General features: G+C 39.4%; 3 protein-coding genes and 1 long non-coding RNA gene across 11 annotated transcripts; 2 read left to right on the top strand and 2 right to left on the bottom strand.

The window, feature by feature from the left end:
- Nucleotides 1-161,254: 161,254 nt before the first annotated feature.
- Nucleotides 161,255-394,127, bottom strand: NALCN (sodium leak channel, non-selective). The gene is made up of 44 exons (XM_057402107.1): nt 393,949-394,127; nt 384,797-384,943; nt 382,347-382,529; nt 364,470-364,553; nt 362,751-362,890; nt 361,796-361,924; nt 341,308-341,462; nt 315,929-316,071; nt 315,705-315,809; nt 311,452-311,538; nt 279,803-279,934; nt 273,508-273,675; nt 268,824-269,015; nt 262,215-262,352; nt 258,403-258,477; nt 222,905-223,041; nt 221,058-221,199; nt 206,387-206,460; nt 196,146-196,247; nt 195,638-195,707; nt 194,273-194,364; nt 193,988-194,110; nt 191,419-191,475; nt 190,926-191,046; nt 190,703-190,834; nt 188,810-188,977; nt 187,545-187,649; nt 186,806-186,912; nt 184,855-184,975; nt 184,672-184,770; nt 180,015-180,108; nt 179,376-179,482; nt 178,891-178,965; nt 176,145-176,264; nt 175,108-175,176; nt 173,172-173,320; nt 172,385-172,478; nt 171,796-171,928; nt 171,113-171,228; nt 168,860-169,017; nt 168,077-168,227; nt 165,803-165,952; nt 165,001-165,118; nt 161,255-163,274 (listed from the first exon to the last, which is right to left on the bottom strand). The coding sequence occupies exons 2-44, from the start codon at nt 384,902-384,904 to the stop codon at nt 163,081-163,083; spliced, it is 5,217 nt and encodes a 1,738-aa protein (XP_057258090.1). The 5' UTR covers nt 384,905-384,943; nt 393,949-394,127; the 3' UTR covers nt 161,255-163,080.
- Nucleotides 394,128-411,023: 16,896 nt separating this feature from the next.
- ITGBL1 (integrin subunit beta like 1) lies at nt 411,024-545,996 on the top strand. The gene is made up of 11 exons (XM_057402106.1): nt 411,024-411,121; nt 412,373-412,581; nt 472,926-473,072; nt 474,359-474,481; nt 479,392-479,532; nt 482,263-482,403; nt 485,782-485,928; nt 526,044-526,160; nt 537,675-537,821; nt 543,026-543,139; nt 544,619-545,996. The coding sequence occupies exons 1-11, from the start codon at nt 411,024-411,026 to the stop codon at nt 544,708-544,710; spliced, it is 1,476 nt and encodes a 491-aa protein (XP_057258089.1). The 3' UTR covers nt 544,711-545,996.
- Nucleotides 545,997-550,631: 4,635 nt separating this feature from the next.
- On the bottom strand, nt 550,632-948,675 carry FGF14 (fibroblast growth factor 14). 8 transcript variants are annotated; one of them, XM_057402115.1, is made up of 6 exons: nt 947,972-948,167; nt 727,483-727,522; nt 651,953-652,063; nt 643,216-643,319; nt 555,059-555,257; nt 550,632-552,499 (listed from the first exon to the last, which is right to left on the bottom strand). In XM_057402115.1, the coding sequence occupies exons 3-6, from the start codon at nt 652,002-652,004 to the stop codon at nt 552,363-552,365; spliced, it is 492 nt and encodes a 163-aa protein (XP_057258098.1). In that variant the 5' UTR covers nt 652,005-652,063; nt 727,483-727,522; nt 947,972-948,167; the 3' UTR covers nt 550,632-552,362. The 8 variants fall into 8 exon arrangements, with proteins under 8 accessions (XP_057258098.1, XP_057258096.1, XP_057258091.1 ...); XM_057402113.1 differs by lacking the exon at nt 947,972-948,167 and adding an exon at nt 785,413-785,656; XM_057402108.1 differs by lacking the exon at nt 727,483-727,522 and having other exon boundaries at nt 947,972-948,675.
- LOC130595425 (uncharacterized) lies at nt 700,368-704,418 on the top strand. The gene is made up of 3 exons (XR_008971319.1): nt 700,368-700,482; nt 703,733-703,866; nt 704,270-704,418. It is a non-coding gene; the product is annotated as an uncharacterized LOC130595425 (long non-coding RNA).
- Nucleotides 948,676-1,028,615: the final 79,940 nt, after the last annotated feature.

Consider the following 1,028,615-nt stretch of genomic DNA (forward strand, 5'->3'; position numbering starts at 1 on the left):
TCTCCCAAAAGAGAAGCCAGTAATTTATAGGGATAAACAAATGTCCAGCCCCCCACTAGATGGTGGCAAGGAGCATAGTTAGGTAAAATTTTACTTACAGCAATGTATGTATTATCAGTTTAGCTGCAGAATCAGATTAATCTGCCACCAGATTCTCCCCCATTGGTAGACATTAGAGCTAATCCTGCTGAATAACAGGAAAGTCTTTGTAGCAGTGGTCTAGCATAATAGAGTTGTCCAGTTAGCCATGCCATAGAGAAGCAAGAAAGCGGAATAGTTGGTGTGTGTGTGGATGCTAAACAGTACAAACAGTGCTACAGTTGAGATACCCCAGCAACAAAAATATTTCCCAGTGGTAGCTGTGTTATAGAGCTCCAAAAGTGCACTGATACCTTCAGAAAAACAGAACACACATGACAGCAAATATATCTTGTTCTTAAGACAGAAGAGTGATAGCAGTTAGTTAGTACACCAAAAGAAAAGCTGTGACAGCTGGAGTGCCTACCTCTGTCTTCCCTCTCACTGACCTGTGCTGCATTTCATTAGTTTGCTTTAGTAGTGGCAGGTGAGGCCCTCACAGATACACAGTGACAGCTGTCAGCAGTGAATCTGAGCTAACTCTTTGCTAGAAGGCATTATGAATAGCATATCCGGAGCACCAGGTTCCTCATTTGTTTCTTGCCATAGGGTTAGTATTATTAAGGGAAGCAGTAAGTAGGAAACAGTCTGTAGCTGACTTCTGAAAAGGTGATGCTAAACACAGAAGGCACTTTTACCTTCTGCATGCCCTGTTATAAAAAGAAAACAGCTACCACAAAAGATTTCTGGTTTTACATATGTGTTATACAACGTATCTGTTGCAAAGGGCTAGTTCGCATTCATCGCTGATGGATTTGATTGCCTTTTGGAGAACACAGCTACAGAAGTGCTGAGGGATCAGCAGAATTTAACAGCAGAATTTTGCTTGCACTTGCAAATAGAACAGGCTCCCCTTCATCAATATGGTATGTGGATCATAAACAACACAACAACATACAAAAGCTACCCAAGAGGCAAGGTATCGGCTACTGCATTTGGTGAGGGGTGGCAGCTACAGCCACTGAGAGAAGCTCATATAAGCAAAATCAGTGTCGCATTGTTTAAGGGAAAGGATGTGCATTGGTGAAGGTTTTTTTCCTGTAGTCTACAGGAAATACAAGGAAATATATTGTACATTTACAAAAAGTACTTTGTCTTAACCCTAAACTCGATTTTTCTAAGGGTTCCCAGATTTTGATTCAATAGAAATAACCACAGTAAACTTTTAGATTTCTCTATAGACATCAGTCTAAGAAATGTGAAAAGTAAGCTGTCTGAGAGTGACACTTTCTCACTATCAAATGATTGACAAAGTAAATGAGTTTAATCATGAAAGAAAGGGGAGCAAATAGAAGAGAGGAAGAACGGTGAGAGAACATGTAACAAGGAGGATAGGAGTCATCTGATTCCACTTTAGATATCTACAATGCAGTCTGAGTCCTCATCTCTTCAGTGACTGACTAATAGAAAAGCTGGATACTACCCTCCTACCATCCACACAACATATTTTGACACAAATGGAGGTGTGATTTCACCACTCAGCTCATTATAGGATGCTGTGTAGAGCACTGTCTTCTTCAATCCCATGTTGCAAACCACATCTTTAATCTGTATAATAGCTCGTTCCCCTTATCATTGTGCATCCTGACCCTTTCACTAGTGTAGAAACTCTGTATTTACCCTAGCATTACAGTATGTGTCTTTTTACTAGAAAACCGTTCCAACTTTACACAATAACTGCCATGTAAACCTTGCTACACATAAGATGCTAAGTTCCCCTATCTTCTGTTTCAGGCCTTACAGCAACGTGCTTATATAGAAACAACCAAACCTGATTTGTAAAAAAAACCTTATTTTTCTTCGTAGAGTTTTTAAACCACCAGTAATACACAGAGCAAGCAAATAAAAGGCTTTATAGATTGTCTGTCTGGAACATGTTGTGTTCAAAGCTCTTGTAATGTTTTCCCTAGCACATAATTCATATTAGTAAAGACTGACATCTGCAGTCACCCATAATTAGGTCAAATAAAAACATCTATGGGATGATGAAGATTGAATTAGGAAAGTCTCTGCTTCAATCACAATGGCTGGTTAAAGTCACAAGGGCTATAACTAGCTCTCAGTTTCACTCTGCATTAACAGCAATCCAGAAAATGTTGTCCAGGCCCTTTATCATACTGTAAATTAAAGAGAATGCTCCCCCCACCTCCAAAAAAACAAAACAACCCCAAAACCAGCAAAAAAACCGAAACAAACTGAAAAAGAACAGAAGAGAAAAGGACAAGTGTTTGCTTGCTCTTACAGAAGAGAAAAGGACAAGTGTTTGCTTTCTCTTACCAGCAATTGAAATGCTATTTTGACAGTGTTGCCCACTGGGGTGAGGGAATAAGGGCCATGTTGGACTTTCAACCAGGCTGTGTCATCTGTATGAGCCCTCAAATACATTTCTGTTGCTGATTCTCAAGTATATCGTGTGGTGCTAAGCAAATCACACTACTAAATATTCTTAAAGTTACAGAAGAGACTAAGCTGTAAGTTTGCTATTGCCCTCCTTTAAGTTTAGGTCTGATTTAGATCTAAATCACTGGGTCACAATCATTTATTTCTACACAACTCCTAAAAAGGCAAGGAATTTTCTCTCTGCAGTGGGAACGCTGCCAAGGAGTAGCATTTCCAACAGCCATTCATTTCCAGACCGCAACCAGGTATGTCTACATGATGTGTTGAGGGCAAACTGTCAAAACTAAATCTGAGAGTCATTCAGATCAGTCTGTCAGTGTAAACTCAGTGGAAGATACCCTGCAGATCATGCAGAAGCCTACATTTGCTCTCATATTTGCTTGATCAGCATACCTGGGGACACATGGACAAAGGCACCAGGAAGCTATTGTGTATACAGTAAATGAGTGGGAGGCAGAATATACTATGCTCTCCAGTATTGATCGTACACAGCATATAGACAAAACTGTCTTGTTTAAGCACCACAAAAACTCTTTGTTTGACAGGTAGTTGCCTGATATTCCTTTCATACCTGTTCTCAAGCTTCAGAGAGTTTTCTGGTTACTGACAGGCTATGTAGAGTGAGTACCTCTTTTCATGTGCCTTACCTTTGGCAAAGAGTGCACCCCTTTAGGAAGTTCCTGCATAAAAATGTTATCCCGATTGTCTCAGAACTTACAACTTCTCAAGACAAGCAATGTCACTCTGGAAATGATGGTACCTTTCAAGAACTGCAAAATCTTGCAGTGCACGAAGTATCCTCTTCATTCCTTTTCCTCTCTGCTGGAACCGCTCCTGAAGATGTGGAGTAGAGTTTTGAATGGGATTTACATCACTCCTTCTGAGATGATCATCAGACAATAGAGTGTGTTAAATTTACATCATCTGAAGTAGTGTTCATGTAACTGAACACACAAACTCTTTATCTACATCTGAGCTACTCTTTCTGGGCTCCTTTATAGTCAACAGGAAGTAGAATAGCCATGCCTAGATCCCAAGACATTTCAGAGATTTGCATTAATAGAAGCTGAATCCTAATATAATAAAGTCTGTCTCCTTTGATACTAGAAAGTATGTGTCAGTTCTAAAGCATGAGATCCTCCCAAAGAGAGTTGCAGGAGCCAGCCCCTGACAAAAGCTTCTCAGTATAAAAAATATTTATTTTTTTTACTTAAAATATTAAATACATGATACAATGAGCATATAAAGAATGATGCAATATGGTAGTACATTAAAAATTCATATTTTCAGTAATATGTAACTCATTAGCAATAATTATGACCATAGTAACTAACGGAGGAAAAACAAATTAAAAGGAGAGAATAAAAGTCTGAATTAAAAATGTACATTTACCCAACGTATCATTATTAGGTAGTTAACATATTGTGGATGAATCTTACCTAATTTGCCTAAGTTTTGCTGTGTATTAACTCCAGCCAGCAACTAAACCCCACACAGCTGCTTGCTCACTGCTCCCCTGATGGGATGTGAGTGAGAATAAGGAAAGTGTGAAAACTTGTAGGTTGAGATAAAGACAGTTTAATAGAGAAAGCAAAAGCCATGTGCCCAAGCAAAGCAAAACTAGGAATTCATTCACCACTTCTCATGGTCAGGCAGGTGTTCAGCCATCTCCAGGACAGCAGGGCTACGTCACTGATAAGTGGTTACTAGGGAAGACAAATATCACGCCACTTTTTGATTCCCCCAGGTCTATATGCTGACCACGACACCATATGGTATGGAATATCCCTTTGGTCAGTTGATGTCAGCTGTCCTGGCTGTGTCCCCCTCCCAGCCTCTTGTGCACCCCCAGTCTGCTCGCTGGTGGGGTGGGGTGAAAGGCAGAAAAGGCCTCGACTCTGTGCAAGCACTGCTCAGCAACAGCTAAACATCCCTGTGCTTGCAACACCATTTCCAGCACAAATCCAAAACACAGCCCCATGCCAGCTACTGTGAAGAAAATCAACTCTATACAAGCCAAAACCATCATGGTTTAAAGATAAAAACTTCAAAGATGATGTTGGGAGAGTCTGCAGATGGAAATGGTGTCATGAGCACTGATTCAGTAGTGAAGAAGTACTGCTGCAAAGCATAATTCTTCTTTTATTAATTAAACTCTCATATAAAATCAGCTCTCTATATATTTATATAGTAAGATATTATTAATACTAAATTATATTAGTCTATGTGAGGTAGATGAGTGAATCCACTGGTAATACAAAACTGTCTCACTCACATGAGCTAAATGTTAAAAAGTCCATTTGTGAATGAGCTGGTTTCTGTTTTTGCCCATAGGAAGCTCTGACACATTTCTGGAGTGTGAATGTTCTCACCCATGTTTTCTGGTCATCCAATTTCCTGTATAAAAATTTTATCCCTGTAGTATAAAAGAGCTACTTATATTATTAACTTAGAGTATTTAATAAACCAAGGTCCAACTTATCAATTAATATTTATTGGTGGATCTACAGAAGTCTCCAGATGCCATACCTCATATCCGCTCTCCCTTTCTGTAATGCTTCTGAATCCAACCACAGAGGAAAAGCCTTGAGGGCTGTTGAGGTGTTTGAATGGGGAAAGAAATACAAAAGAATGCCATACATATCAAAATCTGCGGCTCAGTCTCTGATTTTAACATCAGTTATATACATGATCTTGAACATTATTTATTTTTCATCTCAGGTCTGAACCCCTGTGGATAATTTCTACCTTATAATAACTACCTTATTCTTGTACTCCAGCACTGGCCCAAAATACATTTGCTTCAGCAGGGGCTTTTCAGCTGACTTTCAAACAAGCTTCAGATCAGGTCCTTAGTAAATATGGGTCAAATACAGGGGAAAACATTTTTCTAGGACATTCTCTGTCTGTATTCTCCATTTACCATTACATTTTGTAATGATAGCCTTTTCAGCTTTTCTCTCAGAAATTGCTTCAGATCAGCTGAAAGACCTTTTTCTCTCGTTAATAAGAACACATTTAAAATATCTCTTACAGTCTGGCCTGCTGTTACCAGCTGCAAAATATGCTATTACATTATGCATGATTCTTGACTGTTCAGAGTATGAAAAAAACCCACCCTACTAGAGTCTATCAATGATTTTAATGTTATGCTAAATGTTTGCATTTTATCATTTCTGATAAATATGGCAATTGAGTGATATTTACACATTCATAATACATGTTGTTAATAAGGATACCTATTTGGTATTAATAAAGTCAAACAGAAATTAATTTACTAAGCATCAGGGAGATAATTTTCTAGTACATCTGTTTGCAAAGAGGCTTGACATTAAAGAGGAGTCAGGTAGTGGAGATTGCTTATGGCTTTGGGGTCGTGTGTTACTGGGTAATTTTACATTCTCTCCCTTTCATGTTTACAGATTTTGATAACTGTTGTGATTCATTGAACATAAAACGTATACTTAACTGCATTTATTACCATTACTAGTTATTTGAATTTTGATTCTAAAGACACACAGCTGAGGAGTTATATATGAACAGCATATCCTTTTGAAACACATTTAGTAATGAATCTCTTGTGGCCTTGGTATGGCTTAACTTTTAGAATATCCAGCACTTTACTGGAAAATGTATAATAGAAGTGTAAAGACAAGAAGATCAGTATTATATAGTATATAATTATGTATAAACAGATAATAATAAATGAAAATTAATAAAACACAGATCAGAATGAATACACAGAAAATGGAAATAACTGGTTTGCAGATGGAAGCAAAACACACAAGGTTAATTTACTTAGGGTGAAAGTACTGAGTAACAACAGACTTACAAGTGTAACATAACAGTATGCAAGATAAAATTCTGATGTAAAGAATAATTTATGACATGAAGGTAAACAAAAATGGTATAAAATGCAATAAGTTTTGGCAAAGAAACTTTATGCTGGAATAACTGAATTAATGTTTTGGATAACGGATTTTGTAAAGCAGAGATATATGAAAGATCTGATTCTTTTAGTAACAACAGGATCATCTGACTAAATGCACTTGTCTGCTCTGGAGACATCAATTTCTAAACCAGTCACTCCCTACTACTTTTCTGCCAATACTAAAAAAATTGTTCCTTTAGGGTATGATTCATCTCATCCTAAAGTAAATGCCTAAAATAAGCCAGATGAATCATACCTACAAGTTCTTATTTCTTTCCATTGATTAGACAGGGGTGACTAGCTCACCTGTAGATGACCACCCTAAAAACACCTGAAGTTACATGGGAGTAATCCCATTGAGACAGACTAATTTATGAGTAAAGTATCTGAAATGATGCCTGTAGGAAAGTGAGAGGTTAAGAACTTTAAGATAGTTAAGGAGCTGTTTAAAGTGAAGACAAAAACGGGCAGCATTGAAAAAAAGGACGTAATGGGTTGAAACAAACTACCAGAAGCATTTTTCATGAATCAGCCTTGGAGTAGATCTTAGTTTTTCTTTAATGATTTTGGCATGAAAAATAGGATTGAACTAATGATATCTGATATGGTAGTGGGTCACACTGCTGGTACAGAATACAGCTAGGATGTCATGCAGGAAAAATAGAACAGTGGGAATTAGATGAAATTTAATACAGAAACATACAAATATTGCAGTAAAGGAAAAATCTGAAAATATTGTGTATGTGCCTAAAGTGTATTTTGAAAGAACAAAGTGTCTAATTTTAATAGAAAATTGAGAAAGAAATCTGCTCAATCATCTGTGTGCCTAAAAAGCAATAGATCCTCCAGTTTGCTACTGAAAATGAATTATGTGCCTAAACTTCTGCATAGTTAAGAGTACTGCTACTGTGGCTGAACTGAACATTTTGGAACTTAGTTCCTGCTTGTGCTTCTTTGGTAGTTATAGGTCCCAGAAGACTCCAGTCTTTCTAACCATTTTGTAGTTATATGTAACAAATTAACAGTCAGTATTGCCATATTTCAAAATCATCAGACAGAATAGACAGCAGAATAGACATCCTCTTTTCTGGTCAATGACATAGTTGCTTGCGTGCCTGAGAGGCATGCAGCCCAGCCAATGCGGAACTTAACCATCCGGTTATGAGAGAGGCACTCTTCATTCTTCAGGGTCAACAAAAAATGTAGGAGTCAGTGAGGCCAAAAGAGTGTGCTAGGAGTCTCTTGCATGCCAGCACTGTTGTTTTTGGACCTAGGAAACAGAGGACCTAGATACGGCGTTAGGTTTTCTTGCCCTTTTTTAACGATGATTGCTTCACTAATGGAAGTGCTGACAGGAGCCCAGATGACTGTGATTCCACTTCAGTGGTGTTGCTGCTTGGTTACTCCCTGTTACATGCTTCACCAGTGGCCCACCCGTACTAAGAGATGAAGGGTGAAAGTTCCCTTCTGCCAATAGGCAATTACAAACCTGAACCCTGTCTGACCTGGCAAAAATGAGACTCAAGGTCCTATTGATCTGGTAAATGTTCTAACAATTAATCTGTTCCCGAAGTCAGACAAATTGTTTCATGGCCATCTTTTCAACCTGAAAAGCCGATGGCAATGAGAGTCATCTGTTGAAATATTGCCCAGAGAGGATGTAGATGCCCTATCCCTGGAAACATTCAAGGTCAGGTTGGATGGAACTTTGAGCAACCTCATCTAGTTGAAGATGTCCCTGCTTATTGGAGGGGGGTTAGACTAGACAAACTTTAAAGGTCCCTTCCAACACAAACTGTTCTATGATTCTATGAAAACAAAAGTCTATTTCTGAATAGTTGTCTAGAAACTGTCTATAGGAATGCCTAGAATGTGATTTGTGAGTTGTTTCATAGAATCATAGAATATTTAGAGTTGGAAAGGACCTTAAGATCATCTAGTTTCAACCCCCCTGCCATGGGCAGGGGCACCTCACACTAAACCATGCCACCCAAGGCTCTGTCCAACCTGGGCTTGAGCACCACCAGGGATGGAGCATTCACAGCTTCCCTGGGCAACCCATTCCAATGCCTCACCACCCTAACAGGAAAGAATTTCCTCCTTATATCCAATCTAAACTTCCCCTGTTTAAGTTTTGACCCGTTACCCCTTGTCCTATCACTACAGTCCCTAATGAAGAGTCCCTCCCCAGCATCTTTATAGGCCCACTTCAGATACTGGAAGGCTGCTATGAGGTCTCCACGCAGCCTTCTCTTCTCCAGCCTGAACAGCCCCAACTTCCTCAGCCTGTCTTCATACGGGAGGTGCCCCAGTCCCCTGATCATCTTTGTGGCCCTTCTCTGGACTTGTTCCAACAGTTCCATGTCCTTTTTATGTTGAGGACACCAGAACTGTAGCTGTGCCTGGGATTGCTCTGACCCAGGTGCAGGACCTTGCACTTGTCATGGTTAAACTTCATGAGGTTGGCATCAGCCCCCCTCACAAGCGTTTCAAGGTCCCTCTGGATGGCATTCCTTCCCTGCAGCGTATCAACCGAACCACACAGCTTGGTGTCATCGGCAAACTTGCTGAGGGCGCACTCAATCCCACTGTCCCTGTCAGAGACAAAGATGTTAAACAAAACCGGTCCCAACACCGATCCCTGAGGGACACCACTCGTTACTGGTCTTCAGCTGGACATTGAGCCATTGACCACAACTCTTTGTGTGTGGCCATGCAGCCAGTTCTTTATCCACTTAGTGGTCCACCTATCAAATTGATGTCTCTCCAATTTAGAGACAAGGATGTTGTGTGGGACAGTGTCGAACGCTTTGCACAAGTCCAGGTAGATGACATCAACTGCTCTACCCCTGTCCATCAGTTCTGCAGCCCGATCATAGAAGGCCACCAAATTGGTCAGGCAGGATTTCCCCTTAGTGAAGCCATCCTGGCTGTCACCAAGCACCTTGTTGTTTTTCATATGCTTTAGCATGCCTTCCAGGAGAATCTGCTCCAAGATTTTGCTAGGCGCAGAGGTGAGACTGACTGGTCTGTAATTCCGTGGGTCATCCATTTTCCCCTTCTTGTAAATGGGGGTTATATTTCCCTTTTTCCAGTCGTCGGGAACTTCACCTGACTGCCATGATTTCTCAAATATGATGGCCAGTGGCTTCGCAACTTCATTCACCAGCTCCTTCAGGACCTGCGGATGGATCACATCAGGATCCATGGGCTTGTGCAGGTTCAGGTTCTTAAGATGGTCTCAAACCAGATCCTCTCCTACCATGGGCCTAAGATCTTCATTTTCACAGTCCCTGCATCTGCCCTCCAAGACTTGGGTGGTGTGATCAGAGCATTTTCCAGTGAAGATCAAGGCAAATAAGTCATTCAGAACCTCAGCCTTCTCCAAATCCTGTGTTGCCAGTTCTCCCGATAGCTTCCAGAGAGGGCCCACGTTGTCCCTAGTCTGTCTTTTATTTGCAATGTACCTATAGAATCCCTTCCTGTTATCCTTCACATCCCTAGCCAAGTATTCTATCATTCATCTCAATGCCTACATAGTTTAGATACCTAAAAGAGACAAATTAATCCTTCTGGTAGTGTTTATTTCTCTCAGTAAAAATAGAATCTAGCTTTCTTGTCAAGGGGCAGATTTTATATGTAAGACACCACGGGGCTTCATGTGTGTAATTTAGGTACTTCAATGCAAAAGATGTTTTTCATCTCTGAATCCGTATCGTATCTAATCATATGCCTGCATTCAAAACCTAAGTTCTGCAAAATTCTCCATTCTTCTCAGTTGGTACTGCTCATGGTACAGTTTAGGTATTACTCCACTCCGTGGACTGGCTGTTGCAAAGCTCATATAACCCGTATGCTTTTTCTATAGACTGCAGACACCTGACTCATCATATAGGAGCTCATTCTTAAATTTTATGGATAATTTCTACATGATAGAGTGTTGACTATCACTCTGCTTAAGACAAATGTGCTATCAGGATGTTCCAGCACTTTTGAAATGCAGGGATCTAGTGACTAGAAATTCAGTCCTGGTGAGAGTTCAGCCAACAACAAATGGGTGAATGCTCTGTACTACTCCAGCTTGGCATCCTACTCTGTGCATGGCATAGAGGAAAAATTGCAGACATCTGAATCTCATTTCTTTTGTAGAACTCTCATTCCTGCTTCTTCTGAAGAGATGAATCCTACTTTAGTTTGCAAATTGTTAACATAAAGTGTCAGCTTCAAACTGATGAACTAGAGTTCTGTGCCCTAAAAGTTAATTGGGAGGAAGCTAACCTCTTCTTTTTCCACATCAGGGTCTGTTTTCTTAAGCAGAACATTTTAGTGCCCTATTCTTTGTCATAATCTTTTCAGCATCAGAACTCATTTTTTCAGTCACCTGCAGGCGGTAGAGGCAATGATTTGGTTGTATAATGATTTATGAGGGTGAACAAAGAATGACTTGTTTTGTATGGCTTGTATTTCAGTAAATTCTGTAGACTGAATGTAACCCAAGAAGTGAACATACAAAAAATGATTGCTCTGGTGTTTAAAACAAAACAAAACAAAATAATCCTTCAGCAAATATAAAAGCTAGTGGAACAAAACCAGCACAGGGAGGATGATAATTTATGTGCCTGTCTGACTGATGATTCATACTCATCCCTGCTGGGTATGTATTTTGGAGAAGAATTTAGAATACCTCAAGCTATTTTCCTTCTTTTGCTCACTTCTCATTTGTATCACCAGACGTCCCTACTGTGTGTTTTCATTCTGAGGAGTAGAGGATTCTTTAGCTCTGTGTGAAAGCCTTGGATGGGGGCCAGCTATCACTGCAAGGATGGGAATAGATTATACTTAATGCCATTTTCTTGTTCGTTTTAACTCTACATCTCTCCTGACATTGTTACACCAGAGTTCAGAGAAGCTAGCTGCCTTTTGTGGTATGTTACAATAGAAGTCCAGTTAAATTTCGCCTTTTTCTCCACTGTCATTTGCCATTTTCTTTCCTTCTCACAACTCATCAGTTTTTCATCAAGGCTTAGGTATAAATTTTAATGTACTTAGTTACACCTATCAGGCCTGTTCCAATGCCAGCTATGCTCATGAATTCTGAAAATTTGGACTTTCTCCAGGATAATGGACTGAAGCATCGAAGAAGGTCAGTGAAACATCATTTTTCTTTTTACACCAGCACACCGACCAAAACTGCTCTGCTCTCACCTTTTCTGTGGTAGCTGCTCTTTACTGCCCTAAGGTGTAGACCTCAAGCTGATAGAGGGAGCTGAACTTTCGGAAGAAGGTGAAGACACAAGCTGCCTGCTGTGATCATCAGTTGCAGGGAGGCTATGTTGTTCCTGGCTGTGGGCAGCAGATGTTAATGAAGTATCTGCCAAAACAGTGTTTGGGGAAATAATACATGTGTTACTTGGCACCAGAGTATTAGGGAAGCTGATAGGTTGCCCACTTCTTTACTCAACACAGTGGCATACAACGAGGTGGAAGATGATACTCTGCAGTCCCAAAGTCCAGCAGAGAATAAAGACCTAGGACTGATTTCCCAGACTTGTCAATTGTGCATCCTATGCAAAAGCTGAATGAAAATTACTACAAGCTAGTGCAGTGCATGTATAATGCACTGAAAAAAACCTAAAGTGATAGAGTATATATAAGAATTACCAGCTGTCCTCCGGTAGAGTGCCCTTTTTCCCCTCCCTAGGTTGACTGAATAGCTTTGTACTCTCAAGAACACTTGACAATCACAACTGTGTTTTATCCAGGTATCTAGGAAATTGCTCTGCCTTTGTTCTTTTATTCACAGATGGCATATCAGAATAGAAAGTTGTAACTTGTTTAATATCTTCTTCTATCAAAATGCTTTTAAAGTGTGCTTGGAACTGAAAGGTTCCATTTAACTTCACCTTTTTAACACAACTATTAAACCTAAAACCATAATAAAAACAAATTGGTTGGGTTGTAATATTTGAAGTGCTAATAAAAGCTAGAAAATTCGGAACTAGGATTTAATGCCCAGGGTGAATACCACAGATGTTTCCGAGCTGCAGCTAACTTTATGTAACAACTGTGGGGATTTACATTGTATCCTAAAGGAAAAGAACCTTTTCAGTAAAAGTTGAATAAATAAAATTATATAAGATTTGAGATCTCCAGTATACTTTTATACCAGAGAAGGTCTTCTGGCTTCAGAGTGACACCAAAGAAAATTCACCATCCGTGTTCTTTCTTCTGTCTCAGTACCTTAAACGACTTCATATCCCTCCTTTTAATACAGCCTTGTGAGGGCATTGGACACACTTTTTCACTCAGCAGTCAATTTGGGCTTCAGTCAAAGGATTTTTGTAGCCTTGCCTTTGTAGCATTTGGCCAGTGGTAGTCATTATCGGGTAATGGCATCAAAATACATGTCATCCTAGGGAAGGCCACATGCTTGCTTGAGAAACCACAGCCTTTCTGAAGCTGCAATAAGAGGTTGCTTCTAACATATACGTAATTTTTCTTTCAGCTGTGATCACTTCAACCTCTATCAGTGCCCCAGCAGTCTCTCAGTAGTGTAAAAATGTCTGAATGCTCTTTTAGTAAGTGTTTTGTTTCATGCATGGTGGAATGAGAAAAATATGTTAAAAGCAAAGAAACATGCTTTGTTTTCATTTTGAGATGTTGCATCTAAGTAGAGAGAGAGTGGGTGCCTGCATCAATTCAGAAGAAAGGTGTAATTTATTTTGCCCAACATAAGCTATGTAAGCTTGTCAGGATGTCTTGTGGACTGGTGGCTCTATGGATGCTGATGACTTGGAACCTGAGAGGGGCTCCCCATAGGGTTGGCAGGTCAGGGTCTCCCCAGTGGGCACTGTCCCACCACCACAGGCAGGGAGTGGAGCAGGCAGGGCAAGATGTGGCAGAAAGGTTGAGCTGAGAAATCAATCCACAGCTCAGGGTCCAGGTCTGGACTGGTGTGGCCTGGGGCCAGGCAGGGACACGGCTGTGATACAGCAGGGGCTGCAGCTCAGGCAGGCCTTAGTCTCTACTTAAAAGTAGCTGCCATGGAGAGGGGGTCAGGACTGGATGATACCTTCCTGCAGGAATATCTGACAGCCTCTCCCACATGTCAACAGAGGCAAGGGATGCTTTTCCTGGGGAAATCAGCATGACCAAGTGCCCGTACTACAATGCAAGTGACGTGGAAAACAAGCAGGAGGAATCAGAGGACTGTGTGCAGTTGCAGGGCTATGACCTCATTTGGATCGTGCAGATATAGTAGGATAGCTCACATGACTGGATGCAATGAATGCAACGGATGGGTGGATGGAAGCTCTTTAGAAAAGAAAGTCCAGGATGGCAAAGAAAGGGAGATACCCTTTGAAAGGTGAAAGAGCAGCAGGAGCGCATGGAGCTCTGCCTTGGAATGAATGCTGAGCCAGATGGGAGGTTATGGTTCAGGACAAGTAAGCAGAGCAACACAGCTGATGTTGTGGTGGGTGTCTGTTACAGATCAGGAAGAATAAGTAGATGAGGCTTTCTTGAGACAACTAGAATAAGCCTCACATTCACAAGCCTGCATTCTCACTGGGAACATTAAACACCCTGATAGTGGAAGAAAGCAAATGTCACTCCTGTGTTCAGGAAAGGCAAGGAAGAAAATCTGTGGATCTGCAGGATGGTTAGCCTCACCTTAATCCCTGGGAAAGTGTTGGAGCAACTGATCCTGGAAAATGTTTCCTAACATATTCAGGACAAGAAGGTGATTTGGAGTAGATGGCATGGATTTATGAAGGGGAAATCATACATCATAAACCTGATAGCCCTCTATGATGAGTTGACTGGTTCAGTGGATATGGGGAATGTAGTAGATGTTGTTTATCTTGACTTTAGCAAGGCTTTCAAACCTGCTTTCTGTAACACCCTCATAGACAAAATGATGAAATACAGACTAAATAAGTGAACAATAGGATGGCCTGAAACCTGGCTTAAATACCAATCTCCCAGGGCTGTGATCAGCAGCACAGTGTCTGCCTTGAGGCCAGCAGTGATACTGGGGACAATACTGTTTAAAATCTTCATTAACAGCCTGAATGGTGCAGCCTATCATCTACGGATTTGCAGATGATAAAAAACTTGGAGGACTGGTTATTAAATGTGATGGTTGCACTACTATTCAGAGAGACCTCAACAGGGGGGAGAAATGGGCAAACAGGAACCTCATGAAGTTCAACAAAGGCAAATGCAAAGTTCTTTGCAGGAAAGAACCTCGGATCCTGACAGACAATATACTCTTGCAGCAATGAAAGCCAAACACCCATGGAGTACATTAGGAAAAACATTGCCAGCATATCAAAAAAGGTAATCATTCTCCTCCAGTGAGCTTCTGGAGTGCTGGGTCCAGTTCTGGGCTGTGCAGTACAAGAGACATGGACATACTGAAGTTATTCCAGCAAAAGACCTCAAGGATGATTATGGGGTTGGAGCATCTGACACCTAAGAAGAAGCTAAGACAACTGGGATGGTTCAGGTTGGAGAAGAGAAGGTTCAAGGGGGGAATCTTATCAACAGGTATAAATACGTGAAGAGAGGGTGCAAAGAAGAGGGACCCAGGATCTATTCTGTGGTGTTCAGTGGCAAGACAAGAGACAATGGACACAAACAGAAATAGAGAAAATTCTATATAAACGTAAGAAAACACTAGTTTCCTGTAAAGCTGGTTAGATACTGGGACAGGTTGTCCAGGTGGTTTGTGGGGGTCTCCATCCTTGCAGACATTCAAAACCTGACTGAACATATGGGAGGCTGTAGAACTTCTACCAGTTGCCATGTATCATAACTTCTTATTCCACCAGTGCCATCTACTGTATACGAATTAGAAACAAACACCTCAGGAAAAATGATAATTTGCAGAAGTACGGCATTTTGTGTAGTTACTAAATCATCACATTCTGACTGGAGGAATTACAAAGAACAGATGCTAACTGATACAGTAGCTCACACCCTACCGAGAGAATAATGTGGCAGTCCTTGCTCTACTTGCTAAAATATATTTAAATTTAAAATGGCCTTGCATTGTTTCATTTCTCTGTTATAATGAACATTCATTTCCCTGAATGATCCAATAGAAAAACTGGCTTTAGTTTTTACCCAAATTTCCTGAGGGCTTTAGAACAATAAACGCTTTGGCAACACCTATTGGCATTTACTGCACAACAGGGATATGCTCCTCCCATTCTGCTACATTGAGGAGGAAGAATATTATCACCTACATATCTCATTGTTACTTCCATTACAATTGCTCTCTTGTGGTGCAATTCAGAAATGAGGCATTTTTCATTAATGTAGTTTACCATGGAAACTTAAGCAAGATAATCTACTTCTGCTGCGTCTATTGGTAGTAGGACTTTATTCTCAGATAACACTATGTTTCCTGGCACTATATTCTTGTGTCATGGTCCTGGTTGCAAATAAGGCTAAAGAAATAGCACTCATGTATGTGCAAGTACATGTGTGTGCTTACAGATTATATATATGTGAGGATGTATGTGCAAGCATGCACATGTACGTATACACAAACGCACGTGTATGTAGAACTATGTGGTCAGGGGCAGGTTATGCTCACTTGATCCTCCAGCACAATCTTGGTCTAGAACTAAATCACTTCACTGCCCCCTCTTTATGGTGGGAAGAGCTCACACAGACCCTGATGTCACCCGCTTCCCCGTGAAGGCTCAGCAGATCTCCTTGTCTCCAGCCCAGCTAAGAGTGCTGAAGAGTGCAGGTAGGGGCCATTTCTCAGAGGGACAATTCTTTTGCAGGAAGATCACAGATTTGGCTTGATTGAAAGTGATTGTGAAAGGGAGATTTCTTTCGGAAAAAAAATGCTTTGTTCTGGTGTTTTCAAAGTGTTGTTTCAATTACGTATTCTAAAACCGTGTTTCACTACTGCATTTAACAAAATTTATTTTCATTAATACTAGTAATAACCTTAAAAAAGATGGTAAAGAATAAATGGAAAGAAAACACTTTGGTTGGGTTTGATGAAAACTTTTTTGTTACCTTAGGTGCTTTTTTCGCTTCGGACTTCATTGAGGGAAATGAGAACATAATGCTTAAAATTTACTTGAAATGCTTTTCTTTTCTTTTTCAGAACACACACTGATTTGCCAAGCATTATCATTGGGCTTTTAAAATGTCTACATAAGGTTTAATTCTGAGTGAGGTTGACCTGTATCAGGCTTGGCTAATATGGGCCTAATGCAATGTTATGTCACCTCAAACTTAACTATGCTGTGGTTTACATGCGGGATAAGTTATATGTTTTAATCCAATGGGATCTCTTTGATTATATTTTATTTTATACAAGAGCTTATGCTAACATATTTTTCTCCATCTACATGGGGAAAAAGGCGCAATTTAAACCAATTCCTTCACTGGTAGACCAGTGAAGCTTGGTCTACCTACTCACAGGATACTTAAAATCAGTGGTGCAGCTGGGAACTTAGACATGGAGTTAGCTTAGTTCTTCAATGGAAATTCCACCCATCCTATTTAACAATTGATATCAGAAAAGAGCTCAATTTAAAGAAAAATCGATTTAAAAGAGTACCAATATTACATTTCAACAGCTAATGGATACCAGACAACCTCTGAGTGAACTTTTGGATCTGTCTTTGCTGGTTACAGAAAAGTTGTCCAATAAGTAGCTGGACAACAGAAAAATTAAGTCGTTGGTAGAGATCTGCACCCTACATCCCTTCCACAGAAGCATACACATCTCTGCAAGTTCCTGTGCCTACCTCTGTAGGGTACCCCTTATCTCCTTTCCAGTTCCCACATTCACAGTGCTTTAAGTTTCCTTGACATCTCCTTTAATGTTCCCTACAGTATTTTACTATCACTAATAAAGACGTATTAATGGGAATTATGACAAAATGACAATTTGTGATAATAAAAAAGTTGAGCCATCTGTAATATGAGGCAGGGAAAGATTTGAAATGGTAGCTCAGAAAGGTGAATGCTGCTTGTATCTCTGTGGCTGGCTGAGGGTGAAACCTGAAAGTGACACCTTCAAATGTAAATCTACTTAAATATAGAATAACTGACTCTTTATATTGCATTAATCAGGAAACATACTTCTTCTGTAACTCATGAAATAAGAAAGCTTAGGGACAATTGAAAATAATAGTATTTACTTCAATGTTTTATTCAATAAAATTGCAATTGCCAGGACTTAGAGCATTCCCTCTCTTGACTTTTCACATAGAAATTACGATCCTTGCTGTGGATCAGAGATTCAGGCTTCCACACAATACAGACCCCTTTTCAACACAAGCTTGCCCAACTCATTTGAAATATACTTGTTTACTTGTCTCTCCACTTCTTAATTTTGAAGAAAAACTTTTAGTTTTAGTTGGTGGAATGGTCCCTCAAAAATATTTTCTCTTATTTCTTTGATTCTTGTTTCCTTAAGGAACCTGTAGCTTGCTGTGCTTCAGTTTTTGGTATATTTTAGGTTTCCTGTGACCTTAAAATGGCCCCCATGGTGCTTATTACAAATCTCGTGGGTGAGAACTCTTACTGTACAACTTGGAACAGAGGAGTCAGCAGTGGCTGAAGCCTATTCACAACACATGTAAGTAAAGTATTTCCTTCATAGCTGTTCTGGTACCCTGCCATCTTTGGCCTCATGTAAGAGTGATGACACTGCAATTAAAAGGAGAGGAGAAGAGGAGAAATCTAAGTAAGTTCTCAGATCCAGTCAATTAAAATATATTGTTTCATGTAGCTGCAGGATAATGAAAAGAATTAATTTTTCACAAATCACTTTTTCCTAATCTCCTTTTGTGGCCTATATCTTATGCACCCTTGTGATTCCTTTTAATGAAATTACAGTTTAAATGTATGGCTTTGCACTGTTTCACGTTTTCCCCCTTTTTGACACACAACACGGGGACATTCTATAGAAACAGAAGAAAATGGTTTCCTAATGCTGTTTCCAAGATTACTCCCGTTTGCAAGGCAATTTATTAGAGGCATTTATATTCTCTATTCTAATGTATCCTATCTCTGGCTGGCAATGAATACCCACATCAACTATACTTATTGATCAGAAAGGTTGTAAACAGATGTAAGCAATGAGTTTATCAATGCATCTACTCAGAATGGCAATAATGAAATACATTTGACAAAATAAATGGTGGTGGAGAGCCACTGAAGTGAAGAAAATGAAGTAAAGATGTGAAGGTGATGAAGAGTCTGTGTGTCCTCTCTTCTACATAGGAACCTTGACAGAGATTTATGGGTCAAAACTAAGGCTGTAACATGGATCTAGCTGTTGTGCTTTTTACAAGATAGGCAGGGTCTTTGTTAATGCATACATTTTTTCACAGCTAGAAAGGCTGTAATTATTTCTGGCAGCAAAGGGTAAGAAAGACTTCAGGGTATGAGATATGTAGAGGGTGGAAGGGCAATCCACTGCCTCTTTTCAGACCAGTAGACAAGTCTAAACAAAGACACTATGCATACCAATTTTTTCAGAAAGCCAATAAATATGACATGTTGAAGTATCATTCCACCCTCTTACAGATAAAAATGATCATAGGAGATACATAAAATAAAAAATCAAACAGGTCATCTTGTCTTTCTCTACTAAAACCAAATGCTTCCTTCTAGGATCCGTGCTCTGCCTTGGGCCAACCAGTTTTTGTTAGGTCCTGGTTCCTTCTAAAACCTTGATCACCTTTCAAACTAGCTATAGCAAGGGTACTTTCAACTATAAAAAATATAAGCATATATAAACTTGCTGTTGAAAATTAGCGGTAGGATTTCCCAAGTTTTCTGTATGTAGATTTTCATTATAGATATAGAATTAAAGGAGGTAAAAAAAGCAAAGCAGCAACTTACACTAGCCACTTGTCTCTTACTTATCAGATTTTGCAAGAGCATATGAGCTGTAGTCTGTTTTTAATTTTCATGCCTTGCATACATTTCCTGTAACTCCGTTAGCCTTTTAGCAAGAAACAGCAGAAAGCTGGAAGCTACCAAGGAAATTTAATTTTCAAAGCCACAACCTCTATGTAACATCAAACATAGTTCTGGTCAGGTGCGTGAGTGTACCCATAGGTCCAAATTGCCCTGCATCCTGGGTTCAGCAGTAGAAGTCATTTCTCTCCTTTTTAGTAGCTGGTGCAGTGCTGTGTTTTTGACTCTCAGCCTGAGAACAGCACTGATAACACCGATGTTTTTAGTTGCTGCTCAGTAATGTTTACTCTGACCAAGGACTTTCTGAGTCTCATGCTCTGCCAGGGAGGAGGGGAAGCCGGCAGGAAGCAGAGACAGGACACCTGACCCAAACTAGCCAAAGAGGTATTCCATAGCACAGCACGTCATGCCCAGTATATAAACTGGGGGCAGTTACCCGGAAGGGCGAGATCCCTGCTCGGTTGGGCTGGGTATCAGTGGTGGGTGGTGAGTGCTTGCATTCTCTTCCCTTGTTATTTCCCTTATCATTATTATCATTGGTGGCAGCAGAAGTGATTTGTGTTATACCTTAGTTACTGGGCTGTCCTTATCTCAACCCGTGGGAGTTACATTCTTTTGATTTTCCTTCCCATCCCTCTGTGAGCAGGGTGAGGAAGGGGGCGCTGTGAGAGAGCAGCTGTGTGATTCTGGGTTGCCGGCTGGGCTTAAACCAAGACACCCTGAACAGCCTCTCCTTATATGCCTGCCTATGCATTCCCCTTCCCACTGTTTAGGAGCCCAGTTTTGACTCAGCCCTGGGCATCCAGCCCTGCCCTGAGCTGTGCTGCAAATGTGCCTTTGCCCAGCCTTGTCTTCTGCCACTCCTGATGTGATATCCCAACTGGATCCCAGTACTGTCTAATCACTTGCCCTGTCTGTCAATGGACCCTGTTACTGTCCCCTGGTTCTGCCCTCTGTCTGAGACCCTGTGGCATGGTGCCCACTGGGGAGGGCATGGCAATCAGTGAGGTCTGCTTGGTTGCTGGCTTAGTCCCCACCTATACTGCCCTTCTCAGAAGAGTGGCTTTTGGATTAATCTCCTCATACTTATTTGTCTGTTTTCCACCAGTGATGCTGCCTTTAGGAACAAAGACTGTTATCTCGGTGAGCGCTACTGGGAGTACAGCATACTGCTGGCCAATATATAACAGCTTGTGAATATGTTCAGGGAATTATGAGCAACCAAGTGAGATGCTTGCCATGCATTTCCTAAATTTCTGGTAGCTGTTATTGATCTTTGTAAGTTTTTGCCTGCTTCATCGACTGAACATGTAACATCTAGACTGGTTACAGAGATTTCTTCAAATCAGTGCCTTGATTTTCACGGGAATATCTTTTCATCTCTCTAGAGAAAGGGGCTCATGATCTTCTCCATTTGAAGTCAGACTATCAGGGTGTTTCTGTGAAGGTGACTGTATTAACTCCATGATAGTATTCCTTTGATGTAACTGAAGCACAACATGAAAGAGTTTGCCAGACTGAGTTGATTTCTTAGGAACTGTTTATACTGAGCATTACCTTGTTTGTATAATTTTCAAGAAAGCATCGAACAGGAGACAAGCAGCTCAGGGACTAATCGCTCTTAGTGCACCACTTCATACACTTGGCTAAATCTAGCTCAGCTCTCACTGAACCCAGGGGCTCTGTACAGACCAGCACAGCAGAACACATGGGTTGAATGATGGTTCAGATTTTTGAGTGTCAGCATGACAGCAGTGGAGGAAGCAATGAATGCCATTCTCCAAGAGTCATTTCCCTGACTGAAACCAGACTTTTACTTGAACTACCAAATTACATTTTATGTTGCTTTGTATGTATGGGAGGCATTGCCTTCCAGACAAATAGTGTTTTGTGGGTTTTTGTCACTTCAACCCTGCAAGGAGGTAGACTGATTTTAAGAAAACAGCTACTGCTTATAAAGTTTTACTTTCTTTTCTTGGATTTTCAATATTTTTTGTTTCATCACCTGTAGTGCAAGAAAGTGGCTTTTTTGCATTTTAACCAATTTGAGTTTTTTTTCTTGTGTGCCAAGACTGTATCAAATATAAGAATGATAGCATCGCATAAGCAATAAACATGCCTCTTAAGTTCCCCAGTTATAAAATCAGATCAGCTTATTTCAAAGGGAAAGAAGGAAGAGAGAGAAGAAGGGAGAGTGGGAGAGAGGAAGGAAGAGAAGGAAAGAGAAGCTGTGATGTGTCCTCTTCTTCCTGCTGCCTGGTGTCCCCATTTTCCACATAAGTAGTCTGGACTCAAGGGTGTAATGTTGGGGCACTTGTAGGAAGAGTACTAGCTATCTTGTCTGCCTAATATGATCAAGTACTGTTTTCACAAGGGGAGGTGGAGTGGGTAGAGGTTAGCGCTAAGTAAATATGAACAGACTGAATTTTTCCTGAACGTCACAACTTGTTTGGCAGTGTAGAGACAGGAACTGGTTTCTTCTGTTGTAGCTGCTCCAGTCTATAAAATGCTCTCGGACCTGAATTCAAGCACTTGCTCCTATTTATATTTAGAGTATTGCTGAGGATGCTTAGATCCATTATCCTCTTCATCACCTCTTGTAACTAACTTGAATTGCTACGTCTAATCCTGTTTGTTTCTTGTTTTCAGGCAGCTTGCTCTTCTATTATTTCTCCTCTGAAAAGCACCTGGGCATAGGCAGACTACTGCATTACTGTCCTGGGCTTGTGAGATGTGGGTGTTACAGCATTTCATATTTCAATGTTCCAGTCCCTCTGTAGATTTATTTCCTAAGCCTCTAGTCCTTAGTGCATACATTTTTAATATAATAGGTGCTGCTTTATGACAAGCCTGGATAATGACATATCTTGGAAAAGTGAGTATTACCTGTAATGAATCTTCTCATTTTTCATGATCATTAATTACTTGCTAAATTCTCAAGGGTCTAACTAAGAAAATACTTAACTGACTGGTACTGCAGTGGCCAGCGTAAAATTCATTACTGCTTAAGCATAACACATTGATCTCCAGGGTATTCTGTGAATAGTGTATGTCTTCAACATGTTTTTCAAAGAGGATACATAATAGCTTGGTGAGACAATTAATCTAACATTTATGTTTCATTCCACAACAGAATGTTTTCATATAATATTTTTGTTAAATGAGAATGAATTTAATCTTGGATCTACTGTTAGAACTTAATGGTCAAAACAAAACAAAAGCTCTACAGCCCCAAACACCTGTCTGTTTCTTTTTATCTTTTATATGCTTTAACATCAATGCATCTCTATATATTATGCATAGATGAATGAATGAATAAATTAGGAAAAAATATTGTCTGTTTTTCTGTAGCTCATATTTATTGCAATGATTTATCTGATCTCCATAAAGTGCTGCTTACTGCTGCTGAAAATATTAATTCTTCACAGAATGAAGCATTCAGCTGCTATCATAGCTCTGGGCATTTTTTTCCTCATCCGAATGCTAGGAAGATGCACATGATTTATCTTCTGTGTGGGAACACATACTGGAGTCTAGTTTTAAGGATGCTGTTTACACCGTTATTTTAGCACACATTATATGTCACATTTGCTGTTGCGATTCTGGCTTCTGCACCAAAGCTCTCTTTCTGTAATTTGTTACTTATCTAATACACCATTGATTAATTCATGATTTTTCTATTCACATTACAGATTTTAATTGACAGTAGTTAGCTGGTAAGGTATCTCAGCATGCTAAAGAAGTCCTAGGAGTGTAGTTCAATTACTAGGGCTATTGAGCATGTCAGAAATTACAGGGGGAGATGAGAGTTTTATGGTTCTGGATATCAATGTGACAGGTAATAAGGCTGTTTCTGGGACAGTATCACCTCACACAACAAGTCATGTGTACTTGTATTGTCTAATCACTGTAATGGAGAAAGTTTTATTGTCCTTTTCTTTTGCACTGCTCTGAATGTGTAAGCTATTAATTTGCTGATGAATATTCACATACCCTCCAGTGTTTGACCTTCTAAAATATACAGTGCACAGCTGCACAGGGGAATGGAATAACACCCTTTTTTTTACATTGTACGATGAAAGTGAAAATGCATATATTAATGTACAGAAGCATTACTTCAATTGTCGTGAATACACCTGAAAATGAGGAAAACCTAAGAGAGACCTTATTCAGGATAATGTTGGAACCAAAGTGATATTTCATTAGGGAATTGCTTAGAAGTTCTTCTTATCCATTAGGGAGACTTAAATTACATGGCATGAGCTACTACCAGCTGCACTATAATGTTATGCAAGGTTTTTGATTGCTTGGAGAAGCAACACTCTACACCATATTTAGTTATTTGTGATTTTATGCTAAGCTTTGCAATCTGGTACTGTCTCTTGTGTTAATGCAATAACAGTTTGAATATTTATATTGACTCATGCAGCTGCAATTTTTGTATTTTCAGATATGACAAATAAAGCATACTGGTATAAAACTGCATTAACTGTAAGGTAATGATACTGGTCCACTGCTGAAAATCTACCTTGTACACTGACATTTGCTAGGTAACTTAAGAAGTGTCTTTCTACTATATGTAATTTAATACTTGGCATCAGGTGACTTTCTCTAAGGGGAGCAGAGGAACAGAATTAGTGCCTCTTCTAATGAATATGTGAAATAAGCTTTACATATTTAAGGCTTTTTAAACACTGCAGTATCAAGCCAGGGCCAGTCATCACCTGGGAATTGTACATAAATAACAGGTCTCTCTCTTCCCTGTTTTAGTTTGGATTCCAAGTTTTGCCAAAATAAGTTGAGGATGACCTTGGACTATTTTTGCACTTACTAGACTTTGGTGCTGTTAGGAGGAAGTGCAGCATTAACACAATGGAACTTTGTTAGATATTACAAGTGATCACCAGGTCATTTTTTCAGCCAAGGCTATAGCATATTGCTTTGGCCATAATGGTTTCTGTACTGCTGTATACCTCACCGCCAGACCACCCTTCTCCAGAGTGCATGAGTGAGATCTGGACAGAAGTGGTGGACAAAAGGTGCATCACCAATAATAATATAATAATTTCCACTTGCAAAAATAGAGACAGATGTTTTATAGCCCTCTTCTACAACCGCATCATGGGAGCCAGAACATACACAGTGATTAAGACCATGAGTCTCTGTGTATAATTATCTTTCATCCCTTTGTTTTTCTCTCTGAACTGTGAGCTTTTGTTTGCCTTTCTTTTTATACTGTTTAGTGCCTAACCCATTTGTGTCACCATAAGTATCTTGCTGCAAACAGAAGACACTTCAGACAAAAAGAAATCTGCTCCCTGTACTTACAACAGCAGTTCCTCTGAAACTGAAGGGTTTCTCTTTGTTTTGGTCTTAATGCGTAGCCTGAAGCTAGCTTGTATGAACATGCTCAAGTGCATACAAATATTTGGGTGTGAGCCTGACCCTTTGGAGGTAATGCTTTTCCCGCCCAGGATGCTGTGAAAGTGAATACTGTGTTTCTGTGAATCACTGCCATCTGGCAGCATAGCCAATGATATTTGGGATTGCTTGCAGGAGTTAAGAGAGTAGTTTTTGGGATGGCATAAGACATAGGCCAAGTATCTGCCATTAACTATCTTACCTTCCTTTCCTTCCATGGATTCTCCTGGAGACAACTGTTCAGAGTTTAGCTATTTGAAATCTGGGTCATTAGTTCACAATGTGCCAGTATTTTCTGTGCCTGCAGTTGTTCATTTTTCATGTTATTTAATTTCATATTGTGATGAACAAAGCAGTTTCAAACAGAACATGAGACTGAAAATCAAATTGCTGGCATTCGTAGCTCTGAGCTGGATTGTTTTTTATATGAAGAAAAAGCTTTTCAAAGATGAGAACCAGGATGAGTTTTCACACACGGAGCTTCTGCTGCTTCTGATTTTAGAGAATTAACTCGTTTTCTTTTAGTCTTATGCAGCCTCTCCTTCCCCTATAAATTATTGATTTTGTAGACAAATAACTGCTCCACTGCCAGAAGTTAAATGTCTTTGTCTGCCAGGCATGTGAGCTGGCCCTCAGCTTGAGCTCTGAGAATCACTCAAGTAGAATTTATACACAATAGAACTGGTAGTCTCTTTTTTGCATGAATACTTGCCTGTGTGGGTGAAATACCCAGAGAGTGAACTTTGAAATACATGTGCATGTTGAAACTTAAAATATAAATCATCCCAGTGCCTTGGCAACTGCCTTTTACTTTACAAGCCCTGCTCCCTGATGGAGGTTTGACTGCCTCACTTCAGGTTTCCTGGGGAGCGTGCAGACCTCCGAGGAGAGCCTGCTCTTCACTATTAGCATCACAGGTCGAGTAGCAGCACTTGGAGAAGTGGAAAACCCAGAGGGAAAATGAGAAACAGGAAACTAGCAGGGTTAGAGTGACGGGTGGACAAAACTGCAGTGACTCCACTCATATTGCCCCTGTATTTTGGTAGGATAGTGTGCACACTGCAGCTCTAGGTGTGGGTGGATCTGGGTCAGGCAGAAAGTGCTCATTTCAGGATAAGGCTCCTCACTCAAACAGAAGGGAAACAGGATAAAAGCACAGGCTTACTCACACGTGGGACAGCTGTGGGTAACAGAAGTTTTCTGACAAGAGAGTCTTACTTTATAGCTCACCTGTCAAGGTGTATGTGTAGAATGAGTAATGTTAGTTGCAGAGAGCTTTTCAGTCCCCTGGAAGTGGAGAAAGAGATGTAGAATAAATCTGGATACAGATGTACTGCAAGTGAAACAGGGAAAGAGAAGAGACAAGGAAAATCTTTCCTACCTGCAGACTGGGCTGGCTAGCGGCCAAATTTTCAGTAGAATTATAATAATGTTGAGGAGTAGAGCATGTCATTAAAGTCTGCCTCCAACTTAGGTAAATCATCATAGAATCATAGAATAGTTAGTGTTGGAAAGGACCTTAAGATCATCTAATTCCAATCCCCCTGCCATGGGCAGGGAAACCTCACACTAAACCATATGACCCAAGGCTCTGTCCAACCTGGTCTTGAGCACCACGAGGGATGGAGCATTCACAACTTCCTTGGGCAACCCGTTCCAGTGCCTCAGCACCCTCACAGGAAAGAATTTCCTCCTTACATCCAATCTAAACTTCCCCTGTTTAAGTTTTAACCCGTTACCCCTTGTCCTATCACTACATCCCTAATGAAGAGTCCCTCCCCAGCATCCTTGTAGGCCATCTTCAGATACTGGAAGGCTACTATGAGGTCTCCACGCAGCCTTCTCTTCTCCAGGCTGAACAGCCCCAACTTCCTCAGCCTGTCTTCATTACAGGAAGTGCTCCAGTCCCCTGATCATCCTCGTGGCCCTTCTCTGGACTTGTTCCAACAGTTCCATATCCTTCTTAAGTTGGGGAAACCAAAACTGCATACAGTCCTCCAAGTGAGGTCTCACAAGTGCAGAGTAGAGGGGCAGGATCACCTCCTTCAACCTGCTGGTCACGCTCCTTTTGATGCAGCCCAGGATACAGTTGGCTTTCTGGGCTGCGAGCACACACTGGAGCCGGCTCATGTTCATTTTCTCATGGACCGACACCCCCAAGTCCTTCTCCGCAGGGCTGCTCTGAATCTCTTCTCTTCCCAACCTGTAGCTGCGCCTGGGATTGCTTCGAGCCAGGTGTAGGACCTTGCACTTGGCATGGTTAAACCTCATGAGGTTGGCATCAGCCCACCTCACAAGCATGTCAAGGTCCCTCTGGATGGCATTCCTTCCCTCCAGCCTGTCAACCGAACCACACAGCTTGGTGTCATCGGCAAACTTGGTGAGGGCGCACTCAATCCCACTGTCCATGTCAGTGACAAAGATGTTGAACAAGACCGGTCCCAACACCGATCCCTGAGGGACACCACTCGTTGCTGATCTTCAGCCAGACATTGAGACATTGACCACAACTCTTTGTGTGCAGCCATGCAGCCAGTTCTTTATCCACTGAGTGGTCCATCTATCAAATTGATGTCTCTCCAATTTAGAGACAAGGATGTTGTGTGGGACAGTGTCAAATGCTTTGCACAAGTCCAGGTAGATGACGTCAACTGCTCTACCCCTGTCCATCAGTTCTGTAGCCCCATCATAGAAGGCCACCAAATTGGTCACGCAGGACTTCCCCTTAGTGAAGCCATGCTGGCTGTCACCAAGCACCTTGTTGTTTTTCATGTGCCTTAGCATGCCTTCCAGGAGAATCTGCTCCAAGATTTTGCCAGGCACAGAGGTGAGACTGACAGGTCTGTAATTCCCCGGGTCATCCATTTTCCCCTTCTTGTAAATGGGGGTTATATTTCCCTTTTTCCAGTCATTGGGAACTTCACCTGACTTAATGATTTAATTAGAGAAGTTTCTAGCTGGTAAAAGTTTTCCTTTTAATGTGCAGTTTGCATGTGAGAATTTTCTTCAGCTCATGATCACTTTCAAACTTAGTTTCATTTGCCCTGCAGCTGCCAGAGATTTGAGCTGGGTATCACCACATGCTCCAAGGGTCACAAGGATCCAAAACCACTCTTCAGCTTGGAAAGCCTACTGAATCACTGGCTGGGAAGGACAGGAACCCACTTTCTGATTCCACTGGAAATACTGTCACCCCAACCTTTGGAGAAAGAACAGGGACTACAGATCTGAATGGGTTTTGGTGCCAGATTTTTGTCATATGATGATAAAATGAGCATAATGGTGACAGAATCATCTGTGATTTTCATCTTGGTGCCATGGGTTAACATTTCTTCCCACTGTGTTACCAGACCCTTTGTCTTCATCCTTGCGGTGCTGCTTGTGACCTTATAGCAGAGAACACTTCTGCTAACATCATCATCAGGAGGACAATTGCCAGCTGAGTTTCAGCTCCTTCATCAGCTGTCATAATCCACATTCATTCAAAGTTGTTTCATATTATACCCACCTGAAAGTGCCCATTGCTGTCTCATGCTTGATAGCGCTTCTCTAGGCAGCTTCCAACTTATCCACCCCCTTGACAGTTCTGCTAAACATACTCAGCTGAGTCACCTGCTTTTCATTTACTGTGTACTGTGGGAGAATTTGAGACTGTGTTTGTTACAGCTCAAGAAAATGGAGGCCAGGAATGAACTCTTAGCAGAGATGAGATTCACCTCATCTAGTGATGACCTCCTAAAATCAGGCATGCAGTCAGACCTAGTTATATGTTGTGTCTTGTATCTGGCAAGGACTGGCACTAGGTGATTTATGTTATCTACCTTCAGTGACAAACCCATCTCTCTCCATGCTCAAGTTCTTCTAATCACATAATAATTTTTCTACAGTAGTTTTACTGTGAATATGCAAGTACCTCAACTGTCAATTAGTATCTACGTGTTCTAGTAAAAAACTAAAGTGCTCTGGGTTTTCAAAGTGTTTTTCACTTTGAAAGACACCATCTAAACTCCTTATTCAGTGGTTGCCAAAGTCCATGAAAATAAAAGGAAATGGCACACAAAAGAGCAGAATGTATTGTAAAATGGACATGGTATAAAAAGAAAAAGTACATGAGGAGACTAAAGGGCATGGCTGAAGGAAGGTAAAGGAAGAAAGCAATTTTCCTTCCACTTCTGTCTTTTCATATTTCAATATTTATTTGAATATTGAGTATAATAACCTGTAAGAACCATATCCAGGGCTGGTAAAGTCCTTGGCCTTCAGCCATGGAATCTATTAGTCCAGATTATGCATATTACCGTATAAACAAAAGGTGGCCTCAAGTTATTATTATGATGAGGTTTTTGAGTTTTTAATTTCCACTATGGAAAAACTAACAGGAATGTGTTCAGCTAAAACCAAAAGCAGTAAAGTATATCAGAATGACTAATACGATTAGGTCTTTTCAATGTGAAAATGTCCAGGTGGATGTTGAGTTTGTGTACATTGCTTTCAGCAGTTCAAACAAGAGAGTCAACTAACTGGTTTCAGAAATACCAAAGAATTTTTATCCCAGTCAAAATGTTGAACGAAGAAGTTATGGTTTGTACTGGCCCTATTTCTCTGAAAAGTGTTGAGGTACATTTCTGTGTTTGCACTGGCATAGTCTTAGGGGTTTGGGCTTAGTATACTGTTTGAACGAAACAGAATGCACACTTATATATGCTTTTCTAGTTCCTTTGATTAGTTTGCCTCTCTCATTACTCAATGTGGGCATGAAAGCATGATAAAATCCCTTGTCTTAAAGCAATGCATTTCTTATACATTTCTATGTGCTGTGTTCATATATTAACTACAGTAATGAGCCCTCCTCAATGACTTGATGCAGGCTGGCATTTTTCCAGTCATATCTTCTGTAGAACAGATGAATTTTGCCCATCCTTTTTTCAAGTGTATTAGGTTTGTGTGGCAAGCTTTTGGTAGCGGGGCTGCTACAGGGGTGGCTTCTGTGAAAAGCTGATAGAAGCATAGCTTCCCCTATGTCTGACAGCCAATGCCAGCCAGGTCCAAAACCAAGCCCATCAATGATGGTGGTAGCGCCTCTGGGATAAAGTATTTAAGAACAACTCTGCAGACACCAAAGTCAGTGCAGAAGGAAGGGAGAAGGTGCTCCAGATACCGGAGCAGAGGTTTCCCTGCAGCCTGCGGTGCAGACCATGGTGGGGCAGGCTGTTCCCCTGCAGCCCATGGAGGTCCACAGTGGAGCAGATACCTGCCTGTAGTCCAGGGAGGACCCCACACCAAAGCAGGGGGAAGCCTGAAGGAGGCTGTAACCCCACAGGAAGACTGCACTGGATGGGAGGAGGTAGAGGAAATTGGGAGTGAAGTTAAGCCTGGGAAGAAAGGAGGGGTGGGGAAAGGTGTTTTAATATTTAGTTTTATTTCTCATTACCCTGCTCTTATTTGGTTGGTAAAAAATTAAACTAATTTCCCCAAGTTGAAACTGTGTTGCCCATGATGGTAATTGGCAAGTGACTTCTCCCATGAGCCTTTTGTTATATTTTCTTTTCTCTGTCTAGCTTGGGAGGAGAGAGATAGAGTGGCTTTGGTGGGCTCCTGGCATCCACACAGGGTCAATGCACCACATTAAGTAGTTTGCAATATGTTTTCAACTAATAAATCAACATTTAAAGTCCATTACCTACAAAGAATATTGACTTACAACAATTCAGTGCAAACTACTTAATGTGGTGGGTTTAAATTGCTTCTCCTGTGCAGTACTATTTGTTTCTAGGCTTAAAAATGAATAGAAGACAACTAAAAGAGGAATTATCTAAAAATTCAAACATAAACCACATTAGAAAGCAATTTCTTCTTTGACCGCACAACTGGATATGATCTCAGTTCTTTTTGACCCAAGGTTACTACTGTTAAGCAGTAGTCCTAGCACTTCAAGGTGTACATTGATTCCTTTCCAAAAGCCAGTGTGAGAATTGGGCACCTACACCCATCATTTACTCAAATATCATTTATACAGTTTGCGTCTTGACTTCTAAGGGCAGGATGATAGTGGGGCTGCGTGATTTTAAATTTCTTTTAAATGTTCCAATGTTTGAGATTGACACTGTACAGATTATTCCTTTACTTCACACAAGATACAACACAGTATAGCTGGGGAAAAGCAAATTCTTAAAGGCACCAAACCTCCAATAAACTCCGTAAATAGTGCTTTGGCTGAACAAACAATGAATATTTAAGAAAGATCCCTTAGCTACAATATTTAGATACAGTTCCACTGGGGCAAAGTTTTTGCCAACATTAAAGTGACTTTCCAGGCATATGAAAGAGGAATATCCCTCAGCCCAGACTTACCTGAATGCGAACACTTACACATGATATCCTCTGTTTTAGTCTTCAAAACTTTTTCATGCTCACTTATGATGTGCATTATCCGTAATTCTTTCCAGGACTGGTATCTGCCTCCTGAGGCTGTAGGAACACTCCTGAGGCTGTAGGAACTCTCCTGAATTTTTCACTCTGTTGTGTCAATATCACCAGCTACTCTCAGGGTTATTAAATATTGCTTGCTAAATATTGAATATAAAAAGTAAATGTAGCATGAGTAATTTAAATCACTTCTTGCAGTCAAAGGCAGCAAGCTCTACAGATCATTTTTAACTATTTTCAATAGTAGAAAGAAATCCAGAAAAATATCCTCTTATTTCTCAGGTCTGGGAGCTCACTTTATGTCAGGTATTGAACTAAATATCTCCCTTGCCTATAATTTTTAATCAAATAAAACATATTTTGTTCCTAAAAGATTCCCATCTTACTTCATTCTTGCATACAGCATGTTGGTGTATCTCTTCTACCATATACTCTTTTGTTATTTCTATCTTCCTTTTCTTGCCAGACTGATAGAGGACCAAAATCTTTTTATACTGACAATTCGGACTACATTTTTTTTTTTTCCCCAATGGTAATTTTATAGTTCATACAAATCATAGAATCATAGAATTGTTAGGGTTGGAAAGGACCTTAAGATCACCTAGTTCCAGCCCTCCTGCCATGGGCAGGGACACCTCCCACTAAACCATCTCACCCAGGGCTCTGTCCAACCTGGCCTTGAACACCGCTAGGGATGGAGCATTCACATCTTCTCTGGGCAACCTGCATCAGTGCCTCACCACCCTTACAGTAAAGGATTTCTTCCTTATAGCCAATCTAGACTTCCTCTGTTATATTTCCCTTTTTCCAGTCGTTGGGAACTTCACCTGACTGCCATGTTTTTTCAAATATGATGGACAGTGGCTTCGCAACTTCATTTGCCAGCTCCTTCAGGACCCACAGATGGGTTTCACCAGGTCCCATGGACTTGTGTACATTCAGGTTCTTAAGATGGTCTCGAACCAGAACTTCTCCTACAGTGGGCCTAAGGTCTTCATTCTCACAGTCCCTGTGTCTGCCTCCCAAGACTTGGGTGCTGTGGTCAGAGCATTTGCCAGTGAAGATCGAGGCAAAGAAGTCATTCAGAACCTCAGCCTTCTCCACATCCAGGATAGCCAGGTCTTCTGATATAGTTTCCAGAGGGGGCCTACATTGTCCCTAGTCTGTCTTTTATTCGCTACGTGCCTATAGAATCCCTTCCTGTTACCTTAACATCTCTAGCCAACTTTAATTCCAACTGGGCCTTAGCTTTCCTAACCTGGTCCCTAGCTTCCTGGACAACATCCCTGTACTCTTCCCAGGCCACCTGGCCTTGCTTCCACCTCTTACAAGCCTCTTTTTTTCATTTGAATTTTCCTCAGGAGCTCCTTATCCGTCCAAGGAGGTCTCCTGGCCCTCCTGCTGCACTTCCTTCTAGTTGGGATGCAACACTCCTGAGCACAGCAGGTGATCCTTGAATATCAACCAACAGTCTTGGACCCCCTTGCCCTCTAAGGCTGTATCCCATGGAACCTTCTGAAGCAGGTTCCTGAAGAGGCCAAAGTCTGCTCTTTTGAAGTCCAGGGCAGCGAGCTTGCTGCACGCTCTTCTCACTGCCCTGAGGATCTCAAATTCGACCATCTCATGATCGCTGCATCCAAGGCTGCCCTGGAGCGTCACATTTCCAACCAGCCCTTCCCTGTTGGTGAGCACGAGGTCAAGCATGGCACCTCTCCTTGTCGGCTCCTCTATTACTTGCACAAGGAAGTTGTCTTCTACACAATCGAGGAACCTCCTGGATTGCTTGTGCCGGGCTGTATCGTCACCTGTCCAACAGAGATATACCAGTAGGTACAGAGCCAATCACTGTATATAAGCCCATCAATGGTCCCTGCAGCATTCTGTTATATCCCTGACTTTTGGGTTTGTGAACCAAATACATCTGTCACTAGACGTTAAGTTTACACTTGAAGTATCTAACAGGCAGCTCATAAATCACTGATTGTTAGAAACCAAGTATAATATAAAAAGGGAATGTTCCTTCTGACATGCTGTCTTAAATATGTTCCTAAGAATTTTCTGCTGGCTGGTTGCTGTTGGCCAAATCTGTATGTCAGGTGTTAACTTCCTTGCAAGCTTTTTTACCTTTTCTATTACAGAATGTGATAAACTGTGGGTTAGTTCCATGTACAAAATCAGCCTACAGGCAAAGGCTAAACTACAAAATATATCTTCTGCCATCACATAACATAATTGTATATTCTTACTTCCATCAGTTTGCAGTGTTATTTACAGAGTGAAATTATTGGTGCTTACAGCACAAGCATTCATTCTGGAGAGGTGTTTGCTTGTGTTTGCCTATGCAAGAATAATTTAGCAATTGTAGAATCCCTGAAGAAGACACAGCTTTGGTCAGATTCAGAAAGGGCTGTAGGCAGTGCAAATTCCACTCCCAGCACCAAGTTGCTTAGTTGAAGGTACTGTGGAGCTCACCTTGGCCAAGCTTATTGTCCCTTTGTGTGCATTCAGCACCAGCACATTTTGTACTGTCACAATTCTCTTAAAAGTGTGGGAACTTTGCAGGAAAGACTTGTGCACTGGGTCACAGCCTGAATAGATTCTTTGGTGCACACCTGTGTAGGAAGTGACATGGTGGATGCACCTCTCCTTGTGTGGTAACGGAGAGCTGAGCTGTAGCATCAAGCTACCACACTTCTTAGCTCAAGTATCCTAAATATTTGGTGCAGTTAATTAGTGGGTCCCAGGTCTAGAAGCAACCTTACATGAGCATCTGCTTGGTGGTAATCCACCTGGTGTGATCTGCTGATCCCCTGGTATGTGATGGTGGTCTCTGCCATGCACAGTGTGCCTGTGTGCTGCAGCAGCAGAATATCATCCAAGGAGTGGCATCTCTGCTGCTGTGCCAATCACTTTTCACAAGCAGATTTTTCCAGGGCAAGGCTGAAAGTGTATCTTGTGGTACACCCAATTTCTTAATTTCATTTTGCTTCTGATTGTGAGATATTTCCAAGTAAAAACTAGATTGAAATAAAACATAGAAGAACTTCAAGCAGCAGAATTTTGCTATGAATAATGGAAAGTGCAATTCCAACACCCATTTGAAATTAGCTTTTTGAGAAAGCAGTGGTTATAAAAACTTATTTTTATGTGGTCACATCGGTGATTATTATTCTGTTGCCTTCCAAAAGTGGGTTATGTTTAGTCTAAGTTTAGAAATAATAGGTGTAGTATGTCATAAGTATCACTGAGCTTAAGTGAATAAAACTGATTGTTGTATTTACTACAGAACATCAGGGATGTCTCCAGAATATATGAAAAAGTATTTATGAAAGCTGAGGTTATGCACTCTTAAAGAATTTTTGGTCATCTGTTGACTAGAAGATCCTGCAAAATATTACTTTAGCAGGCTGACCCTTCATGGGGTGGTTGGAGTTCCCTGGAGATATAATGGCTACAACTAATCTGTAAGATGACTGAGAAAATTAAGTATTGATTTAAGGATAGGTCTGATGTCACAGTGTGTTACTAAATTCAATTCGGTGGTGTTAATTCTATGTTTCACACTTTCTTGGAAGATTACACCATTATTTTAGTTTCCCCAGCAACATGAACCTTGGATTCTTTTTACTCAGAAAATCTTGTGAAAAATAAGAGTAAATAGAACATACGCATGTGTGTTTCAAAAATGTTTTTCTTTAAAACTGGTTATGTTAGGGCTCGTCTTTGCTTTGATTTTCTTATGTCAGATTCACGCTGTAATTCTTGACTTATGTCAGGAAAATCAAAGGTTACATTCAGTCTTCCTTTACAGTCTTACACTGTTCACAGACTATGGTGGAGTTATGTTAAAAAGGAATTATGCTTCAAAACTCATCAAGTAGTTTAGTTTTAAACATAGAATTTATGTTTAAAAGCTACGCTTAGGTGTGGTTCGTGGCCTGAAACTTCTGACAGCTATTACATGCTATCACACAGTAATGGTGAATCACAGTCTGATTTTGCATCTGCTTGGGCTGCAAGCCCTGAATGCCGCTCCAGTTCTGTTTTACAGTTATCCAGGTGTACATCAGACTAGTTAAATCATAAATAATATTTTAGCTGACTGCCTTTACTATGTGCCAGGGAGACCGAGTGATCAGTAGCCCACTGAACACTCGTTTATGCAGTTGCTGGTGGCTTCAGCAACCACCTCTCCAGAAGGGGGCAAGATGAGAGTCCTGAGGCAGACTCTGTCTTGCCTTGGTTGTGCCCATGCTGCTGAAGGTGACAGGGCGAAGATCATTCCCATGCCATGCTGCACTGCCAGCTTTCTATGCCACTGCCAGCCCGTAGCACAGGCATCTGCTTTCTTCCTGTGTTGCACTTGGAGTACTTTTCAGGAGTACTTTGGATTTATTATGACTCTCCTGTGACCCTCAAACACAGTAATTAGTTGGTCTGCTTTTTCCAGTTCAAAGCAGCTGAAGTAACATGAGGGCTGAACTGCAGCTCTTCAGTGTGATATTTCGACATCATGAAGCTAAGGGTATATTTTGTCTGCCCTGGGATGTGGCATAAAAATCCTAAGGGTGCAAAACCCTCTGGGGTACTGATGGAAGGCAGCATTGAATAATGGAAGGTGCCAAAACCAGTGTATGTCATCTTTGTATCTATGTTGTATGGTTCTTGGAGAAAATTATCCCTTGAAATGTGCCTAGGCATTGTCTTGAAGGTAGTGATTGCCCAGTGTCCCAAAGCAAATTCAGGGAGTGAGGGAGCAACCAACTGCGCCAATTCTCAGTGCTTGAATTCATTCTCAGTGCTTGAATTCATTCCCTGGAAGAACAGATGTGCTCTCTTTCCTAATAGCAGGCCAAGCAGTAAATTTACACTCTCCCACAGGCATTTTTTTTTTTCTTCTCATATAGAAACAGAAAAGAATCATCTTTATTGTGAGGAAGACCCTGAAATTATCTCAGGTTTCCAATACTATGTCTATATTGCTTTGAAGTTTTTGCTTCCACCACTGTGGCAAGATTTATGTGCTTCTGTAATTCCAAAAGGCAATATAAATTCTGAAAATAGATTTCCCAGTCTCTGAAAGCAATTGTTATCTTGGAAGTAGAGACAATCTTGAATGAAATATAAGTGAGGGACAGAGGGAGGCAGAGAGGGTGAACTTCATCTTGCAATTCTGCCTTCTGCTGCTGTGTGACCTACAGAGATAAGAGTAGGGTGAAAGAAAAAATTGCATTGTTCATGCTAAATTAGTCCCAGGATGTTTCTGAGCAAAGATTACTGACTGAACCACATGTTTTGGTAGTGATTATGTAGTGTTTTGTTTGACTAATTTTATGTATACTGGGAGCTGAAGTGAGACCATCTGTTTTATGTGTCGTAATAACCTCTTAAAATCTAAAGAGTTGGTGTTGGATTAAAACGCTCTGCTTAAAGAGAGAGATAAATATTTGAGAGGGATATTTTAAAAGAGACAGACAAATTAAACTAGCAACCATTAGGAAAACTGTTAGAATGTTAAAAGAACCAATTGTACATCAACTGATCTCTTAAATATGGAATGTTAATAAGTCCATGCTATTGTAAGAGTACATGTTATTACGAGGGTATCTTGGTATAAAATTCAGTCATATAAGCAAATATATTCTTAAAAACTACCAGAAACTGCTAGAAAAAAAAGATGCTCTATAATAAATCTTTAACACAGTATTCAGGCATTTGCCACTGTTTTTAAAACACTGCTCTCCCTTCACAGCTCTCTGGATTCATGATTATTAATATTTGGCATTTTCACAGGGATCCTTCGGAGAATATGAGAAACATATCTTCTCTTAAAGGTTTTGTTTTCTACCATGAATTTCCTTTCACTTGATGCAACTAAATTTGTATATTTTTAACCTGACCTTATCTGTGTCTATTGTTCACGTGACAAAGCAGTGGGTTTAACATCCTAGCTCAAGCTGTATTATGCTGTAGTTCATGTACCAGAGAGCTGTCAGCATGTCCAGCCACACAGAGCTGTTGTAAACCTTACACATAGCCTGACTTCTCTTTCTACGACAGCTTCTCAGCTCAGCTTCTTCAGTTTATTTCTATGCTATTGATATTTTAGATATTACGTTTCTATAGAAAAATAAAACCCACCCTAAATGTAGGTAAAATGCTGGTGACAAACAGTCTGGCAGCATTCAGGTTATAACTAATCTCCAGGTGGGTGTCTGCTGGGTATCTAGTTTTCATTATTTCTCCACACAAATTTTCTTACAATATTTCCCAATGTCTGTGTGGGATGAAGACAAAAATGGGGAAAATACAAGAGTTTAATAGTAAGTTTCCTATTAACTCAATAGTTTTTGAGGCTGGAGTATCTACTTGGAAGTATTGGAGAGAGACTGGACTTGGCTGTCCCCAGATGGGCATCTAGTGCTAGATCCAAAATGGTATAGGTTAGTCATCATATCTACATAGCACTGCTAGATGTGACAGGTAAGACCAAGGGAGACCTGTGTCCTTTTGGAGATGCAGGTGCAGACCAGTTAGCATATCTGGGAGTATTTCAAAGAGCACTTTGTTTGGGCAGCTAAATCAGGCCTCAACAGTATTTTCTCCACTCATCCTTGACTGGGAAGCAGCACTGATGAGACAGAGGCTGCTACTTCTTTTTTCTCTCTGTTTCTTTCTCTCCTTGCTAATGGAGACACTAATGGCAGTTTTAGTCCTGCAGTAATTATTACTCTGACCTGAAGCACAAGCTCATTGAGTGGAGTCAACTAGTAATGACTTTCAGTCACAAGCGATTTGAATGATTCTGAACCAGTGACCTAGCTGTTGAGGTGAAAGTTGCTATAATTATTCCTCTGAGTGATTTTCTGTCCCCTGAATTTGCTTTACTATTCCCACAGTTTCATAAAAGAAACAAGAGTTGTATGTCTGAAGGCAAGACTAAATTGATGTTTAATCTCTCCACCTGTGTCTACACAGGGAGATGCTTGAGCTAATGGAGATCTGAGGTAATGAATCCATCAGCACTACATATAGTTGAATGTATCCCAATACTGACATGCTAGTGAATGTGTGTCCAGATCTACATTGTTAAAGTCTGCAAGGAGTTCAGTTGCAATGCTGTCATTTGCTGTTGCAGGTCTTTTCTGGTTCAGGTATTTCTTCACTATGCTCTATTTCACTTTGTCGATTCATTGCCTGTAGTTTGTCCTGTGCGATCCTATGTCATGAGTCCTACCCTACTTTTGAGCCCATTTATGGTTTTAATGTATCAGGTCCTGCTGCACAAGATGCAGACTTCTCATGTTGCCTGAAACCAGCTCTGATAGCCTGGTGTTACCTCACATTCGGCCAGTTTGAACTGACAAGTTGATATGTCAGCCTGACAGTGGCCATGGTGGGTATGTTTGTGGATTTCTGCAGTGCTAGCATTCAAACACGGAGAACTGCAAATGCGAACTTCCCCTAAGCTACCTATTTTCCAAAGATGGGAAAGACTAGAATTCTGAAGCAGCAGGATTTTCTTCTGGAAAGGTTTAGGCAAAAGATATTAACCTCCACAAGGTTTTTGTTTTGTTTTATTTTGTTTTGTTTGGTTTTTCTCTTGCCCTTCAACACCTTATAAACCAGAGGATACCATGCATGAACACTGCTGCAGAAAGTACTAGCAAAGGGGTACAGGTTGAAAATTTTGTAGACATTAGGAATTTACATGCACAGACATTGTTCTTTCCCAGCGATAAACCATCAGCTTCCATCAACATTACCTTCCATTTGGAAGGTATAGCTTCTTTCTGGCTTATGAAATTCTTTTTGGCTTTTTCTTTCTGGTTTGTGAAGCTGTACAAGCATTTGAAATTCACTGTACTGGCTTCCAGAGGAGTTTTTCATTGTTTGTTTCCATTAGATTTTAAACCATTATGGTTAGGAGCTTTCAGAGTTTTTAACTTTTTGGTAAGTCTCTCAGGTTTTGCAGGTAAAGCACTGACATCTCAAATGTAGATTTAAATGCAATTTCCTTTCTGGATAGTTGGAGATGGGCTGAAATGATAGTCATTGTATTGCTTTGCTTTTTATTAATTTCCATAATATCTTTTGGTATAGCCTTTGCTCTTCAGTTTTTTACAGTTGGTTGAGCAGACTAATAAATTTAACAAAAAGTGAACTTTAACCACTTGCCAACATGAACAATGAGGGTGTTAATGAGGCCAGATCTGCCTACAGTAAAGCAATGGAAGCCTAACAATGCTGTGTAAACAAAGCCAAGGCAGTGAACTAGTTTTGTAATTGACACGAAGAAACATTGAATCACGCAAATAAACCAGTCTGTGAAAGAAACTGGAGACCAGGATTCTTCCAGTTGGACTGAGAATCATGCTCACTCTCCTTTTCCTGCTTAAGTTGAGTTTTTTTCTACCACTGTAACACTTCCAGTGGTAGAAATGAGGAACTTTTACTACCTATTTCATCAACTCAAAACAATCTGTAGTACTTTGGATGGAGCCAGAGGGACAAGACATATGGAGTTCCTCTAGTCAAGACATATGGAGTTCCTCTAGTCAAGACATATGGAGTTCTTCCAGTCAAGATATACGAAGTTCCTCTATTCAAGAGGAGGATGGATGTGAGCCTATGTGTTTCATATGCTAAATGAGTGCCCAGAAAAGACAGTTTGAAAATCAATGCCATAGACCAACTTTGAAGTACTTTTTATCTTGCTTTTTTTTTCTTAATTGTTGTATGGGACTAAGAAGATGCTCTTCATTCAATCTGCTGCCTCTTGGTACTGCCCTTAGTATCTTTTCAAATAGAATAACTTTAAACATGTGCCTACCTGTTTATGTATAGCACTCTAAGAATGGCTTTCCTAGGTATCAGATATGCACAGAATACTGTTGTCTTCTGCATTACCCCAACTCTTAAAGATGTGGTGTCTTAAATAATTCAACAAACATGAGCAGATTTCTTATGCAAGTGAGCACCATGCACTTGTGTTGGGCAACTGAAAGAGGTAACTTGCTGAAATATTATGTATGAAAATTGCTGCGTACAGAGGATTCAATCAAAATGTGTAAGGTTTTAGGATTCTGTTTGAATACTATGTTGTGAAGGACTCCTGACATCTATTCACATTCATTTCCAGGATGAAGGATGGTTTGAAGTGAAAAACATCAAATGCCATAGATTTTGCAAAGCTTGTTCCTATTGCATGTCATGCCATGTAGTTTGGGATAATCTTAGAGTCTATGAAGTCTGCAAATGTAGTCTATGAAATCTATTACAGCCCAGAAGTCTCTGATAAATGAGCCACGTATAAATAAATAAATAAATAAATAAATAAATGGCAGTTTGAGATTACTGAATCTTTATTTATACAATAAATTGCTCATGTTTTTACACACAGAAAATCCATTTGAGCAACATGGACTGTGCTAATTTTTCAGGTAAATGATGTGGTCCAAAGAACTTTCTTTGTGTATCAACAAAAGCAGATGTTGACTTCTGTAAATAGTCATTAACATGAGGAACATTTTAGGTTTTTATTTCTTTCTTTCCAGTAGAGGTATTTGAAACACTCTGTGCCAAAGCAACATAACTGACATTTCAGGTCCTGCAAAGTTTTTGAATCAGTTTCCTGGCTTTGAAATTCTCAGTTCATATACAAATATTTGTGCCTGTGTACATATGTGTGCCAGTTCATGCAGACTAGAGTTAGTACATTTCATGAATTTAGATTATTTTTCCTCATGTCATCAATAGCTGGGAAAAAATCATATTTACTTCGTCATTTTAGCAAAGATGTGGAAGTTATAGGGAAGCATGCAGGTCATCCCTGGAAGGATGGAAGAGAGGAGAACAGAAGTGGTAGCAGAATTGGACCAAGGAAATTTGAAAGGCAAGGAAGGGGTTGGAGGTAGAGAAGGCAGTAGCAGTGATGCTCACAGTAACTTTGCATACTTTCATTTATTTTATAAAGCAATGTATTGATTTCTGAAGCTGTTTTTAATTTATACTACAATCATACTTCGGGACTTTTTCAGGTCTTATAATCATCTAGGTTTAAAAAAAATCCCAACTTTTACTATTTTGAAGAAAATATGTCAGAAATAATTTATCCAATGAATTCCGTGTGTAAAGTTATTTTACAATTAAATTGTTTCCATGCCTCTGAATTAAATAGGCCAAGGTTCTTCCCAGAGGGAATTTTTATTGTGAATCTGACCATCTAATCCATTTAAAATTGTCAGTTTATAACTGATACTTCATTAAATTGCAACTTCTGTATACTGCTAGACTTGGTGCTTCAAGTTGGTTAATCAGGACCTGATCCTGTAACCTTACGTATGCAAGCAGTATTATAAATGTTCACTGCATATATGAGGTCTCCAGCTATACAGAACAGTGTATTTCGGTTAGTTCAATTATTATCTGTAAATGTTTCTGCTCTTTAATTGCATGTGGTTCTGCTTCTGGATTTAACTGTAATTCTGCATATGTATTAGTCCTTCATTAACAGGCACAATAAATTGTGCAGCTGGAGTGAGATAATTGCATATGTGGTGCATATCAAAATGCAAGATAGATATGCCAATTCCCTGAGGTTATGATTAGCCTATAGGAACCATTCTCCCTTGAGTCTTCTTTTGTTATTAGCGTAAGTCTTTATTGTAGGAAAGACTCAGCATAATGGAAAAATTGTACTTGCCGTTCAAAAACTTTCTTAAAGTTAGGTGAGAAGTGTGTGGGACAAAATAATTTAACGCCTTACATGCCACACTTCCGTGTAATGGAAAATACTACAAAGGGGTAATTGTTCTAATAAAACATCTACTGACTTCTGCTAAGGATGCTATGTGACTCTGAATGCGCCTATCCAGCTTTGAGAGTCTTGCTACTCAAGTTCCTCCATCTGCAAATGGGACATTCTCACAGGCAATTATAGACGAAGGATACTAACTAACATTTAGTGTTAGTGGAAATGCACAGAGGGAAGTCAGATCTCTTCAGAGTAGTTTCTGAGTTTAGACGTCTTTCTTACTACAATGGCATAGACTGTGACCCTCATGGATACGGTTTTTATGCAAAATCTATGCCACTGATCCTGGTAGGTTTCCAAATGATTTACACCAATGTGTCTGCCAGTGATGATTTACAACGGTACACAAGTTCAACCTGATCTACCAGATTGCATAGAAAGATAATATGAAGATACTTTCATCAATTCACTTGTTGTTCTTGGTTTTGCAGCTGAAATGGAGATAAACTTGCAATTAGTTCAGGAGGACAAAAAACTGGCTGAGATCTTGCCATCACTACACAATCAAAACAGAGGGTTTTGCTGGAATAAAGTTAGAATATCACAGAATACCCTGAGTAAGAACGGACCCATGAGGATCATCGAGTTCAACTCCGACTCCAGACAGGACAACCTGGAAGTGAAACCATGCATCTAAGAGTGTTGTTCAAACACTTCTTGAACACTGATAGGTAGGGGCCATGACCACTTCCCTGTAGACCTTATTTTAGTGCTTGACTACCCTCTCAGTGAAGAACTTTTAGCCAGTATTCAATCTGAGCTTTCCCAATGCGGTTTGAAGTCATTCGCTCACATCCTATCACTGGACACAAGAGAGAAGAGCCCAAAACTGCACACAGTACTCAAGCTAAGACCACACCAGTGCTGAGTGTAGTGGAACAATTACTTCTTTCAACTGTCTAGCTTCATGGCTAACACTGTGCTTAATGGATATGGTTGGTCCTTTTGGCCAACCAGGGCAAACTGTTGACTCATATAGGGCTTACCATCAAACAAAACTATAACCACAAGAGTAGTAAACTGTCCATAGTCTTTTATGGTAATTGGCACCCATCCTTAAACAGCATGAAGCAAGATTAAGCATGAATTTAAAACTGACAGCAGAGATCATTCAGCAATGCATCAACAGTCACAGAAGTTAATAATCACTCAGACTCCAGGGCTTTATTCAGGGTCATTGATGATATTGATGACAGGGGACTAAAGCAGAGGATGATTCCATTTCCATCAAATTATCAACTATGCGTGCTCTGTTTATGGCAGCTGGGGAAATGTATAACCTAATCAGATACAACAGCTCAGATAGATAGAGACTTTTTGCAGCTGTGTAAAGAGTAAAAAATCACTGAAACCCAAGAATAATCTAGGCTGTGAGGTTTGCCCTTGTAGTTTAAGTAAACAGAGGTCTGCAGTAGGATATTTTCTTTATGATTTGCTGACTATGCTGGGGTATTTGCCAAAGCTAATGTTTTGTTGAGAGATAGGGAAGACTTTTAATTAAACGTTCAGGTGCCAAAAGGTTAGGGTAGCATTGCTCTTTCCAGTTTTTTTCAAAGAAAACTCAGAAGGTTCCTATTAAAATTACAGAAGAAGTGAACACTTCATGAAACATCACCCAGCAAATATAATTCCTGAGAGGACAAAAGGTATGTGAATCTTTGGAAAAGTTCTTCATTAATGGGTGAATTTTTATTGGCAGAATACTTGGAACCATGTACGTAGCAGCACTATACTTTAGGAATCATGGAAGTCATGAATAAGTCAATAATAATTTTAGTTTATTTAATTCTTTTAAAGCTCCATGAGTGTCAGATTTGTGAGAATTACTGATTTTTTTACAGTCTGTTGAAGGACTGATTTCGCTTTTCCCTGCCTTAGGAAAAATGTCTCACAAAAGTCATATTTGTCCATATCCAGGGGATGAAATATCTGGTAACAAGCAGAAGCACTGTTTATACTTGACAGTGTATGCAGGGGAACTGAATTTGATACGTCTTCACTTGTATCAATTCTTTATAATCTTCATGACAATATTAAACTGTGGTTTTTTTGTTTCCTTGGAACATACGTAAAAAAAAACCTGCTCTAAAAAGTATGGTTTCAAACATGAAGTTTCCTTCTTGGCTTCCATGCTGACTTGTATGAAAGCTAACCTTTTGAGCTCATGCTTCATTACCTCAGATGTGCATGAAGGTAGATCTCTGGAAGTTAAGGCAGGCACTAGATGATTATTCCAGTATTTCTCTTTTTCTCGTAAACTTATCACACAATGTACAAATACTTCCAGAGCTGCACAAAAGGTTCAAGTCAGCTGGACCAGTTCGTCTCACATTCAGGGGTGTGAGGTGTCAACATGATATTTGATGATGTTTCTTTGCCTGTGGATGGCTTCAGTCTCAACATTTTTCACTGGAATCTCAAAAGCATACTGTATTCTTTTCTTCCAAAACATCTACTGCTTCACTGTTCCTGAGGAAATTTGTTATAGTGTGTCTGGGCTTTTTTTTTTATGCCTGTCTTTCTGATGACATTACGTACCAATCTCACTTATGCTTCATATGAAACTACAAACTTGGTCTTTTGATTTTTCACACATCATTTCACAAAAGCACAGCATAGATTTTTACTTATCTCAGCATAAATGTTAGTGCTTCATGTTTATCTTACTAAAACAAGCAGTTGCAGCTGAGGAAACAGGGAATCAGAGGGACACTATAATAACATCTTCACAAACGGCTCGATATTGCATGGTACTCACCACTGCACTTTTAAAACAGAGCTTTCTTCTCTACTGATGGCTTGCCCTGGAATCAGACTGGTGATTTAGCTTTGGCTAAAAGTTCTCACTTCCCAGTGGAAAAAAAAAAAACAAAATCAGTTTTGCACTTTGCCTGCACCTGCACAGGCCTGTACAGTATTTATTTGCCAGCCTCATCAGGTGAAGTTCCTGACAAATGGAAAAAGGGAAATATAACCCCATTTTCAAGAAGGGGAAAATGGATGACCCGGGGAACTACAGACCAGTCTGTTTCACCTCTGCCTGGCAAAATCTTGGAGCAGATTCTCCTGGAAGGCATGCTAAAGCACATGAAAGACAACAAGGTGCTTGTTGACAGCCAGGATGGCTTCACTAAGGGGAAATCCTGCGTGACCAATTTGGTGGCCTTCTATGATGGGGCTACAGAACTGATGGACAGGGGTAGAGCAGTTGATGTCATCTACCTGGACTTGTGCAAAGCGTTCGACACTGTCCCACATGACATCCTTGTCTCTAAATTGGGGAGACATCAATTTGATAGATGGACCACTCAGTGGATAAAGAACTGGCTGCATGGCCACACGCAAAGAGTTGTGGTCAATGGCTCAATGTCCGGCTGGAGACCAGTAATGAGTGGCGTCCCTCAGGGATCGGTGTTGGGACCGGTCTTGTTCAACATCTTTGTCACTGACATGGACAGTGGGATTGAGTGCGCCCTCAGCAAGTTTGCCGATGACACCAAGCTGTGTGGTTCGGTTGACAGGCTGGAGGGAAGGAATGCCATCCAGAGGGACCTCGACATGCTTGTGAGGTGGGCTGATGCCAACCTCATGAGGTTTAACCATGCCAAGTGCAAGGTCCTACACCTGGGTCGGAGCAATCCCAGGCACAGCTACAGGTTGGGAAGAGAAGAGATTCAGAGCAGCCCTGCGGAGAAGGACTTGGGGGTGCTGGTCAATGAGAAAGTGAACATGGGCTGGCTTCAGTGTGTGCTCACAGCCCAGAAAGCCAACTGTATCCTGGGCTGCATCAAAAGGAGCGTGACCAGCAGGTCGAAGGAGGTGATCCTGCCCCTCTACTCTCCTCTCGTGAGACCTCACCTGGAGTATTGTGTGCAGTTCTGGTGTCCTCAACATAAAAAGGATATGGAACTGTTGGAACAAGTCCAGAGGAGGCCAGGAGAATATTAAGAGGGCTGGAGCACCTCCCGTATGAAGACAGGCTGAGAAAGTTGGGGCTGTTCAGCCTGGAGAAGAGAAGGCTGCGTGGAGACCTCATAGCAGCCTTCCAGTATCTGAAGGGGGGCTATAGGGATGCTGGAGAGGGACTCTTCATTAGGGATGTAGTGATAGGACAAGGGGTAATGGGTTAAAACTTAAACAGGGGAAGCTTAGACTGGATATAAGGAAGAAATTCTTTACTGTAAGGGTGGTGAGGCACTGAATGGGTTGCCCAGAGAAGTTGTGAATGCTCCATCCCTGGCAGTGTTCAAGGCCAGGTTGTACAGAGCCTTGGGTGGCATGGCTTAGTGTGAGGTGTCCCTGACCATGGCAGGAGGGTTGAAACTAGATGATCTTAAGGTCTTTTCCAACCTTAACTATTCTGTAATTCTATGATTCTATTTTTCTTTCTATTGATAAAATGTGCTCTCTTTGAAACAGCTCTAGAGACAAGACTCTCTACTATACCTTTTGAAAGTAGGCTCCTAAGTCTGTAAATGTTTTTTTTTTCCAGATTCTAAGATAGTTTGGTTTCAGAGTTTGATATGATGTTTCTGACAATATTTATTCCTCTTGAGGCTGTCTCTTCTTTTTCTTGTCTTCTGCTGAATTTTCCTTGTTTACCACTGATACTGACTAGCCTTATCTGTGTAGAAAACTCTACCAGTATCGGCAAGAGAGATAGAATTTGCCCTGCAATAAAGAACAGATTATCCGGAAGAAAAAAAAAGGTGGTCAAACTATCCAGGCACTAATGACTGGGTGCCACAAGTACTGACAATTGAGCATTCAGGAATGAATTATTTATCTCAGCTTCATGCACAATACTCCGGTACATGTTGTATAAATATAGAAATTGTATTATCAGTCCAAATTTTAAGCACTGTATATAATGCCCAAGAGAGATGAACAATCTCTTGGCAATTCGTAGAACAATTGAGAATTTGTTTGGAAAATGCGAAGCTTGTTGAAAACCTAAGAGAAAATAATGCAGACTTTTTGTTATGCACTTTATAGTCATGATGGTTAACAAATTAGTTAACATGTTAATATGTTCATAATTCCTATCTGAATAGATCTGGCTCAATAACTATTGCAAGACAACATTCATTTGTATTGCTTCAGAGAGCATACACTGTCTGAATTCTACTTGTGTTCATTAATTCCTTTCCACTTCACACATAAATATAGTACTTGACATGCTGTCCTTGGTGATGTATAATAGCAATTTGCTTCTGACCTCAAGGTCACTTTCTTTTTTGTGTGGGCTTACAAGCTGAGATTTCAGGAAGCCTGTATGAATGCTTATGGTGGAACTGGTGCTCTATAATAACCTCTGTTGCTATGTGATAAACAGTTAATTACTTCTAAGGCTATCTTGTATTCTAATGATACAGACCTTTAGAAGTATATTTGCTGTGCTACATGTATGCCAACCTTGATTTCACGGCCTGGAAGGAGATACCTGTCTACTTCCTTATATACAAAAGCACTTCATACCACAGTTCAGGCTACTGTTTGCAGATGTAAAAATTTGTAATACTGGTTGCAGCTTAATTCCAAGGCCTGAGTTTCACAAGTGAGTAGGCACAGATCATGGACCTGTCCAAGAGAGACTGGCTGGAAGGTAACTGAAAAACCTCCATTGGAAGACATCAGTGTTTATCTTTAAAAGGGGTTTATTGTTACCACTGTCATTAAAAAAAAAGACTAAAATCACATTCAGTAAATGCTGCAAAACCCCTGCATGGGTTTTTAAGCTAGAGAGTTGTGAGTGCAATAGAGATGAGAAACAAACTGTTATATGGCCTGGAGTGATGGCTGGCAGCCCCATCACAAAGGATTCTCTAGATACAATGAAGGAGGAGGTTAAAGGCACTTTTTCCCTTCTCAAAGGCTGGTCAGTACATGTACTGGTTTCAATTTCTATCTATGCAGAAGAAAACAGGAGTGAGCAACACAACTGGTCGGAGCAATCCCAGGCACAGCTACAGGTTGGGCAGAGAAAAGATTCAGAGCAGCCCTGCGGAGAAGGACTTGGGGGTGTTGGTCCATGAGAAAATGAACATGAGCCGGCTTCAGTGTGTGCTTGCAGCCCAGAAAGCCAACCGTATCCTGGGCTGCATCAAAAGGAGTGTGACCAGCAGGTCGAAGGAGGTGATTCTGCCCCTCTACTCTGCTCTTGTGAGACCTCACCTTGAGTATTGTGTGCAGTTCTGGTGTCCTCAACATAAAAAGGACATGGAACTGTTGGAACAAGTCCAGAGGAGGGCCATGAGGATGATCAGGGGACTGGAGCACCTCCCGTATGAAGACAGGCTGAGAAAGTTGGGGCTGTTCAGCCTGGAGAAGAGAAGGCTGCATGGAGACCTCATAGCAGCCTTCCAGTATCTGAAGGGGGCCTACAAGGATGCTGGGGAGGGACTCTTCATTAGGGACTGTAGTGATAGGACAAGGGGTAATGGGCTAAGACTTAAACAGGGGAAGTTTAGATTGGATATAAGGAAGAGGTTCTTTACTGTAGTAGTTCTTTACTATAAGGGTGGCGAGGCACTGGAATGGGTGCCCAAGGAAGTTGTGAATGCTCCACCCCGGCGATGTTCAAGGCCAGGTTGTACAGAGCCTTGGGTGGCATGGCTTAGTGTGATGTGTCCCTGCCCATGGCAGGAGGGTTGGAACTAGATGATCTTAAGGTCCCTTCCAACCCTAACTGTTCTAAGATTGTATGATTCTAACTGTCTGGTAGGAAACTTGAAGAGGGTTCTGCTATTAATTATTTGATCTTATTAACATAAAAAACGCTAAGAAGCAAGAGCAGATTTTTTTTTTTCTGAGAATTATGCTCATTGGTGTCTGTCAACTTCATAAATGACAGAGATGAAATTATAGACATTATTTCCCAGGGCTGTCAAAGGAAAAAATATTAACTGGGAAGTCCATAACAACCACCTTCAAATATCTTCTGCAAAGTAAGTTAAGTTTTTTGATTTAGGTCACTGTGCCCTGTAAATTAACTCTGTACTTGCCTTCAGTTTTACAGCTACTCTCTGGCCTCCACACCGATTATGTGCAAATGGCCCCTACTTAGCCCTTCCGGGGGGAGGGGGTGGGGGGAAGCGTTCCAGAGGGATTTTCAATTAGGGTACAGGATTTGGAGCAATGAGCTGATGGTTTTATCTAGATTTCAGAAGAGACGTGATTGAACTCTTCTGTCATCTGAAAAGGGCTTCCTAAGGATCATCCTCAAAATGCATTGCTCAGGACTCAGGGAAATAGTGTCACAAACTATTAAGATGAGTGAGTTCAACAGGCATGCATCCAAGGTCTAGCTCTGAAGACCTTGCAATTTTCATTACAGTTGTATTGACTAATTCAAATTTATGTGATTTTAAAGGTTTTAAATTATGAAACTCCCTTTGTCATATGCATTTCAAACTTTTTGTGTTTTCAGGTATTTTCTAAACTATCTGACCATCTCAAGTTTTTGCAATGAGACTGCAAGCCCACCTGAGTGGGATTGGGATGGAAACATTTTGCCCCTGATTTTTCTAGATATATTTTTAAAAATTATGATTCTCATAATTCCAGTGTATTGATAGTCCAGCAGCATGCAATTTGGATTATAATGCCAGACTTGGATATGCTTCAGTCTGTGAACATTAAGTCTTTTGTGATTGTGGAATCTAAAAGACACTGTTTGGTGATATTGTTAATTTGCCTGTATTTCCCCAAAATGAGATAAAACTGAGCATGCTGCTGCTTTCCCCTCAGTGGTTGCACTAGGAATGGTATAGGTGGAGAATTCTAAGGGTGAAGAGATGAAAACTGACCCAAAGAAGATGTCAAAATCACTCCTTGAAGACCAGACCTCTGTTACTCCACACTTCTTGCTGTTGCCAGATTTGTTTGCATTATTATGGGTATAGCCCAGCACCTTTTCTGTGTGTCCTATAACTTCTTCTCTACTGAGCTCTAGGCTTTCCCGTTCTTGGAGGGTTTTATTCTCAGTCTTTGCATGTTTCATAGACTCTTTATGATTGAGCTATTCTTTGACTTTGTGCAATTAATGTATGGCAGAGGAAAGAGGTTACACACCTGCCTGAAATTAAGTTTAAACACCTGAAACAGAAAATCATGACTGTTAGACTCCAAGAATGGAAAGACTTCATTCAAGACATTTAATTTCAACTTTTATAAAATGAGAGTCAAGATGCAATCTGTAGAATGGATGATGCATATAGCCTGTAGCGTTTTTCTAAGGATGGACATCAGAAGAAAAAAAATGTCTTCAGGAATTTAAAAGAATGGTAGAAAAAAAACAAGAAAAGAAGAATTAGGGGCAAAGGTTCATGCCTGCCTTCTGCTTTCATTTTCCTGATTTACCTGCTCAACAGATTTATATTTTGTGCTTATTTTAGGAATCTCTAAAATAAGAAGATAATAGACATTAAGACTTAAGTAAAGGTGTGGAACACAAGAGAGCAGGGCAGAAACAGGATGGTGGTAAGAAAGACAGTGATAGGGCTTTATCAAACTACTTGCTCACTAGCCAAGAGTGAAGATAAAGAAGCTGGAGAAGGGTATTGTATTCTGCCTTTTTGTTCTTTTTCTTTTGCTCCTGATTTGTATCTCTCTTGACACTTAAAATCAAAACTGTCCAGCAAATTCAATCAAAATTCAATGAAGAATTTCTCTACCTCCCAAAGAAAATATTCTTTTTTGTCTTTTTTTTAGCAAAATTGATTGACGAGAGATATAAAAATTCCCATGCTGCAGCTCTTAACTGTGCTGCAACAGAGGAACAGGAGAGTATATGTAATTGGTTGTGCATTATTTGTAGAATCATAGAATCATAGAATAGTTAGGGTTGGAAAGGACCTTAAGATCATCTAGTTCCAACCTCCTGCCATGGGCAGGTACACCTTACACTTATCCATGTCACCCAAGGCTCTGTCCAACCTGGCCTTGAACACTGCCAGGGATGGAGCATTCACAACTTCCTTGGGCAACCCATTCCAGTGCCTCACCACCCTTACAGTAAAGAACTTCTTCCTTACAGCCAATCTAAACTCCTCCTGTTTAAGTTTTAACCCATTACCCCCTGTCCTATCACTACAGTCCCTGATGAAGAGTCCCTCCCCAGCATCCCTATAGGCCCCCTTCAGATACTGGAAGGCTGCTATGAGGTCTCCACGCAGCCTTCTCTTCTCCAGGCTGAACAGCTCCAACTTTCTCAGCCTCTCTTCATATGGGAGGTGTATGATGTGATATGTATGATTTATGTATGATGTGAATCTATATTACATGCAACCACAGGATCAGACACCATAATTGAAATAAATATGTTTTTGCTCATTTTATCTACTCTTAGGCAAGTATAGATGATATTTAGATGTGGAAAAGATTAGGCAGGTATAGATGATATTTAGATGTGAAAGAGAAAGAACTATGTTTGTTTTCAATCATTTCCTACCATGCTGAGAAAAATCCACTTCTCTCTTTTGTCCCAAGTTGGTTTTCATAAACTAGAATGTGCAGTGTAAATCTGCAATAAGAACAATTATAATTTCATGTTGCTTTTTATGTTCTCAAGTGATATGGTCTAATATTTCATCCTGCCATCAGTTTTCAGATTAAGGAAGGTGTTGAGAAGAGAGATTTCTCCAGTAGTAATATTCAAGATGTCTTTACAGGGAACATGAGGATTATTTAGAAGGACTGTTATGGTAGAAAAGGGGAGGTAGCATAACAATTTTGTTTCCCTTGTTCTTGTTTACATTCTTGGTGTTCAGCCCCTGAGACAAAGGAAATCAAAGCAATTCTTTCTGAATTAATCATTAGTATTTCTGCAGACAGTGGGAATGGTTTTTCCATAAAGGATTTGCTGGTATCTCTTGAGAGACAATTATTTTTTGGTTGCCCATAGATTTCCTGGCAACTTTCCTTAAGGAAGATAGTGGACTTCTGAGATATCCCTTGACCGGGTCTAAAAAGTCAGATAATATTTCCAGGTGTTGCTCAACATGGAAAAATAGAGAATTATCAGACTGGTGAGGAGCAAAATTCCTAGGATTGTATATGTGCTATAAATTTTGGGCTACAGGTTATTGTAGGAACAAAACCAAAACAAGCAAAAAAACCCCAAACCCTTCAAATATTGTAAGGTACTAGTACTTTCCCTGGGGCTGGAAATTATGGTCATGCAGAAGACTGGAAATCACTCAAGTCCTTCACAGTTTTTAAATGAAGGTTGTTTGCTGTGTTTTCTCCCTTCTAGTTTTGAAAGAACCCTCCATTTGGGCATACTTCCAAGATGTGGTGCGGTAGGGCACTTTGGGAAATTTCACAGCACTTTGTGGAGAAATGAAGCCTCTTTTATCCCTCTGAGCATGGTACTGGTGCTGTGGAGTCCCAAAATCATACTCCTGAGGTGATCATGGTGAAAGATTTTATCCTTACTTACAGACAGTTAAAACCAAGGTGCTTGCACAGGTTTTCCTTGCAAGTTGCTTATAGCTGTTTTTCCTGCATTCCTGGCTGTCATTTGAAGTCCACCCCAAAAAGTCTTTACAGTCTTTGTGCAGGTCTGTGAAACAAAAGGACTCAAGCAAGTATTCCAGGATGAGTCTCAATGTACAATTACAATACAGTTTACTGCCAGTTGAGAATTGAAACCTAGGAGAATGAATAATAAAGGACCACAATGGGCCTTGTGTTCCTCTTTATCATTCCTCTTCTGCACCAGTTTCAGAGAAGCAGCCTGCTGGCCCCATGAAGTCTGCTTAGCCATTCTGTCTTTTCTTAAGGGAGTTACTCTTAATGACCTGAGCACCTGGAAGTCAGAAATGAGCACCTGGAATGATTTCTTCATTCCTTCATCCATTGATATGGGAAATACAACGGCCTGAAAGTGTGAGACTCCGCAGTCTTGGGAGACTTGAGGAGCTAGCAAATATTTGTGTTCTTCAGAATCATGGCATGAATGGCCAAGTCAACTTACTTTGATCACGCCAGGACTCTGCTCCTGCACATTCAGCAGCAGTGAGACCATGCTAGTGAGGCATTAGCCTTCTATTAGGAATTTATCTTTCACATTCACAGCTCTGAGCAAATATAGAAATATTTTAAGTGCAGCGCATCATTTTTTGTGCCACTCCTGTGAAATACACCATAGGGAAGGGCTTCATCAATTTTACAGAGTGGTCACAGCACTGGCAAATCACTGACAGAAGGAGAACAGTTTTTAATTTGGCAAAATGTAGATTTTAGTAAGTGTTTCTACTGATGAAGAGGCTTTGAAAAGTCATGGTCTTGTGAGCACTGCAGCCAGAGTAAGTCTATTTCAGTCGTATAGAATTAAAACAACTTCAAATTCACCTACAATCAAATAAAGTAATATTAACCTCTTATCTAAACAGTTCTTCGCTTTCATTCTCCTGAGTTTTATCTGCTTATACTATGGGGTATCTGGAGCTCCCAAGGTGACCTCGTTTGGGCAACTCATTAAACATGTGTGTCTCAGTTTTCCCATCACTACAAGTCCTGATGATCACATTTACCTACTGCACTGCAAGGCTTTAATTAGATAAAATTTCCAAAACATTTTGAAAATGCTGGCATGAGCAGTGTGATGACAGAAAACGTTTGACTTTTGAGTTGGATATCAATATGTCATGTTGCACCAGGCGCATCTGTGAATGGTACCAGGTTTGCATATGATGCCATATAGTTATGTAGCTTGTGATTCTAAATAGAAATGCCATCCTTAGTGTATTATGGATTACACGCTTAAGGCTTGATATTACTTTTGTGCTGATTTCATGCTACTGTAATTCCATCAATTTCAGCAACACCTCATTTATAGCAAAAAGAGTAGAGGCTGCACAAACTCCATATGTGGTTTGCATTCAACCTTATAGGATCAATTTTTGTTTTTATGGAACAAGTCTTTCTGTATTTATTTATTCTGTTCAGGGTCAGCATGCATAGGAGTGTTTGGTTGTTACTATGGCAGAAGGCAATTGTTATTGTTGGTGTTTGTTGCTGGGGTATCTGTCAGAAAGGTAAATGGAAAAGCCATGCTCTGGAAAGATGAAATGACTGAATTGCTCTTCTAAAGTATGCTTTCAGTACTCCACAGAATCAGATATTGCTTCTGTTTTTATTCTGCTTGCACAGACATACACACACTTAGACTAGTCCCTTAAAGCTTTAACAATACCTACTAAAACCATCACTCTGTGCTGTGCTTTCCATCAGCAGAGAAGGGCTGAAACCCTGGCAATCTTCACAAATTCCACACCATCTTTGTCCTTGCTCTTGCAGTTTGTGAGGATTCTGGCAATGGCCCCAAAAGCCATTGAAAACACTTTTTCACTTGGATTATTAGAAATATAAAGGATCTCTGTAAAGATACCTTGGAGCTCTTTCTTCTGCAAAACCATACATGTTAAAAGGGCTGAAATAACTATTATTTGCTATAACCTGGATGGAGAGAAAAATTATTAGAAAGTGCCAGTCCAATGGTGCATGCGCTCAGCCATCTGCTACAGGGACAGCAAGCTTTGGAGGCAGGAAACGATGGTTATTTTCCTATTCACGTTTGTGGCTTGCCGTAGTGTCAGTGCACAATGTTCTGATCCTGCTGTAGCTTTCCTTAATGTGCTTTTTCTGAGAGAAATGTGGGGGTTTTCTGGTTCTGGTATATTTCCTGAATTCATTTATGATCTTCAAGGATCCAAAGCCATGAATGAAGAATGTAGATGCAGAGCAGCATTTCCAACTCTGAGAAGACCAGCTTAGTTAATAGCAGGATTTAGGTCAAGTATCCATTTCTTCAAGTGGCCCAGGATGTACTCATCTTTTAATACTTTCTAAGTGCATTCAGTGCAGAACAGCTAAAAGAAAATGAAGGGTTTGGCAAACAGGTGGGAGAAGTTTCTTGACATTTGCCATTGAAATTCTCAGTTGTCTTGCAACTAAGATAATCAGCACATGTGAAACCTACTTTCCTCTGGGCATGAACATCATTCTTGCTCAGTGTCTTAACCTTTTAAATGCTAAGGGTCTTCTGTTTGCAGCACTGTAGTCTGACTTTTTTCATTATAGTTCTCATGCTGTTGCTGTGCTCTTATTTTCACCACCTTACACCTGCAAACCCCAGTATTATCATTATGTCAGGCTTCTAATGAGAAGCAATTGCCATCTGCATGGAACTGCCTCTTTTACCCACTTTTTCCTAGTCCTTGTTTTGAAGCTTTTAGTTTACAAGATAAACAAGATAAACAAAGACTCGGTGAATAACAATGTGGATAACAGTAATTTAAATACCCAGAAGGTATTACTTAATAATGTGTATGCAGGAAGATTGACAACAGATGATTGGGCAGCACCTGCAGCTTGTCAAAACATTCTCCAGTCAGTGCTAATAGTGGGAACAGTCATGAGAGGTCCTGAGGAAAAGCATCCAGGCTTATGGGAAAAGCATGGTGAAAAATCATTATCAGCATTTTTTTTCTTTATGGCAGCCCTGAAGTCAATGTATGCGACTAGCCAAAGAACCCACAAATAAAACAGTGCATGTAAGTCTATCTCAACATCGTTTTGTGACACCATGCCAATGTGCTAAGGCGGGATTCAAGCGGAGGATGATTTAGCTGTTGATGTAAGTCATTCTTTTGTTGAGAAAGACCAACAGCATTAAGCTTCAGATATCTCTAATTCTTCAAAACAAGAAGGATGCTCATCCCAGCTGTGAAGGTCATCACAGTCAGCTTCAGCTCCCACTGGGGCAGGAGGGGACCTGCTTTGGTAAAAATGGAAAAACTGAGTCTGTGCTAGTGCTTGACAGTGATCTGTAGGATAAATATGATTGCTCTTACTGTTAGAGAAGGAGTAATCCAAGGGAGGATGCATTACAGAGCTAGTAAATTGTGTAGTCAAACCAGATGAATTCAGAAAGTTTTTCCCTTACCCAGCTAGAGGAAGAACACCTTCCAAGTAATTCTCTGTCACTGACAAACATTTCAACATGGCTGATAGATTTAATCAAAGAGGACTTATCCTTCTTGATGTCAGGTACACAGCTGGATTCAGGACAAAAGGTGGACTAACAGGTAGTCAGCTGGCAGGCCCTCACAGGTAGCCCAAGGCACACAGCAAAATAATTAAGGTTCCACTGCAATTTCAAACCTATGTTCCACTCTGCCCTTGCAAATTTAATGAGGATTGAATTCTACTTTTTCTGTCAATGTTTGGTAGCGTACTAGGCAGAATGGAATTGTGGGGTTTCTGTTGATTACATCTATACAAAAGCTTACCAAATTACTTCATGATAAAGGGCTGGCTGTCTTGGAAACAGAAAAGTGTATACACTTAAATGTCCACAGCTACTGAGACAAGAGGGGTAGGTGATTTTGGCACTATGCATTCTGGTACTGTACACTGCTTACATGTGACCAATAGAATCAGCATAGCTGCTGTTTCTATTTCCATGTTGGCACATTCATTATTTTTCTGCTTATACCCAACATGTACAGTTGGTTTATCAGTCCTATTTATCTAATGGTATTAGAAGATGTGCCTTGCAATACCCCAGTATAGAATACAACTGGAGTTCCTCACTGAAATTTCAGTTTACTTCAGATCTGACCCCACCTGGTACCACCATCCTATGGCTAAGAAAGCCATTAATTTCTCCTATTTCTTTTCTGCTTCAGAGCAGACATGTCAGTGATGAGCTGCCCCTTATTTAAGTCAAGAAAAAGGATCAGTGTCACTTTTAGAGTAATTTGTGTTTAATTCAATTTAAACGTCTCTCCTTCCCCCAGAATAAAAAGCAAGTAAACAAACAAGCCAGCAGGCAAGACACTGATTCACCAGCTGAGGATCTCTGGGGGTTTTGCTCTTCTCATCTTCTGGGAAGCACAATTGAAAATAACATTTGCTACAAGTCTCAGGAAAGTAGGCCTATCTGCTTGGATTAGCCCAAGCCTGATTTACCATAATAATAACATGCCACTATTGCAACACCTCATGCCTTTTACATTTTTTTTTCATATCATATTGAATTTTATTACACAGATTCTTCTACAAGAAAAATAGGCAGATAAGACAGCAAAATATAGAATTTGAAAGTAGGATAAGTGGGAGACGGGCAATAGGAGAGATGCTTCCAGTATGCAGGTATGTTGGGCTTTCATTTGCATTTGTAGAAGAAATAGGAAACTAGACATTTCTCATCTTATTTGTCAAGGAACTTTCTGCTAATAGGTTTTCTATTGCATTCATCAGTGTTATTTAATGCCACTCATCTTCATGAAAATACTTCCAGAGGATTCTCCTGTCTGAAAATTTTGTAAAACAGCTGTCCTAAAAGCCTCCCTTAGAACTTTCTCACTCAATTTATTTTTAAAGTCTATCTCAAACTATCATATCTATGAACAGTCTTCTTTTTTAGCTTGTAAAAATAGGATTGTTCAGCTTGGACAAGAGAAGGCTGCTTGGAGACCTCATAGCAGCCTTCCAGTATCTGAAGGGGGCTTACAAGGATGCTGGAGAGAAACTCTTCATCAGGTATTGTAGCGACAGGATGAGGGGTAATGGGTTGAAACTTAGGCAGGGGAAGTTCAGGTTAGATATAAGGAAGAAGTTCTTTACTGTAAGGTTGGTGAGGCACTTGAACAGGTTGCCCAGGGAAGTGGTAAATGCTCCATCCCTGGCAGTTTTCAAGGCCAGGTTGGACAGAGCCTTGGGCAACGTGGTCTAGTGTGAGGCATCCCTGCTCATGGCAGAGGTTTGGAACTGGATGATCTTAAGGTCCTTTCTAATCAAAAACATTGTATGACTCTATGAATATCCATTACTTTAACATTTAATTACCTCACAAAACTGGGTGCTTTGAATCTGTCCTCTGAGCCATACACAACATCTGGGAGACTCAGTAATTAATGTGTCTGAATGGCCAGGAAGATTAAAACAGGAACATAAAAGCACCCATAGGCACTCTACTTTCCCTATTATGGATTATGATAAACAGGACCTTTAGTGCCTGGGGAAAAAAAAAAACAAACAAAACCATGAAATAATCTGTCCTCTTTCTGTTTTTTTGCAATAAATACACTTTGCTCTTCTACCAAGATACAGCAAATGATACATTATTGTCATTCAAGCTGACAGCAAAGGGATGCTGTCACCAGTAATCTTGATTGCCACTGGCCAGGTAGCAATGATACAGACATTACCCTCCACTGCTATAACTATATGAGGATAGATGGCTTGAGATTTCTTGATTAAATTTCAGGCTTTAAGATAACTATGATGATGATTGATTTTTATTTTTTTTTTTCCATAGGATCAAGAAATAATACACCCATTAGAAAGTTTTTGTTTCTTTTTCCCCTGAGGAAAACAATGCCAAGAGGAAAAAAGGAAATTATTTTTTGCCAACCTGTAAAATTAGTAGCCTAAGCAAAGACTGAGGCCAAGCAGCAACAGATGAAGGAGCTGTGATAGGACTGGCAAGGAAATAAAGAACTTCCCTGAACCATAAATCTCTACAAGCTCAGGCACACAGAGCTGTGTTTGTCATAGCAGCATGATCCATTCCTCAGTTTTCTGAGCACATTGATTTTTTTCAGCTAAAGGTCTTAAATGACCCTATCTTTTAAGGTGAATAGAAGCTTGAAACACAAAAATTATCAGATAATGAAAGAAAAGGTCAAACTGATTGTTCCTGTTTGACTTTTTTTCCCTTTAAAATCATGTCTAAATTCAGTAATATCGAAAAAAAAAAAAATATCTGTCTGCACACAGTCTGCAGCCACTCTAGATTCAGGTCTTCTCCTTGTGTCTCTAATGAATTCCTGCTTTTCATCTGCCAGGAAACAGGATGCAAAGATTTTACCCAACCTCTGTTACTTGGGTGCATAAATGCAAGCAGCTATTCTTTCAGAGTTTATCTATTTAAGGGTCACTTTGCCTTAAATATCTTCTGTTACTAGAAGCCAACATCAAAAACCCAACAAAAGCTTTCTTGCAGAGATTTCACATTGCCAGCTTACTGTGGCAATGGTGGAACTCCCCATCCCTTTTGAGAGACCCTCATGAGCTTCTTCATGCTTTCCCACTTTCCTCATACCTCTGAAGTGATTCCCACCTAGTTTGATTTACAGTGGTCACATGTAATCCACAGATAACCTCTCAGGCATGTATCGAAAGTCTTTGATTATGAAATGAGGCAGCACTGTGTTATAAGCCTGCCTGCATATTCTTACCACAACAGGTAGCAGAGAGGCAGGATCCTCAAAGCTCTGGCTTAATTCACAGCTTTTAAACTTGTTGAAGTAAGGTCTTTTTTTTTTGTTTTCTTTTTATCACTTCAAGGAGCTCTGCAAGAAATTGGAGCCTGGCATTGTTTTTGGCTCTGCCAGTTAAATTGAATGGCTGTAATCTGAAGAAAACATACTGATTGTATTAGGTGTTACCAAACCTCTTGCCTGTGAAAGCAAGGCCAAGAACAGTTATGTGCAAGTGTGGAGGGGCTGGACTTTCAGCTATCTACTTCCATCCTTTGCCCCACAGAACAAGCCTTGAGCTAGAATCACTGCAAAGTTAGCAGGACTACCTCGACCTCCTGCACACATTTGCTCTTTTTTAGACTGTTTAGTTAGCACACTGTCTTGCACATAAACTGGTCTTTGGCATACTCTACATTGCATGACAAACCACAGTTCTCCTATCTGGTCAGCCTGGATTTGTAGAATCTGGCTTAAGACCAGCAAATTCAAGTATACTTTTATTTTGGAAATACATCTTCTTACTTATCACAGGGGAGAGAATGTCTCAAGAGCTAGTAAGCACGCAGCTTCTGTGGCTGCCTGCCTGGCAATGACTTTCTGTGCATAATGAAGGTGGAAATAAATGATATCTGTGAACTATGTCATCCAGAATAAAATAAAACTAATTTAATTTATGTTTCTCCTGTAGAGTAATTCCTCTTCCTGGTTTATGTCTTTAAAAAGGTGAAGGTCAGCTTCTGATTGGGATTGATTCACAGCTCTGCAAAAGATTTCTTTGCCAAATAACAAACAACACAGCTTCAGAAGTGAGAAAAGCTGAAGGCTTTGCTTTTCAAGGTGATGGTGCCTCTGCTGCATTGCAACAGAAGCTGAGAGAGATGAGGATTTTGCAAAATGAGATCATGACCCAAACACAAATGGGTGGACATGAGTTGGTTTAGTAATCTTGGTATGTTCCTGCTGTAAACACTGGGCTTCTGATTATTCCTGACCTCTTCTGACAGGACACACAATGAGAGGTGTTTAATTCAGATTATGGTCTAACAGGGGCACTAATTTATATCCAAAATGTCTGTATGTGAAAACCTGAAATGAGGCATTTTCAGAGGCACCTCCTCTCTGTTTTCTGCTACTTTCTAAGACTGAAAATGTGAAAATATTATGAATATGTGTTTATTATTTTTTGTGTACCTCTGCCTGCGTCCATCAGCATCTGAACAGTGCAAAGCTGTGGGAAATACATGAAAACCAACAAAAGATAAATAAAATTTAATTAGTTCCTAAAAGGGCTTTGTTTACACGTGGGCAACCAGTTTGTTGATGCCAGCTTTTGAACCGACACGACAATGTTGCTTTCTGGTTCTTCAGACTGTTTGCTCTTATACAAACAAATCATAAATTCTCCTAGCTGCCCTGGGGAGGAGCTGCTAATTGACTCCGTGTCTTGGAATGCGGGAGGATTGCAGCTCCTTGCAATTGGGTGCCACTGCCCTGCTCTCTTTAGCAGGGTGCAGCTTTTTTAAGAAGTCTGAGGATGAGGAGAAGCAGTGGGTTTGCTCCAAAGCTTTGCCTCTGCCTGATGTGGCACTCCTGAGGCTGTGGACACACACCTTGTTTCACCAATGTTACTTGAGAGATAGATTGTCATTCCCGGAAGGGGGAGAGCTCCTGGTCAACACCCTCCAGCCAGGTGGAGGATCTCTGGATCCTCTTTGGATCTGCCCACTGTACTCCTCATGTAGTCAGTTCCTGATTCATCCTAGGTGCTATAAGGCTTAAGGAAATTAACTGCTATGTGTTTGCTAGCCGGTCTCATTTTCTCACAGAAGCAGACTGGCTCAGCTGGTTGCCTGATCAGCACATTGTCCTCTGTCGAGGAGTGGTGATGAATAGCTGAGTGTGAGCAAGAGAGGGTGAGCTCTTCACTCAGCAAAGCTGGGACCTGCTAAGGATGCGTCCACAGGAAAATGCAGGCTCCTCTAGTGGCACAGGAAAATATTTCCAGTGCTCCAGAATGAAGATTTCTATCCCTGGGGGTAAAAAAAACCCAAACAAACAAAACAACACGAGAATTATTTAGGAATAATAGAGAAGGAAGTCCCAGAATTAGAGAAGTCTGTCTGCTCCAAAATTCACCATATAATTTGTATTGTTCCTCAGCTCCTTCAGGATCAAAGTTGGCATTTCTGAAGCTGCTTGGGCATGAGCTCTGGCCATCTCTCAGGATAGCCACAGCTACAGGGATCCAGCTTGTAACTGTGGGCAGTACGATGCCTTTTTCAGGGCTCTGAAACAAATCAGAAAACAACTGTTTATGACATTAATGCACTGAAAAGATAAGGAAGGTAACACAGCAGCATAGCCAAAGTTTCAGTTTGGAAGCTCTGGGGCTGGATTAATAACTTTTCACAGCAGGTTTCCAAATCTTTCTTATCACAGTTTATAAAGTAAGTGGAACCATATGACGTGAAAAAGGAATACAAGGAACATGTAGGATGAGTTTGAGTGGGAGAATAAACTCACAAGACCTGGCAAAAGCCAACAAATATCTGCAAGAATAGCTATAAGGAGGCAAAGCCAGACAAGGAAAGAAAGTATGTATATTAAGAGGCAGAGAGAGATTTAAGCCTTTATTAAGAAACAAGTTTCACGTACACTGGGAATAAATCTACGCATACAGAGAAAAGGGCAAGAGCATAAACATGCCAAGGAAAGCCAGTATCCAACAGAGAATTAGAATGAGAAAAGCAGAAGGCTGTGATTTGCACAGTGTGGTTTGCACAGTCAGGAGAAGGTCCATTGTGCAAGTGTGACATAAGCTGCTAGCTTATTCTGAAAATAGAGGCAACATCGCCTAGCTTTGGGCAGCGGTTTGCTGGGTTTTGGGATCTCATTCGTGATGCTTCTAGATGAAGTTCTTCCCTTGCTTAATTGTGTTGCCTTGTGTGTGTCCCCATGGCCAACATGAGAAAATTCCAGATACCTGCATGGATGCTGTGGGTACTCAGCATCTCTGGAAAAGCAGAACAGGAAACACCAAGCAAGGTCAGACTTGCAATCCACCTAACTCACTGCCGTACCTTTACCTATTGTCAGCACTGGATGCTTCGCAAGGGGACTTGAGATGTGGGAAGCTGACAGAGAGCAGGTAATCTCTCCTTCACAATATCTCTGTGAAGGATGACATTTTTGTTCTTCCCTTACCAGCAGTAGGAGATTCTAAAACACCATTTCATTGAAATATGGCGTGACTTGTGACGTCCAAATTTTAGATGCAGGAATGAATCTCTTCGTATTTCCCCAAAGGGATAATAATCCCCAGTGACCTTTCAGGTGAATGGCAATACTGACTAAGCAATGTAGATAAGCAGTACACCAAAAGTTTGCTATTTATTGATTAACATCTACATTTAGGACAGCAATCACCAGCATGGGGCTGAGGACAGACATCACTGGTGGTTGATGAAAAGAGGATAAGGGACATGAATACGTCAGAGGTACCATTCTTACCTGGGTAACTGCAGGACTGTAAGGTGCTGTCTCTGGCCCTGGATCTTCAGACATCAAGCTCAGCATGGTGAAAGGATCCCAGCATGGGACCGAGTCCAAGATGAAAGTAAAATTTCATTTTTTTTGTTTGCACTGGAAATACTGAAAACATTGTTATTTAGCAGTAGAGAATTAAGCAGGCTCTTGGGATGAGTGGAGGAATCTGAGTGGTCTCAGGCATGGTTAAATATTTGTGTAAGTATTTTGCCCTCCTTTCCCTTGCCTGTCTTTGGTAGATGTCCTTCTGAAGAGCAGAGAAGCCAGAAGAAAATTATAACAAGAAAACAAAACTAGGATGTTTAACTCTGAAAGGCTGTGTTGTTATCCTCTGAGATGAACCGCAGCCAGCTGCAGATGTGAGCATCTCAAAACGCATCCTGTAAACTCAAAGAACTAAATCTAAGAACTGGGAACTTAATAATTTACAAAGAGAGCTCATGAATAACTGAAAGGTTGCAAGAGAGCCATTCCCTGGCCTGAAATTAGTTAGCTTGGTTGCCACCTTGTACTTCTCAGGCTGGCAGCTCTTCCAGGGAGGGGGGTTGGCTGTTTTCTGTGCTTGTTCAGCACCCAGTGGAACATAAATGTTGGGAGGAAATAATAATAGTAATACTAAATCAGTGGGACCAACAACTAGCAAATAGCAACCCTGAGATAGAAAGGGGACCACTTCTCGCTGATTCAGGAGAGTGTAAGCCTGCCTGAACAATCAAGGCAAGACAAGTTTTCTCCACTCATTACATGGCCAGATATGGGGCAGTTTTCAGAAAGCATGAATGTCACATTCCCAAAGAGATGATTTCTCTGATCATACCAAACTCACTTGCAAGGTATGGAGCACTAAACACCCTCAGTGCCACAGTCACATGTATTTACTAAAATAAGAAGTTGGACGTGGTGTCACCCTTTCTGTCTGCCTGGGTTTTGAGACAGATGGGTGTGATAGGTACTGTGTGTGGCATAATGGTATGTCAACAGGGGTAGTACCAGAGAGCAAAAAACCCAGCCCCAAAAGTTTGACACTGGCAAAGTTTTAAGCAACCAAATAGTGTGTGTGTGTGTGAGGAATATCAGGAAGTCTTAACTTCACTACCAGTATTGTCTGTAGCCCCATTTCTCTTTCCTCAGAACATCAGAGGTTATTTTTCTCATAAATAAGCATGTTTTTTGTTTTTTCTTTTTTCTCACAGTTACAGGAGCACTGTAACTCCTCAGTTACTCATCAGACCCAGCCCTCTTTCCTCCTTTCCCCCAGTCCCAGCCATTAGAGAATCATGAAACACAAGTTTTTGCCTTTCTCAAGAGGCATATCTACTTCTAAGTCAGGAGTGAAAAGGTATCCCAGCATGAGAAGAGCAAGTGTTCTTTTGTATAAAATGTCATCTTTTGAATCAAAAATAAAACCAAAGTGTAAACAGGTGTGCTTGGTACAGAAGCACAAGTACACTGTTAGGAATGCTTGGTTTTGCCTGACTTCAGTAGTTACACTTTGCCTCGGTTCCACAGTTTTGCACAAGGCGGACAAATCTTTGTGTGTGAATCCATCTGGGTTGCCTGTTTTCCCTATTAATTATTTCTGGAAACCTTTGACAATGTCACTCACTTTGCAAAGGGATACACATCCCAAAGGTTATTACATTTCTTTGAACTTTGTGAGGGTGGTGGGAGAAGTCCTGTTGAGGCCTTGACAGTGTGACATTGTCCTTTACTGGCACCATAAAAAGGTAACAGGAGAGCTGAACTATAAATGTCCAAGTTCTGACAACAGTTTCAGTGGTGCTTGTAGCTTCTCAGGGACCAAAGTCATCCAGCTACAATATTCAAGTCTGACAGTAATCAGACTTTATTAGCATCTTGCAGAACCACTTGCTCCTTCTCAACGTCTCCTGAAATTGGAACCTGAAATATTTGCCAGTCGCTGCCCTGAATATTTATGTGCTGCTGCCCGTGTGTGTGTTCAAATAATCTCTGTAAAAAAATGGCTGCTCTAGTATGTAGATAAAAAAGACATCTTTATCACATATCTAAAAACATAATGTGGTTTTGGTGTTGTTTTTTTTTTTATAAATGTCACACAAGGTCAATATTATTATGGCAAAGATGAATAATACATGTAGAACTTGTTCGTCAGCTATTGGCAGATAAAAATTAGAGTGGGTAGACATGAAATAGTACATTCAGATGCTGCCTTCTTGATAAATATAGGGACTGTAATTTCACCTCCAGAAATCAGCTCTAAAAATAGAATGAGACAAAAGAAAATGAGATGTGAATAAGAATTTATAATAGTGTTTTGTGTAATGTCTCCTTCATTAACATCCATCTGGACAGAAGTGATTAAGTCTCTCAGCACACGTCACTAGGCAGGAGAGGCAAAGATAAAAGGATATTCAACAGCAGACAACCAAGAAGTTGTTCCATCAGTAGAATGAACACATAAACACTGACAACCTGCAGTCTGCACCATATTTCCCCTACTTCTAACTCGTGCTGTGACACATGTGATTCAAAAATATGCTGTTTTCAATCCAGACTTATCTTGCCTGCAATTCCCCTTGTTGTGTAATGAACACACTCAGAGGGCAATGCACAACCTCATCAAAGACTCCATCCAGACAGAAGGGCCAAAGTTGACAGAGGCACTTCTAAAGTCCAGGGGGAAATGCATTCTGTGCAGACAATTAATTAGAAAAAGTGGATGTGGGATTCAGGCTGCTGAAAAACAAAACAGCACAGGATGGATTTTTCAGCTAACAGGCAATTCATTATCAAACCAACATATTTCTATAGAAAAGATTTACTATCCATAATAATCTTTCAGGATTAATGGTTTTAATTAGCAGAGAAATAGCAGATTCAAATTTGAATTACCCTACAAAGATATCCCATGCTCTTTGTTAATGCTGGTGTTCATAACTTTGAAAAAAGTCAGGAAATATTATTTTCTTCGACTTGCAAAATCTTTCTCTAAAATGTTGAATTAAAAATCAAGCCAAAAACTTGGGCAGATCATGCACTATGAGTTATACAGACTTAGTGTGAAACCAGATAGATAATTTGTCAGGCTTTTAGTAGGAAGCACCAGGAGAGTCACTATAGAATTATCTAAATCAGAGGAGGTTTCTACATTTTGAGCTTTACTTTCTAAAAAAACAGGGTCTCTGTAAACTGTCTGTGGCTAAACCCAACCCAGTATGAAGTGTGGAAGATTTAAAGAGTAAAGCTCCTGACTCTTCTTTAAAAGAAAGATTTAGCATAATTTCTTACTGGGTACCTGAGGCACCACCTGGGAGAGATGTCTGTTAAGACCCCTAAGAGAGGGAAAAGCTTTGCTTAGAGCTTATACTTTCTCAGAGTGCACACAAAAGAGAAATCCTACCTATGAAGAGGCATCCATCTGTGCCCTGTGAAGAGTATCTGCAAAGCTATACAGGGAAAAGTGGGAAAAGTCATTTTGAAGATCAATGGTAAGTCTACCAAGTGCTTGGGAATTGCTGACCAAGAGGGGGATGGCACAGAAGCCCTTTCCCATTTCCTTTTGGGATGGAGAGCATGTTACTAAGCATGGCTGATTTCCAGGGCTTTTGCTGCTGGTGGCTGAGCTGAGCCAGAAGGTTTTGAAGCCTCTCTCTGCCTCACCAGCAACTGCTGTGAAGGGTTTTATTACTTGGGGCTGGGTAGCAGAGTTCAGCTGCAAATAGCTGATCCTGTTTTGGGATCTTCTCCTGGCTGACCCTAGCCATTTCCCCTACGCCTTCCCTTCCTTCACCTTGACAGCATTCCCTGTTGGAGTGAAGCTGGCTTGCTCCCAGCTCTTCTCACACAGGCTGTGGACTATGCTAAACCCCGCTTTTTTCCTGAAGATTTGTGTCTTGATTTCCCATGGAAACAAGCCTGGGATGATCCCTTCTTTGGCCTGTGGGTCTCTCTCCTCACTCTTAATAACTCTTGAACTCAGTAGCTGTTTCCAGCCAGTTTTGACAGAGGCAGAGGTCTCAAAAGTAATTATGTTTTTACCAGTTTTATAAGAACAGGCAGTTGGGTAGATGAGAAATGGGAGTATTAACACTTGCAAATTCACCCCTGGCTTATGTCTGATCCCTCTGGCTTATTGGCATCACTGGATGTGCCAGCCCAAGGATCACTGCCAATATATTCTGTGGGAAGACATTTTATGTATTTGTGGTGTTAATGGAAAGTTGTGTAATTTGGCCAACAAAAATAATATCAGAGAACACAAACGGCTAGAAATGGAGGCTTTGTCACATCTGATACTCGTGGAATTACTTATTCTGCATGATTGAAAGACCACTTTGCAGCCAACGTTAGAAAATGTGTATGTATTCATCAGTTAATTTCTTGTCCATGAAGCTGTTAATCAAATTGTAGGCTAAGGGAGAGGTTTCTTAGCAGAAGTGTTGTACCAGTAACATGATCTGATCAGTGCTAAAACGCTAGGCAGGCCAAAATTGAAGTGAAGTGTAAAATAAAGGGCCTCTGCATTGCTAGTGAGAGATTTAAAAACAAGGGAGAACAACTGGTATGTCCTGAACTGGGAAGAGTCGCTATTCCATTGCTCATACAGCTGCTGTATCTAATTATAAGGATTGATACTCTAATGATGTATTTTACAGATGGGTTCTTTATGACACCATACATCAGGGGAATGAAACCCTTCAGACGAACTCCCTGTAAATATCTCCCAAGCAGCAGCATTCTGCTGATACTTATTATGAGTTTTCATTGTGCTTAGGATGGGGACCAGACATTTCTGTGAGCAATGAGTACTCTGAAGCTATCTTTTTTTTTTACAGAGACTCAAAATTGCTTAGAGAACGTTCCATAAGAAGCAGCCCTTCTGTTATCCCCACAGTGAGGCATGTAGGCAAAATCACGTTACTCTATAGTGAGTTATCTATGACTACAATTCAAAAGCAAGGTCCCTTAGCTTCCCTAAATGAGACCCAAACCTGTTTAAACGGTGGCCACTAGCTTGAAAGTTGTTTTTTTTTTTTCCTACAGTTCTTATCAAAAATTATGTCTGCTCTGAAATACAGGTCTCCTGGCTTTCCCTTGTTTCCCTACAAATATCCAAAGCTGGAAAGCTGGAAGAGGAATGCTTTATACCATCTTGAATTTGCTGACATAAATACTTACTAATCAGAGTGATAAATTTCTTTCTGATCCAAGTAGCAAAATAAAATAAAAAGGACATATTTGTGCCAGCATATATAAAACCCCCGTGAGCTGTGCTCCTCTGTCAGACTTCATAAATACTGGATCTGTCACCCCAATTCAGCTGCAGCACTACAGACAAGACAGTAGAAAAGTATTTATTTGATATGATTATGATATAAGCTTCATGTTTGATTCTTCTCTCCCTCATAAAGTGGAATATTAAATTAGATGTTGTCACATTCACGTTGTAATCTGCCTTCTTTTTACTGACTTCTTTTTGATCGATGGGAGAACAATTTTACTTATTTTACTTGAGCCAAGGAAAACCTAATTACATTAGTTTCTGAAAATGTGGTGTTATTAAAATTGAGAGCAATAGCTCCAAATAAAATATAGAATTTGGAAAAACGATAATTTCTGTCATTAGCAACAAGGCACATTCTCTCTGTTATAATTGTGGGGATACTTGAAATAATCTGTCTCCTTGTCACCATTGTGGAAGGCAAATAGAAAGTGAAAAGTACCAGATAACTGCACTTGAGAGAGATGAGAGGTTGAGCACTACAACCTGTGTGTCAGCTACTCCACTGTAGGTAGTTTGGGAGGGAGATACTCAGAAAGAAGAGACAGGCAGTTAAAAGGCCTTTCCCCACGTGCACCTCCTTTTATCTCTTCTCTTGTGTCTGTTTTTATCTCACCCATCCTTTGCCAGTAGGGTGGCATGCTAATGAGCAAATACCTGCTGCGGCAGGGACCATCCCTGGGGAATAATTAATGCTGGTGCCAAATGCCTGTTCTGCGGTTTATCTGACAGTGTGTGGTTGAGTGTGAGTACATACGAACTCACATATACCTGAGGATCAAGAAAAGTAACCAAAGATACTTCTATGCCCCATGCTCTGTAATGAGACAGTAAACATCTGACATACTCATGTTGCTCCAGATCAGCCCTTTATCCCTTCCAAAGAGTTGTTATTATGCTATGGTTCTTATCAGTACTTCTTTACATGTGTTTCTACTGAATATAATTTCATATTTGCAATGGGTCTGCATGTTAGTCAAGCATTTTTGTTCTGCTCTCTTTCTAGAAGTTCTTTTGAATGTGTCCTTCTGGAGAAAGCAGTGGCATTATACTGAAGCAAATGCTCAAAGATATTTTAATCGGCTTCTAGATGAATGCAAGCAAATGTCAAAGTGACAGCTTGCTGGTGTTTACAGTTTCATCTTCAGATATTGAACTGTGCATTTAATGTATTTATTATGTGCTCCTGTGACAGTTTTTAATTTACTACTAGAAGGCAAATGGTGCTTTCTGAAATATGTCGGCAATATGTGTTCTCTGGAACAGCAAACTGAAGTTAGAGCAACAATAAGAAAATAGTTGTATCTGTGTAAGAAGTAGTGCTAGAGACCAAAAGACAAGGCCAGTGTTTATTCAGGGAAAAAACAGCAACATTATATTGAATGTGAAAACTGTAGAGAGCAAATGCGATTTACACCACAGTTTTTCTGTAAGTAGGAAAGTCCCCTCTAAAACTACTCTGTATTCTACACCTTCAACTTACTTTACAAGGTTGCTCTGCTGACACCAAAAATTTTTCTTAAGAAAAATCTCAGAAAATAAAAATCTGAATAATATAAATCCCTGTTTGTGAAAATGAGTATTTGGCTTTACGTATTTTAAATCTGATTTGTTTAATAAATTGCCCTGATTTCATTTTCTAGAAGTGGCGTAAGACCTCCAAGCAGAAAGAGTATTTTTCATTTCAGTCAACTGAACTTTTAAAATTACTTTTTTTTCTAGCAAAATTTATTTTTATTTGCTAAAAAATATTTTGAAAATTGTTACTTGAAAATATGTACTTGCAAGCTCCTTTATACCATTTTGTATAATGGCATTTCTGATCATGTTTTCTACAAAAATATCGGTAGTGGAAATGAGGTCCATGTACTATGATGCCTTTGTACCATGAGGAGTATCCAGTGGCAATATGTGCAATCTGGACAATGTCACAGCTAGAACAACACATTTTTCTTATAAAGATCCCGTTTACATAAATGAAAATTACATGTGTCCTAGTACAGTATAATTATTGTATATTATATAAATAAAACTTTATTCAAATAGGTTTAAGGACAAATACACATGACAGACTCCCACAGCTGAATACCTAAAAATGACTAAGTACTGAATTGCCGTACTTTTACTGGCTATAATCTAAAGCTCATTAAAGACATTTTAAAAAGGGAAGAAACAATAAAAAGATTCTGTTTTTTGCTGAAGGATGATTAACATACACATCACACAGGGCACAATATATTCCCTACAATAAGTGCAAGATTTCAATTAGTGAGTCGATGTCAGTGGCCACAGCCACAGTGTGCCCTGATTTGGTAAGTGAAATATTTCTTGGGTGTTAGGAGTTCGTCAGAGTAGTCGAGTCAACCATTGGCACAGGTTTGGATGTATTTCAAAGTGACCTTGCTGACTGGGTGTAGAAAAGGGGAAAGACAAACTGAAGAGTGTGGCAATAGTCAGAAATGCAGATGCCCAGGCAAGGGGGTGGGAAAAGAAGGACCTATGGGATTTTGAACACATAGGATACACAGGAGAGCAGGGGCTATGCTGTTTAGCACTTTGTCTTTAGCACTCTTGTCTTCCTACCAGGGTTCAAATGGAGGAAGAGTCTTTACAAGGATAAAAGAAAATCAACACGTGAGGGTTAAACTGAAATGATTGTGTTTTCTTTTCTGTGTAAAATGGGCAACATCATGTCTTACAGTCAAAGCACAGTTTAAATGAATGCGTTAAGAAGAAATATTTGAAGCAGATTACAAGAGGGTCAGAAGCACCTCCCTTTTCCACTTTTGGATGAAAGCTGTATGGAGGCAGAGCACAGGTGCAAGCCTATGCATCAGGAAGGGAGAGCTAGTGAGTGATGCCGATTCAGTGCTTTAGAGGAATTAATTATGAACAGAAGTAGATGGGCATCTGTAGCTGTGGCAGGGTTTGCTGGCATGTCCAGCGGTTCTGATGCTGCAGTGATGCTTCCCAGACCATGGCCAGCAGATGCCTGAAGCCGCCTGCCCTGCACTCTGCCCACTGGCTGCTGAGCAAGCCTGCTGGTGCTACCTTCTGCCTCTATCCCAGCTCCAACTGCTCTGCTGCAGGGCAATGTGGCTTATCCTGGAGTGCTGGCACCCAGATGTCTCACTTTTTAAATCTGTCTGCCTCTGTTGGCATCACAACATCTGTGCAAAGGGCCACTGGTGGAGAAACTGGAAATGCAACATGGGATAGACAGATGGACGTAGCTGACCCAGTGGACAAGGTGATCCTCAGGAGAGGGCTCATAGCTGACACTCACAAACAACCAATCTGGCACCCCAGCTCTTGGGCTTCCTGGGCTGTTTTCTCTCACTGCCTCACAAGGGTCCTGACGACAACACACCTGTGAATTTTCAGGAGCCATGTTTTGTCTGACCTGATCTTGGTCTGAACTCCTGGCTCAGCCAGTGACCATTGCCTGGGACCTCCCACCATTTTGGTGTATCAGAGGTGCTCTCTTGGGCTCTATTCTACTTCCCAGATGGTTTAGCTGCCTCCCTGCCCAGATGACAGACCTGTAAAAACCCTTTGTTTAGGCGCTCCACTCCCCCAGATGCTTTTGGAGAGAGATAAGGCAGAATGGTGCATCCCACACCAAGGCAAGGAATTGCAGAAGGGCTGGTGCAGATTTGAGAGCTGCTTTCACCCACCCAAAACCCCATGCTTCAGCCCATTGTGAAAACCCAGCCACAGCAGGTCTTTCAGGTGAAACATCTTTTGTTTCCTTATGTGATGCTCTAATCCCTTGCCAGAAAGGCAGAAACTTCTGAGTTTAGGACAGCTAATTCTGCTAATAACAGATTTCTGACCCCTGAAGCACCATGTTGGCAGCCAAATCAGGAATGCTGCAGGACTCTTTAACTCAGGAAAGAGCGAGCTAGCTCTCCCTCACTTTGTTGTATTTCAACCCCTGCTGGGTGGAAGGAGATAAAGAAGACAAAAATTCAAATATTTCCTTCTTCCCTGTCTTTAGTGGTAAAATAAATAGAATAATAAATTCTTGATAACTAAGCAGAGCTCCAAATGGCTCTAGCAAGTCATTATAGTATGTAGATTTGTTTTCTTTATAAGCAAAACCAGAATCGAAATCCTATATAAGTTTCTTTTGGCAGTACCTGAAATTGCATGCATGATCTTTTTATGCAGCAGTCCCTCACTGAAAATGCTCCTGCAATTTGAATGCTATGTGAAGCATTTACTGTTCATACCCTATGTAAAGGTCTAAGGGAGGAAACAGGAATTTATCTTATTGCAGTCATTAATATGACTGTCTTCAGCTAAGCATAATAGTACAGTGCTCCTGGTTATACAGGGGCCTCAAACTGTATTTTTTTATGGTCACATATAAAGCAGCCCATAATTGTGTATCAATAAACCTCAATTACACTCAGGAAAATACTAAAAGCAAAGCTCAAGTGAAGCTCAATAAAGTCTACAGGCATATTAGAGCTATGTGGAATAGTGACATCCATCTGGTATTTTTCAGTGACTTCTAGTCAATTATTACATTTCATCGCATGTAATCCTCTTTTATCTTGTGTTCCTGCTGCTACAGTAATTCTCGGTTTGCTACATCTGTGGCTTTACTATGCATTTTTATCACCTAAGAGTAATGAGTGAGTGGATCCTCTTTTATTTTTTCCTTTTGTTTTTATTTTTTCACTCGCAGTTGTGCTGTACCTTCTGGGGAAAGAAAAAACAAAACCCCTCAAAACAACCCCCAAAAAAGAAGGATTTAATTGCAAGAGAAGTGAAACAGAAAACTAAAGACTGCAAGGTAAGGATGCAAATTAAACCTGCTCAGATTTTGGCAGACAATAACAAGTCTGGCAAAGGTAACTTTCCTATCAGAACGTGAACTGTTAAAAACATGGTGTAGGTTGAAGTGTCTGGAGTGACATGTATTTTTAACAGCCTCCTAAAGGTTTGATCATATCCGTGACAACCCATTAAAAAGAGCATTCTAAAATAAGTCATAATTGTATTTTTCTTGGAGAAGGAAGCTTTGGCTGTCATGTCCTTATAATGAACATTAAATCCAGGGATATGTTCTCTCTGTATGCTGAAAAGTAAAGGTTAAAACCTGCAGCAGAAGAGTTGTTTTTACAGTGCTAGTTCTCCAGGCTAGTCTAATCACATGCTAAAGAGTACAAAGGCTCCCACTGATTAGTGTGCAGATGGAGAGGGTGCATGGAAAAACCTGCTCATTTCTCAGTCTTGTGCAAATTACAGGCATCACGTAATCCTTTATACTGGGAGAAGTGAGGGACTGCTCTCCTGAGGCTTCAGACAGAGAAGTCTGGCTTGGTGTAAAGGATGAGATTCTCTGTGGCAATATTGCCTGATGCCTGGAGCCATCTTCAGTTACCCCAAATTCAGGGGAGGCCTCTAGATAGGTAATGTGCTGAAAGAGTGAAAATGAGAATAGCCAGAGAGGAAAAGGTTAGAAGGAGTAGTGAGAAATGCATGGTATTGGCCTGCATCCTAGCTCTCCTGCACTCTTGCAAGCACCCAATTTCGTGATGTTTTCAGGTGAATTTCCACCCCTCCCACAGAGACGCATCTGGAAATGTCACCCTTGTGGCATGGTCTCGTTCTAGAAAGATGTCTTTCCTTCCCAAGTACAAATTCCCAAGGAACAGGAGAGCTGCTTGGCTTTTTTTTGTTTGAAAGTGATTCTGCTAAAGAAAACAGGGCTCAGCCTGTTTAGCCAAGTGAAACAAAGACTGATTGCTCCCTCAAAGTTCCTCAGGGAAACAGGACTCTAAAGCAGAAGACAAGGCAGAGAGCACAACCAAGTCATATAAACAGGCTAGCACTATACATCATCTGCAAATTAATAAGTTTCTAAGCAGAGGAAGACTGAGGCTCTGGAGCTGCTTCCCAGTAGGAATGGTGGTTGCAAGAGGCCCGAGTAGATTCAAGGTAGAGCGTGATCAGGTGAAGAAAGAGATTAAGTGACATGATTGAAAGAGGCAGCAGGAAACAGGATTTGATAGTGTAGGACTGTATTTCTATCAAAAATGTGCTTTAAAAACAAGCAAAACCAGGTGAACTATTTGACCTTGTCTACTTTCTCCAGTTTGAATGAAAATATCTAGATAATATCTGTGAAAACTGTGAAGGAGAAACGGTTCAAAATGCACATATACTTGAAGACATTAATTTATTTTATAACTCTTTCCAATTCCAGAGAGGTGCATTCAAGCCTCCTCTCCCCATACCAGACAACAGTGGTAACGGGATGCTGCAGCCCCAAAGACAATGGTACAACAGTACTTTTGGCATCTTCATGGCTGCTAAAGCTCTAGAAAAAGAACTCCTGCACACCTAGGAATCTCTCTGAAGAGGCAAATCTATGCCTCTGATGCAATTTGCTTGGGGCTGGAACCAGACATCACCTCTGTGTTGTGGATCAGATGCTAGAACCAGGAGCTGGCAGGAAGGATGGCGTAGCTCCCCAGACCGGCTAGGTGCCTGCATGCAGGCATGTGTTCAGATGTCACTCAGTTCCCACAGTAAGAGAACTGTTAGATTCTTTAAGTCCTGGTTATAAAACTTGTTATGTATTATTTACTCAACACTGACAGCTTGCTCTGTGCTGCACACACAAAGCAGTGTGCCCTCTGCCTGTGGGAGTTTTTGATCTTGCGGATTAAAAATCAGACACAATCTGAAGGTTTAGGAGGCTCAGTCTGAATCTGGATTAATGGCTAGGTGCACCCAACATCCCAGCCTGCTGCTGTTTGGACTGTGTATTTCCTTTCCAGTTGCATAGCTGCTGATTTCCTTTCTGTGGAAACCAAGATACATCAAGGGCTCTTCACCTTTCTGGAGTTGAGATACTGCTGTGACATGTACCTAAGGACTGGGAAATGCTCCAGTGCCTTAATCTACATAGTCTTAAACAGCTTTATGTCCAGCGAAAGAAGAAATTACTGGAACAACCGAATTGGTCATTCAGCACTTGCATGTAACATTTAAACAGAGTGTTCCTGTGTATTTTTTTTCTCAGCAGGTCTAGTTACCCAAGAAGAGAATTACAGTGATGCTCACTTAAAATAACTGACTCAAAGATTGCTCAGGTGCCTTCTCGACATGGCATCATGCCAATTGAACACATCCAAGTTCAGCGTCTCCAAACGGTATCAAAACTGGTACAGAGAGAAGGGAGTGCCTAGAGTTAACTTACAGTAAATGCTAAGAGCAGGGATATCTAAATCCCATCATTCTTCAAAATCTTGGCTACTACTTTTTTTCTTGTATGGCACTTCTTTTTAGTACAGGAGCACTTGGTCAGTGCTTAACCTGGCCTAAAGGTGTTCCTCAATCAGGGGAATGCCAGACTTACACCACTCTGCTGGCAAAACAAAGACTTCATCACTGTGGTAATGTTCTCAGCACTGTGGTAATGTATCAGTGGTCCCTGATGCGGTACATTGTTATGTTGCAGAGACCAGGCAGTCCTGATAATTTCTAAAGACTGTGACAGGATTCAGGATGCAGGGACTGAAGGAGGATGGCCATTTTTACAGAGATCAGTGGATACAAGATGTGGAAAAGGAAGATGGATACAGGTTGAAACAGCTGAGGGAGCATGGGGACCAGAGGACAGAGTGTGAAAAAGAAAGTGAAAGGAGATACAAGCAGTTTCATGAGCATGCTGAACCTGAAGAGCCCTAGCAAAAGTGAGTAAAAGCCAGTGAGCACTGATCTTTTATTCAGTGTGTGTTTTGAGCATGATAGATGAAAGTTATTGTGTCAGAATGGGATTAATCTCAATGATAAACCCAAATTCATGTGTCTGTGTGTCAGTCTCTACATGTGAGCAGTGAGTGGAAGCTCCTGCTGTGGTCAGTGGAGGTCTAGGAAGAGGTTAGTTGCCTATCTGTAGGTGATTAGTGCTTTCTGGGATGCCATATAGCATCCAATACTCTGATGCTACCAGGTGTGTTATATAACTCACTGCATCTTGTGAGTCTATTCAGTAACAAACAGAAAATGCCACAGTACCTCAAAATGATACCAGATGCCTAAGTGTAAGCAAATAAATCATGCACCTGGCTGATAGAGTCTCAGAGATCCAAAGGTCCATTTGCCAAACCCTTGCAAGTGATGCTGTGAATGGTCGTCTGGACATTGCTGCCTCAGTTGAAGATGATCTCAATCCACTGCATGAACATAAACATCCCCATTACTTTGGGGGACCTCTCCTGAGAACCCTGGTGATAACTCAAGCAGGCTGTCTCATGCCCCTCACTGTGCTGGTTACTCTTCAAGTTCTGGCTACAGAACAATCTCCAGGTCTGGCTGCTTTCACCAACGTCAGGTGATATTCCCAATAATTAATCAGTTGTAACCCTCTGCCATAAAATGCAATTAATCTTTATGAAGTTGTAGTTTCACTGAAATGGAAGGCTCACTCGTATCCATTAGCAGCTGCTGATTGATGTAATTCTCTTTATTTTGGCTATCCTTGAGCTTTAATTATGAAATTAGAGGTTGTTCAAAATGCCACAGTCAATCAGCCCACTGTTCCAGGTTTAAGTGACGAAATGCTCCCTGGCCTTCACTTTCTAAGCTGGCTTCCCAACCAGTGTCAGGGCAGGTGAGATGAACAGGGGTATAAAGCAGTACAACTCTGTGCTCTGATTTCACAGTTCTTGCTTTATTATTTTGGGCCCTCATTCTTCCTTGTAGCGGATTAGGGACCAGAGCCGCAAAACAAGGAAATTCAGCTACCTTTTTAAAGTTAACTCATCCTCATTGAAGACCCCCTTTCTCCTGTCCTTTTCCACACTTGACGTCCATACATTGTATTTTGCTTTTCTTCTAGGAAGCAGAGCTTGATGTGGTTCTAGCTGAAGAGGAAACTTCCCATTTTATCAAAGGGTTGAATAAGGAGGAATGACAAGCAAATGTCTTGAGTTCTCTACTGAAATCAAACCTTTGGAGACATTATTGTGAGAAGTGTGGGGTAACCTGAGGCTATGAGTGAAAGCTAACGGCAGGGGATGCAAATCAAAGGCATCTAAGTTGCAGAGTCCAAGCTTACTTCTAGCACCCTTTTTCTGTCCCTTAGACACACTGCAGCAGCAACTCTGCTGACGAGTTTTGATTTTGCAAAACCTTTTGACACAGCTTTCGCAAAGCCAAGCCAGAATAGTATGAACTTGTCTTTGCATTTGCCGAGACAGCAATGTCTTGGTCAGAAAGGAAGAGGAGTGTTTGGAAAGAAAAAATTAATGTTTGTTTTTTTTTTTGTTGATCTCCACACAAAATCTCACAAACATGAATGAACTTTCTAATGCACCTGATTTTCAGACTGTTCACAAGTGCACCTTGTTTTGCCCAGTTTTGCGTTTAATAAAACTTGTGTACATCTGTTAGAATCCTTTAGTCAGTCAAACTTGAACATATGGCTAAGCAAAGTCAATGAGACTATTTGCAGGTTTACAGTTAACCATGTGTTTGGGAACTTTGCTGAGTCAGTGCTGTATTGACTCACAAGACAAGGTGGCACATAGACTGATATTTAGTTGTCAGAAGCAGAAATAATTGCCTGGTTCTTTCTGATTTTTTTTTCTTTTAATACATCTCTTTTATTGGCAATATGCAAAATTATGCTATAAACATAAATAAAAAAGAAGAGAGAGATAAATCCTGACAAGTTACACTAAAAGATGAATAAAAACCAGGCAAATTTTATCTGCAACTTTACTGAGCTGTATTTGTTCTCAGTTTCCTCTGAAAGTTAACTTTCCACATCAAACCTTCCAGAGTGTGGCAATCAAAAGGGTGATGACTTACAATACATGTAATAAGAGATGTTTTTTTAGGTTACACAATGTGTGCATACTGAATGAGTGCAGTGTGGCTGACTCAGCACAAATCAACAGCCATTTGGTTGTGGTTTTCATAACTCATAGTGGACATGAAAAACACAAATATTTACTCTCAAAGACATAAGGAGCTGTGAAGAAAGCATATAAAAAAAAAAGGCTAGAGAAGCAAAGATTTAACAACTGGTCAATATTGAAGTGAGCATATTGGGATAAAAATGTTAGGGGGAGAAAGTGATAGCAGAGGGTTGAGGCTGGGAGCTTCAGATGTCCCTGCGGCATCATTTTGGTCAGAGCAGGAACTGCTGCAGGAGTGTGAAGTGGAGAGTCTTTGAAGTACAGATACGAAGCCATGACAAGAGAGTACTGATTGTCTGTATAGCTCCTAAGGCTGTTCAAGGTGCAATAATCCTCCCTCAAATACTTCAGCTGCTAACCCAATCACATCAGCCATCTCAGGGGAATTATTCATAGTTATGGAGCAGAGTGTCACCGTGCTGTGCCACTGCTATTCCTCTTGGCATCAAGACACGTGCACGACAGGAGAAGCACAGCATTGGCACCTTGCTGGGGAGAAGACTGTTCCTCCCTGTTATGGTTCCTGTCCAGCTTTTGTCTCCTCTCCTCAACTCTTAGCCTGACCAGGAAGCCTCACCCACTGAGGAAACAAGGGAGAAAGCAAGCTGTTATACCCAAGGGGTATTACAGCAGCAAGTCCTGACTGAAGCATTTTGTTTGCTGGGTCCTTTATGTATTTGTGTGTGTGCTGAAGCATGACAGAAAGCAGGAAAAGTAGTAAAATTTTCTATTGAAAAGCATTTTAAGGGTTTTTTTTTGGCCGGTCTCATTGGTTATCAAACTGAACATAAGCTCCCACTGAGATGTGCTGGCTGAGAGCCAAGGAGGTGTAAACAGTGGGTTGCCAGGCAGGAGTGGGATGTCGGATTGCCCCCCCTCTCCACAGCACCAGCAGGATCGTTAGCAGAATGCTGTGCCCCATGTTAGTGCCAGGATTAAAAGGAGGGAAAAAAAGCCAACAGAGATGATGAAAACTGGAGAGATTTTAGAAAGGGTGATTTAAGAAATCTAAAGAGATTTTAGAAGGGAAAAACAATGACTACGAGTATAGAAAATATACTGTGCCATAAAGGTCTCATGGAAGCACCCCCTTCAGCCTGTCAGAAAAAACAAAGGAGAAGATCCTGAGCTGAGCTGAGAGCAGCCTTTGAACACCCCCAGAGAGGGCGGGAGTATCTGACACTACAGAAGTCGTTAACCCTGTGGAAGAAGCAAGAACTCATGTATGTGTTTGGACTACCAACTGAAGCTTGACATTTCAAGGGGGGGTTGTGGTTTTAAATAAGAAAGGTAATTAATCATTGCAGCCATTTGTCAAGGGATGTATCTTTAATTCAAAACTGAATTGGCTCAAAAATGTATTATTTCATTCAGTCAGGAATTAACCTATTCTTTTGCAGGAATTTAACCCATATAATCACAGCAGCCCCTATGGTCTTAAAATCTATTAAACTTTTCATTTTTAAATCAATCCAGGTTACCTTGCCTCAAATATTTTAGCTGCTAGCCCAATCACATCAGCCATCTTAGGGGGATTATTCATAATTATGGAGCAGTGTCATCTCAAGGGAAGAAAAACAGAGGCAGTGCTTTCTTTCCATTGTTTAAATAAGTCTGAGCTCTAGTAGAGTTTAATGTATAATAAATGGCAGCAGTGTTCAGTGAGGTCAGTCTAAAAAGAGGCATGGTGTACCAGCAGCTTTAGGGAAACTAAAATTCAGAGGAGACTCTAGGTTAATAAAGCTTGTTTTAGAGGAAGTGCAGCAAGAGCACTTATCGCCCTGGCCAAAATGCACATTGCATTTTCTGACTTAAAAAACTGAAAGCAACAAAACAAAACACATAAATTCTAAATAAAACAAAACCAAACTGTTTCTTCATGCTATATGGATAACAGATGCTATGGAAAAATATGAAAAAGATGTGATAGTCATGGCAAAAATGACACACTTTATAGATACGAATTCACAAAGTCATTTAGGTCATAGAACTTCTAGCTCAAAATAATTTGAGCTATTTCTGAAGTGTATATAAGTAATGAAAAAATGCCAGCCTGTGAACCCTGCATTTGTATTTACAGAGTAGGGAATAGTGTGATGTGAATATCTGAATAGTGAAGATACTACAGACACTTGTGGAAGCAGGGGGAAAGATGGTAGGTTTCTTTAGATGAGAGTCTGATTTTGACTGACCTTTTAACAACACTCACAAAACCTACCATTTTCATGGCATGCTTAACATTCCGTGTCTGAAGTTTTCTCCAGATATTTGAGATTAATATTAATGATAATATGCATATGAACTGGAGAAATGAGACAAGCTATCTGAAGATCACATCTACTTGGCATTTACTTGTCTTATGTTCACTCGAGTCCAGCTTCCTGCACTTAGACCCTTGTTTACCAGTCCCATCAAGTTCATATTTTCTGTTTGAATCATACAAATCTCTTAGGAAAAACCAAACCAAAAGAAGCCCTTCTCCCCAACCTCAGCCAGCTCTAAGGCAAAAGTCTCAGGTGATTCAACCCATTCCTTCTGCAAAGTAATACAAAGCCTCTCCATTACTTTGCAAAGCATTTGCAAAGCAATACTAATTTATCTAGGAAGTCACGTAGCTTATTGATGCTGTGAGTTGCACTCACACAGTTAGTCATTTTGGTATCAGTGAGATTCCTCGAATGGATAATATCTACTCAGTGGGACTGAGGCTTCCAAAACGGGACTTGGAGAATATAAATGGATTGTGCCCTAAAGCAATAGCTGCAATGCCCTGGTGTGGATTTGCAAAGTGTGACAGAGACTCCAAATGAGGGACATGAAAAAATTAATTATGCAGACGACTGAAATTGCTGAGAATTCCTTCCTTTAAGGCACATCATTCTTTCTGCTATCACCAGCTCATGATATTTGTTTTGGCTCGTAATTTTCCATCACAAAAGTGTGGAGACACAAATCTGTGCCAAAGGGAAATGGCATTTGATTTAGAATTGGAAGCATCCTCAAAACGTGGAGGGACTTGTGCTTAAAATGTGACTTGAGGGACAAAGATAGAGGAGAGTGCTTGGGGAATCAAGTCTAGTTCCTCTGGGTGGGGGGGGAATGCTGAACAAACTCTGGATATGTTTAAGCAGTAGTGCAAGGGACGCGATGCAGCATGTCCTGTTTCCCCAGTCACTCACACTGGGAAAGCTGCATATGACCCTTTCTATTTTCAGGGGGCCAGCTTTCCTTCCTGTAGAAACCAAGCACAGGGGTAGGAGAGATGGTGTCTACTCAGGTTGAGATTGCAACCTGCAGTATGGCGCACACCTTCAACAGGGCATTGAAATGTGTTTCCCCATCCCAAGAGGAAGATGGAGCCGTCAGCTCTTTGCCATAGGTGCAGGGTCTGGAATGGTCTGCAGAATGCTACATGCCCAAAGCATTCAAATTTCTGTATCAAGGATATACACACACAAAATGAAGAGGCGCCTTACACAAACATTACATTATACATATGCACAAACTTAATTTGTTCGTGCAGTATTCAAACTGAGAATCCAAAGGATGCTATCAGAAAGGGTGTAATATTTTGAGAACTAGGGAGAAAAGAGCACACAGGAGGAGTAAGGCTAAATATGGATTCAGTGGTAGTGTGAACATTATGTAGTTCTCTAAATTGGAACATAAATTGCACTAATTGTTTGATTTTGAGTCTACTTTGAAACAGAAAAGGCTTTCTTGCAGTTCATTCATGCTGTGAATGGATGTGGAAGCTTTTTGCAGATAGTTTTGGCCTGCCTGAATATATTATCAGTTTTATTCATATAACTGAGACCATTTTGACAGAACTGGTAATACTCTGTCTTCTCTGTTCAGAAAGATCAGTCTGGCTTAGCAAGAGTTGCTTTCCCTACCTCCCATGAAAGGGGTGAAGCCCTTCTGCCTCATTCATAGAAGTGGAAAACCAAAATTATTCTTGTCCTGGGATTCACCCCTCTTCACCCTTTGCTGGGTGAATTTGTGCAAAACCAGAAGAAAACTAGATGACAGCTTTTCATGGGTGCTTTTAAGCCTGAAGCAGGAGCTGAAAGGGAAGTGCTGGAGAGCAGGTACATATGAATCAGCTCTCATCTTTGTGCTTGACATCCAGGTAGCAGGATCAGCTTTAGATACTTATTCTTACAGATCATGATTTGGCTATAAATATTCCTGTGAGAAACAGAGATAGGGCTGATGTGTCACAGCTTTGATCTTCTCTGGGTGAGCTAAAGAAGGCAGCCTGATCTTGCACCTGGGCACTTATCTGCTGGAGACACGCTTTGCTGGTGTGTGTGCTCGGTAGGAACACACGTACACAGCCCCAGGCCTGCATGAGCAAAACCCACATAGTCAGACTGCCAAGATTCCCCCAAACAGCCAATATATAAATCATTTTCTGAATACAAATTGAAGAAATATTGATCTTTACAAAGAATTGTCCCAGGCTTGACGAGTCTCTGTTGGATTCTCTTGCTATAGATTTGAAGAGCTGGGTTGAAAAGAAGCAAGACCTTCCATAGTCAATATACTGCTGAAAACTATTATTTCTTCTCATTCACAGTGTTATTGCACTGGTATTTAAGGATGCATTACAAAAGATTTTCCCTTTCCCCAGTGAAATGGTGACGTCAAGAGACAGAATATCCACAGAGCTTGAGAGGAGGCAGAAGCAGGGAGGATGACGTGAGTGGCACATGGCTACATAGCAGGTCAGCGACGAGAGGGGCACAGATCTCCAGTGTCTGACCTGGATTGTGCTTCTTCCCTGACTCTCATCCTCACACCACCAAGAGACTTTCTACCCTCAGTGTTAGGTCTTAAAATAAGCAACATGATAGCATCCCATATGTGGTCCCTAAATTAGTGCAGAATGCAAACCAGTTTTACAATCTCTTACATTGTTTCCCTGCTGCTGCTGTCACTTTTCAGCAAGATACCCCAGACAGCAGTCTGGCTCAGCAATGACAATTTCAATTAAAACCGTTTGTTTTCACATTCTCTTAACAGTTTCCACATGGTGAGAAGTGCCTCCTCTCCCTGTGTGAATTTTGGGCGTAGGATAGTGAACAAAGTATGTATGCTTCTCTCTATACAGAAAAACTTAATTCCATCATGGCTTCATTTGGAGTCGTGCTGTAGCAGAGCCAGGGTGCTGCACTGTTGTGTATCTCACAGTGTTAATGGGGTTTTGTTAGAGAAGATTAGCCTTTTTCCAACTTGGAAACAAAAGCAACTAACATACAAACAAAAAAGGAACTTGTGTGGAAAGGAAGAAGTCTGCTTGCTATGATATCCAGCCTCTAAATATGCTGTTATTAGCTTGCAGATCATATTTCTACAACATCTGGGGTTAAGTACACTTTATGTTGGTGTACACAGATTCAAATAAGCTGAAGCACTCCATAGTTTAATGTCCTGATATTGCAAAGTAAACACGTTTTTCCAGCTATTCAAAAGAGTGTTTTCACCTCAGTATGCTGGGGTTAAGGAAACATTTGTGATGTGCTGCAAAGTGGCCATTGACCAGCCTTGGGGCTGGGGCAGAGTATTTAGGAAAATTATGTTTTCTGTCTACAGGCAACATAATCCTTCATTATTCCAAAACGCCTATTTCCTCCTCAGTACCTGGTTTTCACCATGTTTCACAAAAGTCACAGCAATCAGCAAGTAGTCAAGGGGTTGGGACCTGCCCTGTGTTTGAAAGTGATACGCAGATATGTTCATGTTGGATGTGAGAGGCAAGCACGAATAAAGCTCTGTCCTTTGACCTTGGAGAAAACAATACTCACCAGCAGTGATTAAAACCTATCCTAGGGTGAGACAGAAACTTGCTTCCCTCACTTTGCAGGACTGGTTGGCACTTTCTTTTGTATCTCAACTCTCTAGATACCTCCTTACTTAATTTGAAATCCCCTCTGGTGCTTATTATTGATTGCCTGTGAACAGTCACTGTGAAATTATTAGTTTCTGGGATATGGGTGCCTACTTTTCCCCTAAAGCTACATAGCTTCTAGTTTGGGGGCAGGTTCTTGCTTAAATTCCTGGAGAATGACAAAAAGCTGGATGCATTCAGGTCTAGCTTCATCTGTGTCAGAATATCTCTCACCTTGTGCAGAGGACTCTAGCAGTGGAGTGCTCATCCAGAGTGGAAAAAACTCTGAAAGAATGATCAGAAGGCCCAAGGCAAGCTCAGCTGGAGGCATGACCTTTTCCAGGCATCACCGGGGCAGACGGAGAAGACTGGTGAGGAGGCATCTTGCTGCTGACATCGTCCTGGTTCCCTGTCTAGCTCTGTGTCCCCAGCATCCCTGGCTGTAAAATGGCCAACCACTGCTCAGAGCATTCCAGGGCAGTACTGGTAGGTGCTCTTTCTCAGGAGGGGGACAGGTAAACACAGTTGTGACCTGATAGAGAAGCCCAATATTCTTGTTGTTTTCCTGAACTCTCAATGGAAGCATTAAATATTGACCAGAAATGGATTTAAAGTGCTTTATTTCCTTACATGAGAAATGCAAGCGAGGTGCTTTTCAAGTGTTTTGTCAGCTATGTTTGGGTAGAAAGAGCATCCCCTCTCACTGAACACAAGGAGCCTCAGCTACCCTTGGATGTACTTATAGTCAGGCACCAAAACCAAGCAGACTGTGGAAAATCATGATGTTTCTCTCTATGCACCAACAAGGATCACAGACATCATGTTGCCTGTCTGAGTGTGGCAACCATTGTGGGACTGAAGCCATAAAATAAGATAGTCTAATCTTTTATGAGGATTGCCTCCTTACCACTCTCTGGTACATAATGGTATTTTCTGTTGGTTTTCCCTTTATGGTTTGATTTGTGGGGTTTTTAAAATGTCAAAACACAGTTTACCCACTTCTTATATACTCATAAATCCAAATAAATAATAAAAATTTGTGCCATTTATTCAGTCAGGTTTTGGTGTATAGCGTCCTTTTAAAAATACAGGTTTAGCTGCAGGGTAAGCAATCTTTCAGCGTTATGTCTCCAATCTGTCAATCTGATCTGAGCTTAAAGGACTCATATTCTGTTTTTTCCATAGAAACACAACACTTATTCGAAAGTAAGTATAGCTTAAGCTGCCTTATAGAAAATACGCAACTCTACTTCTCCATTCTCATTACCTTTGAAAATTGGCCAGCTGTTAGCTGAATGAATCTTATACCAGGCACTTTGAAGGTCATTGAGTAGCTCCATACAGAGACTCTGCCAAAACAAACATTGACTGACTGGAGAAAATATGTGTCAGGGATGAATCTCATTCTACCTTTGTGATCATGAAAATCACAAATTTTGTTCATGTGTAAATCAAAGATTATATACTCTGAATTAAGACTTATGCCTTGCTTCTTCTTTACACGGTCCCTTTTCAATGCTAAAACAAATCAATAAATTTAAATTTCCTCACTTTATATTTGAGGTTGAGACAGCTTTGCCCTGTTCTACTTTTTGGATTTCATCACAGTATTCTCAAAACCAGCTGTGCTGATGCTCTCTTCATGCTCCTTTTACTATCACAGTTTTTATAACAAACCTTTAAGAGGAAAAACTTGCTGGCTTCAATTCCTTGAGGACTGTGGAAGCAAAATTAATGACAATGATACAGATTGCAAGGTTTTAAGTTGACAATATTAGAAATGCAATATAGACAATCTCTAGTACATAGAGCTCTATAAGGTAGCAGGACTCTACTGAGTTGCTTACTGACCACCAAACCGAAGTCTCACCTTTAAAATCATGCCAGGTGAACGAAACCTAAAAACCCTGCAAATATTCAAGCTGCCTATTTAATTTTTCACTCTTTTAGTATTTTTTTTTTTTAGTTTCTTTCCCTCTTTTTTTTTTTTTAGGAAACAGAAAAAAATAATTAATCTTTTGAAGGTTAAAACTGCATGCAGAAATCTCAGAAGAAAGTCCCAGAGCAAGTATTTGCCCTGTTAGATCTATGTCAGATGCCTGGAGACTGGAGAAATAAATATCCAAGAGTAAAGAAATGTTAGAATTTGTTTATTTTCTGAGTTTGGTTTAAGCGATCCATCTGTTATTTCTGGGTGGTCAAGAAGTTTATACTGGAAAGATTATATTATAACCCAAAACAAAGCCAAACCACAAATATTTAAACAGTTATGAAGATTTTATTGTAAGAGCTACTGGAAAAACTCTTCCTGGAAAAGTCTCCCAATGAAGGAGACAGATTAAAAAGTTTTGAAGATTCCTTCAGAAAGAGTTTAAACAAAGACAATGGGAAGTTGTCTACTCAAGGTAACTGTAAATGCCGAGTTCAAAATGTTGATTGTAGTTTTATGAGTTTACAATTTTATCTTAAACATATTCTTCCTAAAATAGTAACAAGTTCTGGACATGTACATATTGCTTTTTCCACCAAAGAGACCCTTTCTAATGACTGAGATTTCCCCTTGCATACTTGTTAGGGAAGCCTACCAGGAAACATAATCCTGCTGTTCTTATGCTGAGTAATACCTAGTAGCACCCAGTACATCTAAACTGGAAATAGCAGAAATTGGCTTAAAACCAAGAATGCATTTGAACATCTAACAGCATATTTGCACAGCTGGCTGTGGTGTGGTGAATAAATCCTGCAGCTGAGCTAGCTCCATATCCCAGCACTGCGATGGCCAAGAGGCACAGTGCTAGCTGGGCTTGCTGTGCATCCTCCTCAGGACCTAAGTTATATTGGTGCTGTAATGTCATGCAGATATAATAGTCTGCCCAGAGCTTGCCTGAAGATCTCTGTATTCCATCCCAGAGTAGACATACCCTTGCCCTCCACAGTAGGACAGCATCTGTGGTGACCACAGCCATCCTACAAAATTTCTGCTATGTCCTCAGCAGCCTCCAGAAGCAGGACCAGCTTTATTCAGAACAAGACATCTACAAGTGAATATGAAAGTCCAAAACAATGTAGATAGAAGTCTCTAGACGTATGTGCTGGCTTGATTTTCAGGAAACTAGAATAAATTCAAACTTTGCTGATTTCAGGGGAAGCAACACTCTCATACATTTCAGTTGAGAACATACTCTGGAAACAGGGCTTCACATAGCTGTGATTAAGTGTGACCTCGATATAGTTTTATGTATAGCATTTTTTTCAAGAAAACTACAAAAAAGACAAAAAGAAATAACTTAGGATCTGCTGGATCTGTAAATAGGAAAGCTAACACATAAGAAACTAACAGGAACTTGAATAAATACGAATCCATGACACACGTTTACATTTGATCAACTAAGCTTAAAGGATATCACTTTAAATATCACTAGGACTGTTGATAAAAAACATTTTTAAATTTTCTATTAAAATATTTCTATTTTCTGAAAAAAAAAAAAGGAAGTCAGATGTCTTCTAGGAGCTAACCATTTAGACTCATGCTGTAGCCAGCACAGACCTACCTTCTAGAGGACTCCGTATTCCCCGTGTCTTAGGTACCTACCTTTACACAGGATAAACTTCTGTCTGAAAGTTTTTATTTCTTTGGCTAGAAAAAAGACTTAAATAATTTGGTTGCATTTGAAGCCTCCTTTTTACCAGTTATAGATAGACAAAACCGGAAAAAAAAACCTCAAAAATTCAACAACAAAAAAAACCCTTGGAAAATATAGAAAAAAGTACAGAAACACAAGACAGACTAAACGAACCCTATGTAAAGGTCTTTGTAGAAATGCAGCTCTTAACTATACTTAAATTTAAGAATGAAACAGTGATGAAACTACTAAAAAAGAACTGCTGTTAGAGTACCCATTCAGCAAACAAGAACCTTATGTTTAAGCATTCCCCTGATTTCTCCTTTAACGATTTATATTTGTATAAAGAAAGAGATAGCCAACAAATGTTAACTATGACTTTGGATTATGGCTTTGTGATGGGCTTTTCTTTGTTTGCTTGTTTTTGTAGACCCTGAATCAGTAATTACACAGCACAGACAAACTTAAAGTAATCTGCAGCTGGATCTAAGCAGCATTGTTTCACAGTGGTATTTTCACAATGATCAAAAAGCCTCCCTATGCTTTGGAAGAAAGGATCTGGAACTATCCAACACCACCAAAGCATTCAAACCACCCACTAAGATACCCTCTTTTGCTAATCAGTTGAAATGGTCTAACATAATCTCTGTGACTTGCCCTTCCACACATAACATACACAATCATTCACTTAGGGATGCAGTGACATTAAATATTCGCATGGCATCTTGGTCTTCTCTTGATAAAAAAGTGCTCTGGTTCCTCATGTGCAATATGGTTTGACATAGATAGCAAGAAAAAAATAATTTCTCCATAGCCTGGCTACCTCTGCCTTCTGTGGATCTAAAGAGCAACCCTTTTAGCAAATCCTGTAGAAATAAGATAAAATCAAACTAGGTGGCAGTCAAGCTCTTATAGCCCTTGCACAAGAAATAGTGGCTTTTGTTTTTGCAATGAATCAAAGACATGGAAGCCATATTGACTAAAAAAGAAGAATTTCATATAAATATATGAATGCTAGCTCATCATACACTGAAAAGCTTGCGTTTAAGAATGTGCTGCAAAGAAAACCATCTGAAGACTTCTGAACGGTACATGGATTCTAGCTAACAGTAAATAACCATGAAGAAAGAATATCTCAGTAGCCAATATTTTTCTCTGCTGGTATCAAATGAAATTCATTTGTTATCAGCTGGAGTTTTTATAGTGCTAATGGAAGTTATTTTCAGTTATCACGTCAGCCCGTAAGTACATAAAGGCAGCAATTTTGCTAGTAATCTGGAGATCAGTTTGTATGTAGGGGGTATACTTTAGACTGTTTCTGCAGTGCAAGCTTTTACCTTAATAAATGTGGTGAATCATAAATAAAAAGGAGATGATAAAAAAAGAACATTCAGTCAAGGCTATAAGGTTGGGTTTGGAAACATTTCATACTGTGAAAGTCTGAATTCTAAAACACGATGTCCAGTGAGCCCTGTGCTCAATGGGGAACCAGTGTATCTGAGAATTAAATATGACTGATATTGTCACTCACAATAATTCCTCTGATATTCCTTTAACATATGACATGAGATATAAACTAGTCACATTCTGCTGGGCTGCACAGCATACATAATTGCATAATTGCAGTCCTTTTTAATAAACTCACGCATTTGAGCACATATCGGACTGCCAAATGATTAAGTAGCCCAATAAATAAGGAAGAGTTTAACTCTGCTCTTTATAGGTCTCCAAATCCTGTTAGCAATGCCAGTCTCTAATTTTGACAAGTTGATTAGTATTTCAACACAATTCGGTAAGAGGCAAAATCACTCTCCAAAATTGCTCTCTTAGAAGAATTTTCATATCTCAAAACTGTTACTCATTTTCTCTAATGACAAATTTAACATTAGCTAGTTAAAATTTATCTAGCATAATGCATGCATAGTGCTTACGAGTTATACAACATGGTGTGTTACAGCACACATAGGCTAGGCAATTTGGCTGTGCAAGAGAGTGGGGCCTGGCTCTCAAAAGGCAATGCAGCTGAGTTTTCTCATAGTGCTTAAAAAGGTCAGTGTCTGTTAGTGATAATAGCCCTTAGAGATGAACTGAGCTTTTAATCATTCTCATCAGTCATTAGAGCTATGTGAGATGCAGATTGCTGTACTGCAGTCTTCCCTGGCATCCTGGTACCCCAGTTGTCACATTGGGAGGTCTATCAGGGTACACAGCAGTTTCATCGCTGCTTGACCACTAAAATGCCTTTCCACTGAAAACAGAGTGAAGTGTGGAGGTACATGATACGGACCCAAGTTTAATCTTGTTGCATAGTAGGGACCCAATTAGACTTTCATCGGACTTGGAAGTGGTCCCATATCCCACCCTCTGGCTGGACTCCTGTGATGCTTACTGCATCAGCTACATGCTTGTTTCTTATACTTCTATACAGGAGCTGTATTTTAACTTACTATACAATTGGGTGCAATATTTCTACATTAGGATTCCTCCTATTAATGCTGATAATGTAACACAGCCTGTCAAACTGTGCATTGACCTTCCGTATTTCAGGGCAGTCATGATTAGCTACCGAGATAAACAAAAGCAACTGGCTGAATTTAGAAGATACTGTTACATTTTTTAACAATGTTTAACTTCAACAATTACCACTTCCGGAAAAATGTGAGTTAGATCAAAGGCACACCCTCTAATTTTGTAAAGAATTAAAAGGCCAAAGTAATACAATGGTTTAAACATTTTCTTTATTCAGTTAATAAAACTCACTATAGTTTTAAGCTGAAATGCAGCTAAAGAAATATTGGAGAATCCTGAACTGTCACAGATTTTCAGGCCTTTAGGATCTGAACTCGCAGTAATGAATCTGCTTCTAAGCAGTCTTCACAAGAGTTACAGGGACATAGACTGAAAACAGCACTAGATACATAATTTTCCATTTAGGTAACAAAGCATTGTGATTCAGCTGTTTGGTTATACTTTCTTAATGGGAATTTTCTTTGCCTGTGTAAATAGTTAAGCATCAGCATACATTTTCCTATTCTAGTAAAACAATTGAGTCATGAAACCTACCTGAAGTGACATGCAAAGGCAAACTTACGACTGCTTTGCCAAGAGGTAAAAACTATTTTTTCCAGCACTACTGAGATCTGGATCTTCATCGCCTTTCCCTTTGTGCAGCCAGATCCACTTTAGCAAAGATTGTTCCAAGGCTTTTTAAAAACCAGTGTCATCATGACATCCATGCTCACTTTGCATTCATGACTGTAAGGCAGTACGGAATTAGGATTTTTCTGCTGAGTATAGATGCTCTCATTTTCACACTAAAGATCAAGGTGGTAAAGATCAATGTCTGCATTGATATTAAAGAAAAGCCATTCAAGTGACATTCTGTGCTACCATAGCTACCAAGTTCCTTGGCTAGAGGATGGTAATTTTTTTTTCCCTTCCCTTCCCTTTCCTTCCCTGCCCTGCCCTGCCCTTCCCCTCTGTTCCAGTTGTTCTATTCTTTATAGGTATTCTTCACTACCAAAAAGGTCCAGCAGTTTTTCAGGACCATATTAAGCAGCATACTTAACATCTATCATACTGAGATAATTTTTTTCTTGCGTTTTCTCTCTGGGAAAATAATAACATGCAGTGGTATGTTCATGTTGGATTGGACACTTCTAAAGACTTCCTTCTGTTGTGCAAGTCAACCTCTACTTGCATTAAAGAAAGAGACATCCAAGCAGCAGAAGGTGCTGAGTTTTGTGACAGTCCTTGGTTTCCATGTGAGTTCAGTTCGTAGTCCTGCATCATACAGTCCTTTGAAAGAGCTGCTTGTCTGAAACAGGAAAGCTATGCACTTACAGTAGAAAAGCACATCCTCTGTAGATGTGAATCTCTCCCTGCAGACTCTTCAGAATGTTCTCCTGTGCTTTGCTATCAACTTGATTGTTTAGTTAGTAGTTGTAAGAAAATGTTGAACATGAAAAGAGTAAAAGTAAACATTGGGAGACATCAAAAAGAGAGGTGGAATCTCCTTTTTCTATTCTGCAAGGCAGATGTAAACTGTTCTAGCAAACTTCTTGAGCCCTACTTTCAGCTGGCACCACTACAGCTCATACTTGAGACTGCCAAATACTGCAGAGAGATCCCAGCAGATGGGAACAGTATTGACAGCAATCTATCAATCATAGGCAGTGCTGTAGCTGTTCCCATTATACCTTGTTGCCTACATCCACAACTTACTGTTTTCAGGTTGCAACTCACACTGAGTATGTAGTTAGCCTTTGCCTCATTTCTGTTTCTGCTTGCTTAGGACTGAAAAGCTGAATGTTGGGCTGACAGCAGGTTGAATCAATACCAACTTCTTCAAGGATCAGCAGACAATTGAATGCGTCAAACAAAAAGACAAGGTTCCTCTCCAGAATGAGCGTTTTGGTCTGAGACAGCACAGGCTGATTGTGGCTCTCTTCCTGCAGCCAAGAGACAGCTCAGGGATGCTCAGTGAAACTTCTGTTTCAGCCTGGAGCTGTTTTGTGAGTGAACATGCTGAGCATTGGCAATGCAAGCAGGCTGGTAGCTGTGGTGCTGCATGTGCTGGATCCTTAGTAAGTGAAAGTATTGTGAGGAAAAGAAGGCAGCTACATGATGCTCACTAACCTTTCTCGTCTATAAAACTACAAAAATCCATTAAATTGTTTCTATATAGGAATTTACTGCAGTTGAATCAGGGCTGTTACGTGATCATCACTGAGTAAAAAAGGCAGGCAGCGCACAAAAATAATATTGGACAGTCATAGAATCATAGAATAGTTAGGGTTGGAAAGGACCTTAAGATCATCTAGATCCAAACCCCCTGCCGTGGGCAGGGATGCCTCACACCAGACCATGTCATCCAAGGCTCTGTCCAACCTGGCCTTGAACACTGCCAGGGATGGAGCATTCACCACTTCTTTGAGGCACTGTGCCAGTGCCTCACCACCCTCACAGTAAAGACCTTCTTCCTTATATCTAACTTAAACTTCCCCTGTTTTAGTTTGAACCCATTACTCCTTGTCCTATCGCTACAGCACCTGATGAAGAGTCCATCTCCATCATGCAAAACCCATCATTTTATCTAATGTTTGCATTTTCCTGTTATCAGTTGGCAATGGGTCAAGTTTCACTGATATATCAGAGTTGGCTTCTTTTCCTTTCCTTTCCGTAATAAAGGGAACATTGTGTTCATAGTGTTGGGAAAATTACCTTTTGTTAAAACATAATTCATGCCCTTCTCCATTCTACAAGTTGCTACTTAAAAACAAACAAACAAACAGATCAAAATACACCATGATAAAATAATGATATTCAGTGTCATTATACCATGAAGAAGGAAAGATTTTCCGTATTAGGCTGAACTAAAGGTGCCCCTCCAATGGAAGCCTACAGACATATACCAGGGTCCTGCATTGTAATTTTTAAAAAGTGACTCAGTGCTGCCTATCCTGTCATGAAAATGTAGAGAATATTTGAAATTTATCTCTTTTTTTTTTTTTTTTTTAACATTCCTTCCTTTTAAAAAAGAAGAAAGAAGTAACTGACACATGAAAAGAATTGAATGTTTGGTATACAGAAAACAAACTCCATGATCTTTTCTTTGAAGTTAATTTCTGGGGATTTTGGAGCAAGTGACTGTTTCATTCTGCATTCCAGAAGGAATGTTTACAATGGCATACTCTGAAAAGCTTTTTACAGGCTATTTCAGAAGGAAACTCACTATAGCTCAGTTTAAAGCACAGTAGATCAATATACTGCCAATGGTGTTTTTTCTATTGGTTGTCAGTGTTTCTTGATTGAATTAATGTAACCAACCAACTCTCTATAATTGATCTCCTAAACTTCTTAGTAATGTTTGAAGCAGTGAGGATACAGGTTTCTAACACATAGACACAAAATCTAAAGACTGGAGTTTTTATGCACCTCTTCATGTAAGAAGCTGGACTGAAGGAGTCTAAAAGGGATTCTTGCTGCCTGTCTTTAGCTCCCTACCAAAAATGAGACATCCTATTAAAATTAGTTCTAAGAGACTTTACCAAGGCTGTAAAGGGAAAGAGAGAGCTCCAGCAGGTGATTTTTCTTGTTCTCGGGTAAGTATCAGATAGGTAGGACATGGTGCCCTGGAAAGGAACTTCTTTCTGTCCATTGCCCAATGGGTTTGTGAGGAAGCACTTGTACCATCTTAGTGGAACCTTTCCAGAAAAAAAAAAACGCCAGATGCAGATTTCAGCATAGGATATTTCCCTGAAAAACGTTTTTGTTGCTTTCAGATTAGCTCAACAATGGCAAAAGTACCAGCTTAAAGAAACTTCTTAAAATGCTTCTGTAGATCTGCTGTGCTAATTGCCAGTTACAAAGCAAGTAAAAGAAAAATAAAAAGGAAAGGTTGACATAAACACTGCACATATTTTTATATTTTTATTAGAGTCATTCTGATGTTTTTTCCAAGTGAGAGATCCAGAAGTCAAGGAAAGTATAAGTGTCATAAAGCTACTTTTCAGCAACAAAAAGGAGATTATCTTGCCTTTCTTTTGGGAGACACAGAATAAAATAGTCAGTAATGCTTTGATGTATGCCTGTAATTTTTCTTGAAACCAGAAAAGCTCTATGACTACCCTTCAGACTGTTATTCAAACCAATGCCACTAACTCCAGACCTTTCTGACCACTGCAAACACAGTGTATTCCCAGGTGGTTATTCTGTACTCTCAGGTGCCATGAGGACATGTGGTTATCTCACTGAAATCAAGGCAGTCTTCAAGATTATATTTTGTAATAGACACTAGCTTATTGATCATGACATCAGTTTTAATCAATTTTTATAAAGTTTTTAGTTCATGTTTAAGGCACTGCATAGAGGCAGAAAACTTCCTGCAGATTTAGAGTTTGTCACTTGATCATGCAGTAAAAATGTCAAACTATTAATAATAAAAAAACCCTATGTCTCCTGCTGTTAATATTGGTTGTGTTTTACAGAGCATAACTGGTTTCAAAGGAACTCAGGGCTCAGGCTTCACTACAGTCCTCCGAGACAGGATGGACATGAAATAGTCACTTCCTGCATTTGATAGTTACTACAGATGCCTCATGGGTCTTTAAATTCATTAACCATGCCTTCACTGAAATCTCTTCTGAAATGCAGACAGCAAAGTCCTGATTATTTATTTTTGTATATGGAGGCAGAACACATTCTGTGATTTATTCATTGAATGCTTTATAAACGTAATTGCAGAAAAGTACAGGTAGGCTGTCTTCAAGCAATGGTCACAGCCATGAGCAACCATATTGTTTACTACACTATTATAAACAGTCAGCTTGAGATGAAAATTCAGAACATCAGGCCATTTCTAATATATACATCCTCTGCACAGAGAAGAACTGATATTTAAGGAAATGTCAGCAGAAAAGGTGAAGATATGTTTTAAAAGGAGATTTAAAAGTCTACATATATGTTTTTGCATCACAGAGAGACAGTGAACTCTTTCTACCTGCTTGAGTTAAGAGAGATGAGTCAACAATATTTTTAGGTCTTGATCTTGCACACTAAAGATAAATGCATGTAACTTTCTGCAGGCATAGAATTGCCATGTTTTCTCCTGGGAACCATTCACAAGTAGGTGTGTTAACGTTGCATATAACACATCCACCTTTCTGTTATACTTTTCATAAATTAACAGCGTTTCATCTTGAAATGTAAGTTAGCCTTTTGAACGTGAATCCTCCCTTATGGAGAGAAAGAACAGATTTTCGCAGTGAGTTCAAAATATTATTCCTTCTTCAGACTGCAGGAGATTAGAGAGATTTTGTTGTCATTACAGATCTGTGAAGTGCAAACCTTTAATTGTCCAAATGGTTACACAAGAGAGGAAATAATGTGTTTAATTTTAAGTATGGCTTTTGTTTTATTACGAGGTATTTTATTGGAGGAGAAAAATCACAGTAAAGATTTTTCCTCTAAAATAATGTCTTAGATGATTAGGCCCCCTAATGTCAACTGATGATTCACAGCGATAGCTCTCATTTATGGCCAATTGACACCAAATGGCAAGAACAGACCTGAGGGCAGACTAAGCAGATTATTTTTTTATAGCTGAACTCAGCCAGCACACCATCTGTGTAATTCCACCATCCGTTATTACTTTCAAGGCAAATGTGAACATTATTTCTCTCAAGGAACATAATGCAGCACTATCAAGATTTTGCACCTTAGCCTCTGAACCAAGCTTTTATGGAGCTTTTAATAAATAGGGTATCTATAAACAGGAGAACCCTCCATACCAGCCTTTGTACTATAGAAGCGACTGATCTCACAGCTTTCTTCAGCTTTCTGTGATTGAATCCTAAAGAAAATGTGACTAAAATGGAAATTTTCAGGCCAAAGCATTAAAAAAAATAAATCTGTTCATGAAGAAAATTGTCTTCAATTAAGAGTTTGTGCTTTCTGTTTGATCAGTTATGCCAGTAACAGTAAGTCTTATCACCTTTAAAAGATTATCTTCAGTATAATTTGGAGTGCTACATCCTTAGTGTTAGATTTCACTCCAGCCATGCATGCATGAAGATAATCATAGTGCATTTGCAGAGGTGGCCATCCACCCGTCCACCTTTCTCTTCATAGGCCACAGATGCTTCATCAGCCACTTTTTAATAACTTCTTATTCAGAGTGGTGACCATGAATCCCCAGTCATCTGGCACTTCGCTCACACTTACTCCCTAGACAAAACTCACTAATGCCTCCTTCCCCAACCCCTGGCAGACTGTCAGTGCAGTCGTTCAATAGCGTTTGTTTTCAGCTCAGGGATTGTTACTCCTTTCCAGGCTTATTCTCAGAGCTTCAGAGCTTCCTGCAGTGTAGCAAATATGTTATTGATTTAGGACCTAATTTTAGACAGATCATTCACAGGATTAAAATGACCGTGTGCTAAAGTGTCTACATCATCAACACCCTCCTCCCCCTCTCCAAGTAATTTTCCATGGCAATCTGGAGTTACAGACTCCCTCTGTAAGAATACAGCCACCACACTGGTATGTTCACTACTACTTACACACAGTTCTGTGCAGCTATCTATCCTATCTCTGGCTGTCTAAAGCTGTATTTCCAGGCAGAGTATAGGAACACGACGGTACTCTCCTAAATGCTCTACCATTCTCTGACTTTTAGCAACTCAGTGAAGAATTTGAGTGTGTTATGGTCACTCTGAATTTAGTAACTGTAAGTGGATTTCCCTTCCATGAGCTTAAGGAGTGTCCTCCTGAACTTTTAGTAAGTGCACCATCCTGGGGCAGTGAGTCCAATAGCTCAGTAAGGACTTCTCTTTTGTATCTGCTCTACATTACTGCTGCTCATCACATTTTCTGTAATATAAAAGTATTCAAAATTTTTTCGAACTTGTAGAAGTTATGTAAAGATGATATATATATATAACATCATAATTATGCTATAAGTACATTGTATTGCATTATTATACTTTTGCAGTTGTTGATATCATATAATATCATATTACAATAGAATCATAGAATGGTTTGGGTTGAAAGGGACCTTAAAGATCATCTAATTCCACCCCCATGTCATGGGCAGGGACACCTTCCACTAGACCAGGTTACTCAAAGCCACATCTAATCTGGCCTTCCAGACTTCCAGGGATGAGGCAGCCACAGCTTCTCTGGGCAACCTGTTCAAGTGTCTCACCATCCTCACAGTAAAGAACTTAATATCTACTCGTAATCTACCCTCCTTCACTTTAAAGCCACTCTCCCTTGTCCTATCACCACTTGCTCTTCTACTACATTGCATTGCTTTGCATTGCATTGCATTGCATTGCATTGCATTGCATTGCATATCTGGGGGGTTTATAACCTAAACAGCTGTGTGAAGATGAGTAAAGCCAATTAATTCCCAGATAGACAGTGTGCAGTTTGGCCCAAGATGGAATCAAGGACCACAGCTGGCTTTCTGAGGTCCCTCACGCACATCTGCATCAAATTAACAACTTACAGTGCTTCAGGGCTTCACATTTTACTGCATAAGCTATTTTACCACTGAAAGTTATGAGAGATTTGTCACAGGCTTCTGTAAGAGCAGTACTGAGCCATATATGAACTACTCAAGGTCACACACAGCTATAAAGTATCAGGTCCAGGAAATGAACCTTTATCTCCTGACTCCTTATGTGTTGCTTTAACCTCAAGGTGAACCTTTGTTCCTTCGTTTTCCTTTAAAAAATATTTTGACCAAAACATTGTTTTCTCCATGATGTTACATGAATAATTCCTCTTATATTATGCCTTGGTTACATTTCTCTTTCATTTTTGACCTGGGAAGAAAGATGACATGCCGTATCTTCCAGATAAGGAAGTTCTCTGTTGAAAAATTAATGGAACAGTTTTATGCTTTCTATTGATCAGATCTTCCAAATAGGCTTGTATACCAAAATCTAGCCTTCCTCAGAGGAATCAAAACTTAAAAGTCTCATTACATGCTTGCCCTCCTTTTTGGACACCTTTGAATAAGATAACAGTAAAGTGAAGACTTCTCCAGGGCCCAGAGGTGTTGAACACAAGCAGAAAACCCACCAGATAGATAGTTTCTCAGGGCCCAAGGCTTCTGAATCATTTATATACCCTAGGAGATGTGGAAAGACATGTGACTGTATCAATGAACTGCTGTTCATTTTATGTTAAAGATGTTGATGTAGCATAAGCAAAGGAGTTGTGAAAAGTGTGCTGCAGTACTTAAATACTTCAAAAACCCATCCTCCACCAACAATTCCCAAAAAACTCTCAGCCTTTTAGAAAGCTTTTGCCCATACATTTTTATATTGAGGACCATAAGGGACAGCCGTCCAGAAATGTGGAAGTCTTATAAGGGCAGTAATATTACTTACTAATGGAATGTTCCTATGCTGCTGTCCTGGGTTCAGCAGTAGCAGTCATTTTTCTCCTTCTTAGTAGCTGGTGCAGCACTGTGTTTTTGACTTTTGGCCTGGGAACAGCACTGATAACACCAATGCTTTTAGTTGTTGCTCAGTAATGTTTACTCTGACCAAGGACTTTGTGAGTCTCATGCTCTGCCAGGGAGGAGGGGAAGCTGTGAGGAAGCAGAGACAGGACACCTGACCCAAACTAGCCAAAGAGGTATTCCATACCACAGCACGTCATGCCCAGTATACAAACTGGGGGGAGTTACCTGGAAGGGCGAGATCCCTGCTTGGTTGGGCTGGGTATCGGTTGGTAGGTGGTGAGTGGTTGTATTCTCTTCCCTTGTTATTTCCCTTATCATTATTATTGGTGGTAGCAGTAGTGGTTTGTATTATACCTTAGTTACTGGGCTGTCCTTATCTCAACCTGTGGGAGTTACATTCTTTCGATTCTACTCCCCATCCCTCCAGGAAAGGGGGCAGAAAGGAGGGAAAGGGGGAGGAGTGAGTGAGCGGCTGCTTGTTTCTGGGTTGCCGGCTGGGCTTAAACCACGACAGCTGCCAAAGAGACTTGATGCTATAGCAAAAGAAAAACAACTTGAAAACAGAAAAGCACTAATCCCCGTCATGATGTTTGCCTCTAAACATTCTCTGAAGGCATTTTATGAATCCATTTGCAAGAAATAAATTTATAACAGATACAGTCTTATGAGGGAAAAAACAGCATAAGCTGCTATTTATGTACTCTGACCTCAGAATTGATATCAGATTGACTGTCAGTCTCTGTACAATGAATGAACAACAGCCCTTGACATCAGGGAATTATTTCTTTATTTGTGTCGTTTGGTTCCCAGAGATAGCTGTGGAATTACTGCTGTTTGCTGACAGGCAGAACTGTGGTTATCACCTCAGAAAAAGCAAGAAAATATGACAGGGAGTTGTTTCAATTAAAAGAGAAAAGCAAAGGGGAATTACGAGTTCCATTGAAGAGGGCTGCATGCTAATTATCTGACACGTGGGAGATGTAAGCTACTACAATCAGCACTTGGGAGAGATGGGATGTAGCACAGGGTTTCTCACTAGCCAAGGCAGTTCCCAAGGCTGTCCCATGACTGACGGCACAGGTCTGGCACTTCTCTTTGTTGCTGCCTTTGCTCTTTGCTGTGGTACAGGTAGAAAGGAAAGAGCAGGGAAAGGAAGTGTATTTGTCCTGCTGTATCTGGTACAGGGTAAAGCATGTGTTTTGTAGGCGGCTTCTTTGTAGTCTTGCATGAAACAAACCTTTTTATGCTCCATCATTTGCTCAGAATGCACTAAGGTAACATGGAATGTTAAAATGTTATGGGTTTGCATTTTGGTAGTGTTTCAATTAGACTGATTACTCTCTGTATAGCTAAAATTATGATAACAGTCTTGATTACTACTAGAAATCAGCAAAATGCATGTGCAATGTTAAAAAGGTCTCAGAAAACTAAACAGGGTAGTAAAAAATATTAGTAAATCAGCTGCAGTCTTCCAGCACATACGGTTTATCTCTTTTTGATCCGTTTGATGTTACCTGGTCTAAGAACCATATATCTCTGTTTCTAGAATTTCAAAGACCTTATGCATGAAAGGCTTATCGAATGTACAGCTTGCAACAGTAAATAAAGGCACTTGGCATCTCAGAAGTGGCTTGGCTATAAGATTTTCCAAATTCTTTATCTGTACAAAACCTCCTTAACCTGAGGGAAATTACTCATACATTACAGATTTCATTTTATACCTCTGCAGGAATAATTTATAGGATCTACATACCAAATCTGGAAATGGAGAAGAGCTCCAAGAAAGGAGCCAGTGTTTCAGGCACCAAATTTCTTTGCAGAAATGGGATAATGTTACTAAAAAATGAAAAAAGTTTTATTTGTTGTTGGGTTTGGTTCCCTCCCCCCTCCCCCCCAAGAATTAATCTTGTGAATAATCTGCTCTGTATTTTCAGAAGTGACTTTCACAAAAAAGGTTAGCATTTCACAGATGATTTTTTTAGTGCTGATGCCACAAGGCTGGTTGGCACTCTTAGTATCAAAGAGAATATGAGTATTTTGTACAAAGTAGATGACCCTGAAGGTTAGGGGGTTAGAGCTGTGATGAAATTTAATAGCACAAAGTGAAATTTCAGGAATTTAAGGATGAATAACAAGTATTGCTGTAGCAGTTATTGCTGTGGGTTCAGAAACTGAGCAGAAAGAGGAGAAAGAGCTGGGTGTGCAGACAGATTATGGGTTGGTCTTGTAAAATCTGTACGGGTCAAGACTGTATGACCAAGGCTGTGGTCAGAATGCAGCTGGGGGACTGGACAGTGTCGCAGTCACTCACGGTGAGTTGTCACTGTCTAATATTGGTTTAGCCATGTGCTGTGAACAGCCAGGTGTCTGCCAGCTGACCTGTACATGGAAAGATTAATGTGAGAGATCTTCTCCCTGTTGGCCTCAGAGTGGTGACTCAGTTTAACATACTACTGTTTCAGTCTGAAATGAGCCCTGTCGAAGGGCCACATGGACTCCAGGTTCCATTGCCACTTGCAGAAGTGCTGAAGTGCCAAAGCTCTTTCTGCATCAGCTCCTGGTCTCCACTCCTTCCTGATTGCCTCACAGGACCTTCCATGGAGACAAGTGATGTGATTCTGGATCATAATCCATCCTGCATTTACATGGTGGTTATAGGAATTCACTTTTTCTCTGCTTTTAACTTCAGCTGCTAGTGGCCAGATGAAACTCCAAACTTTATGTTAAACAAGTCCCCTGGAATCAGGGACTGCCCTATAACTGATTGCTGCCAAATTCAAAGCAGTTTGAATTTGATTTCTTTGATTCTTAAAATAACTTTGAACCAGTTTTCACATCACTTCCATAGGCAGGCAAGATTACTGCTGTATAGAACGTAAAAAAAATGTGCTTGAAATCAGTTTTTCAGAGCATTCAACCTAGAACAGAAAGACTGTAGTCTGTTATCTAGTACATCAAATTTAATGAACAACATTAAAACACTGATTATGACTGTTAATTTTCAACAGAAAAAAACATTGAATCCTACCAAAACTTTATCACTAAGAACTATATTTTGGTAATATGTTAATAATGTTAATAATTGCAAGTTAATATGCTAATAATTAGATGTTATTGTCCTCCCTGGATGTAGTTGTACCTAAAACAGTTGGCAGAATAAATCTTCTTGATTCCCTGTTTGCAAAAGTCTTGACTATTGGTGAAGCTTTGCTAACGATGCTATAGATTATTATAGTACTTTCACTTTGTTTCGTTTTTTGTACTGTCAGTCCATGTCTCCAGACTTTCATAAAATGATTTTTCTTCTTAAAAACACAAAAGATGTCTGAAAACTGAACATTCCTAATGTCTATGCTTCTACCCTTTGAACAATTTTCATGCTGTTTTTTAACAAACTCACTCTGACTGCATTTTCTAGGCTTTTGACTAGAAGTTTTGTCCTAGCTCTATATCATCTTAATGGTTTATGATCTCATAGTTCAGTGAACTTCTGTATTATCTTGATTTTACTTCCAAGCCTTGAATCCTGATCTGAGGCTGTCTCCTCTGCTCTGGCTTTCTAATTGCCTTTTTCTTTAATCCCCATTATGCTCTATCTGGGAACTCCACAAGCCTATCAAGACGGTATCTCTAACACTTAGAGACTTAGCTTTGTTATTGCTTCACAAAGGATGCTGAGCCAGGTTCACATGCTCAAAGACTTCTTAGCAGGGTCTATAGCTGCTAACATACATTGACTGCAATTGTGAAAGTTACACTGGGGGAAAAATAGAAACAGAAGAGAGAGCAAGCGAAATAAAAAGCTGAAAGGCTTTTTTCCAGGGCCAGCCATGAGAAGTGACAGTGGCCCTCAGTCAAACATCCTCACCAGGTGTCTTCTCCAGTGCAGCAGGGTCCTGTCCTCCACCCAACTTTTTCCTGTGGTAGTTACATACTCTGTCAGGACCTGCTCAAACCTTGTTTTGCTGTTCATGCTTATGGTACTATTAGCATTGACAGGAGCATGCTTTGATGAGGGGAAGGTGCTGCTCTTGGTTGTCAGGCTCAGTGCACACATATTACTAGCTCCCATAATGTAAATCAAAAGCTGTAACCAAGGACAGGAAAAAGCGGGGAAGGAAAGTGGGATTCTCATGTCAAGGGCAAAAAGGAAAATATGCTACACTAGCAGGGTTTGTAGGTGCAAGGCCATGAGAATAACATCATGAGAGCAATAGCATGAGAACAACAAAGTTAAAATTAACAGCCCTGAAAGCTCTGGAAAACGCTGCCTTGGGCAGCCTGAGTGAGAGGGTGCAGAGCTGGCAGTCAGAGGCACGCTGTGGAGTTGTGGTTGCAGGCCCCCAAGCAATGCAAAAGGTATATCAGACACTGAGCAACACTACGAAACCCCAGAATTTCCCTCACTTTTTCACCTCTTACATGAAAATACCTTTAAAGTTGCATTATTTACAGGATTACGATATAGTTCAAATTGCCTTAATACACTCTTATAACTGCCTTGTACTTCCTCACTTAACTGCAAAGTGCTAAACAAAACTTGAATCTCTGCCAGGCAACATTAAATAGTTTCTGAAGCAGGAAGTAAAGATGGATTGCTTTCTGTTCTTATGTGCTCTGAAAAGTTAATTAAGAGATAAATGAAGGAAATGGTTCTGAAGGCAGGAGGAGAGCTTGTATTCTCTTCTAGTAGCATCAACTAAGTCTAACAGATCCCATTCACAACAGAATGACTGATTTTCTAATAAGCCAAGACAGGAGGTAGCCTGGTTTTATGTTTCCCATCTTTCTTCGAATATTCTGCCTGGAGCCTCAGAAAAGAACTGGCTTTTATATACATGAAGTCTAAGTAATCTTCAACATCTCAAAACCGACAAGCCTATGTGTGTGCTCTGCGTGGCTTCTTGCGGTCCAAGGAGGAAAAGAAAAAACTGTGTCATTTCTAGTTTGACTGCTATGGCTCACTTCATGCAAAAAAACACATTCTTTTTGTAAGGAAGGGTCTTTCCTTGTCAAACCCTGCCAGTCTTGATTCCACAGCTTTGAAAAGGCCCTCAGGTCTATCTCCTCCATTACCTCTGCCTTCTTGGTACATAGGGCAGAAATTCCCTTCTGTGGGTTCTGTGCCCAGCCATTATGAACTCTGGCCACTTGTAGATTAGGCTGTTGCCTCCCTCAGGGAAGAGGACATTTGACAGACTTTTGTTGACATCTCAGAGATATAACAGAAATAAACCATTGGGTGTGACATATGTCGTGGGGTCTAAGAATCTCCAAACAAGTGTCAAGGACTACTGTAACACCAAGGCATCATCTTGCTTGCTTATAGTGGCCATATGGAACAGGCCTCAAAAGAGCCTGAGCTTCTTTCCCCACTGGGATGAGGACAGAGAGCACTCTAAGCAGAGGAAGCTGTTCTACCACCTGGTTGTGCAGGGTGAATATATGAATATATAGAGAAGGCAATTTAAAAGGAAATAGTAGAGAAGTCAACTTAAAAGGAAAGGTATCCAGGAATGAGAAGTTCAGTCCCTAGTTTGAGTCCAAGTGGAGACACATATGCTGGTCATGATTGTCCCTTGAGGGTGGTGGGTCTCACAATACCAGTGGGTCCTGTGTCACACACAACCACTTCTTCCACCTAATCATTGCCACCAAGACTGTGAAATGTTAGGGTTAGAACAGATGATGAGCTGCAAAAGTACCCAGTTCTCCTCAAACCACATGGATAAAGTTGTCTCCATTCTTGTCAGTGGGTTTGAACATCATTAAAATTCATCAGGAAGGAAGGACTATTTAGACGTCAGAGGTGAACTATTTACTTGTGCTTTGCTGCTTAGTATAGCTGCAACACACAGGGGTAACAAGACGGTGTTGCTAATAAAGCAGAGATGTGCTTCCACAATACTTCATATAACTGGGCAGACAGAAAGCTGGCCTGCCCCAGGAGGCTGAGGATGACATTCCAAAACAGAGGAAGATTATGTACACCTCTTCTGTGTCAAACGTGCAATAAACTCACATGATGCTGCGCACTCTTGAGGATGTTTAAATTAGATCACTTTGTTTATATAATCCAAAAATTGTCCTAGAGAAGCCTTGGTCAGGACATCCATTTTGTTGATGAGCCCAGTGCAGTGTCTCTCTTCCTAAATAACACAATGATGTACATGTAACCAGTAGCCTAAATGATGGATGGCCTTCACAACAGCAAAGACTGGCACGGATTTACTCATGCCACAGCAATACATGTGACTGATGCATGTGTGGCCTGATGAGCACCCAAGGGTCATTGCTCTTTCTCTTGGGGGCCCAAACCACATTTTGTTCAGGCCAGGGTGGTGGACATTGCTGTCATTGAAGGGAGCAAGGAATATAGCCTTGATCAGTTTAAGAATATTGGCTGGGCTGAATGCAAAGGCAACATTGTGAAATTCAACAGCCAATGATACATATGTAGCTTGGGAGGACATGATCTAGCAGTTCCTGTGGCCCTGCTATGCACGAAAATGATGAGCGGCTCGGTTAGTCTTACCAGTTGTCAAAGCAAGCGCACCTAACAGTCACCTAAGAGCAGACAATCTGTGGTCTCTTTGGGTGCAGCTTGGAGATTATTTGAAAATTCTACCTGGGAGAGAAAAAAAATACAGAAACCACCTGACAGTGGTCAAGTTTTCTGCTGATACAACCTACATAGTAAGGATTGATGTCAGAGGACCCATCTTAGTACCTGAGCTTATTAGGCAAGTGTTGTAGCAGGTTTCAGTTGAGGTAAGCTTATGGGGCACAAAGCTATTATGCACCTTTACATTAAGAGGAAAACTGAAGAGCTGAAAAAGGAGTGCGATAGCGATGAACACAACCATAACTTTTTGGAAAAGTTGAGTCATTGCCAGTATCTTCTATTTTTTTCATTAGCTTCATGGATGGTGTCCTGGGTTCAGCAGTAGCAGTCATTTTTCTCCTTCTTGGTAGCTGGTGTAGTGCAGTGTTTTGACTTTCAGCTCGGGAACAGAGCTGATAACAATGATGTTTTGGTTTGGCCAAGGACTTTGTGAGCCTCATGCTCTGCCAGGGAGGAGGGGAAGCCAGGAGGAAGCAGAGACAGGACACCTGACCCAAACTGACCAAAGAGGTATTCCATACCACAGCACGTCATGCCCAGGATGTAACTGGGAGTGAGCCGGAAGGGCTGGGAGACTGCAGGGTTGGAGGAGGTATCGGTCGGAGCTTGGTCGGGCTTGGGGGGCGAGTTATCGGTCGGCTGGTGGTGAGGTGTTGTATCCTCTTCCCTTGTTATTTCCTTTATCATTATTATCACTGGTGGTAGCAGTAGTGATTTGTGTTATACCTTAGTTACTAAACTGTTCTTATCTCAACCCGTGGGAGTTGCATTCTTTTCAATTCTCCTCTCCGTCCCTCCGGGAGCAGGGGGAGGGCAAGAAAGGGGGGGAAGTGAGCGAACAAATTACCTGACTGGGTTTAAACCACGACAGATGGATTGAAAATTCACAAAAGTGAGGGAATAGTAGCAGTGTCTCCTGCTGCAAAATATTGAGGTCAACGTAGTACAGTCTAGCCATAGCAATGCACCTGAAGGAAAGCAAACAACACTCTCATCTGTAGTTCTGGCTTGCACTCTGAGCAGTGTCTGTCAGTGAGCAGAATATGCTTTTCACCTAAAATCGAACATCTATGAACGGGTTCATATTCATCAAAAGTAGAGTTGCAAAAGGTTACAAGAAGAAAATGAAGAGATAGTGAGATCCCTTCTGTGAAGAGGTTTTGGTCTATGGTAATAACTGTCTTTTCTGCAGAATGCAGAACACTGCAGACGACTCCTATAAGCCCTCTCCTTTACCACTCTATACAAATCACACTGCTGAGACTGGTGAATAAAAACTATTATTATTATAGCGTGGACCATTTATTTTGGCAGAGGTGGTTTGTTGTTTTCTTTTTTTGGCTGAACTTGGTACGTAAGTAAATGTCAGTTTCCAGATATAGCTTAGCCAATGTAAGAAGATACAACCCTTGGATGTATTTTCTTTCATTCTGCTGGAGGCTACTGACTTGCTAGAGCTGTTATACCTAATTACAAGTTCAGATTTACCACTTTAGCTTCAGCAGAGCCCAAACTGCATATCTGTCAAAGCTGAGATTCATTTGATGGAAACAGACAATATCTGAGCAATCAATATAAAAAATGCATAAATATTGACCTTAAGATTTTAGCTTATACTTCATCAGTTATGGGCCCTTGTTGCACAGCTGGATGAATGCACAAGTGCTCTCTAGCTATGGACCTGATGATCCCTGCACCTGATTTTGGAGGCTGTTAAACATATGTGCAGAAAGCTGAATGAGCTTCAGCTTTCCAAGTCTTCTTTCCCTCTTAAGCCTGGCCACTAACTTTCTGTGCCTCACCAGGTCCCTCAGTATTTCTGGGGAGGCAAGGGCTTCTAGCTCGCTGCTGTCCGTGTCCCTCTGCCATCCCTGCAGCCTCACGAACATTCTTCCCATTTAATTTGCTTCATTCATCAAAGAGCATAGCAAATAACTGAGAATACAAAAATAAATACCATATGTTAATTAAAAATTCGCATAAACAGTGGCAATCTAAATATGCAACTGAAATAATAGGAACATCCACTTATTATTCAATGCTTTATTTAGCATTCTAACAGCCAAAAGCAGACACTTCCATTGTGTATATATATGTGTGTGTGTCTATACATAAGAACTATCTGGCAGGCTTTTTCAACCTCAGATATTAAACAGCTAAGGCAGGCATTTTTGTTAGTAACAGCAAGGTCTGGGCCTATATACCTGCAAAGTGGCACACGCATGTGCTTCCTAATTTGCTATAGGCAAAATCAGTCAGGTAATCTTTGACCAAACATTTAAACTGTCTAAGAAAATCAGTCTGAGTTTGCCTGAGAAGAATTAAGTCTTTGTTCTACTGTCAGAGTGGGCAACGGGCAGCCAACGGACAAGGGGCAGCCAACATCTCTAGATCTGGATGGGGAGAAGTAAAACATCTCTCTGGTCTGAAAATGATTCATGATTCAGCTTTTAGGAGGTAGTGTCACTTTCAGGTATACGATCTGAACTTCATTTGTAGCTGATGACTGAAAAAAGGGAAATAAAACACCCATTTTCAAGAAGGGGAAAATGGAAGATTCAGGGAACTACAGACCAGTCAGTCTCACCTCTGTGCTTGGCAAAATCTTGGAGCAGATTCTCCTGGAAGGCATGCTAAGGCACATGAAAATCAACAAGGTGCTTGGTGACAGCCAGCATGGCTTCACTAAGGGGAAATCCTGCCTGACCAGTTTTTTGGCCTTCTATGATGGGCCTATGGAACTGATGGAAAGGGGTAGAGCAGATGACATCATCTACCTGGACTTGTGCAAAGTGTTTGACACTGTCCCGCATGACATCCTTGCTTCTAAATTGGAGAGACATCAATTTGATGGATGGACCACTCGGTGAATAAAGAACTGGCTGGATGTCTGCATGCAGAGAGTTGTGGTCAATGGCTCAATGTCCGCCTGGAGACCAGTAATGAGTGGTGTCCCTCAGGGATCAGTGTTGCGACCGGTCTTGTTCAACATCTTTGTCGCTGACATGGACAGTGGGATTGAGTGCGCCCTCAGCAAGTCTGCCAATGACACCAAGCTGTGTGGTTCGGTTGTTACGCTGGAGGGAAGGAATGCCATCCAGAGGGACCTTGACACGCTTGTGAGGTGGGCTGATGCCAACCTCATGAAGTTTAACCATGACAAGTGGGCACACGGTTTGGATCTAGATGGCTTTAAGGCTCTTTCCAACTCAAACCATTCTAATATTGTTCTGTAATTCTTCCGAGACTGGCTGTTGCAAAAGAGGCAAATGCTGGTAGGAAAATGTACAGATTTTATGGGGTTATATTTAGTGTGTGTCTTTGCTTGTTTGCACTCAGCTCACCAGTAGATATAGGACACTAAAGGGATTCTGTAAGAAAGCTTTTAGCATTATTGAAGATTTCTCCTGAAACTTAGTGCATGAGGCCTTATTGTTCCCAATGGGCCTCACCTGGAATGACCCATCCAGGACTCTGGGCCCCATTTTGGCTCAGTCATATCCCATCTCAGCTCTGGCAATGCCATGGGATTGCCTATGCTCAGTCCTGTCTGTGTGCTGCCTCTGGCTGGGTTGAGGCCCCAGCTTGTTGCTTCCTAAAAGAGCAAGAGTCAAGGCCCCCCAGTTATTGGCCCCAGCTCTGCCCATAACACTTGTGCCTGAGGTCCCTGATGTCCCTGAGGTCCCCACAGCACCCCACAGCTCCCCAACCTCAAAGAGGCAGATGGTCAGTGCTGATTTTCGAATTTATAATGGTTCTTATATAAAATAACCGTATCTGCCTACACTAGCTAGTAGGTCTGAAGCACTTTTTGCAAACCAACAGTGTGTGCTGAGCACTGCCTGTGCTGACTCTTTGACATCTTACCTGCTCTGCCATCCTTGGTATGAGTCTCACATTTTCTCCTTTATAAGTAGGAGGGCACTTTCCTTCAGCAACTGCCTCTTATCTCTGTCCTGACACTGTCTTCCTCCTACAGCTGCAGTCTTGATCTCTTTAGCAGTATAACAGTGACAGACTATTTGTAAATCCTTAGTCTAGCTGGAGAGTTGAAAGCAAAGGAGCAAGCAAGCTACTATTCTAGCCTCAAACCAGCAAACCTTGCCCTGTGAAAAGTTAAAATATCTCATGGTTTTTACATGAAATGTGTTCTTCTCATTGACTTTTGATTACTTTATACATATGTGACTCTGAACACCTCAGAAAAATACCAAATAAATTCCAATTTTCAATGACTTTGTGGGAGCTGGCACTATAATTACATATGAATGTCCTGTGCTATTTGTAAAATAAAGTTCTCATCCAGCTGCCAATTACAATGCACGCATCCCTTAGACCATTAGTGCTAGTAAGGAATGCAGTCTTTCTTTCAAAGTCCTGGCAACACTGATTGTCCATCAAGGTAATACAAGACAACTGTCATAAGAACAAGTTTAGGAATGTCATTCCTGCACTTTGTCTGCACAAGCTCTCTTTCTGTAATAAACACACTTTTTATGTCCTTGTTTAGACATCAGCATAAAGATGTGCTTTTGCATTTCAGTAAGTGTATGCAATTCCATTAACAGTAAGATAGATTGGAATGTGCAGAGAAACTATATCCTAAGGCATTAATCTCTCATCTCTGCTGGAGAATTGCACTATGTTTATCTAAGAGTGCAGAAATTTCACCCTGGTTTCTTTCTGTAAATTATGTATAAACCAGTAACTATCATGTACCTTTTTTTCTCAGAGATATTTTTATGATAATTTTCTCTGTTTTTCAGCTGTGGGATACCAACAGGTTATAGATTAACAAATGTCTCTCTGTAATCCCTAAAGCATTTATTACATATGAAATAAAGAGAAGAAAAACACATGATTATGACAGAAAGGATATTTTGTCTCCTTGATAGACGCAAAATTTGATGGGAAATCACCTAGATTCCACTCCACCTGAGTATGCTTAAAGTATTTTATTCTGCAGTGTAAAAACTTACAAAACTATGAAGAGAAAACACTGTATCTGTGCATTTCCACCAAAGTTTTTGAAACTTGAAAGCCAGCCTAAAGCCTGGCCTGTAACCAGATGAAGGCTTCAATACTTGGATCTGCTTTTCAAAAGCAATTTCTACATAGGCAGGTTCAAAGTCTGTGGATTTTAAGCAAACGTATCATCTCCTCTTACGAAGAAAGAGTTACAGAAAGTACAAATTTAAAAAATTGACCACGACCTCTCTTTTCATGTTCATAATCTATAAATGAAATTTCTCAGGAAGTATTGTTGGTCAACTCCCTATTCCATTGGGAGACATTAGAGAAAATGAGAAACTGAAATGGGGCTGCAGTTAAGCAGGACTGAGAATTTGTCACTGCTGTGGAACTGGAAGAAGAGGGAGAACGATTCTGAGGCTGAAACGCTGAAGAATGTCTTCAGAGTAAAATTAGCAGCAGCGTATTTGATGGAAATGAATTTTCTTCCTTTATTCAATGTTTTTGTGTCAGAAATTGGAAAGTGCAATGACCTAATTACTTCTTTATTGTAGTGGCATGGCTTCAAATGACTGCTATTTCATACTGATTTTGATTGAGAATTATATTTGCTAACTACATTGCTGTAGAAATTGCACATGCTCCTTCCCTTTGATTTGGAAGTGTCAAATTCATAGTCACTCTCTGCTAAGAGTTGCAGCTCAGAAGTTTGTCCCCCACGTTTTCCTTTATACTAAAGCAGCAAGATCCAGGGAAAAAAGAAAGAATGAAGATTTAGAAAAAAAATATCTTCTGGCCCTATCTTTGCGACTCGAACACTGGAAGACCTTGTTCAAGTCACCTGTGCTCTTTATGCATCCTCAAAAGGAAGTAACTCTCCCTTCATTTCTCAGTGAAGCCACGTAGGGTTCAGAATGTTTCAATTGGCAAGAATGACCTTGATGCTGTCCAGAGAATCAGGGATGGTGAATATGAGCAACAAAAGTGCTTGTCCTTAAAAGTCTTAAATGAAGTACAACTTGTATCATCACCTCACTGACTTTTTTTATTATGTGCTAGGAACATTGCAGTCTATGAGACTTCCTAAAGCACCGATTCATCTGTGAAGTAAAATGTAATAGTTTATCAACCTGTCACTTTATCACACCACCCATGCATCATTAAAAGACTGCTGGGGATAGAGGAACTTGCATTAACTTCTACATTCATTTGCTACACAGATCTAAACCCCTCTGTATTTCTGGTATAAGAGAATTCACATATGTGTTTAATTAATGCAAGGGTTTAGTGATACTCATAATTTACTGTGTCATTATGGCTTATTGTAGACACTCAATTGGAAAGGAGATGACAAATTTATGCCTGGAAGAGATGGCTTTTTTTAATTTTGCAAGTGATTAGAAGTATAGGCCAAATTCTGTCCCTAGATTTCACTGAATTCCTCTGAGACAGAATCTGCCCTTAGTTTACAATAGACTTGTGCAAGGCTGCAAAGAAAGCTCATTTGCACAGTGTTGATAGGACAATATTCTACAGGGTATATAAAACAGCTCAGCTTGTCTTTAACTGCTAGAGAACTCATGTAGGTTCAAGCTAATTACTTTCTGGCGCAGAGAGACCTGAAGTCTTAGTTGCTTGCTCTGAGCTGTCACTTATAAATTGTCAAAATCCTCCAAACTTATGTGAGATCAGTGGCTTATTACTTCAGCTGAAGGTAGCATATAAGCTTTATATATCAATTGATAAAATACATTGGGTTAGCCACTTGAACTCTTAGTAACACCATTACTTAAGTTCATTTTATCGACTTACATATTTTAAAGATTAGGTACATAGCTGTCAAAGCCTGGGCAACTGGCAAAAAGAACTCTGTAGGTATACATCTCACATGAGTTAGAAATAGCTTAACTGAGACAATATAACAACTTCCGTTTAGAGAAGCATGTCTCCCATTGAAATAAGAAAGTTTAAGATTAAATCTTCTGTGAATATTATTTGAGCTCTTAGCGACCATTTTCTCCACATTTCTGAACTGTGTTTTCTATGTTAAGAAAGGCTTGACTGTAAAAATAATGTAGACCAAGATCATATTTTACTTTAATCTTCATATGAAATGGTTTATGTTACATCCTAGTTTGCTGTAAATTAAAAATATTTAATTTTGTAGTCTGTTTTTCATTTCCCTTGTTGATTTCAGTCCAAATGTTAATCTCTGAATCTATATGTAGACTAAAAGAGAGGGAAAGTCTCAGAACTTAGTGGCTGGCACTGGTTTCAGAAGCTTGATCATAGTCAAATTTGAACATATTGTCCTGAAATACCATGTATTTTGGAAGATTTCTCATCTGATATCTCTTTGAAACTTGTTCATGCTTTATAACAAACAGTGATATTGACCTGTGTATGGAATTCTTTAAATTTTATTTTGTGCATGTGTGTCTTTGGGGATTTTCTGAACTGGTCAGTAACTATGAAAATATTCCTGTGTCATCTCATATATAAAGCACCATAACTGTCCCACGACTCAGTATGATTTGAATGCTACCAAATGAATTATTAGTGGCAATTGTTCATTTGATGACTAACGTCTCAACCTCCAGAAATGGTGGGAGAGAGCCAGTAATCATTAAAGTTGTAACAGGTATTTCACAGGGCTATATATGCAGCTTTACAGGAAAATGTTTACTCTTTTTCTTTTCTGCTTTAGATCCATGTCTGCTTTTCTTTTATCTGCAAGGAGAAAATTGAAAGCAGCTTCTTTATTTTATTCTCTATTATTCCAGGGCTTTACTACTTGATCTGGGGCCAGCAGCTATGCAACTACTAACCAAACTTGTCTGTAAAGATAAACATCTTTTGCAGAAAACTCAAACCAAGCATGAATAAGGCTTTCCCCCCTTACTTTCCTTTCTTCCCCACCCAGGTTCTGAGCGTGACTGGCAGCAGATACTGCAAAACTCTGATTTGGCAAAATTTCAGCAGCTTTGTGTGCACACATACAAGGCTTTATCCCCATATCCACCATGTAAGATCATGTGGGACAGGGTATAGCTAAGAGATTTAGATGTTTTAGCTAAAGCTTATATGCTTGTCTCAACGTTTGTGCTTCTAACCTAATCAAACTGCTTTGTGTACTAATTTTGTTTGTTCATTTCCTTGGTTTCCTTTTTCTCAGTATAAGATGATCATATTTAACAGTCAATAAATGTTATTGGTGACATTGTAATTGAATGATTGAGATGAGAAGGATCCCCACAAGAATTCCCCTTCCTTCCCCCACCCCCAAATAAATTAATGTTTCATGTTTTCCCTTTAGATTTCACTTACCCTGCTGTGATTAAGAAATTAAAAATTCAAGTGTTGGAGTTGAGAAAGGAGTGTAAGTGAGGTGAGAATCCATCTGAAAGACTTGAGCAAGGCACTTCAGAAATTTTCCATGTGCATATATTATTATTTCATTGTTTCCAGATTGCTTATGAAGGACCTAGATATAGATCTGATTTGTTTCCATGACAGAATGCTAGCTAAAGCTTATGGAAATGCAATACATTATTTCTGCAGTCTGCATGCACAAGTCAAATGCTACAAAATGCCTTATGCAGTTGTAACTAATGGTGGCTGAAGGAAATTCTGGATATAATCAGAGTATAGCCTGGAAAAAACATTTGTAGTTAGTGGGCAGATTTTACTGGCAAGATTTTAGTGTGTGTGCAGTCCAGGAGCATAAGGTTAGACAGTTGACTGGGAATTCCCATTTGACCTGAAGAGCTGAATATCACTGGATACCCTCTCCGAATGCTGTTGCTGAGTAAACCACTGCAAAATCCCATCATAAAAAAAACAAACAAACAACAACAACAAAACAACCAAAAAACCCCAAAAAGCTAAATCTGTACAGCAGGTAAACGGATGCTCACTCGGTCCATCCCCGTAGGAAAGCAGAACTTCCCTGGTAAAACATGCTGAGAACACTGGTGGTTTCTCTCATGGTATCTGCATTCTGATTAAGTCTGGATGCAATTTCTTCAACTAATCTCTGCCATTTATGGATTAAATGCATAAATCTAAACTCCCTTTGCAGTCAGTAGAGGAAAAGAGGCTATAACTCATCCCCTCTTTGGAGTGTGGTTTGAAAGTGCAATGTTATGATCAGCCTTAGTCTGTGTGAGATATGATGCTGTTGAAATAACTGGCCCCACGCTCCTTCCCGTTCTCAGTTGAGGATCTGTGCCGCCCTTCCTGTGATGGGTCTAGCAATCTGACAATTCACTGAGGTGCACCTCTGTTCTTTTCTTTTGCTCTTACAATTAAATAAAATTAAAAAAATAAAAACAAAACAAAATAAAATAAAATCTAGTGTTCACCAAGCTGATTTGATTCCATTTTTTGATCAGCACTACCAACACTAGAGAACTAGCTGGGGCTGAGTGTGGCAACAGCACAACAGCTCTAGACTGGTAAAAGGCAATTATGAAACTTCAACCTCCCATAGCAAGGATAAACATCAGTTTGAGTTTACCCACTTCTTTCCTGCAAGGAAAAACAGACAGCTAATGCTTAGAGGGTTGAAGCTGGGTGAGATGACTAAGAAAGTAACTTACTATGGAAGTACTGCAACATTTGGCTTAGTTTTTGGACAGAAAAGCATGCAAACTGCAGTCATTTGCTGCCAGAAATAGCTAATAGTCATAGAGGATTCTGGGGAAGCTATGGCTGGCTGCTATGCATTTGCTGGGAATTTATCCAATATTTATTTCCAAATATAAATAGTTTTTTCTATAAGTAAATATTCTTTTACATTAGTTTTGTCTCTGTCTTTTAGTCTTCACTTTTTCATTCACTTCTCATTCTTTGCTTTCATTCTCTAGCAAATACTACTTTGTGAGATTTTGAATAACAGTGTTGTCTTCAGGTAAGCAAATCCAGGTAACCTGAGATCCCAGCAGCTGAACCATCCTTTGCTGATATTTTTCCTGAGGGAGAGAAAAACTAGAACTTCTTTTCTAATGAGAATTGATGCAACTAGTGATAAAATCTAGTCTGCTTATGTTAGAGATCAAGCTGGTTCTTAAAATTTAGTCAAGTAATGGGACAGTACATCTGAGGTATGCATCAGGTTGCCAAATAATCAACAAAAACTTATTTAGGTGCATGGTATCCTGCTCTCTAATCACTTGAAAGCATCTTCCACTCTCCACTACTTGTACAGGGAAGGTAGATATTAGTTTTAAGAGACAAGGAAAGAATTCATCATGCCCAATGAATATCTAAATTAGTGATCCTAAAATCCTTTATTATCCATTGATAGGGATACATTGAGGTTGCAATTCTCAGCCTTCTTTAGGCATCTAAAATGGGCTAGATGAGCAGCACCCTGAATGTCTTTATTTTTCTCCATGTTGGACAGAGCCTTGGGTGACATGGTTTAGTGTGTGGTGCCCCTGCCCATGGCAGGGGGGTTGGAATTAGATAATCTTAAGGTCCTTTCGAACCCTAACTATTCTATGATTCTATGAAAAAGGGAGCCTCAGGTGATTAGTTCAAGTGCAGACACCTATATTGTAAAGCTACGGCTTCCACAGCTAAACTGACTCTCACCTTAGTTATTGAAAATTTATATCCAAACAGATGCCTAGTTTAGAAGACTCACTGCCCTTCCCCACCTAGGACTTTTGCCAGATCACGTCTGTGTGCTTCTTTGAGGTCTCCAAATAGAGGAACTTTAGAGGTAGCCTTTTGTTGGTTTATGTACTTGCAGTATCTGTCTTCTTTTCTAAGCTGGCTGATTTCACAGAAATTATAAGCAATTATAAGTCAGATATGTATCTAAGGATACCTAGAGATAAACATCTGCATTGTAGATGTCTGAAGTTAGGTAGGTTAAATCTCATCCAAACTGGTCATGCAAGACTGCTTCCATAGAAAAACAGGATGAAATGGGTCAGGAATTGAAAATAATTGCTTCTCCCTACATTAGTCTAAATGAACACTTACAACAATGTTGGATTTAACTCTACAGTGACACAAATTACATTTGCTGTGTGAGGGGAATACACATTTAAAAATTTCAATTAGACTTCATTGAGGGGTACCAAGGGTGCAGTATGAGCTGAAGCCCTAATATTGCAACTGGGCCTTCCGCTGAAATTCAGAGCACAGGATTAAGTCAGTAGTGAAGAGACAGTTATCAATTAGCATGTACAATAAGTGAATCTTCCACTTAATTAGCTACAGCATTATCCTAGTTATAAGATATTAGCAGTACATTTACAGTACACCCTCGTCTCCAAAACAGAATATTCATTTGCTCCAAAATACCATTGAAACTGAGGTTAAAATACCTTTGTGACACTTTTTCATGGCTCAGCAAACTCGGTAGGAAAAATAAACTTAGCTCCCATTTCACCAGTCTGAGTGATGCTGAATGATCGAGAACGTCAAGTCACCTCTTCAAACAGAAACAGAACAGGCTGTATTTGTCTGCTCCTGATGAGACACGACCAATTTATCTGTGACTAACAAAAACCCATGGCTGGTAAAAACACTTTGTAATTAAAAAGGCATGTTCCCTTTTGTTCAGTTCTTCCAGCATAGTTATTAATACACATCCATTTCTCAATTCCTTTCTGAGAATAGACCAGCAGTTTAAACAAAAGTAGCTTCATTGTATTTCTACATTGCTTTGCTTTGCCTTTATTCTGTGCTTGTGATGTAAAGAATACGAGAATGATTCGTGTCAAGAACTTAGGAATCATTGTTACCAATGCACCTGTGACCAGTGTACCATGTGTGGAATGTATAAAAACGACCTTAATTATAATAAATGTTGCTGTCAATGTAATGATGGGAAAGAAGAAGAAACAAGGGAATAAGCTAGTCCCCTCTTTAATCATTTAGACTGTTAAAACAATAAGGGACGCTTTTAGCTTTGTTTAGCTGCTTGAATTCTTTAAGGGGGTTAGGTAACCAAGGAGACACATCCGGTTAAATATATGGGTCTAAGATTGTGGTTAAGCTTGTGATAGACATCTTTCTGTTAATGTATTACAGAGAAGTTTCAGTATGTTTCTTTACCTGGAGAGAAGACCCCAGCAAAGGGACAGAAACAAATGAAAAGGAGCCACATCGAGTTTCGGGCAAAGAAGACAACAGGATTGGCTGAAACTCAAAACCAGGAACTGAAACCCTGGATCAAGACGTATAAGAGACTATACCCCAAAAACCCCAGTGTGCGTTGTTGGTGGAGCGGGGACTCCCCGCGCACCCAGCGCTGCTTGCTTATTGCCTCTTGATATTAAAAAGTGATCCAGATGCTGACAAATTGTTAAAAAATATGGGGTATTTTTAACCTTCAATAATCCTATGTTTAAAGTCAAATAAGGAATGTGCATGTTCAGATCAACACCAACGAACTAAAGACCACATACATTCAATTAAATAAAAAACAAGATAAAAGTCTATAGAAGCTATAAAAAACCAAGATCAAGCTTGATCTACTTTTGCTTTTTATTAGCTAGGCTAATTCCACTTTTAAAGAAAGCATTAATGGTATCTCCCAACATAAAAAGCTATCATTTTTCCCATTTACTCATTATAGGTATGGAAGATGTCGTGAGTTACATCTCTTTAATACCTCTGTATCTTCCTGTTTGATGCTGAGAATCAATCTTTTGACAGCTGCTTGCAGAGAATCTGCTGGGATTAGCAACCCAGTAGAGATGAGGTACCTCTATCAGTTAATAAAAAAAAAAACAAAATTGTGTGGTCTTTTCAGAACAGTTAGTTTCATTTGTGTTGTTGGATATGCAACACAGTGGTGAGGGTATGCTTTGTTTTAACTCCAGCCAGCGACTAAGCAACACACAACCCCTTGCTCACTCCTCCACCGTGGGATGGGGGAGAGAATCAGAAGAGTAAAAGTGAGAAAACTCGTGGGTTGGGATAAAGACAATTTAATAAGTAAAGCAAAAGCTACATGCACAGGAAAAGCAAAGAGCTTCAAAATTCCTCAGCACCCTCCAAGTAACTTCAGGAGCAGTGAAGTTCTGCTTGCTTTTCATCCAGGTTCTATCTAAGTAAGGATGCTGTGATGGTTGCAGCAGTACCTTGGACTGAGACTGGAAAGCAGGACACATACAATAGCATTCTTGCACATAGGCATTTGCTTTACCTAACAGTTGAACGGTTGCTGTTTTTTTCGTTCTTCAGACACATTTTCAGGCACCTGCAGCTATGAACAAAATTCAGCACATATTTCTTGTAGATGAGGTGTTTGATTAGAAAAATCTTGTGTAAGGAGAAGAAGCATTTTCTGTAGGACAATGGGGTCCTGTTTGTTGTTTTTTTTTTTTTTTTGTTTGGTTCCTGCCCCCCCAGGGTGAATACAAATTACAATGCTCAATATTTCAAAACAGAGATATTTTTATTCCATCTATGTACCTGGCCATCCAAGTTAATTTAATTTGAATTATGTAGCAGGAAAGATATAGAAACAATGGTTCAGATCTGCAGCCGATGTAAACCACGATGGCCCAGAGGCTTCATGGACACAAGACCACAAGACTTGGTCCAACCAGAATCTTCTCCCTTTGGAAGAGCTTCACTTAGTTTTATCTTCCACCTGTAGTACAGTGCTACACAAGATTCCCAAACTCATATAGACCTTCAGGAGAAAGATGGAACTTATCAGTTCACCTGTGTTTATAATGAAGCAAATTTATGTTTCTTGCCTTCTTTTAATAACATTTAAAATGGAATCTTTGTCAAAGATCATTAGAAAATGCTATACATAACCTCCTTCAGTGCCTGCCACTGTTCAGCTCCCAGTCAAACTGGGAATATTAACTTGCATTTCAATTTAGCTTTAAATCGAAAGTGAAATTTTAACCTGCTTTTGTTAACAAGTTAATTAGGTAACTGGGTCCACAGTCACAGGAATGTGAAGCAAGACATGATTCCACAAGTTTCCTTTCCCTGTTATGCTGATCAACCTTAATCATAACCCAAAAGGCCTGTGTCCAGTAATGAAAAGAGACTCCAACCTCAGTGCTATTCAGTTTCTGGAATGTCTGTTAGTCTAACAAGAGGGAGGCCACACAGGTAGCTGTAAGTCTTAATTTCTTGCCATTAGAGAGGAATATTTTTCAGTAGAAATTAGCCTTAATACAAGTATTTTGCATTATAATCACCATGATCAGAGTGTTCCTCCCCACCAGGCTGCAGAGCAAAATATCTGCTTGGAGGTAAAAAGCTATTAAGAAATTAAGAACAGTAGTTCTTACAGTGTATGACTCACACTTTTCACATACTCCCTAACTAACTCTCTTCCTACAGTTGGTACATTGATTTGCTCAAGCACTACATTTGGCAAACTCCATTTAAACAATCCCTGGTTGAAGGGACTTAAGTTTTTCTCAAATAAAGACTGCATTCCCTGACTTACTGTTCTGACTGAAAAATAATGAATAACTAATTATGCTTAATTATGGCCTAGATAAGGTCTAGAAGGTTATGGCACAGACAGCACAGCCTTGATCTATCTATAGTATAACTCTTTGACAAAGAATTAGACAAAATCAGTGTGATGTGTGATGGGGCATGGATCATTTATTTTTTCTGACCTTCAAAAACAGTCTAACGCAATGAAGGTTTACAATAGGATTTGCGCACATCAGGATGATACTTTCCTGCAGTCTTCATTTCAAACCTTTCATAGTTTTGTCATTCATTTTAATTCAGCATCGTAACAAAAGTCGAGTTTTTCTGGCTTTCAACACACCTTTATTTTGAAGAAGTCAAGCTTGTAATAATAATTATAGTCATAGACTAGCAGCGCACAATAACATCTGAATCTCCCAGGGTAAGTAATTGTCTTTTACAAAAGATGTATTGATTTATCTTCATTAAGGGATAGAAACCAATCACTACAGATCACACTGAAGAATTTATTTCTCTATCATCTCCCAATTTACAGCTCTAGGTCCTTTCAACAGTTAAAAGAGAGGTGTTGATGATCCCTTTTGTTAAAGTTGCTGAAGACTTTTTGTTACTGAAAATTTTTAAATACTTCTATTTCTATAAATGTGCATTGATGACTCGGAGCATTGCTATAGACTTATGCGTGTGTTGTTCTACAGAAGCACATAAGTAAAAAGTTAAGAGGAGTCAAATATTTCTTTTCTGCCTTAAGAGGGTGGAAAGACAGGAAAAATTGATGAGGCATTTTTGAGTTTGAGGAGATTTAAAAAGGGCCCATGTTTTAAGCAGATGTATATGGAATTATATGAGATGAGTGAAAAGCCTTGGGGCTGTAAGTGGAATTTGGCAGGGAAACAGCATTTGCTGAAAAGAAGCACCTATGCTTGTTGCGCAGGGAATTGGTTTTATTTGACTAAGCTATAAGCCTTGTCAAATTATGAGCTGTAGCTGTAAAATATGCAGCTTTCAAAAATGTATACTGTGCACATATGCATGGCAAAGTTAGATACATAATGAAAAATCTAGGCAGGTAAATTGCTGCAATTCAGAAAAGGCTTCTTGAAAAAGGTATCTAGCAAGCCTCGTCAGGTGCTAAATGACTGCTTGTGCAAAAGAGGGCTCCTGCTGACTGGGTAAGGCACATTATGCTGCACTTAAACCTCTGAGGGCTGCCTTGCTTGCTGGCCATTATCAGGGACAAGACAATGGATGAAACATCATTTTGGTTGTTCTCTGTGGCAATTCCTATATTTCTAAGAACGTAAATTTTCTAAAATTGTGAAGCCAGTATCCAAAACTGGGATCCTCTAGGCAAAGCTCATTGCATTACAAAATGCAAATCACACTTGGTGTGTCTGGTTTCATGAGATTACGCTCTGAGCATTGTGCCATGCCACAAGGAAGTCAGTGAGCCAAGATCACTGTTAATTTTCCTATCAGTCAGCACAAAGGGACATTTTCCTTTGCAGGCCACATTCCCAGATGAAGGTTCAAGGACGCCCTTTTGTGTCTCTGTATTCCGAGTCTATGGAAGAAGTTGCCCGTACAGCTACTCTGTATTGCTGCTACCATTGTGCATCAGTTTCCACATCAATTTTGTAGTGATTTTGACATCATTCTGCAAATCTCATCAGAAACAACAGACTAGGCTATATTCATATGACACAAACAACTTGTGTTTAAAAAGGTTTGAAGGTAAAGGGGCCCAAGATAGTTGGTTGACATTCAAGGATTGCTTTTTCCAAGATCAAGATCGGAGCATCCCGACACGTAGGAAGTCAAGGAAGAGGGCCAGGAGACCTGCGTGGCTAAATAGGGAATTGCTGGGTATGCTCAAGTGGAAGAGGAGAGTTTACAGGTCATGGAAGGAGGGGCTGGCCACTTGGGAGGAATATAAGGCTGCTGCTAGAGGATGTAGGAAGGCAGCTGGGATGACTAAGGCCTCCTTAGAATTAAACCTGGAGAGAAGGGTCAAGGACAGCAAAAAGAGCTTTTTCAAATACATGGCAGATAAAACTAACACCAGAGGCAAAGTAGGCCCACTGATGAACGGGATGGGTGCCCTGGTGACAGAAGATACAGAGATGGCAGAGTTACTGAATGCCTTCTTTGTCTCTGTCTACTCTGCTGCAGGCAGTCCTGAAGAGCCCTGTACCCCTGAGACCTTAGATGAAGTCAGGTCAACGGAGCGGTCTGCCTTAGTCGATGAAGAATGGGTTAGAGACCAGTTGAGCAATCTGGACATCCATAAATCCATGGGTCCAGATGGGATGCACCCGCGGGTGCTGAGGGAACTGGCGGAAGTCATTGCTAGACCACTCTCCATCATCTTTACCAAGTCTTGGGAAATGGGAGAGGTGCCTGAGGACTGGAGGAAAGCAAATGTCACTCCAGTCTTCAAAAAGGGCAAGAAGGAGGACCCGGGTAACTATAGACCGGTCAGCCTCACCTCCATCCCTGGGAAAGTGATGGAACACCTTATCCTTGGTGCCATCTTAAGGCATATCAAGGATAAGAGGGTTATGAGGGGCAGTCAACATGGCTTCACCAAGGGGAAATCATGTTTGACCAATCTCTTAGCCTTTTATGAGGAAATAACACGGTGGATGGATGATGGCAGAGCGGTGGATGTGGTCTACCTTGACTTCAGCAAAGCATTTGACACAGTCTCCCACAGCATCCTCACAGCTAAATTGAGGAAGTGTGGACTGGATGATCAGGTAGTGAGGTGGACTGCGAACTGGCTGAAGGAGAGAAGAGGAGACTGAGGGGTGACCTTATTAGTGTATATAAATATATAAAGGGGGAGTGTCACAAGGATGGAGCCAGGCTCTACTCAGTGGCAAACAATGATAGGACAAGGGGTAATGGGTACAAACTGGAACACAAGAGGTTCTACTTAAACTTGAGAAGAAACTTCTTCTCAGTGAGGGTGACGGAACACTGGAACAGGCTGCCCAGGGAGGCTGTGGAGTCTCCTTCCCTGGAGACATTCAAAACCCGCCTGGACACATTCCTGTGTAACATTATCTAGGTGTTCCTGCTCCGGCAGGGGGATTGGACTAGATGATCTTTCGAGGTCCCTTCCAATCTCTAGCATACTGTGATACTGTGATACTGCGAAAAAGAATGACAGCCTACATCAGGTGAAAGAAACAAAGCTCTGTAGGAGCTGTCTGTGGGAACAGGGGGCTTGTTATCAAAGGTATTTGAGAGGTTGGTTAAAATTTAGATGATATCTTAGTATCACAAAATCCTATAAATATTATCTGGGGAAAAAAAGAATAAGCTTTGTATTAATTACTTTTGTGACCACTCAGCTACTTTTGCTTTTCTTTCTTATTTAAAATAATTAAGTGCAGACTACTTCCTACTACATATGCTCTCTTCAATATCCTTTGCTTGCCATCAGATCATGTTCAAATTCTAGCCAAAACACCTGCAGAAAGTTCATATTCCTGAGAGCACTAATCTAAATATTTACTCAGTTATGTGCTCATACTAGGTCTGCCCATCTAATGCAAAACACAACGCTTGCTGATTCATGACTCTTTTTTCTTACATTTCAGCTAGGACCAATAAAAAAATAAAGTTAAATGTGCCCTTGAAAAAGCATTCTGGTTTACAAGAAAGCTTTGACCTGAATTATAGGTGGCTATTGAAAACTAGCTGCTTGGTTCAGTACTGGTGCAAGCTTCTCCTCTGGGGAGCTGCTGAGTTTCTTGCAGAAAATTCTTCAAGCCCATTCAGGAAAGGGCTGCCCCAGGGATCCCCCTGCATCCACACCATTATGCAGGGAGTTTGGTTAAGCTTTTCCTGAACCCAAACGTCTAACCCCTCCCTCCAAAAAAGAAAAACCCAACCAAAACCAAGAGTAGCATAGGAGAGCTGGTCCTGCATGGAAGGTACCTGTTCAGGTAAGAATCAGCACCAAAGGCTCCTATTGTATTTATGAAGCTGCTCATTTAAAAAAGAATGAAGAATTAGTCCTTTGAGCCCTTGTGTATTTCAGAACTGCAAAGCAAGCAGGGCACCATGCCATATTGCCCTCTCCCTGGGACTTGTTTCAGGCGGCTGATTCCCGAAAAGCTGTCAGCCAGCTGTGCTTCTTAGCAGTGGTGCTGAAGTGTTCACTCGGGAAAGAAGGTAGGAGGCATTTAAATCACTGTCTTGGGCTGCCAAGATCAGAGCAGAAGTTGCACTTTAAAACTGTAGCATGGTACAACATCTAATAGCTGTAGCGCAGCAGCACAGACAGTATTAGGAGTGCAACACAACTAGCCTTTCCCTAGGACATGGGTGGCGGCACCAGCTGGAGCTGCCTTACCCCAGTGGGAGAGAAAGTGGAGAGAGCCCCAGTCTGCTTTCAGGGCTGGAGCAGGAAAGTGAGACTGGCACTGAGCTGGGGAAAAATAAGTCAAAGAAGGGGAAGTGAAACATCCCTAAGTCACTCTAATGATCTGGAGAAGGAGGCCAGGCTTGATGTGGTTCTGGGCAACCCAATCTTAGTTGAAGATGTGTCCCTGCTCATTGCAGGGGGTTGGACTAGATGACATTCAGAGGTCCCTTCCAACCCAAACTATTCTATAATTCAATGATTCCATGATCCTAAGGAGCAGGTGACTCTGGCTTTTGACTTTTTACAGTGCCATTAGCTCTTTAAGGACCCATGTCTGAAAACTCAGTAATCAGAGGGCAAAAGAAGAGACTTGGTATGGTGCCCACTCTTAACTCTGTCATTACAAAATTCAACTGATTGAAATTGCTTCTGACACAGAGAAGAAAACAGGGTAATTAGGCAGCCATGTCACTACTCTTGTTTAATTTGCATTACCAAAGCAGCTAGAAACAGGAGGCACTTATGTGTCACTGTGTGTTACACAAATAAAGCACACAAAGTGGTCCCTCTCCTCACAACCTGCAATTTTAATATCCACAGACAAGACACCTTAAAGAAACAAATGTTGAGATGTGTGAGAGGTAGCAGGCCATGCATGTTCCCAGTGCTGAGGGAGGGAGGAAAAAGAGGAGACTGCCAAGGAGGAAGGCACACATGGCCTTTGACTGACACAGCAAACCCACTGAAAGAATATGCAGATAGGGGGAGAGGGTAAAGTCACTGGTTTAGGGAGAAAACCCTTGCAGTGATGTTCTGGCTGCATGTCAACAGCACAAGGTGACATTTGTCATTGCTACACCAAAGGCTACTGCATTGGCTGAGATGTGGCTTTGTAATTCTGGGAGGAATTCGGCAAAACATCCAGGACATGTACAAGTGCATCCCAGGCAGTCCGCGTCAACTCCAAGGAGCAGAAACCCTAGTTATAAGTAATGACAACTTACTGTCACTGGGGCTAGGCAGTCAAATGTTGCCATCAGTGTTTGCTTAAAAAAAAAAAAGACAATTTCCTGCCCCAGGATTTAGAGCTTGTCAGAGGTGTCAATCTGACAGTCCTGGAGCTTGATGTCCTCTCATTATCCACAGAAGAGGTGCAGCATGGGAGGCAGCAGGACAGGATTTTCAGCGCTGATCTGACAAGCCAGTTTTCTGTGACAGATAAATTGTTGATTTCCTGATGGAGGCTGCAATTTGTGGTGGTAGGAGCAGTGGGTTTCAGAGAGTGATTGCATTCTCATTGCGAGCTGAGTCGAGGCAACCACCTGCTTTGGGTAACTTGAGTGAGAAGTCAGTCACTAGTAGTGCATTACTGTCCAGACCTATCAGTGCAATTTAAACCAGGACTTCACAGACAAAAAATTAGGCCCCCACTTCAGCATCCTCTCACCAAAGTTCTGTTTGTCAGCTTTCAGACCTTTGAATCATTCAATACCTTAGAAATTCTTCTCTTGGATCTTGCTCCCCCTTCTTGACCTGGCCCAATAGCCAGAGGTGTGAAGTTTTGGGGAAAACCTGGTGAGAGAAGCATGAGTCAGGTCTGACGCAGAAATGGCAGAACCATCTCACACAGGTGCTGCATCCAACTGTATGTACTTCTGATTGGAAGCTGGTTTTCATTTGCTGTCATATAGTAAAATACACAAGCAGCTCAGCCTCTCAGGACCTGCTGTTCCTGACAGCCTGGAAGCCAAGCATGTGGCCTGGATGAACAACCTTGCGAACTCAGGAGGAACCAGATCTCCCATTTCCTGGTTCCTGCAGAAGTGTCTTAACCACTTGGCTTTATTCTAAACTATGGATTAGTTTAACCAAAACTGCAGCACATCTGGGCAACTTGGAAAACTGGTCAAGCAAAAAACACTCATGCGTTTGGTATCTGTGATAGGTAGGTACCTAAGGTTTTTCTCATTTTTTATTTATGTCGTGAATAATTTTTGCATCTCCCCCTCAGTCTTTAATTTCTTATTAGCAGACTCCATGGTTAGCCATAGTTTAACTTGAGGCTTTTGTTTATTTTCTTTGTTATTTGTGTGAAGCAATTTGGTTTATAAACCTCTTGTGCTCATTTAATACTTGGAATTACACCGGTTGTGATCAGGAGTTTCACTAGCTTGTATGAGGCCTTTGAAGTAAATCAGTATTTTTCAGGATGGCAGCATGCCTTTTTGACCTGCATTTGGATACCCTGTCACTGCAAGATGTCACTATTTTTCTGTATCTCTTCAAAATTAAGCAGGTGGTTTCAGAAAGTTCCTCCCTTCCATCCTTTTCAGATAAAGACTATCACCTACCTCTCCACTGCTCTTTTTGATGTTAGTAGCAACTTTCTCCATCAGCACAAAATAGGGTGGACACATTTTCTTGTCTGATTTAAAATACAGGATAGGTATACATACTGAACAATTTTATACCATTACTTCTCATTCTGCCATCTGCACTTTATTTAAAGGGAGGCTCATTTTCTTATGAATCTGTTTTCAGTGGCTTTTAGCATCTTTATGGATATAGATTGTCTGGTTTTGTTATCCATATTTTTCAGCATTCCCTTTCATCCACTCTTCTTGCATCCAATCTTTATGCATTGATGTGTTTCAAATTTTCGTTAAAAAGTCATGCTTAATACTTTATTTAGAGCAATGCACTTTTTGCCAGTAAGATTCATGCAAACTTTGATTTTACAGTGTTTTTGAATCACATTTAAGACTATTCAGCTATACTAACAGTTGTTTTAATTTTTAGAAAACTGGTGGTTTTAAATTCATGAGTTTATAGATCATGTGTAAGTACCATCTATGTTTGTACAACACAAATATGACCAGATCATGACCATTGCTACCTAGGCAACAGTCACCTTTTAGGCACTCTTGCACTGGTGATTGACCTGTAGGATACTGCATCCTCTGAAAGCAGGTATTTATTGTTTTCTAGGGGAAAAAATCTCTCTGCTCTAAACAGCAGCTATTTACTGTCAAACACGTAGATGTCTTTTTTCAGCAGTTGCTGTAATGTCAGTTAAAAATGTGGAATGCCTTTAAGTGATGGTGTTTAAAATTTGATGACATGATGACATGGACTATTACCTGAACTCATCCAAGAAGGGCTTACAACTTCAGAAGCAGATGATCAGCCCTCCACAGTGAGAAGATGGGTAATATGCATCAGTTCAGAATTGCTTATTTTGTGAGGGAATCAGCCCATTTGGTCTCTATACACCCTAGGGGAGACCCACAGTTTTCGTACCAGATGTCATGCCTATACTTCAAGACACGCACTTCTCCCTCTTTTGTGAAAGTGCAGCATTGCCAGATGTGACTAGAAAATAAGCTTGAGACTCTGGAATGAGCTGGTTGGAACCAGCATCGCTTGGACTTCATGGACAATCACTCTGGTCCTGCCTGACAATTCTTCTGTTGCTTAAGGTGGGAAGAAATGAGTGAGCATGATAGCTTCATCTTCTGTGAGCCTCTGTCATTACAGCTTGGAGGCTCAGCCCAGCTGCTAAGTCCTCTCTTGCACTCTGCTGGCTGAGCTGATGCCCACCCAACTGCTTGTACAGTCACAAAGGCTGTGTCAAGCCCTTGCACGAACATTAATGTTATTCAAAGTGGCAGAGTCCCCTTCTGATGTTCTGCACTCAGCTACTGGAACATCTCCCTCCACCTCCCTTCCCAGAAGGGAAGCATTAGTTCAGATTATACTGCCTTTTATTCATCTTTAAGAGAGAAAAGTGCCACTTTGCATATTAATGGATTGAAATTTTACATCAATTTTCAGCAATAAAATAGGGGGAAACCTGCCCAGAGAAGCTGTGGATGCCCCATCCCTGCAAGTGTTCAAGGCCAGGCAGGATGGGCTTTGAGCAACCTCATCTAGTGAAAAGTGCCCCTGCCCATGGCAGTCAGCAGGAACTAGGTGATCTTTAAGGTCCCTTCCAACTCAAACCATTCTGTGATTCTATGATTCTATGAAACTGTCAGGAGATATTTATAGTAAGTTCCCAACCTTGCAGTAAATTTTTATATTTGAAACATAACCACTCAGATTTTTAAGTCATTCCCATAGGAGGAAACAGAAACTTTTACATGCAGTGAAGAAGAACTAAAACAAATCTTACAAGGTACTGTTCTGCATTAACTCAGGCACTTCAGTGTCAGTGGGGAATTGGGCATGGCAGGTATTCAAGTGCTCAGCTTTTTACTACCAGAAATGTTGCCTCTAATGTTTTTCTCTTTGAGGGAAATTCACAGAATCATAGAATAGTTAGGGTTGGAAAGGACCTTAAGATCACCTAGTTACAACCCTTCTGCCATGGGCAGGGACACCTCACACTAAACCATGTCACCCAAAGACTCCATCCAATCTGGACCTGAACACTGCCAGGGATGGTGCATCCACAACTTCCTTGGGCAACCTATTCCAGTGCTTGACCACCCTCACAGTAAAGAACTTCTTCCTTATATCTAACCTGAACTTCTCCTGTTTAAACCCATTTCCCCTTCTCCTGTCACTACAGTCCCTGATGAAGAGTCCGTCTTCAGCATCCTTGTAGGCCCCTTCAAATGCTGGAAGGCTGCTATGAGGTCTCCACGCAGCCTTCTCTTCTCCAGGCTCAACGGCCCCAACTTTCTCAGCCTCTCTTCATACAGGAGGTGCTCCAACCCCCTGATCATCCTCATGGCCCTTCTCTGGACTTGCTCCAACAGCTCCATGTCCTTCTTAAGTTGGGGACACCAGAACTGTACACAATACTCCAAGTGAAGTCTCACAAGAGCAGAGTAGAGGGGCAGGGGATCACCTCCTTCGACCTGTGGTCATGCTCCTTTTGATGCAGCCCAGAATGCAGTTGGCTTTCTGGGCTGCGAGTGCACTCTTCTGGCTCATGTTCAGCTTCTCATCAACCAACACCCCCAAGTCCTTCTCCGCAGGGCTGCTCTGAATCTCTTTCTCTGCCCAGCCTGTAGCTGTGCCTGGGACTGCCCCAACCAAGGTGTAGGACCTTGCACTTGGCTTGGTTGAACTTGGTTAACACTGTCCACCTCACAAGCATGTCGAGGTCCCTCTGGATGGCATTCCTTCTCTGCAGTGTGTCAACTGAACCACACAGCTTGGTGTCATCAGCAAACTTGCTGAGGGCGCACTCAATCCCACTTTGCTGACAAAAATGTTGAACAGGATTGGTCCCAACAACCCCTGAGGGACACCACTTGTTATTGGTCTCCAATTGGACATTGAGCCATTGACCACAACTCTCTGCATGCAGACATCCAGCCAATTTGTTATCCACAGGGTGGTCCATCCATCACACTGATGTCTCTCCAGTATGGAAACAAGGATTTCGTGTGGGACAATGTCAAACACTTTCCACGAGTGTTGTGGTTTAAGCCCAGCCGGCAACCCAGAACCACGCAGCTGCTTGTTCACTCCCCTCTTTCTTCCCCTACCCTGCTCCTAGGGGGATGGGAAGATGTGTTGAAAGAATGTAAATCCCACAAATTGAGATAAGAACAGCCCAGTAACTAAGGTGTAACACAAACCACTACTGCTACTACTAATAATAATAATGATACGGAAATAACAAGGAGAATACAATTGTTCACCACCCGCCGACCAATACCCAGCCCAATCCAAGGAGCGATCTGGGCTTTCTGGGTAACTGCCCCCAGTTTATATACTGCGCATGACATGCTGTGGTATGGAATACCTCTTTGGCTAGTTTGGGTCAGGTGTCCTGTCCCTGCTTCCTCCTGGCTTCCTGTACTCCTCCTCACTGGCAAAGTCCTTGATCAGAGTAAACATTCCTTAGCAACAACTGAAAAAAAAAGGTGTGCTATCAGCGTTGTTCCCAGGCTAAAGTCAAAAACACAGCACTGCACCAGCTAGCTACTAAGACGAAGAAAAATGACTGCTACTGCTGAACCCAGGACAACAAGTGCAGTAGATGACGTCAACTGCTTTTTCCTATCCATCAGTTCTGTAGCCCCATCACAGAAGGCCACCAAATTGGTCAGCCAGAATTTCCCCTTAGTGAAGCCATGCTGGCTCACACCAACCACCTCATTGTTTTTCATGTGCCTTAGCATGCTGTCCAGGAGAAAATGCTCCAAGACTTTGCCAGGCACAGAGATGAGACTGACTAGTCTGTAGTACCCTCAGTTTTCTATATTCTCCTTATTAGGAATATGGAATTAGGCTGCAGTCAGTGAAGTCTTGCATTCAAGTAGTAATACAAGAGTTAAATCCCCAAAGTAGACACATGAATGTTAATAAACACAAGCAAATATCTAAACACCCTGTGTAACAAACACAGAAGAGATTTGTTAAATTCTTCTTCTTTCCAAGAAGATGACCTCACCATACGCAGTGTAGGAGCAAATACCTCTTGGTGCATTGATAAGGAATGGTGAGGAAATCCTGTATGCTCTCTATGTTTCTGCAAAGTTTATGCAGAGGGAACCAAAACCCCTTTCCTTCACCTCTGGGATCATAACAGTCAAATGCCCATACGTGGTATAAACGCCTTTACTGATACAGTCTGAACACACAAATTAATTTACAGGGACACCCAGCAGTGGTGCCTAGTGCGTGGCTGCCATGGGCAGGGACATCCCCCTGGGCCTCCTGGGCACAGGCACTGCCTCAGGACCAGCACCCCAAAGGCCTTTCTCCAAGGGATGCTGGGCAAAGGGGCAGCAGCAGCAGGGCTGCAGTGGGCAGGGCTGTGGAGGCCCCGTCACCCCTGTGTCACAGTGCCACCACCCACCAACGCAGCATCACAATGCTCTGGGGCAGTATAAGGCAGCATCCTCCCGGGTCCCACTGCCAGAGTGGCCAGCGTTGCCACCAGGACAGAGCTGGAAGCCTGAAGGCACCCACGGAATTCCTTGAGGCACCCATGGAATTACTTGGAGGGGCAGAGGGTGGAAGACTGCCCAAAGCTGTGGGAGGTTCTCTGCTGCAATTCCAGCTCCTGGAGGAGCCACATTCGCAGCTCATCGGATGGATGAAAATCCTGCTTCAGTCTGTGGGAGGATCGCCATCCTCATCTTCTAGGGAAATAGTGGCAGCAGTCATAAGGAATAGGGTCCAGAGATGGCCCAGTGCCCTCCTGCAGTGCTTTATAGCTCCCACTGCCAGGCACAGGAAGGGTTCTTGCCCCCAGGGTTGATCAGGCCAGGGTCAATTTGCTGTTTCTGGAAGCCCCTGAGATGGCTCCAGGTGGAGGCAGAAAAGGCAGGGCCAGTGCTCCCCAAGAGCCATAACCAGCCTGGACCAGGAGCAGGTCTTGCTCAGGTGCTCAGGGAATAGCCGATCGCCAGCACTGGGGTCAGGAAGGAATTTTCCCCTGGGGCAGATTGGCACTGGTCCCCGGGGGTTTTTTGCCTTCCTCTGAGCACTGAGCGTGACCACTTGCAGGGCTCCTTGGTGCATTCCGGCTTGGTTATCGCCCGGTGCTCATGCTCCACGAAGGTGGCTCTCGTGTCCTGCAGCTGGGGGGGGAAGAGCTTTTTTGCCCGCAGGTGGACTAGCAAGTGTCCCCGGGGTTTTTTGCCTTCCCCCGCAGCCGAGCACAGCCCCTTCACGGGGCTCCTTTGGGTTATTGTGGCCCAAAGGCAGTGGCTCGTGCTCCACGCAGCTGGCCCTCGTGCCCCGCATCCGGGGGGAGGCAGAGTTCTGGACTCCCAGGGTGGTCCCAGCGTGGCCCCAGGATTGTTGCCTGTTCTCTGTGGCATTGAGCACCACCCCTTGTCAGGTCTTCCCCGGCCCATTCTGGCTGGGTTCTTGCACTGCTCTCGCACCACCACAGCACCACCATGAAAGATTTAGGAAATGAAAACAACCTAAACCAAACTAAACTAGACTAAAATTAACTATACTAAACTAAGCTAAAGCTAACTACTTATAAATAAATAAAAATACGCTCTCCACCTTTCTGATTTGTAGCGTTTCTGATTTGTGTCTTTGAAAGTGTTCTTGTTGCTGAGAACTCCTTGGCATGTCAGGTAAATAATGGTCTCCCCCAGTGCACCACGTATCTGGGAGCTGGTCCTTCCTCTTCTTTTTTTTTTTTTTTTGGTTTGTTTCTAGCTCCCAGTTGCCTGTATGTGCTATGGTGTCCCCTGCACAGTGGGCCTGGAGCAAGCAGTTCAGCTCCCTCTCAGTTCCCCTGACACCTTTCAGCTACTGACAGTGCCCGCAGCTCAGCCCCCGCTGCAGGAGGGCCTCCACCAGGGCCCACCGAGTGCAGCCCGGCCCATGGTGCACCCTCGCCCCACGAGACCGGTGCAGGCACTCCCTGCATCCCGAGCTCTCCGCTGCAGCCTCCCCTCTCACCGGCTCTGCCCGGTGCCGACGCTGCCACCGCCGGGGCAGCCAGAGCAGAGCTCCGGAACCGGACCCCGGCCCTGAGGCGAGCGCTCCCACTCCCGCCCACTGCCCGCTCGCGCTGCCGGCACCAACCGCCGCGCCACGCCCACGCGCTGCTCCCGCCCTCCCCGCTCGGGGCGGGGCCGTCCCTCCTGGCTCCGCCCCCTGTGGGTCCTTGCTCGCCTCAGCGGAGCTGCGGCTCCTGGGCGAGGCCTGGCGTCGGCTGGAGGCCCCCTGGGTGACTCTGTCCGCTCAGAACTGAGGCTCCTGCACGCGGGGTTTCCCCTTCCTCCGCGGCTGGAGGCTTCTCTGTGGGGCGGCTCCCCCCTTAAGTGACCCAGTTCATCAGGTGTAAACCTGAAGACACGTGATACAGTTCTGATCATATTCCATTATTGTTGATGCATACGTGTTTTAAATACAGCTGACTCCAGATGTTCAAAATTCATAAATCATGCTCTCATAAGTAATACTGAACCATAAGTCACAACTTTTTAAGGAAAAAAAAGCTTTTTTATTTCCTTAAATTTTATGATCTGTTAGTCTGCATAAGTCATCATAAGGATTCCTTTTTGAAAGGTCTAGATACTTCTTCTTGCCTTTCACCTTCCCTTCCCTTTATCTTCCCCTCTTCCCCATCTCGCTTTTTCTTTACCTTTTGTCCTCTCCTTTTTTTTTTTTTTTTTATTTTAAGCATGCTGAGATTCTCATAATCCTGGACTCTTAAGAAAAAACTGTATCACAAGCCTGCTGAGAAAAGCCAAAGCATTAACACTACTGGAACTTGCTCTTGTGGAGGGGATTCCTAGGCTGCTCTTCAGCTGTCTTTTTCAACATGTTTTTGGAGGAATGATGCTTGTTTTCTCTCTTTCAGGTTAAGAGAAGCTGTGAGTAAAAAGGTGTCCTGCTCCATGTTATCTGTCTTGGCTTTTTTTACAGTGAAGGGAAAGATTATCTCGTTTCTCTTCAACTTTTTAAAGGAGAGAGTATAATTTTGTGTGTAAGGCATAGCAAGTCTGTGGGATAATTTTCTGTCTCTCTGTGCACCATGGCTTGAAAATATACTTAAATCTGGTATATATATACCTTTTTTTTTTAAATTATATATAAAAAAAATCCTTTACTATTTAACATGACCTGTAAGAACATTATTTTACCTTTTTTAGAGGGCTGACCATGGAGGTGGGAAGTGACTGCACTTATATGTCTACTTATGAACTGGGTGTCAAGCATCTGCTACAAGCAGATTTTTGGAGGAACTGACTCAGCTAACATAGGGTACAGAGTCATTTTACGCCAGTCAGTCTCCAGAGTCTGTTTCAGAAAGATGTCTCCCATAAGCTTGTGCTGTGCCTGTTTACCCTGTGTAGGCATCTAGGATGCTTCTGGGCATCTCTACTAGTACCAGACCCCTGTGGAAGCCCACCACCTGGTCATCTGAAATTGCTCAGCTGAGCTGATGTGTGGGTGTCTGCTCTGGAGGGATTTGAATCCCTGTCCACACATGGCATAAATAACGGTCTATTAAGTTATTCTAAATGCAAGCATCTCATGTATCTCTGATGCCCTAAAGTATCTGAGACTGAGATCTGCGCTGACAGAGCTGATATGATGCTTGTGCCTTGAGAGCATGCTGTGGAGTGGCAGCTGGAGGTAGGGTGAGGTTACCCAGGACATCTCATGGGGGACTACAGACCAGAGCATGAACAGATGAACTGATTTCTGATTTACTGCCTAGATATCCGTGGAGTATATTGGGAGGTAAGCCACCCAGCTCACACAACACCTTGAACTGAAGAGAATATTCCTTTTGTTATTATAAGGTGCAAACATGTACAATTTTAAACTCATATAGATATTTCATCCAGTGGTATTTGTACTACCAGTTTTTCCCCATCTGCAAAAACAAGGTGAGATATTCTCCTTTGAATAAATAAAAATCGAAGACAGTGATTGCAGATATGATGTTTTGTTTTTTTTTAAAATCGGTTTCCAAATTATTACTTTTTGTCTTTTTATGTCTGTTTTTCTTTTTAATTCAGTGATGTATTTTGAAATTTGTATTGCACGCTTTCTAAATTCCCAAATGAATTATTAGAAAAGCACAACAAATTATGGATTTTCAATGGCAAGATGCATATCTGCCTCTTCGCATATGCATTTTATGTAAAAAGATGAGTATGCTTCTAATTTGCTCACTATTCTGTGACCTTTGTATTATGGTTTTGCTATGAGAGTTTCAAAAATTGTTTCAGACCAGTGGATCATGTCTGAAGGAACAAAACAGTAAATATATTGTTGCTTTTTATTAAGGCTAATACATGCTAATACCATTTTTGAAAGTACCAACTAGAGATATCAGACTCCAGTATAAGAATCAGTAGATTAGTCTCAGGTAGGCGAGAGATGGATAAACTACCAAGCTCAAAGACCACACATTAAAAGGAAAAAAATAGAAAATTCAGGAGAGAAAGGGTGTATTTTAAAACACTTCAGTCAGATTGCTTGTTGTCACTCTGTGTTCCTGTCCAGATCTTCCCTGATCTTCCCAAGGGGTCACATTTCTATAGGTCTTGTACTTCTGACAGCCCCATGGGGCTGCCTCTGGTACCCAGTGGCATCTGAAATAGTGATAGATGCTTGTGTGTAGGCAACTGAACCAAGCAGGCGAAGGCTTGAGATTTTGCTGTTTGCTGAGATCATTAGGACACATTTGGCCTGTCTGTGCTGCTTTTCCTCAGCAGACAGGTATCTGGTGTCTTCCCTGTGCTGTCTGAACACCCCCTTCTGCTACAGAAGGATTTCTCTCCTCTGGGGAGTCCTGGGGTACTGCATTAAGGCTAGTTCAAATCTTTCTAGTACCACTGAAAGCAGAGAGGCGTTATGTGATCCCAGGTGAGGCTCTGAAGGTTACTATATCTCATATAAGGAACGTTCTCATCTAGTTTTCCCAGAATACATACAGAGAGGGTTTTCTCTGCCTTGTAAGGATAAAACAGAGATCTTGTCTGACTAAACTGGAATCCCAGAAGTTAGGTATACCTGTGAAAAAAGCAAAAGACTGGAGGGATACTCCTAGTGTGAAGTCAGCCATGAAAAAATATTGCAAAGGAAAGGGAAAAATTAATGCCAAGGACTGAGTTGTTATAGATTTTTTTTAACTAAAAAAAAGAACAGAATGCCAGATATTTCTCTAGAGGCTAGCAGCAATTTCTACCATATTTTAGGTGAAAAACAGATTTGTGTCATTTTCACATGGTGTTTTCTTCTGTTCAAGACAGACAGCCAGTTATCGCAAGACCTCCTATTTATTATGCCCCAGGTGAGAAGTGAATGATGCATAAATGTAATTCTTTTTTTCTGCTGTAATTCTGAGACCTGCCCCAGCAAGCTGTGGTAACAGCTGCCCACCCACAATCACAGAGCTGCACAATAAGGTTGTTATGGAAAAAGATTGTTTAATTGGATTAATTGTACAATCACAGAGACTGTCAGGAATAGTCCCAGGGAAACAGAAATCTTGTAACAGGCAAGAATTATTTTCTTATCTGTCACTTCAACAGAGAATAGATTTCCACTGCAGGTTTTTTGCGGTTTGGTGGTTGTTTTTTTTCCCACTCAGAAATCAGCTTGTCTAGAGAGCTGGTGTCTTGGATGAACCTGGTGAGTCTGAGCCCTGCCCAGGCTTTCAAAAGCAAGCCTTTTGGTGTCTGAGGCTGGTACCATGGCTGCAGAAAACACTTGTGGTGCAGCTCACAGAAACACTGCAAAAGCTAGATCGTTAAACCATAAACAATGGAGCCATCACTTTATTTCTCCTTTTATCCTTTGTAAGGTATTTGGAAGATGACAGTCGCTGTAAGCATTTTTCAGGCCCTTCTCAGCCTTGTTACTATTTTTCTGTTCACTTTTAACCAGACTACCATAACAGCAAAATTGACAAGAGATGGGATATTTTCTGTTTCTTGAAATCAGAGGCTTGCTGTGCCCTGCTAGATTTGCTACCCATTAGCCAGAAGGAAAGCTGATGTTTTTGCTTGTCTGGTATATTGAAAAACGCCCATCCAAGGAATTAAAGAAAGAAAATAGTGAGTGAACATACAAAATAGACAGTGAAATGACATCTGGATGATGGCAATAATATGTAATCTTGAGAATGAATTTTGTTCATTAAGCCTGCAGGGATCCCACACTCGGCTTCTGTAAAACAAGCTCTTTAAAAATTGCACATAAAAACTAAAATGGCCATAATATTTCCTTTTGCAAGTGATGAAGTAATCACTTAAAACCATGAACTACAGCTTTGCAACATGACTTGTGTCTGTGTGTGACAAGGACTTAAAGACAGGGTCTTTCAAACATGGTTGTCATTGAGAAGCTCTGGAGTAAAGCTATGAGAATAAGAGGTGGTATTTTTTTTAAATAATACAGATAAGCAGTTGCAGTTTGGTATATGCTGTTATTAGCTGCATTCTGTATGCCATCCACATTTTAAAATCCTCTCATGAACTGCTCTTCTTCCCTTTTACTGTGTTTCCATTTCTGAAGCGATACTCTGGACCCACTGAAATCTGCAGAAGTCTTTACTTGTCTGTTGGCAAATAGTCATATCTGGTTCACCTCAGCAGCCCAAAGAAAAAGCTGTGTTATATAAAAAAGCTTTTTTATCTATCCAAGCTGATTTCTTGTCGCATAACCCTTCCTCCTTCCTCGCTGTCTTGCTGAAAAAGTACCCTCTCATTCTTTCATCTTTACCAGCGGCACTGGCAGAAGGTGCAAGCAGATGCTCAAGAGCACAATCAATACAGATATTATTAGCTCTATTATTTGCACTATTAGCAGTTTTGCACTTAGGGTTTATGTATATTTTGGATTATGATAGACCTGTTTGTAAGCTGTGTTTGTAAGCAGAAAGAAATTACTTGATCAGTCTATACATTCACTTCCTTTTTTATATTAAAATGACTTTTGTCAATAAACCATATGAACACATTGAGTGAATCAGTTGTTCATTAAGTTTCTGGAGCATCATTTTATTCATATAAGGTATCTCTTCACAAATCCACAAAAGCTAGTCACAAAAATAGCTATTTTTAATCCACACCTGCACTATTTAGAGGCTGGTTTGTAAATGTGTGTAGTAAGGAAAGCCAAGCTTCAAAGAAAATGGGTAACTATTTTCACAACAGCTGTTAATAAATAGAAGGGAGAAAGTAAGGCAAGTTAAATGGTATGGACAAAATAATCTGAGCCTGTGTAAATTCATCAGTTAAACACTGGAGAGTCTGGTGGGGCAGTCTGCATGGGAGCTGTGACCTCTGCTGTCACTGACTGAGACCAGGCTTTTGTGATTAATGTGACTCTCCAGGGACCACTGAATTGGTGATGAGTTTTGTGCAGGTACCTGATCACCATTGTAAATAGAAGCCTAGAAGTTCAGATTGCAGGTGCTTCACTATGTGCTGCTGAGATGTATTTTATCTCTGTGTGCAAAGCTGGAGTCCTACAGAAGAGTTGCTGAGGCACTGCTCTGAAAATTCAGTCCACGTAAGTCAGCTTCTTCTTTGTTCTTGTCATTCCGCCTTACTGACACTGAGTGTGACCTTCCATATATATGATTTTATTTAAGCAATAAATTGCATACTCCATAAAAGTATATTTTCTCCTAATTTCCAGTAGTATTTAAATACACCAGAGGTTTGTGCTTCATGCACCTTTGTTAGGAGGTTGTTCCATATTGACACTGTGCCTCAACAGCAGAGAGGAATGTCTTACTAAAATTTATGGTTTTTTCTACATGGCCTTTTCAAAAAGCATTTTACATATTTCTTAAGATTCCCAAGTAGTTGAAAGCCTGCTATTCAGATTATATTTCTATCCCATTTAATTTCCTCACTTCTCTTCTGTCTTGAAACAATTAGAAAAGAGACAGGCTATACTGTAGCTTTGAAGGACAGACTACTTCTTAACAGAATGCAAACAGGACCTGCTCAGAAACATCATATCCTAACACAGAAGGAGATACCAGAGATCAGTGACTAAATAATTAGCCTGGGCTGCCTCTCCACTGGGAAAATTCAGGCTCATGTCAGAGCCTAGGCACTGAGATGTGCATGTGATTCTAGGGAGCTGTTACAACAGTGCCTGGCATGTCTTTGGACTATGCCAGACCACTGCCAGACCATGCCAGATGGTACCAGTTTCAACTACACAGGCTGGCTCCAGGCTTCACATGGAATCATAGCATGGTTGGCTGATGACCTTAAAGATCATCTAGTTCCAACTAGATGCCATGGGGGTGGATGAGACTTGCCTGTGGTCCCTCAGTTCTTCCTTTTTCCCTTTTCAAAAATGGGGATTATGTTTCCCATTTTTTCAGTCAGCAGGAACTTCAGTGGACTGACATGACTTCCCAAATGTGATGGATAATGGCTTGACGACTTCATCACCCAATTCCCTCAGGACCTGCGTGAACATGTGAACATGTGCACCTTCAGGTTCCTTAGATGGTCTTAAACCTGATCTTCTCCTACAGTGGGTGGTTCTTCATTCGTCTAGTCAATGCCTTTGCCTTTTGTGACTTTGGCATTTCTGTATCTAGAGCACTTTCCAGTGCAGACTGAGGCAAGAATGTCATTGAGAACCTCCGCCTTCTCCATATTCTGGGTAGCCAGTTCTCCTTTTTCCTGCTGGAGAAGGCCCACATTTTCCCTAGTCTTCCTTCTATCACCAGTATACCTATAGAAGCTTTTCTTGTTGCTCCTAGATATCCGTAGCCAAATTTAATTCTATCAGGGCTTTAGGTTTCCTAACCTGATCCCTGGATGCCCAGACAGTATCTCTGTATTCCTCCCAGGTTACCTGTTCTTGTTTCCACCCTCTGTGGGCTTTCTTTTTTGCGTTTGAGTTTGTCCAGGAGCTCCTTGTTCATCAGCGCAGGTCTTTCTCTTTGTCAGGGTGCATTGCTTCTGAGTTTGCATGAGGTGATCCTTAAATATTAACCAGTTCTCTTGGGTCACTCTTTCCCCTGGCACTTTATCCCATGGTACTCTACCAACCAGATCCCTGAAGAGGCTAAAGGAACAAGGAGGAAGTTCTTGACTGTGGAAATTGTGAATGCTCCATCCCTGGCAGTGTTCAAGGCCAGGCTGGACAGAGCCTTGGGTGACCTGATTTATTGTGAGGTGTCCCTGCCCATGGCAGGAGGGTTGGAACTTGATCTTAAGGTCCTTTCCAACCCTAACTATTCCATGATTCTATGGTTCTATGAAGTCTCTTCTCCTGAAGTCCTGAGCTCCTTCCCTTGAGCTTCACATTCCCCACCAGCCCTTCCTTGTTGGTGAGAACAAGGTTCAGCATATCATCTCTCCTTGTTGGCTCCTCTATCAGTTGGAGAAGGCAGTTATCATCAACACATTCCAGGAAGCTCTTGGATTACTTACACCCTGCTCTGTTGTCCTTCCAGCAGATACTGGAGGGGTTAAGTTCCCCATGACAACCAGGGCTTGTGAACATAAGGATACACAGGGCCTTACCTGCTCTGTCTTTCTGGCCAGGTAGACTACAGCAGACCTGCACTATAATGTCACCTGTCCCTGCCCTCCCTTTAATCCTGACCCATAAGTTTACCGTTGGCTCCTCATCCATCCCCATGCAGAGGTCCATGCACTCCACCTGGTCACTGACATAGAGGGTGACACTCCTTTGCATCTCCCCAGACCGTCCTTCCTAAAGAGCCTGTATTTTTCCATTCCAACACACCAGTCATAGAAGCCATACCACGTCTCTCTGATGAAAATAATATTATAACACTGCATATCTCGAACTCTTAACATTCTCCTAAGCAAACTGGCAAATACATTCATCACAATTATGTGTCTTAAGCAAGTTTCAGATACCTGTTGGATAAAGTCACAGTTCAGGAACCTCTAGTCTAAGAAAGCTATGCAGAAGAGAAAAAAAAGGCATGGGAAGAAACAGATGTAAAGCTGGAAATAGTTTTGGCTTTGCTATGGTAAGATGAGTCAGAGATGTGAGGGATGCCCTACAACAGCTAGATGAAAGGCCACAGGGAGAGAGCTAGAGAAGGGCTGCAGAGATGACCCAGAATTTCAGTGGCTGAAGAAGCCAAAGGGAAGGAAATTTAAAAAAAAAAAAAAAAAAGAAAAAAAAGATGAAGTCCCAAAGCTCTGGTGGTGCGAGGAGTCAGTTGCAATGTTGAGTCTCCAGGAGTGTCACTGAATTAGTCCTTGATGAGTGGTGGAGGTCCTCAGCAGCCAGGTCACGCTTTTCTATGCAATAATTTAAAACACACCCTGGTGTTTGCCTCCACAGTGGCATTACCCCCATTTTCTGAGGAGAGGAATGTGGGCTAAAGGTAAAGAACAGTGACACAAGGGTTAACATCCCTGGGGACTTCATTTTAATGTTTCTTTCTCAGAAGCGCATTTGTGGTGCCATGCTGGGTTGCTAACAGATGAAGCATGTCTAGCTCCATGTCCCTTAATATTTCAACCTTTTATCTTTTGGTCCAGTGACAGAGCAGTGCAGAACTGAAATGCCACCCATACTGTGACAATTCAATTGTTGGTTTGTATTTTAAAAATATCCTGTTGTTCATGGAAATATGACACCACCAGAAACTCAATAGGAACCTGTTGTTCATGGAAATATGACACCACCAGAAACTCAATAGGAACTAGCTGGAATTATTTACTTGCCTTAAACACCAGCTTTTCATCTGCAAACAAATCCATGTTTCCTTTGTAACTATCTGCTAGTAATGGGGACAGTTGGATTAAAATAACTGGGGAGTTGAAGTATCAACCCAGAGAAAAAAGTTATTTATAAGTGGTGCAAGGACAAATGGAAGCCATCCAAATATGTTATCGTTCCTTAACTTCTTGTTCTATCTTAGAACAAAATTGTTCTAATGTCAAACTGACATATACTAATCCAAACAGCTTGTGTCCTTACATTTTTAAAAGATATCAGTGACATATTTTGCTCTTTTGTCACAATTTAGGACTTTTGCATTTCCATCTCAGTGTTTAAAATATGTTTGCTGAAAGTAGAAATGATGATGGCAAAATATATTGAACTTGAACTAGATTATCTCTTGTTGGCAGCATAAAGCTGGGTAGTGCTGCACTTCAGCCAGAGTTGGTTGACCAAGAGCTTCTGAACATGAGGGTAAGCAATAGCAGGTGACAAAATAGGTGCGTGCGTGTGCACATACAAGGCTAAACGCTTGTGTATAATTCAAGAAATATGTAGTTTTATGTTTTGCATATTTGTGTAAGCCACTTGTGTCCATTTGATACAGACAACAACTAATAATAGGACTCTACAATCCACCCCCCCAAAAAAATAATCAGGAAGAGGTATTTCAAACAAACTGCTGTTACAAGAATAATTCTGTATCCTCTTCCACACAATACACTACATATAGTTGTGTAGCACCTATGCAAACAAGGAAAAATGCTTTTTTTACAAAATTACTGATTTTGAAATTGCAGAGAAGGTAAGTACACTGCCTGTTTTAAAAGAAATTTGTAACTTAAGTGTTCTTCTCAATAAACAGGGCTGATACTTATTTAAATAGGCTTTTAGTTCCAGAGTTGCTAAATCCTTTACTGCTTCATTGCAGTAACAGAAAGCCAAGTTATTACTGAAGTATGATCTAATTAATAATTTTCCTCTTTTTCCAGATCTGTGTTATCCCAGTCATTGCTCCTATTATAATAACAGAAGATAGAAAAATAGGTATGATTTAAAAACTGTTGCTTACTATAACACAGGTGGAGGTGCAGACAAAATCAAGCAGATAAGTAGAGATAAAATTATTAATGATTTGTTCAAAACCCACCATTGATTTAATAATTTAGGGCTGGATGAGGTGTATTTTGGAAAGACCAATTAGCTGATGGCTAGGAGGAGATAACTGTGTGTGGAGTGTCCTTGCTGAGTGTGTAAAGACAGCAGTATCCAAAGGTTAAAAACTGATGCATGAGAACCTGCTAGGTAACAATTCAGTGCTGAACATGCATGAGGTCAGGTATGAAAAACATTTCCCGCTTATTCTGTTTTTTATCTCCAAGCAGAGAAGAAATCAATAATCCCATATAGTGCACGCTTCTGAATAAGAACCAACCACCCCATTCTGAGTAGCCCATTCACATGAGCTCCATGCTTTGCTAATAAAAAGAAGAAATAAAGGATCTTTTATTCTGCATTGCCCCAAGTTAGAAACAGTATTTTACTCCTTCCCCTTGGTGTTGCTTTAAATACAGGTTAGCTCATGGTCACTGCAGACCTGAGAGGGACACAGAAGGCAATGTACAGCTATTTGCCTAGAAAATGAAAACATCCTATGAACTGCTTTGACTTCAGAAGACTCTGCAGGGAAAGCTGAAACATCCCAGAATGGGAGGAGAGTCTGCCCTAATTCACGGAACAGAATTGTACCATTCTCCTCTCTCTTTCCTTCTACCTTTAAACAGAGGCAATTGCCTACAGGAGCTGAGGCAGGGACTCACAAACCCCATTCCATCAGTCCCTTTCAGTGCAGATGATTTTCTTTTCTCCATTAGCAAACATTGATTTTCTTAGTTTTGTTTCTTTGGAGCTTTACTCTCTAAGGCACTGCTTGCTCTCATTGTGCTACTGCAGATCATCAATAACAGCAAGAAAAACTCTGACAATAATGTGGGTTACTTACCTGCTGCTTTTGAGCCAACAGAAAAACACAAAAGCACAAAAGGAAGCAGAAGGAAAGTGCTCTGGTGGTTAATCCCTTCTTAAAACCCTTCTCTATTGTGGTGCCAGCAGCAAAACTTGACAGTGGCCACACTGCAGCTGAGCAGAGAGAGAGAGACCTCTGCCTAACGCTGCAGCTGGCAGCATTGCTTCAGTTTGCTGGTCTCTTGTGTATCTCCATCCCATTTACCCATCTCTTGTAAACTCATTTAGGTAGTGAGCACCTTTTTAACTACTGTGTCACAGGGAAGTACCCCACTGGTCATGCTGTTTGAACACAGTCTAGATCAAATGATTACTTATTATTGACATGTAAGTAACGAACGACCACCGCAGCATACAATCGAGACGAATGCAACGGGTAAACCACGGTGTTACATATTGAAAAAACCTTCATGAACACCTACATATTTCTGAAGACCCTTCTATACTGAAACCCAGGATGTTTTAATCATGTGCCATCACATGCTCCCCTTGGCAGTGGGGGTGCCCCAGGTGCACACCTCTGATGTGATGCCCCATGGGTACCATTGCTGATTCTCCCAGCCTGCTGAACCGAAAAAGAAGCCCCTGGGGGTCCTGGCATTTACAGAGAGCCATCTTCACTGCCTCCTGTTTGAAGGGTTTAGCCTAACTTAACCCCTGCCTCTTAGAACATCAGGTTGTGCTTGTTATGCTTGTGTCCCATGCCCCACAGCAGTGAGGCGCAAAATGTTTGTTATTTTCAGTGTACCAGTAGTCACTGCTGAGCAGTGAGGAGAGGCTGATGTGCCTGTGTTAATGCTTGAGCTTGCCAACACAGGAATTGAAAAAGCTGGTTTGGTCTCTCGTTTTCCATGCAGAACATAACTGCTTGAACTTATGTTTAATTGAAGCATCTCAGGATTTAGCTACCACTGCTACAACAAAAGGCTTTTCCAGAACCATCCTCTTCCAAGGCTTAGAAATATTTGTCTAATTTCCATTGTAAATGTATTCATGGACACTTCGTATCCACCAGTGCTTGCACTAGCAATGTTCATTAGTTTGAATAACAGCTATTTCACAGGCTGCAGCACTGGAAGCCTGGTAGGAAGCCCCAACAACCAGACAGACTTGTAGGCATCCTAAATCCATTTTTCAAGGAATTCTTCAAGGCTGGGGGAACAGCTTGGTGAGAGAGCTGTGTGGAAGACAGAGTCTCAGCTGGGGGGGAATGCTAGCAATAGCAGGAAAGATTTCTGGGTGAAAACTAATAAATGCATTATTATACAGGATTTTACATGCAGTGGGACACAGTCAGCTTTGCTTGAGAGTGGAAGCCAAATTTTCCTTGGACATTATCCTATCTCCCACAGTTGATGCAAGAAAGAAACTCTCCAGAAGAAAGTTGACTGTTCAAATGGAGATTAGGTGACACTAACTTTGATGTTATTAAACAAAAGGAGATTATTGTTTTAGCTTGCATGAAAGAGTGCTTAAATCAGCATGTAACACACTGTCAGCATCAATGTATTGTCCCAGGACAGCCTCTATGACAGTTCCTGGAACTTCAAGAAGTGAGGAGGTGATTTGTGGCTTTGTATCTGTGAACTGGTCAATTGGTCGATGAGAAAATGAACATGAGCCAGTGGTGTGCGCTTGCAGCCCAGAAAGCCAACCTTATCCTGAGCTGCATCAAAAGGAGCATGACCAGCAGGTCGAAGGAGGTGATCCCACCCCCCTACTCTGCTCTTGTGAGACCTCACTTGGAGTATTGTGTGCAGTTCTGGTGTCCTCAACATAAAAAGGACATGGAACTGTTGGAACAAGTCCAGAGAAGGGCCACGAGGATGATCAGGGGACTGCAGCACCTCCCGTATGAAGATAGGCTGAGAAAGTTGGGGCTTTTGAGCCTGGAGAAGAGAAGGCTGCGTGGAGACCTCATAGCAGCCTTCCAGTATCTGAAGGGGGCCTATAGGGATGCTGGGGAGGGACTCTTCATTAGGGACTGTAGTGACAGGGCAAGGGGTAACGGGTTAAAACTTAAACAGGGGAAATTTAGATTGGATATAAGGAAGAAATTCTTTCCTGTTAGGGTGGTGAGGCACTGGAATGGGTTCCCCAGGGAAGTTGTGAATGCTCCATCCCTGGCAGTGTTCAAGTCCAGGTTGGATGAAGCCTTGGGTGATATGGTTTAGTGTGAGGTGTCCCTGCCCATGGCAGGGGGGTTGGAACTAAGTGATCTTAAGGTCCTTTCCAACCCTAACTGTTCTATGATTCTGTGATTCTAACTGGTTGTGCTCATTTACAGCGTGCACGGGATGCAGTATGAGTTGGCAGTGGCCTGTATATCAGAACACAGCTTGCATCCTATTGTGTCCCCTTCTGACCAGTGGGTCCTGAGAAACTTTCAGCTTCCAGAATCTCAAGATGGGCAACAAAACTCCCATGCAGGTAGGTTACCAGCTCTCTTTAATTCATATGCTCATTGGTTATCAGAAGATGAAAATATACCTTTTCCACGCATGGCCAGAATACAGTTTTCAACTTCTGTTTGGCTATTTTCTTCCATTTCATGATGTGTAACTAAAACAAATCATAAAAGGCTTCCCTGGCATAAACTGTTGAAACTAGCAGCAGCATAAGCTCTGATTTGAGTGGCCCGGACTAGGGATGCTACCTTGCCCAGGTATCTCAAAGATGTAGTGTAAGATGACAAAATTAAATCACAATTTCTTATTGCCACTTCTAGAGAAGCTCTGGAGCTGCTGCTGCCTCTTCCACACCGACATAAGCCTGGAGGTGCCTCCACAGAGACACCCTTCCCCATATTGGATTCACTTTGAGTTTTTAAATGTCTTGGATTTCTGCTTATAGCACCCAGTGTTCTCTGTGTTTGCCTAACAAGCAGGCACTCTTCAACAGCTTTCCTACCTAAGGCTAGTGAGTCACCTTGCTCTCTCTAAGGAGGAGAAAATTGTTTCCTTAGTTTTGATATCATCAGCTTTCCAAATCACATCAAGAAACTATTTTGAAGATTTTTTTTTACTATATTTGTATAAAAGTGCAAACATTTGCTGTTAACTTTGGTTTTAAATATTGCCTTCTCAGAGTTCACTAATGACTTTCAGATAGTTGGGAACATATTATGCTTCTGGCAGGCATCCTGGGAAATTTATGAGTACAACAAGCCTCCAGTTCTTCAGCGGTCTTTGAATAAACTTACATACCGGCATAATGAGAAGGAAAAGCAAGCTGCTGTTGGTAGTCAGTGACCTTATAAGACTGCCCAGGGACAGGAGGTTCTGGAAACTAATAACCTTTATACTTTAAGTTCTGCTTTTAAAATGCAGATGAAAGCAGTTGTCTGTGGACATAAAACCAGATCAGAAAGAATGAGCTGAATTGTGGAAATAGATTTACATGTGTGGGTCATTTATCAGCTTGGGCCATGTAAGTGAACTGGCTGATGGATAGTTTTACTTAAGTGCATACAGCAAAATTAGGAGGTGTTTCTGCTGAAGGCTGACTTCTACCATTTCAGATTCAGATGGCAGGACATGTAGTGCCAGGGCTTTGTCTTTGAGTAATGGACCACTTCAGCAGGAAGTATGGTTTTAAGTTCAGGAAGATTTCGTGCATAGATGCAGAGCAGTTTTCTTCCTAGAGTTCATGAGCTAATTAAGCTGTTGTGTTTCAGGACGCTGATGGACACGTCACAGAACAACTTATGTGGTTTATGCACATTTTGCATGTCCTATGGAGCATATGGCTGGACTTGCACAGAGGACTCATACTTCCATATGTGATCCTATAATGAAGCTCTACCCTTGGGCTGTTAATTCATGGGGAAGGCTACTGTTGAGAGAGTCTGGGTCCAAGCTAAGATTCTTTCGAGTATGGGATTTTGCCAAAGACCCCAGTAATTTCTGTGTGTGGGACTACATATAAGGATAGGGCTAAAATACTCAGTTTGAGTATTGAGGCTCTCGACATCACAAAGTGCGGCCCCAGGCTTTTCTCCACAGGACCTTAAAGGTTCTGGACCTTAAAGTCCTTTGGGAAAAGACTGCTTCTTTATTCACATTTTTAGAGCATCAATGAGACCTGAGATTAGCAGGAGCTGTCAAACAGAAAGGATTGTTCTTGTGTGGCTCCTAGGTAAATATCGGAAAAAGAACCATTCTTGGCAAGGAGGGCTTTCTCTGAAAACAAGGAGATGCTAAAATAATGATTATTTGGAACCTGAAAGGCTTGACTTTGCAAAGTCAGAGTAATTTTAAAGTAAACCTACTTTAAAGTTTGTTATAACAGGATTTTTTCAACATTTATTTCAGGAAAAGAACAGGTGGTCAGGGCTTTCATGCTTGGCAGCTCATATTGCATCTATGCTTACATGTCCTGCAGTGCCCCACATCAGTAGGAAAAAGTACTGTAAAATAATAAAGAAGAAATTAAAATCTGCTTTTATGCTGTATTGTAGTTTTGTCTGTGACTACTAACAGAGATTCACAGAAGAGTAGCAATTAAAAAGCTGCTGGAGTAACTTCAGGTCATTTTTAAGTATTTGTGACACTAGGAATGGAATGCTAATTGCAAATCAATTCAGCAAAAGCTTACCACAACTGCAGGAACTCCTGCCAGAGAAGCTCCAGCCATGTTATCACTGAGATCACATACTTTGCTGCTTCTGGGAAACATCACACCAAGGGGACATAATCAATGAATGAGTGCTTCAAGATGAGTGCATGCGTCAAAGGAGAGGAGGATTGGGATACTAAAGCTAGTGGAAGAATTCAGTCCAGAGGGACCCAACCGCATGTGCTTGGATAAGCCCTGGGACACACCAGGCATGAAGATGATTGGGAAAGATGGATGAGGGTCCATTTGTATTGGTGGTTGCCTAGAGGGACCTGCTGTATCTAATGGACAGGAAGCATGTGAGACCTCCATAGCCCAACCAAATGCAAGGAGAAACTTCTTACTGCTCCTCTGTTTGCCCAACAATGGGACACTGGCACCCCAAATCACCAAACGGGCTTCATGGCAGCTGGCTTCTAAAACTTGCAAAGTCAGGTGAAGAAAGGGATGGAAAATCATGTTTCTGAACTCAGGAGACACATTCAGTCCCTGAACAGACCTTGTCAAAGTTCCCTGGGCACAGTGGAGGTTTTTTAGGCCTTCTGTTTTATTTTTCAGATCAGACAGATTTCTATGGACTCAGCCTGTTCTTTATTCCATCTCATCAAAGGGCAAAAGCTTTCCCAGTATGTGCCACACAATGTAAGAGCCATTGTTCACCATACTACAACTAACTGTATCAGAAAAAGCTTGTCTTATACTTTAGTAATATCTCAATATGCATAAATGTTACTTATATGTAACATTATTATAATATAATGGAAATACAAAGCAAACACTGCTAATGGAACCGTGCAGATCAATACTGAATCAGTATTCAACAATACCCGTCTCCTTTAAATTACTTAATACTCCAGGAGCCAAGAAAAAAGGGCATGAATGCTATTAAAGGATCTTTTCTATTCAAGTATTTTAAAGTTTTTCTTGAAGCTGCAGTTGCAGACCTAACCATAAAACCAGAAGATTGGCTGCACTGAGCCAAGCTAAGGATCCAATATCCTGTCTTTGGCAGAGAGTAATAACAGATGCTCAGAGAAAGAATGTAAGAAATAGCACATTTATAGAGTGATCTTTCCCCTGGTATGCACTCACCATTTCCAGCAATAACCATTTTAAGAGCTCCCCGTGCCAGCCGCAGCATCCAGACCATCACGCTTAATGAGGGACTTCTCTCACTGCGCTGTCACCAGGTTGTTGTAATTAGGTCCCGAGTAATTCTGCGCCAGCTGGAGCTGGGCAGAGTCCAGACAGCTCCCGAAAAAGGGCACTGAGGTGCAGACCTCCCTCCTGGCACCCTCCTGTGGCAGGCAGAGCTGTCACTCATCCGTGCCCTGGGCTGAGGTGGCTGTGTGCGCTGAGTCCCTGGCCACCAGCACAGCCGCCCTCAAAGCCACACCAGCACAGGTGCTCTGGTCTGCAATGCTGTTCCTTGGGGAGAAGTGGCAATTCAAGACAAAAAGAAAACCCAAGAAAAAAAGGAATATGAAACGCAAGCCTTTCCAGGAGCCTTCCTGGAGACTTTCATTGCTGGAAATCTGTAATTTTCCATGTTTCAGGATAGGGAGGTAAAGCCTATACACTCTTCCTTATGGTTTATGGATATAGTTTTACAGAATCTAATCATCCTTCATTATGAATGTGTTAAGTGACTGAATGACTGCTTCTTCCCTTGAGCCTAGGACATTACTTTCTGGAACACATTAGATAAATACAATTTTGGTAACCCTGTGGTTTTTTCCCCTCCCATTATTCTTCCCTTTGTGCTCAGACCTTCTAACACCTTCCCTGTACCCCCATATGAGAGGCCTCGCTATGCATTTGGGGTGTTACAGGTCCACGTAACCACTCAAGCACCAAGTACCTGCATGTGGTACGGGGCACCTCTGGTCTGAATGGGGTCAGGCTTCCGAATGAGTGTGCTTGGACTATGCATTTGCCCAGGTCCCCAGGAGGCAAAAGAACCCCAGAAAGGAGAGAAAAAAACAACCAACCAAACAAAAAAAAAACAACCACCCCAAACCTCAAACAATTTACAGATGTTTTCATTCTGGAGGCATGGACAAGCTGTACTTCACCTAAATGGCCCATGGTCAAAACCTGAGAAAGCACAGCTGGGCTCAGCCTCCTCCCAGGTCCTGCCTTAGGGGTCCCTCAAGGCTGCCTATTATAAATGTGTTTCTTTTTTTTTGTTGACTCCTTCATTTGGACAATGCCGCAATGTAATTCTGCCTGTGTGGTGCAGGATTTGTGAACTTGACCATATGAGGATTGATTTGGCATACAACTGAAACAACGGACAGCACTGCAGTCAATTAGCAAACCGAAGCTTAGCTATTAGAGTTAGAGGCCTTAGGGTGCTGCATTGCAGTGAAAAACACATCCCTATACCCACTGATGGGCCCAGTCCTTACAAATTGAATTTCGGGGAATGTCTAATTGATTCCAATTCAAGAACTAAATGACCTGTTTGCTTCAAGGCAGACAAAGCACTTGAAACCCTACCAGTTCCTCACATCCCAGGTACTGGACATCCTGCTGGGTCAGCCTAAAGCAGAAGCCCGTAGCTTTCAAAGTGCAACGAGGATCATTTTGATGAAGGGTTGGGTGATGTAAGACATGTCTCAGCGACCCCAGGTGAGTTACTTCAGCTGGATGCCGAGGGGAGCAGCCCCACAGAGGAGCCTCGAGCCCCGGAGGAAGGGGAAACCCCGCGTGCAGGAGCCTCAGTTCTGAGCGGACAGAGTCACCCAGGGAGCCCCGAGCCCCCGCCAGGCCTCGCCCAGGAGCCGCAGCTCCGCTGAGGCGAGCAGGGACCCACAGAGGGCGGAGCCAGGAGGGACGGCCCCGCCCCGAGCGGGGAGGGCGGGAGCAGCGCGTGGGCGTGGCGTGGCGGTTGGTGCCGGCAGCGCGAGCGGGCAGTGGGCGGGAGTGGGAGAGCTCGCCTCAGGGCCAGGGATGACGAGAGGACTGGAGCACCTCCCGTATGAAGACAGGCTGAGGAAGTTGGGGCTGTTCAGCCTGGAGAAGAGAAGGCTGAGTGGAGACCTCATAGCAGCCTTCCAGTATCTGAAGGGGGCCTATAGGGATGCTGGGGAGTGACTCTTCATTAGGGACTATAGTGATAGGACAAGGGGTAACGGGTTAAAACTTAAACGGGAAGTTTAGGTTAAATATAAGGCTCTAGATTATCTGCTGCTGGTAAGTATCCCACTGCACAGAGGAAAAAAAACCTCTGTCTTAGCACACAGAAGCTGAGCAATACAGGTAGTGTTTAACCCTAATGCTAAACACAACAGGCCATCACAACAGCAAACATGCCCTCCTTGCAAGGCAGCAGTACCTGGGTGTCTGCAGGTTGTGTGCCAGTTCCTGCACACCACTGAGCAGTGTGTTGCAGCAAATTTCAGATTTGCTGAAATTTTCAAATTTTCAGATTTGCTGAATTTTCAAATTTCAAAAAGTGCAGATGTGCACTGAAGTTTTTAAATGAAATTTATCTGCAGTTCAAGTTGACAAACCCCTCAGTGAGACAGTTTACCCAGTAAATATTTTGATATGGCACAAAATCTTGTGGTTCATGTTAGATGAACGCTTGAAGGGGAAAGCCCAAACTACCTAGCTTAATGAGGAATGTTAAGCAACGATGTGGGTGTGTAACTGAACGTGGGTGAAATACAACTGGACAAGTCACTGGACACAGCTGGGTATGGCACATGTGGACATATGAAATGGAAATTAACCACATTAGCTTAAAGTGCCCATTAAGGAAGGACACCCGGACTCGCTGCAGCCAAAGGGAAACTTCATGCTGCTGTCAATGAACACTGTGCACCATCCTGTGCTTTTTTTCTACTTCTTACTGTAAAAATTGCTCTGAAAAAAATAACCCCAAGCACTCTCTGCTAAGGCACAGAAAGCAAGATGCACTTTCAAATATTTCTTGAAATGATTAACTATCATCAACAAATATCATCTTTAACAGTATTTCTTATCTAACTAAAGCTTGTAAGTGAACATATGGAGATGCTTATAGTCAGGCAAAAAAAAAAAATCCAGGAAAGAAAAACAAAGGCATCATAAAAAGCAGGTGTCACAGTTAAAATTACTGAGTATAATTTATGTTTCCAAGAAATGAAATATGCTTTTATTTTTTTGGCATAAGATTTCTGACATCTGTAGCTGTTTTTTTCATTCAGTTTTAGGAGCAAGATTCTGAAAGTGTTGTCACTCCTGAATTTTCCTGGGAATTGAAATGCAAATACAAGCTGACATGTAAATATCACAATCACTGGAGACAGAGAAAATGAAATGTTGTTGCTAACTCAATCTTCTACTATAACTTCTGTGCACATCATATGCAAGTGGGTATGCAAATGTCATTAGTTTCCTCAAAAGTCATGCTTCCACAAAACAAATAAAGCAGCTTTTTCCCATAAGTATGACAAGGTTAATGAAAGGTACCTTATAATGTAACACTAGAAATTTCTTGACACTGTGGTATCTAAATACAAAGTGAAAAGACCCCCCCCCCCCCCCCCCCCAGCTTCTACCACAAAGATGATCCACTTACTAATCTTGTGTGTGTGTATACAGAGAGCCAATGTAAAGCAACACTAGCCTTCTAGTGCTGAAAGAGTTTAAATTTGTCATAGTTCTGCGATACCCTGGTAGAAGCTGAGCTATGGAAAATTGTTGAAATGACCTGTCTTTGACATTTCTGACTGTCTGGCTCAGGGGAGATAAAATCTTTGATTACAACTATGGATGTCTGAATATATATCAAAATAAATCTCTGTAGTTAGACTGGGTCAGGAAAACAGTTTTACAGATCGTATCAAGGCCTTTTCCTCTTGAAAAGCACTGATGTACTTGAAAGGTTTCTTGAAAGCAATCCAAGCCTAAGATGACTATTTGTGTCTGTAAGAAAAGGAAGATAGAACTCAGCGTCTTTGGCTGTTAGGGCACATGGCAGGAGCTGTATGGGCACACTGCACAGGGTAAGACCCTCTGCAGAAGCCCCATAATGCCCACAGCACATACCTTGGGCCCCATCTGATGTTTACGTGGGCCTAGTAAATAAGTGTCATAGTCTTTTGCGTGTTGTTCAGCTCAGTCTTCTGGAATAAAGCAAGGAATGTATCTCACCAGCCGTAGTGTGAAATTGAGAGGATGCCCTGATGCGCTGGGGCATAACAGGGGGCTTGTAGGAATACTTGCGGCTACAAAGCTGCTCACACCCTAGCTGAGGACTGCACAAGGTAGAGAGAGCCATACCCAGCACAGTCTCATCCACAGTCTTTCTTGGTATAAATTACCCCAAACTGCCCAAAAGTGTCTTGGGACAAAGTGGGTGGAGTTGCACCTGGCAGAGCTGGGGCTGTGCTGACACTGGGTGGTGTGGTTGCTTGGGGAACAGGGTGCAAGCTGCTCCTGAGACAGCTTTTATTCAGCACCTCAGCTGCTTGCAGAAATCAGAAGGTCTCCTCCATGCAAAGGACTTACAACGACATAATTAAAGGTGCGGTTTTAAAACCAATTAAGAGGGTTGATGTGCAGACCTATGGGAGCACTCTTGCCATTAGAATAAAAGCAAGGTTATTTGGGTTTTAACACAGATCAATAGAAGAAAAAAATCTTTAAACTGAAATAAGCATTTCCACAGGTATTCAAACTGATTTAAAGAAATCAATTTGCAACAACAGATTAAACTTAAGCTGGTGCAACTTCCTCAGGTAGATAAGCCTTTACAGATACATGCTGAATTGATGAATGCACATAGAGTTGAAAAACATCTATAGGTGAAGGTCAGAAAAATAGTCTTGCTGTTGCTGATCTAATTAATATGAAGGTTTTAATACCCAGATTTTAAAATCTGGAGTATTTTACAGAGCTCAGACAAAGAAGCAACTGGTTGCTTACACCAGCCAAGTTCAGGGCATTGTACTTACTCATGGAAGAGCTGGAGCTGGCTATGAGCAAATGCATTTGAGACCTTCTTACCCACACCAGCTAAACCATATCCTCAGGAGTTTTTGCAGCGCAGAAGTGGAGAAATTGCACACCTTATGTCATTGATCTGACAGTTTTGGCAGAAAAGCACAGGCAACCCTTGCTGAGCCCATCAGCTGCTCTCAGCTGCCCAAGCACTGCAGTGCTAGAGGTGTCCCTTTCCCGGGGGGGAGCAGCCTGAAGAGGTCCTTCATCTGCTCAGCCTCTGCTGTCCTTGGTAGAGCTTCAAGTCCCCTCCACAGTGCGTGAGGGGGAAAAGCCAGGTTTTGTCATGGAGGACAGAGGCACAGGCACCTATTTCCGTCTGCCAGGTTTGATGAGGAAGCAGTTGTCTCCAGCAGCAGGTTAGCCAGCAAGTGCCTACAGAGGCACTGCAAAACTCACCACCTTGTTCGTCACACTGGAGAAATTGACAGCAGCTGAGGAGGAACTGGGGAAAGTTACTTTTTCCCTTGGTGATGTTTAGTTTTTGAAATATGTGATGTGCTTCAGGAGAAGACACACAGCAATGTCAGCAAACCAATGTTTTGGCTGAGTCAGTTTCAGCAAATAGAGTAAAATATTCACTCTTGCGCAGCTTTAGTCACACCGATAACAAAAGCAGTGTCCATTTTTTTCTGCATACCATTTTGCTGTATGACATTCGTTTGCCAGATACAAAAATCTATAGAAGTCACAGAATGGTTTGGGTTGGAAGGGACCGTAGAGATGATCCAGTTCCAACCCCCTGTCATGGGCAGGGACACCTTCCACTAGACCAGGTTGCTCAAAGCCCCGTCCAACCTGGCCTTGAACACTGCCAGGGATGGGGCAGCCACAGCTTCTTGGCCGAGCTGTCTCCACAGAGGAGCCTCCAGCCCCGAGCGAGGCCAAACCCCGCGTGCAGGAGCCCTAGCTGTAAACGGCGAGAGCCCCCCCCCGAGCCCCGAGCCCCCGCCAGGCCTCGCCCAGGAGCCGCAGCTCCGCTGAGGCGAGCAGGGACCCACAGGGCTGAGCGGGGAGGGCGGGAGCAGCGCGTGGGCGTGGCGCGGCGGTTGGTGCCGGCAGCGCGAGCGGGCAGGGGGCGGGAGTGGGAGCGCTCGCCTCAGGGCCAGGGTCCGGTTCCGGAGCTCTGCTCTGGCTGCCCCGGCGGTGGCAGCGTCGGCACCGGGCAGAGCCGGTGAGAGGGGAGGCTGCAGCGGAGAGCTCGGGATGCATGGAGTGCCTGCACCGGTCTCGTGGGGCGAGGGTGCACCATGGGCAGGGCTGCACTCGGTGGGCCCTGGTGGAGGCCCTCCTGCAGCAGGAACTGAGCTGCGGGCACTGTCAGTAGCTGAAAGGTGTCAGGGGAACTGAGAGGGAGCTGAACTGCTTACTCCAGGCCCAGACTGTGCAGGGGCCTCAAGCGTCCACCGTAGCGCATACACAAGAGGAGGAGGGCATTAATACAGGAAGCTGGGAGCTAGTAACCAAGAAAAAACAACAACAAAAAAAAAAAAAAGGAGGAAGAGGAGAAGAGGACAATTAAAGCAAGGGGCTTCCTCTAAAATCTGAGATCCCATCCAGGTCTGCAAGGGGCTAGCAAGGACATGCTTGCTGCACTGAGTGGACAACCAGCTGATGCATCACTAAAGAGGATCACTGCTGGTGTTTCCAGGAAAAAGCAGCAGGTCGTAGTAGTAGGTGACTCTGCTTTGAAGGTCGCAGAGGCACCCATCTGTCAACCTGATGCCATCTCAAGGGAGGTGTGTTGACTGCCAGGGTCTTGGATCAGGGATGTTGCTGAGAGTCTGCCTGGTGTAGTACGTCTTGCTGACTATTACCCACTGTGATCCATGTGGGTGCTAGTGATATTGACAGCAGGAGCCTGGAGAACTTAAAGAGGACTACAGAGCCCTGGGGGAGGTGGTTATGGGCTCTGGGCCTCAGTTTTTTCATTGATCCTCTGGGTCAAAGGGGAGGACCTTAAAAAGGCCAGTTGGATTTGGCAGGTTAATAAATGGTTAGAACAGTGGTGCCACAAGAGGAATTAGAGATGTGTGCACGGCTACAGGAATATGATGTCATTGGCATCACAGAAACATGGTGGGATGGCTCCCATGGCTGCAGTGTTGGAATGGAAGGTTATGGGCTCTTTAGGAAAGACAGGCCCAGCAGATGGGGAAGGGGAGTTGCTATTTATGTAAGGGGTAGGCTGGAGAGTATGGAACTCTGTATGGGGACAGGTGAGCAGTCAATGAGAGTTTGTGGGTTGGGATCAGAGGGAGAACAGCAATGGCGGACATTACTGTGGGGATCTGCTACAGGCCTCCAGATCAGGAGGACTCTGTGGACAAAATGGTCTGTGCACAGATAGGAACAGCCTCATGCTTGCAGGCCCTTGTCCTCTTGGGGGACTTCAACCACCCTGATACCTATTGGAGGGATGGTACAGCCCAGCACAAGCAATCCAGGACATTCCTCAATTGTGTGGAAGACAACTCCCTCCTGTGAGTAGTAGAGGAGCCGACAAGGAGAGGTGCCATGCTTGACCTTGCGCTCACCAAGAGGGAGGGCCTATTTGGGAACGTGACGCTCCAGGGCAGCCTTGGTTGCAGCGCCCTGGACTTCAAGAGAGCAGACTTTGGCCTCTTCAGGAGCCTGCTTAGTAAGGTTCCATGGGATAAAGCCCTGGAAGGCAGGGAGGCTCAAGACTGTTGGTTGATATTCAAGGATCACCTGCTCCAGGCTCAGAAGTGTTGCATCCTGACTAGAAGGAAGTGCAGCAGGAGGGCCAGGAGACCTCTCTGGATGGATAAGTTGCTGCTGAGGAAACTTAGAGTGGAAAAAAAAGCCTATAGTAGGTGGAAGTGAGGGCAGGCAGCCTGGGAGGAATACAGGGATGGACGATGTCCCGGAAGCTAGGGACCAGGTTAGGAAAGCTAAGGCCCAGTTAGAATTAAATCAGGCAAGGGATGTGAAAGATAATAGGAAGGGCTTCTATAAAAAATATGTAGGAAACAAAAGACGGATTAGGGGTAATGTGGGCCATCTCTGGAAGCTATCATGAGAACTGGGTACTGTGGATTTGGAGAAGGCTGAGCTTCTCAAAGACTTCTTTGTCTCAGTCTTCACTGGCAAATGCTCTGACCACACTGCCCAAGTGCAGTGTGTTTCCAGGAAAAAGCAGCAGGGCAGATGCAGGGACTGTGAGAATTAAGACCTTAGGCCCACTGTAGGAGAGGGTCATGTTTGAAATCAGCTTAAGAACCTGAATGTGCACAAGTCCATGGGACCTGATGAAGTCCATCCATGGGTCCTGAAGGAGCTGGCAAATGAAATTGGTAAGCCGCTGTCCATCATATTTGAAAAATCATGGCAGTCAGGTGAAGTTCCCGACAAGTGGAAAAAGGGAAATATAACCCCCATTTTCAGAAAGGGGAAAATGAAAGACCCAGGGAACTACAGACATGTCAGTCTCAACTCTGTGCCTGGCAAAATCTTGGAGCAGACTCTCCTGGAAGGCATGCTAAGGCACATGAAAATCAACAAGGTGCTTGGTGACAGCCAGCATGGCTTCACTAAGGGGAAATCCTGCCTGACCAATTTGGTGGCCTTCTGTGATGCTGCTACATAACTGATGGATAGGAGCAAAGCAGTTGACATCTTGTACCTGAACTTGTGCAAAGCGTTCGACACTGTCCTGCATGACGTCCTTGTCTCTAAATGGGAGAGACATCAATTTGACAGATGGACCAGTCGGTGGATAAAGAACTGGCTGGATGTCTGCATGCAGAGAGTTGTGGTCAATGGCTCAGTGTCCAATTGGAGACCGCTAACAAGTGGTGTCCCTCAGGGGTTGTTGTTGGGACCGGTCCTGTTCAACATCTTTGTTGGCAACGTGGGCAGTGGGATTGAGTGCACCCGCAGCAAGTTTGCCGATGACACCAAGCTGTGTGTTTAGGTTGATACGCTACAGGGAAGGAATGCCATCCAGAGGGTCCTGGTAAGGCGGGCTGATGCCAACCTTACGAAGTTTAAGCATGCCAAGTGCAAGGTCCTGCACTTTGGTCGGAGCAATCCCAGGCACAGCTACAGGTTGGGCAGAGAAGAGATTCAGAGCAGCCCTGCGGAGAAGGACTTGGGGGTTGGTTGATGCGAAACTGAAAATGAGCCGGATTCAGTGTGCACTTGCAGCCCAGAAAGCCAACCGTATCCTGGGCTGCATCAAAAGGAGCGTGACCAGCAGGTCGAAGGAGGTGATCCTGCCCCTCTGCTCTCATGAGACCTCATTTGGAGTATTGTGTACAGTTCTGGTGTCCTCAACATAAGGACATGGAACTGTTGGAACAAGTCCAGAGAAGGGCCATGAGGATGATCAGGGGGTTGGAGCACCTCCCATATGATGAGAGGCTGAGAAAATTGGGGCTTTTGAGCCTGGAGAAGAGAAGGCTGAGTGGAGACCTCATAGCAGCCTTCCAGTAGCTGAAGGGGATGTACAAGCATGCTAGGACTCACATCAGGGACTGTAGTGGTAAGACAAGGGGTAACAGGTTTGAATTTAAACAGGGGAAGTTTAGGTTAGATAAAAGGAATCTTTACTCTGAGGGTGGAACAGGTTGCCCAAGGAAGTTTTGAATTCTCCATCTCTGGCGGTGTTCAAGGCCAGGTTGGATGGAGTCTTGGGTGACATGGTTTAGTGTGTGGTGTCCCTACTCATGGCAGGGGGGTTGGAACTAGATGATCTTAAGGTCCTTTCCAACCCTAACTATTCTATGTTTCTCTTGCCTTCCGAGATAAATGTATTCAGAAACAGTAATCCCCGTGCAGTGGCTTCTGTCACTGGATGATCTAATTAAAACTTGTCTGTCCAAGTCTCTAGGAGTCACTGATGTCTATGTGGCATAAACCAGTTTCTTTCCAACCTCAGCAAAAGTTTTCCTGAAACAAGCAATATCCACTAATACACTCAAGGCTTGTACTGCTGGTGGCTGCTGCTTGAATTCAGGAGGAAGAAAGGGATAAAGTCAGCAGCTCTTCAGGCTGATGGAGTGGGGTTCTATTTCATCCTTTTCTACCTGTACTTAAGACATTCTTGCATTTCCAGTAAGCTGCCATTTTACAAAACATGCTTTTGTATATGCCCAAGTAATTCACCTAAATCCCACAGTGCAGATATGCAAGTCAGGTAAAAATATGAAACCACAAAGGGTACTAGAATAAGTATCTGAAACAGGAACCTGTGGAAGGGGGACAAAATGCCACTGCCTTAGCTCACTGATGGGTCAGTAATTTGGTGCTTAGAGGTTCTTCATTAAGAACAATGGACAACAGCTGTTACTGTGGTCGGACACTAGTGCCCTTGGGATGAAGAGGAAGGCTAATTGAATTCTAGAGAGGCTCCCTTGTGTTTCAGAGCAAGGGAACAAACCAGGGCAGCCAACTTCCCAGTACCAGACTATGCATTGTGGCAAGTTTATCTGTGGTGTGACTAAACTGCTTTCATTAGAAGGAGTGAATTTAGCCTCCTAAAGCTAAATTCAGGGAAACTGAGATAATCCTATTGGTAATTTTGACTGACAGCCCAGGGCAGTGTTTGCTTTTACTTTGTGTAAATGTTGCAGGAGAAGGAGTGTGTATTCTTGTAGACATCTTGCTTGCTTTGGCTCCAAATGTACTGTTACAACAGTGTGAACTCTTCTGTGTCAGTTATTCATGGACATCCGTATCTTCACAGTAACAGATGTGGGCATGTCGTGAATAAAAGAACAAAAACGAGTGTTCTCACAAAGTCAATCATTTGTTTCTGGCATCTGAATCTTCTTTGGCTTCTTTGAAGCTGTGATACTTGTCTTTGGATGCAGCCAATACTGAATGTAATGTTATTTTGAAGATCTTCAAGCCTGATCAGCCCTCATTAGTTAAAACAATGATGGTATTTTCAGCTTGCCAGATGAAAGTGTACTTTATGTTTTTAGCTCTTAATTCAATTGGATATCTTCCAGTAGCAAATGGTTTCAGGTTATAAATTTCTTCATTTCAAAAGTGATTGTCTGAAATCTGACCTTGCTTTGGAATGATATTGAGATGCATCTTTGCTGCATGTTCTCAGACTTCCCATCAGTTGTTTTTTATTCGAGCAGTGACAACATGCACTACACTTTTTGCCCACCCAAGCCAAGAAGACTTTTACAACTTGCTTCCTATGGAACAGAGGGAGCCTAAACATCCCTAGAAGTGTTCAAGGCCAGGCTGGATGGGGCTTTGAGCAACCTGGTCTGGTGGAAGGTGTCCCTGCCCGTGGCAGCGGGGTTGGAACCAAATGGTCTTAAGGTCCTTTCCAACTCAAACCATGCTATGATTCTGTGATTCTATGATTTGTGTAGAATAACTCTGGATTTAATTCTAGAAGCCAAGACCACTGTAGGTAGTAATATACCCCTGGCAGTTTTTTTGTTTACCTTTGTCTAGGGCCTATTCTTGTTTGAACTTTTCTCTCAGGCTGTCTAGACTGAATGATTTCCTGATGCATTGTTTCCTCTTTGTGTCTCTCCATTGTTTGCAGAGGCTGTTTGAACTTCAGTCATTCTTAACTCTCCTCTCTGCTTCACCTTCATATGCAAGTGTTCACTGGTTGCTCTGCTGCAGAGTAGGAGGTTATCACCTTCTTTAGTTATGTTGGGGTGCCATACTAAGAACATTTTTACCTTTACCTAGTCATCTCTAGTATACATTATTTTCATATTTTTGTAACTGCACTGCACTTTCTACATCTGCCAAAGTAAAATGGGGAAATAAACACGTGAGTATTGCTTTCTCAGAGCTAGTGGGCTAATTAAATTAGATGCTCCGGGGATATCCAGAGTTTTAGAACATACTGGAACCCAGCTTATGATCCAGAGTTTTGGAAGATACTGGAACCCATCACAGTATTTCCACCACAGATTTTCCCTTCACACATGCACACATATTCACATCCAGGCTTTAAAGCAAACAAAGTGGGTTAAAGAAAACCAGATACTGAACAGTCCTATTTAGTCCCATTTTTTGACTGAGACCCCTTGTGGAAGGTACTGATGAGGGTGGTTGCTGGACTTCTCACCAAAAAACCAAAGGCCCCCAATTAGAAGAGTTTGAAAAGCATCTCTTTAAATAATCCTGTACAAAGGAGACACCCAGCCACTATGCAGCATAATCCCAGATGATAACAATGAATGCAGTTAGAATGAAAACCAGAGGGAGGAATATTGCTTAAAGCAACTCACTTTTATTGACAGAGTACTGTAAGGCAAGGAAAAAATGTTTGCCAGATTTTTTAAAAAGAAGATTTGCAGCAAGAATGATTCAGAAAGATCTGCAGTTCAATATATTATTGAACTTTCAAAGATACTTTATTTTATAAATCCAGTATTTATCTTTTTGTCATATATACAAAAGCTCATCTTACGCACAAAACAGAACACAAAGGAATGTATTTGCATATGAGGTTTTGTTGATGGCTGTTAATTTAGTAAACAAGAGAATGCACACATTTATTACTATAGAGTTACAATTGACTAGATTTCAACTTAAATATATCCCAAAACACATAAAGAAACCACAAAATACAGATGTGTTCAATATGACTATTTAAAAAACCAAAAAAATCTAAACCATGTTCAACTATACACAGGGAACAAAACACTGATAGATGCCAAGAAAACTATTTTATGGCCAGAACTGATTTTGCATTTATGGTGAAGGCATCTATGAAAACAGTGCTGTATTCTGACCACTCTACGTTAATATTTTGGCCAGAAAACATCACAGAGCACTGGCTTTTGTCTGCTTTTTAAAGGACATATATTTTAAATGGTGATGTACATTAGCTGTGAGCCTCTTACAAGATCTCACATCAGGCCATATTAGAGCAACCTATCATTTCCATAGGAAACAATGGTAACAGAAAGGTCCTCGCTATGCTGAAATACCCAGATGGGGGCTGAGCTACCAAATCTGCAACCTCTTAGTTCTTCCCTGATGGAAGGGCACATTTTTATCCTACATTTTTAGAGGGCCTTAAATTCTGAAACTAAAGAACTCTTCTGTGTTTTGTGGCTTTTCTTCTCCACCTCCATATCTGTATAGCCTTGGCCTTTCACTGGAAAAACTGATATGAAAGGATAGCTGCTTTTTTCACCAGTGATAATGTAGCACTATTGATGCTTCATAACATAAAAGAAGGCTAACATGTCAAAATGTGATGCACCAGGATAAAAGAGACAAAGGTATTTAACCACAGTACAGTGTCATGCCTTAGCTTTGCAGGGCTGTAGCATGAGTAGTAACATGGGTAAGTAAAATTCACTTCTGCAGCATAACTGGACTGTATTTTAAAAGCCATACAATACTGTTCTGTAATTAGAACCCCCGACATGCTAATTTTTATCACACAGACATGAAGAAAGTTATGACTACACAAAGAAACGGGACCCAATTAACAGGAGAATGACACCATACATATGAATAACCAGTATATTCGGAAAATGAAGCATAAACCGTATTTTTCACATGGAGGTCTTTTGCTGGATGCTTAGAGACACAGTTTTCATGTCTTTTTTTTCTTGATTTTTTTCCCCTGTTTTCTCTATGAAAATCAAGCTCTTTGCATAATTAACCAAACGTCAAAGATATTTACATTTTAAAAGCCAATCCTTCACCTTCTGTTTTTAAAATTGGTTTTCCTGTATTTTGCATATTTTTTAAAAAGGTCCAGAAAAATCTTAGAATTGTAATTCAGAATCTGCACTTTGTAAAAACACTTTCCTTGAACATGAAGTCAGTGCTGACCTCTTCAGGTGATTTGTGAATAATAAAATCTGTCTAAAGAAACATTACTAAATAAGAACTGAGGGAAAACACAAAAAGAAGAAGTACATTACCCCTGTATTGTAAAGTGTTTCCACATTGAAGTATGGTATAGGTTGAAGAAAAACACAAAGGTGTGTATATCAAAATACGTTTTCATTATGTAGCTACAGAACATAGGAAATATTTCAACGCCCTGCCTGCTAAAGGCAGTATAGTCTCTCTGGCTTTGTTAATACTGCTCTTGTATACAGGTTTCTTAAAGTACAGTTAGTGCCTATAGAGGTGAGTTCTAACACGTGTGTGCTATGCTTCATATGGCAGAAGGATGAGCATTTGATTATGACACTGATGTTAAAGAAATTGTACATCACACACATCTTCAGTTCTAACCATAGAAAAAGATTGTACTTGAAGTGGTTGTTGTTGCAGTATGACTTAATTTTTTCTCAGATATCAAGAAGGTCCTCTCCGCTTTCATCACTTTCCACAGTTAATTGTCTTGTCCACCATTTCTTGACTTCCGATCCACAGGAAGCAGCATCAGACATGGGATTCATTTTGCATGCAACAGATTTCATAGTTGAACGTCCACCAAAGCGGAGGTTGACTGAAGACACTGAATGGCTTATTGGTTTGGGGGCTATAAATGAAACAGAAAGTTGTATTAGAGAAGATCTGCTTCTTGAACAGTTTTGCGCAGAATTCAGGCATATAGGACTAGCTTAACTGGGGCACTTTTAAACTGATTTAGTGCAGAAAGAGTAAGGCTCTATTCTAATGTAGGGTGGTTGTTGTTTTTTTTTTCCCAGCTCCAGCTGTTCACACTGCTCCCACTAATTTGCTGGTAGAGCAGTTTAACTGAGCAGTGCTTAATTTCCTTCTGCTGGGATAGCTGATGGAGTTGATCTCTTCTTACCTGGCCAATTGCAGCCTGAATGGTTTAGGCAGTACTTACTTGACCTGACCTGCTGGCAAAATGATAAAGTGGTAAGTGGCAAAAAAAAGGATAAAAAAAGTGCATTTAAGGGCAGCAGCTACACCTAGGAAGTGATTTTATTGTGGCCTAAGGGTGGAAGCCAGTATGGCTTTAGGAAAGCACTAAACCCCATGTGTAAGTATATAAAACCCACAGGTGATCTTAACGATGCTATTCATGATCTTAAATATATGCCTTTGTTGGACTGAAGGCAGAGTATTTACCATCTGCTGGGCTGTCCCATGCATGGAGGTGACCCTCCTTTTCTGAGACTGTCCACTAAGGCACATTTAGGATTGACATGTCCAAGATCAGCACTAAGAAAGGAAATCCTGAACTCTTCATTCTCACTTGAAAAACCTATCCAGTTGGCTACAATAGTATGATTCCTCCTTTGCATGCTCCCTCTCTTTCTCTCTGTTCCAAAAAAAAGCAATCTTTGCTGCTCAGTGATGTTTAAGTAGAAAACATGGATTGCAAGTTCTCTATTAAGCTGTCCTGTTTCTTGGACAAGTACTCTGGTCACAGGTTTGATGGTATTCACAGCATGATCATCTTTTCTACTTCCACTTAGATGTGATTAGGGTCTGAACAGTGGCAGCCTTTGAAGGCAGTGCTCTGACTTGGAATAGGACTAACTGATGACAGCTGAAAGCAGGTTGATGTGCACACACCTAACCTACTGGTCATGAGTATGCAGTCAGCAGAAGTCATTATGCACTTTAAAAGAGACTATTTCAGGTGGCAGAGGGTGATGGGGAGTGCTCTTGAGATAAAGATTTCATAAGGTGTCAGGCTATACCCTCCCACCCTCCTATAAGGCATAGTCTAGCCTTTATTTTATACCAGACTACAGTTACTAGAATAACTTGAGTATGAGAAAATAAATTGGAAACTGATTGTACACCTGGCCAATTCCTGGCTGAAGTGAAGATATAATAACATATTATTATCGTGTAAGGTATAAACCATGTGCCTGGTATGCTTAGACAAGACAAGGCACTCAGAAGTACTGGTGTTAGGAAAAACTTCATTTGCACTGTGCTTTATATGATAAAAGAAAACTCTAAATGCACAAGATTCTATTCCAAACAGATGTGACAGTACAGCCCCAATCCAAAGATCCTGAGTAAATATCTGAAAAAGTAAAAAAATCCAACCATCTGCATATGGTAATGCTTGAGCCAATCTTCCAAACTTTCAGAATTTGAAGGAAGAGGAAAGACTGCTGTATTTTATCATGCATGAGTGTAGAAAAACCCTGATGTGGGTCCAAGCAGCAAGCTTGCTGCTTGGATAGAACTCTGAATCATGAAGCCTCTCATGGTTTGTTATTGTACAGCAGTGATTTGGCATGTGGAGACTATACTAATAAACATTCTTCACTTACCTGATGGCAAACGCCATTGTCCAAATTTCCGCTGAGGTTTTCCAGCATCTCCAGAGTCTTGTCGATAGCCACCTCTGTCAGAAAGTGTTGGGCTTAGAAGCTGCTGCTGGCTACTTGTCTGAACAGAGGAAGAATCTTAGTCATAGTTCCTTACTGCATGGGGATGATCTTAGAAAGTGTTGTCTTTCTACTCTATTTCCAAGCTTTGCACATGAATACAAACAAAATATACTGCCATTTGTTAAGGCAGTATGGCTTCCGTTTACTGCCCCAGACAACTACGGGTAATAGGAACAAAATAATCACCCCCTACACCCTCCCCATACCCCATTTGGTCTCAATCCATCAGACAGTCCCACTGAAGGGTACACACTTGTTCTCGGCCTTCTACAGTGGAGTCCTTATGTTGTACCTACTTCATTCCCTACCCTGGAAAATTCCAGGACTCCTGCTCAAAGACCCAGCATGCCCAATGTTATCACTCTGTAAATATTCAGAATGCTTGGACAGGAAAGCTTCATAACCCTGAGCCTGTAAACAACTCATGCTAGAGCTGAAAGTTGGTGCTGCCAGAATTGTACAGTTGAGTTTGCCCTTTATGGTGCTAGCAAAACAGCTAACTATTCTGGGGAGTTATTGCCTTAGACCATCTTGCCTCTGCATCTGATGGCAAAGACCTAAACAAAACAAGATAATGCTTTCAACTTTTCCAGTTAAAATGATGTTTAAAAATGAACAAATAAGAAATATGGAAGCTTTCTAAATTTGTTCCAAGTAGATGATAGTCTTACGGTGAACATACCTCTGGTTGTGTGCCGTTATCCTGATTAATAGCATTCATATCTTCACTTGGCTGTGTTGTCTCAATGCTGGGAGGATTCAGAAATCGGCTCAGCTCCTGCTGTTGACTCTCTCTTAGACTATGGATAATGCTGCATGACTGCTGTTGTTTCTGTTAAGGTACAATATGTGACAACAAAAATGTTCTCATTGGTGTACCACAGTGTTTTATTCTTTTTAAAACCTTCTAAATATTTAACCAAACATTACGCACCAGATACGCATACCAGATGCATCGATAAAACTACATATATCAGATGGTCACTATTTAAATACAGTGACTTCCAGCATATGTCTAACCTGTATGTAGGGAATAGAGGATAAAACTTATAAACTATATTAAGTGGAAGGCAAGCTGCTCAATTATTGGTATAAACCTGGAGTTTAAAAACACGTAAAGTTTTCAATTTATGAGTAAAAAAATCTTGCAAAGAAAAGGAAAAATGAATTGGTAGAGATTCACTACAAATTAGATGAAGGCAATGAAAAACATCCTGATTTCTTTCATGAACTTTGGAACAGGCTGTCAGTAATACTGAATAAAACAGCAGTGGAAACCTTGGGACTGAATATAGATTTACAATACAAATAGAAAAACAAATCTACTACCATTATGATCTTACAATCTAATTTGCTTTTAAATTAAAATAAACAGCCCTTAGGAAGGGTTTCACTTTCCTGGGTAGTTTTCACATGCTCCCTCTAGAGAGACTTAGAGACTAACATCAGAATTTGAAAATATATATTAACTTCCATAATTACATTCAGTTTATAAAAGGTTCATATAATGTGAAATGATCTGAACCATATTATTAGAGTGAAATGAATAGCATATTTACTTTAACATAGTGTAATTCAATATCATAATGAAATGAACAACAGAGTTGAATAAACCTGGAATTGAGAGCTGAGATTAAATTTACTGCCGTTATTATAACAGAGATCAGATCAAAATGAAACTATCTGAATATGCCTTGAAAATTGACATTTCATCTGGAATGTACATTACATTCAAATTGTCCAGTTACGGTTTTTTTATAAATTTACAAACACAAAAAAATCCCATGATCACAGATCTCTGTGGAAAACCTCCATTCACAAGAAGTAAGCTTTTATAAAAATGGAAAATATATGGACCAAACCCTGGACTCAGCCTTACAGTAACTGAAAAATCAGTCATCAGTGCAACCAGATTGTGACATGTTATATAAAGGAAGAGTTATTTGTTGAACAAAAGAGAAGAATAACTTCAAAACCTAATCCAAATTTCCTGTTTTTTTTTGTTTTTTTTTTAATATAGATTTTGTCCAAGGAAAAATGGTGACCAGCATATATTGTAGCTACCCCAAGAAAAGGCAAAAAAGTTTCTGACAACCAGAAGCACTGCATAAACAGAAGTACTGGCTAGGTCTGTAACAGTAAATTAAACAGACTGGGATTTCCTGCAGGCCTGAAGCTAAATGCCAGGCCAGGACTTGCTTATCTTCCATCTACCACACAGGACAGTTTCAGGCTTCAACCACTGCATACTGGGAGCAGTCTCTACTCTGATCCATGCCTGGAGGGCAGTGATGCGCTCCTATGGCAGTGGTCCGGGAGAGTATGAGTACACATGGGCCGAAACTGTGCTGAGGAACATGCTAACAAGTATGGGTGACCCCATTCCAATCATAAGCCAGTGCTTTGGCCATGTCTGGTTTGCTGCCATAGACACAGCTACTGTGCGTCTTGGTTCATATACCTGATGTGCATGTACACACTGCTCATTTGCAAACACAGTTACTGTAATGGCTCACTCCAATGATGTGTCTAGATACAGGTTCCATTTGAAGACTCATTTGCTGGTGACTGATCATGGTATCTTCTGCCAGCAAAGACAAGAAATTTATACAATTACATTCTGTGAGGAAGGATTCGGCCTGTGAGGTTTCATCAAATTACACTGTTTTTAATGTATTTCTTTGACTTCGGTTTCCTCACATATATCTTCCTGCTGTATTGAAAAGACAGATACATTTTTGGCAGGAAGACAGTTTTTGCCTTCAAGGTGCCTATTTTTATAGCACTTTCAGTTGAGCTGTAACATTTTTTTTCTTTTGCTGAGTTAGCAACTGCTACATACTTCTTCAATATTATTGTGACTCCAGAGTAAATGAAGCATAGCGACAGCAAATTCCAGCATTGTTGAGCAGTACAATGTCTGCAACCATTTAGAGACTAGTTTAGCTTGACTTACTGCTCTGATTCGCTTCAAACACTTCTTCAGCCACATGCGTATGGTCTGTTTGGCCACCTCCTCTTCTATGGTATATTCCAGTTGTTCCCTAGCAAGCAGCTCTTCCAGTTGCAGACTCTTCCTGATATCAACAGACCTATACGAAAGCATGCTGGAAGAAACACGGCTTTTTAATTTTTATTTTAAATGCTGGTGACCTTACATTTTAATTTCGAAAATCAAATCTCATACTTAACACCTCAGTGCAAAAATACGTAATTGAGGTGTACGCAATAAATTCACATTTGAGGCTTCCAGATTGCAGAAAAGACTTGTGGTGCTCAAAACAAATGAAAACCTTATCACTAGAGCTAGTTATCCAATACAGGTGAGGTACTGAACTGTAAGTAACTAGGGCATCTGTGGTGGTTTCATTCCCCCCCTTTTTCCCCAAAGTGTTTATGCTTGGATAATGTTCCCGTTTCTGTTTATTTCTAGTCAGATTCATTGTCATGTTGCTACACATGCGAGAACAATATTTCATTACTTGAGATACAAGAACAACACGTGAGTGCTGCTGTTTATGACAAACTGTCTCCAATGAAAATGTTAAAATTACTTAGAGCTAATTCCCCAGCACTTGCGTTTTCCAGCAGTAATATTTTGCAGGAAAATGAGGGAAATACAATTTTTGTATTACACTTAAAATGGCACTGCCTCCCAAGCCTAATGAATGCTGGCTGGCCTGGAGAGAAACAGGCCATCATACCTGTTCTACAGATTTAGAGAAAAATCTCAGCATACCTGAGCACATCATGGAAAGTGACATCACCACCATTATGGAGCCGCTCCATTTCGTAGCACATGTGCTTGAACAGGAGCTTGTCCTTGTCGAGATCAACCTCCAGCCTGCCTCGCAGAAGCCTCAGAAGAAATTTCACTCGGAAGGTAGGGATTACTCCCTGGGTAAAATTGTGTAATAGATGGTAAATTATTCCTGTGACCTAACAACCAGCTCAGACATTCAACTTGATCAGTGAGAGAAACACTGTTTCTGCACAGACTCTGCATCAAATCCTGGCATATTTAAGACACTGTGAATACATTACTGAAAAATACACACATGCAGCCAGCTCTTCAGCGCATTCACAGAAGTCTTTGCTGTTATTTGACTGATATATGATGAGAATCTGTGCTGTTAATTTTGCCAGAAATTTTCAAAATTGCTCAGGGATTTAGTTTCCCCATTTGCACTAATCTGTAATGAGGATCATATGCCCAAAGAGCTGCCTTTGAAAACCTGAAATTAAACTACAATTTAAACATTCAGGGCCAGGCCTATACCTGGTTGTAAACCTGTCCCCTTCTCTGTGCAGCTTTTCAGAGGAGAATGTTGGGAGTTTACTAGTTTTTCAAAGGTTTTCTGCACTAAGAGTCAACCCAGCATGTGTTGCTCTTCTTGTGACAATTTTGATCTGCTGTTAAAAAATTAGGACTTACAGTGTTTCCCTCTGAAACTGTGGTATCCATACTTTTAAAATATTTTGTTCTGTTAAATGAGCCTGACTGGAACTATTTCTTGCTGTAATGTGGTGTTCTACCTCAGAGAGAGATACCGTCAATGCTGGGCATGATGGATGTAGAACTCTCAGTACAGACTCAGCTTCCACCTCCAGCACAGCCATGTGCCAGCTACAAACAACCAACTTCCTTCATGTTGTTATATTAAAATCTTAGTGATGTCATGAATTATTCAGATGGTGATTTAACTTGTGTGGGCATCTGAACAGCTCAGTTTCCCAGATGTTCTTCTCCTCCTAGAATGACAGAATGGTTGAAGTTGGAAGGGCCCTCTGGAGGTCACCTGGGCTGACCCCCTCTGCTTAAGCAGGGCCTCCTAAAGTCAGTTTTTCAGGACCATGTCCTGATGGCTTTTGAGTATCTCCAAGGATGAAGACTCCACAATCTCTCTGGGCAACCTGTGCCAGTGCTTGGTAACACTCATGGTGAAAAAAATCTTTCCTGATGTTCAGAGGAAGCCTCCTGTGTTTCAGCTTGTACCCATTTGCCTCTGGTCCTGTTGCTGGGCACCACTGAGCAGAACCTGGCTGTGTCATCTTTGCACTCTCCCTTTGGGCATTTATATACATTGGTAAATTCCCCCCTTAGCCTTCTCCAGGCTGAACAGCCCCAGATCTCTCAGACTTTCTTCATAGGAAACATGCTCCAGTCCCTTCATCATCTTTGTGTCCCTTTGCTGCCAAGCTGTTTCCAGCTGGTAAGCCCCCAGCATGTACTGGTACCCAAGGCTGCTCTTCCCTAAATGCAGGACTTCGCAGTTCCCCTTATTGAACTGCATGAGGTTTCTGTCATCCCATTTCTCCAGCCTGTTGAGGTCCCTCTGGATGGTAGCACGACCCTCTGCTATATCAGCCATTCCTCCCAGTTTGGTGTCATCTGCAAACTTGCTGAGGATGCAGTCTGCCTCATCATCCAGATTATTAATGAGGATGTTGAACATGACTGGACCCAGTATTGACTCCTGAGGTATATGACTAGTTACTGGTGTCCAGCTAGAATCTGTGTTGCTGATCATCACACCCTGGGCCTGGACATTCAGCCAGTTATTAATTCACTTCATCGTCTTCTCATCCGGCCCATACTTCATCAGCTTCTCTAGGAAGTTATTATGGGACACAATGCCAAGATCTCAGCAAAGCCCTTTTGAAGATCAGACACATAAATAGACGTGAGTCTACAGACCTCTTGGGGAACAACTCTCAGGGAGCTGGGAGGAAAGATGATATTGTATTGATTCTATGAATAGCTAGCTACATTTGATTTTAAATCTACTATTGTAACTACTTCACAGTAGTAAAGAATAGAGGTCAGTATTTGAAGGGCCATGAAAGATGTTAGGTCATGCTCACTGAACTTTTAGAACTTGAACAGTAACTGCTCATTGAGTTCTGTCAACACACATTGGTTTCCCCATATACTTTTTCAAGGAAAAATGAAAATTTACTGGATTTCTGTGCACATTGTTAAGTTTCTTACCTCTCTTTTGTCATCAACCATGTTCCATATAATTTGAAAATGCCTAAGATCATTATAACTTAAAAGTTGGTCTTCTTCAGTTGAGTAAAACAAGGAGAAATTCTCCACAATGATAGCTGCAAACCACAAAAACAAAATAAAGAAAGCCTGTAATTAATTTCTGACAGGATAACTTCTATAAGCAACAATGGATTTCAGCACAATATTAATTCTGTTGCACAAACTTCACATTAATAAATGCCTTCAGCTGTATGTTCAGATGAGAATTCTGAATGGGTAATATACTGTTGTGCTACATTAGTATTCACTGTGCTCACTTTTTAAAAGGTATGTCTTAAATGCTGGTGAGATGCCTAATCTAACATCTTCACCTACTTGATACTGGAAGATGTTAGATTATCAACTAGATGAATTCCAGTGTTGTTGGAAAAATGTTAACTGGACAAAGGAAAAGCTGAGAAAATAGTACTTCTTAGGGTAACTATGCAAATACAACATTCTCTTTGTTTAAAAACTTTCATCCCCAAACATCCTGAGTTTTAGCATACACCAGAGAAGTATCAAAACCAACATATACATATAAGGTAACAGTGAATTCATAACTGAATAGCACAACAGACTTGCATCTAACACACTACGTGCCAAGATGGACCTTTTTGTTATTAATGTGTATTTTCACTTACCAACAAGCAAATTGAGCATGATGTATGCAATGATGACATAAAATGAACAGAAATACATAAGAGCACCAGCATAATTTCCACAGTCTGTTTTCCAGTAGGTGCTGTTATCTGGCGTACAAAATGGAGGCTGGACCTTCAAAACAAAAGAAAACAAAGTCAAGCAATCATAAAAAGAGATTTTTAGTTTCTCTGCAATAAATATAATACTTATGACTATTTCTCTAAAGCATCCCAATTAGTGAATAAGCCAAAGTGTAGGCATTAAAGTTAATCTGAAAAGTCACTGTGCCCCAGTCAAAGCAAAGAGCGGAAAAAATGAGTTACTGCACATCTGATTTTTAAAACATCTTTTTATTTTTGTTTTTAAATCATGTAATAGTCCAGCCCCATGAAATATTACACTGTGAGTGTGTGATTGGAACTGCAATTTGTGTGTCATGTTCTGAGGTTTAGTGAACATTATTCTTTCTTGAAGAGATAAAGGCAATCACAACATTCCGTGTACAAAGCTAAAATACTGGAAATACTTTGAGATGCAAGGCTGTCTCCTGTTTCTTGTCTACTTTATTTCTGGCAGTATTGTATTTACCATGCAGTCATGCATAATTTTGTTCCAGTCTTCTCCAGTAACTATTCTGAAGAGTACAGTAATAGCCTTGCCAGCTGATGAAAAATTTGCATGTCTGTTTTAAAGAATAAGAGAGAGAGAGATCATTTCACATCCCAGAACTAAAACGTTGGCAAGAATAAATGCAAATAATTTCCATTTTCTATTGCTCAACTATTTTAGTCTGAAAAATAGTTACAGAATTATTTGAATGAGCTCATTGAATTATTTATTCCATGACTCAAGATATAATAGCTGAACTCTAGCTCAGACGCAGGTCTCAGCATTTTGTCTCATTTTATCAAAGATCTAACACAGGCTTAAGGCCAGATCCTATCTCCTGTCTCCATTCTCTTCCTGAAGCCTGGTGATGCTATTGATTGGGAAATCTTCAGTTAACATCCAGTTCACAGAATTGTCACCTGTCTGTATCAGGCTGATATATAGATTGGGTGTTGGTGATAAGGTGTAGTAGGTACAGTGTGTTTCAGCAGCTTGTGGCTAGTGCAGTGCTGCTTTGAAGCATATTCCACTTGGCGTAATGAAGAATAGCTCTAGGTCTGCTCTGGGCTGGATTGGGTGTCATTTGGTCTGAGGCACAAGAACTGGAAAAATGATTCCATGTCTCCTAACTGAAATTCTGTTTAGAGCTCTTCAGCTAGACCTGGGGACTTGCCTGTTTTTTACCACAGATAAACTCTCTAGTAGAATGTAATTTTTTCAGGCTGTTTAAAGAACATCCCCACGAGGTAGTAAGTATGTACTGTACCTGTTAATGTTCTCTCCATATTTCACTGTACCAAATAAAACTACTCCAGCAAAAGCATAACAAAGAAGCAGTAAGAACATTCCCACTATGATGAAGAAACTCTTGTACATGCTGACAACCACAGTCAGGAGTAGCATTTTTAGTGTCACCTGGAAGGACAGAGAAGAAGCAGTCCATGATGCCATTAAGGAAAGCAGAGATAAAAGGGGAGAGCGTTGCTGCAGCTGCCATTTTGAAAATGAATTCTTTACACATATATACTGAGGGATGAACCCAGTGAAAGGAGACATTACGAATCTTATTGGAATTGAACATTTTGTGTCCTCCTCTGAAATGTAGTGGGCTTTTTACTTGTTAAAGAGATCTGCATATCTGCCTAATTTGCAAGGTCCAGATGTTGCTCCTCAAAGAATATATAGGATAATAGTGTAGGATAACACAGCAATAATACAGCATAAGCTTAACTATAATATTCTAGGATCAGTATACTCCAGAAGTATCAAAATTAGCATTGCATGAACACAGCAGTATACTACTTTGGGCTTATCTGAAAGTGATGCTGTTACGTGGAAACCACAGATATTGCAGCCTACCTAAAAGAATGGATTGATGTATAGGGAAAGGGGTATTCTTAAGATCAGCACAGCTTGATTAAACTAGTAATTTCTCACACAAGTTGGCCAAAAGAGCTTAAGAAGAGAGCATTTTTTTGGAAATTCCATAGGCTGTAGGCCTAGATAATAGATATTACTTTCCCATACATACATATTGTACATTTTATTCTTATTATTGTCTTAATCACTTAGCCATTTGGATGCTATGGAAAATTCTTTTAAATGGGACTGAGGGTAGCGGTTTTCTTTAGAGATACACCAAACTGATAACTCATGCTGACTTTCAGTCATCAAATTACATCACAACAGATAAATTAGTGAAACTGATACAGCTCCTAACATGAAAGCACAAGTGCCTAGGTTAAAACCTTGAAAAAACTTCAGAATCAATCAGGAGGCTTTGAAGGCAATCACTTGGTCTGACTGCATAGAAGAAGCAAGGATTTTTCATTTGAGTTCCAAGGCTCTACAGGCTCTGTGTAGTTTGATTGAAAGAAAACTTTTTATCTTTACTGAACAAACCCTCTGACTTACTGTTCTTAACCCCGGCAACCTAGTACAGCAGGCTTTTCATCACATTTACTTTAATATGTCAGACTTCACAGAAAATGTTTGGATAGTCTAAGAAGTTCTACAGCAAGAGCATGCAGAGTGTCACCACTTGTTAAACAAATGTGTTTGTTCTCTGCCTATGCTTATTCTGCCAACCTCCTCTCAATTACACCAGAGCAAATCCAAACACAAAAGAAATACAAACTTCAGAAGTGACTTGCTTTGTAGCCATGGCAGTGTTTCCAGAGGAGTATCTTGGCCCACTTTTTTTTCTAATTGAATGTAAGTCCTTTACTGTGATAAGACGTACATTGTAGAGACACAAGACATAAACCTGCACTCTGGAGGAAGAAACTTCTAAAAGAGAGCACTACCATAATGAGAGCATTAACCACCACTCAACTAGTCTGCCAGAGAAAATAAGCAAATAGCATGCACATCACACCAGCAGCAGGGACTGAAAGTCGCACAATATTTGTTCAGAGTTTTAGAGAGTGTTTTTAAAATCTGCATGGCATTGCAGTTGCACTTTTTCTATTTTTGCAAAAAATGAAGCTTTTCCAATAACTGTAACATAGTGCTATTGTAAAATATACCTAAAATCCTGACATTTTAAAGACAGCACATAAAATTGGAAGCTGCTGCTTGAAGTCTCATTTTTTTTTGGCATATAAAATGGAGCCTTACAGAATGTGCACTAGAGACACAGCATCTAGCCTTTAATATGTACATGAGCACTACAATGGCTGTAGTTCCTAATTTATACTTACATGCTTCCCACAAATCGAGAAGAATCTGAAGACAATTACGCATGCCCCCATCATGTATGTGTACGCATTCTGGAACAGAAACACAGAAGACTTAATAGATGTACCCCAGGGATCTCATGAAAAGATCATGATATCTGGTCTTCTAATAATGTAGGGCAGTTGCCATATGAAACAAGAGAAATCACTAACCACCAGCACTAATATTTCAGTAAAGTGGAGCAGTAAGAAACTAGCAGAAGAAGCTCTACCACTTCAAAACCACTAACCCAACTTCCCCATACATCAAACCCCAAAACTTACAATCTTCTATTAGCTGGGCTGTAATTATGTCCAACAGCCCCAGTATACTTGTCTAGGCAGCTGCTGGCTTACAGAAATTTACAGGCCTTCCAAGCCACTCAGTAGCAGGGAGCAAACTGTGAATGTCAGGGCAAGATGACTTTGACAACTTGCAATTGATGACAAGTATCAGCTACCCCTTCTCCTTCCCTTGTTAAATAAGGGAAACAGGCTGTAGCCAAATTTTAAAAACCAGGGTGGGACAGAGGGAGAGCTGACTTCCTTCCCTTTCCTCCACGCCTTCCTGGATTAAACATTGACCCTTAGCTAAAAACAGTGGTCCAGAGTCACTGCTGGGTTTGAGACAGATTGTATTGTTCAGCAATTTTGAACCTATGCCTTCCTCCAGTCCTTTGTTGCTGTGTGGATTCTGTACACTGCTTCTTTCTTCCTTGATGCTCCCAAGGCTGCTGTTGGCAGGGCCTCTCAGTCTCTTCATATTCTTTCCTCACTCACATCCCTCCTAAAGACTTCAGTTTTCTACCATATTTGCAGACTTTACCTCATATCAGTAAGACAACTTTTGTACATTATCATTGCCAAAGACAGTGATTCCTTCTTCTTAGCATAAAGCTTAATTTGTCTCAGCCTTATAAACCTCCCAAGCATTTATCTGGGTGAACAGCAGTGATCCTACTGCTGCTGCTTAACAAATAAAATCAAGCTTAATCGTGGGAACTCTGTTTTGTAGATCTTACCAGTAAGGCAAAGTGAAGTATCACCCATATAACTCCAAGAGATGTCACCAAGAGATCATACCGATTTCTTCTGCTTTGCCAGAAGCCAGCAGGTGACATGGCAATAATCTTCATTGTGACCTATGAATACAAACAATTTCTCAGTTGTACTAAAAAAATTATTTCTTGCTTTAAGAACCTTTTCCATTCTCTAAAATGTTTGATTGAGCTTGTCTTATGAAATAGTTTCAAACAGCCAAGGACAGGTTTCATGTCAGCTGGCTGTTCCCATGTGGACAAGTTAGGCTGCTAGATGGAGAAAAACTGGTACTTGTGGAAGATTACAGATGACCAAAAGCAGGAGATGCACAGGATTCTGGAAGTCTCTCTCTCTCTCTCTCTCTCTCCATCAAGTATCGAAGGAAGGAGTGCAGCTGACCACCTTAGACTGAATGCTTAATGTATAGATTGCTGAGGTGAATCTGTGTTTAAGTTTTCTTATAGATAAGCAAGTAATGAAGTTGGAAAATTATTCTGTCAATAATACGTAGCTAAAAGGGGTATAGTATAGTATCCTATCTAGCTAGCTGTCCGTAAGCAGGCTAAAATCACATAAGCACATTGTGTTTTGTAGCACCTGTAGTTCAAATTATTTAAAAAGCTTTCCCATATCGCAGATATTTCTTGCCATAAAGAATACTCTGTACTTGGCACCATCTGTATTCAGCAGATGTAAGAGAAGAAAGCTAAGAACTGTAAAGACAGTACATTTTACAATGTACCTGGTAAAAGCAGCCAAAGTGCTTGACATTTCCAATATAGGTAACAGGAGCATAGAGAGGAAGATTAAGAATAGATACTGATAGGAAACAGTTACAACAGCTAAAAGATACTGAGGTAGGATAATGGAAGGAACACTTTAGAATTTCTCATACACAGTTTGTATTAAACTTCAAAGCAAATCAAGTGTTACCATATAAAGGCTGTAAATGTCAGACATTCATTACATGATTTTTTCCATCCCACCTTGCAGCATTGCCATTTAGCAGTATTCTTTACATTCCTGAAACCAAAACCGCATATAAAAGGACACTAGTTTGACATAAAAGGTTGATTTTCCAGTTATTTTTTTGCCATGCTAATGTTTTCTGAAGCCTGACTGCGAGATGAAGAATATGGTCTCTGAATGTCTTATTTTCACTTGAGGTACCTGAAGGTATCTTGCCTCCTTCTACCAAGTCAGCGGAGATGCCCTAGAATACTGGATAGATGTGTGGGGCTGACAGGGCTGACAGAAGACCTGCAAACACCCTTGCCCTTTTGTAGCAGCTAGTGCAGGCAAGGGGAGATCAGCTAGGGTATCCCAAAACGCTTTTGATGCCTTTAGTTATTTAGGTAACTGAATCCCACCCCACAACTCCCTTGTTCACAGTGACAGCTTAAATATCTAGCTCGCATGTAGAATTAAACCACTGAAGTTCAGATGTTTATAATCTCAAACTGAGTACCACACTGTGCAAACAAAAAAATTATATCTCATTTTATTCTGTGATCATCAGTGTGGTAACAGAAGTGAGGCCTCCGAATTCTTCCTGTTCTTCTTTACCACATATACTGTTGTGAGCAGTAAGCATTTAAGACTGAATCAGGAGTCCTTAGACTGGACACAGAGCCATTAGCTATGCAGAAGTCTTTGGCCTTCCTCATGGACCATGGCTGCTAGTGCTAGCAGAACATATATATATATATATATATATATATGTATAACAGACTGTAACCAGACTGCTGCATCAGGAAAGATCCTGGGCAGGAAGCTGCTTTCTCTCTCCGTGAACTGTGTGCACTCAGTGTGATAGCTTGCCTGTTGAGGCAGTCAACAATTTTTTCTTGGCTCTGGCAAAGTTCCTTTAAAATTCTAGAAGAGCATTTGTTTCCCCTGGCAGTATAAAATAAAAAAGTATTTCTAAAGAATAGTTACTAGGTAAATTAAAACCTGTCTGTGTATGATACAAATCAAATTTTTCTGTGTTTACTCAGTCTCTCAGGAGATACTGTTTTCTCCTGGGTAGGCGAAAGAGAAGCAACAACATGGACATACTCTAGCTACAAGGTATTCACATCATTGTTTATTCATCACTGCTGGCAAAATGTATCACTGGAACACAGGAACTGTCATACTGGATTAGAGCAGTGGGAAACGTAGTCTACTATCCTGTTTCTGACAGTGGTATCAGCTATTCAGAGGGAACTGAAAAGAAAAATAACCACAAACTTACAGAAGAACTGTGTACTAACCTAACAGAGGAAGGCTCTTCTTTAACCTCATAAATGTGTGCTTTTTACACTACAGATAGCCTTATACATAAAAGTGCTTTTTAAAACGTGTTTGAGTCCTTAGATTCCAGTCCTGTGAAAATAGGCTAAGTACACCTTGCACAGTTGGTTGTAGTTACAGTTTTCTCACAGATAGAGAATCGTTACCACACAGGATCCAGATACATGCAACAACAAAGACACAATATTGGAATTTGGCATAGCTTATTAAAAGGACTTAAATGGAGATATGATACTAAAAAAAAACCCAACCAACAAACTGAAAAGTTTATTCCTGCAGTACATGTTTAAAGACAAGTGACATGAAAAGTCCCAAATATACATGTTCAGAAATAAAAACCGTAGCAAAGAATTAGAGACCATCCCTAAAGACAAAATAAAATATATACATACCAGTCTTAATCTCAAGAAGTCATGAAATATATTACTTTACCTCAAGGACAAAAATGAAGGTGAAAACAACAGACATTGTTGCTAAAGGCACAGTCACTGGATCTGCAGCATCCCACTGAAATGCAAACAAAATGTGTTCACAGAAGAGTAGCTGTTAATTGCCTTAAACTTAATTGCCTTAAACTTAATTGACTTAACTTTTCTTGCAGGTTTTGTTAATGAATAGATTTCACTTTAAGATACACTCAGACAGGAATGGCATCTTGGTATATTCTTCTCTCACAGATTTACAACTTAACTGGAAATTAAAATTGGGGACCAGACTACAAAAAGGCAGAAATTGACTCAGCTCCACAAGTTATAATTAATCTACAGTGATCTGTGCCAACTGAGATTGCTGTATCTAAAAATCATATTTCTGTACATTCATCACATTAAGGGCTCAACTGATCGTTAATTGGTGTTAGGAAATGCACAACACATACTATCCTACTATAATGAAGTGCTTAAAAGAAACACAATTACCTTAACTGATAACAACACAGACTGGGCCAGAACAAGTACAGCAATAGTTCTCTTAAAAAATGGATGCTGAGTTATATCATACATCTTAGCTCTAAAGCCATCATTATCTGAAAAAGAAAGTTTGAGGAGGAAAGTTAAAATACATACTGGTGTTTTTCTCCTATTTCTCGACATCTTTTCCATGTTCACTAGTGGCAAAATAATCCTTTGCTAGTTTCAAAATACATTTCTAATTTTCTGCTACAATTTTCCATATCAAATAGGGTGTCTAAACATATAATTTCAAATACTGAACACAGTGTTGCATGAAGGCTTTGGTACTTGTGGGGCAAGTGCATCATTCAACTGCTGTCAGGTTAATACATTCCCTTCATATCATCAACAGCCAACTGCAAATATTTTTCATCTAGAAAATAATTTTTTCATTAAGGCTTATCCTAAAACCATCGAAGCACAACCTTTTTTGGGGTAGATTTTAATAGCCTTATTCAGAGATCTGTAGTTGGAGCCTGTTTCCACATTAACTTATGCACAACCTCCTAGTGGCCTCACGATTACAATTTTAATTTGAATCGCAGACTCCTGGGGAATTACGAACACTAGGGCACAACATGAATAAAACCAAAATATCTTTGATACCCGGACGAGGTGGGAGATGAAGAGGTTGTGCTATCTTCAGTCTGCTTTTCAGATCTTCCCATCGTCTCTGATCTACAGTCAGTAAAGCTGTCCCCTTAATAAATAAAGAGAAGCGTATAAAGCTTTTATCATATAAAAGCTAGAATACTGAATGCTGTAAACATGAAAACAACATTCACTTTGGTGACTGGCAAAAAGTTACATATGTAGCTGTCCTTAAATAATACACCGTTTGGGTAAAGGGGTCGAAAGTATCTGCTGTTACTCAAGAGGATTTCTGGATGCATTAGCTGTGAGTTTCCGGGACTCAACTCAGCAGGCTGAGTTGTGTCTCTTTGTAGCAGCAGCCCAGTGTGGGCAGGGAAACACCGCAGGACATCTTCCATTTGACTGAACATCGTTTGCCAAGAAGCACTGTTTTAAAGAGTGGCCAATTTTGTCTGGACTTTGCTACAGAAAATCCTGTGGCTCATCAGTACCACTACAGTTTCTGAGGGAATGAGCCCTCCAGGAGACTGCTGAGTCTCTCCCCAGCTCTTCTGCTTGGGGTGTAATTGAAATAAAATAGTAGTATGCTATGAATCTACAAATGCCCTCCATAAAGGAATCATTAGGGAGAGGTGGAAAATAAACCTTTTATTTAGGTGGGAGGTGGTAGATGGTAATGTGTGTGTTTTCAGAACATAGGAATAAACAAGCAAAGCCCAAACAGAATTCAATGTTATTTAAAATGACCTTGAAAACAAAATGAGGTCCTCATGACTTCAGAGAACTGTAAAATCTCATTGATTTTTTTTTCAGTCAGCACAAAGCCTCACTGAGGGCTGGTCTGATCTCTGGGACTCGCCTGGGCATTGGCTTGTGTAGATACTGGAACTGCAGCTGGCTGTGCAGCTGATAAGGTAAGAATTACTCCTTCTCAGTGGACATAATTTCTTTACAGAACTGTGTCCCCACACCACACACTGGGAGTAGGTGCTTTCTAACACGATGTGGACCAAGCGACAGACACGAGGATGCCTATTGCTTGTGTCAGGCCCAAACCATGCCATTTAGAAACACCTAAATTAAAAGGCAACTGATTCGCCCCAGTGAGACTGTCTGGTTTATAATCTTGGAGAGCTTTCACTGCAAACAAGACAAAAGGTGGCAAAAAAAAGTGGACCTTTGTAAAATTCAGGAATGGTGGTGCCTAGTTGCTCTTTTGCTCAGAAACTACCACTTCCACCAGGGGGTGATTATAAGGGGACCAGAGAACACAGCCCCATGAGTGGGACTGCTGCTGGAGGAGCTGCATTTGCATTTGGACTTCAACTCAAAACCGACATAATATTTGAGCCGATCGCATCTTCAGTTCTGACTGAACATGTGGCACTTGGGAGCTGTGACAAATGATGGGCAAGGGTTGTGAAATGGGTGGTGATGGAACACTTTCGGCTTGTGCTCTGTTGCTGGGACAGTTGAGGACCTAGACCAGACCCCCCATGTATCAGCCACTAAAGCTGAAGTCTACTTAAATCACCTACTGCTTGTCCAAGTAACTAGTTTTAAGAAGAGGCAACTTAATGTCATACAGTGGAATGCTTGGCTCTCTTCTTTTTGGACTCGATGTCAGTCATCTCTCTATCTTATTTCACATTTCTTTCAGTTCCTAGAAATTTCTTCATTCTACTTGAATATTGATTGGCTGAGATTTCCCTCATTGCATAATTAACTAATATATTAATCTTTTCAATTCAAATCAGAAGTTTTCCCTATAATAAATGCAGAAAAAGTAACAAGTATTCAAGAAAAAGAAAACCAAACATTACATGCCACAGCAGTTACCTGAGGTTACTAAGAAACAACTGAAGAAGCTGAACCACATGACAAACAATTTATACCGACTGTATTTTTATTATCACGCAAACTCTACAGAAATACCGCATGACATGGCTGTTGAATGTAATTTATAGGGAACTGTTATTAGTGAGTAGCTTTTCTGATGTTCAGACGAATGCATTCCCTGTATTCAGATGCAGAATTAAGGGAGGAGCACATTCATAACTAAAATGGCAGCCATAGTTTGAGGAAAACTTACAAGCAGAGAAATCCACCCCAGAAGGATAAATGTAAAAATTTGACAACTGTCTGAAACTAATGGGAACCCTAATTCAGGCCCTACAACTCAGACTTCCACATTTACACTGGCTGCTCATGCAGCAGTTGTCTGGGCTAGGATGACTTGTTTAGTTATCCCCTGTGCTCACAATCCTTATAAGTCTCATGTTTACACCTTCCTGTTCCTTCTCACTTTGAATCACAGTGCACATAAGCAAACTTTTACTTTTCACATTAATTTGAGCTTTCCTGTGTCTTTAAAGCTGCATACCTAGGAGGAGAGAATGAAATAAGTCACATATAATTAGGAGTGCTTTTCCCCTGTCCATGTTTCAAACTTTAAAAAACTGGTGAAAGATTTACACTGATATTGTGGGTAAGTCACTTCAAAAGTAACCTGTGTTCTGATCACCTTATTCCATAGTCAAGAGCTGACTATGCAGATGAATAGCGAGTTTTGACTTAATGATATCTCACTAATTTGTGAATGAGATCTCACAGGCTGCTTTTGCAGGAGCCAGGTTGACAAAGTAAATTTAATCTTGCGAGTGACTTCTATGGAAAGAGTGGGAACTAAGAGCAAAAACAGTGTCTAGAAGATTGACAGCATGTATTAAGATTTGGCTTACTGTCACAAAAGCGTAATAGAAGTCATGCTAGTAAGGGCAAAGATCCAGCTCCTCCAGTACCTTTTTTCTATGACAGTGGAAAAAAAGTACATGCCCGTAGGTGTAGCAAAGCAATCCAGAGCAGCAAGTGGCTCCTGATGATTCTCAACTGCTTGCAGATCTGGCTGAGAGTTCATGACAGACACACTCAAGACCACATTCAAGACTAAAGAGGAAATGCCCACTTCTTGACACTGTAGGCACCACACCTCAAATAGGGTTTGAACAGCCATGATCAAAAGCAGATTCTGTAATGTGATATTTCTTCTTCTCTCCTACGCTCATGCCTATGAACAGGTTTTTGAGGAAAGTGGCCTGTGTAGAAAGTGTAGAGGCAAATGAAAAACAGTTTATAGAAGTGCTCAGCTCACATCTCAGTAAAGCTTCAAGAACTATGATGTACATGACAGAAACATAGCCGAATACATCATAGCTCTAGAAGAACAACATTATAATAATTTAATAATTTCAAATAATACTTTAGCTTACCTGTAATTTAAATTAAATTACTTTTTTTTTTTCCCCCAAGACTTGCTGAAAGATACTTTTTATTCATCAGTGTAAGGCTGACACATTTGAAGAAGTAATATTACACAGCTGAACAGGAAGGGGCAAAAGCATCTATAAAAATCCAGGGCAATTCTCATACTGGTAAAAGTTCTTATTTTTTAATTCACTAGTCAAAATTTAGTGAATAAAAAAGAAAATGAATAGCGCATTGTTCTTTGTTCTGTAGAACAGATGTATGTAACAAGAATGACTGTACTTCATCCCACCAAAACTACACTGGAGTCATGCAAACATAAAAATACCTTCTGAACAGCAGAGGTTTTAGGCTATTTATTTGACTTGCAATCTGCTTGACTTCATTTCATGATGCCTTGCTTGCCCACACTGGATGCAGAGTAATGTGCTGCTCGGCCCCTTTCCAGAAGGAGCCACGTAGTTTCCTTGGTGGGCAAACTCAACAGCTGTGTTTGCCACAAAGTTCAGGTCAGGGCCACAGTAGCGCCATGGCCAGCACCCAGTCTCTAGCACTATCAGGCTCGGTTATCTTGCATCTCCAAGCCCCAGAGCACACAATCATCCTTTTCCTCCAATGCCAAAGTGATAAAAATATCACTGTAGATAACTGCAAACATCTAATTATTTTTCAAATTTCGAACTGAAAGATGAAAAAAAGAATAATTATATGTTAGTGCCACAGGGCCACCAGAAGTGGGTCTTAAAAAGTGCCAGATTAAGGCATGTGCAGTGTGTATGCAGCACTCCCAGCCAGAGAATGCCATCTTGTTAAAGTATGTAGACATGAGCTGCTCTTCAACAATTCACCTGGGGACAGGTTTTTCTACTTTCCAGGGTAACCCGCAAAGCCCACGTGAGCTGCAGTTCCTAGAACACTAGACACATTTTTGCTTGAGTGATGGACAACTAATTTTACAATTATTCTGCTGTTTGCCAGACAAAAGCCATACAGCTTTGCTTTGGATCTGAAATACTCCAATCTCTATTGAGACCCCTTTAGTTGTAACACATACAAGCATAAGATGTCTTTTTACCTGACACCTACCTCAAACTAAAACAGCAGAATGTGGAGCGTCTGTAAATACATGGTGCTTTAGGTTCAGCTTCCATCTGGTAACATGGCTGCATTGTAAATATACTCAGACAGCTTTGAAAAAGTGTGGGATGGACTGCTATCACCCCAAGCTTGAGTATTGTGGTAAATACAGATCAGGTCTGTCTGAAACTATACTTCCAGTCTTACATTCTGTAAGACTGTAAGTCAATCTTAAAGGCAGTCTTACCAGACAACATAACAGTATAATATCAGTTTCAGGTTTCTTACAGAGCCAGTTCAACACACAATAAACCGCCCTACTCAGTACCTTATTTTCATTGAAATTAGCAATGACAACTCCAACGAAAAGAGTCAGTCCAATCATGCAGCCAAGGAATACAAAAACATGAATGTAGATTCCATGGATCTGAATAGATAAAAATAAGATGAATAGTTAAAACAAATCGAAGTATGTGTTGCAGAATTCAAAAACACTGATGTATTTTCTTACCGGCCCAACACGATGAATAATAACATCTCTGACTTCCACCCAGCCTTTTAGGGAAAGAACTTCAAATAGTGCCAGCATTGCATTCCCCACATTGTCAAAGTTAAAATTCCGAGGATTTGCCCTAAAATACATAACACAAATAGCATAAATTCAGCAATAAAGTTGTTCTACTGCTTACTGATTCTTCATAGTCTAACATTTAAATACCTTGCAAAGTTGGTGTGAAAGCCTCTGAAATATATCATTCAAAGTTCTGTCTCAAGAACAAAAGAACAATAGCAACAACAATAAACGTGTACAGCATCATTTCTTTGATAGCTATGTATGTTTTATTTTCTTACTCAGAATCCGATTCACAGCAATAAAGCTTGTAACAAGTTGCTGCATTTTAGTGTTTTTGTCAATGATATTAGAAAAAATATAATATTTGTGAAAAACTGGATCCAGTGGCACTGACCAGATTCTGAAATAAACTTACCTGAAGAAGACCAATCTCAAACCCTCACAAATGATTCAGACTCCAAAGTCAGTGAGATCATTGAGAAAATGCTGTTCCTTATTCATTATCATTGGGAACTGGTGGTCTAAAGCAAAAACTACTGACAGGGCATCACATCTTCTTGCCTTTCCTATACCATATGCTCTGACTTTTTGTGTCAGCTGAGATTCAAGAGGATGTTTCCAGCTGAAAATTAAAAGCATCTTCTTTGGGCTACGTTAGCACATTGCTCTGTCTCTATAATCGAAGACAGATAAGCCAATAATAAGTCCCATTAATTTTCAACAGTTTATAAGGTAAATAGTTGTATTTGAGAAGAATTACTATCTTGTGCTTGTGAAAATTCAACCATTCAATGAAAAGAGCTCTCAGATGTAGATATTTTTTTTTAAATGTGGTCCTTATACTGACATCTGGCTCTTGAAAACCTGGCCTGACACAGCCAACAGGTGGTATAAATGCATTTGCAGTAGAACATTTTTCTGCAGTAACAAAACATTCCCCAAAGTTTAGAGTTATGCTGATTAAGACAGTTTTTGCTTACTTCTGGATCAATCTGAAGAGGATTGAATTTGCTTACTTGAGGAAGAATTTGTGTGAAGCATCCAGAAATAAAGACTTCTGCAGATGTCAGAGTTTCTCTGCCTATTCAAATCACAGCATATTATTTCATTAGTGTAGGATGGCTCTGAATCTACCACCGCTGGTACATTCTTTATCCACACACATAGTCAATTAAAATAATTGTGGCTGTTAAGCTGATTTTGCAAAATATCAACCGACTTAAAAATGTAAACAATTAAAAAGAGGGTTTTTTTGCTTGTTCAGGTGTTGGGAAATACTAAATGGACTTTATCAGAATACAAATCATAAACATAATGTTAGCACTTAAATAGTTTTTACCACACTTCTGCACCAGATAGACCACAAAGACTCCCTGCATCGGAAACTGCTAGAAAGAAGCTGCTAGCTGGCATGGTTGATGGCCACAGAAGAGAAAGGCTGGTTTAAGGCATGACTTGCTCATTGGTTTTATGGGTAGCTGTAGGCAGGTTGATTTTAATTTCTTCTTTCTTTTAATATTTATTATTGGGTCTTGTTGATGATGTATAGATCTCAGGATGTCTTCATGATAGTACTAAAGAACAATTAAGCAATAATCTTGGTTTAAGACAATAACTCCCACTGTAATAATAATCACATCTAATTCCTATTTAGGTCCAGTACCTAAGGGTGTTTTCTTCCTTTCTGCTTTGTAAATAGAAGAGCAGCTTAAATCTGGAAAAGTTTTGTATATCTGCCTTTTTACTAAATGTACCAGAATTTTTACCTATAATGTTTGGCTTACAATAAAACCCCTTCATCAGTAATTTAATGCTATGAGACTTGAGCCATTTTCTACATCATCAGCTTCCTTTTTGAAGAAAAATAGGCCAATCTGTAGCAACTCACCAGACTCGTGGCACCCAAAATCCAGGCTTTTTCTCTCCAGGTCTTAATTTTAAATTGAGATTTTTGGAAACACTTACATTTATTCTGAAGATGCCATGACAATCTTCCTATAGTGAAATAAAACACAGACTGAGATTAAATAATGGCCTGTAAGATCTGCCAGAATGACAGTATAGACAGCACACTTGCCATGAAGCAAAAGCAATGTAAACAGAAATGAAGGGTTATTTACAGGTCTGGGGTTAATAGTCATGGACCTTTACCCAAATGAAAAATGCATCTTAGGAAGGCTTCAAAAACCCTTTCTCCTTCCAGGGCAGAGAGTGCCTTTCATTTTGCAAGACTACCTAGCCTTTCACCTCTTTCCTAAAGACAATGCTCCTTTAGGTGATGATGATATTTCTTCAAATCGAGTAAGAAGCACAGCTAATGTTCTCCTTGTAGCTTACATAGCATTTTCAGTGATTTTGACCTCTAGAAGCCTAATCTGCTTTTTAGCTGCTGACTTAGGAATACAAAGTGTCATTTTCCACGGATAATTCCATGTGACATTGAGTCCTTTGCATATACCATGGCATGAATTTGATATTTTTTTCAGACAGTCCCAAATATTTGGATTTTACTTTTTCCTCCTTTAACACCTTTCCCTTCATCATCCTGCTTTGAGCAAGAAAGTGCCCAAGATTTCCATCTCTCATGATAGCATACTATTATTTTGAAGCAGAAAAGCAGTTCTTACCCTAGAGATGATGTGTGGATCATTGCATTTAGCCAGTTTTCCAGCAAACAGCTGCACTCCAAAGCTTGCGAAAACAAGCATTAATGTCAGCAGAAGAATAGAAACCTGTAAACATGAAGTTAGACTTGTCAAGCTCTCCTCCTAAAGACCTGGAAAAGGGGGTCAGCTCCTTCAGTGAACTGTAGGGAGGATCTATTTGTTGGATAAACCTGGAGATATGGATTTTGTGACAGACATGTTACTTTAGGTTCTGATCCAGTATCCAGGTGCTGTGTTATAATTAGTATTAACATAACATCTAAGAATTGCAGATGAGGATCAAAGCCTTCTTGTATTCAGTGTACCACCTCGCTAAATTCTTTAAGCATAAGAATTGCCATTCACTTTAAAGAGAACTCTTCAAGTACTTGAATACATGCTGCTTCTGTTTTGCAGAATCAGGCTTTACTAATTAATCTGAGTAAGCCATTGTTAGATATTTATCTTCCATAATAGCTACAGTAAAGATACGCATGAGCAATTATAAATATCTTCAATAGAATACAGAATCTATGAAGTGCTAACTAGCTATATACTTTTTGTCCTTGCTTTATTACTGTCTGCAAATATTTTGTAGCTTAGTTTTTTGTAACAACCTGACGCAATACAGCATTCTGTTAAGGAACAAAATGTTTGTTGTTTAGGCTGACAAATATCACTTATGTTCCCCAGGCAATAGATGACATTCTGATCAAGTAATCAAAGACTCCATTATTGTTAATATTACTATAAGTGCATAATCATGATCATAATAATAATCACAATGAAATAACAATGGTATCCAGATCTGTGATGAACAACTATATTTTCTCTGGTTGCCTCTCAAAACACTTGGAAGTAGACCTTCAACGCAGAAACCAGGTTTACTTTTGCTCTTGTAGAGCTGCCATACCCTATGTCTCATCTTCTTTCCCCAGTTAGAACTGTGAATAAGGGATAGATTTTATTTCATAATCCTCATCCTATGTAATTATGGAAAAAGACACTCTGAATGGATAATATGATTTGTACAAGAATTGTTGTAGCAGCTTTATTCAGTATAAATGTGAGTTACTTATATTCCTAATCTCTAATCTGTTCTGTGGTCATCGCCAGTGGTAGCTACAATGAAAAATCAACAAGCAACAATGGAGAAAAGATTAGAAAACATAAACATTATAGGAAAATGGCATCATACTACTCCTCAGTATCTTCTTTTTAACAACAAAAAAATAATGGGCACATACCAAAAAGATTTCCTTAAAGCCGCTAAACAGCTCTCGCACCACCTTCCGCATCTGAGGAACCAGTTTGAATATTCTAAGAGGTCGAAGGCAGCGAAGTACCATTAAGAGCTGAGCTCCAGATTTGGCAGGGACGTTCTGGGGCATCCAGCACAGGAATATCAAACTCACCTTGAGGAGACGGGGCAGGAGAAGACAAAGATTGGGCTACAATGTCTTACCTGACACAGACACAGCATAGATCAATGAACGCTTCCTTAAAATTAAAGGGATGACTACAGCAAAATAAGCGCCTAATTTAGAAAAAGGACTGTATCTCCTGTGCCCTGGCTGACTGTCCTAACTGAGGGGCATCAGCTTCATCCTCTGTCTTCTCCTTTGACTCAAAATCTATTTTATACTTAGCAGATTGAAAAGATCCAAAAGAAGAAATTAAATTGGCTGGTTCAGCAAAGTGACAAAACTATATTCTTGGAGCAGGAAGCATCATCTCTTTCCCCCCTTTCTCATTTCAAACAGAGCTTTTAGCCTGAAACTGAGATATCTTCACCTGGAAAGTCTGTTAACAGTTTCCTCGCCAGTTTTTCCTCCTGCTTTGTTACAGGGATTAGTTTTGTGACTGTGTGGTTTTATTAAACAAATATTATGCATTCAAAAGTGTTTTCAAACAGCATAGCTGTGTCCTGCAGTCTGAACAATCTCTAACAGATGGTTACTGATTCTAAAGTCTGTTAATTAGTTCTTAGTTTTTTAAAAGTATTTATAAAGCCAAAAAAATGGAGGATGAAGCTGATATCACCAATATGATTTAAACATAGTGCAATTTGTTAGAAACAACAGTGGTAAAAGACAGCCACCCTATCAAAACAAAAAGATTTGCCGGGGCTTCTGACTTTCTTTCATACTCTTTTAAGACCACCACAGGCACATTTGGAGTATCCAAGGTACAGCATCTAAATCTTCCCTCACACAAGCAGAGGGCTTCAGAGAGATTTTAAGAAACTAATGCACATACTGATTATGCATACTACAGTAGGAGTTTTGCACAAGCATGCATATTTTTATTTATGCTAACAATGGAATCTGTGATACAAATTGATCATGACAAATTTTATACAGCCTGTCTGTCTGGAGGATTAATCTCTTAAAGATTTAATCTAAATCCATCACAGACTGTTTGCTTAGTAATTTCTTCAGTTAGAAAATATTCTGTATCATACTGAGCACTGGTTTTGACATATCCTGTGGTGTTTATTGTCATATGTGAAGAGCAAACAGATCCCCTTCTCTTGTATTTGAATAGAATGCAAGAAATTTCTGGGGGACAAAGACAACAATATTTTTTCCTAAGAACTGCTATTGAAAGGTATGCAATATAGAAAGATGCTGCTTTACTTTCTTCCTGCTACAGCAATGTCAGCAACAAGGACGTGCCTTTCCGTCAAACACTAAAGGCTTTTGAAATACCTTCTATAAAGCAGGAGAACTATCAAGAAAGGAGGAAGCAATGAATGGCTAAGAAATAGATAAAATAAAGATTGTCCTGCATAAAAATACTGAAGCAAGGTCATGGATCCTGAGCTTACTTGGAATGAAATCGGGTCTGATACTTAAAACATACGAACAAATAAACAATGAAAAGGGGCCATACAATGGCTTTCAGTAAACTGTCAGGTACTTATTACATGTCAGCGTCTTTTTTGATGTCTAAATATGTATTTGTACAGATAACTGACAGGAATGCACATGAAAACAGTGGTGTTTGTACACAAATTACACTTCTGCATTAGCACCAGGGCACAGAGCCAGATTTTTTAATGTTACCAAACATTTGTATCTCCAAAGATATCAAAATTAAGAACACTACAGAAACCCCCCATGAATATAAAAACTTACAAGATATATAAATATGTCCATAACTCCTCCAAAGTCCCTAATGACAGCTGTTGGTGTAAAAAACAATCCATCTGCCATAATCTTCAGATTAAGCTCAATGCTCATAAATATTACAAAAACATATTCAGCAATCTGAAAATCAAAGCAGAGAAGAGTTTTAATTTAAGAACAGGGTGGAGAAAACCAGTGCTTCATTACATGTAAAATGATTCAGCAACAGTACCTGGAGTGTTGGAGCATGCATAACTCTTCTAAAGGGGGATTCAAACATCATGGAAATGCAGGAGCATATTGTAACAATGATCATGACCCAGTCCAGGTAAGTAACCAAACCCAGCAAATCACTGTGAACAATACATAAGGATAACATTACAGAAATGCCAAAAGTTCTGTGTCCCTTGTATTGTGTCTATACCACATTTAAGTGCTTTCCTATGAAAAATAAATTAAACTGAGGAGTGTCAAAGATTTCAGTATTTCAGAAATGCATTGGAAAACTAGGCAAGTTACATGCAAGTGATGAAGAAAAGTCTGATAAAATATCCTCTTCCTATTTATCTTCCTCCCCATATAGCTCCATTGAAAGAAAAGCCTTTTTGGGAAAAAAAGAAGAAATACACATGTGCATACACAGACACACATACATGCATGTGTGTGCTCACACACATATACTGCAGGCTTATGTGACCAAGCAAAGTTACTTTTGCAGTGCTTACTAAAGCTGATGGTACTTGGTATTTTTCACAGCTCCAGTAACAGGATCTGTTTTAGAACTATAAAAAGAAGAAAAGATACAGTCATTTACATTTTATTTCAGTCAGTGTTATAATTATATCATGTATCCATCCCTCAAAGTAATTTATAACCAAAATCAAGGCTACATTTTATTTTGGCTTAATTTTAAATGTCTGTATAAGTTTCATTTAATTCCCTGCGATTTCAACCATATTATCAGCAGAGCTACTATCACTTTAACTCATGGCCTACCTGCAATTCCTCTAATGATTCTTTGAACTGATAGTTTTTTTGATCTTGCTTTTGTAAGCAAGGATTTCCTTTTGTATTTTGCTTGGGCATGGCGGGGATAACCTGCTACTGAATTTCACATCCCAAAGTGCTATCCCAAGGAGTTCTTTCCTTTTACTTCGAAACCTCTTGGACCATACCCTCTGTAGACTCAAAAAATCCTTCTACAAACCCTATTTCTGTTATCATTTCTTCCATTATTTTATGATTAATATTACTAGCGTCTCCATATCTGAATTGCCTTATGAAATTGCAGCACTTCACCTACCATATCCAGACACCCATTAGGCAACCAGAGAGAATGAGAACTACTCTATAACTGGTGAGCACATATCTAGGTAACACAAGCTGAGTTCTTGCTCCAGCAGCTGTTTAGACCTTTTATACAAAGCCAAATGGCTTCAGCAGAAGCTACAAGAAGTCTCCCCTGTCCCAGTGTTTAGGGCGGCTTTTTACTTGTATTTCAAATCCTTGTAGCATATCATGCCAAGACAAGATCTGCACTGAGGTATCCTATATTCCATTTGAGGGCTCTAGCTACTGGGATGGGAATTTGCCGTCACTTCTTCATTGATATTAAAGTGAAAAACGGACTGACCTGAACTGAGGCATTACCACCAGAAGAGATTTCACGGTTATAAATTACAGGAACACACAATGCACACAAGGAGAACAAGAGGCATTTTCCATGTGCTAGGTTCACTCATTTACACCAGTCCATAAACAGAAAATACTGGTTTCGGTGCCTTCCCACTGAACCCACTGACTTTTGTGTCTTCTTAAGCTTACGTCTCTTCCCCACATTGTATACAGTGGCATTCCTCAGCCTTTTTTTACAAGAAGAAAATATGATTCATACCAGTTTGGAAAAGATATACAGAATATGTTTAGGTTGGATATAAGGAGGAAATTCTTTCCTGTGAGGGTGGTGAGGCACTGGAATCGGTTGCCCAGGGAGGTTGTGAATGCTCCATCCCTGGCAGTGTTCAAGACCAGGTTGGACGAGGCCTTGGGTGATATGATTTAGCGTAAGGTGTCCCTGCCCACAGCAGGGGGGTTGGAACTAGATGATCTTAAGGTCCTTTCCAACCCCAACGATTCTATGATTCTATGAATATCTTACTTGGCAAGCTGGGTGGGACAATGAATAAAGTAAGCAGCATTGAAATAAATTAAAAAAAAGACTCTTTACCAAAATCAGTGCACTCTTGTAAACGCACACATTTTAATTAAACTGTTGATAATATAAATATCCTGTTGCCCTTGGGCACTCCACAATGCTGAGGCACTGACATGTATCTGACAAGTGGATTGGAATGTATGTTTGTGTGTTTTGTTTTGCTGTTTCAATTTGCAACTGCTTCATGGGCCAGCAAATCACAATCAAGTTAGCAGTTGCTTAGGAAAGTAGGCATCTAACTCAAGGACATGTTTCTACGTGGAACACTTGCATATGGTCATTCTAAATCTGAGTATCTAACCTTCCTCTTGTTCTACCTAGAAGAACTTTGTTGAAGGACACACAGAAAATCAATAATAAAGCAGGTGCTGAAACAAGGTCTGCCAAGTACCAAGCTCATAGCCTTGAGCTATCTTTTTTCTTACATTGTCTGTTTGCAAAGTAACACGCATTACCCTCCAAAATTAGGGTGTCAGTCATAGAGGTTTAAAAGAAAAGTTATGATTTTATATCAAGCTTCTTGTACATAGACCTCTATCTGCCACACTTGCACACACCTATAGTTTATTTATTGAGTCTTCTCACCGTTCATCTGGCCTCAGCTTTTCTCCTTTTATCTCCCACACTTCTGGGACCTACCTGTCCCATTCCGGGTCTCTAATTATGGGCTAAGGAGCCTTCAGGTGAGCAAAGCTGGGATTCATTTCACCTTTATTCTTTGAGTAACTGTTGGTGTATAAAGACTTTCTGCCTTACGACGTGGAATAGGAATGGAACAGCAAGCTGATTCCCCAAGATCTAAAAATGGGGGTATAAAACATGAGCTTCTCCTCTCCTCTGGTTTCCCCAAGGCCTTGCTCCATCTCAGTATCACAGATTGCTCAAACATCTCTGCCCTTACACAGGAGTTCATTGCTTCCGTTCTTCCAAGAGCAAGACTATAACTTAGCAGCTGACTGCCAGCTTGTGTAGTGACCACAATATACACAGTTTTCCTTCCAAAGTACAAGTTAGACCTAAATCCCTACAATAAAATGAAACACTTGATGGAACCGATTGTTGATGTGGAATAAACTTACGCATTAAAGCGAGCTCGTACCACCACTCGGCAGAAATTCCTGAATCTGTGCTCACGACCAACTATGAAAAGTGGTTTATCAAAATAAGGATGATTCTCTCGCAGCTCCTCTTCCTGGACTTTCCTTTTGAAAGACAATGTAAATTATTAAGTGATATGCATTATAGCCAGCAAAAATACCCCTTACACTTAGTTCTTTTTTCATCGTAACTCTCAATAATTTTACTTCACACAGAGAATACTTCATATGGAAAAGTGTGCACTCAGACTTTAGATTTTTAAATACCTTTTCATTTCAGCTTGCTCTTTTTTTTCTTGGATCATCTTTATCTCACTGTCTTCTCTCTGTGCATTTCTGTATCTCACTGTATTGGAGTGCTAGAATCAAAAAAAATCCTTTCAAATGAGGTCTGTGGGTTGTTTTTTAATGTTTTAGATAAAAGCAAGATACGGTATTTTACATAGAAAGAATCAAATGAAAAAATCTTTATTTCCAAATGCACGCACACCAATTCAGTCAAGCATATTGTACAGTATTTTCTATCTACAGCACAAGACTGCTTATTTTCATCAAGGTTAATTTCAGTTTTAATTTCATGCTTGAAGCCCCATCCAATGCAACTTTTAACTTTAAAAGCAAAGGTCCTGTAGGCTCAGCCAACCTCTCTGAACTGGAATGAATACCATCAAAGTTACTAAGCACAAATACTGGAAAAGAAAAAGCTTTAGACACCATATCGGCTTCTCAAGCCTGCTGCATGTGCTGCCAGGCAGCAAGCTGTGCAGAACATACAGGTGGTGACTGTGAGTTCAGGGAGAGGGGAGAGGCAGAGAGGACATCATCTGAGCTAATTCTGTGGAGGATATGGACACTACTGCTATTCAAAGTGAGTCTTTGGAGCATTCCTGGAGCAGCAGTTCTGGGTTTTGCCCTTATTATTGCACACAAGCAAAGCCACATCTGCTTTAAAAAATTAGTTACCTATGGTTTCTTTTTACTGCCATGCAGGGTAATTAATTAGTTACTTCTTACGCAGTTGTTTTTAGGTATGAAGCACATCTAGAAAATGACTGTCATTATTTGGAAATGGAAGGACTAATATCGCCCCTTCAATTATGACAGTCACAGAGATCCACAAAATATCATTATGAATTAGCAGAAGTGAAAATGCACTTAACTGCATGAAGCTATACCACAGTGGAATCCATGATTACTATTCTCCCTTTTAGTCTTTGCTCGTTTGTCTGACAGTCCTGGTGTTTGAAAAATATTGCTAAACTTCCATTAAAAATTTTGAAGTGCCGCTCTGCCAGTCTGAGTGATTTGTGTAATTCAAGAGTAAGGCTTTTTAAGGTGTCCTGGGTAGCAATTGTTGTGTTCCTAATGTAGTACCTACAGCTTCAGTGAATCTGTCTCAGCAAGTGTTTCAAAATCAGTAAGTCTATCAGTGAAATAACCATGTCAATTATTTTGAGGATAATTCTAATGCAGTTATGGTATTTATATTATGATTTCCTGTCAAGATTTCAAAAGACAAACTGTAAACAAGATCATAAATAGACATTAGCCTTACGCAAGCATTTATTATATAGTACATGTTCTTATTTCTTATATTCTCAGATTCAAATTATCATTTCTATGGGGACTTACATCTTGAGTCAACGTTTCAAGAGATTTTCCTCTGCTGATTCGCTGGCTGTTGGAACCATGTCTCAGCGACCTGAAACAATCATAATCAATTTAATGATACATCTCAAGATGAAACTTTGACCTTTATAAGATGGCCATTATAAAGCACTGCTCTCCAGCCACACAATATCTCAAATTCTTATCATTTTTTTCTTGCTAACATCAGAAGCTTATATGTTCTTCAACTGTTTTCAATCCGGTCTAACATAAGCCAATTTCTTTCTTTCTGATCTTTAAATTGATAGCTTTGTAGTTGGCAAAGGAAATGACATTTGAAATAAAAAGGCACTTTTTTCATTTATGTAGGACAATGAATTTCATTATGGTTACAATGAAGAATGTAGAATTCACTTCTTTGTACAAGTAAGTAATTGCAGTTTTTCACACGTTAGGTATTGCTCAATGATAACTCTTTTTGTTGCCTTTATTTTAACAGAATTTTAAAAACATCCTTTCTGTCCACGTTTACCTGCGTTCTTGTCGTATATGATGCTGGACACTAAGGATTGACCTTTCTTTTGCAGGCTGCCCCTCGAAGGATCCACTCAGCATGCGCTGTCTAGTGCAGGCCCTAGGAATAAATATAATGATGATGACATAGAGTTCTCAGTATAAATGGTAATTTCTGAGGTAGTGTGTTCAGACAAGTCAGCTTGGCTTTCTGGGAAGCAAGTGCACAGCTTAAAAGACAATAACAATAAACAGCAATGTACTTACCATGAAAACATATTTCCAAGGCAATGGGCCCCACTCTGCAACATAAGCAGTCATCTGATTAATCTTCTCCATGACTTAGCAAGGGCCATCTATGAGGTTTTTTTCAGTCTGTGGTAGAATTCATGGTTCCTCAAGACTTCACAAAGTGTGAAAAGGGTCAAGCAATGCACCAACTATCAGGAAAACCAGCTTCTTGGCAATAAAGAAGGGAATACTACAAGTGCAGATGTCATTTAGGACAGCTCCCTTTCACAGCTGTATTTAGCAAAATGTTTACGTATATGCTCAAGGCTTACAGCATATCTTTGGGTGTTCTTCTACATGACTGAGACCATACGTGGTTTGAAATGAAAAGCCGCACATTGCTGATATCCTGTAATATGAAATGTCTGCTCTCTGGGAATGCACTGAACTTACAACATTTTGTTGTGTGTTTTTTTTTTTCACTTGTTTGCTCATTTGTTTAATTTTGCTGTTGCTGAATTTTGGCAAACACTTTTTTTTGGCAGAAGTGAGTATTTGTTGGTTAGCAAGCGTGCTACAGCTAAACAGAGCATGCACATCTCTATTTTGATGGCTACAATGAAATGGATTTGCTCAAGAACAAGAGAGGTCTCCCCTAAAAGAGCTCATGCAAACTCTCTGATGGCTGAAAAATAAAATTTCACCATTAGAAATATATTGTAACTTTCCAGGAATGTTGAATATTTTAAATTTAAACAGTGCACATCTTATTGCTCTTTTTGTGTAATGCAATCATTCAGAGAAACACAAGACCCACTGGTAATATTTCACACTTTTTAATGAACTTAATATCCTTATTTAAAAAAAAAACAACACAAAAAACCCTCCGTGCTACTGGAGTAACCACTCTATTCACCAGTCTGCTGTCTTAAATGCTATCCTTGACAGCATGAGATGACCATGCTTGATGGCAAAAGGTGTTCCAGGCACATTCTGTCACCACTGTGATTTTGTTTTTCACTCTTCTCCACTATTTCTCATTCTTTTGCATTGAAACATGTAAATGATGTGAGTGAGGATCTAAAGTGAGATCTGGAACAAAAATGAGAAGTTTGTCAGTGTCATCACTGCCAATCATACTAACATTCTAGAAAATCACATTGTGCTTCATTTGTTATAGAAGGCATTAGGTTACGCTACACTGAACTGAAGCATCATGCCATTTAAGTAAATCACTGTATGTCCTATAAAACACAGCTCATCTTAGCTAAATCGTGTACATTTTAATACTAATAGATTTTAAGCATTATATTATGGAGGATGATACTACATGACACTGCCAGAACACCAGCAATATCATTTGAGTACCTGTGTAATTTTCTTAAAAGAAAAAAAAGAAACCCACAACATCGAAAACCAAACAGATGAAAATTACTTCCTATCTGACTCCATTAAAATGACAATCAAGCTTTTCCTAGCAGAGACAATTGCCTTTTTTTCCCTATAAATATAAATTATTGTGCTCTGCTTTTAACAACTTGAAATTATTTTCTTGACATCAAAAAGTGACTTTGTCATAAACTTTTCATGTGCATGTACAGGTTACTTGAATACCAAGTTACATGAACTCTTAGTATCCATAATAAAGGAGAACATTAAACGCTCAAACAATAAATTCTTGACCTGACTAATGCACAAGATGGCTTATTTGATTATTATTGGTATCATAAAATACACTTAGCAGTATCCTATATAGAATAGTTATGCATAAAGGATAACACTAGTAGAAAGAATTGTCTATGATCTCTGCCCACTAAATCTATATTTAGCATTTATATCCATTGCCTCATTTAATTTCTGGAAGCCCTGCAACTCCTACTGAAGTCAACAGAGAAATAATGAAACACCAGGGGATTAGCATGAAGATTGGAAATTTTTATTAAGCAACTGCAAATAAACTTACTGTGTTTTCAGAAAAAAAGACAAAAAGATTCTGTGCTGAAAAGGAGGTGGCTCCCAGCATTCTCCACTTCATGGGAGCTAGTGCCTTGATCTTCCTTGTATTCATTCTTAGCAAAAGCCATGCTTTGTTATCCTTTTGACTTAGGATTTGTTTCAGCTATTTAGACACCTAGTGTCACAGATCTTTGAGGACTTTTGAAAAAGAAGGCAGGTGCCATGAAGATTTCATAATTGCATAGTTATCAATTTCAAAGTCTACAACAGGATTTGTTTTCTTACTGTAGACACCGACACTTGCATGCTAATCCTCAGTGCCTATATGCGATCCATGTGTCCAGGCTTCCCTAACAATCAGTGGAGAATTACAATGGTTGCACAGAAAGGGCCAGTGCCACGTGCCATGCCTTGCAGTATATTTTGCTTTGCTTCCAGCTGCTGCTCCAGCAGGGTACAAGTGCTCTACAAATTTCTGTATTACCTGCCATCCTCAAGAGGATGTTTTGGACATCTTCTACCACCTCATACATTACTAGATGCCCATATGTGGACAACTGCATTGAATGCCTGTTCAGTTAATTTAATTGATGCTGTTTGGAAGGTATTCAAGTAACCATAAAGTGGGCATCTAAAGACAAAGCAGTCAGCTAAAGATCTCACTGGGCTCAACTGCCTGTACCATCTAGATCTCTGTCAGCTAGAAGACAGAAGTCATTACTTAGCTTATAGACAGACCTGGTAGTCTGGAAATGAATGTCACACCTGGGATAATCACTGTGCCACAGCATTAAAATTTAACTCTATGTGGCTTGCAAATTGGAGTTAAGAAAAAATGTTTTCTTGACTTGATACATGTTCAGGTAACTGCAGCTGGTCAGAATCTTTTGACTTTTCTTCGAACAATGCATGCAAAACTACCTGTTCTAAGCTAAAACTGTCCTTTCCATCTCCGTATATAATCTCTGTAAATATATGTTCACTTGTGGAGGAATGTGATGAAATAAGGGAGAAGAGACAGGAAATATGTCAAGCTTCTGGACTTTGTACTCACCTTGCAGAACCCTGAACGCAGTCCAGCACATGATCCAAATTTGCCTTGAAAAGCACAAATACAGTAAAATACCCTAAAAAAGAAAATCCAATCTGGTAGGTCATCAGAAAGCCAGGCTACAGGTAAAGGCCATGCAGAACAGTATGATACTGGGATACCACACTGTACTACCTGTGAGCAATTACGATGTCTGAACTTTCGAAGTCCTTCAGACTAGTTCATGCTTTGAAACCCCTGCAAATAAGGAGTGAACAGTGTTCAAGTAACATTCTTTGAGCTAATGTAAAATGTTAAGTGCTTTGATCAATACTTCAAAATACTATACCTTTAATGAATATTCGGAAGACTCTCCTTCATTCTGAGGTATGCATATGGCTCACTTTTTAGGGAGGCATCCGTTCTGCAACAAGCGTTTACTCATCTTCTTACATTCCAGTAGAACACCAATTTGCTGTTTTTCTGTATTATCTTAATGAGCGAATGCTTCTGCAGTAACTACACAGCTGCATATATTATGAGGTACTTTTGTCCTTGCTCTCCCTGAAATGTGCTCACACTGAAGTCTCAGCTGTCTGGGACACCTCAGTAAAACACTCAATTATCAGCCTCTTTCAGTGTTGTTTTCACTATTACTCTATCTTTACTAAATTTTTCTGTTCTCATTTTACTTCCATCTAACTTGGAACATATAGTTAAATGTGACAACCTAAGATTCACAGTGAATCCACCTGATAGGCATTCTGGTGTTTCCTTCTTTCATTTTATGAATTTAATTCAGTAAAGTACTGTCTGAATAGCAAGCAAAATGCATCCTCTTCATCCAGATCATTGACAAAGATTGTCCTTAGCCATGCTTTTGTTGCAATTGTATTTACAGAAACATTTTTTAGTCTTTTATGGCAGGCAGATTAGGTTCTAGTTGGGCTTTGGCCCCCCTAATTTTCTCCCTGCATAACCTCTCTTTTTTTCTATGACTTCGAGACAAGCTGGTCTTCTCCACTTCTATCCTTGAAGAATATCCAGCTTTTCTGTAGTCCTTTGCCCTTCAGGACTGCCTTCCAAGGGACTCTGTCAACCAGGATCCTAAATAAGACAATGTCTGCCCTCTGGAAGTCCAACGTGGCAGTTCTGATGACTGCCCTCCTTACTTCTCTGAGAACTGAGAGCTATCATTTCATGATTGCTTTGTCCAAGGCAGCCTCCAGCTGCCACATCACCCACAAGTCCTTCTCTGTTCACAATCAACAGGTTGAGGGGACGCCCTCCCTAGTTGGCTCCCTCACCAGCTGCGTCAGGAAGTCATCTTCCACATGTTCCTTGAACCTCCTAGACTATTTCCTCTCGGCTGTATTGTATTTCAAGTGGACATCTGCAAAGTCCTCCCGCGAGAACAAGGGTTAGCAATTGTGAAACTTCTCCCAGCTACTTACAGAATATTTCATCTGCCTCTTCATCCTGGTTGGGTGGTCTATAAAACAGGCTGCCACTGTAGTATCTTCCATGATGGCCTTCCCCTTGATTCTTATACATAAACACTCAACCCTATCATCATCAAGATGAAGGGACTGGCTATGTGGACAAGCTAAAAGCAGTGCTTGACACACTGAATGGTAGAGCATTAAACCAGAAGGACCCTGATAAACTTGAGGACTGAGTCAGCAAAAGCTTTAGGAAGCTGGACAAGGAAATGTGCAAAGTTTCACATCTGGTGAAAAATAGTTCCATGTTTCCATGCAGGCTGTGGAATGGCTGGCTGAGGAAAAGAAGTCACATTGTGCACTATGTCTGGATCTGGATGATAACTGGATAAATGTGTCCCTGCCATCAATGAGGCAAACTGATTATTACTGTATTAAGGAGGTGTGTAGCCAGCATATCAAGGGAAGTTGTTCTCATGAGCTGGAGAGGCTACACCTGAAACACACTTTTGGGTACTTCAGAAGGGATGTTAAAACACAGGAGCAGGTACAGTCAGTGGCCAGTAACACATGACCTCCAGCGAGACTTGGGAGAGGTGGGCTTGTTTACTTTGGTGAAGAGAAGGTTAAAGCATGGAGCTAAACTCTTGTTACTGTGACACCACCAGAGCAGTGACCAATGGCCAGAAACAGTGGGTGCAAAGGTTCAGACTGGGCATCAGGAAAATGCTCTCCCAAGGGTAGGGTAATGTGGTGCTTGAACCAGAGCAGTAGAAGATGAAAAGCTGGTCTGATCTAGGGTTAGCAATAGTCCTACTTGAAGTGGGCAGTTGGACAACACGGGCTCCAAAGTTCCCTTCTGACTGCCTATGGTCCTGTAATAAACAAACTAATGAGAAGGTTTGCTCATTCTTTTATGACAGGTGGTGTATTATACTACCATATTAGTGTCCAAAGGAAATTTATTCAGAGATTAATTTTATAACTTTCCTAGAAGCCCAGAGAATTTTGTTTCTTGCTCATTCTAATATTCAGAGAAGAATCACTGTATTTTGCAGAAACACTTGTATGAACACAGCCTGAATTATCTTCTAGCATATTAGTAAATTAGCACTTTCAAAAGACTTGCAAAATACTTTTTTGTGTGTTTTTTTTTTCCCCCTCCTTTTTTTTTTGGTGTTTTTTGTTGTTTTTTTTTTTTTGCCTCCAAGATGCGCTTATGGCAGTTCAGTTTCAAACATAAGATAAATGCACTTCACTAGATTCGCTATTTATGAAACTGAAAGTTCCTTTTAAGCATGAGTTATGGTATTCCCTTAGGCCCAGTACATGCACCAGACAAATCTTGACTAGAACAGTGAAAATTCTGTTCCATGCCCCTAGCATTAGTTTGCATTTTGACTACAGCATCAGCTGTAATGAAAAGCACATAAAAAGATGACCATTTTAAAAGTGTTAGTTTAAAAAACTGTCATATTTTATCATAAAATTAATTTCTGTGATTTTGGCGAGTTTGATTTTCTTATCAACACATCAGAGAACTTAAGTTATTCGTTGTATTTTATAAAATAAGGGCATAAACCCTTACGTGAGGGTGACTGAACACTGGTGCAGGTTGCCCAGAAACGCTGTGGAGTCTCCATTCTTGGAAACATTGAAAAGCTGTCTGGACATGGTTCTGAGCAACTGGCTCTGGGTGGCCCTGCTGGAGCAAAGAGGTCGGAATAGATGACCTCCAGAGGTTCCATTCAACCTCAACCATTCTGTGATTCTATGAATCATGCTTTAATAGACACCAGAATCAGGTTCTGCACTACTGATACTTTGATTACAATTTGGACTATGTAAGACTACTTTTAATTTGCTCAGTTTCTTCACCATCTTCTGCTGTTTACAACTTATCCTCAGCTCTGGAGAGAATGGACTGCTTTATCCACAACATTTTGACTAGACCTTCTTCACCCTTGCTACTTCAGAAAGCCAACGGGACTTACAAAGGTCTAGAAACCCATTCTTAGATACTGACCCCACAAGAAACGAGGGTCAGAAGAACTACAGGCACAAAACTTGCTTTTGAGATTAAAAGCAGTGCTCACAGCAAGATTGAGACAGAAGTGGGAAACGCTGATGACAGATATGCAGGAGGAATTATATTTGCTAAAAGCAGTTATTGCTGCTGAGGGAAATTCATCATAATTTTCAGAAAGAAACTGAACTCTTTGTAACTCAGAGGCACCACTAAATGTGACTGTGTTTTGAAATAGTTGTTCTGTCTGTAATACACTGTTATCTTGCTTTATTTCCCTCAGAAGGGTCAATTCCCCACCTCAGAATGAACTTACGTGGAGAGTTAAGTCTCTCTGTGCTCACACTGGCAGGGGTCATGCAAATCACCGGTTTGAGTCAAAGTACCCAGGACAGTAGTTGTTACATCCTTGATTTTGTTCCTAGGACTAACTGCACTGAGACCTTAAGGGGCAAGATGAAGGATGGTTTCCAAGCAAGGACTTTCAGAAAATAGATAGTTCTCCTGAAGTGCAGTAAGAAAGGTGCAGGAAAATGAAGAGACCTGAGACCTACATATTGATGCATAATGTAACATGAGACAAGTAGGGAAGACAACTAGGACTGAATGTATCACCCATCTCTCTGAGTGGTTGAGGGCTTCTTATGCCCTCCTTTCACCTCTTGGGGAAGAAGATGTCAACCTGCAGTTCTGTATATAAAGGGAAAAACAAGGTTTAGATAGAGGAAGATGCACGAAAGAGACACAAAGGTACCTGTGTGTAATGTAGAACTAGATGATCTCCAGAGGTCCCTTCCAACCCTAACGATTCTGTGATTCTCTGATGCTGATTCTGTTGAAACATTTAGAATTTGGCTGAAATATGATTTTTTTGAGATTTAAAAAGTGTTTGTGTGTGGAAGGTGAGAGGTGGACTTCAGCCAGAACAGACTTAAAACTCTTTTTTCAGTATGGCAATTTGATCAAGTTGTAGTTGCCTATAGACAGCTTTACTGTGTAGAGGAAATGATTTAGATAAGTGCTCTTTAATTCAGGTAGACAAAATTTAAAAAGATTCTAGAAGGAATCTTTTCAGAAGAGACATATGGAGTTCTCTCTTATTGTTCTTGGCATAAATGCCATTTTTTCTTTTGTCACATACTCTGAATAGCTGAGATTCAGCTACTTAAGGAATATACAGCATTTACAATTAAAGTAAAAATAAGAAAAAGAATATCGTATGTCTTGTGAGTTTGAGTTTTCCTGTGTTCCCTGAGCTGATTCTGAAGTTTCAGCTGTAAATTTTATCCTTTCTCCCATTTCTCTCTTTGTAAAATTCCCCTGCATCGATGCTGGCAACAGCATGGAAACACTGGCTCAGGACCATCAGGCCCATCCCTAGCAATGCTCTCTAGCAGCATGCCCACCATGGCACAATACCATGAACACGATTTTCTTATGCTGGAACAGATGTATTGGAGATGTCACAGTTCAGCACTTGTTTAACAACTTTGAGTCAACAACAAGAAAGAATAAACAGTATTTGTTCCTTTTGTTTCAGGAGGAGCATAAGACTGCCTTTTGCAAATGACTTAAAAGCATCCTCAGAAAGCATCAGAACACATATGATTCCATATTTTTCTTACTTCACAGAGGTTCCCTCCTTTTCTCTGTCTTCCTCAAAAGTTCATTGCTGATGACCCAGGAAGTACACAGAAAAGCACAGTAAATGCAGATAAAATGATCAGAAAACTTTCTTCTCCCTCTGTATTTTTTCTTCAGAGGAACTCAGGTGAATTGATGAGAGGTCTCCCTATATACAAAACTTTGGCAGAAGTCATGCTCTGAAGGACCAAGTGGAAGTCAGAGGATTGAAACTGGAATGACTGATTTCTGATTCTGTCCTGGTACCTCTGAGAACCCAGTGAAGTCCAAGCAACCGTTTGCTTGGATTCTTGTCCCACTCTGCTTCAGAATTCTCCTGAAAGAGGAAAGTGCTGTGCTGATGGAAGAATTCATTAGAATTTTGATCTTCAATTTGCAGGACTTGATTTTTTCTTCTATGCAAGAAAGAATGGAACCCCTACAGATGTCACAGGTCTTATTTATTTATTTTTTTAAATATAAAAATAGGGTATTCTCTTTGTCTGCGTGTTTTCTCTGTGGTGTAGTATAAGAAAACATGCCAACAAATTGACATTTATGTAACCCTAGAGGTGTCAACGTCGTTTCACAGTTGCAATATAACATAGAGTTTCATTACAAATGTTTTACTGAAACATTGCCACGAAGCCTGTATCTAAAAACGTATTTTTAGAAGTGTTTTTTTTTTCAGGACAAAGCGACCTGTATTTACCTATCTGTAACCGTAATGCCTGTAAAATCAAGGTACTTTCATGTAATTGAAAGAAATGCTTAAAACAGAACCCTAAGGTTTTTGGGTTTGTTTTGTGTTTTTTTTTGGTTTGTTTTTGTTTTTGTTTTTTTTTCTTTTTCTTTTAAATAGAGTACTTATGTAATGACATGATTATATATATTGTATTTATAATTGTAATTGCATTTCTCAATAACATTTTGCCATTAGAAATTGTTCACGTTTTCGTTACCATGGTTTTAAAGACAGATAAAATTTCACATTAATTTCTACAGTTTTCCTTGCACTGTATTCTCATAAGAGTATTAAGAAGTAGAGCTGTAATATTTCTCAGATAGCATGTAATCACTAGGCATTTTTCAAGAAATTTCATAATTCAGGAATCACTCTGAATTCCTAATGCACTGCTCTCCACAAAACACTGCCATACTTAATCTAATCCCACAGTTGTACTGCTCAAATCAGTTATTCCTGTTTATACTGTGTATATACCTGGGACCACTCACACATAATATTCTGGAGACACATCTGCTGTTGTGAGAGTGTAAATACAAAAGAAAGAATGATCTATAAATCGCTGGGATTGCTAATGCCAATTGTAGTCATTCTAAGGTAAAACCAATAGTGGCGTGAAAAACTGCAACTGTTACCCATATGATAACTTTAGATATGCATCTTGGAGACTTAGGCTTGCATTATTTACTTACAGTGCTGTGTACTTACTTGATATGGAATACCAGAATGAGTGATCATTATTAAAACATTCAGGAAATCCTTCTAAAGAAATCACAGTTCTCAAATCTTCATTGTACATTTCCTACTTGAAATACGATCACGTGTAGCCTCTGCTTTCCGGTGTACAACTTCTATTATGTTCATATTTATGCAAGAACTAGGCTAGAATTCTTTAGAGAACATACAAAGAGACTTTTCTTCTTTGTTAATTTGGAAGGAATAAGTGAAAAGTGCTGAAACATGATCTTTCCATGTGACACAGAACTGAAATACATACTGAAGATCAGTCTTTCCCTTGTTGCTGTTTATGCATACGATACAACCAGATTTCTCTTTGAGAAATTTATCTTTGATAATGAAGGCAATAGATGTACTACAAAGGGGTATACTATAATAAATATTATACATACAGTAACATACATGAAAAACACGGTTATGAGAAATCAGATGACAGTTAAACCAGTATGAAACCACTGCTGATTCTTACCTTAGAATTTTATTGATTGCTGTCTCTTTTTCCAGAAGGTTTCTTGCTCTGATGCTGAAAACAGATTTACGGAGCTATAAAATTAAGAAAAAGACAGTGTACTTTCAAACTGACATAAAATACAGCATGTGTATGTGACAGACCATTGAAACATTACAATGCTGAGTGTATATAAAGTTAAACACATAGTGTTCTCTATCATAAAGATATTTTTCACAGTCTGTAGCATGGGTGTCTTTTTCCCGGAAAAGGATGGTGGAAAAGATCAAAATGGTCACTTTTGAGAGCAAATTCCTTGAGGAATGTATCAGAACCTAGCCTTATTCTTGCAGGTTTTGGTCTTCGAAACCCAGACCCTTGCTAGTTCATTGCAGAAAGAAGCAGATAGTTTTGTTGACTAGAACAAGTACTATTCCTTTTATCAGAGATTTCCGTTTTTCTCTCGTTAGCCAAGTCACACTTTGTCTTAATCTTTGCTACCCCTCCTTCACTCTGGATTTTGAGTAGGCTGGATCATACCCTAGAGATGCCTTAACTATATAGCAGAGCCAGCTAACGAAGCTTAGATGTATCATTTCAGTGCCTAGAGGAGGTGAGATGAAAGTAGGTCCCTTTCCTCCCCACAATGTAGAACAAAAAATGTGGTGAGCAAAATGTGCATGTGTTTGCCTCTGGTTATGAACAGTGTTTTAGACATATTCTTGTGAACAAGACTTCCTGAATATTAAATGAAAGGACTAATACATAAAACCCAAGCACTTAATACCTAAGCAAGTGGTCAGCAAACATGGCAAATCAAAGAACAAATAACAGATGAAGAATTTAGCTGAGGAACTGCACCTGCGATGAACAGAAAGCCTCTTGCACCTTGAAAGACTGTGGACTGTTTGGAGATGGTTGTCTTGAAGCAAATGGTTGGGAAAGATTTGAGAGCTCCTAGCAATGTGTGCCCTGTTTCTGATCAATCTGAAACGGAATCTTTAAGCATGTTTCTTTAAAACTATTTCTTAGAAGTATCAGATTGGTTTAACTGATCTGTGTCTGATGTAAGGATGTAAGTCACTGCCTCAAATCCAGAGTAATTTGACAAATAATTTTGCTAGAACTCTTAAAACAGATTGATTCACAGTAAGAAGTCTTACTTGGAGAAAAACAGAAGCCTAGAAAATACCTTACAACTTGTTTATTATACTGGTTGCCCTTAACAAAATGATTACTACTTTTTAAGCCACACCTGTAGTAGCAAGCTACAATCACTTTCCTAACCCTTGCCTTTTCAAACGTGGCCTCTTTAACCTTTCTCAGGTCCTAACCTATCTCTGTACTGCCTGTGGAAGTAAGAACATAGATGATTTGAAAACATTACTATTTTAAGATTCGGTTGGGTCCTTAAAAAACCAGCAACTTGGAAACTGAAATAAAGTATGCAACACTTCAGTCTGGAAAATAAGGTACTGGAATTTCAGTTAAGATTTAAATAAATAGTAACAGAATTGTTGAATTCTGAACAGAAAAAAACAAAAAAATGGTTCCATTGCCTTGATATGGCCAACATCAAAATAAACTGGAAATCACAGTATGAGATATACCATTATATTAAATATCATGTAGGGGTAAATAATTCATATAAACATACTTATGTAGGTTTTAAGTCATTTGCAGTATCTCAGGACAGGCTTAGTGGATTTATCAGCATGGTACCTTACCATGGATTTAGATATAACTGACGATGAAAACAACGACAACTCTTTCACATCTTTTGTCTTCTGGTGTCAGTGAAATTAACGTTAGTGGATTCCCCGATAACTATTTCTCCCCTTATCAGAAAAAAAAAATCCAACCTCCAAACCAAAATATCCATCCTCTTGTAAAGCGTTAGCTAATATGTTTTTTTAGGTCTCAACTATGAACATCAAACTTATGGGAATAATGAAGGTAGAAAAACAACTGGTTTGAGGTTTTTATCCCTGTTTTAAATAATTGCTTTAGAATAACTGCAATTACATCAAACATCAGGAGAAAAAAAGAGTGCTGCCTGCTAATGTGTTATGTCAATTTATTTCTAGTAACAATTCTTTGCTTGTTAACATCTTAGAAATTGGAAAGATTTCAAACACAGGAAGCATTAATTTCCTTTCAAATTTCCAGTTATTGCTTATCTGACTTGAGAAAAAATCAAAGGCAAATAAATTTTCCAGCAATTGTCTACAGCTCCGTATCTGGCGTAGACCACTTTTGGTGTTTATAACAGGTGTCAAAACACTTTGGCATCAATTGTGTGGTCCAAGCAGGAAAATTCACCATGTCTTCAACAAGGGAACATGCCCTGGCAAAGCAGGAACAAGGAGTCTACTTCTTTTCAAAGACTTCACAGGGAGACTGGATCTTGTAATGACACATTTAGTCCTTCTTCAGGCCAAGGGTTAAAACCATCCTATTGGCAGCAAGGAAGAACATCTCGAGAAAATCTGCCAAGAGGTCTAGGCCAATGGCTAGTTGTATCTGGTACATGTGTCTATCAGGGACTGCTGAGTCCTCCCTCGAGGTAGCAAGACTAACAAAGAAGGCGGCAATGTATGTTTTGAATAAAAGCATACTGCTAAATCCCTTGCATGCCTCAGCTGGAAAAGGTTTGTTCCCCTGGTTTTGATGCCTCCAGTGAACACTCCAGTTGTCTGCTGTAAGTTTGCAAGGACAGCGCTGCATGCTGTTATTTGGCACTGCACAGCCAGAAGGGAAACACCCATGGAGCCAGAGAGAAATAGCAGGAAGGAGCCCATGCCTGGACCCACTGAGATGGTGGAGAAAAGACTGGGTTCTAGTTCCTACTCCTAAAGCTGCTCATGAATTTTACTGTTATTCCTAAACATGCCTAAATATGCTTAAGAAGTGGTGGGAATGGGAAAGGGCCTAGAACTATGGGTGTTGCACGAGGCTACTTTTGCAGAGTGCATTTATTTTTCCTGCACTTTTTTTCAGGACTAGCTGTAAAACTTGCACCTGAAACAGTACATCCTTGGGCACTGACTGGGGTCTAAACATACCCAATGGACTGAGGCTTAGGTAAAGTCTTGAAGGTTTGTTACCACCCTGTCTGCCTCTGCACTGTGACAGAATTTAGATTGGAGCCAGGTATCCAGTTCTTTAACCCAGGAGCACATGAGTATGCACAAAACCCCATACTTCGGTGCCTAGTGATCTCAGTGGTTCAAAATGGAACTGATAATACAAACCAAGCACTTCCAAGGATTACAGCTTTTCAAGATTAAGAGTGTGTCCTTCAGCAGAACCCTAGTGAGAGTATCTCAAGTTTAAAATATCCAGAAAAAGCAATACAAAATAATATTTTTAGATATGCTCAAGTGATCCATTTCTCATATTTAAAGGAGTCAGTCAAATAGCAACATGCATATGCCAATATGGATGCTGAAGAAAATCAAACATTACTGTAGATTTTAAATATATATATCCTTATTTCTATATTAGATAAATAAACCAAACTGCTTCCCATTTAATTTTCCAAATTTGCATAGCACACCAGGCAAATGCAATGGAACTGTGCAAACAGAAAATGGGGGAGATGATCAGTATTTTGTTTAATAATGTCTAGATGCCACATGCTGGCATAAAATGAGTCTGGCAATTAAAACTTGTGATACCTGCCGAGTTCTTGAATGTTGCAGAGGAAATTATTAGCAGTGTTAATGTACAAAAGACATTACTTGATCAGATGATGTGGAATTAAATAAGTACAGTATACTCTACTGAGGTTATGTTAGGGTATATCTGCTTAGCCTGCTGGGTTTTTTTATTACAGATTATAATGTAGTGTGAGGACACCCTCAGTGTATCTTTATTACCCGTTATTTATTTACTTCTTTATGCTACCTATAAGTACACTTGGTGCTGAAGTAACAGTGCCATATAGCTTTCTGCTGTAGCACGTTATTTTTTTGGCATAAGACACTGTCCTGAAATCACCTACTAGCATCCGATTACTGTTAAGTATGTTTTCAACAACACATCCTAAAGAACTCCTACAGGTTACTTTAATCTGCAAGGAACAGCTGTGACAGGTCAGCAAATTACCAATAGTATTTCCTTGATAAAAAGGATTTAGATGGAAGGCATGTGCTCCTACGAAACCATGATTAAAGCTCATGCCTTGCTTTCCACATTCGTTTGAGGTTATTTACAGAGATGTGACTGTAAACACAGAATTAGGAAATCTGCAGGTACTGCTTCTCCAACAAGTGCTGGCACCCTTCAGGGCTGCTGTTGGCAGGACAGACTTTAGGCAGACCAAATGACCCAGTTAGTGTGAACTCGACCTGAATGCTGCATCCTATGAGATCCCATTTGTCCAAAACGACAAGGATAAAGCAATAAACTACTGTAACTGCTGTAAAAGAAGCTAAATCACAGCGCATTGTTGCTCCGCAAGTGCCACCCGCTGCTTTAAAAAGGTACTGCAAACATTTTAAGTGAGTATTTATTTAGTAATATATTTCAAAAATCAGGCTTTCTACCCTGGAAAAACAAAAGCCTTGGCATAAGATTAAAAGCAAGGCAACACAGGATGATACCTTTGCTAGGTGACAGCTAATGAGTGTGGACCAATCTGACAGCCTAGGTGTACTGGCTCAGCACTGCTGACTTCATGGGAATCTGTGGCAGTTTATAACAGCTAAGATATGGCTCAGTGGCTTTACATTTCAAGAAATGCTGTTCATTGTCAAGATTTTGATAGATATGGCTAGTGACATGTGTGCAGTGCACAAACCCCAGCAAGGACTTCATAAAGTAACTGTTTTCAACTTGAGTTTGACAGAGAAGTGTATGCTATTAACAGGTAAAAACTGTGGTGACGTAGTGTATTGCTCTTGTATCAGACCACTGCAGAGTTGGCAGAAGAGACAAGTGCTGGTGGGTGTTCCGCAACTTGAGGTGAGACAAGGGGGGAAAATGGGGGGGGAAAAGTGCATGCGATATATTTTTCTGATTTTTTTTCTTTTTTAGTGTTATCTGAAAATAAGGAATTTTAGCTTAGTGTTGTTTTTTTAATGGGCAACTGCAGGACCATATGGGAATAGTCTTCTGTAGCAAGCCAGAAATTACAAGAAAAAAAAATCACCCAAAGCTTCTGTTTCAGTTCAGTATTTGTTGGATGACGATGATTTATACAGACTTGCAGACTGAACAGATTGTGAGGTATTGTACTGTTATTTAACAAGCTTCTTGGGGAAATATGAAGAGTCAACACAATAAGCAATATATAAGAGTGATTCTTTAAGAAACAGTGAAAGAGTGATTCTTTAAGAAACAGTGAGGAAATATTTGGGCAGAATCTGCTTGATCATTCTATTAAATATAGGATATTTTTGGCCCAGAAGAGTTTGCTATGTAGCCTCTCAAATGCAAATATTATTTGTTCAACAACATTCTGCCTATGTATCTTTGGCTTGAAGAGATCAGACAGTATCAAAATGAATGTGACACAAAAATGAAGAGTGATATAAGGGAAATTATCGGTAGGTACTCAACAAAATGTTCAAAAGAATTTAAGAAGGTTAAGTGACTAAAGCCTGTAGAAATCAGTGGGGAAGTTCTTAAGCCCTTTTGAAAACTTTGCTTAATGCCTACAGAATCATAAAGGGTGCAATTACAAGGTACCTCTAGAGATCACCTAATCCATTTCTCTCCCTCCAAGTAGAACTAACTATTTTAATTTGGACTTTAAAAATCTAGCCCTTGGCGAGGTTGTCCTATATAAGAAACAGGCTCACTGAACAGTGAAGAAAGTGGTCTAGCATTAGATGAGTGCCACAAGGAGTCAAAGGCTGTCCCTTCTGATCAGATGTCTAGAATGAGAAGTAGGCATAATCTCCTTAACTCTTGGGAGTCATTCACCTGAAATAGCCTTAATTCATTTTGTAGCCCTTGATTGCTGCCTCTCTCTTAAGGAAAGCCATGTTCTTCTAATTAGATGACTAGTGGTTTGGAAAATCTACGTGTCCTTTCATAACCAAAGACCTTTTTCGATTAAGTCTGAGAATGTGGACAAGGTTAATATGAGTATACTCACAAACCCCTCGAAGACTTAAAGGGGATGATAGTAGTCCATCTCAGACACGTGGGGGAACAACTCCAGGGAGGGAGAATCCCTCTCTTTTATGTCTTGTCATGCTATAGCTGGGTTTTTCCCTTTGACATATCTGAGTTTTTCACTTTCAGTGTTTTAATGGGTAGGTTTGCCATAGAATCACAGAATAGTTTGGGTTGGTAGGGACCTTTAAAGGTCATTTAGTTCCAAGTGCCCTGCAATGAGCAGGGCCATCTTCAACTAGATCAGGTCGCACAGAGTCCCATACAGGCTGACCCTGAATGTTTCCAGGGATGTCACATCTCATAGACAACTTGTTTCAGTGTTTCACCACCTTGTAGTAAAAAACGTCTTCCTTACATCCAGTCTGAATCTCCCCTCCCTTAGTTTAAAAGCACCACCCCTTGTCCTATTGCTACAGAACCTACTAAAGAGTCTGTCCCCATCTTTCTTGTAAGCTCCATTAAAGTACTGAAAGGCCACAATAAGGTCTCCTTGGAACCCTCTCTTCTTCACGCTGAACAAGCCCAACTCTCTCAGCCTGTCTTCATATGACAGGTGCTCCAGCCCTCTGATCATTTGGGCAAACTTGGATAAGTTTGTTTTCTTTTGTTTTCCATCTTTACTCAAGGCAGGAGCCAGGGAGACCTTGGGAAAAGGTAGTAAAGAGGGCTGGGTAGATTACTCATGACAGCCAACAACAGGGTGGAAGTAAGGACTCGTGGCCAAGATGATATGGGGCTGTAATACATTCTGCTGGGTGCACAGTGATGGAGGAGAAGGCTCCACTCCACACCTTGAGATGGGGATCGTGAGGCTGTAGAGAAGGGACTGCCATGGTGGGCTAGATGGAAGAGGACTGATATCAACTGAGAGTTTCAAGGTGGAAGTAACTTGGGTTGGAGGAACATGAAATAACATTATTCCTGGTTCTATAAGCATATGCATATAAATGCCTTCACTAGAACAAGGCGATCATGACTATATTCCACCAGTTCTTGTGAATGAGTCCTGTGAGTGGCTGAGGGAGACCTAAGGGCTTGGAGAAAGAGATCTGGATTCCTCAGTAGGAGCAGGAAAGGGAGAGTACAAGGCTCAAATAGAAGGACTTTCCTGTAACCCAGCCCCTCACTGTCTCTCCCCTCACCCCAAACTAATGCATGCTCTTTTCTGTTAGACTACAACATCCCTAAAAACTTTGGCATGACTGTATTTTATTTGCTTGAAGAAATAGGAGGAGTATGATCAGCCCTTTGTGTTTTAATGCATACTCACAGCCTTTGTATCAAACCCTTGAAATCTTTTAGTGCAAAACTGATGAAATAGAAAGCTAATGCCAGAAAGAAGAGTAAAACTATGGTAGTTTTTGGAAATGACGAAGTATCCAGTTACCAGCCTACTTTCTGTCAGAAATTAATTGAAGATTGGTCTTTTTCAGGCAGAATTTTGATCGTACTATGTGAAAGCATAAGTGACAAAGCGAGTTAAAATCATCAGAAGCCAGGGACAAACCATAACAAGAACAGAATCTTGTTCTATTGCAGCTCTGTCTTCTCTGCTCTGAAAGCAAACATGGCCAGAAAAGTTAAACATTATCAGCTGAAATATGTATGTGGTAAATACTTAATGAGAAAGTGTCTTTTTCTATAAATTGATTATTTAGACACAGAGGCAGGGACATTGTTACATATGTATTTTATCTGAAAATAAACAAGACCTTTAAAGAATGCAGAAAAGAGGTCTCCTGCTTAATTTTCAGAAAACCAGAAATACCTCACTGCATTTACATATATTAATTAGAAAGGTATGATGAGAACAGACATGGGGCAAAAATAATCTTTGAGAATCAAGACTGTAATGAGCAGTAAAATGCTGCATCCACAGTCATTCTCATTCCAGCAGATAGATTGTTTTAATGACTTCCCTGAATGTTATAGCTAGATAGAGTCTGTAAACACCTGTGAATGACATAAATAGGTAAGACTGATGCACTTGGCTGTGTTTAATTAACAAGCGGTATGTGGAATCTGAATTTGTATGACAGAGTTCTACTCAGATACTCAGTAAAGGGAGATTAAGATAAAAAACCAAATTATTTTTGTTTATACTTAAACACAAAGTTCCTCAAGAATTATTTCAGAAAAAAATGCAGTATTTAGTATTGTTTAAAAATAAATAATCTTTTCTACTTGGAATTCATGTGCAATTACACTTTATTAGTTTCTGCTATAGTCAAAATTAATGTAATAAAATTACTTTTTCAAATTACTTGGAGAAAAGGATATAATCAGGAACACAACAGAATGATATTGTGCTTTTTATGACAAAATTTTGCTTTGCATATTAGAATGCCCAAAACAAAGTTTAGAAAAGGCTGATTAGAATCACAGAATCATAGAACAGTTAGGGTTGGAAAGGACTTTAAGATCATCTAGTTCCAACCCCCCTGCCATGGGCAGGGACACCTCACACTAAACCATGTCACCCAAGGCTTCGTCCAGCCTGGCCTTGAACACTGCCAGGGATGGAGCATTCACAGCCTCCCTGGGCAACCCATTCCAGTGCCTCACCACCCTCACAGTAAAGAACTTCTTCCTTATACCCAATCTAAACTTCACCTGTTTAAGTTTTAACATATTACCCCTTGTCCTATCATTACAGTCCCTAATGAAGATTAATTTGGGATATAAGTTTATTACAACAAAAAGCAGAAATTCTGCAAGTCATAATTTATGAATAAATATTTTACCCTTGGTTCTTTTTAAAGAAGGAAAAAAATACAAATAAAGTTTATGAGTATGTCTTCATCTGAAAGATATCTTAGGACACCCTGTCTTCTGTTACTGAAAGCTATGCCTGGATTTGTGTAAAGTGTTTGACACTGTCCCACACAACATCCTTGTCTCTAAATTGGAGAGACATCGATTTGATGGATGGACCACTCAGTGGATAAAGACCTGGCTGGATGGCCGCACACAAAGAGTTGTGGTCAATGGCTCAATGTCCGGCTGGAGACCATAACGAGTGGTGTCCCTCAGGGATCGGTGTTGGGACCGGTCTTGTTCAACATCTTTGTCGCTGACATGGACAGTGGGATTGAGTGCGCCCTCAGCAAGTTTGCTGATGACACCAAGCTGTGTGGTTTGGTTGATACCCTGGAGGGAAGGAATGCCATCCAGAGGGACCTTGACACGCTTGTGAGGTGGGCTGATGCCAACCTCATGAAGTTTAACCATGCCAAGTGCAAGGTCCTACACCTGGGTCAGAGCAATCCCAGGCACAGCTACACGTTGGGCAGAGAAGAGATTCAGAGCAGCCCTGCGGAGAAGGACTTGAGGGTGTTGGTCGATGAGAAACTGAACATGAGCCGGCTTCAGTGTGTGCTCGCAGCCGAGAAAGCCAACCGTATCCTGGGCTGCATCAAAAGGACCGTGACCAGCAGGTCAAAGGAGGTGATCCTGCCCCTCTACTCTGTTCTTGTGAGACCTCACCTGGAGTATTGTGTGCAGTTCTGGTGTCCTCAACATAAAAAGGACATGGAACTGTTGGAACAAGTCCAGAGAAGGGCCACGAGGATGATCAGGGGACTGGAGCACCTCCCGTATGAAGACAGGCTGAGAAAGTTGGGGCTGTTCAGGCTGGAGAAGAGAAGGCTGCGTGGAGACCTCATAGCAGCCTTCCAGTATCTGAAGGGGGCCTATAGGGATCCTGGAGAGGGACTCTTCATTAGAGACTGTAGTGACAGGACAAGGGGTAACGGGTTAAAACTTAAAACAGGGGAAGTTTAGGTTGGATATAAGAAGGAAGTTCTTTCCTGTTAGGGTGGTGAGGCACTGAAATGGGTTGCCCAGGGAGGTTGTGAATGCTCCATCCCTGGCAGTGTTCAAGGCCAGGTTGGACGAGGCCTTGGGTGATATGATTCCAACCCCACGGCAGGGGGGGTTGGAACTAGATGATCTTAAGGTCCTTTCCAACTCTAACTATTCTATGATTCTATGATTCTATGCCTTATAAATCAGCTATTTCAGCTTTTAAAATTACAAATACTTTCTGCAAGGAAAAGTAATTTCAGAATATATGTGGCTCTTTTTGCTAGAAACTATGGAATGAATGGAAGAAGCTGAGCACAGATCAGAAGAAGACATGCCAGAGGAAGAACGTAGAATCCAGCGCGAGGTCTGCTGCTTAATATTCATAGTCCTCCAAAGTAATGGCTCTGGCTACCTCTGAGATCAGCTCTTACTTTCTGACCATCACCTCCAATCATACAGGTACATTCTACTGCAAGCAGGAAGTCAGTGGGGGAGGCATATGGCATGGGAGGTCAAAGTTTTACAGGATCTAGACCTTAATGATGGATCTTGCTTGCACAGGAAAATGGAATGGCTACTAGTTTCACTGCTTGAAGAGCTAAAACCAATACTCATACATGTGAAAAGAAACAGATAGGAAACAGGATTATAAGACAGAAAAGAAACAAAGTATGTTTGTTACTATCCAGTTAATCTTACAAATAAAAAAAAATAAAAGAACTGGTTTGCTTATATTCCTTCAATTAAAAGAGAGAGTCTCAATAAAATACATGGACACATTAAATGCTCTTTTCCTTTGTTTTGTAATACACTCCTGCTGTGCCAGTGCTGTAAACATGCACATTGTTTTCTGTATGTATTGAGCCACAGGCTTTTTCAAAGTTTGTCTTATAAGCCTGCCAGTTCTGAACTCTAACAGCATTGTGCGGTTGTATGGCCAAAGTAACCAGTTCAAGAGTGTCCTCACAACAATCTTCCACAGGGCTGTTAAAGGTTGAATACCTCTTAGAAAGCACTCTGAGGCGTTCCTGTGCTCCTCTGATTCCAGCCCTGAAGTTAAGAAGCCAAAGCCAATGCTCTGCAGGCATCTCAGCTGTATTTTACTGGGTACCTGATTTATTGTAAATCTTAAAGCTCATTTAGATCTTTGTCCCCCAGAACTTGCTGAGACTCCCTCACACTTTCGTGAGAGCACCACTGTGAGATGTCCTCATTTTTGTGCCAATTTTCTTTGTTCTCATCAACCCACTCACACAAAAATTATGTTTCCTTATTTTATCCTCTTCTCCTGTCCAAGAATTTACTAAATATTGGTTAGCAAAGGAAATTCCCAGCATACTGTGAATAATTTTCATATAAATGTGGAAGTATAAAAGAACACTTTCCTCTCTGTCTCTAAAAATCCAATTCTCCCACATCTACAATGTTAATTTAACATTGTAACTCCCTCTTTTAATTTTTAAACCCTTTTCTTAGACATTTTTTCCTTAACATTGATTTTATAATGGCACTGCCTCATTATACTTGCACTTCTTTTTTTTCACCAGAAAGTATCTTTGTGGTACTTTGTACTACAACAGGGGTACCCTCACCAACTTGGACAGTCCTGGCTTCTCTAATTAGACCCAGAGCTCTTCAACTCATGGCCTGCAGACCACATCAGGATAGACTAACTCAGCACACAATGGAGCAAGTCTATGGCAAGATCAATGGGTTTAAGAAAATTTGCTCTGCAGGACCTCAAGCAGAGAGTGCAACCCAAATATCCTGCACTTCCAGCAGTGTTAAGTTCAGAGAACCTGAGAGAATTCCATTTTTGCACACAAAGTTACAGATAATCATAAAGAGCTCAATTAAAGAATCATGTTAAGCTGCCTATCAAGCATCCATGACTGAGATAGTTAAGGTGTTTCTGGCATCGGATGTAGAATGAGCATGGCAGTCTGTCTCCACACACCCCCTCAGACCCCACACATTGAGAGGGAACTCTTAGGGGACATAAAAAAGGTAAAGGTATCTAAAAGCAATTTTTTATATTAGCGTTTGGTCAGTTCATTACTTTGATAATAATTTTGAAATTTGGAAGAGCTCAAAAACTTCTGTAACTCACAGACTGTTTTCCAAAACCTGTTATGTTCATTTGGCACAGATGAAAATAATTTCAAACCAGTTGCTGTCACGATTATGAGTAGATATACAAATAATATTTTCAATTCTTTTAAGAAGGCAAAATACCTTAAAAAAAGAAATAATGCAATGAAAATCTACTCCTTTCTTACAACTTAGAACATCTTTTCAAGGAAGTAATTGTAATAATGAAAAGACTTACAAAACCAATCATATGAGAGAACAAAACCTGATTTGCTTTACCGATCATCATAAGTTATGGGTCAGATTGATTTTGAAGGCAAAACCAACAACATATATATATAGTGGTACAGTTTTAGAGAAAGAAAAAAATTGTGGCTAAAGTGGAAATAAAGGAATGTATGTATTAAGTACTTCCTATCACTTCAAGAGGTGTGGAATGCAGAAGTAATGATATAAGCCCAGAAGAAACTGGAAGAACTATCCACAGCTAAGGCACTGCAAAGAAAAGACAGAGTCAAATCTGCCAGCAAAATCTCACCTTTTGATTCCACCCTGGTATTTTTCATCGAGTACAATGCAAAAAAGATGTGAAAAGTTTCTGAAGCAGTGGCACTGCTATCAGGAGCAGTGGGAATGCATCCTGCTAGGTACTCGGGATTAGTAGTTTGGTCAGGTTTCTTTTTTACAAAGAAAGTAAAGTATGCATGTAAGGTTTATATTTAAGTGCAACCAGTCATTCCAAGCTTGTTTTAAGAATATTTTTATGAAGATTTTTTTATACAAAAGTGAGGTTGCCTTGGCAACTGTAACTATAGAAAGCCAGAGTAATTACTTCCACAAAATGCTTCCTAGTGCTTTCTCCCTCTTAACAGGAATGTGTAACTGCTTTGTTTTAAGCTGCATTTATCAGAATGTTACTCATCATTGGTTCTACCCTTGAGGCATGGGAATCCAAAAGTATGTGCTTAAAGCAGGTTGAATAGTGCAAAAGCAATTTGCAAACACTTATTTCAATTAAAAAATGAAAGTCGGATCATATGTAGTTGCTCTTGGAGGGAAGTGAAAATTTGAAAAGACTGCAGCAGTCTGTGTTCATATTGCAAGATCTCAGTGAATAAACTGTGCCAGGTATTCATCTATCTTCAAACATAATAACTTTCGTGAACAGTGGGCAGAAGGAATTAAGATATTGCAATTTAATATTCTAACTATATTCATGTAGACAGATCTACTGAATCATTGCACAGCTCTGCAATGCATACTGTGGACTTTTCTGTGTCGCTGGTACAAGTTTAAGGTCTCTGTTCATCTCTTCATACACGGTAGAAATGCCCTTCGATTTCTCCTGCACAGCATTTGACATTCATTATTAGTGATACTTGGCATAGGTTTGCTGACCCCTAGGCTTGTCATTTAATACCAAATTTTTCTGCTTTGCTTGTTAGAGTAGATGATGTCCATTTAGGCTTGATTCCTTCCTATGTCCTTCCTTCTCTGATAAATGTTATTTTCCACACACCTCCCTCTAAGGCCATGCTGTTCAGCTTTGGCTTATTAATGTCTCAGAAGACATCGGCCACAGAAATGGGTTCTTGCACTGAAACAGGGATGGAAATTGACAGCAGTTTGCAAATTGTCTCTTTTGCAAATTTGCAAATTTATTCATTATCAGAAGAGTATTGTTTTCCCCAACTCTGCTTCCTGCCTGTACAAATTCTGTCTGCGTTACAGATGCAAACCACACACTAGGAAAGACAAGAGTTATACTGTGTAACTACAGTGCATACCCTCTTTCTAACTTAAAAAGTATTTACAGCCCCCTGATGTTAATATTCAAAGGGCATTTGAGCACCCTGATATGAATACTGAAAGGGCTTTTCTTTTGTCTGCTGAAATGTCACTAATAAGTTACATGATATTAAAAATGATTAAGAAGTGGTATCAACGTAGATGCCACTAGAAATCTGGGAAGCCAGTATCCTCCATGATGCACATGAAGACTCTTTCTGCTCCTGCAGTTTTGCAAGGTGCCAGAAGTCACACGTTCACTTATGCTGCTGCATCATCATTGTCATCATTTCAAGCAGTCCTGATGTTTTTCAATTCCAACCATCCACGCCAGTCTGGCTGGGAAACTAGCAACATTTAACACAATGGGTATTAAATATATGTGTTCAGCATCTGTTTTCTAATGATTCCCAGGCTCACGGAGAGGTTAATGTCCTTTAAATAACTAGAATACTTCTTACATTTTTACTCATCTGCAATGATTACACAGAGACCTTGCTTCAGTGAAGTGTTTTCAACAGTGTAACAGTATCAAGGCATTCAAGAATTCCATGTGATATTCACAAACTTCAATTTTCCATGAGCTTCTCAGTGAGTAACAGCAAGACTACTTAAAAAAATAGCTTCATAAGATGGATGCACTGAACAAAATTATGTATCAAATCCTGAATTTTGAAGTCAAGAGACATGAAGATTTAAATAAAATGAGGATCTGCTGTCCTGTCTGTTTTAGGCAAAATTAAATGCAGCCTTTGAGCCTGGGTTTAGCCATCCTAGCTTGTGTTCATTTTTATACAGTTTGTCAGCCTGAAAAATCTCCCGTCTTTTCTCACAATATGCAAGGGAAGACATATACTGCCCTATACTCTTGATTTACCTTTTGATCAATATATTTGTTTTCTTCAATTGCTGATCTTTTAGAGTGGTCACATGAGGAAGAAGATGCTGAAGGAAGTCTTCGCAGCAAACAGCTGGTATCTTGTTGCTGGCGATCAATAAACTGCTTCATGAAACTTTCCCTTGTGAACAAATAGAAGATATTGATGGATTAGAACCAGGAAGAGTTAATATTTGGCTTTCTTTAGGACATGTCACAGCCCACTAGTGCTAAAATGAATAAACTCCAAGTTCTACTGAGCTATAGATGTCTAAATGGATGGAATGCCAAAACAACTGATAAAACTTAAATTCATTTATTAAAGAAATCCATACCTGAATTCAGAGCTGGGCAGCTTGCATGCAGTTTCTATGAAAATAACTTTATTCCTTTCAATAATTATTTATTTATTCATTTACCAGTTAAAGTGCTAAAAATTTGAAGAGCCTTTTGCAGTTTTCAGTTCTTCTGAGCTCATCAAACAGCAAGCTGTTACTTCAATGTACATCAAATGCTGATATAATCCAAAGGAAACATACTCTCTGCAAGAAATTTGTTCTTGAAGATTTCAAACATCTGTTCAGATAACTGCTTTGAATGCCATTATTAAGGCACTTCAGCAATTCTGTCCCTCACATATACCATGTCTAAAATTTAGAAGCATTTCTGTTTACAACAAATGTACATTCATCTTGCTGTATTTTAAGTTCAGTAGAGTTGCCCTAATTTCAGTGTAAACTGACTATGTCAAAACTAATACTTATTTGAGAGTTCTACAGAGTACAGTAGCTTCAGATTTAAAGATAGGATTCACTAGTGATAGTTTGAAGTCTCTTTCAGTAGTTAGCAGGTCATGTATTAGTCTACATGTTCTCCCTGCTGGGAAAAAAACAGCTAGAAGGAAATACCAAAGAAGACTAAGACTAGGAATAGAATGCCCTCAATGTATAACAAAACAGTATTTTGATACTAAAAGCAAAACATCTATGACTGCTTCCCTGAGGTTTAGAAAGTTGTTTTTCTTGACCAGCATTATGCCTTTCATTCAGCTAAGATGATGCAAATAGGTCAAAACAGCTGCCTTAGCTTCCTTGTGAGTTTAATAAAAAAAGAAAACAAACTTCAGGAGACCCAGAACAATGACACCCATCTTTCACACCATCCTCTCTCCTAGTATGTGCTTGGTAGAGATACTGGAATGGGCACAGCCAGAAGACCTGTTTGGCCAGCTGCAGAGCAGCCCCTGGATTTCTGTAAGCTTTTTCTGGGATGACAGAAGAGTAACTGAACTGTAACTGATGATCAAGTAGGCAACAGAGGGTTGGATCCTTTATTAAGGTGAATTTTACAGGAAAATGGTAACTATGCAAATACAGAGAGTGGACAAGGTGATCAGAGAGTGGACAAGGTCATTAGAGAGTAACTGGTATTGGATGGCCTGTGCCACCCCTCTAATGATTTGCTGCCAGTTGACCTTATCTTTAAAAAGCTACATGAGAATCAATTAGATTGGTAGTTGTCTATGTCAGCCAAGAATCTAAAATCCAAATGTGAGTGGAGTAACAACAACACACTTTTCAATCATACTGTACTTGTGGTGGTTATGGTCAATCCAGTTGCTTCCATGAATATGTTATAAGAAATTTTAGGATTTTTTTTTTTTTCCTCCCAAGTAAGAATGAGGTAAATCCAAAATGTTGCATCCTTCTGATGCCAACATTAATTCTGTTTCATTTCTGTTTTTCTGAATGATCTGCTGAGCCCACAAGCAAACCAGTTAAATATCTTGGATGCTACATGGCACCAGACAAGTTTATGACATACTAGCAAAGGAAATATTTCAATACCTTATTTTTGGAACTGTGAAATCTGAAGGAAGCTTGGAGATTTTTACCATTTGTGGCCTGTTAGGAAATTTTTCAAAGATGCGTAGACGTAATGGAAGCTTCTCCTTTGTATCTGCATTTGCTTCACTTTGCTTTAGCTGAAAACAAGGAAAAGAAACAAAATGACAGAAAGGGAAATTTTGCTCTGTAATATCACAGCCTTGCTCTCCGGAATCCAAATAATAATGGCAATCATTGAAAGAAACAGAAGATGGCAGCAAAGAACTACAGAGGGTAAACTTGATATGAGTTATTGGTGTGCTTCTACTAGAAGCTGACAAATACCTAACAGTACCATGCCTTTAATTGAAAGTCATAAAATGGAAGGATTGCTAATAATTTTAATTTTAAAATATGAAGCGTATGAGTGTCCCATTCAATATGCTTATTTCTATGTTTTCTTCACAGCTCCCTTACACTTTATCAAGCAAATAAACACCCATGATCTTTTCTTATTAGGCACATCTTCTTGTATATGCTGACAGCTCCTCAATATTCAAATAGAACATGGCATTTTAAAAGGGAGCAATTCTAAAGGAATCTAGCTCTCAGAACATGAAAATAACTGGAAAATTACATTTAGATGAGTATTACAAGTAATAACAAAGGACTTAAAAGAATCCATCGACATCAGCAGTTCTGATACTGAGCTTCAGCAAATCACATAATGCATGTTGTATTTATAAATATGCACAAACAGTTATTCCACAGAATGTCACATATTTAAGTAAAGAAAAGGCAGATACATCTATCTATGTGGACAAATGATGGCTAAATCTAATGATATATGATAAAAAAATATGATATGGAGATAGGATTCTTAAATTCTTACTACCTGATGTAGCAATTCATTTGTGTCATCGCTACAAAATACCAAGTCAAAAGAATCAGTGAAATTAATTTTTACATTTATTTTAAATGCTATGTGTATTGCATGCTATTTCAATCAGCATACATCTCTCTGAGATTATTGCAGCTCTTCTTCTCCCACCTGCTTGTGAACACAGGCTTAGAAGCTTACATTTTCAAACAGATTTTCACCATCAGCACCTGCAGGGAATACTGCTGACAGACATCAGCTATAGATTCTTACAAGGCTAGGAAGTCAGAGTTTTAACTTTCATTTGCACTGCCTAGTGAAATACTTGTTCCTGCAGCATGCTATAGAAGAACAACTGCTCAGCTTCACTATCAGCAACATCACCACTTCCAACCACAGGATAGCTTAAACAGAAAATCAGTTCTTACTTGGCTGGATAGAAGTTGTCATATACACTAAAAACTGCCTGAAGAGCTACAAAGACTAATGATTAATGGTAAAGCAGTGAGTCAGAATAGAAGGGGGACTATTGCATAAATCTGTATTATGTCCTGTCCTATTTGCTTTATTAATGATCCTTAAAAGGAAGAAATGATGACATTAATGAAACCCTCAATATTAAAATATGAAGAGTTGCAAAAACTACATTGGAAGAGGAAAAGGACAGATTTAGAAAAAAGGGCAGGAAATAACAGACTGAAAAAAAATCTATAGCAAGAATTAAGAGCAGAAACTAATCAAGAACTTGTACTTCAACATTGCATCAGAAGACCAATTTGGGCATCAATTACGCTACTTTCTAAAGGCTATGCTCACAAGCAATCTCTGCTGGCTAGATGTTATATAGGTTTAGAAAATGGTACAGAAGTCCACAGCTCCAGTATGTGGTGCTTTGAAGAGACTACAGCTCAGTATGCATTCATTTCTAAATACCTTTCACCAGTCTTATACTGTCAAGCCAAAACAGTGCAGAAGGCAATACCAGTGGAGGGCTACATAAACCAACTGGAGAAAGGGGATAAAATGGAGAGAAAGGCTAAAAGGGACCAATATTTATACTACATCTACCATAAATAATAATAAAGTAAGGTGAAGGGTGATGATGTAGATTTGTGTAAGAAATATTTGAAAATGAATTATTTTAAGAATATAATTCCAAATATAGGAATGAGAGGATGAAATTAAGAGAAGGAATGTCTAGAATGAGAATAAAGATTACTATCATTACAGGGAAGTCTCCGAGTGTTCAGAGAGGTCTCTGGAGGGAAGTGCCTCATCATTTCGAATTCAGGCTAGACAGAATCCTTGAAACACCAGAGTGCTGCAGAAAGAAATCACGCACTGACAAGGTAATGATTTGGGTAATCTAACAGGGCTTTTCTGCATATTGTACTGTGGAAAAGCTTTGGGAAAGGGATGTTTTTTAGAGGAAAAAAAGTCTGCAAGTTTCTGCCATTTGCTTTTTAACAAAAAATAATTGCATATATATGCAGATTTTGGCATGGAGAATGTCTCTATGCTATGAACTCCTGTTCACAGACATCAGTTTATACAGATTAGAGCATATGATAAACTGCAGACCAGATTGGAGAGAGCTTGGAAGTAGGAAAATGTATAGATCAACAGGTAAGCAAGGAGACAACAATATCCCCAGTTTAAGCCAGGGGACAGCAATATCCCCAGTCTAAACAGGAGAATGATTCAAGATAGGCTTCAAAATAACCTGAAGTCTAAGCAGCCAAAGCAGTTCCAAAGAATATCTCCAATTATTCATGCTGTGATGCTATTACATATTGGGAAGTGTGAGGCATTTAGCTTCACCGCATTCTTCTCTATGCACTTAAGGTGTAATTGTTGCTCTCCATGCCATACATCCTACTTTGCGTTGCTGCTTAAAACCTTTACAACTTCAACTTTCTTTAACCCATATTAAACACACATTTTTCGAGGTACAGGGTTAAGTTGGAATGTGGCAACGATGGTGCAGCCTGGAATGTGGAAGTGCTCTAGGGTCTGGTAACGTGATTACCTAAACAGCTCAAAAGGCTAACGAGAGTGAGCACCCATTTTCATTTAGAGACAGGAAGATTTTTGAATGTAAAGTTCTTTGCAAAGCAAACTGAAAGCTCAAATTTAACACAGTCATTGAGTTTCTAAGACATTGACACTTTGGTGAGAACATGCCAAACAAGAAACAGAGTTAACCATAGACAAGACCTACTTTTCCTAACTTTTTGTTTTGTTCCCTATTTGTTTAATTCTGATCATGGAAGAAGATCCGGTAATGTGCAAAACACAGAGTGAAAAATGCGATTTTCATAAGGTCTGTGAGGCAAGTGTATGCGAAAATCACTTAAACACTCTGTAAATACTTCAATGAAATTAAATGATCATGAAAAATGTACTGTAATGCTCTAACTCTTTCATTTTAGTTGACAGTTTTCATAACAGACTGAGATCAATCATGTACAAAACTAACAGCTTTGCTACTGATGTACACACAGTTATTTAGGAACTGGCCAGCTGCCCAGAATAATTTCACGGTGACTGAAAAGTTCAAACCTCTTGAGAAAGTCCAGAAGTCTCACTATAGGATAGTTTTAAATTAATATAGTTTGGTACATTATAGTACACTGCTAAATATCAACATTTTTCACTGCAAATCTCCTTTAGGGGCTGTATTTGAAGAATAAAATCACTATACAATATCTGTGTCACAGTCTTAGCAGGAAATGCTGTGTATTCCAACACCAAACACTTTGAGCATGGAAGTGTGTGGGGATGAAAGACATGACAAACTGATAGCAGCACCCAGCCAAGAGTTTTCCAGAATTTTTTACTTATTCAACTTCTCAGGTTTACCATCACCTTTGGCTTGTCAAAAAGGGCTTTGAAAGAAATCCAAATAATTAGAACTAAATCAGGTGTAAACTAAGCAACAAAAAAGGCAGATTAAATGACCTATTTTTTTCCCTTTCTGCTATTAGCCGGTAATTGTATAGATCTGGTGAATTTTTTGGACATGAATGAGCTGTACTAAAAGAAGATACATATACGGGTAAGCTTACACAGTACACACTCAGCTTGGGCATCAAATTGTATCAACATTTTTGTACCTGCATTTGATTTAGAGTTCAACACATAATCACTGGCGCAAACTGTACCGTGAAGAAGGAAGGCAAAAAATAATCTGGAAATTAAGATTTAAAAAAAACCCCAAACAAAACCCTAATTGAACTTCAGAAAAGTAACACCTGCAATTTTCAGAAGCAGTATTTGTGATGCGTAGATCTTATTAATACGTCTATAGAGCTATAAATGTGCTTTCCAGAGAGGACTACTTCAACCCCGGAGAGAGAGGAAACCTTCGGGTTTCCTTAGGCCTCAGCACCTGGGACCAGCCCCTATTAGGGCCCGCACTGCAGACAGCCCCTCAGACCTATGTCAGAACTTGTCATGCAGAACTATATGCACGAGATATCATAGCTGTTCTATTCCATTCCATTCCTCCCCATTCCATTCCATTCCATTCCATTCCATTCCATTCCATTCCATTCCCTGCACTCACAATGGGTTGTATAATGATGAGACCATTATTTATCAGAAATGCCAAGGAGTTTTCAGCAACAAAAACACTTTCAAAGAAACAAATCAGAAAGCTTACAGGTGGAAAGAGTGTTTTATTTATTTATAAGTAAAGTTAGGTTTAGCTTGGTTTAGTATAGTTAATTTTTGTCTAGTTTAGGTTATATTTTCTTTTCCTAATTCTTTCATAGTGGTGCTATGCGGGAAGACCTGACAAGGGGTGGTGCTCAATGCCACAGAGAACAGGCACCAATCCCGGGGCCACGCTGGGGCCACCCTGGGAGTCCAGAACTCTGCCTCCCCCCGGATGCGGGGCATGAGGGCCAGCTGCGTGGAGCACGAGCCGCTGCCTTTGGGCCACAATAACCCAAAGGAGCCCCGTGAAGGGGCTGTGCTCGGCTGCGGGGGAAGGCAAAAAACCCCGGGAACGCTTGCTAGTCCACCTGGGGGCAAAAAAGCTCTTCCCCCCCAGCTGCAGGACGCGAGGGCCACCTTCATGGAGCATGAGCACCGGGAGATAACCAAGCCTGAATGCACCGAGGAGCCCTGCAAGTGGTCACGCTCAGTGCTCAGAGGAAGGCAAAAAACCCCCGGGGACCAGTGCCAATCTGCCCCAGGGGAAAATTCCTTCCTGACCCCAGTGCTGGCGATCGGCTATTCCCTGAGCACCTGAGCAAGACCTGCTCCTGGTCCATGGGCTGGTTATGGCTCTTAGGGGACACTGGCCCTGCCTTTTCTGCCTCCATCTGGAGCCATCTCAGGGGCTTCCAGAAACAGCAAAGTGACCCTGGCCTGATCAACCCTGGGGGAAGAACCCTTCCTGTGCCTGGCAGTGGGAGCTATAAAGCACTGCAGGAGGGCACTGGGCCATCTCTGGACCCTATTCCTTATGGCTGCTGCCACTATTTCCCTAGAAGATGAGGATGGCGATCCTCCCACAGACTGAAGCAGGATTTTCATCCATCCGATGAGCTGCGAATGTGGCCCCTCCAGGAGCTGGAATTGCAGCAGAGAACCTCCCGCACCTTCGGGCAGTCTTCCCCCCTCTGCCCCTCCAAGTAATTCCACGGGTGTCTCAAGGAATTCCATGGGTGCCTTCAGGCTTCCAGCTCTGTCCTGGTGGCAGCGCTGGCCACTCTGGCAGTGGGACCCGGGAGGATGCTGCCTTATACTGCCCCAGAGCATTGTGATGCTGCGTTGGTGGGTGGTGGCACTGTGACACAGGGGTGACAGGGCTTCCACAGCCCTGCCCACCGCAGCCCTGCTGCTGCTGCCCCTTTGCCCAGCATCCCTTGGAGAAAGGCCTTTGGGGTGCTGGTCCTGAGGCAGTGCCTGTGCCCAGGAGGCCCAGGGGGATGTTCCTGTCCATGGCAGCCACACACTGGGCACCGCTGCTGGGTGTCCCTGTAAATTAATCTGTGTGTTCAGACTGTATCAATAAAGGCGTTTATACCACGTACGGTCATTTGACTGTTATGATCCCAGAGGTGAAGGAAAGGGGTTTTGGTTCCCTCTGCATAAACTTTGCAGAAACATAGAGAGCATACAGGATTTCCTCACCATTCCTTATCAATGCACCAAGGGGCATTTGCTGCTACACTGCGTATGGTGAGGTCATCTTCTTGGAAAGAAGAAGAACTGAAGAAATCTCTCCTGCATTTGTTACACAGAGTGTTTAGCTATTTGCTTGTTTATTAACATTCATGTGTCTAGTTTGGGGGTTTACGTCTTGCATTACTACTTGAATGCAACACTTCACTGACTGCTGCCTAATTCCATGTTCTTGACAGCTCAGTAAGGTGTTTGATCCAATTCAGTTTAAACTGCGTGGACTGCACAGCTTTTCCCTGCAACACTGACTCAAGTTGTGTAGAACAGTTTTAAAACTTTCAGCTAAGTTTTAAATAAGGGTATGTATAGAGTGCAGAGATATAGAGATAGGCACCAAATCCCCCCAGCGCATTTGTTCAAATCCTTGAAATGCAGAATGACCGCTGGTCTCTCTCCCATAGGCTTATTTCTTGTGTGGTCTATCGGGGGGAAGGGGAAAGTCACCGCATTTGTTATTGGGGATGCTGGTATAGGCTGCAGAAGACAGCCCCAGCTGGGTTCCTATCTGAAATGAGGACATTTTTGTGCCTGTCTAAACAAGCTGTACTTTTAGGCAAAACACCTATGTTTTTCACATACAATAGCAGAAAATGCTACAGCCTTTGCCCAGTTCCGGTAGAAAGTGAGCATAATCACCTCTTGGAAACAACAAGAAAAAAACAATTAGAAGCAACGTTCTTCCTCCTAAATCTGACATCCCCACCCAGGACCGCTTTGCAGTTCTGCAAGGGGCTAACGAGGACACATTCACTGATCATTACTGATGCTTCCAGGGAAAAGAGGTGGGTCATAGTAGTAGGTGACTCTGCTTTGAAGGGCACAGAGGCACCCATCTGTTGGCCTGACCCAGTCTCAAGGGAGGTGTGTTGACTACCACGAGCATGGATCAGGGATGTTGCTGAGGAGCTGACTGGTCTAGTAAATTCTGCTATTACCCACTTCTAGTTGGCCCTGATACTGACAGCAGTGGCCTGGAGAACATTAAGAAGGACTACAGAGCCCTGGGAAAGGTGGTTAGGGCTCTGGGGCTCAGACAGCTTTTTCCTTGATCCTCTGGGTCAAAGGGGAGGACCTTGAAAAGGCCAGTTGGATTTGGCAGGTTAATAAATGGTTAGAACAGTGGTGCCATAGTCAGGGGTTTGGGTATTTAGAACATGGGACTCGATTTGGGAGGCCAGGTCTCCTGGAGGCTGGTGGAGCTGGTCTAAAGGGAAGAGCACTTTTGGTAGGAGGCTTGCCAGACTGGTGCTTTAAACTAGATGTGTTGGGGGAAGGGGGCATCATTCCATCCCAACACACCCAGTCAGTTGCCAGAACCTGTAATAAATGCTTGGAACTACTCAGAGCTGTTTCAGCCACTCCAGCCAATGAGCCGGCTTCATTTGGAGCTCGGCTCAGATGCCTCTATACAAACACCTGTAATATCGGGAATAAACAAGAGGAATTAAGAGATGTGTGCACAGCTACTAGGATATGATATCACTGGCATCACAGAAACATGGTGGGATGGAGTGACTTTATGACAGGAGTGTTGGAATGGAAGGTTAGAGGCACTTTAGAAAAGACAGGCCAGGCAGATGGGGAGAGGGAGTAGCTATTTATGTCAGTGATAGGCTGGAGAGTATGGAACTCTGCCTGGGGACAGGTAATCAGTCTACAGAGAACTTGTGGGTCATGGTCAAAGGGAGAACAGCTCTGGGGGACATTACTGTGGGGATCTGTTATAGACCGCCCGATCAGGAGGACTCTGTGGACAAAGTGCTCTATGGACAGATAGAAGCAGCCTCATGCTTGGAGGCCCTTGTCCTCATGGGGGACTTCAACAATCCTGTTATCTGTTGGAGGGACGGTACAGCCCAGCACAAGCAATCCAAGAGGTTCCTCAATTGTGTGGAAGACAACTTCCTTTCTGCAAGTAATAAAGAAGCCAACAAGGAGAGGTGCCATGCTTGACCTCCTGCTCACAAACAGGGAAGGGCTGGTTGGGGATGTGACGCTCCAGGGCAGCCTTGGCTGTAGAGATCATGAGATGGTTGAGTTCGAGATCCTCAGGATAATGAGGAGACTAGAAGAAAATGTGTCAGGAGGGCCAGGAGGCCTCCATGGGTGGATAAGGAGCTGCTGAGGAAACTTAGAAGGGAAAAAAGAATCTTATAGAAGGTGGAAGCAAGGACAGGCAGCCTGGGAAGAATACAGGGACGGACGATGTCCAGGAAGCTAGGGACCAGGGTTAGGAAAGCTAAGGCCCAGTTAGAATTAAATCTGGCAAGGGATGTGAAAGATAACAGGAAGGGCTTCTGTAAGTATGTAGCAAACAAGACAGACGAGGGACAACGTGGGCCATCTCCAGAAGCTATCAGGAGAACTGGCTACCCTGGATTTGGAGGAAGCTGAGGTTCTCAATGACTTCTTTGTCTCAATTTTCACTGGCAAATGCTCTGACCACACTGCCTAAGTCTTGGAGGGCAGAAGCAGGGACTGTGAGAATTAAGACCTTAGGCCCACTGTAGGAGAGGATCACGTCTGAGATCATTTTAAGAACCTGAACACGCACAAGTCTGTGGGACCTGATGAAGTCCATCCATGGGTCCTGAAGGAGCTGGCAAATGAAGTTGCTAAGCCACCATGTGTCATATCTGAAAAATCATGGCAGTCAGGTGAAGTTCCCGACGACTGGAAAAAGGGAAATATAACCCCCATTTTCAAGAAGGGGAAAATGGATGACCCGGGGAATTACAGACCAGTCTGTTTCATCTCTGTGCCTGGCAAAATCTGGGAGCAGATTCTCCTGGAAGGCATGCTAAGGCACATGAAAATCAACAAGGTGCTTGGTGACAGCCAGCATGGCTTCACTAAGGGGAAATCCTGCCTGACCAATTTGGTGGCCTTCTATGATGGGGCTACAGAACTGATGGACAGGTTGAAAAAGCAGCTGATGTCATCTACCTGGACTTGTGCAAAGTTCGACCCTGTCCCATACAACATCCTTGTCTCTAAACCAGAGAGACATCAATTTGACAGATGGACCACTCAGTGTGTAAAGAACTGTCTGCATGGCTGCACGCAAAGAGCTGTGGACAATAGCTCAATGTCCAGCTGGAGAACAGTAACGAGTGGTTCATAGAATGAACCACTATGAACACACCACCTCAGGGATTGGTTTTGGGACCGGTCTTGCTCAACATTTTTGTCACTGACATGGACAGTGGGATTGAGTGTGCCCTCAGCAAGTTTGCTGATGACACCAAGCTGTGTGGTTCGGTTGATAGGCTGGAGGGAAGGAATGCCATCCAGAGGGACCTTGACACACTTGTGAGGTGGGCTGATGCCAACCTCATGAGGTTTAACCATGCCAAGTGCAAGGTCCTACACCTGGATCGGAGCAATCCCAGGCACAGCTACAGGTTGGGCAGAGAAGAGATTCAGAGCAGCCCTGCGGAGAAGGACTTGGGGGTGTTGGTCGGTGAGAAACTGAACATGAGCCGGCTTCAGTGTGTGCTCACAGCCCAGAAAGCCAACCGTATCCTGGGCTGCATCAAAAGGAGCGTGACCAGCAGGTCGAAGGAGGTGATCCTGCCCCTCTACTCTGCTCTTGTGAGACCTCACCTGGAGTATTGTGTGCAGTTCTGGTGTCCTCAGCACAAGAACATGGAGCTGTTGGAGCATGTCCAGAGAAGGGCCACGAGGATGATCAGGGGGCTGGAGCACCTCCTGTATGAAGACAGGCTGAGAAAGTTGGGTCTGTTCAGGCTGGAGAAGAGAAGGCTGAGTGGAGACCTCATAGCAGCCTTCCAGTCTCTGAAGGGGTGCTATAGGGATGCCTGGGAGGGACTCTTCATTGTGAACTGTAGTGACAGGGCAAGGGGGAATGGGTTTAAACTTAAACAGGGAAAGTTTAGGTTAGATACAAGGAGGAAATTCTTTACTATGAGGGTGGTGAGGCACTGGAATGGGTTCCCCAGAGAAGTTATGGCTGCCTCACCCACGGCAGTGTTTAAGGCCAAGCTGGATGGGGCTTTGAGCAACGTGGTCTAGTGTGAGGTGTCCCTGCCCCTGGCATGGGATTGGAACTGGGTGAGCTTTAATGTCCCTTCCAACCCAAACCCTTCTGTGATTCTATGATTCTATATTAAGGACTTCCAAGGGCCTAACCCATTTTCTAAGGTCAGACATTACTCTCTGACTTCAAGACATAATGGTTAGCTCTTGGTTCTTCTAGGCCCTATGTGGTGGCCCTGAGACATAATTACCACAGTTATTTTTCTACTCATTTTCCAGTGCTTCAAGGCATCTCTAACAGCATGAAAGCTTTTACGTCCAATTCCCCTGAGCAGCACTTCTGTAGGATGACATTTGGGTTGTATATTGCCTGCTTTGAGAGAGAGAAGAGCTTGTATGTGTGGCTGAAGGTGGGACAGCATTACAGGACTGTGTGGCTTAGAGTCCCACCTGGTGAAGTCTTGCCTGTGCTTTTTTTGAAAGAGGTCCCTAACTAAAATACTCCTTGAAGTACATCAAAGTATTTTCTGGGAGAAAGTAGCTGGAGCTCCAGGACACAGTCAGCAGTGAGTGAAGAGTTAAGTGGTGTGATCAGACAAGGAGTTAATGCTTGATCTTGCTCTCTCATCCTCTTTTAGCTAACTGCCTAGATATACCAGTTGTGAATTTTGCCCTTTAGGCTCACTTAAACAAATGGGGACACTGAAAGCAATAAAAAAATCCTCCCATGTAGGGACTGTAAAACAGAACCTAAATTGATTTTAACCACATTCTGTGCTGCCTTGGGGACTTTTCAGTGAAATGTACAAAAAAACATGATTACAGTGGTGATGGCACTCACAGTAGCGACTGCACTGTTGACAACTTCAGGGTAAAATAAACTGAAAAACTGCCTGGCAGATGGGAGGGACATAATTACACATATGTTTCTCATATGCACAAGATATTTTTTTTTATAAACAATATTTCTGTGTTACAGGGTTTATATGCTGTGTGTAGTACAACTTGGTGCTGCGACTGCTGTTCTTCTATTATTCACTTAAATAACTTTTTCTTCAATTTTGCATGAAGTCTTCTAAATTAATACAGTAGTGTAAGGTTTCACAAATGTATTTTAATAACTTCCTTCCAGTATTTGCAGCTCCTATCAGTACTTAAGGAGCAAATGCTGCTGACAAGATATGACTGCAATTCAAATGGTATAAAATTTCCCTAGGAAAATTTGGCTAAAATTTAGTCCATCTGTCTAATAGAGGTCAGGAACCTAGTGTGTCAGAGTTTCCCTTTGATCAACTGAGATAAATAAGATGAATTTTTCAGAGCTATTACTTCATACTGCCTACAGACTCAGGCAAACACTGCTACATTGATTACACTTCAGCCATATTTCCAAATCTTTTTTCCCCTCTGCAGTGGCCAGAATTATACTATTTTAAGAAACAGAAGATCTGAGATTCTGTGCAGTGTCTTTAATCAGGGCAGCAGGAATGTGCTTTCCAGACCAGATTCAACCTTCTTGCCATTATACTGAGGTACTTACCTAACTAAGTTATGGTTTAGTCTCTCTTTACAGCCAAAAGTGACAGAGGCACTTGAGGAGGAAGTCAGTTCAGATCTTGGGCTGGCTATACCTTTCAGACATGATTATCTTCCATTGACTAAGGAGGGGACTTGATTCCAGTATGTTGTTTAAATCACAGGTGTGATTCCCAATGTTAGGCAGGATTAATCTAGGCCATAGCATCTATGATGCTATTCATCTCAGTTAATTATAGTTGCCCAAATGTGATGTGTATCATATAATCATCTAAGTACTTCTTGTATTTAACTGGAAAAGGTATCTCCAGATATTGACTCATCCCATACTAATGCATAAGTAAGACAAGCAAGATGGAACATCACGTCACAGTAACTTCTTCACTGAATGCAGGGACAGTATAAGACTACATTCTACATTAGTAATGTACTGGGGTGTGGGCCTAAGAACTGGATTAAGATCGTCCATTGGGTTACAATGTTAGCAAGGCCACCTGCACAGTTTTGGTCTTGGCAAGCTAATGCTCTCCTTGATAGTGCCTGAGCACAGTTTGGGGCTTATCCCATCCTCAGTAGGCAGTATGCACATGTCCTGTTTTAGTGGTAGGTTGTTTTGGAAAGGAAAAATAACTCAGGTGTGTATACAAGCCAGTCATCTTACAGAAGATGCTCTAGTTTAGACAAGATAAAATGGTTTATCTTGGATAAACCCCACCCTTATTTTAAAATAGTTCAGTACACTTGAACCCACCTGGGCTGCTGCACTGTGGCAAGATATTGCTGCCCAGGTGAAGCAATACATTTTCAGATGGATAGTTTAAAACAGATAATGTAAATGAAACATAAATCTAATGCTAGCATGAATAGCTATTCTTGTAATAGCTTTTTCACATATGAATGCAGCTTTACCATTTTCATATTAATGATTTTTCTTTTGGGATAAGTAACGGAAACATTTTTGTTTTCATATAAAGGGTAGTGAGTCACAAAAGAATATCCATTATAATAAATAATGCATTACATGCTGTATTTCATCGGAGGAAACTCCTTGAGACTTCACTTAAACTAGGCATCATTATTTTGATATGAATTGCATATTTGATGAGCAATAAGCAACTAAAATATTTTCAGGTGAACAAAAGCACAGGATGTATGAGTTCTGCTCTTGTACAAACATAATCATTCAATATTGACTAGTTACAGTGTGCTCACCTTCAGGACTCAGATTAAAATCCATTACAATCTGAAAGTGTGCTCCTGTGCAGGAAGCAAAGGAAGTGCCAGTGCAGGATAGTTCAGAATCTTAATGTTTGCTTATCTATTCCAGACCCTGCACAAAGGAAGACTCCTGGAGGTAGCTTTGTAAATGATGCTTACCTACACATAGCCAAGACACACAACTACATCTGCCCTGCTGGGTTTGCAGAAAAATAGAGCCAATATGGGAAATGATAATTGCGCCCAGACTTTCAAAGGTTCTCACCACAGGCAGCTCCCATTCACTTAAAAAAGAAAGAGCTAAAGACACTCAACCAGGCTGTGATTGATCGAGGTAGTCATCATCTTGACTTCCAATCAGGCAACAGACAGTGAGAGGTATACAAAATGCGGAAGAGCAGTGAGGTCACAGGGATAAAAGACTCAATCTGCAGAGAATCCATGTGTCCCTGATCATAGTTGAACGAAGCAATATAACTTTGACATAGGCCCTCTTAATACCAAAGTACAGGAAGATTGCAATTTGATCCATACATGCAAAACCTTTTTCATATGATTCATATAGGCTGCTCTATGTATCGTCTGGGGTATTAATGGGAGATATTACAACTCAAGTGGTGTAGACATAAAGCGTATCCAACTTGACTTACTACTTAGTTTCATCTGCAAGGGAGGAAACATGTCTATGCTACTTGAACCTCATTTCATGTTTCAAAGCCAACATATGTGTTCTCTATGAATTTGTGAGTGCTGCCTGGGGTGTGTCCTGGGTTCAGCTGTACAACAGTTATTTTTCTCCTTCTTAGTAGCTGGTGCAGTGCTGTGTTTTGGCTTTAGTTTGGAAACTAGGACCGGCTAAGCAAACCTCAACCACAGTGCATAGTACCTTTTTGTTTTGTTTCCCATGTTTTTATTATAGACATCATTGTCATGTGGGTTTGCTTTGTTAAATGTATTCTGCTAAATATGTATGAGGCTGTACATTTGATCTGATCTCCATGTAACCGATTTGTCTGGGACTGGAAAATTGGAGAGGATCTGCGGAGGGGCCACGCGGATCTTCTCGACAATGTAATTCCAGAGAATATAAAGGCAAACTTCACAATGAGACTTGTTCACAGGGCAGAAGGCAAACAGCACCATTATTTTCATTAAAAAAAAATAAAAATCTGTCTAGATAGAACAAAGCAGAACTTCACTATGAAGACAGTCATTTGAATAAGCTTCCCAGAGAAGCCGTGGAATTTCACTGGTGTATCACTGGAGATATAAAAGACTTGGCCTCATAGGGCTCTGGGTAACATCATGTAGTGGCCTGCTTTCAATATCAGTTTGGACCAGATGGTCTCTAGAAGTCCCTTCCAACCTAGACTTTTTTATGATTTGGTGATACCTATGAACTGCAAGAGAACAGATGATTATGCTCTTCAGTTTCACTGTTGTGCATATGCATTTGCCACCTCTTGATGAATTCAAACCATTACTGGACTCTGGTAGATGGTAGAATATACTTAACACTGAGAAAATGCAACTGAAGTTGAGAAAAAAATTCACAGCTGTAGCAGAAGGCAGAATCCAGTATAACTCTTTTAACAGGAGAGACTTTGTCTTGCACAATTTAGCTGCCCCTTGCCTTTTCGTGGTTTGTTTAATTTGCTTTGAACCAGAGGCAGAACATCTAATTTGACACTGGGGGCCTGAGTTGTAGATGCATTGCAGTTTTACAGTATTTCTCCAGTACAAAAATTCATGCAAAAGTTGATTTAACAAAAGGACATGCTGGTAGCTGGGAAGACACAGAGGCTGATCCAAATTACTTCAGAAACCTCCTTGGGTTAGATGAAAACAGGAATAGTTTGGTATTACTGGTGCCCTTTTCTCCCACCCAAGTTTTAGCCAGGGCTTGATTCCTGTATTCTTTTATTGACTTTTGTAAGAGATGGGGACGGTTCTGTTTGTGTTCTTATGGTGATGAACTTCTTCTTTTGAGGAGATATGTGTAAGAACTCTCTCTTAACTGTGAAATAGTGTTTCCACTCATTGGATATAACACAGGAAAACTGTGCAGGCTTCCTCATCTTCTGTCATGTTTTAAAAAGTGCCTAATCCATTCTTGGGGAACTATAAAGAGAAGTCCTCTGAATTCTATGTGGAAAATAAGTGACTTACACTCGGGTACTTAAAATCTCAGTGACAATATAATATATTCATCTTTCTAAGCAGCTAGCTTTTTTTAATGACTGCAAAAGGAATTAAATCTCATGCAAAGGTCAGGACTCTACTTTTTCTAGGTATCCAAAGGTACAATATATTCACAAGCTCATAGATCCACAAACTCCTATAGGCCTAAAACATAGTTCAGAAAAGCAACACAGACCTGTGTGACACAGAAGGACCCAAAGACAAACACAGCATGGATTTTCAAGGATCCAGTTGCCGTCAACATAATAAGTAATGCTACACAACCCCTCTCCTTCTTTCCAAAGAGCTACAGTGCTGTCCCTTAATCCAGAAGGCTGAGCACCTAGAATGACCAATGTGCCCTGAGAAGCACTTGCATTTTTCTTAGGTTTCAACCAAGCAAAACAAAAAATAAAGATTAGATGAGCTCCTGGTGATATAAAAGCTAGGTAAGCATTTTCTTCCCTGGTAATATAAATGAAGCAGCAGCAGCTTACATTTATATTTTTGCTACTGCTATTCACACATGCATAGCAAATCTGACTACAATCTCTCCTCCTTGAAAAGGTGTGCTTTGAATATGATCTTTGACTAGAATTTTTAAAGGTCCCTATTTTACACAATAAAACGTTGCTCCAAGAGAACCCCTCTTGAATTTAATGTGTTTTCTTGATAAATAACATTGTATTTCATATACTAGGGGTTGACAACTTCTGAATTAATATTTAAGTGTTTATTTCACCACTGGGCATCAAATGAATAAGCCAGAATTTGTGATCCATTGATACTGCTTTTGAAAAGGGTGACAAATGACATAAAGAGGTAGAAAAAACCTCAAAGATGGAAGCTACAGCCTTCAGGAGGCTTTCAAAAGGTCCTTAAGTTAGTAAAAAAGGAGAGCCTGGCATAAGCAATTTTCCAGATGACCATGTTTTCCAGTCCTGAAAGGACAGATTGTCTTCTAGAAATGGACATAGTCTCTGTAAAGTTTACTACTTTTGAAATAGAGCTATTTTAAATGCTCTTCATATGTCCCGGTAATGGAGAAACAACTTGAATTTTGTGAACTTTCCACTATATTCCCTCTATGATGAAGGATTTCATGCATTTTAGTTGTATTTGAAATTCACTTTGGAATTACTGTACTTTTCATTTGTTAATAGAATGTGTTCAATGCTTATCTTTCCTGCCACTAGTTTAAAATCTGTTTACATGGGATCAAATATAATGAAAAGGTAATTTTTCATTTTTATTCTATTCTGCAGCTATTTTCCATTTGGAATCACCTCAAGAACTGTCCTCAGAATAAAAATACTCTGGAGGCAAGTAAATCTAACTAGGCTTTAAAAAACTCCTTGATTTTCACACACACATTCACATATATAAATTTTATGCCGAGTGTGTTTAAATTAGAAATGCCAATTATAACACCTTGTTTGCACAATATGTTCATGAAAAATCCCCATGCTGAAACTCCCACTTTAATGCTGAAACCTCAGCACACAAAATTTGGAAGTGATGTTACTGCTGAAATTGTCATTGGCATCTTACTAGATCTGATGAATGCCTGGAGGTGCTGAGTGAAAGGCACAGGGCTTCAACAGTATATTCTGACCAAATGTGTTCAGAATCCCAGAACAGGGTGCATCAAGACAGTGAGGACTAGATAAGGTTTTGGCTTTTGTAGCTCTTCACTATCATCTTAATGGGTACCATAGAGATAAAAAAAAAAAAAAAGCAAAAAAAAAAACCAACCAAAAAAAAACCCCAAACCGCGAAACATTTAAAAAGGAAAGAAATACCTACACGGTTCTTAATGCTTAATGCCTGTATCAAAGGCTTTGATTTTTCACTGCTCTGTTCCTAGTTTATAAGCTGTTTCTATGAAACTCCTTAGGTCTGACAGGTAGAAAGCCTCAAAATCCTATCTTTTTCATCTCCTTCTCTACTTGTAGACAAAATGTCTCTTCTGAGATATCACTCAAAATAGCTGTTGGAGCCAGGTGCCCAAAAAATCAATTACCAGTGTTTGACCCATCACTGTCCTGGTCTCTATTAAATGCAGCAGTGAGCGATGTGCTTTAGTTCTACTTATGGAGAATTGGGGCTGGGGGAGAGAAAAACTCCATACTAAAAAGTACAACTAGGTCATAAAGTGTGAGTATAGTTTTGCTCCTCACTGAATAAAAGAGTTGTTAATAGATCTGCCAAAATGATGCATGCTTTGCCAGGACAGTGAGACTCCTTAGTATTACAGGAATAAGGTCAAAACTATGTTCTGAGTGAATAATGACTGTATCTGAATGGCCTGGAACTTCCCCTAGAGACAGCTTGCTTTTAAATACTAAACTGATTCACCAGGAAAGAGATCTGAGGAAAGCAAATTCAGACAAAGGGAAAGCAAAAAGATGAAATCCCTAAAAAACAGTACCAGTAAAGCATCAGTAAGCTAGCTGCATGCAGGCAGACAGGACTTCTGATTATTTCAGACTGCTTTCCTCATGTTTATTCTATTATGGACTACATATTTTGAATTCTTGTTAAAAAAAGAAAGGAAGTTCCAGGAAATAATGTCAGAGAAATTCTATCCTAGCATGCTGATTTGTTTACTTAGAAAAAGATTGAGAGGGTTTGTAAAGGGTATTAAACATGACTTTTTCCAAGATGCATTAGTTAAACTGCCAAATTTGCTTGCAAATGGGGGACACTTCAAATAGACTTACCCAGTGAAGAGAAACTTTGGCCACATTCTAAAGCTGCATGTACAGGTGCACAAAGACAGTATACAATGGAAGTAGTAACAGGCACGGTAGGAAGGACAGAGCACTGAGGAAGCATTTAACTGGAATGACTGTACATCATGAGCTAAAGGGCATCAAATGAAATAATCAAGTGGCAGATTCATAAACGGACAAAGAAATAATTTTTCACATAGTGCATCGTTAAATTTATCTTTGCTACCACCAGCAATAAATGCTAAATATACACTGATTTGAAAATAGATTTAACAAACGCATGCAAAATATAAATCCATTGAGAACTACTAGACAAAGTTACATCACTGGAACTTCCCAAATACCTGGAGAGTGACTATCATTCAAGTATGAAATATCACTGGTTACAAGAAACTGCCAAGTGACTGTCAGTGCTTTGGTTCTTCTTTCAGATGACTGAAAGGTGATACTGATAGAATTAGAATTAGAGCTAGAAGAAAATCATGGGTCACCAGAAGCTATCTGGGGTTTCTGCAGTTAAAGGCTGCAGAAGGCTTTCCTCTGATGTCAGGGCAGGGATCACCACAGAATCATAGAATCATAGAACAGTTAGGGTTGGAAAGGACCTTAAGATCATCTAGTTCCAACCCCCCTGCCATGGGCAGGGACACCTCACACTAAACCATATCACCCAAGGCTCTGTCCAATCTCACCTTGAACACCGCCAGGGACAGAGCATTCACAGCTTCCCTGGGCAACCCATTCCAGTTCCTCACCACCCTTACAGTAATGAATTTCCTCCTTATAACCAATCTAAACTTCCCCTGTTTAAATTTAAACCCATTCCCCTTTGCCCTGTCACTACAGTTCACAATGAAGAGTCCATCCCCGGCATCCCTATAGGCCCCCTTCAGATACTAGAAGGCTGCTATGAGGTCTCCACTCAGCCTTCTCTTCTCCAGCCTGAACAGACCCAACTTCCTCAGCCTGTCTTCATACAGGAGGTGCTCCAGCCCCCTGATCATCCTCGTGGCCCTTCTCTGGACATGCTCCAACAGCTCCATGTTCTTGTGCTGAGGACACCAGAACTGCACACAATACTCCAGGTGAGGTCTCACAAGAGCAGAGTAGAGGGGCAGGATCACCTCCTTTGACCTGCTGGTCACACTCCTTTTGATGCAGCCCAGGATACGGTTGGCTTTCTGGGCTGTGAGCACACACTGAAGCCAGCTCATGTTCAGTTTCTCACCGACCAACACCCCCAAGTCCTTCTCCGCAGGGCTGCTCTGAATCTCTTCGCTGCCCAACCTGTAGCTGTGCCTGGGATTGCTCCGACCCAGGTGTAGGACCCTACACTTGGCATGGTTAAACCTCATGAGGTTGGCATCAGCCCACCTCACAAGCGTGTCAAGGTCCCTCTGGATGGCATTCCTTCCCTCCAGCCTATCAACCGAACCACACAGCTTGGTGTCATCGGCAAACTTGCTGAGGGCACACTCAATCCCACTGTCCATGTCAGTGACAAAAATGTTGAACAAGACCGGTCCCAAAACCAGTCCCTGAGGTAGTGTGTTCATAGTGGTTTATTCTATGAACCACTCATTATTGGTCTCCAGCTGGACATTGAGCTATTGTTCACAGCTCTTTGCGTGCAGCCATGCAGCCAGTTCTTTACACACTGAGTGGTCCATCCATCAAATCGATGTCTCTCCGGTTTAGAGACAAGGATGTTGTATGGGACAGGGTCGAACTTTGCACAAGTCCAGGTAGATGACATCAGCTGCTTTTTCAACCTGTTCATCAGTTCTGTAGCCCCACCATAGAAGGCCATCAAATTGGTCAGGCAGGATTTCCCCTTAGTGAAGCCATGCTGGCTGTCACCAAGCACCTTGTTGTTTTTCATATGCCTTAGCATGCCATCCAGGAGAATCTGCTCCAAGATTTTGCCAGGCACAGAGGTGAGACTGACTGGTCTGTAATTCCCTGGGTCATCCATTTTCCCCTTCTTGAAAACGGGGGTTATATTTCTTTTTTTCCACTTGTCGGGAACTTCACCTGACTGCCATGATTTTTCAAATATGATGGACAGTGGCTTAGCAACTTCATTAGCCAGCTCCTTCAGGACCTGTGGATGGACTTCATCAGGTCCCACAGACTTGTGCATGCTCAGGTTCTTAAGATGGTCTCAAACCCGATCCTCTCCTACAGTGGAACCAAGATCTTCATTCTCACAGTCCCTGCGTCTGTCTTCCAACACTTGGGTGATGTGGTCAGAGCATGTCACCCAAGACTCCATCCAACGTGGCCTTGAACACTGGACAAGGGGTAACGGGTTAAAACTTAAATAGGGGAAGTTTATATTAGATATAAGGAGCAAGTTCTTTCCTGTTAGGGTGGTGAGGCACTGGAATGGGTTGCCCAGGGAGATTGTGAATGCTCCATCCCTGGCGGTTTTCAAGGCCAGGTTGGACAGAGCCTTGGGTGACATGGTTTAGTGTGAGGTGTCCCTGCCCATGGCAGGGGGGTTGGAACTGAATGATCTTAAGGTCCTTTCCAACCCTAACTATTCTGTGATTCTATAGTTCTATGAACACAGCGCACTAGGGCCACCAAAGTAAAAGTCTCTGGTAGTACCTGCTGTCCTAGGACAGTCCACTCCTGTTACAAACAAGATATGCAAGCACTCCACTGACAATGGATGAAACACTTGTGGAACTAAGACATTCCTAATAGAAAAAAAAGAACACCAAGAAGAACTAAACACAAGAAAACTCATTGTAGGCATTGTTGAGGCATTGGTGGACCTGTCAAGGACTTTTTAAAAAGAACAATATTCTTCTAAGAAATGCACACACATTTTCAAGCTTCGGGAATGTATTCAGCACTTAGGTGAAATTGGCCTGATTTTAAAAGTGATCTGTTGTTCTGCAACCTGTCAAAATCAGGGCACTTTGAAAAACTCTGTATATTTGACGAGTTTGGTGTGTGTGTGTGTGTGTGTGTGTGTGTGTGTGTGTGTACACGTGCATTCACATATGTGTATCTAACAAAGGTATTTGCAGGACCTGAAATGGAGGAAAATGACGGATTCTGAAACTGTTCGCACATATATGTTTGTCTGTGTACATTCAAAAGCACACAGGCTGCTGGTATTAGAAGGCAAAAAAATACACAGTACGTTTTCATGGCTGGGCTGGCAAGAGACCCAAAATATACATTTAGGATGCTAGGCAACCTTTAAGATTCCTTCCAATCCAAACCATTCTGTGATTCTATGATATGATAATCAGATGCCTAGAACAGAAGAATATGCATCTGCAAGTACACTCAGGTCTTCATATCCTTTACTCTTTCCAAATAACATAAAAACAACTGCAAAAAGAAGAGCTTGTCCTGACATTTTGATCAGTGCTTTTTTGCCCTGAACATAATTGCTTATACTACTGCCTAAAGGGTACCTCATCCTCCCAGAACACACACGTTATTTTTAGTGCAGAATGGAATGTAGCACATTGGAAGCTTTTTAACTACCTCAAGGCGCTGGCTGTATAATCAAAAGGTCTGATTCAGAGGCATTTTTGTATACCTTAAAAGATAAAGATTCTTTTTTCCTCTTTTTAAAAAACCAAACAACCCCAAAACCTGTGTGAAATCTTTTAAACATGACTGAAGTACACACATTTCTTTTCAGAAGGGTGTGGCCAATGCAAATGAAAAATAGCCTCTTCATTCTTTGGTAGGAGCTGAATTACACCTTTTCTACAATCTCCTTGTATAAGTCTATGCTCCCCCATCCTAGTTTTTAAGCTGATGTCTGGAATACTCTGGCCTATAAATAAGGAAATAATTGCTATTGGCTTGAACATTTGATAGCTGCACTTCTATAGACTGATGGCTTCTGCACATAGAAGCGTAATAAGAACCTAATGTGACATTGATTTTTTAATAACTTTACCAGTAAAAGTTACACTTTTCTGTTACACCAATAATTAATTCCCATGAAAGAGAAGAGGGGAAAACCCACTTGTGTTCTTTTCTGTTATTTGTGCAGTAAAAATCTGTAAGTACTGTTTTGTCTCATTTCATAGAATCACAGAATGGTTAGATTTGGAAGGGATCTTAAAGCTCATCCAGTTCCAATGCCCTGCCATGGGCAGGGACACCTTCCACTAGATCAGGTTGCTCTAAGCCCCATCCAACCTGGCCTTGAACACTGCCAGGGATGGAGCAGCCACAGCTTCTCTGGGCAACCTGTGCCAGCGCCTTACCACCCTCACAGGGAAAACCTCACAGTTCTGTTGAAAATGCATCATTGCCGCACTGTGATGGCCAGCACACGCCAAGTATTGCCATGGCTATGTAACATCCTAGATTTTACACCTCCTCTGGGGGATAGCAAGCTCCATTTTGAAGTGTGTTCATTTCAGCTGCCCACAGGGAATCCTGAACAGACTAGATATCTACACAGAGTGATACTGAGCAGAGATGAGCAGAAATTATGATCATTACATAGTCTGTACTGCAGTTCACCTTAGCTTTCTACAACTTAATTCTGTTGAAGTTAATGTTGAAGCTCCTGACAACTTCACTTCCACCAATGTCACAGTTTAACCCTACCTGGCAGCTAAGTACCATGTAGCTGCTCACTCACAACAACTCCCCCAGGGACGGTGAGTTGAACTGGAAAAAGGTAAAACTCGTGGGTTGACATAAGCACAATTTATAAATGAAATAAAACAAAATGTAACATCAACAACAATAGTAACAATAATAATGTTTATAAAGAAAAAATAGAAAGGAGGAATAAACCTCAAGGAACACAAGTGATTCTTGTGTTCCTTTTTCTACAATTGCTCTCCACATGATAACTGATTCCCAGTCAGTCCCCAAGCAACAACTGGTACATTCCCAGCCAACTCCCCCCAGTTTATATAGTGAGCATGATGTGCTGTGGTACGGAATACCCTTTTGGGTAGTTCAGGTCAGCTGTCCTGCATGTACTCCCTCCCCATCTTGTGCTCCTCCTCACTGGCAGAATATGGGCAACTGAAGAGTCTTTGGTTTAGAGTAAGCACTACTTAGCAAAAACTAAAACACTGGTGTGTTCTCTTACTAAAGCCAAAACAGCACTGAACCAGATCCTAGAATGGCTTTATTCTAAGCCTATGATATCTTTACAGGATGCAGTAAAATGGATAAGTTCTGACATCGGAAAGTCTATTCAGAGAAGCTTAATGCAGATCTGTTGATATCGCAATGCAAAGATTAAAAATGACAGCTAGCATTAACAGCTTTAGTTGCTAGAGTAGCTCTGGCAAGTCTTAAAATCATTTGAAGCTAATGCAAGCAGCTTGTTTTCTCTAAGCTCATCTAAATCTTTTCATGAATCCAGAGCTAGTTCATATACATCAGGAATTTGAGAAACAGTGAATCAATGAAAACAGTACATTTTCCTCTTCTGTTAGCCATATGACCATCCAGACAGAAAGGCATAAGGCATATACTTAGTATAAGGAGCATTCTGAAACAATAGGCTACTCAATAAAGTTACATTGTTCAATACAAACATTTTTATTTTTTTTTAAGGGTTGGTAAAAGTGCCAACTGCTTAAAACTTCAGTATTGCAGATGTTCTGGTTTCAGAATAATACAGGCTCCTTCACTTCAAATATCAAATCACAGATGGTTTGGGCTGCAGATAGATTGTAACTGCTTTACTCGGAAACCTGAATTGTTCATGGTTTGGTTTCACAATCGGGACAAAGGGAGGATCAAGGACTTCCCGATACATTCTTTTCTTTTCACTGCCACAGTCCTCTATACAATGGTTTGATTTGCAAACAGTTATTTTTATTTCCCTCCCAAAGGGACAGTACTCTGCTTTTAATAAGTCATGCATAACAGTGTGGTGAGCAGTTCACAGACCACTGGCTAGCTGCCATGTGAACATGTTCTGTGAGAAACCAGGGTTCCGCATAGAGAAAAAAAGCCACGTAGAGCATTAGTTAGCTTCCGTGTTTTCATTTTAACAGAAATGAAAATAATTGCTTTTTTAGCTTCTTACAATGTGTAACTGTATTTGCTCAATTCCCAAATCCACATCAAGGAAAAACTTTTACTTTTGTACTGTTTCAGGCATCCCATGTCAATTACCCTTCATACCAGACAATCCAAACTTCCTTCTCCTACTGGAACCAGGCTTAGGTAGAACTTCTTGGCCTTGCTTATGGTACTAGAGCACATGGTCTTCAGTATGGCTGACAGTGAGATTTTGACTTTCATTCTCTGTTGACTGGTTCTGCTGAATAAATCATTTTGTTACCCCTCACCTCTGCAAAGTTCTCACAGGGGTTCAATTATTTATTGACCAAAACAAAGATAAGGATCAATGCAGAAATATTAATTCTTAGAAGTTTACAGTAAAAAGTTAAAGAAAAATAAGCAAGACCCTTAGTTCAGGTTGCTTTCTACAGTTGTTTTGCAGACAATAATACAGAAAGACAGCAGCAGGAGTGTCTAGCGGAAGCTATAAAAATAGCATGTATTTTCACTAGCTAGAAACGCAGTGAGCTCTTTCAGTTGCTGGAGCTGTTTTACATGAAGATGTGATGAATGTTTGGAGGGCAGGAGTGTAAGGAAGCCAAATTTCATAGCTTAGTATCTAGAAACAGTTAAAAAGGCAAACAAAAACTGGAGAAGAATAAATAGACCGCTTCAGCAAACATCATGAATGTATACTCAAGAGGTGGCTAGCAAAACCTTTTCTTACTTTTCATCTGATTTCAACAGGATGACAACAAAAAAAAAACCTAAACCAGAAAACGTGTTGAAATTTGTAACCACCCCCAGCACTGAAAGTAGAAACATGCTATGTGTGAGAGAGACAGAAGAACTAACAGGTGGTTAGTCTGCAGACCTGATTTCTGCATTTTGTTCTGGAAAAGGTAAGTGTACTGCTCATTGTTATCTCTTTGCCCCTGTAGCTTCCATACTGGAAACCTAGTTTGAATGAAAGCTTTCTCTCATATCACAGATTTCAGCAATAAGCATATGCCTTGGACACAGAAACACAGATAATCAATTATTAGAAGGATGTTTCAGTCCAGAAGATAGTAGTGATCATTCGCAGAGTAAGAGCCAACTTGAAAGGGAACACACCTTGAAAGGTTTCAAGCAAATGAGTGCTGCATCCATGAAATTCTGGCTCTTTTAATAAATAGATGGTTTTGCAAATTTCCAGCAATGGGAGGATGGGTAAATTCCTTTGGCAATGATCATGGAGTAGTGACTACAGGCAGTAGCAAATGTATGATCTAATATAAACAAAAGACTGCACTAACTGTGTGAAAAAGAATCAGTAGTTGTATCTTTGCCTTTCAAGACCAAACATAAGTACAAAAAACTCAGGAGGATACATTAAAATGTGTGAGATAGACATTAATGACATATTTCCATAGCAAATGGTGAATGTCTGGTTTCACACAGACCACACTCCTTTTGCCTCTGAGCATGCCTTTTGCTCCACAGGTGAGACATTTCCTTCTCAGCCAATGGAGGTGAAAGTCGGGAACTTCTACGAAGATCCTGTTGGATTTGCACCACATACCTTTACAAAACTAAATGAAGTGCCAATGCAGGTGACCTGCTATTTTATGAACCTAAATTCACAAACAAGGAACATGGTAGTTGTGCCATTTTTGATGGCACTCACTTCTGTGAGTGAAGAGAGATGACCAGCCTTGAATGTTTACTTTTATCCTTCTTTCTCGCCATTACAGTCTAAATCCCTGACCTAAATAAGGATCCCAACCTAGGGCATTAAGATGCCTAGTGTTACACACCATGATTACATTACTGGCCTCAGTAATGTAAAAGCACCCACAGGAATAAATGCCAATGAAATACGAGTTCCTAATTCGTCAAAGTTGGAGATTTGTGTAATTTACCTTTATCATTGAAAATCAGGCATTTTGCCTAATTAGCTGTCTAGACTCCCTCTGTAATAAAAAAGAGAACACCCAACTCGGATGGGATGGGGTGAATCATTCCATGGAGGGTAGCTAACAGGCAAGCACCGATGACAACTTTAGAATACATATCTAACTTATTGCATGATAATGAACAAGATGACATGAATTCTACCCTTTGAGGCTTTGGAAAATGCCAACCTTGATCTAAAAGAATTTTTTTATGTATATATAATTGTTCTGAAACTTGAGAATAGTTGCTTCTAAACTCCTAAGTGTTGGTTTAATCATAAAAGCATTAAAACATTTCTTATGCTGCTTACTGCATAAGCACACAGAATTCTCACAATTTATTTTTTTCCACTGTATGTCAGAAGAGACTTTCACCTCTTGCTTAAAAATAACTGCATTTTTTGCAGTGCATGAAGTTTTTTATTCTTGGTAGATTTACACAGATTAAAAATGTGAATCTCTGAGTTAGATATGAAAAGCACGGACACTAGAGATATTTTTTAACTACATCAAAGTACTAACTGCATAATCAACAATTGATTGCACATGAATTTAAGATCAAAGGTACAAATTGTGCTGCTTCTCTACAGCTTACAGACAAACCAACCTGAATATTACAGCAATCACAAAAAGGAAATTTTATGTTTGCTCTGGGGATGTAAGTGAATTGTATGGCATGTGAATACTGGTTTAGTTTAATAAAAATTCCAACTCTATGAGCAACTGAGAATCTGTGACCCTCCCAAAATCATCAGGATGCTGTGGTGATCAGAGTCCTTTAACACTGAAAAAAAATTTCATTCTACTTAAAATGTCTGATTTGAATCTTTTATTAAAATTAACTTTATTTCAGAGAAAAATGTAAAAGGACTCATCACTATCTCCTTATAGACTGACTTGCTTTGTCTTGACTGACATTAACCAAAATTTCATATACGTATACTTGCATGAAAGGGGAGCTGTGTCAAGTTCATATTTAGAATATTTGTTCCAGAATTATCTTGAATACTCCTCAAACCCCATCACTTCTTCCTTTAGACAGCAGGAGGCCTAAAGTTTCATTAGAAATCAGGGATTTTCTAACTGAAGTACTGAAGAAGCAAAAGTAACTGCTTAGTGAAAAAGAAGGTGTTAATTGCTCTGTTTCCCTGACAACAAACCCAGAAAAAAACAGGGTAGATTTTAAGACAAGAGGGATTAGCACCTAAAAATGAATACTTATTTATTTATACTTGTTAATTATTTGTTTGAAATTTTTTTAAAGGACCTCTGTAACCTGCTGCTGTAGTTCTGGACAATTAGGTGGTAGTGGACCCCAGTACAGGCCTCCCCATGCCCCCATGACCACCACCAAAAAAAAGAGTATTATGGAACCAGATACCATAGTAGTTGTGCCATTTTTGATGGCAACCAACTCCTAATTAACTTTCTTCTATTGCAGTTGCTCCTTCTTATAAGCCAGATTGCCACCTAATGGTTTCCTTTTATGCTTTTGCTGTGAAAGTCCTGTTAAGACCACTAACTTGAACTGCTGCTTTTTTTGCAAAGCTTCCAAGCATTTCAAAATGCGACCCTGAACCACTGGCATCAAACTGAGGTCTTCAAACACCAATCACTGTTGAAAACACAAATCTACCTCAACAGAGAAAACCAGCAAAGAAGCTACCGCTATGGCCAAGCTTTGTTAATGAAAGTTCCTGTTTTCAACATCAAACAGTTCAAAGTTAGACTTTAAAAAGATGAAATGAAGATGGTTAAAGTACAGAGGTAAAATAATATAATTCTAGATACAGGACTTCTAAAATATATATACTATAAGTAGATCCATATACATGCGCAGCCTCCTGCAATTGCTGCTTTGATATGGATTTAGGGGGAAAAAATCTTGTCTTTATTTCATGGTGAGGAGTAGAACTGGAGGGAAAGGAGCATGTACATCTGACAAGTATCTTCTGAATCAGTGGTGAGAGTGAGAATTAAATTAGAAGATAAATGTCCCTACTGTTTATTCCTGCAAAAGTTGCTGTTGCTAGGTAGTAAGAAATTAGAAATGTATTGGGAAAATATTTTTAGTAATGAATGCCATCTTTCCTCATGTTGTGAGTGTATACTAGTGAGCACTGACAGCACACATGTGATATGACAGGAATCTGATCTTCCTTAAGAGAATATTCCTTTGAAGCAGCAAAACTATGCTTATGCGAGATTTCAACAATTTAAAGTGGATGGCTGTTCCTCATGATTGACTTGAGGGGTCTGTTTCATTCCTCACTGTACTGGGAATTTATGTATGACTCTAGAGATTTCACTTCTTCAGCTTTGGTTCTTCAGTCGTAAAATAGGGTCACAATAATCTTTGCTGATATAAGTTGTAAGATAAACCCTCCAAAGTTAGTGAGGTAAGCTGGGGTTGTTATCATAAATGTAAGGCAGATCAAGAACATTTTGTATTTTAACACTGTTAAAATTATACATAATTAAACAGTGTAATTCCAGGAAGTAGTATTACAGAAGTAAGGTTACATGGCCAAGGAAGTCAGGCCACTGCTTATACTCAGAGATGCTTGCTCTTTCTCTTGCGGAAATACAACTCAGTAAAGTGGCAGCACATATGGTTTTAGTCACCAATGGGTTCATCCCTATGCTATTTGCAAATAGCTTCTGAAATCCCATTCAGATTATAGAACATTAGGGGTGTAAGAATGACTGCACTGGGTTAGATCAGAGGTCCATCTCACCAGTACCATGCCTCTGGTGAGGACCAGCAGAAGGTGTCTGAAATGTAAGAACAGATCAAATACAGAATAATTTTACTTTCTGTGTGCTTTCATAGCTTCAACAACCTCTGGGACTGAACCCCCTAACAGGATTTTTATTCCATTAATTTGTCTTAAAATCAAACCAATTTGATTTGATAGAGTGTCCTTTCATTTTCTTACAGTAGAAGTAAAATAGCCTTCTACTCAACTCTCACACCTTTTGTGATTTCATCTAACTCTGTCATAGCCTCCTTCTCAGTCACCTCATTTACAAGCTGAAGATTACACTCATGATCCTTGTCTATATCTTTTTTAGGTTTGTTATCTCTTATTTTTAAAAAGATAGTGTGATCTTACCTGCATGCAGTATTCAAGACATGGAAGCATCTTGGATGTATATGGCAGAACCATAAAGTTTTCACTTCTGCCTAACAATCTAATTGTTTTTAGAAATGTGCTTGTCTTCTCTTTTGGCAAACACTGAACTGACATGATAGTCAATATATATGATGATTCAAAAATCTTCTTGGACTGGTGATAGCTTAATTAAAACCTACATTCAGGTATCTAGTAGGCTGCTTCTCTGTGTGCATTTATTGACATTACATTTATCTGTCATTTTATTTCTCTGCCATAAAATATGAATAACTCATAGTTGGCTTTAATTTTGCATGCCTTTGCTTACTTTGCAACATTAGCAAACTGTCACCTCACTAATCACCCCATTTTTTAGATAACTTATGAATACTGATCAGCACAGATCACAGGCAAGATGACAATGGACCTTGTACTGGTACCTCTTCTCTATTATGAAAACCAATCATTTATCCCTACCTTTTGTTCTCTATCTTTTTTGTCATTATTCCACAAATACTTATTCTTAAATTTTGTAGGCTTAGAAGGGATCAACTTTGTATTGTAACGGAAGCTTGGATATACACTTGAGAATAGTGTCATACAAGTGTCACTGCTGTAAACTACAAACTATGCTGCAGGGGAAGGAAAGATAATACATACAGCTAGAGTTGCCTGAGGATAATTTCATGGTTGGCTTCAAATTTGCTTTTAGCCACCCTACAAGCAAAACGTATGTCTCTAAAAATTGCCCTCCAAAAGTATGTCTACTCTTCAAGGACTAGAGAAGGAAACCTGTATGAATATTTCAAACTGCATAAACGACTTTGTAATGTATTAGTGAAGTGGGATGAATTCTACCCAGGTGCTTAAAACTCTGTACCATTTTTAATTAACTTCACTGGCTGCAAAAGCTGTTTCAGGGAGTAGGTACTAAAACAGTAAAGTAAGCCCGAAATAGAAAAATCAATAAGGTAAAAGTGAGTTTCTCTGTACAGAATGAGGTTATAGGAATCCTAAAAATTGACAAGATTCTGATAGGTAACAGAAAAATGTAAGAAATAAAGCCTTCTAAAGGAGGGGACATAAAACTAGGCAAGAACAACACATACACATGCTTTTATACTAATAGTAGGTCCTAAAAAATAACATGATTGAACTAGAATTCCTGTTATTAAAAAATCCACAGTGTTGACACAAAATACATCTCAGAAACTGGGCTGAAGTAACAAGCAGTAGGATCATACAGGATGAGAATATGCAGAATCAGGCAACATATCTGATTTTCCCTGCTTATTGTGGGGGGTTGGACTAGATGACCTTTGAAGGTCCCTTCCAACCCAAACCGTTCTATGATTCTGTGATATTATACAGGCTTTAGAGTACACTGCACCAGTGTTATTAGTTACAGACAATCTACAGTCAATAAAATGAATTAGGTAAATGCATACAAAACCAGCATAGGAGCCCTCTGCAATGACGCTGCATGGCTAACTGGAAGAAATATTCTATATACATGTAAATGAGGATTAGAAAGTAATTTCAATATGCAAAGTAGTATTAAAGGCCTAAAAACAAGAGTAAGAATAGTGGGAAGCCTTGTTTACCCTCATGTATGTTTAGGGAAGGTAAAACAAAGAGATTAACTGTACTCAGAAGTGAGTCCTCGGTGAAACATACAGTCAGAGAATACCTAAGTGAAGAAGCATCTCACGGTTTAGTACTGAGCAAGGTCTAGTTCATGACATAAATATCAAAAAGCGGTTCTGTAACAATGATAAAAATGCTCTTAAATTCAGATTTTTTTCTACAAGTAGAAGGTTAAAATCATCTACTACATTGAATTTACATTACAAATGAATTACGTAAAATCATAAAGCTTTTGAAAAGAAATTTAAAGGAATGGCCATATAACGGAAACTGGGAGGGGGCTGTACAGTCTTATTAAATATCCAGTTTTAGAAGCACAGAATACATCTACCACCCACAGAAAAACTTCAAGAAGGTAAAGAAGGCCAGCAAGGTCAACGAGAGTGCAAAGAAGGCTTTCAAAAGTAAATGTATATGTTTCAGAAAGGGAAGCCATATGCTAGACCAAAAAAGAGAGGGAAAAGAGCATGCACTCTGACAATTTTTAAAATAAAACAGTAATACAGCAGATAATTAAAGATTTTTAAGGGACTACTTTCTACAGAAGTAAAATCTAGTAAGGAAACTTTGAAGAACATAGAGAAAGCAGCGTAATCTGCAGAGAGTCTAAAAGAACATCAGTCTATTAATCAAGAGTGTTCAGGAAAATAAAACCAAAGCAAGAAAGCAGAATGAATAGTTTTGACCATAGAGGAGGTCAAAGAGGACCCTAAACTGTGCCAAAGACTAATCAACAAAAATGTCAGAAGAAAAGCTTTTGGAAGATAACTGACACAAGGTCAATTTGTTTCTCTCCAGACCTGATAACATGCACTCAGGACTTCTAAAGGATCTCAGAGATAACAATGCTGACATACTAGTGGTGTTGAATAACTTGTCACCTAAATAAATTTGGTAGCTAGAGAAAGGAAAGTGGTAAATGTGACTAACTTCGAAAAAGGTCTTCAGGATACAGTGTAGGAAATGAGAAACGAATCAGTCTGACTTCCTATCTAGGCAAATGGATAGAAATGTAGTAACAACAGAATAAATAAATATGTGGAAAATATAAAGGAAAAAGTTAACACAGCTGCTGTAAAGGAAAGTCATGCTTTACAATCTGTTAAGGGTGTTGAATTTCTAAAATTCAAAGAAATCAAAGCAATGTTTTCAGTTTCTTTTTAACTTTGGGGAAACAGTTTATGGGGACGGTGAAGAAGAGAGGAATAAAAGAGAAGGAGCTTAAGACTATAGCTGATATGTTTCCTGTGTCTCAGATCAGTATCATCTGCATAACTGATACACCAAACACCACAGAAAGGGGCCTCATGGGAATATGGACAGGATCAACCTAATACCTGGAGGTTAGGGAGCCTGTTAGGGTCAGCTTGGATTGCCGCAGAGAATCAAGTTTTTTGCACAGATAGATGGTGACTATGAGCTACAACCCTTTTTCACTTGACTTCAGCTATCATGACAGACATAAATGAAAGGATGACCTGTGGCAGAGGATGGGAGGTATATGCAAAAGAACATAACTCTACGACTACGAATAATAAATCTGGTCTTACAGCAGCTGAATGGTGTCTTGGAAAAACAGTCTGTGTTCCTGCGTGTGCCTGTGGTGCTAAGTAAATCACTTAAGTTAATCTTTTACAAGTTTTATGTTTGCTCTAGATACTTACGAGAGGTACCATAAAAAAGTCAGGATGGAGAGTAATAGTCTTATCTTCATAGCAAAGCTTGAATACAGTGCAATAAATAATGCACAGGGATCACATACTGTATAGTAAAGAGGATAGCTATTGACTAGTGGGTTATTAAAGTGAGTTCTATTTACTCTTTGCACTAAATGAGGCCAGACTTCTGGAAAGAATAATGATGTAATTAAAAACTGAATCATGATGTATATCCTTAACTAAATTTGCACTGGTAAATTTAATTCTAAAAGTTTACTAGCTTTTAAATACATTATATTACAGTATTACATATAATCTCCTAGCCATTTAATATATTTTTGCTTTGATTTATTAATATTTAAACACATTTACTGAACCAACATTAATCAAGTGTTTACATATCATTTTACATTTTAGAGTCCATTGCAAATATTAACTAATTAGACCTTTCCCAATAATCTGAAAGATAAGTAATAATATATTTCTTACCAAGTTCCAAAAAAGAAATTAAGTCATAATTAAGAAGGAGACATCCCAAAAGTGATTATTACCTAGATGTGATTTCTGGCCTAAATATATTCTCTCTTCCTTGAAAACCATTCAGTATTTCATCACCTGAAAATGCCCTGGGCCTCAAGCTTTACAGCCATTGAAGGCAGTAAAAAAATGCAGACATAAAGATAGAAATACTTTTGAGAGCCATTTTCAACCAATCAATGTCTCTAATCTTAACAATCTGAATTATTTGATTCCTCCCTTAGAATATTATTCAGCTTTTAATTATAGATGCCAAAAATTTTCCTGTGCAGCAATACAGATCTATTTCTTTATAGAAATGATCTTGATTAAAACATAAAGATTAGCTCACAATCTTCCCTCTTCTTACAGTCCTTTTTCTCCTTTTTTAGCAGAGAATTCAAAATATCATTGAATTAAAAACTCCTGCCGCTACATTTTCTGAAACAAAACCAATATTTCAGTATAATAGTGCACAGTCACTGTTAGCACTGAGTCTGCGATGGCACTGCATTTACCCCATAGAAAACCTTTTCTGTTCTAGATACTTCAGCAGTTGTGCAATCATTCCAATAATTCCATATGATTTAGCTCCAAGCATGAGTCTCTTACCTCCTTTTACCTTAGGCATTTTAAAAAAATGTAACACTTCCTATAACATTAATTTGGATAAAATACCAGAAGGGAATACATTCACTAGTACTGAGTAATAGCCTTTGAAGAGAGGCTGCTGTTTAAAGCAATATTTGAAAAGCATCAGTAGAAGTGAATCAGTGTCAGCCACCTTGGACATCTTTAGAGATCACACTGGCATATGACGCGTATACCACTATGCTGATCAAACAAACTGGTATGTCCAATGGCAGTGCTGTGCTCTGGTTAAAAACTCACTTGGGTCATGGAAACTGACTGTCAGTGTCATCATGGTGCCACACACACTGGAGGGTAATTAAAAGGTCTGGTCAATTAAACAGAGGTTTTACTCTGGCCCAGCACCACACTCATCGAGTTACGGTGCTGCCAGTCTCAAAGCTAAGAAGTTGAGGGACTCTACTAAAATTGTTTATGTCTTTTATTTGAGTGTGCTCTACTGCTATTATGGAGACAGGTTTTCTACCAGGCTGACACAGTGGCAAGCATTGCAAGTGGTCGCCTCTCATCATTGCACTTTGTTCACCATTTCAGGGTGGACTGCTAAAACACAAAGCCATGTTGCGGCCATCTGGTAAGCAAAGCTGTAGACTACTGAAGTGGTTTATGAACTGAAGATGTTAAGTTTCACAGAAAAGCCACAGGATTTCATATCTTAAGCTCTTCACATCAGAAAGTTGATTTGTGCTCCTAACTCACACAGACATCACGAAAATTTTCTGTAAAATGATCAGTATGGTATAACATTGCTTACCATATATCTGAGCCATTTTCACTTCAGATAATTTACCTCTTGAGACTGGTAAGGAGAAAAGTGACTAAGCCTGATTGCTCTACTCAGTTTGCATACTCAAGACTGTCTGGCCATCCCAAAATCATCTATTAGAGTTCTCATTTCACTTATCCGAGCTGATTGAAATCCAGTATTTATATGTCTTTATGGCAGAAACTGCCTGCCCTTTTAACTTACTTAAATTTGCAATACATACTGATATTTAATGCTGCAACAACAAAGGCAAAATTAATTTCTGTATTGAATTCTCTGCTGATGGATTCAAAGTAACAATATAATATTCTTATTTCTCAGTGCCTTGAAGTAAAATAAAAGACTGGGGAGATTATTAGCTTGACTTCTACATATTCAGTGAGTATATGTGAAACAGTCTTTAAAACCACAAATGAGAAATATGTAGAAAATGAAAACAACGAATACAAACAAAATAAATGAATAAATACATCACTTTAGTTTTAAAACTAGAAGAAAAATAATTACAAGTTAAAATAAGAGAATGGTTATTTGGCACATTAGTTTCAATGTAACAGTTCAATGTAAAATAACTAAATTGTCTCTGATTATTTTTCAAGAATTGAAAGAATATAATTCTACAGCAATTGCTGATGCACCTGAAAGAAGATCAAAACCAGCAAATCATAGGTGAAAGAAGGCTATAACACAAATATACAAAAGAAGTTCCCAATTATTATGCTCTTAATTTTCTATTTCATGCATGAAATAGGCAAATGTTGATGATTTTGCTCCCCTTTGCACAGATTAAAGCCAGCAATGTGTTTATGTAAAAGCTACAAATACCTTGTGGTTTGTTCACAAGGTCAGAATGGCCAGCATGAACTCTAGTTAAATTTGGTTTATGTGATTGTCGTTTGCAGTTTCAAGTCTAAGAGAATGGCTTCTTGGTAATCTCAGCCCCCAGATCTGAAGAATCAATCAAGCAAGCTAACTTTGCAAGTGAGTTTAGCACTCAACTAACACATTCAGCCTATTACCCTCTACTGCTTCTTGTGTGTGGACCCTTGCCAATACTTTCCCCTGCAATGGTTCCATGGTGTGCTCATGAAGCTATAGAAACATGGAATGGTTTGCGTAGGAAGGGACCTTTAAAGATCATCTGATCCAACCCCTCTCTCCCCCACGACCTATTTCATTATATTATAAACAAAAAGATGACCTAGCTATGATTTGAAAATTATTTTAATTACATGAGTACCTAAACTAACTTTCATCTAATATTAAACTAATTTCTAAATCTCTTTTACATCTTAATTTCTCACATGGTGTGCTGGTCAACTAACAAAATTCTGCTATTCCCTTCAACATCTACTCTTTTACTCATTTTGATTAAGAATTTTCCCATCTTTAACCCTAAAACCACCAGTAAAGTAATACTTCATTGAAGCTACTTCCAAGCACACCAAAAAAATGTTCTTACTTGTTTAAGTTTCTTCAGATCTTCATCAAGTTCCAAGTTGTCCAAAATAACAGCAACAAACAAGCTGAGTAGAATCTACAAAACAATTGCAAATTATTTGTTATTTTTCTTAAGAAGTACTATGAAATGACATGGAAAAATGAGGGCTCTACTGTTGTAAATAAGAGTCTTGCCTTTGACATCAGTATCACCTGCTACTATATGTCTGCTAGCCATTTTGCAAGTAGTAAATCCTTTTTTCCTTATCATAAAATTATTATATGAATTTAAACATGTTGAATTGTAGGTTTTATGACCAATGCATTATGTGTGTTTAACAATATATCCCTTAGAATGTATTTCACATGAAAATAAGATTAAATTAAGAAGAACTACTAAAAAAAACCCCACCACAAAGCAGAATCCTGAAACAGCTCGTAAAGCTAAGGTGCTTTTCAATTAAGGTGTGAATTTTTAGCATAGAGGCCACCTAACACTCATTTATTTCACCACCAGTAACTTGCTTAATGCTTGGAGTGCCTTTGTGCAAAGTAGCTAACTCCAGAGGAAAAGTAAGCTGCCTCATTATTTGCATGCACCAGGAGCCACAGTTTAGGACACTCATACACGTTCATGAAGAATCCCAGGGGAAAGAAAGTGTCTATCAGATTATTATATTTTCCTTGTGTAGAGGCCAAAGAAGCTGAAAATGTGACACAGCTGAGGAGGAGACAGAACTAGGAAAGCAAAGTCTAGGTGAAGGAGGATACCACGGTTCAGCATACATACTCAGACAACTTACATCCCAAGGCAGTCAATGTGTACATACATAGCTTTACAGCTGTCAGCAACTACCAAGTTTTTAGTCTCTGAGGTTCAAGGCAAATATCCTCAAACATACTGAGCTCCTACAGTAAGCACCAGTTTCCTAGAGATATGAGAATGAATCTAAGCTTTTTTTTTTTTTTTAAGAGTTACAGGCCTAAAATTTTTCTGTGGTCTTGGAACACCGAGTGACAAGCAGAGCAGACATTTTCATCCACCACTGTTGTAAAGAAAGTCTAAGTTTACCTGCTGTTCAATGATACTGAAAAATTGTTCCCTACCTATGTAAGAGATTAAGTAGCTTAGTATATCAGACAAGGCATCTGGACCTCAAACTGCATCTGAGCTTGGTGTCTAGAACTAAGACCCAAGATTTCCTTTCCCTCCACAAGCTATAAAGGTACAGAAGACACAGGAAGGACACACCCATAAATTTATAAATGTCAGTATTCATAAAAAGAAATGTTCTTTTAATAGGAAACTGGCTTTAGCAATACATAGAATTTCCAGCAGCTGTTTGAAAAGACAAGTTCTATGTGCCATATACGAAAGAGTACCTCTTGCAGTTTTCTATGATCTGACTACTATAAACAGTAGATGGCCTGGAAGAATGGCAAAGCAAGACAGAATTCTGATAAAACAGGTAATCCCCAGAACAAAATATTTTGATTCCTAATTGCTGATGAACACTTTTGTATCATTCTGTCAGGGTTTTACATTATGGTGTTTTTCTTCTGCAGATACTTTATACAGTCTATGATACTGCAGTACCTGCAGCTCAGAGCATACTAGTGAAGGAAGTACAGTTCCACACTACAAAGTATAGCACTCACTAAATAGGTCATCCCTTACAGTCTTGCTGCTTCATACACAGATATGTATCTAGGCATCAAGACATCCATTAACTCCCTTTTTAATTCAACAAATATCAGGGATGGTGTACCACAGAAATTAAACACACGCTTGTTATTTGTTTAACTTCCTCCACTGGCATCCCAACTAATAACAGTCCTTGCTTCCAGAAGAGGTTTTGGTTTTTGAGCTTCAACTTTTCTTTGCCTTCTAACGTGAAACCTTTTAATTTCTTTCCAAGGCTCTACAGTCTTCTTTGCCAAATGCCTGCAATTATTACCTCTCAATTCTAATCCTCCCCCTCTTCTGGCTGATGAAAGCAATTTCTTCATTTGACTTCACTCTTGTTACTCACTGACCACTATTTATTCTTGGAACTCTTCTGGTTTTAGTAGCAGGTCATCCTCCTTTACCAATTTCACATTATTTTCTTTCTTTAAGCTTCTTTTGCTTCCAGACAGCTCTGTCCTACATAGCCTATCTTATTCAGGGTCTGAGGAAACTCTCAGAACTAAAACTAATGACTTTGTAAGGCCAGCTAATTCTGCAAAGTTGTCTTAGCAGAGTTTCTTCATTCATGTAAAATTTGCATAGGTCAATGAGAAGAAATGTGTACACAAAAGCAAAGCAAGGACCATGTACTTAAATGCAATTTCCCTGTAAAAGGACTGAAGGTGGTGTACTGAAGAGTGCACAGCAAAATAAGTGTGTTTAGTAGACAAATTGAAAGTCCCAGATGATTCTTTCAAAACATGAAATATAAAGCAGAACACTAAACATGCTCTTATAGCTAAGTCACTTCTCAATTAAGGTGTGAATTTTTAGTACAGAAGCTGCCTGACACCAATTTACTTTACGGGCCTGGTTAATGCTCATCTAAGAGAAAAATGAATTATAGACCAGTCAATGTTTTGGTGAAGAATCAGAAAAACAGCAATCAAGATTCTCTAACCAGAAACTGCTTTCAAATCCATGACCAAAACTCACTTCCCCTTTTTCTTTCTATCCCCACTTCCCCAAGAGTTTTAAAAGATCAGCTGAGTAAGAGAAGTTGCATTTCCAGACCCCAAGGAATCTGACCCTTGCAAGCCAATTACATAACCTGTATATCTGCTGATATATACATTTGTTTGGCTTATACTTTAATTTGGTTAAGGAGCTCTAAGAGCATCAAATGTACTTTACTGCCATTTCTAAAGTGGTCAAGATTTCAATCCATAAGAAGGAACCTGCAGCACTCACAGTTACAGTCTGATTATTCAGTCTTTAGAAATGAAATAGGACATACTGTAAAGTAAAAGAAACAGATGGGAGCTAATGGAGATTGTATATATACAGTTAGTACCTTATGTAAGTAGACAACTGAGCAAAGACTGAAAATGGAATGATGAAAATGAAAGTAAGAAGGGCATCGAAAACTACAGTGAATGCCAATATGAAATGAACAAAACTAGGAGAGAATTACAGGTGCATAAAATGGTTATTCCCCTTAATGGGGTAGTTTCTCTGTGTTGGTATTCAGAGTACAGTACCAAGCCCTTATTGATACAGGATATCCAAAAAGCTGTTGTCCTTACCATTTTCTCTGTAAAAAACCAAAATGATCCCATTTGAAATGCATACACAAAAGAGTTTTTTAGATGTAATTCCTATTTCCATACACATTCAGGAACTGCTGTATTAGTTCTTATCCTTTTATTGCTTGACATACTGTACCATATATTTTCTATGCATTGATTTTGCATCAGGCAAGAGGAAAGTAGTGATTTCTAGTAAAGAGTTTATACCCTGAGGCTTTACATTTCTCACTTTAATTACTGATGCAATAAGAATGCAGTGGAAGCTGAGGAAATCATTAGTACATTACAAATAAAAGCACTCAGTTAACTCTGCAATCATTAGAACTGTGAAAGTACAAGACAATTAACAATTATATTGTTAGTCTAGCAGTGCAACTTGAATCTTGGGAAGAACACCATCTCACATCAGAACAAAGGCCACCACTTTCTACCACATGAAAGTACTAGCTCTAAAGCCCTCTATGCTGTAAATAGGCATCACATTTACTTTTAGGTAGCTGAGAAAAATAATACCAGCGCTGTAAGAATAATCCAAAACAAAGAAAAGCACAGCATTATTTGCAAGTGAAGACTTACCAGAGTAGCAAAAAGATGATATAGTATAAAATAAATAGCGACTACAGGTGCCCACATATGTCCTACAGCATTCAGTGTCTGGTCCATGACATCCACCCATCCTTCCTGTGTGAGAATCTGAAACATTGACATGAAGGCCTGCAAGGAAGAGTATTATAAACATATTAACAATTCACAAATTATATTAATATGGGTTTACTAACACATTCCTCAAGCTGATTTAACAGAGAAGAACACCGATCTTAATAAACAAATGTATTTCAATTTTTGAAGTCAGGTGAAACACTATTCCAGATCAAAAGGAGAAATAAATAGCTTGATCTTTGACTGAACTGTAATATGCAACTTGTAAACACAGTCCTAGCTCCATTAGCTCCAAGAGCTTTTTTGATTCCTCCAGGGCTGACAAAATGGGAGAAATATTCTGAGCATCAGCGATCATTGTTTTGAATGTTATACCATATTGTGGGTTTTGTCTTTTTTTTTTATTATTGTCGTGGTTTAAACCCAGTCAGGTAATTCGTTCGCTCACTCCCCCCCCCCCCCCTTTTTTCCCTCCCCCTGCTCCCGGAGGGACGGAGAGGAGAATCGAAAAGAATGCAACTCCCACGGGTTGAGATAAGAACAGTTTAGTAACTAAGGTATAACACAAATCACTACTGCTACCACCAGTGATAATAATGATAAAGGAAATAACAAGGGAAGAGAGTACAACACCTCAGCACCAGCCGACCGATAACTTGCCCCCCTCAGCCCGACCAAGCACCGACCGATACCTCCTCCAACCCTGCAGTCTCCCAGCCCTTCCGGCTAACTCCCAGTTACATCCTGGGCATGACGTGCTGTGGTATGGAATACCTCTTTGGTCAGTTTGGGTCAGGTGTCCTGTCTCTGCTTCCTCCTGGCTTCCCCTCCTCCCTGGCAGAGCATGAGGCTCACAAAGTCCTTGGCCAAACCAAAACATTGCTATCAGCTCTGTTCCCAGGCCGAAAATCAAAACACTGCACTGCACCAGCTACCAAGAAGGGGAAAAATGACTGCTACTGCTGAACCCAGGACAATTATGCTTATTCTTCTCTGTTACCTCTCTATAAATGTACCTATATACCTGCAATAAAGTGTTAGAATTAAATGTGACCATAAATTTACGTTATCTTAATAACAGAAGCATTCCAGGCACCCAACAGGCAAGACTAACCAATACAAGCCAAGGTCCCAGCACTTCCACTCATTTCAGTCAAATTCTTCCCCTGTATGTTTTGTAAACAGCATTATTTATGGAACTGTTCCTGTAACATTTTCAAATTCCTTCAAACCAGGGGCACATATAAAAAATAGAGGGAATAATGGAAATATTTCAACAAACTGCCTTTGGTGATTGAAGTATATGAATCCAGATAAGCCTACAACCCAGGTTTCGTAGGACCTTTGAAACCCCAGCTTGAGCCTAAAGCACAAATCAGAATCTAACTCAGTATGAACAATGTCAGTGAGCATGACATTGTATATTTTACATTGTGAACAGACACTGAAGACTGCTCTCCCTCAGCCATATGAGTTTGACTGTGGTATCACAGTGTGGATCTTGAGTCTTAAATCTCTCAATGAGGGTGAACTATCACACATTTTTCTTTTGCTGTTGCTTGACATCAAAAGTACTTCTTTCCAGACAGAGAGGATCAAGCTGATATCTTACTCAAGGTTAATACACAACAAAAAAATGTTAGAAACTGAAGATATTAACAATGCAGCTTCCAGATAAAGGGAATCTTCAAATTCAAAATGTTCACAAAGTGATATATTAGGTCTATGCTTAGTGTGCCTGAAACCCTCAGGAACAGCACATTAACACAATAATGTACTTGGCACAAAGAAAAGAAGACTTTGTGGCATAGTTTGCCACACTGTTTCTGTATTAAGAAATCAAGGGCATTATCTAGCTCTGTAAAATACCTCCCCATGAAAAACCTGCGGAGAAGGAAATATTGGGTCTTTACCTAGGAGAGGCCTGCTGTAGTCACAGAAGCATGCAGAAAGAAAGCAGAAAATTCAGCCTCTATAGCTGCCAGTGATGCTTGAGGATGAATATGACAACCACCCCATCAGTGCTCAGAACTGCTTCTCAGCTTCCTTTCCTGGTAAGGCGGTGAAGCTCAACCAGGCAGTCACTGTTTCCCTGCATTTCGAGCATCTCTGAAGCCAGTGACTGATGCAACACTTGTTGCTGATATATAAGGTGGGCACTACATTAAGTAATACACCACACTTCCGGCTTTAAAAATACCTTAGGGACTGGAAAGAGTGCAGTATCCTTTCTTCTGAATTATACTGAAGTACCATAGTTTATTGTTTTTTTTAGAAAAAAAAATAAATTCTTGAAGGTGTAAAGATACTTCCAACACTATGTTGTGGACCTCTCATTAATAGAAGCAACAGATTACTATAGAAAAGACATTCTTTTAACATCACAAAAATCTAATCATCCATGTAAAACAGCTGTCCATAAAGCATATAATTACATAAAATGATTTTTCAATATAATTAAAACATTTTTCATAACGTGAAAGTCCAGTACATGACAAAACATTAGTTTTAAGAAAATAAGGAGGTACACAAGAAGTATATGCTTCACATCTACTTTGGAGCAAGTTATTTTTAGCTGAAAGGTATACTTCCCACTGTTTATTTTAGAATTAATTTGAAATGCAACTAGCTGACAGAATCAACATCTGTGAAGATGAGACTTAAAAGATTTATGCAAATGGTGATTTTCTGAATTAATTCATGTTATAGAAAAGACTGTCAATTTCTTTGAGTATTTATGCCCTATTACTTAATTAGCTGCTTTGATGATGGAACTCAAACTACCTTTTTATTTATAGTGGAAGATCAGCAAAGGTTTGGTGGAATATACGAGCTGAAGTGCCACTTCCGATATCCTGTCCAACTATTACATAGGTGATGCCACACAGTTACTACTTACAATTATAATGTATTTGTCCTGTAACAGTTGCTTGTCCGCAAAATATTATGGGCCCAATCCCAATGGCTTTATTCATGGCAGCAATCCTACAATCAGTGGGATTATTTCTGCAAATTAAGCTAACAGGATTTAGGCCAGTGCTGTGAATTGTCTGCAATCTGTTCTAGCTGTGTAAAGTTACCTTCTTCACCTAATTCAGTCATGAGTGCTCAGTAACACCCTGAGAGAAGAGCAGCCATCCTGTGGCAGTGGCATTGAGATATCAACTGGATCAGAGAATTAAGACCACGTTGTTCATTTTTTTTAATGGATGATGCTGAAGTTGATCTAACATCTAACAGCTTGAGCTTTCTCCAAGCTCAAAGCTAGGGGCGAAGCCCTGGTTTTGCTGAAGACTGGGAGATTTTTGCTGCTGAGATCAGCTGGGCCTGGCTTTCATCTTGTGTTGACCCACTTAAAAGAACAGCATTCCCAGCTTTGTAACTTGAGACACCAAGTAGCCAGCACATGGCCCCAAGCCCCAGGAGTTTGGCATGGAAGTCAGAGACACTAGCAATGTGCTTTGTTTTCCATACAGGGAATTTTAAAATTTCTTAGTGGTCATCTTACACTGATGCATTTGAACAGAGTCTCTCCCCTCCCATTCCATCTTCAGGGTTGCCAGCCACTGCCTGCCTTTCTCATGGCTCAGTATGTGCAGCCCAAGAAGATGTGCAAGAATAGAGATGGTTGATCGCTTAAAAACATTATGGAGAACAACTATATTTTTATACTTGCATTAGACAGAAAGCCAGTCCATTTGGGAAGCTGCAGTGGCCAAAAGAAGGGTGAAATTTGTAGCCATAGCAACACTGAGCTTGTGCCTATTGACTGTTGACAGGAAACCATGTGAAAACATGCCATTTAGAGGCATTAGCGAAAGGAGGAGGTCTACTTGTTCCAAAACCCATACTGTGCCTTCTCATAAAGCACTTACAGTTTCAAGATGATTTGAGGTTTTGTCTGTTTCAGTGTAAAAAGCACTTTAATGTAAACCCTCAAAATTTAGCCTCTAGTGTCACCATTTTTGTTAGTGTGCTTGTTCTCTCTGTATTTGTAACTGAAGAAGCCCACAGCAATAATCCTGTCCAGTTTAGGTTTGCTCTTCCTTGGGGATGAGGTCCTAAAAATTAATCTCAGTAAATTCTGCTATTGCAGGCCTCGTATCATCTCCTATGTCATACAGTAATGCAAGTATGTCTTCAGTAACATTTTGAAAATACTGTATTCCAGGCAAAAGCAAAATTACATACTTTATAATTGTCTTATTGTAAACTGATTCAGGGATGTTTATTAAGAGTAGACAAAATGAGTGGGAATCCCCCAGCCTTTGCTATGAAGACACACTACTTCAGAGGGACACCATCACTCACCCCATCAATCACAATGTTTTTGTGAGTACAAATTTTTCTCTGACTCTATTAACTTATTAAGAGATGTGCCACGAAAAAGCTACAAAGAGAAATCACATCCTGTAAATTATACTTCTGAAACTTTCAAAACAAGGTGAATATGTTTAAGTATTCACATATATAAACAAATAAACAATAACTAAGAAAATAAGGTGAGACCCTTCTATCATATAAAAACTATTAAAAGCATTTCAATTCAGTACTGTACAAAACAGTACTTTATTATTGCTAACCTTCCATTTCTCCAAAACTTATGTCAGAAAATAGAAAACAAGTTCAGATATTTTCTATTGGTAAAAACCTATGATTTGCTGCTGAAAATATCTTCTCACTCTTCAATGTATTTAGTATATAAATCTGTTGAAATTTTAATATGATAGAAGCTTTTATTGAAGCTTAGATGGCCTCAGATTTAAATGCTTGAAACAATTTAAAACTTTATTAATATCTTGATGTATCTTGGCAATGTTTTACTGCAAGTGGATCATTCTCAGATATATATGTATCTACTTATCTAGTTAAAATGTGCAGGTGGCTGTGAATGTCTTATTTAAATTATACTGCAGTAATTCTTGCAGGACTTCATTATTATTTTGCATAAATAATAAAAATAATTCCAAAACAAAATTCCATGATGATTTCAAACTTGCAGTTGAAAGTATTTTTTCAGAAGCTATACATGGGAATTGGGCATACAATATAGTGGTAATATCCAATTTAGAGAAGAGCTTTGACTAGATTAAAAAAGCTTAAGTTTTATTGGTTTTGTTTGGTGTTTTTTTTTTGTTTTGTGTTTTTTTTTTTGCTTTCTTCAGCATTTAAAAAAAGTAATTATAATGAATTCTTAATGATCCTACTGGCTGCTTTTCTAAGTACATTTTCCAAAATAGAAAGCATGGTGTTACATTATTCTCTGCGGGTAGGTAGTTTGTGTCTTACATTTGATGGCTAGCTTCCCATACATCAAGTCCAGGCTGATAATTACAAATTGTTGCCTAGCTATTTTGTTTGCTCAATGCATGACCCTTGAGGCTGCCTTATTCATTGTTATTTAATTGTTCTAACTAATGCACTTTCACTAAAATAGATACACTGGATAACCAAGCTGGAATGACAGAAACAAATAAATTGTCGCTGGAATCAATCCATGTACACTCAGTCTAATCTGTTATTAAAGAGATGGCAGTATTTTCATTCATAACAGTGTGCTTCAATAAATACATTAGCTCCAATTTTCACTGATTTTCAATATTCTGTTCCGAATTAACGCAATGCCCACAAATATCTATTATTTATACCCCAAAGGCAAACATTTGTCAGTGCAGACAGATTTTATAGTCCTGTGTAAAACAAGCATTCCTCTACAAATCAAGAACAATCACTTTCATAACATGAAGATATGAATCATGTGTAGACATGTTTTATGCAATTTTTGTGGCTAATATTGGTGATTATGCACATGAATCTTCTTTCTGTAACATGCTAAGGTACCGTATGCTTTGCTGAAGTCACCATCAGGGTGCATGTGTGAAATTTCTGTGTTCCCTTAACAGCAGAAACAGAATACCTAACACAAACAAAGACAATCTTCACTACTGAAGGACTACAGGGTGTCCGTTACAACCAGAAAATACAATTGCTTTATCTACACATATGGAGATAAAATGCTCCATGGTTCTCAGAAGGAAAGCAGACCACTAATATAATAACAAATTGTAGAATCTGCCATGGTTTCAGCTGGGATAGAGTTAATTTTCTTCCTTGTAGCTGCTTCGGTGTTGTGTTTTGGATTTGGGATGAGGATAATGTTGATAACACACTGATGTACTAGTTGTTGCTGAACAGTGTTATACATTTATTCAAGGACTTTTCAGCATGGATGGGGGCCATTGCTCAGGGACTGGCTGGGCAATGGTTGGCAGGTGGTGAGCAGCTGCATTGTGCATCCCTTGTTTTGTATATTCTTATTCACCATGGCTGTGTCATGTGTAGTTAACTGCCGGGTTAAACCACAACAGGATCATAGGATCATTTAGGCTGGAAAACACCTTTAAGATCATTAAGTCCCCCGGTTAAGCTAGCATCAACATTACCACCACCAATGGTAAGAAAATATCTTGTTAATGATAAGAAAATAATTACAAGCAACAAGTAATCAATGGTTTTGATACTTGCCCGTGGAAAGGTTGTAAATCTATCCAGTTCTTCCACAAAGCAAAACATCTGTAAACTGATTGCTGACATTACGATTAAAAGGCTGGCAGTAAATACCACCAAACTCCCAAGTTTTTTTCCTGGTCCAAATATCTTATACACAAAATCCTCCAAAGCAGGAGAAATCTTTATAAGCCGAACTACTCTAAGAACCTGCAAAGAAAGAGAAAATACAAGTGTATTCATTTATTATCACATTAATCAACAACTTTTCACAGAATCAGAAAATTCAAGGCCAAAAAGGGACTTGCAGCCTTGTAGCCCAGTAAATATCAAGTTGCCTCCACTTGTAATAGACCACAAGTTATGTGTTAGGTTAAGAACACAAGCCCTGGAACCTGTCAAGTTTTGCCTGTACTTATCTTGGCCTGCCTGAACATTTTTTTTAACTAGCAACAGCAGTTACCCATGACCACGTAACTTTTAACCTACTTTGTCCTTTTCTTAGCTTTTTATGATTATGCGGTGTAATGCTTATTGTTACATAACTCTATTTCTAAGATACGGTAACAAGCTGTAATTTCGCATGGAATAAGCTGTCTGTGAGCCTTGCTTAAAATGCAGCATCAAGGCATACAGACGTGATAACAGCATCTTGTTCAAACTGAGAGTACAGGCACAGGAGGATACTCAAGGGCCCCAGCTCACCAGCCACAGAGGCATCACAGAAATGTAATTGGGTAAAGCTGTTTTGGGGGTAACAAAGGGAACAAGGTCATAGGCAAAACACACCAGAGATAGTAAATGTGATCTTAATGTGGAATTACAGACCAATGAAGGTCATCAGTGTTAAAAATCCGTAATTATTCTAAAGGGACAGGCTTCTGAACAATCTTTGAAGAAGGCTCAGCTTTGAGAAGAAGGCTAGATGACATGACTTTGAAAGGCTACTTTCAACCTACATTTTACCATAATTCTATATTATTTGTTAAACCAGGTTATAGATACACACAAAGAACTGCCAGCTCTTCTACAGGTCATCTTTCTGTTTCAGTGACCCAAGGTAAAATTATTTGGCATTGTGTACCATATAACCTAGCAAGTTTGATAATGAACATATTTTGCTATTTCATGCTATATACAAGGGAAATTGTGCCACTGACATATTTGATATCTCTTGGTACTAGTAGTGGCAGCAGAACTGTGATTGTGTGTGGAACTCCTTACGCATTCACTGCTGAGTCCACCTCAAAAAACCTGTTGATAGCTCTGATTCTCCCATTTATGCCACTGACAGTGACACAGACAGTGACATGAACATCAGCATCAACAAGAGGGAGTGGCATCAACAGTAGTTGCTGGAGGCAGGAGACAGCAGGATATGGGGCAAATGAGATTCTGCTAGTTTTACACAGAAAAAGACCCTCTAGACCAAGGTACCACCTGTACTTCCAAAAGAATCATATTGAAACTGAAAGGTAGGAATTACAGTGCAATTGTAGGTTGACCTTATGTACGGGTCAAATAAAATTACTGTGCTGCTTTTGGAGAAAAAATAAGTTTGACAGAGGTTGCTCACAGAAAGAGTTCACTGAACCTTGCAGCTTTCTAATAATGTACACCTTTGCCTTTTGCATGAAACTCTTCTCTATACCTAGCCATCAGGTATGCAGAATATTCTAGTCATCTAGGCTTTATTGCCAAAGGGGAGAGACAGAAACAGCCACCTCAAGTGAACAACTCATTCCAAATACACCAGACCCCTTCTGTGAAATAAACTTTCACAATATTAGAGTAAGGTAAGGTCTTTTCTTTCATATTGGTCCTGTGATCATATTACATATAATCTGAGTATGTGAAACTGGTTACCAAGGCAATGACAGACAGTGAGACAAGTGAGATTTCCAAGAACTATGAACATGTTAATTTAGTGCCTTCTTACTTACAAGATCTACTCATAGTGTAAATGTTAGCTCTGTTTCCACCAGTATTAATTTAGATACAGACCCCAGCGGAGTGAAGATCTCATGCAAGTTGGTATTGAGTTGTACTTTAGATAAACTGCATTATCTGCCTTATTTCCCCCTCACCCCTTCCTTTGGGGAGCTTTAATTGACCCTTAAGCGACACACTAATCTTACTCATACTATTTGGTTTTGTTTTTTCCATTTATTTTCATTAGATGACAAATTGAATCTAGCAAAAGTATACTCTAATGAACATTTATGCATTCTTTGTAATTGGATTGCAAATTGTATTAGATTTAAGAGCTGCAGAAGTTGCACTATTTGGAATAAATATAAAAATATATTAAAAAACAAATAAAAAATACAAAAAAGGAACCACAGCTTTGTTACAAAGAATGGCTGCATCTCCTAAAAGCAATGATATGTATTCAGAAAATGACTCAGCAATATTTTCCCCAGGCACGTCTCTTCAGACCAGTATAGGTCAAATTCTGTTTATATCTCTCCCTTTTATGCCAGTTCATTACAGAACTCTACAATAATATGCAAAGTCTGTAATTTCTTCACTGATTTTGTGTTCCATAGATTATAGACATGGAATGGTGGTTTGATGTAGTCTTTCACAGAAAGTTTTGCAAAGTGTTTTGAATCAATGTACAGCAAATGCAAGAAAGATAGGTGGGAGGGTGGACAGTAGCCAATGTGGTGAAGAATGAATGATGTGTTGGCAAAAGGTAATGATAAAGACCACGATAAATGATAAAATGAATAATGCAGGCCGAAATACATGCTAAGGAAGGCTATATAAGCCAAACATTTATGCTTGCTAGAATGTGGCAAGACTTCTGTTTTCAGTAATCTGCTTTGTTGGCTGACAAGAAACACATTTAACCTGTCATCATTAATACCTAAAGGCCTAGAAATCTGCCGAACATGAAGACATATCCATGTGAAAAAGACTTTTTGACCTTGGTTGGTTTGAAAATGTGTTATCTAGCTTGCCTAGAAGCTTAATTGCGGGGGAATACAGTGCATACCTCCCTTACACGCTGACATCAAAGGTAACATATTTTCCAACCTTACTGTCATTTGCCTCTTAGGGGATTTGCATTGCAAAATACAACCCAAATCTTTCAGTGTAGCAGGTGTTTCTGCTTGCAAAATCTGTGTCTCTCAGGTATTTGGGAAAAAAAGCACATCCTGGCATTTTCTGTCACAAAAGCTAGCACTTAAAACCAAAACCAAAACCAAACCAAACCAACCCAACCCAAAAACACCACCACCCCTGCCCCATGAAACTTATTAAATCCATTAAAAAGAGAAGACTTTTTTTAATCAACATGTGGCTACATTTTCATTATACTTTCAATCCTATGAGGTAATGATGTTACCCGTTTAGTGCAACATCTTCATAATTTATATTTAAAATTCTTAGAAAGAAATCATCACATGTAAGTGGATTCTGCCCTAATAAATATGGACCAACTGTTAACTATGTAACTATTTTAACTGATTGCTCCCAGTTAAGTTTCCTGCATGCTTTTGACACAAGAGTACAACGTCATACTCCTGCTAGATTACGTTTTCTTGCAGATTAGAAATATAATGCTACACTGAATAACAACATTTTACACATTTGGACTGCAAACTAAAAGCTAAAATAATCTGAAAACTTTCAAATGAGACCAGGTAAAAGTAAAATAGAATTTGTCATCCTGAAAGCTTTCTTGAGCAGGCTTGTAGAATCATTTAAAAAAAATACAGGAGGTCATTTGCAGAAATCTAAAAAGAGCATTCGATTTCAACCTACACTTTTGGAGACTGCTCCCCCCGTATTGTACTTACTTGATCATAATATGTGTCACTGTAGCTAACCACATTTATTGACCGTACTCTGTCTGATGATTTATTATTTGCCTTTATTGATTATTAATTATTCACTATGACAATCCATTGCTGAATAATGGACAGATACAAATCCTTTAATATGTATTTTTTAAATCCCTTTCTTTAGCACTGTAGAATATAACACATTATAATGCATCTCAGTGCTTTCTCCCACAACTGGAGCAACTCTAAGCACTTCAAGAAGAATGAATGGGGAATTGGTTGGGCTGATTGACAGAGGAAGAATCAGAAGTTTGAATTAATAAGTCTTTCTTTGTCCCTACTTCGTGTTCTTCCCCAAAGTGAAAATGTAGGAAGATGCTCAATAAACACATTTTCCCTCTAGATAATAAATGGTTGGAAAGCCATAAAAAACAACTCTGAGATGGTTTAAGATGGTTCTGGAGAAATGACCTCAGAAGATCCACAATAACTGGAGGGGAGACCCTTAGGTACGTGACTGCCACAGAGATGAAGATTTGGGGAAGAAATAGCAAATGTACGAAGGCCTCATGGAAGAAGCCAGGAAGCAGCAGTAGACACTACAGGAAGGTGATGCTGCTGTAAACAGCTGTGTGCAAGGAAAAGGCTCAATGAAGGACAGTGAATAAACTAATCCAGAACCTGCTGAACAGTGTAGCTCAGATAAGAAATAGGAGTTACTGAAAACTGAAAGGATTTCTCAGCAAAGCTATAAGGAATCCTATTTGTTATTTTTAAGGTATTCTTAAACTAAGCCTAAATTGTGTGTACTTCAGTAGTCTGAGAATGGAAGTAAATGAGAGTGAAATGTTGATGGTTAATATTTTTTTTTGGTATATACAGTAAATTGTAAAAGTATCTGATCATACCTGAAAATATGTAAACTGAGAGTGATAGAGGTCTGGATAAATATGAAGAGTGGTTCCAATTACAAGCAGCAACTCAAACTTGTGAAGAGATGAGCTGATGTATCCTGTGAAACCCAAACACCAGATCTTCAGGAGAGCTTCTAAATCAAACAGAACTGTAAAAGCAACCTAGATGAATATATAAAACAAGAAAGACGCATTCAAAACACTGAGTTAAATTACAGGTTTCTATGACATAATGTCTATTAAGGTTTTCTATGGCAAAAATAAATATCTCCATAATATTTAACAAAGCCACTGTCGTGGTTTAAACCCAGTCAGGTAATTCGTTCGCTCACTTCCCCCCCTTTCTTGCCCTCCCCCCGCTCTCGGAGGGACGGAGAGGAGAATCAAAAGAATGCAACTCCCACGGGTTGAGATAAGAACAGTTTAGTAACTAAGGTATAACACAAATCACTACTGCTACCACCAATGATAATAATGATAAAGGAAATAACAAGGGAACAGAATACAACACCTCAGCACCAGCTGACCGATAACTCGCCCCCCCAAGCCCGACCAAGCTCCGACCGATACCTCCTCCAACCCTGCAGTCTCCCAGCCCTTCCGGCTAACTCCTCGTTACATCCTGGGCATGACGTGCTGTGGTATGGAATACCTCTTTGGTCAGTTTGGGTCAGGTGTCCTGTCTCTGCTTCCTCCTGGCTTCCCCTCCTCCCTGGCAGAGCATGAGGCTCACAAAGTCCTTGGCCAAACCAAAACATCTCTATCAGCTCTGTTCCCGAGCCGAAAGTCAAAACACTGCACTGCACCAGCTACCAAGGAGGAGAAACATGACTGCTACTGCTGAACCCAGGACAGCCACTCATGCTCTGAACAGAATAAATGATCAGGAATAGATTTCCTCATATTGTCTCATATTCTTCCTTAAAATATACACTTCATGAAATTTTATGAAGTGTCAACACAGACCTGTAGGTTTCCCAGTTTGGAAAGCATGAAGTAATGAATCCACCCAGCTGACCTTTCACTTTGTGACACAGATAAAATGGAAACAATTATAAGATGTTTTTTTCAAAATGTGAAGCAGACCATGTGAACTGTATGAAGAATTTTAAGAGATCTAAGGAATAAAACCAAGTTTAAAGGTCTCTTGGTGGAAAATTGCTACTCCCAATTTTCTAAACCTTCCACAGTAATATGACAACCAAAACAACTATGAAAAGGGATGATGGGACTTAAACATTAAAACAACTTAAAAAAACCCAGGAAATTCAAACTCATTACAGAACTGGTAAACTTTCACAATTTTAAAAAGAGATGGTGTTAAAGAAGTTAAGCAAAGAGAGTAAGGGTAGAAGTTACAGGGGAAGAAATCTACTTGTAAGCATTGAATGATTGTGGGATTCTTCCAGAGGCTTTTTGAAATTTTTATACATTAAACCCCATGATGTTCAGTTGGAAAAAAGGGACACAATTTTGCATAGGTTTACAACTTCAGTATTTGTTTTCTCTTACTTCTGTCACTTCCAAAAATCTTTCTGGCTAGACACACTTATTTCTAACCTGCCTTCTTATTTTACCACTGTATATACCCTGAGATACTCTCTTCCTTGCTTCCCAACAGCCAGGAAACCCAATGGAAAAGATGTTTTTCCTTGACTCAGCAATTTTCCCCTCTGACACTTTACACACTTTGGGGCTTAAAAGAGATACTGATATAAAATTAGGTGGCATCTATATATACAACTAATACTTTTAAAGTGCCTGCAAACATTAACAAAATACAGCTCAAACCTCCTTTGAGGAAAAGCATTATTAGCCTTTTAAGATAGAGAACTTAATTGACTGTAGCCCATAAAGTTTACTAGAATTGGCAGAGGATAACGAAGTTAGAGACTAAGATTTTAATCCTGAATCTGACAGTGACAATCTCTGGGATGCTGCCTTAAATACTCATATTACTGAAAATTTAAACTCTCCAGTCCATCAAAAAATATATTTCTAAACATGAAAGAACGGTTTGGTGAGATAGCTAAATAAAGTTTTACATATTTTATGTGGACAGGACTGTCCCAAAGCAGGTGTAGAGAATTAAACACTGAAGTTTATGTCGTATGTTTATTCCCCTTGTCCACACAGCTATTTATGAGCAGTGCTAGAAGCTATATTATATAGCTCCTCAAGGAATGCAAAGTAGTTATCAGGTGTCAAATGTCCTCTGAATGGCTAAATCAAGGAAGAATGCTTCATAGCACTTCAAAACCTTCTTCACATTAGGGAAGAAATATTTGTATGATTTCAGTCATACACAGTGTAGGGACACGTTCATGCTCATATTCTCAAATGCATCTGGCCAGTTTTTCAGACCTTGTTCTGGTAGCTCAAAGAGCTTGTGGAGAGCAATGAGCCGAGTCTGAACAGACTACCTCTTTATATGAAAATCTCTATCTAAACCACAACGCTTTATCAAAAAATATTAAAATGAAAGCTCACTTTTAATGAAAATTCATCTAATTGAGTCCTAAAAGAATAAGGTGGTCAAATTAGGAAAAATGGAGCAGTAGGGAGAAAGCAGGTGGAGTTCAGTTACAGAGCAGGTAGAATAGCAATGCCATTTAAATACACACATACATACTTCAGAGTACATAGGCTTCCTATTAGGACAGGACTAACAAATATGATGTTAAGTGTATTTTAATTTATTCTAGAAATGTGTGGGTGGGATCATTTGCATTTTACATGCTTGTCAAATGAATTCAAACCCCTAGCACTTAAAAATGTATCAAATGGTTTGCATAACATCTGATTACATTTATACACCTGTCTTCCTGCTGACAGACTTGTATTTTTTTTCCTTCCTTGTAATTAAATACAGGAGGAGATTTGGAATATCTGACTAGAACTTTTTGTTAGGTGTGAAATGTAATACAATCTTAGAGCCTCTTTTTTTCTTTCTTTCTTTATTTCTTTTCTAAGCTGAAATTACTCCTTTCATTGCTGTAGAGACAGGGGAAAAGCAAATTCTCATAAGAGGCCAGAGCAGACCCACACAAAAAGAGCAGACATAAAGCGTGAGCAGCCACCCTCTACCAGGTTGCCAGTTTTGCTCTGGGGAGGACAAAGAGGAGCTACCTGAAATGGGCTGCTTCTCTGAGGGCTACCTCCCGTTCAGTCACCCAAAAGCTTTATGGCATCAATGCCTCCTTCAGCAGCATTTTGTTTTTCCAGTAGTCTCTTAACATCTTTTTTTTTTGCAGAGGCAGAGCTCAGTATCAGCCAATGTCCAACCTGACAGCCTCTTTGCAACTGGTTTACAAGCCAGTATTGCATCCTGCTTCAACCAGTCTCCCTCACCAAGGAAACAAGCCAGCCACTGTGGAATAATCTGCATTGTTTGAGTATTCAGTCTCCTCAAGGCTATTACAAACAATTTCTTTGTATGTCCTGTGCTGCAAAGAACAAGATTCACAATAACCAAGTAGCAAATGACAACAGCTTATCAATTTCTCCTCTCTCCCAGAATTTTTCTGGTCTCCTGCTGTTCGGATTCTGTATTTTATATCACATTCTATAAGATACACAGGGTTTGTTCTTGTTTGATTTTTATTGTGTTTCCAGTAAAAGCATCAAAGGTTAAAAATAATAACAAACCCCAACAAATGCACATCAAATAAGTATACCTTACAAATAAACAGAATACCTTTCAATATTCCAGACTAATTTAACTTACATACTTAGAAATGTAAACATGTAGAATGCAAACAAATGAGTTTTATGACAACCTCCCCACTTACATATCAATAATCTAAGCTATACAGAAACAGAAAAATATATCTTTAAAGAAAACTGGATGTTACTTTCAGGCCAGAATTATACTCTAGTCTAATGACATGTTCATCTTGAATTTCTAAACCTTGTCAAATATTTCTATTGGAAAAAAAAAACACCCAAACCCTTCACTTGAAATGTACACTTGATGTTGAAGAGAGTATTTCTAGCACTGATTAATAAAAGCATAATTATACTATATATTCAGTGCCAAAATAGGAATAGCACAGGCAGCGTTTCCTATTTTGAGTATAAATAGAATTAATGTTATTTTGTTAAGAATCCAGGCTCCACTTGCTGTATCCTGGGTATAAACAGCAAGAAGTTCACAGACTCAGGCTTTAATGCTGACTTCATTATTTGTTTCCGGCCTAGTTGGCTGGGCTAGAGTTAATTTTCTTTATCAGTTTGGATGGTGCTTTGGATTTGTGCTAGAAACAGTGTGGCTAACACAGGGGTGTTTTAGCTGTTGCTGAGCAGTGCTTGCACCCCGGTCAAGGCCTTGTCTGCCTCTCACCCCACCCCACCAGCGAGCAGACTGGGGGTGCACAAGAGGTTGGGAGGGGACACAGCCAGGACAGCTGATCCCAACTGAACCAAGGGACATTCCATACCATATGGTGTCGTGGTCAGCATATAGAGCTGGGGAAGAAGAAGGAAGGGAGAGATGTTTGGGGTGACTGTCTTTGTCTTCCCAAGCAATGGTTACGCATCATGTCACCCTGCTTTCCTGGAGATGGCTAACACCTGCCTGACTATGGGAAGTGATGAATGAACTTCTTGTTTTGCTTTGCTTGTGTGCACAGCTTTTGCTTTCCCTATTAAACTGTCTTTATCTCACCCCATGAGTCATCTTACTTTCACCCTGCCAATTCTCTCCCCATCTCACTGGGGAAGAGTGAGTGAGTGACTCTCACTGGGGGACAGTAAGTGAGTGGCAGGCTGAGCTGCCTGCCAGTTTTAAAGCAGAACAGAGATTAAAATGAGTTTCCCTGTCCTCACTTCTATCCTCAAATCTGTGTCATAAGAAAATCCAGCATTTACTGGTTTTATTCTGATGACTTATTCCCAGGATCTTTCAAGTTTATGTTGTTTTTTGAATATGCTCAGAAGTTGAGAAAAAATAAAGATAACACATTTCACAATTACTCTAAACTACAGCTATCTCCTGCTATATCATGTTTGATACAAATTCTAAAACTAAGATAAATTAAAAAATGGGTATCAAGTCAATCTCCCTTAGAAAAGGGAGATTTGTAAAGCGTCATGATATTATGGACTAGGGGTTTAGAGCTGGCACTTGAGTCTGACTCTCAAATGTATTTAAGACATTTAAAACCACAAGAGCAGAAACCATTGAACTTCTTGTCTTGTGATTCCCCTGCCACTGGTGTATTTGTTGCCAACAACGAACGGCAAATACCAATGGCAAAGGAATCACAAGGACTATATCGCTATCATGCACTCTAGCCTAAGAATGTCCTTTTTGTCCCCAAAGAAGGACTCCATAATTATTGAAATCAGGGAAACCATAACATGTGCCCAATCGAGGCAACCATGATCAACACTTTCAGAGAACTAATCTTGGTGAATTTCAGCACTGTTGGCTTTATACTCTATAGATAAAGTCACAACTCACAGTGCCCATCAAAGTAAATATTTTTAATAAAGAATGCTACAATACTGATTTCACTCTTGATTCAGGAAAAACAAGTATCTATTCTAAGCTATGGCTGTATATTAGTAACAAAAGACTCAAATTCTTTCTTTCTTGCTTTTTCAAACTGAATTAAATAGTACTAGAAGCACACGTAGACAAGGTTCTAGGATCTCCAATGCATGCTCTACAGTAAAATCCTTGACCAGCCAATGACTGAAGCAGGCTCCCTGCCAGAATGTCATTTATAATGAAACTTTTTTACCCCTGTTTCACTGGTTCAGGAGCATAGCCTCCTTATTCACCAAATTCATGACTGGATAAGTATTTTTGTGTGTGCTCTTGAGGCTGTTGAAGCTTGGCGATTTTCAAGACTATTTTGGTTATGCTTAGGGACCTTCTTGCAGCTACATGTATGGTGCATAAAGATTATTTAGGAAAATGTACTATATTATTATTCTTTAAAGACAGTATTTTGTCATTTTTTTCAGAGTTGAATTCTTCTGCATTTTACACTCCTGCAACAGAACGACAGCAACTGAGCAGCCATGCACTGCCTGCAGATGTTATACATCAGCCTCAGCTCATTACTACTGACATTTTGTTTGAGGAAATTACCTTTCAAAAGGTTCTAAGACAGGGCTGTCAGTCATTGTCACCCAGAGGAACTTGAACAGGTTAGCAAAGAATTCTCAGAATACTTAAGGGAACAAAAAAAATTACATACTAAAATATACTTGACATTCACATTTTATACTTTAGCTTATACCTTGAAAAATATCCAGAGAGTCATTTCAGCTTACTCACCTCAGCTAGATAAAATTCATCATATTGTCTCTTGAAATTTTCTCCTTTGTAGTAGTTACTAGCAGCAACAATCACATCTACAGCCACCATGCTTAGTATGAACATATGAAACACGGATGACCTCATCATTTTCTGCAAAAGAAAAAGGAAACTTTATCATCAAAATGAGTCAAACATATGCATTATAAAGTTTTATTACAGTGTCAAAACATAATCAACTACAATAATGTGTTTTTATAAAGCTTCTTTATATGATTCTAATAATTATTCTTTAAAATATATTGATATATTGCTGAAACGGGTTTATATGTGTGAGTTGGGGTTTTTTTTACTGAAAAGTTTTTTATTTGCCAGTTGACTTCTTACTGAAGATTTATAATTTGATACGATATGTATTACTTCAGTATGTTTATAAAGCATAAACTGTACTTCTATCTACTCAGTTGTCCTTGGTTAACACTCCTTCATTACAATTTATTCAGGCAGATCTCAATAACTTAATTGTTCAGGAACAAATAACATTAATTCTTGTGCATTGCTTCTGCTCAAGAAAGACAAGTAATATGGCTTTTATCTGATAGCAAACTATTACCTCAAAGTGTAAAACATCTATATATACATTAGATATGCACATCTGGGCCGATAAACTGTGGAGTACCTCACGGATATTTCATTTTCATTTATCTGTGCACTTAATGCTTTGTGTCATTGCTGCTGCAATCTCATGGGAGAAAAGAGAAATGGAGTCATGCAGCAATGGCCAGGAGTTCACATCCATGAGCTGCACAAACAGTAGGGATAAGAGGTATGCCCGAAGTTCAAAGAACTAACTTCTAGGCCTCCACCACATAGAATGTGGTTTTACGATTTACCCTGAAAATCACTACCCTCACTGGGTCAGCCACAGCTGTTCCAGTAGAATCTACAGTCAAACAGGCAGAATGTTGGCAAAATGTTATCTTACATTAAACCATCCCTGAATGGTCACTAATATTGATATTTTTTACAGTGTTTAACAAGTAATACAGTTTATGTTTTTAATGCTTATTTGCAAACACAACGTAAGTTACACACCATTATGGTTCCTTGTGTTTGTGTGTAAATTTAATTTGTGTTCGCATTGAAAAAGCCCATTTTTATTTGTTCCTGTGTTAAAATGTAGAAGTACCTGACAAGATTTCAGGAAAAATAACACTGAAAATATAGAAGAACCCTGCCCCTTCTCATCTTCTTCCTAAAGATTCTGCGTACCTCTACTGGTTTATATTCACAGAATCACATAGTTATTTAGGTTTGAAGGGATCTCTTGGGGTTGTCTAGTCTGCTTCTGCCTGCTCAAGCAGTCAGCTGGAGCAGGTATTCCAGGAGACTCAGAGATCTGAGATTGCAAATGGGCCTCTTACAATCATCTAGTCTACCCCCCCTGCTCAAAGCAGCATCACATAGAGAAGATTGCTCAGGACCACATCCAGTCAGGTGTTGAGTATCTCCAAGGATGGAAACCGTACAACCTGCCTGGGTAACCTTGTCCTGTGTTTTAAATCACCCAGTTCTTCTGGACCACCTTATCTCTAGGACTGTATTTCATGGGATTCTTCAGCAGACACCTGAACATGAAAAGTTTTCTCTCCTGAACACTACGGTTGTGGTCCTGTCTTTTGGCTTTTTCCCCCTCCTTGCAGGATCCTGAACTCCACAATCTCATGGCCATTGCAACCAAGACTGCTCATGAACCTCATAACCTGACCAGATACTCCATGCTTGTAAGTATGAGGTCCAGCCAGAACACCCACCCCTATCAGCTCACATGTGTGAAGAAGTTATCATCACTGCAATCCAGAAATCTGGATTATTTTCTGTGCTGCCCTTCTAGCAGATATCAAGTGTTTAAATTACCCCAGGAGAACAGGGGACGTGAATGTGAAGCTGTTATGGAAGAATGCAAAAATCAAGCATCACACACTGTTATTTTGCAAAGATATATTAACATGTTAGAAAATTCATACACACAGTTGTAAAATACTGTCTCAGTCTTTAGTAATCTGAGGTTGTTACTCTGACAAACAATTGTTAATATTTACATTTTATGTTAAACCCCACCTGGAGCTCAGGGTCTTGACCAAGCTACTCTTCATACTACTAGGATTTAATGAGATCAAATTAGAACATAAGATGGTATATATGGGAGGATGTAAGGACCAGCACTTGTTCAGGCTTTTAGTGAAGATTTGTACCTGCCCACAGAAGAATTAATCCCTTGTTGAATTTCACTGGTGTTTTAAGATAGTTTGGTTCAACTAAAGCTGAGTAGAGCCTAAGCACGTATTTAAAAGGACTCAGCCTCATGTCTCATCACTAATAGCACTGCAGACAGAAGGCAGCTCAACCCTTCTCATGCAGGCTGGCTTCCTTTTGACACCAGTGGCATAAAATGGCTATATATTACGATCTAGAATGGGAGGCTTAGGAGATAAAGCCTGACAGTCAGAAATATACAGAACAAGCCTGGGTTAATAACAACGCCTAAAGCACAGCAAAGCCACCAAAACAGAGTGGCTAAATGAGGTTTTGCATTTATTTTTAATCCACACGGCAAGCTATACAAATACAATAATTTAAGACAGGCCTACTGGCATCAATCATACATTTTTGTCAGCGGTGTGATTCAAAACAGATAGTATCATCTTTTACATTTCCATTTCACACAAGTTCTAAACAGTTTCTCTGCATATTTTACACTGTATTTTTGATAGTGTTAAAATTTCCTTTGTTGTAATGAAGTATTCTACCTCAATTGTTAAAGGACTTGCTAAAAGAAACTAGAAAGTGAGGCTGTAAAATGTACTTTTCTCTCCCTTCACAAAAGAAAAAAAAAACCCCAACAGCAGGGAAGTAAAATGGTAATAGAGGAAGAATAAAAATGCATAAACTGCCTTGGTATACATGCACATACATGCATAAGACTCTCATACAGTCTACAACTTTGGACACCCACAAAAAGATTTTCCAGTGGTATATTTAATAATGGAAAATAAATCAAAATATCATAAATAATATCCTAATCATAGTATGCTTTAGTAAAATTCAATAAAGCTTCTTGACAATTACTAAAGGTTGCCTTCCCAAATGAACTAAGACTATTTAGCTGATAGACAGTATTATGTTGGCATAACACAATTCAGCACCAAGATAATAAGGAAGGAGGCTCAGACAGGATGTAAGTGAGGGACAGGCTGTGTAAAGGCAGGAACATCTGGCTGAGGCAGCAATTTTTAGGAGATGGTTGGGGCAGGCAAAGTGAAAAGCACCCAGTTACTGGCACACAGACAGAGAGCTCATGGGGCCAGAAAGGTGAAGGTATCTGAGCAAATACATATGCACAGCAAAAACACTATGCTGAAGAGACCCAAAAAAAGAAATTCATTACTTTTAGATCTCAGGACCGGACTGCTTACAGGGGCCAGATTGGCATCTCTGTATCTTCATTTTTTCTACAGCATGTCAGAATCCATCTGAACACTTGTTACAAATGCTATGCATGATAAGCAGCTTTCCTGTTGGCCTCACAGACAGACTGCAATATCCTTAGGACATCAATCACAGTGCTGTAGCTCTTTTCCTCTACTTTAATCTGTCTTAGTTTGTTCTTTCTGCATCACAGAATTTTAATTTGTGCGAACCCTTGAAACAGTTCAACTGCACCTCTGCTGTAATGTTTGACCATAAGATTTCACCAGCACTTTACACATTTCTGTATTTGGAAAGAGGTCTAAGAGACAGCTGAATTTAGCCCACAGCACTTGCCCAAGCCTTAAAAACCGTTTTGGATCACCGGATCAGCAGTGTGATTTCATTTAGATTAGAGCCCTTTTCAGAGCACACAGCCATGGAAAATTCTCCGTGCAAACTTGAAAGAAGAGACATAATACCAGGGTTTGTTCTTGTTTAATTTAATTACCTTTTTCAGCCCTCGGATATGTGTTTCTTAACCTGTGCAGGAATAAGATGAAAGAAATGTTCTGATGTTCCTGTCAGCCAGCTGCATGACAGGAAGATTGTCTAATATTAAATCGGACTTAAGATTAGCTGTGTTGAAGCAGTCTCAAGTGAAATGCCCTGTTGCTGCCATCAATCAACTACAACAGGGAAGAATTTCTTACATTTTCAATGAATCACTTCTAACACTGCCATTTGCCTTCATGCAGGATGACAATTCCCTCTGTCCAGAACACTATGAAGAATGTGGATGGCATAGTGCATTAAAGACACAAGGGCCATGAAAACCAATACAGGGCAAACCATTAACAATCCAAAAGAGTTGAGGATTTGCTTTGTGCCCAGATGTGAAATTCATGAAAGCAGAAAAGATGCCTATAATACTGCTTATTTATTTAACATTTGGGATGTGCTTGGTACAGCCGAAGAATTCTAAATGAAAAATTATATGTAATATCCCAAATTCACCCAAAAAGCTGAAGTAAGCAATGACACTGCAATTGCTGACAGGTGGAGATTACCTGGGTCACTTGCTGGCATGGAATGTTACCATTTATGGCCTAAAGCAGTCTTTTGTCACTCCAGGAGTATCAGAATGGGACCCATTGCTTTAATACTCCTTCCCCCTTCCTGCATGGTAGAGGGAGAATGAGTGACATAAATTTGCCTTTGCCAGCTCTCTGCCCTGGAGAAAATCCACAGCAGCTGCCACCTCACACAGCCAGAGCCACACAGACCCTGGCTCCAGAAAGCAGTGGTCCATACAAAATGCAGTCACTAAGCAAACTAGAATAACTGAAGATGAAACTACATATTCCTAATGCTAAACCCTTCCTGGGGCTTGGTATGTACCACCATCCTTTAGGTGGGATTTTTATTTCAAGCCCTTAATAGATACTGCTTGCTAAGCAAGACAGTAAGGGTTGCAAACTAGGATCTGACAGACTTAATAATAAAAGAACACATGGGCCATGTTACCCTGGTATTGCCGAGCTCAAAACTGACCAGGATGGTAATGTTCCAAATTATCATGTGAAACCTTGAAAAAGGTGTCTTCAAAGGGCTCACTGGCTTTAGTTTAGCCCTACAGAAATTCAGACTGCATTTTACAATACTTAACGCTATTGGTCATAGCCCTCAAGCTACTAGTACTGAGCAAGACATGTTGAGGATTTGATATGCAGAAAACCTCTTCTTACTTTGGCCATTTAGTGTGTGAAAAACCTAAGCTGGGTGCATAATTGTCCAACTGGCAGGGTAGCGGTCAAAAGCACCAAATCAGTTAATATACAGTGTAAATGTCATTTAACTAAAAGGCTTTTATAATCACTATATAGATAAGCAGTTTTTCTCCAGTTTTGATACTCTTGAATTGTGTATTCATCAACAGGAAAAACACAGTTGCACCTGTCCCTCTTTATGTTAGGTATACTTTAACACTTCATAAAACACTGACACTTCTCCATATTCTAATAGGATAGCTCCAGCAAGTTGCTTATTCCCTTTTCATCTTTGTTAGCTTTTGCTGTTTGCCCAATGAAGCTAGGTCCCCCTAAAATATTCAAGCCAAGCTTCCAGCTATGGTTGATTAAAGATCTTATACTGGCTACATGATTATTGTGGTTAATTCTAGACCTATCATAGAATTACTATAATGATGCTTTAGGTTATTTGTACTCATGTTTAAGTATGCCTACTGGCTGACCATTATCTCTAGTAGCTAGAATAGACTTTGATCTGTTAAAGTTGTTTAGCTGTGTACAAAAGAGTTGGGTGAGATTTTAAAATAGTTACCACAACTGAAAAGGTTACATCTGTGCTACTCCAGTCTTTCTTTCTTACAGGCCTGTTGCAGCCTAGATCCTAGCACTGCAGGGGCATGAAGGTAAATATGACCCCATTCTGCTCATTTCTGTGCACAGCACCATCATGACTTGAGGTAGCGGTACGTTCTGTAACCCAAGTCTTATGGTACCTATCTGTGGTGATTTCTTGAAGCCCCACCAGCTGGAGTCATGTCAGTACCACAGAATACGGAAGAACTCTTGCTCAGAAGAGCTAACAAAGCACAACTCAAATTCATTACAGCAGCACAGAAAACTGTAAGCCAAATAAAAAATGAAAATGCATTATGAGTAAATTCTCATTCTTTTCAGCCATTTCTTCAGAGCTTGGCCGACAAACTTCTAAATGCACATAAAGAAATTATGGGTTTTATACAGTGGGGCCAGCTTAAATTGTATGCATAGGATTTATGTCACTAAGAAAGTAATATGAGAAACAGTTCCTCTTGATTTGACGATGAAAGCAGGAGACATCACATGCCTCAAAGTATCACAAGGTACTGGTCCTGGCACAAGACTAGAAATAGGAAAGAAAACTTTTGGGATTTTATGAGACACGATATCTAAGAGTCACTGAGCAGTGATTAAATCTAAAGAAAAGCACAAGTTTTTTTTTATCCTATACACATTTAGTATACTCATGGCATTTATTTTGTTTTGGGGTTTTTTTTGGTTGGGTTTTTTTTTGTTTTTTTTTTTTTTTTTTTACAAAGTGCTTGAAGATACCTTGACTATGAAAGGAGATTTTGAAAATCACATTCTATACACTGCTAATCATAGATAATTCATAGCATGAATAGGACAAATTTGATTTTCATCTTGTTGGTTAATGGCCATCTGAGCAAGTACAAAATTGTGAAATTGCAGGAAATTTTCCCTTTTGTTTGCTGAACATTGTACAGCATTTTACAAGCTGTGTAACTAATTTTCTATAAACCATTTTCCTTTCAACTTACATTATGACTGCCTAACAAAGATATGCTTGTAAGGAGAATTTAGCAAATGATTCTTATGCTCTGCAATCTGAACATTTCTGAAAATTATTATGCATTAACCACAAATTTTAAGGGAACAAGCTTTTTAATATCTTATATTGAAGCAGTTATATATCAGTGTGGGACATGAAAAAACCTAAGAGAGAAATCTCAGATATCATCTACTGCATTTGAGAGGAACTTTCAAATGCTAGACAAATTCAAGTAATGCAACTTAACTGAGGAAACAAAGTGAAGGGTGAGTTTTAAAGATGCTGAAATGGGTGGCTTTTAGACACTGCAAAGAAAATAAGTCAGCATCACAGATGAGATGTTACTCACGTTGGTGACAACAGGGAGCCAGTCTTGGCTTTCCAGTACATGAGAGTAGGGTGATTCTTCACAAATTTAGGCTACACAGACTTGCTTTAACATGTTTTATGATGGCAGAGGAACTTCTTAGGGTGCTGATGTAATAAAGATGAATGTAAAGATCCATTGTAAAATGAAAAATCCCTTGGAAACTAGTTACTTTAAGATTACCTTAGTGTAGAGAACCTCTGTTACCGGTTGCAGGAAATAATATGGAAAGCATTGTGATATTCAAGGAAGCACAACTCTCCTCGGAAAACAAACATCATAACTCTTTCAAGTTTTAGAATATGCAATAGGAAAACTTTATATAAATGTTATCTGGCTGCAGCAGAGGTTAACTGGCAGGAAAAGTAGCAAATATACTAAACTGTCCTGGCTCCAAAATAATCGCTCTATTTCACTTTTCTGTGCTTCTCTTTCTGCTTTCTACATCTGACCACACCTGAGGTAGGTATGTAAAACTCTACCTCTGAGGTTTACATACTCCTACCTTGAGTATGTAAGACTCCAGGTAAGGACTGTATCTAACTGCTTTTTTCCAGGGTCCCATACTATGCAGCCTCAAATAAGCTGGAAATGGGACTATAACTGAATAATGACAACATTCCAAGACATGGAAATATGTGCTCTGATAGGTAAAGCAAGGTCCCGCTTTTTGTGCCATCACAATATGTTTTTTTAAAGCAATTAATATAATTTTCAGGTTATTTATAGCTAAAATCATACAAAACTCGGCAGTTGCCAACAAGTGTCTTTCAGCAGTCTAAATGTCTATGTAATATTTGAAAATACAAGCAATTAATGAACCTGTCAGACTATACCAGACACCTGCCTTTTTGCAAAGCAAGTTTTGATTTAAAAATTAAAAACTACTTTAAAAAGGCAAACTGAGTTCTGATGAAAGGAATGAATTATACTCAATAGCACAGGAAGAATGCAAAAATAAATATTTAGGAAGCGAATGGAAATAACAATAAAAAAGCTTACTATAACAAAAGCTTATACTAACAAAAAAGCTTACTGAATAGAAATGAAAAACTGTAAGATATGACTTTTCCAAGTAACAAAACTTTAAGGGCAAAAGTTTCAGACAGAAATTAGATACTTTCCCCCCTGCATCCTATGTTTGATAGCAAACATTGCTACAGGCTAAAGAATAAGTGTTGTATGTGCCTCCTTCAGATTAGCTGCATCTTGTTAATTCATACCCTGCAATAACAGAATAAAGCAGTCATATAGATATATTCCTGTATGCCTCTTACTAACAGCAATCACTTTTCTCCTCCTACAAACTTCTAGAACAGTCAAAAAGAAAATGGTGACTCTCCTGCTCTAAAATCCATGAAATAATGGCTTCTTTGACACTAAATGAACCTCCTCCTCACCAGTTTATAAACCAACTACCACAGATATGTCATTTTCTTTGCAAGAACATAGAGAGGAAGTAAGCAGCCTTTCAGTGACTGCAATCTGACTTAGAGAAATGGAGAGTAGCAGCTGCAACATAAAAGAAACCTAAAAATACTACTTAAATTGTTAATGATAACAATAATGCATAGAGATTGTTACCTACCCCTCAGATTTTAGAACTGCTAATAAGTATATCATCACCTCAGCAGTAATTTTCTTAAAACTACATTCATATCAAATATAGCAAAATGGAACCCAAATTATACGAATGCAGATTTAATTATTTTTCCTAACCATTGCAGCACAATTTTATTCAGAAAATAAAACTAGTCAAAATAATAACTGCATAAAACCTTAAATGCAATAGTCCAAATTAATTTTTGGTTTATATCTAGCAACTTTATTAAGCTTAGGGTTGAAGTTTCAAATCATAATGGTAAATGCATGTAACTTCAGGTATAGGAAGAGGTATAGATCCAAACACTCCAGCCTGGTCATATCATGGGTTCACACACCGTATATGCATAAATATATGAAAAATGTGTGTGCATGTATGCACATGTATGTATACTCACACTCATAGGGTAGGCCAAATTTGTAACTGATTTATGACGTTGCCCTCTGTCAGTCACCTTATAACTGATGCATTTGATATTCTTAATCTATATTTTCTAAGTTTTCCTCTGAAAACTCAGGCTGATTCAGTATCTGCATTGAAACACTGACTGCACATTTACATATTGTTGCTGAACCCTCTAGATTAAATCTTCTATTTTATGTACATCAACAATGTTGACATTTTCTATGTTTGCCTATTTTTATTTTGAAAATGTGTTAACCACAACAGCAAAAACCCCAATCACGTCATGCTTACTGTGCAGCTGGTCAGCTCCATATCTAAGACTAAACCTATGCTGCTACTAAAAAGCTGTACCATGTATGAGCTGTGGTATATAAAATTGCTCACTTGTTCAGAAACATACTAGACATAACTTTGACTACTAATTGATTATTACATGTGCTTCAACTTGCATTTTTCCCAACTTGCAAATTCCCCAGACTGCAGGGAAGGTGAGTGAGGAGGGAAAGAATGGAACCTATCTGTGCTGTAATCTTTTCCATGCCTTCAAAATATCCATAAATTTTACATTTTCCAACTCAAGGAACCTCACTTCCAACAATTTCCTATTAATACTTGATATAATTTTGTTTAATTAAAATTTAATTTAATAATTCCTTAAATTGTATGCCTTTGAAGACCTCACCTGTGAAGCAGCCATTTTCACTGCCTCTCTTTTCTTTGGCCTTTTATTTCTTGATTAATTAAGAATGCGTTCTTTCAATTTACATGTTACTGCAATAGCGTAGATCTTAGGTCTACTAGCTGCTTTATAAATATGAAGGAAAACATTGTTCTTATTATGGGTAGCTCATGAGCTGAAAGGGCAATAGACTGTAATGTAAGTATTGCACCACATTCTTCAACTGATATTCAGGATCATCTTGAAATCATTCAGAATTCTTGGTATTATTTTTTTGGATACAATATTAGCTATGCCACATACGAAGGCAGGTACAGCTGAGCTAGAGAGGAGTTAATTACACTGCCTGCCTTTCCCCTTTTTGCCTTCTCAGTTTAAACCACCTTCTCAAGTATTTAGCACAGATTTAGTTTCAGGCTGACTGAGTTGCTGTGTGAACTCCAGTGGCAGCTACTAGTTCTGCATACACTCTGTCTTCAGGGGGAACCCAAGCTCTGTGCTGTAAACATGCTTTATACCTTTCCTCACAACAGTGTTCATGTACCATGAGTAACCTAAGTGGGTGTTTTGCTGATAGTTCAAAGTAACAGAGGGCAGAAGAGAGCTGACACTATTCAGAAGGAGTTGGAGGACCAGAAACATAAATTCTGCTGTTAGGAAGACTTCAGGGCATATCTTTTGAGTTCCTTTTAGCTCATGAGAAAAAATCATACACAGCAATTCAGGATAAGCAGAAACTGAGTCTCTATTTGTCAGCAAACTCTTGTACAAGGATGAAGCAGAATTCTGAGTTCCCAACTGCCTTTTGCTACCTACTGAGAAAGCGCTAACAAGACCACATGTTTTAACAGCAAGAGAATAGCCACAGTAAAAATAATAAAAATATACCACCCCCACCCCCATTTCTTCAGTTTGAAGACGTGATGGTGAAAAAACAAAAATTAAATCCAAATGCTGCAAGGGTTGCCTGACATGGAAACAAAAAAAAACCCCACCCTTCTAAGTAACTTCTTTTCCAACATCAAAATATGTCTGTGGAAGCATTCAGTTCTCTCTTTGGACATCTTGTTGTCAGTATTTCCAAACACCATCAAAACTCGGAAGATGAGATTCTAAGAAAGTAATTTCTCAAGGAAGGAAACAGCTTTTTTAGTGCTTTTTATTTTTACTATTATTGTATTTCCTGACAGAGACAGTAAGAAAAAAACTCCTTTGTGGAAAAGTTTTATGCTCAACTAGAGCACCTTACCTTCTCTTAGTTCTTACCACAGCTTTTTATCTTAGTACAATGATTATTATAGCATGTGTGCTTTGAAATTCTTTAGAAGGCTGAGGTAAATTTCAGTGCTTTTCACAGCTCTTTTATTGTTGATCTGTTCCAAACTTACAGCAGTACTTGATCATCATTAGAACCACTAGAATACTTCAGTTCTTTGGTAAGTTTCCCTCCAAACTAAAACCTGCCAAATGTGTACTTCAGGCAATTAAGACAACTCTGCCCAGAATTAATGAAAATCTTTTCCTAGGTCAGACTGGCTGCTCATATTGATTATTGGTTTCTGACTGATATGCCTTCCCTAACAGAGTACGTTAATCTTCTTGGTTACCATATGCATGTACTGTACTTGTCTTGGAACGTAGTGTACAAGATAGTCAAAGCCAGCTGCTTTAAAATGCTTTTTTTTTTTTTCCTGGTCTTTATCACTTTTAACTTTAGTGTGCCTGAATGCGGAAATAAAACCTTCACGTCGTGGAGAAAGTTTTTATGTCAGGAAATTGGTAATTTAATTAGAGTCAGAACACAGTTTACATGATTGAAAACATGTATGTGCATCTGCTTCATATTAAAAGGCTTAGACCTTCAGAAACAACCAGGTATGTGACAGGAAACACAAGTGACACAATCATAGTGGTAACACTAACAGAAAACCTCATTTTTAGAAAAAAATGTTTTTCTAAAATTACTTACTTGGCCTCATAAATAAGTATCAAATATTTTAATAGAATTTCCACCTTTGATTAAAACAGTTTTTCCTTGAATTTTCCTTGCATAATCTAATTACCACACTCTCAAACTAGTGATTTACATATAAAAGCAGAGATTACTTTGATATAAATCAAATGCTCAATTAAAGACGTGATCAGATGAATAATTATAAGGAAACAAAGACTTTTAGGACTTAGACTCAAAACCTACTTTCTAGCAAAACAGTTTCCATTCAAACAAAATTTAACACACAGAAGAGAATCACTTGTTCATTTCCCCCAACCTGAAATAGCACTGGAAACTGCTGACAGCTTAGAGGCCTTATTGCCTTGAGCAGGGGGACAGCCGAGCTAATCAGAGACTTTGATTGCCATCAATCTGTAGGGCAAGGGGCAGTGATTGCCTGTGTACCTCCCCTTTTCTTGCAAAGCATCAGTTCCCCAACTTCACTGGCTAGACTGCAGTTAAGCTACGATACCCCTCTTTTCTTCACTAAGAAGTTAGAACCAGAGGTGTACACCTGTCCAACCAAAGTGATATGGAAAGACCACTCAAACTAATGTGGCTTGGATGAAATACAGCAGCATTTCAGAATGAAAACATGTTGATTCTAAGGTCAAAGAATTACACATTTTTAATTGCTTCCTTCTCACATGTAGCAGAACAAAGGTATTTCCCCAATTTCTATAAAAGATCATGATACTAAGGTTGAATATGACTGGACCACACAGGAACCCTATTTTGCAAATCTTATGGAGAGGCTGGAGTCATAGGACACAGGAGACTGCAGCCTTCTAGTTATTTTGAAGCTCACCTTTCAAAATTTAGTTGAATATGAACTCAAACTTTGTGAGTAATTGAAACAGCAACACAGTAACTCTTCTGTTTCACAACCACATAGATACGACTTGTAATTTTCAGCAAATTCATAGTTCAACATCACAAGATTTCTCATAAAAGACGTTATTTTAAGAAATTTATTTAAAGCAAGAGGCCTAAACAGAGAGATTATCTCAAACCTAACATATGCATCATTAATTCAAATTTCAGACCTCATTAAAATCCTTCAAACTCACTCTCAAGAATACATCCCCACAAAGAATCTTTTAGAAAACTTCACACCGTTTCTATTGTTTGACTGTTTTTCCAAATAGGATTAAGAAGAGTTAAAAATATAGATTCCATGTAATAAAGAGTTAAGCATAACATGTAGTCTTCATAACTATGGTCATACTTAAGGCATAAACTGAAGTAGGTCCTAGAAAAGACACATCTATAGATGCACCAAATGCAGGTACTAGTAAGTCTTCTTTCAAAGGCTGGGAGATTGTGTGGAATGGGGTACAATTAAATTTTTTTTACTCCTTTCACCATCACAGCTTTCCAGAGCTATGTTACTTTCTGCTCATCTATACCCAACAAACTAAAAGAGTTGTTTAGCTGCAGGTAGAGCTGATTTGCAACACTGACAGCTTTAACACTACCTAATTAAGAGCTGCTTCACTGAATGCTGCTAGAGATGAATAGAATTACAGCAAAACAAACAGGATTGATCAAGCAGTAAAGACACATACGGTAATGTGTGATTTTGGATGAAAATGATAAATTTTGGGGAATGCCCTTAATACTGAGAAGCAACATGGATAAAAGAAGTTGATTAAGTAAGGGTGTGGAAAGAAAATACCTAGTTTACCCTTCCTACAAATTCCTGAGCTCTTACAAAGCTCTTCTCCCTGTAATCCATCCTTTCAAAAATTACTCCCATATGTCCTTACAAATTTTCACTTCAGAAATTCTTACTTGATGCGAAAGCACATGGGGTGGGAATGAAGAAATCTTATGTTCACAGCAGGTGAAGGACAGAAAAGCAGAACATGAGCAAAGGAGAACAAAGTGTTTAGTACCATGGTCAGCTTGTAAGAGCACTTGACAGAGACAGAACGGTTGGTGGCAATGATAGGGAATTTCAATTTATTGACTGTGAAACTCATTCTAGGGTAAGGATTCATGAGCCTCACTTCTTGCTTCTGCTCTTCAACTGGTGAGTGCAGTGTTTGCCTAAAAATGCTGAACATTAAACCAAGTTGGGAATTGAGAAGAAAACTAAATAAAAGAAAAAGGCAGGTTAAAAGTTTGCCATCAGCACATACACAGCTGCTTTTAAAAGTTTAATTAAAAAAAAATCTATAATTGTGAATTGATTTTGTTATATGCTATATCTAAATGAATCAGCTAACAAGTAAACTAAATCTCTTCTGGTCTGCATGGTGAGATTCTACTGAAGAAAACTTCAAAGGATTTTAAAAATATGAGCATCAAACATTTTTTTTTTTTTTTGAACAACAAAGGAACATACTTTGATAGGAAAATGCTGTTGTCCTATATTTGTAATATATAATTCTTGTTTGATAATTCTCAATGGAATTATAAGGTATCTCATAAGACTGGAGGAAAGAAGAAGGGTTCTGTAATTAAATGATGAAACAAACTAATAAGTCTGACAATATTAGTTCAAGTTTGTAAATTTAGAAGTTTCCTCATTTGAAAATCATCAAGCTGATTTTACTTTTCCAAGTAAGATCTACAGCACTTTTAGAAATGGTCACATTAACATATATTGTTAAGTAGTATTTCTTTTTATAGTCTGTAGGGAAAACAGGAAAATACAGAAATTGCAGCTACTTTATAAGCATACTTTATATATGATTCTGATAATATCAAGTATGAATAAACTTATTTGTCTTTACTGAAAAACATTTCCTTAATTATGGTCACTGAAATACATCCAAAACTGAAGAACTATTTGTAAGACATCATGAGAGATATGCTCCCAATGTATTTTTATCCTGTACAAATTCTTTAAAGGGAACTGTTGTCACTGACATACTGCAGTATACTAGAATTAATAAGCTATTCTAAACAGCAATGAGGTAGGAACTCTTCAGACCTGTATATCCAATTTTCAGTTTTGACTAACTGGAATTTTATTTTTATCAGATGAATTTTGGTGTGTCTGTAAACAACACTGTGCCCCCAAAATGCTGCTCACTATTATCATGATGGGCTTTTATACCTACTTGAAAAGTAGGGCCTGCTGAAAATGCATTACCACAATATGTGATCCAGTATTTGCATTGTGAATTTAGCTGGAGACTTGGACATTTAAATAACCTAGGTTTTGAGATATCATCAATGACTGTCTTAAAACTATATAAATCACCTCCTGTTGATGTCTCTTTCTTCTGATTACAAAGTGCCTAAGGTGATCAACTCCTATCAGCACATTTAATTACCAGACTCCTAAGACAGCCAAATAAATTCCATTTCTTCTATGTCTATGTCTGAACAACCACACCTACACATAAATATCTATTCTTGCCCTCATTCCCACCCCTAAAGCTTTTAAGCAATTTCAAAATTACTTTCTACTTAATGCTTCTCTCCCATCAGTGAAGAGTAAAAACTGCATCCATCACTGCCACACATCTCTTTCTAACCCACAGCTATATTCCATTATTCTCCCTCTACATACCATATTTTATTCATCTCTCATACAGCCAGTAGAATTAACCTTACTGGTATACATTCACAATTAATGCTGAACTGAAATGCTGTATACAGCACAAATTGTACATTGATTTACAATGTGAGGTTTTTAATGTGAAAAAGGAACTTCAGTGACTACAGACAATTTTCCAAATGATCTGCAAAAGTAACTACACTGGTTCATATGTACATACACTAGTATCACTGTCCTTTCATGCAAATGATTATGCCAGTTCCTAATGTTTTCATTTGAATACATTTTCATAATCAAAATCCACAAAAAATAAGTAAGTTTGCAGCTTTCACCATGTGTCTTGTACGTACTTACCTGTCTTGATACAAGCTCTTTACTGGTTTATGAAAACACAGCATACGCATTTGTGAACAGGCTTAGAGATCACAATTTTCAAAGCAGTCAAGTGGATTTAGGCACATAAGTTCCACTGAAGGAATGAAAACAATTCTTGGAGTTGCTGAAGCACAGTACATCGTTAATTCCGAGAACTAGGCAGTATTCTAAATATGTGTTCAATGTCAAACTTAAGCAGTAAATTACATTTCTTGTAGGTAGAGTAAATGTAAGGAAGTCCCTTTTTCCATTATATTTATAGCTGAGAGAAAGAAATAGCTGGTTTCTTCCACGTGCCCCTAAATCTTCATGTTTTTAAGGAGGAACACTTAGCAAGTGCATGTCCCTTCTGCCTAATGGAATTGCAGTACTTTTATTTGTTTCAAGGCTGACATTTAGATTTGTTTATATCTGCCATTTTTAATGACTGCAAAACCGTCCTACATCCAAAACATTAGAGATCAAATCCTTTCCCAGTGCAGCCAGTGGCAAAACTCTTGCTGAGTCTGACGGTGCCAGGGTTCTACTGTACTCTTTCCTCTTCATCTTTTCTCTGAGGGATAAGTACAAGGTGGGCTCTAAGCATCTAAGACTTGGGCTCTACTTAGCTCTGCAGAACGCAGAGAATCCCCCATGAATTTTCTTTCAGAAACCCTATCCAAGAACAGTGAATCATCCTCTTTTGCAGCTCAGTCAGTGAGTAGCAACCTGCCTCAGAACACTCAAGTGAAAGACTGGCAAGCCAAAGTTGGTATTCCTGTATCATACACAGCTTTCTTTGCCTATGTATCCTTGCAGGCAAATCATTGCTCCAGTTTTGGTTTTAGTTAACTCAATGACATTCTCAGCTGCAATAAACTCTGCTCAGTCTGCTCTACCCCCAGGAAGTTATTTCTGTCACCTCTTGAAGGATGCCTACTCACTGCCACCTGGAAGTCTCCTGGCATAAGCTGCAAGATCCCAATGCTGTAACACAGCTACACCTTGCTGGACTTCATACACATCCTTTGCAACCATCCCCACAAGAAGCATGCTCAACAGCATCCTTGAAAAAGGAACAGTGCTCCCTTCTCTCTCAGGAATCCTTCTGACTGGGAGCACACAAAACAAATACCATCCACAACGAGACACAGTGTAAACCAAACTACCATCAATGCCTGCACCCTTACTTTCCACAAATAATGCCAATTGCATCGATAAGAGGACTGGGGCACAAATTCCTTATATATTTTAATGACTTTAATGAAATTCACATATATGCCTATGCTTGCTAAACTGGATATTTTTCTGAATAAAATACTGATATTCAGTAAACAAAATAAGGACCTATATGCTTAATAGCTTCTTAGCTGAAAATTACTTTGTGCAAAAATAAATCTGGTAACAACAGAACATTATTAAATATGCAAGGTATGAATTACAAAATGCTGGAATTAAAGTCATCTGTGTCTGGTATGTGCATGGTGTAATACAGACTTTAATGACATGGTTATCAAAGTCCTGAACTTTTCAGTGAACATCAAGGGGCTGTACGTTGTACACCAGTAGATGAATATTCTGCAACGTGGTGTAAGGCAGAGTGGTGTCTGAGGATGGCTTCATAGTTAAGGCAGCTGAATACTGCCCAGAAGAACTGTATATAATGAATACCTCTGCTAAAAAACTTCATGATGTTAACCAAGCTGAAACCTTTCCTAGCCAGTCATTACTACAGTGTTCCTTATCTTAAAGATATCTGACTTCAAGGTGGAAATGTGAATTTCCAGTGTGTTGCCTGCCATGTTCTCCCATTCTTTTCAAAGGTGTAGCTGAGTACTGAGTTCTAGGTGGCTGTGTTTCACAGTTATGCCTTACTATTGCCATAGCACATTCTTCTATTTTTTTTTCCCCATTTTAAATTCAATGCTATGGGTATTTCAAACTTGTATTCTACAGAATCACTTTAAAGGAAGCGTGTGATGTACAGAAAACTATTTAAGAGTTCATGTACAAATATGAGAAAAATTGATTTGTTAGCAAAATTTATACTTAGCAAATTTTTTCCTTTCAAAGAATGTTGTATTTGTGTGTGCTTAGTAGAATGTTTACTATGAGGGTGGGATGGAACAATACCAACCAAACAACCGTAACCTGATCTTGGCAAACCACTTATACTGTTGGTAAGTACGGCTAAGGTCTACCTGATACCTAGCAGTGCACAGGCAACGGCTTGCTTTAACAGGAAAAGGTTTAATGTACATGAAAATACCAGTACAGGAGCTGTGCTGGCTCCACAGAGCATACATCAAGTGTGCACTCAGCAGAGAAATAAGACCCCCATGAGAAGAAATGGTTCAGATAATCTTCCAGAGCCAGAGTATAAGATTGCTCACCCATAACGAACAAACTCACCACAGAGGGCTCTTATGGTTTGCTTTGTTTCTGCCCCGTTTCAGTGACTAATATGCATAATGCTATATACATGTGTATGCCTATGAGTGAAGAAGCATGTTTATGAGTTCTCATAGAATGGCAGCAACTAAATGGATGAGGAAGAGTAGGTCTGAACAAATGAAGGTTTGTCAGCCTTGGTTTGAAGGTCTGACAGCCAGCACAGACCAAAGGTTGCTCAACCTTGGCTAGAGAGGAGAGACAGAAAGAAGAAATTTAGGATCTGTGAATGGATCTATTGGTAGTGACTTCTATGCTGGGCAGTATTGGGAAATTTTACTTCAGGCAGGGGATGAAAAGGAGTGACTGAGGGTAAAAATAGCAAGACTTCTCTTGCAAAAAACCCCAAGAATATTCAGTGGGAGGCAGTTTCTCAGTAAAAGAGAAATGGCTTAGAAGACAGCAAAGAAAACAAAGAAGAAATCCAAGATGATAGCTCTGAGCGAACAGAATAACAGACCGGATGACAAAACTATATGCAGATAAAGAGAGAATAAGGGAAGAATCTGGATGTGCAGTCAGCTTTCACTAATTAGTGTTCCAGTTCCTCCTCTGAGTTATCTAGGATTCTACAAAGGTAAGTGGAAGCCAGAAATAAAGACAAGCGCACATGTACTGCCAACTCTGCTATATTAGCAGTGTTTGTAGTAAAACACCTTCTGAAATCAAGCCCACTAGTTTATGTATCTGTTTTCCTCAGCCAAACTTTTCTGGAAAATTTATGATACAGAAGAGGAAATTATTTATATACACTCTGGGCACTGTGCAATTATTAAATGTTACCACATAGACTACATACACCGGGTGGCATTAATGGTAAAATAATGTGTAGCACTTAAAGTATAATGTCTTGAGATATGAGTGCGTCCTCAGCAAGTTTGCCGATGACACCAAGCTGTGTGGTTCGGTTGATACTCTGGAGGGAAGGAATGCCATCCAGAGGGACCTTGACACGCTTGTGAGGTGGGCTGATGCCAACCTCATGAAGTTGAACCATGCCAAATGCAAGGTCCTACACCTGGGTCGGAGCAATCCCAGGCACAGCTACAGGTTGGGCAGAGAAGAGATTCAGAGTAGCCCTACGGAGAAGGAATTGCGGGTGTTGGACGATGAGAAAATGAACATGAGCTGGCTTCAGTCCGTGCTTGCAGCCCAGAAAGCCAACCATGTCCTGGGCTGCATCAAAAGGAGCGTGACCAGCAGGTCGAAGGAGGTGATCCTGCCCCTCTACTCTTCTCTCGTGAGATCTCACTTGGAGTATTGTGTGCAGTTCTGGTGTCCTCAACATAAAAAGGACATGGAACTGTTGGAACAAGAGCAGAGAAGGGCCACGGGGATGATCAGGGGACTGGAGCACCTCCCATATGAAGATGGTCTGAGAAAGTTGGGTCTGTTCAGGCTGGAGAAGAGAAGGCTGCATGGAGACCTCATCGCAGCCTTCCAGAATCTGAAGGGGGCCTATAAGGATCCCCCCCTTCATTAGTGACTGTAGTGACAGGAGAAGGGGTAATGGGTTAAAACTTAAAAAAGGGGAAGTTTAGATTGGATATGAGGAGGAAGTTCTTTCCTGTTAGGGTGGTGAGGCACTGGAATGGGTTGCCCAAGGAAGCTGTGAATGCTCCACCCCTGGTGGTGGTCAAGGCCAGGTTGGACAGAGCCTTGGGCAGCACAGTGTAGTGTGAGGTGTCTCTGCCCATGGCAGGGGGGTTGGAACTAGATGATCTTGAGGTCCTTTCCTACCCCTAGCTATTCTATGATTCTATAATTCTACTATTCAGAGGATGAGGTGAAGTATAAAAGAAAATGAGTGACTATGGAAAGCAATTATGAGAATTCTTAAATACTGCAATTTTAATATGAAATAGCATGTTATGGGTCTAGGCCTATAAATATATATATATATATATATGTCTACATCATAACTAGCAAAGAAAGGATCTGCTGAAAGTGCCTGTTTTTCTCAAGTATAACCTTCTGTACCTCCGTTGGATAACTTAAATATCTAGAGTACATTAAATTCCTTTCCATATGAACAACTGGTTATTGTGCAGTAGGAAATAACATGCCACTGTTTTGTCAACTGTTCTGAGGAAAGGAAGCCCATGTAACAGTTCTGCACTGAGCTGAGGTGGAAAGACCAAGGCTGCTTGTGCAGACAAGAGGCAAGGCTGGGGAAAGAACCCACATAGCTGAGGGCCAGTTTTTGAGCTGTGATTCATTTTGTTTTTCTCATGAGAGAATGAAAGAAGTTTCTACTGCACCCCACCCTTATTCCTATTGATGCAGAATTATTTTCTAGCCTTTTGCCCAGCCTGGCCTGACAATGGCTGCAGCCATTGGAGGCCATTTCCCTCCTACCACACAAATTCCTCCACAGACTCTGCATTCATTGTTGTCCACAAAATATCTCATTCTTAATTTTATCCCATTTGTCTTGGTCATGCTTGCTTGTATCATATAATGTACACCCTATCCTCTTTTTCTGTCCTCTACTCACCTTTTATAGTTAGCATTAACAACCAGGCATGTTTGATTTCTGCGTCTAAGAAGTCCTGTACCATATCCTTCTGCCCCTGTGTTATGAAAGAATTTGTTAAAAGATTTTCACCCGGGAAAACCTCATCCCCAGGTACCATCTGGTACTTTTACTCTGTTAAAGGAATGAAAGCCAAGAAACAACTATAAAATTGATTGTGATATCCAGTCTGCTTAATAGCTAGCTGGCTGCACCACTCTGGTTTGGACTTCTTCAGTTAATTCTCATTAAAACAACACTTAAGCATGACTCCCTCTGTTCTGTACAATTCTACAATGTCACAAAAGTCTTTGCACCCTTGAACTCACTCTCCCTTGTATTAAACCTGAGGGCACACAGTGCATGATCAGGCCATAAGACTATCATTCTGGTGAGCTGCAACACAACCCTTGCATTTTTTAGATACTCAGAGCTGAAAAAAACACAAGAGAAATAATTGTGCCTGAAGGACAGAGTGATGCCATAGGGCCTAGAAGAGACAAAGGACCAAGCACTGTATAAAGTGAGCATGATCAATCTGTTCTGGAGAGGGAAGTGCAGAAGGCTGCAGTCCATGTCAGATGGCCTCTGAACCCCCAGGTATCCATCCTGGCCCTCTTAAACTACAAAAATAAGGATAATGAGTGTATCAAAGGGAATGAACACTCTTACTGTGACAGTTCAGCTTTGTACTGATTGTCTGAAAGCTCTGAGACAAGAACTTTTTTTTTTTGTGTGTATGGAAGAATTATCGTAACAGACGGGAAAAAAGACCTCAAACTGAAAAACAGTCACCTTGAACACCAAACTCAATCTCAGGTTAGAATTCCAAGTATATCTATGCCAACGAAGGGTTGCAAACAAGTGCTATCAGTTCACATACATTAAACATGAATAAAGTCAGTCTACTTCTTCCATATGCCATATTGCTAGCTTTCCCTTTCACCCCCATCAGGCCTCAAAGACTCTCTTTTCAAGGGTAGAAAAGAATCCTAGAAAGGGGAAGCAAAACTGTGAGGGAATCAGCTTGAATATCTGAATTTACTGTGCTGCACTGCAGCCTACAACCTGTTAAAAAGCATAGGTCTGCTGGAGACTTTTCTGTTTAACTGGCATTTAGGAATCCACAAAGCAAAAAGGATGTAGACTTTGACAGGACTGTATAAATACTTCTCTGCATAAGAACTGCATTTGTCTCAATGAAATCACTCCTATAAAAACATAATTCTCAAAGCTCTAGGTACCTTCTACTGGTTCCAGGGGGATTTAATAAATGCAAAATATTTATGAAAAATCAGTATACATGACTGCAAAGGTGGAACTTAATTTTGTTGTAAATCTGAAATATATAATATATATTACTATGGCCTACCAGAGAAAGAGGAAGTACAGACTTTGGCTTTAGGGATTCAGTCTAAAAGCACTGGCACACAAACACGCAAGTAAACTCCCTGCACCCTGAAGCAGCCTGTAGAGTGATGGGCACCACCAGATTCAGATTCCCAGCTGCTCTCTGGCAGTGCCCATCTCTCTCCATTGGCTCTGTGCCATTGTGGTCCTACCCCTGGCATCGGCTAAGGACTTAAGACATGTGAAATGAATCAGAATGGCAATGATTCTCAAAAGTTAGAGTCAGTGCTCAGAATACCAAGAATACAATTAGAAGAGGCAAGGACTTCTCATAGGTGTTTTTGGTTTTTTTTTTGGTTTTTTTTTGTGAGATACATTAATGAGCAATTGAAATGAAAAATTTTAATCTGAATATGAAATAGCCACTTAAAAATTTCAGGATCTAGCAAAAACTCTTTGTTTAAATACCAACTGGCTCAGACTCATCCCACTTACTCTTAGGCACTTCACTGAGAAGCTGAGAAGGCCATACAGTTTATGTCACCTCCCCATGATAATGAAGAAATAAACACAATCTGAGAGGCAATTCAGCATCTCCAACATGTGAATTATTCATGATGGGAATCACTCCCTCCACTCACTGCTGAGGAACCCAAAGGATTAGAGACCTCAACAGTAACAGATATCACAAAGTGATTATTTTCTTTTTTAAATTTCAAAAATCCATATAGAACATCTAAAAAGAGCAATCTAATAACCTACAGAGCTGTAGTATAGGATATTCTTTTCAGTCGGAGTGAAAGGAGAGCTTTTTCTGTGAAATACTAGAAATATGGAAAATACTGGGGGAAAAACAACTCACATGAAGAAAAAAAAAATTGCCTGCTAGTTTTATTCTAAGACTCTGCAGTCTTCCACTTTGCTCAGATTTGTCATCCAAGTTACACCTCTAAAGGAAGTCATGCTGCTGCTGCTGCTGCTTCCAAGGCTTTGATTGCTGTAATTGTGCTAAACACAAAAAAGCTACATGACAATTTAAATACCTGTTTTCAGTTTGATGGGATTTGAAACACTGGACATATTTGACCTCAGAAACAAAATTTTCTAAAGGAAAATCAGCTGAACTTCAATTTTAGTGGTATTACTGAACAGTTTATGTAATCCATTGACACTCATGTGCTGCAAAATTTCTAAGTACAAATTATGAGTACAAGTTGTACTGAAGTCCACTGCTGAAGAGAATGCTAGAAAAATGGTCCACTCTGCCTGGTCAGATCACAGCAAAAAAAAAGACTGAGGTAAAAAAAACCCAGAGCACATACATGAAGCTGTCTTTAAAAATATTATAACAAAATATAACTTGCATATTTTTATCATAAGTAATTTTTAGTTTATTAATTGAACTATGATGTTTAATAAACTGAATGTCACTACTTAATGCCACTTTATGGGTGAAATGTTGTGGTGTGTTGACCTTGGTTGGATGCCAGCTACCCACCAAGCCACTCCATCACTTCCCTCCTCAGCAGGACAGGGTGGGGAAAAAGTAAGATGGAAAAAAGTTGTGGGTCAAGATAAAGGCAGTTTAATACAGCAAAAGCAATGGCCATGCGCAGAAGCAATGGTAAACAAAAGATTTATTCTCTACTTCCCATCAGCAGGCTATGTACAGCTACTTCCTTGGAAGCAGGGCTTCAGTATACATAGTGGTTGCTCCAGAAGACAAATGTAACAACAAATGCACCCCACACCTCTCTTTTCCCTTATTTTTTATTGCTGAGCAGATGACATATGGCATAGAATATCCCCTTTTAGCTATTTGGGCTGTGTCCCCTCCCAAGATCTGGCTCACCCATAGCTGACTGGTGAGGAGGGAATACTGAAGAGCCAACTTTGATGCTGGGCAAGCACTGCTCAGCAGTAAAAAAACCACTGTGTTATCAACACCTTTCTAGCTACAAATGCAAAGTGCTGTGAGGGCTGCTATGAGGAAAATTAACTCCATCTCAGTCAGACATAATACAAGTGTACAGGTGTGTGCAAAAGAAAGTCAAGTTTTATAAAATATCCTTACATAAAATTTATTACTCGTGGGGCAGAAAACTTTCTGGGGGCCCAATCTGAAAATAAGGGGTTACACAAAATGTTCTGCTTTCATCTTGTCCAAAAATAAGGGGAAGTTCAGAGATCTTAACTGACTGCGTCAGCCAAGGCTTCCATATAACTCTGCCATACAAAGATTTTGCCTCAGAGAAATTCAAAATATTAGATCCTAAATCTCCCAAGGACAGAGATGCCAGGAGCCTAATGTGACCATGTTTTCTGCTGTAGGAGGCCCTCTAATAAAGATTATTGCCAAGGAAAACAACACTCTTTTATAAGCTTAATCATAGTTTAACACCTATCCGTTCTGTCTGTGTGATGGGATTCTGTTACTTTAAGTCTGCAGGAAAATTACATGTTCAAGCTGAGGAAGTCATTTTCATGAAATCTATTTGTTCAAATGCAAAACTGAAATCAATAACATGTTTTCTTTCCTTTTTGTTTAGATTCTGTGGTTAGATTGCTACAAACTGTGGCTAGTAATTTACTTTGATTGTAATGAACAAGAACAGACAGTTCAGCAAGTAGACAGAAAACTATGGAGAAGAAACTATGAACATAAAAGAACCATGTCTCTAACTCATTGTTAACATAAGTGCTTTGGTATAATGGTTACAAAGGAAAAGAAGGCAGGCAAAAAAGAGATAAGGGAGGGTGGGAGGGATGCTGTATGCCTTGCAGACTGGAAATGTGCATGCAGTTCTGTACCCCCTTGAAATTACTTTTCTTTTAGACCCATGTATTCAGTAGCAGAGAAATAGAAGCACAGACAAAATTACAATAGGAATCTAATAATTGTTATTAGTATTTGTTAATGCCAGAATGTTACCTATGGCAGAAAGTTGTCTTACAAATAACAGCCTTGTCATCAAATAATGTCTCCTTTTAAGAGTCCTTCCTGATATTCAAGGTCTATTTGACTTTTTGAAGTTTCCTCATCACTGGTAATTCTCTTTGTACACATAAACACAAACACAATCATAAACCAACCATCCCCATACTCGGTGGTTGTAGTCCTCACACGCTCATGTCTGCCCTCCTGTTGTTACTGATTGCATATTACAGCAACTTGTGATCCTGATTGTCAAGATTTGCTTCAAATTCTTTGCTTTATTGAAAATGAGCAGCCATCTCAAAATTGCAACCAATAATCTTTGCATCAAGCTTTTTGCTACTTCGGAGCAATCTCAAGAAAATTAGCAAATTAATTCTGCAGTTGTAACAAATTAAAATGCTACACAGTTACTTTATGTAACTTGTTCTTACAAGACATTATGGAGGCCAAAACCATAAATGGGCTCAAAAACAGGTAGACAAATTGATAGGTGATAAATCCATCAATGGATGCTAAATATAATGGCCTAAATTTAACATTCACTTCAGAAAGTCCCAAAATGAATGACTGCACTAGTCAAAGATAGAGAATGAGGAAATAAATGGGCAGCCAGAGCTCAGAGGATGATCTATATATGCCTATTTCTGGTACTGACCAGTTTTTAAGACATGGCAAATGCATTGTTTTATGAGTACTCCAATATCTACATCATGACGCTTACTGTTTTTCATGTACCTTTCAGTAAAAAATGATGAAGAATGAAAAATGTATATGGGCAAAATATGTTTGGTTCTCCAGTTCCTTCCATTATCAAAAGATAATGAGATTATCTTTTTAATTCGTAACAGAAAAAACACAGTGGTTCTCACCACTTATATTTACATTATACTTGCCCTGTCCTCTCCTTCCTCCAGGTAAACAAACTGCAATAATTTCAGCTGTCTGAATTCATAACTCAATTATGCTATTAAAATAGCATAAACTGAACACAAGTTTACATTACCGATGAGATGGGGGACTGAAGTGTTCCAGGAATAAACTCACTGCCTCTTCAGTTGCCACTGTTACTGTAGCTAAAGGCCCTAATAAAAGAGGATGAGCAGACAGCAGAGGATGTTAGCAGCTTTACCTTCCTCACTTTAAACAGCATAAAGCTGGAACTGAGCACACATTTAATGACAGCTTGTTTTGTGAAATCTCAACCACACTCTGAATTAGCCAGATGTTGGAGTCTATCCCTTTACTCCAGTCACCACACTTTCACTATTTCTTCCCTTACCCTACATGCAATACTGGAAATCTCTCTTGGGTTTTTTTCTTTTCATAATGTCCAGCATTTACTATCTTCCCATACACAACTGGGGATATAGAGGTTGGGTGGGACTGGACTTTATTGTGCATGTTCTTCTGTCACCAACATGTTAAGTTTCTCTGCAGTCTTCCATTCCACCTCATTTTTCCCACCATTTTTACCTCACCAAAGCTAACAGCTTGCTTTTACATTACACTTTGTACACACTGCTCCTGAGTCTCGTCAGTTTTTCAGTACTGTTTCAGTGCCAAGTACATCACTGAACTATCCAAGCTTCTGTTAACAGATGCGATTTGTAGGCTTTCTAAACAAGAACAAGGCATAGAAAAAAAAGAAGTAGATTTTTTTTTTTTTTAATGACAGCCTCGGAAGTTAAGGATTTGGAATCAATTTAATCTGCCTCTGAATAAGCTCATATAATAAATAATAAACTCATTCAAATAAAAACTTAATTTTAACCGAGATTTTTTTCTTTCACCATAAGAGAGGATTTCAGTTAATTTGAAGAAATGTATATTGCATATATATTTAATGTAATGAAAGCCACTGTAGGTAAGAAGAGAATAGGACTGAGTGGGTATACCTTCTGCTTGATTCCAGGTTACACTAAAGGGCAAATTAGTATATAAATAGACTACTAAACTTTTCTGGTTCACCAATAATTACTTCCCATGAAAAAGACAAAGAGAAAACCCACTTATGTTCTTTTCTGTTACTCCTGCAGTAAAAATCTGTAAATACTGTTTTGCTGCATTTCATAAAATCACAGAATGGTTTGGGTTGGAAGGGACCTTAAAGATCATATAGTTCCAACCTTCCTGCCATGGGCAGGGACACGTCCCACTAGACCAGGTTGCTCAAAGCCCCATCCAACCTGGCCTTGAACACCACCAGGGATGGGGCAGCCACAATTTCTCTGGGCAACCTGTGCCAGTGCCTCACCACCCTCAGAGTGCAGTTTTTCCTAATATCTAATCTAAATCTACCCTCATTTAGCTTGAAGCCATCTCCCCTTGTCCTGTCACTACATGTACTGGTAGGGACGGGGTACTTCTCTCTCTTATTCAATATATCCATTCTGAAACTGCTAAAACATTAAATTTCTTCTAAATGGCTTCTCTGGCCATGTCTCCTCCATCCTCCATGTTTTCTGTCTTTTGATATTACTTCTGATCTTTTTGCCTCTTCTTCAAGGTTCTCTAAAATTCCATAATTGTACAGAATTCTGTAACACATCTGGATAACAACACAGCGTGAAGGACTTTCTTTCTGAGGCAAAAAGACATGATTAAATTTCTGACTTTAGTCATATGCTCAAGAGCTCTGTAATCATAATAATCTCGCTCACTCACATCATAGCTTTGTGACCTATTTCTTCTCTAGATGGAGCATATATGATTAAAAGTGAATATAGTATTCTTAATGTGTTGAAGATTTTTCTAACAGAGTACGAGTGCACATATAGTTTGTAAGTGACCACTTCCATTCATGCTGACAGTGTCCCCAGGCTTTTTCTAAACATCATTCCATCTCCAGCTGTGAGTTTCATTTCTGACGGATGTAGGACCCTCAAAAATTAGCATGAACAGGAAATTGCTGTCTGGCTAATTGTTTCCCACAAAAAACACAGTTCTAGACTTTCCCTCTTCATTACTAAACTATGCATTCAGAAGACTGAAGATGTCATTACCTGGTGTTATTAATACCAGCCACAGTTTCACGGAAGACATGAGTTGAATCTTTCAATTTCAGCTTTAAAAGAACATGTGTGCTTTACAAGTCTTTGTGGACAAGAAGACAAAGAGAAGGAAGGAGTGACAGAAACATCAACAAACTCTAAAATCAACAGGAAAGAAATAATAAGAAACGCAATGTGCCCTTAACATGGGATTAAAGGAATAAAAACATGCTCAAAGAGTTTTTTAAAGGATTTTTTCTGGAACCTGGTGCTCAGTTTTTCTTTATTTGTGAACTGAGAGCTTCCTACTGTGCTTGTAGGAGTAAATCACGGTAGGCAGGAAGTTCTAACACACTACAATGTGTTGAAGTAATATCAACAACAGCAAAATAATGTGGTAGTGTGGGAGCCTCAGCATGCATTCATGCCAAATGGTTCACGTTGAAATGGAAAATACAAAGATTATTTTTCGGTGACAAAAGAAAATCAATACTTTAAATCAATGCTAGTCATGGGGAACAGTGAGAATAAGTAAGAGAAGACCATAAAGCACCTTTGGGAACACTCAAAAGAAAAATGCAATGAACGTAAAACCATTATACTGAAATAAAAGCCCCTTTTCCCCACATGAGGATAGATCTGCAAGTCAAAATCAGAAACCATACTGATACTAATATTTCATGTTTCCATTTCCAGCCACTTTTTGAAAACTAAAGAAAACTTAGGTGTCTGAGTTGAAGTTCTTCAAAAACCACCAGGTTTAATGCCCACCTTTCTTGCCCACCACCTGTCACGGTTTAGCTAAATGCCTTTTAACTACTATGCTGCTGTATGCAGGAGACCCTTGCAGATTGCAGATGTCTGCACATATTGGTTCTGTCCTACCCATATGCCATGACCCAGTGGAAAGGCAGGTGGACTCCTCGGAGAGACAAGAGGGGGTACCCTGGGAAGCACAGCAGTGCCCAGCAGTTTGGACATACCAAGACACACTACTCACTTGATGGAATTATGAAACTCTTTGTAATCCCCTCTTTGTAGATCAGCTGCGACAGAAGTGTAAAGACATAGTTAGCCTGCTTATTTGCTTTATACAATTGAGCAGTTTGGTGCAACATGCTTGCGTGAGACAAAGTGAGTTACAAAGGCTCTGCACAGAGCCTATAAGGTATCTCTGCCTGAATTATTGCTTGCTCAGGAAGAACACCAGACTTGCATTGCTCCACGTGCCATTGCAGTGTACCACCTAGATCAGCAGGACCTACCAGGATGAAACCCCTGACCTGGTTTGTGTGGGAAGACGACTGAACAATGTCCGAACTAGTAAAACCCCAGAGACCCAGCTAGTCCATATGGAGTGTCTTCCAAAACCTGCCTTGGAGGGTTTTTATGTTACACACCACACATAGATTGCATTCTTTTGTCCATCACTCCCTACTTTAGAAAGCTGGATGTAACTTAGATAGCACAAACCCATCTTATTGTGGTGCCTCTAAAATAGCTAGCAGGTGTAAACACCTCAGTAGCCAAATCTGGGAGGGTTACCCTTTTCCACCACAAGGAATGTGAACTAAAGCAAAGATACCTATTAAGTAATTTTCTCAGAGTCTACAGGAAATTTGTGCTTGGCCAATAAACAGAACCAGGATTTCTGAAGTCCCCCTCCATTCCTCTAGCTGTTAGAATACTTCCTCTCCCTGTGCACAGTATAGTACAGAGGAAGTAAATTCTAAATCACTGACTACACTGAATAAGTGGAGTTTCTCCACAGCACAGACCCAGACCTATGCAACTGTTGAAAAAGAACTTTTAATAATGCTCCCTTTAGTATGTGGAGCAGTAATATTTACAGACCCCAGGGAGGAGTTAATAAAACCAAACTTACTGCAAAATTTAATTGAAGTTATACAAGGCAATAGAGAGTCTTCCCTAGCTCCTTCTAAGAACTCCATCCTTCACAGGATATTGAATGATAACAATATACTTAGCTAATAAAGGTCAGAAGAATGGAAATTAATTGAATGTGTCCTAAAGGCAAGGTATATATTTTCCAATCTGATTAACTTTTTCCAAGATTCAGATTTATGCACCCTGTTCCTTTCAAGGAAAAAAAAAACACCCAAACCCTTAGAGAATAACTACCACATCTCTCAACTAGAGACTTAATGCATAAATAATGTCTTTAACATATTGCAATGGCTTTAAATACATGAATTTTTGGAAGTCTACTATCTTTTTACTTTGGACAGAACTAACAATGCAAGGTGAGATAAATAAAGGTGTTGTGTTAATTCAGACTTTCAGATTTTGCTTTCTTTGGGTATATTTTGGTCTATAAGAATAAAACCTATTTTCAGTAGTATCCCAATAAAATAATATTTGAACGCATTTCTTTCCTTTGGATTGCTTTCCCTGGATTGACATTCAGTAACATCGTAGATTATTGGAAACCCTGCAGATACTGCACAAAGAGATGCAGAATGAGAAAAAGCCTGCTAGTTGAATTGCAACTGTAAGAAGTTGTAGCACTCACTGATGCGTGAGGTTTACATTCCCCTGAACACAATTAACTGTGTGTTCACACAATTCCTAAAAGGAGCAAGAATGCAAAACTATGTACAAAGGCAGACCAGGTAAGTCAGATGATACCTGAACGTTCATCTGGAGGAGCTTTCATTGTGAGTTCAGCTATGTTTTATCCACTTGCTTGAGACTGTTACTTAAGAATACCACAAATGATATTCTTATTGCCATCAAAAAAAAGAATTAAATTTGGAATTATCAATTAAGAAATATCCTAAAATACATGGCAGTGGTTTAACAAAGCAGAAATATTTGAGAACGAACAGCTTGTGGAGGGGATGAAAGGTGCTTGCCAGTTTAGTGTTCAGCAATGTACATACTGCCAACAAATACATGTATTTTAGTTTACACATTAAACTAAACATAACCAAAACTGCCAAAAATAGCAAAATCATGCTATCAGATTGCTGTCGTAGATTTGGCTTTCTACTCTGAAGCAACTTTGTTTCATCCAGAAGTAAAAATATCTAACTTGCAAATAAAGATTTGAACTGCTGTACAATATGCTGTAATAAAAAGGGATTTATAAAAATATGCTTATCTTGGCCTGTATTTATATAAACAATGAGGACAGAGTTTTACAAACTCTATGTGTGAATATTAAATCTGGAAGGTTCAAACACTCTATGGCTTACTACCTACATGCCTCTTCCCCTTTCTTCTATAAGCTTATTTTTGAGATGGAACAAGAGAAATGAGATAATTCTGTGTTTGTTATGATTCGTCATGCTTCTTGGCATATGTTATTTTATTTTGCAGTTAATAAACAAGCATTTCTGTTGTGAATAACCTAGGAATGGAATCAGTTTGCATATAAAGTCTGAGAGATAAAGGATGATTACTTATTTTATATTTAAAAATCTAAAATCTTTCTCAAAACAGAACTTTTACAAGGAATGCATCATTCTAATCTTCTCCCTTTCAGTGTGGTATATCTTTTTTTATTGATTTTTAAGAACATGCCACACTGCAGAAAGCAATGGATTTAAGGACATTTATGACTAAAACTTTTGTAGCTATTTCACAACACAGTCTCCTTATGCCAATATTTGAGTGGTGCTGGTTACACACAGATTTATTAAAAAAGCAATATGTCATACCTGTAGACATGCAGGAGCTCTGCCCTGGGGTTTATTCACATCAACAGCCACAAGCTGCCAACCTCCAGCAGCATCTTCATGAAACATCTTGAAAGGGAAGAATGTTGTCAGAAATGTTTTATGTGCCAATAAATACAAGTGAAAAATAATATAGTCCCCTTAAGGACCTGCATGCATGTTGATGATAGCTAGTCTAAAATAAGAGGTAAATGGTTCTTATTGCTACAGAGAAAAAAAGAAAGCAACATGCTCTTTTTCCAGCAGTAACAGATTCTGAATTTTACTCAGGTAACATCAAACACAAAGTGTTCCTATTAGTTCCAATGTAGAAACCAACACAGTTAATCTCTGATCAGTTTCATTAGATAGTGGTACCTGTTCAGAATAAATTCCTTACTAAGGTAAACTTATCCTGAGGAAGCAAATACGTTGCGAACACAAAAGAAGTTTCATGGTGCATTTGGAAATAATAGACAACCTTGTCTTATTTACTGGCAAGACCATTTTACTCCAAGGATCAGACTTTATTTTTGTCGCACTGAGGCATATCAAGAGTAGCTATAGAGTCCTTCTGTATTGTTACCCAGAGATTACAATTCCTGCAAATAGCTGAATGATACCCAGACTCTAATGATGTAAATGGAAAAGGCTCTCTTGGCCCAGCAGTATTCACATTTTACCTCTGGAAGGGATAAGTATAGGCATTTATTTATGTTTTTTCCCCTCAGAAATTAAGGCATAAAAAGATGCAGACTGCTGGACATAAGGAACAGTGACAAAACATGCCTGGATATGATTAACACTGTCCTTGAAAATGTCCTTAAAAGAGAATGCATGGCTTTAGCATTTTGAATTGCAGCCTGAGAGCCTGCATGTACTATGTAATGAAGTGTGGTGAAGTTCCCACATCACTCTCACCTTCTCCTTGACACCCAGCACCCAAACGAGTCACCTCAAGAACACAGCCACAGCAGCATGATTGAAGCTTAAAAGCCATCCTGAGAGTGCTCATTAGACTGGGGACAGTATCAAATATGGTTACAATGCCGCCGAGTCCTTATTTAGCATCTCTGCACCAGAGAGAGTTGTCAAGTCAGCTCAATCCTGAGTTATTCCTCTTTGTACCATGCTTTAACGTGCAGTGCTAAAGTGCTTTACAGGAACCTCCTTTTATCATTCTCCAGAAACCCCTTCCTTGACTTTGACTCTTGGACACTCATTTTCTATAGGACTACATTTCAGGATAAATGATTTATGAAGTGGGCAAATAAAAAAAGATATTGTTATTTTTTCTCAAGGTTACTTCATGCACAAAACAAGGAAGGTTTTTAACTTTCGTCTGGTGCTTTCAACAAGAAAACCTGCAAGAAATCTTCCACTCTTCTTAATACAGAAAGAAAAAATGTTTTTTTGTAGTTTAGTAAACTGGAATCCCTTTGTGTCCCACTATGCCAGTGGCTCAACAAAGAAAGCAACCATTTACAGCATCACAGTATGCTAGAGATTGGAAGGGACCTGGAAAGCTCATCTAGTCCAATCCCCCTGCCGGAGCAGGAACACCTAGATAATGTTACACAGGAATGTGTCCAGGCGGGTTTTGAATGCCTCCAGGGAAGGAGACTCCACAACCTCCCTGGGCAGCCTGTTCCAGTGTTCCGTCACCCTCAATGAGAAGAAGTTTCTTCTCAAGTTTAAGTGGAACCTCTTGTGTTCCAGTTTGTACCCATTACCCCTTGTCCTATCATTGTTTGCCACTGAGTAGAGCCTGGCTCCATCCTCGTGACACTCCCCCTTTATATATTTATAGACACTTATAAGGTCACCCCTCAGTCTCCTCTTCTCCAAACTATAGAGACCCAGCTCCCTCAGTCTTTCCTCACAAGGGAGATGCTCCACTCCCCTAATCATCTTCGTTGCCCTTCGCTGGACTCTCTCCAGCAGGTCCCTGTCCTTCTTGAACTGAGGGGCCCAGAACTGGACACAATATTCCAGATGAGGTCTCACCAGGGCAGAGTAGAGGGGAAGGAGGACCTCTCTCGACCTACTAACCACCCCCTTCTAATACACCCCAGGATGCCATTGGCCTTCTTGGCCACAAGGGCACAGTGTTGGCTCATGGTCATCCTGTCGTCCACTAGGACCCCCAGGTCCCTCTCCCCTACACTGCTCTCTAACAGGTCGTTTCCCAACCTATACTGGAACCTGGGGTTGTTCCTGCCCAGATGCAGGACTCTACACTTTCCCTTGTTATATTTCATCAAGTTACTCCCTGCCCAACTCTCCAGCCTGTCCAGGTCTCGCTGGATGGCAGCACAGCCTTCTGGCGTGTCAGCCACTCCTCCCAGCTTAGTGTCATCAGCAAACTTGCTGATAGTACACTCAATTCCCTCATCTAAATCGATGATGAATATATTAAATAATACCGGTCCCAGTACTGACCCTCGAGGCACTCCACTAGTTACAGGCCTCCAACTAGACTCTGCCCCATAGACTACAACTCTCTGGCTTCTCTCCTTCAGCCAGTTCGCAGTCCACCTCACTACCTGATCATCCAGTCCACACTTCCTCAATTTAGCCGTGAGGATGCTGTGGGAGACTGTGTCAAATGCTTTGCTGAAGTCAAGGTAGACCACATCCACCGTTCTGCCATCATCCATCCACTGTGTTATTTCCTCATAAAAGGCTAAGAGATTGGTCAAACATGATTTCCCCTTGGTGAAGCCATGCTGACTGCCCCTCATAACCCTCTTATCCTTGATATGCCTTAAGATGGCACCAAGGATAAGGTGTTCCATCACTTTCCCAGGGATGGAGGTGAGGCTGACCGGTCTATAGTTACCCGGGTCCTCCTTCTTGCCCTTTTTGAAGACTGGAGTGACATTTGCTTTCCTCCAGTCCTCAGGCACCTCTCCCAGGCTTGTCTGCAGCCTACATGTGATTTTTATTTTGCATGCTGCAATTTATATTCAACATGATCATATTCTCAGGCACAGTGACATAATTTTGGGAATTTCTTTTATCTTTGAAATGCCTTAATGTTGGCTGCTTCTTGATCATTTTGTTCCAGCTCCTAGTTCACAGTATACCAGTTAAGCTTATACAGCTAAGGAATTTGTCCCATCCCTGAGATCAGAGATGAAATGAATATTAAGTTCCTCAGCCTAAGTATGTGCCATGTGGGGAAGTCCTTTTTTTTTTCTGTTAGATTTTAAATTTATACCTCTAAGTCTGTTTTGACAGACATATATAGCGTAGAAATTACTGCCACAAAGTCTATTTGAGGCAGAAAATGTAACAGCAGGCATTTACATATGGATTACAGGAATATCCAGAGGAATATCACAAAATATTTAATAAATAACTTTGAAACACTTAAATTCTCTAGCTCAGAGAAAAGAAATAATCTCTAGCTACAGAGGTTAGAAATATTTTCCTCATGGGCACATTTCATCTATCTGTCTTGCTAAGAGCTTTTCGTGGCGGTTGGTGCTGGTCCTTCTTGCACAGGGCAAACTACACTAGCCTGGAAAAGCCTGGCCGTTTGCATGTTCAGGATACATAACATGATGATTGTTACAACAATGAGTGGGAGAATTTCAACCTCGACTCGTTCGCCCACATTTTTCATACTAGGTCTTTCACACTACACAGCCCACATGTAGCAGTGCCATTCCTATCATGGCTTCTTCCTACCCATTTTCTCCTACTCAAGGTCCCACTTTCTGTGGCTACCTCTACAGTTAGCATGGCTCTTTGCCTCGGGACCTCATTCCTCCTTGGTCTCAACATGCCCTTCCCAACTCCAGGACCAGCTTCAACAAACAGTTCAGCTACCCTCTGACCTCTTCCAGCTACAGCTTGCGATTTCAGCTCTTCTTCCTTAGCCCAGAAAGTGATATTCAACAGCCCAGAAAGTGACATTCAATAGCAACCCTGATTCCAAACTCACCAATGACATGATAAGGAACCATTATCCTACTCCTACTATTAAAACAAAATAAAATCATAGCAATAACATACACAGCCATATAGAAAACCATAATATACTCTTCTCTAATATTGTTTTTTAAGAAAACCTAGTTGGATAATATAACCTAGAATTTAATTTTGTATGAAAATTCATGTATCAACTTCAAACTATATGTGGTAACGTGCAAAGTCAAATCAGATAACACAGTATTTTTTTTTATTACTCATTCATAAAATCAACCAAATCAAGCCCCCAGAAAATCTTATCATCTCAGGTGCTTCACCTGGGTGGTTGCAGTTGAAGTAGTACTGCTCCTGGACCCCCACATCTGCTGGAACTGCACTCTAATTTCTGCGAATGTTTCGATGATGACTGCAATGAAAACATTCTGAAAAAAAGAACAAGAAAGAACGGCTGACACAAAGCTCAGCAAGCATAAAAGAGAAGAAATTCATTCTAATATGGTCTACATTGCAGACAGGTTTAAAAGAACACATTTATCAGTACCTTAACAAGCCAGGCCAGAAAGAAAATTAAGGTGATGAAATAGAAATATGAACGCCATCGGGGAAAACTGTCGATTGCTCGGTACATAAGGAACACCCAGCCTTCCTGAGAAGCAGCTTCGTAAACAGTAAATATGCTTGTGCCTGTCAGAGGAAAAATGAAAATGTTTGGCATTAAGCCCCCCTCAAAGTTTTCAGTATCAGCAAACAATAATCTTTTATCTATTATATTTTCCATTTCTCTAAAGGGTATCAGCTCTCCTCTTTTCCTTCATAGGGAATTTTTCCAGATGAATTACCATGTTTCTTCCTTTTGCAATTGAATATGAATTAGTTTCGTATCAGATCAGACTGACTCCCTTTTCTGCCTGGACACACATGGATAATCCCTTAGATGCGTTCACTGACAGCCCACAAATGTCTCCAAAGGCAGAATTTGTCCCTTCCTGTGACTTCAGCAGCACCCATGAGAAAAGACAGATTCCATTGAAACTATTGAGCTGTTTCAAAATTCAGGCCAGTAGCCAAGGTAGCTGCATTAACATACATGTGGTGCCCTAAAAAACATTACAGCATTTTTAAGTTGAACTTCCTACATCATCTGGGGAGAGGAGAAGATCCAAAAAAAAAGTTATGAGGGGCTTATGTGTTCAGAAACTGCTTCTGAATAAAGGCTATCATGTTACTAATTTTAAACTTAAGATTCAAACTCATCCTAATGTCTGAGTTATAAGACGCTTCAGCCAGTTTCCCCTCCCTCATCTCTGCAATAAAGGCTTCAAAATAGAGACTGTAGTTAGTGCTTGTATGGCATTCCTGTCTGATGCAATTTTCTGTTCCGAGAAGAAACACAATTAAACTGTGAAATTAAACTGTGAAAGCTCACAAACTGCTGTGAAATCACAGAATTGTCCTAAAGCCACCTGCTAGCTCTGCTCCACCACTGCTTTGCTCCATGTAGTTTTTTGTCTTGGATAAAACAGAGAACATGAGGAGTGCTGCCCTTAGCAAAACATAGCAGCTGCTAGCAACATACAGATAGTAAGCACGAAACAGCTGGCTATCCAATTCCATCCACAGGGAAAGGAGGGGTTAGTCAGAAATTCCCAGAGCCCATGAGTTTTCCAAAAATTTACACTAAATCACAGGAGCACTTTGCTGCTGTTCTCCCACTGAAATTGCAGCATCTACATTGTTTCCTCTGCCAACACAGGTGGGATGAACCTGGAAGTGATTTTGCCTCAGGGAGTCCCTGTTTTGTGGATAAATCTTCACTGATAAAAGAAGACAGGGATCAATGGAATTTTTTCACTCCTTTGATATGTAGGTGTTGAATGGTTAACAAGCTCATGGTGGATAGGCAAAAATGTTAATCCTCTTTCTTAATTTTTCTGGTTATTGGATTCCTTCCTATTTATTGCATATGGTTCTCAGGACAAATGAACAGAAATAAAAATAAAAAGAAAGAAAAGGCATTCAAGAATAGATAGCAAACCCTTTCTATTTCTTCAGAAAAGAGAGTGGTCTCTCTCAATAGTGAAATATCCATCAGTGATTACTTCATGGGTATTTTGCATTTCAAAAATTCAAAAAATAATGGTTCAATTGCCTAATATTATACTGTTGCTGAACTGATTAAATTATTGAACAAAACAGTGCTGTTGAGGACAGGCAGAGATTAAGGAGAAAAAAAGGAATCTATTAAAAGTTGCTGGCTAGGAAACTGTCATTAGTCATTACCAATGGGAAAGTCACAGTGAAGATTAGCAAAATAGAGGGAATGTCATGCAAAGTATTTATAACACATACACTGGGCCATTTGTCACAGTAAAGCAATACTGTGAATGGACAAAAATGCACAATTAACCCAATAAAATAACATGTGCTCGTCTGTGACGCTAAATTAAAAATATGTCTTTTATACAAATGGTCCACGTGTTCTTAAAGCTATTAGAAAGCAATCACCACTAAGAATATACATTCTTACTTAACATATGTGACTTGAAAGTAATAAAGTTTTTAATACTGATGCCAGGAACCATACTGTTAACTATCTCTGTAAATACTGTTTCAACTGGAAACAGAATAAAGGAATGACAGTAAGGGATCCAATACCTTGAAATGCTTTGCAGTCAAAAAGAACAGTAATTATTAGTTAGCATCTGCCTTACTGCAGTTTTTGCTCTTTTAAAAGTTACACTTAACCATCAGCAACCGATTCTATTTTTTTTCTAAGTATTTCTTTAATATCTGACTCCACCTTCCTAAAGCCAATGCCTAAGTTATGAAAGAGACTGTCCTTTCACAGCAGCATGTTCTGTTTTTCTCACCATGTTCAAAGCCATATAGAGGAAGAGAAAGTATCAAAATTCTAAGTAATGGTGGGATACATCACAAAAAACAAGACATGAAACCTAACTTTCTGACCTTTAGATCAAATGGCAAAATTCTCCTTTTCCACAGCCATCAGTATTCTATCTACCAGTGACACAGTGTCTTCGTCTACTAGTTCAGAGGGCTTAAGTCCTGGCCCCAGAGTGCATGGTTAGGGCATAAGTGCATAGGACCTCCTGGAGTTGGTCTAAGAAAAGCAGGAATATAGGTGGCAGGGTGAATGAGGGCTTAGAAACCTTGTCATCTTTTGCCAATGTCCTGAACATTCAGATCAAGATTTGTGCAATCTACCTACAGGCATCAGCAAGACATTTCAGTCATGAAAAAGCTCTGAACCATGAAAAGGTTTAAACATGGGACTATAATCATAGAATCACAGAATAGTTAGGGTTGAATAGGACCTTAAGATCATCTAGCTCCAACCCCCCTGTCATGGGCAGGGACACCTCACACTAAACCATCTCACCCAAGGCTTCGTCCAACCTGGTCTTGAACACTGCCAGGGATGGAGCATTCACAACCTCCCTAGGCAACCCCTTCCAGTGCCTCACCACCCAAACAGGAAAGAACTTCCTCCTTATATCCAATCTAAACTTCCCCAGTTTAGGTATATTGGCATGGGTAACTTGCTGACTTTGAGAGTAGGACTTCACCACCTGCATCTAGAATATCGTTAAATCTTAGTAAATAAAAATATCCAGAAAATATTTACAATGATTTTTCTATTTGTCTTAGTAGATGGCTAAATCTGAGTGGCAAGGCAGATTAAAGTCATTTAGGAGGAACTTTATGATGACAACAGAGGTAAAATAAAGGAATATACTTTGAATTCATTTCCTTTTGTTTGACCTTGTCTAATAAATTCCACATTTTTAGGTTACAATTAAACAAATCCCTTAACCACACTGATAGCTAATTAAAACAAGAAAACATTTCTCAACACACAGATTAAAACTAAATAAATCCATATCATAACATGTATCAGTCTCAAAAGACTGCTTTTATGCAACCAATAAACACTACTACCTTTGAAAATGGTTTACAGCTGCACACAGTCATTATTAAAAATGAAAGAAAAAAAAGACCACCAGCAAATGAAAGATTCAGTGAAATATAAGAAAACAGATTGAATCTTACTCAACTTATGCAACATTTTCAGTTGCTTCATACAGTATAGAAGAAAAGACAGCAATCAGAAACTAACTGTATCCCTCTTACTAATAAATGTTTAGGTACATTGGCATTCAGCACTGAAATGCAGGGGGCTTATGCCTTCTTCAATACATGTTTATTTCAGTTCTACCAGCTGGGAGCATTAGCCTGAAGGGGCATGAAGGAAGTAGTTGCTATAACGCCTAAATTGTTATAATAAAAGAAGATTCTACTTGTTTCTATGCCTAATCAAGGAGCAAAGTCACCTGGCTCTTCTGTGCTGTAGAGATGTACCAGGGAAAAAAAGAATTATAAGTGGCAGAGCACAGAGGTAATGATTTTCCATTTCCATTACCTATTAGGGGAGTGAAGAAACCTATCCTGACAAAACCCTATCTTTTAAATACCTAAGGAATATAGAAGGTATTTATTTAAAAGAAATTACTCGCTGTTAATAGAAGAATAATAGCATCATTATTTTACATAGTGCATTTTGTATTTATGTATACTTTGTAAACAGGCAAGATTTTCTGCTTGTTTCTATGCCTCTGTGACACTGCCATGCTCTGTGACATCAGCTCTTGCTGTCACCAAGTAATTCTGTGAATGGACATCATGAAAAAGGAAGTGTGCTGAATAATGCTGTAATTTTATAACTGCACAATTAAAGGAAAAGAGCTAAAAGGTCATGTGGAAAATTCACTATATCTGGAAACAGAACCTTTTCCTCCTAACATGATGTGATGTTCTTGCTTCTCAATTCAAAATCTCAGAAGTATTAGAGGAAAAGAATGCATGGTGGTGAGAAGGTGTCTTTTATTAATATCTTTGTGCTATGTGATTTGTAGGTGTTCCAAGTGAGAAACAGTGAAAACTAAGCTTAGGTATGCCATCAACTCCAACATTTTCTGCATGCATAACCTACGTCTATTGACTACATTGGTTTACCATGTCAGCATTCACCCAGTTTTCTTGTGCCTGCTGTGAAACTGCTGAGAAAGAAAACCTACAGAAGGCCCACTTTATATAAAAGGAAAAAAAAAAAAAGATAAATTTCTGGATTTTTTATTATTTTCTTTCTTAGTAAGGAATTATTCGGCCAAGTAAAAACGTTATTAAAAGCCTGAAATCCTACACATTGTCACCCATAAAATGCTTCATATGCCGGCCGGCAACAGGCTCCTTTTCCTTACTTTCCAGTGACCACTAGATGGCGATCGTGCACCTCGGGCACATCTGGAACATCAGGCGGCGGGGAAGCAACCACCCTGAGCGCACAGGGTGATAACCGCCCGCTGCGCTCGCAAAAGGACTGATTTTTCTATTCCCCGACAAAACTAAGCAGCCTTCTTCTAGCAGGCGCTGCTGCCTAATTTAGCATTCTTTGTTGTGCTGAATACTGTGCCTTCCTTAAGATGTTTTTGTGAATGTTACGTCCATAAAGAAATGACCTTTTGCTTAGCTATGGAAATGTTACCAACCCTTTCTGTCCTTGCTCACTTTCACTGATAAAATCATGAAGCTGAATGTTCCTGCAAGGCATGGATATTCCCACTGACCAGTCAGCTTTTAATTATGTCTTACCTTTCAGTATCAAGGTGTTTGCACAACATTGCATGCAGTCAGGATTTTCCAGCTGGCTTACACTATTGCTTTGGTGAAACTAAAAGGGAGCAAAAATTGCCTGGAAATGCAAGGACAAAGTTGTTGGCACTTCTGGGAAGCAGCTGGTACATGGGACTGAAATCAACAAGAGTGAATCCTGAATGGCTTCATGGGGTTTCTTGCTTGTCTCTGAGTGAGTGATCCAGGCTATTTTACTCTCCCAAACCAACTCACAGCTAGTTTACCAGCCACCAGAATGAAAAGAATTAAAATGAAACATGCCAATGCTCTGGTGCTCTGTTGAAACCTCAACCCCCAGAGACATTTTCCTGTGACTAAGCTGTGGAAAAGATAGCAAAACAGAAACTCTGCAGAGCAGAAAAAACACGCTGCCAGTCTAAACACAGTATTTTAACCCTCGTGACTTCAAACATACAGTAATGATATGTTATTGATTCTTTATTTTGAAAATCTGTTTCCTTATGAGATGAAGCTTTCACATATGAGAACAGAGTGCATACAGAGACTGTATGCATAAAACCGACAATAAGGAGATAAGGACACAGTGCACACGTAAGTGCTAAGATCAATGCAGTTTGTTCTACAGACTTAGTAATGGAAAGATGGAAAGTCAGCCAAGTTTCAGAGAAAATGTTGATGGACTTAGCTGCACTGTTTACAAGTATTTTAGAAATCCGTTCACTGTCCAAAAGTGTTAGCTTACTAATATGAATGTAGCGATGCTGGCATATGTATGGACTGCACAGGGTAAACAGAAGAAGCATGGCAGTTCATGCTCAGTTCACAGAATCATGGGATCACGGAATACAGAGGTTGGAAGGGGCCTCAAGGATCATCTGGTTCAACCTTTCTAGGGAAAGCATGATCTAAACTAAATGTCTCAGCACCCTTTCTAGCTGAATCTCAGAAGTGTCCAACTCTGGGGAATCCACTACTACCCTGGGAGATTATTCCAATGGCTGACTTTCTCTTTGTGAAAAATTTCCCTCTTGTGACAGGTCAGAATCTCTTCAGTAGTAACTTGTGCCCATTACCTCTTCCTTTTTCCATGTGACTCCTTGTAAAAAGGAAGTCTCCATCTTTGTACCTACCCTTTAAATGTACAGTATTTAAATGAATAGTATTTAAAGTTATTTAAAGTATTTAATAGCTATACCATTAGTCTCCCATGCGATCGTGCTCGTGCTTCCTGATGTAATATTTTATGTTTTAAAAAAAAGAAACCTGTTTTACATTTGTGAACAAGTCCATGGTGTAAACACAGCCAAATGACTTTAGAGGTGCATGTTTACAGCTATCAGCCAGACTAACATTTATATTTGCTTTTCTTTAATGCTTTTTTGACTAAAATGCTCCTCAGCTATATATCCACAAATAACAACAAATAGGGATCCAAAATGTCAGCAGAGCTCATAAGATGGCTTTATATGCATAAATACTGTCTGCTTTTTCCTTTCTGTCATTACACAGCTGTAGTGCTAATATACACTTTCTCTTAATAATCACTGTTTTTTTTTTTTATGTGTACTGCAACTTCACAAACTCTACTGGCAGTTGGAGACTCTAGGAAATGCTGAGCTGCAATTTGTTCACACCTCTCACACCACTACCTGAAAGCTCACAGTCAACAACTCCCATCTTTCATTTCTACGATTTCCCCTAAGGACTATCTTTAAGGATGCATTTCTTTGTGGATTCCTGGGCTCCCATCCTCAACAGAACAGGCAGAGCTTCAGGTTGGATTCTGGAAGTAGGGCATTGCCATAGTCATGCTTTTCCTTATCAGAGAATCAAACTGTAATAATACTTACTTTTCAGATCTAGAAACCAAGAACACAGAATCCCGAGGCCTTGGTTAAGAGTAACAAACACTGTGAAGATAGGTCTGTCACCACCTCAATCTTTCCAATGAAATGTCTCTGATTTAAAGTACAGTCATAGTAGATCAAATGACTGCTACAATAAATGTTACAACAAAACTGTGTAACATAAAAAACGTTCAATAGAAGAAACTCTGTAATTGATATTAATATATTCCTTTGAAAAATGAACCGTGTTCTCATACAACTGTTATTTCTTCTTTAAAAATGTTATGTATGTAGATGCCTTTAAAACCATACAGTAAAAGTGACAGTCCAGAAACCAAATATTCACAAATTGTTCCATTTAAAATTTAATTAACATTTTAAGGGTTATCATATTCAAAACACAAATTTAAGACAGGTTCTCAGTACAGGTATTATGTATTTGGATTGTTATTCAGCCATATATTAAACACCGGGAATGACTACTAAAATCAAGGTAGTGATGAATCCCTTTGTTAGAGAGAAAACAAAGTATACAAATCTTCCTTGACACAAGGCATGTAAATTCAGCACTGACTTTCATACACTGTCAATCAAAACTAATCGCTTGTTGCATTAACTTTCCTAATAGTCATAGACAGAACAATCTAATTCATTTTAAGTTCAGTCATGAAACGGCAAAGGTACCATGCATCATGGCATGCTTAATTTGTTTAATAAATAAAAAATGTGTCTGCTTTTTAAGATGAAAGAAGTATGGAAGAATAAAACCATAGAACATATTCATATAGTAACACTTCCTAATCTAGAGTGACCATGATGATATTTGTTCTGGTTTGGCTGGGATAGAGTTAATAGTGTTGTGGTTTGGATTTTGGATGAGAATAAAGTTAGTAACACATTGATGCTTTAGTTGTTGCTGAGCAGCACTTACACTGCATCAAGGACTTTTCAGTTTCTCATGCTGCCCTGCCAGTGAGCAGGACTAGGGGTGCACAAGAGGTTGGGAGAGGACACAGCCAGGACAGCTGACCCCAACTGGACAATGGGATATCCCACACTGAAGAGAGAAAATCTTCGTTTCCTGAATGGGAGAAAGGAGCTGTATGATTGCTGTTGCATGAAAACCCAAATGATACTCACTCAATGACCTGTTTAGCTATTAATGAGTTAAGTGCTTTCAGGTACCTTTTATGTACTACTAGCAGTAAAATAATTTACTTACATTGTTGATGAAAGAGAGAGGTTTGCCCACTAGCCCACTAGCCACTTGCCCACTAATATGTGCAGTTAGAGAGCAGGCAGAGACAGGAAGAAGTGGCTTAGTGTGCTGATAGCTCACTAAACATCACAGCACCTTTGGGAGATAAGTATATTGTTAATTGTATTTCAGAGAAGGCTCTGTTAAGTTAGAAACTTCCCTCAAACAACAACATAATAAATGTCTAAGGTGACACTGTCTTAAAGATTTCTGATTTTAAAAGAGCTGGGTATCAAAAGACATTGATTTATTTTATTTTTTTGTCAGAAGAAACATACATGCACGTCAACAAGAACAGGGCAAAACTTTCTTTTCTCTCTCCTTCAGGAAATGAAAGGTTGAGTTCTTTTATTCTTGACTGTCTTAAAGAAAGTGTTTGCATGACCAGATTTCTACTGGTTATCAAAAGAATTCTTGGAAGACTAGCACTAATACACTAAGCAGCTGGAAGGTCTATTTGAAGACAGAATTTCTGGCAAGAAAAACCGTATAAACTGCCAGGTAATTTTTTGGGAGAGTACTTTCAAAGTTTTAATATTCTCTGTTTAAACTTTGTTTTCGATATTACCTTCTTCTGCAAAAATCCTTTCTGATCTTTATGGACTACTGAAAATAGTTCTACACACCCATAACAGAAATTTCCTGGATTTATCATTGTTCAGTCAATGTTTTTCTTTTCCCCAGATGCGCCCTCTCTTTTTTCTCACCATCAAGTTTACCTGCAAAGGTGTTTATACTTTGTGCAGGTGTAAGTCAACTCGGTCCTTTTCCTCAAAGCTGCTTTAATTTCTTACAGACTTATGATATTTCACATATTTTTCTTCAAAGCTTTTGGAAAATGTGGCATTTTGCACTGAGCCATGTGAACATGTGGTTTATAAAAAAAGAAGGACTGTATATGAAAAAAAAGTCTTTTGGCATTGTTCACTGAAGCAGTTTCCCAAGAAAGACAGATCGGACCTACTCCCAGAAATATTTTATCAAAGGATAAGATATACAGACCTCATTTTCCATATTAAAATAATTTTCAGTTGGCAGAATGAAATCAGAGTTTTTAGGTTTGAAGATGCAAACAAGTGACATGCATAAATTCGGAGATGACTTTCTGCATGCCATTTGCTTCACAGTGACTACCTCTTGGCCAACACTTCACCTTAAAAAAGACCTCTAGAAGACCTTCCTTTCATGGAAGTCAAAGGCTCATCTTATTTTCTATTACTTACTTAAGAATAAAAGCATACATAAGGACAGTTACCTCTGAAGTTGATAAACACATCTCGTTACCCTCAGTAACATATCTGCAGGTCCTGCCATGGCTTGGGTAGAATTTTATATCATTACATTATGTCCTAATATTTTTTCAGAACAGGAAACAAATCATGACCCTAACTTGGAAGCTCTGCCAGCCCATTCATGTCTTATTTTTTACAAGAAAACTGTGCTCACAATTTTTAAATCGCACAGCCTAAAATGAGGCATGTGAGCTGATGTTCAGATAGTTGACAATAGTCTGATTCTTTGACAGGCTGAAGGAGGCAAGTTCAAAATTTCCAATCCTGGCCTGAATTTTAGTGCTTGAAGCCAAAGGGAATTTTATATTTTCTTTAGTAGAAATAAAGTTAGACTTCTGGTTCTGAGATTCTACCACGTAAGATCCTGGAAAACATAAAAAATCCTGGGAAAATAAAACATTTTATCAATATGTTGTTTTCAAAACACTTATTAAATTGCATGCCACGTTTAAAATAAAGCTACAGATTGACAACTATACGGTGTAGGCAAGAGAAGAAAGCACAGCTGTTTCCAGACCCATTCATTCTACAGCATCTGGGAAATGGGCTTCCTAAAAAGAAGACAAATGCAACTGAGAGTCACAAAAAATACCTGCTTCCAAAACTGACCATGAGGGATATCTGTGGCGTCCTGACAATAAAACTCTTTCCACTGACTTTTCTAAGGAACTTGCTAAAGTACTGACTAAATGTTTTTAGCAGGATTCTCTTCCTCTGGAGGAGAGGATTAAATAGAAATACAACTGAAGCTGTTTTGTTTGAGAGATGACGATAGACATATTTAATTAATTGCCACTTAATCTCAGAATTCTAAGTGAAATGCTTAAAACCAAATGAAATGTAAGAAAAATATTCATATGTAGAACATAGCAAAGTTGGCTAATACAGAAGGATATGCAAGTAGCACACATGCCAGTATAAAAACCATGCAAAACCTGCCACAGGCAGGTAATTAGAAGAAAATAATATCTCAGTTTATCACAGGAGACATACAGAAGTCCTGTTGTGACTAATCTATTTTATTTGAATTTGTCAGCCCCTGGGTAAGTTCTGTCAAGATGAATCAGCTATGTACAGAGTCAGTTCCTCAAAAAATAGAGCAGATTTCTGAAGGTTTTATCTTGTATGCATTACCACAGAGTATCTATGCCCTACGAATGGTTAGATGTCCCTGACTCCCTGGTAACTGACAAGGTCTTCTGACAGAAAGTTTGCTGTTTTCACTTCTTTTGAATTTTAGCATTAAATAATTCTAATTCTTTCAGTATTACTAATTTTAAAAGTGTATAGCTTAGCTGCTCACAGGGACCCAAATTCATCCAATCTCACTGTAGCTGTTTCAATTAAGTGCCAAAATTGGGAGCTTATTTACTGCAATCCTCTTCACAGTGGAAAGGAAAAGGTGATACTGTGGTGTGGTTCACTCCTTCTCATATGTGAACTGAGACTCTTATGGTTCATGCTAATTACCTAATCTTAGGATGCATACACCGTGGTCAAAATCTCCTACTGAAATGAGGCAAAGTGCTGATCATTATGGTACTCTCTACTGAAAGGTGACAGCAATACAGATTTGTAGGAAAAGTAGAGTTGCAAAGGAATTTTTGGATGAAAGTGGAAAATGTTGACTGTAGTATGGGAGCAGATGTTTCTTGACACTTCCCAAGATGACCAATCATACTTTCTCTGTAGATGGAATAGCATGTCTTCAAAAAGAGTATTATTTGAGTAACAAAGCAATAAAGTGAGACTGTGCACCATTTAATGAAGGACAGTATGTCATTACACATTTGCTACAGGGTACTGCAAGGGTAGCAGCATGTATGAAATCAGTTACCCCAGATGAGCTGATCACACCCAAGCTTCTGCTCTGTGTGTGTTACCCCCTCTAGACCAACCATCTGTGATATGGATTTTCTGGAATAGCATTATTCCCCCTTATTCCCCAGCAGAAGTCTGAAAGCCAAGCTGCAAGCTGGCCTTGTGTTATCAAATCAATGGTCTTAAATCAAAGATGATTTGGTAAGCTTCTCTAATTACAGTAACAGAGGGCATGTTGCGTGACTATTGTAGAATGGAATTGTAGGGGGTGGTTTTGCTCATTTCCACACACTTTACGAAAATACTGTTTAGGATAAAATAATCAAATCTCAGGAGGCAAAGTAAAAACAATGTGTCCTGTGAATTATGCAAGTGCTGAAGGTCAAAGCCTGTAAACTGGTCACATACTGAAGCTCTCCTCTGAAAGTGAAAATCTTCCACTGTGAAAACAATTACCTCTATTACCCAGTAACTGCAGCTTTCATTATGCAGAGCTATACTGTCTTAATGGCACTGACTGATAATTAAACTGATAGGATCTAATTTTCTTGGTATGGAATGACAGGTTTCTAATTGCCTAACTTCATGCTCTGCCTATTGGCTAAGAGCTTCCTGCTCTTTAGCTTGGCTGAAATTAGTCACACCTTTTGTTTCAGGGCTGTTCACACTACTGTCAGACCTTTAAGTCCTCTTTCTATTTTTTCACACTGTTCTCTGTTCCTTGTCAGACCCTGAGCTGTTATGTAGCTGTCCCTGCAAGTTATGTTGCTGACATAAGTCTTTCTTCAGTTCTCATGCAGAGTACAAACTGGTGGGCTTGGACATTGTTTTAGCTTGAAGCAGCTCTTTCTATCTACTTTCTTAGTAAATCCTCATTAAGAAGATGGTCTTAATGTGCATTTATTTCCCTTTGACCATGACATTCCCAGCACATGTATCCCCTGCTTTAATTAGCTTCTCAAAGTTATCTGACCCTTTGGTTAGTATTGTGCATCAGAGGAAAAAGAAATGTCACTGTAGATAATAAACATGAGTGTTTTAACTCACACTTCCATAGGAGTTAAAGTAAACAGCAGCAGTACAAAAGCAAATTTCCTCCTTTGGCTTCACAAGGCATGTATCATCTCAAAATCACACCGTGAGGCCTTGCTATGCTGGAGCAAGAGCAGCAGAAAGTATGTATGAGAAGGTCATCCGTGAAAATAGAACTTACACTACATTTACCTCCCAATCTGCAGGAGTGGGTGCTGACATGCTGCACAGCCTCTGGAGGTGCAGTGCAAAGGCTGTCCGTGGTAGGGGTGGTCTCTGGAGCCTGGGTTCTGCAGAGCCAGTTGCAGTGTCTCCAGCACCACCTTCCCCAGCAAGCTCCATTCCAGGACTCCTTAAAGCTTTATATTGGAGCAAATCATTCAGCTCTGGGGCCCTCAACATAAGGAGGACATGGACCTGTGGAGAGAGTCCAGAGGAGGGCCACAAAGATGATCAGAGTCCTGGAGCATCTCCTGTGGAGACAGGCTGAGAGAACTGGGCTTGTTCAGCCTGAAGAGAAGGCTCCAGAAAGACCTCATACCAGCCTTCCAGTACTTAAGCGAGCCTACAAGAAATCTGGAGAGGGACTTTTTATAAGGGCATGTAGGGATAGGACAAGGGGTAAGGGCTTTAAACTGAAAGAAGGTAGATTTAGATTGGACATTATGAAGAAATTCTTCAGTGTAAGGGTGGTGAGACACTGGCACAGGTTTCCCAGAGAAGTTATGGCTAACCCATCCCTGGCAGTGTTCAAGGCCAGGCTGGATGGGGCTTGAGCAAGCTGGTCTAGTGGAATGTGTACCTGACCATGGCAGGGGGATTGGAACTAGATGATCTTTAAGGTCCCTTCCAACCCAAACCATTCTATGATTCTAAGAAGTAAGCCCTCTTGAGACACAAAATAGTAGAGAGCAAGGGTTGGGAATATTTAAGTGGTTCAGTAAGAAGCCAACAGCTATGCTGGTGCTAGTGAGCTCTACTCAATTTTCAGTTGATTTTTTTGTTATTATGCTTGTGAACTCCTACTAAGCATAGGGGAAAATGTATATAGAAGTTAAGATTATGCTACTTGTGATAAATTAAGAAACAGTACATGAAGTTTTATGTCAATAAGGGATTGATATGTCTTGGGTGATACAGCTTACAGTACAGAAAAGCATAACGAGATGCAATTAAAGCTTGCATTTGATCTTCCTCAACTTTCATTTTGTTTTTTTTTCATCCTTCTAATAAGACTGCCTTTCTGCCACATTTTGCTCTTCTATCTCTTCAGCTTATTATCAATGACATTATGGTACTCTTTATTGCAAGGTGACAGCAGTACAGATTTGCTGGGAAAGTAGAGGATAACCTCTACTTACTTTCAAAATGAAAACTGGTTCAGCATGCAAAACATTCTTCCTGCATTCCCAGGTGCAGATGGGAATGAAAGAGGGAGGGAGAGGAGTAAGTACACAGCACAGACTTCAGACAGAACATTAAATTCTGTGTAGCACACCATAATGACGTGAGTGACAGATGAAACTATACACAGCGTAGAAAGACAGCTATCAGTAAAAGAGCCACAATTACAAACAAAAGTGAGAACAAAGCATTATGGAAAGGTGTTTTATTCCATCATAAATTCAACTATTTAGCTGCTGAAACCAACACAGAACACCCTGAAATGGCAGAGGAAACTATGTTCCAATAAATTCTCTCAGCAGCAGCAAAGTTTTCTTTGAGTCTCAGTACAAGACAACTGTACTAATCTATTCCCATTAGCTTCACCTGATCGCCTGGTTTAATGCAAGACTCAATTACTTTGGGATGTACACAGCAATAAATTAAAATTCTGGTGGGCTGCTCAAATTACTCTAAGTTTCCAAAACTCTACAACTTCCCACATACCATTTGTTACTGTAACAGAGCTAATTCAATGGACATTATTTGTGCAATTTTTTGTGTCTATAAACCATTACTTAAAAAAAAAAGAAAAAAAGAAAAGAAAAAAAGAAGTCTTCACTAACTAGGCAACTGAAATGGCCTCAGTGAGAAAAGTGGCAAGCACACAGAAATATCAAATATCTAAGGGAGTTAACTGTAGCATCCTATGGTGTGTTTGGTTTGTTTTTTTTTTTCAAATTGAGGTCACTTACTGAGATGTCTAAAACCAGAAGCATTGTCTTAGTATCCTTTTTCGAACATCTGTGGGTTTAGGTATCTCTATGTTACTCTTCCAACAGAAAAATACGAAGAGCTCACTGTGACCACCAGTAACAGCCAATATCTACATGTCAGTCACGCCCTTGGACTCACTGAAAATGAACGGCTGAAACTGTTTTAATTGATCAAATAGTAAGTAAATAATATTAACTGCACATGGAACATAAGCATTCAACAGAGAAGTTTTCCTGAGGAAAGGAAAAAGTGGTAACTCAGCCACATAGGTGACATAAAAACATGGAAAGCAGCACATGAATGATGCTTCAAAAAATTCATGGTTTGGCAAACAGAATTAAAGCCTATAATTTCTGAGAAAAAAGTCACCAAGGAAAAGCTACCTTTATTGCTTTGGGTCATGACAAGAGTCCCTAAAACACTGTTCTACTTTATGCATCAAGAAAATTTCAGTGACAGGAAAATTTGACCTAAAAGATATTACCCTGTATTCTGTACATGATATACTACTAACAAAGAACACAACCAAGTGTAAGGTAAGATGGACAAAGCTTTCGATACTTTCAGAATCACATGATGGCAAAAATTACACATTCTTCTGAAGACCATAATGGAAAAGGGCATTTGTGGGTAAAAGCCCTGTAGGAAGATGGTCATTGTGTTTTCTGAAGCTAAGCCTCCACACAAACTGTCATTTGGAAACTCAAAGGAAAGGTAACTAAACAGTGAGTAATAAAGAGGAGCTGAGGGATGAGGAAAAAGCTGTCATGTTTTCTACCTGGACTTCAGTAAAACCTTTGACACCATTTCCCACAGCATTCTCCTGGAGAAACCGGCTACTTACAGCTTGACGGATGTACTCTTTGTGGAGTTTAAAATCGGCTGGATGGCCGGGCCCAAAGAGTGGTGTCATAGAGTAAGATCAGATTAGTCTAGCAGGACCTGCCATGAATGTCGTACAAGTTTTCCTAACAAAATTTGTTTACATTCAACTTCCAACCACTGAATTTCATTAGTACTTTTCCTGCCAAATAAAAAGAAATCCCAAATTAAAAACAAAATTCCCAAAGCCTTCCGTTATTAAACTTATGAGAAACTAAACATGTTGTTGTAAGCAGGGCCTTAAGAAGCTGCAACCAGTTAAAACAGCATTGTGCCTTAAGCTCAAACAGGGATTTATTAGTTGACTCCCTTTCAACTTGTTCATTATACCTAAGGAACAAAGTGAACTTATTTAACTTGTTCACATAGTTATGCGTCACTCCTCATAGCATTCACATCCTTTGTAACTAGAATTATTCCTCAAGAGGAACAACAGAGTGAGGATTGCAAACTGTTCTCACCTGCACAGGGCGTATGAACCATTTTCTTTACTCCTCTGTGCTCACCAAAAACATGTATAACTTTCTGAAGGTGGTCTAAGCCGACATGTTATTTAGACGCCTTCAATGTGCATAACTGGCAGGCTTTTGATAGCAGGGGGCACACCAGAGCAGGGAACACTTTTGAAGGGACTGGAACCCATGTCTAAGCCCACCCTGGAGCAGAGAGGATGATTAAGAAGGAAGCAGTACCAGCACAAGGATAAGAAACAAGGACCAGCATAAAAAAAAAAACACACCCTACTATGCATCTACCCCAACTTCCTGCACCACTCCCTACCTCACATGCTGCAAAAGCAGAGGAGTAGGGACTAGGAATAGGGAGGTGTATGGATTGAAGTTGAGACAAAGGAGGAAAGATGTTTCCTCTGTCTCTTTAACTGCTTGTCTTCCTTGCTTTTTAATACCTGGATGAGTGATTATAAGCTTATGTTAACTGATAGTAAAACATCTAAGCGAAATCCCCCGAGACTCTCTCACCCACACCAGTGCCTCAGCTGTGATTGGGGCCCTATTGCTCTCCTTCTGCAAGGCCAGGGAAAGAATTCCAGTGAGAAAAACAAAATTCTATCACCATTTTTGAACTAATGATTTTTACTGGTTTCTCAATCACCGGACTAATGGGGCATGCTTTAAGTCATTTTAGCTCACAAGTTTTACCACTAGATAGTCTGAATGGCTTCCCTAATTACACTCTGGCACCTTCACACATTAACCTTGCTATCACTTGTCATGTTACCACATGATAACTCCACAGGCCGCAATCATGGATGAAGGCCTTCTTATTAGGCACTTTACATGCAAGTGCCTGAATCAAACAGCTGTGTAAGTGGAATAAGATTAGACCTGTTTATCAAAATACTTAATAATATCATGCACTTGCTAGGATAAACAGAGCATTAAGACTCAGTACATATATCAAGCATACATATAATCTGTAGAATAAAAAAGTCTGACTACAAATTTTGATGAAATCATTAGCTCAATCTCTCAACCTTTAACAGGTACAATTAAATGGAAGCTCTGACTTAACAATTACATCCCCTCATTGTTTTCTATTGTCTCAGATACCAAATATCCCAGAGCCAAGGGATTCAGGCTGTGGTAGTGATGCTGATCTGCATTTCTGGCCATCTATGTTTGTACAAAATAACACTGTCTTCATTCAGGTGGAGATGACTGTATGAAACAGCAGTGGAGGGAGGCAGGAGGCTGAAAACTCCCTTACAACTGGTAGTGGAAAGGATTGCAACTCCTACTTTGAACGAGTAACCAGCAAATACCATTTTTCTTCTGTTCATCAACTCATAATTCACTGTTCCTCATCGACCTTGAAGTCCCAGAGCTGGCAAAGTAGGCAGTTGCCTAGGACAACCCATGAGTCATAATCTTCCTGCCTTTCTTGCCCATGTCAAGGATCTGGAAAGATCAAGTGGCTGCTAATACTGCCACCAAGAGACAAGCAGGCTGTGTCTAAGGTGGTAGTGGAGTGACAGGGAAATTAAAAGGTCAGCCTGTACCACTAGTGACAGGTTCTTTTCTTCATCCAGTGGTAGCAGGAATGGCCAGTTGGATTTTCAAGTGTTTTATGTTGGTATGTCTTACTAAAATTCAGCCACCTAAATATTAAAGATGGTTCTACACATTTTTGTGTTAGATAATCCATAAAGAAAAACTAGAAATAACTTCACAAAAGAATTATAAGAGCAGGTCTTTATAATACCCCCTTTAGTCACCAGTCTTGTTTTGCTTGCTTTCCTCCAGGGCCAGGAATTCTTGCTGCTGCAGACTCAGAGAGGGAGGTGGTAGTGAGCATGCTTTGTCCCAGCTCCTGCATGACAGCAAGTAGGGCATCCTTCCAAAATGCAGGTAGGTATTCACTTTGACCACTGCACTACTATATAAAAAAAGTGGGTCACTTCTACTTTCTCTTTAAGAACCTGTGTCAGTTTCCTTCAGCCAAATTCATGATACAGGTGTCCACGTAAACAAATGGACAAGTAGCTCTGAATGCTCACTGCTTCTAGGAGTACCTAACGCATCTGATTTAGGCTGACTTTTCAGCTTTTATTCCAGACTGATATAAGCATCCTTCCTCCCTTTCCAGTTTGGCTTTCATGTGTCCATCACACCTCATCACTCAGCACATACTCAGCCACTACGAATTCTAATCCTACAGACAGGTACGCAGACCCTGGGCAACATGAAACCTCGCATGAAAAATGTACTTAACAGATTCTGGCAGTAAGGCACAAAATCCAGATTCACATCATACTATTTTAAACTTAACTCCTTTCTTCTGAACAATGGACATAATGCCACCCCAGTCTAAGACCAGTGCCTTCGCAATTTGAACTGGTTGCACACTTGAAGGTATTTTCCCCATCATAAAATAATTAATAAGAGACCCAGTCAACTCCCATGCGTCGTAGACAAAATTTCAATTAATGGGTAAACAGAGGAGCAATTTTGATCCCTGTACAAGGCTTACAGTAAAACAATATCTATCAGTGAATTAAGGGAGTTGTCTTTGGTCCCATTATGCTTCCTTTCACAAACATTAAATTAGGTTCACTTTTAACCTAATGATGGCAGACATTTTTCACAGTGATGTATAAAATCTTTTTTTCTAATTACCAGTTTCAAAAAGGCTCTCACTTGTAGGCATGCCTACAGTACTTAAAAGTCTGTGTCACATGTTGTAAGGGAAAGGCCTTAAAATAAAAATGAGAAATATCTGGGACCTAAAGCTCTGTTGGTGTTTTAAAGCCCATGAAATGAGATGATTTTGCTGCCTCATTGTGCCATTTAACAGTGTTCATTTCTACTATAAGGAAAGCAAGCTTTAATAAAGACACAATATTTTGTGTATCTTCTTCAAAGCACTCCTTACCATTGAAATTTCATTATTTGTCTCCAACATACAACATGCATGTGTTTATCTCCTATATGTAAACTGGGCATTAATACGGTAGTCTATGTCAAATACCCTCTGCAGGTATAAGATGTAATTAGTATCATTTAATAGGGTACTGGCCATAGCAATTGACAGATGGGTTGATGATACAGCACACAACAAGATCTTTTTCTCCTTTCAGAAGAAGAAAATGCCATGAAGCTTAAAACTTCTCTTGCTTACTTTGTAGGACATTTTTTAACTTTATCTTTCATTAGGGACTTCCTTTTCGAGTATTTTTGAAGCAATATGTAGCACTGTAAATTACATACGAAAAAAAATTAAAATTCTCTAGGATTACATGAAGAGTAAAATCAGTAATGTAGCTGTAAGTGTACATCTGTAGATGATTACAGATAATTGCACCCATGAGGCATGTGGAATGATTACTAGCCAGATGTTACAAAAATCTGAATGCAAAAAGATCTGTACTGTGTGGAAAGCACAGGTAAGGAGGAAAACTGCTCAGGATCCAGCAACAGTAGGGGTTCTGGCACATTTGTATCAACATAGCACCCTTTCCAGCAGCACCCACATAGACACACACCTCTACCAACATACTTAGTGTGCCCCTGTTAGCAATTACTGACATGTTAAATATTGACTAAAGGTAAAGATAGGTGCACACTCAGATAAACAATGACATGGAAGACAGAAGTACTTATCATAATTCTTCAGTTGCCAAGTCTTGCATGCTCTTATTTAATTCAACAACTGTATTTATGCTTTTTAGATATATCAGATACAAATTCTTACACAAATACAATCACATACCTAATGAGTTGTACAATTACTGGGGCTTATTCACAAAACAAAGGCCATTTTTTCCTCAGTATTTAGCTCTACTTCTTTTGCGCTCTTCATGATACTGTTATGCTATCAGCTGCACCCTATGGAATTAAACACACCCAGGAAAACCACAGAGAAGAAGAGAATAAAATCAGAAGAAATAGCCCAGCTGTGAACATACCTGATGCTCTCAGCAGGAGACAAGGCTGAAGGCTGTTCTAATATGAAGGAAACATCAAACATTTCATAAGAGCCTGAATAAAAATCAGCTAAGAAGACAGAGAAAGAGAAGAGCTTGACAGTACTATAGAGCTACTGTCAATAGTAAGGAGCTTTGCCACCCACATCCATACAGCTAGCCAAGCCTTTCATTCATATCCTTTCGCTTACTCCCACTCAGCCCTACAGGTAGTATTCAAAAAATCTTTTAGGCATCCTGATGGATAAAAGACTTCATTTAACATGAAAGCTCCCACTGTATGAGAACAACACCTACTTAAGAAGTCAAGTTTTGTGTCAAACTGTTGGAAAGAGTACTCAGGTTTCTACTGAGTTCACGAGCAACTTGGTAGAAGAAAGCAGTAACTTCTTGTAGCCTCCCATCAGATGGAACCTGCAACATTTGAAGTCACCTCACCTAGGGGGACAGATTATTCTTTCTCTCCTATTCCTTCCTCCCATTTCAGAACTTCACAGAGAGAAGGATGCAAGGTATGGAGGCCTTAGCTAACCGGCTCTCCACTCAAATGTTTCATTAATTCTCCAGTTTCACAAGCAGTCACAAGGCAGACTGTTGCTCATAACTTTCCTAGAGGTATTGCCAGACAGAACTGCCCCAGCTTTTAGTGACTTCACTCTCATTAAAGATTACACTAGTAAAGCTGGCTAAACCAACTGGTGTTAATTTCGTTCTACATCTAGTATAGAAATACGTACACTGAAAGAGAGAGGCGATAAATGTAGATACATGCCGATGTGCACCATGTTTGAAAAATTACCTTCACAAACACCAGATGTAAGTATTATATTATTATATATATATATATTCAAAGTGTGCAGACACAGGACAGCCTATGCACAAATCTTACTGTATGACTGCTGAATCGAAGCAGGTTTTGTAAAGAGAGGAAAAGCACCTGATGGTCTACAACTTGATTTTAAAAGGCTTTTAACATTGTCTCACTATGACAACACACCAAAACAACACAAATATGTGTTGGTGAAATATTGCTAGGTGAAACTACTCTGTGATGGGTGCTATACCATTTGTTAAGTGTCCTTATGAGCAGCGACTAGTGAAACACTGTCAGAAAGGAAGACTGTCAAACGAGGGTCCAACGAAGTCTGATCTTGGTCTGGTTCTATTTATTTTTTCACTCTTGACTGGGCTGGTAGAAAACAAATGATACCCACCAAATTTCAATAAAAGTAAGCTAAGAGGCACTGAAAATATTCAGAAGGAAAGATTTAAAATTCCAGAAGATCTTTGCAAATAGAAGAAACAGTCTGGGAGAAAAGGTAAAGGCCTACATTTTAAAAGAAAGAATCAAGTAAACAAATAAAAATTAGGAAATAGCAATGGCAGCTCTTTTAAAAGGAAACAAGGGCTGTAACAAATCAGAAAAACATATGAATCACCCACAACATGCTGTTCTGAGAATGGAAAACATCTCACTGGAATGTAGAAAGTGTAATAGAGCTTAAAAAACACATAAAGTAACGGTTCTACTGGGGAATTCTGTAAGTGCTGCACTTTAACAAAGAGGTGTATCAGCTAGGGAGAGTCTAGGGAAGGACAATAAGAATAATTTAAGATAAAAAATGTCAGCCCTATAATGAAAGAAATTGCAAAAGAGAAAGATTCATGTTATACTTTAGGAAAATCTTCCTAGGGTACAGACAATGAAGCAGTGCAATAGATTGCCTGAAAAGATTGTGAAGTCTGCCTTGCATTGTTAGAGGATGTCTTAGATTATCTTGACAAGCCACATTTATCAGTAGTCTGTAACTGTGTTCTTCCTTAAACAATACAAACATACTTGCATAGAAACAGACAGAACAGAAAACCAGAACACCTCAAAACTAAAAATAGAAAAAAAATAGGAAATAAGTATACTGCCAAGTACTAAAATTTACACTACCATCTTTCCAATTTTCATCCCTTTAAAGCCAACGACATATATAAAAGTGGGAGCAGGATATCGCCAAAATTAACAGATTTTTCCAAATATGAAACCTCTTACTTGGCATACCCCTTATAGTATAAAAATCTCTATTAACTTTTATCTGATTGGGACAGCTTGGTTTTTACCCAGTAATAAAATTGTAAAAACATCCAACAAACTTTTTCTTTAAAGAGAGGAAAAATAACAGAAACATTCATAGCTTGTACTTATGTACTGCAAATTAAGTGGTACTAACTATCAGTAGCTGCCAAACTGTTGGTGCTCTTGTGATTTTTCTAATGACAGATTTCAGGAACCAACAGTACAGGCTGCATCATAGTGCCGGCAAGTAAAATATCAATGAATGTATACAACAAAATAGTATAATTACACAGAAAAGACCTACTGCATTACTTACCTGTTAACTGCACACAAAGGTGCATCACAAAACTGGGATTTATAAAATAAACTTGCTAGTTATAACCCTGTTTATAGCATTCACCATTTGAGTAAGCAAATTTAATATTTTGTGGTAAAGTGCTATGTCTTAGCAAGTTTATTAACCAGCTTTCAATTTATATTCAAAACTTCTAAGTACAGTACCAAGAGGTGCTATATCCTGGTTATCTATTTCTATACAAAAACTGTGCATCAGCTCAATGTCCGGCTGGAGACCAGTAATGAGTGGTGTCCCTCAGGGATCGGTGTTGGGACCGGTCTTGTTCAGCATCTTTGTCACTGACATGGACAGTGGGATTGAGTGCACCCTCAGCAAGTTTGCCGATGACACCAAGCTGTGTGGTTCAGTTGATAGGCTGGAGGGAAGGAATGCCATCCAGAGGGACCTTGACACGCTTGTGAGGTGGGCTGATGCCAACCTCATGAAGTTTAACCATGACAAGTGCAAGGTCCTGCACCTGGGTCAGGGCAGTCCCAGGCACAGCTACAGGTTGGGCAGAGAAGAGATTCAGAGCAGCCCTGCGGAGAAGGGCTTGCGGGTGCTGGTAGATGAGAAAGTGAACATGAGCCGGCTTCAGTGTGTGCTCGCAGCCCAGAAAGCCAACCGTATCCTGGGCTGCATCAAAAGGAGCGTGACCAGCAGGTCGAAGGAGGTGATCCTGCCCCTCTACTCTGCTCTTGTGAGACCTCACTTGGAGTATTGTGTGCAGTTCTGGTGTCCTCAACATAAAAAGGACATGGAACTGTTGGAACAAGTCCAGAGAAGGGCCATGGGGATGATCAGGGGTCTGGAGCACCTCCCGTATGATGACATGCTTAGAAAGTTGGGGCTGTTCAGGCTGGAGAAGAGAAGGCTGAGTGGAGACCTCATAGCAGCCTTCCAGTATCTGAAGGGGGCCTATAGGGATGCTGGGGAGGGACTCTTCATTAGGGACTGCAGTGATAGGACAAGGGGTAACGGGTTCAAACTTAAAGAGGGGAAGTTTAGATTGGATATAAGAAAGAAGTTCTTTACTGTACATTTGGTGAGGCACTGGAATGGGTTTCCCAAGGAAGTTGTGAATGCTCCATCCCTGGCAGTGTTCAAGGCCAGGTTGGACAGAGCCTTGGGTGACACGGTTTAGTGTGAGGTGTCCCTGCCCACGGCAGGGGGGGTGGAACTAGATGATCTTAATGTCCTTTTCAACCCTAACTCTTCTATGATTCTATGATTCTCAGTCTCCTAAGTCTACTAGAAATCTGATCTTTAAAATGCCACACTCAGAATGAGATATTGGTAAAATGCAGGACTGCAACTCAGGAGACCACAGCTTGAGCCCTGTTTTTTCCACCAGGTTTGCAGGCACCCTTGGATAAACTATTTCACCTGTCTTTGCCAACTTGCTCGCATCATTAAAAACATACTGACCTCCTTTATTATGCATTCTGAGCAACATTCACATCATCTACCCACTTAAACTGCTCTAAAGCATTGCATCTACTTTTCCCTGGTGACCAGGTAGGCTGCTAGAATAACAGCCTTCAACACCACAAATAATTTTACCTGTCAAGATAAAAAGGGTGATTTCAATCTGAGGCATAATTTTTCTGGTGATACATCTATCCCACACTACCCTGCTAAACCGTCTCGAACTAGAGAACAGGAGCATGGAGGTTTTTAGCTTACAGTCTGAATTTAGCTCTTCTTCACCTGCGCACGGCAGCACGCCACTAACTTAGGAATCTGAGAGTTTTCTCAGAGATCAGACAGGGTTATCCTTTGAGATATGCTGAAGAAAAAATTATATAAAAGATAGGTACTATCAGTAGTGCTATTCAGCTAGCAGTACTTGTAAAACTGATATGCTTCTGACTCCCAGAAGAAACAAAATGGAGTTTGGCTGAAATCGGGTTTTTCTCCCTTCTTTCTCAGAAGAAAATAGAAAGGACACAAATGACTGGTTTTGTTCAAAAAGTATCTGGTACCGACAGAGCACTTGTCTTAAGAGGACTCTGAGACTGTTTCTTCTAACTCTTAAGGCTCATTGTTTATATTCAGCAGCCTGGGAACCAACTGAAGTGATTTCAGCTGCAAAGGCTTTTGATATTCAAAACATCTTTTTGGGTTGCAGTCATTCAGTCATCAAATGCTTTTATTACCTTCAAGTTCAGCTGGAGCCAGGATAACCATCTAGAGCTCAAGCCAGAAAAAGTGGAAAAAGTAAAGCTTACTATAGAGTCAGAGAGCTGCATCAGAAAGACTATGGCCTGCAGCCATGCTTTGCCACTTGAAGGGACTTCCCTACCTGTGCCGAAACAAAAATTTATAGCTGCAGGCCCCTGTTGGACTTTCATCTGTTAAATGTGAGATATAACCACAATGTTCTGACAGGGTAACTTCACATTTTCCCTTTGGATACTGGTCTTGCCACGGCTGCTCCTGCCATTTTTCCCGAACTACTGTTCTACACTTGCTTCCCCATGGTGATGGCATGACACACTGCAGCAAGCAGAGAATGTAATCTCCTGTGCCTTTGAAGTGTCTTTTATAAAGAAAAAAAAAATGCACCTGTATTGCAAAATCTTTCTGACTCCAAGTCATTTTTCTGGGTGATGTTCTGAATTACACAATTTTGATCAAGATGGCCACAGATACACATAACCTCATTTTCTCCACCCGACCCCCTGGTTTATCTTTAGTACCAAGATGATTATCAAAGTAATTCTGGGTGGGGTTTTTTTTTTGCATAGGAATTACGACTAAAATTAGACAACTAGGATGAATTATATACTCTAAAATGAATCATAAATAAATCACAGAAATTAGTCATCACATTTGTTGGTGATAATCAATGCCTGACTCTTCTTAAATAAAAGACATTTTTTTAAAGTTATTTAAATCCTGGAATCCCAAGCAATGTAAAAATAGATGATAACTCTATCATTCCAAAGCAAATAGCAGAGATTCTTTTTCTGGCATGTGCTCTATCTGAGCAGAAGACTGATTGCACTCAATATCTTTTCAGCACAGACATGAGCTATATGTCCTATTTATTCATAAACATTTTTTAATGGATACTGAAATGGATTTTATCAGTAGGACAGACCTATCTCATTAAAGCCACTGTAGCCCAGCTCTTGCCTGCTTAGTCCCAGATCTTCGAGGTCCATGCATTTAAATCCAGGTGGGCACTGGTAACCTTCTTCTAGCTCTCTTGAACAGTGTGTATCTGGGATAGCTAAATTATTCCAGGTAACATTTCTGTGAAAAATACAAAATTAAGGTGTTACATAAATTCAGCCTATAGCAAAACTAAATACTTGAAAGCAAAAGGACTAAAGTGAAAAGTACAAAAGTACAGTAATTTGCTATTTAATGTTCTTTGGTATATGTTATTTTCATTAATTAAGCACTTACTGTAAAGGGCAAGCTAATTCCCTTCTAAGATTTCAGACTTATGTAATAATAATACAAATACTAACAGCAGAAGTTTCATACTAATGCCTAGAACCCCATAAAAGATTGAGACTCTCCAAGACAGAGGAGTTAGCATTCAGCTGCTCCAACTGCTTTTTAATACAATTTGGACACTTACTGCTTCAGGCTCCTTTGCAGATCCTAACAGGGTGTTCAACTGCAGTCAATACTGTCTTAAGACTTTCACAGACACTACCTGAGCTAGTTTTGACATTATTTGAAAGGATCACTGCAGATGACCCATCAGCCACCTGAGTATGTATTCATCTTATATCATGGTCAGACCAGGTTTCCACCACAGATGAACAGTTACAGTCACAGGCAAGAGGTCAAAATCACTACATGTTTAGTGCAATTAGCATCTAGGTATTACTGTGACTGAAACAGATCTGATTCACTTTTTGGTCAGTCCAGTCATGATTTGGTAGAACACGTGAAAAAATCTGAACAGGTTTGAACTGGTTCAAACTGATTTATGTTGGTAAACATAACACTGAAAAATAGGAAGATCATGAGACGAGGGGCAGCACCACAATACAGTGGCCATGTTTTACTGTTGCCAGAGACTGAGTATCACTTGTCTTGCAGCTCCTCTTGCACCTGGAGCTGAGCTGCCAGATGCCCTTCATGCTGCACCACAATGGGAATTCAGTTCAGCATTAAGAGACATAGAAACTAAAAGGAGAGGGAGGACAAGTCTGTAGTGTGTAGTCTGTAGAGCAGGATGTCTTCATGTGGCATGCACACATGAAGCTGGGTATCCAAGTACTCCCAAATTTCAGTAAGAAGCTCAGGCAGTTGATGCTGTATTTACAGCACCAAATTAATAATTGCAATACATAGTCCTTGCCAAGACCAAACACTTGTAGCGCCATTTCCCATGAAGTAGTTTAATTAAAAGGTAATGTTTCTATGGACATTAAGAGGAACCATTCTATGATTATCAAACTGTCCCCCCCCCATCCTGAGCAGGCACCTGTTAAAGTCTACAAAACAACACAGCACAGTATTACAGCACAGACATGACGATTCATGTTACTTGTGCTATGAGTCAGCTGGTTAAACCACACTAGAAAGGTTTCAGTAAGACACAGCTCCAACTCTGCTGAAATGGCACACAACTAAGCAACATCTGTTTTTCTCCTTGCTTGTATTCTCTCATCCAGCAAATGAAAATCCTGATTTTTGTTCAGTCCTAGGGCAATTTCAAATCAGACTTGAAAAGCTAATCATGGTGAGTTCTGATCTGAGAAAAAAACAGTCAATAGCATCTTCCATTCATGTTCAGGTTGATTCTGACTTCCTGGTCACAGCACAGACTTTTGATACAGAAAAACTCGAATTGCTGAAAGTTACAAAGAAAATCTTGTAGCATTCACCCCATTATCCTGAGGCTTCTGACCAGTGCCTTAAAATCATTTTAATTAATCTTGCTTGTCCACAGAAAAGGTGAAACTTTTCACTCTGCCCTTTAGTAAAATTAGTATCTTATTGTTCTTTGGCAAGTCCTTTTAATCTAACTCACAGATGCATTTTGACAACTAAATTGGGTGAACAGAAGCTTTAATTATTTTTCTTGCTTTATGCGCTGCATGTGATAGCAATAGATTAGTCTAAATCTGTCAGTGTGAAACGAAAGCTTCCCACAAATTTTTCCTAGGCAATTATAAATGCAGAGAAATAACTGCAGTTGCACCCATTCTGTAGTCATTTCTTCATGACACCTGAGAGGTATGCATATCTGCATGGATGCATATATCCACACAGACACATACGGTTCCAGCTGAAGTTTTAAAGGAACACTGTGCATAAATGGGAAGACAGACAGATATACAAGCGTATGTGTACTCTTTTCACCCTTTTGCAAATATAGTCAGCATATCACTCAAGGATGTAAAAATTCATCTGTACACACTAATTCCTTTATACAGGACTATGTTAATTCATACCCAGTTGTATGCTTTAAGTATGTTAGATTTATGATACTCTCATCTAAAAGCCATTATAATATGTAGGATTATTATAAGACAACATTTTAGAAATATTTTCAGAAACAAAAATTAATTCATTGGCTCAAGCAGATACAGAACCTGGGCTCCTGATAGCTAATGAATTTTACATTATGGTTTCCATTAGAAAATCCCTCAGATCCAAGAGGGTAACAGCATGAGAGCATATTATTAAAAGTATTGCTGGCTCAATCACTACAATGCAATGCACTCATTTTAAGTGTTTTACTTAAACCCAGGTTATTTTTATATCACATCACACCTCCTTCTGAAGAAGAAAAGCCATGCACAGAGTATGAGTTAGGCTAAAAAATGAAAAATCTTTGCTTACAGTAATTGTACCTATACAGATATACGCCTTTTTTTTGACCAGTGTCACTAGGCAATTTGTGTTCTGCCTCAGACAGTAAATTAGCATAGAATAGTCTACACGGACAAAACAATATTAGACATATAGTCTAGAAGTAGCTAGAACACCACAAGATGTTTTCAATATAAGATGATTTAAACTGGTTTATTACTTCATAGGCTATACTCAACATGAACTAAATACTGAGATGCTGATTCAGCACATAACTAGTTTTCAGCATCTCAGAAAATTGATTAGACAACGTGCTTAAGCTGAACAGGGTGCCTTGATGAAGTTATGAATTCTTGCAACACGACCAAAGGAATAATTCATCCCAACAGACCAAATGAATATTTCTATGCAGAGTATTCAACGTGTATGTAGTACAACATCTACACAACAGCTGCACTGAGAAATTAGTTCTGCACAGGAACGCAAAGGATGGAAACGGAGATAATCGGCTCCACATCACGTGTTAAGAATCCTTCAATCAGGTTGCTGCAAAAGTCACAGGAGTGCTACTCTGATGTGTTTTTAACTGCCTGAAGAACATTCTGACTACATATATACATATGTACAGCACGAAAAGAACCTGAATCAATGTGTCCTGGCAGTACATGTCCCTGTTTTCCATGGCACCTGCAGTGAAACTTGGTCTTTCAACTACTGTGTGCTCATGCAAGCACAACTTCTCTTTGAGCACAATCTCTTCATCAGGCTGTTCTTCAAAGACAGGTTTTGACAGCCTAAAAGAAAAATTACCCAAGGCAGTTCCTAACTTCCTATTTTCTGGTAGCCTGACCTTCTCTACTTAAAATAGAAATGGAGAAAAAAATGGGATTTTTTTATTCTGGTTTCTATTAATTTTATAAACTATCACCAGAAACCCATTCAAAATTACCAATCTACTCATGCAGTTTCCAGGTCCAGAAAATTACAGAAAAAATTAAGAAGGATATTTATTCATAAGGTATTATAAAAACCATTCCAAATGGTCACACAGGTAAAAGAAGTTGATAACTACAAATGAATTAGCTGGAGCTAAAGGATTTGCTATATTAGCTGAAAGGAACCCTGTGTCTGCCTCTGCACCAAAACCAGGCACTGCACAGCTGCTGACTAAAGAACTACTGTGTTAGTAAAAATACCATAGCAGACATAAAAAATGGCTGGCAGATCACAAAACAAGTAGCAACTGTACAGCTTCCAAATGGGGAGCAATGCATTAACTGGGATCTCAGAGGAATTGGCACTGGGTTCCGTTCATTAGTGACATAGGGGACTGTGTGAACCCCACTTCATCAAAATCACACAAAGCACATGTTGAAGGATCACAAAAACCTTTGGGAATAGAGAAAGATTATGTAGCTCAGAAGAGCTTAAAGGTTACTCTCAGAAACTGTGATTTAATGTCAAATAATGAATTCAGAAAGTGATAGAACCTAAATGCAAAATGGACAATGTTGCATAGAAAGTACTAATATAGGCTGGGATCAGGTGATGAGAGAGAGATTCCTTTTTAAGATATCAAGAATTTATAGCTTCCTCTTCTGCTGCATGAATTTAGATGTCTAACTCTGAGCACGCAGTTTGGAAAAAAAAAGTCCATTACTACACATTTTTCTAATAGATGCTTCTGTTTTGCCATACTGGCAGAACACAAGGCAAAAGCACCAAGCCAGTGAGAATATAGCAATAAACCTAAAATAAACCAGGAAGAGAGCACAGCACTCTATGCTTCAGAAAAAAGCTCCCACAGCTCAAATTCAATTGATTTAAATATCATTTAATGAAGTAATACTATTGTTCTACATTGCCTTTAGATCAGTTACCTCATGAGTATTATTAATATTGCTCTCTCATATTATACAGGTGAATGACATCTAATTAATTTGTCGTTATTGTGAAAACCAGTTCTGTGAAACACCTTCATACCATTCTAGATAATTATTACAGCCTATTAAAATTTTTAAAAGATTTAAATTCTATATCAGTATTTGATGAAATGACACAAGCTGGATTCACAGTGGGAAAATAAGGTCAGCTGTGTCATAAGCATCCTGATTTTAACAATGTTTTTGGAGTTCTCTTTGAAACACAAAAATATAAAGGCAAGATATGTATAGACTGGCAGATAAATGACAATGGAACTTGTCAGGTCACAATCAGCTATAGAAATTCTAGGGTAATTTCTAGAGTAGCCAATACTAACCTTTTTCTTGCTGACTTCTCACTACTACATTTAATCATATAAAAGAGAATTTCACATCAAATACAGAATAAGCTCTGTTTACCCATAAACACTGCATTTTAGATTTAAAGCTCCCTCCTGTAACTGAGTCCATGCAAATACCCAAGTTTTTTAACTCAATTTGATTTTCATCACACAGATTGCTAGTACCATTTTGGATGCCTATGGGTAACCCTCTCAACTTTTGGATCCTGATCTAGGAGGTCCCAGGTCTCTGTAGGTCCTGTGCCACACGTGAGACCCCTGTGTCATACTAGAGTATCTTGGACACATTAGGTATTTCAACTAACACTAACTGCATCAGGCCCTTCAAATTAAAAAAGAAAACCAACCGTTTCCTATGATCAATAAGCAAAGTCATCAGCCTTAATTTGCTTTCCCCCTATACCATTATACAGTTCTAGAGCACAGAACCTTGTTTTCCAATCAAGAGACTTTCCTTAAGGAAGACAATTCACAAAAATTAAAAAATAAATAAATAAAGATACCCCTAGCAAATCCATAATTAATGGTTGTAATTTTATATGAATAACAACCAGGAAAGGTTCCTTTGACAACATTATACCAGTAACATCGTGCAGAAAGGAAGTTTTAATTAACTTTTCTATTTAGAATATGTCCTCTTAAAAGTTCAGATAGCTCATACCAACTACTATACAGCTGCTACTATCACTGGGAAGGTAAAAATATTTCTTTCATATTCCAAGAAATGCTTTTTTCAGAGACTCTGGGAATTCAAAAGACAAGAAGCCTAGATGGAAAATGTTTGCTTTTCATCTGGCTTTATGTAAAAAAAAAAAAAAAAAAGTAGAAGGCTTGACGTTTATTTGTTGCTTGATGACCGTGAGACCAATCTAAGTTCCCAGGCAAACTTCATTTCACTTGTCCTTTTAAAAGTGTCTTTTATTTCCAAATCCTTATCTTAATTCTTACTGTGCTAACCCAATCCAGTCCATTTGCTGCAGTGGGAATTTCTGAACATTCAACTGCTATTAACTGATGGTTCCTAGACAACTTCCTTACACTACCACGCTTTTTGCAGAAATCTAACAATAACAGCCGCTCCTGACAATTGTTGGAATAATAATAGTCTGGAATAATAATAATAATATTTATATTATTTATATTAATATCTGGAATAATAATAATATTTATAAGAACTTTGTGTCATGAAGTTTTCTAATGATCATTTACATAATTATTATCACATTATGACCTCAGCCTAACAAGGAAAATATTAATGTATAAATCAGTGATACTGATATTTCTAAAATTTGCAGTACTAGTTTCTCTTTATATTGGGCATAGGGTTTTTTTCAAAGTGTACTTGCTGTCAGCTAACTTTCCTGTCACTGAAGTCAGACACATATATAACCATTAACTTCAGTAAAAGGGAGTCATACTATAATGGAGTTCCACTGATAGATCTTCTAGCTTGTGCAGAAAGAGAAGGCAATTTAGGCCAATGTTGCTGCCAGAGTAATTACAAGTTTTAGATAATCCAATAACAGTATCATCTGAAATCATTGGCGACAAAGAAATTTTCAGGGAGTACTTATCTGACTTAAGGATTACAGATACGTCTAGGCACAATTCTTCCTCTTATATTTTAAAATCTTAGTATTCCAAAGGGTCATTTTTAAAGGTCTAAAAAAATCATGTACAGAACCAGCTTCCTGATTTTAATCTGGGAACAAAATCTGGTTTATCTTTTAAACTGTAAGTGTAAAAAATCATCCATATTTAATGTTTCTCATAATTATATCTGCAATTCTAACAATATAAAGATTTCAAACCTTTCTGGTAACAGATTGTCTCTGATATCCACTTATTATTTTTATCACATTAGAAAATAAGATAGGGCATGCTTAAAGGATTCACAACTTTAGGATGACTACAAACACAAAGCTTAAGCTTTGGCAACGTTACATATTTTACATTGTAACTTGGCAAACACAGATATCACTACTCAAGAATTAGTAACTGAGAAGAATATCAGACATCATCTGCCAGGGATAATTATATTCAAATCAACAGACCCAAATAACTGAGAGCATCTCTCATCCCTCCCATTAATTTTTAACAAATCTTGAAATAGCAGGGAAATTCCAGAAGCATCCTATTGTGCCATTAGTTTTATAGAACAAGCAGCACAACGGGTTATCCTTACATCAACCAAGACAAAAGTGAGCTGATACAAAGTCTAACTGATAAAGAATAAAGAACATAAATGACAGGCAGTATAGATTTAGAGAAAATAATTCTCATCATTCTAACATGAATTTGATAAGGTTACAGACTTTTCCAATAAAATTGCCTTGCTTAGACTTTATAAAGCAATTCATTCAATAATGAATAACTGATAAAAAAGTTGGCACTATGTAATATCAATAAAGCACATGCTAAATGGGCTGGAAACTGATTAACTGACATGTCAGAAAGATACTTGCCAGTGAAATGATGATCATGATCTACCATAATCAATGAAGGAGAAACAGGTATAATAAAATTAACAATATGGATAGAAACAAGTAACAGTGAGGACAGGGCAGTCTGACAAGTTATCAGGATCATTTGGTTACCTGGATATGATAAATGTGCTTTGATACAGCCAAATGTAAAATTATAGAGGTAGAATCACTGAAAGCAAACATTATGGCCCATGGAATAAAAGGGATAAAAAAGTATGGAAATACTGTATTATAGAATACAGATGCTATGTGAGAGTTTGAGATAAGCAGGTATGATAGGGCACCCTCTCCTATCTGTTCCAACAACCTCATGGCAAGAAAGAGACAGTGCTTTCCCAGAATGTACAAGCAGAACAATAATGAATTAATGTCCCTCTCTGTATGACACTCATACAAATGATGATTAACACTGCATACAGGTTTATTTTTTTTATATTTGAAAAATTTAGGAAATCACACAAAACCATGAAAATGAGAACACTGAAGAACATGCTTTTCACTAAGAGATGTAAAGAGCTAAATAATGTTAATTTATTAAAAAGCATATTGAAAGATGCCTCAGTTGTTGTAAGTGGATTCACAGAGAGTAAATACTGGGAATTAAGGTGCTGCGTAATCTAGCATAAAAAGAGCATAACAAAAATAGAAAGCTAACAGTTGAAGCCAGACAAATTAAGATGACAAATTATGAAGATATTTTTTTAACAGTGAAACAGTTTTTGGCATAAATAAAAAGTTCCCTTGCTTATAAATTATTCTGCCAACTAACAAAGAATAGACCTATCTACAAGAAACACTGGAGGTCAGACGCAAGCTATAAGGTTTCATAGAGGTGACACAAAACGAAGTCTGCCTATATGATCTGTTTCTTCAGGGAGGACCTTATCACTCTCTACAACTGCCTGACAGGAGGATGGAACCCTGAGGTGGCTGGGCTCTGCTCCCAAGGAACAAGGGATGGGACAAGAGGAAACAGTCTCAAGCTGCACAAGAGGAGGTTTAGATGGAGATGAGGAACAACTCCTTCCCCAAATGGTGCTCAGGCAGCAGAACAGACTGCCCAGGGCAGTGCTGGAGTCACCGTCCCTGGAAGTGTTCAAACACAAGGCCCTCAGTGACATGGTTTAGTGGTGGTCTTGGCAGTGCTGGGGAATGACTGGACTTGATGATCTTAAAGGTCTGTTCCAAACCAGGTGATTCTATGATTCTATGACTCTAAATTCAACATATAGATACTGTAATACCTTAGTACTGCTAGTGTATTTTCTTTCAGTGTATTTGCCCCAAGGTACAGAGATTTTTATATATTACTATTCAGTTCAGATCTTTTATTTATTATACATTCAATTTCAGGTTTCAGTATCAGATTTTTTTAAGTTTTCACAGTCCTCCAGTAGAATCATAGAATAGTTAGGGTTGAAAAGGACCTTAAGATCATCTAGTTCCAACCCCCCTGCCATGGGCAGGGACACCTCACACTAAACCATGTTACCAAAGGCTCTGTCCAACCTGGGCTTGAGCACCGCCAGAGATGGAGCATTCGCAGCTTCCTTGGGAAACCCATTCCAGTGCCTCACCACCCTAACAGGAAAGAATTTCTTCCTTATTTCCAGTCTAAACTCCCCCTGCTTAAGTTTGAACCCATTACCCCTTGTCCTATCACTACAGTCCCTAATGAAGAGTCCATCCCCAGCATCCCTATAGGCCCCCTTCAGATACTGGAAGGCTGCTATGAGGTCTCCACTCAGCCTTCTCTTCTCCAGCCTGAACAGCCCCAACTTTCTCAGCCTGTCTTCATGCAGGAGGTGCTCCAGTCCCCTGATCATCCTCGTGGCCCTCCTCTGGACTTGTTCCAACAGTTCCATGTCCTTTTTATGTTGAGGACACCAGGACTGCACACAATACTCCAGGTGAGGTCTCACAAGAACAGAGTAGAGAGGCAGGATCACCTCCTTCGACCTGCTGGTCACACTCCTTTTGATGCAGCCCAGGACATGGTTGGCTTTCTGGCCTGCAAGTGCACACTGCTGGCCCATGTTCACTTTCTCATCTACCAACACCCTCAAGTCCTTCTCCACAGGGCTGCTCTGAATCTCTTCTCTGCCCAACCTGTAGCTGTGCCTGGGATTGCTCCAACCCAGGTGCAGGACCTTGACCTGCAATCACTGACCACAACTCTTTGCATGCAGCCAGTTCTTTATCCATGGAGTGCTCCACCTATCAAATTGATGCCTCCCGAATTTAGAGACAAGGATGTCATGCGGGACAGTGTCAAACGCTTTGCACAAGGCCACATAGATGACATCAACTGCTATACCCCTGTCTATCAGTTCCATAGCCCCATCATAGAAGGCCACCAAATTGGTCAGGCAGGCTGTTTGTGAAGTGAAGCCATGCTGGCTGTCACCAAGCACCTTGTTGATTTTCATGTGCCTTAGCATGCCTTCCAGGAGAATCTGCTCCAAGATTTTGCCAGGCACAGAGGTGAGACTGACAGGTTTGTAGTTCCCTGGGTCATCCATTTTCCCCTTCTTGAAAATGGGGGTTATATTTCCCTTTTTCCAGTCGTCGGGAACTTCACCTGACTGCCATGATTTCTCAAATATGATGGCCAGTGGCTTCGCAACTTCATTCACCAGCTCCTTCAGGACCCGCAGATGGATCTCATCAGGACCCATGGACTTGTGCACGTTCAGATTTTTAAGATGGTCTCGAGCCAGTTCCTCTCCTACAGTGGGCGCCAGGTCTTAATTCTCACAGTCCCTGCATCTGCCTTCCAAGACTTGGGTGGTGTGGTCAGAGCCTTTGGCAGTGAAGACTGAGGCAAAGAAGTCATTCAGAACCTCAGCCTTCTCCAAATCCTGTGTAGCCAGTTCTCCTGACAGCTTCCAGAGAAGGCCCATGTTGTCCCTAGTCTGTCTTTTATTTTCAATGTACCTATAGAATCCCTTCCTGTTATCTTTCACATCCCTAGCCAAGTTTAATTCCAGCTGAGCCTTAGCTTTCCTAACCTGGTCCCTAGCTTCCCAGACAACATCCCTGTACTCTTCAGAGGCCACCTGGCCTTCCTTTCACCTTTTACAAGCCTCTTTTTTCCTTCTAATTTTCCTCAGCAGCTCCTTATCCATCCAAGGAGGTCTCCTGGCCCTCCTGCTGCACTTCCTTCTAGTTGGGATGCAACACTCCTGAGCTTGTAGTAGGTGACTCTTTAATATCAACCAACAGTCTTGGGCCTCCCTGCCCTCTAGGGCTATTTCCCATGACACCTTACTAAGCAGGTTCCTGAAGAGGCCAAAGTCTGCTCTTTTGAAGTCCAGGGCAGTGAGCTTGCTGCATGCTCTTCTCACTGTCCTGAGAATCTAGAATTCAACCATCTCATGCTCACTGTAACCAAGGCTGTCCTAGTGTCACGTTTCCAACCAGCCCTTCCCTGTTGGTGAGCATGAGGTCAAGCATGGCACCTCACCTTGTCAGCTCCGCTATTACTTGCAGAAGGAAGCTGTCTTCCACACAATCAAGGAACCTCCTGGATTGCTTGTGCCAGACTGTACCGTCCTTCCAAGAGATGTCAGAGTGGTTGAAGTCACTCATGAGAACAAGGGCCTGCAAGCATGAGGCTGTTCTTATCTGTCTGTAGAGTGCTTCATCCAGAGTCCTCTTGGTCAGGTGGTCTGTAACAGATCCCCACAGTAATGTCCCCCACCACTGTTCTCCCTTTAACCCTGACCAACAAACTCTCTGTGGACTGCTCACCTGTCCCCAGACAGAGTTCCATACTCTCCAGCCTATCCCTAACAGCCCCTTTAGGGCAACTCCCCTCCCCGCCTGCCAGGCCTGTCTTTCCTAAAGAGCCTGTAACTTTCCATTCCAACACTCCAGTCATAGGAGCCATTCCACCATGTTTCTGTGATGCCTATTATATCATACCTCCATAGATGTGCACACATCCCTAATTCCTCTTGTTTGTTGCCCATACTACGGGCATTTGTATAGAGGCATCTGAGCTGAGCTCCAAATGAAGGTGGCTCATTGGCTGGAGCGGCTGGAATATCTCTACCTTGCTCCAAGCATTTATTATAGGTGCTGGCAACCGACTGGGTGTGTTGGGATGGAATGATGCCCCCCTCCCACAACACTTCTAGTTTAAAGTATCCTTTGACCAGTCTGGCAAGCCTCCTACCAGAAGTGCTCTTCCCTTTCATTCTCAGATGAGCTCCACCAGCCTCCACTAGACCTGGCCTACTAAATTGAGTCCCATGTTCTAGATACCCAAACCCCTGACTATGGCACCACCATTCTAACCATTTATTAACCTGGCCAATCCTCCTAGCCTTTTTAAGGTCCTCCCCTATATCCTGGAGAATTGTTGAGAAGACTATCTGAGCCCCAGAGCCCCTAACCACCTCTCCCAGGGCTTTGCAGTCCTTTATGTTCTCCGGGCTACTGCTATCTATATCACTAGCACCCACATGGATCACTAGAAGTGGGTAATACTCCGTGGGACTTACTAGAGCAGACAGCCTCTCTGCAACATCCCTGATCCAAGACCCTGGCAGGCAACACACCTCCCTTGAGACTGGGTCAGGCCGACAAGTGGGTGCCTCAGTGCCTTTCAAAGTAGAGTCCCCTACCACTATGACCTGCTGCTTTTTCCTGCCAGCACCAGTAGAGATCTTTACCAGTGCACCAGCTGGTTGTTCATGGTGCAAGTGTGTTTCCTCATCACCCCCTGCAGGACAGCAAAGCAGTTCTGCGTGGGGAAAACAGATTGAGGAGAAAGCCCCTTGCTTTTAATGTCCTATTCCTCCTTTTTTTGTTAGTTTTTTTTTTTTGTTACTATTTCCTAGCTTCCTTGTGTTAGCGGCCTCCTTCTTCCCTCCATGAGCTACAGGGGGACGCTTGAGGCCCCTGCACAGTTTGGGCCTGGAGCAAGCAGTCCTGCTTCTTCTCATCTTCCGTGACTTCTTGAAGCCTATTGACAGCGGTCCGCAGCTCAGCCACCTGCTGCAGGAGGGCCTCCACCAGGGAGCACCGAGTGCAGCCCTGCCCATTGTGCACCCTCCTCTCAGGAGACCAGCGCAGGCACTCCCTACACCCCGAGCTCTGCACTGCAGCCTCTCCCCTCTCATCGGCTCTGTCTGGGTGCCTACGCTGCCACCGCCGGGGCAGCCAGAGCAGAGCTCCCAGAGCAGGCCCTGGTTATGAGGCGAGTCGCCTGCCCGCGCGAACCGCCGCGCTGTGCTAAATCGCTCGCGCTCCCTGGGGCAGGTTTTCACCCACTCATGGCTGGTGCCGCTGCTCCTGGCTCCGCCCCCTGTGAGTCAGCTGCTCGCTCTCGTCAGCTGAGCTGCCGGCTCCTGGGCAGGTCCTGCCGAGGACCTGAGGCTTCCTCGGTGGCTCTTGCCGCTCTGAGTTGAGGCTCCTGGATGCTGAGCTGCCCCCTGCTCCGGTGTCCTCTCTTGAGCTACTCACTCAGTATCTAAGCTTGAGTCTTTGTGGACAGAACTTGGAGATTCTTACTTTTTTGGTCAATTTTTCAAGAAGAAAAGTGTTTACATGTTTATTAATTGGGAAAAGCTCTGGTCTTGCTCCCTGTCTCCTCCCACCCACATTCAGTAAAAAAGCGTGATTAAATCAGACTGCCTGTTACATGAGGCAGTAAAACTAGGTGAAGCTTGATTTTGATTGTAGCTTTTTTCACTTCATACGTGACCTAAGTTAGGGTCTACAAAATGCGCCTTTGATGTTCCGTCTCTTCCACTGACCTTATCTCCCACTTCAGGACAACATTCAAAGACCCAGCATCTCTTAGCTGCACCGCTAGAAGGAGCTGCACAATAAAGGCTACAACCCTGCTGTCCTGACTTATCCCCACCTCATTTTAGGCAATGAAGACAGAAATAAATACATCTCCAGACGTTCAGAGGTCAATAGGTGCAGCCACACTCCAGAAGCACCTCTCTCGCTCTGCTAGCCAGAGAGGAAATTCAAGGCATTTAGGTTCTTAACAAAGGTGCTAACATCAAAACCAGATTACTCTGTTCTCATGGCAAATTGCTTATGCTATGAAAAGCCAATGCTGTCACTGTCCAGATGAGAACAGGATGATTGCAGCCACCTAACAGTTTTAACAATCTATTGAATTGATCACTAGTTACTGGCATTAGAGGAAATTAAATTCAAATCATGCTGTCATTACCCTTCAGTGTAACAAAGCTACTGAAGTTAACCACAGAAAAACAAGTAAAAGAAGAAATCTTCCCTATGGACTATGCTGGAATGTACATCCGGCTGAATTCAAATAGCAACTGCATGCTACGTATGCCAATGCAAGGCTTGTTTCACAGGAATAAAAACAACATGAATTAATGGCATTCACACAACAGAGGCTGTCACTGTAAGTGCTTATACATAGGAAATAAACAGGAAGAGTTAAAACCAAATCAAGCTAGCTTGCACAGATCTGCATTTCACCAACGTGTATCAAATTGGATTTATTTACAAGTTCAAGTGATCTCATTCTGATAGTTACTATTACATTCCAATAAAGTATTTCCTTAGAGATTTTAAAAGAAAGAGTGAAAAACGCCTCCATTCCCTTTTAAATTGCAAGGACATGAACAGAAGTATATAAACCAACCTAAGCTGAAAACTGTACCAATTTTGATTTTGAAGTATGTTCATGATAACTTCAAAAAACACAAAAGTTTGCATACCAGACTTAGCTGGATTAAATATAGAAAAGTACCTTCTGAGTATCTGTCTAGTGAGTATAGGGAGAACACAAGGTACCTAAACTGCACTGTAGGATCTGAAAAGCGTAAGACTGAAGTTCAGCTGGGAATCACTTCCATCAAAGCACACAAGCACTTCTGGACCCACAACAGCAGAGTTAGCTACAACTAGCCAGGAAAGTTATCCTGGTTCTCTCTTTGAATCACTGCACCATGCAGTTTAATCTCAAAAAACTTTCTGCTTAGAAACAAGACAGGGTAATCGTCGGCATCGTAAAAGAATAATGCCCTAAATCTAATCTCAAAGCAAAACAAATTCCTTCCTAAAGCTTGTGTTGCAAGGTGCAAGGCCATACACAGGATGCCTTCATCAAATGCACTTACACACACTAGTCATTAATGTAACAATTGAAGTGGCAGCAGACGTGACTCAGCACAGCAAAAGAAAGGGGCTTCTGTCACTGAGCATCTAAGAAAAAATTTTCAGCATCATCCAGCTAGCTCCAAAAACAAACTACTTAGCACTTGACGACTGGCTTTTGACCAGCCAGTTCCATCTGCTGAAAGCTCTCACTTTACCTAGAAGAAAGCAGCTTGATCAGAGCATGTCTTCAATTTGTCAGGATCATTTTCATTCTAACCATGCCTTCTAAAATGTCTGCACTCCCTCCCAACTTCATGTCTGCCTCAGTCCAATAAGTATAATTCTATCTGCCATCATCCAGGATGTTAATGAAACCTCCAAATAGCACAAAGACAGATTTATGTGGATCCCTGCGCCTTCTGTTCTGATGAGCCATTAATATCAATTCACTGAGCATGTTTTCCAAGTAGTTTTGCACCTATTTGATGATTATTTTCACCTTAACAATGTATCTCCTGCCAGCTTAGAAAAATGTCCGTGAGACTGTTACAAAGGCTTCCTAAAATATACACAACATCCACTCTTCTGTCTAATTCAGATCACTGTTACCCTGCCATAAGCAATTATATTGGTTTGACATGGTTTATTCTTGACAAATCTATATTAGCTGCTACTCATTTCCTTGCTATCTTCCAGCTTCTTACAACTTTGTGTTTATTCACTACAGAATTCTTTCTTGGATAGAAGTTAAGCTTATCAGTAGCTTAGCCATAACCCCTGCTGGATTTTTTTTTGTTGTTTGTTTGTTGTTTTTTTTTTTTCTTTGTCTCTTACTCCTTCCTTCTCATTAAACTTCTGCTGTTTTCCTGCCTTCCAGCTCCTCACCCAGCTTCCACAAGTTCTTGGAAATAATAACATAGTTGAGATCACAGCTTCAGTCTGCTCGCATGTATCTCAGGATGAATATTCCAGCATTTTCCAGACCTTTCTGAATTGCAGTAATACAAAGAATTGAGACAGAAATCAAATTTAGACATCATATTCAGCTTCTATAGCAGTAAAAAACTGAAAACAGTCAGTCTGGTTTCCAAAACAACATGAGACAGATCACTCACAGAAAAAGAGCTGAAATATCTCAGAACTTCTTTCTTACTATTTCCCACAACTGCTTGCATATCCAGAAGTGACTCTTCCTTGCAGTATTTCTAGGCTAAGAGAGGCATACTGCTTAGTGATAACTGCTAACTCCTAACCTGTGTTAATGTCAGGACATCCACAGCTTTCTCCATTAGTTGTCTGGCTTCCTCTTGCAATATAAAACCCAGAATTTTTCCAGCTTCCTTCTATTCCAGAAAGCAAACAGCAGTTGATCACCTATTTGGCAGATTCAGTGGAGGTCACTCTTCAATTCTGTTTATCCAGTGATGTTTGGTCTTTCCCCCAATTTTACAATATGCTGAAGGATGTCCTGACTCCTGTCATCCTGGCCTCCTGCAGGTTTCATGTGGAGAGTTCAATACTCAGCAGGCCACAGTTCTGTACCATGGTAAAAATCTTGTGCATCAATATAAAACCTTCCCTACAGCAAAGAGGAGATGTGGTAGTTACATTATTCAAATTCTTGTATTTATAGCCAGACAATTTCACAATAATCCATAAAATCCACTCCAGCTTACTCGAAAGGACTTATTAGCCAGAGGAAACAAATCCCATAAAGGCTGACAGTCTGAGAAGAAGTTCAACAAACTCTGATGTCGGCAATGGGACAAAGAATTGTGGTAAACCCGAATGACTCCACAGCTCAATAGAGCATGTGTTACTACTCAGCCACCAAAAGCTGAGGCTGCTGGGTTCCCATCACTCTATCCTTGACCTTCATTAAAAAGTCACCTTCTTGTTCGAGATGGAGCTGGACAAACAAAAACACTGGAAATCCTGTGTGAAATGGACCAACAGCCTAATTGCTCTGGATAACTATCTGTATAACAATTTGAGACAACATTAGCATTTCTGCTCAGAAATCACATGCCCTCTGAAAGTCAGGAGAGTCCTGAAGACTGCTTCCCTTGGGCACCAGTACAGGTCACCTCAGCACTTGCTCTCACCCTTTTGACCGGATCGCTTTTAGACTGATGCTGCTGGGGTCTAAACAACATCAGGCCTGGAAAAGTAAGATTTCTTCCATTTCTCTTCTCCTGGAGGAGTTTATGCTAGAAACATATCCCCATTAAGAGAGATTGTGAATAAATCCCAAAGGCAATATTAAAGCATGCTGATTGTTCAACCAGTATCAATAAATTAATGTGCCCTGTTAAAGAAGACATGTTACGTTGATTTTTCAAGCTTGGACTTTGATTTCTTCCCTTTCTCAGAAATCCAATTACTCATTCTTATTTTCCCACTGCTGATGTAAGACAGTATCTTGAACCCCTTTTGTTCTTTTTAATCATATTTATTTCTTCTATTAGATATTGTGGTGAACTTTCAGCTCCTGAGTCTTTGAAGCTGTTTTCTGACATTTTCATGGCCTATCCATAGACAGATGGAAAGATGACCAAGAACCTCTTAGATCTTTCTATTACTTGGTAATTATTTTTCTTATCTGTTTTCCTGGGCAGTTCCTACTTTAAACAAGAAACCTTGCAAAGAAGGATTTAAAATTGACTGCCATGGCAACAAGGCAGACAGGTCTACAAAAATATTTAGTCTACTGAAAGTGTTACAAAAAGACCCTCAAAGAATTTCTTTGGGAGAAGAATCAGTACTACATTTTATGTTAGTTATGGCAGTTAGCCATATTAGCTTTCTTTGTTTTGATGAGGCTTCCTTTCCCTTAGCTTCAATGCAGACTGAGAATTACAAAAGGAAAATTTACTGTTGTGGAATAAATATAATCTAATCATGTGGTAAGAAAGTATTTTTGTGTAGACAAACATGGGAATAAAAATAAAGAAAATATTTAGTGGATAGTGTGTGAAGATATATAAAATATCTTAACAGCCAGAGCAATGGTTTGGAAGTAATTTCTCTCTCCTATCCTTGTGGAAGTACGTTTTGTATACTGGAGGTGCCCAAGAGTAAATTATAGTAGATTCAGGAACACAAACTATTTTCACTGTATTTGTTCAATTCTTTGAAATTAATCTGAGATATAACAAAACAGCCTTTGAAACTGCGTACAAGGTATGGACTTACCCAGGTAACTGGATTATAATACGCTACATTCCAACCACACTGTGTGTCTTTCAAGCAACTAAAGAAGATCCATACTAAGGAAATCCATGTGATATACCATTTATTGGCAGAAAAAAAATACAGTGGTTGGAGAAATCATCAGAGGAAAACTGTGACAGCATAGTAGTAAAAAGTAATAATCCCAAAGGAATACTGAGTGAGAAAATGGTGTAGGAAGAAGACAGTCCTCATGAGGGAGAAAAAAAAATCTGGCAAAGTAAAGAAAATTATAAGACAGATGGAAACATTTATCATCAAACAACAACAAAAATACACAAAAACTTTTCAGCCTTTGGAAGGAAGTCAGATTTTGCTGATTTCATGGATAGAATGAAAAAGTCTGAACACAGTTATCTCACTTCAGTATTTCTGTTTGCCAGAGTTAACATCAGCAAATGACTGAGGAGGTTGAGATACAGGAGGTCAGGCAGCGTGGGTGTCAAGAAGGATGGAAAGATAAAAGAACTTGCAGCAGTCAAAGAGGCAATGAGTGTCTGCTGAGGCTGCCACATCCTTTCAAATAAAAGAAGAATAGAAAGATTTTAACATGCTGTCTTTTTGACAGAGACTTGCCTCCCGTATAATAATGAAATAATAATAACAATAATAATAATAATAATAATAATTCAGAAGGCAGTAGACTTAAAAAGAGTAATTTCCAGAATTTCTGAAATAGATGAAGTCTTGACCTCAATAAGATTTTAGCCTTGCTGGTTGCCATAGAATTCTGCATAATACCAGGCAAATCACCTACAGTTAATGTTCTTACAGGTGGCCACTAACTGCATGATTTTCATTTGCTAATCTTCAGTTGGGAGCCTGGGATCTGGTTTGCAGAAATAGTCAGTATTTACAGGTGTGGTTCATTAATGACTCTGAAGTTATTTAAGGCAAAGTACAGCCAACTTTGCCAGGAACAGAACTACCTGAGACAGACTGACTGACTCAACTTGCCCAGTCTTTCCTGAGTTGTTTTTTATTCCCCCTGTGTCTATGTGAAACTAAAATAACATCTATGCTATAAAGATTTTCTTAAAAAAGAGGAAAAATCATACCTCATTTCCAGTCTAGGTGAAGGTGAGCCCCATATTTCCTATGGTATTGATTAAATAAGAAAATATCTAGAAGACAGGTTTTTTTTCATTTAACAAAATGCCATATAATATCTAGCATATTCTCAAATAATTTTGTAACCTTTTTTTGTATCTGGCACTTTAAATAACCTCATTTTGTATTTGATAGCTTATAGGCCCTAGTTTAGAAAAAATCTTTAACACAGAGTTTTGCGATAATCAGACTTTATTCAGCACAGTAACAGATTAAGTGGTGTTCTGCTTTCTTATAATGTCTATTTATTTTATCTTCTGACAAATTCAATAGGAATAAAAGGATTCAATTTTGACTAAAGCAAAGGCTACAACTTCCCTATCCAAAGAAACAGGGACAAAACGAAGAAACAGATGCAAAAGACTCTCACAATGCTTTATGGCTGAGCATAAAGTCAAGCCCTCAATTTAACGGGACATGTAAGCATATACTTATCTGTGATTTTATGAGCCATCCCAGTGACAAAAGGCTATACTGCATTTGGAGTTGATCTTGTGTTTAAATATGTGCTGAATCAAAAACCTGATATATCCCTGTACTATGTAACCCTCTGCTCTCTTGAGACCTCACTTGGTCCCAACTTAAGAAGGCCATGGAACTTTTGGAGCAAGTCCAGAGGAGGGCCACAAGGATGATCAGGGAGCTGGAGCACCTTCCATATGAAGATAGGCTAAGAAAATTGGGGCTGTTTAGCCTGGAGAAGAGAATGCTACATGGAGACCTCATAGCAGCCTTCCAGTATCTGAAGGGAGCTTACAAGGCTGCTGGAGAGGGACCCTTCATCAGGGATTACAGCGACAGAACAAGGGCTAATGGGTTCAGACAAACAGGGGAGATTTAGGTTGGATATAAGGAGGAAGTTCTTTAAGGGTGGTGAGGCACTGGAACAGGTTGCCCAAGGAAGTAATGAATGCTCCATCCCTAGCAATGTTTAAGGCCAGGTTGGACTGAGTCTTGGGCAACACAGTCTAGTGTGAGGCATCCTTGCCCATGGCAGGGAGGTTGGAATTAGATGATCTTAAGGTCCTTTCCAACCCAAACCATTCTGTGATTCTTTGATTCTATGTATATTCCATCACTGGTGTAAAACATTAATCAAGTATTTTCCAAAGACTGGGTAAAAAGGCTTTTTAAATCTGAGCATCAGGTCCCAGCAACCTCTTAATCCAGAAAAGGCATGAGATTCTAGGGATAGTTCTTCCCTATACTTTAGATCTGCTGCCACACCCAGACTTCCTGGGAAAAGACGGGAGGATACAAGGAAAGTTGATGCATCCTCAGCGTCCTGAATCAGCCACAAGTGGCAATACTCCTCTTAAAGCCTCCTCTGCTCTCCTGCTTTCTCCCCCCGAACACACACATATACAGTCACTCACTCCCTAACTCAGACTGCAGCCAAATGCCACAATTCATAATCTCTCTGTTGCAGTCAAAATTTGTACTTTTTGTAATTCCTAATATTTTTGTTTCCCCAGTTTATCTAGGGCATTTTTGTGAACTAATCTTAATCTATTAACCCCATTTTACACCCATTGACTACAGTTATACATACGCAATGAAAGAACAGCCCCTTGTCATGCCTGTACAGGCTAACTCACCCTGGCTGTGTGTCATCAGTCACACAATGGTACGTAAAAGTTCCAAACATCTGCACTCCCAGGATCCCATACAGGAGGAGAAAGAACAGAAGGAAAATTGAAACACTCCAGATTTGCTCTCCAGAACGCCTGGCAAAAAGATAAATATGACACTGAATGCACGGGCAACATGAAGCCTCCTCTGAAAAGCTCCAAAATACACAATATGATCACACAAAGTAATATTTCATCCTGCAGAAAACTTGTCCTTAAACCTGACCTCTAACTCAGTGCAGAGATTGAATGGGGAGCCATGATTTCTTTTAAACCCCTAAGTTAGGGTAACTAAATCAGCTGTAAACCAAAAGGGTGGAAGAAAAAAAATAAATAAATAGAAGTCATAAAAAAAATAAATAAATAAAAGTCATAAAGTCTAGCTTTTGTAAAATAGTATCTAATGACTTCTACAGACAAAACGTGATGATGAAGTTAAGCTGATACAAAATACAGACCAAAGAACTTTCACGTTACCACTACATGGCTTCTGCTATTACATGCTGTACCAAACATATTTAGGTGTATTTGCTTGCATGTAAGCGTCTCTGTACATATACCAATAAATGTACACTCGTAACTCTAATGGTTGGGGCACATGCTCGTGTACTTTATTTACCCTACTAGGAGCGTCCACCTTGATTACTAAGTGTCCATATTAATGGAACAGAATTTATTCCCATTGGCTGAAAAGTGCTGGCTACAGTTATTAGCAACAAGCTTTAGGATTTCTTTAAATATTTGATCTTTTTCTAGGAAACTTGATGATTCCTTAGAGTAACAGCAGAATTTTTTGGCCAGAACTAAAACTCAGGAAGAAAACACCCACTAAGCATGAAGGGTCATTTTCTAAGCTGCATAGTCAGTCTTCTAAGTTAAATCTAAAATTTTCTGCTTTTATTTAGATAAGAGCCTTACTTACTTCAAGATATTTGTTATCCTAGTTCTTGGCAGCTCAAAACGAAAATATATCCGGAATGCTCGAATCATAATGAGTGGTCGTGGAATGCGTAACATGCCCCATGGTGACATCTGGTCAACTATTTCAGCAATTTCAAACACCTACAAACAAAAGAATTGGGAGTTTTTCTTGATGACCCTGTGTTTTCCTGTATTCATTTACTGAACTTTTAAAACTGTGAAACTTATTTTCATTTTCAAACTTCTCTTGGTTTATTTTACAGTTCATATTAACCATGTTTTTTTTAAAGACTTAAGATAACTTTTAATGCCTTTCTAAGTTATCCTAATGAAATTCTAAAACTATACTCTGCCCATGTTCATAACGCTTCTGTCTCAAACAACTCAAGAAGACAGCAGAAGGTTGTCAGCTGCCTGATACTGTGCTAGTCCTACCCCACACATTTCCCACAACATTGATAAAAGTGAGTGATTTACATTTTCAAAGATGAAAATCAGTATCTGTGTGGCACACCACTAAGATTTTATTATGATATAAAAGTATACGTACGTTTTACACAGATCACCTTGTAAGTTGCATGTGTTTATAAATGCTCCATTTAATTCCAAGTGTGTGAGAAAATTGTGCATGTTTTTCTCCTAAACTCCGCTTACTCACAACACAAATTTAAGCCAAGCCACAGAACAGGGAACTACCTCCTTAATACACTGACAGGTTAAGCACTCCATGAAGACTATTTAGCTCAACGATTGGGCAAAAATGTCTTGGTTTTAATCCCTGTCTCTCACTCTGACAATAACTACTTAATTTAACGTTTGTTCAAAGTACTAAGAAAATGGAGGGGAAACCTGGCATGTCTGACAGTGCTTATCTGTAATGATAACTGTCACTCTGCATGTGTACATGATGTACCAAAGTTTCCCCTGTGTATAAAGTAGAAAATTACGTGTCTTAAGTTTGTCAGAAGTGGATAAGTAACGCCTAGCAGCAATTGCTACAGAACTTTTACAGTTCTTACACTACTGCAGGCCCAGTCTCAGAGCCTTCAATCTGTTCTTACCCAAAAAACTGGCTATTGTTAAGAACTGATTGGTTTGCAGTACACAATTCAACCTCTACCTACACATTTTTGCAACGTGTCCGAGTTCCCTTCCTTATGAAAATGTATCGAATTATTTCCAAATGTATTTATTATTATTTTTTCCATTGTGCTTTAACTTGACTTTTGGAAAAAGTTTTGTTAGGTGTGGATCATATTCCATGAAACCCTTTCCCTCACCATATCAATATATTGACAGCATAGCAAATATCTAACACAGGAATCATTCTCTCTTTAATTGCCTAAGCTAGTCACTAGTCACCAAGGCATCCTACCAGGCTCGATGAAAGATGAGTACAACTTTCATATGGAGCTAAGAGATAAATGGCTCTCTGGAGATCCTTCTCTCTCCTTTTCACTATGCAGAGGGTTTATGGTAACAGGCTTCAGATTAATGTTTAACTTCTCAGTAAGAAAAATTAATCAAGATAAATTTAACACAAATGTAGATATACTGCAATGTGCAATTATGGAACTATTGAATTCAGCACAGGTTTTTTTAAACAATCTGACCCATGTACTGCAGAAGCTATATTTCTGCAACTTGTAATTACTTGGTTGCACCATGTATTTTTCACAATTAAAGAACTATTCATTGAGAAAGGCTAGTGAATAATTACCTGTAAAACCAGTGACACCCAAAGACAAAAGACCATGAATCCATCAAACACACACCAACGATCTTTTACATAGGAGCTATCACCCTACAAGAGAGAGAAAAGCTAAGAGATTAATTGTTGCTGGTTTACTGTCATGATTTACAAATATCATAAACAAAAGTTCTTGGAAGAAGGAGAAATCTTCTTTGTACTACTTTTAAAATGCCACTTTTGAAAGACTCCAAAAGCCTAGCATGCAGACTAGAATATGCTGGAAATGTACAAACACATCTTCTGTGTGAGTAAATGGTAGTGTACCTTAGGGCACATAAACACCCCTTTCTAAATGAGATTTCTCCTAACAGACTGAACATATCCCTCCCCTCCCTTAAAACATTCTCTGGTTCCTTTTCTTTGTTTAGCATTCCTTGAGATACAAACTACAGTGTTTGACATCCACTTTGGGGAAAAAATTATTGTTGCATCTCAAGAACCTTGAAGACATTACGAGACTTTGGTCCGTTATACGGTTCTTGGCTGGATACACAGTTTCTTATCTTGGTGATAGTTATTTCAGACAACCTGTACTTGTTTTCACATGTCTCAGCATTTTCATTGATTCTAAAAGCACAGACAGGATGCTTTGTTTAAATCTAATATTTTCAATGACATACACTACCCTAAAATTGATTTATCATTCCTTGCAGTAGGTGACAGCAAGATATATTGTGTAAATAGAGACAAAATATGATTTTTTTTAAAAAAAGCTTTATTTCAGCTGCAAAAATTCTTTCAGTCAGAAGTGGATAAACTAAGGATATAATGAAAATACAGTAAGTGATTTTCAACTCAGAAATAAAGGAAAGAGAACTTCAATATTATTTTCAGACAGAAGATTTTGCAACATGTAAGGATATTAAAGTTCTCAATCCAAGAATTAGGAGGAGGAAGACTGCAAATCAGGGAAACAACAGAGCAGGAACCTTTACATCCTATTTTTAACCCGTCCTTCCTGAAGAAAGTAGACAGCTCCCCAAGTAAAGTCTGAGCTAATCAGTAACTCTACTTAAGGCTGAACAAACACAGCTGTTCCGGTGGTTACGTTCAGTAAACATGAAGCAGATAGATATACATTGTTTATCTGAAGAGATTTGCTATCAACGCCCCCCTCTCTCCTCTCTCTGTTCCCTCTTGGTGAACAAATCTCATATGAGATTTGTAACAACATGCAACTTGAGTCCTTCAATTGTGGCTTTGAACAAAGATGGTGATTGGGCTTTCTGTTGCTGAAGAACCCTTTGAAACTTACTTTTCTTCTCTCAAGCACTCTTTGTCTAAAGCAAAAGTTTTCCCTGAGTTGTGCTGTACAGATCTGAGCATGAACTTGTGCAGGAATTCCTGTATTCACCCTCCTCTGAATAACCCGTCAAGTACTCACTAAAAGCCAAATCTTTTTTTAGAAATTGCTTTTTCTCTCCACAATAGGTGTGGCATGATTGAAGCAGCTCTGCTGTTTTCTCCCGACAAAGGAAGATGTCCTGAGCCTTTCCAGTGTTCTCAGCAATCAGACAGCTCCACCACCTCACTTCTCTCATAGTCACATCAGGCCAGCTTCCACAGCTGTATCGTCCTGGTCAGGGAGGCTTCCAGTGGATCACCCATAGAAACTTAGGGCACCTTAATGACATCTGTAAAAACTACTCATTTTAGGGGAGAAACTGGCCCTTTCTGCTTTGCATCTAGGGAGCAAATCCTCTTCATATCTGTTATTTGGCTGGCAGTGGATTTGGCAGGGAATCATTAATGCATTTATACTGTGTATTGGCCCATGAGATGTTATTTGCTGTGGGAAGCAATTTTAAGGCAGGATCACATCCTGCTTAGTGCAAAAATTGGAATATACTTTTTGGTACAAACCTTGATACTGACATCTAGTGCTACTTCATGAAAAAAATCTAATTCTGACTAAACACCGGCTAGCACTCAATATTAACAGCAGTGAACAGTGAGTTTCATTCACATTTGGAAAAAGCCTTGGGCTGAAATTACAGACTCATGGCCAATGGCAGCCTTTCTTAGACTTGGAAACAAATACAGATACATGAAATTTAAGTACATCTGATGACATTTTAGCTAAACCGGCTAAATACCTGAAGTATTGCAATATGTAAATCCCTTGCCTTTTTTTCATCGTATCTGCTGAAATTCGAGAATTATTGATGAGTTTTGTTTCAGTAATTTTTTGAGAATGCACTATCCCATACCATTTACATTATGGTTTATAAGTCTTTGAAATGTGATCTAAACATTTGAAAAAGATGAATTAGTACTACAGACTAGAAACCCTATGCTGAGACTAATCCAAACCTCTTAATGTCGTTAAAGTTGCTGACTCCCTACTCCCTACAGTAGACAATGGATTCTCTAATGTGCACAGCAAGACCTGAAAACTTCTCCAGCAACATGACTTACAGTCTATAGAATCATAGAATAGTTAGGGTTGGAAAGGACCTTAAGATCATCCAGTTCCAACCCCCCTGCCATGGGAAGGGACACCTCACACTAAACCATCTCACCTAAGGTTCTGTCCAACCTGGACTTGAACACCGCCAGAGATGGAGCATTCACAACTTCCTTGGGCATTAATGTCTCTTTGTCTCCTCAAAAATAGGACCAACAAATACATCTCCTCCCTTCTCCCTACACTCTGCTTATTTCACCAGATTTTGCCTAATTTTAGCACCATTACATAGGGTGAGTACAATGTATTAGCTCATTTCTTCATTTTCATTTTGACAGGCAATACTGATACCCCAATAACCGCACTGAGATTCCCAAAGATACACTTTCTCAATTGTAAGCAGGACATTAAAGATAAAACACCATTACCAGTATTAGGTGCCCTAAAAAGTCATTACACAAGTTCACAGAAAAAAACCCACAATTTTGGAAGACCTAACTCACTGGAAATGTGATCCAATACAAAATACAGTCAGAACCACAGACAGAAGTAATAATGCCTGAGATAGTCACTCCATGAGAACAGTAACAGTTTAAATTACATTAGAATGGAAGGCAAGCCAGACTAAATGTTTTAATAAAAGCATACTCTCTTATCAACCTTGCTGAAAACAAAATACTCTACAAAATCAACCTCCAAATTGCATAAAGCAATCTGCTAGAAGATTTATTATGTCTACTAATTTTGTTAGGCCATTTCAGTATCTCATTAGTAAGGTAGGCATCTTGGCTGGATGACAACACAGTCACCTCCTAGGTCACTTCTGCCCTGCTTATCTCTTAGCATCTCAGGAATACTCAGAATGAAGAGCAAATACCCCTGCAAGTAGAAAGCCTCCTCTGCCTCCCTGCTTGCCTTCAGAAATGTTTTTTTCTGTCTCAGCTGTGACTACAACCTGTTCTCTGAATTCTTCCCTCCCACCTCTTTCCAGATGCCTCTGTGGAAAAACTAAACAAAAGAAGTGATATGACATTTGCCCTGAGTAATTAAATATATCATCATCTGCTCTGGAAAGGAGTTCTAGAGACTTGGGTCTGCCATTAGGAGAACCTTAGTCTCCCACTTTGCCTCAGTCTCTGACAAACAAGAGAGCTGAAAGATGGTACAAACACAAGGAGACAGCAAATTCAGTACCAGCTACTTTGCTATTCTAGCATGGTCACTGAATGCCTCGTGTGGTTTGGTAGATAAAGCATATCAACAGCTCCAGCAGATTTTTCAGATCACCCTGTGGGCTCTTTCCCGCAGCACCACAAATAAGCATTTAGGGGTGGAGGCTGACATTTACTGGCATTTTTGGAGCAGCATAAATGCACAGGAGGAAACAGAGAGAATACAGGGAATCAGAATTCGGGAGTACGATTTTTCCCCCCTACGCTATGGTTATTATAACACAAAAAGAGCAGGCTATAAGAAGGCACAGCTGAGTTAGGGAAATAAGACCCACCCTCCCTTCCCCACTCCCTTAATTCACACAACCACCACAGGGCTCGTAGGTGGGAGTGGGACAGAAAATGAAACAAGAGCTGAAGGGATTGCCTAACCTCTTTCTCTGTCCTGCAGATGCAGATATACATACACACACTGACAGGCTATGTATCTTCTATCCAGTCACATGTACACGTATGTTTCTCGCTCAACTTTAAACCTTCCCTATTTCATTAAAACCATGCAGTTTATGGGTCTGTTCAGTAGCAGAATGATGTGGATAACCCAGCCCTCAACTGTCAAATACCGTCAACATTTTCCTTACACAGAAAAGAGAATGAAGAGATACAGCCTAATCAAGAAGAAAAGCTGCCTCTGACTTCTGTTCTGAATTCTCCCATCCCCCCAGTATAAAAATACTTCTCAAATGTGCTCATGCATCAAACATTAGCTCCTTTCTTCCTTCTTCTGAGATTTGAAATTTCTCAGCTTCTTGGGGACAGGCTGAAGTGGGACCTCGGACCAACAGATGACTCTCAACCATACTACCTACTACACTAGTCCATCTTTTACTCTGTGTGATGCAAAACACACACTAAAAACCGATCCTAGAATGGGTCGGTTGGAAAGGACAGTAAGCTCGTTTAGTTCCAACCCTCCTGCATGGGCAGGGACATCTTCCACTAGACCAGGCTGCTCAAAGACCCATCCAACCTGGCCTTGAACACTGCTAGGACAGTGTTCTGTGGATGCCAGGGACACATCCACAGCTTCTCCAGGCAACCTGTGCTAGCACTTCACTGCCCTCATAATGAAGAACTTTTTCCTTAGACCTAGCCTGTATCTCCCCTGTTTAAGTTTGACCCATCTTCTATGGCTCACAGCCATATACACAAGCCATGGCTCAAGCATCATATCCTAGCCATCTCTTAACTGAAAGTACTTCTGTAAATGTAAAATGATGATCCATGCAGGAAACTAAGGAAACTGTGGATTGCTTAGCTATTAACATAGCTAAGACTATGTTAATAACTATAACTATGTTATAACTATTATAATAACTATAACTATGTTAATAACTAAGACTATGTTAATAACCAAATTAAAACTGGCATAATTTAAAATGGATGGTCACCTCCAAGTTAGCCCTCTGCAACAGTGATAGTAGCACTTGAAATTGAAACAACTTTTATTTTATTTTGTAAAGTCAGTATTTGGGAGAAAAGAAGAATAAGAGGGGGGACCACATACAGCACCTCATCTCTGTACGTCTTATTTTCTCATCAAGTGTCTTCATTCACAGTGAGGGAAGTTACTTAAAATATATTCACATAACAGCAGCTGATTTGTAACAGTCAACAGAACTGCTGTGTGAAGTTTAAATGGTTATAGTGGGTGTTATCTCACTTTATCACCACTGAGTTAAACAGGTTCAATTTGCAACTACTCATGCATTGCACTTAACTGCTCCATCATCAGATGCTTCCGATCATGTCACCCAGTGCACAATTTATCTTGGTCATAACCTGCAATGTAGTATTTATAGTAATATTGTATTCTATGCCAGAAAAAAAATGGAAAAATCACTTGCTATTACAGCACAGAAAACAAAGGAACTATTTCTAAATTAAAACAGTGAAACACAGCTCTTGTTGGTCCTTTGGATTAGAGGGTGATGTCATGAATGCTACAGACACACAACACACAGTTCCAATCTATCATTACAAAAAAGCTATGATCTCTACAAAATCACTACTTCATCATCTGCAATAATAATAAAAAAAATCTTTTTAAGTGATTTTGTTGTGATTTTACATTTATTTTGGGAATCATCAATGAAGATGGAGGGCTATTTCATTCATTAAAGAACGGTCTCAAATGTGTTATCAAGGCACACTAGATTTTTGTTAATTTATGTAATTAATTTCAACAAACTTTGTTATTTCATGTTCCACATTATAATAGGAGGCTTTTACAGTATTCACCATCTCATTCATTGTTTCCAACAGGAGAAAAAACCCAACCAAACAAAAAAAAAAGCCCACACCAAAAAGCCTAAAGGAAGAAACAAACCTGGCCATGAAGTAAGAATTAAGACTTTTAAACAGGCAAACAAGGATCTTGTTTGTAAAATTATTTAAGTTGGAAAAAACCTTTAAGGTCATCAAGTCCAATGTTAACCTCACATTGCCAAGTCTACCACTAAACCATGTTCCCAAGCACCATGTCTACAAGTCCTTTAAATATGTTAAGGGATGGTGACTCCACCACTTCCCTGGGCAGCCTGTTCCAATGTTTGACAACCCTTTTGGGGATGAAGTTTTTTCTAATATCCAATCTACTCTCCTCCTATTCTCCTCCCCTCTCTCTCTGTGTGTAACTTGAGGCCATTTCCTCTTGCCCTATCACTTGTAACAATGTTTGTTGTAAAATAAGGAGAAAGGCTGGGAATGGGAGAGTTTAAAGATAGTGTTTTAAACCAAAACTTAAAGAAAATTTAAAAACAAACCAGAAACAAACATGAAAATATTACACAACACTCCCTCCCCTGAGTACAAAAAAGTATCAAAGGGAATGACCAGGTCCACAAAGCAACAGAAAAGAATGCCTGAACACACTTCCCACAGCAGCTCAATCACTGTAGAGCATCTCAGTTCATCTGAGTGGCAAGAAATTCAGATTGTCCACTATTCAGAGATGGCAGGCACAGCCTTATCATATAGTCAATAGAGGGCAGATGCCAGTACCTTCTTATCAATACCCAACAGCAGGTATGGCTAAAGAACATGTGGGGAAGGGAGCTTTGCTGATGTATGACACTGCTGCTTTCTCGATACACTGCTTTATTGCTGCAGTTGGGTGCCAGGATGCCCTGCAGAGAAATTTTATGGGTTACTACTGGAAGCTTGAATTTCATTTCCCTCTCTATCTGCTCATTAGCCATCTGTATTCAGTGTTGCAAGTAATGCCTTACTAGCTAACTTGGCTCCCTTGGATGTTTAACGGTTCAGCAAATCTGAAAATGGATAATCATGAGGAGGATTAATAGGATTCCCCTACCTGGAAGAGCACTCACTGTTTCCAGGAAGTGTGCAGGAAAAAAGTCTTCACTGTGAGAACAGTTAAACATTGGGACATGTTGCCCGGAGAAGTGCTAGCATCTCCCTTGCTGGAAATACTCAAGACGCAGATTGACAGGACCCTGGATAACCAAATTAAAGCCCTGCTTTGAGCAAGAGGTTGGTCCAGACCATCTCCATGGGTCCTTTCCAACCCAGACTCTTCTCTAGTTGTGTGCAATCCAAGCCAATCTCCTCAAGGTGACAGTTCCTTGAGGTAGATTCCAGTTCTACATCTAGTTCCACATGCATGGACATCTGCTCATGATGGAAGTATTCTGCAGCCTTTAGGTTATGTGTGTTAAACACTGCTGTGCTTCATCCACCAAATCCAGTGTTTATGGCGGCTGGATTGGGAAGATCTGGATCCAAATGTTTCAAGGTGAAAGCTTTCACCCCAAGGCATCAAATATTGCCTGGAGATTGAACAGGGAAATTTGACATGCAAACAGTTTCATCTAACATGACAAAACTCAGATTTATGATTGTCAGTAACAGCTCTCCTTCAACCGAAAAAAGCCACAATGATTAAAGTTGGAATAGATAAGAAGGAGGCACTTTTCAGAAAGAGGATTTTATCATTTGGTAATTAGCATTATTAAAAGCTGGAGAATCCATTTCATACTACAGAAACTAAGAAAAGTTTATCAAATCAACAATCTTAGGATAGCTGTAACAAAGCAGTATTTATATTAGTGATGGAGAACACAATACTCTGAAATGAAATTTTACGTTCATCTTACTGCCTTAACATTCCCACAAATATTTTGTCATTTTCATGAAAATACAGCTGCATAGAAATGTTCTTATTCCTTTCCACAGGGATTTGGATATCAGTAGGATTTTTCATCTTGATGTCCTGTTTTATTCTCTCAAATTAAGAGAGATGACAACATGGGCATTAAAATGAAATAAAATAACATAGCATAACATAAAATAGAATAAAGTATCAATGCTGTTTAATTACAGCAGACTTCCCTGAAAATGCAAATTTCAACACAAAAAGGCACGTTAGGGATGAAGTTCCCTCTCCTCCTATCTGAATACATGTTATCCAATATGTTGATTTCACTGCTATCCCATTATATGTCATTTTACCCTGACACAAAGCAATACATTAAAAACATCTCTCAATAATAGCTACTTTCATGAAAAAAAAAAGCAACCAACCTCTAAAGTAATCATTGAAAGTGCTATTAGAAAGAGAAAAAAATAACACTACCAAAAAGTTTTCTTCATCTAAGTGGTCTGTATATTGAAAGAGAAATTTATAAATTAATTATGAAAGTCAGTATGCCATAGATTTTTTCTTTTTGGTAACTTTAAAATTAGATTTCACTTACCATGGTAAGTCACTAAGTCTTATATGGACACATACTTCAGTCCATGCCCAAAAACCATTTTTCACTGAAAATTTCCATAACCCACTGACTGTTTAGAAAAATTACCATTTTTCTTTTAGAAATACTGCCTGTGTAAGTTCACTAAGTAACTGAAATGCCTTTGATTTTCTAATACTTTAATGCAAAAGTGGTGAAAAAAGCCCCACTGTGTAATATGAGTCATTAGTTTCCTGTAATAAATGCTCCAACAAAACCAGGCACAAGTAACCATAGAAACAGGTACGTATATTCCAGCACCATGGTCTCTAACCTTCATTGGCCCACAGGCAGCACTCTGCTGCAGGGAACTTCGTATTTGTTTTCCTCATGATAATCAGTTTTAATTTTTTTTAAATTTCCTGTGACTGGAAGCAGCATAGGAGCACTTCACTAGCAGCATGATTCCAGGAGGCCGGGAACAAATGTCCTTGTGATGGACACATGCACTTAGCAAACCAGCAGCTGACAAACACAGGAAAAAGGTGAGACAGAAGAATCAACTTCTGCAGACTGAATGTCTTATTCAAATAATGGATATTAATGCTGTTTGCTATGAAATAATACTTAAGACAATCACAGCTGCCAACACCAAAATACCACAGTATTTTTGAGGTTAAATTTTAAGACAATTTGAAATAAAATACTTTTTGGCAACACAGAATAGCATGGGACCTGCACTGCACATCTAGATTTCCAACACAATTATACATACTAAAGAATTATATTTTTAATAGATATGTAAAATAATGTTTATTTTATAATCCCAAAATCCTCAAATCTTAAATTAACTGGGCCTTTTTTCATGTTTGTTCTGTGAGCTTTTGACTACCACATGTAAGTAGTTTACTCTTTTTATTTTTTCCTTCCACATAATTACACTCTGTTTAGCCAAAACATCTTGTCATTTTCTCATCCCTGCCACTAATTCCACTGGTCATCCCTGCCCTCAAGGTTGAGTTCTCACTCCTGTCTGTGACTTGCACATCCCGAAACTAAGCTTTCACCACCAGCCATTCCAAGCACACCAGAGTATGCTGACATGGGATGACAGGAGCCACATATTCTGTTTTACTACCTGACCTTTGAAAATAACACAGCTTCCTGATCCTTAACTCATTTACACACCATGGGTAGACAGCGTATCTGAAGTCACAGAGCACAGTAATGTCACAATTTCCACCTTCCGTTTTCAGTTTGTAATGTAGCATAAACTCCCCTGACAAAGATACTAAAAGCTGGTGAGCCAGCTGACACTGTTTCACTGCAATTCAATTCATATTTCCCTCAATCATCAGAAGGATTAAACTCGTAATTTCTCCATTCTTGTAGATGAAAGTGGAATGTTCAATATTAAAAGTACTGAAAAGGCAGCAAAACAGGTATTTGTAATGAGGTACAGTAAAACAACAGTTCTGTAATCCATAACTCAGGGCAAACTTCTGAATTAGGATGATTACAGAAGAAACTCATTTAAGCATAAATGACATAACTGCCATGTTGAAGAATAAGCTGGCATACAGTTGTCAGTTTTTCTGTAGCGTCCATTGACAAAAAATCTACAATAATGAGTCAGAGTAATTGCTGACTGTGAGAGACCTAAAGGTTGGGTGTCAGCCTATGTAAAGTTTCCCTTTCAGTCAATGGAAAGAAACAGGCCAGATAAATTACCTTTTGGAGGAGCCTATTTTAGACACAATGAATTACAGACAGTTGCAGACCCTCAAATTAGTGTTGATGAATGCTACTAAAAGTGTTTGTATTTTAAGACCAAAAGTCTATTTCATGCAAGCAAAGATAAAAAGCAGCAGAAGACACAAATGGATGTCAGCTACTGCCACCAGTAACAGTTGCAGACCCCCCTTTAGATCATGGCAACCTGAGTTTTTCATTACAGCATAAAAAGCCCATCTCCACCTCACAGTGCTTGCACAAGAGGTGGAAAGTTCCTTATATTGGAAGAGAACCGAATGAACAGAATAAAGCACACATGGCTGAGGTAAGGCACCAGCCTGCTCTCTCCTCCATCCTCTTCTCATGAGCAGATAGCAACTACAGCAAACAAAGCCCCTATCAGAAAAAGGAGGAAAACGTGCTCCCTGCACAGGGCAAATACTGCCTGGGAACACCTGACAAACTGAAAGCCAATGATTTAAGTTAACTCAGTAATCTGGCCTTTAGTACTAGGCAGAAGCAAAGGAAATGGCTCCCATCTATCTGCAACTGCTTTGGTAGAAGATTAAGCTTTGTTTCAGTTCCTGCATGAATTCATGAAGAGTGCTGAAAGCTAATGGTGCAACCATTCACTTCAGCCCTTTGCAGGGGTACTGAAGTTAGTGAGTAGTGCTCAGTGCTGCTGAAATAAAGTCTGACAAATCCACTCACAACCACTTCAGCTGGTACAAATGTTTTGCTGGAAATGTAATTGATTTAACAATGGGGGAAATGTCAAGGGCCATTACTTCCGACTTTCAATAATCTCCTTTGTTAGCTGACATGTGTCACAACTGCACAGTGAAAAGAAAGACATTTCTATTAAACTCAGTGCACTACTTGAGCTATATAAAAAAAATTCTAATTTTCAGATGATGATACTAAAATAAGTGTCAAATAGGCTTTTTTTTAACAGACAGGAGAGAGAACTCTCCCACTTTCTTATTTTACAATCTTTTAACTGAAAAACAGGATAAAGCATGCCTCCTTTTCGCAACATGATTTCAATGTAGGTTTTCTAATACCATCATTACTGTGATTAGAAGCTGCAATGAGGATGTGGTAAAATGAAAATAAGTTCACATACCCTCACATTGTCCATGGAGTGAAAAAATATCCATTTATCTCCAGTTCCCTAGAAGCTGAAATTTCACATGAGACCTCTGTTACTTCATTCTTTTTAGTGTAGTTGATGTTAATTCTTTCATATCATGGACACATTTTCCTGAAAGTTTCTCAGATTTTGGCATATCATCCTCTTTGGTTATTTTATTATATAGAATGCCACAAGTGCAATTGTGTCTAATACCCGCATTTATCAGTAATATTTCTCTCTTTCCTTATTCCATCTCCTAACACAAAGGCTGAAAGTAAAAGCTTCCAATAAAGACATCTTTAATGTAAGGTATCCTTACCTTGTTCATACCAATGTGAGATAACCTTCAGAATACACCTTATTAGAAAACAGAAGGTATTTCTTGCATCACACTGATTAAAAGAAATGCAAAGTTCTTGCGCCACAAGTTAGGCTCCCTGACTTCTCTCAGAAGTCTGATGCTCATCTAATATCACATGTCTTAAGCTTGACAGTTACCTAATTCACCCCCATTTTTCAATGAGGAGATCATTTTGGACACTTTCCTACGTCAAGCACATACAGTCATGTTTGTAAGTGACATGCAAGTGGGCATGTAAATGTAAGCTTTTACTCTGAGGGACCATGAGTCTTGTCAGTCAGGTTACAAGCTGAACTATTTTGACAGACACAAACAGTAGTTAATTCATGGTGCTACCAGAAGCATGCCAATCAATAAGTTATGCAGCAGATGTAAACTGCATGTAATGCTTCCTTGATGCAGCTGATTATAACAAGAGCTCTTTCTGACCAAGGAGCCTGAAACATGAAAGAAATCAGAACCAAAGAGTCTCTGAACTCTATTTACACTCTGAGAAATAAAGTTCATGCAAACAAATCTAGGATCAATTGAAGAAAGTGGAATTCTGAAAAGGATCATGAAAACACCAGTGTTAAATTGAATTCAGTAAGTTTTATCATTGCACTAAATTTATTACATTTTATACACTGGTATACAGTGTGGTACTGTGGTGAGAAAAAATTGCATGTATTTCTTAAAAGGCTATAATTTCACTCACAAAACTGATGTATATTATGGTTGCATACATGTTAAACTTTTAGACTCTTTATAGAAATATAAATCACCAGTAGCAGGCAGTGAAATAAAGATAATTTCAAGCTAAGCATGGAAGTTCCAGTTTTATGATCCCAAATAATAAGGGGCATTCCATATAACAAAATAACCAAAGAGGATGATATGCCAAAATCTGAGAAACTTTCAGGAAAATGTGCCCATGATATGAAAGAATTAAGATCAACTACATTAAAAAGAACAAAGTAACTTTGCCTGCAAATTTTCATACTCCAGGTATTCCAGCAATCACCTTATTATGTATTTCCTAATAAACTCCAGGTAACAGAGTATTTGCTACCTAATAAAATATTTCTCACTGGACTGAAATTCTGCATTAATCATGGTTCAAAAGTTTATTAGCATTTCCATTCCAAAGCCTTTTACAGAAATACTGACTTATGGTAAAGTTTAGCAGAACCATATGGCAATACATTCATTGATCCTATGTTCACTAAAAGTCATGAATGCACATAAATTAGGACTACAGTTTATAAATAAATTTCCTCATATAAAGATGTTTCATTTACAAACATCTTTAATAAATGCTAACAGTTTTCTAAACAGTGCCTTATTTCACTTGGGTTGGTCTGTCAGTGTTGAAGAGGCATTTGGACAACACCCTTTAACAACATGCTTTAACTTTTTGTCAGCTCTGAAGTGGTCAGGCAGTTGGACTAGATGATCAATGTAGGTCCCTTCCAACTATTCTATTCCATTCCATTCCATATCTGTAAATTTAACCAACCCAGTGAAAGACAGTAAAATATGCAGCAACATAGTCTTCATAGCCCCTAGGTGTCAACTGTGAATGAAGGTTCTATTTCCATACACAAAGACTGAGAAATCAAGTTTTGTAAAACAGTCACACTGTTGGCCACCCCTCCCTCTCTCTGCATTAGTATCTAAGTGTCCATTTCTTTGCAAAGCCTGTACTGGTTGTAATAGTAACTTGTTACTCCCACACCATTCAAGTGCGCACACTGACCAATAATTCCTCATTCTCCATCCTATGCCCTCACTCCACCTGCTTAATGGACATCTTTGAGTAAAAGAGCACAGGTAGTGGCTGGAAACAGCGCTTCACAAAGGATTACTTTGGCCTTACACAACAGATGAAGATTTTCTTAGAATCAACTTATTTCAGCAATTTTCTAAATATTAATGATACTTTAATATTTACTATTAATATTTGTTAAGTATGACGACATAATCAGGAATTTGGAAATTCAGAAAGGTCCTGGGATCAGCAGCAGCAGTCATTTTTTATCCTTCTTGGTTGCTGGTGCACGATGACAGATCTGACCGGAGTATGTATAATCATATTTGTGATAAGCAGTCATTGTTTCGGATTAATAGTCACTCGTCACAATGCTGATTTATTGGCTCTCAATTTTGTTGCTCATGATCTCACAGTTTCAGCATGTTGTGCCTTACTTGCAGCTGGTATTTGCTGTGTTAGTGTTTAACAGCTGGGGGCCTTGGGCAAAGTTTTTTGTCTCATTGTACTTTATGGTAATTACTTGTAACACAGGCAGGTTTCGGCAGCAGGGCAGGATGGACGTGGCTGTGGACTTGTACCTGGCAGTCCCACTGCTCTTCACCGTTCTGGCCCTCATCCTCGCTTCCATCTTCGTGAAGCTGTGGGGAGCCAAGGGGGAGCTGCCCCGGGAGCCACCAGTGGCCAAAGCGCCCAGAAGAGCGGCCCGGGGGACCAAGCGGCGGCAAGAGAGGGGATGGAGGCCAGGAGGGAGCGGCTGCCAGTGGAGGAGGTCGGGGTGGTCGAGAAGGGGAAAGAGAAGGCTGCCAAGCAGTGGGAGGAGGCGGCAGAAGAGCCAAGCCCCGTGGCCAAGTCCAGCCCTGCGGCAGCCGAGAGCACCCTCCAGCAGCTGCCCGCCGAGCCCCGTGAGCCTGAGCCCCAGGACGATGTGGAGAGTAAGATACCACCTTTGGGAGCCTCAGCTGGGTCCAGCCTTGGGCACCCAGGACAAGTGGAGGATGCAGGAGACCACACGGCACTTTCCAGCAAGGCAGAAGATCTGGACTCAGAAAAAGAGAAGCTGGTGGTAAGAGAGCCAGCAAGCACAGCAGCTACACCAGCCCCAGTGACAAGTACAGCAGCATCATTTGAGAGTTCTGAAGGTTTTGAATGGCCTTTGGGTACCCTTGGGACCTGCCTGCTGATTGTGATGGGGATCAGCATGTTGGCACACATACAGAGTGTGCTTTAACCATGACCATTTTGTCTGATTTAGAAAGTTGAGCAGAGTCGGGTTTGGGTCTTATCTAGAGTTATACAATGATAGAGGAGGACCAAGAGGTTTTCTCCAAGGCTGGACAGTCATGAGTGGCAGGGTGTGTGGGACAGTATGAGCAAGTATCTGGTCCACTGGGCCCCTCCAGTGCTTTGGAAGCATCGGAGATGGAAGGCAGCTGTATGGAGTCCCCAGCAACAAGCTGCAGAAACTGCTGAAGGGGACAGTGAATTATTTTTGGCCTGGTGGGCCCATGACACTTCCGGCCATCAGGGCAGAGATGCAACATACAGATGGACTCACGATCGAGGGGTGGATGCTATTGGCCAGATTATTCACGAGTGTGAACACTGCACACAGTCTCTCCTGCTCTGCAAGACTGTTACAAGAGAGGGAGCCTGACATCATGGACCAGATGGACGCAGCAGCTTTATAGCTACTGGTCCATGCACTAAGATAAGAGCGCACTGAGATAAGAGTGATGGTATATTGAAAATGTGGGATCTGAGAGTGACGTGAATGGTATGGAATAAGAGGTGGATACTGTCCTGGGTTCAGCAGTAGCAGTCATTTTTCTCCTTCTTGGTGGCTGGTGCAGTGCTGTGTTTTTTGACTTTCAGCCTGGGAACAGTGCTGATGGCACCAATGTTTTTAGTTACTGCTCAAATGTTTAGTCTGACCAAGGACTTTCTGAGTCTCATGCTCTGCCAGGGAGGAAGGGAAAGCCAGGAGGAAACAGAGACAAGACACCTGACCCAAACTAGCCAAAGAGGTATTCCATACCACAGCACGTCATGCCCACAGTGTAACTGAGAGTTACCCGGAAGGACTAGTGCACTGCAGGGTGGGGCTAGATACCGGTTGGAGGGTGGTATTGTATTCTCTTCCCTTGTTATTTCGCTTAACATTATTATTATTGGGAGTAGCAGTAGTGATTTGTGTTATACCTTGGTTACTGGACTCTTCTTATCTCAACCTGTGGGAGTTAAATTCTTTCGATTCCCCTTCCCATCCCTTTGGGAGCAAAGGTGGGCGGGGGGGAGTAAACTGCGTGGTTCTGATTTACAGCCTGGGCTTAAACCACAACAGGAAAATACAGACCAGTCAGTCTCCCCTCTGTGTCTGGCAAAATCTTGGAGCAGATTCTCCTGGAAGGCATGCTAAGGCACATGAAAATCAACAAAGTGCCTGGTGACAGCCAGCATGGCTTCACTAAGGGGAAATCCTGCCTGACCAATTTGGTGGCCTTCTATGATGGGGCTACAGAACTGATGGACAGGGGTAGAGCAGTTGACGTCATTTACCTGGACTTGTGCAAAGCATTCAACACTGTCCCACACAACATCCTTGTCTCTAAATTGGAGAGACATCAATTTGATGGATGGACCACTCGGTGGATAAAGAACTGGATGGATGGCCACATGCAAAGGGTTGTGGTCAATGGCTCAATGTCCAGCTGGAGACCAGTAACGAGTGGTGTTCCTCAGGACTGGTGTTGGGACTGGTCTTGTTCAACATCTTTGATGGTGACATGGACAGTGGGATTGAGAGCACCCTCGGCAAGTTTGCCGATGACACCAGGTTGTGTAGTTCGGTTGATACCCTGGAGGGAAGGAATGCCATCGAGACGGATGACATGGTTGTGTTGCCAACCTCATGAAGGGTAACCATAACAAGTGCAAGGTCCTACACCTGGGTCGGAGCAATCCCAGGCACAGCTACAGGCTGGGCAGAGAAGAGATTCAGAGCAGCCCTGTGGAGAAGAACTTGGGGGTGCTGGTCAATGAGAAAGTGAACATGAGCCGGCTTCAGTGTGTGCTCGCAGCCCAGAAAGCCAACCATATCCTGGGCTGCATCAAAAGGAGTGTGACCAGCAGGTCGAAGGAGGTGATCCTGCCTCTCTACTCTGCTCTTGTGAGACCTCACCTGGAGTATTGTGTGCAGTTCTGGTGTCAACATAAAAAGGACATGGAACTGTTGGAACAAGTCCAGAGGAGGGCCATGAGGATGATCAGGGGACTGGAGCACCTCCTGCATGAAGACAGGCTGAGAAAGTCGGGGCTGTTCAGCCTGGAGAAGAGAAGGCTGCGTGGAGACCTCATAGCAGCCTTCCAGTATCCGAAAGGAGCCTTTAAGGATGCTGGAGGGGGACTCTTCATTAGGGACTGTAGTGATAGGACAAGGGGTAATGGGTTAACACTTAAACAGCGAGAGTTTAGGTTGGCTGTAAGGAAGAAGTTCTTTACTGTAAGGGTGGTGAGGCACTGGAATGGGTTTCCCAAGGAAGTTGTGAATGCTCCATCCCTGGCAGTGTTCAAGGTGAGATTGGACAGAACCTTGGGTGAGATGGTTTATTGTGAGGTGTCCCTGCCCATGGCAGGGAGGTTGGAACTAGATTATCTTAAGGTCCTTTCCAACCCTAACAATTCTATGATTTTATGATTCTATAATAGCTTAGTTTGATAGTGAACAAAATATGCCATTTGCAAACTCAGAACAAAATGAAGAGGGAAGTACAACTTCATATGTCTCTGCAGTCACTAGATCTTTCACGGATAATACAATGATTACCTATTCTGTGCAACAGTGACATAACTGTATTTTCAGTAAGGTCTGCAAATGGGTTTTCTGTATGTAAGCTGAATTTGTATCTTTTTATAGAAAATTGAAAAGAGTAAAATAAGGGTATAAAAAATGATTACTGAAAAATTCTGCAGTTTTACCTTCTCCAGTATCAAATCTACTTTCACAAATTAGTCCAGCTACAAAAGTAACCATATGATAACAGAAGCATTTGTTTACCAATGTTTTATATTAAGAAAAAAATTTGATAATGCTAATGACTTTCTCATTTAGCTCGCAGTAAGACATAAGTTCTTATTTAAATTAAGTAACCACATAACAACTCATCCAGCATTCTGAAGTGAAAATCAAAGTTCTAAATCCATATATGGATACCTAGACATTTACAAAATACTCTTGCTAATGTATATGTAGCTTATTTTTCGTTTTATTCTTTGTATTAACACTATTAAACTATTTCTTATTAGGAAACCATTATTATGAAAGTTAGCATTATATTTTGGGGGATCAAATATGCAGTAAAGCTGCATCTTTGTCAGCCTGTCTTTTCAGTTTATACGACATTGTATTGCCTGCACTTAAAACCAATCATAGCAGAAAGAGCTGAAAAGTTAAAAAACAAATATCAAATACAGTCAGTATATATTCAGACCATTTTCTGAAGCACATGCAGAGCACTATCTAAATGCTTACCTTAACTATCCCACGGATATGCATTTTTGCTATCATCTCTGCAGTGTAAAGAAACATCAACAGGGTATCGAGAGTAAATGTCACATACTGGAGAGGAGGATAATGCTCGAAGGTCTTTGGAGTGTTCATACAAACAGAAATAACACTGATGATGGCACAGATTCGTAGTAAAGAGTGTACCCACTGAAGAAGAACACAAGACATTGTGAGTTTTCTTTGATGTTCAAAAAAACGCTTAAATATTAAGCCTCCATAACTTGTTCTGCCACTTTTGTAAACACACATTTGTGTTTTTCTTTTATATCATGATCCACATATTAAAGATCTCCATCCAAAAATAAGCACTCCTGACTTTAATTTATGCATATACACACACATATACATGTACATATATACATATATAATATTAGTTGTCAATCTGGGAGGTTGTATAACTGAGAAACCAAGAATTAAGAGCCAGGAAACTAAAAATTAAGATTCTATCATTTCTAGTTTGCAGCTTTCGTTATCCAATTTCTTTTCAAATGACAACTTGTCACATTTATGTGTAACACAGTAAGTGGAATTAGATAATGTTATAAATTGGGTGAATACGTTAAATGAAAGTATCTGTGGAAAATTTTAGTTCCACATTTAGATGAACTGAATTTAAATCAGTTTACAAATCCAAAAATTGAGTGAGAGGCATGGGGATTAAAAGTATCTTTCCATTTATGGAAAGAATAAATATAAAAAAAGACTATGTCACAGAAAGCTACTTCTTAACATCAGGATTCACATTTGTTCCAAACAAATACCGTTACTGTAAGGGAATAGTTAATTTCTATGACTACTTATGTCTCAGTCCCACTACAGTCCTTATTAATAAGGCTGCTACTCAGTGCAGAATGTATCAATACAGGGGTTTAAGGTGGATTTTTTTTCTTTTAAATCAAAACACTGTTGAAACATCTTGAAGCCAGGCAAGTGTAATGAATCAGCTGGCAAGGTCACAGCTATCAAGACATGAAGAACTATAAAACCAGACACTTCAGCAAGAAAAAAAATCTCCAAACAAAAATCACTGAAGTGTATTTATAGCAATTTTTCATGTGAGGAAAAATTCCACACACCTTTACACCACCTCAAACCTTCGTATCAGGAAGATTTGAGAACACTCACCTATTTTCATACTCACTGTACACTCACCTAAGTGTAATATTTGGCCTGAATCGAACAGCTTATTTCCATACTCTGAGCCCAAATTAGTGATTTGGAAGTGAAGGCACCTGATGATCCCTTATGTCCCTTTAACACCCACACTGTTTCAAACCTTGTCTCAGCTAAACAAATTAGCATAAATATTGAAATGTAGTAGATATAAAATCTGTTCTCTGCCACAGTAAAACACTGCTATTAGACATGCTAAGCAATATACAGCTAGTCCATCAGTGAGACAAGTAAAAAAATACTCCATCAAAAAAAATGTACTGTGTGCTGAGAAACACAGGCAAATAACATAGGATTTATCTCTGCATTTGAACTTGTAGTTACAGCAGTGAATATAAACATTCTACTTAAGATTATTTAGCACAAATATATGGGTGCTGTCTTGTAAATTATCTGTGTGTTAAAACTCAGCAGCAAAGCTGAGGAGATTTGGCACCCAAACCGCAAATGAGACGATAGTTCCATCAAATGAATGTAATGCCAACAACATGTATTATTACACAGTATCTGACTTTCTGCATTTACAAAGTAAAGAAGTATACATTACTTAAGAGAAATGTGAAAATGTCTTCTCTGAAAAAATGTGAATCATTCAACATATAGAAATTCCAGATGCACACTGACTGCTGAATAAATACTTTAATCACCATAACCATATTCACAAAGTAAAGGCATTTTCTTAATATTGCATATTCTATCAATAATTACACTCTCAATGAAGCTGTCCCCAGTTTCAAGCTGCCAGATACTTTTACATCTATCTGTTTCTTAGGGCAGGTTGTAGGTTAAATGATACCAGAAAATGTAACAAGCCAAAATACACTTTTATATTCAGAAGTGATGTAAAGGTGAGATTTGAAAGTCAAAAGTGCCAACTGCTGGCTACCACTTTAGCAATGAAATGGTCCTTTAAACATCCTTTTCAAATGCTCCTTTTATGAAATTGACTTCTAATTTCAATAAACATGTTAGGAACAAGAGACATTGAAAGGATGGCTGCCAATCAGTAGACAAACTCGTTAACAAACACTGCTTGATCATCCCCATCAGTCTGCAACAATCGAAAGAACCCTTTTTATTTAGTTTTGGACTAATTGCAAATAATGAACTGGTAGACTAGCAACTATAGCTTAATACTTGTTTCTGACAAATATCTATTTTGGCATCTTCTGTCAAGTCCTACTTCAACAAAAAAAGTCACATTTAACTTAAAATTAGTAACTACAGAAAGAGATACCTACTGGTTTGTTTATCCACAGAATATCTGCGTTGTCTGACAAAGATTCATCGGGACCAAAATCTGTAACTGGTTGGGCTTCCACCCTTGAACTTTGCTTCCGTTTTAGCATCCTGAAGTTAACTTCTGTTATCTATAATAATGAAATCTCCTGGGGGGAAAAAAAAAAAGAAAAGGCATTAATTCACTAAAACAATTTTATAATGCATTTTGACCAGTTTTATAAGTAACCTAAAGCATTCTGGTTTTATGCAAACTGCTTTTGTACTAACTGATTATCAGGATCTTCATTTCATTAAAAAGCTTTGCCTATAGAGATCACTGACATGACTGTCATTAGTATACAAAAAATTACACAAAGGTATGTAATGCAAGCAATTACCAGAACCTTAGCAAAGCTGGCAGAAAAACTGTACCAATATGCAAAGAATGCTACTGCTGTAAACTTAAACCCAGAATAATCATTGGACAGATTTGACCTAAGGCCATTTAATTTATTGGAGACATTTCCATTTATTCCCCTAGCTAAGATAAATCCCAACATGCTGTAGGCAAACAGGCAATGTTAAACAGATGACACATGGTAATGTTCTTTACTGAAATTAGAAGAGCCTTTTTGCTCTAGACTGCTATTAACATGTATTTTTCTAATACTTTTTTTTTCTAATGTTAGCCATTATCTATCCAACAGCCTGACAGTTTGCTGTCTCTGGGGCTTGTGCTGGCACATGGATGCACTGAGGAAAATGTGTTGTTTCCACAAGATCAGGCCAAATCTGGGCATTCCTGTGTAGGTGGCACTGACCGAACCTTCTGTATGCTCAGCCACTTGAGCCATGGCAGCAGAAAGGTGGGTTAGGCTTCCCCACTGATACAGTTCATAGACCCCAGTGTCTAAATAAATCCAAAGACATAGAGAAGATAAACTTTTCTAAGAAGAATCTGCTGATGAAATACAGCTCTGTCATTCATGAAATACAATCCCCTAGGGATTTTTATTTTTTTTTTTCAGGCAACTGAGGGGGAAGGAGAAAGCAAAAACTTGGGACCTTTTTCTGGACCTCTAGTCTGGACCAAGCATGGTTGGTACGTGCAAAAACGTAGACTACTCTCTTGAAAAGTTTATCAAACTAGTATACAGTAGAATCAGAATGGTTTGTATTGGAAGGGACCTTAAAGTTCATCTAGTTCTACCCCTTCTGCCATGGGCAGGAATATCTTCCACTAGATCAGGTTGCTCAAAGCCCCATCCAACCTGGCCTTGAACACTGCCAGGGATAGGGCAGCCACAGCTTTTCTGGGCAACCTGTTCCAGTGTCTCACCAACCCCACAGTAAAGAACTTCTTCCTTATGTCCAACCTAAATCTTTCCTCTTTCAGTTTAAAGTTGTTGGTGCCTTGTACCATCACTACAGGCCCTAGTACTTACAGGCCCAAGCATCAGAATGATGACTGCAACATGAATGCAAGTGACATGATGTAAGAGGTGATTAGCTGGAGGAAACATTGGGCTCAGGACTGCAGAAGTACCCATGTGCTTGGTCTCAGATGACTTCTAGCTACAGAGGCTGCTGCTTTCATTGCAGCACCTATGCATCCCTGGTTGTCTCTTCTTTTAGCTGTTATGGCAAATGTCTTCTTTCAAGCCCCCCAGAATCGACTCCTACTCTGTCTCTCTTTCAGATTCAATAGAAACTCCCTCGCTACATTTTCATAAGAGTGCTTTTGTGGTTTCTCCTACAGTGTCTCTCCAGACATGACAAGCTCCATATGTGAGTTCCTTGCCAAGTTTCTACAAAGTTTTTTCAGTATGTTCTTCTGTATCTGTCAATAAACAAAAATTCCCGATCATGACAACTGTTGTCAGTACAACCTTGTGCTTTCTTGGGTATACACAACTATCTCGTATCTCCTGTGCAGTATTTAAAAACCAAGTGCATCAACTTCTGACACCTTTATTTGTATGGTCAGTCACAGCAACTTTAGTATAACAAAACTGGTAAGCTGTCACTGAAAATATGTAAATATTGTAAAATTAATTTTTTTAATTGTCTTTCTCTAACAAATGAAAACTGAAATAATATCCATACAAGCTGTATGTTCTCCTAACCCCCTTGCTAAAGCTTTATGCTCTGAATTCTTTCTCATAACTGAATTCATTACTTCCTTCTCTTTAGCAGTTTTCCTGCTTTCTCCTATTTATTTCTAAGCTTAATGTATTCACTTATTTTTCCTACTTGGACCAAAGCATAACTAGAAACGCTTGAAGCCTCAGAGATGCTAGTGTACTTTTTGAGGTCATGAAGCCTTAAAAAGGCTACATTTGGCATACTGATAAGAAGTGTACTGCAATGTTTTGGGTACTGCATTTCTTAAGACCTTAGGAAATAAAATAAAACAACATTTTCTAAAATGTTTCTTGCAACTATGTTCCTCTGGAAACTTACTAAAAAGCTAATCAGTGAATTAACAAAATAATAATTTTATGTTTACTATTTCTGGTAATGGCTATGACAGTGCTCCTAGTAAACTCTAAAGAAAACACCAATAAATAATCAGTAAGTACAACAAATAATTATGGAAAAAGGCTCAGGATATGAAACACTAACAAGCCACAGCTGATTTATTTTTCTTTTTAAATAAATGACACTAAATAACAAGCTATGTCCATTTGGGAAAGAAAACAGATAATTATCAACTGGCTGTTAGAGAGGCTCTGCTGGTTTTGCGCTTTTCTCAATATTGCTTATTTATACTTCTGACGTGTGGGAAGATTAGCTATATCCTTCTAATGAAATTCCCATTTACCCTTTCACCCAGTGCCTCTTCATCTTTTTCTTTTAACTGATCTGGGCACAAAAAATACAATGAACTTTAGATGTCCATAATAGATTTAGTTCATAAACTTAAATGCTGTGACTAAAGAGATCAGAGTTCTTATTTTTAAGAGGTGGCCTTGAATAAACAAATCACCATGTATATAAACCCAATGGAAGGGAATAAATGTTTATGGAATATAAGAATCAGCTTGTTTACTGCAGATTTGCTGACAAAAATGCAGAAGACAACAAACCTAGAATCTTCTGGAAATGGTCTTCAGCAAGATCATTCAAAATACAGCATGGCTGCTCTCAAGCTTTTATGCAATTTTTTGTTGTTCTCACTACTTTTATTTTTGGGAAACACACAAGCTTTTACACGTCTGTTCCTGTAGAGTGACACAAAGCCTCAGACAGCCTCAGGACTTTACCATGTGTGTAAAGAATTCCAATTCTCGGACTACAATCCCTTTTGCACCTGTTTCTACAAGGGAGAACCAGCTGAAAAATTAACAGGAAGAAGGGAGCTGTGCATGAACAGCTTCCAGCATGTGACACACAGGGAACACCACACCAAGCTGTGCTAACAGGAAGGCAGTCCTCCCTAACCCTGGCTACAAATGCACCCCTGCAGTTCCCACATTGATTCCAACACACATCATTATATCTTTCTTTGATCTCAACCCATTATTAACATGAAAGGCTTAATACATTCTCTAGGATATATTTCTAGCTCCAGAGTTTTTAAAAAATATCGGGTGCAGGGCAGACAGGTTTTGAGACAGGAAAACATCATGGAGTTCTGGAGCTACCTCCACATTTCTTTGGAGAATTTCCTTTACAGTAGCAATGAAAATCCTCAGTGCAGGTGTCAACCTCCTCGGGGAAGAATGTAATCTTTGCTTTGAAATTTCTCCTATATTTTTAGAAGCAAGGACAAATTAAAGGAAGAAAACTAAAGAGAAAATTACTCACACACTAAGCCCCTTCAGATCCATTTGGTCAGCCTTTATCTCCCTCACTCTCTCTGAACTTGCAGCAACCACTGCACCATCTAAACCAGCCACTAAATTTACAGCTTCTACTGAAATGAAAGTATGCCAGCACAGTAGCTGAACTTCAGACCAAGTGTGCACTTGGGAGACAAAAAGTCTGAAGAAGATCTAATCCCTGTTTGTGATATCCACACTAACCACAATACACTCCTGCAGATCACTTCCCACAAAAATCAGAAGACAAATTTTAAAATTTATCTGATCCTACAGAGCATCAAAAGCTGAGAAATCTGTGCCTTGTTTATAAAGCAAACTCACTGTAAACAGCATAATCTACTCATGAAATTTCTACCACAAAGCCAGGAAAACATCCCTGTAAGTGCTCTGATAGACAAAGAAAGCAGTTCAGAAACGACTTCACAGAAAAATAAATGGAAAAATAAAGCATGTATTCCTACCTACAACTTATGGAAAGAGTTAAATCATACAAATCCTTGGAAACTGCACTGTCTGGCTTCTAACATACTTTTTCTCCCTGTGTATTGATTTTTTTCACCTGTGATCATGAGAGCACTGACTGAAGGTCCTCCCAGGGCTGGCCACCTACAAGCACTCTCTTTAACACCAATTCTCTCTTCTTTGAAAATGTCTGCTCCCCTTCTAACTTCTCCCAGAGCTGGGACACACAAAGTGGTGAGCAGCATTTCAGTATTTGTTTCCATGTTGCAAAACATTTTAAATGAGCAAGTTTTATACCTGGCAGTCCATATATATATAATTTCAAGAAGGGTAAAGGCAGAATTCCAATGGATGCAATCGCATGACACATGCCACTATGGATGTTATTAACTCATAACTAGTTTCAATGAAAAAATAATACTTTCAATACTTTTTCTCTCTGTGTGGCATTCTTATTGCATCTGATTAAATGCCCTAAAAGATCTCCTCATGATTTTGAACACATACTGCTAATAGCTGATCAAACTTCAGTATTTACTAAGACAAATCAGGAGTCTTCACAGAGAAGGTATACTGAAGGAAATATCCTAAAAATCACTTACATTCACATTTTCAAATCATTTGAATACAGGCAGGAAAGAACAGCTGGCGACATCTTGTACTTACTAACAGGACACCAGACCAAATACACCAGACTGGGTTTCACAAATCGAGGAAAGGTTTAGCAATTGCTAAAGGCTGCCAACATTAAGAACATCTACTCTGAAAATAAAGAGTCTGAGTTCAGCTCTTTGCTCCCAACATATCTCCTGTGTCTTATTATCAGCTAAGAACAATGCTCACAGAGTATTTATTTCTTCAATGTAAGTTCTTCTCGGGCCTAGCCAAAATAATTCAGACCTACTCAGCAGACAGAATGAAATACCTCATTGCCTACGAAAGTAAATCTCATGTGAGTCAGATACACAGCCTACCACTACTATAACATAATGCCATATCAAGTCCTTCTTACTGTAAGTCTTCTAACACCCAGAAGATATATTTTTGAATAAACTACACATGCATAAAAAAAAAAAAGAAAAAATTTCAAACAGCACTGTTAGACCACACCATGGCAGATTTCACCATGCCACTTCTTGTCAGCTCACAGCTGACAGAAGAATGTGCTTTGTAAGAATCATGATGGAAAAAATACAAGAACAGTGTTCTGGGATTTGCTTTTGCAGTCTACTCATCTCCAAGTGGAAACTGTGTTTTAGTCCTCTGCGAAAGCAAGGGGGCAGGTAGCAACAGGTCATTCATTCCTTGAGAGAATTCAGAGAGCAGCTTGCCCTCTTTCCAAAATACACCGTATTTAGTAACCTGCTGTTTTCAGGGTTTTAAAGAAAGGAATGACAGTATCCTTCCCAGAATGATGTAGGGGTGGAAAGGAGCTTCTTTGTAGGCAGATGGCTGGCAGTATGCTTGCTTAAGCAATGATTTTAATGTTGCTGGGATTTTGTTGTACCACTAAGTACATGTTACTGTGCCTAGAACCTTGTATACACATATTTTCATAATTTAAATAAAAATAAATTAAAACAGTGGTTATACTCTTTTAGCATTGTTAACGATTTTTGCTAAAATAATTATCTAAGAAATTTGAATATTTTAGATTATCTTCCCTTCCCAAACTCTTCCCCTTCCATCATTGTTGTGGTTTAAACCCAGTCAGGCAACTCGTTCACTCGCTCCCCCCCCTTCTTTCCCTCCCCCTACTCCCAGAGGGACAGAGAGGAGAATCAAAAGAATATAACTCCCACGGGTTGAGATAAGAACAGTTTAGTAACTAAGGTATAACACAAACCACTACTGCTACCATCAATAATAACAGTGATAAAGAAAATAACAAGGGAAGAGAATACAACACCTCAGCACCAGCAGACCGATAACTCCCCCCCACCAGCCTGACCAGGCACTGACTGATACCTCCTCCAACCCTGCAGTCCCAGCCCTTCTGGGTAACTCTCAGTTACATCCTGGGCATGATGTGCTGTGGTATGGAATACCTCTTTGGCTAGCCTGGGTCAGGTGTCCTGTCTCTGCTTCCTCCCGGCTTCCCCTCCTCCCTGGCAGAGCATGAGGCTCACAAAGTCCTTGGCCAAACCAAAACATCAGGCCGAAAGTCAAAACACAGCGCTGCACCAGCTACCAAGAAGGAGAAAAATGACTACTACTGCTGAACCCAGGACAATCATGTAAGGAATTACCAGAAAAACAGTTAACACCTGTACATTTTAAACTTGTGTCCTGGGCTCAGCAGTAGCAGGAAAAACATGACTGCTACTGCTGAACCCAGGACAACTTGAAATCCTGAAAACAAAATTAAGACCCTTCCTTTTTTCCCTCTTATCTTTCCTTTAAAGCAAATTGCAGGGCAGCTCCTACAATCTGCAGCCATAAGCTTTGCTACTGTACTACCACCTTCCTAAACAGAATGACTCAATGTAATGCCCTATGAAGAAAAGGCCAAACCTAAAAGCTTTATCTGGGGAGGGGAAAAGAAAAAAAAAAAGTGAAACTGGTATCATAGAATCATATGTTAACACAGGACACAAGGATCTCAGAAGCTTTCTAGCCCAGTCTTGCTCAAGCAGGGTCAACTCTGGTGTCAGACCAGGCTACTGGAGTTTAACCAGGCTACTTCAGACTGGTCTTGAACACCTCCAACAGTGAAGACTGTACAGTTTCCTTAAGCATCTTGTTCCACTGCTTGACTGACCTCACGGTGGGATGAAAAAGAGATGAAAGATGAAAATATCACAGAAAATAAAGAGAAATTACCTACCATAAACAAGAAAATTTGCATAGTCAAGGAGTAGTATCTCCCAAAGCAGGGCATCTATCGTATTTAACTGATACGGGATATTTCTAATGAAAGAAAAGAAACTACGGAGGTAAAGAAGGGGAGAACAGGAAAAGACTGAAAGGGAAATATGATTCAACACATAATGCCCATATTAGTCTGACTTTGCTCTTTACCTCCCAAAAGATTCCAAGCTCAAAACCTACAGAATAGCCAAATCATTTTGCAACCATGGAAGTATTCTATTAGCAATAAGGTAAAAAAAAAAAAAATAAAATCTGTGAATGTTAACACCTCTACTTTACTCCTAAACACATCAAAAATATTGTTTACAACTGTCTGAATTCCAAAGTACCTTGTGGGTAGGGAGGAAATCCAAATCCTCAGAAGGCAATAACAGTTCTTTCATATCATGAGATACTCATGCCTTAAGAAAAAGATACTCTTATCTGAGAGTTCACACCTCTTCCAGAGCTTGGGCCAGTAGCCCATTTCTCTTTACAACACAGCTTGATACTACTCATCTCTTGTGGTAAAGGTTTAAGACCTGAAGTGTTTGTGATTCAAGACCTAGGTTTGGATTAACGCCACATAGGACTACATGATCTTCTTGGTACCAGCAATGTCCAAAAACTGAAAATAAGTCAAACCAGAGTAAATTGTATTTCCAGGAGGTCCAGGTTAAATGGGAATGAACTGTGAGGAAGCAAATCTCAGATTAAAATAAAACAATGCTCCAAACAAAAAGGCTATGGGTCTACATTTCTAAAGCACAAATGACATGCTGATTGTTACAGCCTGAAAGTTTCATTTTAAAACACAGTACCTAGCTCAGAGTTAAAATTTCCCCCAACTGCTCCTAAAAGTCCATAAAGATATATATGCATGAACTTGAAGAGAGCTAGAGTCTTCTAGCAGCCACAAAGACCAACTCAAAGAAATATTATGTTTTTCTCTCTCCATTAAAGTTTCTTAATTTTGTGATTTAGGAAGCAAAACTCAGTTCATCGTTAATATGTATTACTTCTCTGTTGGCCACTCGGAGGGCAGGTGGGAAGCAGCTGCTGTGCAAGAAAATTGAGAGCCACAATGAAATGAATCAGGAAATTGAAGGTGCTTAAGACAAAAAAGGCTCAAACAACATTTAGTTTGTATTTTCTCACTATGACTTTTTCTATTATGAGTGACTCAGAACTCAGCAATGGGTAACAAACCAATTCATAGCTTACTTAAAAGCTAAATCTAATCATACATGGGCCATCAGAAGCCTCCATCCTTCCTAGAAACATCTCTAATATTAGCAGGAGTACCGAAATAAAAGTTGCCAGCAACAAAAAAAATGTAAAGCACTTCTCCACTTCATGAACAGTGTCAAGACCCCTGAAGCTGCAGAGTGAACAGACTTGAGTTCAGGCCTAGGTACGTGGCTTTCTCCAGCTACGCCAACCCCATCACCACCAGCCAATGTGAAGCAGACAAAACCTCCACTCAGGAAGGCAGCTTCCCCCTGCCAGGGCACCCTCCCCGACTCGGCCCCATCCACAACCACCCACAAATTAGTGAACCCCCGGCCTGTGGTTAATGGAGGGGCCTCTTCACCCACGGGCCTGCTCTGCCTCAGTAACAACTGAGGCACTTATTCACCCCTCTCAGTGATGCGGAGGGGGCCCAGCGCGCCGGAGGCCGTAGCAGGGACGGAGAGCCTGGCTGCCCCCCTCGAGCCCCCTCCTGCCCAGACGAGGCGCAGCAGCAGCAGCAGGAGGCCTTGAGGCCGTACCGGAGCGCCCCCTCCCACCACGGGGGAAGGCCGGCTCCGGCGGGCGGTGAGCAGGGAGCCACCGCCTCTGGCCCCCCACCGGGCCGGCCAAGGCCTTTCGCCACGCCTGCCCTCTCCTTGGGAACCTCCAGCATCCCCGGGAGAACCACGGCGGTGGTCGCCGATCGAGGGGCCAGGGAAGGGGGGCGGGGAGGAGCCGGGGCCCACCGTGTACCGAGCCCAGAGCCGCGCAGCAAGCCGCGCCCGACGCCTCCGACCTACCGCCAGCATCTCTCTTCATGGCGCGGTCGGGGCGTGTGAGGTGTTACGGTGATGTGCCTGCCTCGTATGCCGTCCTTCCCGCGGTGGATCGGGGCGGCGGTGCCCGCCCGGCGGCGACGGCCACCCTCGGTCTCTCGGCAACGGCGGCGGGCGGCCGCGGGGACGGGGCGGGGGGCGGGCGGGGCGGCCTGCGGGCTGGCGGCGATGGAAGGGAAGGAGGCAGGTGAGGAGGAGGCTTTCTTAGTTTGGTGAGAAACCTTATTTGTGTACCTCAAAGCTCGTTTGGTACTCGTGCGCTTCTAGCCCGCTGCGCTGCGTTTACTTCTCTGGTAGCATCAGCTGGCTGGTCTGGTTCATTTACAGATTACTGAACAGCCAAATAAAGCCTCAGTCGTGAGCTCCACGGTGAAATAAATTCATAAAACAGTATCACCTGTTTTAAAGAGATATCCCAAATGAATGAATAAATAAATATTTGGAAAAATACTTCTATAAATGAGGTTGCCATGTTCCAATCTGTGTTATCTGCCTGTGCAAAAATAATGTAAATTTCTGTAAATTACAGTTTAACTTAATTACTATGAAATAATGTGAGCCCATAGCCTTCTGGAGCTTCTGAAATTAGGAAAATTAGAGATGTAATCCTGCAAATGCAGTTGTTGCTACAGTGACATTAAAGACACAGAAAAGGATTTGAAAACCAAAATCCTTAGCAAAATACCCTGGAAAGCAGAAGGGAAGTGTATGGCATAAATTCTATTAGGTGCCTTTAGATTATATCTCTTTGACACTTGCAATAAAAACTAATAAGCCAGTTAGGCAGCTGGCCTCAGGATTATGGATGCAGTCCTGCCAGCGCTTACGTATGTGCATTAGCAGCGTTATCAATTCCAGTGAATTTAAGCACTTAATTCTAGTGTTTGCAGAACTGTTTTTGTGTGTTTTTTTGTTTGTTGTTTTTTTTTTTAAGCAATCAGCCAGGTGATACCTAATGGGTAAAGGAAACAATTTAAGAAAAAAAAATACAAATAATACTCTTCACATTTTTCTTCTTCCTCCCCAGTTATACTTTATTACTTGGGATAAGTTAGTTGCTAGGCAGCATTATGGTGTTGGTGATAGCATCTCATAAGTGAAAACTGACAATTGCAAACAGTGAAGCACTGCAGCTCTATCTAAGCAAAAGAAATCAGGATTTGCCAGTAGATGTTCCTGTGCAACAGTTTTTCTGTGGGCTTGCTGGGAACAATAATTCTTGATAGAACAATTCCGGTCAGGAGGGACTAGGGAGGCCATCTGGTCTGAATGATATGCTGAAACCAGGCTCAGCTATGAGATCACACCAGCTTGCTCAGGGCTTTATCCAACTGGGACTTGAAATCCTCCCAAGATGGAGACTGTGTAGCCTCCCTGGGCAACCTGTTCCAGTGTTTGACTGTCCTGATGGTGAAGAATTTTTTTCCTGACATGCAGTTGGACCCTCTCTTGTCCTCCTCCTGCTATGCACTCCTGGGAAGAGCCCAGCTCCATCATCTTGGGAGCTTTCTCGTAGACCCTGGAAGTCTGTTCTTAGGTGCTTCCCAAAGCCATACCTTCTCCAGCCTGAAGATTCAAGCTCGCTCAGTCTCTCCTCATGGAGCAATCACTCCAGCCTAACCACCTTGGTGGCCTGCCACTGGACTTGTATATTAACATCTTTCATGGACTGGAATTGGGCTCAGAATTGGATGCAGTATGTTAGATACAGGTTAATGAATGTCAAGGAAAGGTAATTAATTGCCTTACATGTGGTTTGTGTTATAAAATACATGCTTCCTTATGTATTTAAAACTTCTACTTTTACCTGGTATCATATTTGGTAACACTTAACTGTTAAGTTTTGTGCTACCTGCCCATACTGAGCCTCTATGAACTGCAGGCTGCTAATGGGGATGCACGCTTTCAACGGAAGGTTGGATTCTCTTGGCCAGTCAGTCCATGAGCATGACTTTGACGTTGGATGATGCTAGTTCTGGAAGGAGGGTTTAGCCCTTGATGCCCTGATGTACCTGCCTATGCACAAAGCAGTGGTCTTCCCTTTCAAGAATTGTGCAGACAGTGCAGGTATGCTGTTAACTTTCTTGCTTTACTATTTCACCACAAATTTACTTTCACTTTCTATCACATGAAAAGCAAATACAGACATTTTAGAACTTGACTGGCGTATAACATGTATGTGAGGATAAAGTGGAAAACTTAGATATTTATAAAATTGCTGCTATAATTTTGCAAAGGGTCTACCAGTCATTTAAAGTCCATACTGACATTTAATATTTAGGGCTGAAGTCTGGTTATATTCTGATTTAGAATATTCCCATTGACCTAAAGAACAAACCATAAGCATACAGATAAGGACTGAATTTGGGAGTTAATATAAAGTGTTACTTTAAAGTAATGTGAAATAGGTCAAAAGGAAAGATATGTCATACTAAATATTTACTTCCCATGTCCGTAAGTCTAGAACAGATAAAGGAATTTCCTAACTCAATCTTCAAACTTCAGCATGTGGTTGAAACTGGCCGTGGGGAAACTTCTCTTTAAGGGAAAATTCTAGAAGACTGAGATTGAGAATTCAAAAGGTGAATTCTCAGCCTTAACTATCACTTTCATTTCTGTAACATGATCTGCAAACACAGTAAAATTTTCTGGATAAAAGGTAATTAGCAAAAAGAGGTTTCCTAATCCTGCTTACTCAGTAAGTCCTGAAGAAAAATGGGGAATGCAGTGCATCTACTTAGTGCTGCATGTGTTGGATATCCCTCAAGTCCAGGGTTTTGGGGGGTTTTTGGTTTTTTGGTTTTTTTTTTCTGGGGTGCCGTTAAGTCAGGCAATTAAAAGGGTAAAAGGTAAGAGTGAAGTGTTTCTAGAGTGTGCCAAAGCAGGCAAATAATGAGCGTCCTCATCTTCCCCATTTTCAGTGAGGAAAAGCAAGAGTTTGAAGGGAAAGCACAAGTTGGGGAATGACTGTTCCATCTTATAAAATCCAATTACTGTTCTCCATTTGCTGGCATCCAATTACTATTCTCCATTTGCTGGCATCTAACGTATAAATACCTTTCCACAGCGACACATATATTCTAATTATCCTACTGTGATCAAAAGGAAGTAAAGCCACATTAGAAATAGTGAAATTAAGGGCTTTTATTTCTGAACTTCGAGCTTTATTTTTTGCTCTCCTGTCCTTTACTTTCATTAAGTATCTGTTAAGTAGTTGAAAAGAAATGTAAACAAATTTTAAAAACATCCTAAGGAGCTGTTTATTGGAAATGGCATTGTTGGAATTTGAATTACCACTTAGGAAAAATGCACTGTTTGATCAGAGTTCAGATATTCCATAATGAGTAAAAGAATTCATGAAATATTAATTTTGTAATAATGCTTGAGCTTTTAAGAAAGGTCACAAAATGTCACTTAGAAATTCAGAGCTAAACTTAAGACCCAAAGGAAGATTTAATCACTTAGGCATAGGATACAAGTCAGAAACTGCTCTATTCCTTCTTTGTTGCTGTCTAGTCCCAGGGAGTCCAGAGTCCTTAGTCGTCTTAATGGCAGTTACCACAAAGTCCTCCCATGGTCTGAAGTCTTGTTCTGCACATGCTGAGCAGCACCCCACTCTTGCCAGGGCTCCACGTGATTCAGACCAGCCTAGCAGCCCAGCTTTCTTCCCTCCGTCTGCTCTGTTTGCCTCAGGCTGAGAGGTGGTCTCACACTGAAGTGTATAACTCTGACAGAAATGGTCATGAAGCAACATAGAATAAAAACACCAAGAGAAGATTGGTTAATGTTCATAATCCGTTTTGATTGGGATGGATTACAAAACTCATTAGTAAGTATCTGTGACTGGTGTCAACATTGATGAAATAGAATAAAGACACAGAGTATGGTTTTCAAACTCTGAAACCTTAAGGAGGGTCCTAAGTATGACACTAGGTATGTATATACTTAATTTACTTTCAAAAAGTACTGAGTACTTGGAAGAGGGGCAGTAATGGTTCCCCCCCCCCCTTCATTTTTCTTAATTTCTATCTCTCCTTCATTTTTGGTTTAATAACAAGCAGGACCCAGTGCAAGACAGAGCATTGAAACCATACAAGATAGTTGTTGTTGCCGGGAGAATCTGGTGTACATGTGTTCAACAGAGGCACTGCAATTTCAACTCTGAAGAAGTCAGCAGTATCTATTTTTTAATTTACGATCCTGAAAAACACTCTTCACTCAGAAAGATGAGAATGATTTTTCATTGTAACTCACTCAGGTTAAAAAAATTCAAAAATCACAAAGATTCATTATTTTTATTATATTTGTCATTATTTTAGATTTTTCAAGATCACCAGCAGCGAGGAACATTGTCCCTTTGAAAAGGAAGTCACAATTGGACCACAGAGTGAGAATTCATGTTGGAAAATGACATGCCCATTTATTTCCTTCCTTGGCCTCTGCAACAATACTATGAGTTTGAATTACACAAGACCTTGACTCTCTGAAATAGGTGCTAAATGGCTGAGAATGCAGTAGTTTGTTGTTTAAAACATAGTTATTGCTGGCATTCTGAGCAGTCTTGCAAGCTCCTGCTTAAAAACCTTATGCTTCCTTAAGGCCTCTGTAAAAGTAGGGTATTATTGCTGTTTAGGGGACTTAACTAGTAAACATTGAACAAACAAAAGACCTACCTACTATTTAAGGTTTCAACTGGGACTGGAAAGAGTAAGCTAAGGTTTTACACTGAAGTAAAACACAATGACATCTTGATTAATGTTGGCCTGTGAACTGTTTGGGTAGCTTATATTCGCTACTATCCAGGCCAGCTACATTCAGGCCAGCTCAGCTTTAATCTTGTTCTAACCTTGATCCTATAACTCTAAAAGCTATTTCTATCCCCTGTGTGATACCATCAGCTGTCCCAGATTCCATGCCATGTCAGCAAAATTAACACAAGGTTTTCTGTTCGGCACAGCTCTGGCATACTCTCTCTCTTGCTCACTTCCAAGGATGCCATCGGCTAGCACAGCAATGATTCTTAACAGTTGCATGCATTTCTGGACTGTTTAATTTAGACAGATTTTAGTTAACTCCATCAAGTACTTTTGTCCATGGGTATTATAGTGTTTTGTTACAGATTTTTACAGCCATCTCAGTGATCGTATATCCTTGATGGAAGTGATGAAGAATCACTGGGAGCCTCTAACTCTCCTCATTCCATGTTTTATGGAGAAATAATAACTTGTTTGATATGTGGGCTTTTCTGCTTCTGTTTAATTTTAGAAAATTGCTATGTAAGCAAATGCCTCTGTGTCCTGGGTTCAGCAGTAGCAGTCATGTTTTTCCTTTGTGTTAGCTGGTGCAGTGCTGTGTTTTGACTTCCAGCCTGGGGACAGTGTTGGTGAAGCCGATGTTTTTGGTTGTTGCTAAGTGATGTTTACCCTGACCAAGGACTTTGTGAGGCTCATGCTCTGCCAGGGAGGAGGGGAGGCTGTGAGGAAGCAGAGATGGGGCGCCTGACCCGGGCTGGCCGGGGAGGTATTCCATACCACAGCACGTCATGCCCGGGGTGGGGGGTAACTGGGAGTTACCCAGGAAGGACACGGGCTTCTGGGTGGAACTCGTTTTCTTGGCCGGTGGTATCGTATTCTCTTCCCTTGTTATTTTCCCTTATCATTGTTGTCGTTGGTGGTAGCGGTGGTGATTTGTGTTGTACATTGGTTGCTGGACTGTTCTTGTCTCAACCCGTAGGAGTTGCACTCTTTCGATCCTCCTCCCTGTTCCTCCGGGAGCGGGGAAGGGGAGAGCCCTTGTGTGGGGGGGGGACAGACCTCGATTGTTGTCAGCTCGGCACCACTCACTGGGAGTGAGTGAACAAGTTACCTGACTGGGTTTAAACCACGACAGTTCTTTTTTGGCGCCCAACGTGGGGCGCGAGGGGTTGAGATAAGAACAGATCTGACTGGATTGATAGTCACTCGTCACAATGCTGATTTATTGGCTCTCAAGGTTGTTCCTCTTGATCTCACAGTTTCAGTATATCGTATCTTACGTCCATCCGGTATTTGCTGTATTAGTGTTTTTCAAGTGTGGGGCTTGGGCTAAGGTTTTTGTCCCATTGTACTTTATGGTAATGACTTGTAATACAATAGAATCATTGATCATGAAACTGATCTGGCTTATGTTCCCAGTGTGGTCACCACCTTTATACTTTGGGAGGTATATGATGGAGGTGCTTAGCAATTACACATCTTTTTTCTCCTTCTCAGGTGCTCAACCTGTGAAGGAGACATCCTTTTACCCTCCCAGTGGTCCCCCCAGACCATTTACATTTGAGAGTTTTGAATTTTTTGAATGGCCTTTTAATGCTGTTGAGACTTGTTTGCTGATGGTGATGGGAATCACCATGCTAGCACGCATACAGAGTGTGTTTTGCCCACGACTGATTTCAAGAGTTAAGCAGAGTCAAGTTTGGGTCTTGTCTGGGGTCAAACGATGATGTAGGAGGACCAAGAGATTTTCCCTGAGGCTGGACAGCCATGAGTGGCAGGGTGTGTGGGATAGTATGGGCAAGTGTCTAGGTCAGTGGGCCCCTCCAGTACTTTGGAATTTCACTACCGAACAACTGCAAAATCCAGAAGAATTAGTAAAACACTTAAATGCGGTGTGTGGTCATTCTGGCCATACCAGAGATGGACAAATCATGGCAACGTGCTGGGGCTTGGCCTATGCTTACAGGGCCTTGTTCAACACTATCCAGCACCTTCAAAAAGAAAAGAATGTCGGCGGATCTGAGGGCAAAGCAACAGTCGCTACTCAAACTTTGGCTGCAATGAACAGCACAGCTACCCCAGCAGCAAGTACAGCAGCTGCTCAAACTTCGACTGCAACAGACAGCGCGGTTACCCCAGCTCCAAGCACAGCAGCTTCACCACCCCCAGCAACAAGTACAGTTGCTACTCAAACTTTGGCTGCAATGAGCAGCGCAGCTACCCCAGTGGCAAGTACAGCAGCTGCTCAAACTTCAACTGCAACAGACAGTGCAGTCACCCCAGCTCCAAGCACAGCAGCTGCACCACCCCCAGGAACAAGTACAGTTGCTACTCAAACCACAGTGATAATCACTGCAGCCAAACCAGAGGACCAATTCATACCAATATCGGTTGCCCCTGTACGCAAGAGGACAAGCAAAAAGGAGGCAAAAAGGGTGAAGCGAGATGAAGAACCAATGAATTCACCACCCGGTCCAGAATCTGATCAGGAGTCATCATCACATGACGAAGAAGAAGAAGAAGAGGTAACTTCTCGACCTCGGACCTCAACCGAGCTGCGGAATATGCGAAAAGATTTTACCCATCAACCAGGGGAGCACATCATCATCTGGTTACTCCGATGCTGGGACAGTGGGGCCGATGGTCACGAACTAGAAAGTACAGAAGCCAAGCAGCTGGGATCACTTGCTAGAGAAGGGGGAATTGACAAAGCAATTGCAAGAGAGAAAAAGTCCCTCAGCCTTTGGAGGCGGCTCTTGGCAGCTGTGAAAGAAAGGTTTCCGTACAAGGACGATGTTACGAGTCGTTCGGCCAAGTGCACTACTATAGACAAAGGCATCCAGTCTCTGAGGGAATCGGCCATCGTAGAGATGATCTATCACATCAAGCTGAATAACGGGGATACGCCTATAGATCCAGATGAAGTTGAATGTACACGACCCATGTGGCGAAAACTTACACGGAATGCACCGTCATCATATGCCCATTCGCTGGCAACAGTAACCTGGAATGACATAGTACCACTAACAGTGGATGAAATGGTTCATAAACTCCGAGAGTTCGAAGACAATCTCACCCCTTCCATCATCTCAGCTGTGAAAAAACTGTCCCAGGACCTCGAACAATTGAGGGACGATCTATCTGATTTATCCAGCTCCTCACGTGTACCAACACACGTCTCAGCTATTAATAAAAGGCGTCCTATTGTTCAAGAGAGGAGATACAGGAGGTATACGCCACGGGGTACCCTATGGTTTTACCTGCTGGATCACGGAGAAGACATGACAAAGTGGGATGGAAAACCTACTTCAGCTTTGGAGGAATGGGTGAGTGAACTGAAGAGGGGAGCAAGGGCCAAGACTGATCGTCCCATGAGAGCTACGGCTTTAGTCTCTGGTGAGCAGTTTCCCAGATGGAATGGAAGAGCTGATTTTACTCCAGCTCCTGTGATAACGAAGAATAATCCCTTTCACCATGACTTAAGTGTCCAATGCTGTGACGACCATTAGAGGGGCCCTGCCTCCAGCCAGGTGGAGGTAGGGGACAATTGGATTTACTGGACTGTGTGGATCAGATGGCCTGGCACATCAGTCCCACAGAAGTATAAGGCTCTAGTAGATACCGGTGCACAGTGTACCCTGATGCCATCAAGCTGTCAAGGGGTGGAACCCATCTATATTTCTGGAGTAACAGGAGGATCCCAAGAGTTGGCTGTGCTGGAGGCTGAAATCAGCCTGACTGGGAGGGAATGGCAAAAGCACCCTATTGTGACTGGTCCAGAGGCTCCATGCATCCTCGGCATAGACTTCCTCAAGAGAGGGTACTTCAAAGACCCAAAAGGGTACCAGTGGACTTTTGGTATTGCTGCTTTGGAGACTGAGGAAATTGAGCAGCTGTCCACCTTGCCTGGTCTCTCAGAAGATCCCTCTGCTGTGGGGTTGCTGAAAGTTGAAGAACAACAAGTGCCAATTGCGACCACAACAGTGCACCGGCGGCAATATCGCACCAACCGAGACTCCCTGATTCCCATCCATCAGCTGATCCGTAGACTGGAGAGTCAGGGGGTGATCAGCAGGACCCGCTCACCCTTTAATAGCCCCATATGGCCAGTGCAAAAGTCTAATGGAGAATGGAGACTAACAGTAGACTATCGTGGCCTGAATGAAGTCACACCACCATTGAGTGCTGCCATACCGGACATGCTAGAACTTCAGTATGAACTAGAGTCAAAGGCAGCCAAGTGGTATGCCACGATTGATATTGCCAATGCATTTTTCTCAATTCCTTTGGCAGCAGAGTGCAGGCCACAGTTTGCTTTTACTTGGAGGGGTGTCCCGTTCACTTGGAACCGACTGCCCCAGGGGTGGAAACACAGCCCTACCATTTGCCATGGACTGATCCAGACTGCACTGGAACAGGGGCAAGCTCCAGAACACCTGCAATACATTGATGACATTATTGTGTGGGGCGATACAGCGGAAGAAGTCTTTGAGAAAGGGAGGAAAATAATCCAAATCCTGCTGAAAGCTGGTTTTGCCATAAAACGGAGTAAGGTCAAGGGACCTGCACAGGAGATTCAATTTTTGGGAATAAAATGGCAAGATGGATGTAGACAGATCCCCACAGATGTGATCAACAAGATAACAGCAATGTCTCCACCAACTAATAAGAAAGAAACGCAAGCTTTCTTGGGTGCAGTGGGGTTCTGGAGAATGCACATCCCAAATTACAGTTCGATTGTAAGCCCTCTCTATCATGTGACCCGGAAGAAGAATGATTTTAAATGGGGCCCTGAGCAGCAACAAGCCTTTGAGCAAATTAAACGCGAGATAGTTCATGCAGTAGCCCTTGGACCAGTCCGGACCGGACCAGGTGTAAAAAATGTGCTGTACACTGCAGCTGGGGAGAACGGTCCTACCTGGAGCCTCTGGCAGAAAGCTCCAGGGGACACTCGAGGTCGACCCCTCGGCTTTTGGAGTCAGGGATATAAAGGATCTGAGGCCAGCTATACCCCAACTGAGAAAGAGATACTGGCAGCCTATGAAGGGGTTCGAGCTGCTTCGGAAGTGATTGGCACTGAAGCACAGCTCCTCCTGGCACCCCGGTTGCCCGTGCTGGGCTGGATGTTCAAAGGCAGGGTCTCCTCTACACATCATGCAACCGATGCTACATGGAGTAAATGGGCTGCACTAATTACACAACGAACTCGAATAGGAAATCTCAGTCGTCCAGGCATTCTAGAAGTCCTCATGGACTGGCCAGAGGGCAAACATTTTGGAATGTCACCAAAGGCGGAGGTGGTGTGTGCTGAAGAGGCCCCACCATATAATAAACTGTCAGAAAGTGAAAAGCAGTATGCCTTGTTTACTGATGGCTCTTGCCGTATTGTGGGAAAGCATCGGAGATGGAAGGCAGCTGTATGGAGTCCTGGAGAACAAGTTGCAGAAACTGCTGAAGGGGAGGGTGAATCGAGTCAGTTTGCCGAGGTGAAAGCCATCCAGCTGGCCCTGGACATTGCTGAACGAGAAAAGTGGCCAGTACTTTATCTCTGTACTGACTCATGGATGGTGGCACATGCCCTGTGGGGGTGGTTGAAGTAATGGAAGCAGAGCAACTGGCAACGCAGAGGTAAACCCATCTGGGCTGCTGCACTGTGGAAAGATATTGCTGCCCGGGTGCAGAACCTGGTGGTGAAGGTACGTCATGTAGATACCCATGTACCCAAGAGTCGGGCCACTGAGGAACACCAGAACAACCAACAAGTGGATAAAGCAGCTAAGATTGAAGTGGCTCAGATGGACTTAGATTGGCAACATAAAGGCGAATTATTTTTGGCCCGGTGGGCCCATGCCACTTCAGGCCATCAGGGCAGAGATGCAACATATAGATGGGCCCGTGATCGAGGGGTGGACTTAACAATGGACACTATTGCCCAGGTTATTCATGAGTGTGAAACACGTGCTACAATTAAACAAGCCAAGCGGTTAAAGCCTCTTTGGTATGGAGGACAATGGTTGAAGTATAAATATGGGGAGGCCTGGCAGATTGACTATATCACACTGCCACCAACCCGCCAAGGCAAGCGCCATGTGCTTACCATGGTGGAAGCAACCACCGGGTGGCTGGAAACATATGCTGTGCCCCATGCCACTGCCCGGAACACTATCCTGGGCCTTGAGAAACAGATTTTGTGGCGACACGGCACCCCAGAGAGAATTGAGTCAGACAATGGGACTCATTTCCGGAATAACCTTATAGATATTTGGGCCAAAGAGCATGGCATTGAGTGGGTATATCACATCCCCTACCATGCACCAGCCTCTGGGAAAATCGAACGGTACAATGGGCTGTTAAAAACTACACTGAGAGCAATGGGTGGGGGAACTTTCAAGCACTGGGATACACACTTACCAAAGGCAACCTGGTTGGTCAACACCAGAGGATCTGCCAACAGGGCTGGCCCAGCCCAGTCAGAACTTTTACATATTGTAGAGGGGGACAAAGTTCCCGTGGTGCATATGAAGAATTTGCTGGGGAAGACAGTCTGGGTTATTCCTGCTTCAGGTAAAGGCAAACCCACTTGTGGGATTGCTTTTGCTCAGGGACCTGGATATACTTGGTGGGTAATGCGGGAAGATGGGGAAGTCCGATGTATACCTCAAGGGGATTTGATTTTAGGGGAAAACAGCCAGTGAACTCAATTGTATGCTGTTGCCTGCTGTGTAATGCTTTTATAGCCCATCAACTAGATGTCTCCAGGCCACCAGCGACTGGCCCTGACTTCCCTCCAGCCATCATCCCAACAGAGAATGAACTTTGAACATCATGGGCTGAATGGACTCGGAAGCATTATAGGAATTGGTCCATGCACTAAGAAAATGATCTTTTCCTCTTGGTCTGTATGTATATGGATGTATATATGTGGGAGAGCGATGGTGTATTGAAAATGTGGGATCTGAGCACGACGTGAATGGTACGGAATAAGGGGTGGATAATGTCCTGGGTTCAGCAGTAGCAGTCATGTTTTTCCTTTGTGTTAGCTGGTGCAGTGCTGTGTTTTGACTTCCAGCCTGGGGACAGTGTTGGTGAAGCCGATGTTTTTGGTTGTTGCTAAGTGATGTTTACCCTGACCAAGGACTCTGTGAGGCTCATGCTCTGCCAGGGAGGAGGGGAGGCTGTGAGGAAGCAGAGACGGGGCGCCTGACCCGGGCTGGCCGGGGAGGTATTCCATACCACAGCACGTCATGCCCGGGGTGGGGGGTAACTGGGAGTTACCCAGGAAGGACACGGGCTTCCGGGTGGGACTCGTTTTCTTGGCCGGTGGTATCGTATTCTCTTCCCTTGTTATTTTCCCTTATCATTGTTGTCGTTGGTGGTAGTGGTGGTGATTTGTGTTGTACATTGGTTGCTGGACTGTTCTTGTCTTAACCCGTAGGAGTTGCACTCTTTCGATCCTCCTCCCTTGTTCCTCCGGGATTGGGGAAGGGGAGAGCCCCAGTGCGGGGGGGGGGGGGGGGGATGGGACAGACCTTGATTGTTGTCAGCTCAGCACCATTCACTGGGAGTGAGTGAACAAGTTACCTGACTGGGTTTAAACCACGACACTCTGCAGTGTCACCACTTATATAAAATCATAGAATCACAGAATAGTTTGGATTGGAAGTGACCTTCCAAGTTCATCTAGTCCAAGCCCCCTGCACTAAGCAGGGACATCTTCAACTTGATCAGATTGCCCAGAACCACATCCAGCCTGGCCTTGAATGTCTCCAAGGATGGCACATCCACCACCTCTCTGGGCAACCTGTTAACAGTATTTTAACACCCTCACTGTAAAACATTTCTTCTTTACATCCAGCCTGAATCTCCCCTCTTTTAGTCTAAAATCATCACCCCTCATCCTATCACAACAGGCCCTGCTATAAGGTCTTTCCCTGTCTTTCTTACAGGCCTCTATAAGAACTGAAATGCCACAATAAGGTCTCCACAAAGCCTTCTCTTCTCCAGGCTGAACAACTCCAACTCTCCCACCCTTTCCTCATAGCAGAGTTGTTCCATCCCTGTGATAATTTTTTTTATAAACCCATGGTGTTAAAATGGATTCAGTCAAAACCCAGGAGGATTATTTGACAGGTTTGGTGGTCTCTAGAATTTTTAAAGCTTAAGACTCTTCACTAGATATGCATTTTGCTTTGTCTTGTTGAAAAGAAAAAAAAATCTTCAAAAATAGCATGGGATGTGGTTTGCAAACCTAATAGCTTTGTTAAAGTGACAACAAAATTTAGCTGGCCACTAAGAAGTTGTAATAAAGGAGTTGGCAGTGTCCGTCTGCCTCCCCACATCAAATCAAGTCTTGTTCTGTAGCACACTATGTCATCAGAGTCATAGAATTATGGCATATTTGAGGTTGGAAGGGATCTCTAGAGATAAAGATCATCTAGTTCAGCCCGCCTGTTGAGAGCAGGGCTGCCTAGAGCCACTTGCCCAAAATCCTGTGCAGATGGTTTTGAATATCCCCAGCGGTGAAGGTTCTGCAACCTCCCTGGGCAGTCTGTTCCAGTGTTAGACCACTCTTAAGTAAAAAAAGCATTTTCTTAGTTTCTGTTTGTTTGGGTTTTTTTATTTTTTTTTTCTGTTTTAATATTAAAATAATTTATTTTACTACAAAAAACAGTTCTAGGGAAGTTAAAGCTAAGATATTGCTTGCCTTAAAAAAAAAAATCAAATAAAAGAAACCCCTACTTCCTATGAATTACCTAGTCTAGCCAGGGCTTGCAACTTGATTTTTACGCATATGTTACATCACACTTCTTCACAGTTCAGAAGGCTATGAAACCACAAAATAGCCATCACCGGTTTGGATAGGAAATTATACTGCTGGTTCCTCTGCTGAAAAATGAAATTGCCAGAGAAGGGTTTATCCCAGTCTCTGACCTTACCAAATCCTGCTGACTTGTAATAAGAGCACTAATAGTGATAGACTTAAATTGAGGTTCAAGTGTAGGTGTGTTTAACAGCACTTATTTTCTTGATTCCACATCTTTATTTGAAGACATGTCTTGTCTGACAAGTATTATTTAAACCTATTGCCTACTTTTCAAAAGGCTGTTCAGTATTATCAGTATGCTCCAGATTCCCCTGTTCATAGCATTGTGTTGACATCTTCTTCTCTACCTTTACTTTGCAGGTAGTGACATGAAAGTGTACATCTACCAAGCACCTACAGGTCTGAAATCTTAGTCTGAAACTCCAATATGTAAGAAAAATAGTATTTTACAAGTGTTCTAATTTGTGTAGGCATATGTTATCCGGTAGAGAACAAAGGTCCTGAAGACTATGTGCAGTAGTGGCTGAAAAGAAGTGAGCAGTCCTAAAGACAGCTTATCAGGTGCTCATTTAGAGAGAGTCTGGCTCCTTTTAAATTGAATTTACAGCCTCTTTGGGAACCACTTTGCTCCCAACCTTCCAAATGCATATCATGTGTGCATATATACATATATATACATTGTAGAATGGTTTGGGTTAGAAAGGACCTCTAGTTCCACCCCCCCCTGCCACAGGCAGGGGCACCTTCCACTATACCATGTTGCTCAAAGCCCCATCCAACCTGGCCTTGAACACTGCCAGGGATGGGTCAGCCACAGCCTCTCTAGGCAGCCTATGTCAGGGCCTCACCACGTACATGCATGCATACAAACATTGTAGGTTTAAATGATTAAATAATAAATCCGAGCAAAGGTTAAAATTTAATAAGGGAGCACCAAGATACTGTATTAGAGGCACACAGACATAAGAGCAATTATTAAACTTCAGCCCTGGGTGCACATTTCAAATATCTCACCCTTGGCCTGTGCAGCTGTGCCTTCTCTAAATTCAAAAGGTCCACAGCCAAAAGGCGTGTATCACTTAAGACCTTGACAATGTAAATAAATAAAAAATAGAGCATGATAAGGTCAACATATCATGATGGATGTCTTCTCGTGGTTCATCTGAAGTTATAGTTTGCAGGATGCTTGAAGGTCTTGTGAATACCTATTAGCACCAGTCTGCACAAGGAAACAGGAGGAAAATGAACAGATGGCAACATTTTAGTTTGTGGATTAATGATAATTTAGTGCCAAAAGGGAAATGCTATTTAAAATGCAAAGCTTTCTATTTATTCTTCTCTAACTCCAGACTTCTGGCAGTACAATTTCTGACAATCATATTTTTCTTAAAAGTGCTCTCTTTTTGAATCTAAGGGTTTGTTTAGGGTGGTTTTGTTCTGTTTCTGTTTTTCTGAATTGGAGCACAACAAATAAATTTGAAAAGCTATCTCACAGATAGAACATCTAGTCCATTAAGCATGGACTTCAAAGCTCAAGGACTGTCAGAAATAAAGGCCTGCGAATATTACTCATCCTTTCACTAGATCCATCAAAATAAGTCAAGTGCACGAGGTTAGCACAACTGTAAACATTCACAAGACTGAAGCCAACAGATCACTCTTAATGCAGGTTTTTTACCAGATGCATTGCATGAGAAAATTCTGTAACATATTTGCAATATGAAATATACTATAAAAGGCAGAAAAAAAGGTTAAAAATTTGCATACATATGCAATAGTATAGTTATAACAGCATATCTAAATACAGGCCTTTAGATCTTTTTACATCCTAATTCTACTTGCTCATATTTTAGGGCAAGTTTATATGTCAGGGGATAATACATTACAAAAGCAATGTTTTACATATCACAATTTCAAGACAACCTATTAAAAGAAGACAAAAGTCTTGTGTTTGTCCGGAATCATGTTTGGTTTTAAGCTGTATATCTCCAGGGAATAAGAATATATTTTTACAAATAGAACAATTTTGTCCAATCTCTTTCTTTATGTTTCAGTGAAAGTTTAACTGAATGGGTCCTTGAGTAAAACCTGGATTTACAGGCTTCAAACTGGAATTTAAATGTTCTTTTGGCATCTCTGAGACCTGAAAAGCGAAGTCAAATGCTTGATGATGTTTTTCTTTCAGGAAGATCACTAGCAGAAGTAGTTATGTTTACATGAATCCGTGGAATTGTACCCTGGAGTTCACTACATAAAATGCAAGCATCTGAGTCAAAGGATTTTTTACCAAATCTTAAAATGTTTTCTAGAACAGTATAATCTGTGGTATACCAGATAATAAATATGAAAATAAAGCAAGAGTTATTCATCTTGAGAGAGCTAAGGGCTTTAATCTCCAATATAGTCTCTGGAATCAGTGAAAGTTTCTTCTGTCAGCTGCCTGATTTAAAAAAGCATATGTGTATGTGTGTGTACACATATATCCTACCATCTTTTGTGGTGAAAGTTTGTTTCTTTAAAGGCTTTCTATCTCTGAAGTATCAGGCAGTCAGTAATTTCACAGGACAACCAGAGGGATCAAAAAGTGTTCCACCTTTTCTGTAGCATAAGGAAATGCACATGACCATTCCCACCAAATTCTTTACTGTGAGGGTGGTGAGACACTGGAACAGGTTGCTCAAGGAAGTTGTGGATGCTTCAACCCTGGAAGTGTTCAAGGCCAGGTTGGATGGGGCTTGGAGCAACCTGGTCTAGGGGAAGGTGTCCCTGTGCATGACTAGATAATCTTAAGGTCCCCTCCAACCCAAACCATTCTGTGATTCTTTGATTCTATCCCTTGTTTTATCTTAGTTTTAAAGCCCTTCCAAAATCTCACACCACTCTGCCTGTTTTAATGAGGCATTAGGAAACAATTAATACTTTTTAATTTGCTCAGGTTTTTAATTTGTAGGTTGGCAGCCTGTGGTGTCACACAGTGCAGTGGTCTGAGCAGGTAACCTTAGGGAAAGGAGAAGAGGGAGGTGCTCTGCCAGTCAGGCAGGGATGCTCAAGCTGGGAGCACTGGCCCTGTCTCTCCTCAGCGGTGCACATTTCCCACACACAGATTATCCCAAGCAGCCATCCATCAAAGGACAGGGGGATAGCACATACCTCAAATATTTACAGTGCCTGCACTTTGAGAACTAGACAGTTCATTCACATCTGTGAATGGGTCACTTTTAAAACATCAAAATAAACCATCTGGCTGCACAACTGTTTCTAATTACTTCCCTGCCTAGACTGTAAACTTCGGGGTTTGGCACCGGCCTCCCTCCCAGAGTGCTGCCCAAATCCCGCTTCCAGGCAGCTAATCAGAGCCACTGCCGCACGGGGGGAGCAGCTTGTCCAGCCTGCAGCTCTGTGCACTCTCGGCGGGTCTGTCCTGCCGGCTGTCCCGCTGCAGGAGCAGGGCAGCTTGCGCCATGTACGCACAGCGGCTGCTGGGGCTGGTGGTGCTGCTGCTGGTCACCTCGCTGCCGGCCGGTGACCTCTCGCCGCCGGCCGGCCCCCTGTCCCTGCGGTAAGTCTGGCTCTGAAGGTCCTGGGGGGGGCGGTTGCGACTGGCTAAGAGGCGTCAGGAGTGCAGAGGCTGCGGTTGTGGAGGGCACACTGGAGCGGTTTGTGAGCTCTTCCTCTGCCTGCCTTAAAGTGACACTGAGGGAAGTGATCTGGGTCACTGGGAACCTAAAGAGGTGTTGTGAAAGCACTGGGGGTCATTTGCAGTGCTGTATTTTATGCCCAAAGTGTAGATTTTTAAAGGAGTGAAGGGGGAAGATCTGGACAGTGATGACTCTCTACACACAAACTTCTAAATTCTGCTGCCCGAGCAGAGCAGGCGCCTAACCACAAACCCCTGTGAGTTCCTGCTCAGCAGGTACGCTGCACTTTGCTCTTTTCCTCTACCAGGGCCAGCACCCGCCTGGCTCTTAGAGCCAGCACCTCCTTTGCTCCAGAGCCTGCAAAATCTAATGTTTGAGAAGTGCAGGTACTAGTCACCTGAATCCTCCACATTCCCTTGTGTTGTGAGCACCTATTTTTGTCTTGGCCAGCCCTTTGTTCTGTTTTCCTACAGTCCAGCTCCTGATGAGGCAATGTGTGATTTTCCCTGTGTACGATCTCTCTGTGCTCCAGTACATGGTACAGTTGCACGGCAGAGCTGCAGATCTTTAGAGCTAGCATCCAGATTCTGCTGACTTTACTAAAGCCACAGCGACAAGCTACACTATTGCGTGGAAAGCAATGATTACTTTGGTTTCCTTTTCTGATGAAAGCATGGATCCTATGTATCTGACAATCAGAAAGATTACTTTGGCAATGTATTTTATTAGAATCGACCATAGTTTTGCTTTTTGGTATCAGATATTCTTGTTATGCTACCTAGATGTTTGGATGTATGCATCTTTTCCAACCCTCTTGGAATAATTCAGATTAAAATCTTTCATGATAAACAATTAAACTATAGAAGTATATGTTTATATACCAGATACACATAATGAAAAAGATGATGAACCTAATTCAGTTAACATGGTCAGTAAAATACTATATAAGCATTAACACAGCTAGCAATGAGATTTCTGATGAAAGAGAAGAAAATTGGGTGAGTTGAGGCAAGAAGTAGTTTACAAGCACAGCTAAAGTGGTAGCATTTAAAACAATATTCTGAAGCCATGGCAGGGGTGTGGTTGCCCTTGAGCCAGGCTCTCATCAGACCAGCTCTGAGCTGCAGCCACTGGCTTTGGCCACAGCTTGTTCCGTTTGCTGTCCTCTGCAGGAGTGGTTTGGATCGTCCTTCATGCCGGCTATCCCGAACTGAGTCAGAGCTCAGGTGCCGTGCTCCAGGGGGAAAGCTGTGCAGTGACAGGGGCAGATGTGAGTGTGGAGTCTGCATCTGCCAAGTGACTGAGTCTGGCAAATACTATGGTCCACTGTGTGAGTGCCATGACTGGATGTGCGAGACCTATGATGAGAAGATCTGTGCAGGTAAGGAAGCCATGACAGAAGCTCAGAAAATTAAAAGCATGTATTACAGCCAGAAATATGTTGGGAACACAGCACACTGACACAGAAGAAACACAGTTATATTTATGTTCCTGCACCATGACTATAAATGGGATTGTGGGCACATCCAAGGATTTAACAAGATTATAGGATACCAGTCAATGGCACTGTCTTTGCTATAAAATGAGACTTTGCCCAGCGTGAGCTTCATCTGCAGCAGAGACAAAAGCAGGAGTTGCTTTGGGTTGGGAATCTCTGCAAACTGTGTTTGGAATCTAATACAGGACACAATATTGCAGGTGGTTTTCATATAATATCACTGCATTTGAGTTGCTTGCCTGATGATGGCACGTGGTATTTACCAACACTTCAAACTATCTCTGAACGATCAGTTTTGTCCTGTAATTATTTGTTTTCTTCTGCTGCTATGAGGAAGAAGGTTTGCTGTAGCAGGTACCACACTGAGGGTGTATAAATACGAAAACTCTGGTTTTCTTGAAGTAATGATAATGCTTCCAAATAGAGACTTAAAACAATGTAATTGTATTGTGGTTTCAGAGATTTCCCTACTGACACAGTATTTTTTAATGACAGATGAAATAACATACATTTTTGGGACAGAATTTAGCCCCTGCCAGTTGTTGGAACATGTTGCTTGGTTTGCATCTAAGCATTATCACTCTTTCATCTTTCCAGCTGTCTTTACTTAAGTTTCTGGGCTATTTTGGACTTTTTTCTTTTTCTTTTTTTTTTTTTTTTAAGCAGCTTAGAGTAGGATTTTAGAAGAAAGCAGGGAGAAGAAATGCCATCACATTCCTAAGGGGATTCAGCCTGGAGCTTTATGTAAGGGGCCAGAAGCGTACTTCATTTCTAGTATTTGCTTCAACAGCTTTACCAGATTCACACAAACGTGTCATCTTTTCAGGCCAAAAATTGCAATTAGGTCAATGGGAATGTTACAGGATTTCTCCTAGTAAGAGGACAATACAAATGCATTCCAGAGTGGGTTTGGCATATTTTGTAGGAAAAAAGAGCAACTTATTTTAGCAACAATGTAGCTAGGAATAAGAAGTCCAATAATAACATGAAAAGATCAAGGATGGGATTATAAGAAAAATGTTTGTATTTGTTACCTATAACTTTAGAATTTTGTGGAGAAACTGACATAGACTCTGCAGTTATCAGTGTTAATCCAGGTACATAAGAAATATCGGTGGTCTGCCAATCATTTCAGTGCATTGCTGTCCTAAATGTGAATTTGCTGACTGGTGGTGTGATTTCAATATGCTTGCTGTTGTTGCTGGGGTAATTGCATGAAGTGAAACTGAAAGTTCGTTCAATTGTAATATTCTGCTACAAACCCCAGCATTATTTTCCTGTTAATGTCATGAGCGGTGGCTGAAAGTTTTGCCAGTGCTTTCGTGAAAGGGGGTGCTGACAGGATAAAGAAACCCGAGAGATTTGTAACAGTATTCATCTTTATGTGTAGCCCTTCATGCAGTAGTTCGAAGGTGTGAATGTCAAGTGATTAAGCATTTTTAAAATCACCATTTATTGTAGCTGACACCTTTTGTAGCTGGAGTATTGAAGCCATGTTACCTCTGAGATGTCAAATAGTTTAAATTCACTCTTCTGGAAAAAAAAAGGTAGTAAAAAATTTGGTACAAAGGCATGGGGAGGAAAGCAGCTGTGAAGAGCCTATGGGTTTTGCTTGTTTGGTTTGTTTTCTCTACAGTGGTGCTGAAAGTCTTGCTGGCTTTCTTGGGGTCCAGGGCTGCCCAGCATTCTCCCTGCAGGAGAGTGGCCCTGGGTAACTCCTTCGGGACTGGGGCATGGGGTCTGGATCCCGACAGGGAAATGCCTCCTTTTGGCTGTGCTTGCCCTCTTCATTTCCCCACCACGGTTTTAGTCACTTAGTGTGTATGTGGGTGGAGAGGAACATGGAAAAGATGGTCAGATCTAGTATAACTGGCAGGAGACTTGTCCTTATGTTGTATGACTAACAACCCCATCCGCAACCATTCAGTGAACTGCATCTCTGATGTTTCTTAGTATTATACCATCAAGCTGATTTCCCATGTATGACATAGTTCCCTTTCTTTGCATTTTTGAGCACGTTCTTTGACTCTGTGATGAAATTATGTTTCCTCTAGGTGAATAGCCAAAATGTCTTCCTGCAGTTCTATTCCTGTTTTCTGCTTTGTTTTTGTTTTTCCTATTTTTATTTTGTCACTTGCTGTTCCATTTCATTGTGGGTCTCTCCTGCTGAGTACAACAATAGCTGCTGACTGCTACCACGTGCAGCACTTCTAGATGCTAATTGAATATTCCTCTAGAGAGCCATGGTATTTGAGATTAATGCTGTTTCAAACAAGCCACTTTTCAAGCTGCCAGAGTGATGACTTTTTCAAGTGACTGGTGTCTAATCACCAGTGATGTTCATATTCCGAGTTGGACAAGCAGAGCTGTTTGAGTCACGAGTGCCAAAGATAACTGTTTTCCTGCCACTGAGTTCAGACATACCTCTACCTCCCTTTCCTGTCCCAAGCTAAACAAAATATATGGGTGCAGAATATGCAGCTCATTATCTTCAATGCATTTCCTGGGTCAGATCCACCTTTTGGACACCCATATTCTGGAGAGGGAAGGGCTGAAGATAGAGATTATTTGCTTTTTCTTATCACCTTCTGTAAGCAATGAGAAAGAGATTCTACCATGAGTAATGAAAAAGAGCAGATGCAAATGCCTCTGGCCTTTTACTCTCCCTTGAGACTTCTTTGCTGTGTTTCCCTTCCATGGTGTTTCCAGGTGCTTTAGGGGGAATTCTCAACATTTTTTTTTGCCCTCTATCCCACTGGGATTGTGTCCTGGGTTCAGCAGTAGCAATAGGTGATATCTTATGGAGTCAGAAACAAAGAAAAGAGAAATGAATTTCTGTAGGTCAAGTAATTGAGTTTTCTGTCTTCCTCAATGGCTTTTATATTTGCCTGCCATATTGCAGGGTGTAGAGGAAAGAAGATTCCCAATCCTGTCATTCTCTTTGCAGTGTTGGTGACATCTTTATTTTGTTACTTGCTGCTGGTCTTCACAGAAATGAACTAAGAGGAGGAAGACTGAATCAAACACTGATTCAAAACCCCAAAGGATTTATTCTTTATTCAGGTCAGACAATGTATTTGTTGCTGTTTATTTGCAAATAGTAGTACTAATCTCAGACCGTTTCATATTGCTTCAAGCTTTCTTAGCGTAAGTGGACCCTGTATTTTGTGTAAAGCAAAGTGGAATGCAGCACTAATTCCTATCACATCTCTGCTTGATACCTCTTTTTCTGTGGTTTTGCTGTAGAGAGGAAAATCAATGTTAGTGAATTTTATTTCTCTTTTTTAAGCTAATCTTTTTTACTGTGCCTCTGATTAATGATGATAGAAAAAGTAAACTAAGTGCAGACTTCCATGGCAAAATGGAATGGGAACACTAGGTTCTAAAGAATTGACCATGGAAATTGCCAGCTGGGACATGAGACAATATGATTGCTCTGCGCATAGTTGGTGAGATCGAGGGACAGAAATGATTCCGTGACAGCACAGAGAGCAACATAGGAAGAAGGTTCCTTTTTGCTCAGAACTATATTAATTGCTATTGTTTTTCCATAGTTATTAAGATCTTATAAACAATTTTTATTCTGGACTGAAATACCTTTTGCACCTACTATAATTGCCTCACTATGGTGGTACTGCATGATTTACCACTGCCATAAGCAGTTGCTGAGGAACTTCTGTTGCCGCTGTTCAGGCCAGTGAAAGATTTTTCCATTTCTATTCCAAAGCTGTAGATTCCTAAGTGCTGTACCTATTTTAAGACTAGTTCAGCAATGTAATGGCAGTGTTAGCTGTAGTTTTTCACAGTCGCAAGTGTTATCATAGCTATGTGAAGGACAGAAAGATATCAGTGCCATTATTTTCCACCCTGTAAGGCTTTAAACTATGCAGAGAACAGAAGTGAAAAATTAAATTGACAAGGAGTGGATGTAGAGATACAAGATAAATTCAAATGAAAGTGTTGATGTAATACATAGTTATGCATCCATGTGATTTTATTGGATATATGGCCGTATATATCAGTTGGAGAGAGAAAATGGAGAATGCAGTCTGGAGAACATTCTGAGCTGAGGACTGCTCTGCACAAAAGCTGAGTAGTGAGCTATCTTAGTTGAGTTGGAAATGCTCTAACAACTCTACCTTTTCATTCCTGCTGAAGGGAGGTCTGTCACGCTGATTTTTCATTGAGCAGCATTTCTTGCTAAAATTGTGAAGAAAAGCCTGTCTATGACCTGCATTGACTGCCGTTTGAGCCAAAGGGAAATTCAAAGCCTTGGATTTTGAGAACAGGTGTAAGTCTCTTCTCTGAAAGAGGTCATGTTTGCAAAGATTCAGCTGTGGCATATGTGGTCACTGGACACATCCTCCTAAAAAGACGGAGTTAAAAATAGGGCAGGAGGCTACTCATGAAACGGGAGGTAGTGTTTCTTCTCTGACCTGGTTTGCTAGATTTCAGAACTTGGCTTAAGTTACATTTCCTTGTGAAGCAGGGGTGTGTAGCTGTAATAATAGCATATATACTTAGCTCAAAACAAGTCCCCCAGAGTCTAGTAGAAGTGAAATTGTGGTAACATAGAGCTCATTGTGTGCTTATTGCCTTGCGAAGTGCACGAGGTCCTGGCAAACTTACAAAGCATGACTATTATTCTCAGCTTTATGCTGTTGGTGCCTGATCTAGGAAAACTCAAGTAGCCTATATACATCTACAATTGCTGAAGTTCCAAATGCAGTGTTTATTCATAGCAGTTGCGAGTGAGGCATGATGAGAAAGCTCAGGAAAAGGCACTGGAGAGAGATTATTGGAAGGGAAGCATTTTAAAAGTAGCTTATTAAATGATTTGTAGCTTAATGCCTAGTCCTCATTTTGATCACCTTTATCTGCAGATACTACTCATGGAAAATATATGCTAGCTTAAAAACTAAAAGTGAGTTCCTGAGCATGTGGAAGGAGAGACAATTTGCAGCACCTAGCAGAGCTGGAATGCAGCTCCTCAGGCCATCACCAACAACAAAGCAGGACAGGGAGCAGCATCTCCTTCAAACTTTTGTCCTTCTTTATTTTGGGTTGACAAGCTTATCTTTTGCAGAGAAAAGCAAACCTTTGCACAAGTTTTGACAATCTAAGTAAGTGTTCTGAAGTGGGTTTGAATTTTTATGCTACTCACAGGCCGATAGCAAATTGAAGTCTTCATTTATTTGAAAGCATGACCTTTATGACAAAATGGCTTTCACAGACTGAGTCCTTTTATGAACATTTGAGTTTCATTATCATTAATATGGAAAAATATGGACAATAGAAAATAGATGGTATACTTAACGTTACAGAACAGTGTATTAATGGTCTTACCTGCTCCATCAGTGGATGGGTTTCAGTAAGTGTTCTCAAGACAGCCTTTGTCAGACAAACTGACTGGCTTGGTAAGATTTTCTGTGCTTATTTGAAGTTCTGTTGTTGATAAGTGATCCTGTAAAGGGTTTCAAACTTCTATCACTTCTGCCACTGGACTGTAGACCTTTCAGTAAAGGTGTTCCCAGGTAGTTTGTCCTGACAAGGAACACGTCATTGATTTACAAATTTTCCATGAGGCTTTTTTAGGAGGAAAGAACACATTGCTATTGCTCTCCCAGGTGAAAAGGTGATAATTGCCTAAAAAGGACTGATGCTTGGCTTCCATGCAAACAAAGACCCCAAAGTATATATGTGGTACTGGAACTTACTAGTGTTTTAACTGAAGTATATGGTGGTGCAGGGAGGACATGTTACTTTGCGATGTATCGCAGTTGTATTGCTGTAGTCAAATTTCCTTTGGAGCTGGGAAGACCATGTAGACCAAGGCAAAGGTGAAGGAGCTGGAATCTGGGGCCTTGGGGGTGATTCTTTTTTTTCCTTTGATTTGTTTGAGATTTTTTACTTTTCCCTAGAAAGAGAGGATTATTTCAGACCAACCCACTTGCAAGCCCTGCACATAGCAATAATTATAGATTAAAAAGACACATATCCAGACCCAGCGAGGTATGTTTTCCTCCACTCTTCTGTTCTATGTCTGAGTACGTAATGGAAAACTGTTCTTCTTTTATACAATATTTTAAAAGGCTATTTGAAAGCTTCCTTTCCTAGTCATAGAGTGAGTCTTTGTTTGCAGATAGGGGTTTGTGATTTGGAAAATATTACAGCCAAACGCTGTTGCTTGGCCAGCTGCAGTTGTATCTGGAGCACCTGGTCACAGTATTGTGTTTCTGGGAGTGATGCAGGGGACAAGGAGAGGTGTGAGTGAGCTTCGGGAGCATCCTTCCATCCTGCAAACAGACTGCCACAGTCCACCTTCCTCAGTCATGCTCTTTCCAGTCCTCTGCTTCCAGCAGCTCCAGTTCTGGCAGTTACAGGTGATATCAGTAATTTTAAATACTGGGGATGCTAACTTTCACAATCCTCAGGTAGAGACTATTGAACGTGAAAAATAGTTGGTTTTAAGTATTTTTCCTGTTTGACATGTAATTACCTATTTAATTAAAAGCATTTATTGAAGTTATTTAAATCTCAAAGTTGCATGCTTGACAGTTAAGAAATGCTAAATCTGACTCTCTGCCACTAATAGTGTGCATTTGCACCATGATACATCTTTTCATTTTGCATTCATTATGGTTTTCTCCAGTGGACTTATACTTCAATGTCAATTGAAGGACTTGCTTCCTGACGTTTGAAATGTCAGGCTTAATTTACAAGCTTGGTAACATATTTAAAGCAAGATACAAACGTTAATAATTTACCTTAATCCATTCGTCTGAAATGTGGGGAGTATATATGCTAAAGCAGTTTATTGTCATGTAACACAGATTTCTTCATGCCTTATTTTCTCACTCCAAGTGTTTTAAACTAGGTTTTGCAGAAAGTAACTGGATATTTGCAGAAACTAACTGGGTATTTCCTAAACCCAATGGTGCAAGCTGATTGAGTCTCAGAAGCAAGAAGCCCTTCTGAAAAAAAGAAAACCCTCTTCCTCTTCATTCCCTGAAACACCCAGACTTATTTCTTGTCTGTCCTTTCCCCTTCAGAAATTCTTGGGTACAAGTAGACCTGGTGTATGGTTTGAATGTTTTTTCAGCAGATGAAGATACAGGCATTTCTGTTTGAGGTGAAAAATGAATGGCATCTGCCTGTGAACAAGACATAAATTACATAACCCAATTAATTTCTATGTCTGTATGCCATACTCAGTATGTGCTATAAAAGAAAATATTAGTTGAAAGATTTTATTTGCCTTTCCAGTTGTACACGTAGATAGTTTTTGCCTGTGAGCAATTCCTGTGACTTTTAAACTAGTAACAAATCTGTATGTCTAAAATACATTTCTGTTGTGAACAACCTATTTTCCAAAGGTGTAGTTCAGAACTGAAATTTAAGCACTTTCTCTTTCTTTCTCATATAGCTGCCTGATGATTATCCTGTTTACTTTAGGGAATCTTTGAGACAGTCAACTGTCATCTCTCTTTCACTCTGAACAGGGTGTACTGAATTCTTAGGCACCACAAGCTGATGGTAGAATAAGCTGGTAGTGCCATGCTTATACAAGCAGGATAGATTCCTCCCCTCTAGAAAAGAATGCAAGCCCCACTTCAGATGGTGTGAATGTGTCTGGTATATGGCACTGGACTGTAATGATCACAGCAATCCAGCTCTGATATACACCTTTCTTTGCAGTTCTCGCACCAAGTTACTAGGAGGTATGTCGTTTTCTTCTGATACTAAAGAGAGGGGGAGCTGAGGGTCAGAGATCAAAAATATGCCTTCTGATCATCTTAGACTGATGGTGAGACTCAGAATAGAGCCCAGTTATCTGAGTCTTGCTCTGGGACCCTCAAACCATTGAGTCCCCATCAAGTGCAAGAATAAAATATAATATTATGAAACTTATCAGTTAAGGATGTGTCAAAAAATATTTTTTTCATGTTTATATGCTAAAAATACTATTTCATGCAAATAATAATGTGTTCCTTTTCCAAAGAACCATCTGTGCATCACATACTACTGAGTTGTTGATTCCTATGTATCATTATCCAAGTGAGAGCAGCTTTGATTTATGAAAACGCCCAGTGTATTTCCAGCTTAAAGGTGTTCCACCTATAAAGAATGATGTCAATTTGTAGGAGATCAGTTCCACAGAGAATTGGTCAGTTTGCTCATTCAGAATATTGTGAAATAACTTTGATTAATCAAGCTAAGTGTAGCCATTTTCAAAGATACTCCAGACCGACAGGCTTTTCAAGAGAAAGAAGGTTTTAAGTTCATATCCTTTGAAGCTTACCATGAAAAGATTATTGAGAAATGTTGACAACAGCAGGTGCAGTGACATGCCTGGTAGACTGTGTTCCAGAGAACAGTCCTCAAAATGGTGTTTTGTAAAATCATGCTTTGACGGATTACTGGAAAAATTCTGACCTCTCACATCAGGAATAGGGAAGAACTGAAATGGATGACAACCAATTTCATTTTACAAGCATAACTTGCAAAAGGTCCAAATCGTGCTGAAACCTGGTGATGCCATGACAAAAAGCTATGTGAGAATATGTTGCAGTGTGGTTCTCCTGAACACTTTTTCACAATTGTGTCTTTTAATCGCTATATGCGTTACATGTAAAAAATCTGCTTATGTGGGCTCTTTTATGCTAATGGTCTGCACTGGCTTGATTCTTTCTCAATCAGTTTTTAAACTAGAGAACAAGTGGCAATGAATGAGTTCTACAACTGTAGTCAGAATTACATCAATAAATTTGAGATGTTCTGTTGCAGAATCATAGAAGTCAGTATTACAGATTTACTTAGGTTTTTGTCTGCTGCCTTTGTAGTCAGGTAAATTCTGTGGAAAGCAGATAACCAGTGAGAAATGTATTTAAAATTAGAAAATGGTCTTGAAGTACTTCATTGGAGTACTGTTGTAGGACTTCTAATGACCATCCTTTGAAAGAATTTCGTTTCATTCTCACTTCTGTTTCAAGCTACAGATAATCCTCATCACAAACACAGCAGATGTAATGAAGCACAGCTCCCAGTCTGTGCTTAGGAAGAGATCCACACGTCAGCTATCACTGAAAGAAAATTGCCTATCACCTCAAGAAAGGGCAGTTTCTCTAGATGGGAATTGAGAATGTAGGAGTAATTGCAGTTGAATGCAACTAGTCTCTATTTATGTGGATTTACCTACAGTCCATTTCCAGTGGAAATACTTTTAATGAGGCAAAATGCTCAAGTTTTACTTTTACAACTCTCCTTTATGTGAAGAAAAAAAATACAAGTCAGTTTTAACTGTCTCAGCTCTCATTTAGTGTCTCAATCCTGGCAGCTTCAGCCACTGCAGGTTAACTAAGGCTGTTGTGTCCTGGAGAGCTCTTGGAGCAATGTATTTCCTGCTTCTGCTACTGAAAATCCATCTGAGAACTTTCCAGAATGAGCCAGTCTACCTAACCTGTTCTTTCACCAACCCCAGATACAGTGAATTTTTCTTCTTTTTCCCAAACATATTCCTTTCTTTTAATTCCTAGGTCTTTATTCACCATCTGAAGGCTGTGCTGCCTTTCAGTGGGACCTTGGTAGGCTGGAGAATTGGATGGAGAGAAAACAATGAGGTTCAAAGCAGGCAAGGGTAGGGTCCTGCACCTGGTGAGGAAGAACCCCAAACACCAGTAGAGGCTGGGGCTGACCTACTAGAGAGTAACTCAGCTGAGAAGGACCTGGGGGACTTGGTGATGATAAATTGACTATAAACTGGGAGTGTGCCCTTGCGGCCAGGAAGAGAAATAACATCCTGGGGTGCATCTGGAGGAGTGTGGCCAGCAGGTCGAGGGAGATGATCCTGCTCCTCTACTCGACCCTGGTGAGGCCACATCTGGAGCACTGTGTCCAGTTCTGGGCTCCTCAGTACAAGAAAGACAGGGAGCTACTGGAGAAGGTATGTACTTTGTTAGGTTTAGGAGTGGATCCTGTCATCTACTCTTCAGTTGAAAAAGATGTTTTAGCAAAAGCAAATGGTGTGTGTTGTTTTTTGTTGTTTGTTTTTTGGTGGTTTGCTTTTTTTTTGTTTAAATATAAGCAGAAGCTTATGTTTTCTGCTGACATAAGTCTAGTGAAATCAATGCAGTTATGCCAACAGAGGATTGGTCTCACAGCATTTCCTTCCCTTGTTTGACCAGAATCTCTACTCAACAGCAGACAAAAGTACAGCAGCATCATACAGACCCTGTCATTTACCTGCAAATGGTAATTGTAAAACAGTAATAACAATAATGAAATCTCTAAAGCATAGCTTGGAGCTCTTAAGCTTGGCAACAATTCACATGATTTTCTTCTGTGTATTGTACTACTTTAAAGAGTTACATGTTAGTCAGCAGTAGTTTGACAGGACGTTTACCAAAATAATTTTTATCCAGATGGGCAGAGTTGGACTTAGCAGAAATGAGACTTTTGTTGGAAATACTCTTATAAATGAAAACCAATATTTCAGAGAGTTATACTCTGCTGTATTAATTAAGGAATTTGCTACCCTGACAGAACTATCCCAAGTTTCATTAAATGGTCTGCTGATTTGGAAAGTAACAGTAAGATTCAGATTTTGTAATTGGATGAGCAGCGTAATTGTCAATCCCTTTCCCTTCACCATCTTAATGCCTTTGTAAATGAGTTCTGTGGGATTTTGTTTTATAAATAAGAAAATCCCATTTTAAATGCAACTGTTAATTGCTTAAATGTGTGTCTACTGCAATTACAAGCAGGTTATAAAGGATTTATTTACTGATAATATCCAGAAAATATAGCATGAATTCTCCATAGGTGGTTTCAAAGAGACATGCCACATAGGAATTTTTTAAATTAAATTCTTGCAGCATAATATTGTGGAGGCTATATCTAAATAATACAGTGACCATAGACTTCATTTTAGTTCATGCGTGCCTCTCAAAGGAACCCATAGTTAGAGGTTATTAAAATAATCTCACTCTGCCTGGGACATAATTTATCAAGCTCTTTCAAAATAAGTACATAGTTTCTCTTCATATGGGCATCTAGTCCTCTGTTTTCCTGGGTTTCAGGTGTTGTGTTGGCTTTTCCTCCACCTTTTTCTGTATGAGCAATGGTTGCAAGCACCACTCTGACCATTTGGTTATCTCTAACTGACAAATAGTTTCTTCTAATTCCAGTCCCATTCTTATGCCTTTTCTGCTTTTTGGGTGGTCTCTATCTGGCCCATTTCCTTGGGACTGCTGTTCACCAGTTTCCTAATCCATTCCTCTGGCTCACAAAAGAACTGTTTCCATGAGGAACTGAGTGGAAGTTAGACCCACCTTGGCTCTTTTTACACTTCCTGGTGGCTCTTTCTTAAACCAATGACACTTGTGTGCCAGGCCTATATTTTTGTAGTGGAGGTATGCCTTCAAGAGGAGTTGAACTGTATGAGGTATTCACTGACCTTGTAGAAGTTAACCACAGTCGTATGAAATTAAATGCTGTTTCTCAGGTCATACGTTATTCATGCAGGCGTTGTTCAGTTGTAGAGGTGCCTGGTAGGATATGAATCTAAACCACAGAATCTTTAAAACAGGCATAAATCAAGTGTACACTGCTGTATCATCATTTCTCACTGCTTCACCCCTTTCTTCTTCCTGGAGTAGGTGGCACTGCATACTGAAATTCTAGGGTTTATTTTAGTTACTCCAAATTATCTGTGCATTGCTTTTTTTATTCCCAAGAGGGAAACTGTTTTTAACCATCTTAAAAAAGGTTGCCACAGGGAGACTGTGGAATCTGTCATTGGGAGGTTCAAGGACTGGTTGAATATATATACATATCTGTGAGGAAGGATCAACAGACACTTGTTTGTGCCTCCAGGCACAGAAGTGGACCAGATGATCTATTCCAGAGGTCACTTTGAGGCTGATTTTCTTTGATGCTGCTATGAAACAATTCTTGCCTGGTGTTCTGCCTTAGTGAGGAGGACCTGTGGTAGTATAATCATAGTTTTTGTCATGATGTTGTTTCTAAATATAATAATTTATTGAAAGGGATGCATAGCCATTAATTTTAATCTGTTTAAGACTAAGAACTTACATTTTTTGCAGTATTTATAATACTTTCTAAAATATGGGCATCTTTTTCGAGTTTCTAAATGACCGTATTTCCAAGTGACCACTACCAAGTCTCTTAAGCAGGAACAATCCTGGGAACAAGCTTGCTTGTTTAAACTTTCAACAGAAAGGCATAAATTAATGCTTTTTAAAGATAAGTGTTTGGTTGACTTCTGTAACAAGCTCAGTCATGGTAAACATTTTTTATCCAATCTTTGCCATTTGAAAGAAAGTTAGCAGTGGAAGCATTAAATAGAAACACTTATTTTTATTTGCTTTGTTTAAATTTTCAAGAAGGGGCAAACGGATGACCCAGGGAATTACAGACCAGTCAGTCTCACCTCTGTGCCTGGCAAAATCTTGGAGCCAGATTCTCCTGGAAGGCATGCTAAGGCATATGAAAATCAACAAGGTGCTTGGTGACAGCCAGCATGGCTTCACTAAGGGGAAATCCTGCCTGACCAATTTGGTGGCCTTCTATGATGGGGCTACAGAACTGATGGACAGGGGTAGAACAGTTGATGTCATCTACCTGGACTTGTGTAAAGCGTTCGACACTGTCCCACACCACATCCTTGTCTCTAAATTGGAGAGGCATCCATTTGATGGATGGACCACTCAGTGGATAAAGAACTGGCTGGATGGCCGCACACAAAGAGTTGTGGTCAATGGCTCAGTGTCCAGCTGGAGACCAGTAACGAGTGGTGTCCCTCAGGGATCGGTGTTGGGACCGGTCTTGTTCAACATCTTTGTCGCTGACATGGACAGTGGGATTGAGTGCGCCCTCAGCAAGTTTGCCGATGACACCAAGCTGTGTGGTTCAGTTGATACGCTGGAGGGAAGGAATGCCATCCAGAGGGACCTTGCAAGGTACTACACTTGGGTCAGAGCAATCCCAAGCACAGCTACAGGTTAGGCAGAGAAGAGATTCAGAGCAGCCCTGCGGAGAAAGACTTGGGGGTGTTGGTTGATGAGAAAATGAACATGAGCCGTCTTCAGTGTGCGCTCGCAGCCCAGAAAGCCAGCCGTATCCTGGGCTGCATCAAAAGGAGCGTGACCAGCAGGTCGAAGGAGGTGATCCTGCCCCTTTACTCTGCTCTCCTGAGACCTCACCTGGAGTATTGTGTGCAGTTCTGGTGTCCTCAACATAAAAAGGACATGGAACTGTTGGAACAAGTCCAGAGGAGGGCCATGAGGATGATCAGGGGACTGGAGCACCTCCCGTAGGAAGATAGGCTGAGAAAATTGGGGCTGTTCAGGCTGGAGAAGAGAAGGCTGCGTGGAGACCTCATAGCAGCCTTCCAGTATCTGAAGGGGGCCTATAGGGATGCTGGGGAGGGACTCTTCATTAGGGACTGTAGTGATAGGACAAGGGGTAACGGGTTAAAACTTAAAGAGGGGAAGTTTAGATTGGATATAAGGAGGAAATTCTTTCCTGTGAGGGTGGTGAGGCACTGGAATGGGTTTCCCAGGGAAGTTATGAATGCTGCACCCCTGGCGGTGTTCAAGGCCAGGTTGGACGAAGACTTGGGTGAGATGGTTTAGTGTGAGGTGTCCCTGCCCATGGCAGGGGTGTTGGAACTAGATGATCTTAAGGTCCTTTCCAACCCTAACTATTCTGTGATTCTAAATAAATGGATTCTTAGTCAACCACTGACTGTATGGTTTACTGGCAAAATGTACAAAGCTGCAAGGGAAAGTGAATGGTATATATAGGATATAGGATATATATTGTTATGGAATAAAATAGACCATGACAAAAATTATATTCTGGAAAGTCCTTATCCTTGTTTACCCCATTAAACAACAAATAACAGAATTCCTACTTAAACAGGAACCGCATCCACTCTGCCTTTCTTTCACTGGAAATAAATATGTGAAAATATTTTGTCAGATAGTGAAAAAAAGTGTAGCAAGTAGTAATACATTGCTAATAAAATTATAGAACTAGGACAGTTTTTTTAAGTGCTGCCATGAGGATATTCATTGACTATATTGTTTCAATGCAATATTACACCCTCCAGAAAGTTAATAATCATTCTTGTGCAGCAATGAACTGAACCCTTTGGTGATAGCTGAAAACATTACCTAGATTGATGGCAAGTCAAAAGATGTTGCTACTGGTGGGAGACATGCTTCTATCAACCTGATTTCTTTCATATCATGGGAATAGCCCTAATTGGTGAATCGCCCCTAATATTTCCTTCTTCACATTAAAAACACCCAGCTAAGGTGATGCTTGTATACACAGCATACAGAACAGGTCTGTATGAATGTTTCTTCTTCCTTCTTCCTCTCTTGTCTTTCCTGCATTGCCTTGGCACGTGTTATTCACCACACTTCTTGAGGCATTTGTAGGAAAGAAATGGGGAGTTCCACCCCTCCCCAGAAGGCTTTCCCAATCTTCTCCTTTTCTCCTGCATCCAAGAAATATTAAAATATTGCTGCTTAACTTTTCCTTTAGCCCACTGTCCCCCGCTTCCCTTCAGAATAGCCCATCCTGGAGCTATGTTTTGGTCTTGCTGATACTGTGCCACTCAATTGTTTGTTGCAGCTGAGAAGCATCTATTTCAGAAACTGCTGTAAGGGAAATACCTGTGTTTCTGGACTGTGTATTTTATAAAATCAAATAACTTTATAGTGCTTAAAGATTTTGTTACGTTAACCACAAAAGAAAAGACAGTACTTTTAGGGGGTGATGTTTCTCCCTTTCTACTGTGTGACAGAATTTTCACCTCACAAGTGTAGTGATAGAGGCCAGTTTTAAAGAATCCTATGGTGTCCTGGCATAGAAGGCATTCTCACTGTACACTGTTCTTCACTTTTTGCTCTGCCTTTCCTCCTCGTATGAGTCACATAAGTGGCTTTATATGTCTTTTAGTGACTCATACAGAACTGCTGATTGATAGTTTCGCTAATTCTGTCCTTCCTTTAATGTCACTATATACAGTCTCTCTACTACCTAAAAACTAACATTAGGCCATCTACTGAACACCTTAATAATAATTCCTAATAATTCCTTGCTTTCCTTAATAATAATTCCTTGCATGCTCTTTTTTTTTTTTTTTTTTTGTCGTAACAATGTCAAAACCTCAAGCTTTTGTTTCTATTTTGAATGTCAGTTTAAGTTTTTAAATCCTTTTTTCAAAAATGGATCAGACTGAGCATTAGGCTAGCTGCGTACCTCCTAACACCTTTTGGCAAGTATCAGAAGCCAAGAGTTCCATTCTGCTGTGGCTTATTGCTTTTTGAAAAAGAATCAAAATGCACACAGGAAATTTAATGTGGTGAAAGTGAGAAGAAGGAAAGGCTTGAAGGTTGGAAACAAAAGTAAAGACTTTGTATACAAGCGGCAGCTGGAATGTATGAGACTACATGCAGTACAAAGTGTTCCTCAGAACAGGAAAATGTAGGTCTGTTATAACAGCCACAGTTTTTAAAAAGTGAATTAATTTTGTGATGGTAACATTCACAAAATTCCTGACCCTGTGGTTTCATTCAGCCTGCAAATGAAGGAGACAAGCACCTGAAGACATTGTGCGTGTGGTATAGAAAAGGAAGACTCGATTGACAGATGCCAAAAATCAGTAGGAAAATACTAACACCTTTCCAGGCAAACACCTAGGTGGGAAAATCCTATTTTAGACACTTGGATAGGCAAGATATATTTCTGGAAAAAATGTGGGAGACAGCCAAAATAGAGAATTTGTTTTACTGCTATGCTGAAACATACTGAATTGGCATTACAAACTATGTTTTGGCATTAAAATGAAATAAGCAGGGAAATGAACACAGTTCAGTGTCTTCATTGCTTTCCCCTCAGCAACAGCTTCTTCCAAAGTAATGTTTTAATGATAAAAGCACTTTTGGAGTGTTTGTGATAATAGAGGTCCTAGAAATGCAATTTTAATAAAAATATTATTTACTTCCCCACCCAAAATACTAGAATGTGTAAAATAAACAGTTAAAAAGTATTACTTGCATCATGGCTTTTAAAACTTCTAAGTTTGAAAACTAAAACAGATGCAGTTGAAATGCAGTGTAGTGACTTACTGAGCCGTCACCATCTAAAATTAAGAGTCATGCTTCTGGTTTCCATAGAGACAAATCAATGAAAAAATCAGAGTGAATTTTCTGTCGTTCTAAGATGTAACACTTAAAAACAAAGATTCCTTGTATTGTAAATGGAATATAACGCATCCATATTGCTTTAAGGATCATCTGTTCTGCTGTTCTTGCATGCAGTTTTTCTGTTGGCCAAGGGTACACTTCAAGATACCTGGCTTTCAAACAGTTCCAGAGGTAATGTAACAAAATTAGTTCTGTCAGGAGTTACTTAGTCTGTAAATGCATCTTGAAATATAATATTTTTTTCCTTTGCAAGATGCTGTCCTAGTGATGTATTCAGATTTTGGTTAATCTTTCTGCTATTTTCCAAACACCTAATGGTCATATGTGCTGCTTTCTGAAGGTGGTGTATTACATACCATTTACATCAGTCCAGCTCTCAATTTCTGTGTTTTCTTTAAATATATTTCCACCTGTGTTTTAATATGACTGAGAAATTTGATAACTTTTGCTCTTTTGCAAAAAGCCTAAGAGCACTCTCTGATTTGTACATCCCAGGAAATGAAAAGTGTTACAGAGCTGTGCAGTCTGCTGAATAGACTTGTGGGCTTCCCTCTGTAAACATTTTAAATGAGTATTGTCATGAACTTTCAAGACATTTTTTTTTGGTTCCTGAGTAATGAGAACTGGTCCTCAGAATCTCATAAACAGTTGTGCAGTTGGCAAATGAACAGGTAACTGACAGAAACATCGGTATTGAAACAAATGGTATAGAGGATACCTAGAGGCAACTGTTCATTCTGGAGGATGAGCGGGAGGATTTCATCATAGTGGATGAAATGAGGAAAAAGTAAATAGGCATAGATACAGCTGTTAATATCTATTAAAGACAACAGTGTTTTGCTTCATTACTTACTTTACTTGCCTACAAAACTTTGATTACTTTGCCTGCAGTGTTTGTATTGAAATAAGAACATGCAAAAGGGATTTAGATACAAGTAGCAGAGGGTACACTGGTATTTCTGTTTCAAGCAGCAGAAAATTGAACAGCATTAGGATAATTAAACTTCAGGAGTGCTAATATCAGCTGTGTTGAGACAGCATTTTCAGGATTTTCTTACCACTGCTGTTGACAGTAGTTGTCTTTATGTCACAATTTTGATTATGTCACATACTCAACAGTATAGGCAGACTTGCATTCATGTTCAAAAAGGAATTTCAGTGCTCCTTTCTGTAATTCAGCTGTAGTCCTCAACAGGAATCCATCACGTCAGAATCAATCAGTTATTTTAATTTTTTTTTGCTTTAGTGAAAAGTGTGATTCTCATAGTCAAAAGAAATTTTGTCAGGAGAAGAAGCTATATATGAGTTCATTTAAAAAACCTTCTGAAGCATATTTCTTTTTCTATATAGTTATTATTATAAGTGCACGATAATATATTTTGCCATCACAAAGTAAGTCTTGTTCAGTCTTACTTTTTACTATCTTTTTCAGCAGCATTGGTTAAATCCTGAAAATGGAAAGAATGGCCTGGTTTGTAGCCAGGCTATCAGAATAGCATCAGAGAATGATTCAAGTTGGAAGGGACTTGTGGAGGTCAGATGGTCCAGCTTCCTCCTGTAGGCTGGTTGTGGAGTTGCTCAGGGTCATCACAGACAAGAAGTCAAAACATGTCTATGTGACAAGCTGAAAATCATCTCAAAAGAAGTTCAGATGAACTTCTGTCTCATTTGGCAAAAATTAGAAACAGTTAAAAAGAATTTTTGACATAAGAGATGGGTTATGAAACTAAATTGATTTATGTTACCATTTTCATTAATAGTAGAATGATACTTTTATCCTTAGAGCTGTTTTTTGAAGCTCTGTAGTTTATATCAGAAAAAAAAAAAAGTAAGCCTTGAGATAAACAGAAAGGCAGAAAATTTTTGTTGTGGAGTGACTTTTAAGGAAGAGCTGTTAATTAGGCTAGCTCTGCCTACTTCATTAGCCCACAGTCAGCCAATCTGCCCCAGGTTACTTTTTGTTTCTGATGTTTCCCTGCCCTTTTAAGCTGCTAGTAGACTTGACTTTTTCTATTGAGTGTATGCTAATTGGTTGAGTTGATTATTCCAGGTTTTCTCCATGGAGTGTGTGATGAGCTGTTGGGCATCTCCTGTTGGAAGACAAGAGGAAAGTGGTACATGGTACATGTCAGAATGCAGAGGGATAGACTTGCTTAGTCCTGCAATTAAGCCTTTTTGAAGTTGCAAGACTTTAATAGTTCATAAGTCAAAGATACACTGAAGGAATGAACATGCAAATTGCATCGTTCGAATTAAATAAAAAAAAATAATTTGGTTTTATTGCTTGGGTTCAAGCATTTCCCTGTTAACATAAGATGCAGTCATGAAACCACTATCTCTGTCTCAGAATTCCTGCCTAGTAAGAGGCCATTGATAATCAAAAGAAGGGACATAGTTCATCATGACTATGTCAAGTCGTCACTGGTCACTGAAGTGACAATTGAATGACTCCAAGACTCAAAATTTTGGGGAGCTTCAGCTGAGGGCTTTTTTTTAGCACTTGATTCCAGCCTTGCAAAGCCAGCTGCTTTGGCACTGCTATTTGAAGATCTTGTTGCCCCAGCTCAATTTGACTATGGAACAGGTTAACTTAAACTCCACGTGTCTCATCCACGCCTTTATAAGTGTGACATAATATTTACCATCCTTCTATAAAAAAACATTTTAAATGGTCTTTGAGGACTTCCACGAAGATTTTTGGTGTTAAATATATCTAGTGTATTGCTGCCAAATAGTCAGTCTGGTCTTGTCTGTTAAGCCTGACATCAAGAATAAATCTACCAGCAAAAAGTTAAATAAAAAAACCTACTGAGGTGACCATTTGCTCTATTCATCCATCAGCAGGGAGGTAAACAGTTTGTCTATGACTGCCTGTCACAGTTCTCTATTACAGTCTGTTTGCTCTTCCTACCCTATAATTACTCCATTGGATCTGTTGAAATATCCTCTGATTCACATTCAAACTATTTTCAGAAACACTCTTTAATCCTGGTGTGATATTTCATTGCTCAGTAAATATGAAGAGGTGCTCAAGATTTGCTTTATTATTACAAAGTTCTGGATAGCATTGTGAGCTTATTGCTGTGTAAGGTTCCAGTTTGGCAGCAGCAGCTAAAAGCTGATTTCCTGGAAAAGCCGAATGCCAAGAGATAGACGCAGCAACAGTAGGTGGTATAAACTTGCCTCTCCCCAGTACTAGCAAACTAAGTTAAGCAGTGCCCCTTCAGTGGGATGCTCTCACCTCTTCTAAAGTTGTCTCTTTATTATGAGTTCCAGTTTGATTTTTAACTGTAAAAAGCGCCAAACAAATCTTTTAAAATACGGCGCTTCTGTAGGTTTGATAATTTCATACCTTGTTCTTGTGTTGTAAGTGTGAGGAAGGGAGACATAGCTGGCCTCCCCAGGTGGGCCAGATGTTAAGACCATGACTAAACTTCTTCTGCAAGGAAGTTGATGGAGATGACCCATAAAGGATGGATGATTTGCTGGCTGCATTACAGTTTCCTGGGTGTAACTTGTTTGTGTGACCACACGGTGTTACTCCCTGTCCCAAAATGGCAGGTGATGAGGAGATTCACAAGTTTTCTGGATGTCAGAAAGTGTGTAGCACCCACTGGAGGGTTTCGAAGCACAGTGCATGGTTTCTGGGCCTAAGCAAGCTGCTCCCAGAAGAAATACATATGTGTTTACATATTTCTACCAATAGCTGGAGGACAGTGTCTAGGCTTTGCACCAGAGGACATGAGCACACCACATCCAGATTTTTGGCCTAATACACTGTCCTGGTAAACTTTTTAAAAGCAACAAGTCCTAGGATACCTCATGCTTTTTGTCCTGCTAAGGAGCAAGGATTTGTGTTCTACTTTCTACACACGCAGGAATGATTACTTCAAAGTTTCCATTGCAAAGTTAATGGCTTAATGGCTTTCCTTTTTTCCCATTTTTTTTAAATTCTTTTTTGGTCTATTTACCTTTAGTTTTTATTCTTTCTCTAATATTTCTGGGATATAGTACTAACCTTGCTTTAGTATGGATAGTATGTTATAATTTACTTCTGGAACTGATAGGATGCTTCTGGGGATTTCTGTGTAAAGAATTTTGATTTGGAAATAGATTACTGAAAGGTTACAGAAAAAAAGTGTAACAAAACCCTTGACAGGCCAAGTCATTACTTTCAGGATAATCTATTATCTTTACCCTAATATTCTTTCAGAAAATGATTAAAAAATGTTGACTGTACACATGAATCAGTTGAGTAACACAATGGTACATTTTCCCAAACCTTTTTGAGGAAAGTAAAAATTCTGTAGTGCTCCAATACTCAGAAATCCATGTTGCTTTTAATGACAAAGACAACAACAACAAAAAAACAAAACAAACAACCAAAAACAACAAAACAAAACAAAAAAAGAAAGTTACAAAAATACTTACTGATATTAACTTTAGATGAAACAATACTTTAAGAAAGCCAACAATATGTTTTACAAGATTATCACTTCAGGCTCTTAAATGAAGTCCCGTGACTGAAATACCTGACATAAGAGTTCCTGCTTCCTAACCTCTGCGTTAAATGAAGGATCCTTCTATCTGCAGTCGGGCTCAAAGAACCACATCAAAAGGCATACCAACTGAAGCAAGCCCCTGTGGAAATCATAGAATCATAGAACAGTTAGGGTTGGAAAGGACCTTAAGATCATCTAATTCCACCCCCCCTGCCATGGGCAGGGACACCTCACACTAAACCATCTCTCCCAAGGCTTTGTCCAACCTGGCCTTGAACACCGCCAGAGATGGAGCATTCACAGCTTCCCTGAGCAACCCATTCCAGTGCCTCACCACCCTCACAGTAAAGAGCTTCCTCCTTATATCCAATCTAAACTTCCCCTCTTTAAGTTTTAACCCGTTACCCCTTGTCCTATCACTACAGTCCCTAATGAAGAGTCCCTCCCCAGCATCCCTATAGGCCCCCTTCAGATACTGGAAGGCTGCTGTGAGGTCTCCACTTAGCCTTCTCTTCTCCAGCCTGAACAGCCCCAACTTTCTCAGCCTGTCTTCATACGGGAGGTGCTCCAGTCCCCTGATCATCCTCATGGCCCTCCTCTGGACTTGTTCCAACAGTTCTGTGTCCTTTTTATGTTGAGGACACCAGAACTGCACACAATACTCCAAGTGAGGTCTCACAAGAGCAGAGTAGAGGGGCAGGATCACCTCCTTCAACCTGCTGGTCACGCTTCGTTTGATGCAGCCCAGGATACGGTTGGCTTTCTGGGCTGCGAGCGCTCACTGCTGGCTCATGTTCATTTTCTCATTGACCAACACCGTTCTTACTTTCCAGTGTCCTTAGCGTAGGTGTATTTTGCGGCATAATGGCAGAATTTTGTCAGTCCAGAATCCTGAGTTCAAGCCATCAACATGTGTGTGCCTTAATGCATGCTGACTTGACGGGTTATTCTGGCTCAGGTGAACTCAGTGAAGAATAAATCGTTGGGCTCAATAAATGGACACCTACCTCTGGCCTCTGCAATTCAGGCTTAATAATCTCCACTATAAATCTGTGAGTCTACTGAATGCACTCCTTTTACAAGTGGAAAGCATCTTTACAGCATTGGCCTGGAGACAGCCGATGCTTTATGCTTTATTTGCTGTCATGGGATGCCTAAGTTTTGTGAGTCAAATTAGGGTGATATTCAGGGCATTTAACACTAGAACAGTGATATGTTTGACTGACACCAATGGTGCTTACATGAATCATCTTCTGCTAATGGATCTGGGGTTTGATGATTGAGTGAAATAGGTCCAGAAGGCCAGGAAAGCTCAAGAATATTAGAAGAAGTGTAAAAAAAGCACCAGAATTTTCTTTCCACCATTAAATTTGACTTGCCTATACCACCCAGACTTCTCTTTTCAAAGGCATACATAGAATAAAGACCATATGTCTCAAGGCTGTCATGGAAAATAGCCAATGTGTGGATGTTACTTTGATTAACTCATAAAAGAATCCCTGAAAAAATAGTATTTAACAACAATTACTGTTGTAACAAGAAGAGATGATTGCATCTGTCTCGTGGGCTGTCTATGGATTCTTTGACAAAGTTACTGGCTGTATAAACAGAGAGGAAAATACTGATTGAAATTGGCACTGACCATTCACAGTAGGCAGTTTTTGTGTATCTAAAAAGGTTTCACATTGGAAATTATGAATACAATGAGCTACTGAATATGAAAATTGGAAGTGAATATAATGCTGAATAAAAGTCTGAACAAAAATCAGCCTTAAATTGAATGTCTGAAGTAGAAAAAGAAAGCTGAGGTAATAAAATTCATCACTTATGAACAAGATTATTATTTATTCCTTTGTGGCTTCGTTATGCACTTCAATTAGTTTGACACAGCTAATGGACAAACTTCCAAATTTTTGAATTACTGTTCAAGTAGATTCAGTTGCAAACAGTGAAAAGCCAAGCAATCTCACAGATTATAGAAAGATTTAAATAAATTAAATGGATATGTTAATAGATGGCAGATGCTGTTCAATCCACTTAAATGTGAAAGCATATGTAAGGATGCAGAGTAAAATATCTGTAGGAAGCTTGTTTCAGAGCACAGGCCAGGCAGGAAGATACAAGTGAAGTACTACAGAAACAAATCATTAAGTCGTAAATGCAGTTAACGGGAGTTGTGGAAGGAGGGGCGGTAGAAAACACTGTCTGGGGAGATACTTGCAGCTGTGGTAGAAAACCATCGCTTCCGCTCCTGATTGAGGGAAGGACAGTTGCAGGGAGGGAATTTATAGCCTGCCGTGAAAGTTCACTGTATCATTATCATCTTACTTTCTCCTACTTTTCTGTTTGGGTCTTAAATGATCCTCGAGGTTTGTCCTCTGCAGTAAGAGGAACAGGTGCATTGTAAAGGTCACAACCAGTGGCACTTTCACCAATAGGTGATGGTGTAGCCTTGCCTCAGTGCGAATATGGGATTGCTGGTTGAGGAGATGGGAAGGAAATTAAATCCTACTTGTGCAAATTAGAATTACCTGCTGGGTCCAAGCAGCACTTGCGGTTCCTAGGGAAAAAAACAACTTGTGGCATTGGCTTTAAAACAGTGGCGACAGTGTTTTGCTTGAGGAAAATATATGCTGGTTATTTGGGAGACAAGAGTTTGTGTGTGCTTAGCAGACCCATGTCTCCCTTAGAAAACAGATTTACAAGAATATTGGGTAAAGTGTTTGAATAGCAATGCTCATGCCTTTCATCAGCATTTTTCAAGTGAGAATTGTGAGGTATAGTGCAGGGCAGTATAGGGCAAACGTTTTTGCTTCCAAGCACTGAAAGGAAACTGACCTCTCTGAACTTGTGCGAGGTATGAAAAGGCAAGAGGCAACAAGGTGCTGGCTGCAGGAGGCTTTTTGCAGGGTTGTCTCTGTATTGTTCCAGCTGGGAAATATCTTGAGACTGCCTTTTGAGAGAGTTCAAACAGAAGACCTTTGAAGCTGATGTGAGGAGAAGAGGCACAGAAGGAATGCTAAAAGCTGCTGATGTGAAAGAGTAGCTGTTTAAACAATACGTGTGAATAGCTGCCCAGATAACTACTTTGCCAAATGGTTACTGGCTGTTGGGCTTCAGACCTGAACAAAGTCTGGTCCATGGGCTTGAAGGGGTGATTATTACATTCTAGTGCATGCAGATAACTGGAGAAATCCAGCTCCTATATAACTGAATTTATTCTTGTTGTGCGGAGTAATATTTCCAGAGCAGTTAGATGGAGAATGAGTTTTGCTTACAGGTCTATCAAGACTTCTGAGATTTTTGTTTTCTTTCTTTTTTTTTGCCTTTTTTTCTTTCTTTCTTTTTTTTTTTTTAAACCTGAGTTTGGCAATAGTCCTCTGTCTGATGCAGGTGGAAGAAAGGATTTGTCCTGGAGGGAGGAGGGGGAAGAAGGACCTCCGGGTCGTCTTGAGGTGGTTGCACCATTCATAGTTCTGCAGACTTTCTGGATTTGCCCCAGATTTCTCACAACAGGCATTGCTGGAATACTGTTACCAGAGAGCATCTTTGTATGAGTGATGGAACATGAAAAACCTTTTAAGTTAATGAAAGATAGAATATGTGTCTTCACGCTGTCTCTAAATACACAATTTAGAATCTCGCTTAGTTGAGCAAGTTGATGCAAACTTTGGGAAGTCTTAAGTTAAACAGGAAACAAAGTTTTTCACAACCTTATGTTTTTGGATGCTGTGTATACTTTTATGTTTACCAGGTAAACAATTTGGACCACCAGCCTTCCAGTAGCTGGTTGGATCTTTGTGTTATTCTAAGTTAGGGCTTATGTGAAAATGGATATGCAAATAAACTTTTCACATAAGCTGGGAAGACAACTGCAGTAGTGGATGCTGTCATGGCAGGATGATGGCAGTGAGACTGTTACAAACTAGGGACACCATTTCAAAGGACAAGCAAGGTATCGTGACTTTCTTCAAGGTGCTCGCAGGCATTCTACTAATGAATATAGAGCATATACGCAGTGTTTTCAATGCAAATCATGAATTTATTGATTCAGTTATCAACCCTCAAGTGAATGATGGTAATAGGACTGCTTCTGCAGCAAGCTTGCAGAGAATGATAAGTACACCTTTTCATGATAATGTGCTATTAGGAAACTGCAATGAAAATCAAGCAGTAGAAAGAAGGATAGACAGAACTTTTGTTGAGAACAGTATCCATGTGCTGATCACTGGTGGTGGTGCACCACAGAGCATGATCATCCTCAGGACCAAATGGAGCAACTATTTCTGAAACATCTGAAGCCTCAAGTCAGAAAATGTGCCCAAGAGACGATGCCAGTCTCTGGGTCTGGGGATGCAGGGAGTGCCTGGAGCCTCTCGCTGAGGAAGGGGCTGGGAAGTTGGTGTCCTGCCTGCAGGAGGAGGGTCTATGTACACATGTAAAGATGCTTCAGGAGGAGGTCAGCAGACTGCACAGCATCAGAGACGATCAAAAGGAAGTTGACCAGATCTTCACCAAGACCATGCAGCTACAGGAGCCCAGCTGTACTGAAGGAGAGGCAGGGAGTCTGCATTTTTCAGGCTGGAAAATGATGACAAGGGCTGGAAGCTTGTGGCTTATGATACCCACAGAAGAGGATCAGTGTCCTGGTAGCAGATGAGAGACTGGGAGCTATCTTACATGAAGAACCAGAGCTGGCTGATCCTGAGTGTCGTGGTTTAAACCCAGTCAGGTAACTTGTTCACTCACTCCCAGTGAGTGGTGCCGAGCTGACAACAATCAAGGTCCGTGTCCGTCTCCCCCCCCCCTGCACCGGGGCTCTCCCCTTCCCCACTCCCGGAGGAACGGGGAGGAGGATCGAGAGAGTGCAACTCCTACGGGTTGAGACAAGAACAGTCCAGCAACAAATCACCACCGCTACTATCAGCTAAAACAATGATAAGGGAAAATAACAAGGGAAGAGAATACGATACCACCGGCCAAGAAAAACGAGTTCCACCCGGAAGCTCCTGTCCTTCCGGGTAACTCCCAGTTACCCCCCACCCCGGGCATGACGTGCTGTGGTATGGAATACCTCCCCGGCTAGCCCGGGTCAGGCGCCCCGTCTCTGCTTCTTCACAGCTTCCCCTCCTCCCTGGCAGAGCATGAGCCTCACAGAGTCCTTGGTCAGGGTAAACATCACTTAGCAACAACCGACAACATCGGCTTCACCAACGCTGTTCTCAAACTAGAAGTCAAAACACAGCACTGCACCAGTTAACACAAAGGAAAAAAACATGACTGCTACTGCTGAACCCAGGACACTGAGCCACATAGCAGTGCCAGGAGGAAGCAGCAAGGGATTGCTGTGCTGGACAAAGGAGGTCACAGTCTGGTGTCTTTATCTGCTGTCAAGGGTGGTTTGTTGCTGTTACATGGACCTGAGACGTGAAAAGACTGCTGAGCCTGGTCCAACCCTCTATTAATCCTGCTGCTCTTCCATCTGATACAGGCAGAGGAAAACTGGAGCATATTAAATGTGACTACATGGCTCTGGAGGTGAGGGTCAAAACCCTGGGGGCTCAGGTGGTTTTCTTCTTGATCTTACTGCTGGAGAAAGAAGGGCTTTTACTTTTAAACAAATGTCTCAATACATTTCAAAGACAGATCCAGTTATTCCTTCTGGTTTTGTGAACCTCTTCAGAAATAAAGTAAAATGCCCAACAAATGCTTCTGAAAACAGAATACAGTCTGTTAAAAAGTGTTTATATTTTGAAATAGTATTAAGCTTAGTAATATTGTAATAAACTCACTGGGATTGAGTGCGCCCTCAGCAAGTTTGCCAATGACACCAAGCTGTGTGGTTCGACTGATACGCTGGAGGGAAGGAATGCCATCCAGAGGGACCTTGACACGTTTGTGAGGTGGGCTGATGCCAACCTCATGAGGTTTAAGCATGCCAAGTGCAAGGTCCTACGCCTGGGTCGGAGCAATCCCAAGCACAGCTACAGGTTGGGCAGAGAAGTGATTCAGAGCAGCCCTGCGGAGAAAGACTTGCGGGTGTTGGTTGGTGAGAAAATGAACATGAGCTGGCTTCAGTGTGTGCTTGCAGCCCAGAAAGCCAACCGTATCCTGGGCTGCATCAAAAGGAGCGTGACCAGCAGGTTGAAGGAGGTGATCCTGCCCCTCTACTCTGCTCTTGTGAGACCTCACCTGGAGTATTGTGTGCAGTTCTGGTGTCCTCAACATAAAAAGGACATGGAACTGTTGGAGCAAGTCCAGAGGAGGGCCACGAGGATGATCAGGGCACTGGAGCACCTCCTGCATGAAGACAGGCTGAGGAAGTTGGGGCTGTTCATCCTGGAGAAGAGAAGGCTGCGTGGAGACCTCATAGCAGCCTTCCAGTATCTGAAGGGGGCCTATAGGGATGCTGGGGAGGGACTCTTCATTAGGGACTGTAGTGATAGGACAAGGGGTAAGGGGTTAAAACTTAAAGAGGGGAAGTTTAGATTGGATATAAGGAAGAAGTTCTTTACTGTACATTTGGTGAGGCACTGGAATGGGTTTCCCAAGGAAGTTATGAATGCTGCACCCCTGGCGGTGTTCAAGGCCAGGTTGGACAGAGCCTTGGGAGAGATGGTTTAGTGTGAGGTGTCCCTGCCCATGGCAGGGAGGTTGGAACTTGATGATCCTAAGGTCCTTTCCAACCCTAACTATTCTATGATTGTGGTTTAGGTCTCTGGAATATGTGGAATACCTTTCAGTAAGGATTTTTTTTTTTTTTTTTTCATTTGAATCAGCCTTCAGTGTCGGGAAATATTTCTGTAACTGGTAGAATCCTTGTAAATGGAATAAACTTCAGGAAGTTTTAAACATCTTTTCAAGTTTAGTATGTACATGATCTCATATGCAAAAGCAGTGCACTCCTTATAAGAGCTAAGCCTTGGTCTCTGAACTTTGAAAACATGTACTTCTTTTTGTTTCAGTGCTAGGGAATATTGTATTCATGCAGGACTTCAGAGTTTATGCCAAAGATTAGGTCTGAAATTTTTGTATTTTCCTTGGAGATGCAAGGAATGAATCCAAAGTGGATGTTTATCTTTAACTCACTTCTTTTGTACTTGCTGCCATTTAAGTCTTGCTTCTTCTCCCATGAGAAACAGTAACAAGTTGAAACATTAAAGAAAGAAAAACCTCATAACTGATGTTTGGTAATTAGGGACATAGGGACTCAAGCTAGGCTCTAGGCTGTCATAGCATTATTAGTTATATTTTGTCAACAAAAGATGTTCAGCATGCGCTGCTGCAGATAGCAATGACAGGGTCACATCAATGACCACAAGAAGTGTTTATTTTTAATGCCTCTGGTGTTTCAGTGCAGAGGAAAAAAAAGAATGAAAATAAAGGCAGTACTTCTAATTTTTCTTGATTGGAACAGCTGTAGGAGGGTGTTTTCAATTTTGTCAAAGCAGCAATTCCCCTTGATATCACTAAATGTGCTGTGGTTTTGTAAAGCCTCTAAAGTCATACTGTCATCAGCCTCTTAACTACTTGTCTACTTTTAATATGCAAATGTTGTGATCTAGAGTTCATTCAAACACTGTGTTACTCTACAGAAACACTGGTGAACTTGTTTTAGTTATTTGCATGACTCATCTCAAAAATCTTTATGAAAATACTTCAGAAATGGATTTCTCTTTGAATTACCTGGTACAGAGTGGCAGTAATTACGATGAACTAGAGATACATTTATCTATTAGTTGTCTGGTAAATTTCTTTTGTGATTATTCTAAACTTCCTTGCCAACAATTGGTGAAGGCATGGTCTGAAATGAACTTTTTTTTCCTAAATTAAAACTTCAGTCATTAATTTTGTGCTGTAGTTATCTCTGGTAGAATTCCTATGCTGAGCTCTGGGTGAGCTTGTGCAGTAGAAACATCTGGTTATTTGGCAGATTCTGCAGACAAATGTGTTGCCAGATTTAGAGCTGTCTCCTCATTTGCCTCATGATTTGGCTTTTCTTGGCAGATCAACTCAAATTCCTTAATGCCATTTTTTTTTCCTGATTTTTCTTTTTATGAAAAAGTAATTCAAAGGCTTTAAATTTCTTAGTGGATGTTTATATGGTAGAAGTTCTTCTTGGAATATCACTGAAAGAGCATGTAACAAGAAAGAAAATTCTGGAGGCAGTATAAATCATTCACCAAAATTACAAATAACCTCTTTGTGTTTTCATGTAGCACATAAACCTGCTGAAAATCCCAATCAGTACAATGATGTGTGCTATCCAAATATTGATAATCATGCTACTTACTTCCCTGGAGAGCATTATGCTCTGACAGTGTTTGCACAAAAATATATCTCAGTGTGCTGTGTGCAAATTTTTGCAATTGAAGTTACAAAGGCCCATGAGAAAGCACCAGGTTGTCTGGCAACATTTCTCAAGGCTTCCTGTGCACTGAAAAAGTAAAACAGCTTTTCAGGAAAAATAAATGAGAGGATGTGGGGAGTCCTGATGGTAGTACTTTGAATAAGGCTGGTCAAGAACAGATGTCATGGTAATATACATTGCCTGTAAAATATACCAATCTCTGTCAATAACATCATCTGCTCTGTGCACACTGACAAGTAATAATGGGTACATTTGCTAATATTTTCCAACCAACTGTCCTATCAGTAGATCGCTTACCTATTGACATAAGCTCTAAATAATTTTGTTCTGTGCACCTACACTGTTCTGCTACGTGCATGCTCCTGGGAAAATACTGGGAGTTGGTGCCTTCTACCCACATTTGCTTTTACAAACTAGGTCTCCTTATAGCGAGTGATATCGGAAGGGGGCCTACAAGGGGGCCAAATAGGATCTCTTCATCAGGGACTGTAGCAATAGGACAAGGGGTAATGGGTTTAAACTGAAATAGGTGAAGTTCAGGTCAGATATAAGGAAGAAGTTCTCTACTATGAGGGTGGTGAGGTACTGGAACAGGCTGCCCAAAGAAGTGGTGAATGCTCCACCTCTGGCCAGTGCTCGGGGCCAGGTTGGATGGAGTCTTGGGCGATTAGTCACATGGTTTAGTGTGAGGTGTCTCTGCCCGTGGCAGGGGGGTTGGAACTAGGTGATCTTAAGGTCTTTTCCAACCCTAACTCTTCTGTAATTCTATGATGATGGCATTTTAGGTTGTGCTTACTTTCATAGTTTTTTATTATGATTCCTACAGTGAGTTTTTTCTTCCCTAGACAATAGATGAGTAACATAATCTTGTTGGATATTTAATTTTTTATCTCTTTTGTCTGATTCACATAAATGCTATTAGGGAGGTTTATTTGCTTCACATTAGTTTACTTGTATAAATTTGACTAGCCCCAGAAGAAATGTTAATCTCTTTTGATGTAAATTCTGCTTCATATGGCAAGACCAGGTGGCAAGGCTAGATATTAATGAGATCATAAGGGGTTTAGACACTTTCTTCAGCATGCAATTCTTTAGCCTGTTTTATGACAGCCAGACCATTCATCCGGTTGCATCTGCCGTACGTCAGTTTTTTGTGACTCCGCTGACTACTTCTCTCTAATTTTGTTACACAGTGTGTGCAGAGGTCCTACATGTACTGGGGCTGTGTGGTACACAGTCTGCCTACCTGCTTCATCTGAGATTCCCAAATAGTGGTTTGCCTGTGGATAAAACCGTTGAATAGGAGACAGTTTCTAAACTGCAATAATTGAAGATTGGTGTAAAATCACTATGTAATGAAAAAGCAGAAAAGTTGGACAAGTTTTTGTGAGGACCTATGGACTTATTCTAGCCTTTTAGAATGAAGCTCAATTGAGTGTTTTGAAGCTGATCAGCCTTTAAAATGAATGCAGATTAATAATTTAAAGATAAATTATCTAAATGGCATCATATTTGGCATCATTCCCTTCTCTTTATGTATGTAAACATGTCCTATGCTGCCATATTAGTGAACTATCAATAGAAAGAAAAGCATTTCTGAAGCAGAGTCTGAGTGAACGGCTGCATGGTACTGAGTTACCGGCTGGGTCTAAACCGTGACACATATCCAGATTTGGCAAAGATGAAAGTAACCCTGTTTTATTACTTTTATTCCTAGTACACTGGAACAATTAATCAAGAACATGTTACCCATGTGAAAATATGTTCCCTGTGGTGCTCTCAAAATAAGGGTGACTTTAGCATAGCTGCTGCAAAAAGTGGTGGCCAGACAAGAGAATTCAGATTTAATTCACTTTCATCTCTTTCTAAAACAGTAGACAAATACATTTATGTTATATTTTTTTCCAGCCTCATTTTCTTCTTTTTTAAAATGCCCGTTCCAATTCTAGGCATAGGCACTTCAGTATAAATGAATACTGATGATGAATTAATTCAGTCTACACTAGTTCTTCATAGGCTAAAAGTAGGCTATGGTACAAAGCTCTGGTTTCTTGCTGAAGTGCTAATTTGAGGCCAGCAGAGGTACATAAGAGTGAATTATTTCACTCATGTTGTTTTTTATCAAAGCAGGAGTATGATACTAAAAATGAAGCTGGCTTTTTAAAACTGACTACAAAATGTCACTGTAGCATTCTACTTGTATCTCCTGTGTATTTCTATCTTATATATGTGCCTTCAGTAATTATCTTATTCTCTAGCATTAATATTGCTCTTTACGGTTATTGACTTTGATTTAATTTTCTTCTTTTAAAATGAATCGTGTTCTTTTTATCCTCCATGTTGGGTTACCAGTCATTTTCTCGTTTGCAGTGGGGCCTCTTGAGCTGTAGCTGCAGGGGGGTCTAAAACTGTGGGTGGGCTTTTCTTTCCACCCCACCTCCCCCCAAAAATAGGCTAGCTCAGACATGTTTAGATTGTCTTTGTTATTGCTGGGAAGGAATCATTAGGTTTTTGGACACATCTCTTTTCTTCAACAGGCCACCAACTAAAATCACAGCATCTTAGAATAGCTTGGGTTGGAAGGGACCATCAAAGGTCATCTAGTCCAACCCCTCTGCAACAAGCAGGGGTATCTTCAACTAAGTCAGGCTGCCCAGAACCACATCCAGCCTGGCCTTGAATGTCTCCAGAGATGTTGCATCCACCACCTCTCTGGGCAACTTCTGCCAGTGTTTTACCACCCTCATTGTAAAAAGTGTCGTCCTCATGTCCAGCCTGAATCTCCCCTCTTTTAGTTTAAAACCATCCCCCCTTGTCCTATTGCAGCAGGCCCTGCTAAAAAGTCTCTCCCCATCTTTCTTATAGTCCCCTTTTAAGAACTGAAAGACTGCAATAAGGTCTCCCAAGTCTTCTCCAAACTGAACAACCCCAACTTTCTCAGCCTTTCCTCATAGGAGAGGTGCTGGCAGGGAAATCTGACAATCAGACAATGGCTTTTCTTGTGTGACTTTACAAATAGATGAATCAGAAATGATTTGTCTCTGGATTTTGAGAGATGCTGAAGTATGTGTGCCCAGGATTCAATCTTGGTAGGTATTACTTGGGCAGAGTCTTAGACTGAAAGTTGAAGAAAAGGGTCAGACATTCATGGCTTTAGAGACAATGAATATGGTAGCCACAACCACAGCCATGGAGCTTGCAGTAGAAATATTCTGGTGATCCAGAGAAGCCAGTTTAAATGACTCCTTCTTTTAAACCCAGTTTTTGTGTGCAGAAAATGTGCACATTTTTTTTTTTCTTGTACCATGCAGTAAAATTATATAGACAAGTGTGTATTTTAACTTGGAGGAAACTTTCTTGCATAATCTGTATCATGCTGAAATTTAAGGGCTTCATTCTTCTTTTTAAAGTGTGTAAACCTAAGAAAATCTGAAGTGTTAGAAGAACCAATGAAAGAAAAAAAAAGTCTGTATTGCTAAACTGTGCAGCTATCTGTGGTAATGTGTGTATGTTAATCTTGATGCCACTAAACTATGATGTAACTATCACTTCTTCCCTACTGAGTCCTTACAGAAGTGAATGAACTTCCAGTTCTGAAGTTTAAAAACCACTATAAGTGAATTTATCTAGTTGTTTTCTGGTTAGGTAGCTACATTTAATCTCAGTGTTAAGGAGAAACTATGTGGTTGAATATCTTTGTTCTACTGTGAATAACAGTATTTTAAGCTGTCATGGTTCCACTGCTACATTTAATACAAAGCTTGTACACTGACCACAATGGGAGCAGAATTTAACTGATAGGTACAGTGTGTTCTGCCCAAGAAAATTTTACACTTCAGCTGAAGCGAAGCAAGCATAAGAATAGATCTTAGGTGAGGAAACATGATACTCTTTACCCTAAGGGACAAAAAAAGCATAGAATGAGAACTACAAAAGCTTGACATGCACAGACTTGTGTGGTCTACCTTACTAATTGCTCTAAAATTCCTCGCTGGCTGATGTATTTTTAAAATATGAAGAGAAAATTGGTGTGCCATTGCACTCTATAAATAATTCTTGTGCATTTAACTCATCATTTTCATCATTAGGCAGGAAGCAATTAACATCTTAAATGCTAATTTGTAGACTATTATAGAAATATCCCTTGATATTAGTCTGCTAAGATGGGAGCCTGCCATGGTAGATTATTGTAGCATGAAGACTGAAGGGAAGAATACTGTATGTTTCAGTTCAGTGTCAGCAAGAATTGATACAGTGTGGTTCCGTAGAAAGCTGGGAGATTTATTTTGACCTCTGGAGAAAAAATAACAAAGCACAGGTATATAGAAAGCCTTACCTGAGGAAAAAAAAGTAAAACAAACAATGGGTTACTTTTAATGCCAGATTCATATTGTTTTTTTTAAGCAGAGTTTATGGATTAACACATCTTTTGCACATCAAACATTAGAAATTTTCAAAGGCTTATTAGCCTTTTCCTGTTTTAATCTCACTAAAATTATGACACCTGGAGAGCTCCAGCACTCAAAGGTTGGAAATTATGTGCAAGCAGACATGCTCACTGGTGGTACATGCAAAGGACTAGGTTTCCAGTTTATTCTCTTTATCATTGTTCATTCCAGTCAGCAGAGAAGATTCTGAAATAGTCTGGAACATAAGAAACTCATGTATGAGGGCTGTTTTTAGAGACACAGACCAAGTCAGAATTTAATGCTTAAGGGACAGACAACTATAGCAGGGCTTGAAACATGACTCTGGTACCTGACGTTGGCAGTTACTTACTCTGTGATGTTCACTCAGGGGTTCTGTTTCCAGAAAAATAGGGTGATGATACTGCCTTTCTTCTCAGGGCACTTTGAGCTTTGTCTTCTAAGCTCTGTCATAATTATTGTTTAAAATATTAATTAATTGTGTACTTGTATCCCTCTGGACAAAGACAACCAGAAGACAGTAACAAAAGTTACAGAAATGTATGTAGTCTCTGTTGCCGTTCTACCCTCCCATCTCTTTGAATGCTGATATTTTAATTTTTAGAAAATCCTGATATTAGCTATTTCGGCATGGAAGTATGAAAGAGACAATTTTTTCCTTTTTGTCATGCTACTAGTTATGATAATTGGCAAAGTCATGTTTTATTAACTACAGAAACAAAATTGCTAGGTCCATCAAATGCCAAACACGGTTGGTTATTTTGCTAAGGCAGCTTCTCATTTCCATTTTGCTAACATCTGTATAACACCTAGACTCATAATTATTATTTCCCACCTCTCTCCTAGTCTTTCTTCTCAAACTCCTGCTGTAGCGGCAAATTTACTGGTAATAAAACAAATACAGTGATAAAATTCAGTTATCTGCTCAAGCTGATTGGTTATGCAGTCAGAAAGAGCACCTCTGTGGCAGACTGCTGGTAACTGTCCATCTAAATGAGCTTGTTATTGCACACACATCCATTTTGCTGTTTCCAGCAGGCAGCTTCCCAGAGCTCACTGGCTGTGTTCACAGGGCCTCATCAGTGAACATATACTTACATAATCATTTATATCTGATAGGACTATCTCTGTTGAATCCAGGTATTTTCACTTAAAACTAATTATAAATTTTAAGAACTTTGAAATGTTTTGTTTTCTGCCTCTCATATAGGAAATATTGTTTATTTATGTGTGAAACTGTAGTCGAACTGGAGTTGATGGGAGTATGACCAGGGGCTAGCAGTGAATATATCATCAACGTTACATGGGTGTTTTCCACAGTCAATTAGAAAGGATATCAGGATAGCAACAGGAGCATTCAGATGGTTCTGAAAGACAAATAAATAATAAAGTATTCAAAGTAAGCTCTCTAAAAACAATCATTCTGTAATAAAACTTTAAATGAAAACTTTAGTTGAAAAAACAAAGACAAAATGATGATAAAACCAATACCAAGAAACAAAAACAATCTGAAGTTTAACAAAGTCAGGTAAGACCCAACTACACATAAATTGAAACTCCCTTTCCTGAAACAATTGTGCTCTCTAAAACACATATAATTTGTATTTTCCTGATTTCCATGGAATGTTGAAAGGTAATTATTTCACTTTTTTCAACACTTGGAAAATCAAACATTCTCTAAAGTTGCAAGTTGCAAATTACAGAGCTGAGAAAACCAATGGAGGGTCATAGCAACACTCAGATCCACACGTACATCTGCAGGAGTTTGCAAGGGCAGAAAATGACTTATAGATACAGCTTTTTGTACGAGAATCCATGACCGATCTGTACAATAAATACCTACTTTCAAAACACATTATTCATAGAAAGTGCTAAATACGGATAATGGATCAAATCAGTGTGTACAGCCCCTCTAGCTCTTCTTACTGATAGAAGATCACAGTGACCCCTCGTGTTTTCATTTGAGACAAAAGTTTCCTGGCTTCTGTAGAGGAAGAGGCTCTGCAGAATGTCTGTCCTCTCTTTCTTACAGGAGCCTGTAAAGTTACTCTGCATTTATTAACACTCGTGGCCATGAAATGGTCTGAAGACCATCAGATAAGTCAATTCTTGAAACAGAGGTGGGATGCTAGTATTGTGTGAGATTTTTCTATCCTGCACTGGTGAAATTTGGGTGGAAACTGCTGCTGAAAAAAGGTTGAATTTTGTTCCCTGGTGCTTTTTCCTTTCTGTCAGCTTCAGAGCAGCTGAGTTAGAGTACCAGGACAGAATGTGCTGGGACCGTGAGTGGCACAAGATCTGGAGAATGGAATCTGATTTTTCAGGACTATTTTTCATTTTCATAGGTTTCATTGCAAATTAAAGCCACAGTCTGAGAAGTATGACTGCCCTTTGGCTTTGTAGCTGAATAGTCTGTGGGAAGTCTACTGTGTTTAGGTTGGCTCAAGATCATGCAGACATCCAGCATTTCAGCTTGAATCAAGTCCTGGTGTTCCCTTCCTACAAAGTGGGTTAATATGTTTAGAAAAATTTTCTCACTGATCTATTTTTGCCAGAAATAGTGAAAAGGAGAGATTCTGGCTGTGAAGTAGGGGAGGTAAAATGCATACTGAAACACCTTAAAGCATGCAGAAGAAGATATTATAACTCGACTAAGAGCTGAGTCTCGATTAGCTGCCACAAATACAGTACATGTTTTTTCTGGGAAGCATTTGGTTGCTGCACCTCAGTCCCACCTTGAACACAATTTGAAACAAATGAAGTATCCGCAGTGGGGCTGGAACTTGATGATCTTAAGGTCCTTTCCAACCCGAAGTATTCTATGATTCTGTGATCCAGATCTGTACTTTCAGCATTATGCAATTTACAGTCTGAAAAAAATCATAATGTTGTTACTTTTAAAACCTTTTTTTTTTTTAATTTTTTTTTTATGTTTTACACCTACACACATTCCCATGTGTAATTCAACCTAAACCATCATGACCTGCTATGTTATTGCTGGAAGGTCTAGAGGTATTTTGCAAGATCGTTCATGCTAACATAAAACAAAAACAGTTCCAAAGAGGAAAAGAATGTGAGAATTGCTCACCAAGCCACTTTCCATCCTTTGTCAGCAGCCCTGGCTAACTGGGGAGGTCCCAACTGGCTGGAGGTTAGAAAATGTGACACCCATCTACAAGAAGGATCTGGGGAACTACAGGCCTGTCAGTCTGACATCAGTGCAGGAGGAAGCCGCAGAGCAGATCATCTTGAGTGCCATCAGACCTCACATACAGGGCAACAAGGTGATTGGTCCTGCTTGACTGACCTGATCTCCTTCTATGACAAGGTGACCTGCTTAGTGTATGACGGAAAGGCTGTGAATGTTGTCCACCTAAACTTTACAGAAGCCTTTGACACCATTTCCCACAGCGTAGTCCTGGAGAAACTGGCATAGCGTACTCTTCAATGAGCTAAAAACTGGCTGGATGGCTGGGCCCAAAGAGTGGTGGTGAACCAGTTAAATCCAACTGGGGGCTGGTCACAGGTGGTGTTCTCCAGGGCTCAGTGTTTGGGCCAGTTCTGGTTAATATATTTATCAATCATGTGGATGAGGGGATTGAGTGTGCCTTCAAAAAGTTTGCAGGAGACACCAAGTTGAGCAGGAGTGTTGATCTTCTTGAGGGTAGGAAAGCTTTGCAGAGGGATTTGAACAGGCTGTATTGATGGGCCAAGGCCAACTGTGTGAGGTTCAACAAGACTCAGTGCCAGGTTCTGCCCCTGAGTCACAACAACCCCATAGAACACTCCAGGCTTGGGGAAGAGTGTCTGGAAAGCTGCTCGGCAGAAAAAGATCTGGGTGATGGTCAACAGCTGCTGAACAAGATATTCCTGGGAATATCTAAAAGATGTTTAGATGTGGCACTTAGGACATGGTTTAGTGGTGGACTTGGCAGTGTTTGGTCAATGGTTGACTAGATGATCTTAAAGGTCTTTTCCAACCTAAACAATTCTATTATTCTATAATTCTATTTTTCTATGAGTTTAGCAGCTGTTTAGGGCTTGGTCCAAATCCTGCTGAATTAAAAAAATTGGTAGATGTTGAAATGAAATAATTGTCCTATTCATTTATTTTGTAATCTCAATATGAAAACACCAGGCATGTGAGGATGAAATTCACAGTATAATTTGCCTTACATTTATCAATTGAACATCAGGGAGATGTCATCTTTATTGATATATGCTTCATATCTTTTGTTTTGTTTTTTTTTAAAATTATCTCAGTGTGGTTCATGGGGCAATAAGGGTAGGATAGATTTTAAGGAATTTTATGTTGTTTCATTACTTGGAATAGTAGAGTTAAATTGTCCCTTGAGTCACCTGTGTACTCCATTCAAAATAGCAAACTTGACAATGGATGGGGAGAGCAGGCTATGTTCCAGGACAGATGGAAACTGGAAGAGCTAGGAAGAAATGTATCTGAATTACAGAACACTGTAGAGAACTTTTTGCCATTAGTATTTAATCTCTCAATTTCCTTAAAAAAAAATAAAAAAAGCTGGTTTAAGAAAAACCGTTACAAAAGTGAAAGATTGAAAAAGAGTATGCAAAGATCAAATAACAGTGGGATCTGATTGCCTTCCTTGAAATCTAGTTCATAGCATTTGATGATTTGTACTGAAAAAATGCCCACTTTCTATTGCAAAACTATTTAAAATGGACCTACTACATTTATCTGCTTGTTTATGTGTGGTTGATGCTTATTTTCCTAATATATTTTTACTGATTTTTAAAAAAAATATTTCAGCATTTTATGGCAGCATGTGCAACAGTAAGTACCTTTTCTTCATCTTCCATTTTAGTTATGATCTTCATCTCTCTCTCCTGCAATACTGCCCAAATAGTGTAAACACTTTCGTGCTAATTCAGGTGTTTTACTTTTATAGGTATATATGTAGCTATGTTTTATATATGTGTGTGGGTGGGCTATACATATCTGTACATGGAAAGAAGCTGTCTGAAAAAGCATTGGGAAAACTGCCAGGTATCATTTTTGCTTTGTTTAATGCCAGAAAAGCAATGTATAACATTTAGCTCTTTCTGTAAAGTGTCTATATACTGTTTTTCCTTTCAAACATCCATGGAGAAATTGCATAGAGGATACATATATTAACGTGCTAAGTGGGAAATTATGCATCCTCCCTGCTACTGTTTATTTTTATTTACATGGCCAGCTTTAGTAGTATGGGAAACCATTATTTTTATAAAAAATTATCATGAAACAGATTTTACCTGACGAGCAATTAACACTTAGTTAATGCTAAATATTTACAGGGGTTGTGAGGTTGGGAGTGTAGTTGATTTGTTGCTTTGGATTTTTTTTTAACTTCAGAATTATAAAGTCATTTTTCTGGTGACAAGAAATTCCAACCTAGCAGCTGATCAGGAAACACTCTTCAAAATTCATTCTAGGTCCCATTGGAGGTAATAGCTCTTAAAGGCAAGAGAAATGTCACAGCATTATCTAGGATAGTAAAATGGATTTAAATCCTTTTAGGACGTATGTTTTACTACAGTCAATTTCACATGATATTCCTATAAAAAGTTGTGTATGGAAGGCAAAATTATAATCACTTCTGCTAACCTAGTACTTGCAGGAGCACAGTCCTGCAGGATTCTTCTGTTTTGAACTTCAGTATTTCTTTCCCCAATCCTACCCATACCTGATTCTCCACAATCTGTTCCAGCTTCCTTTTCACTTCACAGAAATACTGTGGTAATCCTTTCCGCTATGATCTTGCAATCCTACCACTGAACATCTGAAGATCTACCTACCTAGGTTAATATTACCCAGACTATCTGGTCCACCTAGGTAATATTTTCTAAATACTGTTTTCGTTTCTGTTTTGTTACACATTTTTTTTCAAAATGTCTATTTTCACGCAGAATACACATCCTAAAATATTTTCACATTCTCTTTTTATGATCAATAGATCCTGTCTTTATTAATGAATACTCCTTCTTTTGTTGCTCTTCATAGTCAAGTTTTTTAGTTTGTGGTAACAGGCACTATTTTTCACCTAGATTTATCTTCTAACTGTCAGTCCTTCAATAAACATTTGTACTTAGTTATTTCCCTACAGTATTTGTATATTACTAATTTTTTACTTCAAAGTCTGACTTTTAAAGTAATTTTCTGTTTGTTACAGTTTCCTTGGCATTTAGGTATGTTAGTATGTTGTCTTCTCATTATAAATATATGTATAGAAAAAAATTTTGCTAATATGTAACATAAATTTTTCTTTGGAAAACCACAGAAATTTGGAGAAAAACCTCAACCCAATAACCCTAACCAAACCATCAGCCCCTCACAACTTTAAGCATGTTCATCTATGTGAAGAGATTATACACACAATTTGTATGCAAGAAGTTTTGTGACTAGGTACATTCTGAGCAGCAGCTATAATTCCCGAATGCTTAAATCCTGAAACAATTTATAGACCTCTACTGTGTGTGCAGGAAATGGAATGAAATCTGGCACTTGTTGCTAGGCAAATTGTGCCTACCAACATAGCACTTAAAAGTAATCTGCAAAGATCTGGCAGTTTAAGTAGTAGGAATGCTAAATTGCTTCCAACACAGTTTGCCTGTGATGTATTTCTAAAATGAATGTAAACTTCTTTTCCTAACCTATAATTTATGCCCACAAAATGTAAACCCCACTGCTTCTGTAGGCTGTCAGCTCCACATGGGAAGAAAATACACATTTCTGGGAGGCTTTTGACCAGGATGTACTGAGCACCTTCTCAAAACCATTGATTGCAGTAAGAATTAACGAAACTCACCATTTCTTTGTAATGCACACAATTTGGCTTTTCAAAGTCGGCACCCATATTCAAGGGGTATGGTACTGGGAAGGGTGTGGATACTACAGCAACAGAATTTAGCTAGCTTTATGAGTAGGTGCATTGTTTGCTTCTGCTGTGGACTGTGAAGCAAAAGGGAAAGGATTGTGGGTTTTGAGGATTAGAAAGGTCACAGGAAGACATTCCAAAAACCAAGGCAAACAAACAAGCAAGTGATAAACTATTCTAGAGAGAAAATTGTATTTTAATATGGTATGTGCTTTTGAGTGCACTACATAGAAGAAATAAGAAATGTGTGATGATTTATATGTTCTGTTTGTCTAATCTTAAAGCCTTTGCAAGATTAAAAAAAATATCCACAGTCTGACTGGAATTAAACCAAGCAGTGTTCATATTGAATTCATTAAGAAACAATCCACTTCAAGAACGTTACACTTTATTAAACATACCTGTACTTTAAAATGTTTATAACAGAGAATGTTTGAGTAATTTATATTCATTTAAAGAATAAGAATTACTTTATTCCACTATCATCTAACTTGGTTTTCTCTTGTGGACCACTGTATTGTATCTATCAAAGATCCCAGTTGTATACATTTTGCACCTTTGTAGCTTTTATTGGCAGCTGTAATAGAAATGCAATTCTTTGCTCAGCGATTGTCATTCAGACGTGGAATCATAGAATAGTTAGGGTTGGAAAGGACCTTAAGATCATCTAGTTCCAACCCCCCTGCCATGGGCAGGAACACCTCACACTAAACCATCTCACCCAAGGCTCTGTCCAGCCTGAGCTTGAACACCACCAGAGATGGAGCATTCACAGCTTCCCTGAGCAACCAATTCCAGTGCCTCACAACCCTTACAGTAAAGAACCTCCTTATATCCAATCTAAACTTCCCCTGTTTAAGTTTTAACCCATTACCCTTTGTCCTATCACTACAGTCCCTAATGAAGAGTCCCTCCCCAGCATCCCTATAGGCCCCCTTCAGATACTGGAAGGCTGCTATGAGGTCTCCACGCAGCCTTCTCTTCTCCAGCCTGAACACCCCAACTTTCTCAGCCTGTCTTCATACAGGAGGTGCTCCAGTCCCCTGATCATCCTCATGGCCCTTCTCTGGACTTGTTCCAACAATTCCATGTCCTTTTTATGTTGAGGACACCAGAACTGCACACAATACTCCAGGTGAGGTCTCGGGAGAGCAGAGTAGAGGGGCAGGATCACCTCCTTTGACCTGCTGGTCACGCTCGTTTTGATGCAGCCCAGGATACGGTTGGCTTTCTGGGCTGCGAGCACACACTGAAGCCCGCTCATGTTCATTTTCTCATCAACCAACACCCCCAAGTCCTTCTCCACAGGGCTGCTCTGAATCTCTTCTCTGCCCAACCTGTAGCTGTGCCTGGGATTGCTGTGACCCAGGTGTAGGACCTTGCACTTGTCATGGTTAAACTTCATGAGGTTGGCATCAGCCCACCTCACAAGTGTGTCAAGGTCCCTCTGGATGGCATTCCTTCCCTCCAAGGTATCAACCGAACCACACAGCTTGGTGTCATCGGCAAACTTGCTGAGGGCGCACTCAATCCCTCTGTCCATGTCAGCGACAAAGATGTTGAACAAGACCGGTCCCAACACCGATTCCTGAGGGACACCACTCGTTACTGGTCTCCAGCCGGACATTGAGCCATTGACCACAACTCTTTGCATGTGGCCATCCAGCCAGTTCTTTATCCTTCGAGTTGTCCTTCTATCAAATTGATGCCTCTCCAATACAGAGACCAGGGTGTAGTGTGGAACAGTGTTGAATGCTTTGCACAAGTCCAGGTAGATGACATCAACTGCTGTACCCCTGTCCATCTGTTCTGTATCCCCATCAGAGAAGGCCATCTAACTGGTCAGGCAGGATTTCCCCTTAGTGAAGCCATGCTGGCTGTCACCAAGCACCTTGTTGATTTTCATGTGCCTTAGTATGCCTTCCAGGACAGTCTGCTCCAAGATTTTGCCAGGCACAGGGGTGAGACTGACAGGTCTGTAATTACCTGGGTCGTCCATTTTTCCCTTCTTGCAAATGGGGGATATATTACCATTTTTCCAGGTGTTGGGAACTTCACCTGACTGCCATGACTTGTCAAATATGATGCACAGTGGCTTAGCAACTTCATTTACCAGCTCCGACAGGACCAGTGGATGGATTTTATCAGGTCCCATGGACTTGTGCACGTTCAGGTTCTTAAACCTTTCTTTGCGGGGAACATGAATTTGAACTAATGACAAGAAAACTGAACAGTTCTTCTATTGGTTTGTTAATTCTTCTTCTTATTAAAGGCTTTTCCTTTAGGGAAATTGCATTCTCTTCCGGAATATCTTCTACAAGGCCAGAGTTGATTCTTGATGTGGTCAAATCTCATCCTTTTGACTGGGAAGGTTAACTTTTTCTGGGTATTTTTTTATGCTTTTTTTGTATTCTTCTTTGCATTTTCTTCCCTGTGCCACTGCTTCATCTTTCTTTCACTTCCTTCTCCATTTTGAGTATAGACCTTAACAATTGTCTGTATTTTCTCCCCTTTTCATTTTCTGTCCTTTGCTTTTTTTTTTTTTTTTTCTTTTCTGGATTCTCTCTGTAGTGCTCTGTTTTTTTTTTCCCCTTGCTCCACATTGTATCCTGGTCCTTTTTACTAATCTATGCCTGCCTCTTTTTCTTGCCTTAGTTTCTCCCTCAGAGTCATTCATGTCTTCTTCATTTGCTTCTAGGTTCTTTAGACTACTGTATTTAATACAGTAGTCTATGCCTGCCTCTTTTTCTTGCCTTAGTTTCTCCCTCAGAGTCATTCATGTCTTCTTCATTTGCTTCTAGGTTCTTTAGACTACTGTATTTAATACTCTCCTGTGCCCACATGTGTGGCTGTAGATCTTATTTGCTTAAAGCAACTTTAACTCCCAGCTCCTCTCCTCTTTCAGCCTATACTTTTATGTTTTGTTTTGTTTTTTTTTTTCCTCTGAGGAGCACTGACTGAGTATATTTACTCAAGGAGAAATATGTTCCACCTAGTTTTTTACATTTATGTGCCGCTTGCAGAGTAATTGTGTTGATCTGTCATTCACTTACAGTTGTTGGTCTAAGGTATTATAGTCAGTCTTACACTTATCTATATTCATAAGTTTCAGAGTGCTCTCTTGAATTTGTTTATCTTGTCTAATCTATCTTTCAAATTGATCTACTTCTTAGAACAACTAACATATCCATAATAAGCAGACATTATTAATTTATGTGATAATTGATTTTCCACAGAGTATGAAAGTTAGCCAGGGTTGCACTTTGGAAAAACTTTGTAGAACAAAGCTGTGCTACAAAAAGGGGTAACAGGGGACCTTGGACTTGTTTCTGTCTTCAAGGCACTATTTAAACAATTATTAATTGCATTATTCTTATTTTCTGTGACTCTGGGTTTTTTTTGTTTTTGTCTTTTGTTTTTTTTTTAAGTTAGTTTCTTTTTGCCTTTTCTTTAAAATTCTATTAATAACCATTTAATTCTCTGACTAGCCAAGGTCTTGCTGAAAGTAGATGGGTTTGTGATTTAGTCGTGCTTAAGAAGGCATAAATAACCAGCATGAACAGAAGAATTATGATTGCAATACACGTTGTGTCAGGGCTCATGTTAGTGTGTCTCAGTCAGAATCAGAAATGCCCTGTTTTTGTCTTTGATTTCTGAACTTTCCTTATTGTCTCCTTTTAGGTTTTTTTAGGCTTCCCACCCACACTTTCACCTTCAAGACTTTTCTAAAGTATACAATTAAGAGAATGCCTTGGGAGGGCGGGAGCCCAAACCCACTGATACTCTTGTATTATCAAGCTAGTGTGTTGAAACTTCTTTAACTGACTCTATTTTTTTTCTGTTGTCTCCTTAAAAAGGTTCATCATCTTCATCTCAAACTCAGGAGAACAATAAAAGTCTTGTTTACTGAACCCCTCATTTAAAGATGGCTTGCTATTTTTTTTTCTTTTTCCCTTTTCTTTCTTTCATTTATTTCCACCAAAGTTCTTAGGAATTTTCTCTTTTGAAAGCTGACAGAGAATCTGTCTCTTTGTCTGTGTATGTGAAAGATTTGTTAACAAAAGCTACCCAACATCTTTTGTTAGAACAGCTTTTCTTTATGCTGCCATGATTGAGCTTTTGAAGATCCCCTGATCATTTCATTAGATGAGAGGACTTCTGTCATGAGCAGAATGATTAGACTTGAGATTGGAACCAGACATGGAAATCAATGTGAGTTTTGCCGCTGACTTCAGCCGGCCAGTCTCTTCTGTTTCCTTTTCTGCTTACAGGATTCATTTTGTATGCTGTCTTCTATTCCTTCCTGGCTACCTAATCAAGAAGGAAGTGCACAGTGCAAAGTATAGGGACAAGACCACTGACTTGTATGACCTGAGTGTGAAGACAGAGCCTGTCTCACTGCCCTGTGAATAGCTTGGGAACATTAGCTGAACTCACTTCTCTTACATGTTTTCCAGTGCATTTATTCCCTATCTGTAAAGCATGAGTAATGTTTTTCCCTCACAGTTCTGGGGCACTGTGAATGTAATTTGCCACACAAAAACCTAATACTAGATTGTGATATGCTAAAATGATATGGCAATGGAACTATATAAGTATCTGAAATTAAAAGAATTCAGTACTTCACCTGAAATTATTCAGAACTTTGAGGTACATTTTCCCTTGTGTTTCATACTTTGTCAGGAATGGAAAATGTTGTTCAACTGTTTGGATTGATTTTTTTTCCTCTTTAAATTCATTACTGATTAGTGCTACATTTAAATGTGCATGAAGGAGAATAACAACAAAAAGAAACTGATCAGTTCAATTATACCACCCACACATAGAAATAATCTTTTTACACTAAGAATCTGAAACAATGTTTGAAAAGCAAATAAAACAATCTGTTCACCTTTTACCCATTATGTTCTTGTAGTTTAAGAGATTTTTCTGATTTATTTCAAACCAAGGAATAAAAATAGAGTTAATTTCAGTTTGTCATGAATTGCAGTCTTCAGTGTTTTAAAAACGTATAATACTGTGCTGATTACTCTTTGTTTAAAAGGGTGGTAATCTGTGCATACTATCACAGTTGGAGCCTTTTTCCCACCTGCCAGCTATTTTCTCACTGTGTCTCTGGGCAAGTATTTTTTTATTTTGCTTTTTAAATTTTCTGATGTAAAGAATAAAAAATATAATAATGCGTACCCTGGAAAAGCTCTGCATTACTTTGCCTCTCCCTACATTGTCTGACTGTGCCTTCTACAGAAATGTCTGACCATATTCACCCACCCAATTTTGGTGGTGTATCTGAGGCATCTAAGTTAGGAGCCTATCTGTCTTCCTATATTGTTTTCCTGACTATGCTGTTACCATCTGTAGTGGATCATGAACTATATGTAAAGGTTTCGCAAGAAGCAACTGAAGAAATCATGTTCTAGTATATATTTGGTAAAATTGATGAGTTTTATGAAAACGATGACAAATTAGTTGGAAAATGTTTAGGGGTCTGTAAAGCAAGAAGAATTTACATCCTGGTATAGACTTTTTTTCTTCAGGAAATCAGCACTACTTAAGATCTGTATCAAACCAATCCCCTTGCTGGAGCCATCTCTCTCCTTTGAGCATAGACAAGCTTAGAGTGATCCAGCTTTTGAAATAACAGAAGAACTAAAGTGTATTCTTTTCCATTGAAGGAAGAATTGAGGGGCCTTGTAAAAACTAATAATACCGGGATACCAGGCTAACCTTTTCTTTTATAATTGTCTTTAAATACCTGGAAAAAAGTATTTTTTTTCTTTTCCTTCACCTCCTTCTCTCTTCCAGTCTTCCTGTTTGCAAAGAAGGTGCAATGATTTGTAAAGGTATCCTATTTTGAGTAACTTATTTCTTCACTAATTCTCCTGGTATTCCAATTGCTGAGCCCTCCTTCCGACTCAGTCAAGTTACTGGATTTTCAGACTACAGGCTGCTACCAATCCAGACCTAACCTTTTTCAAAGAATGACTGCAATTGCAACATATTTTAGCCTTCCATATCTGTTCAGTTAATGATAAAATCTCCCAAATACCATACAGCATGTTTTGGAAAGCAAAGTCTATTTTAGTTTCACCGAGGAGCCAGTGCACAACTTGGTAAATTGGCAAGTCTGTACTTTGGAGACTGTGATGACAGGAGGTGCTGCAGGAGGATTGGCTGGACTGTAAATGAAACTGCCAACCTAAGGCATCTTCTAGGAAACAGGATATGTCTTTATTTTGCTGAAATTCAGATTCTTCTTAAAGCTTATAAAGAACCCCACAATCTTTGCACGGGTTAAAAGTTCGCAAATGTTTAACTTTTCTAAAAACACAGGGAAAGAAATAGACAGTATTAAGAGATGATTAATCTTCAAAAGCAAGGGAAGAAAAACCTAATACCTAGCAGTATAGTGGGGGCAGAATATAGCCAAAATAAATCTTGAGAAGCAGTTGTTTAACATTTGGCACTACTGAAAAGAGTGGATAAATGTGGGCATGATTTATTGTGTTCAGAATTATATATTGATCTAACCCATGCTCTTTATTGGAATTCCAGGGTATGCCCCTCTTATGTTTCCTCAGTGACTGAATATTTTCAGAACTTTCTAAAATGAGATTTTAATGCACCTGTGTTTTCTCCCCCAATAATGGCCTATTAAAATTGCATGCAATGCTCAGTTTGTTTTTAAACATTACTGCAAGCTAGCACATGCTTGAGCACTCTAGTTTTATACAGCTCTTCTTTTTGCAATTTTCCCCGTATGCTAGCAAAAGCTTTCGAGAAGTTAGTAACTCAATTTCAGGGATTACTAGCTGGTATTTAACAATTTAAATCTATGCTGTGACAAGCTATGGAACTGTTTTTTCCCATTTATATTTTCCATGTCAAGTGTGCCTCTGCATTACTTTGAAGAGAGAGGAACCAGATTTCCTACCAGACGCAAGTCTAAAGGAGACTGTTAATGCTATTTATGATCTTGGCTTAGGGATTCATAAATTACTAGAGAACTTCCGTGCTTAACCAAAAGACTGAAAAATATTTTTCTGATTTAAATCTGAGGAAACTCATTAGCTTTGTTTATGCTTTCTTCTTGAGCTGCTGCTGTGCAAAGCACACCCACAAGGAATTTATTTTAAACTAATCTTTGTAACAGAAAGTGTAGGAAGAATGTGCAAGTACATCCCTTAATTAATTACATATGTAGAAACACCATTAAATAAAATTGTTAACCATTCCAATTAACTAAGTATAATTATCATGAAGGCATAGAGAATTTATGTTTTGTGATGCGTAAACACAACTTGGATGAATATTAAAAGTTAATCTATCATTAACACTAAACATAATTATTTCAGATAAGAAAGTATATCTTCTAGGAGATCCTTCATTTGAAAAAAGTCCTTGGATCACCAGTCAGTTGTTCCGTAAACAGTTACTGAGAAGTGATAACTTTTTATCATGCTACTAAATTTCACTTCAGTGTAGTCATTGTGGGAGACTTGTAGTTGTTTTATGAGTATGCGTTCCCTTTCCTGCCCTCTGGCTCACTATGCAAAGGAGACGTAGCATAAAGAATTAGATTCTAAGTCAATGGTGACTGCATAGTCATTGAACAGGCACAGCAGGCTCCCTGGATCCTTCCTGTGCTGAGGTTCACCAGCATTATGGCCTTCAGACCTCCTACAGAATTTTCTTGTAAGTAAACGTAATGGGACATTTCAACTGTCAAGGAAAAGGGTGTTCAGATAAAACTGTAAGACGAAGGCAAAGACACATAGGTGGCATCCTCACCAGGCCACATGTGAGCCTGGCCACATATTTCATGTATAGCAAATCAAATGTTACTACTGCTAATCTGAGCTCACCCAGTCCTTAAAGTGAAGTTTGTGGTGTCAGCCTATGCTCTGCAGTATCAACTGCACTAATTTTGAATGTACAAAGTGTATGACATTACTTTACCCCTTAATAAAAATGGCTGAGCTTTTATGATTTAACTACAAACTTCCCATTAATGCTGCTCTTCTTTCAGGTACCTAGTGATGAACTAATAGCAGCTCTTCTCACAAAATCTCTTCCAGTATCCAGGATTTAGAAGCCCTGACTTAACTGCAGTGAGTGCTTGCTGATGTTACATGGCTGAGTGCCCCACTAGGGCATCAATGGGAAAGGGGCTGATGGTGTGGGAGGTAATCATGGCCATGGGCAGGGTGGAGGTACCCCTGGGAGGCTGGATATGGGCAGGGAGGGCTGGTGGTACCCTCACTGCCCTGATAGGCTCACAAAACTGATCAAGGAAATAAAAGCATTGCAGGGTAGAGGAGCCCAGAGTTGTTTACTATATGCATGGTCACTACTTCTTCATCAGGGCAGACTTTCAAAGCTCCAGGTAATACTGGACTTGGAAGCATGGTGTTTGGCTAGGTGGAGAGAGGCAGTGCCTGTGGCATCACTAACTGGCTGTAGCTCTGTAGGTCAGTGTGTTGGTGCTGATAGCAGTAAAGATAGCAAGGAGTGTTTGAGTGAAACAGGGTTTCACTGGATATTTCACATTTGTTGAATCTATAAGGAAAAAATCTTTCCTCAAATTGCTCTTCAAACAGCTTTTTGAAAGAGATTTCTCAAACAGTAACCACTGCATGTTAGATGTTCAGGTCACTATGATAGGTTATCTGAGACTGGAAGCATTAGGAGTCCTTCATCTGTCTTTGGGCTAAGATCCACAGCTGGAAACCTTGAGAGCTCCTATACAAACACAGCTACCAATGTTCCCAGACTTCCTATCAGACAGCTGAAGATGTGAAACTGTAGAGGCCGCCAGTTTTTCATGTGTTCCTTTCTTGTGCCCATGGGAATCTAGAAGACCCTTGATGGTTTGGCTTAAGTAGCTGATGGGCAGGCTTTTTTTGTGTGTGGTTTTTGGTTGGTTGGTTTTTAATAATAAAAATGCTGCAGCATTTTAGGGTGTCCTGGGTTCAGCAGTAGCAGTTATTTTTTCTCATTCTTAGTAGCTGGTGCAGTGCTGTGTTTTCTGACTCTCAGGCTGGGAACAGCACTGATAACACCGATGGTTTTAGTTGCTGCTCAGTAATGTTTACTCTGACCAAGGACTTTCTGAGTCTCATGCTCTGCCAGGGAGAAGGGGAAGCTGGGAGGAAGCAGAGACAGGACACCTGACCCAAACTAGCCAAAGAGGTATTCCATACCACAGCATGTCATGCCCAGTATATAAACTGGGGCAGTTACCCAGAAGGGCTAGATCACTGCTCGGGTCGGGCTGAGTATCGGTCAGCGGGTGGTGAGCAGTTGTATTCTCTTCCCTTGTTATTTCCCTTATCATTATTATTATTGGTGGTAGCAGCAGTGGTTTGTGTTATACCTTAGTTACTGGAGTGTTCTTATCTCAACCTGTGGGAGTTACATTCTTTTGATTCTCCTCCCCATCCCTCCAGGAGTAGGGGAAGAAAGGGGTTGGGGGGAGTGAGCGAGGGGATGCGTCGTTCTGTGTTGCCAGCTGGGCTTAAACCATGACAGAGGGTTGTTTTGGGATGGTGGTGGTGAAGCCAGACATCAACTGTTTAATGTCACAGAGAACCAGAAAATTCTCTTAAGTCAGTTTTGGATCATCACTTTTGGGCTTCTGGAGCCCAAAGGTCATGTGTAGCCACAGACCATGGAAGGAGCAAGTGAAAGAAGAGTAAGTGAGCAAGCATTTGTTAGGGGTTAAACCACCACAGTCCTAGCAACTCGGTTATTTCATCTCTTGGGCACAGTTACACAAACGTGAACCCACTGATTTTATAAATCTTCCCACAAGAATGTAGTTTTTAAAGTGTCTACAAGTTTTAATGTCTGTACAGCTAAACGTGAAGTTTCTTCGTATTTTTTTCATTCTCTGCAAGTTATTTCATGGAAAGGAATTGTTCATGTCTCAGGTGTAATTTTGTTCGATATGTTCATTATTTTTACAAAAGTCTGCACTGGGAAAGTAATATACAGCAAATTGGTCTTCTAGAGAAGCCAAAGAATACTGCTCTGCCTATTAAAAGATCTTCCTACTTAAAAGTTGATTATTTTTGTTCTTAAAAAAAATGAGAAACCATTTGGTTAAAAATGAGTAAGGAACCTTTCACAGAACCACTGAATTATTAACGGAAACCTTGACTCTAGACTGTTTTGATGGATAAAACTAATTTATCTCTGTCTCCCTGAGATATTTATATCATCTGTCTAAACAGCATGAATCACATTTCAAATGATACCAACTTGTGCCACCTCTGGGGTAACAAACTGGAGCTGTTCCAATTGAGTGTTGCTTTCCTTCATTTTAATCATTTACAATATCTAACTGATTTTTATTACAAATGTTCCGGTTCCACTTTACAGTGAATTTGTATTCATAGCCAAGAGAGGGAAAAGGGGAATGCCACTAATAAGCAATATCTTCCTCCCCCTCATATTTTCTACCCTTTCAGTGGAGGTAGAGGAAAAGTGAATATTGTCTTTGATTCTTGAAGTATACATATTTATACATAGACATAATCTTATTTATACTGGTTACACATGAACAGTAATAAAACACATAGGTTTTTATATATATATAAATGTGGGGTTTATATACCCTGCAAATAAAAGACTCAAGCTATGAAAGACAATTTGGTGTCAGAGCACTGTCCAGTACATTAAGGTACTTAAACCATATATTACCCTTGGCATGCATTGCATCTGGAAACAGTGAAATTTGAGTGGCAACGTTTTTGAAATTCTCATGCCTTGCACATAATTTTTCTTAAACAATGGCCAAAAAAGAATTCAGAATTGGCCATGAAATGAACTGCCAAAAAATTTAGTGTAATCAATAATGACTTCTATCAAGTGAGAGCACATTACTTACAGATTGTGTATTCTGATGCAAACTTTAAATGTTTTCTTAAAATATTCTTCTGTGAATGCTAATACTTTTCATCTCCAAATTCAGCAATAGTACTTTAAAATCAGCTTACTTGCAAAACTTCCCTGGGATATGATTAGAAGGTTTTCAAACTGCTTTTTTGACATTGACTTCAGTGATTGAGAACACACTAAAGTACTAAGTTCCTTATCTCAACACGAAACAAAGAGGTTATTGCTATAAATGATATTGCAGAGTGTTAATAATATAAATAGGCATAATACTTAGTTGATTTATAACCTGAAAAATAAATAACATCAGCAGTCATGCCCTCACATCCATCTCTGGCATATTTTCTACATTTCTATGTGGGTTCTAACCAATTTTTTCATTTTGGAACTCTCTTGAATATTTGTTTACTAAAATATTGTGCTAATCAATCTCTGCAACACATGACACAGCAAGTGCATAGGACTGTTATGTTTTTTGCTTTGTATACTAAACGGGTGTCCTGGGTTCAGCAGTAGCAGTCATTTTTCTCCTTCTTGGTAGCTGGTGCAGCGCTGTGTTTTGACTTTCGGCCTGATGTTTTGGTTTGGCCAAGGACTTTGTGAGCCTCATGCTCTGCCAGGGAGGAGGGGAGGCCAGGAGGAAGCAGAGACAGGACACCTGACCCAAACTGACCAAAGAGGTATTCCATACCACAGCACGTCATGCCCAGGAGGTAACTGGGAGTTAGCCGGAAGGGCTGGGACTGCAGGGTTGGAGGAGGTATCGGTCAGAGCTTGGTTGGGCTAGGGGGGGCAGTTATCAGTTGGCTGGTGGTGAGATGTTGTATTCTCTTCCCTTGTTATTTCCTTTATCATTGTTATCATTGATGGTAGCAGTAGCGATCTGTGTTATACCTTAGTTACTAAATGTTCTTATCTCAACCCATGGGAGTTGCATTCTTTTTTCGATTCTCCTCTCCGTCCCCCCGGGAGTAGGGGGAGGGAGAGAAGGGGGGGAGTGAGTGAATGAGTTGCCTGACTGGGTTTAAACCACAACAACGGGTTTTCCTTAAGAAGCATATACAGTAGTTTGTTGGTTTTTTTTTCAATCCATACCTCTGTTGGAGTTATGATTTAACAACATTAATGATGTTTTTGTTGTTAAAGTGCATCCAGTAATAACTAGATTGAGATGATTTGTCACCAGTTTTTGTTTTAATTCGAAAAGTCCATTTCAGATAGACTTAAAGCAGCAGGAGGAATGCAATCACCAAAAAGAGCTGAGAGGCAAACTGTGTGACAGACCCTGTGTGCTCATCACAGTGACTCAGTCACTCAGGCAGCTGAAAGGCCAGTGCTGAATGTTCATATCTGTTATTCTGGGCTACTTCAAGGTCTGGACGCCTTAAATTAACACTAATGAAATGGCTTAACATAAGAACATCTAAGTTCAAAATTTGGGGATTTTTTAGTATTCTTTTGAGAAATAAATAGGGTTAAGTTTCTTTTCCTCCCTAAAGGCCTCTGTGCTTACCGTGGTTCTTTGAAAATCCCTGATGCAGTTTTTTATCAGGGCTGTGGTTTGCTGATATGGGGCTTCAGTGACAAGACTGGCTTGAAATGTTTGATCATTAGGTGGCTGTTTTCCTTCAAATTTCCCCATCTTTTTTAAGAGCTGTTTCTAAATCCAAATCAGTCCCCTTAACCAATCTATATTTTAGCCTCAGAGTATCAGCATACAGAGAGTAACAAGTGATGAGATGTGAAGCAGGAGCCAGTATTTTTGTGAATTCCTCAGCATTGCTGAACCTAATTTCAGTAAGGGCAGAATCCCTAGGGTTTACTGCAAATGTCTAGAAGACATCTGGTTTTCACTGGAGATAGCACAACATAAACAACTAAGACCCCCCCAGCCTTAAAGGGAAATTAATTTCAAACCTATTGACATAGAAAATAAAAATTATGCAAACATTTTTTTATTTTTTTTCCCCAGAAACTGCAACTCCAACAATTCTGAAAAAAGAGACTCAGAGATATGCTTCAGTTGAATGCAAGGCATAGTTACTGAGAATTTCACAAATGCAGCTAAACTAAATAGGCCATTTTGCTAATCTTATCCTAACGTAATCTGAAATATTTGCATTAGCTTTACATTGGTGTAAAGTTGCAGAATCTACTTCACTGACTACTGAAAAGAAAATCATCCAGTTGGAAAGAACTGTTAAAAACATCTTCACTATGCTGGTCTAGGTTTGATAGTGAAGAACAATATTTCATTCTTTTTACTTTCCCAAAATTTTCAACTCTTACAACTCAATCATCGTTCCTATCCATCATACCGATTTAAAGTGGGAATCCATAACAACAAGTTCTTCGTATTTCTTCACCTATTTCATGAAGTGTTTTTTAGATTGGAAAAGCACTTCATGAATCACTCTGTGGCTGCTAAAAATGAATAGTAATGAGCCCAATTCAATTATCATGCCAGCTGCTGATTTCCTTCTGCTGGCTGACTTTATGCTATGGAGAAGAATCCTTATGCTAAACCTCACCTGCCTGTAGGAAATAGATTCCATTACAATTTTAAAATGAGAATTGCCCTCAATTGTATTCTTACATAGAATAATTGGGCTTTAGCTATCAAAAATACGTGACAGCAAGGACATCTGAGTGTATTTTAATGCCTGGTCAAACAGCCTGGATCTTTGTACTCCAATGAGAGACTTCTTTGTACTGAGAATTATTGTGCTATAACTAGTGCTGCACAACCACATAAACAGCTATTCTACAAAAGGCATTATCTCCAGTAGTGTTGGCTTAATGAGCCAATGATTTAAGAGCTTGGTCCTTGCAGTTTAACAAGCCCATGATTATAGTTTTACAATTGCCCCTGGACAAGGAGTGTTCTTTTCATCTTACAGAGAAAAGAGGTAAATAAAACTTGAAAGGTACTATATATTCTCATTGTTTTGGGGATTTTTTAATTTGTTTGTTTTGTTTTAAAACTAGCTTTCCCTAACCAAACAACATCTAAAAGCTCTCAAACACCAAGAAATTTGTCCTTAACAAAATCTCTGGCTTTATAAAAAAGGGAACTTATGCTCTTATCTGGGAACCCTGGTGATGTTGTCCTGTGCCAGAGGTTATCTAGAAAATGAAAGATCCAAGAGTTGGATCAGTCACCTTTCTTTCAATTCAAGATCTTAGCCTCAAGATAATTTTTTTCTAATTTTTCTTTTCTGCTAAGTGTTTCTAAGTAGTCTGCATTTTTGTGCCCCACCAGCACTCAGTTGAAAAGATAATCAAAGCACATAGCCGTGCATACATTCGCATATGCTCTTAGGTGGCAAAACCAAGGTAGTTAACAAAACAAGTCATCTGTTTTGACTGTTTGCATTGCCTATGGAAAGTTTAACCACTAGGATGTAGCAGAGCTTTCAGCCATAATGAGCATCAGTATGATATAGAAAAAATCAACAAAAACTGGTACAAAAGTGGGGAGGATCTTATCCAGTGGAAGGCACAGAAATAACAATAACACTGCTGAATTCTGCAATTTCTGTAGATATAAAGAAATGAAAGCAATGTTCAAATATGTTTTCCAGTTTACCCAATAATTATGCAAAATATTTGTCCTCATAAACTAATGGAATTCAACCTATAACTAAGCTGATATCATTCTCCTTTTTTAATTCAAAGTGTGTCAGAATATTTAAAACCTGCCATAGATTGTTGTAAGTGAAGCAAAAGAAAATGAATAAACAAATGTTTTTTTTTGCACACATACAAGTCTAGAGATACACTGAAATTCAAAGTCCCACCAGTTAAGTTTGTGTGTCCTGTTTAATCATTGTATGCTTCCCAGTAGTTTAACGAAGAAAGAAAGCCAACCTCAGAGGACTATTCAGCCCACACAGGGCCTGACTCACCCTACAGAAGTGCCTGTCTCTCATGACGGATTACAGCTGGATTCCAGCAAAATCAGGCTTCCAAATTGGTGCCTTGAATACGTGCCGTTCAGATGTGGATTCAGAACTTGAAGAGATTTTACTTTTGTGTCTTTGCTCTTGGACCTATAGTTATGCAAACATGTTGTAGGAAAACATTTTTAGAATGCACTTAGAATGAAGTTAAGAGCCTAAGAGTTGCGTGGAGACCTCATAGCAGCCTTCCAATATCTGAAGGGGGCCTATAGGGATGCTGGGGAGGGACTCTTCGTTAGGGACTGTAGTGACAGGACAAGGGGTAACGGGTTAAAACTTGAACAGGGGAAGTTTAGATTGGATATAAGGAAGAAATTCTTTACTGTGAGGGTGGTGAGGCACTGGAATAGGTTGGCCAAAGAAGTAAATGCTCCATCCCTGGCAGTGTTCAAGGCCAGGCTGGACAGTCTTGGGTGACATGGTTTAGTGTGTGATGTCCCTGCCCATGACAGGGGTGTTGGAACTAGATGATCTAAAGGTCCTTTCCAACCCAAATCATTTTATAATTCTATGAAAGGCATTCTATTGAGGTCATCTTTCAGCTGATGTTTTAATTCCTAACCTATTGCAATGTTGTAAGTGGCTAAAATTCTACAGGTGTTTTCCCTCGAAAACTTGATGCATTCTTCTAAAGTTTAGAGGCCCAATGGTAATTTTCCAGGATAAACTGGGCCCATGCCCATTTTACACTGTGTCTAACATTTCAAATGCATTTTCTGTACCTACTGGTATGTACTGAACAGGTGCATCTCGGGCTTAGTCACACCATCTTTCCAGGGCTGACATGAATACACACTCAGGCTCTTTTTCTTTCCATCTGGGGAGGCCTTAGCCTATGATGTCCTTTCCTTGTCCTTGGTGTGTGATCCTATGTTTTGTATTTCAAGATTCAATTCACTTTTGTTGCCTCAGTCCTTCAGATTCTCAGTCCAGTTCATTCTGTATAATTTTCCATCTTCACCTTTCTACTGAGGGCTTATGGGTTTGTGTCATTGACCAATGATGTTAGCATACTCTGAATTTTTGTATCAGTATCAGTAAAAAACAGATTTAGTCCCTAACCTATCCTTTGAAACATCACCAGTAATCTATCAGAGTAAAATTCCTTTTGGTCCTAATGTTTCCTTCTCTTAAACGAAGTTGTGATTTTTTTAATGTTTTTTTCCTAAGTGGCATTGTGTCCAATACATAAGATCTTATCAGCTACATTTCTTGTGTTCCTTTTGTTACATTAGCAGTTATCTATAAAGAGAGATGCTAGGTTAATTTGGCATAATGATAGTATATTTTGGGATAAATTTGTTACTTGCTATATTTTTCATTTTTCATTACCTCAGTGTCTCTATCTATGCAATGCTTCATAATTTGTTTCAAACCCTTGCACAGCTCATGAGGTTACAGTCACTTGTTTTGATATTGTCTGGGTCATGCACATCCCTTTTTCTTAAAAGAAAAAAACATTAGTTTTGTTATTTTTCAGACATTTGATTGCCAGTCTGATGTATTCATTAAAATACTTTGTTATTAAACTGACCTTTCATGTGTGAATATTGCAAGTACTCTTGAATGCAGATTATGGGGTCTTGCCCTTCTGGTCTAGACACTTCCTTAAAAACAGTTTTATGTCTTTGTTTTGTTCTCATCTTAGATGAGTAATTTTCATTTCCACAGAGTGTATCATTAGCCACACTGCATTTGCTGCTGTAGTCAACATCCCCATATTAATTTTGTTTTGGACTGTCTGTAAATTACCTTTAATCTTAGCTGCATTTTGCTGCTTGATGAAGACACTCTTTTTCCTATTTTCTTTTTATTTGGATGATGAAAGTACATTTTAGTACTTGCATTTTTGCAAGATCTGACCCTGCCTAACATTTTCTGTTCTTGCTTTCTCCATCTATTTTCTGACATCTGACAGTTTTCCTTGCATATTGGTTTAATTTTCCACCCTACAAGCTTTCTGCGTGTGCCAGATATACTCTCTGAGGTGACTGCTCATCTAGGTAGAAATGGCATGCTTTGCTATAAAAGATTCTCCATGTGTTTGAAGCTGCAAGTTTTTCACGGCCCACAGCCACAGACTTTTTCTTGAAGGAATTCTAATACTTCCTTGAGTCCAGCAATTTTAAGACTCAATTGTTTTCTGATTTTCTTATTTTCTGATTTTTTGAAGTAAAAATCTGATTTATTTATGTGTGGCATTTATTCATTTTACAGCCATTTTTTAAAACGAATGAATGTGTCATCACTCTGAGATAGCTCTCTTGATGAACTATTTAGTAGGGTTTTGTAGCTTCCTTTTGTCATGTTACGTGTCACATCCTCAGATAGCTGTGTCTAAGCCTCATTGGTAGAATTGATTTTCTGTGAAGTTACAGTACCACCTCACAGTTCTTACAGTGCTCTTTACTCTTTATTTACTATTTCATAATATTATTTGCTTTCTAAATCATGCAGAAATTAATATACAATAAAAGGGATCCTATGCAAAGCTATCTGAAAGGAACTGAAAACCCTTTGTACCCTCTCTAATTTGCTTACAGCTTATCAGATACTTGCTCTACAGTTCATCACATCACTATTTTTGCCATGAAGAAGACCATAACATAGGTACATGTCAATGTGGGAGATAAGAAGAGATTACTATGTCAAACTGACATGCAGTTCTACTGTATTATCTACATGACAGGGAAAATTCAGTGAGTTATGCAAGCTAATGCAGGCAGTTTTATGGCCTTCTACACTCCAATATAGTCTTACACAAATTTTGGGGCAGAATATTCTCATTGCTGTAAGATTAAAAAAATATTTAACCAGTTGGAAAAATTAGGACATTTTAAGAGCATGATCAAGGTCAAAATTATTCATACAATCTTACAAATTTATATTAATTAAATTCCTTATAGTTGCTTTCAGTTTCATGCAGGAGATCTTCCATTATTTCTCTCAGTTTAATTTAATTTATTTTTTTTTGTATTTTCTTGTTAAATAAAGCCAAAAATCTGCTCTGTATGACTAGTCTTATGGAAGTCTTTTTTTTCATTTTCTTTAAGCAGGCTGTATGAATCTTAAATGAAATTATTTTTTTTCCTCTATGCACCATATGTTAGATTAGTGGATCTCTAACTGAGAGAGGTTATTGCTGTTGGACCACCAGTACTAAACAGGAGTTCTTCTGCCTTACTCTGTCATTTAGAATGGGAATATCAGTCTTCCTTTTATAAGAGCATCTTTTCTTCACTAGCAGACATCAAACTGTTAAATCACAAAAGTGCCTAACATAAAGAATGCAAAGTCATTGTGTTAATAATAGTAAATTCCTTCCTTTCAAGGAAGGAAAACAGGGAGACTGTTATGCTTTGTCTTTAGGTATTTTAGCTACCATTTTCTGGAATGTCTTATGCTGTTGCCTTCAGTGAAGCAGAGTAATGGCAAGATTAGGTTTTTATTATATATCCGACATTTTTCGTTAGTTTTGGGGGTTTTATAATTGTCCATTACTAACAGAGAGTTATTCAGCAATTTTTTAGGTGGAAACTCTTGTTTTAAAACACAAACTAACATGATTCTGTAATATGGTTTTGAACTACTTTTTTTCAGCTAAAGAATTTTATCTTGTCTTATGACCATCTTGGAAGGCAAACAAAATTTTACTGAGCAACATAAGATACTCCTTTTTCTCATTAAAATTTTCTATTTACAACAGTTATTTTAATTCCTTCTTATTGGCATCAGATAGGGCTTGTATTTTCAGACAGTTGACTCTATCTGCAGGCAACAGATGCATTTAAAATAAACTGCAATAAGATTCTATTTTTGAGATCTAGTGATTGCAAGGGAATCATTTGTCAATCAGATATACATTCAAGTTTTTTTTTAATTAAATATTCTATTTTGAAAGATTTGCATTTGTTTTCACATTTGCTAACTAAAATTGTAAAGGAATGCTAAAGATTTATGTGATAGAAATTTTCACCTGGAATTTAGTGTGGAACATGATACTTAATGTACAACATAAATAGTGTAAATTGTCAATTCATTTGCATATTTGGGTATTTTTCAAGAAAGCTAAAGAAGTTTTATAAACAAACTTTCCTTACTTTTATCAGTATTGATGCTATTAGGTATATTACAATTTTTAAGCAATGAGTTCTTGAAATGATAGAAGGCTAGCATGACATCACCTAATAGATTGAGCAGCTGCATTATTCTTTAAGATATTTCACACTTAGCAAATAATCATAAGCAAATATAGTCCCACATAATATACACTACATTGCCAATATCACGTCAATGTTTAAAGGCAAATTCAGTTTTGCAGTGGCAGCCAAGTAGACTTTAAGTGGGTGGGAGAAGGCTGGAAGAACCAGTAGCCAGGGGAGGCTCTGGGAAAAAAGATTTATGCCTCTTAGTAGAGGAAGGAGCTACAGCTGCTGCTGCATGAGGAAATTACTGCTTGATGCTATAGCTGGCCTACGCCTCACTCCTTTTCAGGGTTTGTACCATAATCATTAATCCAGAGTCCTCAGGCTGCAGATTCTAGCTGTTCTTTTCCTACAGTTGGTCAAGGAGGTGAATAGAATCTCTGTGCGTGCAGTTTTGTTGTGTTAATAATAGTAAACAGTAGACAAATACGGAAATGAGAAAGAGATGAAAGTAGTAAGAAAGCCCATTGTCCATACAGGATGATTTAGTTCTGTATTCTTTCATAAAATAAAAACTCATATTATCTATCAAAATTACACACATTAGATTTCAAACTCATGGTGATTCCAGGTGTCTCCTCATATTTAAGATCATATTTATTCATTTCTATTTTTAATTGCATATGAACTACGTTAATCATGTTCCTTTAAGACTATAATTGATGGAATCTATTTTAAAAGATGGATTAGAAAATATAAGGACTTGACACACTCTTTCCATTGCTAGGCCATGGGAAGTGCGATTGTGGGAAGTGCAAATGTGATGAAGGCTGGTATGGTGAAGCTTGTCAGTATCCAACTACTTGCAACCTTACACGGAAAAAAAGTAATGAAATGTGCAAGAATTCTCAAGATATCATCTGTTCTGGTGCAGGTAAGAGGTCTTTTGTAGCTTTTGATGGCTTAATGTTCTCCCTGTGTTATTTTGAGAATCACTGTAATTTCTTTTCTAATTAGGAATTTTCTAGACTGTGTTTCCAAAGACTAAGAAATAACTGTATGTACACTAAAATGCTTAATTTTCATATAGGCCTATTCCTGTGCGTATGATGTGTGCTGATTCAGAATGCCTACTTTAGTACCCTGGTTTATCCATAGCTATTTTATGTTGATGAAACTACAGCTGCTTCATGCATTTTGCCCATCAAAAGGTTATAGTAAGGGCATTAACACAGAAATGGCAGAAATGGCATTTGCATATACTTTTCCAAGACATTTTTAAGCTGTAAAATAGTTATTAAAAACTGTTGTGTAAGATCTGCTGAATCATTTTAATGAAGTATTTCCATCTTCACTTTTCTGATGTGGTATCTCTCTGTTCTCTAAACACCTAAACGTCACCTAAACTGACTCTCAAAAATAAGCATGGTTCATTCTGGTCAAAGTACTTACATAAATAATTTTAAAGTACTTAAACAAGAATGTTAAGACCCGTTTTTCCTCTTTCTTTCCTTCGCTAGAAATGCTCCCATTCTAACAACTGCTAAGAGTGGCTAAGAGAGGAGTGTTTGTGAGGTCAGGAGATGAGTAAATGCTTTTGGTTTTGCTGGTATTAAACAAGACATGAATTCCAATGAGACTGACTAGGGAGTTTGAGGTAGCTTTGATGAGCTGTAGCCATAGATATTTTGTCTTGAAGGGATTGCCTTTCAATATACTGCTGACATTGCCTTTGGGGTCTGAACTCTGTTTAATTGCCAGTAAAGATGGGGAGGGATTATATGAGTTGTTGCAAAACCAGTCTTCTACTGTCACACAGCTAAACATTTCTTGTAACCCTTTTCACGAACCAATCAAGATCCACCTAAAATGTACCTTTTCTGACTCAACTGCTCCTAATCATTTGCCAGAGCAACTAGGCCATCCTACCTAAACTGAGATTCTCTATATTCTCTATTTTTTCTGTAAGTTCTTAATATGTTTATTTATGACTTTTATATGTTATCATGCATTATGTTTCAAACTGAAAAATATACAGAAGTATATTTGCAGCTAAGATTGGGCTTTCTGTTGATATGGATTGTTTCTGTGTCTGTCTTTATTTATCTGGATGATCTTCAGATTTCAGCCTTCTCGAAAATAAAATGCATACCATCTCTGATGGACTAATGAATCTTTTCCTAAACTGCTGTCATTGAGTACTGTCTTAAACATTTCCAGGTACATGTCACTGTGGCAGGTGTAAATGTGCAAACTCAGAAGGAAATGGACTTGTCTATGGTAAATTTTGTGAATGCGATGACAGAGAATGCATAGATGATGAGACAGAAGAGATTTGTACAGGTATGTACTTTAGTGCAAGAAGGGTGTTATAAAATCATTTAATTGTGTAGACCTATGAAATGTCTACTGAATACTTGCAAGAATTTAGCTTGCAGATTGTAAGTGGGAATTTCAGGTGCAGAAATGAGCTGAAGTAGAAGGTTAAAGAACAAAGAAATCCTGTGACATCTTCCGCTTTTTGGAAGAACTGCAAAAAGGATTTTACAATGTAATTCACTAAGGTAATTTGCTTAGTGTGTTTGTCTTTGGTAGAATATAAGAAGTGTTAATGCTTTGTAGTACAGATGAGAGCAAGGTGGAGGACAGAAAGAAAAATGAAAGAAAAAAAAGAAAATTAGATTACTAGCAATTTTGTCAAGGAAGCAAAACAAGAATAAATATGGATGAAAACTCAGAAGCAATTCAGGAGACAAAAAGGGAAAAGAATGAACGAAGAAAAATTTGAACTGTGATAGCAAAGGCAAAATAATAAGATAGAGTGAAATCTGCTGATATATAGAAAAGCAACTGAAATTTAAACTATGCTTTCATTTCTTTGTAAGATAGAAACCTGGCAATTTAATATTGTGCAATGCACAGCACTTATGGAATTATAAATATTGTTGCTGATACTACCAGGGAGGCTTGTCCTTAAGATGGAAGTTGCTATAGATATTTTTCAAGCTATACACAAGCATACTGTGTCTGTATGCACACTGGATGGTTCAGAACTGCTCTTAGACTATTCATACTCTGATAACAGTACTTGCTCTCTGTGTGCATGTATATATAGAGAGAATACGTGTGTAAAATAGCTTTATCTATCTTTATCCATACACAGAGAACAAAATAAATCCTATATATTTTAGTTCCTTTGATGGGAAAAAGAACTTTTTTGTTGCATAGGATTAGGTAGAGATTTTAAGTGAGAGTAAATAAAAATGGTCTTCTGAAGTCCAAATCCAGAAGTAGAGTACAATATTTCCACTAATTGCCTAAAATAAAATGAATGTAAAGTAATAATTTCTATGTGCCAATTATGCCATGTATATATTTATTTGCTTGCAACTGTTGCATAAGGTACCAAATATGGTAAAAGTTCAGTGTTTAGTTCCAGTAAATTCTCCTTCTGCTGTTTTTGCCCATTTTTTTTTTCCTCCCACACCTGTGTGGATGCTGGTTTACATTGTTAGGTTTTCCTTAGCTCTTATTTCCCTTTGTTTCATCCAGGGGTACCATATTCCAAAACAGACCAGATGCACCTCTGTAAAAAACTAACCATGTATTCTGATGAAACAGGACAAAAAATGATGCTAGGTTCAAGTCTCTAAGGGATGTGATTCATTAGTACAAAAGCCTGATGCCTTATTTAAGGTTTGGAGCATTTTAAAGTAAATATAAACTAATGGTGTGTTGTCTTGGTTAGGTTGTTGTAAGCTGAAAAGCTTATGCACATAGGCTGTGAATCTTAGAATTCACATTGCTTTCTAACAGAACTCTACAGGACACTGTCCCACACGACATCCTTGTCTCTAAATTGGAGAGATATCAATTTGATGGATGGACCACTCAGTGGATAAAGAACTGGCTGGATGACCACACACAAAGAGTTGTGGTCAATGGCTCAATGTCCGGCTGGAGACCAGTAATGAGTGGTGTCCCTCAGGAATCGGTGTTGGGACCGGTCTTGCTCAACATCTTTGTCGCTGACATGGACAGTGGGATTGAGTGCGCCCTCAGCAAGTTTGCCGATGACACCAAGCTGTGTGGTTCAGTTGATAGGCTGGAGGGAAGGAATGCCATCCAGAGGGACCTTGACACGCTTGTGAGGTGGGCTGATGCCAGGCTTAGGAAGTTTAACCATGCCAAGTGCAAGGTCCTACACCTGGGTCGGAGCAATCCCAGGCACAGCTACAGGTTGGGCAGAGAAGAGATTCAGAGCAGCCCTGTGGAGAAGGACTTGGGGGTGCTGGTCAATGAGAAACTGAACATGAGCCAGCTTCAGTGTGTGCTCGCAGCCCAGAAAGCCAACTGTATCCTGGGCTGCATCAAAAGGAGTGTGACCAGCAGGTCAAAGGAGGTGATCCTGCCCCTCTACTCTGCTCTCCCGAGACCTCACCTGGAGTATTGTGTGCAGTTCTGGTGTCCTCAACATAAAATGGACATGGGACTGTTGGAACAAGTCCAGAGAAGGGCCATGAGAATGATCAGGGGTCTGGAGCACCTCCCGTATGAAGACAGGCTGAGAAAGTTGGGGCTGTTCAGGCTGGAGAAGAGAAGGCTGCGTGGAGACCTTATAGCAGCCTTCCAGTGTCTGAAGGGGGCCTATAAGGACGCTGGAGAGGGACTCTTCATTAGGGACTGTAATGACAAGACAAGGGGTAAGGGGTTAAAACTTAAACAGGGGAAGTTTAAATAGGATGTAAGGAGGAAATTCTTTCCTGTGAGGGTGGTGAGGCACTGGAATGGGTTGCCCAGAGAAGTTGTGAATGCTCCATCTCTGGTGGTGCTCAAGGCCATGTTGGACAGAGCCTTGGGTGATATGGTTTAGTGTGAGGTGTCCCTGCCCATGGCAGGGAGGTTGGAACTTGATGATCTTAAGGTCCTTTCCAATCCTAACTATTCTATGATTCTATGATTCGACGATTCTACAACCATATGTATTAACAAGGGTATGTGATAGGACAAGGGGTAATGACTTTAAACTGAAAGAGGGTAGATTTAGATTAGACATTAGGAAGAAGTTCTTTACTGTGAAGGTGGTGAGACACTGGCATAGGTTGCCCTGTGGATGCCCCATCCCTGCAAGTGTTCAATGGCAGGTTGCACAGGGCTTTGAGTACCCTGGTTGAGTGGAAAGTGTCCCTGCCCATGGCAGGGGAGCTCTAACTAGGTGAACTTTTGAGGTCCCTTCCATCGCAAACCATTCTATGATTCTATGATCCCACACTGAACCAAGCCTTATGCAGAAAAAATGGACACCACATGAACTGAAGGTCAAAGGAATATAATTTCATCACAGAAAAAGCAGATCCCACATGCCTATTTGGTTATTGCTTCTCTCTCGCCTCCACATGCTGCCTTTAATACCATCTCTCCTTCCACAGAATTTCCACCACAGGAATCACTTAGTTTTATTTATGAAGTAAAAAGAAACAGTGCTCAAACCCGGTTCTGCTTAGGTAGCATTGGCCTCTGGATACTCTGTCCACAGGCAAGGTGAACCTGATCAGTGCAATCAGTTTCTGTTGTACTTTCCCAGTTTGTGTAGCACCCATTTAGTTGCTACATACCCTTGATTGCCCTTGAAGGTATAGATGGATCTTCAAAGAAAGCAAATTCAGGAGTATCAAACTAATGAAAAAACAAAAGCTTCTATTTACACACATGTTTTCTAAAGGCTGCAGCTGTGAGCTGTGTTTTCATCCTGGAAAAGCATACAATGCCATGCTGAGATATGGATGTATTTTAATCTTTGCACAAGGGAATTGCATTCTTTAAGTAAATCCATTATTAGGTAAGGCAGAGTTACAAAAATGTATCAAGTTTTTCTAGTCTCAGATTTTTATCAGTCAGTTGACTGCATCACTTTTTGTTTGAGATTACATAAACTTTGGAATCAAGTTGCAGTTTATTTTTAATAAAATATCATGGTTTCTAGGAAATTAAATTCTGACATTGATAATTTTTATCCAAGGCACTTTGTTTTTCTTTCTCTAATGGAGTGATTTTGTCTTCAGTCAAGAGCAAGAGGTAGAAAATTGTATCATTTAATTCAAAATTCTTTGAGGACTACACAAGAGTGAGTGAAGATTGAAGTAGTGATATTTTAATCTGCAAAAACTGCCAGTGGATCAAGTTAATTTGCTTCTTCACCTTTTTTCCTTTAATTTCTTATCCCTTCTTAAGGAACATCCCTTTAGTAAAAAACATTATTTTAGACTTTGTTGTTTATTTATCTAATTATTTTTTAATCTTCTGTTATATTTTGACATGTGACCAAAAAATTGTAATGAAAAATCCATGATTAATTTTAAAAACAAAAACCAAAACAAAACCAAAATGAAAATATTTTCCCCAGGTCTGAATTTGACAGTTAAGGATATAAGTTGACCAGACTGTGATGGAAATGACCAGGTCTACTAAGCTTAACATGCCTGGAGAGAAAAAAGGAGATCCTGACTTGATCTTTCTAGTAAAGAATTAATTTATTGCCTTAGGATAAGTAAGAGTTGCAGCTACTTAATTTAAATGCTTTGTGTCATTGAAACACATGGCAGAAGTACCTTAGTGGATCAAAATATTCAGAAGCTGGTTTCATGAAGCCTCAGATGACCCCAGTATCTTTTGGAGAGATGTGTGGTTTGTTAAATGAAGATCTAAAAGGTGCATTTTACTATGTCTTATTTTTCATGAACTGGTTTATCCATGCTCAAAGATCTTAACAGGTAAGAAGGGAAGCCACATACAATGTAAACAGCTTTTAAATCAAAGTCCCTGTGCTGGAATTATCTGACGAGTCAAGAACACACAGTGTTTTCTTAGACATGCTAAGTATGATGGGCAAGTGTGTCCTATCTTGACATTTAAAACTGTGCTTAAATCTTAAATTTTAACTATTACATTTACTGTCTTCCAAATTTACCTATAAAGTTTCAAAAATTAAGCTTACAAATATAAAAATAGTGATTATTATTATTTATGGATTAAATTGAATCTGTAATTAAATGAAAACTTATTCTAAAATAGACTTGGGGGAAAAGCATAACTCAGATATCCTTTGTCTTGTTTTATGCAGACATATACAGTCTATAAATTATTTCTATTCTGAGTGTAATGCTAAAAGTTTTTAAAACAAAAAACAGTTAAATTGTTAATGCCTTTTAAAAACTTGCCTCTTTCTCACTGTATAAAATTTGTTTTGGCTTAAGGCCATGGAAAGTGTTACTGTGGAAACTGTTACTGTGAGGCTGGTTGGCATGGAGATAAATGTGAATTCCAGTGTGACATCACCCCCTGGGAGATCAAGAAAAGATGCACATCTCCAGATGGCAAAATCTGCAGCAACAGAGGTGTGTCATTCGCACGTTCCTTCTATGCATATTTATATAGCGTGTTTTTATTTTACATTATGCATTTTCTGCAGTAGGACATCATAGTGGTGTTTGCTGATAGTTTCTAATTTACTCTCAATTATTTCAAGTCTGGATATACATTTCCAAGTGAGTGCATAGATACCTGTTTTTAGGTATAAACTTATACATATCTACACCCATTTTTGGATTAAGCTGACCCAAGTTGTTTTCATCCTTCACTTTTATAGTAAGACTGAGCAGGATAATTTGTTAATATATGCTTTGGTGAGAGAGCTACCCTGCAAAATAAAGTATTAGCAGACTTTTGACTTAGAATGGATTGGTGCTATAAGGCCAACAGGGGTGTATGTCAATTCACTCTTCAAGAAGACTAAGAACCCACAACTGAATAAGGAAAGTGAAAACACAAAGCTTTTAGTTTCCACTGCAACCTGAAAAGAACAACTGCAAAGTGTTTAGTAACAATGCTGTGGAATGCATATGGGGCTGGAAAGGTAGACTTCACACTATTTCTAATTGCATGGGATTTTATTTGCATAAAGTTCTGTCTAATTTTGCCATTTTGGAAAAAAAAAAAGGCACAAAATAATGTTGATTTTTACTAGCTGCTATGTTTGATTTCACTGAATAAAGAGTTACAAACCCCATGTTATTTTTGGGGTGATAGTTCAGTATAGTTTCAGTAGTACTTAAGCACAAGCCACATGGAAACCTTTCTTAAAAGCAGCTCTACTGACAAAACTTGCTATAGTGTGAACATCTAATTATCCTGAGAGCATTTAGAAAACTGTCTTGTCTTAATTACAAGGAAATTGAAAGACTGGCTTAAATAGATCATGTAGGCTCATTTGGTCTTGGAACATCAGCAGTAAAAAAATATCTGTAATTCTGGAAATAATAAATATCAAAATGGCTTCAGATCAGATGTTTTGTTTGTACAAAGAAAGTAATTACTTGACAAAGAATTTCTTGTCAAAGCAATTTTTTTTTTCAAATTTCAAATTTTAGTATGCAAGCATGTCTTTAAATTTACATTGTGAGTGGGGCGCAAATGAGGATTAATAGTATAGCTGATATTCTGAATAGCTCTCCTATACAAAGGTACATTCATGGAATACTTCCATATTTTTAGCCTTTCATGTATTTGTTATTTTATCCATATAAAAATTCTGTAGGCTTTTGACTGCACAAAGTTGCTTTCCAACACAGTATTTCTACTCTCTATACTCCTATTAACCCAGTTCTCTGTGTTTATACATCTTGTGGTATAGCTGAAGTTCACCTTGTCAGTCTTGGGCCTTCTAAAAAATTAAATAGCAAGGCTAACCTTGCTGTCTAGCCTCCTTCAGCGCTAAGGTGGATAAATTGTCTGTATCTTTCCACCAACCTAGTCAACCAGCTGAAACCAGATGTGAATCTTTAGATTTTTTTAAACCTTGGTGAGACAGTGTTTTTCCTTCCAATATCCAAGACAGCTGATTCAAATTCACTTTGAAGTTGTTTCTGGGAAGAGAAATCACTCCCCAGATGCATTTCCTCATTTTCTGGGCTTTCTTTGTTTGTTGCTATTGTGTTGGTTTTTTTTCTTCTCCTTTAGTAATGGCACTGAATTGTAAAAGTATCAAAAATCAGGTTCACATTTTTTGAGGGCTGTCTTGGTGGCTTTAGCACCAAAGGGGCAGGGCAGCAAGTCTTCTGCATGATGTAACTGTCATGCATCCACAATTGCGTAGACCTTCTCTCGTCAGAGGATGTGCCCATGTCTACATGTACTCTTTAGTCATGCTGTCCTGATATCCTCAAATGCATTATATTGTTCAGAGCGATCTCAAGAAGAAGACAAAGGCTTTGGTGGAGTAATAGAAGGTGAACCTATTCTTAAGATGATTAATTGCCTGCATCTGTAAGGTTTGGCTGCTTCTTTATGCCTGTTGGCATCTCAGAAAAAGTAGTGAGTGTATGGCCCTGAAGCATATTTGGATTTCTGAATAAGGAAACTGTCTTTTTGTCCTGACTTTTCCTCAACAAGTAGGATGTGTGTTCTCTGTATATCAGTAAGGTTGTGCAAAATTAGTATCTTTGTCATATTTCACATTTCCCTTCTTATTGTGAACAACAGCCCTGAATATTGACTTTGGAAAAGCAGAAAAGTATCATTTTTATGTAGGTCTGTACTGATGATCTTCTTAGGTAGAGAATGACCTTCTAGACATTTTCAGCTGGGTTAATATGGATTCCCTTCTAGTTTAAATGTTTATGCTTTAACAATCATTAATTATCCACTGTGCCCAAGCCCAAGTTATTTAAACAACATTGATTTTTATTCTCATTAGTGTCAAGGCAAATTACGGTTGATGTCAAAGATTTACAATTGTTCTGTGCTCTATATTTTTCTGTTGATTCCTAGCAAGGCTCAACAGCAAAAAGAAACTTGAACGGGAAGAAAACTTGTTTGTATGAAGTATTACTACGAAATAATCATAGAAGGTTTTAAGTCATAGAAGATGAACATACTCTCATGATTAACACTTGTAGCTTTGAAACTGCATTCCTGTGAGAGCAGACAATTCACAAGTGTAAATTCCTGTAATCAAACTACTATTGCTCTAAATTGCTCAGTTAATCTGCTCTGGCTCTCTCTCTTTTTTTTTTTTTTTTTTTTACACTCTTTCTTTTTTTTTTTTTCCCCCTCTTTTTTTTTCTTAGGCACATGTGTATGTGGGGAATGCACATGCCATGATGTGGACCCCACAGGTGACTGGGGAGATATTCATGGAGATACTTGTGAGTGTGATGAAAGAAACTGCAAAGCAGTGTATGATAGATATTCTGATGACTTCTGTTCAGGTAAGGAATATATAAGGAACTTATTTACAGTTTTATGACGGAAACATTCAATTGGTCTGATCTTGCTCTTCCTTAGTCTTCCAATTCTCATTTTCCTGTCTTAAAATATACCAAGCTTTAGCTGTCTTCTTTTTTTATTTGCTTGTTTTGGGTTTTTTTTTGGAGAGGTGTAGTGGGTTTTTTAGATTAATTAATTAATTCTAAAGTTTTCATAAAACTTTTTTTTTTCTATGCCTTTTAACAAAATTGTGTAAATATTAATCACTTTTAGGTGCCCATCTCCCTTCTAACACTCTTTTCTTCAGTGTAACCTGACATAAATTGGAGAATGGTTGAAACTTTCAAATATATGCATCTCCTTCCTTGGGAAAATTTAAATTTGAAAAGTTGTTAGATCAAATTTTATTTGTTATTACATGTTATATGTCAGGGAGAGGACAAGCGAGGGGAAAAAATTTGAGGAAAAGTGAATTGATGAATTAATGAAAAACAGTATCCTGAGAATGCCAATTGACCTGAGAACAAATAGAACATCAATATGTGGAAAATATGAATGTCTAGTCCAGCTGCACATCACTGGCTGTACATCTTAGACACATTCACCTTCCTTTTTTCTTCTACCTCATAGCATTATATTCAAATTAGTTAATGTCCATCCAGCCATCCAAGGTTTGCAGTGTATTTAAATTGGTGATTTGTCTATTATCTAACAAAAGCTGACATTCTGTGTGAGATCTTGCATACAATTTTTTATAGTTACTGATAAAATTGCTAATATTGGGCAGGAGAAAAGGACTCTGGTCAATACACAGCATTCAATTTGTACACGCAAGAACCTTTTGAAAACAAATGAGGGTGGTTTCAAAGGGACTTGACAGATTACAGGTTGCCAGCTCTAATGCATCCAGTAGAAATTTGCTCTGGGCTAATTAATAATAAGAAGATTGCAGTCACATTAAGGAAAGTAGTGATGTGGTTTATTCTCCTATTACTAGAATGAGAGATTCCTCATAGAACGATTGTAAGAGTTATCCATAATAGGGAGAGAAGGCTGAAACAAACATGATACATAAAATTCTTAACCTCTTGTTTGCCTGTTTTGTTGTTTTTTTAAAGTAAATATTGATGAATCACTAGCTAACAAATGCAAGAGAGAGAGAGAAAAAAAAGCAGCATTGCTAAAAACCATCAGCAAATTAATTTTCTTGTTACTGTTTTAGCCACCTACAAATGTTAGATAGGTTTATTTAATTAATAAGCTGGAAGGAGGTAGAACTGCAGACATGAGAGCAGCAGGAAGATTGACTTTGGGATGTTGTCAATTTTTTAATGTATTATTGTGTTGCTGAGTATGTTTTTAGCACTTAGGGGCTGATCAAAATGTCAGCATCAGTTACAGAATACAAAGCTAAAAAACAATGCAGAAAATATGCTCTGTAGTTAAGGGTGAACTCAAGAGTTTCAAACCTAATTAGATTAAAGCAAACCTGTAGCATCTACAGCTAATGCTGTATCACTGGAACATGGCTTGAACTCTCTCTTATCCAGACATTACTGCCATTGCTGGTGCTGCTGCCCGGGGTGGTAACTGTTGTAAGAAAGCAAAGTATAAGAAAGTATGGACAGTTACAAAGGAATCGGGGAAAGATATTGTCATTTCACATTGGATTAAGGATTGGTACAATACTCTTTATTACACAGCCATGAGCAAACCTTATGAGAGATACAAAAGAAGGCACTCATATGGTTTGCTTTAAGTAACTAAAACTCATGAAGTATAGCTTAGTTTTTCTACCTAATCAGAAGAAAAAGTATTCTTATTCTTATCAATTCCATTTCCATTACATTTCAAAAAAGCCTAATTTAAGCTTAAATGGCCAACCAAGAATGCATTCCTGAAATAAAGCATGCAGAAAATCCATATTCATATTAAGTAGTGTGAACAGTGTCTGTTTACAAAACAAATAGATAATACATCAAATAGAGGTGATATAAAACTTTTTCTGTCTTTTTCTGCCTAGCCAATACATAAAACTAGAAACCACATTGCCCTGATTAGCAGATTGAAATGATAGGAAATCGTGTTTACATGTAAAGACTTTATTGCAAATGAATGAAATACTATGTTTACTCCATAAACTACAAATGACAGGAATTGACAGCCCTGATGTGAGGATTTAACATCAAGCAACAGCAGCTCCCTCCAGAAACTTCATATGGCTTGGGGTGACTGTCAATTTGCAGTACATCATATTAGGAACTGGATGCCTTCTTTTAACATCTGAAGTGCAGTTCAGTATGTTACTGAATTATTTTCTTTAAGAGGTGTTTGCAACATTAAAGTGATTCTCTTCCTTTAAAAGGAGAATATCTTTCATGACTTGCCATAGGAAGAAAAAAGGCTTCCTTAAAAAAATTCCTACATTCATACATCTCATTATCTCCTTTGCTGTGGCTTTAGCAAAGAAAATATTTTATGAAAGAACATCATCCTCTCATAAGTATGTTTACCTGTAAGGAGCTACACATGGAAGCAAAAGAGCATTAGGCTCATGATGAAGGGAAAGGGGCTTGGTTTTTCTTGGTCTGGATATGTTAGCATTCGTATGGAGGAAATAGCTTGTTTGGATGGCTTTCCAGGTTAAGTTCTCAGAAGGGGTTCACCCCTAATTCTTGGCTGTTGCTTTTTTTTTTTTTAAAGAAACTGTCCAGAAAAGTTTCCTTGGAGATCAGTTGCTTTTCCTTACCTCAACTTGTACAATGAAAGTTGCATTTATATTGCTATGTTCAGACATGGTCAGGGGGAGTCAAGTTAGCTAAAGAGATACCAAAACCACTGCCCTACTGAAATAAGAACTGATTATGTCCAGTATTTTATTATTTGCACATCACTATTTAGTAGAAGGCATTGGTTTCAGACTTGGAACTGGTGCAACTTTGTTTGTCTGTAGTGGATCACATTGATTACAAATAGGTTAAAGATTATATTGATATATTACTTAGAGAGTATGCTGCAACTGTAGTAGAAAAAGAATATAAATGTTAATGAAATATTGCCTTATGCTGGCCTAAGTTTTCCAGACAATGGTGAATGTGTATTTGTAAATTTTCCACCTTTTCACGAGGAGTGTGTGCCAAAGGCAAAGAAGCCCTTAACACACAAAAAATAATAAAAAAATAAAATTAAAGGAAATATGGGTCAAATAGAATGGTAGACCAGTGATATTTTCAGAGAAAAGTAGATATACTCATTTGGTTGTATTTTTGCCAGTCTGATTATTTAATATTATCACAGCTTTGAGAAAGTTCATCTAATCATGAGGTTTTAATACTTATCATCAGTATGGAGGCTAATCTTTAACTGCATTCACTGTAAAGGTCATGGACAGTGTAATTGTGGAAGGTGTGACTGTAAAGAAGGATGGACTGGGAAAAAGTGTGAACATCCACATTCTTGTCCATTGTCACCTGAGGAGAGTGCTAAAAAATGCCAAGGAAATTCTAATTTACCTTGCTCTGGAAGAGGTAAGCACATTTCTGGAAGAATTTTCATGCCCTTGAAATGTACTTCCATTAAAAAATTTTTTACAGATGTCCAACATTACTAGTACTGAAAAATGTGAACTTTCTTGGCTTACTGTGCATAAATCACACCTGTGTACCTTATGGGAAGGGAGGAGAAGAATACAAAGGTCACCTATTTTTCCTGTCATCCACTACTTTGTATTTTGTTTTACATATCTCAACATTTGGTTTGGAGATTTACAAGGGTGCTTTGAAGTTTACTGCAGTTAAGTCTTTACTACATTAAAAATATGAACCTATTCTATGCATTCTTTGACAAAGCCAGCATGAGATTTTCAGCCTGTGTAAAATGTTGTGGCACCAATGTGGGAGAGCTGTTTGGATTTACACCGCCTAAGAACCTGCCCCACTGAGTGCAGGACTGACTTCTATAATGCAGTTGTTCTTCAGTGCAGTACGCTTGTTAGCCACTGGCTTTTCATTTGAAAGCACTTCTTTGTGACACTGTGTAGCCTTTTCAAAAGCTTTGAGTACAAAAATATACATACAGTTGAAATACACATTGCAAGTGAAATGAAACTTTTCTCAGAAGGAAAAGAACCTGCCAATTTTAATCTGTCACTGTGTGAAATGTGGTTTTCTGCAGAAAAGAGAGAGAAAAGTAAATAAGAGACAGACTTTTGCTAGAACTGGTAATTGAAGTTCTGAATTTTGTCCACTTAGGTATTTGCTGGGAAAGGTCTAAAGTTATTCTTGAATTGTTGCATCTGACCTGAAATGTAATTTCAGTTGCAATTTCTTCTTTCAACAATGCTTTCTAATGTAGTCAAAAACTGTAGGTTGTCCACCCAAGTCAGCACTCTATAACTGTATTTTTCTCCCCACGTAAATGGGTAGCAGCTCATAAGTTAGCGCAGCATTATCTGCATCTTTAAAGAATTATGTATTAACAGTTTGTTGCTTGCTCTTTTCTTCATTAAGCTACAGTTTTGCAGTGAATTGCATCTCTCTTGCTAAAAATTCTCAAATAAATTTTTGTCTACAAGTTAGGTGAAGCATGGGCATCTGTAAGGAATTAACTGCATTTTATTGTTCGTGATCACAAGGATTAAAACTAAAAGAAAAGAGTGTTAACATTTGATTGATTTATTTATATTTTTTTAAATGCTAGCTCAGTCTTTTCCTGTTCTTATTGGATGCTAAATATCTCTTCTCTCACCTGCTTCATTAGGAGTTGTGTATGTTGAACATTTGGAGTTAATTCTATGATTTAATTGCATTGTGCACTATGAGAGTCAAATGGCAGAGAAAAGAATTATATACATAACAACGAGTTTAATCTGAGTTAAAATAGAGTCTTAAGTTATGGAAAATAATGTTCCATTTATATTTCAAATTTTGAAAGTTTTATTAATATAGTGTGAAATATTTTTCCTGAAAAAAAAAAAAAAACAAACCCCAAAAAACTGAAACCACTCCAAACCCAAAAAACCCTACCTGAGTGTTAATGCTGGCAGTGCTCTCCAGCTGATATATTAACAGTGAAATAAGTCCCTTTCAGGTGTATTAATTTGACTGGATGATCTGTTGATCAACATTTTAAAATAAAGCGCAAGCAATATCTATTGGAATAAAAGAAATATTTGATAGTGGCTTTCACTAAACTTCCTTTGACTTCCAAACAAGAAATCACCAAGTTGCATAAGGAATGCAAATGGCATTCCAAATCCATGGATGTGAATCTAGGAAACGGTATGATAGACTGATGCTGTAATAAAGGATCAAGAGACTCTGCATTCCATGATACAAACAAATAAATAAATTAAAAAACACCCCCAAAAATGCCAAACACCAAAAAAACCCAACCCACCCCCCCAAACCCCCCAAAAAACCCCAAACCAACCAACTAAATAATCCAATCAAATGACACCTGTTTTAAGTCTTCTGGAGAGGGAAAGGCCACAGACTTGTAAAAGCAGCATAACTGAAATCCATAGGGAGGATACTGTGACAAGAAAGGGAAAGTTCCAAAGGAAATCAAAGTGGAACTCTTTCCATTTGAACATTAGTGTTTTGGTAACCTCCTTGTAACATTTTTCTCCTAGTCCTATCATTAGGTACTCTCTAAAAATTACTTTCCCTACGAAAGCATGTTAAGGATGAGGAGAGAGATTCTCGCCAGCTTCATTCATCTAAAGTGAATAATCCCTTTTACCCTTTTATTCCTGAGAGTGGTGTTTGTTTTTTTACTTGCTGCATGACTTTTCACTTTAGATATAATACTTTTACAGTGAAAGTTTGTCCTTTTAAGAAAACACTCTGTACAAAAAGGACCAGTGCCAGAGCGAAAGGAAAAGACACACACAAAAAAATCCTTATAGTAAGAAATAAAGAGATAACATATTGTTGTCAGGATTAAGGAACAAGAAAAACCCCTTTTCACTTTAAAATGTCCACCACACACTTGAGTTTCCCCTTAGGGCAAGAAGCAGATTTCAAAATAGTTATAATAGAAAAGCCTTCAGGAAGAGAATTGAAAATAAAAAGAGTAGGTTTTGAGAACAGAGGAGAGTGTTTTGTCTAAATAATCTTGTTCTCATCACTTACCTTTAGTGAAGGCAGACATCCATGGCAGTTATCTAAAGACAGAAAAATAACAAATATTGTTGGTGGTGTCTTTTACCATTTTAATCTCTTTTCTAAGATTGCTTTTATTTATTTGTTGTATGGTGAGAATGAAACTGTTTCTTTATCTGTGAAATGGCAGAAGCGCGGCTGGTGGCATGTGCCAAGTCATGAGAGCTAGTTCTGTGCTATTACCACTGGAGCCTTATTTACAGTAGCTTTATTTCCCCAAATTTCTGGTTCTTTTGTTCTAAGTGCAGTTATTGATGAAGGACTTTGGGGTCCCCCTCTATTACATTTCCAAAACAAATCGACCAAAACCTGTTCCTATTTCTATCAGGTACCTATAGAAAAGCATTGTCTCCAAAGTCTGCGCTTGTTGACGTAGTAAAGGAAGATGATAGTAGAAGTTGCCATTTGAATAATTCACTATACTTGATATATGACAGGATAGGGTTAGAACGGAAAAGTGTAAACAATCCTAAGTTAAAATCTAGGTTACTATCCCTGCTACCAGCTCTTTATTACAGCCTCTAATGATGCAAATTGCACTGTTTAATTGAAGTGTAAATTACTCTAATGTACATAATCTCTGAATTTGGCCTGCTGTTTTCATTCATTTTGCATGACCCTTGCATTCTGAAGGAGGTCTTAATTAGTGTTATAGGAGACAGCCTGGCAGCAAGTAATGTTATTAGCTGGTGTAACAAGAACAGAACATAAATGCAAGTCATGCATCACATCTCTAGATTTCACCTCATCAACTTTGAGACTGAGCTCTGTTATACATCTGTGCACTTCAAGCAGAGAGGCACCCTAACTGTACTAGCACTTTAATGCCAAATGAGCTGGCATAACAATATTTGTTATACAATTTGATATACCCTTATAAGCTGGACTGGCACTCTGAACTCCAGTTGTAGTCTGTTGAAGGCAAAAGGAAAAATATAGATAAACAGTTGTATCACAATCCTGCTAGACTTGTCTATCAGGACTTTAAATCACTGATTTAAGCTGCTGCTCTGATTCAGGCTCTGCATGAGCCTCCCTCTCTCTGCTAATTGAAGCATGATTCTCTGGAAGCTGCCTTTTAGAATCATAGAATCACAGAATCATAGAATAGTTAGGGTTGGAAAGGACCTTAAGATCATCTAGTTCCAACCTCCTGCCATGGGCAGGGACATCTCACAGTTAACCATGCCACCCAAGGCTCTGTCCAGCCTGGCCTTGAACACCGCCAGCGATGAAGCACTCACATCTTCTCTGGGCAACCCATTCCAGTGCCTCACCACCCTTACAGTAAAGAACTTCCTCCTTACACCCAATTTAAACTTCCCCTGTTTAAGTTTTAACCCGTTACCCCTTGTCCTGTCACTACAGTCCCTAATGAAGAGTCCCTCCCCAGCATCCCTATAGGCCCCCTTCAGATACTGGAAGGCTGCTATGAGGTCTCCATGCAGCCTTCTCTTCTCCAGCCTGAACAGCCCCAACTTCCTCAGCCTGTCTTTCTACGGGAGGTGCTCCAGTCCCCTGATCATCCTCATGGCCCTCCTCTGGACTTGTTCCAACAGTCCCATGTCCTTTTTATGTTGAGGATACCATAACTGCACACAATACTCATGAGAGCAGAATAGAGGGGCAGGATCACCTCCTTCGACCTGCTGGTCACGCTCCTTTTGATGCAGCCTGGTATATGGCTGGTTTTTGGGCTGCAAGCGCACACTGAAGCCGGCTCATGTTCATTTTCTCCTCGACCAACACCCCCAAGTCCTTCTCCGCAGGGCTGCTCTGAATCTCTTCTCTGCCCAACCTGTAGCTGTGCCTGGGATTGCCCTGACCCAGGTGTAGGACCTTGCACTTGGCTTGGTTGAACTTCATAAAATTGGCATTGTCATTGGCAAACTTGCTGAGGGCGCACTCAATCCCACTGTCCATGTCACTGACAAAGATGTTGAACAAGACTTGTCCCAACACTGATCCCTGAGGGACACCACTCGTTACTGTTTTCCAACTGGACATTGAGCTGCTGACCACAACTTTTTGCGTGTGAGCATCCAGCCAGTTCTTTATCCACCAAAGCCAGTTCTTTATCTACTGATATTAGGAAAGGCAGTTTAGAACTGTTGAGAATAGGTCACCTTTTTCCATTTCTGATTTTTTAAAATGCATATTGATATTATTATTATAATCATCATGATCATTACTAATCAGTAAGTGTTCAGGAGCTCAATGGTTCAGTATTTTTGTGTAGAGAAGGTTATTTATTTATTTATCAATGACCAACCTACAGCACTCCTGGCTGTTTGTATATCCTCACAGTAATCCTGCCTGTTACTATATCTTTTTGAGGAGACAGCAAGTAGGGACAGAAGAAGCAAAGAAGGACTGTATATAAAGAAAATATTTCATTTCTGTCTTGAACCCATATTTGTAATGCTTATAACTCAGTAATAAATAAATGGTTCAGGAAGTACTTTATTTCTGCATAAGTGCTTTTTTAATCTGTTGGTAGAAGCAAGGTGTATTAGAAGTTGGCTGTTTCTGAGATGCAGGTGATACTGTAAGAGTGAAGTAGTTCACAGAAATTTCTATAATGGAATTTGTTAATGTTCTGAAGTTTCCCACTTTCTTCACAGTGGGACCACCTGAGCAAGAAAGGATGTAAATGAAGCCTTCTTTAGATAGCTGAAGAAAGCCCCAAGATTAGAGGCCTTGTTTGCTAATCACAGGCAATTTCAGTCACCTTGAGATCTGCTGGAAGATCAGGATAGCTCAATGCAAGTGATGTAGGTCTGTGCCTTACCTCTCAAGTCTTGATCCTCCAGGCAGGATTTGGTGAACCTTAACATATGTAAGTCCATGAGACCTGAGGAGATACATCCCAGGGCCCTGAAGGAGCTGACAAATGTAGTTGCCAAGCCATTCGGGTGAAAAGAGATAAAATGAAGTAAGGAATTTTTTGTACTCAGTAGCCAAATCTGCCCTAGGCTACTATCCAGCCAGTTTGTGTGGTTCTGTTTCTAATAAGCCGTATGCCTATTGGAGTGTATTTGGAGGCGTGGTTCAAGTAGGGTTAATCTGACGGATAAGACTGGGTAGGGTACTGGTATGTAAAAAATAAGATTTACTAATTTCACAGCTCAGGGAGGAACCTGTTTTTCTGATGGATGTAAGCATTAACCACATGAAAGATCCCTCTTATTCTCTCAGTTGGTGCTTCTGAAATGCTACTATCTCTGAACAGCTCACGTTTCCTTTTGTATGTGATGTGGTTTTATTTATTCTTGTTCCTTTAATTGTAATTCTTCTTCAAGCAAACAAAGAAGACCTCTTTCATCTGTGAAAGGTATTTCTGAAAGAACTTGAAGTCCAGGACTGCCTTTTCTCTGGCAGCTAGTTATCTTCTGTACATAGTCTGCTTTGTATCCCAGTCTTGCTTAATTGTTCTGAGCCTGTATCTTCCCATTTTCAATTGGTGGGATTCTGTCTTGCTGTTCTCTAAATGTCAGTATTCAGTGATCTACTGACACAGTTGGCCTTTTTTTCAGGCACCCTTGTTTTTTCAAATTGTTTGAGCTTGGCTTCTTGTTTAGCAGAGCAGGGAACATAATATAGAAGGGAAACTGAAAAATATATTCTTAAGGTATGTACCTTATGTCTGTATAATGTAAAAGTCTCAGCACTGAAATTGTTAACCAGGAAAAGAGTATGTGAGAAATAAGTTATACTGTAGTGTTGTGTGTGAATTTGTGTTAAACTTCCAATGTCTGTTCTCTTTACGTTCTGGTGGGATGTGTATCTATAGATGGTGCATATATATTAGAAGAATTCATGATAAGATGAAACAGTTCACAGTCTTAAGTGATCAGCTTATGCTGTTTACAACTGAAAGAACATGGTTAGTATTCAAAAAGTTCAAGCAAATCTCTGTGTAAGTGGATACTTTCAAGTGCTACGCTTTGCAGCAGGCTGGCAATTTGGGAACATTACTCTGCAGTGGATTGCTGTAATTATCATAATTGCCATTACCTAATCAAAGAATGGACTGACACTCATTTGTGCTCGACTTCCTCTGAATCTTTTGTCTAGTCTGTCTCTTTCGTTTGATCAGATAGTGAGCTGCATATACACCCTCCACACATCAACACTTTTGATAGATGGTATATGCTGGTAGAGTCTAGAAAGGGAATATATTATTGTCAATGCTAGATGAAGAAACTGCATACACTTAAGCACTAAAGCCTCATAGTTGGAGGTTTAAGGTAAAATTTTATTAGTTTCTGCTGAAGGATTCCTAACATTAATATTAAATATACTTGCTGTTTTGATATACCAAAAAAATCATAGAGGTAGAACATAAGCTATTTGTTCAAGTCAGAGAAGATATAACAAGTTAAAATTATTAATAATTTAAAAAGTAGATTAGATTTTTGCTGCTCCAAGTTGTCTTTGCATTTTGGTTCACTTCAAAAGTGATGTCTGACCTGAAGTAAGGACTTACCAATGTATTAAGTACTTGCAGAGATATGGGAATGATTCACACTGCTGAAAAAATATTAATTGAAATGTGCAAGGGTAGTCGTATGAAGGAATGTTTATGCAATGCATACAGCACAAGAGATAGATACAGGTTCATTTTACATTTCTGGACAGATAGAAGCTATCTAAAATGAAAGTATCTTTGAGCACCTTCTCTCATAACTTTTATATGTCAAGTATTAGTAGTTTCATCACAGTAAGAGGAGACATGCCGAAAGAATCTCTGCTGGGAAAAAAGAAGCAATTGAGGTGTCTGTATATGTTTATGTGTGAGAGCTGATTAGATGTCATAATTTGTTGACTGGAACAAATACCTGATATAAAGTCATGAATTTGTACATTGCAGCAAAAAGTGAAATGGAGGCCTCTATTGTCCAAAATTTCTGTTCATCCTCATAAACATATGTAATAAATGATAATGTAATAAATGTATATAATATTTGTATGTTGGAACATTATTGCATGAGTTATTTTGAAATGCAGAAATGACTGGTGTATGCACAAGAGAGCATTTTTATTTACCTGTACAGCTGCCTACGGGGGGGAGGGGGGAACTAAAGTCAAGCTGTTAAATATACGCTAGCTATTGTAAACACAGTAGAACATTCTGAGTGATTTTCATCTCTTGGATTTATCTAAGCATCAAAATAGAAAAAAGAGAGATGGTTCTGCCTGTCTTTTCAGTGGAATGAAAGCACCTCTAAACTGAAGGCAATTTGACCATTTCTTCTACCTTTCTGTGTTAACTGTAAAGTGAATTTTTATCATTCGTACTTTTCCCTACTGTCTTTAGAGAGAATGACCATCAGGATAACCTGTGTTTGCCTGCATTTGGGTTCCATGAATTCCACCGGTTTATGAAATTACCCCATCTGTAATGTTTTACTAGAGTACAAATAAAATGCATAGAAGCCTGCATGAGCTGGAACAAAGAACCTCTGCTGTTGATAAGTAGATATGAGTACTTTTTCTGAATATCTTGGTGTTTTGAGCTGTCTTAGAAGTGACACCTAGACTAGTAAATTAAATAGTGCTATGGATTATTCCCAGGCACTGCAGTTTGCTAGCTTGTGATGTCACATTGTTAGAACAGCCACTGGCCCACTTTTGCCCTATGCCAGCTAGTATCTTTTCCAAACAATTCCTGCCTGTTGTTCAGGAATTAGCATGGGTTAGTGACTGGTCCCTGTAGGCAGTCTGATTGAAGCCATCTTCGTGAAAGACAGCTTGGTAGTACAGGTGCCAGTTCAGTGCCAACTGGCCTCAGTGCCAGGGAACAATCCCAATCCCATTTAATTGACTAGTTAAAGAGATCTATCAAATACTGTACTGTTGTTATAGTAACGAAGATTGACCTTTCTGCGCTGTGGTTGGTGTGCTATATATGTAGTCCACAGGAAAAGATGAAAGAAACAAGTTTTCAGCACACCTTGCCAAGGACCCGTTGTCTGCTCTGAAGCTGTTACCTGCTCTGTGTCTTCTCAAAGACAGTAGCTTGTGTTTTCCTTCTTGAAGACAGCAGCTTTTTGGTAAGGATGCCTTGACTTCATAGCATCGGTTTAGAAATCTGACTTTCCACGCTACAAAAATGATGCCTTACATTTTTATTTTTTTATTATTATTTTTAACTGAATTTAGACCTGACCAGATTCTAGCCTAATCAATGCTTACTTGCTTATCTGTCTCAGCGTTTCCTGTTTGAGGAGTTCATTCTTTTTCTCTTCAAGTATGTTGCCATGTCATGCTTATGGTGCAGAATGAGTTATTCCATTCCCACATACCTGAGTATTAGTACAATGTATTTGAAGCATATAGGTACAAAGATTAAAAACTTAAAATCCTGTAATGGTAAAGCTATTAAAAAGCTAAGCAAATGTTATTTTTCTGATAAGCAAAAATAAGCTTGCATGTTTATATCAACAGTTTTGTTCTGCTTTACTTAAATTCTAAAGTGCTGTTTCCCTACTGGATGAAATGCTAATACATTAGAGATGAAGTATTTGTAAGAGTCAGAATATTATCAAAGTAATTTATTAAGTAATTCAGTGAATCTCATTTACAAAGTATGTAGGCTTTTCTACCAGGAACAAAGATCTGTATTCTTTTTCCAAAGTAACTTCAAGAAATCAATACATTCAGCAAAAGCAGAATTTAAATCATCTCAATCTTGATATTTACACTGAATTTTTACTATACTACTTTCTGAGGTTGCTTATTTGGTGTGAAGGTGCACAGTGATCAATTATATGATTTATAAGGAAAAGCCAGTATCTTGCAAAAACATATAACATTTGAATATTTTTCTCCCAAGAAAACTAAAAAGGAAATATTATGGGTTGCTTTTAAGAATGTCTTTAAAAAGATATTTTATAGAAAATTAGTTCTTTAGGGTTTAAAATGTCTGTCAAACTCTTACTGATAAAGCTCAGCATTATTTTTTATGTGGACAGTGCTTTTAAAGTATTTTGTTCCCTGTGCTTGTATAAACAGTTGCATCATTTCTTTGCATAGGAAACTGAAATGAGAGTATAAGCTTCATTAGAGAGAGAGTGAGAGAGCTGTGGAATTGTTTCCTTGCTTTTAAGTGGTTCCAGAGAGACTCATGCACTAAGAACAGAGTACAAACTGGACTAAATATTTTAACTGGAAGCAAGGAACCTAGGGAGAAGTGAGACTGGGGGGAAGTATATGCACTTCTGATCTCTTTCTGAGAATTTTTGCAGTTACTGATGGAAAGTGGGAAGTGTAGTTAGCAGCTAAAAGCCTAAACACTTTCTGATATCTTTGTTGGATATAAGGCTAAATATTGTTATAAGACCTTGGGAAATAACTCAAAGTTAAAGTTGTTTTCTGCAATTTGTTTGGAGGAAACTGGTGTAAAGTTAAGTTCAATGACAGATCAAAGTCAAGAAAAGTCAGGCTGAAAGCCAGTCTTCGTACTGAGAAACTCCTAACAAAGTCTTCTTTCAACAAAAAAAAATCTTTGTACCAGAAGTTGCACGTCTCTTTCTGAGATAGTGTTTCACAAAGAGGAGCTAGAATTTGCATTATGTCATTTTTGTTTCCTGAGTACCATTAATGCATTTCTTTCACACGAATTGCTACAATTTTTCTAAGTAATAGGCCCATGAGTTCAAATGTTCCGCCCTTTCCTTGCAGTCTTCATTTGTCCAGTGCTCAAAACACTTTCAGCAGGCAGCTTTGTCAGTTCTGTGTGTTAGAAAAATTATTTTGTGGCACGCTTGGAGGCTGGTATTTGTCTTTGTCTGTTGGCTTTTTAGTTTGTCATCTAAATCGCACTTCAGAAAGCAAATAAACCACAACTTACCTCCCCCTCCCCCCCCCCCCCCCCCAATAAGTACTTCTGATTAAATTATAATTTTTGTGAGATTTTCTGGGATTTCAGCTCTCCAGTTCTAAAATTGAAAGCTTAGTGGTGGGTAAATCTAAACAACACAACTATCATACAATTACAGAGGTTTTTCAGAAAGGTAGTAAAATACTAGATCTAAGAAACTGCTGTCTTAAAAATATTAATACGTGCTGAATCTAATCCCTCTGAGACATGGTGGCAGAGAAGGGCAGACAAATGAGATACTAAACATTAATGGTTTTATTTGAAACTTTGGGGTTTTTGTTTGGTTGGGTTTCGTTTGTTTTTTCTCATGTGTCATAGTCATGGTTTTAAAGACCAAGTATCTGAAGACATGCTGTTCCTAATTTTTTATGAAGTGAAATATGTACATCCTTCCTGTTTTTTTTAATTAAAATTATTACTAGCTACTTTACTTATTTATTATAAATCAATTGTTGCCAAAATATCTGTTTCAAAGTAACACCACTGTAACAATGAATGTTTTCGGAATGTTTTGGAAAGTATGACAAGAAACTGAAGATGGACCTGTCTAGTGGGGTCCCTTTCTCTACCAGTTTACTCGTGAATCTTTTCATGCATCTTCTGCCTCCTTTGTGCAGACCAACTCTGGAACTGTGTGTTTGGGGTTAATTTTCAGTATTTGCTTGCTATATATGCCTTCTCATTGTGAAAGGTGCCCATTTTGTAACTGTGGCAGTGTTGTGCATGCTTGCAAGGCTGTAGAACATACACAGACAAAAAAATTCCTTCTAACTGGGTCATGAACCCAGCCCCTTATTTCCTGCTAGGGATGTGTTTCCAAACATAAGGCAATGATTAAGAATAGACATTGAAGAGAAACCTGGAACATAGCACCTTGTTTCAAATTTAGAGATTTCCTCAATGACCTTTACTCATTTGCAGTGTGTGAAGGTGGCAACTTTACCACACCTAACAACTTGCAAACAGTTCTACTTCATGTTATTGCCAGTAGATGGCATTCTTTATATTAACTAAATAACAATTTGTCTGTTTTTTTTTTGGGGGGGGGGCAGCAGGGAGGGAAAGGTATAGGCATTTGTTTTTCAGAGTATTCATGGGGATCATGCATGCATTCTATTTTGAAACGTTTAACGAAATTCCTTACTTCAATTCAAGAAAGCAATATTACCTTTTTAAAAATGAAAGTAATTTCAGATTCATTTAATGATGCAATTCAACTGATTTAGTAATTTTTACTTTTATTTGGGGTGATGAAGAGGAAAGGATTTTTCTTTTTTGAAAGATAAAACAATATTTAATGGAGGGCTTAGAGTTTAATATTGCCACTTTCGTTCAAGAAAACTTCCTTAAGATATATTTGTTCTGCCCTATTGCTTATTGTCTGCAAAACCTACAGACTATAGACACAACTATTTTTTCTGTAGTAGATCTGTACTTACCTGTGGCAGAGCTGGGGGAATAACCCAGCAACCTGAGTCCAGGTGTAATTTATAGCTCACTAACAGTTTTATTTATTTGTTTATTTACATTTTTGAATGCTTACTCCAAAGACCACTAGTTAAGAAGGAGATGTATGCTGGCAACAGAGTTTTTTTTCACCTGTTTTGATGGATACTGAAATAAGACAGCTGGAAGCTAACAAGATTTTTAGCGCAATAGTCATATTGGAATCCATGATCTGTGTAATGATAAATATGAAACTGAAGTGTAAAAGATATTTCAAGATCTATTGCCTTTGAAAATGTATTGTCTATTCCACTGCATAAGCCAGATATTGATCCCTGTGGCTTTTGAATGTGTTGAATGTTTATTTCACAGACACCAGCCAGAAAGTAGGAGCCCCCCTGAGGGTGTGTGTGCTAGAAGTCTAATGTCACATGCTGGGGGTTCAATTTGCTATCACATGTGACCTTAGTGCATCAGTTCGTGCCTGTACAACTGCCATTTACCCAGGTGTGAGCTTGAGCTGAGTTTGAGCAGCCTCTCAAATTCTGGGCAAATAGAGGAGGTACTACCAAATGTAGAGCACTTCCAGATGCAACTGTTGATGCTGACTATATATCTACTTAAGTAATAAATTCATATCAGCAATAGCTTTGTTTCTAAACCTAGCCTTTGAATGACAGTGATTTTAAGCCCTTAATAGTGTACAAAAGTGTCAAACTGAGGTTGGAAGATCCTCTGTCTCAGTAGGTCAACTGACCTACATAAGCTTATGCCTTGTAGCATTGAAGAAACAAAATAGAATTTTACTTTACTGCACATTTTTGCTGTGTGGAAAAAAATGTGTTATTCTGAGGACTATTAGTGACCTGGTTGCAGTGGTAATTCCTATCATGATCCTGTTGTTACAGAACCAAGTTGAGAGCCAGGAAAGAACAAAAGTATTTTAATTATGTTTATGATTATGGACAAAATATCCATGGAAGGAATAGTCAGGTCATCAATAATGCTGTGTTACCCAGAGGTTATTCCATTTACACAGTCTTCATTGGAAATGTCTTTCATGAGCACTGCTTCCTTAGGGAAGGTGCTGCCAAATGAATTTGTCCCAAATACTACCTCACCACGTAAGGAACTGCATTAATTTTATATAGCTTAAGGAGTAAGGTATTTACACTTCTCTGCATAGAGGTTCAGATTTTTATGCGGAACACACACTAAAGCATACTTGAAGAGTAGCTCAAAGTATCTCTTACCCTTTAAAGTCTCATATAAGCTTTAAGTGGACTCTGAAAGTAAAAGGAATTAATAGAAATCAGAAACATCACAACCATATGCAAACTTACGTTTTTATAAATTTAATGGCATACTGGAATTCTCTTTGCTTCGTATATGTTAAACTAGAGGTGAACTTTAATCTTTGTTGTGATTAGTAAGTTTGATTTAGTTAATCCATGCCTTCATCAAAAAGCACAGGCTACTAACCTGTTTTATCATTATTGAAATGATAACTAACTTGATCTGTCATCAAATGTTATAAATCCTGGATCAATTAATTCAAATTTTTACCTTTAGTTTAATTTTTTGGGCTTTTACCCAAATGAGTAATAGTTCCGTTTTATTAGTTTCAGTATGTTGTAAGACTTGAAAGATATTGCCATAACCAAGAAAGATGCTGATCTTTTTCACTCTCCTGGATGTAGAAAAAATTGGGTAGTTAGTATGAGCAGCCTGAAATTTATTTTATATTGTCTATCTTTTTAGTTCATATCACGGATTCAAAGATATTTCTAGATACCTTTCTGTGACCTTTGCTACTGATCCATTAGCAATTTGAATGTGATGCACCATTATCATCTAATAGAGATATTTGCAAGACATAATCAACACAGAGGCTTCTTGGTCTCATGTATGATGTATTGAATTCAGTTATTGGCACCTTACATGCATTAGTCATAGGTGACTGATTTTTGACTGGAGATACCACAGTGATGTTGTGGTCAAAAATGTATTTGTCTATTTTTTGTGAGGATACAGATGAAGAATAATTGAATAATAAACATCCAATGCTTGCTTTATACGCATATAAGTAATTAACAGAGAAAAAAAAAGGTAGGATAAATAGAGGTAAATCATAAGTGTAAATATGGCTTTATAATTTCTTAAGCCTTAACAGTTCTTTAGTGGCAGTGGCAATCAAGGAAAAGACAGGAAAAAAAAAAAGAGCTCAGAAGAGACGGAAGGAAGGGTATTATGAGTATTAATATAAATGCATTCATTAACATTAATACACATTTTCTTGAGATCTGAAATGTGCATAATGATGAGTTGTGTCTAAATCAAAGCAAGGTGGGCAAGAATCTGTCACTTGTGGAATTATCAAGCATGCCAAACTTCACATAATAATTGCAGTTCCATTCTTGGGTCATCTCAGTGAATATATTAACAGTAGGTCACAGGAATTTCAGAGAAAACCTTTTATTCCCAGTGTTGGGCATAGTGAGGCTTATAAGTATCTTGAAGAGACCATCAGTCTTTTGGGTAGGAAGCTTGCACATCTGTAAATTTGCAAGTTGTATCAGTTTCTATTGAAATCAGATGGATAATTTCTCAGATGACAAACTTTCAAGGATGATCTAATAAGCAGATACTTAGAATGAAATAAACAAGAAGAAATAAAGAAGTGATCTACTAGAGTTCATTCTCCCATTCAGCAGTTTTTCTTGCTCCTATGTTTAACTTGTAAATTCTTAAGATTCATTTCTTTATCGCAGTTATAAAACAATGATGGGTTTGGGTCAGCTAGACTTAGTTGCAATGCAAATTAGACATGTGAGCATAGCCAGTGGAAGTAATAACTAAATTAAATATGAGTCTGGTTTAGGTGTAAATGATAACTCAGACTAAATAACCTTATAAAAGGCGCTTATTGGTATAGAATTGTATATTGACTGTCATTTTGTCACATGATACGTATAGCTGTGTTTCTGAAGAGCTCTTTCTGAGGTGGTAAATGTGGTTCTTTCTCGATGGGAATGACTCATCACAAATTTGATATTGTGGTATTTTCAGGTTTTATTCCATCTTGTCCATGTAGCTTAGTGTTACACTCTTCAGTTTGTATGTTGACTGAAGTGAGCCAGCAAGGTGACATAATTTTGTCTAGATTCATTTAAAAAGATTGTGGAGCAATAGATCCTTTAGATAATGGAGTGTGATTATGATTTGTTCTGCTTAAAAACTTGTAAGAAGGAAATATTTCTCCTCACAGACAGAGGGGACTTTTTGACAGCTTTCTCTTAGGAGATAGAAAAAGGCTATTCCACCTTTCATAATAGCAAGTTTTCTCTGGGGATTAACATACCTACATTTTAAATGATGGACCATTTAGCCATAGTTAAGGTGGATGATAATTTTTGAATATTCAAATTTAAAATTTTCTTTTAATTTTCTTTTAGCTTGCTTGTGCAAGATAAGAGTTCATATCTGTGAACAGCTGAGTGTTGCACAGGCACTCACAGAAAGTGAGTCTCAAGTTCGGAAGTTAAAGACTTGCACTCTAATTGCAAGGCACTTCTTTCTTTTAAACTTAGGGCAAAGCTTAGCTCAGGAGACTGGCATAATTATTCAGTCTTCTTCCGGAGGTAAGTAAATAAGCCAGTCAGGGACCTGATTTACAATCTTTACATGGAGTTACTTTGTCAGTAAGGGTTGTGCAATGCTAAAAGCAATGCATTCTGTATATTTTACAGAGAACATGTTACAGTTTCTAAACCCCTTTGTCAGAATCCCAAATAACTTGTGCCTTGTGCAGAAGACTTTTAAGACTGAAATTTCAGCTTGGTAATGCACTTGAGTTCTGCTGAGTGAGTTCTATATAATTTTACCGGTAGGATGCCTTCAGGGGGTTCTTTTTGTTTTGATGAAATAAATGCTCATGGAGAAATAATTCAACCTACATTTCTTCAAGGAGTTCTTGCCAAATTGCCATAATAATGATACATTTGTATAAGATTTGCCTAATAATGGCAGAAGTGTTTTGGTGTAAGGTACTATCATCAATGACAAAAAAATCACATAGTCAATGTACCATGTAAATCACACAGTTTTCAAAAACTCCTTTCAAACTTTTAACTCCTTCATTGGGGGCTGAACACAGAAAACTTCATGGCAAGGTGAAGTGTTCCTGCTGTGTCTGAATATCTACATTCATCTCCGTAGTGAAGCACTAAAAAGAGTGAGAAGCAGCGCTACAAGCACTGAGGTCAGAGAAAGGAGGTGCTCCATGGCAGAGCAGACATCCATTGCAGCCCATGGAGAGTCCACACTGAAGCAGGAGATAAGCATGAGGAGGAAGGAGTGGCAGAGAGGAGCTGTTATGGACTGACTAGAAATTTCAGTTCCCCATCCCCTCATGTTGCTGGCAGCAGAGGGGAGGAATCAGGAGTGCAGGAGTGAAGCTGAACATGGGAAAGGGCTAGAAGCAATATAGTTTTAATGTTTACCTTTTTGTTTCCCCGTACCCAAATTAGTGATTACATATCTAATTACTAGTATCATTTATTAAATATTTATTATCAATTAACTAGTAGTATTATTATAATTAAATTAATTTTCTCCAGGTTGGATCCATTTTGCCCACTGAATTTAGCTTTGAAAAGATAATGCACCGTTCAGATGTTTAGATTCCATACAGACATGTACTGGGGTCAATAGTTTCTATTTAATTTAAGAACAAAGCCATATCTTCAAGAAAGGCCTAATGACCCTGATTTGGAAGGTGAACACAACGCTTCCTCTGTTGGCATTCTGATGATTAAACACCTTTATTACTATAATCATTTGCAATATAAGTACTAAAGAGTTTATTGATACTGTCTCAATCCTGCAAGAAAAATAGACAAGAATGAGTTCTCGGGTAGTCCGCTTGGAAAGAGGAAAGCTGGTTCCCTGCTCCCACAGAATCAGAAGTTCATGGTCATCAAATCTCAATTTCAGGAAAAATAAGCTTCATTCATACTACTATATTCATCTATATGTAAGCTGCTAAACTAATTCATTTTTCTAGTGGTAGTTATTCTTAGTCAAGAAGAAATCAAGCCTCTGGATCCTTACCTGAAATTTTGGGTGATGGTGGTGTTGGCAGTTGTGTACTAAGGGTGGATAGTGACTACTAATACCTGATCCGAATGATCCAGGGAGGTAGAAGCACAAACTGCCAATACTTTACCTTTAGCTATACTAATAATAAACATATAAATTTCTATAAACTTACACAATCATGAAAAAAATAGTAGCAAGGAAGATTCTTTTCAATTCTTGCACCTCTTTTTACTACTTTATAATATTATAAGAAACAGTACTTGAAGGTATATGTTCTCTTTGTTCAGCTTTTCTATTTTAACCTATGACAGCAGAATTTAGTAAAACTCTATTCTAGAAAAAAGCATCAAAGGATAGGCTAAGATAGTTATACTGTTTTCACAGGTAACAACAAACCTCTTAAGATCAAGCAATGACATACTAACAGAGAAAAAGTTGAAGAATTGAGACTTAAAAACTTTCTTTTTCTCTTCTTTTTTTTTTTCCCCAGCACCATCTACTTCATTAATAAAACACCAAAAGGTTGAGATGATATTCTGGATGGTAATGATGTGACGAGTGGGACCCATTCTCCATTCCAAAAGGCCCTATGTTATAGTGTTTCTAATTAGACCTGTAGCAGAGTATACTACACAAATTTTACACTTCTTACAGAGAACTAAATCACAAGACAGTTTTGTAGTTTTGCAGGTCGCTTCAAGGTAACCTCTTGCTTCAGTCTGAGATAGCTCAGACCTCTCAGTGTTTGCCTTCAAAGACACCACATTAGTGTTAAGGAAGCATAAAATACTGCATGGTGGGTCTGTTAAATGGCACTATTTGTGTGAGAGGAGACACATAACACCAAGCTAATGATTCTGTGTCTGTGTGTTTAACAAACCAAACTCATATTTGAATTTAGGTGCTGCATTTTGTCACCAGCTATGTCTGGCTTAGTTTCAATTAATCTGTGGTCATCTGTATTCTCTTGGTGCCTCTGGTCTTCAATCAGGAGCTGGCAGCAGCATTTCTGTAAGTACTGTATGCCTATGCGGCAACAAGTGATGGCTCTTGTCTGAAGAGGTTTCTTGTTTTAGGAGGGACCATTCTGTTCTGTTGACAATGAGTAATGGCATATGGGAGACAAAAGGGAACATTGCCTTCTCAGTGTTAGCTGAGATTTTAATTGTTATCTTGTCCTCTGTGTTATCAATTATGATGTCGCTTTCTCTGCTCTGGGGTTCAACAAAAAATACAATTTATTGTGAAACCTGATATTCCCCAGTAAGAAATACATAATCAGATACTTAAAAACAGCATCAAAGAATATTTTGAACTTTTAGTCTGAAATACTGAGTAAAACCTACTTCCCTGCCTTTATTGGGCATCAGTTCTAGTAATTAGGCCAGATATGATCTGGATGAAAATTTTTATCACAGTTATTTACCTGGTCATTTTATTCATAGTTTGAAAGCGTCTATCAGCTGCTTTGAAGAGGACTTTGGGATACTGTAAAGAACAGGGAAAAAATCAAAATAAAATGCCAGCTCTAGGATTATTTAATTTTTTAAGTGCTATTTCCTAGCAGCCTTTCAGCTTATCTTCATTTCACAAATGCAAAGTGCAAATGCATCAATGGCAATGACATTTACAATTCAACCCATAGCATCAGTATATTCAAAATCATACAGAAGATTGCATATTCATGGCTGCATTCATAACACTGCCCATATTTATGGCTGTATTTTATTTCTTAGGAGTCAGTGAGAACTGCCTACCCCTCTTAAATTTTTGTTCTTCATCTGAAGGTGCTGATCTTTCTGATCGTTGATTGATTTTCTTTGAGAGGAAGAATATTTTGAGAATAAAAGAAGGCAAGGAGTGATTATTTTTTTCTTTTTGGTGGTTTTTTGGTCTTTTGTTTTGGGTTTTTGTTGTTTTTTTTTGTGGGTTTTGGGCGGCTTTTTTTTTTCTTTTTTAATATTTATTACTATTTTTCCTTTCTTTTTCCCCTCTTAAAAATTCATCTCTTTGATACCTGGAAAGAAATAGACTTCTCTGTACTCTGAGTCAAGCAAGAATGGTTATAATTCATGAATGTTATAAGCCTTTTCTCATCTGACTTTTTCTATACTGGTGTGTCTGTTTGTGGATCCATTGGCAATCTTGAACGGATCCCTGCTCTTCTGCAAGGGATGCATGTAAGGGAGCCAAGTTTATAACATGCAGTTTGGCATATCAAATCTGAATCTACCAAAGCTTTTCATGGTCAGTAAATGGATAAATAATCAGATACACTATTTCTTTACTTTAGTACAGCAATTTCTGTATTGTTAGTTTTGCCTAGGCTGAATCAAGATCTCTTTGTGTGTTTTGGAAGATGTATACAAACTCTCACTTTAAGGGATATTCCATGATAGGTGGTACCTCATAGCTTCCAGTTTATAAACAGGGTTGTACAAAACTATTTTCAGTTCTGCTGTAAATATAGATAGATGATGCCATCCGTTAATATATATTATGAGGCTGCAGTCAACAGTGGCAGTTAATGTGGTATCCAAGTTCCCTCCATGAATAGGACCTAACTTCTGGGAGAACAAAAAAAAGAAGGCACAAAACTTATGCATGTATTCCATAGTTGAGTTGTTTGGAGCAGAAATATCTAAGCCTATTTACTATTTGTTCCTACTGAAATTACTTCTTTTTTTTTTTTTTTTTTTTTTCCTGAGTAACTGTGAAATCTACATTTGTCTTCCCAACTATTTCAGACACATCCTGCAGATACTGCTAATTAAGAGCCAACTACTGGTTGGAGTTTCCCTCAGTGCTTTCCACTGATTTGTTTTTGTTTATGATGTGTTTTGTTTGCTTCATTTCTGTGATACATTTGTGCAGTCTTATTTAGCCTTCAGATCATCAAGTTACTGGAGCATCAGTGCATACTGCATGAAAAGAAATGAGTCATTCACCCATACCCAATCTTTTGTTTCCTCAGCTGATTGAAGGGTTCAATAAATTACTGTGGTTCATAATGACTATAAAAGTTAAACACTATTTTTATCTATTCAGCTGTGTTTTAAATACAGCATTGGGATCTATCATTCTGCCATGGAGAGAGGCTCTGGAAGCATTTGACAACTTATAATCTTTCCTCCTTCACATATTCATGAGAGGAAGATTATGCATGCAAGCAATAACTTTACACATTAATTATTGAGTCAGGAAGACCATAACTTCATGAACGACAATGCACAGAAATGCTTCGATGTAAAGAAAAGTCCATGTGCAAAAATTTTGAGGTTTGAATAACAACAGATTATTTCCTGTCTTTCCTGCTCCATCCCTTATCTAAGTTTCAGACTAGAATATCTATATTATGAAAAGTCCCTAAGGAAGAACAGAAGTGAGCAGCGGGAGACACAGCTGTTCGTTGGGCTCATTAACGTGTTTGGGCGATGCCTAATTGGTGCCTATTGCAGGTGGTGTGATGAGATCCATCTCTCAGTTGATTCAGTTGTGTTTCTTAGGAGGCTGCAAGAAGTCAGCAGGGCCAAGACCCTTTAACTTCCTACACTTTGCTATATTACTTTCTTCCCAGAAAGAATAGGGAGGCAGCCAGTTACCTTGCGTGAACCATGCGGCATGAATTGTAGGCTTCTTGTACATCCTCCTCTCTTGTTTAATACCTTCTTGTTTGACTTAATGAATCAGTGCACCCATCTCAGTACATCAAACAGCACTGAGGTAGTCCTTTTATTTGTTCATGGCTGTTGGTGAACTACTAACTCCAAGTAATTCAACTAGCTGTATTTTGCACTCAGACTATTGGTGCTTTTCTGATGCTAGCACTTATAATTCATCCTGGTATTATGCAGGAATAATTCACTGAAATAATTTGTTTGAAAGGGAGAGAGAAAAACACTTCTATTGCCCTTTCATCTACACATTGTAACATAGAAATAGCACTTGGCAGGAGTTAACCTGTGCTATTGAACAATCTTTTGCAGATTAAAAAATGGAGCCATACTGAGCAATTCAAGTGAAATTTGGATATGAAGCTTCCCACAGCCCTTTTTTTCAGATAACATGGACTGGATATGAAATTAATTTAGTGCAGAATAAAGATAGATGTTGTCTTTAACCTAAAGAGTCTTAAGTTAAATATTGAACCACAGAAACCCTGTGGTTTAAGGTCATAAATGTTTCATTTCTAGGATTCTTAGCTTTTTTATCTGGATTGCATGAGATAAGAACAAATCAGTTACAGGTATCCACATACAGTTATATGTATGTAAGTGAATGAACATGGCAGCGATAACACTTGGTGCTGTTACGTAATTTGTTCTGTGTTCAGCCATAATATACCCAGCTATACAAAAGGGATCCAAGTAGGGGGATGTGAGTTATGTTATTTGAAATTGCTAAGCTTTTGCACTTCTGAGGCTTTATCTTACTGTCACACTTGTTTTACCAGAAATTGTATTAATGGCTCCTAAAACACATGTAGTTATTTCATTTTTTTTTTAATTTTAATTTTTGAGAAGGTGTGCATTGATGTGCTTTGAAGCTGTCTTGGTACAAAACAAGTATCCCTCATAGATTCGTAATGACTTTTTATGTTTCTTCATAGTTGTAGACTTTAAATAATGCTATTCTAAGATTTTGGTTTTAGTTTTCATATTATTATATTATATTATTAATACTGTATTTATTATATTTATTATATATTTATTATTTGTTATACACCAGAATTACTCTCAAGAAAGCACAGAAAAATGCATTGTTTAAAAGATATAGAGCAAGTTTGAAAACCAGAGAATTTTCATCAGCTTGAAGTTGTTTCACACCTGTCTTCAACTCCTGTCGTTTTCTTTAGTAAAATGTGTTTTACTTGTAGGCTGCCCTGTTTTTGACCACCTTCTCCTAGAATTCCCCTATTCTTGGTTTAACTTTGCATTCAAGTTGTTGATGGGCTTTTCAGCTTGCTGCCTTGTTTTGTCAAGCACCATAAGGCTGCTTGTCCTCTTGGATTTCTTTGAATAACCTTTTGTGGTGTTTGGAATTCATTCTAGCCTATGTATGCTCTCACACAACATTCCCACCATATCCAGGTACCTTTCAGTTGCCTTCTAAGCAAAAGTGCTACCACTTGAGACTTGCTCTTTTTCTCATCATTTCCCAAAGGAAGAGTGTTTTGTTTTGAGGAGGTGGATTGACAATTTATGTTAGGAAATGTTGAAAAAGAACTACACCTTATCCTCCCAGCAGAGAATGGTAATTTGTGTAGCAGTCTTCATGCTCTGTAAATTTTTGTTTTTTTAATTGCAGACCTGCTCCTGAGAATCTATTACTGCAGTGTAGATCAGATTTTTTTTATTGTTTTGTTTTGTTTCGTTTTGTTTTGGATATAAACTACCTTTGTGCCTAATCTGGTTTTGAGGTTTTACTGTAGAGCTTGTGCTAGAGCTTAAGGCAAACCATCAGGTATTATGGTCAGTGCTACTGACTGACTCAAGCACAAATACAAGTTTGGGGAGTGAAGGGATTGAGAACAGCCCTGAGGAGAATGACGTGGGGGTGCTGGTTGCCAATAAGCTCGACATGATGATCTTTAAAATGGTTCTTTTAGATGATCTTTAAGGTCCCTTTGAACCCAAAACATTCTATGAGTCTTTCTATAAAACAAAAAAAAAAACCAAAACCAAACCTGTGAGGGTGGCCACACTTTGGAAGAGGTTGCCTAGAGATTTTGTGTGGTGTCCATCCTTGGAATCATTAAAAACCCAGCTGGACACAGGTTAGCCTGCTGTATGTCATGGTGGCCTGAGCAGAGGGGTTGGACTAGATGATGCCGAGGGGTGTGTTACCACATCTACTGTTCTGTGATCCTCATTAATTATGCTGTTACTCATATTAGCAGAAAAAACTTTTCCACAAGGACACATAAATCTGTTCAATTTTGCAGCATTGATTCATGGCAACAGTTTCATTTTCCCATCAATGCAAATGAATTAATTTCAATTACAGATAACTTATTGCAGCCTCTTAGGTTTATGGGACAGCAGTACTAGACAGTCCATCTCTGCTAATGTCAAATGCTGTGATTTCATGGTATGAGGCTAACCCGTGAGAGTAGTGTGGCTCATATGTTCTAATGGAAAGGAAAAGCAAAGAAACTGTTCCATATATATGTGCAAATACTGCTGTTAAACTATGTTCTTCGGCATAACCTTTTTAATTTGTGTAACTTGTACATGAGAATTAGAGGGTCACTCATCATGTAACTACTCAGTAACTTGCTCCCTTGCAGCAGGTAATCCCTGTGATTGCCTGGACTTCCTTGGGAAGAGAACATTGATGGCAAGAGGAGAGTTAAAGGGGTGAGTTCAGAGAGCTGCTGCTTCTGGGTTTCAGGTTCTGCAAGAGTACACCCCTTGTTGGCTAGTTTATGGTTCACTTTGTGATAACTAGTGAGGTCTCTTTAACTGAGATATTTAGAGCCATGAGCATGCTTAAAAATGGGTTTATTTTCATTAAAAATCTATCTGCAGAAGACAAATACCTGAGCTTCTACAGAGCCCGAGTTCCAGCCACATGACCCTAGTTTCCATGGACATCTAACCAAGGACTTTGGATGGTATATACAGCTGTCTAGGAGTTAATAAGGTTCTTCAGACCAATATATCATTTCATTTGGAGCACAGACCATGGATGGGCTCAAAGCTCTTCAGCATTGCTTAGGGTTTGTCTGTAGAGTCTTCTACAGAAAATCCTGAGTTTGTGTGGTCTTGCATGGGTTTTGTGTATAGAAGAAACCTGTATCAATCTGTACTGCAATTTTTTAGATTAAAGTCTTTTTGGAGAAAAGTGCCCATGAAAATAACTGCATTTGCAGTATAAAACTAGAAACATGGAATCATACAATAGTTTGAGTTGGAAAGGTCTAGATGACTTTTAAAGGTCATCTAGTCCAACCCAATGTCATAGGTGTCAACTAGATCAGGTTGCTCAAAGCCCTGTCCAATCTGGTCTTAAATATTTCCAGGGATGGGCCATCTACCATGTCCCTGGGCAACCTGTGCCAGTGCCTCACCACCCTCATAATAAAACAATTTTCTTTTATCTAGCAGCTTGAGTCTACCCTCTCTTAGATTAAAACCATTACCCCTCATCCTATCCAAATGCTGCATTGGGCATGTCTCTTGACATTTGGGGTGGGGTTTGTTTGGATTTGTGTGCTGATTTTATTGGTCTTCTGAACACTAAACTTCTGCTTATCAGTGGTGGTTTTTTTAAGGTAAACCTAGACTATCTTTTTGATAGATACTAAAAGTGAGAGGACTTTGTATTGTTTTATAGATATTTCTTTTACTGTATAAATTGTTTGGTTTGTAGATAGTTTTCACTTGTGTAGTGAAATTTCTTGGGGAAAAATACATTTCTTTTTCATTAATTGCAGCTATAAATAAAGTAGTAGAGAACTAGAGATGGGTGTAGTGTTTCCTGTTGTGCTCTTTCAGAAAATGAGTCATTCATTTAAGTACCAGTGCTGATAACAAAGGCTGCAGGGAAAATATTAAATTCTGTCATTGCTATCTGCCTGCGCTCAGGCTCCTGAGCCTGAGATTGACATTCCCAGGCTGTCCAGGTCCACTGCAGCGCAGCCTGCTCTGGCAGACTCCTGTTGCTGCTCTGCCTGCTGACCCCCCTTCCCATCATAGCTTCTGAGAGCCAAGCTCTGCATGGCAGACAGACCCAATGTCTCTGGCAGTGACGCTGAGATGCATGCAGTCTTACTGTTAGAGAGGAGGCAGAGCTGCTGCCTCTTGGGAAGTAAGCAAAAGAGTAACTGACTGTTTAAAACAAAGGCTTCATTTCTATGAGTGTGCGCATGTGTGCACTGCAAGAGTTTTGACATGTTTTGCATGCTACTGATGTTATAGTACATGTGGTTGCTGCTGATGTCTCCACTGCTCTTTTTCCTTTGACAGCTGAGTATCAGTTTCTGCCCTTGTGTGATCTAGAATTACCACACCCTATAACTTATGCCTCCCACTTTTTCTCACAGAAAAATAATGAGTTCTACTGACTACTTACTTCTTCCCACTCCCTTGGCACCAAGACTCACTAGCCTCCCCACTCCAGGAGGGGGAGATGAAAATACCAACACAATTACTAATTCTTCTGTGGCAGCCTCTTATTTGCTGTTGTCAGTGCTCTGCCATAACTCGGGTTCCTGGGGAGAAAGGTTAAAATCCAAGCAGTTGCTGGGACCTTACATCTTCCTGCACAGGGATTTAATAATGCATCATTTTTTCAGTTGCATGGAGCGACTGAGAGGAGGTTTAAATACAATTTTCTTATGACTATATTTGCAGAGAGGAGCCAATCCACCCTTTTTTTTTTTTTTTTAATGAACTAAATTCTGTTTAGCTCCTTATTGCGTGCTGTTAAAAACGAAGCAAAATAAACCAAAACCTTTATTAGCTTAAAAAAATACGTCTGCAGAATTAATTGCTTTTTAAGCGTAGTGTTAAAATGTTGTATTTATTTGTCTGAGTAATTTGGGGTACTCTAAAACAACAGTGAAAGTAAATCCCACATTCATGCTGTGTTTAAAGCAATTTTGACACTTTTAAACTGGTAATAACAGGCCTATTTTATTTCTCTAATAAGATGTTTATAGTAAGTGTGCAGTGGTCCATCTAGGCCTGACTTCCAGCTGAAATCAAGTATGATAGAGCTTACAAAACTTGTTGTGTTCAATCTGGTTAGCAGTAATCGGTTTTGGTTTTCTTCTTTGCTAACAGACCTCTCACATTTCCTGGAAAAGGGTAGGGATGAATTTTTGATAGTCTGTAAAAATCCATAGGAGCAAACATAGCTTTAGCATTAATTCATGCCATACTAAAACCAGAGGTGGCATTCTAATGCTGGAATATTTCTCACTCTTGGGATTTGTTTCCTCTCTGCTCTCTCATACCAGTTTAATCCCTCTCATGAAAGCCATGAACAACAAATGCTACTTTACACTTGCTGCAAAGCTGCCTGGTTCATTTCCAGTGCTTGTTGTTGATATGCAGGTCCAAGATCAACAGTTGGGTTTGGCTCTGGGGGCAGTTGTCTTACAGAGGGTTGGATCCTGCTGCTGTCAAAGGATGCCCTGGAGCTCAGGGCTCAGCAGGACTCAGAATCATTTAGGTTGGAAAAGACCTTTAATATCATGGAGTCCAAACATAAACTTAAAGCTGCCAAGTCCTCCACTAAACCATGTCCCTGAATGCCTTCTGCCCCAAGCATGGCAGTGCTTCTGCAACCAGCAGAGCTGAGGGTTTTATAAGACCAAGCTCCTGCAAGTTATCACTTCTCACACAAAGCAAGAGCTGCCAGCTCTTGTGGCTCTTTGAGTGCAGCAGAAACCAAGAGCCAGGGAAACCTGACTTTCACAGCAGAGCAAGAGCTCCTGTCAGCTATGAAATGGTATCTTAAAGCTGTAAGAGGCTGTTCCCCCCACATTGTCTTTCTCCACCTCGGGATGCTCTTTGCAATTTTCTCCTTCTTGCAAAGCATAGGTTGTGGGGTTTGTTTTTTTTTTAGAACACTTTGCACACTATTTGCTTTTAATACACTGGTGGCTAGTGATCTGCTTTTGGGTGCTGTAATTTTGCTTCATTCTTGTAGGCAACAAGGTGGATTGCTAATGATTTTCCTAAATTCAGATCCATGGTGAAACTTGGAAGGTGCAACCATGCACCATCATCCCTGATGCCCTCTCTAATTGGAACGAGTAAGCATATAGGAATGGTTGTTTTTACCGAAACATCTAGCTTGATTAAATAGCCAAATGGCAACACTATTTTTCTCTTAATTGTGCCACCACACATCCCATGTGTCATGACCACCATTCAACCCTTATGAGCCATGGCGGTTCAGAGCTGGTTTGATGCCACTGTTTAAGAGGAAAGGAGGCCATAGCAGTGACAATAAAAAACAGCTGGCAAAGTTTTGAACCATGGTGGTGCAGGAAATAGTGTTTCTTTCTGCAGAGTGAATGGTCTGTAAAATTATATAATGTTTCAGAAAGGTGCATGCTTTGGAAGCTGTCTTCCTGTGGAAATGGGGTCTGATTATTATTATGGACAATGTGTTGGCCCTTCCCACAGATAAAGTAATTTTGACTTGGACAGAAATTCTTTTACTTTAGGCAGATAATATAGTTTTTCTCTCTCTTCACACCACTGCTTGAGCTATCTGTTGTCTTTAATAGTCTTTTAATGGTACTTCTTTTCTGCAAATCGGATTTTTTTTTTTTCTGAGAATACCTGGCTTTTCACTTCCTTGAGCATCTTCCTTAGAACTACTCATCCTCATCCCTTTTGCACATCCCTGTATTTTTGAGATTAATCTGCCTTATTTGCTGAGTGTCAGTAACAGGTTCTCCTTCTACCCTTGCTCATTCTTTTGGCAGTTCATCACCCTTTCTGTTTTCACATAATCACTCACTTACTTTTCCATGAGCTCTGGTACTTACCTGCCTCCCTTGTCTGTTCCTAAGAAATAAGGGGAGACCTTATCACTTTCTACAAGTGCTTCACCAGGTGAAGTTTAGGTTGGATATGAGGAAAAATTTCTTCCACAAAAGGATTGTCAGTCATTGGAACAGGCTGCCCAGGGAAGTGGTTGATTCACCATCCCTACAGGTGTTTAAAAAGACGTGTAGATGTGGTGCTTAGGGACATGGTTAACTAGTGGATGTGGCAGTGTTGGTTAACAGTTGGGCTTGATGATCTTAAGGGGTTTTCCCAATATAAATGATTCTGTGATTTCCAGGTGTCTGATCTTCTTTCCTAGAATTTCACTTGGTTCTTCATTTTTCAGGGTGTATGGAGCACTCAAAACTTATCCTTCAAGCCTGTTTCTTCTCTTTTACTGGTTTTACTTTTGTATCCTGACTTCATGGCCAGGTGTTTCCCATTTTCATAGAGAATCTGCTGTCAAAATCTTGTTTGCCAGATTTGCAAGTTTTCAGTATATCTGGCCTTCCCACTTCTCTCATACCTTTTCATTCCCCATCCAAATTTTGCCTTTATCCTCATCTGTATCTTTAGTTTTGGGAACTTTTCTTTGGTGGAACCTGTTAGATTACATTTCTTACATGTACATATTGCAAAGCATGCTTCCTAAAGTGTATTCATTGTCATGGTCTTCTTTCCAAGTCCCATCTTCTGCCTCCTTGGCAACCACTTGGATAATTTTTCCTACTCTTATCCTTAAATGCAAAAACACACACACACGCAAAAAAAGAAAAATCTCCCAGCAATCTCTCCTACCTTTAAATTCACATGCTATCTCCGCAGTGATTCTGCTTTGTTGACTTAGTCACTGGCTATTTTATCATTTTGATTTTGGTTAGGCTAAAAAAGTACTGAAATTTACTTCTGTAGGGTTTATTTCACCTGGTTTATCTGAAGGTTGAGTTCTTTCTTTCCTCTCCACTGGAGTAACCTTGCTCAAAAGTTTCAAGGAGTTGCTCCTAATTAGCTGGAGTGGGTAGAGAGTCACATCTACCTTCAGATTCCTGTAATAGTGGCAGCTATCTCTGGGAACACTATGTTCTTCATATATTCACTGCTGGAGAATAGGCAGTTTTAGTTTACAATTTAGTGGACCTGCTTAGACAAAGGATTCTGTGGGAGAAAAGGAACACAAATTGCTACAGCAGATGGCTTTGATGCATTCTTTCTTTTTCTCTACCCAGGAAGATAAAACCAATCACTTCACTGGGTAGGTCCAGATTTCTCCTGTTAGTCCTTTTGCTTGGCGGATATTTTTTGCTATAAAATGTTGCAGTGGATAGTGCTTTTTCCTTGAAAGGATTGCTTTTTAGCCAGCAATCTCATTTCTGATGAATTTTTAAACATTTATTAAAGCCCTCTGGAAGACCTTTAGTAATGGTCTGTGGGAAGCACTGTTTGCATTGTCTTTGTGTTCTTCCACGATGGCTGAGGAGATTGACAAAGCAGTACTTTGTGTAATATCTATACTTCTTCCAAAACAGAAGAGTGTAGATGTTTTCAATTTAACATAGAATTCCCTGCAGTACTTATCAGGGTTTACAGTCTTAACATTTTTAATCAGTTGTAAAACATTGTCTTACTCTCTGATTTATATAATAGACCTTAGCTTTTCTATTTTTGCTTCATTTGACTTCAGAATGTTTCCAATGCTATGAAAAAAAAGGAAATTTTTTTTTTCATATTTTCATCTTAATTTTTTCCATATATCAATGTTGATAAAATTCTCATTTTTTTAAACAGTGACTTTTAAAGACAAGAAAGAGTACCTATATCCTTAAAAGAGCTACAGTATTTGATATCAAGCATATTACCGATATTTGTGACTGTTTTTCCTCAAAATCATATTGACTGAAATTTCCAAGAGGCTGCTGCCTGGTCATGTGTTTTAAATTATCCATCTGATAGAGGGATTTTAATGCTTTATGGGGAACTTTGAGCTCTTTTCTTCCTTCTCCCACCCTCTTTTGAGAGAGGAATTGTAGGGAAAATTGTGAGTTATAGAAACCTTTCCTGGCACTCCCAGACATTCATGTTGTGTGGCAGTACAGCAGTCCCTGAAGTGATGCAAGAAACGGTTTCTTGGTCCCTAGTTTCCATTGCCATTTCAGGCACCTCCTTTGTTCATCAGTGGCATTTCCTCTTCTCCAGTTCAGCGGATGACACTGACCAGGGGCTGAGGCTCTTCCAGACATGTTTCCTTGGCTGTCAGTGTTTTCAGTGGGCTGTCAGACCGAGAGCAGACACAGACCCTGGTGGCAACATGGGTCAGGACTGAAGGAACGTGGTAGAGAAGGGGCAGGTGGCTGCACAGCGAGACAGTTTTGCAGCTCCAACTTTAGCACACAAGTTAATCTGTTGCTAGTGACTGATTTTCAAAGTGAAGATCAGTTCCAGTCAAAGCAGAAATCTTGGCAGAAGCATGTCTTATTTAACGGTGATCATTCCAGAAATTTTTGACCTAATGCACACTATAATCCTGATTTCTTGCTCTCAAAACTATCCAGAAGGTTAATGCATAGATAGCTGTTTCAGTCTTAGCCTCTTCATAACAGTTACTGACGTTAACTAACTAAAATAAAATGCCTTAATTTTAGTGTTTCAGTGTACTTTCGTATTTGTCAAGAAGGTTTGGAAACTGATCACAAATCCATCTTTTAGGTGTCAGACATTGTAGGAATAGTGTGACCTTGCTGGTAGGCTTTAATTACTTGCTGCATGTGTTTTAACTAGCTTGAAATTTGCTAAGTGTCTTTAATTGCTGAGTTTTATTCAGGTCCTCCAAACAGGAGGCTGAGCATAAATATGTGAAGCTCATTGTAAGTATACCTGTTATCTCTAAGTCTTGACAGTGTCCTTGCTGCTCCTGGGGGACTATCAAGGCATGTGAGCAAAGAGGGTATTACTTTCAAGAAGTTTAAACAAGGTTACCTATAGGGTGATATGTAATGTGACTTGCTGGTCTCCTTTGACATCTCTTGTATCACTGTTTTATTATTACTATGCATTCTTACTGAAATCTGTAAACTCAGGATTACCTGGAACAAAGAATTTGCTACTAATACTTGAAATCAAAGAGTTGGAAAATGAAGGCCTGGGTTATTTACACTTAAAAAGTTTTTGCAGTCATGTCTTTAATTCCCTCATTACACAATACATACTTTTCCTCAGAGCCAACATTTTGGGGTTCTGGGAAGAAGCATTATTTCACAGATGTATTTACATTTGGGGCAAAGATTTTAGGAGCCATAAGGCAGTGTCTTTCCAACAGATTAAATACCCTCGTAATGAGAGACTAGTGCACAATCTGGCCAGTTGGCAACAGAAAGGAAAAATTTGCTTACAAGTGAAGGGTAAGAGCATTTTAACTTGGAACAACTCAGTAGATGATGCAGTTGCTAGGTAATGTCTTTCATTTCTGGAAAAAGTCTTGAGGTGAAAGCTAATCAATAAGATAGATATAGTGTGATGTCATTTGTTGCCATGGTTTCTGAACTTAGCAGTCTGTTATCTGCAAATAATATTGATGGTTGCTATGCAGTTTAATCTTTTCATATTATTGTTTTGCCATTATAAAGCTCTTTAATCTTTGCTAAAGCTTCAAAGAGCAAAGCATCTAGGAGTTTAAATGTTTTAATAGATAGGCTGGTATTACAACCTTAAAATGTCTTGAAATTTACTACCTAATAAACAACAGGCATCAGCAGGAAGTGAACAAGGTTAACATTTTGGTGATTAAACTTCCACAAAGCAGTTGACATTTTCTAGTAAATTAATCTGCAAATTAAATATCTCTGTGGAATTAGTGCTATGACTCATTACATGGCAGATCATGTAAAAAGGGGTAAGCAGTCAATCCTCTGGATGATAAAGCAGTCAAATGTACGAAGCTGTAAATGGCTCAAAAGCCATCACAGCTTCTTGAACAATATCATTGCGTTCCATATATCTTTCATTGCTGGGTTGTGCCTCTTTATTATGTTTGGGTTTTGCTACAACATATTTTATAGCAGCTTATGCTAAGCATCAGACAGTTGGATAGGCTGAAGGGAAAATGAGACTTATTTTTCCTTATAGTTGTCAAGGCGAAGGAAAAGCATTCTCAAGTCAGGTCCTTTAAATCAAACACAACTTCATTTTTCCTATTCTATGGAGAAGATGTTAGTTTAAATAGAATGCTGTGTATCGTTTACTTGATTTATTGGCATCTCTTACAGTAGTTTTTCTTTATAGTTTGAGTTATTGAAAACATTTGGAGGTAAAGAATGAAAAAGAGATGAGGGAGGAAGGGTTGAAAAAAACCCAACAGATGATGGCTTGCTGAATTCTAGAATTTTTACATCTTTGGAGTAACATTTGTCATGCTGTCTAGTTTTTCTCTTTTCCCCCTAACGGATTCCTCCTCCTCCATTTCCACTGTTCTCTGTCTTAACAACACATTCCCTTAGAAAGTGTTTTGCCACCTTCTTTCTTGTCTTTTTCACACATCTCTCCTCTGTGTGGTGACATTGACTATCACATTTCTTTCTAACAGAGAAGTAATTGCATTCGTAGTCCTACTTGTCCCCTTTATATAGTGAGTGAATTGTCAAGGACGTACCCCCAACAGGAGACCAGAGGAAAATGTCACCAGGAAAAGTGAGGCATATGGCTAAAATCCTGCTCTTGCAAAGTGGGCAGGGGTGTTCTCAATGGCTCCTCTCCTGGAACTCCTCTAGAAATTCCCCGTTGGCTGTGCAGAAGCACAATAGCAGCCTTCAAGGAGTGTATCCTCAAAGCGCTGCTACTGAGAGGAGGCAGATGGAGGAGACATGCCGGCTTGATGATGATAGCAGATGTCAACAAGTTAACAATCTGAAAAGGAAACTAGCAGCACAGCAGTGCTTCTTACCCAAATGTTTTAAAAGAGGAGGGGAGGGAGGGGGAGAAGAAAGAGAAGCAACACAGAAAAGATACAAATCAGTAGTGCTGATCAGTGAGAGCTGTAAAAGACTATCTGATGCTAAATCTGTGAAGTGGTGCTGTTGAGTGGATTTATCTAAAGAAGTATTTCACTATTAGGCTGTCACTAAGGAAGAGCATTTACTTCAGATGCCATATGCCAACTGTGCAATTAGGCTTACAGTCATACATGCATGTGTAGTAGAGCAGGAGGCAAGTCTCAACCATTTGAAATTGCTCTTGCATAATGCTCTCTTTTACAATCCTGGATATTCAGTTGCTTGTGCTGCTGTGAGGGTTCTGTTGTTTGGGATAACATCTTTTAGTTCCCCAGGGCTTAGGAGGATATGTTAGGGGTATTTGTTTCCTGTGTTGTTGGTTTTTGTTGTTTGGTTGTTTTTTTTTTTCTCCCTTAAGAATAAACTAGATTGTTAGACCTTTTAAAATACTCTTTTACATTATAAAGCAACTTAAATTTGAAAAGATTAAAAGAAACATACTTTTTTTTTTTGTCTGAGAAGAAAACCTACATACCTTATTATATGAGGAACAACTTGGTATTTTGTACTAGTGAGTAACATCCTAACATATATATACAACAGTGGAAAGTCTCAGACAGCTTTAACAAAAGAATTTCTTAATTTGTGAATAGTGCTTGTTTTGTAGGCCAAATTTTTATACCAACAGCCATTGCAAAACACGGAGTGGAGGTGATGATGTTCCATGTAGCTCTGGATGGCCCAGTGTCACTGAGCACTTAGCACAGACTTGGAGTAGGTTTTCCAAGAGTGTTATGGAAGATAAATTCAAGCCAGGTGCAAGCAATTAGTGAAAGTATACTGGGCCTTAAAGCCACATATGGGCCTAAGGTGAGATAATGCAACCTGGAACAAAAGTCTTCTGAGTGTGTGATATATGGTGAGAGATTCCACTTACTTCAGCCCTTTGATAGCGCTGACAGTAGCTGATGTAGTTATTGCCCTTGAGAGGTGCCTAGTAAGACTAGGAAAACCATAAATATTTAACCCAATTACATGCTTTAGCTACTGTTGGTGTGATTTAAATAAAAAAATCTCAGGTCTTGCTGCTAAAAGTTCTCATCAGTGTACAGAATTCTTAGAGGGGAAAAAAAAAAGTTAAAAAATCTGAAGTTTGGAAACTACTTAGATTTATTACAGCAATTTGAATTTAATTTTATGTCTGTATGATTCAGCTAAGCTCTTCTCTGGAGCTTTTATATGTTCGGTTGAGGTCTTGGGTCAGTCACGCTGCAAATAATCTCTTTTTATGAGTAGACTCAAGGCATGTTTGTTTTCTGTGTATTGATTTAGGAATAGAAAGTTAGTTCCCAACCCAGATCTGAACAAGTAGTTGTTCTTGTAATAGCTGCAGCACATTTTTTCCTTGTCTGTGAGGAGATAAATGCACAACTTTCTTTTTCGCAATGTACTGCAGGAAAAAAAAAAGTGCTTGTTGCTTGAACCTTGTGTGAAAAAGTTTGCATCAAATGATCTCCACAAAAACAAGCTCTCCACAAACCCCAAACCTCTATTGCCTAATAGAGCAATCGTGTGCACAACAAGAAAAGAAATCCTTCATGGTTCTTGTAGCTTCAGTTAAAATACAGAAACTTCTATTCCCAATGGATGTTTCAAAGGCAAGGAAGCTGCTGGACAAGATATCCTCTCCTGGACTGCTGTCTTTCTGTCTTTCCTGCAAAGACTCATAAGGTGCAGAACACAGCAGAGCCAGGATGCCACACTACTGATAGATCTCATACATGCCTCTGTCTCTACTGCTGCCGCTCCCCAGGAATGAACCGACATTAGTACCTCTGCTAAAGGTCAGTGCATTGTGACGAGCAGCATAGTGCACCTTCCACACTCTGCAGCTACAGCTGAGCAGTCTGTACAGTGGACAAACCACATTTAAGGGCTCTGATGTTCTTCATTTCACTGAGATGGTAAGAGAGAACCTGTTATGCTAACCTATCCAGCTGTTTTGTCACAAAACCCCAAACACGTTGGGGCATTGGAGACAACAGAACTGTACTAATGTGAATTCATAAACCGTTTTTACAGGAGGAAACCTTTTTTTCCCCACCATGAGTAGAAGTCGCAGATTACATTGTTCATAATTACAAGTAGAGCATTGCTCTTGCTTGCCCAAAATCCTTCTAAGAAACTAATCCTCAGATTTTCATAGTTTGTGTGAGATCAGCCAGATATTCAGGTGTTCAAAGGGCTTCCGATGATTTTGTTTGCACATACTAAAGATGCCTCCAAAGGTCTTCTTTTTCTGGCATCTCATAAACCATCCAACCAATCAGGTCCAAGAATTGCCAGCATTTTAAAAGCCAGGCATCCCTCTATGTATAAGACAGAATTATTTTTTATCTAGTCAATACAATATTTTTATATGTGGAGGGGTTTTTTTGTTTGTTCCTTTCGTGTGGTTTGGGTTTTTTCGTTTGCTTTGTTTTGGTTTTTTGGTTTTGTTTGTTTGTTTTTTGTTTTGTTGTTTTTTGATTTTTTTTGTTTGTTTGTTTTAAATGAAAAGCCTTTTAAGGTGTGGGAAGTCTTTCCAGGATATTTTGGGAATGGAGCATGCAAAATAAACTGTGAGTGCCCAGTGAGGAATCTGTACTTGTTTTCTGTTTGAGTCTATGAATTCCTCCGCATTGATCAAACTCAGCTGGATTGCACTGCTCTTAATGCCTCAGACTGAACAGGGCATGATGAGATTGTCAACCCTGCAAGCCCTGCACTTTGTTTGCCCATTTTGTGGTACTTAAGTTTATTCCCTTTACTGGACTCCTTCCCCTCCTCCCGCCACCACCCAGTCAGTGAATTTTCCTTTTCTTTACCTGAAGCTTCTACATCCTACCTTTTATTTCCCTATGTCATGTCTGCTTCCCCTCATTTACTGTGTCCCCTGAAGCTTTGTGATCTGCACAAATCCTCCCATCCCCCTTCTCTGATTTGCCATTTCTGATCATTATTTTGGATCTTCTGTTCCCATCCAGCATGAAATGGTTTCTGCTGGCAGAAAGACACAGCAGCTTTACTGAATGTTCTTAGGTTGCCTGACATTGCTTGATAACAAAGAAATTGTGATTTCTGATAGGTAATGCTTTCAGATCTTAAGTCTGGAACAGTCATAGGGCAGAAAACTCCTTCCTAAAGGCATATTCCCTTATATTTATTACTAGCCTGAAACACCATCTTTCTGAGGTACCAATGAACCTTTACAAAAATCTCAGTGTAATTTAGTGCTGTATTCCTTAAACATTTAAAAAAAATAAGGGTTGTTTTTTTTTTTCATTTAGAACATAAAAATTCAGCACCATGCACAGAAAAATCCTATATACTGTAGTTATAGACAGGAAAAGACAATGAGATAGATCTTACATTCTTACATATTCAGTGTTTATTTTTACATTGAAAGCTATTAGTGTTTCTTCCTGATATTTTTTTGCTGACAATAACAGGGTAAAAATGTTTTATTATGTAAATGATATACTTCTAGCACAGTGTTTTAAAATGAAAATTACCTGTATAAAAGAGACTTTCCTTCATTGTACATAAGCAGCTGGAAATTGGTTTGAATGCATATGCAGCTAGTGGTCACAGTAATTTTTATGGGAGCAGGTTTGCTGTAAGTCTAGGTACTGTTCACTTTAGTTATGCTTTCAAAAATGTTGGACAAGAGGAATGAAAAAATGCTACAGTAAATGATGGATAAAATCAAAAGCTAAATGCTTAAGGTGTAGATTTTTAGAATTCTATAGTCAATTATCTAATAAACTCTAATAATTTTAATGAGATGTGGCTCTTTAATTTCCTTTTAAAAACTGAAGACTCCACCCTAAGCTGGTAATTTTTCAGTCTTCAAGTAATAACAATTATATAAGTTAATACTTCTATTGACATCAATGCAAGGAAAGAGTGTGGGGAAATATTAAGACCATAGACAAATAAATTCTTGGAATCTTTCACTGGAGTAAATAGGTGAAGTTTTTCAATGCTAATAGCTAATACAACCTCCATCATAAAGCTTTCTTCATCTGAAATCATTGGGTGATGAAATTTACTCCCGCGGTTTAGCAATGAGAAGCCCCCTGCTAAAAAATGCCTCAGCTGAAGTTATTTCTTTTTACTCATAAAGTGTAGCTTTTGCATATACAGTTGAGAAGGTGTGAAACATTATAGCCCTTCTGTGTTTAATTGTTTCTGCATGCCCTGGAATTTAAAGAGAATTTAGGATGTGTTTGGCAGTAGCTTTCCCTCTATAATCAGGTTGCTATGGTAAACCTATTATTCTAGACAATGAAAGTATGTTTAGTGAAGTGCTGATCCCTTTTCAGTATAATGTGAGCCTCAAGTTACTTTTGAATGATTGAATTTGTTTGGTAGGTATTGTATCACTATAACTAAGAGAAGGTCACAGAATAAAGTGTGGCTTCTGTTATTTTGGTAGTATATACACTTGACAAAGTAGTAGTATGGCTGAAGCAAGCTTACCCTGCAGAGATCTTATACTGGTTTTCTCAGGGAAGCAATCTGAAATTTATTGTTACAAAATGTTACTAATTTCTGTGTTGATGTATATGGTGATAAAATGAGACTTCAGAGTTTACATTTACGACATCATGTATGTGTGCTGCATGTACCCTGCATCCTACATAGATATCTGTTCAGAAGCAAAAGGACTTTAATTGTCTGTTAAATTATTTCCACAGATTTTCCACTTTACTTAATCTAATCAAATCTCAGTACTTGTGAGAGTAAAAGGTACTTTAAGCCAATACCAAGTTGCAATTATTTAGTGCCACTACTAAATTAACTTCTTTCATTCCTAGTGCTGATTTTGTCACATTTCTAAAAGAAAAGGGATGATGAACTAATACTTTGACTATCAATTTTGGCAGCAGTGTACTAAACTACTATAACTGTATCTTTGAATATTTAAAACAAGGAAATAACTTGGAGGAATCATTTTCCAGAGTACTTACTGACTGAGGTTTCTGTCCATTTTCAAGACACTTTCAGTTCTGCTGAGGTCTGCATCAGATGATCTAAATCATACCCTGAAACTAGGTGGGAGCCAGCTGAAATAAAATATGAGGCACAAATATCAGCATGGAATTTGGGTTTTTTGAATATATGTGTTGGTATTTCATTCATTAGTTCAGATGAGAAGATTGAAAAAGTAGAGCCTAAATCCCTTTGTGCTTGATGGAGAGGACAATCTGAGATTGTACATATATATGACAAAAATGTGCCCCATCTGCCTAGGGATGGGATATTCATCAGCTTTTCTTGCTGGTGTATCTGTTGCACATTAACTAAAATGAATAAATATTAATTGCAGCAGGGACTGAGAGGAACCTGTTCCCATTCCAGTGCAAGTGCCCAGCCACTGGGCTCCCAAGTCATTCTGACTTATTAAATTAAGCATTACAGAAGGTAGTACTTAATTACAGAACATGCAGGCGCCTCATTACAGAACCTTCTTTTGTACCTCTGGAGGATTTTCCATCTCTGCTGACTCCTCTCTTCAAAGCAACTTATTTAAACTGATTTTATTGTCCTTCAGGCATCCTCCTTAGTACAGTGTTAGTTGGCCAGGATACCACTGTTAAGGATGGTTCTTTTGTTTATTTTATAGAGTCTTCACAACAGATGGGTCCTGTTCATCAGGTATCTATCTGCTTACAGGTGACTGTGCTTTGGGACACTGTGATGTGACATTTTTGTACACGTAGCAAGCTTGTCTAAGGTGTATGCATAGAAAGAGACTGTGAGAGCCCGAAACAGTAACAAGTTGGACTCATTAAAAATCTCCATATATTTAAATACTAAGGAATGATTATTTTTTTTTTTTCCCCCAGTTTCTAATGTAGCTGTTCTTGGTAAATAATTATAGGTTAGTGAATGCAGGCAAATAATATCAGTCATTCTGCAGACAATCATATCTTAAATGTTGACATGGTTACCAAATACAACTGTGATGTGGTAGATGCATTTCCTATAGTAAGTTTCTTTCTGGAGTGATTATTCTCATATAATTGCCAGTGCAACTGTTTTAAAAAAATATATATTATTAAGGTATTGTGAAGTATTTGCTGTTAATGCTCTCTGTCAGCATGTCTTTTATTAAGATTCTTGCACTTTAAACTGATCATAAAATGTCCTTCTAGATTGAATCCTGGCACATAGAATGTCAGCTCAAAAGTGCATTGTACAAGTACATTGCTGCTTGGGAACATGAAGAGTAGAGCAGCTATAAAATAAGCTGAGAATTTTTTTCCATAGGTAATAAGATTTCTCCCTACACCAACATAATTAGACTGGAGTGGTTTTTTTTAGAAAAAAAAAACCCAACAGTTCTAACCTGTGTAGATTAGACGTTTCAAAAGAAAAAGAAGAAAAAAAAAAGAAAAAAGGAGAGAGATTAAGAATAATTTAGCAGTATGTGTTGACCTAAAAGGTTTTATTGTCACAAAACCTAGTGTTAGAAAAGCCTTACTAAGGGTCTTCTTAGCAGTCCTTTCCCGAGGGGAAATGCTGAGACGAAAGACCAGTGTGTGCAGTTCTGGTGTTCTCAACATAAAAAGGACATGGAACTGTTGGAACAAGTCCAGAGGAGGGCCACAAGGATGATCAGGGGACTGGAGCACCTCCTGTATGAAGACAGGCTGAGGAAGTTGGGGCTGTTCAGGCTGGAGAAGAGAAGGCTGCGTGGAGACCTCATAGCAGCCTTCCAGTATCTGAAGGGGGCCTATAGGGATGCTGGGGAGGGACTCTTCATTAGGGACTGTAGTGATAGGACAAGGAGTAATGGGTTAAAACTTAAACAGGGGAAGTTTACATTGGATGTAAGGAGGAAATTCTTTCCTGTTAGGGTGGTGAGGCGCTGGAATGGGTTGCCCAGGGCGGTTGTGAATGCTCCATCCCTGGCAGTGTTCAAGGCCAGGTTGGACGAGGCCTTGGGTGATATGATTTAGCGTAAGGTGTCCCTGCCCATGGCAGCGGGGTTGGAACTAGATGATCTTAAGGTCCTTTCCAACCCTAACTATTCTATGATTCTATGACAGAGTATTTGAAGAGTTATGTTTCTCAATGAATAGAAAGTGTCTTAGATAGCCCTGTGCGTAGACTATTTAATTCTAATTGCATTCATGTTAGAGTGCCTGAGATGTGCTTAATATTTTAGATCAATTACAGAGGTTAATTGTGCAGTTAAGCATGTGCCATACTCTGTTATGCAAAGTTGAGATATGAAAAACATACAATGCCAATTATTGCTTATTGTTGCTGTTTTCATCAAGATATAACAGTAATATCTTTTGCTTGTTGCCATGGAGAGGGAATAGTTGGTTTTGTTTGTTGATTTTTTTTTTTAATAGTGTTTATGTGAATGCTTTAATTAATACACAGTGACTTGTAATTTGCTTTTGGGGGGGTGAGGGCGTAGAATAAGTTTGGTTTATTCCTTCAATTATTTTAGTTTACTGAAATCATGACTCTAACAATTATTTATTCTTTCAGGGAGATGTGAATGTGGCCAATGCGCTTGTTTCCCTCCAGGAGACAACAGAGTTTATGGCAAAAACTGTGAATGTGATGATCGACAGTGTGAAAATGTGGACGGCGATGTCTGTGGAGGTATGTATCCACATAACATAATCTATATAAATCCTGACAATGTATAACTTTGTTCCCTCTGATTTTATAACAGAATGTCACTATAGACTATTGACATCATTGATTAATTATAACAGATTATAGATTTTTGGAGAGAAGCAAGCTCTGTGAAAGCTGAATATGTTAGTGAATATTTGTTTTAAAGCTTCAGAAACGCTAACAACGAAGTAGATTAAATACACCTAATAGAAAAATGTAAATTCTATATTAGAACCCAAATTCCATAAGTGTTCATTAGAGGCGAATAGAGGCACGTAAAGGAAAATCTGAAAAATTAGGTAAATTTACTTTGCATTTAGTACAGTTGATGTTTTACTGAGAATATTGTATTTTATCTAAAAATAATAATGACAGCAATACTTTTCAATGTGTCATATTCACCGACAGTGATATGTCTGTTTTCTAAAATAGTAGTAAAAATTTATTATGAAAGAATCTGAAATGCTTGAGCTACGTTGTCATTGTAATTGTACATGCAGGAGGTTTATTTTAATGTTGACAGTGAAAACCTTATTTTTCGATTTTTTCAGTAATATGTTGCTGTTAAGCAGCATATCAGGTTACTTTTAGATATGTAAATGAGTATATACCATATGGTGTTTTAAAAACAGGTGAGGAGTATTTGTCTTAAATGCTCTCTTTCTAGCTTTCACTGGCTCTATTTCAAAAATTACTCTTTAATTCTTAATATTAACAAAATAGTTGGTGCGTAGAATCATAGAATCACAGAATCGTTAGGGTTGGAAAGCACCTTAAGATCTCTATGTAAGGAAAAAGAATATTGCTTCATAATCCTGTGTACATAAAAAAAGTCTGACTAAAGGGAATATTTCTTCAAGGTGTTGGCTATGCAGAATGTAGGAAATATATAGAATCATAGAATAGTTAGGGTTGGAAAGGACCTTAAGATCATCTAGTTCCAACCCGGTGCCATGGGCAGGGACAACTCACGCTAAATCATATCACCCAAGGCTTTGTCCAACCTGGTCTTAAGCACTGCCAGGGATGGAGCATTCACAACCTCCCTGGGCAACTTATTCCAGTGCCTCACCACCCTAACAGGAAAGAATTTCCTCCTTACATCCAATGTAAACATCCCCTGTTTAAGTTTTAACCCATTACTCCTTGTCCTATCACTACAGTCTCTAATGAAGAGTCCCTCCCCAGCATCCCTATAGGCCCCCTTCAGATACTGGAAGGCTGCTATGAGGTCTCCAGGCTGAACAGCCCCAACTTCCTCAGCCTATCTTCATATGGGAGGTGCTCCAGACCCCTGATCATCCTCATGGCCCTCCTCTGGACTTGTTCCAACAGTTCCATGTCCTTTTTATGTTGAGGACACCAGAACTGCACACAATACTCCAAGTGAGGTCTCACAAGAGCAGAGTAGAGGGGCAGGATCACCTCCTTCGACCTGCTGGTCACGCTCCTTTTGATGCAGCCCAGGATACAGTTGGCTTTCTGGGCTGCGAGTGCACACTGAAGCCGGCCCATGTTCACTTTCTCATTGACCAACACCCCCAAGTCCTTCTCCACAGGGCTGCTCTGAATCTCTTCTCTTCCCAACCTGTAGCTGTGCCTGGGATTGCTCCGACCCAGGTGCAGGACCTTGCACTTGTCATGGTTAAACTTCATGAGGTTGGCATCAGCCCACCTCACAAGCGTGTCGAGGTCCCTCTGGATGGCATTCCTTCCCTCCAGCGTATCAACCAAACCACACAGCTTGGTGTCATGGAAAATTCTAGTTTGAATGTTGAACCTGCCATGGTAATAGTTTGTAACACTTGGTGTATTCAATAATATGAATGTGTATAAAACGAATAATTTGAAATTTAATTTTGCATAAGGGAAATAAAAGCTGATAAAACCACTGAAAAGCTGGGTCCTATTTGTTATAAATTAAGTACTTGGGAACTGAAAAGTCATCATTCTCCATGGTTAAAAATACCTCTCCCATTTATGTCATTCATATTTTTTATTATTTGATGGCATTTTTTTAGTGTTTATATTGGTAATGCTATTGCACATTTTTGAAATTATAAACAAAAATTCTGTTGTTCCTTATTAGAAAGGATACAGAGGCTGGCTGAAATACCTCACACTTATATGAAGAATCACCTCAACACCTGACCAGTGTCCAACTTATTACTGTTCAGGAGATACTTTTCAGAGATATTACCTGAATAAGGTCTCCCCTTTACTCTAAATAGCTTTGCCCAAAAAAAATGGTAGAAATTAATCAATTATTTTAAACCCATACACTTTAAGCTTCTTTTCATAATTTTGAAACAACTAATAAAAAGGAAAGCCAGCTCATGAACTATATTAGTCTCAGGCTCCATTTTTTTCACTTCCATTCAAGCTGATAGTTTAGTTACTAATGATTCTCTGGAGGTGAAAGGAATTATATGGGAAAATGCATTTCGAGTGACTGTGCCCTGTTTGAAATTGCATTGCGCAGCATCTACTGACAGCACTTCAGAAAGCCCGCCCTTTGATTTTTGCTGGTACAGGGACCTGAGCTTATTCCCAATTCTTTCCCTGAAATCTTAGGATAAGCGCCAAATCAGGAGTCATGTTGTCCTGGGCTTTTTTTTGTGAGTAAGAGGAGAGTAGGAAATGTGGCATATAGTGATTAAAACTACCAAGATCTAAGCTGACCTCTGAAGTGCTTCAAGGAAGACTAGAGCATCTTTGCTTACTTGCAGCTCTCTGAACTTGGTGAGGTGATGCTGGTCTCTAGAGTTTTACTCTTCCCAGTTAGAAGTCATGCCACTACTAATACCGTCCTCTAAAATTATTGGATTTCTGTTGTAGATATGTTGGGATTCCAGTGGCAAATAATTGGCAAATTATTTTTTCATGTTCTTGATATTTTATTTCTTGTGCTATTTCTAAATATAATTTGAAGTATTTTTAATTTATTCTAGATTTGGTTGTAATTTACTCTCTGAAGCATGTTTCTGTGTTGTTCTTATTTTATGTTTCTATTTACTTTCATTCTTTTACAGAATCCTCTCTCTTCTCATGCCACAGAAATGCTTCTTGTGCTTGTCTGATTTTCCAGTGGGAAGTGCACTGAGATTCAGATTAAGAAATAGAGATGTCTTACTAATCATGTGATTCTCTTCCATACACCACTTTTCCTTCTCTCGGCTTTCTTTCCTTTCCAGAAACCTTGTTTTCTTTCACCATCCAGTGTCCATCTGTATTTCTGAGCTACTTCTCTCGAGACCACTCCTGACCCTAATAACTTAAGGCAGTACCTATTAAGGCATAAGTACTTAGTACAAGAATGTTTATCTTCAGAGAATCCCCATCAGTTCCAGCTTTCTGTTCACTCACCACTTAGTAAGTGAATTTCCCTTACTTCCCGTCACCTTCAAACTTATAATATGAGCCATTTACTCCTTTTGCATTTTCTGCTACTTCATCTTTCACTCTAGCTTCTACCAACATTTTCTTTTAGATGCCTTTTCCCACAGTTTCTGACCAAATGTAGGAATTTCTGCCATTGTTATCCTTTTCAGATTCTCAATAGCCTCTGATGTTACTGATGATATCTTCAACAATCTGTAGCAATTGCCGGATATTTTGCTTGGCTGTCACTTTGTATCCTGATAATATTTTGAATATTTCCTTTGATATTTCACACATCACTCTTATTAGGAGATTCTACCAATTTTAACCTTGTTTTCTTTCCTTTTTGCAACTTATCCATTTACAGCACTTCTCTCATTAATTTGGCATACACCTCTCTCTCTCTTCCTTTCAGGTTTGTTCATGCTTCCATCTCAGCCTGACCCTCTTGACACCTCTTGCTGAACTGCTTATTCCTTCCTCTTTCCTTCTGTTTTCATTACTATTTTTCTGCCACTGTTGCTATCTAGGCAATCACTGTCAAGCCTTCAGAGGATTGTAAGCTGGACTCTGTGAAAGTGCAGGGTCTGACAGTGAGCACTGAGTACCAGTAAACACAAGAAAGGCGGACCAGTGTTTTCAGATCAAATGCATGCTGAAATGAGAAATGTGAATGACAACCTAAATGCTTTGAATAAAAATTGGTATTGGCCTCCTCTGACCAGCAGAGATTGATTAATAGCTTGCTTTCCAGACCAACTGTCCATGCGACTGTAGGAAGACATGAAGCGAAAGATGTGATAAATTAGGGTACAACTGAGTGAGGCCTTATTACCATGTTTCTGCATGATTGTAGTGAGTCATTCACTTAAAAATTCAGCTGTCCATCATTGCAGTACCAGGAATAGAGACATTGCATCTCCACAAAGATAGAGGTTGCAGGAGGACTTGGCATAGATTCCACAGCACTCTGCTATTAGAAATGGATCTATAGAATCATAGGGAGCCTTGAGTTGGAAGGGACCTTAAAGATCACCTAATTCCGAATCCCATGCAACAGGCAGAGATGCCTTTCACTAGACGAGGTTGTTCAAAGCCCCATCCAACCTGGCCCTGAGCGTTTCCAGGGATGGGGCAGTCACAGCTCCTCTGGGCAATCTGCTCCAGTGTCTCACAACCCTTATTGTGAAAAAGTCCTCCTTATGTCCAAGGTAAACCTATCCTCTTTAGGTTTAAAACCATTGCCCCTATCTGTCACAACAGGCCTTGGTAAAAAGTCTCTGTCTTTCTTATTAGCTGTCTTTCCTAATATTGAAAGGCTGCGATAAGTTCTCCCCAGAACCTTCTCCAGGCTGACAACCTCAACTCTCTCAACCTTTCTTCACAGGAGAGGTGTTCCAGCCCTCTGACCATCTGGACTTGCTTAAACAAGTCCGTATCTTTCCTGTACTGGGGACTCCAGAACTAGATGCAGTACCCCAGGTTGGGTCTCATGAGAGTGGAGTAAAGAGGGAGACTGACCTCACTCAGCTTGCTTTCCAGGTTCTTCATTCGTGTTCCTCTTCCTTTATTTGTGCTTCTGCACAGAGACTCGATATGCTATAGCTGGATGAGGTGTCTCATTGCAGCCTTTTTGAGATAGATATGTTCTACTTAGAGGCCCATTCCCTACAGTTGTTTTTTTCAGTGATGTAAGTTTTGCCCAGGTGTATTGCAGTTATTGCAGTATTTAACATCATGTATTCTTCAACTTTACTTGGTTCCTTGAGTCTTTAGTGTGCAAGTTAAGTGCTTTTGGTGCACAAAATGACTGGAGAATCACAGGTCGCCAGCATTAGTTCTTTCTTGGCTCAGCTATGTCACTGATGTACACCAGGCTTGATATTTACTTACCTTACTGTTCCTGATGAGAGATATTTTTCCCTGTCCTCTGAGGTTATGGCTGTGCTGCTAGCTGCAGGTGTGTCTTGAGCTTTCAAGTGTCATTTGTTCCCCTACTGTGACTAGTCATTGATGTCATGGTTGGCTGCTCCACCTCACTGGGTGACTGTTGTCTATTATGTTCTGTTCTCTTTCAAGATTGAGGGCAGGCAGGCAACAAGAATTCAGAACAGCAAAGATCAATTTGAAATTGATTTGGTAATGCTTTTAATGCCATTCATTTTGATTCGTGCTCAGGACCATTATTGGCCTATTGCCACAGCAAAGTATCAACCACTGAAAGAATAAAACTGAAGCCCTTTCGAATCTTCTGCATGCTACACATTGGTGCAGGATTATGATGCTTAAAAACTCTACAATAAAAGCAAACCGAACAAAACCAGTAAAAATGGTTGAAGTTCCACACAAGTTTGTCACTAGGGCCACTAGCAAAGGTTGAGACTCATAACAGGCAACCCATTCCTTGCACTAATATTGCTTCACAGAAACAGAAGTAGATAGGGCATTTATGGAACTCTCAAATATACCTAAAATGCAAATTAGGAGAGGAAGATAATATCAGCCTGTCTCCCAGCCAAAGACAGCTTTTGGCACTGACCAGTCTATAAATTCAGAGATGTGAATACAACTCCTGACATGGCTTCTCAGACTACACAGGACATAATGTCAAAGTCTTCAGCTGCCTAACATTAGCCACCCTGTATGATTTTTGATAACCAAGGCTACTCTTGCCTGACCCCAGCTTGGCTCCACAATGACCCAGGGATGCCTGCCTATTTGCTGCCTTCATGTCCAAGGATGTCCTTGATGTCTTAGGATATGTCAAATGGCATTAGGCATCTAAATATAATGGTTACAGAATTTGCTAGATATTTTTATATTATTTAGTAGAGATTCTTGTTATGGTATTTCTTATTGAAAAATGCCACATGCTCATTAGCTGCTACAAAAAAGTGAAAATGTTTTAGGTAGTGGAGAAGTCAAAGGCTACCTGGCATAAAGTTACTGTGATTTAGGGTTTTATTTTACACCAGAAAGTAGAGACTTAATGATTCAATGCCTACATCCTTGCACTTAATTTACTTCATCCTAGTTTTAAGGGACATCCAGGGACAGCAACAGATAAATTCAAAAGCATCAGTAGGTACTGAATTAATTTTAATTGGATCTTTCTGTTGAAATGAGCAGTAAAGGAATTAGGAGTGCATCAACATTGATTTTGATTAGTTGATGATTAATAGATATAATTTGCAGATCTAAAAGGGATTTATATGTTGAACCTCATATGTTAGGCTACAGATAACCCTTACACTGTACTCATGCTTCCCCTATTTGAAGTCTGTGTACCATGTGCAACTAAAGCCTGTCTCTGACAAGGCCATGCTCTGAAGACTCCAAGTCATGTGCAGCCATGCCAACATCCCTTGGAAGCCTGTTCCAGTATTCATCATCTTTGGAATGCTGTTTTGTTTCTCAAATGAATTTGTCGATATCAGCTTTTCTCTATGGTTCTTGCTTTGTCTTTCTCTCATATAGTTTGATAAACCCCATTCTACTACCTTTAAAGAAGGCGTTTCAGATCCTGCTAAAGCATTTCTTAGCCCTTTCCCCCCTTTTTTTTTTAATTTCTTTCCTATTTTTTTTCTTTTCTTTTTTTCTTTATCTTTTCAATAGGCTAAGCAGATACAGATCTTTTAATTTAATTCAACAACCCACTTTTTCTGCCCCTTGAATTCTTTCTTTGGAACTTCTTGGGACTCTTCCAAGTTTATAAAAATCTCTTCAAACATCGATATCAGAGTGAGGACTTTAATGTCCATCTCATTAATGCTCTAAAAGTTCCTACTCACTTCTGTCCCTACTCAGTCCTTTCCTGGTACATGCATATGATAATGTTAGCCCTTTTCATTGCAGTGCTTCACTTGACGGTTATACTGAACTACCTGTCTGTTGTGTTGCTCAAACTGGAGCCACAGTCTTTATTATTAGACTTGGACAATACTAAGTGACCTATTATGTAAATAAAATAGGTAACTAGTATTTTTTTCACATTTAAATTTGATTTTCCTAACTGCAGTTGTCACAACTGTTCAAGTAATGGAATTCTACCGATATTCAATAAAAAACAAAATCAGTGATCCGGTAATGCTTTTAACAACTCTTTTAGCATAGGGCAGGTTAATGAAGCTTCCTCATTTAAAAATATTTCCCCCAGGTAGATGTTTTTTAATATTCTCTTATGCCAATAATACAATGGAAATTTCTTTATCACAGTCCTGTAATAAAAAAATAGAAAATCCTGTTTCTATTGAAATACAGAGAGAAATATTTGTTTCATTTACTGCATTGTTCTAAAGCAGAGATCCTGCATTACTCTGAGATTTTTCATATCCTTTTTACACTTTTAAAACTTCCTATTTTTCATCTGGTTATGTTATTAATTATTTTGAGGAACTCATTCTTTTGAGTTGCCAAATTTTGTTTGGGGTTGACATGAGTTTGCCCTTTGTGAACATAATCCGGTCATAGTCAGTCTACAGATAAGAGCCACCTTTCTCTGCAACGGATATTTCACCTTTTTCCTCAGGCTGACATTCCCATGTAGTGCTGCCTTTTGTACTAGAAAAATTATCATGCAGGTTGTTTGGGAACTCTGACAACAGTTTTGTGAGTAGTCCTAAACTGAAGTTTCCTACAACCACACAGTTTTATTTCCAGGCGCGATAAGAAATAATTCATCCTAGGGTCCAGTTTGATTTGGGCTGATTTGGGTTACAATGGACCTCCGCTAGTAATGTGTCACAGCTTTCTTTGTTACCTCACTCATATTTCATATTTAAATCTTGTGGTTATTGGATTTACTGATAGTTTTAAACAAAGTGACAGTGTCTTTAACAACCATTTTTTTCTTGCCTGCTTCTTCCTCATCCTGAATCTTCCTCATTCCTGATTGGAATTAATGTTTAAAACATTCTGTTATATATTTAAATGTTCATTAACTCAAGTCTTCAACACAGGTTTTAATAAGTGAAGATCTATAGTCTCAGAGCTATTGCAATATAGAATTTGCTTGTGATTTTAAGCGTTTTTAGTTAAATATGAATTGATAATACACCAACACTTTCCAGTAAATCTGTTTCATCTGAATAGATAAAGTAGGATTTTATCATGTTACCAAATTCAGTTGGACTGGACTTCTTCAATTAGAGATTTTTCTTTTCCCCTTTCCTCTATGATTGCTGTATTCCTGAATTTTATTCTCCTCTATGGAGGGATTTATATTCAGATCAAAAGGACCCAAGAGCAAGAGGAGCAACCTGTTGTTGCTTATAAGTTTGAGAGTCTGGGATTTATTGGAATGAACCTGGGACACTTTTAATGTAATTTGAATATTACATTCAACTGAAAAGCCCTTCTTTTTGATCAGCTTGTTTGGACATATTCAGACAAATGCAAAGAGCCTTTGCAAGGAGGATATACACAACTAAATTGTGTAAAGCAGTTTTTCGTAGGCTAGCACATACTGAAGATAACAAGGAGTTAACAAGCACTAGGCTATGCACTTGCATCCTCACCACCCTGGTGGATGAGGCATCCGAAGAGCTGCAGCTGCCCAAGCTGGTGTCAGCTAGGAGTAAATATTATTTTTGAGAAGTTAAGACAAAAGAATCATTTATGTTTTGAGGATTTATATGGCATCAAGGAGAAAAATGGTCATGTCAGAAAAATGCATGTCAAATTTTATGCAGTAAACTGTAAATTCTGTTTGCTGCAAATTTATAGATTATTAATTACTTTTTTATTTGACTTATGTAAAGGTTTTGCAGACATGATCAGTCTCTGCATTCTGTAAATCATAATGACCATACAAGAAAAACGATACAAAATTATTTTCTCAGTAGAATCAGCATGGATTTCTTACTATTCACTGCTAAAATGAGTACAAGTATTTGTATCTCCACAGATAATTTTCCAACACCGTTATCCAGTTTTATATTTTGCTCTTCAGTGGTTGAGCTATTCTCAAATCAATCTATAAGTTACGAATTAAAATAAAGAAGGCAGATAGAAATGCTCTGTGAGAAGCCTAGCTATAAGTTAATGTAGACAATTGGATGACGTCTACCTGGAAGGAACATATGGCAAAGTCAATATGCTTATTTTCTATCTCTTGTATTTTTATTTGTGGTATAGCTGTTCTTATTTCCCAATCTAACAAAGAAACTAAAGTTGCATTAAGCTTCCATTGTTGCTAGTTATAAAGTTTTAATATTTTATAGCTGTGAAATGCATATATGTAAATTTGTAATTGCTGAATCAATACTGCCATATTAAAAATGTGTCATTGTTACTGAGCATTTCAAGTTGTATAGATAATGAGATCAAAAACCTCCAAGATCAATACACAGTCTGGGGTACAAAAATTATTCTGAACATTTAGATCACTGTATATGACAGCTTCAAGACTTTGGAGCACCCAGTAATTAAGGAATTACACTTATAGCAAACTACAAAGTTTGTGTCTCCTTTGGGTTTCAGTCAGTGCTGCCTTCCCACTGTTGTCTCATGAGAAGTCCACAAATCAGAAAAACAAAATTGGTGATTTGCCTCTGCTTCCTACAGTTCCATGCTTTACCAGATACTATTACTGCTTGTTCCCAGCCCATGATCCCAAATTATCTCAGTTCCTTTGTTTCCACTCCCTTGGCCTACATAGCAGGTAGAATAGGACAAAAGTCACTGGTATGTTTTATTTGCTTCTTTTAAGCCCAGTAAGCAGAAAAGCTAAGGAATGATCTCCTCTACTGCAGAAATATTATTCAAGGTTGAAAAGTGAAATTCTGTCCGGGAGATATTTCTTAATTATTTTTAATTTATTTTTTTTTTCTATTTTCCATTTTTGTATTCTTGTCTGCATTTATTGCCACCTTTCCTTTCTTTCTGGCCAGATTTCCTACTCTGTTATTCAACATATTTTCTGGTTTTATGAATCTTTGTGCAAATAGTTCTCAAAAATTCTGTTTCTTTATTTTTTTCTTTTCTAAACATTGATTATCACTTCTAGCCTCTATCTTTGACCCAAGTTCAAGGGTTTCTTTGGCCTTTTCCTCGCTTGTCACTCCCTACCTTTCTTTCCCTAACATTTCAGAGTGTATTCCTCTCCCCTTACCCTCTGTTTTATGGTTTTTTTTTTCTTTCCTCTTTTCTTTATGTCCTTTCATTTCTCCCTGTTTCCCCCCTTATTATTAATAATCTTTTGATATCTATGTCATTGCTTTTGTACTTTTGTTTTGCCTGTCCATCTTCCCTCTCATTCAGACTTCTTGTCTTGATCTGGGAATTGACATCTATGTGTTCGTGTGGAGAGCTGGGATAGCTGTGCCTGGAAAGAAGATGCAGAACAGCAACAGGATGTTGTTAGGATGATGAAACTCTGCAGGTTGCCAGTTGGGTTTACATACAACCAATTATAGCAATTGCATGAGACCCTGGAGGAATTATCTTCATCCTTTATTGTATCATAGAGTCATAGAATAGTTAGGGTTGGAAAGGACCTTAAGATCATCTAGTTCCAATCACCCTGCCATGGGGAGGGACACCTCTCACTAAACCATGTCACCTGAGGCTCTGTCCAGCCTGCATATACATATAACCTTAAATGAGTTTAATTTGTAGTAATTGCAGAGTATGTTGAGCTCAGGCATTGCACAGCCACTCTCTCGACTGCAGCAGATAACCAGCAGTAATGGGCTGCTGGAGGAGATGGCAACTTTTAATTCCCTTGCCTGCTCTGCTGTGTGCTGTGATCCTCTCAGCCCCGTGCTGGGATCTGCTTCTTCAGTTAACAGTATGGGATATGCAAGTGAGACTAGCACCAGCCTGCAGGGTTGAAGACCTGGCAGGAAAGAGGTTGTGTCTGCCCGCAGTACACTGGGGATTAGGGAACGTAACATAAAATTGAGATGATGTTGAGCTTTTTGGATGAAGGGGCCCATGTGTATGCTTTCCTGCACATCATTAGGGCACCATGTTTAACCCAAGAATGAGAGAACTGAAGGAGATGACCCTGCTGAGAAGCTGTTCTGTCCAACTATCTGTCTGTCTGTCCCATAGGATGCACTTCACAGTGCTTTCTCTTTGTTTTGCTCATAACTAACCTTGGTGTCATTACAGGCCATGGTATCTGCTCATGTGGCCGATGCATTTGCCAGGACGGGTGGTTTGGAAAGTTGTGCCAGCATTCAAGGAAGTGCAACATGACGGAGGAGGAGAGCAGAAGTCTCTGCGAGTCAGCAGATGGCATATTATGCTCGGGGAAGGGTAAGATCTGGCAGCTGAGCCACCCCATATCAGTGCCCCTCCAGAGGAAAACCGTCAGGTTCTGGAAGACTAATGTGCTTGGCTGTGGGTTATCGTTTAATAGCCCTTTCTTTCAAAGGCACTTATTATTAAAAGGATGTTATATTTGGCTCCTTAATGCACTTGCATCCATTTTGTCAAACCCCCACCGCAGACATACGTGTTTAATAATGTTGCTGTCCTATGCAATTTCTTAAAAGTATATAATTTCCTTATGTGTTTATCTGATGGTCTGCATTGAACGGCTGTATATTATAAACTGTTAATGTTCCATCCAGATTGAGGGACAGAGGCATTGCCCACACTTCAGTGGGCAAGATGGCAAATGTACTATCTCAGGCAACGGTAGGAGAGTGTGCAACAGCAACTATCTCAGGTGGAGAGTGTGCAACAGCAACTTTTGGTATAATCACCTCCCTCCTCAGCAGAGCAGCAAAGGAAAGGTGGACATCTGCAGCCCCCACAACAGAATCCAACAAACCCTTATTTACTAAATTTTTATTCAGGTGCTTGCTTTAGTTTGTTGGGTTTGTTTGTTTGTTTGTTTTCCAGCTATGAAAAATTGCCCCAGGGAGGGATGAAATTTAGAAAATGTTGATAATTATCTGAAACTGTTCTCTAAGGTTTTTACCTTGCAGTCTTTCAGGCTAGAAAATTGCATTACTGGAAAGAAAGCTTTTTAGCTCCCCCATAATGCAAACTGCCTGTTTTTGTAATATAATATGCCTGAAAGAGACAAAAAATGGTTGGTGGGCCTGGCTGGAAGCTAAAATGCCCTCACTCCAGACTGGATGTGCCATTTCCCTTGTTCATATGTCTCTTGCACGGACAGGGAAGAAGCCTATTAACTGGAAGAAAACCCAGTTAGGGGCCTTTTACATCAGGCAGATTTCCAGCTGTCTCTTTAGTAGCTCTTGCTTCAGTGCAAAGGATATTTAAATGGGGTTTCCAGCCCGGCCTTCTTCCATCTGTATTATCACTTATCGGAATTCTCCCACACCACACCTTTTTATTTTGGGTTTTTTCTCCCCCCAGTTGTTGCAATGTCATAGAAAATAAGGAAGTTTCACTGTCTCTGCATTGTTTCCATGACTGTGGCTATCTTTAATTTAGTATGTGTGTAAGAGGATGCTGAGTTACTGGAGAAATGGAGCTACTGTGGTTTACTGCAGAAGTTAATTACTCTTAGTCTTGGTGTCCCTGTGATTTTTTTTTTTTTTTTAAATATAAACTGTGAAGGTAGGGAATATGCTCATAATCAATAAAATGCACTATATAAGAATCTAAATATAAATGTGAAAAATTATTTTGAAATTTAAAATATTTGTATTGTCTGTTACCTTTTTGGAAATATGGCTGAGAGCCTGTTGAATACTCTGAGAACAATTAGCTTTAAGCATGTATATCAAGGCTACAATTTACTTTGAGGCTTTCAAAGTATGTAATCTGGCAGGAATTTGCAGAGGATATTTTCCCTCTGTTCTCTGTGCTGCCCAGGGGATGGTTTGGGATCTGATCACTGATACAGGGTGGAGCAGCCTGAAAGTTGCTCTAGGTTGTAACCTGCTGCATGCAGGTACTGCTTTTAAACCTGATACATGAATGCTGGCTCCAAAAGACCGGATTTTCTAAGGCAGTAGCACACTGTTGAGTAGCATTTACTTTCTGTGCAAATTGCAAACCTGCCCCTAAATCCATATTCAGCAGCACTGGTGGGATTATTTTAATTTTTTAGGTTTCTTCAGCCCCCAAACACAGGTGAGCTTCTCGTGTGACCGAGGGTTTCCTTGAGGACAGTCAATATAATAAAGCTGTGTCATATTAGGCGCTATAGCAGCTTTGCTGTGGGAGCAGCCGGTCATACGCGAATGCTTGTCCCAGCAGAAAAATCCCTACGTAAGACAACCTCAAGAAGCATGTAGCCAGTGAACACCGAGGAGACTACTGTCTCCTGCCTCTTCTCTGACCAGGATGGGGTTTTATTTGTAAGACAAATCTATTCTTGATACTTAAATATCTGGAAATCATACTTTAAAATGTTGTTCACAGCTAATGTGACCAGCACTATCCAGAGGTCAACATGACAAATTGTTCTTTCTGTTTCATTGCATTGAGCCATACGTAACCATTACTGGTCAAATAAAAGGGAATTTTAAACCCATGAACTAATGGTGGTTATTCTGTCTCAGCTGGAAACCTAGCCAAGATATGCAAATGCAAAAATGGATTTGGGGATCTTGACTTTCTGTATGTAGGAGTTATGAACTCTAAGGAGTCCTGGTTTTCAGCAGGCAACTGCTGAGCACTGTCAGAAAATTACGCTCTGCTAACACAAGCAGAGTTGGGCATCCACATTGCTAGGGTGTTCTCGGAATCTTGGCTCGCTGACAACGCCACCTGTAGTAAAAGCTCTTCCCAAGGAAAACAGCAACACCCACCATGCTGCTGCCTCCCTGGCAGTAAATGCAGGGATGCAGATGGCTACTGTAACAGTGCAGGATGGGGGGCTAGGTAATGAGCCAAAGCCTATGCGAGAGGATCTGGCTGGGATCCCAGGGAACACCCTGCAACTCATTAGACTTGTTTTAATTAAACTGAGGAGCCTCCCAGAGCAGCATTCTCTGTTCAGGGAAAAGACATGATACATTTATTCTCCCTTACAGATTTTACATTATGGATTCTGATCTTCCTGTGTTAAATTTGCTGTATCTTCTGCAAAATAGTTTTAAACATCACGGGCATCCCTCAGTAGCAGCATCAGTGCCCGCTTATGCAGAATCCCTTCAGGTTTCTCACAATGTCGTGCTCTTATTAACTGCTTTAATTTCACTGAAATTCTCATACAATTCATCATTTTTAGCTGTCAGTAGCTTGTAGTTTGTATAAACAGAAACTTCAGTTTAAGTTACCCTCAAATATGTCTTAGCGTACCTTTCATACAGCAGCCATGCAGCATTTATGCTATTCCTCCTGTTGCTTTGTGCAATGGCGTTTTTCATCCTTGTGGGGAATGTCAGTATTTTCTATGCCCATGGCTCAGTAAGCAATACTAAGAACTCATGGAAAAAATAGATGCTCATCCAGATGCTTCCATCCCTAAATGCTCCAGTTGCTGGCTCTTCCTGTATGTATTTACATGTCGCATATGTTACAAGTTAAAACAGCACTTCTCTAAAATTAGGCAATGAGTTAAATTTTGTCAGTAAACACTGAATTACTTTCATTTTAATTAAAAAAAAATAAAGTAGAAACTCTGCTGAAGCTATTCTAAAGGTTTAAGGAATTAAGTTTCAGTAATCAGGGACACTTTGGTATTTATGAGAAAAACCTATGGAATATTGCTTGATAGTGACAGATAAATTCTTTTTCTTTTTTTTTTAAGTGTATTTGAATTTTTCCGTTGGATTTTATTCAGAAATCACTGAAAGAAATGGAAAGGTGGAAAAGCATCTAGGTCCAGCCCCCTGCCATGAGCAGGGACACCTTCCACTAGACCAGGTTGCTCCAAGCACTTCCAACCCATCCTTGAACACTTCTAGGGATGGAGCATTCACAATCTCCTTGGGCTACCCATTCCAGTGCCTCACCACCCTCACAGTAAAGAACTTCTTCCTTATATCTAACCTGAACTTCTCCTGTTCAAGTTTAAACCCATTGTCCCTTGTCCTATCACTACAGTCCCTGATGAATGTTCCCTCTCCAGCATCCCTATAGGCCCCCTTCAGATACTGGAAGGCTGCTATGAGGTCTCCACGCAGCCTTCTCTTCTCCAGCCTGAACAGCCCCAACTTTCTCAGCCTTTCTTCATACAGGAGGTGCTCCAGCTCCCTGATCATCCTTGTAGAACTCGTAGCCAAGCTTCCTTCATATTTTCTTTAATATTGCATTAAAAACTTTTGTGTCTTTGTAGTGGAATCATTCTGAAAATTTTGCAAGAGGACTAGGATTTTCAACTGCATCTAACTCATTTATAAGCATGTTCTGTTAACAGTTGACAGCTTCTTTGGTGACTTTTTTTAAATCCTGCCTCTCATAATTGAAAACTATGCGTATATTCATGTGTTGTCTTATTTGTTGTGATTTATTTGGTTTTTGACATTTTTGTATTGATTTGTGCTGTTACCAGTTCATAGGTCCCCAGAAGGATTTTTTCGCTTAGCAGTTACTAAGTGTGTCACCTTAGCATTTAAGTGTCTGAACTCTGTACAAGGTCAGGCAGCTGAGGATGGGCTCTGTAAAAGCCAACTCTTCAGCTGGGTATTGGAATCATCCGTGAGGAATTACCATTTCCTATTGGCATTTTTAGTTGCATAAAAGCCTCTCTTGCAGCCTTCTGACTCTACAGGCTTCCTGAGACATGGTTGCCTTGGGGCAGCTGTCCCTTTCCAGGATTCAGAGCCATGAACCTTCTCCTGAAGGTAGAGATGGCTCTGAGTCTTCCCTTAAAAGGAGGTTTCTGGTGTTTGGTGGGTTGCAGCATCACACGAAAGTCACCATGAAGTTCCCCCTTTGCTTGTGGGGGTGCAACCTGACATCCCTGAGGAGAAGAGCTGCTTATCCCAATGAGACGCACTGGGGTACTCTCCAGAAGCAAGTAGACTGCTGAGTCACCACTATGTGCACAAAGTCTTTCTGACCTAGAGGAAATTCCATGGGAGGTGGAGCAGTTTCTTTTGTGGTGATGAGGGTTTGAGGGGGTCTAAATCTGTTATTCTCAGGCACCCCTGGTCTTTTTTGGCCTCACCCCTAAAGATTTTAGATGAGGAGGGCCATTTTCTTCCTGGGTACGATTTTATTGCCTTCAGTAACAGTGGGTCAGGGACAATTTGAGCTTTTCTAGTCAAAAAAAGAGCAGTTGCTGGGAAGAGCAGCTCTGATTGTAGGCCTCTGAAACCAAAGAAAAGCTTCAAAATGCAAGTCCTGATTAAATGAAATAGCAGAATCAAAGCATTAGTAGTAACGTCCCACCATACTCTCATGTCAAAAGAATCCTTTTATTCAGAAAGCTTTTAGCTTGATGATTTTCTTTTATGCAACAGCTTCTTAGGCAGCAATTTTGTGCCTATGCGCACATGTGTGTGTGTGCACGCGTATGTCTGGGCATGTTATTCTCTAGTCTGAAAATGCCAGTGCTCTTTGTGAGTAATGTTTTTCTGTGATTTCAGGTTCCTGCCACTGTGGAAAGTGCATTTGTTCACCACAGGAATGGTACATTTCGGGTGATTTCTGTGAATGCGATGACAGAGACTGTGACAAACACGAAGGTCTCATTTGCACAGGTGCAGTACAGGCTAACACTTAATTGCTTCAGGAAACAAACTGTGTTGATGGGGATTATATTAAACAAAGCCTGGCTTCTTCCTCCACTGACGGAGGAAGTGCGTTTGCTGGTTATGCAAACCTGCTATAATTGTTTCTTTTTGCAATGTGATAATCAACTTAAGGTTTCAAAACACCAGTTGAAAGCCTGAGTATGAATTTAAATAAGTAAGCCAGCTATGAAATCCATCAAGACTTTTCACTGTAATAGACTACAATTTACTGCTTTTTGGCAAAGGACGCGCAGTGTGGAAAGGATGTTTTGATCATGAGATTTCTTTAGCTTTTGTTCTCTTACTGGATTTTCTATGTACATATTGCTTTTAAGTCATAGACAAAATTCACTTGTCTGATGATCTTGGTAGGTGAGTGGCATAGCTGTGTGTGTTAACAGAGCTTCCTGGCAATCAGGCAGTTCTCAGCGGGAGGCTGAAATACCTGACAGTTTTTCTTATGACATGATGACTAGTGATTAAAGCAGTTTCACCTTAATATTGTCTGAGAGTTCAGGTGGCAGATGTGGATAGAAATGGGTAGGCTGCCACCAAACCCTCATGACAAATCTAGTGACAAGAAGGAACACGGGAATTGTAAATTAACTCACTGGCTGCTTCCTGTTACAAAGCTTAATTTTAGAAATCTTTGCTGAGCAATTATTAGATGTGGAGGAAATCTGCAAGCCAATTAGAGTGAAAGTGGGAGGGCTGACACTCATAAATTGTCTCACAGCTACTCCTATTAGCAAGGGTCCTTTTCTGGGGGTTAGTACCCAAAATAGAGGCAAGGAGTCTTCAGCTTCAGCAGCTCTTCATAGATTCTCATAAAGTCAGTGGGAAGACTCGTCACATTGGAAACCCAGGCTGTAGAAGTCTCCAGCTAAGCATCCAGGAGTCATGAGGAATATTTGAATAAAACGAAAGTAACCTTTCCCCACTGCAAAATAGGGCCAACACATTTTTCATCTAATAGAGCGTTTGAGATATTATTTCTTTTTATAGCACTTCTGCGAATTTAGGTTTAAAATTTTTCAGTTTCAAAGTGATGTTTTTATTGCTACTCTGTTTGTAACTTTTTTATGTCCTTTTCTTTCTAAATGATAGTTAAAAGTAATCTTGGTTTTTCTTGTACCTGGAGGTACAGTGTGAACACAGAGCCTCAACAGCGGGGTACAAGTAGAGGTGGCATAATTGAAATATTTTCAATTCTGCTAATGGAATTATTGAGAGAATGTTATTAATGCTTTGTAAGTATAGGTTTGGGCTGGCTTCTTAATGCAATGGGACAGTAATTGCTTCCTTCCAAAAAAAGCCCCCAAAACATGGGGGGGAAGCCATAAAGGAACAATGCAGACTTTAGCATAGCTTTTTACTTCCCATAAAACACATTTTAATGTACTACATTTCAATTACGATAATTGCCCTTTATTCATTCTGTTCTAGGTAATGGTGTTTGTAGCTGTGGAAACTGTGAGTGCTGGGAAGGATGGAACGGAAATGCTTGTGAAATCTGGCTGGGAAAAGAATACCCTTAACAAAGCCCATCAAAGACTAAGAAGGTTTTTTGTTTGTTTTTCTTTAGGATGCTAGAACATTTCATTTCAGAAGTACTCAGTATGTGGGTGTGCATGCATGCACACGTACATGGGTGTAAAAGCTTTAGAACACTCATCTGAGGGCCTGCTCTGTAAAGAAATGCATAAGAGAACTAAAAGAAAAAAAATTAAAATTGCCTTGGGAGCTGGAGAGTCCAGGCTCTAAAATGTGAAGTCACAAAATACTATAAAGGCCCTGTGGATCTTTCCAGAGTATTTTGGTAAATTCAGTGGGACCGAGACTACACCCATAATTCCTATTTCTTGAGCAACCTTTGGAAAAGGCGCAAGAAAGCCTTTCTACTAAACATTATTTACTTGGTTGTCTCCTCCCTGTATCAGTATGCAACAACAGTACTCCTGTAGAAGTGCAGCACTAGTTGAATATTTGCCAAATGCTTAATTTGATTCATTTTGTGGTGTTTGACAAATACATTGTTTGGCCCTTTTTTATTTTCCAACAACAGTTTCTGAGTACATACCAGCTCATAAATTGAGAAAAGCTATAAAGAAGTTTATACAAATATTAATGATTTTTTTATTTGGTCAAAAAATTGTACTCAGATAACTGAGGTCCAATTACCTGACAGCCATAGAATGAAGACCCAAGGTGTTGGAACAGACCCTTGTCCATAAGAGAACTCCTTAGTTTCTACAGTTAATGTGTCAATAAGTTGATTATATAGTCTACATGTTACAATACTTTCAAATACATAACCTATAGGAGTATAAGGAACACAATTAATAAATATATAAACATATGATTACCTATTCTGAATATGTATCCTGCAACCTGTATGTACTTTTATCATAATGTTCTATGTATGTACAGTTGCCTCTTAAAAGTAAAGCAAATGAAAATTTGTTACACCAATGACTTTTAGGATGACAATTCTGTATGCTATTAGAAATCACTGTTTGGAACAGATTGCGCTGTCCCACATGGTATTCATTGAATCTAACTGATTTTATAGAAGTAGGGAGCCTGAAGGTCAACTGACTTAAAAAGTCAGCTATGCTATTTAGTAGCCGGGTTTCAGCTAAAGATGTTCAGACAATAGCAACAAAGTAATTAAAGTTTTAATGCAGTAAATGCAAACAAAGCAGTGGTATGAACAAAAATTTTATTTTCCAATGGTGAAATGCTGCTCAGTGTGAAATTCACATTGAGTTATGAACGATGCACAACTATTGGGACTTCCCTAACTTATTTACATATGAGTCTCTTTTTTCAGGTTTTTTTTTTTTTTTTACATGTAGATTTGGCAGCCCTTGAATTCTTTAGAGCAAAAAAAGATACAGACATTTTAGGTTCAGAAGAGTTTACATTTTGTGAAACCATGATTGAGCGAGAAATTGTTTAAATGGTTGGACAATATTTCTTTTTAATACCAAACTGCAACATTGTGGTTTAGATGCCAAGGTCCTGATTTTTGAAGAGGTACATGAATCAGCAATAAGGGAACTATATATCAACAAAAAAAGGAATTTCCATGATTAGCCTAGAAATTACATTTGTTTTAAAAAGGACAATTTTGAAACAGGAAAGTACAATGGTACAGGACATGTAATAGAATGCAAAAATTTTAAATGAACTTATTATTCCCCCTTCCCTTGTAGTTTTCCCTTTTTTATCCATTTTTTTTTTAAATTTTACTTGTATTCTTTCTTTTTAAGTTTATGAAGCACATATTCTCAGGGAGTCTAATCACCAAACATCAATGCATAACTTCTAGAAAAGCTATGCGGATAACTAATGAGATATACATCCCAAAGCTGTTAGCTGCTCTCTTCTTAAGTTATCAAATTATCAGGCAGAGTTCTAAAATGTATTGATACAGTATAAAGAACCTTCAAAGTCAAATTCATCTTGAAATTATAGAGCTTAACAGGAATACTTTCCTAGATTTTAACATGTATGCATTTAGTCAACCCTGGTGTGTGGAGAGCACAGATTGTTGGTTTTATTTATATTTATGAATATCGCTGACCTTAATCATCTCATAATCAGTGTTTTTTCCACATATACATTCATCTGCTGAATCGGAGTATAAATAATGAAAGATACAAAGTTTTCCTTGATTTCCTTCCATTTGTATTTAGTATTGTAATAAGAAAATAGCAGATAATCAAAACTCTCTCTAGGTTCAGTAGATGCCTTTTAATGGTTTCATGGCATGGTAAGCAGATTTATATATCCCATAGATCAGCCATGGTATTTCAGGTATTCATATGCATAAGAACAATTCTTTAGAGGGTTGCAATGTCATATTTGATGCATTTTACTTTGTATTTTGCTTTAAATTTATATACTTAAAGAGTGTAAGGTTATTCTGATTTCTAGTTAGATTTATTTTATTTTTTTTTTTAACCCAATCAGCTCCAGTATTTTGGCTACTGGATGGATTATGTAGCCACAGCATTTCAGAAAATGTTACCCAACTCATTTGTTAAAGTACATATACAAAAAATAGTAGAATATTCTAAGACAGCTACTGTCAGTGGTTTGTTAAAATGTAAATTAGCAAACAAAATGGTGCTATCGCTATAAACCCTGAAGTATAACTAAGACTACTAAAAATATAAGGTATGCATAAATTCCTTTCCAATTTTTATTCTGTTTCTTATAACGTTGCTTGAACATTCCCCCCACTCTTCCTGCTAAGGTAGCTGGTGATGTAACTCCCAGCAGATCTGTTTTGTGGCTCATTTCCTCGCTAAAAAATGAGATCAGAAGGAACAGGATTATTATTCCACATATGTGAAAATAATAGCTGTATTAATAAATTGTGATTTTGCACCTCATTCCCTGTGATGGGAATTCCAGATACATAAACTGTAAAAGCAAGAAGAGGTATAAGGGATTGGAACATAATGCTTGATTCTTCATACCCAGTGACTGTAAAAAATTGCTTTTAGGCCTGTGGCAAAAGGCAAAATACGACAAAACCAAATTGGATGCATTTTGTACTGGCTGGATTTATAAACCTTATAAACAAAAGACACTATACTCTTTCTTTCTTATTATGAAAGAAAGAGCACAATCCAGAAGCGTGCTGAATGCTTCTGCAATCAACTTGCAGGATTATGCCTACTGTATATAATATATCTATAATATCACCTATAAACCAGCTGTGGACTAATTTCCTTCTATAAATTATTGACCTACTTGTGACCCTTTTTTCACTTTGTAGCTAAATGATACCAGCATGAAGAAAGCTAAGTTGAATATTTCTGTGACTAAGTAACAGAAGAAAAATTTTATTATATCTTTAAAAATAAGTCATGGCATTTGCATTAGTCATCACAAAACCCCCTTGTTACTAGGGATTTTAAAAAGCATTGCAGAGAATAGGAGTTTATCTAAGGGGACTTTTAAAAGAAAGATAATCTCCTTACTTCGTCTAATTTTACGTGCATTCCCATTTGAATAGAGCCAAATAATTTCTTCTTTATGCCAACAAACGGATGGATCAGCAAGATAGATGCACTTTTAATGCATGGACCAAACTGCCTGCTTTCATACCTCACTGCTTACACTGGTTTTCAACCAAGATCGAAAGGTTCCCAATATATATAGAAAAAGTCAGAGTTCTTAGTATTGTTTCAGGTATATACCATTGTCAAACTGAACTGCTTTATATTCTGAGGGGAGGTGTGTGTAGGGAGGGTGTTAAGAACCAACCTGACTCTACACAAGTTAAAGTTTATGAAAATGACAGTATATTAAAAAATTATTTGAGAGTGGCTAAACCCCCCAGGAAATAAAGCAAAAGCAGTGTTATGTGAACTAAAAAGCACTTAAAAGCTATAGACACCTTTCCAGAGGCCCTATCATATGAACAATCTCATAAGGATTCTTGTGTATTTATAAAATCTTTGAAGTGCAACAAACCCGTGCTTTGTTGAAGTAGTTCCTATCTGCTTAAAACTGGACGTCTAAATCCGTGCACGTGTGACTGACTTTGCCAAATAGAACTGTAGCTGAAATACAGGTTAAGAAAATAGGAAAGACAGAATGAGTAGGTGCAGTGTTGTTAACATATGCAATGGTAAGATGAGGTTGGATTGCTGTGCAAACAGTCTCTCAGAGATTAGATAAAACCTAGAAGAACAAAATACAAAGCAAGCATGCAAAAGATCTGGAACGCTGCAGATTCACAGACAGCTGGACATGTTAAGTACAAAAACCCCAGTCTGTAAATACAAATTGATTCCATCAGGTTTACTATACAGTACTTTAGTAGTAACAGACAGTTGAAAACGGCTTTCACTTAACAGCAAAATTAATTTTAGAGGGAAGAAAATGGTGAAGTCTCATCCTGGAGAACAGCAAGAGAGGTATTATATTAAGGAGCTAAAATTTTCTTTGGCATGGTAAAAGGGGAGAACTGAGTTTGCCAACCTATTTACATGAAGTTTCACCATCCTGTGGCCAGTGCAATGATGTTTTGCACGCTCTACTTCTTACATAAACTTTTTTATTGTTTTCTGGTATGCCTTCATATAAATGTTTTATTCATCAAGTTGAATCTGTGTATACAACAAATAAGAATAAACACAAATTGTACAATGCAGACAAACTCTTTGCATAAATGTATGTAAATTTAGAAATACTGACCAACAGACCTTTGACAGACACGACCTACTACATGCAGTTCATCTTTGCCATCTTCCCATGCAACATATGAAACAAGACAAAATTAAAGGGAGGAAACAAAGCACAAAGACTCCTTTGCCATGTTTAAACAGACTGTAGAAAAAATATTTTTAGGACATCTATTCAGTGGATTAAACTCACATATGGATTTAGCCCATAGAAACAAAAATGGAAAATGAGAACAAAATGCTGTATTATTTCCAGTATGTACTAACTGCTTACAAAAATTAAATCGTGCCTTAATTATAGCCTCCCAAGCTGGTTTGCAGATCATAATGACTCAGGATCAGAAGTTTAATATTGAAAACAATTTTTATGTAGCATCAGGCCGTGAACCAGAACCTCCTTGCATGACTCAGCCAGGTCCCCAGCCCTGCTCTTCCCAAGCTTTTACACTGGGAGAGTGAAAAGACGGCTGGAGATGGGGCATGAACACGTCATTTCCTCCTTGTGAACTCTTACACAATTCAGGTAAGAGAGGAAGGAGTGTAGCCTTCAGCTGTATTATCTTATTCAAAATATTGTGGGAAAGCCTGGGGCCTCATCAGGGACCCAGCAGACAGTACAACATCAAGACTGCTGCCTCCCATTGGTCCTCCAGATGCAGAGCAAGCTCCCAGATCACCATGTAGGTTGCTTTGGTTTGGTTTGGTTTTGTTTTCTCAGGGATGGCGCACAAATCCCACTGGACCAGGTGGGATGAGAAGGGTGCACCAAAGTTTTTAATAAAGTGTTGTTTTCCCCAAGCACGCATACTTAGTGCTAGCAGGCAAGGGCACAGTCTAAGTCAAAGTTTCTTTGCATTTTTATCACAGTATTAGAGTAGGTGTGTATTTTATTTTTTTAATCTACATGGATAGTGGGTTTCATGCTTAACTCATTCCCTCCCTAGAAAGACCCGACATCAAGTGTTAGCTTGCTGTTCTCATAGTACATATATAAACAAGGAAGTCTGGCCTACAAAAAAACCATAAAATCTATATTATAGCAGCTTTACAGTAGCCTCCTAGAAGAGTGCACTAAATGTTGCTTATAAAAACAGAACACGTTTGAAAACTAGCATGAAGACTTCATTCAGACTGAATCAGTTCAGCTGAGCAGAGAGGGAGTTTGAATAACCTGCTGTCTCTGCTAGGGACTTCAGCACAAAGATGTGATAAACTACCAGAAATATAGTGCTAAAAAAAGAATGTGTGATTTCCATTTTTTTTTAAATATCAAGGTAACAGCAAGAGGCCAAGAGAGCATTGTCACACAATTTTCCAGACTGAGGTACAGTTTGGTCCTTGTTGCCCTCTCTGAGAAACAAATACCTTCCTAAGCATACATAGAGTACCCATATTTTTAGTCTTCTGAAAGCTTGTGACTAAGCGTGTAACACTTCAGTGGCATCTCTGGGGTATTCTATAAATCTCCCTCCCTCCTCAACATTGGTTTAATAGTTCACAAGTGGCAAACTCAAAGGGTTGATGTTGTTTCTGGTAATATGATCCAAGGCTTCAATTTTATAATGTTTTTGATTTCTTCTAGGTTCATGTAGGAGAAAGTACAGTATACAGAGATCAAGGCAAGGCACCTTCAATCTAGCAATTTGGTGGGCGTATTATCCTAGGAAGCTGGGTGGAGGTATGTACTGGGATATCAGTGAGATACATAGGACCGGACTTTGCATGCTTAGCTAAAAAGAAAAACAAAGGTTTGTAATATGTCCAGTTTTAAAACTTTTTTTTTTAAAACACCAGAAATATTAAACTATAATTTGTAACTACCCTTTGCATTGGTGCTGCAAAAAAGAACACAACGACACCCTTGCCCATGCTTTGCTAAGTAGGAGTGGGATTCAGCCAAAAATAACAGTGGCATTGAGTTCAGTTCCTTAAAAAAAGGAAAGGATTATATTCGAAATGGATTTAGGTAGCGCAATTCTGGTTAGTCTTACTTACTTTTTATCTTTTTTTTTTAATTGGTAGTGGTTGTTTTTCAAACAATGAAGATTTAGTAGATGAAAAATGAGCCTTAATTCAGGCCTACAAGGCCTACAAAATTCTTTGGACCCACTTTCCCAAAAATGAGTGGGTCTTGCTCGCTGGGCAAGGCAAATGTTACCATTACCAGTAAGCCTGTGATATGTATAAAACACACACACAAAAAGAAACTAAAGGGGGATGCCAAACACTTGTTTCAGAAAACTTCCTGTTGGTTGTGTTTGACGCTCTTCCCTCCACTATAATGCCAACCTCAGAAGCACAGTATCTGCTCTAAAGAGTATTCACATTTAATCAATATTGTAAGCCAGAGACAACAATCCTATTCTTTATAGATATAATTTGGAATAATAGATTTTTGAAGGCTTCCTGATTCCCTGATTGCTTTCAAAACTAAGCCACCGGCAACACTTAAGTTATAGAGAAACACAATCCCTGCAAAAGGTCACAGACAGTGGAGCAAGCAGCCTTATAAAAAAGGGAAGAAGAGAAATCCATAATAGCACAGGTTTACAGCATCTAACTAGAAATTACTTGATTATTTGTGTGCTACAAAATAGAACTTAAACACATGGATTTTGCTGAAACTGGACTCAAAAAGGGATTATGGGCAATTTTCAGCAGGCAAGGTATCAAGTGTACTTGTGAAGTATGTCATTCACATGAAGTGTCACAGTCACAGAAAAGATATTAAAAAGGCATTCCAATATCTGGTAGGGCATTCCATGGTCTGAGTTTAGCTGGTTCATCCAGGTGTCTTCTTGTTGTGGGTGGAGCTACATGTTGAGATTTATCCACTTGCAACAACTCAGTTCAGAAACAGCAACGGGCAAGTCTGTGACTTGCCGCAAGCTGATCCACAGACACTGCAGCGGGGAAGTCTGGCGAGGATAAATGGCTCAACTGTACTCAGGACTCAGTAAGTCACAACACCTGTGAGGATCTGGCTATGTCGTCTTACTCTTGTTAACTGGTTTGCCGCCATTCATTATTGCAGATGCACTTGTGCTTTTACTTGGAGTTACCCCAGCCTTTGGCACTGTTTCTCCAATATCATGCAAAGATGGTTCTCGATACATGGCAACTGAGGGGAGAAAAGAGAAAACGAGAGATATTTGTAAGAATATATCTCATTTAAGAGCTCATCTCAAATACGATTAATTTTCTACAACAACTGATGTTGCAATATAATCTACGTTCCTCTCGCAAGCATGAGGGAAAATACTTCGACAGTCACTTGTTCGCATAGCTGATAGCTTTGTCTGACCCTCCAAATTTCTCACTTCCTCTGTATCTGACTTACTTAAAAAAACAGGAGGAAACTGTATACTTGCTTGTTTAATAGAAACTACAGAAGCCTTGGGAATGAAAAACTACTGTCTGCATGAGGCAGACACACGAAAATACACATATATATACACATATGTATATACATGTGTGTGTGTGTATATATATACACAGACCTTAAGTAAACACTCTGCAAGTTTTTAGAAGTAAAATATGGTAAGACAGATGGTGTTTAACAAATGGATCATATGATACAGTTGTCTAGACTAATGTGTTCTTTTTTTACTCCTGTATGCAAGGCTAAGCTTGGGTCCAGTTCTACAAAGTTCTTTATACACGGGTCTCCCAAATCTGAGGACCTTGGTTGTGATCTCTTCAGGTGTATACTGAAGAAATGTACAGAGTACAAAACAGCAGAGTACACAAGAGATTTGAGATTTTTATTCCTCTTTTCCAAAAATGTAGGCAGTAGCCACTGATCTCCACTGAATGCAGAAGCACGGAAGACTCCAAATTAAACTGTTAACTGAATTCTTAGAGGAATTACAAGTTTGCCGCTGGGCTTCAGTCCCTATCTAACCTCTTCAAATCCTTTGAGGAAAATACGTGTTTTCAATTACACAGTTCCAGCATTATGCTGCCTTAATGATTAATGCTCTTGGATAATTCAATTTCATTTTCCATGTCACTGTATCAGGTAATATTCCCACGTATAACTAACTTCAGTAGCACTTATTTGTATTAGAGCAACATTAAAAGAGATGTCAAAGCAGTCAAAGGAATTAATCATCACAATGTGATTTCAGGAATGGCTGTGTGCTGCCATAGAGAGCACAATCCCTTCATCTCTTGGCTAATTAGAGTAAGAGGCTGGAGCATCAAAGTTCTGACCTTGATCTTCAGTGGTGTGAAGTTTCATAATAAATATGAAGGGCCCCACAGCATCATTAACTAATCAAACACTTGTTCTAATATTTCCAATGACATAATCTAACTCCTTCCATGGCTTCTGAAAGTCTGAAATTAAATGTCTTCCCTAGAGTACATAACGCTGGTTATGTTCAATGTTTTCAGAGCGTACCCATTACTGTGTTTAGGACGCTTTGCTGGTTTAATTAAAGAGCTTGATGAAAAAACATTGTAACCTATGAAAATATGAAGTCAAATAACATGAGCTGGAACTATAAAGTAAGAAATTATATAGCACAGCTGTTGTACTTGATGACTCTCACGGGCAATATAAAGCAAGTTATTTCTAAGTAAGTCTTGTCTAAGCTATTTTGATAAAGTATGAACATCCAACCATAAATGAAAAAAAGTAACTTCTTTCCCAATCTATAGGAATCGATTTTGCTTTTAAAAATGCTCTGGCTTTCCATCCATACCATTCTTAAAATTTAATATAAAAGGATGGAGATATAGTGTCAATATTGTTGAGAGCTTAAGATGAGGAAAGCATGAAGGCATCAACCTGAGTTCAAGTAGGAAGTTAAAACACAGAATTACTCAGATTCATTCCTTATGATGAAACTCTAAAATATTTAACAAACTAATCCCTTAATCAAAAAAATTAAGATAAAATGTTAAAAGAAATAGGACTGCTAAGTAAAACATTACTCAGGTACATGTTTTCAGATGATAAGTAATGAGATAATTTTCTGAGGCTATGTTTAGCAGTAATATCAATGAAATTTGGAGTGCCATCAGGATAAGAAGCAAAAAACAGCGTATGTTTATAAAGGCCTGCAGAATAGGATAACCCAAAAGTACCAAGATATAAATGAATGTATTTTTCAGAGAACGTGTGACATCATTTTAATGTGTAAGGTTTATATGACTTTTATTCACTTCTGTCTTGGTTTAAAGGCCAACTAACACAAGTTATGTGCATTACATCAACTGGCTAAGCAATACAGAATGATTTATTTTATGAAGAGACCTTTCTGGTTTGTACTAGAAAATTTTTACTTTGAAATGCTGACATTTCATCTATTCCCTTTATAACTCCCAGTTATTCTACAATATCCATTATTTCATTCTGCCTAATGAAAGGACTATTTTCTCACTGCAAGACTCACAACAACTTTTGTCCCTACCAAGAGAATAATGCACTTTCACAGAAGATTTCTTTTCTTGAAAAATGACCTCTTCATCCCTAGGAAAAAAAAGCTTTTATGTATGCCCTTTCTGGCATCACTATGCTGAAGCATAAACTCGTTCCATGAATTCTGGGGACTGTCATTTGGAATGGTCCCTGTGCAGGGCACGCACATTCACAAAGGGTATTTTAGAAACCATTCCCTCTTCTTCTTGTGAGATTTATTGGAGGATCTGCCAGTGATGGACTGAGCCTTACCTTCCAATGGCTTGGGTAGAAAATGAGCTGCTGGTTTTGTTTTCTTCACTCTGTTTCCTTTCATGACCTGCCCTTCTTTGTTCAGCCCCAAGAACCAGGCCCTCCCGGACTCCTGTTGTCTGTAGAGCATGGATGAGTAGATTACATAATAATTTTCAAAAACAGACTCCTTGAATTTGCACTCTGGAGTAAAAAGTTCCTGTGGGAGGAAAAGTAAATGTTAAATGTTATCTCTAATGCACGACTTCTGTTTTGTTAACTTAAAAACACCTCTTCATAAGTTTAATATACAAAATCATAAGGGTCTGCTTTGAGACCAGGAGATCTGTCTTCCTCTAGAAGACCCTCAGGTGAAGTTCTTTCACCTCCCATGGATGCCTGTTTTTCCATCTGTACAACAGGGATGGCATATTTTCAAAGTAGAAAGGAAGCAACATAGGCATAAAAACACTGTTTAAAATACAGGCATAATTATTACTGTGGTTAATTACTGATAGGGTATACTTGCAAAGATTAAGAAAGTCTATGCTAAAATAGCATTATTGAGAAAACAGTTGTTCCATTTTTTCATACTAAATGCAACAAACTCCCTCTATGGCTTATAACAAGTAATATTTCATACTTAAAAAAAAGGCTGCTACCAGCATATTAAAATACATATAATTTCCTAGAGTCCCCATGGCCTGAAACACCACAGGAGAACACTATTTTGATGTACAAATTTCTGCAGAAAGAAAAATATTCCTACTGACACCCTCAGCATTCATCCCAAAACTGGAATGCTTTTCAGATGTCACTTTTAGTAAGAGAACAGTAACCTTTACCAAGATTAACCTAAGAACAAACTTCTGTAGCCCAGTAGCTATATAACAATTCAAATATATTTTCAGTAACACAAATAACTAACAAAATAAATGGAATGAACATATATTTAGACAGTTTACCAAAATCCATTGAAAAAAACAGCAAGTTAATAAGCAAATAACATTTAAAATATCATGAGAAAATAGGATTCTGCATGAATGTGGTTTTCTGTATTTGGCACAGCTGCTGAAACCTTTGGAAGATATAAGACATAAAAGGGGGAGGTAGATGTGGAAAAGTGGAAGGTAGCTTAGTAAGTCTTCAGAGCACAAATCCTGCATCCTTTTTTTTATATTTCTTTCTGTTATCTTTCCAAGAAGGAAAAATCTGGAAATGTCATATATTTTCACTTCTCCATTGTCGTGGTTTAAACCCTAGCCAGACAGCTTGTTCACTCACTCCCAGTGAGTGGTGCCCATCTGAGAGCAATCGAGGGCCCCCCCCCCCAGGGCTCTCCCCTTCCCCGCTCCTGGAGGAACAGGGAGGAGGATCGAAAGAGTGCAACTGCTACGGGTTGAGACAAGAACAGTCCAGCAACCAATGTACAACACAAATCACCACCGCTACCACCAACGACAACAATGATAAGGGAAAATAACAAGGGAAGAGAATACGATACCACCGGCCAAGAAACGAGTCCCCCCTGGAAGCCCGTATCCTTCTGGGTAACGCCCAGTTACCCCCCACCCCAGGCATGATGGCGCCCTGTCTCTGCTTCCTCCTGGCTTCCCCTCCTCCCTGGCAGAGCATGAGCCTCACAAAGTCCTTGGTCAGGGTAAACATCACTTAGCAACAACCGAAAACATCGGCTTCACCAACACTGTTCCCAGACTGGAAGTCAAAACACAGCACTGCACCAGCTAACACAAAGGAAAAACATGACTGCTACTGCTGAACCCAGGACATTATCCACCCCTTATTCCATACCATTCACGTCATGCTCAGATCCCACATTTTCAACACACCATCACTCTCCCACATATATACATCCATATACACACAGACCAAGAGAAAGAGATCATTTTCTTAGTTCATGGACCAATCCCTATAATGCTGCCAAGTCCATTCGGTCCATGATGTCAGGTTCCATTTCTTGTAACAATCTTTCAGGGCAGGAAAGGCTGTGTGCAGTATTGGATCGTTGCCTGCTGATGCTGGTCGTTCCTTTACTGTGGAACTCATCCGGTTCTATCAAAATTCATTCTCTGTTGGGATGATGGTTAGAGGGAAGTCAGGGCTAGTCGCTGGCGACCTGGAGACATCTAGTTGATGAGCTATAAAAGTATTACACAGCAGGCAACAGCATACAATTGAGTTCACTGGCTGTTTTCCCCTAAAATCAAATCCCCTTGAGGTATACATCGGACTTCCCCATCTTCCCGCATTACCCACCAAGTATATCCAGGTCCCTGAGCAAAAGCAATCCCACGAGTGGGTTTGCCTTTACCTGAAGCAGGAATAACCCAGACTGTCTTCCCCAGCAAATTCTTCATATGCACCACGGGAACTTTGTCCCCCTCTACAATATGTAAAAGTTCTGACTGGGCTGGGCCAGCCCTGTTGGCAGATCCTCTGGTGTTGACCAACCAGGTGGCCCTTGGTAAGTGTGTATCCCAGTGCTTGAAAGTTCCCCCACCCATTGCTCTCAGTGTAGTTTTTAACAGCCCATTGTACTGTTCAATTTTCCCAGAGGCTGGTGCATGGTAGGGGATGTGATATACCCACTCAATGCCATGCTCTTTGGCCCAAATATCTATAAGGTTATTCCGGAAATGAGTCCCATTGTCTGACTCAATTCTCTCTGAGGTGCCGTGTCGCCACAAAATCTGTTTCTCAAGGCCCAGGATGGTGTTCCGGGCAGTGGCATGGGGCACAGCGTATGTTTCCAGCCACCTGGTGGTTGCTTCCACCATGGTAAGCACATGGCGCTTGCCTTGGCGGGTTGGTGGCAGTGTGATATAGTCAATCTGCCAGGCCTCCCCATATTTATACTTCAACCATCGTCCTCCATACCAAAGAGGCTTTAACCGCTTGGCTTGTTTAATTGCAGCACATGTTTCACACTCATGAATAACCTGGGCAATAGTGTCCATTGTTAAGTCCACCCCTTGATCACGGGCCCATCTGTATGTTGCATCTCTGCCCTGATGGCCTGAAGTGTCATGGGCCCACCGGGCCAGAAATAATTCACCTTTATGTTGCCAATCTAAGTCCATCTGAGCCACTTCAATCTTAGCTGCTTTATCCACTTGTTGGTTGTTCTGGTGTTCCTCAGTGGCCCGACTCTTGGGTACATGGGCATCTACATGACGTACCTTCACCACCAGGTTCTGCACCCTGGCAGCAATATCTTTCCACAGTGCAGCAGCCCAGATGGGTTTACCTCTGCGTTGCCAGTTGCTCTGCTTCCATTGCTTCAACCACCCCCACAGGGCATTTGCCACCATCCATGAGTCAGTACAGAGATAAAGTACTGGCCACTTTTCTCGTTCAGCAATGTCCAGGGCCAGCTGGATGGCTTTCACCTCGGCAAACTGACTCGATTCACCCTCTCCTTCAGCAGTTTCTGCAACTTGTTGTCCAGGACTCCATACAGCTGCCTTCCATCTCCGATGCTTTCCCAAATACGGCAAGAGCCATCAGTAAACAAGGCATACTGCTTTTCACTTTCTGACAGTTTATTATATGGTGGGGCCTCTTCAGCACGCACCACCTCCTCCTCTGGTGACATTCCGAAATCTTTGCCCTCTGGCCAGTCCATGATGACTTCTAGAATGCCTGGACGACTGAGATTTCCTATTCGAGTTCGTTGTGTAATTAGTGCAGCCCATTTACTCCATGTAGCATCGGTTGCATGATGTGTAGAGGAGACCCTGCCTTTGAACATCCAGCCCAGCACGGGCAACCGGGGTGCCAGGAGGAGCTGTGCTTCAGTGCCAATCACTTCCGAAGCAGCTCGAACCCCTTCATAGGCTGCCAGTATCTCTTTCTCAGTTGGGGTATAGCTGGCCTCAGATCCTTTATATCCCCGACTCCAAAAGCCGAGGGGTCGACCTCGAGTCTCCCCTGGAGCTTTCTGCCAGAGGCTCCAGGTAGGACCGTTCTCCCCAGCTGCAGTGTACAGCACATTTTTTACATCTGGCCCGGTCCGGACTGGTCCAAGGGCTACTACATGAACTATCTCGCGTTTAATTTGCTCAAAGGCTTGTTGCTGCTCAGGGCCCCATTTAAAATCATTCTTCTTCCGGGTCACATGATAGAGAGGGCTTACAATCGAACTGTAATTTGGATGTGCATTCTCCAGAACCCCACAGCACCCAAGAAAGCTTGCGTTTCTTTCTTATTAGTTGGTGGAGACATTGCTGTTATCTTGTTGATCACATCTGTGGGGATCTGTCTACATCCATCTTGCCATTTTATTCCCAAAAATTGAATCTCCTGTGCAGGTCCCTTGACCTTACTCCGTTTTATGGCAAAACCGGCTTTCAGCAGGATTTGGATTATTTTCCTCCCTTTCTCAAAGACTTCTTCCGCTGTATCACCCCACACAATAATGTCATCAATGTATTGCAGGTGTTCTGGAGCTTGCCCCTGTTCCAGTGCAGTCTGGATCAGTCCGTGGCAAATGGTAGGGCTGTGTTTCCACCCCTGGGGCAGTCGGTTCCAAGTGAACTGGACACCCCTCCAAGTAAAAGCAAACTGTGGCCTGCACTCTGCTGCCAAAGGAATGGAGAAAAATGCATTGGCAATATCAATCGTGGCATACCACTTGGCTGCCTTTGACTCTAGTTCATACTGAAGTTCTAGCATGTCCGGTATGGCAGCACTCAATGGTGGTGTGGCCGTAGGCCAGTATATTTTTCGCCCCCCCCCTTTCTTTTTGCTCCTGGCCCCATGCAGTACTGAGTTAACACACAGCACGTAACATCTTTTCAGGGTCTCTATGCCATCTCCAGCTGCCTATATATTGTAAGAATTGTAAGAATCTCAGCTGTTTCTGTCACAAATTTCCTTTCTGGAAATGAAAGGAAGTCTGTAAAGAAACAGTTTGCCAGAAAGCACAGATGAAGTAGTTTTCTGAATATGCACCAAATGTGACAGTGGACAACCAAGTTCTCTTAATGTTATCTGGTACACAGTATTTGTATTGCCATGGATTGAGTTTCTACCTGTAAGCAAAGCTGTCTTGATGGACACTGGGCATACTATTAGCTTTCTCAACTATGGAACATAATATAACCTCAAATAAAAAGAACTCATGTATTTTATCCAACAACAGACTGAAACCAGTAACTGCAGCACCTGGGAAATAGTTTGTGTCCCTACAATAGGTTGCTTTGTCTGTGTACACTTGTGGCACTATATGCACAAATGAGTGTCTATAGTTCACACACCTTTACAGGATGCCAAAGATATTCTCTGATGTGTGCAATCTTTGCATTACAACTTCTTTACCACCTATGTGCATAACTGTGTATATGTACATATGCAGAAATGCAAATAGACTCTGTACGAGAGGCACCGAAAACTAATGTCAGGAAATACCTTAACCGCACCTTCTCCTTTGCCTCAGGGCTTTTTCTCTCTCTGTTTCAAGACTTTAAGACATCTGTTGTTTGTGTTACTCTCCTTTCTCCTCCACTGATTTCAAATTACAGTAGGGCTCAAGGAGACTCAAAATAAAACCAGAAGGCAGGGTGGCAAGCTAGAGGGAATGCCTGATAAAGCCTAGCACAAGCATTTGCATGCAAGTCATGCTCCTCCACTGTTGAAACAGCAGATGCTAATCAGGAAATGCCTACACAGATCTCCTTATTACCTGCTTCACTGCAAGTGCTACCCCCTGTGTTCCCCACTAAGTTTTACTTCCTTGTAAACCTCAATTACCATAAACACTACTTCTTAGCCAAGCCTCACTTTTTTTGCTATAAACAAAAGCTGTTTGTCATTCCATGCTCTTCTGTACTAGACTCTGTAAATACTATTTGTGTGTTTTCCCAAACAATATCCATTAGGATACTGAAACAAGATTCCTTTAAATCATATCCCTCCTCTGAACAAATGAAACCTGGCTTTCCTCTCTCATTCCTTGGCACGTACAGTAGTGTTTCTGACAGTGCACAGCAGATGAAACAGTAGGAACTTATCTACCAAGTCAAAAAAAACCCTGGGTATTTACTTCACCAAGTAAAAAAAAATGGATTAGGTCAACACAATTGGCTACTTCTGGGTGCAGACTGATAAACTGGACAAACCAGCATCGTTCCTTTTTCTTAGTTACCAAAAGCATAGTAATAGTCTGCTAATGGTCTTTTTTGGCATACAAGGAAGAGCCATACCTGAACACTGTATTCTGCCTAAAAGTACTGCAGCTATCCTAACTCCACGTGTCTGGGTAGTGCAACAGCTTTGGACAGGGTTTGCATTCATCCAGTATATTAGGATGCAATTCTGCCTGGGATAAGCACTCAGCCCAAAAGTCACTTTACTATATGTTACTTTAAAGCAAGCTAATAGTTCTACCAAGCTGGGGAGTACTCGTGAGTGAAAATTCAGCACTTGACACTGACTATGCTGAATGGCAGGACGAGTTCCTTGGAGGAAAGAATTACACAGAAGGGGACTTCTGAAATGGGCACCTTCCCCAGGGCTCAGGTGGAAACTGAATATATCTAAGTTGAGAGTGATGTTTAAAGCCTTGTCTCGGACACCATCTCAGCTGTCTGAAAAGCTGTAAGGACCTACGTTTTCTCCAGTAAAGCAGGAGACCTAAGATGCTGTTTCTGCATGCAACTAGGACAAAACTAGATCTGTATACTTAAAGACTCAACCCAATAAGAACTCTCAGAAAATGTGCTAACAACACTGACTTTAAAAAAAGTCATTCACAGATGACTTTATTCAAATCCAATGCTGGAGGAAAAGGCAGTACAACGGCATTTTATAAGAGAAACTCAATGGTGAGAGCACGCCCCTAGGCTACCTGCCTATCTGTATCCAACCTGAAGGAATCCAAATCCGCATCTGGCTGATATGAATAATTTTCCCTGCAAGAATGACTTTTGGAGTTTGAAGCTTTCATTCACTTCCTAGTTCAGGCATTTTGTATTAGGAAGTGAACAAATAATTTGCAAAACCAGACATGATTTGCAAACAAGAACTTATGCTCAGGATTTCTCTTCCAAGGTCAGTGCCCAGATTTAATCTGTAGTCTTATATAAAAGGTGGTTTTCTCCTGTCAAATATTTGAAAAATAAACTATATACCAGTTGCCAATTTCCAAAACCCCAGGAGTGGGTTTTGGCTGTCAGCTTCAATCTGACATAGCTTCCTGGGTCCTAGAGAAGTGAAGGATATACTAAATTGCACCTTGCTGAGAAGAATTTTTACTCGGATAGTTTTGCCAGCTTCCCATCAAGGTTTTGCTTGATGTGAGGCCTATTTGGAGATGTTTTAATTCTCCTAGTTGCTGTAGCATCAATAAATATCACAACACATGGGTTGCAGGTTCAAACTCTTGGAATCTAAAAGTTCTGTCACTGGAGTGCTCTTAGTTTTGGAGTTCCCACCAGTGCTGCTAACACTCAGCACTGTAGTATACCATAATAGTGGAGCTTTAGCACATGGTGCTGTCAGAATCTGCTTTCATTTGAGAACAAAACACAAATTAAATAAAGAAAAAAGCCATTATCCACATTGCAGACTTAGGAATGCCTGAATGAAGGAGCTTGGGTTACCTGTGCTGTCAACATGGAGATGCAAGGATTGTTGGAAAGCAATTTAGGTGACAGCTGACGTGAATTCCCTACCAAGTAGTGTCTTTTTGTCAATCAGAGGATGAAGTCTGACATGATGAAGCTAGACCTCCATCCTAGTCAATAATACAGCACTATACAAATGGCTATAGTTTAAAATGCAAGTACGGCAAACTTTTGTGTTCCACAAGTCATTAAGTAAACTAAGTTATTTGAATGAGTTATGTGTAACTTCCAATTGCTGGTCTTCCACAATTTAGCTTGTTCAATTTTGCTAGCTTTAATGAAGCGCACATATCCATTCGTAGCCACGGTCCTTTACTTAAAACAATCCCCACAAATTGTGGAGTTTTTCTACAACAGCTCTCAGAAAGAAGAAATAATTATGCAGCTATGGACAAGATGCCTATGCTGCGGACCAGATGTGAGAAGTAAAAAACTAGCATGACAACACTGCTAGCCATTGTTTAAAATCTAAATAGATATTGTTTAAAAGTACATAAACCCCTGTGATTTTAAGCTATATCTCTGTTCAGTAAGTCCATCAATATTTAACTGTGGAAGCTGAACAAAAAGTAAATTTCCACGGCACACCATGAGGGACAGTGTAAGACCCCAGCTTTACCATGGTCATCAAAACCGGTAGCTCCAAGGACAAGGGCTTCCACAAAAGTTTCCTGCTTTCTACTCCTGGACATTCAAGCCTCTTTTGATTTGTGTTTTATTCTGAAATATAGGAGAGTATTGTTCTAGTTGCAGCTCACAGAACTGACATAGCCAGCAGTCAGTTTCTTGAATGTAGCCAGCAGCAAATAAGGAGGATTCCCTTGGAGATGGGCGCCGTGGGGCTTGCTCATCACACCAGGCAGCACAAAGGCAGCTGCAGGCTGAATTAGCTACAGCTTCTCCTTGGTGCCAAGGAGAAAATGCAACTGCAAGACAAACTCAGAGACTGCCAGGCGAGGAATAGCCAGTCTAATCAAGCACTGGAGAAACCACTCAATACTGTTTACTATTTGCACTTCAAAGTCCCTGTCATGGAACAGGATCTCAGTGCATTGGAAGTACAGACCAAGGGGAGTCTGCCTGATGTGAACACATTTCAGTCCAAATAGCAATTGATACAGGGCGAAAAAAAACCAACCCAAGCCAAACCCAAACCAATAAAACATCTGAGCAATGGTATCAGAATATTAGTAGCTGGTTATCGAACCATTTTTGTATGGATGATGACAAAGGATTTTTAAGGACACACTGGAAAAAGGACAGTGCTAGCTCTGTGGAGTTTTATGGGAAACTTCTGCAGAGTAAGAAAAGCAGCACTGAGTCAGTACAAAGGTGTTTTGGGGGTTAGAGGCTAGCAACACAGGAATCAAAAGAAGGAAGTGACATTTTAATAGTGGATAGAAAGGTTGAAAATGACTCATGATGAAGGGCCTTAGAGAAGCAGTCTGTGTTTAATGAGAAGAAGGCACTCAGAAAAGGAGAGAAATACAGTTCAAATAATGAAGCTGGGAAGTTAACTTTGTGGCAGATTTCTGAGTGGAGATTGCAGGGCTAGCACTTTTTTTCTCAGTGCAGGAGGGGAGGACACTGGAGTCATCGAGGTGTGAAATTATGAGATCCCAGAAAACAGCTGCAGTGGTGTAGAAGGGCAAGAGGCCGTATCAGGGACACATTCATGCAGCAAGACCTCTAAGATCTGGAGGCTGCACATGAGAACTGGAAAGTACCTAAACTGATATTCCTCTGACTTGCTGCACGTTGAAACAGGTGAATTAGAATACCTTCTTACACTGTACCTGTTTGGCAAATGCTGGTATAAGAGAATTAAAAAAATTAATCAAGATTTCTCATCCATAGCACCAGATTTTTCCAACCCTTAAGCTGATGAAAGACTATTTCGAAACGATCTTGTTCAAGAGTTCCTCTTCAAACAGCATAAAACTCAGCAATACATAGTTAGGTATTTTATGGATGAAGGAGAAATTGATATTATATTCCCTCTATATTCATGAGAAATTTAGCTGATCTGAGCCTAAAAGACACTAATATAAACATACTTTTTAAACTTAAAACCAAGAACAAGCAAAGTTGGCAGAATTTTCTATGTGCAAACTGACCAAGCAAGATACCAAGGAATATGAGGCTTTCGGTGCCACTACAAACCTGAGCAGTGACTTTACTACAAAGGCTTCAAAATAAAGAGCAGTAATAGCTGAACCTCCCGATTCTACAGATGCCCCATGAAAGCAGCAAATGCTCAGAAGTCCATTCACATACTTTCCACAGTCTTCTGACAGAAAACTTCCTAAATAGACTACAACAGTCACGGAAAACCATCACTGGCTCTTCAGAGCTGCTGTCATTTCTGTTCTCTGGAAGACTCCTAACACGTGGACTTAAAAAAATAAAAGTAGTACTTGATATCATGCAGGTAAAAACCAGGGATGATTCTCACTGGTTAAAGAATCACCGAGTGCAATAAGGAAGTCAGCATGTAGAAGCAAAGCTTTTAGCTCTAATTGCTGTCTGTAAACTTTTACTTTTTAAAAGACCTGAAAATGTGAATATAACTGCTTGCAAAGAAACAAAACACAACTTTTGACTAAATTTAGGCAAAAGTAAATGTAAATTTGGGCTGCTGCAAATATTAGCACTTACTTAAGTGGGATTCTAATTAGCAAGGATATGACTAGTAATATTAATTATGAGCTAATCCTTTTATTCATGTACATTCATGAGCACCTAAAATAAGGTAATGAATAAAAGCTACATTGTATACAAAAACAACAAAATAACAACAAAAATAGCTTTGATATATTTCTGTGTGTTTAAGATCTGTATAGACTTGCAGCCTGAATTTGGCTTAGTTTTCTGTCCAGATTGAAACAGAACATAAACCAGCTTGGAATACAAAAACTTCCTTGTTTCATAACAGAAAGGTTGTATTGCTTACAACTAGCACCTATGGTCATATTAAACTGCAATTTATTAAAGGCAATAGTATTTTGTATAGAAGGCAGAACACAGTCATCAACTCAGTGGGACATGGCTAAAATAGAACAAAATTTCCTTGATATAAGCATTTCTAATATAAGTTATTTAAGGTTGCACACTACAATTCCAAAAGCGAGCTAACATTTTTTGAAACAAAGCCTGTTACACAGATCTGAATCATGACCCTCACATTAGGAGTGAGTGAATCAAGGCTGTTAAAATTCAACAGAAGGTTTGAGGAAGCAGCCTGGAAAAGGTTACTAATTTTTAAAACTGTTTTTATGGTATTTACATGCCAAAACTAGGATACTTCAACAAAAGTTCAAGAGAAGAACTGCTAAAAAAGTGTTGCTTCACCTGAACAAAAGAAGCAAAATGAATTTTAGAAATGAAAGTGTTAAGCCAGATTTGTTACTGCTGGTTTAGAATGGGCTGTAGCCCACTGACAGCCATCACAATTATAGGATATGGTCAAGTAGAATACCCTCCTTCATCCCCACAGACATATAAAGGATGGTGAAGTTAGTTTTCTGCCTCAGTCCCATTCTGAACTTCCACAGAAATGTGTATTATTTTGGCTTGAGTACACTCTTGGCTTTAAAGGAAATCGGAATTCATCGGTACAGTGAATTCCACTGGTACAATTCATTGTACCAGTGAAAAGAGATATTCTTTCTCCAAAAGCACAATCTCCTCCCCACCTAATCCTCAGCACCTAGCTTCCCTCAAGGTTTAAATTTGCAGTAAAAACCTCCTCTAAGGCTTCAGCTTAAACAGCAACTATAACTCCTTGATGTATTGACACAGAAAGACATCTTTTATCTCCTGTACAGCATCTGTGATTAAAGAAATCCAGTAGCACTAAGAAAGGCACAAACCCCAAGGAATGACTAAGAGAAATTGCATGTGTTGTAGGGAATATTTTCTTACACAACTATTATGGGACAGTTCAGAGAAGAACATGAATAAACCTATCTTTCCCAGTCACTTCCACTCAGAACAGCCATAATTCATCAGCTTGTAGACAGCACCAGGTTCTCAGCTAGAAAAGGTCAGCGCCAACAGAAAGATGGGACAGCACTAAATTAAGAGACTGAAAGGAAGGATTTAACACAGGTGTTGAAACAAACCACAATGGGCTGGGAAAGAAATTCTCATCCAGTCACCCATCAATCCAGGGTTCTGTCTCTAGATGAATAATGCAGGAGGAATACAGAATGCTCTCAGATATAGACTGAACCTTTCCGAATGACAGTGGAATTTTTTTTCCACAATTTTATCCAAACGCTTAGAGACATTACTGTAGAAAACCTTCTGTAATCCCGATGCCTCAAGTAAAATAAACTATCAACAAAAGAAGCCAAATAGTTATTGAAATCATCAAGTACAGAAAAAGAACCAAGGAGAATGATTTTTTTAATTACCATTTACTATTAATGAAAGTTCTGCTCCTCTGCAATACACTGAAATGTTGGATAAAGAAAACTGATTCCAGTTTTTGCCACTGCATGGCTGGTATATTAGCATTAATTAGCTGTTATTGGGCAAGGTCAGATGGGATATTTCCATATATGTATTTCCATATACATTTCATATATGGGATGGTATATTTTCATATATGGTGTTGTTACATAGTATTTGCAGACCTCCCTGACTCTGACAGCATGACATGTCCATAACTAGCCACAAATACAAAAGTAGAGATAAATAGATGAAAATTCAGAGGTATTTTGCAAGGTATACTTTAGGCTTTTTCAGTTCTACATGTTCCTTCCAAAGGATGTGTGAATTTATGAAAGTTTTAAATGGGTGTCGTTTACAAGCTGAGAAGCTAGAAAAAAGTTGCAAGAACACTCAAGTTAGAAGAAGTGGCCTACTTTAGTGTACTCTTTTTTATTTCTTTTTTCTTTACAGTTGTGAGCTTGTTTTTCTGCTTGCAGTCTTTTTTTTTTTATGACCTGCCAGTGCATGTATTACAGTGCCTAAAGAATCTACTACTAAGAAAGACAAGGGCTGGACTTGAATAAAAGTCAATTAAGGCAGGTCAAGGCCGTGTTGGATGGGGTTTTGAGCAAATTGGCCTAGTGGAAGATGTCCCTGCCTGTGGCAGGGGGGTTGGAAATAGATGGTCTTTAAGGTCCCTTTCAACACAAACCATTCTATGATTCTACGGATTATATGAACTTCTTGCTAATGTCTCTTTGTCATCCTTTTGCTGTTTTATGCTGGGTAATAAGAACATGAAAGGCAAGCCCAGAGGAACCTCAGTCTGAGAAAACTAGTGCAAGGTAAAACCGTGCTGTAATGAATGTAATTGCTTCTCTGAGAAAATAAATTAGCTAGGTCTTCTCTTGGTTTCATGACTTAACTAAACTGCAGTTGACCACTGAAGGCTGGGAAACAAAGGGAACAGAAGGGAACAGAGACCACTTTGAGATGTTTGCTACTTAACTCTTGTTATACAGCTAATAGTATTTTAGGAGAACACCAGCAATTCTTTGCTTCTTTTGCTGTGCATCTTCTTGCTCAGGTTTGTCTTTCTGCTGCAGAAGCACAACTGTAAGACTCAACAGGTCTTTTCCCCATTTCCTTCCAATGCAGCTTTCACATATGAAGACAAAAGGCTCTATCCTCTGTTCACCTTCCTTCTCTCCTCTTCCAATGACAAGGTAGAAAATGGCGGATGTAAAATCTGAAAGACAGCCAAAACCTGACAGGCTCTTAAATACTGTGTATTGTTTCTTACTTCACAGAAGTGGATGTCTACAGCACTGTTTCACTTAAACATAAAAGGTCATGTGATGGGACACCCAAAGTTGCCTGTTCTGAAATTAATGAATATGAACAAAAATACTAAATTTCTTGCCAGTGTGTGTTTTGCAATGCACATGCAGGAATTTTTTTTTTATGTGTATATATATAGAGTGCCTATATACACACACACATATATCAGGCAAACAGTAATTTTCACTTTAAAAAAAGTCTCTTTTCACTTAATGTACTTCAGTTCATCCAGATAGCAAAAAATATTTTCCTGTTACTATTTAATTTCCACAGCATTTACATAACTTCTACTTCAAGTATTCATTATCAGAAGAAACTTAAAGTACAAAGATTCACACCCAAACATTTAAAAGCTGTATAGTGAATCAATACCAAATAAAAAAGAAAATCCATTCTGTCTTCTGTTTTAACTAAACAATTAATGGAAAACAAAATGACAGCCACTAAAAGGTATTTTTGGAACGGCATTACAATGTTAACTAGTCAGAAGCGGTGAAAGAAAACAAGTCAGACACTCTGCGTATATCATTATATATTAAAAAAGCAGAAACTTAATGTGTCTCATTAAATAGGAGATGATTACATGCAACTCCTAATACACACTCAGCAGTGATGCTTGTTTTTGTTATGGATGGGTAACAGCAGTATGATTATAGATGCATCCTGATGTTCAAAGTTCCTCTTTTAGCAACAAGCTTATAAAGGTTGATTATGAACAATGTGAATATACAGATATCTGACAAAAGCCATAAAGGTATAAAAATCTAAAGATTATGAATTTTTATTTGCCTCAGTGTTACCATATGCATTGCAGAACTGAAAAAAAACTGTTCAAAAATAGTTTTACCAAATAGAGTTCATAACAACATTAAAATGAAGATTTTTATTCATAGCTGGTGGCAACTGAGTGATAATCAATGCCACTACTTGCTCAAGGTGTTAGTAATCTGACAATTTCCCATAAAATCAGTTAGCCCATTGCTCTCCAGCCTCTGCCTAACTCATTGTCTATTACAGCATATTCCTATATCTGTCCTGTGGAATGTCAAAGCTCAATATTGCATGGATAACAACCTATTGATCCTAGAGCAGCTTCAACCTCTTCATGAAAGATCATGATGAATAACGAGATGTACAAGTATCCAACTTCTAACCCTGGGCCTGAGGAATGCAGACTCCAAAAGGAAAAAAAAAAAAAAAAATCACCTTTTTTTGGGCATCTACAGCACTTTAACGGGAAGACTAACTCCTCTGTATCCTATTGCTTTTCAGCAGAATGAGTTATACCATACCACACACATGCACCAGTTTTTGCAAAGAGGCTCAGCTCTGGAGAATATGTTTCCAAGAGAGCAATGAGATGTTACTCAAGATTATGGATGTATTTACTGCTGCCTGGAAGTGAATTTACACCATCCATGTTCCTGAGAAATGGAGGATCTTCTTTTGTCAACATGGCATTAAAATACATTATCTATAGACTTGAGTGGCTAATTGCAAAGATAAACCAAGCTAGAAAACATACATTACTATTACTGTCCTGCATGACATCCTTGTCTCTAAATTGGAGAGACATCAATTTGATAGGTGGACCACTCAGTGGATAAAGAACTGGCTGGATGGCCGCACGCAAAGAGTTGTGGTCAATGGCTCAATGTCCAGCTGGAGACCAGTAACGAGTGGTGTCCCTCAGGGATCGGTGTTGGGACCGGTCTTGTTCAACATCTTTGGCACTGACATGGGCAGTGGGATTGAGTGCACCCTCAGCAAGTTTGCCGATGACACCAAGCTGTGTGGTTCGGTTGATAGGCTGGAGGGAAGGAATGCCATCCAGAGGGACCTTGACATGCTTGTGAGGTGGGCTGATGCCAACCTCATGAGGTTTAACCATGCCAAGTGCAAGGTCCTACACCTGGGTCGGAGCAATCCCAGGCACAGCTACAGGTTGGGCAGAGAAGAGATTCAGAGCAGCCCTGCAGAGAAGGACTTGAGGGTGTTGGTCGATGAGATGCTGGCAGCCCAGAAAGCCAACCATATCCTGGGCTGCATCAAAAGGAGCGTGACCAGCAGGTCGAAGGAGGTGATCCTGCCCCTCTACTCTGCTCTTGTGAGACCTCACCTGGAGTATTGTGTGCAGTTCTGGTGTCCTCAACATAAAAGGACATTGCCCAGGGAGGTTGTGAATGCTCCATCCCTGGTAGTGTTCAAGGCCAGGTTGGATGAAGCCTTGGGTGGCATGGTTTATTGTGAGGTGTCCCTGCCCATGGCAAGGGGGTTGGAACTAGATGATCTTAAGGTCCTTTCCAACCCTGACTATTCTATGATTCTATGATTGAACTGTATATAAAAACTATTGGAGGCATAGGATCAGGATCAAAACTGTAGCCCGCTCAAGAGAGTAAGTTAATCTGTAACACACCTTTGACTGGCAAAGGCAACACAATCAATACACAGACCAAGGTGTTCCCTACTACATCACTGAATGCAAAGAAAAGACTGTTTAAGGTCTTACAAACAGCTGATTGATTTCTAAAGCAAAAAGTGTGGAGGTGAAAATATCAGGTATTTTGATTTCCAAGTCTGTTGGAAACACAACTCTTTGCCAGTTCACCAAAGCCGAGGACAGTTTTTCATATCTTTCTTTCCCAAGTATGCATCTAGCCATGCTACACACAAATGCTGAACTGCAAGATTAAGAATACAGAAAGGCTGGAAACTGGCTGAACTTCAGCCAGGAACTCGGTTACCCCCAGCTGATGCCTGGTGATACCTCAGAAGTTCCCTTGATCTCAGCTGCCTTCTCAGAGAGCAATTGCTTTCCTGTGGGTTATGAGCACTACTTTATCACTCAGTCCCTGGCTCTGTAGACCCCAGTAGATCCTTGATAACTCACACAACTTCCCTCTTACTTCTTTCTTTTTCATTGCTTATAATTAACCTGAAGAGCTTTGGAGTTGTTTCCTATATTAAACTCCTGTTTTGTCCTTAGCCATGATGGTGAGCACATGTTCAAGACAGTGCCTGTGCCGAGGCATTATTTCTTGTGACCACAATGTCCTCCTCATTCTTTACTGTGAGGGTGGTTACCCAGAGAAGCTGTGGCTGCCCCATCCCTGGCAGTGTTCAAGGCCAGGTTGGACGGGACTCTGAGCAACCTGGTCTAGTGGAAGGTGTCCCTGCCCATGGCAGGGGTTGGAACTGGATGAGCTTTAAGGTCCCTTCCAGCCCAAACCATTCTGTGATTCTATGATTCTATGATCTCTAACCATGCCCGCTGCTGCACTGGCAGTTCCATTAAAACTAGGGGCAAGCCTGCAACAGTGGCTGTTTCTGCAGTGGAATAAAATGTAATGATAACACGCTTGCTGTGTCCAAGATCTCCAAGGCCCAAGGTAAGGACAGAACATTGACATGTTTTAAAACACTAAAAATAATGATTTGTGGCAGAACAAATGAAAGAGTGGGCAAAGAAAGGGAGCTTTGACTGCAATAAAAGGAAGATTTTCCAAACTATTTTCTGCGCTATGCTTTGGTTTTAGGGTTCTTTTTTTGAAAAAAAAAAAAGATAAATTTAGCTGTGAGTTTTAACCTATCGTCAGTGGAATTTCCTCAGGACTTTGTTCCTGCCAACATCCATTCCATTACAAACAGACTTTAGACAACTACAAAAAAGAAAAAAGAAAAGAAAAAAGAAAAAAAGGCACTGAATTTAGGGACTATTACCTATTATTCGCTCCAAATGTCTGATTTCTACAACGGGTTTAGTATAGAGATGTGGAAAAATAACAGTAAGAACAAGTCTGCTCATAGAGGGTTGGAACTGCTGTATTTCAGGCATCAAAACCGAGATTGCAGAGGCATCACAGGAGAAACCAATCAACAGAACATGTAATTGAGAGTATAAAACTCAGAGCAGGTGACACCCCCTCTTTTTCTGCCTCTTCATTTTGCTTGTCAGGTCTTTTTAACTGTTTGGACTTTTGGCCTAATTAAAAGCAAATGAATAAAGCCAAAGCATCCAGATATTTTGGAAATGTGAGTAACTTTCTACTACATAGTTACAATATTTTCATACAGCTACATTACTTAGCTAATCCAGGGTTAATTCCTTATACACGGAAGGTCTGAAGCAGCTGGAAAATAAGTTAATTCTTGTATGTCCTTGTTAACTAATTAACTATCACCTGTCAGACCTACTAGTGCATAAAACAATATGACAGCAACAATTGTGTTGGGTTTTTTGCAAACAATCACATAGACACTATTAAGTAAAAAACCAAACAATTCTTTTTAATTTCCCATTTAAATGGAGGTTGTTTTGTGGTACAATTTGTTTGGATTCCTGACAATGTAACATCTCTTTGGCACTGAAGACCCTTTCTTAATACATCACCTTACAGATTCAGTATTTCACCAAGCATTCAGAAGTGCCAGTGGGAAGCACCAAGATACCTGGGAAATCTCAGTGTGAGGAGCAGGTAGTTCGGCTGCCAGTAACAGCCTGTGAAGTTCCAAATGGGAATGCTGAGAGAAAGAAGAAACCCTCTTCCTCAGCTTATGCACTGATATGATGCTCTGTCAGCAATCAAAAGATGAGGGCTGCTGCTGTCTGTGTTCAAGCAGGGGTGTCACTTCTGTTGCCTCTGGAAAACCATCAGCCTGTGAACTGAACTCTCCCATGGAAAAAAGCAGCAAATGAAAAAATCCTGCCAGCACATACAGAGTCAGGGGCATTGGATATACTTGTATACAGCAGTCACTAATTTCAGAGAATAATTCCTCTTAGTTGAGTCATTCCTTGTGTGAGATGAATAATTAGAAAACAGGGAGCCACCATGAATTGCGTTCACAGTTTCTGCTGAGGTGCTCAGTCCCCAGCTGTCACAAGAACATGCTGTTTACACTCTGATTTACATCAGTAACAAAACTGGTATTTCACAGAAAGACAAACATTTTTCTTTTTTCTTTTTCTTTCTTAAGTTTGCTTTTCTTTTTCCTTTTTTCCTTTCGCTAACTTAAAACTAGCCCACGTCTAACTACATATGCAGAACAAATGCAATGCAGTGTTGTGGTTGCAAATCAACCCTCAAACCTATTCACTGTGGAGGTGAAAAGATTTTCTGCTGGTGTTTCAGCAGTGTAAGTGATTAAGAAAAAGAGAATCCACTAAATGAACTTGAAGGACAAAATTTGCAAGTAGGAGAAAAATAGAGAAATAGAAAAGAGAAGAACAAAATGGCCCAAACTTAAGTCTGGGAAGACCTGAACAAGTAGGGGAGTGGACATGGGCTGTGTGATGAGACTACAGGTATTTGGAGAAAAAGTAATACAGATCAAGCTGCTCAGTCGTATGAATTGGAAGGAAAGTTCATATGGGCTGAGACACTGTGGGTAAACACACAGGTCAAAAAATATCAAGAGAAAACCTCTCTCCCATATGTCCTGTGAAGTGCTAGGGTTTGCAGAGCTTCTTGTAAATTTAACCACTGCAGAATGATGCTTTTCCTTACTAAAATGTAGCTGGAATCAGATAAGCATGTAGGACAGGTAGGCCTGAGGGCATCCCACTTCTCAAGCCTGTACACACTGTGGTTCTGTTCCATTTATTTGGCAGGAGGAGAATGCTTTAACTGCTGAATCTTTCTGCTGCTCCTTCATTTTTAAAAATCCCTCTTCCTGCATGCTCTGGGTGATACCAACAGAGATACTGAGCCCAGAGAGGAAAGGCAAGCAGGTAATACAAATCTCCCTGCTTTGCCAGCCCTCTTCCAATCTGTGGACATTCAGACCCATGCAGGACACCTACCCAGATCTGGAATGTGAAAGGGTATGTTCACAGGGCAACTGAGTAGACACAGATGTGACTGTAAAAGTAGACAGAATTCTGTAAAAACCACTTTTTCACAGCTCTGAAGTGAGCATTGTATTTGCTTATGATGACATCCAGGGGAGTACCACCCTCACCCGGCCTCAGCTGATCAATCTGTGTTAGCAAAGCTGTTTTAGAAAATGAAATTAAGCAAATGGAGTCATGCTTACAAAGAAAAGGGGGCAAAAACACCCCCTCTGCTTTGTATTTCTAACTTACCATGCCTCCAGAAAGATATTGCAGGTATTTCACTATTTGCTTTTATCATTAATAACAAAAAGGTGCAATATTTGAGAGAAAAATTATCCCTTCTCTACCCACACAGCGTCTGTCTCTTGCCTGACACTTCTCAGGCTCACAACTTGTACACCACCTACAGCCTGCATACCTGTTACACAAGAGCTATCAGGTGCCTCAACTTGTGTATCTATTAGACACAAAACTGACTCAAACCTAATATACATTGGGTTACAAGGTAGAGGTAAAATTTTGAAATACTACAGTGCTTGGAAAACTGATATAAAAATACTCGAGGTCCTCACGGGGGGGTAAGAATGAATGTTTTATAATACACACAGGGAGCTGAGTAATTAAAACATTAATTAAAGAATTTGCTGTTAAAACTGAAGGTGAGTTCTCTTGGATTAAGCTCTAAATTTTACATTGAGATTAAGGGAAGAACTACACAGCTACCCCTGGCCAGAGATTTCACCAAGGACTGACCAGTAAATACGTGACTCTAGGTGTCATGTCAATGTCAGTGCAACATTGCCAACATGTAGAGTGAGCACTGCCTTCTTGACATTCATCATCCATTAGGGAGAATCAGTAAGAGGAAGAAAGGCAGGAAAACACAAGCACCATGTCCAGATGGGGGGGGGGGTGTGTGTCTTCAAGTAAGAAGAAGGAAGAGCAAAGACTAACAGTACAACATAGGTAATGACAGTATAAACCTTGTTTGACTCACTTGCCCTTGTTTCCCTGCACTTTTTAAGGGCACTCTGAGAATGGTCTTTGAAGGTCCTTAAGTCAATTAAAGGCCTGAGTTTAGCATAGGCAAATCACATGGTGAGGACACCACAGGGATGTCATTAAAGGTAATTTCTCTGGGACCAGCCTGGCTCCTGAGAAGGATGTGGGTGTCTGGCACAGGGGATGCACAGGGTGATGCTGGGGCAGGGAGCAGCCTCTTTCCCTGGTACCTGCTCAGGGGAAGCACAGCCAGACCCCAGCTTTTGCAGGATTCACAGGCAGACCCTGAGTTTGTGGTGTGCTTGGAAGTTGCCACAGTGCATGACCTGAGCCTCCCAGACAAACCATCAAGCCACCATGGACATTCAATATTGTTTGCTTTCATATTCTTCCAGCCCAGCAGCCACGATGGGCAGGCAAAAGAAACTGCTCCTGGCTGGGTCACTGATCAATTTATGAATAATAAAATAGACTCCTCTCTTCCTTCACTGAAACTTAGCAGACACCAAGATTTCATTATCTCTGCCATTTCTGTATTTTGCTTTTATTAGAACTCGCTTCTAAAATCATGTCCTCAAGCAGTTGAATTTTTACATCTTTTTAACTTATGGGGAGTCTTTTTGCTCATATGTCACTCCTTGTTAACATCTCAGGGTAAAGGCCTTCAGTAGGTATTGCCAGTTAAAAGTAAACAAATTTCCACTTGTCTTTCATGAAACATATTTTTCTTTCCTTATAATTCACTGCTTCAAAAGGAAAATCAAAATAGTCAATGGACAAAAAAGGGGATATTATTCTTTATTAATATTCTGATTTATGTGCTTTTAAATGAAACACTAAACACTGTACAGAAATTACAATATTAGCATAATCTTCTCTATTTTAATGGTGTGAACACTTTTTGACTTGCTGAAACCTCTACCAGGAATCAATCCTCAGGGCCAATGAGCAGAATGGAAAATAGAGCATATTTCAAAGCTGAGTAAAAGTACCCTTGAATAATTTACAGTCATCAATGTTTTATTTGTCTAAATATAATATTCATGACTCTCATTTATGAAATTACTTAATGAAACATAAAATGTTATGAGCTATAATTTATTTTATTAAATGAAAATCAGGAACATTCAATTACTGGTATGGATAATCTCGTCTGAATTGAATCCCTATTGCTGGGCACTCTAGTTCTTTCTAAGGCTCAGAACCTGCAGGTACATTACTTACAGAAGAACTGTTCTTCATGGAGAAAAGAAGGACCCTACATATAGCACCCCAGAGAGTGCTTGTTATGTTTGTTTTACATGGAATAAAACAGGAGTCTTAAAAAACTCTCCACCACCTTGGATAACAAAGCCCCAGTCTGCAAATGCTTATAAATATTCATAACCTTAATTAGTATACCTGACACTAGGAGGGCACTCATATATTTAAACTAAAATATATAAATAACTGTAATTAATAATATCATTACTTGAAGATAGGTACTCTGTGAAGTATTCCAGGTATTATCCACGCAGGCTCCCGTAAGCAGACACAGAGATAACCTCACCTATACTTGCCACTGTTAAAGTCACTGTTGAAAACTGTCAAAACACATAAACTTATAACATTTGAAATCTAATCTAAGGCAAAATGCCTGGAGTGGGATACATTTGTCTCCTATGCTTTCATAGCTGAGATATTTTTTCCAAAGTGATAACTGCTTTCACAAAATACTACTGTGCATGAGTAAGTTAGCTGCACATGATGTGAGTGACGGTGAAGGGAACTAGGTCAGCTGTGCCATTAAAAAATAAGATCACAGCAGCTGTTCTAAACCCAGGACACAAATAATAAAGTTTAAAAAAGGTCTTGGATTGGTTCACAGTTTTAAGAGTCCCTTCCTATTGTTCCATTAAATTTGGTTTTTATCTGTGTTTTTGTTTCCCTCATACTACAAGTTGATCTAAGGCTCATCGATCTTTTTTGACCCAAACTCCTTGTCCATAGGGTCGGTCTTCAGCCAGGCTGAGCAGATGGTTGAAGGATCCCACATTAATTCCCCACAAGGGAAGAAACAGTGAAAGTCTCGTGGCAGAGCAGCTCCATGAACCATCCTGAAACCACCACAGCTACACAGTGCAAATATGTATCAAGGACCTAACGGAGAACTGCATTTCTGTCATTGCAGAACTTCATTCTTAACAGAAGATCAATGCAGTTAGCACCAAGAAAGAGAACTACACAGGACCATAAATCCTAATAAGCTATTTAATCCTAGAGCAGAAATCTGTGTAAGATCTAGACACTTACTTAGTTTTGATTTGTGATAAACTTCTGCAGTGTAGCAGCCTTAAGATTCCTATTACCCTATTTAAAGTACCATAAGAAACAGAAACAGAATTAACCTACTGTTCCACTTTTAATCACTTACCACTTTTAAAACAACATATGGCTGAGGTTGAGTGCATTTTTGGTAATTCTGTTTAGCAAAATTTAACAGCAGCTTAAATTAAGCTTTCCTTTAAATTCTACCTAGATTACATTTAATTATATCAGTACTATTCTAATGTACTTCAATCAGAAATGCATAACACTAAGGCAGGTTTTTGCATTAAATGTTATTAGCTGCTTTGCAGAACCAACCAATGCTGCTATTCCTATCTACCTACTGGAATACAAGCTAAAGCAGATCCTGAGATTAACAACCCTGTGACAAGTAAAAGCAAAGGCATATTGCATCTTCCAAAATACCCACTCAGAAAAAGCTCTCTAAGCCTGCCTAACATTCTGTGCTCACCTTCTCTTATTTACTCTTTTTATCTGCCACCACTCCTGCTTCTTTTAAGCACTTGCACCAGCTCTCTACCTGCACTCATCAAATTAATGCCACTTTCAACGTTCCGCACTTCTCCATGTCTGGGTGAAGACATCAGCTGGGCCAAGGGCTAGGGAGAGACATGCAGCCTCTGAAAGTGCCTGTGCCCCATGGGCCCTGGTTTCATCAGCCATGTGAAAGCATGATTGGCCTCAGGGTAAGGATTAGCTTTTGCCCACTTTTAGTCAGCAGTACAAACATAGCCTGAGATATTGCAGATTTCCATGGTCCTCAGAAAATGTCCTTACTACTAAATAAGTTTTTTTTTTTACCTATAGGAGTACTCAACAAGAAAATGGGTGGGAAAACATTAACTTCTTGCAGAAAGAAGTTCTCTCCGGATAATGTCCAGGCAACAGCAAATAAACAGAAACAACAGGACAGAAAGGTGCAGGATCCTTCCTGACATCTATCTTCCACAGCCAAAACCCTAAATATTGAACCTGGGATATGAAGCCTGTCAAAGGTTTTGTAGTGTAGGTCCAGTACATAGAGAAATAAGCTTTATGATAATTTACAGTTGGAGACTAGGGCTGTTGCCAACCTTTGTAATAATTCTTCAGTGCAGAAAAATGAGCATTTTGAAGACAATTACCGCACAACACTTGAGAGCAGATTTAGCTACCAAAAAGCCACCAAAAAACAGGACAAAGTGCTAACGCTGATTTTCTGAAAGTGTGGGAGGGAGCAAGTGAGCATCTTTTTGTGGAGCACATAAGGAGAAAATTCTCAGATCAGAAGCAAACCAGAGTGCAGATGTACACAGTTTACAGTTACGGAAATAAAAGAACAGCAGGCTGCTGCAGAAACGGAGCCACTCTTAGCCAAAGTACATAAGCAACACAGTGAGGTTTTTGTCCTGCAAATTTCTGAGCTCTTCTACTCTAACCTACACTGAATGCAAGTGGATAATACATTGCTAACTCCAGGAAGACATAAAATTGGTCTCTTTCTGGGGTGTTTGGACAGTTTCGCAGTGCATTCTGCAAGAATAACAATCCTCCGCCTGGGTCAGCGCACTAAGGATCATTCAGCTTTCACTCTTGGCAGACAAGGGTAAATAACTGAAGTGAAAATTATTGCTCAGACCCTAAGAGTTGCAAATGAACTGCTGCACTACCCAGGCTGTGCAGCTGTGGACCAAGCGATACTTTCGTGGAACTCCTGGAGCAAAGTGTCGCACACTGACACACTGTGTGAGCTTCCCTATATTCTCAAGAGCGGTAACAAAATAAAAAACCTTGCATTGTCTGACTTTTCCCTGCGCTAATCCATGCTGCTGGGCCAGCCAGTGTGGAACTGAATAGCTGATGGCATTTTTTCATGGGGGAAAAAAAAGCCCAAATCTGGGAGTTCGCAGGACTGTGGAACTGCTCCAAGAGGCCTTCTGATGAGTCATTATCCAGCTGTCTAGAAGCTTTTGGCAACAAAGACATCAGGAACATATTACAAGCGCACAGCTTTTGCTCTGGGTCCTTGCTCCAAATGACTTTTTTTGCCTCTAAGTACTGCTAACTACATTCTTTACAGGATATTTATTCACGTAGCGCTAACTACAGTTGTCACAAGCTATTTATTCACTTAGTATTCTGCTTATACCACTATATTAGACAGCTGCTGGGTGGCCTTGGATGGTGCTATTCCACAACAGTGGTTGTAAATGTCACATTTCCTCAGACTACATTTGCATCATCCCAATTTTCCTGCTCTTTGTTTTTTCCACAGATGCCTCGAGGAAGAGCATCATCCCAGGCAGTGACCTACATTAGGGCAGTCTGGCTGCTGCAGGGAGTACCTTTTAGTGCCATGTCGGCCTCCCCCCGCTGAGCTCCAGCTCCAACTGCTGTTTCTCACATGAAATCTCTCACACCCCTCCAGTGTTCCAGGAAATAACCCAAGCCTTTTAAACATAAAAATCTGCAGGAACTATTCAGAAAGCAATTAATTATGTTATAGCTGTCACTGAAAAATGCTCCACTCTTGCCAGAGAGACAAAAAAACCTCCCCAAACAATCAAGTGTATGTACACTAACTTATGTGCATGTTTGTTTAGAGTGTAACTACAAGTACATACTCCTGGAACACAGGACATATACTCTACACTAGAATACATATATGCAGTGGCAATGGATATATATAGGATCTCTTTTGAATAACTTTGTTTATAAAGTCTTCTTGAAAATCAGAAGACAGTAGAGAGAAAGATGACCAGTAGATTAGCCAGTTGAGAGAAAGATGTGCCTTCACAGAGTGACCCTTTGCAGCCCATGATATGACGATAAGTCAGATTAATTGCCCTTTTAGGGCTCTTACATGGGTCATGAAGAACATTAAGGAGACTAATCCCTTGCTGATTAAGTCCAGAACAAACTCCCAAAGCCAGCTGTTGTGAAGGAAATACTGACTTGTAAATACATGGCCAAATGCTATGACTGTAAGCAGCATGTCCTTTGATAACTTATACAAACGAATGTTTAACTGCTCTTATTTTGTCTTTAGTGTCACAGGGATCTATACTGCCAGCAACCCATCAGTACCCTAGCACAGATACCTCTCTCTGAGAAAAATGCTGGGTAAACATCTCAACACAATTAACGTTGAGGGACCTCAAAGTCTGAAGCAGTACTGGTGCTTACAACCCAGCTTCACAGGTGCACACTGCAACAGAGGAAAAAAACAGAGCTATTCCTGTATGTTAGAACAAAGTAATTATCAAAAAAAGTACATTTAACTAACAATCAAGCTCATGCTCCAAAATGTGTTCCTATAGAGGGACCATCAGGTCCATGACCATAGGGTTTGCACTCAGACCTCATGGATACAGCCCAGATGGCTCCAGTTATAGGATCAGGGTGACTACAATTCATAAGAGTGGAAAATAAAAAAAAAGGCAACAAATGACAGTTGTTTGGTCTGTAAAAAATGAAGTTGAGAAGATGATTGGCTAGTATTGCTCAGGCAATCTATCTACATTTCCACACCACATCTATCACCATAGCAACTGCAGCCTGGCAGGTGTTTCCAAGGCTCTAAGAGTGATTAATTTTCCAGATGTAAAACAGTACCCCTAATCTTTTATAAAGGAGTGCACCAAGTACCCCAAGAGCCCAAATATGATACTTAATATGATTTATTTCCTAGAACCATTTACTCACTGTCAAGATCTTTATTCAATAACACATTACATGCATACAACAGGAAATTCTAGGAAGGTAGAGAAGACGAGCGTGCTGAGTCCAGAGGGGCTGGAAACCTGTGAGCTGATTCAAGGCAATCATGAAGGTCTGAGCAGAAGCCTGGTCACTGCTGGCATGTGACAGGGAAACAAGAGAGTGTCTGCTCCCAGCGGTACATGCAGCGGCACACAGACTGGAAGAAGTCTGTGCTAACAGGTCTCTCCTTGCCTTACCAACCTGTGACATGCAGACTATCTAAATAAACAATTAATTAGCATAACCATAAGCTTCCTTTCCTATCAAACAGCATCATTAATGCTTTTGCTTATGTGCAGCAGCCAAACAGAAGCTGACAACAGTATTTCTGCCACTCTAATATGGCACTGATTTTAATAACAACTAGGACTGTCCCTCCAAAAAAATCACATTAATGGAACAGAGCATCCTATTAATCATCACCCCATGCAACACAGTATTTTGGAAACCAAAGCACATGAGCAAGTACTTTAAGAGACCCATAAAATGCTGTGTTTAATCGGAAGACAGTTTATTTCTGGACAGAGAGTTTATCTTCTAGACAGAAGGGTGAAGAAGTGGTCATAAATCAGTTTTAGTAAATACCTTTTAAAGTACATGTGGTTTTCTACAGACTGAGATTTAGTGACCAATCCGAATACCTCAAGATAATCCAGGTGTGTGGGAAACTCCCTCCTCCTCACTGGTCCCCTTTCACTACTGGTACTCTCTGTGCTGTACCTGGGTGCTTATGAATTTTATAATAAAGGTGCATGCTCTTCATCTCCACCTTGCTCCTGGCTCACAGCCATCTAACTCAGAAACCAGTGCTACCAGTGAAACTTTGTGCAGAACACTGCATTTCTTAAGCATGCATTTCCTACAGTAAAATACAGACAGAAATGGAAATGTGCATAAAGCCAACTCATGTTCTAGAAGAAAGGCAGCTCCTAAAAGCCGTGGCACTTACCAGTGCTGGTAGCATCTGAGCTGGCATCAACAGAAACCACTGCTGCTTTTTCCTCAAATTTTCTCTCATCTTCCTTAATCCAACTGTGGTTTTCCTGCAAGCAATATTTCACCTGACATCTCATCATCGTTAGCAATAACCTTATTTTATTGCTTTCATTGCTAGTGACTCCTTCTCCCTTCCTGACTTGTATTTTTCAGAGCCAACCACTTGAGGAACTTCTGATTATCATCATTTCCTCTCCACACCCCCTAATAATCTGGTCCTAAATTTATCACGGTGCTCTGCTAGTGCTAGTCCCTCAGTTGGTATTCGTTTAACCTTTTAATCTCTTTGGGCAGGCGGTTATCACCCCATGCTTACTGCTTTAACGCTACCACCAATCTTTTCTTAAATGTTATCTATAAATGTGAAAATATTGGAAAGGTCATAGTAATAGCAATATAAGAAGCAGACTGGTGTGGCTACACTGATGCAGCGATCAAGAAGCACACTTCAACTGATTGCTTGTATTGGAAAAAATATTTCTATTCCCTTCAGCCTTTCATTAAGAAGTGATGAAGCTGGATAAAGGTTTTGAACCGGAACCTATAGAAAAGCATCTGTTTCCTGAGCCAGCTGCTCAAACTACAAGGCAGGGCAGCCCAGCCACTGAAGTCTTCCTGACCTGTCAAATTCCACACTAATCTCAGAGTGGGTTTAGCTGGAAACTGCATCCCTTGTCTCAAAATTTAAGAACTGTGTCCTTGATTAATCCATTATAAGAGATTTGCCCAGGAGCTGAGAATGCCCTGTGACTCAAGATCAATACATAGCAGTGCTATGTACATTGGTACTAGACAAATCACATCTCTTTTGTGGGCTCTCACATATACCGTCCATGCATACTGGGAAATGGGAGAACAGTCTCTTTATACAGCATTGCAACAAAAGCAATCTATCTTGATTTAAATAATTTACAGACTTGGCATATTGGATTTTCTATAGCCAAAAAAAGAGCTTTGCTACTTCAGAGTTAACATGCTGGGGAACACCTCCAGTTGGCTGAGGCACAAACGGGAATTTGACACCCCATTCACTTTTGACTTACGCATGTACCTTAAAGCAAAGCCTACTGAATTGCAGGCAAGGGGAATAAAAACTAAAGCAACTTGTTTCATCTGTGGGTTACACATAAGGGGAAGACTAGAAACATTTACACAAATAGTTATAGACATAAAAATACACTGACCCCCTGCAAGCCCAAACATTTTTTTTAAACAGGGGAATAAATAATCTACTCCATTTTTAGCCAGCTGCAGCCTAACTAACTGTACGGAGTAAAGCTTCATATAATGTGCAAGTCGTCTCTACCTACATATAAAATTAATTTTGCGTGTGTGTGGCCATGGCCATGCTTTTGGGTTTTTAGGATGTCATTTGGGATAGAAAGCCCAAGAGCTAGATCAGTCATGTCTATGAAGCTGTTGCTTCATTTTTCTACATGAAGCATTTATGAAACCCTTAAACTAATATCTTGTTTGCAAATGTTTGTTTTAGTTTGATCATGCAATTTCCAGCAAGTCTAAACATGAGCCCATACTTCTTTTACTGAAGGAATCTCTCAATCTGTAAAACAGAGTGGATGCTAGTAATTACAAGAGAAGAAAAGGCTATTTTAATGCCAACCATTTCCAGCTGATAGGCTACACAATTCTCTCCTTGAACTGATTCTCAGACAACACACAATTTAACTGCCTAGGAAGGATTAACACATAGCAAACAAAAACAACTCAGCCTTCCCTTGATGGAGAAGTAAACCCTGCACTCGATGAAAGACCTGAAGGAGGGCTTCAAGTGCTTGAATTTGGAGACTTTCTAAAGAACAGTTTTGCTTAAAGTAACCTAAATATTTTCCAGCAGCTCTCAGGCCCACTGTAGATCACAATAGCTTCTCCCAAAGCCACTACGGCCCAGTGACAAAAATGAGTGGCAGGCAGCTGAATCCCAGCATGGTGCCAGTAAGGCCTGTTCTTAAGGTAGATTCAGATTATGTATTAGAAAGAAGTTCTTTACTGTGAGGGTGGTGAGGCACTGGCACAGGTTGCCCAGAGAAGCTGTGGCTTCCCCATCCTGGCAGTGCCCAAGGCCAGGTTGGATAGGACTTTGAGCAACCTGGTCTAGTGGCAGGGGGCTGGAACTAGTGAGCTTTAAGGTCCCTTTGAACCCAAATCAGGCTGTGATTCTACAAGTGGATAAACACCCAATTAAATATGGATAAACCTCATTTGCAGGCACTGTTTGCCATTAAAGCAGGTCAAAAGAGCTTGAGTAGGAGCCAACAATATTTTTCCTGTAAGTGAAAAACCTTGTAACTAGTTGGAATAAATGATGTCATCATAGCAGTGTGAAGTCTGGGGCATGCAGTCACCTCCACTCTTTTTCAGAGCAAGGTCTTCCTTATTCTTTATCTCTCTTGCAAATACAACATAACCCAATTAAAACTATATCTAACCCTTAGCAGCACCTTCTTCAAGTGAGTTCTGAAGAGGTAATGAAAAAACATGTTCAGCTGTGTATAATGAGGAAGTTTAACAGTACAGAGTATTTTTTCTGTAATCAGTGGGAAATAAGAGATAATTTTAAAATACTATTTTTCTCTACAATCACATTAATTGATAAGAAACATTGGTGAAAAACATATATATGCCCATCTCTACACAAACAGAGAAATGGTTAGCATAGGATACTCTGCATTGAATAATACATTTTTTAACGTAAGCATAATCCTCTTCCCTTACGTTACACATGCTCCAAAGAACATGTTTTCTTGGAAGAAACCAAAAAAAGTAGTAGCGTTATATTAGACTTCTCAAATGTATGCTGTCCAGAAATGGGCGCCTTCGGAAGAAAGTTTTACAACTACTATGCAAATTTCTGCTGTGCTAAGCCTTAGAAATGAATCAAATATGCACTGCAGGGGAAGAAGACTACCAAAATTTTAACAAAACTAAATTTTGTGCTTAGAAATATCTCAATCACCAGAAATGGAAGCTATTGCAGCTACATCCCAGTACCATTTTCTTTGTGAGTATTAAAATTCATCAGGAGCCTAACTGCCTCTTTGAAAAGTTTACGTATACGTCTGTCCTGTGGGTGTGGACATACCCCTACCTACAAAGACCAAAAAGCCATGTCTGTGCTTGTGGGCAAGCTTTCCAGCAACCTGTCCCCATGGCAGATGTTGTGGGATGTGGTGACCCTACCAATACATATGTAAAGAGTGAGCCTGACTCTGCTGGGCTCCTGTTCTCGAACAAAAGACAGACCAGATCTCAGAATCTCAAGATGCAGATACCAGTGGTTTTAATTATTACTTTCATATAGTGTCAGAGAGATGAGTGCTTTACTTAAGAGCACTGGATTGGTACTCCAAACTTCTTTTTCCTTCCTTTGCCGAACTAAAAGAAACTACTTTAGATCCAGATTTGGCCCTTGCTGTTGCAGGGTTTGCTATCAAGAATTTAAGCACATCCACACCTCTGACAGGCACTGTGTATCTCACCCTGTGAAGGAAAACTTCATAACAATGATCAGTTTTACGTTCAGCTCCGTTTCATGAAAACTGCCTGTACTTTAACCCTTATAATTTTTTCCAAGGGACACCCTTTTTATTTTTTGAGTTTCATGAAAATTTCTAGGCAGTTTGGGGGAAGACTGACTGCTGCATTAGATTGCCCTGGTTTCATCATTTGGTTAGAATGACACTGTATTTTTTAAGGACTTCAGATTACTTTAACATTTCGTTGTCCACAAGACTCAGCAGAAGCAGGGTTTGACCATCCTTCTGTGTAAGGAGGAATGCTCCAGGTCCTCTAGGGCATTCCAGCTGCTGCCACCCAACACACCATGCAGGGCCTCTGCCTACAGCGACACCACTGGTTGCTAGCAAAGGTGGTCTGCTGTGGAGGCTTGAGGAGACTTCAGTATCTCTGCATAAATTAGGGGAAAAAAAGTCTTTAGGTATTTAGTGAAGCAAAGCTCGAGATGTTATGTAGCTAAACACCCTTCACTTTAAAGTCTTTCCTAACTGACTTAGTGGGTTGTAGTAACGTTTCACATGTCCCTCTGTTTCCAAAGGTACATTTTCCAGGTAGCATGTCAGGCTGATTTCACTATGTGCTTTCAGCCATAGTTTTGCTTCAGCAATGATGGGTTTTAAATATTTAAGGTGCATTGCTGTTGCGATCCTAGAACTGCAGCGAGCATTCAGAAAAGAAATTATTTTTGTCTTAGACAAGGGACAATTTAGGAAAATGTAAAACATCTAATTGTCTCCTGGTTGTGAACAGAATCATAGAATCATTTAGGTTAGAAAAGACCTTGAAGATGATTGAGTCCAACTGTTAACCCAGCACTGTCAAGTCCACCACTAAACCATGCCCCCAAGAGCCACTTCACGTCTTTTACATACTCCAGGGACGGTGACTCCACCACTTCCCTGGGCAGCCTGTTCCAACGTTTGACAACCCTTTCAGTGAAGACATTTTTCATCATACCCAATCTGGAAAAACTGCCACAATACAAGAATTGGAAATCACCTGTGATTGGAAATTCCGTATTTCCAGCTGTAAATTTATGCTGTTGAACGATAATGTTTCTTCTGTTTTCCAAAGTAAAAGGAAAACTCTGAAGTATTGAGAATACTGCTAAAGCATGAATACAACACTAAGCTAACTGAGTGGTGTGATACTATGATGCTTCCTAACAGGAAGAGTGAGCACAACATTCAATAAGCAAGAAAGGAAAGTAACTTGGTTCAGCTGGAGTTCTCTCCAACTGAATTGAATGGGGAACTGTCATTCTTTTAGTTTATTCAAACAATTAAAATAATTAATTTTGGAGGATTCTGCAAAACCATACTATTGCCAACTTGACAATTTATTGAGCATTGTCTGGAAGTCCCGATGGTCCTTTCTTTCAACACTGACTAAAACACACCTCAAAAATATTCTAAGAAATCTGAGAAACATTTGCTGTGATGAAATGGGAGGACTCTACAAATGACACTGAAAACTATGAATAGCCAGGAGGTGAATTACAAAAATAATAAATAAAAAGATACACATTAGCATGCTCTCCAAAAATGAGCGCCCAAAGGGTAAGCTTTCAGACTGAAGCAGGATATTCAGAGGTTACAGTTGGAGGAGCTGGAAATCCTTTTCAGTACCTTTACCCCATATTTACCCCCAGAACGCCATTTTCATCATTTGAAGATGATGGTGAAGGGAATAGAAGTCTGTTTACTCATTAGACTTCCTGGATGATGAACAAATGAACACATATTTCCCCTGTGTTTATCTGACCTTTTGTATTTACAGTTCAAAGCACACAGAGGCTGTGCGTGTACCTTCACCTGTAAGCTCTTGCTTCACTTTCAGATATGGGTTGCTGATGTGAAGCCAAAATATCCAGCATGCTTCAAACACCACTGATTTTCAGTGGTAGGTCTGCACGTAAAAGCCACGTTTGACTTCTGAATTTAAATGACATCCATACATACAGCTTCAGGCTGGTCTCCACTGCCATTGTGGTTTATATAACGTTAATTGAAATGCTTCCCTTGAAGGGAAGTTTTCTGACAGCTAAGTGAGTAAACAGTGCGGATTCCAGTTCCCTTCAATCATTCTACTGATGTGATACAGTAGGAAGTGATTTTAAATCTGAACTGTCACTAAAGATGAAACCTCAAGGTTAAAAATAAGAAAGAAATATCTGAAGTTTTTCACATGACCAAAAAAAAAAACCAAACAAAAAAACATCAAAGAAGGTTCATGCAGAATTGTGTTTTAGTTATGCCAATTTTGAAACAGACTAAATCAATAACAGGCTGTATACCACAGCAATGCAAACAAGTCACGAAAACCCAGTTAAATAGACTGAAACCCCTGAAATACACCCTTACAACCCAACATGTTTATTAAATTATGACTTGTGCTACGAATGCTGGTTGAATCTGCAATAGATTTGGACAAGAGAGCTTTGGCATTAGACTGGTTAACAAGTGCTCTTACTTACCCTATCAGAATTACATAGATATATTGAAATCTACTGAGTGATTCCCTAGCCATTGCTAAATAAAGACAATTCACAAGGTGATTTCTTGGTGCATCAACAGCCTTTTCCATTTCACTGCTTTCACTTTGTTCTAAGCAAGTAGAGGAAAAAACTGGCTGAAATGCTGGGCTGCATAAAAGAAACCCCACAATAAGATCCCTAGGTTTGGTCACTCAAAGCCCCAGTTTCCACTTTGCCCATGGTAGCCCAGAATAATTCTGACAGTCAGGGTGGTACTGTTCCCCACCTGTAGATTGTTGTTCTAGCCTTTGCAAGGCTAGAATCATAGAATGGTTAGGCTTGGAAAGCACCTTTAGATCATCTAGTTCCAACCTCCCTGCCATGGGCAGGGACACCTCACACTAAACCATGTCACCCAAGGCCTCGTCTAACCTGGCCTTGAACACTGCCAGGGATGGAGCATTCACAGCCTCCCTGGGCAACCTATTCCAGTGCCTCACCACCCTCACAGGAAAGAATTTCCTCCTTATATACAATTTAAACTTCCCCTGTTTAAGTTTTATCCCGTTACCCCTTGTCCTTTCACTACTACTTATGAAGAGTCCCTCTCCAGCATCCCTATAGGCCCCCTACAGATACTGGAAGGCTGCTATGAGGTCTCCACTCAGCCTTCTCTTCTCCAGGCTGAACAGCCCCAACTTCCTCAGCCTGTCTTCATACGGGAGGTGCTCCAGCCCGCTGATCATCCTCATGGCCCTCCTCTGCTCTTGTTCCAACAGTTCCATGTCCTTTTTATGTTGAGGACACCAGAACTGCACACAATACTCCAGGTGAGGTCTCACAAGAGCAGAGTAGAGGGGCAGGATCACCTCCTTCGACCTGCTGGTCACGCTCCTTTTGATGCAGCCCAGGATATGGTTGGCTTTCTGGGCTGCAAGCACACACTGAAGCCGGCTCATGTTCATTTTCTCATCAACCAACACCCCCAAGTCCTTCTCCGCAGGGCTGCTCTGAATCTCTTCTCTGCCCAACCTGTAGCTGTGCCTGGGATTGCTTCGAGCCAGGTGTAGGACCTTGCACTTGGCATGGTTAAACTTCACGAGGTTGGCATCAGCCCACCTCACAAATGTGTCAAGGTCCCTCTGGATGGCATTCCTTCCCTCCAGTGTATCAACCGAACCACACAGCTTGGTGTCATTGGCAAACTTGCTGAGGGCGCACTCAATCCCACTGTCCATGTCACTGACAAAGATGTTGAACAAGACTGGTCCCAACACCGATACCTGAGGGACGCCACTCGTTCCTGGTCTCCAGCCGGACATTGAGCCATTGACCACAACTGTTTGTGTGCGGCCATCCAGCCAGTTCTTTATCCACCGAGTGGTCCATCCATCAAATTGATGCCTCTCCAATTTAGAGACAAGGATGTTGTGTGGGACAGTGTCGAACGTTTCACACAAGTCCAGGTAGATGACATCAACTGCTCTACCCCTGTCCATCAGTTCCGTAGCCCCATCACAGAAGGCCACCAAATTGGTCAGGCAGGATTTCCCCTTAGTGAAGCCATGCTGGCTGTCACCAAGCACTTTGTTGTTTTTCATGTGCCTTAGCATGCCTTCCAGGAGAATCTGCTCCAAGATTTTGCCAGGCACAGAGGTGAAACAGACTGGTCTGTAACTCCCTGGGTCATCCATTTTCACCTTCTTGAAAATGGGGGTTAATCATTCTAACCTTTTATTAACAAGTTGGGCACACGAAAACTGTATCTATGACTCCTGTGCTTCAAAATACAATGGTTTTATTGGACAGATTTGAAGGAAATGTATGACAATTGCTGTTACAGTAAAGCTATCAGAAATCAGATTATCTTTAGTAAGTTTTTATCTTGTAAATCAGTTTTATTTTGTTGATAAATGCACGGCATAATTTGTTATTCAAGTATCAAGAGGGGTTTTCTTTCTACAATACCTAAATTAAATTGCTTTGAAGGAAATAATTCCATTGGGCTGGTGTAACTGATTTCCAAATCAGCAGAAAACTAATGATATTATTTTGAGCAGAAGATAATCTTAACTAGCAATACCTGGAATTCAAGTGGAAACCCCCTTTTATTCAAAGTATTACTTTAACTGCAATTGAGAAAAGGGATTGTCTGGAATATACCTCCTATGCATTATGTGCTCTGAAGAAACTTAGATACTTCGTATTAAAAGAATTTCATTAGATAGATGTCTCCATCTACAGCTGAAGTAGTGGAGCAAGCCAATCACCTCTCTTTCACACATGAGAAACCAGTCCTGAAGTGTGTCTCCCCAGAAGCTCACCAACCTGGCTGCACTAAATGATTCCCTTCCTAATGAGAACTGAAGCCAAGAACAACAAGTTTTACTTAAATTTTGAACTGGAAGGTAGATAAAAAAATTAATTTACGCATCAAGCTGCATAAATCTGAGGGATAAAATATTATTTCTTTTAAATCAGCCTGCATATGCACAAAGGCTTGGACAGACAAAAGATTTGCCCCTAAACTAGTGCTGATACGTTTTGTCGGTCACTTCCTCAGTAAATGGTTCACTGCACACACAGCTGAAACAAGAACTTTCTGTGTCCAAAGCTTTTCTCCCTAAAGTATAATGAGAAGCCTTCTGAAGAACTAGCAGCACCATAGCACATAGAGAAGCAGGAAAATACACAAAAATGAGAGAACAGAAACATACTGGTGCTTTCTCAAAATGACATCAATGTTTCTTACTTCCTTGACTAGTAATAAAATTCATAGGCTTCCCAATATTTGTCTTGAAATTATGGGGACATGGCATGTTTTGATTTGCACCGTGTTGACTTCTTCAGTTACATGACCAAGGGGGACCATAAAGCAACACTTCCTTATCACTCTGTAGACATTGTCATCTATCTTGTCTTCACCAGTTCGAGCACTATTTTGGGAATGACCATCACCATAACTCAGAAGCAATGTACCAGCACTTTGACCTTTTCAAAACTTAGACTCAAATGTTTCAAATGTCTCAAAGGCTTTTGCATTTCAGAACAAAAATGCCTTACTGGGTGGACCAAAAAATCTTTACTGCTCTTGTACCATAGCAAGGAAGGTACCAGAAACGTACTTCCACTGTTATTTCTCCTTACTGACCAAGGTGATCATTACTATTGAAAGCTTATGGAAGACTACTACAGAACTTGAGATAAGACTAGAAGTAAGTATGGTTGTTTGGGTTTTTTTTCTTTTGTTAATATAATAAAAGCTATTTAGGTTTATATTGCTAGCTGACAGATCATCTGTTGAGAATAGAAGCCCATAAGCCTAAAAGAAAAATTGCACAGTAACTGGGAAGAATCTGTGTTTGAGATGCCTTCCAACGTGACTGGTTTGGATGAACAACAATAAGTTTCTTTTCATGCTTAAAAGCTTCATTCAAGCTTTGACAGCCAAAAAATTGCCTAACAAGTTGCAAAGTATAGAATGAATGCAGTTACTGGGATGTTTTAATAACAGACCCTTTAGTTTAGCAAGTCAATAGAATAAACATATGTCATACCACAAAGAAAAGAAATGAAAAATTCTTCCCATTATCTTCTCTCTCTCTCTCCCCTATTCAACAAGAATATTAATTGCAGATGGCAGAGGCAAATGTCTTCTTTTTTGCGCACAGCTGCACATTCATGTGGTGAACTTCAGATACAAAGCAAAACTCCAAAAGTCATGATGCAGTAAGTAACAGCCTTCCACTGCTGCATGAGCAGATTCTAAACCACAAAAAATGAACACACACATAGACACACACACACACAAAAAATGCTTTTTGGATTTAAAATCATAAAGAATTTTCTTCCACTTCAGCAGAACACTTGCTGAAAATCCCAGAGTAAATCTCTTTTGCTATAAGGTTTATCTGTGTTTCCCCTCACCTCCCACCCCAGGGAACCTTGGGAAGGGCTTTAATGGAAGCACTGGCAGAAGTACACTCACTGAAATACTGTTTGGTATAATGATTTATGTATCTGATTGAAATAGCCAACCACTGGATGTCACTGTTACTCTGTTACACTGTTTTGAAAGAAACTGAAGGAAAAGTTGGCTTTTCCCTCAGAATGGGAGAACAAGTCCTTCTTCAAATCCTTTGTGCTTCTCAGCTCTGGGGCTGCAGACTGTTTCCAACTGATACCCATCACCTATATCCATTGTTCTGCAGGTACTCTTCCAGTTGGAAGAAGACTGGCTGACAATACTCATTTAGGTATCACCACAAAGACACACATGCATGCAGGCAAAAAATCCCATCTGTTATGATACCCATCCTCAGCTGGCTATCGTAACAGTGAATGCAGTTTTCAGCATTTGCTTTCCCACGAATAAAGTGGTTTTCTGCTGTAAAGGTTATAAACTGCTTTAAGCTGCATCAGGTTGCATGTAAGTGGAAATTTCAGTACTTTTTTTTAATTAGAAAAAAAAGAATATTTATCTCTCCCAGGAATGCAAGAAAAACCTCTTATTGACCCCAAGTGTTTTTCTCTGCACCAGCCTTACACGTGAAACTGCTTCAATCTATTGGATAAGGCAAAAAACCCTATTTGTTTCCCCTTATGTGTATCATGCTTCATCAATCACTTGTTTCATCCTTATTTTAACCTCCACACCTGGCTGACACTACTATTTCTAGTAACCCTTGAAAACACAGAAATAACTCAGCTTGCTCTTGCCAACATGACCTCCAAGAAGCAATATGAGGATCTCATAGAATCTGAAAAAAGAGACATTATTTCAATTTAACGTATACCTAGTTGTGCTTAACCAAGAAGTATGCTCGTATTAAATGTTAAGTCTACACTTTAAAAGCAATCATTTATTCTCAATAGGTTCACACTACTTTACAATCATTTCAACTTACATTTCAAACTTCATCTGATGATTTCCGAGACTCTTAGTTCTTTAAAATTAAAAGTAAGTGTTAGGAATGAAAATAGATTCAGAAGTTCATAATGAGAGTTTGAAAGGTGTCAAAAATGTGCAATCATAAATAAGGAAATTCTGTCCCTAAATATCCCAATTATAGTGCCTTATTTCACTCTCTGTATGTGATAGCAGAAAAAGAATTTTTTAAAGTTATCTACACATTTTTCAGTTTCCCTTTGCAGCTAAACATATAAAATATTACTGGGTTGTTTGTTTTTTTTTAACCCTTGTTAAAACAGGATCAGGATCTCTATATTACGAACATTAACTATAGGGAAACAATGAGTCTACTGGGATAGATTCACATTTAGCACAGTATTTCAGCCTGTATTTCCAGTCAATAGGTGAATCTGCTACCATAATTTGAAATTTATATGACTTTATGGTGTTGCTGCTCATGTACTATAGTTGATTATGCTTGTAATTGAACTTAAAGCTGTATAAAAGCTTAGAAACATATAATCTCTATAACGAGGAAGACAAGAATGACTTGCACTCAAAGACAGAAAAAGCATATAGAAAGCCTTAAAACCGATCTGCCAATTTATTAAAATGCAGTGGAAAACACCACTTTAATGATACAAATTGAGGGATTTCCAGAAAACTAAAAAAGCAGAGTCCACAGAGCTTTGTGACTATAAAATGCAGCAATGATTTCATATTCTTATGTGACAGGAAAAAAAAAGGTGTGGGGCAGGAATCAAACAGGAATGAACAGTCACGAACATTCTTTGCAACTCAAAGATGCAGGAAATAAACAACCACAGTGGAAATATTTCAACAAAACATGACTTTTTAACCATCTCTCTAGCTCCAGATGAGAGGAGATAAAAAAATAATCACCGAGTTGACCTTTGCTGAATGGCTCATCAAACCTTTCAAGGCTTGCCCTTGAAACCAGCAGGACACACACACATTTTCATTTCAGACGTTTCACAAAGCGTACGTTGAGCCTAATGATGGCCACAAAATCTGCCAGCCCACTTATGTGACCATGACAGTGCCCACAGTTTAGTAATGCCAGCATTCGTATCAATGCAAATCATCCACTAGAATAACAGGTTGTAAAAAGCAGGCAACAGTATGGTACATCACATGTAACCTGGCCGTTTGATTAGATTTTTGTCTAGTTTACACTTGTTTTGACTTCTCTTTGCATTTAGTCACTAATCAGATACAATGTGGGTTATTCAAAACTGCAGTCAGCAATACAGATTCCACCACCAACAGCATTTTAAACTTCAACGGAAAGGCAGAAATTGGTCAAAGAAATCTCATGAAAGCAAAAAAATCTCTGAAAATGTCTTTCTTTAGGTTGTTGCAACAATGAATCCTAGTGATAGGAACACAGGGGCGCTGGTGCCAGGGGAGGAGAAGCCCTGATTACTGGAAGACCTGAGACAGTATATTACCAGACAGTGCAAAATACTGCAATTCTGTAGATGGCACCTTGAGGCATTTTCTGGCCTTAGAAAAGTCCTAGTTTGAAATTTTCTCCCTTTAATCTTTTTGCACTGACTTTAAACGATTCCTTCTTTCATGGTGGGTTTTTAAGCGGCTCCTGGTGCTGCCTGCTGCAGAGGAGCTCTGACATTGCAAGGGTATTTTCTTTGATGATCTGTAACAAAACCTGAGTGTGTGGCTGCATTGTCTTCAGCCTTCATAATGGGATTGCTCATTAAATAGAAGGTAAACATATTAAGAATGACAATTTCCATCCAATCATTCAATTTAGAGAAGGACAGGCAGTCCCTGCAAAGTCAAATAGTGGGGCAAGGTTATCCGTGATAGGGATTTTACAGTACAGCTGTCAGCATTCGTAGATCATCTGTTTACCAACAGGTATCGCTGTCACTGTTGCTGGGCTTTTCCTGAAGCAGAGGAGAAAACTGAAGAATGACAGAATCCTATCTACTATCTGTGGCCTCGCACATTCAACAAATGTTGATACAGCAGGGATGACCACTGATTTCAGACACACTTGCAACTGCATCATGTGTTTATTCAAGAAAAAAGTAGAAGACATTTCACCGGTGAAGGTGCCAGAACTGCACAATCATTTAAATACTGTAGGGGCTGATCTTGCAAACACTTCTGAGCATGAGGTCCTTATTACCGCAAATACCCTTACTAAAATTAAAGGAAGTACTCAAACAAATAAAGCTCTTAATGCCCTAAATTGCCTTAGTCTTGAGGTCCACAGGTGCATAAATGCAGATCACTGCGCCCACACGGAGTCCCCTGACTTCCTAAAAAAACCCCTCTATTTAGGTGAAATCATCTGCCCACACTGTTCTTTTTTTAAAGATTAGAGATGCAGTTTGTGGAATAACATACCAGATAATTTCTCTGAAATTATTTGCTGCTTCTTCAGATAGATAAGGAGAAACTGACATAAAGATAACATGGAAGTGCCAAAATACAATTAAGTTTGACAGAAATGTGCATACAGCCACCTTCCAGAAATTTTTTTGTGACCATAAGAAAACTCCACTTTTATATGGTCATAAAATCCTCACCTTCAATTTGCAAATTACATTTAATTTTGCAAAGGTTTTTCTGCTTTTCATTTGGAATCTGCACAGTATTTTAGACATGCCAATGGTCACTGTCACCCAAATATTTGTCTCCCAACTTCTACTTTACACAGAGACCAAGGATCCAAAGCTCCAAAACCACAATATTCATAACTGGTGTCTCAATGTGACACTGTTTTGTACACATGCCCCTGCTCTTCCTCTACATTCCTCCTCTTTCAGGGTTTATCCAAAGACTGCAGCTCAAACTAACTACACACATAAAAACTCAGAGGGATGGTAAGGTGCTAGATCAAATCTTACTGTTTTCAGAGTTCCTAGAAGAAATCCAAGATGACCTCAAACACAGTTTCTAAGACTCAGTTCCAAGAGCATCCCTTAAAATTGACCATTATGATATTACACGGCTTAATTGCAGCAAAAATTATTATGGATACTATATTTGACCACTGGTTTTGTAGCTATTTATTTTAAGAAATTTATTTTCTCAATTACATTAAAACTAATTTGAAGATTACATGCAATATTGGATCTGGTAATAGTTCCCCACTTGGAAAGTTAATTACTATGGCTATTGCATGTTGGTCTTTAATTCTACATTAGACACAATATATTGGTATATATATCTGCTCCTACATTAGATACAATATATTGGTATATTTTAAAGCCCACACTGGATTCATTCTGGATCCAAATTTCCAGCTGGTTTCTGTGATGTATGGCAGAGTAACACATGAATGAACCACCTCTACCAAATGCCACATGGTACCATATAAACATAAAGCTTACTAGCGATTACTGAAATAACACCTTTTCTCAAAAAATCACAACTGCAAAATGATGCAACCTGACACACCAAGTTAAGCGCATAAAAAAGCATAAGAAGCTTGCTTTCATCTGGACATAAAATATACATGCTCCCAATGGGTTGCTGAGTCTCTGTTGACTTGCAGCTAGGGAGAAAGTGTGGGACTAAGTCCCAGCTCCAGTGGCACAGAAACCAGCTAACAACACTGGAAACTAAGCTACCCAGTAGACTACAAAATACTAAAAACCCAAACAACTTTCTCAGGCCACTGAGACATGGGGATCATTCCACATTTGTTGAAACAGTGCTCACCATGCCATTTACTTCAGGGGCAGGAGACTTCTATTGTTGGTCCACTGTTTCTCTCTTGTGAGAGAGAGTATGTAACCTCACAATTTCTGCCTATACATGAGAAAAGATTCATTGTAGGTATGATACACATGGTACGTGTGAATATACATGACTGACAAGTGATGTATATTGTCAAATCCTTGAGGCAAGAACCGCACCTTCTATGTTTTGCATAATTTTACAGCATCAAAGTTCTGTGGGTAACAATAATCATCACAAAAAGGTTGGGCTTGATGATTTTAAAGGTCTTTTCGAACTTAGTTGATTCGATGATTCTATGAAAATGTCTACAAACAGCTGAGAATTTTTTGGTATTGAAGAACTGAACATTGATTCTTTTTCTCAAAAGTGAAAAAGCTGCCTAAGAAAAATCTCCAACAACCATGTTCATTTTCAATACCAATGGGAATTGGTGGTGGAGAAATTCTGGTTCGAATGCTGTACCAGTATCTGAAGAGAGCAAATGGACTGATTTCATATCACTTGATACAGCATAAAACTCAGGCAACAAAACAACCAACCAGAAAAAAAGGAAAATATTAGAAGATTATATTGGGTTTAATTAGTAGAGAATTAAAATTTAGGAATTTAATTAGGCAAGTCAACATGATACTATGAAAAATGTATTTTATCAGAGAAATACTGTTCTATTCTCTCAGATAACTTTAGATTTGGCAGCTGACAAAGGAAAATGTGTTTACGTACACCATATTTCAACTTGGTAAAGCATCTTACTTAATACTTTACAGGATTTTCACTGAAAAAAAATAAGATACGTCTCAAAAATACTCCTTTAAGATTAGGACTCTGCCAGTGCTAGCTGGTGAGAAAGACAAGTACTAGCTGGACTGCTGGGTAAGAGGGGCAAATTCAGACAAAATACATGTTAATACAGCCACATGGAGATTCAGGCATTTAGGCACAAGATGCAAACAATACTTCTAAAATAAGGAGGAAGAATTATGGAAAACATTCACTTCAAAAAGGACAGAAGGTCAGCAGAGACAAGTGACTTATCATGAATTCTTCGTGCTTTGGCAAACACAGACTACAGTAGCCTGGATTTTGTAAACCAAAGACCAGCTAATATTCAGAGAAGGCAGCTTTACCTCTCTATACAGCATGATCAGGTCAGTATGGAATAGTTTTCACAATTCTGATGCCCATTCTTTTAAATTTTGCAGGTATGGGAATAAACAGCTGTGAAGCTGGCTGGTGTTGTATTTATCTGTTCTTTCATCACAGTCCTTTTTGGAAGACATTTATCACATATTTTTGAGGACTAATGCAAGGTTGACTATTCAAAATGGTGGGATGTCTAGTCTTAAAATGTATAAACTTGGAGAGTTGGTAAAAACCCTAGTCATCCTAAACTGGCTACTTTTGTCTCTCAGTGTCTACTGGATTGCCTCTGAAAAAAAAAAAATCTCCTTATGAAGTATCTCCCAGTGTATGCTGTCCATCATTTAAATTTACAGGAAGGTTTCCAAGGGGACTGGAATGAAAATTTAGGTGCACCTAAACATGGTTTGCATAAATAATATATCACTACAATATCTATTGAAGATAGTCATATAAAACCTCCTTGCTTTGGGACACTTGGGAACATAGAGACGTAACCAAGGTAATTTCTAGCATCATGAGCATACTTTTGTACCCATGCTACTGACTCTCACGAGAAATTAGAATGCGCATAGTGCTAAAATGATGCAGCTAAAAGGCTGCTAGATGTACTAGAGCCAGCTCTTTTGGATAGAGCTTGGCTGTCTGAAAGGGTTTGTGGCTGTGCCTTACACTCAGAGAAAATGTTACTGATTTTCCCTTCACCCTCCTCCAATATCCATGGTGATTACAGAAGTGTTATCTCCCAATTATAAAAAGGAGAAACTAATACAAAATTAAATAACTGGTGAAGATTAAGGGGATGCCTACAAGACTGAACAATTTTTAGCAAGTTTTGCCTTGTACTTTGGGCCACAAGTCCAGTCCAGAAGCAATGTGGTAACACAGTTCTGAGCTCAGGCTCAAAGGTTTGTTGAGAAACAGAGTATATTGGCTGCACATGTCATTGTACTAATGCAGATATATAAATTTTGATTTAGATACATCTCATAATCTAATTTGTCAAGATACAGGTCAACTTTTACCTGTTACCATACAGGCAAATGCACAGCATACCAGTGGTAATGCCAGGCACAAAGGTTCTTTATTTGGTATTTCATTATAAGATAAAACTAATACTCATTGTATAGAAGAGCTTAGAATTAATTTCTTGCATCTTTTGGTAGAGCATGTCTTAGAAAAAATATACATTTTTCAAAGAAAGCTATATAAAAAGCAACTTGCTGTATGTGCGTAGGGAAAGAAATATTCCTAGCAAAATCACTGAACAGCCTTCACTTTAAACTACATTCTTCCTTATTTGTATTATTCTTTATAGAATATAAAAATATTCATAATAAAAAGTATTTTCTGTTCCATTATTGCTATATCTCTAATGTATAGCTATGAAGCCGTGAATGCTACCCTTTGGCTGCCACTGTAAAGCATTTCAATGTGAAAATTATTTATTTCATCTTATACTAACATGACTTATCATCATATATTATACCATGAAATCAGGAAATGTTTCTACAATTGGCTGCATACCTACTGAGAAATATCCTCTGCATAAAACTCTGCTCAAACAGGCATGCAGTATCTACTCAAGCAGGAAAACTGCACATCATAGATTTGCAAGAGATAACCTGATTTGACAAAGTATGCTATAAAACTATACCTCTGCAAAAATTCAACAAAATGCTTTAATTTTACTGAATGGTGAAACAGTGAAAAACCACCAGAAATGGGCTATTATTTCTGGCTATCTTATGATAGGAAAGAGCAAACCACAACTAGGATATAGCCGCTGAGTTTTAACAGAGAAGAGCTTTTCAAAATAGGAGATTTTATGCTCCAGAAGGTACAGAAGTCTGAGGGGTAAGAAGAAGGAACAATATCACAGATCATTTCTAAAGCATACTGAAAAAACAACCCAAACTTCACAAACCGAAAAAATTCAGGCTCCCCAATCTGTTTCCATCCTAAAGCAATCATCAACCTCATCAAATCTCACGATGTCTTTATCCCTAACCTTTATCTCCTTCCCATTTTTCTATAACTTTGTTCATGAATTTTTAAGTATTCCAGAAGTTCTAGCTTTTCACTGAAAATGTCCTCCAAGTATCTATTTCTATTGTACCATCATAGAGAAAGTCAGGATTATTCAATGAAAAAATGTAAAAAACAGTTTGCGTGTCATTGCTCAAAAAGTTTTAAAAGAAAAAGTGGTAGTCCAGGTCATTCAAGATAGTAAAAATATAAAAATATACTTGTTTTTAGGGCTACTGAGCACTGGTTTTCCAGTAGGGAAGTATAGACAACCTTGCCAATTCAAATTTTAATTAACAACTGCATAAGTAATCTGACGGGATAACAAAAATAATTAAATTCACAGAAAATATTAAACTGAAAGTTGCTGTAAGCATTAATGGGACTGGTGACATAATAGAAAGGAATGATAACTTACTAAGACAAACTCCTTCCCAGACCTGAGAATCACCCTGTATCACTATGGCCTATTGACACCTAATCAAAAGTTAAGATTTCAAGTTCTTACCAACACCCCCTATTTTTTATTGAGATCTGCTCACTCTGATATAAAATTAATCATAATGAGAATTTACAGACATGGAAAGAAAGTCTGTCTTACTTACAGCAAATCTGTAATAAAACAGTTGTAGAAAGCATGCTGGAACAAATACTCAGGTAGGAGATTTTAACAATACTTTGCCCAGTGGAAGTCCCAAAGAGACTTCCCATATTCAAAGTTACGTCCTAGAGAGGCATATTAAGTACAAATTTTTATTAAGAATCAGAGTTTAGTTAGCTGCTGCTCTGCCCACCAAATTGATTTCTTAATCCATATGCCTTTGCTAATACTACGCTTGGAATACCATACACAGTTTGAAGCTTCTCCATGCTGCTGAATGGAAGCAATTTTGGAAAAAAGAATGCTAGAACAGGACAAAATCCAAAATTGCAAATGTGCATGTGAAAACGGAGTCATATTCAAAGGAAACAGAATCAGACATAATTAAAAGTGACACGATTCACATTTCTAAAAGTAAAACCAGATACCGGTAAATAAGCTAAAGTAACATCTTCCCAACCACTAAATTCCCTTGTATTGTGCTATATTTAATTGCACCCATTGTCTCAGAATTAATATTAGCTAATAGACTTGTTATCTTCTTTATTAGTGCTCATTATGCTAAGCTTCACTGCTGTATTGGACAGCTGCCATTCTATTTTATTTAGATTTTGTATACTAAATATATTTAATCTGTTCATTGCTGCCAAACACAAAAGGAAAGAACTCTGGGAAAGAAAACCGATTTTAAATATCTAAATGAATACAATCCATTTAATAAAGTATTATCAAACAACAAAAAATAATCCTACTTTTGACAAAGGAGAAGTGCAGCTGGGATAGAACTTTTATATCATAAATATCTATCAAACTGAAATTATGTTAAATCCATTTTTAAAGGATTTATCATTTAAAGAGCTTTAAAGGATAAAGTTTAAAATGTGTCCCATATTTCACTAGATGCTTAACTGTTTGTATCAAGAAAGTGTTGCTGCAATGATGGCAAGACTAAGTTGTTACTCTAAGGATGTTTTTTGAAATGGGACTATGACAACCAATTAGAAGACAAAGGAGATCTTGCTCTTTTGACATAACTTTACAAGAAAAGTTCTTATTAGTTTCTCAGAAATATACATTGTTAAGCTGTTCATTAATTTTGGTTATATTTTTTAAAATGGCTTCATGCTGAGACAAGGGGGAGCACAAAATTACAAAATGAAATATATAAACCTTTAGAATCAGTTTTAAGTAATGTTAAGTTTGATGTCTTTGTAACAGTAGCAATGGAAAATTACTGAGGTGCATGATACACAGAAAAAAAGTCGTCTACAGCTAGAGAACATACTGAGAATTCTCACAAGATAAATCATTATAGTTCACAGAGTTTTAAGAAAAATAGTCTAAAAGAACAGGACACAGGGATAAGGAGTATCTGGGAACCGCAGGTGTCCAGGATGGGCTACAGTTAAACTAACTGATAAGTAGGAGGACAGAAGGATTATTACATCTCAGGTGCTAACGAACCAATTAAGCTGGTATAAGCATCTACTCCGCCTGCTTCAAAGGCGGCCAGAAGTGATGAAGATTGTTGGAAGAATTAACCGACCCTCAGAGACCACCACCACAATTCTGTATGCATGCGGGGAATTTTCTGGAAAATGATGTAATCCATACGTAGCCTCATGAATATGTATGTATGTATGCCCAGGGACTATATAAGGACGGCTTGTGTGGCAATACGGGGACACACGTTAGGAGGAGCTATCCCCCGTGTCTCCTGGCGCCGCAATAAAGAATACCTGCTTGTCAGCGTGAAAACTTTGTTCCTGGAGTTTTCTCCGAATCAATGCATTGTGCCTGATGACTTGCAGAAAGATAGTTTTGCCATTGTCTTGATACCTTGTCACATTTTCAGTCTCATGCTTATGTTGAAACTTCAGTAATGACACTAAGCAAAATAGATTAATAATTATCAGTATAATAGTCTGATTCTTCACCATAGAGCAGCTCCTGATCACAGTAAAACAACATAGAGCACCTCTAGAGTCAATGAGTCTGCTCCAAAAAAATCAGCTATAAACATGTAGCATTTGTTGCTACTATCACTTGAGGGACATCATCTGAGGAAAGTGGGGAAGAAACCAGGTTCATTTATACGCACCACTGGTCAGGTATGGGAAAACACAGCTAGACATGGGTCACTGCTAAGGAAAGCAGAGCCTTGACTTCACTCCCCTCCTATGCTAAACTGCATGCCAGGATGTAACGTGGCCCATGCTAAAATCACAACGAGAGCAGTGAATAAGCACTAATCCTTGCCAGGTAACACAGCTCTCCAGAGCAAGTGATGCAATATTTTGCTAAGACAATCCACTTCCTGACAACTACATTTTTATTAATTTGTAAATCCGCATCTTGAGACTGTCTGAACAAGCAGAGAAAGAATGATCATCAATACATGACTAATTGAGCAGCACTTCTGAGAGACTGCACAGTCACCTGGTGGGTACCACTACAAAGTGAGGTAATGCAAGGATGGCAACCTACAGCTTCTGCTGTTCAGAAGCATTTGACCCTTTCAAACCAAATGGCACACAGCAAAGTGACTGCAATTTTTTCCACTACACAAAGAGGAACAAGAGAGTCAAAGATGAAGCACTACAAGGCAAGAACATACCAAAACAAATGACCAAAGAAAAGAAAAATACATGTTTGAAACTTAACATGATTTTTGAAATTATTTTTGGAAACTAAATATAATTACTGCTAAATCTTTAGTAGAAGGAAAGGATTTGGTTTTCTCTCAAAAATCAAATTTTTAATTTTGGTTAAATAAACTACAGCTTTATTTTAAAATAGACAAAAGAATCAATAACCATTTCAATAGCACTATTATCCAAATAGATAGTGAGAAAGACAAGCTGGCTGAGTGTGTGTATCCCAATATCTCAGCACTGATGTCCTGTCCTAGTAAAAAGCTTGATCATGCCAGAATTCATTGTACCAATGATATCCAAGTTGGACCTGTAGTTTGAAGGCTTTTCAATAGACTAGGTCCTCCAGAAACCAAATTCAGCCTAATGAAGTGACTTTCTGGTGACTCCACTATCCTGTGACGAGAACTGAACTGTTAAGCATATCAGTAACACACCTGAAGTCTTGGTCCTCTCCTGCTTTTATATTACAGTGCTGGTAAACACAGCTACTAGCCCTTCCTCTATTCCCAGGCTTGTAGAAAAGCTTCAGGTTTCCACTTTAAACCCATTGTCCATCCACTACTCCAGGTTCAAGCAAACTGAGCTGTACTTTCATACATCTGTGATCAGGAAGCTTATTCAAAAGCTCTCTCTGAAAGACTAACACAAGCAGTCACTGTTTTCCTCTGAGAGCCCATGTTCTGCATGATGCACAAAAACAGACAACTAAAAACCAAGGAAAAGATTCCCTATTTTTATCTGCAAGACTGGTAATGAATCAAAAAGATGGTAGGGTGGGGTTTTTAGCAACTTCTTTTAATTATTAGAAAATTATTTTAAACAGTGAAATGGCAAGAGTTTGCCTATCAGTCCAAACAGAAATACCTTTAGCATACGGAGTCACAAAAAATAGATGAGGGCCTTAGGGTGTCAGCCTCTGAACAGGCTCTGCAGAATATGCAGCTACATTTATGAAATTGTCCAGTCCTTTTATGATCAGTTACGTTTACTCTTAATTCTAGCAAAATCCTGGGACTCCTTCCTTCTTCCTAATTTCACCTGCAGTTTTCAAAACCACTGAATACCCTCTGAACCATGACAACCACCATGCCCCCTGCAGTGGTGTGAGGGCAGACCTACCTAGCAGAAATAGCAAAGAAAGAAGGTGGGGGAAAAAAAAGAGACCTTTCTTAAATTAATACTTTTTGCTTGCTGCTGTTCTCTAGTACTTTTAGGGATGCATGAGCACAGCCTAATCCTCTCAGATCACCTCCTCTTCAGAGAATTTGGTATTGCCCAAGTAAGCCAAATTACTTCACTCCCTTCACAGCTCTGCTGCAAGACCCATCACAGTCAAAAGCGTTCAAATAAGTAAAACATGGCTTCCCAACTGTTTAAATTATGTAAAATGCTAACAATATTCTAAATACAGGGAAACTGTTTCTTTAATGTTCCTTTCTGACAGTTCACCACAAGTGCATCCATTTCAAAGACTTCTGCTCCCCACACAGAATTAAACAGCTGCTACAAATGTCCTTTGAACAAGATCTGCCATCAGTGGGACAGGAACACAAGCAGCCTAGGGGATGGTATCAAACAGTTCCCCAAAAGAAAGATTATGAAGCAACCAAGGACGTTTAAAGAGAGAAATCTAGGATGAGAACTATTTGAGGAATTATCTTGAGAGAGACTTCTTCCAAAAAATGTATCAGACACGGTTTACACTATAAAGCATCTTCTACCAGTGCAGTCTGGGGCATACATGTATTCTAGTCTAGTTTCAGTCCCGACAGCCAAACCCTGACCTTCTGCAAGTAAAGTAATAGCAGTCCCTGGAGGTACATGAGGCTTTGATTGACACTTCTCCACTGTGGCAGTTTGTGTAGGTGTCTGTCAACACAAACAGCTCCAGCATCAACGTGACACTGCCATTGTCTCTGCAACACTGGCTCTGCTGGCCAGATTTTCTACCTCTGCTGTCTAAGGATTACACGTCTATACAGTCATAAGCTTTAAGATGTCACTTTGTCTTGGAAATGTCCCTTTTTTGCCTAGGTTATCAACACAAGCGGATGCTAGTGTCCTAGATAACAAAAGGGACCCTGGATTTTTTCGGCCTGAGGGTAGAATAAAACAGCACAGAAGCCCAGCTGCCAGAAATCAGAGGGAATACAGATATTCCTTTGGACATATACAAAAAAGACATAAAATCTAATGGAAGATGCTCTTTACCACATGGGGAAAGCACAGCTCTGAAGCAAAAAGACAAATGACATAAACAAAAGACAGCGCTGCCATATGCAGATATTGTGTACAGCTTAATGCCATTTTGTACAGGGACCTGGTACCATTCCAGGAACACAGAAGACTCCTGCAACGCTGAGAGGAAGACTCCCCAAAATCACAAGGCAAAGCAGAATCCACAGGGAAAAGAAATTCAGAAGATGCAGAGCCCATAAGGACCCAGGAGCATCTTCAGACTGAACTAAACCATGGAGAAAGATGAAAAAGGAAACCAGTGATTTACAACTCTCCATACCACAAGCATTAAGAAAATAAAAGAAGAAAAAACAATGCCTTGTTGCCTCAGCTTTTGTTCCCAATGCCTCATCACAACCTCTGAACACTTCTCTATGTCTCACTAAATGCCAGGGAACAGAGACACTCTATTTCAAGGTAGCCAGTTTGTTTCTGGGGCATGTACATGGTAAAAGAAGGTACACAGGGTGACAAATTGCTAATCAATCCCAACCTAAAAGAGGAGCATGCCAAAACCATCATATCCCCAGCAAATCTGCCCCTGAAGTCTAGTGTGTTGTAGGGTGGCTGTTGCAGGTAGTTGTTTTTTTTTGCTTTTGTTTTGGTGGTGGTGTTTTTTTTTAAAGCATTAAATTAAACCAAAAAGTCTGCATACCCAAAGAAAACACTTTATCAAAGGTTTCTAATGTAGTCAAAAGCAAAAAGGCTCACAAACAAAGGAAACAAATAAAAATGTAGATGCAATAATTCTGGTTCAAGTTAATTTAAGCATGGAGAACATATCAAAGCATGTTTGGAGAGAATTCAGCTACTGGATACTTGGACTATGACACATTGCAAACATAATAATAAGGACTCATCAAAAGTAAAGGTTCTACTAAAAAACACATTTATTTTGTTTTCAAGATCAAAAGTTCAAGTACAAAGGAAATGCTTGCATGGTGCACCTCACTTCAATGATGAGGTAGAAATTACTGAATGTTGTAAGAACAAAACAGCAGCAGCAGTTTCTCTCTGCAGGGACCAAGATTAATTTTGGTTTTTGCATACCAGTGCACATTTATTTAAATTTTCCTGGAGCAATGATGGTTTAGTTCTCTCACCTTGTTTTAAAAAAAGAAGGTAAGTTTTGTCTTAGCATGGGGAGGAAGCAAAGCAAAGACTCTCCTCTTGCTCAGATGACAGTGGGATAGGTGCTGGCCCAAACTTTTGTGCCATGCAATGTCCTCATACTCTAAAGAGGAAAGACGTGTGCCACGGTGAGGATGGATCTGCCTTTCTTTACTGCTGTGCTCCAGCAGGTCACCTCTATGAAGAAGTGACTGAACACTGGTACTTCTGAGGTGTCTTGCAGTCAAATTTGGTATTTGGCGAGTTGGGATCTTAGTTTTGTGATATTTATGCTGCCTATATAATTTTATTCAGTGTCTCCAAGCCAGTTTGTGCCTGCTCAAATGGTAAATAATTCTGTCATCTCTTTTTCAGTTTCAAGAGGCAAAAATCAGTCTGGGCCTACAAAGTTGCCACTGGGATAATAATGGCACTGAATCCTCCTGGTCGGGCTTGCAACTTGCTGTCAGTGGATGATAACTATGCTTCCTCTGGATTTCTGGATGCCAAACTAATTACAATTGTCCAGCCCAGGCAGGACAGCAAGCTGTATTTCCATCATCAAACCAGCTCTTGCTGGTCTCACAGCTGACTGCACTGCAGGGTGAGGCAGAGCATGATGCACTATTACAGGGATGACATTCCCCCACACATAAGTTCTGCATAGCCAATAAGCAGCTGCACTTTCCTACACTTGCCATTGAATATTTAATGGACTCACAACCACAACTCCTCTGTAAGCAACTGGTGTGCATATGACTGTATCATCTGGTCACTTTCATTTGCTGTCTTCATCAAATGATCTCATTTGTAACATAGCATCCCAGGCTGGTAGTTGCATTGAATAAAGGAATGTAAAAGGATTATCACACATACTCTGAAACAAAGTTTTTCAGATGATTTTTCCAAAATAGAAGCTTCTGCTGAGAAAGTGGTGAAGATACTGGAAGTCACTTTGAGAAACTGGTTAGGAAACGAGTTGGAGATAGTAGCTGGATGCTTAAGCGAAACACATGAAGAAAATGGAAACATAAAATGTTAGGGAGTTTGATCCTCATCACCTGCCATACCCTGAGAGTAGTTCTATTACAGCATAGCACAGTGCTGTATGCATGAAGGTAATATTAGGACAGTAGGTTGCCTGCATCCCTTTGTCTCAATACTGACTGCAACAATCAGCTTCTGCCACTGCAAAATGTTCTCATTAGAAAGGTTTGCCTTAGAAAAAGATTAAAATATGAAAGAAATCCAGCACCATAACCAAGTTAGAAATTCTGCACTACCAGAAATTTTATTACCGCAGTATTTTAGTGCACTGATGAGTACTTGCAGATGGCAGTGCTTGGACTTTGTATCCACACTGGCTTAAAAATTAATAATGCAGGCTGTGTCTTTTGAAATCCCAGAAGAATAAATGTAAGGTATCCCACTATTATGCAACATGGTGCAATATATAATCTGACCTAGCATAAAAAATGCTTATCACAAAGTAAAATACTTTTAAAAGTTTCATCAGCATGTTTGATTCCTACTGATTTCAAAGTCTATTGATTTATTGACTGTTCAGTAATATATATCAAGACTTTAATATAGTGCAATTACTAGGAAATATTATGATATATTCTACTGAGTATGCTAAGATATCACAGTGCCAGTAACATATGAAGGTAAAACCTAGATTTGAAATGGCAGTGTTTAAACCCATTGTAATTGTCACTCAAGAGACTGCACAATCCCCAAATTTGAAGTCATTGAGAAATAATTGTGGGTCACAGCTTTTACCCAGTTATTTTGTGTACAGGGAACTCCTTGGGGTTACAAGATTCATGTTATAAACATGCACAGAATAAACAGCACTATATTGAGCTGTAGCACAAGGCTCATTGCTTCATGGTTTGTGGATAGTTTAATGACGGAAAATATGCTTCTTTTGTGTTTCATTAACCTTCCCGTTGCCTTGGGCATTTGTCAGCTCTACTCCTCTGTAAAAGAAGGGATAGAAAACTGTGAGGTAAAAAAAAAAAAGTGAAATTCAGTGATCACTACAATTTAGTCACATACCCACATCAAATTCAGAACTGACAAGAAACGTTGGTTATATATGTCACTTTACACAAGTATTAATCAAAATATTTATATCATGCAATTGTGTGAGCTGGCATGCATGAATCTTTTTGTGAGGAAAAATATCTCAAGAATGTACCATTGTAAAATAAAAGTATTACAAGTGTGTTTCTCATCCTTCTGAAAGATGTCTAAATTATCAGCAGTAAAAGGTCTCTAACCAGGAACTCCAACACTCTTTTGCTTTTAAAAACATCATGACATTGAATGCCTTTAAGGGCTAAATTCAGTGCTGTGATCCAGCGAGAATCCAGAAACTCTGAGATCCCACTCCTCCAAAGTAGTAAGATACAACACTTAGAAGTGATGACATTTTAACACACAATAAAAAACTGCTATTGACCCTAAAGTGATTGCTGCTTGCCCTAGTGCACAGGCAAACCTAAATCCATATTTTGGGATATGACCAGAAAATGCTTCTCTGGCAGAATCAAAAAGCAAAACCACAATGTGCAGCCTCTCAGGGATGCTGAATATATCCACCTTGATCGTAATGACAGAAAATAAGTAATGTGTATCTCTCTAGTCTGCCACAGTTTTGTTCCAGATGGATGGAGGGTGGAAAGAGAGGAGGAGACTCTATTAATCATCATTCTCTATATAACTTTAGTACCTGGGCTATCTTCTGAGGCAGCTCATTTCAGAGGGCTTTCATGCCGGAGATCTGTGTATGAGAAAAGTTACGTAACAAAGATTCATCAAGATGAGGCAACCACACTGTATCTGGATATATCCGTGTGTGTTAAAATAATTCTTCCCCAAACTGACCTCACATTTTTAACTGTTTCATCAGCCCAAACGGGCTTCCTAAAAGAAGTATTTCTGTCCTGCTGGGTTGGAGACAATACATAACAGTGTGATGGCTTAATTAGGAAAACATGGGCATTCGGGAACTGACAAAGAATCACTTAGATAAAACTCCACAGCTGAGAAATCCAGTGTGCCTTTGCAGAAACCACTGCCATAGCCAGTATGTGTGTGTAAGTTGCCACCGAACAGATGCAGCTCTGCTTAGGGTGAAAAGAACCAGGAAGCAAAGAAATTCACTGCCTGGCCTCCAATACCACTGGTAGGCAGTGCTGCAATAATGCTGCAGGTGCACGACAGCAAAAACCTACATGGGCAGGCAGGTTGGGAAATAAAGATAAGAAGCAGAAGGCGGTGCGGAGTATTTCAAGTAGTAATATGTAGAACCATTAACCTTTTCTGTCCTCCCTTTTGCATTGCCAGACAAACGAACAGGCAAGGTTTTGTCCTACAGTACATCCTAAAAAAAAGCAGAGAAAACAGAGTGGGCTCAGTGCACAGGTGTTAAAAGGGGCCTCCCATCCGTACTAGCATGCCACAGCACATCCTAGGGAATCTCTCTTCTCACCCTTGAGATCCTGTCATACAGATATTAGTCACCTGTTCAGGCAACTATTAAGGAAGAGTTCACAGGATTTTTCCAGTTTGGTGTAAAGGTTGGTTACTGCAGGTTTCAGGGACTTGCTGAATCTGCTTCACTGCCTGTTACTTCAGGGGACATCATGCTCCTGATAGCAATGCTTACAATGGACTACAATTAGAAGTAAAGTTACTTCTTGTACCTTAACCTTTCCACTCATCATTATGCCTTCAAGACTTCACTCAGCCCTTTGGCACACCTGCTCCATCTAACTACTTCTATACAGAACAGCAGACTTAACTTGTGAACTAGGTATGCTGATACAAAGCCACCAGGGAATATGCCAGTGCAGATTGCTCATCTGCCTCCTGGGATAATACGTCAAAAAGAAAGTAGCAACAACATGTCAGGGAACCTAATGTTTCCAAAGCTTGAAACAACACATTACAGGAATGAAAGATATTAAACTTTAATATAACCACAATACAAAGGTAAAATCACGTTGCTTTAAAGAGAGGTTTATGTGAAAGCCATTATGTTTGTGGATAATGAGATACTATTGTAGCTTTTCTTTTCTGTACCAACTTCTCCTGCACATTTAAAAACCAGTACAGAAGATGTTTAAGCAGCTTTAAGACTGTAAACATCACCTGTGATAACCAAAGAAAGTGTAGGCTAGTGGTGACAATCTCAACTTCAGATTGTCTGCTTTGGCCTAGATCTCATCAGAAAAATCTATTTGAAGCTTCTTCAGTATGCAGGGAATAGCTGAAACAAGGACCATTTTTAACTTGTTTTCATTTTGCTCACTTGCCTACTTTGCCTCAGATTTTTGCCTCTAGTCTTCATTACTGGGTTTTCGTAACAGCTTCCAGCCCACCACTTCCCAAACCTATAAAAAGAGCAGTACTTGAAATTATTAAAAATGTAAAAGAACTTTCAAACTGCCATTTAAGCAAACAGATGTGTAACCAGTTTGCCTTTGTGTTGTTAGGACAAAATGTGTGTTTGATTCCCCCAAGCCTGGGGACTAAAGAACATGAAAACTATAAAATTACCTCCCTTTTTACCAGCATGAATAAAATGTTATCTCCTTTGCATTAATATCATTTGCACGAATTGCTAAGCAAAGCACTTTTTATTGACTGCTATTTTAAACTATGAAATTTATATGGTTTCTTTAATCCACATCACTTACCAGTGGTTTGGAAAACTGGAGTTTAAAAAAACAATACCAAAACCAAACTAGAGACCTTAGGGAAGTGTTGAAAAGGGAAGAAAAAACGTACGTGAAAAGCATTTTATGCTTTCATATCTCAGAATAAATTATGGCAATGTTCTTCGTTAACCTGATGGTATGAAAATGATATAATGAGACATGGGCTTGAATTCTGTGCATTGATCACCAGATCTGGATGTAGGGGAGAGAACCTCAGTAAGGAGTGGACAGCTGAGAAATGCCAAGACTAAAACAGGTCTGGGAGCTCCTCATAGTCCCAGCCACAAGGGACAGGCATGCAGCCCTCACAGTCTCATGCAGGAAATATGCCTGCCGATACCCCTCAAGCCCTAAATGCCAGCATGCCTGTTCTTCAGCAATGGCTGCCTTTATAATAACTAGCACCAAACCACTGAAGGTCCAGCTGAGGAAGCACAAAAATCAGAAAAAGAGCACAAAAAAAATTCATCCCTGTAAACGAGGTCCCACACCACACCTAGCCGCCTGCAGCTGCCTTGCCACCGTGGCTAGACTGCTGCTGCTCGCATTAGCTGCACAGACATTTCACAGCAGGGTAGCGCAGTCAGCCAGCAGAGAAATACACTAAGACTCAACAGATCTGTTATTTCTTACTTCTGAAGGGTAAAAATGCCAACTAATAAACAGAGTATAATGTTCCCTGCTGGCAAACTGCAAAAAGATTGATTGATTTTTAGCAGCTGACTACATCTGCTGAAGCAAGCTGTGTTTTGACATGTACAATACTGTATGGCATGGGAGGTTTTAACTAAACACATGGCAAAAAATATGTAACTGCATCAAGTTGCTGACAGAAAATTATTTGGTCACTCCTCATTTCAACTGTTCGAAACTGCTTCAGTTTTAAACTTTTTGGTTTACAGGGAAGTCATAAGACATAGCTTAAGGACCAGGTTTGAACATATCTGAAGAGAACAGAGAAAATGTAAACTGACTGAGCAATGAGTAGGAGAGGCCAGCTGGTTCAGACTTTAGAAGTTAAATACGCTCTTTGTAGCTGCAACACTGCTAAGTGCGTATTACAAACTAAAAAGAAATTCAAGTCACAAAATTGTAGTTTAACTGACCACTGGGAAAACATGTTTTTTTCTATTCAAATTTCTCTATTCATATTCAATCCTTTCAAAAAATATGCAATGGGCATAGAGAGCAATGAGACAAACTCAAGCTTATCCATATCCAGGTTTAGGTACAGCCCTGAATGCTTGACTCAGTTAAGGATGACCACTAGGCTACAGATTTGGTGATTAAAAATACGCTGGTGCTGAGTCCAGCTACCTGAGGCAACATGTCTCCCTAGGAGCTACAAAGAAGGATTTTCAAATTAGATTTGAAATACTTCTGATGCACCAAAGCGCAATTGTGAAAGTCAGTGTATTCTCCTACAGAAATCTCCAGAATACAACTGTCCGATGAAGTCTCAGCATACCAGATTCCCCTACCAAACACAGTTTTCTATAATGCTTTTCTTGGTAAAAAAGAAAACAAACGGAAGTTTAAGAACACCTTTTACAAGACGTTTATAAACTAGAGTGTGAAATTCTACATTAACAATCCTAAATGTGGTTATCTTTTTAGTTAATGTTAACATTAACAAGCACATCTAAAAATTGCTTATAAAAGATAAGCTTAAGTACCCGATAGATATACACACACCAAGACAATAAAGTTCAGCCTTTTTTACTCACTGAAGGTATTGTGTGTGGAATCAGAACAATGACAAACGTATTACTCTTCTTATTGTATTGAAGAGGCCTATGCAGAAGTATGCATACAAAACTTCACTGCAGCTATGACCAGAACTACATGAACTATTAAGAAACATATTGTTGCAATTATTCTTTTTTTTCATCTATTTTTAATTCTTAATTAAACCGTGCAGTCATTTTTAGTGGTATATTAAACTTGAGAGGTAAGGCTGTGCTAGTTATACTATGAATGGAACATAGAAGTAAGAACCATAAGAGAAATCATACCTGTTCTAGTTTTCCAAGGAGTGAATTAAGGTCAACTAGGAAGCCAGGAGTGAAAACTGTAAAATCACACAGGCAGAGACAAGTGGAGGTCAAATGCTATGATGTTAGCAGTATTACAAATTACTTAAATATGGATCAACTTTGACCACATGAACGAGAACCAACCTCCTTTTGTCTTCCAGTCTAAAACCACTTCCCAGATCAATTACTTCTGCAGTCTGTTCACAAGGAGGAATGCAATATTTTGGCCAAATTGAGTATTTGGAAGAAGTCTGTACAGCTGTGCAATATAGAAGAGCAGAGTGCACCTCACAGCATAGTACCAGGGGTTGCGTAGAGACCTCCCCCTTCTCCAGCTGCCCCAGTGTGACAGCTCGTAATCTGTAGTCTCACTATGTCTGGAGTCTCAAACTGCAAGGATGAAACTTAGAGTACTTGCTAAACAATGAAGGTTCACTGCTAGAACTGACTAGTGCACGTCTGAAAGCATACTGGAGAAGAAAAGTATTAATTTAGGTAGGAATTCTGAAGGATATCCAGTTCACTCAAAGGCATAGTTGCTGAGAAAAACAGTTTCTCTGAAACCTACAAATCTATAGATTTATAGAGATCTGAAGAAAAAGCCAAATAGACAGAACTGCTTTGAACAGGTTGGGGCTTTGTTTGCTTGGTTTTGTTTTTTTTGTTTTCCTTTGAAAGAAGCGTTTCTTCTCGCTTCGTCAAATCTTCAAATTTAGTAGATCATAAAATAAATACACAAACCATTACAAGTAGAATTTGATTTAAATGTCAGTCATGAGATGGACAGATGCTTTTCAAGAACAAAAGCAGACACTGAAACTTTTTCCTATAGAGACAGAAGTGGAAAAGATCCTATCAGACAGCTTAGTATAAAGCCAAATCTGAACCACCACAGAGTCTGCAAAATCAAAAGCTAAAATTTTATCAAAATAGCCAGTCTTCCTTCTGCAAAGACCATTGGTTATTCATTGCAGTGAAAACTCAAAGATAAAAAAAGAAAAGAAAAAGGATACTTAACCTTACTGAATATGTGAAAACAGGAGATTAAAATCAAAAGCCAAGGCAGGGTATGAACATCATGCAGAACAATGGTGTTCAGTGTCCTCAAATGCACAAATAACTCAGGGCATCAGTTTTACACCTACACTCATTTCAAAAACATGTAAAATTACTTCTGTCACTATTGTCTCATAGTAACTGTTACGTAAATATTAAGTTAATCTGTTGTTTTAGCTTGAGCTAAGTCTGTCTGAAATACTATATTACTGATAAAAACATACCCTAGGAAACACTGTCTATTGCATGAAACACAGCTACATCCTTGATAGGTGTTGAAAAGAAATACCAGCAAGAAAAGAATAATAGCAACTGTCTGTACTCACTATATATCCGCTTACACATGATTGCACTGTGTGCTGTATCTCAGGTTTATAGGTAACAGACACATCAGCTGTTTGACTTGAGCACAACAAACCATTTTTATAGCACTGATTTGCAAATTTTGCTCACTGAATTGCATTGCTTCAGCCATTTGAAATGAATGTGATCATTACCAGTAATGGTTTCCCCCACCAACACAGTGCCCGCATTAAACAAAAATCAAATTAGAAAACCATTCCAGATTCTATAAAATAAATCTGTCCTTTTATCAGAAGTAAAGTATTCCGGAGTCCCAAAGTTAGCTGCATCTGAAAATCCCAAACTCAGAATCAGAAGGACTTTTCATTGTCTCACTATTACATTGATTTCTGTACATACAAAAAGCAAAAATCATTTTTTTTGCATGCACAAAAGGCAAACATTGATTTTCACTACTTCTATAATGATCTGTGCGCTAATAACTTCCTTTTTTTATTACTTAAATCACGCCCTCACATATTGTTGTATTTGTTATATACACCTACTATTATTCCAACTGTGTTTGCCAGTTTTAGATAGAATATTTTGTACTAATGAAAGAGAAAATATTTTAGGACTATATATTTTATGGCTCAAAATCTGTTTCTATTTCTGTTTGTGTGTGTGTGGAAGGAATATAAGCAAAGTTTCGCCTCAATTCTTTTATCCCTGTTTTATGTTTTCAGCCAAAAATCTGTGTCAGAAAGAATTATATGAACCAGTGATTAAGAAGTGAACAAAACTTAAAACTTCATATTTCACATGTGTCTGGTCTCCTTTAAGGTTTGAGTTTGAACAAGTAGCTCTAGTTAAAAAGATATAAAATCACAGCCATTGTCAGTGCTACATCAGTAGCACTCTTCAGTCACATTATGAGCTAAAACCCAAACACTCTTAGAACTAAATTACTGTGTTTCTGTTGTATGTACATGCAGGTATGTAGCTCTAAAATTTGTGCTAATTAAAACATACACTCAAAATTTGATAATACTGGTAGACTTTCCTAGAGACAGTGCAAAGACCTAAATATCTGACATGCTTCATCTATCTTAATGTAGCATCTTCAGGCCTGGCAGTGGTCTAAGGACTCCTCCAAAGGAGGAGTAAAAAGCAAAACGAGCCATTTGTAGCTGCTTACAGACAGCAGTGACTTGCATACCCATCCTCTCAGAAACACATTTTGCAGCTGTGACCCACACACCTGTGCCGAGCTGTGCCAAGCTTGGCAATCCTTACCTAGGAATAAACCACAGCACTCCCCAGGTACCACCCCAGGACAGGACAGAGGCAACAGTAACCTGTCCACACACCACCCTGTGTCTCCTTTCATGCATTACCTTCCTGGCTCCCAGTCTCAGCAAAACGAATGCCCTGTAGAAGTGAGCAAAGCTTCTTCGCAGGCTGATTACATTAGCCCCTGTGCTCGCAGCTAGGATCCCACATGTCGACTCTGTTTTGCAAGAATAATGAGTATTGGCAGATCCTAATAAGAGGCAGATATCTCCCAGGTGTCCAGCCCTATCTCCTGGGACCACTCCTATCAGGATCAATAACAGCTCAAAAAACAGCTCAGATGGCATCACCTTGACACAGGTGCTTCTAAACCATACACCAATACAGCTCTTGCCTAATCACTATAAAATAAATAAATAACAGCAGTGGTATTTCCTCCTGAGAGCAAAAAGCACAGGCATTTTGTTACTCAGTTGAGAAACCCCTTGAAGCTACAATTTAAGTCTTCATACTGACTTTTCTACCTATAAAATATGACAAATACCTTTGCATCATCAGGAGTTTTATGTAGCACGATGCCAGCTGCTGGCTGTTACAGAAGATGTATCATCACAAATCTAGCGGAATACTGCTGTTGCTGAAAAGAACAAGTATAGGATTGGAGGGAGTATAAAAATAGGGGAAAAAAATGCTCTTTGACAAAAGTCAAAGGGAAAAGAGAGAGGTACAGCAGATTCAGATGTGGCCTCCAAAAGTCTTTAAGTAGTGCTTTTCCTCTACCTGCTTCACATTGTGTAGTTATTAATGGCACAGCGCACAGCAGAACTGCAGGACTATAAACTTGACTGCAATCCCAGTGAATGTAAGGATACACAAAGAAGAGCCATGTCAGAACAAAGTCCTTGTAACAGAGGGCAGTGCCAAAAAAAAAGATTCATAAAGAAAAAGCCAAAACCCCTCAACAACAACAACATAGAAAGCATATGGTACCTGGAGAATCAGATAACCTTCTTCTTTAAAAAAGGGAAAAAAAAAAAGCCCAAACCTGTAACTCATATTCAGGTACGTTTCTAGCATGCTGGTGGCCTATATAAAAACAAAGCTGTTTATCACTGAATACACTGAAGATGCAGTCCCCATGAATTGCCTTTACAAGCCAATTAGGAAAGCAACACCACCATGACACTGAGTAATTTTGTGTGCCAAGGAACAAACTTTATCATATAAGGAGAATTTGTATTCTAAATGAAAACAAAAACAACACCAGCTGCATCTCTCGGTGAAAGACTCAATTATGGTGTAGAAAGAACTACCTGTTTTAGGAAACTTGATTCAAATTTAGCATATTCCCAGCAGTTTGATTATCTAGATGACAGTCTCTGACTAATTCAGCATTAATTCAGCTTATTTATTTTCAGTAACATATCTACTAATCTATGTCTATATCAGAGAGCAATCAGGTCAGTAGTCATTCTGCACCCCAAAAATGCAGGGGTTTAGAACTTTTCCTTAAGCAGACCAAACTGAGGTAACCTTGTGCTCTATAATTAAGCTGTGGGGTAGCTACCACATTCATTTATATAGCCTTTCAGTCCTTGTCTGTGAAAACTACTGAACAGTATTCTGGTATTTTGAAGGAAGTAAGGTTAGATGGGTATCATCATCACCAGTACCTATTAGTTTTTTGAGCCAAAGGAGGTTTCAGACTCCTCTTTGCAATAGTAGTAGTTATATTCCACGCCGGTGCCTACATAATTTTGCTTCTTGAATTTTTTACACCTCCGCACTACTAAAGCAATCTAAAAAAAAAATTGAGAGAAATCATAGCAGTATAACGGATTACTTCAAATATGTCCCGATCCACTTGTGGTAACTGAAGAAAATTAACAGATTGGTGTGCTAGGTTTATATGCCTACAGAACTTTTGACTAAACATGAACTTATGCTATTTATCTTTTACTGCACACATCCAAAATTCAAGTAGCTCCTTAACACAATACTATTTTGTTCTGAAACATTATGGCCAACTTATAAAAAGGTCGAACATTTTTTATTCTTTTGTCTTGTGGAGGCTTTTTAAGTCTTGAAATCTAACCACCTGTCAGACTGTTTCCTGATCTCTCTAATATTTCCAAAGTATACTTTATAGCCCAATGGTTGTGCCCTACTGCACATCATGTCATATTTAACTGCCTTCAGGAAGAATTTATAGGCATTAAAACTATTTCTATTTGTTGCTGGAAAGTAAGTAAGAGGGGAATGAAGAAATGATGCACATTACAAGCTTAAACCGAAACTTCTTAGGAAGGTACATTTTAGAATGTAATAAAAAGTTTCATTAAAGTTTACAGAGTAAGTTCCTCAGATAATACAAACTTCTGTTATTACTGCTTCACACTACGCTAATAGAACTCTTGGAACTTAGCTTCTTATGTGTGGCAAAATTCATTTTATTGACAATTAATGGTTATGCATTTAAATTGCATCCACAACTTAAGTGAAATATTTCTCTGCTCTTAACAAAGCTTATCAAAATTGTTTTCCTCTGGTCTCCTAACTTTTCCCGCCTCTCAATAGCATGAAATATTGTATTAGTGACAGGATTATTATGCCATTTCTGAACTGTCATCTGGTCATCATGCCTGAACATTATTTGCTTGTTACAGTGAAAAGAAACTCAAACTAAAATGCATACAACCCAGCAAAGCTACTGAAAGGCTGGAAGAAAATACGAACTATCCCTAAACACCCAAGGGCAAATCAAAATAGAACTCTATTCTTAAAACAATTTGATAAACTAATTAGGAGTTTTTATTATTGTCTCTCACTTTATAAATATATCACCTCTCAAGAATATCAAAGCTACTCAGACCTCATAGTGAAACTAATACCAGGAAAACTGAAAAGTAAATCATAGTAAGAAATGTTTTTTTTCAAATTGTTAGCAGTTCAACTACTTCTGAGTCCTAAATTTACATGGTATCTCATTATCTGCGATAACATTAGATTGTTTCAACATTCTGTTTAATAAAGAGGGAATGGAGTTTTCAAAAGTATTCACTCTTATCTGGGTTTTGCTCCAGCTAAACTTAGTGTGAGTTCTCTGCTAAAATGATCATTTTAATGCTTGGGCCATTGAAGCTCCTGAAGGAGGTTGGGTGCTGCCTACATTTTAGATATAAAACTGTGTTGCTGTTTCCTAAGATTTCATGTTGGAACACAGGCTTATTCTCCTAGCTCTACTGGAGACTATTGCATGCATTGTTTTCTGGCAAATAATTTAGACTATATATTTTTTGTTTCATGTTGTTTCCTCAAAGATAAAAATGAAGTTACAAACTTCAGTATGAAAAAGGACAACACTGAAGATCTGTGTGTTCAATCTCAAATTTAAAACATTGACAGTACAGACTTTTCTGTGCTCATTTTTAGCTTTGCACACTCAAATAAAACACAAATTTGCACACTCTACTACAACAGTAACATTGGGCAACAAACTAGCAAAACAGCCAGTAGAAACTGGTGAAAAAAAGCAAATAAATTAAAGAAAGGAAATGGACAAAATAGTAATGGAAGGATCTTCTATGCTCTGCGCTGCTACCTGGATTTAATTTCTATTTTGAATAATTTTTGGTTTCCTTTCTATATTCTTTTCTTTGTTACCATTCAATATAAAGCTCTAGCTGTATTTTACAAGGAAGAATCAGGATGCTAAATCTGGGGATTCATATTAGTGCTGTAACTACCTCATTGCAGATCTCCAGAGCACTAGGTTTTGTTTACTGTCACTGAACTCAACAGCTTCCCTGTCATGTAACAAATGATTCCTTTTAAAAAGGAGTGTATAAATATTGCCTTGAATTATATACGTTCAATCCATGTCATATGATATGATGACAGCTACCAATTACGGTGATTTTTTTTTTTCCTGAAATAATATCACACAAATCAAGCAACTCCACCTTAATTTAGCCTCCTATACATCCATACATGCACAGTATTCCTTAAAGTTGGTCTAAAACCCAAACGAAGTAGAGCAGATTTTAACTCACAACTTTCAGAATTTAGGAAAAACACTGTTAAACTTTGTTACATGTTAAAGATGAAAAACACATGCAGAAGAGGGTATATCCAATGACTCACAGGAAGACAGCCTTACCCACAATAAACAATGCCAACATTGTCACATACCTTCTTTTTTTTTTGCTAATTGCTGTGGGGACATTACAAATATCCTCTCAAGGGAGACTAGATGCAGTGCAGTCCTTGCTTTAACAATTAGCTGTGATTCCCTCAGTACAGAACAGAAATTTCCAAATGGAATAAAGCAAGCTGTCTGTATGTAGGGCATGGTTACGAAAACTTAGGGACACACGATGAAAAGAAAAACCAAACCAAACCAGAACTATATCTTGGACTGTGATGACAATATTTTAGGACACTAAAACTGGGGGAGAGAAAGAGCAGGGAGGGGATAGAAGAATGGAGGGAGATGAGCCTTGCAGACTAGGAGCTTAAAAGGAGTACGACAGGAGATTGTGCTACTTTTTGGAGCATGAGGTAACTTTCCTGTCTGATAGGTAAGTCCACCACTAGCCCACATGTAAAATTAAGAGACAAAATTGTATTATGCACAAAATCGGCAACAATCAGCTATTCTGTACAAACCAGTGCTATGTAATTACAGTTGTACTTATTTACAAGCAGACATAAACAACTTTTCTTTGAAAATTCTATCTAGTGAGTCACACACTCAGCAGCCTTAGAAGCCATCTCAGCTTCTGAAGCATCCCCAGTTACTCAGTTCATCCTTTAAACCTCCTAGAACAGAGGTGACATCTGTGGGAAATTTTCCAACAAAACCAAATTCCCATGGCACTTCAGGATGTTACTGACCCTGGAAAAGTACTCCTCACTAAAAGAACCAGGCAATTCTTGATTATAGCCTTCTCAGTCTGAATTCCACAGTCCTCAGTTAATTGGGCTGAACTTATTGTAAAGTAAGCAATCAAAGCATACTTTCAAATTACTCTATATTTCTAAATGTGAAGTACTCGAGGGACTCCAAATATCCTCTGTCAACCATACTTAACTAGTTTGAGTATGCACACCACCTGAAGAAATCTTCTCTGGAAAACACACCAAATACTGACTGAAATTCATCAAGATTGTGAAATTAGACCTAACATTCAGAACTATACAGCTCTTAGTAGAAATAAAGGCAGACACTCACTACTTTTTCAGATTCAGGCTGGTACCGTTCCTAAATGACAACACCTACATTTCTTTCCTATGTTTTGAATTAACTTAAATTTTCTACAATGAAAACTCCAAACCTTTTTTATTGTTACCAGACTTGCTGAAATGGGACTTGCTGAATTTCTTTTTCAATTCTGACAGCCGAATTAAGTTTTGTAGTCCAAATGGCAATACATGCAAGGTAAAGGAGATTGCAGTCAGTAATTATTTGATTGCATTATCTTTTAACGGCCAAGACTCATAAACTATGTAAATCAGTCACCATGCAAATGTTGGACTAGAAAAGGGTGTTTGGTTAGAGAGTTTACAGACCCTGCTTAAGTTTCCTGCTCTGAATCAGAAGCAATTTTGTCTAGATTATGATGACAAAAGTTTGCCTAACTCACACTTAGAAACCTCCAGTGAGATGATTCATAGGTTTTTAGCTTTTCCCAGTACCTTAAATAGTTAAAGACTTTTTTCCTGACATTGTTTCCACTGATAATTAAACTAATTACCTCTTGTCCTATCCTTGCAAATATCACAGTATCACAGTATGCTAGAGATTGGAAGGGACCTCGAAAGCTCATCTAGTCCAATCCCCTGCCGGAGCAGGAACACCTAGATAATGTTACACAGGAATGTGTCCAGGCGGGTTTTGAATGTCTCCAGGGAAGGAGACTCCACAACCTCCCTGGGCAGCCTGTTCCAGTGTTCCGTCACCCTCACTGAGAAGAAGTTTCTTCTCAAGTTTAAGTGGAACCTCTTGTGTTCCAGTTTGTACCCATTACCCCTTGTCCTATCATTGTTTGCTGCTGAGTAGAGCCTGGCTCCATCCTCGTGACACTCCCCCTTTATATATTTATAGACACTTATAAGGTCACCCCTCAGTCTCCTCCAAACTATAGAGACCCAGCTCCCTCAGTCTTTCCTCATAAGGGAGATGCTCCACTCCCTTAATCATCTTAGTTGCCCTGTGCTGGACTCCCTCCAGCAGGTCCCTGTCCTTCTTGAACTGAGGGGCCCAGAACTGGACACAATATTCCAGATGCGGTCTCACCAGGGCAGAGTAGAGGGGAAGGAGGACCTCTCTCAAATTTATTGATTATTGATTTATTTTCTTGCTCCTCTACAGTACAGATTAACGTAATCCAGTTCCCTCAACATCAAAACCATACTAAATCAAAAATACAGCATACTTAAAGTTTTCTTCTTACCACTAGGTGAGCTAGTGGTAGAAGAGAGCAGGATAACCGATTTCACACAGTAACTTCTGGATAAATTTGTATGGACTGTTTCTTACTATATTCTTTGTATAATAATAAAATTTATATATTTTAAAGTAATTTATCTATGATACCTAGAAAGACAGTGTTTGCTAGGTTCTACCTCCTCCTCCCATTCTACCCCAACCTTCAAAGCTAGATACAATGCTTGCTTTGGGTTTCGGGTTTCGGGGTTTTACCTTACCCCCTAAAGCTTCAAGATCCTTTGGCACATTAGAGACCAGACACAGAAAGCACTTCGGATCAAATGCATTTAATTAGTCTAAAAATCCACTAGCTTTGACTGAGTCTTGTTCTGACGCACTCTCCAGTGAGTACAATTAGGTTCAGATTAGCTCTAGACCATTTTGGCCTTCTCAGTGCCATACATTGCACCTCATCCTGTTAAAGGTTGACCTATAGGCTCATTTTCCCTTCTCTTTTGTTGTGTCTGTTCAAGTTCTTCTTGACACTTTCATTTTCTCAGGATAACATTTAGAGCTCTATCATTTCCAAATTCTCTACTTCAGATATTCCTTCATACCTATCCTTAGCCCCATATCCTTGTTTCCATTTGTTCTACAATTAGTATGACTAATAGTCAAAGCGGTTTCTTGTTTTATTTTATGATAATTTGCCTGGTTTTCCCTTAATCTTGTATCTCTTAACACTGCCCACTCTTCTGAGTGCAACAGGCCATTTGTTTTCATTCCATCTTTTGTGACCACCTTTCCCTGAAAGCAGCCTCGAAACTCAGGTTTTCCCTGACTCCATCAACCTACAATTCCAATTTATGCACAGAAACAATGGGCCTGAAAAGATTTCAGGGTGTTTATCTGGGATACTGTTTTGTTTGGGCACGAGTTTACTGCTTTACAAATCTGTGTTGATGTCTTGTTCCAGGCACAACTCCACTGAAATTTATGTGGCTCTGCTTGAGCTGCACCACTTACAGGTCTGTCATGATCATAAACAGCCACTGAATTATGAAAACATATGGAAGATTAACTTGTACTGTAAATATTACTCCCTCCTAAAAAAATAAATTCTTCTATGTTGTTTGAAAACACTTTTTTCTATTTAACATACAATTTCTATCTTGTAAATAACTGCACTGAAATTAGAAGCACAGAATATAGTTAACACATCTTCGTTACAAACTCTTTGTGATGAAAAAAATATTAAAGAAAAAATCCTGTTCTTTCAGATTTTTCTGTTTCACTCTGTAGCATAATTAAAAAGAACTGAAGTCCTTTATTTACCTTATTAGCATGTATCACATTAAAATGGAAGTACTAAAAGAAACAAACCCAAACTTTATGCTACCAGTAATTCTTAAAATATTCTACTAAGATTTTAATGCTCTGAAGCAGACCTTCAAACACCATGAATATATGATTAAGCTTTTTTTCCAAAGGATTTACCTTAAGAAAATATTTGACTGATTTCATTTATATATAAATAAAGGTCAAGCTGGACGCACACTTAAGAAAGAAATACAATGGAAAAGAGGTTTCAAGTCTTCAAATTGAATGCATTTATAGTTCTATTAATCTTTAAGAATTACTTCTCTTCCAGTTAATAACTTCATAGTTAATGCAGGAGAATTCTTGTTGAAGGATATAAGGTAAGTTATAAGCAAGTTTTCAAGATTGAGAGCACATTCTAATCAAATTATAAGAATTGACAGCAGACAGAAAAAAAATGAATAATGAAAATACTGTGGCAATATCACTTAATTCTTAACTAAGGATTGATGGAAGACCAAATATACTTTCCCATGTAAAAAGAACCAAACAGTAGAACAAAAATCACAAAAGCAAATTTCAAAACCTCCTATCAACAAAAGATCCTCCAAAAATCTATGGGACTTCTGCAAATGGAGAAGTAACACAGCTTCCTGAATGCAGTAAGTCATAGCAGCATACGTAAAGAGCGAGGGAGAAACAAAGGAAAAGCTTCATTAGATAATAAAACTTCTATTTATACTATAGATAGCATTCAAGTTTACATAGGAAACCTCTACTCTGTAGTTTAAAGTCACAAATTACCTTTCGGCTCTCTGCAGTAGAGAGTATGATATATATTTATTCACAGGTTTTCACATCATTTGCCTCCAATAATAGATCTGATTCAGTATCCTTTTACTCATATGGGTCTTTCTTATTTCAAAATAATCTCTGCAGCAATTTCAATTTTGGATATATGGGGTTTCTGGTGCACTTGTCTGCTTCCTACTTGCTCCTGGTAATTGTCCTGATGAACCAGTATTAAGGTAGCCAGCATTATATTATGCACTACTGGATAGATGGTACAGTATATCCTGATGCATTCCCTGTGAAAAGACTTTCTCTTTTCCCTGACAACTGGTACAGAAGTCTTCCTTTAAAAAGCAATGTAAATGATTATAGCTAATAGAAAAAAAGCTCATCAAAATACCTTTGCTTAAGAGTTTGTAAACTCTGTGTATATGCATTTAGCTATTCTGTCACAGAATGATGCATTTATCTTTGGCTCTGCCATTCTAAGAGTTATACAGAGTGAAAACTATAGCCACATTCATTTATCTGACATATCTTTCAGGAAATGAAGCAGTAGTTTTAATGAACAAAAATACAAAATTGGATGCTAGAATCTTTTGCACATGCACTTTTTTTTTTTTTTTTTGAAAATCATTTGTAGCTGGGTTTTGCATAAACTAGTTGCATAATACTCAACAATGTTGACCCCCTCAGGCATACCATTTGCAGCCTAATACTTGCACTAAGCACCTGCAATTTTAACTGCAGTAATACCAGGATGTATTTATCCCCACGTTTTCTTCACAATAAAAGGCTGTTAATTGGGCTCTAATGTTGACATTTTTTCTGACAAAGGTAGATGATGTTTCTGTTTTTATTACCGTTTTAGCAATTTGTTAAGCAAGTTAGGGACAAAAGAAGAAAACACACATATAAACCAGGTCATATACTCCTCCTTGCTCCTTTATACTTGTATAGGGTTTGGGCTTTTTGTATTTTTTTAGCTAAAGGCATAAATTGGCCTTGAATTTCTTAACAGTGGCATGACTAGCAGGCCTTTTTTTTAGCCAAATGTTCATTCCTTCTTCTAGATGACTAATTTTCAATTTATAATCCACAGAACACCTCAAGCTTCTGCTCTTTGAAGTGAAAAGGGTGATGGATGCAAAATATATTTCCATGTATTGTATTCCTTGGCATGCAGCGTTTGAAAATACAGAACAGATTATAAGGGGATTCAAGAAAAAATGTTGAGAAGCATTCTTGAATCCCAAAGTAAATCCAGTTGTATAATACACTCACATTGTGAGCTGCACTTAGGAAGAGCATTCAGGAAGCTGTATTAAGGTCCTCAGGCCTAGAAGTTCTGACAAGTGAGAAGACAGGTGTCCTGGTTTCAGCTGTAACAGTTATTTTAGTCCTTCCTAGTAGTTGGTGCAGTGTGTTTTCGCCTTCAGTCTGAGAACAACACTGATAACACCAATGTTTTTAGTTGTTGCTGAGTAATGTTTACTCTGACCAAGGACTTTCCAGTCTCATGCTCTTCCAGGGAGCAGGGGCACAAGAAGCCAGGAGGAAGCAGAGACAGGACACCTGACTCAAACTAGCCAAAGGGGTATTCGTTCCATACCACAGCATGTCATATCCAGTATATAAACTGGGGAGAGTTACCAGAAAGCCCAGACTGCTGCTCGGGTCAGGCTGGGTATCAGTTGGCGGGTGATGAGCAATTGTACTGTGCATCCCTTGTGTTTATTGGAGCTTATTATCCCTTCCCTTTTTAGTTTTATATTCTCTCCCCTTGTTATTTCCCTTATCATTATTATTATTGGTGGTAGCTGTAGTAGTTTTGTGTTATACCTTAGTTACTGGACTGCTCTTATCTCAACCCATGGGAGTACATTCTTTTGATTCTCTTGATTCTCCTCCCCATCCTGCCTGGAGAGGCAGGGAAAGGAGGGATGAGTGAATGACTGCATGGTGCTGAGTTAGTGGCTGGGCTTAAACCATGACAACATGTCTTTTTAAATGTCTCACTAACAACTAGCTTGAGGTGTTACTCAATTTTATTTGTCAGCATCTGAAAAAGGAATAGTAGTTTAATACAGAGGTAATATTTTTGGGTAAATTAGCTTTATTGCATAATATGGATATAAAACTTTCCTTTTTTTTAATAAAGAAATGGAAACAAAGGAGTACTTTCAGTGTTAACCTAAGATCTTTCCCTTTTATAGTACTTCTTAGACGAAAGAGAAACCACTACATACCTCTCGTCAGGAAGAAAGAGCCTTGTCCAATTTTACTGACATAATGCCTTTCAAGTATAAAGATTTAAAAGTGCTTTTATTTAATTAAGAATATAGCTGTTTTTCTAAGGGATATTTATTCTTCAAATCACCTACCAGGCTATTAAAAAGTAGGGGCCCAATCTAATAGCAGCATTAATAGGACTGTGGCCTGGACTGCTTATCGTTTCACCATATTTCACATAATCGCTACCCATAAAACATGGATTTTCTATTTTTTAACTATGGGATTTTGAAATAATTATGTATTGTTCAATTTGTACACTTAATCTGATATCTGAAATTATTACTTATGTTTGCTGTCTTCAATATTACTTTTATTTTACTCTTCTCCACTGCAGAAGTTAAACCTAGAAGACAATAGAGGCATATTTAGCAAAACTTTTCCAAGAAGCAGTGAAATCTATTAAAAGCTGTAGCTTGGTTCCTGGTACTGCTGTTTTGTCTTACTCTATAGCACAGTTAGGTGGTTTCCATGGTCAGGAGCAAATGAGCCAGATCAGGTTTTGAAAGAGGTTTTATCTGTGTAGTGATGTAGCTATGTAAAATTCCCCTGAGAGAAATCACATCTTAGTGCCAGTATTCAGGTAATCCAGTCAGCTAACAAAACAGGCTTGAGGTACAAAACAATTACTAGAAACAGGGAAAAAGAAAAAAAAAAGAGAACCAAAAGATCTCATTTTAGACAGCTAATTTGAACATGGGGGTTTAACCCATGGCAAACAAACTGCATGAAGAAAACATACTTGTTTTTTCACTGTTCTGCCACAGTGTTCATAGTTTTCTTAAAGCGATAAAAAGACAGGACTTTTATATAATCTACTTAAGAGACATTTCTGGAGATAGCATGTGGACGAGCGATGTGATTTTTGTCACAGTTTAGTGGCAGAAATTAGGATATTCCATACTGCAATCTACAAACAGGCCTGCTGCAAAAATAAGTTAAAAGTTTTGTTAAATTCATTCTACCATAAAGTTATCTGAAATAATTTGACTTTATATCAATCATTTTAGTAGAGGTTTTCCAGGTGACAGAAGACTTTGTGACTACATTCAAACCACATGCTGCGGCACTAATGGTGAATTTATTATGACTTTCATATTCAAGAAAACAATGAGAATTTCAGGTACCTGCTTTCTAACCCTGTCAGAGCCTGGTTTAAAAACAGTCCAGAGAAAGAACTAGGGGCTCTGTGCAGATCAGCTTCTACCGCTGCATGTTCACAAAATTCAAGTCTTTGCTATATACTTAACACTTGACATTTACTTCTGTTACTATGGTCAATTAAACTCTTGTCAGTTGAAGAGCTTCCTAAATTTTAATTTTTACTTTTTTTTTTTTTTTAACTAAAGGAAGACAAGAAAGCTGACTGGAATTCTTGCACGGCACATATGGGAGCTACAAAGCTACCTTTATTCCTGCATGTCAAGTTCTTTGGGGTCCCCAGCAGTTTCCTGTTCACAAAATAAAATGTTCCCATCACCATATTATGGGTATTTGTTGGGAATGCTTATGCTCTGGTTTCACAAAGCTTTTCTCAAGGAAGCAGCAGAGTTCCCCTCTCACAGAGACTACCCAAAAGTATGAAACTGCTGATATGTGTGAGAAATCCTTGGTGTATTCTTTTATTAGCATGACATAAGAGTAGAAAAACCTGCCTTCCTGCCAGTGTTCCAACGCTGATGTTTAGAATGTACATGGTAAAGGCAAATAAGTTAATGAAAACATTTGCGTGTTCTTATGTTTGTTTTACCTATTCACGCTACAGAAGAAACAAATTAGTCTTTTTATGTATACAGCTGATTTTTATTCTTATACAGTTGGAAGCAGTTATTTACTTCAGAATAAAATAACAATGTGTCACCTTAATAAGGGCTTATCCAGCAGAGCTTGCTTTCCAGGTCACTCCAATCACAGAGTGACAGCAATTTGACATTAATAGAAAGATACTACTAACAATCCGAAGCATGGGCTACAGAACCCCATGCTGTTTACCAGTGAGAGGAACTGAGTTGGAAACCTTCAGAAAAGGCAGCAGGCCATGAACTGCCAAATAAAATTCCTCCTCCTATCCACAGATAATGGAAAAGAGTACAGCCCTACTTTAACAAATAGGATGCGACAAAAAGGAGACAAAATAGATGTGGGCATTTTTCAACATTTGTTGCTTTACCAAATGGAACAATGTGAAGAAAAAATACTGTTTAATCTTTGAGATAAAAACTATCACATACACACAAACTCATTTACTGAATTCCTGAAGTCCTTTTCTTCTACAAAAATACCACCCAGTCTGATAGAAATTACCAACAGATGTTAATAACTAAGAAGGCAAAACAATTATCTTTGATTTGTTATAAAGTTACCTTTACATACCTTTGAATGCAACGCTTCCAGATTTGATTATCAATGAAAGAAACACTCTGAATCTGCAAAATACACAGGTTCACTTCTTGTAAAAATGGATAATAATTTGGATTATTCAGGTTGTGTTAACAAAGAATAGGTTCATTCTCAAGATAGTTTTGGGGGGTTTGGTTTTGGTTTTTTGTTGTTGTTTTTTTACTTTAATGTCTGTGATTAAATTACATCTTTATCTATAATTTACACTACTTTTATTTGTGTATACTAACACACCCCTTCACACTTATAAGCAACAGGAGCATTATTAAAAAAGTTATTTGTGTTGTTACTTTCTCGTTATTTTCTAGAGTTTTGACTAAAAATTCCAGACAGATTTCAGCATTCTTCCAAAGCCTAAATAAGAACACAATTTTAGATCTTGAAATTTTTGTTGAGTAATTATTTCTGGAAATTTTTACCTGGATAATTTCAAAGCTTTTCCTTTGAAAAACATTTTTATTTTTTAATTAATTAGTTATCTAATATTTCAGTTTTCACAAGCTGTCATTTTTACTTTTTTGCCCTGCAAACCATTAAACAAGCAACAAGATTTTCTAATACTTACTGCCAATTTTGCAATACTTTGGTTTAATTCCATTAATGTAGACAACAGACAATATTTGTTAGGATAAGTAATATCTTTCATTTTACCTTGTATTAAGTCCAATGAGATGTTTTAAAACCCCACTTCTTTTACTTACTCAGGTGATGTTTTGAGCACAATTAACTTTCCTCTGCTCTCATTAACATTCAGGAACTGGTGTCGTGAACAGCTATAGTACCACAACTGTTATTCAATATTCTTTTATTCAGTAATGTCATAAGTTAACGGTTACCCTCATGGACTTCACTGGAAAGTCAGTGAGACAACCCGTCATCTTCTTCACATTTCCATGACTAATGTTTCATTCCACAAATCTGTCCAAGAAATTTCTACCACTCACACAAAAATATGTCTACTGAAGTCATGAGGATAACAAGGTTAGAGTGCATTTATTTTTAAGACCAGGACTGCAGAACTCCATGCTATATTTCTGAGTTTGGTGTACCTACAGATGAATGAGACTGAACAAGCCTCTTCACAGCTAACAAAATCTGTGATCTGACAGAATAAAAGGACATTTTGTGTTAACTCTGCACAATGCCTGCATCTGATACGGCCAGAGCCCCCACATTTCTTACCAGGGTAATTCCAACAGTTTCAAGTCAGGCTATTTTTACCTCGAGTAGTTTCAGGCAAACTTTACTAGTGAGACTATTCAGATGATTGGCAGAGTTTGAGGTGAACCTACATGTCAATCATCTAATCCTAATCCTTTCTTCTGCCTCCTTCTTTCTCAGTGCCATATCTGTACATCCAAAGCTGTGAGCTGGACACAGTAGTTTAGACACTATCTGACTATTCCTCACACGCCATCTATAGACCAGTCACCTCCATACAATAATTTTTGAAAATCAAAAATCACCTGATCTATCTTCTCCGCTAATGATGTGAATTGAAGGGAAGTGGCTTTCACAGTTTTGAGTAGGATAGCACAAGGTAGGATGCTGTCAGCTGTCAAAGATGCAGTGAAATTTCTGTAACTATTACAAGGAAATATCAATTTTACCTCTTATTCTGTTTTCAAAAGCTATTCTTCAGCCACCTTTAGTGCTCAAATGGATGATAAATGGGTGACAGAATTGCTTCAGCTGACGCTTCTGAAGTTGTCACTTCCAATGCCTGAAAGGCTGATTCCTTCATCTCCTCTGCTGGTGCCAATTGATACTCAAAAATGAAGAGACAAGGGCACATTCCTGATCTTCAAATGTCAAGAGGAAAATAGTCAACTCAACTCAGTCCCCCTCGCAAACGTAAGTGTTAAAAAAGAATATTAAATGCTGCCTCCTGCTATCTTACCATAAGCCTTAAAAGAAGTTGTGCAGAAAACATAGTGGGGGATGAGGGGAAGCACAAGGTATGCAGGCTGAAATCAAACGTACTTTTTAGTAACAGCATTCAGATGCTGAATTAAACAAAGGGATTCTCCCTGCCACATTTTGCTCAAGAAGAAGCTGAATGAGGATGATGCTTACACTTATCCAAATCCTCCTGGTACCTACTGAAACATAGCCCAATAGCTCCAGATGCCACTGGAATGAATGGAAAAATTCCTACCAAACCTAAAAATTATTCTATGTCATTATAAAAAGAAAAGCAATTCTTGTGAAAGTATGAAATTACAACTGTGACCGAGTTCTGAGAGAATACATTTTTCAGTTCATGTCTCATCAATAATAGTGTTTCCAGATGATTCTTGATTAATTATACTTTACTTTTTTGTCTGACTCACATTATCACAGTAACATGTCCCTTGCTCTTCCCTTAGCAGGGAACATCCAAACACAGGATCAAGAAAAAAAATACCAACAAGGATTGTGGAATGTGGTTAAACACAGGCAATTAAAATTTTATAAACATTAAACCCTTAGTTTTGTGTTTTTTTTTAAATAAAGCTACACTCAATAATGTAAAACTCTGGTGGGAGAAACAGTAACAATACTTGGCAAATAGATTCAAAAAACAAGCTTATACTTCTACATATCCTCAACATCTTCTAAGCTACTTCTAGAAGTACATCTTTTTGTAACATTATCCTCTTTCCTGATGATCGGGACTTTGCTCAGTTTTGGCCTGTAGCCTAAATGGCAATGTGACAGGGTATAACTGCTTAAGGGGCATCAGTCACAACATGGAAGTCAGATGTTGGCCAAGAGGAACATGAAAATGAGAACACATTATGCTTTTGAAATGTTGGCTCTATTTTGTTTTGTGCCTGTGGTGTAAACCCCTTTCCATATCTTTTTAAAATTCACCAGCCGTTAGGCAATTCTGCAATAAGTAAACAATTCCGTGGTGAATTAGGCAATCACATCTCTTTTGTGAAAAATTCTAGGTCTTCAGCTGAGTCCATCTGTGGAGCTGCAAAGTACTGATATTTAATTTTCATGCTGAAACACTTTGTTTTCAGCTTTTCAGCTGCAATCACACAAAAGATTAATTAATATAATGTAAATGTCCAGCAATGCTAAAAAATTTTATCACCTGTTAATAAGACAAAGCTATCTGCAATGTGATGTGCTACTGGAAAAAGAAACCCATAGGTGCACAGAAGGAAGTAAGTCCTCACATTTTTGTTTCACTTACTCAAAGCACAGGGTTTTCCTGCAGATCCTGCGTATGAAGTCCAAGGTTTTCGTGTTTTGCCAGGTAGTGGCACCATGTCACTTTTTATTACAAAATGTTTAGTAACAAATATAACAGGAGAACAGAATGTAGAGAACAGCCACAACTGAATTCAAACACAGTGGGGTGAGTTGCCTAGTCACTCCTACTCCAACGCTTTTAGTGCAGGATTCAAGTTTGGCTGCTGATTTTCTACAGATTTATGATTGCTTTCCTCGGGGAAAGACAGTATCTCCCCAAGGCTGTATTTGTAATCTGCTAAAAGACAAGAATCCTTGTCAAGTCAACAGGAATCAGTCAAGAGACCCTCTCATTTGACAGTGAATAGAGTATGTGGAATAAACGTTGCACAATAAACCTTGCCAGTTTAACCCTTGCAAGGGGGATTTTTGAAAGTGCTCAGTCATCACAACCCTGTTACCTATGAGATCAGAGATTGTAATTAGCATCAGAATTAGGCTAACACGTCTGAGACATTCAGAGGCAGTATTTCACAAACATGAAACTAGAACTTTTATTTAAGTTTCATGTGAGACACTAGTTATGGGCAGAAAAGGCCCCACCGTTGCTAGGCATTGTTCTGATGCTACGCTAGTGCTTGGTCAAGTAACAAGCCATGAACCTCATACATTTTTCCTGCCTCCCTCCACCTAAAACTGCCTCTGGTGACTGAATAGTGTCCCAAATGAGGGAAAGAAGGGCAGGCAGGAAAGAGTCACCCTCTGCAAAGAAAAATGTCAACAGTAGGTTGTAAGGTCTGTAATACTTGTCTAAATGGGTACATATGCTCATGGACTATCCATGGAAATACACCAGGGATCACTGTTAAGGAACACTGCCAGCAGAAAAAAGTGGAGGATTGAGGAATCTGACATGATAAACCAAGAGGGAGATGAAGACTTGATGCTTGCGACAACTACGCATAAGAAATTACTGCATGCTTGCTTTCCTAGCAAGTTTTGGAAATTAGTCCTAACACATTCATTTAAGTTGTAAGTGAATTCTAATCAGCAAATAGTTAACTACAGATTTAGCTAAAGAGGGTAGAAAAAGTGGTCTCAAGTTTTCATTTCACAGAGATTTAGTCACATGGAAAAAAAGAAAGCTCAAGAGACAATCCCAGTCATTTACGTGGACATACTCACCAACACTGTCGCAGCTCTGCAAAAGACACATGCTGTATCTAGTCCCTCACCACAGAAAATACAACAGGGGAAAGCTGGTGGAAGCAGCCCCTGTCCCCTGTGCCTCCCCAGCACACACACATAAGACAGGGGGCCATGAACACCTTAGGGAAGCTCCTAACAGGCTCTGCCAAAAATCAAGAAGGGTAAGGGGTCATTAGTCAGGACATGCAGAATCAGCATTTCTATGGGTCTGCCCAGATGGTCAAGTTTCCATGCAGGACACAGCCCACGGCTAAAGCTGCCTCACCAAGAAGGAAGAAACTGAAATATTCCAATTTTTTCCACAGGGGTACTTGGCATATGGGAAGATTAAAGGGCATATAATTTTATCACTGACCATCATTCACTAACCTTAGCTATGCACTTGCCTATTTGTCACGGTTTAAGCTACTGCTATGACTGCTCTACTGAACCCAGGAGGCTATTCAAGTGAAAAAATGAATATGCTTCAACAAGAAAATAAATGTGTATAATAGCAAGGTAAAACAAGACAAAAAAATAATGAAGAATAATATGAAACCTTTTTGTTCCAAAACCATTATGGATATTATGTGTAAATCAGTTCTTAATATATATATATAAAACTAATACAGAAGACATCTATGGCTGCTGCATTGCAAATAATGCTTTTGTTTTACAACAGTGGTGAAGATTGGTATTGCTTCTTTCAATATCTGTTATTTATTGAAATGTATTTTATACAAAGCCTTACTCTGTAGGGTTGCATACTACAATAACATGTTAAATATACTGTCCTTCTCTTGCAGCTCAATCTTAAGGCCTACACATTATACAGAATTGTTGCAAAGATGCAATGATAAATTAATGCTCACATACTTGAGCTCACATCATGTTACTGTAGGATTTGTACGGTGTCTTACCAAGCTCCCTGAAGTTATAGGATGCCTGCATAATTTTTTTAATTACATGAGTAAATACATTTTTCTTTTTTATTTTAATATTATGGGATACAAACTGAATATTCAGATCCAGTTAAAGTTTCAAAGAAATTAAAAAAAAAATATGCATTTGAATATTTCATTTCTGCATGATAATGCTGAACTTTTCTTGAATAATGAAAGCACATTTTTGGCTGACTAAAGCCATTCTTCAGCCCATCAGATTTCCTTCTTTTTTTTTTAAAAAAGACTTTATACTGAAGAGCTTATAGTTCATTTCTGTTCATCTATCTTGGTATCTAGCCATATATCTTCTAGAAATAGCCCTGAATAACAGAAGATGCATTAAGTATGCAGCTACAGCAGGCACAGAAAGCACCACGTGTCTAATTGTTGCTGTACTCCACACAGAGTTAATTTTTGTTTCTTACCTAAAAATCTTCAAGATGCAGAAAAGCAATCTTCTTCACATCACAACAACCGATTATGAAAAGGATTTAAACTTACCATAAATCCCATCTATAATTGTCTTCAATATTTTCAATATTCATTAATCAGTAACAGAAAGAAGTAGTAGGGTTTTGTTTGGGAAACATGTTTTTGATAATTGCCTAGATTTTGAAATACTTAAAATCTTTAGTAGCTACTTTTCATACTTAATACAATAAATGAGTAAGATTAAATAGTAATGATTAGAAAATGAGAAATTCCAAACATGATTCTTTTGCTTGTGCTGTGGCAATGAGTAGGGAACTAAAATAACAGAAGACAAGAAGGACATTGGAAGACAATAGAGTGAGACAGCATTCAACATTTAGGATTATCGACAGCCCCAAATGTCCAAGAACAACAAAACTGAGAATAACAAAACATCCAGAAAAGGGTAGTTGTACTTATACAGAAAAAAAAAAAAAACATTGACCAAAAATACAGAGAGGTTACCATGAGAGACAAAATTGCCAGAAGCAATTAATTTGACAGACTAGATTAAGCTGATGGTCCACCAAGCCTGTGCTCAGCCTTTGGCTGTGACCATTGCACAGTAGTTTGGAGGCAAACCTCCTTTAGTGCATCTACAGTAAGCGATGCTGTATATAGAGGAAAGCACTTCTCTTGATCCCTGTGGCAATCATCTTACTTCCTGAAGCATGAGATTAGAATACCTCATTTTAGCATACCTACCTACAGTTACTATTCCTTGTTATACAATTATCAGTTGAAAAATATCTAACTGCAGCTGCTGATTCTGTGATCTTCCATGCTTTCACAAGAAGTTTGGATGAGCAGCTTTTTAACCTTGATGCATTTGGGCACATTTCTGCAATCTCAGGGAAAGAGAACACATATATCAAGAGATTTTTTGCATGTGCGAGATAAATGTGGGAAAGGAAAACAATTTTTTTAAGCAAATATGGAACTGTTTCTTGTAAAAAAAATCTGACCAAGTCCTGTCAAGGATACTGTGGATATTAATGAACAAAGAAGGCACACGTTTGGTTTAAGTGGCAAGAAACAACACTGCAAGTTTTGAGTCAACTTCTGTTATTATCCCCAGTATAGTGTTTAAATGGCAGAAGGGTGAAACAGCTGCCAGAGATGAAGAAGCTACACTGAAATACTGCATCTTTATAGTACTAATTATTTTTATATATTCAAAGTAGAATATTTCTTTAACTAATATTGTTTATGAATTGTAGTTCAAATAGTAGCTATTTCTGCTTGTGAGACTCAGAAAGGTAGTAACAAATGTAAGCAGCAGACTCAATGATCATGAACATTTCTACAATGATATCATCACAGGGTTTTCCACAATTCTGTTCTGCTCAACTGTGCTATTTTTCCACTTTCTTAAATCCCTGCTTATCGCAGTCTCCTCATGTCAGCCTCATTCCATTCACCTCTTTTCTTCTCATTTCTCTCCTAGCCTGCTCTATCAAAGTCTCATGTGTCTGTGCATGCCTCCTGTTTCCCTTATCTTGTATGGGGAAAAAAAAAAAACATTCAACCAAAAAACGTACTGAAAACCTAACCCACTGAAAAAAAGTCATGGACTTAGTATGTATTTTATGCCCCTTTTCACTTTACTTTGTAGCGGGGACATCTGGCACTATTTTGCACAATACAGCAGGGCTATGTTATCAGTTGTTCCTTAAGTGCCACCAGAGAATAACTAAATACATTAGCAATTTATTTTTGGCAGGCAACTTGCGAGACAAATTATCTATCTCCAAACACAGATATAAATAAGCATAAGTCATGCAGATGTTTTCTTCCTCCCTGTCAGTGTATTTCAACTACTTCTGGAACACACTGAACTTTCACTTTTAGCAAAGCAGCCCAACTTACAGAGGAACACAGCCGAGAAATGTGCTATTTAGTCCCATCTCAAACTTTCCTTATATGAAGCACATATAGGTGACCTTCCAACCAATACCAAATTGGGTAAAAGGTAACAGGCTATGCAAAGAAGGTATTCATACATAACAAAGCACTTTAGTTGTAAGCTCTTAAAATTACCTGATGAAGCTTGCATAAGGTCCACATGTTTACACTCTTAAAAATGCCACTGGTAACATAACTAGTTTTCAAAAGTCTTTATCAGAAGCTGTGATTTTTAAATAATTAAACTCACCCACTTTCCTCTCTCCAAAGTGCCAGGATGGCTCCACGACACGGGCAATGACAAAGCATAGATTTGCCATAAGAAAGGAAATCATGTTTCCTATTGATCACAATATTATTAAAAGGAGCCACTCCACTCTGATGTGCTCACGTTCACAAAACCACAGACACCTCAAGAGCAACAAGATTCACCCTATTCTATTATTCAGTACACTGCTGACTAGCCAGGTTAAAAAAAAAAGCCTACCTCTTTAAAATCATACAGCAAGATTGTATTTGTCAATGTCTCTCTAAACAGATACATTCTTAACTATTTATACAGTACCTTGCAAGATGGGGAACAATCTCTGCCAAAACCTAAGTCAACTGCTATTATACTGTGACATCAAAAAAAAAAAAAAAAAAGCTGCCTCGATGTAACATTAACCTCTTTTTGATTATCCTTGGAAAAAAATATGAATTTTTATCCACCACATTTCCTCTTTGGTTTTGCCTAGATTAAACTTCCTTCTGTTCTGTTTATTATAAGTTTTTATGCACCTCTGAACCTTTGAAGCACTGCATATGCTAAGTGTTGCTACTCCAAAGCAAAAAGAGGCTCTGTGAAAAGCTACCAGAAACATTTTTCATTTGACTTTGATTTAGATACTAGAAATACTGATTACTTCAGCTCTCACTCTTCTGCAGGCTGTACTGTCTGTGCTCCTATCTTCTTCCTTAAGGCTGAATTTTATTCTCCTCAGACAGGTCTATTATGTGGGTTTAAAGAAGTGGTGTAAATACTAGCACTGAGAAGCTGCTGAAATGTCAGGAAAAGCCTCAAAGGCTTTTCTTTCAGGTGAGAGTCACCAGAGGAATGTAACAAATACACTTCCCAGTAACAGATACTGATGTTTTCTCTCATTCATGAAGGCTATGATGAAGACTGACATCTTACTGCCACCAAAACACTACCCAACCAACACCCTTAGAACATCCTTAACACCATGTACCATGGCAGGTCAAACACAAGCCCCATCTTACAAGCAGATTATTTTATGAAGCTAGTAGTGTGCCATCCCTAAATCAAAATACCTTTTACAAAGTTGGTAAGACCTCCTGGAAATGCAGCCATGTCTCTCCATTACTCTCTACACCCTCTCAGCAAGATTCCAACTGCCCCATACCCAGAAGTGCAGCTCTGGACCTGCAGTGCACAACCCCTGCAAGGCACCACACTGGCAGAGGTGACCAGGCAGCTCAGACCTGGCTCTGCAGGCTCAGTAATCTTTTAGAGCATTTCTGTAGTTCATCAGCCTTGCTAAGAAACCATGTGGTGGATTGCTATGACTTAGTATCTGCTGCTGACAAAATCACAGGTGTACTCTTTCCTTTCTGTTTTCATGCACATCTCAGGTCTCAGTGAAAACTGATAGAAGAAATCGTCAAATATGAAACATAAAGAAGAAAGCACAAGAAGGTAAAGATGTTTTAGACTTTGGAACTTCTTCATTTCTACCTTTTAGTTTTTCCATTTTCCCCTACTCTGGCAGCCACCAAATATTATTAACACCCTACTAAACTGCTCCTAGGATGAAAAAAAATTGACAAATCTTCCCAGATACATCAAGTAATTCTCAAGATAAATGAATTGATATAATCCAAGAAGATTTTCATATTCTCACTTTAGGAAAAAAACAAACATAAAATGGACTAACACATAAGCTTTACCTCCGAGTTCATCCTGTTATGGTAGCAGAAAATACTAGAAGCAAAATAAGAAGCTGCAGCCCCCATGAAAGTTGAACTAATGAACCTTCTGCAAAGTGAGTTGACCAAAATTAGCATCAAAAGCAAAAGCCACGTACTACACTGCCATCTTCCTGCTGCAGGCAATACTTGTTCCCAATGAAGAATCCCTGCGGCTGTGCTCATTTTTTTCAGTGCATGGAGCCAGTTCAACTCCTTTTGATTTTGACAGGTCCCACCCTGGAAATGAAAACCTATTTTGCCTACCCTTTCCAAGGGTGAGGTAGGAGTAAGGCATATTTTTGGACTTAAACATACAAAGTCCATAACTAATATGCCAAAAATCTTCCTACTAACTGAGACGGTTCTTTGTGCAAAAATTTAGCTTCTCCAACTAGCTTTCACAGTGATGAACTCAGTCATAAATACTGATTTATTGACACTTCATTAATACATCTAAAATAGATTTAAAATAATTTTTATAATTATAATTACTCACTAATGTACATCTAGAATTGGGAAGCTGTCACTAAATAAATATTTCCTAATTATGAATGGATATACATGGAGATATTTATATGAACATATATGTGTAAGTATAGGTACTCATACACACAGAGAAACAAATGCATTGGATGCAATAAACTAAAACATCAAAAAAGGTGACCTTAATGTCTTTAAGTGAGCTAACCCTTGAAAGTACAAGGAATAAAACATGAAAAGGCTCTTGCCTCATATTTTATATAATGGAAAATAACAAATCACAGTATTACAATAATTACTTTAAATGCATTGAAAAATAAGGTTATGATTTTTGAAAAGTATTTTCTCTCAGGAATTCTGCAAAGCTGTTATTGAACTCCAAAGATTTTGTTTCTCCTTTATTTGTCAAGGCTTTGATGGTTTGTGTTAGGGGCCTTGACTCCATTAATCCCCAAAGGACAGAATACAAGTCTCAGCTGCTGCAGCAGGCAAAATAGGTATGAAAAGCTCTTGAGACTGACTTTCCTACACAATTTGCTGTCCTTCTATTTCTGTTCTAAGAATTAGTGCCATATTTCTGAACTTTTTTTCTAATTCTCATTCTGTAAATTAATTGAAAAAAATCTTAAATATGGCAGAATAAATAAGAAAAAAAAAGTGACTCCCAAACTGACACAAATCACCATTAGATTATTATTTCTTTTAAATAAAGCAAGAAAAAAATGCAAAGCTGCATTTGATAATCTCAATGTAAAACTGGTCTGTAATTGTACCTTCATTTTCCTCCTAGTTCTTATGGAGAAAGCAGGATCACACATAATACCTTTCCTGTCATTGCTGTTGCTTAATCAGTCAACAACAAGTAAAGCTAGTGATAAAACTAATTGAGCTGGGCCTTCAATCTCTGAAGAGAGGCATCAACACGTAGGATATTCTCACAAGCTATGGGTTTCACACACTATGAGTGGAAAAAGGGACACTGAGGTATTCTGCAAAGTACTATACAGAGCTTTGGTTTCAACTTAGACTATAAATGCTACAGAGTAAATGCATCTTTTTTTAAGTGTTTATAAGAAATTGATAATATACCTAAATATATGTAAATTTTAACAATTCCCATTTTAACATAAATTTTAATGTTCCCATTATGTGGTGCTATTTTTTTCCAATGATGACAGTTGGCATATGAAATTTAGAAAACTTTTTTCTCTTGTCCTTCCCTGAATAGCCAAGAGAAAAACATACATGACATGCAATACACAACTTCTGCATTTAGGTGTAACAAATATACAACAACCATGACAAAGAGTCAAAAAAATCCACCAACAACACAGTAATAGAAAGTGATATGTTAAAACTATTTTTCTACAAATGACAGTATTAAAAATATTCTGTGTGGAGTATGTCTTCATCTTGATCCGCAGGGTGAAGACAGACTTCTCTTTAATGCTTTGTCTTCTCCTTTTCAAAAGCTGAAAGGAGTCAATTGCTAAGACAAACATGTTTTCAATACACTAATATGAAACAATCAAACCTGTATTACAGCACTGTTGTACAGCACTTGACAAAAACATAAGTTGAAAATTGTTTTGTAGACATGCCAAAACTAATGGTTTCCGCTGAGTTTTCTAATGTATCACATCTCTTTGTCACTTAATGGGCCACTCATCTTTCATTCTCCACATGAGGAAGAGTAAGCAGCACATTTCAAAAACATTTGTTTCCTTACCTCACACAAGGTAAAGTGACAAATTGAGACACTCCCAAAAAGTTTGAGTGAAATACATTCACAACATGACAATATTCACAGAACAAAATTCCAAAGTACTTAACAAGTTGTCAATAACTACAGGAATGTATGAAGTCACCAAGCCCAAAAAAATCTTCCCATTAGTTACAATGAAGAATATGCAATCCTGCAAAACATTAAACGTGGATTACATTTTCCTTATACATAATCTTTTATTTATATCCATGAGACTGATCCCAACCTAAGTAATGTGTGTTGCTCAAAAAAGAAGACATAGGAACAAAGCTATTCAGATTCCCACTAGCAGGACAAAAATAACTTGTTAGACCTGAGGATGTCCTAAGGGTTGGGTTCACATCTATTCAAAGTTTCGATCCAGCCATTTCTTCTTATTTCGTCTTGTACTTTCTACTCCTTTCCTTTCCCCAGGTGACACCATTCATTTGACTTGAACCATTTCCAGAATAATACATGAACACAGAGGCTGACAGAAATTGTTCGTGTAGGGCCCCTCCCTGTGCAGAATTATCCATCAGGAAACAGGTACATTTTCTGAAATTTGTATTTCTTCCTGAATGACTGAGAACTCACTTTAGAAACAGTGCTGAGCAATATACCAACACATTGCAAAAGTACTGCTCATGACTTTATACTGAAATGAACTGCATACATGTAGTGATGGAACTGGGAAGTCAGAAATGCTTTTTCTCTAATAACTCTAGGTTTTGTTCTTCCAGTTTTCTTCCTTCAGACAGCAAATATTAAATGCTTTCCTGTGACACAATTTTTGGTTTTAAAAAGAAAAAATAAATATTTTAGATCATACTGCTGGAGCTTCCAGCAGACATTTTATGAGGAAGAATTTTCTCTTTTTCTTGACACTGACATTCAAGATTAGTTCCAAATTTTTCCTCCTAATTAGCTTTTCCAAGACAATTGTATATTCGAAACAGAATACTTTCCCTCAGGGCATCAGAAGCTTAATCTGTCCAATTTCCTTTCAACGGACATTGAAAATAAAGCAGTGTGTTGTAACTCTGTGGGGAATTAAGAACTATGTGACATAAAAAATGGAAAAAGCACTACATAAATAAATTCAACATAGCAATGAAAATACAGTAATGAAAAATCCTTTAAGCCACATTATTAATACCTGACAGAACTGCCTGTTCATATTAAAGTCTTTTTGCCTTTCAAAGAAGGTTAAGACACTGAATTTACACAAAACTGAGGATTTTCATATTCACAATATACTGAGTGATTAGCATTAAATCATTTAGAAAATCTTAAAACAACCACTTTATCCAGCAGTCTTCTTCCTGACGGGAAAGATTTTTTCTTAAACTTTATCGTCCCTCACCTAACTCTTTACTTTTCTAATATCATAAATATAAAAAACAATAATACTAAGCATAAAATTACAAGATTATGGTGATAAACTGTAAGGCTATTACTGACTTTTTAGACAGAAATTACATTTGTAACTCTTATCAATGAAAGTAACTGTTGGACCAGCTTTTGGATTCTGATTAACAAGTCACTAAGAAAATAACTGCAGGTCTTGATTTAAAAATTCTTGAGAATTTAATTGATATTAATAATCTTTCTGGTGAATTGCACACTACCTGCCTAGCAGAAAAAGAGCTCTACAGAATGTTTTTTTTAGGACTTCTAACACGCACACTTTCATGCATAGTCCACAATAATTTCTACTGTATGCCATTTATAGATATGCTGCATACATACATGGTAAACGGGGGTGTGTAATGTAAGTAATACACATATAGACACTATAGAACTTCTTAAAAGTGAATACGCATCTATCTCATTCCTGTGTAGATTTATGCTTCACCTGTGCCTCTTAAACAGAGTTCAGAAAGGTACTTACTGATGTGTAGAGGAAGCCTTCTCCATTTAGGGCTATATACAACCCAGTCTTTACACCCTGGATAGCAACAACTCGAAGTCCCACTGGTATAAGGTTGAATAAAGCTGGGAATAAAAAAAAAAGAAGACCAGATATGAATATACTACAGTGTCACGGTTTAAGCCCAGCCAGTGGCATACATTTACTACTGTATTCTAATCAACATCATTAGTAAAAAGAAAGAAAAATTCTCCCTTTTTTTTTTATTTTAAACTGAAACCTAGTTTTACTTCTAGTAAAATTAATCCTTAAAATTAAAGCCTAAGTATCTGTCTAGCAATAAGTTCTGCAACAGTTCAGTATTTGGCACAGGTGCTAACTAGCAAATACAAAACACAGCAGACTGGACTGTAGTCATTTATGCAGCACTATAGACATGAGTATTTCAGACAATCTGAAAAGAGCCAGAGCCCAACATTTTCCATCAGTGTAGACTGTTTTTCAGGATAATACTTGCAAGAGATCCTGCAAAAAACCATACCTCTGATTCTGGGCATTTTTACAGTTTTTGATTAGAGGTGCTCTCTTTAAAGATTGCTTTCAAGGGGTCTGTGATTTGAAATTAAAAAAAAATACAACTGCTTTTGTGAATTACACATCTGATACAAGCAGTAGTACACAGGCATAACAGAGGTAATGAAAGAAGCTTATTCTAGTCCAGAGAATCACTGAAGTATGTGCTTCACTCTAAATGTGCTTAAATGCTATTGAGCTGAATACAGAACAAGTTCAAAGACTGAAATTTGTAGGGTGGGGCTGTGTGTGTGTGTGTAAATGTTAACCTGAGCTAATAGTAGATACCCTAGCAATAGATACCTCTGTGAAAAAGCCGTAGCTTTGGTTAGTGTCTGAAAGAGACCAGTGTGAAGCGTGGGAGTTTATTAGCCTCACCACAGAAAAACAAAAGTGATATAAGTAGGAGACACAGACCAATTCTTCTAATAAAAATTATGCCAGTACACGCCAAAACTAAGTTTACTGACTCATACTAGGAAATCAGATGCAAAGCACACATCAAGCAGTTTTGGAAGAAAAGACCTGGGTGAGCCAGGGTTCATGCTAAGTGTTTTTCCACTGTGGATGAATCAATGATTCACAGGTCCTTGCATGAAAACCAAAACGCAAACCATTGTATGGTCCACATGCAACTAAGCCAGGTCTCAGAAACATCGTAACACCTCCAGTGAGCTCCTCCAAATTTAGGAAGAACATCCATAGATGTGACCAGAAAGCGCACCCTATGAGCTATTTGCAATCAGAATGTCAGAGGTAAAGCCTAAATCAAGAGAAAAAGGGTAAATTGTAGCGTATAAATACATTTTCTCGAGGTGTGAAAACTCCTGGTTGGTCAAAGGGCACAAAGCCACAGATTATTTATGATGACAATGATCAAATCTTTACAACTGAGAAAAAACGTAGCTTGACTTCAAGACAAAATTACCTTCAACATTGTTACACACTAAAAGAACACGTAATATAAGAACTTTTTAGGAATGCACAAAGCCAACATGAAGCTACGAACTGTTGTAGCAGAGCACTTTCTATAGCTGTAGAAATTAAAATATATCCAAAAGAGCTCTGGAAGAACAGAAAAATAAATGGTTTTACAACTAAGAATGGAAGAGATGACATCGGCAAGAATTAGCACAAATATATATTTTCATTTCTGTAGTTTCCGAAATTCTCCGCCATGCAAGGATCTTACTGGATATGGGGCACAGACAAGGTTCCCTATCTAACCTATACAAAATAAATGTAAACCAGTGAAATATGGCACTCGTGGACAAGATGTCCTGAGAGTATATAGGCTAAATATTGAATGACTGGAGAGTTTTCAAATGTTCAATATAATCTGGAAGTTAAAAAAATAATCAGCCATTACCCTGAAATGAAACTATGTCAAAACCAGCAAAAGCACTATTGTGGGCAGTGTAGCAACACTACTGTCACAGCAACACAAGGTTTCAGATGGCAGCTATTTTTTTTTCTAGAAGAAACAAAATTGCAGGAGGAAGCCAAGATAGGAACACAATGCTAGAGGGAGGGCAGCAACAACTGAGGGAACACCAGAAAGGAAAAACAAACAGTACTTGTAGAAAGAAAAGAGGTGAACACAAAAGACAAGTCAGCCATGGAAAGCTAATGAAAAATAACTCCAAATCACAGTGGTTCAGTCAAAACTTCTGGAACCTAGATATACTTTGCTCTGTTACTAATAAAAATAAAGCAGCAAAGCTAGAAAAAAAAACAAACCCAAACAACCACCACTGAAGTAAGAGGCCTGTAACGTGGCAGTGTTTTATGCAATCTATAAAATTCCTACAGCGGCTTATAGTTGCTGGTGAATTTAGAAAGCACCGAGGAGAGCATAAAGAATCACAGAATCATAGAACAGTTAGGGTTGGAAAGGACCTTAAGATCACCTAGTTCCAATCCCCCTGCCATGGGCAGGGACACCTCACGCTAAACCATCTCAGCCAAGGCTTCATCCAATATATATATATAATGTGTCTTTTACCGACACTAAGTTTTACTTGGGAGATTTTCAGAGCTCCTGTAATTAGTCTAAGACCATAAAATTTTACAGTGTGATCTGAAATGCTCTAATTCTGCACATACAGAGTATTCAGTAACTTCCACAAAATCTTTCAGATTTGGGTGAAACTAAGGAGGCCAGTCTACATTCAATTATTGATTTCTAAATGCTCAGCAAGGTGCTTCACAGTGAGGTCGGCAAAACATGCATCAGTAAGGCACAGCATGTGGTTTTTATGTGCTCTGAAGCTGGCCAAAGGAAATTCAATTTCCTCCAGAACCTGGCTGTGCAGTAACTTTACTGAGCAGGATTTCTGTGCACAATTACGTATTTCCAACCTTCCTAGGATTCACCTGTGCTATCCCCTACTCTAGTAAGAACTTGCCTTGAGAAAAGCAGAAAGCCTTCCAGAATTTGCTGGCATTTCAGGTCTGCACAGCCAAAGATAAGCCCTTACCCAAGGCGGGAGGGTAAAAAGAAACATGCCCCCAGCTTCCCTCTAAGACAATGATCCAAAACCAAAAAAAAAGTGGGGGTGAGGTCCCTGAACATCTTTATGTACCTAAACCCAGCCTGGTGAGTCCACCAGTGAGTTGAGAGAGGAAGCATCCTGGAACAACCCAGGAAATATAATTCTGCCTGATGCTCAGTGCTTCCATGCTGCACAATCAAGTATAAAGCCTGGCAAATCCAGCTGGAAACAAGATGTGAGAACATCAGGGTAATCAAGTGGACTGACAGGCAAAAATGGTGCAAGTAAAACCCTTTGTCAGTGCTGAGGCTGTGCATGCTCCCTTAGCTCTTCTTTTTATACCACCTAAACCACAACTGTAGAGAAAATGATTTCTCTTCCTTTTCCTAAGCATGCAAGCCTACTCTCACCACACACAAGATCAGAAAATGGGGGAGGCAGACAGTTAATAGCAACAACTGGCATGAGAAAAGTTACTGGTTTAGGTGGTGTGGAGAGGATTTGCAGGAACAACCCAAGTCCTCCAAAAGTTTCAGTCAAAGTTAAAGTCCACTTTTTGATGTTGTAACTCCTTCCTTAAGCAAAACACAAACCCACCACATACCTTTTATCCTTTTTTATATGTAATGCCCTCACGGGCTATTAACTTGAAATCTGAAATGCCTGAAATCAGATATTTCCATATCCTCATGGAAGTGTATGTAGGTACAACTGACTTATAGCTACAAGAAAACTGCCATTACAGATCACTGTTTTTCTCAAGAAGCTTGCTAGAGACCAATTTCTTACGGCTTATAAACTTGCTGTCTGTTCTGCACAGGCGCAGCCCTGTGTCAGTTAACAAGCGTACCCACAGCACCAAATCTCCAATCAGATCAAGGCAACTATTTCTTTGTTTCCATCTACGTGCCTACAGCCAAAAACGATGACTCCATTAGAACATCTTTTAGGTTGGCAACGAGTACAGAAAGGTTGGTATTCAGAGATCCATCCATCTTACGGAGGAAACCCATTCTATCCACTTGATGTTACACAAGACGTAATTAAACCTTACTTTTTAGTATGGCTGAACATGGCCTCCACTGATCCTGTCACACTGACTACCATGATACTGATGGGAGAAACAGGCTTACCTAACTCCCAAAGGTGATGTAAATACATGACTAAATCTCCACGCAATTCTTTGAAGACAAACTGCAGTAAAAAACAGTGCAAAAATCAGACTGCAAATATTTCAGCTCAGTAATCCAAATTTTACAGCATTGCAGCTGTTTTTTTTTAAGCTTCATGTGCTTTATTTCTGTCTAATGATCTCCTGTACCTTAGAAGGATAATATGAACATTATTTTAGTAATATCTTCAAGCCAGAATATGAGAGTGGAAGGTAGTTTAGAAAGACATGAAAAAGTTAATACTTCCATATTAATTTTGGAAAATATACATAGAGCATTAGGAGCATGCATTGAAAGATGAAAATAATATTAAACAGTTGCATGATTTCTTGAACAGCAATTCTACCAGGTACCAAGTGCACAAAGGAACTAAGGCATGCTGCTGCATAATTAAGCAAGAGATGTCACAGCACAGCCAAATCAAAGATGCTTGGGTAATGTTAACTTTGGCATCTAAGACTTTATGAAATAAGGCTACAAATGAGTAATGCTCTTTTAATCTGTTTTAAACACAACTGTTAATTTCATAGGGGGCACAAATAGCAGCATTTGAGTGTTAAAATCAGGCTTATCACCCATTGAGGAAAGTTTCAGAATTTATGATGTTTTTTTTCAGTGGCTGTTGCCTGAGATATACTCTTCAGGTGAATCAAACTAAGCCATATGGCTAAGAGATTCAGGGTTTCAAACTCAGAAATTAAAGAAACAGAATTGTATGTTTCCCAAATTAATTAGTTTTTCTACTAAACCTGCCCTTCACTCATGAGACAAAACTTTGAAGATAGACCAAAGACTGAAAATGAGTCATTTTGAGTGGCAAGGAGGACAGAACGGGAATGTAACTCTTGTTACCACAAGCACAACATGAAAATAATTTCCATTTCTTTATAATTTCTGTGTAGTAGTTTGCTTTTCCTAATTAATAATGATGAGGTCTATGGACAACACTGAAGCAAGTTCCATTCTCACCAGGTAATGCCGAGAACTGCTGTAAGGAAAATTAGAGCTAGAAAGGGATAGCTAAGCTGAGTAGGACCTCAGTAACCAAGACTACAGCTTTAACCACAGTCAGCCCTACTTTCACTTCAAACTATCCACAAAAGCAACCCAGAAAGTGTAAGGCATTAGAGGAAGAAAATAGTGAAAACCATCTAAACCAAGAAAAGCAATGCAATAAAGCCTCTTTCCACATATCACTAAGACTGGCAAAAACATACAAACTGCACACACAAGATGGTTAAAGCTAACAGCCTTGATCTGGTGATGAGATTTAAAGAAACTCAGGACTGTTAACCAATAGGTGCAATTAATCCCTACTCCATTATAGAACATCACTACCTTGGAAAAGATATAAAAAGAAATTAAACAAGGAACTGAAACCCATCACTCCATATAGATTGGGTTCTTACAGCATGGCTACCAACATAAGCAAAAGTATGTTCAGGGATGCAATTACAAGCAGTCACATCTTTCTTCCTTTTTCATGCAAGGGTTTGTGCACAGCAACACATTAAAAATCTTGCCCTCTAGCTCTGCAGACTCTACCCTTTACTCAAACATAAGGCAAGCTAGGGCAATGGCTTGCACTATAGCACCTGACCAAAACCACTAGGAAAACTCATTTTAACTTCAGATAGAAGTAAAAAGTCCCATTAAAGAGACTACCAAGAAGTTTCGAAGACAAAAAAAAAAAAAAAAAGGGTGTAACCAGAATCACTCAGTTTGAACAGACTACATCTTGATCTTACTTTGTGCTACCTCTCTATAACACTGTAACTCCAATTGTGTATAACCTATGTTTACAGACATACATATAAAATGAGTACAAAATGAAAGATGCACTTGAGGGAATTTTAACTTTAAGCACTCCTCTAACTGCTTGACAGAACAAACTGCAACAGCACAAAAAGCATCAGCATGATTAAGCTTCAAAAAGATTCCTTGCTGAAGACAAAAAAGAAATCACTTCTCTGTCTCTCACTACTTCCTCACTCTGGCTCCTCTGACACGTAGGTACTCAGATGGTCAGTGCATGAGGAGGACTTTTTCACAGGAACAGTGAATAGCGCAGAAGATGGGTGGAAGGCTGGCAGAGATGGACACCCTTTTGGCAGCATGTATTTTCTCCATTTTTATAAAACACACTTTGAATGGAAGTCATCCTCAGTCCTATTGACAGCTAATATATGTCCATCCCATCGCCCACTGGGCACATCAAATAGACAGCCTGAAAGCTCCATGGTCAGAAGCAGGATTTTCCCCCTCTGGCAGCTGCCAAAACATACTTATCAGTAAGCTTCAGACAGAAGTTATCATGATAAGGAGCTCACAAAAAAAGAAAAGAAAAAAAGAAAAAAAAATATATTAAAAAAAAAATCAGAACACTGGGAATTCCATCCATGAGAAAAATATCACTTTAAAGTAAAAGAGAAAAGGAAAAATGAAATATGCTGTAATAAAGGAAAGCAAGGAGAAATAAAAAGTTTAAGAGGAAATGGAAGGAAACAAAGTGGAAAGGGAAAAGAACTGAGGAGAAAAACTGACAGCACAGAAGAAACAGACATATACTCATATACCAAATAGATAAATCTTTTCAGCTCTTCGTATAATGTTGATACATATATACTAGCAAAAATTAAGGTGGAGATTAATTTTACATTCTTATGGTCTAAACTGTCTTTCCTAAATAATATTGTAAAATTGGACTAGTGAAGAAGAAAATAGTGAATCAAACCAGTTAAAGGAAGAAAACAATTACTTTATGAAAAAAAAACACACCTTGGTTCAGCCTAAAAATCATGTTGAAGTAAAACACTTTATCTAACAATATTTATCCAAAATATGCAATACTGCTGTCTGGTATTTGGTTGAGTTTGGACAAGTTCTACATTTCAGAATATTTATGATATAGAATATTCATTTTTTATTTTGGAACAACGAGAACAAGGGCGATGGGCAGACAGATGGATATCCAGAAAGGCAGGGAGGAGGAAAAATGATAGAGTAAGCAAAAAAAGGAAGATTTGCAAAGGTTACAATAGCAAAAAAAGAGGAAAGTAAGGTACTATGGTCTAGTTTTGCAAACATTCAAAATCTACAGAATTCTAAGATTTAAAAAAAAAACCTAAACAGGAGTGACATTGAAACAGTCCAAAATTGTTGCAGTCATACACACCTCCTCACTGAAGCTGAAAAGAAGAGAGAGATGTGCAGAGAGAGAAGGTGAGGGAGAGGAAAGATACATGCTTGCACTTTATGACACAATTCTTGGACTTCTTATAGGCAAAGCTTCTATAAAAAGCAATAATGATCTTGTCTGTATAAGGTCTTAGTATCTAGTCCAGTACAGAAGCAGGCATGAGAGATGGACACACTGAGGGAAGAAAAGAAACAAGGAAAGTAGGGGAAAACCACTTGAAAAAACAAGCAGAAAAATGCACACCAAAATTGAGCAATCAGTTCTTTTTCTCAATTCTGAAAAAAAATACAATTGAACAATAAAAGATGATCACGCTATCTGTTGATGAAATATGTTAAAAATGACGTCTGTACATTGAGAGAATACCAGGGACCTAAGCAAAGTAAAGCAGAAACCTCAAATCCCTTAGTTTTTACAGCCTAATGCCAACATTTTTGAGAAAACAAAAGGTTTATTTATCTGTGCATAATAAGAAGATATTTTATATTAAGAATGCTTAAAATAGACCTCAAGATCAAATATAAATGTTACTTAAATATGCCATTATCATTAAATAAACAAAACACAAATGTTCTTTGCTAAACAGAAAATTAAATATCAACTATTTCTAGAGTAAGAATAGGTTTGCTTAATTATAATTTGAAGCTGAAGTTATCAAACATATATGTGCTCATGGAATGAAAATATGTGGCAATATCATAGGAAAACAGTACCAAAGCATCAACCCACAAGGCCTTTCAAGACAACTTTTGTTTGGGATATCTTTGAAAACTGCCACTGTCACAGTCCCTATACTGGTAGAAATTCTCTTAAAGTCACTGGAACTCTTGCTAGTATAGGGACTATAGGACCTTAAGCTGCAGTTCAGCAAGGTACTTCAGCATATGTTTTAAGCACGATTTTGGTAGACATTCATTTATTTGCTTTGCTGAATCAGGGTCTACATGATCAGATTTTTCAAGGAATTTTTGTTTCCATTGCTATTATTTATTTGAAGAAATTTAGCTTTTACAAGAAACTTATTTAATATAATTTTACCATTTTCATGAAATTATAAGAAGACAATCATTGGCCTAAGTGTCTCACTCCTAAGGTCCACTGGCTGTTACACCTTCCCTTTCAGAGGGAATACATTTAGGCCAATGTCTTGCACAAGCTGTGCTGGTGGTCATTAGACTTCAAATGGATAGAACCCTTTTCCTTCAGACAAAACACATTCAGAAACCCTCCAAATGCATTAACACTGTGCTTGCACGTTCATACTCAAGCAATGCAATCTGCATGTGCGATTATGACATTCCCCTGGGGCAGTCACTTACTAGAATTACTGCTGTCATCCTTGGTTCCATCGAGACTTCCATCGGGGTGCATTTGCAAGTAGTAGCCTTGCCTGCAATATAACCTGGTCACTATACCCTTGAGCTGGGGATCTGAAAGACAAACATATTTTGTCACTAGCCTCAAAACTTTTCCAAGAGTTATCCCTGCTTCTCTCACTGCAGGAGGAAGTTTGGTGAAGCAGCATTGCCATCTTAAATTAAGTACTACAACAGGATGGTCCTGATGGAGATGGGGAAAAGTCTCACCGCAGAGTATTATTATGTCAGTTGTGTGTCCTGTTCTCTGCCACCAACATCCTTCATTATAATTAACACAGGTAAAACACAAGAAAAAAACACAGTAGCATGTATAGAACCTTACAGAATCTAACAAAACATTTAAAAAACCTTGCCTGTTTCATACATTTTAATAACTTACTCTAGTTCACATAATTTTTAAGGACACTTGGAGGAAAAGTTCTGTCTCCTTTCACTCTGTACCAAAAGTGATAAACTTATCAGGTATAATATTTTGCAACAGTCCCATCTGAAGAGTTCCCAAGATACTTTACTGATCTAGAAGCAGACACAATTCACCTGCCCTCTCCCACTCCCCAGGAAATAAGACCCACAGTCAAGGCAAGAAATGACATAACCCTCCTTCAACAGAGGGAAAAACCTGAAAAAAAAAAACTTAGCAAGATAAAAGTATACGGGAAATTCAGGTAGCTGAACAGGTAATACTCTGCCCTGTGTAATACTCTGCATTTAGGAAAATTGCCCAGAATTGGACAGAAGCTGCCAAGCCATAACTCTATGATTCATCTCAAGAATAATGCCTTACCAAATCACAAGGTAAGCTGCTGCAAAACTAGTTCAGTGCTGAGGAAGACAACATCACAACTTAAAAAAATCAACAGCACTACCTCTGAGTGATATTGGCCCTAGTATTGTTAAACATAAATTATCAGGCCAAACTCCAGGCAGCCAGTACATAAACTTGTGGGGACATTGGTATTAAAAGCATCTACGTCATATCATGCTTAGCTTTGCAATAATGACCTAAAATCCTAAGACTTTGAGAAAGGTATGTAATAAAATGAACAAGTAAACTTCCAAGGACAACAGAAATTATTTTCATGCAACCCCATGGCCAGAATATAAAATCCTCCTCAAATTGTGTATAATTCCTTGCACAGTCAGTCATGCTGGGTTACTTATGGTATCCTAACAGGAGGCGGAAATAAACACTAATAAAATAACTGCCTCTGAGTGGAAAGCTCTGAACTTTTCTACAGAGGTTCAGTTCCATGTAATGATTATGAAAATGTTAAGTTTTCCTCGAATATCCAAGTTAAAGTCATATTAAACAATAACCCCATCTAAATTAAAAATATAAGATATCTATATTACTTGTAAATATAATAAAACCTGTTACTATAAATATTAACACTGCAAAACTTTTGAGGCATGGAAATAAGTAATATAAAAATTTGATGATCAACACGTAAGTACATTACAATTTTTTTTTTTTAACTTCAACTTTTACTTTCCATGGATTTTTACATTAGCAAATGTAAATGTTCTTCATATAAGAATAGCCAGAAACAAGTATTTTTTAAAAAAATTATAAACAGAATGAACTGTATTTTCATTGACTATACTGTCTTAAAGAACTTCATCAGGCTACTCTAAAGTATTTTCATAATTTAAAAATGCAAAGTGACATTCTCTTACACAGGCACTATTCCTATCAGTGCAGGCTTTCAATGTGCACTTCCAAATTGACAATTTTAAACTTACTTGCTTTACACATATTAAAATGGCATCCTAAAAGACTAAAAAAAAAATATTTTAATAATATTACTATAACCAGAGCTTTACAAAGTATTTACAGGAAAAATATCAGCCTTTTGAAAAAGTTTATGCACCCAAAGAATCATGAGTTTTAATCATCCCTGTAGCTCAAAGAAGCATCGCAGTTAGGCAAAGTACAGCCAACTCACTATCACCAGCTACTTACATCTACTGCTTCAACAGGAAAAAAGTGAAACAGAAGTGACTTTTGAAATTGTTCTTTATACTCATTCTATTAATTTTTCTAAATTCACAAATAAAATATACTTTCTAACAAGAAACTGCACAATCATTTGTCTGTGTTTTCACCAAAAGCATTATTTAAAGTTAACCAGCTAACTAAAATGATATCTGAAGAAAACTGATATGGTGGATAGCAATGCATTTCAGCTACCATTTCAGGCTGTGTGATGAGACAGGGTATGAATCCCTCATTTAATCCTTCACTCAAGTCCGAACACAACAAAATAATTATTATAGCATGAGACCAGAGGATCCTAGTCATGTGTTATGTATCACTTGTATTCAGCTTTAATGGTTTCATTTGTTGGAGAACTGAACAGAACTGTCCCCAAAACATGGCTCTTTCACTTGAATGTTTGAAATGGAATTTATTACTAATAGTGTGATACTAATTAATATTTTCATTGCATAAAGTATATCTCTGTAGACTAATAAATGGCAAAGAATTTTTTTTTTCCATTAAGTGTAGCAACTGAAACTTTCTTTTTATTTTTTTTCCTATGGATTACTGCAACCTGTTTTATCTACCCCCCTAGGAGCATCTTTTCTACCTTAAATTCCTACCTGTCTTAGCAAGATTAGAACTTATTCCTGACAAGTAATTTAATCATGCATTTTTTTACCATTTGTTGATTGTAATATTTAGTTAATGTATATCACAACAGTTTGGATCTATAACTCAAAGTAAAAAACAACTAAATATTTTAGCTGAACAGTGCTCAAAAACCAGGGTGGAACTGGACAATGTGGCATGGTATTTCTTTGATCTTAGCCAAAAAAGTGGCCCAGATTCAGTGATGGAATTGTATGAAATGACTCATTAATCTCAATGGAAGTCACAGTAAGCAATATTCAAAAAGACTACCCCGTACAGCCTCAAGATGAATATCTCCAAGACGAAGCAGACAATCCTGTCAGGCAAGGAATTTATCTCTCCTCCTTGCAGAAAGATAAATTGCCCTTTCAGTTTTTTTTTGAGACTCCTGGGCAGTAAGCAGGGAATAGCAATCCGCTGGTCCCTGTATTCCTATAGTATTGTATCTACCTATTGTCCCTTCATGATATTGCAGGAACAGTCTCCGATACTTTACAAACAAGTTTCTCAAACCTCACTTGACAACAGTTTTCTGTTTTGTTTTGGTTTACTGTCTGCTAGAAAGTTAGAGTGAAAAGCAGTGCCCAGAAATACCGGCAGAAGACTGGTGTCTGCAGGTGCACCGGTACTTAATGATTTTTAACTCCCATTGCAGTGATACAGGTAGACAGATCAGCAATTACTCTAACCCTTTACACCCCATGCACATCTTTTTCTTCCCACATGAAAAAGAAAGGGAATGGCAAGAGAATACAGAAAAATAATACAACACAAACAAACACAAAGAGAGTAGACAACCTCATCAAAGACATCCCAGTTCATTATTTTATTACAGATATTTTGCTGGTAGTTCTCTTAAAGTCCCAGCTGCCACAGAGAGGTGATTATGTGAAAATTCCATTTCTATTTAATTTTAAGCATCTTGACTTCAGGGGAAAAAAAAATCCTAAGCCAGCAAACTTCACCACTGGATAAAAAACAAAGGAGAGCTCAACATCTCCTAATGATGCACCTGGACTTCTGATGCTGAACTTTTTAGTGTGACATGTCTGCAATGCCCCGCCATGGAAAGAATTATTCTGACTTGTAGTTATTAGAGGTTGTCTCTAAAATTTCAAAGATGTTGTACTGAATGGAAAAAGCAACCCCTTCTTAAGCCTGTTCTTCCACAGCAACCTGCATGACAGCAGCCACTTGCAGCCTGTTTTTATTGCTTTTTTCCTTGACAATGGCGACAGCAGGATGCATGACTGCAGTTAGCATGTACACTTTGTCAGTAGGTTGTCCTCAGCAAAGGCAGAGTTTAATTAAGATGTCTTCTCTTCTCCCTCGAATAGCGGCTATAAAAGCAGCTTTGGCATTAACTCGTGACAGGCTGAGTGCTTCTCTCGCTTTAGAACAATTATGATACTTTCTGTTTTGAATTAACAATGTTTGCTGTTCACAAACAGAATGATTTTAGCATCCCCACCCTCAGAGACTGCCAGGACAGATCTCTTTAGAAATTGTAGAGGTTTAAAATACAAGAGGGCAAACTCATTACACATGAGTGTTAAGGATTTTACCTTTGTAATTACATTTTACCTTTGTATTTACTTTGTTCAGACACAGATGAATGTACAGTGCTAAAAGAACAATGATGAGTATTCCCATTGTTTTTTAACATCATGAAAAATCAATGCCTTCCTTATCATCCACTGGAGTTTTAATTTGTAGTTTTTACCACAGGAAGGCTTTCTTTGCTTGTTATTATTTACTGACTCCCTCTTATAAGTAAAGGTAGTAAATAAAATCCTGTTTGAGCTGGCAAGCAAATGCTTAACAGTGGGTTAGTCTCATATCAACTCACATTCTTAGGGAGAATAAACTGCACTATCCACTCTGTCACAAAATGAGTTCTCAGAGAGTCAAATGAAAGCTAGTATTTAGACGTACATTCTGCTCAAATAGCATAGCACCAAACTCATGATAACAGCTGGTAGCTCCAGGTCCTTCACGTTTTACTTGCATTTCCCTCCTGCAGTTTATCCTTTTGGATACTTCAGTACTAAAAATACCACTCATACACATCCAAAATAAATCAGGCATCTATTTCTTTAAGATTTACAATAATCACCATGACTTGACTGCCATGTCTTGCCTACTGATGTTATGATCAGCATCTTTTAGACATTTTCTCCGTCTATGAAACTTTTTATTTGAAATATCAAAAACGTTTATAATATGTATTAAGATTTAAAAAGTGTCACACCCCAAAGAAGTTGCAATCCCCAGATTTCTTCTGAAGTTGGGAAGCAAATACCCACACAAAGCACAAAGTGTCCCACCTAGCCCAGACCCACCTCCCAGGTAGTTTGTAAGGCCTGGGACATGTAAAAGGTGACGTTTCCTGACTTCTCAGACAAGACTACCCTGACAATAGTGTTGTGACATTTCAGACTGGGATTCTTGCAGTCTGTCTTTCTGAAGCCACTCTACATTGTGTAATAATTAAATACCCAGCACACGTGGGATTTGAGCCCACCCACCATACCATGAGGCAGCCTCCAGCCCTTCACCAACTTTTGCACAGAAACCTATTGATGCTTCAGATTAACATCTGGATAATACTCAAAACTTCAAACACGTGTCAGTACGACAGCATTTTAGAAATACTTCCTACTAGGCAATTCAGATCCAGAAAGAGGGACTAAATCCCATGGAAAATTACATTTCTTTTTTGGATTCTCAATTCAAATATTTCGGTTCCTGTTGTAATGCTTTTTGCAGTTTCCAAAAGTCGCCTTCTTCTCAAGCATACTGTTTATGTCTAATTGCAACAGTACTCCAAGAGGTACACTCAGTACTGATGACCACATTACATTCCTTTTGCCTTGTTTTGGCAAGTTTTGCATTGTCATCCCAGTATGTAAAAGTGCAGGATCCTCTGATACGTGTTACACAATCACAAAAGCAAGCTTCCTAAAGCAAGTACATAGCCAATGGGGAACTCAAACACAGAATTTTGTACTTCATTTAAAGGTGATAAAATCCTAAATAGGCATCTAAAAACAGAATGTTCCTTCATTATTTATCTCTTCAGCTGTTCTTATGATACAGCTCTTTCATTCAAAAGCTTTATACATTCCTAACTTCTTTATTATTTTGACTGTCCTGTCACCTGGTGTGTCAATGTTTCAAAGCTTCTGATCGTGTGCTTGTTACTTTCTCTCACTGTTAATAAGAAGTGATAAAATACGGACATTCATATACCAGTGCTTTCTGATTTTAATAATAATAATTTCAATATCTCATAATACACACCAGAAAACTAAAATTTAATTAAAAACTTGAAAGAAAAATATTTTTAGAAGAAAGTTTTGCTCTATTCAGGACAGAGGGAAAAATGCTATCATGTGAACTCAGAAAAGCAGTAGTATCCATTATTTCCTGTTCCCATAAGTAATAATAGTACTTATTCTGAAATGTGGCTTTCTCTGTGCTCACTTATTTTTCTGTCCTCACAATGATTACAGGGCACTCAACTTTGGTGTTTATTTTTAACTCTACTTTTTGTCCATTCATGCCTCACATCACAAGCTCGTCTCCCGCAGAATCTCACTTTGAGAGCACATTTAAGAGAGACAAGAGTCCTCCTGTGTTCCTGTGCTGTCATTGTCATCTGCACTTCCACAGCATTTATGAAATTTCTTGGTAAACTCTGAAAGCGGGTCGGAGTTCTGTAAAATAGTTGCTTTTCTTGAAAGCCCAGCATCACACCCTTTGTGCTGGCATCCTTGCCTTTGTATTGCAAATGTTTTTATGTTAACTGCAAAGTGTGCTCCCTTCCATTTGTGTGCACTGATGTTTTGTCTCTAGGTCTTACAATACACTTCAAACTACATGAGATTTGCTTCTTGCTATGTGGTTCTACTTGAACAAATTTGACCGTCAATAGAATTACAGCAACTTGGCTTCTAGCTGGGATAATTTGTATCTGTTCAGATTCACAAGAATATTAGATTTAATAGACCTGTCTACAGCATAATATCTAACAGTCTTCTTTACCAGCTATATTATTTTGGAAGGTATTTGTTGGACAGGGAAGAGGTTTAGATTGTCAAGAAAACACATTGTTCCAAAATCAGAATTTTACATGGGTATGGTAATTTGATTTTAGTAACTTCATTTAATAATTTTCTTTTCCTACAGGACCATACTGCACATCTCCGATGCTTGTGATCTTGCAACACATGGTCTTGTTGGGAAATTTCTCCCTAAATATTACCTGCCACTGTTGAGCCATGTTTCTTCTTATAAAATAAAACTCAAATGATCTTTAATTTCTCAGTTTCTAAAATAGTTGATATTATATACAGGAATATTGAGAAGAAGCTGGCCTCTAATTCCAGGTTCACTTAGCACTAGTCATAGTTTAATGCATTTAAATATTATATGACAAACACCATCTTCCACTGGCACAAAGAAATCATCTTTGCAACTATATTCACTTCCTCAAAGTTTACTTTGAAATGCTATGAATTCTATTGCCTAAAGTTCCATATTACAACAGTCTTGCAATTACAATTTTTATTTGCTGTTTTCATTTTACCTAGGCTTAAAAAATATCCTTACTGAATTTTCTTGACTTAAATAATTTTCTAGTATTTTGTTTAGGACTCCTTCCTATACCTGAATGTCTTAGTTCTACCTGGCATTTTCTTGCTTCTGAATTCTGTCAGTAAAATATTAACATCATATGAAATATTCCTTAACATTTCTGTTTAAAACAAAAATGTTAAGCAATACATCCCAGAGTTAATTAATTTGAGTCCTCATTTTTGCAATAATCTCCATTTTGTTAGCTTCCCATAAAAAGGCTCTGTGAAAGACCAAAGTTTATTTTAGCCACATTCAAAAAACACCAAGGCACAACAATGTGACAGATTCTATTACTGTTTAACTTATATATAAATTTTTACTAATGCATTACCCTTTGAATCAGTAACTAAATGGGTTTTAGTAATGAGATTTCTCTGAAGATGCCACTGAATGCTGAAAGCACAACAGGATGGGCACAGATGACCTTTCCAAATGTAAATTAATATATTTCACATAACACCTGACTTACCAAGGAACGAATCTGACACTGCCTTTCCTAGATAATTCATATTTTTAGAAATGTAATGTTTAAACATTAAGTTTATTTTTACAATCTTGACTATTTGTCTCCTTGCATGCTTCATCACAAAGCAATGAAATATTTTAAGTCAGCTCCTATTTCTTTTATAAACTGACTTAGAATTAAATTTGGAAAGCACCAAAACAACCTGTTTTAAAAGTATTCAAAAATATCAATGTAATGTTTAATGGAGAGAGGATAGCAGGATAATTTGCAATGTTATATATTAAATACTAAACACTTCATTTTCTACTGTTGCATACAGGAAGCTTCCCTAATACTGAGTGGCAGGGGCTCTTAACTTGTTATCAACTTTATTTAATTATTGCCAGCGTGTGTAAAAGCCAACAAAATGAAGTAATATATTCCCTCTGCTTAGATATGCAACAGCATCTCTTCTGAAATGTGCACCTCAAGAACATACTGAATTATATTTACTTCCTAGCCAATGGCACAAAATACTGAAAGGAGCCATTTGCATTACTTTCAAGAAATTTTACATTTTCATCTACTGACAATCATGAAAAGTGGAGGTAAAAAAGATGAACTGCACTGTCAATGAACTGGGACAAAGGCGATTTTACCTAGTTATGAAGTGGTAACTACAAATGGCAATACATAAGATCACAGAACCATTTTGGTTGAAAAAGTCCCTAAAAATCATTGAATCTAGCCATTAAGGTAGTAATACTAAGTCCACTGCTAAACCATATCCCTAAGTACCACACCTACACATCATTTAAATACCTCCAGGGATGGTGACTCAACCACATCCCGGGGCTGCCTGTTCCAAACCTTGACAACCCTTTCGGGGCAGAAATTTTTCCTCGCGTTCCTCGCATCAAAAGCTCCCCCTGTGCAAATTCAGGCCATTTCCTCTCAACCCATTGCTTGCTACCTGGGAGAAGAGACCAACACTCACCTCGCTACAACTTCCTTTCAGGTAGCTGTAGAGAGTAATAAGGTCTCCCCTAAGCCTCCTTTTCTCCAGACTAAACAATATCCTTGGTACTTTAGCTAGTTCCCTCAGCTGTTCCTCACAGGACTTGTTCTCATATGATATGTCACAGCTATACTGCAGAGCAGACACTCAAGTTTTCTTTGGTAGGTGAACAACATATAAGGCTTTCCTGGTTTCAGGTGCAGCAGATTCCAAATATCTTCTAATGTAGCTGTCTCAATTTTTACTGCCACCAACATAAATAAAGAGTTGCATTTTGCAAAATTACAAAAAATCATGAACTGCCATTTTCACATTAGCTGGGTTGAATAGACTGAGCTGAGATTTATACAGGCTTAAACACATAAACCAGAAAGCCAACAAAACCATGATTTGTTCTTTTTCATCAGTGCAAATAAATTAGTACAGAAATGTGAATTTCTGATTAACAATATAATAAAAGCATTAAGTTGTGACCAAAACCAAATAAACCCCATTTGATACTTAAAAAAAAAAAAATCACTTAAAAGGAAATAAAGTACTAAGGATGTTAATAATTGTTGTTCAATGATGTACAAAACACAGGGGTTGTGTTTTCTTTATATCTGACAGAAAGCATTTACTATGAAAAATATGGATCAATGAACTGACTTCCAACCTTCAATAAAGTGGAAAAGTAAAAATTTTCCTTTATTGAACGTTACGTAGTTTTATATATTACTACTCATTTTAATCCTTATGCTTTAACGTAAATCCTCATTGTCAGACCTTGTCATTCACCAACACTGTCTGAACAGATTTGTTTACCCAGACATAAAATCCCAGAAAATCAGAACTGTTAAATGCAAATTACATTTCAGTCCCCTTAATGAACAAGTAATATTGCTGGAGATATTGGACTCTAAACATATGTGGCCAGGATGAAAGGAAAAATGAATGAGAAATGGATAATCCCATTGTGAAAGGGAAATAAATATATTTCCGTATTTGTTATTAGTTAGGAACAATCTTTATTGTTTCTGTATAAATCAAGATTACAGAGGTCCCATCAGATAAACTGAAGTTTGCACTGTTAATATGAATAAAATACCTTATTTAATTAGAAAAAAATATTTATTTGTGTAGGAAAGCATGAGTGCACTGACATTAATTCATAGGAAAGCTCTATAAAATATTTTTAAGATCATTATACATACAGTACTATTTATACTTATTTAACGTTTTTCACAACATTCCATTGGTCTTTCACAAAGGGTTGCTATTTCCAGTTTAATTTCCAAAACCTCTAACAGCAAATATTAAATGAAAGCAAGGCAATATTACAAAAAAAAAAAAAAAGTATAATTGAGGTTCTACTGCCTTTTTTGTTGTTGTTTTTTGTAACAAATGATATACGCAAGAAATTCATGAGTCATAGGAAGCAGATTATTGAGACCTACTTGTACCAGAAAATAGCAATTCATACTAAATATTTCAGCGGCTCTTTCATTTTTGCAATGTAACTAAGTATTACTCTGGAATAGTATTTAACCAGGGACCCACTGAAGAAATAGCAGATATTTTCCTACACTTTATTTTAGTGTACACACAAGCACTTGTGTTTGGGGTTTTTGTGCAAGAATCCAGTGAGATGAAGAGACAGAAAGAGAAGCAATGCATGGCTGGTTTTGGTTTTCTGAGATCATGTTTTCCTCAAATCCTCCCAGTGAGAAAGTCCTGTTCAGCTTGCAGACTGCAAGGCCTCATAATCTGTGGTATTAAACACAATTCAGAAATCTTAAAAGAATGTCCCGGGTTGCCAGCTGGGCTTAAACCATGACAGAGAAGCAGCTTGGAAACCTGACATTCATCCAGTGAGACAAGAAAATAATCACTCTACTTGAAGAACACTCTCTGAACCATTTCTAATTCAGAATTACAGACTCACTTCTTCTATCATTTGTATGAGAGCCATGCCGCTTTACTGGAGGTGCTCCCTGTTTGGTTTTTTTTGAGATTGAGGTTAACTTGGGTGACAACTTCAGTGTTTTTTGGTCTTCCCCCCACCTCTGCTATCCAAGAAAACTTGGAATACATGTAAGGAAAGCAAACTCTTACAAAGTTACATGACCCCAGGAGCTGGCCTTTAAGGAAATTCGTAGATTTTTACACTGATGATACAGGAAAGATCACAGAAAACTGTGAGAAGCAGTCACTCAACAAATCCTTTTGAGGGATCGCAGCACAGCCTTGCTTCTCTGGAACTGCTCTTGCTTTGAGACTGATTCCATCAAGAAAAAAATGACCGTCAGTCGTAAGTGGCAGACTCCTTTTATGCCGCCTAATGCTCCTAGAGGTAAAACACCAACCAAACATACAACAGCAGGAACAAAAACAAATGCCACACAAGAAAACCCAAACAAACCCACACCATTTATCCCAGCTAGATTACCCTGTCTCTCTCGTACACGTTATTCATCCAGGAATTTAACGAAGCAGAACTATACTCATAGCATCTATGACACAATGAGCAGAAACAGTTCAGCTCAACTTAATTCTTCACTAATAAGGAGGAAATCTTCCAGTTCTGAGTCTTTTGATGGCATGGTGGAGGCAACAGAAGAGACTACCCCAGCTTCTCACTGGCACCATGAACTAAACCTACTGTTCACCTACAAAAAAAAACGAAAGTATTTTATAAATTTTCACAAAATCCACATGTTTACTAGGTTTTGGAGGAGATCAAATTTGGTTTGTGCTTTCGTGGAGACCTGCCCCTAAGTACCTCAAAACCACTGAAAGGTCTCTCAATCTCTAAATCTAAATTTTATTAGAACACAAACCAGAATCAACAGCTTTAAAATATAAAAATGGAAAGTGAAATATAGAGTTTCATAAGAAATCTCCCATCCTATCTAGTGCATTTTTACAGTGACTTCATGATCTGTTTTTTCATCCAGCTTTGCCTTCAGTCCAGCACCCTCACCATGAGGAACTGGTTATGCATCTACCACCTCTACTTTTTTTAACCTGCTCAGGTAACAGGCTCTCCTTGCCTGTTTCTCACATCCTCTTTCACTCCCTACCTGCTGTACTCTCCAGTCCAGCATCATTTCCCAGCTGTTCATTTCAAGCTGTGCAGAGCAGCCAAGAGGAAATAAGACAGTCTCCTCGCTGCTGCCCAATCACATCTTAACTCTAACAGCAAAACACTTTTGTAAACTTAAATACAACGAATATGCTATCAGTCATATATAGCTTCCTTCACAAATTTACAGAAACATTCAGATTCTCTTTAGGCTAGCTATGAACTTAACAGAAGATACATTCTTCACCTCATAGCTACCAGGAAATAATACAGTCTATCATTTCTGGTTATATACACAGAAGTCTTCTAGCACCTTGAGCCAAAGCCACCAGCAACTTCATCAGCCACTACATGCATTTTGCAAAGCAGTGAGTCATACTGAAGATCCATGGCAGACCCAAATGTGTACTTTCTCCCAAGATGTGTAATATAAAACTGGCCAAAAAAAAAGGATCCCAAAACCTGAAAACCCAAACCAAGACATATTCCTCAAGTCTCCAGAGCCACAACACTTCCATGATGATTGTTCCTTCCTTCACTGTCCACCTGGCCAAAACCAGTTATACTAGCATCATTCCTTGTCAAGTCTGGGATCATCTCTTAATTTATTACAGATGCCCAATTACATGTATGAAGAAAATACCTGGGGCAAATTCCAGACCTGCCGATGGTGCCTTCCAGTGACCTAACAAGTGACATTCCTCTGAACAGGCATGGACATCTGCCCCTGAACTAGTGATGTTGAACTCCACTCGAGATGGAGTGGGAAGAAAGAGGCAGCATTATGTATGATTTCTCTTAATCTGAAGGACAGGCCAAATATCCACCAAATGAATTATACCTAGCTTAATAGTTTACCTATCCATGCAAAGCATCTATCACATGCTCTTTCGAATGGTCCACCCCCAGAGACACTAATGCCTTTCCTCCCCAGGAATCAACTCCAGTCCCTGTCAGACTATTATGTTTGGACTACACTTAACGGTCTGACCTTGGCAGCCGCACATTTGCTCTTATATTGCATTAGGGCAGCCAACTATACTCTAAAAATGCAGCTATATGGGCACAACGATGTTTAAACTGTTTTGTTTTGCACCCTCAATATCAGCTGCTGACTTTTCTCACCACATGTGACAACTAGCATGTTTTAAACAGAAATCAAGTGCAATTTGTTTGTACTATCTGTACTATTTGTAGCACTATATTTTTAGCCTCAGCAAAGACTGAGGTGCTACTGTGCAAGCCAGCATTCAGAAGAGCCAACAGGTATGCTCCTAAAGAACAAATTACACTTTCTGAGTATTAATATTAAACTCTCTTTAACTCTCTTAAATTTGCTGCACATTTATTATACTGACAATTTAAATGTTACTTGAAGCTGAAAGATTAGACATTGAAAAGCAGGAAATTTCCGTAGCAACTTTTGCCTGCGCCTGGTGATGCCAAAGTGACAGCACTGCTATTAGCACACATTACTGAGCAGCTGCAACAAGTGGAGCAAATTTTTACTCTGTGATAGTGTCCTAATAAGAGCCTTTGACTGAATATTTCACATTTAACTTCACAGCCTGGGGGCCTGAGCTTTCCAAGGCTGGGGCAAGACTGGCAAGCCAGGGCCGGCTGCACAGCCCCACGCTGACAGTGCAGGTCTAGACTGCGCAGACATCCCTTGGCTGCAGGCTGGCACACTTCATTTCAGAACACTGCTTGACTTGGCATAGCGTAAAAAAATGCTGTCTGTCCTGTTTTTGTTCTCTAACCCTCATGTGCTCCTACTTGGGCTGATGAACAGACCAAGGGCTGCCCCTCTTTACTGTAACCACAGGTCTTGTGCCTCACATGTAGTACTGCAGGTAAAATGCTGCAAGGTTTAGTATCATAACGTATCTCCAGTGCATATTTCCATATACTTCAAAACCAACATGAAATACCTAACACTTTTACTATGTATCAGGATGTAAATTTATATAAATATCTAAATTATATAAATAAATTATAATATAAATTAGTTTTACCATCTAAGTGCAGCCAGAAAAAAAACAACAATGAAACAAAACAAATGGAAAGGACATTACTGTTTCAGAAAGCTGTCCAAAATTAATCTACTCCCTTTTAAACCAAGCTCACTTTATAGCGGAAGTCCCTGTTTATTTTTCAGAGGCCTTTGATGTAATTCTCTATTTCTACCCTCAAACACAGCAGAAATATCTGACATAAATCTCATTCAGATTTGACACACAAACCCAAGCTCACTTTTCTACATACAGAGAGGAGGGGCATGTATTGGCCTTGATTATGCTTTATTAGGTTCTTCATTAAAATCTGTGTCAGTGGCACCGTCAAGTGGGTGAGACTTGGTTTTTCTAAGAAATTATTTTTAGCTGTATATAAAATGTGGTTTACCATAGAAGAAAGAGAAGGAAAAAGAAGGTAAAAGCTCCCATCACTCTGACTGATGCACTGTCAGCTGTGCGCTGCCACAAAACTCACCTGCCTTTTTTTTGGTATTTTGTGGATAAACCAGAAATCTGCTGCTCTATAATCGAAGTGTTGCTTCAACTGTTTCCGCAGAACGTAGCAGAATGGGAAAGGAAGTGCAAGATACTGGAAAGTAGCTGAGCATTGACTTTGTTTCTAGTACATGGCCTGAAGATGCAGGGCCATTCCCTACCTAAGGTAACCATTTTCAGCCCTTACCACTATATTGTCAAAGCAACAGGGGGGGTTTCATCAGGTGCTTCCCTGTTCCAACAGTAAGTAGAGAAGTAGCGGCAACTCACCTTACGTAGAAAGACTGACACACATGGCTCAGAAACTTATTCGCACTGTATGAATTGAGGTTTCTAAGATAAGTGCCCTGACTCACGTTCTGCAAGGTCATATACTACTCAGGGCACTTGATGCTGCAGACAGAAGTCTGAAGCTGGATGATGTGAATAAACAAACCAATAAAGATCACCCAGAAAGTTTGTAACTGAAAAAGGGCATGGATAAGTCTCCATAGCACCTGCAACTGCTTGGAAGTAGGACAGCTGGCCTTCATTTTTAGAACCAAGATCAGCAATTTTTTATTTTTTTTTGTACTTTACCAAAATTAAACAAAAAGTAACATTGAAATAAATAATTAAAAAAAAAACTATCAAACCCAAAACAAATGGATTAAAAGGTTTTCCATTCTTCTCTAATATGTTAAAGTGAGCAATGGCAGCTGAAAAACCCTTGGGTCACACCAAACCAAGCAAAATCAATAACTCAGAATTTAAATCCTTCATTTCTTGACAAACTAAATACTTAATTCAGTCAAACAACAAATACTTCATTTTGAAGACAAGTGCAATTTTATAATTTTGAAATTAAATTGACTGACCGCTTGAAAAAAAGACTTGCTTCAATCTGGAAAAATAATAGTAACAGACATTGTAAAGTGATTATCTGAAAATAAAAAGCTTTCTTCAGATTTCTTCCGGGTTCACCCCTTTCTGCTACAAAGAGCAACATGGTTAAACTAACATGCCTATGGAGACTCTTTTTTTCTCTTCAAGTTCTACATTTTAGAATCAACAAGTTTGCAAAGAAATGTACCATTTAAAATAGCCCTGTCATACCAAATATCCCATCTAAAGCAGAGATATATAAATCTTTTCCACCTGAGTTAACAGGATCAGTTCTGTGCCTTCTCATTTCACCTACCAGCATAGTTCTGATGCATACAAAAGGACACAAAACCTACACGACCTTGTCAAAAATATATGCCCTATTTGGAAACACAGAAACACCAAGGAAGCAGAGTATTACTACCATATTCAAATTCTCATAAAAGCAGAATCTACAGCCTTCCCATTGGGAAAGTGTCATGTGCTCAGAGAGGACAAGTATCCTCTACTGAATTTCTCTGGCTGCCTCCTGAAACCATCAGAAGTTCAGCCCTAATCCAAAGAAAGCCGAAGTTAGTTTCTAATTTTTGCCAAAAAGGCACCACAAGTTGCCTATTTCTACTTTGCATTTATTTCTAGAACATAGTTTGTTTTGAATAGTTTGATGTAAATATTTTAAAGGCCACACAGTTAATTAACTGAAATTATTATTCAAGTTCAAAGCAAATACAGGCTGCTTCCATTATATCCAGATTAACAAAATCGCGGTATTTACAAGCTTTTGCATATGTCCTGTTGATTGCAACGTTCTGTAGGCTCTAATGAATACGTTATTCTGGAACACTAGCAGCATGAAGAAGGTGAGGATGGCCCTGAGGGCAAAACCCAGAAGTCCCAGTCAGGAGGGGAGTGGGGGTCAGGCTCCACTTCGGAGCACACTGGCTGGATCCAGAGCCACCTCCAGGCATGTTCCTGGAGGAGGACGAGCACTGGCCTTATATTGCTAAGTCACAATAAAAAGACTGCTCCCAGCAACTTTCCAGTCAGATTCTAAACATAGGAGATGAGCATCAACCCCACTTTACAGATAGCAAAACAGAAACACAAAGAGAAGTGATGGTTTGTCCAAAGCAGCAATAAACAGGAGGTTTCCTGCATGCTAGTCCAGGATGTAGATGCCCCTACCAGGCTATACAAAAGGATTTAATATAACTGGAAAAGACATAATTAACAACTGGGTAGACAGAAACCACTATTTACAAGCATGTCAGAGGCCAATTATTACCCTGAGTTTTACATTAAATTGAGTGCATTTGTTTGAGTAAAACTCAAGCCCACTGCTGAGGCAAATTAAGGATTTTAATAGAGGAATTTTAAGTGGGGGAAGTGAAGGCAAGGGGAAAAGGCTTGCCACTATTAATAAAATAAACAGATGTCAGTGCAAATAGACATCACTTATTAGAAGCATTCTATCCATGAAGGAGAATAACGGCATATAAAATCTCTCTTCAGTGGTTCAATATTTAGTGATGAATGCAACTAGAAAGGGGAAAAAAAAGTCAAGAAAGAAATCCTTGTCAACATTTTCCAAACCATTCAAAACAAAATAATCTGCTTTAAAATTATATTTTGGACAATTGATGCTAATTACTGGTTATTCATTGTTCAGAATAAATAATTACCTCCTTTGGAAAGTCACAAAGCATTTTAATGGAAGCATTTGTACACTTTTCTTAAACTCCCAAGACATTTAAAGCTGAGTAAACTGGAAATTAGTATGAAGATTACCTTAAATAGTGTTGGGACACCTGCAAAAATCTAAAATGTTGAAGTTCTCAAAATCTCTGAAATAGCTAAATATTAGTAAATGCTTCAGGTTTCTTCCACAGAAATGTCTGTACTCTACTCATGTTGAAAGAAGATAAATGCTGGTGATGAGAGCTAAAATTAAGATAATTGTAAATTTTTTTATCAATACAAGCAGAAGGTAAAAAACTGCAGGTAAAAGTTGGGGAATTTTAAACTTCAAAATCTACTTATTCTGCCATAAAAACACTTCTTTAGAAATCCAACTTCTCTGTGAGAGAAGAATCCAGTTTCCTCCTCAGCTCTGCTGAGAGCTGGAGACTCTGGGAAGCTGACCTGCCACCACAGTGCAAAGGAAGGCTCCCAATGGTTCAGGCTCACAGCTCCTGTCCAGGCACTGGAGACTGGGAAGTTTCTAAGCAGCAAAGTACTTGGTTTTGGGACTTACAGTACTACTGTGGGTCTCAGTTCTCCTTAGGCCTGCCATGCAACTCAGGAACCAGAAGCAACCTCCTTCTAGAGCAGACATCATGGCTAGAGTCATTAAGAGCTCTAGAGCATACATCTAATGTAATCCCCTTAGGCTCCCTTCACTGCTAGTGGAGCCATCTATTTCAGGATGCCACAGGTTATAGCATAGAAATAAATATTTTTCATTAACTGCATGACAACCAAAATATGAAACTCTAAGTTGCTCAAGCTTTGGTGTCTACATAACAAGAATTTGCATTTGACCAGGTGAATCTCATCCCAAGAATCTAGAGAAGCTCCATGGCCACCAATTCATTGGCTTTGTTTTTCCTGGAATTTCAGTGGAATCAAAATATCCCAGGAAAATATTCGGATTCAATGGTAAATGACAACAAATAATCAGTGATGTAACAGGTGACTGCAATGAAACCCCTCTGAGAAATGTTGTGAGTCATCTGAATCCAGACAATATCAAAACCCTTTGAAATGATGTCCTGAAGATTGAACATTTTCAAAGCTGGCATTAGCAGAAAATATTTTCCTACTAGGGAGAACAGGAAAATTATCTCAGTAACTCTGTTTCTTTTCAAAGAACTTAAGATGACTACCTTGAAGTCAGAAGTCTAAGGAAACCCATGGTAACAGTTAAACCTTCCCTGAATGACACACATGAAGTGGAACAGACCCTCCACTTCTGTGACAACCACCTGCAGCATTTCAGAAGAGAATTTACTTCCCTGTCCTACTTAATATGTCTTACGCAGTCCCTTGAAGAAACAAGTTTATGAGATCCTTCAACAGCAACAAGTAGACTGTATAAAGAACTACTGTGGCAATGTACTTTGAAAAAAGCTTTCCAGCTCAAATTACGCGGAAATTAATGTTCCTGTCATGAAATACTTTTTAGGATAAAGCCCAGAACAAAGCTTTCTTCAAGAAAAATTAAAAAGAAGGGGAAAAACAATACCAGATTTACTCAGGCAGGAACAACTAGCAGCCTGGCAGTCAATGGAGATTCAGGTTAAAGGCTTTTTTGTCTGGACCAAAGCAAGAAGCAAGTCATACTTAAAATGTCTACATGGCACAAAAGTGCTTGAGCCATGGAGCTGCTTGTTATACCCTGAGGTTCAACAAAATAATAACTCTCCAGCCTCAAGACACTTTTCCAACAGAAATTTTAACAAAACTATCCTGTTCTGATAGAAGCTTGGCATTTGGCCAAACCTGACAGGACAGTAAAACAGTTTCAGTTAAAATCAAAGTTATCAGTCTAACAACCTCTACCAGAGGGTCAGAACAAACGCAGCTCATCTACCTAGAAAGAATGGCTACTGAACACACGTGACAATTTCACTTTACTTGCTCACCCTAAAATATTTGGTAAATTCTTTTCTCCCTCTCCTGACAGTGATACACAGTCCTAAAGAACTACTTCACCTTTTTGTTTTTCAGTTATTTTCTTAGAAAAAGCAATTGTAGTTACAAGCAAAAAGAACAAAGCAAAATGCAACTGAACTTAGCACAACCGGAGGTCACTTGAGCAAGTCACAGAATAATATTATCCAGCTCTTCTAACGAATCTTTTACTCATCAGGGCAGTTTCACTTCTGCTACAGCAGCAACAGACAATCTCAAATTCAGTACACACACGTGTACCATTCCACCCTCTCCAGTAGAGGTGAAGCCTACTTACTGCTGTCATCATCTCTGTGTCATTATGTGCAAACACAAAGTGACACAAGCCCTTATGAAATTTATGTTTAGTAGAGCTGCTGAAAGGAAATCCTATTTAATTTGTTAAAACATACTCTTCAATCATTTTGCTGTACCAAACTCATCTCTGCTTCCTTATAAGGATGACTGAAACCTTCTAACCTACACAGCTCTTGATGTTAAACCTAGCATGTTGCTGTGTCTCCATACCTGACGCTTGGTATATTCGCTAACATGTGATAGTGCAGCTCCTCTAAGAACGTAAGCTAGAAGACCAATGCAATGGTCCAGAAATTTGGCAATCCAGAAATTTGTCTGGTTGCCAAACATAACTCATTTTAGTAAGCATACAATAAAAGTTCCACCAACAGTATGATTTTAATTATATTTTAAATCAATTCTGATTCTTTATGAGGAAAATACTAGCTTGAGCACCACTGTAATTTTTAAGCTTCCATTCAAATGAAACCTTCCAGCATTTTTTCCTAATAGGCCATTGCAGTTTAATGAGTCCATAGTTATCTTTCCTTATATTCAAAGTGAACATAAACATGAAGACCGAGGATTTTTGATTCAACTTTAACATATAGAAAGACAAGTATTTGCAGAGATGGTTTTATTCTTCAGAAAAACAAAATTACCTCTGTCATTAATTGCAGCTGAAAATATTTCTGTTCTTGTTTCAAAACTCTGAACTATGAAACCACATATCCACAAGATTACTTACATTTGTTATAAATATTTTTCCTGTGGCCAACCAACTGACTGTATTTTATTATCCCTTTAGAGAACTGAAACTAATTCCAACTATCTGTCTTTGTAGCAGAAATCTGTAAAAAAATAAATCACTGAAGTACACTGGGGATACAGGGATAGACCTGAAGTTCAGAGCTGTTTTGCTGCATTTCTATTTTGTTCATCTTTAAATATCTCTCCACCTATGGCAAAGCCTGACTTTGCCACCAGCTCCACTCCACTCCACTGATGGAAATTACATAATTGGTGTCAGGTAGCTGGTTATCACGAGCCGACTGTTATCCCCTTTGGTTGTGTTTTAATACATGAAACTGCAGAACCATGGCAGATATGAGGCATTCCAGAGCCAACAAAAAAGTTAAAGTCTGAATAATTAATGTTATAGTACTTTGTATACCTACCATAGTTTGTTGGGTTTTTTTTTTGACAGAACAAAATATGTATAGCTTACTTGTTTGTTGGGGTTCTCCCCAATACAATACTGCCTAGTGAGGGTGTGTCTGCCAAAACAGGATTTGACTGGAAATGCTGTTCTGACAAAAGAGAAAATGCAGCACACTTTGCAGTGAAAAACTCCACAAACCTAAATGTCGGTTTGTTTTCCCAGATGACAGTACAGTCATTTTCTCAACAGCTTTGTTTAATAAGTTGTTGGCATTACTGCTACTCTGATTTCCAAGCTGAAGCTCTCAAGCAGCCAGAGCAGTTTCCAATGCACTGCTATGTCTTTCTGTTAGGAGATGCTTACGAAGCAGACCACTTCTGCTCTATTTTGGTGGTTTGGATGGTCTCCTGGTGTGGGCCTAAGACAACATGCCTGCCAGCCATCCAAGCTTTGTTACAGCACAGGCAAGGATAACTACGACCTTGCCTATATCAGAGAGTCCTATCTTTTTCTTCAAAAGTCCAGGTGCTCATGGAAGCACCAGCACCACTGCACATACTTGCCATAGGAGTCACATAAATATCCAGAACAACCTTAATATCTAAAATTATAGCTGACCTACATGTGCTATGTATCCGTAGCTGCATCTTGTTTCTCAGATAGTCAAAACAACTTCTTCTTGCCCTTCTACTGGAGATTTAGTGGGAATTTATTTTTTTTTCTAATTTAATTTGCTTGGGCAACACGTAGTTACCCAAGTGGCATATAAAGCACTACACTATCTGTTTCACTGCTTCCACTGGAGAAAGCAGTGAGATACTGTGCTAATTGATTTTACTGTAATGACTGACTTCAGCCTTACATCCACAGTGCAGAAGGGTGACAGCATAAATCCCCGTGACTCTGAATAACAAGACTGAGAAACTACATGTTGGGATGGTTGGAAAACAATGCTGTTCCCTTTCAAAAGCATCTCTGCTGAGGTTTACAGGAAAAGATGGTGGCAAAGCACTTTCAGTGCTATAGAAATTCATATTTCTCTTTCCCCTGTGGGAATGCAAATAAGAAAATGTCTATCTTGCTCCAAAGACAGAGTCTGAATGACCCCAACAAAGAAAATCTATTCAATTTTCTCATCTTCCCCTGAAATAGAAGCTTAGATAACAGAAAGTAAATAGACAAACTAACAATATTCAGAATTAGCTCACTGATCAATTGCCTCACAATCATTTAAAAAAAACACTGATCCAGTGTCTCCCTACAAAGAGAAAATAAATGTAACTAGCTACAAACTCATGTGGAAAGCCTAATTATATACAGCATGCAGAAAGACCAAGGTCCAATTTATCATGAAAATGTTCTCTGAAAACAAGGCACACAAAACCAAAAACAACAACAACAACAAAAAAAACTGGCATTTCAACAGTTGTCCACTAACAACACTTTTCTGTTTCCATGGCAGTAGACGGTAGAATCCAAAATTGTGTCATTTTCTTGTTACTTACTTAAAAAAAAAAACAACCAACAACCAAACAAAACCTTCACAGGAATAAAAATTCAACCCAATAACCGAATGGAGGCATTCAGGACTCACAGAGCTGTCAACATATTAGAGCCACTGTGTGAGACATTGTCAATACTACAGCAGAAGTGAAGAAACATTTTTTTCACCTCCTACAGAGCTATGACATATCCCTAGAAAGAACTCGTTATGCCACAATCTATTGGACTCATAATAAGAGTTGTGCCATTAGTCCTCCAGTGTCACATTTGAACTGCTCTGGAAAATAAGTGTATACACCCAAATTATTCCTATGCACGCATCTACCTGGAAACCAACTGGAACACTATTATATATAAAACTATTACACAATTAAAAACTAGCTGCATCTCTTATAAACAGAGTAAACAGACTAAAAATAATTAGCTAATATTAAAGACAGTTCCCAAGTCAGGTCTTGTCTGTAGTAATCTGTGTCATCCTTAATACGATTAGCAGCAACAAAAATACCTAAAAAGAAGGAAGACCTTTTTACTGCTTCAGGCTCCAAATGTGGCTGGTTTCCCTACTGTAATTAGGAACTGACGTTAACCACACTAGTTATATAAGTAAGAAGCCTAAATTCAAAGATACTGCTCCAAACAACCCCAATTATGTCCTAGATAGATACTAGTATCAGGAGAGAAATAATTAAAAAGTTTGAAAGTACACTGCCTTTACAAGTCCATTTAATCTAGAAGTACTTATGTTTCTAGTCAGGTTGCTCAGGGGTATTCACCTTATGCTCTCCACACCTTTACATGACTTAATTTCTTAAAGTTTATGCAAAATTTGCAGTTAATGCTTTTGGAATAAAAGCATCAGCAATTTTCCAGCAATGCATCGCAATGCAATCCCTGCTTAACTACTTAATACTCCACCCTTATACTACTTATACCTAAACACTCGTTGGCAAAAAGTAGAAAACAGGCTTATTTTCCTTACATCCCTCCCTATATTTAAAACAAATGCCAACTGCTAAAACCAAAATACCAATCCTGTGTGAAGTTGGTAACAAGCTGACAAAATTACAGTGAAGAACCAATAAGCATAAGCATTTTTTAAGGTAAGATTCACTATGTTCCTCACACTTGTTCCACTTCGGCTGCTTAAACCACGAGGTTTTTAGCTGCTATTATTGGAGTGCTGCAAGTGCAGAGTTTTAGTAATTCAGAGCCTGAATTTTTGACTACATTATCCGTAACAAACTTTGAATATGACCTGCCCACTGACACCCAATGACCTAGAAAGCTACACCAGTAATTTAACAGAAATATTTGCTTATGCCACTGGTTTATTTCAACCGTTGCATTTGCAACATAAAACCCACCCATTCATTTCAACCATTACATGTGCAACAAAAAAACAAGGGTGATTGATTGATTAAATTGCACTGAGTATGCTAAGCTGCCCTGAGATGGCTATTGGCTTGATCTAGCCACTTTGTCATCACAAAACCAAGACACAAATGTGTACTCACCCCTTAGTTTAACTACAACCAGATTATTCAGGCTTAACTTACACTGATTTTAGCAGCTTTTAACTGTATGGAAAACCTGATGGGTCTTTGTTTCTCTCTTGTCAATGGAGACACACTTTTGAGACAAAAAAAATGTCTGAGAGTGTTGATAATAAGTAGAGAAATAAACAGAATGGCTAATGGGAACGACTTTGGTTTTCTTTCTTTCTGTGTCATTTGGAGTTAATTGTCTACAGTCATATTCACTGTTTCCCAAGAAAGATGGCTGCTTCCTAGTAATGTTCAGGGTTTTCTAAATGCCATAATTTAGGTAAACAGCAACCACCTACTCATTTTGACTTATTTACATGCATAACTCATTTGCTCATTTTATATTGAACTCACAACAGAATACTTTTTATATAGAGCATTAGATAAAAATTTTACAAAGATTTCCACAATCATGGGCACTACATCAAAAGATGTGGTTTTGGGGTAGTAACATCACAACCTCATAGCTGTTTAGCACATACAAGCTACTTACTTAGACAACAGAATTTAATGACTAAATTTACATCTACAAAATGCTAAATTTCTTAATTGTACACAAACTGCTTTACTGCTGGAATTCAAAATGTTTTATCTTTCTTAGGTATTGCCAAAAAAATAAACAAAAAAAAAACAAACCAAAAAAAACCCACCAAAACCTGGAGCAAGTATCTCACTTGATTTAGCAAAAGTCTATGGTCACAAGAACTAGAATGACAATTATTTTTACTTTGCCAGAAGACTAAAATATAATGGGAAGCAATAATGAAATGGGATTTACAAATCTAATGCCTGGAAGAGTTCAGCCATAAACTAATCTCTGCATAAAACCATCTTCAGAGGGGGAAAAAAAAAATAAAAAAATGTTAAAACAAAGGGTAAAAAAGGTTCACAGAGTTTAGATCTTTATTTAAAGAAGCCAAAACTATGCTAGTATGGAAGTTAAGACTACGGTCTTAATTTTTTAGTATTTATTGAAAAAGGTTTAAATAATCTGTGCACCAGACTGCTTGGAGTTTGTGCTAAGCACAAAACTTGAATACCAAGAAAAAGCCCTTCAGATGAGAAAATAGCTTGCTCTGTAGTGAGAAACAAAGATGATGAGGTATATTCACTATTAATAATTTTCCAATGAGTTCCTTAGGTGGAACATATATATTTTTAAGTCCTTAAAACATACACAAGATAAGTTAAATAATATTTGCTAAAAACAACAAAGGTTTACATGTCATAGTTTACAGACTACTTGCGTCAGCAGGGATCAATCTCTCAACTTTTTAACCCCAGGAATAATTTTCTACTAAAAAAAATTCCTAAAGTATCCTGTGGTATTTTACAATTAGTCCTACTTCTTGGCACAGCCGTGATCTAAGGTAATTGACAAAATAATGAAAAGAAACTAATTCATTATTAATTTTTTGTGTGCTCCTACATGAGAAAAGGAATAGACAACCATACTTAGGTCTTCATCCCGTACCCATACCTCTGTTTGCTTAAGGGCAAGTTTGTGCAGTCTTCAGGAATGATGACAAAGTAATACTCCTAGGTACAAGGCTGGAGGTGGACACAAGTGGAGCCTTGTTAAAATTCAAAAAGCTTTAGCAAAGCCATTCCTTCCATGCAAGCTTCTTTCCAGTGTCATAGAAAGAGATTCCATAGTTGATAGAATCTTGGTTTTGTTGGCGTAAATAACACAGTTTAAAATGCTGTTTGGAACAAAATATTACTCATTTCATATGTGTCTGTTCTGATAACAAAGAAGGAACTGTTCCTTATTACACAGCAAGAAAAGTGAAGGAGGAAAATAGAGCAATGAAGTTTAAGAGTACATTTATTTCGTAGTCACTGGTATACAGATTACAGTACCAAATTTTTCAACTCATCAGAATTTCATATGAAGAGATACAAACCACTAATTAACGTAGAGGAATTCAAGTCTCAGTTATACATAAACTACACAGATGAAAATGAGAGGAGCATCTGTTTAAACTGGAATATTCACAATGCATAAAGCAGCAAGTGTGTGAAAAACTGAACGCTCAGTAAGTGGTGTAAGATTTTGGATCAGTTAGGAACTACAGTCCATGAACTAGAGAGTCTAGGTTACAAGGAAGTCTAGTTGGAGAAAAACATTACTTCATCAAATTTATGAACGTACCAATTTGCTATGAGACTTCTTAAAAACAAAACGGAGAAGGAATAATCACAGATTAAACCCCAAATAAATTTAAAAAAAAAAAAAATACCTACTTTATTTACACTCTAACAAACAGACTGTTCTTTCTGAATTACCAATAAACTTCACACACCTTGTTCTACCCACAAAAATTAAGTCTGCTGTATGAAAAACTCTGTTACACATTTGGAAAGAAAATACAAGTATTTACTGAAATAGACTTCTTGTTGGAGAAGTACTCACTGTTTCATTAGAGAATATACATTTTTATACAAGAGCACTAACATGATCTGCATGTCACAGATATGTAATGTTTTCATACAGGTAGGTTTATGCAAACTATAAATTTAGTACTTAGGATCACAGAAGGCTTAAATAAATAGCTACCTTTCAAAGACAGCCTTCTTTCACACTACAGAATACTACAGTAAAAGCATAGTAATTTTAGTAAAAAAAAACATCCATTGCTCTAGTTTTATACAGTAAGTAAGGAAAACAGTCTCTCTAAAACACTTAGAGAGTAAAAATTCTCATCAAAACCAAACCAGAAATACCTGCATTAAGGAAGACACTGCTAGTAGCTCCCACCTCTAGGCTCATAGTTCCACAAGAATCTCTAATGTAAAGAAACCTGCTGACCTTTTCTTAAGCTTGACATATCTGTTGTTGCTGAGTGATACTGAAATTCAGTAACAAAAATGCCTTGAGGCTGGAAAAATGTCTTTTGATTAGGACATAAAATTCCACTCAAGTTGGAATGAAACATTAAAAAATGGAGACTAACGTAAAAAAATATTCCTTAATTTCTCTCTTTTGCCTTTTTTTTTTCTTACTTTAGAACAAAACCCAACCCAGCACTGGAACTAGATGCTTTATGGGGCCAGACTTCAGAGTAGCAAAGCAGGAGCAGCAACACCTGCACTCAACATATGGGATACATCTTGGAATTTGCAAAATAAAGCAGAAAGTGCAGGCTTTGCAATAGAAATGATAATTAAGAAGCAATTCTTATTTTTGCCTTTAAAAAATATTTCTACAGAGAGAAAAATACTGTGTGCTTGTATTTCATAATACTGAATTATTCTGACATGAAATAAAATGCTTGATTTTGTATTTTAAATAAATCCTGAGTTCCATCATCCATTTACACTGATTACTGTCAATCAGCAGTTCAATCTTGGTTCAATTTTCAGCAGTTTTATAGCACAGGAACTCCAGTGCCTTTCAAAAGTTCTATACCTGGGCAAGCATTTGAATCAAGACCACAGATTTAATAAAATTGTTTAGTTACATCTTAGAGATTATACTTTATATCCTAGAGAAAAGATATACTTCACATTCCTATTTCAGTCAGCATTCTCTAGTTTCGCTTATGAAAATCTTACTGACCAACCAATATCATGTTTATTAGTTTTTTCTCGCCATTTTACAAAATTGCATCCTGGGATCCTGAAAACCTTGAGGAAACAAAGGTTTCTGTAATTTTTTTCAACATAGTTCATCTATTTAAATTTTTTATTAACATTTTGACATTTACTTCTTTCAATCTTATATTAGCTTTCCTTTGAAACACCAGAATTCTCCATCTTCTTCGGGAATATACTTACTTACAGAAATGTAGATTTAAGTAATGTCACCTATTTCTGGAGATACTGAAATCATGTATAGTTTGTAACATAGAATCAGAACCTGAGAATCCTGGACTCGACTCTTGCCCATCTCTAACTTGATGTAGTTATATCTTCCTTTATCATGGCACCAAAAGCAGCAAGTTTCTTTCTTTGCAGCAGGAAAGGGTGTATTCTCTCATTCTCAGGCCCACAGGAAAATATATTGGAAGATCTAAACTTAAGCTCATCAAGTTATCTGATTTATCTAACGGAAATGAAAAACTAAACCCCTAATGTACAGAAATGTTATAGTCTCCAATGCAATTAGAGCGGGTTGCTAATTTTAGATCATAATAAAGACATTCAGAGCTTTACTAATTTTCTCATCTTTCTCTACCATAGAATGCAGTATCATATATTCATTCTCTTTTCACACCATTCAGTGTATGGCAGAACATAGGATCTCAATTAGCACTAACTCTTGGGAACAAAAATGTACCAGTTTCAAGGGGTTTCAGAAAAAGCTGATAGCACAGTAAGAGTACATGCCATTGGGGTTTATCTTCCTATCACTAATATTTGCCTGAGGTAGAAAGGAACTTACATATGACCACGCAAGACAGGCCTCCACTTACTCATTCTGAAAAATGGGTATCCACAGTTGCGTATCTTTAAATTTCTACATTATGCTTACATTCTAAATCAAAAGATTTTAACAGCAAATTTTTCTGTAAGAATCTTTTTGAGTGTTAGCTCCATATTAAAATTAATTACTGCTCCTTATAAGCTGCTGACTTCAAAATTCATTATTTTAAGCACTCATTTTAGTTTAATTCAAAGTAACAGCCTGAAATACCCTAAAAAAATTACATCCATTAAAAGATTATATATTATTAAAAGACAGAATTCTGTCTTTAAATACAGCATAAAAACTTGACCTTGCCTATAACATTTCTATTGCTACATCACCATGAATCAGAAGCCAACTGTAATCTCCCTTAATATCTCTATTAACCAGATAATTTAGTTCTACAATACGTTTAATAGATACAATAACTGATACACCTTACAAAAAATATCACTGTATGTGGACAGAATCTGCCTGAACTTTGGGGATCCAATAAGATCACTTGAGACGTAAGAGTTCATTTGCTAATGAGTTAGATCACCAATTACCTAGTGAAGACAGTGTAAAGCTATGTTTGTATAGCCCTCATGGCTCGGTATTAGGGTCAGAGTTTTTTAATCTCTTATCGATGATCTGGATGAGGGCATTAGCTGCACCTTCAATGAATTTGCAGACACCACCAAGTTGGGTGGAGTGTTGATCTGCTGAAGGATAGGAAGGCTCTGCAGAGGGATCTGGACAGACTGGATCGATGGGCTGTGGCCAGCGGTACAAGATTCAACAAGGCAAAGTGCTGCAACCTGCATTTGAGCTGCAACAACCCCATGCAATGATACAGGCTTGGGACAGAGTGGCTGGAAAGCTGCTTGGCAGAAAAGGACCTGGGGGTGCTGACTGATGACTACTGAACAGGCACCCAAGAAGGCCAACAGCATCCTGGCTTGTATCAGAGTAGCCAGCAGGACTATGGAAATGATCTTCACCCTGTACTCGGCACTGGTGAGACTGCACCTCAAATACTGTGTTCAGTTCTGGGCCCCTCACTACAAGAGAGATATTGAGGTGCTGGCGTGGGTCCAGTGAGCTGGGAGCTGGTGAACAGTCTGGAGCACAAGTGTGATGAGGAATGGCTGAGGGAACTGGGGTTGTTTAGTCTGGAGCAGAGAAGGCTCAGGGGGGACATTATCACTTTCTACAACTACCTGAAAGGAGGCTGCAGTGAGTTGGGTGTCAAGTCTCTTCTCCCAGTTAAGAAGTGATATAGGTCAGGAGGTAATATCCTCAAGTTGCACCAGGGGAGGTTTACATTTGATATTAGAAAAAATTACTCACAGAGAGGGTGCTCAGGCACTGGAACAGGCTGCCCAGAGCAGTGGTGGAATCACCATCCCTGGAAGTGTTCAAAAACCATGTCGATGAGGCCCTCAGTGACATGGTTTACTGCTGGACTTAGCAGTCCTGGAGTAAAGGTTGACCTTGATGATCTTAAATGTCTTTTCCAATCTAGTTGATTCAATGATTCTATATAGGAAAAATGAAATTTGGGTTCCTTCAATTTCACATATCTTCCAGATATGCAAACTTCCTGAGGTAAATTAATGTAAACCGTTGCTTATCAGGAAGAAAGAATTCACCAAAAACCCTGAACAACACACTACTTGGTAGACAAAACAAGCAAGTAATTCCAGCCAAGACAGCTGTTAAGCCTTTGAGAAATTTCAAAGAAATTTTAACTTGCAACTAGTACCAAATATAGAATATTTAGAAAATACAAGTTAAAATACCTACTGCTCTCTGAAGTTATCTGATCTCTGATTTCTACTTTTAGCACAATATTTTAAGGTATACAATGGCTGTAGTTAAGTTTTTCTGCTCACTTTAGATTAAAATAGAAGATATTCTGAAATAACATTGGTATAGCACTACGTATACATTAAATGCCCACTATTTTATCACCCATGCTTGAGATATTTCTAAAAATCAATAGTCCCAAAATTATGTCACTGTTTTAAAGTTATTTTTTCCCCATTTCCTCTCAAAACCATCTACTTTATTACTTTTAGAGCCACTAAGACCAGTTCAGCGAATTATATTCCATCCATTATTACATTTCTTTTTAAAGCTTCCCTTCAGCAAGCACAGGGTCTGTATGAAATAGTGAATGCATGGGAAAGAAAACTTGACACTGAATCTAGAAAACCATATGTTCAAAAATAATTTTTCAATATGCTTAGAATGTTTTATATAAGATACAGCATATTTACACATTTTCTATTTGTGATGATCATGCAGTCCTTTGGACAGATTAGCAGCAATGAAGGAAATATTTTGAAAGATTAACATTTCCTGTATGCACTGTTAAGACTGGGTTTATAGTTCCAAAAAGGTTGTGGGTTAAACAATTTTATCTGAAGACAAGCAATGGAGAATAAGCAACTTCAGTTCAACGTCCAGAAAAATAGAAGATGGTCTTACACCTGGGCAATGCAAAAGCTGTGGGCTTTAGTGAGCTGCCAAGAAGAATTAATTCTGAGGACAGTCACAAAGGAAAAAAGCACAGCTATGGGTTTGGGTCCACTGAAACTCTGAACAAGCCAGATCATTCAAGACTGGAGCTAACTGACTGGGATTCAATGCAGTTTCTTAGGCTTCAGGAAATGAGGCATGTACACCCGCGTGCACAGATCTCCATTTCAGTTCCACTTAGACCATTCCACAAGTAGGGGAACTAAAAGCTACTTAAGGCACAGAATTATCTTACATCTGAGATTATGGGCCACTCCCATGTCTGCCACAAAACATTAGCCAATAAACTGAGGAGTTTTCCAAAAATGCTTTCTTTGGAGAATTAAATTACCTTCGTAGATGTAAAAAAATCCAATCAGTGCATTTTCTGAACATGCTCCCTAGGTCTTCTCTTTCTCATAAATATTAATGTACAAAATCAGAGGCCAAGTCATTCCAAAATTCATACAGTATGTATAAATTTAGAAGTCTTAATGTGGTATTAGCACACAGAAACGGTAAACATCACACTTGGTTTTTAATACATTTAAATGTTGAGTATTTTCCAGTAGAACACTCCCAAGGGACCTAATTAACCAAATGATGATTTTTCAGATTAGCAAAGAAGCTAGGTATGTAGAGGAAAATACAGGCTAAGAAGTTTGAATATGCACTAGTGATAAGCATATGTTTTAATCTCTGCTCAGTGTAGTTGCATGATGAGAAGAACTGACATTTATTTTCTTCTTTTTACGGGGTGGCCCCGGGTTATATAAGGTTATTTCACATGAAGACTCAAAATCTCATCTGTCAATTCTCCCATTTGTGATTATATTAACATAAATTAAACCATTATAACTGAACAACCTCTAAGCCAGGAGAGGATGATTCATAATTAATTGATGTCTGGCATCAGTGTCAGGAAAGATCTTGGCTTTATGGCTAGCTGGAAATTAATGACAGTTATTTCTTTATCAGATGACAGGTAGAATAAAATAAAGATGAAAGAAATTTGAAGTATCAAAATACTAAACAATACAAATCAGAGCTGCCCAGTAAATGAAAATGGTTTCATTCACCCAATAGCAAATCAGATAAGTCTCCCACAGAAATCACTCTGACAATCTGATTCATTAACCAAAGTTTTAGAAAAACTGTTTAAAACTACTATTCTATCTGCCATTGAACCAATACATAAGCAATGACAAATACTACCCTTTACCCTGAGTGAGCTCATGGATGTATCTTTAATGCTACCCTTTCAAAATGTTAAGTCTCCTAAAACACAGTCCTACTGATATTTTAGTATGCCCCTAAAGGAAGGACCATGAACAGAAAATTAGTCACAATGACAGAAAGCTTTTATATTCAGTTGAGGATACATATGACTTTAGCACGTTATTCCTTGTAATTTCATTTTTTCACAAATAAATCACACTGAATGTGAACAGTACTAACAGGCATTTTTAAGAGTTTAAAAATGAAAAATATTTTTAGAAGTTTGCTAACATGTTGGTAACTGTTCATAGACTGTGTATATCTATCACATTAATGTACACATGTATGTGCAAGAGTAAGTGATTTTCATTTAAAAAGCAGTATCATTAGTTTTTGCTGCTTCACTATTTCAGACATTAAGACACTTATTTTTCCTATGTAAGAACAAAGTAAAACACTTTTTTATTTAATAAGAAATACAGTCTAGCTTTTACTGCTGTACATAACAAATATTTTACATATACTTCTACTCTTCTATTGAATTATACAAGAATGCTATGGATGGTTTGTCAGATCTCGATTAGCTCATTTTTCATAACGCTCTCATGACACTTTATATCATTTACACAAGGTTTATTTGTCAAAATCCCATAGCACCTTTCTGACAACAGATGTTTTGAAATGCTTCCTATTTTGCTTGGCAAAGGCTTATTTTAATGGGTTTTACAGTATGATTTCAGTGAAGAATTCAGTGTTGATTTAACTCAGTTTCAGAAAAATAAGATTCATAAATGTTCATTCTGTAACTCATATAAGGCACTTTTAAAGCAACCAGCCTTATAAAATGTGGGTTTTTTTCCAAATAATCATTCACTCTAAATTATTCCGCATAAGTCCTTTATGTAATGACTTCTGCTTGTTTCTTTGTTTTTCCCTCCTAAATAGCATGCAACTTTGAATCCACAGGTACTTTATGTACCACTTTACTCATCAGGAATATACGCAGCAAAAGATACAATGGATTTTTCTTTCAGCAGGAATTCTTATGGATGAGCATAATTCTGAGACCTTAATGTAAATCAATGGATAAATTATCACAATGTCTCCATTTGAAGGATTCTTCAAATAACAAACTTGGGGGTCTAGTGCTGCAGACTGCACAAGTAAATAGCCCTTTTCCTGATTATTCTTACTGAAATCACGTGTAGCAGTGGTATGGGTTAACAGCTGAGATATATTTTAATCTAGTTTTCTTATTCAAGAATGTCACAAAGTGCTTTACGAAAAATGAATGAATGAGGAAGGCTGAGTTCATGAGTCTCTTTAAAGCCTCTTCCTACCTAAGAAAATGTTTGGCATTTTGGTCCTGTGAGACAGTCATCTCCTCCTCAAACCATTATATAGTCAAATACAGAGTTTTTCCCCAAATAAGGCTGCACAGGTGGTCGAGAACAATTGTTCAGTTAGCAAATCCCCCTCAACTAGTTTTCATGAATAAGTATCACATGTGTAAATTCACTATCATAAACCAAGTACTCTATTACCTGTTTGAGCACACATGCAGACTGTCTAAAAAGAAGCCACCATAGGTTTTTGCCACTGATATTTTCTCACTCGTCTTCCCTATACCACAGTACTACCTAAGAATGGCAAGATTTGGCTTGCACTAGGAGTTACAAGAAACAATCCTTACAGCAATAAAGTCATGTAAAAATAAAATTGCATGGAATTTGTCATTTATGCTATTTCATGTGTAAAGCATGGCAAAAAGCAGGATCAATCAGGACAGATCACTGATTATGCTTCTTAAAATTATCTTCTGACCAAACCTGGAGAGTAGCTATAGTATACATACCAAACTACAACACATGGTGGCATTCTTCAGTGTAACAGGGTTGCTTGTACTTCACCACTGACTTGTAGGTATTAGCCAGGTTTTGAGTGATACTTAACTATTTCACTCTTCATCATACAATCCCTTTGTTCCAAAACTACTTGTTTCCTGAGGATGAGTACAAGATAAGTCACCAATATTTCTGAACGCTGTTAAATATCGAGTACAATACCACAAAATAAAAAAAAAAAATAAAAATAGAGAAGTCACTGCAGTATCATTTAACTCCTTTTATTTCTAGGGTTCTAATACAAAGTGCTAGGTAAAATGCAGTCACCATGGTACTAGTTTAAGCCATCTCCGATGACTACCAGCCATCTACACCAAAGAACTGCCTGCTAAACTTGTGGGTGTTTATGAAGAGGGCCTTGACCTGGGCATTCACAGGGATGACAAGCAGCTCTCCTACTGCTGCCGGCTGTGCCGGTGACTAGGGAGTCACCGGAACCCTGCACCATGGCCAGGCTGCACCTGCTAAAGAGAAGTGGGCAAGCGACAGTCCCCAGGCGCCGAGCACTTAAAAACCCTTCCACACTGTGAGCTCTTTGTCCTTTAAACAGAAACACTGGCGAGACGGGGACACACGGGCAGAGCTCCCGCCACGCCGCCTCCCTGAGCCGGCGGTCTCTCTACCCCGGCGCCCGCCTGCCGCGATCACCACCCAAGCCCCGGGGCGGGGCGGCAGCGCAGTCACCAGGCAGGCGGGCGGTCCCGACCGACGGCCGTGCCCCCAGAGCCCTACGCCCGCCGGCAGGGACCGCGAGCCGCCCGCCGGGAGGAGCAGCGGTTACCGCCTCCCGCCGCGGCGGCGCCCGGCCCGGCCCGACCCGGCCCGGGAAGTTTCTAGCCACAGGTTGCCCTCTCCCGCCCGCCTCCCCCGGACCCCGCGGGCGGGCCCGGCCACAGGGACGCACCTTGGCGCCGCAACCGCCGCTTCTTGAGCCCGAAGATGCGGACCTTGGAGAAAATGTCCACCAGGTTGCCATTGCAGAGCCCGCGGTTCTTGCTAGGGCTATTCCGCCTCCTGCTGGCCGAGGGCCGGTCCCAGTGCTGCTCCCTCGCCTGCCGCTTCTGCCGGATCAAGCCGCTGGCGATGGCCGCTGCCATGGCTGCTTGCCGGCTCGCCCACGGGCAGCGGGGAGGGCGGCGGCGGGGCTCAGCCCCGGCGGGGACCCATCCCCGGGGGCGCGGGCGAGCGGGAGCCTTCTCCGGGCCGAGGCGCGGCTACAGCGGGTCACTCCCGCCCTGCGGCCCGCAGGAGCTGCCGCCGCCAACGCGGGTCACCGCATGGGTGCCGCTCCCGCCGTGTCCCGGCGCAGGACCACCTGCTTGGGTGGCGGGTGTCCGCGGGCTGGCTGGTGGCGCCGAGCAAAGCGGGACGAGCGGGACTCGGGGCAGAGCCGCGCCCGGTCAGGGCGGGTCGGGCCGGGTCGGGTCGAGCCCGACCGGCAGCGTCGCCTCCCGGGGTTGCCCCTCAGCCCCGCGCCGCCGCCTGCTCGCCTGGCGCTGCCATCGCCGCGGCCGGGGCGGCTACCGCCGCCTGTTCCAGGCTCCCGCCTGATGATTGCCAAGTGCTTCAGAAATCAGCATCTGGAGAGAGCAATCTTCTTCTCCGGGGAGAGCTGTAATCACGGCTCTTCAGTCCCACCCCGCTCCAGCCTCCCCTACACACGCACGCACACACACAGAAATGCACGCACCGCTGGAGCTTATTTTGTCCTCCCCAAGGCGAGGGGCGGCGAGGGTGCCAGGGGTGGAGGAGGGACGGGGGACAGGCAGGAGAATAAAGCAAAGGGGGGCGAGGGGCGGAGGAAAGAGGTGCTGCTGAAGCGGTTCTCTGGTGGGAAGCAGCGGGTTCCCGGCGGATCCGCCGAAAGCTGCTTCTGCTCTCTCTCAGCTTTCGGGATTGATTCGTACTGGGCTCCCGCCCTGCGGCTCACGGCCCTCCCCGGCCATGCTTCTTCGCACCAGCTCCCTGCCGCCTTTGCCGCCGAGCCTGCGGTGATGCCAGAACCTGCCCCCGTTCCCGACCGGGGAAGCTGTGGGGCAGAAGAGGGAGGGCGATGGGGAACCCGCCCGTCTGCCCCTCCTCGCCCCACGCCTCGGTACCGGTCGGGGCATGGAGGTGTAGTCCGGCGGGAGAGGGGTTCCTGCTGCATGCGGAGGTGTTAAGAGCCCTGAGGAGCACTCACACGTACGAGGCGGAGGGTACTTTCTACCCAAACCAAGACGCGATCTTTGGGAAGAGAAGGTTTTTGCACGAGTACACTTTTACCTCGGAATGCTAACTGGTTTCCGAGGTTTCAGAACCACCAAAAGAATTCCACTACCAAAAGGGCACCCACAAACAGCCGCAGTAGATAGATTTATCTATCACCAACACTTTACTGTGAGGGTGGTGAGGCACGGGAACAGGTTACCCGGAGAATCTGGGAATGCTCCACCCCTGGAAGTGTTCAAGGCTAGTTGGATGGGGCTTTGGAGCATTTGACTAAGCCCCAGCCAAGCTCGCTAGACACAGAATGCCTAAGGAGTCTCTGCCCCAAGAAGTCTCTGTCCCCAAGGAGTCTGCAGTATGCTGCAGATAATAAATACCATATAAAATATGATATTCCATCTCTTTCCGTTCATCTTTTCTGTTGGGTCTTCTCCCTTTTCAAACAAGGGGTCAATGTTTTCTGGATTTACTTTCTGCCAGGCTAATGGTTAAACTTCCTGAAGTTGCAACTAATCAGAGGCAAGTAGAAAAAGGAAGCCAGCAGCTACACAGAAAAAAAAAAAATGCAGGGTTATCCTATAAGGAAGGACAGATGCTCACACAGGGAAATATCATGTAATAAATATCTAATTTTAATAATGTTTTAAGAATACTCTGATTTCTTATTAGATGGTTCTTTAGAGAAAACAGACTTTGAAGTGTAAATATCTATCCAGCATAATTCACTGCTTTGCAATGCAGAAACTCCTAGGAAAGTGTAAGTTCTTGTTTCAGCAGAGGCTTCAGCATCTCCAATACTGACCTTTATTTCCCTAAATCCTTTAATCTATAAACAGCTATTTTTGTAAGGAGGGCAAAAGTGTATGGTGGGAACTCCCTTATACAGGGATTTTGTATTAATGCTAGACCAACTAGGAGCAGAACATGCACAATCGGATCTGGATAATACATTTTAATTCTATTTAAGAGTGTCTCTAAAGAGATTCAGCTAAAACGCATTGGATTTTCTATCTGGTGATTTTTACAGAGCAGCAATTTCCTTACAACAGTAACAATTACCTTAACTAATGTAATTAGACAGTGAGGTGGGTTTTCTTATTTAGATTACGCTGTTACAGTTTTGCATACTGCTTCTTTTCCTTACTTCCCAACAGCAGACAAGACATGGTATTGCCTTCTTTAAGTGTCCTCAAGACAGAAGCCCTCCTCCAAATGCTGTCCCGGTGGGTCCCCCAACCCCATCCCTGGTCCTGTCCCTGGTCCTTGTCCCAGTCCTGGCTGTTCATGCCCGATGGACAGCTGAGCAGAGGCTGGATAAATGTGGCTCTGGGACCTCCCCTGCCACTAGAGGAAGAGGTGACAGGACACAGCCCAATGGCTCCTACTCAACCTGTCTCCAAACAAAGGAATGAATGAGAGGGAGTAGAGTGAAATAAAGGCCAATCCTCCACTGTCTTTAATTTTTACAAGAATTTAGGAGAGGAATACCTACAGCCCTAACTTTTGCACAAGAAACTCTCCACAAAGATGTAGGTTCCACATTTCCTTTCACTGGAAGGGCCTCTTTATATTATCCAATCATGCTATGCACTATATACTATCTACTACTATTGTTCCCTTTCCTTAGTTTCCTTCAAATACTGGGCCTTTGCCAAAGTGCATTGACATTCCTCAATATTATGATTCTCAGGGTGATAGTAAAGAAAGGAAAGAATGAAGGTGAAAATGGGCAGGATGCCTATAGACAAGAGAAAATGTGATTCTTACTCCAGAGATCAAAAACAATAGCTTTCTCCTTGCATCTCAGAAATGCGGAGCAGTTGTTTACAGTTCGAGGTTTTGCAAAGAAAACTCAAGAGAGCCATCTGCTGTCTTAACCTGTGATAAAATGTGTGCAGTTCCAGTCAAAGTGAAGGTTCTGCTAACAGATGGTTTGTACAAGTATGAATATATCGGCTACCTTAAAGACTAGTGACTGCATGAGTTTATACATTCAGGACAAATGGAAATATCTTAGCTTTAACTTTTGGAACAGTATGACAGAATTTTATTTCTGAGTAACAAAACTGAGGATATGAAAACAAACGATTAAAAGCAAAAGAGGGGGAGAAGTGATTTTCAATACTTTCTGTTTTCCCATCTGTTCATTTCTAACTGCTAATTTATTATTATTATTATTCAGGAGTTTTCTAAACCAAAAACGTTTCAGAATATTTAAAATTACTTGCTTGAATTAATTTTGGAGGAAAACACTCAACAGATATAAAGTGTGCATAAAATGCTTTATCGTATACTAGGGTATCAAACCTTATTATCCTAAATTTATTTTTTTTCTGTATTACTGGGGACAAGCCACATTCTGTTTCATCTAATTTAAAATGTAAATTGCAGTGTGGTATTTTCAAACATCAAAGGTCAATATTAAAATGTACACTGCTAATATTTGTGTATATACATGTAATAGTGACACATAAAATACTTTTATAAGGGCTTCCATGATGAAAAATGAGATTTTATGCTTTATATTCTAGCCTAACTTAGATCTATAGGCTGTAAAGTTTACAGAATCAGAAATGTAATCCTTATGGTTTAAAGAATTGTGTTTGCTGGCTTGTTTTATTGTGTTTGGGGTTTGTTTTCATTATTATTTGTGTATTTTAATATTTTTTTTCTCCCACTTGTATGTTTTGCATTAGGTTGGAAAGAGTTACAAGTTACAGAGTCATTTTTGGTCAACACAGATATGAAAACCCTACAAACTTCATAAACAATTTCATAAGACATAAAAATGTCTTTCTACAGGTACACACATACACACACTCCACCCACATTTTCTCCTCCCAGATATCTTGAACCTATTCTTTATATTAAAACCAAATCAGATCAAACCCTAAGACAAATATCCCAGGAAGATGTGTGCTATAGTTGCAAACAAAGTTAATACCTTACTCCTTAAAACTCCATTCAAACTTCAAAGGCTATTCTAGGAGTAAAAGTACCAATTTAGGCATAACAGTTGCAAGGTATGCTTAAGAGTACATCTGGGCCACTGGGAGCATTTAATGTCATTCTAAGCAGAGATGTCTCAGCAGTGAAAAAATACTTGTTTATAAATTCTGATGGATACATTTAATCAACATTCTGGTGCTTTTGATAAGACATCAGACTGATTACCAAAGGGCTTTTATCAGCTAAGGTTGTGGTTCTGAACATCTGTTGGTACTGATCAAAAATTTATTGAAGGTTGCTGGTAATTTGGAGGACCGTAATTCAAGTGTCTGAATTCAATTTATGTACTAAGACACCTCCACTCCCACAAAACTGTCTCAAAAATGGTTATTCATATAACTACAAACTAATACTTGTGCAAGGCACACAGTTTGTACATATGGCGGGGGGATGTTGTTGGTAAGAAATAGTAACTTGCAGTTCTCTATTTAATTTTCTTGGGACACAAAGAGCTATAACTTTACAACTTGAAGGAGGTGAGAGAAATATAATCTATGGCTTACTCTGCAGGTTGGTAAGGGTTCAAAGTTAAAAAAAAATAAGCTAGAAAAACACGTGAACATAAAAGGTCATTTTTTTCATACGCGTATGAACATACTAAAACATGGGTGAGAAATTCTTTTCCATATAGTTTATGTGCATTCTGTGTTTATTGTAAGAGTAGTATGGTTATGCAAGGAGCTTTTTTAAGTTAGGTCAGTTTTACATGTTATCCTATGTTGTTACGGATATAATTCTCCTTATAAGTTGTTAACTTCTCAGAAGACAATGCACTGTGAAGCACTGTAATTTAAAATCCTTACCACCCTGAACACTTGATGCTGGTTGATTAAACTTTGATGAGCATTAGGAACAAAATTTATTAAACATACTAATATAGTTGACAGAATTTGGGTATCTATACTTTCACACTTTCTCCATCAAAAGCACTCAGCTTTCAGTCTCAACATTCACAATGCACTCAAGGAGACAAAGTCATACCTACTGAAACTGTTGACTACTTAGACCTTCTATGTATTCAGTATATTTTAATAGGTATGACTTTGGCTCCTTGAGTGTATTGTGTTAAGGTGAATCCCTTTAAATAAGATTAAAGTAAGTTTCCAGTATGTTGTTTGAAGAACTGCACGTATTTTAGCTTCACAGGTTTTGGTCCTGCTAAACTTCATGTATCTGAGTCGTAAGAAGAACTATTAAAACGTAATTAGAATATATGTAAGAATAAATTAATCTGCCATGCAAGGAAGTCCTACCTCAGGTTACTAGTTATGCAGAGAACTATCAACGTCACCATTACTAGACATAAGATCTAAGGAAGTATAAATGTCTATGCCCACTCAGAGCCAATGTGTTAGTGCAGTATTTGTTCTACATTGACTGGTGACATCTTTTACACATTATCTGGAATATGTCGGCAACTGGAAGGACTGAGTACCTCTGCACTAGTAAGGATTCAGCTTCATTCAGGGAACTGAATTAAATTGCCTTGTAGATGAGCAATAGGACAGAACCAAATAGTTATTGTCTTATTTAAAAATTACATAGTTCTTAAATTGCTTGGATTTGCTTTTGCTTTTTTTTGGCTTTGCTTTTCTTCTTCCCTTCCAATGCTAAATTGCAGTGATTATACTGCTGTAACAAGTCTCATGAATAATGCTGTGTCAAGGAAAATCCCTGTTTTAATTGCTTCAAGTTTAATTTTCAGTTTTATTGGCTAACTCTTCGTTCTTCAACAGGGAAAAGGAAAGTGAGTGGAGATTCTCATGCTATTTTTAACAATCAATATTTCAGAAACATAAGACACATAATTACATCTCCTAACTTTTAACACACCTCCTGTGACATCTTTCATGACTCTTCTTAGTTTTCATTCTGTCGTCCTCTGCTTCTCATACTCCTTTTGAGACCAGCTGAACAAAAAAAATTAGCTGAATTGACAGGAGAATCTGAAGAGCACACACATCATATGAGGCTCTCCAGGACAGCTCACCTAGGCCCAAACTTAACTCCCAAGTCTCTTTCAAACAACAGTTAGCAACAATGAAAGAAACCTGAAAAGTATCAAGATCACTTTCAGGGACAAATCCGTAAAAGTAATTAAAAATGAAATACATCGTGGATTCAGCAGAGACATACACATGTATGATTTTAACTTTAAAAATCAAATAGTCACCTTGAAGAGAGATTCTTAATTACCAGTGAGAGAAATACATAGCCATTTATTTTGTTCCCACTGAAGCTAATAGCAGATGTGCCACCAGAGTGCTTCAGACAAGGCTCTAGTGACACAAGCCAGAACCACGACTGTTATCAAAGAAAAACACCACCCCCCCCTCCCCCCCCAGTCTCTAGTCCACACAGATGCGCAGAGCAGTTTAAGATTTAGAGACCTAAAAACAGCAAGGAGAGCTTTTTCATTAATATGCACAGCTTAAAACAACATCTGTTGCAATTGCTTATCTAGCCACAGCAGGTCTTTTCTGTTTTTCCCATCTTCGGAAACATGCAACAGACTTCCCCTATTATTCTCCCAAGTAACTGAAAATCCCTGTAACGTGAGTCTGCTGAATTTTGTTCTGCAGCAACAAAAGGAACGCCATTCCTGAAAAATTTGCTTTCTACAGTGACCTTCCTCTGGGGTCAGTACAGTTGGCAGAGCATGATAACATGTCAGCTGTTACACCTGCTTGGTATAGTAGTAGGGCTTCCTACTCCCAGAACAGAAAAATAGTTATGGAGGTTGCAGTGAACTCACTTGCAGTCTCCTCATTGGAAACATCACAAATATTATCCTAAACACAAATTGATTTTTGCTGCACACGTTCCAGAATAAAACATGGCTTATAGAAAAGTAGCCATCAATATGAAAATTTCTTAAATGTAAGGAGAAAAGCCCTCAGATCTGTGGATAACAGTGATTTAGGGAATGTTTAGCAGCATACACATAGGGGATTGTTCCTTTCGTACACTTTAACATTACATCACAATATTTAATGTCTTACACAAGTAAAACTATATAGGCCAAGCTTATTGACTTTTTCTGAAGTCCCCCAAAATATTAATTTTAAATCTTTATATAAGGGTCTCTTGCTTTCCTCAGAACAGATATGAAAACATATGCAAATGTGAGAAAAAATGTGTTATATTTCTGGACTTTAACAAGGGAGGTGTTGGATTTTGTCATCTCACATAAACCCTGTAGAAAAAGCACGTTATATCCATTACAATAAAATGCTGAACAGAGAAGACAGGATGAGCAGAGACATACGTAAATTACTAGCTTGAGAAGCAGGAGGATGATTCCCTTCAAAATACATTCTATAATCCCGTAAGTATAGAAAGTGATTTTCACCAGTGACAGGAAGGACTGGAACATGACTGCCTGCGCACTTGCATGCACACACACACACACACGTGTCCACAATACCATTTTGTGGTGGAAGAAAGCATAAAAGGCACTCCCTAGCAAATAATTTAGAAAAAGGTAGTCTGCTATCATCTAACCTAAAATTTGGCAGCATAATTAATTTGGCAAGCAAACTTCTCAATAGTCATCTGTCTTTGTTTACAATTCTGCTGTTTTCAAATAACTTTTGTTTTGCAATCCATCTGATGTTATTTTGAAGACATTTGCAAGGAAAAAAAGAAAAAAGCCCTGAAACCTAAAATCCTGTTCTTTACTTTTTCTGGGTACTGCTCACCAGGGAAAGTTAAATCTCTGAAGGGAGAAAAAGTAGATATAGGACAATGCTAGCTAATGACTCATTCATCCATAGGGTAAGCCTTGATCTCCTCTGAGATCTCTTCATACAGGAATGTCCCTTCATTTGAGGTTCAGAAACAACTAATGATCTCTGAAAAAAGCCACATGAGGTGTTTCCCTCTTTCCAGTCAAACAGAAAATCCAGTGGATTGCCTACTGCTTCTATTGAATGGAGAAAATTTACGACAGATATAAACATCTTAGATAAAAAAGTGTGCTTTAGCTTCTTTTTACTTAATCTAGATAATAAGACGTGATAATTCAGTTTGCATTAGGACAGGAAGTGTCTTTTCCTTTTTTCTCCTTTTCTTCTAAATCTTTCTTTCACTATTTTCTTTGCAACAAATGCAAAAAAAAAAAAAAATCAAAACAAAGAGCCACCCCAAAAAAACCCCAAAAAACAAAATAACCCGCCCCGCCCAAAAACAAAACCCACCAGAAAAACATTGATTAACTTTTTAGATACCAGGTTTTTATTCCTCTTCTCTTTTGACAGTCTACTTCATCTCTAGTTTCATCATTACCTGCGGCAACTGCTATATCAAGCTGCATATTTCCATTTTATTTCCTCCCCAATAGAAACATTAATTTATTCTATGCTTCATTTATATGTTAAAAAAAAATCTAGCAAAGCAAGCAACAAATGCTTTGGCCTAAAAAAAAAATAAAAATTAAGAACTTCTACTTGCATAGATTAGAAAACCAAGACAAAGTTCATAGACTTTTTCTACATTTTTCTTTATTTTGAAGATGTGACAGTTAGAATGTAATGAATACTATAATTATTTTCGAGTCCTGAAAAAATATTGCAATACCTGCTCATATTACTGTTCTGATATTCCTGGCTATTAGTTCAAATACTACCATTTATTATTAGCAGTAATAGCATGAATACTCCTGACATAGTGACCTGATTTTGTAACACAGTTCTACAAGCTTAAATTATTAAATATCTCACAGTCAAAACTTAACTCATCAAAACCTTTCAACAGAATCTTGGTTTAATGTGCAGTGCAGTTATCTGATTTGCCAGCAGTGGACACTGTTACTCTAGTTATCCACAGATACATTGACTGGAGAATAACTTGCAACACATACTGGTAAATTTTTCTTTTATTACTTGAACTGCTGGGAGAACTTGGGGTTATTTGTATCAGACAAACGCTGAGTAAAATTGAATGGTAGAAATATTTTTCAACATCTGTGTGATAGCAGATAGTCCCTTTCTTTAAAAATACTCTTATTTTAAAATAGCTTTATGAAAAACAGAGACTTATTCACATGGGACTGCTTTTTTTTTTTTGATGGTCACTTCAAGTCATAAAAGAGGTGTTCTGATGCAAAAAATGAAATTATTTTTGTTCCTCTTTTTCACAGAATGATGGCTATGGCAATAAACTGTACATCTTTTGCCATGCTTCTATAAAAATTTCAAATAATGAAATCAGCAAGGTAAAAAATTCTAAACAGGCTATTTACTTCAGTAGCCTGTACACTTTGTTGAATAATATAATTGATCATCATTTTCAAAGGACATGTTTTACTCACTAATACTTTTACAGGCACTTTGAAGCTAAGCTGAAGTGTAAATTTTTGGTTAGGAGAAAAAAACAGATAGCTATAAGACCAACACAGAGAGCTACAAAAGGATTATCTAGGAAGAGAGTTTCCATTAATCTTAGAAACAGAAACAAAATATAAGCATTTAAGAAAAGCAATGCACAGGTTTAATCACAGATAATAAATATTAACTTCTTAGACAAAGCTACAAGAGTTACAGCAATCACCTTCTAATCTCATTAAGCTCCCCATTAAATTCCCATCAGTCTAATACTATTATATAAATGCCGTTTTCATGCAAGAATGCATAGTATCTTAGTTGCATAATGCTTTGTTGTCTGGCTAACACAGCTGAAAACTTACAAATGGGACCTAACATGTACTGTTGCAAATACACGTACACAGGACACCCAAGAGGTCTATCAGCTATGCTTTTTGTCATGTGAAAAGTCAGTTGCAGGCTGGTTTGTTTTGTTTTTTGTTTTTTCTTTCTCTCTTTGCTGTTCACCTTAATTAGTAAATTACTACTTATGGTGCAGTCTGGCCATGCAGAGCTGGCAAAGTTGCAGGTGAAGCGAGGAGAGGGTCATGCCTTCATCAGGGGTAGGATAGTCACAGATTAACGTAAGACTTGTGAAATTGCTCCCCAAGAGCTGGGAACTTTGGAAAAGTTGGTGTGAGGTCTAGCTTCTAGCTGTCTGTATTTCAGCATTTGAGAGCCTTGAGCATCCACTGAGTCAATTATTCCTGTTCACAGCCTCTTATTATCTGGATAAAAGTGACTTAGAAGCCATCAGTGAGTGCATGAATCCAGTCAAAGCAGAACAGTTGGACTAGACTGAGAGACTGCTGAAACCACATTCCAGCCAAAACAGCTCTTAGACCTGCTCAGCCTTGAACACAGGTAGGCAGAGCACTTTTCCTTCGCAAATATTGTTTATACCAAGCCACCCACCTTGAAACTGAACTTGCTACTGGTGTACAGCATTGCTATTCAGGCTCAATGCTTTGGGAATCATTAGTTACCAGAAGTCTCCAAGTATCCCTTGTATTGCCCTTCAGGTAAGTCTCATGTTCTAAAAAAACAAAACCAAAACCAAAAACCAAATACAAATTTTTCACCGAGTCTCAAAGATATTTGACTTATTTTCAGACTTCAGTTTAAGCACTACAGAGACTGGCTTTAGCTACAGATGTAGGGAGGAAGAGCTAAATTAATACCAGGAAACAGCTTGATGAGTGGAAGCTCTCTTTGATGCAATCCAAACTGTGCTCTGTAAATAACAAGTGAGTGGTTCTGGCTATGCTAGGCTGATAAGGAAGAACAGAAGTCATTAGAAATGGAATATACTGGCAGCCAAACTGCTGTGAACCGTAGCTCTTTGACTAATATTCCTTCTCTAGAGATGAAGCAATTCTTTCTAGGCCTTAAAGACTCAAGCATAAACAACCTACACATCATCATTTATTAGGGGAAAAAAAATTGTTTAGCATTCAGTTTTACTCATGAGGAATGAGGTACTGTACCATGCTGTAGTATCACTCATATAAGTAAGGTTTTAATGGTTTTGTTTATGGTTGTGTTGCGTAATAATGCCTTGATACTACTCACGTTTTTAAATTGACTGCCACAACCTTGGGTACAGGTAGGTCAACTTCCCCTAGAAATCAATTTTTATTATTTTTAATCTCCTAATTAAAAACAAACAAATAAACAAAAAAAAACCCAAACAACAAAACAAACAGCTGTCTCTCAGTATGTTGTACAATAGCTCTTCAGTATCATTTCATTTGAAAAACAGCATCTTGCAGATCAGCTTTCTCATTATTTCAAGATTTGGCCCACACCTAAAGGAATTTGCCTGCTTAACACTGATGAAGGGAAAACAAAGATAAAGCACTATGATCTGAAATAAAGATATTTTATAATTTCCATTATCTGTTACCATAATCTGCAAATCCCTTTGTAGTTTTATGCAAGTTTTTGCAAACATGTAAAAAATATGTTTATAAATATCAAGCAATGAAACTCCTATTTATTAAAAATATGAATTTTCTAAATTGAAAGCATGTAAATGATTAATTAATTTACTAAAACCTGTCTCTTTTTTTAGTGTACACTAGTTTAGGTTAAAAGGGACCTCTGGAAGTCCCTTTACAAGAGATTTTGTGAATCAAAAATCTGTGCATGCAGACCTGTATCTAAACAGCAAATAGCTATTTCTAAATCTGCTTTTTTATTGCTTTTTTTTTTTTTCCAAGACAGAAGAACACATCTGGTTTACAACAGGATCTTTTAATTGAAAATGTGTGCAAAAGGATTAAACATATTTTATTTGATAAGCTTTCACAGCATGATTTATTTCTGAAAATACTTATGATCAGAAGACAGCACATTTAAAAATGTGGTGCTGTTGCCAAGTTAAACCTTGATTGTGTCTTACATGCTTCACATGACATTTTCTGAAGCATATGATTTTCTGAAGCACAGACAACTTTATAACATACTTCCAGTGCCTAAAGGGTCTACAAGGAATCTGGAGAGGGACTTTTTACAAGGCCATGTAGCGATCAGAGAAGGGGGAATGGTTTTAAACTGAAAGAGGGGATATTTAGATTAGACATTAGGGAGAAGTTCTTTACTGTGAGAGTAGTGAGACAGTGGAACAAGTTGCTCAAAGAAGTGGTAAATGCTCCATCCCTGGCAATGTTCAAGGCTAGGTTGGATGTAGCCTTGGGCAACATGGCCTAGGGTGAGGCGTCCCTGCCCATGGCAGGGGGGTTGGAACTAGATGATCCCTTCCAACCCAAAGCATTCTGTGATTCTAAGATCTTAAGATCCTTTCCAACCCTAGCCATTCTATGATTCTATGATTCTATAATAGTATAATTTCTAAGGAAAGATACAGAGACTGTGTCTCTTTTTGATCTGCTCCAAATAAAAACTCAGACCTTTTGTTCTCATACAAAACCTAGAAATCAGTGGATTTGATGGACAGATCCCATTCATGACAAAGTTGCCTTGATATGAATTGTCACAATTTCAGTTAACAGGGACCTTCACAGTGTTATTCAACACCGTGTAGCAGAGGCATTTGCCCAACACAGATTTTGAGCATGGGAGACCCCTCTTTTTTTCTACTGGCTCTAAAGGCAGTTGTTAGGTTTAGATTCAAAAGCCTAATTCTGCCTGTCTGTAATGCACCTCTAATGCTTAAAACAATCTAAAGTATTTAAGTTCCTATAGGGTTTTATACCAACAAAAAAAGTTTAAGATAAGCTTTTTTAAAAAGGAAAATTTTGAAGGTATCTGAAAGTTATTAATTTTCAGTAGTTAATAACTCATTGTTTGAACTAGGCTTTCTGTATTGCAGCATCAGCTGAAATATCCTGGATTTTCTTTTTTTCATGTTTATAATGCTCACTCTCATCAGAAATCTTCAGGCTATTTAAATTTTCTCAGAAGAGCCAACAAGACTGCTAATTAGAAGATTATGTGAAACAGTTCTAGTGTGAGGCATTCAAACATTCTAAATCATCAAAGATTACTGACTTTCCCATATTCAGTTATAACTGCTCAAACTTTAATATTTGGTAATGTAGCTCTGATCATTTCTCCTGGTTATTCAGTGATGCCTGAACACATCCCAAGACAGAATTCCTTTCCTCACTATGCCTAATGAATATTCTGACATATCACCAAAACCTAGTCTGCATGTACCTTGTTACATACAGGGGCTCCTATTGTGACCTCATCGCTGAAATGAAAAAATAAGTTTTATTATCTAGCTAACAGAAATTAATAGTTGCGTTGGCATCTCTTCTCACTGTATTAATAGCTGGCTATCTCTTCTGCTATTTCTCTGCAGAAAAGTGGTGAGATGGGGGATTTGGGTGGGAGTGGGGAAGGGAAGTGAGAGTGTTACATGAAAATCTGTTGCAAAGCCCTCATTGCTTGCAAGACATTTTCTGAGATCAGCCTCTTTCATACACTCAATCTAAAAGGATGTTTCCAATTTAAAACCTATTGTATTAAAATACTACATAATTTGTTGGCCTTTACCATGTGCTTAATGCTAATTTTGTTCACTGAACTAAGACTACTAAAAAAACCTACTTGGTGCCATAAAACTAAAAATTATACCTATTTGTTGACACAGAAGAAACGAATACATTCCTTGTAATCCTCAGAACATTTTGATATTCCCTTGGGAGAATGAATTTTAATTTAAAGGCAAGCTAAAGCTACTGCCCCGTTCTGGGTAGCTCTGTTCCATATGAACACAAAAGTGTAAGCAAAAACACCTCTCTATTTTTACAAGATCTCCTTGTGGATACTCAGCTTTCATGGCTTCTCCTAAACATATATCTTCTTTTCTTTTCTAGATCTCTGTCTCTCTTCCTCTGGGTGCAAGAGAGATACCACAGAAGCAGTTTTGCTCTGCTGAAGGGCAGGTTAAGACCAGAATCAGAGACGTCACAAGGCAGGGTGAAGCTGATTTGCCTCTGAGTGCCCGCGTTGTGCCAAACTGCAGTCAGTTATGCTGCCATTTTTGTGTTGAATCATAGAATTGTTTAGGTTGGAAAAGACCACTAAGATCATTGAATTGGAGGAAACAGAAGAGGGAATATTGGTTGGTTTAGCCTGGTCATCTTGTCTTTATGTTTAAAAGTTTATAAAAGTCGTAATTTTCCACAGATATGTTAGAAAGTTATTAAAATGAAAAGTGAAGAAAGCAATTAAAATTCAGTAGCTACATGTATTTTAGCTAAATAATTCCTTGTGGAATCAATTATATTCAAATCTTGCTAGGGTCATTTTCAGTAGAACATCTAGAGATGCTAGATTCATTATAAAAAGGTCTTCAGGATTAAGGGACAATGCTCATAATTTTTATTTTATTTTATTTTTACCAGCCTGAGCATTATGAATGATATAAGACCTTTGAGGATTATTATGCACTTATTTGATTAGGTAATACTTTATTAATATCCTGAGCTATTACTCTTTGTGAATCACATGACATCAGACACACTTCCAGTACTTAACAGTGGCAAAAATCATCTGCCTCCAAATTTCTGCTCTCTCTTACTTCCCCTTTACCCACAATCCTTGCTTCCCCCTTCAATGCTCTATATGCTGTAAATTATTCATCCATCTTTTAAGGGATTTTACAGTAAACAGTCACTGGGCATGGTAAAGAACTGCCCTAGCAATAGGAACTGAAAGCCAGGAAACCCCTCTTTCACTGGAAAATGTTTGATACAAAGCTACTGACATGCCCGCTACTCCCCTCTCTCAGTATTTGCTGCACAGTGCTACAGCCTGAACAGAAAGAACAGTGTCCATTCTCATTGCCCGGTCTGTAAAACAGAATTCCAAAACCCCTCCTGTCTGCAAAGGATGTGTAGCGAAGATCTCTCATTATATCTATGGTCCCAAGGAAGTCAGTATATAACTGGGGAGTCTATATTGAAAAGTGATAATCATTTTGAACTGTGTTAGATGTGCACTGTGACGGGAAAAGTTAACTGAGCTCCAATATTTAAAGCAAAAAAGGGAATTTTGGGCCTAGTGTCAAGAGAGGGCTTTGGCTGCAAATACCAGGTGGACAAATACGAACAATCCTAGAGCAGTTTATAGCGTAATTGCAGAGAAGAATTAAAAGTCCTTTTTGTTAGTAAGGGCAAGGAATTACAGATTAAACAAATTTTATTCACAAATGAATGCTTTTGCTTGACAAGAAAACTGTCTTTACAGCCTAATGACAGTAAATTTTCACATTTAGAAGTCACGTGAAAAACATGGGTATTTTCATTCTTATGAACAAACAAAAAATTGTTAAGAGAAAAAAATACTTAAAAAGAACTAATGCTCACAGGTGGCAACATTAGAACACTTTAGAGGTGGAGTTGACACTGCTTTAAAATTCATTTTAAGGTAGCTATACAAAAATAAAGGCATCACATTTTACCAGTTGTTTCTGAAAAGCTCAACTATCCATGCTGCCTATAAAAAGTTAGCAATACCAGGCACAGTTCTGGATATACTAAAGTAACTATCAACAGGATTTTTGGCCAGAAAACAAACTGACTTCCAGCATTATTCTCCTGTTGTTTCTGAAAGATGCTGTTTCTTAGGTTCATATGAAATTTTGTCTGAATGCAGAGTACAATATGTTAGCATGCAAAAGGCTAGCATCCTAGTTAACAGAAAACAGGCAAATCCTTTTTTTCTGACATAGCCTTGAAATGAAAGGTGTAAATTCAAGTAATACTGTCTGCTGCCTGTGTTACAAGCCATTTTAATGAGGAAAGTTCACAGCAGGTTACTTAGCCATTAACAAAATACAACAGCTACAAATTAAAAGGTTGACAGGCAATTTGGAAACACCTAGCCATTCCCCACTTCTTACATATAATGGTGCAGTAGAAGCAAAATTAATTGCTGTGTTGATGTCAGTAGGATGCACAAAAGAAATGTAAATGATTAGTCAATGAATGCTCCCTCCAAGACATTCTGCTGCACAGACAGCTTCTCCCATCTTGAGTACCTTTTCCTCAACTTTGAAAGTCTGGAAGGGGCAATAATTATGGCCCAGTAATGAATAGCCAGGAATAGGAATCCATCAACAGATGGAAGTCATTAGAGGCATGGCAACATAATTTGCCAGTCATGGAAGACATCTCCACTTTCTGTGGAGATAAAAGGTCTTAGCCAAGAGTATGTTTTGCACTTGCTCTGTGCCTATCTAGATAGATATTCAGGGTCCTGACCAAGGTGCAATTTCATCTTACATTGATCTAACCACAAGACTCCAGCTCCTTCAGTTGGTCATTGCTTCCCTTTTCCAATGACCAGCAGTTTTAGGGGGAGTCAGAGCAGCTCACTGATCCAACAGAAAAAATAGTGATAGTTTTAGCAGATTAATCTGCTGGATCATCTCGCTGATCCTGCTTGACCTGTAGCCACAGTGATGGAAGACAGAGAAGAGGAATGTGAGGCAACAAAGAACACAAGACTTCCCAGATGAATGGCTTTATAAAAGCTTGATATATTTTACTAAAATATCTAGTTCTCTGTAAGAGATGGTCACCTTGAATACTTGAACTCTGAAGTTTGCATATTAGTCTGGGAACTGCTAGTACAGAAGGTGTTATCGGTACTGGGAGCCTATGACTGTAATATTCTATCACAAGGACTTAATAAATATTTTAAAGAATTAAGTGACATTTTTTATATCAATGGAAACCTACTTTTCCTTAAGAAAGGTTCCCAAAACTCTTCTTAAAGAGATAGTATCACATAGCACAAAATGAGGCTATTTCAAAGGCAGTACCATGGGCATAATTTAAAGACTTCTAAATTGAGAGAAAGAAGATGTTATGGACTCAATGCCCATTGTAATAGGTTCTGTTGCTCAACATTGTGTGCATTTCTAGATCAGCTACTATGTTCCTTTCAGAAAGTAAAGCTGAAAAAGTTAAAGCAAATTATACTTATTCACCTAGTATATGCTCTCACCTTTCTGAGAAGATACAGACTCATCTGACTCAAGTCTCAGTTCTGATTTCTGAAGTACAAGGCTTGTAATGATAGAACCCATGCTCTGGAATTCATTGATACTTGGCACAAGAACTATAATCATTCCACAGGACAAGTCCTGTGAAGATCTGTGGTACTGTGGTCCTATTTTTGCTCTCTTGCGTAGCAACTGACTGCTTTATTAAGTTAGGAGTGCATTCAGACCATTTATAGTTTCCTCTCTAATGCTTCTTTTCAGGTTATTTTATGACTGAGATCAGCAGGCACCTGTGAAGACCTATCCTATTCCCAGAAAGGGGAAAAAAACTATGAGCAGTGAATTAAAGACATGAAGAACTACAGGGGCCGGTGACCTATAGTTCTGATTAATATGTAAGTCCTCTCCCATCATCAAGTAATAGCAATATTTAGAAGAAGCCACAATGTACTCAAGACCTAATTAGCCATGGAAACAGAAGCAATAATCAGATCAAATTATCCTTCCACTCTTTCTTAAAAGAAGATGTTATTGGACAAGTAAATAAGAATGACAGGTTCAGTGAGTCCATCTAAGCAACCTATGGAAGAAAACCTTGGTTATAAACTGGAAAGAATGCTTACACGTGAACATTGTTGTGAGTTACTCACTGACCTGTTTTCCCAATTATTTCAAATATACAGATTCAATGATTAGGTTGTGTGAGACACATATAAACTGCATATTTATATTTGTTATGATGATGAAAACCTGCTTAGTGCCAGCCCACTTCATAACAAGTACTTCTTTTTATTACAGCAATAGCACTGATGAAGTGAGTTCTCATGGGAATCAATAGCAAAATGTCAATGGTTTTGATAGATCAGACCCAAAATAAGCTGCCAATTACAGTACTCCAAATATGTTTTGAATGCATGTAAAAATGTTTATCTCTACTGGGACAGTGAGGGGAGAGCTGCTTGTTATTTCATGTTGCAAATGTATTTGTGCAGCAAGAAATATAAGAAAAACATAATGAAATATTTTACTATTCATAGTTTCTGCTCTTTTATTGTAATGGGTCAGAGCACATTAAGTAGTAAGTTTAATGAAAACTTAGAAGTTTATGTCCAAAAATGATGAATGCTGAAATAACTGTCCTATATAAGAAATGACCTCAATGATGAGAAGATTTATGGTATCTTTTTCCAAAAGACAGTGTCTGTTTAAACCCTTAGGCCTACCATCCTCCTCCCCAGCCTGGTATGGGGCTGAATTTGAATCCATGCTGAATTTGTATCCATGTACATATCCAAGTAGCATGGATAAAAGTAGGGAAAAATGGAACATAGGGGGCAAAACCTAAGGAAGAAAGAAGAGATAAGCAATAGCTACTCAAAACCATGAAGTTTCCCAGTGATGGACAAAAAGTATATAGAATAATTCAGAAAGGAGATTTGCAAAGATAAGTTAATATAGATGTCACCCTCAAGAAGAAAGTTCTTTATTATCTTATTCTTTTCAATTAATGCCAAAGTTTCTCATTTGCTATAGCCTTTATATATTATATATATTTATATATAAAGGAAACTTTTTCTTTTAAGATATTTGACAGTTTTTAAATATTTTGAGTCCAACTACTGGTTAAAGAATATCTACTCTGGCTGAAGCATAGTTGAAAGCGTTTGAACTTCCTAATGTCAGCTCAAATTTGATTTACACAATCAAATTAACTTGTCAATCGGGGAGGGGGGCATCATTCCATCCCAACACACCCAGTCAGTTGCCAGAACCTATAATAAATGCTCGGAGCAATGTAGATATATCCCAGCCGCTCCAGCCAGTGAGCCGGCTTCATTTGGAGCTCAGCTCAGATGCCTCTATACAAATGCCCGTAGCATGGGTAACAAACAAGAGGAATTAGAGATGTGTGCACGTCTACGGGGGTATGATATAATAGGCATCACAGAAACATAGTGGGATGACTGCTATGACTGGAGTCTTGGAATGGAAGGTTACAGGCTTTTTAGGAAAGACAGGCCCAGCAGACAGGGAGGGGGAGTTGCCCTATATGTTAGGGATAGGCTGGAGAGTATGGAACTCTGTCTGGGGACAGGAGAGCAGTCCACATAGAGTTTGTGGGTCAGGGTTAAAGGGAGAACAGCTCTGGGAGACATTACCGTGGGGATCTGTTACAGACCGCCTGATCAAGGAGAACCTGCAGATGAAGCACTCCATAGACAGATAGGAAAAGCCTCACGCTCAGAGGCCCTTGTTCTCATGGGTGACTTCAACCACCCTGACATCTGTTGGAAGGACGGTAAGGCCCGGCACAAGCAATCCAGGAGGTTCCTCGATTGTGTGGAAGACAACTTCCTTGTGCAAGTAATAGAGGAGCTGACAAGGAGAGGTGCCATGCTTGACCTCGTGCTCACCAACAGGGAAGGGCTGGTTGGAAATGTGACGCTCCAGGGCAGCCTTAGATGCAGCAATCATGAGATGCTCGAATTTGAGATCCTCAGGACAGTGAGAAGAGCGTGCAGCAAGCTCACTGCCCTGGACTTCAAAAGAGCAGACTTTGGCCTCTTCAGGAACCTGCTTCGGAAGGTTCCATGGGATACAGCCCTAGAGGGCAGAGGGGCCCAAGGCTGTTGGTTGATATTCAAGGATCACCTGCTGCAAGCTCAGGAGTGTTGCATCCCAACCAGAAGGAAGTGCAGCAGGAGGGCCAGGAGACCTCCTTGGATGGATAAGGAGATCCTGAGGAAAATTCAATTGAAAAAAGAGGCTTATAATAAGTGGAAGCAAGGACAGGTGGCATGGGAAGAGTACAGGGATGTTGTCTGAGAAGCTAGGGACCAGGTTAGGAAAGCTAAGGCCCAGTTAGAATTAAACTTAGCTAGAGGTATTAAGGATAACAGGAAGGGATTCTACAGGTACATAGCAAATAAAAAACAGACTAGGGAGAATGTAGGCCCCCTCAGGAAGCTCTCGGGAGAACTTGTTACACAGGATTTGGAGAAGGCTGAGGTTCTGAATGACTTCTTTGCCTCGATCTTCACTGCCAAAGGCTTTGGCCAAACCACCCAAGTCTTGGAAGGCACATGCAGGGACTGTGAGAATGAAGACCTTGCGCCCACTGTAGGAGAGGAACTGGTTCAAGACCATCTTAAAAATCTGAACATGCACAAGTCCGTGGGTCCTGATGAGATCCATCCACGGGTCCTGAAGGAGCTGGCAAATGAAGTTGCGAAGCCACTGGCCATCATATTTGAAAAATCATGGCAGTCAGGTGAAGTTCCTGACAACTGGAAAAAGGGAAATATAACCCCCATTTTCAAGAAAATCTTGGAGCAGATTCTCCTGGAAGGCATGCTAAGGCACATGAAAGACAACAAGGTGCTTGGTGACAGCCAGCATGGCTTCACTAAGGGGAAATCCTGCCTGACCAATTTGATGGCCTTCTATGATGGGGCTACAGAACTGATGGACAGGGGTAGAACAGATGAAGTCATCTACCTGGACTTGTGTAAAGCGTTTGACACTGTCCCACATGACATCCTTGGCTCTAAATTGGAGAGGCATCAATTTGATGGATGGACCACTCGGTGGATAAAGAACTGGCTGGATGGCCACACACAAAGAGTTGTGGTCAATGGCTCAATGTCCGACTGGAGACCAGTAACGAGTGGTGTCCCTCAGGGATCGGTGTTGGGACCGGTTTTGTTTAACATCTTTGTCGCTGATGTGGACAGTGGGATTGAGTGCGCCCTCAGCAAGTTTGCCAATGACACCAAGCTGTGTGGTTCAGTTGATACACTGGAGGGAAGGAATGCCATCCAGAGGGACCTTGACACACTTGTGAGGTGGGCTGATGCCAACCTCATGAGGTTTAACCATGCCAAGTGCAAGGTCCTACACCTGGGTCGGAGCAATCCCAGGCACAGCTACAGGTTGGGCAGAGAAGAGATTCAGAGCAGCCCTGCGGAGAAAGACTTGGGGGTGTTGGTTGACGAGAAAATGAACATGAGCCGGCTTCAGTGTGTGCTTGCAGCCCAGAAAGCCAACTGCATTCTGGGCTGCATCAAAAGGAGCGTGACCAGCAGGTCGAAGGAGGTGATCCTGCCCCTCTACTCTGCTCTCATAAGACCTCACCTGGAGTATTGTGTGCAGTTCTGGTGTCCTCAACATAAATAGGACATCTGAACTAGTCCAGAGAAGGGCCACGAGGATGATCGGGGGACTGGAGCTATACTGGAGTATGAAGATGGGCTGAGAAAGTTGGGGCTGTTCAGGCTGGAGAAGAGAAAGCTGCGTGGAGACCTCATAGCAGCCTTCCAGTGTCTGAAGGGGGCCTATAGGGATGCTGGAGAGGGACATTTCATTAGAGACTGTAGTGACAGGACAAGGGGTAACGGGTTCAAACTTAAACAGGGGAAGTTTAAGTTGAATATAAGGAGGAAATTCTTTCCTGTGAGGGTGGTGAGGCACTGGAATAGGTGACGATTTAGTGTGAGGTGTCCCTTCCCATGTCAGGGGGGTTGGAACTAGATGATCTTAAGGTCCTTTCCAACCCTAATGATTCTATGATTCTATAATGACTTCATACACACTGGTCACTGTGTTCGAATACCTTGCCTTTTAGCTCTCCCTCAATGTCTTATACTATAAACACGTATATACACACATAGGAGGTATGAACACATAGCAGGTATACACACATAACAAGAATCTGCTGTTTAATACTTATTGTGAATAGCATTAAATAAATCATATCAGGAAGTTTTTCTTTCAACTTGTATGCAGAGAACTTGAAAATGAATTATGGACTCTAATACGCAGATGATAGTGAGGTTAACCATTAAGTGAGTGCTTTTGTATTTCCAAAATGAAGGAGAGAGAAGCAGAGAGAAATCAAGTCACAGTTATACATGTAGTAATTAAACCGGTGAGAAACACTTGTTGGGCTACTGAACATTTGGCTCAAAAGTTTGGCATTAGCAAATAAGCAATTAGCCAGTACTAACCGTTTCCTATTTTACATACTGGGTGGGTTTTAAACATTGGAAATTTAATATGCAGATTTAAAATTTTGCAATGCATCTTTCAAGAATGTTTCTGAATATATGATAGTTTGGGGTTATTTATTAATGGATGGTTCCTTTTTGAGTTGCTTATAAAAATAACTGTTTATTGAAGTCATATATTTATGAGACATTAAAGCACACAACATTGAAATAAACATTAGAAGTTATGATCAGGAAAAAATATTTCCTTCTGTAAGAAATGATAGCTAAGAATGGTTATGGTAAGTTTAACATCAAAACAAATGTAGTAAAACCACAATATTCTGTATTGCGTAAGAAATTGCTCAAAGAACATTTTTAGGGGAGGGGACGAAGAAAGAATATGTTTTTTGAATGTCTACTTCACTTATATCCTGTAAACAAGTATGTGGGAAAATTAAATTTTTCTGGAACTTAAAAGCAAATACAATTCAAGTCCTAAAAAGCCGGAGGAAAAAACCTGCATTTTTTTGGCAAAAGTCAGTCTGCCAGTATATTCAGTCATCACATAGCATCACTTCACCATTTTGTGGAACCTTGCAATAGATAGTATCATGCAAAACAATTATACTAGCCCAAACTGCCCTTCCAAAGGTAAGCAAAGAAATCAGAAACAGAAGTAGGTGAATTAGTTTGTTTAGGAAGGGAGGTAAAAAACAGAATGCATGATTTCTTAAAGAATGTTATTAACTAACCCACTGTTTTGCTGAAATGCATCATTTTGGTACACCAACAGCTATGAAAACAGTTATTATGTTTGGTGTGTTTTCCATGTCAGAATCCTTTGCTAGAGATTCTTTAAATGCATGAACTACTTTGCTTCAGCCATTAAACAATATTTTAGTTGAAGATTAGGTTAATGGAAAGTTTGAAACTTAAAACCAAATTAATTTTGATTTATCAAAGTCGAAAAAATGTCCTTCTAAAAAAGAAGAAAAATTAGAAGTTTCTGTCTTGTCTCCGGGATGAGACTTTGCACTTCTTTGCACACTCTTAAACTAAAGTTACTCTACGGGAAGTTACCATTAGGCTAGTTGTAACAAGTTCATTAACAGAAGCAGCAAAATGTTGCTGTGGCTCAAATACCATCAGAACCACCAACTCCAGTCTTTGATGTATTATAGAACCGGTAGCTACAACGGCAGACACACACAAGCGCACAAAACTCATTTAAATCCAAAGGAATAGTTTTTTTTTCCTGTTTGTCATAAGAATGTGTTTTTTTTAAACTGGATGCTCGTAGATGAACTTCCTTTGAAAAACAGACTGTTGGACAGAAATCATATGCAGTTTGCTCAGGTCAATAGTTTCTAAAGGAAATTTTCAAAGAAACCCTCCAGCTTCTCAATCACAACAAGAAAATTGCTTCAATAGCAAATGCGCATGTATTTATCACCTCAACTTTCAACCTCTCAACCTAGGCCAAGCCTTTCAAAGGCAGGCTCTTAACTCCAGAGGTAATGCTTTTAGGATTACAACCTACCTACCTCAAACACTTGCAAAGGCTGATAATCTTAATTTTTGGAAGGCCAAACCAAAATCCTTGCCCAAGGTTATGTCAGGCATGTTACAAGACAGCAAAAGACACTGAGCCCATTTTCATCTGTTGTACCCAGACAAATTCCCAGTGCTTGTTACAGTAAAACATACATATATTAGTAGTCAACAGAATATACAGCATTCCTAAAATAACTTTATGTTTTGAAAAGAAGAGAATGGTAAAAATAACAAGTTTTGACGAATATACCTGTAATACCTGATACTGAGAGGAACATTTGCCAATGGAAATTGCCTCAAAAGGAAGATGTAAAGATACCTTTTCAAAAACCTAAGCTCAGTAAAAATGTTATGAAATATTTATTTAAAGCAGATATCTTTAAATAAGTATGTCCTCCCTTTTCATTGTCCAGTTCCATAATGCTAATGGTTGAGAATTGGGAAGTGAATAAAGTTAAATAAAGAAGCCCAAAAATAAAAATAAAAATAAAAAACAAACAAACAACAAATCTGGAAAAATTATTTTTTTTAACAGTGGCATACACATGGTGGAAACTATATTTAGATTGGCTGCGATCCTACACATCCCATTAATTTTGGCTTTCAAACCCAGAAATGCTGATTGGAACAATCTCAGCACAGTGGGGTCCTGGCCCAAGATACCAAGGTTTAGAGGAAAGAGTAACCATGCGTAAATATTCACACATCTAAAGCAGACAAGAAGCAGTACAATAATTCATAAAAAGTTCTACAGATCCATTCTCCTCTGTTCCTCATTTGCCTCCCTTAAATGTATCTGCATGAAGATCAGATACTTGTCCTTAAACACACGTGTCTAACGGGGCACAAACAAAGCTTATACAAGCCACTACAGGACAGACATTTGTAAGAGAAACACTAAGGTTAGTATGAATTAAACAAATGGAAGTCCGTGTTTGCAGGGAAGGGGAGGAGGAAAACAATGCACAGGTATGTGAGGAAGCAAGCTTTGATTTAACAGATATAGGATTCAGCTTTGTAGAAAGAGTTAGTTGAAAGCATCCATAAATCACAGTCAGCTCCTTGCAGGAAAAGGTGCCTAAGGACAGCTGTCTGAAAATTGTGCATAAATGTGAACTTTCTGAGTCTTAATGATTGATCTGTGGGCTCTGTCCACATTACACCTCTTCCCACTTTGCACCATTTCTCACTGGATCAAAATCTTAAATTTTTAGGTGATGAACTTTCCATGTAAAAAGAATGAAACAAGTTTTTTCTATTTTCATCTAACATTCCACAACTGTGTCCCCAGTTGCTTCTGTAGCCTGATTGGCACCATGGGCACTGAACATCCGTAGCCTGGAAGACCACTGTGGAGAGAAAAGTTCCGAAAGAAAGGGAATCACAGAAACCCGGTACTGCAAGATCCTGATAGATTCAAATTTCACTGTCAAAGAGAAGTTATCACACCCCATTCACCTGCTCTGGCATTAGAAAAAATATCTGTACTCTACTGGATGTCACTTTGTGCCTGTGTACTAAACTAGGAGTCACAGTGTAAGTTTAAGTAGCCTATGATATGTTTGTCTGTATACCAAATCAAGGTGACCTGAGAATGAGAAAACTGTAGCTATGAGACATCCTACAGACCTATCCACTTGGTTTGGTGTTCGGATATAAAAGGTGACTATTTAAAAAATTGTTCCGAGTGATCTTAAAAACCAAACCAAAACAGAAACATCCAGACTAAATTGGTTATCATTCTTCCCAGATCTCCGGTTTGTTTCTGTAAAGTTTGCTAAATGAAATATGTTACTGAAAGGTGTGCTTATCATTCCTGTGAACTTCAGATAGAGTTTTTACCTGATGAGGTGGCAGAAGCGAGGAAAGAAGAAATAAGGAAACACCAAAAAAGCAGCTACACTGATATTGTTTCTCTCACCCCAGTTGCTTTCTGTTTTGATCTGTTGTGTTTGATTAATGGTTAAATTAAGGACAGTACTTGAAATTCAAGTGTGAATGAACTGCTTCATTAGTGTTTGCAGGTTCCTTTATAGAGTAGAAGTACACAACTGAGATTTGACATCAAGTAAACCATGTTTAAGGTACACTAAAACATCAGCGTTTCAAGTGTAATCTTGCAAACTAATACAAGTCAGGTGAAACACGTTATCTGTTTCTGGCTGTCAAAACAAGACACTTAGAGGGATAATTCTCTGGATTCAAAGAAAAAAATGTCACTTTTCCTGCTAAAGTTCTGCAATTGGCCCTAAGTTACAGGTGAGGGCACTATAAGCAAAAATACAACCTTGGGACAGGCTAAATGCAGAGACATTTGAAGTGAAATGTATTTAAAAGGTACAACAAAAAAATGTGCTAAATGATGTTTCAAATCACACAACAGTAACTCCCAAGCTAAAAAGCATTTTATTTTTGGTATATGAGCACCATTATTTAGAGAATAATTGAAGTTTTACCCTAGAAAATATATATTGCATACACATGCTTATAGACATTTGAGGAAAATTGCCTAAAAATAAAATTCATATAATCAAATAGGATTACATGCAAAAAGTTAAATCTGCTGCCTAGTGCACTTGAATCAGGGAACAGTCTGAGTTATAACTATATAGCAAGAGGAATGAAAATACTAGTTCAGATTTTTTCCTCTCTGATTATCGAACCCCACTTGATAATGTTGCAGGAGACCTGATATACTAAGGTAGCTCCAATTTTTCTAAGTAAATGCAACTTTAGATCATTTCTGTACTTGCTTTCAAACAGGTTTTTGACATAATAAAGTACATCATACACTCAGAATTATTTGAAATTTAAATAGTAGTTATTTCTTTTCTAAATTGTTCAATATTACTTAAAAATTAGAAATTAGTATGTCTTTTATCTTAATTTTATTTTACTAGTTTGAAAAGTATTTTGAAAGACAGCAACCTTGAGTTTTCCATAAAATACATTATTTCAGCTCAAGATAACTGACTTCAGTAAAAAAGGAAAAAAGCTGTGTATAGTCACTGGTGTAAATAAGATGATTTTAAAGAACATGCAGAACCAAACTAATTCTCTGATAGATGGTAATTTTTCTATTTAGTTGCCTCAGAACATAATTAAAAATCCCAGCAAAAACTGAACAAGGTCTTTATTTAAAGGTTTTGAACAGAGTTTGGCCCTGACTTCATAATAATTTTTTACAGTGTAAGATACAGAATAACTAAAATCTAATTCATTTTTCCAGAATGACAAATGGTAGGAAAAAAAATGCAGACTGTGTGTTCTGAAAACTGGTATTAGACCACTGAAGATGCTGGCTTGGTGCATGCAAGAGAGTGCAGTCTTATACTTGGATTCTTCTGAGTAAGCCTCTTAAAAAAACCCGAAGTAACAACCCTTCCAAGAATATGAAGGAAGGGAAAAGAAGAGGAAAAAAAAACAAAAACCACCAAAAAACCTACAGTCTCTGGGATTTTGAAACTCATAACACTTCCAACAGTTTGCAATCTTGATCTATTACTGCATTACACTAAGCAACTACATTAATGTAATCATAGAATCAGTTAGGTTAGAAAAGGTCTTTAAGATCAAGTCCAACCATTACCCCAGGACTGCCAAGACCACCACTAAAGCATGTCATTAAGGGCCTCATCTACATGGTTTTGAACACTTGGAGGGACAGTGATTCCACCACTGCCCTGGGAAGTCTGTTCCAGTCAATGCCTGACTACCCTTTTAGTGAAGAAGTTTTTCATAACATTCAGTCTAGCCCTCCCCTGCTACGGTTTGAGGCTGTTATTTCTTGTCCTGTCCCTCGTTACTTGGGAAAAGACACCAGACACTTTCATGAAACTATGTAAGTGGAAAATGCTGTACTGAGTAACATGCAGAGAAGACAAATGAAAATATTTGACTCAGTTACCAGAAGTCTGTTATCCTTCATGAAGCACTAGACACTAGGTCCAAAACCTAAGCTATTAAAATTTTCAACTAATCCACTGTCTGCAGGCTTGTTGACACCGGGCTACAAAATACCTAAATATTTGGATCTTGTCTCACATGTAAACCCATAGAATGCAAATATAAACAAAATCAGCTTGGCAAACAGAGGGATCCACGGTGGGACTCACTTCTGAAACCTGAGACTATTAGGATGATTTTTCCATTGATCTTTAAGTAGCCTAAACACAAAGGTTAAAGTCAAAATCTAGGAGCTCGAAGTCATCTAGTAGTAGGACCAAAACAATACACTTGGTGCAAAGTGTTTTGATCAATGCCTTCTTTATTCACAGCAGCACTAGGAGACCTGTCTAACGCCAGGACAGTCTCCAGGATCCTCAGACAAGAGAGAAAGTTGCCTGTAAAACGGATGGTGAGAAACCAGGAGCACGATGATGACAGAGTTGCTTACCCTCAGAACACTTCAAGAAAACTAATGATTGCCAAAAATCCCCTCAAAGGTCCAAAGCCTGCTTCCTCTCACCTAAAAGCAGACAGACTGCACATTTTTGAGAAAGGTGAAAGTCCTTTTTTATTAACCCATGTTCACTATCAGAGGCAATTCACCTTTAAAGTCCCACAACCCTACTGCAAGTACAATGCCTCAGAATCACCCCCAGTGGATTTGGGGCTCAGGTCTGCTCATGTGAACTTAAACTTTTTAAACTGCAGTTGACAGAGTTCAATCCAGCTCCTCTGAAGAGAAAACCTTAGGTGGATTTTGGGCCACTGGAAGAAGTGGATCTGGAAGAAGCTCTTCCAGCATGGGTCCTATATACTGAAGCTCTGGTGCAGGATGCGCTGCCATCCCACCTGCCTCTAGCCATGAGCTTGCTACCAGGTTTCCTCAACCTTTTGACAAGAAAATGCTTCCTGATACACACTGAAACAAAATATGAGCTATCTGGGGTAAGAAAAGTGCCCCTATAGAATTAAAGTCCCCTCAACGTTAGGTGAAAGTTGAGAAGAGCTTCTTTGGACTACAACTTGGACCTGTCTTTCAAGGAAGTGTTATTCCTAATGACATAGTTTTCTCTATGCATTGCTCCTCAGTGAATGAGAATGTACTTCTTTAACATTTTGAATGCAGAAGTACATATAATGAGCTTGATGACACAAGTATAAAACAATGTCACAAATCAGTCCAGCCAGGTAATTACCCCACATTTCATGTTTTGAGAGCAAATGAGCCCTAATTTCCTACTCAAATATTTTAAGTTAAACCTCTGACACTTAGCAAGATTTTGATGATGCTGTTAAAGGTTTGAACAGCTACAGTTACAGTGGGACTACAAAAATACCCTGAACAACAAAGCAATGCCATTTTTTTTTAATAATAAAAAGCAGGGACTAAAAATACAAAAAAAACACAAGCTGACACAGAAAGTTCAATATTTAACAAAAACTGTATTTTCTTTCACACTTGTTTTGCAATAGAAACATCTCAGTATGAATGTAGACATTTATCTGACTTACATTCCTCCTACAAAAATGAGGGTTTTTTAATAAAATCAAGTAATCTTCACTGAATCTTCCTTGCAAATGAAAATTAAACAGTGGTATTTATCAAACAAATGTTGGGAACAATTTCTGGTAGAACACAAATTAAAATCCACTGCCTAAATTAAAAATATCTATAAAAATTGTTTTAGTGGCACCTATTGGTATTATTTAGGAGTCTAAGTTCCCAGGAAAAAAAAAAAAAAAAAAGATTACTAATTACTATCTCACCTTCCCTCTCCCTCCACCTTTCTTGTTGCCACTAAAGGAGCCAAGAACCCCAAAGCTATTATTGATGCAAATGTCCTGCGTATCAAATACTTTTCTAAGGCCCTGAAATATATCCACATCTTCCAATCATTCACCTTCTGTTTTTTTTTACTCTGAAGTGTAAAAATGTGGTTTTTAAGTAATAATTTTAGAAAACGCATTTCAACTGTGGCAACTTGTGATGGCTGAAACTTCATTTTAATTGCGCATAGCACCAAAAAGAATGTCACAAGAATGTCACTTAAATCATGTGTACAACACGAAACAAAAAGTCATTTTCCATCAGATCAGAACTAGAGAAACTCCTTCCAAGTAGATTCACAAATAAGAAGTCCCAGTTGTTTGATATCAAGCTCTGTGATGGGGCATTTATTTTGTAAGGGACACAGAACACCAACAGTGGGGAAGTAGCATAAACACTTGAGGCTTTCCAGCAGTGCTCTGCTGATGTCAACTGCAACAAGAGGAGAACCTCCAGGCAGAAGAATGACTCTGCCTCAGCCAAGACACCATATATCTTTGGAGGTTATGAGCACACAAAATGAAGTAATTTGCCTAACAGATGACAGTGATTATGTCACAGATGCCTAAATACTTCAGGTGAGACATCTTTAAGGCTTCATGCAGGTGTGAGTCAGCAGCAATGTTTTCCTAATACTAGCACAGATTCACTACCATTGATCAAAACGAAAAATATCATTGTCATGTTCTAGCACCCATTTTCAAATCCTTCCTTATATTTTGTTTGGTTCAACCAGATTTACTTTATTAAATTTGTTTGTGTTTGCAAGCCTGCATGAAAAATAAAGCAGAATTAATTTGTTGTTTCTGACACTGAAGTAACCTACACATGTGTAAGAAAAGAATAGCTCTTTTAATAAACTAAAGCATTATATTGGTGAGCCTAAGTATGCATATCATAATAAACAAAGCATTTATGCAAATTAATATCTGGAAAAAATGTTTGATTTTTAGGCTAAAACCAGTGTGTGTTGGCACATTTCTACATAGAATCATAGAATAGTCAGGGTTGGAAAGGACCTTAAGATTATCTAGTTCCAACCCCCCTGCCATGGACAGGGACACCTCACACTAAACCATATCACCCAAGGCCTCATCCAACCTGGTCTTGAACACTGCCAGGGATGGAGCATTCACAACCTCCCTGGGCAACCTATTCCAGTGCCTCACCACCCTAACAGGAAAGAATTTCCTCCTTACATCCAATCTGAACTTCCCCTGTGTAAGTTTTAACCCGTTACCCCTTGTCCTATCACTACAGTTCCTATTGAAGAGTCCCTCTCCAGCATCCCTATAGATACTGGAAGGCTGCTATGAGGTCTCCACGCAGCCTTCTCTTCTCCAGCCTGAACAGCCCCAACTTTCTCAGCCTGTCTTCATACGGGAGGTGCTCCAGTCCCCTGATCATCCTCGTGGCCCTCCTCTGGACTTGTTCCAACAGTTCCATGTCCTTTTTATGCTGACGACACCAGATTATCTAAATGCATTTAGTAAATGGTGAAAGTAACAATGCAGCTTATCTGTCATAATTCTTAAGCATTTAAAATAGTTTTATTTTCCTTCATTCCTCTGGGTTTTTCTCTTGCCATAGCTGGAAATGCAATTTAAATCTTTGTCTATTTACGGAACCACAGAAAATTAGGTAATCATTATCATAATGAAGACAAATAAAAGAGTTAAGTAACAAAGGAATTAAAAGCAAAATTTTGGAAGGCCACATCCCAGATAATGAGAAGTAAAAAAGCTAGAATAGGTTTGTTTAACATTATTACACATTTGAAAGGTGTGTATGTGAGTGCACACTGCAGAGAGACCACAAATCTTTCCTTCAGGACAACAATGTGTTATGTTTATTATACGCTAACACAATTATAGTCAAATACCACATTCTGTCAACATATGATGCTGATAATTCTACACATGCAAAATGATTAGTAAAATTAATACATACAATTCTATAAAGAAGGCTAGAGGTTGCTTCTAAGACTACCTAATATAACAAATTAAATCAAATTGAATATTGACAGGCTCTTAATGGATTAAATTTATTACATTGAAAGAAAAAGAATGAGACACATCCAAGAAGACATGAAAAATTTTTGGGTGGACTGAGTATAAAGCTTCACTCCAATATTCTTTGGTGATTTTATACTGAAATTTACATTCCCACTTTAAGATGATGCTGTTCTTAAGAAGTGATGTCAGTTTTAGAATACGCCTGAAGAACAGAATGAAGCATGATGGTAAAACAATTTATGAAATGATGCATAAATAGCCTGAACAGTTTCCTCTGGGACTTGAAAAAAACATACTGGCTTCTATCCAGACATCAAAATGTAATTAAGTATGATTTGTTATGTATATTCATGGATTATTCACATCTGAATACTTTGCTTGCTCGAACTGCATTAGTGTATTTGGCCCCAATCTAGAAAATATTTTAAGTGAAAAATCAAATTAGAGTACCTTTTCCTGGAGGAAATCAGCTTCTGTCTCCCTTTCTACAGATCCAGAGCAATTAGTGGTTTAAGACATTGGATTAGTGTTAGACCATTAATCTAAATATTTAAAATAGTGGCAGATGGTGTCAATACAACACACAGTGTGATCCTGCAGGAAGGAGAGCCCAGCTATGGGAGCAACAACGGTGTTCCATATGTTCAGGTTGGTGCTGAACACTTTAAAAAGAAAATTATTTGGTCCCAAGAGCAGCAGAATTGCCAGAACTCCTACATGAACCAGGAAGTTGTCAAACAAGTTCAAGAGCCACCCAGTGCCAAACCTGTACATTTTGAGGCATTTTTCAGGGCACTGTTTTCAAATACACAGAAAAATGGCTCCACTGAGCCAAGAGAAGCTGCATTAGTCTCTCATTTATAAAGATGAGAAATCTCTCACCTTGAAACTCCTGCCAGATTGTCCTTAACCTTTTCTGCGTTGATTTAGTAAGTCAAAATTCTTGTTTAAAGAAGTGGTATCTGACGATTACTTCTAGCAAAAGAAGAATAAGAGAAGCATTCTCCGACTTCCCTTTTCCCCACTCTATGTAAATATCCTGGTTTGTAAATGTTCTGCAGATTTCAGTATGGGTCAAACAACTTTTACAAGCCATGAAGTAAAATCATAACCTCCACAGCTCACCTCTCCAACAGCAAAGGTGTTATCTTTTGTTGCATGGCTAACAAACACATTCCTACTGCTTCTTTTATTTAAAAAAACTACTTTCATTAAAATAGGTTTGCTTTAGCATTCCTATCTGCCACAAACTCTTCCCGCTTGTAAGGCTTCATTTGGCTCACTTTATCATAGAATCATAGAATCATAGAATCAACTAGTTTGGAAAAGACATTTAAGATCATCAAGGCCAACCTTTACTCCAGGACTGCCACATCCACCACTAAACCATGTATATTACTGAGGGCCTCACCTACATGTCTTTTTAAATACCTCCAGGGACGCTGATTCCCCCACTTTCCTGGGAAGCCTGTTCCAATACCTTATTACCCTTTCAATGAAGAAATGTTTCTTATTATACAATCTAAACCTCCCCTCACTCAGCCTGAGGCTGTTACCTCCTGTCCTATTGCTTGTTACTTCGGAGAAGAGGCTGACCTGCACCTCACTACGACCTCCTTTCAGGTACGTGTAGAGAGCAATAAAGTCCCCCCTGAGCCTTCTCTTCTCCAGACTGAACAACTCCAGTTTCCTCAGCCATTCCTCATCACACTTGCGCTCCAGACCCTTCACCAGCTTTGCTGCCCTTCTTTGGACCTGCTCCAGCACCTAAATATTACTCTTGTGAAGAACCCAGAACTGAACACACTACTCATGGTGCATACTCACAAATGCCAAGTACAGGGGAGCAATCACTTCCACAGTGCTGGTGGCCACACTATTTCTGACACAAGCCATAATGCTGTTGGCCTTCTTGGCTGCCAGGGCACAAGCTGGCTCATGTTCAGCAGCCATCAATCAGCACCCCCAGGTCCTTTTCCACTGAGCAGTTTTCCAGCCTCTCTTCCACAAGCCTGTATCGTTGCATGGGGCTATTGTGACCCAAGTGCAGGACCTGTCACTTTGCCTTGTTGAATCTTGTACCGCTGGCCACAGCCATCGGTCCAGCCTGTCCAGATCCCTCTGCAGAGCCTTCCTATCCTTCAGCAGATCAACACACGCACCCAACATGTTGTCATCCATAAATTTACTGAGGGTTCACTCAATGGCCTCGTCCACATTACCAGTGAAGACATTAAACAACACTGACGCTAACACTGAGCCCCGAGGGACACCATTAGTGACTGGTCGCCAACTAGATGTAATGCCATTTACCACCACTCTTTGGGCTTGGCCATCCAGCCAGTTTCCAAGCCAGTGAAGAATCCACCTATCCAGGCCATGAGAAGTCAATTTCTCCAGGAGGGTGCTGTGGGAGACAGTGGCAAATGCTTTACATAAGTCCAAATAGACAACTTCCTTTCCCACATCCACCAGGTGGGTTACCATATCGTAGGAGACTCGGTTGGTCAAGCAGGACCTGCCTTTCATGAACCCATGCTGACTGGGCCTGATTCCCTCTTTTTCCTGCACATGCTTTATGATCTTGGTTAGGACCATCTGCCCCATGACCTTCCCCAGCACTGAGCTCAGGCTGACAGGCCTGTAGTTTCCAGGCTCTTCCTTCCTGCCCTTTTTGTAGAGAAGTGTCATGTTGGCCAACCTCCAATCCCAGGGACTTGCCCACTAGACCAGGACTGCTGATAGATAATGGAGAGTGGCTTAGTAAGCTCCTCTGCCAGCTCCTTCAGCACTCTGGGGTGTGACCCATCTGGCCCCATAGACTTGTATATTTCTAAGTGAAGCAGGACCATTTCTTCCTGAATGGCAGAAATTTTCTTCATTTATGTTGACTAAAACCAGATTGAAGACCCTTTAATTTCCATGACATTTCCATGAAACTCCCTCTGTGTTTTAACTAAAACAGTGGGAGCCCAGTCACTGGCTGAGGACACGCAGGAACAGTTACACTGGCACCAACATTAATTTTGTCATTTGTCATACCACGCTATAAATGCATAAAGGGTATTTACAAATCCTCTGGACTATTATGCTCTGTTCAGTTATACAGATATGCTGGAAGAATGGAGAAAGGAAAGGGAGTAAGTTCCAGGATTTGCTCAAGAATAAAAATAAATACAGCTGATAAGGGTATTAGGTAAAAGAAATACACCTAATCATCAAGAAAGGCTTGTAACGAAGTTTTAAGCAGAATGTAAGAAAACCGCATCCATTTCAAAATGGAAATATAATCCGAAATTATTTTTTTGCCATTCAGATATCTAAACAATACAGTCTAATTTTATTTATTTATTTGAAATGCATAGCATCCTGTAACTATGGTAACAATTTGCCTTGCTGAGTGCATCTTTGTTAATATCCCCTTGCTGTAGTAATGTTTCCATCACCATCTGGCAGTGACAATTTTCTTGCTTGAGTGAAAATTCCTCCAAAGTATAAAAATCAGGCCGTTTATTTTTAGAGTTCTGACTACACCAACTCCCATTGACTTGAAGAATCCCAGCTAGAACCTCTGTAAATTCAGCGACTTGATTTTGATATCTTAATGAAGGGGATAAGCAGAAGTATAAACATTTGAGTCACAAACTTAAACAATTGTTGCTTTTGATAGAATCACAGAATGGTTTGGATTGGAAGAAAACTGAAAGATCATCGTTTCAACCACCCTGCCACGGGCAGGAAGACCTTTGCTCAAAGCTCCACCTAAGCCAGCCTTGAACACTTCCAGGTCTGGGATATCCACAGCTGTTCTGTTGTCTCACCACCCTTACCGTGAAAGCCTGTTTCCTAATATCTAACCTAAGTCATACCCTCTGCTACCTCTCCCACAGAGAGCCTGACGCAGGGCAGTATGTGTGCTCCTGGTCAGTGCTGTCCAGATCTATCATGAACGCTACCAGTCTTCAGAGGAAGAGGGGACTCATGAGGGGACTGAGAAGAAGAAATAACCTAGCATCCACAACCCTGTGAAGCAATTCCTTGAATGACCTCTCTGCTTGAAGGATAAGTATAAGCAGCGCTCCTATAAGGGTAGGACTGATGGCACAAGAAACACTTGGCAATCCTAACATGACACCAGTGGTTTGACCACTGGCCAGAAGAGCAGATTAATGGCTTGCTACTGTGTAATATCCCACTTCACCAACAATACCTGTATGAGCATTGTCGCATAGCAAAGCACCGACAGCCGCATTTGCAGGTTCTCAAAGCCTTGAAATAGGTAGTCAAGCTTTTACACTGCAGGAAACCTGGAAGGACTCCTGCCATGGAAGTGCTTTATTTGATAGGGAAGGTTTATTTTTCAAACCTTTTCAAGGAATGATGTTTTAAAAACCCATACTCCTTTGCTTCACAGAAAATCAGTGGTATTAGCAGATGGCAAAACAAACTCTGTTATTAATAAGACAGGTTCCAAGAATATTTCATGAAGACTGGGAAACCTTCAGTTTCCATGGTAAATCACTTGACTCTAATACACTTAATAAGCATGTTTAACATTTCATACTCGGTGGATCAAATGGAAATAATGTAATCATAGTTATTAGGTCAAACATATAAGCTAAGAACACAGAAGAATAACAAAATAACAAGTATGTATTGAAAATTAGCCAGGTTGGATGGAAATAGAAGGAAAAGTCCTTTCAATAATGGACTCCTATCCTGTCTACATTTTGGCATTTCAGTAACTCTTCTAAATTCTGCTCTAAAGCAGAAAACAGTATAATTGCATCACAAGTATAAAATAAGAATTATTTTTCAGTTAGAAATAATATAAGTGCTACTAAACGTTAAATTAAACTCTTTTGGCCATGGTTCTATTTTGCATATCTGGTTATTATAAGTCAATTTATTCATAAGTTATTTATGTATGAGACCTTTTTTTGTTTTCAAAATCGCATAAAACCAGCCTAATAACCCCTCTGGTTTTAGGGCGAATACAGGTAACCACCAAATCGATGATAGAGCTTAGGATAAATTTTATACGTATTTATATATGTCTTTGGTGCACATAAAGAGTGTAGATCAGATATAAACGAGACCACTTGTTCTGCAGATCACTCATCCAAGCATGTGCCACTGTTGAATTTTCCCCTTCACAGGTCCAGAGCATAAGACTAGAGATTGATGTTCTCTGTGCAGCAAACATACAGACTGGCTCCTTTATATCCAGAAATTTGCTTTCTATGTGTGTTCATATATGGACAAATATCTTCCTCAGAGTGTTTTTCTTATTGATGGAAGAAATGTATTGATGGTCACAATGCAAGAGCTGAGAGACTGCAATAACTTTCATTTCTAGGGCAATTCTGTAGGGTTTGAATGTTTTGTAGAACAGATTTGTTTTAAACAGAGCATATTTAACATGAACGCTTGAGAAAGAATCTGAAAAAAATACCTCAAATACTGAGAGCAGTTTCAAATAAGTCATATTTCTCAGTGAGAACACCTTAAGGTATCTTAGAGAAATATTAAATATCTGGTTATCTTTGATGATTCAACATCTCTCAGACTTGGGGTACCAATACACCTCCCAAACAGCAATTTTGCAAAATCTGATTATTTTTATTACTGCAAGCTTCCCCTCCTTCACAATGGACTATTTGTTATTTCTTTTATGCTTACTGAATAAATATGCTACAAATTTATTAAGTACGAATTGGGATTTTTTTTTTTTAATGAAAGGACTGAGGAGAATATTCTCTATTGAATGCCTAGTTTTATTTTCTTAAAGCATGTTAGCATTTGTAAGAAAACTTTCAAAAGTTTAGATAGTCTCTAAGGAAGACCATTATCAATTTCCTGACCAGAAAATACAGTGAGAGCATAGAGTTCCTTAGGCAAATGGCTAAAGCTCAATGTTTTTATTTTCTTCTTTATATGATAAAAAAAAAACCAACAAAAACTTTTATTGAGATCAAAATCCCCTCTTTGTGTTATAAAATGTTATAAAGTGCATAGTTCTTTTCACTAGGAAGAGAGTGATCTGTTAAAAAGAGAAACATTGCTTCTTCAAGTATCCTTGATAGAGAAAATTTAAGGTACCTATTTACAATGCAGAAGAAATTCTTAAAAAGTCACACAAACAAATCCAGAAGAACTGTCAGAGCTACAGATTTCTTGACCTGAGATGTAAAAGTAAGAATATACCACACCCCAGCCATGAGCATGGTGGTAAGACAGGTATCTAACTTAGGTGGCTGGGAAAGATCAGCTGGTTGTTGCCAGTCTCTCCTGAGCCCAAGTAGATAGCCCATAGTCATTGCCCATATGTTAGCGAGGCTATTGAAAAATGGGCTGAATCTACACCCTGCTTGTCACTCATTTCCAGTGATGCTGTAAATATCAGACACAGATTTACAAAAGTCAGCAGTACTGTAACATGAAAGAAGCAATGGCGTGAATATATGTTTTTTGGTTTGGTGTTTTGTTGTTTTGTTTTTTTTTTGAGTACCATTAGAGTGGAATTTATTTAGTAAATTGAAAGAACCATAGAATGATTGGGGTTTCATTGCAAGGCACTACAGGTTTGCCTCACCTCAGCCTCAGGAATGATACTATTTTGGTAATTCTCCTTAGTAGATGCCTAAGAAGGCTGCTGCTTGTCTTTGGCTGATGTCTATTTTGTTTGGACATCAAGCCCATGACTAGCAATTTTCTCCAGTACCTCCAGAATCCCATCTCATTGTTTAACAAGAGAAATCTCCTATCCTACAATTACTAATGAGAATTATACATAGCTCAAAACAGGCAGAAAAAAACAATTGACAAGAATATTTATAAACTTGTTGTAATAATCATAGGCTAAAAGACCAAAGCCACAGGACACCAGAAATTATCTTGAAGGCAAAAATCATTATATTCATGGTAAAATAAACATAATGTATTTGGCATAAAACAAGAAAATTATAAGGTATGGAAAAAAAAAAAAGCCAGTCGAAAGTGTATCTCAGCAACAAAATAAACAAGTATGAACACTGGACTATAATTAATCTGATTTGTTATACCTGAATAGCAGATTTCAGCTACAGAAGCAATTCAAGCCATGCCCTCTTTCTAATGTGCATTGTAAAAATTCAGTATGAAGAAGAACCAGAACACTATTTTTAAAAATATATGAAACTTTGTGCTCTAAGGATCCATTCTTAAAATCTACCCTTCAGTATTTTTAAGTAAATGTTGCTTTTCATTATTTATAACAAGGAAATTTCAGAAATCTAGCAAAAGGCAGAAATTACACCACACACCTGCTACTTAAGTATCTACTTATGTCCATAGGAAAGCTTTACTTAAAAAGGTTTGTTGTATTCTTAGCAAATTGCTATATCTACTTCATCACATTAGGAGGGTTGTTGCAAATTTTGTTTGCAGGTAACACAGAAAATACAAGACTGACATGCTGCAACATATCTTTTACATTTACAATTTAGCCAAAACAGACGCTGGGTGTTTGTGCTAATCAGGATTTCTAGGTGCTGCAGTGATAATGAGGATTCTCTGGGAGTCCAAAGGTACCACTATTCCTCTCCACTCCAACTGGTAAAAGGAGTCAGTATTCCACACTCATTCCCATTAAGATATCTTTCAACCACAGTACTGAGACAGAGATAGTATGTACCGGTATAGCCCACGGGTGATGGTCACTCTACTGTAGGCCAAGAACAACTCTTGAAATTGAAATGGACAACCTTCTAGGCTGCATAGGGAGAAGGCAGCCGTCATATCCATAGGTTTTGTGGTGGTTATGTAGGCAAATCACGAGCACGTTGAAATAAAAAGGAAAAAAAAGAACCCCCAGCTCAAGCAAAACTTAATCCCTCTGAAACTTTTAAAGTGTCATTTTTCTTGACATCTTAGTAGCCCATGCACATTTTGTCAGATATGTCTACGCAATAAATTTATCATGAAATTTAATAGCAATGTTATGAATGCCAGAATAAAAACAATTAACTTTTCTTTTCAAAATGCCAACAGTATAAAACTGCTACATCTTAGTTAGTTCTCTATCATCATACTTCATATTTTTCACAACATGCAGTCATTATTTAAAGAAAATGTACTCTGGGGACTCACTTTACAGCATGATGGAGTAGTTTTGATCCATGTTGACAATGTGAATTTAGGTTTTAGCCTAGTCTGAACTTCCTTTTAAGTGGGCCAAGCATAGATCATCCAAAACCCCTTTGTTTTTATTTTCACAGTAGAAAGAGAAGAATTATCCTGACCATAGCCGTTGTGTCCATAAAAACATATCGTATGTTAATGAGAATCAAACAGATAAAATTTATTCTATCTTTTCCATTTACTTTCTTGACACAGAATCTCTGCAGATCAGTTAATGTAAAGGTTCTAATCCCTCATCCACTCTTACCAAAAGGAGTGCATATTAGCAATTCTGTTAAGGATTTAATGGGTTTTGTTCTTGTTTTCAACTGAAATGAAAAAGCTTTCCGATCATCATGGCAGATACAAATATTTTATAATTACTACAGCTATTCAGAACTTGAAAATATGAGTTTTTCTTTTGCTGTAGATGTACTATGCTGATATTAGGGGTGTCATAGAAACTAGGAATGATTCACTGGGCAGACGTGTTCCCTCTCATAGCGAAAAAACAACCCAGAGCAACACTAAGAAAATTTGGTCTCATGAAGATGGTATCATCTTCATTTAAACAAATTTTTGACACATCATTTGATTTTTTCTATTCCTCTTGATAACTGAATTCAATAAAGCATTTTCTCATAACCTTTGTACTGCAGCTATGATGCTTTATATATCTACCTGATAAACACTGCCAACTTGTACCATTTTTAACAAGAGTGCTGAAGTGTGAGCCTTATGACAGAAAAAAAAACAAAACAAACAAACCCAAACCAAATGACATCTTTTGAATAACTATTGTGCTTTTGAGTGAAATGTTCAAACACTACACAACACGGTACTTTTTGAAGTGCTGTCCTACCCTTAGAAATAATATAACTCCCCTGCCTAACAGCAATCTTCCCCTACATTTTATGAGGAAAAATCCTTCTAACCTCCAGAAAATCTGTTTTATGCACTGCTGAGTACCATCTCCCTCTGCCATTCAAGCTAATTAAGATTCTGCAACTAGAATTTAAGTTTACAGTACTTTGATGAAACTTGACCCAGAAAATGAGGCAGCTCGCTATCAGCTCTATAGTATTAGCTTTTCAAAAAGATAGTGCACTCTATGCATGTAGTTAATTTTATTTTAAATAGGAAGATGATTACCCTTTCCCCATCACAGCTGTTTTCTCCAAAATCCCACATACAATAGCCTGTTAAATATTTTAAAAGATAGTGGATGACCAGAGGACTTCAAATGGTGCAATGGTATATAGGACCTGCTCAGTTTAAGTTCAGTCACACTGTGACCAAGAGCGAGCACAATATGACCCACTGCCTATATGCCTTAGGTGATATTTAATTTTTATCTTTTCTTCAAGTGGTTAAGGCAACTAACTAACAAAAATTGTGAAGATGTGTTTTTATAAAAAGCAGGAAATACCAGTACAAGGCACCATCATGTGACTGAGCAAATTCTGTGTTAAGAGTGGTAAGTAGGGAGAGACAAAGGAGAAAGGGAAAATTACATACCACTATTTGTGTTTGTTGTAGTCCTCCCTCTTCTTCCACCCTACAAAACAAGATCCCATACAGCAAGTGTTATCTACCTACTAGGAAGCAGGAGGTAAAAAGACTGTCAATCACAGGGGTATTACATACAGTGAACTTCCACCCTTTCTCCCCGTTATAGTAATTTAAAAAAAAATAGGAAAAAAATTGTAGAATTTGGAAATATAATATTGTGGAGAAAGTCAATATATGAGAAAGGGGGAAAGAGGGAGGAAGATAAGATGGCAGAAAACAAGACTATGACAAACACAATTACTAATGTGCATATATATGTGATTTTACAGTTTTGTATTTCCTGTCTCCTCCCATCCCTAAAAAGCAAGATTCCATACAACAAGCAGAAGTGGTATGAAATGAAATTGGAAGATAAGCTCCTCTTAACTGCTTGCATTAGGAACTCTTCAATCAAAATCATCCAGATTAAGTCTTGTTGATAACAATAGTGGCAAGAACTGCATCAAGGATCAAATCTCAACTTTGTATGTATCAGATGTTGCAGCCTCAGTCCCTTGGTCCAGAAGATTAAAATGTGTCCAATACACTGAACAGGGAGACATCTAAGGTTTTTCTGTGCCCGGTGGAGTATCTTCACAGCACTAAGCAACGCCTATTTCAAGTATTACTAAAATCTTCCTTTCTCACAGAATAAAACTGACCTCCTCTTCACGTGAGTGTGGTCTCAGTCAGGGAAGATGCAAGTACCTCTGATGTTTCTTAAGAAAACCAAGATGTATAGCAATTCATACATATTGCTGAAAACTGATGGAAAGAAACACAAACTACAAAAAAACCTTAATCTGGAAGCAGTTGGTTCAGAGAAACTACTGACTGCAACAGGTGCTTGTGTAGAAGCAAATGAGAGGGCTCAGAGACTCACTGAATTTTTAATATCCAGGTTTTGAAACACAGACTACCCTCTCTACTGTCTCGCAAATGTGTCTTGAACACATTAGGTGCAAAAACTTCTGGGTCACTAAGAAGTGGTTTTTGATGACCTTACTGGAAAGGGAAATTAGCAGTCAATAGCTTCAGAGATCACTTGGTAACAAAAGGATTCTAAAATAAGAGAACTCAACAGGGGTAAAAACACTTCAATGCTTAAAAACGTAAAGAGAAATTGATGTAGTGATAAGACAACTGATGGAATTACTACTGAACAGTGAGGTAGATGGGTCAAAGCTGGATGTAGGTAAGTTCAAGAAAAAGAATATCTGCTGAAATGCATACCTTACTGCAGCAGGTTATGTCACTGTTTCTACACTTGTTTGAATCTCTAAGTGTAAGTAGGCAACTAGGCCAAAAGGGGATGAGAGGGGGAATTAGATACTCCTGCATCAACTGGTCAAATGTTACAACAAGACAAGCTTTAGAAATGCAGTTTCCTGACACCATAAACATGGCTCTTGTAACTGCTAGTTCTGGATTATAAAAGACTATTAAAAAGCTGTTCTTGAGAAAAGATAAATCACTTCTCTACATCAGTTCTCACAAGAGCTGCAGTTCATTCACTAAACTATAGTAACTGGAATGTAATTAAGCTGTACGTTTTGAAATAATTATTACAGTATTGAGAAGCTTGCAAACTTTAGAGTTATTTTAAAAAAAATCTTTAAAAAAAATTATTTACACCATACGCAAAGGTTTGAACATACGGCGGTTAAAATCTTTCAACTCCTTTTGAGCTCTCCTTTGGAACAATATAATTACATCACAGGGATTGGACAGAGCAAGAGCAAACAACAGTATGATAGATGAACCAAAATCCAAGACTGAAAATAAATATTCATTTTCTATAGGCCTTTTTTTCTTGTTTCCAAAGTAAAACCCAACAGAGTAAAATTTGAAGAAAGGTTGAAGATCAAATAGCCCAAAATAAACTTGGAGTAAGAAAAACCGTGGGAAAATAGAAATGTTCTGTCAGTCCCAGGGAACAGAGCAATTAAAATAGATTGAAAGCAAAATAAATTATGTTTGCCTTGCTGTAGCTACAAAATACTTTATAACCTTCTATTTTCAGGTAGCAGAGAGAAGACATATGCTGATGACAACCAAGAAAGCTGAAAAGCCACAGGACAAAGACAGCAGACTATCAGATGGCCCACTGGGTTAGGGAGTACAAGGCAAATGGGATCCCATAACTGCTGCATACAGGCAAGTGATACAGCTACTATGATACCCATGATACCCAGTAACCTCTGGCTTCCTAACTGTGCCATTCATGGCTGGGTTATGTGAACCAGAGCTTTCAAGCGGGCTTTAAGTCAACATCTTGCTACAGATGCAGAGGATATACCACCTCTGCTGTTGTACCTACAGAAATGTATTCCAGAGGAAAAAGGATCACAGGTAGAAATTCTGACAAGGAGTATAACCAGGATCTTATGCACAGGGCCATGTTTCCAGCTTTTTGGATGTGGAACCTGTTTTGACCCTACAGCACCCTTGATCTCCAGTCAAGTCTTGCTTACACGCATCAGCCACTGAAGATAGAGAACAGCGAAATCAGATTTCCCATACCAGTTCAAACTCCCTCCCTTCATCCACTTTTTATTCAGTGGGAATATCATAGTAGACCTAGCAGTCAGATTACATCATCGTTAAATGCAGTTTGCTGTCAGATGCATGGTGCCTGCCCAGATTAATTGGAGTAAATCCTGAACAGTGTTACATAGTCCAGAATGCCAAAGGAGGCCCAAATCTCACTGCACTGTGCTAATAACATGAGCATAATGCTCTTAAGACCATATACTCTGCACTCAGTCAACTTCAGTCCAAATAACATATATGATTTTCTCACCAAAAACACATTAATGGCTGTGAAACCCACAGAAAGCACATTAAGAGATGACATTCACTCATGGTGCCTGGAAGATCCCGTAGAATATAAATTTTGCCAAAAAATTATATTCATTCCTACAGTACAAAATTTATTCTTTGGCAAAAATCACCAAAGCACTGATTGCAGTTAAACATATTTTTACTGACATGAAATATTTTATCATTCTTCCTCCTACAGAAAAAATGTTTTATCCCAACAATCTCTACTGAAGCTGCAGAAGCTTTATGGGTAGCGGTGATTTACTCACACAAAAGATATAACATGTTGGAAATGCCTGTTGAAACACTGTACTCATTCAAAGTCTGAATTGGCCAGGTTTTCTTGGCGGTAAATGTCATATCCTGAAGGTTCTTGCAAATTAATCTCAAAATCACTAGAAAGATTTTTATTTTCTTTTTTCCCTCAGAAAAACAACCATCCTACTTGGGAGTCCTCCTGCTGATCTGCAAAGCAACTGTTTTCTGGTAAGTTTTGTATCCATATAAATGACATTAGCTTAACAACAGGTCCCAATGGTCTGAGTGGAAAACAGCCATAATGATGGATCAGAAGCAAGCAGTACAGGAACAAAAAGAAAATAAGCTATTTCTGCAAAAGGGACAGCCTATTCTAGCTTGGAAATGCTATGTTTAGCAAGTGGTGAATGTACACAGAATAAAGAGTGGATGACTATTTAAAAAGAGAATGACTAAATAGTAAGGACAGTTACAAAAGACCACCTATTGGGCAATAGAGATGAAGGGCAGCTTTACCTGCTGTAAAGAACACATCAGCTGCCACGGTTCTTGGGGTGGGGGGGAGGGAATAAAAAGGAAAATATCCAAGGAACATATAAGAGCTTAAAAAAAGGTTACTGAGGGATTTTTTAATGATTTAACAAGAAAAAAAGCAGAAATAGAAATATCTTCTAAAATGTTAAAAGGAAACTATACCCACCTATAGCTTCAGCCTGTATTTTAGCACGAATTCAGGTGGGAGACACCCACCTGAAAACAACATTCAAATGCTGGAACTCCTGGTTTCCTTAAAAGGAAGGGAAAAGATTAGGAAAAAAAAAAAGGAAGGGAAGAAAGAGAGAGAGAAAAAAAGGAGAAACAAATAAACAATAAACCTTGGGGCACTGAGAAGTAGACTGAGGAAATGAGCTACAACTAACAGACTCTGCTTCGCCAGGATGTCAGTGATTTTGGATATTTTTGTGACAACATGCAGTGCTCAGAGATAGTACAATGTAATTTTCCTACCTCTCCAAGAGGAGGGCAACCTGTGACGTGGGCCAAAACCAACACAAGTTTGAATATGATCTTTTTCCTCCCTCATCTGTAAGGCATGTACAAAAAAGAGATATAGCTCATGCCTGAGCACACACCATCATCCTTTGGAAGCACAAAGCTTGGGCTCAGAAGGACAAGTAAGAGAGCCAGTGAAGTAAGGTAGCATGTGACTGGATTGTGTATACCTTCTACTATTACATTTTCTTTCTGTTTTTTCTTTTCAAGTTGATGGAGCTACATTGCTTGTTTTATGGAAAGCTATTTTGTGGGCTAAAGAGGAAAGGACATATGAGAATAAAATTAATATTAAATCTGAAAAATAAGACAGAAAACTTCTTTGGATGAGGTTCAGCTGTTTGAAAGATGAGCATAGAGAGCAATACTGCAATTACCACACAACAACAGCGTCTTAGATGTTGGAGGTAAAAGAAAGGAAGGAAGGAAAAAAGGAATAAACTACTAGATGAGACTATGGAGTTCAGTTTTCAGGCTTTTCTTCCTACACAGATACTGCTCAAAAAAGTGAAAAAGTACAAATCTGCAGTAATGGTAGCATTTATTAATTGAAGGAGACCATACATTTTTCATGCATGGGTATGCAAACAGCCTTCATGAGACAACACAATTTTGTTTCTCTAGAGTCTTTTTATTTTAAACTGTTGTCCTCATAGTGAAAAAAATGGTGAAAAGACTTTAGACTGGGGATTTACTGTCTCGGTGAGTTAGGCTTCTGTACTAGATAGCTTACTATAAATGCATATAATGGAGCACACAGTGCACTGTAGATATTTCATAATTGTCTAGAAAGGTAACTAACATCCTCTGGCCCAAAAGCCTTCATAGCATCACCAAAGTAATTAAATATGCACATAACAGCTCACAAATTACAATATAATTAATAATTATTCTCTAGTCACAACAGTTAATCATTCACTGTTCTGTAGACAGGCAATGTGTCAAGCAAATACCAGCTGTAAAAATGCAGCCATATAATTAAATGAGTTTACTTTATTTATACCTCAACACCTTTTGCTATACCAAGTTTGCTTCATAAACAAATACAGTTTGACAATACCATGTTTATATTTTAAGCAAATTGCACATGAAGACAATTACATTCCACATACTTTGGGGAAAGAAAGAAGAAGCATGAATTCCCTAGGATATAAACACTGTAGTTAAGTGGAGGTCCGATGGGATATGATTGTAGGGACTGCAAGGAACACCAGAAACTCAGGGGAAAAAAAGGACTACATTACTCTAAAAGGCTTATTCAAGAAATACTAGACTAACCTCATATTTCAACTGACCTCTGTTACAACTGTTATAGCTGCTGCACATTTAAAAGAGATGCTTCCTCAAGGAAGGATGTCATTCCACAGTTGTGTGAAAGCTAGAGCATGTGAATCAACATTTCTCTCAGTTCTTACAGCACATGGTGGGTTTCTGGACTATATCTGGGGCTCTGTAGTACTACTACTACTGCAATATAAGTAACAGGTCTGTCTACACAGTCCTGGGCGGCCTCAAAAGAAGCATGGTCAGTAGGTCAAGGGAGGTGATTCTCTCCCTCTACTCTGCTTCTGTGACCTGCAGTACTGTGTTCCATGCAAGAGGGACATGGACATGTTGGAGCAAGTCCAGAGGAGGCCACAAAAATGGTCAGAAGGCTGGAGCACCTCTCCTGTGAAGACAGTCTGAGAGAATTGGGCTTTCTCAGCATGGAGAAGAGAAGGCTCCAGGGAGACCGTAGAGCAGTTTCCAGTACCTAAAGGGGCCCTACAGGAAATCTGAGAGAGACTTTTTACAAGAACATGTAGTGATCAGACAAGGGGGAATGGCTTTAAACTGAAAAAGGTAGATTAAGGTTAGAGATTAGGAAGAAATTCTTTACTGTGAAGATGGTGAGACACTGGAACAAGATGCCCAGAGAAACTGTGACTGCCCCATCTATGGAAGTGTTCAAGGACAGGCTGGACAGGAGGGCTTTGAGGAACCTGGTGTAGAGGAAAGTGTCCCTGCCTGTGGCAGGTGGGTTGGAACTAGATCATCTGATACAATAGTTCTAAAGAACCCCAAACTTCAGTGAATAGCACACAATGACCATCATGAAAGACAGAAGAGAAAATCTTCTAGAAGACAGATACAAAAGCTTTTATAAAAAAGAAGAGCAGGAACATGTAATGAGAAGATAAAGTGCTTCATGTAGGTTTTACATGAAAGGCAAGAGGGGATGATGACTAGATATCTAACCTGGAGGAGAATTAGGAAGCACACTTGGAGGAGAGAATAAGAACTTTATGGAGAGATGGGAATGTGAAACAAGAGGATAAGAGAATGTGTGTGTGTTTGGGGGCCTGGGGGTGGGGGAGATTAACATAAAAAGAAGCAAAAGTAGAAGATAATTCACAGAGGAGGGAAGCAAACATTTAAAAGAGCCAAAAATAGATTTTTAGAGTCTTGAATACATGAAAGAAACATGCACACAGTAAGTAACGTGCAGGCAAATAAATATCTAGAAATCTCAGTATTTCTGTAGGTCCCAGCAGCACATTATTCTGACTGCCTAAAATACTTTTTTGAACCTATCAAAAATACAGAATCCATCTATATGTTTAGGCACAGCATTTAAATGCTTAAGGTCTTAGAACTGCATTTGAATACTGAGGTATTTTTGTATGCTGCGATAACTCACTCTAACACGGAACAACTGGGTTGATTTCAAAAATTTTACTCCTCCCCACCTGGTGTTAGAATAGGAGCTAAGTTGACTAACAACAGTTGTAGACATGTTGATTATCCCCTCAGTGCACTGCTTATTTTTTCTGTAAAGAATATAATGTACTAAAGCAATGAGAACACATTATGCTGGGCTGTAACAGCTTGAATCCAGGGCTGGAATTCTGTCCAGTCAGCATATTGGACAGCTGTTGAGTGGTACCTAACTTATATCAGTAATTATGGGCCCTGCACTTTGTACAGAATGAAAAATGTCTTATTTCCTAATCTTTTTTTTTTTTTTTTTAAAGCCTTGGTTCCTCTACTGAAAAATCTCAAGAATGGGCTCCAAAGGAAAGAAAAATAACTACACACTCCATGGAAAATGAAGTACCTAACTGTCTCCTGTACCTTTTAAAGCCCCTACTTTTTACAGTGAGTGTGACTCACCCTTTGTAAGTTATTGTAACTTGCCACATAAGACTAATGATTACAGACTAGATTTGCACGCATTCACCTGACCCTTCTGTAGCTCTCCAGTGAATAAATGAATACAGACCTCTCTCCCCTACATGCTATGCTCAGAAAGAGCCACTAAGAAATGCTTTGTACATGATTTTTCTAATTGCCCAGCTTCCACTCAGGTACCTAAAAAAGATTTTCCAAAATGCTTAGCAACTGACATATTTAGCATCTTCAAAAAAGCTGATATCTTATTTTGATAGATAGATAAGATTGGAATATCTTGCTGGTGTTTTAGAAAAAGGAAAATCTACTTTAGAAAACCCAGTCTGCTTCCACAGACACCAAATGAAAAATGTCTTCATGGTGGTGGAGATAATTTGGACTTTAAATACACATTCCAACATGATTTCCAGCTCTGCAAACAACTTAAGAAGTGGAAAAATATACATCTTGCTACACACCCTCTTAAATTTTGTGAAATAATAAAGAAGGGCAGTATAAGACACAATCAAATTAAGGAACAAGGCAAGAACCTACTCACTTAAATGTACTCAGAGCTACTAAGAAAGAAAGTATATTTACCTAGTGAATAAAACATGATAGTTCCTAACAAGTACAACAAAAGACTCATCTGGGTTAAATACTTTATTACCTTAGACTGATTGAAGATTTTAATTTCCTAACCAGCTGTCCTTCAAAACAGTATGATTTAATCTGTCTTCACATCACACCATTAAATATTTCATAGAAAAAAATTGAATAGATTTCCACATCGAGGAGTCTCAAAATTTCTTGACAAGTAAGGCAGGCACAACAAAATTTGTTTTCATATCAGTCAACACAGTAATTGTACACACGATAAACTTGCTGCAGCAGAGCTGCCTAAAGGCAGTCTACCCATATTACCACAAATGGATCCCAAGATATACAGGATCTTCCCTGCCCTGCTGCTTCCACTAAACCTGCCCATCATTAGGCAATGGATGGCATCTGTAAACACCTCTCAATGGCAGAGTCCAGCATGGCCAAACGTGTGCTGTGTACTTTCTCACTTCTCACGTATGAACATTGTTTATATACCAGGTAGCAGACAGCCAAATGTAGCAGTATAGGAAATGTGACCTGTCACTGCATATCATGAGTTTATGAAGCCAGCAGCGTCTCCTCCCAATCTCTTTGTGGAGTTTCCTCAGAGGAGAAGAGAACAGGCAGTTTTTATGGATGACAGTAATCTCCATTTCTGACCTCTCTCTAACAGCCAACAAACAGAAATCCCAGGCCACACAACCCACAGTCCCCTTCAAACTTCTGCAGGTAACCGACACACAATCAGACAGTGGAAAAATCCACTACTCAGCTCAAATATTCAGATTTCTGACGTTATCCCAAGAACATTTTGGAATATTCTGACCATGGCAAGGACACAAAAATGGATTTAATCCAGCATTATGCAATCACCAGTAAAGAAAATAAATCCCTGAACAAAGACACTGCCACGCAGTTCAAGGGAAGCAGCCCTGGGCACTGCCTGGAAGATGATAAGCATTTCTCAGCTCTGGAGTCAGGTGTTGCAAACTGAAGAGCTCCCGGCAGTATGAAGGCCTCTTAGCACTTCTCAAGATAACATGAGTTCTCTGAGTTCAATTTAAAGAAACCTCTGAGAGTCTTAGCTGGTTTAGAAAATAACACCACTTGTTCTGTTTCACCATTTGCATCTCAAAATATGTAAAGTAACCTGGAAAAAAAATTATATCTCCCAAAAAGGAAAATGCCTAATTTAATAACATTGACATCTCAGTCACATAAGCTGGAATATTTTAACTACAAAATCAGAAGTCAAATGTCTTTTTTAATTTGAGTGATCTGATTGGAGTCAACCAATTACATACACGTCCATAGGAACCAGGAACTTATTTTTGTAACATGAAGACATACCACATCCAACACTTAAGCTAAGGAGAAGAGTAATATCATCACTGAAGAACAGCTGAGAATTTTAGATAACATCTTACATGATAAATGTCACCACCACCCCTGCTGATTCAAAGGAACTTCTGTACTTAACACATATGCAAGGAGTTATACTAGGATATAGGTTGCTGGAGGTTCATTTTAAAAATCATCACAAGGATGGATATTTAGTATGTATCATCGAGGTTACCAGATAATTATTATGAAAATCAAAAGGCAACAGACCACACAGTTATGAAAAATAATGTATCCAGATTTTAGGGTTTTTATTATACTCAACTGCAAATTTAAGACGATAAATGAACTAGGTCTTTTTGCAACCAGTATTTCAGCTTAATCAATAGCTTACACAGCAGGTCACAGCTTCAGCACATTCTCTTGATTTAAGCACTTTTAATAATGCAGGGTAAAATATAGTTAAATTATTCTGTTATAAACTACTGTCTTTGGCTCTGGAAAACAGAAATCTTCCAAATTCCACCCAGTTAGTACTTTTTCACTGAGGTCTATAGAAAATTAAGATTTTCAAATGTTATTGACACTTTCTCATACTGCTAGGAAAATCAGTAGCAGCTATTAAAGACAAAGGGGCTCACGTAAAAAAAAAATTTAAAAAAAATAATAGGAAAAAGAAATCTTCCTTTTCACAGAGAAAATGTCTCTTTTCTCTGGCAGCAGGAAAAGTGACAAATGAGCTGTTCCTGAATAGAGACAAGAGGAAATCAGCTGTTATTTACATAGAGGATGATGCTGCCACACTCGAAGGAGACTGTGTGTGCAAGATCACTAAATCTTCTGGACATGTCGTCCCCACATGGGACTAACTCAGCCTGCTGTGAAACTACTACATGTTAAGTCATTTGAAGTACACAACCTCTTCAGCCTTATAAAGCTTCCTCTATGGGATTTCTGAATTCAGTAGGATTTCAGCAGCTTAATATATAATAATAATATAGTAAAAAATAAAAATGAAGTAAAAATTAATATATTTTTCTTTTTGCTAACATCAGGCGTACTTGCTGTATTTGAAGAATTTGACTATTGGCCATGTTTCTCACTGTGCTGAGCATGGTTTTCAGAGCAACGCCAAAAAGTATTCACAAAATGTTTTCTTCTGTACATAGAACTTCAGCTTTCATAACTGCTCTCTCCCTCACTTGCTGTGCTTTAACTCATCCTAGCGAGATATTCAGTTTAAGAAAATCTACCAAAATGAAGACTGGAAGAGATATCTGCTTATATTTTCATTTAAAGCGTCTCTCAACCCAAACCCCCCAAAATCCTAAATAAACTAAACCTAAGAGTGTGTATTACTTTATTATCTGTAAAATTCTTCCTGTTGATTGAGGCTTAAAGAGTACTTCTTGGTTTGTTACTATAAAAAGCAGAAATATAAGGTCTTCGATGAAGCTTCAAAAACATCTTTTATTACAGAGTGAATCAACTTGCTATGGAGTGAAAATTACCCAAATGATAAAAATTTACCTTCAATAAAGGGAACACAAATATTTAGTTATTGATTCTAGTCAGAACATATGATACAAACAAGGTGTCTACAATTACACAATCCCCACTCACACAAAAAATAGTAATCAGAAGAAAACAGTAGAAATTGATTTTTTTTTTCTTATAAGAACATTGATGTTGCATACTATAAAGAAATCCTACTAGTCAAATTCCAAAATACGTATCAAGTGTCCACCATCCAAAGTAATTTGAGGGGAAAAAAACCAGAAACTAAGAGGTTACAAGGAGGTTACAGGGAGGTATGAGTCCAAGGGGTACAACAGGTCAGACACATTTCAGCTCAGCAGCCACTCAATCTGCCACTCCTGAGCATCCTCCAGAGCACAAAATGATTAAACAATATCAATCAGGGTGTATTTTACATCTCTGTAAAGTCCTTAAAAGTCTTGCCTCCAAAACCTGGTATGAACCAGCTGCTTTGCCTCTGGGAGTCCACAGTCTAGAACAACCTTCAGAGCAAAAAGCATGAGTGCCGTTCAGAGCTTCAGTGCTTCTTTGCCCACAGTTCTCCTTCACTGTCCTTATAGACCTGCAGTTATCAGAGGGTTTAGCCCACCCTGCACTTTGCCCTGATACCGCTTAATGGTAAAGCAACAAACCAACAAGTGGCACTAGGATGCCAAAAGTCAGATCCACCAGTGTCAGCCAAATATGGGGGTCCCAGCCACAGCTATCGTACTCATCACTATCAGTCATACTCATCACTTCACAGTGGTGAAGAGTTACCAGAGATGCAGGAATCATATATTTGTTAACAACTACTTGTTGATTGTTAACAGATGCTACAAGAAAAATGACATATTAAAGTTCTTTATTCAGTTTTTGCTGGATTTTCTTGTGATAAGGAGTATGTCTTTTTCTCTGTCTTTATAGCCCCTTGCCTTTCATCCTTCCATCCTGTCACAGCTCTTTCATCTTCTTTTTTAAGCTCTACAACCAATTTCTTATTCCCTTTTCCCTTCCCACAGATGTGTTTTTTTCAGTCTCTAAATCTCTCCTAGAAACCAGAGCTGGGAAGGGAAATCTGAAGATGTGCCGCAATCTCAGTCAAAATAGCAGCAGTAAATTGCCACCTTCACCCCACAAAAAGACTTTGCAGACGACATTCATGTTCAAGAAAAATATTTAAGAAAGATATTGTTGCAGAGACAGCACACAGGCTCTCAGTTTTAGGCTGTAACTGTGTGTTGCAGGAGGAATTTTACCCTGTGATGAATGGTGGGAAGCCTGAAGACTTGTATTAAAAACAAAATAGAAAATAATTTGAGGCGTTTTTTTTTTTAATGAAAATCAACAAAGAATTTAGTTATTCTTCCAGAAAACAAGAATTTGATGTAGTGAAAAAATTGATATTTCAAAAGCATGTGATCTTTTAAACTTTCTTTCAGTATAAAATTAAACCAGAATTGGCAAAAGAAAATCTGAATGAAAATTATGGAGGAGAAAATGAATTGTGGAAGAAAAAAACCTGACTTTCAAATGTCAGGCTACTGATATTGTAAAACATCTTACTCAGGAGAGTAGTGGTGAAGAAGAAGAAAAAAATATCAGTTTCTGACATGGAACCATTTGAAAAATGGATAACTCTGCTGCCTGTAATAATAAGAGGGTAAATCTCTACATAAGTAACTAACTCAGTCATCGTGTTCTCAGATTCCTGACAGCTATGTTCAAACAAAGTGATTCTGCATGATTCTACATGACTTTGGTAATGTCAACATAAATTAAAATCTTGCAAATAATATAGGAAACATAGAAAACTGAAAGTCGTGCTAATTTTTTTAAGATGAATGAGAGGGAAGAAAGTGCAGGAAGATAATTATAACAGAGCCATTTGTTCCAGTTAGTCGTAAGCAGCAGGAACATGAAAAGGCAGGAGGTTAATTATACTCTTTAAAGAATGTTTTCAAGAGAACAGCTTTGGTAAGTGTAATAGGTTCTCTGGAATTACAACCGTTAGTTATTACAACTACCTGCCCAGAAATACATATTAGTTGCAATATCTATGGAGGAAGTGGTACACACCACATTTCAAACAGAAGTCTCAATTCCTAGATAATATCAACAATTCACATGTGCAATTTTTTTCTGTATTTCTATGTTTCTTCACCTTCAGTTTTGTGACTTGGTGTTATTATTCTTCTTAGCATTACAGTCTGAAACATTTCAAAGGCATTACAACATTTCAGAAAACCACCACAGCACCCAGCTACTTCCCACAATGAGTGAAAGCACCATCACACACAGCAGTCAATCACTGTTTGTCTTCCACAGTAGCCATGTCATTTATATGCCATTTATGTGGGAGTTTGTAATACCATTCAGAAGAGCACTATAAGCAATATTGTAACTTCAGCACTACCAATGTGACGGATTTTCATGTTAAGTGATGGTTTTGCCTTCAAGAAGTAGAGATATGGTTACTGATATCAGATAAACTTGGAAACACTAAAATAAAAGTGCTGTTGATAACACAGTTTGGAATAAATTACTCCTATCTGGACAGGGAAGTGTCGATGATAAATTCAAGAGAACAGAAATGATGACAGGCTGCGCAAGTGAGTGGTTGTTCTGTGCACTCTCCAGCCTCTTCTTTGGCTGCAGTTACCCAACTCCATACACCTCCTCATTCGGTGTCTTTGCTCCGGAAGACATATCACAAGTCAAATTTACATATGTAAAAATAAAGACTTTTTTATACAATAATCTATGGAATTTAGCACCTCAGACTTTTGCCTTGCTCCATATACAGTACAAGATTACACAGAATAGTCTCAATTCATCTACTTTAAAACTGGATCAAAAATTGAGAGGTGATGCTTTGTATATTTAAGAGGATTAATTTCTGTTAATAAAACTTTGGAACAACTTCAGAGCAAGTTATTAAATTGAAAGTATTGAACATTTTTAGAAAAACTATAAAAAGCTTGTTAAAAATGCATGTGATCCTGTTTTCTTTCATGTCATTGAAGTATTATACAGTTAAACAGCTCATTTCAATGTATATAGTGCTGAATGGAGAAAACTTACAGTAATTAAATCTCGTGGTTACTCATCTATGTACAATAATATGTGAAATAAGCAGATGAGAAAAATCAGAAAGGCCTACCTGCTATAGGTCCTGCAATCATGCGGCTGCTATAAGAAGCCACAGAATGCACTTTTTCCATTAATATATGCAATAAAGCCATATTACTTTCATGAAAATGAAACACTGAATATTTAAAAAATCCTGTGCAGTTCTATTTGAAAACAAAATCTTTTTAAATACAATTAAAACAGACAAAAAGAATGGATGAAATGCTAGAAAGAATGGTTATAAACATGGATAAGGCCAAAAATCCCAGAAAACACCTAATCAACAAAACAACAAAAGCCCATTTTTCTTTAGATTTCAGCGGGGGGGGGGCATTTTTTGTTTATTTTTAAAAAATAAGGGTAAATTTGTATTATTTGTATATGTTCTATAAGTATTTATAAATATTTTTATATGTTCCATAAATTATAAATACCATCATGTGACCAGTCCTCCAAACCAGGCTGTTCCTGGTGTTCAGAAGTTCTCAGAAGTTTCACTGTTTTTTTTCTTCAAATATAGCCTTATAGTTAATACTCAGAAATAAGAATTTTGCAATTTAAAAATGTATTTTACCAGTCTGGGTGTGCATTTAAGGGAAAGCACATTGAACTTTACCTACTTAGGCATATCAAGTATACTGCTCTCTTTACTGCTGAAAACCTCATGCTGTTCTGGAGCCCAATGCCTTTGACAGTGTATATGGCTACTTGCATGAAAAATGCCTTTAAATTCAAACTTTTATTTTATTGTGCACCAACTGCTTTTTGGCAAACCTGGAGGAAAAAGCACAAGAAGTAAAAATTGTTTTTATCCATAATTTGCTTCATACCTCTAAAATCTTTTCAAAACTTAAACACACAATTGGCAGCCTTAATAAGAAAACTTGTTTTTTTTTTAATTGATATACATGAACACACAAATTTTCACCAATACAAGAATCAGATTTCTGGAAAAAAAATTTGTTTTCATCCTCTGAAATGTTATGGATAAAACAAAGAACTCTACCTACTGAAGACAAGCATTTTCTCAAAGAAAAAAACCATACAACTTTCAAATACCCTGTTGGAGCAAAAGCACGCAGACTTGTAATCCTGACCTATATCTTTTCTTCACTTGTCAAATGGCATCTACATAACATAGAAGCATTCAGAAGTTAAACTGAACAAAAAAAAAAATCCAACTACTTTTTGGATGAACCTTTGGAAATGCAAACTTTATTCTTTTGGCTCATAAGAACAATTATTTGCAATATCAGATGGTTCAGCAATTTTTCCCATAAAGAATTCCTGAAATAACATGAATGATAAAATTAAGATCATATTCCACTGAACAGGCGTACAGCTTTCTTCAAAGCATTATCTCCACTAAACCACTATGATTCATGTGAGGTATGTTTTGGGGGAAGCCACCCAACAAAACAATGAAAAAAGCACCCACACTCCGCCTCCTCCATGTTGCTTCACCATCTTTTTGTTATTTTCCACACATTGTCCCACTCATATGAATTTGTTCCCACAGCGATACTTGGTTTTATCACTATAAACAAAACCTGAAATTCTTCTAGATAATGTTGAATAAAAAGCATAAATAAAATCAAAGGAGTTGCTCAACCAGCTCTTCATGTGTTGGTTGCTTTTTCGTTTGGTTTTTTTTTTAATACACTTGTGGAATATCAAAACCAAAATACCCTAAGGCAGGGAGTGGTTGCACCTTTTAAATTACATTTACAAAATGTTATGATACACAATACAGCTCTGAGAAAGATTTAATAACCTGGAACACAACAAATATTACTGATATCTCTATAAAGCTGAAACAATCCTGATCAATACACATCAGGGCTGTTAAAAAAGAAATAAAATTCACCCGCTTTCCTTTTTATTTACTTACAATTGAAGAAATTTAATTTGGAGATAAAAAACAAGGACCTCACCATATGCTCATAAAAATCAGTAAATTGTAAGATCAGCTATTTTCAGGCTATTAAGTAATACATACGTTACTGTTCAATCATTTAGAAATAGAAAACAAAACTGTTAGCTAGGTAGCCCACATAAAAAAATGGCCTTTAAAAATACGTCAGAAAACAGAGAGATCTCGAGCATACAAAGGAAAAATGGAATTTTCTTCCAATAAACAGATAGATTAATACAAGCTTTGTTAGTCTGGCACCAGTGGATTAACTTGGACGCAAGTAATTGTATCTGCTTAACTTCAGAAGTTTTCAAGGTATATTTGGTGCATCACAGTTACATATTTCTATAATGCTTTATTCTTTTAATTTTATTTACTTACTTCTACTTCAGCTTCTGCTGTAACAACTAATTAGAATATAATGAAAAATACTAATGCAAGAAATCCAGGTGCTATTAGACCACTGCAATGTACAATATCTGAAGACTTAATAATTATCACAAAATTATTTCTTCCTGCTAACAAAGGAAAAATATATCAGATACAGGAGAGCTATCTGAACAAGAGTAACATGAAGAACAGTATGAAGGACAGAAAATTGGAAGATACAAGGCTCAGAGTTCCAGTCTTTGCTTATTTGCAATTCTCTATACATTTTTTGTCATTTTTAGGACTCACAAATAAAAAGCTTGGTAGGTTGGCAGGGAGAAGTATCAGGAAGCCTGCAGATTTATATAGACAACTCAGGTGAAGACAAGTATGTTCAGATCCCAAAGACAGGTGGTAAATAACGGAGGCAACATTTTCTTTGTTGTTATCTCTTTGTTTCATCTGATTAAAAATTGGAACAGGACACTGAAGATAATATAAAGAGACTAGAATGTGAAGAGAAAACAAAATTAAAATGAAAACTAATATGACCTCTTCTTTTGTTTTTTTTTTCTGGTGATTAAGAACAGTTATTACCAAAAGTGAGGGGTAAGACAAAGACTAACATAGACTAACATCTGTCTTGGCTTTAGTTTATCGTCTATATGCAAGTAAGTCACAGGCTTTCTGCAGTTCAGATGCTGAATCACATCTAATACTGCCAGGGATTTGTTGTTTTATTCACGTGCATGTTCATTTTTCATTACCCAAGCTTCTCTGACAAAAGTGTTAGGACAACTTGAATTCTCTACTTGGATAACCACCAGTTAGTTCTCACTGAATTTATTATGTCATACATAGATTAAAAAGAATTAACAGGCCAAAGTTAATATGAGGTTCTTTGAACAGCTCTCATCTCTTTTTCCAACTACAAATTTCAAGATTTTCAGGAAACAATTTTCATAAAGAAAAGATATATATACGAGAAGGAATAGGTGTGAAAATCGCTATTTCAGATTCTAGGTTTGTTGTGTCCTTTTTATAAAGCTTACATAAAACATATTTGATGTTAAGATCATCAAAGGGAGTTGATGGAGAAATACAAAAAAAAAAAATTGATGAAGCCTTAAATGTTTATTTGCCGTAAACTGCCTTGCAAAATACTGCTATGACAACTTTCCATCCTTCACCATTATTTTTACTTAAACTACTTTGGCTCTTGCTCTGAAATGTTAATTGAAATTAGGGGGTTTCTCCCACTTCCTATGTATTTCACTTCATGATCTAAAAGTGGGACATCAGCAATTCTTCCATGCAGTGCAGAGTGATAGTCTTCTTAAAAAAAAAAAAAAAAAATAGAGAGAGAAGAAAAAGAGAGGGAACAGATGTGGAAAGACGTCAAAATAATAATTTGCCAAATGCAAACATTTGGCTGGAAAACATTTGTCAGTTTTCACAAGAATGGATGAGTTTTTTGAGCTGGGAAGAGGAAAGAAAAAAGGAGGATAAAGAAATCCTAGAGAAGTAATATTTAAGTAATATACACAGCAAGGTCAACACTTTGAACATGGACTTAGAACATTTAAGATCCACTTGCTGCAAAACTTAACAGGAGGTAGCTTTAACCTTGTTGTCCATACCCCAGTGAATGTTGATTGTCATGCTCTTTTTGGTCTAATGACTAAATACAGTAAAATGGCAAAAAAAAAAAATAATTAAAATGCAGTTATGTCTTAACTAACTGGATGATTAGCTATTCTGTGGTGGATGCATGTACCCTTCAGCTCATCCCCAAATATTTAGTCCTGCTGCAGAACAGAATGCATTCAGATATGTCCTATGGACAGGGAAACTACCCCTTCCAGCTCTTTCACTTTTAGGACAGAGAATTTTTAACAAAGATGATCAAAGGACTGGGAATATAAGGAAAGTCTGAGAGAACTGGGTTTGTTCAGCCTTGAGAAAAGAAGGCTCAAGGGAGACCTTGTCACCATGTTCCAGTACTTAAAGGGTGGCTACAAAGATGGAGATTCCCTCTTTACAAGGAGGCATATGGAAAAGACATGGGGTAACGGGTACGAGTTACTCCTGAGGAGTTTTGAACTAGACACAAGAAGAAAATTTTTCAAATTAGAACAATCAGCCATTGGAATAGCTTCCACGGGGAAGTGGTGGATTCCCCAATGATGGACACTTGTAAGATTCGGCTGGACAAGGTGCTGGGACATCTAGCCTAGGTCATGCTTTGCCTAGAATGACAGGACCATATGATCCTTGAGGTCCCTTCCAACCTGGTATTCTGTGCTTTTGTGATTTTATGATATCTTTTATTTTATAGAGTGGCATTAATAATGCTGCACATCATACAGTAAGCTACAAAGAAGCATCACCTTTAAAGTGTATTCAGCATACATTCCACTTGTTAACATTTTAATTTTCAAGAAATATTTGTAATTAAAATGATTGTAAAATAAGCAGAATGACACTTTTCAACAAAAGTCAAAGCATGATTCACCACACAATACTGTTTTCCATAGCAACTGCTGAAAAAAAATATTATTACACATGCACATACATACATGTACACTCATGAAAGGAAAGCTAATATGTTTCCTAATGATGCAGCCAAAAATCTAGGTCGTATGCAGGGAAAATGAAATTTAAGAAGATCTGCTTAGATTGGATAGCTATTTTTCCTTTTGCATGTGTGTGTGGTGGAGTGTTTGTACTTTTTTCTTCTGAAGGAAACGAAGAAATGCATTATTCAGATCCAGAAAATGGTTGATACAGGAAAGTAACAAAAAAATCCCCAAATGCAGACACTGATTGCTTCCATTCCCATAACTAATTTTTTTATTTTAGGCAAAAGTTCAGATTAGATTCTGTTGAAGAATATTGGAAAATGCTCTGAAGTATTTCAGCATATTAATTAAGTTTTACTTTGAAGTGTTACATAAACGAGGATTCTTCAGCTTGACAGCAATATTACTGCGGATGGGAAGTGTGAGAGTTTTCTATAAACTGAGAATTGCCATGAAGGTAAAGAGAGAACAAGCATACAACAGTAATGACACCAAATAAAGCTGGGAGAGGGCAGATGTGAAAGAATCAGGATTCAGGGGTCAAGCTCTTTGCAACTGGACACTGCAGATGAAACAAGGTGTAAAAAGGCTGCAAATCTGATTTGACAGGCAAAATTTCTGAGTCAAATTGGATCAAAATATACTGCCTCTGACTCTGGAAGCCCCTAAGCTGCCTGTTACTGGAAAATGACTTTTTCTTATTGTTCACCAAATACCTGTTATTGAAGGATGGCAAACAGAGCTAGGTGGACCTTTGGTTAGAACAAGTAGAGTAATTTTAAGGCTGTTACATGTAATTGCCTGCATACTTTCCTTTAGATAGCCATAGTCAGTCTCGAAGAAACAAATGCCCAACACACACCACCTAGGAGAACAAGAACTGCACCAGGAAGCAGTCAGGGCGTGCATGAGGAGCAATCATGCTCCCACAGTGTGCCAGCAATGATTGTCCTCTGTTTGTCCATATGCCAATATATTTTCAAGGTCCGTGGTGAGCCTGTTCACAAGAGCTATTTGCTTTAGAATAGCAGAAATCAGCATTATTTTAGCAAAACCAACAAAGTCAGCTTGATAGAAATAATCAAATACAAATCAACTTGTGACAAAGCATACAAGTAACACTACTAAACAGTGCGTACATACTGATGGCCAGCGCACGGATCCAAAACCTGCCGCAAACACTGAAAGTATCCAAACAGACTGAAATGAGGTTTGGAGGAAGGTCTGCGTACATAGAGCTTTGCAGTTCTCCCCAGATGGTCAACTGCAGATGTTTCTCTTCTCTCAGAAAGCAGGACAACAAACAAAAATACAGCAGAATCATGCTAAGATGGCAAGACACGATCAAAGTGCTATACAGTAAGATGCTTGAAATACAGTATTTTTAAACAAGTAGATTTGATTCGAGTTAGTGTTCTTTTAAAACACTTACTGCATGCTAGTAGAAATTTAGATGATTTATATAGCTTAGTATTAATACTCAAAAGCACTAAATATGCTCTACTACAATTTGGTTTAAAGAGATGCACAGGTTCCAGAAGGTGAGGGTGCAAACTGTAGAACACATCCTAGAATAAAATAAACAGCAGAGGGAGGATGCAAATGCCTTCTAACAAAATCACCCTATTTTTAAACCAGCCCCATTTTTGGGTCCTTTACGTACATATTTCATTTTTCTCATTTGGTAGAAAAAATACAACAGTCTCTTATCAGTCGTTCACATTTCTAGGCTCAATTTCTCCATGGCATACAGCTCATTATGAAATGTATTAATAATCTTTTTCTTCAAGTATATCCTGCCCTTAAGTAGGGGGTTATTAGTGCCTTATAAACTCATACTGCTGTATTACCAGAAAACCTAGAATTTGAGGTGGGGGGGAGAATTAACCATAAAGGAATACTAATTCTCTCTTTTCAACAGTCAGTTGCTGACACTTAAATGTTTATCCTCATTGCTTACAAATATGTGCTCGCAGCTTTTTAAATAAATGTAATGACTGTTTTATGTCACCATGATAGAATTGTTCATCAGGAAAAAAAGAGGAATACAAGAAACTGGTAATAGTTAAAGCTGGCAATGTTTTTTTATTCCCTTAAGAGTCTGACATCAAGCACTATTTGAATTTAAATATTACAGCTGTTCCTGTAAAGTTGCTATGGGCTGCATACACAGGCTGATATATCACAGTAAGGTTTCATGGAAGAACTCCAGCACTTGTACAATTCACTCTGTCGGGACACTAAAATACTTCGGTGTCCATTAGAGGAACTTTCAGGTGAAGTTTTTCAACCAGGATAACAGAGCACTCTGATATGTCCCTGGAGATATAGGGCCCTGGACATTAAAGTGAGCAGATACCTATACAAATTTCTTACTGGTACACAGAAGTAATTGCAGCATTCACACTGCACTGGTTTTGATATATGTCATTAGTATCTCTATGGCTACTCCTCCTACTCTCAGACCTTCGTCTAGAAGCTGTGAGCAAGACCCAGTGCCTTGTAACCTTTCAGTAAAACCCGGGAGATGGCTCTCATGCTAAAGTGCCTCACATATCAAATGTGCTAGCTAGGTAGTTTGTCAGGATTTGGTGTTGGTGCTGCTCCTCTTTGATTGGAGTGGTCACCAGTGGTGAATGCAATGACCCAAGAGCATTTTCTTAAAGCAAGGGTATATAACTCCAGGAATAAACCTTAGCAATGAGAAATACTAAAGCAGAAAGAGGTCTACATAGATGTCTCTTTACAGTGTGCAAGCAGTGCATTTGGAGACATGACTGTAATAGACACAGATTTCTTCAGGCCAGAACTGATCAGAGCCATCCTGTCACTCACAGCAGTGACATGGGAGAAATGGATTTAACTGCTGAGCAGATTCTATCAATACCAGTTAAAAACACGCAAGGAAAACAAAACAAAACCCACCAGAAACCCAAACCCCATGCCCCCTTGCTATCAGTGACCCAAAGGAGAAAACCACTGCAAAAAATACCAGTTTTTCCCTTACTCTGTATAAAGCATGACATTACCAGTATTATCAAACTATTTAATTCCCAATAGTGACCCAGGAGTTTGAAACGAGAAAACAAGCACAGTCTATTTTTAACTTATTAACAAGGAAACAAACTCTCCCCTCATTCTCCTCTTAAAGAAAAGAAACTGTGATGCTTTGTTTGGCCTTTGGCTTTGGAGTAAAAATAACTAATTGCCATAGGTATTGGAAAAATCAATTAATTTATTGCTAAACATATGAAAAACAACAGATAAAGGGAGGTCAAATGCTGTTAATTGTTCTCTGAAGCACTTTCCTATGGACAGCAGGAGGAAAACAGAAATAGCTTACTGGGAATACATAAATATTCTACTAATGGACACAGGTAAGGAGAAGAATCTTCATTTTCTTTCCCCTATTCTGGTTCCTCATCAAGATCACATTAATCACATGGTAACCTCCAATAATTACACACATGATTGTATTAAAATTAATTTTCAAACGTATTTGCCACCAACATTTTTATTGTTCCCCCCAAGATATTTATACTCCCTGAAGCACAATATTTGACAGATTATTACAAGTTTTAAGTATTTCAGAATATTAAAACAACTCCCTACTCCCCTCACATCCTGATCAAAATCTCTGTTTCAAGTAGAACAAAAGCATAATTTACAACATGAACTTCACCATCTATTCAACTCTGATGCTAACAGCAGTGTGCTTTCAGATAGCTTGTCTGGAGGAACACACGTCAAATGCAGCATTTTGGCTTTTTATACGCAATACAACACAGTCTGGCAAGGCTGCGGAAGCAATAGGACCAGATCAGACTGTTTACTGTCTCCCAGAAAAATTTAAAATTTTGAATGGAAACCAAAACTATCCTCAAAATAGAAACAGCCCTACGCTCTGGAGCCTGCCCTGCTGCTGACTCTTTGTCTCTGGGCCTTTGAGGCACCACACAGGAAACAGCTTCCCACGGGTCTGTCATAGCTTTATACAGTCAATATAGTGCAGGACAACAGTCAGCAAGACAAAAATGGAAAGAGAATTGCAGAAATGCAGGAGCTGGAGCTCCTGGCCCCTCCTGTCAGGCAGGACTTTGCCCCCTTTGGCTTGCGAAGAAGCTTGAGCAGAGTGAGAAGAGGATTGCGCTGGTGAGGGCTGCTCTGTGCTGAGGACTGTGGAGGGATTTAGTCCTGAACAGTCCAACCAGAGAAATTATCAAAAGCCTGCAGGGGCCAGAGACATCTGTTCATCCTGTGCCTTTTCACTGATTCCTCTAAGGTACTGCTGATGTATTTTCTTCTGCTGCTCTCCATATGCACAGAAAACACCTGTCAGCATCTCCTCTCACCAGCAATTCATCATGGCCCTCTCAGGCATAATTCTTCTCCCTTAAATAAAGAAACAGCTCATCCCACACTATGCTATGTATTTTAAAAGCTGTTTGAGCCAGCAGGCAATGGTATTTTGCAGAGCATGAGTAAGAGCACAGGAGCTATGGCAGGGACACAGGAGATACCACAGGTGATCCTCCCTTCATTGAACCATTGAACTCTGCATACTGCAGTGCCACCCTTGCCAAATCACTGAACTTGTGTGCTTATCCCCAGCAGATATCATCTTCTGGAATTGTGGCATCCATAATCTACACATTCTACAGCCCAGCATAAAGTAGCTGAGGAATTTTTGGCAATTTACTGCTCTAGGATTAGCTAAAGGTCCTTCCAGCTAAGAAAAAGACTGGCAAGCATCTTTGTCTTTCAGTTAAAAAAATTAAAATGGGAATTTCAGAGGACAGTTAGTAAGAACCTATTACAGAACAAGATGTCTGATTCTTGTTTCTAAAAAATATCTAACAGCACTTTAAAAAGTAGACAATGATTGCAGAATAAAGAACAAGTACTCATTTTTTTTAAATCACCCCCATGGATCTGGTACAATTAACACACTATTAACTCTTGAATGGAGTAGAAAGAAGGGAAAAAAGATTAAAAGATACATTAAGAAATTTCTGGGACAGAAGCAAGAGAATGAAACTGAAGCATCCTTGTACTAAATAGAAAACCGGAATTTAGTTAGTAATCATGCTGTGTCAATAAACATGGTTTAAATGCTGCTTCAGTCTGTTCCACCTACTGTACTTACAAAATGTGGGACAACTACAGCACTGTGAAAGAAGGTGAGTTGGGAATGGCCTTGGAGACCACTGTGCTCAAATCTGCACACTTTTTTTTTTTATAAGCTATTGTAGTGCACGTTTTGAGGTGAATTCAGAGGAGATGACAACCAATTACTAGGGATGTTTAAATGATACAGAGATCATTCCAAGTTACAGGAAGAACTCTTCACAGTGAAGAGAGAAAACAGCTGGTAGGCTTGCTATCTAAAGATTGTGTAATTGTGGTGAGATGTCATATTAGCCACATCCTCCTTTCCTTGGACAGGCAGGCTTGTGTCATTCCAAGTTCTTTGGGAGGCTACTGGCTGTGGTTTAGGGAATGTCCTCCAAAGCATTTCTGAGCAGTGAACTAATTTAATGCAGACACCTGTATTTAGTTCCTTCATTGTTGTCTTATCATTAACTTTCTGTATAATTTCCTTAAGAACTGGTCTTTGGTTACTTAAAAAGTAACTATGACTCTGACAATAATGCTGCTTTTATTTGCTTTATTCAGTTATTATGTAGTGAAAATAAGTTAGTCTCTGTAAGAGAGACTTAGTTATCAGCATAATTATAATATTTATAATTCTTCCACCTTTTTTTTCCAACAAGTGTTTTAAGCTCTGTACAAGTTTTATTTCTGATTGCTAACATATCTGATTCTTGTTTCACAGTGGTTATCCATACACAATTTTGTTTCTAGATTTTGGCATGAAGAAACTTCAGAATCTGATCATCCCATACAGGCAGGAGGGCGAAGTAGTAGGACTGCCTCTTCTTAATGCAACAAAAGCCGCCAGGGCAAGGATCAGGACAAGAATGAGCCAGCCAGCAAGCCTTGGTATACTACATTTTTAGACTGGATAAACGTGAGCCAATATTTCTGAAAACTTAATCCCAATGAGATCCGAGCACTGAGGGGAAAAACAAAAGTGTCTCATAAAGGTACTGGCAGCTTTATAAACGATGAGCAATCCTTTTAATGTTTTTGTGGTGTGATTTGAAGAGTTCTTATTACTTTACAAGAAATCCAGGGAACAATGTTCCTGTCTCCACCAACATAATTATTAAACTGAGCTATACCCAGTTTCAAAGGCATTGGTGAGCAGTCTCTTTCTGTCTCTCAAAAATGCTGGTAAAAACCAAGAGGCCATAAGGTCTTCTAATCTACACGCTTTTGTAAAAGAGAGAAGAGTGGAGCACCAGTGTGGCAGCCAGTTCTGATGGTAAGCTTTCCAGGCGGTATTAATTGGGGTGATAGGGCAGAGTTTTGCAAAAGCATCTGAATTTGACTTCATTGAAATGAACAGTCCCACCCAAATCCAAACGTTATGAGAAAGCCTCACATACCAGTACCTTCATACTTGGAGATTATTAGCAGAAGGTACGGTATGGGAGAAAGGTGTTTAAAACATTTACATAAATAAAATTCAAGAATAGCATCTCTGCTTCTAGCAGCGTTCATTACAGGCTGCTGAAAATGAGTCTGTTACCACAGTAACCAAGCTAATACTGGCTTTCCAGCTTGCAGGCATTAAATCCCTTAAATGCAGGTGTAAAGAATGAATTCACAGTTTTGGAACAGGTGAATTATCTCTGCCAGAAATGTCAGAAGAGGAAAAAAGATGTTACAATTTTTATGGCAAAGAGATAGTAAATCATGTACCCAAGTTTTCTTTTCTGGAGCTTGTGATAGTAATGAAAGTCGAACTGGATGGAGCACAAGCTTTAATTACACAATCCCATTATTTTTACTCAGAAATAATGGGCATTATTTGGAGAGTTATTCTGGTGATGCTCAAGGTGAACTAGAATTCATTTGACTCTCTTTCAAGTGTAGGAATCACGGGCAAAATATAGATTATTTCTGGTCAAGTGAGAGTGTGAGGTCCTGAATACAAATAAGCAGTAGACCTATTTAGACAGAGCATTTTTCCCATGGTTGTTTTCCCAAGGGAAAAAGCCCTCAGGCTTATAAAAACCTATTAATACTCTGAGGGTCCTGTACTATATTAACCTTTCTTATCAAATAGGTGGTGCAAATAGGTAATATTTAGATGCAAGGTGTAGACATCTAATTGTTCCTAACTTAATGACTAGAAATGAGTTCCTGGAGAACATTCATTGCTAACTCTTCCTAGAATTATTTTCAAGGCACTCGTATTAACAGGTTGGTTTTTTGTTGGTTTTTTTTTTCAGTTATACATATACTATTTTTTGTCTTGTGTGTTAATGGCAGCCTAAAAAGGAAATACAAACCAGAAGTTTTACAAATCATAGAAAGAATCTACCTATTGCAGAGAATTTCTTGATTTAGTGTTCAATATACATGTTCATACAGCAACCAAGTCTACTAACTGTATAGCGAGAAACCTTTGCAAGTCGTTTGGGGAACAGAAGCCAAAAGATACTTGTCTTTGCCTCAGGGGCTGTGGATGACACCAGGATGCCCTAACCTCTCAAAGGGGCTGTGTTCAAGATGAGGTTCATGAGTCACTTCTTTCTCTCACACTCTGACTAATTCAAGGATTTAAAAAAAGCACAATGGAGGTAGGCAGCCAGCTGGGAAAAGCCACCCTCAGTGCAGCTGGGGCAGGCTGGGGCGGCTTAGAAGTTTCCTGCCTCTTTCAGTCCACAGACTCACTCAAGAAGCTCCAGGTTGTAAGTCCCATGCTTCGGGGTAGCCAAGATGACATTTCCCAACTTATCTGCTATTTTGTCAAAATGATGTCACCTAAGTTTGCAAAACATTAGAAATAAATAATAAATGTATGAGGAGGTAAATAACTGTGCTTGCATTGCCATGGGCGCAGACATTTTACTTAGTAATTCACCTACGTGACTTAACAAATCTTTCCTCCCTGAAGTTTGACTGTCAGGGATGACATTTCAGAGTCAAGAAATCTCTGAAGCAGCTGATTTTTTTATTATTTTTTTTCTTTTCAAATGAGCAAAGGATAAACACAGCAGATTCTCACAACACAAATGTGACAGAACACTGGAACAGGCTGCCCAGGGAGGTTGTGGAGTCTCCTTCCCTGGAGTCATTCAAAACTCTCCTGGACACACTCCTGTGTAACATTATCTAGGTGTTCCTGCTCCGGCAGGGGGATTGGACTAGATGAGCTTTCGAGGTCCCTTCCAATCTCTAGCATACTGTGATACTGTGAAATGTTGTTACAATGTTCTCAGTTTCATTGGCGTCTTTGCCAATATCTTCCTAGTGCTCCTTTTCAGGACCATGATTTTCTAAGCATCTATGCTGGGCCACAGGGATTTTCTAAATTAGATGTAAGAACTTTTCAATATAAAAGTTATTTAGAATACTAAAAATTTCAATAACAGACAGATTACTGAAGCATGACAGTATTCTGAAATCTATTTTTGCCTTTCTCATATGATAGTAACACCTTGAAAACTAAACAGCATGACAGAGTAAAGTCACTGTCTTACCAATCAACACAGATCAGACAGACCTTTCTAAATACTGCCAGCTGGTGTACTATAAACAAGAATCTATACAAATGTGTTTTTTTATGCAGTACCTAAGCATACATAGTATGGCTGCTTAATAAAAAACACTCTTGAGATGGTGGCTTGATGCATGCGAGAAAGGAACACAACATGGCAACATTCAGCAGGAAACACTTACAAAATTTGTTTTTCTACAGTAATCTGGTTTACAATTTTCAGAAAAATTCACATAGCAGCATCCTACAAAATGAGTATGTCTCAACCTGCTTGTAAGTCATATAAACTATGTTTGCATTTATTACCTCACTTTCAGTCTTACACCAGTAAACTTAAAAAGTTCTAGTGAATAATTTATCCTCCTGGTACCTAAGCGGTGGCTCAGCATGGGATAGAACCCCAAGATTCAAGCACTTGATGTCACTTTTTTGATCTTGTATTTGCTTCTAAATAATTGAAAGAGGTTCTCTGTATTGCTTTTCCTCCATTCACAGACAAACCATTTGTGCCAAAATCCAAGGATGTTAAGTGTCCCTTTGACAAAGCACATCCAAATGTGAATTCTTGCAGTCTGCTATGAAAGGTAAGTCAAATGAACAGGGATTTTGGCCCAAAGAAGAAAGTCTTGAATAAATCTTCACTTAAGGTATCTGTTTTACTTCATATCTAATAGGAAATGTTGACCATAATACAAAGAATTTTAAACTGAAATTAAGAACTCATTTCCATAAAATCTCTAATAGCTAATATCAGTTAGATAATATCGATATCATCTAACATAACATTGAAATGTTATGCCTTTAAGTAAAAACATTCACATTTTTCCCTTTAGTTACAAATCGATATAAAATGTAAGCCAGCACCTTCCAGCTTTCAAACGTGGATTAAATGAAGAAAGACTCAAAGTTTTAAAACTTCAGTTTCTCTGCCCCAGGGACCTCAATATTAAAATCTATTATTGAAGGAAAACTAGCTGAAGTTACAATAATGAGTTTAAGAAAAGATGAAAATATGCATAGTGTTTTTAAGAATGCCTGCTAAATTATAAGTCTTCATAATGGCACCAAACCGATGCAGCATGGGATGGTTCAAAATCCAAACACAGGTGATACTGAATCAAGTGCCTTACAAAAATTCAGAAATACAGTCCCCAAGCAGAGCTGTCTTCTCTGTGTGACAAAATATCACTGATGTTTTTGTGACAGGTCCCATTCTTCACAGAATCATACTGACTGACTCAAGTAAACATTCATCCTCTGATGTCTTACTGACTGCATCTCCTGCGGTGTCTTCAAGCTCTAATGATGAGCTAACCCAGTTGCAGTTTTATCTATCATCCTGCGCTTACATTTAAAGTAAAAGAGAAATAATGACCCATTGCCCTTTCCAGCATTGTAAGTATCAGATTTGTTGAAGTTTGTCGCTGACTCAAAGATTTGTGGTCAACTCCTCCAAACATCCTTAGTATCATCTTCAGTATAAGTTATCAAACCTGCAGACTGGCTAAAAGACAAGAGCATTTTTCTATGTTTAACTTCCCTTCTGACTTCTACTTAAATAGGGAAAGTGGCACTCCTGTTCTGACAGCCTCACAGCTTTCCTTAAAGAATAACAATTATTTCTGTCTTTTCTCTATTCTTGCTTGATAACTTCATAATTCAAACTGATAAAAGTGCAGAAATTCTGATATGTCAGAGCCTAGATGCTAACTGAACTACTTGCTATGCACATAGTCTTTACTGGAGTGTCTAACAGTGTATAACTGCTTCAGTCACTCTTTTTCTTAAATTAATTTATTCTCAAGATTTAACATTCACTAAGAGTCTAAGTAGTGTCAGTCACCTCAACTATCACTTGTACATAAAATATATTCCATTAAATTAATGGAATGTATTCTAGAAACACTGCATATAAATAAGCACTTTAAAATAAGCACTTTAAATTTCAGAACTCTGGCATTTTTTATCTACTTGTAAGCAAATAAAACAGCCTTTCAGCACTTCAGCAGAGTTATGATTTTTTAAAAATCTAAACCTTAAGTAGTCTGAACATTTGACAGGTATATGTTGGTTTAACACTTGTAAGATAAATAAATAGTCTGAACCAGACATTAATTTCTGACTCTCCCAATTTTATCAGTTGTGAAACAGTCACACAGTGTATCAACATGGCATAAAGAACTCAATCTCGCAATTTTGCAAGCTGTCATGCAAGACAGCCAAAGGTTCCAACGCTGCTTCAAGTAAAGGTGGTGTATTCTTGGTATCAAGAAATAATAAAATATTAACCTTTGAATAAGATAACTGCTGTTTACCAACAATCCCCAAACACAGGCTTAGTTTATTTTCCTGTTTCCTTCATCCGCCTTCAAAAGCCCTGCTTGTTTTCAAGGTTTCCTCCAACATTTCTCTATGATTACTAGCTTTAGCTTCATCAGTCATATGGTATTACGACATATAATGGCATATAAGCTGCATCCATTACAAAAGCAACCACATTTTCCTTATCACCTTCATATTGGTTTTAATTTCTGGTAATATGCTAAGTCACAGATCTCTTTTCAATGTTACGGTGTATTATGGAATTATTTCCTTACTCTACAGAAAGCCTGAAAATTGTATTTTTTTTCCAAAGGAAAATCCATATAGAAAATTTGGAGCTAAACTAGTTTTATCAGTTGGGCTCATAGGCAATAATTTTTTTTTTTTTTTGTCAGGAGATTAAATAGATATAAGGCATGAAAGGAAAACATTAAAATGTAAGAATGAACTAAATTTAAAAAATGAATAGAATTGAATATATTCTCAATTTTATAAAAGTAAGAAGCCTCCTTCCCTCAAGGGGCTGTCAATGAACTAAGCTAAAAAAAGACATGAGGGTAGGAGCACACAGCCAACAAACTCTACGTCCTCCAAAGCTTGTGTCATATTTGCCTAACCTCCTCCTTCCCATTGAAAAATGTGTGCTAGTCATCAGTCATGCATATTCAGACCCAGCTGAAGTTAGAAGTTCCCTAATTTCAAGAAGTGAGGTTAAAAAAAGCAAGAAAACCCACGGACTGCTGCTCTGGGTAGCCATAATCTCTAAGTGGCTTGAGAAAAGCTGCAGCCCAGAGGAGAAAAGCTTCATAAAGAGGCTAGTCGGGCAGGCAAAACCTTTCTCTGTAAGCCATCAAAACACTGGGTTTTTTTTACCTCCACATCTATTAATTCAGTTTATTGACCTTTGAAAGAAGAGTAATAGCGGTTAACCTTCAAAAGATTGCTTTATTAGGTATCTAAACACTTTTGGCATAAGCTGAGCAGAAGCATATGTCTTTTTTTTTTTTCTCTTTTACCGGAAGATAACTGTAGTCAGCACTTTATGTTTTTAAAGTAACTGCCATGTTCTACTACTCCAACATTATGGTCAAACTGCAACACTTCACATATTTCCATTAGCATTTTAATGCATGGAAAATTTCCTTCCATAAAAGAAAGCATTAATAGAAGCTTCAACAGACGGATTTTGGTCTCCACAGTAAAGCACAATGAGTATTTAAATCCAGTACCTCAGTGAGACCCCAGAAATAATCTTGTCAGAGACAAATATTGCAGCAAAATTCTGCTGTCATTTGAAATAGCATACGATTCAACAGAATCCTTTTCACTTCAATATGTAGCTTTGGGTGGAGGTGGTTTTGAGTGGTTTCATTATCCCATCCTACTAGACAAATCTTTAATTTCTACACACTCCCACTGAAAATATTCTTCAGGTAGATAAAAACTAAGTAGCTGAGACTTTTAATTCTTCAAGAAAATAAAAAAACCTCAAAACTAAAGGGGCAGTTTTCTTCCTGCTAAATAGCATTAATAAATAAGGAAGGTATCCTAGAGGTGTTCTGCTCCCTTCAAGTCAAGGAGGGGGTTGGTTTTGGCAATAATGAGCAAAGAAATGCTAACACAGCTGCAGACTGTGTTGTGCCAACACGCTGCTTTGCCCAGGTCATGCCAACTCCCTTCTTGCTGTAGACTTCTGAGTGGGGTGCTCAGTATATGTGCATGCTCTTGGCACCCCTGAAAGCCTTCTGTGGGTGTGTAAAGTGTCCTCTGACAACATGTGTAACCGAAACAAGTATTTTCTTTGATAGAGGCCAATCACCAAAGACCGAGTTGGATTTTTTCACATGCAACAATAGCACAATTAACACTGGAATTTTTGTAGTAAACTCAATAACACCATATTCACTGTACTGAAAAGCATCCATGGCAGAGATAAATAGAGGCCCCCCAAAACTGTGGCATGGTAAAATTTTAGCTGTGCTCTGCTCTGTTCTCTAAATACCCCTTTTTCCCCTGCTGAGACCCCATCAATGAAAGAAACACTGGGGAAATAAAAGTAGCAATGCTTCACTGAAAACAGTATTTGCTGATTTAGCTCTAGCACCAGAGCACAGTGAAGTGGTTTTTTAATTTAGAGTTTTGCAGTTCTGCTAAACTTAGTAAAACTGATGTCATTGAGCCCAGAAACATCTCTAGAAATACTCACACCACTTCTTTTCAGAGAATGAAATCATCTGAAGGACACAAGCAAAGCTGGATGGAGAAAAAAGATCACAAAAAAAAAAACCTGTTTTGGAAATTGTTTTCTTTCTTCAACTTTTGCCTTTTCATGAAAGAAGAAGAACAATCACCTCTACACCAAATGGACATGAGCCAGAAAGGCGCTACACCAGTGTGGGCCCAGCACAGACACATGGACCTAGGTGTCTCACATTTCACATACCTAAGCTCTGAGATACCACTTGCTCCAAGACAGACCTGTCTCCTTTAAAAATGAGAATTAACTCCTAGATACCCATGTCAAACTAACATTTGGAGTCATGGTCGATTTTGATAAAATTGGATGGGTTTTGCCAGAGGCAAGTGAAATATTGAAGAGCAAGAGCTAATTAAAAATCACTCCTATCATGAATACTTGATCTGAACACAAGTGCTAGAACAAATTTCTGGGGTTTAAACACTAAGAATGCAGCAAAATGTGGCTGCTTGTGAATAAAACTAATCCCAGAACAACCTGTTCTCAAGCAAACCAGCTTCTTTACCTGTTTGAGCAGGATAGCTGAGAACCCATGTAAATTTCATTGAGGGAAAAAAAAAAAATGTTAAAAAAAGAAGCTCCAAAGGTGTTGGTGTCTACCCTCTGGTTTTTGTAGCAATATTTCTTGGGATTATAACTCACTTCCCACTGAAGGCTCCTAATGTTAACATCAACCAGCAAACCTGTCTGAAGTAGTGCTGACATACTGAATTATTTAAACCAGAATATCTTCATAATAAGGTGCCTTCAAAAGCAAAAGGGGATTATTTTGCTTCACCTCTGTTGCACATCTAAGAAGTCAGAACATAAAAGCATTCTACAAATGTGCTGTAGGTGGTATCAGCACCGGGGGACATCAGTAGGAGGTGAGCAACTAAATCCTACCCTCAGAAAATGCTTTCACACTCTTTAAAGAAAGGATAGGGGGAGTGGAGGATCATTTCTCTTTTGCACTTGCTGAGTCTGGAGTTTACTGTTGTCAACCAGTTTCAGCTCACTGACTAATATCCTTGAAGTCTTTTGTCACCATCCCTCTAAATTAGAAATATAAAGGTAAGGAGGCACAAGGCATGGCCTACTGATACAGGACCTATTACTGCTGGGAAATGTGGTGCCTAATGAACGTGAAAGTAAACAAGAAAATACACATCACTATCAATGCCACCAACCCTATTTCCCCTGTCAAATCTCCCCTCTGGTGTCCTCCTCCTTGCTTCACCTCTGATGCACAGTTGCTGAAACAGTCCTTGGCTTGGTGGCTGATGCCCAGGGTAGTAGCAGCAACCAAAGCGTAACCTTCACTGCCCAGAGAGCAGCAGCCAGTGCCAGCTGATCTGGGGCTTAGTATGGGAAGTGTAATGAAGAAGCCTTTATGCACTGTTAAGCCACCTTTTAATGCATGCAGTCAAGCAAGAGACTTTATCAGCCACCCACTTCCTGGGATGCAGTATGGTTTTCAGCATGGTATCTTTCTTCATGTTCAGCAGTACTTTTTTGCATTGAGAGTAATAACTCACCTACGTAGTGGCATGCACAGTTCTGCAACCCCCCATAAGAGGGACGGTGCAGAAACACTGCAAGTCACAATATCACACGAGAATAAAATCTGGTTCCGAGCTTCAGATTCAGCATCTCCCTGTGCAGCTTAGCATCTGCAATCAATACGATATTTTTCTTTCCAGCTCAGAACATATGCCTCTTCATGCATGTGACAAGATTGGACAATGAATGACATCATCTGTATCATTGTTAACCCATTTTCAGGAAACTGGAGACCCTTGATAGTTTTTCCATGTGCTAAACCAAGAAAATCTTCTGTGCTTAGTTTCTTCTGTCATCTTGTTTAGCACTTATGCAAGTAATATAATTTATATGAGCCATTTGCAACATTAAACATGGAATTCAGGAGACAACATGCACAACCAAATTGCACAACCATATGAGAATGAGATGGTTTCCAAAGATAGTTACATTAAGCTTACATTTGCAGAATAAATAATTCAATCCTCATGCTCCACATTTAAATATTTATACAAATACACTCCTTGTCACAATTAGTTTGATTAAACTGTTAAAAAAAAGGAACTGTGCAAGAAATGAGACTTCATCCAGGAGGAGAAGCTATTTATGTTGAACTTAATTATGTGAAATTACAGAAGCAGCAGCAGGTCAGGAAGCGGTCCTCGATATCTGTACAAAGATCTGACCCCCCAGCTCATTTAGGGAAGGTGTTCCACCCAAATCTTTTGCATTTAGCTAAGAAGACCAGAAGCTTATTTTCCTTTTTGTCTCATGAAAACATGAGACATGTTTGCCTTTTTCTCCCATTAAAAGTCTTATTTATAGACGGAAAACGCTGTAGTTTACAGACTATTTTCTGCATAATTTTCTTTCATAACATGTTCAGGAAAATTATTTGCTTTCACAGCACACTCACCTGAAGCAGGAAGAGAAACACTAATGGAAAAACGTTTCCCCTTTACTATCAGGGGTATTTTTCAGGAAACTTCAAAAATCCTATATAGCCTCCCAGAAAAGTCTGGATTTGTGATCCTGTTTATAGATCATGATAGGGATTATTTCTGATCTATTTGACGTCTGGTGCTACTAAGTTTAGAGGAACAGAATGACACTCCCCTTCTAGGAGGAAAAAAAAAAAATCAGCTTGCCCCATCTCCCTAGTGTTAATTTTGATATGACTAAGGCATTCTGAAGCTCCACACATGACATTTGGTAGTACTACTAGGAATTCAAACTCTGACTGTATGTGCAATATTGAAGTGCTGCTGTAAAAAGACTTATGAATACGCAAGTTAGTCACCTTAATCTCAGAGTTTATTCTGAGTTTTTCATTAATTAAAGGAAAAATAGGATGACAGGGGTCTGCTCCATCACTAACAAGTTCAAGCTGACCAGTGTTCTGCAAGAGTGTTTACAGCACAAAACAACCAGACATTGTGATGGATTCTGCAGGGCAAGAAAGACTGCAAAACCAACCTACCATTCAAGCTCGTGACAGATTTGCTCTTGCATCAAAAGACACCACGGAGAGATTTTGTCCAGAGGACAAATAAAGAATTCCTCTTGGTTTCAGTTACTTTAATACTGTATCTGTAATAAGCCTTTGAGAGCCAGATTAGGAACACTGCAAAAATTCACAAATGCCTGTTGTACCATTCAGTGGTGGTTGGTGGTGCAAAAGCACAAGGAGTGGGAAGCAAAGAGTGGGATACTGCCTTAAAGTGTCATGGACCTGCCAAAAACCTGTCAAAGAAGTTTCTTTTATTGTGTGACTCAATGAGACCAAAGAATTTTGTGGTTACATCTGTGAGGCAAGTTAGATTACTGAATGTAGCTGAAATTTAGCTTTTTTAATTATATATTTGGTTGACATATTTTTTCATATTCCAATTTCTTTTACCTTCCCATCATAAACAAGAGGTTACTCCTTTTCCCTATGTCGTGGTTTCCAAGCATGAATACATAATTATGTGCAAATGAAAATGAGACCAAGGATACAAAGCCGTAGTGTTTCAGCTTCCGGTAGCTAAAAATAGCACAGGGAGCTTTGGGAAAGCTTTCCATTACTTCTAGTGAGCCTGAACCTGGTCCTTTTTATTTCTGGTAGTTGCGAGAAGGTTAAATATAGTTACATACATACAAATGAATCCATAATCAAGGATAGAACTAGCACACTAGTTAAAAAAAATAAGATTGAAAGTTTCTCCAGAATTTGTCAAACAAGAAGAAAAACAGGTGGACAGTTATGGAAAACTCCTGCTTCCCTCCTATGCAGACCAATGCTACAGACCCCAGGAAATAAAAATGGATAGTAAGGTAAATTCACAATGAATGGATGTAAATTTTATACTACCAGTAAAAACTGACACCACACCAAAGACCTGTTCTTCTTCAGTAAAGACACCAAAAAAAAAAAAAAAGAAAAAGAGCCATCGTAGGCTTCACTCTTGTGGATAAACATGAGGGGAAAGAGAGTATGAATTTTGTGGGTCTTTATCAGTTTAACCTTTTCAGGAAAGATATTACTAGGACCCTTCACTTTCTCCCCTTTAATTTCTCTGTCACCGAAACAGAGCAAAGAGCAATATTTCTGCATCATAGAGGGCAATTATCAGGAGCTTTATTATTATATATATTACTACCTAGAAAATCTTCCTCCCCAACAGTCTTCAATAGTAGCAACCTGCTGAGAGAAAGAAGAGTGCAAGTATTATATTCCCCAAATACTACACATATTTGCAATGTCTTGTAATATTTCAAGTTCCAAAGACTTAGAGGTTAGCAGGAGATGTTATTTGAAGTATTAGCACTGAAAAGTTATTCTTCAGAGAACCATGCAGTACTGGAATCTGGGAGACAGTCCTTCCTTTGCCTTTCCACTGCCTCCAGATTTTACTTTTATTTTGGTGCTTGGCCATAATCATGCCACTTCCCAACAGTCATGCAATCAAGGCATAATTTGTTCCATCAGTAAAGCAAGAAATAATTTAGAAAAACATTATTCACTGTCAGCTGAGTCTGACTCAAGGAAAAAAAATGTTCAAAGGTTGCAGAAGAGACTGAACTTTTAACCATGCTAATAATTTCTCTGATTTCACAATGTGTTAGTCTCTAGTCATCATCCTTGAGGTTTCAGAAAAGCAAGTTAGAAGCGAATCCATTTAAAAGCGGAGAGAATGATAACGCTTACCAATATTCCCTTCTCTGAAGCAAAGAAGGAGAAGTAATTGCAGTGGAAAAACGTTTTTAGTTTTTGTTCTCAGATTGACAGTAAATCTACCATATAAATAACTGGTAACCGTAACTGGTTAAATATTATATGCATAATATTACATGCCAATACAGACACCATCTTTAAGACGAAAAAGGATCAGATCAAGGCCCATTATTATGCAAAACATATGTAAATACTTTATCTGAAGGTGAGAAAACAGGGTGTTCTTATAAGAGGTTGTTCAGCTGTAGGCATTCTTAGTGAAATCCACATGGTTTTTCAAACCTGGAGAAAGCCATAACACACAAGCAGGCTGCAGAAAACAGTCCTTCCACAGCTGTATACCATGGGGTCTATCAGTAGCTGCCTGTTTCTCTCTTTGAAAGCAAGACCTTATGACTGTGCTAATAGCCCCAAACACAGACTATGTTCTTCAATCTTCAGAAACTCACACTTCTAATATTAGAATTATTTATGCCGTAGACCTATTCTGGACAAAGAAAGACCTATTTTATGAAAGTTTTGAATAGGCATGTTTCTTTTTGACATTCTTATAAAGATTGTATGTTATCAAAAGAGCATCTTGTCTTCACACCTCAGAGAGAACAGTTTCAGTACCCACATGGTTAAGATGTCTGGCTTCCTGCATTTGTACAGCAAAACTTTTTGGCTTGCATCCTGAATAAAGTTTATCTCCAATCCTTCTAACACTGCAGGGAAGGAACTTAATTATTTTGTGATATAGTGAAATATGCCTAATTATTTATTGAGACCTTTTCCCTAGATCATTCAATTGGCCTTAGAAACCCTTTACTGGATTCAATTACATTTTCTAAGGAGTAAGCTGCAACCCATTTAATATACATGCTTCCCAATATTTTAAAGATACTGTTGGGAGAGGGAAGGTCTGAAGTAACAAGCCTATTGATTAGAAAATCTCTTAGTTACTGCAAAATTAGTTTTTTTACCAGCTTCAAAGTGTTAGCCTCAAAGATGCATTTGTGATAGGACACTTGTTAATATTCACTGAAGCATGAGGTAAATCTTGGGTCAAACCATTAGCATAAATTACACATATAATTGTGCTGTTTTATTAAACCTTCTTAGAAAGCTCAGGCATAACTTTGCATATGAACTAGACCACACTTTAATTTTGGCTTCTGTTTCAACATTAACACTAAATATTATGCACTTTGCGTATGACATAAGGCATGGTTCTGAAATTAAGAAAAATGAAGCTATGTTAATTCTTTAAGTCGTTCAACCCAATTAAGCTTTAGTTTTTCCTTTTTTTTTTCTTTTCTGTTGCATAATATTCCCACTGTACTTTCCAGAAACACTGTGCTCTGTGGTTAAAATTTTGTAAAGAAGAATGCACTTTAAACACTCAGTAAGCCATAAGAGCACATTGTAGCTTCTGGAGGAATGTTTCAGCAAATAGGCCATGCAGAAATTTTCTGCCATGATGCAGAAACTGCCATACTGGAACTGAATCGTGTGTTTCAATGTATTTTACTTTTTGTTGCATAATAATAATAAAATCAAGCAAACTACATGTTTTAATAATTAGAAGAAAATGAGAAACAAAATATCCAGTTGCAACCTCACAAAATACTGAAAGCGATATATCTGGTGTAAGGTAGCAAAAGTTCAGTTTTACATCACCAGCTTATTATAAGAATAAGAGCCAAGAAGAGCAAATAAAGGAAGCCATACTCAAACACAATGTGGGAAAGCTGCATGTTGTCTTTCTCTAAGAGCTCAAGGAAAAGTTTTGCAGGTGCATAAAGAAGGCGTAAACAAGCTCAAATGAAGGCCATGTAGACTTCTAAATCACAGCAGTTTTAAAAATCTCCGCTGTTACCTATATTTGTAAATATAGATATATCCATTGTGCCTGTTTGGGAAATAATGTCAGGCATTTTACGAAATAAGATTAAAGAAAAGATAAATTAAGTCCTAGTAGAAAACAATGGTTATTTGAGGATGTGTTTATTTTTATGAGAGCAAAGTCCAGCTATATGAATTCTGCAGTATGATTCCTTTTGCATTTCCTTTTTAAGTTTGCACTCCGAACTATACCAAAAACACTACAGCTTATTTTTGTACCTGAGCCTTATCTCCAGCTCTGGCTGATGTCTAAAACTTCAGACATGTACAGCATGTATGCTGGATATCTGACCAAGTAGTTGCTGTTTCCCAGTTGCTGTGGTTCATTAAGGACAAGCTTAGCTATGAATTATTCGTCATGACACTAAGTAGACTTTCTGCTAAAGGTGTCATGAAGAAATACAAGAAAACCCCATTTTCTAGAACTAACTTTTTTTTTATGGCAGTTGAAATTTTTATAGCATAAACCATGATTAGAAGTATGTAGAGGAGCATGTAAAGGTCCTAGTGAACACCAAGCTGCCCATGAACCAGCAATGTGCCCTCATGGCAAAAATGCCAACAGCAACCTGGTCTGCGCAGGGCAGAGTGGTACAAGAAGGACGAGGGAAATGATCCTTCCCCTCTTGTCAGTACTGGTAAGACTCATCTGGGGAGCTGGGTCCAGGTCTGGGCTCCCCAATACAAGAGAAACATGGAACTAGAGCATCTGTCAAATGAGGAGAGGCTAAGAGAGATGGGACTGTTCAGCATGGAGAAGAGAAAGCTCAGGGGGATCTCATCAATGTGTATAAATAGTTGATGGGGAAATAAAAAGACTCTTCTCAGTGGTGCCCAGTGACAGGACAAGAGACAACGAGCACAAATTCAAACATGGGGAAGTCTGTTTAACCCTAGGGGATTTTTTTTTTTACTGTGAGGGTATTGAAACAGGAACAGGTTGCCCAGGCAAGTTATGGAGATATTCAAAACTTGATTGCTTGCAGTACTGGACAACCTGATCTAGGTGACCCTGCTTCAGGTCATCTAGGTACTTAGGTCTCTTTAGGCCTCCTGAGGTCTTGCCCAACCTTACCCATTCTGTGAATTTATGATCTTTGCAGCACACTTTACTTTGCCCTGACATGTATTCATTCCTAATTTTACTTCAAGACATTTTTCTTCTATTAGAGATTTTGGATCTGTAGAAAAGCAAGTGTTATGAAATCCACTTTAACATGTTTTTCCAGTCATAACTGTTAGGGTTTCACAAAGTTCAGCATATTATATGCCTCCTTAAATTGATGTACTTTGTGTACTGCAAAAAGTTAAAGATCTGTTTAGTGATAAGAATCTTCATAATATTCACTGTTCTTTGCATCTCTCAAATCCAATTGTTAGCTAATAAAGAGGCCACTAGTCTATAACAGTCGCCCTAAGTGTACATGGCTAAATTGATGCATTTTGCTTTCTTATTTAGATAGAAATAAGTGGCCGCTTTTCAAGAGCTGCCATAAAAAGAAATAATGTCTGTAAGTTCAAAATTATTTAGGATCTGTCTGTAATGACTTAATAGTTCCTCCTTCCAAAACAAGGCCATATATTACAACGGCCAGCTCAGCAAGGAACTGGATTATTCAGGAAAGTCTACCAGATGCCAGTGATCACAAATTATACTCAAATGACAAAATGCCAAGAATATGTGGAAAAATAATGCCACAAAAACAAAGGCAGATCAAAATAATAACTCATCTGAAGTTCAGAAAATCTTAGTTAAGTCAGGCTAAAACATTATTTTAACTACTTATTCGGGTGTTATTCTATTTTCTTTAAGTAGTCTAACCTTACAACAGGGCTCATGCAGTTATCAATAGTGAATGAAAGACTACTGATGAATACTCCTGCTCATTTCCTCCTAAACTTCTTTAGCACACATTATAACCTATGCTTAAGGACCGTAACACTGCTCTGCTGCATGGATCATCCTTTTCTTACATATTTCTACTATGCTTATCCTGGTGGGGTACTAGTTTATGAGTGGGATCTCAAAATGCTAGCCTAACAGTATGTTACACCTACTGAAGTCTAATCACATGCCTCTGCCAAAAGCACAGTTCCACTCTGCCTCCTGCCAGATCTCATGAGCCTGTGGTTTCAGGGCAAAATGGATAAGTTTGATGATCCAATGAAACTCTGAATCCTGTGGTTTGTTAGTTAATTCTCCACAAGATAAATCAATGTAACTGTTCTGTATGCTGCACAAATCCAAAGCAGGCTGAAGCTGCAAATGTCTGGGTGATGGGGTGCGGATTAGACTTTCAGTTAGTTTTGATCAGCTGTAGAAAGAAACCACACCCCAACAGAGCTGAAAACAACTTTGGCAGGGCTCTGGTTGATCATTCAAAGCATGAAAAGAAACTGGATGATCTTGTACATAAATACTGCCATGTAACTATTGATTTTAATTTATCCTGATAGACTACTGATGGAATCAACCTGGCTGTAGAGATACCCAACCCTAGTTTCAGAAACAGGACAGTAAGAATCATGCTTAATTGCAAGGCAGTGCACTGACACCCATCAGTCAAACAAGCAGAACAGCTTCGAAAAACATACCACAGGAAGGAGTCCTTGATTAAAGTCCCAGCCTTGGATGCAGACCCAATTTCTTGTTCTTCCATAAACCTCTCAAGATAATTTACTGCTAATAAATATACAGAGTGACTAAGAGTATTGTAACACCAAACATCTGAAGTCCAAATCTTAAAATGCCTGGGCCTGAATCTGTAGAAAACTTAAAAAGCTTAATCCAGTGAAGGGATTAGCTGTCTTAAATTTGGCATGTCTAAATGACAATGTCTAAATAATGTCTAATTTTTTTCATCTTGGTCTAACAGCAGAACAGAAAACTGGGAGCTAGACGCAAAGCAAGCATACAATACACAAGGAGAATAAGAGATAAGGTCAGAGACTCATGCTCCAAGTGGTAAGTCATCAAAAGCCACTAGGAAATATTATTAACAAGAGATGTGAGCTCATCTTCCTTCGAACTTCGATTCCTGACCTGCTTGGAATCTGCTGCCCTGATTTTGGTGTGCCAAGCAGCGCCTAAAATTCGACTTTCCAAGAAGTAAGCTAGACACAGGGGAAGGCCCTTCTACAAAAGGTGGCAGTAACTGACCCTAGGTGAACTCCAGAATACATACACTTTTCCTGGATGGTTGGTGTTGGCCTCAGTGCGTTCCATAGACCTGTGACCAGTGTCACATGCTGGGACTGGGCTGCATCATGCAGGCTGTCTCTCTTTAGCCCAGCTGTTGTGCAGGCAGCACCTCAGGCAACACTGTCGAAGCAAAACCCTGATGCAGCTGCTTAAAACCTGGTCATACCCCAAAGCTGGGTCCTGTTCCGTAACACTATCACTACAGTTTACAAGAAAGAGTCATTATAATGTGAGCAATTTTTGTCTTTTTGGGGTGCTGGTAATAGAGCTACAGTACAAAAAGAACAAGTGTAATTGCAAGAAAAATAATTAGGAAAATGAAAAATCAGAACGTAAAGAGTAGGTTTTCTTACATTACCGAGCTCAATCTATGAAACAGCCATGAAACAAAGGTAAAACTTTGCCACCTTTCTAGTCCCTTTCCAAAGGGCCTTAAAACCAGCACTAACTGGGGGTTAAAACATTCAAGTGGAGGCCCATAGTCATAAACTGTCAGAAGTCTCTTTAAGAATAGTTTTAGCAGTTTCAACAGTTAAAGAATTTCTTCTTTTACCTCCATTCTCAGTCTTGACTATTTCATGCATCTGGCAGTGGTTTTACAATATATGTTCAGCGGGTTGTATTTTCCCCTCCTTTTGTAAGGGAAAACCAATGAAACAGAAAAGATGATTATCTGAGGGGCTCAGGAGAAAACCCCTTGTCCATTTCTATATAAGAAAAAAAAATGCTTAAGGAAGCTATGATGTCTTCATATGCATCTCACTATCGAAGCACTGATTTGAATTTAGATTGACTACATTGAGAATGAACTTTTGAAAGATTTCAGGAAGCCTAAAATAATGAAAAATAATAAAGGAAATATTTATTAAAAAAAATACACCAAAACTCCAGCCCACTTTAAGGAAGGGCATAATTTTTATTGCAATAGACATAATTAAAACTACAATAATAAAGGAAATTTGGGAATTTGTACCATAAACTAAAGTTACACTGACTGCTGGACCTCCAAGGAGAACAGCTGGGAAAAAAAATTGCTCTTGCATACCTCACTTGCTGGAGCACATCCAATGGTGAGATTCCTACGCAACCCCTGGACAGCACAGGGGGATCCACTGCCACATCTCTGCCCATTAGATAGATATCTTGGGAGGGAATGCCTTGAGCCTCCCCGCTGTCTTACATTGTTTATGCTAAGATTTGGATAGAAAAGATGAAAAAACGGCCACAGGATGAAGCAGGAAACAAAAATGTACTGCTTAGCAATTAACTCTCACACTTCCATATGTCGGCTCTTTCAAGTTTGGATTTATCTACTGAAAGGTGCAAAGGTGTTTGGGCTGTTTGTTTGCTTGTTTAATCTTGGAGTTATTTCAGTCAAAATGTATATTATCCTCAAAAAATTATTCAGTTATCAGAAGAAGATGGGTTTTCTCATTAGCTTATTATTCAGTGACCACTAATAATATGTTTTTTTCTCACAAAAAGTAGGGAAAATGCAAGCTCTCACATTTTTTCTTTCTTTCTCAATTCTGTATTACAAAAGTATTTGGTAATAGAGCCTCTGTTCCTCAAGTTCTCAGACAGATATTTTTTAAATGCACATGCAAATCCCTTGTAATGAAGAAGTTCAAGCAGTTCAAGCTGGTTTTGAGTTTCAGTATGAATTCAAAGACCAACGAATAAGCAAAACCATTTTCCAACATTAGTTGCTCCTTATATCTTCTCAGTTCAGTTCTCTCATTAACACTGATTTTTCCTGTATAACTATGCAATGCTATTGCTTTCTTTAGTATACACTTAGAAAAATAGCATCGATTGCTAAACACAGCATTGTTTGTGAAGGAGCTAGGTCAGAACAGAGTTTAGTGCAGTAAATGACTAAAGAGTAGTTCTGGCTATAAAAGCTATTCAAGATGAAATTCTAATGACAAATGTTCTGCCACTGTTTGAAGATATGCTGCACAAATAGCCAAAATCCAGGGTAATCAAAAGCTTTTCACAAACTTTGCACCGTCTTTGCTACAAGACTGATCTGTACTTGAATGTCCTCTGCCTCAGTAATTAATGCCAACACATAAATTTCATACTAGAATTGTCACTAGATTATTGCCTTAAAGATCTAAAAATTCCAGAAATGTCAACTCAGTCTAAAGCTAATTTTCAATTACATCTCCCCAAACAAGAAAGCTTACATTTGTAGAGTGACTGGGACATCTATTTAAAGCAAGGTGACAGACTTGGAGAGACCTTATATCCTTGGGTTACTGTAACTGTCAGCATTGAGCAGTCACTTCCAGAGAAAGAGTGACAAAGGGCACAAGCCATATGCTGCTTGTATAGCAACAGCCTTCTGAAAGAAACCTCTGTCTATAGTTTACATGTGTGAAGTAGTTACTCATTTACAACTCAAATGCTGTTTTGTAGTGAAAAAAGTATTTCCTTCAGCACTCACTTGGGCATTCATCTCTAGTTTAAGTAGGTGTCTTAACTAATTTTGCTGAAGATCCTCCATGCTAATTGCAAATACGTGTCTACATTTGGAAGGACTCTGTTGTAGGATCCTATGGCCCTGAACATGGGACTCTGGAGAATTTCCATTTTCTGTCAGAAGAATTAGGAAATAAGCCCACACTTTGGTCTTGTTACTGAGTTTGTCTGAGCACAAGTGATGCAAACTGATTATTTCTCCCCTCCTACATTACAAAAGCGGTTCTTTAACAATAGCTCTCCAGAAAACACCTTCAAAGCATTTTACCTTTCATTGCGTTTTTTGATACTCTGATATGATTTATTTTTTTTTTAATTCCTTACAGACCTTCCTCAATTTTCCTTAGGAAAGCTGAGTTCTAAATGATGGATTTGTTTCAGGCAGTTTGCTTTGCTTGCTTTTCACTCCACTCAAGAGCTAACTAGCTTCTTTCACTTACGGGTCCAGCCCAACAGCAGAACAAGAAAAAGGGGAATGCCTTCTCTGTCTTAGAGAAGGCTGTCATCGCCTTTTTAATCCATTTTCAAGAGACACAGAGTTAGGTATTGAAAGCATTAATAACATCCCTCTGAAACACAAACCTCTGGTTTTGGGGAGACACACTATCCCCTGGCAACGGGAAAGCTTTATGCCTAAATGCTCTCTCTAGAGAAAGCAACCTTTCAGGCACAATGACAGTGAGATCTTAGTGGGAAGAAGATTACACTTCCATTGGGTATTGTAAGTATAAGGCTTTGTTGTGTCTGAAGATTACACAGTTTACCAATTCTTCTAAGTTACCTTCAGACATGTTCATTATTTACTACCAGAACAGTAAATTCAGTCATATGAATAATATTAATTCTTAGAATTCAGCCTTTTTAATATACTCCTTTAAGGCATGTTCACTGTAGGCACAGCTCTCACAGGGCAAAATATTAGCTCATTAAAAATAGATAAACTCAAGCAGTATTATACTTCACAATAACTAATTTTCTTAAAGTATTTTCAATAGCATTACAGAAGGCAGCAGGCTAAAGAATTCATATTATCTGCATGTGGAAAGCACTAATATCAATTTCACCTAGATCTTTACCTGAAAGAGTTTCACTTTATACGTTTAATTTTTTTCCCAGCTAGAATTCTTGCCAACTTTACTATTAACATTCACAGAAATATCAGCTTGAATTAATTGCCTTGTTTACAGGATCTGCAGTCTTTATATGCATCCAGCTGGATGATAGGAACCAAGAGGCTGTGGGGCAGAAACCAAAACACACCCACTGCAAAAGAGAGTAGGAAGACCCAACTGACCCTGCATATATATAGGCACACAGCAAAGCCTAGTGCCTTACTTTGCCCTAACTGCAAGATTTAGCTGATTACATGGATAGATTTACAGCACAGATTTTTCTTCTCACACAGAGATTTATTGAACTGTGACAAATTACAAGAGTCCCTGAAAACAGGTTGCTGGTGCTAGTCCTGTGAGATTGCTGAACTCCATTGACAGGCTGCCTGAGACAAGGGCAGTGCCTCTGGTCTGAATTTTTACACTAGCTGCCAGCAGACACACACTACAGATTTAACATGTCATGTTACTTGAAACTAAGTACACATACACAAAAATAACCCCGAAACCCTGAAAAGTGCAATTCTGGTATAAACTGTACATGTCAGCAAATAACAGTTTCAATCCCAAACTCTCACCCCGTGCCAATTCTGCAAAAGTGCTAGATCATTTTGATAGCAAGCTATCTGCGGCAATAATACAAATATGCTCCTTTCTCACTAAGAAAGAAATGGTTCAATAAGTCTACTAAAACAAACAAACACACAGACAAGAGCACAGACATGAAATGAAAACAGAGATCTAAACCAATTCTACATCAGCTGTTTTCAGACTTTGTGAAGGAATTATGACCATTTAACAGACTTGATGGTAAAACACTGAGAAGACTGTAAACCCCATAAACCTCTGTTTCCAGGACCAGATAGTTTTCATTACAAATAAAACACTGTTCTTCTAACAATTCTTTTCAAAGCCTGAATGTCAGGCAATATCAAATCAATAAAAGGAGTCTAGAATCACCACTTGCTGCATAACAACTGAATTAGCAGCAACAAGCCCTATCAGAAGACCAAATCAGACACTGCTTTTCTTCTATATCCCAACAATATCAAATAACAAAGTCCACAAAATAGTAGCAGGGAAAAAAGTTGAGTACCAAACCCAGTGAAATTTTTGGCAAGAAAAAGAATTATCAAAATTCTGCAGTTTCATTAACATTACTTAATATTAACATTTTTTCCCTTACTCTTTATATTGTCTCATTAGCGTAACAGTCAAACAATACTCACTGTTAATCTATAAAGATCCGCTTTTATATATATTTCTAAAGATTTTTTTTCTTTTAGAATTACTTTTAGGATTTTTTTTTCAAAACTAGAATAATTTTAAAAAAGCCCACAGTTTGTTGCACACATTTTGGTGGTGACAGTTATTAGGCTCAATGTAAGTACAGTGGTGTTCTTGCATGCCCTTTGTTTCCACTAACAAATCTTTGAGCCAAAATATTCCTGTAGCCAAGTACTACTTCAGCAGCAGCAGTTTTCCAGAATCTTACCAATAACCTTGTATTTAGGACAGATCGTTAAAGGACCTGAAACTGCAGTCCTTGGATACCAGACCACCATGCAGTCAACAGAATGTGGGAACAGGTGGTGTAATTTGCCTTATCACAAGTGAGACCTCCAGCTCTTTCATGAATGATGCTGGGTTTAGAAAAGTGCTTGAATAGAGGGAATTTTAAGGAGTGTTTTGTTGAGAAACGATCAGTATGCACAGGGAGGAGGAACAAGCATTTTTATCCCTCAGATTTGGCTGAACAATGGAATGAACTATCCTGCAGGATGCCAGAGAAGGGGGAATTATCTGTGCTTAATGCTGCAGCATCCCCTCTTCATAAAGAAGTTTAATATAACTCACCATACCTGGGAGGGAAGGAAGTAATCTCAAAATCCATGCAAGAGTATCAAAGAAGCTACTGTATCTTTATAAAAGTTGTTTGTGTATTTCATTGGTTACAATTGGTTAAAATCACCTTTTCTTAATTTAATGTATATTGAATAATATAAGAGGCAGGTAGACTTGATTCTATCTAAAGCTACCCAGCTTCGTTTCCAAGTAAGTCACTGCTACAGCAAAAATGTATGATCGTAGCACTCTCTTCATTTGGTGTGTTTTGACAAATCACTGAAGAACTCCAATTCTTCAGTACTCCATACGTTCAAGAATATTTATAGGCCCCCACTACCTGCTCAACCCCTCCTTTTCCCTAAAAAAGACATGTCTCCAAGGATGACTAACTGGAAAGGGGAACACGGGCATCCTTACTGGTAATTACAGCTGCAGTAGACTGCCAGCCCCAGCCTCATAGGCTTGCATCTTCCTCCAGGGCTCCAGGTGTCACAAAAGAGATACTGAAATTGAACAAAACTATTGAGTGACAATTACCATTTTACTTCAAGTTCCAAGATATTATCCAAGGCATTGATGACTCATGTTATTGAGAAAGTAAAAGCTGAAATGAGATGCTGAAAGGCCAGATGGGAGTCAGTTAGACCTCGGTGTGGGATCTCCTCATTAAAGCCTGAGGAAAGACTCCTCCTACTGAGTAAAAAGGCCATCTAATGAGTTTTAAAATGCCTAGGAGGAAAAAGCAGTTACAACTTCTTAGCACATGCTGCTTCCACAGGGAAAATAGATTGTTCTCTTGCTTATCTAAGGCAACAACTTGTTGACCAATGACAGGCTTTCTAAATTAACACTAAAGATAAATCATGTCTCTAAATATGCTACCATAAATGCAGACTTTGGCCCAGAGTTATCTTTATGTGTAAAAACAGACAGGTGACCCTTCATGATATGAGACACATGATTACGCTTCTCTACAACATGAAGTATGCACCTGCACTGCACTAGGGATACAAATAAAAATGCCAACATTTTAGTGACTGTGTGGCTTCATATTTCTCAGCTGATTTCTGTTGACAAGAATTTCCAAGTAAAAAGTCTTCAACAGCAAAGATTCAACAACCACCCACATTTTGTTGTTGTTGTCAATGCTAACAATTCAAATGAAGAATCTGTTCTCTGTGAGTGTACCACCTCTGAAGAGCCTGGAATTTTTCTCCCAACCAGATCAAGAAAATAAAAGCCTATTGTAAACCAAGCAGAAGGAGAAAAAGAATAACAGAAAAAATTACTCTAGCAAACTGATGGCATAAAAACATTCTGTGTTTAAACATACTGTGAAACCAGAAGGCATGCTGCTTGTTTAAAGGTAACATAGATGTATGATAAACATCTGCACCAGCAGTTGTTGAAGCAAAACCAGCCAGTGGTTATCCCTGCGGTAACAACCCTGGACAGGAATGCCAGGTAGTAAAGCTTTTCCAGAGAGTTTTCTTTTCTCTGTTGTGCTACCTGCACCTATCCACTCTCTGCCTGGGAAGAGATGCTGACAGACATTCATAGACAAAGCATTTCAAAGTCACAGAGGATGTCTTTCTAGGTTGTTACCTGTCCATGAATGTTTTCAGGGGAGCTGAAATGCTTAAAAGCCCCAAAGTGTTAAGCTAAGAAAAGATGAATTAAAATTCTTGTAATTAATTGTATACAGACTGAAGAAAATCTCCAAAGGTAGTATACCCCAGTGAAAAAAATAAGCCTTTCAGTTTGTATTATAGCATGTTTTCAGAAGTGAAACTCTGGGACACAGCAAGCACTTCAAGTACTACACGTGGCTGAGCGTTTTAACAGCTTTTACAAATAATGCTTTTGACATCCAGTAGAGCTAGCACTCCTTTATGAGCATAAAAAGAAAAAAAAATATCCAAGAAACTCCCAACAAACTTTTCAAATATAAATTTAACCTGACAGCAATCTTGTTAAAAAGGTTGGTAGTCTCAGAGTTTCCTTCCAAGACCCAAACAGAAATAAAATCAAATCAGGAATAGAAACAGTGATGCATGGGTAAGCAAGAAGATTCCTCAAGCTTTATAAAAAATAATTTTGCACACACAGAAATGCATTTCATCTGTGTGATAACTGGAGCAAAGCAACTTGAAGCATAATAAACTACTATTTTTTTAAAAGAGAACTCTCCATTCACCTTCATTTCTTATAATCTGAATTACTGTCAAATGAATTTCTTAAAAGGAAGTAGAACAAAATTCCAAATTATTTACATTAGTCAAATGATAGAATATGATGGTTGATCAATTCAAACAAATTAAGTTCCTTAATGTAAGAGCAGCAATACAGCTGCTCAGACAGCTCTTACAAATTTAACATGCTAAATTCTGTCTACTTTTGATCCACTATAAGCATCTAGTAAATTTTTCCTTACAATAGCCTCATCTTACAAAGATTCATAGCTCTTTAATTTTTATGCTGTAATACACTCCCAGATCTCAGTGGAGCTATTCATATCATCAAATTTAGAGGGTACACATGCATCTTTTGCAGGAGTAGGGCCAATTTCTCAGACCAAGCTTGAAATTCAAGTAATAAGTCAATATTTAAGTAAAGGAGAAAAGGCTGCTAATGTCATTCATTCAGTTTTCAGAGTGGATGCTCAAGAGGAAAGAGGAAAAAAACCCTCCCCTTCAGCAGAGTACCTAGGCAAACCATTCAAGGCGGGATGTATTCTGAGTAGAGATTGACAAGTTACGAGTCTGTGGAAAAATTACAGATGAATATGCAAGAGAATGCCTGACTATTTTAAGGTAATTCAAGTTTTCATCTCAGCATCTGAAAATACAGACCTTGCTCTGTTACTATTTCTTCTTTTTGTGGTTATAGGCACATTTTTAATTGAATGGAAGTGCAGAGAAACATCAAACATGAATGTTATAGTAAAAGCAGAGAAATTAGGGGACCTAAATCTTTGACTAATAAAATCCTGAGCTAAGATTAAAGAGGAAGACAGGCTTGCCAAGTTGGCTTTTTTTTTTTTTTTTTTTACGTCTGAGTTTATACCTGAATCACATCCCCCATCAATGTCAGCACTTCAGGATTGTTTTCGAAACTTAGAACACTTCTCAAGGAAAGTTCATCCTTCCCAAAGTAGGTATGGGATAAATCGGATGAATTGCCTTCCAGGGGTGCCTGCCCTCTTCCCATCACCACAAGGCAAGGTTCACTAACTGACTTTGGAACAGATGTACTAAGCAGGCTCATCACACTTTATAAATCCACAGTGCTATCGTTTAAAGTTCAGATGAGTGGGATAATCCCACTACTGGGGCGATATGGAAGGGATGGTTCTCAGTAAGAGTTTGATCTTTTGAGGTGCTGTTTCACTTAAACTGGAATTCAGTCAGGTGCACTGCAGCCTGACTGAACAGCTAGATCAGCAGTGGACATGCAAGCTTGGCTTACACTGGTGTCCATCTGGAGCCCATTTGCTCATAGGGAAACCCAGCACTTTTCCCTACACCCCATCTCTGAACATGAAGGTTTAGTATCTTTACTGTAAAAGAATGAGCTTCCTTTCCATTTTCTAGAACTTTTGTTTCACTCCCAAACTATGCTACTATTCTGCCCTGCTACTGTTTCACCACTGCAAGACAAAGCTCATTACTGTTTACTGCATTTCAGTTTTGCACATGCTTTTTCCTCTCAGTTTCACCGTACCCCTGGGTTCCCTATTCTATTCTGGGTCTATGACTAACCTCCATTTCAACAAATCTAGTTGCCCACCATTCCTCCTTCTTTTATGGGCTTTGATAATGGCCAGTGAGTTACTTTTCCTCCCACTGATTACAGCTGCCCTAGCTTTTTTCTTTCCCTACCTTCCTAGATGTGCTGTCCATATAATCTCAGTCCCTGTGTGGCCATTTTTCCACCTTCTGTAAAATCTGTTCCCCCCTGCCCTACCCTTTCAGTGGTTTTACAGTTTCACAGGTATGGGTTGATTTGGTTTTTTTTATGGCTCAAATCCCACAGCAGTGCTTGACATTACACACTTAGAAACTAGGACTGAATATTGGCTGTAATCTCCAAGTCTCAAACTAATATACTCTGAGGATCAAATGTCTTAAGAGTAGAAACAAAAAACTGAAGGAAGCCAACAGCCAGAACTGGTTTTGCTGCTTAGACATGGAGGCATGCTGAAGATAGAAGGGGATGGTCTGTTTTCTCTGTCTACAAGTAACTTTGTCATCAAATGCATTAACTTGAAATGGCAGAACAAGGCCCATTGGATATAGAGCCCTTCCATATCTGTACAACGTAAATGTCCACTTGGAGGTGCTAAGGCAGTGCCCAATGCATATTTGACCGATCAGGAAATCTAGGTCTTATCCAACATAACCCACCAGGCTAAGCACACTGCTTTTCAAATGTCACATCACTCTCTCAGCACGTGTGTTCTATTTTTAGCCCTTGGCCTTTTTCCTGGACCTGATGTTTCTCTCCCAATGGCACAGATGTGGTCAGTCTCTGAGGCAGGTACAGGCAACCTGTTGGTGACAGCACAAAAGTGCTTTTGCAAATTCACATTTGTGTGTATTAATCTACTGCCACTTCAAAAGAGAACAGTGAAGGAACACAAGCTCAGAGCCAAATTCTTATCAATTTATGGAAAGCTGGCAATGCTGTAGGTATTTCAGTAGTGGATTAAAGACTGTATGCAATATACTGTCACCCAAGCTAAAGAACATGCCAAGAACTTGACCAAAAGCCTAAAATTAAAGCTCTTACTCTTATTAGGAGTCCTGTAGCACTGCTACAACATCACTGGGGGAGAGATAGATGGACCAGGGCTGGACCATGGGCAGGATGGGGGAAGACCCCAGGGAAGACTAGGCAAGCATAGGAGGACATTTTCATTCCCCAACTGAATTTTCATGGAATGACAAAGTCCTGTTTCCAATTATTGATATCTGAGCAGATTGCAGTTCCAGGAGACACTGTTGCACCCTGAATCAAGTTGTGCTAAAAATCACATCTCATCATGTATTGTCATCTCTTCATCTATGCTTGAAAAGAGAGACTTCATAATCAACTACATACTTAAAAAGGGCACACATCATAAAACTTAATGGGTGTGGGCAGATCCTGCAGCTAAGCCAGTTTATACCTTTATGGCATGACATTTCAGCTATGGCTAGGCCTTTCAAAAGAAAAGCAGTTCAAAGCAAGCAGTGTCTGAAGATCTTCTGCAGCCACCAGTGCCAGAGATTTATTTCAACAGCCTGAAACCCTACACTGGTGAAGTTGTGAAACTGTGGTGTGATACTGTAAGGGAGAGTGAAAAAAAAAAGGAAATGTTCTTCTTGTTCCAAAGCTAAAAAGTTTTAAAGTCTTTTAAAGTCTTCACAATTTATTATCATGCACCAATGAATAAGCTAACAGTTGTATAAATGATCAGGCAGCGAAGTAGATAACTTAGAATATATTTGGTAACGATGAAGTTACATTTATTGTGCCCATAATTTCTAAAGTTTGAGGGAAAGTCCTGGCTCTGCAGAACTCATATGAATTTTATAACTGATCCCTGCAGTGCAAGATTTCACCAGCTATTCTGTTTGTTCATACAGATATTGATTTTCTGACTTTGAACTTATGTTTCTCTGCACTGGCTTAAGTGTGTTTCAAATGCAGTTTGAAATCTCATATAGAGCAAGAATTTTTTTAAAGGAAAAGGACCAACTGATATTGTAGATTTATGCACAGGCAACTTGTGGTGGCTTAATAGTTCAAGTACACATAACATCAAGGAAAGTTGCATATAAATGCAGCAATTTTGTTGAATGTCCCAAGAATAATTTTAATAAAACTTACACTATCTGTAATAAAAATCATCTTTGTAACTTTTACCTGGTAAGTTGGTGCTGCTTAGTTGGCAGGCAGCAATTTGTTAATCTGAAGTGATCAAACTATTGTGATTTTTTGTGACTGTACTCTTTTCACAAAACTGCTTTAAATACCAATTACTTCATATATGATACTTAACTTTAGACCTTGTAGAAACCACCTTTCAATTATGGCTCAAAATGTCTGGATCACTTCATTATTTCCTGATCCCCCATTTCTTAACTGGGGACAATCACCATCTTATCCAATTTTGGTTAAGCAGCATTTGCAAATGCAAGGTGCTTTGAACCTGACAGTACTAAGTGTTATTGACATGCTGAAATTACAGGAAAGACAAAGATCTTCCATAAATCTTCATAAATTCATTCCTCCTTATCTCAGTTTAGATAAAAGTGGCAAATACTTTGATGCACCAAAGATTCTGTCTATAGTTGCTATATAAAAAGAAAAAAAAATAAAATATGGAAGACATTTTTTTGATTTTTTTTACTACATCCTTGAAAATTCACTGTCAATGCAATAGGTTTACCTGCTCTACATGGATGAAGACTGCTACTTGTAAAAAATTTTAAGGATTTGGAACAGTAAAAGCAGAGCTGGATTCAGGACTCTAAGCCTTACATATCTTAGACCTTTGAGGGACTAATTGTATCAATATCCAAAATATATAATTTGGACTAGAAATAGTCCTACTTAAAATATTTCCTCTCTGTACATTTGCAGCAAAGCAGAAGTTCTGACTTTTTAGCCAATGTTTCCAGCACTGGAAACCGTGCAAACACAAGGTGACAAAAGGCAGTTCCTACTAGTTACACCTGAGCTGTAGTGCCAGCTCAGGGAGCACCCAGTGCTCCCCGCACTCCCACCTCCCCTTGTCCAGATACCCAGCCTGCTTCCCGGTGGGAGAAAGAGAGTATTGGCAGGAGAAGACAATAAGAAAGAAGAAGGTAGGTCTCCTCTGTGCACCCCAGGGTGCTGCTGGGATTCAGCTAGGAAGCAACTTGAGTGCTTGGACCTCCCGTAACTCCAATGTACATCACAGTTTGAACATCAGATGCCCCATGATTCCTGATAAATGCATCAATTTAAACACGTGGTGTCTGTAAAGCTCCACATACTGATGAGGGCATAGTTTCAGATGTGACAAGGTTACAGAATTGAGCCCTGTGGGCAACTCTGTGCTATTCTCATTATTGCTATCTGAATTGCAGCCGTGATATTGACAGTGATCAGATAAGATCCCTTGCACTGCACTGCATGCAGATACACAAGGTGGCAGTTTCTCACCCAGGAAGGTTTTGTGTTCTAAATTTAAACAAGATCCCATTTATAAATAGCAACAGAACAATGCGGTTAAAGAGTATCCTTTGCCAGTGTCATAATGATTCCAAATTGCATCAATGGAAGCAGAGAAAATTAACAGCTTTGCTTTAATCCTTTGTATGTTATGTTGGGGAAATTGTCAATATGACTCTGTTCCCAGCTCTTATATTCCTGTAACTTGACAGTTAAAAAAAAAAAAATCCCTAAAGACAAAGTACCTAAACCAGAAAGCGGGTAAGGATTAAGGTAAAAAGTCCAAAGTTGAAGGAAGATACTGCTCACAGCAACTGCTGTGATTGACTGTGCTATTTAAAAGAAAAAAATAAAAGAAAGAATTGTACAAAGCCACAGTAAAAATTAACTTTTCTATTTTCTAGTGGAATTTCCTTACAGGTTGATATCAGTTCCTTTTCTGTAACAGTTGGATACAGCATGCTATACAACTTAGTTTCAGTGTGTTACTCAGTAGGAACTGTTGGTCTCAATTGTATTACTGAAGCTTAGGGAGCCATAGGTAAATGCTATGTAAATAACAAGCCATGGCACAATTTACCAGATGGCTCTTCGAAGGCGTGTGTAGGCATCCAGAAAACCTACAAAGATAGCATTCATAATGGGAGTAGTTACTAAGTGCTCCTCTAGAAACAATACAAATATGAACAGCAACTCAAGAAAACAGTTAAAAATGGAATAAGTCTGATGTATCACGGCACTACCCTAGTTTCACATGACCTTAATTCCAGCAATTTTGTCAGGAAACAGTTCAATCCAGTTTTGGTGGACAGAGTTAAGAGTGGCTTTAGGCAGAGTAACACAGCAATGAATCGGATTTTCTATCAAATCTCATTGTAGAATTCTTCCTGTCTAAAACCAGGAGAAAATACAAGATATCTTTGAAAATAACTACAAAATGATATCTTCATTGCGATCACCATGCATTAAGAAAAAGGTGTAAAAATGTTTCCCAAGTCCAAAAGACAGTGGAAAAAGTTACTTTCATTACCAAAGCTGGGACATGTAGTAGAAATTTAGGGAGATAAGGCATTGCCTTGCAAAGCAACTATATGCATATTCTGCAAGAGCCTGACTGCTGAGATGCAGAGGTGGACACAGCTGCAGCCCCCCCTGGGGGAGAGCTGCATTACATTAAAGAAACAGAATACCCAACCCAATCCAACACTCCATGCAGGTTTGCTGTAAGCTGCTACAGGCTCAGGCTTGCTGGGAAAGCTAAAGCACGGAGGCCAGCTCAGTCCCCTGTCCAGCCAGGAGGCTGCTGCCCTCATTGCCAGCAGCAACTCAGAAAGTCCCTTGCAAAGACTAAGATTTTGTTTTCTTGTTCCCATATGCTTCTTTTTTTTTTTTTTTTAACTGAATTTACTAGAATAAGTAAATGTCTAGATACAAGTGAAGTACATATTTTAGAATCATAGAATAGTTAGGGTTGGAAAGGACCTCAAGATCATCAAGTTCCAACGCCCCTGCCATGGTCAGGGACACCTCACACTAAACCATATCACCCAAGGCCTCTTCCAACCTGGTCTTGAACACTGCCAGGGATGGAGCATTCACAACCTCCCTGGGCAACCCATTCCAGTGCCTCACCACCCTCACAGGAAAGAATTTCCTCCTTATAGCCAATCTAAACTTCCCCTGTTTAAGTTTTAACCCATTACCCCTTGTCCTATCACTACAGTCCCTAATGAAGAGTCCCTACACTTATTTCACTACACTGCAAGTAAAAATTCTCATTTCTAAAGCATACTGATGAAAACAAGTTTTAACTGGAATGTTGTAAAAGCAAATATCAGAGTTTAAACAAAGAAAATATACATTAATATTTTTAGGGGAAATTCGACTTGAAATCAAAGTCAAAGGAAAAATTATGTTAAAAGATGCAGAGCTGTGATGACCTCATAATGAAAGAGAAAGAACTCCTGTTCTGACCATGGAGAACAGGAATGATACTCTAAAAAGAGGGGTTTATACCACCCATACAGCTAAGTTTATTAGGGTTATAAAATGGTAAAAGCATGACTATGAAACTGAAGACCTTAAAATGTAGAAGGAATATGGGAGCAGTCAGGCAAATTAAATAATTTACAAAATCTTTTTTATTCTAACTCTATAGCTGGTGAAGGTGATCAGATTTGTGCCAACTTCCCTATTCTTTTGAAAATCCTACATCAATTGGGGTTAACTGATAGACTTTGGCCACCATAAATCAGAAAATTCTGGTAAGCTGAGACAGGTATTACAGTTTCTTCCACAAATGCCAGTAAGACTCCTACAGACCAAAGCTGCAAAGAATAACATTTGATAAGTTATAACCAGTATTTCAGTTGCAGGCAAGACGAAGACATGGAATAGCCTAAGACTTGCAGAAATGCACATTTGTCAAAACCAGTTTAGCTGACCAAAGCATGCGTAAAGTACGAAAGAAATGCAGCAAATCCAGCACGTTTCTTGAAAAATTGGCAGTTCTGACAAAAGAGCAGGAAACCCTGCCATAACTCTTTTAGATCTCTTAGGAACATTCAAAAAAACAGCAGACTGCAAAGAATATTTGCTAAGAGTAAGCCAAAGACACTTGTGATGTCAGGTACTAGAAACTGACACTGCTTCTATGCATGGAAAATTATATACAGTTCACTAATTCCACAGGTTTTCTCAATCTTGATGTAACTGAATGGGAAACTGAACACAGACAAGATAAAAAACACAATGAAATTTAATTTTGTGTGGCCAGAACTCACAACCAACCCTGCCAGTTACAAGACTAATGTAGGACTAATAATCAATGGACAGCCCCCCTCCAGATTCACTAAATAAAAACTCACTGCAAAACTCAAGGTAGATCAATTTTTTTTTTTTTCTTATTACTTTGGAGACTTTTCCCTTGTTGTAGCTTCCATCTCAAGCTTTTCCCTGCTAAAGAAGGAATTGCTGTAACTCCCTGATAATTTTCGTGACTTAACAGAGTTGTTCATCCCTGAAAGCTTTATATAAGGAACGCAATTGTAATTCTCATGATACAGAGTCTACAAACTGCTTCAGTTCCATGTCATTTTTGCTACAATTAGACAATATCCAGCACAGAAAATCCTGGTTATTCCTACTGGCCTTGATTATTTCTACTGCAGAATGCAGCTGCTGTGGACTTTCAGGACCGCAGCTTAGTGGAACTAAGTGTTTTGCAATATCAGTAGGCTGCAAAGCTGCTGCAAAACTAAGGCCACCTCACCAAGCAACATTTCACTGATGCATAATGTAGTTGTGTACACACGACTATCTGCAACGTGAATTGTGCGAAACCCCAAATGCATTCAGGCTACACAAAGAGTGTTTTCCAGCGAAACCGCACTATAATAAGAACAACATGAAAGTTAAATGGTACATGGACACCACAATGAGCACTAGAAAGAAAAGTCCACTTACCATGTGAGATTCCAGTGGAGGACTGATTATCCCTTAATCTTCTCCTCCTTGAGACTTTTTGCATATTGAAACACATGTAACTGATCCAAAAAAAAAAAAAAGAAAGCCTAGCACAACAGAAATGCAAGCAATTATCTGGTAAAGAAGTAAAAAATCAACCCTGTTCTCTTTCATCCACTCTGCACCAGGTGGGTCCTGCAAGCATCAAAACCCAACATTTTTCCTGTAACAGGTTGGTGGAGAATCCAGGCAGCTCAATAGCCAAGGTTATAGGAGCAAGAATGAGACAGCATGAGAGGAGCATAAATAGAAATTATATCATTATCACATACAGCAAACAAGAACACTCAAATATCAAGTTGGTAAAAAGGTCATAACCCGTGTATGCCAAAGCAGGATGGCAAAGAAGTTTTCAACTCCACCAGTGAATATGGTCATGGTTTTTGAAAGAGAGAAACTACCATGGCTTCTGCGGTAGAAGAATGGGCAGGACAATGAGATCCTGACCCCTCACCATCTGAAGCTTTTAAAGTTCTTTTAAGTAAAGTTGTATGAGTTTTTGAGGGTCTTAGGAAGAGTGGATTGTTTATGGGAAAAGAGGAGTTAACAGGACAAAGGCCTGGGCCAGAGGAATGTTGGGCAGCTCACGAGAGCATGTGAAGATAAGAGCAAGGCATTAGGGGAGGAAACAAATGCTGTGGGGATCACGCAGGGGAGTACAAGGCCATGGAATGTACCTTTGCTGAGAAGGGCTGAAAATAGCTGCTGCTAGGAGAGAATGGTGAGAGTGGGAAGAAGTTTCAGATATAAACCAATGGGAAGCGAAAACAAGAAAACCATGAGCTGGCTCAGGCCAAGGCAGCTGTTACAGTGGCAATGGAGAAAACAAAGGAAAGGAGACAGGAAGGGGAGGAGCACAACTCTTACAGGAAGATAACCGAAAAACTTAAATAGACATGACTAGGTAAAATGGATACAGCAGCTTCCATACAAACCAGAAGACAGCTAGCAAAGTGGACCTCTGATGCACAGAGACATCTGAGATGATCCCAGTTTACCTTGGACTATTTCTTTTGAAAGCAAATCACCCTCAGTTGACCAATGCTGATCAAAATCACCTGGCTTTACCAGCCCACGTAGCCACCAACTGGGCCATGTACAACCCGCAGAAAAACCATTGTTGGTAATGAACAATGGTTACAGCTAGTGCTGAGATGCGTTAAAGCAGCTGGAATTGGCATCTGTAGAGCTTCATTGGAAGAATAAAACCCAAATAGATCCAGAGTCCAATACTGTTAAAGCTGCTGCTGGAGGGAGGTGGAGCCTAGCTATGGTGTGTAAATATTCAAAACTATAGTTCTAGAGGATTCACTCATCCACTGCACGTGATTATGGGTCCTCTGACCCCTGCTAATGTTATCAGCTGGATTTGGAAGGGCAAGCTGGCAGGGCTGGGAAGACTATCGAGGAAGGAGGAGGGCCTAAGGAATCTAATAAAAAAGGAGAAGGCAAATAAATAATAATACAATGGTAAAAGAAATACAAGCAGTTACAGTGCCTGCTAATACAGGACTGGAAGGCAAACAAGCCAGACCTCTGGAATGTAAAGACAAGACAGACCCTTATGGGTATGGGTATGGGACTTGCCTGTAGAATGGCACAGAGGGGTATTTTATTTTGTTTTTTTTTTTCCAGGAATGCCAACTGAGTCATGAAGATGGCATTTGAAATAGAACAATAAAACTTGGGAAAAGAGGAGGGAAGATACAGCTAAATGGAGTAAGAAACCACTTATCACCTTCATGGTTCAGTTGGCAGAACTGTATGTTAGAAATGAAAGACAAAATCCCAAGAGTCAAGTGTTGAAACTAGTACAGGTGATCTGTAGCTATATGAAAGAAACAGTTTCAATTCCAATAGCTGAGGAGCAGTCAGACTTTAATACTGGGCAGGTGCATTCACTCAACCCTTTGAGACACAGTAGATTAAGGTATGTTTAGCCAAGGGAGACCTATAGTACCAGTCCTATCAGGTTAGCTGTAAATGTAATGGGTGGCCTTAGCTTGTTAATAGAGTTTGATGCTGCTGCTGAGGTCTTGAAACACACTGGGTGCCTGAGGGACACAGCATGCCAGCAAGTCTGCAGGGAGGGGTGGTGGTATTGTATTCAGCAAGACAGGAGGAAAAATGGCATTTTAGGCAATGGTCTCCGATTAGGAAATGGTCTCATTCTGGATCTAGCTAACAATTGTTTGTGTGAGAGTAATACAGAAACAGCCCCATAGTCACCTTGTTTACCACAGGGAAGCCCCAGAAATACTTGAAACACTGTAGGGGTGAGCAGCAAGAGAAGTTTGTACATGTTTGCCCAAGATAAATTAGAGTGTGGAAGTATTAATATACCAATAAAGATCCAAAGCCACAGAACCGTATGAACGTCCAAGTGATATACCTGAGGAATGATTGTAACCCAGTATTATTAGCCCAGTGGATTATGGAGCACTTGTTTTGATGGCCTGGTTTATATAATTTACCAGTGTATCAATGAGTGATGGAAGGACGGGCAGTCTGGATTTCAAGGCAGTAAACATTGTCACTCCACAAACAGCACCTGGCGCTATTAACCTGCCAAACTGCAGGTTTGAAGTTCAAGGACCAAAGCAGTTTTCAGTCATGGACCTAGAAATATTTATTTCTCCTCTTTATTTTCCGGGTTTGTTAATGTGTCTGTGTTTTTAACTTTCCCCTAGAAAGGAGTGCTGGCATAAGTTTGTTTCTATATTTCAAGAGAAACAATTTTACTTCCCATGAATTCCTGAAGAGTTTCACAGTGGTCTTTCAGTCTGCTAGCATGCATCGCCTGAGTATGTGACAAGTTAATCCATGAATGAAGAAAAAATAAAATGCCATAGGTGTTGCAGTAAATTTCTGTTGGCTTTGTTCAAAAACTTTACATTTTGATAACTAAGAAAGTTAATATACACAAAATTATGTGTTAGGCTAGTAAGGAACAAGAGATAGAGCATTCAGTGCTGCCCATAACTTATGTGACTGCTAAAGTAGATTAGTCTGTGATTTAAATGAGGAATAAAAACCTTAACAACATCTGAAATCTACTGACAGCTGAAATATCATTCAAAATTACCCTTCTGTGTTCAAGAGCAGGAACAGACAAAGCTTTTATATAGTGAATTGTTTAAAACTCCCTTTCCCAAAGCACATATATTGTAAAGTAAATCCATTCTGTGGATTTTATTCAGTATAACTGAGAACAGCCTTAGATCACTTTTCATCACTAGATGTTACCAGCAGACACATTGTGCAGCCTTCGGTTATTGAAAATAACAGGTTGGATTTTTTTAAAGCAGTTGACACTGAAGTTATCTGAACTTGCTTGATAGGAACCTCTTGCAGACTACCCTGCTTTCTGCTTCCCTAGAACCAATTCCTGTGGAGTTACAGCCTAAACTTCATCTCGGTGGTAAAGATAGACAAGAATATTTTAAGGATTGTAATATTAGTATAACTGTACAGCTTAAGAATCAGTAATAGTACATGTATTTTAGCATTTGACACTACTAAGTGCTTTAAAAACAGCACAGGGCAAAAGCCTGATTAAACAAAACAGGCTAGTAGTAATATTAGAGTGAAGGCTGTACTTAAATTGCTGGTTTACTTCTGTATTTTCATTAAAGTTGACAATTTTTCTCAAGGGCTCTGTGAATTACTGGATCACAGAGGGGCATTAAAAAGAAAAATAGCTGAGCCTGCCTATGTAAACATGATTCTGCATTGAACAAACTGTTCAATGTTGATGCCGACCCAGTGAAACAGGAGGCTGACAAACAGCTGGCTGAAAAGTTGCTACTTCTCATATTTAAAAACCCACATATATATTTAGATTAAGCTTTAATGACGTTTCCTTTTCTGCTTTTTTTTTTTTTCTCTGCTAAATTGAAGGACAAGGGATTCCTTGCTAGGAAGTGAATGAAGCTGGGCATAGCTGGGGGAGAGGGAAGACACTCTTGGCACTTCCAGCATCAGCAAGTAAGAGGGCTTTCATATATCAGTATTCTTATTCATAATGACAGCCTTTCTGAAAGGCTTAAAAAGCCTCAGCAGCAGCTTACAGTCATTAATTGAAAGAGTAGCTCAACACAAATGCAAGGGTCTTTCCTATTCATCCAGCACCTTACAGTGCCACGATTTGTGAAAGCTAAGGATGGTTTTCAGTTACCTTTACTTCTGTAGTTTTCCAAAACAGAGACAAAAGAAAATTAATAAGCTGCACCCATTTTTATCCACATTATGCAAAATAAAAAATCTTGCAATGCAAACACCACTGTCAATTTTAACAGCTGAGGGAGGATCAGGTACAGAATGTTTGGTCTGTGTTTTTTCACCACTTTTGAGTGGAAGTCCTGATGAAATTTTAATAGCAGGGACATGACCACTACAGTTTAATGTTGTCTTGGTAATGAATGAAAAGAGATGCCAGCACAATTTTAGGGACATCTTACTTCTTCAGTGGTTTTAAGACTCAAATACTATTTGCATTAAGTTTATTTTAATCTGTAAAGCAACACTTCCAAGACCAGAGTTTGTAACGGAAAAAGAAGTAGCATCTTTTTTTCAAAAGACATTAAACTCAAATTAATATGGAATATTATACAAAATATCACTTCAACATGCTGGAGAAGAAAGAATGGTTTAAGTGTAGTGAATGTCTGCTAAGATTTACATTACAAGCATCTTGATTAAAACCTTCATTATTTAAAATATTTGATTTTCATTAATTTTCTCAACTATCATGAATTACTTGATTTCAGCTCCAGTGCTGCTCAACGGTCACCATTTTTTAACTCTTGTGGATGCCTTTCTCACATGTACTGCAAACTAGCAGTGTAACAGCAGCTTGGCTCTAAATGTTTTCATTCACAAAGCAGAAAGCTTTCGATGAACTCAAGATACTGAAAACTTGAGCTTCACGTGTGTACACAGTACAGGCTTTTGTACCAGACAATGAGGGTTTTCAGCAGGCTCTTGTTTTAGAAGAGCTTTGAGTCCTACATCTGCAGTAGAAGTATAAAGTCTAGTGTGATGTTATGGCAAAATCCATTATTTAATCTTAGGATTTCATATACAGCACCACTTGAGCCTTACCCTGGCAGTCTATAAGGTAATAATAGTCATTTCAGTGAAATTGCAGTCTTGCAATGCTCTGCTACATACACATCCCTTTTTACTGTAATACAAGATTTACAAGGCAATGTATAGGAGCTGGAACATTTTAAAACCTTATGTGGATATTCGAAGTAATAAAAACACTTTAGAATAGTTAGAGGTAGCAGGTGGATGACAAAAAGAAGTCACAATAATACTATTTTTCTGTAGAGGTGTGAAGAAAACAGCTGTTAAGTCTCTTTCTCTTGATGCTCAAACAGTTGTTTTTTTCCCCAGTATTTTCTTTAGCCTAAGTTAGATTTCATTCCATTACAAATTCCCTTTGTTCCTGCTGCTTTCTGCACAGGAGAGCATACACTACTCCTTTACTCCTAGCCTGCTTACCACTAAGCAGGATGGGTTTCTAATGGGCTTGCAGATCCCCACATGCACACCGGCTGCCTAGCACAGGAGCAACAGCCCATGATGGTGACCTAAACCATGTGGCACACTTGTGTGTCCTTTCCTGTTCTAACAGCCTGTATATTTAATAGGGAAAGTTCTAGCTGTCTGTATATTTAATAGGGAAAAAAAAAGCACAACCCTGGCCTGTCCAGGAGCCGACCCCTAACTGCCTAGTGCTGTTACAAGCTGACTCATCCTTACCTTCTTTTGCAGATACTTTATCCGATCAAAGAAGATCTACTTTCCTTATTTTGTAGTATACTTTACGTGATAATACCCACAAGCCACATTTAGATCAGCAATGAAAGAAAACAGTTTAAGAATTAAGAAATGTTTGACCCAATTTGTCACACTTTCATTGAGGACCATGGGGTTTTTTTGTTCCCTTAAGGATCTTTGCTTTGCCCTGGGAAGCAAAGCCCCTGAAATCTGTATTTTGTATTCCTCATGTCTGATGTGAGGTAACAGTAACTTGATATGAAGGACATCTTGAAATATTCTGCCTTTGTGAATATGAATGTAGGAATCTGCAGAAACTGTGAATGAACATTTACAACAAACTGTAAGACTCCTACTGATGCACTCAAATACAAAACAGGAGGCGAGAGAGAGAAGGAAAAGAGATGAATTTGTTTTCCTAGCAAACAGCTGTCTTCTTTAACAGAAGAAACTAAAAAGAAAACAGTGTGCAAAGAGGCCAAATGCTGCATTAATTACAGTATTTTTAGATGCTACAAGCACAATTTTGATAAACACTCTAAACTGTGAAAAAACGGTACTGTCAATGCAATTAAGTCTTTTTTTCTTGGTGCAGCATCATCAATGCATGTGCCTGCTGAGAACAAATTGTGGGCTGTGCAGTGCAGTTACCCTTTGATTAATGATTCAAGGCAATCAGTAGGGACCACACAAACTCCTGGGGGATGCCACAGCAAGCAGCACAATGTCATCATTTAATTTCTTCTCTTGACCTAGATTACAAAGACTGATGACACAATCGCTATGAGGGGGCAAATTCCATCCATGGCTGTAGAAAAAAAACTCCCACAGAGTTAAAAATAATAGGTACACAACTATTAGCAGCAAAATTTGGCATGGAGATATTACTCTTTGGATATATGGGGGGCATTATATTTAATTATTTATTTATTTGGATGAACTGGAGGATGGTGTCAGACTAATTCTTATGTTAGTTTTAATGGCTGGGATGCTGTGAGATTCCAATACAAGAAAAGAAAAAACACCTCTTTTAGCTGGAAAAAGGCAGATCTTGTTTCTTAACTGCTCAGTACTTCTATTTAGCCTGAGCATGGCATTAGAGCTGGTATTTTACCAGCATAGACCTAGAAGTTAGCCTGAAATAATCTTTTTGCTAGAAGCATTCACAAAGAGTGACATCAGTCTGTCAGCTGGATTGCTTTACTACCCTGATATGAAGTCCTACATTTCCTGCCAATAGGCAGTAATCATATTATCATCTCATGAAGTGTTCAGAGCCGAGCAAGGTAACACAGCCTAATTTTCAAACAACATTGTCTGCTGTTTGGGTAGCAAATCTGTCCTCTGATTTCTAAACAGTCTCTATGTACAGTATTTATTCTTGCCCAGGATCCCAGTTATTATCTTCAAGTATGTCATTGTTTCGATCAAGGTTAACCGAAAGGCCAACATTAGCAGTGTTACTAACAGCACTGTTTTTCTGACATGCTGAAATTTTCTATAGTGAGGGTGAAGCTCAACTGCACTAGAGACATCATTTTGTCAGGGCTAAATGTTTGGAATGTGTTTCCTGAATAACCAAAGGCCATCTACATGAAAAAGTTTTTTAAGCTTTGACGTAGTTCATAAAGCGTTTCCACTATTCTCATTTTTCCCATAGGGAATAGATACAAGAATAGATACAATGGGTGCTAGTTACATTTCTTTCTGCACCTCAGGAAGCTGCTTAGACACTACAGTAGGATCTACATGATATGAAATGGATCAAAGGAATATAAATGCTTAAATACATGAGATTGCAGACAAGGAATAATCCTGGCTGTTGTGGGAGTTGTCAGTTTAAGCAGCTTCACTGGGTTGTTAAACAGGAACACACATATCAGTGGAACGTTGATATTTTGCTAAGTAAAAGTACTATAGAAGTTTCTACTATATAAGGTAATCATTAAAATTCCTATAATGTTGTTTACGAAATGTAGCCCACAGGGTCATATACACTGAAAACTGACTTCAAATCTGCAAATTGCCACCTCTTAAATATTTTCTCTGAGTATGGTCATAAAAAGATCCAGAACAGAGCAGCACACTTAGTGCTTAGGAAGCCTACAAGGAGCTGCTTCTAGCCTAGCATAAAAGAATTCAGGCAGTAATACTGCAACTCCTTCAAATGTTTACTAAAGTTGAAATTTACCAAAAAGTTTAAAGACATTAATCATTTGAGGCATTCATCAAGATTTTGCATTTTTATCTTTCAATGTCTAAGAAAGCTGATTTTAAGTTTGGCAAATCATAGTATCTGCTGAAACCATATTCTATGTACTTATAGGCAGTTCACCAGCTGTCATGGGCTGCCATAGCTTTCCTCACCTTCAAACCAGAGCTGACTTAGTGTCTATACCTTTACAAATGGAACAGCACACAAAGCTTGCTGCCTCATAGAAATAAACTCAGATTAATAATGTTAATAATTAAACTTTATATTTTAGGCAAAATCAGTTATTTCTATTGCTGAATTAATAACTGGTTTATACCTCTTAAATGAATAACTTATCTCTTCTGAGCTACTTCAGGAGGACTAGGCTCTTTATATGTATCAGGCATAAAAATACAGCTCTCATCCTTTTGTTTTTCCCCCATTCTTGTGTATCCATCACTCTTTATAAAGAAGTGATCCATTCTTCCTGGAAAGGGTAAAAATTTTAATGCTCAAAATCTGGACTTCAAAATCCTTCAGGCACCTGGAACTGTGCTTCCATGTTTAAGCAAAACTGGCCCAAGACTGAGAGAGTTGACGAGTAAAGTTACTCTATTGGCAGGCAGTCTCTATTCCAAGGACTTAACTTACCCATTGACAGTTTAATATAAAAATAGGTCCTTGGACCAAGCATAAACCTGACGTATCCTATTTCTGCTGCCCTCCCCTCATGAGCCCTAAAAGTTAAGGAGCTCTGACCTCAACATTTAAAAGATTTAATTGGACTGATTTCAGCAGAAGGAAGGAGGATAAATCAATCAGTGTGTATCACAGGCTTATATTTATCTGAAGACACACTTTAGGCACTTAAATCTTCCATCAATAAGATCTCAAATGTCTATTTGGTAATTGGAAAAATAGAAGCAGCCAATCTAAGTTTAAGAAACTGGATAGTCTTATTCCAAAGAAGGTAGAATTAATTCTTCTTTAGAAGAGCCCCTCCTTGCTCCTCTGACCATGGAGAAAATCTGAATGAATCCCTGGAGCAAGTGCCCTTTCCCTGAACTGTTTGGCTGCTCCTTTCCTTCCTTGTGTTGTCAGACCTACACTCATCCTCAATGGACCAAAGAAGCCCAATTTGATCAAAGAATCAAAGCTAAGAAACTACCTCCCTGACCGAGTGCCTCAGTATCCTTAGGAACCAAAATTCAAGGCCTTAATAGGAAGAATATAAGACATTACTGACCACCCAAATAGGATGGCAGCACTGACTGTTACCCCATGAGAGATTAGGGTCAGAAAGGTCAGGAAACACGAGAGTAGTCGGAGCCTTCAATTATCCTTATGAAGATTCTCACTGGTATGTGACACAGAGATCACATTTTTATGAGGCCAATGATAAGCACATCTTAAAGCAGCCATGAAGGCAGTCCACAAAGTGGGATGCCTCCTTCAACTTTGTTGCAGCTATCACACATGGCTTGGCTCAAAACTGCACATGAGAATCTAGAAAAACTCTGTATCCCTACAGGAGCATCAAAAGTCAAAAATATACACTGAAATTTTGGTGCATTTCAAGGGACAGTCATACAAAGGTGAAAAAACTTGTTTAAAATGAGAACTAAGGGAATTAAAACCTTGCAGACAGCATAGAGATTATTGAAAGAGCAGCATTGATGAATGCATGCCACAGATTTTTTTAAAAGTATTTTTGGAAAGGGTGGAGAAGTCATGAGGACTGAACAGCAGGTAGTGAAGGTTATTAGAAGCAAGAAGGTAGCCCTCAGAAGGCTGAAGCTGTGTTAAACCTAAGGAAAAAGAAAGTATCACGTACTCTGGCAGATTAAATGTAAAAATATAAATAGGAGGGTCCAAAATAGGGTTTGAAGAGGAATTGGCAAAAGGAATTAAAACTAAATACAAAATCTGTCTTCAAACACAACAAGATCATGAAGCTTGGCAAAGTCTGTAAGTCCAACTGTTGATCAAAGTACACAAGAAAAACCTGAGAGAGGACAAGATTGCAAAGAATAAAAAAAAAATTCTTTGTGTTACTGTTCACCATAAAAAAAACCTGGGCAGATTCCTGTGCTGAAGTCCTTATTTTTGGAGGACTCAGTAAAGGAGACCTCTGACTTCTGTATTGTATCTTATAGTTACTTGAAAGTGACTGGTAATAAACTGAAAAAGCCCTCTGGCATTCAGCAAGCAGTTCTAAGAGAAATCAAGGATGAAATTAATAGTTACCAGAAGTGATGAGTAACCTCTCCCTGCAAGCTGTCAAAATAGCTTAAAATGGTAAATGCTAGTTGAATTTTTCCAAATTGGTTAGATGAGAAGTAGATTTGCATGTCCAAAGGAGAACAATGAAACTGGTGAAGGGCCTGGAAAACAAGTCCCAATGAGCAGAAGCTGAGGGAACTGGGGTTGTTTAGTCTGGAGACAAGGAGACTTAGAGAAGATCTTCACTCTCTACAACTACCTGAAAGGAAGTTGTAGTGAGGTGCGTGTCGATCTCTTTTCTCAGGTTACAAGAGATAGGATGAAAGGAAATGTCCTCAAGTTGTGCCAGGGGAGGTTTATATAGGATATGAGGAAAAATTTCTTCACCAAAAGGGTCATCAAACATTGGAAAAGGCTGCCCAGGGAAGTGGTTGAGTCACCATCCTTAGAGGAATTTAAAAGATTTGGTGTCTGGGGACATAGTTTGGTGGTGGACTTGGCAGTGATAGGTTTATTGTTGGACGTGATGATCTTAAGGGTCTTTTCTAACCTAAATGATTCTATGATTGTAGATAAGGAAAAATAAGAGTTTGATGCAAGTACGCTTAAATTTTCAGTACTGTTTTATCTTCATTAGTAAGAAGAGGACTAATTTGTCTAAACTTGAAATAATAGACTGTGGTGTAGGAATTCTCCTCCACTTCCCTCACAGCACATTCCTTTAGACACTAATTTTGGATTTTTAATTAAATAGGAAATCAACTATAACTGGTTTAAAAAATATATATTTCTTTTTATTTCAATGAAGTTTTTTTTCATTCGGATGAACTATTTTGCCAAGCCAAAATCTGTTATCACTCAAAACCACAAAATAAAAATAGTATAATAACCAAGAAACCCTGCTTGAAAACAGGTTACTCACAGTCTTTTAGGCAATTTTAATGTCTTTCCTTTCATGTATTGAAGCGTCTGCCTCTAAACTGCTTGCTCCTTTCATTGGTGCATATTTACCTATATCTGCACCAGATCTTTGAAGAAAATTTGCAAGAAATAACCTAGGAAAGAGATAATTTTATTTTGTGTGGTACTTTGTTCTTGTTCTCTATATGTTGAAAGAACCTTTTTCTCAGTGTTTAAGTCTTTTCAGAGCAGTGTTTTCAAAGTAATTATGTTGCTCATCATTCCTACCCAGATGTCTGCTAGTATGGACAAAGATGATGTCAGAGCTGATGCATTTTCCCAGGGGAACATTTGTCCCCTTTCTTCCCCCCGAAATATGCACACTGGAGTTTTTCACACCTCTCAAATCTTAGCGAGCTCCATCTTGTCTAACTCTTGCTATCTGTAATTAATTACATTCTTATATTTCCGCGTTCCTGGCTAATTTGAAGAGTTCATATGATCTAGTATTCTGTTTCCGTCAACGGCTACAGCCATCTGCTTGAGGAGACTAAAACCAGGGACAACCATACAGAACCACAGAATCACAGATCATAAGACTCATAGGATGGTTTGGTTTGGAAGGGACCTTCAAAGATCATCTAGTTCCAACCCCTCTGCAGTGAGCAGGGACACCTACTAGATTAGGTTACTCAAAACTCCATCCACAACCTTAACCTGAACACTTACGATGTTTCCCCTGAGATCTTTCCTAATTTTTAGTTGTTTTCCACTCAGCTGATTTCCAGAGCCTGACGTGGTTTCCGTGTTTACTAATCCCCAACAGATACTTCTTCCAAGTAATTGTCTATTCTTTCCTTGATATCATATAAACTTCTATTATTCACAGCACTACCTACTGGTAAGCTCCTTGGTTCTGATTCTTATTGCATGAATAACTGTCTCTTTTGTTTTGTAATGGGCTTCTCATAGATTAATTTGATGTCCTTAGTTCTTGTATTGGAATAGACAGCAAACACTATCTCCTTTTGCCATGGCATTCATCATTTTTGAGTTACTATATCCCTGACTCCTCTATGTGACCCATCGTCATGTCCTCTGTTTTTCATGGTGGAGTGGGCTAACCTTGGCTGGACACCAGGTGCCCACCAAACTGCTCTGTCATTCCCCTTTCATTAACAGGACAGGAGAAGAAAATAAAAAACCAAAACCAAAAGCTCATGAGTCAAAATAACAACATGGACACCACTCATAACTCACCATCCTGGGCAAAACAGACTCAACTTGGGGAAATTAATTTAATTTATTGCCAATTAAACACAGTAAGATAATGAGAAATAAGAACAAATATAAAAATGCTTTTTCCCCACCTTTCCTTTCTTCCCAGGCTCAACTTCACTACAGACTTCCCTACCTCCTTCCTCACGAGAAGCACAGGGGGATGGTGAACAGGGCTTGCAATCACATGCATTGTCTCTGCTGCTCCTTCTTCCTCACACTCTTTTCCTGCTCCAGCATGGGGTCCCTTCCACAGGGTGCAGCTCTTCAAGAACAGACTGCTCCAGTGTGGTCCCCTATGAGTTCACAAGTCCTGCAGCAAACCTGCTCCAGTGTGGGCTCCTCCCTCCATGGGCCACAGGAGCCAGGAGCCTACTCCTGTGCAGGCTTCCCACACAATCACAGCCTTCTTCGGGCATCCCATTGCTCTACTGTGGAGTCCTCCCCAGGCGGCAGGTGACTATCTGCTCCACCATGGACCTCCACAGACTGCAGGGGTACAGCCTGCCTCACCATGGACTGTACCATGAGTTGCAGGGGTGCTGGTCTTGGACCTGCAGCACCCCCTCTCCTCCTTCTGCGCTGACCTTGGTGTCTGCAAAGCTGTTTCTGTCACATATTCTCACTCATCTTTACCAGCTGGAATTGTACAGTAGTTTTTACACTTTCTTAAGTGCATTATCCCAGAGTGGTAGTATAATGTATTATACCACCATCCTTGATTGGGTCAGCTTCAGCCAGAGGCAGGTCTGTCTTGGAGCCAGGTGTAACTGAGTCTGTTTGATGTGGGGCATGTTCTCACAGATGCTACCCTTGCAGCCCAGCCTGCTAAGAAAACTTTGCCATGTAAACCCAATACTCATGGCCAGCCCATCAAGTCATGGCCTGTATGGAAGCTGTTCCCTGCCTTGGCTGCTCTCATGGCTTTTTCTTGAATCTTTTCAATTTCTGTCATATGAGGGGATAAGAATGGCATGGTGTTCAAAATACAGGTGAACCACAGACTTACAAACACTGAGCTTGTTCTTAGTTTTATTTTCTGTTCTTTTCCTGTAAATTCCTAATACTTAGTATTTTCTGATTATTACTGAGATGGTAGTTCTATGAAAACAATCAATAATATCTCTGTGAAATTATTGGTTCTTCAAAAAAAGTTTTTTTCCAGGATCCTTTGCTAAAGTCTCACATCTTCTAACTCACTGTATCTCTGGGATTGTTTGTTTGTTTTAATACATGTCCTGAATGTGTGGGATGAAAAGTAGCAGTAGCAAAAAGTTGAAAAGAAAAGAATGTCAAAGTAATTTTCACGGTTCTTGCTTGTGTCCACAAGCCCTACAAGTCTTACATAGTAAAAGAGAGCAAAGGGAAAAATTCTCATAAAAAATGAAAAAACACTGATTTGTCCATGACCAAGCGGAATACTTGCCTAACACACTGAGTAGGATGCATTTACTGCTGCCTTGAACCTAGAAGAGGTTCTCAGTAAGCCAGGTAATGCTTGGTATGCCAACAAACTGGGCCCAGTTTTGCTGTATTAAGTCAGAAGTTTTACTTTTCCCCAGGGAAATATAAATCCTGCATGCATTCAACTGTTGTATTTCTGATACATGTTTGCATAGAGAAGCTAATGAGATATTTATAAGTAGCATGATACATTACCCTATAAAACTGATGAGCAATCCATGCATCACGCTCTAAGAGAATCAAGAAATTAATCAGTCACAAAGTATACTTTCTTGCTTCTGAATTTTAATTTTTAGAGCATCTCAGAAAAAAGTAAACAAGAAGTCAAAAGTTAACGTTCTTCCATAACACTTGATTTCTGCATCTGTTTTGAAAACTACCTAATAGAAAGATTGAAGTGCTTATTTCTTTCATTAAATAATGCTAGTAACGCAGTTAGTGGTGCTGTTGATCTACCAGAAAACAGGCAATGGGAAAGAAAAATATCCACAAAAAGGGCATATTCCGCAGGTTTTGTCAGGTAGAAGAGCTATCCAGAACCACAAAGATATACAGCTTAGGACAGGAAGCCTTTCATTGTGAATTATACAGGCTACAGGATTATCTTTCAGAAGTGGCTTTCAATAGCTTATGAAGAACTGTTCAAGGAATAGATGAATGACTGAAGAGAACATACCTCCACTATTACAATACAATAGCCAGAAACTTGGCACAAATCTTTGGACCTGGGAGTTAATTTCACTTTTGGGCTGCTCCAGATTCCATACAAGTATTATTACCTGTTCCTTGCCTGGAGCTGACTACAATGTAGTCTTAGACAAGGTGTACTAGAAGTATTTTCAGAATCCTGCAGACTTCAGAAATACATCAGAGAATTACTCCATACTGATGCAATGCCTACTTTAAGCAAACCTACAGTTTATCAGCTAAAAATACCTTTGGATATTTTCAGCAAAAGACATGATACTGAAAAGATCTTTTTCAATTCATTTATTCTGCTAGGTTTTGGGTTAGTCGGTAATCCTTAAACATTAAGAGTAATACTGTAGACGGAAGAAAGAATTCTATCAGGTAAGACTGTGAGTCACTTTGTTGAGAAGGAAAAGGGACAAAATAAAATCAAGCCAATCTTCTTAATATTCCTTATTCCATTTTAAGAGAGAGAATTGCTAATCCATCTGATTCCTTATTTCTGATTTTGTATTAGAAAGGGACAACTTACACTAACAGTGTTAAATTTGAAGCAATTCTCAATCACAAATCAAGTGATTGGAAAACAAAGATTAATTCATGGTGGAAACAAGAGAAAGAAAACAAAGCCTGTGCATATGAACTATAAAAAGAAAAAAACTAAAAAAAACAGCTGGGTAACAAGAAGAGGTAATGCTGTTCACAGAAGAAAACCAAGAATTAGACTTTTCTGACTTTCTAGACACTGCTTTTTTCTTACTTAAAAGTAAATTACAAAAATAATATAGTAAAAAACAAGACTTTTCTAAGAAGTACAAAGATTTCTCCAGTAAACATTATTGATACATTTGAATATAGGTGCTTGCAGTACTCTTCCAGAGAGGCAAAGACTGCCTATGAAATTTGAATGATATCATAGAATCATAGAATAGTTAGGGTTGGAAAGGACCTTAAGATCATTTAGTTCCAACCCCCCTGACATGGGCAGGGACACCTCACACTAAACCATGTCACCCAAGGCTCTGTCCAATGTGGTCTTGAACACCACCAGGGATAGAGCATTCACAACTTCTCTGGGCAACCCATTCCAGTGCCTCACCACCCTAACAGGAAAGAACTTCTTCCTTATATTTAACCTAAACTTCCCCTGTTTAAGTTTTAACCCGTTACCCCTTGTCCTATCACTACAGTCCCTAATGAAGAGTCCCTCTCCAGCATCCCTATAGGCCCCCTTCAGATACTGGAAGGCTGCTATGAGGTCTCCACTCAGCCTTCTCTTCTCCAGCCTGAACAGCCCCAACTTTCTCAGCCTATCTTCATACAGGAGGTGCTCCAGTCCCCTGATCATCCTCGTGGCCCTCCTCTGGACTTGTTCCAACAGTTCCATGTCCTTTTTATGTTGAGGACACCAGAACTGCAAATAATACTCCAGGTGAGGTCTTATGAGAGCAGAGTAGAGGGGCAGGATCACCTCCTTCGACCTGCTGGTCACACTCCTTTTGATGCAGCCCAGGATACGGCTGGCTTTCTGGGCTGTGAGTGCACACTGAAGCCGGCTCATGTTCATTTTCTCATCAACCAATACCCCCAAGTCCTTCTCCACAGGGCTGCTCTGAATCTCTTCTCTGCCCAACCTGTAGCTGTGCCTGGGGTTGCTCTGACCCAGGTGTAGGACCTTGCACTTGTTATGGTTAAACTTCATGAGGTTGGCATCAGCCCACCTCACAAGCGTGTCAAGGTCCCTCTGGATGGCATTCCTTCCCTCCAGCGTATCAACTGAATCACACAGCTTGGTGTCATCGGCAAACTTGCTGAGGGCGCACTCAATCCCACTGTCCATGTCAGCGACACAGATGTTGAACAAGACCGGTCCCAACACCGATCCCTGAGGGATCACTTTGGGTAATGCAAAAGAAACAAACAAAACTTTCCTTTCAACCAGCATAATTCTCTCCTTCATAACCTTTTCAAAATCAAGATAAAGATTACTTTAAATGAGGTGTACAAAATTACAAATACCAGTTAGCTCTCCTAGTAGTTTCCTTTTGGCAAAGCCTCTGTTTGAAAGAAGTGACTCATTAGTTTCTGTGCTTTCCAAATGACAAAATGACTTCACTGACTTCCCTCAAGAACTGTACTCGCCCTTTTCTGATTGAAGTGATGTTGGCAACAGTAGTTGTTTTTTGCTTCAGGATTGGATTGCCCTGTGAGACCCCTGCTCTCTCTGAAAACAGGCATCATATTCCATGGAGAAAATACAAAAGCATAAGTAGACTTATTTCTATAAACTTCAGCAGAATTGTATATTTCTGGGAAGCTGTAAAATAAGCTAACAAAGGAAAGAATTTAAAGGCAGAACCAGTTTTGCTCTTTGTGAAACACTGAGGACAGCTAAGCTCATTCCTGAAGCTGGAGATTTGCTCAAGCCACAATATTTTCTCCTGGGTACACTGTCAGGTACAGGGTTCCGTAAGGCAACCCGTCCAGGGTGAGCAAGCAACTGATATATTTCACCTCCCACAGTCAGAGGTAACACAGTGGAACCCAAAAGGGACCACAGGGAGCAGGAAGGCTGAGTTTGGATTCTGACTTTGCAAATGGTACAAGCCATCAATGAAGCCAATGGAATAGAGCCCAGGTTTAGGAGACTTGTGTGAGAATCAATGAAATTAATATAAAGAAGAGCAATGGGGTGTATGGGAACAAGATCTATCTCTTAGAAATGTAAAAAGTTATCTTAAATTTTAAGAAAAAGAAAAAAAAAGACGCAAAGTCCTTGTCTCCCCTCTTATACATACACTTTTTAAGTGTCCCACTCTTTAAGAATTTTTTTTTGAGTCTACAGCAAAAAATTATTATAGCCATGCAATGCTCAGATACGACGTCTCAACAACATCTGTAGCTCTGTGGGTGTATTTAGAATAGTATTCAAAGACTGCAATGCAGCTGTCAAAGGAGAAGCAAGTGGAAATGTAGATATTTAACCCTTCAGCTTTCCTTCAAACACCGTTTGTTTCAGCTAAGAAGCATGCTGCCCTGAACAGTTTGTACATGGATTGTCAGAAACATGCACCACTGAACACTGTCGTGTGATTACTGTATCTGCACAGATGGTTGCCTATGCTGGTGTTCTACCCAACCTACACCTACTAACTCCAGTGTGAAGACACTGTATTAGGCCTGACTGAGATGGAGATAATTTTCCTCATAGCAGCCCTCACAGTGCTGTGCTTTGCAGTAGTAGCTAGAAAGGTGTTGGTAACACACCAGTGGTTTGTTTACTGCTGAGCAGTGCTTGCCCAGCATCAAAGCTGTCTCTCCAGTATCTCCCCCTCACCAGTCAGCTGTGGTTGAGCAAGATCTTAGGAGGGGACACAGCTAGGGTAGCTGATCCCAACTGTGCAAAGGGATATTCTATACCATATGTCATCTGCTCAGCAATAAATGTAAGGGAGAAGGAGGCATTTGTTATTTATGCATATCTTCTGGAGTAACTACCACTTACTGAAGTCCTGCTTCCTGGTAAGTGGCTGGACATGGCTTGCTGATCGGAAGTAGAGAAAAAACCTTTAGTTTTCCTTTGCTTCTGTGGGTGGCCTTTGTTTTTGCTTTATTAAACTGCCTTTAACTTGACACAAAAGGATTTTTCCATCTTATTTTCTCCCCTCTGTCCTGCTGAGGAGAGGAGTGACAGAATAGCATGGTGGGCACCTGACATCCAGCCAAGATCTACCCACTACAGACCCCCAAGCCTTTATTAGCACAGCAGATTGGGAACGTCCTGTGCAGCAGAAATTATGGCTCCCCACAGCTAGACTACTTGTCTAATCAGAGATTTTGACAGACTCTCATTGAGTCTTTTCCATGAATTACCGTGCTACGCCAGGAATAGCCCAGGCAGTGAGCTCCCAGCACATTTCCTAGGCTATTCCTGGGGTAGGACAGGAACTCACTGCATCCTTGCCACGGCAGTCAGGACTTTGCCATGAAAACAGCCACCAAGCAGCATTCACACCAGGCTGCTGCTGCCGTTTTTTCCCTTTTGAACCTTTGTCACAGACTTTGTTTCTCTTCGCTCTGAAGAAACTTCTGTCCAGCACTTTCATGCCCTGCACAGAGAATGCACAAATCTGCTTCCTAATGTGTTTTTAGCAATGCTTGTGCTGAGGCTCTGCTTGGAATGTGAGAACAGGATGCCTTGACAAAACAGCTCCACATCCCAAGCCCGTGTGTGGAGTCTGCCACCATAACTGTTCTGATTAAAATAGAAAGCATTATTGAACACAGGCAAAAAAGGCCTCATAAGGATTCTGCAAATGGGTCACCAAGGTTTACGTTTACAGTACAGATGCTGAAACCAATGCTCTAACTGCCATTATCAGTATATTTCTCTTTCTTTTTTTTTTAAAAAAAAAGGTTTCTTCCAAAATGGTCACAGGAAGGTGAATTCTCAGCATGGAGTAACATCTTCAGAAGCCTCACTGAAAGTCTTTCTAAACTTACAAAGTAATACTCAGCAGCACACACCTAGTGGAATTTGATATTGTACTTTTAATTACAGCTTAAAGGTATTTTCAAATGAAAGTGAATCATTTTCATACAAACTGTTTCATGAATACAAACCTTCATTTCATGAACACAAACCTTGGACTCCTAAGTCAGGATTTTCTCAGTTTATTTAGAGCGCCTATAAACTTTCACCCCAGCCCACTATGTAAATCACAGGCCTCCCTGCAATTCATTCTTTGTATGAATTCTCCAAACAGGCTTTTCTCCAGACTTTTCAGTCTAGGTGTAATGTATTATATCAGTTATATATGTATTTTAAAAGCAGAAGCCTATAAAAATGGAAGAAACTTTTAGAGCATGAAAACAGCAGCTTCACTGATTGTACTAGCTGAGAGTAACATGTTGCCATAAATATGAGAAAGCAAAGGAAGTCTTCCAAGTTCCCAACATATTTGCACATCATATAACTTGACATAGGAAAACACACCACCTGCTTCATCTGCTTGCCTTTTATTAACAGGGCAATCTATTTACATGTTGAAGTACATGTGGGAATTTTCTTCTTTAACAGCTATACCAGTGAATAGCAGCATACTGCCTGCAAGTTAACATGATTAATGTTTCATCTGACTTTCAGTTTTCTTTCATGATGTGTACTTTCTATCATGATTGCCTTCAGAGAACTTGAAGAAAAGCACAGGACATTTTTGTCCAGTATTGAGCAAATTAATAATTTACATGTATTCAGTTCTTTAAGAAATGCCTATTAAATTTTGGCAAATATAAAGCAATATAATACATGGACATGCTAATATTCATCTTAATTACCACATATGAGTTCTATGAAACTACCTTCTAAATTACTGTCCTAAAATATATTTGCCATCTTGAAATGAAAACCTGGTTAGCAACAAATTAATTCACATTACTGAAGGAGAAGACATATAGCATTGTTAGGTGAGGGCTGAAAACATGGCCACTGAAAATGCCATACAAATCTCTTTTGACCCCCATCATACTCCTTAGCCCAGGAAATGAAGTCCAGGCTCAACTCTTATCAGCACTCCTTGGACTCTGTCAGCACCGCAAGGGTAATCACGGAGTGGTGCTGCAGTGTCAGCAAGCTGTCCGCTGGGGCTTTGTCCCTGCAGAATAGAGCCCTTGTCTGCCCAGGGATAATAGCTAGAACAGGCTCAGCAAAGCACAAATGAAAGGCTAATAATCTCTGCCCTAGAGAGCAGGCCCTTCTGACAGCTTGATGCTGCACTGAAATTCATAAGCACGACTCTTCAGTCCATGCCAAATCATAGAATCATAGAATCAACTAGGTTGGAAAAGACCTTTAAGATCGTCAAACCCTGAAATAGCCATAAAACTCTGAGTAGTGTGTTGTCTCTGCTCATGAAACTGAAAAAGACTCAGTGCTTTAAAACAAAAGCCACAGATAAATGGTAGCAGGCAGGGGGGATGAGAATAAACAAGTACATGTGTTTAAACTTTTATTACTATTATTATTGGAAAATTTCCCATTTCCTCTTTTTCTTCCCAAGTAGATTTTTGGTTTTGTTTTTTTGGTTGCTTCGTTTAAGATGCTGAAAATATCTTCAGCTCTGGGTTTTGTTTCTCCGCCTGGTTTATCCTACCCAGGATCTACAAAACTGTCAGCACACTATACAGCTCTTCCTCTAGTGATGCAGGCTTCCAAATGGTGAATTGACTGCACCAGAGAAAATATAATTCAGACCATATTTTGAAACATAGTTCAATATAGTTTTTAATATTTTTTTTTAATTTTTAGGGTTTTTTATGATGTTTGAATCAATCCATTATCTTGCAAATAAAGGAAATCACAGGACACAAGGTCTTAATGCACTAAGGAACACATTTTTATTACAATATTTGGGTATTTTGCTATAAAGAACTGTGATTGCCTCCAAAAAAGTTATTTCAAGTGGAGATGTTGGTAGCGGTTTTTAAATGGTACACACTAACTCATTCTCCAAAAACTCTTGCTGGTTGCTCTCTTCCTGTCCTCTCTTTGTTCAGGAGGTTCCTTGAATCACAGCTTTTTTGCCTGCCTGAGTTGCTCCCACTCGTCATCAGGAATGAATCACATCTCTGCAGCATCTCCTCTCCTCCCAGCCAGTCTCCAAACCAAAGCAGCAGCGCACAGATCAGCTCCTGATTTCTGTCATGCAAGCAGTTCTCCCAGCCCAGCAGATGTGGGCGACCACCTGTGGCATTCTCACAGATCAGGCACTGGCTGGATACCACTGGGCAGCGGGGCTGTGCTGCACCAGGGATGCCGGGGAACCCAACCCCTGGCACTGGGAAGTCACAAACTGACAAGAGCTACCACAGTACCTGCTGCCAAGTCTCTTTCCCTGCCACACTGTCCTTACCTGGGAAATGTCCCCACTAATCTCCTTTCCTCCAGGAAAGACACTAAGTCAAAGTTTCTAAGCCAGGCTGTTTTGGCATCACCCATAAGTATTTGCAGTACTCACCCATGTTGGGGTATGCTTTAACCCCACTCCTGCAAGTGACTTGGATTATTGACTGTTAAATGGTTCAGAAGGTAGATGGTCTATCTTTTTCCTGGTTGGTTGTGGTATTTTTTCCCCTCAAACTCTTGTGAAAGCAGCTGACAACTTAAGGTTCAGATTGTCCCATATTTTAACAGAGAAATAGATGTTTCACTCATCTAGAAATTACTGACTATTGTAGTCCTGAAGTCCTGGAGCTGATTCAAGCTTTTTCACTGATGATAAAATAAATACATTAACACTAGCAGCTTCTTTTGACAGTTTTTGTTATTTTTATTTATGTACATGTTTTTTTTTAAGAAGAGGCTTTAATGCCCAGAACTTTCTTTCCACAGACCATTATTTTTTATATCATGTCAAATAAAGGAACAGGAAGAACACAGTCGGACAGGGGAAAAATGAGGTGGGGAGGGAAGAACAAGTGGAAAAAAAGGTGAGGCTCATGAACACGTTGAAGGCTTCATGTTCAAATGGAAATACTGGTGGGTGAACTTATCCCAGGGACAGAGGCAGACAGAAGAGCTGTTTACAGGTCAAACCTTAGAAAGAGGTGTTCGTACCAACTAGCTTTAGGGGTTAAATGCCTCCTTATGAATATTTTCTTCAGTTTTTTATGGAATCAAAGATAATGCAGAAATCCTCCAGATTCAGGGTAAATCTTTCTGGACCAGAAGGCTAGCCTGGCTTCCTATGTTACATGTATAAAACCAGGTGGTATCAGCTGGAATATTCACATCCTTGAAGTTAAAAACACAGTTTCAGAGGACAGACCACTAGAACTTTATGATACACCTAGAGAGTATAAGCAGCACCACACTTTTACTGGTACGTATTATTTAGATTGCACTCTGGCATCCATTCATAATGCATTCCAACATCCTAATGTTACTGAATTAAGGCACTAAAGAGAAGCAGGATGGCAGATGTAATCTGAAAATAAGATTTAATACCTATGACAAAGGGAATAAAAATTGTGACAGGTGAACAAAGGAAGAACAATAAAGGATCAAAAAGAATAAGAAATAAATTGTACCTCATTATTTCTTGGAGTCACAGACCCATTAGGACAGTGAGGAAACTCCTACTTTTTGAATGTTGTCTCAACATCACCAGGCAGAGAAGAGGATGCAGAATTTACTACTATGTCCGTCACCTCTGGCTAAATCTTGGGCAAGTCCTGGGAGATGTCTGTTTTCTAATGCTCCCTAATTCTCTCCTCTTTAAGAGCCTTGCTTTGACACGCAAGACCACCTTTTTCACAAGGCAACATTTCTGTGAACTTGTGACAAATGAGGTAACTCGGTAATATTCCAAATATCCCAATCCTGTTACAGGTTTCCACATCGCAGAGCAGCTGATGAGACCATGTGTTCTGCCTACGTCTTTCCAGCACCTGAGACAAGAATGGCTTTTTCTATTTTTTGCTACTTTTTTCTGGTACATTTTGTCTTTTTAGAAAAAACTTTTAAAGCAGCAGTCCATCTCAACTAACTTTTTCTCTTCCATCCCTTCCATAAAGACCTAAAAGAATAGTCATTAGTTCCAACTGTAGTAAGAGGCAGTCAAGCAGGATTTTTCCTCACTAAAACAAACAAAAAACCCAAAACCACTGAATGAAACAAAATAAATCTACACATTATCTATAAAAAAGGGAGTTTTAAACGCAAAATAAAACTTAAAATATACTGAAAAAAAAAAATGGAAGTGCTGTTACTGTTTAATGTTCCCATTGCTTGTCTTTACCTGTCCTACTCTCTCTCATCCATCTTGCTCAGAGAAAGATTTGCTAACATAAACAAAGCAGCCCAAACTACCCATTGGTGTCTACATTAGCATGTGGCCTACTGCAGTAGGAACACATCTGTCAAGCAAAGCAACTAGTGCTAGGGATCTGGCATCCACTAAAAATACTGATATAGATGCACTCCCTTTTATTCAAGACTGCAAATGAACTCTGAATTCATCAGATACAGTGCGAGAGACGCGTTAACCATCTTTAATTTCCTGGATTTACAGAAACACAATGTAACCCTACTTTTTCCACTATGTACAAATTATTACACTAATATTAGTAAAACAAAACAAACATGTGAATTTCAGAATTACCAGTTCTACCAGGTGAAAGCACCAAGGTAGTGAAGTAACATTTCTGACACTATGTAAACCTTCCCATCATTGCAGTAAATTCAGAGAAGACAGTTTTCTACTATCTCTGCCAGAAAAGAACTTCAGCTTAGCAAAAGCTCACAGATCCACTGTTTTGTTGGTGTGGGGTTTGGAGTCTCACTGCAGCTTCTTCTTTGAGATATCTTTGACTATCATTTCTGGATCAATATCTCACTTTTAAGTTGGCTGGATAAATACATTTTTTTCAGATCTCCTTAAGTGCATTACACAATATTCACATATTTCAAAATAATATTATCCTTTAATATCTATAGCAAGCAATTGAAGAGGAATTCTAATTAAGGTGCCTGTGTTGATGGGCACTTTGTAACAAGCAAAGCCAGTGGCTGTAATCAGCATGCCTTTCCAAATGTGCCATACACCACCTCTTTTGGGGCTCCATACTTCAAGCAGTATTGAAGGTTTAGGTTTCTAAATCGACTTTAGCATTCATTTTCTAGTGATAGGACAAGGGGTAATGGGTTCAAAATTAAACAGGGGAAGTTCGGGTTAGATGTAAGTAGTTCTTTACTATGAGGGTGGTGAGGCACTGAAACAAGCTGCCCAAAGAAGTGGCAAATGTTCCACCCCTGGCAGTGTTCAAGGCCAGGTTAGACAGAGCCTTGGTTGACATGGTCTAGTGAGATGTCCCTGCCCACGGCAAGGAGCTGGAACTAGGTGATATTAAGGTCCTTTCCAACCCTAACTATTCTATGATTCAGCAGAAAAGCACGAAAGTTAAAACACATTTTCTTTCCTTTCCAAAAGACATAGAGGAGAAGGAAAAAAAGCAGCAGCCAGGTTAAACAAAATGTTTGTGACCATCATGGATGTTGTTTGTGGAAATGTGTCTCCAGGCTTGCCAGCACCGGTGCGAAATTGTTCTTACAGAGGTCAGGTTTTCTCCGAGTTTTCATATAATTTTGCTTAAAGTTCAAAAAGGAAACAAAACAAAAGTGTCTCTAGAGGGAGATCTGGTTTTATGTGCCTTCAATACATGCTATACATTTGTGACCAACCGACAGGGATAAACAAATGATCAGCCCAAACTGCTTACATAAAATTAACACTGCAAATCATTACATCAAAATGTGCTAAAATTGCAAATAACAAGTGTTTGAGTCAGAGTATTCAGAAAGGAAGCTTATCTATAAAATCTTAATCGTCTTTTCATTACAGGCAAAATGTATCAGTCATTAATTTTACTTTCATTCTATGCATAAGAGTGGTTACTTAATATTAGAAAAATTATGGGGTTAGGAGAGGAAATGCAGAAAAAGGAAAAGCTGTGCTACTCCAAAGTAAGGCCATGATGGGAACATGTGTTCCCATGATGGGAACACCTATCTTCCTCCTCTTCCATGAGAAGGAAGATAGGTGGCCACTCCCTGAGGAGGAAGCAGAACTCATAAATGAGGCAGTAGCCATCCTTGATCCCTACCCTTGAGTGAGCTGTGAGATACGCAAAAAGATTTCAGCCATCTTCCGGGTGAGCACATTGTCACATGGTTGTTCTGACGTCGGGATAATGGAGCCAGTAGCCTGGGATTAGGGGGTAAAGAAGCCAAAACCTGGTATCCCTTTCTAGGGAAGGAGACATTGTCAAAGTGACTGGAAAAGGGGCACAAGTCCTCAGCCTGTGGAAGCAACTTCCATCAGACCTGTAGGAAAGGTATCCCTTTAAGGAAGATGTATCTCACCGAGGCAAGTGGACCACCATAGAATCATAGAATAGTTAGGGTTGGAAAGGACCTTAAGGTCATCTAGTTCCAACCCCCCTGCCACGGGCAGGGACACCTCACACTAAACCATATCACCCAAGGCCTAGTCCAGCCTGGCCTTGAACACTGCCAGGGATGGAGTATTCACAACTTCCCTGGGCAACCCATTCCAGTGCCTCACCACCCTAACAGGAAAGAATTTCCTCTTTATATCCAATCTAAACTTCCCCTGTTTAAGTTTTAACCTGTTACCCCTTGTCCTATCACTACAGTCCCTCTCCAGCATCCCTATAGGCCCCCTTCAGATACTGGAAGGCTGCTAGGAGGTCTCCACGCAGCCTTCTCTTCTCCAGCCTGAACATCCCCAACTTTCTCAGCCTGTCTTCATACGGGAGGTGCTCCAGTTCCCTGATCATCCTCGTGGCCCTTCTCTGGACTTGTTCCAACAGTTCCATGTCCTTTTTATGTTGAGGACACCAGAACTGTACACAATACTCCAGGTGAGGTCTCACGAGTGCAGAGTAGAGGGGCAGGATCACCTCCTTCGACCTGCTGGTCACACTCCTTTTGATGCAGCCCAGGATATGGTTGGCTTTCTGGGCTGCAAGCGCACACTGAAGCCGGCTCATGTTCATTTTCTCATCAACCAACACCCCCAAGTCCTTCTCCACAGGGCTGCTCTGAATCTCTTCTCTGCCCAACCTGTAGCTGTGCCTGGGGTTGCTCTGACCCAGGTGTAGGACCTTGCACTTGTTATGGTTAAACTTCATGAGGTTGGCATCAGCCCACCTCACGACAGAATTAGGTGTGATGGAGGTGATCTATGATGACCTGAACAAAAAGCAGGTACCCAAAGATCCAGATGAAGTCAGGTACACGCAATCCATGTGACTTAAGTTTACATAAAGTGCACCATCCTTGTATACCAACTCAGTGGCAGTAATGAGCTGGAAGAATGGAGAGTAGCAAATGGTGGAGGAATTGGATGGGCAACTCCAGCAGTACTAAGAACATCTCTCTTCCTCCCTCATCTTGGCTGTGGATAAACTGGTCCAGCAACTCACAGAGGATAAATCGTACTTCCCACTTGTATGGAGTAGTATCTCAGCTGTTAGGAGTAAGTGTTCGTCTGCCCAAAAGACAGGATAGAGTGGATACATACCATGTGCCACCCTGTGGTCTTACCTGCATGACCACAGAGAGGACATGAGTAAGTGAGGCGAAAAATCTACGCCAACCCTAGAGGCACAGGTAAGTGAGTTGCAAGGAAAAAGAATCACAAAAGGAGGTGTTTCCAGGAAATTTCTGCTCCAGTCTCCAGTTGGAAGTTCCCCAGATGGAGTAGAAGGACTGATCTTACTCCTCATCTTGATGAAGGGACTTCTGATTCCTACTACAAGAAGCAAGTAGCGAATATTATGACCAGGACTAGAAGGTCTTTGTCTCCAGCCAGGTGGATGACAGGGAAAACCTGAAGGTTAAGAAATAGCATGTGCAGATTCCTACTGCAACAGTGCACTGGCAGCAAAATCACATCAACCAAGACTCCCTGATTCCATTTGTAAGCTGATCCATCTACTGGAGATACAAGGAGTGAGTGATCAGCAGGACTTGCTTACCCTTCAACAGTCCCATACGGCCAGTGTGAAAGTCTAAGGGACAGTGGAGACTAACAGTAAACTATTGTGGCCCGAAGGAAGCCACACCACCATTAAATGCTGCTGTACTGGACATGCTAGAACTTCAGTATGAACTAGAGTCAAAGGCAGCCAAGTGGTATGCCACGATTGATATTGCCAATGCATTTTTCTCCATTCCTTTGGCAGCAGAGTGCAGGCCACAGTTTGCTTTTACTTGGAGGGGTGTCCAGTTCACTTGGAACCGACCGCGTCAGGGGTGGGAGCACAGTCCTGCCATCTGCCATGGACTGATCCAGACTGCACTGGAACAGGGGCAAGCTCCAGAACACCTGCAATACATTGATGACATTCTTGTGTGGGGCAATACAGCGGAAGAAGTCTTTGAGAAAGGGAGGAAAATAATCCAAATCCTGCTGAAAGCTGGTTTTGACATCAAACACAGTAAGGACAAGGGACCCGCACAGGAGATTCAATTTTGGGGAATAGAATAGAATAGAAAGATGGATGTCATCAGATTGCAACAGGTGTGATCAACAAAATAACAGCGTCTTCACAAACTAGCAAGAAAGAAACACAAGTTTTCTTAAGTGTTGTGGGCTTTTGGAGAACGTAAATCCCAAATTACAGTCTGATTGTAAGCCCTCTCTTTCACATGACCCGGTAGAAGAATGATCTTAAATAGGGCCCTGAGTCTTTGAGCAAATTAAAAGAGAGGTAGCTCACACAGCAGCCCCTGGATCGGTCCGGACCAGGCCAGATGTGAAAAATGTGCTCTACACCACAGCCAGGGAGAATGGTCCTACCTGGAGCCTCTGGCAGAAAGCACCAAGGGAGTTCTGGAGGTTACCCAGTACCCCTTAGGGGGTTGAAATTGGGGATACAGAGAATCTGAGGCCCACTATATTCCAACGGAAAAAGAGATATTGGCAGCATATGAAGGTATTCTTGCTGCTTCAGAAATGATTGGCGCTGAAGGACAGCTCCTCCTGGCATCCTGGTTGCCTGTGCTGGGCTGGATGTTTAAAGGGAGGGTCCTGTCTACACATCATGCAACTGATGCTACGTGGAGTTTCACACAGACCCTCAAATAGGAAACCCCAGTCACTCAGGAATTTTGGAAGTAATCATGGACTGGCCAGAAGGAAAATATTTTGGAATATCGCCAGAGGAGGATGCTATGCATGTTGAAAAGTCTCCACTGTATGATGAACTACCAGAAAATGAAAAATAATATACCCTATTCACTGATGTGTCCTGCCGTATTGTATGAAAACGTCAAAGGTGGAAAGCTGCTATGTGAAGTCCCACACAATAAGTTGCAGAAACTGATGAAGATTAATTGAGTTAGTTTGCAGAAGTGAAAACCATCCAGCTGGCCTTAAACATTGCTGAATGAAAAAAATGGCCTTTATACTGACTCATGGATGGTGGCAAATGTCCTGTGGGGGTGGTTGCAGCAGTGGAAGCAGAGCAACTGGCAGTAACGAGCGCAGAGGGAAACCCATATGGCTGCTGCGTTGTGGCAAGATATTACTGGTCAGGTAAAGAACCTGATTATAAAAGTATGTGACACAGAAATTCATGTACCAGTCAGAGCAACAAAATAACCAGCAGGGGGATCAGGCTGCTCAAATTGAAGCAGCTCAAATGGATTTAGATTGGCAACATAAGGGTGAATTATTTACAGCCTGTTGGGCCCATGAAACCTCAGGCCATGAAGGCAGAGATGCAACATATTAATCGAGGGGTGAATTTAACTGTGGACACTATTGCCCAAGTTATTCATGAGTGTGAAACATGTGCTGCAATTAAGCAAGCCAAACGGTTAAAGCCTCTTTGGTATGGAGGACAATGGTTGAAGTATAAATATGGGGAGGCCTGGCAGATTGACTATATCACACTGCCACCAACCCGCCAAGGCAAGCACCATGTGCTTACCATGGTGGAAGCAACCACCGGGTGGCTGGAAACATACGCTGTGCCCCATGCCACTGCCCGGAACACCATCCTGGGCCTTGAGAAACAGATTTTGTGGCGACACGGCACCCCAGAGAGAATTGAGTCAGACAGTGGGACTCATTTCCGGAATAACCTTATAGATATTTGGGCCAAAGAGCATGGCATTGAGTGGGTATATCACATCCCCTACCATGCACCAGCCTCTGGGAAAATCGAACGGTACAATGGGCTGTTAAAAACTACACTGAGAGCAATGGGTGGGGGAACTTTCAAGCATTGGGATACACACTTACCAAAGGCCACCTGGTTGGTCAGCACTAGGGGATCTGCCAACAGGGCCAGCCCAGCCCAGTCAGAGCTTTTACATATTGTAGAGGGGGACAAAGTTCCCGTGGTGCACATAAAAAATATGACGGAGAAGACAGTCTGAGCAAAGGCAAAGCCATTTGTGGGATTGTTTTTGCTCAAGGACCTGGGTGCATTTGGTGGGTAATGTGGAAGGATGGGGAAGTTTGATGTGTACCTCAAGGGGATTTTTTCTGGGAGAATAGCCAATTATTTGAACTGTATTACGTTAATTGCTATACAATACTGTATGTCATCACCATTATGGTTGCTATATGCCATATCAACAGTGTTACAGTAAAAATTGCCCAGATGAATAAAGAATGAATTTTGATGAAACTGGGCAAAGTGCAGCGATGACAGAACTGGACAAGCACAGTAGTGATATTACCAGAATTGGCCTCAGCATACAAAAATCCAACACAACATACCATATCTCTTGCCCAAAAGGACTGCTATGACAGATGAAGCCCAAAGTCATGGACTAAGTGAACTCAACTGGCATAGACAGATGACCCATAGACTAAGGGAATGATACTACATGGCTATATCAAAACAAGAAAGGATGTGTGGGAAAGTGTGGCACCTAGGCATGATGCAAACAGTATAGAATAAGGGGTGGATATTTTCCTGGTTTCAGCTGAGATAATTTTCTTCCTAGTCGCTGGTACAGTGATGTGTTTTGGCTTTAGTCTGAGAATAATGTTGATAACACACTGCTGTTTCAGTTGTTGCTGAACAGTGTTTACACTATGTCAAGGACTTTTCAGCTTCTCATACTACCCTACCAGTGAGGAGGGGAGGGCGGGTGGGGCTGGGGTGGGACAGGACACAAGAAGCTGGGTGGAGGCACAGCTGGCCCAAACTGTCCAAAGGGATATTCTAGATCATGCAACATCACACTCAGTATATGAAGTAGGAGGCAAACTGGCTGGCAGCAGTTGCTCAGGAACTGGCTGGACATTGTTTGGCAGGTGGTGAGCATTTGAACTGTGCAGCCCTTGTTTTGTATATTCTAATTCTTTTTTTATTATTATTATTTTCTGTTTATCTCAGCCTACAAATTATCCTTTTTTTTTTTTTTTCCAGTTCTCTCCCTTGTCCCACTGCAGGGGCAGAGGGAACTGAACGAGTGACTGTGTGGTGTTTAGCTACCTGATGGGTTAAACACACCATCATTTGAGATCAAAGATGAGTCACATTCAGCTGTGGACCACCAGAGACCTGCCAGCATACATAAAAACTGAAAGTCCTCAGAATTGCATGACTTCTGTTTCCCTTCAGCATACTTCCTTTGAGGTTTAAAACAAAAAGACAAAAATCACTAAACTGAAGACATTGAGGCAATCACTGAGCACCAGCAGTTTCACTCCTATGTTTAAATTTGACAAACTTGTAAACTACTCAAAAAAGGATCTTCCAGCACAAAAAAAAACAAAGCCGAACAAAAAAAAAAAAAAGTACCCTTACTTGGTTTCCTAACTAAAAAAAAAAAAAAAAGAGTAGAAATATTCCACCTGAAACACTTATGATGCCAGTGAGTATTTTTCAAGATCTTAGAGGGTGTTTTTGGAGATTTGGGTGCCTCCCTGTGGCCTCAGCTGAGGCTCCCTTTGAAATACAAAAGCGCCTTGTGTACAGAGGTATAGAAATCTCACTGGTCCAGTCTGATTACAGAATAGATGTACATGTCTGTTTAAGCTTGTGCAGCTTAAACAGGTCTTTCCACCTCTGAAGGAAGAGTGATTGGCATGCACTGCTAGCTTTCCATTTCTTCTTTTCTAGAGGTGAGGTGAGCTACGTGATCAATCATAACAAATGCAGGGAAGAAAATAATGAAATACACTTTACCTTGTATAATGAGTGGTTTATTCATACAGTTACGGAAAACATTTTGAAAGAGTTAAGATTAACACCACAGGAAGCTGCTGAGGTACATTATTTATCAATACAATCTGTACAAGTATATGGCACCCTCATCCTACAAATAATTTCACCTATGCAGTGCTTTACCAGCCACTAATTGGTAGCACTGTAGGTAATCTTACAGTATATTTTCCCTTGCCTTCAAAAGTCAAAGAGGGAAGAATAATGTTCTTAGGCTGATATTTTTATCCATTTTTCTTCCTTAAGGAAAGACTACAGGAATAACTGCTAAAATTTGAAACATTGCACATGTGGCTCTCACTGACTACTAATGACATACACAGCTTTTGCAGATATAGCAGAAAATTTGTTTTAGCAAGTAAGTAAATACATTTTGAATTTGATTTTACAAACATTAATATTTCAGTAACTTTAGGTACATTATTCTGTAACTTAATGGCGCTTGCCTGTCAAATTAGCAATAAATACGCATTTCAAGTGTGATTCAGAAGCAAGGAGTAAAACTCCTTTGCAACACAACATCCATTTACAGATCCGAATGTACTGCTGTCCAAAGGTAATGGACAACCCTTGTGTCACCTAAATGGCTAAACTAATAATTTTCACAGCATGAAGAAAGCAAATTTTAGACTTCTCGAGCAGCTTATCCTGAGGAATTCCAAAGGAAGAGATCTTCCAAAGGGGTCCTGCCCTTCCTTACAGTGCCAACTCAAGACCAACAGCTTTGCCAAATTTGCCTTCCCTTTTTATGCCTTCTTCCTCCCTGTTCAAAGCCTTATATATATCTATGATAAGGTGAGGAACCTGCAGAGTGGAGGTACCTTAATTTCCTACAGTATGAACCTACATAATTTTTGTTCACTTTTTTATTCAGTCAACACCAAAAATGTGCTAGTGCCAGCTGTGACGAGGGTATTTGAAAAACCAAGCCCTCTGCCCCTACTCCAGAAAATGCAATACGTGAGCATGTACTTCAAAGTACAGTGCAGTCCTATGCATGTAGAATGCTGCTATACTTTAACATTTCTGTACTTTGCAACGTCTGTAGCAAAACATTCCCTTCAAACATTAGCCATCTGTCAAGATTTGCTTATCAAATCTTTCTGCACGCCTCAAGAGAGAGAGCTGTGGGCAGATCTAAGGCAGTAATAAATACACCAGATTAGGCCCTTAGTCTTTTTAGACTTTTTTATTTTCATGGAGAGTAGGAAGAAGAGGAATATTCAACACGATACCTTCTATTCTCCATGAAATTTCCCTGTATTTTGTTAGCATGTACTTTTCCTACACAAAGAACAGTCTGTGCTTTCAAAGCACTTAAATAGATGTAGATTGGAAACATTAACCAAAAAGGAACCAAACAGCTAGGCTAGGTGTAATTATGACTCTAATATTCACATCAACTCAAAATACCTTCAATTGTTCATCACATCACAACCAGTTATAAAAACCTGGAACCTGAGAATAGGATGCTGGCTTACTTGAGGAACATTTGTATGACTAACTGATTATGTGCTTGAATTCAAGTTTCAGAATCAAGCCAATAGTTGATAATTTATTCTATTTCACAGATCTTGTATTTGCAAAACATACTTGCAATATTTTTTTCTTCACTCTTCAGATGATATAAATTCAATCAGAAGAAAATAACGTCAGGCTTAAGGGAAGAAAAAGTAACCCAGTTGTGGATTTATGATTTTGTTGTTTGGAAGATTGCTAATTCAAGGTCCCTCCCTCCCCTTTTATTTTTGTATATGACTATGTAAGAATTTTCTGTCAGATCAGTCAAAGAAACATTAAACACTATACTGGATGGAACACATCCAGCAAATAATCATACTGGAATCAGTTTATCTCCAAGAAATTGAAGGGTATGGGCTCCAGCTCTTATACAAGATGCTTTCTTTTAACTGAAACCAAGTGAAGACAGCACCAGTTCAGAAGACAAACGTCCCTCTTTTCATCTATTCTTCCCCTGCATGAGGCAAAATACTGATCAAATTCTGGAAAGAACACACATTACAGATTAAGATACCTCAAGCCCTCATTTCCCAATTTAAAAATATTGTCTGAACACACAAAAATAAATATATTACCTCACATTCTGTGAAAACTAGATATAGTTTTATTTGTATTTAATCACAGAATCACTCAGGTTGGAAGGGACCTCAGAAGGTATACAGGCTGACTTGCTCACAGGAGGGTCAACTCTGACATAAGACCAAGTTACTTAAGTCTTTACTTTGTTTCATCTTGAAACCCATCAAGGATGAAGCCTGCACAACCTCCATGGACAATCTGTCCCACTGCTCAAGTGCCTTCCTGAGGCAAGAAAGTTCTGTTTTATAAAAGGTTGTAACTTTTCATTTTCAGTGCGTGGTCATTGCTCTTGTTCACTTGTACATCTCGGAGCCTGGCTCAGATATCTCAGTCCCCCTACCCATGGTAAGCAACATGGGCCTGCTGTTATGTCCTCCAAAAAACACCTCTGTCTCAGCCTGCCTCAGCACTGACCAATTTGGTGACCCCCTTTTGAACTTGAATTTACCAACATCTTTCTTACACTGGAGTGGCTAAGAGGCATAGGCAGGACTCCAGGTGCTGCACAGAGCAGAGGGAGACAACCACCTTCCCAATCTCCTGGCTGTGCTCCCACTGATGCACTTGTGGCCACTGCTAGCCATCGCTGCTGCCACATCTCACTGCTAGCTCTGTCCAGGTCTTTATCTGCCAGGACAACTAGTGCCTCTCTGCTGCTGCTCCCCAGCCTGTGTTGTTGCAAAGGAACGGTCCATCCCTTTACCTTTGCTGGATTTCATGACTCCCCTTGGTAGTCTAGGGCCTTCTGAATGGCAGCCCTATCCTCAAACATACTGAGAGCTTCAGTTTGTTGATGGTGTCTTCTATATCCTCCTTCTAGTCACTGATCAAGATATTAAAAAAGACAGGACCCGGGACAGACCCTTGCAGTACTGCACTTGTTACTGACCTCCAGGCAGCGTACAATCACTGAACTTTACCCTGACTTTCCAACTGTTTTTTTCATCCATCTGGTAGTCCATTGATCTAGTCAGGAATGTCCTAACTTTGACAGAAGAACACTGTGGCAGATGGTGTTGAAAGCTTTGTTAAATTCACAATAAATGACATTCACTGCTCTCCCCTTGTCCACCAATTCAGTGATTTTATCAAAAAAAGCAGTCAGGCTTGTCAGACATTAGTCTTGGTAAATTAGTGCTGGCTGCCCCTAATCACCTTATTTATGTGCCCAGAAACATGCTCCAAGAGGAGCTCTTTTAAAATACTCTCAGGGGTCACAGTGAGGCTGTAGTTCTCCAGATTGTCCTTTTTGCTTTTTATGAAGATAGGAGCAACACTTGCCTTTTGCCATTCACTGGGGACCTACCATGATCTCACTGACTTTCAAAGATGATAGAGAGTGAATAGCCTTGCAAGGATATCAGTCAGCTCTCTAAACAGCCTTGAATGCAGCCAGTCTGAATCCATGGACTTGTATGGTTGTGCTCTCAAAGTTAACCCCTGGATAAATCCTCACCCATTGCTGGTCATTGTCCTCCTCCTCCAAGCCTTTCACTAAGCACAGAGGCTTAGTAGACCTCTCTGGTGAAGACTGAAGCAAATCAATAGGACCACCATTATTTCCTCAAAGTGAGCTCTCCTTCACTCCTTATATAAATCTTTCCAAATGGCCCATATAAATATTTTTGCTTTAGTATATACATTACTGAAGTTAAACTTACTTGCTTTGTTGCTTGCCCCAGAATGAAAAAGTTCAACCTAGGTGTTAGATCCTCTCCCTAAGAGCATGGAAGAGAAGGATTATATAACTATTTCAACCCAAAATTGTTTCACCAAAAGAAGGAATGGTGGGTTTAGCTTCCACTAGATCAACTTGGTAACTAGGGTCCAAATGCCCTAAATAATGAGTCTTTTTCCTATTTCTAAATGACAATACAATCCTTCACATACAAGGCTCAGTTTAGAAAAGTATTGACAGCTTTGGATGTTTGTTCAAAGCATAAGGGCTTTGAAGTTTTATTTTAGGATTACTGGTGGCTTGTGAGACTCAATGTGTCAGCTTATTTATTAAATCCTTAATATATTTTTTTCCTATATGTAGCCCTAAACAATAAGCAATGGGGACCTGTGTAACTCAAGTAATTATGTTTCAAGTTAACTTTTTCTTTTCTCATATGCCTGTAGAGTCTCTGAATGCAAAGATCATTTTAACTAGCATAAACTGAATCTGACTGCTGTGTTAGAACAAATGTTGCTTGTTATTTTTCATACGCCAATCTTCAGTACAATCAATAAGCAACTGTATGGTGAAAGAGGAGTATGGGGCAGTTTGTTTCTCAGTTGTCACTCAGACAAATGGAGCTCATGCAAAGGAACAGGGCAGGTAAATCTGCCAAAGACTGAGCAAGGGACCTGATGCAATCAACAGACTAATCCTTTGCATACATGTTTCAAACATTCAGTAAACAACAGTACACAAACTGAAAATAATTCTGTTAAGAAATGAGAGATTTCTCAAGCAGGTAGACTCAGATGAAGAAATGAAAAAAGACAGTGAAAGGGTAATCAGAGTTCAGTGCTGCAAAATACTCAGCGTTATGAGCATACATGAATGTCAGAAACACTTTCAAGATCCGATGATGTCACAGGATCACTCAGCACCTTGGAGAATAAACATGGCAAATATTGATTTCAGCAAAATGGTTTGCAGAAGAGTGTGACTGGAGAAAAAGTATAATTCCAAACAAAGAAAACATGGCACACATCAAAAGTAAACCAACTTCTCCCTGAAAACTTACAAAGAAAAGGGGCAAGTATAGAATGTATTTTTTTCACAGCTGAGTAATATTCTGATCAACCATGTGCTTTGTAAACACCTGTCTGAATGTCAGATTAGATGAATCAGTCACATCTGAGTTTCTTCTTCTTCAAATACAATTAGTTTTCTCATCTAGACAATGAGAAACCTTCTTAGAGATGACTCATGTATGTGTCTGTAGCTTAGTTTCTATGATGTGAACCTTACTCATTCCAGGATAATTTGTAGCTAGGTGAGAAACAGCCACAGTGCTTCACCTTACACACAATATCTATCCAGTCCATTTGAGTACAGTACTGACACAGCAGTCAGTATAAACTCATTCGGACAGTATACAGCCACATTAATGCAAGGACAAGTCTTGAGTCAGCCTTGATGAGGCATACAGACTTTGGGAGAACAGTCAGTGAAGTGCTCGGAGAGAGCTCTTTGAGCAGAGTCATCCTGATCCAGGCCCTAACACCAGGAAATGCCCTGAAGAACTGCTTGCTTCTCTTATTTAAATAGGTAAGAAAAGAAACCTAAGGGCTGTGCACATGCATATGTACATAATACCAGAGTAACTGCATTTCCTGGGCACCACTACATTAAACAATTCTTGGCTGTTAGGCCTTTATTATTATTACTGCTTTGTGCTGTGAATTCAACCCATGTATAAAGTGTTCTGAGAATAATTGTAGGTTTAGATTGGTTGAAATCTTGAGCTAATTAATGCTTTATTGACTAACAGCAAGAATGAAGCATCTAAACCAAACCATAGTCAAAAGCCCTTAGTAACCTATGGAAAGAGATAAAAGACACTTTTAAACATCACTCAGACTGAATTCTCAACAACCTCTTTCTCAGTTTGCACTTGGTACTCCTAGAAGGGTCACAGAGCAGGTCTGACCCCTGCTCCTGCTCCCCAAGGATAGTGCTATTCATATCATTGGTTTGGTGTTGTGGTTTAAGCCCAGGCCATAAATCAGAACCAGGCAGTCTACTCCCCCCCTTTCTTCCCCTCACCCCCTCCCAGCCCCGCTCCCGGAGGGACGGGGGGAGTATCAAAAGAATGTAACTCCCACTGGTTGAGATAAGAACAGTCCAGTAACTAAAGTATAACACAAACCACTACTGCTACCACCAATAATAATGATAAGGGAAATAACAAGGGAAGAGAATACAATACCATCCATCAAATCTCAGCCCAATCGAGCAGTGCACCAGCCCTTCCGCGTAACTCTCAGTTACATCCTGGGCATGACGCGCTGTGGTATGGAATACCTCTTTGGTCAGTTTGGGTCAGGTGTCCTGTCTCTGCTTCCTCCCGGCTTCTCTCCACCCTGGCAGAGCATGAGACCCGCAAAGTCCTTGGTCAGACTAAACATCTGAGCAGTAACTAAAAACATTGGTGTTATCAGTGCTGTTTCCAGGCCAAAAGTCAAAAACACAGCACTGCTCCAGCTACTGAGAAGGAGAAAAATGACTGCTACTGCTGAACCCAGGCCATTTGGGTACAGCTGTTTCACACAAACCAGATGTTCCAGCACAGACTGCAAGCACTGTAGCACTTGAGCCTGGAGCAGGTGGGGTTGTGTTGGTGGAAGAGTATGAGGTCCTGCCTCTCAATAATTCCTCATCCTTGAGCACTGAGGCAGGGATTAAGTGCAGGTATGAGAAATGCCAGCACGCAAAGTAGCCTGCTTCATTGTCTGTCACAGAAGTTGATTGTACCCATGTGGTTCGCTTGCTCTGGGAATTTGGCAGAATAATAAGGAAAAAAGCCCTTTCTGAGTATAAAAGTCCATTTCGGCATAGAATCCTAAAAAGCTCTTTCCCTTCCTCTTGCTTTGGCACAGCTTTTCACAATGCTGCAAACCTGAGTCTTCTCTCATTAAAGAAATAATTAAACCAACACACACCTAATGAGCCCATTTCTAGCAAAAGTAAGAAGAGAATGTTTTTACAAGGCTGTGACTTCTGAGGTATTTGGGGCAGATTTGGTAAGTTTAGCATTATCTTAAAACTCCATTCACTAAGGTATTAATATCTCTACAGTCTGTCAAAAAGTTTATATCAGCATATAAATTCTGTCCTTTTTTCCCTAGACGATGTCTATTATAACAATTTTATTTCACATTTCACTGAAAAATAAGATTTTAATAATAAAAAGTAATTTTATGATTATTCAATAAATTCATAAAAATACAAAAACTTTCATCAGCTTGGTATAATATAAAAATATTACTTGGCAACTAAAATTCCTTCCTTTCTTTGGGCAGTCATTTTCCTACTAAAGAAACTGGGAGGTGATATTACACACCTTCAAGGTGTCTTCACAGCTGGACCTTCCTTTGGAGATGCAATACCTTCACTATGCAAACCCACATTAGTTACAGCTCAGAGATCCTCTGGAGGTGCATTGTTCATGCCTTCCTAACTCACCAAATCTCATTAAATCTTTCTAGGGGAAAAGTGCCATCAGGCACAGGCAACCACTCACCAGTGACAGCCCAGCAACTGGACAAACATGATAAAGACGCATTTCTCCTGGCCTTGTCACTGTTTCATGGACAGTCCCCTCTCATCCCTCCAGACCTGCATCCAAAGTCTTTAAACCTCTATGGCTGATCCATGTCACCCCTTCCTGATCACAGCAGCAATCCCTTGATCACAGCTTCTCCTAGATATAGCTGCTGTTTGACTCTTCATGGTGAAAGACACCTGTGGATGAAAACCTACCCACTAGCTTACCAACGGCCAGCAAGGATGTAGTATTTGGGGTCTAGCTTTATGTCTGTGTTTCACCATTGTGCTTACCCTACCTGCCAAGCAGACATACCAGAGCTCAGCCCAAGCCATGCATATGACACACCTTTCCAACAGGAGCCTTCTCCTTTGATCTTAAATATCCAGCTGGGAGTCATATCATCATGCAAACACATGCCATAATACCAAGCATTTATCTTCTGGTTTTGCCTTTGAAAATCTTGTGTGAAAGCATCATGCAACACCATGTTGAAAGCAATCAACCCTCCTTCTCAACTTTACCTATCCTGTCAAAAAACAAAAACAACAAACAAAAAAAAAAACCACCCCCCCCCAAAAAAAACCAAAGAATTTGATTTCCTTTCTTGAAATTTCTATCTAAACTGGAAGTAGAGTTAAAAATAAGTGGGTTTCTCCTTTCTAAGCAGTTTTTTCTTCTCTGCCAAATAAAGTCTGTTCAACAGTTTACTTCACATTAATTTCCTATTTTGACAACCCAACAGAATAACAAATCAAGAAGTTTACCCACTGAAAACGGAGAAATCTCTTAGGAATTTTTTTTTTTTTTTCATGAAGGGTTTACACTTTTTTTCATCTATTATTTTCTTTTTCCAAATTTATTTTGGTTTTATAATGGCTTCATCAGCACTTACTGTACTTTTGAATCACATCTAGATTTTTATCCAGAAAAAAAAAAAAAAAGCTTAAGTATACCAAAAAGGTCACAAAGCTGCCATCCTACACATGTGAATAAAATTTAAGTATGTCAAATATGTTAGGTGAAATTAATCAGGAAAAATCTATATATATTGTGTTCATCTATGAGCAAAAAACTGGGATTTGTGTTGCAAATATCAAACTAGCAGGAAAAACATTAAAAATGCAAGCTTGTGAAAGCAGAAAACAGCAGTTAAAGGGGAAGAGAAGGAATAAAACTGTGTTTAATGCAATTATGAGATGCACAGTAGGTCAAAACATCAGCTTGCAGCAATCCTAAAGAAAAAAGATGCTCCCAGGAGGCATTATTCTATACAGCTTTATGCCTCATCCTAACAAAGAGGCTTGAATTGTGCTTCTCCACATCCAGAAAACACCCATGGGCTCACAAGAAGAAAAGGACAGCATCTGCAGATTATTATTGTCAGCCCCCTTCACATATTGTTACAACTGCCACTTTTTAAAATATTAAACACCCTGGAAGAAACATTGACAAAGCCCAAGATTTGAAAGAAAGAAAAATAAGGTGAGCCCACCAAGGAAGCAATTTATCACTACAGCTTGCATTCACCTCACCTGCTTGGCAATTTAAAGATTGTGTACACTTAATGAAGTCAGCTCCCCAGGGGAATTATGGCATTAGCCTTTACAAATAACATAAATATTAACAAGGATTTTACTTCCTACCCATTAAAAAGCTATACGTTGTAATAACTCCATTTAGAATAATAGTCAATTCTCCCATTAATTCCCATCTTCCTGCAAATCCTCAGGTTTATAATAAATAACACTTCTGTGGATTTAAAGTTTACTTTTCATCAAAAAGTCTTTTCAGATGTAAACTTGCAACACCCCATCGAGCACACAATGCTCTTCCCACTCTCAGAAAAGGTGCTGTAATTAGCTTGAAGGCTTGTCTACAAAAGGGAGCCAAAGAGGCTGATATGAATCTATAGCTTCCCTGGTACTTCAAGGGAACTCATATGCCCACATCACATCATGAAGACACGGTAAGCACAGCCACCTTGTGGCACGTCTCACCAGGAAGGGCTGCCAAGAGGCCCTGGTGTAGATGTATCCGCAAGGGAAACACAGTCACCAGTAACCTGCCCTGATCATCCGCATGGCCCTCCTCTGGACTTGTTCCAAGAGTTTCATGTCCTTTTTATGTTGAGGACACCAGAACTGCACACAATACTCCAAGTGAGGTCTCACAAGAGCAGAGTAGAGGGGCAGGATCACCTCCTTCGACCTGCTGGTCACACTCCTTTTGATGCAGCCCAGGATACGGTTGGCTTTCTGGGCTGCGAGCACACACTGAAGCCGGCTCATGTTCATTTTCTCATCAACCAACACCCCCAAGTCCTTCTCCACAGGGCTGCTCTGAATATATTCTCTGCCCAACCTGTAGCTGTGCCTGTGATTGCTCTGACCCAGGTGTAGGACCTTGCACTTGGCATGGTTAAACTTCATGAGGTTGGCATCAGCCCACCTCACAAGCGTGTCAAGGTCCCTCTGGATGGCATTCCTTCCCTCCAGCGTATCAACTGAACCACACAGCTTGGTGTCATCGGCAAACTTGCTGAGGGCGCACTCAATCCCACTGTCCCTGTCACGGACACAGATGTTAAACAAGACCGGTCCCAACACCGATCCCTGAGGGACACCACTCGTTACTGACCACCAAATTGGTCAGACAGGATTTCCCCTTAGTGAAGCCATGCTGGCTGTCACAAAGCACCTTGTTGTTTTTCATGTGCCTTAGCACACCTTCCAGGAGAATCTGCTCTAAGATTTTGCCAGGCACAGAGATGAGACTGACTGGTCTGTAATTCCCCAGGTCATCCATTTTCCCCTTCTTGTAAATGAAGGTTATATTTCCCTTTTTCCAGTCATTGGGAACTTCACCTGACTGCCATGTTTTGTCAAATATGATGGACAGTGGCTTCGCAACTTCATTTGCCAGCTCCTTCAGGACACGTTGATGGACTTCATCAGGTCCCATGGACTTGTGCACATTCAGGTTCTGAAGATGGTCTCAGACCAGATCCTCTCCTACAGTGGGCCCAAGGTCTTCATTCTCAATAATCACATCCATCTGTTAACCCAGCAGTGCAAGCTAAACTATGTCTTTAAGTGCCACAACTACATGTCTTTTTAACACCTCCAGGAATGGTGGCTTCACCAGCTCCCTGGGCAGCCTGTTCCAATGCTAGACAACTCTTTCAGAGAAGAAGTTTGATCTCATATGTAATCTAAACCTCCCCTGATGCAACTTGAGACCATTTCCTCTTGTCCTATCGCTCGTTACTTGGGAGAGGAGATTAACACCCACCTCACTGCAACCTCCTTTCAGGTACTCGTAGGGAGTGATAAGGTCTCCCCTGAGCCTCCTTTTCTCCAGATTAAACAACCCCAGTTCCCTCAGCCACTCCTCATAAGTCTTGTGCTCCAGGCCCTTCACCAGTTTCATTGCTCTCTTTTGAATGTGCTTCAACTCTTTAATGTCTTTCCTGTAGTGAAGGCCCCAAAAACTGAATGCAGGATTTGGCGTGCAGGCTTGCTCACCAATGCCGAGTATAGAGGGGCAATCAACTCCCTATTCCTGCTTGCCACACTATTTCTGAGACAATAAAAAGCTGTTGCAGATACCTGCAGGAATAGGTAAGAAGTGTTTTCAAAAATAAACACCAAGGTGGTCTCTCTGGCATGGGAGGAGTAGGGAGATAAACCCTTCTGGGAATAAGCCCTATCTTTACTGGGCTTATACCTGAATATGCCCCAAAAGTAAACTAGAAATAAGAAAAGTACAACAGCTGCTTCAAGGAAGAGGGAAGATATATTCAGACGACTCTCCCTCCCAAGCACCCAGGGGCGAGGGTATGCAGAGGGCAAGCAGAAGTGAATAGCCACTTAACCTTCCTTTCAAATCTGCCCAAAACATCTATCCTCTTCTTACATTTGCGATGGCACTGTCAAAGAAAAGTGAAACAGTTCTATTAAACACAGCTTTTTCAAGAGTACTTATGTGCTATCTAGTAGGAACTTGTTCTGAAAGCACACTGCAGGCCCTCTTGATGCCTTTATATAAAAAAACTCCCTTTCAGAAAAGTTTACCTTTACATATTACTAATAATTACTGTTGACATCAGTAGCTGTTTTCATCTCCCTTGGGCTTTATAGGCCACGTACAGCACTAGCTGTGAACTAAAGAAAAAGAAAGAAACGGTCTACATCAATTTCCTAGTTAATGCATATTCCCTTTGCCTGATTTTGGAAAATACCTTAACATTTTACATTTTATATGGAAGGAGTTAATTACATATAAGGGAAAAAAGTCGCCACATGTCACATGAAGGCCTTAATGTAACAAGAAAGGAAAAATAATTTATCAAATTAAAATTGCGCATCCAGACAAACTTATAGGCCTGAGACTGCAGCAGTGAAACTGAAAATAATATCTCACCCTAATTTTTCTCCAACATAAGAAAAATTGTTTATTTATCATCATCTATTGTCTACTAAGAATTAGAGAAACAATAACCTATTTTTGAGGGCATTAAAGTTAATACCTTAATAACACATTAAGGTTAGTATAATACTAGTCTCCAGGACTGTTTTATTCCTAGGTGTTGAAAAGTTAGAAATGTTAACAAACTGCTGAGGTTGCCTAAGGGAAAATCTATTTCATTTCACATTTTCAAGATGTATTTCCTCCTGATCATTAGCAAGTGTTTTGTCAGCTTGGAAGCATGAAAGGAAAGCCTCCAAAATTTTGCCTACTAAAATTTGTGATAATTGGTGAAAAGAAGGTTCACAGTATGCTTATCCTGTCACCAGCAACTGCTATAGATGATCATCAGAGATATGATCCTGTACTAGATGCATTGTATGGATTTGTCATATTACCAACTATACCTTCTTCCAAGAACGCTTTTCTCTCTTACAAATATGAAAATTTGGATCTGAACTTCACTTATAATAAATCTGGCAAGCCAAAGGTATAAAATATCTAAGACAAGAAATCACTTTTGTTAAAAGAGAAGTATTCTAAAGTGTAATTAAAAAAAAAAAAGTAAATTAGTAAATTGTCAAAACAAGCTGAAATTCAAAAATAAAAACATGAAAACATGACCACCAAGTTTAAAAATAATGTTGTAGGACCAGCTTTTGAATTCAACCTGTATACACAAAAATGAAATTCCTATTGGCTAGTAACTAAGCTTCCTCCATAATTTATGGCTCAGTCTCATTCTCACAGTAGTGAATGCTTACAAATCTTTTACTGAAATGAACACTTTTAAGTCTTTTCACTTTATTGGAAGACATGGATCTTCCACTCAATTAGAGTTATTGCTGAATCTTAATATCATACTGCTGGAAAAAAAAAAAATCATTATTACTTTCTAAGTATTCTAGATTTTTTATTTTGGCACTGATTTCCAGTACCTGTTAATTACAGTACTGTTTCTGTTTCCTGGAACTGGTATAGTTATTCAGGGGCCATTCCCACTGCCTGAGGTACTTTGGCGACAATGCTGTTAATGCATATTTGAATTACACATTTCCCCGCAGTTAATCTCTCCTATTGCTTGTCCTGTTTAGACCAGTGTAAAGCCTAATCTAACCCAAATGGGAGGATTTTTAGATTTTCTGCAGGTAGGCAGTATCTGTTTCCTTTTACTATTAATTTGTGGATGGTTGCAGTTTGTTGAGTGTTGAAAACTATGAAATACTGTCCTATAGGTACAGGCTAGAGACATAATCATGCACACAGTTCTTTTTTTAAACACAAACAAATCAAGTCAAGGTTGACCACTTTTAAAATATACGAGTTAGCTTCTCTATGCGAGATTCATCTCTGCGGATTTTAGCAAGATAAGGTTTAGGCCTCCAGTTATTAAAGACAGAAACACAACTTCTATTTTGCTCTGCTCCTTAATAAAAACATGACTCTTTCTGATTTTATTAATTAAAATTTATGACATCTTTAAGAAGTACTATCCCTGCTAGTAGCATACTTAAGTCTGTACATTTGAAAGAAACTAGAAAAATGAGACTTATATTTTGTAGAATTAAGTATAAACTGGAGAAATCCCTCCATTAAAGAATGCTTTGAGAAGGAGTAGAGAGCTGTATCTATTTTTAACAATACTATTTTTAGACAAGTTGATGGTCCAACACGCAGAACTAAAATCTGCCTTTCTACCTATTGACCTCTGAAAGTCTGGAGGGGGGGTTTTAATTAGGATTTAGGCTATTTGAATTCTTGTTATGTGTCTCTGTGTTGCTCCCATCGATTTTAACTTAAAATGACACTTTCAGAAAGTGCTACTTAGTTTCATGTGGAAGCTGAAAAGGGAAATCTCAAATCTTTCTCTTTGAAAGACACAAAACCTAAAACTCAGCTATAGCTGCCAGTTTCCGGTACTCCATAGCTTCACACAGTGTTTCCATGCAACACAGGCAACATGAGATGTAATCTAGAAAATGATTTAGTGTCCCATCCAGAAAAATACAAGCAGAACAAACAGAAGATAATGAATTTGGTTGCTGCTTGTATGTAACAAGGAATGGGTAGCTAGGCAAAGGTTAGCACAGTGATTAAAAAACACACAAAATCAGCCAGATGTTCAGCAGAAAAACTTGCAGGTGACAAACAGTGGGACAGTCTTGTGGGTAGGGTGGCAATTCAAACTTCTTTGTTTGTGCCTTCTCTCTTCTGACACTGTGTACCAGAAACAACGATAAGAGGATCATAGAATCTTAGAATCAGCTAGGTTGGAAAATAGCTTTCAGATCATCCAGTCTAACTGTTATGAAGCTCAATTTTGGATGAGACTAAAGAGTACGAAAAATAAGCTGTATGACTTAGGGTCAATCAAAAGGGAGTTTCTTTTGACATTTTTGGTTCAAGCCCGGTTCAGGGTGTTGCATTGATTTGGGTAGCTCTGCAATGCTACCGCAGCAAGACCTGAATACCAACATGGAGAATCCCATGAGAGTTACGGCACATCCTTTGAGAAATAAATTGTCTCGGTGTTGTCGTTCCACAACTACTATCACAGTATAAAACACCTCTTACAGTAACGTCTAAAGACATTTTATAAATACTGATGAAGTCCCCCGAGACCCAGTCAGTTTTTGGAAATAAAATGCTTGTACTGTGGAAAGTTACTCTGCTGTCTAGAGGAATTACCAAATTGCACAAGACCATAAAAACAAAGCTCTCAGTAAATGTAGGTTATTGCAGAAGAACTGTAAGAAAATATTGTGGCATGAAGATGGGGTAGAAGGGGGAAAGCTGATTTCCCCTGAGAGTGATGCTCCACATTTCCACCTCCAGACGTTTACAGCTACTGCTTGTCACTGACCTACTACCAAGGTGTCCTGGGTTCAGGGACATGCAGCCCATCTTACATGACGTCTTACTTTACAGTATCTTACATCTTACATGACAGTGCTGGTCAGCAGGACTCAGACCTCCCTTCCTGCTATTTGAACTTTTTCTTTCAGAACACTTGTGGCAAGCACCCGCTTTATTCCCCCAACCCCAGACTGCAGAAGAGATGCTTACCCTGCTTACCATTCTGTGTGATAAATTTATGGCTTAAAAGACATGCAGATGAAAGTGGCTTTATTTTTTAAGCACAATTTCCCCCCACAAATACAGTCATTTTAATGTCTCTAATCTTGTTAGTAGGCAAGTACTTTGAAGCAAACTGCAAAAAAGACTATTAAGTGTCAGCCTAGGTGTAATTTTAATTTAGCTAATGTTCTTTAATAACATGTCATCTGACAGGCAAAACTATATCCATTCAAAAAAGAAAATGCAAGGAAAATTTCAATGACTGTTAATTTTGTAAGTATGTAACACTAAGCAAATTATATTATTAAAAATTAGGTTATTCCACACAAGATCCAGTTGCCAAAATAATATTTCTCAGCACTAATAGCATTTTGACATTTATATCTATAAAGCTATTACTATGCACCCATTGCAATACAGTGATCAGAGCAATTGCTCTCATAACCAAACAGGGAAACACTTCCAACCAACTGGATAAAAAGAACGGAGCTGTCCCAAAGCACCACAAAATGGTAATCAAAACTTACGCTTCTTTTTTTCAAGAAGATATTGATTGATTTTTATTTTTTTTTTTTAAATGGGTTCTCAGTTTAGCCAGTCACATCAAAAGAGAAAAAGAGGACTGGCCACCTAACAGAGGCAAGTCAGACCAGTAACCAAGGTTGGCATAATCACTAGCATTTATTTTCACACATTTTCCTCCTGTGCTCCCAGATAACAAGGACTAGTGACTAACACAAACCTCTAGCTTCCAGAGAGAATTAAGCCCTTAACTGCCTTCCTACTCACTAAACTGACCACAATGACTTTGAAATCAGTGGTTGTTCTTGAGCACCTCGAAGTACCTCTTAAGTAGCAAAAATTACACATTTCTGTCTAGACTGTGTGTGGGGTTTTTTTACTGTATAGAGATACAAAAATGCCTTCATATTGTATATTTAATTGACAATTAAACCACTCAAAAAATCGGTTGTGATTGGACTTGCTCATGTGAGCACCCAAGTGGGCAGCTACTGATTTAACCTGTTTTGCTTGTCCTTAGTGATAACAACTGCCACTCTCAAAAGGGGTCAAAAGACAGTTTATACAGGTTTTGCAGACAGGCCAAGCACTTCCCAGAATACAAATTATTAGGACTTATCTCCAGATCTTCAGAAGTTTCAGGCATTACATTTTTCTTTCCTTGGAGTTTTTCTACTCCCTCGGCTTAGTGAACCTTATCCTACTTCTGTTGTTATTGGAAAATGCTCAGAATATACTTCTTGAGTGAGTTTTTAGAGTGTATGCCAGAACTATTTATCAAATACACAGCAGACATGCTGCTGCTTCATTCTGGAAAAAAAAAGTTAATCAGCTATTGCAAAATATCAATCTGTGTGGACTAAGCCCTCTAGATAGCAAAGACTAAGACCCTTTTCAGATTACAGCATTGAAAAATCCCTGCAAAGGGAAATATAAATTTGATATTGAAAATGAAAAAATTCTTAACAGTGACCAAAAGTTCCATGTGAAAAAATATACATACGTATGTATGTAAATATGAACAAACTTCTAAGATCCCAGATATGAGGTTTATTTAGCATCCACATGTTTCTTAATTCAGGAATAGTTCACAAAAATAAGGATGATACTGAAATACAACTATTTGTTCAAAAGAAGGCATTAGAAGTAGTAATTTTCCATATTTATTTCACATACTCAAATCACATCCTAATGTGATGAAAGCAATAAACTATTCTGCCTCAGAAATTTCTTCTATTTAGTCACAGTTCAGAAACAGTATTCTGTGTCTTCCTGATGAGTTGTATTCAATAATAGTAAAAATGTACAAATACAATATGCACAGTTAACCTGAGCCAGAAACATCTATGAGCAAAGAATAAGTTGCTAGCCTTTACTTCATAGGAGCTCATCCCACATATCTTCTTTTAAACCTCTGCCGCAAATAATAGATTTTCAACTAAAGTATCAAATTTGATGAACAGCTCAGAGTAGATAAAAAAAGTAGGTACCTTACAAGGATATTGTTAGCCTTATTACTAGCACTCCTAGCTTTGCCTTTTATTCATACAAAAGGAAAATAAATTAGGCTAATCTAAGACATTTTTAACTAGAGCTCTAGTCAGCCTTTTTAAACTGGTCAGTTTTGGCTGGATGGGAGAGTTTTCCTTTTCACTAACCTTTTCATTAGATAACCTCATCTGTTTTACCTGACTTCTATAGTGAAGCATGACTTGCAGTTTGGAGGGTTTCAAATTTTATTTCCAATAATTAGATAATATGAGCTAAACATTGTTTATATTTTAAATCCAAGCCTCAGGTCTTTTCACGGAACTTTGGAGTCTGAGGAGACCTTGGTGTATGTGGTAAGACACAATAAGCAATGAAAACAGTTTTGGATCATCCTGAAATTTTCTCTTAATCAGGTAGTCTCCTAATCCTGTTACTGGAATAGGAAGTTCGAGCTCTCACTGGAGGCTTCAGCTTCCATACGAGCGTAGCATGAGAGTAAACCTCTTTTGTGCCACTTCATTGCTTTCCTCCCCTTATGTGGGAGAATCATGAAAACATAGGACTGAAGGGATCATTAAAGATCATTTAGTCTAACTTCCAGCACCTAGACAGAATAAAATATACACAAATATATGTAGGTAAGATAATAATTTAAACATGTAATTAAGGCAAATTTTCTTTTAAATACCAGGTGAATGTATACTTAGTTGACAAAAATAGCTCGTTTCGAATTCACTTCCTAGAAAATTCTGCAAACATGCCTAGTGTACTAGTCATTAAACAAAAACTTAACACCCCTTGAGTCATTTGATTTGTTTGCGAAGGAAAAGCACAGTATCTGAATATATGCAAAACACAGACTGAAAGCCAAAGAAAATGTCCTAGTGGTGGAAGCAATTGCTCCCTTGTGCTTTGCATTGTTAAAGGGGAGGTTTAGTGTAAAAACAGTGATATTGAAAAATTATCTTTTTGGTGCTTTGATTATGTAATAATTGGAAAATATGAAAAGTATGCAGAAGAAAACATTATAATTCCACTAATTTTTAAATTCAAATATTGCCACCTTTAAGAAGTCGCTGATGATATCTGCTCACTATAAATGTAAAGAATAATTATAGAATATAGATCTGTATTCTGACTGAAATTTGCTCACTCCCTCTAGCCAACTCTTCTGTGTTTACACATATCCAAGCTCCCACTGTAGAAAAAGAGGTATGCCCAACTTGGCCTGTGCTGAGTTTACAGAGAAATTACAGTGATTTTAAGCTCGTACTCCAGAATCAGAAAAAAGATTTCACTTCTTAGCACAAATATTATAACCAGAATAACAGACTCAAACTTATATTTCTAAAGATTGTACACAGTTATCTTGCAGTGAGCCTTAAAAAGCCTATTTTTAAAATACTGTTGGGGGCTTAGCTGAATATTTATTTACTACAGATGACTCAAATCCTAGTCTAAAAGGACAATCATTAATTTTCTCATGGGCTTTTTGAAGGCTGCTGTCATTTACGCTACCTAAAAGCCTTTGGAAAATGCATCTCCTTTGCAAATAAGGGCCATAACAGCAATCCTGATTTTATCACTGTGAAATTACGACACAATGACATCGTGTGACAGGTCCACAAATACTGAGTGAAATACAGGTTCCCACCAAGCTTATGTGAACTAAGGTACATGGAGGCTTACCATTCATACAGAACTGAGCATATTTCCACAGGACAAATAGCTGATGTGAAGATAACTTTATCCTTCACACTGAAAAATTTCGTGTGAAGATAATCTTATCTTTCCCACAGGAAAACTTCACAATCATCCTCCTAATCACTGAAGTGCTACAGTCTCACCCCCTTTACAAACAGGGTGTGAGGTAATTCAGCACATAAAGAAACTTGGTAGGTTTGCCAAATGTCATTCTTTGGAAGGATCTGGGGTGGTTTTTTTTTTCCCCTCTCCTTCTGTGAAATTTTCCCTGAAGCTCAGAAGGAAGCAACTCCTGAGCACCGGCAGGACTACAGGATGGTTTAGAGAGCCACAGGCTTCTGCAGCAGCTGCCAGACCTCAGCACACATCCAGTTACAGAGGGTGTCTGTGTTTAGGCCACCACCTCCCATTGACTGTATCCTATATAAAAACCAAACAGTGGAGTAAAAGGTAAACACAGAGAAACTGCTGTAGTGCTCATGCCCCAGAGCTGTCACCATGCTGACATTCAAACATTAACTTCACCAATTACATGGTATTTTTTGGGACTATTTATACTTGGCCAAGCCAAGACATCTATTATACAGGTATTTAAATCTGAGCTAGTTGCCCTAGGCTCTCTTCATAGTCAATGGAAAGAAAGCAGCAGTTCTGGGGCATGATTCATCTCCTAAGGCAGGTGTCCAAAATAGGTCAGATGAATCACACCCTAAAAGCATCTGTTTCTTTCCACTGACAGCAAAGGGGCCAACACCAAGCTTCAAATACAAATTGTTATCACATAGAAGATTTCTGAAGTTCAGGGAGCTGAACTCCACCCATGACCTACAAACTGGTCGAGGTGCAAGGACTCAGCCTTGGCAGGTGTAGCCCTGATAGGAAAAAAAAAAGTCTCTTTTTTTCCACTCACCCTCAAACCCATTTCCAAAAGTACATCTTCATCTTTTTCACATATGAGCTGTTTTTCTATTTCCTTCATTCAGAGGCTTATGTCACCTTGAGATTCACAGCATGCCCTTCTAGCAACACTCCTCTAAGTACTCTCCCTACTTCCTTAGGCACTTCCCCTCCTCTGCAGCCTTCTCCTGAGTGCATTTATCCCTTGCAGCTGCATTTCATCATCCCATCTGCTGTCTTGCCAGTGATGGCATTAACCATTCCTCTTCTTGAAACAGCTTGTAAATTCTAACCCACATCACGAGTTCAGATACTTTTATTAACATTTATCCATACTGTGCAGACTGAAGAGCACATAAGCATGTTAGCTTATTGCCTTTGAAGGAAACAATCTGGAAAAGCAACGAAATAATGTAAAAATTGAAGTCTTCTGGCCCCTTTGAAATAAGATTGAAATTGTTGTTTTCCCCTCAGAAAGTATTGCACAGTATTCCAGCACCCTGGATTGTAGTAACGAAAATAATGCAGCAGGATACTAATGGTGATACTATCATCCAACTATAATAAAAAAACATGCAAGTATACAGAAGCAAGCTGCATGAATGAAGAAACCGCACTTTTTATTTTTTTTTCCTTCCAAGTGGAACTACAGTCTATACATTTCAAGAAAAAGAGTTAGCTGTGTTTCACACAAGTTAGACGTTATGTTATCATGCACCAACACAAAATAGCAGCAGCAGCACAGACAGCTCCACAAAAAGGGAGAAGAAGAGAGTGTCTCATGAATTCTTAATTCATTAAGGAATGAATACACTCCTACAATTTGTAAAGGAATAAATCTGTTCTGAAGAACAAGGCAATTTGGGGAAAGGAGGAGTATCTAATCATTCTCCTTTTGATCTGAAAATACACCTGTTAAGCATCACTATGTGCAGCTGAAAGTACAAGAAATAAAAGTAAAAATGAAACTATAAATATAAAAGATCTGTAAAAAATTATTCTCTGTGAAGTTTCACCATTTCTAAATGATAGCTGTCGTGAAAAAGTGAAAAGCAGATAATAAATAATTGTTGTATCTATAATATATTATTTTTTCTGTATTTCTAAGACTTATTTTTCTAGTTCCAAAGCCATCAAATCACACAACTGTGAGGAAAACAAACACATTGTATAGTGTTAGGCTTCAACAGCACAAAATAAATATGTAATTTCAATTTTACTTATATGAAAAGTATTACTGAATGAAATGGAACTATTCGTTTACATTCAGCTAGATGTATGCTTGTATGATTGCTACCTATTTCATTACTATATTATATTTTGAAAAATCCTATGCATTTTTCATATCTAAAGTTTTCTTTCTGTGGTTCAAAGATGATATGCAAGGATGAGTATAAGATAGCAAAAATGATCATCAGATGGATTAAACATTCTTTTTTCCTCTTGAAGAGAGGAAGAAAGTGTCAGATATAGAAATAGAAGGATAACTTCAATAGAGTAAGAATGCTTGGGGGTGTCTCCATGGAGAAAATAGGTTTTTAAATTAAATGTCTCATATAGCTTTAGTGTTCATCCCCAAGGAGCATGAATGCTGCCAGTCATATGCATGATTAATAGAAAGAATCGTCCCCAAACCAAACATATGACTTTGTAAAAAACCTGTAGTTGGCACACTGAAGCTGAGACCTGGGAAACTGTGCTTTTTTAGGCATGGGAGAATTGCCGTGTCCAGCTTGAGATCCACTATGGGAAAGAGTAGTGACACTAGAAGCAGCAGTCTGTCCATGCAACCCAGCTGCAGGAACTGAAGCTCTGTTGTGTTGTCCCATCTTAACCACAGTGCATTTACTATTTGGCCTTAAGAAAAAGGAATATGGACATCTTCATTCTAGATAGCTAAGATAGCTTCATTCTGAGGTAGCTACAGCTTGGAAGATACAAAGCTAATTGCTTGATAGGGCAAGTGGGGAATGTTTATCAGATGCAGTTATTGTCTCTAACTTTTAAAATAAACTTTTTAAAATTTTTAAATTTTAATGGCTCATTTTTCTTGAACAAGGGTACATATTGTCTCAATAGATCAGATCTATATTAATCTTACTGATGACACCACTGATATCTTCTGAATGGGTCAGAGATTAAAACTTGCCATAGACTTGAAAATCAGATTTTTGATGGCAGCTAAATGTTCTTTATTCTATGGTTTCTTATTATAAAAAGAAGATAGCAACTCAGAACTAAGAAGAGAGAAAACTTTTCTAAATATATATAAAATGTTCTAAAGCCTTCTCAAGCCAAAAATCTTCAATTGGCCTGCTAAAATATCTTTAAAAATTGTTTCTGTCTATTCTTTTTCTTTTCAATTCTTACGTTAAACACTGTTATACTATTATTCAAATGAAGCGAACAGATCTGCACTAGTAGAATAAGACATCAATATCTGAAGTTAAAACAGCCTTTGAAGCTTTTAATGTGGCTTCTGTGAACTAGTTTTCTATTCCTTTGAAAATGAGACATATACATTAATCAGGTCAATTTATTGAATTAAATCATGCTGTTTACCTGTATTTTCCATGACAGAATATTTGTAATTCTGACATTGCTAAAATGTCAGGTAAAGCTCCATATTAGCATGGAAGAAAGAGCATGCTCCTCTTTAAGTTGCTCAGTCATGCATGCTTGAAAACTAATCATATTAAAGGCTAACAAACTACGAAAAGTTCACAGATCTATATCCTTCATATCTGTTTTGATCCTGCTGTGATACCCATGGAAGCAACCCTCTGCACTGTTATGTCCTTATGCATTTTTATGCACTCCTACGGTGCTGTCTTTCAGCTTAGTCTCCTTTGTACTAGGCTACTGTTTGAGAGTCCCAATTAATTGTAATTGCTTGTGTATTGCACAAACTGATCTCCCCTCCCCGGGTGTCTCCTAGGTCATGGGGAAGGCTGAGAGTCCCAGGTGAGGCTGGATAGGGCCAGCAGGGCTTGTGGCTACTCAGGGCACAAGTACAAAATAATAAATATATCTCTGGGAGAATCATAGAATCACAGAATGATTTGAGTTAGAAAGGACCTTAAGATCATCAACCCCCATGCCAGGGCCAGGGATGCCTCACACTAGACCATGTTGTCCAAGACTCCATCCAATCTGGACATGCTCCTTTAAAAAGCAGCAGCTGGTTACATAAAGGGGAAAATATAATTTCAAGAATAATAGTATCTCTCAGATGCATAACGGTACCTTAAAGAATTAGTTTTACATTGTTAGGCCACATCACTAAAATGATTGCTAGTAAGAGTTGCATTGTCTCCTTCTCTGGCCTCCTAAAATGAAAGGGAAACAGCAGCAAAAGTTTGTCCTTAGGCTATGCAACTGTTCCTGCTTGACTGCCTTGCACAGGCTGCAACATGCTGGAGAAGTCTGTACAAGCGGCATCATTTCAGAAATGTCCAGGACAATGTGCTTGGCACCTTTCTGCAGGTTTCAGGTAGGGATATCACACTTCATCGTTTTACAAAACAGGAAAATTGAGCATGAAATTTAGCATATTAATTCCACCTATGCAAACTGTTATCCTGGGAGTGTGCTATTCTCATATGCTACTTCTTCTATGTTTGTCTTCCAAAATGTCATATCTGAATGTGGTTTGTTCAGTTGAAACCATTCCTGAATGTCTACCTTGTTTATGCTCATGAAGCATTGTGTCCTCGCTTTGCCATAGCACATGCACCACCTCTTCCTCTTCAAACCTCTGAGCATTTATTCTTTTTCTTTCACCTTCCCTAGGGAGCAAACCTGAGAGAAAGGCTTTTAACTTTCTACACTTAACATATAGATACGAGGTACTGGCTTTACCTTTGATATGGCAACTACCTTTAGCACAAATAAGGTGAAACTCAATTCTATAGACTCTTCAAAGCCTGACTGTTACACATATTTTAGTCAGTATAACTCAGCATCTTGTAATTTATGTGGGTAAAAAAAAAGTGGGGACTTCCAACAGACGTCTTATCTAAATTAAGTTTGTCCATCAGGATAAGTACCTGGTATAGCTAATGCCAAAATACCACAAATCCATGTCACACTCAGCATCTTCTTTTCTAATATGATATAATAAAACCAGTCTGTAAATCAGTTCAATAAGCCACAAGGAAAGAAAAGGTGCAAATTGCCCAAAAGTTTTGAGGAGATAATTCATTTCTACCAGATTTATGAGTTTCCAGGACAACCTCATGTTTTATTAAGTGGTAAATTGAAAAAATACAATGAATTGGAAGGCTATTACTCTGTAAGAGATTGCTTAGATGAGATTTGTTAGAGATTGACATGTATAGCAATGAAATTTATTTATGGTTTGTGCAGCCACCAGAAAAAGTAGATCAGATTGCAGCTGACTTAGGTTGGCCAAATGTATTCTTAGGAAATGAAACAAACAGCATCTCGGTATCAGCATACCAACTGACAAGTCTTTTAACAAACTGATACAGTTAAGTGCCCTCCGATGGCCGTGTGCCAATACTGTTACCCTGCCTGTAAGTAGCTAGCTATCTGTTAAAGTTATCTGTTGTGCTGGTTTTGGCTGAGATAGAGCTAATTTTCTTCACAATAACTGGTATGGGGCTGTGTTTTGGATTTGTGCTGATGGTGTTGCTAACACAGGGATGTTATAGCTGTTGCTGAGCAGCGCTTGCACAGAGTCAAGGCCTTTTCTGCCTCTCACCCCACTTTTTTTACCTATTACCTTACCTTTTGCTTTACCTATTAAACTGCCTTTATCTCAATCCACAAGTTGTCTCACTTTTACCCTGCGGATTGTCTTCCCCCATTTCACCACAGGGGCAGTGAGCAAGTGGTTGCGTGGACCTTATTTGCCACCTGGGGTTAAACCACAATGTCTGTCCAAAGGGAGCAATTATATTCTGAGTCTGTTTTCATTGTCATTTTAAGTACTGTCTTGGTACTACCAGCACCTTGCCAAGAAAATCAAGATATCTTTCTTCAGTCTTTTTAGCCAACGCTTTTGGTTAATGTTCTAAATGTCAGGAATAAAAACACACAATAGAATTGTATATTGCTGTGAATTAGCATCTGTCTCAGATTTATCCATCAGTTTCTCAAGGCTGTGCACATATGCAAACCCAAACATAATCATGTATATTAAATAACTATTTCCATGCTTTATCTCCTTATTCACTTGACTCTCCTAAGCTGTACTAAGGGCATGCAACATCCAGTGCACAAAATCACAACAAACAAGACCCTAGTAGAACCATTCCACAATAATAATTGTTTTCAATTCTACATATTGATTATGTATGGCATTGGGAATTTGGGCTGGTGTTCAAGATTTCTTGCCAACGCATACCTCTTCAATGCCAGTATGAAACTTATTTGCAGCAAGACCTGGGAGCAGGGCTATTTCATTCAGTATTATTTCTTTCTCCTTCATTTATTTTATTCTCTTGAACAAGCAGTACAGCTTTCTCATTCTTTCTGTGGCATTACATTTTCAGATGCCTACTCATAATCAGCAACTCCCCCACTCCCATGATACAGACTTCTTTATTTCTGAACAGGAAATTTATCAATATATCGGAGAGGGGGAAGAAACAAAGACCAGGCATTCACTGCAGCCTTCACATTATTGTTAATGCCAGAGATTCATGATTCTTGAATCAGGTCCCCACATAATACAAGGCAGCATTTAGGGTGGGTAGGAAAAGAACACCATTTGGGTGCCTTTATTTTGCTTTCCATTTTTGAATTGTTTCCTGACTACTTTTTTCATGCAAACCCTAGATCTAAGAACTCATCGAAAGCGGTAATTGGGTTTCTGATACTTACATTGCTCCAAGAACTAGAACCTTAAGAAAACTTCCTACTCAGTGATAGATACAAGGCCTATGGGAAATGTAGTCCTTTTTAGTCTATCTAGGAAAGTTCTTTTACCGTGTATCCTAAATTTACAGTCTTTGTACCTGCCATTTATGCAGATAATTAAACAAAAAATTCATTAAGCTTAACCTTTGTTGAAATTAATCTCTACAGACCAAATCTTTGTTGATCATGAAACAGCAGTTTAGAATGGAGGGGGAGGAGGGGAGGGGGGAAAGGTGAGAGAGAAGGGGGAAGTGTATATTTTCTGATTGAAAGTATTTGCAACAATAATTCTCATTTCTCATGTAAGCAAAAGTTGTTCTAACCAGCATGTAAACACAGACTTGAAAAACATTGGAGATAGGCTCTTGCAGAGGATTAAAAGATAGTGCTTGCTACTGTGAGAGCGTTTGAAAGCACACGTACACGCATCTTCAGTTAGAGTTGTGTTTGTTCAGCTGTCGTTATTCCAAAAATAATGGATTAGATATAAAATGGTAGGCATTTCTGTGTGTCTTTCTCATCTGGATACAAGCCAGAAAACAATTTTAAGCTTAACTGAAAGACTTATTTAAATTGGTTTCACAGTTTTATGCACTAAAATGTTATCCCTTGTACCATTCTTTAAATATGCATTGGGCTTAGCCAAGCTCTAAAGAAAGGGCTCTGAAATTCAAATGAAAACAAAGACAAGTCCCAATTGCTCTGTGACTAGGAGATTTAGTTCCTTCTCTGTTGAATTCCTGGATAGGGCAACCTGATTAGCTTTTTTAACGCAGGTGCTTGAGTCACATATAATTCCTAAACCACCTAGTATACAAAACCAGCTAGTATACAAAACCAGCTAGTATACAAAGGCCTGACCTGGAGCCGAGTAGAAATCTTGAGCAATCTATAGCATATCTACATGCTCATTTTGTGATGCAAATAATGGCTATCTTAAGCAAGATCAATCTGCTAGACTCTGGCAGTAATTTGCACTCAAATTTCAGGCAATGAAGCAGTTATTTAAGGAAATAATCAAGTTCCTCATATTGCAAATGGAGAAGGGGAAATGCCAGCAGAGGAATAACATGTCCCTCTAACATAAATGTACAGATTCAGGCAGAATGGTTCGATCTTTGGACAGCTCTGAGGTATCTAAATCTTTCCACTTGTATTTCTATGAAAATAGCTTAGGAGACTAAATTGATTTAGGTGAATGAGGAGCCAAAAATTGAAGCCCACAATAGCTAAAGGTCTTCACCAGTCAGCTCTATTTGGCAACATTTATCTGCAACAGATTCTGATCCCTCAACCTCATATGTTGCTATTAGTTAAATATTTATTCACTTCTGTGATGTTAATTCATTCAGTTATGGATGCAGAGTTGAGCAGAAAATTTAGAGTTATTCTGGTATTCATGAGAAACCTGGTGACAAGAGTCCCATGCTAACGGATCAGTAGACCTGGATGAAAATTAGCAGATGAAAAGGGAAAGACAAGAAGAAACACATGGTTGGTAGTGTATGCTTTGGTTTGTTGGATTGTTTTTTTTCATTCCATAGAGGTTAAGAAGATCAGGAGCTTTTATAAGTAGCAAAATCAGAACTACAAGGAAAAAAAAAGCATATTAATCAGTGAAAAGAGAGACTAAATTAACGATGGTTCAGTAATGACTGAGATACTGGAATCCTTTTCCAAATCCATCTTTAGAAAGATAAAGAAAAGAAGTCTGAATAAATAGAAAGCAGTGAAAACTCTGTAAAATAAACTATTGAGAAAATGAATATGCAAGAATGCACACTACTTTGAATGAAGCCTAACATACTGTGCAGCTGTCTTGGAAAAGCCACAGGCTAGTAAGTGCTGGAAAGCTGGAAGAATATGCTACTGACTCACAAAGGGAAAAGAAGGACACCATTTTTCAAATACATTATTCATTGTCTCGTGGTCTTTCAGTAGACCAAGTAGAAAGGTCAAAACAGGTACAGCAGTACTGGAAAAATGCATGTGTGCATTTTTATAAAAATGCAGGTAATGTACTGTAAACATTTTATTAACATTTTAAAAATACCAAAACACAAGAGATTTTGCAACCGAATACTTCCATGACATGTATTTCCTAGGTAATACAAAAGATGTTATTATGCATTTAAGCTTTGTCATTTGTTCTTTCCATTTTTCTTTCTGCTTAGACAAATTTTTATTTTTATCCATACCCTGTTCATGGAAAAGATACCTGAAGCTCTTTAAATGAGAAGGCAGGGATTCTACTAAAAATGTATGTTCCTTATGGCTTCAGAGAAACCTTATCTCTTCTTCAGGGAAAACATAGTGAAAAAAAAATACCAGGGGCATGTCAAAATGCCAACACAAAATCCTTGAACATCTTATCTTTACCAAATTATACAGAAAGAATACAAAAATGGTTTTAATTTACCTATAATAGCAATTGTAAATATGAACACCCAAAAAAGATGGGCAACATTCTTTGTAAAATAAAAGAGAAGAATTAACATTAGAACCGGTCTTTCACAACCAGATAAGCTTTAGATATTACTAAATGTCTCTTAATGTCAGGGCAAATAAGTATTCCATTAATGTGTCCATGTTTGTACCTTTCCCTGCATGTTTCCATGCACACACATAGAAGACTGTTCTCATGCTTCTGTGGCAGGAAAAAATCTCCCCCTTAGTGAACTTGGAACCAAACCACACGCTGTAAACTGCAGAATCACTTACTGCTTTGCTCTAATGCAGCTTATGTTCCTGTAAGAAACCATACTATACAGGTGTGCACAGATATTATGTTCCTGTAAGAAACCATACCATACAGGTGTGCACAGATATTAATTTTAGCATGCCAGTAAGGGGCTATTTTGAGCAGTGGAGATGGACAGGTTAAAGTCAGAATTTCAGATGACACAAAGATGACATTATTTTTATTTTGAGATTTTCAGAAGACACTTGTTTCTGCTTCCAGCATGAACTTGGTCTTTTTATCTAGAGCGAATATTAGAAACCAGTACTATAACTGGGGAAAAACAGAACTTCAAAATGAAAACTAGCTTCAGCTTCAGGCTGCAGTTCAGTAAATATAACTCTAGCTAAGTATAGTTTTTCCTCTTTCTGTAAAAACAAAGTAGGAAACTGTGCAGCTCTATCGCAGTAGCTGGATCAATTCTTTTCTTATTTGATGTCAAATGGCACTGGTGCCTTAGTAAAAGAAATTAATGTTTCACTGTTGAGCTAAAGAGATGTTTTTAATGGAACGGAGAAGGAATAGGACATCGTAATGGCTGTGGAAAAGGAGACTGAAAAGTTGTGGGTTGCAAGAGTGTAAAGGGAAGCTGCTGAATGTCTAAATTTCTAAAAATAGGGAAAATTTAGGAGATTTTACAATCATGAAAGAACAACTTTTTGTCATCAGTTAGAATGCATATATTTATTTTTTAAATTAAAATTCAATTGGGTTAATCTTAATGTTCCTTAAGATTTTTTAAAACTTGGATACTGCTGTCATCAACAAGACCTTGTAAAACTAAACCGTACATTGACAGATGCAGTTTGTTAATAGCATGACATTCAAAATGCTGCAGTAAATTATGCAGAAAATGCAAGATTGCAAGGTGTGGAGATTGTCATTAATAACAAACAGGACAGCAAGAATATTAGTTTTGGAACACACCACTATGAAAATATTCTCTGTTTTGGATTATTTGCTTTTGCCAGTACTTTAGTATGTAGAATTTTTTTTTTTTTTTTGACTGCCTAAAATTAAATTCCTGAAGGTGATCTGATGCAGTGCATATGCTTTGATATGTTCATTACTTCAAAGGTGGTGGATCTTAAGAAGCTCCTGCTGTGTCAGTGCTAAATTCTGGATTCAGCTATCTCATCTAAGACACACAGCATCATTTTGAGCATCCTGAGGTGTCCTGTCTAACTTTAGCTACCATCCCATAAGGCAGAGAGTTTCTTGAAAGTCTTGTGTTATATTAGCCAGCAGGATCTTAAATGGCATTTCATACCTGTGTTTTCAATTAACTCCTTCCTGAAGTATTTAATTTTCATAGTGAAAGACCGAAATTAGCTGACAGACATTTCTCATCAATACTAATGGTGCATATTTTACACTGGAGAACATGCTACATATTTAGATGTCTGACAATGAGGTTATGACATAACTCTGAGTAAAAAAACCTCTTCCTAGTAGTATTTTTGACAAAAGCCCCAATTCTCCATACATCCCACACGAAAAGCTTTTTTGCAGAATTGTAGCCTTCATTGGAATTATCCTTGCGTTTCTTCTTTTCAGTTTGATTGTGACTAGGGCCCAAATTTGCCCAATATATATACATACGCAAATTTCATGAATATTGGTCACACTACACTAGAATGGATTTTTCTGTACATACAACAACCTGCTGTAAAGGGGTTGATACATTCTTGAAAAGTTTCCCTTTTAAAATTAATTAATTATTTCAGATTTTGACTTCTAAAAGTTTATATTGCAACTGCAATGCATTGTCACCATCATGTTCAGCTAGTTTGCATCAACTAGTTTGCAAGCCAAATAATTAAAAGCAAAGGGTGATGCTAAGAAAGTGGGAAGAAATCAAACTATTCACAGAAATTTTATCACCATCTGCTAAGGTACACAAAGTCTCAAAAGAACAGTATAAACTAGCCAAGAGTTAATCATGAATCATGAAACTCAGAACTAAGTTGTATTTTATATTAAATGCAATAGAGGGCAAATATAGGTTTCAAGTATTAACCAGGTGAAAAATTACATGCTTTGTCATGTTAAATACTATAGGTGCAACATTTTCAAATGCTTTTGGAAGTCTAAGCAGCTTGTTTGGAAGGAGAAGATCCGACATCCCTACCCCTACATCCAACATTCAGCAGTTCCTCAAAGAAGAGGTGCTAGTGCATAAATTAACATGTGTTTCTAGTCTGATTTCACCAAAAGAAGACTTCACTAGTAAGAAGAAATAAGCCTGAATAAGGAGGAAATTCTTTCCTGTTAGGGTGGTGAGGCACTGGAATAGGTTGCCCACGGAGGTTGTGAATGCTCCATCCCTGGCAGTGTTCAAGACCAGGTTGGACGAAGCCTTGGGTGAGATGGTCTAGTGTGAGGTGTCCCTGCCCATGGCAGGGGTGTTGGAACTGGATGATCTAAAGGTCCTTCCCAACCCTAACCATTCTAAGATTCTATGATTCTAAGAAAAGGTAGCCTAGATAGGATGCAGTTACATATGAGGAATTAATAAGGTATATTTTAGGTTTCACCAGTTTTCATGGGAAGAGTTTGAAGGGCTGGACAAAATTTTTGACTCACCAAGTAAGGTCCCCTTACTCAGCAGTTAGGGCATATTTTGGCAATGTAAAAGAGTAGAAGAGAAGCTTGTACAAGTCACATAGACTAAAAATTGGTCTTGAAGAAACTTCAATGAGCATACTTACTGCCATGCATGCCTTATGGTTCTGAGCAATCATGTACTCCATGGGAAACATTTGCTTATTGTCTTCTGTAGAGGATACACAATAAAAGCCTCGGAGTAGCTGTGTCAAGGGCAAATTCCCTAATAACCAGGGCCACAAAGCAGACATTCAGCATGAGAATAAAGCCACTACAGAAAATACTATTTATCTGGTAACAAACATGTTTAAAGCCTGGCATGACTGTTACCCTGTACAATGTGAATCTTACCTGTCAGACTAATGGTAAGCACTTTTTGAATTTGAAGAGTAAGGCAACCAGAGAAAACCATTGGATGCTTATGCACATCCTCCCGTGAAAATAACCAAAACTAGTTAGTTAAAGTTCAGCTCTGTCCCCAGATTTCAAGCAGAGATAGTTTTCCTGCTGAATGAACATAAGCATAACGAGATGCAGAAGTGTGATGAGTGGTATACAAACCTGGTGGAAGAACAGTGTTCTGCAAGGGCACATTTTAACTTCATCTCTCCATGCCAGGTACTTTTCTACTTCTCTGCTCTTCGGAATAGGCAGCAAATGCTCCTGGTAGTGTGATTACCTAAGCACTATCATTTTCATATAACGGTATTGTTATTATGTGTAACTGGAATAAGAAAGCTTTGACAGCATGCCTGCATGAAGCACTTGAGTCAGTTTATAAATATTACAGTGTCATACAAAAAATTGCATGGCCTCTGTCAAATTAAAAATATTGAAATCTACATTAAGCCTTAATTCTGTCCCTATCAGCTATCTAAGAATCACTAAGCACCCCAATTACACAAAATGTAAAGTCTGTTACATGTATTTATTAATATAATAGACCTCTTCCATCACCATATTTAAACAGAGTTCCCTTCAAACTTGCCTCAAGTGCATGTCCAGCTTGATACCACTTTGCTATTGAGCTCACAGGAAGGTTTATGAGGAACCAATACTCCAGTAAAAGAAAGTGCTACTGCATTTCTTAAATTTCTTTATGTGTTAGGCAGTGGAATGCACTGCTCTGCATGATCCTGATTTTTCAAGGTTAAAGAGAGAATGATTGGGCATGGCAGTATTTGGAAGGAAGTGTGGCAATCAGTATCTGCTCCACAGCGTAAACAGGCAGAAACAGCTGTGTAGAATTGCCAGGCATCCAGCAACTCACTGCAATTGCAGACTGCAGTACTAAAAGGATAGCAACTGACATTTCTTCTAGTGAACACCTGCAGTATAACAGAAGAGTTGTGCTAACATAAAACTCTAAAAACTCGCTGTGACATCTACCCAGTTATAAGTCTAAAAGCTCATAACAGACTTATAAGTATATAAATATAATAAATATATAAATATAATAAATATATACACTTTATAAGTACTATGGATGCATTACTTATAATAAAGTAATTTCAGTTTTCTATAATCTTGAAACTTGGAAAACCAGGGGCCTTTTGAGAGAAAATAGGAATGCAGGTAAAGATGAACTTCGTTCAGGAGTTTCCACCAAATCCCAGGTGCTATTAACTATCTCACATCTTTTTATTCAAAGATCTTCTGTTCCTATTCCAGGGTACTTACCCAAGAGCTCCCCATCGTCCCCAAGGTTTTCAGAAAAAGAAGGCTAGTTAAAAAGAAATTCCTAACTGACCTCCACATCTGGGAAATAGATCCAAATTTGCCTCACAAAGGTGAACACTGAACTCTGTTCTAAATACTAGTTCTGCAGAGCTCAAAATCAAGTGACCTGAATCTATTAGAAATTCATTTTAGAGCATTCTTCTGGGCAAGGCCTCATACCCTTGTAACAACTGATCTGTCATAGCACAGCTGTAATGGTTTCACCAGAGTAAGCAGAATAAATTCTTAAACTCAGCGATCAGCACAAATTCATCAGCTTTTTCGACCAATCTATCTACGAAGCCACAAAAGCCTCCCAGGATCTAAAATATTCAGCATTGCCTCATCCAGCAGAGACAGAAGATTTTAGGAAGAAAACTGGTACATCCAAGGCTTCACCGAGATGTAAATTTTCCAAGGTTAAAACTAAGGATGAACATTAAAGTTAGTTAAAATTAGTTGATGCTATGGCAGTGACAAAAGCTGTTGTGTTAGATTAGATGATACTATCTCATGGCTTTGCAGAAAGGTTTATCATCAGCCTTGTTTGCTACAGGAAATTATGAACTTATGAGTCTCTGTTTTTACCATAGCACTTTGGGGCAGATGTGCTCCCTGCCTCTATATAGGGTGCGGGAATGACTGCCAAACACATTTAGGAACCAGGAAAAGACAGTCCTGAGGACACAAACCGTTGTTCCAGGTTAGACTGCTAGGAATTCTGACTTGAATTATGAGTGGCCAGAAATACTGTAAATAGGCTTGCTTCTATTTGTGGTCACCTCAGGAAAGGGCTAACTGCTTCAGCACCTGGATTTCAGCACTTCTTGTTCTCTGGTGGCAGAGCAGAGCTTACAGCAATAAGCAATATATTGCCCAGGATGCTGTATAAAGTCATTTGGTATCTAACAGCCAGATGCCTTTCTAAGGCATCTGCAGATATGTGTGACTGGGAGGGACTAAGTAGGCTTCACAACAAATTTCCCTCTGCTACCACAGCTACTTATCTTGTGCTGATGCAAAGAAAATATTTTCAGCCTTGACCCAAGTTATTACCCTCAGTACTCTTTTGCATTGAGTGGATCAAGGAAGGTGATGAGAAAGTCTGCTGCCTGATTCACTAGGGACCACATAAAAAGCATATCATGCCTGTGCTTGCCCTGGAGAAGGCAATCCTGGTTTTGACACCGTGATTTGTCACAAGGAAACCTACTTTCAGTCAGTCACAAGAGATGGAGGACAAACACATTGCTGCAGATTCCTTCTTGGGGGACCACCTATGCAGGGCTAGAGCCCCATGGTGTTATTCTGCTGGTGAGCTTTGTTCTCTGCCAGATGAAAAGCCACAGGTCACCTGTGAAAGTCTCATGGCACCTGGCTCTCTGGAAATCAAATGGATCATGTTGTGTTTGATGCCCACTCCTCCCGCGCAACCTTCAGGGGAAGAAAGCGCTGCCTGCGGGCCTGCCATCCTACCTCCCGGTGGCTCTGCAGAGCCGCGTCTTCGCTGAGAAAACAAAAGAGCGCAGAATCTCTTACATAAAGGGCTGGAGATGAGCAGTGGAGGAGGAGAGAGGTGTCTACCCATAATATCCTGTCTCGGGGAGTCTGCCAGCAGACAAAGCAAGCTCTCTGGAAACAGTTCAGCTTCCTGCGTTGTTAAATAGGTCTGAACCTACTGTGTTCCTACTGTCTCTCTTTAGACTTGAGAATTATTGGGTATAAAACAATGAAATTTTGTCCAAATGGGCTCTGCTGCACAGATCTGCAGAAAGAAGTGCACCTTTGTCTGCTGCCATAAGAAAAAACAGATAAAATAATCTAGTTAAATGCGTTAACTACTAATAATCTAGTTAAATGACTCCAGTACACCTTCACAAGATATACAGCAATGATGAAAGCCACAACTTTTGAAGGGTTTTACCCTTTGTACCCCCACCACAACCAGGCCCAGATTCTCTAAGGCAGGTGAGTGTTCAGCTGCCACTGAAGCCAGTGCAGGGCTTCCACTCACAAACAGCCTTTTGGGGTGCAGCCTACGTCTCAGCATCAAACAGAAGATTTAGCCTATCACTAATTATTTTTAAGTTACTCTGAATTCACAAAGAATCCATTATTAACAGTGCCTTTGATTAGGCAATTTCCCTTTAAGAAATGGATGAGGTCAGTTTATGAAGAAGAAAGTACCTTACAAATCCTTAAGGAGCTACAGAGCATAACGTAGAGGTGTCCTGAAAGAAGCGTACTGTAAAACTGTTTACAGGAAAAAACTCAACAAAGCTGAATAAACATGGACTGATAAATTATTTTCATCATTTCAGAACAGTCGCGTCAGATCTCCACAGCTACATTACTGGTCCTCTTCAAAGTCCTCGACAGCATGTCGGAATTATGCAGTGGCTTTGCTCAGCTTTAGGTTTAGTAACTAGCGTGACAAGAGCCAGACACTTCCCAAAATCAAAGGGGCTCTCACAGACCGTGTGCTTTTCCTTTACAACCTTAATCTACTGGCAGAGCAATCACTGTCAAAGCATGCTGAATCTTCTTCAAATAACTGTAGCAAATTAAGGATAAAAGCCAAAGCAGTTCACTATTGGATTTTTTTTTTTAGTTCCGTGTTTACCTTATATTTATTGTCATTTCACTGAAAAATGTAGGATGATGAGTCTTCCTGAGCTTCAAAATATCTCACTGATTCTTCATTCACACTGTTTAGGCCTGGGTCCTATTATGTGGCACAAACTTTTAGTGACATAAATATTGCTTTGTCATGAATAATTATTTCCATACAAAAAGCTGCTATGAAAATCCATCTAGTGATATGAGTAATGTGAGAGACAGTGACACTGTTCATCTGAGCCCTTTTTCTGTATTACTGTCTTTCCCAACTGGCTTTTAACAGCATGATGAACCACTTACTGATTATGAGAGATCTCATCAGCACTAACAATGTCCTAGAGACTCAGCACTATGTCCTCTTTGAAACACTTCTATCAATAGCCAAGGATCACATGGTAATTATCAAAGGCATCAGAGGTAATTCAAACTATTTAGTACCTTATTACAAGTACTTTTGATATACTGCAGATGACCCAGATGCTAAACAGCTTCAAATTTAACACCTCTGACCTACAGGAGGCTTGTTCATAATGCAAAGTAAGATATCTCTTGCTTTTGAATAGCTTATGTATTCCTAGGAAGAGCCTATCCCATCACCAAAACCAGTTGAAGTTAGAGCAGTACATACAAGGAGCATTTTTGCAAGCCACATTATTTGAATGCTGTGTTGATAGACCAATAGAGTTATCTGAGTTTCTTTGAGGGATAACTGTGCACTTGAGACAGGATTGTAATGTTCCCTGTAACTGTATAGCCATAGACTGATGACTTTCACAATAGTCTGTCAAAATGTTATCGTTTTGACTACTGTTAGGACTCAGGTTCATTCTGTACACTATACATAGGCTTAGATCATTAATTGTTAATTAATGAAAAATGAAGTAGCAACTTCGTAGAAAAAGCTGCACGGAAACCAATGCAATTCCACTTAGATATTGGAAAAATTATGTACATTCTTGGACAGTATTAACCAGGTGGGATTTTATGCATTAGCTACAACGAGAAATTTCCAAACTCAATACCATTCCTACTAAACTACCAATTCTCCTAATAGACTTAAAATACATACTCTCCACTTAAATTGAAAAAAAAACCAAACAAGAAAAAAAAAAAACAAAAAAAAAAACAACCCAAAACCAAACCAGTATCTTTAAAATCAAATGTTTATTTATTATTCCACAGGCCAGAAATTACTTTGACTCCACAGACTGTTTACCAGCAGAAGATAAGCTGTAATGGGACCACCTTCATCTCTCCTTCAGTGACTTCTTTGCATTCACCCAAAAAAATGCTTGCTTAGGTTGTACAATCATCTCTCAGCAGCAACATCCCTCTCTTCTGACAAATTCCAGGTGCTATTTTTCAAGAAGAGACAATGGAACTTGAGCTCTTGTCAAACTCCATCCTCTGAGTTCCTCTCATAATTCCTTGCTCATCGTCTTCTCCTCCCTTCACTGCCACAGCCCTCACAAGTCAGCCCTTCCCAACTGCTTTGCAGGCAGCAGGGAAAAGCTACAAAGCCACACTACAGCCAAGTGTGAACACAGCACATGGAATCATAATCATGGAACAGTTTAAGTTGGAATGGCCCTTAAAGCTCATCTAGTTTCAACCACCCTGCCATGGGTTGGGACACCTTCCACCACAGCTCCCTGGACACAGAGGCTTTGACACGTCATGCTGCCTCAAGCACAGGACACACGCAGGCCCACATTGTGACCAAAAAGAATGATGAGCCCCAGCCATCTCCAGCATGCGACAATAAAACTGTTCCTGCTCACAGGCATTAAAAAAGATGAAATCCCTTCCAAGTCAACCCTGAACACATGCTGCTTTCTACCTGCATCTTTATTGATGATGCGACGCATTTGTCACACAGTTCAAGGTGGAGAAGCTGAAGCATATGTTCTGTGACCATTAGTAAACCCACAGCACTTGTCCAAAGGAAAAAAAATACTATGTGAGTACTGACAAAATCTGACACTTTTCTCCTAAGCAGCTGAATTTATACTTGTGCACTGTGTAAAGGGAAAAAACTTGATAAATAAAACACCTTTCTATGAGCCCAGATCCATTTTGAACTGAAGTTCCTCACCCAGTACTGGGTACAAGGGGAAAGAGTAAGAAGGGTATTGCAGAAAGGCACCACAGCAACAAATGATTTGGAATAATTTAATAACCTCCAGTCCAACACATCCATTTTCTCACACATAGATGCATCTTTTTCAGTGTCCTCAGATCGATGCCTTCATGTTTACAGAGTAAGGAACTTCGGCACTACCATCAGGCACTGCTTTAAGCAGCAGAGACATTTAAAGCCAGGGCAAACATGGCGGAACAGCTATGCTGTACCATCCTGTTACTATTTGTTTTCTCAGTATGCTTCCCAAGGGATAGAAGAGCACTTCACAGTGCACAAACAACATCACACTATTATCTTCAAAGCATTAAAAAGATACCAAAGTGAAACACAATTCAAAGGATGACCTTTATGTGCTATTATCTGCAGTGCAGTAATTAATTTTATCTGCTATGCACAAATGAAATGAATATTGATTTTGCAAAATACATGAATGACTGACTGACTGAATGAATAAATAAACAAATGAATGGGAAACACTGGAAGCCTCTTACAATACATCCCCCTTTGTTCCAGTTTGTGAAGCTGTACACAGGGGGCAAAAATGAAAGGCAACAGCTAGCAACCCTGTGTCTGCACTTTCAAGTGCCTAAGTGTTCACTCTGAAGTGTTACAAATAATAGTTTGGCTTCAGATGCCAAGAAAATCTTCCAGCAAACAGGACATGATTCTACCTGTCCTCATACCAGAGGAAAAAAAAATGCTGGTGTCATTCATAATTTCAGATGCAAGCAAAAAACTTGCTGGCCTGGGAAGACCTCACTGCATTGCTTGGGAAAGGGTGGGCTTCATCTACCTGTGGGTGAGAGGTCTGGCTCGCAATGGAATAAACTGCAAAATCATGGAAAGAAACTTCTGCACAACTATTGTAAGGTTTCAAGCAAAGACAGCTGAGGCAGATCAAACAACTGCTTAAATGGTAAAGTTTCTAACAAGGCAAACCACACTGTTATGTGCCACACAGCCTATCTATTCTTAAAATAGAGCATCACAGGCAGATGTAACAGAAAAATCCAAACTGCCATTCTTGCTTGTATTTTAAAGTGCTTTCAAATCCATTATCCCTAAGTTTTAACAAGAGACGTGCTCCTGACACATATCCACCTTGTATTTCTGAACACAAGTAGTAGAAAGGAGTTAAGCGCAGCCAACAGACACACTTTGGCTTTGCAAATATCCCAGACTCTGCCTCCTGATGAGTAGTAGCCATGAACATTTGCAAAGAGTTTTAAGGTAATTTGCTACCAAATAACTACAGAAACTCGGAGATTTTTCTTTTCATCAGAAACATGCATACATTTTCATTTGTTACAAATCTGCTAACTCGGTGTTATCTTCCTTTCCCAGTAAAATGAGCATCATACAGAGATCAGGCTTTCCCAAAGAAAGAGGTGGCTCGCTTCAAAATGTCATTTTACCTTCTGGAATGACATAACAGCATTGACTGAGGTCGCTTTTCAGCTTCCTTTTGCTGCCCCATGCTTTGATAGGAGTGAGTCACCGTGATATGTTCTGGGTTTGCTGAAGTCCCGTCGACATTTCTAAACTGCAACAGAACTCTTTTTAAACCAAGAGCTCAGACATGCATTGATGCTAACTCCGCATTCTGAATTCATTGCAGAACTCTCAGATCTGGTTTTGGGGTTTGTCTGCACATTAGGTCAATGCCCATGTTGACATCTAATTTGCACTGATCACTCAGTCATGTAAAGCTGTATGTTAATTAGGACAATAACTGAAACATTGTAGAGAGATTTAAGCTTTGTAAGGCTGACAAAGATTACTGAGCTATCAAACTAAAGAAGAAGGGAAGAACACATTTTAATGGGATGATTAATTGTATGAACAACTTAGTTTTAAGTGATTATGAATGGGTGTTTTTCATCCTTAATTGAAAACATTAAATGCAATAACAGAGAAAGGTCTCTACTCCTCCGCTGCCACAAACAGTGACAATTCCTAAAGGCAGAAGTGCTATAGCAAATCAGTAATAGAGTAGCACAATCACTCATTACTTTTATAAAATAATTTCAGAATCAGGATAGTTCATTATAATTCAAGGTTTTAATAAATATGCATATAGATATATATATAATTAATATGTAGTCTTCATGATAAAAATTACCAAAAAAGAAAAAAAGCATATATTTTCACTGCAAAATACTTCATAAGTTTGAGATTGATTTTATATTTTTGAATAAGCATATAAAAATATGTTTGGGATATCTTTTCATTGTTTATAAATCTTCAAGCATTTAAACACTGTATGACGCCCCTTTGCAGGTGGAGAAGCGGAGGCATAAAATTATTCAAGGTTCAGAAATGTTTGGTTTTTTTTGATTTCTCCCACATCGTGTAGCTCAAAAGGAGCTACTCTGGATTGTATTTTGAGGTTTTGAATATTAGCACTGTCATTGATGTTGCTGGAGATTTCTCAATGCAGAAAAAAAAAAAAAAGAGTGCTGCTAGGACCTTTTTCTTTTTTTCTAAAAGAGGTCCATAACTTTGGAATTGACTCCATATGTTGTCCCAGAAACCCCTGGACTGTTGAAGTCTGCCGCAGACATGTTTCAAAGCTCATCTCTTTTGAAGGAGCTTGCTGATTTTATGTGTTACACCTTCTGGATGACATTTTGTGCACTTGTATCTGTAGCCTGATTCCTGTTTTTCTTGATGTTAAAATCTATTGAGAATTCTCACATTCCTGGGAGAATAAATATCACTGTATCCTGTAAGTGATCTCACGATTACAGTAAGAATTTTAAAGGATTCAAGATACTACTCATCACAAATAAAGGAAGAAAAATCTGGTCAAACTTAAATATGACACTTTCAAGGAGTTTACAAGTTTCATAATGATTACAAGGTTAAATAATACTATATTTGGAAAACTTCAGTTATTCTTAATGCAGGAAAACATGAATTGTACCCCAACAGTGGGGTTGTACTTGCATCAATAATCTCTCTATTAACAAGCCTCAGCTGTATTTTAACCCTTTCTTTTTTGTTAGTTCAAATTTATATTTTGCAGTTTTAAACGAACCCATTGTGTAATGCTGCCACTTCTTTTTTTCCACCAGCATGCAGACACAAAGCTGGTTGCCTAATTAAACAGTAACACTAGAAGAAGCAAATTAGGACCGAGGCTCTTTAGAAGAAAATTGCATAAAGAAATGATCTGGTAATAAAATACTAGAACTCAAATTAATCAGCTTATAAAAAGAGATGTATTTCAGCATGATGTCATCCCAAAGATATGCTATTTCAAAGAATGTTTGTTTGTGTAAATAACTTTTAAATTATCTAGCTTTAAATTGCTACAAAGCAAATGAGGATTTACAATTTTAAAAGAGATTATTTATGTGATACATCTGATGGGTTTCATTAGTTCTAAGTCTGGTTTTATTTGTTCTGTGGCAAGAAAATACTTGATGTATTTTGCTTTTAAACATCAGTTTCTGTCACTGCCAGATGTTTATTGCAGCCAGTAGACCCTGAGGGAGATTTAACTATTGATTATTGGATTTTACACAGCATACCACTAATTATTATTTTGGTAATAAGGTCAAACTGGAGGCCAAATATTTCTTGGATGGAAAAAAGACAATGAGACAAAACAGGATCTTTTCATGAAATGTACTTTTCTTGTAATATATGTTTCTATCACCTCCAAATGTATTGTTCAATTATGTAAAAAATACGTTTCTTATTTGAAGTAGCACTTTGCAGTTTTAATACATTTCAATACATCTTTCTTCATTCACAGAACTATGAAAACCTGAACTTAAATTGGGAGCTCAGGCTTAGCAGTATCAATATGCAGCAGGTTCTGCAGTCTGTCCATGTCCCTTTAGACAACATGGTCTTTCCAGTGCTGTTTCCTGCTAGGACTGAACATCGCAACTCCAGAAAGACTGAGAAATTGAGACAAGCAAATGGCTAAATCAAATTAGGGTAAACTTTCTGTTCAAAATAAAGTGTGAGGGCAGGTAGGTATTTCGGTGCTAATACACTGCAGAATTAAAACCTCTGTGTCTTTCTGATTTATAATTACAGAAAAAAATTAATTATCAGATTTGGAGGGGGGTAATGACTTGCTATCATTCAGCCTTTAGGTGACTACATTCTGTCATAAACTCTGTCATGTATAAAATACTTTTTTCTAGCTTTCAAGCGTTTTCATTAAAACTTTAAACATATTGTGACAGAAATAGAAATCAGTATTCTGTCACTGACAGTATCTCTTCATCTTTGTCTTCCCTAAGGGGGCTTTAAAATTGCTATTTTCATACAAAGTGGAAAGCAACTTAATCTGCTTGGAAAATATATTTACATTCTTTTGACTGCAGGCTGAAGAGAAAGAATGTCAGAGGTGAGAGAAAATTTCATCACATATAAACAATTCTGAACCTTTTGGAGTTGATAACAAGAAGGGAATAAAAATTTGTTCTACACAGCTTTCAAATGATGGTTGATGTTTGGCTTTGCTGAACATTGCAGCACAAGAGCTGGTAAATACCTGGAAACAAGTACCCATCCTAAATTTCATTTACCTCTAAACAAGATGGTGTATACAAATAGTGTTTGCAACCAGTAAAATTATTAGCTGCAGGTGAAGATACCCTGTCAAAACTGAAATCAGTTTCTACAGCATGCATTCCTATATCTTAAAATATTCCTAATATTCTTAAAAAACAAACAAACAAAAAAACAACAACAAAAAGCATGGGAACAGCAGATAACTGAGGTTATGTGACAAGAATTAATTAATTTGCAAACCTTTTGGCATTTCCTTGCTTTGAGAAACCAGTGGACACAAAGAAAAACATACCCTTTCAAACAAGTCATCACTTTTAAGAAGAACTTACACATGATTGACTATGCATATAGTTTCTATCCTACTGTGTGGCAAACATCAGTACTTAATTTTCTACCACAGTTAAGTGATCAGTGTGAATAATTATGTAGTGAACTAACATATTTTCTCCAGAATCCTATCACTTATTGTAATTTTTTATCTCACAATGTTAATATTGCAAAAGTTTCAAGAATTCTGTTCATGAGCTATGCTAGGGTTGCATTTGTGATCTGCTCAATTTGCATGCTGCCCTACACCTGACAGTCATTTCTAAATCATGATTGAGAAATTTCTTCTGCACAAACTCCACTAAGTCTCACTGCTATCACTGCAGACGTATGAAAACTGTTCCCCTATTCATTTCTGAAAATGTAAAGCCTCTCTTTTTGTACTTTGAGTCACCAACGCGATGTTACCACCATGGTAGCACTGAATATAAATACAGATTGACTAAAAATATATTTATAAAAAAAAAATGTAGACTTAAACCATTTCTTCCATCCCTGATGTCCAATAATGCCCCCTATAAAGGTGGCATTCAGCAACGTAATCTGCCTACTGCTCTTATGGGATTTTTTTTTTTATTTGATATTTCAGGTTTAAGTAACTTATTCATAAATTTGAAAAAGAAATTTAGGCCTTTTAGGGTTTTATTAAGTTACTGCATAGATCTAATTATGTGAAACCTAACTTATACTTGAAACTAATACACTAAAAACTAATATTCCAAATTTTATATATACTGCTCAGCTTAAAATGGAGGGTGATTTTGGGAAGAGAAAGAACTGACAGCCAAAAGAAATAAAAACTAAAAAAAATCAGAATTCCAACTTGGGGCACAAACATAGTTTTTTCACTATTTACAGTCTCTTTTTTGATAGGTCATTCAGCCACCAAATTGTAGTCCCAGTTCTGGAAATGAGGAAACTGTTTAGCAGCAGTCTTTCACCTCTATTCTCCTCTAAAATTTACGTTCAGCCTTTACCCCTCAGGCTGCCCATTTCACTTACAATTTGGCACCTTCTTTCCAGCTTCTTCTTAGTGACTCAGAACAAATCAGCACCAGAGTATAGATTATCTTCCCATACTTATGCACATGTCCTGCTGAGACTAGAAGAAAACTTCTTGAGAACACTGGTGAAGGAAGAAGCATCCAGATTTTGGTAGAAAGATTTTACTTGCCTCTTTGTCTCGCAGCCCTCTCCCATTTCAGAGCAAAGTACTCACTGCACCTTTTCAATAAATTATAATAGAATAGCTAAGGTGGCACAGATTTACTGTCTGCACAGCCACTAGTGACCCTTTCCAGTTCAGTCCCTTGCTCTCCATCACTCTACTAGCATAGTAAGTAGAATTTTCATGTGTAAAGCCTCATCTGCGATCTCTATATCAGGTAGATAATTCAACCTTGGAAAAAGAGAGGAGAGCCTCTCTTCCTTAAACTTTTTAGCTGATTCTTATCAGCAGCACTCTTCTCAGGCTCCATTTTACCCTGAACAGGAGGTTTAATCAGCACATACATACATTGCTTCAGGTTGCTCTACAAAAGTTTGATAGATTGAGCCTTGCAATTCCTCATAGAACAAATGAGAAAAAAAATCTGTGCCCCTTATGAAGACGGTTGTTGGTCATTTTTGTAGGTTTTTTTCTCTCACAAAGAAATTAAAGAGTGGATATTGTAAGATGTTGGAGCTATGGTCTCTCAAAGTCCCAAAACCTCAAGGCATATTTTGCTTAACCCTGGATAAAAGCAAAGAGGAGCTGTGTTTCAGAGACCTAAAGCCTTATTCGCAACAAAATGCTACTAGTAAGTTTGATGAAAAGGAGGACATGGAGAAGGCTAATCATAAAAAGGTCATGCAGTCATCTAGTTTTTCTATCACATATTGATGTCTTAGATGATGTCTCATATCAAAGATTTTATTCTTAATGATCATTTCATTCTGGCATGACTTAGCTGTCATGGACATTTTAGTCTTTTCTGTACCATGAAAAGATAACCACAAAAAAAAAGGGAAGACAATGTAAAGATGCTTAAATCTTAAGAGTCCCAAAGGTAAAAGGGAACAAAGAGATATTTAGTAGTGGAGAAGTCTTCCTAAAGTTCATTTAAGTAACACATTAAAAAATGTCCTTCTTTCAGAAGACAATAAAATTTCTTAAAAGAGCTTGAGGAGAAAAAGAAAATACTACTGTTGAGAAGTGCAGAGGCTGAAAGGGGAATCATGGAATCGTAGAATCAACCATGTTGGAAAAAAACTTTAAGATCATCAATTCCAACTATTCCCCAGCACTGCCAAGGCCATTCAACCTCTGGAAATTACAACTAATTACCAAAAGATCTGATGGAATTTTAAAGCATATTTAAGTTTGACCAGATTTTTCTTCCTTTAAGTGTGATGTAACTTGCACTCAGCTCAGCTCAGCTCACAGTTTTGAGGTCCGAAACTTCATCATCTAGATCCTTCTCTTTAAAAAAACAAGTTAAAATACCCTCAGAATGGCATTCTGGTGAATGACATAAGAACAGACACCAGCTCTCCACAAGTTTTCTATCCCAGGCTGCTAAGATTTCAAAGTTTTCTGCGTATCAAAGAGGTCCCATTTCTTTCCTATAGCTTTTTTTCTCAGTAAAAACTGCCATGGTTTAAGCCCAGCCACTCTATAGTTTTGTGGTAACTACCTCTGAGATGAAATCCTGGTGAAAATGAGTCTCTGGTAGTCTCAAAAACATTTTAGGACTTCCAGGCTCCACCCTAATCTATCCTTTGATCTGTTCTTGTATCTGAGAGGTATAAGCAAAACTTATGTACACTGGAATTTTGCATCATCTTAACTAAAGAAAGTGCCACCTTCACCCTATGGTGAACATATCTAGGCAGAGTTGAGAAAAGGTGTCTTTGTTAACAGAACTGGGAGACCATCTGGAGAGTGGCTGTACTTAAATTCATCATCCTTTACACTCAGTGTTAAAAATACGAGGACAATAGGCCTATCTCTAATAATTAAAAAAAAAAAAAGGAAAGAAAAAGAAGGAAAGAAAAATGTTTACATGAAAACTTTGAGAATAAGAAGCTACCAAAAATAGGGACTAGAGGTTTGAGTGGAATGTCAATGGACTTTTTATTTCCTTACCACTGCCTGCATTCCTCCAAGAAATGTTAATCTTCCCTCCCTGGACAGAGAAGTCAGAGCTTCCCTTTACAATGAATGTAACATGAATATAACCAGTCTCTAATTCCAGTTTTTAGACATTTATTGAGGGAGAAAAACAAACAGTAGGGAAGAAGGGAGGTGGCAAATGGACTAGGAGGCAGAGGAGAGAAATTGTGCATGTTATGTGTGTGGGAGAGCAGAATGAATTCAGAAGAAGAAAAAAGTTAGCTTTAAATCTCCTTTCTCCCTTAGCCCACATGTCTGTGCATCATCAGATTTTGGTCCAGCATCCAACATCAAGACTCATTTTCTGTTGGAAAGCTGATTTATAAGGCTCATTTAAGAGCTAACTTCCTTTAGCAGAAACTATGTAATATACAACTGCATCGAAAATTGCTTCTTCTGCAGGTAGTAGTCAGGTTCAGGAAACTGAAAATAAAAAGAAAGGAAAAAAAAAAGAGAAAATAGAAGAAAAAGGAGAGCGGAAGCTGATAAGGTAATTGAAAATATGTAACAGAGTATATAAAATGCCATACAGCAATATATTCAAAATACCAGAAAGAACCTGCCTGAGCCATTTATTTTTTTCCTGCTATGCTTTTGCTGTTAGGAAATAATAAGGGGGAAATACATTGCAAAAAATCACTAAAATTTTACTATAGAAAGGAACCTGAATCTTATGATTGGTAAACAATGTTTTATGAAATTGAGTTACTGCTTCCCTGTTGCCCTTTCTAACGCCCGCAGAATAATCACAGTGTGCATAAAGATTCTATCAAAAACACCCATGAGAGTTATGGCCATAAAACACTTTTACTTTGTTGCAGTATATTTACATTTAAAAGATACAGTTTAATTAATGATCATGACAAGGAACTGATGAAAATGAGCAAGGTGACTCCTTACTGTCTTTTAGGTGCATTCATTTTGAAATAAACCTCATACAAAAAAAAAATTTTAAAAAGTGCATTATTCTGCCTGGATAAATAAATGAAATCATTCATCAGTTTTAGTCCTCAGTTGTGAAAAAGATGACCTCATTCCAAAAAAAATGAGGGTAAAATTGGCAGATAAAAGAATTATCTTTCAGGAGAAGCAGCCTTCTAAATTAGGTGGCCCCTTTATGAGTAAGCAGAAAAGATTACTATGAGACTAAGCAGTTCTACAGAAAAAGGCCTGGAAAAACACATCTTCACTGCAGGAAGACTTTTAAAGACAGCAGCTTATGACTTCTGTTCTTTTAAGAGAGTTTCACAAGGAACTGGTCGTGGAGTCCTAATACACAGAAACAAATGTGAGAAAATGGCAAACCTGGTAGGAAATGGAAACTGTGATACATGGATATTTCCAAAGATTTTAGAGAAAGTATTAAATATTAGTCCTGAAATAACTACTGGTTCTGGGGCTTCTGTTAATATTAGACCATGGATCTGACGCTAAATTTTTTCTCGAACATAGAAAAGCATAGAAGCACCTTGCCATGTATTCCCAACATATATGGCATAAAACAAGGGCTTAGACTCATGACTTTCCAGGGTTAGCAGAATGTTTCTTCAAGAGTCTATAACCATGTAGACGAAAAAGAAATTTCGGCAAATGGTGGGCTTGCTGGTAGCAATGTTGTACTGGAACTCATTTGTTGAGATAAAATTTTATTTTTAAAAAAGAAGACAAGGGATAGAGACACAAGAAAGAAAGGCAAAACACTGGATGCTTTCCATTTCTCGAAGTGAAGATCCAAATGTAACATCAAGATGATGCTAATATTATACAAGCTTGCTGCACTGCACCAAACTCACAGAACATACTGCACTACTTAAAACGCTGCCACACTCTCTCTACAAGCAGGCTGACATAAAAAAGCCTCCTAAGTTATTTCTAGCATTAAGCTGTTCATTAGTCAGAGAAGGCATTCATTTAATCATCTTAAAAGGGTGTAATATATTGCTGTGTTATCCATTCATTGTTGTACATCCAACATTACAGTGGTATGTAAAACTAAAATCCAAAATAATTGTGCTTTTCTAATGCACAGAAGCTTCCTTTTATGAGTAAAAAGACTGTTTCTTCACTTGCATCGTTGACGGTAGGCCCACAAGAACTTTCTATTATAGAGGATCCTGCAGTTTTACAGCATGACACAGGATCAATAGGGCAATAAATAGGATAAATGCCATGTTACAAGGCAGGAACAAAAGAAAAAATGTGTTGAAACATTTATAATACATATATATATCAGCCTTTGCACAGTTAAAATATTGATATCTGCATACTTCTAGATGAGAAGCCTCTTTGCAGCAGAAACATGCAATATTTGCATCCCTCACCAGTGTAAATTTTTTCAACCACAATAGAATCATAGACTAATAGAATGGTTTGGGTTGGAAGAGATCTTAAAGCTCATGTAGTTCCAACCTCTTTACCATGGGCAGGGATACCTTCCACTAGACCAAGTTACTCAAAGCCCCATTCAACATGGCCTTGAACACTTCCAGGGATGGGGCACTCACAACTTCTTTCTTTGTTCCAGTGTCTCACTATCCTCACAGTAAAGAATTTCTTCCTAATAATCCCAATGTCTAATTTTCAAGTCCCAATCCAATATGCTGGCAGATGATTCTGCCCATTTGCCCTTATGTCTAGATTGCACTGGCATCTTCCATATCCCCAGTATAGGACACAGCTCATCAGGCAGATTTTATGCATTAGCTGGCTAATTAACATCTCTAGAAAAGGCTCAGAGATTTTGGTTAACTCATCTACCTATTGGGCACTAATATCCATGTCCAAGCTGTGGAAAATCCTCCATCACTCTTTTTCACAAGGTTTTAGCTAGATCTGTGTAGCCTTGGTTTTGGAAAGAAGAGCATCATCTGAAGGATGAAAGGCAAGCTGCACAAGCTGGTTTCAGGGCCAGAGGCTGTCTCCTCATAAAGACATAACCAAGCAATTCAGCCTACAAAGAGACTGAGGAGTCACTTGTTATATGTACAGAGTAGGAGAGTTTGATGTGTAGACAATGTCTAAGTCTCTTGCAACGGCAAGGAGGCAGTCAGCCAGAAATACCAAGGTGATTTTAGCTGGTGATCTGTAGTCCATGCTGCAGAAAAAAAGTGGAAAAGTCCCCAAGGTCTGTGCCTGTCACAGCTGGGGTACGTAGCTTGTGTACCTGAGTCTTTATAGGGATGTATCTTCTCATGATGTTCTGCTTTGGGTAACCCTGTAAGATTTTTTTTCCTTCAAACAAAACCCTTCCAGTTTTCCGTTTTCCTTACTAAAAATCAACAGTCTGTCAAGAATCACAGACACCCTCAGGGAAGGACCGTAGCAGATCTGCTCAAAGCACTTATTTTTCCACAGACTACCATAAATCTCCATTTTAAGATTTAAAACTGATGACAGATGCCAGACCAGATCGCCCTCCCTCAGGTGCACTGGGGCAAGTGCCAGGGTCAGACAATTCTGTGCTAAAAACTGGATGAGGATCATGACCTAATTCTAGCACATGTACCCTCCTTGTGCCAGAAGTACCTCCAGTGGTATTACTAGCTGTGTCCCATATGGCCTATCTCTGTTCTTGTTTTGACACAAAAACACTGCCCATTACTAATACACCACCACTAATCCAGTGGGTTTACTGGTTCTATGACTTCCACGAGAAGCACCTCAGTCAGGAAATCTAAACCTCAAATAAAATGGAATAACCTGCATCCACTAATGAAGCTATTATATCAAAGCCAAATTTGTTTTTAGGTAATTTTCCATAACTAAAGAAATGCCTTTCCTCCTTTGATGGTACACTGAATTTTTCTGCTTAGAAATCCTTGACATAGAGTGTACACAGACACTGGAAGTATTCCACAGACTCTTTCACAGCAATGAACTTGTATGGCTAAAAGCCTTTTGAGCAGTTAGGAAAAGGGAAGTACACTGAAGATCTGAACATTCTGAACAACAATGAGAAAGAACAGGGTGGATGACAAACTGTAGAAAGGTGAGATATTAAAGTAAGAAGGAAGGAAAAACAGAAATGAGAATGCCATGCTGTAGTTGTACTGAGGAATCTGCAAGCCTTAAATGCTTGTCACTCACTTAGGAGAAGAGAGGGAGGAGAAATAAGTCAAAAATATATTATGTATCTACAGGCAGGGTATTTTTATATTTAAAACCATCTGTCTTACAAAAGTTCAGGTCGCATCATTCAGTTAGATAATTATAAGCCCTTCCAAAGACCCAGTTTTAGTAGAAAATGCTAACTTGATGAGTTCCTGGCCTGAAATAGCTGTAGGCTTTGCTAAGGCATAATGGAGGAAAAACGGATGTGGTCAAAAAACCTTCCAGCTTCAGAAATTCCTGCTCCCTAAGAGAAGGTAGAGTTGAAATTGTAAGATGCTCCAAGTCACTGGGTCCCCAGTAGCCCTGGGGTCCATGATTCAGAATACCAGAGGCAAGACAGAGTGAACAACATCCCTCAGTGAATTTGGATACTGGACTGTATTTAACAATCAGTGATTCAAGGGTTTTACTCAATTATGAGGCACCCACTCTTTCACCTATAGTTACTAGATCTGGCCATCTCTTTCCATCAGGGAAGTCACTGCTGGCTGAGGACAGTTAGGCAGGAAGTTAAGTCGGCACAGAGACCTGTGCATACAATTATCTGCTGTCTCATGGCATTCACAGTTCAATCCATTTTTTCACCTACGACAATTACTCTGCCTCATACCAGGCAGTGTCACCTAAAAACTAGAAACACTGTATTTTGTACCTACAATACACATCTGAGAGTGTGCAAATGCCAGTTCCTGCTGCAAAGATTCAGTTATGTTAGATGAACATTTCTCAGCTGAGTTCACAGCAGATCCTTCTCATATGGTAGTGAGCTTGCTTTACACGGATATATGAAGTAAGAAAGAAGAGAAGCTTTGCTCCTCCTTAGTGAGCCGCACCTACCAAGTGGTACTGGGCACTTTCCTGGGAGGTAGAAGAATTGGCTCATTAGGAAAATGAACCAACATTTGCTAACTGCTGCCTGAGCACTTCACCTGGCGAGCCTCACTGCAAAGCGTTCTCCTCCTATCTCCTACACCCTCCTGCTCCCACAGGACCTTCCAGGCTCTTCCTGGACCTCTTGGCATGGTCCCTATCCTTCCCCACATACTCTCATGGCTATCTTACACCAGATTGCTTCAGTTTACTCCTCCTTCCCCATGATCAGTTTCAGAGTGTCAGCCAGTATTATGAGCAGAGCCTGGCAGCTTGTCTCATTTTTTTTGCTCATATATATTTCTAGTACTTTCCAACCATCAAGAGACAGGGGCCTTGGCCCCACAGGGATCAAGAAACAAGATTTTGTCTCAGGCTTCTCCAACTCTGCTTTGAACAGCAGCAGCAGGTACAAGCACATTGTACTTAGTGTGCTCAGTCTATGCTAGCCGTGTTCCAGAGAGTTAAGGAGAGGAAGCTTAGGTTTGGATCCAAAAGGGGCTTAAGTGCAAAGTATTATACTGCAGCAAGAATGAAAAAGCCTGTATATTCACAGTAGTCAGATTGCAGTTGCTGGAAAAAAATTTACAGTCCATGAAAGCAACACTCATGTTGCTCGTCCAGGGTTAGAGAGCATTTGAACAGCAGTTTCCCCATCACAGCTTTGTATACTGGCTTTTGAATTCTGCTTGAAACATATTTAGATTTTGACGTCCTCCTTTTGGGTCCAGCCGTTTCTGTTTCAGTCAGATTCCTCGAATGTGCTTGGTAATATCATTAAAAAGTCTCAGCCACAAAACCCATGATTGATGTGATCTGGCATCCACATGACTTGCCAGATATAATACTATTATACACTCCTCACTTTAACACAGATGCCAGAATAAGTCTGCCTTTCTCATTTGCAATCACATAGGACAGACATGCAGGAGACAGTTTACGGCAGCTAAGGCAATGATAGGAAGTTGCTTCCTATTATGAAAGAGTGACACATAGCACAATCAGTAAAGATAAAAGGAGTATTCACGATTTGAAAGGATCATGAAAGAAAAGGTTTTCTGTTTGGAAATAAAGGCTAAAAAAGGAATTCTTACAGACCCTTATGTAACTCTTTCTTCTAAAAGATTCTGAAATGTTAGAATAATGTTGCAGGATCCACTGCCACTCTTCCCAGAAGCAACAGGCTCAGAGAGAAAACAATTCATGCTCAATCCTGTAAGATCTTTGCATGGAGGACAGTCATTTAAGTATTGCCCTAATTGTAAAATGGGTGGTCAGGTTAGTGAGCACTATCAGTTTTCTGAGAGAATGATGAGCCCAGACTGGATATTCACACTTGAATGTGCCCAAAAGTGTCCTGTCTCAAAATGCTCTGTCTAGGAGTCAAAAAATACACCAGATTATTTTTGAATGTGAACTGGCATCATGAAATGGTTCATTAGGGTTGATGACATAACCTTCTAAGGCGCCAAGCAAATCAAACACAAGAGTCAAATTTCCTTTTACCTTGAGAATGTATGTTTTTTGAAATGACTGACAGCAATACAGCTCTCAGATTCCACTGTAATCATCCACTTTTGAGTCAGATATACATAGGAATAAAAACCAGTGCCACGTATATATTAAAAAGCCTCAGTGTGTACCTTCTATACATAGTTCAGATACCTAGTACTGCTTTATCACGAGTTCTTAAGACATCACATTATTTGGGCTAAAACAGCAGTGTCTTGGGAAAGGGAGGAAATCATAAATATCTAAGTCAAAGATATTTTGAATGGCAAGGAAATAGGAATGACAAAATAGGAAAAAGAGAAAATACAATGCATATAGTTATTATTATCCTCTCTACCCATATAGTCATAGTCTTTTTACAGCTTTTTGGTCTTGCAGCACTCTGAAGCTTCAGACAGCTGTGTGGATTACCCATAGATCTGCATTACACCTCTTCTATTTACAGAATCTGCTGAAGGCTGACACCGAAAGAATAACCAGGAGTAACAAACTATCAACTAGCCAAGTCCTCAAGCAGGAAGCAGATTCTTGTAATGTGACAAGACAAAGGGCAAGGTGCTTTTCCACTACGGATAATGCTATGTGTGCTTATGGGAAAATACTGAATATTGAGGCTCTGTTAAGTATTAATATTTTTATTAGCACATCATCATCAAAGCCAACTGCAAGAGCCTGGGTCCCTGTCTTACCACATCCACTTCAAAGATCCCTATTATGATGTTAATGCTCTCAAGATCACAAGGCACCACAACAGATCAAATGATGGAGATTATAATCAGATCATATCCTCTACAAAATAATAGCCATCTGACTTTACTCAACCTTGTAAGATATGGAACACAGCATCTGCATCAGATCTCACACTAAATGCTGCAATTGCATACTATACAGAGAGATAATGAAGGACAGACTAATACCGAGCAATGTCTTCCTGCAGAGAGATATTCTTGATTGATTCTGTGCCAAGAAGTCACAACAGATGATAGTTTTAACACCAACCTTTAATGCAAGTTACCTCACAGTAGGAGAATTAGAATTGTTCTGTCTGTAACGACTACACAAGCAGTAACAATTATACAATATTTGTGTAATCACTAGGCTTAAACCACATAGCACAAATCTAAGCAAACAATTTCCCTGCCTATATGAGACATTTTAAAGGACATTTGTTCTGCCTAAAAGTCAGATGGAAAGATTGCAAATATGCAAATTGAGGTATTTTTATTAGCAGCACATAGGGAGAAATTTTCATTCCCCTTCCATATTATTTGTGATTAGTTCAGCAACTGCCATGACATCAGCATCCCACAATCCTGAGTCAGATACTCAAAGTCAGAATGCAAGTGTTGCAACACAAGGAAAAATGTTTATTGCTGTACACTAATAACTGTATAGTATTCCTGCACTGTTTGTGTCTCTTTTTCAGCAGACCATAAAATGTGACAAAAAAAAAAAGTTAAAATTATGTCGATAACATCTATAGCAAAAACATAAAGACAAGAAGAAGCCTGCAGCAGAAAAAGTGCATCTATAACTTCTTTCATGTTTCTTAGTTTTTCTTTTTTTTTTTCCCTCTTACTTTTCTTTAAGGGCAAACAGCGGAATAATTACCATATTGTCTAAATTTGCATGGTTTTGCTAGTTTATATTTTCGTCTTCATACAAGAATCTACACTCTTATGTTCTCTAAAAAAAAAAACATTTACAGAAAAATGCAGGTCAAAATAACTAACATTTTAACATAAAAGTACAAGATATCATTGACAGTACACTCAGATTTTAATTGCTTCTCATTTTTTTAGTGTATTTGATGGAATAGTTTGCTTATCTGTGTATGTTGTAGAGACACATGCAGAATGAAAGAAGCTCAAAACAAGTGATTCAGACATCACTTTGCCATTGTACCTAGCACCAGATTTTGCCTCAGTACAAGCTAACTATAATTTGCTGTTGTTTCGGCTTCAGCAACACACCTTCTGGTGTCACCAAGAAAAGATGTTGTTTGAATTAGTGGAATTGATTTCAACTGAAAATAGTCAGACCCACCAGAGCACGTAGTTGCTCTGCCTGTACATCCCAAGGGTTACTCTGGTGCAGACGAGCTGAGGGCTCAGATGGGCAAACAAAATTCCAGCTATTCACAAGCTAAAATTCATGATTACTTATAGCTGAAAAAGGCCACTGGAATCAAAGGACAGTAATTTCAGTGACAGCCTAGGTAATTTTGGAGCTTACATCTCATCCTCATGCAGCATTTAAGAAGACAGGGAAATACTGCTACATGCAAAGGTGCCTTGGGCAGGAGGTAGCCTCTAATAAATTTCAGCTGTATCCAGGAACTGAAATCCCATTAATTTCAGCTAGTACAGACCTGTCATTGGGCCAGTAATCATCCCCAGTAGCCAGTTACTGCACAATGGCTAAGCCCCAGGAAATTCCCAGGTATGCTGTAGGTTATTGGTAAAAACATTTTACTAGATTTTTTTTGTACTGTTGTAATGAAAATCGTGAATGCCACAGTTATTCTCTTTCTGTTACTGCCTGAATCTGTGTGCTGACAATTTATTAGGTTTCCCTGTTTGAAAAAACTGCAGGTGGTAATAGAATCTGAAGAAATTTAAGACATGTTCACAGTTTGATGTGGTGGAGTTCATAAAATATAATTACCATGTGGTCATATGAACACTGTATTATGAAGGTGTGGATCCTAGTCTAATTTTATGAACTCCCTGTGTATATATTTCTCAAACAACAGCTTGTATTTTAATTGTACAGCTAACCTGGCATATCTATTAATATTTTTACTTCCATTTCCATATGAAATCAAAAACAGTGGCGGCATCACTAACTAATGGAGAGTCTTGAATCTTGAAAATCTGCTGTTAAAATGATCCAAGAAAATGGTCAGATCAGAGAAGAGAAGCCAGGCAAATTCAAAATAAGAAATAGCTTATTACCAGAAAAGGAACATCAGTCCAGCTATCAAGATCTCTGAGTGAACCAATATAGGAAAGGTTGAATTGTTTAAAGATATACTCTCCTTTATCTCTACGTGAGATAAAGGAGAGGATTTAAGCATACAGAGCAGTAAACCAGGTCCTGCATCTACAGTTTCATGCAGAAGTGAAAGGTGGTCTCCAGTGTCTCAGGAAGCCGCAAGAAAGTGGTGCCTCTTCTGGCCAACAGTATGCTCAAGGGGCCTCAGTTCACTCCACTTGTCATGTAGCTGAAACTGCATCCTCTTGTTGAAGCATTAATAAACCACAAACCTTTTTTTGATCAAGGGGAAGACAGAAAGAAGCCGGAACTGGCACATACCCAAACTAAAGGAAGCTCAAGGAAAAACATGGTTTCATTTTCACTGCACCATATGGCAAGAAAACATGCCTTCAGAACACCCTTTCTGGTAGCTAAATTAACTAAGGCTGTGCCATGATGGGATGCAATTTGACATTTAACTTCTTTTGCTATTTGCGGCTGTTAGTTTGGAATACAATGCCTCAGAATATCTCCTGTTCATTTATTTATTTTTATCTATCTCTTCATTGAGAGATTGCCGAGAGCCACACGCAAGAAAATAAGATGCATGAGTAATTGTCACTTCTGTATTATTTTAAAATGAAATGCATTTTATTGTTCAGCATATCTGTCATCCTTATCTCATCTCTAAGCTGTAGAAGTTCCAGCTGTAAGTACCTATTGTAAATCATGTGTATAAACTCTCATATGCCCAGCATCTCAGAGTATGTATTTTCCACATATCTCAGTGCATACTGCAGCATTTGGTTTATGAAACATGCAGCAGAGAACCAAGTTGCTTTTTATTGAATCAAGCCCTCAAAAAAACAGAAGTGGAGATCCATGGCAAAAGGATTTTTAAAAATTCCAGCAAAAAACAAAGATTATGCAATGAATAAATTCATTCCAATAAATTGTGCCTGCAAAGACCAAATCAAATTCACTATTTTCTCAAAGGCAGTAGTAAATTTTTATAGTCTATTTATGTAACATTTTCTCCCAATCCTCCTATCAATTTGAGGAAGAAACTTGATACAGTGTCAGCATAGTATTAGGAAGAAAGGAAAACACACAACCGTGCAGATCATCAAGATATGGCAGCCAGCTCCACTACCTCAGCTCTGTCTATATGATGAGAAAATGAACATGAGCTTGCAGCCCAGAAAGCCAGCCGTATCCTGGGCTGCATCAAAAGGAGTGAGACCAGCAGGTCGAAGGAGGTGATCCCGCCCCGCTACTCTGCTCTTGCGAGACCTCACCTGGAGTATTGTCTGCAGTTCCGGTGTCCTCAACATAAAAAGGACATGGAACTGTTGGAACAAGTCCAGAGAAGGGCCACGAGGATGATCAGGGAGCTGGAGCACCTCCCGTATGAAGATAGGCTGAGAAAGTTGAGGCTGTTCAGGCTGGAGAAGAGAAGGCTGAGTGGAGACCTCATAGCAGCCTTCCAGTATCTGAAGGAGGCCTATAGGGATGCTGGAGAGGGACTCTTCATTAGGGACTGTAGTGACGGGACAAGGCGTAAGGGGTTAAAACTTAAACAGGGGAAGTTTAGACTGGATATAAGGAAGAAATTCTTTACTGTTAGGGTGGTGAGGCACTGGAATAGGTTGCCCAGGGAGGTTGTGAATGTTCCATCCCTGGCAGTGTTCAAGGCCAGGTTGGACAGAGCCTTGGGTGACAGGGTTTAGTGTGAGGTGTCCCTGACCACGGCAGGGGGGTTGGAACTGGGTGATCTAAAGGTCCTTTCCAACCCTAACTATTCTATGATTCTATGATTCTATTTACCTTTTCATTCTAAACTACTTTTTGTAAAGTTGCATCCCTACTTCTGTTGATTGAATGCACAGTTCTCATCTGGGCAGGCAGCTGGCAGGCACAGCATTATTCATGATGAAATTGAAAACCATCACAGTGGAAAGGCTTGAGCTATGGTAAATAAAATCTACATAAAGTAAGCATTGACATCTGTATTCAAACATCTCTTCTGGACCCTGCCTTACCATCTTGAGTTCACTAATATGAATGGAGTAATTTATGTAAAAGAAAAAAAGGGCAGATTAGATGATCTAATAGTCATTTTGATCCTATTCTATAACTTCCATTAGAAGCACAAAAAAATGGGTATGCTACCAGGTGAATTCACTGTTAGGAGCTATATTTTCCTCATTATCTAACAGGATTTAGCTGGAGAATTGAAGTGTGTATTTAAAGCAGTGGCTCAACTTGATGATTGCAGAGATGCTTTCTTTGAGGCTGTGAAAGGCCCCCTTTGACACCAGCTGAATTGTTCTCTCAGAAAGCAAAGGATGAAAATCCTGAAAAATATTTACCCCTTAAATCCACACCTCTGAGGAAAACCAACCAACCTTATTCACGACCTGGAAGAGGGTGCAGATTCATATTAGGGAGCAGGGACATCTGAAAGGACTCACAGCGCTGGCTAGTGAGATTTCAAGCCTGCTAGGTTGCTAGTGAAATCCACTTGCTATTCTTCAAGAGATGCAGTAAGAAAGGCAGATGTGGGCAAAATTACCTGAGAAAAACTGTTTTTGGAGAGAAAGCAGCTCTTCTCAGAGCAGAATATAGAGCAAGTCAGTTTAGCCACAAATTGTCTGACAGTTCTGGGGTTATCAGAGGATAATGAATTCTGGTGGGGACAAAAAGGGTGGTTCATGGGCTTGCAGAATGTTAAAAGCAAACAAACAAGAAAATCACATGCGTAAAACAAATTCATTCCTCTGTAGTTCCAGACTGATTAAGAAAGAAACTCCTCTTGCACTGCAGGATGATGGATTGTGACATTAGTTTGTAAATATATTTTCTAATCCCACTCTTCAATCAAGCTGAACTCGTATCTTCAAGCTCTATTTTTGCCCCATATTTCTCTAAAGATGAAGACTTCAAATTCCTGGTTAATTATACAGAAGAATGATCTACAATTCAGTAAGAGAACAATGAGCCTTGGTGACTGGGCACAAGCATAGCACTCTTCACCAGTGACAGCTGGGTACCCTGGTTGCTTTGAAAGGGTTACAGTCTCAGTGTTGTTTAATCTACAAGCAAAATAGAGGTCTACATTTAAGTCACTATCAATACTTCGAGAAATCATCTCCTACTCTTGGGGAGACTGTTAAGAGCAGAATATCTCTTAAAGTATAAATCCAGAATCTTCAAGTAACATAAATCAAAAGAAAATCTGTCCCAGCAGAAAAATTGTAATGACTGTTTTGCAAGTCTTTGTTAAAGGTCAGTGTGAGTCAAAGACTGTAGCATAATAATGCTCAAACCTCACTGAAAAAGAACTTTAGATATCAGAAATGACTGTACATGGCTGGGAAGACCTTGGCTACGACAATTACCTATTTTCTACTTAACCTTACCAAGACGACATTTGCAAAGGACCCAAAATTTAGAACCAAGGCCAAGTACCACTAATTCTAAAGAAAATGATTATGAATTATATCAAGATCTTTGGTTTTCTTTTATTCAGAAGAAGATGCAACCTTAGTGTCAAAAAAATATCTATGAAAAGTCTTGGAACCAATATTTTCAGGATGCAGACCCTCTCTGCAGAAGGAAGATCAGGGAAAGAGGGTAGGGTTTTGCCCTATAACAAAGGGGGCACCTTGACAAAAGGATAAAGATCAACCCTGCACCACAAAAAACCTGAATCCAAACTCTTTAAATTCTGCTGCCAAATTATGTAGGAGGATTGAGTAATTTGTAGGCAAACAGATTTGTCTGGGAAGAAGATGATATTTTCTTGAAAAGTTTTTTCTTTGCTTGGTTCTCATTTTACTTATTTGATGGACTTTGTAACCAAGCCGGGCAGGCCCGGATAGACCAATTTAGGGATCCTGCTGAGACAGCTGCTTGAGGGCCTAAATACATACAGCAGTCTTGATGAGCCTGAGGAAAAGTGGTTGTAAACCCCTTAGAAGTGTGTGATATTCCCAATGGGATTCTCAGAAGTTGGTGACTCCTACTCTGTAGGCTATGTATCTTCCATGGACATTCTTTGTGACATCTTCTTTGCCTGTCTCACTATCTTTCACATCAAGGAACTTACATTTGCATCCTTCAGGCTATTAAACTAATTAAAATACATACTCTTCAAGATGGAAAGGCTGCTGATCTGGCTTCTGTAAAGATGTCAAAAGAAAAATCACCTTTCCTTTGAGTCAGAATAAAATCAAATTATACACCAAGTAGATCAGATTAGAGAATACCTGTTTCTTGAAGTACCTTATCTATTCTCATTGTATTCAGTCAAAGCAGACGGATTCACCAAATGCTGTTTATATCTGTGAGCCTCACTCTTGCATGGGGATCAAATTCTGATCCAGTAAACGTTTAGCTCATCCCAACAATGATATGTATAATCTTCATCAGACTCCAAAGCAGTGGTTTTAGCAAAAAAGTCAAGTAAACTGTGATGGGTGTATAAGTGCATTAAAGGCTCCTGCTAAGTCTCGGTGATCCTCTTACAGGTACACAGGCTATAATGGATCCAGAGCAGACAAGAAGCAGTGCATAGCAGCTCATGAGTAGCTCATCCTGATGGCAAAACAGAAACAGTGTTTCCTAATGAGACCTGTTTTTCAAAGATTTGTCAGTCAAAATAAGTTCAAATGCATAATGTTGAGAGGTAGCCTTTTTTTTTTGTGCCCTATACATTTATACATAAAACCTCATTTACATATAAAAATGTCATAGTTTGTAAGTAAGTGTAGTGTCTTTCTGGTGGTAGACATCTAACCTGATAATGTTTGCTATGCATATATTTAAGACCTTTCAGAACTACAAACAAAACCTTTACTGCAGTGAAAAACTTTCAGGAACACCAAACTTTCAAACTCTCAGTCACCCAATTTGAACACCATTTGAAAATGCAGTGGGTGGTTCCATATTTTGTACTGAAGGAGATGTAATATCATAAATTGCCAGAATAAAGAAAATTATTTGTAGCAGCATATATTTGTTAAAGGTCAGATACCCAAAGCAGATGAGAGGTTTAGAATATTGGTATCTCTGACAGTGACAAATTAGTGAACAGTGAACGGTGTTTAAGTATAATTTATCTGCTGCCTCTGAACACTGTCACATGATTACCAGCTCCACATCTGTTGGATGTCCACATATCACTCAATTTATACATAAACAGTACTCGCAACTGGTGCTTGTGTTTGTGTTTAAGTTTTTGATTTTTTTTCTCTGTAATAGGAAAACATGCAACTTTAATAACAGCGACTTTCATAATAGGAACTTTTTTCCTCTGTAATGGGAAAAAAAGATTAAAAATGTAGGAAGAGAGAAGAAACTCAGCACATGAAGGACAAAAAGATGGGAGAAAAAGATAAATGTTAGAAATGTCATATTCTGAGAAGTCATGAGAATCTGATATTAGCTCAGAGGTGAATGACATCACCTCAAGACTACTTTCTTCACCACCAATATCTTGCACCTTGTATAGGCCTTGTTTTAAGTACACGGAAAATCAGATAATCAGAATATAATTTTGAGTGGCGAGGATGAAAAATAAGTGTTTGATTATCTCAGCTACCACTTCATTTGAATCTATCGAGCCTATGTGTGTATATCCTAACATCATAGATACTGACAAGAACACTTCTCCTTAGCTGCTTACCTTAGTGTAAAATTTATTTGAATGTCAGTGCAAAATTTGTTTGAATTTCTGAAAATGTGAGAAGGGAAACAGTTCAAAGCCATGTAATTGTAATAATGAGCATCTAAACCAGTGAAAAATCTATGCAATATGATTCATCAACCTGAATCCAAGAAAATAGTCAAAAGTTAACCTTAGCTTTTAAGAAGTGGCATTACAGTAACATATAGAGACCCCTGCAATGGTATGGAATAGTACCGGGCTCCTGTGAAGGCTGAAGAACTACAGTACAATATTAACCATGATAGCAGCCTATTCTAACCCACCTCAAAGCTCAAAATCATCTCATAAAATAGCACTAGCATTTCTGCAGACAGACCAAGCAGGCAACTTAGATAAACATTTTCACTGGAACAAAAACATTTTCTTCAAATAACTACATGTGATTCAAAATGGTTTGTTCATTAGAAGGCAGAAAAATTGGAGTATTTTCTCTTGAAGAAAGTGTTGAATACAATTCTATTTGAAGTCCTCCCTATATCCTGCCTGCAGGGTGGAAACCCATAGAGATAAGGAGTCACGTCAGATGTCCTGTGTCATGCAGCTTATACTTAAATAAACCAAGCCTTGGGACAATTTAAAACTACAGAGCAGCTGATGTGATGAGAAAAGAAGCTGAATTATTCTGACTGTAAGGCAGAACTATGTTAACCTGTCCTGGAGAGTAGCTGAAAGAATATTTGATCCTTCCTGGTTTCTTTGGAGCACCTTCATTTGATATCTAGGGGCCAACTATGATCACCTCTATTAGCATGAGCAAAATTAACACTCCAATACACAGACTAGCAGACTTGTAACTCTATTACTTCTTTTTAAAATTTTTTTTCCTATAAAATATGTCTTAATAGCAACCAATGACAAGGCACACCATTCTGTAAAAGCTGTGGTCAGAGACTCTCATAAAAGCAGTCTTCTCTTGCAGCCTTAAAATAAGGAAATATATGAACGAAGGAAAATCAAGTAGCAAGATGTAATGATTCTGGCTAGATCATTCATTTATAATGTGATTACGTATTCAAGCTCTTCAACTGCAGAGATACTTCCCAACTGCTTCTGTTTGCTGCCTTATTTGATTCAAAAGGTGCCCCACGCCATGGTCCCTGGGGCTGTGGCAAGCAGATCATTTCAGGGTCTGCTATGGACACAGCTTTTATGGTAGACCAAATTCTGTGCTAACCTAAAGGGACAGAAAATGGGCAGCAAACATCGGGTATACAACCAGATAAACAGTCTTGCCTACCGAGCTGTATGGGGAATGTATATGGTTTTGCACATGACTTTTCCACCTCCCCTCCCCACTCCTGCTTTGGCATTATTTTAAATTCTGTATTGGACCAGTTTGATCTAAGCTTAGGTCAACCCAAGTCACCAGAGTCTTTCGCATGGTCATCCTCAGTCTTCATGCAGGACACAGAAGAGCAGAAGAGCCGGTGGTAATAAGGGAGCAAGAAAAGCACTGCCTGCTCTAGGCTGCCTACACACAGTGATGACCAATGACCTTAAGAATAAATACTGAGTTATATTGCAGAATTAATAAAGGGCTTATTTAGACAAGCTCTAATTTCCTCTTATTATACCACAATTTCATTTTGTAGGCCTACACTGCTTTCTCTCTGGCTCTGCAAAGCAAGACAGATCTGCACTGGTCAAGGTCTATCTATCTTATGCACTTGAACTTCCTGAGGACTGTGCAACCTGGAAAGCCAGAATTTTTTCTACCTGCAGTAACTCCATTTATAAGCTCTGCTTTTTCTTTCCTGTGAATGAGATTACAAAAACTCTGTGGCATGAGTTAAAATTATTTTACCATTTTCTTTACATCAGTTTTATAAGAAAATAGGAGATAATCAAATGCCCAAACTATCTTAGGGAAGCAATTTTAAGAGGGTAATACAAAAAAGTTCCCTTTATCCATTTGTAAGACATTAATACTACTTGAAAATCAGGCTAAATCAAGTGTATCAGACTCCTAGTATAGATCTGAAATCTGCCTTTACCATGTTGTCATTATTTAAGATCTGTTGTATATCATGCAGTTGCTCTCTCACTCCCCACCTTTTCTTCCCTTGCTCCCAGAGGGACGGGATGAGAATTGAAAGAATGTTAACTCCCACAGGTTGGGATAAGAACAGTCCAGTAACTAAGGTATAACACAAATCACTACTGCTACCACCAATAATAATAATGATAAGGGAAATAACAAGGAGAGAGAATACAACCGCTCACCACCAGCTGACCGATACCCAGCCCGACCCCGGCAGTGATCTATCCCTTTGGGGTAACACTCAGTTTACATCCTGGGCATGGCGCACTGTGGTATGGAATACCTCTTTGGCTAGTTTGGGTCAGGTGTCCTGTCTCTGCTTCCTTCCAGCTTCACCTCCTCTCTGGCAGAGCATGAGACTCAGAAAGTCCTTGGTCAGACTAAACATTACTGAGCAGTAACTAAATACATCGGTGTTATCAGTGCTGTTCCCAGGCTGAAAGTCAAAAACACAGCACTGCACCAACTACTAAGAAGGAGAAAAAATGACTGCTACTGCTGAACCCAGGACACATGCCTTTACCAAACTTTTCTTAGGTATATGCTTAACTTTGGCAGACATGGAGTCAATAGGGAATATTTCTCAATGATTACATGTTTGCTGTAGTATTCTGAATTTGAATTCATATTTCCTTAAAACTGTTTTCTACTTCTTAAGTAACAAAGACCAAGTACAAATTTCCACAGAAAACTGACCTTCTTTAAATAACTGTAGTGCACCCTCATCTTGCAATCCCTGCCTGGCCTATTGCCGCAGCCACACACTGCACAAGTTAAACAAGCTTTACCCCTAAGAGGTGATCTTTGAACTTTGCCCACTGAAGGTAAAATGCTACCCAACTCCTCACATGCGTGCTACAGAGCTAGAACAGTTGCCTGGCTTAGGTTAGACTTCATTTAGCTTAGCTTAGATGTTTAAAATGAAGTCATTCACATTTTGGGGTCAAATATTTGATATTCATCTGATAAAACACAGGTGGTTATTTTAGTATGAGAAGTATCACCTTCCTGAGTTTCCTTCTCCTCTTTACTGACTGTTAAAGGGCCTAAGAAAAGTAGCTCACATCAGTAGTCTTCTAGACATCAAAAATTAAATAAAATGGATCCCACTTCTACTCCCTACATTCTTTTGAAGCTGTAGAGCAAACCCACACAAGATTCACCAAGATTTCATCTTTATTACACTGGAATTTAGGGTGTTTCACTGTGAAAGAGCAAATAAATGTGTCAAGGGGCTCCCTTACTATTGCTATACGCAATAGACAAAAGAAAATAATTTGAAATTTCAGGAGCGCTCGTCTTGCATTTCTTTTTTACCTATTCTGCACAATGTCCATCTATGGACAGGCTACTTCAGGAAACCAATAAGCACTCATTTTTCTTGGGATTTTATAAAATGAAAGGAAAATCACAACTTCTGAGCAGTTTGATTTTTAAACTCTCTATAATTTCTTATGCAACACCTGATATATTTGGCTTTTACAATCCACATAGGCTTGTTTGAAGCCATTTCTTAAAACATTTTGATGTCATTGCTAAGCTTTCAGATTTCGAAATCACACAAAGCAAATTAAGAAATATTATATACCCCACAAGAGCAAAATCGTTATTTACATGTTTACTCAAAATTTATTATTTAATATTCTAATGTACTTCTAAATATAAAGCACCAAGCTAGTGACATGAAAAAACATGGAACTGGCCCCGTTATACCACTTTTCTATTGAACATAGGCATCAAAAGGCTTTGAATAATTAATAAAACTACAGCTGAAGATCTTTCTATTAGAGGTTGACTAGAATAATGATTATTTGTTATTTTAGGAAAAAAGCTTTAAGAAAAATATGAAGTTCTTTTCTGAAGAAAGTGACAATAGTACTGTCAGCTACAGCAGTAACTTCAGTGCAGGTGATACAGTATAGGTAGGCATGCATAAACCACCCCAGCAACACTGATAATCTCTCCCAGCAATGTTTCAGATAAAATACTTCTGAGATTAACAGAGATACTTCTGATAAAATTTCTGAGATCAACAGAGATTCACACATTCACCAGATCAGTGTTATCTTTGGCCTGAGCATGTGACAGTAAAAGCGTAGTTTTGTATATCTATAACCAAGGCATACCAGTTATGGTCTGACTTTAGATTTCCTGGAATGACTAACTTAGGGAAATGAGATAAAACAATTCTGTTGCAACAGAGTTCTTGAAAATGTTTGATTTTCAGTTTGAAGATGATTCTGAAGTTGTGATATCATCGAAACAGAGCTGAAGCCAATTATGGATTTACCTATTTATTTGCAGCAAACTATATTTCTTGACCTGCCATATGAATTATTATTTCAGTGGTATTGCTGCCTGCCAGATCCTATGCAAAATAGATAACTTTCTGTCCATCTCAATGCATCAAGCACTGTGCTGTGAAACACACACATTTCCTCCTTTGCACACGTCTCTGTTCACCTAGAAATTACACTAATGCAGTACCCAAAGGAGTTTATGAGAGGAGTTTGAGTGTTTACCTGGTTGGTCAGTACAGTAGCAGGAGCCTTGTCCACATTGCCACATGTTCAGAAAACCACAAGTAAGTGTCTACTACATAAATATAGATCTGCTTCAAAGTGCATATGCATAAAATCTTCCCTTCCTGGGATACCTGCCTAAGCACTGAGGAGAGAATATGCATTTGGATGTGGTACATCTGATACAGTTTTTTTGTGTGTCAGATTTTCTGCACATACCCAGGTCAACTAAATGGCACATACACAGTTACTGTTATCTCAGATAAAACAGACTCAATCTCCAAAGGACTAGCATATGCTCTTGTATTTATGGCACCTACATGTTTTCTGTTCTCTAAATGCTAAAATGGACCTCAGCATCATTTTAGACTGTTTACAGTTATAGAATGAATTATGCTGTTTATAATTGCTAAGGATCTCATCCCTCCCACTCTGGAAGGGCAAGAAAGGACCATGGACTTTTTTTCTCTAGGAGGTCCATACAGTACCTTTTCAATCTGGTTCTGGTGATAATATCTGCTGCGGAGCTGGCGAAGGTACAAGGCAAAATACCTCCCTAAAGATTAAGCTCCAAAATACGCATTTTGTAATTTTAACTAAGTTCACCTTCACTAAATATCAGATAAAGAAAAGAAATGGAAACGTGAGTTTGCATAAGACACATACAATGCAAGGAAGTTTGTGAATTAAGAGGAAGAAGCCAGAAACTGTTTATTCCAAAAGAGAAAGCTTTTTTTAAGAAAATAAAAAAGAATAAACAATTTGAAAAACATCATACCTTTAGTGTTGTTGCCCCTCATCAAAGAGTGACACTATTAAATAGTATCTACAGATTGCCTATAGGAAAAAAATCATTCTATAATGTTTGAATTGTTAGTAAGGATGATCAAAAGAAAGGAGATGTAAGCAATCTTGTACCTTTACTGAAGAAAAAGAAGGTGCACTCAACTTTTAACTCAGCCTCTCCTGGATTTTGAAGGAAATCAAAAAATACCACTTGAGTAAATTGACTTGATCATATCACTTTTATCTGTGGTATTCAAACCCTACCAGTACTAGGTGCTGAAGTATATGTCCCATGATTGAAAATTAAGTATGCAAGTCCTAGATACTTGAAGTTTACTTGACAGTGGAAGATAAGCACCACTGACTGCTCCAAAAATAAAACTGAAAAGATTTATTAGGGAAAGCTAATATTCAGAATGTAGGCAAAATGGCTGCATATGTTTCAGTGGATTTGAACTCTTTTATGCAAGAAAGGTGTTTACTGATACTGAATTTCAACTTAGTAAAGTCAAAGATTATGTCTTTCAGGTTTTTTGATGGCTGACTATTTTCTCATGCTTTTAAAACACCTTCTTTAGCAACTGGTGCACTCCTTTCCTTAGCACTTGAGTGTGACTACCTTTGAATCATCAGATTAAATTAGTGGCACCATGTTACCTAAAGAGCAATGCTAAATCAGACAAAGAGGATAAGAGGGAGCACAAAGTGGTTTAGTGTGAAAACAGGTGAGATTCATTTATTATACAACTGTTTCTTCTCCAGAGTAAGGCACTGAAGACTACTAAAGCCACCTGGGAGGAAAGAGGTATTTTAATGCACAGTGGAAAAAAAAAAAAAATCTAGATGTATTAAATCAGCAAGAAGCGCATTTATGCATATTTACAGAAAAAGCACCCTGCATTCAACCATAGAATAATCTGGCAAAAGAAGAAATACAAATCTCATTTTCTGGGGTTTTTAAAATAGAAGTCAGTATTATTTCAATAATACAGTAATAATACAGCAATTCCCTACTGAAATGCAGGCAATGACCTTGTGTTTCCAGAAGACAAGCATGATGGATCCTGCTACCCTTGCAGCAACAGTATGTATGATGGGGCTGTCTTCTTCTACTAGTGTTGTGTGACCAAGGTGGGAATACCAGAGATTATTGCAAGTCATACTTTTCTCCCCTTTACACTCCTTCCAGTGATACTGATGCCCAAACAACAGTTTTTACTGATTTCTTCTATTCTACCCCCACTTGGGGATGTCTTAACACCCTGCTTTTGTAGAGAGAAAAGGATCTTTACCTACAGCCTTGCTCTGGCTTGCACATCAACACAGCTTCATCACAGTAGGTAATGGCCTACATTAAAATTCATTCCAGGAGCAAAACATGCCATTTTACAATCTTTTTATTAAAAATGCAATTATTGTTGCACAGATGGCCTAGATACAGTCCCCCATAATGGTATGATATGCAAGGCAGTCAGACGAGAGATCAAGATTGTTACTTGTCTTCTAATGTCTTGTCAGCCAACCGAAAATTGCAATACATGAACTAATAGCTGCTTCAAATCTCATTCCCTGTTGCCTCAGAAGATAATAAATGATGTGGTAGCCATTTGACATTCTACTTGAAAAAGCACCAGTCTTTTAACAGTTTCAATAATTAAGATTAATGGGACAAATTTTAATATTTATTAATAGCTGCTTTGTTCAAAACTGTAATCTTAGTGTTATCTGCATGCAGACCACAGAAGAAGTAAAGGCCATTAGAATGTTATTTATTTATTCCATTTCTTTTTTCCCTGTAAGTCCAAAGTGTTTTCATATAAAGAACATGAAGTTTAATGTACTTATTCCATAATTGCAAAATTAAAACTATCTAACTTTATGCTGGGTAATCTTGAAGCAAACAATTTTACCTACTATGCTACTTTATTCATATAGAGGTTAATAGCTCAAAAAATACTGCACTAGTTGTCTCATGGTGCTTTGGAGTGCATGAACAAATATGCACTGCTCAGCTACAAAACAGAAGTGACAACTTGGCTGTTGGACCCATCACATATGGTCAGGCAGAGCAGATGTGCTGTGCACTGAAGTTACCAACCCAGCAGGAATTTTCCTGTGCTTGGGATGCAGAACCAAGAAGAAGCTAAGCTTGCAAGTGCACCGAGATAGGACTGCTGGAGGCCCTGGCTGCAACAACTTGCTTACTGAACTTGGACGCAGTGTAAAACTTTCAGCTTGCATTGTGGTTCCCAGTCATGTTTTCCTAAGTTATTTTTCCACGAGTATTTTAGATCACTGCAATAGAATTACTCTGTTGATTGTTTCATCAGCATTGTTGATTGGCTGGTTTTTTTTGATGAAACTGCCTTGTTTCATCACCAGGTTTTGAATCTTTCAAAATATCCTCTAAGATAATGAAAATTACGGGAAGAACAGTTTGAGAAATGCTATCTGAACAGATCAGTAGGTGTTTTCCCAGGATCAATTTATTTCCAAACTGGGCTTCTACCCTTTTTAATGTCCCTTGTCAAGCCATCATAAAATTATAATTCTAAATCCTTTGTCTCTCACCTTTCTCCCTGCCACATACACATCACCATCTTATACACATAGAGCTGTATAACCCAGCCAGTCTTCACTGATTACTGTCCAAGACTGACCTTTGAAAAGCTAATAGATCCTGCTGGTTTTAAATTTTGGTTTTATCAACACAGGTTTTTGACACAGAAGAAATATTATTTTTCTAAATATGTGAAGTCATTGAGGTATCACAGAAAATACAAAATGACCGTAAGAGGTTAAAACATCCTGTGAAGAAAGAAAAGTGAAAATCATTTTAGAAAACACAGAGAAAAATAGAAGGCCTGGTGGAAAATAACCTAACAGACGTTTCAACAATACAATGCTGACACTTTCTACTTTACTTAACCAGTGCCTTTTGTGGAAGGAGCTCATGTGCTTTACCAGATGTCGGGAATAATGATTCCATTCTACACCTGAGGTAGCCAATATCTCAAAATTTCATGTGACTTGGTTAAGACAAAAGAAAGAGTGAAAAAAAAAGCAGGCAGAGGAAGAAGGCAGGCTCTCTGTGGTGTTACATGCCTGGTCACAGGATGAAGGCAAACGTCAGACCAAGGACAGAAACCACTTTAGTTGTGGTAGGATTCTTCCACCTATGTCTGTCAAAATTGTTCCCAGTAGTAATCAAACAGCTGTATTATTTTCTTCGTTATTTCTTTTATTCTGGTTTTGGGTTGGTTTGTTACAGACTCTGTTCCCATGCAATGGAATAAAAGCAGAACTCTCTCATTACCACCTTAATGCCAATTTCGGCTCTTTGCATTTACGTTCTCCAGGGTCCAAAGAAGAAAACCAGTGATGCAAACAAACACACCTTCAACCTCCCTGGAGATTACAAGAAACTTGTGGGCTTAGACTATAAAAGGTTTTAATTCTACTCTGTTATTGTGTTTGCTTAGAAAAACCACAAAAGTCCACATCTTTTGAAATATCTGAAATATTTTCCTTTTTTTTTTTTGTTTGGTTGGTTTTGGGTTTGTTTTGGTTTGTGGTTTTCTGGGTTTTTTTTTGGTGGTGGTGGTGTTTTGTTATTATTGGTTGGTTTGGTTTTGTTGATTTTTTTTTTTTATTTTGTGGTACTTTTTGCAAGAGGGGGATATGTTTTCTTTATGGACTCACCGCTTTTCTTCTTTCTGGGCTTTTTCTGTCATGGCTTCTATACATCCCCCCATTTTAAAGAGAATCTAAGTAGGTATAAATATTACGTATATAAAAGGCCTTCAATAAAACAGAGAATAAGCATACACTTAGAATTTGGCTGAACCAATAATCAGTCCCAGGCTATGTGGGCAAGCAACCCAAATTCTCTGTGGGCTATGTGTTTACTTAGGCTATGGCTACTTAAGTCAAAGCTCCATTTTAGGAAGCACTGAACTCTGGTGCATGGAGAAAAGGGCTCCTTCCGTCAATTGTTAATAATTATTATCATTCCAAGCAAATTCCCAATTAGAGTGAGCTAAATGTTCATCCTTTCCCTTCATAGTTTCCTAAATGAGAATCTCCAAGCCTAAATAAACATTAGTATTCAGTTTCCTTTAAATACAGAAGAGATTCAGGCTTTCTTTTAAAAATATTCCTAGAGTTACTGTACAAGTAAGTCATACCTGATCTTTATCTGGCTGTTACATTCAGCTAGAACAGCTAAGTGTTTTAAAAAAGGAAAATATCTCTATTCCTTGGGTTCTTGTTTTATCCTTTTTTTTTTAATAAACTGTCACAGGCAGAATGTGGAGAGCTTTAAAACTGATTATATAACTCACAGAAAGATCCATTCTTTCCTTAGTCATCAGTAACACTATTAAGCGAACAGCTGCAATCCACACACCCTTTTTTTGCTTTTATCATGAAAACACAATGAAATTTATCAGCTATCAAATACAATGCCTTCCCTGTATGAATAAATTATCTTGTGGTTATAACTTACAAAATGTTCCCATCTCTATTCATATCAAATATATCAAGTCATTTGGATGACAGAACGCTACAGAAATTGTCTGAACTGTCAGGAAGCTGCAATGACTTATCGTATAAGGACTATTCCAGTTTTTACTAACTCAAAACAGTAGCAAAGGGGGAAAAAAAAAAGAAGTTTTCCAGAGTATTGGTCATACATATACATATTTCAGAGTGATTCGTCATTGAAGAAATCATGTTGGTTCTTTCTAAGGAATCAATGATTTACATTTTAATAACACTTGACAGTGAAGTCATGATCCCTTCTTTCAAACAAATCTCCCCTTCCAAAAAGCACTGTATGAAATTTTGTAAGTATTAATATCTTTATTTTAACATAAATGAATTTACAGTAACAAATATCTTCTTAGGTTTCTCACTCGGATAATGCTATCCACCATGAAATGAGGTAAAGCCTGAACCATTAAAGTCACACCTGATTTTAAAATTGCTTTTGCTGGACTCTGACAGACGGCACTCCAGCTGATGGAGCTCCACAGATGAGGGAATGTACACAGACCTTACTGATAGAGCTGGAAACTAGAAAGGACTCTAACCTGATTTTTATGATTCTGCAGGTGGATTCTGATCAAAGTAAAAAGATAAATATTTACATAACTGTAAAGAATGTCTCAACCTATTAAAAAATAAATAAAAACTTTTTTTTTCACTGTCCATTTTAGCGATTAAAAAGTCAGTTTAAGGTTTAAATTTTCACAAAGAAAAAAACATTTTTTTTCAAAAAACTTGTTTCATAAAATAAAATAGTAGCTTCTTAAATCAGTAAAAGAAGGTTAAAAATAAACTGGGGTTTGGTTTGTTTTTTCTTTCTTTTTTTTTTTTTTTTTTCCTTCTGGAGACAGCAACTTCTCCCTTAACTGCAAAAACTTCAAGCAGTTTTCACTTGAGCTGAGTCAACACAGATTGAGCTGAAGCATCTGGTCCTATGAAAGCTGCTGTGAGAGTCTGCAGAATTTTAATTCCTATTTCAGGAGCATCGTGGTGACACTGTAATTATCACACTGCACTACTAAACAGGCTCAAGCTCCATTTGAAATACACAGAGCTTGTACTCCAACATAGCCGAAGAACAGTAAGCTGGGCCTGCATGGTGGCCGAGCTAGTCCAGTAATCTCACAGCAGTATCCTCATATCTCTTCAGAGGAAGACAAAAGAAATCCTAAAATAGGCAATTATTAAGTTACTGGGTTTGGGGGGGTGGGGTGGGGGGGGAGGAATCTTCCTAATCCCCCAGTAATAATTACAGTTTGGGTTATATCTCAAAATGTTGAGATGCTGAATTTTTCAGAGTCCCAGAGGTAGATCATCAGTGCGTAGGCTGGTGTCACAGCACTGAAGACAATCCAATGGCCATGGCTGAGGAATCATTCCAATAATTGGTGCTTCTTTTTAATCCCTGTTGTATGTCTAATGCTTTATACTCCACATGAACATTTTAACCCTAACCCTCTTCTTCACTGATATCCACTGGCACTGTAAATCTATAGGCATTTCTTGCAGTAAAGATATTTAATGTTTCATCTAGCTGTACTTTAGTTTGCTTGCTCCTAAATCTCTGAGAAATCAGAGATTTAATTTACCTTTTACAACCCTTTTTTTTCTTTACTATCCATCTCTTTCCAAAGCTGAGTGGTCACAATCTTTCAAATCTTTTTCTCCTTTCAAGACTTCCTTTCTTCTAACATTCCAGTTTGTTTAAAAATGTTTTATCTTTGATCTTCTGACATATTTTTAACAGTGGAAAAAAAAAAAATAAACCAGTAACAGAATAATATTAATCTACAGAGGGCACCGAATGCCCCAAATTGTTCCCAGGAGAAAAAAAAATAAAGAAAATAAATAAAGGTCTTTACTGATTGACCTCACATGCAACAAGGTCCCACATGCCTCCTCTTTCAGGCTTCACATAAGGAAGTTAGCACTGAAAGTGGAGTGCTACTGTGGAGGGAGTACAGGACTTTTGTAGACCTTTGTGTGGGACTAGGTGACTGAAAAGCAACTTCTAACCTTGCTGAATTCATTCTACACCAACCACAGTCTTTGCATGTTACTCATGAATGTTAAAATAGAAATATCGGCAAAATGTGTTAAAGTTGGAACAAGTGCACTCCAATGCCTTTGACCTTGTGATCCATGACATATATCACTAGCAATCAAATTATAAGATGTGCTCATTCTGCCTATAATTTCCTAAGTAACATCTTGAAGCAGACAGCATTATCTTTTTGACATGAACTTACAACATGACCTTCATCTTCTTAATGTAGTCCCTAGGAATTTTCTAAGAAAGTCAGCAGACAACATAGAGCTGACAGCAGAAGGAACAGTATGTGACCTTTGTGTTGTTAATAAACAAGCAACATGCTGCCATTTCCTTAGCATAGCACACTGAAAAAAAAGACCTTTCTGTGTCATATGTTGCCCTTTCCAAAGCCAGGGTATTTGTTCCTTCCTTCTTCACTCCTTTTCAAGAAGGTGACTTACATTTGTTTAATTCCATCTCGAATCAGTATAATTCTACCTTAGTTTGTTTCAAGGAATGATCAAATATATGTGTGGCTGTGCTGCTGTTGCACCGATTATTGTAAAACTCTTTGATTTGCCAAGTACAACTCATTTTTTCCTTTAACATCTTTCTTAAGTGATGCTCTCCTCAGTAATCATGCAATTAACTTAAAGAATGTTTCTCCTGCATCAACCTTAACCCTGTCCCCTTTGATCAGACATTATCCAAACCAAAAACAAGACAGCTGAAAATCCTTCCAGAGGATCACAGAAACATACAAAATTGTGCCTTTTACAAAATGACAGACAAAACTATAATGGGTCTGGTCTTCCGATGTATAGATGACTCAACTAACAGGAAGGAGGTAAAGTGAGGCATTGTCTGGACTTCTGCTACTCTAGTGTATGCTTTATCTATGAGCAAACAAACAGGAACACATTGTTCTGATAGTGGAAAAGCAAGATGGAAAACTCCTTTCATTTCCTACCATTCACTGAGGCTGCAGACGTAGGACCTTAGAAAAAGCGGCTCTGGAATGCCAAACCATGTGAAAGAAAAGCTTTTCTGTTAAATGTCTTCATTTGTTTTCTGCTGCACAGGAGGAGTTAAAACGTTGAACCAGGTTGGCCAGATTGGTTACTGGCACCCTTGGAAACATTCAACACTTGACCCTGAGTAACCTCATTTAGTTGGGCCCACACTGAGCAGAAGCTGAACTAGACAAACTTCAGAAATCTTTTCCAACCTAAATTCCCCCATGATTTTGTAGCACATACCTTAAATTCTTCATTTTGGGTACATTGAATGGCAAGGTAGGTTTTTGATCAAATCTGCTTCAAGATTTCTTCCTAGAGGGAAGCAGGTATCTGTGATCTACATATAGTCCTTACAGAAGAGAAGGCCTCAGATCAAAGGCACATGATCTATAGACCATCCAAGGCTACTGTCAAAAGGGTTTTTGTTTCTTGAACACACCCCTTGCTTAAGGGAAAATGGGAGATGCATAAACTTATCACAAGCCATAATGACGTGTACTCTTGAAAAACTAACCCTTGTTTTCAGATTTTGGCGATCACAATCTTTCTTAAATTTCAGAATACCATCTTCTTATTGGCCATAGAGCTTCTTTTGTATTTCTCACTGAAAGTATCTAAGCAGCTGACCATCTTTCGTGTTGTATCAACTTAATTCAATTTTCAAGGAATTAAGGCACCAAATAAAATGACTCGATTTTAATGTGATCAGGCCTGTCTAAACATTCATTGGTGACAAATAGACAGTAGTTACAAAAGCTGTTGCAACATGAGCCTGCCTGCATAACAAAATGCAAATAGTATGAGTTGTCATTAATCACTTTTCATGCAAGTGGCAATGTCACTTAGACACAGGCTACATTCCTGGCAAATGCTATCACTATGGAGCTTTAAAAAGTGGAGCGAGGAGGCATTTAGTCAAGCAAATACCACCCCCTAAATCTGTCTATAGCAAGGACTGATTTTCTCCTCTGTGTTTCTCGTCAGAGCGAACATTAGTGGGAAGAAATTACAGTACTGTGCAGATGCTTCCTCCCTACCAAAATGAAGGCATTTAGGGGAAAAAAAAAAAAAAAAAATAGAAGTTGCCTACTAAGGCATTTGTCTCCCTCTAGCAGTTGGGTAAAAGATGGAAAAAGAATTATATAACAGAGAACCCACCAAATAAGAACAGGTATATCCTCAGTCTGATACTCTAATGAAGACCTTAAAAAAAAGTGCATGTACGCACATGCCTCTGTTTCCACAAGTTTAATGATGTTGTGCTTTTAATTTGATTCTTTGTGATAACACAATCTAAACTGATTTAAATAATTTTAGACAAAAAGCTTCCTGGATATGAGTGTTGTAGTTTAAAGTGATGAATAGGTTCATTTACCCAGCAGATAAATGTGAAAGGAGCCTAGATGGGCTTGTTTTTCCTAGAAATGACTGCAGAAAAATGGTTATCTGACAAGTCCTTTATCAACTTTCTATGATATGAAATCTCAAAGATGACTTATTAAATACAGATATGTTCTAAGGAGTGAGGTCAGAGGAAATGTGATAAAGCTTATAGAGCTCTGTCAACAAGCTTATAGGAAAATGTTACTCAAAAACCCTGTAAGACGTATCAAACAAGATGAAAAGGCAATAAACATGCTGAATTTAATAAAGTAGGCTTCTTTCAGGCCAAAAACCCCCTACTTTTATTTCTAGGCTGGCTTTTCAGTTATGAGTGGGGGTAGACAGACCAGCCAAAAATACAGGAGTTTATCAAGTCTTGGAAAAAAAAAAGAAAACAAACTATAAGGAACCATAAAATCACTTAGAATTTTCTTTAAAATTCCCTTCTGGATTCTTCAGTCAAAACTCTAATTTGAAGCAAAAACTTAGATTTCAATAAATCAAATCAGGTTTGTTTTATGGGGTTTGTGCAGAATGTCTCCTAGTAAATTTGTGTTCCCGAAAGAGAGTGTAGGGTATGCACCGAGGTTATGTCCAAATGGAATAGGGGAATGACAGAAAGGGAGGCAGGCTGCAGGCAGAGTGTACAAGAGGGAAATACCTGTGGTACTTTTATCAACTCCTTACTTTAAATAATTTTAAAACTATGGCAAAGCATCCATTTTTATAACAGGGTACTGTCCCAGCAGAAAAACCCAAACCAAACCAGAGCAAACCAAAAAACCTAACTAGAGAGATTATTCACAGCATTAGCTATGAAGGCAGCATGCAGACACTTTGTTTGGTATGGACAAAGATAAAGCAATCCTTTGCCTGTGCCCTAAGCAGTGTCTGGTAACTCAAGGAGAACTGCAATTTAAAAGAGCTACTAAACCAAGTAATTTGGGTATAACGTAAGCATGATTTCCAGGAAGATAATATTTCTAGATTTGAAGACGTAAGGATAGAGAATATAGTTCTCAATAATTTGCTCCAGTGACTATTTGCTCAAGTAACTATCAGTCACTTTCACCATCCAAAAGCTGATGCTTAGTTTCTGATTTGAGTTTGTAAAGTTGCAGCTACCAGACATTAGTTTCTGTAATCCCTTCTCTGGCTAAAGTAAAGAACTTAATTTCTGACATTTTCTTTTAGCTTTTGTAGACTATAATCAAGGGACATTACAGAAGCTTTAGCTCGCCAAGTATCATTCTAAAAGGCATCTTCTACAACCTTAAAATCTTTTTCTGTTTTCCCCTTGCATTTTTTCCTTCTGCTCAAGTCTCTTAAGAAAACAGTGGCATCAGAACTGTATACGCTCTGCTATGGTAACAGCTATTCTGGTTTACCAACAACAGTTAGTTACACTAACATGCTCAAAGACTGAATACAGTCTTTCTGGCAAAGTCTCATCCTGGTACCCATGTTGAGGTGTTCACCCACCATAATTCCTAAGTCTTGCTGAAAGTTGCTGCTTTCTTGCACAAAGACTTCCTTTTTGTAAATATGGTCTCCGTCCCTCATTCCAGTGTGCAATAACTTGAGGAGACACACCTTCCCAAATAATCCAAGTCATGCCCTGTGAATGCTCTTCCTAGAAGATGCAGCTCTCCAGTAATGATATCATTCTTTTTGTTTGTTTTAAATCAGTAATGACTTTTAAATTTAATCTTGGCAGTTTATGAAAAAAAAAAAAAAAAAAGCAAGCAACTTCTCAGGTCTTAAAATCCCCAAAACTAGAATGACATATAGAAATAAATCAGTAGTTTTATGAAACTGGATTTTACCTACAGTTTTCTTTCAGTCTTTCAATCTCATTTGTAATCCCTTCAAATGAAATTAAAGTTGTTGGATGAATTTAGTTTTCCTTAAGACTATGTTGACTGACATTAATTTACTTCCTACCCTTTGAGACATTAATAATTACATCCAATATCAACTTTTCAGTTATTTTGCCCAGGACTGATGTCAATTTGTGGTTATCCATATCAGACAAACTATCTTTCACTAATGCTGGAGCAATGTTGCCTAGTGATGGTTTTCTCAGATTGTAATATTTTTCTGATATTTATTAAAAGTTAGCACTAGGGTGGCAGATATCTTCCCAATCAGCTACTTACAAGTTTTGTTGATTTATAATTGCTTATCCCTAGCGGATGTTGTTTAACATCCTAATTGTTTATGAACCAGGATCAGAATGACTAAATTATTCTCATGCAATAGGAATACATTATCCTATTGTTTTCCAAATACAGAAAATAAATATTTCTTGAACAGTTTTATTTCTCCTGAGTCATACTAACAATTTTGTATTTTCCATTCCATATTGGACTGACACTTTTGCCAACATTTCTTTCATTCTTAATCTATTAAAAAGGCAAATAAAAGATCCTACTGCTTCTAGCTCTGTCAAGCATAGATTTTACCTGACAACATCTTATTGGAATTTTCTGCTTTTACTTATAATGAGCATATTTAGGTTATGATATTTAGTCCTTGATCCCCCAAAAGCCAATACTTCTAAGTACAAATGAGGAAAAGGCTGAGGCACTTAATGCCTTTGTCTTGGCCTGTAATAGGAAGACCAGTTGCTATGCAGGTACCCAGCTCCTGAGCTGGAAGACAGGGATGGGGAGCAGGGTGAAGTCCCCATAAGCCAGGGAAAAACGGTCAACTACCTGCTACACCACTTAGACACACACAGATGTATGTGGCCTGATGGGATCTGCCTAAGGGTACTGAACAAGCTGGCAGAAGTGCTCACATGAGAAGTTCCCTCATGAGGGAAAGACTGTGGATGTTGTCTACTACGCTTTAGTAAAACTTTTGACACCATTTCTCAAAGCATTCCCCTGGAGAAACAGGCTGCTCGTGGCTTGGATGGGTGTACTCTTCACTGGGTAAAAAATTGGCTGCATGGCTGGGCCCAAAGTGTGGTGAAGAATGGAGTTAAATCCAGGTGGTGGCCAGTCACAAGCGGTGTTCCCCAGGGCTCGGTACTGGGACCAGTTCCGTTTAAAATATTTATCAATTGTATAGGTGAGGTGATCGAGTGCACCTCAGTAAATTCACAGATGACACCACGCTGGGCAGGAGTGATGATCTGCTTGAAGGTAGAAAGGCTTTACAGAGGGACTGGGACAGGCTGGATCAACCAGCCAAGGTCAGTTATATGAGACTGAACAAGTCAAAGTCCAGGACCTGCACCTGAGTCACAACAGCCCCATGCAAGGCTACAGGCTTGGGGAATAGTGGTTGGAAAGCTGCCCAATGGAAAAGGACCTGGGTGTTGGCTGACAGCTGCCGAATATGAACAGACAGCATGCCCAGGTGGCCAAGAAGGCCAGTAGTGTCCTATATTGTATGAAAAATAGTGTGGTCAGCTGGACTAAGGATGTTATTTTTCCTCTGTACTCAGCACTGATGAGGCCACATCTCAAATCCTGTGTGAAGTTTTGGACCTCTCACTTCAGGAAAGATACTGAGTTGCTGGAGTATGTCCAAAGAAGAGCAATGAAACTGAGCACAGTTTCAGGAGCACTGTCAGGAGCACAACTGTGATGAGGAGCAGCTGAGGGAACTGGGTTTGTTTAGTCTGCAGAAAAGGAGCCTCAGGGGGAACCTTACCCCTCTCTGCAACTACTTGAAAGGAGTTTGTAGTGAGGCGGGGCTGGTTTCTTCTCCCAGGTGACAAGCGATAGGACCAGAGGAAATGGCCTCAAGTTACACCAAGGAAGTTTAGGTTGGGTGTTAGGATAAATTTCTTCACTAAAGGTTTATTAAATACTGGAACAGGCTTCCCAGGGAAGTAGTGGAATCACCATCCCGGGAGGTATTTAAAAGACATGGAGCCTGGGAAAATAGTTTGGTGGTGGACTTGGCATAAAGTTTATGGTTGGACTTGATCTTAAAGGTCTTTTCTAACGTAAATGATTCTATGATTCTATTGGGATTTATTTTGTTCCAGAGGCAGTATTCTCCAGCTCAGACATTACTTTCTATCTTTTTAAAAACTTTAATGCTTTATTATTACATGCCTTCCAAATTCAGTATCTTTCCTCACATTACACGCAACTTTGCATCTGGATAAGGATGGGGGGGGGGGGGGGGGGAATCATAATGTATACTGAAAGTATGACAGCAGAACATCTGGCATAAAATCTGATAAGTATCACACTGTGAAACAGCAGGGGTTTTATTCAAATAGTTGCAGCATCCATAATAAAAAAAAAAAATAAATGTCAGCAAGCAACAGGAGGATCTGAGAAACAAAACCAGGTGATTTAGTCTGCTTGGTAATGATGTAAGAATCCACAGAAACACAAAAATGCTGTAAGTGAAAATAAATACCCAGGAAACACAGAGTTTTTGTAATGGAGGTAAGCAGTATTATATCTGAAAAAAAGAAATTGTAAGAAATCAGATATATTTTCAACAGAGTGTGAATGAATACAAATCTTGGGTTATAAATATACAACATAGTACTGGTATTTCAAAAGCCAGTTGACAAAGCAAAAGAGTCAGATGCAAACTTTAGGGATATAACAGAAACAGTTTCAAATATCAAGTGATTATAACATATTTCAGCTCCACATGCAAAATATGTCACATGCACTTAATCCCTAAAATTGTGGCTTCTCAGAACAGCTTCTTTAACGGTGTGCAGGACTCAGAGCTATTCTCAGGGTTCTCCTCTAAAACATGCTAGAATTGGTTTAAGTAACTACAGCCAAGCCAGTAATTAACAGTGACACAATACAATTAATTTCAATTTCCTCCATGGAGTTATCATAGCATAAAATAACATTGTCACAGTAATCTTCTGAAAGGGTGCTTTTTTTATAAAAGTGACAAAGGTAATCAAAAAAGACACAGAATTAGAGAGTGATCACACTGAACATTTTAACCACAACATTAAGAAAACCTCAGAAGTTTAAAATAGTTTAGGTGGCAATATAGCAACACATATCTTTAAATAGCACAGAAGGAGGAAGAAAAGAAAAAGCATGGGAAAGAGGGGGGTGCTTCTATGCCTCAGAGGACAGGAACTCTTAATTTTAGGCAAGTCAATAGGAAGAAATGATAACAAGTAAAATGCTTTGTGGGAGAAGACCATGGACACCTTGCAGAAGAGCTCAGTGAAGATTTCTGCTCACCCTGCAAATCCACAGAACAATGCTGGGATGTATAAGGTACTGAACAGAAAATACTATATGTATGATTATAAGGCTTGTACATGAATCAGTACAGCCTTAACTGGAACACTGTGTTTAGTTCTCAAAGTCAAGTGGAGCAACAGAGAGTACAGAAAACTCCCCTCTCCCCAATCCTCTAGAGCTACAGAAAGATTAGAAGATATGGAGAATGAAGATATTAAGGCTTAAATGGGAGAAACATCAGTGAGGTAGATAAAAAAATACTTTCTAAAAAATAAACCAAAAAAGCAAAAGGGCGCACTGACAAGGTAAATCTTATACTGATTGTCATATTCATAATGATAAGGTGGCAATTAACTAGACACAAAATGAAAAGAAAATTCTGAATGAAATGTTGAACAAGTCCACAGAGTTTGCTCTTCTGTGGCACAGACAGGAATTTACAGTTCACAGAGAAAGAGCAGTTTGTACAGACAGCACTTCCATTGTACAAAAAACCTTTTCTTGAAGTTTTGAAGAAGTTTACAGAAAAGCCTTTCCTAGGTTAAGGGACAGAGCCAAAATTGCTTGTTTGATAATTAACAAATGGAAGATGTATTTGAACATCCTGGGCCAAGTGGATCTTAACAGTGAGTGACAGATAATATCATTAGTAGTAGGTAATGAAGGGCCTTGAGAGGGGAGATAAGGTGTGCCAGAGAGAGATGGAGAGTCCAGGAATATAATCAGAGATTGGTAAAATGCCTTGGTAGCAGATAAATGTATGCATGGAAACACTGTTTACTGCTAGGCCTACCTCTTCTGTTTCCCCATGTTTCCCAGAAGGTGCTACAAATACAGATGACTGAGAAGTAGGAAGCCTGAAAAGACAAACTAGCAAGCAAGATCATCAAGATCATATTGCACCCCAGTATTTGCAATATATAATCAGAAAACCTCCATAAACTTCTATGGCAGGATAGCATAACCTCACACTCTATATACAATCCATTTGACATGCTTAAATCTCAGAAGAAAGAAAAACTAACTTTGAAGTAAATGATGGAATTTTAGAACTATATTACATACATGTGTGTATATATATATATACATGTATAGGTCAGGGGAGTCTCCTACAGCATCCAAAATAATGCTAGGATTTAAGTTTTCATGCAGATGCAACACTGAACACTGCGTAAAATTCCTTGGAGGTACCTCTGAGTTAGACATCTTAGTATCTCGTTAAAATCTGCTTCCCAGGAACAAGAAAACTCCAGGTAGAAATTTAATTTCTCTTTAGTGGAAACAACCCATGGTGCCACAAAGTGTGCTCATGAAACAGTCTTTAGGAATGAGATAAGTAGGAGAGTGTGGCACTTCAGAGCCCTGATCAGCCTCCATAGCCTAGTCCTGGTGTGGCAGCCTGTCATAGTGCTGCACGTGAACTAAAATAGTTCAGTAAATTAGTAAGATTCTACCTTGATTCATTGACTTTCAGAATGAGTCAGGTAAATATTGACTGGTCCTTACAGCGAGTCATACAGTCACTACAAATGGACTAGAAGAAGATTGCCATTATAAAATATGCTTCTTCATCAAGCCTGGATCAACATTTCCTGCCTCCTACAGTCCAGGTGAAATTCACCCAGTCTAACATAGGAATATGATGCTAGACATTCAGGTATGAGCAAATCAGCTTGAGCACTCTGTATTCAATTGAAAGAAACTCATACTTCCAAAGAGTGATCCAGCTCACCCAGACAAGGTGTCTAATAATGGTCAGATTAATTGTTCATTTCTCTCCATCAGTTCTAAAATGAATTTAGGATCACCAGATCAGAGTTAGAGGTTTAATTTTAGAGCATCTACAGCAAGGTAAGAGGAAAAACTCTTCTCATCTCTATACGTCTCTCCAGAATTCTCTAACATACGCTTAATCTTCTTTCCCTCTAGCTTTTTACGGCTTGTCATTCTGGGTACATGTTAATTCTCATAAAACTGGTCCAAGCTCAAGGAAGTGGGAAACGGAACACACTGAACACCCATCTGCTTACCCCTTGCAGATCTTTGCAGGATGTCCTGACTTTGAATAAAATTCTTGGCTCCAAACCCTTTGAAATTTCCCAAAACAAATATCAAAACTTGGATCCTACTTTCTTATGCCCACACCCTGATGCACATTTTTCCTAAGGAAATGCGTATTGCATTTATTTTTTCTTTTCCTTGTGATCTGACGATATACAAAGAAGTTTCTCCCATTTCAGTTACTTTCAGGTCAGCTTCTACGAAATATATTTTAAATGTTCTACAGCTTTCTGGAAGACAACTCATTTGCATCTCTTCACTTTGGCATTCAAGCGGTGCATGTCCTCAGATGAGTCAGCTTATGGAGCCCGGAGCCCAGAGCCTTTCAAATAGAGGCCTGGGCTCCACCGCGTTTTCAGAGGTACAGAATAAGATACCACAACTCTGAATCACAGAGCCACCTCAGAACAACCAATGCTACTGGTGTACAATCTCCCATGAAACCCCAACACTGCAGTTCCTGAGGAGCGAAAGTAGAAAAAATATCAAAAAATTAAAAAAAGTTTCAAAAACTTTCACTGTAAGCAGAACGAGCTGAATGGCTACAAGGCCAATCTGCAGTACTGTGCTGCCTAAGTTCCCTTCTGGAAAGGCCAGCTTCCCCATACCATTCCCTCATTTTTTAACAGCTTGAACCAGGAAATCCTCCTTACTACATGGAAAATCCTTCTCTCTCCTCCATATTAGTTGTGCACCTCCTGAGGAAATGCACAAAAAGGAGGGAAGATCTGGAGAAGCCTCGTAAGTAATTCACAGCCCTTCAGATGGCCACCAGGAGACAGTAAATTTTTTGGCAGATGGGGACCAGATAGTTGTGGTAATTCTGCTTTCCTGCACAAGTGTCACAGAGATCCATATGCAAACAAGACAGAGAAAGGGCAGATTTTCTCTAGGTCTCTCTAGAGGCCTAAGGAGTAGCCACCAACAGAGAGTCAAAGGCTGGCTGCTGGTGAGAGGACGGCGAAAAGCTGAGCTCCCAAGTGTACCCTGCTCAACCACGCAAATGTCCTAAACTCCTGTCCCCACTTCCAGAAGATTGCTGTATTGCTTGCCCTGCCCTGTCTTCAGTGGCCTTTGCTTTTCAACAGTTAACAGCTGTTAACTTTTCTCCTTGTCTCTCTGGTCAAAAGTAAAACTTAGAAAATGCCACTAAAAATCCTTTTCTTATTGTCACTTCACTGCACCTCTAATGTCTTTGCTGAATGAACGATAGCTAGGCGTTTCTTTTATTTACAGCTGTGCACTAGAAAAATCAGCTGTTCAACTACTTATTTTTAACAGTATGTTAATTTTTAAACTAATTTCAATTTTTAACATTAAGAACAGACTTCCTTGTACCACTACTGAACTCCAAAGTAATTCATAAATAAATTGTATATTTGTTTTTTGGAGAAGAACAATTTCCTTGATTTATTGCTTATAGAAACTCCTGGTAAAAGGGTATTAGTCTAACCAAGGGTTGGTAGCCATGATTTGGCACTGTTTGCTTTTACAGTCCTCAATATCTGTAGATGATGATAATGCTGACAACCAACAATCTTCTCCTAATAATGGAAAAGGTTTCATTCTACCTGGATCAAAAGTGGGATGTGGGAGTTAATGCCTGGAGAGAAAGAATTATAGTCCTGGAGAAAATGCTTGGAATAACCATGCCAGACTTCAGTGTCCTATTTAATTCATTTATCTTTTAAGGAACTGAAATTCTGCTCTGGGATTTCCATTGTAACTGTGCCGGAGCAGCATTTCCTCACATAGCTTAAGTTTGATTTTGAGAAAAATAAGAAGTGTCTCTCCCCTCTTTTCCAGATAAGTGCATTGGAAAATCATTAAGAATGTGGCAAATCATTTTCTTTTCTTATGATTAATTTAGGTTTCATTACAAATCAGCTTAAGGGCAGATTTTTTTTATTGCTTGCAGAACCGAAGTTTTAATTGCTTCCAGTAAACTTTATGAATTACATCCTTCTAGCACTGAAACCATTAATTCTATGTAACATTATATCAATTTCTCCATCTTATCACAAATGTTAGAAAATGTCTACAATTTTAATGTATTTTATTGCTTACACCTCTGAAAAACAAAAAATAACAGGGAAGTATCATCTTGTTTAGTCCCACTTTTCTAGCTTTTCCCATTTAAAGCAACAGAAGCAAAAGCATAGGCTAAGAATTCATGAGTAAACAAAGACTTTAGAGTCAGATAAAATAAGACTGTTCTCTACTGGATCTTGGTATGAAATTTCATTTGCTTGAAAGAATATGAGAAAATATGGGGGGCAGTTGGAAGAACCAACTATGCATAAACGGACTTAAAAAATTTTGGAACTTTATTTCAAAAAGTGCTGAAATTATAAAACACATTTATACAAAACAACGACTCAATGCACTGGGTCTATTCATTTCTTGACTATGAAGTTGCTCACAGGTCAGACTGAGGATACTTTTTTTAGTCTTCATCACTACTATACCAAACAAATTATTCAAAATACAGTTTTACTTGAAACAACCTCATGACTTTTTGTACTAACAAACACAATGCACTAATTCAGGACCACCAAAGATGATTTTTTTTTCTGCAAAATATTTTCCTATCAACAGCTTCCTTTCCTATCACCCTATTTCCAAAGACACATGAATATAGTCACTGCATTTAAACATGATGCTTCCTTTGAAACCTGTAAAACACCATACATAGTGCAATAAATCCACTAAAACACTTCTCTTGAGAACCTCTTCTGGAATTAACCGTTCCTGGTAGACTTCCTCATCTCTAACAACATAAGACTAACTTCGGTGATATAATGACAGAGGCATAGATAACAAGAAAGAACAGATCTCTTTTTCTCTGAAACTACTTGTATATGCATTTAAATACATGTCCATATGCGTTCACTCTACACAGTCACTGCTGTCACACGCTACAAACTACTCTCAAAGGTGGCTTTAATTTTGCAAATAACTGACAGTTGGGAAGCTTAATTTCTAGAGAGAACAATAATGAACATCTATACAAAAAGTACTGTTTTGTGGCTAGCTGGCATCATAGTTTGTTCTTGAAAAAATTTACCTGGCCTGAAGATTGGTAGATAAAAAAACAGAGAGAATAGTCTCTCAAAACCTGAAGAATATTTAAACTTAATTAAGCATTACAAAGAAATTACTTCAATTTGCAGTGCTAACTGGAACGCAGTATTAAATCTTGTAGGTAATGTTTGACTCTTGGTAAATGCAAGCCAGTTTGCTATTATCCCTTCAGACTTACCAGATTTTAATCTTTCTGAAAAGTCAAGCATTACTTGTAATAAATCAAGATTAATAACAACATGCTCTGTGGCCATCATTGAGACTCAATTTCACTGCCAGTTATTTCAGTGACTTTTTAACCCAAATGGCCACTGGCATCCACTGGGATTTTTCTGATAACTTCAGCAGAACAAAGACTCTGTGGTGTACCCCATGTGTGATCATGCTCCATCAACTGACTAGGCCCATCTCAGGAAGAATTTCAGCCTCTGTTTCTTTCAGTGTAGCTGAGAGACCTCCTCTTTAACCTATCAGCAAGGTCCCACTGTCCTGAAACACATGGCCAAGGTCTCTGGTTTCAAATCTTTGATCACATAGAGTTGGTACAGAGGGGAGAAAGCAGCTAACAGTTAAAATTTCAAAAGTAGTACTACTGTCAGGCTGGGTTTTTTTCACACCTTCCTTGTTCACAGTGATAACCTAAAAATATCACACCTTCAGCATTTCATAGTTTGGGGATATAAGTCCCACTAATCAGAAAAATTTGTTCCTATAAACATGAGTATTTTTCAATATCAAATGCTCAGAAATAACTCCTTTCTAAATATTTTTCAAGTAACTCACTTGAGATTGTTTGTCAATCTCACGAAATCATGCTGTCTCACAGTATTCAAAACCATTGTCGCTTTCCAGGATCCAAGGAGTTTTGGTTATTTTTCAAACCAAGGTTCAGCATCGAGATATCACAGTGAAAAGTACTTTAAAAATCACTTTATCAACAGATGAAATGATAGAAACTTCTTTTATATTAACACAATCAGCAGGCAGTTTTCAAGGGGTATATTTAAGGAACTGTGAGGATTTCAAATGAGATATGATTTTCCATCAGTGAAGCTGATGAAAAGAAAATGAAAGATAAACCACAAAGGGGAATATATTTTACAACTGTCGCTATCAACACATGCTTCAGCTGACCAAAGCAAAGTACGAAGGTGATATATTACTTCTGCCTAGTGAGCACTTGTCATCAGCCTGCATGAAAGTCTGCTTCAAAACTGCATCTGATCTGAGAATACATGGAAGCTTACTGAAAAAAGATACTGTTTACAAGCTGAGTGGTTTTGCTGTTCTTCTCTTTCTGTTTTATGGTGGAATATAGATCACAGAATCACAGAACAGTTTAGGTTGAAATGACCTTAAAGATCACAGATACTTGGTTCCTGCTGTTACTAGCTCTGCCACAAATCTAACTTAAATTGGTCTTAATTTGTGAGATGTTCTATTAATTCTCCTTCAGGAAAAACAAATAAACAAACAAACAAAAAAAGACAAAATATAAAACAAACAAAAAAAAAAAGCCAAAGGTTTCATTCTCTACATGAAGAAACTATTTTAGGAACCAGACAACTCTGCTAAGTGTAAAAATATTCAACAATCACCAGGGAAAAAAAACCCAAACAAACAAACAGCAGTAACAGAAAAGGTCATCTCAGCTCTTTTGCCTCCCCCATGCAGGAAACTATTCTTAACAAAACTGCGTATGTCACTGCAACAGTATCTGGCAATATGATAAATATTATCTTGACCTTAGCAGTTTTAGAAGAGGAAGTCCCAGTTTATAGGAAACAACAAATGAAAAGGTACCAAGGATAGGCGCTGAAGTGAGAGCCCTCAATGAAAAAAAAAATAAAATATCATAGATAAAAGAGTCCTTCTGAAGCAAACACTTTACATTCCCATTTAAAAAAAAAAAAATACTAGGAATGCTTTGCCAAAGATTTTCTTTCCCCTGCTAGCCATGTTAAGTCCTTCTACTCCTTACCACCTCAGTTGCTAGAAGCCTCAAAGCAGGATGGGTAGGAAAAGAAGTTTTCCCTGCAGGCAGCCCCCCGCCAGGCAGCCGAAGTCCTAGGCTGGCAGTATTTGGACCCTGGATGATTCCCTGCCATAGCCCTTCCTCACTGCTGCTGTTCCCTGCTACCACACCATGCTGCAGAGTCAGCCACAGCTCAGATGTGCAGAGCAGAAGGGCTGGTCCTACCTGCCAAAGAGTGATTCCCCCCAGATAACTGTTTTGTGGAGTGTAGTAGAAGGAGTGATAGATGACTGAACAGTCCCTGCCTGACTGCATGAAGGATATGTATGCCTGCTTGTATGTGTGCTTCTCTGTGTCAGGGTGTAGCTCCACAAATACTCTTCCTCAGTGGCAAAGACAGTTTAAGAGACTCCTACTTTGGCTTCTGGTCCCAATGCATCATCCACAGCTCTTAGGTGCATCTGCTGTGCATTTTTTAATAACTGCAAAGTTATTTTAAACACAATTATTTCCCTGTCAGTGTGTGAAGGGATCCACAGACTGCTTGTACCAGGACAATCACAAAGTTGGAGAGCTGAAGTGGGATGGGCAGAAGAGGCAGCCAAGACCAGAGGTCTCCACAAGCTGCCTTCAAATGTGCAAATAGATCCTGAAAGTGCACACATGTGCCCTCCATACTCTTCTAAGGGTATTTTACTCACACTGTAAGTAAAGAATTAAAAAGAAATGAGGTCAAGCCTAGCACTGCTCATTGCTTCAGCTTCTCACCTCTCAGTAACACAATTAGATCAACAGCTACTGTGTAAAAATAAATGTATCCATATCTATACAATGAAAGAAAAAGGTTAGAACAAGGAGAGAAAGAGTGAGTTCAGAGAGGGGAGCAAAATAAAGAAATCAAAAGATGCATCCTTTGGAAAAAGAAATCAAAGCCAAGCGCAGGGCTGTGTTTCAAATCTGCTTTCTTTCTGCAGGCTGTAATGGACACCCTCACCATCATCCTCTTCATAAAAAAAGCGTAGTGTGTACAACCAAAAAAGTATTTTTGAATAAGGATGAGAGATATTGCTACGATAGAAATCTGGTTGTCTTCAATACTTTATTTCCTCCACCAGTTGTAGAGTTCTTAAGTTTGTTCCTTTGCCTTTTAGAACCATTAGATTGATCTTTCCTCCACATCACACACACAGATTTTCCCAACAATTCTATTCAATGATCAGCAGAAAATCACTGGGAGGTGACAGAGAAAACCATGCCATTTTATGCAGACACTATCTCTAGGGCAGCACCAGGTGTAGAGCAGACATGATGAGTTATTTGAATGTGTCTGTACTGTCCAGTTGCAAACGTGCATACTGGCACTCTGTGTAGAGAGCCATCACTGACCTGAGAAAAGCATTTGACTGTGAGCTCTTCAGGTCAACTGTATTTCCATTAACACTCTTAACAAAAACAAGGTCTTATTTTCATCAGCTAATGTGCAAACTGCATGCCAACAGGCAGCATGGCAAACCACTGACAGTCACGCAAGGAAGAAAACACATTCTTGCAGTAGGTCACTCTTCCTTCAGCTAATGTGTGCCATCCCCTGGCAGACATCTGGGTGCTAAGGTCAGCAGTTTGTGAACTCCGCCTGATTTAGCAGGAAGCATGGGAAGCCCTGGATCCCTCCCTTCCCCTAGCCCAGCTCCACTTGCTCAGTAGTCAGCTGGCAACAGGTACCCATGGCCCTGAACACTACACTGATTGTTTTGCTGCCTTGAGCACCGACCACACCATTATTAAGGCTTGCCTTGCTCGTATGTATCACAGAGGTGGACAGATCATTCAGGGGATCTGTAATTCCACAGCTGCTCTGGTATTAGAGGCAGAGCACAGGGCAGTGACTTGTGACAGAGATTGCTGACCCACCCCCACCACAGACACCTCTGAACTGTGCAATTAGGTAGGACTGGCACTACCTTCCCGCACACCCTGCAGACAGACCTGCAACCACGTAACTGCTGACAAGTCCTCCCATGTGTTAAAGGCTGTAAAAGAGAATATGCTTCTGGACAGAAAAGCAGCAATTTACCATGTATCATATGAAGGACTGGTTTAAGGGCAGAGCTCAAAGGGTTGTAATGAATGGGGCTACATCTGACTGGCAAGCAGTCACCAGTGGTGTTCCTCAGGGTTCAATTCCAGGACCAGTCTTGTTCAACATACTCTATTCTGTTCTATAAATGACAAAGGAGAAAGCATGTGATGTATAGTTTGCTTTTCCTACATTTATGTGCCATATGCAGACTCGGAAAAGTAAGGCTGTATGATTAAGCAATCCCAGCTGCTGAATTGATAAAGAAAGGAAAACATCCAAGGATTTCTCTTTTTTCCCTCATGAAAAGGGTGGGAAAATCAACATAATTTGACATAATTGTTCTATTTGACTGACACTTCATTTTGCTCATCCATATGAAAAACAAAAGGCTATATTAATAGTAACTACAGAAACTAGCTTTTTTTCTCCAGGAACTCACTGCCTTGAGCCCTGGAAGAGTTCCCTCCTCATCCAGGCACATGGTAGAAGAGCAGTGTCACATCTTCCCACAGCAGGTTTCTAGCCTTCCAGACTTTTCTTTATTTCCCCAGTGCAAAGCACATACACAATTTGGCCTCATTTGCAAATACTTTCAGTAGTGCCCACACTGCAGTTGCCAGAGCCTTTACTCCCAGCCCCAGCACATCACATGTAACAAGCTATGGCTGTTGGGGGGGGCAGCAATATGCTAGGAACCACTTGTCTTGTGAACAGCAGTGGCACCTGTGGTTTCATTCCATACTGTGCCATAGCCCAAAGAGGAGAACAGGTAGTAGCTGTTACACAGACATGTGTTTTGCACCCTGCTTCATGCCCAATATAGTGGTCTTGATAATTAATGAGAAATCTCTCTTGGTGTTTAAGGAGATGACTTTTCCATGCAAGGACCAATAAGCTGGCAGGCATTAGAGGGAAGCTCAACTAGTGCTCTCCATGTCATCTTACATGGCAGGTCAAGACCTGATGGGTACAATTCCTCACATATGGGCTAGTCTCCCTTTTTTAAAAAATTTGATCAAGAAAGGCAAGAAAGATGCTTGCTACAAGAGCATGCTCCACTGGTTTCCTTCTTCAACATGCTTGTACTGGATGACTTTCTAATTTTTATTTTCTTGAAGTAGAAATAATCAAAGACTTTGGAGATACAGACTATTTCTGACACAAAGTAATTACATTGTGTCCTTCTCTTGAGCACACTGACATAACCACTGATGTGCTGGGTAGGCTAATTTCCTCAGCAACAGTAAAGTAAACCAAGGCTAAGAGACACAAATCAAATTAAACAGGCATACTGTTTGTTGCAGGCTACCTTGCTTTTGCCTCTGTCATACTCTGGCAGCTCTCACTACTCAGTCTGACTCAATACTTCAAAAGCACTGTTCTCACACCTTCCTACATATACTTGGCATAGCCCTTTGACCTCCTTCAGCACTAGAAACCTACGTAGCTAGCACTTGGTGAGAAGGAGTTTAAGAAGGATATGAAAAACACTTTTTTAGTCTTTTAGAGTGGTTCCCAAGAAGTCTGGACCAACAGATTGCTGTCAAACTTTGACACTTCGGAACCTCTAAGTACTGTGCCACTAAGCAATGTGCCTACCACCAGCAAAGGGACACACTGAGTTATAGACAGAAGTGATGACTCCCAAGTGGGAAGGAAAGTAAAAGCATTCACTAAATTAGTTCCAGCCTGAAATTAAGTAATCCACTGGACTTATCCTAGAAGACCATTACCTAAAATATTAATTGTGGAACAAGACAAATCAGTCATGTAATATAAACATTACAGGAAAGAAAGGCATTAAATTTATATTAAATATACATTTAAGAACTTATCAAAAAGAAGAGTGTTACAACTACATTTGCCTAAACTGAAAGATGTAAATAGACTTTAGCAAGAGGTCAGACTTTTTGTGATAAATCCTCCATCAGCTTCCCTAAAGATGTCACTTCTGTGATGAAGAGGGTGTCCCTTCATGCTTGAATGAATAGGAGTCATTGCCAGAAGACCACTGCTCCAGGGCAAAGCCCTTCTATTACCCAATCACTAAAATTAAGCTGGTTTATTACAAATATGATAAGTTGTTGCATTTATGGGATCTCCTGGTGTCCAGAAAGATTCAGTCTAAGCTTAAACCTGATTTTTATAACCTGCAGTTCCTTAAATCATGATCTTGCTTGGTAGCCTGTGAGACTTGTGCAGACAAAAAGTTTCTTCCTTCTACCATTTCTTACCTGTGACTATTTCATTTGACTTTTCTTCCCTTGCTGTCTCTTTTTGGTCTGTTCTAGGTGAAATGCAAAAGGCAATAATTTTCACAGCATGCTATAAAAGGTGTCCAGAAGTCACTGCTACACCCTCTTTGCCATATTAGGAACTCATTCTGTGTCTTTCTTACTTCTATGTCTTATTCCATGGTGGGTTTTTTTTTCATTTCAGCCACAGCTATAAGAGAGTTTGAGGCTCTGAGGTGCTGTTTAAGGCCTAAAGACTCTGCTGTGTGCCAGGGGAGCCAGTAGAGGTGTCAGCAAAGACTGACAGCTGCTTGCTTCCATAGAAAAGCTTTGTGCCACTTTCTTTAGCCTCAAAGACTTCCGGGGATCTGCTGACCACGATTCAAAGACTACTAGATCCAAGCCAAACAGCACGTTCCTGTTAGCACCTAGAAAGTCAATGAGCAAACTTCCTCATTTTTAACTTGAAACCAGAACAGAATTATGTATTACCTAAATCCCTTAACCTCTCCCTAACTCTTTTGTCCCCAGATAGTGTTACTAGCACTGCCAATCTGCATTCAGCTGCTGAGACTTCCCAGTTTAAAACTGTCAAGACACTGATGATGTTTTGACAGTGCAGGCTGTAATGTAGAAGATTTGACACAACTTAGAAAGAGGTAGAAAAAAATGCATAAATGTATTTCAAATACAGGAGCAACCAGTTTTAAAATGTTTCATCAAAAGGAGCCAGGCCATAGCAGTAAGAAAATATCCATAGACATATACATGCTGGCTGGTAGAGCAGATTATTTTAAGACTGTGTCTTCTTCATACAGAAACTCTACACCACATTCTTTTCTGCACTAAGGCTCACATTTTTAAAACATGATTGTCTAGAGTCAGCTTCGTAAATCAAATGTAAGTGCCATATTTCCAGAAGTGCTGATCACCAGCAAGACCTGCTGCAGTGCTTCCTACTTCTGTAGTGTGTTGACTTTATTATGATGAATACTTTTCAGTCCATTTATTTGGAAGTCTAAATAAGGGCTGAGCTAGCATACTGAATTTCAGACTGATGAAAATTATTTTCCATCAAAATGTAAAACGTCTCAGCCATGAAAATGCTGGCACATTCCTAATAGTAACAGCAAATAAAAACCCTAAAATTGAGTTCACATTTACTTGTTCTCAGAAAGACAGTTAATTTCATTAAACCCATGATGACTGCCCTTTGAATCCCCTATTATGAGTGCTCAACGTAACTTGGCAAGCAGGGTTTTTTTTAAATGCATGTGTACCACTCCTGAGCAAATGAGTACATAGTTGATTTTTTTTTCTAGAAGAGAAATTGTGGGCAGAGGGTGCCCTTAGAGCAGTAAAATCACATATCCTTGTGTGTCCAAGAGAAAAGTCAGGATTTCTGACATTTTTTCCAGCCATCCACATCTCCAACATATGGCTGCCAACAGAGCTTTAGGGAGCAGAAGGGCAGGGAAGCAGAACTGGGGCACTGTGAGAGACAAAGTCATATATTACCATATCCACAATCATCTGGAGCCAATCAAACCCCTACCTTTTTTTTTTTTTAAAAAAGAAATAAACACAAGATACAAAAACCTGCATTTTTACAAAGTATGGTGTAGAATGAGGACATATTAGGGCATACTTTAGTGGTGGATTTGGCAGTGCTGGGTTAACAGACCTGATGATCTTAAATGTCTTTTCCAACCTAAACAATTCTATGATTCTGTGATTCGATGATAAGCAATATGGGCATGGTTTTGACTGGCTCCTTAAGTTTAACTTATTGTTTTCCAAGCTTAGCCCTTGGTTTTCCTCCTGCTGTTGATAGTGGCTGCTTGGACACATTCCATATTAGGTTGCAGTATTTATTCCAGTAATATGTTGGACCACAATAAGCAGAATGTTAAGGATGGATCCTTAGCAAACAGTGACGGCTTGTATTTCAAAATAAGAAGATACCATATCACCACTGCTATTTACAAAATGTTGTATCACATTGCCAAGAATTAACCATAGCATGTTCTGGTGACTCAGCTGAGCTCTTGGTTGCAGCATACACTCTGAGTCAATGGCATAGACATAACAAGAAGAGAGAAAGAATGTGATGATTGTATTTTTTTTCTGACTAACCACAGTGAATAGAAAATATAACAGTAAATCTGTGGCAGCTGGAGTGATTTGCTGCGATAAAGCAATCATTTCAAGGCCATAAGAGGAACCATACAGATGATTAACTCAGAATTCTTAATTCAGCCAGCCTTGTCATACTTGTGACCATTTCACATATGTCCTTAGTACACATGAAACTCATCCGCAGCATTGCTTAAATTCTTCATTCTGCATTCAAGACTTTCATGCTGCTTTGGCAGTACACAGAAGGTATCAAGCAACCTTTTACAGGGGAGTTGAACACTAACCATGAAGTTGATGCAGCTAGCGTCTGCACTACTCTGTCATGGAGTCTTCAATGTAGAAAAGGCATGCTGGAAGTTTGTCAGGATAGAAGATTTACAATATGCTGTATTACAGCTCAGACACTCTCAGTGATTGACCAGAAGAGGTAAAAGACCCCTCATCTCCCTCACTAAACTAAAATGCATTCTCCTGTCACGAACAATACAATAAATATGACTCCTAATAAAGTATTATTTTCCTCTTTCAGCTCATGCACATGAAGCCCTAGAAGGAAAATGCTGTACTGCATAATTGTCCATGACTGTGTTGTTTCTGCTCCTATCAGAAACTCTTACATTTGCCAGGCTGAGCATAGCAGAGCTCTTGAGAGTATGAAACACTGCCTCCAAAACATACACACATGAATAAAGCATAGTATGAGTCAACTAGTATTAAAACAATGATGTCATAGGAACCTATAAGTAACTGTTTCTCAGTCAAGATATCATGCATTGTGAGTCCAGTCTCCTGAAGAAGTGAATGCTAGGAGTAATGGAGTGGTGCCAGCAAGGAGAAAAGCAGATGGAAATACACAAATTCTTTTATAATAGCACTCCCCAAGATGAGTGTCCTCCCTGAGATCACTAAGACCTTTGGTAACTAGACTATTCACCTGGATTTATAACTGTTTCTAAACATCTAACTGTAGCTGCTGCTATAAAAAAAACACTTTCCATTTTCTACTTTCACTTAAAGAAGGTTGGATTTCATCTTGTCAAACTAAAGCTGAACTGTAATGCCTCGTCTGTAAAGGCTCCGTATTATTTACATAACTGTAGCTCTAAGTAGTCTTTACAATTCACCTCTCTCTATGACACTTGTAATCTTTCGAGGAACTAATTCAGTCAGAACAGAGAAATCAATAACATGTGATTAAGTGCATCACTACCTGCCTGCCCTGTTAAAACAAGTCAAATTCAATAATATCAAGATCTCCTCTTTAAAAAAAAAGATTTTCGTGCAGTCATCTTCATGTGATCCTTCAAAAAACCTGTATCCCGCCAGAGCAATAGGACTGCCATTTTCCACAGCAAAATTCATAAAAGTACTGACACCGCAGTCAGAGATGGAATTAACTCCTAGAAGATTAAATATATTCTCAGCCTCCAAAGAAAATTGCAAAAGCTACTGTCCCTCAGGAAATCTGAAGAATAATACAGTCCTGATATTATTTTGGAAGTGGAGAGAGTAATTGTCACCAATATGCACTTTTTATATTTTGCGGTATACTTGAGTGATATGGAAATGAACCCACAAACAAAGAAAGATCTAGTTTGTTCTTCTTTGTGGAGTGCTTTGGGTCTACAGATCAAAGCATAATGACAAGTTATTTGAACTGACTACCTACAGGTGAAGAGAGAAATACAGGAAGTGATGGATATAAATGTCGAGCTGGGCAGAAAGAAAAAAGAAGAAAATTCTGTTGGCTTTGTTGGTCCTCCCCAGTGGACATTGCCAAGCCAAAACCAGATATTTAGCTCACTTCTGTGATTTCTTGGGCTCTTTTCCCTTCTGTGCAAGGTACAAAACACATCTGTCATCACAGAGCCTAAACTAGGAAAATAGTTATGAGTTTCCTCTCTTTTTCATATATTACAGCTGTAGGAATGAAGCTGTTGCACACCACAAAACAAGAATTTCCTCAAAGTCACCAAAAACGCTCTTTAATATAGAATTGGTTTGAACTAAAGGCATCACTTCTATTGCAGTTATATGCTCCAAAATGCTCTTTTTAATCTTCAACACAGATTTATAGCTCCACAGTTCTACAAGTTTCTGAGAAGAAATAACAATCTTTGGTCTTGTTATTATCAGGGTTTCTATGGAAAATTCTTTTCTTCTTTGGAAACCAATGACACATTAAAGACTATATATACACCCACATGCACATAAACACATTTTTTTGTTTACTGGATATATTCACCTCCACTCTGAGAGAAACATAAAAATGTTGAGAGTGGAAAACTATATGTGAAAGAAGAAGGAGACTTTGAGGCTTTCTTATAAACCAGGTATTACACTAGCTGCACATTTTCAAACACTCCTTAGCACTACCGTCGTGCTTTGGAGCATTACAACCAGGTTTCTACAGGTAGGGGTGCATAAAACACAGCCTGAGCTCTGCTAGCTTCAAGCCCTCTGACTTTCTTCAGCTCTAAGTTTCATTTGTGCTGCCTTACCACAATCAATGAGCGTGCACCTGGCTAATTGCTGGTCATTTTCTCAATGGCAAGTAGTATTGACTCAACAGCTGCTACATGTTTGATCTTTTTCTCCTGTCACTGCAGAAGATGGAAATACATGTAGTCTTCAGTCTTTTTCAAAAGAATAGGAATGGATGATAGACACAGCAGCTTACAAGTGAATAAAGAAAACAGGTTGCAGTTTTTCATGTATAATAAAAAAATAAATAACTGAGAGATACTATTTATAACATACAGGTTCAAACAATTGCTAGTGACAAAGGCTGGTTTTCACTAGACAGTGCAATAAAAATTACAATATTAAAAAAGAAGCAGCAGCAGCTACAGCAATAGGAAAGAGGAAAATCAGAAATACATCATTTTCCATAAAGGAAATTGAGACTGAAACTAAATAAGAAGCAAGATAATACATGTTTTGCTTAGCTGCCTGCTGCGTAAGACAGTGCTTCAGCAACATGTAATTGCTAACTTAAAAAGTTGCTTTGACATTGTTTATCAGTGTGTAAGAATACAATATTTAGCAGTATTTCAAATGCTAACAATGCAATTGAAATGAATGAACTAAGAGGAAGAATTCAAAATAGTATGAGTGCTTAGAAAGATATACATTGATAATAAACAAACCTCATACTAATTGCAAAGTCTTTGTTACTGAATACATAGCTTTCCTATCAATAATAGGAAATACACTTAATGGTGGTAACCCTTAAATTGCTGGGGGAAAAAAAAAAAAGTTAAAGTGTAGTAAGCATTATGCCACTCTCATAAAACAGTGCGTATTATTGTTCTCCAAGGGTTTTGAATATGCCATAAAATGCTACAGAGTAATTACACACTTAGAATTACAAGCATGTGGCTACTGCCGTTATAATAAACAGATTACTGTTTTTATTTATATTTAAAACATAAGCAGTATATATGTAATAAAATTAAATCTGACATTTACAGCATTGCATGACCTTAGGGCAATGCAGGCAAACTACCTGTAGTGTAACCGAAAGCTGCTCTACCTGTCAGCAAATTGTAAGATTGTATGAGCTTTGGAAAGAAACAGAGTTATCCAGATGAATACAACTGAAAAATAGTACAAAATGCACACACATACACATGTATACGTGAAAGCACCATTTTTCAGACTTTCAATATTAAAAAAATCTTATCCCTGTAAAAAAGTCTTATCCCTGTAAAGACCGTTGGCAATGCTCACTTTTATTATGTGCTTTAAATTACAGAGAATGATGGACATTACACTAATAAATTACAATATATGCAATGCTTTCACTGTCAGTCTACCCTGTATAAACAAAGTTTATGCAAAGCAATTTCATTTCTTCAGAGATCATGACATTTATAAATTACTCTCTTATAAAATGAGATTAAGGTTGCTAAATGACCCGCGTAGGCACGTTTTACTCCAAAATGAGATCCATAACTCATTGCATGACATTGGTATATGTATACACATACAACACACTGATCCTTCATATTACAATGGGTTTCCAGTAACAGTGCTGACTTCTGTCATGTTTTCTTTGTACCTTCGTTTAGTCATAGAAACATAGCATAGTAGTATTCCAGAAACAGATTTCACAAAACCCTGAGGCATTGTTTCTCCTTCCCAAGCAATGAATGTGGCTCCAAACCACAAGTTATTTCACAGCTGTGACAAAAAAATAAAAAAAAAAATAAAAAAATTAAAAAAAAAAGATATTCTCATTGTAGTGTGAAGGCAAGAAGCTGAAGTCATCAAAACGCTGTATCCAAGCCATGTACTTTAATAAACCATTACCATTTGTCTGCATTAGAATGGCACTCCCCTGCCCAAATCAAAAAGCAACAGGCTTTACAAAATTCATGTTATAAATATAGAAAAAAAAAAAATTGCTTCTGAGCACATCATCTAACATGTATTTATTCTTTCAATGCCACTATGAGATAGAGAAGTGTTTTGAAGGCATTGTTTTATTTGGGGATCTAAAGGAGATGATTTAGTTTTTCCTGGCTTTCACGAAATCCACAGAAGGAAGAGGAACAAACTTGGTCTCTGCAGTGTCAGCTAGCACCTTTCTTATTATGCTTATCCAGCTTCACTTCTGACATTTCAAGTTGAAAAATCAATACAAAACATATGACGATCCACATTAACAGGAGTGGACTGATGCTGTTAATTCACTTCTTTTGTCTGTTATTTGAAGGAATTTCTGAACAGCAGGGTTTACTATACTCTGAAGACAGAGAAGATGCTGTGTGTACCAGATCTTTGTATTCCCTTTCACCTGTGCATGCAGGTTAGATCTCAGAGTTATCAGAAATTAGTTTGCTGGGGACTGGTTGTAGTTTGCCTTTATTGTTATGTTATCTTGATTCAAACATGTAATCCAACATGATAGCAAAACTTCACAAATTCTAAACACACATATATCACACTGCAATGTGAAGTATTGCAGTATTTGATCCAGGAGAAAGATATAGTATCTGCCACAATTCAGATAAAGTCATTTAGAGAATTATAATATATGCAGAGTCCCACTGTTTAAAATAAAATGTAAGTCTTGTTAGTTGACATGTTAAAGAAATATTTTGCTATTACACCATTACAGCATACTTATGTTAGGAAATATCCTCAAGCTTCAAGAAGCCAGTAAATAAGCATCCTGAAAGGATACTGTAAATATTGTCCACATTGAGCACATCATATACCAATTGCAGTACACAATACATCACACTACAGCCATACATAACTAAAACTAAAGCCTCCTCCTGCATTTTGTATTCCCAACCCTGACCTTCTCTTCCTGATTCACTTCTGTGACATCATACTTGTACTCTAATTTTCAATCCTTGAATCTGTAAGGGAAAGAAACTTAATCTATGCAGTGATGCTCCTGAAATCAATAGTCTGAGGTTTTTCAGTCTGATCATGAATATTGCTAGATAACTTACTTACTCTAACAGTCTCTGATAAGTAGGCAAGTACTTTCTGGTGAGAATTATCATTGTTTGGATGGCTTGATCATCAGAACTATAAACAGCTGTTCTTGAAACCAAACTTTGGCTTCGTCACATTAAGCTTTGCTCACGACTCCTCTTTCCAGCACAAGAACAGCATACACTGTTTAAATCTCCTGCAATTGATCCTGTCATATTTTATGCCAACAACATAAATTGTGATATTTCAAGATACTGAGTGTTAAAAAGTATTGTGTGACTTTTACACCTATGAATGTCAATTAGTTCAGTTTCTTACAAGACTGGGATGATATTCCCTATCTCCTGTGAACAAATAATCCATGAAAAGAAAACAAACAAAAACCAATCTAACATGCTGCATTAAGGACATCAAAGTCTTCTTGCAGACACTGGGAAATTCTGAAGAGAATTTTGCCAACCATAAAACAAATGCCATGAGTAGGTTACAGATCTGCAATTCAGTGTGCAAATCCTCAGATCTAGTGTCTTGCTCACAGTTCAGGAGTTTGAAGTGAAACCTGCAGGAATTTTAAGAATCTGTCATGAACTTTAGTAGACTCTGTATGAGGTGCTGCACAGATTGAACCTTCTTCAGATCACCCTCTTTCTAATGCTCCCTGTTGGAACATTTCACTTGGAATATGTCAGCAAGTTTGCAATTGGCATCTGTCCTTTATGATTTCCGTCCTTATTATTCTTGAGCTATACTGAAGTGGACATAGATGCAAATGATTTTTATCTATACATCCCAATACTTTGTGGGTTTTAACCTAACTTGGTAAAGGTAGAAGTATGACACCACCATTCCCTCTGACTGTTTAGAATGAGAAATCTGAGGTGGTTTTGCAACTAGTTGTCCTCTTTGTATCCAGTCTAAATTTTGAAAGAATTTAATGTGGCATTTTCAAATGTAACTAACTGAGTCTCCTGTGAGCACATGGTCAGTACCAGGCTAGTCACTTAAACTGTTGCCATCTGCATCAGCATTACCTATATACCGTCTTGGAAGATTTCTACTTACAGCTATGCATTGAATCTGGTCTACATAAGGCTGAATGTCCCACTTATTCAAGATAAGCAATTATGCTGAGAAATAAAGAAGAAAACAGTATTTATAAAAATATAGACAAGGAAGGATAATATTACATGATTAAAATAAAGGCTTTCATACAATACTTCTGGCATCCAGGCACCTGTAAGTAAAATTTTCAATCAATTACATTGTATGCTATCAAAAAAAAAAAAAAAATCAGTTATAATGGAGTCGTAGATATTTCATAGACTCCGACATATTTATAATGCTCTTAAGCAAGTTCAGGCAAAACACTTCCTGCATAATTTAACTGAACTTAGGAACTTTTTAAGGTGGAAAAGGGAAATTTCACTGGAATACATGAAATCGTAATACATAAATGCCACCTGACACCTAAATGTAAAGGGAAAAAAAAATCCCATGTTTATAACTGCTTTATTTCAATAAAGAATTGATCTTATATTCTTTGTGCCTAATGGTCAGAGCTATCAGGGCCTGTTGATATGTCTACCCGTTTAATGATTTATATTGGAGGGGCTGAGAAACAGAATTATTTGCAACAGGACCAAACCTACAGTTATGGGAAAGCCAAGTGGGTAAACCACTCTTGACTGCTTAATTCAAACAAAATACAATTTAAATGAACAGAACAGGGAATAATACCTATGCCTGATAGTTTAAAAAAGTTCTAACTGCAACCAGTTAACTTTGGCTAACCAAAAGTAATAATTACCAATATGTGAGAGATTTCTAGATGAAATATAGAATAAGTTGTGTCCTACTGCTTCCAATTACTAAGAACGGGAGGATTAAAAAAAAAAAAAAAAAAGGAAAAGAAACAATACCTCAGAGATGTGTGCTGGCAGAAACGACCTGTCAGATCTATGACAGTCTGACAGCATTTTGGAAACTCCTGGGATTTTTCTGAGTCATGCTAAGATCCAGTTCATCCCTCAGCATCATAGTGCTAACACCAGCCACTTACCATAAAGGAGAGGCTCTATTTAAGCAGAAATTTGTTGGCATGCTCCACGTTCCCAGTAGTGCCATGGCTGAAGTTGTGTGTCTGGGTGCTCTTGGGGAGCCCTTGCTGCTGCATGGACACAGGGTCCTCCAGCAGCTGGTGCTGCCCACAGTAGGACACTGGGCTATCAACCACAAGACTACCTTTGGGTGGCTGAACAGCAGTCAGCTGCTGATCACGATTAGGATCATAGCATAATCTGGGTTGGAAGGGACCTTAGAAGGTTTCTAGTCCAACCTTCCACTCACACCAAGGTCAGCTCCATGATCAGATCAAGTTGCTCAGGGCATTGTGCAGCTCACTCTTGAAAGCCTCCAAGGATGGAGCCTACTCAACTTCCCAGGGCAGCCTGTGAGTTTAGACATACAGCAGGTGCTTACAGCTGGCAACTGGCTTGAACTTCATTGCCTGTATACACATCATGTGCAGTCTGAGACCTCAAAACAAAATGGATTGTCCTGGTCCTTCCCCCTCCATGCTGCACCAGTCACTAATGGAGATGCACATGCTGTGTGCGATGAATCATAGTGTATGAATCCCACCACCCCCTCAGATGTAGTAAATGTAGCTCTGCTGCGGCACAAAAACTGCCTTCTGACAGAAGTACCTTATTAACTGTAACTTCAGGAGAAAGGGAAATCTTGAACTCACTGGAGTCATATGTTCATACACTAAAAAAATCAGTATTAATCACTTCTTTGGAGCCTGTCCTCTAGAGAGCACTTTTTAAAGCAGCTTCCATGGATGATTTCATATACGCAGGAGTGACTCTCTTGGTATCGCTCTCAAGAATTGATTATTTTCACTGTCTCTTAGAGAATTAAATCAGCGAGAGACAATGATAAAGAGAATTAGGTCCTTATTTACAAAATAACTCATAAAAACTTTAGTTAATATAAAAGAAAACAAGACCTTTTGTAAACTTAACTTGGCTATTTGACAGTGTTGTCTAATGAATAAAGAAAAAGAAATATACAATAGTATTTTCATAATGTATCTAAAACATTAGTATGCTACCAGTTGTTATAAGACAGTCACATAAGGGACATAAGGTTAAGGCATTAATAGAGAAATTATTTTGTCTGTGGTTAAGGACTACAACACACAGACTGGAAGGTCTCTTGTTTATGTTAGCTGCACATCACTATAATGCCACTGACTCCCCCAGTTATTATTTAGCTAGTTATTGGAGGTAATAGTAAATCAAACTCAAATCCTTGGTAGACTGCCTAACAAGATCCCTGCACTTAAATAAAATGCAGGCTTTTGAAACTCAAAGTTAGAGCTTCAGCCCTTTGATGATTACTTATTGTAATCCTATTTATTTGTTTTGCAGTATTGTGCCAGCTATAGATGGATACTGCTCTGTCCTACAGCTTTTTACCTATCTATAGAAATAAGATATCTTTCCCAACAGTTACTGCAAAAAAAAAGGCAAGGAAAAAGGAGAGGTTTGCCATATAGGCTACATGCAACAGTAATTAAGCCTGGGAGGGATTTCAGGTTCTCTCTAGGGAAACCATTCTTGAGAAAAGCTTCATACAAAGGCCACCCTTCTTCCTCTAATTGCATGAACAGAAAACGTTATAGAAAAACCATTTTAACTATAGCTACATTTATGTCTATCAAATCTGCATTTGTACACCCTTGAAAATTTAAATTCAATAAGACTCACCCTCCTTTTTCAACTCTTACAAGATATGAATAGGTAATCTGAAAACTCATCTTTTAATTACACCTCTTGACATGTCAAACCACTTGCAGGTATTGTGTTCAAAGGCAAGCACTGCATAATCAAGCTGTATACAACCATAAAGACTACCTTCTGGCATATAATTCTACATACATACATGTGATGCCACAAACAATTGCATAAAATACTTTCCATTGCCTTCCAGACTGGATTTGAAAATATGTTGCATACACATATATATAGATACACACATTTGGGTGTGAGCATGTGCATATGTATACACAGAGACCAGCAGCACAAAAGACTGGTGGGTATTTATTTGTCTAGGGAAATGATGACAATAGAGTTTACTTGGTTTTCCCTATTAAACTGAAACTGCATTTCATTTACTTCTTAGCTGGTGAGTCCTGCACTTCCCTAGGGTGTTTATACTTTCATCACCACTCAGCTGCAGATCAACAACTTAATCTACAGAAGAGTGAATACCAAGTGACACAGCTTAACAGAGCGCATCTCCACACCCATTTTCACTATCAGACCTGGTTTTGGATTGCATGCATTTTCCATGCAACATCAGATTCAAGGCACTAATCCCTATTTTTGAAACACTCAATGTCTGAGCATCAAGATACCTAATACCAGGAAAGCAGTAACAGTTTGGCAAATAACTTCACCCTTCTGGCAGAATGGAACTTTCTAGAGTAAAGTTTTACTCATTAAATGCATTGACACAAGAGATTGGAGTCACCAAAATGCTTTGTTTTACCGAGGCATAGAAAGTGATAAGTATAATTATCCTATGGCAAGAACATGATAAAGATATTGTATGCAGCACCACAGCTTTTTTGTATCTGTCTTGTACATGCCCATCCACTCGTGCCTGTGCCCACAACCGAAAGACCTAGGACACCAATTAGAGATGTATTCACGACCTAAATAAAGTCTATTTTTTTCACCATACCAGTCTAATATGGCTAGTCTAGCTAAAAGAGCCTCTCAGAAGAGCAAGATAGCTCCTATAGCTCCTATAACACCTGATTCCCCTTGTCCGAAGCCCTAATGATCCACTTCTCAACTAGAACTGGACCAAGTGAGGTGTCTGACACAGACTCAGAGCAAGACTCACACTCTCACTGCTGGTTGCACATCCTGAATGCACTGCTCCATCTGATTTCATGCCATTATAATATATTAAATACTCTGTTTTTCAGAGAAAGTTTATCACGGGATTTTGGCCTCACCTTATATACAGTGTGTTAGGAAGCATTTCTTAGTATACAGTGAAATAAACCATCCTAGCTATTTCACTTTCTTCTCAATTAATCTCCAATTCACAAAATTGGGTCATTTTCAATGGCTTTACCACATGAAACAGTGAGAAATAATAATAGCCATCAATTAAGTCAAATTTAGCACTTATTACTCAACAAGAATTGCCTAGGAACAGAACATGTTTTCCATAAACGTATTCATTGTTCGAAATTCTTTTGAGCACGTTTTAATGCATGCACCTCCTCTCCTACAGACTTTTAATAAGCTTCTCATTGCAAGCATGTATCATAAGCTCCATACTCACAATTCTAAATTCAATTTAATTTGACAGGTCTTAAGCCAAATGTGGTTTTTGCCAATTACACAAGCAGAACTCGTCTGATCTGCAGTATGCCCATTCATAAGCCTGAATTCTATATATACTTTTCATGAATATTCCCCAATAACTAAACACACACCCCACACACACACACACATCCCCCTTACCCCTCCATCCCCTGCTTTTCTATCTACTCCTGTGATTAACTATGTTCCCCTAAACAGAATTAAACTACCTATGGGAGGAAAACAGTGAAACATCTTCACCCAGCTATGTTACTACTTTGAATGAAAAGCAAAGAAGCTATATACTTGAGATCTGACTATAAAGTTCTAAAGAGGAAAAATACTTGCCTTTACCTTGAAATTAAGATCATTTTGCTTCTCTTCAGTTTGTGTAAAAGAAAATTATGAGCTATTGTCTCACAATAAGTGCCACATACTTAGTGTTAATCGTTAATAATTCCATAGCAAATACATAAGTGATCCATTTGGCATTTATCAGCTTTGATACGCTGTCTGCCTTCTAAGACCCTTTTAAAATATGTACGAAGTCTGCAGTAGCAGACATGGTTTTCTGGACCATTTTCAAGCCATAATATAACTGCACACCTACAACTGAGCTGCAGTTTGCCATCTCTTCTTTTTAATTTCAATTATAACTTGCAACAAAGTCAGCATCCCCTTACAATAGGAATCACTCAGGTTGAATACTCATGATGTGATCAAAATAGAAAGCGAGGAGTTAGAATAGGCACACTGTATTTATAACGTCCTTTCACTGTATCCCAGCTTTAGTTTCCCAGCACAGAGAATCAAGTCTTTAAGTTAAAAATAGTCTTGAAGCCTTTGCTCTTTAAGTTAAAATTAGCACTCGAAACATTCACACTTTGGGAATTATAGCTCGAGCAACAAATCTCACCATTTCAGTTACAACATGTGATTGCGCTGTTCTGCAACACCCGCAAAGCTAACATAATGGGATGCTCCCTATTAGGTAGAGACTCAGGAGGCGTAGCAGCTCCAGGCTGGGAGTAAAGGGGGCTCTGAGCCTGAAGCTAGAGCATGGTGCCACAGACGCCGTACAACTCATCCACCCTCCATCCCACGGACCTTGGAGAACAGCGTTAGGTTGATGATGACAGCACGACAAGGCAGTGAAGTCGATCTGCTTCGGGTCCATGTGGCACATCTCCAGCCCATACACTGTTTCAGTCGCTGGCCCTCATCCCATAACTCAGGCAGCTCACAACCAAGCAAAATGAGAGTGCAATAAGAAGACAGATCTTATTTGGTATTTATGCTTTGCACAAATACAGAAGGCCTCACACCATGCACAGCAGTAAAGCAGTCAGCCTAACATTTCTCCAAGTTGTTTACCAGCTAGCTCTCACTCCCACGTATTTGCGGACTACTAAAAATGACAACTTTTCTTCATTTCAGCTGGCTTCTACTGCCTGTCTCCCATGGTTCTAAATTTCCAATCTGACCACTGAACTAAGTGGGCGCCTGTAATGAGACAAGTGGGTCAGTGAAGGTCTGTTTCCCAGCCACTGTTTGGTACATACCAAAGCACCTGTATTGGCCAAATCCCTGTACAAGACTTATTTTCCTGCATTAGCTTGGATATCCATTCACCAGAACTCATTACAAGTAATAAAAAATACTGACCAAGATTCATTGTTGTCTTGAAATAAACAAGAGCTTATACAAAAATATGAGAGAAAAATATACCATATCTGTCTTCTAAATGCAGTAAGTTTATGCATAGTATTGTTAATATCAATAGACTAATACTTGAAGGAGTAGTGAGGTATTACGTCAACAATACAAATAATAAAGGCATAGCTACTTTTTCAGCACTGAAATAACACAGTAATGGAAGAATAATCCAGAATGCGTTATTGCCTCCTGTTTTCTTTCAGTTTGCATATTTCCTCAAATTACATGGGGGGAGATGAGATGTATATACACACACATAGTATCACCAACCTCATGAGCTGACAATACACAAGCGAAACCAAAGACTGTCACAATACTGAATACAGCAGGCTTATCTTGGCTTTACCTGTTCTTTGGAAGGAGTCACCTCTTTTTGTTTCAGAGTGTTTTCAGAAAGCCTTCAATAGAGATCTCCTTTTCTGCTTCTGTGAAAAGGCAGAGGTACCTTCTCAAGCTCCTTCTCCATGTGCTGCTGCCTGTGGCTCTCCATGGCCATGGACAAACCCCCAACCCTTTTCCCTTCATGAACTCTAGCATCAGGCCCTGCTCTGTCCAGTTTCCCATCTCTTAAAACTGGTGCTCTCCATTTTCTCCACACAGCATGCACAATTTGAGGACCGGATGTCTAGCTCTCTTACATCCTACCTTGTGGATATTACTTCCAAACTGATTTTACCCCTTTTCTCACTTCATCTTTTCCACTTTGGGATCTGATTATATGCAAATGGCAGTAAGATGGAGAAATACACAGATTCTGGGCGTCTGCTTTCTACACATTGTCCTTGTTTTTCTCCCTCCCACTTCACCTTAAGTAAATGGAAAGGGTGGGTCAGGAGATGCAGCAAGCTTCTTGGTTTGTCCCACAGGTTGCTGCTCCCAGGACAGCAAAAACTGGTGCAGGCTGTGCAACAGCTGCCTCAGTTGGAAGCATCCTGCACCTCAGCCGAAAGCCCGCTCTGGCAGCCATCCCACCCTCTGCAGCCAGCACTGAAGCAGAACTGCTGAGCTGTCAGCAGCTTCTCACAAGAGGCCAATTTTTACACTGCATAATTGTAGCAAAAAAAAAAAAAGAAAAAAATAATAATCACGAGAATTGGCAATTGCATTGATATGCAATCAATGAGAATGCATACCTGAGATACACAGGTTAAATTTGCGTGCATATCTGATTAGCTGCATCTTTAGAACAGTCTTACAAAATATTACAAAATTATTCTTTTTTTTTTTTAAAAAAGTCTGGATTTAATTCTGCCAAAATATAAAGCCTGTTTTCTTCTTCCTTTCCTCCCTCCAAGTGAGTATAATCCAATTTTCATTTGAAACTGTAACATTTTATTTTGCATTGCTTGGGAGTTATGAACAAAAAGAGAAAAACAGTAATAGGAATGAAAAAGGAGTTTGCCAGCTTCATCTTTATTTAAGCAGACAGAGAATGAAATAGGACATTTTCCTACAGTTATTTCTTTTCTTCCACCCACTTCCCCAGAGAATATCTAGAAAAGAAGGCTCCAGACTGGTTAATCAAAGCTTATGGAAGCTAATCTCAGGGGCAGTTTTATAGATCTCCTACATGCCCTTAGCCTGAGAGTTCGGACTACTGAGATCACTATACAGGAAAGGAGCCAGGACGTTACAGACCTAGGCACTGATGGGAGACCTGCTCTGGCTTACCTTGCAGCCTGCGTCAAGAGGCCAAAAACATAGCTACCCTGCAGACTTGAATGTTAAAGGTTTAGTGCATCAGCAACAGACAGGTTTTTCATCAGGTTACCAGACTGACTGCGACATGTTTTCTGAGACTGGAAACCAGGGTGTTGCAGGAAGATTCAGGGAGGAGAGCTGGTGTCATATTTTCTGACCCTGCAGAAGAATTTGGTTCTGAGATGCTGCTGTTTCACCTTTGCTTGTGAAGGCTTGGATGACAAATGCTGCATTTCAGGCTGTGGCCCGGGCCTCCAAACCACCATTTCATCTGGCAGTCCCAGCTTGCAGCTAGCAACCTTGTAATTGCTCATCATGTTGCATGGAACCACCCCACCCCATCCCATCCCATCCCATCCCACCTCCCCAGTGACTCTGGGAAGTCAAAGTAAGGAAGAACAAACACTGTCATCCAAAGAAGAAGGAGCCAGTCTTGTTTCCTGCCTCTTTATCCACCAAGCTGCTCCATCTGACAATACCCGTCAACCCTACCCCCGTCTTAAACCTGCCTCAAAACTTTCTTCCCAGTCAAGCAAGACTAAGCCCACTTGAGCCATCTTCCCAGTCACTGACTCCTCACAACAACCAGATGCTTCCAGCAAGACACAACCAACTGCTTTCATCCCACCTTCATCCCACCTTCCTCGGTGTCTTCCTGGCACCCACGGCTCAATGAGCAGACTCTCCAGCACATGTCCAGAAAGGTTACAGTTACATGCAAATACCAATCAATATACAAACTGGCATGATCACTGATTATATGCCACACAAACAAAAACTGGAAGACTATAATAAACACAAAACAAAACTTGTATGTCTGTGTGCATGTGTTAAAACTAAAACCTCTCCTTTACTTTCTCTTGTTGTTTTCCAAACGTATACATTCTTTATTCCATAAATATGTATTATGTAAACTGCAGAACAGTAATACAGTGAGGAAAGCTGTATCAAACTGGTTATGTTTCCTTTACAATACTCCAGGCAGCATTTTGAATGCTGTATTTTGCTCAGTGTGAATATCTGAACACTGAAAATACTTTCTCAAAACAATAGTTAAAAAATTTTAGACCTAATTTCAAGACTTCCATATAATATCCTGGGTGTGTTTGTATAACACTTACTGAAAAAAACAACAATGCAAAACCCAATGTTCAGAAAGTGCACAAAGGAAAATGTTGCAGTGGCTACACGGGTTTTGCTTCAGTACTTTGATGCATAGTTGACTATACATATTTGACAAAAATAAGTTTTCCATAAAAGCTTTCTGTTAGGGGGTTAGGAAGCCCAAAGTAAAAAAAAACCCAAACAAACAAAAAAAAAAACCACCCTCAAAACCAAAAAACAATTAACTAGTCAGTGCCTGGTGATGTTCACGTGTAAGTAGGAAACAATAAAAACAATAAAATCTGGGAACAAATAAACTACGAATCCTGCATTCTTTTGTCACTTCACAAGCGATAGCTGTCAACTCAAACAGCAACTGCAAATATTTCTCTTATTAAAGTCTGCTAGTTAACCAGGTGGCAGTCCTCAACCCTGAAAGGTGTCTGGATGCTGAACTCCTGGTAAAGAACCAGCGCCCACACTGCCTACCTTCTGCACATGAAGGGGACACCTCCTATCTCCAGTTAGGCTTATACCAATAACAAGACAGTGTGAAGGCACCTGGCATCAATTTGCATTCATTGGTGTATTTTTTAGGTCAAGAGGAGCACCAGTTTCAGATTGGTCTAAACAGCTCTGGTTGGAGCCACATGGACGTCCCTGCCCTGCACTCTTCAGTGCATCACGTAATAGGAAACATTATTCACTCAGGTGCGGTGCAGCCCAACTACACACAGGCAGCTTGATTTCTAATCACACCTGAGCTAATAAGTCCTCCTGAGACTTATTAGTGTCAGCTTGAGCTGTCTGGAAACATGTTGCCTATATTTAAAAGAACTCTCAGTCATTCCTCTGAAAAGATCTAGTGCGCCCATGAAGTAGAGCAAACGTCTGTAAAAGCACCACAGAAAACCTCAGACTCTGTTTCTATAATAGACTTGCTAGGATCTAGAAGCTAAAGTCTCTGCAGGTGCTGTGCATGCTTCAGCCTAGGATTTTGATTGGTGAGCAGGGAGGATTTTCTCTCCATTGCTTCTAACACCTTTCTCAAGCTGCCTAGGAGGTACTCCCTCCAGTGCTCCTGCAGTGCTCAGGCAATGCTCAGTGATCAGGCAGCAAAGACAAAGAACAAAAACCAATAGACAATCAAGTAATTAAAGCCCAAGTCTATCATAATTAAACATATAATGGAGATCAGTTAAGAAGAACGTTAACTACTTTATCAACAGGAGGCTGCCTTATACTTGAGCTTCTTATTCCTTCCTGGTACAACGGACTACAAACTAAGGGATTAAATCCTACTACTGCTGTAGTTAAAGCATTACAGCTCTCTAAAGTCAATTAGACCTGTCATTTGAATGCTTGATTTTGCAGCTCCTTTTAATGCATTTTAATTTATTTGTTTGTTTTTAATAATGTATTGACAAATATTGTCAAGCAGCAACAAAAACAAGTTGAAAACAAGCACAGTGATTACATGCACCAGGTTTAGCTGCATTGCATCCCCAGTAGCTATTCACTTTTCTTCAGATACTTGGATGTCAGGATAAGAATGCTAGTGAGCAAAGAACAGTTTTATGGTTAAGGCATTGAAAAAAAATGTTGTCTTCTTAGAAAGAGTATTATGTAAAAAAATAAAAAGTTAAGTGATTATGCTTTTCTATTCCTCCTTTCCTTTCTTTAAATAGTGGTTAGTAAGACTCCCTTCTCCACAGAAATTTTGGAAGTCCTATTGAATATCTGCAGAATAGTTTATGATCATGGATGGATATAACTACTTTAAAGCAATTAATTTTTATTTGCTTTCTTTTCCATAGTACATCTGAAAAAAAAATGCATGATGTAAACTGGAATTTCTACCTACTGTATAGAAAGCAAAGGAATACAGAGCTATGCTCAGAGCTTTCACTACTGAACATATGGTTTTAAATGGACCTGATTTTAAAGGAAAAAAATAAAAGTAAAACTTTTACACACCAGGCATCTGATAGTTTCCATAGAACTAATTATTCCTTGCATTCTTTTCCCTGGAAAATACAAAAAAAAATGGGAAAAAAAAAAAGAAAAGAAACCAGAAAAATGATTGGCATTATCAGTGAAACCAGCCAAAACCTTTTACATCTTTCTTAAAATCACTACAGTGGCAAAATATTCTGGAGCACTTTTCATTACTTCTATTCATACAGGACAAAAAAAGGTAATGTACTTGTTTCAGATATTGTGTTATGTGGCAGCCCTTCTAGGAGGTAAGTGCTGTTGTGACAGAGGCAAATCTCCACAATATCACTGATGTGGAAGACACCCTTTCAGTTTTTATCAGCTGAGACTCTGTTCTATGGTTAGGGGTTTGGATAATTTTTCTCCTGAGGCTGTTGGTATCTTGCTGCAGATCCAGTAGCTTATGCATAGGAGAATTGTCGCTGTTGTCCCCATATCAGACAGAGAGATGCTTATGACTCCTGGGCAATTTTCTTTCATGTGTTCATAGAGGGAAAGTTGTGGTCAGAGGAACTGTGGCATGAATTCTTTATTTTGTTCTCTCACTGTCATCTCAGCTGCCTGGGGTCAATGTTGGACAGCATTTTTAACCTGAACCAGGAAACTAGAAAGCTGGTCAAGGAATGCATGTCTGCAGCAAAGATGTTTGTTGACATCATCCACCATTAACTTTATACTACAGCCATGGAACTGGTCTTAAAAGAAAACACCAGAAATATTAGAAAAAGGAATTATCTCAGTTCTGCAACAAGCAGGAGGAGGTTCATTGTTCCCCGCCTTGCTAATTTCTTAACTCACCCTCACTCAAGCATAAACAGCTGAAAATACATCTGATCTTTCTACCTGCATTTCATGCGCTGTGTTCAAGTCATCTGGATATCAACACCACCAGCTTTGAAGAGATGCTCAAAGTGCAGTAGAATAGGTAATATTGCTTCCACTTGTGTAAATATTGTATGTTAGGAACTCAACATGAATCACAACTCAAATTCTCAGATGAAAGATGCTAAAAGCCCTTGACATTCATCTACCTGCTTACATCCACAAGTAGTAACCGTTAGAAGTTACTATTCATCAAAGACTTGATGTAGCATCCCGGAACTTGTTATTTCGATTTCTGCAACATGTGACAGTAGCATACACTGTCAAGTGGAGGAAATGAGGAAAACAGAAGACTAATTATAGTTTAAGTAGAGATACATATTACAGTGTACGAACAAATGAGTGAGAAGCAGAAAGCTCCCAACGACACTGAAAAAATAGTATGAACTGAGGTAGAACTGTCGATTTTGATTGCTATCTATGTTAAAGCAGAGTACTGGCTTTGCGATTGTGTCCCATACGTCATTGGGAATCCAGGAATCAGGTGCTTGATAAGCAGAATCACACCACACAGTGTGACATCAGAGACAGATTTGTTGTAACTGGAAGGAATAGGGCGTTACTCTACATCCTGCAGCCCACAAGTCTGTCTCTAGCCTTCTAGCTGCTGCAGAAAGAGCAGAGACATGGCTTTTCCCACCTTGTCAAGAATCAACCTCCTGAACATCCCTCTATGCCCAGGTTAGAAGAAATAAATTTGAGCCAGCCACTATGCAGGAAAACAAGGAAGAGAAAGAGCTAAGTACTGCCTTGTCCTTGGTATGCCAAGTGCAGAACTAAGTATAATGTCGGCCTTACCATATGAATAGAACCATTCAAATGAGTGCACATTATTGTATGGGGATTTCATTGAGATGCATCTGGCACAGTCAGCACATGGTTTTAGTGCTTTTTTTTTTCTTTCTTTTTTTTTTTTTTTTATTCATGACTGTGGCTATACTGTGCATGTAAAGCAGAGACACTCAATAATATCATGTCCTTTGCCGCTGCTCAGTGAGATGTCGAATTCGGACAGAAACCACTAAATACTGTGGCCTCTTGGTAATGAAGAACAGTGGTTATCCAAAACTCTTTTAACTGTATGATGACATTGTTCTTAATAAATTTTGTTCCTGAAGAAGTATTTCAAACCAGAGAGGTTTCCAGTCTTGGTTCTAAACATGAGACATATATGACCACAGCTTCAGCGCCTCCATTGCTATAGCTACTGTATCTATTTAGTTAATAAGAGAGAAAAAGCCACTGATAAGACAAGTGAAACATTTATCTTCCTTATACCTCTGGAACAATTTCAAAGACTGATGAAGACTAACAAAGAAATTTACTTAGGTTAGCTAGAATAAACAGTGAATATTTACTATCTTTTAAAAGACATTGTTAAAATACAAGTGCTCTCCTTATTTCCTGCTGAAGTATTTTCTTATTTAGACAAGAAAAAACCGTCTTAGGCCAACATAGCAATAAAACAACTTAAATAGAATTCACTTTTCATCTCCCCAGACTTGCATGTGGGTAATGTTTTTCTGTTGTATTTGTAATACAGTATGTGAATGAAAAACATCAGTTCAGACATGAGCTTGTGAATTGTAAGAATTGTCATCTTTACACTTCCAGTTCTTCAAAGCTGCAGCCTGAGACTCAATGAGGTGGCAAAGATAGAGCAGTGTGCAGCTCGATATGAACATGTGGTATTGTGAGTGGCTTGGTGCAGTAAAATCAGTCCCTATCTAGGCCTCTTGAGGTACAATGCCAGGTAGGAGGAGTCTGAACCTGTAGAAAGGGAGGAAAGGCAACCTGCAATACTTTTGTTCCATTTTCCACAAGCAGAGAAAAAAACAAAAGTGGGAAGAAATATACTCAGAAATAATAATTTCCTGGTTTCTGAAGGATAAATAAATCCACCAGATTATTTGCAGGAACAACTAATCTTAAAGAAAGCAAATTTGTACTTGCTTTTTGGTATGAGCCCTTGTAACATTATCAAAGGTCAGCATCTCAGTCTTTACTTGTGTAAAGACTGAGACACAGACAAGGCCTTGAGCCTGCTATTACTGAATTAATACAATTTTTGAGTGACTGAGCTCTTCATTAAACCTATCAAAATACTAAAAGGCATTGGTAAAACTATACAGTTCAGAAAGTTTGGCTATGAAACTGAATGTTAATATTACCCCTAAAAACCAAACAGGCCATTTGCACCTTCTGTTTTACACTGTTGATAACTGAATAGATCCAATTTATTAAATAATTCTAGGGAAATTTTCTCTCCAACACTCATCCTAGCCAAAGGCAGTGTTTTTCCTTTGGGCTGGGGCTGAACGCTCCAAACAAAAAGAGTTGGGTTTTTTAACACAACTGGTATTCCAAGACATGACAATTAAACCATGAGCCCAATCCTGCCACTAACATTACACTTCACCTTTAAGAACATTTTGTATTCTGTTACCAGCAGGATGGGAATTTGTCTGATGTATATTAACCTGTTTATCTCCCAAATTATCACTGGACCTTTTAAACTAAAAACTGCCTGCAAACAAACAAAATCTAATTGAACTTGCATCCACTGAAAAATCCTTCATGCTTCCTTGTACATGCCAAACTATGAGATATCAGGGCAGTAAAACCAAAATTGATCTGTAAGTGTTCTTTTGGGTCCTTGTACATCCATCATAAATATGAGTATTTGGCTCCTGTTTAGACATTATCTTCTTAAATCCTCATTACAGAATTGCCAAAAATGGAGCCAATTAGAGTGGACACAGCTGAAATGGCTGCTGCACGATGAAGAAGAATGAAAATAAAAGTAGTTTTGTAAGTATTAATAGACTAATGGTATCCACAAGCCTGGAAGAGCAGGAAGGGAGAGGAGTGCACAGTGAATGCTGTCAGTATAGTACATTGAAGTGCAGGAAGGATCTCTATAATAAAATTAAAACTACCTTTCTTTTTTCACCTTCTGTAGAACAGAAGAACTTTTAGTAACAAGACCCCAAAAGTTCTCGTATCTCAGCCACAAAATCTGAAGCTCATTTACAAGACATCTGGGTACCAGCGCATTTACTGGCTTTGCTCTTTCCTCCCTCTACTCCACTTACGCAAATCCCTCTGCACACAGGCTGGATGCTACAGTGAGCAGAGCTTGTGCTCTCTCTAGAGAAATTTCAGAAGCCTTTTTCCTTCCCATCTGTTATTCAAATCCACTCTAATTTGTTCAGAGTTGAGCTTGTTCCCGGAAGGACAATATTCCCCCCACAATACAATAAACTTAGAGTTCAAAATCTCTTCCCTCCTAAAGCAAAGGTTTCTTCTGTTACAAAACAGCTTTGCCACACTGAACCTCATCAGGTGGCAGGGCGATGCCCTGTGCTCCAAGCACTATGTTACTGAAAGCAGGCACAAGATACTTCCTCAGGTCACTGAAGGGAACTGCAGGAGATAGACCATGAGATCTCATATGGAGCAGAGCAGAGGCGTCCTAGCTCTCAGGCTTTTTAAAATCCATCCAGATTTAAAATGCACAAAAGCATACAGTGCTACCGAGGCCCCGCATCACAGCAAAGGATGTGAACTGGCAGGAGCGTTGTCTTGTACCCACAGAAGTGGAGAGAGCTGTGAGAAAGCCTTCTTCCAAATCCCATGCCCAGGTCACAAATTTCCCTCCTGGGTGCTGTGAAGTGTGATTTTCACTCTTTCTCTAACAAATTTGTCTGAAAGGAAGATGGGCAGAAAGATGAAGGAGGAAGGAGGGGCACAAGCAGATGGACTGTAGTAGAAGCCATGGCACTGGCAAAAGGAATTTTCCCATGTCTGCTGTGGGCTAAGAAAAGGAAATACAGGTTAGAAAGCTCTGTAATTAGACAACTCTGTGTCTAAGGGCAAGAGCAGTCTACCCGGTCATCAGCCATGTAATATTATGACAAAATGGTGTCTCTGACAAAAAGGGCTATTAGAGGAAATTAATTTAATTTATGATCTTAAAAATAGTGTGGCAAGAGGTTGCCCAGTTATGAACAAAACAGAAAAAAGAAGACAGGAATGCAAAAGGACACTGATGTAAAATGAGTTTGTAAAAATATCTGAGCTTTTGGTATGAAAGAATTGGGTGTGAAAGAAGACCTGACTCCTCTTGAAGCATGGGTAAGACTTGAGCCTGCAAAGTACCACACTCCAGACACTCCTACTTGTTAGCACTAAGACAATTGTTAACACAGAACTGCTCACCACTAATTTAAACAAATTGCATATAATTAGTTCCTATAAACTCTCCAGAAAACACTGCTTCACTACTCAGCTGCCTGACTTCACTACTCAGTTCACAAAGCTTAGGCACTTACAGAGCGTACTATGAACGCTGGGCTTAATATCATGGAGATTTTAGGCTTAACTGCCCTCCTAAGTCAAACAGCACCGAACTTAAAGCAATAATTTTTACATTCCGTTTCAGTGATGGTCCTTTATTTCGTACTTAGTTGAGTGCACTGCCGTTCACTGGGCTGCACATTACATACTGTTCATTCCACCAGTGCTCTCTGAGAAGCTTCGTAAACTCACCTTCATATATAACCTTAAAAGAACTGAAATTTTTAGCACTTTTCCTTGAAAATTATTGACAATAACTACTGATGCCACTTCTTTGTACACTGGCCAGATCTTTCTGTACTGTATTAAAGAAATAAAGAATAAAAAATAAATTATAGCTCTCCATCAGCAACTTAGGACACTGCTGTTGCACATTACCCTCAGGGAGAAAGCATTAGTGCCATATACCAGGGCAAGGAAACTACCAGGTGACCCGCTTACTAATTTGTATAATGCAACATTTGCAGCTTGAACTTTCATTCCCTGATATTCCTTTTTAGAAGCATTTTTCAAAAGGATTAGAAATTCCTGCCAACTCAGCTTTTCATTTTATAAATTTGCTGTAAGGTCCCTCATTGAAGACACGTTGAAACTCATGGAATCTATTTGTTAACCATTTTGTTCTGGTTTCCACTGTTGCCTGTACGTAACAGAGCAAAGAAAAAAAACAAGAACTTTGGGATTCTGAGAAAAAGCTCCATTCTTTTTAGAGGGGAAAACGCAAGAGGACTGTGTCCATGTGGGCAGAATTGTTCTGTCTCAGCTGTTCATTTGATGCTTGTTCTATATGGTTTCTGTAGACTTAAATTAGTTTCATCATACATTAATGTCCTTGAATTCAAAGTGGTGAAGACATGCTTCTTCTGCAAATTAGTCACTGTAAGTTAAAATAGACAAGATGGAACAGACTGAGGCTGATGCTGTAAGAATTATTCACGTAATAGATTAAGCACAGAACCACTTATCTGTACAAGAAAATTACTGTCTTCCACAGAAAACAGAGGCCTATCCTTACAGAGACCAAGAACTGGTGGATTAGCAAGAAAGGATTTGAGTATTTAAATCTAGCTAGATTTTAAAAACCCAAACCAGTGTGCCAAAGCCAGAAAAAAAAACAAAACCAAAAACCTTCTACCTTCTTTTCCTCTGAGGGCAAAGATCACTTCCATAACAAGAATGGTCCTGTGCTCTGGTCATGGAGAGCATGCTGCTTTTATCCTCTGGTAAAACCCTTCTTTGAAGGTCTCTGATGATCTAATCTGACAATGGAGCACTGCAGCATAAAGCAAATAGCAAGGAACTTCCAGAAGGATTAAAGCTGGTGCTTTCAGTGAGAATGCCAAACAGAAAGACACTGTAAATGAGGAGACACCAAAGAACTTAATTTCACCAGCCTGGAAGGGGGAATGAAGAAAATACATTTTCATTCTTGGAAAGAATCTTAATGCAGGTAGTCTGCCCCAAATCAGTTAACTATAATGCCATTTGAAAGGTCCCAGTCATGTTACATTAATGTGCTGCTAACTGAAGAAATATTTTCAAGATACCTGGTAAATTGAGAAGTATTTATACTTTTACTCTCTATTACTCTTATACTGCTAAAATGACTTTACCAGCTTTACAAGATATGACTTGACTTCCAAATATAGAGTGATTTCAGAAATCCCAGCTCTTCATAACAGGCCCACATTCTGAACACAGCCCCCCCACTGTACTCTATTCTAAGGCAACACAAAGCTATGTCCCATCATCAGAGCTTTTCACAATTGGCTTTATTGTAGTCATTGAAAACTTAAAAATCTCTGTTCTTGTTAAAAGCAATATCCTTCTTAGTCCCAGATTAAGTAATGAATACTGGAATTTCTTCTGATTTTTAATTTTTAAAGGAACAGTTACTTTAAGGGATTTTCAGGGAATTCATGAAAAGAGGAGAATCCACTGGTTAAATTCCACCTTTTCATATTTAGCAGTAAGAGTAAACATACCCTTTGCATCCTTGAAGAAAAGAATCAAGAGATTCCAAGTGCTGTAAACTGGTTTTCCCTAAAACTAGTCAAAAAATAAGCCAAAACAAAATAAGCAAACAAAAAACCCCAACAAACAAAAAACCCCAACAAACAAAAAACCCCACAAACCGACAGCTTTATGATTTTTATTTTCATTAATATAGGCCAAATACACACAAAGATACTGGAACGTGCTGTGAGAATATAACCCAGAGTCTTCTAATTCACAGATCATGACCAGATTTAGCCTGCCAAAGTATTTAAAGCACCAATAATCAATAAAAATGTTTCTTTACTTGTGCGCCTCACAATTATAGAAAAGAAGAGAGGGAGTGGCAGTCATGTGGAAAGAGATATACACCCTTTACTTAAAAGAAGATCAAGAAGCACATGCAGCAGCAACTCGGGTCTGTGTTCATGTAGCTCAGCAAAGAGAAGATGGGTAAAATGACAAATTACTCAGATGACCAATACTGTCAGTTTCAGTGCACAGGTTCACACAAATGAAGGGGTGATCCCTAGTAAGGTTAGTGATGAGGAAAGCAACTGCAAGTCAATAAGGCGGAAGAAAAAGGTTTTACTTAGAAACAGAGGAAACCTCCAGTCCTTCAACTTTTCCTTACCCTGGACCAGCATCTTCTTGTCAGAGAGAAGAGAAAGGGGAAATCTGTTTCTTTCCCCAGCAAGACTGAACCTCCCTTTGTGTCTGGTTTGCCCTCCTCAGAATTTCATGATGATTCATTCCTTGCTGTCTCAGGTCTCTGCTGCTCAGCTGCCAGACTTACTCCAAAGTGGAGTGTTCTGGTCCCTTTCCTCCACCAGCTTTTCACTGGGTTAACCAAAAGCCCGTGGAAAGACTCTTTCCAAGTGCCCCTTCCTCAAAGGATGAAGCTGAGATGCACTCCTACTGAAGGTCTAATATCCCCCTTGCTTGGTTGGGATGGTGTTATACGCTGTTATTAGCCCAGGTGTGCTCTCACACTGAGGCCGGGGGCACAAATAAATCACCCTACAAGCACAGCCTGCACTAACTTTCCTTAGTGGAAGTGAAAGGGGATTTTCTGACCCTCTTTGGCTGTGCCCATACAGCTAAACAAAAGAAGTGCTAGACCCCTGGTCACCCACTTTTGTTCCTTGTGTCCCAGGTAGTTTTGGACAACTTCATCTAGTTCTCTCAAAGCCAAATCTGCTAGGGAGGGTAGTAACTGCAAGTAATGTGGACATGAGCCAGGCAGAGCCATTTGGACGTGGGGCAATCCCTGACCCTTTTTAATTAAGCAATATAAATTCAGTCTTAGATTCCTGAACAACTAGAAGGAGTTAAAGGGAAGGGAAGGATATCAATACCAAACTGAAGGTGGACAGTTCTTACTCACAATTCTTACTTGCCATCTATTAATAAGAAGAAATTGGATCTGCCTTTGAAGTTACTTTATGATCTCCAGTAATAAGCTTCTTGACACAGATATGGTTATCTACTATGTCTGAATGGCATCTAACATTCTTGGCTTTTTTGACTGTAGACTTAATAAACCATTGGAAGAAAAGTTAATATTGAACCTATCCTACCTTCCTTCACAGTGCTAATGCTTGCAAATGTGCAGAAATGTCTTTGAAACCTCCTGATAGAAACAAAAGCTATTCAAATGCTTCCAGTGTTGGATACCTCCGTAGTTCATACTGCTCAGTGCTTGCTGTCTGAAACACAGATTTCCAAAGTTCAAGATCCATAGAAACACATAACACTACATTTTAAAAGTTATAATTTTTTGTTGCTGTTGCTGTTGTTAGGGTTTGGTTTGGCTTTTTTTTTTTTTTTTTTTTAAGGGAGGGTAATACATTTCCTCCCACCGTCAGTTACTGTGGCAACTACACTGACTGTCTCAGTGGAGCTTGAGGGCCACCCTCATGAGTAGGCTTGTGTGCCATCTCTCCTGCAAGTGAGCCTGCAGGTGCTAGCCCAGGCGGCTGGAGCACACATAGGACTCCACACACGCAAACCAGCAAGGGTTGCCAGGCATGCTCACGCAGGCGGTTTGCAGAGCATGTACATGGCAGCAGGCAGGCAGGCAGGATGCATGGGATGATCAACTTAAGGTCACCCTGGAGGCCACTGCTCTGGAGCTGTGCAGTGACAGCTGGTAGGCCCATCAGAGTGTGGGAGCACCTTCAGTTATAAAAGCAAAGCAACATTTACAAGGATATCTCACCTTTTACAAGATTGCTATAAATGGAATAAATTGAGAGAAGCTAAACTCTCAAAAGTAACTCTCCTAGATGTCCTTGGGAAAGAAACACTTCTAGAAATAGATGTTTTCCATGCAAATGTCCTTAAATTTCCAATCTATTTGCTCTCCAATTGATAAGTAGCTTAAACAATTTCTAAATTCTGCTTTCTTGTAGGACTTTCTATCACTAACGTGTCTAAATGACTATAAATTCCCTTAATCCCTTTATTATTTACTTTATAATTTCTTTTTTCACTCTGGTTTTTCAACTCCCTCTGAGAATAAGTGGGAGAGAGAGCATCCCACACTATTCATGTATCATCCACACAGCACTTGAAAAAAATCTCACCTAATGTGCTAACATCGTATTCTGACTTAACTTTTGTTCAAACTTCATCAAGTTCCACCCCCAAATTCTTAACCTATATATAGGACTACAAGGGCTTAGTATTTATCTTTTCTTCATCTTCCATCTTAAATCTATTAGCAGGCATTCCTTTTAGCAGCCAGCTTAGACCATAGCCACTCCAGCCAGCCACAGAAAGGCAAGGAAAATTGGCCACAGCAAACAATGAACCCTCACATTACTGTTTCTCCTGATATTTTGTTATAAGATTTAACCTAGCCTGCACGATTTACAGCTTACTTCTGTCCTGGTTAAAAGGTCCTGAACTGCTGCTTCCACTTTCATCCTTATAGCAGCTGGCACAATTGGAACAAAATCATTCTCATACAGCATCTAACAGGCCATGAAACTAAGTAGCCCTACAGTTAAACTGCCATGATATTTGCCTGCATAACCTTAGGTTCAATTATTTTTTCTCAGAAGTGCATGGCAATGGTCAAAATCAACATGTGTGATGTTGAAGTGCTAAGAAAGCCAACATCTTCTAAGATACACTTCCACTGAAATCTTCAATAAGGAGGGAATACCTCCTGTGGCCCACAGATCACAGGACTCATCTCCACTTCATACAGTAATACCCCAGATACATCATCTCTTAAAAACTGCAAAGATGAACTGAAATGAGAAAAGACACTAGAACACAAAATCACAGTGACTCCATTTCCACTACCATGACTCACATTCCTCCTGCCCTAAGTAAACTCATTGGTTTTACCCAGATACGTATCACCTAGGAAACTACAACAGCTTTTTTTTTCTTACACTTTTACAACTTCACAAACGTTATCAGGGTTTAAAGTCCAGTTCTAAAACAAATTAAGTTCTCCTTCACAAAATGTGTGTTTTCAATACAAGCACTACATGATGATGTATTTGCTGTATAACAATCCCATACTGCTTTTAGGTGCCCTGTTCCATGGAAGAGTCCATGCTACCAGTTTCAAAGGTAAAAAAATCAACTCTTTGTGCAAGTGGGCAGAGCTCAACACTTCAGAAGACAGGATTTAATAGCACACATAGTCACTGGTTTTGCCACAAATGTCTCTCCCTGGTCAGTAGGAAGCTTCAAGTATGTTGCACTGAAGTGGCACGTTAGAATCCACTCACACAATAATGTCTAAAAACTAGACTATCAAAAGTGAACTCAGCCAAAGGTGAACAAGGCTCATCAAAGGTGAGCAAGATCCAGACCACAGGCTGTTCTGTCTGTACCCTGCCGAAAGTGTGGACATAGAGAGCATGCCTTGCAGCCACATGGGTTTTGTAGCTCTCTGGGAACTCCTCAGCAGGGTACTACAGCCACAGGCACATAGCACCCATGTATGCAGACAAAGCCAGGACTTGGAAACAATTCCCTACCAGTTCAAGAAAGAATTGCTTAGCAATATTATCCAGAAAACTTCCCTGAAAGCTGAGGAGTCCTGCTTCAACAGCAGAATCTCACATAAAGCAGTTTGTCCTCAAACAATCCTCAAAACAAATGAAAGGCACATTTGCTCTCATGTCTTTTAAACCCTCTCACTGATTTTACTGTTTTTTCCTAGTCAATGAGTTGCTTTACTGTATTTATGTATTTCTGCTACTGTTCTGCTACTGTAAACCAGCAGAAAGTGGAAAAGCAATCATTCATACAGCTCACGCCAATAAAACAAAGCATAGTTCATCAGCCTACCCTTCATCCATCCAAAATATCTGTTACATCAGCAACAACCTGTACAGTCACCCTGCTCACTGCCACGAGCTAATTAGTCAAAGTGCTGGAGAGACCTTGAACATATCTGAGAGAAACATAATTAAGGGCTACTTTTCCTCAGGGACCCTAAACCAAAGTAAAAAGGTGAGATGCCTGCATAAGCAGTGGGTAAAAGAACTGAAAGAGATGTGAGAGGCTATAATGGAGGAGACAGTGTCTGGGAAGGGTCAAGGTCATAATCACAGAGATAAAGCAGGTCTGAGTAAAGCAGGAGACCAGAAAATGTTGGTACTGAAAGTCTGCATAACCTTACTTTTTGAGGAAGAAAGACTCCTTCATATGAGGACAAACATAAAAAAAAAAGGTTTATACTGGCAGGGGACTAGAAGGAAACCTCTTGGGGGCATGAGGCTTTAACAGATTTTAATCCACCTGTTAATCCTACCTTAAAACATGGATTTTAGTGAAAGCTGAAAAAGTCCAAACCACAAAATTGCACCTGGGTTTTACACATCCTAAAGTTAATTCATATCCGAGATCTTGGGTTGATCTCCCAGTAGGATAATCTGCCCAAATCACGTTTAGGTTCAGTTTCTTAGAGACTATTAGTAGTCTAGGTTTGACTCCAATTTCTAGTTGCAAGAAAATCAGAACTGTAAAGTGGGTTTTTTTCATATCATGATGAGCACCATGAATTAATAAGCACTACTATTAATTTAACCCTGTTAAGATATTCTTGATAGGATACTCTGTAAGTTATTATTATACTAGTGCTTTAACTGATTCATTTTTTTAAGCATTTCCCTACTTTATATTTTTTTCACATCTTTTTTCTCTAATTTCCACTGTTTTGCACTGGTAGTTCCTCTTCGTCTCATTCAAGTGTCAATAAATATATCTGTATTAGCAATGAGTGATATGTGTAGAAACTGCTGGGCACTAGTAATGCTCCTTAATGCACTTCTCTAAGGAGAAGCATGAGCTGGAAACTGTTTAATCTGGGCATTTTGTTTAAATGTAGCAGGACATGCTTAAAAATACATTTACTGAAAGAGTAACAAGTCTGGCAAACTTGCCTTCCTTAAATTAACATTTTCAGGTAAAACCTCATTAAAGGACAATGAAATTCCTGTGTATTTCTTTTGCTAGCATTGGTGAGAACCAAGAGATTCATATGTAAACAGAACTCTTTGCTTTCATATGCAAGCCCTCTCTCCTGTTCAAACCATTCAACACTGGTACAAAATTCAAGTTTTCAGTCACAGTAGAGCTTAATTCTTTAAAAGCTTGTTCAAGGGAGAAATGCGCTGCTTCTTCCCTCAAGAGAAGGGACTTTGTGAAAACATGCCCTTTGCAGGAGATACTTCCTTATCCCATAGGCCTAGAAAATCCATAGGAATTAACTCCTTTTAGCTGGATAAAAGCAGAGCATGCAAAGGGATGTGTCAGCTGCTGCCTCATCTTTGCCCTCCAAAGCCAGAAACATCTTGTATACTCAGCAAGGGCAACTTATATTGCACAGGACTTGGCATGATGAAAATGCTGCTTTTTCTGACAGTTCAGGGAAGGAGAAGGCACTGTGAAAAAAATGCTCTTCACCTTATAGATGAGATATTCACTCCTGGAAAGCTCCCCATCAACAGTAATCACAAACACATAACAGGAATAGCTTCTGATTTTCAACAGGAGAAGCATGAAGGAGTACCCACTGAAAGGACAAACCCTTTCCACGTAGCACATGGTTATGTGGAGCTCACTGCCACGCTAAGGTTTTGATGCCCAAAATAGAAATGCTGTTTGACAAGTAAAGGTGGCTACTACATGCAGTGGTCTGAATAAAAGCTCCAACTTAAGACAGTCCAGTGACAGCTGAAAACTGAGAGGGCAGATTAGGGGAAGGATCAAACCTAGATTTGCCCTGTGTTTTGGTGTTTTCTTATACCGCCTAATGCCCAGAGCTACAGACAGGGAATGTTGAAGAGCTACGCCATGAGTCTTGCACATTCTGCCTCCTCACTGTATTCTTATCTTTCCAGATGACAAAACTGGAAAAAATATGGATGATATGACAAATTTTCAGGGAACAGCGAAGTCTATTCCCTTATCAGCTCAGTGAAATACAGACCTTTCGGGAATTTACTTAAAACAATTTTTTCATAGAGGGTTACAGTTTATTTGTAGCAGTGTCTGAAAGAAAAAGCCAAAACAATTCCAATGGAATTAAAATGTTTAACCTTTCATTCAGTTCTACTGTCTGATGGGACCAGGTTAATTTTAGTGCCACAAAATTATTAAGCCAAGTAATTTCCAAGATACTGCCTTATGTAGGCAAAGATTAAACTTGTTCAGTGCAATTCCTCATGCTTTTTCCAGTTAAATAAGCAGGTGTCTGAGTGAAAACACAAAATACAGACGTTGAAATTACACCATCAATTTCTTCTAGCAACTGCATGCATTTATCGTCATTTGACCCACACAACCACCCCATATTAACTCCCAAACTAGTAAAATGTTGATTATGTTCACCACGGTATGTTACCTAAACTACTGCATTGAATTTTATTGCAGATATTATTATTCTGGCTTCTCAATGCTGTCTCATCAGCAACTATTTACTTTCCTTGGTACTATTTAATGTGTTTCTAACAGCATATGCTACAGACGCACCAAACCTGCATTTCATCTCTCCATTAAAAGCCTTTCAATCAATTATTTCTGAGGTTTTGCCCTCAAAAAGGTCCCCTTCAAAGTCAGCATGTTTCTGATTTGAGTAACAACTTTGTTAGTTACTTACATGCTATTTACCTTTGCTGCAGAGTATATTAAAAAGAACTTTGCTCGCTGTGAGTTCAGTCCATCGTGGTGCCAACCACCATCAGCTCTCTTTGCAATTATAATCTTACAGTACTTATTAGTGGCTCAGAACTTCTAAGGATCCACTTCGAGAACACGATAAATAACTTTTTAAATAGCCAGTCAGAAGATGAATATACTCCTTTGAGCACTTTATCAAATGGTCTCCAATGAAAAGATTTTCCTCCCAGTTGCTCTGTTTTTGTGACAGTAGAAACATACTCTGTACAAGAAGCAGCCTCTTGCTGAACTAAACATGGCCTCAGCCCTGTGAAGTTAGTTTCCAGGTACACTGTTTTTCTACTGTATACACTCATTCTGTACAGCGGCAAGTAGCTCCCAGGTAAATCAAGCCTTGTGCTACACCACAGCAATTTTTTCTCACAACAGAGACAGCAAAATTTTAAGATCATGCAATGTTTTGTTCCTTGGTAAATTGTTCGGTAAGCTAGTAATTTGTCTTTGAAAAGCTATCATTCACTGAAATGCAAAAGGCAAACAAAAGGACTAACAGCACACTTGCGCAATGTTCAGATACTGCCTGTGATTTTTAACAAGCAGGAAAGCAACAAATCACTGCTCTTGAAGTAACAAGATCATTCTCAACTGAATGAAACCTGCTCCAACAGAACGCAGTGCTCACAGGCACATTTGGCAAACATCTGTAAATATTCAGCAGAGTTTAAGTTGCACACAGCCACTTAATTTATCATCCTAGACTCATAGCATTTCATCCTACATGTTGAGTGCTTATACAAAAACCTCAGTAGTGACCCCACCAACAGGAAAATGCCACCTCAGAGTCAGTGCAATGCCCTGATTCCTATTTCTTTAGCTTTATGAAGTCCTTTGGAAAAAACAGTTTCCAGTTTCATACAGTTTGCTCCCCTCCAGATTATATTTTTACAGGCATTTACTACACAGAAAACCTTTGCAATGGGACAAATTCTGAATGTCTAAATCACTCCTTATCTAAACTTGAAGTCAATAGGAATTTTAGCTCAAAATTAATACAGTTAACGTAATCGAAGCAGGCAAGCAGAATAAACATGAAACTCAAATGAAAACTGCATATATATAAATATTTAAACGAATGATTTCTGTAAATACATTTTTCATATTTTCCCTAAGCTTAAGTCATCCTTTGTATATTTGGATTCATTTATAAATGGCCTGTCATTAGCAGGCATTGAACTAGGTGTAAGCATTTTATCACAGTAGCGAGATACATGAGCAGGCATAAATTTCACCCCTTAACAAGTAGAATATGCAATTTAATTTGATCAAGAATAATTAAATTTGTATGAACTAGGGAAATGTATTCCATAGAGGACAAAACTTCAGTAGGTGAAATACGTGTAAATAGGCAATTTTACATTTGAGTGAGAGAAACCATTGCGGCCCCACTGACATTGGAATTATGATATTTAAGACAGTCAGAGCTGCTTTCCAGACCCACGTGAAAGAAACTTCAAGGACCCAATCCCACAGCTCTTACTGAGGCAAAATACCCTTTGTCTTCTGGCAGGTTTGTTTTCTATGAGTAAGGAGGGCGATGGGAGGCCCAGTTTTCTTAGAATTCAGATCAAGACACACATTATACATTTTATGGGCATGACCCAAGCTTCCATTTCAAACAGATCCTCACATGGCTGTGCTTAAAAACTTTTCCAAAATGCTAAGTGACCATGAAAGAACAGCCTGACTATTTTATGGAGTTTAACAAGGGACTAGGAGGAGATCCCAGATCAGCCACAGCAGTATTTCAGATGTTCATCTTTTTTAATAGGTTTTGTATTTGAGATTGATATGGGATTGATACAGAAACTAAATTCCTCTATCAGCAACAAATTTATAGTAATGCCAATTTCCCTCTACTCTCCTGTCAGCATCCCTGACTGAGCTGGAGAGATGCCTCTCCTTGGAGGTAAACGGAGAGGAAACCTGATCCATCCTCTGTCTGCTGGGCTGCTACCAGGAGTGAAATGTGACAGCAGTTACCGCCATGGGGGCATCTAGTACTCCAGCCAACTAACTCATTTCCCATGGGCACCCTAACAGCTGTCATTCAGTAATAAAATAAAATAAATCTATTAATTTGCAGTATTTGGTTTGAAAAAAACACCCAGTGATTCTCTCCTTCCCCATTTTCCCTCAAGCCCCAAATCCTCCCCATGATTTAACCATTCCCTAACTAAATGTACGTCATTCCCTAACTAAATGTACACCTCAAGGCTGGGGGGAGCAACCAGGATGGCATCTTGTCATTACAAGCCTTGACTCAGGCCTTATGGTTTTGAGCAACTTTTAACTCTTTGTGAGAAAAAGTCCACTTTTGCTCACACTTGTGAAGTCCTCTCTGTGTGTAGGACAAGCTGGAAGGGCAGAGTTAGATGGGAATAATTACAAAAGCAAGTGAGGTCCAGGGAACCTAGCACATTGCAAATGTTTTCATGCTGGAGAGGATACTGCAAATATGTAAAGTTCAAATACTTTTTGTACTATTAAACTCAAGAAAATGCAAACAAATTCAATCAGTGCAAGCAAAGCCACATCTATTGCTTCTCAAAGTTCTTCTCCTTATGAAGAAACATGGAGAGGTAAATAACTATCAATCAAAGGCAGCTCCTCTATCTGGAATACAAATCTGAAGCAAAGGGGTTTAAGCCAGCTGCGTTTCTATGATGGATGAACCAAAGCCTCCAGATGCAATCGTGCCAGAGACTTGCACACACCTCACTGTATACCCCATCCCTCTCTGCCCAGCTCTACCCTCATTCTGGAGCTCTGCCTGGTGCCAGTAGTCCCAGCAGGGCCAGAAGGGACCCCCGGCATGGAGGGGAGCCCCGGGAGGAGGTCATGCAAGGAGGGGAGAGCTGCAGCCAGAGGTGAAGAGGAATTGCAAAGCAAGAACATCTGGAAATGAGCCACCCAGTCCCGTTTCTGGAAAAACACCAGCTGTTGAAACAGACGATTAAAAAAGTGCAGCAGGCCGAAAATAGCTAAATGAACTGAAATTACAGCCGGCGTGAGCTGCCTCACCTGCTTGATTTTCCGCACCGTTGGATCAGCGGCAGCTGCTCGCTCGTGCGGTGCCTTTTGAGACCAAAAAAACACAGCAGCTCCTGAAAAGTTTGGCTGGCAAAGGAGGTCGGGAAAGGGCCGGGGGGTAGCGGAGCCCCTTGCAGCAGCGGCGACGGGAGGACTCCGGCTCCCGTAGGCAGAGCTGGCCACAGAGTGTGGAGCCCCATGGCCAGGGGCACCGGACAAGGCCGGGCATCACGGCACCGTCTCCCTGAGCTTCCCTCGGCAACCCCAGCCTAGAAGGAGATGATCTGCCGGCGGAGCAACAGCGCCTGTGATCGAGCACCAGCTAATCCGGCCAAACGGATTATTAGCCTCCTCAGACTAGCCGCAGTTTAGAGATGTCAGGACAGGGCATGATGCGGCTTTGCAGGGATCACGTTGGACCGGAGTTGAGCCGCGCAAACTGTGCGGGCGGGAAGAGTTGCCGCAATCCCCCACTCCTCGCTCCGTGTCCCCCTGGCACTCCCTGGCAGCCATCCCTCAACCCGGCCCTCAGGGTTTCTGCCCCCCCCCAGGTCCGCCCCGCTTGTTCTGCCGTCCCTGGGCAGAGTGGCTGCGGGGTGCAATGCCACTCCTGTCACTAAATCCCACTCGACCCGTACAGAGGTGGTAGAGTGCGGCAAAGTCCCTGGGAAGGGGAAAGGTGAGCTTCGGACCCTGACACTCCGAAGGACACGTCTCGGCTTCAAGGGCCATTTCCTTACTACGGTCCCCTCCGCAAGGAAAGGACACCGGCCTTTGGGGAGTGGGGGTCGGGAGGGGTATGTTTATACGCCCCCTCCCTCCGTCCGTGTCGTCCCTCCCCCAGTATGCAAACTGAAAGGTCTAGAAACCACAATCAACACACAACCCAAGCCTTTCCTCCGAAGCATCGCAGCTCGCCCAGAGCACCACGGCGCTGGAGCCGGGCCTCCCCGGGGGGACGAGCGGCGGCAGCAGCGGGCAGGGCAGGCAGAGTCACGCCGCGGCTCTGCTCTCCCCCTTCGGTCACGGCCCCTGCATCCACGGCCCGGGCAGGGGGAGAGGGGGAGTCCCCAGGGGCTGCAAGAAGGTATCCCGCTGCCCTGCCCCATCCCTCCCCGGCGGGGGCACAAGGCTGGGAAGTTGCTCCCGGGCGGGGGAGGCTGCTTGCTGCAGCACAAAGGGACGAGTGAAGCAAAGGGCACTTTGCGGGAGGCTGAGCGCAGCCTCCGGCGGGGCATTTCGGCCTCTTTGGTATGCTGAGAAGTGGCTGCTCTTTGCGGCAGCGGAGGGGTGGAAAGGGACGAGCTGGCAAATGGGAGCGAGGGGGGGGGGGGGTGTCAAGAAAAAATCCGTCGAGGTGCCCATCTCGACTCTCTGCACCTGCCCTCAGTGGGCAAAGCCGGAGCCGGCACCCCGGCTGCCGGGGAGGAGAGCAGTGCGGGCTGTCAGGGCTGCTGCTTGTTGATGTTGGGGTGTCAGAGCGGCAACGAAAGCCTATGATCTACTACACTGCAGTGCCAGCGTCAGGAGCCTCCAGCTCAGGAGCTGACACTGCAGGGCAGCCGGCACACACACACACACCAGCGCGCACACACGGCATCCCTCCTTCCAGCCTAGCCTCCTGCCCTTCGCAGCCCAGGCTCCAGCGGCTCTCGCCTCCCCAGGCACACAAGTGCCTGCAGACAACCTGCCGGCCAGGGGGGCCGAAGCCCGTTGTGAGGGGCCGGGGAGGGCCGGTGTTTCCTCTGAACACCTCTAGATTCTCCCGCCCGCCGAGCATCCCTTCCCGCCCACCTTGCTCGCCAAGCAGCGGGCTTGGCCGCACGGTAGCCCTGGGCAAGAGAGATGCAACAGCAGCAGCAGCGTGACCCCCCCGGGGCCGGACGCCCCGGAGCACCTACATTTGCATTCCTTATGTAATGTACTGCAAGTTTCCCCCTCGGAGCCGGGCTGAAACGAAGCGCATGATCCTGGCTGCCAGGCAGACATAGAGATGGACGCAGAGACACCGGCGTGTGCACAGAGGGGTCAGCCCGGCAGGGAGAGCCGGCGGGGCGATACAGCCGCCGAAGCGGTGCTGCCGTCCGGCATCGCGGGCTGAACTGCCGTCTGGGCACAAGCCCCAAGAAAGTGTTCACCCGCTTATCCTCACCCACCCTGCACCTTCCCGGCCTAAAATCCCCCGGGGGGTGAGTGACAACGGGGAGCCCCCGGGCCGGGAGATGCCGGGCTTGACTCAGAGAACCGAGCGAGGCGGGGGGGAGGGGGGGGGGGAGTGAGTGCGTTTGTGGTGGGGGGTGACATATTGCAAGCTAATCAGAAAGTGCTGTGCAGGACCTGAGCCCCGGCACACTCGTCCACTGCAGGCAGGGCCGGCTGACACCAACCCAGAGACCAGGGCTCCTCTTCCCAAAAATGACTGGGGGTCTGCACAGGGGGGGTAGCATCGATCGGGGGCGGGAACAGAGGGAAGGGGGACTCTACTGGCTTCCCCTCAAAAAGGGTAGCGATATAAAAGTTTCCTCCCTGGAAACAGCACATAGAAACTAAGAGATGAAAGCTGGGCTAGGGTCGCCTTTGGTTATTTTTTCTTTCTTTCTTTTCCGTGGTGACAGTGGCTGAAGCTAATCCAAACCACTCCTTGCTTATTCATACACATATGCACATGCATGTCCGTGCTGGCCTCCTTCTATTTCCCCCTTCTCCCCTCAGCAGGATTGCAGATCTACCTCGGCGAGCAACAGACAAGGTAGCATAAAAGAAAAACAACGCAGTGCAATGGATTGCTTACCAGTTTGGTTCTTGTTTTTCTTAAGACTCTTGCCACAAAGACACTGCAGCATATGCGATCCTTTGCTGAAAATGTTCCAAAGAAACCACATTGATTTGGGCGAAAAGCAATCCAGCAGCTTATACACCCTGAGAAAGAAGAAATCCTTGTGGTTGCATAATAATAAATTGAGACCAGTTCTCCTGAAGAGGGGTACCAGTTTTATCATAGAAAAAGCGATTATATTCCGATCTTCTCCCAGTTTTTTTTCCTCACGTGGTATATTTCTTTGAGACTTTTCAACGGATGCTTTTTTTCAGCCAGGCTGAATGGTTATTCCCCCTAGACCAACACCGGACTATAACCAAAACCGTGGAGAGAAAATAAAAGAAATCCCTTTTTTTTTTTTTTTTTCAGCGCGAAGCCAAACGAAAAGTAAGGTGCTGAAATCCCAGCCGAGGCCAAAACCTCATCCGAGACACCGGCAGAACGCGGAAGAAAGATCCCCAGAGAGAAAACCATAGCCTGGTACTTGACTGCTAGGAGGATGGGTGGATCTGCAGAACAAAAGCCACGGCAGGATCCATCCTACTGAGCGACTGCCATTGTGCAGCCCCGCGGCGGGAGAGCGCACCACCAGCTCCCGGCCGAGCCCGGCTGAGGCGCACACACCGCTGCCGGCCGCGGGCGCGAACCCCGCCCGCAGCCCCCGCCGCTGCCCCGCAGCCCCCGCCGCCGCCCCGGACGCCGCCCGCCCTCGCCCGCGCGGGCCGCTCGCCTCCCGGCCCCGGCTGCCGCTGCGCCCCGCACCGCCGCTCCGCGCCGCGCCGGAGGCAGAACCCCCGCCCGCCCCGCACCGCCCCGCGCCGCCCGCCGCAGCCTCGGCGCCCAGTCGCCGGCGGGCGTCCGGGGAGGAGGAGCCGCCGTGCCCCGCCGGCCCCGATCGCCGTCACGTACCCACGTGCGGCACGGCCCGGCCCGGCCCGGCCCCGCCCGCGGGGAGGACGGGCGGGCTGCCCGCCCGACCCCTGACATGCGGCCCGAGCCCGTCTCGGTCATGGAGCGGTCCCGAGGAGCACGAATGAATGGCCAAGAGGCGGGAGCCCCATAGCCCAACCTGGAAACGACGGTGTTTCTGGGTGCTGTCCCTGCTGGCGTCATACCTAAAAAGTGTGCTGGTGAGGTTTACGGATTGACCCAGCAGTTCGGGTGACGCCATGTGCAGTGGAGCCCTGAGCCATGAACTGGGTTCCCAAGCACCACAAGTACCTATGGAGGCAATGCAACAAGGCAAAAGCACCTGCTGCACAGTCAAGTTATCAGGTCCGTGGGCAGACAGGCCAGCTCCTGATCAATGCCACGCACTGCTCTTGACAGTCCCACCTTTCACCAGCCCTCTATGTAGGAGGGTTATGCTGAGCAGGCTCACAGTGGCTGCAGCCATGCATGGCAGAGGTGGCACTGGGAGAAATAAAAGATAATGCCCATCATCTCCCTCTCCCCTTTTAGATGTTGTGCTGGACTGTGTGGATACGGGAAGGGGTTGGAAGTGATAGGGTAGAGAGCACAAACAAATAAGGGAAAAGATGATGAAGCAGTAGTAGAAGGGAGCAGCTGAGAAGAACTCTCCTGTTTTCTCTTCAAAATCATGTCTATCCACCCTCATGATCTTCTTTACTTGTTTGGACAAAGGTTTGCTCTTTACCATTAACTTTTTCCAGTGACAGTTTCCAGCAACCTGGTCTAGTGGAAAGTGTCCCTGCCCATGGCAGGGAGTTGGAACTAGGTGATCTTTAAGGTCTCTTCCAACCCAAACCATTGATTCTGTGACGCTGTGACAGAAGCACCAGGATGCTGGTTTCACCTATTTTTCTATTTATATTTGCATTCCTCCAGACATGGTCAGATGTTGGCATTTTCTCCTGAAGCCATGGAAGCCACCATTGCTCCAAGGAGTGTAAGGCTAAAGTATGAAAAATGCAGAAGTTTGTATGCGTGCCTTTCCTGCCCTGCCAGGATCTCGGTCTGATTACCAATATTTGGGAAACTCTTACAATAAACATTTGGTCAGCACACCAACAAAAGCGCTGGGAACTGAGAATTTTCCTGTAGTTTTAATTTCAGCCAGATTCTGGATTTATACATGTAGATAAAGTGCTTGGTTGCCAGATCCTCGCCTACATGATATTTAAACATCATTACCCTGGTTTACAGAAATGAAGACTGACGCACAGGAATGAAGGGATATATGGTGAGTTTGCAGAACATTTGGGGGAGGGGAGTAAGTGCCTACCTCTCAGCGCCCAAGTTTGCAAAAATAAAGATAAGCAAAACTTGATTGACAGAATTCAAGAGAAGCTATAGAGTGAGGCAAGAGTCGCAGAAGAAGTTAATGCTAAGTAGTGGCGTGGCCCTTGCCCCATCCCGTGGGCTGTGCTCCCTGCTGAGCTAATGAACTGTCTGTCCTTTTGGGTGTGCGGACGTTTCACGGGCTGCTGGGAAGATGAGCGCTGGCTCGGCCACCTTGCAGCCAGCTGGCTGGGAGTTCACGGCAGCCCCAGTGCCGTTCATGGTAGCTCATATGTCATGGCTCCCTACAAACATAAAATTGATCTAGAGTCTTCCCAAAATAGCTGAGATCTGTGTCTATCTTCCCTTGACCACAAGAGCCAACTTTATACAGCTGGGAACAGCCTGTGATCTGTTGGAAACAAAAAGTCATTTGCAAGCTTTCCACCCAGCTAATTGGTTTATATACCTCCCTCAGGCCAGCATGTAACTCCCTACTTTCTAAATGAAAGTAAAACTTCTCTTTAGCATCTCACCATCATTCAGATGTCAGGAACTGTGGCTACAGAACCAAGGGAGGCTGGTTCTCATGGTAATGTGATTTAAGGTTTACCAGAATTAGAACAGAAGCAGAAGCTTTTTCTTTCAACTGAGGAAACTAACACTTGCCTTTCCTATCTGGTAACTTAATGCCCTTGAAGAGGTCCCCAAAACATGGCAGGCCTGCAGAGCAATACCTGAGCAAGAGCAATAATTTTTTCAGAATTCCTCTTTGTGCAAAGTCAAGTCATGGAAAGATTAACCTTTTCAAAGAAGAGTTGACCAAATGTGGAAAAAACAGAGGAAGAGTTCTCTTGTCAGGTGAAATATGTATAACCACCTTTAAAGTCTAAACCATACAGTTAGGTATATTTAGCCTAAGTATAAATTATCCTTCTCAACACTTTAATCAATTTATAAATGGCCTATCATTAGCTGACACTGAACTGGGTGTAAGCATTTTATCTCATTAGGAAGATTGATGAATCGAAATAAATTTCATACTTTACTGCATACAGTATGCAAGCAAACAAATAAAAGAATGACCTGGGCAAAGAGAAGGAAACATTCCCTCAAGGGTTCTTATCTGTCTTAGGACCATGAAATAAGATGACTCTACTCGAAGAGGGATATAGCCATAAAAAGTGAGCGGACCTGTGGAAGAACATGTCATCTACATAGTCCTTGTAAGTCAAAAGAAGTGAGAAACCAACAGCTGATATTTGGTTCAGCTCTTCCTCCAACAATTTCAGGTTCCCATTTGGGAAAGGGAGAAAGCAGCAGTGGCATATTCTAGTCACTCAAGCTGTACCATGAAGACCTCTGATTGGTAGAGACAGTTGCAGTTTTGGCAGAGAGGAAAAACATAACACAATGAAAGCCACATTGTTTTTACAGCATGACACCAGGAGTCCCTGTCTTCTGGATTAGGGAAGAGAAGTCATTACCTAGGGACTCCATGTGGGAGGCCTGGGTGATGGTGATGGAGGAGCTAAATTCCAGGTAAGGCATCCTCATGGGGTGGTGATGTCAGAGGATTCTTTTTTTTATGTGAGGAAAATTAAGCAAAGCCTTGTTCTGAAAGTCCTTTGAGAACAAAAACAGCTTTCCCAAGATGCCAAAGCACACCTATAAGCAGCTTGTCTATTAGTAAGGCTGTGGATTGAATAACCCCCTCAACCCAAAGTTTTGGTATACATTGATTGCAAGACTAAATTTGGCCAGGCCAGCTGTTTTATTCAACAACCATAAGCTTCTTTGTCTTCTAAAATACAGAGCTTGCATAATTCCCATGTAGTCTAGAAAATACGTATACTGTAGCAACCATTTAGTGAGACAGAGCCTGAAGGACAAGACATCTAGATGTCTACTTGCAAACTGGATGGTATAGTCCATTATAGTCCATGAAGATCTGGAACTTGATTTGACTGCTGAAACTTAGACATCTAGGGCTGAGACTTCCTAGGATATCTTGCAACTTGACATGGCAGACATGATTCTGGATCTGTGGGAGATACAGGCCTTCATGGACTGCAGCTGGAGGCCACGCAGAAAATCCTAGGTCATCTCAAAAAGACAGTGATGGCTATCTGTGGGTAGGCAGTGTATAGAGCTCCTAAATCGCTATTGATTACACCAGAGATTAGTTATTCAGTCTGTGGGTTTATATGTACACAGATAATTCAGTTTGGGTGTCTTACCCACAATTTTTTCCCAAACTAAATGTTTATAACTGTAGACTCTTGTCATCCTTGGAGCTAGCTAGCTGTGAAACCTGCATCATCTCTTCCTCTTCTATGCTGGTGGTACCATACACAGTAGTAGATGAGGCTGAATTCTTCATCATACTTCATGGTAGATTTTTTTGACTATTCCACAGAGACAGTGTCAAAAAGAAGTGCCCAAGTACCAAGAGCAATGGAGATAAAGGGATCCAGGCTATTTGGAAATGTCATCTTGCTCCTAGTGGGAAAGGGAAGAAGAAGAGGTTGTTCTCCCTCAATTCAGCATATGGGTGAAATTGCCCCGAGGGAATGAAGAGGATGAGTTTAAATATGGGATGATCTTACAAATTAGAACATGCTGATGCACAAGTTCCAGCCCAGTGCTAATTTCTGTAGGGCTGTAAGGGTGACATTTCTTACCTGAGAAAGGAATGGAGACAATGGGGAATCAACCATATTCTCACAAGCAGGTATTAGCCAAATCCATAACTAGATATATACAAGAAGAAGTCACCAAATATCAGGATTTCCCTGTTATTCCTGGGAACACCTGAAGGTGATTAAAGAACTTGAGGGAGTTTCTGGGGCAATGCAAGTGAGTAGTGCCCTAAACCAGTGGTGTACTGGTGTCCTGTACTGGTGGTGCCTGGTTGGGTAGCCTGCGTAAAGGTGAACATACATTGAGGTCCTGGGTTTATTTTAGGTTACTAAGGCAAATGGATATTTTCATGTGCATGAGTGGTGTCTTTCATTATCTGTCTCTATCCTGCCAGCCTTGTATCTCATGATGGCATTCTCTGTGTAGGAAACAAGGAGCTAACTGAACAGGAGAAAAAGGGCCTTGAGCTGCCAGCTTAATAAGGGCCTAAGGTCCTTGTGCTCAGCAGGAGCAATTGTGGGAGAAATTCTGTCTCCATACAGTATAATAAGATCTCATGAGAGAGTAACTGGGTGGTGGGTGGGATGTGAGTGTGATGCAGATCGAGTGTTGCATGAAGTGGTCTGACACTTAGAAACCCAGACCAGAAACCCTGGTCTGTTACCCTGTTTTGGATTGAAATCAAAATGAGATGTGCTGGCGGTGATGCTGAGATTACTTTACTGAACAATTTGTTGTTCTTAATGTAGTAACTCCAGAGCTTCAGTCAAGGAGCAAGACTTGTGCATGCTGGGCCTAGACTAAATTTATCTTTGCAGGGAAGAATAAAAGACGTAACTTGTAAGAAACAGCCAGACCGGGGCAGCTCAGGTGTTGTCCCACATTAGACAAAATGTAATTCTTTCATCAATCTGCAAAAAGCACAAGATGTTCATAGAAGCACAGAAGTGCTCCTGCATGCCTTAAATGTATGAGCATCTCCCCTGACAAATGTGAAGTTCAATGGCCATAAACATGTATCGGTCCACCATGGTATGTATCAACCCTGTTTTTTCCAAGGGAGAAGCTAAATGCGGACAGTCAGACAGAACACAGAGTCATCAGAGTGACACATGATGCAGGAGGGACCCATGTAGGTTTGCATGTAGGATATGTTTTCAGGAAGCCTATTACCATTCCCACCATCAGACTTGGGGGCTGTACTTACCTCTGCCTAACCTGCAGCAAACAGATGGCAGTGACTGCCTTTAAGGCAAGGGTTAGAGATGGGTGAAGGATTTACAGATGGAGCTTTTCTGCCTGCAGCCATCTCCTGGCTGTTCCGTTTGGGGCTGCCCTGGTACCAACTCCAGCTGGCTTCACCACAAAGCCTGGCTCAACTAACCGAAACTTTGGAGAGCAGAGCCCTGGCCACTCCGTTACGTATGAGCAGCTGTAAAGCACTCTGGTTATGGCAGGGGACTGGGCAACATCCCTGTTTAATCATGAGGCCAATACTGCAGTGGTTTGCTCCATGGAAACACCGGTCAGTCATTGCAGAGACCATAATCTATAGGAAATCTGAGGTCATCGTCATAAGAAAAAAATACAGCCGTGGATACTAAGAGCAGAAGGCATTCATTTTTAAACGAACCCAGTCCTGGCACTGCTCTTTAATGCAGATTGTGCCTCTTTTCTTGTCTTTCAACAACAGAAGTTTCATAAAGTGCAAGAGCATGTACTACAGGGCAGAGGGTAGTATTTGAGAAATATAAAAACATTGAAGAAGCAGTTACAGTTAAGATAAAACAAATACACTGCAAGAAATGTCTCAAGAACTTAAGGGGAATGGCACGAAGGAGCAATTAACTGTGAATCTAAGCAAATATTGCAGATTTTAGGGCAGAGGAAAGATTTAAAAGAGCTTAGTCTAAGTTGTTGAGGTGATACAATGGGTTTGGTATTTGTAGTTGCTTGACTTAATTTCAGATATGTGTAATGGCTGTGAAGACTGACTAGTGAAACTTTATAGTTGTTAAAGGGCAAAACATTTGTGTTACAGATGTGTGGCTAAACTAAAAATTGTGCCAGCGGAGGACAGCAAAATGCTTCATGTGGTTTAAATGGAACACAATAATTCTGCTTCAGCAGAGCTTTTGTGTCTCGGTTTATATTTATTGTATTTGAAAGGTGTGAATAAATCAACCTTTTAAGAAAAAAAAAAAAAAAGACACCGTAGTGATTTTTCACTGACCTGAACAATAGAAATAACAAAGTCCCTGAAAGATTCTTAGAACAGAAAAACAGCAATCACTGATGAAAGCATAAGTAAAGCATGATACCTTAAACTTCATGCTATGTTCCAGCAAGGAAGCATAAAATGTATGTTGATCTGAATGAGACTGTAATTGATACAGAAAGCAGAGACTTGGCTGCTGACAAGATAAAGAGAAATACAGTGGTGACAAGCTTGGACACGTGTTTGCAGACTGTTTATATTTGCCTTGGTGCCATCTAGCAGAGCACCCTAAGGCAGCAGCTGCACTAACTAAAGTGTTAGGCACAAAAGGTGGTGCAGTGGGCTGCCAAGCTATTTAAACAAATCACAGTGAAGTGTGCAGACAATGCAGCACTGTAAGCATGAGGATGGATCACCAAAGAACAGCAGAAATCTGTTTGCCATCAAAGCAGAACAGGGGATTTTGAAACATAACTGCTGGGCACAGAGGACTTTTTTTCCTGAAGTGTTTTTATCTGCAGTATTTTCATACCAACACATACGTTCTCTGAATCAATAATCATCCACAGGAAGAAATCAGAATCCCATGAAGGAAGAGAATCCAAACCATTCAAAACCTAAACCAAGTACATGTGTTTTCCCTTAGAATAAACTATTTTCCAGGCTTGGCTTGCTATGTAGCGCATTGAACTCAGCCAACAACTTCAAACTGTCATAAAAAAATAGCACCCTTCAAATAGGCAAGTAAGAAATAATTTGAGACAGAAGTCAACTCACCTATCTAATTGTCTCACATAGGAATTGTTCTTACTGAAATTGTAGTCACTTGGTCATGGTATACATGAAGGGAAATCCAGCATGCTCTACCTGAACATCTTTTTCTTTCCATTGAGTATACAGAGAACTGAATCCAGCCTACCTGCAAAATAAGCCAGTGGACCTGGAAGCAAGACGCTCTCCTTCAATGAAGAGAGAATGATTATCTAATCACTAGATCCTACCCCTGCCATTATCTATAACAACAGTCCAATACAGCAAAGCATACATGGGCCAGGTATTAGATCTCTCCACCTATCTAAAGATCTTTGAGCCCTGCAGTAGATTCAAGCATTGTCTTCCTTGACATGCTCACAAACATGTCAAGCTCAGGAGAGAGCTGGGGCATATTTCTAGTTCTTCTTTTGTTTTTTTCTGGCACGCTGCAAGGCTGTGTAATCTTCACAAGTTGTGTACAAATGTGAAGCATGTTTAAGTAGCCTGATGAAGAAGCATGTGGCTGTATTTCTCAATATGAACTTGAAAGGGATGTGGCCACCATAGCACTGTCTCTCCAGATGCGAGGGAAGGGAGAGCTGTGTGCAGCATAGGCAAATGGAGAAAATATCAGTGGAAAAAGGAAAACATGGTATTAAGCATAACTGAGGAAGGATGTAAGGAGTCTTCGCTTTCATTCCCTTGGTCATGGCAAAGACTGATATGTTTAGCAGCAGGGCAAATCTACAAGTACAGAACTGTGCTGAATAGGGAGCTCCACCAGCTCTCCAGTAGAGGAAGATAGAAATTGTGAATGGTCCTTACAAAAAATGCCATTGTAAGGAAATAAAAACGTTCCTTTTGTCCCATTCCCAGCAGTCGCTGATCCTGTTCTTGGCACTGGCATAATGAACAATGAGAAATCTCTACGCATGTGCTTTCACAACTGTTAGGACAAAATGTAAAAGAAACATCCCCTAAATTGCTTTCTGGAAGGAGATGCTGACGCTACTTTTCTCCACTCCTTTCAAGTCTCACGTTAGGGGCTACAGCCCTACCATTACTTAGGTTTAGGTATTTCTCCCTGAAAGCAATACTTTGACTACTTGACCCAAGGTCATAATGCTAAGGCCACTGACTGAAGTTTTTTCTCCGTTGTACGTTATGTATATGTCAGATGCTATAAAACAACAACTTGTGAATAGCCCAGGTAAATATGACAAAAAACAGTTAAAGGAGTTAAAGAGCTTAGTAAGCACAGACAGTGCCAAGAGTTGTTGCTTTTTTCTCAGTGAAAGCTCTCTACATGCCAGATTTCATTATCACTAACCATTTCCACAGCAGAAGTGATCACAAAGAACAAAGATAATTATGCTCGTATTTTATTTTATTTTTTCCCCCCTACCCATAAATGTAGCTGAGGCTACTATACAGAACTAATTCAGATGTAGTTTGATTACCTGGATAGGCAATTTTGCTGTGCCATCGAGACACAACTGAGATTTGGAAGTCTGTCCTCCCAGGTGACCCACTTTTGCTTTTTCTTCCTGTCTAAGTAAAGAAAAATCTGTTCTTGGTAAAGACTACACCAGGAAAGCTCTCCATTCTTTAGCTCCAAAGCTGTGCTTTCTATTTCAGAAAACTGTAAGTTTTCATATGTTCTGGTTCCAAGAGCTTATTAACAGAAAAGTATTGCTGAAGACAGCTGTAATAGGACTTTTTTATTTTTACATTTAGGAGTGCAATTATTTTACAATGGATGTATAAAGTGGCTATTCAGGACTGAATTCGAATGTCGATGCCTGACAATTATCATAGCAAGGGGATTTCAGCTCCCAGTTTAAAAGACATAAACTTAAGATGCCTATGTGTATTTACCCATAATCTACATATGTCAATGTGTGAAATAGCTGTCTCCATTCTCAAGGTAGTCAATGAGATTTCTTTAGCACAGTGAATGAACTTTAAAGAAAAGTAGACTCTAATCTAGAGTTTTTATGCTCACCTCAAGCAGACACCAGGTCCGCTTTGCATCAGGTCAGAAGAAAAATCGTTCTTGATTCCACTTACTCGACTGACTAGCTTTCCATAGACAGAAATTAAATATAAGAACTTAATCTGCAATTGCATCCAATCCCTTATTACATATGGGTGATATGCCAGTAAAGAGAAAGTGAAAACTAGTTGGGTTAATTTCAAAAATTTACATATTAGCAATCAAGTGAATAAAATAATATCTAGGCCAGATATCTGTTGTTGAAAAATACCCTGTGTGTGGACACACTGGTTTCTGCACATGCAAGTTAAGCTACACTGGTTTAACTTTCTACCACCCACATGAACATCTTGATCTTCTGAGGTGCTGAGAACTCTTACTGGAGCCAAGAAAAGCTGCAACAGTACATCAAATCTGAAATTTGGGACATTTAGTTAGCTTCCTATGTGGCAATGTTGATTTAGATACCCAGCTTGAAAATGTTGGCCACAGCTTCTTCAGTCAGGCAAGCAAGCAGTACCTTGCCATAGCTAGTGAAAGGCTCTTTATCTAGCCCTACAATTATTATTCCTTGCTCTTCCAGTTAACGTGTTCTTCCAGTTAGCATCTTAGCTTTTTTTATAGTTTTTCCCCTTCAGGTTCTGGTGATTGATGTCAGCAGGGTCCCCTCTTTGGCACTTTTGGCATTTCCAGTTCTCTCCTATGATTGTTCTTGCAGGTAGACATTTGCACCACACAGAAGTCATATCTTCCCTTGCGTTTATCCTGGTCCTATCATGTATAAAAAGAGTTAGAAATGATTAGGGAAATCAAGACCTCTGATTTATCATTACGTTACATTTATTCTGCCTAGGTGTGACTGTACAAGTAGTGTAAGTGACCACAGAACGATGGAAAGCAAGATTTTCCAAAGGCACTTGCTATCCTCGTTTACATTCAGTCCTCCTTACTTGTCACTCCACTGTATGAAAGGTTTTAATCTGGAAGGAATTTACAGTTGCAATCACTCTAACATCTTATGTACTGCAGGAATAAAGTAGCAAGACCTAACTATGAATAAGAATTATGTCTTGGGTCCTTTTTTGGCATTATTAAAAAAAAGGTCTGGATTGGATTCATTTTTGCTATACCAACAAGAAATTAACAACTCTGATAAAGATGGTGAAGGAAAAATACAAAATAAACACAATCTTGCCTTAGGATGGAAGATGCTAAATAAAACAAATATAACATCTTTTTTTCAGGTCTTTCTCTTCATATCAATGCCTAGTAGATGTTTGTGTTGAACAAGCTGTTAATCTAGAATGTCTTTGTAAACAGCTTTGTCTTTTTGGTTTTTTTTTTTTTTTTTTTTTTTTTTTTTTTTTACAAAGAGAAAACATTCACTATGAGTTGTTTTTCATATTTTTGTCATATTTTTTCCCTAGAAAAATTATTAGTTTCAGGTCTGATCTAGGCAACTCGCCAGCTTTTCAGCTACATTAACATGTTAATTTTTGAGTAGCCATTTGTACTGCAGAGTTTGCAGAGATCACTAAAAGTGTTTCAGTTAAAGGCTTTCCTTTGTACTTGGAGCATGAGCCTTAGAGGTACCAATCTACTATTTAATAAATTAAAACACACAGTGATGTACTTTTGTACTGCAAATGAATGAGAACATATTGTAAATAATAAATTACAAGAGAGACTGACAATGTATCTACTGCACATCTTAGATCTTGCATTTATATTACACTAAATGACTACTCTTTGGCTTGTGTCATGGAAGTGTAGAACAAGGTACATTAAAATGAGGTGTGTTAAAATGAGAGTGCCTTTGGAAAACAAAGCCCAGGTTTGTTTCCCTTATGCATTCTTGATAATCACAAGTAACTATCAAATCATTGGAATTGCTATTCATTATTAGAGATAAAAGTAAGAGCAGAGGATGGCTTAGAATAATGGTCTAATCATTCTCTATAGAGACATCTGAGACATTCTGCTATCATTTTTTAAATAAAAAGGACTGCTTGGGGGCAGCAGTTTTGTTAGTTTTAATTTAAAACAGCAACAAAACATTAAAAAACAGAATTAAAGCTATTTGTTTTAACTCCATTTACCCATTTGAAGTCAGACCTAGAGCAGGAAAATCATGAAATCTAGAAATCTGCTTAATCAAAATTAATATAGGCTCAGATGTCGCAACAGCTGCAGAAATTCTGCTATTATTTCTTCAGCTAAGGCTCATTTTCACATTGAATGTTGGCAAGACAAGGCTTGCAGAAGTCATTTAAGAGTGAATAGGTTACAGATTATATTAATTAATCCTGCCTCCAACATGTATTAGGTTTCAATGGAGTTCTAGATAGAATCCAGAGCTGGTACAGGCATATTCCTATTTCTAAATGTGAGTGATTTGGTTTAGGAACATGAGGACCTTATGTATTACTTGTTATAACACACTTTGTAAAGAAGCTGAGTTAAGCAAGCACAAGAAATATGGTTCAGTAACAAGAATTTTTAGATTATCCCTGATGTGGGCATAGAAATAACCCTCTTTTGGGGTTTATGTCTCTTGATTTCATTTAAAAGAGGCGGGAAGCTAAAACACACATTATCCAACTGAAAACACCTGAAAATCTTTAAGTAAGATAGCTACTAAAATGTCATGTCTTAGTTTATATTTTTTTTCTATTTTGGCACCAAATCTAAGTCTTGCTGTGTTATTGAGGATATTTCCAATAGCTGCTTCAAGGTACCATAAAATCAGAAGGCTTCAGGGGGTTTCTGCAGTAATCTTATTTAGCAGGCATCAGCTGCCAAATAGGGCCAAAATAGGGAAAGAAGATGAAAAACAAAACAAAACTTGGAACTTCTCCCTCTCGCCACACTCAACAGTAGATGCACTGCTTTTTGTCATTGTCCATCAACAGGAGTAGAAGGTAATGTTCCACACAGCATTAAAAAAGGATACTGTCAACCTGGCTTTAATAAATTAAATCAAAATCTAATTAAGCTACTTTCCCAAAAGGGCACCTGCCTCTGAGGTCATCTCCTCTATATTCTTTCTCATTATTTAAGCTAATTTTATCTAATTTTATTTTTTCATTATCTTTCCATTCTCTGCTGCCGTAAGACCATTTCTTTGCCCTATACAGATGTAAGCAGCTTGTAAAGATTCCCCTGAGGATGCCCAGAAGTTGGACTGAGATGTCAGGGACCTTTAATGCATAGCCATGTCACTGTGAGAGCTTGTGCACCCACATGCACCCACCTGTTTCTGCTCATTGTTTATCCTCTTCTTTAGGTTCAACCAGAATGAGGCAAATTGGGAAAAACACTTACTTTTGATGTTGTAATTCTTAACTGTCCTTGCTGAGTTGCTGCACGACATTAGGGTGCTTAAAGACATTACACAGGGGGTTGTAACTGCTGAGGCAGAAAGAAAACTGTACTACTTATATCCTGCTCTGTTCACTACCTTATGCTACAGAAAGAAGGTGGCAGCAGCAGCAAGTTTCAAAAGGTTCAAAGGGAAACTGAAGGACCCTTCCTTAAGGACGTCATTCCATGAACAGAAAAGGAAAAGGGGTGGGACATCTATGCATTGATAGAGACTGAAGATGTACTTGAGTATACAGCATTCACATCATGACTCCTGCCTCACAACCCTGCACTCAATAGCTTGACTTCAGGCATGTTTCTGCTCAACGTGATAATTGTTTGGATCCCATACAGACATCTGCCTTAATTACCTTCTTCTTTAAAACATTTACATTCATTTTTGTATGTGTCCATAGGATCCTCTTTGCCTTTACTCTCCTTGACACCATTAAGTCTTCAAGGCTCTCGGACCTCTGTACAGAATGCATTGTCTCCATTATGTGGGGGTCGGGTTTTTTAATCAGAGGTGTCCCAATAAAACAATAAAAATCTTCTTCCCAGACCTACATCATTCAGACCAAATAGGTAAATAGTTCATTTTCCATGGCAGCTGGGTAGATATTCTGAGTGTTCCTGTTACATTTTTTTGGGTAGGTAGAAAAGGAAAGCTTTTCCTCACATCCATTGGAGCAGTGACTTCTCCAGAGTGCTACCTTCTGTTCCCACTTCTTTTTCAGGGCATCACAAAGGTTGACCACATGGTTTTCCTAGCATCTTCAGGGATTCAGATCAGAGAAACAGTACTACTCATCAGCTACTGCATGGACCGACACATTTTCTGAACATTCTGAAAGCATTTACAGACCAACTAATCTTACTAAATAACATTTTCCTACTATCTTCTAGCTGAGCTCTGCAATTTCAGCCACAGCTCAGATGCTTTAAATTTAAGCAGCCATGTTTACAAAGTCTAGCTTTTCAACCTGGAAGAAACAAGACTATTGAATTCTCATTTCTCATCCCTTAGACTAGGGCATGACACTGACCAAAGGAACACTCATTCCATATGCAAAGAAATAAACTGAAAATCATTTCTCTCAAACTAAACACTTCTGGGAACACAGGTCATATGTTCCTAAAGTGGTGTTCCAGAGAACATAGGCAGTGCTCTGCAGAAAGCAGGCCAGTGCCACTTATGATTGCACTGCTTGGCTCCAGATCTAAACCGCATCAGATCAAGCTAACTACCCTTTGACAATCTTTCTTAATGACACCTCTTCCGTGTAAAGAATTTTATGTCATTGCCATAAAATGCAAGGGTTTCTGAAAACGGCCCCACAGTGGCCCAAACCATGATTCAGATAGCCACACTTCCTGATTTCTACCACTTCCTGCTCCTTCACTTGCACTCACAAGCAAAGCAAACCAAGGAATTCATTCACGGCTTCCCATCAGCAGGGAGGTGCTCAGCCATCTCCAGGACACGAAAGCTCTATTACACCTAACAGTGACATGGGAAGACAAACACCTTCACTCTGAACTTCTCTCCCTTCCTTCTTCTTCCCCAGCTTTATATGCTAAGCGTGACACCATATGATATACAATATCCCTGTGGCCGGTTTGGGTCAGCTGTCCCGGCTGTGTACTTTCCCAACCTTTTGTGCACCCCCAGCCTGCTCACTGGTGGGGCAGGGTGCAAGGGAGAATTAACACTGTCCCAGCCAAAACCAGCACAAATATCTTGCTGACCTTAGGGCAAGGTTCCTCTGCTTCCAGATTAGCAACGCCTGGAATTCCATCAGCCACAGATGTGTTCTGGGTGTCAACTGAGAGTTATATGAAGCCATAAGATCAAAAGGGAATGCTTACAAACTTTCTGCTGTTGTTAGCAGTGCAGGCCAGATGTGACCACACAGGAACAAGGCTCTGTTACCAGTTTTAGGCTACTGGCAGTTTATAGACAATTCAGTGGCAACATCCAGGAACACTGGAAGAAGTCAGTGAAACCGAAACAAAATTTGTTGCTGACGGTGCTTGTTTTCCAAGTCAGCTGTGTATACCTAAGAAATACAGCATATGCTCCACCACTTACATTTGCATAGCTGGCAATAACAATTTGGTTATGACGTGACAGATGTGGAATGAAACCACTGAAGAACAATGAAATTAGAATCCCATGAAGCCAGTTGTACATGATGATCACTTATCAGAACATGGTTATATTTTAACATATGGTCCATAAAAAAGTTACTCACTATATTTTAAAATATAAAAGACTGACCTTTTTAATTGCTGATAAAATTAGCTTGCTCCCCAGGCAGTCCAGTTCTGATGAAGCTATAAAGAAATTAGCTGGTTTGTGACAAAAAATAAATAATGCATATATTACATTTCCAGGACGTCCCACTGATGAAAATGGAAACTTAGAAATATGGTGTGACTTTTAATTATATTTTTAAAAAGAAATCATGGTGAGAAGTAGAAGAAATCCAAGTTATCACAAGTCACTATTATAAACATTAATTCAATCGATTGAAAAATATGTAATTTATCCAATTTTAATAATAGAATAACAGACTAGGTTTGATAAGCTAATAACACAAAGATTTATCTGCAGACAGAAACACATTATGCACAGGGTTCATCATTTTTCATATTCATAAAACATCCATTTCTCTTCTTATGAAAAGATTGTAAGTTTTGATAGGATGATAGGATGCCCCAGTGTGGCTGATGTAAACCCATCATGCTAGCTATACCAGACATTGATTTATATCTCTATCTTATTTTAATCCTGTTACTTTTCAAATAGTCGTTTGTGTAGCATGATATAAGGGTACAGGGTTGCTTTTTTAAAGCATTTTTTCTTACATTAAATGCCATAAAAGCATTTTCTTGTGAAGAAATCATAGCTCATTTTACATTTCTCTTAACAGCATTTACTTAACGACTTCACCACTTCGAAGTTACAGCTGGGACTGACTCATAAGATATTTATATAAAGGACTATTTTATCTTGTAGCTAAATTCCCATATACAGACAAACTCAAACCATAGATAGAGCAGGACAAGATTGGTACCAAGCAATATGATTTATATTTAGGATTGCTGAAGACTCAATTTTTCAAAAAGCCCCTGAAGTGATCTTACTATTTAGTCATTGCCTAATACAGTAACCTGAGCTTAGCTCTAGGCAGAAAGCGCTTGTGAATCTCAAGGAAAGAAGACCATTGTTTTTACAGTACATTTACTACCTCATCTACCCAGAGCATGTTACAGATACACAGCTGTATTGATTTGTTCCTTTATAATACGCTCAAAGAGGTATCTCAATTATTTCCTGGTAGAGCTAACTGAAAAGAGTTGGTTCTTCTCTAGATACACTCTTTGACGAGTTTAAAAAAATACCCTTTCATTTTTCCCTGAAAAACAAAACAAAAGCATTTAATGCTTTGACAAGATGGGGGGCTCTTCCCCACATCTACAGTTTTGTCAGTGAAGTAAACAAAAAAAAGAGATAACAAGAATTATAACTAACTAAAATCTCCCCAAACACTACTCAAGGCAACCTAAAAGTGAAAGGTTGGGGGGAGGAGGAAGGGGGAGGGGCATTAAAAGAAAAAAAAAAATTAGAGGAAATAAACACATGCTTTTTAACAGAAAAATAGGCCAAAAAAATTTAAAACTGCCTTTCCTTACCACAAAATCCGGAAAGACACAAACCGCAGCCAGTATCTGCTGGGAGACATTTTATTACCAAAGCCATTACTCTTGATAAAGGCAAGCTGTTACAAGTAGTAGCAGGCAATTGTCCCTCAAGTTCTCTAGCCCCACGGCTGTTCTGGGGGCTGATGGCTATGGGGTAGGCTCTAGTTTGCCATCCTTTGAGGGTCCTGGCCCTGTAGGCCACATGCCTGCCTGCAGTCTTTGCAGGGCAGCAGCCTCCTCCAGCTGCTGAGGCCAATGCCCATGGGATACCACCCTCACATACGGCTGACCTGTGGTGTGATGTGTTGATCAGTTCTTGTGGGCTCAGGGAGGAGTGGTCTATGGAGCTCATCAGCTCTTACGTGCTCCCTCTCAGCTCCATCACCTGCCTTCAGCTGACTGCTTTCAGTAGCTCTTCTTTTCCACCCATGTTCATGTTGTCCTTATGGAGCCTGTTGTTCACACAAACCTGCACGCAGGGGCCTTTTATGACAAACTGGCTTTTATTTTTGACAGGAAGAGAAGGAAGAGAGGAAGGACCATCCTAAACTAAAAAGTTAAAATGATGGTTGTATTTTAGTCCTTCATAAAAATTAACCTTTTGCCCTGGTTCTCTGGTTCATCTTGTTCATTAAGTTGTTGTGGAAAACATTGCTTTATAACAGCCTCAGATCAATATGATAGGTACATGCTTATGTTCCCAATATTTGGCTTTGTAATCACTTTGTGTTTGTGGGTAATCAGCGGTCCCCACAGGGTAAGTTAACCACCTCTGTTAGTAGCTAAAACTCAGGAGTTACGTTAAAGCTTTCACTCTATTATATGTATTAACCAGTTCATATATATTCACAACATTCTTGATGTGGCTGACCGCAAAACTACAGCAACTCATAAAGGGAGCAGATTCAATCACATAACATATCTGTGTATTTTCCAGGAAATGAGGTGGGAAAGTGTATCAAAATGACAGAACCCACACTCAAAAATGCCTGGATGACAGTGTCCAAGGTAAGACACCACATGCCTCTCCTTTTACACTTGATAGTCTAGAACCTTCTCACCTTAAAAAGAAGGGTGGAAATCTTCTCCCCTACTTAGTACACTGGAACCGGTTAGGAGATTTTCCTAGGAAAGAGGGAGACAAACTTCCCTGGGTCTCTGAGGGTGCACAACCAATGCTGTCCCACTCTGGAGCAAGCATTCTCATCACTGCTAATATCTGCACGATAGGAAAGTGGGACATCATGGTTATCATTTTCATTTTTAGAAAGAGCTGGTCATGCTCTATTAGGTCTGTATCTTCAAAGAGGACTACACGGAGTGGATTCTGAATAGACAAAGTCATTGAGCATTTAAGTCTCTGTGCAGTTAATGAAGAAAGATAAAAATCTGACTTAGTGGGGCTGCACTTGCCTTCCACTGCCTTCAGAGACACCTACCCTGTTCCATTAACTTAAAGGAAATGCAGGCACTTTCTTTTTCTGTCAGGTCCAAACACCTAAAATTTCTGCAGATTTTTGCAGCTAGATGCACTGTGTTTTGCTTTCACAGACTCCCTTTCCACATGACTTGGTATAATAAGTATTTTAAAACCCCCTGTGTAAAACAGCTCTGTGTCAAATCACACAGTACATATGTTTGGCACTTTCAGGATACAGTGAAATGATCAGTTGACTTCCAAGGGCTCAAGGAACCAACCTGACTGTCCACTTCTTGTACTCTCTTTGATCTGTCTGTGAAATCAAAGTGAATGTAAAACACCATCTACCAGACTTCTTGGCTTTTTTAAGCTAATACTCAAAGAATTATAAATGTCTGTGACATGGCAGTATTTTATTCTGTGTCTGTACCCTGTCTAGCTCAAAGGAGTCTTGAGCAGGGAGTGGAGTTCTGGGATGCTATGACTAATGTGATTGTATATGAGGGGGCTTTTTCATCTCAGAATGTCTTCTCTGGTTTTTGGTTTTTTTTGGTTTGGTTTTTTTTTGCCTGTCTGCAAAGTCTATTCTATGAGGATTTTAATAAGAGCTTAGAGACAGATTTTGAAGGTGTGACCAAAAGCAACTGGTGGGACTTTGGTCTTGTGAGAAAAGGGGTGGGAAGTAATGCCCCAACATGAGAGTGTGGATGGTCCAGGTAGAACAGGTCCTCAGAGAGGTGAATCTGAGGTGCTGGATGATTGTGCTAGCTCTGGGGACAAGTGGTAAAGCAGACCTCATTACAGATTGTTTCATGAAGGACTCTTTCTCTGTTTGCTTGCACGTTCTCCATTTATCTTTGTCTTCTGAAAGTATTTATAGCTTCTGGAAGCTCCTTATCTTGGTGCCATGGGGACAGGCACTCAGAATCTACCAGCTACTGGGCTCCTTCTGCTTTTGCCCAGTAAGATGTGACACCTTTCTGCTGCTGATAGCTACAAGCCTAAACCCCTTGGCTCTGGATGGAGGCACCAGCTCCTGGTTCTGGAGGGTGATCTGGGGTCTCATCCCAGGTGCTGCTTTCTGGGTGTTGCAGAAATTGCCATGGCTGGGTGCACCAGCTCCCTGCTCCTGGCTAAGAGACACTTCTGAGGAGAAGCAGAAAGGAAACAAGGCAGGCAGAGTTTGGCTGTCCATCCATGCTGGCAGGGTACACACATTGTAGCAGAGGCTGAAAGGAGCTGGGGGTAAGAAGGGTGCAAAAGACCCTCAGTAAGCAAAAATCGTTGGGGTAACAAATGACATTTGATTGCTGGATCTGATGCTGTGTTCATGAGAGAGATCATTTAAGAGAAGTGGTGATTTTATCTTTTCATGGAGTATGTCATCTTCAGAGGCCAGAGATGACTGATAAATTACTCAAACTGACTTCTCATCTATTAAAGGTGTGTAAATGTCACCCACATATTCCTGTGCTGAACACAATGACTTTAATTAGACTTAAGTATTTCAGTCCTCAGGCAAATAAACCCTTTTGTACCACAGAGAGGGAACAGATGAGATCGAGGCATGAGTCTACAGTAAAGGGAAATCTACTATAACACACGTGTCCTTCCAGTATGGAGATATTTTTCATACCCAAAACATTTATCATCCCAGATTCGGTGTTCAAGTGGACTTTGAGTGAATGTCAATCATCAGTCTGCTGACAGATGCATCTCAGAATACCAGTTCACCTACTGTCCTGCATCTAGCTCCAGTCAAAGTCTGGTATTTTAGAGTAAGAGAGGAAAATGGAGAACACAAAATTTGGCCAGTTCTTCTTATTCAGATGAGGAGCCTTGGGAACAGATTTCAGGTATTTATTGCAGAGCTGCCACTTCTGTGGGACTGAAGAGGCAAGACTGTCAAACCTTCCTTCCCCTAGGGATGCTAGGCTGAAAGTGGATGGTAGAGTTGTATTTGGAGCCACAAGATCCAAGGCAAGAAGGAACACAACCACTTCGGCTTACTTAGCTACCTGCCTGTGCAGCCTTCAAGCTCCCAGAAGCTGGATCAAATCCTATCTTTAGGGCAGCAACTAACGTCATCTTCCAATTATAGTGACTGCACCACCCTCCAAAATCAGTGTTAGTTCATCATCCTCCCTGTTAGAAAACTGCATCATATGTCAAGGTGAATTTGCCTGACTTCTGCTCATTGGATCTGGTTGTCTCATGTTATATAAGACTGAAAAGACTTTCGGTTTTACTTTCTTTCCTAAAAGCCAGAACTACACACTTTTAAGATTCTTTTTTATCCTACATGTATAAGTAGCTACACAAGACCTTATCTCAACCTCCTTTTTATAAACTGAATAGGACTAGCTTGTCATCTTAAGAGTTATTTTTAGCTATTTCATTTTATGACTCTTCCTCTTGAAGTGAGCATAGCAGAGCTGCTATGGTAGCTCAGCATGTTACAGTAGCACAGCATATTACTGCAGCACAGTAATACAGCTATTGCAGAATTAGAACTATTACAGTGGTTGCTCCTATGTGCAAAGGCAATATTGTACCTCCTCCCCCCTTCACTTTGATCCTCCTTGTTTTCTCCTTGATCAAGGGTGATGCTGACATAAGGACAGTGTAACACTGAAAGCTGACAGTAAGGTGATGAAGATTTCATTAGGTAAGCCAAGAAAAAAAAAAACAAAACAAAACGGAAAGAAAATAAGTTTCTATTCATTTCTGAATTCTGGAAAAGAAAAGATTTCTTGAAAATATTTCTGAGGGGGAAAGAAAGAAATACTATGTTTAATCACTGTGAAAGTGGAGAACTAGAGTGTTTGTATATCATATTTTAAATAGAAAGAGAAATGCACTATTGACTGATACATGGCTTGTCATTATGGACATATTGATACTTGACTAAACAGAAATTACAACATTTTAAGATTCAAGGACAGGACAAGGAAAAAAATCAAATGAAAAAGAAATATCCTTACTGCCTCACCCTTCTTCTCAGAGTGAGCCTTAAATCTAAAAGGAAAAAATAGCTGAATACATGACACATTTGATAGCAAAACCTTTTTCCAGGGGTAGTTCTAAAAGCACATTTGGAGTATATAAAGTGCACCTACTTACAGGAAAAGGTGTTTAACTCCCTGATTAAGCAGATAACTTAAATTTAAGTACAAGTTTTAAAAAAGTTATGATGTGTCCAAAATGTATCCTATCAAAATGGTTTGGAAGCCAGTAAGAAAAACAGATTCCTGTTGTTAGTGATATTTCTCAAAAGAACTTTTGAAAGTATAGTTTTATTAATGACCAGTTACATCAGAATAGACTAACATTTTTAAATGTACAGAGTGACCAAAGAAAACTCATTTGGAGCTATCTGATGAAACAGATATATCTTACCCTCAGGGAAGACACAGAAAGTAATCAGGCATTGTAACTTCAGAAATGAGAAAAAAAAATTGTCAAAGAGAACCATTTATGATAGATATTTTAGAACATATTTAGCATCACTTAGTGGACACCTAAATGAAATGTGAAAAACATGTTTCTGCAATCATCAGTGTCAGGTAAGTGAAAGGAATATTTTCACATCAAAAAAGTATGTAGCACTGGCAGTAAAATAGCTATATAGACAGTTTACAACCATTTCAGTTTCTAATACAATATGTTGGCCTAAGTAGAACATGAAAATTGTCCATTTATGCTTGCAGATTGAATAACTGAGTATTCACTGAGGAGGAAAGTTTAGTAAGATACAAATGCTAGTTAGCCTCATGACTTCTACTATCTCCCTATGTAAGTTGTCCTTATTCTTGCACATTTAAAAGTATTCACCTCAATTGCCTGATCTAAAAAAAAAATTGCTTTGTTTGGTTTGTTGTTTTTTTTCTTTTATAGTAAGCCATATTCTTTCTACCAAAACATCAGTGAGGGGTGTATCTCCCCAGGATTTTGGTTTCTGCTGATTTTTTCAGTCCTGAAGGATGGATCCCTGCCAGGAACCTCTCTGAACTTAACGTCTTGAAAGGATCTGATCTCTGAAATCAAATAAAAGCAAAATAAACTAAAACAATAGAGTTGCTTCTGCCATCTAAATTTGGAACTGAGGTGTTATAAGTGTATTCTGGCTTTATTTGTGGAGGAACAAGCAGAAGTCATAATCACAGCATCACAGAGTGGTTTGGGTAGGAGGGAATCTGTAGAGATCATTGAGTCTAACCTTGCCACAGACCAGGTTGCTCAAATGCCACCCAGCCTGGCCTGGAACACTTCCAGGGGTGAGGCATCCACAACTTCTCTGTGAAACAGAGTAACCCAGGTAGTTAATATTGTGGAGAAGGTATCCAGCTATGGATGCTGCAGGATGAAACAGCAGCTAGTTGTGACTAAGCTGGACACGGATGACACATGGGATTGCTCAGGAAAACAGCTCCTCCAACTGAGGCTTTAATGTTCTGAGCTTATTAAATATCCCCCTTAAAATAAAGGGCTTCCCTTTGAAAGTTTCCAGTCCATGTAGCACAATCGTTCTTGATGCTCTATGTTTTACCCTCCCCAGAAGCACCTGTTGCAGGCTCTGTCAACTTCCTGACGCTACAGCCATTCACATAAACTGAGTTTCCTATTATTTTGTAGAAAGCTAAATATTGGTAGAGATTTGGGCCATATAATTAAATATATTTACCCTTATGATAAATCGTAAAACAGTCCAGCCCCACTTTTTTCCACCCACATGACTTTTGTGCATTTCTGCTTCAGAGAAACTGAATTTGTTTTCCTTCATGGTCTCTTGGATAAGCAGAAAAAAGAGGTATGACAGCAGCCTGTGTTTCAGCCATGGAGACAATCTTCCATGATATCAGCAAATCTGACAAGCCTGACCCTGAAGGTTACCCATGTCCCAACAGGCCCTGGAGAAGGTCGATGCGCTATCTCGGGCCTTCAGATGATGCAGGGAGACAAGCTACACTTACTGTTTACTAATCTGGTACCCTACACACTAAAAGATAGGTCAGAAACCCCACTTTTTTTCTGCCTGTGTTTTATACTTGCCTTGCGGGAGAATGCCATTCTCCTGTTCTTTGTCCTCTTCTCACTTTTGTGTGGGGCTTCTCTGTGTCTCACCAGGTGCTAACACAGTGGGTACCTTTATGAGAGCAACTGAAAATAAATATGTTCAGTCTTCCTTGAGCTGCAAACATTTTCCTCTTGCTCTGGACATCATAAAACAATACAGAATTAACTTTTACTTTATAAACTATTAAAAGAAATACTTGTGTGCAATGGTTCCTTTAGAAAAGGTTGAGATCAGATATAAATCCAGAAAGCCATTAATTTCTTCTGCTATTGGTTCGAACCTGCCTTCCCTCTGTCCTTGTTGGATTCTCTTTTCTTGGAGGAAACACGTGTGTCAGTGGGGGAATCTGTTCTGACTGCTTCCAGTTTCTTGCTTTACCTTTCAGTGCAAGTTCTCCACTCCTGACCCTCTGCCTCTACTCAAAAATCTTTTTCCTTGAACAGTTTTCCAGATTCTTTCTGAAAACAGAGTTTGTTTCTGATACATGCTGCTGTGCCATATGGACACCAGGAAATATGCAGAGCTGTTTCTGAGAGCCTAAAGGTTTTTTGGCTTTGTTTATGCTGGTAAATCATCTTTTAGGTAATGTCTAGGATTTCCTGGGGGAAAACAGTATGTGCAGTCCCAAAAGATAAAACTCATGCACCATTTGCTCCTCTGCTACCAGTGCTGAAATGTGATTTAAGCAGCAACAGACTTCAGAACTTCTGAGTCCCTTTGGGGAGGGATTTGATCTCTTCCGCCCCTCACCACCTTCCAGCTGATGTTGATAAAAGAAGGTGATAGTCCTGTTGCAAGAGGTCTCACTTGATCAAGTGGATTTTCCCTTTCTCTTGCAAGACCCTGGGCTTGAGCTGAGTGACCCTTGTCAGTGTCAGAGAATTGCCAGGTGTCACTGCATCTGAATACGGTGTGATCCTTTCCATTCTTAACTTCTCTGACAGCCAGTTCAGCAAACATCAATAAGACATAAAACAAGTTGCACCAAAATTGTTAATATTTTTTTAGTTGCTTGTCTTCCTATACTTAAACAGTATTTGAACTGGAAAAAAATCCATTTAGGAAGACTGGAGTTTAAACAACATACAATGAAGAAATTACAAACGGCTGAAATGCAGGTGAATGAATAAATGCTTATGTAAAACTAATGGCATTCATAAACAGCAGGAAATCACATTTTCAAATGAATGAATTTTGATTGCTTCACAGTTTTTGCATTTGCATTCATTATGTGTGTGTATGTATTTGGGAATGAGACCATCTTCCATGTTGTGGTTACTTGCAGGAACACCAAATCACAGAAGTGACCACACCGATTGCCACATGGCCTTCAGAATGTGGGTGGCTGGGAGAGAAGGTGAACTAGAAGGACACAGTTTATTGTTTTGTTTGATTTTACTAATTAAAGCCACATTTCCTGTTTCAAAACCTCTTTTCTCCAGGGGGGAAGGGAAAAAGTAACTGATTCATGATTATCAAAAATTATTATCTTCTGTCTTTAGCGGAATTAACACAGCAAGTTAGGTCTACCAGCCACTGTGACTAACAATAATTATGTTCTTCTGCATTCTTCAATTAAGTATTCATTCACTCTTCTTTTGTTTATTCTTTGAAAAATAAACTAAGCCTGCAAGTGTTTGAGCCAGTTTGATATTGATGTTGGGTCAGGATTCAGGTTTTGATATATATCATTTGTTCGATGAAATGGAACTTTTTAAAGACAGTTAATAAATCACTTTGTCAGCTGAAGAGTGAACCACTGGGAAAAGAAAGGGAGTGGTAAAAAGACTTTTAAAAATATCTTCTACATATTCTGTGACTTCCTGTGGGAACTTCAGATGGGACATTTTCAGTCAGTCTCCTTCAATATGTTCCTGCTTTTCCTCTCAAACTTCTTATGAGGCTGCAGGGTCTAGCATGAGATGTATGTACACATGCCAAGCTGAAAAATAAATGTGGCTCTTTGCTCTCACTGGTCCCTCTGGATAAACCCAGTACATTGTAATGGAGATACAAGCAGGACCTGCCGTTCACCTCTATAGGCTGAAGTGAAAAGATGTATATATCTGGAACTACCAGGACCAACGTGGCATTTCTAACAATAGACCAACACCAACAAGTGAGTGAGAATGCCAGTGAGGTCATGGAATGGCCATTTCACTTGAACGTCTGTCTAACTGCCAGAAAGTTCAAACCACTAAGTTACAGGATTCTTGCAGTATGAAGAGAGTGTGTGACCCTGGGATGGCCACGTAGAGCTTATCTGGGTATGTGGTCAGGCAATGGGATGCCACCAGGAAGTAGGCCAGGACCCCCAGTCTCAGAGGTACCTGTACATCTTCTCATTTGGGCACACCCATGTTCTTGCCAGGTCAACTCTGCAGATTTTAACGCTAGCAAACCCTGAACTGAATCTCCACTTAAAGCTTAAATACGGACTCCAGTTCATAGTCTAGTCCAGATGTGAATCTGAATGTTATTGCTCAATTTCTACTAACAATTTAATTGTACAGTGATATAGCAATATATCGTGAAAGCCCTGAAACCTTAATCCTGCATTTGCATCCCTTTTTCATGTGAAAGATCCCATCTGTGAGAGGAAGCGATCCAGTATGAATACAGTATTATTGATTAAATTTCCTTATATGACCCCAAAAATGCAAATTCAACAAATGCAAATATTTCAGAAAGAGTCTGGAATGTCTTTCAAGACTATTATTAATGTAGGTAATTACATTCTGCAGCAAAGCCAATTTATTCAACATTTACTATATTGGACAATAGGTGTCTTTTGTGCATGACAGCAGGTAACAAAGTATAGCACCTTTAGTAATCAATTCTTTTACATCAGTGACTGTGTTGGAGCATGTGATTGAGTGTGCAATATTCATCTCACCATTTTCAGCAATTTTACCCAAAGAGTGACAATTTTTATTTTGTAACAGTTGAAAAAGCAATTCCACTCTACTGGAATTTTTCATTAGACTGCTTTGACAATTACAGGATGTCCAACATGCTCAGGACAAAGATAGGACAAATTAGAACCACCACCCTTTTTGGGCGCACTGTTCATCTTTCAATTGCACTGTTATCGATATTCAGCACTTCAGGCAGTGGGATGTTGTGGTTTGCTTGCGTTTTGTATTTCAAAGCAGCCTTCGTAAAGTCAAAACTACACATTTAAAACCTAAAGGAGTGATGAAATAAAAGAGCTAAAAGAACCTGCTGAAGTTTTATCAGTGCGCTCTTGGCTGACGTATTAGAGCAGGGTAACTCCACCTATTTCTGCTGCTTCAAGAAGCTATTTCTGACCATGTCAAGCAGAAGTGGGCCAGCTGGTTGTACTGAAGTGTGGGCCCTAAAGACATGCTTGCTGGTGGAGGTGTGTGTGTGCTTCATCCCTGTGGGGAAAGTACTGGAGAAGAATGTAGATGCTCACAGTCTAATTCTCAATTACAATAAGGACCTCTCAGCTGTCAATACAGGGGCTTTAGAGCATGACGAAGGTAGGGCTGCACTTATTATTATTTATACTCTGTCATACCATCAAAATGGAATTTCCAGATCCCTGCCCTGATGGGCCAATGAGGCCCAATAGTGTTCACCTCTTTTGCGTGACAAGCCTCGTTACCTCTATACAACTTCAACCCCATGAGTAAAGGCTGGGTTTAAATTCCTCTGAACTCAGTAAAAAGGGCTTTGTAGAGGATGAAAAGCTAAGGCCTTGATACTAAAAGCATTTTCTTGTTTGGGGCATTTTACTTGGTTTGTCCCCTTGTATTCCTTACCTTCCACACACGCTTCTTAGGGTTTTGCAACACATTGATCTCTCATGGGAAGTGCAGCATAACTGACAGGACCTTGGTTTTGAGACTGCTCAACACAAGTCCAGCTCTCACATCCTCACATACAATGAGCCTCAAAGTCTTACACACATCTAGTTTTGTCCTTCTCAGAAGACCTTGAGAGAGAAAAGTAATGGGCATTCCTGGTCACTTATATAAGCATACGGTCTTATTTTCCATATTTTGCTCTTTCTCTCCATGTTCTCCCCAATTTGGTACCAATGACGTTCATTGGTTCTTTATGTCAAGTTAGGATGTAAGCTCTTCCAAGCACATATGCCATCTTTTGTGCTGGTGTAACATCTGATTCCAGGATGGCCAGCACAATGGACCCCAGATCCATATTCAGGTTGCTGAGTTGTGCCACTAACTGCAGAGAATAACAGTAGTTGCAATACCCCTAAGAACATATTGTTAGTGCTACATTTTTGTCTGTATAATGGTGAAGTACGTGACTGTGGGGGGTTTTCTACGAAAAAAAGCCCTGTTATTTCAGCAGCTCTGTAGGCTGATTTCATGAGCAGGTAGTACAAGAGCAAATTCACCCCAGAGCCCTTCTAATCCAGCAAACATTTTGCTTTTGATCCCATGACATGACTCCTTTGTGAGGATATGAATTCTCTGAATACTTATTTTCAAGGAATATCTCCTTTTAATGGGGTGAGGTGATGTAAAAATATAATAACACATTACGCATACACAAAGCCACAGTTAAGTTTTCAAGGACAGTATGTAGCCTTGCTTTCAGCTGCTTCAGTTCATTCCATTTTTCTTGAAGCTGTGTATTCTCCAGAATGCTTCTTCCAACCAAAGAAGAATAAAAACTTTTTCATTTGGCATTAGCTATTCTATTTCTTTACAGAAAAGAGCAGCAGCCTTTGTAGTGTTCATGCTCTGCTATTACGGGCTAAGAAACCTTTTCCTTAATTATATTTTTCAGACAATGCCTTCATTTCATATTTCCCAAGGCAGATAATGCCACATTGCAACACATCAAATCCTGGCGCACCAGCTACACACCTCATTATCCCAGGTCACAGGATGGAATACAACAAGCCTGGTATAAATGGATGTCATGAAGCTCAGTGTAGGATGTCAGGGATGAGTCCTTGACATGCACTACTTTTCTGCAAAGTGTAGCATGGTGAAAGAGCACCTTTTCTTAACATTGCAGCATCTAAATAAAAAAAAAAAAATGAAAGCATGTGCATAGGGAGCTCCAGACCTTGTTAATTTCATCCTTTTTCAAATCTTCTAAATAGAGGTGATTACCTGGTCAAAGTTGCAAGCAGAAATGTGGCAATATAATAGGACTTCAGATAATAGGAGTCTCTTCCTGCTTCTCATCTCTCAGGATCCAGGGCATTCAGCTTTGAGAGACAGGATTTCTGTCCCTCTGGGAGCCATCGAAGTCAATGACGCATCTTAATTTTCTCTACAGAAAAACGTGGCCCTTACTTCAGAAGTATTTCTTTGTTAGATACCTAAAATGTGTGTATGAAGCAAATGATAAATTAGCAGACTTAATACAGTCCTCCCTTTTATTTCTTCTGTTGGAAGTATATTTGTCTTATTAATGACTATTTAATGTATGGAAACATTTTACAGATAAAAAAATAACCTCTAAAAAATTTATTTTATTATATAAGAACAGAATTTGATTATTTTAATAAACTAATCAAGATATCTGCGTCAATCATTTAGAAGAAACAGAGTTAAAACTTCCTGTCATCTGAATGGAGGCAGGAATTAATTTTGAAACCAGAATCCATTTTTAGCACTTACACATCCTGTAGCCATTAGGGGCAGGGCACGCATAACAGGGGGACTGAACTGTAATAAATGAAAATAGCTTATTCTTTGGGAAAAAGAAAAGCTATCAGCTTTCCCAGGGTAAAAAATAAAATAGAAGAAGCAGGGATCCTCCATCTCATGTTCTATTCATCAGCCTCTCATCACCTCTGGCATTCTTGCGGCATATTTCTATGGTGTTGTCTCCAGACTTGAAATGCATTGTAATATTTTGATGGCACATATAGTGCTCTGAATCCTGTAAGTAGCATTCATTCTCTCAAGGTGATGTGGCTTGGAGACAGGCAGATTTGCTATTTGTAACAACAAAATTGAGGAGGAATAGGATCACTCAGAGCAGACTACGCTGAGTGTAAAAGTATTTTGTGCAAGAACCCCCAAAATTGTGCTGTTTCAGCTTGAATGGGTCTATATTTTTTAAGCTGTTTCACTGAAGCCTGAAGTACACAAATGGAAGCAAATTTTAAAACACTTTTGCTTTCTGGGATTTTTTGTAGCTACTACATGAATTATTTATACCTGTTAGATAAAATGGAGGAGACTGAAGAGAGTTCACTTGCTGTTTAGTGCTCTTCATTGAAGGTGGTTCAAAATCCCTCCCAAAACGAAAGTGCAGTCCTTTTGCAGATGTGCGACAGATGAGCATAAAGCTCAGTAAATGTTGCAGTTACGTGCCCATTCGCATGTTGTTTCGTCCTGAAACAAAAATGCTTGGGCTACAATTCTCTGTTTTATAAGCCTGCATCATTTTGCAAGGCCAGAACCCATGCAGCCAGTGATGCTCTTGCAAAACACCATACATACATGGTGCCACCGTCCACTCCTCTGCAGCATGGGAGAAGGGCATTTGCCTTGTGCTCTGCTTCTTCCAGACAACTCACCAGGGCTGACCTGTGTATTGAGGAGCTGTGAGAGCATCCCTGAGCACTAGTAGGCTCCTGAGCTGCAGGCTGCACTGAGTCAGACACGTTGGGATTAAGAAGTATTGTATCAATAGAAAAGGACTGCATACACACAGCATGAGTCTGTTTGTCTTCCCTAAAATTTACTCGTGTGACTCATGACTGGCTTTCTCTGTGCTGTTAACGGGATAATTGAAATACTTTTCCAGTGGTCAATTTAACATGCTTTAAACCCAACAGTAAGATGTCAGGAATGACAATTGTATTCACACGCATTCTGTAATTTTTTTAATCTCCACAGGCTGGGTAGAATATAAGGTATGGCAGTTTGTGGGTGTGCATCACAATGCTGAACTCTCCCCGTGGCTCACGCAGGATATAAGTGAGCTGTAGGCTCTGGCTGGAACAGGATCAAATCTGCCTATGTGCTGCTCAAGCCAAGATGACAGAGAGATAAAGTAAGGAAAGCAAGGCAAAGAGCAGCAAAGTGACATGAAGGGACGTAAGGAAAGGAAATGTTATTAATGACATAGCAAAAGAAAAAATGTAAAGTGCAGGATGATGCTCAATGGATGGCTGGAAAAGAGCTGATCCTGGTATGAGATGTAAATGAAGATAAGACAGACAAAGGGAGAGACAGTGAAGCAAAATATTTGGGTTGGTGCAGAGAAGAGATGAGGGAGTGTTGTGAAGCACGTGCTGTACGGAAATGAGAGGCTGAAGGTGTCCTGCTGCCTTCCCTTTTATTACATGTCAGCATTTGCTGGTTGCAGAGGAGCAGCCTCACAGAAGATGCAAGCAGCAGTTCACACTCCAGAGCTGGCCAGGTCCAGCAGAGCTACAGGCTGTACTGCTAGTACAGAGCTACATTTCACACGGCAGAACAGTATTCATTGTCTTTGTGAGGAGTCTGGGCAGCCAAATTCGTGCTGCTGACAGCACACGTGGGGGTCAGTCAGCCTTGTCACACAGGCATGATTGAGCTGTTGCTTTTGGCCCCTGCTAAGAAAGCAAAAGTTACATGCTGTCGCACTGATCGTTTGAAAAGTACCTCTTTGTCAGCTAGAGAATAACCTTGGTTTCTACAGCAGGGGCATGACTGCATGTCACACGCCTAAGACTGAAGATGCTTAAAAGAAACATCTTTCGGGGTGAATTTTTTTCCTGGGACTGACTTCAAGTTACAAATGCTGCAGTCTATAATGTACTATTCTGATGTAACTCAGTACAAGGCTCTACAAAACTTGAGTTGAACCTGATTCTTTTGGGTTACCAGCAAAAAATCAGATCCGAGCTTCCTTTTTTCTGCCATTTTTCAACATTGACCAGTGCATTGACACACACATGCATTCGAGACTCCATCCAAGACTGTTATCTGGGTGCACGCAATGGTTGTTTATGTTGGTGGAGTGATGTGCTGGTATGGCCATACAGCTTTGTTTTCCATGTGAGTCCATTCTGACCCAGACCCAGAGCCTGTGCAGAACAAACGTTCTTTGGCTCCCCAAATTTCCTCCTGTATCAGAAAGATTCACACGAAGCATGGATGTGAATGGCAGCCTTATAGGGGGGCTTTGCTGGGCGAAGGATTTCACCCAATGACTTCATGGCAGCTTCCCAGTTCTGTATTAAAATAAGGACAGAGGAGTTTTTATTTTAAAAAGTGAATATTAATATCCTTTGAAATACCTAACTGGAAAATATTTTTTTACAGCTAGATGGAATGATTATAGCACTTTAAAAATCAATCACTGTTCCCCTTTTAAAAGGTTCTTTGCATTTACCAAGCTGATGAATAGCCTAATTAAATTCAAAGGAGTTAAAAAAAAACAAGTTCAGAAACTGAAGCATGCCAAAGCGCTATTTTGGGGAACACAAAATATGACTATGTCAAACGCCTGTTTGGTGAAACAGCATGTGATAAAAACCATCTCACTCAATTAAGACTGCTCCCTTTCTAACTCTCATAAAGATTTTGAATGAAAAATAGATGTGCTGTTCTTTCATGATTGGAGTTCTTGTTTCATCTGCACCTTGTTCACTTCCAGGAGTGATGTAAAATATGAGGAAATTATAAATGCAGAAGTGTAAGTTACTGCTCTCCATTTTTATTCTTTGTAGAATTATGGATGCATAATCATTTTTATGGCTTATTTTACTGCCCAGGCAGAGCAGAATTGTGTTGTGCAAGGCACTATGCAAAGCATAAAGTGGGCTGAGTTACTTAAGTGTAAAACGGGCAGGAGAGAAAATAGAAAACTTCCTCTCCCTTGAACTGGGAGATTTAAGGGATAAAACTGCATTGCTACAACTAAAATGTTTCAATTTTTGTATCTTCAATTATATAACTAATTTATATTTATTTATTATCTATCTATTTATTGTTTATGTGAATTTATGCTCTATGTTGAATTTATATCTTCTTTCTTCCTTACACTTTAGTCCAGTGAAACAGAAGGATGCTATAGACACTTACATTTGTTCATTCTAAATGTCTAGTGAAGCCACCTTCTAGTTTCTCAGTCTCTTGTTTAGTTTTCAAAGACAACAGGAGGAGTTAAGATTTCCTTAAAGACGGTCAGCGGATCTCCAGTGTGAGAAGTTCCCTAATCTGGCATTTGGGTGCCCAAAAGCAAACTGTCTTTTCTGAACAGGGATTAGTTGTTTGCCCACCTTCCATGCAATACTTTTAGGGACCTGCTTTACTCAAAATTTTGAAATATTATCTCAAATAAGGTGAAGGAAACAGAAGGGGAAAAGACTATTTAGGGTATTATTTGTACCCCAGATTCGAAAAGGCTGGCTGCAAAAGAAGAGTTTTAGCTAGGGGATATGATAGAGAAGAAAATATGGTTGTGATTAGAGAAAACATACTATGCAGGCAAATAGAGATACAGTCCAGAAAGAAACATGATTGGTAGGTGACAGATGGAGTTGAACTAGGGCAAGCAAGAAAGTGAAAGAAATAAGAGGCAGCTGAGGCTGAGACTCAGCAGAAAAGTCAGAGGTGGTGGAGTAAGGGAGGAAAGTCAGAGGACTGGAAAAAACGAGAGCTGCAGACAGACCACTGTGTCTAAGAAACATGAGAATTAAATATTAGCAAAGAGTTTATTAGAGTAGTCCAATAAGAAAGAAAGGAAGAAGCAGCAGGCATGGAAGAGTAAAATCCAGCTCTGCGCTGGCCTTAACTGTGGAGTACCACAGCTCAAAGGAAGGGGCAAATGTCAGCTAATGTGAGGAAAGGGACAAAGCAATAGGGGAGGACACTGAACTAAAGTGATAGATCTGTGTCTTTTAAACACTGCTCCGTGAAATGTGGGTTGACTTTTCTTCAAACTGTCATGTTTTGAGGCATGTTCAGGATTACCCTTTGCCTTGGAGAAGAGAGAATAAGAGATTTCTCTGACTTTTCTAGTTGTACATCAGTGCTTTAGAAAAATAAATAGAAGAATTTCAGGTAAAAAGAAACTGCCAGCAGCTCCTTTTCTTCCTTGGATTTCTTTTTGCTAGCACATACTGGAGTTTGACATTACTTTCTCTTTGCTTCCAGATGCATTAGCACATACTTTTCTACGATAATAGTGTCCCTGGCAGGTTTGGATTGACTTCTGCTACTGACTGACTTGGAAAGTGAAGCCTTCTGGGGGGAGATAAGCTTCTAAGTAGCTCCATAAAATTTCTACTTGTTTCTTTTTTTACATTGTGCAGAGGTTATCAGGCAGCCAAAGTTCATGCACTCTCAAGTGCAGTTCACAGCTCAGGAATATACAGGTGCCAGAAGAATTTACTGCAGAGTGGCCCAGCCTGATTTCAGTGGGAGAATGGTCCCTCCAATGAAAAATTCATAGCACATAGAATCTGGAGTTTCCAAAAAGCATTTCACAATGAGAAGCTGAAACCTGTTATAAACTTAATAGGTGTGTTTGCTAACTTTTCCATTTTGTAAAGTTCATGTGTCTGGGAAATGTATCAATCTCCTGACCATTTTATTTAGACATTACAGTTGTTAGTTAAACCCTCATTTTTCTTCTTGTTTCTCTTCATTTTTTTTTTCTCTCTGATTGATTGTTTGAGAGTTTCTTTTCCCTTTGCACCTCAGTAGGCAATAATCTTGGTCTAATACTAACAATACAACCTTCTACCAGCAATTCGCAGAAAATGGCTTGTGTGTCTCTATTGGGTAGTGAATACAGCTGCATGTTTGGTCAGTTGAATGTTGGGAAGCTTTAGAATCTGATTTTGGTCTTCTATGGTGAGCCAAATTTGCAAAGCCATGTGGGGTTAACCACATTAACAGGTTGATTATCATTGCCTGCTACTGCTTTGTGCTCTTCCCACAGTGTGCCCCAGTTATGTGTATGTGCAAACAAGTTATACATACTGCTTCTTCATTTTTAACTTCAGAAAGGTGCCAAACTGCTTCCGTGTATCTATGCTTTATTTTTCTTTTCAGCTTGCTTCATTTGTAAAACCTGTGCTCTGCGTGCACAGAGATAGGTGACCTCGAGCCTTAGTTTCAGTAATATGAAGATGTCATCCCAGGTGCCCAGGTTCACCGTGGCACTTTCATGAGTCAGCTCTCAAGTGAAAAGATCCTCATCCCTCTTGAATTCCCTGAACTGCAAACTGCTGGGAGCAACAGCGAAGAACTGCAAGACTGCCTAGCAGTGATAGGTTTCACTGAATATTTGGGCTTCTAGGTTTCTGAATGTTCATTACCACCTTTTTCATGTATTGAATCTAATTTTATTAAAAAAAAACAAGGCTATATTTAAACACCATTACTGCTGCCAACCAACCATCTCAATGGGGGTGGGAGAGTTTACATATTAATAGTATGGGCTGCTATTTACACCAGAGCAGGATCTGTGCCAGCGAACAAGCAGGGCAGCTGCTGCCCATGCAGCTAGGGGAGCCAGAAGTAAAAAGTGACAGTGAGGCAGACCCACAACACCCAAGCAAGAGCAGAGAAGGTCCAGGGAAAGTCACCTGGGTCAGGTGAGAGTCCAGATGTCCAGGGCAGATCATGGCAAAAAGACAGGGCCAAGATCAAGATGGGAAGCCAAGTCAGCACAGCAAGGCCAGGCTTAACGAGGTACAAGACTGAGCATTGCTTTTCCTGTTGCATAGCACAGCTAGGGACAGGGGACTGAGCTTGAACTTCAGTTTAAGGCTGTGTTTAAAAGCAGCGCTTAGCACAGATAACATCTTCAGCTACTGCGATGATCAAACTCTATTGCCTCTACTGCCAAACTAAGCATGTCTGCTAATTTTCTAAGTTGTTTACATTTGTGCAGATCTTTATGGGAGAAAAAACATACATCATGCCAATAAACTTGAAGGTTCTTTTTTATAGCATGGGAGCATTTGTGCTCTTCACAAAAATACTTTTAATAGCAGAAAGACAAAGACCTTGTCCTCAGTTTCATTTTTACCTAAAATTTTGTGAGAAACAACAAAATCCCAGCCCAGAAAAAAATTTAGCCCAGAACTGTGGTTAATCTTTGGCGACATTTTAAATAACTGGAAAGGGAGTCTTCTAACAGAATGTGTCAGGCAAATTGAACTGTAGGAGGGATTGTCAGCTATGCCTATGATTTCTTATACTCATCTATTGGAGGTATCACTACAAAAAATCTTAAAACATAATTAGCATGAGCACTGCACCTTTCCTAATAGTTTTGCTTATTTGAGACTGATAATTGTCCATTACATCACCATTACTGCAGTTAATCATACCCTTATTCACAGGTTTGCTTGCTTTGCAGTTAAGTTTTGCTTCAAGTAACAGCTTATTTTAGTATTGTTGCCTTAAGGTCTAGCAACAATCTAATTCTTGTTTCTGGTCTCTTGGGACATGCAGATAGGATAGATGTCTTGAACTATACCCAGGAGGAAACACCATTACCACTACTTGAGAGACCCATAGAGAGCACATATCTAGCTTTTAATTGTCTGAAGCTGGATTAAATTAATCCCATCCCAATTGGAGTTATTTGCTATTACCCTCCTCACTATCAGATGAAGGACAAATACAAGCAAAACCCAAAATTTTCACCTTCATTTGCAGGTGTCACTTGAGACTTTAATGTCATTCTCCAAGATCAGTGAGGATAGTATCCTGAACCCAAATTCAAACTAGGCAAATTCAAATCTATGCAATCAAATAAAGAGATCACATCTGCCAATTCTGAGGACTAACCAAGCCTAAAAGCTATGCCGTCATCCAAGGTCATAACAATCTAAAGGACAAAGGATCTCTAAGCCATCTTTAATCATAGTATGGCAAATTCTTTATTTAAAATCCTCTTAAAAAAAAAAATAAGGTTGTGATTTCCCTCTAATTCAGTCCAAGAATTTCTCTTTTTTATCACTTTGCAGAATACTGATCCAAAACAAAAACCCTCATGGCTCTGAGGGAATATTGGGTCTCCCCTTCTCAACAAGTCACATATAAATTCTTGTAAAGCTGTTGGGTTTTGTTCCTGTTGGAGAAGCCCTGCCATTCTTCAACAAGTAAAAGTCTGATAAATAACAGAAAGTTCTTCCTTCCCGTCATCTCTTCCAACTGCTTCAAGCCAGATGGAGTGTTCTCTTTCTGCTTCTCCCACCTTTGATTTTGGAAACACGAAACTATTTATTGTTCAGCCAGAAGCCACAGCTTGTCTTTCTGTTCTTATTTTGTGTCTCCTGCTGCTGTAAATAGTTCCAGACTGTCACTGTGACTCTTCTTCAAAGTTTCTCCAAGCTTATGGAGGAGGACTCTGACCCAAGTTTTGTCAGTTGCTCAGCTGTCCCCAGCTATCCCAGCATTACTACTGTTCACAGCAATCCCAGGGGTACCAGTTCCTCTTATTCTAAAACCTAGGAAAGTTAAAGTGCCAAGGACCTCATCCAACCATAACAGTTGGGAAAGCTGGAAGCAGCAGTACAAGCACTGACAGCTGTGTGCCCATAACCTCAAGGAAGACAGAATTACTCCAGTCATTCCTGCTTCATGTTCAGGTTTTCATCTAAACCACACAGGCTCAAGACTTTTATTTCCCTACTGATATTTAAATAAAGCTAAAATTCTACACTTGTTTGGAAGAAATGAGGTTAGAGAGGAGCTGTTTCGTCAAGTCTTACATATTTAGTAACTGACATCTTCTACTATATTTAGCTTGTGTATTGAAGAGCAGATAGTTGATTATGCAACAAATTGAACTTTTTCTGACCTCTTTGCAATGAGCAGGGCATTCAGCATCCTGATTACAACTGTAAACAATTAATAATTATTGTAATAAGGACTGTTACCATTAATCTAGCATTAAACTTCAGAGATTTTCAAAGCATTTTACAAAGTAATTAAGACTCTTCGTTTTTGCAACTGAGGATTAAGGTCCCGAAGTCGAAAAGAATGAAGATGATATTGACTCAGGTTTCAGTTCTAGCATTAACAATATTGATAACACTTAATTAAGTGTTTAAACTCATGTAACTTCTGTGCCTGAGTACAGTAACTGCTAAATTGTACTAACCTACAGTTGGTCAGACTTTTCCAGAAGTTTTGCTTGCTATTTATAACGAAAGCACAATTAACCCAAGTGTTAATGAACTTATAAATCCTGCTAGTGTAACATTTGTTAAATGTGTGAGGAAAAAGAGGAAGGCTGGAAGAAAATTCATGGAGCAGAAAGCCAGGTTTTAATCCACAGTAAATGGTGAACCAACCATATAAGTTATCAGACATAAGGAATTTTTTTTTTAAGAATGGTATTTTTGTCAGTGTTTAATTTCATGTAGTTGGCACTTTCCAAAGATTACTGAGGAAATAGATGGCATCGGGACTTTGAGAGCTGAAGAAATTTCCCCAAATACCCAGGCCTTTCATCTCTCAGCACTCTTCTCAAAAAATTAAATTCTCACCCTCCAATGAGAGAATGAAACAGATTTCTGAAGCATCATTACTGAGCTTTATAACTCCAGAAGTAAATCAGGAAAGATGCTGCATAAGAAATATGTATCTTATACTCTTTGGTTTCTCTCAAAGTGCTAATTATCAGTGCTATGCTTAAAAGCTCTATCTGTTCTTCTTTTTCTGATTGATCTTTTAAACATTTAAGAAATTACCACGGCAAAAAAATTTCTTTGACTGGTTACCTGTGCTGTAAATTGACTGTTATTACAGCAACATTTCTTAATACTGTGTTTCTGTATATAGCTGTGGGTGAAGTGCCAAAGTAATATTAAGTCAGTAAGGAAACCTGCAGGTTTTCTTTCTAGTTTCACAAAAAGAACCCCAACAAACCTGTATTCACATTTGAAATAGAGAAAAATTTAAACACAATCTCTGTAGCTGATTCTATCGACTTGCTGCTGTTTGGTTCATTCATGCTTATGCAATGTGTGGGCTTAGCCGTGATAAGCATTCCAGTGTTAACCCATTTAAAAACTGCAAATTTACTGTTGATAAATTACTGCATATTTTATTATCTGCTGAAGTGTCAGCCCTGGGGAGATGGGTGATTTTATATTCTGTATTCCCTAAGGAACCACACGCTACCTGTGCAGTACCACACACTGGACGCATCAAGCGGATCAGTTTAATTCAGAACAAGCTGTATCTCTCAGGACAACAGGTTTTTGCATTTGACTTAATGTATGCTTTTTGAATTATTACTGCATGCAAAATTAATCAATTACTTTTGGTTTTCTTCTGATAAAGACAGTCTTTCACTTCCCTTCACTGATTTATTGACACTGACGTAACTTTTAATGTGTCATCTTATAAGTTCTTTTCTCTTTTAGTAAAACAACTACCACTATATTTTTGCCATTCTGTTTAACTGTGACAAGCAATAACTTCAGATTTAGCAGAATTTCAATTGTTTCTCCTTTAAACATCTATTTTCGATAATTTTGTCTCAAGCCACTCTTCGAAAAAGCAAAATACATCAGAACTAAAGAGTGGTAAAAAGAACTGCCCAGTTTCCATGTGATCCCATCCTTCCTTAACTCAATCATGCAACATCACTTATCAGGCAGCAAGGAGGCAAAAGCATTGCCCACCGGATTAGTGATAAAACACTACATACCTCCTGTCCTTTCAGTTTTCCATTCTCATTTAGCCTCATTTAGAAGTTTTATGCTATTTTTTTTCCTTCTGTAGCTGTTTCTACAGTTTTGTGGGTTGGGGGTGTTTTTTTCCCCTAATAGCAACCCTTGGTATTTGCAGAGCAATGGGCTAGTTCATTGACTAGTTTCCTCAACTTTAATATCTGTGATTTTTCTGACTAGGGAAGAGAAGGCGTCAGATACAATGGCTGAAGTCCTGACTGCTTTGTGACATTAATTGGGAAGCTGACATAGACATCAGCTCAGATGAGAAGCCAGCACGGATGTGTCAGTCTCCAAGCTCAGGCTCACACAGCCATCGTAACTACCTGATGGCTGAGCTATGACAAACACGCCCCAGCTCAAGACAAATGCTATACAGTATGATTTAACTTAGCCCACTGCGAATAAGGATAGCAGCAAGTCACTTCGCATACATTTGTCACGGTCTAGGAACCGTGTTTCTCAGCACATGTGCACTAACATTTTACCCTGCGACAACCTGGTCATGTATGTGAGCGTAGTGAAGAAAGTGCTAACATAGAAAAGCTCAGATACAGGGAACTGGGGTGGGAAGAGAGAATATTTTGTTTTAGGCACAGTGTGTTTGGAGTATTGTGAGAGGCATACCACATTTGGCTTCCAATGCATGTCTTCCCAAATATGCTCAAAGTCTTAACATTTTTAATTAAAGACTTTTGTTTAAATTACTGAGCACTGAGAGTGTTAAGATTTTCCTGGGTGACAACTGTAATACTTACGGCAGGCTGCTCAGTTTCCAGTTAGCAATAACATTAAATTATGACACCAGTATAGAAGTCAGATAGAAAACCATGGAATATCATATGAATTCATTTGGGAAGTCACTGTATCAGAGGCTTACTGAGACTAAAACTCAGCTTTGCACAAGCATCTGATACATACGCACAGCAAATCCAGAAACTTTAATTGTTTCTGAATTGCTGTTATTAGTCAATTTTTAGTCTGTTAGGAGTATCTCAACACACATGTTAAGCAACACAGATTACCATAGTTGTGTCTTCTCACTCATCCTTCCATTTTTCAGCCAGTAGGTCTGTTATGAAAAGCACTATATTACTTCTAATCTTTTGTTCTATTTTAACCTAGGACAACCCACTGCCTTTTGTTCACATATGTGGCAGAATGTCACTATGGTAATAACTGTGCTATTTTTTCAGCTGTTTTAATGGTATGTTAATATTTGTTGGAAGATAGAGGTTTTGCTGGGGTACTATTTCTCACATCTGGACTATATTGACCACTGAGGTTTGCATTGTTGATTCAATTACTGATTACAAATCCAGATGTGAATTTTATTGTTCTCCTTGGTTTTCACTGAATGAACTAAATTTGTGGTTTTGTATTCTTTAGGTGTAATTTTCCTTAAGACGCTCTGTGAAAATCACTATGTAAGCGCAATTTGTGCTGCATGGTGTTATTAAGTATTCTCTTTTCAGTTGTACAATGAAAAAACTGTATATTTCATTTTGTGGTAGCTTCCCAAACAAATATATTTTGCTAAAATATTTTTGATTAAAAATTGATGTGTCATGTAGCTTCTTCCCACTGATTTTAAAGTGAATACAAATAGGATTGACTGAAGGATTTTCGAAAGACATGCTCATCTCATGTATTTTCTTCAGGTTGAATCTGAAAAGGCTTCCACTGTTAAAATACCATTTCAAAGCTACCACATGCAATTTCCTATGCCAATATTCCTATGGAGGTCAAGATTTTAGAGTCAGATCATCAGTAACAGAATGTAGAATTCATAGTTGAGATATGTGAATCAATCTCCTTTCTTTCACTTTGAATTTCAATATTTCAGATCATAGTATGGAGCACCATGGCATGCAGTACTGCCTAAAATATTCTGCTGGTGAGAAGGAAATGTGAGAACTGCTATTTAAAATAAAAAGTCCCATTTTTACGTCAGACCAGGAGGTGATTATGCACTGCTATTTCGCAGTTCACTGTAACAGCAGTGAATAGTGAGTGACTGCTTCAAAAACATGGTTGGCTGAGTTTCTAAACAGATTTTAACCAAACTGCACTTCCACAGTAACCACCTATGGTGTGTTAAACATCTAACAGGTTTTTTTTTTGTTGTACCACAATATATTGTGGTGTAAGACATTTGGGAGGTTTTTTGAGAACAGTTCTTACAAAAATTGCCTTTAATTCTTTGCAAACGGATAGCTTTGTCTGTGGAGCTGCAGCCAGATTTTATTCTCAGAGCTACATGATCAGCTTCTATCTTCATAGTATTGACAAAAGTACATACAAGCTGATCTAATCTCATTGTGCCATAGCTTACAATGACCAAAAAAGTTCCAATTCAAATCAATCCTATACATTCCCTTCTTTAATAAGCATTAAATTTGAATCAAAATGCAACTGAAACTTAGGAATATCTCCAGATTTCAATATGCACCTGAGCTCCACTGAAAGTAAAAAAGTTACTCAATCAAATCCAAATGGAAATACCCTTCAAAGTGGGCAAGTGAACTGGATCTGAGTTTATGTGACTCAAACATGTCTTTAACAGTTGAATTATGAAGTTACAACTGTTTTTTGATTTATTGAAATATCCAGGGCACAGCAAAAGTTGAGATCCTTTCCTAAGCTCTACTGTAGTCCTATTTTTATTTGTTCTTGAAGGAATCATCGTCTTTCTAAGTCACTACATATGATCACATCTCCTCTGCTCTTGTCAATGGCCCTTTTCATCAGCTTCTCCTTGGCTCACCACTCCTATTCTGCCTGCTCTGCAGTCTTTCCATTCCTCAGTCAACATATTGCTGGCATATAATTTTCTGTTCCTAATTCATCAGTTCCTGTAAACTAGATGAGTCTCCTCTATAGCTAATAGAGTGAAGAGTGTGCTTTTGAAAGCCTTCAGGAGGAGGCCCTATCTGCCTAAATTTTAAGTGCAAGTTAAAAGCCTAAATTAGGCACACTGCGTGTCATGTTCCATGACTCTCTAGACGGAGAGATGAGATATTGTTTAGGCCTGTACTTCTTCAGTTTAAGACTACTAAAATTGAATTACCTTTCTTCATATCCCTCTTTTATGTTATTGTCATTGACATTTCAGATGTACTTTCAGTGATTTGGATTTCCACCTGTGTATTTCTCTGATTTGTTATGCTTCTCATGGGCAGCTTTACTTTTCTGACATCCTTCAAAAGCTATCCTTTTCTTTACATCTTCACCAGCAAAACTTATGTAATTTTCATGTAATTTTCTTTTCCAAGGTTACAGTATCCTTCTCTTCCTCCAGTTTCTCCCACTGAAGATTTCTTTCTTACAATTGTTCAGCTTGAACATTCATTCAGTCACACTCTAAATTACAACTGACATGAGTTCCAAGAACCTCAGTTGGGTCCCTGTATCATGTAAGATAAAGCATTTACTCTGCTCCCACCTGTTGAGAGAACCCACACTAAGTTGCTGCATAATTGTAGTTCTCATTTGAGTGTCCTTCCACTCCTGTACTCCCTCTCTGCTTCCATTCTCTTACTTCGTTTCTTTCTGTGCCTTTTCTCCCTCTTTTGAAGGCTTTTCATGTAGCTCTAGCTTAAGGTGGTGGAGGTAGGGTCAATGCATAATACATGATGGTAGGTTCTTGTTCTCAGCCAGCCTGGCGGGACCCTCTTCCTCTCTCCATTGACTATAGAAGGAGGCAAAGACAGCAAGCCTCTGCTGGGCCAGCCCCCCACTGTGTCTTCTCCTATACTCTCCCCTCCGATTAGTGATTTTCTTGTAGTGCATTAAGGAACATACAATGCCTTCCTATCCAAAGCCTATTTGTCTTCAGTATTCCAATCCAACGATTCCCTGTGTCATCGCCTACTATATTGGGGCAGCAGTATCTTAAGGTTGGATTGCTATAGAGAGAAAAGGATTTTATCCTATTAAATCTGAGGCATATTGGTAATTGTGGTGCCTGTACAAGATGCTCTCGTGTGCAGGGAGTGCTTGGTTCATACTATATTTTTTGCATAGCTTTTATTTCTACAAGTAAGATTTATTTTTAATATCAAAACATTTATGTCAGAAGATGTTTTTTAAACTTTCCTTGGTTTTATGTTTAAACTGCATTGAGAGTAATATTTCGATTAAAATATTTGTCTTAGACTCGAATGACAGAGCATATATTAATGACAGATTCTGCTCCACAAGAGCTGCAGAGAATGAAACAATCTTTACAAAACACATTTTTTGTCCTGCTCACTTGAACAGTGAATGATTATGCTACCTGCCTGTGAACTGCACTTTTTGTCCTAACTGTACTTTGAGTTCCCAGAGGAGGGTCACACAGGACAGAAAACACCCACTCATTCTAGCAGAAGTCAGGTCTAGTGAAGTTCCACTCCATGTAAAATAGTGTGAGCTGCTCAGTCACTTTCCCACAAAAATCCATTGCATTTCCACACATCTACGACCATGTCTCACTGGCCAAAAATTCTGACTTTTTTGCATTAGCATTCTGACTAGAATACTATTTACAGGAAAAAGCAATGGAAGACTTTAGTTACCTTCATCTTCCTTTCCATTCACAAAAATCACTACTTTCTCTTCACTGGCAGGTATTACTAGCTCAATACGAAGAGAGGGCTCAATCCAGTATTTTTATTCAAGGTTGTTTCACTGCCACTGCAGAACTTATTTCTGCTTATTTCTTGTCCCATCTGACTTCATATGATGTATTACTTAAAGTGAAAAATTATTCAGAGGTAACATCTCACATCACTCCAGTGCAATCTCACATGAAGATAAATGCTTGAAGTGCTCTGAGTTTAGGCTTGTAGAAAGGAGAGACTGAAGAAGCTCAACAAAACCAAACGACAACGCAAATGGGCTTTCAAAGAAAGATTAGAGTGGAAGCAAGATAAGTGAGATAAGATGTTACTCCCATAAAGAGGACAAAGCCTTGTTTGTGTCTGATCAATGTTCCTTGCAGTTTGGGAATGAAAGGAAAGGAAACATGACTATAAGACATTTTTGCTTGAGGAGTGAGGTACAGTAAAAATAAATACTAGATAGCCAGATTCCTGGCCAAGACTAACCAGAATGACACAAAACCTTTCCTTAAGATTTCCTGAGCCCTGGAAGTTTCCTTTACATAGATAGATTCAGACAGAGACTTTCAGTGTCTGCTCCACTGGGTTTATGGCATGCCCATCTAAAGCTGGTGTCAAAGGTCTTGGCCTTACAGCCAAGAAACTGAGCTTAGGATGTATAATGTCTCCTGCACTTCCTTCTGTTTCTCCTACTGGTCTTGGACATCTCAGTGGAAGGAATGGCACAGCTAGTAAATCTGCCCCAGTTTTCTGCAGTGTTTCTGCACCGACTTGGGGTGATAGCCTACAGGTATCTCTCTGAAACACAGCAACAAAGATGAGAAGATTATGGTGTAAAAGCCAGGAAACCGCATACCCAAAAAAGCTGTTTGAGAGATAACACTCAGAAGTAGCTCTTTCTCCAGCCATCTCTTTGAACACACAAGTTTCCTAGATGTGGAAGCTCACACATGCCTAAGAGGGACCCATATTTGTCACAGACTCAGAGCACTTACTTATAGGTACAAAAGCAAAACACCCCATGGATAGCAGAGCTTCATTGCACAGATGCCACTGCTAGCTCTGGCAGAGCCATGCACGACTCCATAAGTCCTGGAAAGCTTTCACTCAACTGTGAGAGAGGAGGAGAGGGGGGCTTTGAAGACATCCTGGAAGGGGAGCTGGAAAACATTTGGTAGTCACTAAGCAGAAGCCCTACTTTGTAGTGCCGTTCTGCCCTGTGACCCCATATAAAGCACCTAACCCCCATGGAGCTTTCTCCACATGAAGAGAGGCCTGGTTGCCTCCTACATCTTGGACTTTGCAGGGTTTGAGGCATATATGGAAGCTGGAGTGTGGGATTAGAGAAGTCTGGATGTAACAAGAGCAGCCAAGGTGTCAGTACATAGCAGAAAAGGGCCTGAAAGTATCATGTCCTGACTGTCCCTGGTGGGGTCATTCTATGTCATACAGCCTTCTCAGAACAATATTTCTGACACATTTGACAGTGTCCATCAGGAGTGAAGCTCTGGCTGCCATAGACACGGGGATCATGCAGCAGCGAGGGAGCAAAGGAGTCTCTCTTGGCAGTTACTCCTCTGATTAGCATCACTAGCACCCAGAAATGGAAAAGGGGCATCTTTCTTACACTTTATCGAAAAGAGTGCTACACATGAGGATGTGGGCCCTAAGCTACACCATCAGACCCCAAAAGGGCAGGGGACAGCCTGTGGATGTGGTGAGATTCATGATGTGAGGTTGTTGAGAGGACCCAAGAGAGGGCCAGAGACCAGATTCCCAACTGTACAACTGTTTTGGAGGAGGATGAGAGATTCCCAGCTGTACAAAAGCACCTACTTTTCAACACTCCCGCATCCCTATAAGACAGCATTAGGGCCAACACAGGCTGTGCATCTCCATGTCCTGAAGATGCTCTTAGAAAGTCTCCTACAAGACATCACGGACACAGCCCACACAGTCCACCTTCAGCATTCCAGCTTTAAATAGATATCTTTCTCCCCAGAAGTAAACTCTGGTAGCATCTAAATATTTTGAATTTTGATGCTATGCTAATGTATCTGAATGCTTTTTCCATACTTACAGATCTATTCCTAGGAGAAGATGCTCTCTGTTTTCCCTGAGGAAAAGTGTGCCTTTGCCTACAGTCAAGCAAAAAAAGAGGAGAAGAAAAGTAGTAAGCAACTTCAGTTCCTGCCATTCAGAGTTGTTTTAGATGTCAACCAGCAATCAATTACTGCTCTTCAGTTAGAGTACCAATTCTTGAAGAAGATTTAACCTTAGACTTTACAATTAAAGGAAATTAAAAGCCAACATTGCTACCCAAATTTTGTTTCAGAACAAGTAAGCTTTGTAATATCTAAACTGGCAGTCAAAATTTGCTATATAAGGAACTGATGTCAGATCCAGCTATAGTCAAAACCTAAAACTGACAGAAAAGTTTGACATGCTAGAGTAAACAGGGTTTTAACAGACAGCTTCTCAGAGAGGCAATCTTATCATTCTCGTATTGTGAAAAATATGTTAGCAGTAGAGCACAGTATATGCCAATATGCAACAAAACCTGCTCGGAATTTTGTATGTTACTTGAAAACAGGTAATGTAAAGACAGCTTCAACTTTTCTTTGCTTGATTGATTTACGGGAACAATGGAAAAATCAGATAAACCTACTTAGAGTATCTAAACTCCTTAAACTATAATAACTTCTTTACTGGTTTGCTTTCTGGGTTTGGTTTGTTGGTTTTTTTCCCTGATTTTCAGGGTAACAGATCTTTGATCTTACAATGTTCTGTGTTGTAGAAGCCTCATCTTTTGTTTTGTGGTTAACAAAAGTACAAACAGATTTTTTGACTGTTTGTACTTCAGGAACATCTAACAGGTATCTGGGCTATAACAAGAAAAGCAGAATTCAGCCCAGTAATTACGTTAGGGACTTCTACTATTCAGTATAATGCATTTTTAATACATATTTCCCAGTCTTCTTTTATAGACTGGCCCTTATAGCTTTACACAGGCAAGCTAGGCTTTTTCCAGTCCTGTAATTTGCAAGACAACAAATTGGTAGACATCTCTATTTATCACCAAAGTGGCACTTCTCTAATACATAAGTTCAGTAGTCAAATGTAATTAAGATATGTATTATTGATGTGTCTCTGCAGGAAAAGAAGCAGCAAAAATGTATCTTTGTCATGAGGATCAAAATGAATATGATGGCTATTGAGATGGAGAGATGGCAGCCTGCCCATGCAAGTTCATGGCAGAACTTGGACATAGCAGGCAATATAATGCCTTTAGTACCAAACCATCTCATCCTCATAGCTGGTAATACTGAGTCATGGTTATCAGTCACAGAGGAGTAGAGATGATTCAGAGGATCATTAATTAAGCACTCTTTTGACGTAGCTGGAGGCTATGCTAATTAGGTTCGGAGATACAGTCAGAAGATTCAAGAATCTTGTTGTTCCCTTTTGTTTGCTTGTAATTTCTGCAGTACAGCAGTTTTCAGCGCTAAGGGATTTATTTCTAGTTACTACAGAGTATTACGTTACCCTTTAATGTAACTCTCTGGTGACATTTTTAAATGATTCATACCCATTTTATATGTACCAGCTTATTATTAAATGGAAGATGTAGAAGAAAGTCTTAAAAGACATACATCTCTACTGGGAGCCTCGCATTCGAGGAGTCAGTGATCTTGGATGGGCCACATCTGATCTTTTAGGACTCATACTTAGGTCTTGAGAAGCCACTATGTTATTAATATAATCTGCAATTTATAGCATACTTTTGGGAGAGGTAAACTCTACATGGATCCAAGGGTAGTATGCATTGATTCTGACCGGGAGAGTACAGTTTGTGCCACCTGCCCAGCCTTGACTTCATCTAAAATGGTAGCAATAAGTTCTTGTGTGAGCATCCCTTAGGAATAGAGTTATTTCTTTGTGTACAGTACAATTCTTGTATTATACAATAGCTTGAATGGCCAAAAAGTGAGCACTTCTCTCCACAGACAGAATCTGCTTTGAGCAGCACACTGGGAGAAAATCCATCCAGGCTACATCTGATGCCGTACTAACACAGGTGCCCAGAATCTGAATGACATAACATTTACTCACTATCTATATTCCTCTTTCTATTATTTCTTATTAAAGCAGTTATCTTAGTAAGCCTTTTGTTGAAAGACCTTTCTTACTGAGATCCGGGAAGGGCCCTGCACAGGCTTGTCCTCTCTTTCATCTTCCTCCGAAACAGCTTCCCCATCACTCCCTTCACTGCTCCTTCAATGTGCAAAGTCACTAAGGCTCTTAAACAAGCACTAACCTGATTTTTAAGAGATAGCTAAAGAGCAAAAGCACAAAGGAAAAAATAGGAGAGTGAAGCAAATATGAGGAACTGAATTCAGGACCTCACTCTGAATGGTGTAGTTTTCTGTGGTCACTGTCTATAAAAACCAGACTGTTCCCATTTATATAGCTTAGTAACAGGAGGCAAAGCAACACAAGGGAGGAAATAAAATCCATGGTATATTTATTGCTAAAATATTACTCTGAGCCTGGAAAACCAGCAACTGAAGACTTCTGATACTTAGGCAAGAAATTCGGTCGGGAGTCTGTACGCTTAGAATAATACTTAGATTTCTCAGGGAGAAAGTCAGATGATGATATGATTAAAACATGGGAGCATAAATCAAGATTCTCATCCAGGTGACTTTCATGAGAAACTTTAATTAAAGTTTGATTAGGTGTAGATTCGAGAGGAGAGGTATTTTTGTCTTGCCTATCCACCTCTGTGTTCACCTCTCCGTTTGTTCACTGTTGAATAATCTTTGAACCTACGAGCCAGTTCCAATCAAATATGACAGGTCAAGGTCTTAAATATATCAGGCACAAGGCAAAGCAGTGACTGGGTAGAAAAGGGCCCCAGCTAAGCACTGCCATGAAAGGGAAGGCAGTGATTTCTCAGCTATCCTATCAGTCCCTAGGAGAAGATGTCCCCCATCAAACAGCAAAAGCCTGAGGGGCAGCTGGCCAGGGAATGACAGCCCTGAGCTTGGCAAAGCTCAGATTAAGCTGGAAGAACAGTCTGTGGACTGAGGGACAGGCAGGACAAGAGCCGGGGTGAGGAAAACCAGCTCTCATCCCCTTGCAGCACAGGGAAAAGCAGAACTCACCAGTTCTGCTGCTCAGAGAATTATTTGCCTTTTCTTCTCTCTCTTTCTTTTTCTTAATCTTCATGTTGTACAAAAGATGGAAATGTTTCTGTCTTTTTTGATCAGTCCATAAAATCAGTTAACCCATAACCTATTTCCAGCAGTGGCTGGAACAAAAGTATTTGTGAAAGTACAGCATTGCCCATCGACAGTGGGACCCCTATTCCCATGCCCTTTCAGTTAATAGCTGTAGCTTGGACTGAACTTGATTTTTATATCCCTTCTCTTTCCTAGGTTGGCTTTCTGAAAGTAAAAGGAATTCAGACTGCTCTGCCCACATGCCTGTGTGTCCAAGTGCATCTCATGCCCACCAAAACCATTGAACTAACTGGCTGGTTTTTAGCAAAACCTGAAAAAATAAGAGAAGTCAGTGATAAACCAGTGAAAATTGGTAGTTCTGGAAAGGGATTCATATTAATGTTCCCACTGAGAAAAGGTCTGGCAAAATTCAGCTGCAATACACCCAGTTTGGCAGCAGCCCAGGAGCCAGCCTGCACACAGACAGCTACGCTAGCGCTGCCTCTGGACAATGAGCATTGTCACCTGGGGAGTTAGGGCTAGGGCACACTGGGGAAAAGTAGATGGGAGGACAAAGGATACAGTAAATCGGTTTGATCACTGTTTACAGACAACTTCAGAGACTGCTTCCCGAACAAGAAAAACGATAGTGCAAAATATACATAATTTTAGTCTCTTCATGTTAGTTATTCTGGAAGAAAGGAAGGAAATGATCCCTGGCACCAGAATAAAGTTTGTACAGAATATCTGCAGGGAGGGCCTCCACTGTACTAGCAGAAGCTTTAACCAAAATGCGTGAAGTGTTTATGAATTTTTTAATCCATGTAAACCAGAGCTGTTTAATTACATAAAGAAAAGGGTTGCATAACCTCTGTAAGGCGTTGAATATTTCATCTCAGCCTAAGAATGCTAGAGTACTCCATTAGCTGAAAAAACCCTTGAGGATGTGTGAAAATGGTGTGAGAGAGCATTTCTATGAATGTCAGAAAAGGAATGCATGAATACATATATACATATATGTGTGCATATATAATGGAGGAGAGAGTATACAGACGTAATACTGTGAGGAGTAAGTTGTATCTCACTGAGAGGAAGAAGGTATTTATAGAGAAAGATACAATCATCTTTCATTATAAAATCCTATTTTAATAGTATAATAATTTTGACTTGAAACATTGTTTTGCCTTGAGTCTTGCCTTTGATTTTGTTTAAAGAGAAAAGAGAATGCTTATGTAAAGTTTAATAACATTCATAAACTCTTATCTGAATATCAGGATGTTAAACAATATCCTGACTGTAATATTTGGCATTTTCCTAAGATGTCTTTGTTTTTATGTAATCAGCTTGCTGCTGAACGTTCACACTCCTTGTGGCTATTTGAAGAAAACAAGATTTAATTTAGCAAGGTATTTATTGTTGTTAGATAATTTGGTCTCCACTGACGTAGATACTTTATGCATTCAGTCATTTACTTTGCTCCTGGCTTCAGCAGACACAGAACATAAAACACATGAATTCTCCTAATAGCAGTTCAGAGATGGCATACACTATGTTCCCTGCAGTTTAGGATTACCAGATTACACCTTCTCACGAGCAGGGCTCTGAAATGAGTTCAGCACCCGTATTGGGTGCAGGTAAATTTGGCTACCCAGCCATGCTCAGTTAAGCAAGAACATCCGTCTCTCAGCAGGTACTGAAAACTGCTGCTAACACATACATTTTGTTCATCTGCCCTTGAAATGTCTCCTATATTAACCCATTAACAGCATGTAATAGTTTAACCATTCAAAGCTGTCCCATATTTAGCCATTATAAAGGGCAACACTTGGCTTCTCTTGCTTGTCACAGACATCGAGCAAAGGTCTGCTCTCAGCAGCATTTTAGCAAAGTCCAGAAACACAGGGACCACATTTCTCTGTAGGCACCAGGCACCTGGTCCAGAAGGTTCCTCTGTAGGTACGGGGCCCAAGAGACCTTCCTGCACAGAAGGATTACTGATGCAATGTGGCAGAGCAGAGCAAGTGAGGAAGAAGTTCAGCAAGCACTGTTGTCACTTACAAGGCAGACTGCAGTTTGCCTCTTCTGTCCAACCTCCTCATAAGCCCATCTCTCCTCCCATATATCTTCCCTAAAAGATAGAGACTTGTGGAGTAGGAATCTGGGACAAGCTTCATGCTACAGGTACTGAAACATCTCTCTCCAGGAGCTATGTGGCCAAAAAACCCACAGTTTTATTTAAAAAAAAAGCGTGTTTAACTAAAGGTCTGCAAACATCCAGGGAAAGAGTTGAGGCAATAAATGGCTGCTGGTCTTTGTCATAAAGAACATAAAAGAGGTCTGACAAGCAGTCACTCTCTTCCTCTGCTGGTGAATGAGACTGCTGCTTTACTGCCTCTTCTTTCGTTTAGTCCAAGCTGTCTGCAGTGCTCCTTGGCCCATTTTTTATCCAGCGTGTTGTGGTTTAACCCCAGATGGCAACTAAACCCCATGCAGCCTTTTGCTTACTGCTGGTGAGATGAGGAAGAGAATCTGAAGGGTAAAAGTGAGGAAACTCATACTCTGAGATAAAGACAGTTTAACAGAGAAAGCAAAAGCCATGTGCCCAAGTAAAGCAAACCAAGGAATTCATTCACCACTTCTCATGGTCAGGTAGAAGTTCGGACATCTCCAGGACAGCAGGGCTACATCACAAGTAGTGGTTACTTGGGAAGACAAACATCATCACTCCAAACATCCCTCCCTTTATGTATATGATGTATATGATTCCCCCAGCTCTATATGCTGACCACGACACCATATGGTATGGAATGTCCCTTGGTTCAGTTGGGATCAGCTGTCCTGGCTGTGTCCCCACACAGCCTCTTGTGCACCCCCAGTCTGCTCACTGGTGGGGTGGGGTGAAAGGCAGAAAAGGCCTTGACTCTGTGCAAGCACTGCTCAGCAACAGCTAAACATCCCTGTGCTTGCAACACCATTGCCAGTATAAACCGAAAACACCACCATACAAACCAGGATGAAGAAAATTAACTCCAGCCCAGACAAAACCAGCACAGAGTGTCACGAGATGGAGGTTATCCCAGGCTCCTCACTGGAAAGGTCCTTGGCTGACCTGCCTACCCCGTGTCCATATGCGATGTTTCCTCCAGGGAGCATGGGGTGAACAGCAGAATCAGCTGAGCCCATCAAGCCCATCCCTTTCACAATGCAGGAAAGGTAATGCCCATGCTAAGGGGCAGCAGAGTCCTGGGCTTTCCCCTTTAACATGCCCTGGAGCTCCTCAAAATGCTGAGCCTTCAAGTTGTGTTGGACTGGTGCAAGTGCAAGACAGGCTTGGGTTCAAAAAGATATTCAAAAGTTCATGCTGAAACACACTGTCAACTTAACCTTGCCATCCAGTATGATTTCAGGGGTTTATTTCATCTGACAATTTTAAACAGGTTGTTTGATGAAATCTGTTAAGGGGCTCAATCACAGAGGCAAGCTTTCCTGAGGTAACCCTGGGAAATGCCACCAGCATATATTCTCTTTTCTCTCTTGCTGAGGGCTTCAAAGTTGCAGCTCTCAGGGCTTTTAGTCAGCACCTGCCATATAAACACATTGGATATCTCAGCAACTGCATCTCGGCTCCTCCACTGTGTTAGGCTATGGTCTCACAGTTGCTCTGATACAATGCTGTCACCACCGAATAGGAGAGGACTCACTGCTCTGTCCTTCTCTTTTCCCACAGTAAAACCAACAAAACCCCACAAACAAGCAAACAGAAATGCTTTGCTTTGTGCTAGGAGAGCAAACCAAATTCTTCTCCAAAAGCTCAGCAGGAGGAGTATGCATGCAGAAGAAGGCACCAAGGCAGACGGAAAAGGAAGCAAGACCTCTCAGTTGGCAGTGGTGGATTTTAAATCTGTTCAACCCCATCCTGCAAAAACTAAGTTATGAGCATAGAGAGTTGAGTGGCTTCCAGCCTAGAGGCTTTAAAATGGATCTTACCTAACTGCAGTCCAAGGCAATTTAACCAACAATTCAGTCTGTTCATTTGAGAAGCTAATTGCAGAGAGACACTTACTGAGATTGCTCTAGGCAAGTGCATCAACGCTTTAGGATTGCTGTCAGTGCCTCACCTTGTCTGCATGAGGAACACCCCCTAAATCCCATTTCTCCAAAATAGATGCTTTTAGCTCTCATTTTTACCTTTGGAAAAGAGCTTTATCAGTCCTGGTTATCACCTGGAAGATACAGTTTCACTCAATGGGTTTTTGCTGTTCCCACAACTCCTCTAGGCAGTTTTTTTCCAAGAGATACCTCATCTTTGCTTCACTCACTGTCCTCTTTCCCCTAATCTGTTCCTTTAATGTCATATAATCAGAAAGAATACTACCAGTTAGTCAAATTACAGAGCAGATGACACTCCATCAGCCAGAAGGAAGGAGAGGAATTACAGAGGCTGGTCCAGCAACATGCCAATATCTAATTAGTTGACACTTTATGAAATCCTGTGATATTTTTGGAGAGCGGGGGTAGGCAGTAGAAGAAAGGAAGGTGCTGGTGACCATTTTTTCCAATAGTCTCCAAAGGAAGTGATTGATACCCCTGGCTTTGAGCATTTTGAAATAGGTAGAGTTTTTTTCTATCTCTAAGCATTTTTCATCTCTGCTCTCTATGATGCTGCCAGGAAATACTTCAGAGTTAGAGAATATTTGTAAATCGCTTTAAATACTCAAGTGCTGTGTAAGTACCAAGGTATCATTAACTACAATCCAAATGAATTAGAGAGGAAATTTAGACTCCAACAGCACCAAGCAGGCACTCTTGCCAGGCTGACTTACAGAAGAGGGGAGCTGTGTGGAGAAAAGAGGTTTTCAGAGATGCATTGCAAATTCACTTAAAACAGGTAAGTAGCAACATGAGGAGCTGACCATCCTAAACACACTAACCCAACAGTCACTGAAATGGCTTACAGGTATAATTCTCCCTTACTACAGGCTCCTAAACAGAAATCTCTGCAGTACAGCATTAGTAGTTAGCAGTTACTAGCTGGGAGGAACAACCATCAGCTTCCTCTTTGCTACACTGTTCCAGTCTCTTTACATACAGAGGATAAAGAACTCGGGCCTTTTGGTGGGTGACCATTTTCATGTTGACTCTGATGTTATATATGGAATATCTCACACATTCCAACTCAAGGGGAACAACTCTTCTCCTAGGGCTCCTGCTGAGTTGAGCTTTTCAGATTGATACTGTCCCTCACCTATCCACAAGCAGAAAATGGGAGTGAGGAAAACTCTGTGATGCTTTTGATGATGTTTTGGTAACTTCCCATCATACTGTCCTGGGTTCAGCAGTAGCAGTCATGTTTTTCCTTTGTGTTAACTGGTGCAGTGCTGTGTTTTGACTTCTAGCTTGAGAACAGTGTTGGTGAAGCCGATGTTTTCGGTTGTTGCTAAGTGATGTTTACCCTGACCAAGGACTCTGTGAGGCTCATGCTCTGCCAGGGAGGAGGGGAAGCTGTGAGGAAGCAGAGACGGGGCGCCTGACCCGGGCTGGCCGGGGAGGTATTCCATACCACAGAACGTCATGGCCGTTACGGGGGGGTAACTGGGAGTTACCCAGAAGGACAGGGGCTTCCGGGTGGAACTCGCTTTCTTGGCCGGTGGTATCGTATTCTCTTCCCTTGTTATTTTCCCTTATCATTGTTTTAGCTGATAGTAGTGGTGGTGATTTGTTGCTGGACTGTTCTTGTCTCAACCCGTAGGAGTTGCACTCTCTCGATCCTCCTCCCCGTTCCTCCGGGAGCGGGGAAGGGGAGAGCCCCGGTGCAGGGGGGGGGGGGAAGACGGACACGGACCTCGATTGTTGTCAGCTCAGCACCACTCACTGGAAGTGAGTGAACAAGTTACCTGACTGGGTTTAAACCACGACAGTTCTTTTTGGCGCCCAACGTGGGGCACGAGGGGTTGAGATAAGAACAGATCTGACTGGATTGATAGTCACTCGTCACAATGCTGATTTATTGGCTCTCAAGGTTTTTCCTCTTGATCTCACAGTTTCAGTATACCATATCTTACGTTCATCCGGTATTGGCTGTATTAGTGTTTTTCAAGTGTGGGGCTTGGGCTAAGGTTTTTATCCCATTGTACTTTATGGTAATGACTTGTAATACAATAGAATCATTGATCATGAAACTGATCTGGCTTATGTTCCCAGTGTGGTCACCACCTTTATACTTTGGGAGGTATATGATGGAGGTGCTTAGCAATTACACATCTTTTTTCTCCTTCTCAGGTGCTCAACCTGTGAAGGAGACATCCTTTTACCCTCCTAGTCGTCCCCCCAGACCATTTACATTTGAGAGTTTTGAATTTTTTGAATGGCCTTTTAATGCTGTTGAGACTTGTTTGCTGATGGTGATGGGAATCACCATGCTAACACGCATACAGAGTGTGTTTTGCCCACTACTGATTTCAAGAGTTAAGCAGAGTCAGGTTTGGGTCTTGTCTGGGGTCAAACGACGATGTAGGAGGACCGAGAGATTTTCCCTGAGGCTGGACAGCCATGAGTGGCAGGGTGTGTGGGATAGTATGGGCAAGTATCTAGGTCAGTGGGCCCCTCCAGTACTTTGGAATTTCACTACCGAACAACTGCAAAATCCAGAAGAATTAGTAAAACACTTAAATGAGGTGTGTGGTCATTCTGGCCATACCAGAGATGGACAAATCACGGCAACGTGCTGGGGCTTGGCCTATGCTTACAGGGCCTTGTTCAACACTATCCAGCACCTTCAAAAGGAAAAGAATGTCGGCGGATCTGAGGGCAAAGCGACAGTCGCTACTCAAACTTTGGCTGCAATGAACAGCACAGCTACCCCAGCAGCAAGTACAGCAGCTGCTCAAACTTCAACTGCAACAGGCAGCGCGGTTACCCCAGCTCCAAGCACAGTAGCTACACCACCCCCAGCAACAAGTACAGTCGCTACTCAAACCACAGTGATAATCACTGCAGCCAAACCAGAGGACCAATTCGTACCAATATCAGTTGCCCCTGTACGCAAGAGAACAAGCAAAAAGGAGGCAAAAAAGGTGAAGCGAGATGAAGAACCAATGAATTCACCACCCGGTCCAGAATCTGATCAGGAGTCATCATCACATGACGAAGAAGAAGAGGTAACTTCTCGACCTCGGACCTCAACCGAGCTGCGGAATATGCGAAAAGATTTTACCCGTCAACCAGGGGAGCACATCATCACTTGGTTACTCCGATGCTGGGACAATGGGGCCGATGGTCACAAACTAGAAGGTACAGAAGCCAAGCAGCTGGGATCACTTGCTAGAGAAGGGGGAATTGACAAAGCAATTGCAAGAGAGAAAAAGTCCCTCAGCCTTTGGAGGAGGCTCTTGGCAGCTGTGAAAGAAAGGTTTCCGTACAAGGACGATGTTACGAGTCGTTCGGCCAAGTGGACTACTATAGACAAAGGCATCCAGTCTCTGAGGGAATCGGCCATCGTAGAGATGATCTATCACATCAAGCCGAATAACGGGGATACACCTATAGATCCAGATGAAGTTGAATGTACACGACCCATGTGGCGAAAACTTACACGGAATGCACCGTCATCATATGCCCATTCATTGACAACAGTGACCTGGAATGACATAGTACCACTAACAGTGGATGAAATGGTTCATAAACTCCGAGAGTTCGAAGACAATCTCACCCCTTCCATCATCTCAGCTGTGAAAAAACTGTCCCAGGACCTCGAAAAATTGAGGGACGATGTATCTGATTTATCCAGCTCCTCACGTGTACCAACACACGTCTCAGCTATTAACAAAAGGTGTCCTATTGTTCAAGAGAGGAGATACAGAAGGTATACGCCACGGGGTACCCTATGGTTTTACCTGCTGGATCACAGAGAAGACATGACAAAGTGGGATGGAAAACCTACTTCAGCTTTGGAGGAACGGGTGAGTGAACTGAAGAGGGGAGCAAGGGCCAAGACTGATCGTCCCATGAGAGCTACAGCTTCAGTCTCTGGTGAGCAGTTTCCCAGATGGAATGGAAGAGCTGATTTTACTCCAGCTCCTGTGATAATGAAGAATAATCCCTTTCAACACGACTTAAGTGTCCAATGCTGTGACGACCATTAGAGGGGCCCTGCCTCCAGCCAGGTGGAGGTAGGGGACAATCGGATTTACTGGACTGTGTGGATCAGATGGCCTGGCACATCAGTCCCACAGAAGTATAAGGCTCTAGTAGATACCGGTGCACAGTGTACCCTGATGCCATCAAGCTGTCAAGGGGTGGAACCCATCTATATTTCTGGAGTAACAGGAGGATCCCAAGAGTTGACTGTGCTGGAGGCTGAAATCAGCCTGACTGGGAGGGAATGGCAAAAGCACCCTATTGTGACTGGTCCAGAGGCTCCATGCATCCTCGGCATAGACTTCCTCAAGAGAGGGTACTTCAAAGACCCAAAAGGGTACCGGTGGGCTTTTGGTATTGCTGCTTTGGAGACTGAGGAAATTGAGCAGCTGTCCACCTTGCCTGGTCTCTCAGAAGATCCCTCTGCTGTGGGGTTGCTGAAAGTTGAAGAACAACAAGTGCCAATTGCGACCACAACAGTGCACCGGCAGCAATATCGCACCAACCGAGACTCCCTGATTCCCATCCATCAGCTGATCCGTAGACTGGAGAGTCAGGGGGTGATCAGCAGGACCCGCTCACCCTTCAATAGCCCCATATGGCCAGTGCGAAAGTCTAATGGAGAATGGAGACTAACAGTAGACTATCGTGGCCTGAATGAAGTCACACCACCATTGAGTGCTGCCGTACCGGACATGCTAGAACTTCAGTATGAACTAGAGTCAAAAGCAGCCAAGTGGTATGCCACGACTGATATTGCCAATGCATTTTTCTCCATTCCTTTGGCAGCAGAGTGCAGGCCACAGTTTGCTTTTACTTGGAGGGGTGTCCAGTTCACTTGGAACCGACTGCCCCAGGGGTGGAAACACAGCCCCACCATTTGCCATGGACTGATCCAGACTGCACTGGAACAGGGGCAAGCTCCAGAGCACCTGCAATACATTGATGACATTATTGTGTGGGGCGATACAGCGGAAGAAGTCTTTGAGAAAGGGAGGAAAATAATCCAAATCCTGCTGAAAGCCGGTTTTGCCATAAAACGGAGTAAGGTCAAGGGACCTGCACAGGAGATTCAATTTTTGGGAATAAAATGGCAAGATGGATGTAGACAGATCCCCACAGATGTGATCAACAAGATAACAGCAATGTCTCCACCAACTAATAAGAAAGAAACGCAAGCTTTCTTGGGTGCAGTGGGGTTCTGGAGAATGCACATCCCAAATTACAGTTCGATTGTAAGCCCTCTCTATCATGTGACCCGGAAGAAGAATGATTTTAAATGGGGCCCTGAGCAACAACAAGCCTTTGAGCAAATTAAACGCGAGATAGTTCATGCAGTAGCCCTTGGACCAGTCCGGACCGGGCCAGATGTAAAATGTACTGTACACTGCAGCTGGGGAGAACGGTCCTACCTGGAGCCTCTGGCAGAAAGCTCCAGGGGAGACTCGAGGTCGACCCCTCGGCTTTTGGAGTCAGGGATATAAAGGATCTGAGGCCAGCTATACCCCAACTGAGAAAGAGATACTGGCAGCCTATGAAGGGGTTCGAGCTGCTTCGGAAGTGATTGGCACTGAAGCACAGCTCCTCCTGGCACCCCGGCTGCCCGTGCTGGGCTGGATGTTCAAAGGCAGGGTCTCCTCTACACATCATGCAACTGATGCTACATGGAGTAAATGGGCTGCACTAATTACACAACGAACTCGAATAGGAAATCCCAGTCGTCCAGGCATTCTAGAAGTCATCATGGACTGGCCAGAGGGCAAAGATTTCGGAATGTCACCAGAGGAGGAGGTGATGCGCGCTGAAGAGGCCCCACCATATAATAAACTGTCAGAAAGTGAAAAGCAGTATGCCTTGTTTACTGATGGCTCTTGCCGTATTGTGGGAAAGCATCGGAGATGGAAGGCAGCTGTATGGAGTCCTGGACGACAAGTTGCGGAAACTGCTGAAGGAGAGGGTGAATCGAGTCAGTTTGCCGAGGTGAAAGCCATCCAGCTGGCCCTGGACATTGCTGAACAAGAAAAGTGGCCAGTACTTTATCTCTATACTGACTCATGGATGGTGGCAAATGCCCTGTGGGGGTGGTTGAAGCAATGGAAGCAGAGCAACTGGCAACGCAGAGGTAAACCCATCTGGGCTGCTGCACTGTGGAAAGATATTGCTGCCAGGGTGCAGAACCTGGTGGTGAAGGTACATCATGTAGATGCCCATGTACCCAAGAGTCGGGCCACTGAGGAACACCAGAACAACCAACAAGTGGATAAAGCGGCTAAGATTGAAGTGGCTCAGATGGACTTAGATTGGCAACATAAAGGTGAATTATTTTTGGCCTGGTGGGCCCATGACACTTCAGGCCATCAGGGCAGAGATGCAACATATAGATGGGCCCGTGACCGAGGGGTGGACTTAACAATGGACACTATTGCCCAGGCTATTTATGAGTGTGAAACATGTGCTGCAATTAAACAAGCCAAGCGGTTAAAGCCTCTTTGGTATGGAGGACGATGGTTGAAGTATAAATATGGGGAGGCCTGGCAGATTGACTATATCACACTGCCACCAACCCGCCAAGGCAAGCGCCATGTGCTTACCATGGTGGAAGCAACCACCGGGTGGCTGGAAACATACGCTGTGCCCCATGCCACTGCCCGGAACACTATCCTGGGCCTTGAGAAACAGATTTTGTGGCGACACAGCACCCCAGAGAGAATTGAGTCAGACAATGGGACTCATTTCCGGAATAACCTTATAGATATTTGGGCCAAAGAGCATGGCATTGAGTGGGTATATCACATCCCCTACCATGCACCAGCCTCTGGGAAAATCGAACGGTACAATGGGCTGTTAAAAACTACACTGAGAGCAATGGGTGGGGGAACTTTCAAGCATTGGGATACACACTTACCAAAGGCCACCTGGTTGGTCAACACCAGAGGATCTGCCAACAGGGCCCAGCCCAGTCAGAACTTTTACATATTGTAGAGGGGGACAAAGTTCCCGTGGTGTATATGAAGAATTTGCTGGGGAAGACAGTCTGGGTTATTCCTGCTTCAGGTAAAGGCAAACCCACTCATGGGATTGCTTTTGCTCAGGGACCTGGATATACTTGGTGGGTAATGCGGGAAGATGGGGAAGTCCGATGTATACCTCAAGGGGATTTGATTTTAGGGGAAAACAGCCAGTGAACTCAATTGTATGCTGTTACCTGCTGTGTAATGCTTTTATAGCCCATCAACTAGATGTCTCCAGGTCACCAGCGACTGGCCCTGACTTCCCTCCAGCCATCATCCCAACAGAGAATGAACTTTGAACATCATGGACCGAATGGACTCGGCAGCATTATAGGGATTGGTCCATGCACTAAGAAAATGATTTTTTCCTCTTGGTCTGTATGTATATGGATGTGTATATATGGGAGAGCGATGGTGTATTGAAAATGTGGGATCTGAGCGCGACGTGAATGGTATGGAATAAGGGGTGGATAATGTCCTGGGTTCAGCAGTAGCAGTCATGTTTTTCCTTTGTGTTAACTGGTGCAGTGCTGTGTTTTGACTTCTAGCTTGAGAACAGTGTTGGTGAAGCCGATGTTTTCGGTTGTTGCTAAGTGATGTTTACCCTGACCAAGGACTCTGTGAGGCTCATGCTCTGCCAGGGAGGAGGGGAAGCTGTGAGGAAGCAGAGACAGGGCGCCTGACCCGGGCTAGCCGGGGAGGTATTCCATACCACAGCACGTCATGCCCGGGGTGGGGGGTAACTGGGAGTTACCCGGAAGGACAGGGGCTTCCGGGTGGAACTCGCTTTCTTGGCCGGTGGTATCAGTATTCGCTTCCCTTGTTATTTTCCCTTATCATTGTTTTAGCTGATAGTAGTGGTGGTGATTTGTTGCTGGACTGTTCTTGTCTCAACCCGTAGGAGTTGCACCCTCTCGATCCTCCTCCCCGTTCCTCCGGGAGCGGGGAAGGGGCGAGCCCCGGTGCAGGGGGGGGGGGAAGATGGACACGGACCTCGATTGTTGTCAGCTCGGCACCACTCACTGGAAGTGAGTGAACAAGTTACCTGACTGGGTTTAAACCACGACACATACTGAGTTAAGTGAATAAAATTCATCAGTAAGCTACAGCTCACGGAGGGAAAGAATCTGGAAGGCTTTTGGTTGGATACATACCTTGAGTTCTTCTCTACTTGTGCTGCTAAGCTGGGCTATATAAATTGGAGGGAGAAGAACCTGAGGCCAGGGAAAAAGCACTTTCTTATAGCAGCCTGCTGCTCTTTTAATGTTCACTCTTTCTGAAAGACATGGTTCCTTTGAAATCCCCCCAGCCCCTACGTATGGTTTGCACCAGAGATCTGGTGATCTGCAAAGTTAGATTTTGGAAAACCACTCGTTTCTGACATTTTTTGAATCCATAGAGAGACAAGTAAGCCATTTTACTTGCCTTTTGTCTTAAGAGAACAGTGGAGATCCTAATGGGATGGATTTTTCATTCACTGGGAGTATACTGTGAAAACTGTGATTGGCAGCTACCACCACAAAAGGGTCTTACTGTGTGTGCAGCAGTCTCATAATCCATAGGAGCTCTGACTGGCTATGAGGTTTTAAAATCAGGTCTTTTATGTTCAATGAACATAAAATATGTAACTTTAGGTACCCAAAAGAAGTACTTAGAAATCCATTTTAGTGCACTGCTTGTTGTAATTTTCTGGTGTTTCTTATCCTCTGCCATTGCTATCAGCATGGTGCAAGTTGGACAGTTGTCACATGCACATGCTTCGGCTTCGAGCCATGAGTTTGCAGGCTGAAATCTGAATGTGTTTGTATGGGAATGTTGTCGTCCTCAGCCTCTGCAATGCAGCAGGCCAATGCTTTGCTCTTCTTACTGATCCACTTCACCTGCCTGCCCAAGTTTTACCACTACAGGCTTCAAGCCCCAGGTATTTTACATGTCCAGTAGTGCTTAAATAATTCATTCAGGACTTATAACACTGTTCACAGATGGGAAGGTGCCCCAGGTGGTGAATAAACTTCAGTTCCAGTAGGGCTTCAAAGGGTCTAGTCACAGGATTGAGAATTACTATGGGAAGTGGGGCTGGGATTATAGCTATTATTCTTGCTGGCAGGAAAGGAAAAAATCCCAACCTGGTGACAAAGCAGGCTTCACAGCACATGAGGTTTGAACATCCCCAATTGCACACCTAAAAAAAACAATCACTTTTAAGCAAGCTTATAAAATGGAGAAAGTAACTAATGATTTTATCAATTAGTAATTAATTAGTAACAGCATTTCTTTTTGCCCCCACTTCTGAGCAGCAGGGAATTCTGGCACCTACATGATGTGGAAAGGAGTAATTTCCACTCCTTTTGGGTACTACTGTTGCAATGTAGCTACTTACCTCTCCTGCAGGACACTATTTAACCCTATGAACATCCAGGTTTCCTTCTCAGACATCTGAGAATACCAATGTAGCAGGAGCTCAAACTGAATCTTCCAGCCAGAACCCTGTCGGATCAAACTGCACCGCATGGGCAATAACTTGAATGAGTTTAAACAAAGAGGTTTGCATCAACATTACTTCCTTTGGGGGACATATGTGGGGAAGAGAAGACTGGCAAACCTACTGTAGTGTCAGAGTAGGAAACCCAAACCATTACAATTCTGTGGGACTGCTGCTCTTCTCTCCTGACAGAAAGTGGCAGCCACCCCTCCTCTTCAGTCCTTCTATTGTTGTAAATCATTGTTGAACCACCAGGAATTGCCCTTCTTCATGCTTATACTCACTGAAACCTGGACCCCAACTATTGGGAAGTTCTGTCTCTCATTCCTGCCGAATGGGTAATAGAGGGACTCTATTCTCTTCCTGGGTAGCTCTGGTATCTGTTGCAGCTCTGCCTCACAGTGGGGATTCCCTTCAGGAGTCTTCCTGTAGTAAGTAGCTGTGGCCTCATTTAACAACCATTTCTGTCACCACTGCTTTGCTCCTGGTTGCTGCCTGTGCTCCTCCAGTTGCCAGAACTCTCTTGTCAGTGGCATCAATGAAACACCATTGCTCCCCTAATGCTTTCATTTATTTTAGAAAGAAAGAACTGCAGTACAGCTCCTGCCTGCACCTGTGCCACAAAAAAGAGAGCCTTTAATGGCCTATTTTTGTTCCACTTCTCATTCAAGGCCACAGCAGCTAACTCTGGTGGCTCCTTCCCCAAGATATTTTTAGCATAATTCTCTCATTCAGGTATTTTCAAATAACAATACAAAAGTATGGCTCATCACTATATGTGTGTGTGTATATATATATATGTAAAAATTTGTATCTATAAACGGTATATACATTTAACCATGGTTATAACCAAACAGTATATACATATTGGTTTAACCAAACAGTAAATACATATAACCACGACAAGTGCAAGGTCCTACACCTGGGTCGGAGCAATCCCCAGCAAAGCTACAGGTTGGGCAGAGAAGAGATTCAGAGCAGCCATGTGGAAAAGGACTTGGGGGTGTTGGTCAATGAGAAAATGAACATGAGCTGGCTTCAGTGTGTGCTCGCAGCCCAGAAAGCCAACCGTATCCTGGGCTGCATCAAAAGGACCGTGACCAGCAGGTCAAAGGAGGTGATCCTGCCCCTCTACTCTGCTCTTGCGAGACCTCACCTGGAGTATTGTGTGCAGTTCTGGTGTCCTCAGCATAAAAAGGACATGGAAATGTTGGAACAAGTCCAGAGGAGGGCCATAGGGATGATCAGGGGACTGGAGCACCTCCTGTATGAAGACAGGCTGAGAAAGTTGGGGCTGTTCAGCCTGGAGAAGAGAAGGCTGCGTGGAGACCTCATAGCAGCCTTCCAGTATCTGAAGGGGGCCTATAGGGATGCTGGAGAGGGACTCTTCATTAGGGACTGTAGTGAAAGGACAAGGGTTAACGGGTTAAAACTTAAATAGGGGAAGTTCAGATTGGATGTAAGGAGGAAATTCTTTCCTGTTAGGGTGGTGAGGCACTGGAATGGGTTGCCCAGGGAGGTTGTGAATGCTCCATCCCTGGCAGTGTTCAAGGCCAGGTTGGACTAGGCCTTGGGTGACATGGTTTAGTGTGAGGTGTCCCTGACCATGGCAGGGGGGTTGGAACTAGATGATCTTAAGGTCCTTTCCAACCCTAACTCTTCTATGATTTAAATGGTGTGTATATATATATATAGTGTGTATGAATATATATATAAAATGGTGTTTATATATGCATCTATGAGATATACATATATGGGGCATGTTTTAGGAAAATGTCCTGAACTGTTACTTAGCAGCATGGCACATAATTCCTAGTTGACTCAACCAACAAAACTTCTCCAGTAAAGGCTGATTACTGCTCCCTTCGCTACTTGAAGCTCATCAGTTTGATAATCCAGATGATCAGCTGGACAACTCTCTTCCCATAGGGAAGTGAATGGTAACCTCCTCTGCAAGGTGCCAGACTACATGCCTACAAACAGCTTCAGAAACGGAACCTGATATTTTACTATTATGATCAGGGTCTGACAATGAAGCCTGAAACTTGTATTAAAGCAGTGGGGACATTGGCACTGAGAATGCCAATCTCCAGGAGCAGCAAGGAAAAGTGAGAAATGCATTTTTTAATGTTTATCTCTTTTCATTAATACACTAACCTGTCACAATCTGTTCCAGTAATCTTTACTTGAAGTACTGTTAACACACTGAGACACATACTTTTTATTTGTTTTATGATAAAAATGACCATAATGACTCAAATATTTTCAGCATGTTAGTAATGGTTTTACCAGGTGATTGCACTCTATTTCATATCAAATGACATATTAGCTTTATTTTATAACAAGCATGAATAACAAAAATATAGATTAAAGCAAAAGCTAGGGCAAACATTTCTACTGAGAGTTGGTTCTGAGGCTGACAATACTTTGTTGGTAAAATAAAACAGGGTTTGGTATTTGATTCACTTCTAACTGGACAAATTGAAATAGAAGATTATGAGACACGAGTGTATTAAGTATAACATCTGAAAAGTGGTGACTCCCTTAGGACAGAAGATGATGAAATAAGAGTGGCCACACTGGCTCAGATTAGAGATCCCTTCAGCCCATTCCCCTGCCCTTGGCAGTAACCAGGGGTAGATGCTCAAGGAAGTATGGAAGAACAGGACAAACATGTAGGATGTTTCTCCTATCCAATATGCTCTCTAACTTTTTGTGGCCTGTACACTTAGTGGTCTATAAGCATTTAATAACTGCTACTTGGCTAAGAATCATGAGGTCTCTGAATCCATAAATGTTTAGCCCATGAAAATGGATCCTGCACACAAAGATATACATCCACTTTTGTTTGCTGCATGCCAGGTTTTGTACTGGGAGATAGAGAGGAACTTATTCCAATTCACCCTCAGCACACCACTCATCTATTTACAGTCTTCTGCCTTATTCCCCTCATTTCTCATTCTCAGACAGCTTCCAGCATCCCAGTTTACTAAGAAATGCATGAACTTGCTCAGCTTTGCAGCTGTTCTCTGAACTTCTTCCATTTCTGTTTTCTTATTTCTCCTGTCTGGACATATTTTTGTATTCTCTCCTTTTTGAGATGAATTGAGTAGAACTGCATGTAATGAACCATGTCACTAGGGCATAACAATGTTCTGTCCTACTCTCTGTACCTTCTGATAATAACTCTTAACGTTTAGGTTTTTATCTCTGTGTCATGGTTTAAACCCTAGCCAGACAGCTTGTTCACTCACTCCCAGTGAGTGGTGCCGGGCTGACAGCAACCGAGGGCACCCCCCCCACCCCCCCCCCGGGGCTCTCCCCTTCCCCTCTCCCAGAGGAACGGGGAGGAGGATTGAAAGAGTGCAGCTCCTACGGGTTGAGACAAGAACAGTCCAGCAACCAATGTACAACACAAATCACCACCACTACCACCAACGACAACAATGATAAGGGAAAATAACAAGGGAAGAGAATACGATACCACCGGCCAAGAAACGAGTCCCACCCGGAAGCCTGTGTCCTTCCGGGTAACTCCCAGTCACCCCCCACCCCGGGCATGACGTGCTGTGGTATGGAATACCTCCCTGGCTAGCCCGGGTCAGGCGCCCCATCTCTGCTTCCTCCCGGCTTCCCCTCCTCCCTGGCAGAGCATGAGCCTCACAGAGTCCTTGGTCAGGGTAAACATCACTTAGCAACAACCAAAAACATCGGCTTCACCAGCACTGTTCCCAGGCTGGAAGTCAAAACACAGCACTGCACCAGCTACCACGAAGGAGAAACATGACTGCTACTGCTGAACCCAGGACACTCTGCCAGGCATCAATTCAATGTTTTCATCAAAGCATACAGAAAAATCAAAATTGGCATTTCTGAGTACATGTACGTATACATATATATGTATAATTACATATTTTATATATGATACTCTCTTTCTTTGCCATCATTTCCCTGAATGATTTAGTATTACGTGAAACCTTACCTTGCCACAACCCTTTCTCCAGGCACACGCACATGTTCCAGTACAGATCTATGCAGAACTCACAATTTCTTTCCTTTTAAGGAGCTGAAAACTAATTTCTATACTGTGTTTCCTTTTCCAACCAATTACTTGAACATAAGCCACCAGCATCCCCAAGCAAAAGAGATGGCCAACACCATCCGGGCCTGCATCATCGGGAGCACGGCCAGAAGATGGGGGAAGCATCTGTCATCCCCTTCTGCTCAGCACTTGCTAGACCACATCTAGATAACATGGCCAATTTGGGTCCCCCAGTACAGGAAAGGCATTGATCAATGGTGGTAAGTTCAGTAACAGTCAGGGCTAGAGCAGTGCCCTTGAGAAGAGCCTGGGGCAGAGGGTTTGTCCAGCCTGGGGCAGAGGTGGCTCTGGGGACACTTCACAGATACCCTGGTGCCTATGGGGAGGTCATGAAGGAGATGGGACTCAGACTGTTCAGTGTGGTGTGCGGTGGTAGGATAAGACACAATAAGCATAAATAGTCTTCTCTGAAGTTTTGACTGTTCTATCAACCAAAAACATTTTAAAATCTGTATGATATATGTAATGACTTAAAGACCAGTATGTTATGCCCATGCCTCATGGTCTCTTAAGGCTCACAGAATATAACTCCTTTATTTTTGAGGATTCAAAAGTCTCAGAGTCCCATTTGAGCTTGTTTTCACATCACAATGACTTGCAATTCCCCTTTGTGATTGCACCTTCCTGATCCATACCATATTCCTCATGAATTCATAGGCAAGGGCAAGTTGAAGACTGACTCCAGAAGATATTTTGGGCTAGTTATATGAACAGGACAAATAGGTGTCAGACATCCCATTGGTGTGATATGGAAAATATCAATAAATTTATTGAATTAATTATTGATTAGATCTAAGGATTATTTGGAAGTTTGGATAAGTAAATTAGCAATTGAAAAGGCCTTTTCCAATTTCCCAGTTCTGTAAAACTGTAAAATATTTTGAGCATCTAATCAAATCAAAAAAGAGCATCCAGTAGATCTTCCACACAAAGATCTACTAATTTATTTTTCTACAACCAATTTATTTTTCCAGAAAGAATGTTTTTCTTCTAATACAAATACCTAATTGCTAAGACTTCAGAATAATGAAATAATTTATTTTCATTGTTCTGCAACATCCAAGGTGTAGTTTTTTTACAGAAATGCTGAATATTCAAAGTACAGAATTAAGGACACAGAACTAGAAAGCTGCAGAGTTATCCTACAATATTTTTTAAGGGACGACTTAGAGCAATGAATAATGTTTCAAGTATGCTCACATAGAGCAACAGTCACATCTAGTGGCCGTAAAGTTAATTATTTCTATATACTTTGCATGGTTAATCTGAAAGGCATTTTTTAGATTTGGTATCAGATGCTATTATTCTCTATTTACATTGCATGCATCTTAATAGAATTTAAAATTTAAAATACAAACATATATCTGTGTATGCATACTGTATAATTCTGAATCATTAGAGCAAAAAATGCTACAACACTAATGGAGGGAAGAAGAAGAAATTCAGAAGGTATTTAAAGATACTCATACAGGTGAAGAAGCCTTTTTGATTTTGGCATAGGATGATGCCATATATTAATCCAGTAAAATGTAACATTTGAAATGGTAAAATAGCCAGAATTATCAAGGAGTTAAGAGTTTTATACCCTTGAAAACAGAAGGAGGACCCTGAGGCTTGCCATAAATTGCATCAAGCAGACGTGAACAACATTTTATTGAACTAATCCTTCAGGGCATGTTAGACCATATGGTTGAAAACCTTTCCTTGGCTAGTCCACATAAATTGCTCTTCTGGTGGAAGAGAGATCTGCCTGGGAAAGAAAAGGAAGGCTTCCCCGAGATTAGGTGGAGGCTCCATGGCCACAGTTCTGAAGGACTTCAGGGAAGCAATATTGATTTCACTGGCTCCCCCAGTGCAGCATTGGCACCCAGCCTTCTTGACTGCTTCCACACATGGCCACCAGCGCCTTAATTCCCAACAAGGACTGATCAGCAGCATTCCTTGAGCTCCCCAACCAAAAGAGAGAATATGGCACTACAACTGGATAAGGGATAGCTCTGCTTCCCAACCCTATGTGGGATGAACTGCTGTTCCATCCAATGCAGGTCTTCTCCTCTGGCCTCCCTTCAAGGAATTACAAAGGCAGAAGGGGAGTCCTCATGATCCAACAACAGTCTTACAGATGGGCAAGAAACATTTAGCTTTTTTCTTGCCCAACTACTAACAGCTACTAACAAGTTAGCCATCCCAGAAAGTGATGGATTAAGTCCAGCCATACAGCTAGACGGAACACTGAACCATATGCTTTTTCATCAGCCGAGATGCAGTTCACCTTGCACGCCATATAACACAACCCTGCATGGTCAAGTCTCCTTCATAAACCTGCATGGGCATGCAAAACCCACTGCCTCTCATACCATTACAAGTTTCATTCTTTCAGTCGACACAATATTCCTTCAGGTTCCCTTCCCTAAATTTTCTGTGCCTTATGATGAACTGGTCAATATCACCACGAGTGAAGAATCTAAGTATATGTAAACTACTTGAGGATTTAACGTATGGGATTTTGATAACGCATCCACAGTATATATGTTTGTGCTACAAAACTGTAAGTACTCCTGTAGAGTGCAGTTCAGTACAAACCAGCTACACCACACTGAGAATGCTATCCAGTTTTCCTCAGAGCTGGAAATAAGCCATAGAGCAAGCAGAGGACAACCAAACTCTTTCAATTGTTCCCCGGAGCTCTGCATCACTTTCAAAGTTTGAGGGCATTTTGTGTTCTAGGACACAAAGTAAATTCAAGGGAAGCAGGTCATTCCTGGGTCAGAATGGCATTCTGGCAAACAGAAAAGTTCTGAATCAGAGTTCTATCAATAATACCAATGTAGCAATAAAATGAGATATACTAATGTGCATTTGTAGCATTGTCAGCCTGAAAGGTTACACTTGTCTAATTTACTCTTTTCTCTAGCTTCATTCAAAGATTACACAGAAGTCAGTGATCTTCAGTAGTAAATACAGCACTAGTTTTCAAACTGTTCTTGATAGTTCTTTCCTTAATGAATGAGGAAAGAAAGATTGTTCCTTTCAGGCTTACATGAATTTCATGACAGCTTAGAGAGTTTGCCCATCACTGGTACAGCACATTGCACCAGTACAAGTAGTATCAAAAGGTGGTGTTGTGTTGAGGTATGGAAATAATTCCTGAATCCTGCTGCAGACCTACTGACCACTGCAATCATTTGCATTTACTTGTTCTGCCGCATAAGCCCACACAAGAATGAAGCCACATGGGAGACATACAAACAATACACAGGCAGACCCAGCACCTATGCTGGCAGTTTTTCTTACCTTGTTTGTAGTTTTTTCCTTCTCTCTGTTTGAAGGCAGAGCACTACATCCATGGAAGACACAATAGACAGAACATAGCCAGAGATATCATTCTTCTTGGCTGGGCATGTGTGAATACGCTCACAAATCACCAGAGCTGTCCACAGCAACTAGGCTTCTCACAAAGCCTTTGTTTGAGCTCCATTATTATGAGGACATGTTAAACTTTATCACACATGACTGCAACAATGCACAAGAAAAACAAACAAACAAAAAACCTGCTGAATTTTTAGTGGATGACCACAGTTTTTCACCTGACCTTACAAACAGTGGAGACATTATGAAATGTAGGATATGTTTCTACATCTCAGTTACTCTGTTTTTAGTTGGTTTATAAAGTGAAGTCTTGGTTTCATACACTGCATTTTCCACTTAAGCTTTCAGGCTTCGCCCTTTAGCATAAGAGATACAGAGTTGTAAGTAGAGCTGTATGCTGAACCATAGGGGCCAAAGGACAAGCTAACACTGGCTTAATACAGATTCAGGATATTCTTTATGACACCATTAAGAAACATGAGCAACTTTTAGTTCTGAATGTCTGCTGCCCTCAAGAGGAGAAAAGAGGAGAACTTTAACAAATATCTACTTCATGACATTAAAAGCAACGACTGAGGGGTGCCGGTTTTTATGTTTTGCAAAACAAAAACATATCCAAGCCATTTTATCCTCAACTTATTATGTCTTTAAAGGGTTTGTGGAGTCTGAAACACTTAGCTTTAGAGTTATTCATATTTTAAAATCTGATGAAAAGAAAAAACACATACTAGATAGCTGTAACCCCACCACTGCCAACATATAGTTTCAAGTGGAGATTAAATATGTATTTGGAAGACAGATCCGTTTAAGGTTACTATATAGACAGGTCTTATCAAGTTCAGAAGGCCTCTTGAGCTGAAAATAGTAGAAGTTCAGGGAATAACTCACATAATTTATGTTTGCCCTGATTTTACTCCTCCCTTAGTGTCTGACAATGGGCTTCACTGAGAGATAGAATACCAGATCAACTGGAGCCATCAGCCACTCATAGGTTCTGAAATATAGTTTCCAAGTGCTTCTAAGGTAACCTAGGAAATGTTTCTGTGAGCCCAGTATCCTCATTAACTCCTGAAAGGAGCTCTGCAGCTCTTAATGAAAGGCATTTCCTGGAAGCAGTTAAAAACTTTCCAGGAAATTCTCAGTAGTTTGTCCTTCTAGCAAAACGCTACTAATGGATTTACAAACTATTTTGAAATTCCTATTTAACCACATCTTTGTCTTTCTGAGAAAATTGAAGAGTAAGAAAAAATGAATGGAATTAGAGAGCAACTTAAGAACAAACAAGCAAAATAAATAGCTTGAGTATTTAAGCTCAAAACCAAACTAAATAGTTCCAGGTGTCATTCAAGCCTTCTTCTGTGAAATACTTCCCTCAATTGCTAGATGTTCTTTTAGCCTTGTGCTGCTCAAGAAACGATGTTAAAGGCTCATACATGATATACAGTTAGAACAGTGTGCCTGTGATACTCTTTAGCTGATGGGAATCTCAACAGAAAATGTACCAGATGTCTGTGCATGCATATAAAACACTGAAACCTGAGACAACAGTAGCATAAAAGTCAGGAAGAGGTTATGCTGTTCTTTGTCACCCACTGGAAAACGGAAAACAAAAGACAAGGCCCTTGTACAGGACCTTGTAGTTTTCTCCTGCATTTCCTTTTCTCTTATCAGTCTAGGTTGTCACTTCACTGTCTCTATGACCCTGAAGAGAAACAGCAATATGCCCACTGAGGGCTACTAATGTGTTCAAGCAGTCATTAAAAAAAAACATGGAAATTACTTACAAGATGCAAAAAGTTGCTAGACATAATAATTAGTTTGTATGAGGTTTGTAGCTGTTCTAAAATGGAGGTAAACGCCCACTGAGTACTTGTGCCACTGCATGATGCACAAGAAGCAGCAAAGACTTAGGTGGCAGATATGGACCTCACTACCTACAAGAAAAGAGCTGCTCCTGTTTGGAGAGATTTCTCACAAAAGACACCCCTTAAGTTAAAGGAAATTCACAGTAACTTCTCTTACTTGATGCAGCTTTCTGTTTCTTTTCTTTCAGGACAAGCTGGTAGTTAAAGCACATTTCTTAATCCTGACTACTGGAATCTAATAGCTGCTGCCCATTTTCCTATTTGTGTAAGCCAAAGAAAGATACTTAGTGTTCAGATTGCCCCTTAAAGACAAGAACTAGAACTTCAGTGCTCAGATTATGTCTCCATTTCAGTTCAGGCTCAAAACAAAACACAATAAAATCATTGCCAAACAATGTTGTACAAGCGGTTACAGGAAAGTCTGGAAATATTTCTAGTTGGCTTATAGTGTAGCTTTTGACTAAGAAAATATAGTTTCAAACACCTTGTATATTTACTTCTAAATGAAAAAAGACCCACATTTATCAAACAGAAGCTCATGAGCTCCATTATGGGGAATATGTATATATTTCATATAGGTTGACAGATATATGATACACTTTTTAGCCTTTCTAAGATGGAGCTTTAGAGTTTAAGAAGATGATACAGCAAATTTTCAGAAATAGCTTGTAAGGATGAATGATTTACATTCCATCATAAATAAGCATGAATTACTGTACTTAAATCTGTAATAGTGTGTGCTGGCTTTAGCCACAGTAGCTGGTATGGGGCTATTAATATGGTTTATACATATGCAACATATGTGGTTCTTTCGGATTTCTGGTGATAAATGCATTAACTGCAGAGTAGCTACATACTGCTAACACTATGATTGTTAATAACAAGCTTAATTTCCTGGGTCAAAACACTTCAGCATAGCTGAAGACACGATTCTTCCTAAAGGCATCCCTTCCAGGGATGGCAAGAAGGACAAACCCATCACTCTGTCCCTGTGATATGGTGTCAAAATCTCGTCCCCCACTTTGGTACGAAATCAGGGTATTTTTATAACTTGTTAAATATTATTGCACGCAGTGTTGTGGGTGGACTGTGATCAAACTTTCTGGACATGTTGTACAGACCAGTTGTACTTGGCAGCAGGTACTGGTAACCATTTTTTGCAAAATCTTGCAATATGACCCCATGCAGAAGGAACAAGCTAATAACAGAATGGGACTGCGCGGCTTTGCCCCACTTCATATTCCTCCCAAGAGCCAAAGTAAGACAAACCACCAGACCTCCATCTCGTTTCCATGCCTGTTGCAGTCACGCTGTGCCTCATTGCCCACCTTGAGCTTTTGCTTTTTCTTTACTGTTTCATGCTTCCAACAGCTATGTTTTGGATTTGTGATGAAAATGGTGGTGTTAACAGAGGGATGTTTAGCTGTTGCTGGCAGTGCTTGCACAGAGTCAAGGCCTTTTCTGCCTCTCACCCTAGCCCATCAGAGAGCAGGTTGAGGGGGTGCACAAGAGGTTGGGTGGCGACACAGCCAGGACAGCTGCCGCCAACTGGTCCAAGGGACATCGCATAGCATATGGCATCATGCTCAGCATGTACAGCTGGGGGAGGAAGAAGGAAGGTCCATTACCTGTGGCAGAGCCCTGCTGTCCTGGAAATGGCTGAACAGCTGCCTGCCAATGGGAAGTGAATGAATAAATTCCTTGCTTTGCTTTGCTTGTACGTGCTGCTTTTGCTGTACCTATTAAACTGTCTTTATCTCAGCTCACAAATTGTCTTACTTTTACCCTGACAATTCTCTTCCCTATCAGACCAGGGGGGAAAGAGTGAGTGCTTCCATGGTGCTTAGTTGCCAGCTGGGGTTAAACCATGACACAGTGTAACTTGCACAAGACAATTTACATTCATAAACTTAAAATGAAACAAAGCTGTGGTATCTTACAAATTTCAACTAATTAAAAGTCTAAAAACCCTGAAGTGACATTCATTTTACTGAAAAAACACTGCTGCAATGTTGACTGGGCAACCACTCTATTAACACAGAATTCCTCTGATTGTGGTAATCTAATACAACAAAAATCAGCGTTGAACAAAACAAATTTTGTTCACAAATTTGTTTACAATGTCACTTACATTCATTATCTCATATATTGTTCTCCCACACTCACACATACTCCTGCACCAAAATGTGTGTGCCCCAGTGGTCTGGACAGTTTCACTTATACATGGCACAGGGAACAAGGGACATCAACTATCAGCTTCTAACTAAACCTCTTGGATATCTCTTGCTGATAAAGGGTTTTATACATTTTGTGAGTTAGTTACTATGATATGAATTTTTGCCTCAGAATCTTACTTAAAGATTCCTCCTCCATAAACTTTTGGGAACGCTGCTACCCATGATCTGTGTATTCTCAATTGGGTACCTTTGTGGTGACAACCTTTCTGCCATCCTCCTCTTATCAGAGTTCAAGTCTTCTGCTTGAACATCATCGTGCTGTGGCTCCACCAGAGCTCAGGCCTTCTGGTCTTGCTACGAGCAACACGCTCCTTGATGTTCACCTATTTTGACTGATGTTAACCATGTCCTTGGTTATCAGTACATGATGTTTTTCAACCTTTGCTTGGTATTGTTTCTTCTGATGCTTTTACATACATACATTTCCATTTGTAATTCATTCTACTAATTCTTGTATTTCTATTGCAAATCTCTGCATGTTATGCAAGGCCAAGTCTGGGAATAGGCTCAACTCTGTTTTAAGCTTCGGAGAAAACTGAAAAATGAGCGGCATGCTCAGCTCTAGAAATAGCAAGTGTATACTTATAACCATCAATTTCTTTGCTCATTATGCAGCATAGTTATAAAAGAACCCACAGGCTTTCTTACATCTGTGCTGCTGAAGATATGGCTCTCAGAAAGCGCAGCTGTTTCAGTTTCATTCATGGTCTTAAACAGAACACATTACCTTTGCTTTGAATGCTGTCCCACTAAAAAACAGATCACAAAAGCCACATTTGCTCTAGTCTCATCATTTTGTGTTATACCATTGCAAAACCTTGACTGTAAATTAATGAGACAATTACATTCTCTCATTCCTTTAAATGTCAGTCTCATCTCCCCCATGTGGGCCAAAAATTGCATATTTAATTTTCTTAGGGAAAGTAATTTTCTGGACAGTCACTCTGCAATTGGAACACAGCCTCCAACTATTCAGGTGATTCTGAACTAGGAATTCAGAGAGGAGTATTTCCTATAGGGTAAAGTGACAGCCACGTTAAGGGTCTGTGGTGGCCCTCAAGGCTCTTTCTTACAACTAGGAATGTGTCAGAGCCAAACACTCTCTGAGCAGGTTCTTTGAGATATTCCAAACAAGGAGGGCTTCATGTTTAATACCAGATTTCCTTATTTGTAGATATTCAATGTTTCACAGGATTTTGATTTAGCAGAGCAATACAGCAATGTACTAAAGTCACAAGTGCAATATAGCAATTGTGATATACGGTTGCATCTCAATACAAACCTGATTGCCACTACCAGTCCCTGTATGCTCATTGTTATACTGGGCACGCCAATATCCGGGGAGGAATACGTGAGCTGAAACCAGCTCAAGTCAATTCAGTTGCTCTCTTCAAAGTTCATTTTCTCAGTTGTTTTGCTTATATACTTCTAGGTTTGGCTGAGTCGCCTACACACTTCTCCACCCATGCTTTTTCTCTCCCGATTATTGCAGGCAAAGCTGTTTACACAACTCAAAACCCCACTGCTACAGCTGGATAGCTAAAACCAAGGTCACCCTCAACACCCTTTGTGCTAAGTTCAGCTTTCCTTACAATAATTGGTGGCCATTCCTCATATTGTTCCTTGTGCTCATTACTTATGCCCATGTCCTTCGAGCCTTCTTTCATTGGAGGTGTTTGCTGTCACATGCTGTGATTCTCTTCTTTATTTCTTTTCATACCAAAAAAAGCAAACTTGAGAAACATTTGTTAGTTACATTGAAGAAGTGAGTATGGCATTTGGTTTTGTGCCTCTATTCTCAAGGAAATATATCTTTTAAAAGCAAGCCTACTAATAATTTTGTCACAGAAAACCACAAGATGTTTGAGGCTTGACTGGTACTGAACTTCAGCTGCAGCTTTTTGCTGAGGCCAGGGTCTTGCTAAATGAACCCTAACTTTTTAAATGTTCAGGACTAATCAGTTTTTTCAGGAACATTATTGAGAAAGTGTTTAAAGCAATATATGAACAGCTCTCCATGTGGATATCATTTCTGACAATTTTTAATGATTTTGTAAATGACAGCATAGCCTAAAACCATTGGCTGGGACTCAAGACTGTGACAGAGAACAATAAGGATTCATTAATTTTCACTTCTAACTTTGACAGGCATATTTGAAATACAATTATGTTGGAGAGTAACAGCCAGCTGTTGTTGACTAATGATCTCATAATTGTACGTGTATACAATTATCTTCTTATATTGATCAAGAAATGAACATAGCAAACTGACCCAACCAGGTAAATAACTTCATGAAGACAAAGCTGAGGACACATTGTCCAGGAAGGAAAATTTGTTACCAAAACTAAAAGATGGGTGTGTGTTTTTCTTCTATGAATAAGAATGCCGAAGTGCTCATTGCGTGGAGCTGATACCTTTGTCAACGCTGAACTGTTCTGTGCTAATCAAAAATTACTAGGATTGAACCTTCTTTGAAAATCTTTATGAAACAGATCCACCAAAAAACTTACACAGGCTTGTAGCTACCCAGGCACTTTATGGAAGTCTCAGTACAGGGCATGGTAAACAAAATCCAAATCCTGGAAATCAGCTTTCTCTTCCAGAATGCACTAAGGACCACATGCAGTGGCCAGGGCTCCCCATGCAGTACCACAGTCCCATGGCCCATTTAACCAGCAGGTGCTGCACTGTGAGAGACCACCTCCACTCTGCACCAGCACAAGATTGACAGAGGTGGCACAGGAACCTGTCTCAGGTAAATGCTCAAAAATGCTTTTGTGGGATAGTTTTCAGCCAGATTTATTCCTTGAATTACTCCACCATGAAGCCACCCCAGCACACGTGACCAGGCAAGAAGAGTAAGAATGAATGGCCTGGGATGAGGCTGGGAGGGAGTGGGAAACCGTTCTTTCTTGAGGACTCGTTTTGATTTACACTTTCATGGGAATAACTAGAACCAGTGTTAAGGAAATGGAGACAAAAGGCAATGGCAGGAATTAGGTATATCTTGACATCTACCTCATTCAAGGATAATCTATCCCCACTATAAGCTAGAAGTTAAATTCTGAAGCTAACCCTCTCTCATGAAGTGGGAATGGGGAGGAGTCTGTACCTGAACACCTCAGAATACTGAGTAACACTCAGAATACTGAAGTGCTTCCCTTGCCTAATGTGATTTGATCAAACACATCCTGTACCAGGTGGTAGGCTCATTCTTCCCCTCAACATGTTGCAACTGTGGCAGGGTTGAGACATGAGCGGGTGAAATCTCTAACATGGTGACTAAGGTAATTGCTGGCAACTGAAATTTGATGAGTTCTTACACTCAATTCCAATTCATCCTTTGCATATAATTATTTAGTGTTAATTAGAGAAAGAATGAAAACCCCAGTACTTTTCTATCTATGTCAGTGCCTGCACCAGCAAGGTATTAGGTCATGTCATCTCCTGTTCACTTTGGGAGGCTTCCATGCAAAACAGAAACATCTGACTCAGAGAGAACCCTGCAGCAGCTAGAGCATTTATTTTGCAGAAAGATGCAAGCTCAGACAGAAAGGAGATTTGAATCCCAGCATCCAACTTCTGGGTGTAACATCAGGCAGAAGACACAGCAAGTATCCTCAGCCTCTAAGGTGTGTTAAGGCTGCATGTGAAATCAAAGGGGACTGTTGGCTTGGCTCTGCACCTCAACAGGCCTGATTTGAGAGAGGTGGGGAATGGCTCAGGGCTGTCAGGACTGAAACAGCTCTGTTGGCTCTCAGGAGCAGAGCTAGAAGCACATCCACACTGTGAATATTCAGAGCTGAACCTGGATGGAGCACCATAGGCACATGGAGATCTAGCCACCCGCAGATATTTAAATGTTACCAGGCCTCAAACCTATTTTACAGCAGAGGAGTGATTGTTAGGGAAGATGTGCAGCCCTGGTCTTCAACTGTTTCCAAGGGATCTGCAAATTATGTGCACCCCTGAGAATCAGAGTCCCGGGATGTGGCAGCAGCTGCTTCCTCCTTCCCTTTGGCTCCATCCCCAGATTCAGTTGCAAACAGCTGAGATGGTTCCTAATACGGAGATGTGAGTCTATTTAACACAGCAAATCCAGATAAACTGCTGTAAAAGCTTAGATCCCAAGAGAGGCTAATTCATTACTGTAACAACCAAACCCCATTGTCTCAAGAGGTCTTGTGACAAACTGATTTTTCAACATGGCAGCTCTACTTTTTGCCTTTACTTTTGTGGAACAACAGCAGTATTACCCAGAGCAAAACAAAGCTCTATTTATTACAAATCAGAAACTTAAGATACAGTAAGGGGAATCAGTGTTGAGTGTGCATATTACCATTGTAAAATAAATATATTGCAAAACTATTGTAACAAGCTCTATAAGCAAACTAGTATCAGAAATCTGAGATGCTCAGAATTAAAATTCAAAAAATCTCAGTATGTTCAGATCTGCAAAGGCTCAGTAAGATGCACAACCTTAACCCTGTATCCTAACAACTGTACTCACACAATTGACACAGTACAGTCACATTTTAAAAACTGTAACCAAAATGAGGTTTTTCTTTCCTCCCTCATGGTCTTGCTTTAAAGTCTGTCAAAAGATGATTGGCACACCTTCCTCAAATCCCAGTATTTCCTGCAGAACCTGCCCTACTTGCCAGGGCACATCACTGAGTTATGTACAACTGTACAATTAATGTACCTACCAATTAGATGACTTGTTTGTGGTATAACTCTTAAGACCAAGGCTACAGAAAAGAGCAGAACTTTTCAGAGTTAGTAATACACGTTTCCAAATTTTAACATACAGCCAGTTTATTGAATGAAATCTGAAACATTTTCAGAATTTAATCTCAAAATATACTTGGAACAGGACATATCCAGCGTCTGTTTATTTGAACGTGCTGGCAGGAATACAAACCTCTCCCATTGAGATGCGTCAGCAATGATATACAGATGGGAAACTAAATTAAAATGGGCAATTAGGTATTAAACAAGTGAAAAAACACCTTGTCAGAATAATTCTCTCCCTACATTAAAAACAGTCTATGCCTTATGTAATTCTAAAAAAGCCTGAATATGGCTGCCAGACACCAGCAGCATTCCAAGAAAGTCAAGCACATGGTACCTGGATATAAAAATGTAAAATTTTCACTCATGACTGAAAGCAAAAGAGGGGAGCAGACTGAGTTGCACACTAACTACATATGGTACAGCTTTGACTAATTTTTTTTTTTTTGAGAATATGTATTTTTAAGATGGTGCTCTTCAGGTTTATTTTAGTACTTTACTTGCATAAAAATTCTGTACATCTCTAAGTTATTGACGAGCTGAAAGTCACTGCTGATGGTAGCACATAAAATGGGGAAAAAGCGTAAAGTGCCACTATTTGCTAGCAACCCACCCTCCCCATTTCTGCTAAGAATGAACAAATGCCAGGTTTACTTCAAAGATTAATGTGTGATATTCAGATATTTCAGCAGACCCATGAAACAAAAACATCACACAAATAGAACAATTCTCAAAAGCCAAAATCCTCCTTGCTTTACAGTGAACACATCCACGTAGTCAGAGAAATTTCACCTGCTTCCTCTGATGTAACTCTCTGAACAGAAACTTGCTTGAGGAAAGCAAAGTGATATTCAAGTAACCAACCAGCTTGTACCATTATTGCTGGTTAAAATAGCTTAAAGCCACACGTCAGATACTACAACTAAGACATCTATTGAAAAGAAATTCTCTGTCGTCTTTGGTTTCAGCTTTCTCTGGAAGCTTGTATGTGACCATGAAAGCTAGAAACTAACCTTAAAAAAAAGTACTTTTTCCTTTGACTACTTTACAAAAAAAAAACAAAAACAAACAAACAAAACAAAAAAAAAACAAAACAAAATAAAAAAAAACTTACTTGGAGCTCCACATAACCTTTAGTTAGTTTTTATGTTTGTCTTTACTAAACAGCAGCACAATCAGCAAACTGCCTTCCAACACTATACAAATGCCGCATCACCCCACGGTAACCGGGATACAGCGCTCCTGCGGGCACCGCAACGTTTTATCCCAGATAATGAATCAGCAAAATTCAAATAAATAGTAATGAAAAAAAAGTAAAATTGCACATCGGTTCTCCTCGTGACTCCGGGGAATTTCGCGGCTACAGCACTGCCATGTCCTCTCAGCAGCGCCTGAGGGGTTGTGAGAGAAGCCACCCGCCACCGCCGCAGGCCGCAGCCCCACAACAGCCCTGAGGCAGGACCGAGAGTCCGAGGAAGCTGCCAGCAGTCGTGCGCTCAGGGAAGCAGGGCCCGCAGATACCCTCGCACCTCCGGGCAGCATCTCCCGCACCACCCCCGGGGCACTCCCCACCATCACCGCGGTACGTGGCTGCCTCAGCCCCAGGCTCCGCTCCGCTCCGCTCCCTGCCCGGCCCCGCCCCACTATCGCCCGCCCCTCCCCGTTGCCGCCGCTCGGGCCCGGCAGCCCTGCCCGGGGTTCCGGCGCGTGGAGC

Source organism: Pezoporus wallicus, unplaced genomic scaffold (assembly GCF_028554395.1).
Source record: "Pezoporus wallicus isolate ANWC-B61680 ecotype Strahan unplaced genomic scaffold, APGP_CSIRO_Pwel_v1 contig_6520, whole genome shotgun sequence".
Classification (NCBI taxonomy): Eukaryota; Metazoa; Chordata; class Aves; order Psittaciformes; family Psittacidae; genus Pezoporus; species Pezoporus wallicus.

Bases quoted from the DNA above. Each gene is read 5' to 3' on its own strand.
- NALCN (XM_057402107.1), bottom strand. From the start codon at position 384,904: ATGCTAAAACGGAAGCAAAGTTCAAGGGTGGAAGCCCAACCAGTTACA. The intron at 269,016-273,507 runs GTATGATCAGAT...CTTTCTTTGCAG, and splicing joins CTCAGTTTACATATTTTCAG to GTTCTTAGAGTAGTTCGGCT. The intron at 179,483-180,014 runs GTATCAAAGATA...TTTCTTTTTCAG, and splicing joins TCATCTCCCACCTCGTCCGG to ATAATGATGGCTTTAGAGCT.
- FGF14 (XM_057402108.1), bottom strand. From the start codon at position 948,179: ATGATAAAACTGGTACCCCTCTTCAGGAGAACTGGTCTCAATTTATTA. The intron at 652,064-947,971 runs GTAAGCAATCCA...TTTGTCTTTCAG, and splicing joins GAAAAACAAGAACCAAACTG to ATCCCCAGCTCAAGGGTATA. The intron at 643,320-651,952 runs GTAAGTGACTGC...TTTTATTCCCAG, and splicing joins GGATGACAGCAGTAATTCTA to CTTTATTCAACCTTATACCA.
- ITGBL1 (XM_057402106.1), top strand. From the start codon at position 411,024: ATGTACGCACAGCGGCTGCTGGGGCTGGTGGTGCTGCTGCTGGTCACC. The intron at 412,582-472,925 runs GTAAGGAAGCCA...TTCCATTGCTAG, and splicing joins TGATGAGAAGATCTGTGCAG to GCCATGGGAAGTGCGATTGT. The intron at 543,140-544,618 runs GTGCAGTACAGG...ATTCTGTTCTAG, and splicing joins CGAAGGTCTCATTTGCACAG to GTAATGGTGTTTGTAGCTGT.